At 42.1% G+C, this 1,076,457-nt stretch overlaps 41 protein-coding genes, 3 long non-coding RNA genes, 32 other non-coding genes and 1 pseudogene across 110 annotated transcripts in view; 19 read left to right on the forward strand and 58 right to left on the reverse strand.

Moving 5' to 3' along the window:
• Nucleotides 1-26,804: 26,804 nt before the first annotated feature.
• On the forward strand, nt 26,805-38,391 carry syt10 (synaptotagmin X). 3 transcript variants are annotated; one of them, XM_085769275.1, is made up of 7 exons: nt 26,805-27,154; nt 27,879-28,293; nt 31,072-31,633; nt 33,702-33,822; nt 34,626-34,797; nt 35,389-35,528; nt 37,058-38,391. In XM_085769275.1, exons 1-7 carry the CDS (start codon nt 26,953-26,955, stop codon nt 37,081-37,083), a joined length of 1,638 nt encoding a protein of 545 aa, XP_085625401.1. In that variant the 5' UTR covers nt 26,805-26,952; the 3' UTR covers nt 37,084-38,391. The 3 variants fall into 3 exon arrangements, with proteins under 3 accessions (XP_085625401.1, XP_085625399.1, XP_085625400.1); XM_085769273.1 differs by having other exon boundaries at nt 26,806-27,154; nt 35,389-35,518; nt 37,058-38,390; XM_085769274.1 differs by having other exon boundaries at nt 26,806-27,139; nt 35,389-35,518; nt 37,058-38,390.
• A 14,888-nt stretch (nt 38,392-53,279) lies between these two features.
• Nucleotides 53,280-54,239, reverse strand: tnnt2c (troponin T2c, cardiac). Its single transcript, XM_085769429.1, has one exon. The coding sequence runs from the start codon at nt 54,140-54,142 to the stop codon at nt 53,282-53,284; it is 861 nt and encodes a 286-aa protein (XP_085625555.1). The 5' UTR covers nt 54,143-54,239; the 3' UTR covers nt 53,280-53,281.
• Nucleotides 54,240-61,463: 7,224 nt separating this feature from the next.
• Nucleotides 61,464-67,733, forward strand: tcp11l2 (t-complex 11, testis-specific-like 2). The gene is made up of 10 exons (XM_085768926.1): nt 61,464-61,559; nt 63,731-63,911; nt 64,055-64,187; nt 64,902-65,022; nt 65,235-65,458; nt 65,576-65,712; nt 65,845-66,029; nt 66,321-66,502; nt 66,612-66,784; nt 66,879-67,733. The coding sequence occupies exons 2-10, from the start codon at nt 63,743-63,745 to the stop codon at nt 67,142-67,144; spliced, it is 1,590 nt and encodes a 529-aa protein (XP_085625052.1). The 5' UTR covers nt 61,464-61,559; nt 63,731-63,742; the 3' UTR covers nt 67,145-67,733.
• A 1,568-nt stretch (nt 67,734-69,301) lies between these two features.
• On the forward strand, nt 69,302-118,792 carry apaf1 (apoptotic peptidase activating factor 1). Of its 2 annotated transcripts, XM_085768991.1 has the most exons (28): nt 69,302-69,464; nt 70,414-70,595; nt 70,713-70,902; nt 72,816-73,013; nt 74,037-74,226; nt 74,673-74,785; nt 74,902-75,033; nt 75,226-75,464; nt 76,006-76,173; nt 76,306-76,437; nt 76,748-76,861; nt 78,431-78,615; nt 79,373-79,499; nt 79,763-79,888; nt 80,029-80,169; nt 80,298-80,423; nt 81,148-81,294; nt 82,352-82,480; nt 82,619-82,744; nt 83,702-83,821; nt 83,961-84,086; nt 87,173-87,295; nt 90,480-90,605; nt 92,763-92,894; nt 93,000-93,125; nt 95,705-95,830; nt 97,343-97,489; nt 117,494-118,792. In XM_085768991.1, exons 2-28 carry the CDS (start codon nt 70,452-70,454, stop codon nt 117,638-117,640), a joined length of 3,900 nt encoding a protein of 1,299 aa, XP_085625117.1. In that variant the 5' UTR covers nt 69,302-69,464; nt 70,414-70,451; the 3' UTR covers nt 117,641-118,792. The 2 variants fall into 2 exon arrangements, with proteins under 2 accessions (XP_085625117.1, XP_085625119.1); XM_085768993.1 differs by lacking the exon at nt 87,173-87,295.
• A 17,552-nt stretch (nt 118,793-136,344) lies between these two features.
• Nucleotides 136,345-359,516, reverse strand: anks1b (ankyrin repeat and sterile alpha motif domain containing 1B). 4 transcript variants are annotated; one of them, XM_085769579.1, is made up of 29 exons: nt 358,723-359,516; nt 298,152-298,232; nt 294,767-294,923; nt 282,957-283,109; nt 279,758-279,901; nt 273,393-273,468; nt 271,130-271,231; nt 267,074-267,196; nt 265,847-266,034; nt 261,289-261,420; nt 247,310-247,466; nt 235,778-235,914; nt 220,659-220,845; nt 201,458-202,134; nt 198,956-199,078; nt 196,128-196,197; nt 193,722-193,828; nt 182,914-183,012; nt 181,230-181,382; nt 156,881-156,988; nt 154,937-155,140; nt 152,460-152,585; nt 148,232-148,303; nt 146,195-146,281; nt 145,007-145,144; nt 144,748-144,915; nt 141,498-141,626; nt 138,893-138,984; nt 136,367-137,717 (listed from the first exon to the last, which is right to left on the reverse strand). In XM_085769579.1, exons 1-29 carry the CDS (start codon nt 358,851-358,853, stop codon nt 137,669-137,671), a joined length of 4,170 nt encoding a protein of 1,389 aa, XP_085625705.1. In that variant the 5' UTR covers nt 358,854-359,516; the 3' UTR covers nt 136,367-137,668. The 4 variants fall into 4 exon arrangements, with proteins under 4 accessions (XP_085625703.1, XP_085625702.1, XP_085625704.1 ...); XM_085769577.1 differs by lacking the exon at nt 141,498-141,626 and having other exon boundaries at nt 136,345-137,717; nt 146,195-146,278; XM_085769576.1 differs by lacking the exon at nt 141,498-141,626 and having other exon boundaries at nt 136,345-137,717.
• A 4,592-nt stretch (nt 359,517-364,108) lies between these two features.
• bltp3b (bridge-like lipid transfer protein family member 3B) lies at nt 364,109-419,104 on the reverse strand. 8 transcript variants are annotated; one of them, XM_085769741.1, is made up of 25 exons: nt 418,551-419,008; nt 407,594-407,756; nt 404,814-404,852; nt 393,085-393,176; nt 392,194-392,383; nt 391,308-391,448; nt 390,551-390,718; nt 382,550-382,730; nt 382,349-382,432; nt 381,734-381,895; nt 381,458-381,604; nt 381,043-381,158; nt 380,800-380,941; nt 380,085-380,278; nt 378,306-379,046; nt 376,893-377,557; nt 375,876-375,959; nt 374,675-374,823; nt 373,983-374,140; nt 373,722-373,872; nt 372,453-372,494; nt 368,965-369,224; nt 367,366-367,474; nt 367,053-367,198; nt 365,072-365,759 (listed from the first exon to the last, which is right to left on the reverse strand). In XM_085769741.1, exons 1-25 carry the CDS (start codon nt 418,592-418,594, stop codon nt 365,631-365,633), a joined length of 4,497 nt encoding a protein of 1,498 aa, XP_085625867.1. In that variant the 5' UTR covers nt 418,595-419,008; the 3' UTR covers nt 365,072-365,630. The 8 variants fall into 8 exon arrangements, with proteins under 8 accessions (XP_085625873.1, XP_085625874.1, XP_085625867.1 ...); XM_085769745.1 differs by lacking the exon at nt 381,458-381,604; XM_085769743.1 differs by lacking the exon at nt 375,876-375,959.
• On the forward strand, nt 393,863-395,398 carry LOC146962498 (complement C1q-like protein 2). The gene has a single exon (XM_085769120.1). It carries the CDS (start codon nt 394,033-394,035, stop codon nt 394,747-394,749), a length of 717 nt encoding a protein of 238 aa, XP_085625246.1. The 5' UTR covers nt 393,863-394,032; the 3' UTR covers nt 394,750-395,398.
• Nucleotides 396,143-397,257, forward strand: LOC146962499 (cerebellin-1-like). The gene has a single exon (XM_085769126.1). It carries the CDS (start codon nt 396,288-396,290, stop codon nt 397,008-397,010), a length of 723 nt encoding a protein of 240 aa, XP_085625252.1. The 5' UTR covers nt 396,143-396,287; the 3' UTR covers nt 397,011-397,257.
• On the forward strand, nt 399,401-400,356 carry LOC146962500 (complement C1q-like protein 2). The gene has a single exon (XM_085768903.1). It carries the CDS (start codon nt 399,496-399,498, stop codon nt 400,207-400,209), a length of 714 nt encoding a protein of 237 aa, XP_085625029.1. The 5' UTR covers nt 399,401-399,495; the 3' UTR covers nt 400,210-400,356.
• LOC146962501 (complement C1q-like protein 2) lies at nt 400,972-402,456 on the forward strand. Of its 2 annotated transcripts, XM_085768905.1 has the most exons (2): nt 400,972-401,206; nt 401,270-402,456. In XM_085768905.1, exons 1-2 carry the CDS (start codon nt 401,048-401,050, stop codon nt 401,726-401,728), a joined length of 618 nt encoding a protein of 205 aa, XP_085625031.1. In that variant the 5' UTR covers nt 400,972-401,047; the 3' UTR covers nt 401,729-402,456. The 2 variants fall into 2 exon arrangements, with proteins under 2 accessions (XP_085625031.1, XP_085625030.1); XM_085768904.1 differs by having other exon boundaries at nt 400,981-402,445.
• LOC146962502 (uncharacterized) lies at nt 403,802-404,691 on the forward strand (annotated as a pseudogene).
• Nucleotides 419,105-420,829: 1,725 nt separating the features above from the next.
• Nucleotides 420,830-424,679, forward strand: ckap4 (cytoskeleton associated protein 4). Its single transcript, XM_085769458.1, has 2 exons — nt 420,830-421,334; nt 423,057-424,679. Exons 1-2 carry the CDS (start codon nt 420,969-420,971, stop codon nt 424,287-424,289), a joined length of 1,599 nt encoding a protein of 532 aa, XP_085625584.1. The 5' UTR covers nt 420,830-420,968; the 3' UTR covers nt 424,290-424,679.
• Nucleotides 424,680-426,517: 1,838 nt separating this feature from the next.
• On the reverse strand, nt 426,518-431,523 carry ikbip (IKBKB interacting protein). 2 transcript variants are annotated; one of them, XM_085769898.1, is made up of 4 exons: nt 431,085-431,523; nt 430,874-430,991; nt 428,183-428,404; nt 426,518-427,233 (listed from the first exon to the last, which is right to left on the reverse strand). In XM_085769898.1, exons 1-4 carry the CDS (start codon nt 431,276-431,278, stop codon nt 426,676-426,678), a joined length of 1,092 nt encoding a protein of 363 aa, XP_085626024.1. In that variant the 5' UTR covers nt 431,279-431,523; the 3' UTR covers nt 426,518-426,675. The 2 variants fall into 2 exon arrangements, with proteins under 2 accessions (XP_085626024.1, XP_085626023.1); XM_085769897.1 differs by lacking the exons at nt 426,518-427,233; nt 428,183-428,404 and adding an exon at nt 429,057-430,134 and having other exon boundaries at nt 431,085-431,482.
• A 550-nt stretch (nt 431,524-432,073) lies between these two features.
• On the reverse strand, nt 432,074-441,174 carry arfgap3 (ADP-ribosylation factor GTPase activating protein 3). Its single transcript, XM_085769896.1, has 16 exons — nt 441,025-441,174; nt 439,474-439,592; nt 438,932-439,004; nt 438,686-438,817; nt 438,492-438,572; nt 437,702-437,795; nt 437,546-437,605; nt 437,398-437,444; nt 437,156-437,307; nt 436,743-436,874; nt 436,518-436,643; nt 436,268-436,420; nt 435,116-435,239; nt 434,620-434,707; nt 434,365-434,489; nt 432,074-434,278 (listed from the first exon to the last, which is right to left on the reverse strand). Exons 1-16 carry the CDS (start codon nt 441,091-441,093, stop codon nt 434,261-434,263), a joined length of 1,593 nt encoding a protein of 530 aa, XP_085626022.1. The 5' UTR covers nt 441,094-441,174; the 3' UTR covers nt 432,074-434,260.
• Nucleotides 441,175-442,301: 1,127 nt separating this feature from the next.
• On the reverse strand, nt 442,302-465,323 carry pacsin2 (protein kinase C and casein kinase substrate in neurons 2). 4 transcript variants are annotated; one of them, XM_085769598.1, is made up of 12 exons: nt 465,151-465,323; nt 455,767-455,858; nt 455,509-455,665; nt 454,746-454,981; nt 452,900-453,055; nt 452,639-452,814; nt 452,420-452,540; nt 451,246-451,293; nt 449,167-449,297; nt 445,748-445,885; nt 444,461-444,642; nt 442,302-443,892 (listed from the first exon to the last, which is right to left on the reverse strand). In XM_085769598.1, the coding sequence occupies exons 2-12, from the start codon at nt 455,821-455,823 to the stop codon at nt 443,780-443,782; spliced, it is 1,515 nt and encodes a 504-aa protein (XP_085625724.1). In that variant the 5' UTR covers nt 455,824-455,858; nt 465,151-465,323; the 3' UTR covers nt 442,302-443,779. The 4 variants fall into 4 exon arrangements, with proteins under 4 accessions (XP_085625724.1, XP_085625725.1, XP_085625726.1 ...); XM_085769599.1 differs by lacking the exon at nt 451,246-451,293; XM_085769600.1 differs by lacking the exon at nt 445,748-445,885.
• Nucleotides 455,767-493,474, reverse strand: ttll1 (tubulin tyrosine ligase-like family, member 1). 2 transcript variants are annotated; one of them, XM_085769602.1, is made up of 11 exons: nt 493,128-493,474; nt 492,833-492,956; nt 491,824-492,032; nt 491,535-491,715; nt 491,103-491,240; nt 490,817-490,925; nt 490,006-490,149; nt 489,271-489,357; nt 488,082-488,245; nt 469,609-469,739; nt 455,767-455,858 (listed from the first exon to the last, which is right to left on the reverse strand). In XM_085769602.1, the coding sequence occupies exons 2-10, from the start codon at nt 492,943-492,945 to the stop codon at nt 469,610-469,612; spliced, it is 1,275 nt and encodes a 424-aa protein (XP_085625728.1). In that variant the 5' UTR covers nt 492,946-492,956; nt 493,128-493,474; the 3' UTR covers nt 455,767-455,858; nt 469,609. The 2 variants fall into 2 exon arrangements, with proteins under 2 accessions (XP_085625728.1, XP_085625729.1); XM_085769603.1 differs by lacking the exon at nt 455,767-455,858 and adding an exon at nt 467,580-467,719.
• On the forward strand, nt 470,848-470,934 carry trnay-gua (transfer RNA tyrosine (anticodon GUA)). Its single transcript is given in 2 exon segments — nt 470,848-470,884; nt 470,899-470,934. It is a non-coding gene; the product is annotated as a tRNA-Tyr (tRNA).
• On the reverse strand, nt 471,560-471,646 carry trnay-gua (transfer RNA tyrosine (anticodon GUA)). The gene is given in 2 exon segments: nt 471,560-471,595; nt 471,610-471,646. It is a non-coding gene; the product is annotated as a tRNA-Tyr (tRNA).
• trnay-gua (transfer RNA tyrosine (anticodon GUA)) lies at nt 471,883-471,969 on the reverse strand. The gene is given in 2 exon segments: nt 471,883-471,918; nt 471,933-471,969. It is a non-coding gene; the product is annotated as a tRNA-Tyr (tRNA).
• On the reverse strand, nt 472,346-472,432 carry trnay-gua (transfer RNA tyrosine (anticodon GUA)). The gene is given in 2 exon segments: nt 472,346-472,381; nt 472,396-472,432. It is a non-coding gene; the product is annotated as a tRNA-Tyr (tRNA).
• Nucleotides 472,839-472,925, reverse strand: trnay-gua (transfer RNA tyrosine (anticodon GUA)). The gene is given in 2 exon segments: nt 472,839-472,874; nt 472,889-472,925. It is a non-coding gene; the product is annotated as a tRNA-Tyr (tRNA).
• trnay-gua (transfer RNA tyrosine (anticodon GUA)) lies at nt 473,271-473,357 on the reverse strand. The gene is given in 2 exon segments: nt 473,271-473,306; nt 473,321-473,357. It is a non-coding gene; the product is annotated as a tRNA-Tyr (tRNA).
• trnay-gua (transfer RNA tyrosine (anticodon GUA)) lies at nt 473,715-473,801 on the reverse strand. The gene is given in 2 exon segments: nt 473,715-473,750; nt 473,765-473,801. It is a non-coding gene; the product is annotated as a tRNA-Tyr (tRNA).
• On the reverse strand, nt 474,692-474,778 carry trnay-gua (transfer RNA tyrosine (anticodon GUA)). Its single transcript is given in 2 exon segments — nt 474,692-474,727; nt 474,742-474,778. It is a non-coding gene; the product is annotated as a tRNA-Tyr (tRNA).
• On the reverse strand, nt 475,130-475,216 carry trnay-gua (transfer RNA tyrosine (anticodon GUA)). The gene is given in 2 exon segments: nt 475,130-475,165; nt 475,180-475,216. It is a non-coding gene; the product is annotated as a tRNA-Tyr (tRNA).
• Nucleotides 476,188-476,274, reverse strand: trnay-gua (transfer RNA tyrosine (anticodon GUA)). Its single transcript is given in 2 exon segments — nt 476,188-476,223; nt 476,238-476,274. It is a non-coding gene; the product is annotated as a tRNA-Tyr (tRNA).
• trnay-gua (transfer RNA tyrosine (anticodon GUA)) lies at nt 476,680-476,766 on the reverse strand. Its single transcript is given in 2 exon segments — nt 476,680-476,715; nt 476,730-476,766. It is a non-coding gene; the product is annotated as a tRNA-Tyr (tRNA).
• Nucleotides 477,122-477,208, reverse strand: trnay-gua (transfer RNA tyrosine (anticodon GUA)). Its single transcript is given in 2 exon segments — nt 477,122-477,157; nt 477,172-477,208. It is a non-coding gene; the product is annotated as a tRNA-Tyr (tRNA).
• On the reverse strand, nt 477,607-477,693 carry trnay-gua (transfer RNA tyrosine (anticodon GUA)). The gene is given in 2 exon segments: nt 477,607-477,642; nt 477,657-477,693. It is a non-coding gene; the product is annotated as a tRNA-Tyr (tRNA).
• trnay-gua (transfer RNA tyrosine (anticodon GUA)) lies at nt 478,101-478,187 on the reverse strand. The gene is given in 2 exon segments: nt 478,101-478,136; nt 478,151-478,187. It is a non-coding gene; the product is annotated as a tRNA-Tyr (tRNA).
• trnay-gua (transfer RNA tyrosine (anticodon GUA)) lies at nt 478,539-478,625 on the reverse strand. Its single transcript is given in 2 exon segments — nt 478,539-478,574; nt 478,589-478,625. It is a non-coding gene; the product is annotated as a tRNA-Tyr (tRNA).
• Nucleotides 479,597-479,683, reverse strand: trnay-gua (transfer RNA tyrosine (anticodon GUA)). The gene is given in 2 exon segments: nt 479,597-479,632; nt 479,647-479,683. It is a non-coding gene; the product is annotated as a tRNA-Tyr (tRNA).
• On the reverse strand, nt 480,090-480,176 carry trnay-gua (transfer RNA tyrosine (anticodon GUA)). The gene is given in 2 exon segments: nt 480,090-480,125; nt 480,140-480,176. It is a non-coding gene; the product is annotated as a tRNA-Tyr (tRNA).
• On the reverse strand, nt 480,532-480,618 carry trnay-gua (transfer RNA tyrosine (anticodon GUA)). Its single transcript is given in 2 exon segments — nt 480,532-480,567; nt 480,582-480,618. It is a non-coding gene; the product is annotated as a tRNA-Tyr (tRNA).
• On the reverse strand, nt 481,017-481,103 carry trnay-gua (transfer RNA tyrosine (anticodon GUA)). The gene is given in 2 exon segments: nt 481,017-481,052; nt 481,067-481,103. It is a non-coding gene; the product is annotated as a tRNA-Tyr (tRNA).
• On the reverse strand, nt 481,510-481,596 carry trnay-gua (transfer RNA tyrosine (anticodon GUA)). The gene is given in 2 exon segments: nt 481,510-481,545; nt 481,560-481,596. It is a non-coding gene; the product is annotated as a tRNA-Tyr (tRNA).
• On the reverse strand, nt 481,951-482,037 carry trnay-gua (transfer RNA tyrosine (anticodon GUA)). The gene is given in 2 exon segments: nt 481,951-481,986; nt 482,001-482,037. It is a non-coding gene; the product is annotated as a tRNA-Tyr (tRNA).
• trnay-gua (transfer RNA tyrosine (anticodon GUA)) lies at nt 482,395-482,481 on the reverse strand. The gene is given in 2 exon segments: nt 482,395-482,430; nt 482,445-482,481. It is a non-coding gene; the product is annotated as a tRNA-Tyr (tRNA).
• Nucleotides 483,325-483,411, reverse strand: trnay-gua (transfer RNA tyrosine (anticodon GUA)). Its single transcript is given in 2 exon segments — nt 483,325-483,360; nt 483,375-483,411. It is a non-coding gene; the product is annotated as a tRNA-Tyr (tRNA).
• Nucleotides 483,803-483,889, reverse strand: trnay-gua (transfer RNA tyrosine (anticodon GUA)). Its single transcript is given in 2 exon segments — nt 483,803-483,838; nt 483,853-483,889. It is a non-coding gene; the product is annotated as a tRNA-Tyr (tRNA).
• Nucleotides 484,247-484,333, reverse strand: trnay-gua (transfer RNA tyrosine (anticodon GUA)). The gene is given in 2 exon segments: nt 484,247-484,282; nt 484,297-484,333. It is a non-coding gene; the product is annotated as a tRNA-Tyr (tRNA).
• On the reverse strand, nt 484,732-484,818 carry trnay-gua (transfer RNA tyrosine (anticodon GUA)). Its single transcript is given in 2 exon segments — nt 484,732-484,767; nt 484,782-484,818. It is a non-coding gene; the product is annotated as a tRNA-Tyr (tRNA).
• Nucleotides 485,227-485,313, reverse strand: trnay-gua (transfer RNA tyrosine (anticodon GUA)). Its single transcript is given in 2 exon segments — nt 485,227-485,262; nt 485,277-485,313. It is a non-coding gene; the product is annotated as a tRNA-Tyr (tRNA).
• trnay-gua (transfer RNA tyrosine (anticodon GUA)) lies at nt 485,669-485,755 on the reverse strand. Its single transcript is given in 2 exon segments — nt 485,669-485,704; nt 485,719-485,755. It is a non-coding gene; the product is annotated as a tRNA-Tyr (tRNA).
• trnay-gua (transfer RNA tyrosine (anticodon GUA)) lies at nt 486,154-486,240 on the reverse strand. The gene is given in 2 exon segments: nt 486,154-486,189; nt 486,204-486,240. It is a non-coding gene; the product is annotated as a tRNA-Tyr (tRNA).
• Nucleotides 486,644-486,730, reverse strand: trnay-gua (transfer RNA tyrosine (anticodon GUA)). The gene is given in 2 exon segments: nt 486,644-486,679; nt 486,694-486,730. It is a non-coding gene; the product is annotated as a tRNA-Tyr (tRNA).
• On the reverse strand, nt 487,182-487,268 carry trnay-gua (transfer RNA tyrosine (anticodon GUA)). The gene is given in 2 exon segments: nt 487,182-487,217; nt 487,232-487,268. It is a non-coding gene; the product is annotated as a tRNA-Tyr (tRNA).
• On the reverse strand, nt 487,830-487,916 carry trnay-gua (transfer RNA tyrosine (anticodon GUA)). The gene is given in 2 exon segments: nt 487,830-487,865; nt 487,880-487,916. It is a non-coding gene; the product is annotated as a tRNA-Tyr (tRNA).
• Nucleotides 493,475-494,407: 933 nt separating the features above from the next.
• On the forward strand, nt 494,408-497,746 carry bik (BCL2 interacting killer). The gene is made up of 6 exons (XM_085769408.1): nt 494,408-494,473; nt 494,569-494,597; nt 495,730-495,839; nt 495,983-496,135; nt 496,223-496,337; nt 497,064-497,746. The coding sequence occupies exons 3-6, from the start codon at nt 495,739-495,741 to the stop codon at nt 497,178-497,180; spliced, it is 486 nt and encodes a 161-aa protein (XP_085625534.1). The 5' UTR covers nt 494,408-494,473; nt 494,569-494,597; nt 495,730-495,738; the 3' UTR covers nt 497,181-497,746.
• Nucleotides 497,747-497,781: 35 nt separating this feature from the next.
• Nucleotides 497,782-501,359, reverse strand: mcat (malonyl CoA:ACP acyltransferase (mitochondrial)). Its single transcript, XM_085769407.1, has 5 exons — nt 500,757-501,359; nt 499,702-499,789; nt 499,398-499,615; nt 498,834-498,971; nt 497,782-498,163 (listed from the first exon to the last, which is right to left on the reverse strand). Exons 1-5 carry the CDS (start codon nt 501,207-501,209, stop codon nt 497,891-497,893), a joined length of 1,170 nt encoding a protein of 389 aa, XP_085625533.1. The 5' UTR covers nt 501,210-501,359; the 3' UTR covers nt 497,782-497,890.
• Nucleotides 501,360-502,712: 1,353 nt separating this feature from the next.
• Nucleotides 502,713-512,187, reverse strand: def6c (DEF6 guanine nucleotide exchange factor c). Its single transcript, XM_085768711.1, has 12 exons — nt 511,618-512,187; nt 510,734-510,874; nt 509,652-509,834; nt 508,435-508,665; nt 508,189-508,335; nt 507,980-508,088; nt 506,333-506,553; nt 506,132-506,239; nt 505,692-505,858; nt 504,664-504,862; nt 504,438-504,528; nt 502,713-503,205 (listed from the first exon to the last, which is right to left on the reverse strand). Exons 1-12 carry the CDS (start codon nt 511,711-511,713, stop codon nt 502,994-502,996), a joined length of 1,905 nt encoding a protein of 634 aa, XP_085624837.1. The 5' UTR covers nt 511,714-512,187; the 3' UTR covers nt 502,713-502,993.
• A 3,511-nt stretch (nt 512,188-515,698) lies between these two features.
• On the reverse strand, nt 515,699-516,834 carry LOC146962543 (tetraspanin-7-like). Its single transcript, XM_085768712.1, has one exon. The coding sequence runs from the start codon at nt 516,800-516,802 to the stop codon at nt 515,711-515,713; it is 1,092 nt and encodes a 363-aa protein (XP_085624838.1). The 5' UTR covers nt 516,803-516,834; the 3' UTR covers nt 515,699-515,710.
• A 1,993-nt stretch (nt 516,835-518,827) lies between these two features.
• LOC146962544 (uncharacterized) lies at nt 518,828-525,113 on the reverse strand. 2 transcript variants are annotated; one of them, XM_085768767.1, is made up of 9 exons: nt 524,724-525,113; nt 523,969-524,171; nt 523,780-523,881; nt 523,596-523,691; nt 523,410-523,520; nt 523,213-523,324; nt 521,744-522,539; nt 520,810-520,856; nt 518,828-520,720 (listed from the first exon to the last, which is right to left on the reverse strand). In XM_085768767.1, exons 1-9 carry the CDS (start codon nt 524,755-524,757, stop codon nt 519,183-519,185), a joined length of 3,039 nt encoding a protein of 1,012 aa, XP_085624893.1. In that variant the 5' UTR covers nt 524,758-525,113; the 3' UTR covers nt 518,828-519,182. The 2 variants fall into 2 exon arrangements, with proteins under 2 accessions (XP_085624893.1, XP_085624894.1); XM_085768768.1 differs by lacking the exon at nt 524,724-525,113 and having other exon boundaries at nt 523,596-523,686.
• Nucleotides 525,114-525,687: 574 nt separating this feature from the next.
• washc3 (WASH complex subunit 3) lies at nt 525,688-530,494 on the forward strand. The gene is made up of 7 exons (XM_085768770.1): nt 525,688-525,869; nt 526,551-526,649; nt 526,739-526,804; nt 526,904-527,062; nt 528,104-528,220; nt 528,933-528,997; nt 529,095-530,494. The coding sequence occupies exons 1-7, from the start codon at nt 525,819-525,821 to the stop codon at nt 529,192-529,194; spliced, it is 657 nt and encodes a 218-aa protein (XP_085624896.1). The 5' UTR covers nt 525,688-525,818; the 3' UTR covers nt 529,195-530,494.
• A 1,382-nt stretch (nt 530,495-531,876) lies between these two features.
• Nucleotides 531,877-535,305, reverse strand: dram1 (DNA-damage regulated autophagy modulator 1). The gene is made up of 7 exons (XM_085768769.1): nt 534,944-535,305; nt 533,612-533,679; nt 533,214-533,347; nt 532,939-533,116; nt 532,641-532,699; nt 532,191-532,283; nt 531,877-532,087 (listed from the first exon to the last, which is right to left on the reverse strand). The coding sequence occupies exons 1-7, from the start codon at nt 535,072-535,074 to the stop codon at nt 532,031-532,033; spliced, it is 720 nt and encodes a 239-aa protein (XP_085624895.1). The 5' UTR covers nt 535,075-535,305; the 3' UTR covers nt 531,877-532,030.
• Nucleotides 535,306-543,349: 8,044 nt separating this feature from the next.
• On the reverse strand, nt 543,350-556,612 carry LOC146962547 (DNA damage-regulated autophagy modulator protein 1-like). The gene is made up of 6 exons (XM_085769941.1): nt 556,405-556,612; nt 544,748-544,815; nt 544,361-544,494; nt 544,004-544,267; nt 543,513-543,605; nt 543,350-543,415 (listed from the first exon to the last, which is right to left on the reverse strand). The coding sequence occupies exons 1-6, from the start codon at nt 556,530-556,532 to the stop codon at nt 543,350-543,352; spliced, it is 753 nt and encodes a 250-aa protein (XP_085626067.1). The 5' UTR covers nt 556,533-556,612.
• Nucleotides 556,613-566,109: 9,497 nt separating this feature from the next.
• Nucleotides 566,110-572,162, forward strand: depdc4 (DEP domain containing 4). The gene is made up of 9 exons (XM_085769526.1): nt 566,110-566,208; nt 567,178-567,601; nt 568,141-568,292; nt 568,390-568,585; nt 569,325-569,569; nt 569,673-569,815; nt 569,978-570,103; nt 570,337-570,415; nt 571,395-572,162. The coding sequence occupies exons 1-9, from the start codon at nt 566,133-566,135 to the stop codon at nt 571,592-571,594; spliced, it is 1,641 nt and encodes a 546-aa protein (XP_085625652.1). The 5' UTR covers nt 566,110-566,132; the 3' UTR covers nt 571,595-572,162.
• Nucleotides 572,163-573,857: 1,695 nt separating this feature from the next.
• Nucleotides 573,858-585,704, forward strand: scyl2 (SCY1 like pseudokinase 2). 2 transcript variants are annotated; one of them, XM_085768758.1, is made up of 18 exons: nt 573,858-574,013; nt 575,646-575,842; nt 576,329-576,486; nt 576,941-577,085; nt 577,566-577,715; nt 577,807-578,028; nt 578,567-578,683; nt 578,800-578,925; nt 579,010-579,198; nt 579,711-579,833; nt 580,165-580,278; nt 580,451-580,583; nt 580,678-580,796; nt 580,917-581,017; nt 581,234-581,303; nt 581,452-581,538; nt 581,655-581,777; nt 582,599-585,704. In XM_085768758.1, exons 2-18 carry the CDS (start codon nt 575,666-575,668, stop codon nt 583,262-583,264), a joined length of 2,820 nt encoding a protein of 939 aa, XP_085624884.1. In that variant the 5' UTR covers nt 573,858-574,013; nt 575,646-575,665; the 3' UTR covers nt 583,265-585,704. The 2 variants fall into 2 exon arrangements, with proteins under 2 accessions (XP_085624884.1, XP_085624885.1); XM_085768759.1 differs by having other exon boundaries at nt 579,010-579,186.
• Nucleotides 585,705-585,843: 139 nt separating this feature from the next.
• LOC146962550 (uncharacterized) lies at nt 585,844-590,847 on the reverse strand. Its single transcript, XM_085769942.1, has 13 exons — nt 590,811-590,847; nt 590,651-590,670; nt 590,494-590,530; nt 589,776-589,905; nt 588,783-588,927; nt 588,563-588,683; nt 588,385-588,463; nt 587,994-588,117; nt 587,268-587,373; nt 587,079-587,151; nt 586,792-586,855; nt 586,388-586,502; nt 585,844-586,294 (listed from the first exon to the last, which is right to left on the reverse strand). Exons 1-13 carry the CDS (start codon nt 590,845-590,847, stop codon nt 586,233-586,235), a joined length of 1,113 nt encoding a protein of 370 aa, XP_085626068.1. The 3' UTR covers nt 585,844-586,232.
• A 650-nt stretch (nt 590,848-591,497) lies between these two features.
• Nucleotides 591,498-596,909, reverse strand: LOC146962551 (uncharacterized). The gene is made up of 10 exons (XM_085768924.1): nt 596,804-596,909; nt 594,910-595,001; nt 594,617-594,818; nt 594,298-594,442; nt 594,048-594,180; nt 593,845-593,965; nt 593,651-593,726; nt 593,170-593,272; nt 592,960-593,080; nt 591,498-592,703 (listed from the first exon to the last, which is right to left on the reverse strand). Exons 1-10 carry the CDS (start codon nt 596,820-596,822, stop codon nt 592,642-592,644), a joined length of 1,074 nt encoding a protein of 357 aa, XP_085625050.1. The 5' UTR covers nt 596,823-596,909; the 3' UTR covers nt 591,498-592,641.
• Nucleotides 596,910-597,831: 922 nt separating this feature from the next.
• Nucleotides 597,832-600,493, forward strand: LOC146962552 (uncharacterized). Its single transcript, XM_085769099.1, has 4 exons — nt 597,832-598,001; nt 598,496-598,589; nt 598,846-598,933; nt 599,011-600,493. The coding sequence occupies exons 1-4, from the start codon at nt 597,929-597,931 to the stop codon at nt 599,710-599,712; spliced, it is 957 nt and encodes a 318-aa protein (XP_085625225.1). The 5' UTR covers nt 597,832-597,928; the 3' UTR covers nt 599,713-600,493.
• epyc (epiphycan) lies at nt 600,231-613,753 on the reverse strand. Of its 2 annotated transcripts, XM_085769097.1 has the most exons (10): nt 613,472-613,753; nt 610,605-610,803; nt 604,912-605,077; nt 604,019-604,516; nt 603,489-603,701; nt 602,685-602,816; nt 602,282-602,440; nt 601,942-602,144; nt 601,371-601,466; nt 600,231-601,162 (listed from the first exon to the last, which is right to left on the reverse strand). In XM_085769097.1, the coding sequence occupies exons 2-10, from the start codon at nt 610,794-610,796 to the stop codon at nt 600,992-600,994; spliced, it is 1,830 nt and encodes a 609-aa protein (XP_085625223.1). In that variant the 5' UTR covers nt 610,797-610,803; nt 613,472-613,753; the 3' UTR covers nt 600,231-600,991. The 2 variants fall into 2 exon arrangements, with proteins under 2 accessions (XP_085625223.1, XP_085625224.1); XM_085769098.1 differs by lacking the exons at nt 602,685-602,816; nt 603,489-603,701; nt 604,019-604,516 and having other exon boundaries at nt 613,472-613,686.
• A 1,385-nt stretch (nt 613,754-615,138) lies between these two features.
• On the reverse strand, nt 615,139-621,077 carry kera (keratocan). 2 transcript variants are annotated; one of them, XM_085769387.1, is made up of 3 exons: nt 620,776-621,077; nt 616,303-617,177; nt 615,139-616,191 (listed from the first exon to the last, which is right to left on the reverse strand). In XM_085769387.1, exons 1-3 carry the CDS (start codon nt 620,805-620,807, stop codon nt 616,022-616,024), a joined length of 1,077 nt encoding a protein of 358 aa, XP_085625513.1. In that variant the 5' UTR covers nt 620,808-621,077; the 3' UTR covers nt 615,139-616,021. The 2 variants fall into 2 exon arrangements, with proteins under 2 accessions (XP_085625513.1, XP_085625514.1); XM_085769388.1 differs by lacking the exon at nt 620,776-621,077 and adding an exon at nt 618,330-618,439.
• Nucleotides 621,078-625,245: 4,168 nt separating this feature from the next.
• lum (lumican) lies at nt 625,246-629,161 on the reverse strand. The gene is made up of 3 exons (XM_085768821.1): nt 629,091-629,161; nt 627,212-628,090; nt 625,246-626,569 (listed from the first exon to the last, which is right to left on the reverse strand). Exons 2-3 carry the CDS (start codon nt 628,083-628,085, stop codon nt 626,415-626,417), a joined length of 1,029 nt encoding a protein of 342 aa, XP_085624947.1. The 5' UTR covers nt 628,086-628,090; nt 629,091-629,161; the 3' UTR covers nt 625,246-626,414.
• A 9,549-nt stretch (nt 629,162-638,710) lies between these two features.
• On the reverse strand, nt 638,711-659,210 carry dcn (decorin). The gene is made up of 8 exons (XM_085768918.1): nt 659,095-659,210; nt 650,816-651,045; nt 645,509-645,621; nt 644,174-644,387; nt 642,483-642,596; nt 641,991-642,084; nt 641,172-641,310; nt 638,711-639,845 (listed from the first exon to the last, which is right to left on the reverse strand). Exons 2-8 carry the CDS (start codon nt 651,024-651,026, stop codon nt 639,645-639,647), a joined length of 1,086 nt encoding a protein of 361 aa, XP_085625044.1. The 5' UTR covers nt 651,027-651,045; nt 659,095-659,210; the 3' UTR covers nt 638,711-639,644.
• A 25,240-nt stretch (nt 659,211-684,450) lies between these two features.
• LOC146962557 (uncharacterized) lies at nt 684,451-687,893 on the reverse strand. Its single transcript, XM_085769044.1, has 3 exons — nt 687,827-687,893; nt 686,051-687,581; nt 684,451-685,556 (listed from the first exon to the last, which is right to left on the reverse strand). The coding sequence occupies exons 1-3, from the start codon at nt 687,891-687,893 to the stop codon at nt 684,458-684,460; spliced, it is 2,697 nt and encodes an 898-aa protein (XP_085625170.1). The 3' UTR covers nt 684,451-684,457.
• Nucleotides 687,894-753,244: 65,351 nt separating this feature from the next.
• On the reverse strand, nt 753,245-762,940 carry btg1 (B-cell translocation gene 1, anti-proliferative). Of its 2 annotated transcripts, XR_015035038.1 has the most exons (3): nt 762,475-762,940; nt 754,932-758,263; nt 753,245-754,890 (listed from the first exon to the last, which is right to left on the reverse strand). XR_015035038.1 is itself a non-coding variant. In XM_085768964.1 (2 exons), exons 1-2 carry the CDS (start codon nt 762,617-762,619, stop codon nt 757,857-757,859), a joined length of 552 nt encoding a protein of 183 aa, XP_085625090.1. In that variant the 5' UTR covers nt 762,620-762,940; the 3' UTR covers nt 753,245-757,856. The 2 variants fall into 2 exon arrangements, 1 of the variants encoding a protein (XP_085625090.1); XM_085768964.1 differs by having other exon boundaries at nt 753,245-758,263.
• A 47,164-nt stretch (nt 762,941-810,104) lies between these two features.
• Nucleotides 810,105-817,661, reverse strand: fam3c (FAM3 metabolism regulating signaling molecule C). The gene is made up of 10 exons (XM_085769270.1): nt 817,570-817,661; nt 817,037-817,091; nt 816,345-816,449; nt 816,082-816,108; nt 815,706-815,829; nt 814,213-814,271; nt 813,863-813,913; nt 813,702-813,786; nt 813,429-813,555; nt 810,105-811,793 (listed from the first exon to the last, which is right to left on the reverse strand). Exons 2-10 carry the CDS (start codon nt 817,050-817,052, stop codon nt 811,704-811,706), a joined length of 684 nt encoding a protein of 227 aa, XP_085625396.1. The 5' UTR covers nt 817,053-817,091; nt 817,570-817,661; the 3' UTR covers nt 810,105-811,703.
• Nucleotides 817,662-818,258: 597 nt separating this feature from the next.
• On the reverse strand, nt 818,259-829,002 carry LOC146962560 (sortilin). Its single transcript, XM_085769386.1, has 21 exons — nt 828,645-829,002; nt 828,243-828,305; nt 828,027-828,103; nt 827,832-827,928; nt 827,326-827,493; nt 827,075-827,148; nt 826,733-826,779; nt 825,767-825,903; nt 825,210-825,293; nt 824,607-824,667; nt 822,907-823,059; nt 822,546-822,643; nt 822,348-822,447; nt 821,722-821,890; nt 820,832-821,025; nt 819,748-819,940; nt 819,534-819,650; nt 819,298-819,442; nt 819,090-819,196; nt 818,737-818,854; nt 818,259-818,627 (listed from the first exon to the last, which is right to left on the reverse strand). Exons 1-21 carry the CDS (start codon nt 828,933-828,935, stop codon nt 818,613-818,615), a joined length of 2,508 nt encoding a protein of 835 aa, XP_085625512.1. The 5' UTR covers nt 828,936-829,002; the 3' UTR covers nt 818,259-818,612.
• Nucleotides 829,003-832,372: 3,370 nt separating this feature from the next.
• LOC146962561 (uncharacterized) lies at nt 832,373-833,780 on the reverse strand. Its single transcript, XR_015035044.1, has 2 exons — nt 833,365-833,780; nt 832,373-832,618 (listed from the first exon to the last, which is right to left on the reverse strand). It is a non-coding gene; the product is annotated as an uncharacterized LOC146962561 (long non-coding RNA).
• A 6,173-nt stretch (nt 833,781-839,953) lies between these two features.
• impdh1b (IMP (inosine 5'-monophosphate) dehydrogenase 1b) lies at nt 839,954-857,310 on the forward strand. 10 transcript variants are annotated; one of them, XR_015035037.1, is made up of 17 exons: nt 839,954-840,183; nt 845,681-845,779; nt 845,955-846,035; nt 849,097-849,145; nt 850,878-850,979; nt 851,088-851,162; nt 851,581-851,787; nt 851,893-851,980; nt 852,093-852,292; nt 852,477-852,567; nt 852,747-852,842; nt 853,300-853,443; nt 853,545-853,689; nt 854,123-854,266; nt 854,368-854,451; nt 855,005-855,487; nt 855,526-857,310. XR_015035037.1 is itself a non-coding variant. In XM_085768909.1 (16 exons), exons 1-16 carry the CDS (start codon nt 839,969-839,971, stop codon nt 855,024-855,026), a joined length of 1,842 nt encoding a protein of 613 aa, XP_085625035.1. In that variant the 5' UTR covers nt 839,954-839,968; the 3' UTR covers nt 855,027-857,310. The 10 variants fall into 10 exon arrangements, 9 of the variants coding, with proteins under 9 accessions (XP_085625035.1, XP_085625036.1, XP_085625037.1 ...); XM_085768909.1 differs by having other exon boundaries at nt 855,005-857,310; XM_085768910.1 differs by having other exon boundaries at nt 845,958-846,035; nt 855,005-857,310.
• Nucleotides 856,532-873,338, reverse strand: prrt4b (proline rich transmembrane protein 4b). Its single transcript, XM_085768908.1, has 3 exons — nt 872,219-873,338; nt 866,424-866,576; nt 856,532-860,253 (listed from the first exon to the last, which is right to left on the reverse strand). The coding sequence occupies exons 1-3, from the start codon at nt 873,249-873,251 to the stop codon at nt 858,158-858,160; spliced, it is 3,282 nt and encodes a 1,093-aa protein (XP_085625034.1). The 5' UTR covers nt 873,252-873,338; the 3' UTR covers nt 856,532-858,157.
• A 3,023-nt stretch (nt 873,339-876,361) lies between these two features.
• LOC146962564 (transmembrane protein 53-A-like) lies at nt 876,362-892,210 on the forward strand. 2 transcript variants are annotated; one of them, XM_085768920.1, is made up of 3 exons: nt 876,362-876,396; nt 889,627-890,129; nt 891,007-892,210. In XM_085768920.1, exons 1-3 carry the CDS (start codon nt 876,377-876,379, stop codon nt 891,366-891,368), a joined length of 885 nt encoding a protein of 294 aa, XP_085625046.1. In that variant the 5' UTR covers nt 876,362-876,376; the 3' UTR covers nt 891,369-892,210. The 2 variants fall into 2 exon arrangements, with proteins under 2 accessions (XP_085625046.1, XP_085625045.1); XM_085768919.1 differs by lacking the exon at nt 876,362-876,396 and adding an exon at nt 888,771-888,945.
• A 2,301-nt stretch (nt 892,211-894,511) lies between these two features.
• lepb (leptin b) lies at nt 894,512-895,729 on the reverse strand. The gene is made up of 3 exons (XM_085769324.1): nt 895,617-895,729; nt 895,273-895,429; nt 894,512-895,143 (listed from the first exon to the last, which is right to left on the reverse strand). Exons 1-3 carry the CDS (start codon nt 895,697-895,699, stop codon nt 894,823-894,825), a joined length of 561 nt encoding a protein of 186 aa, XP_085625450.1. The 5' UTR covers nt 895,700-895,729; the 3' UTR covers nt 894,512-894,822.
• An 18,709-nt stretch (nt 895,730-914,438) lies between these two features.
• The window catches only part of LOC146962566 (uncharacterized), a 162,679-nt gene continuing 660 nt past the window's right edge, over nt 914,439-1,076,457 (forward strand). The window contains exons 1-3 of the long non-coding RNA XR_015035098.1: nt 914,439-914,535; nt 983,584-983,640; nt 998,022-998,136. This is a non-coding gene — a long non-coding RNA (uncharacterized LOC146962566). The remainder of the gene's footprint in view (nt 914,536-983,583; nt 983,641-998,021; nt 998,137-1,076,457) is intronic.
• On the reverse strand, nt 1,064,758-1,068,365 carry LOC146962567 (uncharacterized). The gene is made up of 4 exons (XR_015035053.1): nt 1,068,144-1,068,365; nt 1,067,816-1,067,926; nt 1,066,781-1,066,855; nt 1,064,758-1,066,666 (listed from the first exon to the last, which is right to left on the reverse strand). It is a non-coding gene; the product is annotated as an uncharacterized LOC146962567 (long non-coding RNA).
• Nucleotides 1,072,641-1,075,368, forward strand: LOC146962568 (uncharacterized). The gene is made up of 4 exons (XM_085769242.1): nt 1,072,641-1,072,980; nt 1,073,089-1,073,204; nt 1,073,524-1,073,728; nt 1,075,220-1,075,368. The coding sequence occupies exons 1-4, from the start codon at nt 1,072,767-1,072,769 to the stop codon at nt 1,075,321-1,075,323; spliced, it is 639 nt and encodes a 212-aa protein (XP_085625368.1). The 5' UTR covers nt 1,072,641-1,072,766; the 3' UTR covers nt 1,075,324-1,075,368.

Below are 1,076,457 nucleotides of genomic sequence, written 5' to 3' on the forward strand. Positions count from 1 at the left end.
TTCTCCAAAACCACCGGCCCGATTTCAACCAAACCTTCTGCGTTGGACTCCCCTCGGACCCCCAGATGATATATCCGAGTTTGGAGAAATTTTAATTTTTGGTCAAAAAAAAAAAAAGTAACACCCCACCTGTCGTCTTTTTAAAATGGCCTGTTTGGTTTTTGGTCATTTTCTCCAAAACCACCGGCCCGATTTCAACCAAACCTTCTGCGTTGGACTCCCCTCGGACCCCCAGATGATATATCCGAGTTTGGAGAAATTTTAATTTTTGGTCAAAAAAAAAAAAAGTAACACCCCCCCCTGTCGTCTTTTTAAAATGGCCTTTTTGGTTTTTGGTCATTTTCTCCAAAACCACCGGCCCGATTTCAACCAAACCTTCTGCGTTGGACTCCCCTCGGACCCCCAGATGATATATCCGAGTTTGGAGAAATTTTAATTTTTGGTCAAAAAAAAAAAACGTAACCCTGTCGTCTTTTTAAAATGGCCTGTTTGGTTTTTGGTCATTTTCTCCAAAACCACCGGCCCGATTTCAACCAAACCTTCTGCGTTGGACTCCCCTCGCACCCCCAGATGATATATCCAAGTTTGGAGAATTTTAATTTTTGGTCAAAAAAAAAAAACCAACAGGCGCGCGCCTGTCGTCTTTTTAAAATGGCCTGTTTGGTTTTTGGTCATTTTCTCCAAAACCACCGGCCCGATTTCAACCAAACCTTCTGCGTTGGACTCCCCTCGGACCCCCAGATGATATATCCGAGTTTGGAGAAATTTTATTTTTTGGTCAAAAAAAAAAAACGTAACACCCCCCCCTGTCGTCTTTTTAAAATGGCCTGTTTGGTTTTTGGTCATGTTCTCCAAAACCACCGGCCCGATTTCAACCAAACCTTCTGCGTTGGACTCCCCTCGGACCCCCAGATGATATATCCGAGTTTGGAGAAATTTTAATTTTTGGTCAAAAAAAAAAAACGTAACACCCCCCCTGTCGTCTTTTTAAAATGGCCTGTTTGGTTTTTGGTCTTTTTCTCCAAAACCACCGGCCCGATTTCAACCAAACCTTCTGCGTTGGACTCCCCTCTGACCCCCAGATGATATATCCGAGTTTGGAGAAATTTTATTTTTTGGTCAAAAAAAAAAAACGTAACACCCCCCCCTGTCGTCTTTTTAAAATGGCCTGTTTGGTTTTTGGTCTTTTTCTCCAAAACCACCGGCCCGATTTCAACCAAACCTTCTGCGTTGGACTCCCCTCTGACCCCCAGATGATATATCCGAGTTTGGAGAAATTTTATTTTTTGGTCAAAAAAAAAAAACGTAACACCCCCCCCTGTCGTCTTTTTAAAATGGCCTGTTTGGTTTTTGGTCATGTTCTCCAAAACCACCGGCCCGATTTCAACCAAACCTTCTGCGTTGGACTCCCCTCTGACCCCCAGATGATATATCCGAGTTTGGAGAAATTTTATTTTTTGGTCAAAAAAAAAAAACGTAACACCCCCCCTGTCGTCTTTTTTAAAATGGCCTGTTTGGTTTTTGGTCATTTTCTCCAAAACCACCGGCCCGATTTCAACCAAACCTTCTGCGTTGGACTCCCCTCAGACCCCCAGATGATATATCCGAGTTTGGAGAAATTTTAATTTTTGGTCAAAAAAAAAAAACGTAACACCCCCCCCTGTCGTCTTTTTAAAATGGCCTGTTTGGTTTTTGGTCTTTTTCTCCAAAACCACCGGCCCGATTTCAACCAAACCTTCTGCGTTGGACTCCCCTCTGACCCCCAGATGATATATCCGAGTTTGGAGAAATTTTATTTTTTGGTCAAAAAAAAAAAACGTAACACCCCCCCCTGTCGTCTTTTTAAAATGGCCTGTTTGGTTTTTGGTCTTTTTCTCCAAAACCACCGGCCCGATTTCAACCAAACCTTCTGCGTTGGACTCCCCTCGGACCCCCAGATGATATATCCGAGTTTGGAGAAATTTTAATTTTTGGTCAAAAAAAAAAAACGTAACACCCCCCCCTGTCGTCTTTTTAAAATGGCCTGTTTGGTTTTTGGTCATGTTCTCCAAAACCATCGGCCCGATTTCAACCAAACCTTTTGCGTTGGACTCCCCTCTGACCCCCAGATGATATATCCGAGTTTCTAGAAATTTTAATTTTTGGTCAAAAAAAAAAAAAAGTAACACCCCCCCGTGTCGTCTTTTTAAAATGGCCTGTTTGGTTTTTGGTCATTTTCTCCAAAACCACCGGCCCAATTTCAACCAAACCTTCTGCGTTGGACTCCCCTCGGACCCCCAGATGATATATCCGAGTTTGGAGAAATTTGAAGAAATTTTAATTTTTGGTCAAAACAAAAAAACCGACAGGCGCGCGCCTGTCGTCTTTTTAAAATGGCCTGTTTGGTTTTTGGTCATTTTCTCCGAAAACCACCGGCCCGATTTCAACCAAACCTTCTGCGTTGGACTCGGACCCCCAGATGATATATCCGAGTTTGGAGAAATTTTAATTTTTGGTCAAAAAAAAATAACCGACAGGCGCGCGCCTGTCGTCTTTTTAAAATGGCCTGTTTGGTTTTTGGTCATTTTCTCCAAAACCACCGGCCCGATTTCAACCAAACCTTCTGCGTTGGACTCCCCTCGCACCCCCAGATGATATATCCAGGTTTGGAGAATTTTAATTTTTGGTCAAAAAAAAAAAACCAACAGGCGCGCGCCTGTCGTCTTTTTAAAATGGCCTGTTTGGTTTTTGGTCATTTTCTCCAAAACCACCGGCCCGATTTCAACCAAACCTTCTGCGTTGGACTCCCCTCGGACCCCCAGATGATATATCCGAGTTTGGAGAAATTTGAAGAAATTTTAATTTTTGGTCAAAAAAAAAAAACCGACAGGCGCGCGCCTGTCGTCTTTTTAAAATGGCCTGTTTGGTTTTTGGTCATTTTCTCCAAAACCACCGGCCCGATTTCCTCCAAACCTTCTGCGTTGGACTCCCCTCGGACCCCCAGATGATATATCCGAGTTTGGAGAAATTTTAATTTTTGGTCAAAAAAAAAAAAAGTAACACCCCCCCCTGTCGTCTTTTTAAAATGGCCTTTTTGGTTTTTGGTCATTTTCTCCAAAACCACCGGCCCGATTTCAACCAAACCTTCTGCGTTGGACTCCCCTCGGACCCCCAGATGATATATCCGAGTTTGGAGAAATTTTAATTTTTGGTCAAAAAAAAATAACCGACAGGCGCGCGCCTGTCGTCTTTTTAAAATGGCCTGTTTGGTTTTTGGTCATTTTCTCCAAAACCACCGGCCCGATTTCAACCAAACCTTCTGCGTTGGACTCCCCTCGGACCCCCAGATGATATATCCGAGTTTGGAGAAATTTGAAGAAATTTTAATTTTTGGTCAAAAAAAAATAACCGACAGGCGCGCGCCTGTCATCTTTTCAAAATGGCCTGTTTGGTTTTTGGTCATTTTCTCCAAAACCACCGGCCCGATTTCAACCAAACCTTCTGCGTTGGACTCCCCTCGGACCCCCAGATGATATATCCGAGTTTGGAGAAATTTGAAGAAATTTTAATTTTTGGTCAAAAAAAAATAACCGACAGGCGCGCGCCTGTCGTCTTTTTAAAATGGCCTGTTTGGTTTTTGGTCATTTTCTCCAAAACCACCGGCCCGATTTCAACCAAACCTTCTGCGTTGGACTCCCCTCGGACCCCCAGATGATATATCCGAGTTTGGAGAAATTTTAATTTTTGGTCAAAAAAAAATAACCGACAGGCGCGCGCCTGTCGTCTTTTTAAAATGGCCTGTTTGGTTTTTGGTCATTTTCTCCAAAACCACCGGCCCGATTTCAACCAAACCTTCTGCGTTGGACTCCCCTCGGACACCCAGATGATATATCCGAGTTTGGAGAAATTTGAAGAAATTTTTATTTTTGGTCAAAAAAAAATAACAGACAGGCGCGCGCCTGTTGTCTTTTTAAAATGGCCTGTTTGGTTTTTGGTCTTTTTCTCCAAAACCACCGGCCCGATTTCAACCAAACCTTCTGCGTTGGACTCCCCTCGGACCCCCAGATGATATATCCGAGTTTGGAGAAATTTTCATTTTTGGTCAAAAAAAAAAACCGACAGGCGCGCGCCTGTCGTCTTTTTAAAATGGCCTGTTTGGTTTTTGGTCATTTTCTCCAAAACCACCGGCCCGATTTCAACCAAACCTTCTGCGTTGGACTCCCCTCGGACCCCAGATGATATATCCGAATTTAGAGAAAATTTTAACTTTTGGTCAAAAAAAAAAAACCGTAACAGGCGCGCGCCTGTCGGTTTTTTTAAAATGGCCTGTTTGGTTTTTGGTCATTTTCTCCAAAACCACCGGCCCGATTTCAACCAAACCTTCTGCGTTGGACTCCCCTCGGACCCCCAGATGATATATCCGAGTTTGGAGAAATTTTAATTTTTGGTCAAAAAAAAAAAACCGACAGGCGCGCGCCTGTCGTCTTTTTAAAATGGCCTGTTTGGTTTTTGGTCATTTTCTCCAAAACCACCGGCCCGATTTCAACCAAACCTTCTGCGTTGGACTCCCCTCGGACCCCCAGATGATATATCCGAGTTTGGAGAAATTTTAATTTTTGGTAAAAAAAAAAAAAAACCGACAGGCGCGCGCCTGTCGTCTTTTTAAAATGGCCTGTTTGGTTTTTGGTCATTTTCTCCAAAACCACCGGCCCGATTTCAACCAAACCTTCTGCGTTGGACTCCCCTCGGACCCCCAGATGATATATCCGAGTTTGGAGAAATTTTAATTTTTGGTCAAAAAAAAAAAACCGACAGGCGCGCGCCTGTCGTCTTTTTAAAATGGCCTGTTTGGTTTTTGGTCATTTTCTCCAAAACCACCGGCCCGATTTCAACCAAACCTTCTGCGTTGGACTCCCCTCGGACCCCCAGATGATATATCCGAGTTTGGAGAAATTTTAATTTTTGGTCAAAAAAAAAAAACCGACAGGCGCGCGCCTGTCGTCTTTTTAAAATGGCCTGTTTGGTTTTTGGTCATTTTCTCCAAAACCACCGGCCCGATTTCAACCAAACCTTCTGCGTTGGACTCCCCTCGGACCCCCAGATGATATATCCGAGTTTGGAGAAATTTGAAATTTATTTTGGTAAAAAAAAAAAAACCGACAGGCGCGCGCCTGTCGTCTTTTTAAAATGGCCTGTTTGGTTTTTGGTCATTTTCTCCAAAACCACCGGCTCGATTTCAACCAAACCTTCTGCGTTGGACTCCCCTCGGACCCCCAGATGATATATCCGAGTTTGGAGAAATTTTAATTTTTGGTCAAAAAAAAATAACAGACAGGCGCGCGCCTGTTGTCTTTTTAAAATGGCCTGTTTGGTTTTTGGTCATTTTCTCCAAAACCACCGGCCCGATTTCAACCAAACCTTCTGCGTTGGACTCCCCTCGGACCCCCAGATGATATATCCGAGTTTGGAGAAATTTAAATTTTTGGTAAAAAAAAAAAAACCGACAGGCGCGCGCCTGTCGTCTTTTTAAAATGGCCTGTTTGGTTTTTGGTCATTTTCTCCAAAACCACCGGCCCGATTTCAACCAAACCTTCTGCGTTGGACTCCCCTCGGACCCCCAGATGATATATCCGAGTTTGGAGAAATTTTAATTTTTGGTCAAAAAAAAATAACCGACAGTCTGTCTGTCGTCTTTTTAAAATGGCCTGTTTGGTTTTTGGTCATTTTCTCCAAAACCACCGGCCCGATTTCAACCAAACCTTCTGCGTTGGACTCCCCTCGGACCCCCAGATGATATATCCGAGTTTGGAGAAATTTTAATTTTTGGTCAAAAAAAAAAAACCGTCAGGCGCGCGCCTGTCGTCTTTTTAAAATGGCGTGTTTGGTTTTTGGTCATTTTCTCCAAAACCACCGGCCCGATTTCAACCAAACCTTCTGCGTTGGACTCCCCTCGGACCCCCAGATGATATATCCGAGTTTGGAGAAATTTTAATTTTTGGTCAAAAAAAAAAAACCGACAGGCGCGCGCCTGTCGTCTTTTTAAAATGGCCTGTTTGGTTTTTGGTCATTTTCTCCAAAACCACCGGCCCGATTTCAACCAAACCTTCTGCGTTGGACTCCCCTCGGACCCCCAGATGATATATCCGAGTTTGGAGAAATTTTCATTTTTGGTCAAAACAAAAAAACCGACAGGCGCGCGCCTGTCGTCTTTTTAAAATGGCCTGTTTGGTTTTTGGTCATTTTCTCCAAAACCACCGGCCCGATTTCAACCAAACCTTCTGCGTTGGACTCCCCTCGGACCCCCAGATGATATATCCGAATTTAGAGAAATTTTAATTTTTGGTCAAAAAAAAATAACCGACAGGCGCGCGCCTGTCGTCTTTTTAAAATGGCCTGTTTGGTTTTTGGTCATTTTCTCCAAAACCACCTGCCCGATTTCAACCAAACCTTCTGCGTTGGACTCCCCTCGGACCCCCAGATGATATATCCGAGTTTGGAGAAATTTTAATTTTTGGTCAAAAAAAAAAAACCGACAGGCGCGCGCCTGTCGTCTTTTTAAAATGGCCTGTTTGGTTTTTGGTCATTTTCTCCAAAACCACCGGCCCGATTTCAACCAAACCTTCTGCGTTGGACTCCCCTCGGACCCCCAGATGATATATCCGAGTTTGGAGAAATTTTAATTTTTGGTCAAAAAAAAAAAACCGACAGGCGCGCGCCTGTCGTCTTTTTAAAATGGCCTGTTTGGTTTTTGGTCATTTTCTCCAAAACCACCGGCCGATTTCAACCAAACCTTCTGCGTTGGACTCCCCTCGGACCCCCAGATGATATATCCGAGTTTGGAGAAATTTTAATTTTTGGTCAAAAAAAAAAACCGACAGGCGCGCGCCTGTCGTCTTTTTAAAATGGCCTGTTTGGTTTTTGGTCATTTTCTCCAAAACCACCGGCCGATTTCAACCAAACCTTCTGCGTTGGACTCCCCTCGGACCCCCAGATGATATATCCGAGTTTGGAGAAATTTTAATTTTTGGTCAAAAAAAAATAACCGACAGGCGCGCGCCTGTCGTCTTTTTAAAATGGCCTGTTTGGTTTTTGGTCATTTTCTCCAAAACCACCGGCCCGATTTCAACCAAACCTTCTGCGTTGGACTCCCCTCGGACCCCCAGATGATATATCCGAGTTTGGAGAGATTTTAATTTTTGGTCAAAAAAAAAAACCGACAGGCGCGCGTCTGTCGTCTTTTTAAAATGGCCTGTTTGGTTTTTGGTCATTTTCTCCAAAACCACCGGCCCGATTTCAACCAAACCTTCTGCGTTGGACTCCCCTCGGACCCCCAGATGATATATCCGAGTTTGGAGAAATTTGAAGTAATTTTAATTTTTGGTCAAAAAAAAAAAACCGTAAGCCGCGCGCCTGTCGTCTTTTTAAAATGGCCTGTTTGGTTTTTGGTCATTTTCTCCAAAACCACCGGCCCGATTTCAACCAAACCTTCTGCGTTGGACTCCCCTCGGACCCCCAGATGATATATCCGAGTTTGGAGAAATTTGAAGTAATTTTAATTCTTGGTCAAAAAAAAAAAAAAACGTAAGCCTGTCGTCTTTTCAAAATGGCCTGAGTGGGTTTTGGTCATTTTCTCCAAAACCACCGGCCCGATTTCAACCAAACCTTCTGCGTTGGACTCCCCTCGGACCCCCAGATGATATATCCGAGTTTGGAGAAATTTGAAGTAATTTTAATTTTTGGTCAAAAAAAAAAAAACGTAAGCCGCGCGCGCCTGTCGTCTTTTTAAAATGGCCTGTTTGGTTTTTGGTCATTTTCTCCAAAACCACCGGCCCGATTTCAACCAAACCTTCTGCGTTGGAGAAATTTTAATTTTTGGTCAAAAAAAAAAAAAATTTGGTCAAAAAAAAAACTTTAACCCGCGGAGTGGATCTTTTTTTCAAAATGGCCTGAGTGGGTTTTGGTCATTTTCTCCAAAACCACCGGCCCGATTTCAACCAAACCTTCTGCGTTGGACTCCCCTCGGACCCCCAGATGATATATCCGAGTTTGGAGAAATTTTAATTTTTGGTCAAAAAAAAAAAAAAAATTGGTCAAAAAAAAAACTTTAACAAGGTAAAAGTCCCAAGCGGTCCAAAGTTGTAAGCAAATGCAATGTGGGAACCAACTGTTCCCTCATTGGTCAGAAATCTTACCTGGAAGGAGGAGGACGAGTTTACCTGGAAAAAATGAAAAACCATGGAGCATCAGCAGCGTGGTTGGCTTGTTTGCTTGTTTTTTGAGTCAGTTGTGTCAGTTGCTGAGTCGATTACGTTCTCACTGCAAAACAAACCACTACAAGGCTTGAATGGAAGCTTGTTTTATCCTGTATACCCGAGTGCGATTGCTGTGTTCATATGTGAACCAAACAAACCGTTCTTTTGGGTTTAACGCTCCCTGTTTCGGAACAATTGCTCCAAATGAGCCAGGTCTGAATACACCCATATGTGCATACAGATATCTATAGGGTTGTTAAATCAAACTGCACCACTGCTAGCACTTCATTTTATCTCCTAAAATTTGAGTTTTAAAAAAATCGTCCATGGACAAGCTGTTTCTTTTGCAGTGTTGGTTCTCTTCCTTCCTGTCCTTTGCTATTTCTGTTTCTCCACTTGACAAATCTCTGCATCCCAAAAGCCTGAGAGTGAAATAAAGAAGACCCTGACAACCCAGATTGCCGGCTCTTTACATCCCTGCCTCGTCCATTCCCCCTAAAACCATTTACCCTCCAGTCTGATAATCTAGTCTAGATAAAACGGAGATAGAGCCAAACTGAGCGGGCGTCTCTGTTAGCTGTGATTACACAACAGTGTTATCCCATCCTTCTGATTTGGCCTTTTGTCCCAGGTGATGTGCTGATGAGCTGCTTCTCCCCATAGGCACGCTATCTCTCCGGCTCACCCATACACAGGGCGCAGACAGCCCGATAGCATCATCGCCTGCGAGAGGCCTGAGCCACAGGCAAGAAGACGGCTGCTGGTTTCATCTCTGTCCTTTGTCAGTTTCTTTTCACACAGTCACAGTCATTGTGAGGCAAAGGAAGAATCAACAAGTGACACAAATATGGACGGAGTCTGGAGTTTATGGAGATTAATGCACATTTTGGAGCGTCTATGTCCTGCATGAAAAATGTTGATTTTCTTACAATAATCTCGCCCTGACTTTAAAGGGATAGTTCAACATTTTGGAAAATTGGCCCATTTCCCTTATAGTCAGCAGTAGGTTCTTTACCTTTAATTGTTTTCGAGGTAAATTCATTTGCCTCAAAAACAACTCTGTCTCGTAACGTTCTGTTATTATCTCATAGCGTGGTGAATGTGCAAGTCACAACTTGTCCATGAGAGCGTTTTGGAGTTTTTGGATTGTGTGTTTGATTTAAGTTTTATGAGGGAAACCAAGAAAATCCCATTAGCCTCCGTAGCGTAGCTCTGAGCAGCTCGCGGCTCTGCTCCGCCGTTCTAAAAGTAGCTTGCACTGACAATTAAAGGAAACAAACCTACTCCTAAAACTATAGGGATTATGGCAATGGGCCAATTTGCCTAAATGTTGAACTATCCCTTTACAGTAAGTAAATGTTTTCAACAGGGGTGTAACTTCCACCACACACACTGGTATTGATCGATCAGTTGATTTTCTCACTGACATTTCTCTAAACGCTGTTCTTTTCACTGTCCAGCTGTACCGCAATCCGCACAGGAGAAGATGTGAGTTGATATGAAATGTTGATATGCTCCTCTGAGTCAATTCCAGTTAAGCAAGCTGTATCGATCCGTAGCTAGCGATGCAGAATGGGTTTTATATTGTCCTGGGTTTTGCCTGACAGACTACAAACAGGCTGCCTTAGCTCACTGCTGCAGGATGTTGGTGCAGTGTCACTGACGGACAGGAATACTCTCAGATTGGCTAGTGGCTCTGTGACCTATGTCAAGAGTTAATATTGTCCCAATAAGAAGATATTTAAAAAAAAAACTAAACTTCAACTTTATTAATGTGTGTTTTATCACCTTTTTTGTAAATTAATTGCACCCACATATAAATGTAGGGAGGTGGAGTTTGAGCATGTAAACAGATACTGTACAAAAGTTTATTAGTTAGTGTACAAAAGTTTATTATCAGTTAGGCTACTCTATATTGCAATACATCTAACATAAGGAAAATTGTATGTTTGTAGATGAGGTTGCAATGCAGAGATTTGCATAATTACATACAGTATAGAGCAATAACACATTTTTAGCATAATTAGTAATTTGCTCGATTGCTTGAAATTATTATGTTGTTGTCGGTTTCTTTGTGTTTTTTACTCAAACTACATCATAACCAATTACGTAGATTATAAATAATAAGCTGGTGAACTCAGTTCAGAGCAGTTTTTGTGTTTGTTGTCATACCTGCTTATTTTTATATCTATGATAGAAAAAGAAGAGTTCCCGCACACATGGCCAACTTGCAGAATGTATTAATTAATTTTATATCTATGATAGACACATTAATCAACGGATTGCAATCCATCATTTTAAATCAATTTAAAACAACCAACATGTGAAGCTTTGAGAGTTGTTCAGTCTATTAAATGGCTCGACACTGACTCCAGACTTCAGATATAAGAGGTGGGAAACGGAAAGAAAAAAAAAAAGCTTCAGCCCGTCAACCAGGACTCAGCGTTGGGTGTTTCTGAGTGAAAAGATGTGTCCATCACAGCAGGTGCTTCACAACAGGTGTTATGTCATCCGCTCTTATGTAACCACCACGTTCCACCTCGCCTTACCTTTCATTAGCCAGCGTCGTCCTTCACCATCTCCTTCAATAACCTTTGGGGGGGGGGGGACAAAACGAACTCATATTGCTGGTGGAGATGAAGAGCCCTTCACAGGGAGCTTCATTCACTCATTCATGGGCTGTAGTTTACACGTGGGCGAGGGCTTAAGTATAGGTCACCCGGTGCTCGTCGGGGGTTGTCAGTGTAGATAGAAGATGAAGTCCAAATAGCTGCGGCGCTGAGCTCTGCTCGCGCTAGTTTGTTTGTTTTGGTGTCTGAGCTGTTGATTTCTGTCAAATGTACCTCCGGATTCTAATAAAGTCGCCGAGGCCTTGTGACTTTTTCGAGGGGGATTATGTGTTCCCGGTCTCATCTGCTCTCTCCGCCTCATGAGATTCATTTTCAAGCTTTTCAGTGAAAGAGCACGCGGTCGCCTCAGACAAATGAACGACTTACATTGTCGTCTCTCTCTGATTTTCTGACAATCGGGACAAGTTGTTTATATTACGAGAGGTTTTACACTTTGTCTAACATCATAATTGAAAAAAAAAGGTCTGACTCATGACATCTGTGTTTCCTTGCAGTGTTATTTAAATCTGCCTGCAGCATTCAACCGAGCTGATCAAGTCTTATTCAATATTCATCACTTATCAGACTTTGATTTGCACAAAACAAACCAAACCCCAACTATCCCAGCATTTCATGTTGATTTTTTATTTTTTTATTTTTTTAAAGGGTAACAATAAATGCCACGCTTCTGAGGTAATCATGCCATTCATCTCAGCACGCCATCAACCCATTCTCCAGAGGACCGTGAGAGTTTGTGGAGTTGACTGATGCTCAGCCGACACATCCCTGCTGCAATAAACCCCGACCGCTCCCACCGCCGCCACTCGGAGGGATTAACGCTGCCGTTTGCTTTAAATTGAGTTTAATTATAGCTCTGGTGGGAGAAGTGGGGAGCGTCTCTCTCTCTCTCTCTCTCTCTCTCCGGTCCGGCACCCGGTATCTATCGAACATCCAGGTAACCATGACAACACCTCAATCAAAGAACCAACAGTGAATTGTGGTGGGTGCCTGCACTGGGCAGAGAAGTGGAATCGACCATATGTGTGGTTTCCCCCCGGCTAATCAGTGCATATATATGCAAGAACAGAAGGTGATATATTGGTCTTAGAATCAAAGTATCACCTTCTGTTCTTTTTATATTATTATCTTATGAAGATGATTTACTGTACTGTATAGAGGTGCTTCACAGGGTCCTTTCACTTCTGCAGCACTCGATTGTGTTTTAATTGGATAAAAAATACCTTAATATCCCATAATGACATGGTAAAAACATGTCAAATTTGAAAACAGGCCCGGAAAACTTGATCTGAGTCCATCTTCATCAGAGGCGAGCAACCTTTTCAGGCATGAGATCTGCTTTGTTTATACTTTGCTTGGTTGGTAACAGTAGACCTGCACAGTCTCAGAAAATGACAAATGACCCTAACCCTAGTTTGACAAATTAAAGCAGATGTTATTATATGGAAAGTTGCAAACATAGCATTAGTCCATATTTCAATATTTATAATACTGTGTAGATGTGTCCTATCTGGGGAGACAAGGATATGCAAGTTGAAAAATGAAAAATAAATGGGACCTCTGAAATACTGATCGTAGCACTTTCTCTATTTTCCTTAGACCCTTCTGTATTAGCCCTTTGCAATAAAATCTAATTGCAGTACTTGATTTCTTAATGATGTTTAACTGGGTTTTGCAGCTTATCCAAAGATTTACTCAGAGCCCATTGGAGATTCACCAGAAAAACAAAAAAAGACATGGTTACCCAGCTCTGATCTACAGCAAAAACAAACAAATCAAATTAACTAGAGGTAGGTTAGTTTGATTAAAAAAACAAACAAACAGGTAAATTCAAGGGAAGCCAAGGGAGTCAAAGGTATTAAACCATTTCTAAAGCTTTGCGTGTCACCAGGTGAACCCGACCAAGAACGACCTCGGTCAGCGAGGTGACCGAGAACCCAGCGGTGACTCCACTGAGCTTCATCACTCCTTTGTACTGTAGAGGGATGAAGAACCATCTCAGCAACACTTGATCAATCAGGCTCTTATGGCAGAACGACCAGGGGCCTCATTTATCATTGTGGATACACGTTTTTTTACACGCTCTTTCCCCCATTTTGTGCGTACGCACTTTTCTCCGCCTAATTTGGGATCTATCAAACCAAAACTTGTCGGGAGTAAGAGCAAAAATTTACGACCAGTCCGACCATGGCGTACCGGCATTTACACGCTTTTTGAAGAACAGGAGGAATTGGCGACGCCGCTGCAGAGTCAGAGAACTGCAGTGTGAGAGGGAGAGAGGAGCGCGGACACTGTTTGAAGTAGCAAGTGGTGGTGATGATGACCCCCCCCCCACTACCACCACCACCACCACCACCACCGCACACGTGTTGACGTCGGCACTTTACATGAAAAGCACAGCGACTCAGATTTTTCCCCTGTGCATTTACACTAGTTTGCTCCTAAATACTGGCTTTATAAAACGAATTTCGTTTTCTTTTGATATCATATTGATATTTTTCCCTTGCATGTAGGCTACAACTCTTCCACAACCCGTCTGTCCAGTCTGGAAAATAATTTCTGCGACGTGCGTGTGTTACGTAGCCAGACTGGACACACACAAGCAAGCAGCAAGCCCAATAATGTCGGAGCAAATCAAAGCAAATGAGAAAACATGATCGATATTTTTTGTGTGAATAATATTTATTGTATTTAACAAAACTGGGTGCTGCCCAACATCATTTTAGGAAAAGTCACAGACTGGTGGACTTCAATGTTTTTTTTTTTTTTTTTTTAAATATATAGCTATGCACAAATGAAAATCAAAGTCTTCCAGTGAACGGAAGTTGGGGGTTAGTGGAAAGGGGTGCAAAGTAGTACTGACTGGCAGTGGAAACCCTGCTTTAAATTATTATGACATAATCTAAAATAAGGGGCAGAATAAATATGATTCTTCTTCTTTCTGTTCTGTTTCATTTAGATTTGGGAGTTTTTTGTTTTTATTGTAGCCTTTCAATGCAAGATGATGTTTCTGACTGATATTGCCGTGTTACCGTGTATCTCGCTTTCAGAGAAATTCCGCTTCTTTCTCCGCTCTCCGTCCGTCTGTTGTCTTCACCGTCTTCCACTGACGTCATTCCACACGTTTCCAGAGTGCACATGGCTACTTAATATGCACGTAACTGATTTGCATTGACCACATATGGTTGCGTGGGGCCGTTTAGGGGGCTGGGTATGAGGCGTGTTCTCATCCACGCTTTTCTCAGGTCCGGTGTGATCTATCAAGGGAAATACCGTGCAGCCGTGTGTACGCGGAGTTTGATAGATCTGAAAAGAGTGTATATTTTTTGGTCGTACGCACATTTTGCCTTTCCGTCGTACTGAAAATTTAAGAGGACTTTTACACGCTCTTTGATAAATGAGGCCCCAGATGGAGGACACTTAGGAGTGAAAGGCATGTGACGGCCTGCTTCGAGGTTGCCCAATGACATTTAAAGGACTCACGAGGAGAAAGAGTCTGTCGTCTGATCTGACCATCATCATGACCCAGAGGGCAGAAACTTCAAACACAATGTCTGCTCCCATGTCGGTGTCAAGGACCAGAGAGACTGTTCAGCTTGATTTCAGCTAAACATAGTTGGTTGTTTTTAAACCTGGTACAGAGTCGTGGCAACGGGCTACAGGACAAATCTCTGACTCGGGTTTGAGGGTGGGAAACAAAAGTCTAGTGCAACTTTATGAGAACAGTTTTTCTTTTTTTCTTTTCTTGTTATGGTCACTGCTGATTTTGATATGTACTTTGTTCTGTTTTATTGTACTTGCGTGTGTATGTATGTTCGTTAAGTCAGTATTCTGTCCCTCTTGGTGTTATTCCTTGTATTGGTCTTCTGTGGTTCCTCTATGTATTTCTCATGTGTCTTTATTACTATTACAACAACGTGCCTGGGGACTACAAACAGAAATTAGCCATGGCTATAATCTGGTATATTTACATGTGTACAATGTCCATTAATATGCACTGTCCCCAATCTAAATAAACAAATACATTAAAAAAAAAAAAAAAAAAGCCCAGACTTAAACCCCACTGTGCAGAGGCCTGGAGATTACCAGATCAGAGATGTTTGTCAATCAGACAGAACAAATAACAAATGTCTGTGTCTGCTATAATATTCAAATGTGGATCTTGTCATCTCTGGACTAATATCTGGAGAGAGTGTTGATTTATGAGAGGTGAGAAGAAAATCAAATGTCATGTATTATATAGTGTCGTGTTTCATTTCCATCTCCTGGCAGGAGCGAAGGCACAGAGTTATTGATTAGTTAATAAGAAAGAGAATACATTACATGCAAAGCACACACACATTTGTTTGGCTGTGGGAATAAGGACCATGTACTGTAGGCTACGGTTCTTATTAGTTTGGAAACGGTTATTGAATTAATATCTTCTTGTCAGATGTACTGATGCAACAGGTGGATGCTGGAGTAGATACAGTCTGCAGGAAGCAGCCGCAAACACAAGGCTCTTTGTTCTAGCAGTCCACGCTCAGATACTGTAGCTCCTGCAAACTTCAGCTGAGCTTCGCTGCTGTGCCTTTAATCAGAGAGACGTGACTGCAGACGGCACATTGATTATCATGATTCCAGCGTCCGAAGGTCAGACTTGCTATTACAGACCGAACAGTACAGTGAAAAAAAAAAAGGATAATCTGTCCCAATTCAAGACAAGTAGAGGACAGTTCACGGCAAAGTAAGGCTGTAATGTGCACTTTGAATGCACTCATGATGCTCTGAAACATGAAAATCAACAACACAAAGACACCGCATCACAATTATTCCGCTGCATTCAGAAGCCGCTGCATTCAGAACAGAAGCCATAGCTGGTGTTAAAGGTCTCTCCAGGACAAGGCTAACAAAGTATAGGAGTGTATTTCTACCAACACACACACACACACACACACACACTAGAGATCACATGCCAAGTCCCTGACATGTCACAATGCTTAAAACAGATATTCCCAGGCAACAGGAGCAATTATCCTCCATCTAACTAAAGGATCTGTCCTTCATGTAAAAGGATATAATATATGAATTCAATGCAAAGCAAGCCGAGGCAAAAAATTAAATGTACCTGGCACTTCTTGCAGAACCTGCACAGATTCTCTACAGTGTGACAACATGAGGTGCCTCCATAGCTGCACCAGAACGTCCTGATAGCTCCACTAGAAAATGATTCGCAGAGTGAGGATTGTCTGAAAAATAATTAATATATGGAGAAGGATGACATTTTGCTTCAGGTGTAGCTTGACAATTTTCTTTATGTAAATTTTAAAACTGTAAAAAAAATTGTACTCATGCTAACGGCGTGGCTCTAGGGATTGAAATGTCTGTCAGTCCACAATTGGCACAGACACTGGTTGGCGTATCTAAACCGGTTATTGGATGGATTGCGATTAAATGTGGTGTGCACACACGCTCACAACCCCATCAGGATGAATGTGTAGATCTTCAGTGATCTTGCTATGATTGATGTATATGTTTATAATCAGCTTCAGTTCTGCTTTGTTTACTGCAAATTAGCAAATGTTATCATGCGGACACAGAAAAGCTAAGATAGTGAATATTAAACACATAAAAAACGCTACATGTTAGCATGTAGATCCAAGCACATTACAAACTAATAGAACAGCTTGACTGAGATAAGTTGTACTTTCTATATCACAACTAACACATATTGCTACAGTCAACACATCAGACACGTTACAACAGTTACAAAACCACTTGTATAAAAGTAGCCTCAAGACTCATGCCAAAAAACCACAGCATTACCATCACTGTCATCATGTACACTACTTGCTAAATATGGTATTTTGAGCTTTAAAAACTTGATTATACACTGAAATGTCTGTTGACTCCACAAAATTATTTACAATGCTTATATGCTTCCCCTCTGAAAAAGTTTGTTACACTCTGCTCTGAAAACACAGCGCGAGTAAGTGAGTGTAGCATCCCACAACGTAGAACTCTGTTTGGCAGCTCTTCTTTTTCATGTGTGGCCATGAGTCAGTGGTATGTCCTTCCCACAGAATTTATCTTATGTACAAATCCCCACACATTCCCATGCTCATCAAAGCGCTGGTTAAGCTTGCACACATTGTTGAGTTACATGTAGGTGTGTATGCATATGTGTGTGGTTATTATTAATATGTGTATGAGTGTGGTTATTAGAGGAGGGTGAGGATGGGGATGGAGATAGTTGGACTATTGTCTGTTGATCCAAGATTCTATTGTGCATTTCATGATTTGGTGCTTTTGCTCCCTGTTTAGTTAGTAGCTAGTTTATTTTGTCTATTTTTAAAATATTATGGTCATCATATCACTTTAATCTGTCATTTTTTAGTTATCTATCTGTTCTTACCTGCCCAGGGACTACAGGTGGAAATTAGCAAATGTTGCTACTGTACAACCTGGCTGAAGGCGTCTTCTCTTGTCTCACGAGATTAATGTTTTTGTGCATTGTCCTTGTTTTAAATAAATAAATTCCTATTCCTATCTGTTATTCTGAATAAATAAGGCAACTGTGTTTTTGTTTCAGTGGGAGTTGGATTTACACATTTTGGAGTTATAAGAAAGTTTAAATTAAAGATTGCTTCACCTGTTCGAATGCCACCATGACCTGTCTACGATTCACTGTTCGAGGTGCATCGTCCTGAGAGGGGAAACAGAGCCCGTCAGTGCCAGACCTCCTCTGCAGCTGCTAAATAATTGAACATGTGGAAATGAACAACCGCAGTGTTGAAAAAAGTCAGTGGTTTGGGTCAGAGCTGAATGCAACACAATATATATGTTCTCATTAGAGGTGAAAATAATCCTCTCTAAACTTTCTCCAAAGCCCGCACACTGTGGTCATTTCCCGTATTAAGAGGGTTTGAGAAAGCAAATGATGCAAATTACTTTTCTGAGTTCTAGTTCACACCTACCATTAAACTTCAGCAGCTATTACCTTTCCTTTTTGTAAAGCAGCCTCAACAAAAGCGCTAACCCTTTTGATCTGCAGCTTCTGAGCAACAGGAATATTAAAAAAAGAAAAAAAGTCCAAATTTCGAGGACCTTGCCTTGTCCAGTAATGGGTATAATTAGAGCCATGCATCCAGATGGCCCTGGTGGCCCGAGCTCCACTGTTAATGTGAATTAATTGTGACTGTAGTGAGCAGCTTCTGGTTAAGATAATGACTTCACCTGAGGGGTCCTGAGTGGCAGCGAGGCAGAGGTAATTGTTCCGAACATCCCAGTGAGGCGCTCTCAGCGTGATCAGTCACCGCTTACCCGAGTGCGTCCGTGCTGAGAGTATGTGTGCTCGCCGGTGTGAAACAGAGATGAAGAGCGGCAAAGATTGGCTCCTTATTAATTCATACCAGGGTTTATCATGAGCTCAGGCTCCATAAAGTTTAGCTCTAATTTACAGGCTTTGTATTCCTGGCACCATATGGAGATGCATTTGTTTTTTTTTGCCATGTTTGTGAGGAACATGGATCATCTGGAAAAAACCTTTAAAAATGGTCAATAATAAACTTAACTGTCTCATAACTCATCAATTACAGAGATTTATCTCCAATGCATATGCTATATTCATTTAATGCCACTCTCCAGATGTCAAGAGTCTTGCACAGGACAATAAAAATACACATATTAACGACAGCACTCAGGCACAATCATGCAGCACCACAGCGCCTGACACTTTTCATTGTGAATAAAACTGTGGTAAAGATCTCCGACACAGTCGTTCCTCAGTTTAACCACTGACCCATTACTCAGAAACATGCTATAGGAACCACAGACAGGCTTGTTTAAACATTTAGAAGATGAAAAGGAACAGAAAATGTATGCAGAGTGTAGACAACATCACATTGAGTGTAAACTATTATCACTAATGCAAAGCTGCTTGAAATGCCTTATCAATCAGTGATGGAATAAAAAGGAAATAGGTTAGCTTGACTGTAAAGATAAGATTTATGGTTCCAGTTAGAGTAGTTTAATTGCATCCTGTGTTAGATGTAGTGAACAATAAGGAGGTATCTCTGCAGAGACCTGCTGTGACAAACGAGTCTGCGGGCATCAACGTGGAGCAAGCGCATGCTGGGAAACTCTTTAATATTTATATGAAAAGAATACAAGTGAAGGAAGCAAGGTAACCGAGTCTGGTTTCCATAGGCACAGGTGGAGCTGAGAGGAGGCGGAGCCGCCGCAGCAGCAGCAGTGCAGAGTGGAGGAGAGCTGCACGCCGGTGAAAGATGTCTGAACGTTGTGGATGTGGGTGCAGACCTGGCAGTTAACCTTTAAATGGCCTAATTAAACCACAGAGCCATTAGGAAATCTGTGATTAAATCAAGAGCTGCACCATGAGGGGAATGAAAGATGCCTTTTTAACAGGTTAACTGCAAATAAGACTCTTTTTTTTTTTCTTTCCGCTCTTTAACAGGAGGCTATTAAATGTATTTCTTTCTCATTTGCAACAGCTTTGGAGAATCTGTGTGTTGTTGGCTCATGTGCAGGATGTGAGTGGTTGGTGCTGCAGGTCTGAGCTGCTGCTGTGGTTTTTTGTGTGTGAGCTCATTTCAGGTGTTACTGTAGCACTGTCGCTCTGGGTTTGAATCCATCAGGTGGTCTGCTCTGTGTGGAGTTTGCATGTTCTCCCAGTGCATGTGTGAGTTCTCTCCAGGTACTCCGGCTTCCTCCCACAGACCAAACACATGCAGGATAGAAAAAAAGAGGAACTATGTAAGATTTTCACCTTAATGTTGTAATAATAATAACAGCTACAACACGTGTTTAACATAGGCGTAAGAAAGCAATAACTAGCTAATGCATGGGAGTGAAAAGAAGGATAAGTCTGACCTGTTTGGTGTGTGTTGCACAGTTGAGGAGGAAGAGATGCTTGAAACTTAATAGAGGGGGAGAGTGGTGATGGGAGAGTTAAAGGGATAGTTCAACATTTTGACAAATTGGCCCATTGCCATAATCCCTATAGTTTTAGGAGTAGGTTCGTTACCTTTAATTGTCGGTGCAAGCTATTTTTAGAACAGCGGAGCAGAGCGGCAAGCTGCTCAGAGCTATGCTACAGAGGCTAATGGGATTTCTTTGTTTCCCTCATCAAACTCATCAAATACACAATCCAACAACTCCAAAACGCTCTCATGGACAAGTTGCGACATGCACATTCACCACGCTATGAGATAATAACGTAATGTTATGAGACAGAGTTGTTTTCTAGGTAAATGCAGAGACTGCTTGCCGAAAAACTGCCCCTGACGGGAACGCGCATCAGCGGTTTTGCATGAATTTACCTCTGAATTGAATTTTGACTGCTTTACGGCACTACAACACAAACACGCTGGTGAGGTAATCTCTTGTCAACGTGACCCACCTCAGTAGACATCGCTCTACGGATTGAAAACGAATGCACATGGCCAGGGGGAAAGGAGGATGGTTAGCGGTGAGTTTTTGCGACAGTGAAAATATGCACTATGAAACTGTAGGGGGAGCTCCAGAGAGGAAAAAAAGCAACTAAAACAGCAAAAAAGCGACTGGACTTGCATAGTTCTCTAAATTGTCTGTAGGTGTGAATGGTTGTCTGTCTGTATACTGTATTTTAGTTCTGTGATTGACTGGCGACCTGTCCAGGGTATATCCTGCCTCTCGCCCTAAGTTGGCTGAGATGAGCTAATTTCTCCATCTCCTTATTTACTACGAAGCACTCTGCAATTTTGTTATGCACTTTATGCAGAATACTGTATGAAACTCCTGTGAGATGTGCGAATCCAAACTTTCATCATGATTACAAGATAATCTAATGACTCCTCACATCAATCTACACTTCACTTCAAACTTGCAATATAACACCTATATTAATACGTTTTTCAACAAACCTGAGACTTGAAGGTAAAGTGGTTCTTTACATTACAAAGTCAAAATCTATTCTCATTTTCATTTACTCCCGCTGTTGGTTGAGAATTAAGAGCTTCACTTTCCCGCAGCTTTTTTCTTTTTTGTGTTTAATCAGCTCAATGTCTTTCTCATTTCAAAAACATAGTGAGCAAAGAGCCACCACTCTCCAGAGTGTGTGTAAACATAAGAAAATAATCCCAGTCATGTCGACCCGTCAGCTTTTAAATCTGCCAAATGGCACTCACGGGCGACAAATCCCAACTTCAGCGGCTTTTTTCTTTTTCGAGTGTTAGCGTTGTGAGGATAATTAACACACAGCAACAGTCTTTTGAGTAGTGTGCGACAAGGGCGACTGGGGTGTCATCAAACTGTTTAGTAACAGACTGATCCAGTCTCACAATATCGCTAAATATCCGCCACGAGAGTCCAGTCTACGAACGTTGTGTAACCTAAGTGTTTTTTTGTTGTTGTGAATTCGTTTTGCTGTTGACATTCAGAGTGGACTGGCTCTGTTCCCGAAGTTGTGCTGATGCATTCAGATTTCTGATGAGGTTCTCACTGTCTCCAAAATAATCAATTACGGCTGTAATTTCGGTGTTTGTGCTGGCCGTGTTTTTGTTTCAGGCAGCGGCGCAGTGTGCTGGAAGCCACCCATGTTCCCGCTCATGAATGTTAATGATTAAATCGTTTTCTCACTCCCGGGCTCCCTTAATGTCAGCCAATGTAACAGCCCTTGTCCTTAAAGCGTGTCTGTCTTGTCTCCATACGGCTCCTCTGCCTCCTCCTGCTCCCGCAGACACTTCATGACAACAGCATCGCGACGCGGAGAAGATGATAAACAGCTTTCTTTTTTAATTCAATGCAAGTTTTGCTTGTTGTTGCCAAAAAAAACCTCCTGCTGATGTTATAACACTTCGAAGCCGAACAGCGTCTCGCCTTATATTTGCTCTGCTTGATATATCCCCACCGCTGCTGCTGCTGCTGCTGTTGCTGCTGTTTACCCTCTTGTGTAAGTAGCAGAAACAGAACATTTTGTACCCTGTGTCGGAGATATGAACACCTTCAAACGGCTGCCTCGGTGGCCACTCCGCCACTGACATTTACCGTGACATTTGACATTCTTAGTCTACGTCTTTTCCCACAACCCCTAAAGAAAGAAATGCACCCAAAAAGTTTAGAAATACAGATACAACCTCTGCTTTTAACAGTTTTATCTACGGGCAGCGTCGCTGCGGGAGATCTTGTCTTGTTTTTTTGTTCCAAAACCTTAAGTGCATGTGTTTGGTTCACCTGTCACACTCATTTTCCACCCTGTTATTTTCTGATGTGCATCAACTGGTGTCAGTGTCAGATTTCACCAAACAAAACAATGTCATGTAAGAATATTGAGACTGAAAAGGGAAGAAATTTGAAAACAATAAGACCAAAGCTTTAAGATAAAGCGATAATTGTTTTACCGAGAGTGCAACAGTCAATCATCTCTCCCATGATTTAATAAGAATAAAGATCTCAGTGGATTGATATCATCTCTGTGAACATCTGTGGAGAGATAATTCATTCTCCTGGGGACCGAAATTGTCAAAGTACTTTTATCTAATTAGTAAACTGGCTTCAAAAGGATAAAGGCTTCAACGTGTCAGTGGTAAATGATACAAGAGACGGAGGATTTAGCGAAGGAATAATCAATGAGACATCGCATACACGCCCAGATATGACTTTAACAACAAAGCCATTTTTGATTGCAGTAAAATCCTAAACATCCCTGGAGGTTATGTTAACCTCTATAGAGATACTGTGCTCAAATTAACACAGACAGACCTAAGATGTTTCTAAAAGCTTAAAAAAAAGCCTTTGGTCTCAGATGGTGTTCACATCTTGTTTTCCTCCGAATCAAACGGCAAGATATCTCATTCCCCTCCAGAGAGAGACATTTCTGTGGCCACACGCCACCGTTGGCACGAGGCCAACATTTCCCAGCGCCTTCGAAAGCTCAGATGGAAGAAAAAACACCTGTTCTCTGATCCGACACAGCTTCAGTTAAAGGAGCTATATGTAAGACTGAGGCCAAAGCTGTTGCTGCAGTCAGAGTCAAAGTACCCCTGTGCACTGGGAAAACGGATCATTGTGCAAAAAGCTGGCTGTGTGTCTGGGAGAAAATAACCCACCCTGGCATCTGTCCTCTAATGCTTCTCCACTTTCAGCTGTCTCCATCTTTCAAATGCATCTCCTATGCAGATCCTGGTTTTGATCAACGTTTTTCAGAGTCATAGCGAGGTCTTTTAATGTTAGTAAACACTTGTAGCTGCAGCTCAGTGGTAACTGGTAACCTGGATGCTGAAATGCTACAGTGGGTGATGCAACAGGACAAAACATGAAATCAAAACATTAACATGATTTGCGGGCTGGAAATAAACTTTTTTAAATGTGACTATTCTGGCTGTACTATTGTTGTCAGTGAGATCAGTATTTCAAAATTAACATAATTCCTTAGTCTCTGGTGACATATTAGGTATGTATGTATGTATTAGGTATGTAACATGATTACTTGCCGTACATTTCTTACATACAGCTCCTTTAAGGTTTGGTTTGGTTCAAGTACAGAAACGACTCGAGGTGGTGTTCAGGAAAGAACCTGGTTTGGGTTGAAGTTTACGGAGCGATGTCAGTGTGTTACAGTAGTAGGCAAACTGAAATGAGAATACACTGATAATCAGTATATTCAGCAAGTTTTTATTTTCATGGTGAAATGCAAACCTTCAAATTCAGGTGCGTCGTCCAGGTACTGTAAACCTTCCAATACAGATTTTTGAATGCAACTGAGTTAACTCCTGCAAATTTAACCCACCAAACAATCTGTCTTCTGCAATCAATCAACATTTGTTTGATTAAACCATAATCATAGACTTTCCTCGACCTAAAATAGGTGGCTGAAGTTGCACAAACTCTATTAACCAGAGATGTGCCTGATCAGAAGACATTCACAGTCGTTATCCTCAGGTACAAGTACAAGTTTAGGGACAATTTATTGCTGCTGTTTGTGTCCTAATATGAGAATAAACAAAAAGCACTTTCTAAAAATAAAAAAAACAAAGACCAGAGTACTTTTTTTTTTACCCAATTACACTAAAATGCAGACATGATTATGATGAAAGTCAATTCTGATGGGATAACTGCACACATCGCTTTGCTAAGAGGTGCAGTTGGTTTGTCTTTAGAGGCACTATACAGACAAACATGGCCAGTCATTATGTGGCGTCTTTGCACGTTAGCATTAACATAATCACACACTAACCTTTCATCATCCAGCACTCCCTCCTTTTCAGAGTACCAATTAGTAACCTATAACGGCCATTACGCTGCATTTTAAAGCAGAGTTGGTTGCACAGGAATCGGGCCAACGTTTCATTTCTCTCTTCACAATGTTTCTCCAGAGACAAACATGAGGGACATTAACTTAGAGGCAATCTCCAAGACAGGTTACACTCTGACAATATGCAGCATGCACCGCTGTCCAGGAGACAGCCCCCTTCTGGATTCACGTCCCTCACGGCACGTCCCTGACGTGCCGTCAGGGGAACAAACTGCCTGGGGAAATAAAAACACTCTGGGAGCAAGAGAGGCAACAGTTGTGTTGGACGCACAAAAGCAGCAAAAAAAAGGTTCATACAATACTTGGTACAGGGGCTTGGTATTGATACGGGAGCTATCTGTGATTGCAAAATGCCACAGGAGGCTTCCGAGCAGATGAGCATGTTTTTAATTGTCCTTCTGCCTGCAAAGAGCAGCGTCTAATTAAATGATTTCATTCTAATCCACACAAGCCAAAACCACTGGCTGCACCGCGGCTGCAAACGTACTGTATGCACCAGTGGATTGGGTTCGCTTATAGCTCAACTCAAATTCAGTATAGCAGTTGATTATCTTTGCCCTTCTGCTTTCTTAATTCCCCGTCCTGGAGGTCTGCCAAACAGCTTTCTGGTTTTGGCTCCACGGCTGAAGATGGCGTTGGCCATGCTACTCAAACAAAAATATGTGATACATCTTTCATAATGGGAAAGTGGGAAGCTTTTCAGTTGTACGTGCATACACAAGTTAGAGTGGGAAGGACTGATGACTCTACATGCTCCACTGTGGAGCTACAGATACAGACTGACGACTAGCTGATCTGTGAGGCTGTAGCGCTCATTAAACTGATAAATATGTCTTTAAAAAAAGTTGATTAAATAATGGATAATAGTTTTGACCTGAGAGCTGAAAGTGTCATTATATGATAAATAGATCAGAAGGAAAAGCAGAGAAAACTTTGATAATGGGCACAGTCATTTTTAAAAGAAAAGTGTGATTTATTCCAAAACTTTATAGTTAACAAGCAGCTGAATATTTGATAATGGAAATAATCATTTGTTATATGTCTGATTCCAGGGGTGGAAATGTATAAAGACCAGAATTATGTGCACTAAAAAGGGATCAACTAGTTGTCGAGGAAACATCAACATCTTATTTGTATTTGATATATTTCAGTGGACGAGATACATTTTTGACAAATAAATGAGTAAGGATACGTGGAAATAGTGTAAAAAAAAAAAAAAGTAGAGAAGCTAGTTGAATTTCCTGATCGTCACACAGCTGTGTTTGGACGGTGAGCCAGAGTTTTTCTCTCATCCTCTGATCCGCCTCCATTGTTGACGACCTTCCTTCAGGACAGGTGCTGTGTAGTAACCATGGCTCCAAAAATTTCTGAATCGCCGTCCGTCAGCTGTATTTCTCACACTTTCACTGCTGTTGTTGTTGTTCTCTCCTTTTCCAATGCAATTTCCAGTTTCCCTTGGCTACGGTTTCGTGCCCCCCCACTGGCATGGAGTGTGAATAATAGAAATAACCCAATGAAAAGCAGCTGGGTGAGGTGAGGACTGAGCTCCGACAGCAGTGTCGCCCCTTTTGTTACAACAGTTACAAAAAAGATCCCTGAACTTTTTGACTTTTGTGTTCAGGTTTCTCAAATTTTTGTTCACATGCAGTTTTTTTTTCTTCTGGTGTTTAAATTTGCAGTTGAAAATTAAATTAGATTGATTGGCAGCATCTTCAACAGGCAAATGCAGATCAAAGTATTGATTTTCTATTGATACTGTATATTGGTGGTATTGTTCCTTTGGGAGCTAATTAGTCATTTTTCTTCTCTCTACAAATGTTTCAGTCAAAAAAGAAAAAAAATGTACATAAAATGCTAAAGTTGCAGATCACACTTATACTGTAACAAAAGTTATTTCAAAATCAAGTGATTATGACTTTATAAAAACTGGGTAAACTGGAAAACACACCAATTTGATCAAATTAAGCTATCTAGGCCTATATCATTTCAAATAAACTGTGCAGATAGGTGCAAAAATAAATCTACATAATATGAAGTAATAGTGGTGTATAGTGACAGGTAGCTGCAGGCTATGTATTATGTAAAAGCAGGTATGGATAATACCTACTATGCAGTGGTCCATCCAGATAATATACATGCCATATACTGTATGCAGGCTTCAATTTTCTACTTCATTCCTTCAAATGCAGAACAACCTGTTACTTTCCCTGCCACTGCATGAAAAAAACATGGAGCAAGTGCAGCCACGTGACTCCATCCAATAGTTTGAGAACCTTGTGTTCAATCACACTGAGAAAAATGAAGGGAGGTAATGACTCTTATTCTGATTAATTATTATACCGACGGTCACAGGAGGTAAAAACCCCGTTGGGGGTCATGGGAGGAGTGTTATCAGCCAGTACTATGTGTTAGACAGAGGGCGGGGACACCGACAGGTCACCAGTCCCCTGCGTGCACGGGGGGAGGAGGGGGGACTGTAGTTGTTACTAGAAAAAAAAGAGAGAGAGAGAGAGAGAGAGAGAGAGAGAGAGAGAGAGAGAGAGAGAGAGAGAGAAAAGTAATCCGATTACTGCAGGACTCACTCTCAGACTGATGCGCATAGCTATTGGACGCAGCGAGGGTTGGACTCCTGGTATTCAAACGCAGGCAGCGCGTCTGGCCAGTCGCTCCTCGCTGCGCTCTGGACATGGATCAGGATCAGGACGCAGCGCGCCTCCCTGCTGTCTCCCGCGGACCGGCTGCGCTCTGCGGCTCGTAGTGAGAAAAGAAAAGAAAAAAGAAAAAACAGACAACAGGTGCCCAAATGAACCGCCGCCCTCCCGGCTCCTCCGGCGTGCAATGGCTTAACAGGAGAGACATGAGTGTCCGGACGGAGGACAGCATCACCTTGTGCCAAAGGGCTCTCCAGATCGTCACGGAACTTTGTCTCACGGGACACGTCGACCGGGAGAAATGTTCGGATATATTTCCACTGGAGAGCAACATACCAGGTAAAGGAAACGCAGGTAAATAGAATAAAGTCATTATTTTATTGTCCCTAATCTCCTCCAATTGATCACTTCCCCCTGTTCCTCTTGAAATGAAGACACTGAGTTGCTGCAGCGTTTGGATTATAAAAAAAAGAGAGAGAAAAGAAAAAAAAGTGAACCTGCACTTCATCTCTCTCCTGTTAAAACTTTATTCCACTCGCTCAGCTCCCTGTGTTTCTACGTGTTGAACTGTTACCACAGTGTCTCTCCGTCTGTTACGCATCTTGCTGCAGCTCAGCACAGCAGCAACAGGTGGACAATAGACTGACTGAAGAAATGATTTCCCTCTCTCTCTTTCTTTCTCTCCTCTTTCCTTCCTTCTTTTTTCTCCCACTTTGCAAATAGGGAGAATTTAAAGAGTCAGTTTGATTAATCTGTGCAAACCAAACTTTACCTTTAAATATCAGTGAGGGCATGAAATGTCAGGAGCACTAAATGTTTCTTTTTCTCTCTCCAGTCATTAAACGTGTGTTTCTCTTGATGCTGTGGTTTTATATATGACTTTAAATTGTCCTGCTTTATCAAACAGGCGCGTATGCTGCCCCCTCTTTCTTACAGCTTGCTCTCTCTCCTTTTTTCTCTTTCTCCCTTGCATGTTTGTCCGTCATATTTTGTCCCTCGCTTGGTTCCTTCCTTTTTTTTCCTTTTTATGTGTCTCCTTCTGTCCTCCTCTACTGGTCTTCTCCATGGTTACACGTAGACATCTCTATTAGTCTCCTAGCTGTGGTCGTGGGTTTCTGTGGCCTCGCCCTGTTGGTAGTCTCTCTCTTTGTCTTTTGGAAGCTGTGCTGGCCCATTTGGAGGAGCAAGGCTCTGTCGGCCCACGCCGAGAATGTCCTCCACGTGGGTTTCCCCGAGGCGCCTCCTCCTCCGCCACCCGGCTCCTCCCCGCCGCCGGTCACAGACAGCAAAGCGGCGGAGGTGGAGAAGAAGTACTACCCGCCGCCGGAAGTGAAGGTGAACGGCCGGAGCTCCGTGAAGCTCCTGGAGGCCGCCATGAAGATCAGCCAGACGTCTCCGGACATCCCCGCAGAGGTGCAAACGGCCCTGAGGGAGAAGCTCAGCCAGCAGGCTAAGATCCAGAGGCAGACCACAGAACCAACCTCCTCCTCCAGGTAGCTACTCCCACATGTCAACCCCCTTTCCTGCTTTAGGACCCACAGACAAGTCATTTTCAGCATTTTCAACCCACTTTCATCTGTTTTTCCCCTCACATGAAAGTAGGAAACACACAATCCTGAAACTGCAGACAGCTCGTGACATCATGGACACTGTCCTCGAGGTGGTTTGGCATCAGGGACTGGCTGGTGACCTTGAAAAGCATGTTGAATAGTCTCCCTTTCTCTCTCTCTCTGTGTCTTAACTCGAGGGTGAATAAGATTCATCCTGCAGAGGCAAACCTCCCTGCTTACAGTACAGCTCGAACCCTATGATCACTTGTACGTGTGAGTGAAGCTGCTATGGTAACGGCGGGAAGCATCCACAGTAATTAAACAATCAGCTCGTGCTCCCCTTTGTTTTCCAGCGCTGTGTTTAAACTAGAACGTCCATAATTAGCAGCGCTGTGGGGTGGGAGCTGTCACGGTGGAAGGGGTGGTTTCTGGTGAGACGCACCAGGCAGCTGCGCTCGGCTTCTCACAAGGATAACCTTATTGACGGGCCCCGCTTTGGTTTTTGTCGTTAAGAGCCTTTAATTAAATTATATCCAGTCCAACATCTCCATGAATTACACACCCACCAGGCCAAGTTATAGATTTCAAAGTCTACTTTCTCAATCCTTTCCGCCTACACTTTTTCATCGATTATTTTTCTTTCTTTTTGAACAAAAACAAACACCTTAGTCTCAGCACCCCTGAGCTTAAGGAAACTACAACAACAAAGAGAAGTTGATATTCTCAAGTGAATTACCTCTATTGTTTCTCCTTTTTAGTTGTGTTTACCAACTGGCCAGGTAAACCAGAGATTATTTTGATGATAGATCAATCATCTGGTGCAGTGAATGGTGAATGTCAGAAAATAGTGAAGAAAACAGCCCAAAGTGAAACCTTCTTACATCATTGGGCTATACTACCAACAAATCTGGTCATCAATTATAAAAAAAAGGCACATTTATAATGCTATCAAGTTGTTTTGGGAGCTCAAGTACCCACTCTCTGTATATATGTGGAAAAAACTGATAAAATGAACAGGGAAAGATAACAAATACAGATTCTTCCACACGTGCACTGCATGGTAGAGTTAGGCAAGTAGCATCCAACCAGTAAAAGCCATGTAAACACATGTGACCTTTTAAAGGTCTGAGCTGAGCAGGTGCAGTTTATTCTGATTTCGTATCAAGATGGGAAGAGGGAGATAATTACTGGAGGCACTGACAGCAGGAGCTTCAGTCCCAAACACTGTTCAACTGGCCTCATGTGTCAATAGAAACAATGTGACTTATATGCATTTAGATATATGGGAGACGCATTGGCAAGTATAGGGTCATAATTTAAAGCAGGAGTGCGTATGGAAAAACAGAGGAGCAGCATTTCCTCAAGTGAACAGGATGTGACTAGAAACAAGAGTCCGTCTATAATTACATAGAAGAATTACATAGAGGATAATCCTCTCATTACAAAGACAGAGGCACATGTGAGAGTCCAGTGGTACAAAAACCACAGACATAGAAATAACTGAGTGGGGGGAGGTGAGGCTGGGAGTGAATGTTTGACCCCAACACTGAGGAATATCCAGTGGCTGTTACACTATAAGGGGGGAGGGGCATAACACAGTACAAAGCTGTTCTCAGTGATGAAGTGGGCGATTAATCAAGTTTTATTTTTGATTGCGATTTCTGCTTCCGACAATTATTATTTCATCAAATTAAACAATGAAAAGTGCCGCATTCCTACAAGCACCATCCAAATCAGGAAAGTTGACTTCCTATATGTTGGTGCAACACAAAGTTTGCACAATTACAGTAAGATGAACATTTTGTCCAACCTCATCTCACCCTGTGCACAGGAATGGGAGCACTATTAGACACACATACACTGACACCATGCACCTTTAATTTGCCACCTGTCTGCATATAGTAATGGTTCTTATGTTTTGTATTCGATGGAAATTTTCTTTTTTTCCCTCTTGATCTCTGTGTTGCCGTTTACGACAATACTAGAGCGTACTATTTAATTTTCAGCCGTGCTTCCTGTGCTATATCATTTGTGCCATGGCTGTCAGATTGCTGTGATTGTCTTATTGTAAGAAAGGAGGAGGGCCAGTTGCTAGGTGACAAGATTGGCAAGTCGGGGAGGGGGGGGGGGGGAAACGTGGTGTTTCTCAAAAGATGTCAACCAGCCTTCAGGTAATCTTTTTTTTTTTTATAAAAGCTCAAATTTGAATCTTGGTCAGTGGGGACACACGAATGAAGGAAATCTTTCAGCTTGTCAATCTTAGGGCAATTACATCCACTTTGGCAGAGTCACATTGGCAATTTATGTGCATCATGTGATTGGCTCAGTCGTTTTTAGCATTTCAAACTATTGCTTGTCAACATGCATTAAGCAGGCTGTACGATATGCCCTAAAGAGTCGTTCCTGCTAAGTGCTGTCTTGAAACTGAGCCGCATTGGGAGCTACAGCCACTCGAGGCCTCTGGTTATTCGGCTCTCGTCTATATTAGGTGAACATGAGGTGGTTTCTCTGTAATATATTTTGCTTTTCTTCCATAAAACATCAAAGACACAGTGTAATATGCAAAGCGAGTTCCATGCACTGCACATTATTATGCATCATGCTTCTTCTTAAACGTACCCTCTCCTGACAAACCATTAGGCCCCGCACCGTCACAAAGCCGCTCATGCATGACACTGACACTCGAGACATTTACCAGATGCCCTCTACCCTTTCCAACAGGCACAATTCTTTCCGGCGCCACCTGCCTCGTCAGATGAATGTCACCAGCGTCGACTTCAGCATGGACACAGTGCCTCTCCGCCAGTCCTCCACGGCGAGCATCGGGAGAATAAAACCCGAACTCTACAAGCAGAAGTCTGTGGACTCGGAGGGCGAGCCCAAAGAGCCCGTGGAGACGTGCGGAAAGCTGAGCTTCTCGCTGCGTTACGACTACGAGGAGCAGGCTCTGGTGGTGCGGATCCTCAAGGCCTTGGACCTGCCCGCCAAGGACTTCACGGGCACCTCCGACCCGTACGTGAAGATCTACCTGCTGCCGGAGAGGAAGAAGAAGTACCAGACGCGCGTCCACCGCAAGAACCTGAACCCCATGTTCGACGAGACCTTCCGTTTCCCGGTGGTGTACGACGAGATCTGCAACCGCAAGCTGCACTTCAGCGTCTACGACTTCGACCGCTTCACCAGCCACGATATGATTGGCGAGGTGGTGGTGGACAACCTCTTTGAACTCTCTGATCTTTCCAGGGAGGCGGTGGTGTGGAAGGATATCCACGCAGCAACTACTGTGAGTTCACACCAACCACCAACCAACGCCAACGCTCACTGTCGCTATAAGTTAGAGATGTTGCACCAAACTTCTTGTCTTGACACTGAAGAGAAAACACACAGGGAATGGGAACTACATTTTTTTTTGTTTTTATTATTTTCTTTTTGGGAAAGGTCTAAACAAACACAAGTGTTGCACTGAGTCACTTCAGAGAGCCTGAGAGAATTCATCAACACTCATCCATAAAAGTGGCAGGTGGAACACATTGCATAATTCAAATGCTTTGGGAAATGCATCTCATCAGCCAAACCACCCACTCGCACTTTCCAGAAACTGCTGGGTATTTTACAGACGTAAATATAGCAACAGAGAGTAAAATTATCCCGTCATGACATACATACGCTATAACTTATAATGTCACTAAACAAACAGGTTATACAGTTTTAACACCAGGCATGTACAGTCGTACGTCCTCACGAGAACTATAAGAACTCATAAGTCATAATATAGGCCAGAATGCATTTCACTCCTACATTAACACTCACCACAGTTTCCTCAAGAGCCCCTGCTTTATTTATGAGTGTTTTCAGTGTGATAAACATTGAGCCATTGTTTTCAGGTTCACACTGGCTTCTGTAAACTTTATTAATAGCAACAGAACAACAACAGTATATTCGGTCTTTTGCATGCAAACAAACTGACCAGATATGAATCTCTATAACCTCAAGTGAACATGGCTGTGGTTTATTTATTGGTTTTCACTGACAAAGGGCTTTGTTTTCATACTAGGTTGTTCATTTAAAAGCCACTTGAAATCTAGATTGCCAAAGTTCATGTGCTATTCTGTTCAGTACCAGAATAAGAGTAGAATAGCACAACAGATTGCCACTATTGTTGACTGCCTCCATGATTTTTTGTATTATCCCATTAGGTGGGTTGGAAAGAGATAATAATGGAAGGCAAGGTGACAACCAAGCCCCTGCTCCAGTATATTATTAACACAGGCACACAAGAGAGCCAGAGTTTAAACTATGAACATACTATGAGTGTGTCTAATGGTCTACATTATTAACCCCATCAATAATAGTCTTGTTAATAAGTTATCAGGAGGATAATAACCCAAACATCATACCATAGTTTCTAGATCTATTTTATCTCCAGAGTTGGGTCAGCAAACATGTGCATCTTGCATCTTTGAATGGAGACCAATGCAGATTTATGTTTTTACCTGATTAATGCTACTCTTTAGTACCAGTATAGATGATATTTAACTGTTGTGAACTGTTCCTGTGGTTAGTTTTGCTGCTTAAAGAGCAAAACTCTGAAAAGTATACACTATATACCCTCAATGCTGGTGTACTAAAATGTGTTAAATTGTGTTTTTAGCTTATCTGACTCAACAGAATATCACTTTAGCTTTGGTTGTGTGGTCTAGTGTGACGGTGTCATTTACTTCCTCTAACTGCAGGCCACAGATTAACCTGAAGGTGCCCACTCCCATGTGGAAACACCTGAGGGCAGCTTCAGTTACTTTGTGGATTTAATAGTTTGAGTGAAACTGTTTGATTAATCGTCACTGTATGAGAGAGTCGTTATAGCGTCCAAAGGTTTTTAGAGTAGAAGTTGGTAAATCCAAAGCTGTTTAATATTCTGAGTTCAGTTTTATTCTAATCTGTACAATTTATGTGTTAAACAGCGTTGTTTTCAGATACCAGTGAGGGCTTTAGACCTTTATCGAACTCGCTATAAATTCTTCTTTGTCTTTACTACTGGTGTACCTTCTAGTTTTAACAGCTATAGTATAGAAATGCTAAAATTTTCTTTGGTAATTAGCATAATATCTAAAACACAAAGCAAGTTCTGTTGTGTTGACCGACAGTTAAGTTTTCATGCCTGTACTGCATTTAAAAAGATAAATAGGTTGACAACCTGCCATGCTTGTTTAGCAGCGGTTGACAGAAATACAAATTTTCTTTTATTTACATAATTCGTTACTCTTTTGCCTTTTAGCCTTCTGATTCACAAAATGTGGTCAACACATGTAAAATGGATGACATTCATTCTGTTTCTTTTCTCCGTCCTTCAGGAGAGTGTTGACCTGGGAGAGATCATGTACTCGTTGTGCTACCTCCCCACAGCAGGGAGAATGACCCTCACAGTCATCAAATGCAGAAACCTCAAAGCCATGGACATCACAGGCTCTTCAGGTAACCCCCGACAGCAAAATAAGACTAGCGCACATCAAAAGCTCAAACTGGGCCATAAATCAAACTTAGCTGAAAACATGCAGCAGGTGGCCTCACAGAATGGAAAAGGGAAAGAGACGTATTGAGGCCAGTGAGAACAAATTATTTAAAAGGATAGTTCACAATTTTTGCAAATTGGCATTACCATAATCCATATAGTCTTAGAAGTAGGTTCATTACCTTTAATTATTGGTGCAAGCTATTTTTAGAACGGCAGAGCAGAGCCGCGAGCTGCTCAGAGCTACGCTACGGAGGCTCATGGGATTTCTTGGTTTCCCTCATCAAACTGATCAAATACACAATCCAACAACTCCAAAACACTCTGGTGGACAAAGTTGTGACCTGCACATTCACCACGCTATGAGATAATAACAGAACGTTACCAGACAGAGTTGTTTCAGAGGTAAATTCATGCAAAACTGCAAAACTACAGTTTTTCAGCAAGCAGTCTCTGCATTTGCCTTGAAAACAACTCTATCTCGCCTCCATAGTGTAGCTCTGAGCAACTCGTGGCTCTGCTCCACCGTTCTAAAAATAGCTTGCACCGACAATTAAAGCAACTATGCCTTATGGCAATGGGCCAATTTGCCAAAATGTTGAACTATCCCATTAGCCAACACTGGTACGAGCTTTACTATAAACTGTGTTAAACTTCTGTAACCCAGGTTAGGTGTTACACATTCACCAGCCCTTTTGCCATTTCTTCTACATTGACAACATACATGTGTACAAACCTTTCAAATGACGGTGAGCGTGTCTCTCAGACCCGTATGTGAAGGTTTACCTGATCTGCGATGGGCGGAGGTTGAAGAAGCGAAAAACAACAACCAAGAAAAGCACACTTAATCCAGTGTACAACGAGGCCATCATCTTCGACATCCCCCCGGAGAACGTCGAACAAGTCAGTTTGTCCATCATGGTGATGGATTATGATCGGTGAGTCACTGTCTGTATACTGTCTGTTTTACCCCGGCCCTCCTCGTCTATTTAAGTTGTCTGCTTGTTTCCCACATGTACCTCGAGTGTTGGATAATCAGTTTTGTTCCTGGTTGAATTATTTTTCTTTCTTTCTTTTTTGAGCTTGTTTTTCCACTGTCATCTGCTGTTCCCATCTTATAAATGTGAATATCTCTCTCATAAAAGACTCTCCTCACTCATCCAGCTTGCCTCTGTATGCGTCTCTGTTTTCTTTATGTCAGAAATTATCTACAAGGACAAGGAGCATTTGTAGGATTTGGGTACATGATAACAAGATGAGCAAGTTATATTTTGCTCAACAGGAGCTCTTAAACACACAATAACTAATTGGAGCTTCTTCTTTTCTCAATTTTTTTTATAAGTGGTATAATTAAAGCCAGTTATCTTTATCCAGAGTCTTTTCATAACATCTTTTTATCCAAATCTGGGGAAATATCCTTTTATTTATCAGTATATGTTCATAATTTTTAAATGTCTGCACCCAGGCTACTAGGAGCATTACTATGTGCATCAAAATCTATGTCGATGTGTGTGTTGTGCTGCTAACAGGGTTGGACACAATGAGGTGATTGGTGTATGTCATGCCGGGCCAGATGCTGAGGGCCTTGGACGGGATCACTGGAATGAAATGTTGGCTTATCCGCGGAAGCCCATCACACACTGGCATGCTCTGGGAGAGGTACAGATATGTTGTCTTCTTCTATCCCTCACTGTGTTGTCCCCCCAGTCTTAAAGAACTCACATTTACAGAGTTCCCTACAAGCTCTTGAATGTGACAGTGACCAGTGACCACTACCCAGTGTTAGGAAACAACATATCTGAGTATGAATGTTATCTCAGCTCCCATTTCCTTCATGGACATCGCATTACATGCATATTACACATTACGTTACATGGTCCTTTGGTTTTTTCCTATTATAAGAATAAAATCCATCAATGTGCCTGTATTTATTCGTGAATATTGAAAAACACTTAAAAATGGGATGACAAAATGCACAAATGCATGTAATGTAATTATTGAAATGAAAAGCAAACAGTAAAAAAAAACTCAGCTCAGTATACAGTGCAAACATTGTTGGCATTTATATTCTTAAATTTTTGACCTGCAGAATAACATGCAACTCATTTTCTGATTCATTCACTGTTTCTGAAAACATATTCTCACCTCCTCACTTCTCCACTGACTGCAAGAACAATTGCATTAAACTTTCCCATTTATTGCATTTGTTCTGATGAATTTAATTCAGTCCACCTATTCAAAAATTGGGCTGAAGGAATATTCAGAGAAGAGTCGGATGAGAATCTCTGAAACCGGATGCAAAAGTCACTCTCCAACAACCCCCAACACTGTCTTACCTACACGTTGCATGTATGTATTTAGCATGCAGAGAAAGAAGACGACATATACAGTAGAGGTTCGATGAGCAGCAAACATGCTAACAGGAGTTACTGGACCCAAGTATCTCCGACGTCCTGTACTTGAGGAGAAACTCATTTTATAGCTGATGAAATACCATGTTTGAATAAGACAATTTCATCTTTTAGAGGCCAATTGCTTCACTCCGGTTAATGTTTATTATATTTTACATGTTATCAATGTTTTTTCCTCTTTTGCCACATCCACTTCCCACCTGACGCATAGGAAGATACAGGTGATTACCCATTTTCAGTGGTAAAACTACTTCATGCTTTGGTAAAACTGTGATCATAGGCAAAAAAAAGAGTGCCTATCCTGTGTAGCTGCTGTCGAACAATTTAATGTAGTTGTCTGACATAGCTTATTATTATTATTATTACTATATTTTTGGATCTACTCATTGAGATGCTTTGTGCTGTTGCAGAGCAACGGTATGACCCTCCAGGTGAACCGTCTGAGAGCAGCAGTCGCCCCGTCCTCTAATGAGAACACCACCAGTGCACACAGTTGCTTGTTAGGATCCCATGTTAGGTCTTGAGACTGATTTAGTTACATATTGGAGAATATATAATTATTTGGAGGCGCCACGGTGAGCACAGCCAGCTCTATACCAGACAAAGAAAATGCTTTGCTTGTAAATGACCACGCTAGATCACCGCTGGGCTCAAATGACCAATTTGCCCATGATCACAGTGCATTCTCAGGACTGTGAGAAATACCTGCTTAGCTTTTCAAAAAAAAAAAGAAAAAAGGGGCGGCCTCTATTAAGCTGTGTTTTTGGTGTGACATCTTACCTTGCAGTGGCCTGGAAGAGCGGCAAGCTTTGAGAGTCAAGGTTCATGTCCTTCGCCTAAACCTCCACAGACGCCGTGACGATCTACAGGTAGAGTGACGACACCGCCTCTGTAAGAAAGCAGACGTTCGTTTAGAGTCGCTGACGAGTCGTGTTGCCAATCAGTCTCGTGTGAGCATGTTGTACGAAAAACTGAATTCATTCCAACATGTTTCTCTCTGTGTTTATGAAAACAATGTTGTATTGAAATTGCTTTTTTTCATTCATTCATAAATTCATTCAAACTCGTGCTCTACAGAGCTGGCTATGCACAGCAGTAAACTGTCACTTCATTCAAGAGTTTGTTTTTCATACATCTGCTTTGGAAATTTTCAGAAAGGCTTTTATTCGCCAAAACATTTACATATAGACCACATGAATGGTAGACGTCGCTGTGAGAAGTCCTCAGTGATTCACTTGCAACCTTTTCAATCTTTTTCTGGCCCGAGAGCTCTTCAGTGAAGCATTTTACTTTGAAATGGCACAAAGGTAAAAGGGCTATGCTGCTCAGTGCCATGAAACATTTACTTTAAAGACAGAAAGAAGGACAAGAAGAAAAAAAGAATCAGTCAATAAATCCAGCGAGTCGTGATTCCAGCTCTTTTGGCTGAAGAACGCAGGTAATTGAGCGTCAAATAAAAAGGGCTGGATAAATTTCTTAGAAAAAATCACCAGTCACAAATGTCACAGATGTGTGAAACCGGCCATTAACCAGCTATTGTCACCTGCATTTATGAGAAAACTCAACAGGTCTCTCAGATTTAGAGAAACTGTAGCAAATACATGTAGCAAACGCACGTAAAGAGAGATGAAGAAAAACACAAAAATAAAAGTAGGTTTCAATGAATTTGTTCCCCAAAAACCTGGCAAGAGTTTAAAAATGAACCCAACTTTAGATATTTTCTACCACAGATCAATTTCAGCAGATAATTGCGACCCAAAAAAGCAGCATATAGATATTAGTTACTCATCCATCAACTTATTTTTCCAACCAAACATTATTGTTGTTTACACTGCACATGTCCCTCGTGTTGAAACTGAAGCAAACAGTTGGTTGATATTTTAGCTCCAAAGTCGACTAAAAAATATGCATAAAAACGGTAAATTGACTTTATTGGGAAAGCAATACGTTAATTAATGTAAATTTATGGGTCACTAGTGGTACTAGTAGCCTAATTAACGAGCACTTCCAGCCTTCAGTCCAAATTGAGTTTTGACTAAAAGGAAAAAAATAAATGAATAAAAAAAACTCCTCCAAACAGTGACAGGAACACAAAGTGTTTCAGGCTCCAAAGTGAAAATAAAAAGACCAAAAGTGTAAGAGCAGGTGGTCCTTAAGTTAATAGCCTATATACAGTAAATTCAAGTGTCTGTCCTGCTGTATTGAACAATTTTACACTCAAAACAACCACAGCCCGACTCATTATTATTCAAGACTGCATTACTGTACTTTCACTAGGAACATTGATCAAATCATTTTCATGTCCAAGATTGAAAGGGAGACATACAGTTTGAAAATACAAAAAAATAAAACAGGTAATTGAAGCAGGTTCACGGGTTTGTGTTAAGATAAATAATTAAAAAAAAAAGAGTACACTTTTCTACATGGATATTCAGTTTTTAAGGGTTTTGACATTTTGCTGATGATGGTGCTTTAGCCTCAGTCTTTCGCATTCTATCATGTTTGCAGCAAGTGCATATTTGCATACCCTTACAATGTTGTAATTTTAAATACAGTCAGCTGGAAATTATTAAAAGAAACAAACAGCCTTTTTTAACCAACTTGAAGCTTAATTAGTTAGCTAAAGTTGATATATGAAATCTGCCAACAAAATCAACACTTCCCAGTTAAATATAAGAAGCCTGATTTTGTAAAAGGACCAATCATGGACCTGAATAGTAAATCAACAACAACAGCAACAACAAAAGCAGTAATACAGATACTAATGAAATCTCAATAAGAAATCATGGCAATTGTACAACTTTTCATCTCCTGCTACAAATTCAGGGAATTATTATCCATGAGAGAAGAAGCTACAAACACACTCAAACATTTGCAAATATTTTTTTTTTTAAACATGAAGCCATATGAAATTAAGTTCAGTGCATCTAAACTCAGAACACTGACTCAGCTTCTCCTTCTTTGTGAGTAATAAGAAACCAACATAGCAAATAGAAAAAAAGGCTATGTACTGTTATCTTACTTGCACATGCATATATAATGATGCTTTTTGCCCTGTGCTGCCCTTAATATTAAATATTTTTACTTGTAGCATGTTGTGTCACCACTTAAAAACACACTTAACTGAGGGAAAATGTAAGCAATGGATAAGTTAGTATTTCAAATTTCAATCTTTGTGTTTACATTTGTATATATATAAATATATATACACTTGTCACTGGCACTGTTTATATATATATTGAAAAGTGAAATTTAAAAAAGTTGTTGTACACTTACAGAAAATAGAGACATCACAATGTATTTCTATTGTTTGGTGATAATTTGAACAGCTCAGACTTGTACTCGAGTGAAATTTATACACGTTCTGTAATAGTTGTGAACAATTAGTCAAACTGGAAACCAAGTGAAGCCAACTCTACCTTATCAAGTTATTCCATGTTTAGGAGTTTAGAGCTTTGAGCTGTAATCGTTTGCATATTGGTTGAATCTATATTGAGCAAGAACAACTGCAACTGCTGTCATGATGTGTACAGTTTGTGATAACTTTTGTAACGATTCAAAGTAAATATTTGGGATATAATTTATTGTATCTGTTTCATATGTATTTTAACAAAATAAAAAATAAAAAACAAAGAGTCTGAGTGAGCCTGTCTTTGTCAAGGAATTTACATATTTTGAAAAGGTTATTATTTTAACTCATTGAGTGCCAGCCCTTTTATAAAATGGTCAGTGACTTGTGCCAGCATTTCGAGGCATTTTGAGTAATATTTCGAGACCCACAGAATATTTTGTACTATGACTCTGAAAACACCAAATAGCTCAAAGGAAAGAGGAGACTCTCTATTTAATTAGGGAAAAACCATTTGATTGTACCTTGTTCCATTCTTGATTTATCTTAAGTTGAATAGAGCCTGGTTGCACCAAAAAGACCACTTTTTTTCTCGAAAGCTGAGAAAAATGCATATTAGTTAAAGAGAGTCTCTCAAGAAAAACAGTGATTTATCCGTTTTAATTTTGGCTTCAAAAACATGTAAGACATCTGAAAATTTCATTTCACATGTTTTTTCATTGTACAATAAAAAAAACAACAAGTAGGAGTCCTACTCTGCAGAGTGATGCCTGCTCTCCTACTTCTCCTCCTGCAGTAGCTGCCCCTTCACCCTCTCCTCAATGAGTTAATGTAGAGTCGGGGGGTCCTAGCAAAAGACACACGATGAAGCTGAACCTTGTTCTATATGATACATAATATAGTTATCATGTCATCCGTCCATTCCTCTGACATAGGGCAAGGGCAGGTCAGCAGTCTGTCATAGGAACAAACAACCTCACACACTCACATTCACAGCTACTCGCAATTTAGTGTCACCCCCATCTATCAACTATCAATCTTCTTCTTGTCGAGTGACGGTGCTAAACACTGTATCACTGTGACTCGGTTAATATTCTGCAGCATGGATAAGTTTAAAGAGTTGTAAAAGTTGTCACTCTCTCTTACTGTTTAATAACTCACTGTGCAGCTGCAGTGCTTAAAACTCATGGATGTATCAATCAACCGGCCCTTTCTGGTCGGCATTTCATCATGTCTCTGCAGAAGACACACGTTTGTCAAATTGAGACAGTGCAAGTTGGAAATGGTACAACATTCATTATCTAAAAAGCCTTGCAGCTCTCCTCCAAGAGCTTGATAAAAAGAAAAGAGTCCAGAAGAGAAATAAGTGTCTGCAAAGCTGGGAAAATGGTCCAAGCTGGAGCAAACACACGCACACACACAAATACAGGATCAGTGTGTCACGTCTGAGCTGCTGCTACATTGGCTCTCTGTGGTGAAAACACACAGACTACACAAACACCCCGCTGCTCAAAATTGGACAAATAAAGCGAAGCGAAAATTCATTTCACATCTGCGAGTGATAACAACGAGCCGCCAGACAGACAGAGCTCTTCACACCTGGCTCGTACATTACAGGACAGACATTATCAATCAATACACAGTCAGTTTAATTATGGGTCTGTCACACACACACTGGGGCTCTCTTGTGCTGCTCCTTTCTTCAAGTGTTGTGTAATGCAGCCTATTGTAAGTGGTGTCTCAACTTTGCTGTCAAGAGAATAAGAATACGTTTTCTTTTCTTTTTTTTCCTCCCCAGACACGAGAACAAGAAGTGTTGCCTCAATTTAAAATGAAATAATTATTCAGACTGATGTGGCTTTGACTCTTTCGGAGCAGCTTGACATGACACAGAGCATTTCAAGGTTGTGTTTTCCCACAAATGTAGAGCAATTTTTTATTTCCATTTTTCCCCAGCCGCTACAAATTGTTGTTTTTTTATAAGTGGGATAATACTCGTTTGTATCTGAGGTGGGGGGAAAAAAAGCTGCCTTCTTACACCATTTTTCACACTCAGCAAATAATAAGCGTTACATAACCACTCCACTAACAAAACGTAAGACCCTGAGTTTGTGCTGTCGTGCTTGTAAAAAACCTTTAAGACAGAATGAAAAGCTTGGCGGATAGACGTCTCTCTCTTTCTTTCTCATCCTGCATCCGTTTGATGGTTAAACATGAAGAGAACATTTTGATCTCTCCTGAAGCGTGACACACAGCACAACTTCCTTTTGATCCACGATATTGGATAGAAAACAGATGAAAAAAAAACAAGAGGGGCATGGGGGCTTGTTGCATTAGTTTCCTTGGCAATGAAAGCTGCCCACTCTCTGAACGCTAAACCCATATTTAGAGTGGAGTTGTATCTTTAGTTAGCGAGGGGCTAATAGCTCCATGTGGTGATGCATGTAATTAACGCTTTGTCATTTCCTGAATGCTTATTCGTGCTGGATTATAACACCACTGCTGTATGAAGACTTGGAGGGGTGGGGGGTTGGCGGTGGGGGGGTTTGGACTGGCCTCGTGGCCGCCGTCAACAATGCACCTGCAGGATTAGTCATGATTTGGGGAGCAATTACCCATGCCAGTTTCAAATTGTCAACACGAAAGATGCAACATGAAGATGAGAGTTTCTTTTTAACGTCTACTCTTTGAAGAGATACCCTGTTTTAAATAATGGCACCGTGGAATCTTTAATTAATTAACGCCATTACTGGCTTATCAAAGAGCCGCAGTAATGCCAGTATGATTAAAAACTCCATTTCCTTTCTCTTATTTAATCAAAAATATTCAACACTTTCCATATCAAATCCTGCGCCCAAATATCAAGAGCAAATCATGTTATGTCACACAGTACTGGTATTACAATGCTTCTATTTACCACATTACCACATTTTGCCATTTCACAGCTCAAGGTATTGCTGTGCACGCTCGGATTTGCTTATATATAGCTGGATTTGCCCCGGCTCATTGGATACAGAGGGTCGTCGGTCAACTCATTAATGGCGAGGAAGCAGGGGCTGCTTCTATTCTGGGAACAATTACAGTTTAAGGGGTAAGTGGACAGACAGTTATGTAACGCCACCGCCCATTACAGCCCAACGGTAGTTTTTATGGCCTTCGGTGTCTCTATTATAAAAAAAAAGAAGAAAGAAAGGGGAAAAAAAGAGAAAGATCATGGCTGGCTATGTGGTCGTGCTGAGAGTGCATCAGGTTGGAGCTGGGTTACATAACTCAGATGTCAAATTGATGGTGTGCAACACTTCCAGCATATATACAAATTGTATATTATTACAGTAATAAAAATTATTCCACCATAGACGCAGGGAGGGATGGACACAACACACAGACACATGCTCGTTATCAATTCAATGCCCAAAAGATACAAAACGCTCTGTATTTCTATCTTGATAGGTCATCTTCATGAAGTGAATGTAAACCCCCACCCTGGAACATCTGTTCAGAGCCAGACGCAGCCTTGTGGTTTCTTAATGATTTCTCTGTCTGGCAAACTATCAAGAGCTCGTCTACATCTCGGCACTGACCTGACATTAACAGTCTTCTCCTGCCTTGGTTTGGATGGTGAGTAATACCTGGGCTGAGAGCCTTGGTTTGGCCTGGAGGGCTCCAAGACTAAAAATTGTTGTATTAAGGTGTTTAATGATGTATCGTTGTGGTTGAATGAAGAATGCGAGGTCAGATGTTCATCCCTTGCTTTCGGCGCTTGTCTGTGTTGGCCGACAGGGGGAAAAAAGTCTAGTTGCATTATGTAATCTTGAAAATAAAAGCATCCAACTACGTTTAAGATTAATTTCAACCAACCTGTTACAGGATGTCAAATGTCAAAAGAACAAAACTGAGAGCGTCAGAAGCCGTTCGGTGCACGGCTAGAACCGACCATCACCGTTACCAGCAGAGGGGAGATGAAAGGTTGCCACGCTCGCTTTATGAAGCATTAGATGGAGGCGACACAGGAGGGAAAACGTATTGATGTGAGTGAGTGGCTATAAATAGATGTTTTACCCCACGGGGGGAAAAGCACAGGAATCCTCTCTCATTACTCTGCCTCCTTCGAGTGATTTGTCCTGACAGCAACGTCCAGCTAATGAATAACCATGACGTGGATTCATATTTAAATCCAGCCGTGGAACTTTTGAACCTACAAGTGTGAATATTTTAATTGTGGCGGCATTCAGGATGACCCTGAAGCACGAGTGTTGTAATTAATAGACAGTAAAAAAAAAAAAAAAAACGAACTTTGAATTAGAGACAGAGACAGACTGACATGTAGAGGAGGAGGCTGATATAATGACTTTTAATTTTAATTATTTCAATACTGGTTTTAGTCGGAATACTTCAATACCCATGAGCCTCAGCCACCACCTCCTGAGGAAAACGAGGCAGTAAGAAAAGTAAGAAAATCAGCAGTTGGCAACAAAACAATGTGCAACAGCTGCTTAATTAATCGGAAATTCATCCAATCCAAAATTGCATGTGATCGAATTTTACACACAGTGACTGCGCCTTCATGTCACGGTTAACTTCTCCTCCAAAGTTGCTTCCTTAGGTTATGTCTGGAGAAAACACAGAGAACAAGGTCTAACAAGAGAGAATGGGACAGAGCTAAATGTTAAAGGAGACATATTATGTTCCTTTCCCACAAATTAAAATAGTTCCCAGGTGTCTGAAAGACATTGACATGACATGCTTCGGTCAAGATACCACGGCTCATTTCAGTGCCTGTCCCTATGGTAACGGCACTCACAGGTAGGAGTGGTATTAAGCAAATTTGAAAACTAATGACATCATTGTATGACAACTGAGGGAACGGCTTGTAAAACCACATGGATTTCAACCTCGGGAGCCTGCAAATTACAGATTTTTTTTTGTTAATTCTCACATTTTGGGGGCCAGAAGGCAAGACAAACACGTTAAAGAGCCTTCAAAAAGTGATATTTCCATAATATGTCCCTTTTAATGTTGGTTCTCCTTTGATAGAGTAATTAGCCCTTTTTCATTTCAACTCACTGCCAGAGATTGTTTAGTATTTACAACACAAACTACTGTCATTATACAGTGTTGTGTTGTACACCATTACAAATGTACTAGCCAAATATAATGCAGTTACCTTTAATTATAACCAATAAAGTGTTATAGTCTAGATATTTTTGCTCTCTCTTGGATAATCACTGTTTGAAATGAAACCTTTTAAGAGCCGATCAAACAAACGACAAAGAATATACTGTGTGTCGACACTGTTTTGTCATAAAATGTAAATGTCTTTGCTTCAACCACTTGATTTTGTCCAGATCGTGGTCACCACACTCACATTGCCAGAGATAGAGCCTTTTAAGGCCTCTTAAAGATCTTCTTTTGTGAGATCATCCTGCTCCGTTTGCCTTTGATATCCTCTGACTCAGACGCACATCAAGAGTCCTGTTTCCAAATGAGTCTGGGAATTGTAATTAAGACAACGTGAGCTCCACAGAGATGGGAAACAAAGGCTTTCACTGTGGGTTCAACAGGTGTGAGCAGCGGTACCATCATCAGTGCCGTCACAGTGGTGGGAAGACAAGGTAATAACAGGTTGGGAGGCGAAGGTTTCTGCGCGATCAGGCCACTCCAGCTGCTCTGCTGATTTACATGGCAAGCAGAGGTGGAGGAGTCGAAATGAATCACCCAGGAGACAGAGAGGACACCGGTGGGGACGTGAGCTTGAATCTAAACACAGCCGTTTATCAGATACCACTCGTTCCGTCACAGGTAGGTACGACTCAACCGCCCAGTACGGCGATTCATAACCGGGGACACATCCAATGTACCAGATGAAACAGGCTGGCCGGCAAACACAGGGAAACATTTTGCCAAAAAAATGCATGAATACAGATAAAGACATCAGAGCTCTGCCTCCGTCTAGACAAACAGCCAGTGCATACAGGCAAATATTGTCTCTGGGAGTTCTGCATCCTCAGCCAGTGGTCCGCTTCTGATGACATTTACAACCCATCGCCTCACTCACAGTGTTGGACTATTTGTTATCACAACACAAAAATAAAGATTATTTAAATTTAAACAAGACTGCGTCAATGCTAGCAGCTCGGTGATGCTGTAGAAATTGAAAATAACTCCATAAGATGAACTGTTGAGATCTAAAGTTTGCTTTTGAACCTCATTAATCATGATTTAAATTCATGATAAAACAAAACAAAACAAAAAAGTCTTACTTACCATGTTCTCAATGTAAGTGTTATGCTAACAATTGAAGAGCCTCTCATTTTCACTGATCTATCTAAGGCTGTTGGGATTGGGAATGTCATTAATTCTGCAATGACAAACTAAAATGTGGATTAGTTGGCCTGGATGTTGGTGCAGGGAATCACCAAACTTATTAAAAGTCATCCAGGTGGGATCATGTTAACATACCACATTTTGTGAGAAGCATAGTTGTCTAGACATGCACCAAAATGGGGGACAGAGAAACAAACAGATATTTGTTATTAATCGACTCATGCTGCTGGAAAAACTTGAGTGGTGAGAGATTACTGTATTGATAAATCACTGGAGCGAGAGATCCATATGATAGAAATTCTGTCTAGTACAGACAAGTCCCACAAATGAGTGACATCAGCTCCACAACTGGGCAGCTTTGTTTGCTATTGCTATATAGCCAATGTACTAGTCTGTTAGCACTGAAAATTGTGTTTCCAAAGAGCTTCAGATATAGTTTTGGTTAGAAGACAAGACGTAATAGGCCTACAACATCTGCTCTGCACTACTTCTTCACTGCAGACTGGATGCTAGTACCGGAAAATTTAAATATCAAATAAGGAAAAAAGCTGTCAGACTCCACAACAAGAGCTTCTCTCAGCACTAAATATAATTCAAATGTGTACACATTTATATTTCTTCTTATTTATGATTTGTCTTAATCATACTTTACATTACACTTTACAAATTGTATTATCTGTCCTATACATTTCTTTGTCGTTGTCTGCTGTTGCAACCCTGTACATTTCCCTATTGGGGGACAAATAAAGGATTATCTTATCTTAAAATGATGGAGCTAGCTAGGTTAGCCAAACCAGCCATACAAAAAGAAGTGATTCTGTAGAGGAAGAAGCAAAACAATGGGGTTGCTTTTCACAGATGGAGATGCTTTTGGTGAGTAAAGGATTTAAGTTGTAAATTTTCCTTTAGACTGGCGGGTAAACAGGTGTTAGATCTGCGCCTTTAACACAGAGAGAGACTGTTATAGTGTGATTTACACTTTGAGTCAGCCAATTAGTATTGTATTTGTATGTTCTGGTCTAGACTCTGTTAAAGCTCGATCAAAACGTCGTCACCGTGTTCGTTTCAGCACGCACCACATCCTGAAAACACGTCATACCCCACACAGTATTTCACAGTATTTCACCGTCTCCGTCTGAAGCCCCTGCAAACAGCAGTCAGCAGATGTTTGTATTGTTGTTTCCATGAATGAACAGCCTGAGCTCCTACACTTCAACGGTGAGTCATATTTTGGACCTGTGTACTTACAATGTGTCTGTGGGCGCCGCCGCCAGGAAACTGTTAGGTAACTGCATCAGTTTATATAAATAGTGTATGCTTGGGACACATGACGACAAAACAGACACACACAACATGACTCACTCACAAGAACACTATCAAGCTTTTACTTTCTTCAATGGTATTATGGCTTTCTTGTCTAGCCTTGAAGTGGACGTGCATTACACAATTTGGTCAACTTTTTGATAAAGGTGAGAAAAAGCAATGAAGATGATTCACTTTTCTAAAAACTTTAGATTTTTTTTCTTGTAAAATATTGTTATTTTACCAATAAACTATATAAAACATGTGAAACAATGGAGGGGAAGTCTAGATAGCCATTGTTGAACCACCAGAGATTGTTTTTAAATGAGAACGTTTTTGCTTAATTGTAAGTCTTTCATATAATGAATGCTGTCTTTCTTGGTGTAGGATTTGAAATGTGCAAAACAAAAGCAGAAACACTGCTAAAACAAATTGTGTGGTTAGTAAGTGTGACGAAAGTGAACACTGTAATCCATTGTAATATTGTCTTTGAGCAACAGGTGCTACAAACAAAGCCAGGTACATTATGGTCAGTAAAGAGAAAATGAGTCATTCTCTCAGTCTTGAAAGGGACACAGAATAAAAAACAATACATAAAAAAACTTGTACCACTTCCACTAATGAAAATTCATTTGGCATTCATTTTTCTTCCTTAAGGTCTTGATGGTTGCTCTGTTGTTGGGTTATCCTGACATGTGTTGTGTACTACTATTTATATGATTTATCGAATAAATCTTTCTAATTTAATAGGCCAGAGTCTCTTGAGGACACTACAGTCGTAATTTATGAACAAACAGAGTTATTTTGAAAAAGCTTTTTCATTATAGGGACCTCATCAAGTATATTTTTATGAAACAACCTGCAACAAGTAAAATACAGTCTGTAGAGCCCCACAGAGAAGTACAGTAATCATGGACTTTGTTATAAAACAGGAAAAACAAATATTTTTAATTAAAGCTTTCACTGTAGCAGGGAGTAGGGGTCAGACTGTACCTCTCGGGTCTCAATTGAAGAGGGCTTAAGTATCACACCAATTAAGGCTTCACTGTTACTATTCTCACCATGACAATGTAGGAGATTGATGGCTTCATTCCAGATATGAAAAGCGACATACTCATGAACTCTCTGTCAATGGGCTGCAATGAGGTGCTGATAGGATGCACGGCGACTTCACATCTTTATACGGCCGAAGGGATCCGGGGCTCGGAAACTTGCAGGATGCTGAGGAGGTGCAGAGATTAATGCCCTGTCGGATAAGCTAAATCTTCTTTATACCTCTGGCCGCTACCAACTCCCACCTCAATTTGGAGGAGGTTGGAGATAAGCCCAAACGGCACCGTCTCCAGGGCAGACTAATTTATCCACAGGCTAGAGGCATCCAGAGAGCTGGGAGCATACATACTGTACGCATCTCTCTGAGCTGGTTTCCCTACTGGCATTCTGCGTGCATGTTTATGTCCATAATAGGATAAGACATTGAAGTCATGGAAAAAACACACAGAAAAGAACAACATCACGTGTTGTGATTTTTATAATGTAACCTGTGAATTTAAATCACAACTTGGGTTAAATCATGATTACTGCCGAAGTGCCCAATTCTCTTCCTAATTAATAACAAGTGGGACCCTCAAGTGCAAAAATGCTCATTTATTTCAAGGTTTTAGGACTGAGAGCTGCAGGGAGGTGGCTGACAAATCGTTTTTTTGCTCAGGAAGGTTCCCAACTTAGCCAAATGACCCACAATTATCTAAGTGGCAGCCATGATAGCAGCTCCGAGTCTATAAATGCTAAGAAAAGGTGCTTCAGTCTCTTATCTCCTTCAGCACAGGGTACACTAGACCAACGACCGAGCACAGCAAAGGAAGGAAGGAAAGGAAAATAATCCTGGTCCACAATTCCTTGCAGCAGAAACACTGTGTCAACTTTTGGCAAATTTGTACAAGTTCTCCTTCACCAACTTGGACAGAATGGTATTATGCTGCATACCTTTAAACACTGGTCATTCAGTGTTGCATGTAATAAAATCCCCCAAAATAATTAGTTAATCTCTTCATAGCAGCAGCTGCGGAAAGTAGCGCCAAAAGTAAGTAATGTACAAGTACCTCAGAATTGTATGCTTCTAAATCTTAGTAGTGTACTACTTCAACCACTAATCCCATATGTCCAAGGTTATTTTCTAAAAGACTGCATGCTGTAATCATATAATACTTCTCCTCCTTGGGCAACTTTAATGTCATAATTTGCAGTCTGTGCCAGGAAAACAGGCTCTCGCACTTTATTGTCTTCACAATAAGTTGATACAAACACTGACGAGTGATGTATTTCAGAATAAAACCACTGCCTGCCTGCAATGGAGACACAAAGGGTGGGATAATATGACTAATATAACTATTGTTGTTACTTTGTTTTACTTTGTTATGTTGGTCCCATCATAAAGAAAAATTCTCTTCACTGCCACTGCACTCTGCAAAACAAAACAGAACGATTTTAATAAACATGTAAAACCCCGGGTTAAGAGTCTGAAAATGTGTTTTCATCTCTCACTGCGCCCATTTAATAATCAAATAATTAATAGGAACCACAAGCAACTTTATCACAAAGGCTCATGGCAGCCATTGTGCAGGATTCTGTGGTCGTTAAATACAAACACACTGAAGCGCGCAGGCAGACGTACGGGGAAATTAGGATCAATGAATCAAGGCACATACACATCCCTTCAACTGCTCGGCTCCTCCGTGGCTATATTTACATGCCGAGAGCCCGTTCCACCAGCTGCTGTTTAGTGTTATACAGTGGGGGTCTAAAAGTCAGAGACCACGTTGCCAGAATGGGAAAGTGGACTTTAGAGTGTTCAGATATTTACATGAACTATTTCAGTCATGACGCCTCCACCGGGAGAGAACCAACTAAACAACAGATGGAAAAAAAATAAGGAGATAATGAGAATCTAACAAGTTGTCATTGTATAATTACCAGACAAGGTTATCTATATAAATGTATTGCATTACAGTAGTTTATCGTCAACAAAATACAAAAGAACATATGTATAGATACTGAAATTTGACATTTTTGTCCACCTCACTGTCACTCTGACTGTGTGTCTTCATGTCAATTAACGGTTGAGCTGTCTGTCAGTTTAGCACAGCAAGATGTACTGTATGCCACAAGCCATCCACTCATGCACAAGTTCTACTTTTACTGCAGCCAAACTCTTGCTGACGTAAAGATCAACTCGTTAGTGGAAAATGGAGTTGTGTCTGCTTAAAGTATCGCTAAATGCTGTCACATAATGTGCAAAACAGCTGCTGGCAGACCTGTTCATAAATACCTGCATCTGTCAGAAATTTGGACTAACAAGCAACTTTGGCACCTTATTTTTCTCAAATCAATTTAGATTTTTTTTAGTCTAGTTAAAGTTAAAGGAAGACAAGAAAGAAAGAAAACCAACAAGTCAAAAAAAAAAGCATCCCTATGCAATGCAAAGCACTGACTACAGCTACAGATCTGCATTACCCTAATTAAAATACACATCTTCTGTGGACGACCGAACCAGATAATAAGTTCCTGGTCAGAGTTCAAAGTGTGGCACAGGAACTGTCAATCACAGAGTTTACATTACTCTCTAGTCTCTGCTGGGTATTAATGAGCAGCCAACACCCCCCTGAAGACCCTGTAGTTGCTATTCCTGGTACACACACACACACACACACACATCCTTTTTGATATGAGCAGCCACGTTTCAACTCCATGTGAATCCGGACTGATGTGGCGAGCTTCTTTTCAAACCTAAATGGGATCCATCACAACGCAGCAGGAGCGAGATGTATATAAAACCGAAAGAACAACTTGTTATCTGTTTCAACTTCAGCTGCAGAGTTCTGGGAACACCTTGTTCCCACCGGCGCAACACGGGTAGTTCAATTGATGCACTGGTATGTCTCCACGCTGCTGCCAAGTCAGGCATTTTTCACAACACCATCAATACAGACGACCCCACACACACATACACACACCTTTGAGCTGAGGTATAGCGCCGTGTTTGTGCAAGTGGGCGTGTTGAGGCTGTAGGGGTGTGTGTGTGTGTGTGTGTGTGTGTGTGTCGGAGACCTGATTGCATAGACAGCCTCTCCCTGTCTCTATGGTAACCTGTTGACATACTGTCGTGTCTGGAAGGTTTTAATGGCTTGTCACGGCCATGGGAGCGAAGCAGCAGTGAAGGCATCAACACTGGAAACTTGACTGACAATCGAGAAACCACAGGGGAGAGAGACGCAGGTTTCTCTGCTGCAGTTTGCTGTTGGTGTAGAAAGAGGGGCGTTTTTTTTTTTTCTGCTGTGCACCGAACAAGTCTGTCTCAGAGTACTTACAGGGGTAATTGGTATGCACACTCAAAGACAAGGAGCCTGTACCTACTAATTTCTGGCTTTTATTTAGTTCAAATAGAGTTTAACCTTATGGAGGAAAAAGGTGTCCCCACTTTAGTTTAAAACTAAATGACTGGCTTTATAGAAACTGAATTAATTGCATAGTTTCACACTCACAAAATATCACACGCTACACACAAACATACTCACATTAAGCTGTGTGCTGCTGCTGCACCTTTTCCAGATGTGTGTTTGTCTTAATTTCATTGCTACAAACTGATGTTCTAGTGCCACCTAGAGGACATTTAGTTTTACTACGCACCAGGGGGCCATATTTTCAGATAACGGTGGACAATTTGGATTTAAATGACTTTTTTTCCAGACAAATCTTCTATTTCATGGTTTACTTACCTTGAGAGTAAAGACTGACTACCAGAACGACCACATATATATTTGTATCACTTGTGTTTGAATTTCATCTGGTCAGTAAAATCTCAAAAAGTTTAAATGTTGTTTTTCTTTTTCTTTTGGGCTTTTCAAGCCTTTATTGGATAGGACAGTAAAGAATTTGATGTTTTATTTTGTTTTGAACACAAAAATAGGGACCAACCCAAGCTTTATTAACGTCACATAACGAGAAAACTGTGAGAAGTTAGTGTCAGTTGTGGGAAACGCTGCCAATGTTTTATTTGATTATTAATTATGAATGAAAATAACTGCTTTCCTTTTGAACTCGGTGCATTAGTCTTTCATGTGGCTATCAAATGTGCTACACATCGGCTCTTATCTGAAATCAGAGAGTGACTGAAAAAAATAAATTTTTCCAAACTGTAGCCCCATTTTTCTTAGTACTATTTTGCTCTGTGTTGTAAAACAACCACATTTAGCTCAATATGTCACTTTGGCCGCTAGTATTAGTATATTTATCCAACTAATGGTGAGTTTAGTTCTATGGTCATTGATACAGTATACTCTCTGAGTTACTGTTGAACAAATCAGTCCAATAAAAAGTTGCAGAATATCAAACACTAAAAAGTCTTAATAATTTTATTGCGGTATACCTTCAGGATATCAAACACCCATCTGTGAAGCTTCTTCCATTCTTAGGGTGGGGGGCTCAACACTGCTCGTCCTGAGCTTCAGAGACTAAATTAGCTTCATAAAGGCTCAGCTGTGCGACACCTGTTAGGCCTTTCAGGCATTTAACACAAACCCCACCCACGCTGCTCTAAACCTCATCATCAGTTCAGATAAGTCCTGGTATTAAGAAAACAGTTTTGCCTCGTTACAGAGCTGCCTTTGTCAGTCACATGTTTCAACAGGTTTCTTATCAGTGAAGCAGTAATTGCAGAATAAACAGCATGATACTTGAAATTTATTGGAAACAATTGCAATTTTGGCATCTTATTTGAAGACTTTGAGCAAGGAAAAATTATGGGCACATAAAACTAATCATGAAAACACTGCAGGTATATGCAAAAGTGAAATTAAACACGGATTAGAACATACCCGGGTGGGGCGATAAACTAAACATTCAAATTTGGTAAACTGAATCGGTAAATAAGATTAATCGTTTTCTCTCAATAGAAATGTCACAGATGTTATTCAAAGTGTTGGTTCCGCTCAAGATACAAGATTTAAACAGGAGCCAAATAGTCCAGAAACTGCCGCCTCACTTCCAGGAGCCAGACTTGCCCTTGGCGCTGCGCGAGGTCTTGGACGCCTTGGAGCCCCTCTGGTGGTCGCTGACTCGGTTTCGGAGCACGTAGATGTCGTACTTCTGCCTCTTGAGCCTCTCCGCCAGATCGAACTTCTCGGCGTGCAGCTGGTGCAGCCACTGCCACAGGTCCTGGGCCTTCTCCGCCAGCTTCTCCTGGTTGAGGTGGTCGATGTTGAGCGGCTTCTTGCGCTCCATCAAGGCCTTCTTCTTCTCCTCCCTCGCCGTCAGCTTCTTGCCCTTCTTCTGGTCGACCTTCTGGAGGTAACCGCCGTAGGACTTGTTGGTGAAGATCTTCTTCTTCTTGGCTTCCTCGTCGGCGCGCAGCTTGGCCGCCTCCTCCTCGCGCCTCGCCCGCTCCTCGTTCAGCCGCGCTTGGCGCTCGCGATCCTGCTCCGTGCGGACGCGTTGCTGCTCGGCTCTGTCGGAGCGGCGGCGCTCGATGCGGCTCCGCAGCGCCACCAGCTCCTCCTCCTCCTTCTGACGGTTGGTGAAATGCAGCTCGATCAGCGACTGGAGGTCGTTGAAATCCTTCTCTACCCTCTTGCGGTGGAGGTCATCGAAATCCACCTTCTCGCCGTCGGGGAGCTTTGGGGGAGCGATGTTTGGCACATAAGTTGTCTTGTGTCGTCGCTTGGACTCTTCCTCGGGCTCCTCAGGATGCTCCTCTTTCTTCTCTGCCTCAGTGTCCTTGTGCTCCTCTTCCTCTTCTTCCTCGACAACTTCTTCTTCCTCTTCAACTTCTTCCTCCTCATTTACCTCTTCCTCTTCTTCCTCCTCCTCATATTCCTCCACAATTTCCTCGGTGTCTGACATGATGTTACCGCGGAGGCTGCCCGGGGAAGAGAAAGCGGGGATGAACACCAAGACCAGCTGGTGTCTCGCACAACAGAGATGACTGGGGCCTTGGGCGTGTGGCTTTGGGGGTTTTTATAGGTTTGCCTTTACCATGTGACCGTAGGCCGACCAGAGTCTCCAGAGTGTGGGTCAGCGGCAGGGCGGATTTTGAGACAGATGGAATAGTCTATTTTCTCCTTCACCAAGTCTTGTCAGTCACATACACACCCCCACTTATCCCCATAAGACCCCCCCTGCTGTCTACTGACCCTGCAGTGCTCCTCATTCCTTTGTAAGGACAAGATGAGAGACTATTTCAGATTCACAACAGATGCACGCACACACTTGTGCTTTCCAGTCCCACAAAGCAACACACGTACTATCATCCACAACAAATAACATCCAAGCTTTAACGGCCCACCTGCAACGACAAGAGATAGAAATGTGGAGGCAGAAATATAAAGGATAAATAAAGAGGTTGAAAACGACCACGTCAGTGACTTCCATGCCAGATTATGTATCATCCAAATATGACTGCAATTTAGGAACTTGCTAATCCATCATGAGGCTATACAAACCACTGGTGAAAAGCACGTATGTTTAAGAACTTGCATTAGCAAAGCAAATTGCAATCTCTTAAGTACGTCAGAGCCTGAGAGCATTTTAATGGTGGGAAGTTACAGCTGTCACACTCTCCTAGTTCAGTTAATACCTTGAATATCCCTTGTCCACAGTAATAAAGTGCCAACAAACGTATTTTGTTTGAGTTCAAAAAAGTAACCAAGTGTAAATTTGAGTGTGTAAAATGCTGAACTGTATACCCATCCATCAACAGTCATTAAGAGTTTTGTCTGTGTAGACAAGCAACACTAAAAAGACAGGCGCCATGAAAGAGCGTCAATAAGAACAATGACGTGCAAGACGAGATTTACTGGTCCGGCCTCGTCTCCACTTTGGTATGTGATGAAAACATTCTTGCTATTGGAGGCTTTCCGCTTTCAGCTCTGAGTGGATTAAAGTGTAATTGCCCCCACGGGGCAACATCTAAATACTGACGTCGAGAACTTATGTTACCACATTTTGACTTATTGGTGGAAAAGGACAAGTGCAATGTTCAGATGATGAGGTAAGTGACAGGGACTGACAGGTGCTATGTAGCATCAGAGAACAAGCAAGCACCTCATAAGGAACAACATTTGTACGTATTTTGTAACACATTGTCTCCAGGGGGTTATATTGCAGTCTTATTATAAATCTTCTGGGAGGCTCAGACTGAGTGGGGGGGTAATTGTGGCCTTAGAGGGCCACAAAACAAGTCTTAAAGCCTGTGAGAATGCCCGGTGCCTGTCTCATCCCAGAGTGGACTGAGCACCACTAAAACATGCCTGTGCACAACATGAGGACAGCAGGTGGCTCCAGTATAATCAAGGCACCCTCGGCTGCTGGTGGCAAGGGACAACTGTGTCCATCAGCAAAGACAGGAAACAAATGACCACGGTTATAAATAGCCACACTCTCTGCTGCTTAACACAACTCACAATTATCAAAGAGTGATATGGTAAGACTCCTCTATGTTAAAAGTAAATTCAAGCCCTTCTCCTCAGTTTAAGTCACAAAGTCCTTTTCGAACACAAGAACAGTGTGTGTCGTTCAAGAAAAGTAGATTTAACACAGTGGAAAACCATGGGAACACAGTGACCTCTTGTGGTCATAAGTGTATCCCACAGTTTTCATCTGCAGCTGGTTTTGAAAGGCCTATGAAACAGTATATAAGTATATAGCCTATTGTCAGTCCCCATTAGCCCACTATGGCATGTCATTTCAAAAACGAAGTAATCACATCAATTAAAATAAATGTATAGGCCTAAACAGTGGTTCCTCAGGTATACAGGGTAAATATAATATCCATTGTGCAAAATAGAGGAACTGCAAGCCCTCCTTCCCTGGTTTTCTTAACAACTTTAAGTTTGTTATTTTGTCTCTTAAAAGAATAGAGCAAACCAAGAAATTAAGCCTGTTATTAAGCCCATCTTCTGCTATTCTAATCTATAACTTTTTATTTTTTTTATATTATTTATTATTTCGCTGCTCCATGTTATGTTGCTTTCAAAGGCCTACTACAGTATAGTGTATTTTTCGCACCTTATCTGTTAGTATTTAGTTTAGTTTTGCTTTTGCTTTGTATTCCAATCCCCTAATGTTTCATTTTTTGCACTTTTATACTGCACTTAATTTTCACCTGAAATAGCCTATTATATCCTCTTGAGGAGTTCAATTGCTTGATTAAAATCCAAAATACATGTAGCCTATACAGTCTATGGGTAGACAGCACTCCACCTCCTGAGACCCTGCGTCCTCATACGAGGACATTACATTTTTGCCTCTTAGCACCATGATACTCCATTTCTAAAAACGTTGACCTATTAGCCACATTTAGGGACACTGCCTGCACCAACTTGTGGTGATATCACAAATTACACCAATTTCTTTGGGGGAAAAAAATGGCGGGAATTTCAGCCGGAGCCTTCTATGGCAGTTCCCGGAAGATAAAAGACCAAGGTAAGAATTAAATCCAAATTTTATGAATGAAACCAGTGTATTTATGTACAACAATGTCTCTGTCTTCATATGGCATTAAAATTTGACACATTTTAGTAATAGTAGCAGACTAGGACATCAATAAATGTCACGTCCTCGTTTGAGGACATTGGGACTACCATGTTGTTGTCTTTTTTTTGTGATATCACCACAAGATGGCGCAGGCAGTGTCCCTAAATGTGGCTAATGGGTCAAAGCTTTTAAAAATGGAGTATCATGGTGCAAAGAGGCAAAAATAATGTCCTCGTATGAGGACGAAGGGTCTCAGGAGGATTCACATTTCTTAAAAACTACTCGTTATTACTTGACTGTTCCACTTCAGACTGATAGTACTTGACCTCAGGATGACACTCAGAAAAAATCAGGCCAATCTGATGTGGCATTTTAGAATAAAACCCCTTTGAACCTTCATATGTCACTGTATTCTATATACAGTAGGATTCATTGTTTTTCGACCCAATGTCCTCGTATGAGGACACTGATTTTTGAGGGAACTACTTATTGTAGAAAGCTGAAATTTTGAATTTACACAAATTGGGCCCTTCTGGTCCCAAACAGCAAATACAGTTTTTTTATGTTGAGATAATCCCAGTGTCCTCATATGAGGACATCATTTTTTGCAAAAACTACTTCCTGTACAAAGACAAACTTTAGGTATTGTACTTATTAGGTCCTATTTATCCCAGATAGCAAGGAGAAATAAAAAATGCACATCAGAAAAAAGCTCGGGTCTCAGGAGGGTATGGTAACAGATATAGAATATAGATTGATAGACAGATTAATTAACTTCAGCTTTTTGCCTGTTGTTTTTTAACCATGTACTACTACAAAATGAAACTTTAATCTAGGCTATAGTCCCTAATTTATTAGGCTATATCAGAAAGTGGACTTTTTTTCTTCTTCACTTTTAAGAATATCAGGAGACTTTAATCATGGTTTCCCTAAAGAATTAACTGAGCGATGTGGTGGAGAAATGTACACTAAAGGTGATAGATAACTCGATCATCCACTTCATAATAACACCTTGATGGACCAAAAACAGTTGTGTCATAATTGTGTCGACCCCTAGAGGAATTCTACATAATTACAAAAACACTACCAGCGCTTCCACGCGTGTCTGGCAGTCACACAAGCACCAAAGATACTCTATATGCTTCTAAACCGTCTTTGCATCCTACACTAATGCAGTTGGTGGTGTACACAGCTTCCCCGTAGCTTACCGGCTCAGTGATGTAGCATTAGCTCCTCCAGCTAGGACCGCAGCAGCGCACGTGGTGCTCTGGTTCAGCGCAGGTTTCCATGAGAACGTGACCACAGCAGTTCCTCACGCTACGCCGAGAAGCCCTCCACTCCACAGTCTGATGTGAATCGTTTTGTTGACGAGGGAGCAAGCGAACAACATTTGCTGGCATGAGTGTAGGTAAGCTGCTAGCAAGCACACCTCCTCCCTTGGCCTTGCACCGCTCACGGTCTGTCCCGCCACCTGTAGGCGGTGTTCCAGGTGCGGCCACGGTCTTTCCTGGTCCTCCACAGGTGTCACCAAGGGGGCGGGTCAGGGGGCCATATATTGGATCAGTCAACTTGCCAACTTGCCAACCCGCCCCCCCCCAAAAAAAGCCGAAAAAAACACACAAGCCACAAGAGAAGAAAGCAAGCAAAAACAAAAAAATCTGACACAAGAAGAAAAAAAAAGTCGGGCAAGAAAAAAAAAATCAGGAACAAGAAAAAAAAAAAGTCAAGCAAAAAAATAAATAAATAAATCTGACACAAGAAAAAAAAAAATCCGACACAAGAAAAAAAAAAAATCCGACATAAGAAAAAAAAAAAAATCCGGCACAAGAAAAAAAAAAAGTCCGACACAAGAAAAAAAAAAAAATCCGGCACAAGAAAAAAAAAAAGTCAGGCAAAAAATTTTTTTTTTTTTTTTTCTTGTGCCGGATTTTTTATTTATTTTTTTGGCTGGCTCTTTTTGGGGGGGTGGGCTGGCCCTAATACACTTAGTATTACTTTTTTGCATATTGTTTGTGTCATACATATTGTACTAATTTGCATAATGTTAGAAAAGTACATGATTAAAATTATTTGTAGCATAACTGCATTTCTGATGTTCATAACAAACCAAACTGCTTGAAAATCTGTCAAGTTCTGGTTCTTTTAGTAGAGCATGCACCATGGGCATAGGAGGGAGAGAGCTGACTGAGGCAAGGTGGCAGCCGTGTGGCGACGCAGGGCCATTGGGCAGCAGAGTCAGGTGAGTCATCTAGTCTCCTTGTAGGTTATGGGTCTGACACTTTGCAGATGTTTGTCGTAACAGGAAGCTTGGTAAGAAATGTATTTTGTTTTGTTTTACTTGCTGAGTTTAGGCTTCCGCATTTATGATTTGACATATAGGGACACTTTTGTATTAGACCTAGATGAGACTGGCAGCAGTTTTTATTTAAAACTGTTGCTATGCGCCAGTGCTTTAAGTGGGCCGGTACTCACCGGTACGGAGTACCGGCACTTCTAGATTTTAACCCCCGGCGTACCGGGACTTTTTACGGCGTACCGGGGAGTACCGGGAGTCTGGACATACTCTGTCCTGTTCTCATTCTCTCTGACCGATTTGTGATAGTGATGCCTCTTTCACCCTGAGCGCCACGGTTCTGTTTCCCTCCTCTGTTCTCTGCTGCTCCTCTGTCTCTCACTGAGGGGCGGGGCTGCCGCGCTGTGCGCTCTCTCATCCATGACTCTCTCACATGCACGTACGGAGCGCACGCCGCTGCCTCGTCATAGTATAACTCCATGTGTCCAGACGAGATGTGAATGTGGAGCGACTAAAACCTTCGTGAGTTACAGTGTAAAGCCATTTACATGACTTTCCAGTGGTAGCCTACCAATAAGTAGCCTTCCACTTACTGTATTCAACATGCTTAAATGTGAGTCATATTTCCCAAAATGCTTAACACTACTCGTTAACAAGAGCAGAGTAAAATGAAAGCTCTTACTGAGAAACACTGTGAAACTGTTGCTGTCAGCTTGTTAGAACAATGACAGCTGTCTGTGGAGGCTGTTTATTTGGCCACAAATCACAAAAACTTCTTGATTTTAGTGAAAATTTTAATTTGGCAATAATTTAGGACAGCAATTAGGGAAGGATAGAGATACTTTATGAAGTGGGTAAACTTAAAATAACAAATACTGATTCATTTGCCGTCATACATTATTCACAGATGGATTTTAACAAGAAAATACTTTTTAAAAATCTTTCTGGAAAGTTCAATTGAACGTTTTTCTTTTTTTAATCAACATCATATTTGAATGTAAAGTAGCCTGTCACTTAATGATGTGCTGGTATCGACCGCCCACCGCCTAATTTACCAGCCAACAGCTGAAAAGGGGAGTACCGGCACTTATTTTTTCCCACTTAAAGCACTGCTATGCGCTCTTACTTCTGTCAAGACCATGGATGGTTAAGTAAAAATAAAAAAGTATGCTGCATTAAAACTATTCCTACAAGTACAGTTTATTCAAAAAGTTACAGTAATGGTGTTTTCTTATCCTTTATCTTTATAAGTCAGAAGCACTGTATTTTTTAAATCATTTTTTACATCAAAATATTTATTTCTATTGTGTTGCCAATTATATGAAGATAACTGGCTTCTAAAATGCACATACAAACATTTCTAATTTCAGTTCCAGTTCCACAGATGAATACATTTGTAAAAACAAACTTCTGAGAACCATGTTTGTCTCTACAAAGAGGCACCTCCAGTGCGTCCCTTGTTGATCTTTGCCACCATCTAGTGGCCATTTCTACATCTTACAGTAGAAAAAGCACACTAAAAAAATCAGTCATAATACATATTAAAACAAATGACGACTGACTTATTTTGGTTGTGCATGCTGACTCACTTTAACGCTGCCATGAGTACCATCACACAAAAATGAAATAGAACTATTCCTACATGTTACTAATCAGTCAGCTTTGAAAAACATAGGCTAGCTTTACCGTTTTTAGTTTCATTGTCTAAAACAGACTGTAAACACACTGTAAATGCAATATTGAGGCAGATTTTTTTCAAACATTACACTTAGCTACTTTCATATTTTGCCCTATCTTTAATTTGATTTAAATAAAATAAATCAAATTGAATGTCCTTATTAACCATCCATTTTAATGTAGGCTACTTATTGAGGAAATGTTTATTATACTTTCAAATGACTCATTTCTTCTTCTTACGATTATTATTATTATTAGTGATATTCATTTAGTCTATAGGGAGCATTTGCTGTCCAAACAAATTCAGTGGAGACTTAATTTGTCCCCATATTGTGGTTAAATACACACACACACACACACACACACACACACACACACACACACACACACACACACACACACACACACACACACACTGCTGTGAACACACTGAGGTCACATCCGTAAACAAAACAGACTCCACACGTGAAGCAGGGCGGAGCGCACCATTTTAACGAAGTGTGGTACAATTTTGAATATTGTCTTACATTGCTTTCCGTCAACCGAAAATGCGCTTAAGATTCCTGTGTGAAAACTCAAAACATACATTAAGAATAAAATAGTTGGTTCATCCGTCGTAAACCTTTTTATTTGCCGTTTTTGAGGTCGAGCACCCCTGTATGTGACATGGTATCGCCCGTTTGTCCTCGGAACAGGCTCGGGGGAGGACGAAGGACCTTTAAACGGAGAAGCGAACAGAACAAGACGACGGCGAATCTCTATTTCAGAACTGAGCTATTTTTGGCATTAGTCTCCCCTTTTGGAGACTTGAATGAGGTAAATATCGGTTTTGTTGAGACTTTTCACCTCTGTTTACATTCATGGATCCTTTCGGCTGGCTCTGTTTTGTAACTATTGTGTGTAATCTTTTCGCTTTGTTGCGAAACGGAAACTTGGGTAGTACAGTCGTCGAGCACTTCGAACAACAACTCGCACGTCAATGCTAAATGTCAAAGTAAAGCTGGTAAACCAAATTAGTAGTTTATATTCGGCTATTGTATCCACAGCGTGTGGGTAAGTTATTACGAAGCAAACAAAACAAAAACAACAGCGAGGAGTTTGACAGTTATCGACAAATGTCCGTAGCATTTTCCTGCTACTGTACTTTTTCGTTTGCATCCGACGCTGTCCTTCGCAGTGAAATGTATGTACTAGCCTATTATTTAAAATGTGCATGGAGTTGTTGTTTTGGACTGGAGCTCGGATCACGTGTACCCACTTCTTACGCGTGTGTGGATATTTTTTTATCCATGTGCACAGCTATGTCACCAAAGATTTTCCATGTAGGGATGAGAGACAGGGACCCACAGCCAATGAGGAAAGCCCTCGTGTGTCTGGCCCAGCCCCCTCGACCCTCTGCTTTGTTTACATTATGCTGCAGTCAAATCTGGATCCAAGAAGACTTTGTCTTTGTTTCTGATTTATTGTAGCCTGCAGCGATGCAGCAGTGCAGATTTATTGCAAATTCTCCTTTTCCACGTCGAGTGTTTTTATCTCCCATCTTCATGTGTTTGTGTAATGTGACTCTTACAGCATAATACACTTCATCCTGCCCAACATCCAGACTACTTAAAGAGGATTTCACATAATGAAGCAGCAGATGAAGCAGAGTACACCTAATCTGCTGTCAGTTTTCTGGACTGCTCTGCTTCCATCGTTCTAGATAATCTCTGAAAATTGGCCTGCTGCTGCTGCTGCTGCTGCTGCTGCTGTGTTGGTTGTGTGACCTAGCTGACAAGTCTTGCAGATGATGTAATGAATGAGCTTCTAGCACAGCACAGCACAGCACAGGCACAGCAGAAGGTACACGACGGATGTCACACGCCACTCGCACCCGTCCTCCTCACCCCTCGAGCTATCTTTAAACCGAAAGATCAACGAGGGAGTGTGCATTCATTTTTGGCAGCAGATAACTGTGACCGAAGACAGGAACACTCAAGGGGTCACTCTGTCAGCACTTAGATAATATTAGAGAGGCAGAAGTACCCTGCCTATGCCTAATTGTAAAGGTTATAGCAATCATGATACAGTTTTTGTGTTTTTATTTAACCGTATTAGCTTGTGTGTTTGTTTTTAATGTTGGTCCCTTTTTCCTCCTTCTCATTTCTGTTTGTGTGGGTGACAGACAACAAAGGAACAGGTGTAACAGGATCGCCTCTACCGTTGAGAAGCGCTATGTTGTCCCATGTTGCCCTGGAGACACAATTGATCTCGGATAGGCCCGGGAACACTGATGTTGTTGTTATTTTGTTTTTTTTTACCCTGAAGGAAGGAACACAGGCTTTTGTTTACACCTGGTTGTGTTAATACACGCTGTGTGTGTCCTGACTTTGGGTTAGTGTTGTAATGTCAACCAAACCCCTGTGGCAGTAAACACACACTGAAACGTTTTTTTTTGTGTGTGTGTTTTTTTTTACCACTAAATTACTTCATGCACCACCATCAGTACAAAGTCAAATAAAATGTTGATGTTGAACTGTGGAAAAAAAAAAAGAAAAAAGGCCTCTGTTTCCATGGCGACGGGCTTGCCAGCTGTTTTATTGAGTGTGACTGGTGTTTTTGTTATACTCTGTTCACTGCCTTGGCAACAGCAACTATTGGTACAATGAAAAATTCACGCTGCCACCCTCACTGACAGTCACACTCGCTTTCTTCTCCTAACACAAGCACAGGTTAAACTAAAGATAATTGGCTGGACTGCAACAGTGGGAGCAAAAACCATTGGATTTCTTGTTTTTAATACATGTTTTACTGCTTTTACGAATGTCGGTCATGTACGACCAAGACCCAAAGGTTTATTTGCAATAGCTTCCAAATAAAATAAGCAATGATTAACTTTCTTTACAAATGTCTAAAAAAAGTGATAAAACGCCCCATGACATGTGACTTTCTGCTGAAGTTACAATTGAACAAACTAAGAATTTTTACCAACTACTTCTCTCGTGCAGCTGTAATCCAAGATGCCTCTAAACGATGAGCGACCCACCTCCACTTCCAGCAGTGAGGACCAAGGCAGCGACGTGGAGTCGTCGTCCGAGCGCTGTGACAGCATGACGTCGACCAGCGACCTGGACTGCTCCCGGGAAAGCTTCACCAGCGACTGCTCCAGCAAGAACTGCTCGCCCTCCTGTGAGTTCGCACCACCTGACCTCTGTTTTATCAGTTTTTATTCATTGTTCATGTTTGTTTTCCAGCACCACCGCTTATCATGCAGCTTTAACACTCACAATTTGTTTGTTTATAACGTTATTGTTATTATTTGGACCCCACAGCGAGCCCACCCAAAACCTTAACTCTGGATGAAGTCATGGAGTCTGCCGTAGACGTCTCCAATCTCAGCCTTGCCCACGAGATCATTGTAAACCGTGACTTTCGTCTAGAGCCAGACAGACTACCTCAGAACAGGTACACCGGCTGCAGCTTGTGAGGATGTCGTGTTTCCATCGCGTTTCACCTTTTGATCATAATTTGCAGCTTCGTAGTGAATCTTTATCCAAATTTGTCAGGTTTTACAAAGATATGAAAACTACACCAGTTCACCCTGTTGAACCATCAACATACACATTTCATTTGTCACAGTGTGGGACAATTATGATTTAATGATGAGATAGAGCTGTTTACTGTAGTTACTGTATGCTTTGTCTATTAGCTGATTGAGTGGGACAGAGATAATGTAATTTTCCACATCTGACGGATTTAGTTCATATCCCTCTAATACTATGAGGCATCATATTATAAACAACATTCAAACAAACACCTCTTTATGTTCTGGATTGAATTTGATTGGTTTTCAGTCACAGTGTAGAGGCCTTTGCCACTGACCATCTCTCTGTCTCGGTTTATCTTTAGCACAATGTGAACTGAACAAGAGAGCGAAGAGGACAGAGAAAAGACAAGATGATGAGGCAAAGATAAAGAAGAGAAGACAATAATTTCTTTAGTGGAAGTGTGAAGAGAGGGACAGCAGCAGATGAGACAGAGCAGAGTACACAGCAGTAATTTAAGGCTACATACAGTAGGATGACTGGCAGCAATCACAACATTATTTTTCAAATGTGATACATGTCACCGTTTATTTGGTTTTACTAACTAAGCAACATCTCCCATTTATCGTTTTAGTTTATGGAAGGTAGTTAGAGATAATCTCCACAAGGCCTTCTGGGACATCCTGGAGTCGGAGCTGAACGATGACCCGCCTGAGTATGGGCAAGCCATCAAACTATTGGAGGAGATCAGAGAGGTCAGCACACAGCTTTACTAGATCTATAGAAATGACCGACTGGCATTTTCTTAATGTTTCTTTGCTTGACCCGTACAACAGCCTTCTTAATTTTAAGTATTTTTGTAACTCATCTGCTTCTCTTTGTTCCCATCACTTCTTTTGAGTAACATAACTGATTAGTTATATGATGAAATAATGTAGAATTGACCATAATCTTCGTCCTTTGTCAGATTTTACTGTCATTCCTTAATCCTGGTGCCAATCGCATGAGGACCCAGATCATGGAGGTGCTGGACATGGACCTGATTCGTCAGCAGGCTGACAACGACGCTGTAGACATCCAGGGCCTTGCCTCTTTCATCATCACCACTATGGGCAAGATGTGTGCACCGGTGAGGGATGAGGACGTTAAGAAGCTGCGGGAAAGCACAGACAACATAGTGGCACTGTTCAGGTAAGCACATAAGACATGTCAATCAATTGAGAAAGCATGAAAGGTGTGAGATTTCTTATTTAGCTACATTATATAAATACAATCCATTACAGCAGCTGGGTTGTTCTCTCACATTAGGGAGATCTTCCGTGTGCTGGACCTGATGAAGATGGATATGGCCAACTTCAAAATTGATAATCTGCGGCCTGTGCTGCAGAGACAGAGTGTTGAATATGAGAGGGCAAACTTCCAGAGCATCATAGAAAAAACACCCAGTAAGTGAACAAGAAGAAACTATTGTGTGTATACTGTATATTATTTTATGTTACCAATTCGGTTGCCAGATGGTTAAACATTTGTAACCAGCAGCTTTTCCAGAAACGACCTCATGTCAATATTTGGTACAGATGCTTTGAACCACACCACTGCCTGGATTAAATCGGCCCAGGAGGAGCTGATGTCAAACACTGTCCCAACGGATAAGAAGACCCAGGGGAAGGGACAGCAGCCTGTGCCTGGGCCTTTCCAGATCCTACAAACCGCCTTCCTCCGTATCCTCACGTGGGACTACAGTAAGAGTCCACTGCCTGAGGTAAGAGGGTGTTGAATTTGTGTAAGAGAGAGAGAGTAACATTTCATTTCCTCATAGAAAACTTGTGAGATATCAACTTTCACAGGGCAAAGTGAAAACTTCCTGTGACTAAATTAACATACACAGCATCCGCTTCTGTGCTAAGATACATCTAAGCTGTGGCTCGATATTTACACACCAACAAGAGAATAGTATCACGCAACATGCAACTTTCAAAAAACGTGTTTTTGCCAAAATATGAAGCTGTTTTTCAAGATTTTATCTTTCTTTTTTTTTTTGGTTCATCTTTAGACGTGGATAACAGATGAGATCCGTCTGCAAGAGATCCAGCTGAAACTTCAGCAGTGTCAGGCGGTGAATGAGGTGCTGCTCATTGTCTTCAGCACCATCGGTGGGCCTATCCAGGGTCTGCCCTCCTTGTCGGACCGCCTGAAGAGGATGACTAGCGTGCTGTTGGATGGGATGCACAGACCGTCAGTTCACTCTCCTTTGTTTTCAAACACACATCTGATGATTATCTTCTGTTTGCTTCACATCAAAATTGAGCTCAAACCAGAACTCCTGTGTTTTCCATCTTTTTAGGGGCTTTAACCTGAAAGACGCACTAGAGGGCGTCAGTGCACAGATCTGCTGTGAGCTTAACAAGTCTTTGACAGAGAGGAACTACCCCGCTCTGTCCCCGGCTCTGCAGGCCACCCTCACAGGCCAGATCTGCAGCATCACTCAGAAAGACAACCCCATTCGAACATTAGTTGGTAAGACAGGGTGTATTGATTTAAAAAAAAACAAAGAACAAATGAATCCAGTCGGGATTTTCTAACCTTGTCGTTCTCTTTCATGTCTGTGCAGAGGACCGTGTGCAGCAGTACTTCATGGCGCTCATCTGTGACCCTAAACCCCAGGCCAAACTTGAACAGGTACCAGCCGGCTTGGCTGCAATCAAGCCTGAACTTGCGCTAATGGGCGCCAAGTTCATCGGCCTGGTCAACTATAACAGGCGTGTCTATGGACCTTTCTATGCGGACATCATCAAGAAGCTGATGTTCGGCAGCGCCCCGCCAGCAGCAGCAGACCCTCCTCAGACCACAGCTCAGGACTCCGTCGCCTCCAATTAAACCCAAACGTGGGCTCTTGCAGTCTCAGGAGTCTCTCTGTCACTAGATAATAGCTGAACCTAAGGGGTTGCTACAGTAGCTAGGCAGTACTTCTGCTTTGTGTACTTCAGTAGTTGGTGTCACCTTCAGTGTGCTATAGATGTGCACTGCATGCAGCAGCGAAGGCACCACGCGGGCAACATTTAACGTGACCTGCCCGCACCCTTTCTGATTCTTCGACATGCTCTACTACGAACATTCACAGCTTCAAAAACCAGGAAACCAGTGTTGCAACGATTCATATTTGAACCTAATTGTAACTTTACATTGTTAAACTCCCATTTTTTGAGGGAATCCATAGGAAAACAAGGGTGAAACCTTAGTATGTTAAATATATATGATGAGCTTTATGAAGCAAAGAGGAATATATATATCAAGCCAATATATTAGCAGAGTAGCATTTATCTATGACCACTGCTAATACAGCCCATTTCTCCCTTTAAGTATATTGTCAGCCAGGTAAATATATGTTCTCTTTTTAATCCACTGATGTTATTCAACAGCAAAAAAAAAAAAAAAATAGAAGTAGGCAGGTTTTGGATACCAATTTATCAGATAATAAAATACGAGTGTCTGCATGAGTAGCTTTGTGTTGGAAATGTGTCCTTTTAGTTGATTCTTGAGTACTTTGTTGGAGTATTTGTCATATGTTGTTTGTTCTATACTTTTACTTACATTCTGTTAGTGAAATACCTGTTATATTGGTTTAGTTGCTATGTTTGTTACATTTTGAGGTGCTGTAGTCGTTACAGTATTGTTAAATTGGTTGTTGAAACCTGTTGGGGAATGAGAGTGGCTGAATTCAGTGATGTTGCGTCCAGAATTGCCAGCGGACCGAAATATGCACAAAAGGAAAGCAGTTATGTACTTTAAAGTTTACAGAAAATGTGGGACGTTGTTGTTAACTTCCTCTGTACCACAGTTAATATAATAAAATCAAAAAGAACAAATTGCAGCATGTCTTTATTTGCTAGAGAGGACAAAACTCAAGTGCAATTAAAAACAAACTTAGAACATGTCTATGTTTTTAATTGACACTGTAATGTGGCTCATCAGTTTGATATAATACGATATGTCACTGATATCTATACGAGAAAAATGTGTTTTCAAGAATGATCTGTTTTGTCAAAAATATAAAGACACAAACTAAAAAAAATTAATTGCACTGGATCTATGCACTGGATTTAAAAAATGAATACAGATATGGTTCCACTTAATATCTTTGAAATTATTCAATAGCAACGTCACATGGGTACAAAAATATGCGTAAGTGAGGTATGTCTAGGAACATTATGTTTAACCAAAATACATGCTATTAATACAGCTATATTATCATTTACATACATTATATCAGATTTATATAATGCTGTTGAAATAAGGAAAGAAGTTATGACTAAAAACCTAACATTTGAGATGTACATTTTGCTACTTTTCTCCTCATAGAAATATACATTTTCTTTTCTTTTTTACTATTTGTATATTTATATTGCATTCCATTGCATCTGAGCACAAGGTCATTTGTTCACAGCATTATGCAGTTAATCTGTTTATGGCTACTTATAGCCGCATTATCAGTGCAGCACTTTGCTGCGAAGTAAACATGCTCTCATCGCTTGCTGTCACCAGGCAGCATTGTTGCCTTCAGGTACAATCCGGAAATCTGTACATTTCTGGGTTGCATGCACTACACGGATTTTGGTATTCGATTTTGTAATAGAGAAATTACTAGAGATGTAATATTTATCATATAATAAGTGTTTAAAGCAAAGGTAGCGTACAAAAAATCGTTACATTAATTAGATGATGAAATATATCGATGTGCACTTCCTGTTCCGCTTCAAAATCAAACATTGCGCCTGAACTACTTAATTTTAAAACTGGAAAAATTTGGAAATGTGTATATTAATATAACTGATGCCTTCATGGAGCAGGTATTTGTGTTTAATACATGCCAAAAAATGTTTAAATGTGGGAAAATTTATATGAACGAGTGTCGTGAAGGGAACACCAGTTTGCCTGGTTACAGATTCGTCTAATTTATGACATCATCTGTCACGTGATTTAAATCTCGCCACGCCATTGGCTGACACCCGCCGGGGCAGTTGTTGTTGTTGTGAATCAGGAAGCTACTACCTTTTAAAATTGGGCGTGTAGTTTAATATTAACAAGAGAAGACAAATAGATTTTTTTTTTATCGTGTTGACCGAGATTTCAACTTTGAACGACACGACGCTACACAGCAAGCACCTTCAAGAAAAAGAAGCAAGAAAAGAAGATACCCGTAAGTATCTAGTTTCTGTCTTTGTTTCAGTATGTCAGGATGAGTGTGAACTTGTCGAGACAAGTATTGAAAAAATGAGCTGAGTGTGTGTTAGTCCAACATAGAAACTGATAGGGCGCCGGAAGGTCGCTGTCAACCGTAACCGCTGTCAAGTTTCACATTGAATGAGCTCTAACCACTCGACTTTGTCGGTAACAAGACATTGTTTTAGAAGAAATGACTGAATACATGTGATATTAACCATAAAGCACAATACACACAATAAGCTTCTGCATTATACAGTTTGTTTCACGTCGGTCAGGTCTGTGTGTGAATAGTAGATAAGGAACTCAACTCTTCTTTCACTTTGTGGTCTGTCGTGTTCCTCTTTTTCTTTGTATTTGTAACGCATAGTTAGAAGACCAGACAGACATTTTTACATATGCCTTGCATGCAGCAGTTATTTTTAGTTTTTCATGCAGGGCTGCTATCTTTATGATCTTTTTTCGTCTTGCAATTGCCTTCTCATTTTATTCATTTACCTTGTAAATATCTTTTCCCCTCAAATAATGAATTCATTAGAATAGTTTTGGATTTCCAATTATTTTTTGCTCCATTTCCACGGTAAGCCCCCTTAACCCCTTTATTTCTATTGGATTAAATCCTTTTACAGTCTATGATTAAATCATATTTTGCCTTTAATAAGCAGTTGACAGTAGAGGAAATGGACAGATGAGATATACGTATGACACAAGATTTAGATCTACAGTAAATCCCGGACATATCACCTACTAGATCAGCATTTTAGGCTTTGAGACAAACAGGATGCCCTAAAGAAAGGAAAGCATACTTTCTTTAAGTGTTTTGTGACGGGTGGCATGCAACAAAGGCCAAATGTTTGGGTCTCAACAACCTTTAGTAATATAGCTTACAGCTTGCAACACTTAAACCTTCCTGTTTTAATTTGCAGTGCACCACCACCCTGCATGGTTGGTGTGTTGTGCAGAGATGACGATGGAGGAAGGAGCCCGAAGCAGTTTGCTGCGCTTTCGCCACAGACTGGAGGAAGACATCAAGCCCCCGTACCTGATGGACCACATGATCAGTGATGGTGTGATCAGTGTGAATGAGGAGGAGAAGATCAGGACTCAGGTGAGGGATACCAAAGAAAAATCATTTATATTATGAAACTCTGCGTTTTTTAACACTATTTTTGTTATGCATGCATGTAATATTTACACCCCGTCTCTTCTATTTCTCTCTCACCAGTCCACCAGGAAGGACCAGGCCTCGGCTCTGCTGGAGCTGCTGCTGAGGAAGGACAACTGTGCTTACATCTCCTTCTACAATGCCCTGGTCAAGGAGGCGTATGATGATTTGGCCAATCTACTTCACCGCGACCTTCCGCAGATATCATCAAATGCACAAAAGGGCAACTCTGATGGCGTAACATCTTACGGTGAGGACGGGGGAGGTTGTGGGTGGCGAGAGTGGCGGTTTGAAAGGTTTGGAGTCAGTGTGTGGGAGTCTATGAGAGTTGGAGAAAAACATGAAAGTGTTGCAGGACTGTGTTGCTTTTGTTAGACAGGTTAGATGAACACAAGAGCTACACTTTCCTGCTTGCTTGCTTGCAGACACATAAATATTATTTCATGTTTGTTTTCTGGATTTCTGAAGGTCCTTTGCAGTTACACATTTAAAGATTATAGCTGCTGCGCAGCGATGGGTCGGGTCCGGGCTACTTTTGGGCAAATTTAGGCAATTCTGAGCAACAAACAGGAGAATAGGAAGACAGGACAGTTGACCTTATAATGTTCAATTTGCATTAGTTGAGGATTGAACCCACAACCTCGGGAACCAAAGACTGTTGTCTATCGCACTGAGCTACTTGACAAGTGGCATTCAACAGTGGCTTCACAAATTGAGTAAGCCATTCACTGTCGTGTAGGCAGATTTGAAACCACAGTAAAAAGAAAAATCAGTTTTTGAGGTAAAATAATGATATGTATTTGTCAAACATCTACTATGAGTCTAAGATGTTAAGAGCTTTCGCACATGGTCCAGTCCAAGCTATTTGGATCATCATCGTCATCATCTCCCTTGCTGGGTCTCGAACTCACAATCTCTGACACCAAGAACCAGCTCTTAACTCGCTGAGCTAATTGGCTGTTAGTGAGACCTGCTGTGTAGCTTCATTTATCCACTCAGTTGAGTCAGTGCCCGGGCAGCTGTTGTCAAGGCAGATTTCAAAAAGTATCTAAACAAAAATCTGTTAATACATAAATTGCATTTAGACAGCAAAACAGCTTGAGGACATGTGACATCTTGATCTGTCATCATCATCCTTGTTGGGTCTCGAACTCACAATCTCTGACACCAAGAACCAGCTCCTAACTCGCTGAGCTAATTGGCTTGTAGTGAGACCTGCTGTGTAGCTTCATTTATCCACTCAGGTGAGCCAGTGCCCGGGCAGCTGTTGTGATGAAATGGTCAAAATGTCAATAATTCAGTCATCTAAACAAAAATCTGATAATACATAAATTGCATCTTGACAGCATGGAAATGTTGGTGATTTGTTTTTAATGATACGTGTTTTGCTTCATAAGAGAAAATATGATGTTTATAAATTCCACTCTCACATTGACTGCAGTTGTTCCCATGAGAGCAGAATTCAAAATGTTCTAGAAAATTCAGTTTTTGAGATAAAATTCTGATATTTGCCAAACTTCATCAACCATGACTCCAGAATATTCTCTTTTTTTTTCAGGAAGTTTGAAAATGTATTTAGCAAGAATTTGATGGTATATGTTTACAGTAGTGTTTACAGTCAAACGTTTTCATGCACTGTAGGCTCAATTTTTGCTTAATCAAAAATCCGAGAAACAAGTTTTGTGGAGGACGGTCTGGAGATGCTCTGTAGCAAGTTTGGTGACAATTGAGCAAAAATTGTGGGAGGAGATACATTTTAAAAGTTTTACAGTTATTGAAAAAAACAGAGTGATGGACTTCATAATTTGTAATAAGTTTAAGTGGACAAAAGTTTCAGCAGTATTGAGGCGACATTGTGGTGAAGTTTCAACACTGTAGCATCTACCGTTGGTATGGTAGGAATTTTTAAAGTTTTTAAATTTAAACGCTTATTGTGCCCCCCCTAGGAGGGGGGGGCACATGTCCTTGGAGTTGAGTGCATCTGGCATGGGACTGAACCTTTGTGCAAAGTTTGGTGAGTTTTCGCCCATGGGAAGTATGACTTCCTTGGAAGAAGAAGAAAGAAAGAAAGAAAGAAGAAGAAGAATTCCTAGGAATACAATAGTGTCCCGGCAGCTTAGCTGCCCGGACCCTAATAATTTCCCCTCCCTCTTTGTGTTACAGTCACAACACTTCTAAGCGAAGGTGGCGTACCGCAGAGGCCGGTGGTGTTTGTCAGCCGACCGGAGCTTTTGAACCGGGTCAGAGAGAAACTCTATCGGCTGCAGAAAGACTCTGGTTGGGTCACCGTCTTTGGGATGGCCGGCTCAGGCAAATCTGTCCTGGCCGCAGAGGCTGTCAGACACCACGGGGTCATTGAAGGTAATCATTTTTGTCCAACACTGCCCATAGATATATATATATATACAGACTAGATGCCACGTTCCCAGGCAGTTCTATTGAGTGGAATAACTCACTTAAAGCAGATATCAGTGGAATGTTTTTGTTAATATAAGTCCTAAATAGTCCTATTTTCCGTCAGCAATCACTTACATGAAGTATTTCAGCCTAAACACGAGTCTCTCCGTCACTCTGCTCTGCTGTAACCCGAGGAGAAAATTTTCCTTGTGGGATACAAGTGTTATCCAATGAGGGGAGAGAACGGCATGAAGGGCTGTGTGTGCAGCCAAGGGATGCGCGTGAATGTGGTGACGTAGCACGAGGACCAATTGATGCCTGACAAGGGCGGGGGCTGCTAACTCATGGTGCGTTCAAGGAAACTCGTACTTTGTGTTTTTCCTTCCTGTGAAGTCATACCAGTTCGATCTGGTACGAGTTCACGGGTCGGAAGTTACGAGTGGCCGTTATAGGGAACTTTCACAGACAACAGGACGGTAAAAACACGAGCTACGGGTTACCTGGAACGCTACCAAGTCGTAGTTGTGACTTGAAGCTGTAACTTACGGTTTCAAAAGCCTGCCTTGAACACAGCATTAGCCGAAACGGCCGTGCCACTGATATCTGCTTTAATATTCAACTGATTTTCAAGCCGTTTGGTTTATTATAAATGTCAGACATATGATTTTTTTTTATAATTTCTTTTTTATGTATTAAACATACACTTACATACTCAGACACACACCCACATGCATAAATACACTGAAATTTGTTCTACAAGGGTCTGACCGGGTCTGACTGCTTGTCAGACGTATATACGTATGTCTATGGTCAGAAACCCCGGACCAAGATGGCGGCGCTATTGACGTACGCTGAGAAGCAGAAGGTGGCATCTAGTCAGTATATATCTATGGACACTGCCTACACTAAACCATCATACATTAGTTCGAGACGCCTCACCTCTTGTCTCTCTGCCTTCTCTCCTCCCCCTCTTGCCTGTGTCTTCAGATTGCTTTCCTGGAGGCATTCACTGGTTGTCCATCGGCCAGCTGGACAAACCAGACCTGCTGGTGAAGGTCCAGTCATTGTGTTTCCGGCTGGAGCAGAGCCTCGACTCCCAGTGCCTTCAGCGGCCTCCCAACTCTCTGGATGAAGCCAAGGAGCGGCTGCGCTTCCTCATGCTGCGCAGATACCCGAGGTTGCCACACACATGGATAATACTGACAGTCTTTTCAGCTAGTGAAATATCAGCATTGACCTTTTATATATGGTGTAAATTCCAGATGCTAATTTCCATTTCATTAAATCTGGCTTGGTCGTATCTACATGGAATAACTCCACAGTACTGGTTTCATTACATTCCAGCATTTTTATAGCAACATGCACTCAAATTCACTACACAATCATATACTGTATAATTATTGGTCAGGGTTTTCTGCAGAATAATAATAAAATAAATTGAATGTAGATTGAAATATAAAAACAATGAAAATATTTCAAGATAAAATGTTATGCACAAGGGTGTAAAAATGATACATTGGGAAGATTTTGTTTAAAAGCTGGTGTGTTCATTGTGTATCCTGCTGATTACACTTATTAGATACTGTGCTAAACAATTCATTTTTTTCCCTGTCTGTTTTTTAGAGCTCTGTTGATCCTAGATGACGTCTGGGACAGTATGGTGCTGAAGGTGTTTGACATCCACTGTCGGATACTTCTGACCACCAGAAATAGGAGCCTTACTGATTCAGTTAGTGGTATGTAGTTGTACTTATAAACCTGAATGAGTGAAGCTTTCTTTGATTTTTGTTTCATCAGGAATATGTTGTACATAGAAAATGTTTGCATTGTAGTTTGTGCTCTTATTTTGTAGGTGCTAAGTATGAGGTGGAAGTGGAGAGTGGTCTGGGTGAAAACAAAGGACTGGAGATCCTGGCTCTTTACACTAACACTAAACCACAGGGACTTCCTGAAGAGGCTCGCAGCATTGTCAGAGAATGTAAAGGTCCGTAAAGTGGAACATCCTGTGCATGCAATCTGTAATTTTGTATGCAGTGTAAATCACAGATATTTGTACTTATGCAATTTGGCATAAAGATTTGTTTCTCATAAGATTATGAAAGAAAATGACGCAACATTCGTCTTGTAAACTTACATCTTTCTGTCCATTGTTATGCTTCTCTGTCACCACACTCAGGCTCTCCTCTGGTGGTGTCCTTGATTGGTGCCCTGCTCAAAGAGAAACCCAACCGTTGGGGTTACTACCTCCGCCAGCTGCAGCAGAAGCAGATCAAGCGTATACGGAAGTCGTCGTCCTACGACTACGAGGCCCTGGACCAGGCCATGGCCGCCAGCATCGAGGTCCTGCCCGAGGAACACAGAGAGCTGTACAAGGACCTCACTGTGATAGAGCAGGACATTAAAATCCCTGCAAAGGTTTGGCTGCACAACAACACTGTTTGACATGACTGTTGGCTCTTTGTTTTTATAATTTGAAGCATTACAACAGCACAAATGCTTACAGAATTGTCTCTCTGCGGTCTTGCATTAGAAAACCAAACACGCTTCATGCTGCCTCTTGTTAAGGACTTAACCTTTCAGAAATGCTTGGGAAAAAAACATCCTACTTGGACAATGTCCCAGGATTGTCTTCAGCAGAAAAAAAGGGATACAACAGACTCTATTGACTTTAGAAGAGACCTCACTGGTTTTTTTGTGATCGAATTTTTGTTTTATTTTAAAGAGAAATAGAGATAGAAATAGAGAAGAAGAAGAAAGAGAAAAAAACAGGCACAAGTTTTATATTCACATACATTATGCATATATACAGATACACATAAATAAACAACTAAAATAAAATAATAATAATAAATAAATACACAAAATATAATAAAATAGAATACAAAATAAATAAAAAATATATAATAAAGTTAAAGCAGAAATAAAAAAGAGACCTGACTGTTATTGCTTCTCTCAGGTGTTGTCCATTCTGTGGGATCTGGAGCCGGAGGAGGTGGAGGACATTCTCGAGGAGTTTGTCAACAAGTCTCTGCTTTTTGTGGACAATAACAATAAACCCTACCTGTACTACCTCCATGACCTGCAGCTGGACTTCCTGGTGGAGCAGAACTGCACCCAGCTCGAGGTGAGTCCCCCAATCTTTTTGTTAAGTGGCCAGTTGTCATTTAGGCAAGAAGAAGAGTGTCAGTAGGCTGGTGTTGTATATGTATACTGTATGTCTGTACGTATATATAACAGACGCTTTCATCAATTCCAGTGCCTTCACACTAAAGTGGTGCGTCAGTATCAGCAGCACTACAAAGACGGTCCTCCGCTCTCAGGAGACGAAGAGTGTCTTTATTGGATCCGATTTTTGACGTACCACATGGCCAAAGCCAACCTTTCCCAGGTAACGCACTCACACACACACATACTGTACTTGTGAACACTTGTAAAATATTTCAGAGGTAAAATCCTCGTTTTAACAAAACACTCTCATAAATAGATAGCTTGTACTACTTTGATGGAAAGTACATTTCCTGTAAAAGGGTATTGTTTTAGATATACAGAGATTTTTACCTGTACTTTACATTTCATGATTTATTTGTGTATTGTAAATATTTGTTGGAAAATAATTAATAGTTAGTAGTTTCGATATTAATTGTTCACATACAGTGTAGTAATTTACATCGTTGTTGCGTCTTGTTCTTTCTGTCCAGGAGCTCTACTCCCTCATGTTTTCTCTGGACTGGGTCAGCATCAAGGCCAAGATACTGGGACCAGCTCAACTCATCAATGACTATATGGAGTATGGACCAATTCTGGACAAAGAGGTGAGCATGGAAATGGCGAGACAGATCAGCATTGCACTGAATTATATAGAGGTCGACCGATAGTGGATTTTTTAATTCCGATATAATAACGATAGTTTGGAGCAGGAAAAAGCCGATAGCCGATTAATCGGCCGATAGCCTACCCCCCCCCCCCACCCGCAGAAAAAAAAAAAAAATTATATATTAATAGTTGTTTTTTTTTTAAATTATAACATATAGCTATTAGCTAGTGTAAAACTAAAGGATGTGGGACACTGAATCATCCCTGGACCCTGTGAGTGACGAACAGCCGAACTCCACACTAGAGTTTGTTAACATCAGAACAGCTGTAGTGACGTGATGCTGCAGGAGAGGAGACTGTAACTAAACAGGACACGTTAGCTCGTGGTGTGGTTACGCCGTACATTAACAGGTGACTGTTTCACTACAATTAGCCTACTGTGTGGAAAACCCATAGACTGTAAAAAGAAAAACCACGCTGTAATGATCGTGATCGAGTTGCGGACGAGTGTGTTTGGAGCTGACGGGAGGAGAGAAAAAAGAGAGCGAGACGCACGTAGCGGCCGTGATATGACGACCCCGGTCCCCGTCCCCGCTGAGGAGGAACTCGGCTGTTATGGAACAGGACCTAAACCAGGTCGAGTAGAGCCCATAGAGCCCAACTTTGTAGTGTAAAGAGCCATTATTGTGCGTCTGCCCCAACTCTGAAGCTGAAGCGGCGCTCTCTCTTCCTCCTTCCCGGGGCGGTGCGTGGCGCGGTGGGTGGAGCGGCCGCCCCATGTGGAGGCTGCGGTCCTCGCCGCGGGCGTCCCCGGTTCGAGTCCCGTGTCGGGCGGACCTTTCCTGCGTGTCGTTCCCCCTCTCTCTGCCTCCCCATTTCCTGTCTGTCTCTACTGTCATCGCTATCAAATAAAGGCAAAAAGCTGAAAAATATACTCTTCCTCCTTCCCGTCTTTCTCTAGCTGTCCTTTCAAAATAAAAGCACAAAAAGCCGGAGGGGGAAAAAAAAAAAAAAACACTGACTCGTGAGCTGGTGGCGGTGAGATATTTAGCGTGGCAGCCGCCACCAAATTGTCTATGCAGGAACCCAGGCTGTACATATATGATTAAGAGAAAATACTACAGTGTTTCTCATTAAATAACAAGAGAGTTTCGTTCCAGTCAGCCCCTCCACCTGCCGCCTCTCTCTTAGTGCGGTCGCACCGCACCTACAGTACCCTCACCTGGGTCACTTCTCCTCTGCTGCCGCTGCACATGCCCTGTCTCTCTCTCCTATGCTCTGTGTGTGTGTGAAGAGCAGCCCCGCCCCTCAGTGATCAGAGAGACTAGAGCGGCAGGGAAGAAGCAGTTTATGGCGCTGTGGAAAAAACTGCAGCCATCGGCCACTATCGGAGCCAAGTTCCGCTGATTCCGATAGTTTGTAAAACGTCCTATCGGCGCCGATTAATCGGCCAAAACGATTAATCGGTCGACCTCTAGAATTATATTATATTATTAGTGGAAATCAAGTCAGCCTTTAGTGGACTGACGTGTGCTCTTTTTCCTGCCCCCTCCGCCCCCCGCCCCCAGAACAGCGACGTGCGCAGTCAGTTCCAGGAGTTTCTGTCTCTGAACGGCCACCAGCTGGAGCAGCGTCCCTTCCCCGACGTGGTGCAGCTCGCTCTGTCTCAGCCGCAAACCTCCGAGGTCTACAGACAGGCTCTGCAGCAGGCACAGGAGCGGACCAGCAGAGGGAAACTCTACTTTGACTGGCTGTACGCAAGCAGGCAAACAATGTAGTATGGTGTTTGATGTGTGAATAATCACATTGCACTGATGAATGCATAGTTTTCTTCACAGTTAATGTGTGAAACGTTACTGATCTTTCAATACGTCTAATAGGAAATATTCCGGGTTCAGGTTCAGGTTCAGGTTACTTTATTGATACCCAAGGTAAACTAGTTCCATAGTCATGAGTCGAAACAACCAAACACAATTCGAACAATCAAAAACAAGACATAAAACATAAAACAAGAGACAAGAGAAACAAATTACAATCAACAGAAAGTGCTGCAATCCATGAAATAAAAGCATGAAATAAAAACAAATAATTAAAAATGCCAAGAGCAAATTTCCTACAGATGTAGGTAAAAAAACAAAAAAAAAACAATGAGATAAAAAAAATCAGTCTATAAATAAAAAATGAGATACATGCTCCAAAGTGACTTGTGCAGTTTTGTGCAACTACAGCTTGTTTACCAGTGTGATTTGCAGCTGGAACGAAGCTGTTTTTGTAACGTTTTGTTCTACAGCTTGGGACTAAAAACCAGTAGCATCATGCCACAGATGTTAAGTGACTTGGGGAGACAAATGCATTGAAATCCATCTTATAATTGTGGATTTAATCCACCTACTGTAATATTCTTCTAGCAACCTGAACAAGCAAGAGAGCTGCCAATAGGGTGGACTTTTCTTTGTGTGTGTTTGTATTATTGTATTTATGTACTGTATGTATTTATTTATATATTTCAGGAACAAAAGCAGTGTGGAGAGTCTGTCCCGTCTGGTGATCCACCCCCACCAGGGCTCCATCTACTCTGCCTGCTTCTCCCACGATGGAGCTAAGATCGCCACATGTGGAACCAGCAAGACACTGAAGGTATCAGAGCAGACAAGTGTTGAGTCTCTGTGTGGGTGTGTATGATGCCTGAACAAAGAGGGAGCAAAGGCCAGAAGCAGCTTTGTTATCAGAATGCTTTTTGCAAAGCTAAAGGGATCTGAAAATAATACAAAAGTGTTGACAAAAATGTTATTATCCTGGTATAATCTGCATCTAAAGTAAAGTTATAGTCCTCTTTGAGTAATCCAGTACTGCTTGTGTGTGTTGTCATTTAATTCCTTTGGTCATACCTGTGTCTCCAGGTGTTTAAAAGCACCTCTGGAGAGAAACTCACAGAGATCCAGGCCCACGACGACGAGGTGCTCTGCTGTGCTTTCTCCCCCGACGACCATCTACTAGCAACCTGCTCCAGTGACAGGAAAGTAAAGGTGAGCAGATGATAAAGGTCCAACTGTCCACCATAATCAACTCGACTGAACTTAGAGCAACAAACAGGAGAGTAAATAGCCTACAGATGTTACGATAAATTAAAACAAAAAGGAACAAATATTGAAATTGTGTCTGGAAGGTGTGGAACGTGGAGCGAGCCAAGCTGCTGAGGGTGTTTGATGAGGAGCACGAAGAGCAGGTCAACCACTGTCAGTTTACAAACACGAGGCGAAGACTCCTCCTGGCTACCTGCTCCAACGACAAACTCATGAACGTGAAGGTGTGTGAGCGTGTTTTCACTGTACATACATATATACATACTGGTACATACTGTATGTGTCTTGCTTCATTGCTTCATCTTGTGTTTTTGGTGAATTGTTTTCATACCTTCCTCTCTTGTTTCTTTAGTTGTGGAACCTGAACAAGCCGAGCTGCCAGAACAGCATGTTTGGACACTTTGAGCCCGTCAACCATTGTTGTTTCTCCCCCGACGACACCTACCTGTCCACCTCCTCCAGCGACGGCACTGTTAAGGTGAAAGTCATAGATGCTTTTAACCTGCCCCCTTTCAACTGCACTCGCCTTTTAAGACTTGGATGCATTGTGTCATATTATTACAGTCCAGCTGCTTTCTGTTGTTTGGACCAGGTCCTTACATTTCTTTTCTACACAAAGTTGCACAACCTATTCACATTCTGCCCCAGGAAACAACTCAAAATGAAGAAAAGCAAAAAATTAAATTAACACACACCACTTTTTATGGTATTTTTGTGCTTATTCTATTTTATATGAATATTTCTTATGAAAAATATGCTTCTTTTTTCAATAACTTCCAATGCAGAATGATCTAACTATTCTAGATAAATAAGACACACCACTTTGTATGGTATTTTAGTGTTTATTCTATTTTATATTAATATTTTTAGGAACCAGTCACCAGTCACCAGACCTAGTGACCCCAAACCAATCCAGAGTGGTCTTTCCATATAGATAAATAGATAAGTGATGCAAAAGAGTTACTATTTCTATTGTACATCTGACTGAATTGTATTCTAGTTTGATAATCACTGAGGTGTCTTTGGTTTGTGGTTGTTGGTAAAGTATTTTGCAACCGGTAGAATCACTTCTCTAAACTCGAAACTGTTCAAAAATAAACTCTATTTCTAAACATGAAGCTGTCGCCTCCAGCTGCTTTGAAGCTCCAACACCTTTAGGTCTCATTCTGTGGCCTGACACTCTCGAACCTCTGTGTCTGCAGCTGTTTCAAGTGTCGTCTGCCAACGAGTGGAAGACGATCGATGTGAGCAGCATGTTGGCTGAGGGCGACGAAGAGGTCCTCGTCAAGTGCAGCACCTGGACCGCCGACGGAAAACGCATCATATGTGCTGCCAGGAACGCCGCTTTGGTGAGAGTTTAAGGGGCGTGAGTAGAGATGCATTGCAGCCTTTTGCTGTAGTGTGATGATGACGACAGCTGTGGAGATCAAAATCTGGCTCCACTTGGTTCATTTCGTCCTTGTTGCCGGTTGCACCACTTCTTTGAAGGAGACCGGAGCGACAGGCTGTTTGTCAGTCTGTCTTCTGGAGTCTAAAGAGTGTGTGTCCTGGTTGTAAATGTGAGCAGCCCCTCCTCTCCCCGAGCTCTCCAAAATCAGTCAGTCTTGTCCTGTAGTCAGTCTGTCTGTCTAGTGTCCTCTACAGCGTTGTTCATCTCACTTTTCTGGGAAACAACCCAAACACTGGAGATGTCTGAGTTTGTTTCTCAGGCTTTTTAAAGAGACTAAGATGAGACTCGCTGATGGAAGTGTGCACTGCAGCAGGTTTTAGTGCTCAGGTACATGATGCTTTTTAAAAATCCAACACAAGCTGCAGAGACATGATTAATTTACATAGATATAAACACACTCATCCTCCATGTAATTGACATATTGATAAGCCAGATGTTATTATTGGAATTTGAATATGAGAATAGTTTTTCCAAGGACAAGTTGATTTATATCTTGTTAGCTTTGGTTGGTAGCTTTGCAGGATTTGTAGCTTATAATTAAACAGTTTTGGTGTAATTGTAATGGTTTAATAAATGGCTTAATTTGTGACGAGGGACAATGGAGACTCTCTGCCTTCTATGTACCTGTCACTTATTGCTTGGTTGAAAACCAACTTTGCAAGATCCGGGCCACTGACACAAATGTGCCCGTAAACCGTGATCTCTTGTTTATGACAGATTAAACGGCACAAATACACCATAACATCGTATATGATATATAACATTATGTACCGTCTATTGATTGATTTCTCGCTGGCTTCGTAGTAAACAAATGCACATGGCCGGGAGGAGGGTTAGCAAAACAGCGAAAAAAGCGACCCGACTTATGTACATAGCTCCTCTTTAAATACATCACAACCAAGTGTGAGGACGCTGAGTGAACACTGTGTGTGTGTGTTTATCTGTGTGTTTCTCAGGTATTCGATGTGGAGACGTCAGAAATGTTGCTGGAGATCAGAACGAATCGCCTGAGCACGGTGCAGTACTGCCACGCCTGTCCCACCAGTAATCTGCTGGCCATTGCATTCTCAAACTACACTGTGGAGGTACGACACGCTCCTCGAACACAAACACAGTCACTCTGCATGTAGTGCTTTTATAAAGGCTAAAATCTTAACACATAGTTGCATAGATTGTAAATCAGAGTGTGATGGTTTATATAAATGTGGGTGTCTGTCTTCCAGCTGTGGGACCTGGAGTCGAACAAAAAGATGGCTGACTGCAGCGGACACCTGAGCTGGGTCCATCGTGTTCAGTTCTCTCCTGACGGCTCGCAGCTGCTCTCCTGCTCTGACGACCAGACCGTCAGGGTGAGTCTGTCTGTTGTTTTAATTACCTCTGGTGACAGTAAAATCAAAGTCGTGCAAAACGCTGAACATCACATCACAAGTTGACTAATTACACTTCCTCTGCCAGCTGTTGAGGTTTGCCCTCACCCTAGTGATGCGTGCTCAGAACATTTTTGTCTGAACTTGATTTCATATGAGTGATGAATAACGAATTAGGCCACAGTGTACTGTAAGTAAAGAACACAAAGCTACTGTATGTATGGCGTGTTATGAAAAAGAGGCAGGGAAACAAGAGTTGACTCGCTTCAGGCTCTTTTAATAATTAATAATTGTGGTTATATGAACAAAATAAATTGTTTATTGATTTGTCCTGACTCTTTGCTCCCTTAAACAAAACAATATGTACCATAAACAGCCTGAAAACACGGTCATCTAAAATTACAGAAAAACAGTGAAACAGTTTAGCCTATTACAACGGATTTTATGGCCTTTACATTTATTGTTTTAATATCACAGTGGTCACAATGCAAACAAAAAGATAGAGCTGTGATGGAAGATTCTGTGCACAAACACTGTAGATTAGAGAGAAGCAAAGCAACTAAGTGTAAATTGGGGACAGGTTGGGTTATATTGACCTAGTTATAAACCAGTAATAAACCAGCAAAAAAACAGTAGTAACAACCACAGAGAGAGGCCCTGCCTGTCCAAGATAAAAGGTAAATTACCATTATTCTGCCCTGTATCTGAGCTCTAAGTAATTCATGAGACTGATATATATGATGACTTATTTATGGCCTGCTCTCAGTCTGTCTCTGGAGTCATTATTTTAACTAATTTAGCAAAACGAAGGTCAACTCCTCTTAAGATTCAGGTCACACAGACATCGTATAAAAGGAATAACATGATGAATGTGTGAAGCAGTGCAGATTTTTTTTTGGACGTGATGTTTACACGTCCTTGTGTTTTCTTGTTTTTCAGTTGTGGGAGACTAAGAAGGTTCACACCTCCTCAGCCGTCTGCCTGAAGAGAGACTCGGACGTTGTCTTCAGCGATGCAGAAATCATTGTGTCGGCTGCAGACAACTGCAACAGACTGCAGGTGAGCTGCAGGGGAAGCGTTTGAATTCATAAACTAGTTAAAGCAGGGATGTTTCTTTTGAGTGTGAGATCAAGTGCAGACAAGTACTGCTGTATTAGGCCTAAATCAGATTGCCAAAAATAGTGTGTTTGTGTGTCAGGTGCGTGACGGCAGGACCGGATCAGTGCTTTTCCAGTCAGAAGAGAAGCCGTCCAGGATCCGGTGTACCTGTCTGAGCAGGCAGCCTCCTGCAGTGGCTCTGGGCCAAGAGGACGGCACAGTACAGGTAGAAAACACACGGTGAAGTACACAATATGTTTGTCTGGGCAGTAAACACATCTCATTCCAGCACTGGATGGATTTGTCAATGAAAAGAGGAGAAATTGAATTGGGAAAAATGCTTCTCCAGCTTCTGGAAACTGAAATTCTAATTATGAATTTAACATGTTTTGTGCTGTTTTTTATCGTCACATAGTTCGCACAGTTGTCTGGGGAAAAAAATGACAGGCAATTAGGGCAGACTAAACTAATAATCTTTAGTCGCAGCCCTACAATAATTCATTCAGTTGTCAGATTTTTATCACTGAGCAGGATAATGATACAAGTATGTGGGATTTCTTTGCGTTAAGGAATAGTTTGAAATATGCCGGTCACTTTCCAATGAGCATAATTGATGAGAAAAGTGTAATGCCATAATTCTCATATTATCATTAAAATATAAAACCGCCTGGAGACGAGTTGCTTGGCATGAATTTCCCCAACAGCACTTCTTAAGATACGAATTAACATGTTATATCTTGTTTTTCTTAATCTGAACAAAGAGAGAGAGAGAGAAAAACACAAATCTAAATCTTACAAGTTGTTTCTTATTCCCATGTTTTTTTTTGTGTGTGTAGAAATTTTTATTCTGACCATGAAATTTCACATCTTAGCTGCAAAAAGTTCTTTCAACTTCATAAAACAAAGCTACGACCCAGAGTGATGAAATGAAATTCAATATTAAGTAAACAACCACATTTCTAAAAAAAAAAACCAAGGCTGCAAAGTCTTGGGCTTTGTTGCGTGTGTTGTGTGTGAGAGAGAGAGTGACAGCAGGTGTGCGTTTATGTCGGTGTAAATCTCCGGTCCGTGCAGCCGTAGGACATGTGGAGTCATGAGATCTGACATCACCCTGTTTTATCCGTCCTGTCAGCTGTACATCAGGTCAACTCCACACTCCTCTTTCATCTCCCTCCCTCTCTTTCTCTCTCTGCCCACTTTTCTTTTTGTATTCTCAACGCTCTCCACTCCTATTCTCTATTTTTATATCTCTATCGCCACTCTTTTATTAATTCTGTCCTTTGTTTTGTTTGTCTTTCTTCTTCCTCCTCCTCTTCGTCTGTCCGTCCCCCTGCTCTCTCTGCTCCACTGCTCTTTGTCTTGATGATAAATTGTCGTCTGCAGGCAGAGTATACGGCCCTGATCCGCTTTGTGGCAGCTGTGTACTCGTGGATGTATGTGTCTCTCGCATATTATGCACATCCAGAGATGGTAGAGGAGGACAGCCCTGAAAGTTCCTCCTGTCCTATATTGAAACACAAACACTTACTCAACTCCCGGTCCCCTGACACATCTGTGCCGTCACCGTGGCCGGGGCCAGAAACCTACAGCAGAGAGCAGCTCTTAATTAATTAAAAGGTCCCGCAGTCTTAATGAATACAGGTTTTAATGGTTATAATTACAGCTCATCTCTGGCCTTTCATCTGCCTCCTGGATGCAGAGGTTTTTTTGAGAGGGGATTGTTACTGCACACAAGGATTTTAAGAAGGGCAGATAATTAGTGGACTGGGTTCGTGAGTCCAGAAGAAAATGAAACGTAACCTGAGATACTTGCAGTCGAGTGAGTTACAGCCTTTTCTGCCAAAGTGTTGCAGCCATGTTGTCTACTCAAAATGAGGCGACTAGTGTGACTGACATGTGTCTATTTGTCTATTTCTATAGGAGATAAATGTGACAATTTGAACATAGCGACACAATCAAGACAATATTTGACAATTTGTACTTCTCTTAGTGAATGAAAAAGTAACATGTTCTGAAACTTAAAGAGGAACTATGCAGGATTCGTAGCTTAACTATGCTACAGTTTAACCTTTATTAAACAGTTTTGGAGTAAATGGCTTAACTTGTTACGAGGCAGAATGGAGGCTCTCTGCCTTCCATGTGCGTGTCACTTATTGAGTCTCTTGGCTGAAACTTTGCAAGATCAGCGCCGCTGCCCCAGTGTCCAAGCTCTCGTCTCTGCGTCACCGCAACACAAACGTGCCCCTGTGACAGATTAAACTACACAAATATACATGTCCTAACATCGTATATGATATATAACGTTATCTACCGCTCTTCTGATTGATTTATTGCCGGCTTCGTTGTAAAAAAATACACATGGCTAGGAGGAGGGTTAGCAAAACAGAGGAAAAGCGACCGGACTTACATAGCTAGTTCCTCTTTGCATAGAAAATAACTTTACTCAATGGTAATGGTCTGAACATGTAAAACAAAATAAGGCACAATTTCAGTTTGTTCCTTCGTCTGCTAATATAATAACGAAGTTGAAGAACATGGATTGAGACAAAGCTGTTATTGAATCCCATCCCTTTTCCACAAATCATGAATACATTACTTGTCCCACTTCCTTAATTGCCCTTCATTACATTTTGTTAGGAAAAAAAGAAAGTAAGAGGTAAATTTAAAAAAGTAAGTACTTGTCTCTAACTACTTCCATTCTGTCATTGTTTTGCCCCATTTTGTTAAATTTAAACCAACACTGTTCTTGCATTTTATTGTTTAAATACAAAGATTGCAGGACCGGCTTTGCCATTATTAACATCCCATTAAATACCATCTGTGTTTCTAATCTTTGTCACATATAGAGCAGTTGAGAAGTCCTTCAGATTTCATATTAAACATGATACATTTTATACTGTAATTTACCAGTTCCCCCCCCCAAACAGCAAATTGAAGTGGTTTGATTCCCCAGAGCGGACACCAGAGGGCACCCTGCTGCAGCTGGAGTTTCTCCTGCTGCTGCTGCTGCTGATTGCTGCAGTGGAAAGCATTCATTTACTCTTCCCTCATCTGGTCTCATTTACAAACCAGTTAACTGGAGGGAAAATTAGTGCAGCAGGACCCATCGCAGCTCCCAGTGCCAGTGTGTGTATGTATGTGTGTGTCTGAAACACCAGCTTTGTTCTGTCGATGTGAGCGCGCTGACGTCTCTATGACAGAACAGAACAGAAAGTCACTGTTGTTGCTCTATAATTGTGAAAGTATGCAATTGTGAGTGTGTGTTTGTGTGCATGTTTGTGTGTGTGTTTGTGTGTGTGTGTCTCGTGCCAGGCAGCAGGGCCGACAGCTAGTCAGATACTGAGGACACTTGGCTGCAGGATTCGACGACTGCTGACCTCCTACAGGGGGTTGGTTCTGGTTCTGGCCGTAGGGCTAAGCACAGGCAGCGTGCAGGTACGACAGGGAAAGTGTGACGTCTGGGTGCATGTGCTCTGTCTTCAGAGAGTTCAAGAGTCACTAAGTGATGTGTGATGTGATAATGTGTGTGTTATTTTGACTGTGTATGGGCATCTTGATACTAATAATAACAGAATAAAGCGACAACCTCATCATTGACCAGCGTCCTCTAACTCACCGCAGTGCATGGTGGCATCTTTACCACTTTGCCGGTAAATGCTTAAGACTTTCCTCTGAACATGAGCTTTGTATTAGTTTATTTTTTATTTTTTTATATACCTAATACCCTCTGGCTTTTTCCCTCGCCGCGCCATCCCAGAAATCCTTGAGCCGGATGTGCAAAGCTTGCCAAAGTGTTCTCTCGTAGGCTTTAAAACTTGCGTCTCAGTGCTTAGAGCTTGGCAAACATGGATGGCGTGCCCCCAAGGCTTGTTCTGCTCAGACATTTCAACCCGGCCCCTCTGAGATGTAAATATTTTAGCGCCTGGTAAAATCCCCAAGTGTCACACGGGCCTGTCTCTCAACAACCGCAGGTGCTTTTGCTGGACTGATGATAATGTTTGCTCCTGTAATTGTCGGCTTTATTTGTCCCTTCTTGTTGTGAATTGGATTTGATTTGTTCTCTGCTGTTATGATTTTCAGTGATTTCTTGTTTATGACGTTTGTAAAGTTGCAGACCAACGGAGCAGAAGCAAAGCAACATTTGAGGGTTTTTTTTTTGGTAATCGCTAGATAAATCTGTCAGAAGGTTAATGAAGAACAGAGCTTTTGCCACTGTAGCTTTTTATAATTGCAGCTGAGCATGTTTCACCCTCATAATACTTTAATTAGCCTTATTTGTCTTTATCTTTGAAAACTAAAATGAGCTGATTCTGGTGATAAAAACAAACTCCTGTTGTTCAACTCCACACAAAGACACGTTTTTTAACTAGAAAGACATTGTATTAAACTGTGATTCTTGTAGAGTAAAGAAGATCATCAGTTTAGGTGATTGTTCCAGTTTAGTATTTCATTAAATATATGAACAGCACTGATAGTTTACAGCCATGGTAACAACTCAGGTTATATCAGCAGATGAAAACAATGATACTGAGAATAACGATGGGAAAGTGCTGATGAAGAGCAAATATCATCTTACTACGTTTCCCCTCAGAGGTCAGTCTGCTCGGTTGCTAATTAGCGCTAAATACACAGCAAACCTATGGAAGTAGGCTATCATTACTTTAGAGGGGATTTTGGTCATAAAATGTGGTACAAGACAACATTTCAGTCGGAGATTAACCAATATTATTGCAATTTATCCTGAGTGAGTTATAAAAACATTAATAAAGATATTTCACTACAAAGTGGTGCCAGAGGAAAAGTCTTCAAGTCATCAGGAATCATCCTCCAGGGACCATAATCTTTTCTTTTTTTAATGTCTGTTCAAAAATACAGGTGAATAATTGTCAGGATTTATTTATTTTTTGGTCTAGACTGAAGTGTTTGACAAAGTCTTTTGGCTAAAATCTCCCTGGAGTCCTCATGTAGGACTTCCATGTCTAGAAGTCTGCTGGGTGTCGTACCGTTTCTCTTTTTCAGGATGTCATAAAATCCTCCATCCCTCCAAAAACCAGCTTTAAACGGCCTGTGAAAGTTTCGTCTCAAGGGCTTTTTATAGCAGGGTTTTTATGCAGAAGCAGCAGTCCCAAGTGAGAACATATGATGACATTTTTTTTTCCTTTTCCTGGATCTTTTGAGCATCAAAGCTGTTTTGTTCTCTGACTCCCCCCTCAGTGCTGTCTGCAGGGCTGTCAGATCCCCGGTAACCCTCTGCTGTCTGGACCGGACTGAACGCTCGCCCTCAACTCCCCAACTTTACTTTTTTGATGTGCTTATCACCATCACGCCAGCAGCGGCACCTCACCTCTATCCTCCTCTAGTGCTCCCTCAAAATGTGACTTTTTTAAAATCCTTTTTCTTTTTTTGGGAGAGACTTTCTGGGACAGTTTCCTCCCTGATTATATCTTAGAAAACTCACCTATTGTTTGAGGTTTTGTATAGATGGTCTAGACACCGAGGAGGATGGACCTTATGTGACTCACAGTGGAGTGGAAACGCCGGCTTTTCTCTTCTTGTGACTGCACCCAAGCAGGTTTATTATAGTTAAAGCAGAAGTAAGTGATATATTTGTGTTAATATAAGTCTTAAATAGTTATATCTTCCGACAGCAATCACTTACATAGAGTGTTTGGTCTGAAACATGGGTCTGTCAGTCACTCTGCTCTGCTCTGAGCCGAGGAGAAAACATTTATCGTATCCTACAGTTTTTATCCAATGAGGAGAGAGAACGGCATGCAGGGCTGTGTGTGCAGCCAAGGGACGCCGTGAATGTGGCGACGTAGGGACGAGGACTGTTATGGTGCGTTCAAGGAAACTCGTAACTCGTGTTTTTCCGACCTGTGAAGTCATACCAGTTCAATCTGGTACGAGTTCACGGGTCGGAAGTTACGAGTGGCCGTTATAGTGACTTTCACAGGTAAAACAGGTCGGAAAAACACGAGTGGGTTGCCTGAAACGCTACAAAGTCGTAAGTTGTGACTTGAAGCTGTAATTTACGGTTTCAAAAGCCTGCCTGGAACGCAGCATTAGCCAAAACGACCGGATCGCTTACTTCTGCTTTAACTCAAACTTAACTCAAACTAAAACTAGCAATGAAAAAAAAGTCAATTTTTCCAAAAACAAAACTAAAGACAAGCTACAATGAACAATGCAAAACTAACTAAAACTAAACTGAATTTCAGATAACATCAGCTTGGTTTTAGTTTTCTTGGAGATGATTAAATTTGCCACCGCTCAATGTGGGACGACTTCGAGTACGACCCACAGGTAGATAAGAGTGAATGTAACGTGATGAGGACTGAGGGAACATTATGGGATGCAATGCAATTAAAAGAGAGAAACCCCACAAAAATGTGGAAGTTCATCTTCAGAGATCTCACAGAGGCTTTCTCCTAAAACCTGAAAAACTAAAACTGAGACTAAATAAAACTAGCCAATTCCTCAAAAATAAAAACTAAACTAAAACTGAAATTAAAAAGCAAACAGAAAAACTTAATAAAAACGAATAAATAATAACCTTGCAACCAAAGCGAGACGTATTTCACGCTGTAGCTCATGTGTCTCTGTTTCCTCCGTCCAGGTGCTGGAGGTCCCGTCTGGGAAGCTGCTGGCCACTCTGCTGGGACACACCAAGACGGTGCTGCACTGCCAGTTCTGCCAGGACGGCCAGACGCTCATCACGTCCTCGGAGGACACCACCATCAGGGTGTGTGCAGCTCCGCCCTTCTTCTCTTCCTCTTCCTCTTCCTGTTCATGCTTTTTTGTTTATTTCTGCTCAGTTTTCCTGCTCCCATTCATCACTTCCTCCTCCATCCTCCTCTTCCTCCTCCCCCCTTTTTTTTCTCCCTTGACTAATTCATGGCATGTTCTTCCACCTCCTCCGCCAACCTGCTTCCCATTTTTCTTCGGCACCATCAATTATTCTTCTCCTCCATCCCTCCATTTCTCACCTTGAGTAAAACTGCCTGCTCAGCTAGATTATTCATCCTCACAGTGTTTCAGGTCTCTGGTGTTTTCACCTTCCCCTACCTGTTACACTCTACCAGCTTCTCTTTCTGCCTCCACCTCTTTCTTCTCTCCTTCCTTCTTCCTCTTCCTCTTCCTCTACTTTCGATAGCTCTTTATCTCCCTCCTGCTCTTGTGTTGACCGTGTGCTACTGTCTGTGTTTGTGTGTGCATGTTGCGTGTGTGTGTATTTCAGGCCGTTACGCTCCGTCAACCCCACCGTTCATGCTCTGTTGCTCATTTCCCCTTTCCTTTCCTCTCCTCCCCTCTCATCTCCTCCTCCTCCTCCTCCTCCTCCTTCTTCATCTCTTTCTTTCGCCGACAGCCCTGTCCACTGCAGCACTTCCTCCACTCTCCGACAGCGCAGCACCTCGTTCCGTATTCATGCTGCGGCTGCCTACACCATCACTTTTTCCTCCGACCGTCCACTGCTTATTCAGAAGCTTTTCAGACGCACGCTGTTTGACATGTGCTCGGCAAGAGGAGGAGTGTATTTAGATGTTAATGCAAGTGCAGAGAGTGAATTTAAAGAAATGTAATGGCATTGATGTTACTGTAGCCGTTGATGGATTCTAACCTTTGCACTCAAGACAGAATCCATTCAGAGGAAGAAGAAAAAAGGTGCAACGCTGCACACAAAGGCACGATAAGATGATCTGGATGATTGTGTCTGTGCTGCTGCTGCTGCTGCTGCTGCTGCTGCTGCTGCACTGTTTGAGCTCAGTTGAACTCCACCTCTCTCCACTCACTTACCGGCCTGCACTCTGGCATAAAACAAGCACGATGTAGGCGGCTGCACGGGTCCGGAGTTCAATTTCACAGGCGCATCAGCATAAACTCAGTGTAGACACCAGAAAGGATGGAAAAAGCAGAAAAACTGAAACGAGCAACATGTAATACTGTGATCTGCTGCACCTTTTTAGCGGTGTCACTCACTCAGATGAAATATTACATTCGGCGGCTGCACTGCAGCATCCGTTTCTCCCTGTCAGGTGATGAGTTGATGCAACGCGCTGCTACAATCCTGTGCAAAAGAAAAAGGCCTTTATTTCCAGGATGTTTCTGTTTCTAATCCAAATTTTTGCTGCTCATTTTATGTTCTGATTTATCCACAATAGTTATAGGTGGCACTTAAAGTAAAGTTCTGGTATCTTATGTTTTTTTTTTATTATTTTGTTCATACTGTGTCACATCACCTCAGCTTTTGTAGAGATTTGAGAAACAAGTTGAAATTTGAGCTACAGAAGAATCCGTGACGCAGGTAACGAGGGCAAAGGTTGAGAAGGGAATGCCTGAATTTCATCTCCCCTCACGAAGTTGATTTTTTTTTTTTACGTCTTTGATCCTAAACCTGGAGATTTTTCTTCTTCTCAAACTTAAAACAGGGAAACAGTGATGGTGATCCTCTATTACTGAATGAACAGCGAAGCCCACACACTAAACTCTGTCTTTAGCTGATGTCACGCCTGATAATACTGTATGTAAGTGAATGAAGGTGGAGGCACAGACACGAGGAATGGGCAGCACAGACATTACATGTGATCTAGAGCAGTGGATCTCAAACTTTTTTACATCAAGGACCCCTAAACTGACACAAATTAGACCAAGGACCCCCCAATGGACAAAATTTAAAAAAAAAAACCCCACCAGAAATACACAAATATCTGTTCTGAGACTGAATAACTGTGAATGTTACTTGTTTTAGTCAAGTGTTAGTTGTTAGTTTAGTGTACGTTCAAATTACCTCCTATTGCATGATTTTTTTTTTTCCAATTTGATTTATTTGGACTAGTTTTGACTGACAAGGATAAATGGCTAAAAGATTCTTCGTCCCTCTTCGTCTCTTTGCTCCCTGTAGGTGTGGAGGTGGCAGTCTGGGGAGTGTCGAGTACTTGAGGGTCACAAAGAGCAGGTCAGACGCTTCTCTCAGCTCTCCAACTCGCCGGCCGACACAAAACTGCTGTCCTGGTCCTTCGACGGCACCGTCAAGGTGAAGCCCAAACACACCCACACACACAGAGTGAAAAACACATTTGACAGTGACGTGAAATCAAATATTGAACAATCTCTCTCCTCCCCACTTCCTCGCCATAAGGTATGGGACATGGAAAGTGGAGAGAAGATGCAAGACATCGAGGCTCATCAGGGAGCCATTCTGTCCTGTCATGTCTCACCAGACGGATGCTTCTTCGCGACTACCTCTGCTGACAAGACCGCCAAGGTTCAACACACACACACAGACACACAAACACACACACACACACACACACTCACACACTCAGTCACACTCATGGGATGAGACATATCTGTTTGAGCTGCCAGTAACAACTTGACCTATTACACATTGGCATCTTTTCCTCCAACCTCCTTCCAAACTTATTACTTACAGCCACACACACACACACACACACACACACACACACACATGGATGTGTTGCCGCGGGTGATATCTCAGGCGAAGAGTTTACCCATAAGGGAGGTGGCGGCTGGACCTCGGAGATTAGCGTGCAGCTGCTGGCCCCAGGCCTGGTGAGGTAGCTCCAGGTCAGCCCGTCCTCCTCCCTACGTCGCCCACGTCCACGTTCCCTGAACATTTTAGTCTGATTAAAATAAAATGGCAGCACGATTGGACCTGCTGAACCAAAAGTCTGGCGTGCAGACTCGCTCGCGACCGAAACCCGCCTTCTCTGTCTGGATGTAGTTTTTGCCAGGACGCAGTTTACCAACACCACTGCGCTCGACTTTGGCCTGACTTTGCCTGACTCAGGAGGGCGTTTTTTCCACAAGCAGCTCTTAAATCACCACTTTTCCTTCTACGTCGTCTGCGCCCTTTAAGGGATAGTTCAACATTTTGGCAAATTGGTCCATTGCCATAATCCCTATAGCAGTAGGTGCGTTACCTTCAATTGTCGGTGCAAGCTATTTTTAGAACGGTGGAGCAGAGCCGCGAGCTGCTCAGAGCTACGCTACGGAGGCTAATGGGATTTCTTGGTTTCCCTCATCAAACTCATCAAATCCACAATCCAACAACTCAAAAACGCTTCGGTGGACAAGTTGTGACCTGCACATTCACCACGCTATGAGATAATAACGGTACTTTACGAGACAGAGTTGTTTTCGAGGGAAATTCATGCAAAACCGCTGATGCGTGTTCCAGTCGGGAGCAGTTTTTTAGCAAGCAGTCTCTACTGTATATTTGCCTCGAAAACAACTCTGTCTCGCAATGTTACATTATTATTTCATAGTGTGGTGAAAGTGCAGGTCACAACTTGTCCACGAGAGCGTTTTTGAGCTGTTGGATTGTGTATTTGATGAGGTAAACCAAAAAATCCCATGAGCCTCCGTAGCGTAGCTCTGAGCAGCTCGCAGCTCTGCTCCGCCGTTCTAAAAATAACTTGCACCGACAATTAAAGGTAACAAACCTACTGCTAAAACTATAGGGATTATGGCAACGGGCCAAGTTGCCAAAATGTTGAACTATCCCTCTAATGGTACAAGCTAAACTGTACACACTCCTCGACACGGACTTGCTTCCGCTGTCGCTCATTTTTATTGGATCATAATTGATTGTGGGTTCAGTTTTAGGGTTATACTCCTCCATCTAATATTCACCCCAGCATCCATGCAAACTCTCTCTCTCTCTCTCTCGGTCTCTCGGCCGTTGGTTAAAGCAGTTGATCTAGCGCCACTGCCACCAAGTTTCACACGGGAATTTGGATTTGGTCGACACTTTACTGTAGAGAACAGCCACTGGGTCGCCAGCCAACCTGGCTTCTGTCAGAGAGAGAATGTGTGTTTTATGGATTTGGCAAAGATGATAATTGAGGTGTGTGTGTGTGTGACTGTGCGTGAATGTGTGTGTGTATGAATGTGTGTGTGTTGTGAGGCTGGTTAGCAGCCAGCCTCATAGTCCTTGCTCTCCAGACCGAGCTGGGGCTTTGGTCGCTCAAAACACACACACACACACACACGACACCAGAGTCCCTGGTCTCCATCTATCTAAGGTCAAACCGAAAGGCTCAGCCATGAGCGTCTTTGTTGAGGGAAGGTTTTTGTATTTTTTCTATTCCTCTCATTCCCCGCTTTCCTCCATCTCTCTCTTTCCCTCTGTCCCCCTCTTTTTTTCTATTCTCTTTTTCCTTCTTTCTCTGCTGACCTTCAGATGAATGGGACTTTGTTGCACAGACGTAGTTAGGGGGGGCTGCCAAATGAAGTGTCTAATTATGAGCTGTGTTATTTTCTGTGCAGAACAGGATGCAACCGGGGGTAAGGAGGGAAGACTGGGATAGAGACCAATGAGCGCGCGACAGAGATGTGAGGGAAGATAAAAAGGGAAATCCAAAAAAGAGAAGTGAGGGAAAGACAACAGCAGAGTGGGAGCGCGCTAACTAACAGTTGCATCATTCTTATGCAGTGCTGTAATAACACTAGCCCCGAATTTATCCTCATAGTTCAGTTCTTTTTTTTCAGTTCAGTTCAGTTTATTCGATTAGCATTTTATCCCCCCCCCTTCTCAACAGATGGAATTCACTTAATATACACAAATACATAATACACAGCACCCGTACACAGGTCATGACCAAATAAAACTTACTTTATCCTTCTTCTATTATTACTCCCAGGTAAACACAGCAATGTTGATTTCTATAATCATATTCCATCTACAATAAATCACACAATAGAAACATGAAGCTCAGTTTTTATGCAGTAGATGCAGATTTTTGTACATCATACATAATATACGTACTGATTTCTTTCCTGTCTTTACATGTATGTCTGTATTTTATTTTCTACTCTTAGTTGTGGCGCTGCGAGTCCTGGCAGTGCGTCCACACGCTGGTCGGCCACCAGGATTGCGTCCGAAGCTGCCGATTCTCCTGGGACAGCCGACGCCTCGCGACCGGAGACGACAACGGAGAGATCCGGGTGAGTGTTAACTTAAAAGGCAATTCGACTGATCAACTTTTCATTTGTAACCATTAGTTGCAGATCTAGGAATTTAGGCTCATTAGGCTTTTTCTTTTTTTACTGTTGGAAAAAAGCATTTTGGCAGTAAAGTGCTGCCAAAATGCATGAACGTGGAGTGGAGAGAGGGTTTTTAGGGAATTATGGAGAAATTGAAGCAGCGAAGAGAAGAGTGGAGGGACTGATGGAGGTAATCAGTAATAAATGATAGCGCAGGTGAGGAAAGACTGACTCATCCTCCCTCCTCAATATCAACCACACCAAATGATATTATGCTGCTAGTACGAGAGGTATGACAAGGCCTTAAACCATCTAATTTGTTGTGCAACACACACACGCACAAAAAAAAAAGATGCAATTACAGCAGTCACCATTTATTCCAAGACATCACCACATAATTACACCTTATCGCTCATTTAGATAAAGTGCTTACTAATACAGCATGATTGCTGCTGCAGTGTACAGAGGAGGGGGGGTGGGGGGAGATGAAAGGAAGAGGGGGGGTGAGGGGGGGTGCAGGTTGTGTGACAAGTTGGGATGAAGGGAGCAGGAAGGAGGAGGATGTCTGACAGTGGGAGGTGAAGGAGAGGACTCGGGGCTGCCAAATTGGATCCCCAAGGCTTTGGGATTGGGCACCATTCATCTACACACACACACACACACACACACACACACATAAACACACAGAGAATAAAAAGTTAGACAGCGTAAGAGGAAGATGAGGAGAAGTCATCTGCCGTTGTTCAGCCTGCAGCGACGCATGGTGCTTGTGCAGCAGCAGCAGCAGCAGCAGCATCAGTCGGCGAAGGGTTAATGCCCTCTGGTGGCCTCCGAGCCACCGAACCCGCTCCATTATCCAAAGAAATGGCCCAATCCATCACATCCAATTACATAAAACCACTCTGAAATCTCACCCCTTGTTTCTATGGAAACAAATCTGAGTCATTCGGCACAAAAAAAGCACGCCAAGTGTTAAATATAGCTGCATGTCTGTGTGTGTCTGTGTGTGTGTGATGTGTCATTGTCAAGGCAGCGTGGCATGTGAACAGTTGCGTAACAGCTGCAAAATCGACATGGTGATGATGTGATGATGTGATGCACCGGTGTCAGCATTCCCCGACATTTCGTTACATAAGTGATGCATTATGGGTAATTTCTTGCGCAGATTCGGCTCCTTAATTCAATTCTATAGATCGTAAAGTTTCATTTCTGACGAGTGTTACGTTTTTGTCACATGACATGAGCATTTTAGTGGCATCTGATAGAAAAGGAGACCGTCCTTCATAATATGTGACCACCTGTTATCACACTGTCTCCGTGGCAACTGAAAAATTGACCAAGTTAGTGAAATTGGTGACAGGAAGTTTATTTTTTTTATTTGATTTGATTTCACCATTTGTCATTTGTCTCTATTTTATATTGTGGCTTTTACTTGGTGGTTGTTTTATGATGTTTTTTTTCTGTCCGTCTCAGCTCTGGAGCGTCAAGGATGGAGCTTTGCTGAAGATTTGCTCGCGGGACGGTAAAGATGGCATGGACTCGCTCCACGGAGGCTGGGTCACCGACATGCACTTCTCTCCAGACAACTCCCTCCTGGTTTCTACTGGTGGCTACATCAAGGTACGGTAACAAACATGGATCGTATTGGTTTCCACAGCAGTGTTGTCGGTGATTAGGAATCGGAGTGTGGAGTAGAAACACAGTTCAAGAGGCACAAATGAAGTTCATATGTTCCAAGAAAACATGCCAAACTTTCTGCAGCAGCATTTATATAAGAGGAAACATGAATCTAGAATAATTTTGGGTAACCTTTAATTTACAGGCGGCTAATTACGTGATAATGTCAAGAAATAGGCAACAAATGACGGTCAATTTCAAAGTTTACGCATTCTTTTCATGCTTTTTCATTATTTCTAGGCTATTTCTATGCAATCAATTGTTATTTCTTGGCTATATTTCTCGACATTACTATGAATTGACCGGCTATTTCTAGACATTATGACGTAATTACTTGATATTACCTAATTTGGTTTTCTATTTAGCAATTTGTCTTATGTTAAATGGCAAAATATATGTTAAATATTGTGATTTATTCACTTCCCAAGGTGCAATCCAGTTTGAAAGTGACTTGTTGATATATAACTGTATAATACATTACTATATCCCATCTCCTGCCCATTCATATTCTCATTATACACTTTAGCATAATAGCATAATTACTACCTTTCTTTTATTTTAATCAATATCAGATGTGTTTGTGTTATCGATTGAGAGATGTTTGTGTTACAGTGAAAACAATACAAAAGAAAAGAAAACCAACATGCACCAGTGTTGCTGTCGCAGTGGCTCAGGTTTACATAAAAACACCCAATACCCTGGAGAATGATATCAATGCCTCCTTGTGACGTGACTGGAATAGTGTGTGTGTGTGTGTGTGTGTGTGTGTGTACACCTTTTATTGCCTTTAGTTTTACAGGAGATGGGGTCACAGAGCGGACAGTCTCAGCCGGCCTATGATTGGCTATTTGCTGGGCAATGATGTAATCCTCCAGAGAGAGAGAGAGAGAGAGCAGTTCTGATCGATGAGGCTTTATATCTCAGATTACTCCTGATACTGTGTGTGTGGGGTTGTGCGCTAGTGTGCATGAATATGTGCATGTGTGTGTCTTTGTTTATACCTGCCTGTGTGGGTCGGTGGATGGATAGATGGCTGGTTGGATGGATGGATGGATGGATGCTGTTCAGGCTGTTTTTATAGAGAGATGGACATGAACGCATCATACTGTAATCTCATCCACTGCAGAACCACTATTGACAAGATCATAAAGCCTGTAAATGAGCTCAAAGGTAATGAAACCTCAGAATGTGCGTCTTCTTTTCTTTTCTTTTCTTTTTTTTATGTAACACCGTCTCTTTTTATATATTTCATAATAGAAGATGATGTTCTGAAGATGTAAACTCTCAGCTGTCAGACTCATCACGTTATTTATTTATTTTTTTCTTCTGCGGTGTAAAGGGCAGAGTAAAAGCTCTCAGAAAGCTCTTAAACAGAAAGACGAGGTGCTTGAAAGATCACCAGACATCATATATATGAGAATATAGGCCTGAAGTCTGAATTCACTGTTTTTTAACAAGCTAACGATGATGCAGGGAGTTACATGCACTTTTGGCTGCATTATATCATCTGTTAATAGGGCTGGAAAAACTATTTGTATATACATGACATTATATCACAATATTTCTGCTGAGATCTATGATTCCCTGAAGCCGAAAGGAACATTTCTGACACATTTATCGTGGTTTCTGCCCTGGTTCTGTCTAATTTACCTTTAATTTACCTCATTAACATGAGGTTTCTTGTTATTACGAGCTGTGAGTATTTCTTGTGTGGGCACAGTGACGTCATTTACAGTATAAGTGCTAAGCTAAGCTAATCACTTTGAACTTCATGTCACTCCCAGCATGATACAGTTGCTCCAGCGACAAATTTTAATATCAAATTATTACTTTAATCACACTGTAGCAGAAGTTTATAAACGTTAGAAAACAAAAAAATATCTCTATGGACTTCCAGTTTTACATTTAAAATATTAAAATATGTTCAATTGGAAAATAAACAAAACTTTTAACTCTTGTCAGTATAACTTTTATGCTAACTACCTCTGCTGCTGTGAGGTTTTTAGTGATGTAGATACAGTACAAGTTCTTCATTCACTGTTTTACATAAAATTATAAATACTTTTCTTCCTATTTTGCTTCAATTTCTGTGCAATTTTTAATTTATTTGTTTGTTAATTTGATTTTTATTTGTTGTAGCCTTTTTAAACTGTGCCCAAATTGGGAAGCAATCTGCTAACAGCTTTTGAAGTCCTCTAATAGAGTCTTCTGTTTGTCTGTTTTTATTTTTAATAAGCTTTATATTTACGCCTGCTCTCGCCGGTTTCGTGCTCATCAGCCCCCGTCTCTCCGTTACATTACCATGACAGTCATAATTATTGTGGGAATCAGCTTCTAGATCGCTCCATTACTTCGTTTCGTAGACTTTCTTCCCCTCACTCTGTCGCTCAGCAAAGCGATGTTGACTTGATGGATCAGCACGTGCATGTGAGGAGCAGTGATGGATTATTATGCCTGTCTTAAGGGATGAACCCCCGGAGTCGGGAGCTTTGATTGATTAATCGCACTGTGTGTCGGCCGGACAGATACGAGAGGCCATCCTGTCCGTCACAGTAATTACCATGACAGAGTGTGTACCACTTATGACAGATAATACGGCCTGCAGAGTGAGGAAGCAAGATAATAATCTAGCTGTCTATCTGTTTTAATGATTATTGCCACTGCCAGGGCATGCCGCCATGCTTTTACAGTTAACAAAATAAAGGTAAAAGAAAAATAAAACTCACATTCACACCTGTTCTGTTCGTAAACACTTCTCTCATATCTCTGAGCCGTAAGATATGACAATGAGAAGGAAGTGGCATTTCCATACAAATATGAACCAGGAGGAGCAGCATGGGCAAATAAATAGAGAGAAAAAGAATAAAAGCTGAATGAAAATGAAATGCTGTAATTATTTTCCTGTCAGTCTTGGGCAAAAAAGGCTTGGCAATCATCTGAACGTCCTCATGAGGGTATTTGGTTTGTATTTATCCTCAGCTGGTGTAAGGGAGAGATTTCATTATGGAGGATCAGTGGGATTGTGTCAAATGTGCCTTTGAATCATAGACGTAGACTGACTGATATTGAAGTTTGGCTGCAAAACCATGAAATCTGTGAATCTGTGAATGTGTGGTGCAAACTTTTTTCTTTTCTTTTTTTTTAATTAAAGAAGTTAGAAATATATGTACACTTGGTAAAATTATGCTAGAAAAACAGGTCATGAAAACAGTGAACAGAGCATCAACGATACGATATATTGTGATATATTGTGATACTATAGAACGAATCGCCTTGTTTACAACTACTTCTGGGTAGAAAACCAGCACGTAATTTGAATGAGAACAATAGTAACAAACGAGAGTTTAGCTAGCCTATATATATCATGTTTTTCACGCCACTATCACCGTTTAGACAAATCTGAAATGATTGAAGAAACATTACTATTTCTGTGTGCACGAGCAAAGCAGTTTTGTGTTGATATGTGTGGTATTTATTCAGTTTTGTGGAATCACTGTACTGTATATTTCAGTGTATCAATATTTTCTTACACCCCTATAAACAAAAGTGTAGCTAATTTATTTTATACGCCATGCTCCTGCTGATATTCATGTCACAACTTCAGCACAAACCTCACACAGACTAGTAACTGGTCAAACTCCCATGGCCTAAAATAGCTGCGCATCTTCTTCCAAGACGTTCATAGTCTGGAAAACTGGGTTTAACTGGTTCTGTATAAAAGAACCGACACTGAACGTCTAGATGTACAACAGTGAAACTGACCAGTATCGACTCGAACAGTTAAAAAAACTACTGTATGTGGCATTTAGTGGCTAAAGAGTTGGATATTTCCCCTGTGGGTTGTCGGTGCTGTGAAATGAAATCTAACACTTCTCTGTCCGCAGAGACGTTGCTCATAACTTTTCAAGGTGCTATGTCTTTGCTTTGAAATGTTGTGTTACTGTTATTGCCTTTATGTCCTTTAGTACAGTGCGATGCAGGATTTGGTGCCAACCTTTATTAGGCAGAACAAATAAAGGACAATCTGCAGTCCTAAGCTCCAGTAAATTGTTTTCTCATGTACAGGAGAACAAACAGAATCCGAAGGCTGTCGCAAATCCATTCGAGGGGCTATTTGTAAATACAGCAAGATGATATTAATACGGATTATTGTGCGTTAACGTAAACACAGCCTCTTTAAGGGATTGTGTTATTATTAGGATGATGATTTCAGTGATTGCGCTCTAGATCCACTGCAGATCTGTCCTGATTCAGAAGAGGTGCTTCTCTTTTACAGCAGACTAGTGTTACGTAACAAAGACAAAACAAAAAGTGTAGTGTAGTGTAGTGTATGTTAAAGCAGCTTTGAGAGGATTTCTGGGGGGAAAAAAATAAATAAAAATGAAGCAGAAAGCATGTTTTTTTTTTCTTTTTCTTTTTCTTATCATGATGTGATTCACCGGAGAGTTTTTCAGCTCTCAGTCAGATCTTCTCTCCGAGAGCCGCTCTGAACATCAGAAGCCCCCTTGTTGTGCACAATGACTCAGTGTGTGTGTGTGTGTGTGTGTGTTGCTGTTGTGTTGTGTTGCAGCTGCTAAACAGGATGATGTTGTTATTGGGTTGGATAAGAGTAGGAGAAGTGACAGAGGGTGATGTCTCCCATGGTTCTCAGTTGATATGATGCAGCGTGAAGCTTGTAGCGTGAGGACTCCTTATTGTTTGCCTATTTCTATTTGTCTCTTTGGTGATGCGTTCACGTTCGTCCCAGTGGGTTTTTTCTTCTTTTTTTTGTTTTACTCGTCTCTGTCAGTACTTCTGCCTTAATCATCTCTCAGGCTCCTCTCCCTTTCTCTCCGCCTCTCTTTTATCACTCCCTCCCTCCCTCTGCATGGTCGGGTGAATGGGTGTGAGTGTAATTAAAAGCAGCAGGCTATTGTGTGGGGGTATATGTGCTTGTCCAATCCCCTGGTGTGTGTGTGTAGTTACCTGTGTAGAGCGTTTAATTAAACATTTCTTTACGCTTCTTATCACCCGTGTTTCACTTTACATAATAAAAACATAGCATAAGTGCTCGTATTGCTGCGTTAGGTAGGTTAGGTAAGCATGTGAGCAGATATGTGTGTGTGTTTTATGTGTGTGTGTGTCGCTGTGGTGTGATGAAGTGGTGCCATCCGGCCCCTCTGAAAGAAGCTGTTACATCCTACACTGATTCCCATCAGTCCTCCTTTCCCTCTGTTCTGGGTCCTGCCAGGAAACGCTGTACCTGTCTCACACCTGGCCCTTGACTGACTCACACACTAAAACACACACACACACACTCGAGGACACACTCATCAGACGGCAGTGAGTCGATCTGTCACAGCGCCACGATCCGAGGGGGGAGGCGGCAGGTGTGAAAAGGCTCATCCTGACTGCAGGAACACACACATGCCCAGCAGCCCCAGAATAATTCACACCAAGCTGTCGTTAAAAAAAAAAACACACAAAAAAAAGCTCCTAAAGAAATTCCTCTCCATTAACACTGAAGCGGATCCGCCTCATTCAAAAACCCAAACGACGCACACAGGAGACTCTTCTACTTATTTAACCGTAATCGATATCTCCTCAGGTCTGTTTCACTAAACCAGCTGTCAGACTGAGGTGGCATCTCGTCAGCACAGCAGGGACGGATCAGATCTGTTAATCCTCCTTTTTTCAGTGGGATCTGCTGCTGAATGTTTTTTTAAAAATAAAAAAGGTCTTACCACAAATTAACAATCAAGGAGATGGATGAGAAAATGGAAAACCCACTGAATACAGACCACTGGTGTCATTGGTTAACCTTTAACACACACTTTTCCTGCTTGGTTACTAATAAGCTAGCCTGGGTGCGATTGTATTCGCTCTGCAAGTCGGCCTGGAAACCATGGAGCCAATCACACAACGGGGAGGGGGCAGCAAGACGATGACACACCGAAGCGACATTGTTGATATCTTGTCGATCCAACATGGCGGCAGGCGCTTTACCTTTCGATGCAGCGTTAGAAAGTGTTTTAAGCAGTTTAGACCGCAAGTTTATTTTGAGAAAAGAGCAGATTTCTGTCGCTCTACATACGTCATCGGGTACGATTGATACGATTGGCTATAAGCTACGTACAGACGCATTTGATAGACATTCATAACGCCCAATAAACAGCACTGGGCTTTCGTTAACCACGCCTCAAATATGAAAAAATGAGCAGGTGGTTCCCAGACCGAATCTCAATCTACATTGAGATGAGGCAGGCTACTGATAAGAAGCTCTCAGTTACATTCATAATATTCACCTCAACCAAATCCAGATTTACACCTGTGTGATTTGTGTAACATGCAGTTTTTTTGTTTGTTTATTTTGTTTATTTTTGCTGCAAAATAACGTGTGATGTGATACCACTCTACTGAGCAGCCCAGGGGTCATATGGTAGAGAAAATATATATTTACTCTGGTGGAAAATATGCAGCAACTGATTTCCACATCACTTCTTTATGCCCTCAAACCCCCCGAGGGGGAGAGAGAGTCGTGCTTCATTTCAAAGCATAAAAAAAAACCACAAAAACAGCGTCAAATGTGTTGCCGGCTCTGTTTTCAGTCTCCTGTATTTGTGTTTGTATTGTCAGTCGGGACGACGGCGACCTGACAGGCTGATCAACCACTCAACAGTAGATTACACAGTAGAGTCTCAATCCAGAAGACACAGAGGTTGCCTGGATATAACGGCGCTTTATCTGAGGATGCAAGTCTTTATTTAGAGTAAAAAAAAACACAACAGCAGTACACGAGACGGAGCATGCATGATACGAAATGGGAAAACTAATCTCATTGGGTGCACAGTAGCATTTAAAACAGGAAACATTTATGGCAAATTTAATTAATTTTGACTGAATTACCATGAACAATGGATCGGTCGGTTGGTTGTTGTGCAGGGGCAGCAGAGTAAATCCATGCAGGTCGTTAAATTGAATTTATGTGGCCGTGCTGTAATAGAATAAAACCAAATGATGTCATATAGCATGATCCTGCAGCAAATACATTTATTCTGCAGTATCCTATGGGTGCGTCCTCATGTGTGTGTTAGAAGAGCAGCCGGACCAGCTCATCGATATATAACCCAACAGGATACAATCACTAGTAATTATACTGTTCTCATCTTGTGGAAACACGATTTAACAGCAAACTAAACTCTTTTCAATAAGTGCAGGAATCAGGAATGATCTTAGCTGTGCTCGTTTCCCTCATCAAACTCATCAAATACACAATCTAACAACTCCAAACGCTCTGGTGGACAAGTTGTGACCTGCACATTCACCACGCTATGAGATAATAACAGAACGTTACAAGACGGAGTTGTTTTTTGAGGTAATTTCACGCAAAACCGCTGATGCGCGTTCCCGTCGGGGGCAGTTTTTCGGCAAGCAGCCTCTGTATTTTCCTCAAAAACAACTCTTAAGACTATAAGCCTAAGCCTATATAGAGATTATGGCAATCAATTTGCCAAAATGTTGAACTATCCCTTTAACAATTCTTCCAACAACCTACGTTGTATTTTAGCGCATACAAAGTATATAAGTTCACAAACTCACAAACATAATCAAATACTATCAAAAATCAACTCAAAGCCTGAGGCAGGACAGTAATGATAATACAATTTATATAGAGGAGTCAGTTTGAAAACCTGAAATGCTCTTTAAGTTAGGAAAATCATATTTAGATTATTTTTGACAGATACCATGATACAGTATGTGATACTGTATATGATTTCAGTTGGACAGGTTGTTTATTGCCTTTTTATCTTCACTTATAAAAACCAAACAAACCGTTTTCTTTATGTATGATGGATAATATGATCTATAGGCTACGATTTGAATTTTGCACTCGTTCACACTGCAGCAGCCGTATCACCTACCAGCAGTAAGTTCCTTCCTCTCTTTTATTGAATTTTTTTGTTTTATTTTGTCTCATCGATGCTCCTGCACACACATTACACACCACATGTTCACACACAAACACACACTCTCCTCCGAACAGTGCACTTCCCCCCCAGACGGATGGGAGTGTTTCAGATGACAGTTCTCTCCTGCCACCAGTGTTGTCAGACATCACTTATCAGCCGAGCTTGTGATGGAGGAGAAAGAGAGAAACACAATTTCACCTTATCGCACCTTCTTCTTACACTCCTCCACCTCCTCCTCCTCCTCCCTCGTTCCTCTGCCTCCAAGTTCCCATCAGACCTCCTCTTCCTGGGTTTTCCTCCACCGTTATCTCTCTGTTTCACACATGTTTTTTCATCTTTCTGCTGTCGTTTCCTTCACCTGTCGGTCCAGTTTGGTGACCTCATGGTTGGAGCTCACTCTCTCTCTCATAATCTTTTTTTTTCTTCCTATTTCCACACTCACGACCCTGTGCACTGCGGCTCTCTATGTTTTACTTTTTGTCTTTTTTGATGTTTACTTTTGTACAGTAGGTCAGCCTAAAGCTCTCTCGGATCACTTGAGATTGCTTTCACCCTTCAGTCACGCTGCTGCCGCCTCCATCGCCTCCCTCCTTCTTGCTTCTTTCAGCCCGAGAGCCGTCATTGTTAAGCGTACTATATCTTTAACAAGACCTCGGCGGCGGCCAGTGAACTATTAGAGGCCGTCATCGCTCTGAAAAGCGAGGCTCAAAGTGGAGCGTGACGTGAGGAAATGAGGAGTGAAGGTTGCGCTGACCTTCTCCTCGAGGGACGTTTGATGGACGGCGAATCCGTCAAAGATTAAGAAACAGTTGGTTAGCAGGGAGCAGAGGGGAGAGGAAATGCAATTACCTCTCTGAGGGATGGATGGGGGTAACAAGGAGTCAAGACTCTTGTATAATGACACTGACTAAGCCATAAGTAAATGTGTCTCCATGTTCCCTCAGCGCCTTCTCTCATCCGTCAGTCCAAGTTGACTGTAGGTGTCTCCGCCTGAGGTCTGTTTTTGTTTGTGAAGTCATAAATATAACTTTTTTTTTTTTGCATATGCAGCCTCTGTTGGTTGGAAATAACAACAAAAGCAGGTTATGTGTGCGGAAAAAAACATTTTCCGTTTTAGAAACCAAGTAGTTTAGTTTTGTGGTGCAGTGTCAGAGAGAAAGAAAAAGAAGAAGACAACACAACAAAGATCAGGAAATGCAGTTTGTTTTAATTGACAGATTTATTTTTAAGTGTGACAGTTTATGTTTGAGGAAAAAGTTAAAATTAGAAACAGAGCTAATGACCTGTGAGCCGATGACAAGTGACGAGATTCAAACTCTTATTGTCATTTTACCTTTGGGGGGTTTCATGTGAGTTGCATCTTAAAAAAATAGGACAGAATCTACTCCCAAATTTGTTGATAATATTAAGATTATAAATCAATCTCTTGGCCAATAGTTGTGATCGGTTGTTTAATGTTTAACCATCGAAACAGCAGCTAAAATGTGCAAAAACTCAAAGTTACATAGTTCGTCATGTTCTCTTTGCAGTTGCGAAGCTACAGAGGTTTACAGATAATTTCATTGATTAGTCGAGCTATGGCTAAGGTTAAGTGAAGTCTATGGATTGCTCTGTCTACCTACTGATCCAAACTAACCTATGGATATTGAAATTACTATCACTTATGACAAAGATGAAACTGAATCCTCATAATTGAGAGAAAAAAAAAAGAATGAAATGAAATTAGATTCTTAAAATAGGCTCCGACCAACCATTTGATTGATTAGGTAATTGATTTATCTTTACAGCTGCGCCTGCTATGATGCTATTCATTCATCCAGAACATAGATTCTTGCCCCAGAAAAAAAAAAATCTATTTTTCAATGACCACACTGACTTAAATTTTAAAAAATCCATCTGCGCTCTGTAGACTCAGACTGAAGTGTTCATGACAGCTTTCCTGTAAAACTGTCACATTGTCTGACTGAGCCTGAGACTCACACAGTCCAGCTTCCACTGCTGTGTCACATTTCTACAGTGTTGGTCTTGACATACATGCGTGTGTGTGTGTGTGTGTTTGAGGCATTTGACACACGTCTGTCCAGTTCATCCTTTATTTTATTTCATTATTTATAAACACATTGTACAACCACTTCATTAACAGTGTATCTTTTCCCTGGCTTTTCTCTTTTTGTCCTTTTAATGTAATTTGAGGAAAAGTTTCTGCAACAGTCTGGACTGATTTTCCTTGTGGGCTTCGTTAACCTTTAATTTAATCTCCTTGAAGCACTTTCCTGGACATCGATCTCCCCCTCTTTGATATTACTGCAGCTTTATGTTGGTTAAAAGTCGACAATGCACCCTTTTTTTGCATTTACCTTTCATCCCTGTCCTCCCTCACTACTTTCTCCAAACGTCGTCCAGAGATTGAAATAACTCTGTCCTTGTAACAGGCCACCGTGTCAGTTCAGGCGGCGTTCACACTTTTGATTTCATTGAGCGCTTTGCTTTTTCTTTTTCTTCTTTCTTTGTGCTGCTTCAGAAGTAAGTACCCCGCAGTGCTGCTCCAACATATCAGCAGACCCACCTCCAAAAATAACTTCACACACTTATAAGATGCAAAACAGCTCCTTGAAAGTGCACGTATCGTTTTTCATGATCCATTGTTCTGTTTTCCACCAATTTCTCTTTTTCCTTCTCCTGCAATTATTAAAAAAATGTTCATCTTTCCAAGCACATGTTCTTTTTCATGTGTTCAAAATGCAACTAGAGTAGATATAGTTTCTACGTGTCCTTCAATCTGTGCTTTCTCTTTCTCACACATGCACGAGACGAAGCGTGCGAGTGAAGATCTTTGAGAGAGTTAAGCGTGGAACGAGCGTGGCCTGGTTTCTGTGCTCTTGTTGTCAGGCTCGGGGTATAAACACGGGCTGGTGAAATATTTATCTGTCTCTGGGAGGCAGTTGTTTCCCCTGCGCTGCTCATTAAGCCGGGGTTAATTGTCTCTTTCTGGCTGGAGAGGCGAATCACACGGAGACAGAATGAGGAAGAGCGGAGATGGAGGAAGATAAAACACCTGGATATACTGTACACACATCATGCTCTTTGTCTTGTCTCTTTTACAGTAGGATTTATCATAAACTCTTAAATCTTACTAGTTTTTTACTTCGTTTTTACCCTTTTCCCATCTCAGAGGACGTTTTCAGACTGAATCTCCTCCTTCATCCTCCTTCTATCTGTGATCTGTAAAGGTAGAGAAGGAGATCCTGGAAAAACAGTTTGATCAGGCCGCATTTAGAAAATACACAAATCAAAAGTTCAAGCCCCTTTCTTCAGACTTCTCTCTGAAGTGACGCACAATGCTTGTTCTTTTCTGTCACAACGTTGCTACAACTGTTTTGCAGAATTTAGCAAGCCAGCATAAACTCTTGTCATAAAACTTTTGTCGTCTTTTCCGTACTGTAATTAATTGAAGACTCTGAGCACGTGTGCGGTTAGTGCATGGAGAGAGGTGAGGGAGGGGCAGATGGCAGTTTGATGTATTTGTTCGTAGCGATCAAAATGATTGGATGGCGTCTTCACAGGATTGTCCGTTCCACAGGTGACTGATGTTTTTCCGTTATTGTGAAAAAGCATTTAATTAATTGGTTCGAAGATGATTTCAACCAATACAGTAAAATATGCTCCAGAAAAAGATGCCATAACACAAAATCATCAAAATCTCACCGTCAACTATAAGTACTATATGTTGTACTATACATTTTATGATTTGCTATACAACATGATATAACATGGCAGTGAATGGGCTTGCTGGGTGTTGTTCTCTGTAATTCAGCTTCCTTTGTCCACCTGTTTCCAGTCTTGATGCTAAAGCTAAGCCAAGAGCACATGGTAATAGAGTGCTATTGATTTCCTTATGTAACTATTGCCCTGAGAGCAAAGTTGTATTTTCCAAAATGTCAAAGCTATTTTAACAAATAGCATTCGGTGAGGCAAACCTCTTTTTTTTTCTCAGCATTTTTAATCAGCATTTTGATGTGCTCAGGATAAATTGATGACCGTGGAGGGAAGGAAACCACCTGTCGAGCGTAACAGTAAATATATAATGAACATACTGTTTAGCACAGTGCCGATAAGATAAACGTTATCTCTACAGTTTTTGTCTCACTGTGATGCAACGTCATGTCGGTCTTCAGAGATCAGACTGCTGCTGGACCACCTGGTTCACTGGTCTGAGATCAGCTCTGTTCTGCTTTTCATCTGCATCTGAGGTTTGAGTGAGAAAGAGTTAATTTCACCAGATTTCACACTGCGTTCTTCACTCCAGGACTTCGCCGTCCTCCTTCTCATTGTCACTTTCTCCTGTTTCTCACATTTTTCATTTTTCTCCTCTTTTTAGATTTACGTCCCCAGCTCCTCTTTTCTCCACCAGCTCATTTTCTTTTCTCTCTCACCTCCGCTTTTGATATCTCTCTTTATTATCGCCATCTTTAGGTTTTGCTCTCAAATGATTTTCTTTCCATGGATGTGCCGCTTTCTTTCTTTCTTTCTTTCTTTCTTTCTTTCTTTCTTTCTTTCTTTCTTTCTTTCTTTCTTTCTTTCTTTCTTTCCCTCTTTCTACCCTTCCATTGCTTTCTTTCTTTCTTTCTTTCTTTCTTTCTTTCTACCCTTCCATTGCTTTCTTTCTTTCTTTCTTTCTTTCTTTCTTTCTTTCTTTCTTTCTTTCTTTCTTTCTTTCTTTCTACCCTTCCATTGCTTTCTTTCTTTCTTTCCCTCTTTCTACCCTAACATTGCCTTCCATTGCTTTTGTTCTACCCTTCCATTGCTTTCTTTCTTTCTTTCTTTCTTTCTTTCTTTCTTTCTTTCTTTCTTTCTTTCTACCCTTCCATTGCTTTCTTTCTTTCTTTCCCTCTTTCTACCCTAACATTGCTTTCTTTCTTTCTGTCCCTCTTTCTACCCTTCCATTGCTTGCTTTTCTTTCTTTCTTTCTTTCATGCTGAAGAAGAGGTGTGTGTGTGAGAGAGAGAGAGCGACAAATGGAGGAAGAGGAGCGATCTATCCAGCCCAAGGACATAATATCTTTGTTTCCTGCTCCGTACAATCCATATTCATTTCTGTTTCCCTGCTTTTTTTGCTTTTTTCCCCCCTCCCCTCCCCTCCTCTTTCTTTCTTTCCTCTCATGGTCACCATTGTGATAAACAAATAGTTTGCCAGTAGAAAATAAAAGGAAATGAGGGTGAGAGAAATGAGGTGGGGGGTGGTGGAAGTGTGGAGGATTGTCTGTCTGAGCATCAATATTTCAGTGGACAGAACCTTGGATGAATAATTCAACCTCGGTGTCACACTGTTTCCCTCTCCGCAAGACTCTTGGCCTGGTCACTCTCTCTCTCTCACACACACACACACACACACACACACACACACACACACACACACACAGAGAGAGTAAATCCCTGGCTTTTTCGCTCAGAGATGGAGGTGGCCTTACAAAATCGCCTGAATCTACTCCAGCTGGTATCCCCTCTTTCTTTAATCCCCCTCCCATCCTGCCTCCATCCATTGTGTGGGTCCTTCTGGCTTCATCATTTCTTTGTGTGTGTGTGTGTAGAAACCGAACCTACTCCCCCTGGACCCTGTGACTGAGCTATTTATGTGAAAGGAAGATTAATTACTTACTTCCCCTCGCCCCCCCTCCCCACTCCCCCCTCTACCTCTCTTGAAAGACGCAACTGTGCGTTCACTCCCAGCTACGCGCGCACAGGTATTTCCCTTATGTAATCGGTGCTGCTGACTCTCCATCAGGTAGCCTGAATAAGCGGACCTATTTAGCCCTCACCACGACTAACGGTGAGGGGCCTGTCAGAGCAGATTTGGAGCTCCTCTGCTGTTGGACGACATGAATTAGGGTAACTCACCGACACGCGGCAGCTAGCCCGGCTTCCCCCAGATGTACGATGCTGAGGGCGAGTTTTATCTGAACATGCAGAGTGGTGTGTTGCTGTGTAGATACTGTATGGACTCAGTGGCCCTTGTTTGTTTTGTGTCATCAAGTTTTTTGTCACAGCAGATGTCATACAATAGGCTATGTGAATACTCTCCATCCTCGAGGTCAGGTCATCGGTGTTGTTAAAATACAATGACTGGATACCAGACTCCATCTCAATTGTTTGTCGTATAGTAACTATGGGGATATGAACAAAACAGCATGATATAAAAACCAGTATATTCCTCTCCCTGTCACAGATTTATTTTGTTTATACCATTGTAGCTACCTCTTTGATGTCTCCTATTTTATTAGGACATTTTTACAAAACAATAGTAGAAAATGGTAGAAAGCACAATGTTATGGGTTGGTTATGGCAAAACCAGTTATTATGACACTGAGATTTCTGATTTGGCAAATGCAGAGACTGCTTGTCGAAAAACTGCCCCTGACGGGAACGCACATCAGCGGTTTTGCATGAATTTACCTCTAAAACAACTCTGTCTCGTAAAGTTTTGTTATTATCTCATAGCGTGGTGAATGTGCAGGTCACAACTTGTCCACGAGAGCGTTTTGGAGTTGTTGGATTGTGTATTTGATGAGTTTGATGAGGGAAACCAAGAAATCCCATTAGCCTCCGTAGCGTAGCTCTGAGCAGCTCGTGGCTCTGCTCCGCCGCTCTATAAATAGCTTGCACCGACAAATAAAGGTAACGAACCTACTGCTATCACTATAGGGATTATGGCAATGGGCCAATTTGACAAAATGTTGAACTATCCCTTTAAATCCATATCTCCATATACTCCCCCCACTTGTATCTGCTCCTTGCATTATTATTCATGTAATGTGCAGCTAACATAGTTGCAACAATTCTTCAAGTTAATTTTCCGCAGCCTCAGCACAGAGGGAAGCGAGGACGCCGCGCTGTGCTGCACGTTTGGAAATATTTCCGTCCAACGGCGTGAAAACCCAAGACGGTACACTGTAAACACGCCCAGGGGTATAGTTCCCCCCACCGACAGCTCAGAAATACACATATACTGTAGTGTATAGTCATTTAGCGTCTATGTGCATCACCAGCTCTCCCATAAATCAATGGTCCCACAGTGATGGCGTTCGTATCAGCGCATCAGCCATCTGCTCTGAGGATGCAGGCAACTCACACACACACACAAACACACACAAACACACAAAACGCCTCTACGTATTCCCACCAGAGACACAAACCCTCATGGAAACAGACTCAGCTTCTGTGGAGCTGTTGTTTTGACAAATGTGCAATGTGTTTTTACCATTTACAGCATGATTAATCTGCATTTGTCGCTTTGTCTAGTGCTCATATCTGCGTCTCCTCGTCCCTTCAGCTCCCTCCTATGTCTTCCTCATCTCACTTTTTTCTGCATTTCAGTGTCTCCTTATTTCTGTCTCCCCTCTCCCATGAATATGCATGCCACCCCGTCTGGTCTCGTCACCGTCCTCTTGGTCTAAATGATTCAACATAGTGATTTTCTGGCCTTTTTTTTTTGCGTAGAAAACCCAGGCCTCACTCTGGAGCTAACAGCGTTTTCACACTTTCTGTCCACGCAGACAGCAGACTCTTTTTTTTAAACATTTAGTTTGCACCATCTCTCTTTTCTCTGTGCATTCCTAATCCTTTTATTTTTTATAACCAGTTGGTATTATGGAGTGTTTTTCCCCCCTTTTTTATTTTCCGTTTCGTCACGGAGTTTCATCATTCGTCTGCCGCCCTTGTTTGTCGTGGGATTCAGCCATGTTGGTTCTTTGACTCTACTTGTTCTCTCCCTCGTCTGTTTGGCTCCTTTATTTCTGTATTTATACATAAATGTGTGTGTGTGTGCAAGCATCTGAGTATTATTTCCTCGTGTGAGCTGTCAGCGCTTTGGCAGCCGGCAGCCATCTTTCTTTCCATCCATATGCAATTACACATTAACCAAGTGTCTCATTCTCTCCTCTGATATCTGCTCTGTGTGTTGTATCCTCGTTTCATGCCTCCACCTCTCTATCGATCCCACCTTTATCTTGTCTATCTCCCTTCATCCTGCCCCACATCTCTCTTTCTCTCTTCACTCCTGGACGAAAGAGTGGTGAAGGTTTCGCCGTGTGACCTTGAAACGTTCTTTACTCTGCTACGTTTCCCTTTTTTTCAGATCATCAGATCTAAAATCTGGTAATTCTTTATTTTATGGGCGCCATATTTTCCACCTAATTGCCTCGGCTAAGCAGTTATTACATTTTTAATGCTTCAGGGAAAACGAGCTGTGTCACTGTAATACACAGCAAAGATATTTTAAGGGCTGAGTCGCCTGTTTTTTTTGTTTTTTTTCCTTTTAAACGATCATCTTGTATCTAAATGGATGAAGAGCTGAGTTGCGGCAGATGAGACGTGTCAGGATCTTTGTGCTTCAGCTCAGCAGGTGATTGATTGATAACAGCATGTTGCAATTTGGCAGGAAAAAAAAGAAAAGAAAAAAAGTTAGTGAAAGTCGAGACGGGAGCGGTCCAATCAGTCACAATCAGGTGCTGCTGGTGGTGTGTGTGGTGAAAACAAAACACTGCTGGACCGACTGCAGGCTGAGGTTAGACTCGTAATCACCAGTTAGACATACTGTGTTTTATTCAACACAGTCAGCACGGAGCTGGAGTTAGATTGAACTTCCAGCTGGATTTGTTTCATCAGTAGCCGCGATCACATCAGGGAAGCTCTGATCATGATTAGTGAAACTCTTATATGCTAAATACATTCATATGTGTGTATTTATGTGTGTTTGTGAGCTGCTGAAACTAAATTGTCAACATGAATTTTTACTATGCAGCTGCTTTGCATCTGTTTCTCATTATGCATGAAGAAAAAAAAATCCCCATAAAGTCCAGTTATCTCCAAGGGACAATGTTATAATACACCAAACAATGATTTACAGTATGCATATGTAATGTTAAGACCTCTTATTCAGTTTCTATGTGTTTACATTTACATCCTGTACAGAGACACTGAATCTATTTGTTTGGTTAAATGTCATCTTCACGCTCTGGTCACATTTGGCCTCGAGGGCAGCGGCAAATTAACATTGCACAGATTTATCATGATGCCGGGTCCATACCAACTGACATTATGTAAAGCAGCTTTTTGCATTAGTTTCATTTATTTTGTGTTTTCTTTAACCCTCCAGGGTCTATGATCACGCTGGCGCGATCAGATCATGTGACGTTTTCAAACACCGTAACAAAAAAATCTAGATCTGGAGCGCAGCTGTCAACATCACTGGAAAAGCGTAGATTTGACGTTTGTGGAACATGTAAAACCGGAGATTAATTTGATATTACAAAAATATTTATAGCGTAAAAGTTGGATGAGATGGGCAGGCGTTTTTTCTCTCTCAATATATTTGCCTTTTTTTTGTCATTTTATAAAACAGAAAATAGTGGTTGAATCAGCTGATACTACTCTCTGTGATTCTTGGGGGTGGATCGGACCATATGAGTTTCGCTTTTGCCGCACACTACTGTCATGCATGTGTGGTTGTGTGTGTGTAACGGAGAAACAGCGCTATGCGGAGATGAATGAATGGAACGATATTGTGTTGGTCAAGCCAAAAGCCGGAAAATCTATTCGTAATTTTCCATGAATAAAATGCATGTATGGGAAACACTGCGATATACTGTATTTAGCGAAAATTGACCCATTAACAAACGTGGGTAACGTAGATTCATCCACATAGATATGGGACTCTTTTATAACCAAAAGCAAACTCCTCGGGGTCTCTTTAAAGTGAAAAAATAATTGTCAGATCATATAGGTTAAGTTGTGCTGAAAAAAAGAAGAAGATACCAAACACGGGCATAGGTGACTATTTTTCTATATAAAGGTAAAATTAGAAGTATTCAAAAACAGCCAAACAGGCTGTGACCTCTCTGTCTTCTGTTTTCCTTGGTGAAAGGCCGAAGGAGGAGACGTGTTTGAGGAGAGAAGCTGTGATTTATCTTTACATAGTGAATTATTAACAAGCGCAGGTTAGCAGGCGTCCGACTCTGAGGTCTTTAAAAAAAACAAAAAAAAACCATTTATTCAGGGTTATTGTCAGAGCAGGAGAAAGATGATGTAGCTGTGTCAGGTTTAACTCCATGTAATGTGTCATACTACATGTGTGTATGTACCTACCTGGATGCAGGACAATAGCAGTGACCTGAGCTGAACTGAGCAGAGGGCGGTAAATCAATGTGAGCTCACTGTTGATTAGCAGCAGTGAGGGATAGAAGCAAATGGAGTGACAATAATGGGAGACTTATTTTTAGAAGCAGAAAGTAAAGAAACAAGTTAATGGGACTGTTAGACTGTAAAATTAAGACTCGAATCGAACCACTGAAGCACAGGTTGGCTGTCAGAGCCTGGTCACACTGTCCTCCAGGAAGAACCATCTTTAATCTACTTCTATATACATAACCTAGTTTTTAAACCAGAAAACAGGTTTAAAAAGAAGAAAAAATAAGGCGGTAAGGTTATTTGAGTCTAAAATGTCACCGGTAAACTTTTTCAAGCTAAATTCTTGGACCCCCAAGATTTAATAGCATTTCCTAGTAACATTTATTATGTGTTGTGACAAGGCCGGCCAAGTCTCTGCAACGCTTTTCTTCTGAGAAACTGTATGTGTGTCTGTGTGTGTTTATGAGCAAGTGTATGTGTGTGTGTGTACAGTATATATGTTATGATGGCTGCAGTGGATGGGGTCCAACTAGCAGAAGTATTGGTCGTATGGCCAACACCGCCTGCAGCAACAGAAATATATAGTCGGCCATTTTCAGTGCACACATACACACACACACACCACAGTAGAGCTTGACAACCTGGGGAAAAAAAGAAAGAAGAAAAGTGAAGTTATGCATTGTGTTTTCATGCAATATGCAAATGAGCTGCTCTTAATGCTGTTGAAAGGTTTTTGTGATTAATGAACTGTGTGTGTGTGTGTGTTTGTGTGTTGGGATTGTTCTATAAGCTTGACATCTGTTGCCACCACCCTTTCTGCCACAGTGTGTCTGTCTGCCTGTCTGTCGAGAGACTGTGCTGTTGGCCTGCTTTTCTTTCCACACACACACAAACACACACACACACACACACCACTAAAGCTTCAGCCTATTAATTTGACTCATGTCGTCTTTTTTTTTATTTCATCATTTTACACTGTCGAAGTTGAAGGTGCACACACACAAACACACAAACACACACACACTGTTGTCAGGCTATAAATGATTGACTTGATGTGCCTTTGATGAATCATCCCAGTGAGATGGAGCTTCAGTGGAAAATGTCAACTTTAAACCGAGATTAAACGGAATCACTCAGAAAAGCTGCAGGGAGGGGTGTGTATGTGTGTGTCTGTGTGTCTGTGTGTTGTTGTTGTGTGTTTGACAGAGCCTGTGGGTGTGTGTGAGTTCGAGTGTGATAACATTATACAATTGAATTCATCATGGTCTTCTTGGCAGCTAATATAAAGCTCTCTGTGTCTCATTTTCTTTGTTTGTCTCACATGAAGCCTTGCACGCACCACTTGACTTTTGCCATCATTTACCTCTTACAAAAAAATATTTTTGAGATCTGAGACTCAAAACCCCTCGAGTTGCCGTCTCATTTACTCTCAGTGACCTCATTATAAGCTGTCACAGACAAACTATGTTAATTTGTCTTAACCAAACAAATCCAGCGAAAGTGCAACAGGAAACCAGGCGCATGCATGCAAATGGTGACCTGCTTGATTTTGTCAAAGTCAAACAAGATGTTAAATATTAATTAGTGAGTGATTAACAGGCCAAGGTGGCAGATTTTGTTTCTCTTTAACAAAAACAAGCTAGCTGTTTCCCTCTGTTTTCAGTCTTTATGCTAAGCTAAGCTAACAATACAGACCCGAGAGTGGTATTTATCATCTTTAACTTTTGCCGTTTGTCAAAATTAAACAAAAGAAAGTGTTTCATAAAGAGAAGTTTTAGGTCTTAAAACAGTCTCTCTGTCTTTTTTTTCATATGCAGTGGTGGGACGTGGAGAAAGGTGAGGCCCTGCAGACCTTCTACCCAACGGGCAGCACTTTGAAGAAAATCCACGTGTCCTCCGACTTCTCCACCTTCGTCACCATCGACAGCATCGGCATCCTGTACATCCTCCAGAGGGTGGTGTGATCACGATACGGCCACGACAGGAGTCCAAAGACCACCAAAAAAAAAAAACTATCCAACCAGACACTACTTTTTCTAAACTACCGTGTCACTAAAACTGGACATGTCTGCAGACCAGCCCGTTAAGGACACGTTACTGTACGTGAGACGGTTTAACTGTAAAGCTGCAGCATCCCGGGGACTCACACACACACACTGAGATGTGCAGCTTCTTTTTTTTTCCCGCAATGCACTCTCTCTACATTCGAGGCTAACACTAGCCGACAGCGTTATTATATCAGAGCATTTAAATTTCTGTGGGGTCAAGTGACTCCCCTAACTCAACTTTACCACTTCATACCAGCTTTAAATGGAAACTGCTTCAGTGACGATCAACTGCTGGGAGTGTAGATGAAATGTGAAACTAGGTTGAAACTGTGTATGAAGACAGTCGATGCAAATACATGCACTTTGCATTAAAAAAGCAACTTGTCTACTTATAAAAGGAGCCAACAATCGTATTAATCAGGTCTTCTCAAGTAGATCTTTAAAACACTCAAACTGTATGAAGAGGTAAATACCAATGGACTGTGTGATCTTTGCATTAAGTCAGATGTGAATAAATAATAAATGTTAGTAATAAATCCATATTGCATTAGGGTTGAACATTATTGCATGTGACGTGAGAGGTTTTCCACTCCACTGTTTTGTAATCGATATGAGCTGCCGTGCACGTCCACCCATCTGTTTGGAGCCGGGAAGTGCATTCGACTCATCTGTGCTGTGATGTTTCTTGAACATTCACCTTTCCGTACTTTTCTTTGTGTGTAATTCATCAATGTCTGATTTGAACCATTGTTGGTACAAACTGATCTGAGCCTTTTTATTTTCGCTGTGGCCTTTAGCCTGAAGATACAGTACTGTGGTTGTCATAGGGGGCTGTGTATGTTTTCTGTAAATGGGTTATGCTTTTCCAGTCCACCAGCATAGATGGAACGTCTGGTGCACTTTGATGAGCATTAAAAATTGATAGCATGATTAAGTTTTAATCAGTACGCGTTTAAAATTGAGTCCAAAATCTTTTGAAAGCCTGTGAGTCTTTTTTTAATATATCCAAACTATTTGTACTTTTGAACCTAGATCAAAGGTAAATATTTTCTATTAAAAAGACAAAAATCACACCATGTGATTTATTATTTATAATCGGATTTCTACTTGCTCATGTTAAAAGGCACCTTTTGTGCTTCACTAATTGCTTCATTTTTCTTTTTTGTATCAGTTTTTTTTTAATTGTACCACTTTCTACATATTTTATCTGCACAATGGCAGACTACTGAGCCTTTTTCTATTCAGAGCACTTTGAAGCCGGAGTTACAATCTTTTATGAAGCTTTTGCAAATGTGGCTTTGTTTAGAAAATTAAAAAATGGATTTTACTTGGATTGGACAATATAGATACAGAGACTTTTCCCCTTCCTCGTGCTGTAATCTATCACACCTATTCACTGCAGGGTTGATACAGTCTCTAGTTCCAGTAGGAGTAATAAAGCACATGAGGATATTTCTGAACAATGCTGTTTACATTTTCACACTGTGCTCTTCCTGATAGGTGCTTTTGCCCGACTTCCTTCCTGTGTGGAGGTATCTGTTGAAACTTAATTGTCTGCTCAGGATGTATTGATACTGTTTACGGTGTGGTGCAATGTTTGTAATTGATTAAATTACATATGACTATGAAGTATTGTTGTGTGCTGTTTCATTTCTATGATGAAGCCGTTGCAACCTATGCATTGCAAGCATCGTCTCTCATCTTCCTCCAGTGTTGGTTTTAAATGTCCACTCCACACTGAATCTCACTGACGCCCTTCCTGTCCTGCATCACCTCCAGGTTTTGCCCCAAATGTCACCCAGTGACTGAAGGCCCTGAAGGCACTTGCTCACACCTGCAGTGAAGTGACTGCAGACTGTTGTCCAGGTTCAATAACCTATTGATCAGAATAAAAACAGTTTTTTTTCCCCCACATTCACATTGAGCATAAATTATTTTCAGAACAGCTGCACTGACATTTTAAGTAGAGAAATGCAAATGTAAGAAATACCATGTTATTGTATTGTGATTGGATATAATATTGGTCACAGTTCAATGGCTGCAAAAATTAACAAGATAAAACTCCTTGTACTTTTTATTTTCATCTTAATTTAATTATTGTCCTAATAAAAGAAACTTTGTGTAGAGGGTGCATTTATCTGAAAGGAAAGGTTTGTAGCAGGTTTGTAGGCTTATAAAAAGAAAAATGGCGGATAAACAGCTTCCTCCTGCTTTTCCTCCCCCGAACACTGCGCGGCACTGTTGCTAAGACACGGTTACTATGGCGCCAGCTTCAGGCTAGTAGCAGCTCTGGCTAGTAGCTAACGTCACCTAGCCGGCTGAAGAAACTGTCCCACTTTTAGGAAAAATTAATAGACTGTATGGAAAAATTCAAGCGACGTATGAAGAGCTGACATAAGAGACAACAAACTAAAGAAGAAAGTGAAAGCACATCGTTTTAGGACAACTCGTTGGCGGAGAAATTAAGGTTAGCTAAAGTTACTGCTATTTAGTTATTTAAAGCGACACTAGCTCATTGGCGCTCACCTGTTTGCACTAATATGTTACTTGGACAAACTACAATGAATAACCTCAAAACCAACACACACCAAGAGGAGCGATACCTTTTATTGTACATCTGGGGATTTGGACAATGTTGGACGTTTCTGCACAGAGGAGGGCCAAAAAAAACAACAACACCTCTTTTAAAGGTAGGACTGCTTGCTGTACTAATCAATATTTATTGCTGGTTTAACGTTAACTGCTAAGATAACACAAACAGACTGGCAGGACTTGCAGTGTTATTATTATACCCTGGTCCAGTTTTGATAAATGTGTCATTTTTTTCTGGTAAATTACCAGAGAAAGACACCAGCAGGGCGAGTGATTGAGTTGCTGAGCCTCTACTGATGTTTTTTCTGCAGCTGACTCTAATTATTGGACTAATTAAATCCTGTATTGATGCAGGTGTTCATGGCTGAAGCATTCCCTGTATGCAGCACAAATACCTAATATTAATAGACGTAGGCTGTGTATACACTAGACATCTGATATTTGTGTGGTTTTGTTGGCAAACTGTATGAATTCTTTATAGGGTGCCAGGATTGAGAGGTTAGATCCCACCAGGCCTCTTTGGCCTCTGATTTGTTTATCCGTTGTTGCTTAAAACAAACGCAATGCAGAGAAGAAGTGGACACTAGATGCCTGTTTATTTCTGTGTATGTCTGTAAAGATAGACTGTGTGCAGTTGCATAAAACAAAGTAAACAACATTGGAGATGCCAAAAACAGGTAGGCTACATATTTGCCCCTCTTATTAGGGAAATGATTGATAATTGATTGATCAAAAACAGTTGCTGATAAATTTCCAGATGAGTGACTAACTCATGCTTACACTAGTTGAAAGTAAGATTGCGAACATCTGTGTTTTTGTCAGTCACCCTGTTTTCCATTTTAAGGAACATTTGTAATTAGTAGAAATGTTCAGTTTCATGTATTGTTAACAGCATATGTGTAAATCTTGATGTCAGATATTTTTGCTTTACACTTACTATATGTAATTTGATGTTGTAATAACTAAGTCATGGCTGTCAAAAGATCCAGGAGATGTCACTGGTGCTGACAGAATATGACTAGCCTCTTGAAATTAGACACGACAGGTGCAGATCATATCCCGTACGTGTGTGTACTGTGCATGAATTATATATATCCTATATGCTGCATAATGACATCACGCCACTAATTTACACATGCGTTTAGTTTTGGGTACAGTCTGTGCTGCAGTGATGACACGAGATGTTCACAGGCACTGAGGCAACGTAGCTAATGTATCTGTAACACATGTCACATCCATCTGTCTGACTTTGAGGAAACTTGAATGCCGGGGTCCAATTCTCCTAACCTAGTCATGTGTAAAAGCAATGACTGATAATAAAGCTGTAGTGGGATTCATCAGTGCTTAATTAATTAGATTTCCATGTGATGACAGACAGGTGTGGAGGGCTAACAGGGATGTAACCATGACTGTCAGTCCTTACCATCTCCTACTGAAGCATGTATAGTATCAGTAGCATGTGTTTATGAGCTTGGGCTGGCTGTAATTTTAGTTATAAATTTTGCATTTGTAGTTGTTAATTCCCAGAATTAGCTACTAGCCTACTGATCTATCTACTATGACAGAGTATTAGACCACATTGAGTAAAAAAGGAATTCTTCGAAGACTTCGAGAATAAAGTAATAGTTGTACGGGACAAATGTCATAATTTTAGAAGGAAAAAGTCAATATTACAAGAAAAAAGTCATAATTTTACGAGAATAAAGTCATAATACTATGAGAAAAAAGTCATAATTTTACAAGAAAAAGTCATAGCCTAATATTTTAATCTGTTGTTTTAGAGAAGGAAAGTTGTTAAATTGAGGGCTGTGGAGCATTTCGTGAAGTTGTACTAAAGTATAGGTTTCACAAACAAGGAGTCACTTGCTAACGTCTGTGAAGGTTTTGTAAGTTTTAATACTGAGCTCTTACGATTTGAAATTTGCCCTCCCTGGCATTGCAACATCTACAAAAACCGTGTAGCAGCGGGCAGGAAAGTACTCGGCAAACAACCTTCTTTGATAAAATGATTTGCTGTCATGGGAAATGACCTCAACTGCAGTTTCAGACGTCTCAAGTATAACTCACATCTTAAATTTTGTTGAGCTCTTTAACAGCTCGGTGTCTCCTCCTGCTCCTAGCTTTCAGACGTGTGTCTTACATAATTGAATCCCTCCTGTGAGAAAACACTGCTCCTAGAAAACAAGAAATATGAGAAAACATCCAGAGTGAAGGTGCTGTCAGTGGCAAGTGAAAGTATGTGAACCCTTTGGCATCACCTGCTTTTCTGCATTTAAATGTGATCTGACCTTCATTGAAGTCAGAAGTATAGACGAGCGCAGAGTCCTTAAGCCAATAAGCAAACCTCAGCATCATTTTACAATGGTGTTGAACCAATCAAACGCGTCTCTGTTGCTCTGTACCCTGATGGTGCAGAATAAAGCTTCCAAAAACATTCAACCTTTACTGAGATCTTCCCTGGGTAAAATATAGCTGCTATGACCTCATCGCATGGTTTTCATCTCGAGGACCAGCTCTGAATACTCGCCGTAAATCTGTCCTTTGTGTAAATTTAGAATAATGGTGTGTGCTCCGGCTCGCACAACAACAGGCCTGTGTTATCTGGCCAAAACAGGACGACATTAACTACTTATCCTCTGACAGTAAACTTGAAACCATTTGTCTCGGGGTCTTTAGACATTTCTGGGCGCTGCAGAGCACCATGGCTGCCAGTCAGATTTGGGAACCGGTCCAATCATGGTGCATGGTGCAAGACTTGAGCAGCCATATGACATACTAATGCAATGTTGCCAGCTGTCTAACAGACTTCAGTACTTGCTATTTATACACTTGTTTAGTGGCTGATGTAAAGGCAGCCTGCTTCGCTCCCTGCTGCATAAGCCTATTTACCAGGTTGTATACGCTCAGCTGGGTCTGAACTGGATGTTTTCAGGATTTGAAACGGAAAGAGAAAAAAAAGTGATTGTGTCAAATTTAGGGTGTTGTCTTTCATAGGTGGCGGATTGGATGTCTGCTGCAGGTTTTAGTCATGTTCCAGCTGCGATTACACACATTTGCATAAGCGCAAAGAAAGCTTAGCTGTCTTTTTTTTTTTTTTACTGCATAGTTCGCCACGGGCCTAAGCGAGGAAAGCATGAGCATCTTAAATTGTTGCTGATCTCATCTTTTACACATTCCCACCTGTGCAGACGGCCTTGCCAAGTTCAGATAATTAGCTATGATCCTTTTGCCTTCAAGTGACAGTTAAACATATCTGATCCTTTCAGCCCTTTAAGGTGGGATTAGTTCCCAGTATCTGGTTTGGTTTGGAGCAGCCAATTCACCAGGCATCTTTGCGTAACAACATCCCTCATGTGGCTTTTTACAAATGAAAAAACAGAGAAATTTTCAATTCCACAACTTTTTTCTTGTTATTTTTCCATCGGCATGTGAATTTACACGGCCTGCGGTCTCCACAGGAACGGTGTGAAGTTTTTAAAGTCTTGGTTGAGGTGTGCGCTAACCTCATTAATTCGACTCCGCTGCTTAATTAATCTTTGCCTGCTGCTGAAGTAATTACAGCTATCTGGCTGTCTGAGTGTCTACACACCACTGACACCACCTTCTTCCACCCTTGGCTCCAGGAGTTCCCTCTCGCAGGCCTTGATTTGTGTCATGATAAGCAGTTTTTTCACAGCAGCATACTGTATCCAGATCAGATTCTTCAGACATTGTCCAGAGTTGCCCGTTCACATGCAGAACACATAGATTGACTGACCGGAAATACATGTGTTTTGAGCAGAGTGTTTTAAGCAGGATAGAGGTGGAGAAGCAAAATGTACGCTGCAGAAATCACAGTGTTTACATTTCTTGAATATAAGTCTGATGATTTCCATGAATTATTTATTATTATTATTATTATTAATTATTTAGATTGCAAAATGCACCCTGGGTAGCAGTATCTGCTTTAAAAAGTTATCTAAGATGTAAAGTTCAGGGGCCTATAATCCTAATTAGCCTGATTTAGCAGCAGTGTCTGTCTGGAAGTGTAGGCTAATGCGAGGCTGACATTTAAACCTTTATAGTTTCTCAGTCAGAGGTTCCCAGTTGCACGTGGCCTCCTGGGATATTAGAAAAGGTTCTGTTTCAAAAGAACTAAGCTCCCCTCTGGCTTTCTGTCTGCTGTCTAAGACTTTCATTTTGTTTTCATTCTCCCTCTGCTCTTTTTCCCTGGTCCTCCTCCTCTTCTTTCTTCTCATTTATTTTTCACTTTACTGAGTTTCATGCTGGTGGCAATGCAATATTGCAATTGTGCATGCAGATTTTCAAGTAACACTTTGAGACACACACATGCACACTCTGAAAAACAGCCTGAATGCAGTCACAGTTGTTCATTGTGTGTGTGTGAGAGGCACATTTTAAGTGTCACCTTGTGTTTGGAGGGTGGGAGTGTGTGTGATGGAGTGCAGCATGGAGGAGATGGAAATTAAATCTGCGCTGCAATATGGCTGCAAATAATAACTGACTTTTGATTAGTTTTTCAACGAATTAATGAAGCTGCAGTATGTGCTAGTTTTTTTTCCTTAGTGTCAACAAATCACATAACAAACCAGTATTTGTCCAGAGCCTTGAACAATTTCTGACCTCCCGACCCCCCTCTTTGGCGAGCAGCCCACTGAACACAATACAGGTCTGTAGCGCCACATTGTGTAATAACGTCGCATTATGTAATAATGTAATACATTTTCACCTCAAGATGTAATAACGCCACATTTTGTAATAATCTGCCACATTTTCAAATAACATTTTTGAACGCAATGTGTAATAATTTGTTACATAATGCACCAAATTGTTAAATTTTCTTCATAAAAAAGTGCAACATTATGAATACACTAAATATTAAAAATGTAGAAGTTTTTACTTTTTTTTTTAACATACAAAATAACTTTAATTACCGCACACATACACACAAAAGGTACTGAAAACATGAACCATTGTATACCGGTCTGAAATTACCCCTCCTTAATATTAGCCATGGCAGATTTATTTCTAAAATCTTTTTAAAGTTGCTACTGTAAGTTTGAGAAGAGAGGAAGCTGAATGGACCAGGCTGCGGAAAAACTGAAAAAGTCTTCCATCGTCCACCACCGCGTGTTGATGTGTTGCTGCGTGAGTGTGTCTCTACCTGCTCTCAGGTCTGGTGGTGACGGCTGCCAACAATAGCAACCACACTGATTACAGGTCTCTCTGTGCTGCCAGCCCTCGTACCCAACTCGACACACACCAGAGTGTCGTCCCTCTGCTCTTTGACCATTAGATCTCTGACACCCCCCTCGTCTGCTGGGTCGCAGTAGCATCATTCCCCTGTGTCTTTTGGCCGTGTTTTACTGTTACATCCTCACCCCATGTGGATGTGTCTCTCTGTGTGTTTGTGTGTCGGTGTGTGTGCTGTTTCTCCTGACCTTGGCCAAACATTGGTTCCTGTTCCTGTCAGCTGTTGGCTCAGCTGCGCGCCACCTTTATTGCTTTCCCTCTTCGAGCCAGAAGGCCCAGAGCCAGAACTCGTTCCACGTTGGTCCGTTTCCCATTTCTCCTTCATCGTTTCACCTTCCCTCACCCACCTGCCCAGATGGTTTGGACTGATGTGGTAGAAAACACAACTGTGGCTGCTACGTCACATCACACAGAGTTATAGGACTGAGAAATGGTAAAAAAAAATCAACAACCTCTAATTAATGCTGTGTGTGAACTAGTTAGGATGTGGGATTGAGAAGTGAAGTGGAAACTGAAATGCAAGAGCAGATGCTGTGGTCACCCGTTGTCTCACCTCGTCCTGTCGCTCACCCGGTCTGGCCAGCAGCACCCACGCAGAAACACCACGGGAAACGGGGGGAGAGGAAGAGGTGGCCTACCTTCTCTTCATCCGTCCAGCTGGACGACGTCAGTGAATGAAATAGATTATGTTCATAACATAATTAGGAATATAATGTAAATTCAGACCTACAGCTTACTCAGTTAATTGAATAAAAAACAGGATCTCATCTATTTTGATTATTGGTTTATTTTCAACCTTATTGTTTTGAGGCTTTGGAGTATTGATTTGACCAAAACCGACTTTATAACTTAAGAACATTGTGGCATTGATTGATTAACAGATGAATCTAGAAACTATTTTGCAGATTTATTGATATGAGACCAGGAGCGTCTCATGACAGATGAAGTTTTATTTTGATCATAAAATACCTACTGCAGGATTACAAGCAAAAACCTGGCAATACAGACCGGAGAAAAACAAAACAACTGTTGTGCACTGAAGCGTTTTTACAAAATATATTGAGACTATAAAATAATACAAATAAAATCTTCTTTCGTGTCGGTGTAAATTAATTCACTTGTTTGTTCAGTCCCATTAAAACCTGTTGTTGGCTGTGAATGTTGGATGAGGTGTTGTGCTATGAAAGCAGCAGTGGAGAGACATTTGCAGGAACTTCTGCCTCCCAAAACAGTCTCTCCAGCCAGTTGACCACCCTGTAATCACATAGTGACATGTTTTTGAAGCAGACAATCAAACTGTCTCGCTTGACAACTCATTTGTCCCCATTGTATCGCTGCTGCCTCTTTAATCACACACTTGACTGTCACTCACCCAGCCACAATATGCCACCAAATGTACTTCAGCTCAGATATGCTGAAGAATTATGAGTCTGAAATCATCCAAACTTCCAAACTTTCATACAGCTCCCCACGGATCAACACCAAACACACACACGCACACACTTAAGACTAATTCAGACAAAGCTTTATGCTTGAAGCTAGTTTTGCACCTATGAACAAGATTCATCGAAAACATCAAAAGTGCAGGCCACCAAAAGTTCAGCAGCAGTTTTTTAAAAGCCTCTTAAGGCTCAGTGGAGCGACAGTCAGTTTTATCTTACCAGCATTATGACTGGAATATGCATATTGTGTACTGATCAGATTATAAGGTCCCATGATGCTTTTCCTAATGTTTTACAGCATGTGTGTCGTCTTAGGGAAAAGCCGAACAAAACTGCATTTTAATATAAAATCCTAGTTTTTTAAGCTCTTCGTCATAGTTATATAAAGAGCTCTGAGTGGGACGGATAAAAACATCTTATTCCTGAGTCTCTGAAGTCATTATTAGGAGAAATTGAAGTGTGAGCTAGAGTTGGGTTGAATTAGGACTCACTCGAAATACAACATATGAACAAAATGCTCTCCATGCACGATTAAGTAAAATAAATTAAGTCTATGAAATCCAAATGAAGCCTAACCTTGAGCTGGAAGTTGTTGTTGTCTTTCCTACGTCCCCATTGTCTTCAAACATCTGTTACAGACCGAACATACTAGTGTTATTATTGAAAGAAAGCCTTTTCCACAAATATCCTCTCAATATAAAATCTTTCATAGTAATACGTCTTACACTGTGTACAGGAACATCTCAATAAATTTGAACATCATGGAAAAGTCAATTTGCAGTAGTTCAAGTCAGATAGCCCCAATACTTTTCAGAAGGCCAACATTTCCATTTTGAAAACGCTTTTTTAAATTGGTCTTTGCCTGTATAAATGTTGGGTTTTTCAGTCTGGAGTCAATCTCATATGGTCGTGGGACATTTAATTCATCTTATTCAGAAGGCCAGAGTCGGTGGAGCCAATCTTCTGCTCATGCAGCCATAAGAGACTGTCATTGGAGCGACTCCACTCACTGTGGGCACAGTGGCAGCTTTCAGCATTGTTTCTGATGAATGCAGCAGCGACACACATTGTAGTTCATACTGAAATCTCTTTACTTGACTTCTGGAAGGTGAAACTTCCCGGTCTCTCTCGGTGGAGCTGCTCGTCGTGTCTGTGGGTGTTGTTGCAGACCAGAGTCTTGTTTATGGAGCTTTAGGGGCGCTGCTGTCTGAGGTTGTTTTGTTCAGGGCAGATTTACACTCCAGGCTTCTTGAGTTTTATGTCATATTGTTGCTGGCCTACAGAGTCTCTGTGCACCTCACTACACTGCATACAGTGCAAGCTGTTTATGGTGCTGCTGAGTTGTGTTTAGAGATTCTTTACAGTACTGTATGTATTTTATAACATACTGTATATCAGCCCATGTCAGAAAGTGGAAGGCATTTGTGTATTTCACACATATTAATATTAATACTGATGCAGTACCTGAGTTTTAGCACTGACACCACAACAATACTTTCTTAGTGCCTTATTTTTAAGGTAACAAACATAACCATTTTACAAACCAATCTCACACGTAACACCAAATTTAAATGATGTGTGTACACAACCAGCTCTACAAGTCTTTGTCTAAACATAAAGACTCAAAAACAAGCTAAATTTAAAGAAAATTACTTGTTTTCACAATTAATCACAGTATTAAACGCCACAATTAATTAACCATAAAGATTCAAATACTGTCACTTTCCATAAAACAAGGTTATATCAGACCCATATTGGTAGATGTTGCATCAAAGTAAAAGGTAAATGCATAGATACTGGTCCATTTACCTAACATCATTTAAACGTTAGCGTGTCATTTGTAATTAAAAGAACAATAAAAATACACTTAAACATTTGGTGTAGATAGATGACAATTAATGACTTGAATATTTCAAACATTTCCCCTGGGGGGTTAATAATTGGTCCTATATTAATAGATTCTTAAATATTTAGTGGAAAATAATTAGTAATGTAATTATATTTTGGCTGTATTTGATTTTACACATTTATAGTGTTGTGAAATTAATTAATGCATAATAATCGTGATAATCGTACTACCGTGATTATTTCTCTGACAGTAATTTATAATCATGACATCCCTAGATTGGAGCATTTTAAACATGTTTCTTTCTCTTTTTTTTTTTTTTACAAGCCATTATTGTATCAACTTGTGCCAGAGCTCTTGCACCATTTAGCTTTAAACGTTGGTTGTCCCAAACAATTAGTGCTGCTGCTCCTGAGCTCAAATGAAGGCAGACAGATCTGGAGCAGAGCGACTGCAGCTGGCCGATGAGCTGTGTGGGCTTGTAGCCTGCGTAGCCTCAGGAAGCTGCTGTGTCTGTGTCTGCACTTTATCCGCTTATCTTTCATGTGCTTTTTTTTTTTTTTTTTTTTTTTAACATTTGTTCATTCATCTGTAGCAAAAAGACAAAAAACTCAGACTTGGGAGGATTGATATGAGTGGAAAGTGGGTGATGTCATAGAGAGTGAAGATGGTTGGATGACTCTGTTCTGAAACAACCGTCTATGCCCATTCAGTCTGAATCAATAGCTGCCACTGATGTTGGGACCTTTTTGCTGTAAAGGAATAGTTCATCATTTTGTTGAGAAAGTTTTTAAAACCTGGCCTCTGGCATAAAGTTGTTGTACCGTTCTCTATCAACCAACATGTCATGTCTTGTTTGTGTTTATCAGGTTTGTATAATCTGTAGGTTTAGATTGAGTTTCGTTCTCACACTGAAAACCACCACACCCACCTTTACTGTAATAAGGACGGAGCATGAAACTTCCCATAAAACCACAATTGTTTCTGCTTGTGCACAGTTGAAGAGAATACGATGATTGATTAGTTTGAAAGGCGTTGGTTGGTTCAGACTTTGGCTCCAGCTCAACACTCAACATGCAAACACAGGAGAAAGAAAGTGCTCACCATGTATTTCCCAAAAAGGATAAAAAGGGAGCAGTTATATAGGAAGATGTGTGTTAAGTAAAGTGTAAAGTCTGCTGCAGTTTTGCTTTTTAATTGAGACTTCAAAGATGAGTGGTTTTAAAATATTTATATATTCAAACATCTATTCTAATGTGGCTTAAGTTTTACTCTTCTTCCCTCAGTATTAAGACTTGTATCCTGGTTTTCTTAATTCTCCGGTGTGTAAAAGATGAGTTTGTGATCTCTCTCTGCGTTGCTGATTCTTGTGTACTGTTTGCAAAGGTGACATAAGCAGCTTTTTGTGCGGCGGCTCGGCTTCATGTCATCTCCGTTGACTGCTGGAAGACGACTTGCCATGAGCCTGCAGCGTCGCGTCGCCCCAGCTTTAGCTGCTCTGGGAGCAGACGTCAAGCTCAGCTCAGATGTGCCGGCCAGCCAGAGCCAGTCAGCTCTTATCGCCGTCATGCCAGTTGTATTTTTTTTGTGTTCTCCGGGGTAAAATCAACACGCAGCTCCCCCACATGCTTTTTAACACCACCTACCTCACATGAAAAACCATCTCCTCTCTGCATTCAGACGCACAAAATGTAGCAAATTGTCATTATGTAAAAGACGTCCTCTGAGGCCTTTCGCAGCTCTGTCAGATCTCATTCTGCCGTAGCACTTTAACCAGCATCATTATCCTCTGCCCGCTCAGCTCCCCGAGCACAAACCAAGCAAACAAACAAACACAGCTTTCAATGCTATTTGATGCCGGCTTTCTGTACTAACGCCCAAATTCAGTGAATATGTACAAACTTGACGCACATCTTAGCTGATCAGCAGTTTCCACCGTCACCGACCTCAGACTCGACTCTATTTGGACTGATTCTCTTTGTGCTGGTTGTTACGTAAACCGTCATTCAATCCAAGGTTGTTGGCTGTCAATGTATACAGTATCTATGCAAATTCAAATAAACACAAACCCCCATAAGTAGATTCAGTATCTTTTAACGATTGTGTCGATATTTATTTCACTAGATAAACTTTGAGCCCGTCCAGACGGAAACGGCTTTAATGAATCCACATAAGTTTTTTATCGTTTCGGTGTATCATGCAGATGGAAACAGCGTTTTTCAGGGCATGAAAACAGGTCACAGAGTGGGAAAACCTGAAAACGCCACCCCAGCGTGGATCTTTTGGGAAATGATGATGTCATACCCCCCCACCGCTCTAACCTGTAACCTGAGCCACACGTTGGATGTTACAGTCTTTGACGTAACGTAACAACAACAACAGCAGCCGACTACTGTCAGGTTTCCTAAATCATCATTGATCGTCACATTTGCACTGACACGACTCCCAGTCAACATTTAATCGACTTATAATGTTTGGAGTGTGAATAGAGTGGGGGAAATTTCTGTCTTCTCTGTTTTTGGTGTTAATGTGTGGCAGCGTTACTCCACACAGGCCTGGAGTACGAACGACAGCGTTTTGAGTCGGTTTCAGTGGAGATATTTCTTGAAACGATACCGTGTTTACGGAGATTTCTTTCTAAACGAACAAGACATAGATCATTTTATGGTGAAGCTCGGTTTTCGTGTGGATAAGGCCTAATTATACAAGAAAAAACTATAATCTGTATTCCTCTCTGTGTCTGAATCTGGTTGATTTGTGTCAGTGAAAATCATCAGCCGTTTTCAGGTGCTTAACGTAATAACGCCATGATGGTGCAATTTGTTGCAAGAGTTGGTGACGAGTAGCTGTTGAAGTGCGAGTGCTCTATTACACAGAGATGCTTCAGGTGATGAAGCTATTTTGAGGTGTCGTTTCTGTCTTTGTTGTATTTCCCACAGCCCTCGAAACAGGCAGTAACAATCTAAGAGTGTGTTTCCTTTTAGTTTAGAGGAAAGTGCAGGATTGTTTTGTCCGAGCGCTTTTCCTTTTTTATACCTGACAGAGATAAAAATCAGCCAGTTAACTGTGAATGTGTTTGCTCAAGTGCTTGTGTCCATAACAGAGAGAGAGGGAGAGAGAGTCTTTATATTTTGGCCAACTCACCTCTCTGTGTCCAGCTTTATCAGGTTGCACATTGTGAGCCAAGACCAGCAGGGTGTGTGTGTATGTGTGTGGGTGGGTGGGAGTGTACTTTACCTTTTTGTTCCAGTCTTTTGCAGAGGCAGTGCAGTTTATTCCTCTATCACCCACTTTCCAGTCTGTTTTCCACGTTGGACTCTTTCACAGCATTATTATGGTAATATAATATAATATATAAGTTGCTGTTGCACAACATCTGCCAGGTGCAAAATAAAAACATGTTTTTGCTCAGCCAGATATTTACCAAACGCAGCAAATTGTCTTTATGTAAATCTGTTTTTCAGTGCCCCCCTCCACATTTCTTGGCCGGGGATGTGTATTAGAGCGTTTAATTGTGGATTTAGCTGTGTACACAGGATAAACAGTGCATCTGAATCTAAATGTGATCACAGACCCAAATGAGATCACGAGCTCGCTGCTCTCTGGTTGTCACTGCCCCTATTGAACGAGTGCCAGATATCATTATTACTGTTACATGAGCATTTTTTTTTTCCCTTTTCCCCACATCGTCGTCTCATTTAGCCGGTAGCCGTGGGCAGTCCACGCCATCTGGAAGTTGCGGCCCTCACCTCCCTCCTGCTCCCGCCATCACAGACACAGACGGTGAAACAAAAAGCATGTTCTCTTCACTGTCTTCCACTACAAATCTAATTAGTGTCTGTTAACAAACTATCATCTGGCCATTATCAGTTTATTTTCTTTTTCATGTTGCAGTAAAATCTGCAGTGGCCCCTCTTGTGTATTCTTGTTGTCCAACATTATTCTCTCCCCCTCTCTGTGCTTTGTTAAGTCCTTGCGCCTCCACCTCTGCCAGCGCTAGAAATAAAAACCGGGCTGTTGGAGCTTTGGGAAGCCTAAATACAGCAGCCACCGGACCACTCCTCACTTGTGGTCTAATCTCCTACAAATAATGTCTTGAATTACCTCCCACTCTCGCTCTCCTGCAGCGCTCGGCTCTTTCCAAACAATAAAATTTTCTGTCGCCACCGCAGCCTTTTCTCCTCCCATCAGTGAAAACAGTGGTGGTTTCGTTTCCGTCGGCTGCAGATTGTAACTGTCCGACCTGCAAACGGATTCAGAGCCTTTTCATTCAGTGGTTTATGGCTCATGACAAATGCTTGTTCAGCCTTTCCAATGCTCAGTGTAAATGTCACTCCACTGTAGTTTAATAGACACTCAACCACAGGCGCTCATCCTTACTGCCACACATTAGATTTTTTTTTAATACATTTTTATAAGGCTTGGTGAAAGACGGCGTGTAAAAAGCACTGCCAGGGTTGTAAATCCTGCAGTAACATTAGAGACTAACCTGTCTGAACCTGGAGCATCTTCTACTTTACTTACACTGACATCATCATGGATGTTGATTTAATGTCGGCCTAACAATTTTATCAAACAGCTCTGAGTCCATTGGTCTAATTAAGTTTAGCTGGTAAAACTGTCAGTTGTAAATAACTTAGAAACTCAGATATTTAGATAATTAACCTTTTGTTGACAGAGAAAGCAGAGCAGCAGCCAAGAAATGAAATGTTGATTAAATATTTATCTGACACAATGAAATAATAAGTCGTTGCTGCTTTTCTACCATGTTTTTTACAAGCTCCAATTAGTGAAGGTCCTTATGCTAAACTGTTAGATTGGTAAATTTATAAATATTGGTGTAAAGATACAGATTAACAGGGGGATCATGTTGAATTTAAGTGACTTGATCAGGCCTGTTTCTCGGTCTTGTTGAATTAGAAAATCCAGCTACAGTGTGTGGTCTTCATAAAAGTAAAGTTTAGAGCTGCAAGGTTTAGTTGATAAATCTGTACGTTGATTACATTTGATGGTTTCAGCTCCTCAGGAATTTGATTTTTCTGTTTTCCTGTCGTTTTAAAGTTGTGTTGAACTGAATACCTCTGGGTTTTACAGTAAATGTGTATCTGATCAGATTTTTCCTAAACAGAAACATGACTCACACAGAACCGCTTCAGATCACAACTCTACTCTGCCTCTTAAGTTTACATCATAAATACAGTTCTGACAACTTCATATGATATAAAATTACTGTAGCAACCCCTGTTGACCTGATACATTGCTGCTGTAGATCCTTTTAAAACTGAAACAGCGAACACGGTTGTGTTTACTTCCTGGCTAGAGGTTCTGTCAGTCAAACCCGGGCGGGCCATGTGGTGGGAGCAGCCAGAGGGGCTCCAGCTCCTAAAACGCTGCCAGCCTCCTCCTCATGTTTGCTTCATCAAACCCTACATCGCCTCTAAGCTTTGTTTGATAGTTTTTCCATTGCACAAACACTTCTATTCACTTGGCTCATGTTTGTTAATGACTGATTAAATGTTCATATGTGAGCTCTCATCTAAAGTTTAAACCCCTTCAATATTTCATCCGTACATTCGTGTGAGCGAAAACTTGTGCTGCACCTTTCAGTCATGTTTGAGAAAGAGATGTAATGTCAAATGATAAGAAATAAATAACAGTCTTTTATTTTTTTGAGGTTCAGAATCGGTTAGGAATCAAGCACAAAGCTCAACGCTGCATCTGAACTAAAGCGCCTGGAGAACTGAAACATGCTCAACCAGCTGAGAAGTGAACTCACAGTGTTGTTGTTGTCGCTTTAGTTACTTTAATTTATGCGTCCCGTTGGCAGAGGTTTGTGGATATCCAGACACACTAGTAAAATCCCTTCAGTCAATAAACGGGCGGTTGTGTATTTGCTCTCTTTACCGTGGCCGTGTCAATGTATGTTTGTGTTTTTTTCTCTCCCTACAAACATCATATAGAGGCTGATGGGGTCAAACTGTGCAGGGATTTGATTTGGTCACCATGGAAACTAGCGAGACCACAGCCCGGTTTGTCATTACTTACGATGAGTGCGGGAAAAAAAGTGTCAGTGGATTTTGTGTGAACGCCAGAGGGAGGTCGGTGATTGACCAAATGGGAAGGCAGCGAACTGCTGACCCGGTGGAGACCTCGCTCCGTCTGGGTCGATGCGCTCTGAGCTCTGGGCTGTAGCGTCCAAGTCGGACTTCCTGTGTTAGTCCTGAACAGGTTTCCCCTCTGGTCTGATCGACTACTTGTGGTCAGTTATAAGTCGTTTGATTTTACATTGTGTAGATTGCTGTATTATTATTTAAATGACTGTCATTTTACTTTAGAAAACTCATCTGGGAAAATGAGAAACGGTAGCAGTATCATCATTTATGGCCTGAGAACATAGGAGAAGAGTTAACAGGTTGAAATGATGTCACCTAACCAGAGTGGAGGTGGGAGCCTCACTTACAAATTCAGGACAGACAGAACTACTGCATAACAGGTGACATTAAAAAGAAAATCTTCAGATTCATTCTTTTAGACCTAAAATATTAGGAAACTAGAGCCCCAGGTTGAATTTGCCTGGAATTGTCCTTTCAGTCCTCACAACTTCTGATTCCCATCATCTCCACAGCTTCTCTCCAGTGGTTTCACAACAATTTTCACTTCCATTTGTGTGTCACTAATGACTTTGACGTGATTGCCCTGTGACCTCAATAACTCTCACAACCTGAGGGTGTGAATCGCACCCAGGGGTCTGATGAGAGCGAAGAAACAACTTCAAGGGAAGGAGAGTGAGAGGGGAAGAAGCTGAGCTCAACGCCCTGCAGATTTATTAACCAGGATGAAGCCGAGTGTTTATTCTTCAATGTTAGATTCTTTAACTACCTTCTTGTCTCTGTCTTGATGTTAAGGTGATGTCCAAGGAGATGGGTCGGTCTGTCAGTGAATGAAGGGCGAGCTCTGGAGTCACTGCCGTCGCAGCCAGGTGTGTGACACTCACTACAACTTTACATACACGGTTAGTTTGACATCATTACTTTTAGCTTCGTAGTTTTTGTAGAGTTATCTATACGTTAGTTCAACACAATTGTTAAAGACAGCGACAGTAACTAAAAACATAATACTAGTTCAAACTATCTGGCAGACTAAGCTAGATACAATTTGACCATTAGAAAACAGTCATCAGACATATTGAGGACATTTTCTGTTGTCAGACTGAGTGGGAAATGTTTTATAATAATATAATGATAATAAATTGACAAAATAATTAGCTCAGATAATTATTGTTGCAGTTGACTGCCTTCCTTTCTTTGAAGTTGACATGTTCCCAGACTCCTGCAATTACTTAAGCAAGTACAACATGACGGAGAAAAGTACAAAAACAAGACAAGTTATTACAAACTAATGATCCATTCAAGGTTGCTTAGATTCCCTAAATAACTGTAGTGTGATGTAGTGGCTGAGAAAAAGAAAATAACTTATGACAGCTTTAATTCAAGGATAAATAATGGTTGTACAAGTCATATTTTATTCCATGTGCTTTACAAGGATATAAATAATGGCCAAAATTACAAAAATCAGTGTGCTGGAAGCCCAAGCCTATGTACATTAGTTGGTCAGCAGTGATGTCACCAAATAACCCATTTCAGTTTTCACTCAAAATACAATCTCTACACTCTACCACTTGTTATTTATCTTTTATTTCTTTTAAATGTCCAACTTTTATTTTGGTACCTTGTTTCCAGTGCCACGTACTGCAAATCCTTTATTCTTTTCTCTTTTACATTACATGTATGAACAATGAGTTGGCAAAATATCTATGTACATTTTATAATTGGATAATGTCTCATCCAAATAATACAGTAATACTGCGTTTAAAATAGTACATCTGCTAGATAAGAGTAGAGCCCCATGAGAAATGATGGAGGGTTGACCTGACAAGAGTTAGCGAGCCACCTGCAACATTCACACTCTCTCTGTGTGTAAGTATGATCATCATCTAGTTTGAGATATTTTTTTTTAAAGGATGGCCATCATTCTCAAAGCCCAAGGTTTTCATCTCAGCATGTCATAGAAAAATAATGTAACATTAAGACAACAGTAGACAAGAATTGCACAAGAATAATCATAATCATCATGGTAATATAATACTCTCATATTAAACATTAAAATGTCGGGCAATACGAATAGAATACTTCTTTTTTTTTTTTTTTTTTTAAACATCAGATGCAGTTTTTTTTGTTCACATAGGTTCATCATCCGTCATGACACACATCAGGAGTCAATAGGACACACCTGTTGCAGCTTAAGCGTGTTACAGCTAGTCCAATCACATGTCACACGCTTGTGCATATATCTCTGTATTATTTTCTGACTTCAAAGAAAGAAAATAAAAAGAAAAGACCAAAAAGAGCCAGCCAGACGTCCTCGAACCCATTGCCCATTTCCAACACTGACACATGCCCAGTGGTGCCTTTTTAGCGAGCCCATTGTCTGTTAACCGTTAGATGCCCTGTAACCTCCCATCTGGCTGCATAAAACAGATCCTGCTGTAGTTGCAGAAAGTTGAGGCTGCTTTCAAACAAAGTACATTCAGAGCAGACCGTCGTCTGTCAAGATGCAGTCCTGTTAGTGTGTATGTGTGTGTGTGTGTGTTGGTCCAATGTTTACTGTGTCAAGCATCATGTGGATGAATGGTGTTAATTTTTTTTTTTGTAGTCAACCTTAAACACTGTGGAGTGGCATCCATGTTTGTAGTCCTTTGTAGTCCTTTTTGCATTGTTTTGCATGTGTGACAAGGTCCGTGTTTAGGGCTGGCTACATTCTTTGCATTCCACAGTAATAGACATGAGCGTCCGGCATTGCCCTGCAATGAGATGACATCACTTATCGAGAGAGCCCTCACACCCCGCCTCTCCACCGGCCCCCCTGCTCAGCAAATCCAAAATGGCCACCATGCGTCTCACAAGCCACATGCTAAAAAACCTTTTACATACAAGTTGTTCTTCCCCCAAAATAAAATCAGGTTTATGGCCAGAAAAAACTCCATGTTGTTACTTAAAATAACTTGGAACATATACACACACGTGCTGAAAAAAATCACCTACTTCTTCCTGTGTCACAGGTCAAGTTTAAAGTTATTTGTCAAAGAAATTCACAAGTTGTTGTTTTTTTAGTACTTTCAAAAAAATAATCTGATATATAAAGAATCAAAAAGTTGAAATACATTCTAGTAGCCTGCTGGATGAACCAGTTTGAGTCAAAGTTAGACTGTGCTACATCACCTCTCCTCTTTGATTAAAAAATGTTTAAAAAGTCTGAACTCCTTTCCTCCGGTTGTCGTGATTGGACAACAGCCCTCAGCATCGTCAGCTCCCACACTGGGCTCAGCAGACAGCTAAAACACTGTTACGGCTCTTAGCAGTGCTCTGGTTTTTAAAATCTCATTCAAGTTGTCAGGGGGACAAGCTGGACAGAGGGGCTGAAATGTAGAGCGAAGCGAGGGACGGAGGCAGGTGGAGGATAAAAAGAAGGAGAGAGAGACGAAGCCAAACGGTTGCACCCATCACCAGGAAACAAAAAAAAAGCAGAACAACCAAACTGGTTGACCGCTAAACTGACCGACAGACAGGAAGTAGAAAACAAAAACGGAGCTGACCATTCCCCCTACAGGTGGAGACAGAAATGCACCACAGACCTGGGTTCAAAGGCCATGCGCCGGCCGGCCCAGCAGGCAGGATGGGGCCCGGGCCAGAGAGACGAGGGGAGGGGGGCAGAAACGAAAAAAAAAGAGAAGAAGAGACAAGGAGAGAGAAGAGAGACAGCGCAGCGCCAAATGTCATCATGCAGTGGACAGGCTCGGCTAACGGGGGCGGGGCGGGATGTTTTGTTTTTTATTTTTCAGCCGGTGAGGTGACGCGGCGGCGTGCGTCGCTTGAGCCCAACTCCGGGGCGGGGCCCCGGTACAGGGAAACCTCTGAAAGGCACACACACACAGGAGTGGACAAGGCGGGTGTATGTTAGAAAATAGTGGTCTCGTACTTGGTGTTGACTCCTCTCTTGGCCTCCTGACCCGGCTCCACAATCCACGGCACGTTGGCGTGGCCCTTCTGGTCCATGGATGGTTGCTCCATCTGTCACAGGAAGAGATGGCGAAGGAGGGAAAACAGAAAACAGAGAGAGAGAGAGAGAGAGAGGTGGGACTGTGAGACACATTATTTTCAGTGACCAGAATATTAATACTTAGAAAAGTCTACTTATTATTGCATTGGTTCTGCACTTTTTCACACCAAACAATTCATGACATATTTTGAACGCCAGCGGCTTTTTCCAGTTTTTTTTGGAAATGGACACTTTGCACACCTCAGTGGCCAATTTTCTGATAGAGTTTCATGCTCATAAAGTCAGTGATGCAGCGAGCGGAGGATGTGATGCTTACAGAGGAATATAAAGAGGAGATGAGATACAGATGAGGAGGCAGAGCTGAGAACATGAACCAAATCTCAGATCCCACTGGTCCTGTACGACTGTCACTGCACATTCAGAACAGGCGACTGTCTGTTGCTGCCACAGTGAAGCTATTGTGGCTTCAAAGCCACTGTAAGAAACAAACCAAACAATCTACATCGCTTTCAGAAAGAAGCCCAGGGCAGCAGCCAATCAAGCGGCTGGGTTTTTGTTGCCGAGGGCGCAATTCCTCCAATCTATTGGTTTATTTTCAGATGAATGGGGGAAGGGGAGACTTGACTGTGAGAGCTGCAGTTTTGACAGCAGAAGAAAAAAATGTCCTTGCACTCAAATCTTAATTGTGTAACCTTGATTGTGTGTTTCATCTCCCATGAATTGGACTTGAATATGAGTGTTAAGGAGATAAAATGAGAGGCTGTGATCATAATTATACAAAAATAACAATTACACTTCATGGCTAGTGACAAGAAAACCAGAAGAACTGATGAGGAGAAGATCCACAAAACATCTACCATCACAAGATCAATATTCATATTTTTATCATGACAGCCCCTCATACATATGAAGAGAACATGAAATGCGTCAAAAGAAAGTGTGCAGTAAAGAGACGGGTGTGTGAGTGTTACTGGAGTAAACACAGTTCTGCAGTACAGGGTTTTCTCTTATCGCCTCTCGACACACTGCCACAGCAACAATACGGAAACTACCTATAGCATTAATCCAGTTCTCTCTCTCACACACACACACACACACACACAAATACACACTCTCGGACAACGACCTTATAATCTTGTTATGGGGTTGCAGGATTAAGGGCAGACACAGTTGCAGAGACACACTTTCGATGCCACAGCAGCACAACAACATCATCCTCCTCATGCTCAGTGAAGAACTCTGTCAGAGCAAAACCAGGGTCAGATTCATCATCACCCACACATGATGAAGCCACTGACAGACACATGTCTGTCAAAACAACCTCCACATCAACACCCCTCTTGATTTCCTGCACAACATAAGTTTTTCTTACTTGGAGCAAATGTTGCAGAGGCATCAATGCACACAATGCAATGCAATGGCTGTCTATTGCACATTGGGATCCAAACTGTGCAGTTGTAGAAGAATATTTTATGGATAGAGATGCTTTTTATAAACATTTATCCAGGTTTGGACTCACTTTTTTTTAACTTTCACCATCCAAATGTACATCTTTAAAGGTCGGGTTGGAGATCCTGGAAAAACGCCACATTTTGAAAATACACAAGTCAAGAGTCCAAGCCACTTTCCTCAGACTTCCCTCTGAAGCCTCCAGAGCGCAGGAACATGCAACTTGTTCAGCGTTGGGTTCACATCAAGGTGAAGCCGCGAAGGTGTCACTCTCTTGGCGCGACCAAATGTAATCCCAATGTGAGCGACGCAACTTCACGTGAAAGAAAACATCTAACATCATAATAAACCACCCAGCATCCAGCTCAGAGCTACATCACCACCTACCAGACTTCAGTGTGGTACATTGGGTTAGTGTTGTTGTCTATTTCGCGGTGTTAACTCGTTGAAGACTCAACGAAAACGGTACGTGCAGAGGAGGGACGGAGGGACAGAGACGGCAGCCTGATTGACACATCACGATCTAATCGTCGCGTTTTTACAGGAATGTCTGTCCCACAGGCGACTGACTTTTTTCATTTTTGTGAAAAAGCATTTGATTAATTAGTTGCAATCGGAGTGTGAAGAGGATTTCAAACAATTTAGCAAAAAAAAAAATGCTCCAGAATAACATCTCCAACCCTAACCCTCTGAAGAGGCAGTACATCCAGTCAGGGCTTGATTCAGTGCAGTCGGGCCCATAAAAACTCACTGAGGCACTAAAATGGAGGTCTGCTGTGTTAGCCATAAAGAAATGAGGAGGACTGTTTCTGTTCGACCGGCTGTAGAGTCACATTTGTCTTTTTTTTTACTGTTGATATGGAGATAGAGGTAGTAACTGAAGAGTGAGACACAAATTCTCACTGCAAACAGGACACACGAGGGAGGGATGCAGGGTGAGTTGGAGAAAAAAAAGCAACAGAATAAAATAAAATGGAGGCACTTACAGACGGCGCTCTCTCTCTCTCCTTGGACTAAAAGAAAGAAAAGTCGTATGGAAAATAAAAGGATAAAGAGAAGGAAAAGCGTGAAGGACCTGTGACTGAGCTTTGTGAGGAAGATGGAAGAGTCGAGGGGGAGGAGGAGGAGGAGAAGGGTGGAGAGGAGGCCGGTGAGGGGTGTAAATGTGGCCCAGTGACCAGCGGCTGGACGGGGACATGATGACCTACAGGAGGGGAGGAGGGGAGGAGGGGGGGCAGAGGTCACGTAGAGGTCAAAGTGGGCCAACACCAAACACAACACAGCAGCAACGGCAAGAAACGTAGCGATGACGAGAAGAGAAGAGTAGCCGCACCGCACTGCAACAAGGAAGAGGAAACAACATTCCAAAAACCATGGCAACAACATGGCAGCAAAGTCATCGCCCTGGCAACAGAATGGAACAGCAGCCTTTACTGCAATACAGCAAAAACTCAAACTCAAGAGTTATAGGCCAGCACGCCCAGTATTAGAGGAATACTTCACCCAAAATCAATAATTCACCAATTTTCTATTCACCGTCATGCCAAGGACGGGTTTGGAGAACTTTTGTTATCAAAACGCTTTTGGAGTTCCAGGGGGGGTCATGGCTGGCAACGGATTTTCATATAATGGCGACGGATAGAGCTCACTTTTGAATCGTCCAAAACACACACTATGAAACATCCAAATACCTCCATACTGCTCGTCCGAACAACTTTTTCATGCCGCGTCTTCAGGACACTTGGGTCAGTATGACGAGCAGTATGGAGGTATTTGGATGTACCTGAGAGATGTACCTGGAACTCCAAAAGCGTTTTGATGACTCTGAACGTTCTCCAAACCCTTCCTTGGCATGACGGTGAGTAGATGATTGGTGAATTATTGATTTTTGGTGAAGTATCCCTTTAAGATGAAGGTGTCACAGCAACTTTACAAAATATCACTCTGCAAAAAGCTTCTTCACAAGCCAGACTCACGTTCAAACTTCAACTTGAAACCAAAGTCATGAGAAACATTTCTGCCAGTGAGGTGAGATAGCTTGTGGCTTCTAACCTGTAAACATAAGGTTTACATCGGCTACTACGTAGATCTCAAACAATGAATCAGCTGCTTACTGTAGAAACAAGGTATTTTCACACCACTGGCAGTTTTTTTTCTCACTCGCGTTAATAAAAAAACAAAACACAAAGTCAATCTCATCCAGTCAGGACTGTGAAGCTTCGTTCAGATCACACTAACATGCCGACGCTGATCAAAGACAACAGAGTCGTATCAGACACGCTCACGCTCATAAGGGTAAATTGAGTGGATGTTGAGGGAGATTTACAAGCAGATGTGTTTAGATGACACACACACACACACACACACAACATAAAAATGATAATGAGAGGGTGTGTGGAGAAACCGATACTTGTGGGCAGAGAAACAAAACAACAGTATTTTATAGCACGGGGGGCTTCAGAGGTGCTGCAGGATGGAGATTATGGCTGGCAGGTGGCAGGAATATTAAGTTAAGTGCCCTGCTGCACATCACAAGCCACTGACTAACACACACACACACACACACATACGGAGAGGAAAAAAGGCAATTAATGGTTAATGTAACGGTTGCAGAGTCAGCAGATTGTGTGTACACATGCCATCGTTCATCATCTACATAGACACTGGACCACACACGCACACACTGCATGTCCTCTTTCTCTATGTTTTGTCCTCCTCCATCTCTCACTTCGTCTTTCATCGCCGTCTCACGTCTTGCTCTAACTTTAGTGAGCCAGCCCATTCCTCCATCACCATGTCTTCCTCCCATGACTCACAGTATGTAAAAACGGGTTTAAATCTGGTGCCGCCGCTCTGATATAGCAGCCGCTGTAACTCTACACCAAGTCCTTTTAGACACATGCACTGCTGCTGCTGCGTCTGTGCCAGCCGATGCGTGTCAACGGAGGAGAGAAGTGCAGAGTGGGTTAGCGGGACTATTTTAAAGCTGTCGGGGGTTAATGGGAGGTTGACAGGTTTACAGATAGACTTGGTGACGCTGTAATGGAGGAGGAGGAGGAGGCGTGAAGAAAGGCCACACATGTCTGCACATTTACAAACAAATCCAATATAGAAGGTGGGACACAAGTAGCTGATATCTGATATGGTGATACTTCATCGCTACCAACTGAAACGAGACAACTGTTACAGGCAGCAAGCGCCATTATTGACCCCGTCGTCAGTGAGATCATGGAACAACCTGCTGCTGAATAATAAGTTCAGAAATATGTCCAGATTTCTCCAAACTCAAGTCACATTTCAACTTCAAGACTAAAGTTATGAAGTCACAGAGACCGCTGACACTCAGTACGTTTACATGCTCATAGCTCGATTTGAGCGTCTCATCGGACTTCTGTCCCTGTCCAAGTTTACATGCAATGGGGAAAATCGAATAATTGACGAAGCTCTGCTAATAAACTAAGAACAAATAAACTGAAACCACCATAAACTAGCCTATAGATGTTATGCACCCACTGCAGTTTGGGTTTTTGCTCAGACACAGAACCAAACCAAACCAAACCAAACCTGGAGACACTGATGCACTGTTGTATTTTTGATGAGGGTCTGATGGACTGAAACGACAGCGAAATTGATTTTCCGGACCAGGCTGCAGTGCGCAGGAGTCTTGCACATAAGGAATCTTTATCTTCTTACAGACAAACGCAGAGTGTGTCGGGCTGAGCATCGTCTCCCCGGAGCCTTATGCAAACAGGCCTCATCAATCAGCCCAGTGTGTAAGAGACTGTGGGGGACAAGCAGGACCAAGAGGATGTTTAACAGAGAAGAGGATCCACCTACACCTCTGCCACAGCCGAGACTCACACGCATACAAAACACACCAGAGCCTTCCAGTAAAAAATCCTGGTGAGATAAAGTTGAAAATAATGTAAATGAGCCAGGACGAGAGACGGAGACGCCTCGGAGCAGAGGGATGAAAGTCGTGGAGAGATTCCAGTGCAGACGGGATGATGGTTAGAAGCAGATAATACAGGGAAAGTTAGAGTTGTGTTGAGGAGTTTGGAGATGAGTAGTGACACGAGAGGTGGAGGTGAAAATCCATCACAAAGACAAATATTCTTCTCCTTCTCTACTAAATTAAATTACTTTTAGAGCACCAAAGATAATCATCAAACTCCACCAGATATCCAGTTCAAAGAAATGATATCATCTTTTCTGCGAGATGAGCTTTTAAAAGCCACCTGGAGTTGCTGATGTGAATTTCAAGTCAGGATGGATTTTCTTTTTCAACAGTAGTAGTGTGGCTGCGGGGCGGTGGCGGTGCTTACAGATTTGCGGATGTTGACGCGAGGTTTGGGGACAGGTTTGCTGGGCTTGCTGTCGAAGCTCTCGGGCAGCGTGGACGAGCCGTGGCCGCTCTTTCTGGCCTGCAGAGCCAGCTGGTAGGCCACCTCGAAGGCCTGGCCCAGCGTTAGGATGATCTCATACGCCAGGTTCTGACAAAGAGGAAGTAAACACGATTTAGAAAACGCACAAGAACAAGCACAAGGTCAGTGATTATGATACAGCTTCAGTGTCAGTACTGACCACGTCAAAAGCAGTGAAAACGTGGCAGTAGTGGTGACTGGACTTGAGGTCTTTGGTGATGTAAGCAAACGTAGACAGATCTTCTGGATCCTGAGCCGCACATGAGATGTTACGGATCTCATGCTCCGCTATGATGTTCTGCAGAAAGACACAGAGAGAGAGAGAAAATGAAGACGGAGAAAAACTGGAAAAGACAGATACAGCTGCTGTGGAGACACACACAGAGAGAGAGAGTGTTGATTATCTCCATTGATCCACTTTGCAGGAAAACAAATCTGATTTATTCTTCATCTCATTTCACACATGGCAAAGCCATAATCACTGTGGCACAATTTCACTTTGACGGTTTTCTGGAGTCACTGGGTTGGAATTTGTCCTGTGGTAACATCACTCAGACTTTGTGTTGTGTTAATTAAAGAACATCTCTGTTGCTCTGAATTATAAAACATCAAAGCTCCCAAAGAAAGTTTTAGTGAAGTCTCACATCGAGAAAACACAAGTTGCTTTGAGCTAAATGAAGAAAATACTAAGAACATTTTCCCAATACACAGTAACAACAGCTGTCCTGCTTCCTGTCGACATAATCATACAATAACTCCAACGTCTTACAAATCAAACATATGTAACTACAGGGGATCAGTTTGTTGATCGGTGGCAGATTCTCACTACATAACACAATGAATAAAATGCACTTTTAGTCACACTTGATCGTCTTTATATTGTGTTAACAATTGAGATGTAGTGTTTTATAAATGATGATAAACACACTGGACACTCATCACACAGATGTCAGTCTCCATAGAGGAAGACTGAAGTGATAATAAACTGTGTAATTGTTTTTTTTAAACAACAATAAAACCATAAAAGTTGTTTATGTGCTTTTTAAACACTGCAGTAAGGGTTTAGTGGACTTGCAGTAGGATCCTATTGATTTTCCTTCACATTTAAACGTATCTATCCCATACAGACGATTGCCTGCTTGTGTTGTCCTTTTGTTCACACCTTATTAATTCTTACACCGTATAGTTTTAAAGCGGCCGGCGCCACAGAGGAAGCAGACAGACATCAGTGCTGCGACACCCGCCAGACCTGACACCTCTGAATGTCACTGATGCTCATGTTCAAAAAGCCTGACCTTTAAACGTGTTATTTAGCAGGCGTCACACGGAGCGAGGCCATGAGTGTTACCTTATTGGTGGCGTCGATGAACTTCACTCCTTTGTAGGACACAGACAGTACGATAGTCGGCACCTTCTTCATCTGTTCTGTCGACTTCTTGGAGTGCACAAAAAAAGAGAGATGGAGACAAAGAGGAGAGACAGAGGCAGTGGTGACTTTCGAGGCTTAAATTACAAAAAAGAACAGGAATCTGTGACAGTACTGAACATTGAAGACCTGACTGTGTGTGAAAATTCAAATTAGTCCCAGATTAATGAGATTCAGTTGGCCGAGATATCCATGAATTTAATAACCTTTTAGTTTTCTACAAGACGTAATCCATGTCTGTGGAGCTGCCTCGGGTCAGGAAGCATGTGAGGAAAAACACTCTGCTTGAATGAATAATACAAGTGTGAGGTAAACAAGCTAATTGAACATTAACTTAATTACCAAAGTAAATTCAAATCATCTTCAAAGGTCAGAGGTTGTTTGCTGCCTCATAAATAAAATAAAAAAACAACTGCTTCTGGATTAAATTTCTAAATCCAATCAAATTCGAGGCTGTAAATCCGATAAGTCTGTCAGCTCATAAACCATGTCAGGCCTACAGCCTACAGTATATCTCCATTCATTCCTTTTAATTGTGTACTGGCACTTTAATGTGGTTCAATTACCTATATCTGAACTCATTATGCAGCAGCGAGGTGCCGCGGAGACTCGTGTGATTTACAGCGACGTCGGCGTCACCCTCCTATCTGTCACTCTACCTGTCAAAAGCTTTAATATATTCAAAGAAATAGATGTGAGATGAGCCTCTTTCCCACTTCCTCGCCTGTCATCTCCTTCTCTCTCTCTCTCTCTATCCATATTTCCATCACACGCCGTCCTTTCTTTCTCCCCCTGTCGACTCCACTCGCTGCTATCCTTCCCTTATCTGTGTCATTTCTTTTGTTCTTTTCTTTTCCTCCCTGCTCCACGGTGTGTTGTTGCTGCCGCAGTTCGGCCCTGTCAGGATCAGGTAGTTCTGAAAAGCTGACAAAGCCGGTGTTGCCGGGCTTCGCTGGCAGCTGGAGGCTGTGAAGTTGGGATTTAAACATCCACATCTACCTCCACAGCGAAGGGATGGAGGGAGAGATGAAAGGAGGGATGCTGGGAACGGGGGCAAACAGGTGAAGGCGGAAGACACGTTCACAGGGAAATAAAAGCCAGAATGATATGATGTGCTTCTCATTGCACTTAATTACAACCTTGATGCGCAGCTAAGGTGTGTCAGACCGAGGACGGAGGGACGTGAAAGACAGAAAAACGCCCTCTGATGTGGAAACATAAATATGAAGACAGAGGAAAAGAGAGGGAGGAGGGGGAGAGGAACAGAAAGCTCTGCTCATGAATATTACAATTTGTCTTCACACTGCAGCAGCAGCTCAGGATTAAAATGAGAGAGATGAACTGAGGGCCAGAGGAGAAAGAGAAAGAGAGAGAGTCAATGTTCAAGTAAAATATGGAGAAAATGAAGAAGGAAGCAGGAAGAAAAGACATGAACACCAGGAGAGAGAGAGAGAGAGAGAGCGATAATGCCAGTGGAACGGTGCAAAGCGAGAGAGAGAGAGATATGGTGATTTAAGGCAAAAGTGGGATTGTGGGGTATCAAGCCACTCAGGTATGGAGATTAGAAATAAATCCCCTAGTACAACTTAATCCACAGTCATGATATGTTCAATTTATTTAAGTTCTAGTGCGTGTGAGGGCACCCAGACTGTGAGGCGCTCACAGATTTAAAGGTCCACTAAGGTTTTGTTTTTGAACACAGTGAAGCTACAGGCAGTGTGATGGTGAGTCATTGAACAGCAGCTGGAGTTTGATCTGTGGAACATGATTTGGACAATAATCCTGATAAACTTCTTCTTTTTTGACAAGATCCCAAATTTCAGCAGCAAACCTGACTTTAAAATGAGGGAGCTGCAGCTACAAAGACCCAGGTTGAAACAAAGTTATGTACAGAAGTGATGATCATGAAGAGGAAGAAGTGAAGTTTGTGTTCAAGGCTGATTTTTTTTTTTTCTTTACCCTCATTTTGGCGCAAGCATCTTGTGTGGACTCTGTTCCTCTCAGCTCCTTCACCAGCATGGAGCCCAGGTACTGAGGACGAGACACAAAGAAACAGGTTCAGTCAATACACAGGGAGCGAAGATGTTTGACAGTGTGTGTACGAAACATTTTATCTGTTGAACCTCCTGATCTCTGCCTGACGCTGCAGCAGCAGGTCTGACCATGAATCTGGAGTTATAGCGGAGAACCCAAGGTTTGGTCAGAACCAGAGACGTTTGAGCATTCAACAAGCTCGGCCAGCTGAGTTGTGATTTGTTAGAGGATAAAAATGTTTGAATTTTAACTCAAAATGGACGTGTGTTGTTGGAGACAGACTAGTTCAGTCCTGCAGTTGTAGCAACCATCGGCTCCAGTGAACCCACTTCTAGCATCTATGAACTTGGCCTTGGTCTCAACTAGGGCTGGGTATCGCTACTGATTTACTGAATCTATCAAATTCCGATTCACAAGGTTTCAATTTGATATCCAACCTGATTTGATATTGATTCATCGATAGATATTTCAGTTTTAATACCTATTTTTGCTTGGTTATGAAGGAGATTTTCACTAACGTTTCATATTGTGCAAAGATGGAAAGCTCCAACTTGGTTCATTATTACAAATATAAATGTTTAAAATTAGAAATTGACCCAGACACAGTTACATTAATGCACATTTATTTAACATGACCCCCTACTGAAGTAAACAGTGCAACTCTTCAGTACAGTCCTGAGTGATAATTCAAGTACTGCGATAAATGTGAACATTTGTGCAGTGAACAAAATGTAAAAAATTATCGATTCGAATCGGAATCAGTCCTGTCTCAACTGCACACTTGTGGAGGCTTTGACACTTCTCCAATCTTTCATTTTATTATCCGTCATTGTTCCTGCGACAGTCTGTGTTTTCAGGACCACATTTGTTGTTGTTGTTGTCGTCATGACACATATAGTTACATACAGTATACCCACAAAGTAAAAAATACAACACCAGCCCTGTTGTTGCAGCTGGCAGCGGTGAAGAGCTCACCAACAATGATGAGGAGGACATGAAGTGGGAGCCCTTCAACGTTGTCACACATGGATTCAAAAAGCCGGGACAGAGATGGTTGTTGTTACTCGTTGTGAATGAGACGCAGCTCTGCAGCCTCCACAGACTCCTAACAGCTCTGAGCTGCACCAGAGAAGACTGAGAAAGGCTCAACTCTATGTAAATATCCTCTGACGCAGCCTGAGCAGCTGCCAGAGAAGAGCCAATCGTGATCATCTCGGTTCCAACGTAAACAGGAACACTGAGTCGCAACAACTTCACTACACGAAGGAGCGTTTTTGAACAAAATGGAGGAGAAAAATCGATGGTCGTGGTCTCTGGCTTCTTAATTCTTTAACGAGTGATTAAAGGGGACCTCTTCTGCTCATTTCAGGGGCTTTTAATGTGATATTGAAAGTTTTGATTGATAAAAACTCCATACTTATCGCATACAAGCTGCCGAAGTTGTGACGTTACAGAAACGGAGACTTTAGAAAAAGCTCTCCCAACTCGAGCGTTTGCAGTAGCTCAGAGCTCCTGAAACTGCCCCCGGGGATTACATCAACACACGCCTACCGCATGACACGGCACTTCCACATCCTCTAAAGCAGGTATCCAACATTTTAAACATTTTTATAAGTCGGAAAAAGCTGGAAAAGCATAAAAGGTGTGGAAAGTGCCAGCATTGTTGTGTGTGTGTGTCTGGTGTTGGCAGATTGGGGTATGAGAGTATGTAAATGACATGCACAACACAACAGACCCCCGGATACTGCCAACTACTTTGTATGTGCAAACAACAACACAGTGCAAACACCCGAAGAAGACGATGACACCCGTTTCCTATTCATTCCAATATGTTTCCAAAAATAAACATGGAGTCCAGTGTACACTACTTCCCTCCCTCCCTGTGATAAATATTATATCTATTACATCTGATACTGCGAGTAATGACTAAAAAACCATGTTAACATTCAGCTGCTCTGACACAGGGCGTCATTAAATGGACACAGACACAGGAGTAATTACATCAACCTTGAGAGGCTCCTGGTGGGACACGGACACCAGAGTCTGTCGGATTATTCCATCTGGACGCGACTTCTGCGGTCAGACATTCAGCACACGTACTCATCTGATTTAATAACGAAGCCACTAATGGCGACGGTGTTTTACAGGGACGATGTTTATGCCGACATTAGAGCACTTAATGGGTGTGACATTCACCACCTCGCCGTGACCTTCCAGCTTATGGAACGGGGCCTTATTCCCTTAAGTGGGACCCTAACAAGGCTTTTAGTGAATTAGAGGAGAAATATTTACAGCATTTTTACCTCGTTTGTGTGACTCCAAAGCAAACGACTCCAAAAAATCTAAGAATCACAGAATTAAACACATCGACCTTACAGCCAGGATTTATCTTGTATTTGATTAGTGGAACATTTGATTACGGCAGCAAACTGCTCTGCGTGATGAATTAGTTTTTATGTAGCGCGGATAGTGACTCGGTTAGAGCGTCTGGTCGGTGGTGGATCAGAGAGGAGGTCGTCTGGGCATGTTAATACTTTAGTCTTGATTCAAGCTAACAATGTTAAATGACTATTATGGCAGAGTTACTGCCTGTTACCATAGAAACTGCAGCAGAGCATCATCCTTTCTGATTAAAATACTTTAATTACTCCTATTTGCATTGCAGAAAGTTAAGATATGTGACCGTTTGTGCTGAATGGAGACTAAAAGCACAAACTCTGAATGGAGCCATGTTGTAAATGGACTAATCTGGTACAAACCTTTATTTTTTATAGTTTGGAAAACACATAATCTGCACGAGTCGCAAAGGAATAAACCTGAATATTTGTATGCTGAGCCCACAGAAGCCTCTACAGTAGATTACCCTGACGCTGAGATCACGCTGGCTGTTGATGATGCTGTGAGTGTGGTAATGATGTTCGAATGACTGCAGGGTTTTTTACTGGAGACGGATTTGTAATAACTTGAGCTAATATTTTCAAGCTGTAGTTGTAAAACTGACATAATAAAGTTAGGGTGTCATCTGCTGAAAGGGGAGGAGGAGAAGAAGGGGGAGGAGAGGCTTTTGTTTATTTGGAGCCAGAGATGAAAATGAGAACAGCGCTGATGTACATCCATTATATTCTGTCCTTTTGGCTTATTACCCCCCCTCCCCTCCTTTACCCCTCACCCCCATTAACACAAACACAATACACTCCTCTCTTTACTCTCTCTTCCTCTCATCAGTGACTTATCCATCTCATTTATTCTTATTCACTCACCATCTCCCCTTTAGCTTGCCAATATTCACACTGAGCGCTCTGCCTCCCCCTCTGTTGTGGCTCCCGCTCATTTATCTCACTTTCTGGAGCTCGTTGTCCTGGGACACTAGTGAGCGTTAGAGATGTGTTGTTGTCATAAACGGCTCTGTGAAAAGCACCTACATTTTTTTTTTCTACCTGAAACACACATCTGTCAGGAGCCTAGTGGTCCACGCTGCCCCGATAAATCTTCTAAGCAGAGGGAAGAGGGGAAGACGGCGTGCTCCTGGGATATTTATCTCTTATTCACTGCCTCTATCTCATCTTTTCTTGTTTTCATTCATATTTGATTTCGGCATCACGGTGAATTTCTTCATCTCTCCGTTCTATTTGTTCAAACTTGAATTTTCAATCTCTCTCTCTCTCCCTCTCCCTCTCCCTCCCTCCTCCTCCCACTCTCTCTTACTTAATAATCTGCCTCATACCTGCTCCACGTCTTCATCAAAGTGCCTCAAAACCACTCAGAGTGAGCATTTCTCAGACACCAATTACATTCCCCCTCCGTGTGTCTTGAGAGCCAATGGCGACTCAAATTGCTTTTTCCGCAGTGTTTTTTACCTGTTTCCCAGTTCAGTCTGGCCGCCAAGCATGTAAGCTGCAAGGCTGTATCCGTGGTAACGTCGTGGATATATAATGTTCTCTTATGTAAGAGGGAAAATATCTGAGGCGCAGTTATCGACTGAGAGGTGAAGCTGAGGATCATTGATCCTTCATGTTATCACCTTGACAAAACCACTCAGCAGAACGTGATGGTCGCTACTGCGATGATCAATTAACCGCTGGAGCGTAATGAAGTGGGAACAGACATAAACACACACATGTTTTTTTTAGAAACGAGGAAGAGCAGAACTCACGTAGGCTTCGTAGTCACAGGACTGAAAGATGAGCTTCTCAGGATGATGCTGCCAGTACTGCACCGGAGTGGACGAAGTGGCCTCGTTCGGTGGACGCAACGTGATCGGCTCGCACCACTCGCCGGCCTGGAAACGACAAAAAACCCAAATCAATCGCACGTCAGGAGGACGCAAAAGTGGATCACACAAGATTAGACAAGACGGGACACGACATCAAGGCTTGTACTGTGTATATCTCATGTTGACACAGCTGGTTGGCCGGAGTTGGAGTTCATAATGTAACAGCTCTCTGCACCGAACATGAACACGAACACGCCTTCGCTCCGGAGAAGAACATCCAAGAGGAAATTAAACTTGAATGAATTATGCTTGGCTTGTGAATGTTCCCATACTTTAGCTCCGTTGCTGCTCGCTGCTTATTCACCCTGTGAGCTTTCACCTTTTTAAACAAAGGAAATACCTAAATCCTATCTGTATACTTCTCAGATGGCCGTGGATTAACAGTCCAGCTTGTTTTATACGCTCTTTCTTTCTTTCTTTGCTAAATGAAACCAGATGATTTGTTCATGAGGTCGTGCTACACTCACATCCTGTGCCATGCTGCTTGTTTATGAGTCTGTCCATATCTGATTGCTTGTGTGTATAATCCCTTCCCAAAATCAGAAAGTTGGAGGTGAGATGTTACAGTTGTATGCACAAGTTGGATAAACAGCTTGGGGATAAGCCTTCAGCCGCAGGCTACGGCCAAATCACACTAAACTCCACTGGCTTAACAATATTACACTGGTTTTTCCCAAACACACTCTGACCCCACTGAGCGGCTCAGCTGGAAATCTGCAATTTGTTTTTGTTTTTTTTTTCTTTTTCTTTCTGGAGGGCAAAAACAAAACAAAACCAGGAGTGAACAGAAGGTGAAGGTGAAGAAACATTTGTGAGGTAACCAATCATAGAAATGTGGTGGCACTCAGAGGAGAGAGGTAACGAAGCAGAGAGAGAAGATCTGTTATCTGTCCTCTGACACTTATTCTTTTATTCTGGTGAAGATGGAAACCAGAGGGAAACACTGTGACTGACACACACACCACTAACACTTAGGAGATTCAGCATATTAACCATAAGTGTGTGATAATCTACGCTGGATGAGCTCTGCGATTCACAGACACACAAAAAAACCTCTAATCATAGTGAATGAAAACACAGCTGCTGCCTCACATGTGTGCGAGTCTGAGTCACTGCGCCGTCGCTGATTGGAAGTCAAAGTTCTAATTTTGCATTTTGACGAGAATAAAAATTGGCTGGAAAGTTGAGACGTATTTGTAAATGTGTGTGTCTTGTTTATGCGGAGCCGTGAAGTGTCAGATCTTTTGATTAAGAAGTTTGAAACACTGTTTTCCTGCGACGACATTAGACACAGAACTGCTGGAGATAAACATTAATTTCCTAAAGTAGTAGTATTATACCTTATTCCATTTGTAAAAACTGTTGCACTTCACCCCCTGAAGTCTGGTTTGTATATTTTATCATCTTATAGCACAAAGTTTGAAACATTAAAGTCCTTTCATCTTATTTACTAAATTTATTTGAGCTCCAAAGAGCAGTGTCAGATTGTCTTCCAGCAGCAGGTTATTAATGCTGGATTTTCAATAAACAAACAGGCAGATAAAACACTTTTTGTTGGCATTTTGTATCTATTAGAGATGAGGATTTAATCACTGAGGTTTTTAATTTATTATTAAATTACACTGCACTGCCCTGATAAGAAATATCATACTGCCTAAAAAACATCAATTACAGGGTGCAGCTTTGAAGTGTTACTAAAATCTGCAGATTGTGTAATAATGAACGAGCCACAATATGAAAACACATTGTGTGACTTGTAATAATGTAGGATGATGATCTGACCTCCATTGGAATTTGCACTTGAAGGATTATTATTAAAATCTGATTTGTAGTGATACAGATACAGTACATGCAAAGTTTGTTACTTTAGTCATAGCAGGTCGTGGAGTTTCTATTATTTTAGAAATGGCTCAAATATACAGTATATACATTATATTATATATTGTGTATTTCCTAAAACAGCAGGACTGATTTATACATTTTCTGCACCGGTGAATATTCCTGTCTGCAGGTTGGTGTATGTGCAGTTACTGAAAATAAACTACAGCGCTCATGTTCATTGTAATGAAGGAACATTTCACCCAGTGTGTGTTTAAGAGTTTTGGGATGTAATGGAGCTTCTTATTGTGGCGCTGAGGGAAAAGCTGCGTCAGACAGGAGTGGGATCCACTTATTGTTTGTTTTCTCTTCTAGTTTCATTTTTTATTAGATGTTTTAACAGTAAAAAAATATAAATACAGTATCTCCTGACTCATGACCATTCATAATACTATTCCCCTTGCGGCTCTCCATCTCTCCCCCTCCCCTGCCTCCATTCATCCCTCCCTCCCTCCATCCTCTCTCTCTTCCTTCCTCACCATGCTGACTTGAGCCATCTGTCGTTCCAGCTTGGATCGCGGCACGTCCTCGAAGTAGTTGTCATTGCTGCGCTGCCTGCGCCGGGCGTCCGCCTGCATGATGAGGTGCTGCACGTCCAGAGATCCGCCCGGGACCCCCGCCGTGTACGCTGCCTGGCCCACCGACGGGCTGAGCTGGGGAGGAGTGTGGTTCCCGCCTGGCTCCTGGAAGCAGCGAGGGAGGGAGGGAGGGTGGGTGGCGAGATTGGAGGGGGCGGAAGAGAAGGAAGCGACAGAGAGAGGGAGAGAGAGAGGGTTCATTCATCATTTCATAATGTGCTGTGTCACTGCTGCAAGTACAATAAGTAGGGCAATTGCATTCACTGTGCACTGTCACATTTTATTTTTCAGCCGGCGCTGCAACGCTGCTGTGTACGAGTGTCTAAAATTGCTTTTGTGAAATCGGAGGCGACGACGCGGTGGCGTAAGCAGAAGGTCTCAGCAGGTTGAGTGTCTCTGTGCACAGCGCTGCTGCAGCCTCGCCTGCTCGGTGTTAAGTCACTTTAAGGCAAAGAAGCATCAACTAGATCCTTAAAGTGGAAAAAGTTGTTCATTTAACTGGTTTTTCAAGCCGAGCAGAGACTCGAAAATCCCCAAAGGAATCAGGACTTTCATGTGTTTTAATGGCGTAATGGTCTTACATAGGAGAAGGTCAATTATTTCTCTGGAGAGATTATTCGCCGACATGTGAAGAGAGCGCTGGTTTCTCCTTAATTTTTTTTCCCAAAGCTGTGGAAGCTGAAGCATTAAAAACTTAAAACTCTCAGCTCTCGTCCTGAGGCGCAGTCTGTTCATTCAACCGTTTGTTCTAACGCACTCGGCTGTCTGACGTTTGTACTGTATCACTGTGTAAACACGGCCCCTCTGCTCACACGTCGGCGGGGAAGACGCTTTAACACATCATCTCGTCCTGTTGTTGCCAGTCAGACCGAAGAAGCTTCAGTGACGTGACGGCGACGGAGAGAGAATGAAGTCATGGTTGAAACCACTTGGTCCGGATTCGAAAACTGAGATGATGTTAATAAATTCAATTAAATGAGCAACTGCACTTACTATAAGGGACCGAGATATTAATGAATGTTTTTAGTGGACTTTGTTATGGAAATGTTTGTAATTTGACTTGTTGGATCAGATAACTGATAATCTCTTATACTGTATGTGATGGGTGTCATGTTTTTGTAATACTTTGTAGTATGCGGACCCCAGGAAGAGTAGCTGCCACCTTAGTGGCAGCTAATGGGGATCCGAATAAAGAATAAAGTTGATGAAGAGAAAATCAAACTGCCTTTCTGTTTCACATCTGTTATAGTCAGTACATTTGGGGGATTTTCTTTCATCCGGGGCCACATTTTATCGACTAAGCAATTAATCACGACATCCAATCGATGAAAAAACCATGAGAAGTGAAAATGTACAGCTTTATTAATGTTATATCACTTGCTCAAACTAGAAACGAGAGATTCTTTGCTTATTTTGAGGCTCAGTACAGAACTGCACGTCTCAGGTGGACACGTTGAGACACAGTGGACAGTTTTTGGCTGTTAGGACCTGGAGACACACACGTTCCTCCCTTGGCTCAACAGCACAAAGACCAAGAGACCATTATAGGGACATTAGAGCGTAGCCCCACTGGGAGAGGGAAAGCCAGTTCCTTGTGATTAGTATCCAGGACAAGCCGGCAGGGAGGAAACTGCAGTGGGTCGGCCATTTTGTGCCTGTCTGAGAGATTTGGGTAATCAGTTGGGTGGTAACAGCAGCAGTGGGGAGGCTGCGTTTCCCCTCAAGAGAAACACACACAGCCATCTGGGGAGAGACTCTAGCTTCTCTCTGCCTGACGAGTCCATAATAATTTGAATCCACGTGGGTTTAGATGTTTCGCTCGGGGGTCATGACGTCGCGACTCACCCTGAGGGAGATGGCCCGCGGAGGTTTCTGTGGGGTGTCTTCGTGTAGCCGGTCTCCCAACGAGGCCAAGATCCGTTTTCTGTGTCCGATCAGACTGATCTTCAAAACCTGAATGAACAAACAGATAAAAAGACATGACATTTAAACAACGAGACTACACGTACAGCGCAGGGAAACGTGCAAAGACTGATCGATCTGCACTTAAGTGAACTAACGTGAAGATTTTCCTGCAGTTCTCTGTTTTTATGTGAGTTTAAATGTAACATTGTTAAAAACTACGACAAGTTACCGTCATTAAATACAAACATGAGTGAGTTAAGATGCTGCTTTTTTTGTGCTCTCGGCAAGAACACAAGAAACACTTTGGACAAAAGCTGGAAAAAATGACGACTCATACTCATTTACATAATTAAAAACAACTTCTATAGCGAGTTAAGAGAGTTAAGAGTTCAAAGACTTTCAGACGGGATAATGACAAGATTACATCTGCAAGAAAAAACTGCATAAAGGTAACAGATTATCATCATCATCATCATCATCATCATCATCATCATGCGCTGCCTTAAATGGAGGATAATCTGCTATCCAGACGGCAGTTTCACAGGGAAAAACACCAGAGAGCCACTGCAGTGCACTCTGGGAACTTCTAATGAGCGCATAATGAGGTAAAAAGCCCCCGAGCATTTGCATACATTATGACATTATTGTTATTATTACATAACCGACGACTGTGTTCAAAGCTGCGGGTTGGTTAATAGTTGATTACATGAACACGATCAGCACGCCTGACACACACTGAAGCTAATATGAACAAGAAATCAATGGATTAAGTATCTAGAATAGATTAATCAGAGGGTTAATCAAAGTTCAGATTTAAGAATCAGGGCTTTGTTTTGATTTGCTGTGAGATTTGAGACTAAAAACAGTAAATACGATACTGCAGAGTCAGAACATTTTCCAGCTGCTCAGCACTGAAGGGGTCAGGTCTCATTACTACAACAGTGTGTTACAGAGGAATATGCTGCTTACTGCCTTTATTGTTGGGAGTTAGATGACAATGAGTCATCGCACGCTCATGTCTTTATGCAAACTTTTGCCTGAGGCCAGATGTAAGGAGGAAAACATTGTCTAGTCTGTGGCTCCACGGTTCACCTCTAACACTTTGATTTAATACAGTACACACTTCATTTGTTTAATGTAGATAAATAGAAGTTAAGCTCCGGTCAGAGGGAGAGAGAGAGTCTAGAGGCTTGGAGGTCGGGTTGTGTATGGACTTGAGATGTCATCCAACTCTCATCAAGATGCTTAAATGTCAAACTATGTCTATGAAACAACTCTGGGAGTCATAAAAATCCGAAATCCCAACAATAAACCTAATCCTGCACTGTTTTCAGGGTTTTTTTGCCAAGGTAATTATTTGATAAAACGCTGAGGAGAGTTTACTAGGAGTTTTTTTGTTTTTTTTTGCTTTTTACCCCTCAAACGAAAGCCATGAAATGCAAATTCAACAAAATGAGATTGTGGCAAATTTGTAACAGTCTATTGATTTTTCCCCAGGAGCTCATTACAGAGGCGCAAACACAGACAAAAACACACATACACACACACACACACACTTGGACTCCAGTGAAAGCATTCACTCTATCTCTCTCTCTCTCTCTCTCTCTCTGGTCACCAGGCGTCCGCCGACTGCTGCCAGCCACCGGTGCCGCTCTGCAGAGACGAGCTGGGGCATGGCAGCCGTCTGCAGGCAGCGGGGATGTGGTGTTGCACCTTCTGTCGGCCATACGTCACTTACACAACGAACTGCTGCCTGGTTTTATAGAGGTATGAGCGTGAGAGAGAGAGACAGAGAGCGTGCGTGTGGATGTGTGTGTCTTCGGGGCAAAAGGTGGTAATTAGCCTCGATGTGAGGTCCTCGCTGCGACTCTAATGGTTCTCCCAACAGTCTTGCTTCGAGTCAGCGCAACTACCACACACTCACACTCACGCCCACACACACAAACACACACACACTTCATCATCATCTACTGCACCAATTACTGCCCTACATCTGCTAGAGAAACAGAAAAATACAAACTACTGTAGCGACAACAGCAGCAGCAGCAGCGTTGTAGGACGCACACACGCACAGCGCACTTTGGTTTTATGTATGTGTAGATAAAAACCTACATACATACACAAACAGAACATCAATAAACCATGCCCATGTGTCACGCAGCGAGTATGTATGCAAATTTTATGTAAACAACTCAGCTATAATGTACGAGGGAAGCTGAAAAATGTCAAACACTTCCTCTTGTTTTGTAGGTTTCATAAAAATCTGACTCCTGTTATAAACAGTAGTAGCGTTTACATGAATCCAAAAATCCTACTTATAATCAGATTAATAGGTCAATCAGATTCAAAATGTCTGATGTAAACACCTTAGCCGATTGATAATCAGCTTGATGCCACATATAAACGGTTGAATAGAGTGGATTATTCATTCTGCACATGCGCGCCCTAGTACGTAGGAGTCACATATTGACGTTCGCGGGAAATAGGAAAATAGGAAAAAGTCGCCAATCTGGCTTTGTCAAAAGCCACTAGCGACAATCTAACGACTTTTTCCAGTGTTAAAGACGTTTCTGGTTTGGAGACACAGACGTGAAAGCATGTATCACGAATCCGATTGTTTTCAATCAGATTGAGGAAAACACTGCATGTAAACGGAGCTAGTGTTGGGGAGTAACGAATTAGCCTACATCTACAGTAACAGCGATACTAGTTTAATTACAAAATTTACATATTTGTAATCACTTACATTACTGGGAGAAAATGTGTAATTAAAATACAGTTGCTTTTGGAAATTTCCATGATTGCAATTTTAGTTACATCTGAAAAAATCTCTGCAAAAGCTCTGATTTATCAAATCGTTTTTTCATGTCAACATCCTCCTTCAAAAACCGCAAGTTGGATACAGATGCTTCTGGCTCTCTCTGTGAAATAGTTACACTACTATTATATTTTCAACAAGGCAACTTGTAATTGTAACCAACTACATTTCCAAAACAATCTTCCCAACACTGGTTATACTGTAAATAAGGAAAAAGGCTGTGGCCACTATTGAGTTAAACTAAACTACATCCTACACTGTTCCTCTCTGCATGGAAACAGTGTATTTAATTGTTAAAATTAGACGGATCAAAGGGAAATGGAGAGCAGAGCTGGGACTAGCGGGTAGTGGAACTAATTGGCGTATTATGGCCACCCTGCGCTCCCTCCACCAATCTCTACTCACTCATCTTTGCTCTTCTGCTTCTCTCTGGTTTCCACGGCCTCCACATCTCTTTCTCCACCGTCTTACAGTGTGAGTGCTACCGCCGCCTCTCTGTCTCTCTCCTCTAGAGGAGACTCTCCGACTCTCTGACTTCGGTCCATGATGTCTCACTCTGAGCTTCTGACTATGTCACGTTTCAAGCGTCAGTAGCATCAAACGAGGAAATGATCTGCTGCTCCACCAGGAAATAATGCACTTGATTTGAGGATTTCCTTGAAAATAATTACAAAATATAAAGGTTCCTCTGTACCAAACAAGAGTGGAAGTAACTACAGACTATTCAAAAGACTCAATGGTGGAGTTTAAGATTCAATGTTTCAGTTTCTGAACAGATGTGTAGATGTTGGTATGTTCTGCCTCCCCTTGCAAAAATAAAATTACTGTACGACTACATAAAAAACCTGACTAAACAGAATACAAGTGACATTTATTTGAACCACTTGAAGTAAAAATGAAATTCAGTGACTTTGACTTGACATTACTATAAAACATGACCTGGATTTTTTTTTTAGGGGGCTTATGTAGAGTAAAGTTATGAAATATTCAGTCTCCTGAGGGGCAGGAAGAGGATGGCACCAGTCCTGACACCACCACTGTTTCATCATCACCATCACACACAAAGACAAAAAGTCCAGAAAAGTGCACAGTGATCGCTCTGCACAGTGTGTAACTGTGTATCTGTGTGTAACACTTTGCCTTATGCAACAGCATCTACTTCAAGTACAGTAGAAGCCTCAACCTCAGCCTGAAGTTCAACCGTCTCCATGGCAACACAGAGCCGCAGCAGCAGCAGTCACCCACACACATATACACTCATCCAAAAAACAAAAAAATAAAAAATAAATCAAACAGTGTATGGGTACGACACATACTGTATCATACACACAGATCTATACATTTACATTGACATTCAGCATTAACAGCTGTTCAGGAGTCTGGAGGATGAGGATTATTTCGTTTTTTCCCTGAGCGGATGAGGATTTGAATTCAACCTGACCATTATTGCTAAAACACACTCACACATTTTCACTCTGATGCTTGACTGCAGCATTGTGGTTCAGTAATTTGCATTTAAATGATATTCATAGCAGCGGTATATACACTGACAACAGTGTGTGTGTGTGCTGTCGAGCATACACACTCCTTTGCAACCCCTTCCCTCCGTTTTCCATCTACTAACGACACCTTCATTGAAGCCCCACTCTGCTCAGCTCCGATGATATAACCTTGATAAGACAGCGCTTGTACGTTTGCTGTCAACAGCACTCACACACCAACTACTGCAAATAAAGCAGGAGCTGCTGAACGGACATGAAGCTCGTCTCTACTGTAAATCCGTGCAGAAAAGAACAAAACTAACACTGGATTCATATTTGACGGCCGCTCTACCCGGTCTCTGGCGTTCAGCCCCAAGCTTCATGGTCTCTGGTGAAATGTAAATGTTTAAAAAATGGATCAAAATGCGTGGTTTAATTTTTTAGAAAGGGGTTTAATCTCCCCCAAAACAGCTGAGCTCTGTCAGTGTTAGCAGACGGGTATTTGTTGGTAACTGTTTTCAGCCACAGATTAGTTCTGTGCAAGAGTGTTTACAACAGCAGCAGCAGCAGCACGGTGGTGTTTATGGGACTGAGTCCAAACAGTAAGTGTAACAATTTGTTTTTAATAGTTTTTGGACGATTACGTAGCTTAGTAGTGCAGAGGAATAATGTCCATCAGGCTGTGGCAGGACAGACAACACTTTGATCAACTGTATAATGATGGTTTTGGTCTTTTCATTAATTGATATTAATAAAAAAAAGTCCAATAAAGATGGATAATGATTGGATATTAATGGATAACTAAGGGTTTATTACACTTCGAGGACCACCTGACTGCTTTTAGGATGGAGAAACATTCAAGTTTGAACTAGTCAACATGATAGGAAAAAAGAGAGAAAAGGTTTTTATAAATAAATTGAAAAACATTCAAAACAAACATTTTCATCTCATTTCAGACTCTTAAAAATTAATTTATAAGAAAAAATGAATCATTTCAACACTGCAGCTAAATCTATTTAACCTCACTGACCATGCTTTTCTAACTATGAATCATACTCATCCCATTAAGAGCTCTGTTTTGATTGCTGATAATAATGTGGTTTAAGATAGTGGATGTAAACATCCTCTCTCTCTGTCTGGTAATATGACTAAAGTGTCCAACGAGGGTTACTTACCCTCTGGTCTTGATTTTATTAGCGTGGTATGAAGTGATTTGGGCCGCTGTTTGCCTCCAGTATCTGGCTGGGCTGCTGTGTTTGTGTCTTCTGTGTGTGTGTTTGTGTCTTCTGTGTGTATGTGTGTCTGTGTGTTTCCCGATCAATGCACTAATCCTGTTAACAGTCCCGTTAGCCCAGACTGAACAGGCTTGATTAACGGATTAGCCACCACACATACGGTTAACGGAGCCGTGCTTTTTCTCAGCCATCTCTCTGCAGCCTGCTCTCACTTCACTTCAAACATTAAATCACAACCTGACTCATGGCCATTCATTTACAGACCATTAATTACGTGATGATGTCAAGAAATAGCCTAGAAATAACAAATAATTGCATAGTAATGTGAAGAAATAGCCAAGAAATAACAAGTAATGTCAAGAAATAGCCAAGAAATAATGGTCAATTTCATAGTAATGTCATGTTTTTCATAAAGGCAAAAGATTACACATGCTTTGTGAAAGGCCAGAATTTCGTAATCGTTATTTCTTGGCTAGATCTATCGACATTACTATGAAACTGACCATTATTTCTAGACATTATGACGCAACAACTTGTTATTTCTTGGCTATTTCTTGACATTATCACTTAATTAGCGTCAACTGTTCACCACCTTCAAGATATTTAATGTAGCATTTGAGCCATAAAACATACAAAAGCAAAACATCTCCTAAATATCACTGAGATGATGATTTCATTTGCCACCGAAAAACAAATCCTTTTCATTATTGAATCACAACAGAATAAAAGACGACGACGCCTGTGACACAATGACATATTTTTTTTCAAAGAAAAACCAGTGGCGTCGACAATAAGGGTCAAATGGAAAGTGACAGCGATTGGGGGGACGTTAACAACGACCTCTCTCATTCAGGACACTGGAGACAAAAAGCCTTTTCTGTGTTTCCTACTGGAGGGGAGGTTAGAAGCTGGTCGGCTCAGTGGAGCATGAAACCCAGCGAGGGACCAACAGTCCAGTCACTGTCTGTGCTCAAGCTAGCACATAGTTTTAATGATGGAGGAGGAACGGAGTGAAAACTCTTTCATTAGTGTCTCTGCTCCTGTTTAATCTAAATTGACTCGCCTAAATATCCCTTTTATTAACCTTCTATCCCTTTTCCTTACCTTACCCCCCCCCCCCCCTCCTCCCTCTTTTCTCACTTGAACTCAAATTACCTCTCCCGTCTCTTCCCACTTTGTCCTTATTTCCACTCTGCTCCCTTCTTGCTGTATCCAGATGACACAAGGAAGGGAGCGGCTAAAAGAGAAACACCAGTCAGAGAGAGAATAAATAGTCTGAGTGTTAGTTAGTGATTCAGCCCTAATAAAAGACGACCTTCTTCTGCTCAGCAACCGCACGTGATTGGTCTGTCTTTCTTTGTTTGTTAGGTCACGCTGCATCTGCATCTGTATCTGTATCTGTATTTGTATCTACTTTCTCCAGGCTCATGTCAATATGACCGATCACCTCTCCCTCCCTCGTAGACTATCAGGGCCGCGACCTCTGTGATACCAACAAACCTCTGCAGCCCTTCAGGCATCGTCTCGCTAATGGAGCAATATAGGAGTTTGAAGAATCCTGAATCGAACTCTCCAGATCAAAGAATCACTGGTGTACGGTTACTTAAATTGCCTGGGCCAGATGCATTACAGGGCCAATTGAATGGTAATATTGATCGGCACATATCACCGTCTTGGAGGTTGACTACGGGGCCATAGCGACCAACCATTGAGAACATCACAGTCACGTCCTCTGGGATATTTTATGTCTATTTGGTGGTTCTAATGACACACAGAGGGGTTTTTCTATGATTACAAAGCTGGTTCAGGTCATTTCTGGACTAAATATCTTTAAAATATTGACAAAAAGTTTCTTTAGGGAAAAGAAACCGGTAAAAGTCAAGTCAAAGGTCCCTCAGGTCGGTGCAGTAACTGAGCTCATTGTAAACTCCAAGGTCATGTCCTCATGGTCATGGGTGACGGAGTCAGTTTTTTTTATGTGACTCGATATCTCATCAATAAACAGAAACAGGGGAGAACAGCTCTGTCCAAGGGAAACAAAATGCATCTCAAAAGCTCGCTAATAAATACTTTAAATCCTGTTTGTTTGATCAGAACAAAAACAAAAATATAAAGACAAATATTCATCATAAACTTTGGGGAATAAACCCTTTCCAAACGATTCATTTATTACACAGAAAACTGTATTGAAGTCGATCAGTGGCGAGTCAAAGGGTTTTTAAATGGGCGGAGTATTGCTGAGGAAATTTGGACTCATGCCTTGAGTATTTTTGAAGTCCTGGAAACAGCCTGGTTGAGTAGCATAATGACTATAATCATATTAAATGGCTTGTGCAAGAAATTAAAAAACTGGGAGTTGATGTCGGCCGACGCACACGATGCCAAACTCGCAGCACAAAAATCTGTCGACTGATACCGGATGTAAATGTAGACAAAAGTCAAAAAACCAGCCTTCCATCTTTGCAAATCAATGCTTGTTATAAAACAGCATTGATGTAACATGAGTAACGTGCACAGTGTGTGTGTGTGTGTGTGAAGGCGTAGACATTTACAGCAACAACGCTCGGCTCATTTTTCACCCTGATTATTGATGTTTTTCTAACCCTGAATCCTCAAGCGCAGCCAGCCACCTTCCTTTCCTTTTCCTTGTTCTCTCATCCCTCCATCCATCCCTCACTTGGTGTGTGTGGAATGATAAGTATTGATTTTCCTGGGCTCTCAATAGATTACACACACACACGCACACACACAGACACACACACACTGGACGCTCAGCTGGGTTCATGACTGTGATGTCCAGGCTTCAAGCTTCATCCTGTTACAGCTTCTCCCACACATATACACTTATACATACGTACACATACACGAACACACACTATGTTGGGGGGTTGGTTGGGGGAAACTGGAGGCAAACCAGAGACCACTGGTTGCCTAGCAACCGGAGAGCGGAGGGGGAGTTGCTAGCTATGGGTGATGTGTTAAAAAAAAAAAGAAAAAGAAAAGATGTCCAACAGGGACCAATAGGACGACTTGCTTCAGCGCTAAAGAAGACAGGCAGCCAATGGGAGCGCGGGCCGTTAATAAGCCCGCCCACATGGAGACAGATATATCTCCATTAATAGCATGAGAACTGTAACTATGACTGGAAGCACAGGCTCCGAGTGTGTGTGTGTGTGTGTGTATGTGTGTGCAAACACTGAAATACTGCATGGCTGAAACCAGATCTCTCAAAGCTCGTCTATCACACACACACACACTTGGACACACACGCTCTCACACTCTTAAACACACAGACACACACACACACAGAGGCTCATGAATTGAATTCCCAATAAGACGAGAGAGGAAATAGGTGATGGTTTTTCAGGATTAATAAATACTTCAAAGGCTCAAGTTGCAACTGATTTCCACACGGCAGCGCAGCAGAAGCTCTCTGAAGGCAGCGGGGTGTGTGTGTGTGTGTGACCATGTTTGTGTAAGTGTAAGTGTGTGTTTCTAAGAGTTTATCCACATGTGGTATACTAAAAATGCAGAGGGAGATTTATATTTCATTACATAAACAATAACAAGAGTTACATCAGAGGTGACAGATACATCTATTTACATTTTGAACGTACAGAGCTGCAGATTAATAAATAAATCTGAGATTATCATCGTGCCATGAAGCCTGATTGATCATGTGTGTGTAATAAGACCTGTGTGTGACCTGTGCTGCCTGTATGATGTGCACGACCATATAATACATGACATACCACGGTTAAGGTTGACATGGCAACAGAGAGAGCCCTGATGTTGACGGATGTGTATGTTGTTGTTGTTTGTTATCTGGTGCTTGGTAAGGTTCAGCGGAGCCTCAGACGACAGCTGCTCCTGGTCAGAGTCAGTGGAGCGTACGTACAGTACAGTACACGGTACATGGTACAGTAAAAGGGGCTGCAGATACAGGATCAGGTCAATAGGACGCTTGTAGCAGCCATATGTGCGTCTGAACTCTGCTGAGGGACAGATTCGGACGGAAACCCATCTGTGTCCTCTGAGTGGTGGGAAAACTTTAAAACAAGAAGAGAAAAGGCTGAATAATTGTGCTATTGTTGCTCCAGCCAATCAATTTAGGATAATATTATTAGTCTATCATTTTTCTAATTTGGGGTGTTTTGTTATGTCTTTGCACTGTAGCGTCAAATCCCAGTTTACATTATTATAAAACTATGTCTTTTTTTGCAATGAGTAAGATTTAAGCAAGAACTGAGATGTAATTGGGTCTAAATATCTAGTAATAATAAAGAGCTAATTGTTGGTGGAGCTGTAACAACCAAAGCAGCAATGCAGATGTATCTGAATATTACAAGTAGAAAGTGAGATCAAAGCTCTGTGGCTAAAGATAGAGCAACCAAAAACCTAAGGCGAGATACCACGTCCTTCCTATTTCAAGGGTATTCGAAATGTCACTCATAAGTTTATGCAAATATACACAGCAGTTTCCAGACCTCTGCACCTCGACAACCTTCTTCCACTGAGGACAAACACCTTGCATAAGAAAAAAAAAGAAGATCTGTGTCGTAACGTAGGTGTCTGCAAACGTTTTGTGACCCAGTTCAGTCCCAAAATAATTTGTGAAATCAGCAATTTGAAAGTAAACTCTCCCCTCCCTCATGTAATGACTTGATGGTGTGAGATACAAGTGTTTTTATTTTAGGATTTCCTTAAAAAAACAGCAGAATTAACCAAACAACATAAAACCAGATGTGTTTGTGAAGATGCTGGGAGCAAAAACAAGATGATGCGTTTTGAATTCAAAGCCTCTGCATCAATACTCCAGCTCCTGTGCGTTTAAAAAGCCTTTGTCCCACAGACTGTCTTCCACAGGCTCATCCATCATGCTGTGGTTTCTGTGGGCTGCCTTCTGACTAATGCCGGTCACTGAAGACGAATCTATCGCAATGACTCGCCCGCCGCGGTGGTGGTGGCGATTCGATGAACAGAGGGGCTAGATTATGATTGATAGACCCGGCGTCTGAGGTAAACAGCATATGGCAGGATTTCCAACTCAATCTTTAAGGTCTGTCCGGTTTGTTTCCTCAGCAGCCGAGAGAAAACAAACACAAACACTCCTTCTTCTTCTTCCTGCTGTGACCTGTCTCATTGTTTCCACCATATTTACTGTACAGCAGCAAGAAAAAAAGTATTTGAATCCTGGTTTTCAAAGAACAAGAAACTAAACTCAGCAGCTGCAGACCAGACCTGCACAGTCTTCAGGAGGAATTTTCTCTCTTCAGGTCATTAAACAGCATCTCTACTGAAGGTGTAGACGTGGACTCTGATGTTCAGGCTCATTGTCCTGCTGCACCATCGACTTGCACCAAGTCCCAGCAGGGGAACATTATCCTGCTACTGTAGATCCACATTGATAAACTTGGGAATTCATTTTCACATTAATACTGGAAAACTGTTCAAGCACAAAGTCCATAAATCCCATGATTCTTCCTGCACCTTCTTTCCTGCAACCTTTGGGATTTTGCATATCGGTGCACAGCGAACAAAACATTTGCCCAAACGTGTTATGAGTCGTAAAAGTAAATCACTGGCAAACCTCAGTCAGTTTTTTTAAAATCACTGCAGCAAACCAGTTTGTGGTTAGTTTGAACATGAACAGAGACGTTTACCAGCTGATTCCTTTAAGCCTTTAGCGGCTACTCAAAGGTTCAATGTCGTGTTACTCATCATTGTGCATCGTCCAACCTTGGACTGATGACTATAAATAAACTCTTACAGATGACTCTTATGAAATCTGTATTGTGAGGCATGCCTCTTGTCTACAGTACACAATGAGTGTTTGACTGATGCCTCCTACTGTATGTGTTGTATATTATTAGTTTAAGTACATTGTGTGTGTTCATTGTTTGAACTTGCATTAAGATCTGACCAGATCTGTGTAGAAGTGGAGATAATATCGACATTAATTTAAAAGACATTCAACTAAAGCAAAATTAAAATGATCACTTCTACTTCCTCAATGATTTTAAATATACTATTACCTCACAAGTCTAACGACTTAAAGAGCTTAGATTAAAAACCTGTAAACAGTCATTATATGAGTAGCCTTATATAATGACTGTTTACACTTTCTCTCATTCTGTACTGTATATTTAAGTGGTGATCACCATGTTTATCATTAACATTAACTTTCCACAAACCTCCAAACACACTTAGAGGAGCCTTGTAACATGCTTTTTTTTCTTAAGGTACTATGTTTTTTCTGTCTTGTCCCAGATTTCTGTTCTCCTGCCATCTTCTGCGAGTACGTTAGTGCATGCAAATGAGGATTGGACGTAAATTAGGGCAGCAATTGGATTTGAGTGGATTTAACTGCCGTAGTAATACAGCATCTTCTATTTTTTTCTCACTTCACTTGACTCAGCCTTGTAGTAGATAGAGACTGTAGTTGGTTGTGTCTCTTTTTGAGATCTGACTTGACGCCTTCCTGAAAGTCTTGTGACATGTACAGACCTGACAACTTGGTCCAGTCGCTGCTGGACGGTGACATAGATGGAGTAGATGTTGAAGATACACACACACGTACAGTGAATTCCTCACCATCAGAGCAGCTTATTATGCAACTGAGAAAAGTCATTTCATCGAATTTTCTCCAGGAAGAGATTTAGAAAACACAAAAAAAGAGGAGATGTCATCCTCTCTCTGTTCTGTCTCTACTCCTGGAATAAAGACACTTTGCAGCAAACTCATGTTCTAAAAGCTCGATCGACGCTTCAACACTGAGCTCATTCTCTCAGGTGGCTCAAGATCAGACTCCTACACACTACAGTAAATGCACAAAAAAAAAAAAAACACTTATCTCCAAATACCGCGCACACACACACACACACACGGAGAAAGTCACAGAGCAGTAATTTAGCCGAGTCAGCAGTGTTGATTGAGCGCTACGGAAATATAATCACCTCAGCCTGGCGGTGCATCCAGATGAAAGATGCATTAATAAAACAGCAAGCTAGGAACAAAAAGGATCAATGCTCATTTCTTCTCTTTTATCTCTCTTATGTTTTACATCCCTGTCTCTCTCTCTTTCTCTCTTCTTCTCCTCCTCCTCCCGGTCGGCTTACCTCTCTCTCCAAGACGGGACTTATTCCAAATGAAAAGGTTGAGAGTCGTCTTCAGTTTGGTCTCCTTCTTCTCCTGCGGTGCCTTCTCTTCTCCTCTCCTCTCTTCTACACTCTTCTCTTCTCCTGCTCTTCACTGTTGCTCTCGTTGCCGTCCAAGACAAGTCTTTTCTCTTTCCTCCTGCCTCTGTCTTTCTCTCTATCTCTTTCTCTCTTTCTCTCCACTCTCTCTTATCCACACTTTTCTCGCTCCACACCTCGGCTCCTCACCCACCACCAGCTTTTGTCTCTCTCTTCCTCTCACACTCTGTCTGCAGATTTCCAGCGCTCACCAACTCCTCCTCTTTCTTCAGCTTGCGGCAGCCAGACTACATCTCCTACATGTCTCTGCCTGAACGCTCCCTCTCTCTCTCTCCCTCTACACACACTCCCTCTCTCTCTGTGCTCTCTCTCTCTCTTTACCCAGTTTACATTCCCCCCTCCTCCTCCTCCTCCTCCTCCTCCTCCTCTCCATCTCGTCACTATGGAGACGCTGGGCTCGCACGGAGACAAGCTCGTGCTGGCTCACAAGGAGTGTGAATGTGTATTTGTGTGCTGCTGCTGCTGCTGCTGCTGCTGCTGCTGCTGCTGCTGCTGCTGCTGCTGCATGACTTGAGAGAGTTGAACAGCAGCACTATTGTCATCATAGTATGACATCAGTGTAAATTTAAAGAAAATGCCACCTGGGGGAGCCACTGGTGCCTGAAGTACCCCCATCTCCCACCCCCCGTCTCAGTTTTGTCTTAAAAGAAGTAGTTCAACATCATTTCGACACCTCTCTTGTGTCTGTGTGAGCGATTTGACGCTGCTGCTGCTTGTAGCTTAGCTTATTTTAGCATTAAAGTACTAAGAACTATGCAGGATTTTCATCTTAACTATGCTACATTTTTACCTTTAACGGATAGTTCAACATTGGCCCATTGCCATAATCCCTATAGTCTTATAGGAGTAGGTTCGTTACCTTTAATTGTCGGTGCATTTGGTTTTAGAACGGCAGAGCAGAGCCGCGAGCTGCTCAGAGCAAATGCAGAGACTGCTTGTCGTAACTGCCCCCGACGGGAACATGGTTTTACATGAATTTACCTCGAAAACAACTCTGTCTCGTGACGTTCTGTTATTATCTCATAGCGTGGTGAATGTGCAGGTCACAACTTGTCCACCAGAGCGTTTTGGAGTTATTGGATTATGTATTTGATGAATCTGATGAGGGAAACCAAGAAATCCCATTAGCCTCCGTAGCGCACATGGCTGAGATGAGTGTTAGCAAAACAGCGGAAAAGGGACCGGACTTGCATAGTTCCCCTTTAATGGTCAATCCGGGTAAACAGTCCTGTTTGGTTACTGGGCAACCGGGAGTTACGCAAAAAATAAGTCCAGCACACAAATCACCATAAAAACCACAGATTGTTGTTTCACACTTACTTTTTTCGCTCAGATTGAAGAAACTAAACTAAACACGACATGAGGCTTTGTGATATTTTGTGACGAGTCTAGCTGATAAAACTTCTTCTCTTGGCAAGAAAGTGAATAAATGTATTTCCACGAATGTCAAACTGTTCCTTTAATTGATTCCTTTGTTGTTACAGTATTCTCAACCTATAGAGCCAGACGAGTGTCTTGATAATTCGCCACAGCTACAGGTTTGTGTTACGACTACCAGCATAAACTATTTTCAGCTTGTTTCTGAGAAGTGTGAGTCAGTTCAGTATGACAAAAAAGCTCTAAAACAACACCCATGTGCCTCACTTGTTGTTGCTATAGAGAATCCAGTCAGAGGTGTGAATCAGAGTTATAGGAAACTCGCAACTCGACCAAAAACCCTCAACAGAGACACTGAATTCATCCAGAAATATGTTCAACTTCCCTCCTCACGTTTTATAAACACAAACCTTTGATGTTTTGTCTAAATGCGGTTGGTTATCTTTTGCATGTAGGGGTGTTTATTTAGCCCTTTGTTAGTTTAGGCAGCAGTGGAAAGATTAAAATAAGCAAAGAGAGAGAGATGGTGAATGACATGAAAGAAACACCCTGAGCTGGATCCGAACCAAGGCCATCGAGGTTCTCGGTCGGTGCCATAACCCCCTCAACCAGGAGAGCTTGATGCTGATCCAAGTCTTGGAAACGCTCCAAGTGTAAGTCACCTTACAGTGTCTTTGTGGGAAAATAAATGGGACTTTTTTTTTAAACTCCTGGAGCTCTTACAGATGTCCAACATACAGCTTTTCCACTTTGCAACTATGTTATTAGTGTTTAACGCGTCACATATTTCTGTTCAGACACAGACAAGTTTAGACATTTGGCAGGAAATGGCTCGTTGCAGAGAAAAATCCCCATTTATCTGACTGCGACGGCTCTGGAGCAATGTTCCTCTCGACCTAATGTAGCTCAGAGAAACGTCATCCCCGAACCGCAACTCCCATAAATCCTTATCAGGGGAGGAAAAAAATTAAACATGTTTGAGATCTGACTCAGGCACATACTTGCCTTATCTGTGAGTCGACTGGAGGACACCACTAAGTGTTTGTATGTGTGTGTGTGTGTGTACTGTACTGTACTGTACGTGTGTGGTACTTTATATTAAGCATGTGCGTGTGTTTATGTATGAGAGCGTGTGCTGTATCTGCAGGTGTGTGAGGTCAAGTGTCACATAAGTGAAATCTAACCCACAAAGCTCGACATCATTCGACCTATTTCTGTCTTTACGAGGGTCTACTCTTGTGATCCAGCAGGAGGAACCAAAGATAGTGCACGGCCCCCTCCTCCTTATTGTCTCCCCTCTACATTTTAAACAACTTAAAGCAGAAGTAAGTGGTCCGGTCGTTTTCGCTAATGCTGCGTTCCAGGCAGGCTTTTGAAATCGTAAATTACAGCTTCAAGTCACAACTTACGACTTTGTAGCGTTTCAGGCAACCCACTCGTGTTTTTCCGACCTGTTTTACCGGTGAAAGTCACTATAACGGCCACTCGTAACTTCCGACCGGTGAACTCGTACCAGATCGAACTGGTACCACTTCACGGTCGGAAAAATACGAGTTTCCTTGAACGCACCATAACAGTCCTCGTCCCTACGTCACCACATTCGCGGCGTCCCTTGGCTGCACACACAGCCCTTCATGCCGTTCTCTCTCCTCATTGGATAAAAACTGTAGGATACGATAAATGTTTTCTCTTCGACGCAGAGCAGAGTGACTGACAGACCTGTGTTTCAGACCAAACACTCTATGTAAGTGATTGCTGTCGGAAGATATAACTATTTAAGACTTATATTAACACAAATATATCACTTACTTCTGCTTTAAACCACATGAATCCGACAGAAAATACCTTCACATGCACAAAAAAGTTATACAGTATTACACAGTATAGGGAAGGGGAAATTCAGAGAGACGTACAGTAATAGGTCCTCTTTAAAATTCATAGAAAAATGTCAGAAAAACCATTTGATCCATTATTTTAACTGCCCAGAATTTTTCTTTTAGGCAGAAATGCGCAGAAGTCTTTGAAAGTCTCTCTTTATTTTTTTTTAAATTAAGAAAAAAATGAAATGGATGCCATTAATGCTTCATGCATTATTTTTATATTAATCCATTTTCTACCATTTCAGAGAACTTAGATTTATTATTATGACATTGAGAGATGAGATTTTGGAACATGACAAAACAATTTCACCTTGAAGCCCATTAAATGCGACGACTAAAGCTTTTATCCACATCAGATGATGGACATTAGGATTTACTGGGTCGTCATAAACAGCACCAGTTTTTCTTCTGTGCACTTAAGAACATTTCCTCCAGGTTGCCTCAGGAATTGAGCATAAAAGTTCATCCTTAAACTCTGGGAACAGCAGATGATGATGATGATGATGTTACGTGATAGAAAGCTCTGGAGTGAATACTAAATGGCAGAGATGGGAACTCGAGTTGCTGTTTTGATGACTTGTGACTTGACAAGACAAAAAATAAAAGACTTGAGACTCGACTCGGACTCAACGTGGGTTATCAAAACGCCATTATATTTTCATATAATGTCAGTGGATTGTGCTCACTTTTGAATCGTCCTAAACACACACTATGAAACATCCAAATACCTCCATACTGCTCGTCCGTACTGACCCAAGTGTCCTGAAGCCGCCACATGAAAAAGTTGTTCGGAAACAATTCATTTGATCTCTGTTTTTGGCCTTGTTGTAGTAGTAGCTCCCAGTGGCTGCACGAGATGCGTGAAATTTGCTGCGAGATGTTCTTCCGTGTTTACATCATACATCCAATGGTTTACAACGACGTACGAACATCTCGCAGCAAATCTCGCGCATACGCACAAACATCAACAGAGCCACTGGGAGCTTCTGCTACAACAAGGCTAAAAACATCAAATTAATTTTTTCCAAACAACTTCTTCATGTGGCGGCTTCAGGACACTTGGGTCAGTACAGACGAGCAGTATGGAGGTATCTGGGTGTTTCATAGTGTGTGTTTTGGTGAACTCTATCCACCGCCATTATATGAAAATCCATTGCCAGCCGGACCCCCCCTGGAACTCCAAAGGTGTTTTGATGACTCTGAAAGTTCTCCAAACCCTTCCTTGGCATGACGGAGAGTAGAAAATTGGTGAATTATCAATTCTGGGTGAAGTATCCCTCTAAAATGCACACCTGAATATTTGCTTACTTATCGCAAGTCATAATTATCATCATCACGATATTGAATAACGTCATCGGACATTTTGCTGATATCGTGCAGGCCTACTGGAGACTACATGAACTTGAGAGTTAGAGATGAGGGGAGAGGAGGTCTGAGTCGTTTCTGAGCGAACACCTGAGTTGGGGATTAACCCCTCCATATGAACGTGTGAGGCAGCAGCAGCAGCAGCAGCCTCAGCAGCCACAGGTTGAGGGTGTGCGCTCGGGGGGGGGTCACACACATCCTCTCCCACACTCTCTCTAACCAGCGAGTGAGCGAGCGAGCGCTACAACAGGAAGTGCAAAACGCCAAATAAGGCTGCAGGAGAGCGATCAGCAGGCAGGGACGGTGAAGTACACTGCAGTCCTGAGGCAAATCCACCCACACAAAAAATTAACACCAGCCACTACACACACACACACTCACTCACTCACTGCTCCCTTTTCCCACCAATACTGTAGGTGAACGACGTACTGTATCCTGGAATACGTCAGATCTGTATGAAGACCTACGACTGCATGCACACACATGTTGACGTCTTTCTGGTGCGAAAACTGGTGCATGTGTGAAAAGGTGAAACTTACACAGGGAGAGAGGTGTGTGTGTGTCTGTGTGTGTGTGTGTAGGTACAGTACTGTTGAGTGATATAGGGTTAAATCCTGCAGTGTCTAACGAAGGCAGGAACCATTTGGTGTTGGGATGTGAGACAATCTGTCCATTTGGAGACGTGACAAAGAAGGTGACAAGCACAGGAACATCACACACAACAGACACACACACACACACACACAGAGATACACACATACACACACACACACACACACACACATGCACGCATACACACAGACGGCTTGGAATAGTGTCAGAGAAAGGCAATCCAGCACACACACATACACATAAACACATTCCAATTCTTTTATACCAAGCGCACATATCTCTTGTCTCTATGGTAACTAGTAGCCGCCATGGCAACCGAGTACAAGCGGTAGAAGAAAAGGCTGAACTCTCATGACTGTCCTCAATTTATTTTGGACCCATCATACAGTTGAACACACACACACACACACACACACACACACACACACACACAGACACACACCTCTACACAATTTGAACGCTCAGTTTTTTGAGTGTGTGTGAACCTCCAGAATTGGCATGTTGTAATCACAGAGGGGAATGCATAGACAAGTCAGGCCCTGTAGGGGAAACACACACACACACTTACACCCCTACACAATGTGAACACACACACCAGCAGGTTTCCACATGCAGCAGACCAACATGAAGCTGGAATATGATGATCCTCTGTCTCTAACAGCTCAGGTTTAGTCGCTTTAGGTCAGGACGACGTTGTGAGACGATTCATACGAGAGGAAATAAAGTTTCATTTTGGTCGAGTACTAAACTCAAAGCACAAGTATTTCCGTTTTATGCCGCTTCATGTTTCTACCCTGTTGGATTTCAGCTCTCATCACATCACAGGTTAAGATTTTACATACAAACTATATGGTCATTAGAACGGAACAATTTATAATGCAGTGAAATTTATCTTTGGGATGGTTTGTAAGTATAGAAACTACAACGTGGCGTGATAAAGTACCTTCTATTTGTCAAATATTTACTACAACTGATAGGACTGGCCCAAAAATACACACTCTCCTAACTATTCTCTGACGTATATCACTATAGAAACATATAATAATTCATATATAATATTAAATCTCCTATAGCTACATGTTCACACGAAAAAACACTCAACTTTCTATCCTTTCAACTTTCTATCCTCTCTGACCTTCAGTCAAACACACCACACACAGGTAACCAAGGACACACAGCGACACACACACACACACACACACACACACACACACACACACAGAGCCTCCTGTGATATTCGGGGTCCACTCATCTAGAAAACATTAGGGGAGTTACTCCTCGAGGAGCAGAAACTATCTGCACTCCACTCAGTCACAAACGTGACTTTCCAAAATGAAATCCATTTCTAATTGCTTGGCTCTGGGCTCTCGGAGGACTCGACTACGAAACGAGAGCAATTTGCAGCCTTGACGCAGTTGTTTTATACCTTCCTACTTTCCTACCTCTCCTCAAGACGACAAGGTCCAACTTGAAGCGAGAGGCAGCAGCGCCACCGTGTGGATTTTTACAGCATGTGTCTCGCTGCACTGCAGGGAAATGAATATGTAAATCAGAGGTCCATCCATCCATCCAGCTTTTTAGCATGACACATATCTGGATTTTCACCATCCATGTTTATCTGTAGCACCGGTCCCTCTTATAGATCAATCAAAGTTATTGTCTCGCTTTAGGTTTGTTTATACTGGTGCATCTCATGGAAAAGTGCTTTTCCAACCAAGTATTGCATTTAGATGGACGTACTTTTCAGAAGGCCAACAGAGCATTTCCGTATTAAAAATGCTTTTTTAAATTGGTCTTTTGTAATATTCACATCTTTTGAGATACTGAATTTTAGGTCTTCATTAAATGTAAGCTATAATCATTACAATTAAAAGGAATTAAATAAATAAAGACATGAAATGTTTCATTCTGTGTGTAATGGATCTACAGTATATAATGTGTTTTTGAATTGAATTACTGACATAAATAAACTTTTCCATGATATTTTAATTTATTGAGATGCACCTGTAGATTTAAAAGAGTCACACTTACACAATGTTTTACTGTTATAATTATGAATGGGGAAAAAAAATACCAACTGTTTAGACAAAGTTTAAATTAAGACTTTTCATCCAGCCAGAAACTGATGTAATTGAGCCCAATCAGCCCAACATTATTACTGGTTTATTTAATGTGTGTCTCACAAATTAAGCTTTTCAGTGTCCTAATGTTCCCAAACAAGTGTGTTTCATCACCAGTGTTGAAGGTTATGACAGTAAATTATTCCTGAGACAGCCGACAGATTTTTACCAGGAGACTTGTGATATTAAAAGCGGGCTGATAGAGTCGTGATGTCCTTCCATTACTGCGTCCTCAAGTACCTGACACAGCCCGCTACATTAGTTTGGGCTAGGGGGAAAATTAACGGGACAAAGCAGCTTAAATGGAGGCTCCCTAAAGACGGAGCCGCCACCGCCACCGCTCTCTCAAACACAACTGTCCACTGACATGAGAAGAAAATCTTCAGTTAATAGGCTCAAAAATCACCAAATATCTCATGTTTGTACTTGATAAACTACATGAATATTAATCTGTCATTTGCTGTCAATCTACTAAATCCACACAACACTGTGTGTAAACATGAAAGTTAGCTTAGTGCGCTCAGTGGACTGTGATAGTTGAATCTCAACCCTCCACTGACACGCAGTGTGCGCACATACGATCATTTTTAATGATTCATTATGCTAAATTATTAATATCAATTTCATAATTTAAAATTAAGTCAAGTTTAATTAGTTTTAATTTCAGGTCCTAAGAGTTTCAATTCCCTCTTCACTGTCCGAGGCTTTTTTCTTTTTTTTTAACTGCCACATGCGTAATTCTGCACTCAGTACGTAAAGAGACTACTGTTTATGAACTGTATACTACATTTAAAAGGATTACTACAACAATACAAGCAACGAGTCACATGCTGAGATCAGGAAATACTGCAGCATCACGAAAAACGAGTCTAAAATAAAAAGTAAAGCACGCTCATGGTCGAACAATGAGAAAGTATTGGCAAACTGTCCACTGTGATGATGACTCATTTCCAGTCTTACAGTACAGCAGAAGTGTGATGTTGCTTTACATTTACAGGTTTTTTTTAAATCTTTAAATAAATTCATATGCTTCCTGCCTCAATATTCTGTTTTGTTATAACGATGGAAATGAATCTGTGGTTAGTTAAAGCCACAAAAACAAGACTCAAGTTGTAATGAACCAGATTTAACCGTTCGTTTTCTTCCTGGGGACTAAACACCACAGTTAACCTGGACCAGGTGTGACTGCAACTTATTCTGCTGACAAAAACCCAAAGAGACACACACACACACACACACACACACACACACACACACACACAGACACACAGATACTGCAGAGACAAGTGCAGCTGCTCTGTCTGCAGTATAGTGCGTGTCTGTGTGCGTGTGTGGACAGGTAGGATTAAAAGGTGTTTTGAGAAGCTCCTCTAATCCCACAGCAGCAGGACTGCACATATGTGCCCCATCAAAAGGACACAGACACACACACATGTACACACACACTTGTACACACACACTGTACATGCTCTAACAATGCTCAACACTCGTCCCCTTGCCTCCAGACAACACAGCATCTGTTGCCGTAGCGATTATCTGGTCATTACATGAAAACGGTGACCAAAGTCTATTTCTAAAGACCTCTTCTCTTTCTACTCCATCCCATCCTCCTTTCTCTAACATCTGTGTGTGTGTGTCTTCTCCGCATCACTCCACCACCTCTACACACATACACACACACACACTTCTCTCTGTCAGGTACAGAAGTGACCTCTCCATCACCCCAGAGACTACTTCAGTGAACTGCTGCAGTGGTGCGCAGGCATTACAGACCAGCCTGTACACCAGACACACACACACAAGCACGATCAATAAGACTGTGCTTCAAACCGATACACTACTTGGCCAAAGCTATGTGAACATTACCTGCATGTGTTGTGGCTTTGAACGACGATTTCTAAGTCGACTCTAATCATCAATTGTTTTATATTCAGTAATATTTCCTGTGAAACTATAAAATGAAGGTTAAAAACTTTTTATTTGAGGAAATAAAAAGATATTCAAAGCTGTGAAATAAACCAAGCTGGTTTTCTGCATAAAGACTTTGCCATGTTTTCATCATCAAACCATCTAAAACGTCACAGTGGCTTTAAAGTTTGTCATAATTTGGACAAAGAGTCGAATCCTGATCATGACAAACTGACAAATATAGTATGTGCACAATCACATACAGTACTTCATGTTCATACACTGTGCTTGTGCAGCCTCTAGTGGCTTTACTCTGCAATTACAGCTGTTTCTTCACCACACAGAAGAAACACTCATTTACTAGTATAAGCTTGTGTTTTACAGGATGTACACACATGCGTTTTTAAATCGAGAAACTTCATGGGAACATAACGTATAGAAGATAATCTGAAGAACATTTAGACCACAGCGCTCCTGGAGTGCCAAAAAAATAAAACAAAAACAGAGGAGGCGAGATTTACATGATGGTTTGGCTTGTGTTGATAAGAGTCAAACATTTAAACACATCCATAAACGCACAGACACGTATTAACACTTTCTATGTATCATATGGACGCAGAAACACACACATACACACACACACACACACACAGCAGCAGCAGCACAGCATGTGGGTGGTATCCCCAGCGCTCTGAAACATCTTGCATCCCACATGCTTATATAACTCCCTCTCCACCTCCTCCAGCTGATCACTCATCACTTTATCACTTTATCCTCCACTGGGAAGGAAAAACACCCCTCCTCTCTCACTCTATCTCTCCCTCCTTCTCTCCTTTTCCTCTCTCTCTCTCTCTCGCTCTCTCATTGAAATCAGCCAGACAGGCGCCCTCTGCAATCAAGCATGATTTTGTTTCACTCGGAGCATCAAAGGAGCACGTCGCTCAGATGAGATCAGGCTGCAGTAAAAAATCTCCCGTCTCTGCTGAAGATTTCATGTCGGTTAAAATTGAATCATAAACCTGCAGCACTTGTGACAACACAGGAGCTCGGATGCCAAATCTCGTCATCATCCACTATTACTGATATTTAGAGAAGGAGAGAGTCAATCAAAAGGGGGGGAAGCAGTTGCAAACGACTCGCTCTTTATCCCCTGCGAATATTTCAAACTGAATACCGGCGTAGAGAGAGACGAGGAGCTGTTATGACAAGAGGGAAATTGGGGGAAAAAGGAAGAAAAACGATGCAGCGGGGTTATGATATAACTGCAAAAAAAAAGAAAGCACCTCCTTCCTGTTTGTATTCTCAGCACGCGTAGCGCAGTAATGAGAAGAAGTGCCTGATGGGCATTTTGCACACTATGGCCTCGGCATCCTACCCAACTGTGGGAACTTTCACATCGACTTCATCCTCGTTTCAGATAAAAATAAAGTTTAAAAAAAGCCAAAAGGACGAAGCTGGTGCGTGTGAGTGGATGCACGCGTCTCAAGTGCAATATGCTGCAGAGAAGACACAAATTCACTGTGTCACAGAGGTGAAAGATGAGGACGCTATAACCAGCAACCACGCGAAGCCCCTGCAGAGACAAAACTGTCCTGTATTACAGAGGAGGAAGATCTGCTAGAGCCCATCATTTAAGATACAAATCTGTTTCTTACTGAGTACAGGTGGAGGAAATACCTGCCTCTGCATTTTAGAAGCATCTCCTGTTCGAGACAAGTGAAATCTGTTCTTTTTGCAGATTTCTTACCTATTTAAATACCATTTTTAATGTAAAAACTGTCTCTATTTGATAATTTTTCTTTTTATTCACAAAAAGTTTAAACCCAGCCTTTAAATTTTTTATAAACAGGACACAAATATGTAGGGCTCATAAAAGCAGCTTGGCACTTTATATTTAGCAAATGCTACTGGAGTGAACAGAGTATTTGCTGGAGAGTGTTTTCAGCCTCAGATTAATAAACATACTGAGCTGTAGGAAATATTTCTGGCAGCGGGACAGTGCATGTGGGATCGACTCAAAAATAAACTACAATGCTTATGTTCGCTGTTATGAAGGAACATGTCACTCTCACTTTCTTTTTTGTACAAAATGTCCCAGACAAGCTGTATAATGTTTCAGCTTCAGCGTTTGCTTTGCATTTGATGCCATCCAGAAAAATATACATTATTTGCAGCCTTTTCATTTAAGATATATAGATATACAGTATATTTTACATACAAAAAGTTGTGAGACTCACATTGATGAGTTCGATCTCCCAGATCTTCTTCACCAGCTCCATGGAGGTGTAACCGTTAATGAGGAACGACTTGGTGTAGTCGCCGAGCTCCAGCGACTCCAGCCACTCCGCCACCGACGTGGGGTTGTTGCCGTCATAACCGACGGGCCGCACCTGCAGCGCAGAGAGGAGAGGAGAGTGCTTTGTTTTTAACTTTTTAACTAGTTTGTTTTGCCATTTTTCACAAGACTGACAGAGATTGGACTGTTAAATATATCTGAACCTGTGCACCTTCACTTCTGAGGAGGCGATGGGATATTCATTTCTTTTTCTTGTTCTCATAAATGTAGTGATACCAAACCCTGGATGTGTTTTGCTGTTTCTCTGCACATACGCTGCAGTAACTGACCTGGAGCTTTTACAGCATTAACCAGCTGTTATTTAAAGATACACTCTGTACAAATGTGAACTGCAATTTTATTATATAACATGACAGCTGTTTTAAATGCTGTTTACATTATACTTGATTTCCTGACCTTTTTACCGACTGTGCCTTTTCCAGATGTTGCTCATTCTTACATGGTATCATTAAACATCTATTACAACACCTGGGTTCATATGTGCACTGCAGCCAAACTTTTGAGCAGAGTAGAGCAGAGTAGGCCACCAGCAGCAGGAGGAGGAGGAGGAGGTGATGGCTCAGAGTGAGACACCTCATGTGTGAAGCAGCTCATAACTCATTCACTTTTATTTTGACAGTCAGAGCAGCTTCAGACAGATTCTGCATCAAACCAGCATCCCACATCCTTCACCTTTAAGTTGAGCGTGTTTGCCTACATGTATCTGTGCCTCAGTGTGTGTGTATGTGTGTGTGAGGGCAGACACAAAAGTAAAAAGGTTTAATTTTTTACAGTGTTTTGAAAAGTTTAGTGGGCATGAGAGGAGGAAAGTGCTGACTGGAGATCAAAGTTTCTCTCTGTCTGTATGAAACCTGCTTATCTCTGAGCTCAGAGTCTTTCTCTCTTTTTCTTCTGCTCTTATTCCAACACTCACACACCTTTGATCTTACTCTCAGTCTCTTCTCACAGTCACACACACATATGAAGGCATTTGACCCTCCTTAAACACAGCAGCATCCTTCACATACTTTTTCCTATGACTCAGATTTTTTTTTTAAAACACTGTAATATTGATTATTTTTCAAGTTATTTCCACTAATGAACTAAGCAGGAGCATTTTCATCGTTTGATTTAATATCCTTCAGAGGCTGTGATCTGTAGTAAAATGCAGCTTTGTGCATATTTTGCTGAGCCCCCCTACTCTCTCACCTCTGTAGGAGGTTTCGAATGCTGAGCAAAAGGTGCAGGGTGAAACCCAGCCACCCACGGAGAGAGAGAGTGATATTACAGAGAATTACAGATGGAGCAGATTTGCTGAATTTTGTACTAAACAAAACTGACTGTGGTTGGAGCTGAGAGAGAAGATGAACCTCTTTTCTCTCTTTCCATTTGAACTCAAAATGAAATTTCAGCTTGAATATTTACATGTTTCTCTCCTGAGATTGATAATGAATGTATGAATCTTGCATTACGACACCAGCACAAACAATAAATCCAGATTAGAAAGCTCAGCTGCTCCTCGTGTCCGTCTATGAGCTGTCGAAACTGTTTGTGTTGGGGAGTGTGTGACGAGCTGCAGCACTGACCCTGGGTAGCAGCCGTATGGCCTGCAGGAGGCGTTGTCTGTGGGCCGAGTTGAGGATCCCGATCTCCAGCAGGTCCTGGTCCTCCACCACATTACTGCCCTGCGGAGCAAATAAAACAAGAGCCAAGGTTAGTACGTCTGCACCCGGGGCGGACAACGCTCGGCTCCACATGACATCACTTTCTGTGACAGTTCTCTGGCAAAATAACAATTTGACAGTGTCACGCACATCTCCGCTGGGAAATAAAACAAAAACCACAGCAGGTCCAGGTCCAGCAGCTGATGTGTTACTGTGCACGGAAAATCCTTAAACCACACATGATCCTAAAGAGACTTTGTCATTGTTACTGTTTTTTAATGCTTGTGCTCACTTTTAGATGTTTGGTTGTGTTTTCCCTGCTGATCCTGGTGGGTGTTGTTTTTATTCCGTTAATTAAAGTAGAGAACAAAAAAAAAATCTATTCACAGGCCCCGCCGACTGTTTGTAATCCATCTGTTAACATCGAGTGTCAATTAAGTTTTTCAAAGTTTAATTATTGTTGTGTGGTAAAATGCAGATAAATTGCAGATTGATTTGAAATACCTGCACCGCACCAGCTGATAATGATAATGTAGCTTTGTTAAGAAACGTGTGATGATTACACAACACACACGATTTGATTTCCCTCCGCTGTTTAGGTGAAATGTAAAGTATATATGAGTGTGATCTCATTTAAAGTAAACACACCTTTCAAATTACATTTTTGCACAGCAATAAAAATATTTTATTTTATCAAATTCCAAGTCTCAACATCAGGTACTTGTTTGTCGATTGAATGTGACTACTGTATACCACAGGGGCAAATGCATTAGTCAAACTGGAAAATTGTCGTTGTAATATTCATTATTCTAAAAAACACACGGTTATCTTGTTCTCAATTCTTCTAATTTGACACGACAACATCGCCCTCGGCTGGTTGAAGCATTGTCAGCTAGAATTAAAGATGATTTGGGAATGTGATATCAACGGCGCGCTGGTGCTTTTCCGTCTTTATGTGCAGGTTGCTAATGCTACCTCCTCGTGTTTACTTCAAATATTACAGAGACGTCCTCGACCCCAGAACTCACACCAGTGACTGTTTATATATTTACTGAGAAGTAAAAGTCTCTGTTTGAGTTCATAGGAGTTTAAAATGCTCTGTTCATAATTTAGCAGAGCCACAACCAAATAGAAAATCTCTGGTCCACTTTAGAAATAACAATGTGTCTGTAAAAGTATCAAAGAGACCATGACTGAGAAAAGACAGGATAGTAACGACACTACTTGAAGTCTCACACACAGCAGCTTATATGGGTGTTGTAGAGAGTTCCAGTGCTTTAATGCTTTAATTAAAGCAGTGGTAAAACCTGAAGAGACCTATCAGTCATCCCCCCTCCTGAGAGACGGAGAGGAAGTCTTCATTCAGACAGATAATTAGAGGAAACAAGGAGCGCAGGGAGGGATCATGGGAGGAGACGTGGTGTGCAGGTAGACAGCTGCAGCATGGGGAGAAAAAGGCCAGCTCAGCCAAAAATACCATCAGGAACATAGTTTGTGACAGAAGTGAAAAGTGAAGCAAAGTAATCACCGAAAAAAAAAAAAGCGTAGGAGGAAACTGTGTGACCAGCCCGGGGGCGGTCTCATGACCATCCACCCACACACCACCACACTGATATAAGACGGGAGAATTACACTCGTCAGTCCCTCTACGTCTTCCTCCTGCTAAACTAATAAAAGTGATAAACATCCAGGAGCCGAGCAGAGAAAGAGAGAAAGAGCAGGTAGCAACCAGATATCTGCTTCTTCCTCCCTCTATTTCACTTCTTGGTCCGGGGGTCGACTGCAGAGATCACTGTCCCCCACCCCGCTCACCCCACCCGCCAAGAAAAGGACATTTTACTCCGAGGCTGTGACATTTTAATTTTCAGATAAGGAGATATCGTTCAGCTCCCGTCCGAACCCCGCCAGCGCCGAAGAACATTCTCCGGAGAAACTTGTCTCGGTTTTACTTCCGTGACATTTTGAGCGACAGATCTGCTGCAATTGTCAGACGCCGCCGAAGATAATGGTTTTGTCGCATTTCCTAAATTGAGTGTTGTAAAAAAAAATGACTCATAATTTCACCCACAACAGTATCATATTGAACTGGGTTTCTTCTTGTGTTTTGAGTTCTTTTCTGAATGCACATACATATCGACGCAGGACTTCCTGTCGTCGAGTCTGTGCTGAATCTGCTCGGACTTTCTATTAATAGAAAGATGGTAATGTTCTCCACAGTATGTTTTAAGTGTTATAAATACAGCGTAGTGTGCAGAAAGTGCTGCAGCAGGGCTTCTTTGGGCGCTGAAGTGGAATAATATTGAAATATATTATGATGCTGCAGTATATCAACACATATTTAAACAATTTAAGTTCACATAAAAGGCTTTGAACGGCTCTAGTCTACAAAATGGTCAAGACCTGACGAGCTCAAACAGGGGAAGAAATGTCAAGTTATACAATAAAAATGGGAGCAGAGCAGGAATTTGAATAACAAAGACGGATGTTTGCAGCCAGGATTTTTCTTCTTTTTTTAAAGTCTTGAATCCTCTGACAAAAATGACAGTGGGGAAAGTCAATAAATAGCTGCACTGACAGCTTTTACTGTTGAGGAGCCCCTCAGCAAAGCATCTGAGCCACTCGGGTTGTTTGTTTGACATTTTCTAAGGTGTGAATGTGCAGAATGATGTTTGTTTGAATTTCAATAAAAGCAGAACCGGAGAACAAAACACGACGACAATAAGTAACGGAGGGAGACAGCGACAGAACTGCCAGCGGTCATGACGCAGAGAAAATACTGACATTAATATCCAAGTGCATTCAGTTTAGATATTCATATGAATTTAAGACTTTAATAGCTGAACTCAGAGGAGGGGTTTTAAAATCAAGACATCCGGCTTTCAAAATAAAAGCAGATTATTAGACAAGCTCACAGAAAACCACAGACTGAGAGTTTGTTATCCACCGTCCAATCTCCTTTTTTGACAACTAAAGCAAAGTTACATCTGTAACTCTTTATCTGGCCTGTTCCTCAGCATCACTGATGTTTTATTCTACAGTATCAGTCAAACTTGAGCTTACACAGTTTCTTTCACGCTGCTCTAAGTGGCTGATCGACAGCCTCATATGCGCAGCGTGCTGGGAACATGATATCTGGCATATGGTACAGTATCTGACTGGTTATCAATCTGTGCTTTAATTTGGTGAAGAGATAACTGTTCTGCCTTAAAACAATACACTTCGTATACTTTACATCCACCTCCTAAAAGAGGGGCTACTGTAAATCTGGCTGCTTTTCTGCTCTGTGCATTTGTTTTTAACTAAGCTGGCCGTGGATAACGTTGTATATCATATACAATGTTTTGATGTGTATATTTGTGTATGGGTTAGTCTTATCTGGCATAAACAAGAGATTACGGGTTACGGGGCGTGTTTGTGAGGAGAGCTGGGACACCGTGTTGGAGGGTCTGATCTTGCAAGGTTAGTTTTCGGCCAAGAGACGCTACGTGGAAGGCAGAGAGCTTCCATTCTCCCTCACAACAAGTTACAAGTCATTTATTTAATCACAATTACTCTAAAGCTGTTTATTTAAAGTTCAAATGTAGCATAGTTCCTCTTTAATTATTATAGTTATTGGAAGTGTTTCCATTCTCATGAATATCTGTCCTCCGTGTTCACATCTCTAAACCAAACACATGTTCTTAAATCCATGTGCCATATGATCATCCAGCATGTTCTCTACACTTTACTTTGACAAATCAAAAGTTTAAATGACGACACGTTGGACAGAAAAGGGGTCCTGCTTTAAAACTGTGTGATGTAGCAGCAGCAGCAGCAGCAGGAGGCTTATTAGTGGGACTTGTCTCCGGGGCCCCATTAGTCCGTCCCCTCGGCTCGCCGGACTCTTCCAGCGGCCGTGGACTTTTCATTCCCTCCACATCCTCCTCGCCAACCTGTGCCTCTGTGAGAAGAAGTGAAGTTCATAGATCAGCTCCCAGGCTGATTAATAGAGCGCAGAGCAGAGCCGACGTCGGACTCGCCATGCTACAACTTCACAGCAGAGTAATGAGTCACAGAGTAGATCGTTGTGGGGCGGGGGGGTTCAAAGCCATGACTAATTGCTCGCGCTTGGGCTCCTGATAGAGCAAGATGGAGTTCCTTAATGTTTGTTCTTCCTCTTTCTCTAAACCTATTTTGTCCCGTGTCATATTCTATCTTAACATTATGGTTGCCCCACATCTGCCAGTTTCCGAGCGCACATGATGGATCATGGGATAAATATCACATGAATACATCAATACAACTGGAATTAGCATAACAGAGAGAGCAGCAGCAGCAGCAGCAGCAGCAACAGAAGCCAGGCTCTGCTTTATCTCTGAAAGCCGACATTGTTTATTTTTTATTCCGGGAGCGAACAGTTATTGTGTCTGATAAATTGCTAAACACATGGTGTGCAGCTCTGGTATGAGCACTAACTATCCATTTTACTGGGGTTCAGCGTCCTCAGTGTTGAAACAATCGTCCCGGCCTGTGGTTTGTTGGCGATCCTTTGACCACGGTTTTTAATGACGGCGCCGCGGTGGGTCACACACTCTCTGAACACAGAAATTAAAAATCATGTACGACTGCAGGGGAGGGAGGCGAAACTACCGGTAGAGCAGAAGAAAAAAAAAATTGATATTCAGCCATGGTAGCGAATGCCATTATCAGCACCAACGAGCTTAGGTGATACTACAAATCGTGCTCGGCCTACTGTATCTCGTGCTCTTTCTCTCCTCTGCTCTTTTCATGCCTTTCTCTGTTCATCCCTCGCCTTCCCTCTGTCTCATTTCATTGCCAGGCTCCGCTCCTTTGATATCAAAGCAGCTGTGCGCTTTTTTCTCATTATTTTGTTGCCTCTCTCTTACTTGCTATTCAGACCTTCTCCCTGTTCATTTTTTTTTTTTTTTGGTTTCTTTAGAGACTTTTGTAGGTGTTAGATATCTTCTTGTGCTTTTTGTGAAGAGGCAGCGACTTAAGTTTCTCTTAAAGCTAAAGTTCCCCGCTCAGTGACAGTTTGTTATTCAGAAGAGTTTCTCTTCCAGAATAATAAACTCCTTCACGAGGAGGATTAGTGGTACCGCTGCTTCTGAATATGAATATCGACAAAAATTCATTTTTTAATACGATTGTTTCATTGCGCTCCTCTGTAGAGCAGTTGGGTCATATTAATCTCAGTCGCCTGGCGGCTGCTCTTATCAACGCACACTGCATGACACTGTGGTTTATCTATTCATTTCTGCTATCTATCTAACACCGTTCATTTTTGTAATTCCATGTACAATCCTAACTCTGCTCAACCTTTGTCTCCATCAACTGGTTTTTCTCTTTCTATCAGTTCATTGTGCTGCATGAAAATAGAAAACAACAATGACAAAGAGGTTTTATGTGGATTTATTCTACTTTAACCTCAGTATTTGTGTGTTTTCCTCTTTCTCTAGTATTAAAAGCGGTCTGCAGTAAATCAGGCTTTTTCCTTTCTCCACCTCCTTATCTCCTCTGCTGTCACTCACATATTCTGGTCACATATTTGAGTGTCTCTGTGCTGGTGTGCCAGGTTTAGCGTGTACGTTTTATGGCAGTAACGGGTGTTAACAGGGACAGTGTTGCTGCAATCAGAGGACTAGTGAAGGTGAATGAGCTCTTTGGGGCAGACTAGTCCCATAAAGATGGCACCGCTAAGTGGGTGTGAACATGTATGAAGCTGACACATTGCTGCGGGCCGTTCCTCTTTGATTCAATTACTTTAAAACCTCGCAATGTGCTGTGAACTGCTTCATATTTAAAGTCCAGCAGATAACACAATTAAACATCCCTGTTATCTATTAATATGTAACATAAGAGTGAAGGGCAAAAAGACAGAGACAGAAGGATGAAAGGGTTTGCTGAGGAAGCTGTTCCTTGTTTCCTTAGCTCTAATGCAGCATTTTAGCATCTTTCAGCTCTTTGTTTTGGTTTTACAGCCGTGACTTTGAACAATTCAATTCAGTCTCACTGTTACAGTATCAGACCCAGCGAATAGCTAGGAAGAGAAAACATCTTTAATAAACCCACTGCAGTGCACACAACCTGCCCGGCACCAAATAGCTGACAAACAAAGTTAGTGATTAGCCGGTGAATACAGCAGAGCAAAAACAAAGTCCCTCCGCTACAATGAGTGAATATTTTGCTTCCATTTGCCAAATAAACCAGCAATTTAACTGCAAATCCATGATGCTCGAAGTGTAAATAAGAGACTTCTGATTTGCAAATTCATTGTATGAACCTTGATGTTTACAGCTTGTTGTGCTGCGCCCATAAAGCCACAAATAAATCAATTAAAGCGTCATTTTTTTCATTTCCAAAGTGTATAAAATTAGTAGCCTTCAAGGTTGTACCACAGCTAATTCTCAGCCTGGATATCAAACTGGCACGAGCAGGCAATTTTCCCTGGTAGATGTTTGGGTTGTTAAGCAAACCAAGGTGAACAGACATGGCATGTGGCTTTGTTTGCATCTAAACCGACATGAGACAGAAAACTAATTTGTGTCGTGGCTGCTTTTATCGTCTGCATCACATCTGAACACACACACAATCTGCGTTTCCTGACTGACATACACATTTATGTACAGTCATTAAAATTGGCTGTAATTTGGTCTTCATCCCGCGCCCTTCATTTCCAATCCTGCCGTCTCCATAACAACCGCTACACCCCTCTGCTATTTGTCCATCAGTCAAGCAGAACGTGTCCTCTACTGGCTGGTAAAGGTGACCAGACACGCCCACTCTAGTGCCCCCCATTAATGCTAAATGGTAATGTGCGGATGGGGAAACTGCAATGTTTATGTATTATGTGTGCACATCTGCACGCCTTTTTTGCCGTCACACACTGATACGGATCTGATCCAAGGTCAAATTAATTTGCAAACCACTTAAATCCACAGATGAACTTGAACTGATATCGAAATGAAAAAAAAAATTGCTTTGATTTTCCAATGCCGCGACTTCTTTGAGTCTGTATTTGCCAGTTGACGTTGTTTCTTCTCACACAGAGGAGTGGTGCTGAAATTAATTTGACCCACACTTCTCCTTGAAGGATCTACAGCCACTTTAAGAATAAAAAGAAAAGAAAAAAAAGCATTGCTTCAAATATCCATCAAAGTAATCCCAGTGCCCTGTGCCTCAGCTGCATTAATATCAATTTGTGGTAACTACTGAGTTTTCCCAAGGTTGAAAAACATTAACCGCCTCCTGTTATGTCATGAACAACAAAGAGGGCGAAACTCCGTCCAGCAAGTGGGACACTAAAACGACTCAACACATCGAGAGACACCGAGAGGAGCCCACTCACAAAGAAAGGACTTTGAAGTCACCATGATGTTTGCAACTTAGTGTTTCATCTCGGCTCTTTTCAATATTAATTGTATCTAAAGGCGTTTCAGAGGAGGCAACGGAGCTATTGAGGAAACATTTTTAGACAAGAGGGGCGAGGCCACGGGAGCAGAAAATCCCCAAGTCTCTCACAAGTACTGCCAAAAACTGTTAGAGACTACAAACTAGGTGCAAATGAGAGCAAAATATGTTGGCACAGTGATATGATAGTGTGTGTTTGTGTGTTTGTGTGTGTGCACCAGAGGAAGTTAATGAAGGGAGGCTTCACCTGGGGACTTTACTAATGAAGAAAAGACATTTTGAGCAAAAAATAAAATGCAGCTTCTGTAAACAGGTTGTAAGAGATGTGAACTGATGCCTGAACACCTCACAGCTGCAACAGTGACTCCACTAGTTTAACCCTACAGAAAGACAGTGAGTCAATGCAAGTAAACAGCCAATTAACTAATGAGTCAACGTCTGAGGGGAGTGAGCTATGCTAAAAAGTTACAAAAAAATTGACTTCAACTCAAAATCAGAAGTAAATTGGAGGTATTTGACAGAAAAAGGTGAAAAAAATGAATCTAAATTTGCAAAAACGAGATGTATGGAGTAACATTGTGATTTCTCTCAGCTGTGTGTGAAGGTTTAGCTCTTTCACATCATTAGTTGTTCCAGTTTCAGCCTCACTGCCCTCAGCAGTGCAGTTTCCACCTGTTGCAGGCAGCTGTCCGCCCAGCGCCAAACAACAAACAGACAGTGTCAGTGACAGGCTGGTGGTGCTGCAGTGGATCATTTAGCAGCTAAACAGCCAGATATGTTTAATGTACTTATATGCGTTGTATGTATAAGGTTTTCTTAAAGATTGGGTAACACAAGAATTAGATTTGAGGTTTGTCAGACTGGATGTTGACTTTTGATCATCAAAATCCAACCAGTTCATCCTTGAGTCCAAGTGAAGGTTTGTGCCAAATCTGAAGATATTCTCTGAAGGAGGTCTGGGGATTCATGAGGCCAAAACTAAAGTGTGTCCTAAGCCAATTTCCATCAATACAATAAATAGTAACATTGTGACAGTTTGTATGAATTAAATTCAACCTTTATTAGTACCCAAGTGGGCAATCTACTAATTGGTTATGAATTATTACCCGGTTAACCTAAAAAAAATTGGGTTTTTCATAGTGTTAAACAGTTTCAGCTCAAACAATATGATTTTTTGCTGTGTAAAAGCAGTTTTGGATCGAGCCTTGAACTTTCAAACCTTTTACAAGAATCTGTGGTGGTTCCCTCGGGCGGGGTAAGCCGTAGGGAGGGAGACAATAGGTCTGTTAGATAATAGGCTTTCAGTCTACAAACAGTCTGATGGACAGAGCACATTTATGAGTCATTCTATTTTTATTAAAGTAATCGGTTACTCGAGAAAGACCAGGTTAGGTTACTCGGTTAGAAAATTACTCGAATGCATGTGCCTTCACGATACAATATTTAGTGATGGGGCCATTCAATAATATTATGTATTCTTCTATGTTAAACACATCATGAAATTTTACCGACGGAAATTTGCTTGGACACACTTTATGTTTTGTGAGATTGCCACCACACCCATGGCTTTTGACCTTTGACCTCCAAAATCGAACCACTCTTTCATCATTGAGTCAATGTTTGTGCCAAATTGAAACCTGAAGTTAATCAATCAATGTGTTAATGAGACTGGGATGTCACCAACTGAATGAACAACATCCAATAACAGCTTCTAATATGAACCTTATCCTTTCTGATTTAGGTGAAAATAGATGTAGTTTTGTATAAATACCTTTCCTTATACAGAGAGAGGGGCAAGCGTGTCCTGTTTAACACACACACAAACACACACACACACACACACACACAATACGCACACTCTCCTATCAGCCCTGGTACTAATCAGCTAATAATTCATGTAAAATGCTTGAGAGACGCTTGTGAGCAGAATCAGAAACACGGATCCACACTGACCACGTGTGGGAGAGAGACACACAGAGACAGAGAGATTCTGTGATTTCCTCCTGTTGCCAGGGTAACCAAAGCAACAGATGCGGGTCACACTGAGTGGAGGACACGCACACACATTTACATACACATACAGTATATAAATGCATGGATGCCTTCATGTACAGCGTCATGTCATAAAATGAAGCCACCGTGTTAAAACCTTGTAAGTTAAACAGCTTGTGAAATAATTTCAACCAATCAGCTGCAACCAAAAACATGAGAGATTAACTTCTCCTCGGCTGGTTGTTAAAAATACCAAAAACCAGAACTGGTGGTTCTAAAATCCTTGAGATAATCCCGGAGATAAACCCCACAACATGTTTTCTTATTTAGTGCTGAGAAGTTGCCATTTTGGATCTACGAAGGTTTTAGTGACTCCAGATAAACTCATCCAGTCAGCGTCGCTCGGCTCCGTCCCTCGTCTCTCTGCCTTTGATGCCGTTCCTCTCAATCTGAGCTCTTCTGCTTTTCCATGTTCTCATTATTTCCTACTTTATCGTTCATTTGCCCTCTCATCCTGTGAGAGACACACACACAGACACGTACACACACACATGCAAACCCACATCAAAAGTGTTTCTGAATGCGAGTTTCTCCCCCTACGTCACTGGAGATGAACAAACCGTCGGTTCTAACAGGACCAGGCTGCATCTGAAGGCTACAGGTGGTCGTACCTGCAGTGTTTCTGTGTGTATGTGCATGTGTATGTGTATGCAGATGCAGAAAAACACCATGGCAGAGACACAGGGATTCAACATGCATCTTAAGTGCAGTGTGGCTCTGTGTGTGTGTATGTGTGTGTGTGTGCAGCTTAATGCTGGGGCTGGATTTCTGCTGTGGTGGTGGAGATGTGGCGTAGGATTTCTGTGCGTAGGAGGACCTCACATGGCATCAGCAGGGAGAGGCAGTGATGATGGGAAAGCAAGAATGAGAGAGAGAGAGAGAGAGAGAGAGGGAGAGGGTGAGGGAGAGAGAGAGAGAGAGAGAGAGAGAGAGAGAGAGGGAGAAGATGATACAAAAAGGAGGAAATCCAGAAATGAAGGAATGCAGAGTCAAAGAGGAAAAAACAAGTCTCGCTAATCACTGCAAAAATAAAGATAAAAGATAATGATGAGAGATGAGAGAGGTACACCTGGCGGAGCTGAGAGCTTAGGTGGAGGTGGGACAAACACAGAGCGGAGGTTGCATTTAAAACCAAAGATATATATATAGTATATAAAATAAACAGAATAAGAAAGGAGGAGAAATATATGATGATCAAAACCATCTTGAACTCTCAGCATTAAAAATCCCTAGTGCCTCCTAAAAAACACTTGAGAAAAGCGACTCACCATGAACTGGACGTTGTCAAAGCCGTTGGCCAGCAGGTGGTTCTCATACTGGACGAGGCCGATGGAGTCGAGCCACTGGCCGACGGACTGCAGCGGGCAGCGGGGACCTATGAGGGGGTGGAGGGGCAAACGCTTCAGTAGGGAGTAGCCGTCCACGCGGTAGCAGCGGCAGTCCGGCTGAGACAGCTGGCACTGCCACATCATGTTATGGCGGGCAAAGTGGCTGTCGAACGAGCCCGCCATGCTTCTTCTGAGGAGTCTCTTGGCAAGGCAGCAGCAGCAGCAGGAGGAGGAGGAGGAGGAGGAGAGAGGAGAGGCAGGTAGAAGGGGGTGGGGGTGGGGTGGGGGTGAAGAAAGAAGAAGGAGGAGGAGGAGGGGGAAGGAGTCGCTAGGCTTGAGGCATGGTGAGGATGGATGGGGTCAGCATGCAGGGGGTGCAAGCAGGTAAAGGGTTAAATGCGTCCAGATGCTGCTTTCTCTGAATCCAGCCAGAGGAAAGAAGGAAGAGAGGAGAAGGAAAGGAAAGGAAGGGAAGAAGAAAAAGAAGAAGAAGATACTGAAGTTGTATCCAGAAAAAGAGCTTTGTCCGTCCGTCCGTCCTGGGGGGTAAAATCCTGCCAGATGTTGGGACGAGACGAGCGTAACGAGGGATGAGGAGAGGAGTTGTTACAGATCCGCAAAAAGCAAAAAGAGAGAGAAGCGCTGCTGCCCGTGTGTTTGTCGCGCACACACATACATACACACACACACACGGCACCCGCTTTCTTTTTTCAGCTGTTGCGCTCGCTCGCTCGGCTGCTCCCCTGAGCGTGTGTATGCGAAAGTGTACGTGTGTGTGTGTGTGTGTGTAAGAGAGAAAGAGAGAGAAAGAGAGAGAGAGAGAAAGAGCGAGAGCTGCCTGCGCTGTAGATTTCTCTTTATCAAGTACTCCCACTCTCATCTGTATGCTTCTGCAGCCTCCTCTCTCTCTTTCTCTCTCTCTCTCTCTCCTCTCTGAGCGCTGCTTTCCTCCCTCGTCCCTCTCTCTCTCTCTCTCTCTCTCTCTCTCTCTCTCCCTCACTTTCTTCCGTCTACCTTCTGTCTCTATCTCCTCTGGAGGTGTCGATCGTTGCCCTGCTCTCTCTCTCGTTGCCCTGACGCTCTACATATATCTGGCTCGCTCTGCTGATAACAGCCATCACAACCAGCTCCAGCTTCTTTGTCTGCAAGAAGCCAAGCTCCCTCCCACTCACACACACACACACACACACACACACACACACACAAACCACGCTGAGTATATGTATGTATGCAGTTGCGTCTATATGCATGTGTCGTGCGGTGTATGTGTTTGTGTCTGTGTGTGTGTGTGTGTGTGTGGGGGTGGTTGGTTGGGAGGGAGGGAGGGGGTTGCGCTGCGCTGGTTTGGCACAAACAGGATTTCTCCCTGTGGTAACCATGGTTAGCAGAGGCTTTGCATTCACAGATGAAAAGAGAGAGAGGAAGAGGAAGAGGGGAGGGAGGGAGTAAGGAGGTGGAGGATGGGGGAGTTAACACAGGGAGAGGGTGGGGGTGGGGGGGGGGGGGTGAACGCAGTAAATAGAGATGAGCAGCGGAGGATTTTGGAAGGTGCGCAGGTGAAGAGGCTGACACACAGACAGGGATTTGATCCGCACACATTTTTTTTTACTTAATTCAAGAGTCAGAAAAGATTGAAACACCCACAAACACCCATCCACACACACAAACACACACACAGTCACGCCTCCTGATTGGTCATCTTTCTGATCAGTTATATCAAAGCTGCAAGAGACAATTATCAGTCGAACACCATCGTTTCAAGAAGGGCTCCTGTGAATTCAGAGTCTGTTCTTCATCTATGAAAACAAACACTCACAGTTTCTCACCTGTGTCATTTCACCAGTGCAAAGTAATACCACTTCACCACCCTGAGTCCATCCTTTCAAACCTTTTGTACTTGTGACACTTAAAGAGCAACTATGCAAGTCCAGTCGTTTTCCTGCTGTTTTGCTAACCCTCCGCCTGGCCATGTGCGTTTGTTTACAACAAAGCCGGCGAGAAAGCGATTAATAGAATGGTGGACAACGTTATTTATCATATACGCGTTGCGATGTATATTTGTGTAGTTTTATTTGTCATAAACAAGAGATTACGGGTTCTTACACGTGACGTCACTGTTCTCAGATCAGAAATTAATTCATTATAAATATGGTGAGGGCAGATCAATCATAACCAATAGTGATGAAATACCATAATAAAGCCCAGTTTGCAGTGAAGCAGACTCATCCTTTCAGTTGCAGTCACTCACTCACACACACATACATACATACATACATACATACATACATACATACATACATACATACATACATACATACATACATACAGACGTGTGTGTTGTTTTACCTGAGGTGCTCTCCTTGATGTCCAAGCCGCTGCCTATTCCCGCCCCAATAGAGCTCATAATCTTGTCGATCTGGACAAACGGAGAGAGAGAGAGAAGAGGGAGAACCAGAATTAGAGAGATGTATAGCAACGTACAGAGGGGACAAAAGTCATTTCTCAGTAATAAGGATAACCCCCTATTTCTGGATTCAAGTGTCACATAACATGATCATTACGCCAGCCAGCACACTGAATGTCAATCATTCCCTCTGTGAACTGGAAAAGGCAATGGAGGAGCAAGAGGGAAGGAGGGAAGGAGGGGAGGGGAGGTGTGTTCGCAGGAAACTCAGAGATGAAGGAAGAGAGAGACTGAACTGGAGGGAACTGCTGCGGCTTCATTAGTGTCTGGCTGCTGTCGACTGCTCATCCCTGACCCCGGACCAGCCGCTAACCACTGATCTATGTGACCTGCACATCGCATCCATCCACCCGTCACGACCGCTGACCCAGAGACACCTGGCTTCGCCGCCACTGGTCCAGCTCCAGAGCTGTGAGAGCGAGGTCTCACAAAGACAAACAAGTGTTTACAAGCTGCCAGACCATGAGCTTGTCCTCAGATTTGGAGCAGGACAAACTGGTGTCACACAAAGCACCGCTTGTTATACTGTATGTAACCTAGAGGTTACACCGAACTCATTTTAGTTCAGGGGCCACATACTGTACAGTGCAATCTGATCTCAAGTGGGCCAGACCAGTAAAATAATAATAGCATAGTAACGTATGGTAATAACGTATGAATAAAGAGAACTCAAAATTTGGTAGCCCATTAATTTACAGGCCGCTAATTATGTGATAATTACGTGATAATGTCAAGAAAAAGCCAAGAAATAACAAGTTATTGCGCAGTAATGTCAAGAAATAGCATAGAAATTATGGTCCATTTCATAGTAACGTCATGTTTTAAGTCAAGAGATTACACATGCTTTTCATGCTTTGACTTTTCTCTCCACCAAGTCCTTCCAACTGACCGTTATTTCTGGGCTATTTCTACGCTATTTCTACGCAATCAATCGTTACTTCTTGGCTATATTTCTCGACATTACTATGAAATTGAGATATTTCTAGACATTATGACACAATTACTTGTTATTTCTTGGCTATTTCTTGACATTATCATGTAATTAGCGGCCTGTAAATTAAAGGGTTACCCAAAATTGTTCACTTTGCTTTAGTATAAAGGAGAACAAGTATATAATTAAGATGTTCACAGTCAATGAACCATCCTCTTACAAAACATTAAAATTACATGCAATTTCAACAATATCATGCCTCTTCTGTCTTCTATTGGCAAATTCATTCTGTGAGCCGCACACTTGACACCCCTGGGTTACACAGTCACTTTACATGTAAAAATACAAAAAAGTGATTTAAAGCTGTATTAACCAGTGTGTTTATGGCACCGGCAGCTGATCGGATCACTATGAGTAATGTGAAAAGGGCTGTTTATGGAGGCCAACACTCTGTGGTTCCTCATTTTAGTGTTTGCCCACTGTTTTGCAGTGAACAACTCAGCAATTAACTTAATTACTGATTGGAAAAAATGGGCATAACTACAAAAAGAGAAGAACCGTAGCTCCCGTTTTCTAGATAAAACACTTAAATGTGATGGAAAAGGTCTGTCTGAATCTGGGATTTCCCTACACAGCTAATAATTACCAGCCAGATAAACCACAAATAATCTCAACACCTCAGCAAATTGCCAAGGTAATGCCGGATTAAAGCACACATTTGTAACATGCATTGATCTTCCTCCTCTAGCCTGCAGCGCTAATGAGTATGGATATCTTCAGATCACTGACTGTTGTGTGGGACATCCCTCGTGATTCGTCTCTTTTGCAAATAACGCAACTCTTTCTCGGGCATGTGCTGCAAATTGAGCAACTTTTGTTTTTTCTTTCCCCCTCTGAAATCCCCATAAATCACTCTGCAATTTCCCTGAAGCCATGTTATCTCATCCTCCCGTAGCATGCAATTAAACAGGAAAGGTCACCTTAATTGCTGAGAATTATGGCAAATTCCATATGGTAATTCATCACCATCAGCAAGTTATGAGCTGTGTTGAGGAGCTAATGAACATATGAAGTACAGATGTGTACAGGCATGCACATGCACTTACATGCATTAGCATTCGTTTAAAAGTAGAGCGACTAATAAAGTCCTCTCATTATCACCTACGATTTCCTCCCAAAGCAGTGGTGGTGTAAGAAATGTGTGAAATTTTGTTTTTCAAGGTTTAAATAGGCAGAAGCATTAGTTTTTTGTACATTTTCTGTGGTGAACGACAGTCAAAGAGCAGAGGCCAATGCGTCTGTGATCCTTGAGTCTTTATAAAAAGGCAAAATATAATGAATCAAAGAAGCTTGAGGCACAAACACACCAAGAAACGTAGCAGCACACCCTCGACCTCCGCTCTTTACCCTCCATAATAGAAACGTCTCTCTCTCTCTCTCTCTGATATCTGCTCTTCCCTGCAGCTCCGGTGCTTGGTTGCAGAGGAAAATCAATGTGGGAGCATGTTAAATTAGCACTGGGGCTTCCTTCTCCACTGTTGTAACTGAGTGGATTTCAAAGAGAAAAAACTGAGGCAGCTCACAGCTCTGGGTGCAGAGTTGTCCACTGTCCCCTGCAGAGGCAGTTCACTTTGAAAGACACGACGGGTTTAATCAATTTCACTCCAGAAACACATGTAGTGTCACATGCCACTCTTTTCCCTTCAAACATCTCTTTATTGATCACAAACATCCAGGACAAAGCCGCACATCCCCTTTCCAAAAAATGTGTCCTCTTACCTCTTCCCACTCTGCGGTAAAGGACGGAGTTCTCTCGAGTCGTCCCCCTGGACTGGCACCCTCTCCTGGGCTCGGACTTCCAGGCCCCTGGCCCCGAGATCCGGACCCCCAGCTGTGCTCCTCCTGGACCGGACGAAAATCATTTTGTTTTCAAGCCTTATTAAACTACGCGCAGTAAAGTACAAAGGCTGCCAAATGTTTTAACCTCCAAAGTATGAACAACTAAGCTCTGAAAACAGTTTAGAGCGTAACCAAGTCCTTTTACAGCGCTTCAAAGTTTTGGTTATAATGACGCTTTTTTCATCAAACAGACTATGTATTTAACTAATGATTTATTTACTGTGAATTAAAGAAGTCATCTCGTGAAATGTGCTGCACAGCAGGGAGCACTGTGGCCCAGATTAGTGAGTAATCTCATTGGTTGGACCGGTTTCTCTGCTGTTTCTGAAGTCACACTGCATGATACAGCAAGATGCAAAACGACCTCCACGACTGCATAATTTATACAACTGAATATTTACGGTCAAATGGATTTACTTTAATTGCTAACTTGGTGCTGACCTTAAGTTTTATAAAGATAAACTTTTTTCTTTTTTTTAACTTTAAAAGCGGCTTTCATGTTATGCTTGGCCTCTTATCCTTGTCTCAGAAGAACGGAGCAGTAAAAAGATGGTGCAAAAGTTTAACCTTCATAATGCAACACAAATGCTGCGCTCCATTACAAGTCATGATACAGTTTAATGCTGTGACCAGGGTTGTCATGATTATAGATATTCTTGGTACGATTACTGTCTGAGAAACAACCACGGTATTACAATTATTATGCATTAATTAAATTCACAACACTATGAAATGTTGTCAAAATATAATTACATTACTAATTATTTACACAAATAATTTAGTAAATAATCAAGTCATTAAAGCAGATATCAGTGGAATGTTTTTGTTAATATAAGTCCTAAATAGTCCTATTTTCCGTCAGCAATCACTTACATGAAGTATTTCAGCCTAAACACGAGTCTCTCCGTCACTCTGCTCTGCTGTAACCCGAGGAGAAAATTTTCCTTGTGGGATACAAGTGTTATCCAATGAGGGGAGAGAACGGCATGAAGGGCTGTGTGTGCAGCCAAGGGATGCGCGTGAATGTGGTGACGTAGCACGAGGACCAATTGATGCCTGACAAGGGCGGGGGCTGCTAACTCATGGTGCGTTCAAGGAAACTCGTACTTTGTGTTTTTCCTTCCTGTGAAGTCATACCAGTTCGATCTGGTACGAGTTCACGGGTCGGAAGTTACGAGTGGCCGTTATAGGGAACTTTCACAGACAACAGGACGGTAAAAACACGAGCTACGGGTTACCTGGAACGCTACCAAGTCGTAGTTGTGACTTGAAGCTGTAACTTACGGTTTCAAAAGCCTGCCTTGAACACAGCATTAGCCGAAACGGCCGTGCCGATGATATCTGCTTTAATTCTCATCTATACCAAATGTTAAAGGGATAGTTCACCCTAGAATGATATTTCGCTCATTATCTACTCACCCTCATGTTGACTAAGGGCTGGAAGAAGTCTCAGAGTCCTCCGTCCCTTCTCTGAGTTACAGGGGGTCTCAGCGTAGCAGTGCATGTCCATATAACGGTTGCAAAGGGACACCAGAGCTCTTCGTAAAAAAACACACACAAAAAAACATCCAAATACCTCCATGATGCTCGTATGTAATGTCCGTCTTGTGCTGAAGCCCCAAATTGTGTAATTGTCCCGAAAAAAATTAAATAAGTCTATATTTTAAGCTTGTTTGTAGCGGAAGCTTCTCGAAGCTCCTCTTCCTGGTCCGTCCAAATCTCGCGTGATTTGCGCCGGCGTCAGTGCGGTTACTGCGAATCACGCGAGATTTGGACGGACCAGGAAGAGGAGCTTCGAGAAGCTTCCGCTACAAACAAGCTTAAAATATAGACTTATTTAATTTTTTTCGGGACAATTACGCAATTTGGGGCTTCAGCACAAGACGGACATTACATACGAGCATCATGGAGGTATTTGGATGTTTTTTTGTGTGTGTTTTTTTACGAAGAGCTCTGGTGTCCCTTTGCAACCGTTATATGGACATGCACTGCTACGACAAGACCCCCTGTAACTCAGAGAAGGGACGGTGGACTCTGAGACTTCTTCCAGCCCTTAGTCAACATGAGGGTGAGTAGATAATGAGCGAAATATCATTCTAGGGTGAACTATCCCTTTAAAGTTTATTTTAATAGTTTTTTTTTATTACAAATGATACACTAACATTTAAATTCCTACCAATTCAATGTTACATTTGGATATGCCGATATGGTTCCAACATAATCTTTTTTAGAAAGTGACGGTATTTAGGAATCATGACGATTAATTAATTGTGGCGTTTAATATCGCGGTTTATAATGAAAACAAGTGATCGTGACATCCCTAGCTGAGACTGTAAATAGAAGTGGTCGATTTAGAAAACCCCCAACAGTGACGTTACCCACCTGAATGGGAGACACAGCGACCAGGTTGGAGTCAGACTTGGACAGAGACTTGGACAACTGCAGGTCCAACACACTGCGGGGCATCGACCTCATCCTCCCCAGGGTGCACGCCCTCTCTTCGTAGCCGGCCCCCGACGAACCGTCCTTGGCCGCGCCTCCTGCAAGCTCCCTGTTCTGCCCGGAGGAGTAGGACGGCGGGCGGTCTAGCGTGGCCCACGCCCGAGGCGGATCCACCTGATCACAGTTCTTGGCTCGACCGCCGGCCTGGTCCTGGTTGACCCGGGTGTGGAAGATAGTCCGGTACACCACCTGCGGCTTCTGGGGGTCGTTGGTGATCCTCTGCTGCTGCGACGAAGACGACGACGACGACAACTCGCCGCCGCCTGACCTGGGGAAGACCTGAGTGGGTCCTCCTCCGATCACGATGTTGTATTCTGGGGTTTGCAGCAAACTGCTCTGGACGACGTCTGTGTGTGCGGCGGCGTACTTGCGAGGTTTAGGGCTGTAGAGGTGGAAAGGCGTGTCGGGGGTCTCGCAGGCCGGGGAGGATCCATGGAGGAGGCCCGCGAACTCCTCTGGGATGTGGCTCTTCCTGCGATCCTCCGACAGAGCGTTTGATGTGGAGGAAGAACAGAGAGGAGGCGGGGGAGGAGGGTCTCGCTGGTACGGCCCGTCGTCTGCAAGTAGGACACACACACACACACACAAAAAAAACACACACTGATTAGGATTAAATCTTAAATTTGCATAAAATGGCCGTCAAAACAATGATACCACTATTGAATCTACAAGAAATGTACAATTTCCCTGTAAATATACTGTAATATCTAAATGCCCAGTAAACAACAAAAAAGAAAAAGAGAGAAGCAATGAGGTTAAAAAAACAAATAGTGCAAAACAACCAAAGCTGCAAATAGGAAGATAAGAGCGAGGTAATGCATCTTCTGCTCCGCCGTAGAAAAGCTGTTTGTTCAAAAACTCCTGGCTGGGATTTTAAACCTCTGCTCCGCCACTGTCTGGGTCCAAAAGTGTGCGTGAGTGTCTGAACTTATTCATGTTTGCATGATCTCATTGGGGCAGGCGTCCTTACCCTACATTGACTATCTTTTTTTTTTGTTTTGTTTATATATTTATTTATTTTCCTTTTTGAAGGGATGCTTTCAGGGGCCTGCTCACTGTCTGTGTGCAGTGGGGTGAAAGAAGCCGCTGAAAGCTTCTTTTGATTCTCTGTATTTGTGTAATTATAGATGCGTGTCTGTGTGTGTGTGTATATATGTGTGTGTGTGTGTGCGTCCCTGCTTGTCAGATTATGCATGCTTATGTTCACATCTGAAAACACGTTACACCTGAGGTCACAGCAATCATCTCGCATGTTGAAAAAAGCTGAGCTCCTCATCATACGATGCACAGATAAATAGAAGGTGCATTATTTATTCTTCATCTACTCTGATTATTTATTTATTACTGTATATATATCATTACACTTGACTAGATCAGTGTCGTTCTCACACATTTCAAGAGAGACTGTGGCAAAGAACTGTACTGAGGTTCAGGTTGTACTCTGCTCCTGAGGGAACAGCTCTTATGCTCTTGGTTATTTTTAGCCTCACAGAGTCTCTGACAGAGTGTGACTGAACCTAAATGTTAACTTTATTGAGTTTGATTGATTAGTGGAGCTGTAAACTGAGCAAGAGAGTGAGAAAGGTATGTGAGCTCAAGGATGAAACAAAGATAGATGTGGATGAAGTTTGAGGATTGTAAAATTTAAATGAAATTCAATGTTTTTTGCTCAGTCACACAACTCTCGTTAGCTTTGTTTCCCAGTTGCGGCTGTTCTTGTCAAAACAAAAGCTGCAATAAACCAACAATGAGCTACCTGTCTGGCAACAGACGGGAGACAAAGTTAGTGAAGGTAGAGAAGAGAAGCAGCGGGATATTTCTCTCTGGAGTTGTAAACAAAAACACAAATAAATATTGATGTGGCTCCATGTCTGCTGAGACATAATAACCTATAAGTTTATCGTTGGGTGGCGTCTGTGTGGTACAGTGTTCACATCTTGACATGTTTCTCCCAAGTGGCCAAAAAAATCAATTATTGAAGCAAATAGTGAAGCAGTTATTAATATTTTTGACACGTTTCCATTCATTTCCACTGCGTTTTATCACGTAGTAGCATTTTGACGCAACTCGTGCAACTTTTATAAGTCTGTTAATGGACTTACATATTACATGGGAATGAATGGGAGCAGATTAAAGGGCGGATAAGTGTAAATATTACATTCATACATCTTTAATAAACACAACAACATGGCTAGCAGTCATTTAACGTGTACTGTCTGTGACTACTGTGATTTGTAGGTTATTTGTGCTAGATGATGCAGAACCCCTGGTGTGATCCTGTAATGTCATGGCTGATCTGCCAAAACAACAAACACACAACAAACACACACACCGAACACACATAAACACACACACACAACAGTGAGCTGCATTGGATAGAAAATACAGTATAAGTGTGTGTGTGTGTGTTTGGTGGCACGTAGAGATCTCTTTTCTGGTTCTTGTCACTGCATGTTAAGATTGTGTACTAGTCCATGTAAACAATCTCACCACTGATAAGCATCACACAAACACACACACAAATACACACACACACACACACACACACACACACACACACACTCTCTCCATAGCCTCACAACACAGTCAGTATATAGAACAAATACAAGCGGTGCCTTGTCCACATTCGTATAAATGCAAACTCCACAGTGGTGTAATCAAAACTGTCAGTTGGATAATTGCGTGTGCCCCCCGCTCGCTCAGTCGCTGCCCCACACACACACTCACACACACACACACACACACACTCACACTGCATTTCCAATGTTGTCATTTGACCACACACTCCTGCTGCCTGTCGCCTCCTCACCACTCAAACAATCAGTCTCTCTCTGGTGTCGGACAGGTTTTAACTCGCACCTGCTGACCGTCCTCATCACATCCACACACATTTTCATATAACAACCATTACATAATGACAACACAGAGAGAAAAGCCAGGAAGCAACAGGCGTTGATAATAAGAAAAAGTGAAGGTCTGAGAAGAAACATGTCTGCTTTTTCTGAGAAAAAGAAATTAATAAACTGGATCATAATGATTAAAACAGGTGTTTTTCGTACTGTGAAAGAATAACAATGGGAGGAAGTGGAACAATATTATCGTCAGTCCTCCACTGGAGAGCCATTTCATACGATTCGAAAGGTGAACGTAACTGTACCTTGACTGTGCCGCGTTGTCTCTGTGTTTCAGAGTACAGAGCACACACACACACACACACACACACACACACACACACACACACACACACACACACACACACACACACACACACACACACACACACACACACACACACACACACACCCATTAAGAGTCTGCAGGTAATGAGGCTTGAAAACATGATTCATCCTCAAGTGTTAACATGGACCGAAATTGTCATAATTTCCTACAGAAGCTGAAAGCTCTTTAGTTATGACTAATCTGCAACATTTTAAAGGATAAACACGACTGAACATGGCGACCTTTGTTCCCGGCCCTTAACATCTGTTTTTTTTTTGTTTTGCCTCCATTGTCTTCTAGGTGATTGTTACGATTTCTTACCGTAATCAGTATCTGAAGCACTGGCCATTGATAATGTGTCAGTTTTGTGAATTATTACATAAAGACCAGACCATTGTTACCTCGTACAATGACACCAGTCTTTACATTGCAAATCTTTCTGGTTAGATAAATGACACAGCGAGCGATCCTGGAGGTGGTCCAAGCAATATAACAATGGGTGGTTAGATTTACATAAAAGTCCTACATTTTGACTGCACCTTGAAGGCATCATTAAGTCACACTTTATTTCTAATGCACACATCGCTAACTCTGTATGTAGCCTCTCTCTGCCCCGCTGTGCATTTCTTTTCTCTCTTTTTTGCGATCCTTTATCACCCTCTCCATGCATCTCCTCTTTTTAAAGACGAGAACTGTTGGCAACAGGTGAGCCCGTTAGTCACTATGGCAACAGAGAGCCCCAGCGCCAGCATCTCTCCTGTTTTTTTTTGTTGTTTTTTTCAGGCGACTGAGCGTCTTCGGCCTTCGAGAGAGAGAGAGAGAGAGAGAGGAAAAAAGTGTACAGCTGATAAACACAGCAATCAAATCAGCAGGTATGTGCGTGTATGTGTGTGCTTGAGTGAGTGTGTGTGTGTTTGTCTAGACAGGGGGGAAAAAATATCAGCATTACAAAGGTAGAGCTGAGAAATCTGCAGAAGTAAAAGGTTCAAGGAGAGAGTTGGAGGGAAAGTTACATCCAAGACTCAAAAATACTTTCTGAGAACGATATATTTCAAGTGAAGACGGAGAAATAAAAGTAACATCAGTCGAGCTGATTGACGTCCTGACAACACGTTGGAGGGTGATAACTCAGCAGGAATGTAATTCAGCTCACCTCAGGCCTCTCCCCCTGTAAACAATCGATGGTCTTCCCCTCTGTTGTTTCAACCCTCATTACTTATCCATTCCTGACCTTAAAAACAAACTGCAGCTCTGTCCCCTGTGTGTTGCTGCTGCTGCTGCATGTCTCTTACCTGGGAATCCAAATGTCAAAAGCTCAAAAGAAAGATACAGTACAAAATCACGCTGCACTGCGCATGTGCTGCACATGTTACAGTAACTCACCACTCCCTTTCTGCCGAAACGTCTGAGAATCAGACGGCGAGACGGCGGCTGCATCGTTCTGCATACCTGCATTTTTATTGAGAATCTACAGGTTTCAGCACGAAGCAGGTCACCTTGGAAACTGATTGGTATTTAGATAAGTTATGTTCACTTTAAGACAAACAACTGCAGTAATGATTGAGATTGTGCAACAAGAAATATTCATTTTTCCTTGAAATCAGGACTTTTCCAGGACATTTCCGGCTGTTACTACGCCGTACACTATCACATCCCCCGTCCCATTCATGCTTTGGAGAAATGCTCTTATATTTTATTGTGTACATTTAACCAGTTTGTTTCTATGTTTATTCCTCTCTCATCCCCAGAAGTCTGAGTTAAAGATGTGCAGTATATGGCTCTATTTTATCTATGAAATAATCTCTTACATACTTAAAATTGAATAATAGAAATAGAAAATATGACAAATTTATCATAGAACAACGCAAACATGTTGTTTTTGTGTTTAAACCACGCCCACTACAGCTCTCTGCTGCTCCTCCATCTGTCACTCAGCAGAGGAGACAATAGGTCCAATACTGGAAACACTATAAACTTAAAGCAGATATCAGTGGCACGGCCGTTTCGGCTAATGCTGTGTTCAAGGCAGGCTTTTGAAACCGTAAGTTACAGCTTCAAGTCACAACTACGACTTGGTAGCGTTCCAGGTAACCCGTAGCTCGTGTTTTTACCGTCCTGTTGTCTGTGAAAGTTCCCTATAATGGCCACTCGTAACTTCCGACCCGTGAACTCGTACCAGATCGAACTGGTATGACTTCACAGGAAGGAAAAACACAAAGTACGAGTTTCCTTGAACGCACCATGAGTTAGCAGCCCCCGCCCTTGTCAGGCATCAATTGGTCCTCGTGCTACGTCACCACATTCACGCGCATCCCTTGGCTGCACACACAGCCCTTCATGCCGTTCTCTCCCCTCATTGGATAACACTTGTATCCCACAAGGAAAATTTTCTCCTCGGGTTACAGCAGAGCAGAGTGACGGAGAGACTCGTGTTTAGGCTGAAATACTTCATGTAAGTGATTGCTGACGGAAAATAGGACTATTTAGGACTTATATTAACAAAAACATTCCACTGATATCTGCTTTAAAGTCTCTAGTTTTCTCACTAGAAACTTCTTTGGAAAAGAAATCGTTAGTGGGGTCTGAAAAAGTCAAATAGAGCTCTGGTAGCTGATCATGATGTGATTAATAATTTTCCAGGACAACTTTTTTTTCCATGAAAAACTGGTCAACCATTTTCCAGGTTTATATATGTATTACTCACAGGTGCGGGAATCACCTTTGCATCACTTCAGGATTGATTTGTTCATCATCATTTACGCTAACATGCCTGACAATAAAGACCAGTTCATCGATTTATCTGAGCTGACTGATGCAGTGATGTGTGAGGTCATCATTTCCGCATGTTGATCAACTGTGAGAGGCACAACCTTCAGTTGTGTACATCCATCTACCACCCACTTATCGGCAGAAAATAGGCAGAGAAGAAGAGAGTGGGCAGGAGGGAAGCAGATCTGGAGCGCTGCTTTTATTTCATGTACCTAAACACTGCATCTATTTACAGAAAAATACATGAAATTCATCATTTTTGGGAGGTTTGACGGTGATGCAGCGACACGAGACACAGTGGCCACATGGCGATGATTCTCAGCAGGTATGACTGACTGAGTGTGTGGTGTAGTGAATAAATGATTTACAGTAATATCACTCAGTACATTACTGTTGCATAATACAACACAAAGGAAATGGGTGAGCCACTTAGTACAGTGGAAAACATTAAATGCTTTCATTGCAGGTAATGAGACAGCTACTGGGAAAATCTGAAAACAAATTAATTATATAAAAAAGTGCTTTTTAAACTAAAGTTATCAGTGAAAAGTGCATTAGTTGGAGTGCAGTTTGGGTTTTTGCAGATTAATTGGTATCTGTCAGGACAAAATATGTTATATAATACAGATCATAAATAAATGCTGTGTACTGATTAACGGTTTATTATGAAATTTTGAGGCCTTAGAAAAAGAACATTAAAAATGCCCTGATAATGTTTATGTGATGAAATGAGAAAGCCCTCTAGTGGCTGTTGTAATGAGAGTAATGTAACCATGTGACCCCTTGTTATACAACTCACACTGTCCCGTCAAAAACAAAGTTAATGCCAGAAAATCAAAATGCAAACTCGACACACTGAATTTAATTTCTACATCTCTAGATTTTCTGTGACATGTAAAATTTATTTTACAATGCACATATACTGTATATTCAGTAAAATTATGTTATTTGCAGTTAAGTTATTTTGCAGCAGACATTTTTTTTAACTAGTTATTAGAAAAGAAGAGCTCAGGTGTAACTAATGACATTAACGACGGCGCTCTCCAGTTCAGGGTCTCCAACGCGCCGTGACAGCGAGCGAACAAGCGCAGTATTAAAGTCCTGGAACTTGTTCACATGCAGTAAAAGGAACGCAGGCATAATTAACACATCAGTTACACCTGTGCTCGTCCTGCTGCGACACGTCAGGGTGTCGAGGAAAAGATACAAGTACAAATGTCAAGACCGGCTACGACTGGAGAAAAGCTCCGCTTGTTGAACTTTACAAAAGACAAAACAAGATGTCGTTAACAAGGTTTTTGTGCTCGAGCCTGCAGGAGGAGACATTACCATTTTTTATGGTTTATGCAAAGCGCTTTGAACTCCCTTGTTGCTGAAATGCGCTGTACAAATAAACTTTATACGACCCCTTGAAGCTGTTTCGCTACCGTTGGCAATTTGTTGAAATGTTGCGTAGCTACCTGTGATCAGCTCCTTCATTTCCTTTGTGCACTGTGTTCTCTGAAAAACGTTTTAATCAAAAGAACTCGCCAAATTTAAAGCGGGCATACTGACTATTTAGAGTATGCTTAATTACGGAGCTTATTAACAATCCTGCATGGAGCTTGTATGTCATATGTTTTGGGTTTATACCAGCTCATACTGGCGTGTGAAGGAAATGTTCTTCCAACAAGTATTTTTATCCTCTTGCCAGCTTCACTTCACAGCAGTAAGACTTAATTCCTGCTGGTGAATAGTGAATCTCTAGTCTAAATGAAGCATATCATACAGTACAGTATCTATATTCAGAAATAGATTAAATGGGTGGAAGGAAAAATAAATAAATTAACAAAAGGTGCGGAGGGAGTTTGCATCAGCAAAGAGAAAACTATATACTTCCTCATAAGAGAGGGATGAATCCATTTACTGTGTTGCTACGAGATACGGTATAAAAGTGTGTTTAATTGCTCCTTAATGAATAGTTGCCATACGTGGTCCAGTCATTCGGGTCGGGGAGGAAGCAAAGATGGAGAGAGGGAGGAGTGGTCTTCAGGGTGGAAAGGTAAACGTTACCATACAGAGCGAGGGAGGGAAAAAAAGCAGGGCTATCTGAGTGAATAGAAAGCAGAGTCGAGGTGGAAGGGCAAATGAGTTACGCAAACTGTGGAAAAGCGGCCGAGCTGCAAAAGTCAGGAAGAATGGCTGACGAACGGCAGCCAGGTGGAGGTGAAGTGAGGGGGCGTGCGAGGCGCAGATACAGTGAATGACTGGCAGAAAGATAGAGAGAGAGAGAGACGGCAAAGCGTACGAGCACTCTTGTGACAGTGGCAAGAGAAATAAAGGAGTGACAGAATGAAGGACTGAATGACAGACTGGGGCCAGAGGTAGAGAAATGAAAGAGTGGGGACACTGAGCTGGAGTTTTTATTTCAAAACCAGAGGGAGGGGACACTGGGGAGACGAAGAGCGAGGCTTGATCTGTCTGTCAGTCCACTGGAGGCTGGGTTTACAATAAAGACTCAGAAGAACTGTATCAAAAACCGAATGAAACCAACATCCATTGTTGATTTTCACACAGACTGAGGGTCAAGAAATCGTTTAAATTCCCATTAAAATTTAATCCGTAGCTACTAAATATTTCACGACCGCATTTAAAAACAAACTTGTGTCAGTGCATCTTTGCCTCGGGCCTCATCTTTGTGGTCAATTGGTGAGTGTACACACAGAGAGACACACAAATACTACAAATACAACCTAAGGTGGCTCTCATGCAGCAGGGTGCTTCAGTGTGTGTGTGTGTGTGTGTGTGTGTGTGCACCACATAGCATGAAGGGCTGGGAGATGATCCAAACATCTGATAGCGCTGTGTTCATCGCTCCGTCTCTCATGGCACGGCACCGACTGTTATTAAAAACTACAGAGTAATATCGGAGCTGTCAGTCATCCCTGAGATTAAAGACTAAGCCCTATTTCCTAAGCGCCACAGGTCTGGATAAATCATTATCAGCTCCCTGAGCCTCAGGCACTAACACTTGGTTAGCGCTAGGCTATGCTAACAAACCCACATCGAGATAGTGGTGCTGCAGCAGGACTCCGGTGAGGCCGCCGCCACCATCGCTGCTGCTGCTGCTGCTGGGAACGATGATGACAGGAAATGATTTCAAGTCTGGATTGCTGATTTCCCAAAGTGTTAAGGGCAAATGGGAAAATTCAACAGGCTGTAGAAATGCTCCCTTCAAGTGCTGTTGGAAATGTCACAATCATTAGCTAAATGCACACGAGTAATCCTGAATAGCGATGGGTGGGAGAGTTTCAATTAGCCTGAGATGTGATCGGTCCCAGCAGTGCCATGATAGTGAGGCGTATTCTAGCCTGAGGGTTTGAGGATTAACCTCATACAATATGAGGTCACTTTCTGCTCATTTATAAAGAAAAAATAATAAAATAAAAACATATTTTGGATTAAGATTTCTTTTTTAATTACACTCCACGTTTCTTCACCTATTATCAATACTTGGTTATGAGTCTGTGGGAGATTTTTTCCAACTACACCCTCTTACTGAGAGAAATAATATATACAGTTTATCATACAGTATATATGTAGGCTATACTATCCGTATACATACCGTACATTAATGCCGACTCAGTTGTATCTGCATGAAAACTGAGCTATCCGCATGTTATATTCATAGAACATGTTATATGAATGATCAGATCGATTTTCAGACCTTTTTTAGATTAATGCTGCAAAGAAAAAATATGAAGAAGTGCCTTATAATTTGAAAACTTTGAGGAGGTCTAACCACTATGAATGCATGATAATCCCTGTCTCTGCTGTCTGCCCTGTACTTACTCCTAATCTATTTAAATGCTGAGCAGACATTTCTCCAGATCATCAAGGTCCAAGATTAAACTGATGAGAAATTTCTCCTATTTTTCCTTTTTTTTGGGTTTGTTTTCAGTTCATTACTGACTGTCGGGCTGAAATACCTCAGGTATGTGAGAGCAGAGATAGTGTTGCACTACCAGGTGCAAACAGGTCAGTCTAACCCTCCTGCCTCCCCCCCTGCCATCCCCCTCCTATCAGACAGAGATAGGACCGACTCCCTGTTGAGAGCATTTCTTCACGTCTGATAGCCTGTTCGTATCTAAAACTCAGCCTTAAGGCAGAGACAGGGGCCAGTCTGCAGATATTGAATTCACACTTTCATTCCTGATTCGAGTGCACACAGTATATTGCCACAGAAACCGGCTCGTCTTCGGCAGCAACCTATTACCCCTGCAGTTGACAGTGACAACAGTTTCTCACTGGCTTCATTGAAATTCCACGTGTGTGCAAAAAAAAAAAAAAAATGTGCGGAGCATGTAATGCAATTTTGGATTATTGACAACATGAAATATATTTATGAAATACAACACATTGGGTGTTTCAGGGATGCAACAATAAAAGGCCTGAACGTATTTCCATTATGGTCTCTGGTGTATTTACAGCCCGCAGCCAAAGAATATTGGAAAGTGAGGATTAAACTTTTTCAACTAAATCAAAAAAGGAGACGGTATTTTTTAAAAGAAGCAAACAAGGTATAAAGATAACCTCGCCGCCTCCGAAGTATCAGAAAGAGTTGTTGTATTAAATTATTTGAGGTATTATGTTTAAACAATCTATTAAAAATGTGTCTGTCCCACTGGTGCAACTGTGGAGCTGTGTGTTCCCGATGGACCTTGTTTTGTTTGTATTTTGTGTACACACACACACAAGGATGCGCCCGTATGACAACCCAGATGACATGATACACAGTGTTTCACGTCTTGACAGGTGGCGGTGGTGACGAACCGAGAGAAGGCGCCGCAATGCAAGAGGAGGAGAAGGAGAAGAAGAAGACGACGACTGCAAAGCCTGCGAAGCATGCGTCAACCCAGGTTTCCTCAAGGATACACACAGCGCGCTTTGTTGTGTAACACTGAGTGTGAAGCAAACGGCAGGCAGCGGGAGCATATGTGGGAATTCACTGGGACACTTGGGAATCGAGACTGAGAAGATCCTGGAAGAGGGACATAGTGAAACTCAGGTGACCGCCAAGGAAAAACAACATTTAAAACATCTGTGTCAAGTAGATGTTTTAAGATATTGTGGTCTTGACTAACAAGCAGTGATAGGAATAACGGCGTTACTAACAACAGCACTACTTTTTTCAGTAATTTAAGTTAAGTTACTGTTTCCCCTGATACAGTGCAACGCTGTTACTGTTACTGTTACTGACACTAAAATGCGCTGTTACTTGACTCAAGAAGTCCCATCGGAAATAAATAATAAACCCGTGTAAGTAAGTGTAGGACGTTATATACACATTATTTTCAGTTCATCAACTGGTCAGAAAAAGACGTTTATCTGGGACCAACCAACGCACACACTGACTCCACAACGCGCTGTATCACTCCGCCTCTTCCACACGCCGCTGATCTAAACAGCTGATTGGCGGAGTGATACATCGTGTTGCAGAGTCAGTCTGTGTGGAGGAATACAGAGTGCGTTGGTTAGTGCAGTAGTTATATAAACGGACGTTAGGGAGGAAAGTCACATTTGAGCATTGTATAAAAAAAGTAACACAATAGTTACTTTCCTTGTAATTAATTACTTTTATCATGTAGTAAGTAACTAGTAACTATATTTACTTTTTCAAAGTAACGGGCCCAACACTGCTACAGTAACAAGTGTCTTCCCTGGATCCAGGCCACTAGTCTGGCTAAATGCCATTAAACACACGGCACTCAGACAAATATCTCCGACCTGACTCGTTAACGCAACTGCCTGAGGTTAAATCTAAATGAAACAAGTCTGTATGTGTGTGTGTGTGTGTGTGTGTGTGTGTGTGTGTGTGTGTGTGATCGAAACCATCCCACTCATTAATGAAACCGAGAAGTTAATTAAAGCTACAGTACGTCTCTGGAGGTGGGACAGTTTGGAGATGACACTTTACTACAAACTATGAACCTGCTCTGCATCAGAGAGCTGTTGACACAGACACACACACACACACACACACACACACACACACACACACACACACACACACACACACACACACACACACACACACACACACACACACACACGAGATACAACGTAGAAATACCAGCAGAGGGGAATGGCCTTAAAATGAACCTAGAGTTAAAATCAGAATCAGCACCTCTCTAGCAACAATAATTGAATATTTATTACATTCACAATGATAGGAGGATATATATTGCAAGTCTCTGCGCTGGATTGCATTAGATTGTACAGATGTAATAATAAACTTATGTGCACACACAGAAACTAAACTGCACACACATGAGAAAACAGCGATGTGTTTTCAACCTCTCTCCTCCTTTCACCGATCAAACTCGACTTCGGCTTTTATCTTTGATTGATCCGCTCTCACCCAGGGGTGAAAAAGTAGCGAGAGGAAAGCTATAATTTCATCACATCTGCCACCTGCCACACAACGGGAGGGAGGAGGGATTGGGGGGGGGGCTACACATTCAGCACATTCAACTTGGGAAGAACAAGAGGGAAAATTCCTGTCATTTTATATAAGTGGAGCGCACGTCTGCAGACAGCATCGCTTCACTTTAAAGTGTGGTGGAGAAAGAAGAAAAAAAAGGAAAAGCCGAATCCCACACGCATGCTCAGTTTCTGTTAAGCTATGATTATAATTAAATATGTTAATTGACAATTATACCAGTGGCCATTAATGAGGGGTTTATTTCATTAACTATCATGCTCTGCTGGTTCAGATACATAAATGAATGTGGCTTCGAATGTAACAGTGTATTATAACAAAACCAGAGGACGGAGCTGAGTTATCAGCTGGAGGGAAACCCAAGAAAAACCATGAGCATGTGTGTGTCTATGCATGAGTGTGCTTGAGTATTAAATTAATGCTGCAAACAGATGCACTGCCGACTTTCGGAGCCGACTCGAGGATTAGGCGCAGCAGGTTGATGGATCCATTATGCGTTTTTTGTGTGTGCTCATATTGTAGTTGTGAGTTGGTGTCAAGCCACAAGTGAAGTGTGTGGCATTTGAGAACAAAAGAGGGAACTGAATTAAGCAACAGAGGTCTAATGAGTTTAACTCTTAACACACAGTCGACAACCATGCACAAACACACGCACTCGGAGCAGTTGATCACTTTGCCATTTGTGGCTCATTAAGTGTTGGAGCTCATCGATCACTCAGCCGCTCTGTGGCCCTTTGTGGAGAAACTATGAAGTTGTGTTTTGCAGGCAACTGACAAAGAGGACTCCAGATAATTACATTTCCTTATGGTGATGTAGAAGCAAGAGTCTGTATAACTCAGTTTATATGCTTTGTTGGGAAACATTATATTTCATATATGTAGGTACAGTAAGATGACTTTCTGCTTTATGGCTTTAAAGGGGAACTATACAAGTCCACTTTTCAGCTGTTTTGCTAACCCCCCTCCCGACCATGTCATTTGTTTTTAACGAAGCCAGCGAGACAGGAATCCATGGAGCAGTGGATAACGTTACGGGGACGTTACGAAGTTTACGGGGTGTGTTCGTGTTGCACAGCACTGAGACAAGAGCTGGGACACCAGGTCGGCAGCAAGGTTGGTTTTAGGCCAAGAGACACGAGGTGGAAGGAAGTGAGTCTCCATTCTCCCTCGTAACAAGTTCACCATCACAATCTCTCCAAAGCTGTTTAATTAAGGTAAAAATGTAGCATAGTTAAGGTAAACATCTTGCATTGTTCCTCAATATCAGTTGACAGATTTACATATCCAAAAAGATAATGCAACAGCAGCATCCATTTTATTTTAGTGTTGTGCCTCTGACCACTTGATGAACTTAGATCCAATATTCACGAATAGTGTTGTCTCTTAAGCATCTAAATGTTCCTCCATGTCCATCAGGTAGTTTGTAAACTGCTGTTTGGTGCTGGAAAGGTCATGCACAGTGGGTTTATTAGAGCTTTTTTGTGGAAAACAGCTGGAGACTGTGGCTGGTAATGATGTGAAAGCCATAGGTCAGTTAGACTGTCACAACCCAAAGTCATGATCCAAAACTATGAACTGAAAGATAAAAGGATCTAAAGAACTAAGGGGCAACACCAGAGTAACATGAAGTAAATTACATTTAAAAATAACCAACATGCATTATGTAATGTCTAATATAATCTGTGCACACAAATTTGCTTGCATGGACATTACTGGGTGCATAAGAAGCTGTGAAGTGTTTCAGCAGCTTCCACATGAATAAACACAGACCTGCAGATTTGTTTTGTTTCCGACTTGTCGCAGGGGGCACTGCATAATTCATGGAGGACAGCTGCGTCAAGAGTTGCGCTGCTTTTTGCATAACACCGACTGCACGGCACTTGGCACTCTGTAACCGAGGGCACTGAGGGAATATCTTCTTCACAGTGATGTCCAAAATTACATAAACTGGTAGTTCACTTCTGTGCAGCATCAACAGCAGCTACCAGTGATGGACTGGGTTATTAATAGGCCTCCTTTTTATCCAACCGCCCACGCAGGTTGCTGACACCTGCATACTTTGCTGCGGGGCCGGAGATTTATTGTATAAATGCTGGGGTTGTGTTGAAGAACAAGTTCAGAGTTTTTTAAGAAGAAAATGAAAGAGATAAGAAGAAAAGAGACAGATGTGAAGGGGAAGGAAGGAAGGAAGAAAGGAAGAAGGAAGGAAAGACCTTTTATGGTGTGCAGAGCGGGGAATAAAATGCTTCCATCACTTTCTTGTCCTCATTTCTCAATCCAACCCAGTGAAATCTCACATTCCATTCTCTCCATTTTTTCTGACCCCCCCTCCTCCTCTCCTCTCCTCTCCTCCCCGTTGCCGCCGCCGTCGCCGCCGCTGCTGCCGCCTCCCAACAACATCAGACTCTCATTCTCTCTCCCACTCGCTTTTTTCACTGGCATCCTTTGAATTCTGTGACTCCTTGCCTTCTGTACCCACATACATATATGCTCCCTCTTTCTCTCATTCTCTCTCTCTCTCTGTCTCTGTAAGCCACTTGTTACCATGGCAACCCCACAATGGGCCTTATAAAGCTAATAAGTGGAGAGAGCAGGAGGGATGAGCAAAAGAAGACAGAGGGAGGAGGGAGAGGGAGGAAGGGAGTGAGGGAGGGGCGGGATAGAGAAAAAAATAAATGGAAAAATAAATGGGTGCCAATCTATTCCTGGTGTTGGGAGAGCGAGGAAGAGACATACATAGAGAGAGAGAGTGAAACACATAGAGGTAGACTTATTCTGAATGCATTATAAGTTGTATCTGTAATTTGCAGTGAATGCTTGTATAATATGTTTCTATTATTATTTTTAGTTATTTATATATTTATTTATTGGTTTGTTTGTTTGGTTTTGTCTATGTTGTCTTATATATTGTCTCATTTCTACTGTGTCATATGTGTTGTTTGTTAATCACCCAACTTGCAAAATAAAAAGTAAAAAAAAAAGTATAATATGTTTCTGTAAGTGTGGTTGTTTTAATCTAAATTTACTTCATCCATTTAGGAGACGCAGCACCAGAGAAGACTCTCTCCTTGCATCTTTGCATCCACACAGCCACATTTTCCTCCAGCAATGTTTTGAGAAACTTTTCAAAGGATGGACTTGTCTTGGCCTCCATGACGTCATCCATGGGTTTGTGAAGAGCAGTTCTACCTCAGGATCTTTTCAGTTCCTGACTCTATACTGAACTCCCCGGCTGGTACAAAAATGGGCAAAAAGACGGGGCCGCGAGTTAAGACTTCGACTTCATACGGGTTCAGGTTTGGGTTTTTTGAGTCTAATACTCCGTTCCTAGTGTTTCTAAATAGAGAAGCTCATGATGCGTTCAAAGAAAAGAAAAAAAACAAGAGCTTTTCAACACTGTGGTCAATAATTGCTCTGCGGTCCTTGTGCTGAGACGACATCAGAAGCCAAGGCTCGTTACGTCGGTTCAAGAAGGAAATGAAAGGACTCTTGTTACATAAACACCAGACTCGTGCTTCAACAGGACTGCTAGATGAAGACGACTCATTCAGGTTTTACATCTGTGTGTGTGTGTGTGTGTGTGTGTGTGTGTGTGTGTGTGTGTGTGCACCTGTGGATTGGTAATGAATGTGTTTTTCATTTGAGGCACTACACGGATCAAAGTGTAACACTGGGGCTCTGAACTGCTCCTGGATGAAAGTCCGGCTCTGCCTCTTCTGCTGGCGCCTGATAGCGGCGGCGGCGGCGGCGGGAGTGTGAGGAGAGACGGGTTGGACTGAAACCCAGGTGAGAGAGAGAGAGAGAGGAAGTATTCACAAGCGCCTCAGCAGCTGACTCTCAGCACCAAGGCCGCCGCTTCGCCATGACAACGGGGAATCTCATCGCTATGGTAACACAAAAATTGCGACTAGGAAATGACACAAAGGAAATACTGTACGGGTCAGGAGTAAATCCAAATTCCAAGTTCCTCTTCTGCAGTGATACAGAGAGTTTGTTTGTTTTTAGTTTAAAGGGATAGTTCAACATTTTGGCAAATTGGCCCATTGCCATAATCCCTATAGTTTTAGGAGTAGGTTCGTTACCTTTATTTGTCGGTGCAAGCTATTTTTAGAACGGCGGAGCAGAGCTGCGAGCTGCTCAGAGCTACGCTATGGAGGCTCATGGGATTTCTTGGTTTCCCTCATCAAACTCATCAAATACACAATCCAACAACTCCAAAACGCTCTGGTGGACAAGTTGTGAACTGCACATTCACCACGCTATGAGATAATAATGCAACGTTACGAGACAGAGTTGTTTTCGAGGTAAATTCAGAGACTGCTTGCCGAAAAACTGCACTTGACAGGAACGTGCATCAGCGGTTTTGCATGAATTTACCTCGAAAACAACTCTGTCTCGTAACCAATTTGCCAAAATGTTGAACTATCCCTTTAAGATAACTTCAGAAAATAAAATACTGTCATCACTATGATCATTATTTGTGCAAATACCATGTAAACAGTTCAGTTGTATGAAATCTTAATGGCGTATCATATGCTGGTTATTAGTTATTCTAGGTTTCACAATATAGGAACTTTTGTCAATCACATCAATAATGCATCTGGATAGTAAACACGTTTTGCATTATTTAGTATTTATGTTCCTTTTTTTTCATTACTGTATGTGAACAAAATGAAAGTGCTGAAATGTGTGTGTGCATGTGTGTGTGTGCAGATGTAAGACTAAACCACCCTCATTATGACATTGCTCTGACGAAATACCTCTCGTTTCATGGAATATTCCTTTTGCAAGAACAACTTTTTTAACTCAGTAGGGGGGGCGTCGTTAGATGAAGCCAACACAGTTTCATCTGGTCTGACACTAAAAGGGACTTTCCCATAGGAATAACACAGCATCTTTTACTGATGTCTTGGAGACTAGTTCGCAGGATATCCGGTGTGGTTTTCCCCCAGAAGGAGCTTGTTTTCATCTTAATTTTCCTTTCAAACTTGACTTGAAACTAACACACAAGCTGAGAATAGTTTTCACTAAAAAAAAACGTACAAATGTTCAAAGAGGAATCTGATTGGCAACTGCATTTGGCATTTAAAGACAATAATTTCAACACAATTACTGCCGAGTGGTGGATTCGCTTACATAGGCAGTGGAAATCTGTACAATAGAAATAGTCAAGTTTGGTGAACTTATATGTAACTTTTATCTAACCTCCTGAGCTGGAGTGTGACCTGCTCTGAACAAGAGGCAACAATGGTTTGACATGTTTTAGCTGAGCAGCACAAAAGCTCCTCGTGACCTGATCCTCTTCACCCCTGGCAGACGCAGCAGTAGGTCCCCTATTAATAAAGCATGATGTGCACTCGTGCGGTTTTCAAACCCACACAACAGGTCAAAACGTTCTGTAGGATAATTCTTAGTGCTCGTTGGAGCATCCTTCAATTCCAGGTGCAACTCACTCACAAGTCTGGCCTGCTGGTCTAAAACCAGCAATTCAACCCGTTGCTACTATATGATATGTGAGGAACTTCCCTGTCTGACTCCTCAGGAGGTAGAAATAAAAAACAAAAATATTTGCAAAGACTATTTCACTGTGAGATCAGCTGCAACCACAAACTGACAGTATCTGACTTGACATATTTGATCTAGCTCACAAAGATAACAGTGTTACAAACCTGCCACACAGTTTAACCTACTTTCCATTTCAGCATTCATCCTTGCATACTTTACGTAAAGTATTTTTCAAGGTTTTAAGAACGATGGTAAAATAAAATGAAGGGAAGCAAGGTACTGTACAGTTTAACAAAAATGTAATATAATATGATGTTGATATTTTTCTGGAAATAACACTAACTTTAGATATTATGTATTTATTGTTGATCCTATCCACGATTTTCTCTCACACAGACAATCTCCCAGCTGTCAGGTGTGATGTGCCCGCCCCTCCTCTCTCTCTGACCCTGTCAGGTGTTTGCCTCCCGGCTGTGGGCAACGGTACGACAGGAGCAGAAAGATTTCAATTTCCTGGGACCCAGGGCAAAAGGATTTAAGTTTCACTTGGTTTCAAGGCTCGAAGAATTTAAACTACTCTGAAGTGAGACAGATGGAGTGAAGAGTGGATGCATCGACACACACACACACACACACACTCTGGCTGAATGCACGAGGAAAAAAGACGCACCGAACACTGACATACTCAACTTGCTGAGTAAATGTGTGTTTCATGCATTCCTGATGCCATTAACTGAACAGGGCTAAAATAAGCCAGCCACTCACGAGGTCAGCAGATGGCTAATATACATGATGGATGGGATATTTTAAGTATATTAAACTCATTTTCCACATTGGATTAAGTCATTTCCATTCATCACTAGTCCCTGCCCAAGAGAAATTGCCCACTATTACTGTGCTAGATGTAAGACTGTAACACTTTAAATGCTAATATCTCTGTTTTGAATGACAACAATACATAAACACAAAGGATTTATGATCAGACAAAGACAAAGAGACCCGATTAGAAGAGTTTTCATATTGTGATAATCCCCTTGAGGCGACAACGAGACGACCTTTAACACTAATTGATCTCCCGCCACGTCACGTCCGTTTCACGGGACTTACCGTTGAGCTGGCAGTCGTCGTTGGAGCCCGCAGAGTCTTCCTGGTTGGGGCTGAGGGGCGGGCTGGCGGGGGGGCTCGTGCTGAAGCTGGCGTAGCCCAGTGACGAGCTCACCTCACTGGGCTCACAGCTGTGGTTGACCGGCCTTTGGACATCCAGGGATGAGGACAGAGAGGTGCGCTGCTTGGGCTGCATGCAAGAGAGGAAGGAGATGAGTCCAAAGGTTAGAGAAATAATAGTTTTTATACACATAACTATACAATATACTATAATAAATGTGTTTTTTCTTCTTTTTATGTGACTTTTAACTTAAAAGTAAATATTTCAGTTTGTTTAAAATTAAAAACAGGCTCAAAATTTTGACTCCCAATCTAAAATATCCCAGCTAAAGTGTTTCAATGTTAGAAAGTGTGGTATGCCGCTGTATGCGGCTTCACACATTAATGTTATGGAAGTCATGCAGTCGAGGTAATTTGACAATTTGAGGCTCTATAACCAGCAATCATCTGATTTCAGTCTACAGGGGATGTTTGTAAGTCAGTGCAGTATCTTCCCTAAATTACCAAAGCATGTGTGAGTGTCTGCAGCTTTGTACTCAAGTCACAATTTTAGACTCATTAGTTCCAACACCTGAATATGTTGTGATGTAATAAAACACACATATGCCAATGTGGTTTATGTAACATGAAGAGAGGGATGGAGGCAAATATGGAGAGGCAACAGAGACAAGAGAAAGAGAGAGAAAGAAATGGACAAAAAAAGAAAGAGAGGGAGAGACATAATGATCGCTTGCAGCCAAGTGAGAGAGTGAGAAAGTGAAGCAGAGAACAACTCAAACTGTAGACTGGCATCTGGTAAACACATCTTACATAATGAGGCATTTGCAGCTCTCAACAACCTGCTGCTACGCTTCGCAAACAGCTCAGGCAGTCGAAACCCTGCTGGTGTGTGTGTGTGTGTGTGTGTGTGTGTGTGTGTGTGTGTGTGTGTGTGAGAGAGAGAGAGAGAGAGACAGAGAGAGAGAGAGAGAGAGAGAGGATGTAGGAAAAGTGAATAAATACAGTGGAACATAAAGGTGAACTAACATCCAGAAATACCGCGAGAGACCGACACATGACAGTGACGATCCGTACGAGGCCTTTGCTGCTGCACGTGTGTGACACAAGATACAAAACCCTGAACCTTAAAGGGATAGTTCAACATTTTGGCAAATTGGCCCATTGCCATAATCCCTATAGTCATAGCAGTAGGTTCGTTACCTTTATTTGTCGGTGCAAGCTATTTCTAGAACGGCGGAGCAGAGCCGCGAGCTGCTCAGAGGTACGCTACGGAGGCTCATTATGGGATTTCTTGGTTTCCCTCATCAAACTCATCAAATACACAATCCAGCAACTCCAAAACTCTCTGGTGGACAAGTTGTGACCTGCACATTCACCACGCTAATAACAGAACGTTATGAAACAGAGTTGTTTTAGAGGTAAATGTAGAGACTGCTTGCTGAAAAACTGCCCCCGACGGGAACGCGCATCAGCAGTTTTGCATGAATTTGCCTCAAAAACAACTCTGTCTCGTAACATTCCCTTATCTTAAAATCTCGGCGGTTCTAAAAAATAGCTTGCACCGACAATTGAAGGTAACAAACCTACTGCTATGATGACTATAGGGATTATGGCAATGGGCCCATTCACCAAAATGTTGAACTATCCCTTTAAAAGAGTGAGAAGCATTGAGAAAGAGAAGAAGTGAGGAGGAGATGGAAAGAGAATGAAAGCCGAGGGAGAGGGCGCTTTCTTTCTGTGCAGGGTGCACTCAAATTGGGTTTTGATCCATCTTCAGATCAACTGCACTAAAGTGAGATGAAAACAAAAGCAAAAAAAACAGGAACAAAGAATTAGGCTGAACAAGGCTACAGCATGAAAAATGAAAAGAGGACAGGACAGGGAGAAATGAAAAACTGAAGATGAAAGGAGGCAGCGAGTGAAAAAGGCAGTGTAGAAGAAAGAAAATGGTAGAGGAGGGGAGAAAAAAAGAAATTATGGGAAGAGGTAAGAAGTGGTGAGAATTTTAAACAGGACAGGAGGGATTTGGAGAGGAAGGAGTGAAGCTGTGGAGGAAGGAAAGAAGAAAGGAAGGAGACGGGGACAATGGCATCATAAAGGACTGAGGGACATGGTGATGATAAAGATGATAAAGAAACGGAGATGAGCATCTGAATTTATCATGAGAGAAGGGATGGAAGGAAGAAGGGAAGACAAGATAAAGGAGAAAGGAGCGAGAGGAAGGAAACATCTAAAGTAGGAAATAACTCCACTAAAATATAAAATAGATGTGTTATTATTAAAAAGAGAGGTATTATAAGAGCATTGATATCATTAAAGACATGTTAGCTTTGCATAAAGTTAGGAAACACTGATCTTCTCATCTGACTTCTAGCTTCAATAAAATTCATCATCATCCCCCAAAACACTAAAACTTTAGCTGCTGCACCAAACTTTTAAAGTCACCTTGTTCTCCTGCGAATAAGCAAATGAACAAAGGTCACATCAAGATATTTTTACACACACATTGTAGCACCGGTCGATAACAGACAGGGGTTTTTCCACATGCGTGACTCTAACATAGAGGAAGCACAGATCCTGCACTAATGTCCCAAACCAGAGAGGCCTCCGCGGATCTGAATGCGACACGGCCACAGCAGTGAGATCGTCCTTTTTTTTCTTTCTTCGTAGTGGAGAGTTGGTCAGCGGGGAATAACACCACAGCAGCGACATCCCACAGAGACCGCGGGGGAATTAAAGGAGCAATGCATCAACCAGACAAGATCACAGCAGCACAGAAAAAAAGCCAAAAGGGAGGAAAGACAATGATGTATGAGCCCAACAGGGAATCAAACAGGCTTGGCAAAGGGAGCGACACTACACAGAGTCATGTCATGTGCTTTTGTTTTTTTTATTTTTACTTCACAAAAAGCAATGCAGATTGATCAAATGTAGTGTGTGCACTCACTGTGCCATGGGCTTAACAACCAATTTAAAGGGACAGAGAATAAATGAGAACGATGCAGCTGCAGTGATGTGACTCTGTGGTGTTTCAAAGAGGGAGGCTGAGGCTGCGTGTGTGTCCGAGTCTTTTGCGAAGCGTCTCATGTTTAATGAGTTTAATGCCAACTTCAACGTCTCCTATTCATCCTCTAAGCATCTCTTTATTCTTCTGCTTATCGCCGCCTTGTCTCTGTGTGTTTTGATTCTGCTTGTTCCTAACAACTAAAAAGGCGTCTTTTTCTCTGGACTCGTGCTTATTAAGAGCTCACACATACACACATACACACATACACACACACACAATGACACATTAGCTAAGTGTACACACACATACACACACACAAACTGTAGTTCTGGTTGAGGCTTAGCGTTAACAATGCAGACGGGCGGCAGGCTAATGAACATGTCATGCCCGATTGGAAGGGGATTAATGAGCACAGGCACACAGATGTATACACAAGGACGTACACACACGCACACACATGCACATGCACATGCACATACACATGAAGCCGGGTCCTCCGTGCCTGAATAAACTCTAGCAAAAACCAAACATCCTCCTCCCCCCGGGGGAAAACATTCTGTTTAACACTTCACTAATGTGTTTAGGTGCTAATAAATGACATACCCATTAGCTAAAAAAATCTAATTGCTCACCTACGACAAGGTGAGATGTGCTTTTGCAGTGTGAGGTTTTTTTGTTTCCGTGTGAAGCTAAGGGACCGTGTGCTAATTTATGAATAATGTGATAATCAGTTATCATAAAAATGATCATTGATCACCAGATCAGGCACCGTAGAGCTGAGGAGTTGGGAAACAAACGTGTTGATGAATGAAACTTGAACAGAGGCAAAACTATCTGTGCAAACTGTACGTATGGTAATTATTCCCAAATCTTTTGCTGTTTCCATTAAGTCTCCTTGCCGGCTAACTAACTCTGAAATTTAATTATTTAATAATAATTCATCACAAGCAGGGGACTGAAAAGTAATTATCATAATCATAATTGATATTTTCAGTTGTTAGAGCAACTCCCCTCCTGTTAACAGTCACTTACAGTTAATGATGCTGAATACGGAGCGATGCACACGTCTTTTTTATTTATTTTTTGCATATTGTGGGTTTTTGTTTGTTCCCTTTCTCTCCGCGCTTGCTCTTTGTTTTTTATTCTTATTCTTGGTCTTTATTTCAGCTGCTTCAGACGTCCACGCAAAGATGTAAACACACAAACTCACACAAAAAGCTCAGAAGAGCGAAGAAGCAGACGGCCCATCAGCATGCAGAGGGGGGGAGAGGAACAAGAGAATAGAAAATAAAAAGGAGTAAACATCCAAACCCTTTTCCTCCCACATCCAGAACAAATTATGCAACTCCAACTATTATTCTATTATTCAGCTCTCAGACGCTGCATCTCCACTTTCTGCCGCTCATCTCTTCCCTCTTTTCCTTGTGATGATTAAGCTACTTTTTTTATTCTCTGTATTTTAGAAAGTTTCCACTCAGACGAGGCTCTCAGCTGATGACACACTTTGAGACAATCCCAGCTCACATTAGCATAAACAGAGCCACCTCTAAAGGCTCAAACATGGTTCACACACTCCCTGTGCTCCATCCACAATCACTGCAGCACAGTCAGTCTGTGTCCTCTCATCCCTCCACTTTAATCAGGAAAAAAATCTCTTGTTCTTCCATAAGAAGTGCTGACATGAATAAAAATCCTCTTTTTTCCCCCCTTCCCCTCAGACTGTAAGGAGATATAAAATGCTTACTGTACAATCCAAAGTGCTTCTCAGTGAGTCAAGATAAACGCAGTAAGAGGAGCACTCATATGAGGTCACCCTTAACAATTGGCCACAATGTGATTTGTTAAATAAAACAAGCGATGACCACTGCTAAAAGGTTTTAAACTTCCAGTTCAGTTCTTTACATTTCCATCTGGTTGGAGTCATGTGCAACTCATCTATTCTATGTTTCTTAGACTAAAAGAATTAACCCAAAACTTGGTCTCAATATTTTCCAAGGAGGTGTCAGGTGTCAAATTGGCCCATTGCCATAATCCCTATAGTTTTAGGAGTAGGTTTGTTACCTGTAATTATCGGTGCAAGCTATTTTTTAGAACGGCGGAGCAGAGCCGTGAGCTGCTCAGAGCTACGGGGGCTAATGGGATTTTTAGTTTCCCTCATCAAACTCATCAAATCCACAATCCAACAACTCCAAAACGCTCTGGTGGACAAGTTGTGACCTGCACATTCACCACGCTATGAGATAATAACGGAACGTTACGAGACAGAGTTGTTTTAGAGGTAAATTCAATCAAAACCGCTGATGTGCGTTCCTGTCAGGGACAGTTTTCTGGCAAGCAGTCTCTGCATCTGCCTCGAAAAGTTGATGGATTGTGTATTTGATGAGTTTGATGAGGGAAAACCAAGAAATCCCATTAGCCTCCGTATCGTAGCTCTGAGCAGCTCGCATCTCTGCTCCGCCGTTCTAAAAATAGCTTGCACCGACAATTAAAGGTAACGAACCTACCTAATTTTGGCCAATTTGTTGAACTCTCCCTTTAGAGTGCCACCGTCCTGATTGTGAGGGATCTTTGCTACCAGAACATGTTTTTACTATTCTTACTGTTAATAATAGTAATAGTAATAGACTGTCAGGCTGCAGAAATCAAGCATTTTTAAGATACAAAACAAAGAAGCTTGTTAGCTAATCATAAAGTTCAAGCAGGTCGGATCATCATTAGAGTCATACTGTACTTGTTCTTTTGAGCTACTGTTTCCAGAAGCAATAAGAGTCTTTCTACTTGAAGTCTTTCCTCTCATTATGTGCTATCACTCCACAGGCTCCGTCATTATCCACCATCTGAAACTGTGAGAAAGGCAGGAAGCTTTACTGTAGCTGCTCACTCTGAGCTGGAAGTGATTCAACCTTGTGTCGGCTTCACGGCAATCAAGCAGTTTACCTGCCACATCTCTACTGGCAAAAACAATTTAACATGCAGCGCAGAGGCCGGCGGAGGCTAGCAGGTCCACTTGACTCATTACTAATGAGGTGAAAGAACAACACGACTTGTTGAAAATCATCATAATGCTTCAGACAAATTCTTTCTTTTAATACAGGTGAAAATTGCCAGGAAGTAGCTCAGATGTGAAACTGCAACCATGAACCCTCTGCAGAGCGTAAATCTGTTTTTGAGAACAACACACACATCAACACAAAGGTCTCCTGGTTGTCCATGTTCAGGTGGACATAAATAAGCCAGCAGGTACAGTATAAGATGAGGGGAGTGAGTTGACCAATATAAGTGAGAGTAAATGGATCATTTTTCCCCCTCTCTCTCTGCACAACTGCAATGATTGTTTCATCGATTCTGTGCGTGTGTTTGTGTGTCTGCATGACTCATGTTCCCAGAACTGCAGGGTGCACACATGGGCTGCAATTATTACACAGATCTGAGGAAATTTGCTAGAAGATTAACTGACTGGAGCAACGGGCTCAGAGAGGGATCATCAAGTGACTCTGTGTGTCTTTACTCAGCACAAACGCGGGGCCACGGCGGCGAGGTGATTGATGTGTGTGAACAGATTAATGAGCTCCAAATGCCAAAGTGATTAGCGATGAGTCTGATAAAAGAATCTGGAGATTTTCCGGTGGGGAAGAAAAACAAAAAAAAACATCCTACAGCTCCACAAACGGATTAATATATTGACATGAATGTTCAAAAGCAAGTTTAACATTATACAAACTCAACAAATGGAAACAAAACAGCAACATGCCTTGATATCAGGCGACAACTAACAACTATTGCACGTATTAATTAATCTGTAGATGTTTTAAAATGTGTTTTTTCCATTTCCACACACAACAATGTAAAAACTTTAGATGCAGCTACAGTAAAGAACTACGAATTGATTTTTTTTAGGTTCTTGCAAGAATCTGGATCATGCCTTTTTCCTTCTTTGATGTAACATCTTGCAATACCATGATCGGGGCATCATCATTACATCATATATGTGGTCTTGGTGTGAAATAATTACACAACCACACCCCCTCGGATTCTCTCTGCAGCCTGTCAAGTCGTTGTTCTTGTTGTTGTGATCTTGTGGTATTGTAGATTGACTACAATTAAGCTGTCATCTCCAAATTACTCTCCTATGATGTTAAAATTACACGTATCATCTTTAAGGTTATCCGATCGGCGCTGGACAAAACAAACCCTCTTTATTTCATGATACGCACTAAAATCGATAACCGTTTTTTTTTCTCCCCGACCTTCGAGGTCACGTCGATTGAGGACAATGGGCCTCATTCACCAATATCTTCTTAAGAACCTTCTTAGATTCTTTCTTAAGTTGTTCTTAAGAAGTTCCTTAAGAAAACCCTACGTCAGATTCATCAACGCGTTCGTAAGCCTCAGAATTGTTCGCAGCTGTGTTCCTACTTGATGAATGCCATCTCCTCGTAAGTTGAGGGCGTGTGCCAGGTGAGTCTAATTAACATAGGATTAGCATAGGTAACCGCCCCATCAATGCCCGTAAAAGGGCATGAGACTGCAGGGCCGTGTGCACACAGAACCCACAGGCACTGAGCAGAGAAGGTGAAGTGAGAAAGAAAGTTGAAATGCTCAAATGAAAATCTGGGAGGGAGCACCAGAGTCCAAACGTAAAAAGAACTTAAGTAGTGAAGTGGCGCTACTGCGGCAGGGATGAAACAAAGAAACAAGCAAAAGGCTTATATTTAGTTTATATTTTATATTTATATTTAGGCTGTATTTAGTAGCGTCAGCAGTGGATGCAGCTCTTCGGTATCAGAGAGACCACACTCTCACGTGTGCCATCATAAATATCATCATATTATCACATATGAAAAAAAAAACAGTTGTGTGTTGTGTGAACACTTACAGTAAGTGCACTGTTGCAGCCCGCAATTAGGAAAAAAAAAAATCATATCGGCAGCTGTATGCCCCCCCCTCCCCCAAAAAAAGATATGATATGAATTTTGTGTCTATAATGTTTTTTAAGAGACTGCAATGATTTGTCAATTATTATTATTAATATATATGATTATTAAAAACATCATAAAAGATAAGAAAATAATTCTTATTCAAATCATATAATGTCATACAACTGCAGAACAAAAGAAAACGCTATAATCGGTTATTTTTGCATAAGTCTCAGCACCTAAAGGTGTGTAAGTATACTCCTGACTGTTCTTAGATTTTGTTCTTAGTTAAGAACAAATTCTGGATAAGAAAACATTCATGAATGCCACAATCTTCGTAAAAACTTCGTAAGTAGGACTTAAGAACAAATTTGTTCTTAAGAACGGTTCGTGAATGAGGCCCAATGCTCTTCGTCGAGCTCCCTGCTGAAGAGCATTTTGACGGCACTCAACTGAGGCTTTGAGAGCGTGAGACACTCGGCTTCCTCCAGGAGTTCCTCTCGATGGATGATGATCAATCCATCAGGCTACCAGCCTTCCTCCTCTCTTACACGGCCGCCGCCACCGCCTCCTCCTACAGTCGGTGACAGCTGTGTCATATTATGCTACATTTGCTACATCAAGCGCTTTGTGTGTCTCTGCATCCTCTCAACCTCAGTATGTGGAAAAAAATATCTATTATCTCCACGCCTCTGTAAAGCCTCAGCCACCAGTTAGTCTGCCGTTATCTGCACTCCACTTTGAATGCGTGTCTGTGGTCAGGAAAGCTACTGTATATGCTCTATCACGCTCTCATTGTGTGCGTTGTCGTATCTGCTCATACATATGTAACGTGTTCATGTGTGACAGAAGATACGACTGTGTGTATTTCATACTATGCTATATGCAGCACCTCATGCATGCATATGTGTGTGCTCGCTGGTATCACACCAAGTCACACTTGAGAAGCAGCAACAAATGGAAGCTGTTCTCTGTTACTCTTCCCCAGTCAGAAACTCATATTTCTACTTCTATTCATGTGGACTTTTACCTGCAGGCAATCTATCTGCTTTATAATGCCACTCTGTTTGTCATCTCTACCTACTCCTTCTTCCTCCTCCCTCTGTTCCTCTGGCTGAGGTGAATTTTTTTAGAAGTTTTTTCCTAATCTGAAGCAAAGGTCAAAGGACACATGGTGTATTATGTCGTACAGATTGCAAAGCCTTTTAAACAAAATAAATAAAACTGACTTATCTAACTTTGACAGTCACAACTAGACGATTAGTCTTGAATGTAACTTTTAAAACGGTACACGGATTTAAAAAAAACAGTGTTAAACAAACATAAAACACAAGCTAACATAATAGGTAATTTGGCAGTGTTGCTACAAGTACAGGTGAGAAAATAAAATATGAACCAGAAAGTCTGTTTTCAATAACACGCCCCGGGCTTTGAAGGCTTATCTGATGCGGCACAGCCATATAAACATTCGTCAGGCTCGTACAGCACTGGATATGTATTCCTCCTTTCTTGTATTACTACAAGAGCATTTTCTCCTGCATCTTGATGATCGCAAAAAGGAAAAAGGTTGAATTGCCACAATGATATACAGAGCTGTTGCCTGATAACGGTAAAAAACGTTTCCTTTTTTTAAGCTGACAAGCCTCTGCGAGCGTTATACATTGTACCGGCTCAGTTTGTGCCTCTCGTGTGTTATCATCACACTCGTAAAGCTAAACGTCCACTTCTCTGTCTCGCACATTTAATACAATATGACAAAAAGAAACCATTTTATAGTGTAGGAATTTCATAAACAAATGCAAAACGTATAGAAACACAGAAACTTTTCAATCTTGATTTGCATTACAGTACACAAAACAAGCAAGCACATATTTAATTTCCAGCTATCCCCTGAAGGAAATGGACTGAAAAATTCTTGTTTCAATATAAAGCTGACAAAAATTTTGTGTTAAAAGGGTCCTTGAGTTTTCTGGAAAAAAAATATTCAAGTGGTCCTGAGTGTTTTGAATCACCAGGGACTCATCCTTCAGAAAAAAACAGATGCTCAGTTCTATGACTCAAATATAATGATAATATGTGAGAGGCACAAAGAATGAAGAGGCCACTTTCTGATATGGTGTAATAATGTTGATTCGAACACTGCCTTAACCCTGGAGGACCCCTCGTTCTTTTAGATGTGAAGCACATGCACACACACGCACACAGACACACACTGGTCCTCACAGAGACAGAAGAGGGGAGAGATGGTGTGAAGATGTGAGACCGTTTTATTTCGCCCTATGTGATCATGTGATCGTCTGAGATACCAGCTGAAGCCTCTGTGGGAACAAACACGAGCTCTATCATGTGTTTGCTGATACCAGGAATCTCTAGTAGGCAAGTAATGGCTATAAAACCATACTGTTAAGATATATATAAACACACACACACAAGCTGCAGTAAAGTAGGACACTCAGCCAGTGGATATAAAACCGATAACCCCTGTGATGTAGTGTAGTGTGTGTGCATCTCCGTCCTCCCTGCTTTCACTCTTTCTCCATCTTTACATCCAAGTGATTACTCCTTCACGTCCCATCTGCTCAGTGATCAAGAGCTTGTGATCTAACATGTTCGGGCAGACAGTTTGCACAAGAAGCAAAGGATAAAGAAATAAAAAAACGACCCAAAACATTAAACCCACGGATTTCAGTCAACACAGCCTGTGTGATCTCTTAACGCTTTTACAAAGTGATTGCATGTGTTTTTTTTTCCTTCTTCTTCTTCTTCTTCCAAAAACTAGCTTATGGTAAATACTGCAGCGGCAGCAGCAGCATTAGCAGCACATGAGCGGAATAATTTCTTTTAAACCCAGATTTAAGGAGCAAAATTACTCAGAAGAACACGTTTTTATTTACAGCTACAGCCTTGGGGAGCCTTGTCACGGGGGAAGGGAGGGCTACACAAAAAAAACACATCCATGGTAGAAAGTGACTGAGTCTCATAACAGTCTCCGTTTGTAACTTCGCCTCTGAGATAAACTCGACTTCGTTCCAGTGCAGATTTACTTCAAATCAAAAATTCCTCTTGATTTGCTATGGAAAAAGTTTCACTGAATTACTTTTTAAACAACATTTTAAAACATTGCTACTGATTTGTTTCCACTTTTTGAGTAAATGTTGTGTAAATAAATGTAAATGTTGTGTTATAATAGATAATAATAATCAGTGTTACAGTATCAACCTCAATGTTAATTTTCAATTCGATTCAGCTTAAATGCCAGGTTGCAGCATGCTAAATGCTAATATGCTGTTTATGAGAGTGTTTGGACGTCATATCATAAAACAAGCAGGATTCAGTGTTAACTACCAACATAATCTCCAATTTAATCAAGTAATCTGCTATTACTTTGTGAAATACAGTAATAGAGAATAAGCTGGTATAACTAGAAGAATAACAACAGAAGGAGTAATTAATTAATTCCACAGTTCAGTTTATGTATAAGTGTATGCATCACAGTAGCTCCTTGAAATTTTAATATGAAGGTCCCTGAAGATGGATAATTTTGTCCAGAGAGACCTGTCGGAATAACTTTTATTGCTCGCACAGAATTATGTAACGGTTTGCGAGATGGCGGAGAATCATCTGATCAAATCGTCTTTACACAGCATCATCGTGTTTACAAACAACAGTGAAATTTAATCCCCACTTTTGCTGAAAACCCCTCAACGCCTGAAAGCACCACATTAATATTTTAACAGGAAGGAATAGGGAGCCACACCAGAGTCTCGTGCACATGCCGCAACAGTTATGTATGTGTTTGTGGGCATGTGTTTGCCGTAGACTGATGCACTGATGAAACAGCCAGCGGGAGCAATAAAATGAAAATGAAATGAAATGAAATCTGGAGAATTAATTAGGTGCTGTAAAATTGAACTCTGACGCTGCTTGATTATGTGTGCTTCAAGCTGAGAGGAGGCCCGCTGGGCACCACATGTGATCCCTCTACACACATTGGTTAACATGCCAAAGATAGGTGCAACGACGAGGGGAGGAGGTGAAGTCAGGAAATAAAGTGGAAGATAAAACGTCTTGTCTGGTAAAGGACATCTGAAAGTTAAGAGAAGGTGAAGATGGCGGCTTTAAAAAAGAAAAAGCTACTCCTTGTTGGACGCTTCTTCAACTCTCTTAGTAACAGGAAACAGGTGTCAATCAAGGAAGAAACATTTGATTCAAGATAATATTTCGATATTTTCTGATATCATCAGACTTGTGAATATTTAGGTAGGTAAATCTCCAAGAAATTTCATGTAAGGAAAGTTTAATTAAAAAAAATATTACACAGATAAATAAATAAAAAATATATAATTCACTTTTACTCCTTCAGTGATTCAGAAAACTAATATTTTATAATTCATCATGACACCAAATAAGCAGGTGAGATGGATGTTTTTCAGTGTTATGTCACACATCATCTGCTGCCTGAGAAAACAACTGCCTTTAATTATCGGGGTGCGAAGCGTTCGTGCAGCGCCGGAGCGCCCGATACTATCTACTCCGTGACAGTGAGACAACTAAATTAATCTCAAGTCAACTAATGATGTCGACTTTGGATTTCTGAATGTTATATGTATACACATTATGAATCTCTTCTGTTGCTGTCTTACAAAATTGTGAGGCTGTGTACCGTAGCAGGGTGTGGAATGAAACACATGCTGTCTAGCTCTGTTATGATTACAGTGATACATCTTTATTGCATATTTCTTTAACACTACACTGGTTGCCCAGGAGACTCTCTCCCTGAAATAATCCTAATGCAGTATTTTTATTACCTTCCACACAAATATGCATGAGTCATTTCTGTATCAGCAGTAGATGATGAACCCACCTCAGCTCCAGGCTGCCTGGACACTGCATTTTCACAGTCTGCTGGATTCGGCCTCTCCCTCTGCATCACCTTATATCCTTTACATGCACTTTGACAGTCAAGCGATCGATTAAAAGGTTTAGATGACGCTCTGATTCCCGTGTGACTTGTGTTAAAAATGTGGCTCACTTTAGGTGGGAGGAGAAACATCGATTCATTTGAGAAATAAGATCTGAGTTGCTCTGATACTGAATCAATTCATAAAATCAAAAAAAATTGACTTCCTGTGGGCTAATAACATTACTTTCCTCCTTGCCAAATACACTACATTTCCATTTCCAGGCAGCATATTGAACACAAACACTGGGACCAAGAGTTAAAGCTAACTCAACTTGAAATATTGACAAATAAGCAGTTTTTACTTCGAAGTGCGATAATTCGTCATAAATGGGCTTCGCTGCAATGAGTCATAGTGTCAGGCCTCAGCATGGTCCCTGCGGCATCTGTGTGTGTATGTGCGTGCGCAGTGTCTGCAGGAATTTATGTGAAGATACTCGTACGCTCGTGTTTTCAAGAGTTGCACTCGCTCTTAAACACTTCAGCGGGTGCTGTGGATGAATTTACGACAAGTTGTCTAAAGTGAGAAAACTGAATGTAACATCTCACTGCTGGAGCCTATAGCACGTGTCGTTTTACTCGACTTGTTTTCTCATTCCTCTCGAAAATTACGTTGGCTGCTGCTGTTGTTGTTGTTTTTTTTGGAAGGGATGGAAAAGGAAGTGATGGACTTGGATTCAACGCAGACACACAAACCCGGTCTTTAACAAGCATGCAGTTGAGGCGACTGCAGACCACAACATTTTCAAAGTTAAAATTATGCAGTTGCAAAAGGTTTGGCTCGGAGAGACTGTGGAGAGCCGTGCATGACGCAGCTTTGATTCGGCCAAAAATACAATTTGAATTTTGAAGAAGAAGAAGAAAACACACACACACACACACACACACACACACACACACACACACACACACACACACACAAAGAAACAAAACGTAGCAGCAGGTTTAGTGGATCAAGAATCCAGCTGCAATCAGACCGAACTGATTTCCGTCCCTGTGAGCAGGCGCTGCTCAAGTGGCTGCCTGTTTGTGTCCCCACAGGATTACAGCTTCTTTCACAGTAAGAGTCTCTGAAAGCCCAGGATATTTGCAGCTCTGGGTTTCTGTAACCAGGCGATGTTCAGCTGCACCAACATAACGACTCACTGAAACACTGAGTGAGTGACTGCGTTTACGTGGACTTTGGTATCCCAGTTTTCATTGGGGTTTTTAAGTATCCCATTTTTGTGTTTGAGCATGTAAACACCATTTCCCAATTTCAGAAATCAGGATAAGCCCTTATGAAGTGAAGCTCCACCTGTGGGAGCAGTGACCGCGACATCACAGAGGCAGCAGCCCCGTCTCCTGAGGTGCTCGGCCGGTCAACCTGCGTCGTCACCCCGGGGGAGAAAACAATCGCTAACTAACTTACCCGCAGGTTTTTAGAGGTTTACCAACAGCTGGTTAAATACTTTTTAGAAGATAAATGTTGGTCTCATTGATGAAATCTAACAATTGTGGCAGTCATAATAGTTTTTTTGAATGAAAAGTGAAGCTTCATGTGTGTATTAGACAGAAGAGCAGCGCTGCCTCGGGGTTCTGTAGCCTAACGTTACGTAGAGAAATCACCACATTTACATCAATTCATAAATGTTTTACAATGAACCAATCGGTCTGCATTGAATCTTATTTTATTTTATTAAGTTATATAACATGGGTGAAGCATTTTTAATTTGTAAATTTTCTGATTTGTACAGATTTCCAATTTGTTGCGCTTCCTGTTGTAAACAATGAACACGCATGCACACATAAGACGCAGTAATCAGAAACTGGGATATTGGTATTTATCATGTATACAGGGATACTGAAGTTCATATAAACACCATATCCCGAATTTCATCAAAACCGTGAGTGACAAAGCAGCAGAAACCGAGTGAGAGAGGAGGGTGGCGGAGAGAAACAGTCACGGGCAGAGAAACAGTGATGTTTACCATTGTCTCTGTGTGTGTGTGTGTGTGTGTGTCTGTGTGTGTGTGAGTGTGTGGGTGGGTGGGTGCAGGTGTTTCAGCTACTTGTGGGTGGATACTGTGATGTTCAATAATGCATCAGGTGCCTCTGCAACACGTTCATTAGTGTGTGTGAATCTGTGTGTGTGTGTGTGTGTGTGTGTGTGTGTGTGTGTGTGTGTGTGTGTGCTCACCTGTGGGCGGATGACTCTCTCTATGTTCTTCAGGGCCGTGTCAGGGGAGGGGGGCGAGCAGTCTGGAGTGGGGCCCGTTGAGCAGTTGCCATGGTTACTGTGCTCCCCCTCGCTCGCCGTTACATGGGACAGGTGACCTTGTAAAGAGAGAGAGAGTTGGGAGGTCGGTGTCTTCCACACAGTATTGTTGTCGTCCAATTACATCTAAGAGTGAAGTTGGTCCAGTTGGTTTTCTTTTAAACCAGTTTTCACAACCGGGGAGACAGGTGACCGCTCAGGTACGTCTGCCTCCGCCTCAGTTGTTCAGAGGCTTTTAAAACATTGTTCAAGGGTTTTATCCACTGATTACAATAGCTTCTTAAACCAGTGACACTCTCCAACATTTACTTTGAGTGGTTGTTTCCCCATGTTCATCCTCTTACTTTATCCTGTACCTAAAAAAAGGGTAAAGCTAACACTAAAAGGAAGGTCATTAGCTGTTAACTATGAGCAAAATATAATAGATTTAACCTGACAATGACACAAAATGTAGTTAGGGGATCAACAAAGTTATTAATTCCATTCAAGTGCATTTGTAAAGCGCTAAATTCTAATAATTTCAAAGCACGTTACAGGATAAGGTCAAGATCTTACTTTTTCACTGTGACAAAGCAGAGATCAAGCACTTGTCAGGGAAAACTGTCAGGGAAACATGAATCTCTAAACTACATTCATGGAAATCCATTCAATAATTGTTGTGATATTTCAGGGTTAACTAAATTAGTGGACTGACCAATCAACAATGAATTGCTTCATTGCCAACATGGCTAATTCAAGATTTAAATTGCAAATCACAAGTTTCTTTGCCTAAAATACCTTATAAAATACATTTTTAAAGCTATTAGATCATTTTTTAATATCTAAACTGCCATCACCTACTCTACCTTATGTCAATGAAATCATTGGAGGTTTTCTTCATCAATATCACCTACACTCAGTCTTCTCCAAAATTACCTAAGGTAGCTGGAGGGCTGTTATTTTTAGCTCCGAAAAACACACACATGCTTAAACAAATACCCATAAGTTGGTGCAATATCACTCCAGAAAGCTTGTGCAGCATTATAATAATGCCAGTTTAGCATCCACTCCTCTCTGTAGTCACCCTAATTATCTTTCGAGACTTTATCAAAACTTTATGGGGATTAACAGGAGGACTACCACGGAGCTGCTCCAGCTGACCAACTTTTGTGCTACATGGGCATAAAAAAATGACTCCTTGGAAATGATAAAGAAGGATCAGCTCAACACCTAATGTGACACACACACAAATTCTACCTTAAAGCGATAGTTCAACATTTTGGCAAATTGGCCCATTGCCATAATCCTTATTAGGTTCGTTACAGCTCGTGGCTCTGTTCTGCTGTTCAAAAATAGCTTGCACCGATAATTAAAGGTAACGAACGTACTCCTAAAACTATAGGGATTATGGCAATGGGCCAATTAATGTTGAACTATCCCTTTAAATTGCATAGGAAATCAGACAGATGTGTCAGCGCGAGACAGAGGTGAGGAGAGTATTGTAAATGGACAGTCTTCGCCAACAGGAAAATCTGACGGCGGCCCAGCCTCAGGTTTGATGTCTGACTCAGTTTGCTAATTTCCCCAGCGAATGATCATTTAACACTGAGGAGGAAAAAGAGACAACACAAGAAGAGGAGGAAGGGAAGAAAGGAGGAGGAAGTGCTGAAGTAGCCTGAATTAAATTTCAGAGGGAGAAAGCATCTGTCTTAATCAGCTGAGGGAGACACAAACACCTCTCCCAAAATACTGCTGTCAGGGGTGCTGACACGTGCGCACACACACATAGAAACACACACACACCAGTAGCTTTCTGTCAGCTGCCACCTGCCTACATAGATCTTATCAGACGCCAGAATATGATCCAATTATGGTGTGAGACACAGCCAGGACACACACACACACACACATACCCAATGACATCAGTAATAGCAGAGTCATGTATTTGCTTGAGTGGATTTGTTGCTTAAAGATGCAACACCACCGATCAATTATCACATTTCGGATCAAACAGTATTTCTCATTATTTCAGCTTTGAATGCGATGGAAGGTGCGACTTTTCACAACTCCCACAAACGCTGCTCACGTATTCAGAGAGAACAAAACCACAGAGGAAAACAAACGATGATGCTACAGGCAGTGATGAAACAGTAAATCTGCCGGGATGTTTAAGATGCTGCTGAGGAGGATTTTTTTAATCATCATCTCATTAAAACAACAAAATAAGTGGCGGAGAGCAGCAGAGGAGAGGTTTATTGCGTCCTCCCCTTTTCCATTTTCGGTTTCTAATAGAGTGAACACGTCTGTGCCTGATTGGCCGAACTTTTCGCTTGATTAATCCAACTCGCCTTTGTGTTTGATTTCTGATGGTGGCATTGTTCCTGTCAGTAATTCATAAGGAGGCATTCTCGCTCCCTCAGAACCTCATTAGCAAAATAGGAATTTAGAAATAGAAATATCGGAGTAGGGAGGACATGGCAGCGGTGACCTCAGTGGGCGCTGGATAGCTGCAGATGTGACATGATTGAATTTGTTGGCATCCAATTTCAAGTAAACGCACTTCTCAATCTATCTATGCTTAAGATGATGCGACACCTCTTCGAACTCTTTTAATGACTTTTTCTTGATCATCTGCTCATTTGTTGCAGGTGGATCATTACATCTGAATGGCTAAGGCGATGAGCTGAAAATTAAAAGAACTGCTCATACACGCTACGATGCTTGATTTAATCTTTGCTCCTGTAGTTGAAGCCTCATCTCCTTCGAAACACAAAGACAAAAGAAAGGCAGAATGAAATGAAGCAGGACTGAAATTACTTTGCTCTCTGGTCAGCACAGTTTAGACAAGTTGCTCTTAAATATAAAGTTGCAATTATTTTGGATATTTTTCAGACATTTGCCAGACTTGGTGCAAAATAATTATCATTCCAGATATTGAATTAAAATAAAACTAATTTATTCAGAAAAGCAGTTACAGCAAAGGTGCTTCCCATCTGTTACAGGAAGTTATTGGAGATACAATCATAACCTTGAGGAAAAAACAAGCAGTAAGAAAGAAAAAACACAAAAGTTTACCCAGGTGTGTGTCACATTTAAAGACACAGCAAAATGTCTCCAAACATAATTTAATCACTAAAACTCCTCCTGCACTTTGCACTATTGTTAAAACGAAAAACAAAAATCACGCAGCTGCTGTAAAACTGAAAATGAAAACTGTTTCTGCACTAGCTTCAGAATAGTTAGACTTAGTAATGCAGGATTTTCCACCATATTCCTCTGCCTTTTCAACATTTCTACTGCTTTTAGACCTTTTTAACAGATTTTTACATTCATCCAAAACAATTCAGGAATTTTTCTACCATGCCATGTGATTCAGTTCTACTTTTACTCTTCAGATACTGTTTCATCTGTATTAGTAACGATGTTTTTGAGCTGTCAGTCATACTAATCTTCGACAATTCAACTCATTTTCAACCATTTCATACAAATTCAGCCTCCTTCTTACAAGTTCAGTGTTTTTAATGTATTCCCAGCTATTGCTTCAACAACACCTATGTTACAGTAGCAATGGTTCATCAGCTTCCTTTACTTTCAGGATAGCTGCAGATTTCAACTCTTCATGATCTTCAACTGGTGCACTTAAAGCAGAAGTAAGTGGTCCGGTCGTTTTCGCTAATGCTGCGTTCCAGGCAGGCTTTTGAAATCGTAAATTACAGCTTTAAGTCACAACTTACGACTTTGTAGCGTTTCAGGCAACCCACTCGTGTTTTTCCGACCTGTTTTACCGGTGAAAGTCACTATAACGGCCACTCGTAACTTCAGACCCGTGAACTCGTACCAGATCGAACTGGTACCACTTCACGGTCGGAAAAATACGAGTTTCCTTGAACGCACCATAACAGTCCTCGTCCCTACGTCACCACATTCACGGCGTTCCTTGGCTGCACACACAGCCCTGCATGCCGTTCTCTCTCCTCATTGGATAAAAACTGTAGGATACGATAAATGTTTTCTTCTCGGCTCAGAGCAGAGCAGAGGGACTGAGAGACCTGTGTTTCAGTCCAAACACTCTATGTAAGTGATTGCTGTCGGAAGATATAACTATTTAAGACTTATATTAACACAAATATATCACTTACTTCTGCTTTAAACAAGTAGGATTTCTAAATTTTTTCCACAAAATCAACAATTTCTTCAGTTCATTCAGCATTGCTTCAGCAATGGCGTTCAGCTTTCAGCATTCACCCGTATTTCCTTCAGGAAACTAAAACTGAAAACGAAAACCACAAAGCTGCTGTAAAACTGAAAATGAAAACAGTTTCTGCACCAGCTTCAGAATTCCCATCCTCCATCACATACAGTATCTATTCTGAATTTCAACAGTCTGGCTGCAGATGTGGAGACACATGATCACACACACGTTATTCCTTCAGGGAAAAGCGACACAGACACACAAGCGTGCTCTCACATCTGTCAACGCATGTGTGCGTCCTCAAGCGTGTGTGCAAATACAGAGCGAGAGAGGTCCTCACCAGACATTGCTTAAGGTTGTGCAAGTGCAACACGGCTGCAGACAGACAAGACGCACACAAATAGACGGCGCACATCATAAAGGAGCTGCCTGGAGCTGAATCAATGATTAAATGTGGGCGTAAATAGATAAAATAAAAAACTGGAAAATTGAGAGAAAGAGAGAAGAAAAGAAGGATGGAACAGAGGGATATATATAGATAGAGATTGGGGTTTTGTCCTTTTGAGTAAATAAGCCTGTCAACACTGCGGCTTTGATGATGGATGTGAGTTGTGTGTGTGTGTCACTGTGCTTCCTTTGGATCCGCCTCAGGCTCACTCCTGGGAAACACTTCCAACTCGCATTGCCAAAGGGAATATGTTCTTGTGTTAGGGTGCACACATTTAGGAGCATATACATAATAACACATGCAGGATCATATAGAAGTGATTACTGTAGGGTATTACACCTGTTTACATCCACGTGCTCAGTGTCATGTGTGTGTGAGACGGTGAAAAATCACGTCTGGGAAAATGTGAAACACTTTTAACAAGTTTCACATGATTCAGATCGTCTCCGCATGCCAAGCGGGCAGAGTACAGTACGAGTGTGTCGACGCAAAGGCACGGAGCCTCACAAACAGATCTCTGTACTGTAGATCCAGGGCTTGTTACTGCGGGCATGCAGCAGTGTGCGTGCAGCAGTGAGTGTGTTTAAGTGAAGGCTTGGTGCAAGCAAGTGTTCAAATCAGCGATCCCCTACCTTCTCTCCTAACAAGACGAAAACTGTCAATTTTCAGGCGTGTGCTTCAGCCTGTCAGTTCTGCCTCCATGCCACTCTGACAAGAAGCATTTCATACAGTATGTCTAATGTATCAGTGTGTGTGTGTGTGTGCGCTGCTCCTCTCACATGTTCTCTTCTCTGTCAGGGCAGTAAATTATACATCTGAGCTTTTGACAGGATCACTCAAATTTGATCAAATACTGAGAAAATGCAAAGATGAAAAAAGGAAACAGGTTTAAAACTGTAGCAGGTAGAGTTCAGAGATCAGCTTCACTGATCAAATTCATTAAATCTGAACATCTTTTGATTTGTTAACTTTAAAAAAAAAAAAAAAAAGTGTAAGCATTTATTCCTGACCTGTTTTTACAGATTTACACCGTCAGCAGAAACAAATGGGCTTTGGGTGAGGGCCAGAGACAGAGCAGGGACGTTAGAAGAGACATACTCCCTCCCCCCTCTAAGCCAATTGTTGGCTTTATAACATCCAAACAGGCGACATCAAGCCAATTGTGCTGTTGGAGTAACACAAGTGAAACCTTTACATGTAGCTTTAAATTTTACTAGCACCCTCACTATGCAATATGAGTGCAATTCTTTTCCTGATCTCCTTGCAGTTACTGAATATATGCTGCTTGTGCTCACACCAAGGTCTCCTACTGCACTGAAGCTTTAATGCTGGCACTGGATGAAAGCACTTACACAATGAGTAAATGTAATGGAGGTGTAATAGCTACCAGCCACTAAAGGTGCAATTTAGGCTTTACACAATCAGGATTTTTGCGGCCGATCACCCATCATTGATTAGTGAGTTTTTTAAAAAAAAATGATATTCAATCACATGAGGGAGCAATATGTCTATTTAAATAACTTGTTTATTTACTGTATAAACTTATGTACCTTCTACTGAGTATCAACAATGAGACGTGTCTATGTGTCTTTATGTTTGGAGCCCTGTCACTATGTGACGGACATAAAAAGTGTTTTGAATCTTGAATCATAGCTAGCAAAATCAACACTAGCAAACAAACATGTCGGTGCCGTGGAAATTTCTCGGAGTTAATGAGACAGATAAAACACAAGCCATCGGCAATCTACGACAATGACGTCATTGATCCGATCAGTGAATTAAGACATTACGGCCGATCTCACAAACTGCATAAATGCAAAAATATCGATCAGATCGGCGGAAAGCCTAGTGCAGTTATGGCTCTTTCCTTTTCACTTGGATAAGGACCTTGCCTTGCTGTTAGCCCACAATAACCAATATTTCTATAGATGGCTCCTGAGCAGCAAGATGTGTTCATACAGACATACACATTGATGCTTGTTTGTTTGCGGGCTTTGTTGAAAATGAAATGAAATGTAGAATGTCCAGAATACAGACAATGAAAACAAAACAATAAAACCGAAGCCAATAAGTGCACTGGAAGCTAACAAAGTAAACCTGGAAATGGAGGAGCTATGAATGGGTAAAAAAAAGACTAAAGATGGCTACAAGTGTCTGCATGTGCAAACCGTACAACACCGATTCCCTCTGGCTGTCAAAGGGGAAGACACACCATTGCCTCTCTTACAACAAGTCAGTGGTCCTCGACCCTTTTAATGGCAAAGCCCTGGAGTAACCACTCGCTGCCATTAGCCTCTCTCAGCCTCCAGCATCAACCATAAGTGGGATAAATGGGGCGAGACATGGCAACATCACTGCTTTATCCGCTAGAGAGAGCTGAGGATGGATTGTGGTTGTGATTCAGTATTAAGAATCACAAATTCCTTCACTCGAACAAAAAAAAAAACAACCAACATAGAGTCAGTAAGTGTGGAAAAGTAAGAAGAAGACCAGTTGTTGTTGTAGAAAATCAAGATCTCCTGTTGTGTTGTTGTTGTTGTAGCTTGTCAAAAGAAAGTTCTCAGAGATACGTGAGACAATGTGAAGAACTTTTGAGGTGTTTTAGAGGACACACAAACACACACATAGACACAGATGTGCACTTTCATGTTGCACACGTCAGCAGCAGCTTGTTTACCAGCTGAAGACAAGTGTGTGTTTATCTCGGGAGGAGTCCGTCTGATAGCAGAAAAGAAGCACTTCAGCTCTAACCACTTGGCAACGCTCCCCGCTCTCTGTCTGCTCCATACGTGACAGGAGGCTGGGAGGCTGCGCCCGCAGGTCCCTCCTCGCCGCTCGCTGCCTGTCTCCCCGTCTCCACCACCACCATCACACCTCACTTGCGATGTTTTTATGTTTTTGTGAATTTGGCTGTCAGCATCACGATCCTGTGGTTCAAACCTATTTGACTGACTATAAGAGCTGACCGTTTACCTCAGTTATTAATTGATATTTTGGTACCAAGTCGATGCCAACACACAGAAAATATGTCGATACCTGCTTTAATTTCGCTACTGTACCGGATATACATCTTTGCCCTCGGCAGGTTGTGTCAATTCCTGTCGGGACTGATGGAGGTGCAGCTACAGTCGAGCTTGTGGTCCATATGTTTTGTGATTGCGATCTCGATCTGCTCAACTGCCAGGTGTGCCCCACAAGTTTGAGCTCATGTAAACATGAAATGCCTTGTGTCTTCTTCTGGTCAGTCATCATGGAAACATGAAGCTCTGCAAGTGGTGCCGCGCTTGGACCAGAGTGAAAACAAACTTCTTTTTAACTTCATGTTGCTGCTGCTCTTCAAATTCTGTGCAGTTTGAGAAGTTGTTGAATCACTGTGGAGCTTAAATACAAGGACACTTGGTACTTGGTAATAGTGTGTACTTATCATGAAGTGTTACCGAAAGTTTGATATGAAACAGTTTAAATAAATAAATAAATGAATAAAGCAGGCCTAGTGAATTTAGAAGCACATGGGTTCTGTCTTTTTTTTTCATGGTATCGAATAAGTATCGAGAATCATGGAAATTCACTGGTGTTGGTATCTATTACTGAAATTCTGGTTTCGTGACAAGCCTAATTGAGGAGATTGCTTTTGGTAGCAAATTTGAAATATCCCCTGGTTAAAGCAGCAATCATCAAATACAGAGCAAGGGAGAGAAATTAAGTTTGAACTGAATCTAAATCTGCAGCGAGTGCTGGAAGAAATGGATCCCCTCATTTAAAGCAAATTAAATTCCATCCAAAAAGGGAATTCGTCTTCTGCAATGAGCGTAACCCTGAGGCGATGTGCAAAAAGGACGAAAATGCCTCAGGACTCATTAAGGCGAAGGACTGTGTGCACAAGGACATGTTGTGCGATGGGATGGCGTGCAAAACATCCCCATGTGATCTCTCATGGAAAACAGCAGCGACAGAAGTGGGATGATGCTTTTAACAGGTTGTGACAAAGACCAGCAGCTGGAGGAAGACAGAAGGGAAAAGAAGGAAAGTAAAACTAGAGTTGTACTCAGAGCATATACATCCACCAAGACCTACAGTCCTATATGCACACATCTTTTGATCTCAAGTGTAGCTGTCTTTAAGTATCGACTTAAATCCCTACACAAGACTGCTGTACAGTTCATACAGCACTGCAGCTGTAGGAAAAATAAACATGAAAAACAGTTTATTTGTCTGATTTACCTAATTCCATGCTGCATTTTGCTGTCACGTACACTCTATCTCCTCTGTTTTCCTTTTTCACCGTTTGTGTGTGTGCATGTGTCATCACCCATCCACACACAGCAGAGCAGAGGAGAGAGAGGTTGACAGCTTGTTATGTTAAGTGCACTGAAAGCTTTCCAACAAGTGCTATAAATCCCTCTAAAACCAAAGACTGACAGACGTCTGCCCCCGAACGTCTCATCAAATTCAGGCCAAAATATATGGTTTTGTTTTATTTTTTTATTTCAAACACAGTGGTGAGGATGCTAGCCGCAGAAACGGGTCTTGAGAGCATTCACAGCTCTCCCTCTGCCACAGCTACAAAGAGAGGCATGTTTAATATATTATTACTTTGCATGAACTCATCAGACTGTCATTAATAGTCGTATTAAACCTCTGTTTTTACTTCTCGACACACTTGGATTATAGGTCCTAACATAAATTCTGTTACTACTATATACTGTGTTTTTTCTTTTTGGTATATTTAAAGTTTTCCCTCACTGCATATTGTTCCTGCAACACTTTATTGTAGCTAACTCCTCTAAATCAACTCCAACTAGCAATATCTGATCTATGTATTTGGATATAAAACGATGAAATCTGTCTCATCCAATTGGCACACTGTAAATGTTAACCACGAGAGATTTAAAGATTCAATAGCAGACCAGATGAGTATCTTTTTTTTTGCAGTGTAATGCACCAAGTCTCTCTTCAAGCTCTTCCCTTTCAGTCTCTTCTCTTCCCTCTCATCTCAGCCCTCTTCTTTCGCTGCGTCTCTTCATCATCGTTGCCTTCCCCTCGGAGTCAGATGAAGAGAGCCTGACTCACACCCATGTCCAATTAGCCCGACATGTGACTGGACTTTGAGCAGGAATCCAGGATTTTCCCTGTTTCTGCGTCACAGATTCACACTGGTGTAGCTGGCTTAGCCTGAGACGACCCTGCTCCAACTTCATCGCCTGAATGCTTAATCTGCCGTCTCAACATCAGAGACTCCCTCTCACCTTTCGTTAACGTCTGCCGCTCTGCAACAAGACGGTATCTGACTGGAGCTAGTGAGGCATAACACATTTGTAGTCATTTTACCCCACGACATGGAAATGTATGGAGTTCCTCCTCATTTCCTCTCTCTTGTCTGATTTTGGCTTTTCTTTTTTTTCTTGTCTCTTCTGCTCCTTCATTATCTGGTGATGTCTCACTCACTCAATCTCATTTCCATCCTCTCTCTCTCTCTCATTTGGCCAGGTAACACTGCTCAGCGAGCTGGGAACAAACACACGACGACACCCACACTGTTCACTTACGTCAGTGGAGCAATTTTCTACCAAAAGACACTTTGACACAGAGCAGCTAACCTCCCAGCTCCACACACACACACACAAACACAGTCTACTGTATATCGACAGTTCACCTCTCCTTTATCCTGAAGCCAATCACAGAGGAGATGTAACAGTCAAACGTGGGAAGAGACACGCTTGAACACACACACACACACACACACACACAGAAAACAAGTCTCTACAGTAGCTGCACGCAGCTCCTGTTGGCCGGGGAGGGAGGGAGAGGAGAGAGGGGGTTTGATGGGGAAGGAGAGAGGGTGTCACTAGCAAGGCAGTTCCCATGGCAACCTACAGGTGACTCACCAGCTGGTGATGCAGTTGCCGTGACAACCTGCGGTGTGTAGCATCGCTATGGGAGCTGAGTGAAAAGGGAAGAACAACATCGTGGGTGTTTGTTGTCGTGGGAGTGGAAGTATGTAACGCTACAGACCAAACAAGTGATGAGCAAACAGAAATCCAAGCTCAGAGGTCTGAGGCTGCAGGATTCGCTCACACCAGATCCAACACCAGGAGTAAATGTGAAAACACTGTGTGGATGGCACTCCGGTCCTTGAGGAGAATAACTTGGTGCCAGAGTGCTAACCCTTTAAGAACAGATGAGTGCGTGTGTCATCGAGGTCGGGTCGAGGTAGCTCATTAACCGATTATTAACCGTTAACTGATAACTCAACTTTATTTATATAGCACTAAAACAACCGTAGCTAAAAACAAAGTGCCATACATAGATAAGATTTACCCGATCCTCTATCGTCGACTGAAAGGACGATCGACAATGTTTTTTTGTTGTTGTTGCTATTTCCCGCTATAAAACACAGACCCACATGCGCTGCAACAACTGAGCAGCGCCACATCTCAGCTGATCGCGCTCAGATGATCTTAACACGTTGAACTGTTTTTATAGCTACAAAGTGCAGTCAAACACTGGGCTGAAGAGAGAGGAACAGCAGAGCTCCTCTGACAGGTGAACTGCCTGGAAAGCGCAGGGCCGTCTTTTTTTTTTTTGCAGCCTATCTTCTGCAGAACTGGCACATACTTGTGGCACATACTAGTGTGTAACTTTTTGCTGCGAAATATGACTGAAGGCACGTGGAAGTCTGCACATGTCGACACACCCCCATGAGTTAAAGACATAAGGAGATCATTTTAAAAAATTAACCGATAGTATTAACCGGTCAAAGTTCTTGTTATCGGTTATCGGTTAAACGGTTATATCATGTGCATGCCTGCAGCTGAGTTTGATATGTTCGCCTTACCATTGCGGGGACATGCATTGAGCCGGTGGTTGATATCGAGAGAGCAGGGTTTGCGCGTGACAGCGGTGGTCACAGACTCGTACGGGTTGTCTTCGTCCTCTGGAAGGAAGACATCCAGAGACGGTGATGTGACAATCTCTGCTGAACGCTTTGAGTCCTGGGAGAGAGAGAGACAGACAAGAGAGAGACACATGAGGCTCATCGTCCACTAACAGATGTCACAGGATTGGAAGTTTAGTTTCCCAATGCGTAAACACACATGTAATTTGAATGACTCCTGCAGGAAGTTTTCAATCAGCTAAACGCAAACACACACCACTGACTATATTATTCATCGTATTTTGCAGTAAAATGGCTCAATTATCCCTTTAAATGACCCATACGTGATGTATTATGATAATAAAACGTGTTTGGAAAACAAAGTGAAGAGGTTTCTCGCTGAGTGCAGATGCACAATGGTGGACCAGAGTGTTATTTTGATTTCACGACCTTCAACAGAGAAGCAGAGCAATATAAAATGCAGCACAAAAAAAAAGAAACAGGAAAAAAAGGCATTTGTGGTGGGTTTTTATATGTGTGTATCCAGGAACCGCGGTGTCCATCTTTTTGTTCACCTGTTCGCCTGAGGTGCAAGATAGGAAACAAAAAGAAAACAACCACAACAGATCAGTTCAGTAATATCTCACTTGAGCTCAAGGCTAGGATTCAAGTCCGACCACGTTCACACAGTTCAGTTATCATGAAAAATTTAGGCCAAGGTTCAAAGAAAACACTACAAATCAAGGGAAAGGGAAAAACTTTTCTTTTCTTCTTTTCAATCCAGGAGAATTTATTGTAGAGTCTCTTAACGGCCCCTTCAGGACTCCTTGGTTTTGTTCTCTGTGATCACTGTGATCACCGAGGTTTTGCCGGAGCTTTTCTTAAAAGAAAAAAAAAAGGAGCAGTTTTCGACATTCACTTGTGCGAAAATTGTTGGGACTAGTAAAGATTAGATATAAGTCACAGGCAATCTTACATTGATTTGCGAGTAAATTATCTACAGTATAATGAACAGTAGATTGCAGTGGAATTGGTGCAATTTGTAGGGGGAAAAAAGTCCATCAGCTGTAGGTTTATAGGGTTTATGGGAATAATGCACTTGAAATCATCTACACTGCAAAAACCCTGTGGTATTTTTTCTGATACAAAGGCTTTACTTTAATTTATTAACTGATGCAAGAGGTGGCTGCTGTTTAAATCTATCATTTGACAGTGTAATTGCTGCAGGGTCTCATCACAAGATGTGAATGAATTTTAGAGCAAAGAGCAAAAACAGCTGCTGGGAAACAGGGCACAAAATCCCCTCCGAACAACAGCAACAGATATGAGAGACCTGATAAATGTACTGTAAGGAAGGACAGCGTTTGTTTTGTCTCTGGCAACCTAAAACATTTCATTCCCAAAATATACACAACTGAGGTTTTACAAAACTAAGAGAAATCATTCTTCTTTTTGTTTAACATTAGAGCATTGCAAGTGTCATGATTCAAACAAAATGCAACTGTCCAAAAGCTGGAAGTTGAGGTTAAGTTACTGTGGCACACGTCATTACTCATTTATATCAGTGTCAAAGACTAATACACACTTACTTTGCTGAGTTCAAGCTAAATGTGGGTTTTTCTAAACTACAGGAGAGGAAAACAGGTGCATTTCTCCTGGGGATATTTGTCTCCATCGATAATCTCAGCATGATCCTCAACAACCAACTGTGCGGTTCATACATGAGTCACAACTTGATGCATCTCCATAAACTCTGCGGGATCAGACACAGCTGCCTCGTTAAGAAGTTTGTTTTTTTTAACAGCTGCAGGTCGAAGCTCGTCTGAGACTCGATCGCTGCAGCTCCCGATCGGTGTTTCTTTCACTTTCTGTCTCTCTGTCAAAATGAAATCTAATCTTACATAATCCCCAGAAGAGTAAGTGGTTAATCATCTTTAATCATTGATCCACTTTATGATGCAGGTGGGGCCCGCCACTCCTCCATCAATCTCTAGCTATCACAACAATAAAGGTGACAAATCCCATTACACATACACGTGGGAAGGGGCTTTTGTTATTCTTGATAATATGTTATTAGACCGTTAATGGGAAGGCTGCTCTTCATTCACTTTTCCTAATCAATGCTGTTGCACTTTTTGTTTGTGTAGCTTATTGTAAGTCACTCTTAATAGCGAGTCTGCCAGATGCCCCTAAATTGCAATTTGCATACGAAATGAAATGCATCAACGATTTTCACCAACAAGGGACTCAAAGCATCTCTATTTGACGACAATTAATACAGAGTAACATGTAATGAAATGTTTCTTTGGAGCCTTTATATAACAGAGGTTTCTCTCTCTCTCTCTCTGTCTGTCTGGGCATTTGGGGAGAATTTCAGTTTGCGCTTTATTTTATTACAACAGCATCGGTGAAAAGGTTGAGCCCCGAAGGGCTGGAAGAGTGAGCCGAGGACCAAAAGGTCCCCTTATCTCCGAGGCAGATGTGTACCCAGAAAGAATGAAAAACAAGAGTGAGTGATGTGAAGCAGGGGGAAAAGGTTACAGGGTTGAGCCTCATTTCAGCCAAAGAGACAAAACATTTCTTTCCAGCGACGCGGCCTTTGGATGTCTGCCTTATTTTTCTTTTCTTTTTTTTCTTTTTCCCACAACGCAACACTCTATCATCATTTCTGAAGTGTCACTTGGCAACCGGCCCCTGGTCGTACCCTTCCTAATGGGATCAGTGGTAAACTTGTCACCATGGCGATGAGTTGTGGGTGTACATATGCCCGCTCTCAACCTCAACTCCAAATATATTTCTCTACCCTCTGCCTATATCTTTCACCCGCCCTCTCCCGCCAATCCCCTATGCTCAATTCAACAGCCATTACTCTTGCTGTCATCATCTGCTACTACATTACCCAGACTGCACCGGGCCATCAATCACACACTGTGCACACTCAAAATAGATTAATCATTCTGGCTGATGGAGCAATCAGTCTCTTGATGATTCCTCTCACTTGCACCACACTTTATTAAAGGCCTACAAACTAAAAAGCCCTCGCTGCCCCGCCCCCCCCTCCCATCAGCACTCAATTAGACTTCCATTACAAACTAATGGAGATCCAGTCAGTCTTCACTCTGCAGGTGGCCGGGCTTCGACTGACACTGATTTAACGTGACAGCCTGGTTAGCTGCAGATTTCACTCATAGGGCTGAAGGAAAGGCCGGGAGCTCTCTGATGGAGTCATAAAGAGCTGCGGCTACTGTAGTTCACTGCTGCTTTTCAGGGTCATAAAAACTCTGCCCCAAATTATTAACTCATCTGACAGCTCCGATTAAAAGCGCAATGAATCATCTTCACATTAATTTTGTGACTTTAGCCTAAAAAAGCGAGACCGTAGGAAAAGCTGGTTGTCCCATCGAGTCACTTAACATCACTGATTTCTTAAATGTCGTGGAAATCAGGACCCTGGGTAGGAGTGGATAAACAAGACCCAATATCTCCACCTGGTACTTGTCTAGAAAGACATTTATATGTGTAACTGGCTTTGTAACAATCAGTTTTAATAATACTGTGAGTAATGCATGTTAGTCGATTGGTCAGTAATGGAAACATCTAAACTACTACTACTACTACTACTAATATTCGGTTGCCATTAAATTCGGATCAGACATCTACAGTATGTCATAGAGTACAGAGACTTGTAACAACAGAGGCCGGGGTCTTTTCTTTGGTTTTGTCTTTTCTTGGCTATGATTAGTCAGAGATTGCAGTTTTGGCTAAATGTAAATATACTAAACATCCTATGTCATTCTTATGGTCACTTGGAGGGACAAAGAGCCTTAAAGGGATAGTTCAACATTTTGGCAAATTGGCCCATTGCCATAATCCCTATAGTTTTAGGAGTAGGTTCGTTACCTTTAATTGTCATTGCAAGCTATTTTTAGAACGGAGGAGCAGAGCCGCGAGCTGCTCAGAGCTACGCTACAGAGGCTAATGGGATTTCTTAGTTTCCCTCATCAAACTCATCAAATACACAATGCAATAACTCCAAAACGCTCTCGTGGACAAGTTGTGACCTGCACATTCACCATGCTATGAGAAAATAACGTAACGTTACGAGACGGAGTTGTTTTCAAGGCAAATGCAGAGACTGGTTTCCGAAAAACTGCCCCCAATGGAAACATGCATCTATCCCTTTAACTTTAACCGAGTGTCATAACATCACCAAAAAATAATCAATCATACTCTAATCTGTGAGTAGGATGATTATATTAATACCATCATCAACATTTCTCATAATATCCATAAAAAACAATTCAGAGGCATATCACTTATTTGAGTTTGCAAATTAGTAGGTAAGAGATGTCTTTTTGCTTGACAGCACTGCTTCAAAAGAGACGCTAAGTGAGATGGAGCCTGTAGAAGTCTAGATTGATTTCCATCCTTTTATTATTTGTATACTACATAGTGTGTTTTATTAGTACTGCAGTTAAAGCAAATAATCTATGCTTTAAAAATAAGGTCAGTAGGTAGGAGAGATTCATCTGTGGACCTTCTGCACGTATACATGGATTTGCAGTAACCAGGTCACTGCAGGACCAGATCTCCCCTGAGAGACCCAGTTTCATGTGTAAGCCCAATCACAGTGTGTGTTACCAGGAAATGGCTCCATGGCATGCAGCTGGAAGAGGGTGCAGTTCTTCAGAAAAAGAGGAAAAAAGAAAACTGGAGATAAAGCTTTCCAAGTGAAGGCAGTTCCTAGAAGTCAAAGTGTGTTGAAATGGAAACAGAAACAAGTGGAACCATTGTCTTTGCAAGAGGAAGTGACAAGGTTAATGGGAAATACAGTCCAGATTGGCAATAAAGCCTCAGCGTTATCATGCTGGATGAAAGAAATATGTGAAAGTGGGGCCACCAATCTTCTCAACCACGGTCCCAAGTGTTTACAGTAATTACCAAGATGTCATCATGAATTAACAATGAAATCCGAAGTTTTTAAAGTGCCACAGGTAGAGTAGCCTCATTAATAACATGAGGGAAGCTCAGTGAAAAGAAAATGCACTCAGGAAAGAGATTCCTCTGTAATGTCTACAGGGAGTGAGGGGAAAGATAGAATAAAAGGAGCGAGAGAAAATGGATAAAAAGAAGGAAATGATTCAGTAAATGTGCCTGAAATTGTCTTCAAAAGAACAAGGATACAGAGAATAGCCTGTACTTTCAATTAATTTCTCGCTCTACCTTTTGTGCTCTTGCTATTTTTTCCCTGCCCTTTATCACTACTTCTACCTTTTATCTCATCTTCGTCACTTCTACGTCATCTCAAATTATTCCTGTTAGTCGAAATCTGTAGCTTCCACCCAAACAGCTTATAGGAAGAAACAGAAAGAGGGAAAGAGTGAGGCCAAAGCTGACAGGCGTAGCAAAAACCATCGGCTGGCATAAAGACAGAGGCAGAGAGAGAGGGAGGGAGAGAGAAAGGGAGGGAGAGGAAAACACAGGTAGATGAAAGGATGCAGGATGCAACTCAACACTTACTTTGGGGCTTGTGTCAGCGAATCCCAAGGAGGCGAGCACGAGACAGACAGACAGACAGACAGAGCGGGAAAGAGGAAAATGAGTTGGAGCTGAGGAAGGGAAGCAGAGGAAGTGGGAGTGCAGGGCAGTTTAGAGTAGAGATTTCCTCACACACACAAAATAGGAAAAGACTCACAAAGTACAGGCAACAAGCTCGATTTCTGACAGAGAAGGACGGCGATGGAACAGGACAGGAAAATGGCCAATTCAGCCGCATTGAAGTGAGCTGAAAACGAGCTGAAAATTTCAGCAATTCCCTCGCTCTCAAACCAGGACAGTGGCTGCAAGAAAAAAAATCCCTCACACTCCACACTCACAAATCCACAGTGAAGCCTGGGAGGACCCGAATGTGGAGTTGAAATTAATCCAGCAGCAGCGTGACAACAGGTTTTAGCTACCTGATCTTTTGACGGTATCCCCAGCCGCTCCGTTCTTCTCAGCCCCGAAGAGGTCAGGAGGCTTTAAAAACTGCCAGAAGAGGCTTCACGCAACCGCGATATGAGCAGCAAGTCCCCTCCAACAAACAAACACACTCAGTCTTCATTCATTTCCCTCCCCTCTGCCCCTCCACCCTCCTTCCCTCTCTCTATCTTCTGGGGCAGAGATAGGACACAGAGAAACTTGTGTCTGAGCTGAACAGGAAGAGAGCCGACAAACAGAGGCCTCCTCTGGCCACTAATTAGCAGGTCGTACGCAGCGCTCCTCCAACTGCAGATGCCAGATTAAAAAGTTTTGAGTGTGTGTATGTGTGCGTGTGCAAGGGCGCACGGCACTACACATGACGGAGGGATTGCACTGTATGTAATGGTGTGTGATTTTATCTGTGTAATAAGTTAACGCAGTGTGGTGTCCGTTTGATGCAGTTAACATGTGAGCTCATGTGAGAGCTTACTGCATGCGCCTGCTTCCTCGATATGTGCGCATAACTGAGTCTGGTAAAGTTTTATACTGTGTGTGAGCTTGTGTGTGTGTGTGCATAGCTGATAACACAAATCGGAAGTGTTATTGCTCTGGTCACGTCCAAGGAACTTCTATTTTAATCGCATGACTCTCTCTCTTCCTCTGTCTCTTGTCTGTTTAGCTCCGTACTGTAAAAGTCACAACCCAGTCCATACACTGTACACCGAGTTCATAGGCCATCAGATATGAATAGAGGCTATAATTTGCTGGTATTTCCTCATGGAGGCTATTTGATTAGAGAGAAAAGGGGAGGAGGGCTGGACACCAGAGAGGACAATGGAGCCTCTGAGGGCCTCATTGAGGGGAGAGATGGAGGGAGGTGCAGTCATGAGGGGACAGTAGAGAGGGAGAGAGACATACTGAACAAGAAACAAGAGATGGACAAATCAAGAAAGAAAAGAAAATCAAAGGCCACACTCTTCAAGAATGATAGCAATCTCGTGGCATGTGTTAATTAGCCTGTTTTAGCCTTCAGGCTGGCAGCAGGGTGAAGAGTTTGCAGCCGGGCCATTTGGGCTGTGAGGCTATATTTAGGCATAGTGGTGGTGTTATGTACTGATGCCAGTTTGCCCGGCACTTCAGTGCTTTATTATTGTAGTTTGGAAGATTCGGTTAGTGATCACAGTTTTGTTCTCACACAGGTACAGATTCATGTAATCTGTCCTATCTCTCTATTACAGTACAACAAGTCTTTGGGATGCTGTGCACAGCTTCTATGCTGTTGGCTTTTGTTTGCCAGGAAATTGTTGAATTTAATCCTCCCCTAAAAGCACAAAACATCATCTTTATATTTCTGTTTGTGTATTTAGTCGTCTTAAGTGTTTATTTTTGCTTAAGACAGAGCCGAGCTAACAGTTTCCTACACTTGATTGCAAGAAAGCAAATACGTGTTTCCCAAATTCCTTTAACTGTTAGAGAATGAAAGAGATAAAAATAACAGTGGTTGAGAAAAAAAGAGAGACAGAGAGAGAGAAAAAGATATAGTGAGAGAGGTTCGGGCTGGTCATAGCAGGGACTGCCTTGCAGAATCCATGACTGGCTAATCCCACAGAAATCAGCTAGCTGAGCCACCCAGGGGACGCCGACAGTTGCTCCTCAGAAAATAACACCCTCCACATTCCCCCGTGATGGCTGCTGCATTGAGCAAAAGCTCAAACTGTGGCTTCCCTCGGCTCCACGCTTAATCCCACTGACACGGCAAACCAGCCGGAGCAGGAGGCTGCTGACAGAGAGTCGGCTGCTGTGTGACCAAACCTTTTACCGCGTTCAACTGCCTGTTTGAAGGAGATGTTGTTTGTATTTAATAAATACAATAAATCCTTTGACAAACAGGTTAAGATGACATGAGCGCTCTGAGACAATGAGGAAGCCTTTCACTCTCTGTCACATCAATGTCATGATGAGAAATTTTACTGCATCCAGTTCAAAATCCTTTTTTTTTTACATTAATGGAGCTTATAACTATTATGTCTTATATCAATTCATAGTATACTGTATTGACTTGTACAATTTATACATCCTCTGTATGCATCCGTCGTCGTAAATTCCAAGCAACTACAGAATATTTATACTATGCAATTTATTTTTTATATTTTCACTTGTTTCCCTAAAAAGAATAGTAAAAAAATATATATATAATAATACATTAAAATAAAATTGGACTCAGTGACTCACTGACTCACCCATGAGTTTCCTTGTTCTTTGTGTACCTGGCAGAACATTTACTGGTGGCTCACGGTGCTAAAAATGACTTCCCATTTGTTACGTTTATGGGTACTCAGCTTTTTATATCTCAATCATGAAACAGGGAATAGCTTTAGAGGATGCTTACAAGTCCCATTGCATCCACATCAACCTTGAACACACACACCTTACTGACACAGCTATAGCACAGCATGACAGCAGATCTGCCCTTGTTTTTCACAGACTTTGTTTTGTGGATAGTTCGTGGTGTGTTGGGGCTACAGGCTCTGTAACTGCAGTCTTAACCAATAAAAATCTACAGGACATCTCTTTTGTATATTTTTCAAGCAAATGAAATGAATACTGTACTTAAACATAATTATAACCCATATATAATAAAGCCCATTGTCGAAATTGCTTGCTTTTGTGCAACCATCAATCCAAATATATTCAATTGACTACAATATAAAATAAAATGATTGAAATTCTCATGAAAAGCTGGAAGTGTGAGTGTTGTGCATCTTTGTGTGAACAATGATTGAAATTAAACACTCAATGGCATTAACAAATAGTCAATGAACAATGATTCTGGCCTTACAGTAGTCACACAGTAGTACAGTTGGTATCTGGAAAAGTTGATTCGCTAGTTTTCTTTACAAAAACTGACTTTCCCTTTTAAGGTACAGATGCAGGTTAAAACAGCTATTGAAACTATCATTTAAATATATCATGACCTTTTCACAGCCCAGGTCTTAACAATAAAGAACTATTAAATATTATCTATAGCCAACAAAACTTTTACATAACTAGAAAACTTATAATGAAACCCAAACTATTTAATATACAGTGGAGTCCAAAGGTCTTACACTTCTGAACCTCACTGTATAAAATCAAACACCTCACCCATTCTCCCACAGAGCACGTTCACTCCTTCATTTGCAGGCTTATAAAGCTCTCCACCAAATCCCTGCCCGCTCAGACACACTCGCTCTTTGATGTTGCTTAACATCTGCAAGAGCCCTCGTGGGTTTCTGATCTTAACCTGTGGCAGCACGACACGGACGCGCTCTCTCTCTGAACACCTTTAGACTGCCAGGGCTGAGACCATTAAAGGTCAGCAGCCTCCTACTGCAGAGAGGAAAACAGCAGGAGAAAGAGAGGAGACTAATAGGTAAGTCTGAGTGAGTGTGGGAGGAGAGAGAGGGAGGGAGGGAGGGAGGGAGGGAGAGAGGTGGTTGAACAACAAGGAGGAAGATGGAGAGGTGGTGAAATGAGGAGAAGCTCGGAGATTCAGTCAAGAAATGCTGACGTGTGCGAATCTGTGTGACGCACCTGTGTTGATTGTGACTGAGATTTGTCAATGGTGGACATCCCACGCCTGACATCTCATGAATTTCTGTGTTGCCTGGCAACCCTGTGTCGACCTCTCTCTTCGTCTGCATCTTTTTTATTTCTTGCTTTTAGCTTTCTCCCTCTTTTCTTCTGCTCTTTTTCACTTTCATGGAGTGAAACCTTGACTTGAAAAACTTCTTTCTTCCTTTTTTTTAAAAGCCGACATCGCAGAGGAAACCTCCTCCTCCTCCACACGCAACTCAGCGTCAGTCGGTGTTCACATGGCAATGGTGGGAGGAAACCCGTGGCTGGTGACGGAAATTCGCAACATGGGGGAAGCTTCCTAATGCAGACATGAGCTGTATGGCCACACACACACACACACACGCATATATATATATAAACATGTGACATGCTAAATTTATTAGCTTGAAACAGAGAGCACCACTTTGGTTTTTCTGGATTATATAATAAAATCTACCGTCTCGATCGCGTGCGCTGTGTAACGTCATTAATAATCACATGCACCTGCTTAGCCATGTGCACACACTGACACAAACAAAACAAATACAGAAGTTTCGTCAGCCTGAGCTTTCCTTAACACTACAGCATGTTAAAGTGCCCAAGAAGTTTCAAACCTTAAAGATGCTATAATCAATATTTTTTACAGTGACGAAGGGTTAGATCACTATTTGTTTGCATGAACGGGTGGATGCAAAGATTTATCTGTCTGCAGCTACTGTACTGTCAGCTCCCCTGAGGTTGTCAGCATCTTTCACCTCATTGTTTTCATTTTACAATGAAACAATACAAATTCTGTATTTATGGAGGAACCTTAAGTCAAACCTGATGATTCTTCCCTCTCTCTGATTTAGTCACTGCAGTTCCTCGACTGAGAGTCTTGAGTGACGGCTGAACAAACTCGGCATTCAGACAATCGATACAAAGGTTAACACACTCCTCTGCAGAAATATAAAGTGAAAGAAAAATAAGCCAGAGAGAAAGATGAACATAGGACAAAGAGGGGTGATATGAAACTAGCCAAAGGAGAAAGAAGTCGACAGATCTCTTGCGGGATGATGAGAAGAAAAGATGGACGTGAAGTGAACGACAGAAACGTTCCTCTTGGTCCATTCATCCTCAGAGAAGAGGCACCGGCGTCTGTCTAAATGTATCACAATTACAGAAAACAAATTAGCATGGTGCTAACTTAATTATGTAATAACAATTTCTCTTTCCTCCCTCATTCTTTTCCTTCCTTCCTCATATCCTCTTCTATAAAACAAACACACACCCACAAACCCACCCACACTAACTCAAGATGACACGCCAAATTCAGACACACATTTGTACGGAAACACACAAAACCTCCTGCCACCAACTACGCTGTATATACCAACAAGCTCACAGGCATACTCAAACATTTAAAACACACAATTGTTTTTTTTTTTTCTTCTATGCATCAACAACTTAGTATACACACAAACACACACATACACACTCACACATCCAGGTGCAAACCTCTCCAGGCAGAGTGCCAGTCAGGCAGGCAGGCTGCCAGTATACAAGACAGAGGGTCTGTTGTGTAGTAAATGTCAGATGTCCTGCTGTTTGAGCCAACACGCATCTCGCCGTTAAAGAGTCGTCTGCAGACATTTAACCACACTTACATACACAGCACGGAGAGCTGGGAGGGGTGGCGGGGCAGGAAGGAAGAAGGAAAGATGGAGTATTGATGCTAGGAAGTAGGGCAGAGTTTGGATTCTGCTTGTTTTTCTAGGGATTTGGGCTAAAAATGCAACAGGAAACTTGACACATCTGGCAGTGAGACGTGAGTGGTGAGGATTTCTACTCACAAATGAACTGGCCCACATCAGGGTCGAGACAACATGACATTAGGAAGGTCAGATTTACTGATCCAGGAAGTCTCTGCCACAAGGAGAAGGACTTTTCTGCCTTTTGGTTAAAGGGGAACTGTTCAAGTCAGGTCGCTTTTCCGCTGTTTTGCTAACCCGCCTCCTGGCCATGTGCATTTGTTTACAACGAAGGCGGCGAGAAGTCAATCAATGAGAGCGGTACATAACGTTATATATCATATACAATGTTATGACATGTATATTTGTGTAGTCTCATCTGTCATAAACAAGAGATTGCGGGTTATGGGGCATGTTTGTGTCACGGTCCCGCAGAGACAAAAGCTGGGACACCGGGGCGGCAGTTGTTTTTCAACCAAGATATGCGACGTGGACGGAGAGCCTCCATTCTCCCCATAACAAGTTACAGGTCATTTATTAAACCAAAGCTGTTTAATTTAAGATAAAAATCCTGCATAGTTCTTCTTTAATTCATAAATAATTTAGCTAATGTTCAAGTCCTCTTTTGCCTGGCTTTCTATTTGAGAATATTTGTGAAGGAAACTATATGTCCACATACTGTAATAATATGCGGGTCAGTTTAAATGCCCTTCATTCTCTTGTGTGGGTTAATGGTTATAACATCAGCTCAGTCCCATAGAAGCCTTTTAGAATAATATATTCTTTAATAACACTTTAAAGAACTTTATCACCGTTTTATTTCAAAAATTTACTGTACATTAATGACTAATAAAGGCTGCAGAAATAGTTGTATTCTAAATGATAGAATGAAAAAACAACAGATGTAGGAGTGCCTGACATATTGCTATAGAAGCAGTGTGTAAGAGGACCTTAATCTATTCCTGTGGGTGGATAAATGAGCATAGTTTACACACATTTTTCATTTGGACAAAGAAATCAAATGAATGGAGCTCAAAGGAATGGGCCTGGGACACTCATGTTGCAGCCTAAATTTGATTTAGGTTCATAAAATGGGGAGATTGTATCCTTTTAAATGCAATTTGTGCTTGTAGGCAGCAAGCTCATAATATGGTTAAGGCTATACATTTTTCCACAGTTTATTGCCAGTTATTTTTGTTAACCCTTTTAATACTGTAAAGTAATCCACACCGTCGTCTGCTACACTAGCTTTGTTTGAATCATTTGTATTTATTTCTCTAGTTTTAAATTACTTTGTAATTATTGGATAATGTGCATATACAAGACACAGCAACATCTGCAGTCATATCGAGATGAAGACAGCCTGCACTCATACACCCGTTGTAATTAACTTGTCTATTTAAGCTGTCAAAAGCTCTGTCAGTGCTGCAGACGTGTAAGTGCTGCGAGGAATACAAAGTGCTCCCATGAATTGCTGAGATCAGAGATCAGATACCAGGTTTCATGTTCGTGCATGCAACTGTATCACATGGGGTTTCCTGACAGATCAATCGATCGATGCTGGTCCTGGTCCTCTATGAGATATGATGGTGGTCAAACCAGAGAGAGAGAGAGACAGATACTGAACAGATTCACAGTATGTAGAGCGGCCAGGAGAGCCAGTCTCTCTAGTGACGGCTCATTCGCTGCGTTCCCACGGTAACCAGCAAAAGTATTCACTCAGAACAATGGCAATATCACTAGCCTGTAATTTCAGTGTAGTGGATAAGTGTGTGCATGTATGTATGCTGCATTGCTCTCTACTCCATGTGATAAACTTACTGTGCATCCTGAACCTAGTTTGTTATTTTGCATCTTAAATCCTTTACATACATTTTTTCCTCATCAGTGTTCACTCAGTACCCCATGATGCCAAAAGAAAGTTTCAGAAATATTATTAAAAGGAAACAAAAAACTGAAATAATATAGTATTCTGACCCTTCACTCAGTAATTGCAGCTCCTCTGGCAGCGCTTACAGCCTCAAGTCTTTTGGGTCTGACACAAGGAGCTTTGCACACCTGGATTTAGGGGATTTTCTGTCATTTCTCTCTGCAGATTGTCTCGTGCTCTGTCAGGTTGGATGGGGACCGTCAGGGGCCACTTCAGGTCTTTTCCAGGATGTTCGATTGGGTTCATGTCAAGGGATTTGGCTGGTGTTGCCTTTGCCTTGTGTCTCGGGTCATTATCCTTTTGAAAGCTGAACCTTCGGGCCGGTCTGAGGTCCTCAGCCCTCTGGACCAGCTTCTCATTAAGAATATCTCTGTGCTTTCCTCTCAGCTCTGACCAGTCTCTGCACCTCCACACAGCCCTCGTCTCAATACACTGTATATAGTCTGGTACTTGCCTATCTAAATTACATCCAATCAAGTGCATTTACCACAGCAGGACTCCAATCAGGGTGGACCTCAAAGATGATCATTAGAAATCAATAGGCTTCTGAGACAGATTTCAAGTGTCAATTTGTCATCACAGGGTATCGAGTGTGGACTGATTAGGGAAAATTGAACACTAAAAGTACATTATAATGCATTAAAAATATTCTATATGATTTAAGTGATACTTGCCCAGCCACAATGGATTAATTCAGACTCTGTATGCATGTGTGTAAGTACCTGTGAGAGGCTGGAGAAGCCGAGGTTGCGGCAGCCATTGCAAGGCGTCAGGGCCTCCCAGAATCCAGTGGGGCCACAGCTTCTGTCTGCCTCGTCTTCTTCCAGTGCCGGAGCAAGAGGCGGTGTCGGCCGCTGTGAGATAGATCAAATTCAGAAAACAAAAATCAATTCCCAGAACTCCATCATGACAATCGATCAACAGTGAGAAGGTCAAAGGTTAGAGGACACACAGTATCAGCCTGTGCTTTTATAATGAAGACCTTAACAGCAAAGCCCAGAGTTTAGATGGAGAAGAGATTTAACAGGACCCACAGGGAACTGCGACCCAACTCCAGGCAACTTTACAGAGCTTTTTAGCAAATGTTTCTTCTTTTTCCCCCTCCTCTTCTCTCCCTCTCTCACTCCTTAACTTGTTTATACTGATCTCTGTCACCCACCGTTCCTCGTCCCCTGCACACCCACAAGAATAAACCGTTGCCCAAATCTGTGTTTTGTTTTGTTTTGTTTTGTCTCTCCAATTGCTCGCTTAGGGTGTTTGTTTGTAATTTGTTGTTGCTGCCGTCTGTGTTTGTTTGTTGTTTGGTTGATCACAATCACACACGTGTTGTTTTTCACTTGAGCTGCGCTATTAATAAAAATAAAAAAGAAGAAGAAAAGAAAAGTGAAAATGTGAGAAATCAACAGTCAAAAAAATGAATTAATAGAAAATTCCTGACCATTTAATACAGATAAATGTTAATAACTCCACATTATTACAGCTCTGAGGGCCACAGTGCAAAGGGTTAAACTGGGAGAAAAAAGGTGCAGAAACAGCAAAACAACTTGCACACACAGACACGCACACTGTGTCCTTTTCCTGGGGCACTTGGGCTCCCAGGGGGCAGATGTGTGAATGAGCTCTGTGCCATGAATGTCAGGGGGCAGACACAGCCCACCTGATAGCTCAGCGAACCATGTGATGCAGCGGAGGACACAGGTCACAGCAGATTACATAGACAGAGCCAGTATCACTGCAGTGTCTGATATGTAGCAATAGGGGAGAGGAATAGAGACACCGTGGTGGCGAGGGAGCTGCCAGGGAGCCGAGGGAGGTCTAATGTAAAGAGGGAGAGGATTAAGGCAGGGAGGAATTCAGAGGACATGTTAAAGACAGGAGGACATGCTCAGAGAAAGGGCTTAGACAGGAGGGAAACTAAGATACGGAGCTGTGGAGATGTTTTAGAGAGAGAGGAAAGGACAGACGGGAAGAGCAAGAGAGCAGCAGAGAGGCTGGAGATAGAGGCACAAAATGAGGCTGAAAGCAAAAGGTCACCAATTGTTCCAGATTGCAAAGGGGCATCTGCCACACTGGAATATTGATCGATGTAAAACGGACTGCAGTCTTCACATACACATCACATGCTGCACAGTATGCATGAACAATAGATGCATACATCGGTTTATTGCAGTCAAAATCAGACATCAGCCTTTGTTCAATAGAAAGAACACTTTATTAATTATTCATGGTTGAGACCCGCATAACTGATCAATATTACATTAGCCGTCTATGGGGAAACCCTTAAAGGGATAGATTACCTCTTTGGGAATCTGTTCTACTTAACTACATTATGATACTGTTTTATGACTTGTGCGCCTTCTCAGGGCTTGTTAACAAGTTGGATTCTTCAATTTGAGGTAGGAGACCGAAAATTAGATCAGTTCTGTAACCTGAAGAGACATAACTGCAATCTGAAGCTTGTTATCTAAGATTTTACTGATTTTGGCAGGAAAATAGCTTTATTTTTAAAGCAAATCCATTTAAACTTATCTTTAGTCGGTTTAATGCCCCCAGACATTTAAAGGCTTTGCTGCTGCCAGAGGATCAACCACATCCTGAAGGTTTACATTTCTTTTTATAAAGCATGAAATATCTTGACAAGAGTTAAACAGAATTTTAGTTTGGTGCAAAGTAGCACGTACAGTAAGTGATATAAGTACTATATATGCATATGCATAAGTAATACCTGTTTACCTTGTCCCTGTTAGCATGCAGCCCAGACTAAAGTTAAATGTCTAATTATCACATCTGAGAACAGCTGCAGTTCTTCAGCTAACTTCATTTTTGTTTCATGTGTTAACATTTGAAACAACAAACATACACAATAAAATTCAATTTCACTGAAAATAATGAGTTCTACATGAATCTGGAAATTGGTTTTTCAGTCCAAATGCGGCATCAGAGACTTTTAACACTGCAGTTACAGTTTGAATTCAATGGAAACAGTGAATGTTTCCAAGCTGGTTCCCACAATATTAACAGATAAGCAAATATGACAAACGTTCACTGCTTCCACATTCTCCACCTTCCTCTTTTATGTGTTGCTGTAAACAAATGTCCTCGGGACAGGGACTGTTTGTCAAACAGAACAAGCTCATAGTGTTCTGGGAAATTTCACTGTGTATTTCCTGACATTTTTCAGACAAAAACAAGTGCTAAATGACATTAAAAGCAAACCAACACATTAATTGATAATGAAAATAATCTTTGGAGAATGATTAGGCTACATTCAATTTCATGTAACAATAGAAATCGTTACCAGTGTCAGTAAAGCAGGAGCATTGGCATTCAGAAACACACTCATTCATCAGTACACATATGGTATTCACTGATTTGAATATGGGACATGCACATAAACATGCATTTCCATTAATGCTTAGTTTACACACAGTGGGCACCGAGGTGATGTGAGAAGCCTGCCTGTGTGCCTCTGTGAGTGTGTGCTGTCCCGGGTTTTTAGCATGTTTTATTCATGTGTAATAGACACATTGAATCACAGACTAATGGCTCCGGCCACATGCACAGACACTGTGAATGTCAGTAATAGAATACAAATTGGTACTTACAAGACAGAGAGAGGGACACAAGATGGATTGAGATAATTACACCTTAAGCGAGCAAAGGTAGGTGTGTGTGTGCACAACATACACACACACACACACACACACACACACACACAACATAGCTCAGCTCGCTTTCATATTGAGCTTATTATAGAAATGGAAAAGATAATGAGCTATTGATCAGTGTCACAATATTGTTCGGTGAGGTATTTGTGATTGTGCAGTGCCGCTGGCGAGCGAGGGGGAGAGAAATGGAAGGGAAAACAGAAACAGACATGGCGAAACAAGCCAGCGACGAGCGCGGTAAATCGCATTTTTCTTTGGATGCTTGTATGTATGTATGTATGTGTGTGTGTGTGTGTGTCTGAGCGTGTGTGGTCTAAAGGCTCAGGTGGGAGGTCAGTGTGATAGATGACCTCTGTGTGCTGTGAAGCATCTGACTTCCTGCACGGTGGGGAAAAAAGCCCAGAGCCTCGGCGCTGCACGCTGTGCTGGCTGTGATTCTCTGGTCGGCTAATACTGATAAAAGTCGCCTATTTCTAACAAGATGGACTTCAAAAAATACATCCTGATCACTTCCTCCCTCTCTCTCTCTCGAGGGAGAGGAGAGAGTCAGCGTGTGATCAAGTGAAGCAGACACCACTAAATGTATTTCAAAGAGCGGTAGAAACAAGGTCAAGAAAAAACATATCTGCAGGCTGCGAAAGGCTGAGCACAAATAATAATTATAATTCTAAACATATCCTCGCACACAACACTCAGCAGCCGTTGTGCTCCAGCAACATCACGAGAATACTGAATTGGACAAGTCGGCACAGCGGCATCGGTCTGTCTGACACTGCCCTCTGTTGTCAACACGGACAAAGTACAAGAATTTTAAAGGCAAAGAATCTTCCCACACACACATGCAGTACTGTAACTAATTTGGACTCATTGTAATGAGATAACTTGTGTATAAATAATGAATGTATTAAAAAGATGCTGATGTTTATATTCTGAGGAGGGAAACTGCTAAAAACCTGCTTACAAGCAACTCACATAGAACAAACAGATTATTTGTGCTCATCTAAGGATTTGGTTGTTTTTGTGCAGCTACTAAATTAACAAAGTTTGAACTAAAGTTGAAACTTCATTGTCTTTATAGTCCAATAATCTACATATATGTTGATATGAGACAGTTTCCTTTGGTCTTCAGATTGCTGCTTGTTTCCTCAAATCAATGGTCTGCAACCCAAAGGATGTATAATGTTATGTAACAAGGACATAAATCAGCAAATGTTTTGCATATAAAAAGTTGAACGAGTAAATTTGATTTTAAAGTTCCCAAAGGTTTAATTTAAATTTTTTATTTGATTGATGACCTCAGTGAATCATTTTTTTCTCAACCACTCATTTCCGCACATCTTCAAACAACTTTCTGAATTTATTAAGTGCTGAGTTTAAGTACTTGGTGGTTTTAGAGAGTTGTTGGGTTCATTTTGTTATTTGACAAATATTAAAAAGACACATACAGTATTTGACTAGAAACTGGAGGGTTAGGGGGTGAGATGTTGGGGAGGGATGGGTTTCTTTTTTTGAAAATGTGTCTCGCTGAGGAGCCTCCAAAGACATTCCTCAAGAAAATCAAACATCAAACCCTCTCTAACGCCTCAGCCCACTCTTTAACTTGGTGCCGTACCTTGCTGCCTCGAGTCAGGGTGCCGTTGGGTCGATCTGGGCGCTCCTCGTCAGATAGTCGCCCGCTACCAAAGCTGTCCATGGAGTGGGAGGAGATGGTGTGGCAGAGCTCCTCGAAGGAGTAGTCCCTGTCCCGGCACTTTTTGATCTCGTGGAGCAGTTTGGACAGCTCACTTGTCACAGCATCATCTGTGGTAGAGAGAAGAAGAAAGGAGGATGATACAGTATATAAACTCTCTATAGTTCTGCAGCATCAGTTTTATGAATGAAGCCAGTTCCTATTACTGCTAAAATAAAAACAATTAACATAAACTTACACAAGTTCTCTTCTTTGATTTCTAAACCAACAAAACACACTGTACAGTTCAAAGAGGATTAAAACACATTAGATTCCTCTATCCTATTCCCCTGATTTAATGCTACAATCAACCTTAGGCAGAAAGCAGCGACAGAACTAATGGCTGCAAAACACACTTCCTCCGTCTCCCCCTCTGCATCACTAATGCATTCAAAGTCGCATCCAGGCGCAGTCTGAGGAGCAAACTGTGCTAATCACTTTCTCTCGTCTCCCTCCAAGTCTCCAAGGTAATCAAGGTAATTATGGTATCTGCTGACAGTCAATGAGAGTGGAGATCAGATCCGCTTGTTGCAATGCCGCGTTCGAAACACAGATGGCAGCGCTGGACAGGGGGAAACGTTACGGCTGTTTTGGAAAAGGCAGTGATGGTTTTTCTCCACTGAAGGAGCTGCTCGCCATGACTGCATTTATATTGCAATGTTTTTACCCGTGTTGCAAGAAAAGGAAAGAGCTTAAATCAGGTTTTGAGGTTTTATTTTTTTAAGAAGACACAAAAATGCACAAACATCAACCTGAAATATATTCTGCTTGAAAGATAACGTCCTCCTCTAAGGCTGCCGGGTTTAGCTTTACTTACTTATGTGGATTAATTTTTGATGCTGATTCTTTCAGAGATGTTGAGGAATTTTTTAAAGCGTATTCTGAACCTCATGCAAAATGTATTTTTTTCCCCCTGTAGAGGTTGTTATTTCACATCTCCTGCTGGTTTCTGTCCCAAAATCTCATTTGCACCTCTTCCTCCTTTTTTTTTTGATTGGAGCCTCTCTGGTCAGAACACGACCTTAAATCTTCAGCGTTGAGCCATTTGATTGCATTGTGTCTATGTGTGAGTGTGAGTGTGTGTGTGTAAGTGTGTGTGTGTGTACTCACTCTTATGTCTGAGGGAGGGGGAAGCAGAAGGCGAGGGGACAGAGGTTCGAGGTGCTGGGATGGGACACTTGCGAACAGGCTCGTCCACGATGCTCCTCCTCTCCATCTCATCCATCATGTACTCTACAGAGACACGGAGACACGGGGGAGACGAGGATGGGGTGAGATGTGATGAAAGATGAGGAAGAGCAGTCAGAAATGTGTTGGGAAAACAGGAAGAAAGTGGAGAGAGAGAGACACAGGCCAGAAGAAAGAAAAGTTTGGAAGGAAATGGTGGCAATGAGAGGGAGGGGGTGGAGGAGGAGGAAGGGGAGGGGGAGAGAAGGAAAAAGCATTTCAGAGGCATTTTACTGGATCAATATAATAGCACAACCATCAGCATGGTGAACAGATTGCTCTGCATTCAATTCCCACTTTTCAACGCAACACAAATTCATTTCACAGCTTCTGCTAATAGAGCACTCTGCTGTTCATAAAGTCAAAGGAGGAGAATCATGTAGGAAAAGAAAGAAAGAGAGAGGAGGAGGAAGGGGAGGGAGGAAGAGAGAAAGCAGGCCGGGGTCTGGAGGGTGGGGGGCACCAAGACTGGCTAATAAACCTGCTTAAGTAAGACATTAGGAGCCGAAAACACCAACACGCTGCTGCTTACACAGTGAAATCGATGTGACAGCTTCCTGCAGACTTAATGAGGACCCCTGTTAATTAGTGGTGTCCACATAAATAGTCAGATAAATACAATAACTTTTTATTTACATAAAATAAAAAAGAAAATATAATTTAAATGCATTTCCACAATACAGCAGCTTCCTCAGAGTCTGAGCACACAAAGAAAAGGAAAAGGCCTAAAGCCTACTTAATGGTAATTTCTCAAAAACAAAACGTAAATCGTGGCATTGTGCTTTAAAATAAAACAAATCACTGTCTATGAACAACATCATCAAACTTGAATGAATTAGGAAAGTGAGTGTATTTCTACCACTATGTATCCAGGTATTCAGCTGAGTAATTATGATACACAACCAACACATTTGCATACACTTACACCGAGTATGGGAATGATGTGTATCAAGACTCGAAGAGGAAGGATTAGAGCGACGGCACTTAGACACCAATCAGACTGTGCTCCGTTTATGAAGAGTCTGCTGATGTGTATTACAGCTTTAAACTGCTGCACAGCTCTGTGGCAACGTAACCAGTTGCTGCTGCTGCTGCTGGGCAGTAAAAAGTTGAACTCTTAATGAATTCTAACAGTGGGATGAATCATTCGCCGTAAATCAAATGAGAATCTATTCATAACGAGGTGCCTGTGGCAGCCACAGAGCCCCTCGGCTGGTACAATTGAGTAAATGACAGGTCTTTTGCTCCTTGTGTGTGTGTGTGTGTTGTGTGTGTGCGCACGCGTGTATGTGTGTGACTGTGTGTGTGGGTTTGTCCTTTTCCATCTCCCCTCCAACAGGAAATGGCATGCAGCTGATCTTTTCACCAAGTCACAGCTGTGTCCTTTTTCTCCCCCTGCCTCTCTCATCCTCTTTTTCTATCTGTCTCTCATACAGACACACACACACACACACACACACACACTTTCAGTCCCCTGTCTATACTGAAGTCCAAATCTCTGTTTCCAGCTCTGGTTTACTGAGATGAGACTTTGATGACTGCTGTCCCTGGCCAATTAACTACTATCACAGGGTTTATGACATTTAAAAAAAAAAACATTAAAAAAGCTATTTAAGTCGTTAAAGATGTTTTCAGTGATTCTGGATGTCTTAAAGTCCTTTAAGTTACATAAGTACAGCGCTGACTGAATATTTTTCAGTATAAGATTTAATTTGCACAGCACAGGATCTGAGCAGCAGAATCAAAATGAAACTATAAGTTCAAGTGACATTGCAATTAAACATGATGTGCATACATTAAGGGGGGTTTTCCTCTTTCTCTCTTTTTTACTAAAGCACACCAGATGCTTTCAGCGCTAAACATGAAACAGGAAACCGGAATCACCACCATTACGATAACGGCGAAATTCCTCTGCCTGTTGCATCACTGGGTTTTCCCTGGTTTCACAGCTTCAGCTTCATGTCTGTTATTTTTCTAGTTGTGGCTAATTTGTTAACTGTTACGGCCACAGTCAATGCCATGTAGGATGTGTGGTCCCCTGTGCATGATTGCTTCCAGCTGCTGGAAGAGCGTTTGCCCATCCCCACACTTCCCGCTTGCTTCCTGTCATCCCGAGCCGTGGATCCTGATCGGAGCAGTTTGGCAACGTCTGACAGTCGCGCAGCTGGGATTCTCAGCCCGCCAACGTGCCGCTTGTTATTGTTTCAGACTGGAAGATATTACGCATAACTTGCTAAAGTAGTACAGGGCTACATGGGAACTGGGGCAGGAGTAGTCTCAGTTGCTGAATGTACACATTCAAAATTCCCTCGGTGAGAGATGCTAAGAGCAGGGTTGCTGTCCAGACCGTTCCTTTGGTTTTTTCGTAAGTGTGGCAAAGCCGTCTCTCCCTCCATTTACGTCTGCCTTTATCTCATGCTCCTTAAATCATCTGTAACTATGTGCCTTACACACACCCACAGATTACACAAGGACAGATAGTGAAGGGCTCCAAGCCACAGATTACAGCGTTCACGCTGAGCCTCATAATCACATCAGGACAACACTCTCTTTAAAAGGTACCATGCGGAGAATATTTAGGTCCCCGGGGACTGAAGAGCCGTCTCACACTAACAATCTCTGGTCACCCACAAAACACACTGCTGTAAACATGGCAGGTGAAAAACTAAGATGAGGAAAACTGAGGGAAGAAAACAAAAATGTCAAAATAATACTTATTTCCTAAATTGGTATGTGGTGAGAGCCTGTTTTTATAAAATTATGACCATACTGGCAACATTTTTGACTGTTTTCATTAATCTTAGCAGCTGTGCTTTTTTTAAACTGACAAAACATTCAAATTTCAGCATCGGAAAAATTAGGATTGCTGTCTTTTCCTGTCATAATTTCTCAGTAAAGTAGGAAAAAAACTTTTAGCATCTGTGATAAAAAAAAAAACAATCAGTCAGCTCCAGCCCTGTTTAAAAGCACAACCATATGTTCGTCCTTCATAAGATACAGTGGCATTTTCCCATCAATGTTGATTTTGCAGCTCTTTTGAACCCGCTTTTAAAGTTCATACAATTCACATACAGCCATACAATGCACCAGTCTGCCATCTAATAATAACCCTACTACTACTGCACAACTACAGTCTGTATAATGCAACCTAGTTAATCCATATTTGAATAGACTGTGTTTTTAATTGGATGTAAATACGCTGCTGTACACCACTCATAAACTATGGTTATAAACTTTAAGCTGACATTTAAAATTACAAGGGGCGTGAATGATTGATTTGAATGTATTAATTATATACTACTGTATATTATGGGTGTGTTAAGGAAAGAAAGCAAACTGCATTGTGTCTAAACGAATTCAAAGCACAGAACATGCAAAAACATCTGATCTCAAAGCAATCTATTCATCTGTAACATAGTCCAGGAGATAATTGATTTGGACTCAGCTCAGCTGATAAGACAATGGCAAGGCAGATTTGACACAACCCTGCATTGTGCGTATCAACAGAGCTTGAGATGTGTAACTATGAACTCTCCCAACTTTAGCAAGTAAACACATTCAACAGCTTCCATTGTTTCCCATTGAAAGAAATAAACTTCCTGGAAAACAACATTTCTCGACAGGATCACATCCGCTCAACGCAACAACATCCGAAAATGAAGACGGCCAGCCAGCCACGCACACGAGTACTGTACAGCCTATATCGACATGGCTGCGAGATTCGTCAAGGTCACTCTGAAAGGTTTGCAACACCCAATTGTCAACAACTGAGTCTATATAATAATATAGAAAATCTGTACATTGGGTCGAACTACATTTACTCTGCTCCTAAGTTCTGCAATGGCCCAATTTCGCCAGTGAAATTCAGCTAAATATAAAAGTAACTATGTGCACGTGTTTGTGTGTGTATGAAAGTGTGTGTGTGTGTGTGCATCTTACCTTGGATAAGAGCAGTGATCTGCTGGGATTTCGGCGCAGGATGTTCCCTCAAAATCTCCAGAGCTGTTCTCCCCTGACTATCTCTCAGATTGGTCTCAATCCCTGAAACATACACACACATACACACATTTACACAGGGTAAAGGTATCATCACAACACCACCACAAACACATTGAACTACACACATGGAAACACACACACACACATTTCAACACGAGACAAGAGCTGTTGACACACCTGTTCAGTTGCAGAACGAGCTGCCAGTTCCCAGAGGATGAGCATGATTTTATGAATAAGTGACATCTTACATGCTTTTCATTTAGTTTGAGGGGGACAGAGGATTAACACACTCGCTCTCATACTTGATGTTAATTTACAATCCCAGACAGTGACACATTCAAGAATGCACGAAACATGGAGACAGACAAAGATGAGACTCACACACACACAAACTCAGAAACCGCACTCTGACACAGATACACACTTTGACTCATGGAGAATCACAAACTCACAAACAAGCTGAATAGATACAATGAGGATTTTTGAAGTCAGTGTTTACTATTCAGAGGTTTTCCTGCACTGCAGTGCATTTAGAAAGTGTTGAGTGTTCAGTTTTTTCACCTTTTATGTTGCAGCTGGGTTCTGTTTTTAATCTTAATGCTGAGTTAAACTAACTCTCTGCTGGTTCAAGTTTCATTTTTAGAGATTTGGGTTACAACAGTACAGTTTCCAAAGTCAAGATTTATGCTTACTTAATGCATTGATTAAAATAACTAAATAAAAAAAAAAGATACAAGTTCTCATGACTAAATTTAAAACACGACATGGAGATATTTTTGGCGCACTGAATGTTTATTTCAGCATCCTCTTTGACCACTTCCCTCTGCGGTCCAGTCCATGATCTACAATAAAAGGCAGGCTTGCCCTTCTGCATGCCTACAATAACCCCCCTCCTCCCCCTCCTCATTATGCACAGATACACACAGTCTTGTGGGTTAAAGTTCAGGCCAACACAAGACTGTGTTGCTCCAGGAAGTTAATAAAATCAAGGCCAAAAGAACATGGCCACCCAGAGGAAGTCCTGCAGGAAACAGGAAGTGCTGAAGGAAAGTGGGTGGAGGGTCGTGACAGCATCAAAGGAGCAGCAATTTTGAGTGGAGGGAGTTTACATTAATAAAATGTATATTATAACCGGTTTTTTTTTGTTTTGTTTTTTTTGTCGTCATTTGCTAAAAGACATTTCTGCCGATCAGGACGTCTTTGAGTATTGATTGAGTACCGCTGCTGCATTAGTAGATGGGTCAATTGTTCCCATAAAGGGATTCAATGGTCAGCAACAATACTCAAGATAAGCTGTGGCATTCAAACCGTGATTGATTCGTATTAAGGGGCCCAAAGTGTGCCAAGTAAACATTCCTCGTACCATTACACCACCATCAGCAGCCTGGACTGTTGGCACAAGGCAGGTTGGGAATGATCATGGATTCATGCTGTTAAAGTCCAATTCTGCCATTACCATCTGCCGCCTCAGCAGAAATCCAGATCCATAAGACCAGACTTTGTTTTTTCCAGTCTTAAATTGTCTAGTTTTGGTGCGGCAGTGCCCACTGTGGACTCATTATTTCCACAGAGAGGAGTGGAGCCTGACATGGTCCGTCCACCTCAAGCTTCCACGTGGTTTGCCATGCTTTTCTCCTTAACTCCGTTGTAAAGAGTGATTATCTGAGTTCCTGTAGCTGCTCTGCTGGTACCAACCAGTCTGACCGTTCTCCTCTGACCCCTCTAGTCAACAAGGCCTTTCTGTCCACAGAGCCGCCGGTGAGTGGACGTTTTATTGTTTTTGGCTCCATCTCCATTCTGAATAAACTCTAGAAACAGAGTGAAAATTTGCAGGAGGAAATCTGATGTGTGGTGTCAACATTAACTGAGGCTCTTGACCTGTACTTGCACCTGCACCTGCATGATTTCATGTGTTGACACCAGATAAATATCAAGCTGATTGGACTAAAGGGGGGGAAAAAATGGCCAAAAACAATAATAAAACTAAAAGTCCAGGATTTTCTAACAGTGTCAAAGAATGTACTGTAGCAGACAGATGTAGTTCACCTGAGGGCATTTTCAACCCACAACCCTTAAAAAAAAAAGCATGTTGAGCTTCTAGCCGCAGGTTAAAATAGGAAGGGGAAACAAGACAACACACACACACACACATACACAAGTTTTTGAGAGTTTTTGTTTTGCTGGGATACATTTATAGACCTACCTGAGTCGAGCAGAAGGCGAACTACATCCATCTTTCCAAATAAAGCCGCCTCGTGGAGGGCACTGCCATTCTCTGTCTGAGAGAGAGAGAGAGTGCGTGTTAATATTCAATCATTTCAACAACAGAAAACGTACAAAAATAGACATCAGACAGAAACCCACACGGACCGGGAGCAGGGATGGGAATTAAAGGGGAGAAGAAGACAACATTTTCTATTTAAACTCAAGAGTTTCAGAAAGCAGGAAGCACAAGGTCACAACGATTCAAACCATTACACATCCCAGTTTCTCCTCACTGGCCAGTTGTCAGCCTCCAGCGTTACCAATCATTGGGGATAATACAGATATGATGCAACGCATTGAAACTACAAAAGGGGGTAGGGGGCTCTGCTAAGTGGCTCATCTTGGATCAGCAGTGATGAGAGAGACAATTACTGTGACAAGGCCCCACTTTTAACGGAGCCACACTCAGGAGCCACAGGTGGAGGCGGTGATTTTATATCTTTTTGTGTCCTCAGGGTGGAGATTGTTTTATATCTCTGCAGCATCTTCTACATAAATTTAATGGCATCATAAGTTTTTGGTTGTAAAAAGAACAGATGTCAATGCAGCAGTGTGATTTGCCTCTGCATGTCTTTTTATTTTAACTACTAACTAGAACCTGAAGCTGCATTCACGCAGCCATGGTAAAAAAGAAAGAAAAAAGAAAAAGAAAAACACACACATGCAGCAACATAAATAATATGCTGAAACAGTTGTATCCTTCACAGATGAAAATCTGTACTGACCCCAAAACTCCCAGGCTTTAATGAAGACAAATTATTTGGGCGACAGCCAGATCTGCCGTTACACACATGGCTGGGAAAATCAAGTCAACACAACACTGACTGCACCAGATCAACACCTACTGCAGGGGAACTTACTTTGGTCGTCCTGTTTCCTCTACAACAAAAGTGTCATCGCCACAGCGAAGGGAGCTGATGGCGATACGCCGCATGCAGCTACGCCCTTAAACAGTCAAAGGTCAATGGTCCGGTTAGTTGAAGAGTTTATTTCAGGTGTAAATCCAAGGTTTAAAAAAATAAAGCGACTGCGAGTGGTCGCATTTGCAGCATAAATGACCGTATAGAGCCGTGGATGTGCAGCCTGTGGAGCCAATCTTTACCCACATGCACACAAGTCAGAGGAGGTGGGAGCGCAGGAAATGAGCCACCCCCTTTTCCTCACACACACACACATACACACACTGTTGCCCTCTTCACCTTCCCTCTCTATACCACTTCCCGTCCTTTTTCCCATGGCGGTTATGGGGTGATGTCACAAGGAAACGAGGAAGGCGATTCTCACTCTCTAAGAGTTTCCGGGAATTGAAAGGCAGATGACTTTCTGTTTCAGAGCTGCTGGCTGAAACGCAGCGGTCACTCGCCAACGTTCTTGATGATGGGATGGGATGTAATTCATCATCAAGTCCACGTCCAAAAGGCCCTTTCTGCTGTGTTTACGTGTGTGTTTATACTTTTTTGACTTGTGCTGGCTGGCTACCTGCCCATCTACTGTACCAACAGCGTCCTCCATAGGGATTTCCCCTCAGTGAGGAAAGGAAAAAGAGAGATTCATAGAGAGAGAGAGAGAGTGACTGTACCGTTTCTATAAATTATTCATTCACACTCAGACAGACCTATATGGCTTGACTCCAATTACTGACCTGTACTATCGTTCTCACTCTCTCTCACACACACACACACACACACACGTACATACACACAACTGCTTTCAACTAGTGACAATTTACAAGGTGGCCATCTGCGAGCCGCCCACACCATCCACTCTGTACGTTCAGCTGTACAACTCTGATGCTGTGGCCTTGCAGAAAATATTATACAAAGAGGAAGCGAAGGAGGGAAAATACAAGAGGAGAGGACAGAGAGAGGGAGGTGGGAAAACAAGGACAAATCTAAGAACAAGAGCGTTAATGCCAGTCCACCAGAACAAGACAGAAAGCAGGTGCCCCAGGTGTGTTGATCAACTGAAATATGATGAGAGTTAAGCCTTTATATGACACATTATATGCTGTAACAAGTTAGTGATGTAGTTGTAACTCTGCTAGATCATTAACCAAAGAGCAGTGGAGCAACTCGTCCTCTTGACTGTCAGGACAATGTTGTTTCAGGATGTAGAACATGATAAATGACCTCGCATCATATATTTCGGGACAGACCGAAAATAGCTGCACCTGAATAAAGTCACACTATTCCACTTTTTATCAGAATCATCCTGTCAAGTCGAGTAGCATTGTAATTTATCACAGACAACAACCTGGCACACATGGACTTCTGAGACTATTGTAGTTTTGGACCAAGCCTTTTTTCTTCAGGGAAATCCTTATCTATATTTTACCTATATTGCAGCTGATGTTATACAGCTGTTTGTTCACTGTGCACATGGGGGTGTTTGAAGTTGTCATTTAAAGGTCCATTGTGTAAAATCGGGGGGAAACCGTGACATCTAGCATTCAGATTCTAGTATGCAGCGCTCGCTCGTGCTCACTGCGCCCGTTGGCAAAGTGACAGTGGCCTCCGAGGACAAAAAAACTTGTATTCCACGACTAGGAGTATTTCAGGAGCATGGAGCGATGAGATGAAGATCTAAACCATTTTACGATATGTCTGCTGTTTCCCTCCTCCTTCTTTCCTTCCGCCTTCTTCTTCGTTGCTTTACTTATGAACGCGAAACTTGCCAAACGTGCTCTCAACCTGGCTGGATTTTCTGTTTGGGCTGCCGTACAAACAAACATGGCGGCACAAGATGGCAACACTCTCTAAAGCAAGACCCCTGCTATATGTAGAATAATTATAAGGCTACGAAAACCAAACAAATTCTGTCTTATAGTGATTATTTACTAGTACAAATATATTCATCAGATTTTGCCAATAAACCTTGCCAAATATTACACACTGGAACTTTAGAGGTTTTATCTTGTTACCTGAAACCAGAATATGATCAGCGCATGTATTACACATGACTGAAAGTGGATCATTACTGAGTTAGTAGTGTGTGCTAATTTAATTACTTGAATTAAATGAATGAATGGATTAAATGACGATACTACTGTATTCTAACACAAACGGCTGCTCACTAAACTCAAATTGACCAGACAGTTTATCCCACCAAGGGTGCAGCTCCTTCACCAGGTGTTTCTGTCAAATCATCATGTTACTGTGTCTTTGTTACTGTACCGTGTCAGTATTAGAGATAACACAGGAAAAGAGAAAGATGGTCTGGTATCTCTTAGCCACAAAGAGACAGGGCAAAAAAAAAAGAATGAAGGTGGAAATTGCAGAAACAATTTGAGGTAGGAAAGGCTTGCAATGCTCATCAACAGAGAGAGATTTGCAGCAGCGTGTATGGTGCAGAAGATGAGGCAAATCAAAGGCATGTAGTGTTCATCTTCACTAGACACATGGAGCCCGGGGCCAAATCCCTGCAGAGAAACACAGTCCTCCTCTTCAGATCAGAGCACAAATGCACATGAACACACACACATATACACACACACACACTGCAACAAGCACAGAAGGCAGAGAGGATGGGCAAAATGCCGCTGAGTCATGCATCTCCTCGGTGTGCGAGCACCAGATCGACTCCCGTATCCAACAGGTCAAGTTGTTTCTGTCTTTTCCAGAGATTAAATCCACACACATGACGTCCGTATCCGCCAGAAATGCAGTTGCAATATGTTTGTGACAGATTTGAGCATACTGTATTGTGGAGGGCGGGGGCAGCATGTGACAAAGTCTTTTCCTCAACAGATTTGTTTTCTTGCAGCCAAAGACCCTCCTCGGAATTGAACTGTACTAAAAAAAAAAACAATTTGATTTGATTTACGTGTTTAGATGTAGCATCTGTAATGCCATATGTTACTGTAGCAAATTAAAATCAGGTCAGCTCATAATTTGGCAACAGTTGAATTGAATCTATAGTCTTGGATTCGTTTAATTTATCTCAGACTGTGCAGTAATAAAACTGTCAGCATCAACCTCTCAGTGCTAGGGGAGGTAATAAAGGCTTTGTGGGATTTGTTTATTCTCGTGTTTGTTGGGCAAACCCTGATATTGATTATCCCCCCTGACTCTGTGGCTCCTCAGCATCTCAACTGTCTTGTTTCTTGATTCAGACCGAGCAGCTTTTCTAAGGCTTTGAGACTAACTGAGCTCTGAAAACCCTTGAAGCTGGTTTTTATCTTCGATCCTTCATAATCTCAAATTCGAGTTTGAATCCAGTCAAGGTCCTTTCCTGCACATCGTCAACTCTGTCTCCCCTGCTTTTCCTGCGTATCTCTCTCTCTATTGTCACTGTCAACAGCGACAAAATGCTCCACAAAGAAAAAATCTACAAAAAACATTAATCCAAGCATGACGCAAGGCCTCAGTGCAAACATCAAGGTGGAAACAAGTGCAAGGTTTAAAGGGATAGTTCAACATTTTGGCAAAATGGCCCATTGCCATAACCCCTATAGTTTCAGGAGTTGGTTTGTTACCTTTAATTGTCGGTGCAAACTATTTTTAGAACGGCGGAGCAGAGCCGCGAGCTGCTCAGAGCTACGCTACGGAGGCTCATGGGATTTCTTCCTCATCAAACTCATCAAATACACAATCCAACAACTCCAAAACGCTCTGGTGGACAAGTTGTGACCTGCACATTCACCACGCTATGAGATAATGACATAACATTACGAGACAGAGGGATTATGGCAATGGGCCAATTTGCCAAAATGTTGAACTATCCCTTTAAGTTAATCAGACTATGTATGAAATGAAAGTACAAAGGATGAGAGAGTGGGAATGCGGTCTCTAAATCAGTACGCCGCCTTGTTTAAGTTCTCTTGCTTCTTGCTTGTGCATCCTTACAAGTCTTTAAAATATTTTAAAAAGTCTTGTGGTGTGAACAGCAGTTATTCTGATCACACAATCAGAAAAAGATTCAATTGAAATAGTCTCAAGAGACTGATTAGCACAGCAAATGGTTGGTTTTCTACACATTTAAGACAAGTGAAGGAGTCAAATATTTTAGTTTGTCAAAGGCAATCGTCTCAAGAGAAAGAACACAGCGAAGCGTGGCTGCGTTTTGACAGGGCTTCAGAAAAACAAATGGCCCAGAAAGGGTCAGGACAAAGCTGTGTTTAAATCGTCCAGACAACTCAGAATACACAATAAGATAAAATGTAAATGGATGAAGAGAAGAGCAGTCGAGACAGCGAGACAGAAACTGAGCGGTAATAGACACCACATAGTGTACGTGACTCTGCATTTCTGTTCTCCTGACTGATGATGTAGCATATGTAAAGGCATAAAAGACACGGTGAACTCTCAGGACCTCTCAGGAACACCCTGTCCTCTTCCTCCTCCTCCTCTTCTTCTTCTTCTTCTTCTTCTTCATCCTCCTCCTCCTGCACTCTCAGTCTTTTCTCCAAATCAATTATTCATCCCTCTCCACCACCACACCATGGGAGGCATACACCACATATACATGCTCTCTGATACACATAGACACACACACGCACACTTTCAAAAAGGGGAATCTGCCAAACATTTATGCCTGTGGTGGATTATATACACAAAACACAAAGCTGGCAGCCCTCTTTCATTTAAAACACAAGGCAGAAGCCATGAAAATATTCACACGGAGCAGGGACGAGAAGGAAGAGGGAAGGAGATTCAAAGTCACAGCGATGTTGAAAGATTTAGTCAGACAAAAAGAACAAAGAGATATCTTTCTAGTCACCTTCTCCACTCGCAGCTACATCAGATAATTCACAGAAAGTGTCAAAGTCAAGTCCCTCTTTATTTCTCAATCCTGCCTCAGACCTGGCACCTACTAGCCCTATGTATCTGTACAGTAAATGTGTACAAATGCGACAAAACCCCCACACAAACACAACATTGTACAGTAATTCTCCTCTCTGAGTGGAGTGAAATCGTTGTGTCATTCAGGTTGGAAATATTTGCTTTCCATAGCACAAACATTAATAATTGATTTATGGTTGTCAAAGCAACAAAAGCTAATTTCTTTCTGCTCTAAATTGACAAGGTTATTGGTGACAATCCAAAAACCACAAAGCTCTAGCTGTCTATCTCCATAAAAAAAAATTAGAGGGGGTTTGGATCAGCTTGAGTAACCGTGCCAGTTCGGGTGTTAGTCTGGCTCAAATGCAATTTTGCCAAAAGTTAAAAAAAAATGATATTCTTATTATTCCATTATTATTATCTTTGTCCATAACAGGCCACTATAATTTGTGCCAGAAATCTGTCCTTGGATGAACGGTAGAGGACACAAACGGCTAAAAACAGCTAATGATCTTTTTCTTACCACACAGTTGACGTCCATGCCGGCCTCGAGCAGGGTCTGGACGGTGCTGTGGTGTCCATTACGCGCAGCCAGGTGAAGCGGAGTGTGTCGGCGAGTGTGGCTGGTCATGAGGTTGGGGTGAGCGCTCACCAGCATGCGCACCACCTGCGCATGAGAAAAGCACGGCGACATGTCAATGACAAAGACAGCAAACTTAGAGGAAACTGGGACCTTGGTCACTTTTTTTTTTGTACCCATGAAAGTTAAATGAGTGTAAACTTCAGGTTTGATCTTCTATTCCACAGAAAAGAGACAATGCTGTTGTCAGATTATCAGAAACAAAGAGAAAAGGCCTCTTTAATTTTGCAGCAATGTTATATAATCCCATTCAGAGAACTCATTTATGGAGGTTTTGCAGCAGAAAATATGTACCATTGTTTTTGTGCTCATGTCATTGTCAAGGACACATGAAAGTTTGACCAAATGCACTGTGGCAGATAATTGACTGTTTGATGGACTATCTTGTCAAATCACAGTTTAGCAATCATATCAGAGGAGGCTAGTCCTGGAAATGGATGGATTTGGGTTCAGGCTGGTGTTTTATTTTGGGGTTTTGCTGTTTCAAAAATCCCAAAACACAGAAGTAGAAGTAGAAGAAGTGGATAAACCTGCTTTTTATTGGGTTTTTAGAAAATTACACTGCAATCAAGGTCCAGCTAAGCTTTCCTAATATTACATTCATCAAAGACCTCAGTCAATTTCCATTTTCATATAACATAATAAGGCTCTGTACAAACAACATCTTAATTATACTTCTATTGAAATAACTGTAATCCTGCATGTGCATATTCTCGCCAGAAAAAAAAAAACAGTCCACTAAAAACATATAAAAGTCAACAGCTGATAAATCTCTTAATGACAGTTTCCTTTTCAACAAACAAAAATGATTGATTATTAGGCAGGAGAAGCTGCTTTTATTTACTTTGGTGTGAAAACTGTAAACTATTGTTTTCATAGCAAATCAGCCTCTATTATTATTGTAAACAAATGTGAAGGTCGAGTTCGAATAGCTTGAAAAGCATAGCAACCGTTACTATGGTGGCTGGCGGCACACAGCTAAAGGTCAGTTGAAAATTAAAAGAAAATCAGCGTTTTTTTTCCACGTTCTATCATAAACGAAAATAAAGTGGGGTGGGGGGGACGGTTAAATTACTTGCTTTGTATTGAAAGACCTGTCAATCAAACTGAGTGTCAGTGGAGGGTTTTTCTGAGTAGTGGTGGTGCTGGAACAACCACTTTTGTTTGATCATGGATGATGCTTTTAATAACTCGTCTCAACAAGAAGCAGTTTTCTCGAAAGCTTCCTCCTTTAATGTGTGTCTGTGTGTGTGTGTGTTGGATGCGTGTGTGTATACTAAACTTTTGCCCTGTGTTAGTTACATCTCCATGCAGCAGTGTTCTCCACCATAGGGATTTCCCTTCATTACTATGCAGAGTGAGAGAGGGAGAAATACTGTGCTGCCTTTATAAATTATTCATTCACACTCAGACAAACCTGTATGGCTTGACTGCAATTACTCACTACCTGAGCAGAGAAAATGTGTGATTGCTTCTGAACATCAGCAGGCATTAGACGCATATCCCTCTCAGTGCGAGTGTGTATTTGCGAGTGTGTTGCTTTTGACACATTTTTTGACAAAAAAAGAAGTGAAGTTGCAATTCTAAAAATGTGCAGGCTAACCATGTCTGCACGTCTTTGCACAGTTAGTATTTGAGGAAGTTTTTCATTTCATCATATTTTCACCACATTCATAATAAAACATTCACACAAAAAAAAAAAGGAAAAAACAACTGATTGCCATGCACTGTGGTCCTTGTCACTGCAAACACCCACTGTTGTCCTGGGGAAAATGCAGATGGAGTCACCAGCTGCTTCTTTTCGCCTGCCAGCAAGGAGCTTCACCGGGATATTGCATGTACTATGCAGACGTCCTCTCACCCCCTCCCTGATCCTGCCCTACCCAGTATAAGTAACTGCTGCAACAACAAAAAAAATGACCCCGCTCCTGACTCCCCATCTCTAAACACAGCCAGTTTGTTTTGATGGAGCTGAGTGAGTGACTTGTAACAAGTTTTTTTTATGTCTAGCTGTGACTTTTTCATTAATTTTGCCACAATTTAATTTTCATTGCAAATGAAACATTATCGGGGTGCACTGCCCTTGCACTGACCATGGCATTCTCATTAATTTCAAAGGCTTTGAATCATTCAGTTAACGTCGTTTTCCATCCACTATATGGAGATTTAAGCTCCTTGCCTCTGAACATAGCAAAAGGTCAAGTTTAACAGGGTCACACGTTCCTTCATCTCTCTTGTTATCAAACTGTTACATGTTCATGAGCCACTTGGGGATATTCAACTCAAAACAGCCCTCAAACCTTAGTCGTTCCGGTTTAAAATATCCACCTTCAGTTCATTATTCTTTTCTCAAAACTAATATATGTCCACAGTGTCACTAGTGATGTTTCAATTACCACTAGAAATGCACAAAACCTAAATATCGCAATAAAAATACCGGTAATGGAAACATTTTGAAAAACCTCTCAAATAGCGCCAAAACATTTTTACGCTCTCAAGGTGGTTTTTCAGATGTGTCAATATTAAAGTGTATTGCAAAAGTGACATGGAAACACTTTTTTCGCATTTACACGTCACTCCAGGTCTGATAAGATCGGATCCCGTTGATATTTTCTTACGTTTCCTTTCGCTCTCCCTCTATATCGTCTGTGTTGAGTCCTCCCGTCACATCACCATAGTTGCTAAATCACTAAACGCAAAATGTTTTGAACGTCCATCTTCCTTAAAATTGAGTCTCACGTGTCGTGATTTCATGAGAAATATGGGATGTCGCTGTTAAAAGTCTGTTCTTCATTCACCAGAGGAGTACACACTTTGTACCGTTTCCACCCAACCGGGTTAATTTAATAAAACTAAGGCGTGTGAAGTACAATCATTCAACTCAGTCTGATACAGTAACTCAGGCGGTGTCGCAATGTCAAAACAACAGTTCCTTCTGTTACAGTTGCGAGACTATAGGCTTTATGAGAATTACAGCTCATTCGCAAAATACCTTTCACCTTGTACTTTTTTTGAAATTTTTGAAATTTTTGAAATATGGCCTTTATTTTGTGAAAACTTGTAATGGAAACCAGCTACTGACCTGCAGGCGTCCATAAAGCGCCGCCAGGTCCAGGGGCGTCTCCTGTCGGCTGTTTCTCATCGTGGGGTCGGTCAGCTCCTGTAGCAGCACTGAAGCCACCTCAGAGTGTCCGTACTGAGCAGCACAGTGGAGCGCCGTTTCCCTCTCATGGTTCTGTGGAAGAGTGAAAGGAGAGAAGAAGAAAAAGGATTGACAGTGGAACGGGGAAAGGAGGAGAAAGAAAGAGGGATGAGTGAGGTGGTAGGAGTGGATGTACGTATGATAGGAATGATGAAGTGTGGGCAGGAAGACATGAAGTGAAGAGCGTAAGAGGGGGAAAAAATGACAGGAGAAGGATGGAGGGACGTATGGAGGCAGCGAAGCAGGTCAGAAGTAAGTAAGGAAAGACAGGTGGTGGGATTAGAGGGGCAGGAGGGGAAGGATTGAAAAATAGGTGATGGAGGAAGAAGGATGGAAATGAGACGTAAGAATGTGGTGATTCAAAAGCAGAAAAAATATATGGGAAAAAGAAGAAGAAGGAGGAAGAAAAAGCTGTTAGTTTATTTATTAGAGCACTGACAGAAGGTGGAAAGCTACTGTTCAAACCTTTGTGCTGCACATACTGTACTGTATGAAGTGCACTTCTTGGCGCTCAGCATCTGATTGTACCAGTATATATTCCAAAAGCGTCAGGTTTGTGACAGCTGTCAGCTGAAAGCTATACAGTAGACTGGACTCATCGTCTGTGTTGCAGAAGCACTGTCTGAAACCAGAATGTGTTTCTCAAACTCTCCGGGGCCTTTTGGTCCAACACACTAACCGACTGCACACGTCAGATCCAAGTCAACGGGACAATTGGCATTTTCAGAAACGCAGCTGTAACTATATAATATTTGAAATATGAGCTCATGGTTCAGACAGACAGACAGACAGCTTTATTAATCCCACCAGGGGCAATTGGTTTGAACAGCTTGCATACTAACATACAGAGACACGAGTGCACACAATACAATAGATAAAGTAGAATACAAGTAGAATAAAAAGCCAAGAAATATAGAGGAATCAAGGATCAATAAATAGATGGAAGGGGTTACTAATATTGACTAATAAGATATTAAAAAAGGTGCAGGTTTGTGTTTCTTTGGACATATTTTCCATTTAGACTTTTCTAGATTTGAGTGGCGCTTTGAAATAACGTTCACAACCACAACATATTTTATCAAAGTCAGCCAGACCTCGACAACAATACAAGGTGCAGTTCAATCTACACTACATAATATCCCCGCCACACTTTTGGCCTGACAGGTCTGTGCGTTTTTAAAGGTTATTTTGAAACCTAGGAGGCTCCCGTGTACAGTACAAAGCAACTGTGGCCATTTTCTGTCTCTCCTCCGGGGGCCCCTGTCAGGACAAGATTGTCCCTGAGGACCTGCAGCAGCTCTGGGTGAAAACATCCCGCTAATGGCAAGAAAACTGGGCAGAGGGAAACACACGAAGAGAGAGAGAGATGTGATGAATATCCATATAAAGGGAAGAAGAGAGAGGATAGCGAGAGGAGCTACAGGGATTAAATCTGTGTATGTCCTCACTTGATAAAAGGATAATCTCACAACTATATATTGTAGGCTTGTGTGAATATAATCAAAGGGGAGGACGCTATGAATGTGTGTGTGTGTGTGTGTGCGTGTGTGTCTGTGCTGTTGCTGGCAGTTGTGCAACAGCAAAACCTACATTTTTAAATCAGGGGATGTAATTTAACAGTAGGTTATATAACAGTGAGAGGAATACTGGTGGGAGAGGATGAAGAAAAGCAGGAGTATAGACAGTAGGAGAGCAGAGACAGGCCCATGTCTGATGAGGGTAAACACTTAATAGGGCTGCAACTAACGATTATTTTCATTATTGATTAATCTGCCGTTTATTTCAAAGATTAATCGATTAGTTGTTTGGTCAATAAAATATTGAAAAATGTCAATCAGTGTTTCCCAAATCACAAGAATATGTCCTTAAATCTCTTGTTTTGTACACAAACCAAAGAGATATTCAGTTTATTGTCATAAAGGAACAAAGAAACCAGAAATATTTACATTTAAGAAGCAGAAATCAGAGAATTTGGACTTTATTTAGCCGATTTATTTAATAATCGATTATTGTTCGATTAATTGTTGCAGTAAACACAATAATTCCCTATACTGCGTCTTAACAGTAAAAGAGCTGCTTGTCTTTTCATGTCATCAACATTTGAAAATATATTTTTTTACGCTTCAAACTACAGATATATTATCATAGAGTGACCTATTTGTAGAATTTGATATTTCTTCTTCTCCCTCCGCCCCTTTATCGAATTCCCTCACATTTCCTGCCTTCAATGCACCTCTCAAACGTCCATGATAAAACTCTAATACGCCATGACCACACTCCACTGCTCATATCTCATCTCGTGCCTTTTCTTACTCTCCTCTTCCCCAGAGCCACAAACCCCCCTCCTCTCCCCTCCCCTCCACTCCCTCCTCTCCCTCCTTCTCTCCACATCTCACTCCTGTCCTTACTTTCATTTACCCCTTAAAGCAGCGAGCCAGAGAGATGAAGAGATACTTTATGCGCGAATAACAGAAGGAGCCCCTATATGAAGACACACACACACACACACACACAGACGTACGCATGCACAAACACACACACACAAACACACGTGACCGAGTTGCAAAAGCTTCACAACGTGCTCGAGAGCTCTCTCCTCCGTCTCGACCAATGAGATCCATCTGTTTTCCCCCCGTGGACTTCACACCCCTTTCATTCACAGCGTAGTGGAACCGTCCACAGCAGGTCTGATTGCAAGTCCAACGTACTGTAAGCACAATAATCACACACTCACACACACACACACACACACACTATAATTCACAGTTTACTGGTGTAATTGTTGGTCGCATTATATTTAATAAACTCCCATTTGCTCTGTTCCTGTGTGGATACTCCACTATATTTCTATTTTCCACTGCACTGGTTCAGTTTCCCCGTGAGATCGTTTAAGTTTCATCTCCTCCAATCTAATGTACATATATACTGTCTTCATCAGAGTAATACACTCATGCCTGGTTCCCGAGCCACTAGAGATGCAGAGCAATCAGTCTTCATTTGCTTCTGACAGTATTTAGTGTGGAATAGCAAAGCAGAGTCTGGGGAATAGGCCGTTCATTCAGCTATCATCAAGGTTATCAAGGTTAAATGCAACAGAGCCTGGGAAAAGATAAGTTAAAGACCCGCCCTGTAACATATTTCACCCACATCAATTTCAATTATTTCTGTAAACAGTGCGACAAGAAACAGTGGCATTTTACACCACAGCGCCTATTATATTTGAAGGGACTTTAGATTATTAGCACACATCTACTACCATATACACGAACAGAAATAAATATATAATATAGGAGGTTAAAATGTGATCTTTTTATACGAAGTCTGGTTGCCATAGTTTCCATCAGATATTGTATGTCATAAATAATCCACTCATTTGAGACAGCGGTTAGACCTTTGACCCAAACTATTTGTACAATTCCCAAACCTAACGCCCACCAGCCAATCACAAATTATTACATTGATTGTGGTTATTTAGGAGTCAGAGCTACAGATGAATAATAGATACTTATAGCGCCCATTTGCACTCCCATATTAGAAATGTTTTCTCTCCTTCAGGGCTTTCATGCAAAGCACAAAAGTTCAATAATATGTGGATAGTGCATGCTTCCAGAAAGATGTGAAAGCCACGGCGCTCACACTGCCCTGATCTAACAGGGTAGTGTGTGAGGGTTTGCAGCCAATTTTCAACTAAACTTTACTTTGAACCTAAATGCATCAAACCCTCTGGCACTGACCGGTTTGGGTTGTTTAGTACATGGAAGAACATGTTTTTTTTCCCATCCCAAGGTCCATGTTCTGTTACATTGTTTGGTCCTGTTGGTTTTGGTTTCACACTGCAAATGGAATAACGGACTTTACAAGACAAATCTACTGGACCAACATCTCCCTATGTACTTCTGCGGCTCATTTTGTTTTGGTTACGCTGCATTGTTAGGCCGGCCAGCATCTGACATCAGTGTTACTTCCTGTTTACTGGAAATGAATCGAGCGAGCCACCTTTTCCCCATCTCATTATTTGTATGTGTTTTCTCGAGTTGGCTCTTTATGAAGTCGTCCAATTCCTATTAAGTGGACTCCAGGCAAAATAATCATGTATACTGCTGCATCAGCTAATGGGGATCCAAATGAAACAAATCAAATGTAAACTGATCAAAAGCTCCAGAAAAGCTGTAAACTGCTGTTACTAAGGTCAAGAGCAAGTGACGGAAAATTTGGAAATCTAAAAGTCCAAGAAACTGTGCGACTCCATTTAGTCAAGAAGGTCATGATGAGTCTGTTTTGTCGACATTTGATCATTTACATTCATCACTGATTATGCAACAGACATTAAAACAACAGAATGATAACGACTACATTTTCAGATTCGACACAAAGCAAGCATGCAAAGTCACAAAGCAAACAAATAGCACGCAGGCGCGCACACAGACATAAATCCACATGGATATGATAACCAGCGGGACAAAGATTGCTGCTATTGTTGGAGGCAGCTGCTGATCCAGTCAGTCTCCGCAGCCTTAAATGAACAATAAAGCTTTGTCAGTTCAATCCGCAGCACCTCACACGCGCTGCTTGAGATAGGGAAAACGCAATTCCCTGACAGAGAGAGACGAGTGACAAAGAGGTGAGCGGAGAGACACAGAGTGACAGACAGGACAAGGAGAGGCAGAGCGGAAGAAGGAGAGAAAATCCTCCGTCCATGTTCTCGGAGTGGGCTATATATTTCCATTACGCTTGCTCTGACAGCTTTCCGATATCATCTAGCACTCAATGTATTGTTGCTGATTGCGCTCTGAGCAAGAGCCCATCTACTAATGCCACATCAACAGGCATGGCAGCACATTATTGACATGCCCATACAAATGGATGTCAGTGCTTTCTTTCAGCAGCATATGACGGCGATGTGGAGTTAATGGTCACAAATATAAAGAGGCTGAGTAATGAAAAGTATCGGCTTGTCCTTGCTCTTTTTATCAAGACACCTGCACGGGTTGATTATTGTTCAGGAGGAATCCACTATCACTCTTCATGATATATCTTTGTTATAAGAGGGGCATCTCCTTCATTATGTTTTTTAAGTGAAATACACACACACCATCTACTCAAGATTGTAGTACCTGCAATACATGCACCTGCACACACTCATTTCCCATGGTAAATGCTATCAGTGCTGCCTCAGTTTATCTGCATGAGACCAAACAAACAACTAGACCCAATGCAAATAAGCCGGTCTTATCAGACAGGGGGCCGGGGCTGAAATGAAACCGGAGCGGCTGAAGCACAGAGGCATTTATTTGAACATACACTGTGTTAATGCTGATGGACTGATATGCAGGATGAGCTCCGTCTATGTTACAGCATCTCATAATCCCAGCAGCTCAGCTGGCCGCCTGGGGAGAGCTGGGTAAATAAATAGAGAATGAAAAGAGAAGATACACAAGGTGAAAGCTTTTTTTTCCCCTGCTTCTTGCTCTTGTGCTCTATTATACATGTGAATTTAACTCATTATTTTCATATGTAAAGTAGGATATAGAGTGTGATACATAAAGGAATCAGAATTTCAATTGTTTCACATTTTTAGAAATAATTATCTGTCTGTTTTTAATGCGAGTAAGAGGAGAGGATCAGCATAAAACCAGATATTACATGTTATTCATTGAGCTTTGGAGGTGTTGGTAAGTGCATAGTGTTACAGTGTTGTACAGATTGTTCAAGCTGTTGAAACCTGCTTGACACCTTGCATTTGCACTTTATGCTTCCATGCTGCTCATTTATTTTATATACCGTATATTTTATCCTAACAATAGGTTATTTTTTGATATGTTACATGTTATCTGTTGTTGTCCATCTGTATTGTGTTTGAATGTCTCTGTGTGCATCTTCCTGGCTGCAAACCCGTTTTCCCTGTTTTGGGACAATAAAGATACTTTGATTTTGACTAAAGGACAATTCCAGGCAAATTCAGGTTTCCTAATATTTCAGGTCTAAAAGAGTGAATCTGAAGGTTTCTTTTTAATTGCTCCGGTTATGCAGTTGTTCTGTCTGTTCCTGCATAGCCACAGCAGCGTATAATGGGAGCAGACGGATATTAGGCTGTTTACATCCCACAAAACCACAATTTCTTTTCAGACAACATCAGATGACTATTCAAACATACACCGAGGGGTTTGTTTACTTGAAGAAAGCAGACATGTTTGTAAACGTAGCTGTGATACAAAGTCTTAAAAAGTTAAAAAGAAAAACTTCAGATTTGTTCTTTTAGACCTAAAATATTAGGAAAATGCAGTATAGCCCCAGGTTGAATTTGCCTGGAATTGTCCTTTAACTTAAGGGGTAAGATAAGCAGCTGCTAGCTTAATATCTAAAACACAGGTATGAGGATCAAACGTCTCATTTTACCTACCGCTAATCTAATGCACATTGAAGGGGGAAGAGTTTGATTTTGTGGGTAAAAAGAGACGATCTGGATGACATAGTCCTATAATCTTGAGAAGTATTCCTATTGCTGCAGTGTCCTTACGCAAGACAGCCAAGTCTCCTCACAGCTCCAGGGCTGCCACTGTACGCAGGAAATTTACAGTCTGACCCTCCATGTAGCGTTAGCAACTTATATCTTACAGCTCAGCGTGACCGTGTGTGTTTTGGCCGCAGCAGGCACAGCGGCCGGGTGGGCGATGTTTGAGCGAGGACTTTCTCAGAGAGAGAGGCCGTGTTCACATGTTGATCATCAGGAAAACATGTGGTTTCATTTTCAAGTGGTGGTAGCGACATGTACACATGGAACCACCAATGTGAGATGATGAATGCACACTTGCAGAACATTTGTGAAACACACAAACCAGACGGGCAAGAGCAAAACTCCTGACCTTTGGCCTTTGCCTTCATTCACACAGTTTTACAGGTTCCCAGAACATTGTTGCACCTGGGCCGAGGCCTGTAGGAGGTATTTAACACATGCATGTGTCTACAAATATAAATATGACACGGTTAAAGCAGAGATACTGCACATTATCTTTTCTACCTCTGTTGATTTTGTGCTGCTGATCCTCTTTCATCTCCTTTGGGAGAACAAAGGGGGAGTTAAAGAGGGAAGAGGACAAGAGGGGGAGCTAGAGAAAGGACTAGTGTAACCCTCCGTCCTTCTGTTGGTGGAAAAGAAAACATTCCTGGGATGTATCTGCAGCACAGGGGGACATACGTGACCTCGTCAGTCACCCACACACACACAGACACACACACACACATACAGTACACACTGAATAACCCTTAAAAAAGTCCAGAGGCCCCATGCAGATGAAACCCAGAGGTTATATGTTGGTTCCCACACACATACCACATCTGCTCTACGTCAGCAGGACCAACAGGCTGCATATGATGCAACTGTCCCTCACTAGGCTGCTGCAGTCAGACAACTAATAAAATCCAGCTTTGTTCTTTCTTAAAAATAAAATAAAATGAATAAAAAAGACTCTGCAGGTGTTTTTTTTATATATTTAACAGGCTGCTTCAACCGAAGTGCTTTCAAAAAATTAGAGCATCCTTGAATGTACCACCGTGGGGAGAGGAAAACTCATTCAAAAGGTAAGTGGGACCTGCCAGTAACTTTTGCTCTGCGCCATGGTAGGAATAATGACTTTCAACACTGTAGCACCTGTTGTTGCTCTCACTGTCCCCTAGACAGTTTACTCAATTTTGATTTATTGTTTTAAGGATGGAAAACTGTCTGGGCTTTTACAACCCAACCTGGAGGAAGGCTTAGTCACTCAAATCGCTCTTTATCATTTCCAGCTCATTTCAGCTGCGCGCAGGTAACAAACAGCGAGGGACTCCATCATCCTTTAACGCATGATGTGATGATCCCAGCTGTCTACAAAAATAGGTCAAGGGAAAAACGTGTCCTTTGTATCTGAGAGATGACTTAAGTCTATTTCCATCTCCTCTGTTTTGAAGGCTGAAAGTGTTACGGTTGAAGATACTGTGGACTTTAAATTGATTTCAGTTATTTTAAAAGCTCTTTACATTTTTTCTAAATCTGCTATCTTTAGGTTTAAAAGTGAACCATCAGTTTATCAGTCAGTCTGAGTGGGAGAAAGAGCGATCACAACAAACAGCGGCTCAGTCGGTCGTCAAAACATGCATTTGGCCTTGCAAAGCAGAGTGCGAGCCTTGAGTAAACAAGCAATCTCTCTCTATCAATCACTGTCTCGCTGTCTTTCACACATACAAACACTCACATAAACACTTGCGCACGCAGTATCTATAATCATCCTCTCTGCTCAGACAGCCTCCGCCTCACTCGCATGCTCCCACAATAAACAAAAACAGCTGTGAATGCAAACTACTGGGACCAATTAGGCAGTAAACAGTGGGCTGGAACTGGTTTACCGCCAACTAATAACATCCAGTAATACTCTATTGGCTGCAGCGTGAAACTGGCCCACCTACACACTTTCACTACCTCTCTCTGTCGATTGCCTCCGCTTTTTTCTTTTCAACACTCTCACGACCTTTCACACTCATTACTGCCCGCTCCTGCGTCCTTTCCATGCTCTCGTCGTCATGTCACTTTTCAGCACCTCGTGCACAAAACAAGAGGACAAATGTTGTGCTTTGCTCTTTGTTTTCGTCTGGGAAAGGAGCAGTTATTTATTTATTGTTATATATATATTTTTATTAGTAGGTACTGTAAGGCACATTAGACCAGAAACCAATGTCAAATCACATCACATCTGTATCAGAATTAAAATTCAAACATCTACTGTCTACCAACTCTGATGTTTTCTTACTTTTTTAGCCCTCGAGGACGTAATCGGGTGAAAAAAGAAACTACACAATTCAAAATAAATAAATAACTGAGCATACTTGTATGTAATAATTAAATAAGTGTGTAAAGGAGCAGTTATAAAGACAAAGACTGTGCTCCACTGTAGTCACCCAATAAAACAGAGCTGCACACTCATACACACATTCACAGATGTGCACACACATACTCAACCTCTGACACGAGTAATGGTGTGCGTGGGTAGAGTAATATCATTGAGAAGGGGGTAATGTGCAGCCAATAGCTTGCTGCTGTAAGTCTTGATGATGGGTGTGAGCATATGTGAGACTCAGTATATCACGCTGACTAATGTATGCAGGCGCTGCTTTCTACTGCAGACAAGACAGTGGAAAAATATGGAGCTTAGGCATCATAAACACACAAACACGGCATAAATCTTCCTCTCCGATTTTATGCCCGCAACCTGAGAGCAACTGAGCCCTCACACTGACAACACCTACTATAACAGACTCACAAAGACTACTGTACAAATATTCAGCAACAGAAAAATACTCAAGTACCATAATTTCAAAAATTATGCTTAGCCAATGTTTTGCAAATGTCAGTGCTTTAAGGAAAACAAACACTGCACCTTTAAGGATGTCACAGCAAGCTGGCTGGAGCCGCGTCTGTGACAGACAACCATGGCTTCCTAATGTGAGCCCTGTAGCATACTGTACCATTTTCCCCAGTGTTAATTGTGCAGTAGGGAAAATGGAAACCGTTGATGACACATGAGATAAAAACCTGTAATCTGCAGCTTGATGATAAACAAGACTCAAAGAGAGACAGAGGATACAAAGAGAGATACAAGAAAGGTGATCAGTATAATTACACTGTTCAAAAATTGTGTTTTACATAAGTCTTTGTCCACTTTCATTTCGCAGATTTACATGAATATGAAGTCTTTCAAGTGTTACCAGACCTTAAATCCTTTAATCTTTACATCCATATTCATTCAATTTACAAGTTAGAAGAATCAATTAATCTCTAAAAGGCATTTACTGCTTCCAAGGGGTTAATTATTGGATGCAGATTTTACTGTAATTAATGAATACAGTAAATAAGTAAATATGGACCTCTGTTACAGATCCACATAGTTTTTTTTCTTTACAGAAACTTTAGTTGCAAAGGCAAAGGAGCACAACATAGAACTTTATATCAATTTTATCTTACTAATAATGTTCTGTCTTTTGTTCACTCTATTTTAAAATTTACACAAAATTCTTGTCCCTAGTTTTAAAAGAAAAAAGAAGATTGAGCTGTGATAAGGACAGCGCAAACACAAACTACGAACCCTAACCTTCTGTTTACCACTAAAACACATTAGCCCAAACAAAACATCTGCCAGCCTGACATTACAACATCATCTTCCTGGAAAACAACAACAACAACATCTTTGTAAAACCACTCTTTTTTCATGTTGAATTCCACAGTATCAGAAAATCCACTGATCAAGAAAGTATTTTTCACAAAAGACCAAACTGTGATGGCGCCACAGGCTGCAGCTTTGTAGATGTTGGTAGAAATGTAAAAAAAAACAACAACAAAAAAACAACATTGTCTCTGCTGGGTTCTTATTTGTACAAAACACCAAAAAATACTGAGAAAACAGCACTAGACTTTCTTTGATTGGGAAATTATTCCCTATATTTAACAAGTCTCACCTCCTACACACAGGCAGCAGGGAGAAGCTGTTTCTCCTGGGTTCGCTGAAGCAATTCCAGGACATGTAACAAATCATTAAATAAAATATCCAGAAAACGCCGACTGAATGTTTTGCACAAAGTGATAAACTGATAAAGTCTAAAAGCCTGCGACAGGGGATTTTCAAATGGGCTTCAATGACACACGCACACATACACACACACAGCGACTTCTCTGAAGTCAGCATCTATGTACAACATCTTCTCAATCAGCAGCTTCCACTGCGTGTGTGTTCACTAAGCCTGCACAGCAGCCCGATCAGCTCTACAAATCATTGAAAGGGTAAAAAAAAACAAAAAAAAACGGAAATTACTCGTGTTCACTTGCTGACAAACCTCTTCATTTCAAGGGCAAGGGACACCGTTTATCATGGCAAACAATTAGGTCCTAACAACTCTCCGAGGGAAATGATTTGGCTAATGGTGACAGAGGAAAATGCGCTTATTAGGCAGAGTAAATAACGCTCCAATAACCTGGGGGGTCCATTACTTCACCGCCATCAGGAGGAGGATTATTAAAAAAGACATCTTAAGTCATTAACATTTTAGCCAACACTTCTGATTAAACACCTCATGTTCGTCTTAAAAAGCAGCGCGTCAGTGAGCCGTGACATCATCAATATGCTGCAAGCAGAGATGGACGGAGAAAGAGCGAGGGAGGAGAAAAGGGTCATTTTTGCTAATGAGGAACGACAGCATTGGCAGGCTGGATGTTCCCAGAGCTGAGACGCCTATCACACGTCTATCACAAAGAGAGAGATCAGTGGAAACTATAAAGGATCGGCTGTGTTGGATAAAAGCCAGAAAAGGATGACCTGTGGCAGCGCTGGTTTACCTGCCCCGAGAAAGACAAGGAGGAATTCATTCAACTTTAATTTAGTGGATAAGACCTTTCCTGGTACAGTTATAAAACACAGGGGAAGTCTCTGTGGATTTCAACAATATTTGGCATGAACTCAGGTTAAGCAGCCGACTGAAAGCCTCCTTAACCACTTCCCCAGCCTCCCGGCATCCTCGCATGTCTACAGTATTTCGTAGCAAAGAAGATTTCAGAACGGGAATTAAATAAGACTGAGGAGAGATAGTGTGCTCTTCAAGGTGGTGTTAGAGATGTTGAAGGCTATTAGGGAGGATGATGATGATGATGATGACAAGGGGATGTTTACCTGTTGGTTGACCCGGCAGTGCGAGGGTCCGTGATGGATGAGGATACGGACAATGTCCACATCTCCCCTCCAGGCAGCCAGGTGCAGCGGGAAGCAGCCTTTGCTGTCTGCCACGTTTGTGGACGCCTCAAACTGAAGCAGCTTCAGCACCACATCCCTGAGAGAGAGAGAGATAAGGAGGGAGGTAAATGCAGACATATACACATCAATAGATCAATGGATTGAGTGTGGAGGGATGAAGAGGGAAGCAGAGATGAGCTCACACAAGATCTGAACTCTGATATTGCAGAATACAGTCACACTTTCATTGGGTATATAAAAAATTAAAATGTCTAACCCTGATGACAACCCAACTATCCCCAAAGGTAATAACTTTATTTAATAATTGTTTGATTCACACGGAGGGAACTGAAATCAAAATACATAAGGCACACACCTTTGTTCTGACAGTCTCATACCTTGTTAATGTGTTGATATCTTGTAAAATTAAATTGCTTATCTTTTCGTTCATTATCAGTGCACTAGTGTCTGCTTGTTTTTGCTGTCATACATAGTTAATGTTCCCTTGAGCTTGAAAGGTGACTGTTGCGATGATTGTCTGGCTTTTTCTTTTGATGTCATATGACCTTATTGAAGCAACAGGTTGCCCCCTCCTCCGAGATACTGGTTAAAATAGGTATTAATTGGTTATTGAGGGAATCACAGTAGCCTGTGAGTGAGTGATCAGAAAACCCCTCAGGCCAAGAGGAAATAATGAGTTCAATTGGAAATAATCAAGGATTGGCAGAATGCAACTGGCTCAATGTTATTTATAGATAGGCAGGCAGGCAGGCAGGTAGACAGATAGACGAACACAGTGCTTAATTAATCCCGAAGGGAAAATGTAGAATACCTTCCCTCTAATAAAGTAATCCACATTACTCAAATAGATAAAGTGACAAATCACAGAGCTGTGGGTTTGTGCTGGAAATCCATTTAGTTGCTGCTCAGTTAGTAATGTCAGTGTCAGTGATACTGTTTCATATTAGCAAAGCCTTCAGCTGAAGTTGTCACCTCTGTCTGAAGAGAAAAGGTGAAGTGCTTCATTTGCATTCAAAATGTCAGTGGGAGAAACAGAGGAGAGAGAAGGGCAAAACCTCTCCCAGGAGCAAGGGGTGAGAGCACCACTGAGGATCATTAATGAACTGCTTTGTTAATTTCAATAATCTATTATATTTTTCATCGAATTCACTCAGGTATTAGTGTCAGTTCAGCAGCAGAATCACACTGGGACGATCTCAGGGTCAAACATGAGAATAATCAACTTCTTGGTGATTGGATTCAGCATGCATGCATTGCCACAATGATTTTAATGTGGCAAAAAGTAGCCTAATTCCCCAGTAACAAATCTCTGAATACAGAACTGCCTGTTGCCAAGGTTTTTCTGTCTTCATCTTAATTGCCATTTCTTTTTTACTTTTCCACCTAAATATTAAATTACTCCTCTGCAGTTTTTTTTTTTGTTGGCGGCCTAATTTTCACTCTGAGGTTGCATTTTTCTCTCCCTCCCTCCTCTTCTCTCCAGTTGATCTGAAGGAGGAAATCCACATAATTGCCCCCAAAACACAGTACTAATCCTTCAGTTCCGTCAAACTGTGATAGCAGTCAGGCTTGCAGCTAATCCACACTGTGTAACGGATTTCTCAGCAGGTCCATGTGAAGGAAGCAAGCTGCATTGCAGTCCCATACAGATGCAGACACTTAAGAGATATTCAATCAATTGCAAAAACACTTTTTTTTTTTGCATTTTTGAGCATCCATGATGACACTTAGTTTTGATACCAAGATGTACAAAAAACTGTCATGACTCAGAAACAGTGCCAGCTATTTTTAAAGTGATTATATGAAAATCAATTTAAGTTAATTTGAAGATCACATTATTTCTTAATTCTATGAGTCTCCATCTAATCAAATGTGGTCACAGCTCATTAGATTAATGCAAAAATCTGTGCTGGGTCTATACTCAAGAAAAGTATATTCCCGCCAGGAGAGCAGACATCTTTGAGCCCTTTCTTTCTTTTCAAATCTTAATTTAAAGAATGTTCACTACATATGGCAATGTAAATGATGCTGCTCATAGTGATGAACCTTTCATCTGGGGAAAGGCATCAAATTAATTGTCAGACTAAATATGTCATGGTCATAAATTGCTTGACAATCTTGAGTAGGATTTCTTTGGTACCTTGGTTACATAAGACGTATAAAGGGTTACCCTTCATGCCAACAGATAATATTTAGCTTCTAGGACATTTTTCTGGGAAAATTGGGTTAGCAACACAAAAGTAGCATTGGCATAAAATACAGCCCTGTAGCAGAGCTGCTGTGACCTCCTACAGTAGTAGCAGGGTTGTACCTCTACGAAGAGAAAAAAAAACTATTTACTTTCTTGACATCATTAGAAAACCCGCAAATTATAACAAGGTTTTCCTTTAGTTGTTTGGTGCCACCACTGCTGCTCGGCAACGATTCAACAAGTGTGTTAGAAACACAATGTCGGTGCTGGTGCTATAAAGCAAAAAAAGATAAGGCTACAGGACAGCTAGCTCACCATACCTTGACAAATGATACATTTTACACCGTTCTTTTCACTTTCTAAAACCTATTTTATCTCTTAACAGTGTTAGAAAACGACAAATTACATACGACGTCAGGTTTTCCTCCCGCTGTTCCTCGGAAAAATCCCACAGGTTGAGTTACCATGGAAACACTTGATAGCTGGCACTGGCAGCGTTACCATGGCAGAAGGCTGTAACTAGCTTGTCTTCGCTAGCTTGGGGTCAGGATAGCTAGCTCACTACTACCTTAGTTTTCACCTTAAAATAAGTCGGGTTTTATTCCTGCAAATCTGTCTAGCTTATTTAGAGCAAAAAATAATACAGTACAGAGCAGTGCAGTTGTTATCTCTATGTTATGACTTTACTTTGGCCAGGTGTTCACATGTAGACCTGCGATGACGACATTTGGACCACAGGAAGTGGTACGTATATGACCGCCGTTAGTCTTCAACACCGGTTTATAACTTAAAGAGGAGTGGATATTGAGCTTACATTCATCAAACGGACTAAAACAATACTCAAAAGAATTTAAAATGTTGAACATCTGCTTAAAATTTGGTTAACCAACCTTTTTTTTTTCTTCGTCGCCATATTGTGTTCAGTTACCATATACTGCCCCCTAGTGGTCAATAGTATCATTGCTCCAAGAGGTTTATTTACAAGAGATACCAGTAACCTACCTCCTTTTTGTGTCTTAATGAGTTGTTTCTCAATTGAAATCGTTGTATGTATCAACACTGAAGATAATAATACATCTTTAATCATATCACGTCAGTGGGGTGTAGTCTTACCTGTGTCCATTGAGTGAAGCATGATGTAAAGGCGTGTATCCTGAGCTGTCTGTGCAGTTGACATTCAGGCCTTTCCACATGCTGTGAAGAAACACATACACCAGAAGTCAGAGTCAGATACACACACTGAAACTTATACAGTACATCACATGTGCCTGGTGTTTGGTAATGTGTTGATTGATACTGTGTGGTGCTTGTTTCCAGGTTTATGGTAATGGTTAAGTGTTTGTGAGGTGTTTTTCATACAGCGTCGCGTCACACACCATGCCTCCTTTACAAATATATTCTACATTTTACTTTATCAGTTTCTTTGAATTGTTACTTCTCCTGTTTCCTACACCTGCTCTGTTTTAAAACCAGGAAAAATGACAAACTACATTTAGCCAATTAAGTGGTTTCTTCACACAGAAGAATTTTACTGCGTTGTAATTGGGTCCTGAGGCAAGAAGTATAATTTCTCATTTGAAGCTTTCGCCCACAAGAGTTTAAGTCTTATTTCATCACATTGGCAAATAGAGAAAGTGAGTGAGGTCAGCCCCTTGTACCCACAAAAGGCTGAGCATGCAAATAAAACCACACAAAACAGAATCTCATAAGGATCGCCAGATAGGCACAACCTGTGGGCGTAACAAGACACATTAAAACACACTCATGTATACACACTCATACATATTGCACACACATACAGCCCAGGGTTTTTCCAGGGCTATAATTATATGACCTCTCTTTTTCACATGAAGTCCTCCGAGCGCGTCAGAGAGAAGTACTAATTAGCTGAATTCCAGTCTGAGCAGCTCTAGGCTGAAAAGCTGAATCACATAACTTCTACGAGCCACCGAGTTACCTTTTTGCTTAGAGACGGCAAAATACAGTAGCTTTTGACAAAAACCCACTTACTCTTTCCGTTACTGAAACACATATACACACTATATTTGCTGATATGAAGCAAGAGTTTTTCATTTCACATTGGTTATTGCATTTTTACATTTTAGGCGATGAAGCTTTAAAATTGCACCAGAATCTATTTAATTGCCAAAAAAATATGTGTCTAGTCACAACCCTCACCCAGGCGCTCCCTTATATTGATTTTGGAATGGAAGCATCTGGGAAATGAATACTTAAACATCAGTAATAAGTGTTTCCTCAAACAAAATCCATTTTTAAGAATCATTTTTACTTAATTATTTATGCATTTCAATTTAAATTCTATTTTCCCCTTCAACAGAATTAATTCAGTGTCTTAAGGTGATCTTTTGCTTTGGAAAGACTGGTGATGCAGCCGCTGCGGCAAACGGCTTAGTGTTGTGGAAGCCTGAATTTAGTGTACACTAATCAATAGACACACACACATCTACCAAGGCAACAAATGAAAAACATTTTATTTTGTTGAAATAAATGATGACTGCCGAAAAAACAACAACTCCTAAATCAATTCAAGATTGAAAAAAATGTCCACATTAACAAACACAAGCATTATGGGATATATAAGCAACCATCACAAATTTACAGCTCACTCACATCAACATCGAATGAGCAACGAGGCTGAAAAAACACACACACATACAGTCTGCAGCAGACTGAAGTCAGAGGTCAGGAGACCACAGACAGACAGACAGACAGACAGACCCAGCACAAGCTTGTTTCTATTGAGTCACATGATCTCCGCACACTCAGAATGTGTGTATGTGTGTCTGTATCGATTGCACTGGCCCGCTGACCCCTTTCAGCGCTGACCTATACCAGCCAGTGGGATGTGTTGTTAGGAAGAGCCGACTGACAGAGGATGAGGGCAGAGGGAGAGAAAGCAAACTGCAGGAAAACATGATGGAGTTTCTACTCCAGTAAATGTGGATGGGTTTAATTCACAAACATTCATTATGGAAAGGATATAGTGCTATATACCAAAACTAAGAAATGTAATATTGTTTTTGTTCTCCCATACTTGGTGTAGCTTTTACATACCATGTTATCAATCAGCCACATCCAGTTGCAATTTGTTATCTCATTTTCTCACATTTCTTTTTAATACATACAGTAAACATCCCCACCTTGAAACAAGCAATAAACCTACCGTTGTAATATTTTAAGTGAGATTTATCAAAATGTTCCATTTCTTTGGAGTGTTTCTAATTAAATACCTAATTAATCTCATAAAACTACACAGCTTGTTCCATACGCTCCCCTAAGCTGTTATCTAATAGCTGTTTACTGAACAAACCCACGCTTGAACACACACTTACACGCACACACCTACTATATGCACCAGTGCTGTTACCTTCAAACATCTGCACACCAATTCAATAAAAACCTGCCGTACAAAGCGTCTTTCATGTCAGCAGAGCGCCGTACAGCCACAAACACAATCCGCCTCTCTCCCACACATCCACAAACGCGCCGTGTTAACGCACAGCCGCAGCAGTCAGACCCCTCAGTCACGTAACCGTCAGAGCAGCCTGCACAAACAAATCCATGTGGTGACTTTGTGTGTGACGGACTGTGTAAACGCTGTTCTCAGTGTGCGTGAGCCTCCAAGGCCAGAGTTTAACAAGGTGTTGTGTTTACATCACCCCTCCATGTCATAGAGTAGCTACACGCTTACATATGTGTTTGTAGCAACAACATTAGTGGGTGAGACAGAGAATCACAGACTAGGCTTGGGCGATAGGACGAATGTATCGCCAATCGACCACCGGCTGAGTCCGTCACGGTTGATTTAATTTTTGGCGATTGTCTGGGCGATTTTTTTTGCATTTTATTTCGCCAAATTAATGGTCTGGCTCCACAGAATTCAACTCTAATTTACATGGAGCACAATTCAAAGCATGCGTAAATTGGATCTGGCAGCTATAATATGTATGTTATTCACACTGATTTCCGACGAGTCTGAATTATTTTTAGAAGAGCGTTATGGCTGTAATGTTTTATGATATTCAGTGTGCCCTTATTTTGAAATCCTTGTACCGGAGGTTACTGTTACCAAGGATACTGAAATAAAAGTAGCGAAGCTCCGGACAGAGTTGCGGTGATTGTATCCACGTTATGAAAACACATGTGTCGATCACAACAACGGATTATCAAGCTGATTATCCATACGAAAGGTAGGCTGCCGGTTCTCACGGCCCGGACTTTTTGAGGGTGTGTGTGTGTGTGTGTGTGTGTGTGTGTGTGTGTGTGTGTGTGTGTGTGTGTGTGTGTGTGTGTGTGTGTGTGTGTGTGTGTGCGCGCCGAGCGGACCCGTCTAGAGACACGCGTCTATGGGACAGGCTTTTATTTAATTTAGAACAAATCTTATGCTCAGCAAAGATGGAAAATATATAGTCTAATATAATAAAATGGTTCTGTTGTTTGGATACTTTGGATCCAGAGCAGCATTCATTTACAAGTCAGCACCAATTAAACTACTTTTAAATAGCCTAAACGTAAACATTTAATAACTCGGGTCAGGTCGGAGTCGGACCACGGCTTCTTTTTTTCTTTCTTCCTCACAGGAGAAATAAGGTGTGCGCTGCGCTGCGCACACCTCGCTTCTCTCTGAGCGTCGGTGCTCTGGTTGTGACTGATCTGCTGCCTTGAATCCGCCCTTTATACGTGCGCGTTCACAGATTCACAGCAATTCTGTTGAAATTATTTATCTATCACCTGCGCTCTGCACACGTGTCATAACGGCCGAATATATCGTCAACCGCCGATTTAAAGGGGTACGGTGGCCGATTGGAATTTTGTTACCTATCGCCCAAGCCTATCACAGACCTACATCGAGCTGCTTTTTATAGTCCTGAAGCTCAGTGGTTTGCAAAGTTTGAACTGCGGCTACTTAGCAAGATGAGGAAAACTGCAATTAAAATAATTAAATAATAATTGCTTTAAGTGCATTATTACAATATATATATTATATGATATTTTCAACTTATTTGCCATCTCATCTTTCTATTGCCTGCCCTCAAAACATCATTAATCAGGTCATAAACTAGTGTTGCTTCTGAAATAGCTTGTTTTCTAGCATATGTGGCTACAAAAATATGCACACGATTGAAAAGAAAGAAAAAAAGACCCGACTGTTTAATTGACATGATTTCTTTTACTTTCCTTTATCAGAATCCGTTTTTATTGTCACTGTACTTTATATATTTGCTGTATAGCCTGCAAAAGTAGCCAGAAGTCGTGAATGCTACACAAGGTTAGCAGTTAGCATTCAGCCAGTGAAGACCAAGATTTCATCATATTCGTCTTAGCTCACTAACAATTTCTCTGTGGTACATGGTTTAATCATGGCAGGTACAGTATTTTCCTTTCTATTATTTTGGAGATATTCCCACTGTCGTCCTTTAATATCCCCTTTAGAGACGGATGCTGCTTAGTCACTGTGACAAGTAAAATTAATTGTGTCCATTGACAGTTTGTGTCCAATTCCCTTTTTTAACAGTTTTTTTTATGTTTTGAGACTGAACCTGCTGAAACAAACCAAACAAAAAAACAAAAAACAGGACATGCCACTCACAGATAGTAACAGCTTGAACTCGGTGGATCTCCTACCAGGACCTGTTTTCCTATCACAGTGTCCTGTCCTGCTCTACAAATGTTCCACCTATAAATTCCCAGACTCAGCTTGATGCCGTATCGCATCTCTATTGTTTTCTGTGCTCTCGATTAGAGCATGAAGCCAGCCAGCAGAGTTTAAATAGAATTAGTAGGCGACTTGAGATTAGATAATGGAGAAGAGGTGCTGCTGCAGGAATGCAGACTCTTGCTGGATTAGTCAAATATGCAGACAACGTCCTACCTAATTAACCTCAGGAGCTGCAGCAACGTGAAGGAAAGCTCGGGTTAGAAAAGCTGTCTTGTACTTTATGTGTGTGAGTGCAACTACTGCCACTATTCCTCACATATACATCAAAATGTAATGTGTGTTTTTCTGGGTCGTTCATTGACTTTGCCTTTTTTTCTGGGCGCCAAACAACAACAATCGAGTCTTATTTTGCATTAGAGATGTCTGACTCAATCTTGAAAGGCTCGTATCTTTCTCTCTCTCTCTGTGTCCGACTCTGCTTTCCCCTTGTTGAGGTCAAAACACTCTTTTTTTTTATTATTTAAGGACTGAAAAGTAAAGGGGTCAAACGTCATGAAAGGCCTCCCAGCAGGCAGAGCAGCGCTGCCCTCTGTTTGAACTCCTCTACAGTTACAGTCTGGCAGTTTCTCCTTGCCTTTACCTCACTTTACTATCACAGCACACGGAAGAGTACACACTGACATGATCAAGTGTAGAAGTACCAAAAAAGAACAACGTAATGTGGTTGTATCTAACAGCAAGGGGTCTGTTGCAGCCTTTTATCATTTGCTAAGAAATAATGAATTGAAGTGTATAAGAACATAGATCATATCTTAACAAGGTAAAAACTCTCTGAATCTACAAACAGCTAATTTATGTTTTCACTGACAATTAACGAGCTGAAGATAAGATTTATGTTTGACAAAAAAAGCAGGCGATGAAAGCTTGAAACCAATGTTCTACGTATCCCATTTGCAAAAACATCACCTCAAGCAATTTAAAAAATGTTGTTGTGCATTAAACAAGAGCTAAAATGAGTCCCTAACTCTTCAGCGCTGTCACTTTTTTTTCATCATTTCAGAAGAGGACCTAAAATGTCTTTCAAGTAGTCAGGAAATAAAAGGAATCTCATTTTGGATGCAGACTCTTCATTCAGCATTTCAGAATGAAAGCCTTCATTTGCTTGTTCTCACCATGGATATTAAGGCTGGCGTTAAGTTGCAGCAAAGTTCGGGCCACATCAAAGCAGAGTATTGTCTTCAAAGGAACAGGAACGAAAGGAACAGGGAAAAACCTTTGTAGTCCTGGACTCTTTTTTTTTTTTTTTTTTTAAAGGGGAACGTTTTTCTTTTTTAAAGCAAGGGAAGTGAAGTCAACTGGGTTCAACATCCTGTTGAAATTCCTAATATCTAATCACAAAAATCAAAGGCTGTTTTTTGTTTTTTCATAAAAAACGGAGGGCTCACAACGACAGCAAAAAAAAAACACGACAGGAAATCAAAAAGAGACCCAATGTGAGTTGAGGTGCGTTCACTATCAGAGCAGATAATATCAGACAGGAAGTGCACTTGCTTCATAACTGTTCTGAGCAAGAACCAGAAAAGAAGATTCCTCCTGATGAAGAGCAGCGCTGCAAGAGCACACACTGATATGACCTATACTATAGGATGACGAGAACACATACGCACACACGCACATGCACACACAGAGCCGGCCTTTGATGTTTAAAGCCGACTCACATGGAGATAGTCCATCCCCTATGATGCTTTAGGGCACGAATACTCGGCTCTGCATTCTAATGTCTTGAGCAGGTGCACAGGTATGGATAAGGTTTATGCATTTGTGTGTGTGTGTGTGTGTGTGTGTGCAGGTGTGCAGTGTGTGTGTTTGGTGTCATAGGTGAGATCAGGCTCAATTACAGAGCAAGGTGTGTGGAAACTCTCAAAAGACCAATTAAATTTCTGCACAGAGAGATGTGAATCATCTTTCCTTCTCTTCCTCTACGGCTCTCTTTCTTTCAGTTATTTGCTTTCTCCGTCTTTTCTCTCTCTCTCTCTCTCTCTCTCAGCTTCTACAATAATCACAATAAGGACGGAATATAACAATTATATTTGCATACACAGAGGGGCAGGGAGGTGGAGGGGAACAACTGAGTTTGTGTGTTCATGAATGACAAAACAGGAACTTCAAAGCGATGCTCCAACTATAAATGTGCCTTTGGCGTACACGCAAACACATACACACTTGACTTTTCCCTGCATATACACACCAGTGTGGTCCAAGCAGAGGCTGGAAATTAGTGGATTTGTCGATACCAGAATTTGTTTGAAAAATTGCATTTGATGTGTTTGTTTTTACATAAGCGCAGCAACATGATCTAACTATTTTGGAGAAGACAACTTAGATGTAGTTACGTGAAGGTGGCCCATTAGTAGCGCCACGGACAAATGTTTTCGCTATTTCCTATAGGTTGTGTCGTGCCATTCCAGTAACTAACAGTTGGTGGCAGTAATGAGCCAATAAATGTAGGAATCCACAAAAAAAACACAGAAGAAGTTGGCAAATACGAACGTAAACAACATAGGTTTCAAATTCAAAATCAGCTGTAAAAATGTTCAATGCATAAGGAAAAATAAATAAATAAATAAATAAAAGATACATAAGAATTAATAAAATATACATACAATAAAATATTCATATATTTAAAAATGCAAATATATTGAGTCGAATTAAGAAATGATGAGGTCAAACATGCATATATTTATACTGTGCACCTGTAATAAGCCAATATCATCTGATTGCATCAACTTTATCAATGCATTACTCAGTCTATTTAACAAGCACGTAGACAGCAATCTCATTTTCACTTCTTATTCCCATGACATCATGAAGAAAATCCCATTCACACCCACACAGTTCAACAAGCAATCTTGTGCTGCATTCACAGAGCGAGGTGTTTCCCTCACTCCCCCTCTCACTTCCCTCGCAGATCTGTCACTCTCTACTGCTCCATTTCTGCACCAATTATAGTGACGAGTAAATCCACAGTATGCTTGATTCAGGAAGAAAATATCAACTCAAGTCTCAGTTTGTCAGAATAAATTGTCTATTATTGAGTTTGCAACCATTAAACAGCTGTTATATACATATAACAGTTATTACCACACTTGAATTTACAAGACGTAAATCTTTCACTATAATGTCAAACTACAGATTGTTTTTTTCTTAAATTTTACAACACATATGAAATCAATTTAGCCTTAGACAGGATTGAATCACAGCTTTTCTGTGATCTCGCCCTTCTCATCAGCTTCCTCGTCTCTAATTTGCTGAAACCATCCTTGTAAAATTGCTTCATATGTTTTTACATCTTTGGCAAAATAGCAGCTCGTCTTCGACAAAACCCCTCGTTAGCAGTTTTGTTCATTTGAATACGCCGTGCCGTGGTGGTATCCTCCAGCATGGGACTCGGTCCAACATGCAAATCAGGTCTATTGCTGCTGAAAAGCATAACTAACACATTGAATATTGCAGAGTTTTCCTTTCTGGATGACTCCATTAGGTCAGTGTTCATTCCAGCTAACAATCCTCAAAATACAGTTTCTGCTCCCAGTGAAAGATCCTGTTGGCAAACGGTGTTGGACTTTTAAAGTGGAAAATCTGGAAAAGGCTGCACTGGATTGAAGGGAACTGCAGAGGCCTTCATGGAGACATGTCAGTGGCAGAAGTCTGAACAAACCTAAAACAGGTGTTACTCTGAAACAATGGTTTTTAAAAGGACAAAAAATGAAAAGGACAAACTAAGGGTGCTACAAGATTTGTTAATTGATATTATTCTCTACACTGCTTCACAGTCATTACACACACACAAAAAAATCAAACTCGCTCTTGTTAAAATCTGTTAAATATGCAAAAATACATGATCTGTAGAGAATAGATGCAGCACATGCAGCTACTGTTGATTTAACTTAAAGGTCTTTGTGGTGAGCTAAGCTAACGAGCTATTGACTGTTGAGAAAGTCATTTAGTCTGCTCATTAATTCGCCATCATAGGGCAATTAAGCATTTTTCACTTCAGTTTTTTGTTATCCCCCTGCTGCCATAATATTTTTTCCTTAAACTACACAATGATGACAATGTTGAAATGTTAAAAATAGTTGTTGTTTTTTTTCACACATAACTGCAGTGTCATTTTTTGTTGGAAGAGTTGTGACATGACAAGAGTCTTACGAAATTTAGGAAACACCACTTTATAAGACCAAGTTGAAAGTCATAGTATCAAAAAAAAAGTTTAAAAATGCAGAGAGGATCCTGACTGTATTAAAGGATAAAGGTAAATATGCAGCGTGTAAATGAATGAATATGCAGGAAGGCCGGTCAGTCGGTGACAAATGCCCTCAAAGGAACAAACATCAGCTGACACGTTCAATAGGTGAAGAGGCCACTACTCTCATCACAGGAAGTAATTAATCTTCGGGTCAAACTGACCTCTGGTGCACGACAGTACATGGGGGTCTGTCTGTGGGGGGGCAGCGGGTTAAACACGCACACATGTATAGCGTTTGGAAGTGAGGCTGACCCCACTCTCTTCCAGACATACTCGCCAATAATTAAAACAAGACACATGTAATCGATAGCTGCAGAACTCCCCGCCGGGATTTAGGGAGTCTATTGATGAAGTTTGATCATTGATCATTTGGTTGTCCCGGGGGCTAGTTACTCCACATTAGAGAGAGAGAGAGAGACCCTCGGGAAGTATAAAACAAACTGAGTCAGATACAGGAGAGGATGTACAAAGGGCGGGGTTGTGAAAATGTTGGGGCTGTATCAAGGTCAGGATGATCAGGCTGGAGTGTCTCAAATAATAAATCACTCTCGAGAGCAAAAGACTGCCATATTACAGAACTCAAGTGTCCACTATCGCTGTGGGAAACACTGTATGCAAAGACCCAAACGCCCCTGACCTTTGCCCTCACTCATGAGCCGACATGTCACTCGATCAGGATGAAAGGGCGTTGGGCGGAGGGGAGGGAAAGACGAGAGGCAGCAAGAGAAAATAAATCAAAAGCCACAAAATTCTTATCACGCAGCACATCAAAGAAAGAGGAAAAAACAAAATGCTAAGAAAAAAAAAAGAAACGATAAAGTTACAGGGTATAGACAGACAACCGGATGACACCAACATTGTGAAAGCAGCTGAATACAGTTTCCACTTAGGCACACAAAGCTTCATCAGAACAGTTTGTCTATTTCCAAGTCTTAAACAATCTGGCAGTTTGTCTCCCAGCACACCTCCTTAAATAGAGATGGAAACATCCCTGCTGTGTCCTGAACTGACTCCTCATACTCAGCACAAGCCCGTCGGATAGAGACTCCACATCAAACTGGCAGGTTTCTCTCTCAAGCAGCACAAAGTTTCGCAGGGATTTCGTATGAAAAACACCCCGGTGACCTCTCTAGAATTAGATTTCTTTCAAACAGGAGCATGGTTCGACGACTATATATATATAAAAAAAAAAAAACGTGCTGAGACCCGAGAGTCCTACTTAATTTTCAACCTTTTACCAAAGTCAACTTATGATGAAACACTGTAAAAGGGACTCCAGATATGAGCGCTCTCATGTGAATAACTGCTAAAGCTGAAATTTCTTTTTCTTCCACTCGAATAAAAACTGCCATCTCTGCAAATCACCATGGGAACTGGTTGCTTTTATTGTCAAAGTTGGTTACCTTTGCTAAATGTCTGCTGAGTCACTTTATCACAAATGACAACTTTTCCCTTGACACATGCAGTGGATGAAAGTAGCCTAATAGTCTTACAACGAAAAACATATACCGTAGCTACTTTGGGCTGATAGATACAAAAGAAAAAACTTTAAGGGATCTTCAAAAAATATAAGTTTCTTTGAGGGGTTTATAGGAAATAAAGGTTGCATCGGTGCAACCGATTCTGTGACTCAGAATAAAACCTTTTGACCTTGTGCATGTTAATATTCTCTGTACTTTCCTTGGTCTGAGAAATGAACACTAAGTTAAATGTGGTTTCCTTCAATGTCTAAAGATATTGTGTATGAGAGTGAGTCAGCCTGAAGATAAAACAGCCTTGCTGATAGCACCATGTCACATCAGGTTAGCTAGCTCACTACATCTACTAGATGTCTGACAACTGATGTATATTTCACCGTTTTCAAATCTTCCTTTCAACTAATCATATCATTGTTTTGGGCTTAAAGGGATAGTTCAACATTTTGGCAAACTGCGGAGTTGTTGGATTGTGTATTGAGTTGTGAGTTGTATGTGAGTTTATTGAGGGAAACCAAGAAATCCAATGAGCCTCCGTAGCGTAGCTCTGAGCAGCTCACGGCTCTGCTCCGCCGTTCTAAAAACAGCTTGCACCGACAATTAAAGGTAACAAACCTACTCCTAAAACTATAGGGATTATGGCAATGGGCCAATTTGCCAAAAATTTTGAACTATCCCTTTAACAGGTTCTAAAAAGCTATGACTCAGGGCTTACAGGATTTGGGACTGTGAAGCAGCTGGTTCGCTAACATTAGCAGCTAATGTGCACAGCCGGTGCTAGTTCAAGTGTCACAGCTTTTAAAGATGAGTTAAACAATCTCATCAGTTATTAGCATAAATAGACAAATTAAGAAAATTGCCACCGTTAAATATCATCATTATTTTTTAACTAACTAAGCTAAGTCAAGTACTGCTGATGTAAATCAGTCTATTAAATGCTAGTTACAGCTGAATCCTTGGAGGAAAGACACCATAAGTAATTTATCTGACTGTTTTCATGCAAAGAGATGTAAGATAGGAATTTGTAGCCTAATTATGCTTGGTACAAACTTATCATGATGCAATGTAGACGAGCAGTACAGGCCCGAGGTTTAATCTGCAGAAAATAATTGCAATTTAAAATCATGATTGGAAGATTGGCCGAATCGTTTATCCCTAACATTTTTTATTAATAAAGATAAAGACAGTGAGAGAGACAAGCATGAAGGTCAGCAAACAGAACATGCTCACTTCAAAACACAGGGCAGGGCAAACTGCGGTGGACACAACAAGAGAGACGGGAAGATAGTGAAGGAGTTGGACGACATTTCCTCCTGCCTCTCTTTAATCAAACATCGCGACGCGGAGGTGGAGAAATGGCCGCGGTCTGCTTCACCGCTGCTGCTATTGATTTCCACTGCAGCCTTTCCAATCAGTCCCAATCTGTGGAGCTGCAAACAATCCGTTTAAGTGTGTGTATAAGCTGCATGTGTGTGTCTTCCTAAGGCAATTCTCCTCACAGTAAGTAAGTGACAGAAAGCTTTAGATCTCCACTTAACAACAGCCCAGCCACAAATCCATCTGGCCCGGCATCGATTCAGCCCAGATCTGTAGCACCGGGGATGGGAAATGTCAGCTCCAGGTCTCTATCTAAATGGGATAACTAATCTATAGAGTGGACCGTGGGAGTCAATGCATTTATACTGTAGATCGAGTGAGAGGAACTCCGGTGAAGGTCTTCAGATCCATGCACTGTCTTGACCCTTGTGACAGGGAAATAAAACTTCATATTTTCTTTCATAGGAGTGAGGCTGATACATTGGCAAACTGAAGAAGCCACTTTCAAGAGCCACGCTGCATGAAATACAAGATAAATAAACAACAAATGAACTATTCGAGTCGAGTATGAGGCCATATATTTGCTGTTTGCAGCCTCGCAAATGCGAATGCGTTGCTGTTTTCCTATCTGTCATGAGGTAATGCTGAATACAGAACACAAAATGAACAATTTGTCACCTTGTAGTCTAAGAAATAGCTGAAAAACGCCTCCTGTGTTGTGAAATTACTCACCAACATTGCTCAGTTATTCAGTCAACTATGGAAATGAAGAATCCAGTATGTTTTTTGAAAATCATTTGGTTTATCCGACCTCGTCCAAAAACAAGTACATTCAGCTTGATAGCAAAGAAAAGCAGCACGTCTATACAGCGGAGAAGCCAGAACAGATAATGATTGGCATTTATTACTGAAATGCTTAATCAATAATTAAAATACCTTTCTTGCAATCAACTAAATCGCCTTTGTTGTTTTACAAAGGGCAGCCGTGTCTCATGTGACGGCTGCTGAACGGCATCAATAGAGCATCATCGTTTCTTGTTCTTATTATCAGATATGTCCCCGAGCAGCCTGAGGGTTTGAACCAGCAACCTTCATCACAGCTGCTTCATCTTCATTTCCTCGTCCAGACACTTGCTTTGAAAGTTAAGTAACAACAATTAATCTGAAATCTGTGAGGCCAGGTGTCTGCATCTGTTCACTGTGTGAGATATTCTCTCCTCCTCCGCTCACGACGAAGCTCTGAGGTCAGTCCAACTTTGGCAAATGTGCATTTTACGCCAAGCTGGGTTTTTCTTTCAAAACCACAACAACATGGGAGTGCAGTGATTGTGATTGGAGTCAGTTCAGGCTAAATATCATCTGGCAACTCATCAGGTTCGTTCCAGCCACACCGAGTCCATCTTCATTATCCACTCTGCCACGAGGAAATTAGCCATGCAGGCACAATTGAGATCATGATAAAACGATATCAGTGTGCGAGAGTCATTATGATGAAAAGCAGGGGAAGGCAACTGAAAGTAAAGTGTTTAATTTTGCTCAGCTCTCAGAGGCGCAAGCACAGAAACGGCTCCGCTTGGTTCGCAAACTAAACATTTACGTTACTGCTCAGCGTCCGCGTTAAACTTACAAACATTTCTAAACTGTGTCTGTGCTGATTAGAGCTCTGCTGTGTGACAAAGCATCTACTGTATCCTGTGAAGCTGGTGTGTTTGCCTATGTGTGTGTGTGTGTGTGTGTGTACAGCATCATGGCAGTAGCAGGGAGCTATGGCCATATACGGTCTGACAGAAGGCTTTGGTTTATTCAGAGACCTCTCCGACTATGTTTCTGTCTCTCGCTCGCTTCTCCAAATTTCTAAACAATCAGCAGCGACCGCCTTCGTCGAGCTCACACGCACGAGACACAGAAATCTGTTACATCACGTTGGGGGAAACCTCCAGTCGAACTCGCTGAGGATGAGTAAGATTTATCCAGACTCAGACTTCAGCACTGGAGTAAATTACAGAAAAGATGGGAAACACTGCACTTCCTCTGCTCTTTATGTAATATATATAAAACATCCATATACCTGAATGGATTCACACGACCGCCGCATCTGCACATCTGTCCACAGTGTGTTTCACCATGGCAACTGGCATCTGCCATACAACTGTCCTGGGATGAATTCATGACAGCTGCTACTGAGAGCCGTGCATGTTCGGTACTTAAACAGCTGACCTGTTTAGGTTTTTTTTTTTTTTTTTTTACAAAGTTTTTTAGTATTTTTACGAGATTTTTTTTTACGTCTGACAAATTGAGCGCCGGACAGCTGTGTCTCCTCATGGCATGCCAGTACTCTCCCTCTTTTTTTCCTCCCCTCTGAGAGTGTAATGGGCCTGTCAGCAGGACTGCCGCATCCCATTTAACTGCTCAGACCGCAGAATCGCACATCTGCTGCCGCTGCTGCAGGGGAACGCAGGTAAACACAATTCAAGCAGACACCGAATTGCACACCAGCCATGCCGAGGTCACAGCAGATTTGTCAGAATATCCTGGGCATTTGTTCCCACCCTCAGGGCGGGCGGCATTATTGCATGATACCTATATCATCACAGCCCATGTGTCGCTCTTTGGATAAACTGCAGGATTAAAAGATGCTTTCACTGGCTCAGAAAACTTTCACACCTATGACATGTTAAAAATACATTCAAAATTAATTTCAGAGGGTGTAAATAAGCAAGTATTCCCAGAAAATCACACCATCAAATGTTGACAAAAGCACAATACAGGCAAATATGCATCCTTTATATTTGGAAAATGAATATCGTCAATATAAATGAATAGATTTCCTTGGCTATTTTCAGGTTAATCTACTTCTGGCACATATTTTCAGTGTAGAAATACGATTTATATTTAACTGTCTGTATTGTATTTTTGTAAATTTTAAACTAGCACTTCCTGACACATTCTTAATGAGCATTTGTGTTGCTGTTGGTGCTAAAAACCATACAAACAATCTAAAAATAAAAATGTGTTTCTTAACAGGCGCGAGTGTATGGACAGAGAGAAAGTCTCTGGCACGGTAACTGGGCAGCTCCTCAGATAACACCGGGCGCTGATCCCACTATTGTGATGTGAGTTTATAGAAAACTGTTTGAAGTGTTGGGCCCCATTTGCCAGGATGGATATTGTTTTAACTTTCTCCCAAGAAACATGAAAAATAATCCCTCCTTTGTTAGAAATGCTCCAGAGCTTTGAAGGGGCATCAACCTGAACTTGTGGCTCTTTATCAACGTCTATCAACAACAGAGAAATTGCAGCAGCAGTAAAAAAAAAAAAAAAAAAAAGTTTGTGCTCACAGCTCACAATCAAAAGAACACAATGTGGTTTTACAAGGGGTAATTTAAACGGGTCCAGGTGGGCTGTTTATCTTGGCTACAGCTCCCTGTTCAGTCACAGATATAAGAGTGGTATCAAAAAATATAAAAAATAAAAATAAAAAACAATAAATGTCATGCTATTCTTTGAAATAGTAAAGAAAATGTGCACAAGGGAGCAGATTCAGAGCCAGAAACTGAACTTTAAAAAGGAAAAAACTCATTACATGGCGACATTACTATTGATTCATTGCTGACTCATTGTTATTGATCAACAAACCCATTTACACCCTCTAAATACAGACCAGAATGTGTTTTCTCTTTGCCACTGGAGAATAAAAACCGTATGCAGCTAAACAAGAAACCGCTTGGCATCGTCTATAGCTGTCTTTGTTTTTGAAGTAGTGTTTTTTCTCTTAATGTGAAAGGGCACAAAAACAAAGCTATTGAATTTTAGCATTAAATTTGTTCTTTGCCACTGATGCCCTGTAATGAGGTGAAATGAAACTCGGATTATGCCCAAGGGGAAACCGGAGGATCAATAGCAGAGTGTCACTGCATGGCTATAAGGTCAGTGGGTCATCAATATGCCTTCTACACACATCACACACACAAGATGCCAGTGTTTTTCAATAAAACTATAGAGTAACTTTTAAGGAAATGTCTGTTCTATAAAGCTCAGTTAGCCTGGCTCTATGTCATGGTGGGAAATCCATAAAACATTGCATTAAAAAACTCTTTTGGTGTAGGCCTAAGTTTTGACAGAGCTAATGTGGCTATTTCCCCTTGTTTCCACTCTTTATGCAATGATAAGATAACTACAGTAAATATTTTCAAATAAATCTTAAAGGGATAGTTCAACATTTTGCAAATTGGCCCATTGCCATAATCCCTATAGTCTTAGCAGTAGGTTCGTTACCTTTAATTGTCGGTGCAAGCTATTTTTAGAACGGCGGAGCAGAGCTGCGAGCTGCTCAGAGCTGGAGGCTAATGGGATTTCTTGGTTTCCCTCATTAAACTCATCAAATACACAATCCAACAACTCCAAAACGCTCTGGTGGACAAGTTGTGACCTGCACATTCACCACGCTATAAGATAATAACGTTATAAGACAGAGTTGTCTTCGAGGTAAATTCATGCAAAACTGCTGATGCACGTTCCCGTCAGGGGCAAGCAGTCTCTGTATTTGCCTCAAAAACAACTCCGTCTTGTAACTTCCTGTTATTATCTCATAGCGTGGTGAATGTGCAGGTCACACAGCGTTTTGGAGTTGTTGGATTGTGTATTTGATGAGTTTGATGAGGGAAACCAAGAAATCCCTCCGTAGCGTAGCTCTAAGCAGCTCGCGGCTCTCCTCCGCCGTTCTAAAAATAGCTTGCAACGACAATTGAAGGTAACGGACCTACTCCTAAAACTATAGGGATTATGGCAACGGGCCAATTTGCCAAAATGTTGAACTATCCCTTAACAACAACAAAAAAAAAAAACAGTTGAACTATTTTTCTCTCTTGCTTTGGGGAATATGATCAAGAAGCAGTGGCTAAATGCTAAAGTTAAATGCTTCAACAAACCATAACAACCCCTCAGGCTGGAGAAATAAACACTGCATTGCACTACTACACACTAAAACTCGCTACATGTGGACTTGCTTTATTTGTCTTGGGACACAATACAGAGATTCATATTCTTGCAGTCTGAAAATACTGTATGATGACTCATCGGTTTGTGCTCATGCCATTTATAACGTCCGACAGAGGAGGTAGCGACATATTCAGGTTATAGTTGAGCCCACATCCATCACTCGGGCAACTTCACCGATTGCGACATTTCATTACTTGAACCTTGTTTCCATGTAAATACCTGTGTGTGTGTCTGTACCTGTGCTGTTTAATGCATCTTTCATTATCTGTCTACTTCCATCTCAGTCACTTTCTCACTCTCCATCTGTTGCTCTCTAACTTTAAACAAAATTATACATTCTCTTTCACAAGTTTTCTTCTTTTTTTTCCAGCTCAGTTGCTATTCTTCTCCCTCTTGCCAATTTCACACACACAGACACACACACACACACACACACCCAAAAAAGAGTACACACTTACATACATGCGCTGCCAAGTTGTATTCACACACAGCTGCATGCAATTACCCGCCACAAGAAGGTATTTAGACCATGAGACTCTCTGGCCCGTGCTATTTATCAGCTCAATCAAAATAGCTCGTCCATGAATGTCTATGAACCTGCCAAGTGTGTGTATGTGTGTGTGTGTGTGTATGTGTGTACATACATGCAGCAAGTGGCATCCCGCTGCACCAGAGGGTTGAACGCTCCCTCAAAAACAGAAAAAGGGGAAGAAAAAAAACTTGTTTCCTGTGTCATCTACATAAATCTTCCTCTTCTCATCGCCTCTGTCTGTCCTGGATTTTCTAAAATGTTGGCGTCTACGTCGCACCTCCAGCTGCCAACGTGCAGGCTGCACTTGTTTTATATCATTCAAGTCATATAAACACACACACACACACACACTAAGGCTGAAATATACACACTTTTTCCAGTGCATTTCACTTTAATGTACACAGAAATTCAAGTCTGGCACGTAAATGAACCTCTTAAGAGTACTTAAAAACTGCAAAAGGTCAAATCAGATCAAACTTAATGACTATTTTATGATCGGTTTAGATCTTTTTTTGAAGTAACATGTCCCTAAAATAAGGGGGGAATATAAAACCCTTCAAATCCTTTAATCATCTGCACTGGTTGCATTAAAAGCTGCTTTCTAAATCAGAGTTCCCAGCAGTATTGGAAAGCAAGAAGCTCATTCAATCTAGAAGGTTATTGCATGAGAGAGGCAATTAATTTACCCCAATTATGCCTACAGAAACAAACATCCAGCGCCTTTCAGGACTCCAGCTTTCATCCTCTGCAGCTCAGAGGCTGTTTGTAGTTAGCTGCTCAAACAAATCATCTGTAAAGCAACTCTTTACTGCTGCATCATTTAACGTATACAGGAACATGATGGAAGTTTACTGAGATTTACTTTTTCTTTTTTTTCCCCCTTTTGGACCTATTTGATCGAAAGTGCTGCTCGCTCCACTTTGTCCTTGAAAACATACACAGACAAAGAGAGATTCATCTTTGAATGTCCACAGCACCTCAGGACATTTCCCAGGTGATAAGCAGAGCTGAGAGGACAATCAGTCCTCACACACAACAAGCTGACCACCGCAGTGTAACAGCGATTGTGTCTTTTAAGGCTCAAATTAAAAAGATTAACCAGTTATTTATGGATTCACACACAGATTATTCTGGTGCTCATCATTATTCAAACTAAAATATTATATAAACAAGCATTTTTCCAGACAAAAAGCCCCCAAAATTAATAATGAAACAAGAAATAAACAAGATTTATGACCTCATGATTGTTACATCCCAGTTTATCATATAAACTATTAAGCAGTGGCTCTCTGGCTTCCTCCCACAGTTGAAAGACGCACACATTAAGTTCACTCACAACCGTAATTTGCCCATAGGTCACGGTGAATGTGAGTGTGTGAGGTTGTTTGTCTGCTCTGTGTCAGACAGAGGCAACGTGTTCAGGCTACACTCCTGCCCACACCAAATGCCTCTTTATACACAAATAATCACAAAGCTGTAAATAAATACCCATATCAGCCATATAAATAGACTATAAAGCGAGTTCAATAAACCTGAACCAACCAGGTAAAGTTTGAATGTACCCTTTAACTTGACGTGTGTTAATATTGACATACATGCAGTAAACATGAAGAGAGTACGGTGGCCCTGAGGGATCAGTGCACTGCGACTTAAGAAAACATGATTGCAAAGACACAAATGCAAAATTACAACACTGGAATTACACAAAGAACATAAGTGTTTGCAACTAGACTACAGGAAACGCAGCAATATCACACACAAATATCACAGTCAGATATTATTTATTACACATATGTGCTGCATATTTTTTGAGCCTCTGTTGTTTTGTGAGTTTTAACAGCACGTGTATTGTCAAATTGTTATATCAAAAGTTATTTTCTGAACTTGTTGCACATTTTTGATTTTGTATGTGTTTTTCTTTAGCTGCTATGAATTGAGCCCTTAGGGCCACCGTAGGAGAGAGATATATAACAAGGCAGAAGTGGATCAAGACTTTGCTGCACTGACACGGCTCCATTGTGTCCCTCATCACCTCCGCTGTCCTACCGTTTGTTTTGGTGCTACAGTATATGAGTCAAATTATTATTATTATTATTAACAGTGCAGCACAAGTGATTACAGTTTATTGCTCTAACGCTGCTTTATGAAGCTCAGGTGAATCGTGTGAGTCGTGCCAGGTGGAAGAAGAAGAATAGGTGAGATGCAGTGAATGAGGAGGAGCCACAGGTGTGCTGTGGGACATGTATTTTGTGACTGAATGACTTTAATAAGTGGTTTTCTGCCTGTTTCATAGAGCTGCACATTGCATAGCTCCGACACACCTGCGGGAAAAAAAAAACAAAAAAAAAACGTATGACACGGTGTGCACAGTGGAAACAAATGGCTATGGCCCGATTCACACAGTGCTACTTGTAATCCCCACAGCCTGCTCTCACAGGCACAATGGTGGAGCAGAGCGCGGTGTAATTTAGAGAGCGCAGGGTCGTTTAAAGAGAAAAACAAGGACACAGCCCAGTCATAATGATCACTTCTGCAGCCTCGCACACACACACTACCATTAACACACACACACACGTATACACACACACAACGCACAGCCTGACTGATCCATCATTACAAATCCCCTCACTTGCAGCGAGAAAGACGCCTCCGAAAAGAAAAAAAAAACAGACAAACAAGGGCCAATTACAGAGGCAGCATATAAATCTATGGGCAGCCACATCGAGGCAGAGTGGAGACAGTGTTGAGCACGCTGTGTTATTATATATGCAAACAGCAATGCAGCTTTTACACATACTATAAATACACAGTTTGGGGCCGGGCCGTATAAAGGCAACTGTAGAGGCATGGAGACGTAACCTGTGAAAACACTGATCACCCCAGAGCTCGTAAACAACAGATTCCACCACCTGCAGTAACTGGGCCATTTCTCCGGTTATTAAGGGCACAGCGAGATTGAGTGTTTACAGCAGTGTGCATAAAAACCAAAGCACCGGTTGACTGAATAACTCAAGCACAACACAGGACTCTATAGAGACTGCGTGGAGGCAGCAGACGCCAGTTACATAAGAAAGAAGTGGAGACAAAGAAGAGAAAGCAAGGAGGAGGGTCATATTACTCGATGAATTAAACCATTATCAGTTCCCATGCTTCAGTAAATCCTGGTAAGAGGAGAGGTGTACAGGCCTAAAAGGTATTTACGAAGCACTCTGAATCAAAGAGAGCGGGGCTGTTGCTGTGTTTAATGTGCTCTTGTGGTTAAGAGACTTCTAAACTCTCCTAAGGAGACTGTGTGGAAGCCAAACACAGGCTCAAACAGTGAAACTCAACCATGTGTGGAGAGAAAACCCCAAAGAAACTTTTAACTCACTTTTGGGAATTAAACACACTTTTTGTTTTGCCAATTTGCATGCATTGCTTTCTACTCTCTCTCTCTTCTCTTTTTTTTAATTTTAAATATCTCTCATGCACAAACTCAGACGCGACCACGTTGTGGGAAATGCCCACTTGGCTCGGGTTAGAGGAGGGTAGGAAGACGGAGGGCAGCGTGGGAAACTCCCACATGCACTGATACTCATCTGATTTAATGTACTTTTACTTTTACAGCGATGACAAGTTGTAAGACACTGATCTCTACGCTGAGCAGTTGTACACGTACACGTACAAGAACAGATCTCACTGACTGTGTCACTTCCTCTTCTCATGTTTCCATTCTTGAAAAAAGTCTTTATCCCCCACAATCAAGCTTCCTGACACTTCACATGTTTACCACTAAACAACTCCCCTGCCATCTGTCTGATGTGTGGGAACTTCCTCTTCTTTATCTTTTCAATTTCCTGACAATATATGATGAAACCCAGATGATTGAGCCCCCTGACACCTTAACATGCATGTGTCAGTGAGTGCAAAATCAAGTATGTTCAGCCTCTCTGCAATCCTTAGTACATATAGCAGTGATAGACTCACCAGCCACTTTTTTTTTTTAATTAGGTACATCTGTTGAACGACTTGTTAATGCGACTATCTAATAGACCAATCACAGGGCAGTAACTGTAGACATGGTCACGATGACCTGCTGAGGTTAAACCAAGCATCATGACGGGGGTGAAATGTGATTTAAGTGAGTTTGAATATAAAAACCGAGGCTACAATTTACACTTTCTCACCAAAATCGGACAAGAGAAGATGAGAAAACATTGCCTGGTCCATCCCGCCCTGTCTGAAAGGTTTAAGTTGATGATTACAGTAGCATGCAAAAGTGTTGGCACCCCTGGTTAAAATGTTTTGTTTTCTACACTTTTAGAGTGAAAAAGGGAAACAAAGCAGCATCCTGCAAAAGAATGGGAAACCCAGGAGACTTGAGCTCTCTGATAACTTTGACCAAGGTATCGGACAATATATTTACCATCTACATGCTGTGATATTTTCCAATGGGGGGGCTACGTACTAGGTACTAACTATGCAGGGGGCCCAAATCTTTGCTTTGGGTCATTTTCCTTTTATGTCATTTTGAACATGTAAAAGATGAATAAAGAAAAAAAGGTTGATTGTTTAAAATGTATAAATATGTCATCTGTCTCTTTATGCCTTTTGGAGATCATCACAGTAACAGACATTTTGACCAGGGGTGCCCAAACTTTTGCATGCCACTATATGTAATGGTGTGAGGGTTATTTTTTGAGTCACTTTGGTCGCCTTCGTAGCGTCCTACCAACTGAGTGTCGTTTGAACACCACAGCTGACCTGAGTGTTGTTGCTGGCCATGTCCACACCTTCATGACCACAAAGCTCAGATCATCTCATTCTGGTTTCTTGAACATGACAGTTTGTTGAATCTGTGCCACAAAGGGTTAATGTGCACCTAATAAAAGTGTCCACTGGATTAGTGTGTATGCAAAATGAATATAAAGACTCTAGTAAGATGGTTTAAAGGATGGTTTGAGAAATTAAGTGAATATAAAATAAATAATGTAAATACAAAATGTTATGTTATTATAACGTTACCTTGTTATTTCAAATGAGCACTGAGGCTCGTGTAGAAAGGTCATGCTGGTTCTCATGAGTCCATGCTGAGTAAAAACGAAAAAATTCAACTACAGCTCTTTGTCATCACAACTGAAACATGTCAAAGTGAGCAAGAGGAAATGATCTCATGCCACAAATCTGGTTAAATGGGCCCCTAGATTATAATTTAGTGACGTAAAATACCAGAATATCACTGACGACAGTGTGACACAAGCTTTACTCACTGGTATCAGATGGAAATAGTTGCTCTCAGTATTGAACGTCTTAATATCTGTCTCGTTTCCTGTCACAGTTATGTATTATAATCTACCACAGGAGGATAATGTGAACATTTACAGCCATCAGTTTGTTCTGCTTCACACAGAGTCGCCTCAGATCTGATACTGAACGAAGCTCACAATGCATCAGGAAATCTGCAGAAGGTTTTCTCGCAGTTGCTCTGATTAGTCTCGCCTCACATCGCTGCACTGAGACCCTCGGCCCCGTCATGCGGTTGTGTTTATGCCTGTAGGAATGCTACAAATCACATAAACAAGCTAAAATTAGCCTAAATATGCCCACAGACAAAAGATCCATTTGAGTTAACCCCACTCCCCTCTTTCCCCACTCTCCTCCCTCCTTCTCTCTTCCTCTGACCCCGCTCTCCACCCTGGAGTAAAACACGTGGTCTAAAGTTTCATGACTGTAAGTTACAGAATCTGTTTTGACAACTAACTTTAACTGTAAACACTGACACTACATTTCACATCAGTGCATTTCTGCAGCTGTAGCTCTACCGCTTTACCTCCTTTCACAGTTTCCCTCTTGACCTTGCAAACAGCAGTTGAGAAAATATTCAAAACCACACAAGGTCTTTTTTTTTCTTTTCTTTTTTTTACAGTGTAGTAGCTGTACTGTAGCTGTTCACTGGAGCCGACTGCACCAGCTGTTCACACTCAGACTCGGTCCTATACTTACAGCAAATGTGATTACTAAGTAGAGATTTGCGAATCACTAAATTAGATCACAGGAAGCACCACACTTTTCTTTATGTGGGGATTAGCCGTCACTCAGCATTTAGGCTACACCTGTTCATGGTGCCAGGTGTAACTCCACCACCACCTGCATGACCTCACGGGCTCACGCTGCTGCTCACATTTGGCAAGTGAGGAGAAAAAGACACATGAAATGTCGTTTAAAGGAATAGTTTACCAAAAAATGAATTGACTCACCCTCATGTTGATGAATACTCTGGAGTAGTTTTTTATTCCTCAAAGTGCATCTGGAGACCCGGGAGGCTGGTTCATAGTCGAAACGAAATCCTTATATGAGAGTCAATAGCTCCCGACACAAAAACATCCAGAAAACTACACAAAAACCTTTAAATATTCCTCCACACTGCTTGTCCGCTGCAATCCAAGTGTCCTGAAGGGATATAGTCCAGAGTTTACCTGAAACGACGTCATTTAGGCCATTTTTACAGCCTAAACAGTCCTGTATTGAATTTACCTGGAGTGCGTGTGAACATCAGAGCGCAATACAGGACTGTTGAGGCTGTAAAAATGTATTAAATGACGAGTTTCGAGTAAACTCTGGACTACTATATCCCTTCAGGACACTTGGATTGCAGTGGACGAGCGCTGTGGAGGAATATTAGAGGGTTTTTGTTTAGTTTTATGGACATTTTTGTGTCGGCCGCTGTTGACTCTCATATAAGGATTTCGTTGGACTACGAACCAGCCTCCCAGGTCTCCAGATGCACTTTGAGGAATAAAAACTACTCCAGAGTATTAATCAGCAGGGTGAGTCAATTATGTCTAAATTTCATTTTTTTGGTAAACTATTCCTTTAATATCTATAACGTCAACTGTAAATGAAACGTTCTGGTTTGTTCCTATAAGTTAACACAGGAAATCACACATTCACTTATGTATAGTAATGGGGCTATAAATAGCTGTCGTGACCCGGTCAAGGATCCTTTCGTTCTGCTTTTCGAGGCAAATCATGTGCTACATGACTGAATGCTCCAAAAAGATCGAGAATGATGAACGTCATGTGATTTGAATACTACAAACCACTACTGACACAGTTTGTCAAAAATGTAGTGTAACTATTTGTATGTTTTTCCACTATCACTTTATTCTCATTATTGATTGTTTTAGAAACCTTCGGCTTTATTGAGCTGTGGTTGAAGGGATCTCATCATCATAATTAATTTCAAGCAAACTGCTGTCTTCACTCTCTCACGCACTGGGAGGTTTTTAGCTACACATCCAAACAGCTGTGCACCTGCGGATAGAAGCTCGTTATGGTGCATGATTGATCTCTGTATTTACACATCTATAATGCATTAGTCTAATCTATATCATGCTCATTAGTTCACTCTCGGCTGAAACACTCACAATTTGCGCTTTCATTATTTATCACCCCCCCCCCCCCAACAATAGTTATAAATTCTGCTCATATCTATTTTGTCATCTTCTGCTCCAGCTTTGAATGACACAGAGATCTGAATTTGCCCACAGGAATCATTAAAGTTTCATCTCATGCTAATTTGTCAAACTTAGCTTTTTTTTGAAAATCTTTTCACGTCGAGAAGCTCAATTCCCGACAGGGCACAATTCAGTTAGTAAGTATTGTTTGTTTTATCTTCTTGTGACAGGTGTGGATGTTGAGCAGCAGCGAGCGCAGAGCTGTGGATTAAAATACACGTCTTCCGTTCGTCTTAAAGACTCGAGGCCACACAGGTCGTCTCATTGTGATTCTCCTCTTCATCAAGCAGTGTGTGTGTGTTTCTGTGTGTATCCTCTTGGCATGGGGATTTCCCTCCCTCCCTCTCTCCATCTCTCTCTCTCTCTCCCTCTGATCCTCCTTCTCTCTCCACCTCCAGCTCATCACCCACCTCTCGTCTCACTTCCCCTTCTCTTTTAACTCCCACCACCATCATCATCATCCTCCTCCTTCTCTGGGTTTACTGTACTGTACCGCCCTACAGGCTTCTCCACCGCTCCTCCATTCACTCTCTTCCCCTTCGCCGGCGTCGGCCTTTTCTAATTAACGACACAGGAACAGAAACTCGGAGAGAGATTTCCAGGGAAGACGTCCCTGCTCAGCTCAAAGACAGAGGCACACAAACCTCCCAACACACACACACACACACGGTGAGGCTCATGAAAAATACATGCACACATGGAAATCTCCGTACTATATTTTCCAGCGTACATACAGCATGACCTACTTCATATATGCAGCATAGGAGCAAACCAGGGTGGAAAAGATTGGACTTCTGCAGTGGACTGAGCTTCATACTGAAGGGAAATACTGTACGTAAACTGTGGGTTGCAGGTGGAGATGTGCGACTTCAGAGGAGCTGCTTGCATATGAAGTCCATAAGGATCCATATTAGTGATTGATGGGGGTACGTTAAGCCAAACACACCTTAGCAACAAACATAATCAATCACAGTCTCGGCTGCAGATCATCTCACTCTCACACTTCCTCGCTCCGACACCCTTGTTTAATACAAGGTCTGCTGAGTGGTTATCCTGGGTTTTACTGTCTCAGTTTGCTCTCCGGCGTCTGAGGTCACTCTCGGGTTAACAGCGAGGGTCAGACTTTCCACAGCAGAGCTTTAAATTATTAGATGATGATAGAATAACTGAAAGGCAACCTGCAGCCCACGTCTCTGTTTCTGCAGCGTGATGCAGCAACACTGTGTGTGAGGAGCTGGAAAGCTACGAGAATGAGCTAAAAACAGGAACTAAACACACTTCAAGATCACACCTTTTTATTTATGACAACCTCAGTATCCCAGGACAGAGTAGTGGCTTTCACAGTTTTTAAAGATCATATTAGACCGAGCAGCACCTTACAGAATGGTTACTAATGCAAAGATGTATGCAGCAAGATGAACAGGTCAAAGGTGTGGGTGGGTGTGAAGAGTGTCAGGCTTTCATGGCCTTCACAATCTCTCTGTTGCCAAAACTTAAAGGAAAAGTTCAAAATTTTGTGAAGATGAGAGGAAGACGGTTATCTTATGCCTCTTCTTTAAATGCTAAACCACAAGCAAGAAATGGTTAGCGTGTTACATGAACACTTTGTGGTTTAGTTAGAGAAATACAAGCACTTGGATTACGTCTAGACATAGTTGCAACAATTAACAAGAAGAGTACAACCTAATGCAGTGTTTTTCAACCTTGGGGTCGGACCCCACGTGGGGTCGCCTGGAGTTCAAATGGGGTCGCCTGAAATGTCTAGTAATTGATAAAAAAAACAAAACATTACTGATAAAAAGATTCTTTTAAACTAATTATTATTCTTTTTAAAATTATGATTAAAAACACCACACACAATCTTATAAACAACTGCATTTTTATACTTTCACTTTCTCGAATATTAATCGAGTTCAAATAAAATGGCAATTGCAAACGGCAAAGGCAGTTTTCCAACATGGTGGACAATAAAGATTTGTTGTATTGTATTGTATTGTATTGTATTGTATTGTAAAATGCAGCATATAAAAATATCTGAGCTGGCGCTTCTTGATGACGGTGGGGTCGCCAGAAATTTGTGATGTCACAATGGGGTCAAAAAAGGGAACCACCGACCTAATGGGATGTAGTTTATTTGCCATGATCACAATCCTCCCCTATAACCTCAGTCTGCAGGAATCTTAAACACTCTTAACATAAATTTGCAGTGATTTGTATGAATTTCTTTCATGTATCACAATGTCGCTGTGTTGCTGCAGGAGGACACACATATCACAGCAGGTTACAGTAAACAGGCTTCTCTCAATGACAAGCTGACAGCTTCCAGAAATAGACAAAAAAATGTAGCGAAAACAATGACTGATGACTTTCTTTAAAGTCATTAATAATTAAAAATTGGAACCACAGTATATTTTGAGCCGCAGGAGGTGGTTTATATAATCTTATTTGCACCTGAATTTTTTTGCATTATTTATTCTTATCATCCGATTTCCAGCTGTTTCCCCACTGGCTGAGTGTGTTTGACAGACACAGCCAGGAGCGGACTCATCAGCACATAATAATCTAATTTTATAGCATCTTAAATCTCAATTATAGTAAATAGAGCGAGTGTTTTTTAAGCATTTGGACGGCGGGCCTGCAAGATCAAACGTTGAGTCAGCGTGTAATTGTTTTAGAGGATTGGAGAACAAGCGGTGCAGCGGCAGCTATAACAGTATATCCACTCCTGACGACATGAACACGGCCGTTCTGGGACCTGAGACACATGCTGAGTCAAAATTTGCAGACACTGTGTAAACAGCTTCGACCTGAGTGAGTGCATTAAAGGCTCGGTACAGTTTTGGCTCTGACCTAGACAAACCCACATCAGTGTGTCATGCAGAAGGGGAAGGTCTGCTGCGTGGTAGGAAAGCATTCTTGATATCATACGATATGCTTCCAACGTGCAGACGTCTGCGGCATGCGCTGGATTTCTCCTCCTCCTCCTCCTTCTGAGCTCCTTCTGAGCTTCAAGTATGAAGTGTGAGACGGGACAGAAAGGAGGAATGTGCTGCACTAAGAGTGAGAGTGGGTGCAGGGATGACTGAGGAAAAACGTCACTGCGTGTTAGTGAAAGAGAAAAGGTTTTTGCACGGCTCAGCTTTACAGCTTTCGGCGACATACAGTACTGTGATCAGAGGACACACACATACATACACAGGAAAAATGCTGTGTCACCATCTCATATAATTCAACACCTGGCTGCAGTAAAAAACCATGCACACCCATGAGCCCAAACGCACAGAGGAAAACACTCATCACATTTCTCAGTTATCTCATTTCACCTCATTTTATCAAATTTCTCAGTAACCGAGTTTAGGCGGTTTGTAATTTTCTCCTAAAACCACCATCTGTCTCTCTCGGTACCTTTGGCTCATTTGTTTTATAGACATTTTTCAGGGGTGAGTGTGGGATCTCCAAACTTAATCTCCCCACGGTTTGTCGGCACAGAACAAAGCTAAACCTCTACAGCTACACAGGGAGGTCTGTGTGGCTGTAAAGTTGATTACATGGCAGGAAACTAAATTGTGGGACGGGTGAAAAATGGGAGGCACAACTTTGCTAATAACCCCGCATCACTATATGAGGAAGACTTAAGTTTATTGTGCAGCTTTATATATGCACTTTATACTAGATAGAAACATAAAGGGGGTCTCCGAAGTTATTAAGGATTCATCCTCTGGGGACCGCGAACGTCTTAAAGTTTTTTTGCATTCGACTCGAAAAAACTGAACACAAACGCACCACACATGCAGCAAACGCATTCAAAAAGCATTGGGTGTTCTGTTCTATATCAAGCCTCTGAATCAGCAGCAAAACATCCCCGGGACGGCTAGTACACACACACACACACACTCTCTCTCTGTCCCTTTGACTCCCCAGTTTCACCCCCCAGCGGTTGTCTGGGAGACGCAGAAGAGACAGAACAGCCTGTCTAGTTCGCCCGGTTTAGAAACAGGCCAGGAAGTGGCAGCTGATGCCAAAGACCTTTCAACTAAGAAGAATGAGATACACACTAACAGATGCACACACACAACCACAAAGGTAGGAATGCCTGCTCATTCACATGCACTCAAACTCTCTCTCTCTCTCTCTTTCTCACACAAAAACACACAGACTCGTGCACACACACACACACACTCTCTGATGCCCTGGAATATGTGACTCAGCAGGACCCACAGGGGCAGAGCACGCTGGAGATGGATGGTATCACTTACACATTTTGCACACTGCGAAAGCGATCTGTCCTGAAGGGTTCGATTTGACACAGAATCTTGAATTTTTTCTGAAAGGACAGATGTGGATTTTTTTTAAACAAAACTCAGATGTTACCGGGGACACTCTTCTATCTAGAAGACGAAGCAATGTCTTTGTACAGTAACTACACTACTGTAACAAGTGGAGATCAAAACCCACAGTCCTCATGCGTCCTGTCAACTTTCTCCAGTTCAGCTGAAGCTAATGTGAAGCCTTTAGCTTTGGTCTTAGATAAGCAAATTAAATCTGTCTCTTCAAAAGGTCAAACCTTTTTAGTGATAAATCAACATCTATGTTTCCTGAGACTCTGTTTCCTCGCTCCCTACGTAAATATGACCATGAGACCTGATGAAGTTAAAATCAGACGACTAATCTGCAGATGAGATTAGATCCATTACAGTTTAAAATCAACTTATCTACTTTAATGTCAATGTCACGTTTCTGGGACCATTTAGTGTTGAACTTTCTAGAAAATTCCTGGTTGCTACTTCTGCATAACAGTGCATGGATTTTGCATTGCTGGCAATGACAACACAGGTCTATCGTTTTCCATTTTTGTTTAAAGTGTTAAAGGGATAGTTAAACATTTTGGCATAATCCCTATAGTTTTAGCAGTAGGTTCGTTACCTTTACTTGTCGGTGCAAGCAGAGCCGCGAACTGCTCAGAGCTACGCTACGGAGGCTAATGGGATTTCCCTCATCAAACTCATCAAATACACAATCCAACAACTCCAAAACGCTCTGGTGGACAAGCTGTGACCTGCACATTCACCACGCTATGAGATAATAGCAGAACGTTAGGAGACAGAGTTGTTTTCAAGGCAAATTCATGCAAAACTGCGGATGCACGTTCCCATCAGGGGCAGTTTTTCGGCAAGCAGTCTCTGCATTTGCCTCGAAAACAACCCCGTCTCGTAACGTCCCGTTATTATCTCACTCCTATAACTATAGGGATTATAGCAATGGTCCAATTTGCCAAAAATGTTGAACTATCCCTTTAACATGCTAACATTTGCTCATTAGCTCCAGACATACGGGGATATCGTTTGTTTTTCAAGGATTTGGACAAAAAACCAAAACACTGGAGTTATTGAAATTCTGACATTAAAGTGGTGCAACATGGGAAGTTCGGTTTTTAGTTTAACTCGGCACAAACACAGAATTCATAAATTGGCTTTTACTCTGATTAAAGTTGAAGTGGTCTGCAGTTTAAGTACCTAAAAAAGAAAAAAAAATAGTCCTGTGGCTCCAGCATCAGTAGGTTTGTTTGGAGACTCATCAGTGCTTTTGTTTTAAACAAACCCTCTCTGTGCTGGAAATAAAAGAGAAGAGGAAAAAAAAACACACTGAGGACAGTCGGTGAAGGTTGGCTGTGAATCCACAGACTGGTGGCTCACTCTACAACATCTCTCTCTCTCTCTCTCTCTTTCTTTCTCTCTATACTCTGTCTGTTCTCCTCTCGTCCTCCTCATCCTTTTCTTTTTTCCCCACTTGCCTGTTCAGCCTTCCATGAACACCCTGCATGCTAACTAACTCGCCGGCTCCGGGCAGCAACCAAGCGTTCATTGAGCAGGCAAACATTTACCGATCCTGCAATCATCGGGCCGGTGGAACACGTTTTGTAATTTAATTGAGGCTGTGTGGCTTGTGCTGTGTTTGTGTGTGTGTGTCGGTGTGTGTGAGCAGTGTAGGCCCTTTGGCGTTCCACTGCCCTCCCCTGCTTCTTGTTGACAGGGGTAGCTATTATCACAACCAGGCAGATGTGTGAGGGCCACGGATGACAAAGTGACAGGCAGCGAGAAGGCGGGAGAGATGGAGTGTAATGCAGCACAGAGCAACGAGCCGAGAGAGGAAACAGATTTGAATTTCTTCTGCCTGGACCGATGGGCTGGATGCAGGTCTGATGCTCACCTGTGTACCTGTAGATTTGTCTTATTGCAAAGGCATGTGAAGTACTGTATCTGAGCATTTTTCAAACACAGATTTATTTTTAATTCTTGACGTGACTTGAATTAGTTGTAAAATGTGAAAAAAACAACAACTCAACATCAATTTTGATAATTGATGGATCGTTTAAATAATTCAAGAAGCAAACTGGCTCCAGCTTCTCACATGTGAAGACTTGCTGCTTCTCTCTAGTTTACTTGATTTTAAATGAGGCCGAAGGGAACCTGTTTGGGCCTATATATTCACTATTTGCTGATATTTTTATTGACTTATACGAAACGAATCCATAAAATAATTAGTAGTAGGTTCCTGTTCATTAGCCACTCATTAAAAAACAGAACAGGTACAAACAAAGACGATGAGACACTGTTAAACTGTATCACTGGCTCATTTCCTCTAATTACTTGAGAGACCTTTGACCCGTCACCCTTCTATGAGACATATACAAAGATCAAATGTCAAAGATTATTTGATAAGCCATCATAAGTGGGTTAAAATGACTAAAAACAGTCATTTAAACCCACTCAGATCATAGTTTTGAATAAGTTTTATAGGTTAAAGAGATAAAATGTTTAACATACATTCATAGAACACACTTTATCACATCGTGTCCACCATTTTCATTAGATAAAGTGGCTCAATATTCATTACAAATGCAAATATTCTACCACATAGATCAACTATATACCTGTATATATATAGTATATGTATATAAGTACGGAATTATACACATATCAGCTGATATACGTATATATTTATTAGAGCTGCATTAGCCGCAAATATTGGCAGACTTTCCCATATTAGACAGTATGCAACCGACCAAGCTGCACATAGGCTTCCAGATGATGCCACATTTTCTGCTCCACAGCATAAAATTGGACTTTGATGAGCACGGCTCCAGATGATCTCATGTAAGGAGTGAAAATCTGCTAACGGCAACCACTAATAGAGCGCGTGGGGGAATGAGAGGAACAAAGCAAGTTTTTTTAGCGCTCTCTTCACTCCACCATCACTAATGTAAAAACAAATCCCTTACAAACTCTCTTCCTTACTGTCTCCTCTCTGAAATCTCCCTTTGTTTTGTTCTTCCTTTTGTGTAATAAGTCAAATACTAATTCATTCAAGGCTTTAGTCGTTCTGTCTGAATTGCCTGTTCAACTGTTCCACATAGTAAAATATTGCAGCCGTGAATGGGGAAATTAGAGTTGTAATCAATGCTTTTGTCACTCAAATTAATGAGAGTGTTAAGTTGCTATCACGCCAGTCAGCACAGCGATTATTCACGCTCAGTATTACAACGAGGCCTTAAAAATAGGAAAGAAGCAGAGAGGCTGCAGGAGGTTAAGTCCACATAACGTTAACGCTCTTTCCTGGATATCAAATTTCTTCACGTATGACGGTGATGCAGGGCGATGCACCACCACACAGTTACCTAGATGATTCATAGGCAACGAGGGAAGCAGCCAGAGGACTCCTCCATAATGGATCAATAAAATCCTGGGCTGCACAGTGACTTAGCTCCCACATGGCCTTCGCCACAGGAGGAAGAGGAGGAGGAGGAGGAGAGGGAGAGGGAGAGGGAGAGCCCTTTGGATTGTGGGAGAGCTGTGAAGGATTGTTGGCATTCAGATTTGCTGTATCACAGCGTTTCGCAGTGTTAAACATAAAAATCTTGGATTCGGCGAACGCAGTCAGACAGATTCCATATAACAACATTTTTCTTGCTCAGTGTTCTCCGAGCCAATTTTCCCTTCGAGCAAGGCTTCAAAATCTGATGCTGAAAGTCTCCCCATGTGTCTCTCTGCACAATTACTGGCTTGTGGTTTTTAGCATGCTGACTTTGGTTGGGCAGATGGTGGGGGGTGATGTCACCATAACCTGTCACCCATAACAAACGTCTCTGCCCATAATAACCCATCACAATCTTTGACATCACCAGTGAGGGCTACAAGTGACGGCCAATGAGAGCTTGGGTGTCAGTGATGATGAGCCTGGGCTCGGCCTCCTTGTCCAAACCATTGAGGCGCTTCTCGTTTGTCTCACAGAGGTGGATGGCGTCTAGTATGTGAGCCACTGAGATCTTGGTTGTCACTCAGTGGCCCTCGCTGGTGATGTCAAATATTATGTAACCTATTGTGATGGCGTAGGTTATGATGACAATGCCTGCCCCCACTCCCCACCTCACCTCACCCCAAACACACACATACTGTACATCCCCACCCCACCACCAGGATAAGAAAGTAGCCTTAAAGGTATAATATGTAGGAATTAGGGATGTCACAATAATAGACTTTTTTGGTACGATTATCGTCAGAGAAATAATCACGGTGTTACGATTATCACGATTATTATGCATTAATTAATTTCACAATGCTATTAATGTGTAAAATCAAATATAGTTCAAATATACATTACTAATTATAAAATATTTTGAATATCTATTAAAATATGACCAATTATTAATCAACCAGGGGAAGTGTTTAATTAAAGTCATTAATTGTCATCGATACCAAATGTTTAAGTTAATTTTAATCTTTTTTTTATTACAAATGACACTCTAGCATTTAAATTCCTACTAATTCAATGTTATGTTAGATAAATGGACCAGTATCTGTGCATTTAACTTTACTTTGGCGCACATCTGCTGACATGGTTCATACATAATCTTTTTTTGGAACGTGACGGTATTTAGGAATCTTTGCGATCGATTAATTGTGGCGTTAAATACCGCGATTAATTAAGTAACTGTGACATCCCTAGTAGGAATTACTCCAATCTAGCGGTGCGGTTGCATATATGAACGTATTCTTGATGTTGCATTCACGTGAAATCGGGCAGACCTCAGACAGACAACAGACGCTGCATGTAACAGGTTAAACAAGCGTCTACTGTATGTAAACAAGTGGTCCGCCAGCATGAGTATATTTGTAACAACTCATTCTAAGGTACAAGAAAGCTTTCATTTGTATGCGGGTGTGATTCGACTTCAGTGAAATACGTATTTATGAAAGCAATATTTGATTTTTGCTAATAAAAAGCCAAATAAGTTACATACTGGGGCTTTAAGACTGAGCCTGCAACCACCAACATCAGCTTCTTCAGGCTAACCATCCCATCATGTCATTGAAACACAACAACGGCTTTAGCTGTTGACAAAACTGGTAAATAAACAGTTGTTAAAGCCCCTGTTTATTTACAATGTTTTCCCATACACCGTGTTGTAAACTGTTTTCTTGTTTGAATACAACATCTGGGTTATCGCACGTCTGCCCGTCCTGGACGAGGGATCCATCCTCCTGTTGCTTAGAGTTACACCATTTAGAAATACACTGACGGCCTCATTTGCTGTTGCAGGCTTTGTAATATACAGTCTGTGGTTGTAGGTCAAACAAGACATCGGCAGAAACGAGAGACTTTTGCATAGCCAGTTAAAAGTTATTTGTAGGGGCTTTAATTTCGCTTCTCCTGTACCCACGGTGCATTAAGTAGGACAAAAAGAAATTTAGAAGAGTGATGAGATGAAAAGCAGTGTGAAACAAAACCTTTAATAGAGGGAGGTCAAAGCCAATTCATAAAGATTGTTACAGAAAAGTCAATAAAACCAAGCTGGGGCAAGCCTTTTAAGATCTGGCACTACATTAGTGACCCCAACTGGCTCTAATAAGTTGTTCCCATGTCCATAAAAATATTAATGATGCCAAATTAGATATAAAATCACCTCAAAGGTTTTCAGAGGACGTTCTTTTGTAGCTTATACGCTACAAAAATGTCATTAAAAGTCATGAAACATTGTATATTGGTTGTATATCTGCAGTTAATTAATATTAACAGGAGTGGATGAAAAAGAGACATCACCAACAAACAGAATGTGCAAAAACTCATTAAGGAAAACAACGGCAACCATAAAAATCTGCCTCTCTGTGTCACTCGCTGGCATCATCAGGCTACCAGTAGCGTTGGCCGCCCTACATTATGTAAAAAAAGGACATGCAGCACTTTGGGCATGTGGTCAACTGTAAGCGCCACACTGGCCTGTATGCGGCACGTGAGAAACCCCGCGGTGAGTCTCTGCTCAGGGGCAGGCAGGGCGACGCCCGCTGGGACCGGCCGGCGCCCTCCATGCAGCAACAGACGGTCAAATGCCCCCTCCCCCTCCCCTCCGCACCCTATCCAGCTACAGTAACACACCTCAGGAAGCAGAGCACGGAGATCTGAGTCGACTGCTCCCGCCGAGAGGAGGTGGCAGATGACGGTTGGAACGTGTGTTACTGTTAGAGATGAACCGATCCAGTTAAAGCAGAAGTAAGCGGAATATTTGTGTTAATATACGTAAGTCTTAAATAGTTATATCACTTACATAGAGTGTTTGGTCTGAAACACGGGTCTGCCAGTCACTCTGCTCTGCTGTAAGCCGAGGAGAAAACTTTCCTTGTATCCTACAACCTTTATCCAATGAGGAGAGAGAACGGCATAAAGGGGCGGTCCTCTCTGTGTGCAGCCAAGGGATGCGCGTGAATGTGGTGACGTAGGGACGAGGGTGGGGACTGGTAACTCCATTGGCTGACAAGAAGTTAGCCAAAACCACCGGATCGCTTACTTCTGCTTTAACTCCGATCCCATCTGATACCGATACCTGGGCTGAGCGTATCGACCGATACCGATCCGATACTACTGTTGAATGAAGGAACTGTATACCATGCCATGTGAGTGAAAACATCAGGCTTGACTTAAACATTTAGCTTTGTTAAAAAAAAAGGTAACAAATGAACACAGATATAAATGTACTTAATATTATTTATTAAAGGGACAACGAGGAGTTTTGGAAAAGCGAAGTGTTTTCACACTACATTTATGAGCCTCCGCGCGCACTGTGAAATTCTTTGACCGGCGCAAGACAGACTCATGTTTTCATTCATCAAGAATTAAAGTCAGAGGTTCAAAGACGATCAGATACCGTCGTAGTTCCGACCATAAACGGCGATTCGGCGGCGTTATTCTCATGACTCGCCACGAAACCGAAAGTAAAGAAACACTGGTCGGCTCGACCAGCATTTCCGCCACCACTAATAATAACAAAATAACGATAGAGACAAAACGATATATTTATCGAAAATGGGCCCATTAACAAGTGTGGGTAGCGGAGATTCATCCACATTAATATGAGACTTTTTTATTGTCGCGGAATTTTTTGTTCTGCTGATGGAGAAACTCCTCGTTGTCCCTTTAACAAATAACAAAGTGTACAAAAGAAATAAATGACACTAGATCGCTGTAACTGTATCTATCGCTGTGTATGATATTAATAAAAAAGAAATGACTGGATGGGAATGCTGGATCGGCCTCATTCATCTGATATCCGATCCAGCTAATTACTGTAGTCAATATCGGAGCCGATATCCAGTCCGGGTATCAGATCGATGCATCTCTAACCCCACCCCACTCTATCCAGCTAACACACCTCAGGAAGCAGAGCACGGAGATCTGAGTCGACTGCTGGGAGGTGGCAGATGACAGTTGGAACGTGTGTAGTTACTGTTACTGTGCGTTTGTATACAAGTCCTGGAGCAGAGAGAGAGAGAAAGAGAGAGACATGTTATCGTACCAAGACGAGCACAGCAGAGAGAGAGTGGGAGAGAGGAGAAGGAGTGACAGATCATTTGTGAAAGCTCCATTCATTTGTGAAAATGGCCGGGATGCCAGTCACTATCAGCGTGTCTGCGACGGCTGTCTGACTCTGAGCAGCCTGGGAAACGGCAATCTGCAGCTCAGATTGTATAGTTCAAGAATGAGGGAAAGAAAGAGCAACTGAGAGAGCATTACCATAATGATTCTGTCATTGCTCCCTCAATCTATCAGTAACCACACATCTCCTCTATACACACTGACTGTTCCTCCTCGCCCTCATCTGTGAGTATCAGCTGTTTCTGCAGCAGCACTGAGCACACACACACACACAAAAAAATCATCCTAACAACTCATTTCATCTCATATTGAGTCTTAAACTCCCAGTGGGGCTGAGATAAGTTCAACTGTTTCCATTTCACATCAACTTATTGAAAGAATTTGCCAGTAAGAAGTGTTTTTCTTTTTGTGATATGCAGAGAGCTTACTCGGCTGAATCTCGAGACGCTCACTATGATTCTCGAACGTTTCAGGATTAAGTGAAGTTAAAGTGGACACAAGCGGGTCAGACTCGCCATGTAAGAACCAGACTTTACTCGTTTGACTCTGTAAAAGGCAAAGTTTGACAGTTGTTCTTAATGCAAAAGGCTGGCAGGTGGGTCGAGTCCAAGAGGTACAACAACAAGAAGAAATTGATCCACAAGCGTTTGATATTATTAGGGAGCTTTTAACTCTCCTCCTTCTTGCTGCCAACTCTCCAGCATCATTAGCTCTGCAGCTGACTGAGCCTTTTTGTGTCTCTAAGCTAATTTCTATGGCTGTCGTGTTAGCAGCTTTAGCAGCAGGGTGTCTGTACTGCAGGACTTTTAAAACACTGATTTGAATGCTCTTAGTTTTATTTGGCATTTTGATATGTTGGGGGGGAAAATACATGTTTAAAAAGGTTTATTTAAATGGCACATCTTGTTTTTTGATGGGTTTTTTTTTTTCATTTGCATTTGCAATGTCCATTAATATTTCAAACATTGTTGAAATGCACAGTAAATAATGGAGGTGCACAAAAATGCTGCAGCCCCACGTTGGCAGCCGAAGCACGAGTGCCCATGTACAGTTCACGCGATCAATAAAAAGATTTCATAACAGTGAAAATTCATAGTATCACAAAGTCAGCAGAAACACACTCACAAGAAAAGCAATCCAGAAGAACACACAATGTGCAGTTTTCCATTAAAAAAGCTCAATCTATTACCCCACCACCCCTGTTAGGGACCAAATCGCTGTGTGATTTTTGGATTTGCATCAAAACCTCATCAGACACAGTGAAAGCCGAGCTAGTCCACGACCAGGGAGAGGACGAGGGAGCAAGAGAGAGAAAGAGGGAGAGAATGAAGAGGAGGATTGTAGAGAGAGGAGAAAAGACCTGGTACGGCAGAGGATAAAGGGATGAGGAGAAAGAGAACTTTACTCTGAAGCCAAATCTCTGGATGCTGAAAAGAAAACATCCAAAAAGAGTGTGTGTGTATGTGTGCTTGTATGTGTGTGTGTATTTTCCTCTCTGGCTTTCCCATGGCTATTTACAGCCCAGTCAAACACTGGGGACTGTCTGGAGTAACACACAAGCTCAAAAACATCTCCTCGAGCATCGAAACTGTACACAAATAAAAACATTAATATCAGAAAATACCACCTCTCTCCTTGACCCTAAAGAAAACACACACAAACACACCAGTGCTTCAACAGGAGTATCCTTCTTTCAGTGAAATACATGCACAGTAAGAGTAGACTTTCTTCTACTTTAAGGCCTTGGTGTGTGTTTCAAATGGCATGAATTGCAAAATCATGATGCCATGTATTGTGGGTATCCCAACCCCCCAAAGATAGAAAAAGCCAAATGTGTCCCAATTGCATACAATTATCAAAACTAGTACTGTTTTATAGTTTTTATAGTGTTCACAGTGCAGAGGCAATCAAAATGAAGCTCCGCCAAGTCATGCCACCCCCTCTCCTAAAAATAGTTTAAACTCTTAATGTGGAAACCACTTTCACTGATGATTCATGAAACTGGCAGTTGTGCTCCCAAGGTGCAGTTTGATTGGCATGTGTCAGGGGCCTCTGTCATTCCCTGTTAGTGTACAACTATAATTACAGAGCAAAGGCAAGTTGTCAACAGTGGGACACGCTGTGGTGGTGAGTGTGTGTGCCACAATCACACGTGACATGGACAGTTCAAGTGTGTGTAACAGTATATGAGGCGATGAAGAACCAGAAACTGAATTTCTGGGGGTGGGGATGAATCGAGCAGGCCGACGGACGAGTGGCTTCTGTACAGGAGGTTATATCCCATAAACTCCCCCCACCTTACCCCCCAAAAAGAAATAACTTGTTTCTCTTACTTTTATAGGTTAAAGTTGTAAACCATAATAAAGAAGGTTTATTTGCTAACCCTTTAATTTACAGGCCGCTAATTTCTTGATAATTATGTGATAATGTGAGGAAATAGCCAAGAAAAAACAAGTAATTGCATAGTAATGTCAGAAAATAGCCTAGAAATACTGGTGAATTTCATAGTAACATCATGTTTTTCATAAAGGCAAAAGATAACACATGCTTTTCATGCTTTGAATTCTTTATGAAAGGCCAGAATTTTTCTACACCAAGTCCTTGCAATTGACAGTTATTTCTAGGGTTTTTCTACACAATCAATCGTTATTTCTGGGCTATATTTCTCAACATTACTATGAAACTGACCGTTATTTCTAGGCTATTTCTAGACATTATGACACTTTTTTTTATTTCTTGGCTTCTTGACATTATCACGTTATTAGCAGCCTGTCAATGAAATGGCTACCGTTTATTTTCTTGTCTGTCTGCACATGACAAACAAAAACATTGCATGTTACCCGTCTACAACCTAAAATAAGATAGAAAACTCCACTGCCACATGACTTGGTATTTGTTTATTATACGGAGTGGGATGACAGACAGACGGTTAGATGAAGGTATGAAGAGCAGTGCGATAACATTTTCCAACAGATGAGAGGGAGGGGGGCGACAGATCTTTCTCACTCTCTCTCAGCTTCTTTGTGCGCTCAACAGTCTGAAATCTCACTGACATTCACCCTGATACGTTTTAACTATCGCTGCCGCATTATTGGCCGCTTCAAATGAAGTGTGTAAACACAGCGGAGTAAAATGTGTGTGTATGTGTATGGTGAGTGTGTGTGTGCCCAAAAGGGATAGACTTTCAGGGAACATTGAGGTTAAGTGAACATTTGAGAAGAGTTTATGAAAGTCTAAAAACAGACAACCCAAGGGACAGATGGAGTGAGAGACATGCAGGATAAGAGAGAGAAAGAGGACAGTGACTCAGCTGCAAAGATGGACCGATAGAGGGATGAGTAGAGTTGAGCCAAGAAAGACAGGAGGAGGTGGAGAATAAGTATAATGGAGGAGAAAAGATTAACACTAATGAGACAAGCAGTAGTGAGGATGATGAGTCACTGTTCAGCCTGTCATAAATCTGAGGTAAAACCCCCACATATATCCACCCTTAAACTATAATGCCACAACTGCAAAAACAACATCAAAACACACTTTATTATTATTATTTCAGTTCTGCCACTTTACCTTACTCTGCATACTGTGCAACCACTGAAGAGGATCCGTGATTTATCTATAAATTATAATGTAGCAGCAATATACAGGAGGATAAATGATTCCCCTAAGAAGTTGGTTCCAACAATTACATTGTGTCTGCAGTCTAATAAAGAAGCCTTGTGATAAATTCCTTTAGATAGGGTGAAATAAAATAAATTCAAAACCTTCATCAAGGCCTATAAAGTTCTGTTTTTGTTGAAACAGTTTTGAAAGTGTCACTGTCCTTCCTTACACAGGTCTTAATTTGTGGTGCTGTATTTTAATTGCATAGAAAGGGGCCTTTGATATTTATGATGCCCACTCCAATTTTGTTTGTATTGTTCACAGAAATTAAAATGACATATAAAAAAGCAAGTCAACAGTGTTCATATAAAGAGAATTTTCTTTCTTTTCTTTTCTAAAATGTGCAGCAAACATAATAAATGAATTTTAGTCAGTTGTAGCTATTATGTTAGCTCTACTGAAAAGGAAGATCTCAAAACCTGGGCATATAAACAAAAACTACTTAGCCTACATAGATCGACGCCGCTTTAATTTCACTGATATAGTTTTAAATGAGCACGTCTTGCTGTGGGAAACACAGAATAACAATTTGATTTCTTGTACATGCTCATTACAGTGCCAGTATTCAGTTTGGGTACTATCTCCTCTCTGCTCGTCTGACAGGTTTTGCATTCATAAATGTCAAACACTGTGCCGTCCTGCTTGCTCCAGATGTTGTGTGACTGCTGAGATGCTTTCAAATAAAATTAGCGTAACACATCGCTAGCCTCATTCGAAAGCAAATGTCACATCAGTGACAGCACGTCCATGCTAATCAAAAATGATACTTCAATTGTTTTCATAAACAGGCTCAATTAACGACTACATATTCACTATTTCACTGGCTGCTGGGAAATAACTTTTGATTTCACCGAGATAATTATGTCCAACTAATAAATTAAACTGCTTCAGACTGGTTAAGACACATTCGTGCTACTCATTCATCCACTTTATTAAATATGCAGCTTGAAAAGACTATTTTGAACTCTGAGCTCAACTTTAGCCCTTTCCTGGAACAATTAAAGGAGCAATTTAAAGCACTTTGAACACAGGAAGTCTGTTTTCCAATGTCAAACTTAGATTTTATCATAAATATAAAAGAGTAGGCTACTACAGAATACACAGATATTAATCTGTAGCCCAAGGTGCACAGTAGCTGATACAGGGAGTAGCCTACTTGTAAACAGCGCTACTTGTAACAGTGCTGAGACTTGTTTTCCAATCACTTGGGTTATAGAAACAGACATTTATGATTGATAATATTTGACCTTTTTTGCAGACTAACCACAATTTAGTAGCCAATACAACAGGGATTAGCCTACTTAGCATTAGCCTAGTCGATACTTGTGGAAAGTGCTAGCACACACCAACAGTTTTGTCGGCTACTGACTTACAGTATAAAAACAGACGGCAACATTACTGATTGATATCATTTGACAGAAATTGATCGAGTCTGACAATCTTCTTCAATAGGCCTACTGCTCTGAAGTGGAAAGGCTGTAAACTGCAATTCATGCTGTCAAGGACACAAAACCCCTTAATGCAGAAGGGCAACATGACAACGCAGATTAGATAATGTGACTGCCTGCCGGTCACAGTGACTCACACACACACACAGAGAGAGAGAGGCAGGGGTCATATTGACAAAATGTCAGTCTCTGTTGTCTGACACGTTTCAACAGGCCATTTTCTGTAGTTAATCAGACCACACACACACGCACGCACGCACACACACACAAACACACACACACTGAACCGAAAAACGACACAACATATTACTACAGAATCTATACCATGGGGCTTTCTATCGTGTCAATAAAACACCCCTGAATTGGAATTTAAATTTGGTACAGGGACGGAGAGACAGAAATAGACAGAGAGGGAAAGAAACAGAATGAAAAAGCTGCAGAAGTGGCCTGGTAGAAAAATCCATAGCCTGCCTGTTATCTGGACGATAATTGGTTTCCCCCACATGCCCCCCACCCCTCTAGCATCCATCCTCCTCCTCTTCCTCCTCCTCATCCCTCCTATCACGCCTACTACCACTATCTCCCTTTCTCCCTGCACACACACACACACACACACATACACACTTACATCCCCAGACAAAGACAGGTAACAAAAAGTGCAGTAGGAACTATATCATTTTCCAAATTTGAACGCTCGGTGTCATCAAATGCCCCTCACTGTTATGACACAATGACACGTGCACGAACATGTACACCACAAAGACACCACACGTGCACACAGCCAGACACACGCACACACGCACACACTCATGATGCATGATTAGCGTGAAGCGCATAATCAGTGAATGGCCTGATTATCGGGTTACACTACAGTGCAAGACAAAGAGATTCATTTACTCATGCACTTCAAAAAAAAAAAAAGGGAGAGAGACAGAAAAACAAGGGGGTGTGGGGGTGGAGACGCAGGGGAGAAGCTATAAAAAATCATTTTGGCTGTGTGGGGATGCCAGAGAGACAGACAGACAGACAGACAGACAGGGAGCAGACAGACACACACACATGCACAGGCTGCCAGATTCAGACAAAGAGGAAGCAAGAATAAAGGAATACAAGCGAGGAAGCAGACAGATGAGGAGGGGGAAACAAAAGAAGAAGAAAGAAAGAAAGAAAGAAGGGATAACACTGCATGAGGAAAGACGGGCAGGCTTGGAGAGACACACACACACACACACAGAGATAATCGTACAGACAAAGGGTTGGTGCGTAGGTCGAAGTCTGCAGGGGGTCTGCTGCTGCGTTCACTAGATCCAGATTCGATGATGCTTACTCAGCAGAGCTCCAGTGTCTCCCCCGACCGTGATATCGAGAGTGAGTCACAGACAGAGGAGAGACGAGAGCGTGTGTGACTGACCGTCGGATTAATAAAGAGACAAAATAATTTAAAAAACATCCCTGAGTGAGTTCACTTTATCCAGAGGTGACAGCAGCTGGATTTTGATGCATCAGCTCCACCTCCACCACCACATGTTGTGAAGAGTATATAACTAACCTGTTTTGCTAAGTACCTGCTGCTTTGGGGGGAAATCTAAAGCTTCTTGTGTTTTCTGATGTGAAGCCTTTCTTTCCCATGAGGCTCTGGGGCCTCAGCGTGCTTCAAAGAAAGAGCTTGTTAGTTAGTTCGTCGTCTCGCAGCATCGTAAAGCTCCTCCTCCCACACCTTTTTTTTTTTTTCAACATCAGACCCAAATTTTTTAAACTTTTCCGACAAAAAGGCACCACACCCACTTCATGCAGCAACGCCGAGTCGGCAGAAGAAGTGAGAGGCAGGATCAGAGGAACTAGTAGTACTTCGTTCTTATTATTCTTATTTTTCATGCAGCTCCTACTTTCCACCTCTTTCATTACAAACAGATGAAAAGAGTGGGCTGTTATTCACTCAACAAGCAAAACCAGCAAGGACAGAGATTTGTTGGTGAGAGACAGAAGGTATAAACAGGTATAAACAATGCTGCCTTAATACGTTTCAAGCAAACTATAAACTATATTTTAGATGATACAGTATATAGTAGTTTCAGAGCTTTGGATCTAATCTGCCTGATGGACCAGAAGGAGATAGGGAGGAGAAAACAGAGGGTTTCATTATGAACACTTGATGCGAACAGTAATATGTTCAATTTATTAATTTATTCTGAGTAATTCCTATCATTTATTATCATTGATTTACACAGGAATCCTGGCAACGTAACACAGATGAGATTTTTAATTGTGTTTTTGGAAAATATCCAACAGAAAGTCCTGCTTCCTTTTATCCCTTTTTAAAATGTATCATATTATATTCTAATTCATAATTTTTGAGTTTTTAAATATGTTTGTCTAAAAAGTTTTAGTGCCGCTGAACCCTGATGTTCAGGTCTGTGCAATGGATGGAGAACTTCATGGCTGATATGAGGCAACTGTATAAAGTGTTTTCAAAAATGTGTTGATGAAGGAAAGAAAAAGGGAAAGGAGGAAGAGGAAACGGAGGGAGGAGGTTGTGTGGAGGTTAGATTTCTAATTTGCGGACCTGTCCCTCAGGGTTGTCAGGTGTGAGAACGAGCATCAACATCACAGCCTAAAGCCACAGACACACAACACCCTCGTACTCACCTTCAGACCTTTCCATCACTCCTCCTACTCCCCCAACACACTCCCTCCTTCAGCTTCCACCCTATTCTTTTATTTATTCTTTCTTTCTTTCACAGAAGGGAAAACTACCAGTACCTACCACTCCCTCTTTGGAAAACAGTCTGGAACAAAGAGTTCAAAGGACTGTGGGGGAAAAGGGAATAAAGCGAAAATAAATAAATATAAAACCACGCCCTCTACTTTCTCTCTCTGCAATCTTATTATAAGCCCAAAGTAATGCACCACAGGCAAGTCTAATCACGACAAAAAGGCCTTTTTGGATACCGATTCTCCTTCTCATCAGTCACAGGAATCTCTCTCTTAACCATGGTGCATAAAACAATCTGTAGGATGGCTCAGAGCCGGCTGCTCGCCGCTGAGCCTCGCTGCTTGTTGAAGATAAGTGACTTCTGAATTGGGGAGGAGGGGAAACGTAAAAACGAGCACTCTGCGAATGATATATTCTCAATTTTTCATTCAGCAGTTCGGGGGCAGATGAATATTTGATATCTTTTCTTTTAAAAAAAGAAAAGAAAAAAGACTCATTCATCACGTATAGTTCACATCGACTGGGGGGGGGAGACGAAGGGTGAGGTCACGGCGAGACAGACTCATGGAGGGCGTCCAGTTATTGAGGCTGATTATCAGGAAGACGGAGCACGCTGGTGATGGAGTTGCGGAGGATTGCAGCGCTGGATGAGGCTCCATCTGCATTCAGAGTAGTCTGAGTCACTGAACTTTAACGTTTTTGTTATTTTTATTTCCTCCAATCCAGAAGCTAATACAACTTTTTGAATTTGCACATCGGCATCTTCAATAGACTGAAGAGGAGGATGAATGCAATGCAATACTGTGTTATACAAATAACGCCTTCCTTGAGTCTGAAACAGGCTGTGTTTACGTTTACAACTCCAAAAACTTTCACAACAATTTCTACATCCAGAAAAAAAAAAAAAAGCGTTTCCTGGCTCCGTCCTCATCTACAATTAATGTCTTTAACAAAACAAAGCACCACAAAAACATTTGGAGTAACACAACAGGCTTTTACTCCAGCTGCCACCATGCTGGTAAACAAGCTCTTTGGAGCCTGTATTAATTAATATCTATGATTCACAATTCTCACATAGTTTTATTTCAGGGGTTGGTTATGTAATTTTAGAGGAGACATACTATGGCCCTTTTCCACAAATTAAAAAAATGTCTGTGACATGCTTCGGTCAAAATACCCCAAGGATCAAACATCACAGCTCTTTTCATCCGCTCAAAACAGCCCTGTTCAGAACAGCTGGTTTCAGTGCCTGTCCCTTTAAATGCAAATCAACCACTGCTTGCCCCGCCCCTTCTACCGGTCCCAGGTAGGGGTGGGGTTATGCAAATTCGATAGCTAGTTACATCATTGGAAGACAACTGAGGGAACAGCTCATTAAACTGCATAGATTTCAACCTGCACATTACAGATGTTTTTTGTCAATTCTCATGTTTTGGGGGCTGGAAGCCAAGACAAACATCCAAAGAGCCTAAAAAAGCGATATTTCCATAATATGTCCCCTTTAATGCTTTTATTGTTATTTAGCTCTTATCTAACATTTTGATTAACACTGAAGCATTTTTATTCTTTTATCTATTTCTTATCATGTCTAATCCTGTAAGCTTCACATGGTGTTTGTGCTGTACATTTTTTTTCTACCTTCAGCTGCAAACACAAATCTACCCAAGGATGCAAATAAAGGAAGTTGAACCTGAATGTGAGCAACCAACATCAGCATCTCTTCTCTGTCGAACCGTCACTTTGTTTCAGACTTTAAAAGAAAGAAAGAAATGAAATTCAGTCCAGACATTCACAGTCTCTAGTTAGTCTCGAGTTTCCCTTTAGTTTCACCAGTGTTGATATTTGAAGGTTTTTATGCCTCTGTGCCGATCACGACGGGGTTAAATGACAACAGTATGACATTGTCTTTTTGAGCTTATACCCTGAACGTGACATAAGCAGGATATGGCTGCCGTGAAAATATGGTCTCTATAGCAACCGTGAGACCCCCCCTGCCCCTACAACCGCTTGTTATATTCAGATAAAATCAATTATGAGCTACTTAAAAAGAGCAGGTTGGTAGATTGTCGTCATTATTTAAACATCTGTGTATCTGCCTCCTGTAGGTTTTAGGTGAAAGCAGAGTGATTTGGCTACATAATCATTGTTTTATTGTATTGATCTGCACCAATGAGGCTCTGCAGAGGAGAGACAACATGACTGAAGTGTAAATAGCGACGCCTGAGTAGCTGCCGGCTCCTCTTAAATCATATATGTATGTATGAGTTGTGCGAGCTCCGTGTGGGCGGACATGCAGAGTATACAAGTCTCTGAATACATTATATCCATACATCATGATGCTGCATCGAGAGGCCTGCAGCAGCACACACAGTATCATAGACACAGAGTGTATCGCACGAGCACGAGACGGAGGAGATGGTGAAAGAGAGAGACAACAAGAGGCAATCGGCTCGGCTGGCGATCGGCAAAGCCTGCTGGGAAATGTGTATCCCGTGGGAGGCTGTCAGCTCAAGGTAATTCACTTCCTGGTGGCTCTGCACGCGCTCCCTCGCTGTCAGCGGCGAGGAGGAGGAGGAGGAGGAGGAGGAGGAGGAGGAGGAGACAAGTGGGGAATCAATCATGAAGGGAATTACAGAGGCCATCACACACACAGAGTAAACTCAGCCCTCAGTGCCGTCAGTCATACAGGTACACTGCAAAAACTCAAAATCTTACCAAGAATATTTGTCTTATTTCTAGTCAAAAATGTAATTTCTAGTCACATTATACTTAAAATAAGACTCGTCACGTAAAAGGTAGCTTGTTTTTATATACTTTTTACTTCTTTAAAGCATATTTTTACTTGAAATAAGTAGAAAAATCTGATAGTGGATCAAGTTTTTCTTTCTTATTACAAGCACAAAAAAACCTGCTTTCACTGGCAGATTTTTCTACTTATTTCAAGTGAAAATTTGTTTGAAACAAATGAAAATGATCTAAAAACAAGTTCATTTTTAGGTGATGATTCTTATTTTAAGTGAAAAGAGTTTAGTTTTGACTAGAAATTAGACATTTTGACAAGAAATAAGACAAATATTCTTGTTTTTGCAGTGTTAAGGCCGTTGTTATCCACACACCTGGTGAAAAATTACATAAGACACATGTAAGCAGCCATATGTCAGGAGAGGCCACACATACACACACACGGGGTCTGAATTTGTGTTTAATATTCATATGGAGTCTCTTTGTGACGAGCTGCGGAGTCACACACTAATCTGAGGTGATTAGTTTGTGTGTATGTGTGTATATGTGTGTATATGTGTGTGTGTGTGTGTGTGTCTCACCCAGGGACTGAGGGCGTGCTGCATAATTGGGAAAACTCCCTATTTGCACAGAGTAAAAGATGAAAGAGTTTCTGGATCTTTTTCATCAATGAACGTGTTAAACTGCAGTGCAATATGGTTGAAACTGCTCCCTCCCTGCTCACAGACCATAATGTGTGTGTCTCCCTTTCTCTCTGCTTTTCTCTGTTACTTCCCATGTATATTTTATGTGTGTGGTTCAGCGTGTGTTTGTGCGTGCAATGTCTCTTTAAGCTTTCTACACGCATTCGTCACGGCAGCTTGGCAAGTCAAGAGGAGATACTGAGAGGGGAAGATGATGACCTGACTTGACGTAAGTGCTTGGACACCGAAACATTGTCACTTAACTCAAGTCAAGCCCAAACACAAGAGGGGGAAGTCCTCATGTTTTTATCCATACAGTGAATGTATATGAGACAGATGTGGGATTGTACATCTTCTAGCTTTCAGTAACGGCTCCTGGGACTGAAAAGAAAAGAGTGAAGAAAAACATCAATTTCATTCTTTTTTTTAAAAAAACTTAGGAAGGTCAGTTTCTTGTAATATTGATATCTAAAGAAAAAAGCATCTTAAAAGTAAACCAGACAGAAAATGCGCTGCAGATCATCTCTATTTTATAGACCCGCATCCACATCAGCCCTTTCTGCCTTTTTCCATTTTATTTTCGCCTCTAAATGCCTCTTTTTCAAACATCCATTCAGTTCAATCACACACTTTCTGAAGGTGTATTATAAACAACAACATGATGACTTTGTGTTGTTGTGTCAAATGCCAAAAAAAAAGCTTTCACACCGTTTATTAGTATTGACAAAATACTTTGCACGTCTTTTTCCCAGGACAGGGAAGAGAGAAAGAAGATCTAAAGTTACAAATCGACTTTTTATTGCCATGTTTCTACCTTCATGAGACAAACCGTTTCCCCCCTTTATCGGTCGAATTTGCCTGTTGTTTACAGTTCATCAGATGCCACAGGAGGTTTATACCCAAACCTTTGAATATTGAATCTATTGAGTCATGAAAGGACAATAAACCAAGAAGCAGCGCTGCCAAATGTAATTGTTTACAATGGACCTGTGATTTTACTGTTCCTATCTGATTCGCTTGAGCTGCTCAGACTAATGCTGCTTCTAGTGGTGGGAATTTAAATCATTTAGTAATACATTTGAGATGTTATATCTTTTGTCTTTACTCTTTTATTGTAAATCTTTACTCTTTATTATGTTTTACATTTTATTGCTCTGTAAAGCCAGAGTGCATGAGATGTCTTATCGAATATAGTGCAGCCGATGTGTCTCCACAGTTAAACCATTTAAGATACCTACAGGAAATAAAACGAAGAAATAAACTCTGTGTGAATTTGTTTTGCAGCGAAGCAGCGGTGTAGTCAATGAATTTATGGCCGAAATAACAGGAAGAAAGAATTTGCGTAACTGGGAGTGACTGACTACAGGCACTAAAACACAGTCCTGTCAGTTTCTTTCCAAAAAACTATCATGGATTGGACTTCAAAAGCGTCCAAACCGCCAAAACACACACACACACACACTCACACACACTCACACTTGCATGCATAACTTCCCTCCACTGGCTTCCAGCGTAGCTCTTGCCCCAACCACATAATGACATTAGCATTTCTAGCCCTCTTCTCTCCACATCTTATCTACTTCAAAAGCAGCGCTTCATTAACTACAGCCATCTATCAGAGAGCAGGGAGCCCGCTGGAATGTGCATGTGTGTGTGTGTGTGTGTGTGTGTGTGTGTGTGTGTGTGTGTGTGTGTGTGTGTGTGTCGACAACACTCGCAGTGTTATGTGGGGTCACAGACTTTCAGATTAGTGTGACAGACTGGACGTCACACCTCTCCTCCATCCTGTGGCCGGCTGCACGTTGCCTCCGTGCCTCCTCCACTCAGCATCAACATGTTTGCCTTCCTCAACGCCAGACGTGACAGCAGCAGAACAGGAAGTTAAAATGTGAAATCTACTTACGGTGGCACGAGACAATTGAATTAACACGTTGTTCTAAGCAGCATGCCATGCACTCTCCTGGTAATGGGTTTTAGTGCATGAATCACATCTTTCATTATGTATTTACGCAACGAGCCACCGAGACATGTGTGATCGACTATCACAACTATAACTTCCTGAGTTGCTCTAAAACCGCTGCATGAATCAATTTCAAGTGTCTCTATATTTACACATTTACAATCAGCAGCAATCTTTTTTATTTAAAGCACCATATTGGTGAGAAAGCGAGATTTCTATGTATTTTCTTATTATAAAGCAGGTCTAGGTTTTATATTAATTCTGTGAACGTATTAAGCCCTCAGTCCACAGAGAAACTCACACAGAAACTGAGCCTTAAAAACAAGCAGTCGGGACTTCCTGAACATTGTGATGTCACAACTATACATTCACTGATCTCAGACATGCCTCCAACACTGCCCACCTGGACCATCCACCATCCAAATCTTGCAGGATTTAAGTGTTTTTATCTGTAATGTGCTTTATTTTAAACAGTCAGCCAATCAAAAGTGAAGCTCAGAGCCTCCTCTCTTCTGATTGGCTGACACTGACTTGTTGTTATATGAGTGCAGGAGAAAACCTGAGAGTAAAAACACCACTAAGAGGTTTTTTGGTTCTTAAACCCACAGATTTATCTTCTTATGGATCAAAACTTCAAAATAAAAGCCAACAAAACTGTCATATACACATAAAAGTGTTCAAGCTCATGCCAGGTTGATCAATAATATGTGCAGTGCTATAACAGTGCATGGCCCATGTGATTTTAAACTTTTATGGATTATCCTGAGTGTTGTGATGACTTTGCATGAGAGACAAAAGACTGCAGGGTCAAGTTTGGTTATACAGGGAAAGATGATGAGGCCTCTTAAATCCTCTTTGTCCACCCGCTTAAATCTTGATTAAATGCACCGTCTATAAATAACCGCATGTGGCAAACAACACATCTCCCAGGCAGCCAGAAGCACAGCACCAAAACAACCTAAATCAAGAACACCCTGTCACCAAAGCACAAACACTCACGCCAGATTAATAACATACCAAAACTTCACAGGCAGTGATACCGGCACTCAGAGTTGGCTCGGGCTTTTATAATCTCTGCCGGTACCAGTCCAAAGTCTGAGCTGCCAAACAAACCTGGCAACCGAAGCTGGTGCCAGTTAGTTTGCTCTGAACGTTTTTATTTTAGCCTTAACTCCACATTACAAAGAACTTTCTATCTAGAACTTTTTTCTTTTTTTATGCATTTAACAGTCACAACCTGCAGGTTTTCGCTTTGCCACTTTTTCTTGTTACCAATGCATCACTTCCTTTCCTTTCCTTTCCTTTCCTGGGACATCGTCAGAGTTATATTCCTCCTCCCTCCTCCTCCAGCAGAATATACGACCTGAGCATCGCTAATAAATCTCAGGTTGAGGTTCTCAGAAGAAGCTGCGGATTCCCCGAATTCCCCATTTGCCACTGTCGACTAACACCGGTGTCGCGCCGAGAGGCATGATGGGTAAAAGATGCTCCCACACGGCGATAACAGACGCGTAGTGCGCCATGAGATGTGAGACAGAGAGACTGACGAAGAGAGATAGAGAGAGGGAGGAGAAAACGATAAAAGGGGCGACAGTAGGGAGCCTGGATCGTTCGTCTCTTAAAGTGGAGGAGGAGGAGGAGGAGGAGGAGGAGGAGGAGGAGGAGGAGGAAGAGAGGAGGAGTGAGTGATGGAGAAGGAGACAGAGAGGGAGGAATTGACGGAGAATCCAGGGCACCAGATGGACGGAGACTGAGAGGAAAAGAAAAAGAGATTTGAGACTCAGACAAAAAAAAACAAAGATTTAGATTGAGGGAGGAACAAAGAGAGACAGAGGCTTAGAGAGAGAGAGAGGGAGCAGTGTGTGTGTGTGTGTGTGTGTGTGTGTGTGTGTGTGTTGGCGAGTATGGAGGTCTCAGTATCTTGGCAAGAAGGTGAAGCAGAGCTTGGCCCGGACCCTAATGGAGATGTAAGAAGTCTCTGAGTTTGATTTGACACACACACCGAAACACACACACACATTGAAACACACACACACACACACACACACACACACACACACACACTTTCACACTCCTCATCCCGTCCTGATCAGCCTGGCTCCAGACAAACTCAATGCTCTGACGCCGCTGTTAAACCCAAACTAAAGCAGGGAGAAGTTTCACTGAATGAATCATGAGCTGCACTTCACACACACACACACACACACACACCTCCACAAAAACACCTTTCAACAAAATCTGATCTCAAGTAGAAAAAATACAACAGAAGATGTAAAAATATACTTTCTAGAATAAACACAGTTGTGACATTATAATTTGTGCTAAGAAAACAACAACCTTCTCCTCCTCTAAAAAAAAAAAGATATTGAATAGAAATAAAAACAGACCCAGGAGCTGGGTGATTCATTGATGTAGGGAGGTAGACGCACACACATCCAAGTTACCAGGTGCTGAGTCCAAAGAATGTGAGAAAGAAGAGAGAAAAAGACTCGCGACACTGTAACTTAGTGTTTTTCAACCTTGGCCCCGCGTGGGGTCGCCTGGAATGTCTAATTGAAAAAAGAAATTACTGATAAAAATATTTTTTAAACTAATTATTATTCATTTTAAAGTGATGATGAAAAACACCACATCTTAGACAACTGTGTTCTTTTACTTTGACTTTCTCTAATCTAAATTGAGTTCAGATAAAATGCAACATATAAAAATATCTGAGCTGGCGTATATTGATTGACGGCCGCAATCACGTGACTGGACGTGAACACGGGGTCGCCAGGTCGCGCCATTTGTGATGTCAAAATGGGGTCACAAGCTAAAAAGGTTGGGAACCACTGCTGTTACTGCTCCCAATAAAAAACGTTGACTTCATTCTATCATAATATAAAACAGACAACGTTTCAGTCACCCATGGGTGTGGTCAACACCCTCAATAATTGATTTATTTAATATCATTGTAGTGTTGACCACACCTATGGGTTTCATCAAAACGCTGTCCGCTTTATATTATGATAGAATAAAGTCCATTTTCTTTTATTGGGAGCAGTTACAGTGTCACAAGTCTTTTTCTCTCTTCTTAATTCATTGATATAACATAAATAACATCTAAAGTTTTATAGTTTAACCTCTCACCTCGGTGTAATGACCTCAAGACATCACTTTTGGGTGTCGTTATGGTTACAACAGAGCACACACCCATGACGACATGAGGACACAACAGGTGTTAAAGATGAAAGAGAGTTGTGTGTTGAGTGTTTTATTATAAATGTGGGTTAAAATGAGTGAATCCAGGTTTAAAATTAAGCCCAAACTCTGTCGCAGCACAGTGAGCGCTGCAGGTCACAGTAAATCCCACACGCACAGAAATAGGTGACACACTGATACCGTTGTGTGTGTGCATGTGTGTGTGTGTGTGTGTTCCTCTTAATCCAGACCTCAGTGTGACTGACAATCTCCACCGTTGACTTTTGACCCACTTTAGCCGTCCTGTCCTACATGTGGCACCAGCGGCCTCTCGTTCCTCCCAAACTGCTGCCCATCACACACACACACACACACAACCAGGAATGGTAGAAGTGGTTATGTAAGGACAGTGGATTATGTCACAAACACACACACACACTTACACACACATGCTCGCCAGCTTCAGTTTGCCATCCAGTGTTGCCGTCGTGAAACAACTAGGTGCTGCAACTATCGATTATTTTCATTATCGCTTAATCTGTTGATTATTTAAACGATTAATTGATTAGTTGTTTGGTCAATAAAATGCTAAAAAAATGTTGAAATATGTCAGTCAGTGTTTCCCAAACCACAAGATGACGTCGTCAAATGTCTTGTTTTGTCCACAAACCAAAAGAGAGACTCAGTTTATTGTCATAAAGGAACAAAGAAACCAGAAATATTCACATTTAAGAAGCTGAAATCTGAGAATTTTGACTTTTTTTCTTTGAAAAACTACCCAAACCGATTATTCGATTATCAAAATAGTTGACAATTAATTCAATAATCGATTATTGTGCGATTAATCGGTTAATTGTTGCAGCTCTAGAAACAACACGAGAAAAATAAACAGTTCTGCGGGTTCTTCTCTCATCAGAGCTCATCCTCATTGGACGCCACGGAAACCAGTCACACAGACACGCACACACACACAGATACACAGATACACAGATAGGCACACAGACATGCACGCACACACAGCCCCCATGCTGAGAGCTACAAAGATCCAGCGCCACTTGAGTCCTCCAACACAAGCAGGGGAAGACTTCAGAAAATAGAAGAGAGAGAAGGAGAGAGAGAAGGAGAGAGAGAAGGAGAGACCGCCTGTGAGGATGCCAATTAAAACACCGAGTCCAAACAGGAGTGTGTGTTGCAGCTCGAGTGTGCGCCTCCTCTGGGAGTCACTTCCTTCCACTGATGGTTGTGCGTTTGTAGAGGAGGAGGGAGGTAAACACACCTAGCTGCACACACACACACACACACACACACACACACACACACACACACACAGAAACAAAGACAAGAGAGACTTTCCCCTGCACATTATTGAACAAGAAGAAAAAGACGAAGACCGGTTGCAACACAACAGCTATACATCTTTGTTTCCTCTGTGAGACGAGACAACAACAACCTGTCGTCATCACAAACTCATCTTCACTGTTAATATCAGTTGGAGTGTAAAGCTGCTTAAAAAAAAAAACCTTGTTATCCTCTCCAACATAGAAACCAGCTGCACGAATACGACCGACTCTTCATTTCATCTTTCTGGTCATTTTAATCTAATGCCTTCAAAATAAAGCGCCTAGTCTGCATCTTCACAGAATAAACCTACACATCAGCCTGACTTTATATTATTTTAATTAGCAAAAAAAGAAAAAGAACTGATTTAAACAACAGAGATGAGTCTTGAACGATGAAATATTAAAAACATGAGTCGTCTCTAGTGCAGATGAGGTGGGCAAATGAACAAAGAGAGGATGTGGTGAATGCTGACTCATCGTGTTGGGTGTCAGCAGCGCACTGATCTGATTAAGCAGATCGGTTACCAGCCAGATGTGTCCGATCTCTATTAAAGAGAGTTGCTTCCTGATTGGGTTTTAGAACATTTTATTTCTCTTTTAAAAAGTTACAGAGAGTCACATCACAGCAGCGAGTGTTAAAATAACCACAGTGAGGTTTTAAATGTGAGAAAAGGAGAAAGCGCTGGTGCTGGATTACAAGTTCTCTGTATCAGCAGATAACATGAGCTGGCAGAAATCCTCCAAAATAAAAGACTTTCATTTGTTTTGTTTTGTTTTAGACTTTAAGGGAAAGAAGAAATCATATGTATATATAGGTGTGCTTGACTCTACAAGACCGGAATAAATTCACTAAACTCAACTTATATAGGAATGGAGGCTAAAGGTGAAGCAGTAGAAATAAACTGCAGCTAATTAGTCAAATTGAAGCTTGCATTTGGGTTGCAATGCATTCTGGTCCATTAAAGCTGCTGTTTGTGAAGCCACTCGCATCTGATCGGATGATGTTTGGATGACGAACACTAAGATTGAGATTCATGCAAACATTTCACATTTACGGTGATGTTATATGGATGTTCTGTTTGTTTACAACGAGATTAAAGCTACGAGATAAAATGATGATGATGATGTGGCATCGTCATTGTCAGACTAACAGCTGGACGTCGAGGGTGTGTGATCGTCTTCCCGATACCGACAAACATCCAGTCACCGACCAACACACACACACAGACACGCAGGTCGTCGTCTACAGGAAACAAGATGACCCATTAAACAGCAATGAGATCATCCAGTATTGATTTTCCACTGTGCACGTGTGTTCATGTGCAAAATGCTCCATAACCACAGGGGCTGCTGCTGCTGCTGCTGCTGCTACAGCCAGGAGGATCGTCCTCTCTACATGCTGCACTTACGCATATGTGTGTGTGTGTGTGTGTGTGTGTGTGTCCACGGCTCCACGCTCGAGTCCCACTTGGCGGTTTAGTGTGATTCTTTCAGAGAAAAGAGGAACCTCATGACTTAGGAATGCTATGAATGGCTCAGAGGCCTTAAGATGGGAAACTATGCATTGATTCCCGGAGATCATTCCCATAACATTAGGCTGCACACACACACACACACGAACACACACTCTGACCTCTCTAGTGTTGACTCACTCATCTGCTAAAAGGACAAACAGCTCTGTATTAGGAGGTGTGTCACACAAGTGGTCATTCACACACACACACACAGATGGACAGATTTGCATGTTCAGCCCACCCAGTGTTTTACAGACATCTCCTCAGGCCAGTGCTGCTTTGACCCAAGTGTGTGTGTCTGTGTGTGTGTCTGTGTAACACAGTAGACATAACTCACCGACAACAACTCGGTGCCAAAAACCAACAGGGATATTTCCACCCATAATGCATCTGCTTTAACCTCAGCTTCACTCTCTGTGTGTCTGTCTGGTTGTGGTGTTTTTGTTTCTCAGCCGCTGTCGTAGTTTGTCTGTTGAACTTCAGACTATCGACCCCAACGCTGCACTTATACCTCCCACATTAATTCAATGTTCTGTAAATAATCACCGTCCTCCTATAAATTAAATTTAAATCCTTAATCCTAAAGCAAAACACGACATGCGACAGTGTTTACATCTGCAGGACGTGGGAGATGAGATACCGTACGTACAGTACTATAACAAGCCGGGTGTGTTATTTTTGGTTAAGTCCTTTTTTTTTTTTTTAATCGACACAAATTTGCAGCGTGAAGGACAAACAAACACCCACGTCTGGTCTGTACCACACACACACACACACTTGTTTTAATAATCAGGTGCTAAGTTATGTTAAGTCATGTGTTCACACTGGAAAGTGACAAAACGAAGGGCTCACAACAGTCGTCCCTACTTCCTGGTAGCTACTGTTAAAGTAACCGAGCCACAGACACGAGTCCCGACACCTCCTCCTGTGAGAAGTGGCTGAAAGCTCGAGAAAGTTTCACAGCTATTTAAAGCAGCTGCGTCATTATAGTTTCACATGGCAAATAAAAAAAAAAAAATTGACCCAGTGGTGTAGCTAGAGCAGTTGTTTCCAGAAAAGGGGGGCCCGGGGCCCTTAATCGGCTGCCAGGGGGTCCGAAGCAAATTATAAAATATATTTAATATCATTTACAATGTCATGCCACAAAGTAACGTTCGCCTTGTGCCACCGAGTTGTTCTGTTACTGAATTAGCTTGTTTGCTAGAGCTACAAAAAGGGACACAAGGGAAAGACTGAACTGTTGCAAAAGTGATTATTATTGTATCAATTAAAATTAAAAAACATAAAGAAAGGTTGTTTTTAATCTTATATTTGTTGTAGTTTTGTCAGGGAGGTTTATAAAAGGGATCCCCAGCCAGAGGTTAATGCTATTCAGAGGCCTCAGAGTGGAAAAGTTTGGGAGATCCTGCACAAGAAGAAAATTCAGAGCATCATCAAAATGATAATCATTCATCCTGAGGCAAGAATGAACCTCGGTGCCAAATCTCAAAGCAATTCATCCAATAGTTGCTGAAGCACTTCACTTAAAAAACGTCTGAGGGAAACATCTCATGACCTCTGTGAACCACGACCGTCTGCAGCAGCGGCGGCGGCTAAGATAATTTCACATAGCATCATGTGAACACATACAGGTCTATGGTTTTAAATTGGGAAACATCCATTATGCAGATGAGCCAACTTCTGCTTCAGTTAACAGCTTAGCTAATGTGGGAACCAACAAGAGACACAGAGAGGAAATCATCAACGACGTGTAGAAAACAGAGGGAACAACAACAACAACAACAACAAAAAGCAGAAATGAAACGACAGGTGTCGCGCGCGGCAGCGGCTCGTGGGACAAGAAGTATCTGCTCTGCTCTGCCTTAACAGAGGAAGAAGTAGAACAATTTGCATCAGCAGCTCCTGTAGCCAGACAAGACAAGACAAGACAACACGCTGGATTTGTCACGTCGCTGCTGCAGGTGAAGTGGAGACGCTGACGTCGCTCCCGTCCCGTCGCCTATAATCAAAGGCCAAATCAAAGCATCTGTTGTCCTCCTGGGTCAAGGAAGAAAGGAAGGAAGGAAGGAAGGACGAAGGGAAAGAAGGAAGGAAGAAAGGAAGAAAGGAAGGAAGGACAAAGGGAAAGATGGGAGGAAAGAAGGAAGGGAAAAAGGAAGGAAAGATAGAGGGAGGGAGGGGACAGATTGGGTCAATTGGGTCAAAAAGGAAGGACGAAGTAAGGACGAAGGAGGAAGGAAGGGGAAAAGGATTGTGGACAGAAGGAAGGGAAAAGGAAAGAAAGATAGAGGGAGGGAACAGATCAAGGTTCAAGGAAGGAAGAAGAAGGAAGAAAGAAGGAAGGAAGGAAGGAAGGGAGGGGAAAGGGGAGGAAAGAAAGATGGAGGGATAGGGAACAGATCAGGTCAATTGGATCAAAAGAGGAAGGAAGAAGTAAGGACAAGGGGAAGGAAGGAAGGAAGGAAGGAAGGAAGGAAGGAAGGACAAAGGGAAAGATGGGAGGAAAGAAGGAAGGGAAAAAGGAAGGAAAGATAGAAGGAGGGAGGGGACAGATTGGGTCAATTGGGTCAAAAAGGAAGGACGAAGTAAGGACGAAGGGAAGGAAGGAAGGAAGGAAGGAAGGAAGGAAGGAAGGAAGGAAGGAAGGAAGGAAGGAAGGAAGGAAGGAAGGAAGGGACGGGAAAAGGATTGTGGACAGAAGGAAGGGAAAAGGAAAGAAAGATAGAGGGAGGGAACAGATCAAGGTTCAAGGAAGGAAGAAGAAGGAAGAAAGAAGGAAGGAAGGAAGGGAGGGGAAAGGGAAGGAAAGAAAGATGGAGGGATAGGGAACAGATTGGTTCAAGGAAGGAAGAAGAAGGAAGGAAGGGAGGGGAAAGGGGAGGGAAGAAAGATGGAGGGATAGGGAACAGATTGGTTCAAGGAAGGAAGAAGAAGGAAGGAAGGGAGGGGAAAGGGGAGGAAAGAAAGATGGAGGGATAGGGAACAGATCAGGTCAATTGGATCAAAAGAGGAAGGAAGAAGTAAAGACGAAGGGAAGGAAGGATTGTAGAAAGAAGGAAGGAAAGAAGGAAGGATGGAGGAAGGGAACAGATTGGGTGAATTTGACCCAGAAGCACAACAGGGGGTAAGTTCAGCTCTCTCTTGCCCCTTTAACAGCCCCTGCAGGAGACCCCACCCCAGGCTTAGAGCTGTGCTTGTGCGAGCGGTTGGCATCGTTCACGTTGCCAGGGTCCGACCTCGGTCCGGTCATGAGACGTTTTTGCTCGAGGGCCCGAGGCAGCTTCTCCTCCTCCTCCTCCTCCTCCTCTCTCGCCTTTGATCTCCTAATGACCCGGCTCGGCCTCGGTCAGAGGGAGGAGAGGGAGGAGAGGGAGGAGAGGGAGAGAGGGAGGGAGAGGCTGCAGGGCCGGGAGGAGCCGGGACAATAACACCTTCAGCAGACAGAGGCTCTGAGGCTCTCGGGGAAAATAAAAAAGGAGGCAACTCCACCGTGAACATGTAACTACTTCTGATGTTCACTGCTCTTCAAAGAAAGAAAAGGAGGATATCTGGTTTCATGGACGAGGGTTCAAGGTGATGAGGTCACTGCATGAGCGCTCTGCCACCTGTTGACCTGACCACAAGAGAAACTAACTAGAAATCAACCAGAAACAACGATACAAGTTCATGTTTCCAGCCTGAGCCGGAGCAGCATCACCTGTTTGTTTACCTTTATGACTAAAAAAAAGAAAGAAAAAAAAAAGCTCATGCATGCAGAGCTGCTCAACTCCAAACTTGGGCATCCCGGCCTTCAGAGCATCATGAGAGCAGCCTGAGCTTTACAAACACCACAGTTATGTCCCTATAGGGTCAAACTGATGCTGTGGTTACAATAAAGGACAGAGAGGAGCCACAAGTTCACATTTTAGAGCTAAAGAAAAGAAAAACATGGATTTTTGGGGGGTAAAATAGCATAACGCATAAGTGAAAAAGACAGATTTGGACTTGTTTCAGGAGCTGCCATCATCCCAGCATCACAATGTTTTCATGCTCACGTCCAAAAAACATCAACATCGTGACGTCTGCTGCGACGCCTCAAACCGAACCTGGCATCTCGACAGGACGGGACGGGACAGAACGGGACGGGACAGGGGAGGACTGACCTTTCCACCGTCCCATTAGGACACAGAGTCTGTCTGAGATATTTTGGCCTGTAGCCTGCAGCGTTTCTGTCTGTCGACCTGCACACACACACACACACACACACACACACAAACACACTCTCTCTCGTGTTGACTGACTTTGCATAACACACTTCCTTTCCCTTCTCTTCCTCTCCTGTGTCATGCAGCATGTTGCAACCAAAGCATTGAGCTCTTCACACACACACACACACACACATACTGAAGCCTATCACATATGTGCAGACACTCAACACACACTCAGCTGTATAGAATCTATAGGCTCCTGCAGGTTGAGGAGAGTGAAGCAGTGATTGGAGCTGAGCCTCATTTCTGGTGCATTGATCTATGATGAAGCTAAATTATGCCTCATTTTGCAGCATGGGAACCCCTCGCCCTCTCCCTCTCCCTCTCCCTCTCCCTCCCACCAGGGATCCCCCTCCAGCACCAGGCAGCCCCCTCCCTCCCCTCCCCTGGACACTGTAGCGGTCATAGGGAAGCATATATATAGAGCCTATAATAGTCAAAGCAGGTATTTTCTTGTGTATTTCTTACCTCAGCAGGTTGGGCAGAGGGATGGAGCCGGAGCCTGACCCCAGTATCCCCTTCTTCCCACTCAACAGTTTCTCCACCAGGGCGACATTCCCAGTCCGGGCGGCTTCCAGCAGCTCCTGCTCCTTCCCCATCCCGGACACCACAAGTTTGCAACGACGGGGTGATGATGATGTGAATCCAGCAGATCTCCCATAAATCCTCCCTGCTGCTGCCCTCCTCCTCCTCTCCTCCTCCTCTTCCTCCCCTCCGACCCCTTCCCCTCACTGTCTGGCGTGGGGAGGCATCAGGAAGGATCCCTGCTCTCTCTGCATGCTGCCGCTGCTGCTGCTGCACGGTGATATAGGTGTTATTGATGCTGCAAAGCAGGGCTGACGTGCACGGCTCCCCTGGTGCTTTGTAACCTCAGTCCATTCACACGCAACGGCTCCGTAATCTCCTCTACTACCTACTCGCCCCGCTGACGCGCGCTGCTCCCCGGTGTAACCTCAGTGCAAACAGGCGCAACGGGGGGGTTGAACCGGAGCGACGGACTCCCTGCTGCTGGACGCCAAGTGTGAAGTGAAGATTAAGAAACAAACAAACAAATAAAACCCGGTTTAAGGAAAGAAAAGAAAAGAAAGAAAAACATAGCCTAAACAAAAACACAAACTCCTTCTTTGTCCGAGTGAAGTGAAGTCTCAGGTCCGGAGCTCCAGCTGGATAAAACTAGCGGGAGGTGGAAGCCTGTCTACCCCGACAAGAAGCTCTCCAGTTCGGCTGCACTCTCCGCCTCTCTCCCCCGAACCTACCGCACTGCCCGGTGCCTTATCTGTGTCGCCTGAGACTCAAGTGTCCAGTTAGCACAGATTACATAGAGCACTTCCGGTCACAGCTTTCAAAATAAAAGCACCTCTTTCCGGACATGTTACAAATTGATGCTGAAGACAAAGAGAGAGAGAGAGAGAGAGAGAGAGAGAGAGAGAGAGAGAGAGAGAGAGAGATAGATAGATAGATAGATAGATAGATAGATAGATAGATAGATAGATAGATAGATAGATAGATAGATAGATAGATAGATAGATAGATAGATAGATAGATAGATAGAAAAATGAAGACATAATAGGCTACTGACACACTGACACAGCAATATCTCTCCTTAACTCTGCTATAGGCCTGCTATCTATCTCAGGGAAGCGATAATGCCTCTTGTAAGTTGCTGTCCAGCCATAGTGTGTTACTGTCTTGAGAAGCTAGCCTATAGTTTGACTACCAGTAGCCTATGCTACTCATCATTGCAAGACAGATGTTTTCATAAAATCTTCAAACCCAAAGATCCAGCCTGAGCCATCCAAACCTAAAAACAATACAATAAACTCTCCTTCTGTTGACCTGTAGGCAACATGGCTACAAAGATATGACTGTGATTCAAACCACAGCCTCGAAATCCAAAGTCAGCCGCATTTACCCACTGATCTATCCAATGTTGAGCCCTCAGGGCCACATATAATAAATCTTGCATTGCACTTTCTGATGGCTAATAGCCTACTGTACTTACTAATAATGAAGACACAATACATTGTTATCAGGTCACATATTGAGTTTGTGATCTGCAGCTGAAGAGGATGGCCGGGGGTTCATCAGCTCTGCACAGCACTGATTTTTTCTACGATTATATATTTTGGGATAATTGTATTGTTTTTCTATTGTGGGATTTGTCTGATGTCTGTTGCGTGGCTTTTATTTTATATTGTCTGCACAACAGATTTACCGTTTGGCACTAACAAAGAAACCCTGAACCTTGAACCTTGACTTCTGGTCCTACAACATATTTACGCCACTAAAGCTTTAATGTGAAGTTAATCAAGATAACAACTAACAACACATAATGCTTTTGTGATAGTGAAAGTAGACACAGATATGTAGTTGAGACATTTGTAGTCTGATATATCTGAGAACCAGCACTGATCTTGTGTGTTCCAGTGAGGCCTCTTCTTGGATGCTTTTATTTTGAAAGCAGAGCCGCTCGACTTCCTGTGTGCTTATGTCTGACTTGACGTACAGAGTTACTGTAGCTACACTATGGGCGTGGAGAGGGAGGACGATGCTACGACACTAAACAGGAGGCGATGCCTTTGTTAGGGATCTTTTACATAAAAAAAAGAAAGAAAAAAGAAAAAAGTCACGCCGGTAGCTCGGCAGCTGTTCCAGCTGTTTCCCACCGTCACACCGCAAACTTGCTCCATCAGGCAGGCGCGTGCTCCTCGGTCCTGAGGGGGGGGGGGCGGGGGCGTGTCCCCCACTGATGCAGCTGAATGAATCTGGAAACAGGTGAGATCCCAAAATAAAAACACCCACAACACCCACTCCTCCTCCTTCTGTCATGTCAGAGGGTTTGTGTGAATGGAGAAATGTTTGCCTCGGTCTGTCCACTGCACTGACTGACAACCAGCCCCCTCCCCACCTCCTCCACTGCGCCCCCACCCTGTTGATACAGGTGCATGCTGGGACCTGCCTGATGGCCCCATGGGGCAGGTGAAGGAGTGATGCCTTCAAGAGCACCACCTGCAGCTGCTGTGTCTGATTCTGCTGAGGACCTGGAGCTGATTCAAGAGATTTCAGGACAGAAAAAAAAGAAGAAAAAAACATATTTTTATTTATTTATCTTCAATTAATCCATTATTTAGTCAATAAAATGTCAGTAAATTATAGGGAAAAAAACTAAAATGTCTTGTTTTGTGTGATGATTTTCCATTTATGTCGATTCAAAACAAGGGATTTGAAAAGATGAAACCAGAAGATAGGCTATGTTATTTTAAAAACATGTGGACTACATGATATAGTCACCATTTCATTCATCACTATTTAATAATGCAGGGATGCCATTATTGATGATGATAATACATTCAATTGTATACTTACATACTTATTTATCTTTCATTGTTTTTGAGTAGGCTACTCTGTCCTAATCATGTCAATACAGCTGTTTTTGTGCAATGATATGTTTGTATTGTTTGTGGATGTATGTGTTTTTACTGGTGGCAAAGTAGTTTTCTTTCTTTCTATCTATCTATCTATCTATCTATCTATCTATCTATCTATCTATCTATCTATCTATCTATCTATCTATCTATCTATCTATCTATCTATCTATCTATCTATCTATCTATCTATCTATCTATCTAATTCACTGTAGGCTACTAGCTGTATATGTGACAAATAAAATACCTTTAATTCATAGCAGACAGTGTTTGAGGCTACAGAGTTCTTCATGACAAGAAAAACTAAGTAAAACAAAAGTAAATACAGCTTATAATTATGATTATTATCTTCTAACTAAAAGAATCAAATAATGATAATGTTGTCAGCTCTTCTGGATGTCGACTCTGTTCTCTGTACTGGGCCAACACCACAACCTTTCATCACATTTCCCACAATCCAACTGTGCATGCTGCTGGAATAAAATACCCTCCCATATTCCCTCGACTACCCTGCCCTACACACACACACACACACACACACACACACACACACACACAGTAACCACTCACAGCACAGTATATAAATGAATGTGTACATGCTTTTGCTTACATAAACGCTCCTGCACTGTGACACAGCCGTCATCGCAGAAACATTAAGCTTCAGTATGTAAACACTTTCATATTAACAGCAGCACAGCACTACTTCTCTCTCTCTCTCACACACACACACACATTTGAACACTTAATGCCCTTCTATGACTCACTGCACTACTCCAGCCGTAAAATGTCATGACCATTTATGTGCACAAAGTCCAAACCCTGTCCTGCAGTGGTTCAGTGGAGCCCATTAGAGCCACAAAGAGGCTGCGCTCACATTCAAAGACTCTCTGATCTCCACTTAAAACGCAGGAGAGAAACTTAAAACATTGTTTCTTATTCATTAAGAAAAGCTGTGTTAAATGATACAGTTTTTAAACAAGTTTTTACTTTAATTTTTCCCTGTGAGAACTGAAACTCTGCACTTTTTTTTATTTTTATAGCAGCAAACAAATATAAACGCAATGGAAAATTCATGAAAATCACGACTTTTATATCTTTAACAGTTTGTTTTCTAAAGGTGGATTTTTCTCAGGCACCGTTTCCATCCGTGTGGTTAGAGGGAAAAGATGTCACTCTCTTAAACTGCACATGAAAATGTCAGTGTTTACCCAAACTCTTCTCCCCCCCGGGGGGATTTCCTGTCTGGGTATAAAATAAAAAACCATCACAACAAGCGTCTGTTTATTCTCGAGTGAGTCTCCAACTTTACCACATGTCGTTATCTACATTATATATTTTATTGTTGTAGTTTTATTTTGCTGCTTTGGACCAACTCTGACTTGTCAAATCAAAATCTATCCTTTGAGGATGATCCAGATGTGTCAAACCAGGGGCGGTTTGACACATCTGGATCATCCTCAAAGGTTTCTGTCATAGTTACACAGATCTGATGCAGTAGGACTGAGTTCCCTTATTAATGTTTCCATGCTATTATTACTAATATTTACATTAATATTATACGTTTTATTGATATCACACTGAGAATGCAGGCATTTTTTTCTTACAAAGCCTGTTGTCATGTGAGTAAGCAGTGATTTAAACATCTAAAAGTGTCACATTTTCCAAAATAAAAATTGGAAATTGTGTTTAAAAGAAAAATACATGTATATGCATCTTTTTAAATAAGTAGTTGTATAACTCTGGAACAGTTTCATGTTACATCCTGTTTATCTACAATTGTTTAACCATCAGTTAGCCATTTAAATTCAATGTTTGTGTGTGTTTGTGTGTATTATAAATGAACCATTTAGGATTAGGACTACAAACCAATTAACAACTCTCACTGGTCAATTTGTAGCCAGCTGCTGATTGGTTGATTTGCAGCTACATCCCAATTGGTCGGTATGCAGCTACATATTGTGTGGATTAATGGATTTGTAGCAGCGTTCTGATTGGTCAATTAGTCTTAATACACAGGAAGTGTTTGTATTTGATAAAAGTGGAAAAAAAATCCAACCAACATTTCATCTGGAACTGAATGGTTTGAATTGGATACTCTTTTATTTTCAGTATTTCAGCAGCTTTTGACAGACAAAATACAACTTATTACTTCTTGTGTCTTTTTCTTCCTCCACAGGTTTTCAGAGGGGAGAGGGGAGGGGGAGTGGAGGCTGTGATGAGCGGAGGAAAAACAAAAAGGTTATCCAAAAAAACAAAAAAAAACTCAAACAAAACAAAAACAAAAAGCATATTTTCCCCTCTCTCCATCAAACAAAAAAAGGTCTTCACATACAATCGTGTTAAAATCCTCCCTCCAGACATTTTCAAGTCTTAATACCACGTTTGTGCAGAGAACTAGTCGTGTTTCATCGTCTTTTTTTTTTAATATAAGGAACCAGAGCAACTTTTGAAAACAAAAAAAAAAAGTCGAACTGGAACAAAAACCAGGAGCGATGGGAGGATGATGAGAGCGTCCGTCCCTCTCGTTCATGTCAGTCTGTTGTGCTGCGCCAAAGCGTGTGCTGTTAGAAAAAAAAACGTCACTTTTTGAACACGTATACTACTCAGAGTGGGGGCGGGGTTTGACCCTGAAGTCGTCGTCACGTACTGTAGGCCTGAAGCATGAAAACAGCAGCAGATATGGTCATAATAACGCTTGTCTGTGAAAAAACTACACATGAAACATTAGAAAGTTTACATGACGACTAACACACACACACACGCACGCGCACACATGTAGTGAGGCAGCTTCAATGTGCCTTTATTGCCGCTTCCTCCTCCTCCTCCTCTGTATTTTTCTTTTTTTTTTTCCCCAGGACGCACGAGTCGCTCTCTCTCCACTCGTCGTTCGACTCTTGTTCTCTCACAGTTGTGTTGTATTTACAGTGCCTCCTGTTTTAAAAGTGCTGCACATGTTAAGTAGCTATTTACATATAGAAAAATAGGAGGGAGGGGTGGTTGGGTTGGTGGGTCGGCATGGTTGTATTATAGACTAGTGGGGGGGGGCTTTCTGCTGACAAAGCCGTGAAACTGACAAGATAGAAACTCATCTCCCCTACTTGTAATGAAATGCTTGTTCTGGCTGAGACACACACGCACACGCACACGCACACTGACACACATAAACACACGCACATTCAACTGAAACACTGCATAACCATTCAAAGTTTTGTAAAAAATAGTTATGTGTTCACATTCTTATACAATATACACTGTACACGCTCCGAGGACGAGCGAGAGCGTGATTCTCCCTCGTTCCCCGCTGAATATGAAAGCGATAATTACAAGTTTAATTTCAAACGCAGTGCAAAATAAAGTTTTTTTTGTTGTTTTTGTTTCTGTTTTGTTTTGTTGAGACATTCCTCATGAAGAGACGACATTCAGTGTTCCTTCATACCTACAGGTTTGAATGGAGCTCATCTAAGATTAACTGTGTGTGTGTGTGTGTGTGTGTGTGTGAGTGTTTTAACTTACACAAGAGTGTCAAGTGTGGGAGGGATTTTCTGTAGGCACGACCACGGATATGCATCATCATCCTCGTTCTTTCACTCACACACACACAAACACAGACACACAGTCCCGCTAAATGTGATTCTACCCTTTTCAACTCCCTCTAAATGCATCGAGCCTCCACAGTCTAAAGTGGAGAACATAAAACAGACGACAAGCGTGTAAAATCGTGTATTTGAGTCTTTGCACAGACTCTGCATTGCTTGATGAAGGAATTATTTAGAAGTCTAAAAGTCACGTGGCGGCTCGGTCGACAAGTAAGCGCGGAAAAGGAGCCACTTATGTATAAATCCCTCTTTTTTTTTGTTGATGTTGTCGACCCTGGCTCTCGCCGCCGCCCGTCGGAGTCGGTCCTATTAGCCCTGATCGACTGGCTGGTGTGTGTTGCGACGGCGCCGGAGCCTAGCTGGTGTTCACTTTGAGGTTCTTCATGCGGTGAAGCAGCGAGTCCTTCTCCATCTGAGCCTCGGCCAGCGCCATCTTGGCCCGGGACAGCTCCACCTTCAGACATTCGTTCTCCTCCGTCAGCATCTGGAAGCGGTGGGAGAGGAGGAGGAGAGGAGGAGACACAGTGAGGAGGGGGTCGTATCGGGGTGTGTGTTTCTGTTTCTGTTTGTGTTCGAATTCAACATAAATAAAAGATCGTCTGGCCGGCTGGACCTGCTGCTCTGATGTTGAGATGTACGGACACTCCCTGAAGTACACGCAGCTGAGAGCTCAAGCTGAAGGTTAAGCGTGAAGCTTTAAGCTCATGAGACGGCAGCTGAGTTTGTGTTTATCAGAACCAGAATCAGATTTACTGGCCAAGTATGTTGCAAACATACAAGGACCTTGACGCCGGTTTGTTTAGCTCTCTGACTTGCTCATAAAAGACGTACAACAACAACAACTGAACAATAAGTTAAAGATGAATAAGAATAGTACAAAAAATAGTTACATAAAACAAGATAAATAAAGCAAAGTGGCTAGGTTGTGTTGTACAGTCGCATGTAGTGCAAATAGACAATGAGGTAGTGTCATGAAAATAACTAATAAATGCTGGATAGATATTTGTATGCGTTATGAATGATATGTACATTGTATGGTTTGCATATTGGGGCTGATACGAACATCTACTGTACTGTCGTTATTATCATTTTTTTTTTATCAACCATCTTCGAAATTATGAAAAGTAAAATGGGAGGAAAAGCAGAAGTGATATTTTAATGTAGTTTGTTTGGGTTTTACTCACTACTTAATTGTACATACTGTATGTATATAAGATTGCCATGACAACAAAAAAACAGGAAATCATCACTTTTCTGTGGCTAAAACAAGAGAATATTAGACCAATTTTCTTAACTAATGATCTGAAACAACGGATACATTGAAACTGTAATGTAGCCAAGACAATAGTGTTAATTTCTATCAAGTAATTAACCAATTGTTTTCAGCATTGGTGTCAATTAGTAACACTGAACATTTCCCAATTTCCCATTGGAAGTTTTAACATTTTGTTTAAAGTAACATTGTTAATGTTTCATCTGAAAAATGTAGAATTTATTTTGCATAAATGAATATCACTCCCACTGTAAATTAACTGAAAGCCAAACAACAAACTGGAATAGCCTGGCAAAACTAACATTTGGCACCGCAGTGTTTTTATATATCAGCCTCCAGAACGATCGCTCACACACACACAAAAAAAAAACTCTTTCTTGTCATTTTTTGTAGGAGGAGAAGAAAAAGAAGAGAAGAAAAGAAAAGCAGGAGCGTGTTTGACTGAAACCTAGTGGGTGACATTTTGCGCTTTCTACTCCCATGTTCCATCGTTCTGCGTCTCACCTTTTCTCTGGCGGATGGAGGGGGGCTGGTGGGCGGGGCTTGCGTCTGCGTGGCCTTCGGTACGGCGACGACCTCGGCGACGGTGCTCAGGGAGCTGTCGATCAACGCGCCCTCATTCCTGGGTTTGGCCTCCGCTGCTCCGTCCACTGAGAGGAGGAAGAGACAACAGAGGGAGAATTTGGAGGTGTGGATGTAGCGAGCGTGGACTTGAAAGCGCACGTTAAAAGGACGAATTATATAACTGTGAATCAGCGCTGAAGTGGAGGTGGAAATATCTCTAGATACAGTAAGAATGTGTGAGCGTGTTCGTCACCTCCTATAGAGAAAGAGCCGTCGTCTCTTCTGTGTATGATGAGACTGTCCACATGTAAGGTGATGGGCGAGGGCTCGGGGTCGGAGGGATTGTCTCGTGGGCCGTCATCCTGAAAGGTATGAAGAAAATGTTGAAGTCTCGCCGTGTGTGAAGAGAAAGAGAGAGAAACGAGAGAGAGAGGGGGGGAGAGAGAGAAACGAGCCACATCCAGGTTTCCACATCAGCTCCACAGCAGATCTACTCACCCATGAAGGAACCCAAGGGAGAGGCCACGGAGGCCTTTCTCTGTCATTAAACATTCAGTTCAAATCCAAATTACAATTAGGCCACGGTTCAAACCGTTTGACTCGGTTATAGAAGCTGCTGCCGCTGTAAGGCGGCGAGTTACAGCTTCTATTACTGAAACGTGACTGGAATGAATTAGGACAAATATCCTCCTGAAATGTTGCAGGTGGCGTTCGGCATCAACAACCTTCAGACGGGAGTCAGGATGTCACAATTACTTGTTTTCACAATTAATCGTGGTATTAATTGGCACAATTATTATCCTGCAGCGCCACATTATGTAATAATGTAATACATTTTCATCACATGATGTAATAACGCCGCATTTTGTAAAATATGACAAATTTTGTAATAACATTCTTGAATGCAATAAGTAATAAACTTTGCCACATTTTGTAATAAGTTGTAACATATTGCAACTTTTTACAAAATGTGTTAAGACTTGCTCTCTCCAAACGAATGTATTAAGTCGATGACGGCTCGCCAGCCAGTGAAACATGCCACAAAAAAAAGTAGCGATCAAAGGAGGAAACATGTCTAATACGTATCACCACGTGCAGGATACCCACCCGGCTTTGTACGCCAAAGTCAAGGTAAATGCACAGTAACTGAGTTAAATGACGTTAATGTCAAATTACCTAACTAGATTGGTAGGAATTTAAATGTTAGTGTGTAATTAGCAATAAAATAAAATGATTAAAATAAACTTCAATATTTGGTAGATGACAATTAATGACTTGAATATTTCAAACATTTCCCCTGGAGGATTAATAATTGATCATATATTAATAAATACTTAAAGAGACCCAGAGGAGTTTGCTTTTGGTTATATAAGAGTCTCATATTAATGTGGCTGAATCTATGATACCCACACTTGTTAATGGGTCCATTTTCGATAAATATATCGTTTTGTCTTTATAGTTATTTTGATATTATTATTTAGCATTTCCTAGTTTCGGTTTCACGGACACTAGTTTCGGTTTTTCGTCTTCGAACCTCTGACTTTCGTTCTTGATCAATGAAAACATTATTCGCAAATGTTTTCACTTTCGTCCGTCTTGCGCCGGTCCAAGAATTTCACCGTGCGCGGAGGCTCATGGGAAATGTGTGAAAACACTTCGCTTTCTAAAAGTCCTCGTAGTCCCATTAAAATATTTTGTGTATATAATAAGTAATGTAATTAGATTTTGTCTATATTAGATTTTACAGAGTCATTGTGTCATTGTGTAATCGCTCAGAGAAAATCGTGACATCCCTCGACGGAGGAAGAACTCCTAAACTGTGAGAAGACGGATCGGCGTCGTGGATCCTCACCTTCAGGTTTACGTGTGTCTTCTTGATGCTGATCTCCATGGGCAGCACCTGCGGCGCCGAGTCGTCCTCCAGGAAGTGGGCCAGGTTCCGCAGCGTGGACATCAGGAAGCTCGCCTGGTATCCGTGGAGACGCAGCTGCAGGAAGCCGTTGCGCTCGGCCAGCGGCGAGTGAGCGGCGGCGCAGGGCCCGCTCTCCAGCCGCGCCCGCACCTCCGGGCCGTGCGAACCCTTGAAGGACACGGAGCTCAAGTCGCCACCGGCTGCGAAGGGGAGATAGACAGACAGAGGCCGGCGTTAGAGTTAGCGTTGGTTTCATCTGTAGCGTGGTGTCTGTGGAGTTCATGTAGAGATGAGTCAGCTGGCGTTAAAATACACCCCATATTTACAATGTATCTACAGTGTGATCTTTTCGAATCTGCTTGTTGATTGGAAATGTATAAAAAGAAATTAAAATCTATTTTCCAAGTTAATCTGTGTTTACTATCGGTGGTATAGCGTCGTGCCAGGCAGATACACTGTACATCAGCCAACACTGCTGCTGATAAACCATCTGTGTATTTGTTGTTAGAAAATATTTATGTGAAAAAAGTTCATGAATTCTTTGATGCCAAATCAAAACATGTATTATCTCTGGGCTGTTTACAGGGTAACTAGCTCCACGGTGACGTATTTAAATGGATAACATGAACATGTACAGGTGCATCTCAATAAACTAGAATATCATGGAAAAGTCCATTTCCAGTAGTTCAAGTCAAACAAATGCATAGAGATGTATACTTTTCAGAGGGCCAACAGAACATTTTCATATTAAAAACGCCATATTTTCTTTTTAATTGGTCTTTTGTAATATTCAAATTTTTTGAGATACTGAATTCAGGTCTTAATGTTCTTACAATTAAATCATTACAATTAAAGACTTGAAATGTTTCATTCTGTGTGTGATGGATCTATATAATGTATCAGTTTCACTTTTTGAATTAAATTAGTGACATAAATAAACTTTTCCATGATATTTTAATTCATTGAGATGCACCTGTATGTGTTTTTTGGTGCTGATCATATAAAAACCACCTGACAGAACAGTAGCATTATGTGTTATGTGTTATGTACAGTATGGGATGTATGAGTCCTCTACAGCTCCACACTTGTGAAGCCACAAACAAAGATCAAAGATTTAGTTGAAAGTATTCAAATCAGATTTGAACTATTTGACCCGGTTTCACCTGATGTACGTCACATTACAGAGGAAGTTGCCTCTGCACTGTGACTTTAACATGAATTTCAAACCGAACAGAGAGAAGTATTAAAAGGTATCAAAAAGACAAATATGGTATAGCTCATCATCAGCACATACTGAGTGAATTTACAGCTTGGCTTTATGCAAATTCCCTCACCGTTATAAAAAGGGTGCATGTTAAGGCCAGGTTATAAACAAGGCTGAAGTAAGAGGCGGGATGAAGAGGAAGAGACGACAGGAGGCAGGAGATCAGAGAGCAGAGTGGGAGACACAAAGTTAGAAACCGAGGGAAAGCAAAGTGAGCTGGAGGGAAGGAGGCAGAGATTTTTGCACAATCCCACGGGTTCTTCTCTGCAGTGATGTTTAATTATTTCCGAGAACTAGGGATTAGAGGGTTTGGTGGAAACCCCCACCTAAGAATCGAGGATTCAATGTGAAGATTTAACCACTGAATTCGTTTTTTTTTTTTTCTTCTTCCTTCCTTTTATGAATTAAGACACTCCACAAAAATAAGCTCTGAGGCGCTAGAAATAGTGAAAGGCATGACAATGGGAGAAGTGTTTCACCCCTGAATGCCCCGAATTTGACTTGAGAGTGTGAATGTGATGATGGGATTCCTGTTTATAATGAAAAGAGGAAGGCATGGTGGAAAAGTGAGGAAAGTGATGAAGAGCTGAGAGTCGAGGGAGAGGGATGTTAGCCTGAGAGGAAGGTGATTAATAATAACATATTCACCAGTTCATATATTGTACACACATATGGTTATTCAGCTGGCAGGCACAGACACGGACACAGGTTTTAAAACAGATGAGAGACGACGACGCGAGCTGAGCTGCGATAAAAAACACACAGCGAGGCATGAAAATGGCCACTTCAAAATAAAAAAATAAAAAAATAAACGACAGCTCTTTTCAATATGACAGAGAAGTGCATCACGTGTTGCTATAGTGCACTCTCTGAGGGAGAAGTCAGGAGAGGGTTAATACCATAGAGGAAAAACATTCACACACACACACACACACAATCCTGTCAGCTGTTCTCAGATAATATGACATATTCTCGCTCAGTCCTGGGCAGCTGGGGGTGAGGCAAATGGAGAGAGAGAGAGAGAGAGAGAGAGAAAGAGAGAGGAGGGGGGGAAGGAAAAACAAGAGATGAGAGTGGGTGAGGTGAGAGGAGGAGGAGAGGGAGAGGAAGGGAGCCAGCAGCCGAGGACTGAGTGACTGTGATAAGACAGGAGGGAGAGAGAGAGAGAGAGGGAGAGAGGGAGTGAAGATGGCCTAGAGAGGGAGAGAGATGAAGGGGGGGAGGAGGAAAGGTGGAGAGGGAAGGAAGGAGGAGGAGGGGGGGGGGTTAAATGACAGAGGATTAGTAGGGAAGATGGAGTAGGAGCTGGAGGGAAGAGTGAGGTGGAAAGGTGGAGGAAAAGAGAAAGAAGAAAAGGGAGATGAGGAGAGGGGAGGAGGAGGAGGAAAGGGGGGGTTGCTCTTGTGAGATTGGAGGAGGAAGAGGAGGAGGAGGAGGAAGGAGGGGGGAGTAAAAGCTGGCGTTTCTCTCATTGCCTGAATCACTGGACTGAAACTGCAAAGTCTGCTGCAGTGGATAGATGAGGGAGGGAGAGGGGGTGGGGGGGGGGGGGGGGGGGGGGGGGGGGGGGGCAGTACAGGAGGGAGGGCAAACTAGAAAGATTAAGGGTTAAAATAGTCGGTGCAAATAGGTGGAGTTAATTTGAATCTGGCTCATACACACTCTCTCTCTCTCACACACACACACTTAAAGGTTGTGGGCTTAATGTTGCAAATAATGGGAGCACTTACTCCATTACTGTCAAATTTACCCCCCTCCCACACACACAGAGAGAGATAGAGATAGAGAGGGATAGATAGAGAGAGGGGGGGGGGGGGTCTCAATGTCACATTAACACCTGCTGCTGCTGCTACTGCTGCTGAAGATGAGACAAACACACACTTCATGCAGTCACTTGCATTGCAACACACTGGATCTATGTGCTACTGCGGGGCGGCATGCTGACGAGCAAAGGTCCCGAGTCTGGAAATGAGATCTGACAGGAGACGAACTGGAAGTACACACACACACACACACACACACACACACACACACACACACTCATACACTCACTCATACACACTCAGACTTGTACACACACGCACATACAAAGTGGAAACAGACACGCTGCTGAGCCAAGCATGCATGTGAAGTTACAGATGGTGAATTAACACACAGCAGTTACCTTGGCTGCTTTGAGCAGGTATTGGTACTGAACACACCATACCTGTGGGGAGTCATGGCAGGGTAAATAAAAAGGAGGAGGGGGTGGCTGCGTTAGTGTGTAAAAATACGCATGTGTGTGTGTGTGTGTTGGGGTGCACAGGGAGTAATGGAGAGCCTGGTCTCTAGGACATTAAGGGATTCAGACTGAGGATGAAGCCAAATTATTTTAATTATGTCAATTAATTGCTAATGATTTGGTCTATAAAATATGAAATATGTCCTAAACCTCTTTAATTTTAAAAACCTTTCTTGCTTTTTTGCACGAGACTCAATTCATTTGTGATTCAGACCAAATGTTTTCTTCTCTTGACTTCTCGGTGTGCGACATGTTTTCTGTTGGTGTTGCTGTTTTTGTGGGACGTTCTCGTGTTGCTGACTGGTTTGTCTGTCTTGTGTTAAAAACGTGAACATGCAAGACACAGCGACAGGAGAGGGGAGGGGGGGGGTTGTCTGTTCAACGTGCCTCCTCTCGTCCTCTACCACATGTCCTTCCTCTACTGTCAAAAAACACATCAACTAAAAATAAACTTCAACAATGTGGCTGGATTTATGCTAAGTCCACACACCCCTGCTGATCGAGGCCGACTCTATATCTTCACCCAGGTCCCTCCACTTTCATCTTTGCCATTATTCTGAACCTACAGTCGGTTTCCACACACGTCTGCTTTTAGCTGCTTTATTTTACGCAGTCAGCAGCAGGAGAACAATTTAAAACAATACCAGCTTGTTCCTGACTCCAATATTTTGTCTGTTTATGATTAGAAAAAAATACCAAAAAAAATATTTGAATATATCAGCAGTTTAGTAAGTAAGTGCACATGTGTGACGTTTCAAAGGGCCACAGAGGAGTCGGTCTTCATGGTGGTGGAGGTGTCGCTGCTTCAGCTTTCGCTTCTTTCTCATTCATCATCTATTGTTACAAGAAACTCTCTGGCTTTCTTTCTTTTCTTTACCTTTTGTGTGTTTACAATAATTACAGCACCTTCTCAAATCAGTGGTAATGACTGTTTGATGCTCCAACGCTACACGTACAGCACACGGTATAAAAACACTCATTAAAAATGTGAGTTCCAGCAGCCGTGCCAAAAAAAGTCAAGATTTCATAACTGTGCTGCAAATCAGAGCCAAAGTAAAAACAAAATATAAATAAATAAATTTTAAAAAAGCTCCATGTTTCATGCTCCGTCCCAGAGACACAGTGAGTGTTAGGAGGAGACGTCTTTCTTACCCAGGCTGCGGTTGCTGAGATACTGTCTGAGGCTGACGTTGCCCAGCTGGCTGGGCGTGACCTGGCCGACCTCCAGAGCCACGGCCGCGCTCTCGCCCACCGCCTCCATGCCCACGCACACCGACTGCACCTTCAACACCAGCACCGACACCTGGAGGAGACACACAAAATTAAAGTCACATCATCAGATATTTGATATATGATATAAAATCTCTGCAGTTGATCTCTCAGGTTATTTTAACGCTGTGTCACAGGTCGTACTATATCTTTAGTGGGCTCGTCGATGCTCTGGGACGTGGCGCTGACGGTGTCGGGGGACACGCCTCCCTCCTGCTCCGGACCAGTCGGAGCCTCGGTGGCGCTCTCTGTGGCGCTCTGTTCACTGATGGCGTCCTTGAAGCCCGAGATGGACACATCATCTAAGACATAAGAGACATAAGACGGTTTATTAATCCCACACATGGGAAATTTGGTTGTTACAGTAACATTTGTAACACACAAGGCAAAACAGTAGAAGAATATGCAAATACAGAGACAAGACAAACATATAGTTATGTACCAAAATGTTTCAGGAATATATATAGTTGTAAAGCATAAGAAATACACGTCTCACACAAGTGTCTTCTGTTCCCTTGATTTATCAATACAGGCTTTGAGAGTACTAGTAGCTCAATGCTGCCACCTGCTGGTGAAAGCTGCTGTCTGCAAGTACAGCAACATTAAAGGAGAATTCCGGTCATTTTTGACCCCTAAATCGTTGTCCTGATGGTCACCCAGTGGTTTAGAGTCATGTACCATAGATATTTGATCAGGAAAACGACTTAGGGGTCAAAAATCACTGGAATTCTCCTTTAACTTGTGTCCGATACAGTCATACTCACTCAATGAACCCTGGGTAAATAAATAAATATGATTTCTTTGTGTGTAAGAGTGTGTGCGTTTGTTTTCCTCACCTCTTTCCAACAGGCTGTACGTGTCTCCATCCTCCATCAGATAGCTGTCGATGGAGATGTTGTCCAGGGACTGAAGGGACGGGCTCTTCTTCATGTTCTTATAGGACACTGAGAAACTGGACTGGGAGCGATCCCGCATCAGACGACCACTACAACACACACACACAAGCATGGAGTCACAGGAGGAAATGTGTGTGAGCTAGAAGGAGAAACCGAAGCAAAAATATTTTCTGTATCTTACTTTACTTCCTACACATCTGTTTGAGAAACTGTCCATGCATGACATTGATTTAAAAATGACTGACACAGAGCAGATTGACTAAAAGACAATAGATCTGCTACTTTTATGTCACCAAGACCACGGCTCCTCACAGAGCTGACTGTACGGTGGTCCTGAGGGCTCAACACAATGCCACATAAGACACAAGTGCTGCAAATTCAGAAAACGTCTTCATCAATTTGACAACACAGGCCCTGAAAATTCACCAAACCAAGTGGTGAACCTGGCTGGGATCACTCTTTCCTTTAGGATTTTGCCTTCATGGTACCATTACACTCACCAAATTTGTTGATTTGCGCGCTCATGTGTTGTCAACTCGATGAAGATGTTTTCTGATTTTACAGCACCGAATCGTGTATTTGCGTGTTTCTTCAGAAGCCACAGTGTGCTGTTGGGCTCTCAAACTCAGGGCCGCCGTACGACTGCGCTGACTCAACAAGTCATGAATTAAATATCACTTCTCTCCTTTGTGTGGTGTTGTTTAAGGTCATGTAAGAATTAAAGTGTGCTATCCCTCCCAAAGCGACAGACACGATCTCAAGTTTAAAAAAAAATCACAACGGACAAAATCAAAGTGACTCCCGAAAGACTGAGAACACAAGGCCGAAAAAAAAAGAAAAAGAAAAACTGACACACAAAGAGCTTCAAGTCTTGTCTCTTCCTGCACCACGACTCATCAGGTAGACAGACACCAAACAGAAATAAAGGACTCATTTAATAGATACAGACAGAACACACAGACATATACCAGCGTGTCATGCTCACATGCAAACGCATGCCCGAAGGGAATTCACACTGACACGTTTGCACTGATTTGTATTCAACCAGGGGATCACGAGAACAAGGACACACATACACATACACAGAGGGAACATATTGCACTCGTACACACAGTCATTAGTCACAGATCCAGTGCCTTACATGTTGGACATGGAATAAAGGGAGGTGGATCTGCTGGAGTTTGAGGAGCTGAGGAGATCAGATACCACAGACAAACTTCCTTTCCTTGGTAGAGAGAAAACAACACACACACATACACACAACCCGCTCATGGATCGAAGCAAAGGGTCAAGAGGCAGAAAAGGAGGCGAGTGAGTTAGGAAATGACAAAATATGTAAAAGTGCTGACAGGCAGACAAGATGAGAAGACAAACAGGAAGACATGGCAGACGTAAGTGATGTGAGAGGGCTGAGGCTGAACACTCGTACGGACATGAGGGGGGTCGACACACAGCTCTTGTGTTCAGGAACGGATCAAGACGAGAGACTCGTTCATTAAGTAGAGACTCTGGAGAATAACCACAGTGAGTCTGATGAGGAACACTTAAAGATATATATAAAAAACTGGAACACACGATTAAATGGATGAAATGTGATCTATTGTTCTCTTTTGTTTTGTTGAAGAAATTGATTAATTGTTGAGACTATAACATGTCTCAACGAAAAAATACCAGATGGGGTTAGATAATCAGTCGATTAACTGATTTTTAATCAAAAGAAAAGGTAAACAGCAACAATATTTAATAGTTTCAGCCCTTACTAGGGCTTACTAGTATATATTTGCACATCCCCCTTTCTAAACAGGAGGATTTGATGCTTTTATTTGTTTTCCATTATATTTTTCTTTTAATTTCTTTATTATTTGTAAATGAGGCGCTTAAAACTTGTGATGGTTCTAATATTCTTTTTCATTTAAGCAGCTGAATATAGCGAATATTTAGCATTTAGCCTTAAAAAATATTTTATCTATCCTCTATATTGTACATTTATTTTCTGTTTAGCACCTAATTCATTCATTATTCAAAGCAGTTTCTGAATCAATACGACAAGGTAAAGATTTAACTATTTTAATAATGTAACCAATGTAAAATTTGTTGAAGATTTGAGGTGAGGACACTGCTGTAAACTGATGATGTGTTTGTGTGACGAGCTGAATACCTGGACATCGACTGAGGCATCTTAGCAGCTGCAGCTTTGTCTTTGTCGCTGAGTGGGTCGGACAGAGCGTCGTTTGTCTGGGTTTTAGAGTCCGGTCCTCCTCCTCCCATCCCCTCACCCAGAGCTACCCCGTCCAGCACCGCGTCTCCCCCGTCATCAGAGCTCCACCTCCCGGCGTTTTTAGCCGAAGTCCTCTCTTCCAGCGAGGCTTTGTGATTTAAGGTGGAGGTGGGGACTAGTTGGACCGGAGCCTGCAGGGCTCCGCTCTCCGAGACGTCGCCACACAACAGCTGGTCGACAGTGCATGACCCTTTAGCCGCTGCTCCTCCTTCTGACACTTCGTTCCCTTTCTCCCCTTTCTCCACTCCCTCTCCTGCGTCGTTCCCGGGCTCCAGAGTGGCCCGGCTCTCTGATGGCGAGAGCTCAGAGTCTAGAGGAGATCTTGAGCCGGGCTGGGCTACGGGCTTCAGGAGCAGAGACACTTCAGCACTTTTCAGCAGCAGCCCCAGGCAGACGGTGAAGGCCTGGTGGTCTCTGGGACACTGGGAAAGGTCCTTACGTTCCCTTTTGGAGCCCATCTCCTCCAGGTCCTGCTGCAGTGTCTGCTGCAGAGCTTTGATGCTGCGCTGAAGCTGCATCAGAAACACATACTGCCTGTGGCTCACCTGCACACACACACACACACACACACACAATGCCATAATGAGTAATCTGTGGCGAATCAAGCTTCTTATTTCTTAAAATAAGGCAAGAACAAACTGTATGAGCCCTGTTTTAGACTAATCACCATTAAGCATGTCACGATGACTTGTTTTAATTAATCGCGGTATTAAACGTCACAATTAATTAATTCATGGTAAAGGTTCCTAAATACCGTCACTTCCCAAAAAAGATTGCGCAAAAAAGTTGCAGCTCAAGGAGGAAATACGCTTAACAATGTATCACCACCTGCAGGAGGATACCCACCCTTCTTTGTGCGCCAAAGTCAAGGTAAATGCACAGATACTGGGTTAAATTAAGTTAATGTCAATTTACCTAATGTAACACTGAATTGAAAAAATCGGAATTTAAATGTAAGCGTGTCATTTGTAATTAAAAAAACAAACAAAAGAACATTAAAATAAACTTAAACATTTGTTGTAGATGACAATGAATGACTTGAACATTTCAAACATTTCCCCTTGAGGTTTAATTATTGGTCCTATATTAATAGATCCTTCAAATATTTTGTGTATATAATTAGTAACCTAATTATATTATGACTATATTGATTTTATACATTCATAGTGAATAGAAATCGAGATAATCATAATACCATGATTATTTCTCTGACCAGGAAAATCTATAATCGTGCCATCCCTAATGACCATGTGTTCGAATGGGATTCCCACAATGACAGAATGGCAAACATACCTGAGCACTTAAATGCTTCTGCACATGCACCAACACATGCGCATCTGCATTTTGACTTGATGATGACAAAGAGGCGGCGGAAGGCAGACTGTCCAATGAGAGGGGTTTATGGAGTCCGTTACTAGGAGGCGGTGCGGCGTCGCTGCCTTGAGATGATGCGCCGTCGGTGCTGTAATACTCCTTTAGCAAGCGTTTCCTCTGCAGCCGCGCGACCGCCTCTCCTGACGTGCTTCTGGACATCCCCGACCCAGCAGCGTCTTTCAGCCTCTCCTGGTGCTGGATGACCTTCGCAGGCTGACACGCCCACACGGTGAGAGGGAAGGAGTCCACGAAGGGCTGCGGCCGCCCTTTGCCTCCGCGGGTGCCTTCGTAGTCCACCCAGAACTGGGCGAAGTGCAGCGCCCAGAAGTCGGTGGCGGCCGGCATCTTGAGGGCGTTGGTGCCCATCGTGGGCACCACCAGGCCCCGGTAGATGTCGTGGAGCCTGGTGTCTTGTTCGTGAGCGTGACGCTGGAAGACGGGATGGAGGAGCGGTAAGGAGGAGGAGGAGCGAGGGAACGAGGAGAAAGTGGAAGAGAAGAAAGGCTCCTCTTCGAAGGCCTGCAGCAGGGCCTCCAGGTGCGAGCGTGTGCAGTTGGCCGGGTGCCGGGTGTTGGTGGCCACCATCTCCGAGGTCTGTACTGAGATGGAGCGAGGCAGATCGGGAGGACAGGAGGCCTCTCGGTCTGTGGGAATCACCAGCTGATGGAAAGAAGAAACAAAGAAATAGATGTGAATACGATTAAATAGATTCCACACTTTACACTAAGCTTGTCACGATACAAGAAGTTCAGTAGTCGATACCAATACCGGTAAATTTCCATGATTCTGGATACTTATTCGATACCACGATAAAAAAACCCAAAACAGAACCCATGTATTTCTAAATTCATTAGGCTACTTTCTTTAAAAAAAACTGTTTAGGATCAAACTTTCTTGTACTTAAAGCAGAAGTAAGTGATATATTTGTGTTAATATAAGTCTTAAATAGTTATATCTTCCGACAGCAATCACTTCTATAGAGTGTTTGGACCGAAACACGGGTCTGTCAGTCCCTAGAGAAAACATTTATCGTATCCTACAGTTTTTATCCAATGAGGAGAGAGAACGGCATGCAGGGCTGTGTGTGCAGCCAAGGAACGCCGTGAATGTGGCGACGTAGGGACGAGGACTGTTATGGTGCGTTCAAGGAAACTCGTATTTTTCCGACCGTGAAGTGGTACCAGTTCGATCTGGTACGAGTTCACCGGTCGGAAGTTACGAGTGGCGTCGTAAGTTGTGACTTGAAGCTGTAATTTACGATTTCAAAAGCCTGCCTTTTAAGCTCCACTTTGCTTCAACATCTTCTCACACTGCACAGAATTTAAAGAGCAGCAGAAATATTAAGTAAAAACAGAGTTAACATGGTAAATATGGCTCAACACAAACAGAAAGTAATGTTACTTAAATTACTCTTATCCTTCAAGTAGTTCACTTTTTTCAGCTCGCGTTTATACACGTTTGTTTTTCCCTGGTCCAAACCATCATGGATGTATTATGGTCCAAATGCTGCACTACTGGCAGAGCGTCATGTTTCCATGAAAACCGACCGGAGAAAGACGCGTGGCACATTAGTTTACATGAGCTCAAACTTGTGGCGCACACCGAGCAGTTGGAGCGGATCGAGGTCCGGTATCGTTTCTCGTAACAACCCTACTTTACATCAGAAGTAAAGTTGCGTGTCTGATCGATCGACTTTACCTTGAGCATGAGGCCATCCACCTTGATGTCGACGTGCTCGTCTGGTTTCTGGGAGTCGTTGAGCTTGTAGATCTCCATGAACTGCTCCAGACTCTGCCTGAGGTCGAGGGCGAAAAGGTTGATCCAGACCAGGCTGCGAGGATCCAGGACCAGCTGCAGGGCGTTCAGCTGGACGTAGAGGTTGGGACACGGGACTGGAGGAGCAGGAGGAAGATGGAAGAGATATGGTATTACTGATTCTTTTTAGCTACAGAGGGGGAAAAGATACCGAAAAAACCACAGAGAAGATTAACATTTTTACTGCTTCCCTGCCAGTGTTGTTGTTTTAAATTAGTGAAAAATTCTGTTCTTGACAGATTCATCAGTTAGAGCACAAAGCCTCTAAATGTTCGAATAATGTTTCCTAATGGACTGAATTTCTGGGAAATCCATAATATGAATTAATTGGGTGATCCCTCATTCAGAGCACTGGGTGTAATTCAGGAAATCAATGGTCTCTCAGCCACACAGCACCCATTTACTTCCCCACAGCTGAATGAATGGGCTCAATGGATCCAAAAGGGGTGTGAGGGAAAGAGTCACTGCCAAAACAGTGGGCAGTTTAGAAAAGCAGCTACTTGTGCAGCTCATGCTCTGCTGATAAGGATTTCTAAAATGAGATATTGCCTCGTTAATTTTACAGTAGCTGGTGTTAAAGCACAAAAGAAAGTCATACTGGGGTAGTCTTTTCCGTCAGGGAAGTAGTACTCTGTGAACTCCATATGGATGGCTGGCATCTCCGGGGGAAGGTACAAGGACTTCTTATTACAGGAGATCATGGTTTTGGGGCTGGAGCGACGCTGGTCTGCTGTCGACACCTGCAAGGAAAACAAAAAACAGTTCTCACATTTAGTAACTTAGATGCATATTAAAGTCTGTGTTACTGTTAATGTGAGGCTTTGTCAGCTGTGTCATTGACCTGGTAGATGCTGAAGTCGGCCATCCTGAGAACAAAGGAGCTGGACATGAGCTGCGTCTTTGGGGTCTCAGGGGGAGGAGGACTGAAGGAACTGCTGGAGGAGGTGCTGATCTTACCTAGAGAGAAAGAAAGCAATGGAAGGGTAGAAAGAAAGAAAGAAAGAAAGAAAGAAAGAAAGAAAGAAAGAAAGAAAGAAAGAAAGAAAGAAAGAAAGGAAGAAAGAAAGAAAGGAAGAAAGAAAGAATGAAAGAAAGAAATGGAAGGGTAGAAAGAGAGAGGTATAAAAATGAAAGAACAACAAAGAAGGACACAAACACAAGTGACCACTCAGTTGTCAAAGTGTCAAACCTCTGTGCCGTTAAAAAAGGTGTGTATCACCGCACCCAGCCGTGCGCACGCACACACAGCGCGGTACCTGGCTCTAGGCACCAGCAGCACTGGGCTGGGGGCTGTGTGTGTGGGCTCCACTCTACGAGTCCTCCATCTGCCTCCCTAAGCCCTACTCCACCTGCTGCTCTCTCCTGACTTCCTAGAGGCCCATACACTTCGTCCCTAAGGGACGCTGGAGGACAGAAAACCCACAGGGAATGACGTAAATGCTGGTGTGGCGCTGCATTTGCGTCAGGAGATGTAACAAAAACACACACACACACACACACACGGCCACAATGAGTTTTGTGTGTTTGTTTACCATGCTGCGGGGAGCCGTGAGCAGGGGCCGGGCCCTGCTGGTCCCGGATTGCGCCTCTTAACATCTCCACGTTGGACTTGAACTCGTCGAGGAGGTTGCGTGCCCAGCCCTCCCTGGTCTTGGTGGCTTCGCTGTAGTGCATCCAGTGGTCACAACTTTCACCTGAGGAACAAGGGAACAGGCAGTTTGGCATCAATGGGATGGATGAGAGGGAGAAGTCAACACCTCACTGTGTCATTAAAAAGAGGAACTATGTAAATCTGGTCGCTTTTCCACTGTTTTGCTAACCCTCGTCCTGGCCATGTGCATTTGTTTACAACTAAGCCGGCGAGAAATTAATCAAAAGAGCGGTAGATAAAGTTATACATCATATACGATGTTACGACATGTATATTTGTGTAGTTTGATCTGTCATATACAAGAAATGATGGGTTACAGGGAGCTTTTGTGTCACGGTGTTGCAGAGTCGAGAGCTGGGACACCGGCCTCGATCTTGCAAAATTGGATTTCAGCCAAGAGATGCAATAAGTGACACGCATGTGGAAGGCAGAGTGCCTCCATTCTGCCTCGTAACCAGTTAAGTCATTTATTAAACCCTAATTGACAGATTCATACCTGCTCTGTGTAAAGGGTAGTAGTCCAGAGTGATGGAGCTGAAGGAAAGCTGCATGGCTCCTCCTGTTATTCTCTTGTTGATCACTGCACAGAGGAAGGAAAGACCAAAACAAGTCAAGGAAAAGCTTTTTTACTGAGCTTCAGCAGTGTGTGGATTTGTCCTATTATGTATATGCACATGTAAATCTGGGCACACGTTACCTTTGTCCTTAGCATGGATGTCGTCACAGATGTGCAGGTCCAGATGTGTGATCTGCAGGTGGTGTGATGTCTCACATACATCGTAGGCGCTGAACAGCTTGGCCATCGATGCACTCTGGTCAGCGGCTGTGGACGCTTGCTGTGTGCGCACCTGTTGAGTCGAGGGCGGCGCCGACAACACCTGGTGGCCACAGATTCACAGACACAAGGAAATATTAGTTTTATTATTGGTTTTGTGATTTTCATGTTCCTATATTAGTCTAGTACGAAGAGGGGGGTATCATGCACCCCCCGGAAATATACTTCTAACCAGTGTTTCTAGATTGGAAAAAATGTGTAGAAAATGATGAGCTATGTTAAAAAGTTGTCAGAATGTCCCGTGTATCATTTTTATGCAAATTAGTGCCGCCATTATCGAAAAAACCTAATTTCACTATATCTCAGCCTATATTGCAGATATCTGAACAAATAAGGTGTCTAGACCCATGTTTTGGGGGTCAGAGATCACAATAAAACTATTCATAAAGTGATCACATGTTGGTGGCATGCTAGTAAGCAAACCTAACCCTTTTACCAATTACAAGACGCCAATATTGGAGATACCAAATAAGGTGTCTAGACCCATGTTTTGGGGGTCAGAGATCACAATAAAACTATTCATAAAGTGATCACATGTTGGTGGCATGCTAGTAAGCAAACCTAACCCTTTTACCAATTACAAGACGCCAATATTGGAGATACCAAATAAGGTGTCTAGACAGAGGTTGTTGTGTGTTTAACCGAGGTTTATTTGGATCAAACATCATAATAGAACTCTTCTTGATGTGACCACTCTTCTCTTTCCCATGCCAGATAAACAGTCAAGTAAATGGTTCTCCACTATGCATCACTCATCATCGTTTTCACTGAAATCTTCAAAGTTAAACTCATCCTCTCCTTCCTCTTTCTCCTCCTCTTCCTGTTCATGCTCTCCAGTGTCATGGGGATCAACCAGTGAAGTTGGTAGGATAGGACCACAGGACCACACCGGTTTCAACACTCCTTCATCAGTCTTCCATCCCTGCCCCTCATCATAGGGTTTTGGTTTTTCCAGAATAGGTTCATCAGCTCGCTAGTACAAGGCGACGCGGTAGTTCACACGTCAGGCATGTGGCTTCAGAGCAGAGTGGCATGGAGGAAGGTGAGCCAGGTCAACCTTAGACTTGCAAGTGAGTTTCCTGTCCTCCCCCACCATGTTGCGTAGCAACTTGGCACGGACAACATCCACTGAAGACTCACAACTCTGTCCAGACATCAGACTGGTGAATTGCTCCAACTGCCTCAGCACCTCAGGCTTGACACTCTAGCAGTCACTGAGTTGACTGAATACGTGAAATCGGGGATTCTTCTTCAAGGGCCCCACCTTCCTTCTCCCTTTGATGGCACTGGTACAGTCTTCTCCACTGAACACATAGAACCCAAGAAGAGTGGTGCGGTGGTCTTCTCCCAGGGATTCTGCAATACTACTACTGCCTGGCTTCTGGTGCACCTGTCCCCACTGATGTTGAGATGGACGTGTTACAGTACGAGCAGAAGCTGTGGGCAAGGCTGCTAAAGCTGACTTCATCAGACCCCTACAGTGTGAAGATCCAGGAAGCTTCTCAACATCTCTGAGCTTGCAGAATCCCTGGGAGAAGACCACCGCACGATAATGGCGGCACTAATTTGCATAAAAATGATACATGGGACATTCTGACAACTTTTTAACATAGCTCATCATTTTCTACACATTTTTTCCAATCTAGAAACACTGGTTAGAAGTATATTTCCGGGGGGTGCATGATACCCCCCTCTTCGTACTAGACTATATTTGGTTTTGTAAATTGCTGCTGATTTTTTATTTCCATTTGTCGTCCTACACAGAGCTCACAGCCTGTCAGAGAAGATGTCAGGTAAGAACTAGAAAAAGCATTTCCAAGAATGGAAATGGTGTGACTGCTGATAGCAACTGAACGCTGTTGCAGAATTAGCAAATAGTGCAAGCTGTGATCACCATACAAATGTTTGACCAAGGTCAGAATCGAACCCACATCCTCATGGTCATTAGACTTCCACTCTGCCTCTAGGCCACAGTGCACACACAGTTGCAGAGACTGTTGTCTGTTAATGATCTGCACACTGTCAACATCAAGAAAGCTTGAGAGTCAAGCTTGAATGACTTAGAATGAAAATGTCTGTGAATTTCAGGCTGAGCACTAACCATATGGCCACAGAGAACCTGAGTTACAATGAGCTTTATACTATGAGGAATCAAAGACTGTCCAATGACAGCTGAATAATTGGAATCAAAAGTCAAGCAATGAAGTGAAAAGACTGAGGCAGGAATCGAACCCATGACCATATGATCACTAAACCTTTACTCTGCCACTCGGCTACAGAGAGCACACTGCTTTCAAAACTGTTGTCATTCATTGTAATGTGATGATGTGCTGCAAACTGGTATGAGTAATCAAGGAGATAACAAACACCTGTAACCAATTGAAGGCGGGGGAGGAGAGTAGAATTCAACATAACATAACAAGAGTTCTTCCCTTGGATTCGAACCAGTGACCTTAGGGTTGGCAAGCAGTTACCCTACCCCCTACACTACAGTGGAGTTGTGAAGAAGAGAGGTTGAGACTTTGATGAATGTGAGATTTTTTGTGAAAAAGTTAAATATTTGAAAAAGTATAAATAGTTAAAAAGAGAAAAGTAATGCCGATAAAGTTCAAAAAAAGCTGCACGTTTTGATATATGAATTGTTGAAATAGCACAAAGTATGAAGGACTAGAAGAAGACCGTAAAAAGGCGGAAGAAAATGGCCAAACAGAAGAACAATAGTGTGACTGCTTCAGCAGTCACACTAATAAACAGACGACTCGTGCAGTACACAATCAGTCCAGCAGGTGGTGCGCCAGGCCAAACTACAGAAAACCCACTGAGTGCTGAATGGTGAACTCAGCTGGGACATGAATGTGTGAATTTGTGTAGGCGATGAATGTATGTATGTGTTCGTATGGCAAGAAAATAGGACACAGACTGGAAGGCGGTGACGGGAGCAGCGAGAGACGAAGAAGGTGTGGGCAGATAGACGCCATATGGCATCATGGGAGTGATACAGAGAGGGGCAGACATGATTTTCATGGACACTGGGGCAGATTGTCAGACCATGACGTTGCTCAACCACAGAGGGTCGAGTTAGGACATGAACAGAGGGAGTAGGCCTGGGACGATAATACATTTTGCTGGACGATATATTGTCCCACAAATTATTGACGATAAACGATATTATTGACACATTTTTTTGAGAACAAATTAACCACTAATATAATAATAATATTTCATAATAATGCAAGTAGACCCTTTTAAATGCGATAAACTTTTATTTCTCATGAGTATTTTTTTTTAACCATTGTAATTGGAATGACAAGAACTTATATAGCTACTATCCTAAATAAATAAAATAAACAAAAAATAATAAACAGTGCAGTGCAGCTCTTCTGTCCAATAACGTTACACACCTGAAGCTCCACTTTTCATTCAAACAAACTAATATGACTTCCACAGATGTAAGATTTCATCAATGAAACTAGCATTTATCTCCTAAAAAGTATTAAACCAGCCGGTGGTAAACCTCTAAAAACCTGCTGATAAGTTTTCTTAGTCGTTTTCTCCCCCAATGACGGAGGTTGACCGGCCAGTGAGCTGCTGCAGACCATAATACATCCATGCTGCTGCCTGTGGGAAGCCCCGCTCCTCCTGCTGCTCGCTGCTACCACATTAGCTCCAAAAACGTGGGAGGAAATCTCCTAACAGGCGATATGTGGATAAACTGACCACAGACTGGGGTCTGAACTGTGACTTTCTGGCATGAAAAAATATTAAAACTTTAAAAAGTGACGTGTTAACAGCGCGGCAGCAAGAATTACGGTAAAATAGCTTTTAGCTGCTTAGCTTTACAGCTAGCGCTGCCGGTTGCTGCCAAATGCATTCTGGGAAACAAAGATCCTGGATGACTGAGAAGAGGGTTCACTCCTTTCATTCTGCAAAACAAACGCCCAGGTGCTGAGACCGATGAGGAGGTACTCGCTGCAGAACCACAACTCCAGCATCAGCCCCGCCCACCAGCATCAGCCCCGCCCACTCGCCAGCATCAGCCCCGCCCACCAGTTCCAGTTTCACCTCTCTGGAGCGACTGAGCAGAGACGCACACACAGCCCATCTATCTACAGCACCAACTGCATTAAGATATAGGCTATTTTGTGAAAGATGGTGACACAGGCTGTTAGTAAATCAATTTTCATATCACATTGATTACTGTTTTAACATCTGAACTGTATGTACCGGTATATTTATAACATATATGTATGTAGCCTACCTGTTAAATAGATAGAAGTTCAAGGTAGCACTTGTGAAATGTTGGTAGCGTAGTTGTTGGTAGGAATGTTACCTTGGTAGCTGAGAGATCAGTGTTCGCTTCCCAATAGAACCTTTTTTTTTTTTTTTTAAATTGCATTTTCCATTTTGTATCTATAATATATATGTATATAGCAGGGGTCGCGTTAACCGGATATTTTCCGTCATTGACCGTTTTTTTAAAACGGTGACGGAAAAATTTTGAGGCCATCCGTCATTTTGACAGATTGCAATTCACAGCCATGGCCATCTGGCCATGTGCATTTGTTTACAATGAAGCCGGCGGATAATCAATAAATGGAGCGGTGGATAACGATATAAAACATATACAATGTCTCAAAGTCACTATGGTGAGAATTAGATTAAAAAACAAACAAACTCACAGCTGGCTGGTGCGCTCAGTAGAACGTTGTAGTACCTACTCCAGGCCTGTGTGGAGCGTGTGTGGCGCTGTAGTGCTGCCACACAGAAACACCAACAACAGAGAAGAAGACAGAAAGCTTCCCGCAGTATTCAAACTCCAAACATTACAAGTGGATTAAATGTTGATGGGAGTCGTGTCAGTGCAAATATGACGGTCGATAATGATTTAACGGGCGAGATTCAGCTGCAGTGTCCGAGGGGCCGACAGTAGTCAGCTGTTAAGTTACGTAGCTGTAGCAACACAGCGGTGTGTCTCGGTACAGGTAGAGCGGTGGGGGCAGGACATCACCGTTTACACACTCGCCGCGCACAACTCTTCTAAAGGTAACGTTAAGCCTTATTTTAATGTATTCTGCCCGCCGTGGCATTGTTTATAACACGTAAAGCTGAGTGGGTTTTGTCTTGTCTGAATTTGTGCTGCATCTGGCTGTGTGGTCTATAGCTTCAGTTGTTTCAGTGATGCGCAGTGGCTGCGTGCGTGCGTGCGTAAAAGAGAGATGAGAGGCACAGAGAGAGAGAGAGAGAGCTAACGCCGGTGCACTATGCGGTGCCTATGTGAAAACGTGCTCCTTTGGATGTTTTGGTATAACACATGGGTTAGCATGTTGATTGTTGACAGAAAACTGATGTCATCATCAGGTATTTACGTTGTATTTAGATGTTGACAGAAAGTGACCCCGCATTCACTGACTGACCCCACAGTTAGATGTGCTCTGACGCAGACTCTGCTCCGGAGCATTCTCTGTTCAATTTGTTTGGACTTGATATGAATTAAACATGAATTAAAATTGAATGCTATTGAATATGGCATTATTATCATTTAAAAAAATAAATAAAGTGAAATAGATTATGACGGAATTTTTATGACCCCGTCAGTCAAAATGACCGGCGACGAAAAAGTCTAGCGCAACCTCTGGTATATAGTGCTGTCAAAGTTAACGTGTTAATTTTGGAGATTATTTTAAACATTTGACGCATTAAAAAAAATAATGCAATTCACGCCGTTTTGTTTACTTCCGGTGGTGGCTGACCCATTATATGTGCAGGCAAAAGCATGTACCGGCTGTAGCGCTGTTATTCTTCACTTTATTCGGTTTTAATATTTTTTCATGCGAGTAAGAAACCGTTTAGATGACCAATATGCTGTTAGTTTATCCACATGATGATGAAGTTTGCTCCGACGACGGAGCAGTGGCGCTCCACCAGCAGCGACCAGCGGAGCATCACGGAGGCAGCAGCCCGGTCAGCGGAGCCGGTCGGCCGGGTACACAGCGCCGTCCCCGGGGTAAGTCAGAGAGCCGAGCAGCGACCGTAGCGGAGCATCACAGAGGCAAAAGTGATTTTGGTAAATGTGCATTAGCCTACACAGTAATATGAACAGTAAGGCACTTGGAACTTCTATTTATTTAACAGACCAGGGCTGTCAATAGATTTAAAAAAACAAAAAACGAATTAATCTCTACGCAGACCGGGGCTGTTGCCTCTGTGATGCTAAGCTACGGTCGCTGCTCGGCTCTCTGACTTACCCCGGGGACGGCGCTGTGTACCCGGCCGACCGGCTCCGCTGACCGGGCTGCTGCCTCCGTGATGCTCCGCTGGTCGCTGCTGGTGGAGCGTCACTGCTCCGTCGTCGGAGCAAACTTCATCATCATGTGGATAAACTAACAGCATATTGGTCATCTAAACGGTTACTTACTCGCATGAAAAAATATTAAAACCGAATAAAGTGAAGAATAAAACAGCGCTACAGCCGGTACATGCTTTTGCACACATAACGGGTCAGCCACCAACAAAACGGCGTGAATTGCATTAATTAACACGTCAAATGTTTAAAATTAATCTCCAAAATCAACACGTTAACTTTGACAGCACAAGTATATATATTATAGATACAAAATGGAAAATGCAATTTAAAAAAAAAAAAAAAAAAAAAGATTCCCTTGGGGATCGAACACCGATCTCATATTTATCAAGTTAACATTCCTACCAACTACGCTACCATCATTACACAAGTGATACTCTGAACTTCTATCTATTTAACAGGTAGGCTACATACATTATAAATATACCGGTACATACAGTTTAGATGTTAAAACAGTAATCAATGTGATATGAAAATTGATTTACTAACAGCCTGTGTCACCATCTTTCACAAAATAGCCTATATCTTAATGCAGTTGGTGCTGTAGATAGATGGGCTGTGTGTGCTTCTCCGCTCAGTCGCTCCAGAGAGGTGAAACTGGAACTGGTGGGCGGGGCTGATGCTGGCGAGTGGGCGGGACTGATGCTGGTGGGCGGGGCTGATGCTGGAGTTGTGGTTCTGCAGCGAGTTCCACTTGAGACCGATGCAGAGTGAAGCCTCTTGTCATCCAGCCTGGTTGGAGGCCAGAGACCAGGAAAACAAATACGTGCGCATGCACATGGCGATTTATCGAGGCCGGAAAAACTATCGAGTTCATTTTCATTTATCGTGCGATTAATTGATTTATTGATTATCGTCCCAGGCCTAAGAGGGAGGGAGGCGGTAAAGTTAAAATTGGGGGGGGGGGATAGAAGAGAGAGAGTAAGAAAGAAGTTTTAAAAATGTGAAATGTGTGAAAGCAGCCAGTATTTATGTAGCTATCTTAAAATATCTTAAAACCTTATTTTTATTATTTGGCTTTTAACCCAGCATGAGAGTTGCATGACCTCTGTTCTTGTGTGTCTTTTTTATTCTGATTTTATTGTATTTTTAATCTGTCTGTTTATGGCTCTTACTTATTTCTTTTCTTTTTTTTTTATTCACATTATGTGTTTTCTTAACCATTTTGTGCTCTATGTCCTGTATGTTAATCACTGTGCAGCATATGGGCTTTTATATTATAGGCTTCTACTTTTTACTATTTGTATGATTGTAGTAATTTCTTTTCTTTGTGAGTATGCGTGTATGTGTGTCTCTGATGATGTCCTCTTAGCCCTGGTATAGACGTGTCATCGCAAATCTCATTGCATGTTTGTTGAAAAGACAATAAAGGCTATTTGATTTGATTTGGTAAACTTTTGTATTTTGTAAACTTATATTTTTTGAAAATGTGCTATATAAATAAAGTGGATTGGATACCTGTGTGAACTGTCTTTTTGTCCCATCTGTGTGTGTGTGTGTACCTGGTCCTCCGTGGCCATGCTCTTCCTCTGCTGGGCCGACTTCTCCATGGCTTCGCTGAGGGACTTGGCATACTGCACCATGGCTTTGAGCTGGGAGTCGGTCAGCACCCACAGCAGATCATCCAGGATCAGAATCAGCTTGGAGGCCACCACGTTACAGTCCTTAATCTGTGTCGGGCAGAACCGTTGGTATAGGTGGTTGCATTATGCAAGTGGAGGCATCTCAGCAGCTTCCATCAATATCAGATATAACTTGTGGGGGAATCTCTTTTAAGTCTTTTTTTTATAAGCAGTAGGCGTGAAGTATATTTACTGGAACTGGTACTGAATAGGAATAAACCAACACTTAAAAGTTCTCTTTGGTAAAATGCCAGTGCACCAACAGCATTTTTGTCCAATAAATAATAAAATACTTTATTCAACAGCATCTTTAAAAAAAAAAAACCTTAAAGAAATAAATCAGGGCAATTAATTTCACAGACCACACACAAAAATCCTTCTGTGCACCTGATACTGCGTTATATTAAATATTTAATCCAGACATTAGTCGTCATTTTTGGTTGAATAAACAGCAGCTGTATGATGAATGGCTGCTGCTGTGAGGCCAAACAGAGGGATTATTGTTCACAGCAGACGAAGGGGGATGTTGCTCAGAGCAGTTTGCGTTTCCAACTCTGATCTATCAGATTTCAGATGTGTGAATGTGTTCAGAGGATCTGTGTGTGTGTGTTTGTGTGTGTCTGTGTTTGTTTCTGACCCGTCTCTTGAGAGTGACTCGTATCTTGGACTGGTTGGTGATGAGGCGGATGGGGGCGCTCAGCATCTCGTGCTCGGCGCTCTGGATGGCGTCGGCCTCGATGCGGATCATCTGCCAGCTTATCTCCTTAAACGTCAGGATCTGGACCAAACGGGGAGGAGAGTGAGGTGGAGAAGTTGGAAACACAACACAACACAACACAACACAACACAACACAACACAACACAACACAACACAACACAGGGTTCCCACTCTTTTCTTGAAATCATTTTACAGGACTTTTTCAGCTGCTACAGTCTGACAGACATGTTACTACACCGTACACTAATACATCCCCCGTCCCATTTATGCTTTGGAGAAGTGTTCTTTTCCACAGTTGTACCTTATTTTGTACATTTAACCAGTTTGTTTCTATGTTTATTCCTCTGTCAACCCCAGAAGTCTGATTTAAAGATTCATTTATCTATGAAATAATCTCTTGCATGCTTAGAAATTATGCCAAATTTATCATAAAACACAAACATGTTTTTGTTTCTAAACCACACCTACAACAGCTCTCTGCTGCTCCTCTATCTGCCACTCAGCAGAGGAGACTGCTGCTGCGAGAAAGAAAACCCTCATGCTTGCAGTACAATATTGGAAAAAATACTTTTGTTGCTAGGCATTTCTTTAGAAAAGAAATCCTAGGTGGGGTCTGAAAAAGTCAAATAGAGCTCTGGTTGCTGATTCTCAGACATTTGACTTTTTTTTTTCTCATTTTCCATGTGTTTTCCATGACAAGAAAATTGGTCAACCAGTTTCCAGGTTTTCCAGGTTTTCCAGGACGCATGGGAACCCTGACACCAAGCATGACAACACAGATCCAGAGACAGACAAACAGACTGACCTCTCCCCGCTGAGGGTCCTGGATGCGGGTGAAACGCAGGTCACCGATGCTCCAGCTGGTGTTGACACTGTAGACCTGCAGCTGGGAGAGCTCAAAGGAGGCGTTGAAGGCCTTGGCACTGATCCTGATCACTATGGAGTTGATGGACAGGGACATCCCCTCCACCACCTTTTCAGCAAAGCCATATTCGCTGTATGAGAGGACAGACAGGTGGAGAGAGAGAGAGTAATGTAAACACAGCGATAAGAATTGCTTAGCAACAGGTGGGTGCGCTACATTATTGCTAATCTGTGCAGTGAGCTTGGATTGGGTTGCTGTAGCTCGGAGGTTGCTGTTGTTTCCTTTCGTCTATTTTTATGTGTCTATAGAGTTTTTTTTTTGTCTTGTTTATTTTTCAGATCCTTGGTATAGTCATACTTTTTGATCTTATATTTCTTTTTCTTTCTTTTTTAAAAATTTCTTCTCCCAAATACTCCACCGTGCCTCGTGGATCTGAAGAACTTAAAAACTTGTTCAGATGTTGTACCTTTATTTGTTTACATACGGACATGGATGTAGCTATGTTTAAGTGTTGATCTATTATTTCTATGATTGTTTATCAATATCTCTATCCGTAATTCAATAATTGTTGTCATCTTTTTGCTTTTCGATTAATCTATGTTTTCCATTTTCTTCTCTTTGTTTCTGTTATTAAAAGTCAAATGCTTAGCGAGAGTAGTCGCAAATAACGTTACATTTGCTAAACTTCAATTACATTAAAAGCACTTTTTGAGTTTCTGTCATTTTTACTGCATCAAAGTCAAGTTTGTATAAAAAATATTTCTACCCAGGCAAAAAAACCAAAAACAATTAAGTTACAGGAAATACAAAAACAAAACAGTTGGCAATCACCTTTGTCCTGATGCTGTTGCTATGGGAGACGGGCCATTAGGAGGACGGGGCTCATCACACGTACTCATCTCCATCACCACTTTATCCAGGGTCTGAAACAATGAAGAAAATATTCTCTTCTGTTGGCAGCCGACATATTTACGGTTTTTATAATGCAGTCAGGCTGCTGAGGTAATTTCCAACAACTGACTGATGTCCCACTGCTTGGCACTTTATTCTTGTGTTTTTCTCTGCAATTTAAGTGTCTGACAGTCAATTACAATGACTGACTGCAAATAGAGCAATTTTGTGAGCTTGACATTTGCAGCGGTCGACGCAAATGGAGGAAGGTTCTTGCAGCTCGTGCGTCACTCACTTTGCCACTGAAACAGCGAGAAACGGTAAGTTAGACGGATGTGGACGCTGCCTATTCAGTACTGTTCCCTATTGCACAATCATACCGTTACTATTCTCAAATTAATTAAAGTCTTGACAGAATTAATCTTTTATCACAATTGTCCCACCTTCATGGAAGGGCCTCTCCTTGCGATTACGTGCTGTTTTATCATGTGCCCTCTCCCTTTCCTTTTTTGTTGTATAGTATTTTCAAAACCTTGCTATTGATGAAAGTGTGATGCCATGCCAAGCTTTAACAGCTTGTGCTAATTTGCTATCTCCTAAGGCGATGCTCCTGTGAAATGTGATACGGATAATCACAAAAAGTGTTTGGTAAGTAGGTAGTGGTTTGATAATATATGTAATATGATCCTGATAATCAGAAAAGGTGTTTAATAAGTAACTAGTGGATTGATAATTTAGTTTGTGTGATATTTGGTTGTGATGACTTATATAATATATCAATCAAAACAGCATGCCAAAGTGTTATGTAACACCAGGAACTGGAAGCATATATAAGGACTGAGGTTGAGGATCACAAACAGATTCTTTTGTGGAGACATTTGTGTGAAGATGGAGCGCGTGTTCCTTCTGCTGTTGTTGGTTTCCAGTAACCTGGGGACCGGGACCGAGACCAGCCTGGCCGCCTGTCAACCTGACACCTGCACCCTGCTCAGCGAGGTGGCAGCCACGAGGGCGAAGCTGGAAGTCTTGACGAAGGCACAAAGCGTTCTAGAGCAACACCTAATTGCAACGATGCAGAAAATGGCCACCCTCGAAGGCAACATGCAATCCTACAAAAGCCAGGCTGAGGAGCTCTGGAAGGCAAACCAGGCTCAGGACAAGCAGCTGAACGCGCTCATGGGCGTCTTATCCGCGAACAGCTCCACAAAAGTGGCTTTCACCGCCGCTTTGGGAAGCCAAGTGGGTCCATTTCAACAAGACACGCCGGTGAAGTACCAACACATCATCTCCAACATCGGCAACAGCTACAATCCGGCCACCGGCATCTTCACCGCCAGGACCCGGGGGCTGTACTACTTCATCTACACCATGTTCAACAACAACGCAAAGTACAACCCGGTGGTGACGCTGATGAGGAACGATCAGCGGATAGTGTCGTCCTGGGACACGGTGGATGGGGACATCCGTGACAGCGCCACCAACGCGGCCGTGTTGCAGCTGGAGGCCGGAGACCGTGTGTTTGTGAAGCTGTACGCGAACGCGGTGCTGTACGACGACACCAACCACCACACCACCTTCAGTGGTTTTCTGCTCTTCACTTTGTGATCAACTACATGTAACATGTAATGATTATACAGGAGTTCCCTGTTCCCTATTCAGCAGTATCTTACACCATATACATCAAGTTATCACATCAGACATTCTTCTCAGCTCTATTTTTCTGTCCCTAATGTCAATAAATCATTTGGTAGAAGATCTTTTATGTTTAAAGCACCAGCACATTGGAATAACCTTCCTGCTAATATCAGATCCAGTTCCTCTTTTGGTATCTTCAAGCATGCTCTGTCTTCTCACCTCATGGCGATCTGCTCATGTTTTCATTGAAGCTGCATGCTCTTTTTGATTTGGGGAATTGATCGTAATCATTATATACTGTTATCTCAGTCTCGGTGTTGGCCATTGTGGCCTTCTTACGGTTGTATTTGTTATTTGCTTGCTATCTCCTAATACGATGCTCCTGTGAAATGTGATACTGACAATCACAAGAAGTGTTTGATAAGTAATGGTTTGATCATTTTTTTCCTGTGATATTTTGTTGTGATGACTGTGCTGTGTTATCATACACATCCTCCCTTTCCGTTTTGTTGTATAGTATTTTCAAAGCCTTGCTAAGGTGTGATACCATTGTGTTCAACAGTTTAATGACTAATAAAAGCTTATCTTCTACAATGCTCCTCTGTAATGTGATCCTGATAATTTGTTTATTTATTTATTTTAATTGGATCCCCATTAGCAGCTTCACAGCAGCCACTAGTCTTCCTGGGGTCCACCCATAAAATCATATAGAATGAAAGAAAAAGCTTTACAATAATGATAATAATAACAACCACAGCAGCAATAATCAGAGATATGACAATATTAAGTGAAATCAGGTAGAAATAAAATGAAACAGAAATGATAATCTAATTCATCAACATCTGTGAGTATGTACGTATGTGTGTTTAAATGTGTAATGCCTATATGCACTCCTTATGTGTGTCTTTGACTGTGCCTTTTCTACCTCTGGGCTGTTAGGTGGCATTTCAATTGGCTCTTAACGCCTAATTTAGTTTTTTCTTTGGTAATGTGTTCTGGCAGTGCATTTCATGATGCCATTGCTCGATACACAGTAAACTGCACTTTGCATAGCCTCCTTTTTAGCTTTAGGCAGTTGGTAACAACCTCTTGTGGCATGTCTGGTTTGATAAGCATGTGCATCAGAACTTAATGTTAGTTGATTATATAAACACATGGGATATTTTGACAATCTAATATTTCTTAAAAAGACAAGGAGTGACACTGTCAGCCTCTCTGTGACTTTTGTCCAGGATAGCACTTGAGATCAAGCCGAGCTGCTCTGTTTTGAGCCAGCTGCAGTTTTCCCAAATCCCTCATGTTTGCACCAGACCATATCAATGAGCATACGAAAAGTGTTTAATCAGTTACTAGTGATTTGATAATTTAGTTCTGTGATATTTTGTTGCGATGACGGAATCAAAACAGCATGCCAAAGTGTTATCTAACACCAGGTACTGGAAACATATATAAGGACTGAGGTTTTGAGGATCACAAACAGCTTTTTTTGCAGAGACATTTGTGTGAAGATGGAGCGCGTATTCCTTCTGCTGTTGTTGGTTTCCAGCAGCTTGTGTGCTGGGGATGACAGCTACCTGGGGAGCGGGACCAGCCTGGCCGCCTGTCAACCCGACACCTGCGCCCTGCTCAGCGAGGTGGCAGCCTTGAGGGAGAAGTTGGAAATCTTAACGCAGGCACAAATGATCCAGAAAATGGCCACCCTTGAAGCCAACATGCAATCCTACAAAAGCCAGGCTGAGGAGCTCTGGAAGGCAAACCAGGCTCAGGACAAGCAGCTGAACGCGCTCATGGGCGTCTTATCCGCAAACAGCTCCACAAAAGTGGCTTTCACCGCCATTTTGGGAAAAGACGTGGGTCCATTTCAACAAGACACGCCGGTGAAATACCAGAAAATCATCTCCAACATCGGCAACAGCTACAATCCGGCCACCGGCATCTTCACCGCCAGGACCCGGGGGCTGTACTACTTCAGCTACACCATGTACAACAACAACTACGGGCAGGCCAACTCGGTGGTGTCGCTGATGAGGAACGGTCAGCAGATAGTGTCGACCTGGGACACGACGAGTGGTAACCACAACACCTACAACCACGACAGCGCCACCAACACAGCCGTGTTGCAGCTGGAGGCCGGAGACAGTGTGTTTGTGAAGCTGTGGGCGAACCGGGTGCTGTACGACGACGGCATGTACTACAACACCTTCAGTGGTTTTCTGCTCTTCACTTTGTGATCAACTACATGTAACATGTAATAGATGATTATACAGGAGTTCCCTGTTCCCTATTCAGCAGTATCTTACACCATATACATTAAGTTATCACACCAGACATTCTTCTCAGCTCTATTTTTCTGTCCCTAATGTCAATAAATCATTTGGTAGAAGATCTTTTATGTTAAAAGCACCAACACATTGGAATAACCTTCCTGCTAATATCAGATCCAGTTCCTCTTTTGGTATCTTCAAGCATGCTCTGTCTTCTCACAAAGCCTTGTGTGTAGTGTTGAAGGTGTGATACCATTGTGTTCAACAGTTTAATGACTAATAAAAGCTTATATTCTACAATGCTCCTCTGTAATGTGATCGTGATCATTTGTTTATTTGTTTATTTTAATTGGATCCCCATTAGCAGCTTCACAGCAGCCGCTAATCTTCCTGGGGTCCACCCATAAAATCATATAGAATGAAAGAAAAAGCTTTACAATAATGATAATAATAACAACCACAGCAGCAATAATCAGAGATATGACAATAACGTGAAATCAGGTAGAAATAAAATGAAACAGAAATGATAATCTAATTCATCAACATCTGTGAATATGTATGTGTGTGTGTTTATATGTGTAATGCCTATGCACTCCTTGTGTCTTTGACATGTGCCTTTTCTACCTCTGGGCTGTGTTAGGTGGCATTTCAATTGGCTCTTAACGCCTAATTTAGTTTTTTCTTTGGTAATGTGTTCTGGCAGTGCATTTCATGATACCATTGCTCGATACACTGTAAACTGCACTTTGCATAGCCTCCTTTTTAGCTTTAGGCAGTTGGTAACAACCTCTTGTGGCATGTCTGGTTTGATAAGCATGTGTATCAAAACTTAATGTTAGTTGATTATATAAACAGATGGGATATTTTGACAATCTAATATTTCTTAAAAAGACAAGAAGTGACACTGTCAGCCTCTCCGTGACTTTTGTCCAGGAGAGCACTTGAGATCAAGCCGAGCTGCTTGTTTTGAGCCAACTGCAGTTCTCCCAGGTGCCTCGTGTTTGCACCAGACCATACAAAAAGTATTTAATAAGTAACTAGTGGTTTGATAATTTAGTTCTGTGATATTTTGTTGTGATGACTGAATCAAAACAGCATGCCAAAGTATATTGTGAAAGTTCATTATGTCCGTATGAAATAATTAATTACCTTTTTTCTTTTTCAAGACAAAGAGATTTCCTCATACCTTTCTGTTGACAGTTTCGGCGTATTCTTCCGCCTCCCTCAGAACTGTCACCTGATGTAAGACGGTGACTTGCTTTATCAGCTGATGTTATGCTGAACTGGGACGATGAACCGGGACGAGGGGGCTTACACACTGTCACACACCTGGAGCACCGTCCTGCAGGCGCAACCCGACAGCAGGAGGCATGACCGACAGGAAGGTCAAATATCATCGTCAACAAGCCTTTATCACGTGACGAAGACGAGACGAGACGAAACGTAAATGCTGGTCATGTGACGATAACTATAATAAAATATATAATGCAATATTGTTGACGAATAAAAATGAGACTAAATGTGGTTTACAAAACAAAAACTCTGCTAAAATGTCTCTCCATTTTTGTTGACCAAAACGAGACGAGACGAAATAACGTTAATGTTTAGTCGCGCTATTATTCTGTTATTTTTGCAGTATTTCTGTTTCCTAGGCAGCGACATCACTTCCTCAATCCCCACTCGCGGCATCATTTAGTAGAAGATGCAGCTGCAGTGGTAGTGTTAACGAGTCTGACACGGAGAAAGGGACCGACGGTCGGCAGCCGTGGATAGTCAAACCACTAAAACAAACGTGACTAGCGCGTGTGTGTTTGTGTACTGTATGTGAGAGAGAGAGAGTATGACTAGTGCGCGTGTGTATGACTATATAGTATATTTGTTTTGTGTGTGTTAGGGAGAGTGTAAAGTGGGTTTCTCCAAAATATCTGCTAAATATAGTACCGAAAATAAATATAAATATGTCAAGCAGAGCATCTTCCATGTCTGTAATGGATGTATTCTTGAGTCTATAAGGTAACAATAACAACAATATAAAAATAAATATATAAATCATTGACTAAAACTAGATTAAAATGTCATCCGTTTTCGTCGACTAAAACTAGACGAAAATAGTCGTGGGTTATTCTGACTAAAATAAGACTAAAACGCTCAGAGTTTTAGTCGACTAAAACTTGACTAAACAAAACATGACCTAAAATGACAGTTTGGCACAAAGACTAGACTAAAACAGGCCACCAAAAACAACACTACATCACGGTGACAGTTCTGAGGAAGGCGGAAGAATACGCCGAAACTGTCAACAGAAAGGTATGAGAAAATCTCTTTGTCTTGAAAAAGAAAAAATGAAATTAAGCATGCCAAAGTGTTATGTAACACCAGGTACTGGAAGCATATATAAGGACTGAGGTTGAGGATCACAAACAGATTCTTTTGCGGAGACATTTGTGTGAAGATGCAGCGCGTGTTCCTTCTGCTGTTGTTGGTTTCCAGCAGCTTGTGTTCTGGGAGTGACAGCAGCTACCTGGGAGCCGGGACCAGCCTGGCCGTCTGTCAACCCGACACCTGCGCCCTGCTCAGCGAGGTGGCAGCCTTGAGGGAGAAGCTGGAAATCTTAACGCAGGCACAAATAATCCAGAAAATGGCCACCCTCGAAGCCAACATGCAATCCTACAAAAGCCAGGCTGAGGAGCTCTGGAAGGCAAACCAGGCTCAGGACAAGCAGCTGAACGCGCTCATGGGCGTCTTATCCGCAAACAGCTCCACAAAAGTGGCTTTCACCGCCTTTTTGGGAAAACCAGTGGGTCCGTTTCAACAAGACACGCCGGTGAAATACCAGCAAATCATCTCCAACATCGGCAACAGCTACAATCCGGCCACCAGCATCTTCACCGCCAGGACCCGGGGGCTGTACTACTTCATCTACAACATGTTCAACAACAACAACGGAGCGGCCAACTCAGTGTTGTCGCTGATGAGGAACAGTCAGCAGATGGTGTCGACCTGGGACACGTCGGGTGGCGACAACAACGACAGCGCCTCCAACATGGCCGTGTTGCAGCTGGAGGCCGGAGACAGTGTGTTTGTGAAGCTGCACGCGAACCGGGTGCTGTTCGATGACGTCGGCCACTACAACACCTTCAGTGGTTTTCTGCTCTTCACTTTGTGATCAACTACATGTAACATGTAATAGATACAGGAGTTCCCTGTTCCCTATTCAGCACTATCTTACACCATATATACATCAAGTTATCATATCAGACATCCTTCTCAGCTCTATTTTTCTGTCCCTAATGTCAATAAATCATTTGGAAGATCTTTTATGTTTAAAAGGATAGTTCACCCAAAATTCAAATTGCACTCATTATCTACTCACCCTCATGTCGACTAAGGGCTGGGAGAAGTTTCAGAGTTATTCGTGGCTTCTCTGAGTTACAGGGGGTCTCGGCGTAGCAGTGCATGTCCATATAACGGTTGCAAATGGATACCACTTTTCTTCGTAACAAAAAGACACATCAAAAAACATCCAAATACCTCCATGCTGCTCGTATGTAATGTCCGTCTTGTATTGAAGCCCCGAGATGAGAAATTTTTCTGAAAAAAATTAAATAAGCCTATATTTCAAGCTTGTTTGTAGCGGAAGCTCCCAGCACTTCTCTTCCTGGTCTGTCCAAATCTAGCGAGATTTGCACCGGCGTCAGTGCAGATCGCACGCAAGACAAAGAGATTTTCTCACACCTTTCTCTTAACAGTTTCGGCATATTCTTCCGCCTTCCTCAGAACTGTCACCGTGACATGCTTTATCAGCTGATGTTATGGAGGCGTGACCTTCCTGATGGTTTGTCAGGAAGGTCTGAGAAAGGTATAAGAAAATCTCTTTGTCTTGAAAAAGAAACAAGGAAATTAAGCATGCCAAAGTGTTATGTAACACCAGGTACTGGAAGCATATATAAGGACTGAGGTTGAGGATCACAAACAGATTCTTTTGCGGAGACATTTGTGTGAAGATGCAGCGCATGTCCCTTCTACTGTTGTTGGTTTCCAGCAGCATGTGTGCTGGAAAAAACAGCTACCTGGGGACCGGGACCGGGACCAGCCTGGCCGCCTGTCAACCCGACACCTGCACCCTGCTCAGCGAGGTGGCAGCCTTGAGGGAGAAAATGGCCGCCCTTGAAGCCAACATGCAATCCTACAAAAGCCAGGCTGAGGAGCTCTGGAAGGCAAACCAGGCTCAGGACAAGCAGCTGAACGCGGTTATGGGCGTCTTATCTGCAAACAGCTCCACAAAAGTGGCTTTCACCGCCGCTTTGGGAAAAGCAGTGGGTCCATTTCAACAAGACATGCCGGTGAAATACCAACGAAACATCTCCAACATCGGTAACAGCTACAATCCGGCCACCGGCATCTTCACCGCCAGGACCCGGGGGCTGTACTACTTCATCTACACCATGTTCAACAACAACGCCAGAGAGGTGAACTCGGTGGTGTCGCTGATGATGAACGATCAGCAGATAGTGACGACCTGGGACACGGCGAATGGCGACTACCATGACAGCGCCACCAACGCGGCCGTGTTGCAGCTGGAGGCCGGAGACAGTGTGTTTGTGAAGCTGTGGGCGAACCGGATGCTATACGACAGCCCCAACTACTACAACACCTTCAGTGGTTTTCTGCTCTTCACTTTGTGATCAACTACATGTAACATGTAATAGATGATTATACAGGAGTTCCCTGTTCCCTATTCAGCAGTATCTTACACCATATACATCAAGTTATCATATCAGACATTCTTCTCAGCTCTATTTTTCTGTCAATAAATCATTTGGTAGAAGATCTTTTATGTTTAAAGCACCAGCACATTGGAATAACCTTCCTGCTAATATCAGATCCAGTTCCTCTTTTGGTATCTTCAAGCATGCTCTGTCTTCTCACCTCATGGCGATCTGCTCATGTTTTCATTGAAGCTGCATGCTCTTTTTGATTTGGGGAATTGATCGTAATCATAATATACTGTTATCTCAGTCTCGGTGTTGGCCATTGTGGCCTTCTTACGGTTGTATTTGTTATTTGCTTGCTATCTCCTAATACGATGCTCCTGTGAAATGTGATACTGACAATCACAAAAAGTGTTTGATAAGTAATGGTTTGATCTTTTTCTTTCTGTGATATTTTGTTGTGATGACTGTGCTGTGTTATCATATACACCCTCCCTTTCCTTTTTTGTTGTATAGTATTTTCAAAGCCTTGCTAGTGTTGAAGGTGTGATACCATTGTGTTCAACAGTTTAATGACTAATAAAAGCTTATCTTCTACAATGCTCCTCTGTAATGTGATCCTGATCATTTATTTTAATTGGATCCCCATTAGCAGCTTCACAGCAGCCGCTAATCTTCCTGGGGTCCATCCATAAAATCATATAGAATGAAAGAAAAAGCTTTACAATATTGATAATAATAACAACCACAGCAGCAATAATCAGAGATATGGCAATAACGTGAAATCAGGTAGAAATAAAATGAAACAGAAATGATAATCGAATTCATCAACTTGAATAAAATGAAACAGGAATAATAATCTAATTCATCAACATCTGTGAGTATGTATGTGTGTGTATTTATATGTGTATGCCTATATGCACTCCTCCTACCTCTGGGCTGTTAGGTGGCATTTCAATTGCCTCTTAAAGCCTAATTTAGTTTTTTCTTTGGTAATGTGTTCTGGCAGTGCCCTGACCCAACCCGACCGCGGGCCGGTTCAGGCCGACATTTCACACCAATATCCGCGGGCCGGGCCAGCATGCCCAGCCTTTGATCAAGCATTTGTGTGTGTGTGTGTTGATTTTTTTCATGACTTTATTAGCCCAATTGGACAGAAAGCTATGCCATAATCAGCAATATTTTATTTTATTATTTATTTTTCGAAAAGTAAGCCTGTACGTAACGAAAGTGTGCCATGTTACACAAAGTTGGAAAAAAAAAAGCATCACGTCTCCTTCATGTGCAGCAGTCGGCTGGGCCGGGCTTGATTTTTTGGGCCCGATCTAAGCTCTAGTGCAGTGGTTTCCAACCTTTTTTGGCTTGTGACCCCATTCTGACATCACAAATTTTTGGCGACCCTGTCAATCAAGATGTGCCAGCTCAGATATTTATATATGCTGCATTTTATTTGAACTCAATTTATATTTGATATAGTGAAAGTATAGAATACAGTTGTTTAAGATTGTGTGTTTTGTTTTTAAATTATAGTTTTAAAAAGAAAAGTAATTAGTTAATTAAAATTATGAATTAGGCTACCAGACATTTCAGGCGACACCAATTGAATTCCAGGCGACCCCACATGGGGTCCCGACCCCAAGGTTGAAAAACACTGCCCTAGTCTCTCTGCGACCGCACGCGAGAGAGTCGGCAGGTGGACTTACTGGCAGGGATGAGAGGTGGTGAAACGCTGTTTAAAAATTATTTATATATATATATATATATATATTTTTTTTTTTTTTTTTTTTTTTTCCTGTGAGAGACTGTGGCAGGCCACCACTGCCTCGTTTGGGAAACACTGTCAGATGGGATATTTTGACAATCTAATATTTCTTAGAAAGGACAAGGAGTGACACTGTCAGCCTCTCTGTGACTTTTGTCCAGGAGAGCACTTGAGGTCAAGCCGAGCTGCTCTGTTTTGAGCCAGCTGCAGTTTTCCCAGGTCCCTTATGTTTGCACCAGGCCATATCAATGATACAAAAAGTGTTTAATAAGTTACTAGTGATTTGATAATTTAGTTCTGTGATATTTTGTTGTGATGACTGAATCAAAACAGCATGCCAAAGTGTTATGTAACACCAGGTACTGGAAGCATATATATGGACTGAGGTTGAGGATCACAAACAGATTCTTTTGCGGAGACATTTGTGTGAAGATGCAGCGCGTGTTCCTTCTGCTGTTGTTGGTTTCCAGCCGCTTGTGTGCTGGTGGTGACAACAGCTACCTGGGGGCCGGGACCAGCCTGGCCGTCTGTCAACCCGACACCTGCGCCCTGCTCAGCGAGGTGGCAGCCATGAGGGAGAAGTTGGAAACCTTGACGCAGGCATGAAGCGTTCTAGAGCAAAACCTCATTGCAACAATGCAGAAAATGGCCGCCCTCGAAGCCAACATGCAATCCTACAAAAGCCAGGCTGAGGAGCTCTTGAAGGCAAACCAGGCTCAGGACAAGCAGCTGAACGCGCTCATGGGTGTCTCATCCGCAAAAGTGGCTTTCACCGCCGCTTTGGGAAACTCAATGGGTCCGCTTCAACAAGACACACCGGTGAAATACCAACGAATCATCTCCAACATCGGCAACAGCTACAATCGGGCCACCGGCATCTTCACCGCCAGGACGCGGGGGCTGTACTACTTCATCTACACGATGTACAACAACAATGGTGGGAAGCCCAACTCGGTGGTGTCGCTGATGAGGAATGGTCACTTGATGGTGTCAACCTGGGACACGGAGGGTGATGACGTCCATGACAGCGCCACCAACGCGGCCGTGGTGCAGCTGGAGGCCGGAGACAGTGTGTTTGTGAAGCTGTACGCAAACCGGTTGCTGTACGACGATACCAACCACTACAACACCTTCAGTGGTTTTCTGCTCTTCACTTTGTAATCAACTACATGTAACATGTGGTTACACTGTTATACACAAATCAATATGATTATTAGATTAATTAGTTCTCAGAGATTCAATGACTTATATTACAATAAATTTGGCAATTTAACAGGTGTGGTTTGTGATTCTTACCAGGGAGATTGGGTGAGTCTTTAGTTTCGTCCATGGTATCTGTGAATGAAAAGACAGCAGAGGCTCAGTTTTTCAGCTTTATACAATGATCTGATTCCTACAGTGCGGGGTCCTCCCAAAAATGTTAAAACTAAGTCACCGGTCAATGGGAAACGCAAATCAAATCAAACCAAACGCAACTGAACTGCACGAAATTAAATCAAGTCAAAACAGCAGGAAAGGTTACTTAGAGAGGGAGAGAGAAAAAGAGAAATCAATGGGTCTAGACTGGCAGGCAGTTTCTTCCATTCAGCTCCAGAGCCCCATTAATCCTCCACAAACTCGTGATTCAAGTCTGTGTCAAATTATATAGAAAATGAGATTAAATGCTCGTGTTCACTTGCAATTTTTTTTTTCTCCCCCTCCATGGAGCGACTCTTTGAGATGTCACAAATCAAAAAAGTGAGGAAGTGCTTTGGATTTGCGCCTCTAATTACATTAAACATGTTTCATTTATTTGCCTCTTGTCATGAAAATACTACGAGGTGCCAGCAGGGGGCGTTAGCTCACATCACATCGTCACTTCACAGCAGAAACAGTTCACATCACTGTAATCATTCATGACTGTGTCTATGACTGGGGAAGCATCACCTGCTGCAATTAGAGTTGATTTTGTCAAGTTTATTCACCGAAGCTGGTCAATTAAGCAGCTTTAATTTACTGTTTAATTTGTTTGTGCCAGTCGTTTGAAATGGAAAAGGTGAGGCTGTCGGGTTTAGCTCCTCTGCAACAGGAAGACACAAGGATGATACAGGGTTCGAACAAGTGAGGAAGTGAGATACACATCTCTGTTCTCTCTTTTTTTTTTTTTTTTAACGAGTGAACTGAAAAAAACAACACAAAGCTGGAGAGAGGCGGCACCACAGGTTTCAATTCACCAGCTCCACTATTCACTGAGAAATCTGATGCTCCATGCACACACACAAACACGCACACACTCACTTCAATTGATGTCAGTATTATAGCTGAAATACTGCATTAGTATTACACACACTGGCAATGACGCAGCAAATAAGCCAACGAAACGAATAACAGTCTGGTAAAAAAAAAAAGGCGGTAGTGGTTATTTTTATTATTATATGGGGAGTGTGAAGGCAGATGGGTTGACGAATTAGTTTTATAGCTGAGGAATGAGCTGCAGAGAGAGAGAGAGAGTAATGACTTGAGGGAGGAAACAAAGAGGTGGAAGAGTGGACCTTGGTCTGAACAGAAAGTCCAGTCATGATGAAAATGTCGCAGCTCCATTCACTGTTTCCAGGGTGTGTCAGAGTCTGCTCTTACACATGGCACTTGGCTGACGACCATGTCCACATTAGGGCATCGGCCAGCTCCAGCAGAGTGTGTGTGTATGTGTATGTGTGTGTGTGTGTGTGTGTGTGTGTGTGTGTGTGTGTGTGTGTGTGTGTGTGTGTGTGTGTGTGTGTGTGTGGTGCAGAGACTCAGTGGGTGTTGGTGGTAGGGTACAACATGATTGTTCAAGTGTGTTTACTTGCTCCTGCGCTACGTCCTGTGATTAATGTTCCTGTCTGCGACTAAGCAGAGGACAATTATATATAATTATATTCCAAGTTTCATTTGCTTTGGGCCTGTGTGCAATTTCAAAATGTGAGTCACCCACAATATACTTGTTATCCCCTGTATTCAGGTTTTAAAGGCAATAAGGAGGAGGATCTGGTGACTTCGCACCTTAAAGCAATAAAGCTGTAAACAAAAGTTCACCGCTTATTTGTTTTCTGGCGAAGTCAGATGAGTTAAACGAGTAGATTAATACCACTCTGATACCGGTGTGACTGTTAAATAAAAAAGTCACAGCAAAAAATGTCTGTTAACTTTTTGTTTGCTCTGTGTGAAGGTAGCAACATCCACCGATCAGTGCGTCTTTAATTCACTAATCAATATGCGATCGCTAATCTGTGTAAAAACAACACTTATCACAAAGGGTTACAGTTTGCAATGTTTTTTTGGCTCTGAGCAGACGAGAGGAAACCAGGAGAAACTCCAGGAAGTGGCTCAACTGGGCTTTAGTTTTTGTTTGGATTGAACAAACAAGATATAACTTGTTATTTAACCTTGTTTCAGGGTTTTAGACCAAGGTACTCAAAGCTTTATATTAACAGAAAAGAGTTTTATCAATTATCCATCTTAAGCCTTTTCCCCTAGTGGTTAAACTACTCCTTTTAAACGCACCGATTCAATATAAAACTGTGTTCATCCAGATTTGAAGTGCTGCTTGTAGGAAAGCCATAACAAGGAAGTGGCTAAAACTAGAAAAACCTACAGTGGATGAGTGGATTGACATAATTTAGGACATTTTTAAGATGGAAAGAATTACTTTTGCCATAAGACTACAGCGGGGTCTGTTTTTGAAAAGATGGCAAAGATCACTTAGGTATGTCACACTGGTTTGACCATCGTTTGTCTAATGCCATGTCTTATATCCATTTCCCCCTTTTTTCTTTTGAATCTGTGGTTTTTAATGTGCACCCCAGCATTCCTGTTCTAGGGAGTTTAGTTCTTAATTTTGTATTTTATAAATTTAATATTTTGTATTGTTGAGGGAGAACCAATCATCCATATCTATATTGTTTGTAAAGTCACTGGAGGATGGCTGTGTGATTCAGTTGTAATTTACACATGAATGGATGAGAATGGTGAATTGTTATGTGAATAAACATGTGAACCATTGAAAATCATAATAAAAAGAGAATTGGGAAGAGAAAAAAAAAGACTGTGTTCCTCACCCGGATGGCGGCCTTGTTGCACTCCACACGGTTGATGGCCAGCCAGGTGGGCAGGTCCAGCAGGCTCTGGAGAACCTCCTCATCCAGCTCCAGGTTGGTGAGCTGGCCCTCCCCCTTCAGCGTGCTGAGGTTGATCTTGTCCGGCGACAGGTTCTTAGCAAACCTACGAGACACGGACGACGAGAAGCGCAGCTTTGAGCACACAGAGAATATATTTATAGAAGCAGGTTCTTGGCAAAGCAGCAGGGCGACCAAACAAAACCCCAACTGTTTGGCTTTTGGTGCATTGGAAGAGGAGGAAAGAGGAAAAACATACCATGTTTTCAAATACATGCTTTTAAAAATAGTTTTCTCTACTAAGAAAAATATAGTTGAGGACAAACTACTTCTTTTTAATGATACCTTCAAAAATAAGACCTTAATTTAGGGTTGCATATTGCTGCTGAAGTCGTATTACAGGCCCAATAACTGGAACCAATAATCCATTAAACTGAAAGCAGAGCTCAGAAAAATGTGTTTTTCTGTTCGCTCAGGCTTCATTAACTCGACTTGTTTGCTTCACCACTTAATCTGATAATGACAGATGGAGGAGAGAGGATCAAGGTACAGAGTGTTTGAATTTAATAAAGAAAAAACACCTCCCATGCTGCACTATGGAGGATTTAAAAGGCACAAAGAAAGAACAGACAGGGTTGTACAGTAGGAGATTAGGTTAAGGCCTTGATCTGACACTATATACCACTACACAATGACACTCTGGATAATTAGCGTCTTGTAAGATTCAGGCTGGTAAGAGTATTGTTTAAGTATGACGAAGCGTATACGCCAAAGAGAAACTGAAACTAAAGTCGTGAAACTTGTCTTTAATTAAATATAAAAGCACTTACTGCTATTTGTCATTTTAATATCTTGAAGAAATGTCCTGTATGTGGACAGGCTGTGTGCTGTGAATACAATGCGGTGATTCTGTGTGTTAAGTCTATTTGCTTTTTAGCTTAAAGTAAATCGACTTGAACACATAGACCGAGTGTCCATGACCAAAGTGTTTTCTGCACCCATTCACCGTTTGATTATTGGTTAATCGTTAGCAGAGTGGCCACATACTAAACGGTTTATTGACCTGTGCGTCTCCACAGAGCAGCATAGTGAAATCTCTTAAAACATGGACGGTATCGATCTCACATTCTCCGCCTGTCAAGAACCGCACAGCCCCGACCATGTGACGTACAGAGGTCAAGAGCACCGACTGTGTTTGAACTCCACTAACACACCCAGAGCTTTCAGTGATATGGTTTTTATCCAACAATGCAGTTAAGTCATTACATCTGATGATCGTGCAAGTTTTGGAGTTGATTTTTTAATCAAAAACTCAGACTCACTGTGTAAAAACACACACACACAAACACACACACCACACGTACTGTAGGCCTAATCTTGTTACCTGGCTAATCTCTCCAACACCAATTGGATCCAGATCAAAGCTCAGTTTCACAACTAACACACATTCCTGACCTGATTATCACGGCTGTAACATCGACGACAGGATGGAGTCCTTTTTTTTTTCTTTTTTTTAACTGACCTACTAACTCAGATCTGTGTAGAGACTCACTGTGATGAATGGTTGTAACTGTGCTCATGACAGAACAATAGCAGGTTTTCATATAGTGATACACTATATTTGGCTCAATCAGTCTTTTCATCCGCTCTCAGAAATACAAGATAATAGGAGACGATACCATCAGCATTAGTGTAACCAACCAACCAACCACCAATCACAGAAACAATCTAAATATGTGTAGTGAACACATCAGTGCAGGGGAAGTGAACAACCGGACAGACAGGACAAGCCCATAATATGTTATATTTAAATATGAGGACATAGTAAAATCAGTGAAAGCAGGCAAGGCATTAACTTTTATCCAACCGGATTTTGAAAAGATAGGATGAGATAGGACTTTATTTTTCCCTCAATGAGGAAATTTACAACAGCAGTGAAGAAGTGTAGAAGTAAAAAAAAAAGAGTAAGGAGGAATATAGGGAAAAGAATAAGAGAAAACTAGAAAGAAATATGTAATATTTCAATATGCAATATAAAATATGTATGATCTTCTCCCAGTGTAAAATTCAGTAAATGCGCTCAGACATCTACACGTTGGTATGGACTGTGTGAATGAGGACATGCAGCGACAGCGTGTCAGCAGCTTGTTCAGCATCTGTAGGAAACGGAGAGAAACTCGGTCTCCTTGTTGAAGAAAACCTGCCAGCGAGCAGGTTCGACTGCACGGAGTAAGTAACCACACACACAACCTGACTGAGAGTCTGAGTGATCTGATCTCTGCCTCTGTTTCTGGGACAGGAAACTCACCGGTTCCCTTTTTGAGGTTTACACAAAAAGCTGCCAGCTGGAAGCCGAGAGACGGAGAATCTGACAAAGCAGGTGATGGTGCCATCTTTAAATATCCGACAGATTTGCATGTTTATATTGGGTGAATTTCATTACCTACCAGCTGCTAAGCCTGAATAAGAAAAACAAAATAGGATACAGTGAAAACAGAGTCCTCCTACCACCAATGTAAGACTTGATATCTGACATTTTGTGGGGTATCAATTATAGATGCATCTTATTTCTCCACATTTAAAACATTAGTGTGTGGAATTTACTACATGTACTACAGGTAGAAGTAAAACTTATATGATCCCTACCCCTTTCTTACTTATCGATATATAAATTAAACAGCTTCATAAACCCAGGTATTGCTGTGGCCATAAAACCTGAGCTGGCACACCGTGACTTCATTACGGTTGATATCTGATAGGTCAAAGGAGGTGATCACTGGCACCAGAACCACTCACAGGTGCAACAAAAAGACCATTTGCATTAATATCTATGCAAAAAGTGGTGGTTTATTATTATTATAGCGCCTCTCAACAACTGGAAGTCCTTATGGAGACTTTCCACGCTCTTCACTTGAGGCGAGGGCATCACTGGAGAGACATTGTAAGTTGCACGTCATCGGGTACGAGAAACTTCGTCAATTGAGGAAAAGCTCGGTGATTCTTCAGCTGCCCACATTTTAAATTATTCACCCTGTCAAATTCCTGCGTCTTTCCACCCAACACCTTCTCCTCCTCCTGGCAGCGTTTGATTCTTCTCTAATTCACCATCCCTGTGAATTATTCAGCGGCAGCAGCAGCAGCAGCAGCAGCTCACTACAAACACAAGAGGCCCAGCAGCGCAACACAGCACAGTGGGACATGGAGCGGGGGACACAGGACAGGACGCACACACTCACACTGACACATAAAAAACAAAACACTAACAACATTATGTGCACATGTGGTCCCATGGGCGTACAATCGGAGACAGCCACCCCCGTTGGCTTCTTCTCAGAGACGGCTGTTGTTGCTGAAGAGTCTGAGCCTTGTGACCAGTGAAATATTCATCCCTGCTGCTGATCAAGTATCAACCAGCCAGCCAGCCAACTTCACTCACTCTCTCGCTCCTTATCTCGGCTTCTCGGGCCGGCCCACCTCTCGCTTCCTCTCCTCCTCTTCCAAAGTCATAAATAAACCAATACTGTGATCAAATCATTTCTCGATCGAGGCTGCTAACGCTAAACTACAGATAGAGAGAGAGAGGAAACCTGCTCATTACTGAGAACAACTAGCAGGAGGCAGAGGGTATTAAGTTCACACGCTGTCATCTTTCCCTTTCATCTCTCCTCTCTAGACTTCGGCCGTTATTCCAGTCAGCAAGGCCGAGCTCACCGGACCAAATCCAGGCCCATAAAGAGATTAGGAATAGCTACTGTCTGGAGAGGAGGGTGGCCTGCCTGCCTGCCTGTCAAACACTAAATTAACCTCCACATTCCTCTGTAAAAAGTGAGTTTGAACCTGTTTGAATGCACTGTCTTTGTGTGAGGAGGAGTTAACGGATTACTATTGATTATCCAGCAGATAACAGCGCAGGCTTTTAAAGGGATACTTCACCCAAAATCGATAATTCACCAATTTTCTACTCACCATCATGCCAAGGAAGCGTTCAGAGAACTTTCTTAGTCCTCAAAACACTTTTGGAGTTCAGTTCCAGGGGGGGTTCGGCTTTTTGAATCATCCAAAACACACACTATGAAACACCCAAATACCTCCATACTGCTCGCCTTCTTCCGTGTTCATACATCATACATGCAATGGTTTACAACAACGAATGAAGGTCTCGCAGCAAATCTTGCGCAGCCACTGGGAGCTGCTACTACAACAAGGCTAAAAACAGAGATCAAATTAATTTTTTCTGATCAACTTTTTCATGTGGCGGCTTCAGGACACTTGGGTCAGAACAGACGAGCAGTATGGAGGTATCTGGATGTTTCATAGTGTGTGTTTTGGACGATTCAAAAGTGAACTTTATCCGCCGCCATTATATGAAAATCCGTTGCCAGACAGACCCCCCTTGGAACTCCAAAGGCATTTTGATGACTCCAAAAGTTCTACAAACCCGTCCTTGGCATGACGGTGAGTAGAAAATTAGTGAATTATCAATTTTGGGTGAAGTATCCCTTTAAAAGCCTGCGCTGTTATCTGCCAGATAATCAATAGTAATCCATTTAACTTCTCCTCATACAAAGACAGTGCATTCAAACAGGCTCAAACTCACTTTTTACAGAGAGGAATGTGGGCATGAGAGGTTAATTTAGTATTATCGAATTTGGGTGAAGTATCCCTTTAAAGCTGCTCAAGCTGTTTTTAAAAAAAACACAAGATGATGCGTGTGTGTGTGTGTGTGTCTGCCAGCCACAGTAAGGCTGATCTTGCAGCTTTTTTTCCCCTTCACCACAGTCCTGTAAGAGCAGACTTGAGATCTGCCGCCGCGCTTTACGCTGATGTCTGTAAACGGAAAGTTAAGGCTCTCCCAGCTCTTTTTCCTGCTCCTCTGACAGTGCGTTCGTGGCGCAGCCTGATGACATCAGTGCCAGAAAGAGAGGAGCCTGTGAGGGGAAGATGGCCAGAGTGACTCAGACAGACCGGCTTGTTTTTAGCAACTGCGATTCCTGATTCCTGACAACATAAAGGCGGATAGAAATACAGAGGAAACAGACAGAGGAAAGGAGGAAAACCAAAAATAACAGAAGAAGACAGAGAGTAATCATCCTTAAGGGGCTCTCCTGGGAATTAGGAATGTGGTTTTCCAGGAAAATTCCCGGAAAATCCCACAGATCTGGGATGTTACCACATTCTTTCCTGCCAGTGCTCATTTGTCCAGGCAGCACTTGGCTCGACAACAGAAAACGGAGAATGTGACATTTAAAATGGGCCTCTAAATCCTTCAGTAGCCCATTCAGTGTGAACAACACACTGTAATGAGTTGGACAACTGCTAGCAATAAAAGTTAGTATTCCTGAATGGACGTGACGTGAGGGATCCTTAATTCAGTTAGAAACCAGCAGGCAAATCCAACAGAAACAGCCGCTGAAGCTCATAGGATACCAGCAGCAACAAACACAACTGTTCAAGTATTTCTAAAAAACTCAACTTGTTTTTTTATCACTGTGCTGGAAAAGCTTCTCGTGTTTTATATGACGCAAGTTCATCAAATGTGATCGAACACTGCTGACTCCACTATATTTTTATTGGCCGGTCAGAGATGATATGTTATCTATCCACTGCACTCCTGGTAGAGGACAGTAGCACTGCGGTGTTTGGAGGCTGTGCTGCCTGCAGTGTGGGCGACGTGTTGGCAAATCAAATGGAAACATGGAAACAAAACGGAACATAAAAATAGCCAAACACGTGCCCACGACGTCCACCAACCTTTTCTAAATGATCAGTTCAATTATCTTTTAATATTTACATGGTAATATCATCTGAAGGAATCCAGCAGTCATTAAAAAGCCTGCTCTGTTAAACCAAGGTTGGTTTTAGATGGCTCACATGATGCTTTCACAATATTAGAGAAGGAGAAGTTTTGTTCTAATGCATTGAAGTGTCTCTGCCGACCGGTTTTGTATGTTAATATGGTGAGTAAACACAATAGAGGTGTCAGTATGAGTACTACATCTTCCTCTTTTCATTGTTAGATGGCCCCTGCAACTGTGAACATGTGATACTGAAGTTTGACTGACAGAAAATGAATTTGCAACAATTTCTTTACAGCGAAAATTACAAAAATACAATGTTTCCGGCTTCTTAGTTTTATATTTCTTGGTCTGTTGGTAGCAAATTGAATATTATTGGCTTTTCTACTGTTTGTGAAGCAATCTGAGCACATGACCTTGAGTTTAGGGAAAATGTGAACAGCATTTTTAGCTATTTTTAAGTTTTTAGCCCTAAAATTAAGCAACTGTGACGATAGTAGCTATAGCACTCCGTTACATATTTACGAAAAGAGTCTTTCGTTTCGAATTAAAAACATTTCTGGCGATAGCAACAGCAGATAGAAAGTGTTTGTTGTGAAAATATATGTTGAGATGAGGACAAAAATACAGCGCAGTTATTAAAAGACTGCTCCACCTCTATGTTATCATCAGGAGGGATCGCTTGACTTACTTTCTACCCTACATTACACAAACTCCAGGAACAGGAACACCTCCACACACACACACACACACACACGTCAACGGGGGAAAACAATTCAAAGACACGCCGGCATCCTGTCAAAGTGAGGTGAGTTGGTATTGGCAGCGGAGGCCTGAGAATAACTCCGACCCTGCGGAGACGGCGAGAAGGTTAGTGTGAAGGAGAAAACAACCCAAGACCAATCCCACTTCCACAGCAGCAGATGATGCTAAATCCTGGAGGGACTCTATCTAAATGTTGCGCTCACCCAACACACACACACACACACACACACACACAAGTATTTCACACAACTGCACACCGATGAGACACCCACAGCAAGGCACTCAGTCATGACTCATGGCGTAATTGCCTTCCCACCAGCAGCCGGCCAGCGAGCAGTAACACTGAGAATAGTGGAGTTCATCACCGTAGTGCATCATCATGCCGCCACTGCAGGATGGAGGGAGTCAGGCTCGTCGTCGTGATGACAAACACAACAGCAGAAACGAACGCATCTCTCACCGACTCTCACACTGCAACGAATCTCTGAAATCTCTACTGAAGGAAAAGAAAACAAGAGGCCCATTCATTAGACTTGTTATATACGTGCACATGCTGCTGCATCATGGCACGTTAGCTGACACCGAAGGAAAATTTAAGGGGTAAAAAAAAAAAATTCTTGTGGGATCAGCCTCAGCTGGCGGTCGGACGGTTTCCAATAACCAACGCGTCATCTTAATTAAATCATAGAAAATGCTTAAAGCAACACTGACAGGGATGAAAACTGAGAATTGAATTAAGCAGAGGAGTTAACGGGGACTACGCCTCACACTTGGAGCCGTCGTGTCAAGTCTCCGATAACGTCCTGACTTAACCCCAAAATGCTCCTCGCATAGCAGCCGCAGTATGAGCCTAATCCTCCAGGTCATGAACTCTTTCCTTTAGAGGGTGAAGTGATAATCTTTTTTCTTTCTTTCAGCTTTGTTCTAACACACATCAAGTAAAATCTCCCTCCTCTGTTCAAACTTTCCTCCACATTCCCCTGTGACTCCGGATGAGAATTACGCTGCCCACCATTAGTTGCGGTCTTGTGACATTAACAAGCAACTTTCTCTGTAATCAAGATGCCAACATTTTGAAAATTAAATTACCACTTGAACCCATTATATACTGGGTTTGACTCTGGGGGAAGATATAGAGAAGAGGAAAGTCTAAAGTCTAGCTATTACAGATTCTCCTACTTGTGGCGAGGAAAATGATATCCCTGTCCTGGCTCATAACCCTACTGTACCTCCCACCCTTTAACAACAGCAAAAGAGACTAAAGAAAGTTTATTTAATGGAAAAGATAACTGTAAAACTTGTAAAAATTGACTTTTTTTTGGTTTTGTGGGTCCCCACTTTGAATGGCCAGACAGATAAAGTTGTAACAGCTTGTCATGAGAAGTTGTGTCTGTTTTTGCTGATGCCTGTCAGGTGTATTTTCTCCCCCCTGTTTGGAGCTTTGATTTGTGGGATGTCCATTTGTGAAGTAGATCTTGAATTGGGTTTGTGTGTTTGCTGAGACACTAATTGTTCCTTGGTTGTTGTGTTTTGTCTTAAGTGTATTGTATTGTGTTGTTTTCATGTGCATAATTTTAAATAAAGAATGATGACAGGAGAGGAAAGGGAAGGAAAGGATCAAAATTAATCACGATAAGGTGATGATAAGTAAGTAAATCAACAAAAGCCGAGATGGAAACAAGAATGTAAAGCGAGGGATCGTTCAAGTATAAATCACTTGTCCTTAAGTTCCTGTGTCAGAATATCTACCAGCTTTGTAGTGGAGCCCCGACCTTTCCCTCCCTGTAGAAACATAAGAAAATTTCCCCTGTGGGAAGAGCAGAGCGACGTGAACAGAGTCTGACTGGGCATGTCTAACTGTGTTTAGCTGTTTCTCCATCCATCTGTATTTGGAGTGTGTCAGCATGCGTAATAGGATATTGCTTTGCCTGGCACCGGGCCGAGGTCTTGTCGATAACCGTAATCTGTGTATAGCGCAGACAAACACACACTGTTATCAACTCTCCCCAAGGGGCTCCCTAAGTTCGACCCTCAGTTAACTGTTCGCCAATAAACTCCTCCGACATCGGAAAAAGAAACAACGTGTGTATGCCAACAACTCAGCCATGTCCCTTAATATTCATAAACTCGCCCTCGCACATGAAAGGTCACATACACACACACACAAGGTTTCTACGAGTTCACCTTGCACAAAAAAAGGCCCTCTCAACTAGTTTAATATGTCATGCATGCCTCAGTGCGCTCGTCTTGGCTGGAGGAGGAACAGCCATGGCGCAGACTTCTGAGTCAATGAACTGTGAAGATGTGGTGCCGCTTCACTGGGACGAGCTCGTCCTGGTCACAGACAGTATCAGACGGACGTGTGTCCTCTGCAGCGGGGGAAAAAGCATGCGGAGGCCGGCCGAGCTGCAATGTTGACACCCACAACATAACCTGTGGCTGTGTAAGCAGTGCGCACACCTACAGTGTGGATGAATAAACTCGCTGGAGGTACAAAGTTATTCCTGGGCTGATTGTGATGAAGCAGCAGCTGAGCAGACAAAAAATTCTGGCCAATATGTTTCAAACGTGCTTAATAATCATAGTTGAGAGGGGTAAAAGGTTGTGGTCAGGTGACGGTGCTGCTGCTGTCGACACTGGCACTTTTTTGTTTTTTTTACCGTGACATCACTACACCAAACTGGCACAGGATTGGCCGATCGTCAGACGGGTCAGCTTCCACTCCTCGGTGCCAGACCAAACAGGCCAGAACAAAGCAGATCAGATGGCAAAGCCCAAAGACAGATGACATCACTACTCCTCCGGTCATTTCCTGTCAGCGTTGATGCTAATGCTACTAAAGCCGTGCAGAGTCATGTGCAGAAACACTTATGCGTTGCCTCGACACACACACACACACACAGAGACAAGACACAACCTTGAGTACTAGGACAATGAAGGACATACGACCCATAGGCTGTGTGTGTGGCAGGCAGAGCAAATCTCGCCAGTGACGCTGTGTGAGAGTATGAGGAACAAAGCAATCGACAACACGGTAATTAATGTGCTGACCAGAGAGTGACACATTAGTCACAACCACAAAGACTGTTCTCACCAATCACATCTGCGCTTTCTCCTTTCAAGAACACAAACCAGTCCACCTGCATACTGATGAGCTTTCTAAAGACCAAGTCATCTGTGACCTGCTATTTAGATGTGACACTCATTTCTTACATCATAAGCAGTGAGTTTCATGACATAGCACTATCATTACTCCTCAATACACTCTTGTGTTTGATCACAGGTGTAATTATGTGCTCTGTAATTGGTTATTAACTATTTAATATGTGGATGGGAATAGGTGCGGTGTGCCTCAAGCTCTCCCCTTGGATTAAAAACAAGAAAGTAGTCCATTGAAAGTCCCTTGAGGGACAGTGGAAAAGAATAAATAATGCATGTGAGGCAGACACAGCTGAATGCTGCACATACAGCAGGACATTTAAAAGAATAAATGGAGCCTTACACAGAAAGTGGCAGTGCCATTACACAGCTCGTGAGTGCTTGTCAGACAGTGACATAAAATGATGACAAATTAGTTTTATTTAGGAGACAGATTTAGTGATTCCCCTGTGAGACTGCTCGGGGTTTGTGTGTGAAGTGTCCATGGTCTCTAATGCTGAGGCCAAGGCCAGATATGCAGGGTTCAAAACCCATGTAAACAAACCCGCACGCCCTTGCGCAAACCCCTCTCCTGATTTCCCAACTTGTCGTTATCACTATCATCCGATGTCACATTAAGTGCAGCCAGCTATCATGATTTATACTGCTGCAGATGGTGTGTGTGTTTATGAGCTGTCGAGGTCTGATGGATACTTTGCCTTTGGGGGGGAGAAGCCTGAGATTTTTTTCTGCTTTTTGAAAACAATCTGACCGAACCACACGACGACTGGTTCAACCTGCCGAGGCAAACACACCACAAGCTTCGTGGTGGATTAAACTGATCATGACGCTCAGCTAACCCCGAGGATGCTAGCGGGGTTAGCGGAGTAGCCACGTCTCATATCGGTGGGGGTTAAACATTCAACATCCACTGACAGGGCAAATGACAGTCTCACAGACAGACGGGAGTGTTGACTAACTTACTAAACCTAAAGGGAAAATACACTTCCACCACGCCCTGTTGGATATACACTTGTTTTTCCACTTGTTTTAAGGTTAAACTAAAGGTTTTGTAGGTAGCTAGGTGGCTAACGAGCTGAGCCCCCTCCACCACCACCACCACTAACAACAACCAACCGTCACCGTCGCCCTTTTCTCCCCACTCGTTACCCGCCCGTTACCATTAACCATTATTCACTGACCTGGACAGATGCTTCAGGATCTGCTTCTTGATGAGCCCAGCCATGGCCGCGCAAATCCGATATCCGAGCCGCCGCCGCCTGCGGGTGTCTGAGCCGTCAGGTTAGCCGGTTAGCCGGCTAGCCTAACCGTTAGCTGCTCCCTCGCGAGGTATATAAACAGTCAGCTCGAATTCTGGTCCCCGCGTGCGGCGTCTGTCTTCATTTTAACGGCAGCTCCGACTTCACTCAGCGGGAGGTGAATGAGGAGGCAGTGCTGCTGCTGCTGGTTGTGGTGGTGGTAGGGGGCGGGAAGACGCCCATTTCAGACGTCCGAGTGGTGACTGACAGACAACTCCCGGTGGGCTATACGGGACAAAGCATATCACCGCCGCGTTAGGCCGTTTCATGCAGATAAACTGTGGTAGAAAGAAACGCTCCGGAGCTCCGAGATATCGCTCACCGAGCGAACACCTGGACGGGACGACGTCACCACGGCGACGCGTCTGTTGCGTTGTCACGGCGTCCGTCCGCGAGGGAGGGGCGTCATGCTGCGTTCACCGTCTGCTGGGGAAAATCCTACACTAAAAGATGTTGAGCCTATATTTTACAGAGAGCTCGCTTGAATCATTTGAATACAAGTGTGTACCTGTAAAAACATGGCTGTCAACCCCGATGAGAGTTTGATCAAATGAGTATAAGTTGAGATATTGTTTAAAACATTTATTGTTCACTATCACTACCTACGTTTAGTCATAACCTACATTTCGATAGGGCCTTAAACACACTGACGTCATTTGACTTTTTAGATAGAAATATTTAAGCACCCAAAGTGAAAGTGAAATTGCAGCATCTGCTATCTAAATATGAATACGAATTACTTTGTTAATCCCCAAAGGAATTAAATGTCTACCAAGAAGATATTTCAGTAATCTTTCTCCAAATAATCCAAAGAATTAGCAAAAATAAAAACCTAAACTTCTACTTGGGCACATTGAAATAATGCATGAACTTCAAAGCTGTGAAAAACGATCTTCTGTGACTAATTTCTGTTTGAATTTATTTTATATTGATTATTGTTTAATTGTATTTTATTAGTGTGCATGTACTACCTTGCACAAACTGTGCCAATGCGCTCACAATAAAACGATCATTTAGTGACATCTAGTGTTTAAACTGGTGCACTGGTCGTTTCCATGTTTATCTCGCCTTTTCTGTCACACACTATATAAACAGCACTGTATAAAGACTTCATTGTGAAGTTTCCCCCCTAGAAATATAATAAGTGAGAATCTTGCATATAGCTAGGCTGGACATTAGAATTTGGCGAAAGCATAGTCACCAAAAAGGACATAGGGAGATGCTCTGTAGGCCTGATAAAGAGAACAACAAAGTGAACTTCACTGGCATATTCTTCCAGAAGTGTCTTTTCATTGAAATACTTGCCAGCTCGGGAAAACTAATTAATTTGCACAGAGGATCATAATATATGACCCATTTAACTTATTTGGCACAGGAGAGACTTTTTACTTTTTACTTCTATGTCTGTGGACTAATAAATCGTAATTTTATCTGATGTAGTCCTCTGTAGAGACTTGCATGGCATGGAGTTGTGTTCATAGGAGGTAACAGCAGCCTGCAGCAGAGACTGCAGCTGCCACGTAGGCTTTGAAAGGAGGAGCGAAACTTGTTGGGGGAAGAAGTACTGACTGAACCCCTCCCTGCTCTGCCCTGCTGCACAGAGGAGCGCTTGCACAAAGTTTGCATCAGTCTGCAGTGTTTTAGTCATATTTATGAACCTTTGCAGCACTCATAACATGTATATAAGATTATTTTGAAATGTATTACACAGAGATTTATAGAGTTTACAGACTTGTCACTATAGGCCTATGTTTTGCCCCAAAATGGCTTATCCTTTTTCCTTCGCAAGATTTTACTTAGGCTATCTGTTCTACCTTTAAGTTACTGTAAAAAAATAGATACATTTCAGATGAACCTGTAAAAAACTCACTGAAGAAGCCAATTAAAGAACTTTCCGTGGAAACAACCCCCTGTCGATGCACCAGAGAGATGCATCTGTACAAACTCGTCTTTAGATGTCTGATTAAATAATTAAAGATGATGTAGTTCTTGGTGTAAAATACCACATAATCACCAAATTGTAAGAGAATTAGAGACCATTCATTGTTTCCTGGTGTTATATGTCATTAGACTGGACCTATGCAGAGCTGGGAGTCTAACATGGGACAGCCCCCATCCGCATACCTCAACTCATAAAGCCCCATGGAAAGACACGACGCGCTCACTGATACGCTGCTGCTCTTGTTAGTGGGCCTGGACTGAAAACACTCTCCATCCACGACTGCAAAAAGAGGCAGCGCTCACAACACATCACACACTCACACTCACTCACACACACATCTCTGCGATCTCCTATTGACCATGACAGCTAAAAACAGAAATAAAGGCAGCTCCGGCGAGAAGAGCGCTGCTGCACCCAGCCAGGAGGATGCATCGAAAAAGAGCCAGAAGATCACGACAACTACTACTTCATCATCTTTATCATCTCCTTCTCCTTCTTCTAACGGAGTGAGTGGCTCTGGAGCGCAGCAGGGGCCACGGTCACGGAGCTGCCTCGGACTCATTGTCTCCACAGTGTTTTACGTTGGGTTGATAGGAGCTGCGGGGTTCGCTGCCTTTTACCTACAGCAAGTTGTGGAAGAAATGAAACAGAGCAACGCCAGGCAGGAGGAGAGCGCACAGCAGAGCGCAGGACTGGTCACCAAAATGGAGAGTGTCGTCCAACAGGTTGGTGGAGAAAGATGGGACTCAATCAATGGGCCCTGACACTAAAAATCACTTCTCATGAACACAAATCATTTTCAGGGGTTTTTAACTGAATACAAACATATATAAAGTGGATGCTACTGTTTTTACACCTCAGTTTATGTGGGATTACATAACTGTTCATAAACTTGGACTTCATGTACAGCTGGGGGTGGGGGTGTATAGTACATGCAGCAGGTATAGGGTCTACTACACTGATGGATGCAGTTGACTTGTTTTCACTGTGAAAACCTCCAAGAGGTAAAATTAAAAGCTGAAGTTTTGATTAAAATATATAAATTCTCCAATATTTTCTTTTTTGTTTGAGGATGTGTAACAGATTTAGGTGAGTGACTGTCAAGCTGGGAGGGGTAGATAAGAGTTAGCTGACACTGTCAAGGGTCGACATTCAGGATGTACAGTAGCATAACATGACTCAACTCTATTCATGCAAATGTCTGGTTTAACATCTCTCCTGTGTTTACTTAAGGTAGGAACTCCTTTCTTTATAATTAAACCACAAAAGTGAACATTAACCAAAAGTCATAAAAAATCACATTATTACCCATTTCCTGCACCACCTTTTTCTGTAAGAACTTAATGGCATTGAATATAATGTGCCTAATGAAGCAGATTCAGGAGGAGAAGCTTCATGAATTAAAACATAAACTCAAACCAAAGTCATAAAAAATCACATTATTACCCATTTCCTGCACCACCTTTTTCTGTAGGAATTTAATGGCATTGTGTGCCTAATCAAGCAGATTTGTGAACAGAAGTTTCATGAATTAAAACATAAACTCAAGCTTCACTTGCTAACATTTTCCAGAGCTTTAAACCACTCAGTGTGACCTTCAAATAGGTGTATCTTAGTACACTGAGCAAACTCCATCACAACTGAGGATAACTCAATTTACAGGTTGACCTTCTTTTGTCTTGAAAGCCAAGATGTCAATAAAAGCTCAGGAAAGGGCAAGTAAGTGGAACTTGAGTTGAAAAATATTAAAGGGATAGTTCACCCAAAATTCAAATTTCATTATTTCATTTCAAATTTAGCCTATCTACTCATCCTCATGTCAACTAAGAGCTGTGAGAATTTTCAGAGTCCTCCGTGCCTTCTCTGAGTTACGGGGGGGTCCGCGCAGCAGTATTTGTCCATATAATGGTTGTCAATGGATACCAACTTTCTTTGTCCAAAAAGACACACCAAAAAACATCCAAATACCTCCATGCTGCTCGTCTGTAATGTCCCTCTTGTATTGAAGCCCCGACATGAGAAATTGATCCGAAAAAAATTAAATAAGTATATGATTTAAGCTTGTTTGTAGCGGAAGCTCCCAGTGTCTCGGTTCACTGCTCTTCCTGTGTCCGTGCAAATCTGGGCTTCAATACAAGAGGGACATTACAGACGAGCAGTATGGAGGTATTTGGATGTTTTTTGGTGTGTCTTTTTGGACGAATAAAGTTGGTATCCATTGAAAACCATTATATGGACAAATACTGCTGCGCGGACCCCCCCCGTAACTCAGAGAAGGCACAGAGGACTGAAAATTCTCACAGCTCTTAGTCGACATGAGGGTGAGTAGATAATGAGTGAAATTTGAATCTTGGGTGAACTATCCCTTTAAGTCAATGTGCAAAATAAAAGTTTGGATGCACATCTGTAAAATAACCTCTAATATTGGTGGATGCTTCGTTGCACAGGTGGAGTCCCTGAGGAGCGTTGTGGACGGGCTGGAGTCGTCGCTGGGCATCACCCGGGTGGAGATGGAGGGCGCCATCAGCCGGATGAAGAGGGGCGAAGTGGAGACGAGGAGGGTGGAGGAGGCGCTTCAAAACCTCCAGAACGATCTGCTCAGGGACCTCTCGGAGGGCATCAAGGAGGTGAAGGAGGCCCGCGAGAGGGATTTCTCCTCTCTGGAGAAGACTGTGGAGGAACGTCTGGCCGAGGTGAGTCAGTCCATCAAGGCCAACATGGCCGAGTTCACCGAGGCGCAGGGCGAGGCGCAGACCCAGCTGGCTGACCTCAAAGCCCGTCTGGGCGACATGGAGGACCCGGCGCTCATCAAACAGGAGCTCTCCGCCATAGTCGAAGCCGTGGCCGAAATGAAAACCTCCAAGGAGGAGGCCGACTCTTCGACCAGTTCGCTCAGCCAGCAGATCGGCGCCGTGAGGGAAGAGCTCCAGACGCGCAACCAGGAGGTGGCTTCGCTGTCTCAGGAGGTGGAGACGGTGAGGTCGGTGGTGCAGGACGCAGTGGGCGGTCTGAGGCAGGCGCTGTCCGAAGCGGAGGCAGGAGTTCAGGCCCTGAGCGACAAAACGGTGACGGTGGAGAGCGGGTTGGAGCAGGCGGTCGAGGCCGTGCGCGGCGTGGAGAAGCAGGTGGACGCTGCGGTCGCCCAGGCCCAGAAAAGGTCAGAAGATCTTGAAGCCAGGGTGAGAGCATCAGAGGAGAGTGGAGATTCACTGTCGGCATCGGTGTCAGAAATGACCTCCAAGGTGGAATCACTGTTCGCCAAGTCCGACGCCCATGAGAGCGCTCTGGCTGCTCAGGGCCAGGCGACGGAGAAGGTCAAATCCGGCCTGGAGCAGGAGCTGGAGGCCTTTAGAAGCAGCGTGGAGGAGCTGCAGTCCAACCTGGCAGCTCTGGGTGACGCCCAAACAGAGGCGGCGTCCAAGGATCAGCAGCAGGTGGAGGATCTGGAGAAGAGGATGGCTGCCCTGGAGGAAGACATCAGCAGCAGTAGCAGTAGCAGCAGTAAGAGCAACGTGATGCCGGAGCAGCTGGAGAGCCTACGCAGCGTGGTGGCCGGACTGGAGGACAAAGCAGCCAAGCTAGAAGGCCACGACCAGGCCATCGCTGCTCTTCAGGAAGCTCTGCAGGAGACCACAAAGACTCTCACCAGCTTATCCAAAGCAACAAGCAAGAAAAAGTAGAGCTCCACCGCCCCTATCAGGAAACCACAGCTTCCAACAGCAGGGACAATACTCAATCCACACAGGTGACCACGACTCACTTTCATGAAGAATTATCATTCAAAACTTGATGGTGCAAACTTTAGAGACGAAGTGAGGAAAATCAGGTTGGAGGAGCTGAACTGGACTGCTGATCTGTGAATTCAAATCCACACCCCTTCTGCACTGTAGTTTTATTTTCTAGTGTTTTCAATTGTTTTGATAGAATTCAACTTTTTCATGACAAGACTGTTTTTTGAACCTTCAAATGCAATAATAAGCTCCTGTTGAGCTCTTTGTTTACTTACAACATGTTGTTTCTTTTTCTTTGTCTTTTTTTTTTACAAGAATAAAACCTCTTGTCAAACCAAATCTGAGAAATTATTTCTTACTGTTGCATCATGGGTGAGAAGGAGAGTTTATACTCATTGTTAGGCCTCCTAAAATCACATTAAAAGACAAAAAAATAATCTCAATTTCATTTTTATGAAAGCAAATCATTAAGAATTAATAAACCAACACCACATTATTTGTAACCTGCTGACATATTTGATATTCCTCATGTGGAGTCAAGCAGAAGATCCTCCTCTTCGTAATGACTGAGTGCCACACGGTCCACTCTTTCATCCGAAAAACAGCAGCGACCAGTAACGGGTCATTTTCTCTGTGGGTGTTGAGTTTTGACTTTCTTCCAGGTGTTCTGCAGAAATGTGACTCAGCTTGTGTTAAGAGCAAAGGCTGCTGCCGTTTGACCACTTCAAAGTCATGCCGTGCTTTACTGGAGGGCGTGAGGACGATAATAAACCCTTACAGTGATGTAGAATTAGTCAAAGTACATGATAGTTCAGGTAACAAGCTGGCATTTCTGGTCAAGATGAGGAGGTTTTGTCCACGGTGGAAAAACTTGAATGGCTTTGTGAAGCCTTAATGACATTTTCAGCTGATCTGACTATTTTGAGACCTGGGTGACTGATATTTTCTCCGCACTGAGATATTCTTAAGGTCAAAAGCTTGAATAACACTTGTGTGGTTGTAAAACAAATGCATTTGGCTTGTGCTCTCCATCAGATAAGACAGATACTGCTATTGTGCTATTTGGCTTAGTATAAAGCATAAAGAGTAATCCTGGCTGGACTAGGACCAGTCACTGTCGCTATAACCTGGTAACAACATACTGTATCTGTTTCCCACTCCCTCTAGTCTGCTTACTGTAGTTTCATCTTGAACATTAAAGGGATAGTTCAACATTTTGGCAAACTGGCCCATTGCCATAATCCCTATAGTTTTAGGAGGTTCGTTATCTTTAATTGTCGGTGCAAGCTATTTTTAGAACGGTGGAGCAGGGCCGCAAGCTACTCAGAGCTACGCTACGGAGGCTAATGGGATTTCTTAGTTTCCCTCATCAAATACACAATCCAACAACTCCAAAACACTCTTGTGGACAAGACGGAGTTGTTTTCGAGGCAAACTAAGAGACTGCTTGCGGAAAAACTCAGAGGTTTTGCATTAATTTCCTCTAAAACAACTCTGTCTCGTGACTTTCTGTTATTATCGCATAGCGTGGTGAATGTGCAGGTCACAACTTGTCCACGAGAGCAATTTGGAGTTGTTGGATTGTGTATTTGATGAGTTTGATTAGGGAAACCAAGAAATCCCATGAGCCTCCGTAGCGTAGCTCTGAGCAGCTCACGGCTCTGCTCCGCCGTTCTAAAAATAGCTTGCACCGACAATTAAAGGTAACAAACCTACTGCTAAGACTATAGGGATTATGGCAATGGGTCAATTTACCAAAATGTTGAACCCTTTATCCCTTTAAGGTGATATCTATAACTTCCAGCATAAGCCTACATCCCAGAATGCCAAACTATTCCCATAAGCCATAATTTTCATGCCCATTCTGAACACTAAACCTTTAAAACTGACCAAAATATTATATTTCTCTGCATTCTCTTCACATTTAAAGCCTCTGAATCACAAGCAAAGCCCATGAAAATAAAATATTTGCTGCTGTATGTCACATTAGGATCAGTTTACACTACGCCCGTGAAGAGCAATGCAGCTGAACAAAGACAACAAACAATCTTTGTCATGAACTCAGACGTTTCAAAACTGCGAGCCAATGCTGACAGACTTGTTCACATTCATAACCTCTTCATGGGTTTGGACTTTCCTGTTTACAGTTTCATGCTTGAGGGCAGCTCAGATTGTGTCAGTCTGGTAAACAACAGTTTCATGTTTATTTCAGTAAACATTTAGACAGCAGTAGTGACAAATGTGAAGCTGAGGCAAAGCCAAAAAAAGAAAGAAAGAAAGAACAAAAAAGCAGCCAATCAGTGTCCACATGTGTGCGGTTGTGAGCGTGTGGCGCTCACGCTGGGCGGGGCATCTCTCTGATATCAGCTATGTCACTAACCTGTTTCTGTGTGTCACTTAAATCTCCCTCCACTGCAGTGAGATTAGATAACGTCTGTCTAAGCTCAGCAATCTCCTGCTCTCTTTTGGTGAGATCCTCTGCCAGTCTTCCTATCCGCACGATCAGATCCGACAGCTGAGGCTCAAACGCCCCAAAGTCCCTCCTGATGGTCGCCACCTTCGGTTTGAGGTCGCTGGCGAAGGTCAGTGTTCTTATCATGCGAGCCCTGCCGCTCTCCAGCTCCCTCAAGCGCTCGGAGATCTGATGGTCTGCGGTGGCCAGCTCGGGGATGCGTTTGCGGAGCTGCTCTATGGACTGAGTGTTGCGTTGGGACGCGGCTCGGAGATTGGTGACTCGGTCGACGCTGTTGGCCAGGACGTCCCCGATGCGCTTGACCATGCTGCGCTCCACCTGGTTGGTCTTGTCCTCCAGTTCTTCCACATGAGCGAGCAGGGACTGCAGCTCAGACTTCAGGCCGTCCATCCTGCGCACATCTGTCCTCACCGACGCCACCTAGAGGGAGGATGCAGGAAATTCATTTGAAAAGTTGTTTCTTCCCAGTTGTTGAGGTAATCTGACTGGATTTTGAATGACGGATTGGATCATATCTTGAAAATGGTTGTTCAAAACTAAAAATTGATTTTTAGATCGGATTAGATCATCCAATATTGGTTTTAATATGGATTAAACCCTCAATTTATGTTGTTCAAATTTTTTTTGTGGGATTGAAATAACTCAGATTCACAAAATCTGGATTATTCTGATCAGTGGTCGGGTTGATTCAGGGTGGATTTCAGGAGCAAAATGTGATTTAAATTCAAATAAACAACATTTATAATGTAGTATATACGGTATATACATTTATATTTTGCACCTGATTTTTAAACCATTACAGTGATAAAGTAAATAAGTTAACTTTTGATTATTCCACAAACTTTTCCCCAATTACTGGATAATAAAATGAAAACTGAAGTTTGAATTTTGAAATCTGAATTTTGAATTTGAAACACGTGGACACATGTATTTGACTGTAATGTACTGTATATTTGATTTATTATTTAAACTGGTCTGGCTGAAATGAAACAGCACAGAAAACAATGTATACACCCCATTTTCAAATAAATAGTGACAGCATGCTGGCTATTCTGCCTGTTTTGTTTTTTTTGCATACCTAGTAGCTTTCAGTGTGATATGTGGTACCATTTAGGGAACTCATTATGTGGATTTGGTGATCTTGAAAAGTTTGTATCAGGATCAGACTGATCTAATCCAACTTTGCTTTGAACACCTGGGATAAAATTAAGACGGATTACGTGATCCTGGATGGCACAAAAAAAAAGGGATTTCAAAACCCTACACCTTTTGAACAACTGGGCCCTGGCGTTAAGTAGGATCTCTTCTGTGCTCTATAAACATAATAAAGTATACACGATGAAGCTGAAAAGACTAAAATGTGATCTACCTTGTTGGCAAAGTCCGTGCTGATGGCCGAGGTGCGCTCTTCGATCTGTCCCACAGCGTCTCTCAGCGTGCTCAGGCTGGTCTGCAGCTGAGCCCGTGTCTCCGTCAGCCCGGACGCCCACTCCTTCAGTCGGCCGACGTCCTGCTCCAGACTCTCCAGCTGAGGCCTCAGAGCCCCGCGCTGACCCCCGAGACCCTCCAGCATCAGCTGGACGCTCTCACACTGAAACAGCACAGGACAGCACATGGAGTGACCGGTGCAGATTCAAGGACAAGTGGAGGAATCACACATAACTGTACATTATCATTCATTATTGACATTGAGAAGTACTGAAACCTTGCACAAATTTACACAAAGAGGTTAACAACATTTTATTAAATAAGCCAAGTGACAAACAGCTTTCCAACGGTGAAACTAAAATGTAACATTCAATATAAATATGAAGGTTTATGTATAAAATATATTTCTGAAACTTACAGAGAACGAATTCATTGTGATTCATATGTATTATTTTCTTGACTTATTAATGAATAATATAGTTCATCAAATGTCCATCAACATTTCCAAACATACACATACATGATGGTGATGTCACAAAGTTGCTTGTTTTTCTTAAATCCTCAAAATATTCAGTTTATTTTAAGATAAAGGTAAGATTTTTTTTTAAATTCACAATTGTTCTTACAAAAGTATTCATTGATTGTCATAAGTTATTTTTCTGATGATCAACTGATTCTGGTTCAGTATAGTTACATCCAAAAAGACTGGCACAGATGTTGTAATGTATCGTATCAGTGCAAATGTGTGACTTAAGAATAAAGAGACATATTTAAAGCGACTACGGAAGCCTAAAAGTGTCACTCCATATAAACGAACCACTAAAATACATCCCTGGTTTGTACCTCTGTGTATTACAGTGCATCTGTGCCTTCACACACATTAAACTGAGGTGCACATTTTTAGAAAACCTTACTTTTATAAACAAATAACGCAGCCTTTTCCTTTGCTAAATGAAAACAATGACATCATTCAGTGAGGTCATCATGAAGCGGCTGCTCCGTCTCATCCTGTTCAAATTCCTCCCACTCCTCGTCTTCTTTCCACTCTTCATCCTCTTCTACTTCCTCTTCTTGTTCCTCTCCCAGAGCGTCTAAGATATTCTGGTTGTCCACCGTGTTTTCCCTCAGCACCATGGTGAGTTCACGGACCGCCTCTTTGACCACGGACAGCTCGTTCTTCATCTTCATGATGCTGTTCTGGGCGTGCAGCGTGTCCAGCTCCTGTCTGATCTGCAGGATTTCGTTCAGCGCCTTCAGCATGCTGTCCTCGGTCCCGAACACCTGCAGCGTCACCTCCTCCAGCCTCTTCTCCGCCCCGCTCAGGTCGCCGCCCAGCTTCAGGATGGAGCGCACGGCCTCCTCCACCTGCGGCAGCCGCTCCTCGCACTCCCGCGCCCTGGGGATGTGCTCCTGCAGCTGGGAGCCGAGCTCGGCCTCGCTCCTGCTCAGGCCGCCGATCTGCTCCTCCAGCTTGTGGATCTGCTTGGTGTTCCAGTCCAGCTGATCCTGCGCCCGCTTGGTGTCGTCCCCCTCCGTGCGCTCCATGGCTCGGGCGTTCCTCTTGGTGCTGTCCTCCAGCTCCTCCAGCCTCTCCGCCAGCGCCCGGGCCCTCCGCTCGGCCTCGTTCACCCGCTCCGTGGCCCCGGCGTGGGCCTCCCTCGACTCGGCCTTGAGGGCGGCGAGGTCGGAGGTGACGGCCGCCAGACGCTCCTGCCACGTCTCGGTCACGTTGAGGAAGCGGGCGTTGACCGTCTGCAGGTCGCGGGAGGCGGGGTTCTCCTCGGCCTGCATCGCCGTGACGGCTGCGTGGAGGGTGGCGATGTCCTGTTGCAGCCTTGTCGCCAAGGAGACGGTGGAGAGAGCCTCCTGTAGGTCATCCTCAGAGGCGGCCAGCTGCAGCCGCAACACAAAACAGGAGGGGCTGTTTCTGTGGGAGCTCTATGGTCCTCAGTATTTATATAAATGTACAATTTGTACAGCAGGAAATAAAGCTCATGCATATATATAGCATATATTCCACTGTTTAGGCTGTATTTACACAGTTTACAGTTGTAATTCATTTATTTATGTCCATATTTGTGCACAAACTGCGCACCTTGCACGTCCATACACTTTTCATCTGTGCAATACTTTATTGTGCCTTAGAACTAACACTGTGTATAATTTTATGCTATTCTTGAAAATAACTGTATATATTCCTCCCTGAAACATATGTTTGTCTTACATCGTTATAATATTTGCATATTCTTCTACTTTTTTACCTTCTATGTTACAAATGCTACTGTAACAACCAAATTTCCCATATGTGGAGTGGGATTAATAAACAGTCTTGTATCTTATGTCTTAGACAGGGTCCTGTGAAAGACACGTTTATGTACCAAAAGACGCAAGGATGCAAGCAAAGATAATTTGTGCTCAATAATTATTTGTTTAGGCATGCAGAGGGTTTGCACATAAAATATATAGTATATGTTTTCTGCAACCCATATTGTTCAATTTGAAAACTTTTAGTGGGACTTAAAGGGTAAAAATATTCAGGCAAGGCAGAGTGTGTTTTTGTCATTTTGGATGAACTGACCCTTTAAGCCTCCATCCCTGCAGTAGTTTCCTGTTGTGAATAAATCAAACGCACCTTTTTGGAGACTTTGAGGACGTCTTCCTCCATGTCGAACAGACTTGAAGTCTTCCCGTGTAGAGATTTGTACTTTTCCTCAATTTGGGAAAACCTCTCATTCTGTTGCAGCACAACCCTGAAAACCCGGAGAGAAAACACTTTATTATCAGTGACATGATGATGCACATCTGTAAAAGACCATTTCTAAACAATGAAAGTGTTAACTTACCAGCTCATCGCTCCACAGGCGGCCAGCGACAATAAGCACAATATACTTCTAATATCCAGACACGAAGACGTTTTAGTTGCTCCAGACTCTGTTTTAACTTTTCGCGCTTCATCTTTACCATTTGAAGTCGAGGTTTCAGCAACTTCATCGCTTTGTTTTTGAGTCTTTTTCCTCTGTTTTAGTTCACTGGGCATTTTTACCCACACTGTTAGCGACTTTTACTATGAAGGAATTCAACGAGCGGAGCCCAAAAAAAAAACGTCTCACGGTTATTCGTGGCGTTGTAAAGTAAAATACGACAGTTGTTTAACAGAAAGGTTCATAATTTAAGACATTAAAGTGGGAAAATGTACAAATAACAGCTTTGTTTATATGTTTAAACGCGATTAACGGCCATCTAGCTTACCCCGCTCCATGGAAAAAAAATGGTGCGTTCACGGGCTGTTTGAAAACTCGTACACACTCAAAATAGCCGGCAAAAACAAATTGTTTATAAACCGATAGTAGTAACATGTATGTTTAGTGGACAGGCATTTTAAGCGACAATCATATTTTGAACACTATTACAAATTTTCAACCAAAGATACTCTATATACAACTTGCTGGTTCAGAAGAGCAAATGTGATGTTTTGGATTTTCCGACATAACAGGAAGCACCTTAAACGCCTCAGCTAGCCACGTAAGCGACTGCCAGCATTTGTCCTGAATGGGCCTTTATTTTAATGACGTTTGACAGTAGCTAAACAATTAATCGATTTACCAATTAAACGATGAATAGAAAATTAACCTGCAGACATTTTCTTTAATCAAATAATAAGATGTATTGCTTCTCTCTGTTTTGTACAATTATAATTGTGATCTTTGGGGGTTTTGTAAACAAATCATACACTTATGTTTTTTTTGTTTGTTTAATTAACCAATTAATCCAAAAACACATTTCTGGGATGTTACATAGCACATGCAGCCTTGATATTTAGACAAAGACAGAGGATTTTAGGCACAAGCCATTTATTTGGCATGTTTTCAAAAAGCTTACTTACATCTTGAGTGTCAAAAATTGTCAAAATCTGATTATCAATAGCTTCCTATAAATGGCAATTCAAAGCCCTATACAAGATTGTATGTAGCAGTCCCAAGCCTACTATACAGTTATTATTGAGTGATTCTGTTATTCCATTTATTGTTTACATGAATGGGTCGTAGAAACCATCTGCTATGTTGTATACAGGCTGTTTGTCTGGGTTTTCTAATAACTTCAAGGGCCATGCACATTACACAAGCTGCTGTTCTTTTATGTTAACACTTAACAATATTCAACAACAGCATAAGACACAAACAATATTACAAAGATAAACAAAACTGAAGCGTTATACGGACGCATTGTCAACTTAGAGACAAAAGTTCAACAGCAATACAGTACATTCAAGCAAAAGCTGCCACGTGCAATTTCTAACAAATTATGTGCAAAAAAAAAAAAAACAGGTAACCAGATGACTCCACAATGTTTCATGATGCATGGTTATGAGATCTTTGGACTAAGGCGTATAGAGATGGAGTTAAAAATATTTGGTCATTGAGAGATGTATAACTCCTTCATAGTGTTTTAATATTTAACATGACAAAACAAACTCCTGAGACGCATGAACAGTACAGAAATTGCTCAGTAAAATAATCATTCTGTTCCCAACCTGGGATTCAAAAACACTAGTGCCTCAACTCGTACGTAAACTTAAGTAAATGCTAAAGCGCAAGCTGTAGTTTTTTTTTCCAATATCAAAACCATGGATAAGCTTCTTTTCTATTGCTTTTACAAATCAAATCCTAAACCACATGATAACACCACCTGTGGCGCTATCTGTGACTCATCACTGCCTGTGTTATGTTTGACATAATTAAATACATCTCTTGGACCTTGGCAGTATGATACAGCAACTTAACATGAACTTGTTTTTTTTTTCCTAAGTGGACTTGTGCTGCTGTACAAAAACATCCCACTCCATCGGGACATTACAACCTTCATTATCGACCCATCAACCCTCTAAATTCAATATTTACATAAAGGAACAGTTTCCTGACGAGAGTTAAATGTGAAGATTGATATCACGCTCATATCTGTTCATTTAATATGAAGCTACAAGCCGCAGCCAGTTAACTTAGCTTAGCAATAAAGACTGTAAATAGTGTGGACACAGCTAACCTGGCTCAGTCCACAGGTAATAAACTCAATCTAACAACAAAACCTCTCCAGCTCATTATTTAAAATGCACAAATACAAGAGTGGTATGAATCTTCTCGTGTACTTTTTTCGCTGAGAAATCAAATGAGTGCAAACATCAAAAAAATATCTTTCAACTTTTATAGCTGCTTAAGGCTCTATGTCATCTCCTCCTTTTGGACGACAGATGCATGATGACCTACAAAAAACAAGATAATTGAGCTTATGCGTGAATGAGGCCGATATCAATTTACATAACGGATATTGTATTTAGTGAAGAAATATATCTGGTCCCCTAAGGCCTCATTGTCAGCTTTTGGTCCTGTCTGTGGAAGAGCAAATCTAAGTGCACTTTGGGGACGGAAAGGACACTTTTAAATCTGTGGCAATGTGCAAGACTTTAAAAAACAAAACAAAACAGGACGACACGACAAACTGCGTGTGATGAGCAAGTGTGAGTTAACCAATTAAGTGCTTGCAATTAACTTGTCACCACTGCTGCTTAGGTTCTGACCTCATTAACCAAAGAATTAGAAAGAAAAATCTTTACAACAATAGAAATCTCCTCAGACTGCTACATACAGCTTTTCTAAATATTTAAATCCCAAGACCGCAAAGCAAACTAAATGAACTGCAAACTGAATATCCTTCATAACTGTGGTATACACAGAAACTCCCTTCGAGATGCCCGCAGTGAAACAAATATGCTTCAGTTATCTTGTCATCTTCTAACCACTGTGGTATATATATGTATATATATATATATATATACACATTGTCTAATAAAAAACTAGATGTAGATGTATACAGGATAAATCCAGATGTGTCACAGAGCACTGATTGATTGATTGATCTTTCGTCTTCTCTCTCCCAGATAAGGAACCACCACTCACTGGGCGAATGATCATCAAACCCTGGTGATCAGAGGACGACTAGACTCTACGAGGAGCCACAGCACCGCTCAGGAACTGTAATGATCCTGAAAAACAAAACAAAAGGATACATCATTAGAAGCTGAATGTTTATGTTTGTCAGTGAAGATGTTCGTGTGATTCAAGAGCCGACCTGAATTGAGTTGACTACTCCACTGGCCATGACGGAGAGTTTTCCTGCCACTGAGCGCACTCCCATCTTGAGCTGCGACATGTCGGGGGCGTTGGGCAGCACGTCGGTCAGGCGGTACGAACTCCCTGCGAGCACAAGATAACGAAAGACATCCACAGATTTGTCGATGTTGAATTTATAAATTGCAAAAAAAAAAAAAAAGTACAGTAAACAGTGAGTAAAAAAGGAAGTTTTGGTGCAGCAGCGGCCTCTTACCCGTCTGTTTCTTTGGATCATCAAAAAGGTCTGCTGAACTTATAGAGGCATTCCCGGACAGTCGTTCCAGTCGTGTTTTGGCCTCGTACTAAGGAACAGAAACACAGAGGATGTTATACATTTTTGGGCTTGGCTCATACACATAACACCAACTAAAAGGAGCCGTGCCGTAAAGTTATTCTCAGTCTAATATAAGTAAATGAGTGTATACTTGATAGAAAACAATTTTAGATATCAGTCAGGTATGTGAAAAATTAAATGTGAAACTCTATGATGACAATAGTCTTTATGACTGACTAATCCAGGTGTGTCTGACACACCTGGATTATCAGTTTGTCCATTAATGTAAGACAGGAAATAAAGGAGCTGGCTAAAGTTCAGGAAGTAGTGGAGGTGTGCATAAAGCCAATGTATAGTTAAACATGCATGATGCAAATCTACAATATTAATAATGTACTTTACAATACATATAATATGGGACAGTGGTGTACTGTACCTCTGAGTTGTCTTGTTTTCCAAAGTACATGTCAGAGGAGATGGCTTTGACATCTCCGAACTTTTTCCGAGCGTCTCCAGAGTCGGTTACTGGGAGTGGTTCTGGTTTCCTCCTGGCTGTGGGCCTAAGTGATGGAATCAATATAAACACATTATAAACTGAATGACATTTCAAAACATTACTCAACAGCGCAGTAGGCTACAGTAACACCGAGTATGAGAGATCTAAATATTTCATTACCTCTATTCTGTGTTTCAGCTGAGATTCAAACACAAGCCTTAACATGGTGAGAGTTTTTTTCATGTCTCATGTCTCACTATGACACTGAAATCAAAATGTACAACTCTGCTTATCACAGTTAGTTCATGATTTAACAATTACTTTTTTCACATAGGGCCGGGTTAGTTTGGATAGCTTTTTCCCCTTAAAAAAAAAAAGAAATCATCATTTAAAAACTGCATTTTATGTTTACTTGGGTTATCTTTGTCTAATATTTAAATTTGTTTGATGATCTTAAAGGGACAACGAGGAGTTTTGGAAAGGCGAAGCGTTTTCACACTACATTTATGAGCCTCCGCGTGCACCGTAAAATTCTTTGACCGGCGCAAGACAGACTCATGTTTTCATTCATCAAGAATTAAAGTCACAGGTTTGAAGACGATCACATTCCGTCGTAGTTCCGACCATAAACGGCGATTCGGCGGCGTTATTCTCATGACTCGCCACGAAACCAAAAGTAAGGAAACGCTGGTCGGCTCGCCCAGCATTTCCGCCACCACTAATAATAACAAATTAACGATAGAGACAAAACGATATATTTATCGAAAAAGGGCCCATTAACAAGTGTGGGTAGCGTAGATTCATCCATATTAACGTGAGACTTTTTTATAACCAAATAGAAACTCCTCGTTGTCCCTTTAAACAAATATGCAAAAAAGTAAGAAATCCAGAAGGGGACAAACACTTTTTCACAGCACTGCAGTTATGAAATCATTATAGAATTTAGAAAAACAAAATGATTGTGTGATCACACAACGGATCAATTACAAATTTAAATTCCTTTGTGGTGAATGTAACAACATTGTATGTTAAACACAATATACTGTAAGTAACAAGAGCTGGATTTATATGAACCATGAGACACTGTCCTACCTGTCATCAAGTGAAGACATAGTGGAGGACAGGTAGAAGTCTGGCTCTGGCTTCTTGCTCTCCCTCATCCAGCCGTCTCCATCGCTTACACTGCCCCAATGCGAGGAGAAACTATCAGACACTTCTGTTTGTTCGTCAAACCGGGACAGGACCCTAAAGGGAGAACGGGTTCTGATTAATGTCACAGCTGGAAAACCAACAACTGCTGGAGAAAACGGGTAAACATTCAGTTTTCAAATCTTCGCCTGACCTAGAGGTGAAGGATCCTTCATCCTCATCGTCCTCGGTGTACCGCCGCCCTTTTTTGGCCTTTGCCACCAGCGGAGTCTCCTGCTGGATGATGTGCATGTCCGACGTCACGGAGTGAGAGACTCCACTACAGAGAAGAGCAGAGTGGGAGTCAACACACACAGGATCAGATACAGGATCACTAATATTTGCATCATCATCATCGTTGTCGTCGTCGTCATCATACCTCCTCATACCCATACCCATGCCCAGTCTCTCAGCTTGCTCCTTCTTCTTCCCCTCTAATCCCTTAAACTTCTGCTCCTCTTTTTTCCTCTGCTGCTCAAGATCTTTGTAGGACAGTCGCATGGATGGAGTGCTGAGAGCGGGGAGGAGGAGGAGGGACAAAGATGAGTTAAAAAAGAAAAAAAAATAAATAAAAAGAAACAGAAGGGGAGCAAAGGAGCAAAAAGAAACAGGTCCATCCAAAAGTAGCAGCTGGGTCATTTAAGGACTATAGTTTCTGCAGAGGTGAACAGTTTTGAGGGAGGTAAACTGAAACCTCTGATCTCACCAAGGAGGGTGAAAAAAAACACACTCCTTTTGGATAAGCAGATGAAAAGTGAGACTAAAAACACATAAAAGTAAAGACGCACGTACATAGACTCCTCAGGTTGTGTATTCTTCTTGGTGTTCGCAGTGGTCTCGTCTTTCTCTCTCATTTTGTCGGCAGCTTGCGCCTTCTTCTCCAGCTCTGAGAAACTCTGGCTGCTCACCTTCTGAGCACCCAGGCCGCCCTTTTTAGAGGCCAACTGCGAGCAAGAAGGCACATTTTAAACAGATCACAAATATGCCAGTGATACAACAAAGTCCGCTCTCACAAGGTTATACTTTGTACATACTGTTTTCTTGGTGGCGGCTGGCTTCTTCTTGAGAAGAGAGGACGGCTCTGGAAAGATCGGAGGAAAGTAAAGTTACATTATCTTTAAAATTTCACAGTAACTAGGAAAGGAAAAAGGAAAAACACAAATATGAAGAATATAAACCAACCCAGGTTTGCTTTTGGAGAAACACTCAGCATGTCAACACTTGGACCCTCCTCTTGATTACCTGAGGTTGAATGGATATGAGGATGGGATAAACACAACTAGATGCAGTTTTGCGTTTGTTCTGTGTATTGCATTATTCAGGAGAAACAGTGAATACCATTTTTGTCTTCGTCTTTTTCTAGGGTTGAACTCTTCTCTGATGTGGGGGCACTGAGACTCATTTTGGCCATGTTCAAATTTTCAGGAACAACCTGAGCACGAAGCAGACACAGATATTAAAGTAACTGTGTATCCCAAAAGCAGATATGTAGATTTAAGGGATAGTTCAACATTTTGGCAAATTGGCCCATTGCCATAATCCCTATAATTTTTGGAGTAGGTTCGTTACCTTTAATTGTCAGTGCAAGCTATTTTTAGAATAATTGATTAATTGATTGATTGATGAGCTTTAATATCCCCAAGGAATGGCGGAGCACAGCTGCGAGCTGCTCAGAGCTACGCTACGGAGACTAATGGGATTTATTTTCCAACAACTCCACAACGCTCTTGTGGACAAGTTGTGACGGAGTTGTTTTCAACGCAAATACAGAGACTGCTTGCCGAAAAACTGCCCCCTGACAGGAACGCGCATCAGCGGGTTTGCATGAATTTACCTCTAAAACAACTCTGTCTGGTAATGTTCTGTTATTATCTCATAGTGTGGTGAATGTGCAGGTCACAACTTGTCCACTAGAGCGTTTTGGAGTTGTTGGATTGTGTATTTGATGAGGAAAACCAAGAAATCCCATTAGCCTCTGCAACTGGCGGCTCTGCTCCGCCGTTCTAAAAATAGCTTGCATCGACAATTAAAGGTAACGAACCTACTACTAAAACTATAGGGATTATGGCAATGGGCAAATTTGCCAAAATGTTGAACTATCCCTTTAAGGATGAGCACACTGCTTTACCTGTGAATGGAGACTGAAGAAATCCACCTGCTTGTCCTCTGGTGACGTCGGTGAAAGAGGAGCCTGGCTGTCAAGCCACAACTATGTAGAGGAAGAGTTAAACTGATTAAACCGATCTGTGCACTCCAACACACTCTTCTAAGGAAGTGTGTTGAGCAACGATGTTATACACAGGAAGACAATTTATCTTTCACCTCTGTGCCGTGGCGCCTGGTCGCTTGCGTGGCTAAACTTTTTATCTTCTCCCTGTAGAGCTGAGCAGCTCGGCTGTTGTACTTGGTGTTGGCAGCACTGGATGTGCAGCCGTGCTGATTGAAAAAGGCAATCTGCCATAGGAAGGTCAAGTGAGATACAAAAAGCAAACACGCGTCAAACACAAACACAAAGCTGGAAGAACAATCTGTCTCTAACGTGCTGATGTTTTATGCTCAAGTACTCACAGCACTGGCATTGCCTCCCACTTGCATACATCTTAGCTGGAACCAAGACCAATTAAAATCCAGCTCAGTAGACCTGTGCAACACAGCAACGTTAGAGTTTAAAGAATCTGATTGTGACTTCCTGTGAATTATTGACAATTAGCAAATTTGCTGATATAGTAATCTTGCTTTTATGTCTTTACAGCTAGATTTATATCCATGCATGCCGTTGGTGGAGGTGGTTCAAAATACTGCCAGATTGTGACTAAAGGTTTCTTGGGTTCAGTAAGAGTTTGGACGGCAGTAAAGTAACTCATGCAATTGTTGTGTTTAAATCTCAACTTTAGAATAGTGTAATAGTTTTTTAAAGTTTTCAATATGGATTAATCCAACTCAAGACTCCTATTGTGTTGCTTTTCTTAACAGATGTGTTGCCTTTCTCTTCTAATTCTGTCTCTATGCTTGTGTGTTCATTCATATTCTGCATGGGTGATACTTGCTGCTGAAAGATTTTAACGTGAAGTTTTGTTTTGAAATTGATCAATTAATAAGTCCTGCCTTACCTGATGAAACTCAGATGTACCCCCAGAGACCTGTGAGTCCCTGAGCAGTCTATACATAGGAACACACCATAGGTGATGCTGGCCCAACTGGGGTTTTTGGCTGAACAGTCAAAGCAAACCTAGGAGAAAGATTGAAGGTTATAATTTGTCTCATTTTTTAGAACCAGGAAATTGACATTTCAATGTTGTGTGTTCTAGGTCAATCCATTATCCTCAGTTTAAAAATCGATAAACGAGACGTGGAAGCAAACTTAAGGCCTGTTCATACTCAAACAGAGAAGTTTGTTCGTTTTCTCGAGGTGGCAAGAAAAAGAACAAAGTCAGTTCTGACCCTGGACATTTCATACTTCACAGGAAACTCAAGTGCAGAACTTCAAATTTCTGACCAATCACACAGTAGTTGATGGACACCATACAAGAAAAAAGTTCTGTCCAGGTGATGTGTCAAGAACAAGCTGCAAGAACTCTCAAACCAGGTTTTTGAGACCACATTTTCAAGGTCTTGAACTTGTCTCGGTCAAGCTGGACTCTGGATATTTTCTCAGGGCCAGTCAAGACCACAGACGTGCAATTAACTTTAACGTAGTTGCAAAAAGTCTTTAATTGTTGCTGTTGGACTTCCCATTGTTGTTGCAGTTTATTTAAAACCAAAAATAAAAAAAGCAGATGGTGCGTTTACAGTTAATGCATTGTGTATTGGTGTATTTTGTGACTTTTAACTAGGCCTAGGTGACATTTAGTATCCTATTCCCATTCAGTACTATATCACTTTGAATATTAAGTGTAGATCAACCCCAGGCTGCACATTTAGCAGAATTTAGTACCATTTCAGATTAAAAACTATCGATGAGTAAAAAAAAAAAAACAAGCCAGGCTTAATGGTGAATAATGACAGATTAGAAAAATGAAATAAATTCATAGTAGGTGTGTAAATAATCGGTATTCAGTATAATTGGCAAGAATAGAGGGACCTAAGATAACATTTTGCTTGGGCCGCTGTGACAGGTGGGTGCAGGTTACCATCAGTCAGCCACTGATCCTAACAGCTGTTCATGAAACAGGGTCAATTTCGCAATAAATACAACTGTAACTGATGCAACAACCAGCAGAGTAGCTTTCAGGATGACACTGGATATTTCTGCACTGCTGTCTTGCATTTTTTATTCGTTTGTTTGGTTTTTTACACGTGGACCAAAGGAAAGTTGATCCCACTGAACAAAAACGAGCTAACGTCAACTGTCAAGACGTTCGGCGTTACGTTCAGTTACGTTATGTTACGTTATGCTACGTCTGGTTACAGTCAAGTTTTCTCACAGTTTTATGCTTTAACACGTTACTAAGATACAACTGGAGACATTATTAACACAAAAAAACACCCTTTTTCTTTTAACTTGACATTTATTTATGTATAAATGAGCCGCTGGTAAGTTTTAAGCTAGCCCTGCCTCGACGTTTCTCAAAGTGCGACGTGTCAGGTTTCTAGTTTCTACACGACTTCCTCGTTAAAGAGCACAAACCGTCTTCATGACAACAAAAAAACCCCTCACTCACCTTGTTGGTAGCAACCGAGCGCAGCCGCTTGAAAATGGCAGAAATGTCCTGTTTGCCGGGCTCGGACATGGTTCCGTGCTGCCTGTGGGTGAAGTCTGGTGGTGACAGGAGGAGGAGAGAAGCGTTAGCTCTGTGTTTTTCCTCAATAATAACTGAATGCGACACGTCAGTTCGTGGAAGAGGAGGGGGAACATCATGGTCGGCCTCTGATTGGATGAAAATGCCCCATGGTTATGTTATTGTAGCAAGGGATTGTGGGTAATGTAGTTTACTCCTATGGATACTTTATTTGTCACATACACAAGTCAGAGATATAAGAGAATAAATAGAATAAAAACTATAATATAATGTAAAGTTTGTAGATTTTTTTATATTCTATATTTTTTGTGAGGCACATATTTATACAATTTATTTATGGAAGTCCAAGTTCTCTAGAAATATGCATGAGTATGAGAGTATGAGTCCAACCAGCGACTGGTTGCTGGATTGTTTGCTTTTTTCTTTGTGTGCTGCACAGGGACACACTTATTTCCCCCACAGAGATTAATAAAGTATAATATATAATAATATATATATATATATATTTTAAAGTATGTTGTATTACACTTGTTAAAATGTTTTTTGTGTTCATCTTTTTTGTGTCATTGTTGTGTGAGCTACTGGACTAACTTGAATTTCCCTGCTAGGGATGAATAAAGTATTCTCTATTCTATTCTATTACATCTAAATTATATCACATCACTCATAATGTTGGTGCATAAAAACAATGTGCATAGGCAGTTGCTCAGGAAAATATTATCATTCCTCTTTAAAACTTGATTTAAAAATATATCCATTGCATCACAACTTTAACATGTGCTGTACATGCCACATTGCAGCTTCACACACGCACAAATGTGCATAATTATCTTGATCAACAAAAGTGAAAATGAGACACGGGGTGTATTGGTAATCAAGAAAATACAATATCCTTGTTTTCCCAATAAATTCATTTATTATGTTGTGGGACAACATTTACAAACCTTACTGTGCAAGTTGATGACAGCATGCCCTGAAAACATGGCAGAACATCTCTTTTTTCATCATTGTTAAAAAACAACAATTATCTTCCTCTTCTGCTGCAGTTGAAGGCATCAAATAGCATTTGTTTCAGTGATTTCATCAATACATTCACTAGGTAATAAATTTAGAGCTTGCACAAGCGGCGAGCCTGCAGTCCAGTTCTGCAAAAAAATGCAGCCCGATAAAATACTCAATGATCAAAACAAGTGTTAAGGTTATGAAATCAGGTGTATTTATTCACGTCATAGCTCCTACGAGATAATCAACAATTATTCACACAGTATTTGTCGATTAACTCAATGAAGTGTGGCCCTTTATGAAGGGGAAAACGAATCATATTTACAAATATAACAAAATAAGAGATTCAAGGGATATTTTTGCATTTGACATTCAATTAATGTACAAAGTGATTTTCAGTCACAGCATTCTGAAAAGAGAAGAACAAAAGCACTTGTGGCATCATAAATTAACAATCAATTTCCAACTACATATCATCTGATCTTGATGCTTAATTTGTTCTAATATGTTTAATCCAAGCTATTTACATGCATTTATGCAATACCATACTTGGCTGTGGTTTTATTGCTATAATTTGTAATATATCATTTCAAAAAAACACTAAAATTTTCTCCCATTACTCTGAATTTGACAAGAAGAAGCGAGAGAACTAAAACATGGGAGGTTCAAGTGAGATAAACGTTTGTGAGAATAATCTTTCAGTGTCGCATGGAAAAGTGAAAACAGAGTATAATCTGCAGCAGAAGGGAGCGAGGCTTCAGGACAGTTGTTCCAAGGTGTGAATGGGTCGATGGTTGTGAAAACCCAGCATCAGCAAAAGTGAACAATATAACAGGTGACGAAATAAAATCAGTGAATTATACATTCAATTGCAGTGACTAGAGGAAACCTATACCCACTGTGAGCTAAATGGCGACCATGTCAGGATAAGGCTCTAATGGTCTTTATCATTCCTTGTAAAAACACTCAGAACAGCTTATGAACTGAATGGAAAAACGAAAAACCCTGAAAGGAACGACAGAGCACTAGTTTACACCCGACACGTCAAGTTGAACCTGACACAATAATCTCGATATAAGGGCTTTTTTTTCTTCTTTTTCTCTTGTCCACATGATCAAACGTTTATTAAACATTTATGGACTGGACACTAACAGGTAGAAATGATTAATTGTGGTTATAAAAATGAATTCAAAGTGGCTTGCATATTACATTAAGGCTGCATGGCTAACATTGCAAGACGATTTGTCATGACTGTCATCCCAGTGTTTTGTTTGAACAACATATAAATTCACACATAACGTTCATTGAGTCTTATCTAATATATATATTTGAATACCTATTATTTTTTGTAACAGCATAAATGGGATTCTAAGTAACATATTTTACACTGACAGCATTTTTTTTTCTGTGATCTTCCTTGCCTGGAATCATCTGGGAACGTGTGGTTATTTCCCACCTTCGTTACTACGAGGGTCAAAGCAACAATATCTCGGCTGGTCCATTAATGATCTGTCACCTCTCCTCTCTGGCCAATCTCCCGCTCCAGGTCCCAACAGGGAGAAAAAGGGTTGAAAACAAGGCTGAGCCTCCTCTTTTTTCCCAGCCACACTGTCATTTCTCAATAAACCACTTTCTTCTTTCTTTCTTTCACATTTGTTTAATCTGTGATAATTAATTACTGGATGGGTTCCACATAGTTAGCGGGATAAAGGCCGGTCTCTCCTTCCTTGAGCCGGCCTCTGCACCAACCCTGATCATCTTCCTCGCCGATTTTGGTAAATTCATCCCCTGCAAGAAGTAGAAAGAAACAGATAAACACTAAATACTTTTGGCCCGATTGTTGCGTATTGGGTGAGGCAGATGCTGACAACTTTTCCTTTGGAGAGAGTGACGTACATACGAAAAGGAAGGAAAGATATGTTTGAAAATATATGGGAACCGTTTAATGTGTTTGTTTATGGTATTGATCTAGCAAATGACAATGAAGAGGAATAAATAGTCGGTTACGTAAACCTTATAACAGGATTAATGAGTTCAAATACCTGCAATTATATTAATTCATTAAATTATGAACAAAATGTTTTATAGCTGACAAGTGATCTATATGTGTATTGTTTGTTTGTAATTTAGTTACAAGTAAATTAAGTTTTGTTCTGTTTACAACAGTAGTACCGTAACAGGTACCTTTGTTAATGAGGCACATGTCATATTTGATATAACTACATGTATATAAATACAAGTGTATGTGTGTCTGTAAGAAAATGTTAATAAATATATTGTTTAAAAAAAACAAAACACTAAATACTTTTACAGGATTGAAAGAAATGTTGCTGTTTTAGTTGCCATCTGAATTTACCTGCTTTGAAGCTCAGCTCATCCTGTTCCTGGCCTTCGTAGTCGTACAGCGCTCTGACCGGAACAGAGACGACCGGAGAAGCCGGCTCCTCCTCGAACGGATTCCCATCGCCGTTGGCGGAGAACGGGTTCCCACTCGTGTCTTCATCTGACCAGTCGGGAGTCTTCTCTGTACTGCTCACGCTGGGGGAAAAAAACAGCCACTTAGAAGTTGCATTTTCATGTGTATCTCAGGACGTCATAAACCGACAAGGACAATCCAGCATGCCAGGCAGAAGCAGGAACAAAAGTTCAATGTTAGAAAAGCGAGAGAGAAAAATAAACACAACACCAAGTGAAGTATAAAACAGTACAAAGAAAACCAAAAAAAATGCTTCCTCAGATCCACAGACAGCTTTGTGATTTCTATCCTGAAAAACAACTTACTAAATAAGTGGAGGACATGCGTGTGTATGACATCAATGCTACAAGGCAGGCAGCTGTTTTCAGGCAACATGACAAAGATGATTTAAAAGTTGCTTTCGATGCCACTTAAAGATCAAGAGCTGGAAGTGACACGATGCTGAGGTCGTGCGATGCAAAACAAAAAACAAAACCACAAGACGACATATCAAAAAGAAACATGAATAACAAGCAAAGACAAAATCATATTTTGTAAAATGCATGATTGAGGTTTAGCCTGAGTGTCCAGCAGAGGGAGCCACTTGAACACCAGAGAGAACTCGGCTTTGACAGATGCACACATTGAGAAACAGTAAATGCACATCAGCACACACATAAATGATTTACAGTCAGATCTGCTCACTGGTTTAAAGCTTCAATAGTTGTGTTATGAATTGGTATTTGTGGATGTGTTTCTTTTGTAGCGTTATACTGGATGAAACTTGTATATCAACAGATGTGTGAGCGTTTCAAAATTCAGATCTGACTGTAAAAGACAGAAACATGTTGGAGTTCACACAACATGCGCCCCCATGCGCATCACGTGTGATGTTCTGCAAGTCCTGGCACTGTTAGGCTTCAAGGTCAGACACACAATGGCGTTTGCGCGCAATGCCGTTCCAGAGACCATGCAGAGCAACACAACAACCTGCCACCTGAAGGAGGAGAGAGGGATGTGAGGAGGAAGAGAGAGCAAAGAGACTGAGACAAAGTAACAACGGGAGACGGGGGGAATGAATGAATGAATGAACGAACATCCACGACGACGTAGCAAAAAGACAGAAGAGGAAGAGGCGAGAAGGTTTTTGCGGCTGGGTGGAGTGAAGTTTTCTCCTTGTTCACCAACGTTTTTATTTCCTCTTTCTCCACACTGATGTGGTTGACTGTGGTCTGCTGCTCCGTTTCGGCCGCTTCCTCTTCCTCATCCTCGTCGTCGTCGAAGGGGTTCAAACCCGCTGGTGCAGTTTTAGTGGGCACAGTCAGGCTGACGACATGGGACACATTGAAAGATGGGTTGTTGACATGAACACATGTACAGACACACTGTTGACAAACATGACCTGAGGACAAAGTGATGCTCCGTTTCACACCCTGACTGTTATTTAACAGACACACACAATGATGCAACAGATGCATACAGATGTTGACGCACCATGTGAGCTGGCATTAACCATTAACATCTCAAAAACACAAAGCAGTTGTGCAACTGTAATTGCAATTGTTTAAATATAGCTGCAAACAGCAGGCCATGCAAAGTCGTTACTGTTTGTATCCTAAGGTGGCAGTTTTGACTTTATGTCTTGCATGTATACAGTACATACAGTATATAGTATACGTATATCCAGTAACCAGTGTCTTCAACACAGATTGGATGTTGGTTTTTTACCTGGGACTTTAGTATTAGCTGTGTTATGGTACAATAGTAAGTACATATTAAAAACCCTGTTACAGAGTTCAACATGAAAAAAGGTTTTCAAGTTAATAATGAAGCTAATTTAAGGTTAATTTGTTTCCTACCATAGTTGATAAAATGGGAGTTGGCTGTTTAAAGCTGCATAAATCGAGCCTGCATGTGCTAGGTGTTTTTTACATTAGGGTGGATGCATGTGTGCTTGCGGGTATGCACTTATAAAGGAATGTATATGTATGTGTATACGTATGGATATGTGATGTGTGTACGATGTGCATGTGTGCACATGTATGGGCGTGGGTATGAGTGCATCCACATAGTTAGCACATAGAGTCTGCAGGTGTAGAAATATGTTTTCTCCTTTAGGTTGTAAGTACATATATTATAGTGAGTGTACATCTATATGTAGATATATATACATATTGCTCTTCTATTCTTTTTCTTTTTTTAAAATGTACTAATTTAGTGTTTTTTGTTCTGTAACCTGAAAAAGGCTATAAATAAAGCAAAAAGTTGCATAAATCAATGGTCTCTCTTATTAGAAATGACAGCCATGGTTTGTCCCAACACTGTCAGTGGAAAACACGGATATGAGCTGTACAAGAACAACAACAAAAAAAAAGTCTGACAGGTGCGGCAACAGTAAATAAAAGGGGGCGGGACTTGGTGAGGTTAAATGTGGTGATGGATGAGCCGGTAATTATTGTTCTCTGTGATGATTACAATGAGTGGCACCAACATGGTATTACCATCAGTGAACAAAACAACAGTTTCAGTCTAAACACACAGACAGAAAAGATGACACTCTCAACTTGAATGTGCGAAAACTTGCAGCTCTCACACACACACCTCATAATTAATACAAAGTAAGAAAAAAACACTGAGAAGACACTTCCTGAGTCTGACTGACACGTATTCGCTCTGACAAACTGTTTCTGAGAAAGTCATTAGGGCCGTTTCGCCTCCTACCAGTTTGACTTTCCACATCAAGGAGCAACATTTGCGCTAGAGCTGTATCAAAAGGAAACAGAGGGTTTCAACTCCCTGTTTACAGAGTTACTGGAGCGCGAGCGGCGGTAGTTATCAGTCGGCCCTCGAGAGCGCGAAGCAGAGAAATGTGAACACCTTTGTTTGAACAGTCATGCCATGCTCTGTGAGCCTGAGCCTGGGGAGTTATTACACCAAACACCGCTCCGCTAGGCGGCCGGGCACAATGTAACTCTGGATGGCTTCTAGTCAACAAACAAAACTTGACCTTATAAACTAAGAAACAAATTATCTAAACAGTTCTATTAATATTTGATCCTGTGGGTGTTTGAACCGCGTTCATTCAAGCTTCGCACCTCAAATGAGGGAAAATCCGAAGAGGTGTTGAAAGGTTGATAAAAAAAAAAATAGAAAAGCTGAACAACAAACAGCTGAAACTAGAATAAGAAGTCATTATACTGTCATTATATCTGACCTTAACTCAGAGCTCTGTGTCTGACTGTCGACAAACAGGCATGGGAATCTGAATTGCGTCATATTTACCCTTCACACACCCTGCACTTACACACTCGCTGATGTAGGAAATGACAGGAAAGCAACACTCTGTGTAAACGCTGGTTGGTTGAGACGGGAGAGGGGGGGGGCGCTGCACAACATTCAACTTTTTCCAAGTTCAGAGGTCAGATGCTTTCCGTGCCTGACATTCCCTGCGTTGACTCCTCTCTCATGATTTCATCACATACGCGGCCACTTCCTGCTGATGCATGGATAAGAGCAGACCGACCGCCAGCAGGTGTTTGGACGTTAAATTAAGGAAAACCTTATTACCAAGCCACAGAGGAATGTGAAGGAGTTTAAAAGGGGCCAAGTGTTTGTTCACTCGGGAACTCACAGCCAAGTGCGCTTAATTCCTGAGGAGTGTAACACAATAAATAAAACACACAGGGGCTCCTTCCAAAGTCTCCTCTTTTTTACAACCATGAAAGCTTTATGAAAAGGTATTTTTATGTTAATCAGCTGTTTGTTTCCGTTTCCAATGAACCCACTGTTGTGTCCTTGGTGCTGTTGCCACAACACCAAAGAGGGATTTCCCTTCAGGGGCAAACAACTTCTTATCTTATCTCAGCTTATATAGATTACATCATGTTATTAAAAAACAGCCTATCGACCATCAAGCGGCTCTAAAACCTTGTGCAAACATTTGACGGCATTATACTGTATATAATTAGATCAATTAGAGGGTTAAATCAATCATCATAAATCCCGCCTTCGAGATAACACTTGAATACAAGCGAGCTGTTGTTGATAACGTTTAGCTTTAATCTAGAGGAGGTGGTGAAGTACAGATAATTACGGTACTTCTTTTCTAATTATTAAAAAATATGTTTTTCTGTAACTCAGGACTAGATGAAACCAAGCGCTTGTGTTTTCGACTTCAGTAGCAACTAATCCAGTTTCCTTTGAACTTTCCAGTACGAAACATTAACACTGAACGTCTCAGTGTGTGTGAGTAATATTTCCACATTGCTCTTCCTGGCACCCTCTCCGTTACGTAGCAGCAGTCTGTCTACTCTGTCCAGTCTGTTTCTCTGGGATGACTGTCTGCTCTCTCAACCAACAAACTGTAAAATGTTTACCGTTGCCGCGGGAACGGCCGCACAAATACACGTCACTCCCGGAGCTTTCCTTACGCAATGTTTTACAAGGATTCCTTAAGAGGAAGATGCGGCGTAGAGATGAAGGAAGTTTGTGTGAGTGTGTGTCTTGACAACAGAGGCCCAGTTTCCTGTGTGTGTGTGTGTGTGTGTGTGTGTGTGTGTGTGTGTGTGTGTTAAGAGAAGTGAGGCAGCGAGTGATCGGATATCTACCTGCTGCTGGTCTTGGCGGGCTGGACGGGCTGGTCCGAGCTGGTCTGACTGATGCCGGTCAGTGTGACGCCCTCCGACGGCTTTTTCTTCTCTCGTCTGCTGAGCGTTCGGTTCAGGTCTATGGACCAATCCTGATCAACACACACACACACACACACACACACACACACACACACACACACACACACACACACACACACACACACACACACACACACACACACAGAGATACATGTTACCAGACGTTTCACCTGTGACTGTGTGGTTTGTAGTTTGAGGTCCAAACATGCCTTCGCAGAGAACAGTGGAAGAGTGTTTGACAGACGGGGATGTGCACTGCAAAATACACACACACACACACTTCAACACAGTCCAACAACCAAGTGAATCATTTCTCAGGCTGCGAGTCGACACTGACTGGATTTTTGAAACTGTACACACACGTATGTGCACAGTTACATAACATACAGTACAGTGTACGCCTGGAAAAATGAGAGATACGACCAAGAACAGCATCCATCACCTGCTGAAAGAAGGAGCTCCCCTCCACCACAGACTAACAAGGGAGTGAGTGTGTGTGTACAGTGGCATGCCAAAGTTTGGACATCCCTGGTCAAAATTTCTGTTAATGTGAACAGTTAAGCAAGTGGAAGATGAAATGATCTCCAGGAGGCATAACGTTGAAACACTCTTTTGCAACATTTTAAGCAACATCATCAGTGAATTATTTTTGTTTTCTACACTTTTAGGGAAACAAAGCAGCAGCCTGCAAAAGAACGTGAAACCCAGGAGACTTGAGCTCTCAGATAACTTTGACCAAGGTATCAGACAAGTTATTTACTATTCACACGCTGTGATAGTTTTTAAAGGCGGGGCTACTAGGTACTAACTATGCAGGGTGCCCAAACCATTGCTGCAAGTCCTTTTCCTTTTCTGTCATTTTGAAAATGTTAAAGGGGACATATTATGGAAATATCACTTTTTGAAGGCTCTTTAACATACCTATATTTGGGTGTTTGTCTTGTAGTAGAAGGGGTGGGGCGGGGCAAGCAGTGGTTCATTTGCATTTAAAGGGACAGGCACTGAAACCAGCTGTTCTGAACAGGACTGTTTTGAGCGGATTAAAAGAGCTGTGATGTTTGATCCTTGGGATATTTTGACCACAGCTTGTCACAGACATGTCTTTAGGACACCTGGGAACTATTTTAATTTGTGGAAAAGGGGGCATAGTATGTCTCCTTTAAAGATGAAAATAAAATTACATTATTTAAAATATAAAGAGATATAAATGCGTCATCTTTTTGCAGATCATTTCATCTTCCACTTGCTTAACTCTTAACACATTAACAGAACTTTTGACCAGGGGTGCCCAAAACGTTTGCTTGCCACTGTGTGTGTGACAGCAAGTAAACCATGTTTTTTGTTCATGCATATGGTCATAGTTACATAATACTGTACTCTTAAATTGGTCGACTAACCCTGCGTCCACAATGATTAATCAGAATTAGTCACTTCGGTCTATCTTTAGATTGTCGGACCGCTCGGACAGGCGGTTGTTATCTCCCTCTTAAATTACACACACAATACTAAGCTTTCCTGAGTGTTTATCTGACCCCTCTGATCTGTCAGGCCTCTCAAACATTTAAAGATTAAAGGTGCTCCACTCTGGCTGATGACCTCTGTGAAACTGTGACATTGCTGAGCTGTGGTGGTGCTGGTGGTGGTAGCATCACGTGACGTAGCGCAGGGTTCACACGGAGAGCACCGCTGACTGAGGAGGGGCCACAGAGGGGTCAGAGGTCAAAGAGGAGTGAAAGAACAGAGGGTCAGAGCTGCGGTGGTGTAGAGAGGATTTCTGATATCTACAAGGAAAAAGCTACGTGAACATCCCCAAAGACAGAGCAGGGGGAGTGTTTCTTCGATATATTAAAATTCATAGATAAGATCCAAACATAACCACCTCAAACACACACAAATGGAAGCAAGTAAGGAGTGTTATCAGTTTAAATAAAATAAAATAAAAAAGGATCTCCCCCCAATGGCTGCTGTGAGAGAACAGCCCTCGCATGCATAACTCACTACAAAGGACCTTCTCTTAAAGGTGCGAGGACGGGACCAGTCCAAATTCTGTCAGACATGGGGAAAGGGAAGCAGGGTTAATGGGAATAAAAGAAAAAAAATCTAATTCTGAAAACTGCAGCATGCACACTGTAAGGGTTAGTTTGTGACTGAGGCAATGACCTAAACCAGCAGAAATGATCTCAGGGTGGATTACTTCAGCTTCTTTAAAATAGCTACCTGCACAAAAGAGCCAGGAGCTTGCAGAAGTAATGAAGACGTGGGCATGCAATGCTGTTTTTTTGTGAGATCCAGTCTGTTAGTTTGCTGAAGTCATCTCGACTATTAACACCTTCTGACAAGTTGAGTCTGTGTGTCTCTTGTCACAGAGTAACTTTAATCCTCTCTATAAAAAAAGTCTTCCAAAAACCAGGCAGCTCTGAGGAAGAAAAACGACCGAAAATGACTTCAAGTGGAAGAAGATCCCCCACTGGAACGGCCTGCTAAAGCATTCAATAGCGCTATAAATTGTAGCACAGCGAGCACATGCAGCGTCTCTTTGCCTTTCCTTCCCTTTCTCTTATTTTACCTCCTGCTCAGAAGATGAACATAAACTACACTCCTCTCCCTGTCGGACTGACGGCCGAGGACAGATTTACCTCCACCCCTGCTGCCAAACAGCACACTTCAACGACAAATATTATCACCGGACTATAACTCCTGCTTCAACTTAATGTACGTGGCAAAAAAAAAAAAAAAAAGGCTACATCAGTGCTGCCCTTCAACTTTTTCCCCCTCGTGTATTTTTTTCAGTATTACATATGTCTCCATTAATCTTGTCCTCCTAACTGGTGCGTCTTACAGCCGGGCCCCTCAGGGCGCCGCTGGTCCTGATGAAGACATACCACGGCATCTTTACATAAACAAATACTTGAATTTACTCATAAGTATCTTCCAAAATAATATATAGGACTATCATGACTGGTATCCATCCTATAAATTCAGCAGCAACAACCCTCCCTTAGGAGTTCCTGCAATAAAGTCTACTGAGGGATCATGACCTAATGTTTGTTATTTATGGGTTTATTTTTGGAGCTACTGAGAGCCCGTCTGGATGATCCTCCCTCATTCTTCCCCTTCACATCTTAAGCCTTTGCTAGACTCTTTCTTTCGTATAAATCTTAGGATTCGCTACCTCAAACTGAGGCCAGTTCATTGGCATTCCTGGGCCGTGATTGGACCGGAACCACTTCAGGTCCTCTTCAGCGTCAGTAGCAGAGACCGTGTCTTCCAGCGTGTGATAGACCGTCTGGAACCTAAAGGGAACGAGACCAGATGATACGGTCAAACTTATAAGTAACTGATTAAAATCTTTTGCTTTTCTTTATTTTAAGGAGAGAGTCATATATCTGACTTGTGATTGGTCGAGAGGTCCAGGTGCTGTTTAACCTCCAGAAGCAGCTCTCTGAAAAAGGTGATGCGTTTGTCTTCAAACAGCTGCCACTGCTCAAACACCTGCTCCATGTTCTCCATGTACTGAGGGGTCAACTTGTCCAGCTCTTCAAGGGATTTCTCATAGCGTTCCTTAGTCTGGAAGGAGAGGAAGATGACATTTAAATAAAATAGAAATAGAACATTTTGATGACTTATTGTGATAGAAACTGCCCCTCGTTACCTTCTGCACCTCCTGCTGACACTTCTCCACCTTCTCCTGGAGCTTCTTCTGGGCTTCGGGGTTGTTGTTGCTCTCTAGTTTGCTGTTGGTCTCCCTGCTGGCCGCCAGCTTCTCCTCTTTGCAGGCAGAGTGATACGATTTCTTCATCGTCTCCATCTGTGGATTCAAATTATAATCATCATCATCATTAGCTAAGATGCAGGAAACAAATGCTTTTTGTCTTCTGGATAACTAAGATAACTACTGGATCACCAGTGACACTTCACTTCACAATATCCCATTCTGTTGCCCTGTCATATTTAGCTTATTGAAGATGAGCCTTACTGTGATAGTTCTGTTTTGCCTCTGTGTTATTTGTTGTAGTGTTGTAGTGCTAATTTTCTAATCTTAATAAACACACTTGTTGAAAAAAGCAGCAGGAAACAGCACCACCAGCTCTTCATCGGTAAAACATTTGTAACTAATTGGATCTAAATATGACTACAAAAACTTGGCAGCTGTGTCTGTGCTTTATCTTTTGAACTCTGCAGGACGTGTGAGTGTTATTTTCTCTTTGTTAAGACAGCTGACAGCACACGTTGACTCATGTGCCCGGAAGCGTGACTTTTATGTCTTTTTTTTTTTATTTCTAGGATCATTACAATGAATTTCCTACTGTGACACATTTCCTAATTTGAGGCTGCAGACACATGGATGTTGGAATAAATGAACAACCTGAACACTTGATGTCATCTATGAAGAGGAATGAGCCACTCCTGTTCCACTTTGTTTATATTTAAACTGCGACAGATAAGAACTGCGGAAGCGGACCGCTGCAACCTGGATCTATTTGTGTGGAGCGAGTCTTGGGCAGTGCCCAGTGTAACTTGGGCCAAGGCCAGAGCAGCCATGTTCTCATTGAACAAACAATGTGACATAAAGAGGACACTTAGAATAGGAGGACAACAGCACAGCCCGTCCTTCATGTTAATTTGCTATAACAGGCAGTTACCAAAGTCTCTATTCAAATGAGCGTCAGACAAAACGTCAGTCCGCTCAGGCCCCGCGGACATCAAACGCCTCGTCCAGTTGCAGCCTGTGAGTTTATTATTGACGTTTGCCGACATCGCCAATGTCAGCTACTCATTTTCTAGACCAGTTAATTAGCCTCATTTCCTCTCTGCCCTCCGCGGCTCGCCCTCGTCCGTCTAGTCAATCAATAAATCACTATGGCTACAAAACTGTATTGTTCTGTCCCTGTGTGGTGACAAGGCCAGGATGTCACCACCACCACCACTACCCCACCCTCTGGTGACATCACACACACAGGAAATAGGGGAAAGCAGCCTGAAGGTTGCAAAAAAAAAACACTCAGTTGCTTTGAACACACAAATATTTGCATGTACATGCATCTAAGAGCAGGAATGGGAGCGCTGCCAAGTAAACAGGCTGCTGTAGGAAATACACTGACCTTACTTTGAACTACGTGGTGCCAGTTCCCTCTGCATGGCCCTCGCTGTTTCCTTCCCTTCCACTGACAAATCAAATCAAGTCTGGCAGGATAACTGGCTGCCACCTGTGACTGATGTTTGGCAATAGCTGCTCATTTAAATGAGCAGTAAATAGTTTACAATTGTCCCCGTGCCCTTTAGTTGTCAAGTGAGCAGGTTGTCATGGAGCGAAGAGCAACAGTGGTGAGTCAGTGATGTGATATGAAGGACAAAATTGATGTTCATGGTCGTCACTGAGCTGAAGATGGATTTGCTTGTGTTAACTACTTCTAAAAATAAACATGTGCTTTACAGTTGGGGACACAGCTGATGTAAAATGAACTTCCTCCGTGTTACTAGACTGCAGATTCACACACCTCTTTGAGTTTCTTGCCCCATGGTTTCTGAGCTTTGCGGAAACCGTCCTCGGCCTCCTTAGTCTCTTTGAAGCCGCCGATCATCTGTTTGTGGTAGGCGTCTCTCTGCCAGTTCTTTAGCTTCTCGTAGTCTTCTCCCATCAGCGCCGACTTCACCTCCATGTGCAGCTCACTCACCTTCTCCGCCTCCGTGCACAGGGCAGACCACGCCCGCTCCAGTGTACCATACTGAGGACCTGGGGCCAGAGTTAATGCATTAATAATATTCTTAATACTTTACACCAGCGCTGTTTATTCTAAGAGAGCAAAGGGCACAATTTCTGGGACTTTTAGTTTATGTTTATATTAAAGGGATAGTTCAACATTTGGCAAATTGACCCATTGCCATAATCCCTATAGTTTTAGGAGTAGGTTTGTTACTTTTAACCGTCGGTGCAAGCTATTTTTAGAACGGCAGAGCAAAGCTGCGAGCTGCTAAGAGCTACGCTACAGAGGCTCATGGGATTTCTTGGTTTCCCTCATCAAACTCATCAAATACACAATCCAACAACTCCAAAACGCTCTGGTGGACAAGTTGTGACCTGCACATTCACCACGCTATGAGATAATAACAGAACATTAAGAGACTGAGTTGAGTCGAACCTAGTCCTAAAACTGTAGGGATTATGGCAATGGGCCAATTTGCCAAAATGTTGAACTATCCCTTTTAGTTTGTTAATATTATAAAAGTAGTGATTCTGCTATACAGAGAGTGTTTTTGTACCTTTTTCTATGAGTTGCCGCCAGCGCTTTCCCCATTCTGTGAGCTGCTGTGCGTACGCCTTTTCAATCCGTGCCCGCTCATGGAGACAGTTCATCAGGTCGTTACAGAGCCGATTGCCATCGTCTACCCGCTTCACTGTCCGCTTGTAGTTACCAACCTGAGAGCAGGAGAGAGAAAGAGACGGCCGGGTGAGAAAAGCACGTTGCAGTAAAAAAAAAGACAGGGAAGTGCAAAGCAAAGAGTCTTTATGAGTCTCACCTCCCAGAAACTGTCACTGGAGACATCGATCATGGAGTCATCGTAGGAGCCCGACATCGCTGCTGCCCCAAGTTACACTCAGTGTGTAGGGCCTGGAATAAAACACATAAAAAGGAAAATAACTGAATCTGAAAACACAAGCTCTTCCTCAAACAAAAACACACGATAAAATAAAATATCTGCAACTACAGTCAATCATTTCTTGAGAAAAATGTGCAGAAGAAGCAGTGGGGAAATGCAACACCTGCAGAGAAAATTCACACAATCAATATTAATATTTATTTAATGTTGATCATCTATTTCTACATTTTTGTGACCCTGCAAAATGCTCTAAAATGCTGCATAATGTTTTTTTCTCCATTTCAAATTGTTGAAAAACATTAAAAAAGGAAAGTCTTACTGGTAATACTTAAAGGAATCATTAATGAATTAAAAAAGAAGAAAACTTCTATTAAAAATCAGTTGTAGTTGGAACATTAACATGTTGTAAATCTGTATAATATTTAAGTTGCTTCTGGGTAAATGGGAAAAAGTCACTTTCTATTGCAAATGTTAAAGGAATGACAAGGAATCAACTGGAAAAAAAGATCAAAATCTACTTATGTTACAAACCCTGTGTGCTTAATGAACATTGATACTGTAATGTCACTGTATTGAATTTCACTTTATCTGCTCAAGTTCACAGTGAGAAAAAAGTCGACTTTCAAGAAAGTTGAGGAACTCAACACGTACAGCAAAGAGGAAGGGAAACGTCTTCTCATCGATCCATTACACACACACGCTGTCCAACACCACACGCTGTACAGTGAAACTCAAATCTAAAAACAACAACCTCGAGGACCCTCGCTGTCACAACAGCATTCCTCAGAGACTACAGCTGCAGATCGCTGAGAAGAGGCTGAACGCTAAAAAAAGAAACAGTTCAGGGGAGCGATACAAATGGAAGAGGGAGTGACGAAGGTTTGTGTGTGATCTGGTTTGATAATCTCAGCAGCAGGTGGGTGTTTTCATTCATTTCTTCCAACCTCACCACCCGCAACATCACCACAATCTCTCACACCACTGTGGTTTATTCTGGCACAGCACATGGGGGTCTCACTCAGCTGAACTGTGTGTGTCTGTGTGTGTGTGTCATTTTGAAATCAAGGAAGAAAAAGAAACTTGTGTCGAGGCGCACACTGGGCAGCTTCCGTTTCCCTCCGACCGCTCCGACAGACAGTCCTCTGTTCGTCTCCTCTCCCCCTCTTCTGTCCTCACATCCATCATTTCAAACTCAACAGACCCCAGAACAGCCTCCCTTTATTCAACCCTTTATTCCTCTCCTCCCTTCCCCTTCAGCCTGGAGCTTCCTCTCCTCTCCTCTCCTCTCCCGGACCCAGTATCACGTCTTGTAACCAAATATATTCAGATTGCGGTTGCGGACTGCAGCTGACACCTCGCATCGGAGCTGAAGCAAATGCTTCTCAAGTGACCACCGATCGCTCCAGATCGGATTTTACTTCCCAGCTCACATTCGATCGCGTCCCTCTGAAAAAGTGCAGTCGCTACAAGACGATCGAAAAACATTAGAGTTCAACGAAAGTAAAACAATTAATTAGTCAGTGAGGAGAAAATGAATCAGTGACAGCAACTACTGCACAGTGATGCACATTTATCAATATTACTCAGCTTGAAAATGACTGATACATTATGGTGATGTATATTTTAACTCGCTGCCAATCAATATTCATATTTTATTACACTGCACTACACTTATTACACTTAGTTTACTGTATTTTATTTAACATTTCTATTACCTCTACTCTTTTATATAGATATTTTTGTACTTTTATACAACAAACAAAAGGTGCATAAGAATTTCATTGTAATAATTTGTAATTATGTGACAAATACTTGAATTTGAATGGAGAGGATTTAGATTAGAGTCTAGATGAGGTTAAACACATTTCTCTTTTCATGTGCTTATGGCTGAGCTCTTTTAAAGAACTTTAAACTTCATCTATTTTCTTTTACTCTACTTTTTTATTCTTCTTTGCTCTTGCTTTTAACTTTATGTTTAATGTTTATGGTTTGTCTTTATGTAAAGCACATTGAGTTGCCTTGGTATAAAATGCGTTATATAAATAAAGATGCCTTGCCTTGCCTAGATTTTCAGGGGATTGTTTTTTTTACTAATGATCTCAGTGAAATCAGGGCAAAATGAAGCTACAAAAGGTCTCCATGTCTCTTTCATCTCTGTTTTATTGTGGGTCTGATAAAAGTCGTTGTTACTTGTGGTCTGATAACATTCCTGTCTCTATGTCGGAGCTGTTCTTGTGATCAGATCACACAAGATACATTTTAGTGCCAAATGTGAACAGGGCCTCTTTCAGTTTACTGAGACAGCAAGAGGATGAGGGTTGTTACTGTGTGTTTCTGTGTGTGTGTGTGTGAGAGTGTGTTTCTGAGTATGTGTGTGTGTGTTGGTCAATGGTCAGTGGCCCGTGCCCTGCAGGCCAGGACTTGCACAGAGGGAAGTATTGTGGCCACCACAAGCTGAGGAGGCAAATGAACAATCCTCTCTTTAATTGTGTATTTGGAGTTTACAATCAGGTCAGTCGCAACAATCAAACACACGCAACTCGCACGACAAGAGCTGCACAAACAGATGTGGTCTGTCCGTCTCCATTTCACAAGAAAACCTCATGTTTAATTTTTACCCAGCTTCCCCTTTGAATCGCAGCCTTTATACAAGAGACACAAATGTATGTGCAGTAGAGCATCATGTGTTCATCAAATACGGCTGCTTCGATGACAGCTGGTGCTATAAATCAAATATCAAATTGACACCAGAGATGAATGAGATGATATTTGAGAAAAATAATCACGATATTTTATCACTTCATTGTAATTTGATCACTAATTTTACAGACTAAAAGTATTATACATTATATTATATTGATTTGTTTTGTATTATATCAAAACTATATGATGAAAATGGTTATTGTTAGTTTAGGTCCTGTCATTGTTACCAAAATCCAAGATGCATTAAAGTGTTACAATAATAATTATATAAATGTTATAATAAAACATTTTACCATCTCAATTACTGTAATAATGTATAATTTTCTACTATCTTCAAGTTCTAGTCAAGACATGTGTTGTTAATGTGCCCTGGGTTAAGAGCCCAGACCTTGATTTATTGTTGCCTCAAGCCCTCACAAAAACATTCATTTGAATCAGGTGTGGATGGATTATTACCTAACGCACTGAGAGACAAGCAGCGACAGAGATCATTCACTCATGACACTGGGTTGGATTTTACCAGAGAAAATGTGATGTGTCCACAATAAAAAAAATAAAAAAAACACAGTTCATATCTGAGAATGAAGACAGGTGTTTTCATCTTGGCCTCTTCTGCTTTTTCCCCCTAACAGCTGTTAATATTCTTCAATCACCAGCCGCTACTGCAACAACACATGGACCAGGCCACAAATATCTGCTCTAAACATGGCGACAAAACACTGCTGCTGCTGCTGGGAAACTGACCACAGCAGCACAAAACCGTGCGTGTGTCTGTGCGCCATTGAATACTTAAAGGAGAATTCCGGTAATTTTCAAAGTAACACTTGGCTCTACAGCTCTAGGTCCCCGAGTGCGACCACAGGAAAAAAATCAGAGCAAAATATGTGCAGCCCGGACCTAGCTCTCCTCCTGCTAGCTGCGCTACACTGCAGTTAAACAGCAAAGTAATGGGGGCAGTTCTTCTAACCGCAACTTTGGCCTCTATATAACTCTCAAAATATCACTACAAATGCTTTGCAACATCCACCAGTTCCTTACCACACAACACTGAGTGTGAATGATTCTGTTAATATGAGAGAGCAGTGTTAACGTGTGTTTATCACTGTTTACTCTAGATTCCTGGGTAGACCTTACTAGTCGACTGTCTGGCTCGGGACTGTTTCCATATCAACAAAGACAAAAATGCAAGGAAAACATGGATTTAGGAGGAAAAAAAGCATCAATATGAATGTAACTGCTTTTTTCCCCATCCAAAATCTTTTTTCCCCCTCCTAAATCCATGTTTTCCTCGCATTATTGTCTTGATATGGAAACAGTCCCGAGCTCGACAGTCGACTAGTAAGGTCTACCCAGGAAGCTAGAGTAAACAGAGGTACGTGATAAAAACACACAGTTAACACAGTCTCTCATATTAACAGAGTTATTCACACTCAGTGTTGTGTGGTAGGGAACTGGTGGATGTTGCAAAGCATTGTAGTGATATTTTGAGCTAGCAGGAGGAGAGCTAGGTCCGGTCTGCACATATTTTACTCTGATTTTTTCATATGGTCGCACTCTGTAGAGCGTTACTTAGAAAATGACCTGAATTATCCTTTAAGTAATGTCATGTTCCTCTTCTGAAAAAACACAACACATGGGTCCAAATACCTTGACACACTAGTCATGCTGTATTGATGGTTATTGATGATTTCAGAGAACATTACACACATACACAGTTATTTACCACCATGTGATGCTGGGAACTTACTTACACGGCCAATTAAAATGTGAAATTACAAATCGTCTCTTGCCTCATACACTGATACCAGAGTGATATGTTGATACAGGAACGGGCCTAGTCTGCGTCAAGGTAGGTTTTCTAATCTAATGACTGGAAATTAAATCAAAAACAAGTACACACATGAATGGAAAATGACCTTGTACGGGCACGACAATGTGTTGGGAATTCCTTCATCATAACAGCTCTTTCGCAGGTCTTATGTAATCAGCGGCAAACAGGAACAAATGTCTGCACACCCTTGGCTCTGTGGGACATCGCGTTGAACAATTGAACGCGGCTTGACCCAGAACTGTAAACAATGCTGTTGACTAAGCCCGAGGTCTCAAGTCCATTCAATCCATCACTCCGCAGGAGGAGGAGAACGCCGGACAATTCAAGGCAACGATGCACGAGCAACAAACACGTGATGAGTCGAGTCGACAATGTGAAAGTGATACTACTACTATTTGGGAGTGTGTTATTGTTATCTAAATATGAAGTGACGCAAAGATGCAGTTCTTAATAGCTATATGAACGCATGATTTCATCAAGAGCCTCGGCTTGGACAATGATTCTTAGATCACAAGCTCAGAGAGAGAAAGAGAGGACGTAACGTAACAATGATACCACTCAACGGCTGATAACGAAATGTACTGAGCATGCTGGAATTTGGCTGCTGACAACAACTCAAGATAGAAGTGAACAAATGCATTCCTCGGCGCTACCATGCCTAAACTGAAGCTTGGCAAGTTGAGCAAGTTCCCACACTGACATTTCTCATCTAACCCACTTTTTTTTAACACAAACACACACACACAGTGTATCCTAGAAGTTAGTTAGAGGGGAGGGTTAACAGTTGGGAGCAGCTAAAATGGAGAAGGGCGGGCACGCAGAGGGTGAGACAGCAAAAGAAGTAAGATGACGATGATGTATGTGTGTGTGTGTGTGTGTGTGTGTGTGTTGTGTTATTAAAAGCACATGGAGGCTGAACCTGAGTCATGTCTAAGCAGCAGCAGACATGAGATCCAAGTGACCTTTAAGAGTCCAGATAGAAGAAGTGTAGACGAGACTAAAGAAAGACACACACGATGGGGTCGGGGGCTCTGCAAAACGCTGGACAGATGGTGGTGCGTTCGAGAGCGTACGGTGTTCTGCAGCAAACTGTCTGTCTGTTCTCCCCTCCTCCCTGTGTTTATGTTTCTCAAAGTGCTCTGGGGGTTGTCACACAGAAACTGTCATGAATGGAGCTGAGAGGAGGCAGGAAACAACAGGATACACAGAGCAGAGAGATGAGCACATAACACAGCTGACAGGCACATGCATGTCTGCCCGTAAGCTGTGTGAGTGTGTGTATCTGTGTGTTTACGTTGGTTGTTGGGTGAAAAACATAAGCAGAGCGCAAGGAGACCAACCTGAGAGTGCACACACAGACCGCCGTTTGTCACATTGCGTTTCCTCGCAAATACTGAAACCTCCCAGTCTCGTCCACCTGACCGAGCGTCATGTGTTATAAGCAAAAACCCACAGCTTACATGTTTTATCCAAAATGAAAACATGACTTCCTTTGCAAGTTTTTTTTTTTTTTAAATACACATCACTGTCTTTCTTTCTGGCTGTTTAAATGGTTCAGGAAAGAAACTATAGGTTGTAATTGATCAGTTCTTAGGCCATTTAGTCCCATTAGTCCAAAGACCAGAAGATAAATCTGCAAATATATGGCAAACACATTTACGTGCTTCTGTTTCTAAAATATGAGGAGTTGTTTTGTTATGTTGTCTTATTCATCATCATTTAATCTATTTATTAATTTAATGGGCAATAAATGTCAGAAAATAGTGGATAATACCAGTAACAGTTGTTGTCAGAGTCATCAGTGATCTTCTTCTGTCCAACCAGTTTTCTAAAACCCAAATATATTCGTTTTTCTTCATGCTGGAGGAGCTGAAACCTCACAATTTCTGTGCAAAAAAAGCTTAAACAATTAATCAATTATTAAAATAGCTTCTGATTGACCTTTGTAATTCCATTTATCAGTCAGTCAGTCAGTCATTTTTGCAGCTTTAACATGAATGTTTTTCTGCTTTAAGAGTGCGGGGTGAACAAAATAAGCAAGTTGAAAGGGTGTTTTTCAGTTTTTTCTGACATTATCAAATGAGTCAATCCATAATCCATAGTTCGAAAAAATAATTGTTGTTTCTTGAAATTCAGTCCTCAGTATAAATGCTTACTATGGAGATTACAGGAAGACAGTGTGAAGCAAGCTGTTCTATGTTAGCAATCTACTTTGCAAAAGCCTTGACCACATGAACATTTCTTATGTGACAACAGGTGATTTTCTTTTCTTTTTTTTTGTTTCCATTTCCTTCTCTTGTTGCATAAACGCCTGCAATATCTCCCAGGCGGGGAGTTGCAGCTGAGCTGATCTATCCCTTCAATATTGCAGTTTCACAGCAGGACATCGCTAAATCCCGACTGGGCTACCAGAGAAAAAAATACAATCATGCCTTTGCCTCTTTCTCCTCTTGCTGTACACAAGCTTGAAGGTCAGAAGTTTCCATGGCCATGAGCTTAATTTTATTTCCCTGTCAGTCAATCACCTCTGCCCTCCTTCCTCATGTGAGCTCAACAGCTGCACAAGATCTCACAGGAACTGGGCCCTTTTTGTAAAAAAGTGGCGTCAGAGCCTCATACTAAAGTTACGACGAGGCTCCAAAAACACAAGACAATGAGACCGTGGGTCCATCAACGCCGGGTCGACTGTAGCCACGGCACAACTGACCAGTCCGCCTGCTCAGAAAACCCTCGGTCAGGGAAAAACAATAGCGTTTGTTCCACACTTTCAGGCATTTTCCACTGGACACGCCAGCAGCATAGAGAGGAACATAATGGAGGGAAATTCAGTATTACATGACGGGGAAGGGGGAGATCCTTATGTCACCGTCAGGGCAATTCTGCAGTGTTTTCCTGTGGAAGCCGCAGTCCTGCACAGTGTTCACAGCACAGCACAGCACACACAGAGCGGAGCGAGTCTCATGTGATGTGGCCGAGCTGCAGACTTTTCAGGAAAGTGCCGTGAATGCAGCGCATCAGCTCGACCTTTGACCTTTAAACCTTGGCTCCATTCAAACTGGTAAATCTCTCACAGACGGCAGAAATCAAAGAGGAATGTTATGTCAACTGTGATTTAAGCATTTAAAACTCTTCTTTTTTACAGTATTTACAATAACCAAGAAGAGACCTATGAACGAGGGAAGCAACAAAAACCTATTTCCATAACAAAGTCGTTCAGTTTATCGTCATTGGAGACTGAAAAATGCAAATAATCACACTGCAGATATGGAAAACGCTCTCTACAATTCAAACATTTCCTGTTATATTTTTTCATTGACAAACTGCTCAATAAATCAACTACATGTTTCAGCACTGACTGTACTTTTAGCTACTTTGAGGAGCCAGATATCTGCCTTTGGTGGGAACAATTAATCTTCATTTTATACCAACAGCACTCACCAAGGCTACAGGAACTACATGATTAATTCTGCTGGAAATAGCTCCTGACCATTTTAACTCCTCCGCCGGTGCTCTTGGAGAATACACAAATAAAGATCCCACCAGCAGCTGGAGGGCAGTGCCTTCACTTTGGTCTTAAATTGGACTTACCCCACTCTAAGTTTAACCCTGATCTGTGTGCTGCTGCTGCTGCTGCTGAAGCAATCATTTCATTTCACATGCCTGATCTTTTCTCCCTGCAAAGAGGAACCAGCAGCTTTTTCACAGAGCTTTCACTACTGCTTTTATCCTAGTGACAACAAAACCCCACATATGTAGATGTCCGTCCGCGTCAGGACAGGAAGCATCACTGTGATGACTGATAACTTCCACTTTGTTCATTCATCATCATCATAATCATCATCATGTATTGGCTCTTCAGTCATGTGCAGGGGAACAGGGCAGGTCCTGTTTTCTGTGATTAATCACATGGCTATCTGGGTGTAAGATAAGGAAATATCATGACATCTTCCAACACAGCAGCTTGGTGTTTGTTTTTTGATTTTCTACAGATGTAAGGTGGGTTAAATGACAGCACAGGAGTCAGGGGTGAACTTGGCAGCCTGCTGGCACTGCGCAAACTGGACCGAGCCGAGCCGAGACAGCTGCGACATTGCAGCAGAAACCAGATCTACTCTGCTCTGCTTTTTCTTCCTATGTGTGGAAAATGATAAAGCTGTATAATAAATACTGTGAGCCTCTGCATGCAGGATGATATGATTATGATGATATGACATGGGGACTACTAGGGAGGGTTTATCTTTTACTTGCGAAACCTGCCCCGCCCTTCATCACCCTCCACACAGGCAAATGAAAGAAAGACTCCCCGGCGAAAAAGCTAAACAGCTGGGTTAAAATGTCTTAAGGAATTTAACATTAAGCGACCTCAGGTACAGGCTCGTAGCAATAACAATCTAAAGTCCGACATTAATTACAGTGGTATTCAGTAAAACTACGACCTTAACTGTGCCAGCTTAAGTCTTCAAGACTGAACTAATACCCTGAAATACCCAAGTTACTACCTACCGTGTTGCAGATAGTGAAGTTAATAGTGGACTAATTCAACTTTTACGCCTGTGAAATAAACCATACATCATCATTAACGTATCTTACACGTAGTTAAACCGTTTTAAGTTTTGATAAACAGCCACAGTATCAACCTCCTCCCACCGGGAAGTAACTAAACTTTAACGTTAGCTCACTAGCTCTAATGTTAGCCAATTAGCCACAAGTTTAAAAAAAAGAGAAAAAGTTTAAATGTATAAAAGCCAAACGTTTCCGTGTGAACTTACCTGAAACTGTGTTTTTTCTTTTCTTTTCTTTTTTATTCCTCCTGAGAGTTTCTGTGTAACTGGAGAATTAATAATCCTTCCTCTCGGTGCCTATTTACAAATCTTTTCGTCCCCTTTTCTGCTCAGCAGCGGCACCATCGATCGATCGACTCCACTGACTGAAACCGACGTAACGTCACGTCAGTTAGCGGCAGTTAGGCAGCCACCACGCATCCGGTTGGGATTTTCAAAATAAGACAAGACAAGTGTCACAGGGTTCTTCAATGGTTTGTTTTGGGGTTTTTTTTCGGCAAAGGACCATAGCAAAGGACCCCCAAACTGATGGAGAGAAGGAGCAGAGACCCCCTTACTAATATATATATTGTATAAAATTGTGTTTTATATCAAACTGGGCCTAGTGCCTTGTATAAACGTACCTTGTTATTGTGCATTCAACAGCTTTTCAAATAGGTTCACTGGGAATGACTGGGAATTTGTATTATTGATATTTAAATTAGTAGAATTATTATTATGATGGTAGTGACTGAAAAGTATAATTATAGTGTTATTAATAGTTTGTGATATTATGCATAATTGATAGTGGATTAGTGTAGCTAGGAATGCATGACTGTATTTATTTATTTTATGTACTGGATGTTATCATTTATGTTATATTTCATCTACTTTATGGACCCCAGGAAGCTTACTGGTCACCAAGGCAGCAGCTAATGGGGCAGCTAATGGGGATCCATCCAATAACCATAAACACCTGTTAAGGTACAGGGCGGCCGTCCCACTGACATTCATAAACAGACCTTGTTAACTGATACTAATGCCAATATCAACAATGTCTGTCAACTGGTAATCATGTAGACAAGCTATTCAAACTGACATTTTTATTTTAAACATAAGTGTGGAAATGAAATAATAATAATACAAAAATCTAATCAACCAAACATTTTTACATACACCTGGGTACTCAAATAAGCTAAACAAAATTAGTACACACACACACACACACACACTTAGATGAAAATATGATATTATTATTAGAATTATTATATGTCCAGAGAACTATCATTTTGTTGTCCAACATTGTAATATAAGCACCACTAATGCTCCACTACACATGAGAGGTTTAATAATTTTTTTCTTAAAACATTTTATACAAATTATGAGATTACTTTATAAATGTTCTGCCGTATGTGCAGATTAAACATCTCTACAGGGTGAATGACTCAATTATTGATTAGCATACAGTTGGGTACTCACATTGGCTAAGCAGAATTAGTGCTACACACATTAAAATGTGATATAGCCTCCACTCTGAAGTTGCAATGCTTTTATTTTGACATTACCACATTTACGACCTTGAGCTATTTAAGACCGATGAGCTTTATGCAAACTATGAGGAGGCGCGCCTGTCTGACGTCACATCCCTTATCAAAACTTTTTTTGGTCACTGTATTCAAGGGGGGCTTGCAGCCTGCATGGTGCCCAACAGGGGGTCTGAGGACTCCGAGGGGCCCTAAGAGACTTCTAGGGGGCCCTCAGTAAAACAAGGTTTAGTTTAATTTCTCTCTAACTCTTTAAAAGTTTCATGAAAATCAAAAACCCACATCCGAGTGTTTGCCACATGTATTTTTTTTATTGAGATCTAAATAAGAATATGCACCATGTTGGAACAAAATATATTTAAAATCAATCAAGTTCAGAGTTTATTTATGTCACAGGTCATATAAAACATAACAATTGTGGCACAGGTTTAGGAGCAAACTAAACTGATGTAAGATAGCGTGTTCCCCCATGCACAAATATATGATGACAGCCTGCAAATAAATGTAATATCTGAGAGATTAATAAAGATCAACAACAGACAAAGAAAAAAAGAAATGCCTCGACTGTCTCGTTTCTCTCGCTACTGCAAATATAGACACTTTCTTCACTCATGCAGAAGCCATGAACTAATTCTGTAATCAGAACAGATATATTTGATGCAGAGCTGTGCAACGCTTACTCATAGGTGTGTGCAGGAGTATATTTAAATCGCTTTTTTTTAATCACTTACAGTCTGAGAGGACGTGAGAACTTGTCCACAACTTAGAAAAAGGTTCTTTCCTGTAAATGAGACTTAAATACTTCAAAAATGCAAATAAATTAACATCTGCAAGTATTTTAAAGAACCCGTTCACACAGGTTTTCTCTGATTTTGAAATATAAACATTTGTCAAAGCAGCACCAATATGGAGGATCGAAAATAAAAATCAATTTAAACGTGAAATTGAAATGTTATTACCCCAGGGAAGCTCTTCATGTCATGTATACAATGTAAGCGGCACAGTTTATAACCACCACAACAAATAGAAAACCACCAGCCTCGTGTCGACCCAAGTCCGTGTTAGATACGCTGCCTCACACTTTAGCTCGCGAGCAGCGGAGGAGGATGTGTGCGTCTCACTGTCCAACAAAGACTCACACAGATGAGACAGTTGGGGGGTGTAATTAGGTCGGAGATCACAGGACACAAAACATGTGTAGGACTTGTGTTTGCTGCCTCGTTCAGCTGCTTGTTCCACGTGTAGTAAACCAGCTGCAGGAACAAGATGGAGGTGGAGGAGGAGGAGGAGGAGGAGGTGGTGAGACTGTGTCAAAACTTTCAAGGTCAAGGAGCGGTGCCATGCAGAGACCGACTTCACCGCCGTAGCAACAGCGAGGAACATAGGAGCAGAGGTCGTTTAGCTCGTGAAGGATTGACCTCTGATTAATCTAGACTCCAGACAGATTACATTCATCAAAGGCTGTAGGGCCTCTGACTGCAGCGAGGTGACAAGAAATGAAAAACCCAAACTCCACTATAGAGCAAATGAAGAGGCCTGTTACATAAATCAGGGGAAAATGTTCCTTCTCTGTGTTATTCCAAAGCAAAATCAACAAATATAGTCATACAAAGGCATAATTTAATTCCACAAATGAGTTTACACATCAGAATATGCTGTATGTGTTTGTAATATTCAAATAAGGGAAAAAAACATGATGTAAATCATTTTACCGCTGGACAAGAAATAAAAATGTACCCATTTCTAATTTTTGATACTAATATTAAAGAAAAATAGTATAGCCCATATCGTTAATAATTTGTTTAAAGTATTTTGTTTTCTTCTTATGAGTTCACAGAATCAGCTTCTTCTTCTATCAGAGCAAACTTATGACTTAAGAATCAAAATGAGCAAAAACTTAATACTGGATAAAACAGCGTCAAATGAAAGCGAAAACTGACATTTGAACAACTGTCTTAACCCTTAATCCTCCTCTAATCACTGTTATAGATATAGATTATACAAAAGTTAAATATTAATTATGAGTATGCAACTCAAAATACTGCATTTCACACGGACCAAAGTAAAACACCACAATGATTTTTTTACCCCAATACTGTTCAGCCCCCACATTAGTGAGTTTAAAAAGGTGGATGTTAATCCGTCGTCAGTGGTTACTACGTATTTCAGCAGGTGCGGGTTGCGAGTTGCAGGATTATGTGACATCAGCAGTCCAACTCAAAATGCAACATGGGAAAAAAAAACAGTCAAGTCAATAAAGAGATAAAGTGCAACAGGGTTCAGTACTGAATACAATCAATCTTAATGAAACCCCCCCACACATAAACATACTGATAATGAACGTATAAAAAAAAAAACATTATTAAATTCAATTGAAGGGCCTTTATACATTTAGTCCTATTAAATCCAATCCATCTATAGATTACCTATGAATACATCACATCTTTATACCTTTTGTGTTTGTTTAATATCTGGTGTTTTCTTTTTTTTATCTTTGTCTCCATACAGTTCATCACACAGCGCTCCTGTGTGGTGGGTCAAGTTAAAATATCAGTACTCAGTAATCATGCATAGTTCAGGACGATCATCCATCTTTCTAACCTTTGATTTTTTTTTTCAATTTTATATTAAATATTTTGCAATATTTTTTTTGTTTTTGTATAACTACCTTTTTCCTTATTTGTGCTCCCCCTTGTTTTGTTTTTTTTACTTATTTGGATCATTTTCCCTTGTGTAGGTTTTGGGCTGTGTTCCAGTTGAGAGACTGTAAAGTGACACTGAGGAAACTTGATTTGACTTGACTTGACTTCGCCCTCATACCAACATAATTTCCACACTTCAGGTTACACATTCATACAAACAGCCACAAAACTCCGGCCTTTAAACTCTCCAAATACATATGACCCCAGTACTGTTGAGGTCTCTCCCCTTCGGCAGCAGGGTCATTGCCCCCTGTGCTCCAGTCAGTGAAATGTGTAGAGAGAGAAAGACAGATATAGAGAGAAAGAGAGAGAGCAGTCCCCACGTTGGAGAGTTGGGCTAAAAAAAAGTCTGGGTGGTCCTTTTTTTATCCCCCCATGTGCCCCACTGGTTGGACCCTGTAATATTATACAGGAAGTCATTAAAGAGTTAGTAATATCACCTCACTTCCAGGTGGCAGGGACGGGGCGAACGCCTGCGCTCCCCTTGGAGCCCTTTGACCCCAGCGACTGACCTGAGCGGCTTCGCAGGTCGCGCTCGGCGTTCTCGCTCAGCGCCTGCTCCTCGTCGTAGCTGGTGACACAGAGAGGAAGTTAAGAGTCAGTGGAGGAAAGAAAAAGAAACATATGAGGTCACGATTACTTGTTTTCACAATTAATGGCGGTATTAAATGCCACAATTAATTAATTAATGGTAAAAATTCTAAATACCGTCATTTTCCAAAAAAAGATTATGCTGGAACCATATCGGCAAAGTTACACAACGACTGTGTGTTACCGCTTGTTTAACGCTTTCGTTCAATGTGAGTTGCAGAACAGAGACGTGCCAGAGTGGTAAAGTTTGGCAGAGCAAGACTTATTCCCTCCAAACGAAGCCTGTAAAACACTGCTGCAAAAAAGTAGCAATAAAAAACGCACAGTAACTGAGTTAAATAACGTTAATGTCAATTTACCATTTAACATAACGCAGAACTGGTAGAAATTATAAAGTTTGCAGGTCATTTGTTTGAGAAAACCCAGACGAAGAATACAGACTGACTTATTTTGGAAGTCTGAGCATGATATGTTGTGTTGTTTTTTTAAGGAAGAGATCTACAGTATGTCCTGGCTAGATTTTATTGATAAAGCCTGGACATTGAGACAGAAAACATTATATCCCACATAAAACCATAAATTACTGTTTGTTGTTTTGTATATCATGGAAGCTTGTCTGTTTTTTGTTTTGTTTTGGGTTTTTTTCTCCTTTCTTTTCTTTTAAGATGAGACACTAGCCATTCCTGAATGTATGTACTTAATGCTTAGTGTTTTATAAGCCCATGTGGGCTTGCCATAAAACAATGTGCATAACACTTTCAACCAAATCATGTAAGAAAAATAAAATAAACTGAAACAATTTATTACAATAAAGTTTTATTTCTCTAACAAAATTCACCAAGAAAATCAGTAATCATGACAACCCTATGAGGAAAGTTCCTGCTGCCTTCACATGGAGCAACAAAGGGGGATTAACTCCTCAATAACCCCCCTGCTGAGCGCTGAGCACATGTTGTCAGACGGCCGCAGCGTGCTTTGTTCAGTGCTTCAGTGACGCTACAACCCCGCCTCCACGCCATTGTGTTCACCGAGGGGTTAAAGTGTGAGTGAGGCACCGGCAGCTGAGTGGTGTTGCAACCACTCACCTCCCTTCGATAGCTCAGTTGGTAGAGCGGAGGACTGTAGTGGAAATACCAGACATCCTTAGGTCGCTGGTTCAAATCCGGCTCGAAGGAGTGACTTTTTTTTCTTCTTTTTTTAAATCTACACTCATGTTACAGCGTCTGCAAACAAGAAGAGGCAGCTTCCTCCACAGACATGCAAATATTTTACGTGGTGAAATAGCGACAGCATGAGTAGACTTGACTGAATATCTATAACATCTCAACACAGACGCAGAGGAGAATGTGTTAAATGAAACTTTTTCATTAGTAAAAACTGTATAAAATCTTTTCCTTTTAAATATTTTATGAGAAAACCGACTTCTTCAACATGAATTCACAGAGGTTTGCTGACCAAACAGGCACCGGTTGCTTAGAGAAGAGAGAGAAGGGCTGATCCCCCTTGTGCTGAACAGATGTTGAACAGTTTGTTTTAACAGATGCTGCTTTTCCAAACTGGATTTATGTGCCGGCGAGTCATGGATCTGAGCCACTGCCACAACAGACCTCATCTTTGCCTCAGCTGAGCCAAACATAACCAACATGTTTTAAATCCTCAGCAGCTAATAGCTCACAGTCAGAACACATTCACTCTATGTATCTATTACTAGGTCACCGGCTTTATGTATTCACTTTTCATCATCTACAGCAGATAGTATACCAACAAACCCCAGTATGTATCCAGTCAGTTAAAAGTCACTCCTTCGAGCCGGATTTGAACCAGCGACCTAAGGATCTCTGGTATGTCCACTACAGTCCTCCGCTCTACCAACTGAGCTATCGAAGGGGGTGATGACACAGGGATAACTGAGCCACAGGAGGGTCACACTCACACTCACACTCATGGGAATGCAACAAGTTATAACTAACAGGCTTAGAAAAGGCACTATGGGGGAAAGTATAACACAATGAAGAATGGTTGAACAATTATGACAAGACAAAGTTACAAAGGTTTGTTTTTAGAAACTTTGTAACCTGGTAATTACAGTGTTATAACTGTGAAGAGACACATTTAAAAGTCACTCCTTCGAGCCGGATTTGAACCAGCGACCTAAGGATACCTGGTGAGTCCGCTACAGTCCTCCGCTCTACCAACTGAGCTATCGAAGGTTGCATTAACACTGTGATAACAACCTGGATTCAGGTGGCTAACTGATCCTAACCTTTTCTGAATTAGGCTAATCCACAAAAGTGTTGGTCTGTCTGTCTGATGTCTCCCTCCCTGGACTCTCACTGCTGACACACATGTAACATATATTGTATCTGCCTGATTTCCATGAGCATCTGCTGTAGTGCAATAAGACAGGTAACATACCAAGACAATTACTAGGCTAAACTGGAAACTAAGTGTTGCAAAATCAAGTACCATAACGACAACTGTGAGTTTATCACAATGACTCATAATGTTCATGACTCTTGTGAGAGAAGTTTCACAAACCCTGAAAGTCTCGTTTGTGTGGGGGGGGTTTCTACATTTAAAAGTCACTCCTTCGAGCCAGATTTGAACCAGCGACCTAAGGATGCCTGGTGTGTCCACTACAGTCCTCCGCTCTACCAACTGAGCTATCGAAGGTTGTAGTAACACTGTTACCTGGTTACAGGTGGGTCACACCCATGTTGACCACAATAGTGGATGTACTCGTATTTTAATTATCATTATTGGACAAGCAACCTAATTTACATGTGATTAATGTATAACAATCTATTTTTGTTGAGAAAAATAAAGCCATGTTGTATTTGCCTGATTTCCATCAGCATCTGTCATGTAATTTAAGTAATCTGTCAAAAACATGCCTGACGGGAAAAAGATTGTCAGCTTCACTCCTGCCAGCCAACATATCTGCAAAAAGTGATCAGATCTGTATGTGTCCTTACTGTGTTTACACCTGGACTTAGAGCTGTCCACATATGAGCAGCTCACAAACGTCACAAACCCTGAGAGTATAGTTTTTTGGAGGGTTTCTACATTTAAAAGTCACTCCTTCGAGCCGGATTTGAACCAGCGACCTAAGGATGCCTGGTGTGTCCACTACAGTCCTCCGCTCTACCAACTGAGCTATCGAAGGTTGCAACAACACTGTAATTACCTGGTTACAGGTGGGTCACACCCATGTTGACAACAATAGTGGATGCACAGTGCTCTCTCTGGAGCCACACAGCTAAACCAACTCTCCTTCATGTCAAATTTGGACAAGCGGCCAAGGAAATAAGGGAAATGTGACTGTAAAAAGTAGTAGCTTCTTCAAATGCCGCCACAACATATTTGCAACAAGGGATCAGATCTGAAACTCTGAAACTTGCTGTGTTTACACTTGGACTTACAGCTGTCCAAGCATGAGCAGCTCACACACTGGTCCTTAAGAGGCTTCACAAACTAGTTTTTTTGGGGGGTTTACACATTTAAAAGTCACTCCTTCGAGCCGGATTTGAACCAGCGACCTAAGGATACCTGGTTTGTCCACTACAGTCCTCCGCTCTACCAACTGAGCTATCGAAGGTTGCAACAACACTGTAATTACCTGGTTACAGGTGGGTCACACCCATGTTGACCACAATAGTGGTTGTACAGTGCTCTCTCTGGAGCCACACTGCTAAACCAACTCTCCTTCATGTCAAATTTGGACAAGCAGCCAAGAAAATAAGGAAAATGTGACTGTAAAAAGTAGTAGCTTCTTCAAATGCTGCCACAACATATCTGCAACAAGTGATCAGATGTGAAACGCAGCCTGTGTATGTCCTTACTGTGTTTACACCTGGACTTAGAGCTGTCCACATATGAGCAGCTCACACACTGGCCCTAGTTTAGAGGCTTCACAAACTAGGTTTTTGGGGGGGATTCCACATTTAGAAGTCACTCCTTCGAGCCGGATTTGAACCAGCGACCTAAGGATGCCTGGTTTGTCCACTACAGTCCTCCGCTCTACCAACTGAGCTATCGAAGGTTTCAAAAACACAGTAATTACCTGGTTACAGGTGGGTCACGCTTACATCTATTTTTGTTTTGAAGAATAAACTCATTGTATTTTCCAGATTTCAATCAGCATCTGTTGTCATGTTATAATCTGGCATAAACATGTGTCTTCAGTGATCCCATTGATCGTAAAATATTTTTGGTTCATAAGGGGAAAACCTGACGGGAAAAAGTCGGGATAGTGAGTAGAGGCTTCTTCAAATGCTGCCACAACATATCTGCAAGTGACCAACGCAGCCTGTATGTGTCCTTACTGTGTTTACACCTGGACTTAGAGCTGTCCACATATGAGCAGCTCACACACTGGTCCTAGTTAAGAGGCTTTACAAACTAGTTTTTTTGGGGGGTTTCCACATTTAAAAGTCACTCCTTTGAGCCGGATTTGAACCAGCGACCTAAGGATGCCTGGTGTGTCCACTACAGTCCTCCGCTCCACCAACTGAGCTATCGAAGGTTGCTACAACACTGTAATTACCTGGTTACAGGTGGGTAAGCCAACTCCCCTTCATGTCAGATTTGGACAAGCTGCAAAATTTATATGTGATTAATGTATTACAATCTATTTTTGTCTGATCCCATTGGTGGTCAGCTCACCCCTTACAATGAAATAAAGTTTTATCCATTTGAAGTTGTGAAATATTTTTGGTTCAAAAGGGGAAAACCTGACGGGAAAAAGTTGTAGCTTCTTCAAATGCCGCCAACATATCTGCAAAAAGTGATCAGATCTGAAACGGCCTTTCTGTGTTTACACCTGGACTTAGAGCTGTCCACATAATCAGCTCACACACTGGTCCTAGTTAAGAGGCTTCACAAACCCTGAGAGTCTAGTTTTTTTGGGGGGCTTCTACATTTAAAAGTCCCTCCTTCAAGCCGGATTTGAACCAGCGACCTAAGGATGCCTGGTGTGTCCACTACAGTCCTCCGCTCTACCAACTGAGCTATCGAAGGTTGCAACAACATGGTAATTACCTGGTTACAGGTGGGTCACACTCACACCCATGTTGACCACAATAGTGGTTGTACAGTGCTCTCTCTGGAGCCACACAGCTAAACCAACTCTCCTTCATGTCAGATTTAGACAAGCGGCCAAGGAAATAAGGAAAATGTGACGGGAAAAAGTAGTAGCTTCTTCAAATGCCGCCACAACATATCTGCAACAAGGGATCAGATCTGAAACTCTGAAACTTGCTGTGTTTACACTTGGATTTATAGCTGTCCACATATGAGCAGCTCACACACTGGTCCTTAAGAGGCTTCACAAACTAGTTTTTTGGGGGGGTTTCCACATTTAAAAGTCACTCCTTCGAGCCGGATTTGAACCAGCGACCTAAGGATACCTGGTTTGTCCACTACAGTCCTCCGCTCTACCAACTGAGCTATCGAAGGTTGCAATGACACTGTAATTACCTGGTTACAGGTGGGTCACACTCACACCCATATTGACCACAATAGTGGAGGTACAGTGCTCTATCTGGAACACAATAACCCAGTTACAACTCTCCTTCATGTCAGATTTGGACAAGCGGCCTAATTCACATGTGATTAATGTATAACAATCTATTTTTGTTTAGCAAAATAAACTCATATTGTAGAAATCTGATCCCATTGGTGGTCAGCTCACCTCTGGCTTTAAAATGCCAGGTCTTACTTAAATAAAGTTTTATCCATTTGAAGTTGTAAAATATTTTTGGTTCAAAAGGGGAAAACCTGACGGGAAAAAGTCAGGGTAGTGAGTTGTAGCTTCTTCAAATGCCGCCAACATATCTGCAAAAATTGATCTGATCTAAAACACAGCCTGTATATGTCCTTACTGTGTTTACACCTGGACTTAGAGCTGTCCACATATGAGCAGCTCACAAACGTCACAAACCCTGAGAGTATAGTTTTTTGGAGGGTTTCTACTTTTAAAAGTCACTCCTTCAAGCCGGATTTGAACCAGCGACCTAAGGATGCCTGGTGTGTCCTCTACAGTACTCCGCTCTACCAACTGAGCTATCGAAGGTTGCAACAACACTGTAATTACCTGGTTACAGGTGGGTCACACTCACACCCATGTTGACCACAATAGTGGTTGTACAGTGCTCTCTCTGGAGCCACACAGCTAAGCCAACTCTCCTTCATGTCAGATTTTGACAAGCGGCCAAGGAAATAAGGAAAATGTGACAGGAAAAAGTAGTAGCTTCTTCAAATGCCGCCACAACATATCTGCAACAAGTCTGAAACTCAGCCTGTGTATGTGCTTGCTGTGTTTACACTTGGACTTACAGCTGTCCACATATGAGCAGCTCACACACTGGTCCTGGTTAAGAGGCTTTACAAACTAGTTTTTTTGGGGGGTTTACACATTTAAAAGTCACTCCTTCGAGCCGGATTTGAACCAGCGACCTAAGGATGCCTGATGTGTCCACTACAGTCCTCCGCTCTACCAACTGAGCTATCGAAGGTTGCAACAACACTGCAATTACCTGGTTACAGCCAGGTGGGTAAGCCAACTCTCCTTCATGTCAGATTTGGACAAGCTGCAAAATTTATATGTGATTAATGTATTACAATCTATATTTGTCTGATCCCATTGGTGGTCAGCTCACCCCTTACAATGAAATAAAGTTTTATCCATTTGAAGTTGTGAAATATTTTTGGTTCAAAAGGGGAAAACCTGACGGGAAAAAGCTGTAGCTCCTTCAAATGCCGCCAACATATCTGCAAAAAGTGATCAGATCTGAAACGTCCTTTCTGCGTTTACACTTAGAGCTGTCCACGTATGATCAGCTCACACACTGGTCCTAGTTAAGAGGCTTCACAAACCTTGAGAGTCTAGTTTTTTGGGGGCTTCTACATTTAAAAGTCCCTCCTTCGAGCCGGATTTGAACCAGCGACCTAAGGATGCCTGGTGTGTCCACTACAGTCCTCCGCTCTACCAACTGAGCTATCGAAGGTTGCAACATCACTGTAATTACCTGGTTACAGGTGGGTCACACTCACACCCATGTGGACCACAATAGTGGTTGTACAGTGCTCTCTCTGGAGCCACACAGCTAAACCAACTCTCCTTCATGTCACGATTTAGACAAGTGGCCAAGGAAATAAGGAAAATGTGACGGGAAAAAGTAGTAGCTTCTTCAAATGCCGCGACAACATATTTGCAACAAGGGATCAGATCTGAAACTCTGAAACTTGCTGTGTTTACACTTGGACTTACAGCTGTCCAAGTATGAGCAGCTCACACACTGGCCCTAGTTTAGAGGCTTCACAAACTAGGTTTTTGGGGGGGATTCCACATTTAAAAGTCACTCCTTCGAGCCGGATTTGAACCAGCGACCTAAGGATGCCTGGTTTGTCCACTACAGTCCTCCGCTCTACCAACTGAGCTATCGAAGGTTGCAATGACACTGTAATTACCTGGTTACAGGTGGGTCACGCTTACATCTATTTTTGTTTTGAAGAATAAACTCATATTGTATTTTCCAGATTTCAATCAGCATCTGTTGTCATGTTATAATCTGGCATAAACATGTGTCTTCAGTGATCCCATTGATCGTAAAATATTTTTGGTTCATAAGGGGAAAACCTGACGGGAAAAAGTCGGGATAGTGAGTAGAGGCTTCTTCAAATGCTGCCACAACATATCTGCAAGTGACCAACGCAGCCTGTATGTGTCCTTACTGTGTTTACACCTGGACTTAGAGCTGTCCACATATGAGAAGCTCACACACTGGTCCTAGTTAAGAGGCTTTACAAACTAGTTTTTTTGGGGGGTTTACACATTTAAAAGTCACTCCTTCGAGCCGGATTTGAACCAGCGACCTAAGGATGCCTGGTTTGTCCACTACAGTCCTCCGCTCTACCAACTGAGCTATCGAAGGTTGCAACGACACTGTAATTACCTGGTTACAGGTGGGAAAGCCAACTCTCCTTCATGTCAGATTTGGACAAGCTGCAAAATGTATATGTGATTAATGTATTACAATCTATTTTTGTCTGATCCCATTGGTGGTCAGCTCACCCCTTACAATGAAATAAAGTTTTATCCATTTGAAGTTGTGAAATATTTTTGGTTCAAAAGGGGAAAACCTGATGGGAAAAAGTTGTAGCTTCTTCAAATGCCGCCAACATATCTGCAAGAAGTGATCAGATCTGAAACGGCCTTTCTGTGTTTACACCTGGTCTTAGAGCTGTCCACATAATCAGCTCACACACTGGTCCTAGTTAAGAGGCTTCACAAACCCTGAGAGTCTAGTTTTTTTGGGGGGCTTCTACATTTAAAAGTCCCTCCTTCAAGCCGGATTTGAACCAGCGACCTAAGGATGCCTGGTGTGTCCACTACAGTCCTCCGCTCTACCAACTGAGCTATCGAAGGTTGCAACAACATGGTAATTACCTGGTTACAGGTGGGTCACACTCACACCCATGTTGACCACAATAGTGGTTGTACAGTGCTCTCTCTGGAGCCACACAGCTAAACCAACTCTCCTTCATGTCAGATTTAGACAAGCGGCCAAGGAAATAAGGAAAATGTGACGGGAAAAAGTAGTAGCTTCTTCAAATGCCGCCACAACATATCTGCAACAAGGGATCAGATCTGAAACTCTGAAACTTGCTGTGTTTACACTTGGATTTATAGCTGTCCACATATGAGCAGCTCACACACTGGTCCTTAAGAGGCTTCACAAACTAGTTTTTTGGGGGGGTTTCCACATTTAAAAGTCACTCCTTCGAGCCGGATTTGAACCAGCGACCTAAGGATGCCTGGTGTGTCCACTACAGTCCTCCGCTCTACCAACTGAGCTATCGAAGGTTGCAATGACACTGTAATTACCTGGTTACAGGTGGGTCACACTCACACCCATATTGACCACAATAGTGGAGGTACAGTGCTCTATCTGGAACACAATAACCCAGTTACAACTCTCCTTCATGTCAGATTTGGACAAGTGACCCAATTTATATGTGATTAATGTATTACAATCTATTTTTTCAGCAAAATAAACTCATATTGTAGAAATCTGATCCCATTGGCGGTCAGCTCACCTCTGGCTTTAAAATGCCAGGTCTTACAATGAAATAAAGTTTTATCCATTTGAAGTTGTAAAATATTTTTGGTTCAAAAGGGGAAAACCTGACGGGAAAAAGTCAGGGTAGTGAGTTGTAGCTTCTTCAAATGCCGCCAACATATCTGCAAAAATTGATCTGATCTAAAACACAGCCTGTATATGTCCTTACTGTGTTTACACCTGGACTTAGAGCTGTCCACATATGAGCAGCTCACAAACGTCACAAACCCTGAGAGTATAGTTTTTTGGAGGGTTTCTACTTTTAAAAGTCACTCCTTCAAGCCGGTTTTGAACCAGCGACCTAAGGATGCCTGGTGTGTCCTCTACAGTACTCCGCTCTACCAACTGAGCTATCGAAGGTTGCAACAACACTGTAATTACCTGGTTACAGGTGGGTCACACTCACACCCATGTTGACCACAATAGTGGTTGTACAGTGCTCTCTCTGGAGCCACACAGCTAAGCCAACTCTCCTTCATGTCAGATTTTGACAAGCGGCCAAGGAAATAAGGAAAATGTGACAGGAAAAAGTAGTAGCTTCTTCAAATGCCGCCACAACATATCTGCAACAAGTCTGAAACTCAGCCTGTGTATGTGCTTGCTGTGTTTACACTTGGACTTACAGCTGTCCACATATGAGGAGCTCACACACTGGTCCTGGTTAAGAGGCTTTACAAACTAGTTTTTTTGGGGGGTTTACACATTTAAAAGTCACTCCTTCGAGCCGGATTTGAACCAGCGACCTAAGGATGCCTGATGTGTCCACTACAGTCCTCCGCTCTACCAACTGAGCTATCGAAGGTTGCAACAACACTGTAATTACCTGGTTACAGCCAGGTGGGTAAGCCAACTCTCCTTCATGTCAGATTTGGACAAGCTGCAAAATTTATATGTGATTAATGTATTACAATCTATATTTGTCTGATCCCATTGGTGGTCAGCTCACCCCTTACAATGAAATAAAGTTTTATCCATTTGAAGTTGTGAAATATTTTTGGTTCAAAAGGGGAAAACCTGACGGGAAAAAGCTGTAGCTCCTTCAAATGCCGCCAACATATCTGCAAAAAGTGATCAGATCTGAAACGTCCTTTCTGCGTTTACACTTAGAGCTGTCCACGTATGATCAGCTCACACACTGGTCCTAGTTAAGAGGCTTCACAAACCTTGAGAGTCTAGTTTTTTGGGGGGCTTCTACATTTAAAAGTCCCTCCTTCGAGCCGGATTTGAACCAGCGACCTAAGGATGCCTGGTGTGTCCACTACAGTCCTCCGCTCTACCAACTGAGCTATCGAAGGTTGCAACATCACTGTAATTACCTGGTTACAGGTGGGTCACACTCACACCCATGTGGACCACAATAGTGGTTGTACAGTGCTCTCTCTGGAGCCACACAGCTAAACCAACTCTCCTTCATGTCACGATTTAGACAAGTGGCCAAGGAAATAAGGAAAATGTGACGGGAAAAAGTAGTAGCTTCTTCAAATGCCGCGACAACATATTTGCAACAAGGGATCAGATCTGAAACTCTGAAACTTGCTGTGTTTACACTTGGACTTACAGCTGTCCAAGTATGAGCAGCTCACACACTGGTCCTAGTTTAGAGGCTTCACAAACTAGTTTTTTGGGGGGGATTCCACATTTAAAAGTCACTCCTTCGAGCCGGATTTGAACCAGCGACCTAAGGATGCCTGGTTTGTCCACTACAGTCCTCCGCTCTACCAACTGAGCTATCGAAGGTTGCAATGACACTGTAATTACCTGGTTACAGGTGGGTCACGCTTACATCTATTTTTGTTTTGAAGAATAAACTCATATTGTATTTTCCAGATTTCAATCAGCATCTGTTGTCATGTTATAATCTGGCATAAACATGTGTCTTCAGTGATCCCATTGATCGTAAAATATTTTTGGTTCATAAGGGGAAAACCTGACGGGAAAAAGTCGGGATAGTGAGTAGAGGCTTCTTCAAATGCTGCCACAACATATCTGCAAGTGACCAACGCAGCCTGTATGTGTCCTTACTGTGTTTACACCTGGACTTAGAGCTGTCCACATATGAGAAGCTCACACACTGGTCCTAGTTAAGAGGCTTTACAAACTAGTTTTTTTGGGGGGTTTACACATTTAAAAGTCACTCCTTCGAGCCGGATTTGAACCAGCGACCTAAGGATGCCTGGTTTGTCCACTACAGTCCTCCGCTCTACCAACTGAGCTATCGAAGGTTGCAACGACACTGTAATTACCTGGTTACAGGTGGGAAAGCCAACTCTCCTTCATGTCAGATTTGGACAAGCTGCAAAATGTATATGTGATTAATGTATTACAATCTATTTTTGTCTGATCCCATTGGTGGTCAGCTCACCCCTTACAATGAAATAAAGTTTTATCCATTTGAAGTTGTGAAATATTTTTGGTTCAAAAGGGGAAAACCTGATGGGAAAAAGTTGTAGCTTCTTCAAATGCCGCCAACATATCTGCAAGAAGTGATCAGATCTGAAACGGCCTTTCTGTGTTTACACCTGGTCTTAGAGCTGTCCACATAATCAGCTCACACACTGGTCCTAGTTAAGAGGCTTCACAAACCCTGAGAGTCTAGTTTTTTGGGGGGCTTCTACATTTAAAAGTCACTCCTTCGAGCCGGATTTGAACCAGCGACCTAAGGATGCCTGGTGTGTCCACTACAGTCCTCCGCTCTACCAACTGAGCTATCGAAGGTTGCAACAACATGGTAATTACCTGGTTACAGGTGGGTCACACTCACACCCATGTTGACCACAATAGTGGTTGTACAGTGCTCTCTCTGGAGCCACACTGCTAAACCAACTATCCTTCATGTCAGATTTAGACAAGCGGCCAAGGAAATAAGGAAAATGTGACGGGAAAAAGTAGTAGCTTCTTCAAATGCCGTCACAACATATTTGCAACAAGGGATCAGATCTGAAACTCTGAAACTTGCTGTGTTTACACCTGGACTTACAGCTGTCCAAGTATGAGCAGCTCACACACTGGCCCTAGTTTAGAGGCTTCACAAACTAGGTTTTTGGGGGGGATTCCACATTTAAAAGTCACTCCTTCGAGCCGGATTTGAACCAGCGACCTAAGGATAGCTTGTGTATTCACTACAGTCCTCCGCTCTACCAACTGAGCTATCGAAGGTTGCAACATCACTGTAATTACCTGGTTACAGGTGGGTCACACCCATGTTGACCACAATAGTGGAGGCACAGTGCTCTCTCTGGAGCCACACTGCTAAACCAACTCTCCTTCATGTCAAATTTGGACAAGCAGCCAAGAAAATAAGGAAAATGTGACTGTAAAAAGTAGTAGCTTCTTCAAATGCTGCCACAACATATCTGCAACAAGTGATCAGATGTGAAACGCAGCCTGTGTATGTCCTTACTGTGTTTACACCTGGACTTAGAGCTGTCCACATATGAGCAGCCCACACAATGGTCCTGGTTAAGAGGCTTCACAAACTAGTTTTTTTGGGGGGTTTACACATTTAAAAGTCACTCCTTCGAGCCGGATTTGAACCAGCGACCTAAGGATGCCTGGTTTGTCCACTACAGTCCTCCGCTCTACCAACTGAGCTATCGAAGGTTGCAACAACACTGTAATTACCTGGTTACACGTGGGTCACACTTACATCTATTTTTGTTTTGAAGAATAAACTCATATTGTATTTTCCAGATTTCAATCAGCATCTGTTGTCATGTTATAATCTGGCATAAACATGTGTCTTCAGTGATCCCATTGATCGTAAAATATTTTTGGTTCATAAGGAGAAAACCTGACGGGAAAAAGTCAGGATAGTGAGTAGAAGCTTCTTCAAATGCCGCCAACATATCTGCAAAAAGTGATCAGATCTGAAACGGCCTTTCTGTGTTTACACCTGGACTTAGAGCTGTCCACATATGAGCAGCCCACACACTGGTCCTAGTTAAGAGGCTTCATAAACCCTGAGAGTATAGTTTTTTGGGGGGCTTCTACATTTAAAAGTCCCTCCTTCGAGCCGGATTTGAACCAGCGACCTAAGGATGCCTGGTGTGTCCTCTACAGTACTCCGCTCTACCAACTGAGCTATCGAAGGTTGCAACATCACTGTAATTACCTGGTTACAGGTGGGTCACACTCACACCCATGTTGACCACAATAGTGGTTGCACAGTGCTCTCTCTGGAGCCACACAGCTAAGCCAACTCTCCTTCATGTCAGATTTAGACAAGCGGCCAAGGAAATAAGGAAAATGTGACGGGAAAAAGTAGTAGCTTCTTCAAATGCCGCCACAACATATTTGCAACAAGGGATCAGATTTGAAACTCTGAAACTTGCTGTGTTTACACTTGGACTTACAGCTGTCCACATATGAGCAGCTCACACACTGGCCCTGGTTAAGAGGCTTCACAAACTAGGTTTTTGGGGGGTTTCCACATTTAAAAGTCACTCCTTCGAGCCGGATTTGAACCAGCGACCTAAGGATACCTGGTTTGTCCACTACAGTCCTCCGCTCTACCAACTGAGCTATCGAAGGTTGCAACAACACTGTAATTACCTGGTTACAGGTGGGTAAGCCAACTCTCCTTCATGTCAGATTTGGACAAGCTGCAAAATGTATATGTGATTAATGTATTACAATCTATTTTTGTCTGATCCCATTGGTGGTCAGCTCACCCCTTACAATGAAATAAAGTTTTATCCATTTGAAGTTGTGAAATATTTTTGGTTCAAAAGGGGAAAACCTGACGGGAAAAAGCTGTAGCTCCTTCAAATGACCACATATCTGCAAAAAGTGATCAGATCTGAAACGTCCTTCTGCGTTACACTTAGAGCTGTCCACGTATGATCAGCTCACACTGGTCCTAGTTAAGAGGCTTCACAAACTTGAGAGTCTAGTTTTTGGGGGCTTCTACATTAAAAGTCACTCCTTCGAGCCGGATTTGAACCAGCGACCTAAGGATGCCTGGTGTGTCCACTACAGTCCTCCGCTCTACCAACTGAGCTATCGAAGGTTGCAACATCACTGTAATTACCTGGTTACAGGTGGGTCACACTCACACCCATGTTGACCACAATAGTGGTTGTACAGTGCTCTCTCTGGAGCCACACAGCTAAGCCAACTCTCCTTCATGTCACGATTTAGACAAGTGGCCAAGGAAATAAGGAAAATGTGACGGGAAAAAGTAGTAGCTTCTTCAAATGTGGCGACAACAGATTTGCAACAAGGGATCAGATCTGAAACGAAACTTACTGTGTTTACACTTGGACTTACAGACCTGTCCTATATGAGCAGCTCACCACACTGGCCCTAGTTTAGAGGCTTCACAAACTAGTCTATTTTTTAGAGGGTTTCTACACTTAAAAGTCACTCCTTCGAGCCAGATTTGAACCAGCGACCTAAGGATGCCTGGTTTGTCCACTACAGTCCTCCGCTCTACCAACTGAGCTATCGAAGGTTGCAATGACACTGTAATTACCTGGTTACAGGTGGGTCACACTTACATCTATTTTTGTTTTGAAGAATAAACTCATATTGTATTTTCCAGATTTCAATCAGCATCTGTTGTCATGTTATAATCTGGCATAAACATGTGTCTTCAGTGATCCCATTGATCGTAAAATATTTTTGGTTCATAAGGGGAAAACCTGACGGGAAAAAGTCGGGATAGTGAGTAGAGGCTTCTTCAAATGCTGCCACAACATATCTGCAAGTGACCAACGCAGCCTGTATGTGTCCTTACTGTGTTTACACCTGGACTTAGAGCTGTCCACATATGAGAAGCCCACACACTGGTCCTAGTTAAGAGGCTTTACAAACTAGTTTTTTTGGGGGGTTTACACATTTAAAAGTCACTCCTTCGAGCCGGATTTGAACCAGCGACCTAAGGATGCCTGATGTGTCCACTACAGTCCTCCGCTCTACCAACTGAGCTATCGAAGGTTGCAACAACACTGTAATTACCTGGTTACAGGTGGGTAAGCCAACTCTCCTTCATGTCAGATTTGGACAAGCTGCAAAATTTATATGTGATTAATGTATTACAATCTATTTTTGTCTGATCCCATTGGTGGTCAGCTCACCCCTTACAATGAAATAAAGTTTTATCCATTTGAAGTTGTGAAATATTTTTGGTTCAAAAGGGGAAAACCTGACGGGAAAAAGTTGTAGCTTCTTCAAATGCCGCCAACATATCTGCAAAAAGTGATCAGATCTGAAACGGCCTTCCTGTGTTTACACCTGGACTTAGAGCTGTCCACATATGAGCAGCCCACACACTGGTCCTAGTTAAGAGGCTTCATAAACCCTGAGAGTATAGGTTTTTGGGGGGCTTCTACATTTAAAAGTCACTCCTTCGAGCCGGATTTGAACCAGCGACCTAAGGATGCCTGGTTTGTCCACTACAGTCCTCCGCTCTACCAACTGAGCTATCGAAGGTTGCAACATCACTGTAATTACCTGTTTACAGGTGGGTCACACTCACACCCATGTGGACCACAATAGTGGTTGTACAGTGCTCTCTCTGGAGCCACACTGCTAAACCAACTCTCCTTCATGTCACGATTTAGACAAGTGGCCAAGGAAATAAGGAAAATGTGACGGGAAAAAGTAGTAGCTTCTTCAAATGCCGCCACAACATATTTGCAACAAGGGATCAGATCTGAAACTCTGAAACTTGCTGTGTTTACACTTGGACTTACAGCTGTCCAAGTATGAGCAGCTCACACACTGGCCCTAGTTTAGAGGCTTCACAAACTAGGTTTTTGGGGGGGATTCCACATTTAAAAGTCACTCCTTCGAGCCGGATTTGAACCAGCGACCTAAGGATACCTGGTTTGTCCTCTACAGTCCTCCGCTCTACCAACTGAGCTATCGAAGGTTGCAATAACACTGTAATTACCTGGTTACAGGTGGGTCACGCTTACATCTATTTTTGTTTTGAAGAATAAACTCATATTGTATTTTCCAGATTTCAATCAGCATCTGTTGTCATGTTATAATCTGGCATGAACATGTGTCTTCAGTGATCCCATTGATCGTAAAATATTTTTGGTTCATAAGGGGAAAACCTGACGGGAAAAAGTCGGGATAGTGAGTAGAGGCTTCTTCAAATGCTGCCACAACATATCTGCAAGTGACCAACGCAGCCTGTATGTGTCCTTACTGTGTTTACACCTGGACTTAGAGCTGTCCACATATGAGAAGCTCACACACTGGTCCTAGTTAAGAGGCTTTACAAACTAGTTTTTTTGGGGGGTTTACACATTTAAAAGTCACTCCTTCGAGCCGGATTTGAACCAGCGACCTAAGGATGCCTGGTTTGTCCACTACAGTCCTCCGCTCTACCAACTGAGCTATCGAAGGTTGCAACAACACTGTAATTACCTGGTTACAGGTGGGTAAGCCAACTCTCCTTCATGTCAGATTTGGACAAGCTGCAAAATTTATATGTGATTAATGTATTACAATCTATTTTTGTCTGATCTCATTGGTGGTCAGCTCACCCCTTACAATGAAATAAAGTTTTATCCATTTGAAGTTGTGAAATATTTTTGGTTCAAAAGGGGAAAACCTGACGGGAAAAAGTTGTAGCTTCTTCAAATGCCGCCAACATATCTGCAAAAAGTGATCAGATCTGAAACGTCCTTTCTGCGTTTACACTTAGAGCTGTCCACATATGATCAGCTCACACACTGGTCCTAGTTAGGAGGCTTCACAAACCCTGAGAGTCTAGTTTTTTGGGGGGGTTTCCACATTTAAAAGTCCCTCCTTCGAGCCGGATTTGAACCAGCGACCTAAGGATGCCTGGTTTGTCCACTACAGTCCTCCGCTCTACCAACTGAGCTATCGAAGGTTGCTGACCACAATGGCGGAGGCTTAGTGCTCTCTCTGGAGCCACACAGCTACGTTAACTCTCCTTCATGTCAGATTTGGACAAGCAGCCAAATTTATATGTGATTAATGTATTACAATCTATTTTTGTTGAGAAAAACAAACTCATATTGTAGAAATCTGATCCCATTGGTGGTCAGCTCACCCCTGGCTTTAAAATACCAGGTCTTACAAAACAAAAACACAAAAACGTGAAGGGAAGAAGCCAGGGTAGTGAGTAGCTTCTTCAAATGTGGCCGCAACAGATCTGCAACAAGTGATCGGATATGAAAGAAGCCTTACTGTGTTTACACCTGGACTTAGGGTTAGACCTGCCTATATGATCAGTTCACCCAGACCCACTGCCCCTAGTTAAGAGGCTTCACAAACCATGAAAGTCTATTTTTTAGAGGGTTTCTACACTTAAAAGTCACTCCTTCGAGCCGGATTTGAACCAGCGACCTAAGGATGCCTGGTGTGTCCACTACAGTCCTCCGCTCTACCAACTGAGCTATCGAAGGTGCACATATCTGCCACTCATACAACTCACACTATCCAGCAACATCTGGACAGTTGTTGTTGGTGTAGTGTGAGCACTGATTATTCCCATGGTTATGCATGGTTATCTTTACCTTAATTAAAAAGCTCCATAGTAATTGTGATAGTCAACTACATGACTTGTAACTAGTTACGAGAGAGGCTCTCTGCCTTGCACCTGGCGTCTCATGGCTGAAGTGTAGTATCTTTTCGCCAGTGTCCCAGCTCTTGTCTCCGCGCACTGCGACACAAACTCCGCAACTGGCAATCTTTTGTTAAGACTACAGAAACATGTAGTATGTTATATAACGTTATCCATCGCTACGTGGATTGTTTTTTTGCCGGCTTCATTGTAAACAAATGCACATGGCCAGGCGGAGGTTTGGCAAAACAGAGGAAAAGCAACCAGACTTGCGTAGTTTCCCTTTAAAGGAAACCCAGTGACCCATGTCGGTCAGCCGTCTCTGTCCTGGTTAATGAGTTACAGTTCAGCACACACCTGTACAGCCACAGGCCGTCTGCAGCAGACACACTTCAAAAGTCACTCCTTCGAGCCGGATTTGAACCAGCGACCTAAGGATGTCTGTCATTTCCTCTACAGTCCTCCGCTCTACCAACTGAGCTATCGAAGGGAGTGAGGATCACCATGGATACATGACACCCAGAGCTCAGTCACCGTGACTGGCAAAACTGTCACTTTTCGGAGTTATTTTTAGCTCCAAGCTTTCTTGGCACCAAGAAAAGTGTGTGTGTGTGTGTGTGTGTGTGTGTGTGAGACGTCCGGTGGATCCACTCACAGAACTTGGTAGTTGCCCAGGGCCTCTCGGGGCGGGCTGCGATTCCAGCGGCAGTCTGGGATGTCCCCATTGGGTGTGACGATGTTGAGCGTGTCGTTGATAAGGTTGTACTTCAGGATGCGGTCGTTGGCCGTGCTGGATGTCAGAGAGGGGGAGGCATTGACCTGAGGAGCACAGAGATACAGAACTTAACATTTACATAAGAAAAAGAAGGAATTTAGAACAATGAGTGATTAGTTTCACAGAAACTGGGCAGACATTAAAAAAAAGTACTGTGGGATTCGAATAGGCTTGAGTACATTGTTTAATTTCCTCCCCCCCGCCCCCAACAGAAGCTCTCACTAGGCAGGAAATGTAGCTGCTAATGTGCTTTAACAGCTGTGGCCATAAACACACGTTCAAAGAACAACAGCAGATACACACCGGAAAACGTACATGGGTGCTCAAAGAGAGATGAAGCAATTACTGAGCTATCACAAACACACCCTTAAATAATTAAACAAAGACTTCTATTGTCAGGCATTACCTTTTATGGATACGCTCATACATACTTTCATAACTGATGATGTGAGGTCAGAGCAAAACGAAACAAAAGTAGGAACCGATGAATAATGAATAAAAAGGTTTGTGGCACAGGTTTTATTGCTCTGTCACCGAGGAGCATTGATGTCCTACAACCGACCAACCAAAATAGATCAGATTGGTGTCTGGGAACAGAAATAGTTGAGACCTAGCCTGGAAACCCAGCAATTCACTGTTGGGCTGTCAAAAAGGAGCACAGCAAAGGATGACAGCTGCATAAAAAGAACAATATTCAGATTGCAAATACAACAGTAACAAAGGCAGGCGTCCTATTTTAAGGTAAAGAAAAAGCGTGTTTCAGCCTGTGTGACTCAGTTTCAGTGAATGAGTTAACAAAACGCCTTTAGCACACATTTGAACACAGAAAGGCTCAAGTCCAAATATGCACACGTAAAAGATCGACCTCAGGGGCATTTAAAAGTTGCTCAACAATCAAAGGAAAAGTGCGTGGAGTCACTGCACAGGCATGTAACGTGTGTCACGGCTTGGTTGAACACCTCACAGCTGTCCTCAGGGAGTAGGCCGAAGAAAAACATGTTTATTAACACATCTTGGTTGTAATTTTCGTCAGTAAAACACTATTTTCCCGTTAAATCACATCACTCACCTCAATAAGCCACGGCTTCAGCTTGTCATCAATAATGATGTCATACCCGTAACACTCAAAACAATGCTTGTCGTTGTTCATCACGGGCTGGGAGACATAAGGAAGAGGAGTCAACCGATTAGTTCATCGTGATAACATTGGGAACTTTTTAATGTATCACAGAGTGATTGAGCTGGGAAGGATGTTCGCAAATAGCACAGTTAAGAAATAAAAAAAAATATTCCAGTGGACATAACTATTAGCACCCAGCAGCCGGTGCGTCGAGGCCTCAAGAGGGGAAGTAGAGCAGATCGCTAAGTGGAAAAGGGAAGTGCACATTTAAGTTGAGTGGAGTGTTGTTCTAAAAACAAAAGAGCATCAACATCAACAACCACAACACGCTGAGGTTGTTTTACAGCTGTGTAGTCTTTAAACGCCCCATACTATAAAAATATAATCAATTAAATAGAGAAAAAACTATATACTATGTTGTTTGGTCAGAGATATTGCACAGTGTGGGTGGTCATGAAAAACAAGTAAAAGTAGGCTTGTATGAATGAGCAAGGTAAAAAATACACAAGAATAAATTATGCAGAAAAAAAAGAAGAATGACACTGTTTCAAGCTGATGTTTTACACACGACTAACTAACATTGAACATATTCACAATAAACTTGTTGTTCATGACAGGATGGGAGACATAAAGAGACAAATTAATGTTGGTGACAGGTGCAACAGTGACTTCATGTCTACTCACAGCCACAGCTTTCAGGGACTGCACCACGATCCAGTGGATCTGGTCAAACAGTCGACTGGTCACCTCCTTTCCTCTGGTGCTCTCTAGGTACAAACGGAGGTTACTGACCGTCCACTTGCCTCCATGAACGTGGTTGTAGTCATCCTGCGTTAAAGGCACACACTCTAACTAGGTATTGGAGTTGTTGTTTGTTTTTTTGTATTAACTTTTAAAGGGATAGTTCAACATTTTGGCAAATTGGCCCATTGCCATAATCCCTATAGTCATAGCAGTAGTTTTGTTACCTTTAATTGTCGGTGCAAGCTGACAATTAAACTGTTATTATCTCACAGTGTGGTGAATGTGCAGGTCACAGCTTGTCCACGAGAGCGTTTTGGAGTTGTTGGATTGTGTATTTGATGAGTTTGATGAAGGAAACCAAGAAATCCCTTTAGCCTCCGTAGCATAACTCTGAGCAGCTCACGGCTCTGCTCCGCCGTTCTAAAAATTGCTTACACTGCCAATTAAAGGTAACAAACCTACCCCTAAAACTATAGGGATTATGGCAATGGGCCAATTTGCCAAAATGTTGAACTATCCCTTTAAACAGAAACATTAAAAGTTACCTGAAATGCATCAGTGAGTCTTTGGATCAGCACAAATTACATTATGTGTATTTAGTGAAACTGAATATTTAGCCTCACATTTTGACGACCAATTCCACATATTGATGCATCTGGTGGAATGGCCCTTTAACATCAAATACAACCAATTTACTGCCACTAAACACTGATTCACAACATTATATTAAAATACAACAATACGGACTTACCCCATGTTTTTGGATGGCCACATTAGTGAGATGAACAAACATGTTGTCCAGTTCACTGGTACTGGGTGTGTACTTGACTGTGCAGAACCGGCAAAAGCCCAGCTTGTACCTGAGAGTCGAACACCAGAGAGAGAGCTCAATGACACAACTTCAGTATCATCAAACCTAACCCCATAACACTACTGTCACTAATTAATTAGCAAAATCTTCCTCCTAGTGAATAATTGGAGACAAGTTTTTGGTAATAGCTGAGATACGTGCAGACATGAGTTGAATCAGGGCTTACATGTAGCACTTCAGAGGTCGATAGGTCGTCACCAAGACGTAAAGACGCAGGTCAAACTTCTTCCCTCCTATCAGCAGAGGATTGTCAATGTACAGGGAGATGACATATGCTTCCTTACCACTAGAGGCTGCTACAAACCTGGGGGGGAGAGGCAACAAACCAAACATCAGTCTGAGATGGAGACTAGATACTTTAAGAGAAGATTATACAGGTTTTGTGTGCATATAACTTTTTAATATTTAGCTTTCTGCTCATATCAGTTCATGTATTGAGAAGTGGGACTATCAAGATGGGACTACATAAGAAGAGAACAGAGAGACAACAGGTGTCTTTCGGCTTGTTTTAAGAAACAGAAATGAAAAAGAGGAAATAAATAAAATAAACCGACAGTGCAACCACGCAGTCAGGTGTCAGAGGCTGCGGTGAACTCACGTGGACGTGCGGCTGTCTCTGGACCACTTTTTGATCTGGGACAGTTTGTTGATGAGGAAGATGCCTTTACCCTGGGCCTTACCACAGGGTTTCATGATCCAGGTGCTGGACGGATTCTTACGAAACTCCTCCACGAATAAATTATAATCGGCCGGCAGCATGAACGTCACGGGGACAAAATCTAAAAGTAAAACAACAAAGTTAGTCACATGTGTCTGTGATGAAAACGAAAAGAAAGGCAGATGAAGATGAAGAAGCATTTCTAAACTCATCCCTCCCAAACAGATACCTAGAAAAATGTATTTGCCGTTCTCATCCTTCTCTGCCAGCGGGCTGCTTTCCTTCTCCAGCTCCTTGCGGTAGCGTTTGATGTTCTTGATCATCAGGTCCTTCCTGGTCAGCTCGTAGTGGTTGGGGAAGTGGTTAACCATCTGTTCATCGGACAGGCGGTAGCCAGTGTCCACACTGAACACGTTCCTGATGGTCTGGATGCTCATCCTGCATTAAATGGACAGGATCATTGTGCACTATTTTAACAGTGGTGGGAAGTTAGATCAATACTCTGACTGAAGTACTCTATTCACTAAAATAGTTACTTTATACTTCTCCTTCACTGCATTTCAGTGGGAAAACTCCACCACATCACTGCAGTTGTTGCAAGGCACTTTTCTAATTCATATTTGACAGAAAAGGTAAAGAAGATTTAACCAATGGCCTGTGACCTTTCTGATCGCTGCCTTCATACAGAAAAAGCAGCAATGTGCCAAAGCCCCTTGTCACATTTCAGATGTGTTATGAGCTGTGAGACCAAAAAAAGATAAGATACAGGAAAGGGTAGAAAAATGAAAGCACATGTGGAGCAAACCAAATGTTATTTCTTCTCCTCCCCCTCCCTATCGCTTCTCTTTTTCTGTCAGATTTAACTTGTGACCCTTTGGGAGTGGCCTGAATTCTTGTTTGGGAACTATTGGATTAAATGGCCTAATAACATACTATAGTAGTAGTAGGATTAACTGGTATTCTCTCATCTAGCATCAACTAGTACAGTATAAGATGTTAATAATGTATAATAAGGGCAACTTTGCTAAAGAACAAGGTCTTTTCATTTTGATGCTTATTTTTTGTGATTTTTAAAATGATTTTGAATGCATCCAGCACCTTTATGCAGAACTTTAATGATGAAACTGAATATTTCAGTCATCACTTACTACATTACACTGATATAAGATGCACATGTACATGATGCTTGCATGAACTAGTGTCCAAGGTGTAATGTGCATGTGCATGGAAAAACCTACCAGTAGAAATTCCAGTCCTCGTTTTCTGTGACTTGGATCCATTCCCTTTTCTCAAAGTTGTTGATGAGCACTGATTTTTCAATATCTGTCACCCACTTCACCTTACCGGCCATGGTGCCTCCCACTAGGGTGGAGCACAAATACAACAGGTACAAGCAGATAAAACAAGCTTGACAGCACTACGGATAGAAAACTGCAGGGGAGGGGAATAATAATAACAATGGCAATACAATGCATGGGTGGTTTCTGTGCACAGGAGCATTTTTGGTAGGCTATATTATACCAAGTCACCCACCTGCAAATCAATGTCAGGAAAACAGCCAGTCATCAGCATCAGCTAGCCGGGCTGGGCTGAGTTGTTAGCAGGCTGCTGCTGGATGCTCCCCGGGCTGATGCTGCTGCTGCTGCAGAGGCTGGGCGGCGGACATCACCCAGTCACTGATGCAATCTCACCAGACTTGTCGTTTAGCTGAGCTCACACAGCCGAGCCGAGCCGAGCCGAGCGCAGCAGCGGCGGGGCTAGGTTTGTTAGCATCACCGTTAACTTATCACACCGTTTCTCCCATGTTAGCATCCCTTACCTTATTGCTAACAAGCTACATTTATTGATCTTCAGGAGGCGTCGTGAAGCTGGACAGTGACGACAAGCCCACGGCGGCCAAAACTGCTCTTCACAATAAAAGTCTTTGTTATTAATTACATGTATCTAGATATATAATAACCACATAATGTGAATACAGTTAGAATGTACGTAGAAAACATATTAAAATGTATCAGAAACATTAAACGATACCGCTGTGAGGTTGGCTTTTCCGGGGAAATTACCTAGCAACGGAGGACGCGGTGACGTCATCGCAAGGGTTAATTACCACAGTGGACCAGCAGGGGTCGGTGTCGGACAGTCACTGACATTTGCACAAGTGCATGCAAAGGAAGAAATTGGTCTTTGGCTTGCATAAAAACGCATTTATAGAAAGAAAGAAAGAAAGAAAGAAAGAAAGAAAGAAAGAAAGAAAGAAAGAAAGAAAGAAAGAAAGAAAACATTTCATAACATCTGCAGTAACCCTATGGCAGTAACCCATTTAATCATTTACATACAAAGTTTACATAATAAATCAATCAGTCACAATTAGCAGCCATATGAAAAAGTATAAAGTCAAGTATAAAATCCAGTATAAATATAAAGTGCATTCATTATAGGATTTTTTGGGGACCTTATTCTCAATTATGTAAATGTATGAGCAAACTATAAACCAAAAGAAATTTTTACATCAACTTTGTATCATAAAACAAGCACACAGAAACAAAACGTGCATGCATATTTGGCAAAACACTCAAATCACTTAATAACACATAATTTCTTGCAATTTGTTCTTGCAATTTGTCTTGCAATGTTGCACATTGTTGGTTTGAAATGCATAAAACCTTATATCAGAAGTGATGTAAGGTTTTATGCCCCCCAGAAGACAAAGAAAGAAGGAAAACTTTTTGTTTATCCAGAAACGATAAGCCAAAAATCAATTTTCTAAAGCAGAACTACTGTCACCTCCTAGTGGCCACTGTCGGCAGCAGCAGGTAAAAGGCGTGGCCAATCATATTTGTGGCAGTTACCTGAGAGCAACAAGATTAAAGGACGCTGCTGTAAGTACAGGAAAACACCTTACGATGATTTCTTTACTTCATTTATATAATTTTCAAAATACTATAATCATAATGTATATATGTATTTATTACAGGGCGGCGTCCATTTTAATCTACACAAAAGGTAGGTTTTACTCTCTTTTTATTGTCTATGCACCTGTTGACTGTCTGGGCGGTAGGACGTTCATATCCTATTAGTATATAACACGATATTATTATAACATAATACAATATGATTGATTAAGTTAATAATAAAACATAGTTTATTATTTTCAAATTAATCAACCTATGTGGATTTAAAGTGTTACCAAGTTTGTGTGATCTTCAAAACGACCTTTGTTTGCTTTGGGTGAAAGGGATGATTTCATCTCTTTGTTATGACAATAGGCCAAACTACTACAGACTATTACACGAATTACACTCAAGAACTGTCCTGAGGATTATTTTTCTGCCTTGTGTGTGATCATATTATTAAAATTCACAAATGTATGTCTATATTTTCATATATTTGTCTTTTAATTGGTTTAAAAAGAAAAGTTTTCCATTATTATGCATCATGATGTATAAATATACAAACATTAAACACATATAGAGACATTCTGTGGAACAAATTATGTTTTTTTTAACTTCTTGGCAAGGGTAAAAAAGGCAGTTTGGTTGATTTGAGTTATGGAAATTGAGGCATTTGCATTCAGGCACATGATTGCAGCAGCACAACAGAAACTGGCTCCCGGACAGGTGCACGTAGGAGGCTACAACAAACACATGAAGGCCTGAGTGTAAACAGAGAATAAAAAGTCATACGTGGATAAAGAGAAAAGTAGATCAGATGTGCAGTAGTGTAATAAAGTCATCCTTAACCTCACCCACATTTGTTAGCCTAGTACTTAGCTACTACAACACACTCACTTTTGTTGGAGTAAGTAGTAGTACGCGGCCTACAACCGTTGGACTAAATCCAACAGGTGATGTCATCTAGTCAAACCAAGGAGAGCCTGTTTTATCTACCTGGCGTCTCTCCCCAGTAACAAGGCCACCACCTATCCTGGTAACCTGACCCTCTATTTACACAGCCTGTTTATGACCGTTGGGAGTCAAGCAGGGATAACACACACACACACACACACACAGACAGATAGATACTGTCAAACCACTGCTCCATTATCTACCCTGCATGGCTAATGAAGCCCCTGGTTTTATATAGTGCATGTACCATGATGACTAATTTGCATATTTGCTGGTTGTTGGTGTCCCAGAAAACAAAGATGGTGGAGCAAACAAGACAGCCGAGTCGTGTCGTCTCCCTCCAGGCTGGACCTGGCGAGGTGGACGCAGCAGGGGCCATCATGTTCGACGTGAACCTCAGGTACAACAAATAAAGGCCCTTGACTGTTACGTAATAACAACAACACCACACAGTTCAGACAGAATGACCCTCACGCAACAGACTGTGTGGGATCAGTTTAACTAAATAAAACAAACACTGAGTAAAAAAATCTCCCGCTGCAGGGTCAGTGACAGGAGTGCACGTGCTGTTGCTCGCCAACTGGCCGCGATTGGAGACCAGCTGGACCGGGAGTGGACCGGCCGAGGGCCAAACTGGCTTCCAACTCCTCTGCACATGCTGAGGCCGACTCAGGCGCTGACCAGGACCATCTATCGGTGAGAAGTCTGACTGAGCCTTTTTTCTTCTCCATGTTGTTTCACTCATCTGACCGGCTGTAACATGCTTGTCTCGTCCCGTTGCAGTGATATCCACAGCCAGATGTGGAGCTTCCAGGGTCTCTGTGCTGCTGTGAAGGCCTGGATGGTGAACACTGGGCCTGGGCAGGGGGTCTTCAGAGCTGAGGCCTGGACAGCCTGGGTAACACTTGTTTTTCAATTGACCATATGTATATTCTTTATATGATTACTTTTTTCTTTCAATTGACCATATGAAGTTTTTCTTATTCTTATTAGCATCTCCTATAAAAATGCCCATACTCAGTCTTAGTTTGGATGTAAAGTGTTTGCTACTAACTGACATGCTATTATTAGTGGGTTATAGTAGAGCAGATAAACACTCTTTAGTCATTTCTTTAGCTAAGGCTGCACCAATGAGGTTTAACTTTTAAACCAAATTAAGTCACGGTATAAGCTGAAATTCTGTCGCTCCAAATTGGTTTAAAATTAAGAAATGCACCCTGTTCCTGCTTGTGAAGGGATCCAAAACGCTCATCTACAACCAGACAGGGTGTAAAATGCCCCATTGCTCAGCACTGAGACACAAATGCACATCAAGTTTGACCCCACTACACTTAATTTTTCTGTTTTTCGTTTTCTTCTGTTGTAACCAATGCAACATACGATAATAAGGAAGCTGAATAAATGACTTATTTATTATTTATGGAGAAGGGATGAGATAAAATAAGCATTTCTTATTCTCACTCATTTTCGAATATGTATGAGGAATGTAATGATTATGCTTTTGTTTTCTAGGTTTTTGTTTTCAATTTTTGTTCTATAACTTGCTAATGTTTTTTTACAAACAAACCTGTACCTTATTTTTGCTTACATGTTCGGAATTCAATTCAATTCAATCATTTTCCAGGTGTCCAGTTACAAACCGATGACCTGCGCTGGCTGGACCAGAGGAGCCGCGGTGACTGTGGCACTGGTGGCTGCAGTGGCCGTGTTCGGAGCGCTGTGGATGGAGTGGAAAGCCTGAGGCGCCGTGAGCAGCAGGTCCTTTAGGGCCATTATACGTTTGACAGAAAAAAGAAAAAAGGAAAAAAAAACAAAAAAACATTTGCAAACGAGTGACAATTATCAATTACTGCTAACTGATTTGTTCCTGCTGTTTACTTTGACTTCTCTTTTTGATACTATTTTAATGAGCGGTATTGAGGCTGACACTTAAAAGACTGTGAACAACTTATTGGGCAGGCGACAAAAAAATAATATTAAGTAAAACTTAAACTGAACAGGGCCGTGTGGATATAGTTTAAATGAGTTGTAAGCAGTTGGCCAGCGTATTGTAGCAGTGACGTGTTGGTTCACAGTTGTCAAAAAGCATGTCACCATGACTGACTGGACTGTTGCTGGCCTGCAGTCTTTTATATCCTGATTTGTTTCTTACTGGTTTAAGAGGCCAACACAGAATTTTTTTTTTTTTTTTTTTTTTAAACAGATGATATATAGCCTGGTTTTAATGGAAAATGAAGGGAGCTGGACTTTCTGTTGCAGACTTGAAACTGCTTTTCACGTGATGCAAATAAAATTCATAATGACAAATTGTTTCTGTCTCGTTAATAATAATAATTAAAAAAAAAAAAAAGACAAATTTATTTAATTACACACACACAAACAAGACCCAAGGAAGCAACCACAGGAGCTTGCAAGGTCTAGCCGGTCTTAATAGTCCACACCTCTGCATTATCAGTCTTCGTAAGTGGTGACAGGCACCTGCGTGTACGTTTTGTAGGCCTTCCTGTTGCACATCTGCAGCGTGGCGCCCAGCTGCTTCCCCGGGCCGACCTCGTAGGTGTGAGGGAAGCGCTCGCCCTGCGTCCGCTCGTAGATCTCATGCAGCGTTTGCTCCCACTTCACCGGCGACACCAGCTGCTTCACCAGCTGCCGGCGCACGTGGCTCTCGTTCATGTAGCGCTTGCCGTCCACGTTGGAGTACACGTTGATCTCGGGACGCCTCACCTGCAGGAGGAGTCGTGTGATTAAAGGGATGGTTCAACATTTTTGGCAAATTCGCCTATTGCCATAATCCCTATAGTCATAGCAGGAGTAGGTTGATTATCTTTAATTATTGGTGCATGTTTGTTTTGAGATCAGCGGGGCAGAGATGTGAGCTGCTCAGCAAAGGTGAAGGTGAATGGTGGAGGTCCAATGTCCCTCATCAAACTCATCAAATACACAATCCAAACTCCAACTCCAAAACGCTCTGGTGGACAAGTTGTGACCTGCAAATTCACCACGCTATGAAATAATCGTGTATAATTATGTAACATTATACATATAAATTGAAAACAACTCTGTTTCGTAATGTTACATGATTATTTCATAGCGTGGTGAATGTGCAGGTCACAACTTGTCCACGAGAGCGTTTTGGAGTGTTTGGAGTTGGATTGTGTATTTGATAAGTTTGATGAGGGACATTGGACCAGTACCGTTCACCTCCATTGTGTCTCTGCCCTGTGGATCTCAAAACAACATAATTAAAGGTAATGAACCTAGCTACTGCTATGACTATAGGGATTATGGCAATAGGCAAATCTGCCAAAAATGTTGAACTATCCCTTTAATGCAAAACAATACATAATAATTAACATAATGGCTGTTGGCTACAGTAGAAAACACCATGACTGACCTCCACCTTCCTGAGCACCTCCCTCAGAGGTTCGGTGGCCGACGCCATCAGCTCCGTGTGAAAAGCTCCGCTGACCGGGAGACGTTTGGTCCTCATGAAGCCCAGACGTCTGGAGTTCTGCTGGAGGAAATCCAGAGCCTGCGAGGACGACACAACTATGATTAACAGCAACATCAACTGGCAACTATTTGATAGATCAATATTATCCCAACATAGTTTGCATAAAAACAAATTGCCAAACATTTCCTGGTTCCAGCTTTAAAAGAGAATTTGATGCTTTCAGAGATTTTCAATACAGTTACTGGTATTTATAATTGAGATTAATGGAACATTTCTAACATAATAATGGTGATCATCATGATATATCAGCTATTTTTATTTTGTTGTGGATTTTTCCTTTGGGTATCAGTAAAGTTTTATCTGTTTTGATATAAACTATGAACCATGAACAAACATCTGGCTCTGGAGCAGGATATGACCTAAACAGCTGAAAAAAAAAAAAAAAAAAAAAAACTATATTGGGTAAATATACAACACAGCTCTGATGAAACAGATGTGTCCCACCTGTTGGTGTCCTGCGATGACTCTGCCGTCAGGGAACAGGTAGTTGGCCACAGAGCAAACAGGATCCTCGACCTTCAGACTCCTACAGTGCTCCTTCGCTTGCAAACAGGCGTATTTATACTGAGCCTGAGGTCGGCCGACGACCGACAGCATCCCACTGGGAAGGAGCTCCGACGCCTTCTGCATGGCCTCGGCTCGCACTTTCACCACGTACAGAGCTGGATAAAAAGACGACACATCTGGGGTTAATGGGGCAGTGAGGTTTTCACTGAGCTCCATCAGTATGTCCTGCATGTTTATTTACCTTCAGCGAAGTTCATGGCACCAGAAAAAACCAGAGCAGCAAATTCTCCAACACTGAAACCTGCAGCAGCAACACACGACTCAACGGCCTGAGGACAGATGTGAAGAGATAAAGAATATAACACCTCAGTATTATAATAATATAATGGGTTAATGCAGACACAATTCATATCTTAATGACCTAATGACAGAAAATATATTATCATTTTATCAGATTCCAACATTCTTCTTTGTATCAGTATAAATTGAATGTTTAATCAGTTTATCAGACATAACAAGACATTTAAAGATAAAATACTTTCTAATTTCATAGATTGTCATTCTACATTCATCTTCTTTCAACTTTTGGGACTTATACATTTTGCTCCTGATCCTTATGTCCTTTTACATAATGTTTTATTTGCAATTAAGTATTTTTTGAGTATTATGTTACTATTGTACAATATCCTGTTATAATTTGATAAGCCAACGTTCAACATAGCAAAAAGTGAAAATATTGACCACAATATTATAATGTACGCCCTATGATGATTAGTCGATTCATTGGTGGACAGAAAATTAATTGGTAATTATTGTAACTGTTTATTTACAATACAATACAATACAATAACACCTTATTGTCCACCATCGTGGAAAATTGTCTTCGGCTCACCATAAAAGAGATACATATTTCATTAAAAACACAGTTAAATAAGGAGAAATAGAAAGAGAAGATGAGAAAAAAAGACAAATTGAGAGCAGTTCATTGCTAGTGCCATTTAAATTGATAAAGTGGACAGCATTTGGAATGAATGATTTTCTGTTTATTATTTAAGACATTTAAAAACTCAAGAATATACCTGGAGATGCTATTGTTTTGCCCTTTTTCTAATATTTTATAGACAGAACTGTTTTACAGTAGGCTATTAGCCAGTGCCAGGGGTCATCCGGTCTCATCAGACAAGACAATGAGTTACACATTAACATTGTAGTTTCTTGATCATTTCCTGTCCACTGATTACGGATTAATCGATTAATCATCATATCATATCATGCGACAGGCGGTCGGTGGCTCACCTTGGGGTTCTCCCGGTTGAGCCTCTCCACCGCGGCCAGCGAGGTGACGAACACGGCGGGCTGGCAGTGCACCGTCTTCAGCAGCTGCTCCTCGGGCCCGTCCAGGCACAGAGCCAGCAGGTCGTAGCCGAGGATCCTCCGGGCCACGGTGAACATCTCCTTCACGTTGGGGTACTTCAACAGCCCCCTGCACATGCCCACGAACTGGCTGCCCTGCCCGGGGAACAGGAACACGGAGCGGTCGCCCGGGTCCTTCCAGCGCCTCCAGCTCCGCGCCTCCACCTCCTCCTCCTCCTGCGGCTCCTCGCTGCCCGGGACCGGGGGAGGAGCGGAGGTCCCCGGCGGAGGAGGAGGAGGGGGAGTGGGACCGCTGGAGGAGAGGGTCCGGCGGCCCAGAGACCCCAGAGCCCCCCGGAGCTTCCCTCTGACAACAACCACCGACGACAACAACATGGTGCAGTGAGTCCGAAACCTAACGATGTCTCACCGACCGGGTCAAAACAAACTCATCATCATCTGTCCGGATAAACTGCGGTTAAATAAAAAACAGACTGTCTACAACCTGCATGACACGGTGCAGGGCGCTGCCATGATGTTTGAAGCATAGACGGTTTGAAGCTGGTTGACTTCTCTGTTTTCCTTCCGGGTCATGCTCTTCTCTGCTGCAGCGCCACCTCCAGGTATTTCTTTCTTTCTTTCTTTCTTTCTTTCTTTGATGAAGTTGTTTATTCTTGCAACCTTCTATTGAATATATAGAAACATTACCATTAACAGTAGGTATGTTTCAGCCCTCCCATAACACTTTGAATTACAATATGCTGAAAGGTTATTATGGATATTTGACCGAATGACGCCCAAAATAACTTACAAACTATAGCTTTAACGTCTATGCTAGGTACACATGTATCACAATGCAATAATTGTTTTTTTTATTCTCATCTTTATGTATTTATCATGTTTTTTTTAAATTATTTATACTTTGATTAGTTACTGTTGTTATTCTTTTACCTCAGTCCTTAGGTGGGAATGAGTTGAGTTGTACTCTTCTTGCATAATTGTAAACTTTAAAATAAAGTATTCCAAAAAAAAGAGAAGAGAAATGTCATTTTATGCTGTGTAAAATAATGTATATGGACAACTTGAAAAAAGGCTTGAGATATTATCAACCTTGTTATTATTTTGGCTATAAACTATTGTTGCAAATGAAATGGCACCACTCCACTTCACTTATAAATGCATGCATGTATGTATACTATTGCAAATGATTTCAAATTAGTAAGGTTTGTGGAGAAAATGAATAGAAAAGCCTTGACCTTTTAATTTACTTTCTGATAATTTTGACTCCAAAGTTAAGTTAAATCCAAAACCTTTAAATTGTTATGATGATCTAATGCTTCTTTTAAGGGTGGTTGATATAAATAATTGAGATTTTAAAATATAATCATTATGGTAATAATAAATATATCAGCTAATATTATATTTTGTGAATTTCCCCTCGTTATACGTGGAGTTTTATCTTTATTGTAGTATGAATATGAACCACAAACAAACAACTTTGGATTATTTACATTTCACAGTGGAGGATTTATGAAGCATCTGAAAAATAAAGTAAATTCGACGCATCATTGTCACTTAAATATTCCTGTTGTGCAATTTCTGATCACTTATCTGCTCCATATGCTGATAATATATCTGTAATGAGCGAGCCTCGGGCGGTATATTTACCAGCTGGTTCACGTGTAGAGTTCAGCTGCTCAGTATTTTGTTTTGTTTTGCAAACCGCTAAAGGTAAGAGTGTTGAAACCTCTGGCTCCTGTGCAATGATGTATTCACCTGCACTTTTTTTCAACCCTTTTCTTGTCTGCACTCGACTTCCTGTGGTTTCCACCGTCATCAGATAGCTACGAGCGAGAGAGGAGCAGCCGAGTCTGAGATGAACTGAGGCTGTTGTTCAGAGAGGTTTTAGTGAATTTTATTATTCACCGAGAAACTTTATTTGTACAAAAACTGTAAATTTCTGTTGATCTTAGACAAATGTGTTTTCATTTATTCCTGCGTCATTCTCCATGTTAGTGTGTGCAACTCTGAGTATAAATATAATACAAAGCTTTTTAGCATGTTTTCTATGCATCGCTCTCCTTCCTCCTTCCACTCTCACTCTCTCGACACACACGACGAAGACTTTCTCTCATCACTTTTAAACTCGTACATTAGAGAACTTGTTCCCTTGTGGTTCATCACATCTGCCCGTTGGGTTTTCCCTGCGATTGGTCCGATTTGTCTGCGAGGTGGGCGGCCTCCAGCTGCTCCTCCAGCCTCTGCTCGTCCTCCGGATTCCTGCTGTTCTGCTCGGCTCGGATCTTGAATTTGGAGATGAACTCGTTACTCGCCAGGGCGCCTTCCTTTTTGGGACACTTTTTTTGGGATGATAGGCTATGTTCCAAACGCTCTGAAGATTAGAAGGAAAAAACATCCAGTTGACTCCAAGTAAGGCCTCAAAACCGCCACTTAACTATGTCCCCCAATGAGTTTATGTTAACGTCCTATTTTAAGGATTTAGGTCAAAGTCCAAGACAGAAGTTATTAGTTTCTGGAGCAGGTCCAAACACAGGAATTTTTACAGATATCTTTTTTTTTTCATTATTATTATTTTGCTTTGTTCCCATGTGCGGCTGCTAGAATTTATTGAAGAACCCAGATACTGTCTCATTATCTCTCTCCCCTTCAAGGACAAAGTGCAAACTCAACTGCATCGTCCCACTGTGGAAAATGCTGAACTAGTTTGATGATTTTTCTATTATTTATATTTATCTATATTTGTTTTGAGTTGGATTACTTCAATTAATCAGTTTTTATTTTTCTTCTATTAGTTTCTTTATATTGTTTGCTTATCTAACAATTGTGTTTATTTTACGGATAATGCTATTAGGTCATTCATGTAGGTCAACCAGTTTAGGACCAGCATGCACCTGGGTGGGCCTATGTTTTTTTTTTTTTTGTTTCAGGATGAGTAGCCGCTACATAAAGGTTTAATTACATCTGACTGGATTTTTTCTCCATTAGAAAAGATACTAGCTACGATGCTTTAAAATGAAAAGTTGTGATAACAGAACCTCGCCCTTGTTTCAATGTTCTCATCTGTGTTGGGTTTTTTAATAATTCATGGATGTTAAATCATTTTCTGCATTTTTTAAATATACTCTATTTCACAATTGAGCACAGAGTATTTAAAGGGATAGTTCAACATTTTGGCACATTGGCCCAAAAGCTGCTCAGAGGCAAATGCAGAGACTGCTTGCCGAAAAACTGCCCCAGAGGGAAACGCACATCAGCGGTTTCGCATGAATTTACCTCTAAAACAACTAACGTTCTGTTATTATCTCATAGCGTGGCGAATGTGCAGGTCACAACTTGTCCACGAGAGCATTTTGGAGTTGTTGGATTGTGTATTTGATAAGTTTGATGAGGGAAACCAAGAATCCCATTAGCCTCCGTAGCGTAGCTCTGAGCAGCTCGCGGCTCTGCCCCGCCGTTCTAAAAATAGCTTGCACCAACAAATTTAAGGTAACGAACCTACTGCTATGACTATAGGGATTATGGCAATGGGCTAATTTGCCAAAATGTTGAACTATCCCTTTAAATGAAGGTAATAATGACATGTAGTAGGTAGAGACGCTGCACCTCCAGGAGTGATGGGCGTCATCAGGCGGTTCAGCTGGACGTTCCAGTGACGCACGTGTTGACTGGCGTTCCTCAGCTTCTCCTGCACCTCCTGCAGTCAGAGCAGGAAAGTCACATCTGCTCGTCAGTGTTTTTGTTTTATTGATTTTAAACACACACACACACACAGAGAGCTGATCCAAGCAGCACTCCTCCTCCTCCTCCTCCTCCTCCTCCCTCCCCTCACCTCCAGGCGCTGGTGGCTCCTCTGGCGCGACGCCCTCAGGTCCTGCAGCTCCTGCGAGGCCGAGTGGAGGGCCGAGGGCGTGTCCACCTCGGCGCTGCCGTCGGCGTCCTCCATCATGGTGCAGAGGTTCTCCAGGGCCCTCTGCTGCTCCTGCAGGAGCTGGAACTGCTTCTTCTTCTCCTCCTCAGCCTGCAGCAACCTGGAGAGAAAAAAAAAGAAGAAAGAAAGAGCAGAAGAAGTTGAGGAGCTGGTTTGGTTTGGTTTGGTTTGACCCAATTACCAACAGCAGCTTTGACACACAGAGTTAATGGAAGCAATTATGAAACCATCAGCGCACGACTGACGCAATCTACTTCAAACACATCGACATGACACACATATTTCAGAGCAACTCGCACTTCCGTGGAAGTCCTTATCTTCAGCTAGTTTCTCATTGTAAATAAACATCCACAGATCCTCTGAGAAGACACGGCTCTGTTCAGTGTCGGGCTAAAACACTGACAGTCGCCTGTAAACTAATATAGGATTATAAAACAGCATTAAATATATGATTTATATCCCCCTGAGCATTATGGGAAGTTATAGCTCTATATCTCAGAGCATTATTAGCCCCTAATACAGTAGTTCCCAACCTTTTCTGGCTCATGACTCCATTTTGGTATCACAATCAAGATGCGCCAGCTCAGATATTTTTATATGCTGCATTTTATTTGAACTCGATTTGAATTTGAGAAAGTGAAAGTATAGAATACAGTTGTTTAGGATTGTGTGTGTGGTATTTTTAATCATGTTTTTAAAAAGAATAATAATTAGTTTAAAGAATATTTTTATCAATTACTGGACATTTCAGGCGACCCCACAACCTAATAGGAGTTATTCAAATGATAAAAGTGTCTGCTTTAATATTCTTGAGCTCACTTCTCTCAGTTTTGCCCGAGAGGAAGCTCACAGTGTCCGACATTGTGTTATCCCTGGTTTAGAGCCCAGAGGGGTGTGTGTGTGTGTGTGTGTGTGTGTGTGTGTGTCACCTCTGCAGTTCCTGCCCGGCCCGCTCCTCCTCCAGTCGAGCCTGGATCTCCATGTTGAGAGCCGACTCCAGTTTCCGCTGCGTCAGCTCCAGCTCCTGGATCCTCTTCTTCTGCTGCTCGGCCTCCTTCGCCTTCTCCTGCATCTCTGCCTGCATGCTGTCTCTCAACTACACACACACACACACACACACACATGCATACACACACACACAAACAGCACCAGTTAAGTGGAAAAAACTGACCTATTCCTGAATCACCTTTTCCAGTAATGTCGTAACCGTTTCTCCACATCACTAAAGGTTAAATCTGACTTTTATAATGCCAATGTGTTGGTGCTGTTTCCACGGATCATCAGACCCAACGGGACGGACGTCAACTCCCCTTTCAGAGGAACTGTAAATAAATCTTCTCATCTGGCTTCTCATCAACTTTTTTCTCACCATCTCAGCTTCTTTCAACTGCCTCTCCAGCTCCATCTGCACCTCCCTCTGTTTCCTCCTCTCTCTCTCCTCCGCTTCCCTTCGTCTAGTTTCCAACTCCCGTGCGTGCTGCGAAACACCAACACACACACATATGAGCTCGTCATTGCGATCACACAGATTTGTCCCTCTTTTGTTCCCCCATCCTCCTCCCTCTTTTACCTGGATGATGCTTTCGATCTCCAGGTCCTGTCTGTCTTTCTCTTTCTCCATCTTCTCCGTCTCCTGGATGTTCGAGTCGTCCGATTGGCTGCTGCAGCTGCTGCGGGCGCTCCGGCTGCGCTCCCGTTGGCTGTGTTCCCGCTGGACCCGCCTCTTCAGTTTGAGTTCCTGGTGGAAGGAAGACTTGCCTTCGCTCTGGAGACGGAGGGCTGTCTGCAGGGCTGGAGAGGCGACACACACACACACACAAACATGGATATCCTACTGTAAATGAACAGTATTGTAACAGTTGTCGCTATGGTTTGCGGTTGATTTAGCTGGGATGTGCATAAAACAGCTTCATGGCATGAAATAATTCACGGCCTTTAAAATAAACACGATAAGCTAAATTGTGCAACTTTGAAATTTCTCAGTGTCACATGACGACGTTGTTGAAAATGAGCTGGAATGTCAAGGTCACGTTCAACAAAACAAAAACACGACTCCTCCAGATTCCTACTGCTCCTTTCTCTCTCCTCTGCTTGTTGTGACATCTTCTCCCTGCTCTAAGGTTAAAGGGATAGTTCAACATTTTGGCAAATTGGCCCATTGCCATAATCCCTATAATTTTAGGAGTAGGTTCGTTACCTTCAGTTGTCGGTGCAAGCTATTTTTAGAACGGCGGAGCAGAACCGTGAGCTGGTCAGAGCTACGCTACGAAGGCCAATGGGATTTCTTGGTTTCCCTCATCAAACTCATCAAATACACAATCCAACAACTCCAAAACGCTCTGGTGGACAAGTTGTGACCTGCACATTCACCACGCTATGAGATAATAACAGTTGAAGTTGTTTTCGAGGCAAATGTAGAGACTGCTTGCTGATAAACTGCCCCCGACGGGAACGCACATCAGCGGTTTTGCATGAATTTACCTCTAAAATAACTCTGTCTCGTAACGTTCTGTTATTATCTCATAGCGTGGTGAATGTGCAGGTCACAACTTGTCCACCAGAGCATTTTGGAGTTGTTGGATTGTGTATTTGATGAGTTTGATGAGGGAAATCAAGAAATCCCATTAGCCTCCGTAGCGTAGCTCTGACCAGCTCGCGGCTCTGTTCCACCGTTCTAAAAATAACTTGCACCAACAATTAAAGGTAACGAACCTACTGCTAAGACTATAGGGATTATGGCAATGGGTCAGTTTGCCAAAATATTGAACTATCCCTTTAATAAACATATACACATAAGATGGTTAGAGCTGCACATAATGATAATTTTCATCACCAGTTTATCTGATGATTAATAAATCGCTCACTTGTTTAGTTTGTGAACAACAGAAAGCAGCAGGAAACATTCACAATTTCCAAAACTCATGACGTTGAAATTGAATCGCTTGTTTTATCCAAGTAACAGTCTAAAAGCAAAAAAAAAAGATTTACCAAAATGCATAATTCAAACAAAGCTCCAGTTTCTCATATTTACGAAGCAGGAAGCAACACATTTTTGACATTGTTGAACTCATCACTAAATGGCTTCAAATTAAATAAAAAAAGTTCAGGAGTTTTGGTGTTTATAGCAGATGAGCAGAAGTCCAAAGATGTCATTATAAATCGATGGTGTTAATTTGTGATTGTTTCCTTGTGTTTCCACTTGTACACACCAACACACCTTGAGTCCACTCCACCTTCTGCTTCTGGTCAGACGCACTCATCTCGTAGGTTTTATTGTGGGTTTTCACACAGAACAGACAGCGCTTCCCGTCCCGGTCTGGAAGAGGCTGCGACGCGGGGAAGAAACAGTCAGTGAGTTAGTTTAATAGTTCATTGAAGAAAGTGAGGGGGTGGTGAACTCGTTTGGACTAATGTTTCCACACCAACCTCTATCACGCAGCTTTTATCCAGCTGGATTTCTCCTTTCTTGTCTTTCAGGTCCTCGCTGACGTAGTAGGACACGGAGAGCGGCTTCAGCACGAACCAGCGCTCGGTCCAGTTCCTACGCACGTGGCCCTTTTTCCACATGTAACCCTGGAAAACAGCGTTCAGGATGAAGACGACAGAGGAAGCAGATGATTTGACTAATAAATAAATAAAATAAAAGAATAAAAAGTTGATAGAAATGCTCACCCTCTTCAGGACGTTGTGGTACATCTCCAGGAAGACCTCGTCCAGAGCCAGGCTGAAGGCCTCGCCGCTGGTGACCCTCAGCAGCTGACCCGCACCCATGTGCTCTAGGAACGACCACACGGACATCCCTTCCTCCTGGAACGTGGCATCCTGGGATATCAAGTCCTCCAAGAGCTTCCCATCCCACTCCTCATTCACAGCTGTGGAGATTTTCTTGAGCAGATACTCCACCTTAAAAAAAAAAAATCAACAACAGCCAGATACTTTTACATATTAGCATTTATGGTAACACTTGACTTGAATAGGTATTCATAAGAACAGCTGTCGTTAAGTGTCATTCGGTAAGTCATGTCACTTTTAATGCAAAGTTGACATTGTTTGAGATGTTTTTGTTCTGACAACTTGACATAAAGACAATTTAAACTGTCATAGCAGACCAGAATTGCCAAACTTTAAAAATGATGTCAAGTTCTCAGAACAAAAACATCTCAAACAATGTCAACTTTGCATTAAAAGTGACATAACTTACCGAATGACACTTAACGACAGCTGTCATAAGTATTCATTGGTGTTTATGACAGCTGTTATGTCATGGTTGTGACGTCAATCTTATGAATACCTATTCAAGTAAAGTGTTACCGCATTGATACAGGATCAGCCGATACAGGCATTGACATCTTGTATCAGTATGATTCAGTGATATACGTTTACAGAGGAAGGCTAGCTGTGCTGCCGGTACAAAGGCGGTTTATTTTGGTCTCTGTCGACAGGAAACCAAACGCATTATGGAGGAAGTGCAGGAAGGAAGAGCCTCATTAACTTACTAACTTGCACTGCTGTGAAAAAATGTAAAATGGTCGGACTTTGTTGGGGACACAAGCTGGGGTTTTATGGAGCCTAATATTTCTTTCTAGCAATAAACCGGTCACAGTGAAAGTGGCTCAGCTCGCAGCTGCGTTAAAAGCTGTGGTGGTGAGACTTATCGCTGATTAAATCTTCATTCGTCTATCCAATGTTATTGAAGACATGTTTGCACTTATTGAATGTTATATATATATATATATATATATATATGTGACCCTAGTTTTATCTCGATTGTCATGATTCTCAGCCAATCCCTAATCAATCAAGTCTCAATCAAATCCTTCAGTTACAACACTAAATGTTCACTATTTCCTGTTCTTGACAGGCTAATTATCTCCTCCGTCATCGTTTACCTCCTCTGGTATCATCACCAGCGGGTAGCGATCCTCAGACAGGAGGTTGAATAAACAGAAGAGCTTGAAACAGTCCCTCTCCGATAGCAGCGCCCCCTGTGGCGGCCCCTTGAAGTTCTTCTTCATCGTCATCATCCAGCACAGGTCGTCGAACTTCTCCTTATCGAACATCCCCTCTTTAACCTGAGAAGACCAAAAAAAAACACGGCGACGACTTTAGTGCCTTTAATAACTGTGGAAAATATTATATCAACAAACAAAACACAGTCCAGATTAATGGGAAGTTGCTCCGCCCACTTTAACCCTTGACTTTATCTCCACCTCTACATGTCGCTCGGCTTCTGAACTAAATTTCCTCATACCTGGTGAGAGCAACAAGGACAAAGATAAAGATGAACTGTCAGCAGAGGGGAACAGTTCATTTGACACGAATTGACACTTAGAAAGACAAATATTGTGCTTTTGACTCCATTTTCTTTTATTTTGTGAACTATAATAGGCCTTACACTGTCTGTTTCAACTTAGCAGTGCTTTAACAATGGTGACGTTGGAAAAACACAAGGCTGAAGATTCGTCACCAGAGCCTCCATGGCCTTATTTCAACTCGAGGTTTGTAATCTTTTTTTTTTAGAAATAAAGAATGATTCATGTTGTTTTAATTGTTGGCTGTGTTGACCAAACTTCACTGCTGCCTGAAATAAAGTAAAAAAAATTCACCATCCAGCCTGAGTAAGCATGTGGAGCTATGTACGGTTTGGTTAATCCCAGATAAACTTTCAAACACACAGTTTGTAGTTGTTGGCTTCTTCTGTCCTTCTCCCCTTTGTTGATTCAGTTGTGTTTTTATGGCCTTTTTCCGCCGCCTTTTGGCTAATTCAACAATCTATTTATTCTCAGTAAGTCTGTACGATCAGTAGGTTTTGTGAATTTTGAGCAACTCTCTTCGAGCGACTATGTAGTTTTAAATTTGTCACATAGTTGTTTAAGTGCCATTTCCTGCCAATAATTCACAACTCGTATAAAAGCTGTTAAAACAGTGCCATCAAGATGTCTGCTGTTAGAAATAAAAGTGCATACCGTACCTTATCCAGTATATATTTGTTGAGGTAGGGCATGTAGCCATGATTGGACACCGGCCCGTCATCGTCGTCCTGAAAGTGCTCCTCCAGAGCCACGGGGTCGTGTGGGATGTGCAGCACGGTGTACAGGTTGTGGGAAAGCACCTGAAGGAAAAACAGAGACATACATTGAATATAGAAGCTATATATGACCTTGCTCAAAATGCACAAAAGTCAGCAGCACGTATGAGTCTGTGAGTCTTCTGTGTGCTCCTCCATATTTCTTCATATATCTACTACAAACACACACACACACAAGTACAGACAGCTGGTCCTCGGGGACTAAAGCATGTCAGGACAGCTTTCTGCCAGTTCCCTGGATTCTTCTCAGCTGTGGGGGCTCAGGCAGGCAAGTAGGAACTGGACAGAAAAGCAACATGACAGACACAAATAACACTCACCGTGGTGTCACAGATGGCAAAAAATAAGGTCAAAATACAGCTTCTTTGTTGTGTCTTGTGTTATAGTTTGATAAAAGGCCCTGATTGTGGTGGTTTTGTGTTTCTCATAAAGACCATGGGCCACTGGGAAAAGCTGGACTTTGAGCTCTGAAGCCAGAACACAGGATCACACCTTATACCTCCAATCTGAGCATGTTTGTTTGGAGAAAACTGGAAGCTTCAGCAAATATTTGGTCTTCTCTGAGAGCTTGTAGAGCCTCTGTGTTACCCACGTTGCATCTTTAACTCATATGTCATACAGACAAATGCAGAAAGAGGTGAGCTATGATATATTCCAAGCAAAAAGTCGCAGAAAACTGTTAAAGTGTGTATCTGTGCTGCCCAGGAGTCGACCCCTCGGCTCGGTTTCCTGAACTCAAAACAACTCCCAGTCACTCCCCATCTTACCTTTAACTGCGATTTGGAGACTTTCCCACACTTCTCCACGTCCAGCGATGTGAACGCGTACCAGATGGACTTGAGCAGTTCGGATTTCAGGTCCATTTCGGAGACCTCGTCGTGCGCAAAAAGAACTACATTTCCAAAGCGCAGAGCGAGGACTTTTTTACGCAGCAGCAGCAGCAGCAGGAGCAGCGGCGGCGGCGGTGGCGGCGAGAATTGCCAAATAAAATATGGGGCAGAGCGCAGACTGCTGTGCAAACGGCAAAGGACCTAAATGAGTCAGATGTAGGGCAGACTTAAAGAGGCGGAGAGTAGAGATAAAGCCTGGAGTCCCACACGGTCCTCAACAATGAACAGTCCGACTTTACTCATATTTTAAACCGTTTTCTTTATCTTTAATCCTCCAATAACACGAATAAGTCTCTTTGAATAAAACAAAAACGTAGCATTCAGGCGTAATCTCCATTTATCCAAGCTCCATTTCTAACATCTGAGACATTTATTCAGACAGTAGCCTAGGGGCTGGATTTCTGAATTCCTCAAAGTGCTCAAAGCCAAAAAACCAAAAAGGCAAATGAGTGGTATCCGTGCTGTTATCAGATTCAGGAGGCTCGCAGAGGATTCAGGGACACACCCATTAGTGTTCAAAGCTTAAAGCCATTTTTAATCAGCAGCTTCAAAATCAGAAACGTGGAGGGGCAGTAGGCTACATGATATAGGCCTACAGCATTTTTTTTTATACCTATTCTCAACCAACTCTGGATTTATTCTGTTTATTCTGTTCAGTGGAAACATAACAGTGAAGTTATGTTGTCTTTAAACTCATTATTGTAAGAATTTGAAGTTATTTTACACACTGAATTATATATTTTATGGATAACGTGTCTTTGTAGTGTGGCAACACATACAGTATTTGACTGGGTGATACTGAAAATTAAAGCTGCAACATGTCTAATCAAGTTGATGCACAGTCTTCTCACTTTTTTGTCTTTATATAGCCTACATGTGTAACCTACTGATATCCAAGTGCCAAAGATCTGTTATTTCTGGTGATATTTTTTTCCCTTTATCACACAGCTAATCAGCAACACCAAAGATGTTTTTCAGTACAATTGTGAGATAAATGCCCGTTGTGGTTTCCTTGTGTTTAAGGTGTTGCTTGCATGTTTCTCAGATCACAGCTTCTGTCGGCTAAGTGAAAGCAGTGGGGATGTGGAAACGTGAAGCAAAATGGGTTAAACAAGGACATGTAATCAGACAGCATCCGCAAGCCTTGTCGGAGTATAATGTAGGCTAATCAATACCATAATTAGGTCATGAAAATTGTTTAGAGGCCACAGCCCAAAGCACTGATGATCACAGCATCGATGTATGTAGGTTTTAAGGCAAACGTTGTGATAAATGTTTAAAAAAAACACTTCATGTTAGCTATCCGGTTCAAGCAGAGGATATACAGTAGTTCATGATTTTCTGCTCCATAAACTAATCAATGCTGTGTCATGCTGTTGTGGTTCATCATGCACAGCAGTGTGGCTGTATCTGTTGTCGCCCCTTCAAGGGCAGATGTAATCACCGTTGTCTCAGGTGGTGGCAGAAATGAGATGTCATTCAGATAGCTGTAATTCAGACCTGCCAGGCCAGAGGTCTTATACGAGGATCGACCACTCCCAGCGCTGAGAATTTACCACTCTGGCACACGTCCACGGCCTTTCTTAAAACCCTTGACACACTTCTATGGTCTTTAAAATGCAAGTGGTGGCTTCATACACCTGGCATCTGTCCCGTTATTTCTACAGAAAAGAGGGGAAAAAATACCTTGAATCAAAAAAATTCTCTTCACAAGCTCTCTGAGTCACACATTTATTAAATACATACACTTCAGATATGCCTTCACCTTGCTGTGCTGCATGTTGTTTGTACTGTACTGTACCTATTACACTACATCACCATTAGATTACCATTACATAAGGATGATGTTGCCATTTATAGCTACATATTTAATATATTCAAGGGCAGCGACCTTCACATGGTCATTCCCAGTGTGGAATCAATATCATATCCTGTGATCAGGCAACGATTTTCAGTTTATTGTTGACAGATATAGCTTACAGGTTCAGTCATGCTTGTGTCCGTTGTTGGTTATTATTAGAATGGATTATACATTATTGAATGTGCAATATTTATGTCATACATTATAATTACAGGAGCAATAAAAAGGCCTATCCAGAATAGGAAAGGTGAGATGCTGAGGATAGACAGGAAGCTAATGCTAGTAATCTCAAAACACAGATAACAAGCTCTCACACACAAAACAAAACAACACATTTCACATTTATCAAAGTAACAGTTTGTAACAGTGACCATTTGGTATGTACACTTATTTTCTTTATTCCTCCACAAGAGGTAGATGAACAGATCTCTTGTTTCGAAGTAAAATTAAAACTACAGCCACTAGACTGTTAGCTTAAAGCATAACACTGAAAACAAAAACAGCTAAGCAAAGATGTAAAAAAAAATAAATTTAAAAAAATACAAGAAAGAAAGAACCCCCCACTTTCTGCATATTTGCCAACCTAACCTAAACTAACTGATTGCTAGCTCCTCCTTGCTCCAACTTAATACCAAACATATTCTAGAAATGTTGAACCCTTTTTTTGTGTGATTAAGTTTAAGTTTGATGTCGAATGCTCGATTTGAGCAACAAATTGAATTGAAGGCATCAGCCTTACTAGTCCTCACTGAACTAGTAAGACCGATGCGTTGCGAACTGATGAAGCCCCTTGGATTAGAGGCTAATTGTCTTCTTAGAAAAAAATACAAGTCCAGTTGCCTTCCATTCAATTTGTTGCCCAGAGATAACCATGGCCTGGATGAATGAGAATATGCATAGACTTGTCGAATGCTAAGATACTAAAAAGAAATTGCTAATATCTGGTCAAGGTTTCTACCAACTGTTTCATGCTGCTGGTTGCACAATGTCTGCGGTCAAGCCAATGCAACCAAGCATTGTAGAAGCATAGCCTAGTTGTAGTGCTAATCATAAAATTTAGTGCTGTAAGATAAATTTGTGCTTCAGAACATACAAACTCTAGCAACACAGTTGCAGCTTGTTGGGTGACAGTATCGAGCCATTTCCTAAAGCACCATTCTAACACAGTGTAGTCTTTGTCATGGAAAAACTAAATAACGTAGATATGAACATCTGTTGAACGCAGCCAGACTAAAACAAAAGTGGAAACCTGCTGGTGAACATTCCTGTGCATTCAGTGGTGAAATTTATGACATGAGGTAACTCGCGGAAAAATCCAATACAAAAGCTGATAGACTGTAAATAATTAATCACATTCTACACAGTGAATTTCATCAAATCATGCCATTGTTTATATATTTCTGGAAATTATACAGCAAAAAAGAAAATAAAGGAAAGCATCGATCATTCTCTGCTACCATATTAAACAATCTATCCAATCTAACCCCACATGTGATCTAACACTGTCTCTTGTTTGGTATCGAAACAGACAGAAGACTAAATTGCACCTCTTCTACCCAAACATATACATATATACGTAGGTATATATATTTTTTAATTGGGCAGAAAAGAGTCAGGCAAACAGTGAGTGTCAAAGAATTGCAAAGTGTGAGGAGTTTCTGGTTGAATTCCCTTTTATATCAATGATATCCTTGAAGTTCCTCAGTATAGAAACAAAGGAGCTGCTATTGCTGTGGATAGGCAGTTAAGGTGTAAATCAGAAATAAAGCCAATTCTGTGCCTTTTGCAGACAGGAATCCTCAATCCATCCTCAATTTTGTACGCTCATTGGCTATTTACCTTTGAGTTACCATCAACAAACAGTTGATGGTTTTTTGAAGTGGTTGTTGTGTTGATAATACTAGATGATACTAGTTTTTATGCACCAGCCAATATTTGGGAGTGCACTAACAGATGACTTAACTGTTGGACAATAAATGGGACTTCAACTTGTAGCACCAAAACCTTCCCAAACTTTGCAACTCTTATCGATTTGCTAATTCAGGGCATTGTTCATCACCAATCTTAACCATCTACAAACTGGTCAACCCATTGGTTCGGAGTTGACCATTAATGTGCCACTACACGGCGACGTTGTCTTGGCGCTAGTTTATTGGCCAGCAGACAAGCCAGGGCAATGCCTCCGATCTGGGTGAAGGCTAATCCCAACACGGTGGCAGCGATGTGGAAGACGTTGTCGTTGACCAAACTGAAGACTTTGCGGAAGCAGCCGTGTGGATGGATCCCCGCGGCAGTTACCCCTTCGTTATCGTCGGACAGAAGAGGCCGATTCTTGCAACCCTTGCGCCTGACGCAGCAGCTGTCGGGCAGGGACACTGAAGTACCGTTCTCGGAGGGAAAGAAGGTCATGTGTTGGATAGCCCAATCTGAAGTGAGCCAGTCACGCCAGCCCTCAGCTCCACAACACTCCAGGGCCCTCTGTAAGCTGTCTAGGGCATCGGCACGGCCTTCGTCTTCTGTGTAGCCTGCCACCGCTCGCTGTAAACCGCTGCGAAACCCTCCGGCAATATCTTCACGATAGAAGAGGCCGGAGAGTCCCCCTGCCAAACCGGCTATGAGTGCGGCAAGTTGAAAGAACCCATAAGCTCTTAGCACGCACGGCAGGTTTGCAGCCACCCCGAGACAACCCAGGAAGCCCCAGGCGGTGACGGCGGCACCCGTGGACAGCAGGATGAGCGGGGCATTGGGGTAACGATTGGCGGACAACAGCATGTAGTCCGCCAGAGAGATCTGAGCCCACACGCCAAGGGTGAAGAGGGCCAAGCCGGCTGCCCAGAAGAGGCAGCTGAAAGCCAGGAGCCCCAGGCGCAGGAGGTGCATGACTCCCACCGGGCGGCAGCAAGGTGGGGCAATGACACCCACAGGTGGAGGGGCAGGGGGCGCCAGGGAGGCCTCCGAGCCGACAGACAGGGATAGACGCTGGTGCTGGAGGTGGAGCTGCTCCTCCTGCTCCTGGTACGGCGACAGCAGGTAGCCGGGGATGGCGGAGGGTCGTCGAGGAAGAGGCGGGGGAGAGAGCAGGTCCAGACCCCGCGGAGAGGACAGTCTTCGCACGGCTAGCTGCTCTCGCTCCCAGTCCAACGCTCGTCTGCTGGGACTCGGTCGAGCTGACAACGAGTCGTAGGGCAGTGGGGAGCTCATCGTCCCGGCTCCGGCTTTATCTACTCCCCCCACTCTCTCTCTCTTTTACCCACTCCCCCTCTCTTTTCTTTCCTCTATAACTGCCTTCACTCTCTTCCTCCTGCAACACACAGTCTCCCTCCCACCTCTTTATGACTGGTTATTAATCCACCACCAACACGACCAACGGCGACTGGACTGTAAATCTTGCTGATGGGTATTGCTCCGTGCCGTTATCTGCATCCACAGCCCCCTTGTTTCCACCCTATTTCTCTGTTTATTTTGGGGGTTCTTTCCACCTGCATGGTCACCGGCTCTCAAAATCCCTTCGCTGATAGTCACATCCCGACATCTGCTTGCTCGCTCGCTTGCTGCCGCCCCTCGCTCTGGTCAAGGCGAGAGGTGAAGACGGTGGGATGGAGTGTGAGTCACTCCATGCACACCCTCTCTCGGCGTGGAGGGGACTTCCGTCTGTGTTCAACTTTGGCTCAAAAAACATTTTTCTGCCTTAACAGTTTGATATTAATACAAATTAATGTTGTAGCTGCCACTTATAATGATTACTTTTGGGTTGCCAGGCTATAAAAATACTTTTGCGTCATCTTTATACGTCCAACTGCAGGACATTATGTTTCTTATTGATAGATAACCCGGAAATTGTTCTGATATGGATTATTTGAGCATGTGTGAAAAAGATCTGTGGAGAATCTGGACTAGAATCAAGTGATAAATTCACAGCCCTTTTATTTATTTTTATACATAAGATGTATAACCTATGTATTAAAATCCTCAGACATAATAAATTATGAACATTTCTTGATGAATTATTAACATTTATAAATACACAACACAAAGAATTTACAGCAGCCAAAGGAAATACAATTTGTCAAGCACAACCTGGCAACACAAAATTGTCTGGCTGGCGTATTAACCATAAATAAAGTTAGTTATTACAAATTCTTCATAAGGACTCACATTTACAGTCAGTGTTTGTTAGTGTTTCTATAATGTTTACTCATTTAACATGGATTTGGCCACATTTCATTCACCATATTTTAGGTTGCCTCTAGAACTGCACTTTTTTTAAACTAATAGTTGGAAATATTGAGAAACATAAGCGATGCCAAAAATAGAAAACCAATTTGAAACCTGTGAAAAGCCCCATTAGACGGCACTCTGTGTGTGTGTCCCCTGTGTGGAACAATGCAGCCAGTTTTATCCTGGTGATTCCTGCTCGCCGCCGGCTTCCCTCCCATCAACCCTCTCTGCCCAGTCGGAGCTAATTAAAGGCTTCTTGGTTAATTAACCACAAATAAATGGCGCTTCTTTTATATGGACAGCTATAACAGTGACATAATAACAGCGAGGGGAATACCCAGAAACATGTTGATGGTGTGGGAAGAGGAAGGCTGTGCAGAGCTGCCACTGCTGTCTCATCCTGCAGGTTAAAATCTGTTTCTATTTGTTTGAAGTGCAGAAAATGTATCTGATTGACAACAACAGCGAGCAGGATGATGACGACGACCACAGTCGCCAGGAGGTCTGCGGAGGAAATGAGTTTATGTTTATGATGTTTATAGTTAATCTTTTGCTCTGTAACTGTCGGCTCAGAGTCGTTTGGTTTTTATGTGCTCTCTGGACAGAAATGAAGGGAATACATAATTCAAAGACACCTGAGATACAGCTCCAGTAGAAACAGAAGTGTAAAGCAGTAGAGGTGTGTGGAAACAACTCTTCTGTTTTTGTACAGAAACAGTGGTCAACTCGAATAAAAGCAACATTTGAAAGCTGTTTTTTTTTTTCTGGTTTCGAGTGCTTGTTTATCGTCTTATGAATGCTCATGTGACTGTCATATTGGGAAATGCTGCCTTAGAGAAATTCTTATGGAAACACTGGCCTCAGCAAAGACTTCAGCCATGATAAAAAAGATGTTTGATCTTTGTATTTTAAAGTGGTGCGTCTAAAATCTCATAAGTGATTCAATTGAAATTGTCTATGTATCGCTGACACATCACAGTGACAACATAGAAAGAAACAGTCAGTATGTAAAGTGAAAATCTATTTAATGAATTAATTTTTCACTAGTGGTTTCCAGTTAAAGCAAACTATCGTAAACATAATTTCTGAGTTGCAACTTTAAAGCAAAGTGGAACTGAGACAGTAGAGCTGACATATAAACTTTGATATGTCAAAAGTGATTAGTGTTGAACATTATCTTGAAGGTTGAAGGATGCAACAATAACAAACTCTCCTTGTCCACTCACTGTGGATCAACGTTTCTCTCCTTGTCTTAATAAAATATATTATCTTCTAATCAGAACTTGTTAAATCTGATAAAGCTAAACATCAAAACTTAAAGATTCAGAAATATTGTCTGTTATTTTTTTATAATTCTTCTAATTTATCCACAGGTATTTGTTTCAATAGGCTGTGTGGAGTCCTCCGACTGTGCAGCTCCTCCCTCCTCCCTGTGCGTCTCCATGTGTTCCTGCAGCTTGGCCTTGGATGTGAACGTCTTCATGCACTGCTCGCAGCACGGCCTGCGCGACTTCTGCCCCGAGTGGCTGCGTTTGTGTCGCGCCAGCTCCGACGAGCTCCTAAACTTGAGTTGGCAGACGTTGCAGACGTACGGCCTCTCCCCGGTGTGGATCCTGCGGTGCTGCTGGGCCTCGGTGAGCGTGAGGAACGACTTCTCGCAGTGTCCGCAGGGGAACGGCCTCTCTCCTGTGTGGATGAGGTTGTGCCTGGTCAGCGCGTGCGGTTTGGCGAAGCCCTTCCCGCAGTAGGTGCAGGGGTACGGCCGCGCCCCCATGTGGGTGACGATGTGCTCCTGCTGGGTTTTCTTGCTCTTGAAACGCTTGTCGCACTGCGGGCAGGAGTAGGGCCTGTCGTCCACGTGTGACGTGTGGTGTTTCGACAGTTCTCCCTGAGACAGGAAACCCTTCCCGCACTGGGAGCAGAGGAACGGTTTCTCCCCGGTGTGCATCCGTTCATGTCTGGCCAGTACCGGCACCAGCGTGAATCTCTTTGGGCAGTGGGAGCACTGGAACGGCCGCTCGCCCGTGTGCACGCGGAGGTGTTTCATGAGCATGAAGTGGAGCGAGAACTTCCTGTTGCACTGGCTGCACTGGTGAGGACGCTCCCCCGTGTGAGTGGACAGGTGCCTCTTCACGTCAGACCTTCGCGTGAACGTCTTCTCGCACTGCGGGCACTTGAACTGAGGCTTCCCCCGGTGGATCTGCCGGTGCTGGGAGCGCGCGAGCAGGGAGTCGAAGCCTTCGCCGCACTTCTGGCAGATGTAGCGTTTGGCGGAGACGTGGGACTTCTTGTGCTCGAGCAGCTCGGAGGAAGTGGCGAAGCTCCGGGTGCAGATGGAGCAGAGCTGCGGCAGCCCCGACTCCTTCGAGTGAGACCTCTTGTGGTGGACGGTCAGCGAGCGGAGGTTGGTGAAGGAGCATTTGCACAGCTGGCAGGGGAAGGCGATGGCCACGCCGCGGTGCTTGCTCTCGTGCTTGGCCAGATCCCACGAGTGCTGGAAGGTTCGGTCGCACTGCGAGCAGTGGAACGGTCTCTCCCCGGTGTGCGTGAGCTGGTGCCTCCTGACGTCCGACGTCCGCGTGAATGTCTTACCGCACGTTTCACACGTGGGGACTTTCTGTTTGCCGTGCGACTGAGACTGAGAAGCACCGACTTTGCTTTGATTGTCGTCGGGCGATTCTTCTTTGCTTTGCTCTGCGTTCCCCTGAGGGAGGAGCTTAATGGATGTAAATATTTCATCGGTGCTGCAGGGAGAAGGCGTAAACTTGTCTTTTGAGAGAGTCCTGTACACTTCAGTTTGAATGCTCTGCATGTGGAAGTGAGAAGGGCTGTTTTCATCGGAGATGTGGAAGGGACACTGTGAGCAGGTGAAGATGATGGAGGTTGTGTCATTAGGACCGCCTGCAAACAAAAAAAAAAGACAGGGGTTTGAGTAAAACATGTAGATGTCACTAAAAGAAATGCATCTCCTCTTTATGTCAACATATTACCTTTGACTGCGATCACAGAGGAGGCAACTGACTCTTCAGCTTTGCTCCTGGGGAAATAAAAAAAAAACACAGTTGGACATTATATTGATTAATAACAGGACATCAAAAGAAATATTCTTTTTATAAAAATGAGATCAGTGACTAAACCACTGGAAGATATGTCATGAGTCCCAGTCCATTTTAGAATGAATTTAAAATTTTTATTGTTTGTTTTTAAAGCTTTAAAGTTTACGGATCAGCTCCGCAATACATTTCTAACCCTCCTAAATGTCTACACTCACACACACACGATCTCTGAGGTCAGCTGATCAGTTCCTTCTCCTCGTCCCAAAGAGATCTCTAGACATTTTCTGTGGCGGCTCCTAAACTGTGGAATGAGCTACCATTAGAAATAATACCTACTTTAAAATCACATCTTAAAACTTACTTTACTCCTTGGCTCTTAACTCAGCATGAGAGTTGTGTGATCTCTGTTCTTGTTTGTCTTTTTATTATCATTTTATTGTATTTTTAATCTGTTTTCTTTCTTATTTTATTCCTTTTTTATTGTTATTTTAAAATGTATTCATTCCTTTTTATTCTTTTTAAATTATTATTATTTTATCTTTATTTTTAATCCTCATTACATTTTCTTACCATTTTGGGCTCTATGTCTTTTATGTAAACCACTGTGCAGGACCTTGGTAACACTCAGCAGTTTGAAAAAGAGCATTGCTGCTCGAAACGTCACACTATTAAATCCTCTTAAGGGAGCTCCTATGGTGTGCGGATTTTTTCTTTATTTCATTGACTCCTCCTTTATCCAGCACCCATCCCAACTGGGCCTACCTGATGTGCGTGTTTTTCTCACAACCTTTAATGTTTTGAAAATGTGCTGTATAAATAAAGTGGATTGGATTGGATGAGTAGCTATGGTGCAAATGGTTTTTCGTACGTTTTTGGTTCCTCCGTCGTTTCCTTTAATGATCTCTTGAATTTATGGATTTCCTGCCAGTTATGTGGAGTCTTCATCTGTAGACGAGAGGATCTGCGGGTGTTCGCCGTGCAGGTGGGCTGTTGTGTTTCAGGAACGGCGGCCTCACTGGAGACATCCGTCATCTCTTGGTGGCCAGAGAGGGATTCGTGGTCGTCCCTCTGTTCTGTACACGAGGAGCTGTTACTGTTTTCTGTGCCTGCAGCTTTGTCCGTCACCTCTCCAGTGGTTTCTCCTCTATCATCAGTTTGGTCGCTTGTTTCGTGCGCTTCATTTGTTTTTCCCTCATCATCGCCATTTCCTGATGCACACTCGTCGTTTAGGGAAGAATCGGAGCTCTTTCCCGTCACCACGTCTTGACCGAGGCTCTCCTTCCTCAGCGCAAAGGTTTTCGTCAGGGTCTCCAGCGCTTTAGCAACATCCACAGTTTCACTCGTTTCCTCTGCTCTCAAGCTGCCGGTCTCCTCGCCGTCAACACTTTCTGCACTCACAGCCACAATCTCCTCCTCGTAGAAATCCGTGTGAACCTGAACTTCGGCCGACTCGATCACCTCCTCGTTCACTTCAGATACCCCGACCTCCACCTCAGTGTAAACAGCCACGACGCTGTACTGGTCCGCGCCGACAAAAGTCACAGGGTTTAAGACGTTGGCATAGTTGTGGATCGCTTCCAGTCCAACAGAGATGTTTGTCTTTTGCGAGGGAGGAATGGATAACGCAGACATGATGCAGCTGCCAATCGTGGATGAGGGTCCACCTGTAAAAACACAAGGAGTCACTGAAGCTGGCAAGACCTAAGGAAGGATGACTCAACACCTTCAGACCGTTAAAGGGATAGTTCAACATTTTGGCAAATTGGTCCATTACCATAATCTCTATAGTCTTAGGTGTACAATCCAACAACTCTAAAACGCTCTTGTTGACAAGTTGTGACCTGCACATTCACCACGCTATGAGATAATAACGTTCCAGGCAAATGCAGAGACTGCTTACCGAAAAACTGCCCCGACAGGAACGCGCATCAGTGGTTTTGCGTGAATTTACCTCGAAAATAACTCAGTCTTGTAACGTTATGTTATTACCTCATAGCGTGGTGAATGTGCAGGTCACAACTTGTCCATGAGAGCTTTTTGCAGTTGTTGGATTGATGAGTTTGATGAGGGAAACCAAGAAATCCCATTAGCCTCCATAGCGTGGCTCTGAGCAGCTCGCGGCTCTGCTCCGCCGTTCTAAAAATAGCTTGCACCGACAATTAGAGGTAACGAACCTACTCCTAAAACTATAGGGATTATGGCAATGGACCAATTTGTCAAAATGTTGAACTATCCCTTTAAGCACAGGGCTGTAATTAATCACTACTTAACTGACATAAATTGAATATGATGAACCCAAGTTTATTTTCGGTTGTTCAACGGTTCACCTCCACTTACAAGGCGTTTTCAGGAGTCCTGAACTCTTGTAGTGCTCAAAGATCAAGTTCAGCTCTTCAGGCTGGACACATTCCTCCAGAACAGAGGGGGCTGAGCTGAGCCAGGCTGATGTCTGTAATCAAAGCACAGCTGTTCACATGTTTTTCTAGAAGGTAAAACAACCTGAAATAGTACAATTGTATGTACTGACTGAATACCTGTTTGAGATCTGGAATTGGCAGCAGCTTCTCCAGTTTTGAGAGCAACTCCCACAATAACACATTCAGAGCGGCATCATATTGTTGCCCATATTCCATTGGGAATACTTCCTATAATAGAAAATTAAATCAGTTTATTTTAGCATTTAGTAAAGCTAAGAAATTAATAATTAAAATCTGTCTGACCTGGAAGAAGTATGCTCTCTCAATCGGATCTTTCAGCAGGCTCTGAACAAGTGCAATGAATGTGGACTCTGTCGCTTTCACCTCTGCATCCCTGTACTGACACAGATTCATTTTATATCATTAAAAGAGGCCATATTGCATCATAATTTAGTTTGGAGGAATGGTGTATTTTCAATGTACTTACATCTGTGTTTGCAGAACTTATAGGGAGTTTGTCCAAATAGGTCTGGATCACTTGAGTATCAACAGAACCTCGAGCCGAGCCTTTACACAGCTCCAGGATCAACTGCAATATGAATATACCTACCTTAGTTAGTTAATAACTGCAAAAGTAACATATTTTATTGTGATATATAGCAGGGGTCCTTCTCACCCTTCCTCTTAGACCCAGAATAAGCTGCGCTCTCTGTCTGTGGTTGATCAGTCCCGGGACGGCCTCTGTGACCATGAGCACAAACTCCTGGATCTTCCCATAGTTCATCACATCTTTCTGCTTCGCCAGCTGCCACACAGCAGCAGACAGCAGCTGCAGCGGAGGCACCAGGAGGCGAAGAGAGGACAGGGGCAGGCCTGGGTCTGAAACATACAGTACAGTAACATGTGTGTGATTTCAGAGATGGACAACAGAGGGAAGCAATGAGCTTTTAATTCAGACAGAGAGCAAACTTCAGAGATAAACACAGCAACAGATATTTATTTGAACCATTTAAAAACTGTATTTAAATGAGATCTTTGATATTAAATGTATAGCAGAAGCAATATTTTATGAAAACAAATAAATGTAGGCCACCTGACAAATCTATATTCTGTTCCCTATGTGTAAAGTACAAATCTCATACCTAAGAAGAACCAGTCTAATTACTGGAATATAATTATTTTGAGTTTTAATTTTTCAACTTGACACAGCATCTGAAACTATGCATTTAATCAACTAACAAAGGGCTATTATACCTGACTATGACAAAAAAGAGGTCTGGTGGTTTAAAGTTGATTTCTAAGCACTGGCCCTAGTCTGACAGCTGACATGTTTCACGTTTCCTTTAAATAGACGGGCCCCGCTAACTGTCCCACCACCATAAACTTAGTCTTATTCAACTTGAAGCTAAACCAAAACATAAATATACAAACCGTTCAACTTCTCTGTTGACCCAGGGACCTCCATTGGTGAAATACGACTCCCTTAGTCTTGCAGAAGAAACATTAAATGACACATGTTGGATTTAGCGGCTAGCATGCGCTGTTAGCACGCAAACACCCGCTTCCTCAAGTCTGCTACTGCGTTTCCTCTTTTCAAAATAAAAGTCTGGGAACTGCACTGTGATGAAAACGTAAAATTAAATTTATGTTTGGTTCCCATACACGACATGTAAAATTGTATAAATATATATAATCTAGAAAGTATGAACTTTCACATCACCCTTTATAATAGCGTACTACGGACACAGTAAACAGCAAAGTTAGCCCATTAAACACTAAAATACATTTAGTTCCACTTTACTGTTGCATGTGTCTAGCTGTCTGTTTTTTGTTTTGTTTTGTTAACATGACCTTTATCTTTCTTCATTAAATGCAATAATTAAAATCTAAAGAGCCAACCAAACATGTTTGCAGAACTTATAGGGAGTTTGTTAATTAAAATCTAAAGAGCCAACCAAACGTGTAATCACCTTTAATGTCCTAACTGCATGCTTCTAATGTACTGATCTGTCTTAACATATATTAGTACTAGTAATGTGTTGTAATATTGTATGTGTTTATGCTATTTCCTACTTAAAATAACCTTTTGTACTGTATTGTAACCTGCCTAGAGGACTCCAGATGGAAATTAGCCCACGGGCTACAATCTGGCACATTTACAGGTACTACGGTAGGCCTACATGTTTTATTAATGTGCATTGTCCTGACTTCTAAATAAATAAATTACAAAATTACAAAAATAAAGCAGTCAACCATAGACTGTAAAAAAAAAGTCAACACAAACCCGTCCAAAACGTTATACCGGATGTTGTTGTTTTCCAGACTTCAAAATAAAAGTTTCGACTGCTTGCGGAAGCCGGAGGTGACGTCATTACGTAACCCCCTCCAACAGCCCAGAGTCACATGAATCGTCTCACATAGCAAATGTTATTCTTTTATTGTACTGGTTTTTGTCGTTTTTGTGTTTGAAAACTCTCGCTTGTGGAAGTGAAACTGTGAGTTTAACGATTAAAAAAAACATCCAACATGGACGAGGACGGGCTGCCAATCGTGGGCTCTGGAGTTGACCTGACCAAGGTTTGTGTTTTAGCTGTTAGCTCATCACAGCAACGATACTTTACCTGTTGAGGAAATAGGAATAAACGTGTTATAGCAAAGCTGCAAGACAGACAATTGTCATGATTATAATGCGTCTGCAAAAACCACCTGGCTGTAATAAAAGCAGCAGTCGGTCGGTTGATTAACACTCGCACATTTTCAACCCTGGAGAAACTTTGATCAGCTGACAGCACAGACAGAGATGTTTCTCTTGAATTTTCCTAATAATTGTGTCACTTGCAAATGAATTTCCTTATCATAGCTGTCTGTGAACACAGTGGACACTTTCATGAAAGATCACATGTCTATTTCACTCTAGAGCTATAGATAAATAAAGCCACTTCTTCAAATAACCTAAATGACAAGATGTTTATCTGACAAAGAAAGCAGAACATCCTCATTTTCTTGAACATTGTCTGAAAAGTGACTGAAAATATTGTTACTTGTCCCTTTTAATTGAGTTTAACATATTATTCCAACCTTAGTTTAATGTACTGTAACAATTCAGTGCATGTTATGTCTTCATAGTATTTGATAAGTCAGGATATCGTAGTAGGTGTAGTGGGAGTGGTGAGAGTCGTTGCATGATGGAGATGGTGTGAATTGCTTCATTTCCTGCTCTTCCTGTGACTAGAATAACTCTCGTTGTGTCTCCTGCAGGTTCCTGCCATTCAGCAGAGAAGAATAGTTGCCTATCTCAATCAATTTGTCGTGCACACAGTTCGGTTTCTCAACCGCTTCTCCACAGTCTGCGAAGAGGTTTGTGCTGTCCACCTTTACTTCCTTAATTCCTCCTTCACATTTCAGTCACACCACCAACGATTTTTTGTCACACTTCTTTCCCACAGAAACTTGCCAACATATCTCTGCGCATACAGCAGATTGAAACCACTCTGTGCATTTTGGAAGCCAAGGTGAGTTGTTGAGAAAATAAACACATGAGTTTATGTCTTAATCTGCATGTTATGTCCTCACTCTCCTCCTTATCTTTAATGTTGTTGTGCTCCGAGCAGCTGTCGTCCATCCCTGGGCTGGAAGACGTCACAATAGATGGAATTAATCAGCAGCAACCTGCGCAGGCGAATGGACCCACTGCAGCCGCTGAGAGCCAAACAGGTGGACCAGCACCACCACCAGCAGCAGCAGCAGCAGCGACTCTGCCTCCACCAGAGGTAGATGCACCGACATTCATGGAAAACAAATTTACTTACTTACTTTATTTGTTTATTTAGTTGGGAAAATGCATATTAATAGACAGTGAGTGCAAGAGTACCCACTGTAAATACACCGGATTTAGCACATGTGCTAAATTACATCCGTAGTCCCCAAAACAATACAACAATTAACATAAAAAGTCCATAAAGACAGAGGACCAGTAGATAACAGAATAAGTACATTTACATAGTTACAGGAGGGACATAATTCTTTGAATTGTAAAAAAAAAAATATAATCTGTACAGTTGCGATTAACATGTTTCATTGAAATATCAAAATATATATGTATCTATACAAACATATAATGTTGCTCAACTGTGGAACTGCCAAAAGCCACAATGGGTTTTTAAAAATAAGAAATTTTTTAGTTCAAAGGTCTTGTAGGAAATAAAATAATTGCCACTCTCATGTCTGAAGCTTGAGTCAGTAGGTGATTATTTTAGCTTTGCATATAAGACTGGAAACAGCTCAATCAGCCAGAAGCTCACAGACTAACACATTTATATCTCCATGGTAAGTCACTGCACCCGTGGGAAATGCTTTCGAAACATAACTCGACACAAAACCACAGCTTGTGGTTTTTTTTTTTTTTCATTTCTTAATGTGTGCAGAAAAAATAAACAAGATACAACTAGCTAGTCTGTTATTACTAGGAACTCTGTAGATGCATTTTTGAGCATTTTAAATGAACTACTGTAGACTGCCCTTATCCAATTTATATGCTATAGTAAGTAAGGCTAATCAGCTCTTAAGTGTAGTCTCAAAATTGGCAAAATGCAGATTTAAAATAGTTTTATGAAAATAGGAAAAAAAAAACACCATTACTGTGAGAACGGTAGATAAATTGATAGCGATACTGTTCACTGCAACATCAGATGATCAAAGTAAAAACACTGTGAAATGCTGAGCACAGCACAGCACCACATCTGGCATCTAATACCATGTAAACCACGTGTTACTTCCCACCGCGTCAATAATTTGAACGTTTCATCCTGCAGACGACTCAGGCGACAGCGGAAGCTGCACCGATGCAGAAAGCAGAAGAAGCTGCAGAGAATGTCATGACCGTGGCCAAGGACCCGCGATACGCCAGATATCTGAAGATGGTTCAAGTGGTGAGTTCACAGTTACACCTTCATAGGTATTGTGAGTATGCAAAGCAGTGTGTTTATCTTAAAGGGGTAGTGCAACATTTTGGAAAATTGGCCTATTGCCATAATCCCTATAGTCATAGCATTAGGTTTGTTACCTTTAATTGTCGGTGCAAGCTATTTTTAGAACGGTGGAGCAGAGCCGTGAGCTGCTCAGAGCTACGCTATATGGAGGCTCATGAGATTTCTTGGTTTCCCTCATCAAACTCAACAAATACACAATCCAACAACTTCAAAACGCTCCGGTGGACAAGTTGCGACCTGCACATTCACCACGCTATGAGATAATAACAGAAGTTGTTTTAGAGGTAAATGCAGAGACTGCTTGCCGTAAAACTGCTGTTTTGCATGAATTTACTTTGAAAACAACTCTGTCTCATAATGTTACAGTATTATCTCATAGCGTGGTGAATGTGCAGGTCACAACTTGTCCACCAGAGCGTTTTGGAGTTGTTGGATTGTGTATTTGATGAGTTTGATGAGGGAAACCAAGAAATCCCATGAGCCTCCGTAGCGTAGCTCTGAGCAGCTCGCGGCTCTGCTCCACCGTTCTAAAAATAGCTTGCACTGACAATTAAAGGTAACGAACCTACTTCTAAAACTATAGGGATTATGGCAATGGGCCAATTTGCCAAAATGTTGAACTATACCTTTAATAATCGTTATTCTGTAACAGGGAGTTCCAGTTATGGCCATAAGGAATAAAATGGTCCTGGAGGGTTTGGACCCGAATCTGCTTGAGTGAGTTAAAGTAACATAAATGAATGTTTCTGCGTTTGATTTTGAAACAAAGCAACAAAACTAATTTATTAACTTCTTCCCTCACCGCTGATCACAGCACACCAGACGCCCCAGTTCCCGACGGAGTGACGGGAAGCGCAGATGATCAAGATGTCGCGGCCACCAGCTCCGACAGCGAATCGTCTTTCAGTGACTGACGTCCTCCTCCTCAACACAAAGCTTCCTGCAGAGGCCCTCCGTCAGTAGCAGAAGTTATCGGAGCTCCTTTTGGCCTTTTTTTCTGGGAGGGGGACACGTCCGCAGTGTGCCTGTGAAGACGTGCCAGTGCAAGAAGGTGCACGTGTTGGTGCCTGACACAGAAAACCTACCTAAGAGCGATTGTAGTTTCAGTCTGAATGAGCTGAAATGCTTCTCTTGTTGGTCAGTCAGACCTCTTTGAGTTTAATACATGATGGACATTATTGATTATTCTTTTACAAAAGCAGGGAATAATTTCCCCTGTTATGTTAGAGCAGGTTGTTTCTCTACAAAGGATTTCACTACATTACCACAAGAGTAATGAGGAGATGCACTCATCACTTGGAAGTTGTATTTCCAGATAAAGTGGGAGAAAAACACGACAATGATCTTGTTCTATTTATCACAAACCTGCTTAGTGACTCAAACAGCCTGGTTGGCATCAATCAAAACAGGCGGAAAAGTAACAGGAAATCTCATTAGCATTTTTAGCTGCCAATCTGGATGCTTGAATGATCAGTTTCTCTGTTTTAAACAGTCACATATTACAGGATAAAATGTGTTTTCCTGTCTTATTTGTCTTTTTCCAGTGACCTGTTGGAGGAGAGACGACTACAGTAGATCTACTGTTCATGTGACACAGTTGGCAACTTTGGAAAGTATTCAGATTCAGATTCAGACCAGTATTTGCACTTTATTGTACCATTGATTTAAAGTTAAATGGGTTACTTGTATCTTTTACTCATTAATCTACACACAACCACAAGTAGAAATGTTAAATAAAAAGAAAATCCCCAAATGAAATCTGAATACTTTCTGAAGCAGCTTTAAGTGTGTTTTGTTTTAGTCAATAATTAATCAATACTAATCTCTAGCTCAGCTCTTCTTTGGGTACTCCCATACTGAACATTTTTTTCATTGTCATGCGTCTTAATCTTGTAGTTTTAATGCCAAGAGAATCAGTTCATTGCACAATAATCTCTGTGAGAGTGATAAACACCATTTGTTAAAAAGAAAAGAAAAAAAAGTTTGTGGGAACATTCCTGAAAATGTCAAGTAGTCAAGTAGAGAAATGGCGCTACGAACACTTGAGCACAAACTAGATTTATCGTCTTCGGAAAGATTTCTATGAATGAACATTACACCATAGTGATTGTGAAGAAGTGAGAGTGGAGAAGTCTGGAAAAGCACTTTGTTGGCGACAGCAAGACTTGTTGGATGTGTGAGTTTGCCTGTAATAAACATTCATATGATTCACTTTTTTTTTTTTTAAAGTGCATCTTTATTATTCAGCTCAGCAGTTATAATCTGTGCAGCTCATTATATCACAAGCAAAAATGCAAAGTGATTGAGTAATAAAAACAAATCAAAACAAAAAACACACATTTCCCTTGTAAATACAGCATCTGTAGTGACAAAATTCGCCTGTTTTCATGTGACCTCCAGTCAGTCCACTTATACTTTAGAGCACAGCATCTTTCTTTGCAGCACTTACAGTATGGAAAGCATTTAAACAAGGATCCAGCAGCCAATACTCAGTTTAATATCCCAGTCAATACAAGAGCCAACAATACTATAAAGCTTGACTTTCTTTACTTCCAGTCATTTCATATCAATTTCAATTATTAATCCCATAATCACAGTTTTGGCTTCAGTCCTTGTACTTTTTTTTTTTTTTTTTTTTTTTTTAAAGCCCCTAGTCATACAAAATGTCAGTGCAAATAGCAACAGTGCTGACAGTGGTTACTAAACTAATGCTTCATAATACATAGAAATAGCTGCATTTATCTCAGATTAGTGCATTTGAGACGTACAACCAATGGATAATTGCCAAACGAAGCAGGGTAAGATAAAAAAAAAATTCAGTTTATGATTGAGCTGCCTAAGACCCGTCTCCATTAATGTGTGCAGAGAGGAAGAGATACAGTACATTTGGTGGTTTAAAAAAAAGAAAAGAAAAGAAAAGCAGCCAAGCACAGGAAGCTATAACCTCGTCAACTACTGTAACTGTACTGAGAAAACTAATTATCTAAGTAAACTAATTCCATACAACTGAGTAGCCTGCTTCCCACGGACAGAGCTGAGACAAAGACGTCCATAGATGCAGCGTGGTACCTTATAGCAGCACCACCTGATTCCATTTAACATGAGGGGTGCACGGTTAATTAACTACCACAACCAAACCTCTGACATGGAGCATCCGTGGAAAGAGTATAGCTACAGAGATGCAGGAAAAAGCTTTAAAATAATACAAAACATCTTCTGTCAATCAACTGGCAGCATTTGAATAATAATCCCATGTGAAGCAATACGGATAAAATAAGCACTTTGATACAGTACTGACCACCACGTTCCCTCCACAGCAGGGAAACTATAGTCTTTAGTTTGACTGGTTTTCAGATGGAGGCACATGCTTTAGAAATCATGTGGTCACTGTGTGATGAACTTCTCTTATTAGCAGTCACAGGTCTGACAGGATGTGTCACGCTGGTGGTGTGGGTGCAAAGTGCAAAGTGAAGTTTGACGACACACAGGTGGCGATAAGGACACTTGTATAATGATTTGTGAATGTTTAAAAAGTATAAAAGATACAGGGAGTGGTCAGTTTCCTTTTTTTTCCCATAACACTACGCCTATAACAGCCTGTTGTATAAAATGTATAAATAGCAATATAAAAAGTACCCACAAAAGACATTCAGTCAGGTGACACATAATACAGGACGGCAATAAAAAGGAGTTGAAACGCCTCACAGAAACAAATCTAACTCCAAAAATACTGGTTCACTCAAAGTCCTCCTAGTGGGCGATCAAAGGTGAGACCTCAAGCTCTGTGGTCACTTGTATGGTGAACATCTGCAGGACATAAAAAAGAAGAGAGATAAGAAACATTTACCAGCAACAATACAAACAAAAAGAGCAAATCCTCAGTTTAATGGTCCGATATGATGATACTCACTTTGAAATCATCGATGTAAGTGAGGAAGAATAAGACGAAGCTGAAGGCAACAACCCACTCACAGACAGCGCTGGCTAGATGGAAGGGATAGTCCTGTAAGGATAATTATAAGGAGAGTCATTATCAATATCATCATGATTTATCAGTATTTTCTAGATTATTATTAATAATAATAATACATTTTATTTGTAAGCGCTTTTACAAATGCTCAAAGACACTTTACACTTAGAAAATCATAAAATGAGAGTGAAATACAATTAAAAACAGCAATAAAACAGTATAAAACACACAAAATGATATATTAAAAGCAATCTCCATCATAATTATCCCAAAACCAAAGATGACGTCTAACTAACATCTCAGTCAAGAACCATAAAACATTCAGTTTTATCCTTTAACTCTCACAGCAAAGGTAATGAAACTGACAAACCAAATGAACAGTGCTCTCACCTGGTCTCCACTGTCTCTGTGCAGTTCAGTTTGTTTTACAAAACCCGCACAGATGACAGCTGAATTATCCACTAAGGAAAATGTTGTTTCAACACTTTAAATCATGTTAGAGGTGAATGATGCATCACATGCCTCTTTTATGAAATGAAACCAACTAATGATTATGTTGCAATCATAAAGCATGGATTACAAGTTCCTGGTTGTAAAAGCATTATGCACACATGGAAACAAAGGGCGTATTGACTTTTTGTTTTTGAATTTCCACAGCTGTGTGAGAATGTCCGGGGTGAAAGGATACAGGGGAATAACGCCAACGCAGCGAGGACGGAGATGGCCGTTCGTACTCGACACAGGCACAGGGAGGATGCGAAGGGATAGGTGTGATAGGACAGCACAGACTGGAGGATTATGTACAAGACGCCGGATAAGAAGAACAGCAGAGCTCCCAGATCGTGAACTTGCACGACGGTGGTCTCCTGTAAACACAGAGCAGAGCAGAACCATTTGCTGTTAAAACACTGCAATCATTTGTCATATTCATCATAAGATAGAAGATGTCTATTCAAGACGAACCTGGAAAGTCGCAACAATGCACATGCTGAAACAGGAGAGCAGCCCCAGAACCAGAGCGGCCTTATTCAGACGCACGCTTCTCTCGGGGCTCAGCTTGTCCACAAACTTGTACCGGGCATATATGGTGTAGATTCCTATGCAGAGGTCAAAATGATATATAATTATATACAGTATATATGTGTTTTTTTTTTTATAACAAATCCCTCGTTGCATCCCGAGCCATAAATTCTGCTTTCATTTTCTTGAAAAGCGGAAGTGTGACAAACATCTCTGGCGTCTTTGGTTCCTCCCAGGAGAAAAAACCCAAGCATTGCTCAAGAAGTGGATAAAGTTGAAACTGTAAAGGGAAGGGGAGGGGCGGCGGCGGTGGTGTTGGTGTTTGTGGTGGAGGGAAATACCTGCACATGCAGAGACGAATGTCATCAGACCAAATATGCAGCTCTCTGGGGGGTTTGCACCTGTGTCACTGAGAAGAAAGACGAAACATTATTATTATTATATTATATGTTGGAGCTATTTGTTATTTTTCTAATATTTAACCACTTTGAGGAATACACCTTTAGTTTGCTTATAATATTTAGTATTGTTTGAGTTAATTTGGATATTTATCAATGCTTTTATTTTGAAGGTACTGGGGCGAGTTTACATAGATGGTTAGGCAGGCATAGGTGGGCCTATGGGCTGGTGGGTTTTTACCAGGGCAAGAGAGGTGGCAAAGGGCCATTGTTCTTTGTTTGCTAATGGAAAATAAAACTAAGAAACTTTATTTTTGCCTGGACAATGGACTCTGTTTTTCCTGCGTAAATTCACTCCCTAGGTGTCTCAGTGGCCGTTTGATTTGATTTTGTTTTATTATACTGTAGGTTTTGATATTTTTTGAGTTTTTTGATCATTGACATTGAGGACAAATGGCCACTACAATATAGAACAGCTGACTGATCTGACTTTTTTGCCTCCAAAACATGATTTTGTTTCATAATGTGCATGAAATATGCAGATGGTTGCTCTGAGCACAGTCAGATGAAGTGAGTCCTACTGTTTTTATCCACTTTGGTAGCCTATGTTCACCTTTTGCAGCAGTTACAGCAGCACATTTCTCTGGAGAGCTTCAACTCTAATGTTATCCCCTCTTGCCTTCTTCTATTCAAGCCAAAAGTTCCCCTTTGACTGTATAATAGATCTGTCCAGGTTATATTTCAAATATATGATCGTGTGACATTTACAGTAAAAAAGGCCTAGCTTGTATTTTGTAAGGAAAATGACCTGAATCTTCTCACGATTGCTCTATTATGCAGCATAATTATGATTTATGGCCAGCTCAACAAAAACAACTAACTTTTTAAATAGGCAAAGTATTATAATATAATAATCATTTTGGCCACCACTGTAAATAGGCCTTTAAACACATCTCACAGTTATAAATATGAAAGTATTTTGAAAGGCAGAAGTGAAAAGCAGCTTGAGGTCTCCTGTGTCAGCAGCTGTGTTAGTGCAGCTGCAGATTAGGTACCAGCTCCGTTTCCGCGGAGGAGGAAAACGAAACTAAACTCTGGTACTAAGACACAACTCTTGTCTCGTTTGGAAGAAAAATAAAATCACTTCACAACCAAAAAAACAGCAAAAACAAAACAAAAATCTAGCATTTGTTAATAAAAAATCGGACCTGTGTTTGAGATAAAAGTGAGACTTTCATTAGTTTCTTATTTTAGACTTGTGTGCGTAAATCTTACCTTATGTATGGAAAGATCAAATCGACATCTTTTCTGAAGATCGCAATCAGGTAGGAGGTGATGAAGGTGCTGGCCGACCAGACGACCAGGAACGCCGGGAGAAAGCACAGTCCCTGCGTGAACCACCACATCTCCGCAGAGGTTGGACGCGGAACTTGCAGCAGAAATCGCCGTCGCACCGATCAAACTGAGCGCACAGATCCATACAACAGGAGATCCACGGTAACAATGCGGGTAGCTACTAAATAGTCTGTGGTCTGTGAAGTCTAACACCGACAGTCACATGGTGGGGAGTGAACAAGACTGAACTTGGCCTCTTGACATCAGACTGATACAGTTTACAGTAACCTCTTCCCGAAAACGACTCCCTGTGGGCTGGACCGTCTTACGCAAATTATACTACTACCCGTTATATCCAGCTGCCCTTCTCCAGTCCTTCCTCTCTCTTTTTGTCCTTAAAAAAAAAAAAAAAAAACAGAACCCCAGAGGCGGTCAGTACCAGGAACAACAGAGGAAGTCTTCACGTGACAGTACACAGGTCAATTTAAACACAATACATTGTCAGGAAACAAATACTTGAACTGCCATATAACCTATGATTCAGTTGTTTTCTACAGAATAAAAGTGGTGGGGGGAGGAAGTGCTGGGAAGAGAGAGCAACATCTTGCAATAGCCTATGAGCAATTACATGAAATAGGCTATAGCACATGTGAAATGTGCCAGATTTGAGGTTATATGACCCCTGACTGGGGTCATGAAAAAGGTTTGAATGTTGGCACCTTGTTTGTCCAAAGGTCGCTCATGAATTTCTTACTGTGGGGTCCCTGAGACCATAAAGCATCTATAGTAGATATAATCTTATTACACTTCCTGGTACTGATAGTGACACAATATGCAATACATAGTGATTGCTCTTTTTCCACATATCTTGTTGATCAAACAGCCATTAGGTCTGAGTGTGGGATTCAAACTTCAAGCTCTCAAACCAAAGTCAGTGTACCACTGAGCTACCCAGCTGGATAAATTGAGCCCTTTTGGTCCACCATACTATGACATAAGACTTTTATTGATCCTGTGTGTGTGTGTTTATTATATGATTAATTTCCTTATCTTTCAAGCCAATTCTGTATTCAAAAAGCCAAATTAATGCAAGTATTTATTACTGCAGAATTGTGTTCGTCCTACATAGGCTACCTACCTAATAATAATGTACTCTATGTACAGTAGGATTCTTTTTTTTTTTTTTTTAACTACCTGTTATTACTCAACCATTCCACTTCAGACTGATAGTACCAGACCTCAGGATGACACATAAAAAAAATCTCTGGTTAAAAATCTGGAGAATTTACTGGAAAACACAAAAAAGGCAGATGTTTCCAAACAACAGTTCTCACAGATTTGCTTCTATCAGGCAGCTAAACCACATCCTCTACAGTTTTTTTTTTGTTTTGTTTTTTACGATGGCTATGACCCATTTTCAATACTTGTAACACTTTTTCCAAAACTCTTGATACAGTTACCACAACATCAGCCTGTGTGGGCTAATTACTGTAACAAGTGTATTGTTCTTTTGACACAAATACATACAATTAACATATTTCAAATGTAAATGCTGATTTTTTTAAGAGTCTAAGTGATTTTCATTTACAAATACTGTAATACAGTAAAGTGTTTACTGCAAATCCTGTCATTTACTGTCTTCTTCTTTCATAAACTCTACATTCTGCAAAGCTGCTCTGAGATGGGTCGTTCACTATTTGTATTGAGTGTTACAAAAAAAGGAACAAAATTCATGCCTAACAAATGAAAATTGAAGAGGGGTTCAAAATAAACTGCAGAAGGGTCAGAAGAACCTCCACACTGACCCTTCTCCCGCAGCTGATCCACTTTTTTTGTCCCTGACTATCTTCCTCTCCTTCATATAACGGTCCCTTAGGTTCTTCCACCTTTTCTTTAGGTCCTCCACTGTAAGTAATCAAATACATGTTTTTTTTTATTCTACAATTAACTGTGCCTGACAATGTGTGAACATAATTTTTTAAAATAAAATATGTTGTGTGAATAAACCTGTGAATATTGTGATTTGTCGAGGTCATAGTTATCTCAAAGAAATTTAAATAGAAAGCAACTGGACTTGGTTATTTGTCTAGGACGACGTTTCACCTCTCATCCAAGAGGCTTCATCAGTTCATGTTCGATATGTTGTGTTGTGTGAATATATGTATTTTTCCCCTCATTTTGATAAACTATTTGACTGGGAATTGTGTTTCCATCACCCCTTCTGTTATCTAGGTAGGAGCCATTTTTTATGTTGTGTAGGTATTTACTTTTCCACAAGGGTGCAGTATTGTTTAAGTTACCCCAGCAGCTGCCCCAGCTGTCTGAGATCAGGAGAGCTGATTAGTTTGAGTTGAGTGGTGGTGGGAAAGACACAGTTTTTACACGACAGCCAGAGAATCAATAGGAAGCTTTTTGTTTGTCAACTTATTACCTTATCCTTTTTGTTGAAATAAACGGGAACCTCACCCAAAGACATCATAACCTTCGCAACCTTTCCTTTTTGTTCACTCTGGAATCGAGTTAAGAACCATCCCAAACCACCATCAGGTGACAAGTTTTGTTTTTTGAATAGTCACCACATGAATCAAATAGTCACCTAAACAATAGGCTACACATTTCTGTATATTCATTGTATAGCCTAGTAATAATGTACATAATTAAAAATTTAAAAAAAATAGTGTGAATGTAGTAAAGTGTGGCCTTTTCATAATAGGCTACCTGATCCAAGAGGTTTACACTATTGGGACACGGACGTGCCTTTACTGTAACAGCAAGTTAGTCCACACCGAGCCGAGACTAGAGTCATCTTTCTTTGCTGGGAGACGGTTGTGCTGAAGCCTCGAGTAAGTTTATTGATTTATTGATGTATTGCGACATTCACAGTAAACACTGGCCTTTGTGTTTTTAATCGTCATGTATATTAATGCTTGTAATGACGTTGTTTGATATTAGCACTGTTAGAACTTTTTACATGTGTAATTTTGTGCAACAGCCAGGCTAGGTTAGCTTCTAGCTGAGATGTGATGATGCACGTCTGTAGCTATTTTGTTTTAAAATGGGATAGCAATTTCGGGAGAATATGTTGTGGTTGTGTGACTAAAATAAACACACATTGTTATTTGGTATGGTTATCTGTTTTAATGTGTCGCAGTTGTTATCCAGTGTAACGGGGGAGCATACATCAGTCCGACTGCCCATAAGTCCGATGGCTCATTTCTCCGACTACCCATTCTACAGTGTTAAGGTTAGGTTTAGGGTAAGGTTAAGGGTTAGGGCTACTTAAAGCAGAAGTAAGTGGTCCGGTCGTTTTCGCTAATGCTGCGTTCCAGGCAGGAAGATATAACTATTTAAAGCAGAAGTAAGTGATATATTTGTGTTAGCCTAATATAAGTCTTACATAGTTATATCTTCCGACAGCAATCACTTACATAGAGTGTTTGGTCTGAAACACGGGTCTGTCAGTCCCTCTGCTCTGCTCTGAGCCGAGGAGAAAACATTTATCGTATCCTACAGTTTTTATCCAATGAGGAGAGAGAACGGCATGCAGGGCTGTGTGCAGCCCATAGACTGTAAAAAGAATGGACGTAGCGTCCGTGACGTCACCCATTGGTTTGGGGGAGTCTGTTTTGTGCCGCTACTACGGGGGTTTGAGCCGCGCCATGTTGGATTCTACTTGCCATATTTGGAGCGGTGCGGCCGTTGGCCGGCCGAGAGCCCGCCCACTGGCCTCGTAGCAGCGGTCGCCGGACCTGTCACTCAACGGTTCTGCGCCCTAATTGGCCAGAACTTTAAACCTAATAACAGTAAAACGGTAGAGTTTTAAAAAAATTCACCCCCCTCAGAGTGTGTGCGGGGGTAGAAACTATCGGTTGAGACCAAAAAAATGAAATGTACCAGGCTGTAAATATGTTTTTTAAAGCTGTAAAATCGGCTATTTTAACATGGGGCTCAATTGGAGTTGCTCCCTTCTGGAGCCAGCCCCCAGCGACAGCCCAGGGGATTGCAGCTTTTTGAACGCGGAAGTGAGCTTCACTTCTCAGACCGACAACTGCCCCCTTGGTGCAGCCAAGGGACGCCGTGAATGTGGCGACGTAGGGACGAGGACTGTTATGGTGCGTTCAAGGAAACTCGTATTTTTCCGACCGTGAAGTGGTACCAGTTCGATCTGGTACGAGTTCACCGGTCGGAAGTTACGAGTGGCCGTTATAGTGACTTTCACCGGTAAAACAGGTCGGAAAAACACGAGTGGGTTGCCTGAAACGCTACAAAGTCGTAAGTTGTGACTTGAAGCTGTAATTTACGATTTCAAAAGCCTGCCTGGAACGCAGCATTAGCGAAAACGACCGGACCACTTACTTCTGCTTTAAGTAGACTATGCCCGGTGTTCCGACTCCCAGTAATTACGAGTCGCCCTCTTCATAAACATTACGGTGTTTTTTTAAAAATAATAATTATCTTCTTCTTTTTTTTAAAACTAACTAGCCGCTCGGCTTTTATTTAAAAAATAAAAATAAAAAACACCGTAATGTTTATGAAGAGGGCAACCAACTCCAACGTTACGGAGTTTAGAAGGACTTATCTTCGACCTCTCTTTGCTCCTCATGTCTTAATTCTCCTTGACTTTTCGCTAGCCGAGCGGCTAACGGCAAAATGCGATCAATGATTAACGTTAATGATCGCAAAATGCGATCAATAACGTTAATTAATGATCACAAATGCGTCGACCACTATAAAAATGCAACCTCAACCTCAGACTGTCTGCTTCCCAGATGATCACACAGGGAGAGCATGAAGCTGCTTGTGTGATGAGTGTGTTACAGAGTTCTATATCAATGTTCAAGCTTGTCAGTGCTTTATGATAATTAATATATGCTGAGAAACAAGCTTGTAAATCAAGCAAATCCTACAGGAAAGACCAATAATTTGTGTTTAATGAATCAAATATAATCAGATATTGTTTTGGTCATAAATAGGCTATGTTTAATTCGCTCGGGAGGAGGGGCGGGCACACAGTTTTTCTTTTTCTTTAACTTTTTTTTTTTTTTTAAATAATGAGGCTGTCATTTTTGCTAAGTCAATTAAAGTTAGCTATTTTGTGTCTTCTATGTCCTGCCTTGAGTTGATGTTGTCTACACACCCACATACTTGACTTTTTTTCAACATTTTTTCTATTTTTACTATGTCCTCCAGCTAGGCGAATATTTGACATGCCTCTGGGTGCTGCTGTGTCAAAGGCCCTGTAGTAGTGGCTATTCAATTGCTTTTGTTGGTTTTAGGGATGCACATGTAGAATTTTTTTTTCTGACTGATGATAACAACGCTTGTTAACCGATATGATTACAATGCTCTCGGGGCGATCACTTTTTCTTTTTTGCGCAGCTCTGTTGTAACAGGTGATGCAGATCGATGTCCCTGTAGGCTACATTTGTTGTCTGACCTTCTTTTATGATACTAATGATATTATTATTTTTTTAATATTGTGAGTAAAGATAATTACTGCAAGTCCTATTGCCTTTTTTTTGTTGAAACTATTTTGGAGAGATATGTCTAATAATCAGTCTTCATTACAACAACACAATATAATATGGCACCACAAACTAAACCAACTTCCATTTGTCTTTCTTTCTCTAGTGAATGTGGCAGTGTAAAGGGTGTTCAGTTGCTGTGCAATATTTGACATGTCTCAGGGTGCTGTGTCAAAGGCTCTGTAGTAGTGGTGAGTATTACTAAATCATTTGTTATTGTTTTCTGAGTTTATTGTTTTTTTTTCATTTATGTATAATTTTTAAACAATTACTAAGTAATGAAGAAGAAATAGGGGGCATCATTGCACCCATAGATGAAGTAAATATATTCTCTGGGTTGGGGGTGTAACAACTGATTGTCTTCAAGACAAAAATGCCTTTTACCAGGACAAATGAGAATTTTCACAGACATGAACTCAAACAACACAACTTGTGCCTCTGCTTTTCTGCCGTAGGATGACGACGTGGATCTGGGAAGAGAACGCGTCCTAAAGACCCTCTGCGTTTACCTGAATGAGGACCCGGAGAATCTATTGAGAGAGTATGTGGTAAGTATTACTTAGGTTTAGTATGTTGAGATGTTATTGTCATAGTCAGATATGTTTACGTGAACTATCCGAGCAATAAACTCCATGAAACAGCTGATGGAAACGCGCACAGCCGTCTACAGGCGGCAGCGTGCAGTGATACGAAGGGTGAGAAAATAGCGGCAAGCGATTGTGAGGTCTGACCTTTTTGTGGACAACGGTTTTGTGATGCAAATGTATCACTCTTTAGAACGCATATTGTTTTGAGAAGTAAAACACTTTATTTTCGTGACCCCAGCCAACTAACCGGACTAGGCTACATTCGTCAGCACCGAAACCAGGCCAGAGAGAAAGTCACTGTCACAGCACGTAGGCTAACTGGTGATGGGGAAGCTATATAGATTCATGTCAAAAGACCCGAACTATCCCTTTAAGGGGGGCTCACTCGCTCACACTTTGAAAACCCCTGTACTATACCATAGACTTTTTTATTTTTATTTTTTACGTTTGATGTCTTTTTTTCTTTTTGCTCAAAATCAAACATAGTATGACCTTGACTCCTATCTGTTTGATTACAATACTGTAAGAAAAAATACAGTGACAAGGTCAGCCACAGGTGACGAGGTGACCAAACACGCCATCCACCTTGCGGCAGATCGTGCAGCGAGGAGACGTGTCCCGCCTCCATCCACGGAATAAACGAGAACCCCAGTAGGCTACTTAAAAAGAATAAACAATATTTGTATTGAACTTCTTGTCGTTCACCAGTTATTCATTTTCTGAAGTTGTAGCCTCATTTTGTACAGTAAATTGATGTCTTGACTTGAACCTTTTATTGACAATAGTGTTGGGTTAAAAATGCAAGGCAATGCAGATTTAAGCTTGGTGTAGAAGACTAGGCTAGGCATAGTGATAATTTTAGTTTAGTTTAAGCTATTTTATTGAGATTTTGAAAATGATGAATGGGTCCAAAACGGACCCGGGCCAGAGGTTTTTTTTGCGTCCATTGCGGATCGGTGGCGGATTTGCGGGTCCCGAACGGACCCGCCGCGGAGGTATGGTTTTAATCGCGGATGCGGACCGTTTCGCGGGTCCGTTCCGGAAGCCGCGCTACATCCGCGGCGGAGTCCTTTTGCTATGTGGGAACCTAACCCTGGCTGCGTTCCAGAAGCGGGTTGAGTCGCCCTCGTTCACTTGCCCTCAGCACTTGCCCTCGGGGGAATCCCCGCCGCCATCATAAGGGCTGTTCCATTTTTCTAAACAGCTGAAGTGAACTTGGTGAGATCAACCCTTGAGGGCTGAGTGATCGAGTCAACATCGATGGTCACTCCAGAGCTGTATATCACCCACAATGCATTGCAGTGGTGCACGAAAAATACGTCCATGCGGTGGCGATAATGAACCTCAAGCACCAGTTGTGTGTTTACCACCAAAGAAGAAAATAAATGAAAGGGGTCAGTAAATATTCAATTCAATAAACTAGTTTAGCAGTGACATGTCAGAACAAACAATTTAAAAGTGGTAGGCTAGTAGAGATGTATAATAGGCAAACTTATTTGTCACAAAAAAAAACGTGTCTAAAGAGCCTTTTTAATCTGACGTTTCATATTCACATAGTTGCTGTGCCTGTGTTGATGTGTAGTTTAATAAGGAATTTTAATCAGGATTGGTCTGATGAAGCAGAGCTCATCATCAGTGACAGACAGAGAGAAAGAGTAGTATTATATTGATATTATAGAGTAGCCTATTGAGTTTTCACCATAAACCGGCCAACCCCCCCCCCTCCTTAAGAGGCAGTACAGCACTACACCTACAACATGTGGTCGACCAGTGATTGTCCCAGCTGTTAGTGAACGAGGGCAGGTGCGTTCCGTTTACCTCTTCTACTCCTCCCCCGCCCACTTTCCCTCCGCTCTCCAAGTGGCCTCCGTGTGACGTAATACCAAGGGCTGAGGGCAAGTGAGCGAGGGAAACTCAAACTGTTTTTGGAACGCAGCCCCTAACTCTTATTAGCAGTCACAGGTCTGACAGGATGTGTCACGCTGGTGGTGTGGGTGCAAAGTGCAAAGTGAAGTTTGATGACACACAGGTGGCGATAAGGACGCTTGTATAATGATTTGTAAATGTTTAAAAAGTATAAAAGATACAGGGAGTGGTCAGTTTCCTTCTTTTTTTTAATACCAAGCCTATTGTACAAAATATATAAATAGCAATATAAAAAGTACCCACAAAAGACATTCAATCAGGTGACACATAATACAGCAATAAAAAGGAGTTCTCCAAAAATAGTCCTACTAGTTGGCGAGCAAAGGCGTGTGCTCAGACTCAAGCATCTCTATGGTCACTAGTAAGGTGAACTTCTGCAGGACATAAAAAGGTATAAGAAACATCTACCAGCAACAATACAAACAAAAAGAGCTGATCCTCAGTTTAATGATCTGATATGATGATACTCACTTTGAAATCATCGATGTAAGTGAGGAAGAATAAGACGAAGCTGAAGGCAGCAACCCACTCGAAGACAGCGCTGGCTAGATGGAAGGGATATTCCTGTAAGGGATAATTATAGGGAAAGTCATTATCAGTATCAATAGCAATCTCCATCATAATTATCCTAAAGCCAAAGATGATGTCTAACTAACATCTCAGTCAAGAACCATAAAACATTCAGTTTTATCCTTTAACTCTCACAGCAAAGGGAACGAAACCAAATAAACAGTGTGCTTACCGGGTCTCCACTGTCTATGTGCAGTTCAGTTTGTTTTACAAAACCCGCACAGATGACAGCTGAATTATCCACTAAGGAAAATGTTGTTTCAACACTTTAAAACATGTTAGAGGTGAATGATGCATCACATGCCTCTTTTATGAAATGAAACTAATGATCATGTTGCAATCATAAAGCATGGATTACAAGTTCCTGGTTGTAAAAGCATTTTTATGCACACATGGAAACAAAGGGCGTATTGACTTTTTGTTTTTGAATTTTCACAGCTGTGTGAAAATGTCCTGGGTGAAAGGATACAGGGGATAGAAGCCAACGCAGTGAGGACGGAGATGGCTGTTCGTACTCGACACAGGCACAAGGAGGATACATTGGGATAGGTGCGATAGGTGCGATACGATATCATAGACTGGAGGATTATGTACAAGACGCCGAAAAAGAAGAACAGCAGAGCTCCGTGATCGTGAACTTGCACGACGGTGGTCTTCTGTAAACACAAAGAAGAGAAGAAACATTTGCTGTTAAAACACTGCAATCATGTCATATTCATCATAAGGTAAAATGTATATTCAAAACGAACCTGGAAAGTTGCAACAATGCACAAGCTTAAACAGCAGAGCAGCCCCAGAACCAGAGCGGCCTTATTCAGACACACGCTTATCTCGGGGCTCAGCTTGTCCACAAACTTGTACCGCGCATACATGGTGTGGATTCCTGTGCAGAGGTCAAAATTATATATAATTATATGTTGTTGTTTTTTTTTTATAACAGATCCCTCGTTGCATCCCGAGCCATAAATTCTGCATTCATTTTCTTGAAAAGCGGAAGTGTGACAAACATCTCTGGCGTCTTTGGTTCCTCCCAGGAGAAAAAACCCAAGCATTGCTCAAGAAGTGGATAAAGTTGAAACTGTAAAGGAAAGGGGAGGCGCGGTGGTGGTGTTGGTGTTTGTGGTGGAGGGAAATACCTGCAAATGCAGAGACGAATGTCATCAGACCAAATATGCAGCTCTCTGGGGGGATTGCACCTGTATCACTGAGAAAAGAGAAGAAACAACAATAGGGGAGAGCGGGGTAAGTAGTGCCAATTTTTACTTAAATTGCCTTTAAAGCAAGGGGACTATAATAATGCCCCCAACTAATATATGTACATATAGTTTAGGATGTTGTGCATCCATGGGAACAATGGGCCTCATTCACGAACCGTTCTTAAGAACAAATTTGTTCTTAAGTCCTACTTACGAAGTTTTTACGAAGATTGTACCATTCATGAATGTTTTCTTATCCAGAATTTGTTCTTAACTAAGAACAAAATCTACGAACAGTCAGGAGTATACTTACGCACTTTTAAGTGCTGAGACTTCTCCAAAAATAACCGATTTTAGCGTTTTCTTTTGTTCTGCAGTTGTATGATATTATATGATTTAAATAAGAATTATTTTCTTATCTTTTATGATGTTTTTAATAATCATATATATTAATAATAATAATTGACAAATCATTTCAGTCTCTTAAAAAACATTATAGACACTTAATTCATATCACCCCCCCCCCCCCTTTTCTTTGGCGGGGGGGGGGGCATACAGCTGCCGATATGATTTTTTTTTTTCGTAATTCCGGGCTGCAACAGTGCACTTACTGTAAGTGTTCACACTACACACAACTGTTTTTTTTTCCATATGTGATAATATGATGATATTTATGGTGGCACATGTGAGAGTGTGGTCTCTCTGATAACAACCGAAGAGCTGCATCCACTGCTGACGCTACTAAATATAAATATAAAGTTTAAACTAAATATAAGCCTTTTGTTTGTTTCTTTGTTTCATTCCTGCCGCAGTAGCGCCACTTCACTACCTAAGTTCTTTTTACGTTTGGAGTCTGGTGCTCCCTCCAAGATTTTCATTTGAGCATTTCAACTTTCTTTCTCACTTCACCTTCTCTGCTCAGTGCCTGTGGGTTCTGTGTGCACACGGCCCTGCAGTCTCATGCCCTTTTACGGGCATTGATGGGGCTGTTACCTATGCTAATCCTATGTTAATTAGACTCACCTGGCACACGCCCTCAACTTACGAGGAGATGGCATAAGAACACAGCTGCGAACAATTCTGAGGCTTACGAACGCGTTGATGAATCTGACGTAGGGTTTTCTTAAGGAACCTCTTAAGAACAACTTAAGAAAGAATCTAAGAAGATTCTTAAGAAGATATTGGTGAATGAGGCCCAATCACTTTGAATCTTAAATCAACTGTTTCAGAAATATAGCTTTAGAAAAAAAAAAAAATTCTGGTACAACTTGCCCCCGGTGCGGGGTAAGTTGTGCCATTAGAGAGAATACACTGGGGTAAATTGTGCCATTGATAATTGAAGTAAAACAGATCATTTTAATCTCACAAATGTTAATGCTACATAAAAGCAAGACATTCAATACAAAATTAAAGCCAGAAGCGGCGATGATCGGGCCCTCGCTTGTCCCCATGCAGTCGCGGAGGCCTGAGGCACGCTGGGGGCTGTGGTGCAAAGAAACGTCATGTTTTGTTCATCCACCAGGCTACGAGCACAACCAGACTGGGCAGGTGTGTTCAGGGGCGGTCCCTCATCACACATGTTAAGTTTCAAGCAAATCCGTGCCCACTGCCATGTTTCTCCTATACACAGACAGCACTGCCACTGGCACAACTTAAAGCAGAAGTAAGTGGTCCGGTCGTTTTCGCTAATGCTGCGTTCCAGGCAGGCTTTTGAAATCGTAAATTACAGCTTCAAGTCACAACTTACGACTTTGTAGCGTTTCAGGCAACCCACTCGTGTTTTTCCGACCTGTTTTACCGGTGAAAGTCACTATAACGGCCACTCGTAACTTCCGACCGGTGAACTCGTACCAGATCGAACTGGTACCACTTCACGGTCGGAAAAATACGAGTTTCCTTGAACGCACCATAACAGTCCTCGTTGCTACGTCGCCACATTCACGGCGTTCCTTGGCTGCACACACAGCCCTGCATGCCGTTCTCTCTCCTCATTGGATAAAAACTGTAGGATACGATAAATGTTTTCTCCTCGGCTCAGAGCAGAGCAGAGGGACTGACAGACCCGTGTTTCAGTCCAAACACTCTATGTAAGTGATTGCTGTCGGAAGATATAACTATTTAAGACTTATATTAACACAAATATATCACTTACTTCTGCTTTAACCCAGGCCCTTTGGCACAAATTACCCCAAGCCCAGCATTTTTATTTATATTTTTTTTTTATATTTTATTTTTTAAGTATATTTTTTGGCTTTTATGCCTTTATTTGATAGCCATAGTAGAGATAGACAGGAAAGGGGGAGGCAGAGAGAGGGGGAATGACATGCAGGAAAGGTCAGCCCGACGCGGGATTCGAACTGGGGACGCCTGCGTTGAGGACTGTAGCCTCTACATGGAGTGGCCGCCTTAACCACTGCGCCACGCACCGCCCCCAAGCCCAGCATTTTGAGAAAAAAGGATTCCCCAGCTGTTTTGAGCTGGCATCATGCTAACTGTATAGACTCATGGTGTAGCTTAATAAAGCACTAATAGTCCAGTAATTTTAGGCCAAAAAAGGGGTCAACGTTAAACAAATTGCAACAGAATCAAACTCAACTGATTTTGTATCCTCAACATGTCCTGAGTGAGGGAAAAAAAGCCCCGAAGAATCCCATTAGGGGAAAGTTTCGAAAAACACCCAAACATATCCCATTTATACGCATATAAAAAAAAAATTTCACGTGTATAGGGTAAAATTTTTAACCTTTAGATATCTCCATGAAAATTACTGAGTTGATTACTTACATTAAGACAAACAAAATGTATTACAAGTTTTTGGAAATTCTTTGTTAACATGAGCTAATTTGCATAAATGTGTATTAATTTGCATAAATTCCACCGTTTTGACGGCACATGTATATATGAAGTTGCTGTGGTGGTACCGGCATGAAAATTGGAATGAGTTGACTCCATCGGTCAACCGACAAGTTGACCACTTTAAATTTCAAGATGACTGCAATTTTTCAAGACAGCCACATCCTTAGTAGAGCAGGTATGACATGAGCCAACAGTGCATAAACCAATTACGTATGGCTAATTTGCATACATACAACGGCTGATCTAAACATTGAGTAGAGCAGGTGAAAATGTCTTGTTCAATCTTGTTAACATATAATATGTTAACAAGATTGAACAAGACATTTTTTAACTGTAATATGATATTACAGTTAAAAAAGGAATGGAACCAATTTAGGCCCATGAGCATTAATAGAGACGTAGCATGTCATACCTGTCATACCTAGGTTAAAAATTTTACCCTATTCACGTGAAAAATTTGTTTTATATGCGTATAAATGGGATATGTTTGGGTGTTTTTCGAAACTTTCCCCTAATGGGATTCTTCTGGGCTTTTTTTCCCTCACTCAGGACATGCTGAGGATACAAAATCAGATGAGTTTGCTTCTGTTGCAATTTGTTTAACCTTTTCTCATAAAATGACTGGACTATAAAACATGTGTGAACTGTTTTCAAAGTTATCTATAATTGTTCAAACATGGCAATCAAAAAACCTTGATCATAGAAATTTTACTTTGGAGGGCAAAAACTTGTTTTTTGAACATAAATGTGCTTTCCTCTCAAGCCATGTGTCTCCCTTCTTGACAGGATGAGTGAAATAGATGCCCCTTCAAAAATATGTGGTCACATGACCAACTAGTTCTATGGTTTTCTAGATAACAGGGGTGGAACTACTTGCCCCATGGCACAAATTACCCCACTCTCCCCTACCTGACTTTTTTGCCTCCAAAACATGATTTTGTTTCATAATGTGCATCTGCAATGCAGATGGTTGCTCTGAGAAGTGAGTCTACTGTTTTTATCCACTTTTAAGTTTAATAAGTAGCCTACGTTCACACAGCAGCACATTTCTCTGGAGAGCTTCAACTCTAATGTTATCCCCTCTTGCACTGAAAAAATGGAAGGAGGGGGGTTGTTATGCTACATTTTTTTTTTTTTATATTTCTCTCTAAAACATGATTAAATCTTAAAAAAGTATTTCAATACTGAGCAATGTTAAACCTACATGTCTCTGTAGGTTTAAGAAGGTTTTTAAGAAGAAAGAAAAAAGTTATGTTTTATCAGCCGGAAGTTGAAAAGCCCGCCTCTAGAGGGCGGTCTTTTCCGGGCATTTTTTTGTCAGGACAGAAGACGGTTGTTGAAGACAGCAGGCTCCGCCATTTTCTCCCTCGCTGTGATATTTTCTGTGGATCTGGGCTGCTCTGGACACGATAAAGGTAATAAAAAACGTGCCAAATATGAGCCAGAGATAGAAGTGGAGTGTTTATAATCAAGGTTTGAAAACGTTTAGCTTTGTATTTGCCCCGTAACGTCAAGTAAAACCGAGTTAGTCTTGGGGCTAACTGCTAACGTTAGCCTAACTGTTCGGTCATTCTCTGTTCTGCTGATGGCAGCGGTCATGGGTGCCGTCCTTAAATGTCTTTTCATTAGTGTTTATTTCTGGTAAGGTGACTGTTAATGTGTGCACGGCAACTAGTTTGTATGGGAAAATTCAAAGAATATAACTTAGGTCTATTCTCTTTTCTAACCGGCACTCGGAGGTTAAGGGCCTTTCACACCGAACGCGGCAGGCGGCGGAAGGCGGCAGCAAACCCATTCATTGTGTATGTGCTACCGCGGCGCACCGGCGAACGGCTCTGCGCCGAGCTGAGCGGCACGCGAGGTGGGCGCATGCCGCGGCGGCGCGCTGCGCCCGAATTAAAAAATGTTTAATCTGGGCGCAGCGCGCTGTGACGACATCTCGGCGCGTCCAATAGGAGAGGATGTAGTGGAGTCTGAAAAAAAATCAGCCGCTTGCAGAGAGAAAACAAACGACCAGACGTTCAGTTAAAGTGACGGGATGCATGAAGTGAGTTGTCATCCTCCTGAGGATCAGACCAACTCTCTCTAACAGGCTGTTAAACTGCTCCCTGCTCAGCCTGACGCTAAAGTTCACCTGGAAGCGGTCGTTTTGTAGCTCCTGGCGAACATATCTTTGCATATACCCCCCCAAATCCTGTCTTGTTTGTTCGGTTGCTCAGCAACTCGCGCCATATGTGTACGCGCTGCCGCCCTGCTCTGCGCCTGTCTGCGCTGTACCTCGCGGTGGGCGCAGCGCATACCGCGTTCGGTGTGAAAGGCCCTTTAGGCTAATGAGTGTGGGGGATGGGTAGCTCTGGCATTGGCTTTGGCAAAACATAGCTGCGGTAACGTTAGCGTTAACAAAATGGAGGAAACTGACTCGGCGACATTAAAGTAGTTATCTTAATATTAATTCTACCATGCTGAGGTCCAGTGGTGTATCTCATGTTCAGCTGCTTCCACTATGGAGGTGACTGGTCTGTTCAAATTATCCCTTTTTGTGTGTGTGTGTGTGTGGGGGGGATATTTGCCTCATGCTAAGTTAAAGCAGAAGTAAGCGATCCGGTCGTTGTGTTGTAGGATACGAGAAAAGTTTTCTCCTCGGCTCAGAGCAGAGCAGAGTGACTGACAGACCCGTGTTTCGGTCCAAACACTCCAGGGTTCGACAATAACGGTAGCCCAAATTACCGGCGGGCAGGTAGAACCTGCGCGGACTTGCCCGGTCGGGCAAGCACCGACTCAGATTTTATTATTTTTTATTTTCGGACTTTTTATGCATTTATTTTGGAAGGAGAGCTGGAGAGAGACGGGGGAGAGTGAGAGGGGGGGTTGACGCGGAGCAAAGCGACTGTCAGGTGGGATCGAGCTGGGTCTCTGCAGCGGGTGCTCTACCAGGTGAGATAGGCTGTACGTCGCTCGCGGCTCGCCGTATTTAATCGGTGATTTCACCGAGCATTTCACTGACGGTGAGCGGCCTGACGCTGCTTCATTAACGCCGCCGCTGTTTCAGACTCGGGGCAGACGCACGCAACAGTCACCCGTTACCGTTTAGTTACCATACCGACGAGCTAACGTGTCCTTTTTAGGTTATAATCCTGTTGTCAATAAACACACGTGGAGACGGCGCTTCAACCAGGGGTGTGAAACATGCGGCCCGCGGGCCAAAACCGGCCCAACAGTTGGTCCAATCCGGCCCTCAGCAAGTGTGAAAATTTTTATTAAATTGCACATATTTTTTATCAAGGCTTATATTTTTTTTAAAGTATATTTTTTTTTGGCTTTTCATGCCTTTATTAGATAGGACAGTTCAGAGTGTGACAGGAAACGGGAGGCAGAGAGGGGGGAATGACATGCAGGATAGGGCCGTCCGACGCGGGACTCGAACCGGGGCCGCCTGCAGCGAGGACTATAGCCTCTACACATGGGGCGGGTGCTCTACCAACTGAGCTAAACACCGCCCCATCAAGGCTTATATTAACACAAAAACATTGCTTACTTCTGCTTTAATCTATTAGCTAATTTACAGCAGCATGAGAAAGGAAAGGGAGAGTATGGTGACGGAAACGTTTTTTTTTTTTTTTTAACAATAACTCTGTTTACATTAAAATTACAGGACTACAGTCCATGACTTTTCGATTTTAAGTATTTATTTCTCGTTTTTTTTAAAAATAGTAATGTTATATTCCTTGGGAGCTAGAGCTTTCGGCATGACACGCTTATTCTGTCGTGCGGATGTCGGGTCACAGTCTCACAGTGCACCCTTACATGGAGCTGCTTGTGTGACTGGATATTGAGTTTTAATGTTTCAGGATGAGGTGAACAAATCAGAATACTACTGTGATTTAAGTAGTTAAATAGTAAGATATAGTTAATATCAGAGTTAATATCATAATAATAGTGTAGTGGCAGGAAAGACCAATTCACCAAATATTGTGTGGTCATAATATACCCAGTAGGGATGTGAACGTGTACTAAAATATGTACACGTGTACACTGTGCAATTTTTTTTGTGTGCACGCTTCAGGACCGCTATAGGTTGCTATAGCCTTATTTTTGTTTAGTCTGATATGTGCAGCCGGTGGAAGCACTGACACTGCAAGCCACCGTGCCGGTGTTACACCGGATCGGAGGAGACCCGACGGCGGATTCGCCCCGCCCCGCCCCCCTCCCGACACGCACCGCACCGCACCGCACCGCACCGCACCGCACCGTAACTGGAGAGATCCGCCCGGTGAGCGTTCAGAGTCGACCACCGCACCCCCCCCTCCTGATCCGCTGCAAGTTGCAGGAGCCCCGCGGAGCCGAGTCTCTCCCTCCTCTCCCTCACTTCAGCACCTGTCCTGGGCTACAGCTTGGCTCGCTCCACCGTCCTTTATTTTTGATGTACAAATAATAATGCAACGTATTGCCTAACTAAACACGCGTATGAGTGATCAGAACAGTACATTGTCTACGCTACTTTTAAAAGGAGTAAAGTCATTTAAAACGAGGAGTGAGCCGAGCCGACACGGTGCAGCCCAGGGGCCGTATTCACAAAGCATTTTATCTTACCGCTAGGAGTGCTCCTAACTCGCACTAAAAGTTTTTACGTAGGAGTTTTTTCTTAAAAGCTATTCACAAAGCCGCTGAGACCTAGCCTGGTCGCGCCCACACTAGTGACGTCACGCATCGCAAAAGCGCTGCTGACTTCTAGTCTGGCCAACCGTGCTATTAACTGGATTTCTGTCTCCCGAATTTTCGGGAACTCCACCCTCTTTTTCGAGAGCCAATCAACGTCGAGCCTCTCCAACGGCTCTGGGTAGAGGCGTGTTCAAGTAAGTGACGCAGTAGAGCAGCCAAACCGTCTTTGGAGCAGCGACCGGAACCTCATTGTAATTGGTTTAAGCTTCGACACCGCCTATTCTGGCTTCGACCAATAGCAGACTGAGGCATTTGAGGGGGGCGGGTAAACCAGGTTTGAAGGATGCGCTTTGAGAAATGGATTCTCTTAACGTCTTGGCCAGACCCAATGCTGAGTATCAACATTGGAAAGTCGTGCCAACCAGGCTAGCTGAGACCGACTCTTACTAAGGATAAATCACTAAGAGCAAGGTAAGAGTGACACCCTGGTGACGCCCCGTTGCTATGGATTACGTCAATTCTCGTGCACGAATTCGAGGCGCTCAACACAGTGATTGGCTGTTGAGTGCCGGCGGCGCACCCCTGCCCCCTCCCCTCCCTCCTCCTCGCTGCCGCTGCTCCGCTCCACTTTTTTTTTTTTTGCCGTCAGGTCCGACGGGGCTCTTTAGATTGCTTCGAGTCCACACCACTGTCTCTGCTGCCAAGTTGGGCTCTGAACTTTCTGTCTTTCTCTCTGCCATCTGCATCTTTCTGCTACAGTTTTTGTCGCGTGTCACTTCCACTTTCAGAGTGACGCTGTGCAACTGCAACTCCTATGAGGGTCAGTGCGCACACTCGCAAAGCAGCCGCTGGTTTTTTTTTCTTCACACATTTGAATATTAATTTTCACATTCGTTGACAGCCCTAATATTATATGGTGATCATAATAATGATGAGAAAAGAAAATGCATTACCCACATTTGAGGCCTATAGCAGGATTCGAACCAAGACTGACAACAAGTTTAGTTTACTGAAGGAGCTGCCCTCACGTGAGCTATTACTACTAATAGATGTTTGTGTCTAGCGCACCCAGCAACTTTTTAAAAATATTTTTGGCTCACATCAGCAGCGGTCGCAGTTTCCTCGGTCCGTTGTGACGCCTATATTGGACGGTCCGTCACCGTCACTACTCCCGTTTTATAGCGAAAATGTTGTAGATGACAAAAAAAAAAAAAAAAAAAAACACCAACAAAAAGGCACTTTGGGCTTCAAAGGGCAAAGGGGCAGGTGCTCCAGCTCCCCCCTCTGCAGCAATTCGCAGTCCTCCATACATTTGCCTGGCAGCCGTTTCCGATTCTTTGTGAATACGTCTTACTGAGTTAGGAGTCCTCACGAGGACTTTTAAGCTCTCCCAGACTTAGGAGCTACTTTTAGGCCTAAAATACTTTGTGAATTACTCTTATTTTATAAAACAAGGAGTCCTAAATTTAAGACTGACACGCCCACTGTTTTTAGGAGTTGCTCCTAAATTCGGCCCTTAGGAGCTACTTTTAACCTTAAGATTCTTTGTGAATACGGCCCCAGGACAGGTGCTGAAGTGCGGATGAGAGGAGTGGACAGACCGGGCAGGAGCAACCAGCCCAGAGGCGTCTCGTCAGTCCTCGGCCGTCTTTAATGTCTCTAGACACCCCTTTCAATCCGTTTAAGGTTATTTGTTTGTGTTTAGGGAGGCTATATTTGCATAGAATATTTTTTGGCAACCAGGGGCTGTATTCACAAAGAATCTTAAGGTTAAAAGTAGCTCCTAAGGGCCGAATTCAGGAGCAACTCCTAAAAAAAGTGGGCGTGTCAGTCTTAAATTTAGGACTCCTAGTTTTTTAAAATAAGAGTAATTCACAAAGTATTTTAGGCCTAAAAGTAGCTCCTAAGTCTGGGAGAGCTTAAAAGTCCTCGTGAGGACTCCTAACTCAGTAAGACGTATTCACAAAGAATCGGAAATGGCTGCAGCCAGGCAAATGTATGGAGGACTGCGAATTGCTGCAGAGGGGGGAGCTGGAGCACCTGCCCCTTTGCCCTTTGATGCCCAAAGTGCCTTTTTGTCTGTGTTTTTTTTTTTTTTTTTGGGGACCGAGGTAACTGTGACTGCTGCGATGCAGTCATGCTGATGTGAGCCAAAAATATTTTTATAAAGTTGGTGCGTGCGCTGGCTAGGCATATATATCTGTTAGTAGTAATAGCTCACGTGAGGGCAGCTCCTTCAGTAAACTAAACTTGTTGTCAGTCTTGGTTCGAATCCTGCTATAGGCCACAAATGTGGGTAATGCATTTTCTTTTCTCATCATTATTATGATCACCATATAATATTAGGGCTGTCAACAAATGTGAAAATTAATATTCAAATGTGGGAAGAAAAAAAAAACAGCGGCTGCGTCACTCACTGCTGAAAGTGAAAGTGAGACGCGACAAAAACTGTAGCAGAAAGATGCAGATGGCAGAGAGAAAGACAGAAAGTTCAGAGCCCAACTTGGCAGCAGAGAGAGTGGTTTGGACTCGAAGCAATCTAAAGAGCCCCGTCGGACCTGACGAAAAAAAAAAAAAAGTGGAGCGGAGCGGGCGGCGGCGAGGAGGAGGGAGGGGGGGGGAGGGGGGGCGGCACTGAACAGCCAATCACTGTATTGAGCGCCTTGAATTCGTGCACGAGAATTGACATAATCCATAGCAACGGGGCGTCACCAGGGCGTCACTCTTACTTTGCTCTTAGTGATTTATCCTTAGTAAGAGTCGGTCTCAGCGGCTTTGTGAATAGCTTTTAAGAAAAAACTCCTACGTAAAAACTTTTAGTGCGAGTTAGGAGCACTCCTAGCGGTAAGATAAAAGGCTTTGTGAATACGGCCCCTGAAAAGCAATGTCTGACCCGGCGGTTTACTCGGTGGCGGCGCCATCACACTCGCTCGCAAAAAAAAAAGACAAGCAAAAAAGGAAAAAAAAAACGCACTCACACATTTTGTCGGAAGGAGGGAAGCGAATCAGAGCATTATTTTTTATTAAATCATAGTTTTCTCTAAATTAAGACAGTGTGTGGGACTATTTTTCACCCAGCCCCCCCAAAATGTACGCTATGTAAAAAAAAAAAAAAATTTGCGTGTATCGTTTAGGGATTTTTTACTAAACGTTTACAGTTTCATTCAGTGTAAATGTTTACACGTGTACAAAGTCACACCCCTAATACCCAGAACAAGTTACTGCTTGTGTCTGTTGAAAAAAAGGTTGAAATATTTCCATGTATGATTTTACTGTTCTCAAATGTAAAAATGGGTCACATAGGACCATCAGCACATTTAGAAGAATGTCAGAAACAGTCCAGTGACTGAGTGTTTGCCAAACTGTTTTTCTTTGACTGTTCAGTTTATACATTTCATGAATAACATTGGAATTTTCTTTTTCATATAACAGAAAGAAGAAAATGTGATATCAACTAAAAGATATGTGGAAATACATATGAATACCAATAAAAACTTGGTTCAAAAAAGAAGAAGAAATGTGCCAGATTTGAGGTTATGACCCATGACTGGGGTCATGAAAAAGGTTTGTCTGCTGGCACTGTGTTTGTCCATAAGCTCACTCATGAATTTCATACTGTATACCATAAGGCATATGATTGTGTGACATTTACAGTGAAAAAGGCCTAGCTTGTGTTTTGTAAGGAAAATGACCTGAATTTTCTCATGATTGCTCTATTATGCAGAATAATAATAATAATTTTGGCCACCACTGTAAATAGGCCTATGTGTAAAAACATCTCACAATTATAAATATGAAAGTATTTTGAAAGGCAAAAGTGAAAAGCAGCTTGAGGTCTCCTGTGTCAGCAGCTGCAGATTAGGTACCAGCTCTGTTTCCGCGGAGGAGGAAAACGAAACTAAACTTTGGTACTAAGACACAACTCTTCTGTCTGGTTTGGAAGAAAAAAAAAAATCACTTCACAACCAAAAAAACAACAAAAACTAAACAAAAATATAGCGTTTTGTTAATAAAAATTGGACCTGTATTTGAGATAAAAGTGAGACTTTCATTAGTTTCTTTATTGTGTGCGCAAATCTTACCTTATGTATGGAAAGATCAAATCGATATCTTTTCTGAAAATCGCAATCAGGTAGCAGGTAATGAAGGTGCTGACCGTCCAGATGACCAGGAACGCCGGCAGAAAGCACAGTCCCTGTGTGCACCACATCTCAGCAGAGGTTGGACGTGGAACTTGCAGCAGAAATCGCCGTCGCACTGATCAAACTGAGCGCACAGATCCATACAACAGGAGACTGTACGGTAACAATGCGGGTGCTAAATAGTCTGTGGTCTGTGAAGTATAACACCGACAGTCACATGGTGGGGAGTGAACAAGACTGAACTTGGCCTCTTGACATCAGACTGATACAGTTTACAGTAGCCTAACCTCTTCCTGAAAACGACTCCCTGTGGGCTGGACCCTTTTTACACAAATTACCCGTAATCCAGCTGCCCTTCTCCTTCCTCTCTTTTTGTCCTTAAAAAACTTAAAATTTTAAACACAATACTTTGTCAGGAAACAAATGCACTTGAACTACCAAATATGATAGGCTAGTTGTTTTGTACAGAATAGTGGTGGGGGAAGGAAGTCCTGAGAAGAGGGAGCAACGTTTTACAATAGAGGAATTACACTAAATAGCACATGTGAAATGTGCCAGGTTCACTGCCCAAAGTTGAAAAACTATTGGGAAGGGATTCAGAAAGAAATATTCTCTATATCAAACATTGATTTACTTCTGACCCCACAATTGTATATTATAGGAGCACAAGATGGGAAAAAAGAAAGCTGTGTCTTTTACATGTCCTATTATTAATAGCTAAGAAGATGATAACTGTCTTGTGGTTAAAACCGCTCCCTCTCACCATACCCCAGTGGCAGGAGAGAGTTAAAAAGGTATACGTGATGGAGAAGATAAGAGCACACCTTCATCTCAAGATGGACATCTTCTCAACAAGATGGGGCCCTGTAAGCAAATATTTAAACATGCCAATGTAAAACATTAACAAACTATGCTATCTCAGAACTGTCAAGTGTGATTTAGAAGAATGTCAGAAACAGTCCAGTGACTGAGTGTTTGCCAAACTGTTTTTCTTTGACTGTTCAGTTTATACATTTCATGATGAATAACATTGGAATTTTCTTTTTCATATAACAGAAAGAAGAAAATGTGATATAAACTAAAAGATATGTGGAAATACATATTAATACCAATACAAACTTGGTTCAAAAAAGAAGAAGAAATGTGCCAGATTTGAGGTTATGACCCATGACTGGGGTCATGAAAAAGGTTTGTCTGTTGGCACTGTGTTTGTCCATAAGCTCACTCATGAATTTCATACTGTATACCATAAGGCATATGTGTTAGCCCTCAGCTCCACCATACTATTATATAATCTTATTACACTTCCTGGTACTGATAGTGACACAATATGCAATGCATTGTGATTGCAGCAAATTCCACATGTATTCATTACACAACCAGCTCTTTTTCCACATATCTCATTGATCAAACAGCAAAATATTAGGCCTGAGTGTGGGATTCAAACTTCAAGCTCTCATTACCCACTGAGCTACCCAGCTGGATATGTCGAGCCCTTTTGGTCCACCATACTATGACATAAGACTTTTATTGATCGTGCGTGCGTGCGTGCGTGGGTGCGCCCATGAAGCATAGCTCTTGGTTAAATGGGGAAGTTTTCAAGAGTACAGGGTTAGGTTTAAGTACATACAGTATATCATGTTAGTTTATCTAATAAGGCCAATATGATGGATAAGCTATATAATTTGGTGAACATTTTACATATGAAAACTTTATGAGGAAAAACTCAAAGGTAACAGTATAAAACAAAAAACAGAAAACAGCCACTCTATAGGTGACCCGCTCGTAACTGGCCATTGAGCTTAAAACCTGTGTCCACTCCTTAAAAGTGGACTGAGTGGGAGATTTCCAGTGGCGTAAAGTTATCCTGCACCCTGTTGTCATAGCTCAACGACACCAAAGTTTTTGGTGTTTCAACATTTGTTATCTGGAAGTAATCCCAACACAAACATAATGCAGGGTTTTTGATCAAGTGCGTACCCAGCACCTTATTCAAGAACACAATTATTGCATTCCACATGTCTTTAGTTTTGTCACACTCATATAACATATGTACCAGAGTTCCGACCCTTCCATTACATCTCCAACACAAATCACTGTTTCTGTGTTTCAGTCTTGCCAGTTTTGAAGGGGTCCAGTAGGATCTATTTAATATCTTATAACAAATGAGTTGTGATTGTGCTTCACATGAGTACCAGTGCCATGTATAATAGTGTTTCCCATTAATTAACGGGCCTGAAATCCTGTGGGAAATACTTTTTTCCAAATATTTTCTGGAATCTCTTGAGCCAGGTCCCTATCCCAACACGCTTTTAGACCATCCAGTTTTGGCATTTGTGTATTTCTAAAAAGTTCAAAGAATTTTGAAGCTCCTTTGTTTTTCTCTCCAATCTTATGGGAGATTACCTGGATTTCAGTCAGACTGTGCTGAATATGTTTGTTTGAGAGAATGCAATGTCTCATTTGTAAATATCGCCAAAATTCAGAGTTACTCAAATTATATTTATTTTTAATTTCATCAAATGTTCTAAATCCCACATCTCCCATCACATCCTCAAGAATATGAATCCCAGATCTAATCCATTTGTTCTAAAATAAACTTTTCTTATCAATTAACAGTTTCTTGTTATACCATATGGAGAATCTGCTTGATAAATATGGATCAGTTTTTGTTATTTGATGAGCAAACATCCATGACTCTCTGGCAAAAGCCATTACCGGGTCTTGGGAGGGGACTGGTCTATCTGTTTGTGAGAGGAAGGCCTCCACAGAAAAAGGATGTAGCTACCAGTTGCTCTTCTATCCTGACCCACAGAGGGATCCTTGAAGGCGGCAGGTGACTTTTAGATAGCTGCGATAAAGAAAATGATAAATGATACCAGTCTATTCGTGATAATGCTAACCCCCCCCTTGTCTTTTGCAGCATATAACTTGGTCCGATTAAACATGTTTTTTTTTCCTGCCCATATAAACTTCTTCCACAATTGGTAAACAGCGGCAACAGGTACAATGTCAGCCATGCTTGACCAATCCACAAGTTTCCGAACATCATCTATGGTCAAAACCGGAAGCCGGTTTGGTGGAATTGTACGTTTACGTTTCCATGGTTTTCAGTCGTTGTCATAGTTGCGGTAAATGCATGGATCTATTAACGCTGGCTTTTGACACGGATGTCAATTTTTGTGATATCCACTGTTAAAAGCTGGTGTAATGATCCATGCATTTGCAGATTTTCATTGAAAAAAAAGAAAGAAATCCATGCATTTACCGCGACTACCGAAACCATGGAAACGTAAACATAAAATTCCACCGGAAGAGCAAAACCGGCAAAACAGGCTACGTTTTTGACATTCGGAAAAAGGTGGATACAAATGGGAAGAAAAGAGCGACTCAAAATGACGTCATCAGAGCGATCTGTTGTATCGTTCCAAACTGACGAGCGACTGCAGCTGAGTGACAGCGATTTTTTTGGAGCTCGTGTGAACGCACCCTTTTATTTTTGTCGCTGTCGCTCATGTGGCTCCCAAAAAAATTGCTCTGTCACTCAGCTGCAGTCGCTCGTCAGTTTGGCACAATTTGATTCAAGATTCAATTTGGCGCCACAGATGGCTGCCTCTGTGTTTTGGTGCGCTCTTTTCTGTCTTGTTTTGTGTTTTCTGCCACTACTGTGGCGGCTCCTACTCCAGGGAAGAGCTTATGAATATCAGAGCTACTACCCCCAGGGACTTATTTCCATCCTTTTTGGCATCGTCTGCTGTTTTATTGCCCATTCTGGTCAAGGAGGCTCGCAACAAGGTGAGGCGCCGAAGAGGAAAGCGTTCGGGTGCGCTTGTGCGCCTCCGCCGGCCCGGATTATGCACAGCTATTCCCGGGATATTCCTCTCTAATGTGCGCTCACTCTGCAACAAGATGGACGAGCTGACCCTGCTGCTGAAGAAAAACAGAAACTTTTCTACATCCTGTGTTTTGCGCTTCACTGAAACATGACTGTGTGAACTTATAGCGGATTCTGTGCTACAGCTGACAGAGACATCAAAGTCTTTTCTTTGTTTCATTTGTGGTTGAGACACAGCCTGTCCTCTGTTTAGAAATCTTGAGAACTTACTGGAAAGTAAGTTCTCACAGATTTGCTTCTATCAGGCAGGTAAACCACATCCTCTTTACAGTTTTTTATTTTATTTTTACGATCGCTATGGCCTATGTGGGCTATACAATTACAGTAAAGCACGTTTCACCGGTTGAACCATAGACTGTAAAAAGAATGGACGTAGCACCCGTGACGTCACCCATTGGTTTGGGGGAGTCTGTTTTGTGCCGCTACTACGGGGGTTTGAGCCGCGCCATGTTGGATTCTACTTGCCATATTTGGAGCGGTGCGGCCGTTGGCCAGCCGAGGGCCCGCCCACTGGCCTCGTAGCAGCGGTCGCCGGACCTGTCACTCAACGGTTCTGCGCCCTAATTGGCCAGAACTTTAAACCTAATAACAGTAAAACGGTAGAGTTTTAAAAAAATTCACCCCCCTCAGAGTGTGTGCGGGGGTAGAAACTATCGGTTGAGACCAAAAAAATGAAATGTACCAGGCTGTAAATATGTTTTTTAAAGCTGTAAAATCGGCTATTTTAACATGGGGCTCAATTGGAGTTGCTCCCTTCTGGAGCCAGCCCCCAGCGACAGCCGAGGGGATTGCAGCTTTTTGAACGCGGAAGTGAGCTTCACTTCTCAGACCGACAACTGCCCCCTTGGGTTGAACACAACAACTCAAAATTCATCACACTTGTGTGGTGCCTGACAAGCAGATTGACCACGTAACTGTCTGACAACGCCATCCCCTGATGGTGGGCAGAGGGGACCCCTAGTTTTACTTTATATGTAGTGTGGCTATCTTATATCTTCCCCGCAAAGGGACAACTGACAATGAGGCAAATATGTATAAAAAAAACCCAACAAATTTATTACATTTAGTATAAAGACACAATATTCAGTATAAAAGTGATAAGTCTGAGATGCTATAATTAGAATATTTGAAAAGATCACTGTTTGGAACTCCTCAATCAAGAAAGGTCGGACTGGCACAAGCAAAAATCCCTCTTCCTCAGGAGGCCCTTGTAGAGCAGAGGAAAGAAGAGACAGCAAACCCAACACCGGGACACACATGCAACACAGCAAGCACTACACACATAAGATATCAATACACCACTACAGTATATCACACCGTGTTGCAGTTACAGGTTTACTACACACCACTACAGTGTCTCACCCGTGTGGTCCCCCAGAGAGAGTAATACACCCGTGCGAATCCGGCCTTATACAGAGACAGCCTACGAAGAGAACACATATGAGAGGAGGACAACCAGCATCAGTAGCATTTCAAGGAATTCACTAAGAATTACAACCGACCATTATTGGCCCCAGAGGCACACAAAGAAAAAAGGGAAACCAAAAAAACAAGATAAATTCACAAAAAGCCTATGATTTACATAACAATAAAACAGTGGCTGGCCTGGTCCTGTCTTTGGCAGGTATGCTCCACATCGCAGTAACTATGCAGGCGTAGTTGAACATTCCAAGTGCAGATTATGTCCATATCTCTGCATCTGGAGTCAGAATGTGATGATCACATCAATGTGGAAAGGCCATGCAGTGGTCTGTGTTCTCCACAAGGAGTAAACACACTAGATTATCCTGTGTGTGAGGTGAGCCCAGCTCAGCTGTGCAGAGTTGGCTGGCAGAACTGGCATCTCCAAACATTTATCACTTCCTGATTTCAGTCATGTGACCATGAGAGACACATGTGACCCTGTAGGATGTGTGAGTGTTGCCACTGTCAGCATGCCTGCCCACATCCCCACACTTGTGTCCAATTATGTGAGGGCACATATATAAGCCAGTTCAGGATGAAGTCCTGTGGCCTGATCCAGTACAGAGAAATGATGCTGCGGCTGAGTTATGCACTTCTCATTTTTATATTTTTGTACTTTATTTTTACGTAGGCGTACTGCATGCAAGTGCTAAATGCACAAGATTTCTGTTTGTTTTTGTACTGTACAAGTGCTACATGGAAAATGCACAGAATTTCTGTTTTTTGTACTTTTTTTGTACTATGTACAAGTGCTAAATGCACAGGTTTTTTGTTTTGCAACATGCATTTAGCCTACAGTGAACAATAAACATTTATTTCTGAGCATTGTGTTTTCTATTTTTCTATGTAGTGTTTAGTGATGGATGAAAACTAGCCTTGTTGGCTAACTCTGGCCCACTTACAGTTTTTCTTTTAACTCTGTTGATTAGTGGTGCACTGTCCCTATGAAATAAACTAATAAATGAAATGACTGCTCAGTAGTGTTTTTAATTTTGATTGACTCGGGGCACGATTTGACAACATAGTTCAGTTTTGGGCACAGATTAAACTGTTTTGAGGTGAAAGTTTGGTATTGCAAGAAGAGTCTGAGGTTTTGTGAATGTAGTTTGAAAATTGGGGTTTGTGTTCACAGTTTAGAGAAAAGGAGAGCAGCTTTTGAGAAATGTGTCTTAGCAATCGAGAAAAACTAATTTCTTCTGCTCCTTTTTCTTTTTCTAGTGTATTTGACAATAGTGAATGACAGCTTCTGTAAATGCTGATTTTTATCTCTTTTTACTCTACAGTAAGTAATTTGCATTTACAAATACTGTAATACAGTAAAGTGTTTACTGCAAATCCTGTCATTTACTGTCTTCTTCTTTCATAAACCCCATATTCTGCAAAGCTGCTCTGAGATGGATCGTTCACTATTTGTACTGAGTGTTACAAAAGAAAGAACAAAATTCATGCCTAACAAATGAAAAATGAAAAGGGGTTCAAAATAAACTACAGCACGAACATCAATTTATGATCAATAAAATAATCTATCTGTTGTAAAACAGTAGAGCTGATACATGTAAAGTGATTCAGTTTGTGTTATTCATTAGTTGTTAGTGTTTTTATGACACTGTGCTGTGACTGAGTATGTTTCTGTTGAAGACAACCTGTGTCAGTGTTTTGGTAGATTTGGTGAGTTGTGTTAGTGTATTATTGTATTTTGGAACCTTGTGACTGTGTTTATTACATTGTGTGATTTCGAGCATGAAATTAACTGTTTTGGGAATTGTGTAGTTTAGGTGTGATGTGTGTTAAAAGTTCTGAAAAAGTGGTTCAAGTAGCCTACTGATAAATGGGTCATAGCAGTGGTAAAAAACTGTAAGTAAAACTGAAACCGTTCACATCAAAGTGATAGGCCTACGTGCCTTACACACAGCTCAATATAGGCTGCATCACAAATAGCCAACCACCAACCAACTAATTCAAGACACAGCAGTTCTACTGAAATGCAACATTCTGCAGATCTTTCTAACATCCACTTGGTGTACGTGTAACTACCATTGAGGACACCAAGGTCACGACCTCTGTATTTTTTTTCAGCCTAATGAATGAAATGAAAAAGAAATAAATACATTAAAAAGTGCAGTGAAAGTAGGAGGGAAGACAGATAGACTCCTCTCTTCTCCATAACAACAATTCTGGTATCACGTAGCCTACACCAGTGTTTGTTCATTCGGAAAAAGTGAGTGATACAGCGCGTCACTTTTCGGCAAGGCTTTGCCAAAAAGTGACTGCCCCCTGTAACTCAGGAGTGCATAGGGCAATATTCACAGAATTGTCTGGAGTGATAATAGAGGGTACCAGGTGTATGTACAGTGAATTTGGTCAGTGTCACCCTTTGCACTCCTGAGTTACTGCCAAAAAGTGACTGCCCCTGTAACGTTGTCAGGCAGCCTCATGCTTCCTACCACCAGTGTCTAGGAATATCTTCATCGGATGCAGCCTTCTTATCCCTAGATCAGTTAACTCAGCTGGTCCACCCCCAAAGGTCCAAGTGTATAGGTAAATTTTTGTGCACAGTAAATGTACGGTAATTCATCTTCATCTTCAAAACTGTCTGTTTTTTTCGTTATTAGTCTGTCCAAGTTGAAATAAAGTTATACTGTAACACTCATCAATTGTCTTCTTTTATCCATACGTGTTTATTTAGTCAGTCAAATAATAATAATAATGATAATTGCATAGTTTATTGATAGGAAGACACTCGGATAAGGAAATGAATACAGAAAGCTTTGCGGTGATGTGGTCATCGATCCGTGCAATCCTGAGTTACAGGGTGCAGTCAGTCACTAACTCAAGGATGATATTGATGTGACCAATATGTATACTTGTTGTGGATCCTTGATAATTAGCACATTTATTTATCCTCCTAAAATCATTGAAACTAATTTAAGTCGGCTATAACTTCATTTATAGGTTAAAACGGTGTAAATTCACATGTCACATTACAAAATATTATGCTTTTTTTTTAAATAGCCTATTATTATTATTATCTTACAGCAGCAGCAGCAGCAAACAACAACGACAATGAAAGTATAGGCCACCAAAACTCATCTCATAATTGTTTATTGAAAGACAAGCATATGACAGAATGACAGACATAATAACCAGGGTGCGATTTGTGAAAAAAACAGAGGGGGGGATAGTTTGCGGTGGGTGGGTTTTCCTATAGTCACTTTTGTCCCCACCTCCGCACCTGACAACTACCGTTCTCAAACAGACTCTGGTCTCCTAGTGGACCGGGTCTGGCTCCGAGTTTGAGCAAGTGAGCAGAGACCCGACCAGTCCGACCCGTGTTGACCCTGGACCCGATGCGGTCGGACCGCGGCAAAAATAAATAAAAGAAAGCCTGTAGCTGTGTTCATAGAGACGTAACAGGTGTGGTACGACAAGCATGGTGATCAGCTGTGGGGTCATTGAATAGACTAGCCTACAGTAGGTCATTTCAATTTGCGCATCTGTGTTCTTTTCCTTTTTATTTTGTTTTATAACATTTAGGCTATATGCCCATCGAGAGTGAGTGAGCGAGCGCGGAGAGAAACAGCGGCACCAGATGATTGCCAACCGACAAAACTGAAATAAGACGGTAAAAGAGAGGAAAAACACAGAAAGACTTTGTCCCGAGGAAGGATCGGATGGTGGCCCAGGTTTAGTGATGAGGAAATGTCACTGTCCGCTGCGCATCTGTCAGCAGCTGCTCCAAACAGACAGTCACTAACTTTATTTTGAACAGATTAGATGTTGGTTTTGTTAACAGTGACTTGTTGCACCCAAAAATTATACAGACCCGACTACCGGCTTTTATTTGCTCAAACCTGGAGACAGACCCGACGCAGTGCAACCGGCATCTCGAGACTCGCCTTTTTTTTTTTTTTTTTTTGAGAATTTACAGTAGCCTGGGCTACATATGACGGTCTGGGAGACACTGTGCGCTACTGGAGGGGGGATGAGAAGGGGGGGGGGGTCCCCACGATCCCCCCCGGCAAATCGCACCCTAACTACCGTAGCCTACTTCTCAATACAATGGTTCATCATCGCAGTTCTTCCTAGACAAATACCAAGTCCAGTTGCTTTCGATTTAAAATCCCTTGAGATAACTATGACCCTGCCTGGACAAATGAGAATATTCACAGGCTCCCAGTCCAAGGTCAGTTAGTTGTCGCCTATAATATATTCTGCCTGTTGGTGGCGGTAACTAGAGTGCCTCACGCTTGTCAGCCGACGTAGTACGTAAGAAGAAGGCGACGCGTTGACGTCAGAAGGAGAAGTCGTGATGGCGGTTGATTTGACTCCTCGGTTTCGGAGGCTGAACAGTCAAACAAGAAGTTTTCGAGAAAATATACAACCCGGTAAGTTATCGCTAAACAAGTATCAAGCAGTATTAATGCCCTTTATCTTGACATTACGAGACGAACACAAGTTGAACTGTGAATATAAACGACCTCTCGTTACGTTAACGTGAGCCACGTAGCCGTGTTGACACTGTTGATCCTGGGAGAAACGTCTTTGCTTTTTTCGTGTATTAAGTGTTTTTTCTGGACACTAACATCTAAAGACTTTGTTTTATGAGCCAGAATATAATCTCCAAAAGTGATGGAGGAAGTATTGAATGATAGAGCGCAAAACAAACAAACATGTGGTTACAAGTAAAAGTGATCCAGCGACATGTTATTACTATTAAAAGTAAAAGTAAGAGTAGACATACCGGTATCCCCTGTGAGTTTTACACCATTACATATACAACATTATTGAATTATTATCACTAATGTGTAAGCAGCATTTTACTACTAAATCTGGTTTCATCTGATTTCATAATTGAAAAATAACTTGTGATTATAGCAGTCAGATAAATTGTCTTAATTTGATCTTAAAAGTTGTTGTTGGAGGTCTAATTTGTCATTCAAGATCTTCATTAATTCAGGACTAGACGCGTTTATGACTAATCTTTAGAATAACTTTTTATTTTATTTTAAGGTACACAAATAGAGTGAGTAAAGTCAGAGCTCCAGACTAACTTTTTTACGAGGTGGCTCCTAATAAGCGGAAAATTTAGGGACACACACTGTAAATCGACTAGTTGCAAAGCAAACATTTACTTTTCAATCTTGATCTTTACACACTATTGCCTACCACCTGTAATGACAGACAGATACCAGATTATTGAGTCGCCCCTTCAACAGTGTTAAAACAAACAAAACAAAGTGAATTTACTGGTTGCACATGTGCAAAGTAATGAACAATTCACTTGACGAAATGCCCCCATTGAGGGTCAGTCTGATGCCCTGAGTTAAGTCTTCTTACCTTGTCTCTTCTAATAGGTTTCTCGGGGCCCTTTGGTGCCACTCAGCTGTGGCACAACATCATCCAGGCCCTGCAGACCCAGGTGGAGGTGCGCCGCTGCAGGAGGCATCTACGCATCCATGCCGACTGCTTCACGGGCTCAGACGCCGTGGACGCCGTCCTCAGTTATTTGATGCAGAATGTGGTGTTCTGCACAAGCGAAGTGTCTCGCCTCAAGGCCGCTCGACTCTGCCAGGCTCTGATGGAGGCGAAGGTGTTTGAGTCGGTGGGCACGAAGCTGTTTCGCAGAGACAAGGACGTGGCCTTCGAAGACAGCAGCTGCAGCCTTTATCGTTTTCTGGAATACAAAGTGTTACCCGGCGTCTCCATGAAGGAGTGTGGGAGCGACACAGAAAACACGCCACCAAGAGAGTCTGGATTGAAGAGGAAGAAGAGCTCCAGGTTGGTTTTTTCATCTTGTATTTATTTTTTATTTTTTATTTTTTAGATTTAGATTTATTTTGCACAGGTAAAAGGAACAGTTTGATAATTTACAGTGTTGGAAGAGGCGAAAACTCAAAGAGTTTATTAGATGTCTCCATGAATAGTTAACAAACACAAAGAAGAAAAAGAAAACAGAACATGAACTATCAGAAATATAAATGAATGAAAAATTATCATAGGGAAATTACACAAAGAGGTAAACGATCAAAATATATGAATAATGAAACACAAGAACAATGTGAATAAACAGACAAAAAAAGAGTTTTAAGGAGATTACACAAAGAAAGTGTGTATCTTGTCATTTCTTCTGATTTATGCCAAAGCAGTTAAATTTACAGAGCAGAAATTAAATGATGTTTCAGACCTTCTTTGTAACCTTTTACAAAAAAAACTAAACAAAGCAGACCAGGGAAATATACAGATTTACAGTGTCATGGAAGCATTATACTAAAAACATTTGTTAATTTTTAAGTCTTTATTAATGATTCTCTCTGCAGGTTGAACGAACTGAGGACAATTTCCAATCCTCTTGCTGTTGGACCGTCAGATCGGAGGGTTGAGAGACTACTGAAGACCATCAACCTGCGACCCTCCATGTCCCCGGCTTTAAACACAACCCAGACTTCTTCTGCCTTTCTGTCCAAGGCTGGTAAGACGGAGATAAAATTTGCCTGTATGATGGGTTGGTTCCCTAATAAGGATATTAATGCTCAGGGTTGATTTGACCTCTGTTGTTTCTTTGACAGTGGTGGATGAGGTTTGGAAGCAGCAGACGCTCCTGCAGCTGCTGCAGATCGTGGAGCTGCCGATGCTGGACTGCATCCTGACTTCTCCTGCCAGGGTCCAGCCTCTGGCCTGCAGAGCTTCTCTGACCGCCCAGGACCTGGTTATCTCTAACACGTGTCTGGAGAGAGAGCTGCCTGACACGCTTAACTTGCCCCAGTTAGTGCTCCGATAAATACTTAAAGGGATAGTTCACCCAAAATTCAAATTGCACTCATTATCTACTCACCCTCATGTCGACTAAGGGCTCGGCGTAGCAGTGTAGCTGTGTCCATATAACGGTTGCAAATGGATACCAATTGTCTTTGTAACAAAAAGACACACCAAAAAACATCCAAATACCTCCATGCTGCTTGTATTGAAGCCCCGAAATGCGAAATTGTTCCGAAAAAAATTAAATAAGTCTATATTTCAAGCTTGTATGTAGCGGAAGCTCCTCTTCCTGGTCCGTCCAATTTCGCATTTCAGGGCTTCAATACAAGACGGATATTACATACGAGCAGCATGGAGGTATTTGGATGTTTTTTGGTGTGTCTTTTTGTTACGAAGACAGTTGGTATCCATTTGCAACCGTTATATGGACATGCACTGCTACGCCGAGACCCCCTGTAACTCAGAGAAGCCACGGAGGACTCTGAAACTTCTCCCAGCCCTTAGTCGACATGAGGGTGAGTAGATAATGAGTGCAATTTGAATTTTGGGTGAACTATCCCTTTAAAAGGCTTTTTGCAATTTGGACATGATCTGATCCTGATGGCACGCATTCAAAGAGAATATTAAATTAGAGTTTGCTCTACAGCTCAGATAATAAATGTGTATATATTATGTATGCCCTACGCCGCTGCCACAGTGACAGTGAAGTAATCCTTTGCTCTCTTTCATCGTGGTTTCATCTCAGGTTGGACGGCTGGTTGTCCGCCGCAGCAGACTGCCTGGAGCTGTTCCCCGATCAGCTGATCGTGGTTGCAGGGGAACAGCTCAGACAACAACACGCTCCTGTTGAGGAAGGCAGCGCCGAGCAGATGGCAAACCACAAGAGACTGCTCTTTGACACTATTTCCAAGTACTACAGCGGTCAGGAAAAGGCTCCACTTCTCTCAGGACGCTACCTAGATATACATGTTGCAATCCTGAAACTATTGGGTGAGAGTTCATTTTCGGGCAGTTTTGTTTTTAGTAACTCACCACTGTCATTAATTCCCCTCTCCCTGTGAGAATCTTACCCGTTTGTCTTGTTTCTTCTCAGATGAAGGGAAGATGCAGGACGCCATCAGAGCATCTCAGTTGTGCTTGCGTTTACTGGAGACGAGTGTGAGAGATGAGCTGCGGAGACTTCTGGCCCTCATGGCCACGGCAGCCCACCCAGATGCCTGTCGTCTGCAGAAACAAGTCAGCATACAGCTTTAGCATAAACAGCTTATCATTTCACTGAATTATTAATTAATTAATAATTCAGTGTATAGAGTGTATCTCTATTTGTAGGGTGTGAATAAGCAGTTAATGTGTTGTGATCTATTGTTGATTTCCTGGTATGTTTTTCCTGTCTTTCAGACTGATAACAGGGCCGTGGTCGGCCGTACTTTTCAGAGAGCGATTGTTCAGAATCACGAGCTGACTCGGCCTCAGAGTGAAACCCTGGTACTGTTTCTCATGGACAATCACACTGAGCTTTTCAAGGTACACTTCTGCTTTTTTTTATACATATATGTTGTTGGAAACTTTTGGTGTCACAAACATGCATTGATAAAGACAATGGGGAATTTGTATTTGTCATTCTATCATATGTTCATCATATGTTATCTCAAGGTCTTTGAATTGTGGTAGTTGCAAGATCAGTTTCATTCTTCATAAGTTTGGGTTCAGCTTTTTAAAAATTCCTCTCTCTCTCTCACTTCCTGTAATGAACACAGACGCCTACCTCTCTTATTGAAGCTGTGAGGAGAACCCTGAGGACGATGCAGCAGGGAAAAGACCCGGATTCAATTGCCAGTAAGTCAAATACAGCCACAACTGAATAGTACACATTCTTGACTGACATTACATGTTGCACTGTCACATGACCTAACAACTCAGGAGTTATACATCTATACTCTCAAAACCAAGTGTTAAGAACTATTTTGTGACTTAGAAATGGGACACCCCTTAATGCAGATACATCTTCAGACATCTGCCAGTTTAATCATAAGCCACAAGCGCAGCTATCATCGATGGGTCCATCAGGTCCATGTTTTCAAAATTGCTGTAGACTATCTGTCAGTTATTATTTTTTCGTAGCTTATAAATTAGTTGAGTTAGTTATAAGTTGATATTCAAACAAATAATCTGTATAAATACCACAACCATGGGCATATTCAGCTGAAAGTCACCACATACCACGGCTTATTGAAAGGTAATCACCAGCTGTAAGTATCGTTAGATAACTCTCCGGCAACGGGAGATGACATTAGCCCGGTCATCATTATCGGCGCAAACATTTTACGTAGGCTGGATGTAATCTTGATAAAACAACTTAACAACGACATTACCACCGAGAAAAATTAGCATTTTGTAACTAAAGGATAGCAACATGTCTTGTCCGCACCAGCCGGCTATTGACAACAGATCGTGAAATAAAAAATAAATGTAATGCAACAATGAGGTAAATAATCCATAAAATGGGCCTAAACTAAGATAATACAATGGTTCTTGTAATATTTATAGCTCTATTAACAAAGAAAATACTACATTCTGGGTAGCCCTTACTCCCAAGGGTGGTGTCTTCGCAGGAGTGCGCATTTTTAAGACTAAGGGTTAAGATAGGAATTGGGATTCACACCACAGTCCTGTGTGTATATATAACTAGATACTAGACATGTAGTAATGATCCTAAAGTGTTTTGTCCACATGGAGGCACTGTTGCTCTATGCGAAAAACCTCGTGTCATGTTTATTCTGCTCCAGTCAGCCTCCCTCTCCACTGTGTTTTGCAGCGTTCACCTTCTGCCAGCAGGTGACACCACAGGAGTACGAGGACCAGCGCGAGGCCACCACCCTGGAGAGTCTCAAACAGCTTCTTCATGACATTTCCTCCAGCAAGAGCATGTCTGTCAAGGAGAAGAGGAGGTTGCTCAAGGAGTTTGAAAAACACCACCCTGTGGTTTTCCTCCAGCATTTTTCCAGCACCTTCTGAAAACACACTAATTCACAGATTGGGTTTTTAGTTGACTTCGAAGGTGCACTTCACACAGCCAGTCTGCGATGGTACAGCGCTTACACTAAAGAATGAGATTTAATGCACATTGGAGCTCTGATGATACATGCTGGCCTTATAATTGAGCATGCTTTAAAAACTGGCACAGAGACACACTTATAATCTACTTTTCTCTGTTGTACATATAGATTTATAATGACAGTGTGGCTGTTCCTAAATATAGACAACGTTGCTGCAGCATTATTGTACAGCTGTGCCCTCTCCAAATTTGTTTAAATCTCCAGGGGGCTACAGTAGTTTTTTTTATTTGTAGTTATGCTGAAAGTTGTTTTATCTGCCATAGCACTGGGTCTGTTATCTGACTGATGAAGCCTTTTGAGATATTTGTCTATTTGCTGAAGGTAATGGGCTTTACATGAGACTGGTTTTTGCACTAGTTTATGAACAATGACGTATCAGTTCATCGGAGATATCAAGTGTCTAAATGGGAGTAGACTGAAGGCTGTGGGAACTCCAGCTGTTTGCAGTTGGTATTTGTTGAAGAATTTTTTTTTTAAATCCTACTAATTTTATGTTGCAGAAATGAATTATATATAAAGAATTGCTTTTTTTTAAAAAGTAAGTTGTACACATGATAAAAGGGATCACTGGAATTAAATCATCTCTTGAGTTTCATCAGCCATTCAGCCAGCTGTTGTGAGGCTGTATAAATAATGTACTAACTGGTGTAGGCTACTTGTACTTGCCGGTGAATGCATTGTGGTTTAAGTTGTTCTTTGTGTTAGATTTATTGGGGCTTTGGGAATTGAATTGTGTTTGTCAGAAATAATGATGTGCACTTTGATCAGGCATTAATATTTCTACATATCAAGTGAAGAATAATACTGGTATGGCAGCCATTTTGTTTCTTGTTTTACTGTAGTGTGCCATAGCGTGGCTGAGGAAAAATACTGAAACACTAATGTAGCTGAATGAAGTATAGCACAGTGTGTAACTTTTTGTTTTAGATGATACACAAAGATATTAATATTTTTTTGTTAAAAAAATTAACTTGAAATTAAATATGATGCGTCAGCAGAAAGGACACGATTAACCATAGCTCAGGTTAATAAATCATGTTTTAATTATATTGGTTTTAAATGCTTTTAGTGCCAGTAACTTGGTCAAGTAGCTCTTAGCTGAGACTTTAGGATTTTACTTGAAAGAGACATAAAAGACACTAATTTAATCTTTGGTAAAGCAGAGTTTTTATTTTATTTTACTGTTTTTAACTGATGACACTGGTTATACCAAAAGCAGTTTGCAGTCAAACCTCATATCTTCTCTTCTCTGCAAACAATGAAATCATGTTAGATTGCACTTTATGATGCTGAAACATGCTTTATTTTCTGTTAAACTAACACATCCAATAAAAATGTAATTCATCTCAGACAATAATGTCCCTGTTCACATTCTTTAGTCAGTGCATGAAGTCCACAGACCTTGAACCTTGGAGTGGTTGTTAGGGATACATTGATAAAACAGCCACTGTTGTATTTTGATTACGTTCATTATGTCAGCAAAGCAAAATTTTGTGCTTTTATAGTGTGCACCATTTAACTCTTATATTACAGTTTTATTGCAGGTATTACTAGATAATAACCAAGATGAGTGCATAAACAAGCCCAGTTTACTGTTAAAAATGTAGTTTTTAACCCTAAATTACAAAAATAAGCAAACAATTTAACAACAATATATGTTATTTGCTCTAAATTTGTGCTATTTCTATTTTGGTGGTCAAAATTTGCAGCTGTGAAGAGATGTTCAGTTTACAGTTTATGAACATACTGAGTGGCTCCAAAAGAAAGGATTTGTACAAACAAATGTACCGGGAACATCAGACAAGTGCTCCATATAATTCCACATAAATCGTATCAGAAAAAAAAAAAAAATTATGCAAAGGGATATGAGCAGCAGTACTAACATTATTAGAAAAATAATAATAGGCAAGTAAATAAAAAAAATTGACATGGGGATAAGAAGAAAAAGAAACTGATTAGGCATGCTGCTCCTATTTGAAAAGATTCTCATATAGATGTGTAGTTGTGATGCTTTGTTTAGTATCAATATATATTATATATGATGAACATATAATACATACATGTAATATTATATTTAATGTAATCCTTACATTAGTGTGTAAAAGAAAAAAAAAAGAAGCCACTCAGATGACGAGGACGCACCTGACGCCATCGACAAACCCGGAAGTAGGTTGTTAGTTCACTAGCGCACTGAGCTAACTCATTTCGTCTGCTGCTGGAAGACATGGGGGCTGTGTTTCACAGCTATTACTGACAGCGCTGCTGCCGAGAGTCCACATATCACAAGAAACAAAGCGGAGAGGACCTTTCATATTGAGGTAAGAAGCCGGAGGGGCTCTCTGGGGGGAAGTTTTGCACGGAAACAAGTGGTGTTTGAAGATATTGACAGCGATGTTAGTAACGTCAGTGTCTACTGGCTAGTTACGTTAGCTTTGACTACCGATGTCTGTTAGTGGGGAGAAAAAAGCCTTTCACGGATTACAGCGGTGATGCCAGTCTCCAGGCCTACAAAGGGAGATAATAAGGTTAAAAAATAAAGAAAAAATAGGTTTATAAAGGTAGTTGTTGACGGTTAACGACAGTGTTGTGCTAGTTGTGATGAACAGGCTAAACCACAGCTGAGCTAACTGAGCTAACATCAAAGCATGTCGCAACCGACACTTTTACTTGACAGTCACAGGAGGAAACGACAAATACAACATTTAAAAATACTTAAACTGAAGAATGAGGTGAATATTGTGATAAAACAAAGCGATTAACCTGTGTTTTCTTTATTATTAGTGTTATTATACGGCGGCTAACGTGCTAATGAGTGTGCTAGGCCAGGTGAGCTGCAGGTGACTGTCTCTCAGTTTACCTCTGGGCAACTGGTGTCGACTGATGTCACCTCATGCAACGTGAATAGACTGCTATTGTAAAAAATAAAAACGTTATTGCAACGTCGGGACTCTAGCAAAAAAAAAGAAAAGAAAAAACCTTTAAACTTGTTGCTGATAAAAGCTTTTTTGGCTCAAGCTTAAAAAAGTTATTGATTAATAATTAAGACTTGTTACCAGCAGGGCTCTGCATCTGTTATACAATAACTCTTATTTGGCTTTGTGTCTGCGTGGCCCTTGTGTCTATCATGAAGTGAGTAATGAACAATGACACAGTTATTGCTGCTACAGTGTTTTCTGCTCATTCTTCCATAGATGAGTAATTCAGGCTAGAAATACCTGCTTTGACTATTATGATGATGATGATGATGAGCACAGTTTCACATCTTCCTATTTGAGGTTGAATTGTTTCGGGGTGAGGATTGAGGAGATCTGGCTGCTCCAGAAAATGTGCGAAATGAAGGGGAGAGAAAACTTCAACAAAGCTGACAGCATCCGATGGAGCTGTGCTGATAGACTACATAGGTTTCCAGGTTTTTTTTTTGGAGTGGCATATTGTTAGATCAGTTGGCACCGGCTGAGCATACACAAGCTCTGGGGGTGGGACTGTATATAGCACAAGCAGGAGTTCCCATTAACAGAATTGGTTATGGTACGTGTTGGCAGAGACCTACAAATTTGGATATATATAGTCACTGTGCTTTTAAGTTGCTGATGTGTTGTGGGGAAGGAGAACATAACTGTGGTGTGCCTGAGTTTGGCTCTGAGTCGTTTTTTTTATTTATTTCTGTGGACTGCTTGGACTATTGTGGTGCTTATTTCTTGTCAACCGGACGCTGGTGGCACTTTGATGTGCAAATTTTCAAGCAGGTGCATTGGAGTGCATGTCTAATGGATTGTTAAAGGCTTTTTACTTTGCTAGAAAAGTGTTACGCTACGGCTGTTTCTTTGAGTGATAGCGAAGACGTGTTGTTTTGACACTCCACCAAGTCAGTAACTCTCAGTGAATGCTTGTGTTTTCTGTAATTGCTTACCTGTCCTTGGTGGTCCGTCATCTGCCCTTCTTTGCACTAGCTGCCAGTTCAGGCCTGAACATGGAGTCGATGCTGAACAAGCTAAAAAGCACCGTCACTAAGGTGACAGCTGACGTCACCAGTGCTGTCATGGGCAACCCGGTGACACGGGAGTTTGAGGTTGGACGACATATTGCCAGCGGGGGTCCCGGCCTGTGCTGGAGGATCTACAATGGCACCAAGAAGTCCACCAAACAGGTGGGAGTTAATATCAATTTAATTCAATTTAAATTCAGAGTTAAAGGGATAGTTCAACATTTTGGCAAACTGGCCCATTCATCCCTATAGTCATAGCAGTAGGTTCATTACCTTTAATTGTCGATGCAAGCTATTTTTAGAACGGTGGAGCAGAGCTGCAAACTGCTCAGAGCTACGCCACAGAGGCTCATGGGATTTCTTGGTTTCCACTCTCTTTCTTGGTTTAACTCATCAAATACACAATCCAACACTCCAAAATGCTCTCGTGGACAAGTTAACCCTAACCCAATTAAAGGTAATGAACCTACTGCTATGACTACAGGGATTATGGCAATGGGCCAAAATGTTGAATTATCCCTTAAAATTCAGAGTTAAATGGATAAATCAGTCAAGGTGCAGCAGAGGATTTTTTTTCCTGCCAGAAATAACTGTTGCACTTGATATGACTGATTTCAGCACCTTGTTGTTTTGTCTTTGATCCGCCAGGAAGTGGCCGTGTTTGTGTTTGATAAGAAGATGATTGACAAGTATCAGAAGTTCGACAAGGACCAAATCATTGACTCGTTGAAAAAAGGCGTGCAACAGCTGACCAGACTGCGTCACCCCCGTCTCCTGACTGTGCAGCATCCTCTGGAAGAGTCACGGTGATTAACACACACACACAAACACACACAAACACACACAAACACACACGAGCACATAGACCAAGGACAAATTGGATGAGTCACACCTCAAAGAGGGGACCTGACATTCAAGAGAAAAAAAAATTGATAACAGATCTGTTTGTCTGCCTCTGTCTGCGCGTTTGTGAGCAGAGGCTTGTCATCATCAAAAGAGTCTATAGATTACCACATGAATAATGCACACACACCCTCTGGGGGAAAAATATGGTTTTCTTCTGCTTCCTTTCTTTCTACTTCTGTTTTTTCTAACTTCCACCTAGGGCAGCTCTCAGCACACAGTACTCTTCTGTCTCTGTTTTTTTTTTTTTTTGCCTTTGGTCGTGTCGTTAATTGTCTGTGTCTGATGAAGAATAATAACAGCTTAACATCTAATGAGCTGTTATCTGATGTCATTCCCTCTGTGTGTGGCCCTCAGAGACTGTCTGGCGTTCTGCACAGAGCCAGTGTTTGCGAGTCTGTCCAACGTGCTGGGCCAGTGGGACAACCTGCCCAGCCCCGTGCCCAACGACATCAAGGAGTACAAACTGTATGATGTGGAGACCAAGTACGGCTTGTTACAGGTGAGAGACGGCAGAGTGACACACATTGTTGTTCATCATCTACCTACGTACAATCCTCGGTCTGTTGATGTTTTCACAGAACAGAAGAAGTTGTCATCATTTCTACGAGCACACTAAATCCTAGTTGTCTGGCAGGTTTCAAAACCATGTAGTCAACATGTGGAAGTCCACATGCTGTTGCTTCACCCTTCACAGTTTATGCTGTTGTCTGACATGCCACAGTTTGTATTGGTTGAAGAAGGGGATTTATAGCTCAGAAGGCTGGAGAATACCTGAAGCGTTTATAGAGTTGTGGTTACACTGCTTATTTTGCAACTGCATAATACTCCTAGGATTATTACATTACAGAGTCATGATCACATACACATGCACATACAGGTTTATCCCGGATGTTTGCTTTGCTATTCAGTGGCTGTTTTTCTGTTTCTATCTGTCATGTTCTTAATTTTCCCACACGTTTTTATTTTTCTGTCTCCTCAGATCTCGGAGGGGTTGTCTTTCCTCCACAGCGGGGTCAAAATGGTCCATGGCAACCTGTGTCCAGAGAACATCATCCTCAACAAGAGCGGAGCGTGGAAGATCATGGGCTTCGACTTCAGCATCTCCTCCGCAAACCCCTCAGAGGCCGAGGTATTTGTTCCCTCTGTACTTCCTGCAAGAGGCTCTGACAAACTGACCTCCAGCTGTTCTCAAACTTCTCATATCCTCTCATCCCCTTCAGCCCAAATACACATGTAAAGAATGGGAACCCAACCTGCCTCCACTCTGCCTCCCCAACCCCGAATACCTGGCCCCCGAGTACATCCTGTCTGTCAGCTGCGACGCGGCCTCGGACATGTACTCGCTGGGCGTGGTTGTGCATGCACTCTTCAACGAGGGCAAGCCTGTTTTCCAAGTCAACAAGCACGACATTTTTAAGAGTTTCAGCAGGCAGCTGGACCAGGTGAGTGGAGGTGTGCGAAATGTGGAAGCACAACAAATGGCCGGACTGACTCATAGTCGCGGTAAATCTTTTATAGCAGCTCGTAGCGCAGGCAGATGTCTTGTCCAAACCAAAGAATGTTTGAAATAACATATTTGATGATAGCGCCATGACTCACAGGGTGTGAAGCACACACTTCAAAAAGGTGCTAGATCAAACAGGTTAAAGGGAGCCAAAAATAAGAAAATGATCAGCTCACGGTGCCAATAGCTCCCAGAAATTTATTAAAATGGCAGTGTTTCTATCTGATCTTCTTCAGGCAACAGAACATTAGTATTTTATAAAATTTCTAGGAGCTATTACCACAGTGTACCATTTTTGTGTCTGTGTGACTTGACACTGCTGCTCCTGCTCCAAACTAAAGTGCAATTTCTTTTATAAATCAAGTCATTTTGTGCATCACAGATTCTTTAAAAAAAAAGATGTGTGCTGTATTTAAAAAATGTCAAACACAGAGTTTTTTTTTCTCTTTCTTGACTTTTGTCTTTTCTAACTGTAGCTGAGCACCATGAATCCAGCGCTGCTCAACAAGATCCCTGAGGAGGTCCGGGAGCACGTCAAAATGCTGCTCAGTGTCACGCCTAATGTGCGGCCTGACGCAGACCAGATGACCAAGGTTTGTCTTGTTACAAGCTACTCATGCATTAAGATGATTTATGTCAACCATTTGAAATGTTTTCTGACTTTTATTCGATGACGCATTTCTTATTTTCCATCTTCTTTGTGATTCAGATTCCGTTTTTTGACGACGTGGGCGCTGTGACTCTTCAGTACTTTGACTCCCTCTTCCAAAGGGACAACCTACAGAAGTCTCAGTTCTACAAAGGCCTCCCCAAAGTGCTGCCCAAGCTGCCCAAGGTGAATGCTCGTGAAGCGTTTGCAGTGAAATCGTGCACAAAATAAGACGCTTCTCCAACTCAATTTTTGTTCCTGTTTTCACAGAGAGTGGTCGTCTATCGGATTTTGCCGGCGTTGACCTCCGAGTTCGTCAACCCGGACATGGTTCCCTTTGTGCTTCCCAACGTGCTCCTGATCGCCGAGGAGTGCACCAAGGACGAGTATATTCGTCTCATCTTGCCCGACCTCACACCTGTTTTCAAGCAGCAGGAGCCTATTCAGGTAGGCAGAGCAGTGCAGTGGTCCACCAACACCACCGATTGGCTGTAACTTTATAATCTAAGCATGTTTTACTAAGCACATGATTCTACCTCAGCTAATGTGCCCTTTTAAAAAAAAAAACCCTCTATAAAGTTGTTTTCTCCCCTCTGGCGGTTTTTAAGTTTGAGATTTTGAAAGTGACATGAACCAGTGAAATACGACCTGACTAAAAGTGCATGCTCTGTGTGTGCTCAGTCTGTTGCTTTATCAAGACGTGTCTTTCTCTGTATCTTTCTTTCCATGCCTCCTCAGGCTAGTAATATGGTGAGTGGTTTCTGTTGTGAATAAGCCCCAGTTACATCAGCTAGTGTATCTGTTGTGTTGTTGGCGTTGTGCTACTAAAAGCTGTACTAATGCCACTGCAGTCACAGTCTGTCCTCACCTTCACTTACTCCCATACTCACAAAGAGAAAATGCAAAATACAAAGAAAACGCTCTCTTGCTTTTGACTCTTGGTTTCCTAACCGTGTCTCTGTGCTGTGCAGATCCTGCTGATCTTCCTGCAAAAGATGGACCTGCTGTTGACCAAAACGCCACCGGAGGACATTAAGAACAGTGTGTTGCCGATGGTCTACCGAGCTCTGGAAGCACCTTCAGTACAGATCCAGGTGCAGTTGCTCAGTATTAACTTGAAGCGGTTAAAGACGGTTATTATTAATCACCAAATAAGTCATGACCATGATTTTTGAAATGGCCAAATCTATCAAAAAGTATATTTTTAGACTTGTTTTAGACAGAATAGTTGCCAGTTTTTACTTCACTGTTGTGTATTTTTAGCGCCCACTCACAAATCTTGGAACATTTTTATTTTATTTTTTGTCCCCTGCTGGTGCTGTTCGTCTCTTTTTAGTGTTATCTTGAGAGAACAATAAGGACGGATGCTGTGTTTGGCATCATAAAAGTGTCACATTTCATAACATCTTATCTGTGGCTTTGCAGGAGCTGTGCCTGAACATCATCCCAACATTTGCCAACCTGATTGACTACCCGTCAATGAAGAACTCCCTCATCCCTCGGATCAAATCAGCCTGCCTACAGACCTCCTCGCTAGCTGTGAGTCTTTATTAGCTTTTCTCTGCTCTCGTCTCCTATCTGGCAAGTCCTGCCCCAACAAAATGTATGTCTTTGCTTTTGCCCTTGTCTCTTACTTCCTCCACTGCCTGCATCCAGCTGTGTTTATATTCTGACTTTGTCTCCATGTGCATTTTCTTTTCTTACTGTATAGGTACGAGTCAACTCCCTGGTGTGTCTGGGGAAGATTTTGGAGTATCTAGACAAGTGGTATGTCATCGATGAGATCCTGCCCTTCCTACAGCAGATCCCCTCCAGGGAACCAGCGGTACTCATGGGCGTTCTTGGTAACTGGACTCTCTGCTCCACCTCTCAAACTGTTCAGCTCCCTATGGATTTACTTAATGATCAATTATTCACCTTCCCTTTTCCTCATTTTAGGAATCTATAAATGCACCTTTACCCACAAGAAGCTGGGCATTCCCAAAGAGCACCTTGCAACCAAGAGCCTGCCCCACCTCGTCTCTCTTAGTATAGACAACAACCTCAACCTGAATCAGGTACTGCACAGCCAGCACACCTTTTACTTCAGTAACATTAATAACCAAATGGTGGTTTATTCATTTTATATAATCTGCTTTACTGTTTTTAAATGATCTGATCTGTGATCTGTGTTTCAGTTTAACTCGTTCATGATGGTCATACGGGACATGCTGAGCCGCATGGAGGCTGAACACAAGACCAAGCTGGAGCAGCTGCACGTCATGCAGGAGCAGCAGAGGTATCTGTGTTGATTTAATTCTCCCTGCAGAGTAGACTCTGTCTTTGGTTATTAGCCACATAAACATAAATATTAATGGGAAGTACAAATTAGATAAGACATTGGGGAATTGGATTTCTAATGAACAGTCACTACTGATCACATTAATAGGATGATAGTAAAATTTTCCATTCAAATTCCTTCCTTTTTCTGATTTTCATTGCCGTCTCTTAACAGAAGTATAAACATTACAAACCCTGGGGGCCAATCAGAGGAGACCAAGAGCCCACCAAGCTCTGTCAACCAGGTAAGAAGTCAACAGGTCAAAGATCATGGGTATCCTTACTGAGAGAAATGTCTTTTTTTTGCTTTAAAAGACCCTGAACAGACTGGAGGTGTTTTCCTCTCTGTGCAGCGGTGATTGCTTTCACCACTTTGCATTTTTCTGCTTTCAGATTGATGATATCTTTGGTAGCACGGGGGTTAATGGGAAAGAGAATGGATCTGCGGCAGCATCGTCAGCAGCCTCGCAGCCTAATAGGGTATGGAAATGATTTCACACCTCATTTCCAGGAAATCTCACCTTTGCTTATTTAGCATGTAGCGCAACCTGTTCATCACGCGCTCTCTCTGTCTCTCTTCCTCTGAACCGCCCTAGATGTCTCTGACTCTAGAGGAGAAGCAGCGATTGGCTAAGGAGCAGGAACAAGCAGCCAAACTGAGGAGCCAGCAGCCGTTGGCGCCGCAGACGATCAGACCAGCCGCCACCACCAACTCACAGGTACAAACAGCACACAACACAAAGTCGTGCTCGAACGCCAACGACCTGTGACTAGGGATGTCACGATTATTGTCAGAGAAATAATCACGGTATTACGATTATCACGATTATTATGCCTTGATTAATTTCACAACACTATTAATGTGTAAAATCAAATATAGTTAAAATATACATTACTAATTATAAAATATTTTAAATATCTATTAAAATATGACCAATTATTAATCCGCCAGGTGAAGTGTCATTGATACCAAATGTTAAAGTTAATTTTAATCTTTTTTTTAAAATTACAAATGACACTCTAGCATTTAAAGCAGAAGTAAGCGGAATGTTTGTGTTAATATAAGTCTTAAATAGTTATATCTTCCGACAGCAATCACTTACATAGAGTGTTTGGTCTGAAACTCGGGTCTGTCAGTCACTCTGCTCTGCTGTAAGCCGAGGAGAAAACTTTCCTTGTATCCTACAACCTTTATCCAATGAGGAGAGAGAACGGCATAAAGGGGCGGTCCTCTCTGTGTGTGCAGCCAAGGGATGCGCGTGAATGTGGTGACGTAGGGACGAGGGCGGGGACTGCTAACTCCATCGGCTGACAGGCAGTTAGCCAAAACGACCGGATCGCTTACTTCTGTTTTAAATTCCTACCAATTCAGTGTTACGTTAGATAAATGGACCAGTATCTGTGCATTTACCTTTACTTTGGCGCACATCTGCCAACACGGTTCATATATCATACATCATAGATCTTTTTTTAAAAAGTGAAACCAAGTTATTGTGACATCCCTACCTGTGACTAAACCCCCTCCTGTTTAACGTTGCAGACCAAGGATCTGACCAGCAGCCTTCTCAACAGCATGACGTCACTGAACAGCCTGTCTCTGGCCAACGCGGCGCGACCGGCCCCCGTGCAGGGCGCCACCATCGCTGCCTTCCCCTCCACCGCCCCCATGGTCGGCTCCATGGGCGCCTCGGTCTCCAACGGCTTCAACCCGCCGATGGGCTTCCACGCAGCAGGAGGCGGCGGCGGCGGCGGCGGCGGCATGGGGATGGGCATGCGGCCCGCGGGCCCCGGCCTCTACGGCGGCATGCCCACCGCCACCAGCACCCCGAACTTTGGCGCTCTCACGCAGAACCAAGCGACCATGGGGCAGACGAACAAAGCCCCCGATCTGTCGGCCTTGGACAATCTTTTTACATCCAACAAGCCCAAAGTCACCCTCAACCAGATGGGTCCGCCGGTTGCGGCGCCCGGACCCGGTGGCGCCCCGTGGCTCAATCAGTTCGGTTCGGCCCAGAACGCTCAGACTCCGATGCCGGGCGCGGCGGTGGGAATGGGAGGGGTGCCGAGCGGGTTCGGGATGCAAGCGAACCCCTTTTTCAGCCCGCAGAACTTTTCCCAACCCGCCGCCGCCGCGCCGAGCATGAACCAAAGTGGAATTAAACATAGCGCATCCGTCAACAACGACCTGAAGGATTTATTCGGCTAATTCTAAGATGAAAATGGAAAAAAAAGACGCCGGGTTGAGTTTATTCTTTTATTAACTGTGGACGAAAGGAGAGGCTGAAGAGACTCTGGTTTGAATGTGAAGATTTACTAGAAAAATCCTTTACAGAATGTCGCAGTCTGTGTTTTTAATCTGACCTGGTTTAGATCTGAATCTCGCTCACAGTCGGCCGGCGAGTCGTTCGCCCGCACTCGATTTCCATTTCTACTTGACCAGAAGGACAAATAGCTCGGGGGGCTGTGGTGGTGGTAGCGGTGGGAGGGGGGTGGGGGTGGGGGGGACGACAACTTCTTCTATGCTGTGCTCTTTCAAAATGCTGGGGGTTTCCTACTGTTTTTGTACTTGACAATGACATTATTGGGAGTCCAAATGCCGTGGGTTGAGGACGGTAAATCCCAACTCAGTTTATTCAGGAAGGTTTTGTGTTCATTTCATTTCATGAATGACTGAGTGGATCGAGTGAATTTCACCTCCTGAACAAGTTGCATCACAATCGCCCGCAACAATTGGCAGATAAATGACGGGTGACAAAACAAAACAAAACAAAAAGAAAAAAAAAATGGCCTAAGTGCCGCACATCTGCTCACTTTTCAAGCTTCTGTACCGTTTTATGGTTCCTCCAGACTATTTTTAGGATTTGCTGCATGTCTAAAGTGATCAGAGGGTTGGCTTGAAAACAAATACTGCACACACACCAAAACGTTTCGAGTGTAGCACCAACGAGCCGGCGGTCACTGATCTGCATCCAGGAGGCTCCTCCGTGGAGACTTCCTGAAAGGAGGAGAAGGAGGGGGAGTGGGGGGTTGCAATTTTACTGGGGCAAACGGAGTAACCCCCCCTCTCCCTCATCCCTCTGCAGTCCATCTCCATGGTAACTGTTCTCCTGCTGCAGCATTTCCATTTATTTTGAGAACACAAACTGGACTTATGATCCAGTTTGTGTTTCCTCATTGTTCTTGTTGACATAGAGGAGAGGAGGGGGGTTCGTTTTGTCCGGTCAAAGTTGCTGAAACCATTTCACCTCCTTTTCTTTCTTTTTTTAGTAACAACAAGAACAAAAAAAGAAAAACATGTGATCTGTTTGAATCTGTAAATGCAGCACGAATGACTCATGTGTCTGACAGTGACTGAGGATGTGTGGAGTAGCTATTACAAGCAGTGTCCTTTTTTTTTTCTTTCTTTTTTTTTAGATGCGGATGCTGAAAGCGATTTAAAAAGGACCATATGCGCTGCTTAGGCTCTTGTGCCTTACATGGCTACATGTGAAAAACCAGACAGACAGCTTCCATCTGTTACCCAAGTATTAATATTTTCCCTCTCAATCAGCTGTCTGCCCTTTTTGCTTCTCAAATCACTTACTTGCTTTCTTGCATGTTACTGAACTGGACCACTTTTTATTTTCTAACAATTCCTAATTACTCAAGTGACCAATGGCGTTAAATTTCACACATCCAGCTCCGGGATTTACCCTGATGAGTTTTTTTTTTTTGCTTTTGCTTTTTTAAAGGAGCTGTGGATCTTGCCGTGTATAATTTCTGTTGATCAATTTGTACAGTGAAGAAGATATCACTATATATTTTGATTTCAGCACTTTCCAGCTGTCAGAGGACCCGTGCTGGCGACATTATGTTATGAAGTGTAAATATATAGTTATTTAAAAAAAAAAAGAAAAGCTATAGCTCTGTGAGGGCCTTGGCATTTTTATGTTCTTGTGATAATGGTTAAGAGGCCTTAGATGAGTCGTGTGCAATAATCCTTATTGGTTGTTGAGGGTGCATATCGATCGATGTGTCCTTACCTTCATCTTCATTGACCTACAAGAACTAATAATAGGACTGTCTTGATTTTTTCTAAACAGCTTAACATCAATGTGTACTCATTCTAAATCTTGTTTTTTGAAGGAAATGACACCGTTTTAGGGTTTTTAGATGCACCTCGGTCACACTGTGTTTCTGCTGACAATGATTGTTGTTAACATGCTGAAGTGTAACGTCTTTAATCGGATTCTGTTTCTGTGTAAAAAAAGAAAAAACCACGAGGTGAGATTAAACCTTCTCTCCGGCCGCATGGCAGTGTTACCGCGCTTGTGAATTTGGCTCTTCAGGTTCTGTTTGTTTTTCTTCTCTTTTTTTTATTTTCTTCTCATACACGACTACAAAAATGTCTGCGACCGTCTTCATCTGTAGATCGACGTAGCCTACAAATTATAGTATGTGGCAGTTTTCATTTAGTCACAAAACGGGACGAGATCCTGGCAGAATCCCCAAAGCAGAAAACCTAAATCTTATTCTTCTACGAGATCGTTTGTATACTACTACTGCTGTCATATGTGTAGTGTGGCCCGTGTTTTCTGTGTTCAGGTGCTGGTTTCTGAAATGGTTCAATGAAAATCTGTACATATAAAGGAAAGTACACAATCTAATACTCTCAAAGGTTGTGGTCATTATTTGTGCAACAGCTTTTAGACCCTTGAGTTCAACTAAGTTTGATTTAGAAAAGAAAAACAAACCACAAACTGCTTACAAGGCATTGCATTACATTAAGGGAATTTTAATATTTACACTTCATTCAAGTGGCAGCATCACATGAAATATCAATGTTAACTTCTCTTTGGTTTTAGGTTTAAAGAGGTATCTTGTCAAAAAGTAAACATTGAAAACAGTTAAAAAGTGGCAGAATTCATGAACAATGTAGGATTTTATAAGGCAGTGTTACATGAAAAAAGTATCCACAATGTTTCATCAGATACTTTTCGAAAAGGCCAAAGTGCTGCAGATAAAATGACACAAGTCTTTTCCTTCACCTTCAAGTAAATGTCCCACGTTAAGATAATCAAAGACAGAGAGGAAGCAGCTTAAGGGAAAAAACATTCATTTTCAGTGTAAGATTCAACCTGAGAGGAGCAGTGATCTAAATCCACTTGAGTCAGCTTGAGTGAACTCCAGATCTGTCACTGGTTGAGTCGTCGCACCGATCTGGTGGTGGTAGTGGACAGGTTCTTCTGTGTCATGGCTGGAGAAGACATGGCGCCGATTATTTAGACATAAAAAAAAAAATCAAGGTTGTGACAACAAAAAGAGACGACGTCCGTGTTGTGCAGCTCACCTGAGAAGTCCAGCTCGTAGCTGAAGCTCTTGGTGTTAAACTTCATTGAGCCCGACGGGTTCTGTTGGTACTGGAGCTCGATATCCTGACTGGAAATGCTGCAGTGACGATAACTCTGCACAGCACGGAAAAGTGTGGTTAGCTCTTTCATATAGCAATGCATTTCGAGCTGTACATCTCATTTCATTTTTGATTTATTTCATTCATGGTATACATTCTCACATGGTTGCACATATTTACATAATGTACATTGTCACCATGAATGAAAAGGAGCAGGATGAAGAAAACTGATTTTAACAATTAGTACTGTGCCTAAATAACTGCTTACATAGCTGTTAACTTATTATTATTCTCAATCTTATTTAGTGCTGAATATTATTGTTATTTAGACATTTTTGTCTTACTCTGGAGTAATCTTTCCACATCCCATCGATATCCTGAAACTGCCATCGTGGCGTCGTGCTAAGACTGCAGTGGAGAGGAATCACAGACGGAAACATTTGCATCTTTAATGCCATGCAAATATAATGTGTGGTTGACATAGATAATACATGAGATATTCACATATAAATAGTAACACATTACACAGCTCACTAGAGGACATGTTTGAAATGTAATTCGTAGAGCAAAGGGGAAGTTGTGCACCTTTTACTTTGTGATTCATTTCTTTCAGAATAACGAGTCTCTTTACCTGCTGTTCCCGTTGTTTAAAGTTCTCCTCACTGCTCTCCTAGTCCCGATTCGGTCATTGACTTGATACATACCTATGAATACAAAAAAATGTTAATAGTACATTAGTGGCAAATGAAACAGGAAGCTGTTTTTTTCTTTGGTTGAAGCTGAGGAGTGATTTCTGATGATCTGTGTGAGTATGTATTACTTGGAAAGTCCAGTGTGTAGGAGTATCTGTTGACCGCGAAGTGAAGCTGGCCCTGTGGGTTCATCTGGTACTGTGCCTCAATGGCCGTGCTGTCAAAGGAACATATCTACACACACACAAGCACAAATAGAAACACTTTATTAAACCACTGAATGAGACTGAAGTGAAATAATCATCTTCTTTTCTGCTTTTTTATTATTATTACTAAAAATCTTAACCCTGCATCCACTTTGAAATGTATTCTTTTACACTTTACTATCCCCAGATAATATTTTTGAGACAATTATAAAAACTACTTGGAAATTAAGGCGTGCAATTTCATAGGTTGCTTTGATTTAATTACATTTATCTGAATCCTTTTGTTATTTATCCCTCTTTTTGCTCTATTTTTAAAGATATCTTTATCACTTTTTCAATTTATACAGGAAAAGCTTTGTACAAGAGTATAAAAGTGCCTTATACTACACAGAACATGGTGAACAAACAAAGAAACAACAAAATAATCATCTTAAGATGTGTTTGCAGTTTGACCACCAGATGCCACTGCTGACTGATATTATTTATTTACCAGGGGGACAAAGGGAAAAATGAAAGTTGAACATCTTTATGAGGCAAACTGGTGAGTTATTAAGTATCAAAATATCCAGCTGGAAGTAAAAACAAAACTATAACGATACATTTTTTGTTTCACTTTTAAGCTTCTGCTCTTTTAGATGCTCCACTTACATGTGCTTGGTATTCTGTCCATTCCCCTTCCTCTCCCATGAATTCCCACTTGTAACTTCCATTAGTGAGCTGGGAGAAGGAGGAGGAGGAGGAGGAGGGCAGCAGGACTGAGGCAGACACAGGGCTGCAGAGACATGGAGACACAATCACATAGGTTCTGTTATAATGGATTTTCTAATCAATAAATTAATCCTAACAGAGTCTCACTGCAGAGGTTTTACTCTCATTATCGCCGTTTCTTCATCTATACTCTATATACTGATTTAAAATACTGTTTGTTTGTCAGTAGACAGCTCAGAAGATTAAAAGTGAAATTATTTGGGGGTTCAGATTCAGAAAGCACAAACATCCAAAGCAGGAAAGAGACAAGACAGTTTGAGGATCGACCCACCTTCCAGCGGTGGAGGAGAACTTGGGTCGCCTGCGGACGTTCCTGCAGACGCCCGTAGTGCAGTTTGTCTGGGTCATGGCTGCAGAGTGAAGCACCGCCAGTTAGATTTAGCTCAGTAATATTGGTCACAATGATTGAAATTAATTACTGCTAAGTGCTAAGTGAGCTAATTACACACCGGAGAAGTCGAGTCTGTAGTTGTTATGGCCCACTGTGAAGGTGAAGATCCCCCGAGGGCTGACAGCGAACTGACTCTCCACGTCTCTGCTGGTGACGGATGAGGACAACGTGGTGGAGCCCTGAGGAAGAGGAGGAGGAAGAGGAGGAAGATTAATCAAGACTGCACATGGAGATGTTAAGATTTGTAAAAAGCCAGTGATTATCATTCTCCTCCTCACCTGGGATCCATATTCCCGCCACAGCTGATCGTCTCTGAAGTACCAACCCACTTCTTCAGTTTGACCCTGGGGGACGAAGCTCAGTCTCTGGACCTTCAGATGTGAGTTGCAGGTCTGCAGCTTATCAAAGTCAATGAACACGGACCTGGAAGATACCAAATTCAGTTAGATTTTTAAAAATATTGACTAACTAGTTACATTTTCATCTAAATTCATCAACACAAAACTCATCCAGACACACAGATGTTATTTATACTAGAGCTTTGTGTCACCAGTCTAAGTTTCAATAGTGAATTTAATTCTCTTAAATATTGTTTCTAAGATTTAATCCTCCTTTTAAACTTTAATAAGTGCTTCCAAAATAAAAATCCTGAACTATAAAACATTTTTTCTGTCCTATCTGACAAACAACTGGAGGTTAAAGGGATAGTTCACCCAAAATTCAAATTTCACTCATTATCTACTCACCCTCATGTCGACTAAGGGCTGGGAGAATTTTTGCTGGGAGAGTCCTCCGTGCCTTCTCTGAGTTAAAACATCCAGATACCTCCATACTGCTCATCTGTAATGCCCCAACATGAGAAATTGTTCCGCCGGTCAGTGCAAATCACGCAAGATTTGCACGGACACAGGAAGAGCAGTGAACTGAGACACTGGGAGCTTCCGCTACAAACAAGCTTAAAATATAGACTATAGATTTTTTTCGGAACAATTTCTCATGTCGGGGCTTCAATAAGAGGAACATTACAGACGAGCTGTATGGAGGTATTTGGATGTTTTTTGGTGCGTCTTTTTGGACGAAGAAAATTGAGCCCCGTTCACAACCATTATATGGACAAATACTGCTGCGCGGACCCCCTCGTAACTCCGAGAAGGCACGGAGGACTCTGAAAATTCTCACAGCTCTTAGTCGACATGAGGGTGAGTAGATAATGAGATTTGAAATTTGGGTGAACTATCCCTTTAAGACCAGTTGAAAGTCACACGACTGACCCTTGGCTGGTGTGGATGGTGATTCCTTTAGCTCCAGGTTGGCAGTAGTGGGTCTCAATCACATGGTCATTGTCAATTTTGAGCCACTGAAGTCGGTGCAGCAGCTGCCACTCATAATGTTTCCCACTGACTGAGACATGAAGGAACAAAATATCCTGTTACAACATGTGTTCCCTTGATTTACATAAAACCTGACCAAGCTTTGACAAACACAGGTGTCAAGTAGGCTACTTAGAGCAGCCTGAGGCCGGTTAATGTTTGACACTGTCTGTTTATGTCTTTACTGTTTACTGGTGCAGGTGTGGTGATAAATACTTTAACCCAGTTTCTGTCCAGCCTTTGTTAAACCCACACACTCATTATAGGAAGCTCATGAAAAAATGGGAAGAAAAGATTTGTCAGAGGCATATTAGTAAAAAGCCAATGAGTCCATCCACCATCATTATAATGGAAAGAGTAGGCTATATACAGTATATTGAATTGTGTAGAATAAAGTTGTCTAAACTTCTCAAATAAGTAGCAAAGAAAAATATGCATTTTTTCTCATTATAACCTACTGTAAGTCACTGTTATGCGTTTAAATGTAGTTAGTTGCACTTGCTTTCAATTCCCTCTACCTCATCGAAGATATGAGGGCATCAGCTGAAAGGATCGATCTCAGGCCTATATGTTAATAATCAATAATATCTGTGAACTTGAATGGTCTTGTCATACGAACCTCGTTCCTCTTGCAAAAACCAGCCATCATCATCTTCCTGCGAGTCACACATATAAAGAGCAGATTTAAAGAGTTTACAGATCACGAAGTCCGTTTGAAAACTTTTCGACAGGAATCAAACTCAGACTGATTCAATAATCTATAATATAAAACTCACCGTGCTCTGCTGATAATACACTGTAATGATAAGAAAGGCAGATTAAACAAACATATATAGCGACATATAAAAAGTGGGTTTGTATGTTTGAAATATTACTTACTCGTCCTCCTCAGCATTGATACAAAGGTTTCACTTCATAATAGGCGTCGTATTTCACTTTCGTTTCGTGCTCTGGCCACAACAGTGACGTCCATGATCACAGTCTGTTTGCTGTCATTACAGCTGTATTTATAACTGAAACAGCTGTTGGAAAAGCTTGTTACTCATGGAATAACAAGAATAAGAATAATTTTATTCGTCAATTATTTCAAAAGGACTGTGAAAATAAAAAAAAAACATGTTAAAACATATGATCTCATTAGGCTTTACAAAATATTCACTGAATAAGTATTTCTTTTTTTTTTCTTGCTGTCACCTTTAAACCCCCTGATGTGTTTATGATAACACATTTATGTTATACTGTTGTATACACCTATCTTGGTCTGTATTCATCTGTGTAATACTCGTTGTCAATAAAAATAATCAGTTTGATTGAAGCCATGACTTACAGTAATTCGATATATCATGTTGGCCATATTATGTGAAATTTAAGCTTGTATAAGTATATCCGTCCGTTTAGTTGGGGATTTTTGATTTGCAGCTGCATACTCAAAATAATATTTCCATCTGCATTTGTGCCATTCAGATAATACAGCTTTACTTATCAGCAGGGATACAGTGTGTGGAAACTTAAACGTCTTTCTCATAAGAGCTGCTATCATTTCTCACTGACTTGAAAACAACAGAACAAAACAGACAAGATGTTTCGATTTGAAAATATTTTTTAATGTCATTCTTAATATTTAATGCAGAATGCATATAAGGCAGAGAATGACCCATGATTGTACTTCCAATAGAAAGCTAAATATAAAATGAACTGAGTAATTGTCGATCCACGAACACAGGGATTTGATTGCATAATGAAGCACCTGAGTTACAGCTTCAGAGGTAAAACCCTGCAAAGATCATGTACAAAATACCATTCAATCTGCACTATATTTGTCTTAGAGGCACTTAGTTACACCAGGAAAGGCAGTGTGTTGATATGTTGCAGCATGAATTATATAATTCAGATCATTAATGGAGTGTTTGTTGTTGATACCAACCTTTGGCATCTCTTTGCTATGGCAGTGTGTAGGTTATGAAAAATGGCTTTACTCTAAGTGTAACTGTAAGATAGAGCAGTACGCTGCTCATTGTCCGAGTGAAATATTATAGGCAGTATTTTGGTGTGTGTTGGTAACCTTCAAAACCGTTTAATACAATCTCCAGTCAGAGGTTTGGACACTGTTTTTTCTTTATTTTCATTACTTACTTATATCGTAGATTCACACTGAAGACATCAAAACTATGAAGGAACACATATGCAATTATGTAGCAAACAAAAAAACAGAATATGTTTTATATTTTAGGTTATTTAAAGTGGCCATATTTTGCTTTGATGGCAGCTTTGCACACGAGGTCGTCACCTGGAACTTTTTTTTCTCCAACAGTCTTGAAGGAGTTCCCAGAAGTGCTGAGCCCTTGTTGTCTGTTTTGCCCTCAGCATTTCAGTTGGGTTTAGGTCAGGTGACAGATAACACTTTGGTTTGAATTCACACTTTTGTGTTTACAACATAACTCCATATGTGTTCCTTCATAGTTTCCATGTCTCTAATATGAATCTACAATGTAGAAAGTGATAAAAACAAAGGAAAACCATTCAATGAGACAGTGTGTCCAAACTTTCAACTGGTAGTGTATACATTTAAAAAAAATAAAATAAAATCACACAGCCTTTGTGTCCTGAGTCCCTTTCTAATGTAAACACAATGCTCAAGTTGTCATCATTACGCTATTGAAAGTCGAGAATAAAAAGTCCCAAAATAATTGAATCCCAAATTAAGAGCTTATGGTATTGCACAAATGTTTGTGGATTGTCTTCTCGGGTCCAAAATCCTCTACGCTGCTCACACCAGCACACGTTGGACCTTGCGTGAGCTCTTCATCCTGAGGTTGGTTTGCGTCATTGCTGTAAAAAATAAAAGGGAATAAGTGTGGATCATAAACAAGCACTAATAACAAATCAAACTGCTAAAGAGTTTAACTGGTACTCTCTTTATTAAAAGGGATAATTTGCTCAGGAAATAGCCTCTCAACGTCAAATTATGGATTCATACATACAAGTTTGATGCCACTTGATATTTGCTTGAGCTTATTGCCATTTCCAGAAATTAGTCCTAGATGATAAAAATGGCTCATTTTTTTCTTGTTACAGTATCTCTGACCTTTGAAGTCCAACTTGTAGGTATCTCTGCCCACTTTGAAGGTCATGCTGTCCTGGGGGTTCAGCTGGTACTTCTTCTCGATCTCGTCACTGCTCACTGAGCATTCAGTCTTAGTGCCGCTCTGTTGAAACAAGGCCATACTCGCATTGTGGTTCAGCTTTGCATTATCATCTACTGTCAAAGTAAATCATTAACAAACAGATGGGTTACCCTGCGCTTGAAGACGTGCCATGTACCAGAGCTCCCTTCGAACTGCCACTGTGGTTTGGTGCCCAGGGAAATGTTCCCCACAGCTGCACCGACCTGAGCAGCTCTGTAACAACCACAACAGTCTGGTAAATACAGTATGCAGCAGTGGGTTAGCATGGATAAGGCTCATACTAGAAAGTGGTCAGGGTTAGGGATATGGATAAGTTTATGCTCAGGTCAATGTAGCAGCAAATGTTATTATCTTTGAACAGCACAAGGCAAACTGTTTCCCTTTGTTTCCCGTCTTTATGCAAAGTTAAGCTAACCATTTTTTTTTTATCAAACTGTCACCCAGAAAGCAAATAAGCACAGATCAATTTGACTTGTTTGGCTATTTTAATTGTTTTTTTTCACATATTTACCATTGAATCGATTGGAATTTGATCAATTTTTGCCCAAAAAATGAATAAACAAACAGCAAACAAATAAAATCCAAACTCACGCTGCCGCTGCTTGCTGTTTGAACACCGGTCTGCGAGAAACTTTCCTCTTCTTCTTTTTACTCACCTGCCGCATTTCTAATAAAAGACAAAAAAAATGGAACAATGAGGTTAGTAACTGAGAAGAAACCAGCAGTGCTAGTCTATATTAAAGATGTGTATTTTGTGAAAGTTGTGAGAGCATTTACTGTATCACCTTTGAACTTAATCTCGAGAGAATCAGAACCAACGTTGAAAGTGAAAGAGCCTGACGGGTTGCTCTGGTACTTCTGCTCTATGTCCGAACTCTTCACAGGGATTGATTTGCCCTTCGAATCCTGTCCAGAAAATTACCTCAATATGCTTCAAAACTCTTCAAAACAAATCGCATCCTAGTGTATTTGTGTTTGTGTATTTTACCTTATTTCCATACTGGATCCACTTGTGACGCAAAGTGCAGTACCAGGTCCACACGGTGTTCCCATCATCCAAGCGTCTCACTCTCAGGCTCTTTCCGTACACTCTCATCCTCTGAAAATCGATGCTCACCGCCCTATAGAGACAGGTATAAGATCACAATGGTGTCATTTAGGATTTCTACTGTAGTTCTCAATCCTTTCCCATGGTGAAACACAATAGTGAAGCATACATGTACATTTTTGTCTCTTACCCGTATGGCGTGTTGTAGATTTTAATGCTTTTAGTATGAGGAAGGCAGTACTGAGCCTCGATTACTTGATCATTATCCACGTTCATCCAGGCGTTGCCATCGTTCAGCTGCCACTGGTAGGATCGGCCGTCAGTGAGGACCGGACCTGGTGAGAAGAAGGGGAAAAGAAAAAAACATCATCACATTGAGCTTTAAAATTAATTTGTGGAGATCTATGATGTTTAAATGTGTTATTATTTTATTTCAAAGGGGCATTTGTTTCAGTAAAAGTTAACCAGTTTGTCATCCAGACATCCCTTTCTTTTCCCCTCCTCCTCACCTCTAGATGCTGACCGCTCCCGGCTGCCCCCACTACCCCCACCAGAGGACTTCCTCCCTCCTCTGGGGTGATTCAGCTTACAACTGGACCCATATTGGCAGTTTCCTTTGAGGGCATACTTGCAGACGTGCAAATAAGAACACCTGTCTCCATCCCGACAGCGGCCGTTGTTGTAGTACCTGCAGGGCTCCTTTACATTGGACTTCAGATAAAAACATACACATTTTCATCATCAAACAAATTCAACTTGAAGTAATGATTAGGAAATCACTCAACTATGTCAATAAACAAACCTGACAATCCTCTTCATATGAATCTTCGTCACTGTCGGACTCAAAGCTTTCGTCAGAGTCACTGGATGCAGTGTAGCGGTCTTCATCTGAGTCTGGAGAGAAAAATGCCACACTTTTTTAATTAATATCCAGTGTTTGCTTATAGGCTACACATAAATGAGGTGTTCAGAGTAAATGTGTAAATACTGCCGGTGTTCGCAGATCTACCATAAAATACATGTGCTGCATGTAATATGAATACACACATGGGAGGTGATATTTCTTCAAAAGAATGGAAAAATACTTTAAGTCCTCTTATATATTCACTGTATTCATATACAGTAAATATATAGGATACATATATGTATGTATTTATTTGGTCAGGTACACTCTGTCTCTCATTCTGCTCCTGCTGGATAACAAACTTACTTGCTGCATGACCTACAAGGAAATTAGTTGGAAAAAAGAAGAGAAAAAACAAAAAAAGAGTAATGCAACTACTACCTCTACTACTATTACTATCAATAATAATAATGGCAAATGAAAGTAAGCACGATTTTTTACAATAGAGTAGCCTATTAGGTTGGAGTGAGGCTAAACGACAACCCTGTAGGAGGGTCATTCCGCCAAAAGAGTGCCATTTGCTCATTGTAACTCTTAAAAATTAAACTTCATTTTTCATTCCATTTCAGTATAGAATTTTTTAATATACACATTTACTCATTCAAAATGAGTACTGGTCAATCTCAGGCTACTTTATTTAATTTATTGCTTCTTTTATCATTGCATTTTTGAAGAAAAAGTAACAGCAATGAGGGTAACAGCAATGAGTTTTTAGCATAAAATCAGCAATTGTGTGAAATCTAGCCAAATAGCATCTATACTAATAGCTTGAGCACACAGAGCACATTCTTAGGATTTCACTGAATATTTTACTTTTGATATCAACAAACACTGTCTAGAGATAATTTAGGTAACAGGAATGAGTTTTAAGAGTGACGGACCCTGACATAGCTACAATATCATTCAATTTCAGGAAAAATAAATTACAGAATTTAATGTTGGTCTTCCCATGACTTTCAAAAGACCTAAATGATGTCACTTCCAGCAGAACATGTCACTGGTGGAATGTTCCAAAACTTTTACAGTGTAGAATGTGTTCGGGTAACAGCACTGAGTGAAAACCTGGGGACGGGACTAAAATGTGAATTTTAACCAAAATATAATTAGGTTTTAATTTAAAAAATGTTATATAAGTGTAGATATAATATAAAGTCACACTAATATGCAAAAAAAATGAGATTTTAGAAGGATTTTATTCATAATGCATTGTGGTAAACTATAGCGTTTGGCTCTGGGGACATGCAACAAAGGCTATGTTTCAGTGCTTTGAAAGCCTTTTTATAGTAATTAAAAATTATATATCTTTAATTTCTACAGTGATTCATGTGTATGGTGCTTTGTTTATTAATTAAATGCAATTTATATTATATTATTACATGTTTTTATACATTTAATATGCTGGGGACAGAAATGGCACTCTTTTGGTGGAATCGCCCAGGAAGGAGCTTCATGAGAAACGAAAGTGAAACTTCACACTGCCTATTTCCAAACTTCTACATAGACGATGATAAATCTGTGTATCTGACTAAGAATTTAGACTCGTGTCATTCCTATTGTGTAAGAAAGCGACATATAGACCAGTTGTCCTGACGGTTTTGTTCTCATTTGATATGCATCGACTGTAAGTGCCCCATAAAGTAAACGCAACTCGAAGCAGTTTCTGGCAGCAGAAAAGCCACATATGGTTCAAATGAAAAGAGCAACGAAACGCATTTATTAAGCCGATCGACCCACAAATAAATACTGTCAACGCTGCAAAGTGCACAACATATAAAGTACAAGATCTACTTACCGGGAGCTGCTGACGCCATTATCTGCCATATAATAGTCCTACTTTCGGTTTTTACTGTCAACACTTCATGCCAATCCAATCACACCCTCACATGGGTGATTTCCAAGAGGCTGGCTCTTCTGCTTCTGCTCAGTCATTTTCATATCATCTTAATGTGGAAAAGCTGCCAAAAATACCCTGAAATGAATAGTTCAACATCGCTCTGAAATAAAGTGGAGAATAATCTTATAGCCAAATGGAAATACTAAAAATAGAAGTAAACCTACGTCAACATTTTACTTGTGTTAATGTAAATAACACCTTCCTTTACTGGTGAACAGAAGGTAGCATTGATATATTTTTATTTTCTAATCATTAAAATTTGTTTTTTAAATTTCGTCAATTTTATATTATGTCTAATATTAATTAATTAACCAACAAACATTTTAAATATACAGTATATTGGCTATAGCCTATATAGCATACAGCTCTGGAAAGAAATAAGAGACCACTTTCACAAATGTTTCTTATTCTTATTATAAAAACCACTGCTGGGATTAAACATTGACATTATCCCACAAAAACTGATTCATATACTCTTCCTGAGTTAAAATATTGTTGCTGTGTTGTTTAGGAATAAATATGAACATGTTTTCTTTGCATTATTATTATTCAAGGTCTGAAAAGACTTGATATTTTTTGTTATTTAGACTAGTTTAGTCATTTTCAGCCAATAAAAGCTCTAAATGACAATATTTTTTATTTCAATTTTGGGACAAATGTTGTCGGTAGTTGATAGAATAAAACAAAAATGTTTTAATTTAATTTTACTCAAACACATACCTATAAACAGTAAAACCAGATAAACTGATCATTTTGGGAGTGGTCTCTTAATTTTTTCCAGAGCTGTATATTTAAAATGTTTGTTGGTTAATTAATTAATTGTTATATTAAAAAAAAGTTTAGCCTCAAGGTTCATTGTGTAGTGCGCTAACTCCGCCGCACCGCTGGGTGGCGGTAGTGGCGCGTTGCTGCGCTTCAAGACCCGCGAAGGAGAAAGAAGGGTCCTTCCGAAGCAGCACCGACCTACGAAGGGCACTTCACAAAATCCCTAAACAAGGAACAGGGTAATAAAAAATAAACAAAATGGATTTCCTGGACCACGCTTACACCAGTGCCACGTTTAACAAAGACAACCCCGTGGAGTTCACCTATAAAAGTGAGTACAGACGGCGGGAAAGTGTGTGTTAATCGAGCAACAGCCGCTCACATTAGAGATAACGTTAGCTTAGCACCTAGCAAGTAGGCTAGTCGTCTCCACGGTGAAAAGTTACCCAGCAAGCACACGCCTCCTTTCAGCCTTTCATCATCCAGTATCAGGGAATAAATGCTCTTCGCCTACATTTCCCGGTTGGCTTGAGGTGTCCGTGAAGTTTTTTTTATTTTAAATTACCTGTGAACACAGACGAAGTGGGGAAACACACCAAAGCTTGATTGATTGTGACACCTGTTGCACCTGAATTAAAAAGTATTAGTTTTCCAGTAAAAAAAACCCAACATTTAAGACAGTCACAAAGTATTTGCACACTGTAGTTTCTGGTAGTGAATCAACATTTCCTAATCATGCTTAATATGTTACTGGAGTCGAGACTTGTGCACTGTTTTTCACCTTTGTGCAGTTTAACTATGTTTTTCCTTTCTTCTCTTTCTCAGTGAGTTCAAAAGAAGTTGAGGAGTTTGTGAAGCTGAGGGTTTCAAATAATTACCTCTTCTCTGGAAGAAGAAATACATCCATGTTGGCATGGAGGTATGATGACAAGTAACATGTCGGTGTAGAAATAGAGGAAGGTTTATGTAATGCAGTTACACACAGTGTTATAACGGGATGTAATTCTTTCAGGTTTTGCCCAAGATATTCATGTCATAATATTATAACATTTTGCTTAACATGTTCCATTATATAAACCATCTTGTTTGTGTTGTTCTATAGTTTGATTGATGGCACAAAGGTCTTACTCTAAGCTCTAGTGACCTGGATCTACTATTAATCTACTATTTTTTAGGGCCATCCTGAAACATATGGGATTGCAACACAAGATGACCCACAGCCAAGCATCCAAAAAATGGGAAAACATGAAGAAGCGGTACAAGGTATTCATAGTTTTGATTTTCGCATTAATGATTCTTGTATAAAGTTTCTGTTGTTGACCTGATATCTGTCTCCACAGGACCTGAAAAGCCCCCCACTTGGAGTGAAAGTGTTTCCTGAAACGTGGGTTCATTTCACCCTGATGGACGATGCTCTGCTGGGTCGGCTGGAGGGCAGTGCCCCCATCATCAAAGCTTTAGTCACCGACAAAGACAACGGTGATTTCTTACCAATCCCCAAAACCAAGAAGAGAAAGGTATCCATGGATACAGCCTCCTCCACAGCTTCGGCAGCAGGCGGGCCGGAGATCGAGGTTTCACTAAACGGAGACGAGGATGGGGAGCAAGGATGCACGGACATAGATCGCATCATGCTAGAAGTGGACAACGAGAGGAATGTGATGGACAACGAAAGACAGGCCATGGAAAAGGAGAAACAGTTGATGGACAGGGAGCGACAGGTGCTGCAGAGGGAGAGGACGGTGCTCGATCGGGAGGTCGCCGCCCTGGACCGAGACCGAGCCTCGCTGGAGAGGGAGAGGGCGATGATAGAGCGGGAGAAGGTGGTGATGGAGAGAGAAAAGACGATGGTGGAGAAGGACAAAGATGCTGTGTGCAGAGACCGGCAGGCTCTGGAGCGAGAGAAGGCCAGACTGGAGAGACTGTACGGATCGAAAGAAAGGAGTGAGGAGGTAACAGAAGACACGAGCAAAGACACAGACGTTATGGATAGAAAGGAACGGTTCCTTTATTTATTTGAGAGACTTATTGAAAATTTTTGAGAGAATCTTTAAAACTGCACTTATGCTGTACCATTGGTATATATTTAATTCAAACACTTAGGTTTGTTCCTGCACAAAACTGCCTCTGAATAAACATTAAAGTGTTCACCTTGGCTGCATCTGCATACAGTAAACCATAATAATTCAAAAATCCATAATATACTAACACTACAAGTTGTCAATGAAAACGTTGAGCCACTCCTAGTTTGGAGAGGTCTTCAAAACAACTTTATTCACTTGTGGTTATTCCATACAGAGCACACAATAGCAAGCTATTAGCATTATTCTTAACCCCATCCACAATCAAAATCAACACCCCCGCCCTCCCAAATCAAACAATAGTCTTTAGTTGATTGACTCTTTAGACATAAGAGTCTTTGGTGTAGGCTATTGTGCACGGTTAAAACATCACTTTTTGAAATGTAATCTACCAAATATTGCAGTTCATGTAAAAAAAAAATCTTTTTTTTTTCAGAATATATATTTTTATATTACAGTACAGACTTTACAACAAATGATTGTGTTTAAATGAGTCTTTTATTGCATTAGATACTCAATTAACCTTTCGTTAAGCTCCAGCTTCAATAAGTTTATGCTAGTATACATTTCCAAAAGTGTTAGATTCATCATTAATAATAATATTATTTTTTATTTTTACAAAACAAACATCTTTAAACAATATTACTGGTTCTTCTTTTTTTTTTTTTGCCAGTCTTGAACAGACACTGGACAGAAACATACATGTTGTTTGAGGGTTTTTAATAAACTGATAATCTCCAAATGCCACCTATTGTTTACACTTAATCAAGTTGCAGAACAGTTTGGCTTTTGACAAAGTTCTTGTGTGTATGTGTGTGTATTTGTATGTGTGTGTACATGCATTTTTTCTGTTGGTAAGGTAATATGACAATCAGGACGGTTTTATAGTGTATATGTGGTTCTTGGCATGGAAGTCTGAGCAACAGGAAGGAAAGAGGTACAGTGGATGAGTGTGTATGTGCTTGATCACCAGAATCTGAATCATAATTTACGTGTTTGTGGAGGCTTATGAAACAATTCCAAACAAAGTTTAATGGATCTATAGGATACGTCAGCAGCATGATTGACAGTTGTATGCCGTTAATGATTGATTGACAGAGGAGTGGAAGAAGAAATGGTGTAGTGTCTGTGTGTGTGTGTCTGCGTGTCTGTGTGTGTCATTATGTACAAAGATGTGTGCATGTGGTTGTATTCGTGGGAATCAGTGTGCAAGAGTGTGTAAGAGTATGTGTCTGTGTGGTTAAATGAGATCCCCGATGGGTATACGGGGCAGGCAGATGTAAGCCTGCGGGGTCCTGCTGAGGTTGATGGGATTGCCGTCCAGACGGATGTCCTCCAGTGCGTTCCTGATGTAGTTGAAATCTCTCAGGTTGCAGAACGTGTCCTCGTGCATCATTTGAATATTGTTACGCTGTGAGAAGAGATCGAGGAGGATACATGATGAGATATAGCTGTGCATTTTAGATTTGCTTTGAGGTAAGAGACACAACTATAAAATTGCGCTAAGACCATAAAGATATGTTTTTCATTTCAGACTGAACTAAAAAGAGTTTTAACCTAAAGAATGCAAAGAACCTGCTTTGACAAGTGGTGTGGAGTGATGATGGATGCAAATATACCTGTAGGTGTAGAGATCGGAGGCTGTCTGGTAGAGGCACAGGGATGTAATCAACGTGGTTGTCTGTTAGGTACAGGTACAGCAGGCCAGTCATATCCTAGAAACAATGAAAAAAGATATAGGTCATTATTTGTTGGCCCTGAGCTTCAGGTGTTACTCATCAGAATCAGAACTGTTTTATTGCCAAGAGCAGTAAAGGTCAGTTTACAGCACGAGGAACTTGTCTTGGTGTCAGGTGCAAACATAAAAGTACCAAAAATAGAATAGAATAAGAAAATAAAATAAAATTGAATGAATTAAAATATTCTAGTGCAAAAGATACGCATATACTATATACAAAAAGGAAATATGCATACCGTATACGATAAATACACATATACTATATAAAAGAATAGAATAAAGATACAAATACTACTAAACTCATGCAGCAACCAAGATATAAAATGCAACACCTAATAGTAGACCCCACAGCACCGTCTAGTGTACAGATTATGTAATGGCACATAGCGGAACACCAAATCACCTCCTATTACAGGCATATAAATGTATGTAAGTGACGAAGGTGTACGTACTTTGAATGCCTCTTTGTGAATACCCTTGCTGCCAATGTTGTTGTGGCTGGCATCAATCAGGGTCATGGTCTCTGGGAGGGAAGGCAGCTGTGAGAGGTGATTTTCTCTGATCACCAGTTCCTCCAGTTCCGGCAGGCCCATGAATGCTCTGTCCTCGACGGTCGTAATCTCGTTGGCAGTTAAGTCGATCCTCTTCAACTTGTCTGGAGGGAAGTGGGAAAAGACAATCTGATACCGACACTGATGGCTCAGCACAACAAGAGGAGGGAGTGATCGATCTAATTCTTGAAGTTCACCCTCGTCTAATATTCATATATTTTCATTCAAACATGAAACATACTCATCGAGGCGAAGTCAGACTTGTTGATCTTGGTGATTCTGTTGTAGCGAGCGTAGAAGTGAGTGGTGTCTTTGGGAAGGGGTGGTACACTATCCAGCTTCAAGTCATCACAGTAGACCGAACCACCAAGGCACGTGCACAGCAAGCAAGTGGGCATACCTGCAGCACATGGAGAAGAAGAAGGAAAAGGACAAGAGGAAAGGAAGGAAGGAAGTAAAATGTGATAGGATGCAGAATAGATAGTTGTTCACATAATAAGGCTTTACCTTCTTCAAACCTTCAAGAGGTTCTGCTCCACAAGACAAAGTCAATCAAACCAGGATTTCACAAACAGGTTCCAAGGGGAACTGAGATTTTACATCATGCTTGTCTGAAGTCTGTGCCTTTACTGTTCGGTACTGACCTCGTCTGTCAACCACAGGCTCATCGGGCTCGTCAGGTTCACCCGACTCTGGCAATTCAGAGCTCACTGACCCTTCTACACCGCCAGTACCCTCCTGAGGGGTTTCTGGTGTGGTCGGAAGCAGCCCCTCCTCTTGTTAGAGACAAGATTAGGTGTTAAAGAAACAGGTTAGATTAGCATGGACATGGAACAGGATGTCTGGCAAACAGTGACCCACTGTTTGCCGCAGTGATATGTTATATACAGTAGCCATATTAGCAGCATCAAACTGCTAATATACAGTGTTTGTGGCATTAAATTGATGAATGTTAAATGAAAAGGTCTTTGGTGTTAATAACATGAAATATGATATGAGTGGTTAAACACTTTTGGGAAGTCTTTTCAAGTAGGTCTGAGTTGCCTCCCTGATGGGCTAACTTAATATTTTTTGCAAAAGTAATTGTTGCACCCAATGACAAGGTGCCAACTTTGCAACTAGTTCCCCAAATAAATCTTGCCCTATTTAGACATTACAAAAATAAACAAAAACCATGTGTGTTTCTCACCAAAGTAAATAATTTTATATCTTTAAGATATGAGAAGTGCATTTACTTCCTCATACATTGTGCAAAGCTGATTTCTTTTGTCTATTTTCAATTGTTTATAAGCTTGCAGTCTTTTTCTTCAGGCACTGCTTGTTTAAGGGGTAGCTTTAAAGCTGCTGGTTGGCAAGTTCACTAAAAGATTCACAGATGGCTTCTTGGCCTGACTCAGTTTTTACCCAGCCTTTAACAGATCTCACACAAGGCTAGAGTAGATACTGACCTTTATCAATGTCAGGGACCAGAGTTACCTCAGTAACCTCGGTGTCTCCAGAACCAGAGACACCAGAGGTCCCAGAGGCTCCAGAGACATCTACGTCTCCGGAGACTCCAATGTCCCCTGAGGTCCCTGAGAATCCCGAAGCTCCTGAGAAATCCCCAGAAGCACCCGATGCCTCTTGGGGGATAGTGTCGGGAATGAGGGGCAGCTCCTCCTCTTGTTAGAGCCAAGGGTTGGGGTTAGGAGACATGAAGTTAGGTGGGTGGGGGTGAGATAGACAATCAATCAACCAATTAACCAACCAATCACACTGACATTTTAGATGACATGATGTTAGAAATGAGTAACACAAATACAGTGGCAATCAATAGGACAAATAAGTAAGATCAACATTTAACTAAGGACACAGTTAAATGGAATTTAAAGCAACAAGTCGACATAAATCACAGGTGACAAAGGTTATTTCTACACAATCAAGAAATAGTGTCGCTACAAGCTTTACTTACAGACATCTGGTCTGTAAAGGTACTAACCTCCAGATATCAAAGTTATCCCTGTGTCCCCGGACTCACCAGAGCCCCCAGAAACCCCAGAGCTTCCAGAAGCCCCTGAGATCAAGAGATCTCCAGAGAACCCAGAACCAGACTGGTCCCCAGATGCTCCAGAGCCCAGGGGGAGTTCAATGGAAATCCCAGAACCTCCAGAGCCAAAGTCTCCAGAGGCTCCAGAAGTTGCGGATCCCATGGTATCCCCAGATCCTGAGGGATCCCCAGATCCCCAGAGATCCCCAGATATCAAGATATCCCCAGATACCAAGAACTCTCCAGATCCCCCAGAGCTGAGGAGCTCCTCAGAGGCTCCGGAGATAAATACAATATCACCAGAACCCCCAGAGCCACCAGAGACTAGTAGATCTCCTGAACCTCCAGACCCAGAGGCCCCAGAAGCTCCCGAGGCCCCAGACCCCACGGAACCCCCAAAATCCCCGGAGACATGAAGGATGTCAATGGGCGTCAGACGCAGCTCCACCTCTTGTTAGAGACAAGATTAGGTATTAATAAACAGACAGATGAGACTGAAATGGATCATTGATCAGGTGTGGAGGTCACAGTGATTATTAGGTTGAGTAGTAGGAGACAAATGGACACAATGAACATGACACATTTAAACATTAATGGCTAGTTAAATGGAAGACATGCACATGGAAAAGATGATTTGCTGAGGACGGAGACAATGAGTTTTGATGAGGGATTAGATTAGTGTTTCTTTGGTTTGGAGTTTTTGTTCATTCAGGGTAATGCTGCTTCCACAAAAGGCCCAGAGAGGAGCAGGGCCTTCACTGAAACTGTGTGAACTTTCTATTTCAAGTGACTTTATGTTTATGGGTGTGCGCTGCGGACCTCAGTGTGAATGCTTTTTTCCAGACCTTTCTGTGTGTCTGGGCCCATGAGAACCCCAGATCCCCCTGAACCCTGAGGGATGAGCTGGGGAGTCAGGGGCAACTCTTCTTCCTCCTCTCCTTCCTGTTCCTCCAAGGAGGCCTCGGGTACAGGGTAGTTGTAGTCAGGTGGGGCCAGTGTTCCAATCTCTATCTGAGGAAAAGACGGCAGCAGTGAGTCGAAAATGTAAGAGATGGATTTTAAAGTTGAGCATCAGAGAAGTAATGAAAAACAATGAAAAACTAAAAAATATGTCATCACTTGGCTATAGTAGTTCCATTGTTGCTTATCCTGATTACTATTTTTCCAGAAGGTTAAAAAACCTTGTCATAATAAGAAAAAAGTACCACGGCACACAAAAGTGCTACCATGTTTTGCCCATAACTTAATAAAGGCAAAAAAAAGAAATAATTTCATCAAGATGAGCAAGAGAAGTCCTTAGTTCCAGGCAGCACTCCTACTCTTCAGCTTTTTCACAACCTTATCATAATATTTAATAGGGAAAACAGACATTAGGGCTCTGTACACATTTCAACACCTGATAAAGTCTGAGATGCTGTGCAAAGTTTAAATGAATGTTGGGGGTCAATGTGATAATAGGGAAATAGGGGACATTGAATAATGCAAATGGTTTCAAGATAATCTAAAAAAACAAACAAACAGACTTCCCCTTGTTAGATTGAGTCTTAAGTTGAGAGATAAAACTGTTGTGACATGACAATGCCACCTCATGACTAATTTTAGAAAGGTCAAGATATTTTTGCCCACAGGGAAATAAACAACATCTGTTTAACAATTCAGAACAGGGGTGAGACAAACAGCTATGGGCACTTTAGATTTGCCAGTTAACGTGTCTTTGTGTCTGTCTCAGTGTCTTTGTGGGTGGAAGCCAGAGTACCCAGACACAGGCACAGAGAGAACATAGAAACTCATGGCCTCAGGGCCAAAACCTACTGAACCACCATGCAGCCCCAAGTCTCTCAAAGAGATACATCTGTTATTGTATCAAAATTCACAGTTACAACCCTTTGTGTCAAGGTTTTATCATGTTGCAATCTATTGCTGAGAAGCGGTCACAGCAGATCCATCTGGGCTGCAGTATCACTTGAGGTTGTGTAATTTATTTGGTAAACAAATTACTGGGCTATGTCCTGCAATGATCAGTCAAGTAACTACTCGGTGGGAGACATCAGTCTATGATAGTTTAGCACTGATTCAACACAGACTCAAGATACATTTTATCATGCAAAACAAAGCTCTATTCATGCAAAACAATCCACAATCCTTCCCATCCAGTCTCTGATTGGCCTTTAAACCACTTTCCTGGGGTAACCACTCTGTACAGCATGTACCAGGAGGACTGATATGGTGGTTAAATAGAAACTTTGGAGTAAACTGTTGAGATCTGTGATCACTGTAGGGAAAACCAAAAACAATATGAGCATGAAATCAGTTATATTCTTTGTCAAGTTCATCAGCATTTGCAGTATGAGAAGGCAAAATCCCCTGTTGGATAGACACACAGTCCAGTGGTTTCAAATGTATCTAGCATATTCCTTCTTCCCCTTTCCTCTTTGTTATCTCTTTAACTTTTGCTACAGCTAATTGAAAATGGAAGAAATAGAAATTAAGTTGAAACATTACAGAGAAACAGTTAAACTGACATGTCACTGAATCAACAATCGAGCAAGGACAAGCACAGGCCCATCTCTTCAGTATTACACTATGACCTTCAGTGTATCCTCCACTAGATGGCAGCAAAGTGTCCATATTGAAGTATCCACACTAGCAGCAGTAACCTACAAACTCTACAAAAGCCAGGGAGGACATTTCTGGGGTACAGAGACACCAAGATGATCACAGTGATTCATCTTTGTACCCACAACCAAGCAACAGCATCCTCTGGACAGACCACAAGGCAAAAATTACTTGATATTCTTTTTTTTTTCTTACATAACCTAAATTATGAACTGCACTTTAGTGAACTGTAGGGAACATCCAAAGACTATGAAGTAAAACCATGTTAACACTGATTTCAAACACATTACTTTATTGACAATGGCTTGGCATTTTCCATTATCAAATACACATTTGAGACATATACTGTAGACATTTAAATTTCAATGCAAAATATAGTTTCACCAAAACAACCAAGATGAATGCATTTATAGTGCTTTTGGTTCTCTCATTTAAAGCTTCAGGTATTATAATTGCATTTACAGGGACTGCAGTTGATCCTTTATGTTTTGGTGCTTCATGCAGTTCTATCACTCTCCAGACGAGGGCAATGAAAACCCACACACCAGCACAGGTAATACCTGACACCCTCTCACGCCCAACAAGGCTGACTCAACCCTCCAGAAAGGGAATGGTCCTTGTGGAACCAAGACACTCATGGTAGCTGCAAGAATTCAACATTTTACTCCTAGCAACTGCCTTCAAGCAAAGTAATCAGATGCCAACAAGCCACGAGGTGTTAAAGTAAATGTATATCCAAAGAAGTGAGTATGTAAGTAGAACCTTTATGTCGCCAGAAACAGAACTGAATGCAGTGACATTAAATGCAGAAATGGAGAGATATCTAGCACTGAATGTCACATTTTAAAGCTTGGCAGAGACACAGTTTGGGATACAACAAGGTAGGCCTTTGAAAAGTCTTGCACAGAGTTAGCTCACTGCAGCTCTACCCTTCATTTCCCCCTTTCCCCAAAGCAAACATTTACACCCGAGGGGAAAAGAAGAGGCGAAACGCTGGCAACCAAAAAATATATATATATAAAAAAATCATTTCTGGAAACAGCATGGGAATACAGAAAGCACAGGGAGAGGCGCTGAATGTTAGCATCGAGCCAAAGCCAAAACGACGTGTCTGTGCTGAATATGTTGTATAAGGTGCATTAATCAGTAGATCCAAAGTATATAAAGTTTCAGCTGCTCGCTGGTTCACAGCTGCGTCCTTTAGCCTACAACAAACATGCAGGTCACACCTTAAAAAATGAGCAGCATCAAGACATCATCCAGCTGATGGCTCATCTTCATACACAGTACAGCGTGTTAATTCATGCTAAGCCTTGGGTCCCGAAAATGGAAAAAGCCACGTGGTGTTTTAGGTGCTGGGAGGCAGGTTCTGTTTGGACAGAGCCAGGCAAGCTGCTTCCACCTGTTTTCCAGTCTTTATGCTCAGCTACGCTAACTAACGCTAACTGACTGCCGGGTTTAGGCTTCAAATTCAACACACATATAAGAGTATAGTGTCAATAAGGACACTGTGAGATAAGTGCCGGGACAAAATTCATTCATTCAAAGAGTCTGTGAAATGTGATCAGTTTTTTTTTCCAAGAAGCAAAATGAATGCTTACTATATATCAATGCAGCATAAACAGCAGTTTCAGAAATCACCAGGCAGCAATGTATATAGCACATGTGTAAATATTATTTCTCCTAGCCCTCGAACAAAGCAGATTCACAATTCAAATTACCAGCTGCAATGATCTGAGCTTTCTCTGAAGACGTCCTTTGACTGAAGAGAAAATGATGAAAGACAGAGTGAGCGACTGGGTCAAACAAAGACGCTTAAATAAATCTAAAGTTGGTGATTAAAGCATCTGCAGAGACTTCAGAGAGCGGCAGATTGAGGACGCTTTGCTTGGATAAGGTCGTGGATGAGACTTTATTTCTCTCAGAGGAGACGAGCCTCGAGGAGAAAGAAGAGACATACAGTACTAACAAAGAGCTGGAAGTGGAAAGTAAAGACTCAGCATTCCAGAGGCATGGAGCTCATCATCGCTTCACTGCTCCCGTGACGTTTTGATGTGTGTTTGAATAAAGTCCATCTTCTCTTTTACTCTTCTCAAAACAGACGGTCTGTCTGAAGATCTGCCCTCTCACCTCCGACTCACCGCCGTCAACAAAAACAAAGTGACAGATCTTTGCAACGTGCCGTTTCTCAACTCTGCAACCCTGTAGTTATGAGTTTTGTGTTTATTTAGTGTGAACAGCCAGATGAGAAAGACTCTTGTAACTCTAATTGTATTGTTTCTGCTCTTCCTGCTCCTGCAGACTCCCACAGAACCTTATGCAATGTGCTGTGTCATATCCAGGCTTGTTAAACAGCGAGGCATGATCAAAGCCATCCCCCTCGCAACACATGACAACGTTCCCACACTTGAGCACTGTCATGTGTAAGACTCAGCTGTAAAGCTTTGCACAACAGAATTCAAACATATCAAATCCAGGTTGTGCTTGCAACTTTCTGCAAGTGCAGGGTGAAAAGATTATTTACTGCTTTACTTCGTTAGTTCTGCTAAACCTGCACTAGATTGTGGGATAGGTCTTAGATAACAGCGGCAGCGTGAGCGGAGTCAACATCAGGTTTGACTTAAGTCGCTGGCCTTAGAGGAAGCAAGTCCAGAATCCTGTGTGGATGATTTGCCGCGTGCCGTCTTGACATCGCCTTGGCCTAATTTCCTTGTTACAAAGAAGCATAAATGGGAACATGAAATTTGGCTTAATCTTGCCATCCCAGCATGCCCTGTAGGCCTGCCACATCACACTCGACTTGAGCTTCTGCTATCCATTTGTCATGTTAGAATAGAAACCTTCTCTCTTGCCGAACGCATCTTCTTAAAAGCTGTTGCACAGAGCAGAATCTGAGGCGAATGAGAAGTGACGTGTGTCCCAGCATGCACAGCGGTCTTTGGGTTTTGCTCACTTTGAAGCACATCGGTTCCTTATTTGACAGTGACAGGTCATACTTAAATAGACCTGAGTCCATAGCAGCTGCCTGACTTGAAGCTTATTGACACCCATTCAATAAAGGCTTATGAAACAGAATCAAGGCGGATAAATAATACATGCACTGTAAGTCATGATGATGCTCCATCATGTGTATCTGTCACGGCTAGAAATATATATGCTGATAACTGAATGTAAGTGAAACCAGTCAGACGAATCACACCGGCTGCAACTAATCAATCTGCACAAAGATAGATAAATAAATAGATAAATAAAAATGTTTATATGGTGTGTGATTAAAAGATGTCCCTGCCTTTGGTTCTTCAGGCAATAAATAAAAAAAACATGTCAATCATTGAGGAATTAGTATTTTTGGATTCCGCAAGTGAAACTACTCCACATGCAGATGGGCCGCAGATTCTGGTGCGTGTTTTATGTTGAAGTGGTGGAGCCGGGGTATGAGAGCGAAATACTTTGGCCACAGTTGTGCATAAAGCTGTAAAGCAGTTTGTCCACTTTCCAAATGGGCCCTGTTGCTGTCAGCGTGATGCCTATCTGCTCCATGAACCTGGTGACCTCATATCAAAACCAGACCGTTCTCCAGTGTTACACTGTCACAGCTGTGATTTGTGAAATGTGAAGGAAATCTGGAGGGGAATATGATCGGCCCGTATGGTTTCAACTCTGGAATCTATTAAGCTTTGTGTAACAAAAGAACTGACATAAACTAAACTGATGAAGGTAAATGTTGAATAAATACCATGTCAGTCACAAATGGCATCGGTTAAATGTGTAATAACAAACCTTTTGAGCTTATACAACACTCATGCATCTGCTATCCTGCTTTGCAGCTTGGTGCAGGGCAGCTAGCTAGCTAGCACAAAATGGCAACACACCAACGAGCCATGGCAGCAACACCAACATCCACGTCGGTGAAGTTTCTTACCTGAGGATCATCAATTGTCAGCCCATCTTCGTAGTCATAGATATCCTGGTTCTCCAAATTTAAATTGTCTAGATCCACATCGTAGTTGGCACTGTCGTATGAGTCCAAGTCCACTTGTCGGGAAAATCTGGGGTTGGCCACCACCGCTTTGAGGACGAAGAGTCCCAACACGAGCCGCACGAGCATCCTCATTGTCCACCTTGACAAGGACAGAGAGATATAGAATTAAACAGAGAAAATGTAAAAACTGCATGATAATTACACTTTTTTTAGGAATTTATTCCATATTAAATTGAAAAGGGAACAGATATGCAGACATGAAATTGACCTTGAAACACCAGCGTGGCAAACTGAGCAACTGTGTCGGATAATCACCTTTAAACTTGTTGCTTCCACAATGGAGGTCATGCTTTGTATTGAAATGTGGTTCCACATAGGTGCACTTCAACAAGGCACGTCTTCATGATATTAGCTGTGTATAATATTGGCAGCATGACATCTCTACAGTGCTACAGACCAGGGCTTGACTTTGGGTCACATCACTGAGGTCTGTGAATTCATTACTGAGGTGCAGACAGCTCATGGGATAAGAATACGAGGGCCTCTTGCCTCGCTGAGCCAGATGCTCCAGGGAGCGGCCATCTTGGCTTAAAATCAGCACTATCATGTGGCGTGTCAAAGGTCAGAAGTCAGAGTTGATCTGATAAAGAACCATGGGAAGGTTTTCTTCAGTCTGCTCTGCAGGGCTCAACACTCTGAGAAATCTACTTTGAACTGCTTGAAGGATTTTAAAATGCATTTAGAGGACTGAAGATTTCAGGTGGTTTCAGAGTTAGAGCTGCGTTTGAATCCTTGTGTTTTTGTGCTGAGGCTTCCAATGTTTTTCCTCAATCATCTCTGTAAAGACTTTGGCTGAAACATGCAGCGAAATTCTTATCCATGAATTTGAAATGAGGTGAAGACAAGAGTCTTTTTTTTTTTAACTTGAATGCAAAATGAGCAGGTATGACTTTCACTGAGTGCAGATCTGCAAAGCCTTGACCCAGATAGATGCTCATTTCCTCTGCAGCTCAGATCTGGCCAAGCTTAGCCAGGTTGATTAAGTTTATGGGTGTGAATCCCAAGTGGGGAACAGTAATAAGATTATAGTATGTTAATTACAGCTTAATTAGCTGTCATCACAGACATTAGGCTTAGGAATTAATCATTTGTCAGTGGGGAATTTCATAGCACACTGAGGTGCGCAGGTGTAGCCACATCGCTGCCGGCGTGAGAAGAGTTTTAAGAGAGTCCTCTAGGCCGGGGCAGAGAAACGGAGAGCGAGGGAAGGGAAGGGAAGGGAAGAAGCGAAGAAAAGAGCAAGATGGAGAGAGAGGTGGACAAGATGTTGGCCCTCAGGGTTAGATGGAGAGAGTGAGGATACGACTGAGAGGGAGAGGGTGTGTGTATGTGTGAGAGAGGGAGAGAGAGAGAGAGAAAGCGCTAACTCGACCCCTCGCCCTTTACAGAGGGTCTTTATGAGGCCCGGTCGCTGCCTGTCTCAGCACTCAAACTCCAAATTCCACCGAGGTTTGTGGACAGGATGGCAGTGAGTTACGGCTGCAAGGAAAAGCTTCATTCAGCAGTGACACACACACACATGCACGCGCGCACACGCACATGCACATGCACATGCACACACTTGGAGAGACACATCCTCTCACAGATACACACTGTGTCTGAACACACCTATCTTTTCAGAGAGAGAAAATTGAGAAACCTCTGCTGCTATTTTAGGACGAGGACAGATATAAAACAAAAAAACAAAACAAACAAAAAAACCCCACCTCCTGCCTTCCAAGGTTTTTTAAAGTTATCAATCTAATCTTTGTTGATATGGGAGGGATACACTAATTATGCAAATGACTGCCGGTTTAAGATGTCTAACATGAACTTAGTGCACCTGAGTGAAAAAAAAAGGTGAGTTGGCTTGTTAGCATCTCCACTGAACTGACTTAGTGTCACGAGGCTCTGAAATCCAGCATGGCTACACTGAAAGAAGGACTATGCTATACAGACAGAGGTGTGCTTTTATACAGGCCATCACAGTGTACAGTGTGTGGAAACTCTGTAGGTGTATGTGTGTATGAGTGTAGCCTCCAGACTACCTCCGTGTTATGCTTGGCTCGCCGTTGGGCATTCCTGATATCCAGTGATTCTTTTTCCCTCAAAAGCCACAAGCAAACATGACAGACGTCCCTTTGCTACCGGTTTGCAGAGCAAACTGGCACATTTGTATCTTAGAAAAACCCCAACAAAGCAGGTGGCAAAGATTTTAGAGCTGAAGAATTTATGCACACACACACACACACAGAGCGAAGATCTATAAAAACCATCCCATATAACACATTTTCATCACTTCTTCCAAAACTGGAGGTATTTTGAACTAAATTTGATTTGACTTGATTTGCTGCCCCATTTAAAACCAAAAGCAAATCAAATGCTGTAGCTGTCAAACGTGGCAAAATGAATTAATATCACTGAGGTTGTCACAAAAGCAAAAAACAAGAAACAAAAAAAACACCTGTTCACATCTGCTGAAGCTTATAAAACTTCCAGGCAACATTTCTCGATCACTATCATTGCTCAAGGACAACAAAGACATCCACATTTCAGACACCTGCAAACCTCCCAAAGCAAATCCCTGAGTGAAAATTAGCAGCTGCATCACCAGCCAATTAGTCAGCAGCTCCAATGCAAACCCTGAACAGCAGCAGCAGCAGCAGCAGCAACAGCAGCTGTGGAGGGGCTAGGTGAGCCTTCCCTGCCTAATCCCCTGCACCAGAGAGCCATTGAACCAGTATGAAGATAGCACCAAGAACGCTTACCTCTGTCTCCTGCTTTCCCGAATGGTCCCTTCAGCCGTGATGGAGATGCTGAGGGCTCCGGGACCTGGCCAATGGTGAGAGGTCGTGCAGGGTGCCTTGAAGAGGGAGGGTGCGTGTGTGAAGTGTGTGAAAGGTGTGTGTGTGCGTGCGTGCGTGTGTGTGAATGTGACAAGTGTGTTGGTGTTGGTGTGTGTGTGTGTGTGTGTGTGTGTGTGTGTATGTGTAGGTCTGTGTGCTCTGGCAGACCTGAGTGCCCTGCCGCTTATGTGTGAAGGTAGGCACTGAGACTGATTGGACTAGAGCAGATTGCTTTTGGTCACTCGGACTGCACCCACCCCACACCGTACACCCGTATGCACGACCCTCTCAAGCGCACACACTCATACACACTCAGCACTCACACACAGACATCAGACACAGAGAGAAAGAGAGAGTAAAAGCCCCCCCGGTGACAAAATACCTTTTTATCCTTTACAAGAGTATCCTTTATTTTTATAAGAGTGTGGCTCTGAAATATTTTGTCCGTCTTTTCCTGGGGTGAAACTCTGGCATCTGTTGCTTTCATGTATGGGGGGGATCCACGGGGCCCTTGTACACAATGGGACCTCTGTGAGGAGCCCCTGTTAGCATGGTGCTGAGAGGAAGTCCCTGCTTGGAGGAAGGCCTCTGCCCTCCCTTCTGCCTGAAGTTGCTTTCTCTTTGCAGCGTTGGCTTTGCTAAATGTTCTGCTCCTCCAACTGCAGATCCTACATTAAGTCCTCGGGATAACAAAGTTTGACATGATGGAGAATGGGCTGATCAGGGGTCAGAGAAAGGCAAGTGGTTCTTCTTCAGTTCCGTACAGATCCAGGCATGCATTCAAAGAGATTCACACAATCTGAGACACTCATTAGTGTCCATTGATGATACAAAAAAGGACACACAGGAAGCTCCTGGCTGCGTTTACCCTGTCAGCTTGATTTGGCCACAACTTTGTCTCAACCTGCCCACCTCTCCTTCTCACTCGCATGGAAACTCTAGACCTTTTGATGAGTGAAGGGAAAAGGATGTAGCAGGACTGCCAGAAACCATTCTGCACCTGCCACATCAGCTGGGATTTATATTCAGAGCTTTTTCTTCTGCCAAACATTCTCCAAAGGCAAAGAAGTGAATGACATTTTGCCCCAAATGTCTTGACTTGATGATCAGAAACCATAGTATATGACAGGGTTCATTGTGCACACAGCCTGTGGAAATTTAAAGCCAGCAAAAACATGGTTCATGTATTGTGAATTGGCTTCATCACTGAGAATGTATCTGGAGCCTTCAACTTCTTAAGGCAGAGGAACAAATGATTGGGAGTACTGTAGGAAGCAGCGATTTGTATGTTATTTCATATTGATGTAGTTTTTGTTTTGTTTTTTTGGCTCAGAAAGAAACTCAAGAGGCTCAAGAGAGAAGAACAAAAGATCTCTGTCATAGCTATACAGTATACAATGTATAAAATGGGAGTCTACTTATTAATTCATGGTTTAATGATCAGATCAGATTCCAGCCAAACTCCTAAATTTTAACCTGTGCTTAAAATCTAATGGCAAATATACTGTAAATTTAAATCTACCACTATTGTAACAATTATAGGTTAAAATTCTTGAGGTGTTATAAAAAAAAGAGAAAATGACAAGGTCTTCATATTTAGAAATTTTATTCAAATCACATACAATCAATCAATGTAGTCTCTTGTTCAACTAATTCAACAAAAAGAAGAAGAAAAAAAGACCAGAATTAAAAAGTGTGTTGGCATTTTTCAAAAAATAGTTATCACATTTCTTTTGCATACAAAACATTAAGGAATATTGGCCATTAATATTCACAGGACTCTTAGGTTTATAGTTTTTTGTACTTTTTTTTCCTTAAAGAATATTAAATAAAAATAAATTACCTACAGTATATATGCATAATTGAAGAATAGAGAATTTTTCTAAAGTTAACAAGAACACAGGACCATTCATTTGGCTTCAAGTCTACAAATACCAAGCAGTCAAAGGTTTTCCTGAAACAATAGAAAAAAAACAAACTAGTGATATTTCCCCTATGCATTCATAAGGTCTATCTCCTGTTCAACAAACGATAATGACAATGAGTGCTCAAAGATGTCCACATGCTGTAAATACACATTGTCCCTCTAAATCACTGTCATGCTACAGTATGTTGTAATAGGATTGGAATTAGACTTTTACATGCAGATGTTTACATCAACATAAGGCACAACTAGTGGTCAGATTGCACCATTAATCAACTCATCTAACCAATCAGTTCCTTATTGGTTTTGCTGTTACCTTCACATTTTATTCAAATTCTACTGAAAAAATTGAAGTTTTCTGGAACTGAGAAAATAGCTTCTTCTTGAGACACATCAATAAAATTAGTTGATGCCAACTAATGTCAAATATTTCACAAGCATGCAAATATTACTTGTGTGTTACTATTTCACAAGTGTCATCAAACCAGAATCGCCCAGTCATAGATTGAGTAATTTGCCAACAACATCATGATTTTCTTCTTTGTTTTTTAGATGACAATGGACCTAAGGAGACGGAAGCACAGGATGACGTCTCTGGGAATTGGTGGTTTAATCTCATTGCCATCCAGCCGGAGGTAGCGCAATCGAGGAATACTTTCTTGGATGGAGTCGTCAACGGCATCGACAGCGACGGGGCAGACATTGGAACCACTTACACCTGTCAAAACACAAGAAGAGATAATGCTACAATGATTTCTGACACCGTAGATGATCCTCTATTGTTAGAGGACAAGCAGTAGATGCTTTGGGAAATATGCCACACACTTACTTTTGATCTGGTTGTGATCAAGGTGAAGATGTTCAAGGCCTGAAGAAATGACGGGCACCTCAGTCAGCTGGTTATGGGACAGCTGCAAGTCCAAAATGCTGGAGACGTTAAACACATTCTTGGGAACTCCACTGCTTCCAAGTTTGTTGTGGTTGAGCCTCAGAAATGCCACTTTGGGCAAACCTTTGAAGTAGCCAGTTGGGATCTTCTCAATGCTGTTGCCATCAAGGAAAAGCTGAGTGGTGGTGGGTGGTAGGCCAAGAGGCATGCTTGTCAGCTGGTTCTTGGCTAGGTTGATCTGCACCAGGTTGTTAAGACCCTTCAGGCTAACCTCAGTCACAGCATCATCCATCAACTTGTTCCCCTGGAGGTCCAGAAGGTTAAGCTTATCCAGACCAACAAAGACACCAGCAGGGATCTTGGAAATACGATTGCGAGAGAGGCGGAGATGCTCCAGGCTGGCTGGCAGAGAAGATGGCAGTGAAGACAGGAGGTTGTCATCCATATACAGGTGTGCAAGGTGAGTCATTGTGCCCAGGACACCCTCTTCCACTCCTTCACTAGTGACTTTGTTGCGGTTTAGGTTGAGCCAGCGGAGCTGTGTGGCATTACGAAGAGCATCAGCTGACAGCACTTCTATTAAATTGTTCTGCAAGTAGAGATACCATGTGTGTGGAGGGATATTGGGGATGCTGGTCAGGCCTTTATTGTCACAGTAGACAGCACGAGGGAAGCTTGGGGGACAGCGACACTCTTTAGGACAGGCTTGGAGTTGGGCCAGATATTCCTCGTAAGGCATGTCCTGGCCGATAACTGGCCCGACCAGGCACACGATGCAGAGAAGGCTCAGTAGCAGTGCCATGTCACTGTCGAATCTATGAAAGAGAGGGAGAAAAAAAAACAATATAAGAAACGGTATAGAGTTTAGGCAAAGATTCATATCAAAGGTGAAGAGGAGCAATAATGATGCCCTCAATTATAAAGGTTTGGGGTCCAGTGGAATTTGGACCATACTGTAATCAACGAGCCATACAATTGTTTGCACTTGAGAACACATGTTTGTTGTGTAACTTTCGTTTCAGAAACAGCTGACTAAGTCTTCGGAAATATAACCATGGCCCAATATAGCCACAACCAGCGAATGTTGCCTACTCTACCACTAATACAATTATTCCTGAATTCCAATGGTGACTGCCAACAGACTGAGGTAGTTTGCTTTCCAGGTCATTGCTTTACCTGCCAATGACAGGTACAGATCCAAAGACAGGATGCAGAGCCAGGTCAATTTTAATGGTATTACCACAACCTTGAAGCTCAGACTTTAAGACTTTGCACGTCAGTTGTAAGAGGTGCACTGTTTATCAAGCTTTGATTGATATGTATATTGTTAAGCATACCACACAACTCTCTGTTCACTTTGGTTTGTACACCTGGTTCAATAAGAATTGCAAATGAATGAATGCAAACACACATTTCAGCAAAGCACTGCACATATTCAACTCAGGAGAGCTGGGTTGCTTCCTGTCAGGAATGACTGTTCAGGAAATGGGCAATAAGCCTGGTTATAACCACTAACAGGGATGAAGAGGGAAAAGTGAGATGCAAAATACGTGAAACAACAGAAGCCATGAAATTCAGAAAGACAAACGCAAAAGATGAGCAGGGGAAAGAAAAATTCCAACGTCATCTTTTAGCCATCCATCTCTAAGCCTCTACTTGATTCCTCTCAGTTGCCATCTGGTGCTTGTTTAAAATTGTGATGCTCTCCACGTTTGTCTGGAACTCATTTCGGGTAGGCCATGGTTTTCCATGGATGAGCACACTTCAAAGACACAGCCGGCACACCTGCTTTGAGAGATGTATTCTAACTGTACTGGGGTCAAAGTGTCTTGACCCAACCTTGGAGTAGGTAAAACTGTGCTTCCTGATTCTACAAAGATAAACTAAAGTTGCAAGTTGCATGTCTACCAAACCAAACCAAACCATACCAACCCTATAACTCAGAAACTTCCAGAAACCTGGCTTACCTTGAACTCTGTAACTTCCCTCTCCCCTATGTCCTCCTTCAGCAAGTTGTCAAGCGTTGTCCCAAATGATGAGGCTCTACCTCGCTTCTACCTGTATTTGTACCACTAGCGGTTTCATTCAACGTGTGCCAGCCTGTCACTCATGATGACACCAAAGCTTCTTTTGGCCAATCAGATTCTGCAAGGATCAGAGGTCATGATCCCATGGTATAGTGTGCTAAGCCTTCTCAGCCAAGACATGGCCCACTTACTGCAGGAACAGGCTAATGCAGGCCTACCTGTTCTTTGTTTGCTGATTTCCACATGTACAACCCTTCCTCCCTTGGTGGCATGCTCGATCTGTTTTTAACTCCACTCACAAATCCCCAAGCGTCCTTTGCCGACCTTTGTGCTAATTTTATGCCATTGCTATCCACAGTGAAATCAGGATTAATTAATCAGCTTGATGCAAAGTGCAAGTGCTACAGTGTTTGCAGTCAATAGAGGATCTGGGATACACAAAATGCACGCAAATTAAGTTGCATATAATTGTGCTGCACAGGTAATTGTGCATTAAGTGTAACTGAATATAAGACAATAAGAAAATTAATGATGACGCAAAAGATGAAAGATACATGAAGAATTATGCAGTGTACTTGTGTACAAAACATTGTCTGCAGACATGAGAGGTAATGGTTTTATAGGAGGGAGGTCAGACTTAATCTGGGGGGATTTTACCTGCATGCTGGCCAAGCTAATTGTTTTTGCAGAAGCTAGCTAGCGTCAGGATTGGTGACCTCAGCAAGCAAGCATGAGATTGTGCTAATTTCCTGCACTGACGGCAAAGGCTGTTGAATGCAACAGGATAATCCTATCCGACCTGTGTGAGGATAGCGGCAACACTTATCTCTGATCAGCCATGCAAGCCCATTAGAGCTCCTCCTGTGTTTACCCAGGTGCATTTGTGAACAGTGATCATTCGTCTACACATGTTTGTAATCTTGTGTGATCAATTACACAGACATACGTTTGTCCCAAGCACATTTATAGGAACTGTACATTGATGACAGATCACGGTGTAGTGAATGGACACTTCCATCAGTTGCTGTCCTGTAGCTGTCCCAAGTAGTTAATCTAATGTGACCCCTCTCATTTTGCATTATCCACACTTGGTTGTTTTACTTATGCATGAGTCTTATTATTAAAGTACAAAATTAATACTAAAGTTTGAGCTCAGATTTAATAAACGTTCCTGTTTCGGAGCATGATGGAGTTTGCTGTCAGACTGCAAAGGGTTTTGACCTCAGAAATACTTGGCATGCAGCTCAGAGTCTGTTAAGCAACAGGACAACCGGCTTGTAACCTCTACACTAGGCTTCCTCACTTCCCGTTCTACTACTATGGCCCAGAAGTCTAATAAAAGCTTTGCATATTAAATTGTCCATCTGATAAGGATTGAGCACAACAATTAGTATTCTCTATAACTGCACAAGGAACATCTGTCTTTTTACAGGCAGTTGAAAAGTGAGAGAGACAAAACACTGATTTAAGATGTACAAAATGTGAATGAAGTTTAAAAATACAATTAACAATGTGTGAAGAAGACTTAACTCAAACTACCTGGAATGTATTTGTTACACAACAGATGTGATGTCCTTCCGTTCACACTCCAAAATGATAGTCATTATTAATGTATGCCAACACTTAAATTAAATTTCCCAGCTGCTGAAAATGGTGAGTCAGAGCTTCACAGATCTCTGCAAAATGGAACATATATAACTTAAAACAAATGTTGGCTACAATCTGTCTGACAGGCTAAGGAGAAACACATGCAGAGGAATATGATAATGCTAATTTCCTGCCAGGGGCTTTGTGCCTGAGCCAGCTATGTTAATTACACAACGGGTTGTATTTGCACTGCATCAGTTTTGCGGGGTTCGGCTCCAGTTGATGGCTTTGCTGAAATCCACTTGATGGCTTTGAGACATTTGGAAGAGTTAGCATTGCTTACTGCATCCAGAGCTGAGAAAGTAACTGTGTTTATGGGTAAGTATTATGTGGAAAAAAACAACATGTCTGGCAGCAAAAGTGACTTTCCAAGATGTGTGTCATTTGGAAACTTCCAACAACCCACAGCGGTTGTTTTAGTCAATTCCAGGTGTAAACTTGTTTGTAAAATAGTTAGAAATTGATTACAAAAGTGCCTATCAATCCTAATCCTGTGACGCAAGAAAAAAAGACGAAACCAGATTTAAAAACAGATACACTTGCATCTCACGCTGTCTTCTTTTCTTAATTTGCAAGCCTGCATCACCACTTAAATGCATTACCTCAGCTGGCAAGGTGCACCACATCAAAGATAAAGACTGATCGAGCCTGACGTAAACCACCTGTAAAATGCACTATACCTTTCACTCCTCCTATCTCAAATAGATTTACTACAAAAGAAAGACAAGATCTCCTTTACCTGCTTCTCCAGCTGCTGTCAGTGGTCTGCATACAACCAGGTTCTTCTGCTCTCCCAGAGATCAGCTCTGATGATTGTCCTCAGCTTCAGTGTCTCTGATGTGGTCAACACTGAGCTGACCCAGTTATTCTTGTGTTGTTGTCAGTTTGATTCCCCCAAGGCTGCACCTTGAACATACCGGGTGAACCGAGAAGGATGGAGTACGAATTGTTGGTGGGAGGACGATTGTGTGTGAGTTGGGATGTCCCTTCAGAGTTTGTGTTGCCTACTTTTCTGCCAGCCCAGCAGTTTTTTTCTGCCTCTTTCGTTTTGTCTCCTCTTTTGTGAAGAATTTGAAGTCATCAGTGAGGGTTAAACTGCTGTCACCCCACCCAACTTAACCATTTGGTCTCCAATGGAGGATTTCCTCTGCACCCATCACTCTGGGGGATGGGAGCATGACGAGTTTATGGCTCATTTCAGCTCACAGGCCTTTGGGGTGTGTTTGCCAGTCTGACAGGTGAGGTTAAAGAGGAGCATGTCGGGTTTTTCACTCAGACATTCACGCCCAACTTTAAACAGGAAAATTCCCCTTTTTACAACGCAAGTCTTCTTTTAGTAGTTTTTCCCATTACGACTATCAGTGATAGTATATTTCTCACTGACGTCACCGTAGAGAATGTTTACACGCTGCCATTGAAACACATTTACTACTATAGAGTGCTGTCTATTGTGGTAGAGCAGGAGCCTCAGACTACAAATAAAATGACCCACTTCTTTGGAAGTGAAAATCAAACTTTATTATGTGTATAGTGACTCACCAGTGAGGTGTCATGGAAAGTTTTAATCCCAGTAAACCAGGCAGAGGAGACAACCACTTATCCAACCAGTGCAAAAGCTGGTATTTATCCAAAAACATTGAAAACTACATACAAAGACAAAGTACTCAAACTTTATCTATGAATACTAATAGTGCAAACACACCTGTTTTACCCCGAGGTTTTGGAGGAGGATGCTCTTGTTGTGTTGTTGGAATCATGTGTTGCTTTAGGGATGGCAAAGTTTGCCAAATGTTGACGTTCATAATGAATCCTAATGATCCTCTGATTTTTTTGTTTTAGCACCATCCTGTGGTTTTGAGCCAAATGTTTTGATGACTGTCGGATGGTTTGTCATGAGATAAAAAAGGATGGTGCTAAAAATAAGGATGTGATCCCTTACTGGCTTCTCCCCCATGGATAGTAGTTGATTAAAGATGTCAGCAATTGTATGCACATACAGTAAGAAGGTGATTAAGTCAGTTCAAACAGTAAGTATAGATGCAAGTAGTGCATAAAGCCGACGAAAACATCAAGTACTCCAAATTTGTAAGAGAAAAAAGTAAGTTAGTTTTAGAGCAGCATATAAATTCACTTTCCCTACACCCACAAATGAATCTTAAAGGAGGGCAGTCTCTTTTTCCTCCTCTGTCTCCCCTCCCCATTACTCTTTTACTCGGCTCAGCTGTGTGTGTGTCTGTTTTAAGGCCACAGATGAAACATCTGGTGTCCATGTCCAACCTTTGGGGAGAAGGGTGAGAAAAAGAGAGATGAACATTACAGAGAAATTAAAGGATTGGAAGAGAGCTTCAAGTAAGAGAGAGAGAGAGAGAAAGAAAGAGAGAGAGATAAATATCCAAGAACAACAAGGTGAGAACTAAAGAGAGAAGGACTCCGTTGCCACCTCGGCAGACCGAGGTGGCAACGGATGGATGCAGAATGTGAATAAAAATCGACCAAACAGCTGGAGACGGTCTGGACTGAAAGATGGTCTTTGGAGTTGAGCTTCCAGGCTGCAACTGCTGATTATACTTTCACTTACCGTCCCAAGCAAGAGGACGTGAAGCTTAAGGCTTTATAAAGGACTTTATTGTCTAGACACAGGCAGCAGGAGCTCGGCTCAGGATTTAAATAAGGGCGACCCAGGGGGAAGAGGAGGAAATTGTCCTAGATTGGGAAAAGGTACAAGTGACCATATGAAAACATGTGAAATGTGAAGAAAGCGGTTAGAACAAACATGTCACATGTTGTAACGGTTGTGTCAGTGAGATGGCTGCTAATACTTCTCCCCCTAACTTGTATCAAGTTTACTTGGGCAATAATAGATAGAATAGACCTTTAAATGATTCTAGGGTTGGATGGCATTGGGAAGTGGTAGGATTTTAAAATTGCCTCCCATCCCTTAATGGCAGCCAGACAGCTACTGACTCTCATTTACATGAGTAGGTCAAATTTTAACTGACTTTTACAGCTGGATCTCATTACAAACACCTAGCAGGAATCAAATTGGGACATCTGGAAGCTATTGCGATAATAAATATAAATGCCATGAATCTAATCAACTAACCTACTGGCTCTAAATAGCGTCTGCTCTAATAAGGAACTCTTGACTAATACCCTAAGAAGACTGTAGCAGTTCCAACACATGTGGTAAACATCAAGCAGGATTAGATATGCTGTTTCTGTCAGCGTACAGCTTTGCAAAGACACTATTGATATTGTAAAAAGAAGTGACAAGTGAAAGTCAAAAGATAATGAGTTTCTGATCTACTATCCACAGCATCAATGCCTTCATATATAACAACAACCCTTTGAAGGGGTTGTAGTTCATAGTAGTTTTTAGGAAACCTATTCTAGGATAAGAGAAAAAGTTATGATTTCAAACAGAGCATTACTTGTGTATTTTGAGAATTGCCTACTGTGTCTTCCAGAGTTTTGTGGACACTGATAGGGTTTTGAAAAACATGAACCAATGATGAAAAGCAGAAAAGCAGACTTTTTTTTATAAGCCCTAACATTATCCAGAGTTGTTTTCTGGTGATGTGGGCACCAGTTTACTGGCCACTCTGACTCAATGATACAACACTACATGGATAACAGCTTGTTTTTGAGCTGGAGTTTAACCCGACAAGAACTCACAAACACAATGTTCAAATAACATTCAGATAACATTCAATAACTGAATTACCGAAAAGCAACTTCTGAGTCTAACAAATATGGGACACAAGTGTCTTTTCTTCATGAATGTAAATTCTATGCTGCCTTTATAAACAAAATATTATGTAAGGCAAAAGATATTCCAAACACTTCATATCAATTCCATCATAAGGTTTCTTCTTAAATGGACGGTAAGCCTTTGAAAATGCGGCAGAAACCAGAAGGAATGTGCTGGTAGTAGGATTTTCTTTCCCTCTGGCACACTGTTAGACATACATTTCTCAGACTCCTCCAATCACCACAAGACTAAAAAGCACTTGGCCAAGAAAAGCTGGACAGAACTTGGAATTGTTATTTCTCTTGGTTGTGTTCAGGTAACCTGCAGAGATACAAGACAGGAGAGAAAATAGAGCTGAGCAGTGCTTCTCTCTGTAGGACATACAGTACAGTAAGCAGGCTGAATCATTGGACGACCCTACATGGATTGCTCCTAAAAATGGTTCAGTATTGGCTGTAAAACAATGCTCTAGACAAAGGTTATGGAGAAATGACATTTATCCACTACAGTTGGTGGCAGCAAGCAGCTGGAGGACCTGTGAACTGCCAAATATGCAGATTGAAGATTTATCTTATTGGAAAGAGGAGCACTCTCTTCAGGAAACGTTAACTGTTTGCTCTGAAGCTGCACCGACCAAAGAAAGTACTTTTTAAACTGTCCTGGAGAATTTGTGGTTTCTATCTGAGACAGTTGGACGGGTAGATTTACACAGAAAATGTCCTAAAGCTGCAAGTAAAACCCTGCAACCCCTGCATCCCTCCAGGACCAGCAGTATTTGTTTGACTCCAGCTCAGCTGCAATGTGGGACTGAACAAAGATGATAGGTCCTTTATGTAACAGTTGTAAATGAATGACTCTATGGGCTCAAAGTCAAAACCAGGGAATACATAATGCAAACTCTATCAGGCTTTAGAGCATAAACAAAAGGACATTCTGTCCATCTGTAATTTCAAAGATATAAGTGAAAATAGCAGCTGAAAGTCATACAGAACACCCCAACTGAATAAGTAGTTGCAAATGCAACCAGTTACATCTCTTATAAAGCTCAGATCAAACCTGCTAACTCTGAGAGTCCTTGGTATACTATATTATCCCTGTATATGAAACGTTTTTGTCATCTTATTTCACTTGGTATGAGCTTGCTACTCAATGCAGACTACAGTAGGAGTTTATATGGTGTCATGTGGTTTCAGTCATTAGGGCAGTAAGGTTCACCTCCCTTGGTTGCTTTTACTATTGGCTAATTGAGGAATTATGAAAGAAATGATTTACAAACAATCAATAAACCATTGGTTACTATGTGTTAGTTAAGTTAGTTATTATAAATCCATCATAAAAGATGCAGTGTTAAAAAGTACATAAGTCAAATATTTAGCATGAAAGATGTCTTGAACAATTTGTTTTCACGCATGCTAGAAATTAATTACAGCACGTTTAAAAAGCGATATCATACAAATATTTTGGAAACATAGTTTATTCAACTGTGTTTGGTTTCCTCACAGTAAATCCAAGAACAGTTACTGAGTCAAAGGCCACATAAGAAATCACAATAAAAAGACAAATTAAACCTAAACAAAACGTGGTATCCTAGTAACATAACTTCAGTCAACAGGACCGTAAGGCCATGGTGACTTGGTGTTTTCTCAATTGTGGTGAACAACAACGTAACAATGAGAGCACCTTAACTGCAAAAGCTGTAGTTTATTATCAAAGAATGGTACCATTGGATGCATGCAAGTAATGCAAATGTTGTATACAAATCAGCAATGTGCATGATAGTGGACAGCTGGGAATTAAGCAATGTGAAGAAACAATTTAACTTGTGATTTCTGAAAAAGAAGAAGAAGGTCAGTATAAGAAATATTTACTTTTGAGGACAATGCCAGTGTCATCTAAACTGGTGTCATTCATTCTACTTTCTAACACTAAAAATGGGACATTGAATGCACTCGGAAGTCATGGGTGAAAATGACAGACACTGGTATTTTCCTTAAAAAAATAAAAAGACTGAAAATGTCATTGCAATGTAACAGCTATTTTACATTTTGATCATCATTTCTCACTTAGGCATTACACACCGAGTATGCAATCCTCATTCGCTGGTCCTTTGCACAGCAATGGATTAATCGTTGTATATCATACATGCTAAACACTGGAACATACAAGACAGACAACAAATTGGCACTACAATTGAACTGAGACATTGGAGTCCTTTAACCTCTGTTTACTCCATTGTGTCTGTAATCAATATAATCAAAGATTGGAATGTTTGAAGTGTGGGTCTTCAATCAAAGCACACAAATTAATTCCTATTCATAGGACATTTGGTTATCTACTTTATACATGTCTGCTGTAAAAAATGTGCTTAATGAAATGAATCTTGCATATTTTGCAAGATTTCCCAATGTATTTACTGTATCTTAAATTAGCTCAGCTTTAAATTTATATCAAATTGATGAAGATGCCATGATAATACCCCATATCTGCATAATACTTACAGTCACAGACAAGGACGTGTCAGTACTTTAAAAATGTGGGGTAGTATGACATTTAAATCCACAAGGCTTCCAGCTGAGCTGTGCCATCATAGTAGAGGGGGGCGGAGGTCAGAGATCTGGGGGAAGTCCTTATTCAAACATGATTTCTGAAGCTTGACGCAGGCAGTTGGAGGTTTCAGGGGGCATGCTGCTTTGTGTGACGTTGTTGGCGTCCAAGCGCAGATGCTTCAGGCGGGAAAAGTTGACGGGACTCACATACTTGCAGAAACTTGACAGCTCAAACTCTGCAGAGAACCAAAAATGGAGAGAAAGTTATGTAAATTGGTAAAAAAAGAAATAGTTCTAGCTCTATATCTCTTAATGATGCGGATTAAAAGTATTGTGTGGAGTTTTTGACCACTAGTAGCGCTACAGAGCAATGTTTTGATGACTCATGTTGAACTCAAGGCAACACATAAATTCATCCAATCAAATGTGTTTGGGTTAACCCCGCCCAATATGTAAAATCACACTGGATCGCCAGCTATTGGGTAGCTAGTAAAGCTATTTAGACCATAACAGGAGGTGTGTGTTTAAATGTCAGTTGGCAAAAACACTGTTTCTTTTTCCAAAGAATGTGGTTGAGGTCTAATTTACCCCTGATTTAACAATGAGGGTGAGGAACTGGTGGGTGGAGGCCAACACTCCTTAAAACTACAGCTCTGTTTCTCTTGAAAGCCCTTTACAGCTTTGTATTGCATTGTGTTTTCAAAGCCATTCCCAATTAAAGAGCAACATTTGATAGATTTAATTTAAGCTAAACACATTCGTCAATCTAAAGATGGTCCAACTTCCTTTTCACTGTGACTTAAGAAAACGCCATAGGGCAGCTCTCTGGAAATAGTCAAAAGACATTTTGAATGGAGCAAGTATAGAGTAGCACTCACTGTTGATCTCATTGGCCTGGAGGTAGAAATGCTCCAGCTGTTCGTTGATCTCAGGGATGGACTGCAGCTTGTTGAAAGAGAGGTCCAGCTCTATCAGTGACGTCACGTTGAAGACTCCAGCAGGGATGCCGCTGTCCACCAGCTTGTTGTGGGAGACCCTCAGGTACTGCAGTGAGGGCAGCTTGTTCAGGTATCCTGCTCCGATGCCGTCAATGTCGTTGAAGTCAGCGTAGAGGATTTCCAGTGAACTGGGGGTACCGGCTGGCAGCTTCTTCAGCTTATTGTGGCTCACATCCAGGAACAGCATCTTCTTTGGCCCTTTGAATGCCCCCGAGATGGCATCGGATGTTAGCTGATTGTGCTGAATGTTGACAGAGGTCAAATTTTCTTTGTCAGACAAGAGTCCAGAGGGGAACTTGGAAATCTTGTTATGCATCAACTTCAGCTCATCAAGGGACTTTGAGGGGGGGACGACTGGCTCTGTGAGGTTGTTGAAGCTGAAGAAGAGCTTCTGCAGGCCAGTTAGTTTGTCGATTGTTCCCTTTGCAATCTTACCATTGGTGATCTGGTTGTTGTCAAGTACAAGCCAGAGAAGGGTAGAAGTAACATTGTCAAACACTCCTGCCTTGATCTCTTCAATCTGGTTGTTCTGGAGGTACAGGTACTTGATCCCTGTTGGGACTACGGGAACAAACTTGAGCTTGCGGCTGTCACAATACATGGCAGTGGGGAAGTTGATTGGGCACTCGCATTCTTGATTACAGTTGGGCCCTGAGGGTCCTAGCATGGAACCAGGCTGATAGTCGTAGTCATAATACTGGCACAGGGCCATACTGACCAGTATGGCCAACAGGGGTACACGCAGAGGAGACATGGCTTCTGGGGATCAAGCAGACAGGGGAGAAGGGGAGGGAATAACAAAAAGTTAGAAGTTGGAGTTGCAATAAAATGTAAATGAAAATCTTAGAAAATACAAATGCATTTAAGTTGCTCCTTTTGGATAGTTTATGGTAACAATTCAAACCTTTTTGATCAGTTCAAGAATATGAATTAAATAAGTTCATCTTTAAACTGTGATGCAAAAGGGTTACAGTCTACAGCCCCCCAACACGCACCATAGACTAGTGCCACACCCACTCCCCTGAGTGTTAGGTACATAATCGGTCAAGAGTTCATGTCAACCGATTTGAGTCCTAGATTCCTTGTTTCAGTTATCTGTTTTTAACCACATGATTATAGCTGCAGCTAGAACTGTTTCTGCTCCCAGAACCAACTCATCTTTCAACTTGAAAGATTTTTTTTACATAAACCAGCAGTGGAAGCATTAATGCAAGGCAGAGGTTCCTAAAGTAGCTACACATAGTGTATACTTTAAAGATCTATTTTAACATATTAGATGGTTAAAAATCATTTAGGTTTATGAACAATGAAGCAAACATGCAGAGGTACTAAAAGCAAATCTAAAATTAGTAAGGTCAGATCATGACTGTAAAAAGAAAATCAACCCTGCAGACAATGCAAGACCAGAATGATGATTACCAGACCCATGAAATATGCAGACAGACACTGTATCCAAGTGCAACAGATGATTTTCCAAAGTGTAAAGTCACCAAGACCTTTGAAACAAAGACACTATCGAGCCACATAAGCATGCAAGATCTAGGTTGATACACCAGTCTTGCATTTTCTAAATCCAAAATGCAAATCATGTAATTTATTTTGTCTTGTATGCTTTGTTGTCCTTCTTCTCCTGCAGCACTAGCCCTGCATGTCCCAAAAGCCTAGCAGTGACAGCTGACAATCCCATCCGGAAAACAGAAATAAAGAGGAATAAATCAAACAGGAAATCACAAATCCATGCCTCCATATGCAAGCTTACCTGAGCTTCTCTCTTTTCGTGTGTGAGGGGTGGAGGGCCAGTAGGTAAGAACAGTGTGGTGTTCAAAAACTGGAAGTCTCTGGAGAAAAACACAGAGGGAAAGAAGGAGAGAGGGGGAGGAGAGAGAGAGAGGGGTAGATGGAGAGACAGGGAGGAAAAAAAAAGAGGAGGAGGCGGAGGAGGGGGGAGGAGAGGAGGCTTCTTCTTCCTGGAGTCAGGTCGTCACACAAATGGAAGATGTCATCAGCATTATTGTGTCTGGGGAGCATCATCCAAAAAGTGCAGTTACCTAACCATGAGCAGGTGCAACAGGACATAGGAGAAAAAAAAACTTTAAAAAATATGAAGTGTTGTTGATATAACCTAAACCTTTTCTACCAGTTCTGACCTTTCCACTTCTTTAGCATTTCTTCAATTGTTCTCCAAACAACCACCCCAACATGTTTACAAACTCAACTTGGAGATGGGTACTTGGTGCATGGAAAAATCTCAAGTAGGGGAAGCTATGTGGGGGGAAAAATGCGAAAATGATCTCTGGCAGCCATTTAACCCAGCCGCCGGTTATGAGACCAAATTCAACTCTACCTCTTGAGACGTGAATAAGGCTTTGGAAAGTCTGACCAAAAAGTAATGGGAGAGCCAAGGAAGACTTACATAACACTTGACGCAAACATTTCTTCTCCTCTGTTTTTGAACAAAGGCATGGTTCTGCAAGGGGAGAAAGGTGGGTTGAAGCAAATCAAATTGATCCCATATGTCTTTGCTATAAATTATTGTACTTTTTTCCAGTCTTGCACCCCCACATATTTCTTGTCCGCACACTTGGATGCCCTGCAATTGTCCCTTCTCTGCAGTATACAAACAGTGAGACAAATGGATAAAATGCACCAGGGTGATGTTTTACTCATCTGAAAGGTGGGGTGAGCGAAAGAAAATAGCCAAATGTTTCTCCCATTTGTTGGTGGACGTCCATCATGCCGTCAGACCATGCCGGGAATTGACGCCTGGATTTAATAGGTTGCAGCGTGGTCTGTTACTCTACTCACACACTATTCTCAGAGACCATGTTGGACGCATTTGTGGAAAAACCTTCATTCTTCACATTCTTAATCAAGATCTCTGATTTCTCAAGATATGTGAGAAAAAATGTAGCAACGTTCAAGTGCTTCAGCTGCCTTTTCAGAATTGGTTAGTCCATTGCTAGTATCTGCAGAGTTTGACCCTTTTCACCGACTTACAGTATGCAATAACACACAATAAACATTTTCAATGACAAGAAAGGGTTTGAGGTCTTGATAACACACTCTAGCTTTAACATTCATTTAGCTCTTACGATACTCAATATGTCACCTTGGAATTAGTTATTGTATAAAATCGGAGTATGCATAGAGCTAGACCACCAGAGGGTTAAGACTGCACCAACTCACCAACCCAACTCAGCTGAGTAAAATGTTAGAAATGAAAGGGTTGATTGCAAAATCTTGAAAAAACAGTGGCGTGTCCCTTTAATGTCGACCACTTACCTTTCAAACAAAGGCCTAGTGGTTTTGAATTGTATGCGCATGAAAAACAAACTGTTTGTCATTCAAGTACACAAAGCATCACACAACCCCCACAATTTGTCATCTAAGCTTTTTAATGCATCTCAGATTTTTGGTACAAGATGTTGAAGGATGTACCACATCTATTTTCTCTCTCTGCAGCCATATCTCAACTTAATTTGACCCATTTACTGAGGCTCTAAATCCACTTTTTTTTTCTTTTTTGTGTTTTTATGGCCTCTGCTTCTGAGTCACTCCTCTTCAGCTGGAGAAGTTTATTTCTGAGTAACTCTTTCATTTTTACTCCTGTGAGTTTCTTAAATGACCTTCGGTGATTGATGACTGTAGAGTCAAAGTTGAACAAACACAAGCAAGTCATTAGTAGCTACCAGCATAGTCTTGTTGGGTCAATAGTTTGATACTCCTCAAAAGTCACTTAACACATGTATCAACCAACCATTTTTTAAAATCATTACTTTTATGTTTGATCAGAAATCCATTGCTCTTGCTTGATTTGTGAACACATTTGTGAGAACAAAAACTATTGTCTGAGCCGACAATGTTTAAATAGCCAGTATCTTTTATATATCAATTCATAAAGAAAGGGCTCATACTAATCTAAAGGGTTTGACAGGACTATTGATTCCACTAATAATCAACTCCCCATTCAGCAACTCTCCCTGTTTAAATTGCTAGTCTGGTAATTAAGTAAAAGTTGAGACAACCTACATGTGGTCCATCTGCTTTGTAGATTTCAGCATTTAGTTTGTCCAGAGTTTAAAGGTGAGTCCCTCAGAGCAGTACCAAGCTGAGGCTGTGACTGCTTCCTTAAATAAACAGCCCAGATTCACAGACTAAAATTAATAGTGTCTTTGAAACAACAGACTCCATGTTCCCTGTTGTTTAGAACTTGCAGGTTATAGCTCAATTGATCCTCTATATTTAACAATGGACTGTGTGATACCAACAATGTATGTTAGGACAGAAAAAGCTGAATTCCCAAATGTCCAACCTTTGATACACACCCATATCATAATATGCTGCATTCCTGAACAAAAATAGTAGAGGTCACATATGTGGGTTGTCTGCACACCTGGTGTCAGGTGGGGCCATGCAGCGCAGGTGGCTCATTAAGCTTCCTCCTTATTTTGATTCTGTCCCCTATTTGTCTCAATATCTCCATGGACTGCTGCCATTTTGGTCTGACCTTCACAAGTGACCTTGATCTGTTACCTCTGTAATACATGGTGTTGCCAAAAGCTTCATAACCAATGGGAAATACACCTTATCCTCCATGATATTTAACTTAGAAACCACTTTTTTTTTACAACCTCAATGTGGATGTCCCAAAAAACTAGTTTACATTGCCACTGTGATATCTCCTATTCTTAACTTAAGATATCTAATTATTAAATTGGGCCATCAACTGATTAAATTGAGTTTAATTTGTATGCAAAGATGTTATAAGATATCTTCTGAATACAGGGTTAAGAATGGACAAACCTCTCAGACGGTTCTTTCCATTGGTTCAGACATGGGTCACATTTGTGCCCTTCATCAGCAAACTGGCAAAAACATTTATTTCTTTGAGGTCGGCGTGTTTCTACCTCTGTTACAGGCAGTGTTTTTGTGTCGACCCAGACTTCAGATGTTCCAGACTGTTCACATATTGGAGGCTGGAAAACAAACATTTTGTCAGAATGCTTAGTCACTGTGCTTTTCCTTCAATGTGTTGATGTCTGCCTTGTGCTCTCATATCCTTTCCATTAGACCAGATGGCAGACATTGGCTTTCCACTGATTTTTTTCCCCTAATACGTTAAACAGTTTGATTTCCCAGTGATGAAGCCAAGTTATATCAGTTAAAATTCATCAAAAGTGAACAAATCGTGTTTTGATTTAAGTGAAGAAAACACGATGTCTATGACACAACGTTGATTGAACTTTTTCCATTCATTGAATTTGAATAGATCCAAACATTTGTCCCTGCCCAAGTTGCCCCTTTTTTCCCCCCAACCAAAAATGCTAAACATCATTAAAGCTAGATTAAACACCACAGTTCACACTGAATAAAGTAATTTCCCATAATACGCAAGTGATATAACCAATTCAATTGAGAATCAACATTTCAGACTGCAGCTTCTTAGGGCCTTTGTGGAAATTTCAACTTCACAGATGTTTTTAGCCTTGCTAGCTAACTAGCTAACCAGCTTTTGGTGGCCTTTAGCCTTGGCTTGGCTGTCTGGTTGCCAATGGGTTTGGGAAACAGACCATTCAATCTAACAATAGCAGTTCATAAGGCCCCAAGGTCAGCTGCACCTAGCCACAAGCAGGCTAATCTACTTTCATGCTAAGAGCCTCAGGTGACATAATGGAGAATTGAGCCCAACACTAGACATCACGCAAATTTGACCAGTTGGAAATGTTTATGTTGGCCCACAGTGCAGGCTTAGTGATTAATAATTGAAAAGGAAAGTTTACTTCTTACTTTTCCATTTTAGAAACATGGGGGTGGCCATTTTTTTCTTCTTCATAACTTCTGACCATAATGGCAAGATTCATTAACACAGCAGAAAAACTGTCTATTCTAGGTTTTAGTGTTATACGATTTCCAGTCATAGAAAAGATGCTGTATTTCCAGATTTGAGAACAGTATTTGATTGTTCGAAACAAATTTGGGAAATTATATAGGACTGATTCGAAGCGTTTTATAGCCTACTGTCTCCTTTTTTTTAAATTACATTTTTATGGATACAATGGAAATAGACACGGTCTGGGAAACTGATTTATGTCACCCAGAGGTAAACGACAGCCCAAATCCTCAGATAAAGGATAACAAGGGGCTGCTCTGCACACAGTTTGCATTATGTCCTTCTTCTGTGCACGAATGTTTGTTTCTCTGAGGGTTGGCTGCCTTTAACTGTGTTTCTGGCAGTATTTTCGTGAACCAGAAAGAAGCTGATCCAAACTGATCTTATTATGGAGGCTGGAAAACACATATACTAACATTTTCGCTTAGTCAGCCTTCCTTCCCTTCAATATGTTCTCACTAGCTTTTATTGCTGTTTTTCAAATAATTTATTTGCCTTATTACATCGGGCTCCTTGTAATAATGCAAAGCGATGGAATCAGAAAAAAGATAGAGGCTTGGGGTTTTCAACTTGGGTTTTAAGTTTGATTATTATTACCACATACACGAACTGTTCACAGAAAATAAATTCTGCTACACAGTAGTATATGACAACTAGGCCTACATTTAGTTTATTATGCCCTGGAAATTACAAAACAATACCAACAATAAGTCCTGCTACATCAATTGCAAGCAAAGGTAAACTGCTCTAATGATATTAGCATGTCCAGCTAAGTACTAGCCTACTATTGTTTTTACAGCTACAAACTTGTACATCCAGTTTCCACACTGTTTGGATGTTGATCCTGAATACTGTTAGAGTTTCAAGTCTGTACTAGTTCTTGTCGGATTTGAAGTTTATGCAACAAAAAGGTTATGTGACAAAAAGTGAAAAGTAGCCTACTTATTAGGTCTACATGGGAATGCAACAACAATGCACTTTCTTTTTTCTCCATGTCATAATCAAGGGTGAGGCTGTTGAGTTTCTCTCAGTACAGTATCATGGGGCCTGAGTTATTATTTTTACTGATAGAAATCATCTGTTGCCTGGTAGAACAGGGACCTGTTTTTTTTAACCTCTGTCTCTAATCAAAGAAACAGCTTTGAATATTTGTAAAAAAAAAAAAACAAAAAAAAAAAACATTTGCAAGAGGTGCCTCACTTTAGCAGCGTATGTGTCCAATTTGTGCAACAGTAACTTCATGTTTCATCATTTATTATTCAATATAATTGTCATGTCTGCATGAAAAGGGTTGTTCAAAATCATTACAATGATGATTTTAACTGCAAAGTGTGATTTCTTTTGCCAGAGGAAAAAAAAAATCCACTTCCCTGTGTCACTGATTTACAAGAGTCAACACTGGATATATAAGCTACTGTGTTTATCAGAGATGAATCATAAAAGATAAAAACCGGTTTGTGAAACAATCTGGCATTGGTTAAAAGTGCAGCTTCCCGTCAGCGTCACACACACACACACACACACAGACAGACACAGACACACACACAGACACACAGACACATGCACTGATGCATGAATACGAGAGAAAAGAAACAAAACTTAACAGCTGAGACACACATGCACATGCTCTGACAGAGGTACACAGATGGAGATCCAAGCAAGCATATTAGCAAACAGGGATATTCTGGGACCGCTTGGCATGGACACACAGAGGCTTCTAATAAAATCTCAGACAGCACCCAGACACCACCTTCTGTTCCTACCATGTGGTCATGTGGAAAGCACTGTAGCTTAAAACACTCATCCCCAGGCAGGCTGAGTGATTCCCTCACCTTGTCTCATGGGCTCACATGTGCTGCAAGAGTGAAGTAGCGCTAAAATCAGATGACAAGATCCCCTTAGCACAACATACCTATTACCTCTGTTTCTTTTTCTGGCCACATCTACCTCCTAGACCTGTATCACACAAACACATCACCAGATCGTTATCTTGCAATCCCCAATTAAGGGATACAGTGTAAACTGGGCCAGATAAAGCGTTTTGTTTTGTTTTCATTTAAAATTTCTTATGCACAGTAATGATAGGGCTTAACACATGTTGATAGGAGGATTTCATTGAGGAATTCTGCATCAAGTCAGACAGGTATAATCCCATATGTTTGAGTGTAGGCTGCATTTGATTAATGTTGGGATTTGCACGTTGAAATAACCGTCTGCATAAATCTGTGGCACATCTGCTTTTCAGCGGGATCTCGCCGCCCGCTCTTCTCCTGACACTGTGAAGCGGCTCAGCTCAGGTTACTAGTCTAGTTGCATAAGTGCCACAAGACAGGCACTTCACCTACAGACGCACCCGGTCACGCATGTGAAAACACTCGCACCGAGCAAATAGGCGTAGGAGCAAGTGTTTAGGTCGATGGAATCACAGTTTCACACAACAAAATTGAACACACACACACAAAATATTGGCACAGAGCCTAAAGCAATAACTCTAAGTGCTTATGGTCTATAAGATAGACGTGTGTTTAGGAGATCAGATCGCACTGTACTTGTATGTATGTGTGTGTTTCACTGAGAGGAGAGAGAGAGAGAGAGGGAGAGAGAGAGAGAGAGAGAGAGAGAGAGAGAGAGAGAGAGAGAGGGAGGGAGAGAAGAAGTGCTGTACTGATACACACCACACGGGGGCAACAGATTGAAGTGCATCAAGTGCATTCATGCTAAGTGTACTGAGCTCACTCTGAGGAGCTGGGATGAGCGCCAGAGCTCAAACACTAATGCTTTTCAGACTGTCCTTGTCTTAAAAAATAAATAAATAAACAAAACGAGACCGAAGTCATATCAGAAGGAGAATATTCAGAGTCATAAATCTTAAAATGTTCTTGTCTTTTTGTATAGGTTCTTGTTTTCCTTTCTTTTTTTCCCCTTTTTCTTTTTGGATAAGTTGTTTTCATAATTTGTAATTTGATCCCCGACGTTTATTGTTTTATACGTTTTAAGTCATATGGAGTCCTTAGAGTGAACACCTTCACTTCTGGGCCTTTTGCAATATTAAAAGTATAATTTATTTGGGATTACAGAATAGACAAGGCTAAATAGTGGAAAGTGTCATGAATATATATTTTTTATTAACCTTGCATTTGTCTTATCATCATTAATCTATACTTCCCCAAAAATCTTCGTATGTTTTTCATCTCTCCATTTCCCATATATAGCCAATTTATCTCAAATTTCACATTGTTGTTATTGCTTATCAAAATAAAGGAATTCATATATTGCCATAAAAATAAAACAGACAGTGTTAATTGTTAGAAAAAAAGATGATTGATTGATTGATGTATTAAATAAGTGTTAGGACAAAGACAAATCGAAAAGTAAGTATCTAAAGAGTAAAAACAAAGGGATTGTTTTCTCTTGTTGGAGCTGGATTTGAAAAACAAAGGATGTGACACAGTTTAATTCTTATAAGTTTACTTATTTTGATTTATCAGGTAGCATATTACTGATTTTGACCCTTCTGAGATGCCATACTATAACATAAAGTTTAGTGTTTAAAGTAAGTTCAAAAAGGGACAAAATGCGAAAATGTAAATCCTTTGCATCACTGATTATTTGATTATCAGTTGTATGCTGTACAACCTACTTCAGAAGCAGGAGTCTAAACCACTACATGTCTCAAGGGACTTCTGTCTTTTTTCTTTAACCTAAATATTCCCATTACAGTCACGTAAATGACTGAAGGACAATAAATCACCAGTGGCTCATGGGCCAGAAATGGTCCTTGTGCAAATATTTTTTTTTTCTTCAGCCCACAAAACCCATCAATTTGAATGGGAGGCTGCAGGGGCAATAGCAGTGAGTCAATCTTTTTTTAGAGCCGTTAGCCCAGTATTTTTTCTCAGCATGGGACTTCAACGTGGTGGTACGGTGGCTCAGTGGTCGATGTTATCGCCTTGCAGCAACAAGGTCTATTATCAAACCTGCTGGACTGTGTGGACGTTGCATGTTCTTCCTCAGCAGTCCTCAGGGAGCTCCGGTTTCCTCCTCCAAAACCATAGACACAGGGGGGAGACTCAAAACTGAATGCGTTGTCTGTCTGTTTGTGGATAGATACATATATATGTCCTGTAAATGTATACAGTACATCCTGTGATGGACTGGCCAGCTCTCCAGAGCGTACCTTGCCTCTTGGCCAATGCATTCTGGGAATGGACTTGGCCCTTAACAGTAGTATTTTGTGAGACTTGGGTCTATATGGCTGGACACTGTCATTGATTTAACGTACAATTCTGTTTTAATGAAAGCCAAAATGGTAGCTAAAGCCCACCTATTCCTGCAAGAGCAATACCTGTTTCATACTGACATCTTTCACTTGACGAATGGCCCCCAAGTTATAACTTTCTGGACAGAGAAGACGAATCTGACCTGTATTTACTAGCTGACAAGAGTACAGTATGTTCAAACATCTGTAATGTGGCTTATTATTACCAGATGACAAGAAAACACTACTTTCATCACAGACACCGGATAAAGTGTCTAGTTAATGTGAGAATGATTGATGACTTTGAAAAGTGCCCGTGAAAGTTGAATCTGTTTAGAGCCAGACTGCTTTTAAGTGGATTATTTCAAAATACAACTGCAGCTGCTCAGACGCCTTACGAAATGTCTGGAGTGATAAAAAGCATTAATATGTGTAAATATCACTTATGGAGAGGAAATTTTCTAAATATTTTAAATGTCTCCGAGCCAATCCCACGCAGCCTTAGCACGCAGGTCTTTGTCAACATTTTCTATCATTAATATTCTCAGATAATATATGTTTCCTATATGTAAGCACAAGTCAAGGTTTCTCACCTGCTGTTTCTCAATACATTTTACCTGTGCCTCCTCTTGACCTTGTTCGCCAGAAATCCACTGCCCTACAGTAATTGCATTAATGCTGTAGTTCCTGCAGTATCGTCCAGTGAATATCTGCTCACATCATTGATAATATGCACGTTCTCGGTCATTACATCCATCAAAAACTGCTACTTTTTCCATTAGTATTTTTATTTTGTTCAGGACACCTTAGCTGGAGCCCCTGCTCCGGAAAAAAGAGGAACACCTTTGTTGCTGATATATTAAGTCTGAGCTATGGTAAGTGCTTGTGCCTTTAAGTGATGAGAGTTTTTTTTATACAGCATTTATATACAGCGTCTATACATACAACATTCACACCAACATGGGTGCTGTGGGCATGCTAGTCCACATGCACCCTCCAATTTTCTTTACTCTTGAAAATAAAACAAAAAAAAAGAAAAAAAGAAAAGAAATAAAGGGCAGGGAAACAATGAGAGACATACGTACATACACGCATTAACAAGAGATTCCAGAAAGCACCAGGTTCAAGTTGAAAGGAAAAAAAAATAAGAGCATGCATATAAATCTTTGGGAGTGGCTTCTGTTTAAAACATACATGGTTTATTCTACATTTTTTAGAAGCTATTTTCACCTTGTTTTTTTTTTCTTGTTTTTTTTAATGGAACAACATACACGAGAGAAACAGGGGATGGAATGTGATGACGAGAAACTAAAATCAACACTGAAGTAAGCACAAGAAATTACAATATGATAGAAGTCACTGTTGCGTTTTTTTTTTTTTTATATCTCTACTTGGATTGAGTACAATACAAATAGAAACTCGGAGATCGTTCATGGAGTGCAGCGTGGTAATGTTACACTCTGAATGCTATTCCTAGTTACACAGGTAATATCTAGTACATTCTACTTTACCAGTTGTTACAGGTATTGTGAAACACAAGTTAAGCCCTTGCCGCCTGCTCTACAGGCCAGCGTTCTCACATGTCATACGATGGATCAACGGGATTCAGAACAGTTTTCCACTGAGTGAGATTTCAAATTTCTTTTTTTTTTTTTTTTGGTTAGCGTTCACTTCTGAATTTCAATGTGTCCACTGAATGAAATGCACATATTATACACAATAATATGTTACAGCATGAACGGTACAACAACATATTTGCAATGTTAATGCTTGCTAAACTGGTCTTATGAATGATGAGCTGTGTGTGAGAGCATCACCATAGTATGCTTGTATAGTATGGTTGCTGTAAGCTGTATGTGTGTGTGTGAGTGTATGTATGTGTGTGTGTACTGTATGTGTGTTTGCTTAGGTTGCACCAACCTCGAAGCTAAATAATGAAAATGATATGTCGTGTTTGAGGTCCATGTCCACGGGAGTTTTGAAATGAGTGCGTGGATTAATGACATCATCGTTTGTGGGGGGAGGCAGTGTTGGTGAGGGGAGGGATCAGTGTTTGGTAACGGGATGGGGCGGGGGCAGGGCTGTGGTCAAACACGCACGCTTACAAAACGTTCACACACTCATTTACAAACACACACTTCCTTTGCAGAGGTGCTCGGGACTCTCTACTTCTTCCTGTAGTTGCCGAGCTGGATGGCGGAGCGGTCGAAGACGCAGCGGAAGGTGATCGGCTGGACTTCCCAGTAAGGCACGGGGTTGCTGAACAGGCTGATGCCAGAGTACATGGCCTTCTTGGTGTTGAAGCCAGGAGGACAGAAGTCCTCTGTTCCTACAGCAGCAATCTTGTTGACATGGAGGTAGACCACCTAGAGAAGGGATTAAAATAATAACAACCTTCGGTCACCGGCTAGGATGTGGATGGCAATGATTTAGATTTTCCAAAATAAAGCAGATAAAGAGGATAATAATAAGTCACCAAATGAATAATAACAGCTCAAGAAAGCCAGATAGTTTTTCTGTCTTCAGCTTGTTTAACTAAAAACAGTGAAGGAAAGACAAAAATATTTCCTGTGTGATTATACTCCAAAATACCAAAGAGCTGTGCAGCTTGAAACATAAGAACAAGCAAAGAGTGAAACATAAAAACAGCGTGCAGCTAAACGCCGTGTTTGGAGAACAGTGGCCTTCGTCATGCAGCAGTGAGAGTGACGGTGAAGAAATCCTAGAAATAAGAACAGAAGGATGGACATGCTGCTGTCTCACTGTCTCACTGGGACTGACAATATAAGACTAATTACAGAGGTCAAAGCCACTAGATCCCACAACAGCAAACTATACATGAGGAATGATGACAATGAGTTACACAGAAAAGAGCAGGTAAGAAACAGAGATATAAAAAGTCTTTTTGGATATGTAATTCCGAAAATAAAAACCTGAGCACTATACTACTATAATTAATTAATAATAAAAACATCCTGGATTGAAAACATTGGCTATACCCATATTAACCATTTTTCTTTTCTAGGAGAATCAGTTTCTTCAGTGTCCTAGTCTGTATTCGGATAAATCTTTGTTTTCTGATGGGAGTTCAAAGTATTTCTGGGTCATATCTTTCCACAGTTTGTTTTGTTATGTCTGCTCAAGGCCGAAGCCAGTAAACCCTGGGTGTTCACAAAATAACTGCGAAAAGATGGTTCAATCAACATATAATCCCAACCTACTACAGGAAATGACCACAAACAGCTCCATGGGATCGATGCAGCAGTTACTCAGGCTTGACAAGCCTGATGAATATAAAATAAACTGTAGCCAAACTAAAGCTGAGGAGCCTGGAATCAGGTCTGTTTACACCCCCACACACACACCTCCAAGCACTGTAATACTATAGCATGACTGGCTACCAACACTTGTCTCAATAAACAAACTAAACGAATCCATGTGACTTTTGTTATGGAAGTCTTGGATGAGTTATACTCGGGCAGTGTGATCCTAAACAAAACAAATGCAAAAATGCAACAAAGGAAACTTTTCAGTATGGTTTCGATCAGAGGAAACGAGCTGTGTGTGATCACACCATGAGAAAACAAGTAACACAACTATAAGGCTCAGGCAGAGTTAATTTGCTGGAACTAAATGTTTGCAATAACAACCCCCCCCCTCGTCTGTGATCATGCTGTGTATTCACACCGTACCTGGATGTACTTGTGCTCGGGCAGACCAGGGGGCACGCTGGTCAGAGCGTTGTTGTCGAGGTGCAGCTCTCGCAGGTGGGGGACGTTCACCAGTGTGCCGTTTTCCACAGAGCTGATCTCATTGTAGCTCAGGCCCAGTCTGCAAGAACAAACAGATAGCAAGTCGATGAGATACTGTGGCGTGCAGGTGTGCAGAAATACAAAGACAGAGCAGAACCAACTGCATGAATGGAGAAAATTGAGATAGTTACATCAGCGTTTGGCAAAATTACAGCCAGTAAAATGGCTAAAAAGAACAACAAGAAAACTAAATATTAACATTCTCTACTCATGCTGCAATAAAGTCCTCTTTGTTCTAGGTTGGTATGTCATCTTTGGCACAATCTGAACAGTGTAACCAATTTAATGAGCAAACCAGTCATTTGGATTATCCAAAAACTCCTGTTTAGGTCTTAGGTTTTGTTCTATAGTAAATCAAACAAATGGTGATGCCAGAACCAGACTTGCAAGTGAAGCCGATGCACGTCAAAGAAATGAAAACACGAGACGGCATGACAAATTGTCAGACAACATAAACAAGACAAGAAGTAAAATGCATGCTCTAATTCTTAAAGCAAGACTATGAAACTTTTGAAAGATGAAATAAAGCAGCGTTATGTAAGATACAAGCTTACATAATGCAACTTTCTTATACAAAGTTGGTCTGGAACAACCATTAGTGCCACAAAGGCCACTGTTTGGTAAAAGTTAGATTAAAACCTGAGGTTAAAAAAAATAAAAAAGATCAAGACTATATAAGAAAATAATAATTTTCATTACTTAGCCAGGTTCTTCAGGCCTTTGAGGCTGTCGGCTGTCACCTTGGTGATCTTGTTTCCATCCAGGTGCAGCTCAGAGAGAGAGCTGGGCAGACCTGACAGGACAACCCATAAGACACCATCAGTAACAATGTGATAACTCAAGACATACACCTTTATGCCTCGGTGGCTTATGAGACATTATGAAACCAGTTGCAATAGTTACAAAGGAGTGTCTCTTTCCAAAGTCTGTCAAACCAAATTATTTTGCAAATACATCTCATTACATGTATCATTTCACTAAATACACCTCACATGAAATATGAGGGTTAGTTTTGCAGTTGGTGTGTTTTTTCACTTTCACCCCATTGTTTGACTGTGGACTCAAATCCAACTGTGCATTCTTTTGATAGAAGATGGTTATTTCTGGCTCAGACTGACTGGATAAAACTCAGATTAAGCCAAATCCCCTCATTTAAGGAGGTATTTGTGGAAAAATATATCATTGTCGTACCTTTGGGGATCTCTGTGATGTTGGTGTCTGCAATGCGAATGTAAGAGACCCTCTTCAGGTCGACAAAAGCACTGGCTTCAACCCCGGCGCTCTTCAGAGGGTTGGACCCGAGCTCTGGAAAAAAAAAAAAAAAGGAAAAGAATGAATAGATCCCAGAAATAAAGAAATAAAGAAAGCAGAACATCAGCAGTGGATCACGGCTGTTAACTCCCCTTCTGGTGTGTTACGGGAACATAGAGCTGAGTCATGAGTAAACAAAGTCTTGGGCAACAAAATGGCTTGTGTTTGCAACGCAGCCTTTCTCAATGCCAAATTTCCCGATTTGTCAGGGTGGGTTCATAATTCTCAAATCATTGCATTTTTAAATGACTGATCACATTTTCTGCTTTAGAAATAATAGAATGACATTTTTTAAAATCTTTTTTTTTTTTTTTTTTTTTACTTCTTGGAGCAAGAAGCTTTATAAGTCTGAGCCCCTTTTCCACATGAAAACGAATCCCATTGATCATTTCCACACATGTACCCTCCAGGTCGATATATTAAATTACTGTATGGCTAAGTTTACATACTCCACAGTTAACATGTTTACATGATTGTTGAGGCTGCACCATTATGTGTCTGGAAAAATATGCAAATTATTAAAGTCTATCTACTGCATGCTTTTATTCATCTCATTGACACAAATCAAGTTATTCACAGAGCAGTCTGGTCAATGAATGAACAAAGGCTGAATGAGGATCTTTAGATCATTGTCCAAACAATGTAGAAGCGTTTCCCAAGAAAGTCCTGTCCTGATAAGTCTGTGCCTCTATTCAACCAAATGCTTCCAGGGAAAGGAGCCTTAGCCCAAGCCTTAACCCCTAAGTCAAAGACTAAGGAGTAAGGAACTCAGACTCTCTCTTGCACATTCCCATTTCTGCCTCCACCACAACTGAAGACCCAAGAAGTCAAAATGAAAAACAAATTAGGCCTGTACATGCACATTCAAAGTAAAAGAGAAAGCTGTAGGGGCCAAAAATGGAGCAAACATTAAGACACAAACAAACAGCCTGAGTGCTGCAGGGCTCCAATTTTCACTTAGTTACTGCACCAAGATCCTGGTGATGTTTTGAGCACTGCTGCTCTTCATTACACAGAGGTCAGAGTGTTTTGATCCGGGTTTACGGCGCAATAAATAAGTGAAAATTGGAGCCCTGTTGTGTCTGAACTATTTGTTTGTTACTGAAAATTTGGGATGCAATTTGTGTGAGTCAATGTGTTGTTTTCTTTAGTATAGCCTACTATTTCTTGACTTGGATTTTTCATGATTGTTGCAAAAGAGAGATAAAGAAGGAAGGAAAGGCTGAAAATGTCTGAGGAGGGAGGTGTTATTCTGAGGAATTAACAACAGGAAAACTATATTTAGACCCTGGTTGAAACAAAGATAAAGTTCCTTAAAAGGTTCTGGCCAAGTTGGCAAAATGATTGCGGTGGAAACAAATGATGCAATTAATTTGGGCCGTACCTGAACCAAGCTAAGAGACAAAACAGTCTGAGAGATTGAGAGTCACTACTGCTGCCATCCACAACCTTGGAAGATGTGACCTACTGCTGGAAAATATGTAGGCTACCATCCTCTGCCATTCCTCTTGTGAAATCCAAATAAATATTCCCATTCTTAAACAAATGAAGAAGTGTTTTACGTGTCATACCCATGACGATGATGTGGGCCATGCCCTGGAAGGAGGACTTCTTGATCTTGGTGATCTCGTTCTCGTGGATGCGCAGCTCCTGCAGGCTCTTGGGCATGTTGGCCGGCACGTCCTTCAGCATGTTCTTAGACAGGTAGAGGCGCTGCAGCTTGGTCAGCGGGGTGAGGGCCTTGGCATGGATGACGGTGATTTTGTTGTTGACCAGGATCAGAGCCTATATAAGGAGACATACCAGGGAGATGAGAGACTGGTATTGAATGTTAACACAGTAGAGGTTTTACCACTGTCTCCACATGGCTGTGGGTTAGTGAAAAGGCAAAAATAAATTCAAAGAATTCAGTCTGGCATGACACACTTAATGCATCAATTGAGTGGAGTTAATACTTGTATTAGTTTACAGAAGCTTTTTCAAATCCAGTCTGTTCTTGGTTAAATTCACATTAGTATGGAATTTGAACTTTATTTGAGACTTTACACAATAGTGGCTCTCACTGCTCTCCCACTCAGAAAACATCCATAAATACAGATGCACCACTGTGAGAAAAATCTGTAGCTACTTTCCAGATGAGACTCAACAAAAACAAGGGGATCTGAGCTCAACAGCAGCTGTTAGATTCTTTAACGTGGTGCTGCTCAAGGCCGCTATGAGTTATCCCTTATGCATTTTTCAGAGGAATCTCCCTCTTGCTGGTCCGTTCTTGCGCAAGCAGACATACGAGTCAACTTGAGGTATGAGGTCCAGTCCCCTCGAGAGGCCATTTACATCGGAGTGAAACAGCTACGGCCGTCAGACAGAAGTATTTATGACGAGCAAGTGTGTGTTCGGAGGTGTGAGGCTGTGAGACTGGAAGGGCCAACGGGTGAATAGTTTCCATGCACCTGGTGAATGGGGGGAGTGGTGGTGCTGGGATCCACTGTTTCCGTGTGGAAGAGGTGGTAGGGGAGGAGTGTTATTGGTGGCTAGATGGAGGAGGAGGAGGTAAAGACAGAAAGATTGGGAGGAAGGTGGTGTGGGGCCCCAATTACTTTACTACTGTAAATTGTTTGACAATGTTTTGGCAGCACACTTATCAATGTTGAATGATAACTGGTGTAACTTCTACCGTGCCAACATCCTGGGATCACTGTTTTTTCTCTTGTTGCATCTGCACTGACAGCACAAATACAATCCAACGAATGTTTCCCCATGGGGATCATCAGGTTTTCATAGCAAAAAGAGGGGTTGCGGTTAGTGTAACGGACGGTTACATAAGAACACCCATTACATAACTTAAGGGATAATACACAGTGTGAACACACATGCAGCTCTGCAGTTGGAGGAAAAATGTCTCTTACGTGCAGTCCTTTGAGATTCTTGAAGTCGCCCTCCTTGATCTCAGTAATCTTGTTGTTCTGCAGGTCAAGCAGGGTGGTGTCATCGGGGATGTCCTCAGGGACAGCCTTCAGACCTGATGGAGACATTGAATGAGACATTGTTTAATTAGATTAAGCCTACATCCAAACACAATATGGCAGAACTTCATTCAGGTGATGTTCATTGACCTCAGCAGGAAGTCTCTACAGAGTGGCTACTTCCTGGTCTCCTTGAAAATGCTGTGTTTTATAGCTTTTGTATGACTCTTTGCTAACAAATCACTGTCTTTTTTTAAAACACTGAATGTAAGCTTAAACACAGAAGTAAATAAAATCAGGAAATCAATTTATAGCCAATGACTGGATCGTTTAAGCTTGAGATTTTGGGCTATACTTGCTTTATTGGCTTTACAGCTAGCTAGCGCAAACTCACGCAAACCTGTGAGTCACACCTTCATCTTTTGGTTGACTCATTAAAAACCATGGGAAATGGTCTTAAATATTCACACAATAGCTGGATTCATAATATGAGAGAACTGAGATTTTAGTAACACATTGCAGGCAAAAAGTCAGCAGTGGCTAAGCTAATGACTCTCCCACTGCTGTTAGCGGGCAGGGGTTAGTTAAGAGACTGTGAATCAAGTCTGGTGAACGTTACGTCTCATTAAGTTTCTTATGAGCAGTTGGGTTCTGCATGAACTCAAACATTTCAGCCAATTAAAGTCAAAACTGTTTCACTTAAGACTTATTTTCTGCATTTCTGTTTTGTTGAGTTTGAAGTATACGGGTAAACCTTACTGGCGGAAAAAAGATGATGTCACACATTTCCATGCGCTAATCAGAGTTTTAACCAAAATCTGATGACAAGTTGTTTGGTTGTTTGCTTTTGTTGCTCCAACCAGATCCCACCACACCCACACAGACCTGATTAGGCAGATTTTCTAACTTTATGAGTTCATGTGTTAAACTTTTAAAAGTCACTAAGGGTGTTTTCCTCTGAACTCAAACTGACAGTTCATTACTTAAGTTAATGCTATAGAGAAACACTGTGCTGTAGCTTTCAGGGGCTGTTATGAGCTGCACATACAGAAGCAAACCTGGAGGAACAGGAAACAGTATTGGGGTTTAGGGTAAAGAAATAACACGGTATGCTTTGTCAACGTAGCACGCTACATAAAGTCTCAATGACAGGGACTTGTGCAGTGGGTTTTATGGTGACATTCCAAAGGGACCAAATAACTATTTGATGTGCTCTGGCACACATGGTGGAAATGGACCTTAAAACAAATTTCCTTTGGAGTAAGTAAGCGACTGCATACCTGGACACTGAGCTCACACACTAAAACGTTTTGCTTGGACTTTAGTTTGGCACGTCACGTCATGTGTGACATAGAAAATGGCATCTGTAGTGAAAGACTGTTGAGTTGAGTGGACTGTTGAAAAAAAAAAGAAAAAGAGGAAAATAGGCCCATGAGCAAAGACAGCTGGGAGTTATTGTGTGTGCCCGACCCCGTACGCATCCGTGGTTACACAAAAAGTACACAGGGATTCATAATGTGCAGTTTACATTTCAGAGTAAGAGGCGTAGAATAAACTGTTTAACAAAGAAGCTTACTCTCTGTATCTCCAGTCTGTATACGTATGTCTGGACGCATTTTGCCCTAAAAGCTTGTGACGACTCCTGTTCACCTCACCCAAACATTACTTCCAGCTACGTTTGCTTTTCTGTCAGCTTTTCCAACTCGGCAGTGGATGACCCACAAACCATCACAGCTGTTTGTGGTCACCGCCATCATTACAGCACCACTCTGCTTACCTCCATACTTGCACACACATTCTTTTTTATTGTTCCTCTGCTCTCATAGTCGAGACTTTCTCAGCCTTTGCTGCTTCAGAGTCGAGCCCTCCCTTTTAATTTGTACTCCATCTTTATGGACATGCAAACCAAATAGCTGGAAAAACCTTCTACTGTGGCTAGAAAAAGGTTACACAACTCAAATGAGTCGTGGAGTTTCTGTAGCATCACTGAGACATTAAGATGTCATCATGTTAAAATGTAAGGACGGTAATGGTTTTAGTTGAAAGTCTCGTTTATTTTACCCTTTTTTCTTTTTAAACTGGTTGAATTTATTTTTTCAAGAGAATGCCTGAAAACTAATTCCTTACTCATGTCACCAAAAATTTCACAATAATAATCTCACAAATACAACACACAGTCGAGATGGCATTTTCATTTTTCATATAAATATATTGATTAAATATAAACATAGATATTTCATGACTTTTTAAAATAACTAACTGATTAGGATCCGGTTACTTTGGATCATGTTCTGACACAAAATAAATAGTGTTAGACTAACAATCTTTGTAGTGATGATGACAAGAACATTACCAGACTAATATCACTATAAATAATCTGAATGTCATGTTCGGGTCAGCATTTCACTTTGCAGCTGATAGCCACTTGGCAGGAAGGAGTATGGAGACTTAAAGTCTCGCCCCCGCTGTTATGGTCACTTTTTATCTCCCCATTTTAAAACAAAGTAATTGGGATATCAAGTGAAAGATTGCTTTGGACCGGGCTCATTTCAGCACTTTCAAGCATTAATGACAGTGTTTATCTCCCGGCCTGGCGCTTGACCTGGTTGTGTCATCGAAGGTCTGATTGCTTCATGGGTTAGAATTAGTTTGGAGGTTTTTAATGGGTCATTTGGAGATGTGGCCACATAACTTACACAACAATCACTGCACATAAAATCTAATTTTTTATTCTAATGAGAGAATTTGCTGATTGTGTAAATGCCAAAGGTGAAATGTAATGTTTCAAACCAAGAACAAACGGCTGGTGTTTGAGTTTATCCATCAGCAAAAGCTCTTTGAACAAAACCATGCAATGTAATCACAACTCATTTAGACCTTAGGCTAAATTTTCTCTCCTGAATGTTTGAGCTGTCACCCTGCCAACTGCAAACTCACTGAGGAAAAAAATCCACATCTACAAAAGCTACAGAGTGCTTTGGGATGGTGAGCAGACTCTTTCTGCCTTGCCCAGACCTGTGTGTGTGTGTGTGAGTGCGTGCGTGTATGTCCAAATATATACATGTTTATTCCTGTGTGTGTCTTGAGTGTGTGTTTGCGTGCATGCCAGCAGGTCTGGGAAACAGATGGAGGCTTGGAGCCAACATTGCTGATGCAGAAGTTGAGAATGGAGCCATGGAGCTGCATCTCTGGGGAAAGTGCTGCTGCTGCTGCTGCTGCTGCTGCTGCTGCTGATGACTGGGGCCCCGGCTGCTGATGTAATGGAACGAGTCTTTTCCTGGACATCACTCTCTCCATCTGTCTGTGACTTTGACTGCCTGTCTGTCGCTCTCACTCCTCAGCCACCTGTCCATCTGGCTATGCCTGTCTGTCCCCTTACACCTTCTGTCATTGTATCCTTGAATCTGTAACTATCTTTCATTCCCATTGTCCCAAACCTACTGTAGCCGTCTTAAATGAAGCTCACTGAAACAAACTGGTTATCAACCGGACATGTCTGTCCTCTCCTCTCTTAAGGTTATCCATCCGTGTCACTCCCCCTCTCCTCTGTGTGTCTCCTTGAAACTTGTGCCCCTCCCTTTGCAAACAAAAGCAGAGCCAAAAAACGATCAAACCCAACTGCGTAGCGAAGCAGTTTTGTGTTATATATGAGAATAAATGAGGTCAGGGACTTTTCTGCGACAAAGTTTGTGAGATTACTCAAGATTTTGTATACGTTATGCATCAGATTAGACAAACAGAGATGATGAACTCCAAATACTGAAGATGAAAACTGAATAAACTGTTGTGACTGCTCTGAAGCAAAGAGCCGACAAAGTAATTGTAGTCTAAATGAATGAGTGTTACATTGAGAAACAAGTTTAGGAACATTTGAGGAATGGGGATTTGTTCAGGACTTTCCAGACTGTATCCTTTAATCTTCACTGTTTGCCCAGAAACAACAAATACTGTAACTGTTACAGGAAGTGAAACAAGAGTCACATCTGTGAACATTTAACTTATCGACACTGGTGTCTTGTTCTCTGGGTGACTTCACAATAATGCGTAACTTAATACACCCCTCAAATGACCCCGTGGGTTTGGGTGGATTGGCGGAGACACAATAAAAGTACAGTAAAACTGGTGCAGACACCCGTCTGACCTCAGCCTCTGACCCGGCACAGTGAGCTCAGCTGTGTGGAATCCAGGCCAGTGCACCAAATGGTGGCGAGGACCGAGAAAATGGATGCAACAAGAGGCTTGTGCCAGTTTTCCTGACCTTTTAATGTAAATCAAGTCATACTGATTAATACCAGCCATTAGCGACCACATGTACCATGTACCAGTGTTTAGGTCTGATATGACTACTATGACCTACTTTGTTGGACATATAATTTTGTTGCTTTTCTTTGTTTTATATTCTTGTGACATTTGATATCTTTAAGTGTTTGACTGCTGCTTGGACACAAAGCTATTTGAAGACATCACTTTCTGACCCATGCAAAATGACTGATGGGAGAAAAATAACCATCAGTATTCCTGCCCTAACATTTCCAGGTGAAAAATAATCACGGAAAATTATGAAAAATAAAAAATATTGCCGTTAGATATTGAAGAATGCATCGCCTCACTGTCAGTTTGTGCATTTATAAATGTCGACTGGGTTTTTGTGGAAAATCTCTTTGCTTTCCTGACATGTGTGATGAGTCTTGGAGACTCTAATTCAAACATGTGCGTGTTTACTACTGAAATACCTTTATACACATTTTGCTAAACACCAGGGCTTGTATAGGATACTGACACCTGCTTCTTTGTATGCTGAAAGCTCAGCTTTCTCATGAGATTCAGTACGGTAGGAGACAAAATAAATAAAGTTTAAGCTGTTTTGGTTTAAGTTTATTTTAAATCATTGGGTTTAATTTTGCCTAAGGATCAGTGTGGTCAATGTTTAATTGACATTAAAATGCTGCTTGTTATAGGGATTAATAGTCTGAAAGACGAAGGAGAATCACACACATGTTGAGATAATGTCATGGGTCAGGTTTGTCTTTCCTATTATTTCATAATAAAATCTGCAAGTCTCTCATTCGAGATCACATAAATACAATTCTTATTAGGGATCAATGCTCTACAGTTATGGATGTTGTATTTTCGCTGATGGTAGAATATTCTCACCTGTAACCCTAAGGAGGATGCATTGGTAACAAAAAATGAATGAGGTGACACACTACTGTACCACATGAGTGACTGAATGGTGGTGTCTTGTCTTACCGAGGTCAGAGCACTGGATGACACGAAGGTGGCACTGGCATCTGAATGGGCACTTGGGTCCAACGGGCATGACAGGGAAAGTCTCTTCTGGCAATTCAGGCAGAGCCGATCCTCCCTCGTCCTCCATCATGAAGTCTAGGAAGCCCGACTGGCGAAAGGGCAGCGCCCAGCAGGCAGTGACCAGGAGCAGAGAGAGACAGGCCGACCTCATGGTGCTGCTAGCAGGAAGCCTGGAGGACGAGAGGACACAGTTCAAAGGTTTGGGTGGATACACTTTGAAAACAGTCTGTCTATGATTACTTTTTAAATGACTCCGTATAACTATCTGTTTCTGATTTAATGTTATAATCGGAGGGAAAGTAGGCAAAGAGAAGAGGGAAAATAGATTTTCAGCGTGGCAGCGATTCAAAGGCAGAGAGACTGACGCTGCTGTGTGAGAAACAAACTGAACAAGCGACACTGATTGAAGTCCATCGAGGCAAAGGTCAGAGGTGAGAGGTGGAGGTTTGGGGGCTTCTAGGTTAAACACTTGGGTGTAACAGTTTAGTGGGGTTGGCCAAATAAGCTATTTAACTGGTTGTTTTTTAGCACAAGGTGAAAGGTGACAGGAGGAGGTGTTGGTGCGAAGCCAAAACGAGTAAATCACAAAGTATTACTTTGTCAGAAGAGACAAGCCTGAGGGATAATGTTCATGTTATGAAGGAACAGAGCAAACAAAAACACTCCATTACTGGAAACTGCAATTTGGGTATGCAAAACAATTATTCTCAAACCTTTCTTTATAAACTATACACACTCAATTTAAACCATTTATCCACTGTTTTTCAGCTAATTCACCCATTAGCCTACTGTTAGCTAGCTTTATCAAGTTTTATCACTTTAAGCTGCCTATTTTGATTACTATTTTTTTTTAATCTACGTCACTATGTAACTTTAGGGACCCATTTCCCCATTTATCAACAGTTATCACTTTAATATATCCATTATTATAACCAATATTTTTTAGGTGTTTTGCTATTAGCTACTTTAAGCTAACAATTTTAACAATGATCATCTTAGCTGTTTAGTTTGTTTGACTCCTATCTTTTTTTTTTTTTTTTTTAGCTCTCTCATCCTGTCTTGATTTCATTTAGCTAATAATTTAATAATGTATCATTTTGTTAGTTTCAGCTGCCTATTTTAACCATTGCCCAATTGTTTATCCATAGCCTTTCTTTAGTTATAGCTTTTTTTCCTGGTAGTTTTTACACACTTTTCAATCACTGCATGTTTTCATGTTACAACTGACAATGTAGGCTACTGTTCATTTATATTTTATTGGTTATAACTTTCCTCTTGTCTGTTGAGCTACTCTGCTGTCTGGCCATGTCAGCTGTGGGAACAGTAGAAGTATCCCAGGTTAAGAATCACGGTAGGCTACTACATAATTTATCACCAGCAGCATTTCCTTTTTTCTTTCAAAACGATGATCTATGTAATTCACTTTTACAACAGAGGAAGCAACAGCACTGGCTACCGAATAAGCAACATCTGCATTAGCTTTTACTGTAAGACACAGGGGACGTTTCATGGCTTCCATTGAAAACTGCTCGACAATATTTTCTACTCCAAAGTAATGAATCACAATTGGTGAACTGTTTGCCAAGTACTTCATGGTGTCAGAGTATGTGTCACAAAGTTCAACAAAAGCTAAAAGCAAAGCATCCGGAGTCACTGGGAGAATCCTGCTTCCTTTAAGTATCTATTTCTAAACACAACCACAACCCCATTGATACACACACATACACACATATAACACTGTAACTCAAATCCAATGTGGACGTCCACACAGACTCCCTGAACTTTTACTCAGACACACATACACACACAAACACACACGTCTCAAAAACCTAGCAATCTGCTTGTCATGCATAAAGCCAAAAGTTGCTCCTTCCCTCTTGGTGCCACAATAATTGAAGGGCGGATTTGAGCCGCAGCTGCTAACAAATGATTGGGGAGCAGCTGGTCTGCAGCAGACCTTGACCTGAACATCATGACCAGTTTGATGAAACTGACCCAAAACCATCAGTAACTGTTGTCCAGAGCTGAAAGTGACTCTGGGCTGACTTTATATGACCTGTGTGCATATGTATGGTACTTATATGCCGACTCTTTGTCTTACTTTTTGTCATTTGTGTGCGAATTAGCTTTCAGGTGTATTAAATGCAGGTGTACATGATGTATACTGAAAAGCAATTAAAGCAAAGTTAAAACCCTTGTGCTCTAGAAGAATAAGAAAGATGCGCTGATGTGGTTTTATCCAGGTTAGGGTTACATCAGGTCACAGGGATCACGGCTGAGAGCGACTCTCAACACGAGCTGTAATTATAGCTCTTGTCCACAAGACAGTCGCCGCTTTGACACACTGTACAGCCTCAGTCCAGTGGTTACAGTGCTTGCATACAGTATGAACAAACTTGAAATCACTTCTGTTCAGAGGAGACCGGTGTTGGATGGGATCTACAGTATCTGCCTCTTAATGTTTCTTGCTTTTTTTCTTTCTTTTTTTTACTCTTGCTTGTTGCTATGAAGTGGAAAAAGCTGAAAAACACTCAAAAAGGGTGATTTCATAAGTCGGCACTCGAAGCCGGGAATTGTGTCACATCGATGTTTAATGCAGTTTTTCCACTTGGAAACATGGAGCAGGCTATGTACTGTAACAGGAGGTGGTGAAACAAAGAGCCCCGGTCTGAACGCACAATAGATCCAGAGGACATGTTGTTCTAGTCATCGACACACTGAGTAATCTTGGCTGTGTCAGGCTCTCTTATCTAAGCACAGCTCAAAGCCCAATCCAACGAAAACCATGTCTGCAGACTTGGCAGGAATGTTCTGCCGTCTTCTTTGGATTTAGGGATGTTAACGCACTCATGGGTCAAACATTGTGAATGCATTTGAAGGTTTATTCTATTCTGTTTAGATGCCAGATGGGTTGGGCTTTGTCTTGTAGAGCGATACACTCATTGCCAGAACTGGAAAGTATTTGAAAAGTGAGTTTATCAAACTTTTCACGGAGGTTCTGATGTAACATCTGGTGCATCTTGCAGGCTGAAACATCTATGAAGCTGTTGTACGAGCTCTGTTTGCGGAGACATGCGAGGTTTCAGCACAAATTACTGAACCTTATCTCCCTGCTCTGACCCATGCTCCAAAAGCACATAAACAGATATGAATGCACATGTTCATTGTCGCAAGATTTCAGGCCACCCTCCATGTGTCCTGCCATCAATCCATCAACCTGTCTATAAACATTTCTGCAGCTTTTAATGTGAGCCAGACAGGGAAGATGAAGAAGAAAAAAAAAGAAGAAGGCAATCTCAGACTAAGACCCTTTAATGGCTGCATCTTTTCTGCAAAGTCAAGAATGACTGCTACTCTGTGAGTCATAATCGGACACAGGAGTTGCTGATGAGAATAAAACAAGATTTTGAAATACAACCAGGAAAAAGGAATTCAAGAGATTTACAGGGATTATTGTTTGCAATATTAACTAACAGTTTGTAATTGCTGCTGCAGAGTAAACTGTGAGTGCTTCTACTATGACAGAGTGGAGTGGATTTGGGACTGGAGGGCTGTACATCATGGAAATACAAGGCTTTGCATCAACATTAGAGTGATGAAATAATGTGGAAATGGTCATCCAAGGTTTGTCTGTGAACATAAAGGTCACTCCAAATTGAAAACACAGAACAAGTAATTACAGCTAAACACAACCTTTTTTTTTTCTTTTTTTTGAACATTTAGATTCAAGGCCTTTCAGAGGTTTCCCAGCAGGGATGAACCTCTGAAGAAGATGCATGAGACAACCTGCTGTGCCCCAGGCATCAGTTCTTTCATTACCAGTCTGCTCAGATGTGCCCACAGGCCCTGCAGGATGGCCGGCTCTGCAAGGATGCTCCCACTTCCATGTGCATACACGCACACACCCACACACACACACACACAGACCTGAAGAATCTACTGAAGACACGACACAGGCTCCTCAAACAACACACAACCCAGAAGGCTGTCAACACAGCGTGCTGGAACATGACTTGACCATGTAAGCTGGTATCAGCTTTTCAAATCCCTTCAAAGCAGATGCAGCTTTCTGCTGTGAGATAAAAGCCATTCACCTTATCATTTTCAGTTTCACAGGAGAGTCCTGGTGATCACACCAAGCTGGAAATGAAACCCCGCTGTTATAAAAGGTCTCAGCTTTCTTCCCTGTAGCTTAGAAAATATGATCTGACTTTGGTTTCTTCTTTTTTTAAACTGCGCTGTTGAGATGAAACTTTAACATTATGTGGTGATGTAATGTTCCCAGCCTCGCTTGATATTGATTGATGCAGTGGGTTTGATATCTGGCCATGAGGGATCTCCAAAACATCTGTATTATCTGCATGAATGCGTGCATGAATATTCACAAAGAGAGTCATCAGCATTGGACTGAGAGTTCTTTCCATAATGTTTCACTTCAGTGTGGCTTCACTCGAACATGTCCAGCAGCACGTCGTAGCACGGCTATAGCCAGTTTTATTTGATGAAAATAGGACAGGCTTTATTCACGAGAACTAGACTGACACTAATCAGTGCAAATGTGGCAATAATTGGCACAAAATCAAGTTTCCTACTAATGGACCTCGAAGAACTATACACAAGAAAAGTTGTAATGTAAAACCTTCAAACAAATGAAACAATCTGACACAAAAAAGATAAAGATTCAGTCTTCAGTGTCTCACATACTATACTTTGGACCAAATTTGGATGCAGTAATTTTTGCATGGGGATATATTGGAAAGCCATTCAGTGACTGGTGAATCAGGAAAAAGATTACAGTAACTTTGCACATAGAGTAAAGCTGCACTGAGGTAAAGGTTCAAGGCTTTCTAAAGAATTTGAAAAAGCTTTGAATGGTCAGCAGATGCCTGTTGAAGGCCTGCACATGGAGGTACTGTATGGTAGGAAGGTAGAGAAAAAAAAAAGCAGAAGTGATAAGCACAGGCAGCTGCGATAAGGTTTAGTCAGTGTTTTCAAAAGATTTACAGTTGTGGTAAACGGTAAACTGACTATCTCTATCTTCGTTTATCGTGCTTCGGAAACCTGCTATTCATCAACCCATGTCCTCTTTCAAGAAGAAAGAGGCGGAGGTTGACATTTCCTGTGGCGGCGGCATCCTTGTCAGTTCTCCTGTCTCCCTCTTTTGTCTCATCCCTCTCCCTCCCTCCCTCCCTTTTCCCCACTTTTCCTCCCCAAGTCTGGCCCCAGCATTACTAATGATTCCCAGACAGGAAGCAGAGCTCGCATGAGGGAGTAAAGTAATTTTCCCTCCTTTTGCTTTGTCACTTTCTCTTCTTTGTCGCAGCCCTTTCATTGAAACTTCCAAGCTTAGGGAATCAATGAGACACCCGTGGAACGATCGCCACCTCAGCTGAAGTCAGGGAATCGATCAGATGCCTGCAGCGTGGAGGAGACAGATTGGAGCACTGAGCAGCATGGTGTTTGGATTTCCCCCCAAACCAAACTATGTTGCAATGAAGAAAACAATATAAGACAAACACCAACTCCCATCCCACCCTGCACCCATCCTCTATCTCCCATCCCCCTCCCCATCTGACTCTCCACAGGCCTGCGTCTGCCTCTGCAGAGCGTCTGTCAGCAATGAATCACTGGAAGGTATTTACAAGGCCACAGGACATTTAAAACACGTGTGGCCCTTTTAACCCATCAGCAAATGAATGCGAGCTCCCCTCCCACATGGTTGCACAAACACATATTCCCAGACACATACAAGGCCTGATTGATGACAAGGGCAAAATGTAAAAATTTGTGATTTTTATGAGGTCTTCCTTTGGCAGTGGTCAATATGTTCACTAAATGTCTGATATATGTGGGGGATTTTCGCAGTGAGAACATGTGCATTTGAAAATATGCAAAGACGTAGCCAACAAACAAAGTCAAAGCCAAAACATTCTTGTAATAAGACTTTGGCCAAATCAGTCGTGTCTGGAAAATAGCCATTCAAGCTCCCATGTCTCCCTGCATGGGAGGATGCTAACTTCAAGAATGCCCCAAACACTCACTTTGACCACTACAATCAGGATAATTCCCCCTGTGCAGCAAAAACACAAAGTGTCAGAGACATAACTGTTATTGAAAGATCAATTTAGGGTCTCTAAAGCATGCCCGATGTTTAGAGCCTTAGCATGAGAAAGCCAGCAAGTGGTTAAACCACATTTCAGCTGTTCCATGAGAAGAGCTGTCAGCCTGCCATCAACCTCAGTCCCATTATCAACAGTCTGGGCCGCGCTGCACAGACGTGGACGAACTGCCCAACCTTCTCTCCCTTTCTTCTCTTTCCATCTCCTCCTCCCATTTTAAGCTCTTTCCTTCCATCCTCGGCTTCCCTCCCATACCCTTATGGTATTCCTCTCTTTCTCTGTCTGACCCTTAAATTTTTGGCCAGAAAGATTGACATGTGGAACTTTCTGGTATTCCAGTGAGTGAAGGAGTGGAAAAAAAAAAACGTGTTCATGGCTGATATCCATTCAATTCCATTGTTCTATTGCTCTTTTTGACCCAGAGAGCTGAAGTCCAGATGGAAAAAATGAAACCCCTTGAGTGCAAACCTGGGCCTTGTCTCCTCCAATGCTTCCGTTCACTCATTCCTGGTTCGAATGCTAAACATCTGCTCGGTTCAACTCAAAAATATGAACTGGTGAAGTGCTTTTATTGCTCTATGAGTATTTTAGTGCAGTGCTTGTGCTTCTTTTAGCCTCTACTCTATTCTGAGTTCCACTTTTCATCCCATTTTGTCTCAATATGTTTCCCCTTGTTCAGTTTCCCTTCAGTCCACTCAGTGCAATTCAGAGCAGATGAGCCTTATTAGCCTTTTTTCCCTGCTGGCAAAAAGGATGCAATGAGTTAGCTGGGAGTTGTGTGGTGGCTTGCCGGGAAGCCTTCAGACCTCTCTTTGATAGAGGAAGCCGTACCATTACGGGATTAATGGCTCTGTGCGTTGCCAGGTACAGCTTTTTTTTCATCTCCTCTTCAAAGCCTCTCACTTTAAGTTGCCCCTAGCAATTTGGGTCCTGTTCTGCTCCTGTGAAAACACAGAGGCAAACGCCACGGCGTGCACAAAGAAGGTTCATACACTGAGAAGTAACAGAGCAGACAGATAAGAGATTGGGGTTAAAGCAGTCGTGTTGTAGTCTGAAATGAACTGCTGGAGTGTGAGCACCAGAAACAACTTTTCCAATCACAGTCTTGACAAGCAGTAATGGGCTGAATCAACACAAAGAAATCCTCATTGTTGTTGCTGTGTGTGTGTTTTTTTCCTGCCCTCATTTTCTTTCTTAGACTACCCAATCGCCACAGGGAGGAGAGAGAGAGAAAAATTATGACAGAAACAAATTAATGCAAAAAAAGAGAGAAAAAAGTAATCTTTTCTCCTGATGTTGGCAATTGAAACAAGAAAATTCCCTGCCTTCCCTTCACTCAGCAACTCTGAATCTAACTTCCATATGGGTTACATCCAAACAACCAACAGAGATGTGTCCAAAAAAGAAACACATTAAAAAACTGCAAACTGCAAACTTTAAATGCAAACTGCTGAAAATATCACATTGCACTCGACTTTGTGGTGGATACTTTGGAGATTAACAGCGTGCCAGAAGAATAAGGCTTTTTGGCAGAGGAGTGAGGTACCAGCATCAACAGCACCACCACCACACCCCCTTCCCTAGCCGCTGCTCTTTTCACTGAGCTGTATGAAGATTGGACTGGAAATGATTAAAGGTCTCTCATCACAAAGCCAAGAGTGCTGTGGGAACAAGACCTGGCAACATATCGGGAATATACACAACACAACACACACATAGAGACACACAAAGGCAGCAGCAAAGAGATGCAGAAGCAACTTTATGTATGAAAAGGTGAAACAAACATACTTCAAGCCATTTTGCTAAAAAGACAGACAGACAGACAGACAGACACAGCACAAACATGACTACATTTCATAAAATAAAATAACATCATCAGCAAATAATATGACTTTTGAATTACGGGTAATAGATTTAGCAAAGATGGCAGTTATGCAGAAAGTCATAATCCAGCTAAAACTGAGCTACAATCTAAAGACTTCTCTTTCTCTCTCTAAAAAAAATCCAAAGTGAAAGCTAACTCCTATTATATTCCTAATCTCATTTCACCCATTCATAAACCTACTTTTCTCCTCTCCCAGAGTCAAAGGATTAACCTACCTGTTCTCAGTGAAAGCAAGGCAAACAGAGTAGAAGTGGGCGAGATGAGCTTGACTCCCAAAATCCAGTCGAGTGGGGGGATGAGACTGTGGAGTGGCTGCGAGGGCCTATGGGGTAATTGGACTCGGAGCGCGTGCAGCCAAGATCAAGCAGGTGTGCTCTGTCACAACAAGGGGAGGAGAGAGAGAGGGCAAGAGAGGAAGAGAGACAGAGGAGAGAGAGGGGAGAGAGACAGAAGGAGGGAGGGGTCCGACCGCCGAGCTCCTCTCAGGACCGAAACAATTGGTGGAGAACTTCCCCCGTTCTCTCTGTGTGCTCCAAAAAACAGCTGGAAATGGAGAAGGGAGGACGAAGAAGAAGAAGAAGAAGAAAAAAAAAACAAGAGGGAGAGAGAAAGAGAGCGAGAGAGAGAGGGAGTGCAGGGAAAAAAAATAAGGAGACAGAAAAAAGGGAGTGAAAAGAGAAAAGAAGAAACAAGGAAAGAGAAGAAGGGGAAGAAGAAGAGAGAGAGAGGCAGTGATTCGGCTGGCAGACACCCTCACTGTGACATCTGGTAATGATAGGTCCTGCGTGGTGCTCAGCTGAGGACTCTGCACACAAACTCTCTCTTTCTCCCTCTTTCACACTCTGTCATTCATTCTCATTCAGACTCTACACCGACCGACTACCCCCGGGAAGAAACAAAAAACACCACACACACATACACACACACACACACATACACACACAATTTGTCACTCTCTCAACCCTTGTTTTTTTTAAAAACCCTATTGCCCTGTAGCCAGAGAAACCTTCACTACAGGCATCTGACTTCAGGCCCTTTGCTTTTATTTATTTATTTATTTTCCTGTCAGATCAATACTGTAACAACGTGAATCCTGTGATTGCATAGCTGATTTTTTTAAATGTTATTTTGCAAGAGTCTGCTGCACCTGTTGCATACTCATACTTACTGTAAAAGATTCATCATGTTGTGTAATTTCAATATGGCAATCAAAACCACAGATAAAAACTTGTATGTTACCCAATATGGCGACATAGAGTCACCACAGTGATGTCAAATCAGCAAAACAATGTGGCTAATAAGATATCAAGATATCTAGTTAATTCTTTATTTAGTTAGTTCTTTATTTTTGCACAATTTAAAAGAATACACATAAAACATGATAGGTAACAATGGAACAGTGCATGGAGAGGCAAAAAAACCCACGGTGGGCTTATGTGAAGCCTCCACCTTATAATAAGATTAATATTACAATTTAATGTACAAAAGCACATCTAGACTGACAGCACCGACATAATGAGACTTGTTAAGCGCTGCCGTCGGTGTTTGATCTCCATCACGTCCACTCTTACATGAGCTACAGGAGCTACAGCTAATCATACAGCTGTTTGTAAAAACCTACTGCCAACAACTTTTTCACGCATTGGCTTTAACACGCTGTTAATTTCAAAGTAAAAAGAAAAACCTAATTAGCTTTGTGAGGTGCTGGGGACCCCCGACCTGGCAACGGGCCCAACTATCGCCATAAAAAGTAACTTTGGTTGATGATGAAACACCTGCACAGTTTCCGTATTGTCAAATGTCAAAGTGTTTTGACACATTAAATGAGAAACAGACTGTGCGAAGATTGTATACGGATGTTGATCACCATGGGAAACGGTTCAAGGAAGATGGCGGCGCTGGAGGAAGGAAAGTTGCTACACACTAGGCTATGTTGTCAGGGGGCTATATGGAGTAGGTGTTGAGATATTTCCAAGTCAGGGATCAATAAAGTTATTAGGTTTATTGTTAGTTGGACTAGACCCAAACTGGATCTAAGCAGTTCAACTTTTGCTAATTAATGGCTAATTAGCTAATATCTCGACTAGCGGCCGTGTGCTCATCTTCTATCTGCTTCCTTTAACTCTGGGTCATGAAGTCAGCTATTGAACCTTGAATGGAAACAATGATACCTACAGCAGTCTGATATTTCCATCAGTCAGCACTGTAGTAAACTTAAGTTATTGAGGATGATGTCCCAAGTTGAGATGATGTCTCTTGAAGAAGGATCTCTTTGAAACTGAATCTTTTTTCGCAGGAAGTTTGATTCTTAAGTTGTTTTTCAGTAAGTGGACCTGGCGCACCTGCAGCAGCTGCAGCTGTCGCATCCTCTCACATCGTTTCCAATCCAATCACACCCGTATATCTAAGTCTTGATTTTAATCACGGATCAAAAGGACAATCGCTGGATTAAAAAAAAGGAAAAAAAAGAGAAATCTACCTCCCTCAGCTGCCTTCTCTTCATCTTTCACTCCGTCTCTTCAAGACTACAAAGGATCAGATAGCAGATGAGCAGGTTTCGTCCTGTCTGGCTCTCCCTCCCTTCACTTGACTGTCTCCCCCTGCAGAGGACACAGGGCAGACCACACATGAGGAGGCCCCGAGACCGAGAGTGATGAAATGGTCCATCTTGTCCTCGAGGAGAGTGCTTTTAAAAAGGTTTTTTGTACAAAAATAATGACCCTAGCTAACATGCATCTTGTCGCCTGGGGTCCAAGCTCTAATCCGTAACAGATTTAAAGAAGCTCAAACCGAGTCCGCAGAAGGGAGGAAGGAAAAGAGGAAAACACGAGCATGGAAAGAGGTCAGAGGCCGGGGAGGATTACAGCATGATGTGAAGGATTGGATGAAGCCAGGTGTCCAACACAAAACTCTGAGATCATACCTGGCACATTTTTAATAACGGGGTCAAGAGAGGAGAAAATCATCTGCATCCTTCCAATCTCAGGCAGACGGTGGAAATCAAGGCCTTTTGTTCTTTATTAGAGCGCGGAAACAGTTTCGCCGATGACACGTGGCTGTTGTGGAGACGTGGACGTGTTGTGGAGATCTAACCTGCGACCCTCTCGTTATTGGAGGAGTCGCGGAGGGAAACTTAGAGCCCTGAAATTGATATCTAACCCTCCTCAAGTAGAATAAAACAGAAAATCCTCATCTAAAGGTGTATTACAAAGGTATCAGCTAGAGTTACCCTGCCACCTTTGTGCTCAGGTGTTAATATCCCTCCACATAGACAAAGGATGAAGAGAGGGAGACAGTTTCAAAGGTTGTGATAGGATCAAGAAGCAAAAAGAAGCTTTATAGAAATCAACTATTTTGACTTTTGAAGGCAGTGAGTTCAAATAAATCAACTTTTTTCTTTAAATCTGGGATTTCGGGTGCAGACTCCAGTTTTCTGTGTGAGTCCTGGCGAGACAGTGAAAAAGTTAAAAGCAAATAAACTAAAGATTGCAGGTAGTATTACCTGTTCTTACAAGTAACAAGCTTTCAAAGAGAGGTCAGAGGATCGCTATCGAGCCGCGGCCTCTGCGCCTTTACAATTTTCTTGAAAACCACGGAGGATTTGCTGAAAGCAAAAGGGGCAGTTTGGTGGTCTCCAGTGTTGACAGTTTTCATTCTAGCAGTGAAAAGGTCCTTGATCCTTGAACTCGCCTTGAGGAAGCTACAGGGTTTGATGTGTGCACTTCATATCAGGTGGAAACGAACTGGAATAAAGTTTTACAGCAACTCAGGAGTTTAGAAAAGCTTCATATCTGTTGTATTGTTATACAGACTATGTGATATGTGCATATTGAGACATATTGGGATTTCTTTAAGTTGCTTTGCCTGTGTGGGCATGTTCAGTAGTGGCACTAACCTGCACCTCATCGCCCCATCACTCAACATTCAAACAGACGCACACACACATACATAATTTTCTGGAAAGAGCTGTAGGCTGCATGTACGCTCTGTTGAACCTCAATATACCTACTGGTCTCTATTACCTGGCATCCTGCCTGCCATTCAAACACGTTTTTTTTTCCTCTTAAAATAAAAATGTGTCGGGAATATTTTCCTCCCATTTCTCTTTATTAAATCTCACATTTTCCATCTCACACACACACACACACACTCTCTCTGCTGTGTAATACAAATGATAGGGCTGAGACAAAATCATTCCAGGGCCATTAAAGTCAGTCAGCGAAAGGATGTGTGAGAAGGTTAATGATGAAGACAACATGTAAGAAGGCCATTATTGGTTATGTCTTTAGGTCTGGGCAGGTTTGATAGATGGAAGCTAGACAATGGGTGTGGTTGGGATTAGAGACGTAGCCACGGGGGACGTCTAGATGAACGGCTTGTTTCAACACCTTGCCCTATTTTAGCACTTCATTTTCATCAGATGTTAGAATGAAAGCCATTTTCCTAATATAACAAAAAAAAACAAAGACAGCAGTTCTTGCTTAAAATATTAAAATCATGTGCAGGCTCCGAGGGTTTACTCCTAAATGCTTTGATGGCAGCAGATGGGTGAAGGAATGGCAGTAGTCACACGCATGTTGTTCTCAGATTATATTAGCTGTTTGTGGACGTAAACCGGTGGCATTCACATCTGTTAACACCATGGCGGCTGCGGCGACACAGTCCCACAGAGTCACCAAAAACTGGGGAAAGAGGAAAATCCCTCGTCATGTTCTCATACACCAAGAGTGACCCTGCCTGTCGTTTTTTTTTCGTGGTCAGATAGACGGCGGACTCTACTTTGCCATAACAAGCTAGAATGATGTTTCATTTACAGAGTGAGTGCAGGAGAAGCTTTGATGTGGCTCGCGCTCCCATCGGAGAGGAGGGGAGTGGGGGATATGACGGACTGTGAACCGCTGCATGTGTGAAACTCTATAACCAGATGGCAAATGATGGAGGCTCAGTTTGCAAAATTAGTTGCAAATTTTTAGAAATATTTGCATTTAGCATGTTGTTTTTTTTGTAATTCTTCCTCTATATTTGATGTAATCGAGATGCCAGCAAAATACCTGAACTGCAGCTCTATGGTAAACATGCACATTCCTCTGCAGACAGAGATTTGTTTGTCTGTTATATTCTCATCGCTCCCAGTGACAAACCAACGGAAGCCTTTAAAGTCCTGAGAGCGGGACGGTGCACACAAATCCCCATCGCAGACTCTAAGTGATGTAGCAGCAGTGAGGTGGCGGAGCTCTGTCATTCCCATCTCTGACTGGAGGATCTCAGCCGTGATGGACAAAACAGACCCTCTCTCTCTCTCGCTCTCTCACACACTCACACTGTCACACACAAATGCAGAGCAGAGGCACCAGTGATGGCAGTGACAGGCTGACAATCGGGTTCTGGGCCAGTGGTACTGTGGGAAATGACCTTGTTTGGAGCAATTAAAGTGAGACTGTGTGTTGATACGTATTCATATGATAATTGCTCTGGAGGAATCCTGTCAGTTTGTTTCACTGTTTGCACCCTTTTTACTTTAAGTTACGAAGGGCCACACACACACACTGAGCAGAGCATAAACACACACACGGAGCTCGGCCAGCTTTAATGGGTATTTTTCATGTTTGAGGTGAGATGAGTGCCTTGCTGCCAGTTTGATAGACCATTACTGCAAAAATAAAAACCAGTAACTCTGCCATTAGTGGCCTTTTTTTTTTTTTTACGGGGGAGTCAAAGTACTGAAGGCCATGCTGTTCCCATTAGCAGCGATTTATCTCCCAATACTTGACCTTTAGTATTAGATTCTGCAGTAAAATGGACACCAGTGTGCGCCGCATGGCTGAATGAGCAGGAGAACGTGCGGCTTTAACTTTTAGGATTTTACCCCCAAATTAGTTCCATTGAATGTGGGAGAAGGCGGATGATGAAAACACTGAATAGCATCTCCGTAAACCTCCGTAAAGACACGTTCATCACCTATTGTCATAACAATGTCCGCCCACATAAAGGCCTTTTTTTTGGAGGAGGTGACTCATTCACTATTCCTCCTCGGCCCCACATGGCTCTGAGAGAAAAAAAAAAGAGAAAGAAAAAAAAAGAGAAGAGGGAGCAACGGAAACGCTCACTCAAATAGTGTTTTGGTATAAACGTGGCCATTCAAGGCCAGCAGGACTTTTTGTCTCCATGGTGACAGACTCCGGCTCTGCCGAAAGCGAAGTAAGGAGAGGGAACACTTCACCAGCGGCCAAGTTTACATCGGAGCCTGTAATAAAGGAGAGGGATATGGTGAAATAGGCAAACACAGCTGCCTGGCTGGTGAGCAGCGTAACATTATAAAGCATTGATTAATTGTGATTGCATGGTTTCAGGGGGAAGGGAAGGATTGGGGTTATTATAGATTGAGAATAAAGGAGAAAATAAGAACTAATATGTGCAGCCCGAAGGCAGCAATGTCTGCTCAGTGCAGCCCGAGTATAATAAAATCATTGACGAAGTCTCATTATAAATACCTGGTCAAACACAGCTGCCAGGGAGCTGAATATTATGGCATTAGAGAGCTGATTTAATGTGATTGTATGGTTTTAAAATGGGGAAGTAGGATTAGGTTTATGAGCGACAAGAGCACTTGAGCAATGTCGAATGGAATATTTGCAACAACAAACTTTTACAGAGTCGACAAACTGGATTGTTTATAAGGAGCCTAGCAAACATGAATTTTAACTACCTCAGCACCCTGTGGATCTTTTGTGAGTTTTTCTTTTACAAAATCCCACTCTTTCTTTCAGGTTATTCCCAGATCCTTTCTGCCTACTTTTGTGCTAGATTACAACCTTTATGTATTTTGGATTTGAGTCACAGGGAGTGAGCGGGTTCATGGTCTCTATACTGTCGAACTGTGCTGCTGCTGCTGCTGCTGCTGCTGCTGCAGGGCTGGGCTGAAACTCCAATCTGCAAACGACCAGAAAGGAATGCATTCCTTCTTTGCATCAAGTAATTAACCAAATCACATCTTGTTAATTTGATATGAGCGTGAATCTGTATAGGTAGCGGGTGATGGAAGAGGATGAAATCTATCAGTGATTAAATTTAGACTCTGTGTTTTGGTTTTAGTTTGATGTGCAGGGTAAAATTTCTGTGCAAACTCACAAACGCTTTAAAATCTTTCCATCCAAATTACTGGAGCTATTACCGACAAAAATATTGGTTTCATTCAAAACAAAGACATTTTGTGATCAGAGACTTTCAGGCAACCTGCCTATAAAAATGTGGACCTGGAATAATCGGTTCTGCATCTCCCATAGTTCAGTAAGTGCTCACTAGTGAGGGCAGTTTTTCACTTTGAGTGCAACAGATTTTGTCGTTTTTTTATTTTCTGGATCTCTGGAAGCAGTTCTCAGTGTTACTGAAAATCAGCAGTGCCTCTGTAGTGAGCATGGATAACATACAGCTTAGAACTGCTCAAGATAAACATGTATTTGCAGGATATATTGGCAAATGTCATTTAGGCGGTGGCTCAGTTTGCACTCCTGTTATTGTAGTGAAATTTAATTAAATTCACTGTTGCAGCTTCATTAAAGCGCCACCACTGCCAAATAAATTTATTGAATTTCAGTGTGGCTTGTGTTCAGCTGAGTAAACAATATCAGGAGAAAGTACAAATATCCACTGGAAGGTGTCAGACTGAGTAACTGCTGCATATTAAACCCCACACTTTCGTTGTTCCAGCAGTTTGAGGCAGCTGCTGCACAAAGGAGGAACAGATTTTATAACATTTTTAAACCGCAAGAGGATTATATGAAGGACATGCATTGAAAAAAATGGCAATAAATTGACACCAAGATTTTGTGAAATTGCTGGTATGGAAGTCAGACTGGCCAATTGTTCTCATTATTTAATCATGATGCTGTTAACTTTACTTATGTGGTTTGAGTTGCGTCTACTCTAATTGTAACCTTGACCAAAAGTGCTTTAATTCCCCTATAAGCTAAAACTGCCAACAACTTTTTTCATGTGACCAACACATAAAGTTTTGGTATGCAATTTGAGCTGCTGTGAAATAATGCTTTCAAAGTGGAAGAGCATTATTTTTCATCACTGATGTCCAGAGTTCATCCCCTGCACCGAAAAGTACAAATGTTCACTGGGCCTTCGAGCGACTTGGGTCTAATATTGTTTGGTGGGCATTTCACTTTCTTTCCGTCCCAGTCTGTTTCTGCTTTACTACAGTAGGAGGTGAGGTGAGCAGCCGCCAAGCCGCTCCTCTGTTTGCCAACAAAGCAGCTCCGACCCTCCCTGAGCGAGATGATACGTCTGCTGCCAAGGTTCCCAATGAAAAGAGCTCGGAGATCTATACATCAACATTTTCCCACAATCTTATAATTATATGTCACGGAAACAAAAGTATAGTGTTAACGCTATTTGGTGCGTTCACAGAGATGCTGATGATCCCCAAAAACTCTATACCTGCCAAATACTACACCCAACTGTTTCTATACACAGCTTTATTGTCGTTAATATTGCACCAAGCTGGAAAATGTATGTATGAGCCACTGGTTGCAATGTTTTCTTCCACCATGGACATATTTCTTATGGACCAGTTGGAGGGGGGGATATAGGTTATCTTAATTTCACCTGGTTGTGCATCCAGTGCAGCCTCTTCCTCTCACAGACAATAGAAAGAGAGGCAGTGCCATTATATTGTATAAGGCAATAGTTATTTAAAAGTGTCTGACCAGATTGCAACAGCCTATTATCAGTCAGTGGTTGTATTGTTGTACCGATTTCATCCTCTCTGTGCAAAATGGTTCCAAATATGCCGCAGATCGATACTGGTCTTCAGCCCGAGGGTTTGGGGCCAATGATCTGAAAGTCTAAACTTCTTAAGTTTTATACTACAACATTCATGAGGTAAAACAAAAACTACTAAATTACTTCCGACAACAAATACAGGTCTCATGGATCAGGGTTTGGTGTAGACTAAACCTCTTTGAAGACAAAGCATCATATGATATCAAATAGCTGCAGGGATAAATATTAACTTGTTCTCCTCTATTATTACTCAACAGCAGATGCTTGTGTTGTTGTTGTGTTTTTGAACCATCAAAGCGTCCAACATCCAGACTGTATACTGTATAATCAAATTTGATAACAGTTCGAGAAGCTGGTCTCACTTTTTTTTTTTTACAGTATATTAAAAGAAGGATTAAAAGGATGCTTGCATTTCCTCTTCATGTTAAACAGATTTTTTTTCACATCGTCAGCAAAGAGGAACGTGATCTCTAATGGTCCTGACTCAAAAGTGATGGGGTCCCATGGGAAGGCTGCATTAATCCGTCGTGACAGAGCATATAGATTTAACAAGGTGCAGCAACGAGTCAGCATTTTGCTAAGGGTGGCGAATCCACCGTAGCGAGGATGAATTCTGTCATAAACACTCGCGTCACGTATCGAATAAAGATGGGCAATGCATCTGGACTTTCTTGGGCAATTCAGCAACGAGTCAGCATGAGAAGTATGCAAGTGTTGAAAAAAAAATTTGCCCGTGGATAAAAAGGTGAACACTGGAGAAGAATCAAAGGCATTTGCTGATAGCAGAAGCAGAGGCCAATAAACATGGGACCATATGGTGAACATGAGCATGGAGGCCTTTAAAAAGATGCCAAATCAGAGCAGTGAGGCGTTACAATGGGATGTTTTACATGAAGCATCCTCTTAAATTGATTATATCCTGATCAGCAGAGGGGGGAAACCTGCTATTCATATGGATTTTAAAACTAAAATAGAGTTTTCCCTAAAAGTCTTGTTTTTATCCAGCAACACAATATTCAGCTGTGAAGTTTTTAAGACCTGGTCAGTCTGTTGGATCATGTGATGGTTGGGCAGAGTTAATACGATTCAAAATATTATATTGATGCTGTAAATACTTGAATAGCATTTACTATACAAAGTTTGGCTTGGAAGAAAGAGATCAGACTTTATTCATTGATTTATGTTCTTTTTTTAACCCTCAGATATGTTTTTGAAAATTGTGTTGTACATGCACAAAAAAAATCCAACTTATGCCCATATAAGAGCACAGTGAATGAGAACTCCTCATATAGTGAGCGTTTTCTCTCTATGTGCTTCACTGTAACATTTCCTCGCATGTTACTTTGAAATATTGAGTGAACCTCAGTATTTATTTTCACTAGACGCAGATTTACGTGCATTTAACTTGAAATAACGGTGAGAATATCAGAGTAGTTTTTAATGGAAACATCCAGACTGGCTGTAAAACGGGGTGATGTCTTCACCAGGCGATCCCGAGGCTCTCGGGTGCCGTTTGGCCCCCGGCCCGAGCCAGAAAGTGTCTGACTGGGAAAGACATTACGAGCCCAAACTCTGCCATGGCACCGGTGGCAGAGACAATCAATCCTTAACAAGGGCCGGTTTGTGTCTGATCACCACTGTGTGCGTCTGAGTTTAAGTAAGTCACAGTGGAGTGTTTATGGACATGAGGAGCGCTAATGTGGTGATGATATTAGGGAAAGAGAGAGAGATTATGTAAAAGACTTAAGTGGTGAGAGAAAGTGAATGAAGTCACTCTGGATTTTTTTTTAAATTTTTTTTTTTACATCCCCTCTGCTAATAACAGAATATGAAATTACAGCGAAGTGTCGTGAGCTAGTACATTCGGACTCTAGTGAGCCAGCTCTTACTTTGGAGGAAACAACGGCCAAATAACTGGATAAACAGATGTTGACATAACACGCACCCCCACATACACACACACTCATACACACAAACAGTATTAAGCAACATTTAATGCACCATACCAATGCAGATAAGTCCAGTCTGGCCTGTGCAGATGTTCAGATGACTGAGGGGCCAGGGGACATTTGTTCCTTAGAAATATTCCCAGTATTTTTCAACATGCAGCATTTACATACATGGTGGTTTTTTAAACAAGCTGCAGACGAGATGACAGCAGCACATGAGGCTGCTGTCTATTATCCACTGTCCATTTGAAAAAGGGATTCCAGCAAACACAGCAGGAGGTCAGTGGAAAAAAAACAACAAAAAAAAACAGTGACTTAATGGCTTTAAACAATGAATTATAACATAAATGGAAAATAACACATCATTCCCCTCAAGTCAACAATTTGGATCCCACATTCTCATAATTTCCATTGCAGTCACCGAATGCTGAAGATGGCAAAAAATATGCTACTGATCAGGTCACAGCTTGTTTTCGATAAACAACTCAAAATACAAAAAAAATCTTAAAGGAATAATTCGACATATTTGGGAAATGTGGTTATGAACTCTGTTTTCTGCACCTCTGTCATACCTGTATGTTAAATATGAATCTATGGCTAACCTACATTAGTTTTGACCTTTTTGTAGACTTCCCTACCTGAGCACATTTACATGAACATGAGTATCCATGTTCTGACTATGTACCTTGTTTGCACACAACGTGTTAAAAACCAAGCCTAGGCATTTTCTCGAAAATTGCATATCCATAATAAAATGAGTAGGTATCGCTGCAACCACAAGGTCTATTTGAATACTTTTGGTGTCATAGAAAAGGGAAAAAAAATTAGAAATTGCTGAGATGTGTAAATTTCAGTATATGTGTTACTGGTGAAGAGTAAATGAAGATGGCACACAGAAAAAATTTAATAAAATGAATACCCCCCCCCCCCCCCACACACACACAAAAAATCATATTTTAGATGAGTGTCCTTCAGAATGATGCTAATGAAGCTCAAAACCTCTATCAAATGATTGTACAATGTATGAACATTATCTCTGCAGTGGTTGATTCTGATAAAGTGAAGCAGTACAAAATCATTGAGATTTTACTACAAAATATTCAGGCGCAAGCTTTCCAAAATGTCCATTTTTGGCACAGCTTGGAACCACCTGCCACCTGCCACCATTGTTTAATCTTTATTTTCACACAATTTGCATAAACTAACTGAAAAATAATAAACCGGGACTAAATAACAACTACTTTCTAGGCCCTCTGTGTCCCTCTGGGTAAAGTTGCCCTGACCTGCTTATTTGAGTGCAGTTATGCCTGGCTCTATCTCTGCAGCGGATTGGTTGATTCGAGTGATTGACAGCTCATTCGAACCGTTAGAGCCAATAGAATGAGGCTATACCCACGTGGGTGTGATTGACCGTAGCCTACTGGCAGCCAATCAGAATCAGCCAAATCCTGAAATGTGTGACGTGCAGGCTGTTGTGTGCGGCGGAACCTTTGTCCGCCGCTCGTAAAGCCCGTCTGGACCGATTTAGATGTAACACCGGCCAAAGTCTTATGGTTCAAACTGGAAATATTGTGGATTTGCCATGCTGGGATTTACCCATAAAACGAACTTTTCCCGGCAAAACAGCAAAGGTAAGAGGAAATTTACAACCATGTTTTGGCCATGCAATGTCTGTGTTTGCTCGACTTCGCTCGTTTTTGGCTTCTCTCTCTGCCGTGCTGCTGTGTAGCTTCTGTGTAGCTTCTGTGTTAGCCGCGGTGGCTACGTAACATCCCAATCTTTGTAGCTGGCTCTTTCATATGAGCGGTAGCTGATGTGTTTTGCATAATGTACAGTAGTATACGAGCCAGAAATGTGGCGACTGGGTCCACACAGAGGTGCTTCATGAAGTTTGATGTTTAGTTGTTTATTTGAGTAGTGTTTGGGCTGTGTTTAGATCAGCTGCTGCTGTTTAATTTGATGTAAAATATGACTATATTCTTTCATAATTAGTGCTGTAGAGGCTCTGTGGTTGTTCTATATGTCTGCCAGTTGCCCAAATGGGGGACTTTGGGGTATAGCAGGTTTTAATCAATCTAAGCCAATGTCAGAAACCTGAATAAGTTCATATCCCATTTTCTCTGGCCTTGTGACAATGTCATTCACTCTCAACATGTAGAGTTCAGCTCTCTATTAGGACATAGGCTATACTGTAGTTAAAAGCTGGATGTTAAAAGTTGCCAATCACCACATGTAGGTCTAAAAGGAAAAGTAGGTAAAAGTTGTCTCACTGGTTTGATTCAGGTGGTTGATTAATGCATTTGGAAAAACAGCTTCATTTTTTGTGCGCAGCACGTCAAGCTGTTTTTTCTTGGAATATTTTTTTTTTTCTTTTTCAAGCTGCTTCTCGTTTTTCCATCCTGTCCCCGCTCCTCCTCCTCTTCTTTCCTAGAAGTATCGACAGTGGATCTCAATCACAAATCAAATCCGCAGTAGCCAAAATTTCCAGGTTGCTTCAAACCCATGGATGCAGTCGACACTTTTTTAGTTTATTTGACACCAGTTTCAGTGGGATCACTGCGTTTTGGGTTTTTCTCTTTCTACTCGCTGAGTGTGAGCCATAACTTGAGTGTTCTGGCCTGGTTGTTGCAAGCAGACCACTGCAGGCCCTATTGATTTTATCACCGACTTGGCAAAACATTTGCTGTGTTTGGCTAAAATTTCAGCAGATCTGCAGGAAAATTCATAGCAAACATCTGAAACTGTTATACAACAACATGGAAACTGTTTTAATCTATTCATAGACTGAAAAAAAGCAACAAATCAACTGATGTCATCTAATGTAACATTGAGAGATTATTTAAGTTTTCAAAGCTTGTAACTGCTGTAATATCTAAACTGTTGAAACTTTACATACATTTTTTTTCACCCTTCTTCTTCAAACACATCCATAACAAACTTCACTGTGGTATCCGGCCGACATAGTCCCTCATAAGCCATCGCAGTGTCCACACCCTGCATTGGCAGGATAGGAGCAGCGTTTGGTGAATAGAAGGTCAGCCATCTTTCCTCACCGTGAATTCAGGCCAGATGAGTCGGCACCGATCCTAATTGAACAGAGAGCGCCGGCTAAATCTCCTCAGACAAAACAATTCCTTTGTATACGTCGCAGGCTTGTTTCCAGCCAGACTGACACTAAGACAGACAGATGGCACTGTTTGTATTCTGAGAAAGGTTTTCTCCCACTCCGTCCACATTTATCATCCTGCGTGCCAGAGGAGCGGCGGTCCAACTTCCCTTTTTAGCCGTGAAGTTTATTTCTTCAAGAGTGTGCGGCAGGAACCTGCAGGTTTGTCACAAGAGCAGTGTGTGTGTGACCGTGGGTAAAAGGGAAAGTGAAGCAAAACACAGGAGACACTTCTCATTGTTATTTGCTATACTTCCGAGGGGTTAAATAAATATTCTGTTCTTTTTCAGAACGACCGACAGAATGAAACAATGTTTGTGTATTTTGGTTAAAGGAGCAAGTGTTCCTCGTTTCCTCTGTTTTTTATTTGATAGGCTGTGCTTACTTTTCACTCCCAATCCAGCTGTGACATCATAGCCCAAGTATGAAGCCGTATCCTATCTCACCTACCGCTGCTGCTGCTGCTGCACATACGTCCACACTCACAAATTCCACAACTCACAAGAGGTCGAAAAAGGGAGTCGGTGGGAACCATCGATATTCCACGACGTGATTGCATTTCAGGTGGTAGGACCTGTTTGTACAGCGACACGAGGGAACGCTTTGCCAGACGATGGAAAGTGCTTTCGGGGGATGCTTGTAATGTGCGAGACACATGTTATTACGGCCAACTTGAAAACAAGTGATGGATGCTACTACGGCGGAGCTTTTGGTGCTGAGTAGAGGATGAAAGCTGCTTTTAGAGGAAGGGAGTAGCAGGAGAAGGCAGAACGAGAGAGTGGGGAAAAGCATCGGCAGACGGCGCAGGGTGTTGGTGGAGCCAATTAGGTGTTGGCCACATCTGTTCTCTTCCAGACTCTTGATAATTTATCTGTGGTCAATGGCAGACCAGCTTTGCATGGAACGGATGAGATGTGGTCGGACTTTTTCTCCAGCGTTCTCATGGCGCTTTCCAAAACGCCCTGAACAGTCCAAGCCTTTAAACAGTCCATGTGTATTCTGGTTTAAGATGAAATTAAATATTCTTGGATGGGCCGCCTCTGACCAACTCGCTGGTGCTGTAGCAGCCAGCGCATGGCAGGGAAACAGAGGATCTGAAGCCAATGACTAAGTCTAAGATTTTACTTATTGGGCCCGGTGGTTCTGATCCAGAACTTCTGCCTGACTGGTTGAATCTGGATATTTTAGTTCTTTAAAAAAGACCAGCGGGCCAGAGGATCATTCAGTTGCTCTTGGATCGGTCTGCGTTTACTCTAGAGTCTGCCCCCATTCTTTCCACATACTTCACATTTTCACGTCCAAGTTCGCGTGGCTTTGCAGTGTCTTTCCCCGTCTGAAGTCTACAACCGATGGGGAAGGTGACCACACAAAAAACAGAGGTGTGGTCGCAGTGTTTCCACCTTTAAAAAAAAAAAGAAGAAGTATGAATCGTAAACCTGGACAGGAGCGACTCAAAAGAGCGGGACGCAGGTGTTTACATCTCCTCCGCTTGGCTGTGAAACACTTTTCTCTTGTTATACATTTTCGAAGAAGTCAAACTAGAGCAGATGTGGGTGTTATTAAAGGCCTTGACCGTAGAAGGACTGAGGTAATGGATGGCAGAGGAGCTGAGTCAGAGATCATCAGGTTTCGATTAAGATTCAAGGAAATTGGGGAAAGTACAAGAGATGGTCAGACCCAGAAACAGACTCAGATGAGAGCAATGAGGCCAATATAAACACTCACTCACACACACACACACACACACACACACACACACACACACACACACACACACACACACACACACACACACACACACACACACACACACACTTGGCTTGAGTTGCTAAATGATCACAACTCCATGAATATAGAGGTGGATGCCTGTATCAAACAACATTTATGCATTTCACCAATTGATGTCAATGAATTTATAGTAGACGAGTGACTAAGCAGACGAAAATAGCTGAGTAATGACTTTAGGAGATACGCAGACTTATCTACTTGGACAGATGTGAATAGGGAGAAAAAACAACAAACTACAACCTGTAAATGTCTGGATCTGAGTCAGAGTCAAGAAAACTCAACGGTCCACTGGCGTGAGATGAGGCGTTTTCCCATAATCCTTCAGTGACATTCCTTCTTTGAGACATTTTGATAATCCTGGAGGAGGAAAGAAATGGGCAGATGTTAAACTTGGCTACATCGTTTTTCACACAAAAGCGGATGAAATATCGGAGTTAAATAACAACCAGGGTGAACCGTTATTAAGTGCTGTAAGAAAGTGTTTGGCGTCAGGTTTCACAATAGCTGGCACAAACAGCCGAACTGTCCGTGATTCATTTTTGAAATTGCACACTAAACATGTGCAAGTTTTTTTTTAATGGTAAGTTGGCTCATATGGTCTGTGTGTGGACTCTGTTTGGGAATTGTTGAATCAGACATTAGGCGTCTCACTTTACTGTAATAGTGTATTTCAGCACCGTGGAGTACAACTACTGTACTCTGAGAAAAAAACACCTCATTAATGACTTATTTGATCAGAAGAGAAATAACTAGATACATGCAGATGTTTTTACTGGTTTCTTGAATCTTAAAAAGGTTCACACTATATTATATGGCTTTTAATGTCAGCACCATCTTTCATTGAGGATAGAAGGATATATCTTATATTTGCCTTGAAAGAAAGCTGAATTTGTGCTTTTTAATAATAAAAAATAATAAAAAGATAGTGATGACTCCCAACTCTGTCGATGAAGATGGCTTGTTCGAGTGGGACCATCCTTCACCACTCTGGCCTTGTGTCTATGAGAGTTGTCACAAAATTTGACACATCTGTTTTCTGTCTCCCAGCTCCTCCTTCCTGGAAACTTTTCCCCTTGATGAGGAGTTAAGTGTGTTGTCTTGCTTCCAAGTGTTGCTTCACTCTCTCTGCTGATGCAGCGAGAGTAGTGAATCCTTGAAGACGGATCAAAGTCGCCATGACACCGGGTGAATATGTGCAATTGGGGTTACGATGTCAAAACACAAAACATAAGGATTAGGAGCTCCAAACAGGAAATTTGAAGGACTAAATCATTAATTTGACTTTTGTAGAAATAAAATACAAACTAGTAGACCTTAAGTGCCAAAGTGCAGCTTGTTAGCATTAGCAGTGCTTATGCACTAAATGTCACATCATGTTCAGTTGATCTAGTTCATCAGTTGTGTTTTGTTGCAATGGAAAAGTTTTTTTGCTTTTTGCTGGACGAACTCCCAGGACAAACTTCCAGGTGAAACAGTGAAGTGTGTGTTCACATACCCCATTTCATTGCACTTTGTATGGCATCTCCTTGTGTTTAGACTTGCCTCCCTTTCAGCAACGCTTCCAGTCCCCTGTGCCCTCGCGCCCCATGCCTTCCCCAGCCTGCGTCACATCCCCCTGCTGCTCACATTAAAGCTGTGTAATACCTGCTGTGATCAGAGAAACGAGTCACTTCTAATTTGCCTTCTTGTTGCCAGCGCTACTAATTCATTTTACGGCTGTCGAATTAGAGGCGAAAACAGGAAGTGGAGTCAACTCTGATGTCTCAGCGCCAGGTGATGACAGAAAATCATCATGTCATGACAGGTGATTTGTTGACCGTTTGAAAGCCTTGTAATGTATTCGGTTGTCATGTCATGTGGCGCTGCTGCTGCTGCTGCTGCTGCTGTTGCGGCGTAGGTCCGGAGAAATGTTGGAGAGCTTTTTTAGTAGTTCTTTCCTCACATCCTCGTTTAATGACTCAACTGGTTTTGTCTGCCTCAATTTCTGCTCATTGACATTCAAAACAGACATCAGTAAAAATGGGAGTGGGGGAAATGATTGCTTAGGTAATGTCTGCTGCTTTGCATGGAAAACACTGTGTTCCAGTTGCCATCCTCAGGAGACATGCAAAATGAAAAGTCCTTAATTATCTATTTGAATCCTGTTACTTTCACTGTCTGACCCTTTATTCCACTATTCTTAGACCATTTTGCTATTATTGACCTGTTTCGCATCATACGAACGTGTCTAGACATGGATTAAGAGTGTTACCACGGTGATGGCCAACACAGGAAGCTGAAAAAAACAAGATAAGTGCTTCCTGTGATGATCTGGTTTTATAGTTAGACTGTCCTGTGCCTGGGGTTAGACAGATGGCTGAGGAAAAAATACGCTGAGTCGCGTAAAACCACCTGATCCGCTGGTTTCTTGTGCAATGAGAAATAACCAGCGCTAATTGAGTCAAATCAGATCAACAGGTAGAGACAGTTACTTTATTTAATGGTTAAAAACAGAAAATGCTTCCTTAATAGGACTTAGTTAAAACCGATGGTTCATTAATGAACCCTATAAAAAATGTTACGAGTACAAAGTGGAATGCTATTAAAGGCCGTCTGCAGTTTTGACTTGCTTTCATTCACGTTTGGGGGGGGACACCTGAAGGCCTTAGGGGTTTTCAGTTTCACTGGTCTGCAAGAGTAAAGCCAGGAATTTTCAGGATATCAATAAGGAAGATTGACCTTTGACTCGCAGGTGATCAGATGATCAAATCAAAATAGAAGATAAAATCTGCTCAGACTTGACTAACATTTCAGGATCAGGTTCAAATACCAACTCTACAAGAAAGAGGGGACATAATACACTCATAGGGATGAACAACATACATAAAGATCATATGTAAAATGTGTAATCTTAACTTTGAAACATACCCTTATAGATGTATGCTCTCCAACATACTGTGAAAAAAAAAATCATACACAAAAGAATAATGAACAGGAATTAGGGTTAAAACTCTTTCAGGCAGGTTAAGTATGGGCCAGAGATCCAGAGCAGCAAAGAGGAGACTGGAGAGATTAGCTTTACCCAAACCTCAACCCATTTGTGGACTGATAAATAACCACTAATGATATGGAGGGGAGCACAACTTGAGCCTGACCACTGAGAATTTAAAAGTGGGGTCTAAGACCACATAAATTAAAGTGGGTTTCACGTTAAATTCAGTGGAACTTAAACATTAACATTAAGTGTTCAAATACTTGATTGTTATTTGCTTCCATAATTACACTGTGGAAGTGAGCAACAACCATGTGTGGAGCTTTCAATCACAGCGGAGAGTCAAGCAAATTCAAATACAAAACTGTATGTGAGGACAGATTTCTTTCAACTCTATGCACTACTATAATCTTAATAGGTGTGTCATCTGCATAGAGATATTTTGACAAATAATTTATGGACAGTTGCCATTCATATATTGTGAATAGTGAACAGCAGAGGGCCCAACACGCATCCCTGTGGCACACCAAACCAACAGTAATTTCGATTGGGCTTCCCTGAACTTCAGAAACTGATAAATAAAGAACAGTCCATGGAAAGGATGTAAATTATCTTCAGAAAAATAAGTAATAGTGTCAAAGACTTTCAGAAAGATACATGGAGACGGTGTTTCTTATTGTCACTACCAGTAATAAAATCAATCTGAACTAATGTAACAACATGGGTAGTGCTTTGACTGGTTACGAAAGCACACTGATGTAGATTTAACATAGGCTAGGTGCTGACTGTGATTTCTATGAAGTCTAACAACCTGCAGAACAAGTTGGGCACCAGAGGTCAGTGCAATCTCCAAATTTATGCTGAGGGATGATATAGATTAATTTACTGCAAAAAAGGTGAGGGAAAATGATTGTTGTAGATGGAGAGGGGTCCAAATTGTGCTCATCTTGAACAAAGAACAGATTGCAGGCATGCAGGTTGACTACATGCTCACAGGGTAATTGCTATTTGCAGGAGTCCCTGTGCAAACATTCTCAAACAAATGGCAGCTGCAGGGAAATCTGTTGAAAACTAAACAGATATTGACTTAATGGTAAACAACCATCAGGCTGAGAGCTGGCGGCTTCATTTTATGCGAAAATTTTTTACTGCCGTTCAGCATTTGGCCCGTTCCAAGGTGGAACTTGTGAGAAAGTCTGACCGGTCCAACTAGATTTGGCAGGTCTGAACGTTGTGTATCCAACTCTGAAATACAAACATGTTGAAGGTGAATGTCATTATATTTCATTACCAGCAATAACTCCAAATTGCAAATAATCTGACATGTGGGTATTTCGACTGAGTGTATAAGTCTTTGTCGCTAATTGACATTTGAAGCCTGTCTCTTCTCTCTGGTGGGTATTTTGGCTCTCTTCAATATTAAAATCAAATACAACCTGGACCAGAAACAGCAAAGAAAAAGACTGAAGAGGGATGAAGAATTCATACTTGGTTGCTGGCAACTCACTCTAAAATGTTGAAATATGATTCCTCCTGATTCTGATGTAATACGTGTAAATCTCCTGCCAGGAGTTGTAGTGTTAATTTGGCATAAACATATTGAAACTTGTGACCATGCAGGTACAGTAAAGCGACTCTAATTTGGTGCAAGTTGTGGCATCTATGTGTGATAATGGATCACTCATACATAGGCCCCCTTGTGGAGCCCCTGGATATCAAAGTGCATGCGTGTGCAGCAGGAAACAGCGTGCATCAGAAGTCTTCATTTAAAAGTCTAAGTTGATTTGTGTAATGGAAAACTGTACGATTTCACAATGCACAGCTTCTCATGCTGCACATGTGCACGACCTGCAGTGATATCCATGAATCGTATACGCTCTTGAATGTGTGTGTGTGTGTGTTGTCAGTGCAGGTCCAGACCCGGAGCAGATAGAGGTCCCTCTGGCTCCCATGGTTTCTCTCTCTATCCCCTCCTCCCTCTCGTTCTCCCCTCCCCCTTTGCCTTCCTCCCTTCTCAGTCTCACCCCTGTCTCTCAGCTAACTCAAGCGCCACCTCCCTCTCACACGTGCAATAGCACTCTGCTCGGTTCCCTGAAGAAGGAGCCATTTTAACCCTTCACAAGGACTTTTTTATTATATGTCCTTGTGAGATTAAGTTTGAATCTCAGAGGAGTGTGAGGTCACAGTGGTCAATCCTAACTTCAGAGTTTGGGTTTTAGGTTGGAGTTAAGATTAGGCTTGCTTTGGTTTGCGGTTTAAAGTCGAGTTAAGCTGAGATAGGTGGGTTTTAAAAGGATCGGGGTGGGCTTCAGGGATGAATGCAGTCAATGGGAGGTTTTCATGGTACAGTACAGCAACACAAACAGATGTGTGTGTGTCTATGACACAAGTTGACAAGCATGCCTGTATACAGAAAATCTACGTCTGCATGCAGATTTCTTACAGCTGCGTTCAATTGCTCTATGTGACAAGGACCGGCCACAAATTACATGCTGTCAGCTACAGATCTACTTCATGTAGACGTTTTCTATAAAATTCTTACTGCAACCCGTGAAAGTTAAAATTGCAGTATTCAAGGGAGCAAGCTGTCATTTATTAACCAAATGGACAAATTTCCTGATAGTCCCCTGCTCGTGATGCATCTTGGGAACAAAGCCTCCAGGGTTCATCATCATGCATTTGAAGCCGACTATAGTACCACAGCCCTGTCTGTTCGTCTGGCTGGCTCGCATGCAGGGTGTGGTTTAATATCCTGTTCCCTCTGTTCTTTCTCATCTTCCTATTCTCTTGTTGCGTGGTCAGATTCCTGTAAGAGCTTATTGAATGTGGTCAGCACTGGAACAAAAGAATGAGACGAAGAGGGCTCAGTTTCAGCTATACTATTTAAATCTAAGGGAGTTGAAATAAATATATAAAATGTAAATTATGGAAAGCACAATGTCCCACTGAGGAGTTGTGCCATCTGCTTTCAAAGAGGAGACTGTTGGTTGCTTGATAATGATTGATGCTTTTAGCTGGAGCTTTATATCTATTCACACACTGAAACTGCAAATATTTCTTATTCAAGGCAGAAAATGAAACACCCACTGAATTATTCCTGCAGACATACATAAGAAATGTAACTTAAAAAAAGAAAAAAAAGACAACAGGCTTTCCTGAGCAACCCTCACTACTACTAATCCTACAAACCTCCTGGTGGGAGAAGCTTAAATATCAGACTGCATCCAACACAGGATACAGAGGTACACAAATAAATTCAACCATCTGCCAAACGACTTAAATGAGCACATGGGTTCAGACTCTGTCGAGGGAGCAGTTCACATGATGATTACGTCTGCGACTCCTACGCACATACTCCAGACTACTGTGGAAATGAGTGTGCACACACAGGTACTGTATACACATCTACTGTAGGTATGCACGTCTGCATGCACGGACACACAGTCCGAGCTTAAGAAGACAGAGTGAAAGAAAGAAAGAAAGAAAGAAAGACAGGGTGCAAGGGGAGGGTGTAAAAAAAAGAAGGGGGAAAGAAAGAAAGAAGGGAGAAAAAGCGAGACAAAAAGAAAGGAGGAGTGATTCCAGGGGATCCAGGTAGACATGTGGTGTTGTGATACGGGGTCGGGGTCCTGCTGGACCGTAGGGAGGTGCTGGTGAGCTCCCTTGCCCAGCCGGAGCTCTTCCCTTCTGGACATGCACTGAGCCAGCCTGCGGAGCCTGGATCCATCCTTCAAGCCCTCCCTCCTCCTCCTCCCCTTCACTCTCTCTTCTTCACTCCCCCCTCCCTTCCTCCCTCCTCCTCCTCCTCCTGGCCCTCCCTCTTGTCCCCCTCCTCCTGCTCCTCTTTCCCAGGCCCTGTGGGTGCAGTGCCACGTCGCTGAGTGAACTTATTAGACTGAGGGAAACAGTGAAAAGAGAGAAAAGTGCTAAGCACCTCCACGTGTGCTAATGCTCCGATTCCTCTGTTGCTTTTCTTCCCGCTTCTCTCTTGTAGGAAAACTCCACTTCTTCACACGTCGATATACATTTTCCAGGCTTGTGGTCAAAGTCAGACGCCCTCACGTTATTGAAAGAGACGTCCATATGTACATCTCTGCTCATGTGACTGTGAAAGTCTCTTATGACTCACGCCTGTGTGTGTAGATGTGTGTTTGCATTGCTGCTGTGAGTCTTAAATACACCAGTTTTTCCCCACAAGACAAACTTCCTGAAGCGTATGCATCTTAATTGCGACAATTTTGTATTTGCCGACTGGAAATGAGCCAGATTCCTAGTTCCTAATATTTCAAAATCTCGTTTTGCACTCTCTCCTCACAACGGCCACCTTCATGGAAACTATTTACCTATACGTTGTTGCCATCTAGTGGATATTTTGTTAACGGCATGTGTAGATTTTATTTTTATTTTGTCATATTCAAAGCTGTTTCTTAGACTTCTGTATAAAAAAAGGCCAAATAGATTTTATACATTTGCAAACAGCTACAGGACAGGGTGTAATAACATTTTATATAGCTTTATTTTAGGTGCATGTATAGGATTATGTAACCATTTGTATGATATTGTTTGTTCCATGCTGCCGTTCATCATTTCCATCAGTCGACATGGCACAGATCCTGACAAGTTAATGACGTTGTGTGAACCCCCCCGAGGAGTCGGCGCTGCACAAACACGGCGGAAAAACAACAACTTTGAGTGGTTTGTTTATGGAAGCAGCAGAACATTTGAACCATTTATCAGTTTTTGGGGCTTTAAACTGGAGCACATCACAGCTGTCACTGATGTTTTCCCCCAAAGTTTCCCACACTTCTGCTGGGGATGATGGTACAAACCCAAAGGAGCTCAAAATAACAAATTTGAGTTTGACTTCAGTCTTTTGTGCAGAACGCAGCTCTTTGCTGGAGGTGGTTCTGTGGCAATAATTTCATGCAGAAACATTTTACATCTGCTGCTGCTTGTTTAAATTATTTGGCAGATGAAATGTTTTGGAGAGCATGTCTTCCTTTGTCTGGAGATGTCGAGATATTTTGGTTTCAGCTAGGCCTTTGACAATCTTGAAAATTTTCATTCTTTGCATCCAAATGTTCGCACACATGTTGTCATCTTCAGGAAAAAAAAAAGAAATCGGATGGGAAGTATTTCAGCAGCATATATGGAGTACAGGCCAGGTGAATCCAATCAGTGAACTCACATGGGGCAATCAACATGAACATACAAGTAAAGTCCATAGAGAGGTCATTCATTGCCCAAGAAAAACAGTTTTATTTATTTATACTTATTTCATATACGAAAAAAACACACAAGAGACAACATCACAATATACAAAAAGTATTTATTTATTTTTAATTTAACACAGAATATGATCTTAGACAGATTTGATGATGTAACTCCCACTTGATTAATACTAATCTGCAGGTCATCTCTACATTTGCTGACGGGACAATGTTTTCAGTCAGTCTTATCTTCTTGCCACTTTGCTTGAAAATGTGCATATCATTTTTTATAAGTATATTCTGTTTTGATGCATGATCTTCACAAGCTTGTATTTTATTTTTCCTCTGTAATTTGTGTTAAGTGAATCTCTGTGTTAAACATTTACGGTTATTTAAAGAAGTTTGTGGATGCACTGTCTCTCTTTCTTTTGAAACCTCAGCTATTCCTGCCCTCCGCCCTATTTATATCACTGAGAAGTGTTGTTCTGCTTTTTCTCCTGACAATATGTGCTGGGAAGTTTTGATTCATGGAAAACAAGAGCAAAAATATTAAATAATCTGAAGAATGTTTCTGCAACAGCCATCTTTCCACCTCCCGTTTCTCAAAATCATTTTATTTTCAGGAGAAAGCTGACTCAAGTCTCTTTCTGGTTTTCAAAATTCAGGAGCATAACAACTAGGACTGAACTGTTTTTATTCAATGAATGTAATTTACAATATCTACAACATCAAATAAAAACAGCAAGTCACATATAAAGTAAATTGAGTGATGGCAAAAAGAACAACAACCCAATCCTATACACTGTGTGCACAATCATTAGGCAAGTGAGTAACTCCAAGCTACATAAACTTGAATGCTGATTGGATCTAAGCATTATCAGGTGATGTGTACTTGTGTAATGAGGGAGGGCATGGCCTATACCAAGGTGTGCATAATTGTCAGGCAGCTTCTTTTACACCACTTTGAACAGCATTTGGGAGGCTGTGGTTGCTGCTGCACGAAACGCTAATTGTCAAAAGACCAAGAAACTAAGGCCTTGTTCACACTGCCACTCCAAATCAGATTTTTAGCAAATTCATATTGTATCTAGTTTGGTTTCTTTGACAGTCTGAACAGCCAAAATGCAATTCTGAGTGGATTTGTACAGATCTGTTTCAATGTGAATGGCTCCTATATCGAAGGCTCATGACAGATATGGAAAAGAGGGGTGGCTATAGTGGTCACTGAATCTTTTTTTAATTAATAAATTAATAATAACAATAAAATAATAAATGAAAATAAACAAAATAAAAAAAGTTTAAAAAAAAATTCAGGCTAGGTTTTGACTTGATCCTCGAATATAACTTGTCTATTGTGCATGCAGTGTAGTCAGTGGAGAGGATTTAAAGCCTAAGTTTCTTTTTCTGGCAAATGACTACTCACAAGACAATATAAATTGAGGTTGTCTGAAAATATGTCCTGAGATGCTATTTTAACCAATTTACAAACTTGCATTTGTTTAACTGTGGTACAAAAAACATCCATCAGATCCACCTTTTGGCTATAGGCTACAACTTATCTAACATAGGTCACTAGTCTATAAAATGGCCGGCATACAGAGACAAATGAACGAAGTGGAGGTATACGTTTTCCCCCCTTTTTAATATGTGTGCATAAATAGTCATAGCAGCTCAGTTCATTTTGTTTTCTGAAGGTTCAGTGGCTCAGTAGAAGTGCACCACCTGAGATCCCCGTAAGCATCTAAACGCCTGAACATCCAGTTTCCCCATATCGATTAAATTGTTTTCCATTTGCACTCGTACAAGACTGCTGAGAGTCGGACCTTTGTCGCCCCAGCAGAAAGCATCGCGAGGCACCGACTGGATCTTGTTGTGGGTGAGCGCTACTGAGTGCAAACCCTGCGGCAGCTGTCTGGGCACTTGGCGCAAGGTGTTGTGGCACAAGTCTAACTGGTGCAGGACGGGCAATGTCCTGAACGCACCTATTGCAACTTTGGAGATCTTATTCCTAGCCAAGCCCAGATGTTCCAGGTTTTTTAATGCGCTGAAAGCAGCTTTCTTTATGGAAGATATGAGGTTTCCTTCAAGATTGAGTGTTTTTAAAGAGCGGGGAAGGTGTTGCGGCACTTGCTTCAGCCTGTTCCCTTCCAAATTGAGGCTTTCAAGGCGAGTCGCGTTGACGAGCGACCCCCTGAGAAGACCTTTGTTCGTCAGTCTGTTTGCACTCAGGTCCAGCACCAACAGGTCTGAAACCCCTTCGAAGACTCCTCCGCGAAACTGCTCAATGAGATTCCCTTTGAGATACAGCTCTTTGATGGTCAAGGGAAGACCCTGAGGAACCGATGTCAGCTGGTTGTGATCCAGGTTGAGGGTGCGCAGGTTGCATAAAGGAGAGAGCACTGCGTTGGGAAGAGATACCGATCCATTCCCCAGGGTGTTGTTGCTGAGGCTCAGCACCAGGAGGCCAGGGCAGCGGGCCCAGGCTGCCTCCGACATCACACCCAACCGGTTGTTGTCCAGACGTAGTTCCTCAAGAGAAACTGGAAGGTCAGTTGGCACGCTTTGTAGCATGTTCCTGTCCAGGTAGAGGCGTTTCAGGGCCGGGACCCCCTCAAAGGCCCCTTCTATGGCGCCATCTGTGAGCCGATTGTTGCTCAACACGAGGAACTCCATAGAGACGTACTCATTGAGCAGGTCCAGCTGGATGCTGTTGATGTGGTTATTCATGAGGAGGACGTAGCGGGCGTTATAGGGAATGCCGTAAGGAACTGTATCCACACCTTTGTCTGAGCACTGAACCACTCTGTAAAACAGAAATGAAACTCAGGATGAACTTCAAACTTTTGGGAGACCAAGAAAACACCAGAGCTGCAATTTTCAACTTAGCTCTTGGAGATGTTCATATTTCTTCAAAAGACTTGCCCTAACCCGAACCCAAACCCTTCCCTGTGTTCAGTCTTTCGTCCTACGCTAAGCAGAGGCTCCTGACTCACCTGCTGACTCATCTGATACTTGGTATAAAAAAAAAAATTTAAAAAAAAAGCAGATTTCCCAAAATCTCAAACTCCCACTTGATGATTCATATTCGAAAAAATGTGAATTGTCTTGCTGTTAAAATGGCAAAAACACCCTGAAGTGTTTCCAAAACACTTAAGGCCACATTTCAAAATTGTTAGTTTTTATCTTGTCCTAAACCCCAAAATATTCAAAGTATGTGAAACAAGGGGGAAAAACTGGGAGATAATCTTGATGGGAAATCTGAATGTGGTTTAGTAATCTTACTCTTTATCATCTTACCTTCCGTAGCAGGCGCACTCAGGTGGGCAGTAGTTATCCTTGAAGTATGGAAAGTACGTTGGTGTGGCGACCTCCTCCTTCTTCTTCTCTCTCGGCCTTTGGGTTTTATTGTCCTTTTTTCTCTTCTTTTCCTTGGACTTTCTAATTGTCTTATTTTTACGACCTCTGTTGATTTTCGTTGGCGCTGTCGAAGGTGTCTTGGCAGTCGCCGGCCGCGGTTTGGCCGAAGGTTTGGTCAGTTGTGGTTTGGGAAGAGATGCTTCACTTTGTTTCACTGTAGATTTAAACATTTTGGGTTTGACTGTGGGCCGTGCCACGTTTGGCTTATGTGTAAGCTTGACTAGTTTAGCCGTGGGTATATTTTCACTAGATTGTGGTGTAGGATTTGGTTGTGTGATGTTTAAATCTTTGGGGTTTGGTGTTGATGTATTCGATTCACTCTCTGCTCGGTTTATCCCCTGGGCTTCGTGTGTGGTTTGCAGCTCTTTCTGTGCAGGTTTCAACCATGTTGTTTTGCCCAGTGCATCCTCTACATCTGGGCTAGCTTTCACTACCAGTTGATTCAGCTCGCCGTGATGTCCAGGGGTCTGCAACACCTCGATGAGGACATCCTCAAGGAACGAGACGGACCTCACCTCGCCAGGAACCGCTGTTGAGACTGAGGATGTGGGAGCAGTGACAGCGGGAGGAAAGAATTGAGGAGTAACTTTGGCGTAAACAGTGGAAGGGAATGTGGAGGGTGAAGCAGGAAATGGTGGAGGGACATTATGATGATGACGAGGAGGAGGAGGAGGAGGACTTGGAGGATTTTGAGAGTGAGTGAGAATTTGCCGAGAATTTTCCTCCTCTCCTTTCTCTGCTACTTCCTGTTTTACACTTGATATCTTTTCATCCTCGTGAGGGTCTCCTCTCGTCTCCTCGTCAAGATGAATCCCAGCGACCAGCCTGCTCTCTCTCTCCTCTTCTGCCATTTCTCGTCTTCGCTTTTCCATGTGATCGCTTTTTATAAATGTCACATCAGTCTCATCAAACTTTGCATCCTTTTGTGACCCTGGACTATGACTTTTGACAGTTCTAGTTATTTTCCAGTTTTTTATTTTCACCTTTCCGTTTTCATCCTGATCTCTCTTTGAATTTGGAACCAAATTTAGTCCGTCCTCTGATTTCTCCTCTCTATCTAAATCCTCCACTTTGTCAACGACCGAATAACCCCCTTTTTGCATTTCTTCCCCTAAAATAAAACTTTTAGAAAATGTCCCAACAGTCCTTTCCTCATTTCCTGTTAAGATTTCTTCACCTTTGATCCCATCTTTCCCTCTTTCCTCCTCAGTCTCCTCCTTCTTGACAGGCTTCCTCACAGGATTTGTCTCTGGACTCATTCCTTCACTCCTCTGCTTCTCCTCCCTCCTCTCAGTGGATTTGGCTGATTTGTTTTCCCCGTCTTCTCTCTCCTCTGCTGATAAAACACCTCCCAACACAGACTGGTGGTCTCTGTCTCTGTCCACCACAGCTACCTCCACGACACTCAACTCTGGAGAACAACACAGATCAACAAAGACCTCAATTAGAAGCTACATTAGTCAGATACAGTAGCGACACTTATCATTTCCCCTTTTGAAAAGGCGTGTGATATAATTAGCATGGACGTGTTTATGACCTGTTGATTGCAGGATCATCATTAACGTCATTATATCAGGATGAGTGAAGTCAAGATTCTCACTATGGTAGATTTTGCTACAAGCTTGAAATGTTTTGTAGATCTAATGTGATACTTACTTGGCTGCAATACGTGTGAACACCCAGGAAGTGTGAAGAACATGAGCAAGAGTATGAGCACTTTCATTTTATCTGTTGAAGGACATGTGAAAAACAAATCAGCACATGATGAAAAACATTCTCCTGAACTCCTACTTTAAAAAAAAAAAAAAAAATAATAACATTAATTAAAAGAATTCTCTGCTATCTTTTGATGATTTTCACACCAGCATCTTCAGACCCAGCATGGGCCTGACATTGTTGTATCACCTCGAAACTCTGCTACTGGCTATTTCAAATTAGATTAGAAAAATCAAACAAAAGATCGATCACATGTTTAGGAAGTTAGTAATTACTCTATTTTGTTTGGCATCTCAGAAGCTGCCTGTTAAATCTGCTAATATGTCCTTTTTATTCATATATTCTAGTATTTCCTGTGCATCTCTACTCATAAAAAAACAAAACAAATTTGTTCTGACGTCTGTTGCTGGAGATTTGATTCACAGTTTATCTTCTTTGGGCTCTAAAATGACTCTCAGTCTGATAAACAAGGTGTTTTTTGTAAAATAAAATAAAATGACATAACAAATTTGAAGGAAAACAGGTGTGCATCAATACAATAAAACAATACGTAAGGTTTTAGACATTATTACACAGCCTGAAAGACATAAGTTTCACAGATGTTGCACTGAAGCCTTAATTAGGTTGATTTATGAGCGCTGCTTACCTGCCTCCTCGTGCGTCAAATCTGACTTCTTGCATTTGTCAGTGTTATCCGCTTGACCCTACACCTGCCTCTGTGTGTGGACTGAGAGAGCCCAGAAGAAACAAGGGCAACCTTTGAACCGCACACAGTACAGTACACCAACCGCCAGCAGCAGCAGTAATAGATGTCTTTTAATGATGCCCCCACCCACCCCCTCACCCCCTCTGTATGGTGTGTTTTCACACACACACTCAGGACGAGCCATAGTTAATGACTCCTCACATGCCTCTACCTGGAAGAGGATTCTCACACTTACCCTCAATGTCAGAGGAATCTGAAGGATCAATAGCGGGAAAGAAGGGCAACTTTAGGAAGAGGGGTCAGAGGTGACGGTTGGTTTTTTACAGTGGTTACTGTTTGCCCCACTCAAGGGAGGCATTAGCATCCCAGTGGTTATACAGAGGGGGGGGACTGCTTGGCCTTTGACCTCTATGCTAATACGCTGCTGTACCTCAGGAAGTCTCAGGGCTCATAATGCTAATGTGTAACTTAATAGAGGGCAGTTTCATGTAGTGAAAGCCTTAAACATGGATACTTGAATTGGCTTCATCTCAGTCATTTTTATGTATTGTCCCTTCTAGTCTGTCAAATATAGAAAATTCACAACCGAGACCTGATAGTCACTGGATTTGTTTCAGGTCTTCAATCATTTTTACATAAAATTGATGTTTTTTTCCCCTTGAGAAATTAACTGTAACTCTGGACTTTTTGCCTCTTGGCAAGAAGATATCAACCCATTCATCACCTGTCCCACAGGCCTCAGTTCATATCGGGTCTGATTAGGGCTATAATGACTATTTTTTGATTAATCAGACCATTTGTGTTGTGTTGTGACATATTTCGGTATACAATCCGTTAGTCCACTGTTTCTAACACACATTTACAAGAACCAGCAGACAGATGATTTCTTTTTCCTTCTCAGCTTCAGCCTTATGTATTTCTTCTGGGAAGTAAAGTTAGTTTTCTTGTTCCCATAATCAGGTATCAGATTGTGGGTTTTTTTTGTTTTGTTTTACAACCCACTGACTCTCAGGATATCAAGTTCCCATCTGTGATCCTTCATGGTTTGGTTATGTCGTGCGTCATGTCGGCTCATGTCCTGTAAAACCTTTCCTTCAGATTTCCCCAAGGTCTGATTCTGTCATATGCATACATATTTTCACATATACATACTGTAGATGTCTATCAGAACCTGCACGCACTAAACCAAAACACATGTACACTGCATAACAACATTTATGTATTACAGCTTCAGTCCAGAGTGTGTAACAGATGAGGAAATTTATAAGATGAGGTTTATCTTAAGCTGTTTATTCGCTCAACACAAGTATTTGACTTTAAATTAAGAAGCAGTGGCTGGTTTTGTATCTGGAAAACTTTAAAAACCAAAACACACATCCCATAAATGCTAATATCTGGTGCACAGGAGCTGTGAATCAGAGCTGTAGTACCCTTTATACACCACATAGAGGCGGCACATCCCCACACACGACTGCATGAGTTGCCCCTGTCAGAGCTTTGTATTGCATAACATTGCATGGGAAAACAGAGCAGATGGGTTTTTAAATGTCTCGTCTGTGTCTGTGCCCAAATCGATTTCTGTTTTTCTGGACCATGACAAGCTTTGGAGCGATTCCACATGAATACCGAATGAATGACAGGGAAAAAGGGAAGACTGATTGAAAATTTAAAAAAAAGCCCACAAGGAGAAGTGGAGGAGTCGCTCTTAACAACTTGAGCTGTAGCATCTCATTTCCTGTGGAAGGTGACGTAATGTACAGGAGAGGAGGTGTGAAAGGCAGCAATAATGGAGGAGGCAGAGAGGAGGGGGTGGTTTGTCATTAGAGTTAAAAAAAACTGTGTCTTTCAGTCATTTTGAGGGATTTAAAGTGAACATACTGTATATATTTACCACAAATAAAAGGTCACAGATGGGAATCTTCTTATTTTGATGCCACTGTTTCTCAGGCATTTACAGACGTAGCAAAAAACCACAGGAATTAGATTATTATGATCATTTTTGTGCTTTTAAAAAATGAATTCGTAGACGTCCCCTGATCTCACAGGACAAATAATGACCTCGGTGGTGAAGAGGCGACCTCGAAACAGTCATGTGTCATGCGTTTGTCACTGAAAATCTGAGGTCAGGGCAGCTGAGTGGCCTCACAGACTGGTGTGGTATTTCTGTGGGGTTTTGAGGGGTCTGAGTGGATATGTATGTGTTTGTCTAAATGCAGGGGTGTCTGGTGTGTATTGATGTAGGTTATGGTAATTGGACAGGTAATTGATGATAACATTAACACCATTTACCTCAGGGTTTTTTCTTTTTTCTTTTTTAGAAGAACACACAATCTAATTTACAGAAACCAGACCAAACATCAATATTATGCTACTAGAGGGCATAAATACATGATGGAGGGTGACAGGAGATGGAGTGGAATGAAATATTTGGAAATACAGACGGCACAGAAGCTTGACTGACAACACGGCTGTGTCAAAAAAAAAAAAAAAAGACCCTCCCCCATATTATCCCATCTGCTGGGAGCCTGTCTGCTGCCTGTAGCGGTGGCGGCGGCGGTGATGGCGTTGTTGGGTTAACAGGGGCAAAGGGCAGAGGTCACAGACTGATCAATTTGTTGGCTGAGAGCATCAGACACACATTTGTGCGGGTGTGCGTGCGGACTTCTTCCTCCAACAAACAAATATTCCTCAATCACATTTGTGTTTCAGTGTCTGACCACGTTGCATTGGTCAAACCTGAAATACTGTAGTTTACTGTACGTGTGTAGTGTTTAAACTGTAAACAAAACCAGTGGCATGATTGAAAAAACTGGGTCAAACTAAGAATAAAATCTCATTTAGCCATTAATGTCTGCCTAATCAAGTTTTATCAAGGCTGAGGTGCAAATACAATATCTGTTTGTGTTGCTTTGTTTCTATTAAAACACTGTGCAATCCTCACTTTTTGTTCTGTAGCTTCAATTTAGTTCATAGTCCTCAAATGATATATAATTAATTCTGGTTTCAAACGCGTGAGGATAAATTAATCATTAACAAACAATGAAAAATTCTAGTTCAAAGGGCATCTGGCAGCAGAATAGAGACCTGATATTAGTTGATATTTTTTAATGAACATCCAAAATGCTGTTAGAAAATACCAGGCTGCCATGTGTTGTTCTTTCTTTAGTGTATGTTTCTTCCTAGGAACATCCAAATATTTTTTCTGCTTTATTTTCATTTCTTCATGCTAAGGTTGTGGAGCCGCCTGTTGTCTTAACCCTGCCCAGAATAGCTCCGGCAAATTAAACTTGTGTTTTTGTTTTCAAAATGAAGTTCTTGTTTCAGTCAGTTCAACATGGCAAGAGGCTTAAGAGGAGAAAAAAGAGGGATGGAGAACGGAGGAGTGGGAGAAGAGCAAAGATAAATGGACTTCAAGCAGGTTCAAGGTCTTTTTTTTATTTCATTTTTTTTCTCTCAGCTTTGAAGTCTGTTTGAATCAAAGACACAAACTGGACTAGGAGTTGCTGCCGTGGTGTTAATGAAGCTTATCTAACCCGCGGGTCGCTCAGCTCCTCCAACATCACAACCATGGTCAGGACAGACTGATCAAAACGAGGTCGGGTCAGGAGAGGCCGGACAGATAGGGGAGGCTGAGAAAGTAAAATGTTATCAAAATAAAGATTTATTTCATTAGAAAACGCAGTTCCACTGATTGTTTTTATCTTTCTGTTTGTCCACGTATAGATGGATCCTCTCTCTCTCTGGAGAAAACACTTCACCTCACAATCACTGATGTACACACACACACACTAAAAACTGATGTTTTCGGTGGTGAAGACAAAACGATGCATTTAGTCTTTCTTTCCTCCCACTGTAAAAGAAAGAGAAGCAACAATTTTGAGGCGGTTCTGACATTTAGCCGCCGCATATTGAGTCGAAGCAGGAATACAAGAAGAGCTGTAGCAGAGCGGCTCCTATTGTCCTGTAAATTACTCCATTGTTCCCTCAGAGTGACTCATATGTTGAAATCTCCATTTAGAGCATAATGATGATACAGCTCAGTGTGTGTGTGTGTGTACGTGTGTGTGTGTGTGTGTGTGTGTGTGCTTAACTGATTATTGATGCTATCAGCCAAGAAAAGCTCATCCACCATATGCTACGTGATGCATGTGTCAGCGCGACATATTCCAGTCGATCAACCAGTCGAACTCCTCCATCTTCTCGCCTCTGTTTTTGTTTTGTCTGTTTCTTGCCACCCTGTGCATCATCATGCATTAAACATGATTTCTTTTTTGTTGTCGCTATAATGCAGAAGCAACAAGTGTCCTAAAGGCCTGCATGGTTTGGAAAAATGTACAGGATGTGTATATATAGAGGTGTTATTGTTTCAGCAGGACACAGGGACAGATGGACCAACAATGTGTTTTTTTTTGCTGGGTGATGTGGGTCATTGGGCCTGGTTAACAATTCTCCAGCGCTATTAAGCAATCTGTCACAGTGCAAAACAAGCCCAGGGAGTGACGGACGGACGAGGTCAGAGTGTGATGTGTTTTGTCATATTCCAGCTCCTGATTTCCTCTTTCAGATTTAAAGCAAGAGGCAGCAAAAAAACATACACTGCAAAAACTCAAACTCTTACCAAGAACATTTGTCTTATTTCTAGTCGAAACAAATCTCATTATACTTAAAATAAGACTCATCACATTAAAAGTAGCTTATTTTTAGATACTTTTTAACTTCTTTCAAGCATATTTTCACTTGAAATAAGTAGAAAAATCTGATAGTGGTGCAAGTTTTTCTTTCTTATTACAAGCACAAAAAAACGTGCTTTCACTGGCAGATTTTTCTACTTATTTTAAGATTTTTAGGTGATGAGTCTGGAAAGAGGTCAGTATTGAGTAGAAATTAGACATTTTGACAAGAAATAAGACTAATATTCTTTGAAAGATTTTGGGGTTTTGCAGTGTACAGTCATTACAGAGCTTAACACTGCTTAAAGTTTGTATTATTATTTGTATTACAGATTTTTAAGTCATTGTTTTTGGTTGTTGTGGTTGTTCACTCTCAGTGCTTTCATTAGTGTCACTTTCTGCAACCTGCCCGGCAACAAATGGCAGGCAGATAAAGTTAGTGAGCGTGAAGCTGCCGAGGAGCCGACAGCCCATAACCCTCCCCAGTAGCCAGCAGCAGTCGTTGGCACAGACACCAAAAGAGCAGCGAATAGTGGATTTTATCATTTTCCAGGTTTTTTCCGGGAACAACAACAACTGCACATTCTTAAGTTGCTCTGTAATGAGGAATTGTTTGCTAACAAGTTCACCGTATCTGCTTTGAAATGCAATAAGTGGTCTGTGCTGTTTGTTTATAGCATGACTGCATCTAAGTAAGAGGCCAAAAAAAACAAACAGACAAACCTGTCCATGCATGTTTAAAGCTCAAATACCTACCTGCCTGGATAAAGATGATCAAACTTTTCCTTTTTAAAACACCTCGGGTTGTATTTGTAAACCCTTTTTCATTTAGTTCGGAGCTCTTTACTCTGAATTCAAGTCAGGATTTGAAAGAAAAACTTCACCCTGCTTGTGAACTCGGCCCTGTTGGCTTTTTCCTTTCATCACATTGAGAACATGAGAAGTGAAAACAGCAGAAAAAAAAGTCAAGAAAAAAGAAATCTCTGTCCTCTCACCTAAAGCTCCACCATGAAATTAATGAAACAAAACTTTTCTTTTTTTCAATCCAAAGTCCAAGTCGGCCTTCTTTGTGTATGTGTGAGTGTGTGTGTGAGTGTGTGCGCGCGTGCACAGTCATGGCGAGGGGCCCCTGTTATTATGTCCTGCTGCTTTTCAATAGAACAGCTGTGCGAGTCTCCAGTCGTCTCCAAACAAGGCACAGGCTGCCTGGCAACTGCCCTCCCATTGGTCAACTTTCCACCTTCTCCGACCAATCGGACGGGCCACGCGATGAGGAAGTGAATGGGGGAGAAAAACACAACAGAGAGAGAGGCAGGCAGACAGACAGAGAGAGATTGTGAGAAAGTTTGCCATGGAGTAAAAAAAAAAAAGATTGAGAAAGCAGAATGTGAGCGTATAGAGACTAATCGCACTCAGAAAGGAAAACTTTGAAAAGCTTTAATCTCTTTCCAGACAGATTTGCATTGAAAGCTTTTAATGTTTCAGAAATCCAGTCTGCTATAAACTCCAACAAGCTGCCCATATTCGCTTTAACCTCATGTATAGGTGAGAAATGTGCAACTTTCTGAACTTTGTCTGTCTTTATCTTTTTTATCTAGACCTGGTAACAGCTTTTTATGGAGGTTTATAGACACAGATGAAGCTAGACATGAAAAGTTTTTACAAAAAAAACATAACTCTTGGATGTGGTTTGTGAATCAACACATGAACACTTTGAGTTTCTTGAGGTTCTTGGAGCTGCAGCGACTCCATGTGAGGCCCCGTTTTCTTTTTCTTTTTCTGTTTTTCTTGTTTGAGGGACAACAAGAAAGTGGTGACTTGTCTTATTGATGTTGTCGGCTTTGTGTTTGGCAGGCTGAGACATGCCACCGCAAAAACCTGCGTTTCCAGGGCTTTGAGTGGGATTACAAAGGGGATTTGAGTCACATCTCTTGGGGATAATAGATGTTTGTTTTACAGTAGCTGTGACGCATGCGGTTGCTAGACGTGAGGCTGGAAGACGAGAAGAAAACGGTTTGTGGGGCTGGTGGTGGGTGATAAACACAAGTTTGGGTACAGATGTATGTGCAGATGTACTTTTTTTTTTTTTTTCAATCTGATTCCTTTTCAATACCTGACCTTTACGCAGCTATGTGGGTGAACAGTGTGTGTGTGTGTGTGTTGAGGATAAGCGGGTGGGCGCCGGGCTCAGATGCATCCTGTAATTACCAATCAAAGCAGTGGGTAGATCTTTCTGAGAACGTTTTCGAAGCGACGCTCTCAGTTCCCCCCCCCTCTCCCCCGGAGGTCACACTTCCTACGAAATCACAATTGCAGCTTCTTCTCCTGAAAACAACACAACACACAACACACAACACATAACACAAGAGACGAGAGCGAGGTCTGTGGGATGCGGTGAAGACGCCGAAGCCTCTGAACTGTACAGATCTGCTGTAGAAGTGCAAACACTCCTCTAATTACAGATCAAACCTGTTCCACACATAAACACCTGCTGGGTCGACACCTACGACATTTGTCACAGTCTTGAGTACACACACACACGCGGTGTAAAGATGGTACGCTATGCTATGCAGACTTTGGCCAAGAGGTGGGCGACTCTGTGCCGGTGGATATGAGATGATAACAACAACAACCAGCAGCAGCAGCAGCAGCAGCGACGTAACTGACACAGTTCTCACAGCTCATGGTACACACACACACATTACATAACCGGCGTCTGTCATGGAGATTTTATAAGTGACCTTAATGTGCTGCACAAACCAACAGCAGAACATTTTATAATGGCGATTTACCGATGTTAATCTAAATTTAGCACATTTTGATTAGTCAACAGCGTACGTTAAATTAAGTTATGTAACCACAATCATACGGGATTAAAGGGAGGTATGCTGAGGTTTTATATCCACGGAGATAAAAACAAACCTTTAAACATTTTTAGACGTTGATGTTATCATGTTAAAGGGGTAGTTCAACATTTTTGGCAAATTGGCCCATTGCCATAATCCCTATAGTCATAGCAGTAGGTTTGTTTCCTTTAATTGTCGGTGCAAGCTGTTTTTAGAACGGCGGAGCAGAGCCGCGAGCTGCTCAGAGCCACGTTACGGAGGCTAATGGGATTTCTTGGTTTCCCTCATCAAACTCATCAAATACATAATCCAAAAACAGATCATTACGAGACAGAGTTGTTTTAGAGGTAAATTCATGCAAAACCGCTGATGCGCGTTCCTGTCAGGGGCAGTTTTTCGGCAAACAGTCTCTGCATTTACCTCTAAAACAACTCCATCTTGTAATGTTCCGTTATTAGCTCATGGATTGTGTATTTGATGAGTTTGTTGAGGGAAACCAAGAAATCCCATTAGCCTCTGTAGCATAGCTCTGAGCAGCTTGCGGCTCTGCTCCGCCGTTCTAAAAATAGCTTGCACCGACAATTAAAGGTAACAAACCTACTGCTATGACTATAGCGATTAGGGCAATTTGCCAAAATGTTGAACTATCCCTTCAAAGCAAACTGTGATCCTATAGTGGTGTTGTGATTACACTGATGTCTTCATTTCATCTAAATGTTCTGTACCATAGCGTGATGCCCTGACATGCAAAAAAAAAAAAAAAAAAAGATCCATAAATGAAGGCAGGTGTTGGCAGTTTGCCTGTGGCTGGCAATTTTCTCGTTGAAGTAAAGCAAAAAATTTACCCCACATGTCAGTGTGACTGCAGACTAATGAAGGCTGGGGCCTGCGGGGGCTGCAGCTGAAAAATCCCTCATTTCCTTTCTCGCTGCTAATAATTAAAGCAGACTTCTGTTACTACCTCTGGTTTCGCAGCACTGGGACACTCACTTTACACTTTAATTCTCAGAACATAAAACATTTACATTTAATTACTTTAATTAACGCTACGGTGTCGCCGCATCAGGTCAGCGAAGTGTTTGCGGTCGCGCTCCAGCAGTCGTCGTCCATCTTGACGAGCCGTCTTGCTCCGAAATGACGGCCACTGCAGCCTCGGGCTCCGACAGGCCTCGACTGTGAAGTCACCACAGCTGTTGAAGAGGGACACAACAAGTGTTGGCAAAGTGCCATTAAAGAAAATAGCAGCGCTTGGTGCTCAGCAGGGACGGTTGTGTGTGCTGCAGGGTTAGCACCGCTGCTCCGTCCTGCTTCCCTTCCTCACGCTGCTGTTGTTTCTGATGATGCTGCTGCACCGTGTTGCCCCCGCAGGTCCCTCAGCTCGGATAAACTCACAATAAATTGTATGAATCCCCCCCTCCCCAACTGGATGTAAACTCTAATGAAAACTGCTCACAATATGGATTTCTCAGAGTCACCAGGACGTTTGTTGAAGGATGCATAAATGAAATGTGGACGGATTCGCTGTAACTGTGATGAATTAGCCAGGTTTTATCAGGCCAGAATCAGATCTGTGTGACTGTGTTTATGAGAGATTATTCTATATTTAGGTGGTTGTGTAAGAACTGTTTATTTGTACCAGAATATATTAACAGTTGGCACTACTTCTGAGACATGGCTTGGGTTCTTTTCCAATCATTTTTATTTATGTATTATTCAGATTTAAATTCATGACGCCAGCAAGGTGTGAATGTCTCATGATGTTTTGTATCTGGTGTTTTTTTTCTTTTTCTTTTTTAATCACCAGTGCGGGGCATCTACAGGGCATTAACCCATAATTGCCCTCATTGTGCAGCGTTGCACAAAAGTCCAAGGGGAGTTTCCCGCGACTGACCAATTGCTGCTCGGATCAATAATTGACCTCGGCTCTTTCCAAGACTGCGTGTGTGTGTGTGTGAAAACAGCTTCAATCTGCTCCCACTGTGCTGCCCAGACAATCCCGGCCTAATCCATAGAGTCCAGTCCTGGATTATCATGTCTGCTCCACCCACCATCTCTGCATTATGGAAATTAGACAGGATTATAAGAACTCTCAAAAAAAAAAACCTAAAAAATCCACCACACACACATACAAGGACATTGATCCTTGATATGTGCAAAACTCACCAGGCATCTCTCTTGTTTTTCCTGAAACCAGTGAACACACCTGTCATTTCCTCAGATTAGAGTCGATTTAAGGAGGATCAGCTCCTCACTCACAACACAAACAAAGCCTTTCGGGCTGATTTCCACTTATCTGACAGGAAGGACAGGAGTGGGATTCGGCAACAACAACAACAACTTGGCAACTCTCAAATATAGATGTGTTTTGTTGTGGTGTCTGTGCATGGGAACATGTTGCCATAGTGACCGTGATGATATCTTCTTCTTCTTCTTGGTGGGATGGGATGTGCAATGTGGATTCAAAAACTATAGCAGATGGTTTTGATTCAGTGTCACAGGAAGCGTGTGTCGAGTGAATGAGGGAGATTTTGGTGAATTTGTGTCAGACATCCTCCACACCTGAAGACAAGACCCCGTGTGTGTATGTGTGTGTGTTTCTTCGCGTGCTCTTGCGTGCGTTAATAGCCTTGAATTGGCCGATCTTCTGCAGATGAAAGCCCGCATCATTAGCAGATGGTTCAGCGACTGTTTCTGAAGCACCGGGCAGAAGTTTCATTAGCCACGTGATCTCTCCGTTGGTCTTATTTTTCTTTCTCGGCCCAGCGTGAACGTGCTAAACCACTGATGTGGTCTCTCTTCACATGCACCCTTCATTTTCCACCAGCTTTATTCCCCCTTTCACAGCTGGTAGGAAATCTCTCAGGAAAGCTCATGCAGAGACTTTGAATTTCCTTCCCTCACCCTCCCAAAGGTGAACGGCTGTGTTTTTGTGTCTTTGTTTGGAAATGAATGAACATGCAGGTGAGAAACTGCTGCTGTTCATAACGTGAAAAAGGTGCAGGATGCGTGGAAGGAGCAAAAATGTGAATATGGCTCTTTATAAAATATGAGAATGCGCCACAAACTAGCTCAAAGTGACAACCCTGACCCATCTTGTATAACATCTGCAACAAGTAGGAACTATTCAAGGTTGACACACAACAAGGCCGACATCTAAAAGCATCTGCCTAAACAACCTTCAGTGCAAAACTGTGTGCGCCGCTAACCCATCCACACATAAGTGCACCTAACATTCCCAGAACATAAAATCATCCCTTTTCCTTTTCCAATTTTCTAAATAGTTTCTTTCTTGCCATTATCTTTTAAACACAACCCTCAGTAGAAGTGGATGATGAGTGGTTTAGTGTAAATGATCCTGACTTAAACAGTGATTTACATCCCTGCGGAGAGACTCAGTGGTCCAGACACAGAGGTTGTATTTTCCCCTCGAATCTGCAGGCTCCTGCAAACCTCTGCGGGCAATAGACATTAAAGGGCAATGTATTTCTCTGTAATTAAACAGTGAAACGGCACATTGAGAATAATGAGCAGTGTGTGTGTTTGTGCGGAAATGTGGACGTATGTGAATTAGGAGTTTTATGCAGGCGAATGCCACTTCCTCTCCTCCATCTGAGCAGGATGAGTGAACACTTCAACGGGAGCTGATGTTGATCCGAATGAAAATGAATCTGAAAAATGTGTGTTTTCTCGAGAGGTCGCGGTGCTTGTGCAGTTTCAGCGCCAAGCTTCGTCGTCCTCACACAAGGAGGCCTTCTCTTTACCGAATAATTTGAGAGCAAATCTCAGCCAATTTCAGTCAGAGAGTTTTAATAAAAACAACAAAAAAAAGAAGTCGGTGTGATTTGTGAAATTGGCTGTGATCAAGCCTAACGCAGCAAGGTTTCTTCAAAGAGAGATGTATTGGACTCTTGAAGCAGAGTTAACCAAAACTCTTGGGAGCATGTGCATCGCCTTCACAGTCATTTGCCTTCATTTATGTACACTGTAAAGTTTTTCCTCGCATTAGAGCTGAGCCATTAAGGTGAGATTTTTCTGGTTCAGTGCAATTAGGAGACACAAAGTTTGTGTTACATAATTAAAACTATATATGCTCCGTCTGGGAGATTTTCTTTTTTTAGTTTAATATTAATGAGGAGGATACACTCTGTTTGACCAGGTTAACATCGCTCCGGTGGGACGGCTGTGTTTTAGCTGCACCCCCCCACCCCCTCCGGCTGGCAAAATATTGACGGAAGGTATCAGCGGTGGTATGATCTCTGCAACACCGGCAAATAAAGCAGTGCACAGTATATGTTATTGGTGTGTACATAAGGCCTCCACATATACCTCCAGAGAGCGGCTAACTCCCTATTCCTCTGCTTCCTGGAATTATAAAGCAATAACCTGTTGGTGTTTTCCATTTACCCCCATATGTACAGTCTGTCACGGTGCCCACAGAGTCAACAGAGCTGCAGATAGCGGCCGTAGATAACTGATATGCAGCAGGGATCTATGTGGGTCACCGAAGAGAAATTATACGCTGTAAAATGTTTGCAATGTTTGCTCTATGACCTAATAATATCATCAACCATTATTAAAAAGCTGCATTTCTCTCATGTGTGATTTCACTCACTCACCAAAATCTGATTCATTCAGCTCCGCTCTTCTTCTAAATCCAGTGTCTCTTTGTGAAGCTGCAGTGATTTCGGCGTCTAAACTTCAGCAGGCAGCTGAACAAATGTGAGATTAAACAGGCCGCGTGTTCAAAGCTTTGAGAGGGAGCAAGAGAGATTTTGGATGTGTTTTTTTGTGTGTTTGCTTGTGTGCTGTGTCTCTTTGTCTGTGCGACTACATGTGTTTATTTTCCCCATTCGCCTCCCACACACTCAGAAACATCATTTTTATAAAGGAGTTTGTATTGTCTCACGTTTCAACACATTTGTAAAACGAAACCAGAGCCTCAAGTCATAAGATCAACAACATAACATCCAAACAATATTCTCTCAAACATCTCATGAAATACAATATGTATAATATACCTTGTTACATTCATGGAGCTTTCTTCGTCATCAGTCATATCACATCGACAGAAATGCAATCAAATCATCTTTGGCGAGGATTAATTCTCAACAAAGGATTATTTGAAGCGGTGACATGCCATGTGGAAATGTGATGCAAACATGGAAATGGAAGAAACATGTTGACAAATTGTGAAAATCCTCTTAAAAAGGAATTATCTGAACATATAGGAGAATTTAGCTGTTATCTCTGGTTGCTTAGTGACTAATTCACTGAGCAGAAACCTCCTTTAGGGGCTATTTGCATATGCAAAGTACAGATAGGAGAATAAACAATCTCTGGGTATTTGGAGGTGTGTGTGTGAGTGTGTGTCAGTGTGTGTGAGTGGGACTGACATGGATCACAGGATATGTAGGAGCAGAGTGCATCAGCAGCTCCTCAACTAACTGCTGTGTGTGTGGAGATAGCATGTCAGTGTGTGTGTGTGTGTTTGCTCCAAAACTTTTATCTGCATGGAGCTCCTCAGTGAATCACTCAAGTGTGTGTATGTGTGTATGTGTGTGTGTGGGGGGGAGTGAAGTGCCCGCAAATGTGGTTGAACTCAAATTAGTTTTTAATTAAAGATTGTCTTGTTTGAAGAGTAAATAGGAGAAGTTTGTACAGAGTCATCTGAGAAGTCGGTGACTCAGCGTCACAGCTCAGTTACAGCTGTGAAGGAGACTGTTGTTATTGAAACAGTTGTTTTACTTTTGAAAACGACTGATGTGACTACAGGTTGTAATATTAATTCAACCCACGCTTGTTGTCTTACTAAAGTCTGTCAATACTTATGATCACAATCTAATTTCATGCAATGTAATGGCATGAAGCTTTCCACACAATCCTCTGTAGGCCGGACCATCTCATTTCAGTTCGTGATCTATTGTACAACCAGGACTTCATAGACTGAGTCCTTCGAAGAATGCAGCCCCAGTCAATTAATGATATGTTTTGAAGACTTATCTTTGATGTGACTGCTGCACAATAAAAGCTACTTTAACACTTGTGATGGAGCAGTGGAGCAGTGTGTTTGCATTAGCAGTAACTTGACACTCCTTTGCAATGACTGTGGGTGAGTAAACTTCAAACATGGTAGTTTTATCCTGCTCACATCAGCCTCAAACAGACAGTTTTAATAAAGTGCAGGGAAAATAAAAACCAATACATAGAGAGATAGTTACGTACGTACCATTTGACTTGCTAATGCTGAAAAAAACAACAGCAGCAATGTCAAGTATGTTAAGTTTTGATATCTTCATGGTCATTTTAAGTTTATTTTTGTTATTGCTTGTTTTCCTTTTGTACATGAGTCATACAGCCAGTTTGTCAAACTGGATGAAATCAATTGAAATGAAAATCTTCAACATGGCGCCTTAAAGGTTAATAAACAGAACATGTTTATGTAAAGTATGACAATGGCTAATTTTAGCCACTTTACCACTTAATGCAAAGCCCTGTCGCGCTCTCTTTGTATTTTACACTTTGCCACTGGGGTCAAACTGTGCAGCTGTTGTTGCTTTTATGATTGATTTGAACAGAAACACAACAGGTGCATTTGACCCAATTCACAACAACACCAACATTCACACTGCCACAAAAAAAGACGAGTGAATAAAAAAAGAAAAACATGTTTGCTGTGTGTGATTGTGGCTTTCACAGTGTGCACGGCCTCGCAGGCACTTCATTATAACATGTATTAAATACAGGCAGAGACAGAACATCCTGTCCTCATAACTGGAACCTGTGTGTGTGTCTGTGTGTGTGTGAGAACAATAACAATCGAGATAGAGAGTGCAACATAAAAAACAGACTGATAAGACTGAGAATAGGACGTGCAGTCAGTTTGCATTATGTGCATGCGTCAGTGCAATCACGTAACTTGTGATGAACAGAAAACAAAGAGCTGAAGTGATAGATGAACACTGGCAGGCTTCACTGACTAAATGCTGGACCATTAGCGTTTGCCTGCTGTATAAACAGCAAACGTAACTGCACTTTGGATAATAGATAATATATTACGAGGCTCCATTATAAAAGGCTCTCTTTAATCACACATAGCGCTGTTTGTTCAACCAGCTATGGAAGAGACAATAAAGTACGCAAAGAGTGATTTATCAAGTGCAAAAGTTGCAGAGTGGTGCACACACACATGTAATACAGTAAATAGAGGGATGGATCGGCCTACTGTAGAAACCTCCTGCATGTGCCGCTCCTGCAGGCCAACAGAGAGAAGGTAGTAAAGTGAAGTCACAGTTACAACAGCTCATCTTTCTGCATGCCTTCTTTACAGAGTGAATGACTAAAGGAGAAGACCGGTCATTTTTGACCCCTAAATCGTTGTCCTGATGGTCACCCAGTGTTGGGGGGAGCAAAAAACACGACTAAAATTGATGCAGGCAAACCGGAGTTACACCATGGCTACCCGGCGCTAGGGATAGCGACAACGCTAACCCATGGGGGCAACTTTTTCAACCACAACAAACACTCAAAAAACAATCAAATATCTATGGTACATGACTTGAATCCTTATGACACACCACTGAACTCATATAGTGTACAGTATAAACCAGTATAAACAGTACAAACTTCGTGTTTTTGTATGTAATCACTCACCTCAGATAGCTGAACTCTGAAACATCCTGGAAAGACATTACTAAGCGATCGCAGAGTGCCTGCTCTCCCTGCCACAGAAACAAACACTTTTTCCTTGTTGTGATGATTTCTTTACAAAAAGAAACAGAGATATTTTGGACATTACCACTGCACTGCTCCACCGTTTATTTTTGTAAAGAAATCATCACAACAAGGAAAAAGTGTTTGTTTCTGTGGCGGGGAGAGCAGGCGCTCTGCGATCGGTTAGTAATGTCCTTCCAGGTCGTTTCAGAGTTCGGTTATCTGAGGTGAGTGATTACATGCAAAAACACAAGGTACTTTACACTATATGAGTTCAGTGGTGTGGCATAAGGATTCAAGTCATGTACCATAGATATTTGATTGAGTTTTTTGAGTGTTTGTTGTGGTTGAAAAAGTTGCCCCTTAGCGTTGTCGCTATCTCCTTTAATGCTGCGTTCAGGTGACTGTCAGAAACACGAGAATTTAAGCATGTGTAGATGGAGGATGTTACCGTCACTTAAGATCTGTGAGTCTGAGAGGCAACAAACCTGTGTGTGTGTGTGTTTGTGTGTGTGTTCATGTGTGTGCATGTGTGTGCATGTGCGTGTGTGAGGACAGAGCGAGAAAAGCAAACACATGAACAACCACAAAGGATGATGACAGAGAGAGAAACACTAACATAATGGAAAGCTCATCATTGTTCCAGTTTTGTTCAGACTCATTGAGCCTGACAGTGTGATCACTGTGGGGACAGACATGCGTCACTTCTCCTCATCGAGCCCTTGATGCTGGTGTGTGTGTGTGTGTGTGAGTGTGTGTGTGTGTGTGTGTGTGTGAGTGTGTGTTCGAGTGTGTGTGTGTGTCCCCGTATGTGTTTGCATAACCCACTCAGCCACGATTTCATAACTGCATTCATCTCGGACATCGCTGCCTGCTTCCCACACAGCTGAATATTGATGGAGCTTCAGGCCTGAATTACATTTACTTTTCCTCTAAGATGCTTCCTAAAGCGCCTTAAATGCATCAAGGAGAACAAATCCAAATGACCTCAAGAAAAACATACAAACAAAAAAACCATCCAGAATGAGAAATATATGCATCTTTGTTCTTGTTCAACCTTGTTGTAACTCTCACTGGACCTGCGGGTGGCGAGAATTCAGAAGTTGTATTAACTTTAATGTACTGATACACTTATTTCTTGAGGGTCATATTTGCATTTTGGACTTTTATCTAATATTAGGTTGCCATATCAGCTTCTTTTTGAAAACTGAAAATGCAAGTGTAGTTTTTAACATCTTCGAAATCTGTGTTTTCCGTGTTTGGGGACGTGATTTTTTCCCCTTCATTTGTTTTATAAAACTGATTGAATCCGTGATTCTGTAAATATTTATACATGACCACTTTTAACAAGTGACCTGATGAACTTATGTGACACACATATGCACACACCCACAGGCACTAACAAGCTCTCGGCCCTCTTGGGCCTGTGCCAGAATCACAGATTATACAACCAGCCCTGCAGTAGGTTACCATGTTCCACAGCCACAGCTTACCACCAGCTGTCTGCGTCTCACCGTGTGTCAAACTGTTTTAAAACTGGATTGCATTTTTCTTCTTTTTTTTGCATGCTGACAAGTGACATTTGATTTTCAGATTTTTGACCTTTTGCAACTGTGGGTTCATCAATATGTGAACGTGGATGCGTCTGTCTGCAGGGAGGGAGGGACATGGCAGTTTTTTGGGGGCGTGGGGGAGACTTTGCCTCCCAGGCTGGGAGTTACACATGAGAACGCCTCACAAATCTCTCCAGCTGTCTTTCTTATCTCTCTCTCTCTCCCTCTCTCTCTCTGTCTGTGCCCAAGGCTTTGACATTAATTGTTTCTGTTGCTTCATATTTCACCAAAGATGTACTCACACTAGCTTTAAAACACCCGTCACGGGGTGGCTGCTGCACTTGCAGGGGAGCGAACACTTCAGGTGACGAGATGAGCAAGCTCTGCAAGCTGACTCCTCTTGTTTCACAAGTGGGAGGTTTTAACACTTTAAATAATGCAGGGATGAATCTGTGAGACTTCTGTCGCCTGCTTTCTCTCTGTTTCTGTCTGGGCAACCGGTGTCATCTGCCTCTGCTCAGGTTTCTGCCTCGCCAAAAAAAGACGGGGTGCAGCTTCTTTTTTTTTTTTTGCTCCGTTTCCTGTCACTGCTCCCTCCTGCCTTGTCAGACCAGATCAGACGATGCATCTTTCCTTGCAACTCCATCCACCGCCAGGAGAATTACATTGTTTCCCATAGCGCTAAGAAAACGACATGATGCGTGTTGTCATCCCTCAGCACAGAGAAGCATATTTACCTCATCGGTGACGATTGCTGCGTAGGCTCGAGGCTACTGTCATGCTGTTGCCATGACATCTGGAATCCACAAAAAAGATGCTGGTGTGATTGGTTGCAAACGGGTGGAGGCCTGTTGACAGAAACACACACTCACTCACACATGAAGACACAGAGTCACACACACACACTCACACATCCAGAGATATGTGCACATATTTTATCTACTTAGATAAAGGAGGGGGATAATAATCCAGCTGACTGCTCTCATGAAAACACATGAGTGATTAGAGGTCATTACAACACAGAGTGCTCTCAGGTAGCCAATCTGATTCATCCCGACAGGAGCCGATGACAGACCGAGTGGCTTTCAGTCCGACTTTGTGTCAAAACTCATTCCCGGTCCGTCAGTGCGGGAGTTTTCAGATCTCTCGTGACGAATCTCTTGGATTCTGTCAGTAAATATTTCATACTGGGTGGGGGTATGGAAATGTTGTGATGAGGAAAGTGTTGCATAAACATGTTCAATGCGCCCTAAGACAAAATCTAAACCCGAGGAACTCAACTGTAGCTTAAAGGGACCTTAGGGAAGATGGAAAAGGGAGGGAAATGGAGTGAACTGACAGAAAGGAAAAGACTGATGTAAGACTATATGTAAGGTTTAAAATAAAAAATACAGATGTTTGTAGCGTCAAAGAGCAAATAGGCAGACTTCAGGCGCCTTTATGTGCACATACACTTAGCTAGGATGACGCACGCTTCCACATCACACATGCTTCCATACATCCAACATTTTAATGGACTATCTGTGTATGTGTGTTGTATATTTTATTAATCTGGCAGCCAGGCACGCAGACATCTCATGGTACAGAGTGTGTAACGAGTGGAGACAACACTTCATGGATTTTTAAACACACGTGCGCACACACACAGTCTCTCAGGAGCTGTTTGAAGTCCAAATTAAGGGCAGGATCTATATAAAAAAAAACTTTTATTGTGAAAGTTTAGCTCCAGCTCACACAGCTGGTGTTGCTGGGGACCACATTCAAAAACAAACTTCGAAAGTGCACATTAGACATTAGATAGTTCCCACGTATCAACACAGTGGAAATGATTAGAGAGTCGAACACAGGTGCATGCGCTACGCTATCATGTGCTAGCCAAGAATTGTCATGAAGAGACTTGTTTTGTTTTGTCCAGATGTGGGAACAGAGGAAAACGCAGCATTCGGATTAAAAATACTTTAGTAGAGGAGGAAAAGCAGGAAAGCCAACTTGAACGCAGCCCACTTCCTGTGAACAATTCCACAGTAAAAAACAGCACGACACCCCTTTTTGACAACATTGTCTCAAGCCCTCGGTGGGATTGAGCAAGTTTGATCCGTTATGTAACCGCTGTCAGACGGGTTGTCATGGTAATCTGTGCGAGGACCACCACCCCTGACCCACGGCCCCCGCTGTATGCATTCACATAACTCTGTTACGTTTACTGGCAGTGATGTAACCGGCCATCAGGGAGACCGGGACTATTCCTGGTGGACCGCCACATTGTGTGTGCATGTGAGTTGTGCCAGTGTGTACAAACTGTAAAATCAATATGGGGAATAGGCTATAAACTGAAGAATTTTCTCCAGAACCAATGAAGAAGACATCAATGACACATTACTTCCTGTTTGAGCGCCTTGCGATGCAAAAAATTCCATTTGCGACGGGTTCCTGTTATTCACATCTCCTGCTGCATATGGATCTGTTAAATGGCTCGAAATGAGAGCACAGAGGCCGGCGCTGGCTTCCTGAAAATGTCCTGCAACGAGGACATATGTGTTTTAAATTGCACATATGTACAACATATTGTAACTCACATGTACAGGAGGAGAACAGGGGGCAGGTTTTGGGGGAGTAGTTCAACCAATGAATGTGCCTGTTCTCAATTTCTCACATACCGTACCATCACAGCAAAGGTCAACAGCAAAGTTTTATTTAGCCGAGTAGAGATTAAACCTGCAGATAAAGAAGACTAGACTCGCTCTGACCTCTGTGCTCTCCCTCTGTCTTCATTCCTTTGAATTTTACTCCAAAACAAAACACTGCCATGTTTATTTTAACAAGTCTTGTCGCAGAGGCGTTCCTGGTAACAGTGAATGGGTTCACATGAAACCAGCTCAATAACAAGTGTCAACCATATTTTGACTCCCCGCAGTTGCAAACATTGTGCCTTGAAGTTTTGATTTAGAGATAAATAGTTTGCCCCGTGCGGTACCGGCCTATTGTTCGACAAACCAAATACAATCTGCTGCTGTAATCAGCTGCTGTCTTGCTCAACCGGACCTCCGAGTTGGCACAGCGCTGAAGCACTGAGCTGCTTGTACCAGGAAGATTTAGCTTATAGGGTATTACAAGTTGTTTAAAAAATAAGCCAGGTAGCTGCCAAGTCAAAGTATTATGTCGAGAAGGTGAAATCTTGGTCTAGATTTTCAAAATTTAGGACAGAGCCGATGAAAAAAACACACAGACTGATGTCTGATCATTGATTTTCTCTTTTTTGTCTCATCTAAACACCAGTGTTATCCTCAGTCTTTGAATTCATGATGGGTTTAACATGGATTTAATGCACTTTAATTGGAACTATATCCAAAAAAAAGCACAGCAGAACATTGAAAAGAAATGAAAGAGGGAGTGTTAAGTATTTAGTCTTTTTCTCTGACTTCCTTCTGTGCACACATTTAATCAGTTCAATTGAATTTATTAGCAGGGCACAACTCTGTGAACTGAGGTAAAGACATTTCAACTGTACTGCAGGTCACACTGTTTCAATTCACATCACTCATGGCAAATATAATTATCAAATTTGCTAATTATGCAACCTCAAAAGTAATAAGTTTTATTAATCAGCCCAGCCCAATTAAAAAAATGTTTTGTAACAACTTTAAAGCGACAGTACCTACATCGTCTGCATTTAAAACAGGAGGAAATAGAAAAACGAGACCATGTGGTTTAACAGGTGGCCCACCTACAGTCTGGAAGTCTTTACTGGCCGTGAACAGCGAGTTTGACATTATCCCAGGTGACTGCGCACAGCACTACAGGGTTCAAACAGCCTCCAACTCTAAACAACACTGGGGGGGTTCTTGAATGTGAGCTTAGCAGTGATTAATGTGAGCAAACCAGCCTATTAGTGTTCGGCTTTGGGTTTGCTGGGAGGCAGATTCCTCTTTCTCTTATAGCAGATAGCTTATAACAGTTTCTTTCAAGATGAAACGTCCATAAAACCTCCAGTAACACACAGAGTGGAGCCATTACTAGATAACAGAGTTAATCTCGACTGCATGGTTTTCTCTGATATGTGCAAAATCTACACTTCAGCAGCGTCTTTGTCCATGTGGTGCATTTACATTAAAATAAATGAAAAAAAATCATGCATTTTTAATGAAATGTAAAAATGGCCTTGTGTTTCATTGATTTGACGCACATGCAGCCCTTTACACAGCACTTCTATTTATTATTAAAGGCTATTTAAAGCCATTTAATGACTTAAAGCACCAAAAGGGAAATTCAGTCCAACATTTCTAAAGGGCCTTTAAGGAATCACATCCTCCTCGCTAAAGTCATGATCTCAAGTGAGACACTGAAAGGAAAAACTTTTCTTTGATGTAAAAGTCATTTTTATTCCTAGAAGTCGCCCTTGTGGATATTAAATAGCCTCCATACAGGCATTGATCTGTATAGGTCATCTTCTTGAACATTATGTGTAGTATACGCACCAATGGGAAAGGTATAGTCTTCCCGAGTAACTCGTTTTCATCGCACGTTTGACTTATGAAACTCATTCTGTCATGCAGGAACTTTTCTCGCAGGGCTTTTTGTAGACTAATCCCTTTTCACTTTAGGGAGTGAGATGAGAGGAGAAGCACGCAAAGAAGCAAAACAGACCCGAACAGAAGTTCTGAAACACGACAGGTGGAGTCAGACCTAATCAGTGAATGCAAATGCCGTCCCCGCATCAGCCTCGGGTGCCGACGTGACTATAGATGCCAAGAACGTGTGGAACTAATCCTCGGGATTTGCTATGCTTTACCCCCTCACCTTCCCGCCGCTTTAAACTCCTCTCCCCATCTCCCTTGTCTGTCATTGCCGCATCAATGTTTCCTCTTTTCTCCACTTTTTTTGTGTCCACACAGTTGCCGCCCGTGACCTTCCTCCCATTAATCTGTTCAGTGACTCCTGCTCACTTCCACCAATTTCCCATCCGCTCATATTTCCAACAGTTGGATAGCTGGCCCCTTCTTGTCCTCATTTCGCTTGTCACTCATCCTCCTACTTTTTTCCCCTGTCTCCTCACTCATTATCTCCTCCCTCTATCCCCCTCCTCCCCTCGTCTCCCTGTGGTGACTTCAGTCCCTGCTCCACTTCCCCTCTCCAGCTTCATCCTCCTCACCCTCCTCCCCTTTTCTTCCCTCATCCTCTCTCTCCTGTGGCATCACGGGCTCGCTCACAGTTGCAGCGACCTAAAGTTCATTTGCACCTTTTGCAGCAGAGCCACTGAACCATTTCAGGGTCACGGCTTTGACCTTGGGGAAAACAGTGCTGCTATGGCAACAGTGGTAGAGCCATGTTGAGTATACCTCCTCCACCAAAGTACGGTTTGAGATCTGATACCACATTTTGTGGTCGCTATGTAAAGTAGTCTACAACACCATCAGAAAAAATAATAGTTATAGACTTGTCATTGGTTTTGGAGGATTAAGTTATTTTTGGCTGTGGTGGTGGTGGTGTGGGGTCGAGTATTTTTAGGTTACGACCATTTTTCTTCAGGACCACCCCAGGCGTCATGGTGGCTGATTTTTCTTCTTTCCCCCCATGGATCAGTCATCAGGACAATTACCATCATTTTCTAGCCTTGGCTCGGTCATCTCACTCCTTTGTACTCAGTGTCTGTTGAGTATCTAAAACTGGACCAGAGGATGAACTCTTCTGACTGATGATCCTCTGAGTTTCTGTATAACACCACCAAAGAGCTTTTATGTGAAACTTCTCAGCAGCTAAATTTGAAACCTACTTCCCTGTCCTTTAGTTTGGTTCATTACAAAATAGTTCCAACATTTATGCTGTTTCCAACACTTTCAAATGTTTGGTTAATGTTGGTATGTTAACATACTCGAAGGTGGTGAACATAGTAAACAAAGTTAAACATTAGTATAGTACAAGGACATCAAACATGCAGCCCGTGGGCCAAAACCTGCCCGCTAGAGGGTCCAATCCGGCCCGCTGGATACATTTGCCAAGTGTGAAAATGACAAAGAAGACAGAAGTGGCATAATATGGTTGAAACTGCATGTATTTTTCTCAAGAAATTCCAGTTTGTTAAAAATGTTTTGTAAAAGAATAGTTATAAACTGTCAACATCTTATACTTGTACTTCTTTGCACTAAAACAAAGGGAACATTTTTGAGCTGTAGTTATTTATTTAATCACTCGGCCCACTCAAGATCGAATTGCACTGTTTGTGGCCCTTGAACTAAAATGAGTTTGACAACCCTGGTATAATATATAGTTAGTATAGCATGCTGGATGGCGGATGTTAACATTTTTCTCAAAGTAACTAGCCTACTACTGCTCCTATGGACAAACATGCAGAATAGTGTGGTTGTTGATTTGTTGAGAAATAGCTTCATTAGGTTAATTATGAATCTAGTGAGAAAGTCAATTGGCCACAGTGGGGTTGAGATAATGTCTTGGATCTTTCAGTGATTTATGCTACCTAGCTTTTTTTGTTAGCTTTATTCTAGCCAGGCTTCTACATGCAAACACATAGGCTATGACTACTTTGGTGAAAAATGATTGAAATTTTCATTTTTTTCCATCTGTTTACTTTACATAATCACTGCTAACTGCATGTTAGCAAAGAAAATGGGGGGGGGGAATGGATTTCATAGGTTTCTCCTGAGTCATACAGCGAATCACTTTCCGCCTCTTGAACAGCTGTATATCTGAGAAAACTGTGCAACCTGTGGTCAGTAAAACTTACTTTGCCTGCAGTTTCCAGGAAAGGAGCTTAATTAATGTGCCAATGAAGAACTGCCAAACGGCAAGCTGGATCAACAGGGTGAAGCAATTGGACAATTGAGGCTGTTATATCACACTTGAAATTAGGGAACATTGCCCCAAGGTGAGGGTCATTACAGAAACACTAATGTCTGGGCTGGATGGTCTCTTGCGTCAATGCCCGACTAAGCGAGATCAAATAAGGATATCCTGTTTGAACTGGAAAACAATCTGTTTCTCCGAAGGACCTTATGGCTTAATTGTTTGACTGTTCAGTGTGTGTATGTTAATATTTCCCTGTGTGCAAGTCGGAGCGAGTGACTGGAAGAAAGACTTAGAAACGGTACCAGTAAAAGAACAATAACAGGATTACTCAAGTAGCCCGACTGGATCGATTATTTCTCTTTTTTTTCAGGGTTAGGGTTAGAGTTGCCTTTTTCTCTCATGGTGTAAAACACAAACACTTTTTTTTTATATAATTATATTGCATTTGCATTGCCCAACATGGTAGTACATCCTGTTTTTCCTTCAAAAATGAACGCACTTTTCTGCTATTTCTCATCTAATAATTTCGAAACCTCAATGATTGAATAGTTTGTGTTTATCGTGGTATTAACTGGTCCCAGTGGATGATAGATACTCTATAATTCAGCGTCTAACCCTTGGATTTTCTTTCCATGAACCCAAACTTATCTCTTTCCTTCAGACAAAAATCTGTGGTTGTGCTTCCTCTCTCACGTCTGCAAACCTTCCCTCCCCCAGTCACTTCTGTATATAAGTTTCTCCTGCCTGTCATATTACAGAGCCGACAGCTGGACTGTGACTCCTGCGTCACCGTGGGCCCACTCCAGGTAGCAACAGCACAGTTTAAGTGCCGTTACCAGGGAGACCGCTCTCTCCGAGTCTCCCGGAGATGAAAATTAAAGATTCCATGTGCTCACGTTGAAAGTGCTGCTGTCAAAGCTGCAAGGTGGATAACGGGGGTGGGGGGGTGAGAGGAAACTGGCTGACAGGGGGCCAACGTTTATGGAGTGTGATGAATTTATCCTCCAGCTAATCAATAATATGACAAGATGTTTATATTTTTTTATTCTTTTATTATTCAGTGAAGAGTGTTTTATCGTCGGTGTCTTTCCAGGAAGAACAAATGGAGCAGTATGATTTGCAGTTTTAAGCCGGGTGCGGATGGATTCTCATTTTTCCATGAATTCATGGGTGGAGAATGGTTTCCATGTATGGCCGGGAGCAGCTTGCATGAAGCATGGAGTGAAAAAGGAGCTTTGCTGAATAATTAACAGCCTTTCATGTGCTATTATGTACAGTTTGAACTGAATATATACCAGAGATTCAGCCATGTCCGATTTTAGCAAAAAGTAAAGCTTGATTCATTTTCGCTTCATATTCAAACACACCAAATCTTCTTGGATTGTCCAAATCAAAAACTTTTTTTTTTTTATCATATCCCGGGAAAAAAAAAAAAAAGTTGAGAGGCCGTTTCTTTCCAAGCTCATGCTGCGGTGAACTAGTAATCACACAGTTGCCAGGGAACACGCCGCGTAACATATTCACTTGCGTGCTTTTAAACACATTAGAGGCATTTTCCTTTGACTTGCATGCCGATACACACGACTGACACAAAGCGGTAAATCATCGCATCAGCCTGGTCGCAGAGGGGGCGTAATGCTCACCCTCAAACTTGACACAAATGCACATCCACACACACACTTTGCACAAGTAACTTCACATCATTACCACATGATGTTAGGTTACTCTGATGTTTTACCAAGACGGATGCGCCGCACACCCCATGAGGCGCAGTAGGGATATATGGTGTGCATGCATGACTGTACAATTAGCATCATACATGGCACTTGTACACACGCAGAAGCCTCCTCTTGGATGCAGAGGGGCACTCTTATTTACATGCATGCTTTCACACTACGCCACACACACACACTATTCTGCCCAGAAACTGTATAATGATGATGCCACTTTGGTCCCCAAACAAGATTATTCATGCATCTTTCTTTATCATGCATCTATCGTTCAGCGTCGTTCTCTGTTGGCTGAAGAAAAGTGCTTTTGTCAGACGGCCCCTTGCCCGCTGACAAATTTACATTTTGTAATGGTTTTCCTGGAAATTTCCTGCATAGGGAAATAATGTTAAGAAGCTGCCATGTAAAATGTTGAAATCTTTACACACGCACATGTGAATAATTTAATAGCAAAACACATTCTTTGTGGCTCTGAGGTAGCATGGAAATGTGAGCTAAAAAGTAGCTTTGAGAATCTAGTCATATGGGAAAAACTGTCTTTTTTATTATTACTCATGTGCATGATGCAAAATCTGCAGAGTACTATTTGAATATAAAATAACATGCAGTTTAGTCAGTTGCTCCCACGATGGCCTACATCTGTCAACTTGTTTAGAACACCATACTTCTGTCCAGGAAGTGAGGCTGCCAAAGTGGGATAGTAGGAGTGTGTCTGCATAGTAACAAGGCCTGCCAAAGCCTGTGGAATAATGGTGTGTGTGTGTGGTGTGGTGTGTGTGTGTGTGTGTGTGTGTGTGTGTGTGTGTGTGTGTGTGTGTGTGTGTGTGTGTGTGTGTGTGTGTGTGTGTGTGTGTGTGTGTGTGTATGAGATGACTGTCTGGTGCACTGGTTACAGTCTGCAGGGGGTCTGTTCCCCTTCACTGCGCACAGAGATACAGTGTAAACAACTCCCTCAGTCAGCCAATCAGACAACACACTACGGTGACACCCATGCCCTGACTGTAACCTCACCAAAACACACATACACATACACACACACACAAGCACACACTGATGCCCATGACCAAACCTAGTCAGACTGGATGTAAGACACACAAACAGTCGTGTGAAAAATTAAATACACCCCATGGAAATATTTGAGCAAGCAAATATTTGATCCTTTTGGAAACGGTGCCTGCAGAGGAAGGTGATACGCTTGAACAAATGACACATAAAACATTAAAACTGCTCCAGATTGGGCGCCAGTGATTAAAAGCTTTGTCTCCAAGAAGCCAAAGAAAGATTTCATCAGAGCTTCTGCAGCTGTTTGGTGTCAAAGTGCAACAGCATCAGCAATCTGATTATACAAAGATTTAGTAGAAGATCGAGGTACTTTTTTTGCAAACCACATAAAAGCAACACAGCAGTTCGCCAGAGAACATATAGACGGAGAGATAGCGAGCAAAACAAACCAAATATTTGACTTGTTTAGCCACATTAATAGTAGACGGAACCTGATACTCACTGTGAAGCTTGATGGTGGATATGAAATGGTTTGAGGTTGCCTCGCTGCCTTAGGGACTGGGCATGCAGTCATGGATTCAACCATGAATTCTGCATCACATCAGAGAGTGCTTGAAGATAATATGAGGCCATCTGTCCCCCAACGCTGAAGCAGAACCAGAAGTGGACCTCTTTTTTTTTTTCCAGCAGGGTAATGATAACTAGCAAATTAGTGTGTGCAAGAAAACATCCTACAACTGATCGAATGTTTCCACACAAGCGTGACCAGAAACTGTTGCAGATTTTGTGTTGACGACACCACATCACTGAAAAACTCTCATCCAAACAGTTTCCCAGATTTAGCCCAAACATAATGACTCACAGCTGACGGAGCAAAACAATGGAATTTCAACAAGCACGCACCAAGTCCACACATAAAAACCAGTGATATGGTGCTATTGAGTAACATGAAATCGGTTCCCAAAGTCATAAAAAATTTAAATGGAAAACATGAATAATCATCAAGCGTCAGTGCAAATGTGTTTTAATGTTATTGCCAAGACTCTGAAGAGACCATAACAGGATGTACCCAAACGAGATAGAGGAACTATCAGCTAATCTGGGGAGGAGCTATTCAAGTCGACTAACCCTGACACTGGAAAGCACCTAAATGTGAGAGCCATGATAGAGCCGCATAGCGAGATAAACAGCACTCTTCAAGGATACATGGCACAAAGACGTGTCATTATGAAAGTTCAGGAAGAATCGTGCTATGATGTCTCTGTGAAGGCATTTCTTTTCAACACATTCTCCAATAGTTAGTCTTCTCAAACTAAAGTAAAAACAGAAGTAAAACTTTAGTAAAAAAAAAAAAAAAAAAACTAAATCCCAACCATGTGAGACAACAATAAAATGTCAATAAAACTAACAGCAGGCCGTTATATAACAAAGTACAATAAACCAAAGGGATAAAAGTCAATATGAAACAATAAAATGCGAGTGAGCGGTAGTCACCATCGGACAAAGCAGGAACGGTTGCACGCAAGCGAAACTCCTGGGATGCCTGGGATAACACACCAAATTCGCAGCAGGTTTTGCAGCGAGTTGGGAGTTTGAGAGCGCAATCTTGACCCCAACAGGGCCGCAATGCAGCAGAGACAAAGATGATCAAGTTGTTATAGTGCAGGTATTTATTCATCTGCAGGAGACAAAAGGTGAATCAGTACGGAGTTGACTTAAACCTGCTGGACACAGAAAGATGGGCAAAAACTTGTATCACCCTATCTCTGCAGGAACTGTATCAAAATATGTTGTTTCTATGGGACAGACTTGTTTTCCACATGAAGATACATGGACACACACAGACACACTCACACATCGATGCACAGTGCAGCATGAAGTGCTAGAGGACACACAGCAGAGACGTTCATGACACTATCTGACCTCATTTCAGTGTGAGTGTGTCTGAGATGGGGGGAGGCTGCAGACAGACATACATTAGTGATGGAGCTGGGTCTGGGGTCCCATGCATACGACTGTAACACAATGGCACACACACACACACACATACACATATACAGTAAAAGGTATTTCACAGTAGGCAGCGGTATCCACCTCCACCCAGGCATGATGGCACCATGTGTGATAGTGTCACCACCGCTAAAATACAGTGTGAAGAACTCACAGCACGGCCTGTTATGATGTTTGTCCTTGTCTAAGTCCTTGTTTGCTGCTGTTTTGTTCGTCTGGAAGGAAGCCATAATGAAATCCCTGTGCGGACCCACAGAATCCCATCATCCTCGCCTGTCCTTGTCTCGGGGAGAGCAGAGTCAGGAGAACAAGGAGAGGTGTCCCGAGACAGACAGACAGACCGACAGACAGAGAGAAAGACAGATAAATTAATTAGTAATTAAAGACAGTGACAGAAATGTGCGGGTCTTCTGGGTGTTGTTAGAGAGTACGCAGACAGAGGTGAGCCTGTCTTTGTCTGACAGCTCTCTGTCTCTTTGTTGTTATGCAGGTTTCCACTTGAGGATGTTTAATAAAAGAATAAAAATGATCAATGCTGTGGGCTGCTTCTTCTTTTTCTTCTTTTACCTGCATTGTCAGGTCACCACCTTGGACCCAGTGTTATTGTGGCTTATTCTGATAAAACGTGGTATTTGTTCAAAGAATTTATGAGTCGTGCGCCCAAATTCTGTACTTTATGAGTCAAATCCACAACAATGAATTCTTTGCAGGTTGTTTGTCCTTCTGACCTCAATAAAGTTGGACAACAACAATAGAGACTGTAGGCTAAACCTTGCGTTTGCTAATTTAAAAGTGAGGAAACCCAATGATCAAGACACAAAATCATCAAGAAGTAATGTGAGCAACCATTTTAGTCACATTTTTCATCACAGATGGAAAATATGTTATGGCTGTTTGATGACTTTCTACATTGCCACTGGCTGCTTTAGCACTGATAGCATTTAGTTTTTGCAAAAAATTATTAAAAAAAAAATTATCTGAAATGTTTTTGCTTTGATAAATGTAATACTAAATGTGTCATATGGCTAAAACTAATAATGAAAAACATATAGAAAACTTCCACTATGGAGGAAAGCATTATGTAGGCTATTTATTATGTATGGAGGAGCGATAGAAACAAACAAAGCAGCAATGTTGGACGCGGTTGAACAGTTTGTTGTGATGTGGGAGGCTTCATTGTGATTTTGTGTTGTGCTATCATAAAATTACTTCCCTGATAGCATCAACATTGAAAATGTTTTTTTTTTTTCATACATTCAGGAAGTCTGTCCATGTGATGGAGATATGGTCAAATTAGCATTTCAGTTTAGTTTTGGAGTAATTCAAAATGTCCAGTGCGGGTCAGCTGGAGGGAAACACACACACACACACACTCTTTCTCTCTGTGCATTACCGTGTCTGTACTTGTGATTTAGTGAACCATTTTAGTCGAGGGCGTGTAAAGGCAGCGCTGGGACAATAGACCTCAGGGTCAGATCCATTTTCATTTTTACATCCCATTTTTACACGACACAATACAGATAGATTGATTCAATCCTCCTGATACATGCATAAACAACAGCAAAGGTACCGCACCTGCCTGCCTCATAACAACAACAACACACACACACACATAGATACACACACTAACACGCAAGTGCAGACGACAACCAATACATCTTCATAAAGTGTACATGCCACTGTAAATTCTTGAATGTATTGAATGGACAGAGTGTTTCTCTCCCTCTTCAATATTCATGGTGATGGAGATAGAAGAGGACCACGAGTTAAACAACACACTCTCACACACACTCTCTCACACACACACACACACACACACACACACACTCATTTTATTGAGTGTATTAGAGGTAAGACATTACTTCTGGACTCTAATTTCCGGCTGAAACATTTCCTTCAATACTGCCATATCTGTGTGTGATTGCAATCGCTTTCACATTAGTGAGATGTATTTTTTCCTCCAGTAAAAGGTGATATCTTGATTTTTTTGAATAACACGTGTATGTTGGGAACGGCATAACAGTTTCCTGTGACTGCACCTGGGATCCTTCTGTTCGAGCTCCACAGGCGGATCCATGGTCTTCGAGCTCCTCCACCATGGGTAGTGTGGGATTACGAAACAAAATCCCAGCATGCTGAGTTGAGAATATTCAAATCTTCTTTTCTCCCCAGACAGAGGATGAGCAGAGGTGTGGGTGCAGTCAGGCTAAAGATGGGATTGTCTTTTAAGGACACGCTCACTGAATCCACAAAAACACAGTCTGGGAGGCTGTGAGCCTCTTGGGATATTGTGCGAGTGAGCGTACTGCATCCATCTGCCCCATCATTCCTTTCCCCCCCTCCGTCTCTATCTTCTCCCCTGTTCGTCTCCTTTCATCTCCAGGTGGGCCCTACTACAGCCCACTGCATGCATGTATTAGTGCTTTCTTGAAGTGAGGCGACCTTCGGATGCCCTTCAGTTTCCATAGCAGCAAGCGGGCAAGTCATGTAACATTAACATTCGCCAAGCTAGAGCAGCGGCCTGATCAAAGCGCCATTGATTTTGTGTCCCAGATTCATTCCGAATGCCCCCCTACTCCCAGCAGGCCAACGTCCTTCTTTATCACTGAAAAATGGGGCTTGTAAATTAATTTTGCCGGAAAACTTGTAAAGATTGAGGGGTGGGAGAAGATTTAAAATGTACAGTTGTGTTTTATTTTGAAGGTCCTATTGTCTCTGACTGAGGATGGCACTGTTATCATGTGACTTTTGGGTTATTTTAATAACTGACAGATTGATTTCCTTTGGATTTCGTGTTAACATCTGTGATTTTCCCAGAGCATGCATCATTATAACTTTGGTAACTCAATCCCCCCCCCCAATGCTTTTCCTCTAGTGCATCATTAGGTTAAAATTTTAATGATCAATACTTTGCTTGATGACAAAATGCCTAGAGGGCTAATGACATTTCCATTAGCTTCAGGTGAACTTTGTATTTAGCGCAAATTAGCAAATATTAGCATACTAACATGCTCAATTATACTTGCTAAACATCAGCATGTTAGCATATTGATATAAAGAGTAACAAACTCTGCCTTTTGAAGGTTTTATCATTTACAACTTACAGGCAAAGTCAAGATTTCCTTCGGTCAAAACAGTGTGACTTCATTGATTTTGTGTCCTTCATCATGCCATAAAGTTATGGACGATGATTTCCCTGCGAGGTAGAGGTCGGTGGTGATGTTGAGGTGTAGTAATGGAGATTTGTCCTCAGAGGCTCATTGGTGCATTGATTTGTGTTTTTAAAAGGATCCCAGTTTAACCCTTTCAAGGCCAGGGGACGGTGTGGTGCAGGATGAGGCTGGATCAGCGGAGATCGACTGTGACTGGCTGAAATCCGCTCATTAAATCCATGGAAGTGGCAGCTCTGGACAATATTTTGAGATTTTTAATCCACAAACGCACAACACGGGCATCCAAAGTGTTTGGTGGGGCAGAAGGGTAGTGAGATTAGATGTGAGGGGGGAGTCTGGGATCAGACAGAGAACAGAGACAGATAAGCAGATACGGATACAGGATTAACACACACCTACTCAAACATACACATACAGTGGATTTAAGAGGTGGCGGCTCGCCGACCTTTGACCTTTAAGCTGTGGCAGTATTGCATCTAAAAGCCCACAAAGAAAAGGATAAAGTTACAAACTGAAAGATGCTTAACATCTTTGTAGAGGATTGTTTTTTTTCTCTGTGTAGAAAATGGATGAAGACAATGAAAGAAAAACAAATCAAGGCCAAATAGAGATTCACTAAAATACTCTACAGAGGCTTGTGTGTCTCCGCTGGTTATCCGATGTCTAGCCTCTCGTTTAGCTCCTGGGTTAGGATTTAGCATAATCAATTACAAAGCGACCCCCCTCAATCCACCTCCTCCTCCTCCTCCTCTCCTTTCGTCCTCCTGCTCTTGGTCTGTCTCCATCCATCCCCTACTGTATTTCAGCCTGTGAGTGCAGATGACTGAATGACAGTCTCTTTTCATGCATTTGCATCTGCGCTCAGAATATAGAGACATCGTGGCATTTCAGCTGCCCTTTGTCCCCGGGCCGCTGCGAGACGCCGATAAAGGACGCAACAAGCTCAGTCACAGATCAACCTTTCAGGGCTGGAGTAGTAGGAGGAGGAGGAGGAGGAGGAGGAGGGACGAAGAGGGAAAGTGCTTTAGAAGGGAGGGAAAGACGAGGACGTAACGGGAGAAATGATCTAAGAAAGCAAGTGGCTGAGTGTGCATGTGCAATTTCTGTCTCGTTCTCGTGCAGAGGAAGGTGTTTGTGGCTGCACGTGCACAGTCTGGCTCCCTCAGACTGCTATTTCAGTTGATGGCTCCTTGTTTGTGTCTTGATTACCTTAACCTATTACAATGCTGCGTGGCCTAGCTTACCATACGGACTGAGCTCGGGGCCATTGCATGAGCATGAATAATGCAATGATCAGCCACAACCACTCTGTTTTCTCCGTCTGTCTGTCTGCTGCACCACCGCAGGGTAGGGGACAGAAAAAACAAAAAAATTGGCGCAAATCATTTAAAACTCGCCCCCGCTTAAAGGCGGACTGCCTCTGCCTCTGTGGCTCATAGCTGCTGAGCTAATTAATGACTTTTAATTTGAATCTCTAATATATAAAATGCATTTTGGTTGAACTTATAATCCGTGTTTGAAGCTAAGACGAGCTATGTTGCTTCATAGCATATAAGCTTACACTGAGGAGAATGCAAAGACTCCAACGACAGCTAGTTAGCTAAATGTAAAGCGATGAAAAACATAAAATAGTTGTCCTTTTTACACTTTACACTTGTTTCCCATTGATTTATGTTTTGTGCATGCTAAGCTAAGCTAACAGGCTTCTCAGTATGACCTTCAGTTAAATGCACAGGTCTTTTTATTATTATTTTTTATTAGTCTTTACAGTGTATTTGCCATGATCAAACAAATCATTAATATAGCTAGCTATTCAAATTTATATTACTCTAATATAACCATAATTCACTATAAAATCTTGCCTGTGTCACAAAAACGTGGGTCTCTGTGATTCAGTCAGGGGGAGGGACAAACTGTTGTGCTGTGGTAGCCTACAATACAATAAGACCTTTTTTGAGAGTCTAACATTACTGTCTGCTCCTTAAAATATCGGCTTTGGTTTAGATTCAGTCGTATCAATCATTCTATCACACTTTGCTATCCCTCTTTTTCATCTCAGTGATGGATGTCTTTTTCAGAAAGCATTGCATAAACTGACTGTCTATTAAAGGTGTCACGAATGTGTTTGATTCCTCGGCCGGCTTGTATTCCCCAGGGTGCTTTTCCACAAAAACATACATGTTATTCTTCGATTAGTGTGAAGGGAGAGTGGCCTCTCAGTGGCTGATACCATCCGACAGGCTGCCAGTATCGGTGAATATGCAGAGCGATTCAGTAACACGGTGGCACAGAAAGAGAGAGTGTGGAGATGTCCATGAATAGTAGAGTGCAGCATAAACAGCAGTCTGATGCAATGTGCTGTAATCACGCGACTGTCAGATACACACTTTAGGTGACTCTGTGTGTGTGTGTGTTCATGCAGAAGGAGAGAGATTAAAGATGACGAGAAAATCCATTAGGGCTCAGTAATATGGATGAACCAGAACTAATCAGTGGCAGTGTGTTTACAGTATATAAATGTGTGCGCTCGTGTGGCAGGCAGTAATTAAAGCAATTAACGCAATTGCACAACAGTGACATCTGTGGCTCGTCTGGCCGTACAAACAGCAGCAGCATCTACAAAATGGCTGCTGACATACTTGGAAATCAGGGCATGAGGTGAACGCTGTTGCAATGAATTAGTGTAAATGTGAAACTTCTAATAAAGTTTTTTGTGCAGTTAGCCAAAAAAAAAAAACTTGACGGAAAGTCCTAGCTTCATAAAACGTGGGTCTTCGTATTTTGTGTCTTTTTACCTGTAATTATGCGGCTAAGAAGAATTACAATCCGCAAAAAACTGTTGCAGTAAAGCGTCATCTTAAAATGATGAGGTCATTGTCAAAAACGTAACAATAACAACATAAATGGACCATTAAAGAAAAATTGTTTGGATATAAATGAGGCTTTTTGGACAGTTTGAAGATGATGAACGAGCTTCAAGCACAATGCTTTCATTTTGCATTTGAGATGGTCTCTGCCATCCCCCGAGGGCCATATCTGGCTCTTCAGATGCTAAATGCTCCACTTTGTGCATCAGCTATGGCTGCAGCCTGTTGCATTTAGGAACATGGTTTATTAGAGCGACGAGACTGAACCAAAACAGGCGAGCATGGCAGGTCATAAAAACCAAAACCATGACCTGAAAATCCGATCAAAGACCCCATGGAGCTGAGGAAAACTATCCGTGGGTTAGTTACAACAAATGACTGTTTTCAAATTACACAGTCTTTTTATTCGCAGTGGATATAAAATATTGATTAGGGCAGCTTTAAGTTTTCTTTATGCAACTGTGTTATTACTGGGCAAGATGAACCTGCATGAGCTGCTGTAAACCTGTTTATATTCAGATTTCTCCTATTGTCTCTCTGTGTGATGCTTAGCTGTTATTTACAGTCTGAAGCAAGCGCTCTTCTGTTCAGCATTATGTAATAGCAGACTCCAGTGGAGGCTACCGTTGGATAGACTTATGTAAACAGCTCTCCTGCTGTTCTTTGGGTGACTCATTCCTGCTCAAACCTGCGCTTTGTGGGTGGCTGTGTGCTATTCAGTGTGTGTGTGTGTGTGTGTGTTCTTATGTCATGATTGCACCAACAACCGCCAATGACGCTCACGCAGAGCCTGCAATCACTGCACTGTGCACTGGCGTCTGCACCTATGTAGCTATAACATGGCAAACACACACATGCACAGAGCAGGACCTTTGACTTTTTGACTTTTACCGTAATTGGTTTTTCAGGGAAGGATAGAATATCAAGCGCAGCCCCCCCTGCCGCAACAATATAGAGAAACGATTTACGAGAACACATTTTTATTTTCTCTACATCCCTCACCCCTCATGTCCTCACCCCTCTCTCTTTATCTCAGTCTTTGTCCCTCAGCCTGTGCTTATGTAACTGTCCTCACACTGAGGTGGCCATGTTCTTATGTATGCGTAGATGTGACTATTAAAAGAGAGTTGTATGGTGGGTGGAGGGCCTTGTGGCTCACTTCATAACACAAGAGGATGAGCGCCTTGGGCTAGAAGCTGCTTTTCAAAGTATAGAGGCCCAGTGGAACAAAAAAAGAGGAGGGGACACACCCTTCTCAGGTGGGTTTTTTCATGTGCTAACACTCTGGGATTAAAGCCTCTGCAGGTGATGCAGGCATCAGATGCATGCATGTGACACCCATTTGAGATTCTATTGTTTTCTAACAGTGTGTTTCCTCCCATTGGGCAGTGGCTGCTTTTCACGGCTTTAATCCACTTTAAAGAAAAACTTCTCTACAGGACAAACAAGTAAAATGATTGAGACATTTTCCCACAACTGGAATGAAGTGAAGCGAATTTCACCATCAGATGTTTAGTAAGAGTTTGGCTGTTCATCTGCAAGAATCTGCCTGTAGATAGAGACATTGATTTTGATTTATGTCATGGTTTAATGATACGCTTCATCCATTGATAGAATACAGTGATCAGATTTCTGAAATGAAAGCCAAGGACATTTAAAGTCAATACTGAATCATAGGCCAACATATTTTTTAAATATTCACATTTTATCTATGAAATATAAAGTTGGACAGTTTTAGTTTCATATAAGGTATGTCAAAACTAATCTTCTGCCTCAATGTTTGGCAGCCTACGCATCAGCGGTTTTGCATGAAATTACCTCGAAAACAACTCTTTCTACTAACGTTCCGTTATTATCTCATAGCGTGGTGAATGTGCAGGTCACAACTTGTCCACCAGAGCGTTTTGGAGTTGTTGGATTGTGTATTTGATGAGTTTGATGAGGGAAACCAAGAAATCCCATGAGCCTCCGTAGCGTAGCTCTGAGCAGCTCACCGCTCTGCTCCGCCGTTCTAAAAGTAGCTTGCACCGACAATTAAAGGTAACGAACCTACTGGTAAATCTATAGGGATTATGGCAATATGCCAATTTGCTGAACTATCCCTGACCAAACAAGTGGTTAATAGTAGAAGAGTGATATAGGACAGTCCCCGTTGTGGTTCGTCTGTCCCTGGAAAAGGAGGACATCTGGTCACAACACCAGACAGATGATCAGACCATATCAACCTCTGATTAAAACCCCCCACACAGTCCAGACCTGGTCCACACTGGGGCGTGGAACAGAAATCAATCTGTGCTTTGTGAAACTTGGAGAAATATACAGGAGCTTTCCCACGGGGCTAGCTGGCGAGCTAATTGCTAATACATTGACCAGTCAGGCTATAGCGCTAATGAGGCACATTGGTGCGCCGGGCAGCTCTCAGGGCTGCTCATCATTTCATTTGGTGAAGAGCTGCTGAAGACGGGGGAATAAGCTCTCTAACCTCATTAGCTTAGCTAACGGGCAATATGTTCAGACTGTAGCTTCACAATAAGCTCTGATCCTGACTGAACTGTTGAAGTCTTGTAAAACTCAAGGCTTGTCCCTTTTTTTTTAGTGTACACTAGGCTTTTATATAACACCTACAGTTTAACCCCACAGGATATGTTTGACTGCAGTTCCAGTAAATTAGTACATGATACTAAAGCTTGTTCTTCTTCATTTTTTTCCCATCTCATGTGCCAACCGGAGTGTGTTCCCTGAATACCACTGCCTTCTCACATTAGGGGCAACATGCTTAGAGATTTATGAGGGAGATAACTGTATCCACTGACTTAGAGTAATTATAGGAGGATGGAATAATTAAAGGATGCATCCATCATTAATCGTATGTGCCATTAAGATAAGAATGGTTCATGCGTGTGGCCTGTGGTGGGAGGTGCAGTATGCGTGGAGGCGAGGCAGTCGTGAAAGATTTATATCTCTATAGGTGGTGAAGGGTATATGTTGTGGACACAGACGTGCCAGCACATAGACAAGGTCATGTAAGTGCGTAAAGCTCTGCACCATCCCCCGAAACCTATAAAACAACAGAGCAGGTCTGTGCCTGCATGAACAGGAAAAGCCAAAATCAGAGTTGCCACCCTCAGCAGCATCCATTATTGAGGAAACATAGAATCGCTTTGTATTTATGATATTCCATTATCTGCCTTTCGACTTCCTCCCACAGAAATGTGTTTTTCGCTAAGCTAGAGGGATTTTTGTTTTGCTTACTTGCCGGGGCATTGTCAGCGTGTGGGGGGGAAGAAAACCAGCGAGGAGTGCGCACACTTGAATCTGCTTTTATGATTATGTACAGATGAGATTTAGATTGCATCTCTTCATCTATCTGTGAAGCTCAGCACTTCGCAGCAGTCGGGAGGGAAATCGAGCATTAAGAAAATGGACTGAAAACAGGTTGAATGTCAAATACCTCGGCCAGTTTGTACAAATGCTGCACAAACCGGTGGCATCACATCCGGCACGCACACGCGCGCACATTATCGCCGAACAATTCCCTGCCAAACAAATTCAGTCTGATGGAGCTGTGTTTGTCTTGAAAGACACAAGAAAGTCGAGCCTTGTGTTCTTCAAACAAAAACACTGAGCTGCTTGGGCCCGTTTGTCTACATGATGAGGGATTTGAAGACAAAGCGGGAACCAGCTGCTGGTGCCATCATCCATCCCAATACCTCCTATGTGAAACCAATCAGTTTTAAGGATTAGGAGGGGGGGAAAAATACAAACCACAACAAATAAATCTCAGTCATTTAATCTCATATTCAGTCTTAAAAGCTTATAGATTATATGAAATATTCAAGTGGACTACTAGTAGTGTGTTTGCAGGAACTTTCTGTGTGACTGCTCGGCAAAAGAATTGAACTGCTCTAGTTTTGTTAAGTGCTAATATAAAGTAAAACTAATTAGACAGTATGAAACAATGTTCAGATAAGACTTTGAGAATTAAGGACTAACGGCTGTGCTAGCAGCTCTGTGAGGGTGCATGAGAATAAGCTAAAAGTTTTGGCCACATTTTAATTTCAACCTAATAACGGCACTAGATGAAAAGTCAAGGGATCACGAAGGTTATTACTTTTCATCCTGAGGGTGAACGTCTGTCCTAAATTTCACAGCGATCCATCCAGTAATTGTTGAGATACTTCAGTCTGGACCAAATTGGCGAACTGGGCCGACCGGAGTGAATAAATAAAAAAAATATTTTATTCATCATTTCGCTATTATACTTTTTTTGTAAAACATATTATCCCATCCTGCCACAATGCAATCTCTGCAGCACCAGCAGCTCATATTTTGGTATAATATCTCTATGGCAATGTTACACTGTGATGGTTCAATCTCTCAGTCAGGGGTTAAAACCTTCCATAATGGGGCCATCCATCCTCATAGTGGGACATGGGGGAAAAACTTCATGCTCTGTGCTCTCTGTCTCTCTCTCTCACACACAAACAAACTCACACACACATTGCTCTCACACCTGAGCCAGAATAAATGAGCACCCTCCCTCCTCTCTCTCAGTCTCTCTAATATGGATGAAGGAGCTACTTGGCGACTTGACGACCCTCATTTCCACACCAATGGAGAGCGTCCGATACAGCTGTAGCTGATGAAATACATTAGCAGGAGATGCAACTCTCCCTCCACAGATGATACCACCCCACAGAACAAAGGCTGTCAGCGATGAAAGGACAATGGTACGAACACCTGTTTCCACTGCAATCTGCGTGTTAAAAAAAAAAAAAAAGAAAAACGCATGAGGAAGAGATTATTATTCAGCCGCCCCAAAAGAGCTGCAACACTTGAGTGTGTGTTACAAGAACAAATCATTCAGTTGAGACCAGGAAGTTTTCTTTTAGCAACAGAAAGTGCAAGTCCTCTATATAGGCTGTTGAAACCCAAACCACTGAGTTGCAATTCCTGTTTTTATTCTATAATCATTAGATTTTAAAACATCACAGCCAGACTTTACCTCAATCAATGATCCTCTATCTATCTATCTATCTATCTATCTATCTATCTATCTATCTATCTATCTATCTATCTATCTATCTATCTATCTATCTATCTATCTATCTATCTATCTATCTATCTATCTATCTAACTTGAAGCTAATGTAAACACAAGGTTAAAGCTGTCAGTTTTCAGAGCTGTCAGAGTTATTTATATGAGTTATATACTAAGATTCCCTATAAGGATAGATATTTTCTCGATAACAGCTGGTGCCATAGATTTTACTGTAACAAACCTTACTCATGCAGCTGTAAACAGTGTGTTTCAGCTGCAGACTGATACTACAGTAATTTGGTGCTCAAATGACTATATTCTAACTTTGATAAGGCATTAACCTTTAAAAATGTACACATCCATCATGGGCAACACAATGATATACTATTCTATTCTCTGATCTTTACACATGTGTTAGTCAGTGCTCAAATGTCTGTGTGTGCCTGTGTGTGTTAGTGTGTCTGTGTGTGTTGGGCCCATTGCTCCACTGATGTGTTGAGCCCATATGGTCGGCAGGTTGGATGGTCCAGGAACAGTCCATTATGTGGTGATTTGGCAGAGCACACACCGTTACCTCCGCTACCCTTTCATTCCCTTCACGCTCCTGCACGGATGATGTGGCACCACACACGGGTTGTAGCGCGAGTGTTTATGAGTGTTCAACTGCAGTTTGCTCGTGTGTGTGTGTGAGTGCGTGCGAGGTAACGAAGCATCCACTGTGTGGGAGTTTGTCCTGCCAGGAGAGTGTGTGTGTCCTCGGGGTGGGCATATGGGCACGGAGACGGCCATCGGCCAGCCTGGCTCAGGTTGCTGCTGCCTCTCCGTCACCTCCTGGACCACAGCAGATGCCACATCAGCACGGGCCGAGGAAAAAAGATAAAAACGCATACACACATACAAAGACAGACATGTACGCAATAAACATATAGAAGACACCGAAGTCACTGCAAAGAGCTTTTAGGTGCTGAAATATAACTTTAATTATAGATTCCCCACCTTATTTTCCCTCTGTGAGACGTTTTCTCCACTACATTATGAAAACCATCATTATAAAACACATAAGTGCAGAAATATTTCAATAACTTGATCCTCTCATCTTCAGATAATAACTTTTGAAAACTATGCACATTTCTGCTGTTGAGCCTTTGTTGTTAAAAACATTAATGTTGATGAAAACTATACAAAAAGGCCATACATTACTTTTGTTCCTACTTGTATGTGTTCTTGTTCACTTGGTGCAGTCTAGACCAGTGGTTCTCAAAGTGGGGTACGGGGACCCCCAGGGGTCCTTGGGAGGGTTAAAGGGGGTCTCCAACTTTTTCTCAAAATTTTACCAATTTTCTTCCCCAGAAATATTACATTTCTTTCCAGAAATGTTTCCATTGGCAGTAATTTCAACGTACACTGACTAAAAAAGCTAACGTCATTCAGTCTCAGAACAAATATTTGTGTATTTCTTGTGTTTGTTTCAAAATTTTGGGGGTCTGTGGTCTAATTTGTGTCAGTTTAGGGGTCCTTGATGTAAAAAAGTTTGAAAACCACAGGTCTAGACAACTGTGGTTAGGTGTTGGTAGATAATTCTATGAGGCAGAGAAGAAAAAAACAACAAAGCATCAGCACCAGAAACCACAACAAAACCATCGCAATGCCATAAAATCAAAACAGCTTTCATCAAGAAACAGAAGTGCTGACTTTTTTTTTCTTTTTTAAAATGAGGTGAAACTCTGTGGAAGAGAAAGCGTGTTCCTGTTGCTGGTCCACTGTGGTGTGTATTTCTTCATAAGGTTTAGGACAGACACAAGCGCGACATCCTGTTCGCGGTCACGCACTGTACTCACACACATGACATGACATGCTGACATATGCAAACACACTAGTGAGCTAATGAGGAAGCTAATGCGCAAAGTTGCAGCCGAGTGTGTAAACACTCACAACCGTGATAGAATGAGATCAAATTAATCAATGTAAGATGAGATGAAAATTTAACCAGCGCACTGGTAAAAAGTGGGTCAGTGCAGCTGCAGTGGAGCAGGACACAGATTTATTCAAATCAATCTGAAGTGAACTACTATAATTAAAGTTAGCAGCCACATCTGCATGAATATTAGTTTATTTCTTTTTGTGTTTCATGCAATAGTGTCGACAACCGGAGATAACGGTCACTATTGTGTCTGGTTTGTGGTTTAACTGAAATAGGAAAGGTGAAGTACAATGAGGACAATGCAGCAGGTTTAACATGTTAAAAAACAACAAAATGCAGGACGGTTAGTAAATGTAAGAAAGGAGAGGAGGAGGCCGACACCGTCTGGATTTGTGTGTCTGCCGTCGCTCCAATATCAGTTGTAAGAAGGACGCACAAACGCAACAAAAACAAAACAACAACACAGTGTGAGACGTCGATGCTGAGCAGACACAACCACAAAAACAGTCCAAGTGTGTTCAGACAGACGTACAGACTGAGCAGTGGAAGTGGGTCATATCTCTATGGGGCAGGAGAATAACAACAGAAATATATAAATATAACTCCGTCCTATCAAAATCATCCTCGCCACTGTCTGCACAAATGTAATTACACAGCGAGAGGTTGGGATACACATCGCTGTTTTCAGGGCATGAACATCCAGATTGCTCTTTTTTTCTTTTTCTTTTTTTTATGAAACAGAGGAATTAGGAAACCATTGGCAAGTAAACATTTTGCCCCGTGTTTGTGCGAGTGAGGATGGGGGTGGGGAGGTGAAAGGTCGAGCTGCTGTCTCGTCTTTTGTCCTTCTGGCTATGCCCGGTTGCATTACATTTCAGACGAACGTGCACACGCTAATCATTATGCGCACGCACACACAAGGGCTACATCCCCCTACTTGACCTAGCCATTGGCCATTAGCTGTCTACATGTATTGTGCACAACCATGACCTAATGCTGCCAAGGCAAAAAAAAAAAACAGAAAGAAAAAAAAAAGAGGTTCAAGCTGGAGCCTGTGCAGGAAGCAGGAAGGCCAAGGGCAGAGATGTGCGTCACAAGCCTCACTCGTGCTGTTATTACACTAAGCTGAATTGGTTACATCCAATAACTGTAAGATGCCCTTATTGGTTCCTTTCCTGTTAATGGGATTCAGCTGACAATCAATCATGTGTACACACATACACATACACATAAAATAGACTAACGCACACTCACATTTCCACTTGTCCCCCCACTGTACGGTACGCAGAGCTAACTGTCTCCGGCCATGCTGGTTCTGGTCCCCCCCTTTGTGACACACTCTCTTCCCTTTGTTGTTTGTGCTGAGTGGATACGCATGCTGAGCGTCCTTCAAGCCTTTGGAAAAGTACAGAGGTGTCCAGCGAGGCGCCTGCCTGCCCTTTTACACCCTCGCAGGGCCAAACATGGCTTGAAAGGCACCAGAGTCGGGGCTCGGATTAAACTGCGGCGTGGAGAGAGTCGACACGACTGGAATTTCTGAGCAGATTTTGTTGTTGCTTTCTCTCAAAAGAGGCCAGTGGAAACAGGAAAGCAACAAAGCTCAGTGCACCTTTATGTCCTCAGGCTGTATTGTATCACTTTATATTGTGATACTTGCATTAACTAACCTCTGTGGTGCCCTATATTGTATTTCCTTATCATTTCTATGTCGACGTGTTGTTTATTTCAGACTCAACATCTCCTGTAACTCAAGGTTATGTTTTCAATATGTTATCCTGTTGAAATGGCCCCAATGCAGATTGTAATGCGGAAATTAAAGGAAAGTTTCGACCGTTTTTCTTTTTTTTATGGTGCAGATGATGCTGAATGAATCTGTTTGGTTAAAAATATTCTAGGATTTTGAATATTTCCTCACAGAAATGAATGACCACTGGAAGCCAAAACTAAATGAATGGCTATTTAGACTGGGCAGCAATGTTTTATAATGGGCCAAACACAGTATAATCAATCAGTACAGGCAAAAACTGTGCATAACTGGGATGAATTGATCTCTTAGACATTTGGGTCTTTCCCCATGGTAATTAAAAGGTTGTTTACTAGCGCTCCGGACAGAGGGCTGCCTACTATGGTTGAGTGGACGTGCAGAGAGGAGAGGTGAGAGCTGTCCAAAAGGCTGCCAGAGCCAAAAACACTCTGGACAGGCCGCCGTTAGCCCAGAAACCCCACTCAGTGGCAGTGCCAAAGCCCCATACACACACACACACACATGCACACTCACACTCACACATACACTAACACACACTCGCAGACGCAGACGAGCACTAGGCTGGTCGTCTGTGCCAGAAACACCCCTGGGGTGGAGGGTACATTAACTAATTGCTCAGCCCAGCTTAGAGAGCACAACAGCATGAACAGAGAGAGAGAGAGAGAGGAGAGGAGTGGGAGAGGAGTCGGACATGAAGATCGAGGAGGAGGAGGAGGAGAAGGAGAGACGAAGAGCGCATAATAAAGTGAAAAGAGTGATCACAGTGACATGAATAGACGCAAACAGGAGGAGCGGAGAGACGGACGGACAGACAGGCAGAAAGACGGACAGACAGACAGACAGGGAGCTTGTTTACATGGGCATGAGTCCAATGCAGCATTAGGACTTAGGCCAGCAGTGGCAGGACAATGGAGCAGGCTGCAACGCTGTGTGTGTGTGTGTGCATGAGTGTGTGTTATTCAGTGTGTGGCGTCTGGGACAATGGGCCAGTGGGGTATTGAAGGATAGGGGGATTATAGGTCAGGGCAAAGAGAGAAAGGCATGGGTTTGGATATATACGAGGGGAAACAGGAGTAAAAAAAAAAATGCTCTGATTATCAACCCAAACAAACATCACACAGGTACAGAGATATGTCGACACACACACACATGCACAAATGCACACACACACACATACATACACACACACCGGCTGTTGCTGTAGGCCTCTGTCTGGCTGAGCTTCAGATGTGCCCCTCCATCTTTGCCCACGCTGCCCCCGAGAAAGTGTCTAAAACCAGCATAGAAAACAGCCTCCCCCCCTCCTCCTTCACTCACTCGCTCACTCTCTTCATCCTAATACACAAAGGAGACCTACAAAACGAATGGGCCAAACAAGTGTATGTATTGTTGCCGGCGGTTACGCAGAATGGCGAGGCTTTGGCAACTTTGTGGGGTTGCGAGGGCCCTTTGGAGAACTTCTGCTGGGTATCTATGGTGATGAGTGAAAGAACACAGCACTTTTCTTCACAGGAGTGTGTGTGCGTGTGTGTGTGTGTGTGTGTATGTGCGTGTGTGTGTGGTGTGGTGTGTGGTGTGTGTGTGGGAGGGGGTACTTTCCAAAGGCCCAGAAACGCAGGTGTTGGTATCCTCCCTCGTGCTATTTATTCTCTTTTTCTCTTTTGTTTTTGTTGTTTTGTTGCTTTTGTTAACTTTTCTCTTTGGCTGCCTGAAAGGCTTCAGCGCCGAAGCCAGACTTACTTGGGAAAAACACACCGCTCGCTTTAATATGCTCACATGAAACCCAACAACAACCAAGTCTGTGGAGTCAGCTGTGAGCTAGACTTGTGTAGATGTTGGGGAAGGGTTAGCGAGTACATCAGATCTCCCTCTCTTTTCAATAAACACAGACAAAACTGAATTAAAACCCCAATCAACTCACAACTCTAAAGGATATCAACTCATCATCTGCATATAATGTCATATTATGGCTAATTAACACTTATTTTGCATATGAACATAGATCTGTACTTTAAATACATTACAACAGTCACTTTTGGCTTGTTTTTACTTCAATGTTCTTTATTTTCACCATGTAAATGGAAATCTTATGTACAAAGGGAAGGCATAATAAGCTATTGCTTCAGCCTACACCCTTTGGTTGCATGTATTACTGACCAGTCTATGAATTTAGTCAGTCTCCTCTTTTTTTTATCAACCAAATGAATAAATAAACTAAACTAAACTAAACTTACTCCCATTAGTCCTTTACGTTGTGATGGACGTTCAACAATATATCCACTAGAGGGCGTCCCCCGCCACTTCTCCTTTGCTGCCGTCCGATTAACAATTAGTTCCCGTTTATGCATATTTGTTTATAATTTCTCACCAACTTCCACACTCTTTCCTGGAAAAGAAGTTTCTTCTTTGTCCTGTTTTGCTGGTTTAGCCTGAGCTATGTGCCATACACTGCTCAACACTGCCCCCATGGTTCCCTGGAGGTACTGCTACCTTGGCCCGTATCTGTAAATTTCCAAGATTTGTGCAGAAATACAAACGAATTGAAGGCGAACTACAGGCTCCATCCTGACCCATGTGTATATGTGACTGTTAGAGATGAACATTTAGAAATATCCAACCTAATAGACATCTTGACCTCACAAAATCGACAGAGCCATGCTGCTAACATGACCAAAAAAAACCTACAAAAAATCATTCAGAACTCCTGTCTCCTGTTGTGTGCAGAAATAACCACCAGTGTTTCAAATGTTCATCGCAAATTGGCCAGTTTTTTTCCACAGAACAGAACAGAACATCTAATATCTCATCCATTAGTGACGGTAAATATAGCCAGTAATGTCCCCGATCACCAGGGTGATGCAACCGCCCCTCACAGAGGTGACCGGCAGGGTATTTCAGCCTGCGGCGGCTGCAGGTGGCGTCATCTCCATTCAGGCACCGATAATGACCCTTTACTGTGTCTGGGGAGCCGGTCCCGCACAGGAAGAAGCGAGGCGCACGGCAGCAATGGAGGCCGGTAATTGCACAGCACTTTTCAATGAAAGCTCTCCCGCTGTGTGACGTCCTTGAGTGATGGGCGCTGCAGTGCCCTACTTTGGACGACGAGACCTGCAGTTTTCGCGTCAATTGTGTCTAGTATGTGCGTGTTGCCTCTGTGTGTGTGTGTGGATGTTCAGCGTCTGACTGACAAGCGAGATGATTCAAGTTGTCACAGGCATACAGAGCATTGTGAATGGCTTGTGCTCAGCCTGTGTGTACGTAGGGAGATGCACTGTGTGTATATATATAATCCTCTCACACCATGTCTGTGTGTATGTGTGTGTCTGCGGGGAGTGTATTGTGTACTTCCTCCGATTCTTTTCAGCAGATCTGTTTTCCTGCCATGGCTAGAGCTCAGGACAAGGTCGCATTACCGCTGAGATACACACGCACAGACACACACGGACAGACACACATACGCAAATCTTGTGTCTTAATCCTCTTTCAGCAGGCGAGGCCCACCTGCTCAGTCACATCTGCACTGGCACCATTTAATGAGTCAATGATGCATCTGTCGGGAGTTCTGACTGTACACTTAAGATGGCAGAAACCCAGATACAGCTCACACACATGCACTTGTGTGTGTGATCTCCTGGCTTCTTGACCTTTCACCTAAAGCCCAGCTGTCTGATTGCCCCAGAGCGCAGGCGTTACCTGTGGCAAACTTTTTCTTGGACGGGCAGACTTCACCCTCCGCCTCCTTCTTCTCCATCTTTGTGCTCGATAAACAACAACAACAAGGCAAGTTTCCATGACCTCAATGACTATCTGGACTTCTCGCTTCTTCTCCCCCGTCCCACCACCTCTCTGCCGCCGCTGTATCTATCTACGCTCAGATTGGGCTGTAATGACAGATAATCACCGCAGGATTTTGGCAGAGAGACGAAAAATGCCGCGGCGGAAGAAATTGCCACGACGTAAAGCGAACAGTCTGTGATTATAGGGCGATCTGTGATTACAAGAAATGGCTTCATAAATACACACAGATAGCAGAGAGAGAGTGGAGAGAGGCTGGCGAATTATCGGATCAGTCGCGCAATGTATGGCACATCTCTTTAAAGTGATCATTAGGTTTTGATTGTGGAGTGGGAAGCGTGTTGATTACTCGGGAAGACTGTGCGTGTGTATGTGTGTCACATGCAAAGATCCCAATCTATAGATACGACTGGGTGAGGTCACTTCAGCTTCCTTCACTGCCAGGAAGACTCACACAGACTCACACACACACACATGCAAATACATACAGTTACACATTTTCTTCTCCTTTCTCTCCTCCCCTCTGGTTATTTGCCTTTTTCATTCCAGGGAGTGCCCAGCGTCACTGTCAGAATTTATTTGCAGCACACTGACTGCACAATTAGCTGTTAAAACAAAAAAAAAGAGAGAGCGAGAGAGTGAGAGAAGACAGAAACCCTCTCCATAAACGCTTTAAAACCAGTTCTGCAACTTCTGTGCGAGTCTCATCTCACGTCTCTTCTCGCTCAGTTGCAAAATATTGACTCGAGTGCTGAAATAACATTGATCTTTATAACAGTATAATAATGACATTTTTCTGTGCACGACCTGCAATAAAGGTTTTCAATATTGTTCTCAATATCCTGAAGCCAAAAAAGATTTGAAACAAATGGCAAATGGAGCAGACAAAGAAATGCGTGGTTCAGGTATTAGCTGTACTTTCTTTAACTCTTCGTTCACCAGGCAGGTGGAGCAGGAGCAGATACTCAGTACGACTGTATTACTGTAAAACCATATCTCACTGAAATGACAGAAAAGCAGAAGATTTAAGTGGCTTTAATGATAAAATAGTCATGACAGCTCACAGTCTATTTGTGGTCATGACATGGTGACACACTAGGGGAGCTGGTTTTACACCTATGACACTAACATGTCACCAACTGGGAGTAAAGTGGTTTCTTTCAGTATATTTTATTGTGTAATACAGTAAAATAAATGCCATAATAACATGCAGTGACAACTATATATTTGACTTATACACTAGATTGAATTTATTTGGTTCATAGCCTGTGCAAAGACACAGAATCACCATGGATACTTGATCAAATTAAATATAATTCAAGTAAATATAGCCCTACAGAGAGAGATAGGTAATCAAACACCACACCCTGTCATACGACCGTGTATGGTCAACCATGTTTCACCGTTGGTCACATGCTTGTGTGAGTATTTCTGTGGCAGTAAGTCATGAAAATAGATGAAAAGAGTTCTGCAGAAGCACTTGTGCACACGTATCCACACAGAAAACACACACACACACACACACACACCTGTCACTTTGGCGAGGCCATTTCAGGGTACGCTGGGAAACCTCACCGCCATCGTAAACTTTCCTATTGCATAAGATGGCACAGGATACAGATGTTGCATCACTCGCACCCCGTCAGCCACACACCCAAAAAAAAACAGAGACACAGACACATATAGACTTGCAGTCATGCAGGGTGAACAGGTGTTACCTTATGTTAGTCATGTACACACACAGGCATTTGTATAAATACAGTTTCATACACACATTTTCCACTGGCAAACCGGTGAAAAACAAAACACAAACCCAGCTCAACAGTGTCAAATGAAATTATATTATTCATCTTCTACGGCTACATGTCAAAATGTTGTTGTGTCGTCTGTGATACACGGCAATGTGCCCATACGCGTCAGCAGGATGTGACTGGACATGATTCACAGATAACGCATAAAGGTTACGGCAAGTGTGACATCTGTTGTCATGACAATAAATACAAGGAGAAAAAAAAACAGTCTAAATAATAAATAATTAAAAGCAAGATTGCCCCTTTAATCTGAAATTAGGTTTAATTTGGTTGCTTTCTCTGTTAAATGAATGCATATTATCATTTTTTATCATCAAATCTCAGAAAATTCAATCCACAGGAAAATTATTTTGTGCTTTTTTACACTTTAAAAGTTGGTTTTGAAGAAACATTGTGAGAAAACACTCCTTTGTTTTTGTTCTCATACTGTGTTACAGTGATTGCTAATAAAAACATATAAATGTTAGGTTGAAGACAAAGCCAGAGAGCTTCACTTCCTCTTTAGACAATAGATATCTATCTAATTCCTCTGTCTTTCACCTCATTTCACTTCTGCCTTTTCTTGGCGGTGCACTGATACAGCAGCGTCGTCGACTGGCAGGTCAAAGGTCACAATTATAGAGAGAAATGCCACATCCTGTCTCAGCTCTGGGATCAGTGGTTATTCATGTGGAATGAGAGTGTGAACGCCACCCTGGGCTTCCTGTCCCCTCTCCACCTCCGTCCTCAAAGACTCACGCTGAGTGTGACCTTTTCACAGATGGTTCAGCTGTACATATATGCAAAGCGGCCATCTTGGCATTGTCACGTGACGGTCGCTGTAGCTGCAGCATTCATGCATGTGACACAAAACATTGGCAGAGATGATTGCACATTTGTCAGCCGGCTTAATGGCTGTGGGTATGGGTGTGTGTGTGGGTGTGTGTGTGTGTGTGTGTGTGTGTGTGTGTGTGTGTGTGTGTGTGTGTGTGTTTATCAGGCCACATTTCTCACCTCTGTCATCATCCACAGTGAACATTAAAGACTGTTGTTGTGATAGATCATTGTTGCAGTCACCTCTCAGTTATCGTGTCCTCTGATCCTCACCTGCAGTCCTGTCACGCCTCTCTGCTCAGACAAAGTTTTACTGGGCAGTTTATTAAACCGCACAACACAAATAAAATTACTTTGGCCTTTAATAGGAAATGAGGATACGATTTTATGAAACCAGTTTGTTGTTGGCAAAGGAAAGCATTTCCCCTAGGAGGCATTCAAAGCCGCTGAGGCCTATAGCTGGAGAGCAAACTGCTGAAAGTCGACCTTTCTTTGTGATCGGGAGCCGTGAGAGACAAATGAGAGGTGGATGAGAGATGGATGGAGGGAGACAACAGAGCTCCGTGACTGTCTGACAGCTGAGGTTGTTTGCGGAAACCTGAGAGAGGAAAGATGGATTCGACTTTCTAAACAAGTGGGTTTCGGCACAACAGGTGACAGCTAGGCCTGTCCATATACTATCTCTCTATCTGTGCTATCTTCTCTTTTTCCCCCTCTGCAGCTGCATCCAGCTGTCTCTTTATCATATTGGAGAACAATAAAGAAGAAGAGAAAGGAAAAGGAGGAGGGTTGGTGAACAAACAGGAGGAAGAAAGAGAACAAAAAGTTCTGGACGCAAAAAAAGGAAATTATTGCACGTATCGCGCTCCCTTAATCGACATAAAAAGAAGAAAAACTTGGCACAAAAGTGAGATTGTAAAAAAAACTTAAGGCACACAGAGAGAGATAAAGGAGCTAAAGTTTGAAGGAGGCCGGGGGTTGTTGTTGACATGCAGGGTGGGTGTCTATGCCTCATTGTCTGCCCCATCTGTCTGGCTTTATCTCCACTTACCACCCCCACGGCCTTGCCACCTCCTCCTCCTCCCCGCGTGCTTCCCTCCCCCGGAGTCGGCGCACACCCTCCATTGTGCCGTGCATGGTCACTCCCACCCCGCACGCTGGCAGACGACCAGGGAGCTTCCACCCGCAGCAACTGGTGGCATTGTTCGCATGCACCACGCACATATGTGCACAGTTGCCCGGCCCCCGTCGTCTACCGTGTGAACACTCGAGCAGAATGTGAGCATCTGCTGGCATCAACCAAAAAAAAAAAAAAAAAGTTAAACACAATGATACACATCAGAAAGCAGAAGTGCTGTTTTTTTCGGGCAAAGTCTGAACTTAATTTGTACTGAAAAGTATCAGTTTATGAATAGAAAATGAAAATATGAATGATACTAAACATTTATTGGCTCAATAAGATTTGATAATTTAATATAAAAAGACGTGGAATCAATTTCAAGTCTCACTGGGCTGTAGGCTTTGTAGCCAGTCATTTTGCAGTGAGCTTAGAGCATAAACACAGAAAGCTTTCAAGCTAACACATAATATAATATGGTTTTACATTGTTTGTTCTTACTGTTTTTAAGCCACGTTAGCTATTTTCCCCGCTCCCTGTTGTTATGCTAACCAAGCTGTAGGCTAAAGCGCCATACACACATTAGAGTGGTATCTATGTAATTAGGCCACTCTCAGTGATTAAGTTCATCCACATACTTCCCAAAAGGTCAAACTATTTAAAACAATTAAAACATTTACTCATAATGAGCCACACACATGTCCAGTCACAGTGTGTATAATTATTGTTTTCTGTTTCCTGCTGTCTCCTCCCTTCCCCTGTGGCACACACACACACACCCTGGATACACACCTAGCCCATCAATGCAGCATATATAGGGATAACATATAAACAAAGCTGGATTGCACAGAGAAGATAAACATTGTTTTGGGTGACAGCAAACATGTCTTTGGTTGGAGGCACTGATGCTGGAGAGGAGGTTTTAGCTTTTCTCTTTGAACACATTTTGTTGTTGGCAGGAAACATGTGGACTCTCCTTTGTTTGGCTCCTATATTGAATTCTATCAGCAACAACAACACAAAAAAGAAAGAAAGAAACCTGTAAAAACACCTTCTGTGTCGATATCTCAGTTGAAATTAGGTGAGCAGGCAAATTAAAAAACAAAAAAAACTTGGATAGCTGTGCACTCCTGTTCCCACAGAGAAAAGGGAGTGTACATACACACACACACACACAAAGACATCAAATGTGATACTTTGCACGCTCGCACTATCTCTCTCTCTCACTCACCACACAGGCTCATTGTGAAGAAACGCGAGGCATTAAACGTTTGCAGACAATCATGCTCTCAGTCACGTTGTAGGCTACTATCCCTCTCCCTGACTGACAAGCACAAATGCAGCCACTGAGGACTGGAGCTCATCGGATCTGCACACAAAAAGCCTCCCTCACGTCGGCCAGTTCGTCATATCCACCATAAAAAACAGTGGAAAATTCTTGACCTATCAAACCAAATGAAAAAGCCATTCATCTGCCTCTGCATTTTTACTGCCACTCATCTTCCTCTTAATGTCAAGACCAAACAAAGAAATGATTGTTTATTTTACAAACAGTCGCTTGATGATGTCTGTTCGGTTGCTCGACAATAATAATTATTTATGATGTGTCAGTCTCGTCTGTTGTGGTAGGTTTGTAGTTTCATGCCAACAGTGCTTTAATTATACATATGTCTCCGGATTAAAGGTACCCAGTGGAGCCGTTGGGCTATTAGTCACACTATAGAGTAACTGGTCCACCTTTTCTTTATAGCTGGTTGCAGTGACATGGACATACAGTAAGTGTAGTGATTTACCAGCAGAGGCTGTGAAGGTCATAACAATGCAGAAAATTACACATGAGGAAGGAAATTAATCATGGTTACACATGCAAGAAACACCCAAGTTTTGTTGTTTGCACAAAATAAAAGCACCAAGTGTTGTATAATGCACAAAAACAGTTTTTGGTAACACTTTATTTGATCTCTATAACCCATTATAACCATACTTATAGAGTATTTTTAGAGTATTTTATAATGCTCTGTAATGTGTTATGCTTATGTTATAAAGTCTTATGATCATTTATGAGTGTTTATAATGATAGTTAAGCTAATTATAACACATTATAACTATATTTATAATGCATTATCGATGTGGGCATTGTCAGTGAGTTACTAACAGTTATAACATATTATAATATCTGACCTTATAAGTCATCAAAATGCTTTATAATGTGTTATGATTATTGTTATAAAGCATTATGATCATGTATGAGTGTTTATAACTATAGTTATACAGTGATATAACTGCATTATAACTCATTATAAATATGGTTATAATGCGTTATAGAGATAGGTGTCAAATGAAGTGTTGCCCAGTTTTTTTTCCTCTTGGAAAAAATGTGAAGACCTGACATTTTGCTGTACAAATACACCTCCTGATACCCAGCATCCATGTATAAAGCACTTTCCACTGGTTTTTAAAAGAACAGCCCATCAGTTAGACACTACCCAGCAGCTAACAAGCCACCCGTTTGTTTTGTTTTTTCCGAATTTTCGACATGCATCACATCCTGTGCATGCAACAAATTTACATTTTTGCCAGGAATGTTGGCAGAACCAGTGGAAACATGCAAATAAAGGAGTGCTCGCAGAATGCAAATAATGAATGGCTGAATGGCTTGTGTTACAAAGAGCGAAATCCAAACAACAGAGCCACAGAGTTCACACTCACACACCGTCACTCATCCTGGGACGTGTTGCTCCAGGTTCTACCGCTTCGACTAACCTCTCCCTTCCCCATTCTTTGTAATGCCTTTCTCTCAGCTTGTTTACATGGTGATTCAAAGCTCAGATGACTCGCTATTGCTTGTCTGTGTTCTTTCCCCGTGTCTCACATGTTTCAAATTGAAACAGCACAATATGGTCACTGTCATGTATCCCGTTTGTTTCCTCACTTTCAGCCTTTCACCAGTAGCTATTGTTGTTCTGTGGTTGATCCTATAAATGGAGCGTGATACTGACTGAGATGCGGAAATGAATGCAAGTTCAGTTCAGATGGTAATGGAAAAAAACTAAAAAGTGTATAAGTGTGAGGATACAAACAAAAAGTGAACATAATACAAAGCTTATGTCTGAAACAGAATACGTCACATCCATAATAAATATTACGCTACTGCGCACACTGAGTCTCCTAATGAAGCACAAATAAACAACAGACCCCTGCATCCATTAGCGCCGACTGAGTCACACGGGGACAGTGCACACACACACACACACATATATACACACTCATATACCCCATCTGACATCCAGTTTGCTAATACTTAAAAGACAGCGCAGTCTTTTCCTCCCACCCACCCAATAATTTAATGGAATCAAAAAGTAGGCCAAGCGCATGCAGCCACAGTCAAAGCCTTGCTTTCATGTTCCAGTGTGCCACTGCAGTTTACATGGTGGATCTACACAGTGTAACATTTCCATTTTCCATCCTTATAGAGGAAAGAGGAAAGGGAAGGGAGCGGAGACAAATGGGGGGGGATTAAAGTCCCAACTGTGAGAGGGTGCTTTTATATTCTGCACGTCAAAATGCAATGACTTGGCCAAGGTGCGCAGTTATTTTTATTGGATAATTCAATAACTGTAATGTATTTCATGGTAGAAATATGGAGTGGAAGGAAAAGAAACAGAGGTATGATTTGATCAACGTCAAGGACACTAAATCAACTCCTAATTTGTAATTTGTGTAGCAGTTTATTGCCATGTTTGGTCGGCCCCTTACTTCAGATGGTCATGGAGTCTTGTGCGTATAGTCGACATTTCCAAGAAAACCCAAAAGTTGTGCCGTTTTTTTTTGTTTTCCGGGTCATTTGGTACGCCCAGGAATTCTATGTTTTGGCAAAGTGAGCTATGGCAGGATGTAGGACGTGAACCACAGCTGTTTTAACCTCCCGTGCATAGTCATATAAAAAAAATAACTGAATAAAAAAGAAAGAAAAAAGGCAGAAATATGTGAGAAAGCGCAGACAGAAAAGGCCACTTGTGCCTTTTGGAGAGGTCAGCAATTCTATACAGGGAGTGGAGTGGCTTTTTCACGGAGGCGCAGCCCAGTTGTTTTTCGGCCGCCGACACACACTCGACAGCTGAAAAACAACCCCAGCTGTGGCGGGGAGTCATCGAAAGAGGGGGCACACAGAGAAAGAGAGCAGAGTGGAGAGAGAAAGGAGATGAGAGAGAAAGCAGGAGGGGAAGAACTTCACAGAAGGAGAGTGAGGGGGAGAGAGCGCAGGAGAGACATGGAGGGAGATTAAAAAAGAGGAGAGGACTCGGATATGAAGGGTAGCAGATGTTTCCCTTATGAGAGGTATTAAGAGTTGAATCCTTCTACCCACACACACACACACTCTCAATAATGTGCTTTCATGCTCACTGTGATATAGGCCAGTGGAGCACATACTGTTTACTCATGTTATGGGAATGTGCAAAGTCTATACATTTCCAAATTTAACTGTACTTTCATGTCCGTGTGCCTGCATGTGCAGAGTGTTTGTACAACTAAAGGTACAAAGCTTGTACCAGCATGTTCTCAGAGCGAAACAGCATGTGAGTGCATGTGATGCGGGCATGCCGGCGCCTGCGTGCGCGTGCGTTAGCCTACGTGCGTGTCCACCGTGCGCTCTTTATTTACAGTCTCGGCAAAGAACAGAAAGATGGCCTCCTCTTCCTCTCCCTCCTCCTCCTCCTCCTCCTCCTCCTCCTCCGTACACTTGGGTGTGGGTATAACGTATGTGCATTTTTCCCCCTGACACAAGTAGGCCAACAGAGAGCGCACGGCGGCACTGGAATGCGTGGCATGGGTCCAACCCATCCCAAGCCAAGCCTGCACTAAATCCTACTAGAACTGGCCCGAATTCAGGCGGAGGGGTTGCTGCACATATCTCACCCCCTGCCACCTCCACCACCACCACCACACCCCAACAGCTGTGATGGGGCAGCAGTGGGGGGCTGGTGGTGGTGGTGGTGGAGAATGTGTGTCTGTGTGTCTCCTCTGCAGTCCTCCAGTGACTGATGTAGTGTCTATATCTTTGTGTCTGTATGCTATCACCTACTTCTCCTGACTCGTGCATCTGTTCTCACTCTCTCGCACTGGGCCGAGTTGAAAGTTTGGCCCAAAACATGAAGGATGAAGACAGACCAAGACGCTGCATGAACTGAAGATTATAGAGACCCTTCTAATATCGAGTCTGCATGCTTTTTTTAATAGGTGAAATCGATACAGAATAATGGCTTCACCTCATCAGGGCACCTCATTAAAAAAGAGTCGGTGTCTTCGGTCTGTGCTGGTTGAAATGAATAAAAAGAAAAATCCACTCTCTCCGTGACTTCTCTGCTTTCTCCATTTATCGTCTTTCCTTCCCACAGTGTCTAGCGTTTTCCACTTCTTCTGATTTGCAGCCAGTGTCCCCCGACTGCTCCGACTGTCTCCAGGTGCCTCTGGAAAGCTCTGTGGCAATGCTTCAAATGGTTTATAATCACTGCTGAGGGTCCACAATAGCAGGAGGGCGACGATAATGGAGTGTATACACCGGCGTGAAACACACCGTCTTCTATCTACATCCCACGACACACTTAAAAAACTTTCCCTCCATTAACCCACTCTCTGTATCCCACCATGTGCTGTCCCATATATAACTGTAAGATAACCCACAGTTATATATTCTCTACACTGACAAGTTCAGACGCACAGGGTGCTGCCGAGTCCCACCCCGCTTCTGGGTTACTTTCTGTTCCACTGGCTTTGATTGCTCAAAGTAATTTCCCATATGACTTTTTCATCACTCTCTCTGAAAAACTAAATGCAATTAACATTAACATTAGGGTATCATTCATCCATATACTAAACTGTTATCTACTGCTAGTCATTAGTGTTTGAGCTACGGCTGCAGTCAGACCATTTTTCTACTGTTTAAAGTGTTATAATTGATGATAATGAACTTTAATTAATAAAATAATTGCCACCACGAGTTGTCAAATTGTTTTGTGGAGTCGTGTTTTACCGTCTGATAGTTTCACCAGTGCCTGACGTAACCAACATATAGAGCTAAAGATAGAGAGCAAAGGGGGACTGGCTGTATAGATCACAGCACCAGTTTTCCCAATGGGCCACTGCAAGTGTTTATTTTATTGTGTATATATGGTTGGCTGTCAATTTTACACATCATTGGCAACGGTCTACCAAATAATTCCACTTTTCCCTACGTCATAGCAAGTTGACTTCATCCCAGACCCTTTCCCATGTTGTCAATCAAAACAGATGAAACATGGAATATCATAACTCCTGTAAACATGGATAACAAACATGATACAAAGGGCAAAAGCAGAGCTGGAAAGTAGAAAAAGAAGAAAAACAAAAGCAGCTACAGCAAAGTGCCTCAAACTTCCAAACTCTTTGTTTGGTGGATACATTTCCCAGGCCTCCATTTTGCCCCAGTCTGCCCCAGTTACTGTAACAGGGAAAAGTGTTGAGTGTTAGTCGGCCTCGGCCACAAGGGGCAGCATCGGTATCTAAAAGTGGAGAGAAGATTAGCCAAAACTTCAAAAGCTCGGCTCCGAGTGAGCCCATCAGAGAGCTCTACCTGTGCTCATAGAACCAGGGTTACAATGCATAACCTTAATTATTTATCCAATTCCAGGTTGTGTATCTTTCATGGTGAAGTGGTATGTGGGTAATGAGTAACATATTAGTCCCGTAGGGAAATTAGCCTGCTACAGTTACTCATTAAGCTGCCAGTCTTATGTAGGTCACGGCTGTTTTTGCACGTAAAATGTTTTTTTTCCTTCATCTTCTCCTATTCGACGGTGCTTTATCATCCATATCTCAGAGCCACAGGAGCCAGAACATCACCCAGAGACACAAACTCACCCACTGTGGACCAGTTACACTCAGCGGTGTTTGGAATAAACACATTAGTCTTGGGTGTTTCAGGTGTTGCTATCATGGTTTCTGGTAAATGTTTCTATTTAAAGGAGGAAAAAAACAAGCAAGCAAAGAGACAGTCATGATTATTCAGTAAAATTGAATAATTGATAACATCTTTTCATACGCATGCATGTGTGTGTGTGTATCATAACAACTAAGAGTATTTTGTCTGTTGTTTTTCATGTTTTATCAGCTCCAAGGTGCTTCTTTCTTTTTTTTCTTACTTTTTTTTGTCTTGCAATCTTGTTGTTGTGCTAGAGCTGCAAGGCCAAGTGTGTGTGTGCATGTTTGTGTGTATGCTTATGTAGATTTGTACGTACCTAAGTCATGTTCCCTCTTTCACTCGGGCACAGAGTGTGCTGTACATTTTACATCTAAGTGTTTTCACTAACACATGGCTGCTGCTGACTGTTACGTCTTGAGGTGTGGGTGTTTTGAAGCCGTTTGACACAGCTGTGGAGAAGAAAAAGAGGTGCACGACTTCCTGTCAGCTGTTTTCTCTCTTGCTCTTTCAGTGTATTTTCCTGGTATTTTTCAATTGAAACCCCGTCTGTCTTGTTTCTGAATAACTCATAGCTTTCTTTTGCCATCTATCTCCCTCCCTCTGTCTGTTTTTGTCTTTCTTGTGCTCTACATTTCCCCTTGGTGTTCGTGATCTCTCAATTTATCTTTGTGTTTTATCTCTAATTCACCCTAATTTCCGATCCCATCCTTCTCTCCACTGAATCGCCTCCTTTATCTCCCCCCACGGTCGTTTTGCTCCATCTCTCAGCGTTGTCTCTCGCTATACCGAACTGCATCTTCTCGTCAACATAAACAGGAAACAGCTGAGGTGTTGTGTTCACTTGTCTTGTTCCTGTCAGTTTCTCAGAAAACTAAACCAAACCATCTGAAACAAAAGCCAGCATCTCCGCCAACCGTGTACACCGAAACAAGGCAGGGACGGCAAGGCTGAGCATGTGGTTGGAGGTTAGCAAGCTGCAGCGTGTTTACAAGCAGCAGGGGCTTTAAATGAACACGTGCTTTAGGGTAAAAGACAGGAAGGAGAGAAAAAAAAGGCGAAAAAAAAAAATAACACAACTGCTTTTTGGTTTCCTTTTTTTTCTGCCAAACTGCAAGACAATTTTCACCCTAATTAAACTCGAAACCTGACGAACAACGTCAAATTTACACAGCTTTCAATAAAGGAATCGGCAGCTTGTGATGCAACGGCGGCTCAAAGTCGAAAACAACGTATGTGAAGTGCAAGATTTTGAGGATGTGAACCTTGTGTTCTGGTGTTTGTGAAACAGCTGCTGTCATAACGCCTCTCGCTGGGGGATTTTCTCCTCCAGTCAGCAGAAAGCCGACGGCCACTGATGCAAGTGACCTTCAATCCAGGCCAGTGTGTGTGTGTGTGTGTGTGTGTGTGTGTGCTGTCTGTTTATTGAAGTGAGCACAGTCTACCCACTGTGTTTGTCTATGTGAATGAACTGTCTACACACTAAGAGCTTGTGATTGATTGCAAGTGCCTGTGTCCTTTTTATATAGAGGGGTTCAAACTAAATAAATCTGTGGGTGTGTTTGTGCATGTGTGTGTGTGGGTGGGTGTGTGTGAGAGAGCATGCATGTATACATACTTGCACCTCCGTGTGTGTGGCCAGACCTCATGCAGAGGCCCTCTTGCTGAGCCCGAAGGCCAGACTATATTTAGGTGGCTGGTTTCTCTCTCTGTCTCTGACTCTGAGTGGTTGAGAGCGTTGCCTACTGATTGGGAGAGGTCGACCACAGGAATATGTTGCCTCCATGTCTCACCGCTGACTTTCAGATAACCATATGTGGGAGAATACAAACGGATATGAAGACATCAGCGGTGGTTTGCCTGGTTGGCTTATCATTAGGATGCAGAGCTTGTTGGTATCACTGCTGTCGGCCATGCACAAAATTTTGAGTCAGATTCTTAAAAAACAAACGGTTTCGTTTTGACTCTCTAGAAAATTCCCAAAGTGGCCGGAGCGGCTGCTTCCACTTTTACCAATGGTAAATCCCCCTTAAAAGGTTCTAATAATGGTGCATTCAATGTTCCACAATGGTGACAAATGGGAGTTTCCAACTTACTGTAAGTTAAAGCAGTGGTAATAAACACAAGAGATGGCGTGACAACCTTCTCCATACAGGCCTCTCTGCAGGAGCCTGATGAGTCAGGTGTTCACCTGGTCTGGCTGCAGAGATGACATCAGTCAACTTGTTTCCATCTCCTCTGGCTTCCTGTTTGGATTGTTTGTCCTTTGCTTGCTTTTTAGTTATGTCAAATCAATGTATTTTCAGTTTATGACTAGCCCCTGAGTTCTACTTTCAGCCTCTTTTAGCATCTTTGAGATCATTGTTTTGAATTTCCAACTTTCCAGCAACAGCATGCAGCGGTTTTCAGCACAAAAAGCTTTGACAAACTGCAGACAACCTGTCCACCAGCTAGCAGCAGTCACAAAGACAAGCTATAGTGACCACAGTGGAGCATTTAGCAGCTACAGAGAGGGAGAGACTGTTCTTGGTGGAAATAACAAGAGTGTGGACATCTGATTTTCATTGGTCAGAAGACCAGAAACATGACTCTAATTCAATTAGCCCTGCTCCATGTCTGCTGGAAGTAGAGTGTAATATGTAAAGGTATCTGTTTGCTACAGAAATAGTCTTGTGTTTGTGTTTACAACTTGTTCTGAGGCCCACAAACAACCAAAACAAGTAGGCTAAGCTTTAAAGACACAAATGTTTTTACATACACTTAATGATTATTAATTTAATTCCCATGCCCCAGCTGCTTTTGCTACGAAAAATAAGTTCAAAATGGTTTCTTGTTGCAGTAGGATTGAAACAGCTGGCTGTAGTTGCTGAGTTCTTCCAAAATGGGCTCATAATCCAAATGCTGAAATGCACACTTTGGTTTCCTTCTCACCCAGACACATAAGCCCTGAAAACACAAGGGCGACGTGCAGACGGAGACACACTATCACATGATTCCCACTGAGACCCCTCACCTTACCCCAATAAGGCCTGCTGCCAGACTCTGGAATGAATTCCTGTGCTGTGTGAGTGTGAGCTGACTGGTGACACCGGCAGGCAGCCTGGTGGAGAAGGAGGGATAAAGATAGACAGAGGCAGAGAGGAGAGGAAGGGGTTGAAGGAGTGGGGAAGAATCTGGGGAAAAAGAGAGGACATAACCTGAGAGGGAGATATAGGGTGAGTAATGAGATTAGCTATTTTTGCCGAAAGAAAGGAGAGAAGGCATGAGGAAGTGGTGGGCTGCCTGCTGAAGATAGACCATGAAGAGATGCAGATCAAATCACGCGCTCTTCACTTCACTTCACTTCTTTCTCTCGGTTGGCCAAGAAAAATACAAGACAGAGAGTTGAAGACCTCAACAATTAGCCAGGACAAGGACAGAGAGATAAATGTCTCAACCCAACCCAACCAAAACATTAGGCTTCACATTATATATTAATGATGTAACACACAATTTAAACAGGAAATATATTCTAGTTTTGTCTGCGTTGTCATGGGGGCTCTCAATGGTCACAAGCTAACTAGCTTGTCAAGTGTTATTTTGCTATCTGTTAATTAGCAAGCTTTTTAGCATGTGGTCTAACGGGACAATAAATTTGCACAGTTTGTTAATAACAAACTCTGCATTTGTACAATTGACTCATGCTGAAAAATCAACAATGCCCTTTTTGTGGAGCACCCAAATACTCCTATAGCACATAGTGTTCAATAAAGTTGATAGTGCCTCATGCTTAGAGCTCATGAACTCAATGGAGGATAATCAAATTAGACTAAAAGTGCAAAAGATTGTACAATTTTCGAAGATTAATGTGCAATAGCAGAGATGGGATTGATTTAGAGTTAGACGAACATATTTCATACCTTGTCATTTGTCCTGTGTGTCACCTGTCTGTTTAATTTAGAGCTCTTGTTTATATGACCCCCGGAGCAAAGTCGATCACAGGGATCGAGGACACACACACACACTATGCACACTGGCACATGTCTAAGCCGTCACATGTGTATTTACACAAACTGTAAAAAAGTAGTACTATACACACGCTCCTCACACAAGAAACTAAAGTCACTGTTTGAGCACAAGAGCAACTTTTTTACACCTCCATGTTTGACTTAGGACCAGGCTTTCCACTGCTTAACCGTCATACTATAGGCTAGTAACCTCTTCCCTATAAAGACCCCTCCCTCGGTCAATCCACCCAGTGTCAATGACGTGGCCGGCCCGACTCGAGCTGGAAGTCTTTGTCCCCCAACAGTCTTCTGTTTCGTTCATTGTCCCTGTTTGGACGCTGGTGGGAAGGGCGTATGCAGAGGGGGCAAAGCAGATGTCAGAGTGAGGATGAATAGTGCCCTGAGGGGTCGGAGACAGATAGCTGGTATAGTCTCTATACCCTGGAGACCAACACGGGCAAGGCAGGGATCTGTTTCAAAGAGGAATCAGCTTGTCCTTGGCTTTTGAATGACGCACACTCACATACACTCTCACACACAAGGAGCACAGGGATACTAATACAGCGGAAACCCAATGGAAAAACACTAGAGTACTGCACAGCTGTGGTTTTCTGTTACACAGGTCGTAAAAAAAAAATTTTTGGTTGATAAGTGTGGAAAAAAAAAAAGTTTTGTGTTTCTGTATTCACAAAACTAGTCTTTTTTGTGTGACCAATGCCTGGCAATAACACTCTTCACCCCCCTTGCACCTGACTTTGACAAAAGTGGCAAAGTACCCTAAAGACACACAAAGCTCACAGTGTGGTGTACATTTGCAGGAGGCTGTGTGACTTATGCAGCTGCGGCATAGCTTTTGTCCTTTAAGTGGAAGAGCATAAACACACACACACACGGCCACACTCTGCAGGAGGGCTACCCTGTCATCTCACTGGCAATAAAGCGGGTCCCAGATGTCTGCCTCTCTTCCCCCCTCCCTGTTAGCAGACACACAAGCTCACACTGTCACTCACCATGCCTTTGTTCTCAGACAGCAACATATTGCTTGTAAACAAGGTCCAGAGCCAGTGAACAATAAATGTTGTCACAGACTCTGCAGACAGAAGTTTGGTACAGAATATTAAAACCTAAAAAAAAAAAAAAAGAAAGAAAAGAAGAACATCTAAATCAAGTTTACAGTCAATAACTTTATATAGACTGATCCATCCCAGACTAGGACAAGTACTCTCCTTGTCCTTGCATGGTTATCATCAGCCGCACCTTCAGAAACTTTCTACCCCATCATACCATCTCTATCGGGTGACCTCTGTTGCTATGTGAGTGGGAGGGCAAGGCAGAAGATATTACACTGCTGTTTCATCAGTGCCAAGCTGAAACTCCAGTGCAATTCTTAGACGACAAATGTGATGATATCCTGACATGCGCTGCAATAGAATCTGAACGGCGATTGATTCGGTGTAGAGAGAAAATATTTATGATCACATCTTACTATGTCTCTTTTTAACATAAAAAAGCATAATGTTCTTTTCAATAACTTGGCCTCAGGGACGTTTTTTTTTTCAAAGGTTTTTGTGTCAAAATCACCAACGGCAATCAAGTGTAATATCAAAGAGAGAAGTTTTTACACAACCACAGCCTCTGCAATCCACTTCTTATTTTTCGAGAGATGAAAAACGTGTCAAAACATCTTGCTCAAATGAGTCACTGCAAAACCTCGTCCAAAGAGGATTGCAAAATCTTGTTAAATCTGGACCATTTGTGCTTTGTGTGTTGCTTTTGGATGGTTCTTCATTCGCCCCCCCCCCCCACAGGATGATATTTTCACACAAAACAAACCACACTGCGCCATTTAGTCAGGCACACCCTGGGAATCTTTGACCTGCTTCCTCAGAGATCGAACAGGGAAGTTGATGAGTACACAGCTCTGAGAATTTGTACACAAGAGCTGCCCGTGGCATTTTAGTCGGGCGGGCGGGCGGGCCGGGGTCTGACTGAAAACTCAACATTTTGGTCCACGCTGACGGCCTCCCAGTCATTTAAAGCTACAACGTCAACACATCCCAGCTGCTGAGGCCTCGTGTCAGCCCGTGTTTGGAGAGGTAAAGCCCAAATTTAACACAAGCCCGGGCACCTTCCCTCCCGGTGCCCTCCGTCCCCCCTCCAATGCCCTCGGCTCCTGCTAAGCCAGCTCTTCTCGCTCCCTCCTTTTGTCTATGTGTCAAAATGAGCCAAATGTTTTTCTTTTTCCTCCTGCTGCTAAGCAACCTGGGGGATTCAGAACGCAGCAAAGGATTGCAGTCTTAATCCAAAACCCTGGGTTTTGCAGAGTCAGCCGGTTCGGCTGCAGCGGTATTGTGCATTTCAGTGCCCTGGCCGAGTTAGCACTTTTTTTTTCCCAGCGTTTTTTGATAGAACCCTTGCTAACGGTACCGTCTGTCACATCCTATCATTTAATAGGTGGAAGCACTGGCAGCTCAGTTGGGATGGAAAGTGGAGCACTCAAGAGTTTGATTCCAAGTGTTCGAAAACAACATGTGCCTGAGCCTTTGGATGTGAAGTGATTGGATTTGCTGATCAGGCGAGCAGGCCTTTTAAGGCAAAGCAGCAAACAATTTCTGAAACTGTTCCACAGTTCCTCCCAAAAATATGGAGCTCAATCAACATCAGGGCCTCCCAGTTCTCCACCGAAGCAGATTGTTCTCGCTTTGCATGTTTAAATACATTTCTTTGGCGCTATTTGTTTTCAAACTCAGCAGCTGCGTGGAAGGATAATGAGCTTATCTGAGATCGTTTCATACATGGAGTGTACTTTGCTGTCCAAATGTGAGTGAGGCTGGAGAACTGCTGACTTGATCTCCTCTCCAGTCGTCTTGGCACAAATGTTCCCCAGTCCTCGAGACCGGGAGGTCAAATTCCAATCTGGGCCACCACATACATCAGGGTTTAGGTTTGTACAGCTCTTAATGTACCAATATAAACTCCCCCAGGTGAAAACCAAACTGCAAGTCAAGTCCTGACTTTATTTTTTATGTGGAGCTGCAAAGCTGCTAACTTCACAGTATGCAAATAATGACACAGCTCAAAGGGGAATATGATGCCAAGATAGGAAATCTTTTATTACAGAGAAAAAAAAACTTTTCTTCCAAAATATAGAAATCTGTACAACTTCCGCACAATCAATTTACATGAACTGTACAAATTTACAGCAGTTCATCACAACATACCCAAGGAAAAGAAACTGAACACAATAAAGATGTACTGACATGAGATCACAAGATAGACAGCTTTTCTTCTTGGGTAAGCTCAGATTTTTTTGTCTATTTTCTGGTTTTGTACGTAAATAGAAAAAAAAGGAGAAAAAACTGAAAAGAAAAAGAGAGAAAAAAAAAACAAAGGATACGTCTACACTTACAGATCATGGAAACTAATATTTTTTACCAAAACAACTTTGGTCCTTGCCAACACTCCCATCACAAATGGCTTCACTTACGAAAAGCGTTATCCATGTTAAAAGATGAAATACAAAAAAGGAATACATCTAAAAACACCTCAGGATAGCAATTATTGGCACTTCCCATGTGTAATGTTATGCACTCTACCATTTTGTTGTACAGATACAATACATTCTACAATATGTAAAACACCTTAAATGTGAAAGTGGCAATAATTCAACTAAATCGATGACAATATTGACGACAACAACAACAACAAAACTGCTGTTCCCTTCCTGTTTCATGTCTTAACATGCACAACTTTTCCATAAGGGTATTTATTTAATGTCCGAGGCCTGAGTTTGGCAATACATTCCAGGAGAGACTCCTCGCGTCTCAAAAAAATGTCACACAACTTCAACTTGACATATTTAGTGCATTTTATGTGCTATTTTTTACCTCTGACTACTCAAAAGCACTCCACGACAATTCTGTAACCTATGTGCGCACAAGCTGAATGGATGCCATTTAAATAATCAATACCGAGGACTATTGAGGACTTAAACCATTTCGGATGGTGGTAGTACAGTTGAGAAGGTGTCGAAGGGGATTTGGATTTGATTTTTTAAGTTTTTTCTTTTTTGTAGCTCTAAAAAAAAAAAAAAACGAACAAAAAAAACCGTCGGTTAAAAGCGGGTTAGATCACCAGACTAAAAATCCTCTTAGACGGAGGATAAAGAGGAGAAAATGGGGATGGCAGAGTGGAAAGATGAGAAAATCTACCAGTGTGACTTTAAAATACATCTAGAGGAAAAAAGTGAGACGAGACGATCATCCCGCGTCCGAAATATAGACCAATCTCAAAACATCTTGTCACATGACATTAAAAAAAAAAAAGCTATAATGGAGCAGTGTGATTTTAAAACTGGTGTCCACCATGGAAACCAAAGCTCTGGGCTTCCTTCCCAGCGAGCTGCTCTCCATCTGGCCAACATGGAACCACTGCTTTTCACAGATTGCTGAAGGGAGTATCAGCAGAGAGCAAGGGAGGGGAGGGGAAGGGGAGGTGGTGGTGGTGGGGAGGGGGGAGTTAGGGGGATGCAGTGCGTCAAAGGCTATAGCTCTATTACCCATGATCCTCTCAGGCTTAGGGGAGCTTAAACACCCATAGGTCTTGGTGATGAGTGGCGAACCAGCCTGCCGTGACAGATTTGGCCGGCGGCTAAAGGCCCGAGCGACACCGGTAGCCGAAACCACCACCACCACCACCACCACCTACCCCCCCTCCCCCTCCCCGCCTCCCCTCTCCTTGCATCTGGCCCGGGCCCGCCTGCCGTCATCAAAACTACTCAACCCCAGACAGAACCGGGAGTGAAGTTGGGGGTACGTCGTCATCGAGACAAAGCCATCACATCCTTTCATATGCATGTAAACAGTTGCTACTCAAAAAAACTCAGTAAATCAAGTGCATACGCGATCCAGTGAGATGAAAAACAGAAACAATGGCCTAGTACCCTCAATTCTTCATCTTTGATCCATGTGTTTCCTGGTCTCTCACTAGCCCCCCTAGTGCAGCTTGAGCACGCCAAGAAGCGCGTGTGCTGGTTTTTTTTTTTATCCATCACTGCTGAGGGAGGGAGGGTGGAGGGCTTCTGGTCAGGGGTTTGTGGGAGAGGGAGAGTGTTGAATAAGTCCAGAGGGTGAAGAGGGGGGGGCTGGAGGGATTTTAGCTGCCCTGGACAAAACGAGTCCGGCCCTGGTTCCCCCCCCCCTCTCCCAACTGCCTTCTTTCACACCACCTCCCCCCTCCTCCCCGTTCCCCCCCTTTACCTTCCTTACCCAACTCCCCGCGGTGATGGATGATGATATGTGTCACATTAAGTCTACCTGCGTCCACAGGGGGTCAGCTAGCAGCATGCTGGCTCGCTATTGGCTGGACAGGAGGTCTGAGCTGAGGGGTGATATGTGACACTTGAGGCACTCTATAACCCACCCCCCGCAGAGGGCAGGGGAGGTGTGTGGTGTGGTGTGGTGTGTGTGTGGGGTTTGAAGCTGCCAGGCTGGAAAAACAAGGACACCTCCAGTATATTGTGGGTCCAGGCAGAACAATGCACCAGGCCCCGCTCACATTAGCCTGATATTAACGTTTAAAAATCACGAATGGCTCATAATTCATGACACAAGAGGTCTCTGTAAGGCAATGCACCTCCAATGCACACAAAAAGGATAAGTCTCTTCCTTTTTTACAAGACCTCGGAAAATAGCTAATGCGAGTAAAAATAGAAGGCTGACGAGGCCTGGTGTTGTTTTTGATTCAAGTTAAAATTAAATCTCTGAACAGTCGGTGCTCCAGACCTCCCTTTGGCCAAAGTCTCACACAGTCATCACTTAGTCCAGACCTTTCAGACTAACTTTTTTCAGATTTTTTTCTTCCTATCAGCAACACAAATCACCATCTGTGTGTGTCTGGGTTGTGAGGAGAGGGGGTAGGGTTGGGTTGGGTTGGGTGGGTGGGTATTTGGGTTGAGGGGACAGCTTAGCTCTGCATCCTGCCAGAGCGAACAGTGCCATATGAACGGATGACAGAATGTTTCTAACATACCACCAAAAATAATCTCCACCTTAAAAAAGGAACTCAACAGCTCTGAAATGTTCACAAATACAGTGTAATAATAGAAAAAAAAAAAAAAGGGGTTTTGAAATCCAGAGTTGCACACTCCCGATTCTAGATATAGACAGTGGAGTCTATCCCCAAACGTGGGAGCTACAGTATGAACAAACGGCTTAAAAAAAAAAAAAAAAACGGGCAGGGTAGTAAAAAGCGGTGTGAAAACATGACATTCGAATGGATGGAATGCAGGCGATTTTCTCTAAGAAGTTTACACATCCCACACAATCTCACGTCAAAGTGCATTCAATGTCAATTCTAACAGGGCCACGTGACCAAAGATTTGGATTAAAAATAAAATATAAAAAAAAACAGGCCCCCCACTGTTTTTTTTGTTTTGTTTTTTGCTACACTTTGAATTTTGGTGATGCAGGAGATGACAAAGTGGTGAGGGGCGGGGAAGAGGAATAGAGGGGCAAAATAAACAACATACACCAAAAAAAAATCAACAACACAGGAACTTGATTGTGAGTTTCAACAACATTCATCAACTCGAGGGAGGGGTGGAGACCTTCCCTCTGAAAGCTACACATAACATGGGTGATGGGAGGGCGACAGTGCAACGGGACACGCTGGTATCCATAGGTAACAGGTGTCGCAACACATTCCACTTGCACTTAAACGTACAGAGGCCGAGACGAGGTTGAGATGACGGGTTTTGTTTTTGTCTGAAGCTTGGTGATGGATGGTGGAAAAAGAGGGAGGAAGAGGAAGAGGAGGAGGGTTTAAAACTGAACGCCTTTCTCCAGCTGCAAGATAAAGAAAACTAATTCCCTGTGGTCCAAAAAGGTGTTTTTTTTTATAGAAAATAGAGATGCTCTTATCGGGGGGAATGTTTCTTTACCTTGAGCTCGGGTTGTGAAAGGCGCAGTCTGAATGAACCTCTACTTCCTTCCCCGGCCAGGAAACAAAATAAATTGCAAATTGAAAAACCTCTGGATTTTGTGAGAGGGGAAATTCCTGGTTAAGAAAGATTTTAAAAAATCCTTTACAATTTAGGGTTTTGGTGTTTTTTTTTTTGTTTGTTTTTGCGGTGGTGGTGTGTTGAACATGTACCCATAGTTACCACAAGTAAGAAAAGTGCAAAGTCAATGATAACCCCTTCAGAGATGGAGCTGATCACCATGTTGTTTTACAGTCGAGAGGGAAAGGGGGAGGAGCCGGTCTCCATGGAGGCAGGAGGAGGGAGGGGGAGGGGGAGAGGAGGGGGGGGGAGGGGGTTCCTGTTTGGATGGTTGGTTTAGCTGCCCCAACAGTTCCATTTCCACAAAGCCTCTCCTAAAAAAGCGGAGTGCCCAGCTGATCCAATGACACAACAGAACAGATGACAATGGGGGGAGAAGAGGAGGAGGAGGAGGAGGGGGAGGTGGGGGAAAAAATATCAAACCTACAAGGTTTCCATCACCTGGACGATAGGCCACATCCTCTGTTTCTTTTTTTTTTTCTTTTTCTTTTCTCTTCTTTCACTATTTCATTTCATATTCTTAGCTTTAAAAAGGCTCACCCTGATCTGGTCACATGATCTGACCGAGCACGGCGTGACCCTGAACAAAAATAACAAAAAAAAAAAAAAGTAGGCCGGGGGGGTGACGGTTGCGCCTCTTTAGCTGGACACAGTCATCATATTGTAGGCTTTGGAGGGACTGGTTCTGCCCAGCACCATCAGTTCCTCCTTGCAGCTGATGTGACTGTCCACCATGGCGCTCCCCGACCCGCCGTTTCCTGAGGGCGAGCCGACGGGGCCGACGCTCATCGGCATTCCTACGGGGCCGGGCTGCGACTCGTACAGGACGCAGATGGAGCCGTCCTCGCCGATGCGGTAGGACACCTCGAAGGGGTCCACCCAGAGCGTGAGCTCGCTGGGCAGCAGCAGGTAGAGTTGCTGGATGGTCAGGCCGATGCGCTGGCCCGCCTGCCACACCAGAGGGTCCATCTTGTGGTTGATGCGGATGCAGCGGTAGCCCGAACCCTTGCAGGGCCGGTCTGGGAACCAGTGGTGCTTATATTGCTCTGCAGGAACACAGAAGAGAGAGAGAAAGAGGGGGAGAAAGATTAGCTTTGGGTTGATGAGCATCAATATGTAGTGAGGTGTGGGTGAGATCAATAGAAGAGCAGCTTTAGAGAAAAGAGTTTGGTGCCTTGTGTGACTACAGACGTCATTACTGGCTGCACAGGAGCGACGTGCGGTTTAGTGGAGTTGACCAAAGGTCAGAGCACGGAGCAGACAGACTGTACTTTGTGTTAGATAAGTCCACGTGATTTAATAGGCACATTATGGCTGTAAAAACAGTTCATGCAAAACGAGAACATCATAAAAACAAAACAAATAAAACCCCAGGTTGTATCTGAAAGTGAACTGTGGGATCTAAATCATTAGGATTTATCCAATAAATTAAATCTCAAATAAAAACACGGCGCCTGAGGTTCCACTGTGTTGTTCTCCTTGACAGTGTTTTCAAATATTAAACAAGAGAAGTTGCTTAATGATTAAGAGAAGTAGATCTCAATCTCATGTGGTGTTTTTGCCAGAGGGAGATTTCTGCAGTCGTAAAACTAGATGGGCTCTGACTCGCCAAAATAAAACAATATTATCTTGAGGAATCTTTATAATCCATTTACTTTCCTATGTAAATGTATCCGTCCTGTTTTACAAAAAAGGAAAAAAAAAAAAGAAAAAAAAGGTCGGTTTAGACAATATCTTATCAAAATTAACTAAGTAGGATGATTTACACTTCGGCACAGGGCGTCGTTTGTGTGCTGTTGCAAAAGAAAGGAAAGAAAAACATCACCACCTGTTCGAGGCCTGATAAGCAGCCATAAACAGGCGGCCAGCGGCTCCCTGGGCCTACGTGACTCAAAAAAAAAAAAAAACTGGGGGGAGTGGGGGTGGGGGTGGGCCGCTGAATTGCACAATCCCTCCCCCGGCTGCCGTCAGTGTCACAAAGTCTCCCACGACTGGCTGAACAAAAACACCACAAGTGTCGAAGGCCTCGGCCAGGCATCGAGACACACGGCTCCGCCTCTTAAAGGGAGAAGAGCTGATTTTTTTTTTTTTTTTGTTCTTCCTCGACTGTGTGGAAGTTTTGGAAGAGCAGTGAAACCAGTGATTCACAGTGACGCCACTCACTCTCTCGCTGTGTTTGCGCTTCAGGCATTTCAGTGGTTACGATGATGAGCGGAAAATTAAAACCGTCGACTGTCCGAGTCGTCCCCGACTACGAGGAGGAAGTGAAAAACGACTCATTCCTTCCCTAAAACTTCACTTTTTTTGGCATAGGGCGACATTTTCCCAATCTTTTTTTATTTTAGGGGATATTTTCAATCATTTGTTCTAACTCCTTTTGTTTTTTTTTGTTAATCAACCTCCCTCCTTTAAGAAAAAAGACTCATCCATATTGAATTCCCCATTGATGGTAACTGCATTGTGGCCCATGAAAGACAGGGTGAAGTGAAGTAGGCCAGCATTCAAGCCAGGGCCCGAAGGCCACCTGTATGCATCTACAGAATAATAACCCCCCCTCAAACACACACACACAACCACCACTCCTCTTCCTGCCATGTCTTATCACTGGGGGCTGTTTTGCTGCCGAGCTAATGGAGGGGCTGGCACTGGAGAAAGAAAGAGCACAAGGGGGCTGGATGATCTTTCAGGCCTCGGACGGAGCCACAAAAGGCAGCAGCAGCAGCAGCTACCTACAAACCCCGGAGCAGCTGGGAAAGGATCAGCTCAGCAGGGCCTATTCTTAAAAACCAGGGCACTGGGGAGGAGTGGGGGGGAGGAGGAGGAGGGGAGGGGCAGGATATGGGAAACGGAAAAGTAAGCAGGCAAGTGTGTGCTGCTGCTGCTGCTGCTTAACCTAAAGAGTTTAACAAAAGTGGGTTGTTTATTCACAGGTGCTGACCTCGCCACACCAGAAAAACAACATCATCATCATCAGCTGAGAGGTGGTTGTGGGAAGTCGCAACTTCTGGGTCGTTTCCCCCCGCAAAGAGTCAAAAAAATGAAAAATAATAAAAGAAAACACCCCTGCACAAGTCCAGTGGCAGTTACACAACTATCACAGTTTCAGTCGGGGTCACCAGGACTTAATTTTACCCCCCTCGCTTCCCTTCGCTCAGCACAAACACGAGGAGCCGGGGCACCCAGCTTTTCACCGCTCAGACACAATAGTGGGTGATTGTTGCCGTTCCCCCCCGGCACAAAAGAGCTCTGGCTGGCCTAGTTGAGTAGCCTAGCCGCGAGCCCCACAGGGTACTACCACACACACACAGACACACTCACTTTTGTTTTCACACACTGGCCTCGTGCTCCAAAATGGACGTAATCAGAGAAATTATGTCATTTAATTAGATTAGAACGAGCCGTATGGTATTTATATGGTCAAAAACAGGCGATGAAGGAGCGAAGCTGAAAGAAAACAGGAGAAAACAGGAGGCCAAAATGGAATAAATAGCCTTTTCTTTTATATACATGATGGTTGTTATGTCCAGTAAACACAGGGGAGGGTTTTTACTGTGTATCTGTGGATTTCCCCTCCATTTCCTGCCTGATTACGCTGCTCTGCCTTCGTCTTTAATGTCCTCCTATAGGCGCTCACCAAAACATCCCCTCCCCCACTCTCTCTCTGTCTCTCTCTCTCTCACACACACACACACACACACACAGGCCTCCCAGCAGACTCCATTCAGCTCTCAACTTTTTGTCTCTGTTTACAAACACCACGGTCCACACTCAGCTCTCACAGATGTTTGGATTGGTTATTTCTACAGTCAAATAAAAAGAATTTAACTTGTGATTTGCTTCATTTAAATCTAAAAATGCAATTAACACAAATCCATAATCATTCAGCACAGGGATTTAATTAGCCATTAGAAATTAACTGCAGTTTGACCACATGGTGAGTTCAAGGCTCCTTGTAAAAACTATTGTTTGTTTTTTGGAGCTTTTATAAAAGAAAACATGTGCAGACATGTTTATATTTAATACCAACTATTACACTATCTCTGTTTGTCTTGTTTATACACAAAGGATCCGATTTATACATTTTCCTCACCAAATATATATCTTGCTTTTGAAAAAATCACTGCAAAATGCGTGTTTTTGAATAAGTGAGGCCCTTGTGTAACAAATGTAGGTCATCTGCTGCTGTAGATGGAGCGAGGCAGATGTATGGCAGCTTTAGAGCTCTGGGACTGGAATGTGTTTACAGCAGGAAATGAGACACAATCCTCCGAGCAGCACTAATCTGGAAAAGGAAAAAAACTCCCATAATACTCGCTTATATTAAAACTAAACCCGAGGCAACGAAAACTACCGATAGTTTTGATTTCCTTGGAAATAAAAAGGAATTTAAAAAAAAGAGATAAAAACTAGATTTTGATTTGACTTCCGTCCATTGTCACCAGTCGGTGTAGCTACTATTGTTTGTGAGCTGTGGGCTATTTTAATGAATGGGTGAACGTGGTATAAACCGAAATCCATCTTTTATCATCATAAATGCGATAAAGATGAGAAAATAGCGCGTTACATAAACAAAACATAGAATCGCTCGAAATGTTGCAAAATTCGACGTTTTCCAACGGAGGTGTTGAATGTAACGTGAAAAACGACACATTTTTCATCATAATATCAAAAGTTTGGTCAAATATCGCACATGTTTTCATTATTAACCTATTTCGTCGTATGCATTACGTAATTGATCAGCCTCCACCAGCTCACTGGGGGCTGTTTTGCTCCATTCTTTGAGAGCTCTATCGACCGAAGCGCACTTCCTTGTTCGAGCCAAGCGTTTCTTTCCAACCCCCCACCACCCCCCTTCTTTCCCTTCTTCTCGTTTTCTCCTTCCAAACAAACCAACAAATCAACCTCTGACCAAACACACCGCTTCTTTTGTTTCAAATATCACATTCTGTCCGTGTAATTGTCGACCGATCGTCGTGGATCAGCCTCTCGGTGTTGATACTGTGTGTTTTTTTTCTCTTCGACGTGCGCAAACGGTGGTGCGCGGTGGAACAGCAGCAGCAGCAGCAGCGGCGGCGCTGATAGTGATACTTAACGAGAACAAAGAAAGGCTTCTTGTGAATCCTTCCCAAACACATCAGGAGCCGAATTTAAACACTTAACCATCAAACAAACACCTAGATGCGTTACGGTGCGTTTGGAGCGCTGTTTTGTGTGCGTAAAAGGAGGAAAGAGGGGGAGAATTTTCTGGTTTCCTTACCTGCCAAAATGTCCTGTAAGCTTTGGCTGAATGTTTGGACCTGTCGATCGTTTACGTGTCCTTTTACCCTCAGAAATCTCGACAGAAATCCGACGGCGGCGGTGATCTCTGGTTTCATCGTTCCCCGGGCACAAAGGGTATGCATTGAGAAAGGCAACGGCGACGATCCGTGCGCGTTTGTTGGGTTTCTTCAGTTTTTTTTCCTCGTCTCTCGCTCTCGCTCTACGTGTTCGTCCGACTCTCCACTTCTGAGCAGCGATCCTTATCTGATGGCGCTTGTGTTGTTTCTCTTGGCATTTATTTAGTCGAGGTAGAGGGAAGCTTTCCTCACAGAGAGTCCGTGCGCTCAGGACGGTACAGTGTTGGGAGAACGGGCGCCTGTTGTTGGTAAATACAGGGGGTTGGGGGGGGTCCCTTGGTTTGCCACGTTTACCAACCCTCCCTGCTCACTTTCCACCTCCAGAGTGAAGCTCTCGGACTGGGGGAGCAGCCTTTTATAGCGCCCCCTCCCTCCCCACGGCGTCGACACAAGCTGCTACAGCAACAGCCTCGTCCAATCCGCGGCCCGCATCGGTCTGACGAGCCTCATATAGGAGGAGTGCGGCCTTCGCGTCACCGCGCTGAAAATAAACAGAGATACACAGCATGAAACCGCGCCGCCTTCGCTGGCCGTCGGAAATACGGACCACTCGGAGATAAAAAGGGAACTAAACAAAAGCAAACAAATAAAAAAAACAAAAAAACAAAACAAACAATCTTACACGAAAAGGCTGGATTGTGCACTAGCAGCTGGATTATGATAAAATGCTTTACAGTTAATAAGCTAATGGTAGGTTTATTTATACACAATGGGATTTTTTACATTTACACAACAAAAGGACAGAGTATGATGTGTTTTAAGAATTAAACAAATCAGTGAGTGTGATTTCAGTAAATTAGATCATCACTTAGCCCAACACTGTGTTAACTGTCCTTGTTGTCCCAACTAAACATTGACTAGCTGATTAACATAACATGGGCCTACATATGACTCAACTTTAAGTAGCTTTAAAATCCATTCGTGTCAACCTGGAGAACTCATTTTGAACGTATAGGCTTCAACTTTTTTCTCTTTTGGTTACCATTGATGAAACTTTTATAGATTTTTCTGCAATTTATGTTTAACAAGATGTATAAAAAAAAGCACTTTTGGATTGTGTCTTTGAACTCACCGTGCTTTAAATTGATACCAGTGCAGATAAAAGTAACAGACTGTGTAGCCTACATAAAAAATAAAAATAAAAGTTTCATGCTACATTGAACTTTTCGGTCATGTCTTACACAGCAGGGTCTCAATCAGGGGCCAGAAACTACTGTTTGTAAACAACATTTGGGACCTAGAGGCGGTGGGATTGTTTTATGGCACCATATGATTTTATTGCTGCTCATGTGTGTGTGTGTGTGTGTGTGTGTGTGTGTGGGAGAGAGAGAGAGAGAGAGAGAATTTGTGTAAAACAGAGACGGGAACAGTGCCCAGTTATTTCTCTTCTCTCTCTTTCAGTAGTTTGTGTGCAGGTGAGCACGTCTGTGGCCGTTTTTCTTTTTTTAAACATATATAACAGGAAGAGTCTCAATCAACAAGACAAAAAAACACACACATCTAGTCTGACCCTCTGAGTGACACAACATCTTTTCGGGGGCCGGCCCCCTCCATGTATGTGCCCACTGAAGTGAGTGGAAAAGTACTACAGGCTGCTGTGCTTTGTTTGTTGCAGACACAGTCGTGATGACCCGCTCGGCTCGAGTGCTCCAATCATGATGCAATCAAACGGAGCGGCCCCTCACTGATTGGCTCAACCGCTGACCTAAAGGTGCAACAAAAACACACGCACACGCACAAAATGTAGACATGTGTGTACATGTACAAGCGTCTTGGCTTCCTAACTCACTACACACTGACATGATGTTGTGTGAGATTAGTTTTCACTGCCACTTCACACACACACCTGTTGTTTATTTGTGTTGCATTGTGGGAGATAAAGTAAAACCAAACTTTATTTATAAATTCATGTTACTGTTACTATGTCAATGTGAGGTGGATTTTGGATTTTCCCTAAATTCTCTGTGACATTTAGCATCAATCCGAGAGGCCGCTTGTCACCAGTGACTCATTTTCTGGTCATGTCAGATAAATGTCATCTTATGAACTGTAACAGACTGAGTTGTACACATACAAGTTCATACATGTGCAAACTACAACCTTTACTGCATACATCAAGTCACAGTTTCACCCACAGTTGCACGCCATCATGTTTTTCTTATGAAACAGTTGCAAGTTTCGGTGTCACACGCAAACCAGAACATTTCTGTTTCCATTTTTTTCTCTGTCTTACAGATGTAAACTGACACACAGCTGTAAAAGCTGTGGTTTCATACTCTTCATATGGGAGATGTGACTTTTCACATCACTCCCACATTCCTGTTGTAGCAGTCACGTTACAGTGGAAGGACATTTCTTATAGCCAGAGTCTTACTGACCTAGTGCAGAATAATATACAAGTTTGTATAAGATTATATGTGTCTCTTTGAATAATGAGTGTAGTGATGTTTTGGTGCAAATATTGTGAATTAAAGATCCCATATGTTATACTTTTCCTGTTTTATTTGATGTTTAGACATTTATAAGAAGATATATTTGTTGCTTTAAGATAAAACATCTCGGTATAGTTTTATATCTCCTCCGTCAGACTTGTCCCTGGAGCTCTAGTAGCAACATGTTGAGGAACCAATCAGAGGAGAGAAGAGGCTCTCAGCCTCTGATAAATAAATGAGCCACTCATGGGTTCGCCAGGTCATCCGAGGAGTGAGCTCAGGAAGAAAAAAGAAAACAGCTCTGGCCAATAGAAGGTTGGATGACGCTACAGAAGTGGTTAGAGAGGTTCTTGTGAGTTTTCTTTTCCCATCATAAAAAAAAAAATCACTAGTATTCACTATGGGAATCCACGCATTCAACAGGAATTTAAGATGCAGTGAAAAACAAAACAACGACCTCGAAGTATAAGAGCACCACTTTAACTGGTGGTGACACCAAGGTGGGAGGAGGGGGGTGGGTGATTCACCAACTCCACACAGTAGTATTTTTCACCACCAAGTAGTAGCCGCTGAAGGAAGTCGTCCTCTGCTCCCTGGATTTTCCTCCTGGGTGTGCAGCAGCAGCAGCTGCAGTGGCAGCGGAGCGAGTTGGATATTTGCAAGGAAGCAAGATTGCACACATCTGCATCACACACACACACACACACTGTGGACAGGCAAATGCCACATTACTGACAGAGTGTGTGGTTGAGTTTTGGCAGCTCTGCGGGGGAGATAAAAGTCAAATGGAATAAAAGAGAAAGAGAAAGAGAAAGAAAGTAGCAGAGTGAGGGATGATTAAACCCTGGAAAACCCCCAGAGCTCCCGGCTCTTTATGATACAGTGTAAATACAGAAATGTTGTGGACACAGTGCACCTGAAACTTGCAGCAGATCTCCTGTTCTCCTGGTTGTTTTCCATGTGAGGGCCACCAGTGCAGCGCTGGGGTAAAATATGGCCGTGTGGTTGTTGCCAGACAAGGGTGGGGTATCCTGTCGTTATGTTGGGCCCTCAGTCAGACTAATGAATGGAGGCTTTTATCTTGAAACCACACGTGAACTACAGTGGAGGAAAGAATGTCAGGTCGGGAATGAAGAGAGAGACCTTGGCTGCTTGTGGGCAGAGTTTTCCAAACATACTCCTTTTTTTTTTTCTTTTTTTTTTACATGGTGGCGAACACACACGCTGCATATGTACGATGTAAGATATACACACACACACACAAAGCAGCAAAGACAGCAACATCTGCGGGTCACACAAAAGCTAAATCAACATAGGGCTGCATTCATCCAGACACAAGACAAAACAACACCATCAACCACACACACACACACACACACACAGATCTGAATAACACTCTCTCAACGCTCACAGATAATCATCTGTCTCTATGGGCAGGATCCCACTTATCATCTGAGAGCAGGGTCACTGTCAGTCACTGTAATGTCCCTTTGTACTGTAAAATAAGTGGGGATTTTGACCTATTTAACATGTTTACATTCACTGTATAGAAACTTGATACCCCATTATACCTACACTGCAAAAACTCAAAAGTCAAGATGTCACTTCTAGTCAAAACAAATCTCATTATACTTAAAATAAGACTCATCACAAAAAAAGTATAGCTTGTTTTTGACACTTTTTACTTCTTTCAAGCATATTTTCACTTGAAATAAGTAGAAGAATCTGACAGTAGAGCAAGTTTTTCTTTCTTATTAAGCACAAAAAACTTGCTTTCACTGGCAGATTTTTCAATTTTATTTCAAGTGAAAATTAGTTTGAAACAAGTGACAAGTGTAAATTTTTAGGTGATGAATCTCATTTTAAGTGGAAAGAGATTAATTTTGACTAGAAATTAGATATTTTCACAAGAAATAAGACAAACATTCTTGTTTTTGCAGTGTAAAACACCAGCTGCAGTGCTGCCGGGGATCACTCAAGCTCCCAAATACAGTCTGAGCAGCTTGTTTACTTTATTATTTACGTTATAGTTCCATTAGAGAGATATTGTACTTTGTATTTCATATTTATCTGAAACGATTACGCGTTATTTTTTACAGTGTAGATTAGAAACACATCCTAAAAGTCAGATATAAACTGTTACTGAACAGCTAAATGTTACTATGTCCTCGCTGGAACAGGCTATTCTTGTCTGTTTGTGGGAGCAAAGAGCAGCTCCGCTTATCAACAAATGTCAAACATTAAAAAAAAAGAAGAAAACGTTGCACAGATCTAGTTAACTGTCACTCAGCGGTGAAAGATGTTACGCTAAATGCAAATTGCGAGACTCCAAACGAGGTGTGATGTCACCGCTGCCGTGAGTGTGCAGGCGTGGCGGCCCAGACGCAGTAATCACCTCACAGAAAAACAAGTCACAGAAACTCTCCGCCGCCCTTCCCTCTGTGTTCCTGCACCAGGAAGAGACTCATCTGACAAAACCACAAACTTTCCATGATGCCCCTCAACAACCCCCCACAACAAACCCCCCCTCCTCTCCTGATGTTAATTTATGCAGGAAGGGAAGTTGCCCCGGCCTCCTTTACTTTTACCCCTGGCTGGACTGTTGCTCTGTGCGCTGTGGCCTTGCTTGACTCCCACTTTTTTATTTGATGTTTTCCCACTTCTCTTTCTGTATTTCACTTAATTCATTCCAAGGTTGAAGACCAGCTGGGTCCTCTGCTTTAAGCTTTATAAAAAAAAAAAAACCTCTCTTTATGTAGATATCCCATTATTCTTATTCAGATCTCAGTCTTGATTTATTCACATTCTGTGCTTGAGAAGACAAAAAAAAAAGGATGGCATGAACCAGCCCTGGGTTGAAAAGGATTAAACGCGTCCGTAGCTGTACATGTTGATGTACAAATCATACAGTTCCTCTTTCCACTCGAACATGACGCCTTCGATGCCAAGTGACTCAGTTCCTCAGTAATCTAAAGCCAGAAAGAAGAAGGAAGAGCTAATACATTTCTTGTCATGTCTTCTTGTTATGTTGGAGTTGAACAATATAAACCTCTTATAGCTGAGTGTGTGTGTGTGTGTGTGTGTGTGTGTGTGTGTGTGTGTGTGTGTGTGTGTGTGTGTGCCCCTGTGTGTGTATTTATAGCGGTGACATTTGAGATCATGAGGGACCTGCCAAGACCAGTCAGGGTCCAGTGTTGAAAAGCGATACCTAAACCCTTCAGCACCTTCATGTGTTGGTAAATCACAGGTAACAACATACAGAAACTGAAAAATTGAAGTGATATATATTTATTTTTATATCTCAAAAACTAACTTTAGAAGACACTGCAAAGATAGCGTAGAGTCGGTGAGTGTCATTGTGTCAGACTCGTGAGTATCTGTGTATTCAGACCTCGTTCAGGCCGTGTTCAAGTTGTCTGAGCTCCAGACAGCGAGACCATGATATAAGATACACCTGCTTCACTGCATATAACTTATTCTCTGATCACCATTACCACCACCTTTTATGGAGGTTCAGCTTAAGCCGTTGCATAATAGTCAAAGGCCTAATTCCCCCACCACTCGCTTTGGTCCAGACTGAAAAATCTCAGCACCTATTTAACAGAAACATCCAATATCCCCCATAGAATGAACTGTAGTTACTTTGACTGCACTTTGATGGTGCAACATGAGCAGGTTTTCACTTATTCTGCAAAATATTCCATGAATTGGCAAACAAGCTTCTTCTAGGGACCTCGTGATTCATAGATGATGAATCCCAGTGACTATGGTCAGAAGGCTTTTCCTCACTGACACTAATGTGAAATGTTACAGTGACAGATTAGAGTGTATTCTGGCTAATCTAATGAACCATATCCTGATAAGCATCATAACTGCTATAGCATGGGCCACTGACTTCTATATTGACAGGTTTGTTGAGCCGGGATGTGACGTGTTTTTGTTTTGTTTGGATCACAGTCTGCGACTCCAGCTCTGGTGTCATGTGAGCCTGGAAACAGATGTAACCCTGCTCTAAAGTTGTAGCTATCATTTCTGTAAAACTACTTGTACTGTTTGTGTGTGTGTCTGTGCAGTCTCCACATGCTGACTGGTCGGTGTGTATGTGGCATCTTGCATGTGGCACGTTGTTGGTCTTGTGCAATGGCTGGCTGACTTTCCTTTGGTGGAATGGCCAAGTTTCAAGCCCCAAGGCTGAGTCATTATACACTCAGACAGACACCGACACTGACGCACACACACCCATACCGGGTTTTAACACTGCGTTTTCAGGGTTATATTACGGTTCACTTCTACAATCAACATGGTAATTTAGCTAATCTGCCTAATCAGACCCATTTAATAACCAATCAGTTGGAAATGAAATGGAAAATGACATCATCTTTTGAATGAGATCTTGCAGAGTTTTGTCTTCATTTAATTTTTCCCTGTTGACTAAAACTAAAAGTCAAAGCCGTTTCACTGTGCTGAACAATATTATCCCACAACAGTGACTGATGGAAGCAATAAAGACATTTACTTGGGTTTATAAGATATAAAAATATAATTTTGTTTTTACATGTTTATTAGTGTCGCGGGGCTAACACTTCGAGCAACGACCTCTATGAAATAGCAGCAAAAAAAAATTGATGGTGCAGTGACATCACAGCCTATTAACTTTTGCAGCATTTTTTTTTCAGATGTTTCCTTCCTCATGTGTTTAACACGTTTGTCTAATCTTGTCATTTTCATATTTGCGATTGGTCACATGTTGCAAAAACTCCTCACATTTTTTGTATTGATACTGTCGTTGGACTCGGTGAAGCCACATAACGCGAAGTGATCCTGAGTGTGTTGCAGCTCCTTCGTAGTCCCACGGCCCCCGGGGCTACACAGCACAGTGTCTGACTGCAGCACATTTGTATGGGATATAAATATGTAACATTTCAATGAATATTACATACATGTTCCTCTCACTTTAACTGGGACACTGTCTTCTTCACACATACTGGATGTTTCTGCGTCGTGAGAGGAGCGAGACCGTGTGCTGCTGTTGTAGCTCAGCCTAGATTAATGCCGTGTTATATTATGCCCTAAGTGAGCATTTAATTCTGATTGGTTGAAAAGAGGCTGTTATTTTTAGTTTTGTTGAAACGGACACTTATGGGGGGGAAAGCATTTAAATTCTGTTGTAGCGAGTAACGGGGTGAAGTTTGATCATTATTCAAGTATATTAGAACCATATTTTAGACTGACGTTTAGGTTCCCTCAAGGCCGCAGAAACCAGGGTTTCCAATAACATTCACAGCAGCTAAGTGGAATAACCAAATATTTAAAGGAATATTTTGATATTTTTGAGAGTTATACTGTGAGTTTTGTTATTATGGCAAAAAGATCCCTTCCTGATTATACAGGGCAGTGAAAAATGAATATGGAGCCTCTGGATTAACCATAATCAAACACCAAATGTGTCTTTCAACGTTTTGTCTCTTTGCAGACATGAAACAAAATAGATCTGTGTGAATTGGTGAGCTTTGAACGGGGTGGTAGGCGGATTTTGTTACTTTCAGACAGAGCCAGCTGTTTCCAGTCTTAATGCTGTAAGCTAAGCTAACATCTGCTCGCTGACTGCATCGCTATGTTTACCATATACAGTACAAAAATAGCACCAGTCCTCTTATCTAAGTCTTGGCAAGGGGAGTGAGAGGCAAAGGTCCTGCAGGATGTTAAATTATTCCTTCAATAAGAAAAACATTAAGCTTTTTTCCAAAAAGAGAATCCAACTTATTCTGCAGAGTAAAGTGTAGAAAAACAAGATCATCCTAATCTATTTCCGTGTTAATTTTTCACTCCCATGTGTACTAAGGAAGTTTAAATGTCTGCCATATAACAGTATTACTCACAATATAACTTGAAAGACCAATAGAAAGTGAATGATAACTTATCACTCAGATAAGAAGAAACACACACAAACAGGTTTTTATCATTGGCTCCTGTCAGTGTCAGTGAAATAAAAAACCTCCCTGGATCCTGAGAGAGACAGAGAGTAAAAGAGAGAGAGAGAGAGTGTGTGTGCATGTGAATGTGTGAGCGAGAGTCGGTGACTGTGCTACTTAAATCCCTCAACATGACTCACACTTTAAACAGCCTCAAACAGCTGGGGATCAAATCCAGTCTGGGCCCACGCAAGCTGTCATTTCACTGCGAAGCTGCTATTCATGACACAAGCTATAGTTTCACGGGCCACGGCAATAAAGTCCGTCTCTCTCCCTCTCGCTCAGACCTGCAGCAGCAATAAGAGCGCCGTCCCGACCAGAAGCTGCGATAGGCTACCTCGTAGAGACTCACACAGGTTTGTTGGATTTTCCATGAAGTGTCTGCTCCTGCTGCTGCTGCTGCTTCCATCATTAAAGTCAATGTTGTCCATATGACGAGGCGTGTGCACACTGTCAGGCCGTATTAGTCATGCATAATGGGCATGTGATTGTTTCCCATGGAAATACTTAAAATCCAACCAGTTAAAATGCACAAATGTTTGTCTTCCTGTCTCCACAGTCACTTGCTGCTGCTGGCTCTCAGTTGCTAATCAAGGACAGATACAGTGGACAAAAGCAAAATATTCAAATGACATGGTCCAAAAATAGACAAAGCCAAATATTTGAATAAGAAAAAAAGGAGCTTTTCATAATCGCTATGGTGCGATAAATGCTGTAAATTGAACTTTGAGGTGAAGAATAGTGGTAGTACGGTTTCTCCAACAGGGAAGGTGTTTCACCAGGTGAGGCTTTTTTATTTTATTTTATTCTATTCATCAAAGAACAAAAAGTAGATTTGTTCTCACACAGGCGCTGGTTCAGTGTCGCTCGGTTCAGTGCGCTGCCTTGGAAGAAGAAAGTCAGATCTCTGCTGTGTGATCAGGGCGAACCAGGAAGGCAGAGATGGAAGTGATTATGCTTCTCTTTGTATTTGATATTTTCGCAATCTGTTGAGTCACAAAGGTTTCGAGCGAATGAATGACTCGGTGTGTGGAGGTTTAAAAAAAAAAAAAAAAAAAAAAGGTGTTTGAAATAGAGACCTTTAAATGAACAAGTTACCCAGGAGGAAAACCTTACAGCAGTGAGGAGTGGATTTTGGATTTATTATCATTTTTCTCCTTGTTTTTGGTGTGATCTCTGCATTTATAGACATACATGAGTATATGAAAAAGTGTGCTGCTTGTTCATTGTTCATTCTCTTCCCAGTAACACGCCCAGCAGTGATATCATGCACCACAACAGCCCTGACAGCTACTATTTGAGCCATCCTCACCTAACAATTAGGGACAGCATATAATCAAAGTTGCGAAGCTTTGACTTAGACGTAACCTTTGACCCTCGCCGGGTTGTTACTTAAACCACACAGTGGCTGCATGTCAGAGAGCACTTTAAATAATGACATGTGAATAAAAGAAAAAACTATCGATCGTGGTATCGCCCTCATGCCTTTGCCAGTTAGCTGAGACAGGCAAAGCGTAACTTGGATCAGGGAAGTGAAAGCACAGACGTCAGCACGGAGGACATGATGATATGAGGGAGATACCCCTGACGTGCTGTTGTGGAGATTTAACGGGGCCTCTGAAGCCGCTGCTGCTGCTGCTTCTGTTGCAAACGTAAGCAGGTTGAGCTCATGCCATGTTGTGGATGCGGTATTCAAAGCAGGCCGCGTCCACAGGGAGTTCACAAAGACACCCAGTATTGACTTTTTCTACTGTATGTGTCGCTCTATACCTCCCAGAGCTCCACTGTTGTCCGAAAAACAATTAAAACACATCAATGAGCCGCTTCTTTCCTGCAAAGAACAGAGGCCGCTGGAGTTTATTATGAGTCAATCACGCACACATGGTGCACTGCTTTAAATTGTCACCGGGGCTTTACACGTGTATCAAATCTCTGCTGAAAATAGGCCTCAACAAATAAACTATTTACTCCTGCTCCGCCAATACATACTGTGGCGATGACAAAAAAAGACTTTGAATCATGAAAGTTGAGGCTATTTCTAGGTGACTCAGTGTCAGGAGACATGCCAGGACATGTTGGAGAGAGAGAGAGCTGCAAGACTGATTGTGAGACTGTGGGAGGTGAATGAGAAAACAGGCAATCTGCTCAAATTTCACTTTCATCCTCTGTGGTTTCGGAGTCGAGCGAGGAGAGATAAGAAGATTATGAGAGGAAGAAAAAAATAAATATGTCTTTTATATCCTGTTGTTTTTGTGTTTTACGTGCGTGTTGCTGAGCTCAAACCCAAGTTAAAGCTGCGTTGTTGCAAAGTTTACAGAACATCTTGTCGGTGAGATGTGTCGGGACACGTTTAACTGTATCTGGAGTGTGGCTCAACAGGATCTCAGAGGTGTGTGTGTGTGTGTGTGTCTCTTTCTGTGTGTGTGTGGGAGTGTTGTAGGAGTGTTTTTCTGCAGAAGAGGCGTTAATGGCTCTTGAAGTTCCCCCAGCTTGTCTAATTTCTCTGGTACAGCAGCTACAAGCCTAAAAAAAAACACATCACAGACACAGCGCAGCAGCACAGTGCAAAAGCTGACAGACTGGATCCAAGCCTGGCATGTTTAAGGAAAACAGGCCAGTCTGATGTCACGTGGAAGAGTTCAACAAACAGCGACACAGCAGGAGAGACATTTCCTCTGTCAAACCACAGCTCGACAGCAGCGGCAAGCCTTGAAAAAAGAAAAAAAAAACGTGTGAGTCGCTGCGTTTATAGCGTTTTTATTCTTTTTTCTAAGAGGAAACAAACATGTTTTCAAGGGGAGAACATGTGGTCGCAGTTGTTGCCATGGCGATGTCCACAGATCCTGCTCCCATCATCCTCCTCCCGAATGCTGGGAGCATCAGAAAAAAAGAAGCTGCGAACAGTGGCAGAGAGCGAGCGTTCCTGTGGGAGGACAAATTAAGTCACGCAGAGGGAATGAATGTGATCACGTACGAGCTCGGCGACGGGATGTGGTGTCGTTACAATTAATGTCATGCGGCCCCCGAGACTGAAAAGTTGATTGAAAAATCCTAAAAAGGCCCACAAAAGCTTTTTAATAAGCCTCTTCCTGTGTTAACTTTTTCCCTTTCATTTCTCATTTGCTGACAATTATCAACCCACTTTCTTTGTTTTAATGTAAAAAACTGTGGTTTGACTCGAATAGAAGACGAGTAGGAATGACAATAAAACAGGTAACAGGAGCAGTGGTATAGCATGTAATAAAGCTCACATGTTGCACTAGCTGTTTGCAGCTTAAAGAAAAAATAGAGGAAAATTAAAAAGGCAATAAAACCGTGCAACTCGATGGGATTGTTGTGTCCTTGGGTGATGATGGGCTCTATAGGAGGCTGCACCACATTTGTAAACAATTTCATTCATCCACTTGCTACTGATAGGAGAGTTTCTTGAGGGTAGTCCAGAATGGGAGCTCTGTTTTCTTGGCACAGTGTGCATCAGCTGCTTAACTGGCTTTGGCATATGTCTGCTTACTTCTCAGTTTTGCATACACATTGTTTCTTTTTTGTTTTTTTTCTCTCACAAATCTTAAACTATAACGCTGGCAGTATTTCCGACTTTCTTACTATCGCCAGATTTGTAACACAACAAAGAGGTTCTGCAGAGACAGAGACAAATCCTGGGCTCCAGAAAGCTTAATGCAAAACCACGGGGCTCTTTTTTTTTTTTTTTCCCTACAAGACAAATGAAATCAGAGTCTACAGACAAATGAATTACCTGCACGTTGTTTTTTGATGCTGAAGGCCTGCACATGATGCCACAACTCCCACTGAGACACATTCCACCTTCTCTTTGACACCATTTATAATCCCAATAGATGCCCGCAAAGAGGTTTCAGATGTGTGTGTATGTGCATGTGTGTGTGTGTGTGTGTGTGTGTGTGTGTGTGTGTGTGTGTGTGTGTGTATGTGTGTGTGTGTGTGTGCAGAAAGCAAGAAAGAGACAATATCAAAGGCATTCATCCAGCATTCTGGCCATATGGCTACCAGGCCTCTCAGGACTGCTACAAAGACAACTAATCTCTGGCTGTCAGCTCAGGCCCGTATAGAAGCTATAGAATATGACAGGTACTGCCCCCACCGCTGATGTCCCCTAGGACAACAGGAGTTGTGAGGGGACCACACTGATCCAGGCTAAAGCTGTGACAGGCCCTAGCTGCCTCCCACCTCTGTCTCTGCAGTAATTAAATGAGTGCCAGTGGTGAGCAGCACTCAGGAAATTGGCCCCGTGCAGCTTCTGTCTCTGCTGTCACTGCTTCCAGGAGGTGGGTACAGGTGGTGGAGGCAGGGGGTGGGCGACGACGACGGTGACGACGACGACGGCGGCTGTTAGGTGAGAAGCAGGGTAAATAAGAGAGAGATGGGCTAGGAGGAAATGAGGGAATGGAAACAAGGTGAGATGGCACCAAAGTGAAGAATCGAGGGACAATCTAGATTGAGACGTGCAAGAACCAGAGTGAAATGTCCATCAAGATTAGAGGGGGAAATGAATTTGCTGCAGAGGAAGTGTGAATGTCACGGCATCGCTCGTCTTTTTCCCTTTCCTTCCTCCCCCATTTGTAAATTAAGAGGAGTATCAGAGTGATGTCACATCCCATGAGAGCCCTGGGCGGTGCGTTTCTGAGCTCCCGTCAATTTGTCCTCTGAGGACGTGGGTGAGGTGAAGATTGTGGAACGGTGACGATGAGGAGGAGGCGCTCGGCGTCGCTGCAGAAATAGTGAGACAACAACTGCAGGAGGGGGACGTGATATTGTGTGAGGGTGACAGACGTCTAAGTGTGGTCCAAAGAGTCTGAGCTGCTATTCGCCTGTGGTAAAAAATAAAATAAAAAACAGTTGTAAAAACACGCAGTAAAATAAATGCCCTCGCTGCTTTTATACTGCCGCCTGATCACCTCATAACTCCTGATATTAAACAGCAAGGAGACATTAAAAAATTAAAGGAGTAGTCCAACCTTTGGGTACAACCTATAGTGCAGTTATTGTTTTCACTCTCTAGATAAAAACATTTATTTGCCAATATATCTGTTAAAAATATGTGCAACCACCCAATTAAGTTTGCCATTTCTTTCTGGGGTTGTAAATGCTACAAAAAATTGTTAGCCTGAGCTAGCAAATGTGGTTTTCACCTTAATTTGGTTGGTTTATGACCTGTACTCAGCCTTAGATGTACTAGCAAAAGTTGCTAGTCATTTGCTCACATGCTAAAATAAGTTAATCAATATGATAAACAACTCACTATCTGAGTGTCAGCAATGTTGCTAGGAGCTTGGTAGTATCTTAAGGTTAGCACGTAGCTGAAAGAATCATGGTGGTTCACAGAAAGAGAAAACTGTTTGTGTTTCCATGAATAAATATGAAAATAAAATGTGATATTTGTGACTTACAGTAAGCGGTTGGCATGAGTTTGAACTTTTAAGAGTGCCATGCATGCAAACTGCCCCATCTTTGTAGCCTTAGCTGGCTTGCTAGTTGACAAATAAAACAAGTGTTTGAGTTGTGAGGTGTTTGTTTTTAGATGGCAATTTCAGTTTTATGCTAAGTAGGGCTTAGCCTATACTGGATGCACAGAAATTAACTTGACATCCATTGACCTGTTCGCTTCAAACTGCTCCACCTTTAGGTTGAGATGCTCCACCTCCCCCTTGGCTGCTGCCCGGCCTGTAGCTCAACGACGAGAGCAACTTGGACGGGTCAAACCCTCATTCTGAGCAGCAAGTGCAAGTCATCAAATTTCCTCAGATTGAATTTTTTGCTGTTCTAAAGGGGCCCGAGGTGTGTGTTGATCTGAAATTAGATTCCTGCCTGCAATTTGTCCACCCTTCAGCGATGGTTCCACTTAGCTGGAAGGTGACAGAGGAAGTTAATTGGCTTCTTTACTTGCAACGGCAAGGCTGTTGATCAAGCGTTGGCATGCTGCACACCCTGGGAGGCAAGACACATTCGCACTCTGTGAGGATTTGCTGATGGTATCTGAACGGGCCACCCTCTGCTATTGTTATTTGTGGCCAATCATCAGATAAGATCCACAACATGAAAGAGAGCCTGTTTATTTAATATATTCCTTCTTAATAGGACAGAATTTGAAAAGAGGCCGGTGGTCAAATCAGTCGGCGGACAAAGGGAACGATTAAATGTCAAGGTTGCTTCGAGATTACAAACTCTAAATAGCAAATGAGCTGTGACAAGACGAACAGGGCATGAGATGTGAAAAGCGACATGTGCAAAATTGCCAAGGAAAAGAGCTCCGACAATGTAAGGTCAACAATTTCCAGTGGCGGAGGATATTAAAAAGGACAAAGGTGAAGTCAAAGGGAGAAATAAGGCTGGGATTGCTGCGAGTGCACAATGGGTAGTGGATAATACATACAATACAAATGACTTTAGAGTTAAAAATAAAAGAGAACGCGGGAGAAGTTGGCACAGTGTCATGTACAGGTCAGAGGCTGGCATCCAGTGTCAAGCCACTCTGCTCGTTACAGCAGCTGTTCGACCTGCACTTGTTCATATTTCTGTCCAGCTCCTGTCATTTGCATTAAGTGATAATCTCTGACCCTGCGGCGAAACATTCCCAGCACTGTCCTGACGCAGTTGGGGGCAGATGTGTGCATGTTTATATGGCTGTTTTGCATGTTTGAGTGTGTGGGTGTTTTTTATGTGTGTGTTTTTTGCTGGTGCACATACATGGGTACGCATGCATTTATTACAGTCTGTTTGAGAATATTCCAGTGGGAACAAGGTACAGGAGTATATTTATGTCTGTATGTACTGTACTGTATGTACATGTGCGGTATATACAGTATACATAGTATGCACACTATTTATACATGGGTATTTGTGCATGGGTGCTTTCATGCTTGTGCTTGTGTGCATCTATCTTTCTTTATCTGCTCCCAGAGTCAATAGTAAAGTGGTTCATTTGCTGTATGTGAGTGTGTGAGACTCAGTCAGTGTAATTACCTGGTTAGAATAAAGATCAGTGAAGCTTTGATCAAGGCCAAACACACACAGAGAGACACACACACACAAATGACACTCTTAACACGGATATCACATTTGATTCAAATCTTCAAATGACCTCTTCCTACGCATACTGCATCCCTTTAAACACCCTCCACAGTGTGACGCACGCCACAAGTCTATGTTGCATGGAAGGTGATAGCGTGAATACTCATTACAATGAGCTTTTCGCTTCTGGAAAACTGTGATCTCACTGCCAGATTGTCTCACTAACCACATAGTTACTGTGTGCACGAGTCTAAGCACTGTAATATGTGATCCCATGAGTGTCTGGCCATAGTTTAATGGCTTATCAAGTGGGTTTTTGTTTGTGTTCATGGGTTGATGGAGTCGAGACAAAATTGCTGGTGAAAAGGGAGGTCTGGTTAATAATAACTACAGGTTTTAACAACTTAATTTGTAAGCTTGCTGCGTATACTTAAAACACACACATACACAGTCATTTAATATGTACAGCATATACAGTGTGCGCACACCTGTCACAGCAGGCAGACACAAACTCAGTCTAGACTAAATCTGTCATCACCCCACAACAACAGGGCTCCTTGTTGCTGCACCCAGCCAGAGCTGAGCCCTCTGTATTTATGAGGGTATTTCCTACCACGTGGTGGTAAGCAGGAACAGGTTAGTGGAGCGTAAAATGCCCCTCAATGTATAACAAAGCTGCTCTTTGAAGATTAGTGCACTGTTTGCTGTTTGACTTGGATTTGGTCTCAGTCAATGCAACTGACATGATCAAAAATGCACCTTTTTCCTTGCAGCCAAGAGTTCACGCTGTCCCCGAGTGGAGCAGCGTGTCTGTGCAAACGTGCACAGTTTAGCCTATGTGTCACAAAGTGGATGATTACGGTGAGGAAAACGAGAGACAGCTGATTTTAATTGGCTAAGGCAGTGGAATTCCAGTGTCTCGACTGCAGAGGTTCTTTGATTGTGTGAAATTAACTGTGTTCAAATATTTTTCACTCAGGCAACGACTGAATCTCTCTCTGGAAAGATAGTTTCCAACATGACTTCATTTTGCCATCAGGCAGAATAAGACTATAATCTGCAAAAATAATCCTCTGAGACTTAAAAAAGGAGTTCGTCTTAAATATAATTTGTTAGTTCATTATGTAATAGGTATAGATCTAGAGTTACCGACTCGTGATGTCTGCCTCCACCCACCAGTCACGTCGCAGTCACAATATCCCAATATGCTGAGTTACAGAAATTGTTTTGCATAACATTGTGATGTTACAGTGAAGATGACCTTTGACCTTTGCGTATATAAAGTGTTTGTTTTGAATTGTGTTGTGATCAGCGACTTGGCAATAAAAAAAATGAAATGTTTTATGAGGAAAAAGTGACCTTGACATTTGACCTTTGAGTCCAAATGTACATTACAAAGGCTACAAATGTATATTTAAAAAAAGTTCTTCATTAAATACACATTTTTTTCTAATTCTCTGTGAAATAATATTTGGTAGGGAACTTGATTTAAAGGTAGAATATCAAAGCTTTATCGTGTTTACTGCTCACCCCTGTGAATTTATTGGTTGATAGTCAATCAGTAATAAAAAAAACAAAAATAAAAAAGAGATAAGCTTTAATGTGTTATCTAATTGCAATGAAGGTTGGGTTTAACTGAGCATGAGACAGTCCCTGCAGGGTCACCAGTCCAGCAATTCAAACTAATTTAGTTTCACTGGAATGATCAGGTAAAGGAAATGATAAGACACAACTTAATAGATGCTTGAAAGGATAACTCTTGGAATTTGTGCTCAGTAGCAAGCGCATGTTCAAAATTTTGTTGTAACAAGATCAAATCTATTATTATATTTGCTTGATATCATGTTACAGTGTGAAAGACAGACCTCAGTGTGAAATTATATGTCTGCGAAAGATACCTGCTCTTTTACGGATCATATAATAAAAGGAGCATGATATTACCTGTACACAGAGAAGCACTCTACCCCTTTATTAGCAGCAGCCTATTCAACAGTCTGGCCAGCCAAGGAAATCCAACCATATGGGGCAGAAGGCGAGAAAAACGACAGCATGTGTTTGTAAAAGATAAAGCTTGGCTTTGTAGTGCTGCTGCCTTCAGGGAACACTGCAATTTGCGTGCACCATCAAAGAGAGGAGGGCCATCAGGAAAAATGTCACATTAACAATGGAACAAATGCTTTTTTTTATTTCTTTATGGATATCTGAAAGCTGTCGTGTGTCTGTTTTTACCTGTGACTGAGGAGTTAAACATTACAGTGCATTCCAGGGGTGGACTGTATCACTTACTGGCCTCCAGCTCCAGCTGTGTCTCTATTTTTCTTTTTTCCGCTACTGAATTTGATGGCATCTATAAAAGCTGAGAAGTGTTCCCGAGTCCACAACAGAAGCACACCGTGCTCCGGCTCATGTGTGCCACAGGGGTCTGTCCTAGCCACAGCTATTGCCATGGTGACAGGGCCTTTGAAGAATGTGGCTCGCGTCACCTTCAAGTGACTGCATTTTGCTTTTGTTCTTGGTAATTAAAATGGATTATCAGGCCTTTTTTTCCCCCCTCTGCAAAGCTTTCACACACGCACTCTCCTCCTCCAGTGTTTATAGGGCTTTGATTGGAACAATTTAAGTGGAGGAGAGAGAGAGAGAGAGAGAGAGAGAGAGAGAGAGAGATGAACAAAACTAATTGATTATCAAAGGGCACAGTCATAATCCATGATGGCCCCTCAACCTTTAAAAACAAGCAGGGTGAATACTTGGCCTACTGTACTATGGTCAACACAAATAATAGGCTTATGTGCACTGTTTGAAAATATGTTGGAAAAACAGTGAAGCCATAGCTACACAGCTAGCTTGAGTCTAACCCAGCTGCAAAACCATATAATCTTTACACATATCACTATAGGTGGATTTTTGTAAAGTGCTACAAAGGTAACAATAATGTTATCCATCGTTTGTGCTAAGATAAGAAAAGCTATTCTTCTCTTATTGGCTGTAGCTTAGCTGGTAGCCTATACACATAAGGCTGTGGTTGTAAAACCAACTTGGAAAAATGCTAACAAGTGTAGGCTATTCCCAACATATTGAACCTTTAAAGGGATAGTTCATCGTTTTGGCAAATTGGCTCATTGCCATAGTCCCTAGTATGTTCTGTAAAATCCTACACTGCCTTCTGGGTGAGAAAGCAAACAAACAGACCACAACCTTGTGGTGATAAGTCTCTGAGTGGAAAACTTCATCTAATAATGCGTTGTATGATGTTATTGTAATGATGATAAGATGACCCAGAGGTTAGAAACATTGTCTCATGACTGCATGATCTAACTTTCAATTCCTGCAACACCCATCTCCTCTGTCAAAATCTCCTGCAGCATTACACCGATCCGCATTATGGAGCATAATTTGCTAAACTGCGCCTGAGATCACTGTAGAGGAGCTATCTGAGAGACGTAAGCTGAGGTCAACCACAATGTATAATTTCAGCGGCTCGGCAAAATAGGCAGGGGTGACAGTGATGGATAACCTGGGGAGAGGGTAAAGAGGAGAAAAGATGATCGGATGGACAGAGGGAAGGGAAGAGAAAAAGAGCAGTTTGCAGGCAGATATGCAGAGCAAAGCAGACATCAAGGGGAGGACTGAGAAGAAGGCCACAAAGGGAAAGAAGAAATTAGCTTGAAGCAGAGTAAGTAGAATCAAAGTACCCGAGTCTCATCTCTCTCTCTCTCTCTTTTCCTTTTTTTTTCATAGTGAAGCACTTTGGATAGGGATTACATAGGAAACAGTGCCAGGGAGACAGAGAGCGGTGGAGAGAGGATGGGGAAACAGAAGGAGAGAGAGGGGGCGCTGACCTACTTTGAATGGGAATTCTAATTCGGCATCCGAACCAGCGAAGGGGAGAGAAAAAGAGGAAATGAAAAGAAGAACGAGATGATAGAGGCTTCTTGCTATTAGAGGCTCCTCCAGCAAATTTAAACCAGGCAGTAATTCTACCACAGAGGACTCCGCACTCCTGCACAGGCCTTTGTCTTACAGCGACTCTTTGAAGAAATCGTCCGACTCCGTAGCTAGAACTTGCACCGACTGCTGCTCACACCAGCACTAATCAATCTCCCGTCATAATTTGTCTGCATTAGGCTTTAATGAAAAAAAAAAAAACCTATACAAAGCCCATTCGTCTTGTGTCGCAGTTTGTGTAATGCCCTCGATGTTTGTTTCCTCCCCCCTATACCCCAAAGTCAGAACCTGAACTCTTAATCCATTTATAATTAAATGTCATATATTTTAAAGGACAGGAGATTAATAAACAGGAAGGTGAGAAATGGCGGGCAGAGAAACAAATATTGACCACGGCAACGTAAAGGGACTGCGGGGAGTGAGAGGAGGGACTGTGTGTCTGTGTTATATTTGATAGATATGACAGAGAGATGAATGGTCAGAGCATTTTAATCTAAGGGTTCAGTATGAGTAAACACGCACACACACACACACAGACACACACAGTCATATACACACCAGCTGTAGGCCTACTGTCCTTGAGGTATACGGCTCTTATAAAAGGGATTTCCACTTCAAATACCTTGATACACACGCACAAAGACAATTTTCTTGAGTGCAAATAGATAGAAATCACAAAGGAATCACAGCTTTGAATACAGATTGATGCAAACACACACACGCACACACACACATAGGCAAACATATAAATAAATAAAAAGCCAGTGAAGACAAAGCAATTACAGCAGCACCTTCTTGCCCCCTACGACATCATCAAACATGATTTAAAGGAACAGTTTGTTATTTTTGGGGGCGAAAAAATAACCTTATGCGTGATCTTGCCAGGAAGAGCTTTACATTTTATTTAGACGCTACCATTCATGAATCTGGCTGCTAAATGTGAAGCAGCTGCACACAGCTAGCAGCAGATTATGTGAGCTTAGTACAGTTTAGTTTAGCATAGCATCAAGGCTGGAAGAAAACAGCGTGTGACTACCGGCAAAACTGATGCTAATGCAGGAATCTTGCCGTCATCCAGTGGTATCTGGGCAACCGATGAGGTCACTGGCTGCGCCTATAGTGAAATCACAACTTGTTGTCTCTTTTTACACATGGGCTTTGTATAGATTAAACGAACCACACATAACGTGTTAATTAACAAGCGTCGAGGTGCTGATGGGTGGATTTTTTTTTTTTTTAGCCATTCTACCTGTTTCCTGTCTGTTTTCAGCTTTTATGCTAGGCTAACTATGCTAAACTGTGCTAAACTGCGCTAATTTGAGTCCTAGGATCTATAGCTGTTCAATTTTTGTTTATTTATTTATTTAAACACACACACACACACACACACACACACACACACAAGGAAATACAATCTGAACAAAGGGACATTACACAACAGTTCATGGTAGCCTAATATAAAACTGCAGAATCTCTGTTACAATTGCTTTATCCTCTCCACCAACTCAACACATGTGGAAAACAACAGAATCACTCTTGTTACAGGGTATTATGCCAGGAATGCATCATGTACTCATGCAGAGTTTTTCCGGAGGATGTTGCACGCTTGCTGGAAAAAACTTGAGCCATGTTAGTGTTGGATGAAACTGGGTCTTATTTCTTTGCTACAACGTTGCTCTGCACATTTAACAGTCACTTTTCAGTGAGAGAGAGAGAGAGGTCAAAGGTTCGGATCAGTTGTAGGCCAGCCCTGGAGCTACAGCCGTGGGTATCTGTATTTTGTGTAAAAACGTACAGAAGACAAAGCAAGTTAATGAGTGCCACTCTCAGGTTGTTTTCATTAACAACCCCAGCCAAGACGCCCTTGGGCAAAGAGCTGAACTGTCAATTGTGGAGCTTTTAAGTGGCCGACGGTGGAGGACTGTGGTATTTACAGCATCAACTGCTGGGTGTTAATTTAATTTGAAGCAGGGCATGGCTGGTGAGCTTGTTTACTCATCATCTCTGGAAAGCCAAGGAAACAAAATGTTTGGATCCAACTGATTTGTCTGAAATGGCCTAATATTAAGAAACAAAAGCATTAATAAACCTCTGATGCTGAGGTATTTGACAGGTCAAGATGCTGCTTTGTGCCTCTGTTTGCAACTCCTCAAATAATAAACCCGAGGCGGTTTTCGGAGCATTTTCGTGAGTCGAACCCCAGAGTATCTGCAAAGTGCAGGTGGTCATGCCCGTTCTGGCAGGAGATCTCATCAGCTCCCCGGGGCACGGAGAGAGGGATGAGCCGGGGATTGAAGGGAATAGAACAGGGCGTGCTCACCCTGGATGAGTCACCCAGTACTTTGAAGACACACACACGCACATACACACATAAACAGAGAGGGGTGAACATTGCAACTGCACAGAAAACACATAGGGAGCACGTATGCAACCACATCCAGCACTGTAAACTCTCAGTTGCACATTACAGACGTGTATTTTTCCAGCATTTGGCTGAAGTGCGGTTTATATATAGGCTAAATGTAGATATTATGGCTATCTTGCCTGTTTTTACGTTTCTTTCTTCTAAAACAACAACATTTGGTTCTGCTGAAGTGAAAATTACGGACATAAATCAGTCCAGACGTTAAGTGCAATAAAAATATTTCATTTCTCCGAGCAACCCCACAACCTTTTTAAAGCACCCCTCATTTATTAGCAATCCAAACCAATTAGCTCTGTACGTCCATATGTTGCAGAGCTTCATATGGAACAAAAACATTTATAAGGCTGAAAATAAGCACAGGCTGCTCGCTCGCTCACCCTACACGTCACCACCACTCTCCAACACACACACACACACACACACACACACACACATAGGCTCATATTCATTAGCTCTCGCCCTAAGTGTGTGAGAAGCTTTTCCACTCCTACTTGCAGCTCAAATGTAATTGTCTCATAGATTGTCTCTTGCAGACTAATGTGGAAACTTCTATGCCAGAGGTAAAAATCCCCCCACGCGGTGCAGATGCTCGTGCACGTGGACAGTGCACGCATATAGAGTTGTTTGAGGGAGCAAATGCGAGACAGGTGAAGACAGACGTGAGCAACACACTCTCCTCCTGAAAGAGAATCTCTCCGGGTTAAAGATTTCTCTCCCTACTTTGCTTCCTCCCGTGCATTAAAAGGCTGAAAGAGAGAGAGGGATGATGTCATTCCTGCAATCGATAGAGCTGTGAGTCAACTTGATGTGATTTCTGCTGAATTTATTACTATCATACGCCACAGGAGCCCCAGGGGTGAAGCAGAGTGGCAGCAGGGGGGGATAACATGACCGAGTCTCCTCTCCGCACACATCTGCTCGACATGTTACGTCAGCTTGGCGTCAATATACTGATGGATCATCGCACGCCGTTGATATGTGGCCATATGGAGAAATCGACATAAGCCAATCACTTACTGTAAGACCAAAAGGTCATCGGGAAAAAAAACTGGAAGTAAAGCAATACTCCATGTGGTTTATCACGTTTCTTGTAACTCATGGGAACTCAAGGGGTTAAGGGTCCTTGCAGGTCTCACCGGTACTGACTTCAAAGCCTTATAAATAAGATATAAACCCATCAGACGCTTCGGAGCAGGCAGGAGGAGGGGCGGCTATCAGCGGCCTGGGACCACAGGGAGGGTTGGATCCATGTGAGCTCATTGTTTGTCTGTCCTCACCTTTTTCTTTGCCAAAAAAATGAAGTAATGTGTGTGTATGTGTGCATGTGCATGAATGAAACACGTGTATGAAATGCATTATGACCCTTGAGATAAAAAAGATATAAAAGCAAATCAGCCTCCTTTTGTTGTTTTCAAAGAGTAATCTGTCGGATGACAAATCATATCCATGTCTCCACTTTATACTTGCGGTTGTAAAAAATCTGCCTTAAAAATATACTCATTCACAAAAAAAAGACATAAATAAACAGGGAAAAGTGTACAGATGGCCATTATGTTGAATATTTTATTGGCTGGTCTGAAACACTACAAGAAATAGCTGGAGAAAAGAAGTCAGAGAAGGGAGGAAGAATGTTATGATGATTATATTGCTTCGTAAATGACCGTGCCCAGCCACAGTTGGAAGGAAAAGTATCCATAAAATGCGTGCAGAGATTCTCACTGTGTGTACAAATGCATCCATTTCACAGAGACTTGCATGTACGCCATGTGCTATGTGTATTTTAAATGTGCGTTGGTGTGTGTAGAAACATTTTGCTCGTGCTTTATGTACTTATGCAACTATGTGGGAGAGGATAAAGGGAAACAATGAGGTATTTGGACAATGAAGCCTAGATTGGAGGCCAGCCAGGAGGTAAAAATGCCCAGAGATTACTGGGATCCAGGGTGTAACCGCATCCCAATGTCACCCAGTGCCTCATAGCTGCAGGGATAACTCAGGTCCGGTTCAGGGAATAATGGATTTACACCAACAGGGCTGAGAGAAGACGGCCAGGAAAAACCAGCTGGGAACTTGAAGTGTGTATGTTTACGCCTGCACACATGTGCACCCCCTGTGTGTATGTGTGTGTGTGTGTGTGTGTGTGTGTCGTTATCCCCCATGCGCAAGGGTCATTGGGTTTGTTGCAGTGCTTTGGTGCAGATGACCTTTCACAGCATCATGCAGAATGTGTCACACCTCATCAAGCCTAATTACATGTGGGAAAGCAGTTTAGACACATAAATGACCTTCATGGTAAATAACAGGTTCCAGTCTCCTTGACAACAAACACATGCATGTGTGCGTGGAAATAACGTCGATAACACACACACGCATACCTGATTTATGCATGCTGTTGTGTGCACAGAAGTGGCCACTATGCTGCGGCCCATAAATCAGTTCAGTGTTATGAACAACATTTTAATGGTCAAATTCTAAGCTCTGAGGAGATTAACACAGAAAACTTAGGGACAATCATCCCTCAGGCCTCAGGTATCACATGACGGAGACACCAAAATGATATCAGATCAGTTTACTGAATGCCTTGTTTGCTAATCGAGAAACATTTTGAGCTGGCCATTAAGATTTAATTTACAGTACTAGTGTATATTTTACAGCAGCTATGTTTCATAAAGATATATATATGTAGGATTAACTTCTATAGGCAACATATAACAATACATGATTCATAGAAAACATGATACTGTGGTATAAAGATGTATGTACGCAAACATTTACATATACTAGATGCTTCAAAAGAGTTGCTGAAAGATACATTATTAACAATGAAAAATAAATGTCACAAAATATTCAGGTGTAATTCTTTAAAAATTAAATCATCATTTGCTTACAACAGTGTAGCTACAGTGATATTAGCAAAAATGACCACGGGCAAATGTTATGTAACATGATTAACAATTAACATCTCACACTGCTAACACTTCCATGTTATCATAATTTCAAATTAGCCTATATACCGCTGAGCCCTAACATTTGACATTATAGAGTAAAATTAGCATACAAGCAGCAATAATAGCGTAGGCTATGACCACCAGTGGTTAACATACTAACATACTATTAGCATGTCATATTTAGCTCGTTAGTGTTGTAACATTTGCTTGTTATCTGAATTTTCAATTAAAGCTGGGTCTATAATTAACTGAGTCTAGCATTTACTTACAATAATGAGGTGTGTTAGGACCTCAATCCTAACAATGAGTGTTTTCTATATAATAAAATGTGGTTTCAAATCAATCAAATCAAGTTTATTGTCATTCCGCTGTACATACAGCAGTGCAGACAAAATGAGAATGAATCCAAAAACACAAATTTAAAACATAGTCACCCCCCACCCACACACAGACATACACACACTTGTAGTAGCCTACAGTACAGTTGTTGTTAAAGTGCCAAGTGAGGATGATGAATAAATCATTTAAAAACAAAAGCAACTACAGGTGCAATGCAATTGTTATTGGTATGTTTTACAAAATAGCCTAAAGTGAAGAACCAACTCTCAAAGATATCAGAATAAATTTAGCTCCAAATCAACTGATCTGAACCCCCAAAGTATTCTGGCCTGTTCTTCCCCCAGCTCCTAATCACTCATAACATCCACCTGGCCTGGGAGCGTCAGAGGAGAGAGACAGTTAACACTTGTTTGATGCCTGTCGGGGTTTAGTTCAGTTGTAATGCTGTGATTCCTTTGTTGTCTTTTAGTTTTGTGTCCAGTGTCCCTCAGTTTGTGTTTTTTATTGATTGATTGTCCTGAGGTTGGGGGGCGTTTACAGCTGAGAGTATTTTTCCTTGTTCATCCCTCTTTCCCCCTGTTGCTCCACCCAGGTCCTGATTGCTGGACTACATCCACCCGGCCTGGGAGTGTTTAAAAGCTCTGGTGCCGTGTTCAGAGGAGGAGAGAGGAAATTAAGGACGAGGGCTGCTGGGTTTCGCTGCCTCTCGGCCTGGGTTTAGTTTGTTATGTTCTGATTCCTTTGTTGCCTCAGATTAGCGTCCTGTGTCTTTGTTGGTTTCCGTTTTTATGGTAAACCTGTTGCTATTTTTAGCAGCGTCTTTGTGAGGCTCATGTGGGGTCACTGGTGGACCTTTGTACACCCCTTGGGGCCGCAAGACATTTACATAAAGAACTGGCACCAAATTAATGTGTCTTTTTGTGCTTTTGACCATTTCATGTAAGATACTGTGAACTCTCCTTGATCACGGCTTCTAGAAATCCTCCAATTTGCAAAATGAGAGGAAGAAAAGTGTTTGTTTTGGTTAATTATCCACAGCTATGACACAAGTAGACATAAATTCATTTTAAGGGGTCGAAAGCAAACACCAAAATGAAATCTGTGAACCTCTGCTCTGAAGAGTAAAGATGCTAATTCTCTCATGGCTACGTCTGAGAGGAAATCTCATCTTTCTTTTGCAAATTAAAGACTTCTGTCCTTTGAGAGACATCACAGTAGTAATTTACACGTCAGGACTAAATGCAGATACATGTATCATTGAGCTAATTGCTTTTTATGAGTAAAAGAAGGAGCAGTAGATGAAGCACAATTAGTTTTGAGTGTCTTTTCAGACGTGTTCTCATGCACCATGGATGCAACCAGATATTTTCCACTTCTGGCTAACAGCAGCTAATTTATGTAGCTCTCCGCTGTACAGTAAGGGATGATATTCCTTTAAAGGGATAGTTCACCCAAAATTGAAATTTCACTCATTATCTACTCACCCTCATGTCGACTAAGGGCTGGGAGAAGTTTCAGAGTTATCCGTGGCTTCTCTGAGTTACAGGGGGTCTCGGAGTAGCAGTGCATGTCCATATAACGGTTGCAAATGGATACCAACTGTCTTCGTAACAAAAAGACACACCAAAAAACATCCAAATACCTCCATGCTGCTCGTATGTAATGTCCGTCTTGTATTGAAGCCCCGAAATGCGAAATTGTCCCGAAAGAACGAGGGTCCGTCCTCTTCCCAGTTCATCAGAATTGGACGAACCGGGAAGAGGAGCTTCCGCTACAAAACAAGCTTGAAAAATTGACTTATTTAATTTTTTTCGGGACAATTTCGCATTTCGGGGCTTCAATACAAGACGGACATTACATACGAGCAGCATGGAGGTATTTGGGTGTTTTTTGGTGTGTCTTTTTGTTATGAAGACAGTTGGTATCCATTTGCAACCGTTATAATGGACATGCACTGCTACGCCGAGACCCCCTGTAACTCAGAGAAGCCACGGAGGACTCTGAAACTTCTCCCAGCCCTTAAGTCGACATGAGGGTGAGTAGATAATGAGTGAAATTTCAATTTTGGGTGAACTATCCCTTCAAGGTTAATTCACCATTGTCTGTTGCTATAAAAAAAACGAGATAAGTACAGTTTGTAGTGTATCTTAATCCCCGGGCGCTGACCAGAGTGGTCAGTAGCAGTGTAGTGTGGCCACAGGGCGGGACAATAAACACTGCCTTTCTTTTCAGCCTGCCAGGAGACATCAACAGGGCCGATTGTACTACAGGGATCGGTGACATCATTCATTCTCTCAGCGGGGCGACACACACACCCCTCCTGGGCGCCCTCTCCACAGGCCAGTAGCTCTAAAAGAAACCTCTCACAAAGCACGGGGTCAAAAAGTCCAGCGGGCAGCTAGGGGGCGGGCGGGCGGAGGACTCCATTGACCTACATCACAGACATAATCGACAATGGTCATTTGATGAGTTTCCACAACAACTCACGCACACTCACTCAGTCACTCACACACACAGGCCCACTATCACTTTCCATCCAGAAAACATAGGCTACTACGCCACAACCTGCATCTGTCTCCGAGCCATAATAGGCATCTTGTTATTAGCGCGCCCTCCCGACCCCCGCAGAACTGTCTGCCGAGGCCTCGCCGCTTCAATGGGCTCCTTCTTATATATCTGCACAGAGAAGAAAACGGCCGGTGCCAAACAAGACTGGCACAGAGAGGGAACAGCGTGGGCACGTGGGAAAAGCATGGGCAAATCCGAGGCTCGTCTCGTGATCCAACACAATGCGCTCTAAACGGGGGGGAAGCTGGCAGACGAGAAAACAAAACCAATAGATAAACAAGACCAGAAAGTCTATATAGCCATGGGTCTGGTCCCTTGTGACATGATGCTCATTTCACACCACAGAACAAAACAGCTGATTGGATGAAAAAAATATATAAATAAATAAACAGCTCAACATTTACTGAGTTCTTCTTTTTCTTTTTCTTTCGGTTTTTGAAAAGTGACAGGCACAGCTGCCTCAGGCTGGAGGAAAGAGGCCAGAGAGAGAGAGAGAGAGACATGGAGGATTTAAACTTGTCTCTTGTTTCATTTCTTTTAAAAAGTGTTAGTATTTTTGTCCCAAGTTTGTGTTGTATGTGTGGAAACACTGACATGTTGATGGTGCGATAAAGGAATAAAGTGAGTGTAAGTCAATAGGATCCATCTCCAGAAGATGTTGAATGTTTCTATCAAGAATATTCAAAACACAAGTGAAAGTTTCTGATCTAATCTAATGTATTAATTATGAGAAAGATCTTCTTCTGACCCAAGCAACGTACTATCCATAACTGGGATTCAAACTCCTCAGCCTCCCAATCCAAAGGTAGCCTATGACTTTACCCACTGAGCTATCAGAGACTCCTCTGACTCTCCACACACACTCACAAAAATGCACACAGACGAATGACAGCTCCTTCATGTCAGTGGTCAGAGAGAAAGAGAGAGAGATCAGGATCATGTGTCTGTCTGACTGGCTGTGTCTGTATAATGTGTGACTCCTTTTGGCATTCAAGTTTTCTCTATTCATATATGTCTCATGCTGTATTGTTGAAATATGTGCATATATCTGTCTTTTTTTCATTCTTCTCTTTGTGTAGTTTATATTTCTTCCTAGAAATAGAATAAAAATTTGATAACAAAAAAAGTTTTCTCTGAGTCTATCAACATTTTCAGATTCAGATTCAGCTTTATTTGTCCTTGATTTCACCTCCCCGTACAAAAAAAACACACAACCTCAAGATACATAAATATTTTAGACAAACTGTCATTGGCAATGGTTGTTCCACATTGTCCCACATAAAAACCGCCTTAGTCCCACATTTGTGGTTTTGGGATACGGTCACTGTAAATGTAACACGTAACAGAACAGATCTGAGTGGAACAGATATACAGTACATCTGCTTGTTTTGAGGCTGTAATCCACTCCAGCGTCACAAAATGGCCGATTGTTTGTGGGATGCAAATCACCCAGTCTCATGAGGATCCACACAGATCTGCCGTGAGTGGGAGATCACTATCTGCTGTGTTTGCATGTCCTGAAGGGCACGTTGTGGAACAAAACAGCCCGGGGACGGACCGACGACGGCCTGTTGGAAAAACACACAGGTGACTGACTGTGTCGGCCAGGACTCGTCTGTGAACCAACAAAGGAAGCCTAATGACAGCGGATGATGTGCGATGATCTGATGGCCCAACTTTCAGTTCCTTATCCAGTTTGTTCTGATAATCCCTGCACCATGGAGGCCTGGGTATGAGTGTGTGTGTGTCTGTGTGTGTAGGAGGGCAACAGTGTCTATGGGTGTGCACAAAATGGATTGTGTGCATGTGTGTGTCTGATAAGCGTAAACACTCCTCTCAGACTGTAGCATTTGCCTACGCTGATTACATCTCGTATGCCTTCACCAACCAAATCAGTCTTGCCCCTTCTTGCTGCAATACACACACACACACACACACACATACACATACATACATACATAAACACACAGATGAAACACTGAAGCAGCCCCTGCACAGGCATGTGAAATGTAAACACTCCAAACACAGCACATCCAAACCACTGAGAACTTCCCCTTTTTTCAGCTGCTGCACTGTCAACAAACAGGCCGTTTTGCCCATGCAAATTTTTTAAAGCCCCCAGAGGTAGAGAGATGGAAATCTCGGACAATGATGAACTCATACTTTCCTGTGCTCCTGTATATGCTAATGAAAGGCTTTATGTGGATGGGTTGTCAGGGGATTTATAATTACAGGGCTGCGGAGGAGGGCTAAGGAGCTGTAATGAGCCGTGTAGCTTGGTAGGTCCTCATACTGGAGAGCTAGAGGCCAGAAAAGCCTCCTGTGGATCCTGATTCAGCGTAGTGTGTGTTAGAAATGTGTTGAGGTAAGTTGTGGGGGTGCTAATTTGAGCGTTATTAAGTCTGTTCACATTCTCCAACTATCTCTCAGACATGAAGATGGGCCTTTTTTTTTCTAAAGTTGGATCAGTCAGATGTAGATTTGCGTGTGCTGGCTTCAACATGGCAAAACAACCTGGAGCCTGCGGCCTCATTGTTTGGCTGCTTCAAGCTTCAAGCTCCAAGATGAAAGGGAAAGGCTCTTTGGTTAACTAAGATTGAGTTTGATTAGTGCTCAACCCTTTTCTTAAAGGAGCGGCTACAGTCCTCAAAACAAATGAGGATGTTTGGCCTCCTCACCACTTCACTGGCTGAGTCTCAGTAGAACAGCAGATGTTGTGAGACATTCACGAACAAATAAAGTTGTTTAGAGTCATCTCGCTCTGCGTAACTTGCTTTACAAAAAGAGGAGCCGTTACTGCCAGATTTCACTCAGAGTGTGCCAAACAGGGCTCCTTACTATTTTCTTCCAATGCCGTGAAATCGTTGTTTATGAAGCTTAAAATGTGAGTGACTCTGAGCGGCCGCCCGGCCAAGCAGCATCTGGCGAGGAGCAGCTGTTCGCCTCAAAGCTATAATGTCCACAACTGGTTGTGTGGCTACCTGACCTTTAGACACCTTGAGCCATATACAACTCACCAGTAAACATGAGATGACGTAAAACTAGAGCAGCCACTGCGTCTGTGATTCTCCACCTGTTATCTTTAGTGCTGTCTGTGTGACGTGAATGGGAAGATGGAAGAAAGAAGAGTTAGGTGGTTTCTACGGTAGCCCAAAGAGCCCAACACCATCCTATTTTTAAGAAAAAAAAACAAAGACAAAAGACAATAACAGACTAGAAATTCAGAAAATAGCTCCAATTATTGCAAATGTTAGCTTAGCCTTAGATTTTAACCAGTTTTTGGATTGGTTTTGCAACAAATGTGTTGTCAAACTGATGAAGATGTTTTACTGTAGTACACTATTGAGGAGGTTATGTCTCCTTTTTCCCTTTTGTATCACATTGTCATCATGTTTATGAAGTAAACTACTTTTTTAAAACATAGTAGGCTATCTGTGTTAATTTGCACCACATGCACGTCAAATTATGTTTCTTTTTCCAGCCACTGCATCTGTGATTCCCCACCTGTTATCTTTAGTTCTGTGTGACGTGAATGGGAACATGGCTGCTGAGGAAGAAAGAAGAGTTAGGTGGTTTCTACGGTAGCCCAGAGAGCCCAACACTATCCTATTATTGAGAAAAAAACAAAGACAAAAGACAATAACAGACTAGAAATTCTGAAAATAGCTCCAATAATTGCAAATATGTTAGATTTTAGCCAGTTTTGGGTTGGTTTTGCAGCAAATGTTGTCAAATTGATGAAGATGTCTCCTGTTCTGTCTCCTTTTTCCTTTTTGTATCACATTGTCATCATGTTTATGAAGCAAACTACTTTTTTAAAACATAGTAACATAACATCTGTGTTAATTTGCACAACATGCACGTCAAATTATGTTTTTTTCCGTTGACTTTGTGAGGAATCAAACTGCCTCCAAAGTTCACTGCATGTTCTGTCTGAACTCTCTGTTTGGGAAGATGTTTTGCAGCTTCATCCGTCTTCTCTGTCAGCGCCGCCGCCGGTCCACATGAGAGCTGATCCAAATTCAGCTGATTGCGGAGACAGACGGCAGACAGGGAGGAGGAACACAGGAGCTCATTCACCACCACCACCACGCTCACATCGGCTTGTGATTTGGCCTTTTAACATCTGTCGCAGACTGAGTGACCTTTGCACCGTAGAGAGAGAGATCTGCAGAATGTTGTTTGCTCCTGTTCGGCTGCCAAACCCCACTGTGTTTTTCCACTCCACGGTTGTTGCAGTATGCCAGAGTACTATGGTTTTACTGTCACACTCACACTACACCACTCTTCTTTCTGTAAATGTTTTAGCTGGAACAATGACTGAAAAATCCCCACACTTCCCTGAAAGAGGAAACCAGCGACCAGAAAGAGAAAACTGCTTTTGCCTCCGAGATGGAAACAACTAGGCCAAGTCAGTTTTTGTTTTGTTTTTTCTTCTCCTGCTTACCAAAGGAGGGGAAAAAAAGAACATACACTGATAAGTATGTTTCCATCTTCTCATACCTCTGCAAGTGGCTCTTCAGGGGCTTCTTTGAGTGATATATGACAACAGAGCATCTTGGAATTTGCCTCCAGTCACTCTCACATTCACACAGTCTTTGTTAAATTGGTCCCATGCTACATGGTGTTACGCACACTATCAATCTGGCCACTAATTAGCCAGGGGGAGACGAGGTAATGTATAGACCGAGGCAGACTCAGCAGGGCAGAAACTGAGGATAATAGTGCTGTTAAAAAAAACAGTAAAATGAGTGCGTCTTTAGGGAACCTTGACGCGGTGCTTCCCCTCCTTTGTGCCCTATGGTGTTAAAAAATGAAGAAGCATCTACTTACAATCTGTTTTATCTTGTTGCATGTGTCAGTAAGTTCTGACCAGAATTCCCCCTCATGTTTTCATCTTCTCTGTTTCTTTTGAATAACTTAATATTGATTAAACATTTTTTTTCTTTTTTTACATAGCTGTGCCTTTTGTGTTTATTATTTTTATATTGGTTACTGTTATGTTCTCTCCTCTGATGTTCAAGTGGTGGAAAAGCCACTTAAAATTTGATTTACAAATTTCTAAACTTCTAATAACAATAATACTCAGTGAAGGACACTGTGTTAATGACATTGTAGAGGCATACAAATCAGAAATGAGAGAATGAAATGTTTCTTGTTGGTGTTGGTTTTGCCTCTTTGTAACCTCCAATCCAAGATAAGTGAGCTATTGTGTCTTTTTTGGGAACAGAATTATTGAGTCAACTAGAGAGAAAACCCACTTCCTCATACACAGCGCTCAGCCTGTAGACATCCCCACATGTGTCCAGTTGGGGGAGATGTTTGTGTGACTGACCTCAGTGCTACTCCATTATTCCCACTTTGGCAATCACTGATTGCGACTGAAAGTTGGCCCAGTAATGTCCTGTTAACATATATAAAAAGTCATCGGTTGCGAGATTTTGAGTTACCACCTTCATTATCTTTCCTGGTTGTGGTATCTTCTGATTTTCTGTTGAGGTCGTTTGGGATGAGGCAACTTGAAGAGCACTCAAGCTTTGTAACACTTTCTTTCCTGCCATAATAATGATACGTTGAAACAGGAAATTGAACTGATGCAAGAAATAACTGCAAAAGAGACACAAAGCCTGTATGCCAATGCCATGGACGGATACACACACACACACACACACATACATACAAAAAAAATGCAAATTGAGAAATAAAAGCCAGCGGGTCAACATAACCTGATTTGAGATATTCAGATCAGCTCTCTCTGCTTGCGCCACATATGTTGAAAATTACATTTGTGATCAATCTCCACTCCTCTTCACTTGCACTTGGCAATCAGCTCCGTGATTGAATCCCCCCTCCAATCTCAATAATAAGTTGATTTCATGCAGACACGCCGTGACAGAATTTACACGTCTTCACCTTGCTGCAAGGACGCTCGCCGTAAGAACCCGACAGGTTTTACATACATTAGAATACAGAGCGCTTCATAGCTTAACATCTTTGGTTATGAAAGTATGATCCCTACAATATATCAGTCAGGAGTATTGTCTACAACTAGGCGTGTTGTGTCTTTCTTTGCTGCATGGTGCCGTATGGATTACCTATATTTGCATTTGTCCCCTAAAGATGCAGTTCCCTGCAAAATAAGAAGGTTTTCCAGGGGGATGGGAAAAAATCTCAAGAGAAATATGCTGCATACAAAATACTGCATGCATCCCCCTCAGTTTGTACTATTTCTGCATTGGAAATGGGAAGATTTCATTCGCAGCCTATATACCAACTCAATCATAACCATTTGATCATGGAAGAACACCTGCAGCAGCCAACCAGATATGTTGATGTAATTGCAACCAGCATGCGTGTGGAAAGGCCACAATAGCCATTGTGTCTTTTTTCTGGTTACTCTGGGAACATAAAATCCATTATATTGACTGACAACATTGAAAACCTGTGAGCCAGATTTTTCCTAGAGGCCAGGTTTTGGCCGAGTAATGGCAGCCGTCTACGCACTGTGACTTGGCGGTGGAGCGCTGGTCGTCATTTTGCAGCCAGTGGTAGTCGTTCTCTTTCTCCTCTATGCCAAGGAAAACATCCAGGCCACATTCAACCACTGCTTCATAAAAACTAATGCCACACTGCCTCTTCCAGCCTTTATATGTTACAGTAGTTCACTACATGCTGGAGTATCAAGAAGCTGAACAATGCGTCCTTTCTTTCTGCCTTGTTGTTTACTCAATTGTAACTACACATTATAAATTAAATGATAAGACAAAAATAGATAAATAAAACACATCTCTAAATCAAAAATTAATGAGCAAAGATGTAAGATATATATTAAATGTGTAATTAAAGATGAAAACGGGCGGTCAGACTTTTGGGCGGTCAGACTGACGTATTCCCCCCTTTTTAATAACAATAAGCTATTTGTTATCTACACAGTTACAGGTTGAATTAGAAAAAGCCCTTGTGTGTCCTCTAAATAATAAACATTTGTGTGTCATGTTAGAAAGAAATAACATTTTCTTTCCTTACAGACCTCCTGTAGCCTAATATTAGGGCTAGCTAGCTCTACCATGCTAAACATAGGCTATCAACTCTTAATTCTCATGTATTATTAGCCAATTAAACATGCTTTATTTATTTTTAACCTTTGTCTCTATTACTAATTTCTTAAGTCAGAGTCATATTGTTTTAAAATCACAATGAAGTGATGAATCTGCCTTTCAACAATGTTATTTTGTTTGATGTCAAATTGGAAAGCTACATTTAGCAAAAGGAGTAGTCCTATGTAGCTTGCTTAGCAACAGGGTTAACGATAAATGATCCTGCTGGTAAAGATATGGTTTGTTTATATGTGATATATTCAAATGGATGAGTTGAATGAAGAACTGATCATTAAGAACACTACAATTTACTCCATTAAAGATGTGGTGTGCACTAGAAGGCAAGCAGGGAGGAAGACAGATGATGGGGGAGTGTGGGGAAAAGCACTGGAAGGAGCAGACATCACCCATTACCTCATTACCATTACTCCTAGGAGTTGATGAATGAAAGTGTATGAAAGAAATTTCATTACAGGCAGCAAATAGGGACGAAGGCTGGAAGAGGATGTGGAAGAGTAAGAAGTAGATAAAATAAAAGGCATTGTACAAATAACAACCGAGAAGCTATTATTCCCACACACTGGTTTAATATAGTGTATTAAAAAGCCGCCTTTTGTACTGTGAAAAACACATTTCATTGTTTAAACCTCACACCAAATGACATATACACACAAAGCAATGCATTAGCAACTTGCTGTCAGTATATTGCGATTGCTATATCGTCTCTCACATCAATCTACAGTACGAGCAGCGAGGTGTGACTGCTCATGTCTAGACCCAGATTAAACAATGGGAAAAAGCCACCTGCAGTTTTTTTTTTCTCACATCGTGCACAGTACAAACATTATCTACTTTCCAGTAGGACAGGCAATTTTCGCTAAGCAAATGAGATACATTGTTTGCTCTACTAACATAATCACTGGAAACCAGCCGTACCTGTTGTACGATGTACGCTGCAGAATGGGTGTGTGTCGGGGGTGTGTATATGTGTCAGGACAAGAAATATAGAGCAAGGTGCCAGATTTCATAAGAAGTCTAAAAAAAAAAGTGCTTTCCCGAGGACATGGAGGTGAGTTATGAAACGTTAATTATCTATAAGTTCAAGTGAGAGGTGTGTGCTGTTTTGGAAAGTCTCCCCGGGGGTAAAAGGAGACAATCAGCAGCGGAGACGGATTAGCAGGAGGCCTCACAGATACACACTCACTGCAGCTGTGATAGCAACAAGAGGGTTAGTGGTCAAATTCAGTAGTGTGTAGCCTGAGTGTGTATGTGTGTGTATGTGTTGAGTGAGTGACAGACAGAGGATCTGTGTTTAAGAGTCCTGGATGATCCCTACAGTAAGTAGCCTGATAGTAGCCTACGTGTAGAGGCGTATCTCTCCGGAAATGGAAACATGGGTTGGAAAGAGCTGATAAACAAACAAGCAAAGCACTTGTGCGGCTGGTCAGAGCATCACAAGGACAAAATTAGAAACCACGCTCACCCTGACCAAAGGTAACGATCACAGCAGTGAGCCCCGCAGCTGCTACACCACCACCACCACCACCGCCGCTGCCGCCGCCGCTGCTGTGACTTTTTCCATGCATGCATCACCTGTTTGTTTGCAGGGGTCACCTTCTCTGGTACAGTATGACTAATAATTTCAGTATGTTCAGCGTGCTCTGAGTCACTGCTGCTGCTGGAGACGATCCGTCTTTTCAAGAAATCTTCAAAAGTCTGATGTGGGTTTCTTTACAGTATACACATGCAGCACAGATACAGGCGGCACTGTGGTAAAGAGGAAACACACACACAACAGACAGCTTTTCATGGTCACAGGATTGCTTCCCAGAGATACGGTACACACATTATATCATACCAATGTGTATTTTTCCCACAATGCAACTGTTTTTTCTGCAGCTTTTTTTTTTTGCATCTCCTAGAAATTCTGTGAAAATTACTTTACTTGCAACTTAACAGCAACAGTGGAGCATTTTGTTCCCGATAAAACAAATTAGTGCCGTATAAATGCAACTCACAGGAGATTCGACTGATTGTATTTTGCATCACATTTTGTTCATATCTGTTGTGTTGTGTTGTGTTGTGTTCCCGAGTTGCTCCTGTGAAGTCTGCTGTAAATCTGTGAGCCAGGATCTGAGGGGAGCAACAATGAGCTCCTGCTGAGGAAGCTGAGTCTGGGCTTTTTTATACGGTCTGTAACGACACAGTTCTGGCTCGCTGACACCTGATAAACTCCGCTCCTCGGGAGACAAAGCAGTGGGTGTATACGATGATGTACATTCATATGCGGATTTGTATAACTTCTGTATGTGCGACTGTACACTGAGGGAATCATTTTTTCACAAACGTGGACAGAAAAACACACAAAAACCACGAGCAAATACCAAAATCTATTAGGCCGGCTGCCTGTGGGCCCCTGTGTTTTTATGACCACACTGGAGCCGTTCCCCTCTCTGCAGGGTCTGTGTTAAAACTGTTAACTATGTCAACATTTGCAAAACACAAGACAACCGTCTCTCTATCACCAAGGGAGGAGCACCTTGTGTCTAACAACACAGGTCACAGGTCATAGTTTACAGCAAAACTATTAAATCAAACGAGCTCGGCAACCAAAACCCAGGAGGTAAAAACACGGTTTATTAGCTCTTCAATTTCAACAGGGAGGTGTGTCGATGGATTATTACATCTTTACAGCAATCAGAGTGTATCTTTAAAAGAAGCAACGTTTCACTTTCTTCCCCCCTACATTTATTTTCCCAGCCCATCCTGGGAAACCAGCCAGTTTTGTTTTGTTTTTGTTTTTTTCAAGATAATCCTGCTTCTTTAACCTCTAGGCAACCGCCGCTCCCATTCGACTGAGAAATGATGTGTGTGAGCATTTTCAGTCTGCAAACAAACAACAACAATGCACTTCTCTTCCTCTAAGGCAAAGGGAGCTGGAAAGTTATAAATAGGAATATAGGGGGAAGCAAAGGAGCACGAACAGCACAAAACATTAGGGAAACACTCCTATATATGAGAAGCACTTACTGACTAAGCTTTGATCTTTGTGTATCTGCCACATCGTCTGCGTCTCTTGACTGAAGTGGGTTTTATGGTTGAAATTATAATTAGAGATCATATTGTTCCAAAGTATTTTGAAAAGAGAGGAGAAGTGGGTCCTATTGTTAGGAAATCTGCAATACACTGGAGAATGTGTTGTAGATTTCATATGTTGTGTGTTAGTGGCAATACTATATGTGGAAATCCACATGAAGAGGAAGATATGGGGGTTTTAAGCTGCCAGACCTTGTTAGGTGAAAGACATGTTATCTCCATGATTAAATGGCCCTCTATGTAACAGTCCCTGGTAATGGAGACATGCCTCTTTGTTGCTCCCTGCAATTCATGTGTGTGCATGCATGCATGTGCCATTCTGGTGTGCAAATGTGCGTGCGTCGCCGCCGTCTTCCCTGTGTCATCCATCCGTCCCTTGCGAACTCTGTATGCCATTAAAGGACGGCAAGACTGCAGCCATTAGTGTAACAGGATCAGACCACTGAGAACCTTTAGGCACACACACACACACACGCACATACAAACACACACTCACACTCACACTCAAACATACATGTGCGGCAGACATTTATGCTCAATATCAGGATGGCAGACACACACTCCCAGAGACGTACTGGAAACCATTACCTCTATTTCCTTCACAGCACTTAAGTGGCCCTTTAGTTATTTTGTATGTATGTGAGGTGAGTTTGTGTCTGTGTGTTTGTGTGCGTGTGTGTGTGAGGAGGTACAGTGTGTGAATGCAGTGTTGTCTGGGCGGGGAAGAAGAATAAGAAGAAAGGGGATCAAATCATGACAGTGGCAAGCTTCCACCTCTACAGCCCACTTTTTGGCAGGAAGTTAAACCAAGACAAGAGGGGGAGAAAAGCAGCTGCAGTCCTGCCTCACCCCTCTTTCCTCCTCCTCCTCCTCCCCCAGATGTCACCCACACACAGGCCTGGATTCTGGAGAGAAAAAAAAGTGGGGGGACGGAGAAAATGGAAGTCTCCTTGTGTCTTTTCTTTCTTTCTTTTTTTCTCCTGATGTTTTCTTTACCCGAGAGGCAGAGCTGCACCGCCAGCCACATCTCTTCCAGTAAGCTATAATTATCACCAAACCGACGCAGATTACTGGAGGAGGGAGAGAGTGGGAGAAACAGCAGCGAGGGTTTTCGAACAATGGCGGAGAAAATGATAGGCTTGATATTGAGGTCACATAATAAAGGCAAATAGAGCCCAAATGAGTTGATTCTATGGCTCACACATCTTCCCTGTGCCGAGCCAATAGAGACAGAGGGGCTTTTTGTCCTTGGCTGCTATTAGCATTTTTGCACAACATGTACTGCTGGTAATTACATTTGCCACTGAAAAACACTTGAATGGTTTGAGAAGACAGAGCACGGGAAGATGAGAACCGTCTCGTTATCCGTCTCTGTTGTGCGCCCGAGTACCGAAAATTGCCGTTGATTGAATTAGGAACGTGATGAACGATTTCTTGTGCTACGGCCTTTTCGAGGCGCGGGGCGGGCGTGACCAAATGGGCCGCCGGCCATATTTGGACAGCTTTGGGCCAAATGGTGTTGCGTTTCCACACGGCTCGTGTGACATGGGAGGCCATTTGCCGCGAGGGGCAGAGATCAGAGATGTTATGAAAAATGATCTGAGGCGGAGAGGGGGGGTTGGTTGTGTTGGGGGATGAAATGAAACGCATATGGCTCCGGAGCTGTGGATATACACACAGGCACGTCATGCGCACAATGAAACCAAAACACACAGAGGTGGACAACATAAACACTCTGGCAGAAAACACACACACACACACAACACACATGGACTCCACAGCTCATGCAAAAGCTCCAAATATTTGGAACCAGTTCTGCGAGACAACACCCCCGTCGTCTGTCCAATCAGGAGCGTGCTTTTCTCGATCACCTTATCAATCCTGTCAACCATCATCACCACCACACCCTCTGGCACACATTCTGTCACACACACACACACACATATATATATATAAAGACGTTGTTTTGCCAGACTAGGCCCTCCCCCTGCCTGCCCTCCACTATCACCAGGTATTTCTGGATTCTCATTGGTCACCTGAGGAGCTGGATTGCGACACCCTCCGAAAGTTCAATAACCTCCACTCCCTGTGTTACTATGAAGCCTCTGATGGATGACTCACAGGGAAGTCCGCTGCAGTGATTAACAGTGTTTTTGCGCAAGCTTCAGCTGAAACATATGTGCAGGGATGCGCACGGCACATACCGTTCATACAGATGTAATGTGGGTCGGCTGTGCAACTGCACATACTGGCCAACTTCTCGTTCCGCACACCATAGCTCCTGTAAACATGATTTCCAGAGCATGAGAATGTGTATTTTTGCATGCACGTGAACTAGAATCAACCAACTGGACAAAAACAACTCGCCATCGTGGAGGTGTGAGGCTCTGTTGACACTCGAGGGCCCTCAGGGTTATTTTTACCAAGAATCACCTGGGAGTGCAAAGCAACACACCTCATAGGACCTAAATGTGTGTGTGTTTGTGTGTGTGTGTGTGTGTGTGTGTTGGAGCATACCATGAGGTCTAGGTACAGGTTAAACCTACACACCTGCATCCTTTTTATGGAAGCAAAAACAGCGAGGAGACAGTCCAGCGTTTGTGCAGGCGGGAGGAAACTGTGAAATACTGTCACCTACAGCGTATACAGTTGGCTTGGCAGGATCTCAAAGTATGCACGGGCAAATGGTAAAGCAACATGACTGCCATTAGTGGACTGTGTTTGTTCAGTCTGCGCTGTAGCTCTGAGGCCTTTCCAGTCAAAACACTCGCCTCTATGGGACCCATTTAATTTGGTGTGTCACAGAGTGGCCTGATATAGCCACATGCTGTTACTTCTAACACCTTATATGATAATTTGATCTTGTTCCTCCGCACATATATGAGGAATTAGAAGACGACAACAACAACAACCTCTTTCTCATTCTGAGAGGATGGGCTGTGACACAATGAGAGGAAATCCTTGCAGCATACTGTCCATGTTCCCTGGACTCCACGCTTCAATCCCCCTGCTGCTTTCGTCACGTGAAACATGTAGCGTTTACGATCTTGACTTGAATGCACATGATTTCTGTAAGAATGAATTCAAAGGCGACCGAGGTCGACCCCAGAGACGGAGCTGATAAAGACGGTCACAAGCTGTCGTTTACTGCACTTTGTTCCAGGATTTAAACTGTAAAAAGGACACATTGTCAAAACCGCTGCAGTGCAAAGAGATTTCACATATTTAAGTCTTCGTATTAGTGCAGCTTAAGTGATTTGCCATACTTATAGAAATCTACACTGTGCTGTACAGAGAAGAAAATACCTTCAACTTTAGAAGCCAAAAAACAAAGTTAACAACATAACATTATACATATATAAAACAACTACTGTATCATTTAGCATAGTGAGTGCACACAGTGAAACCTCAAACCACAGCAGACGTGTGGCACAGCTGATGACCCCCCCACACCCTTGTCTGGGGGGCTCCCCTGCAAACATATCATTCATGGCCACCGTGGGTATTTTTCTGAGTTTGCACGCACGGCTGCTGTAGCAGAGAAGGGTGTAAAGTTGAGTAGTAGTCAGCTGTACGTGCTTTCAAACAAAGTCCTGAAAGAAAACACTGTGTAGGATATTTGGAGGCTCCTTCTATCCGCTGGCACTGATCTGCAGCTGTGTAGCTTCACTTCTTGTTTTATGTGTCAAAGAAATGTACAGACAATAGGCCTATGTATATTAAAGAGTGGCTGAGTTCTTTAAGTCCACTGCAGTCAACAAGTTATAAGAATCACAAAAGATTTTTTTTTCCCAGATATGTCCAAACATCTGGAATCCCTTTAATATACAACTTACATTTTGTATCAAGGCCAAATCAGCATTAAATGAGGTCAAGGTATTGCAAATCAGAGGCTATAAATGATACGCATTTTTTGTCCCATTGCTCCACGTCTTGGCTCCAAACAAACCAAGAAAGCACTGTGACGACTATGAACTCAGTGGAATGACAGTCAAACAGCATACAGCCAAATTTAAGTATGTGTTGTGAAGTGAAGACCATGCAAGATGCAAATTGGTGCAGCGGATTTTATGAGCTGGGGTATATTTATGGGAAAAGGCTGCAGCGGCCGGCCAGAAAAATACAGTGTGATTTCCTGCTCTCACTGCTCTTTCAGTACCAGATGGCAAAGTTATGGCTCTGCTAGTAAGCAAGTAATCACTCTGATACTAGCTAAGCCATGTTTATATATATAGAGCAGTCAGATAAATCTTGTCTTGTCATTGATTTCTGTGGAGGGTGTAACTTTCTCACACGCCTCATTTATCGACTTAGGAGGAAAAAAAGTCGTCCAGCTCACTCAGCAGGTTTCATCTCACCTGATTTTCTTTGAGAATTGAGTCAACATGAAGATATGATGAGACTGGCCTTCAACTTCAACTATGCTACATTTTTACTTTAATTATACAGCTTTGGAGTAATTGCGATGGTTAAATAAATGACTTGTAACTTGTTACAGGGAGAATGGAGGCTCTCAGCCTTCCACCTAGCGTCTCTTGGCCAAAAAACAACTTTGCAATATCAGAGCCTACGACCCAGCTCTCGTCTAACGTCCGGGCTCTCATCAAGGCAGCACCTCGACACAATCGTGCCCTGTAACCCCTAATCTCTTGTTTATGATAAATAAGACTACACATAGCTACACACATCATAACACATATAAATAACATTATCCACTGCTCCATGGATTGCTCCCTCACTGGCTTCATTGAAAACAAATGCACATGGCCGGGAGGAGGGTTAGCAAAACAGCGGAAAAGCAACCGGTCTTGTATAGTTTCCCTTTTATGCTGGCGATACAAACATTGCTCACACCTAAAGCCCTGTGCAATAGGAATACCAGCTGAAGGAGCGATAGCTTTCAATCAAGAAGAGTATTGCCAGTTAGCTTCAGTTGAAGAAAAGAAGCAATAGAAACATAGTAAGTGACTTTTTACCTTTTGAACTCAGGCCTTAGTCAGAACCATCTGTAAACAATTTAAACACCTTTAGCAAAGAAGTCTTACAATCCATTAAAAATATAATCTTAGGTGTAACAATATCTAAGCTTAGCTGGTTACCATGCTAACTTCAGTAGCCTTGAAGAGAAGATGTGTTAATGTTTTTTTTAAATGCCGGTTTTTCATGAAGTGAATTTTTTTTTTATTCTGTTGTCTGTGCTGAATACACTATATCAGAAAAAGTTTTTTTTTTTTTTTTAACTTAAGTTATCCTAAAAAAAAACACAGTATTCTCCACCCCATGTTGCTGTCACAACACTGTGCAGCCTGAAAGTATAAAAATTACACAGCTGCATAATTGAAAGATGATATTCACATAGCTGTCAGTGGCTTCTACATGGTATGGAAACACGACTGGAGTTACACTGCCACAAATGATGCTGTGTAACAAAGTACAGCAAAAACAAGCGCCAGAAAAAACACCACTTTGAGGAAGTCCCAGGCTACTCAACTAAAAACAAGACTGGCATATGGTTAGGTGTTATTATGCAGTGGGGAAGTCGTCTACTCATTTGGGATGGGTTCATGGTTTCCACTGGTCGGGCTGAGAGTGTGTTAAGAAAACTGAGTCTGTGTCTATTTTTCACCAGCGGTGAAACTTCCTGACCCTGAACGAGAAGTAAGAAAAAGTCAGAATGACAGCGATGAATGAGACCTTTGTTTTACAGACAAAACCAGAGGGAGCATGTGTGTAATTGTGTTTGAGCCATGTTAGCCATTAGCGTGGGTGAAAAGGTCATTGGTGTTATTGGTGTTAAAACCTCAGGTGTAGAAAAAAAAACCTCAACTATTACACCCAATATCATAACAAAAACAAAGAAACGTAGACCGTACGGCATTCTTTACATATTTTCAGCCGTGTAAAGTAGTTTAAGGTCCGATTCTTTGCACAAATCTCTCTGTCAGGTCCACTCTGTCTGATTGTTCATTGGGGAAAACAGACATTGTGTGAAACGATCCATATGATCAGCAATCGATCCAGCTGAGTGTGTCAGCGGCCCATGTGGCGTTTGTGTGTCTGTGCTGAGGTCAGCAGGAAGTTCCCACAGACCCACAGAGTGTAAACACAGCTGTCTGGATCAGAGTGTGTGTGTTCATGTGTGTATGTGCATGTGTGTGTGTTGGACAGGCACTTATAAGATTGGAGGTGGGGCGGAGACAAGGGCAGAGGGGTCAGGGCTTAGATCGAGGGGGGAGATGGGGGTCGAGTGTGTTGGGGGTTGAGGAACATTGAAAGAAACAGTTGTGGAAAAAAAAAAAAGTTTAAGGGTTAATCTGCAGAGCTGGAAGTAAACAACAGGGCTGGGCCGTGGTTGGTGTCCAGTATCAGATAAGAGGCAGTTGAGGGAGTGGTTTCAGACGACAGACAATACAGGGACATATAGATAACGGCAGCAGGACGATGATGGTCCTGGGAGGAGATAGGGAGAGGAGATCTCCTTTAAAGGACGAAAGTTTAAAACACACACAGGATTTATCTTCTTTCATTTAGACTGTGATAACAATTTTACAGATCATTGAACGTCCTGCTGTGCATGCGTAGGCCAGTAAAGTCTTATGAAGTCAGTTTTCAGGCATGTCAGGACGTGTGATGAAATCCTGAGGATCAGCAGAGTTACAGTGTACATAAAAAAAAAGAAAAGATACAAGAAGATACTCGTCAACTACTCATGTTTTGAAAATGTTGAGTAAAAAAAAAATTAATTAACAAGCTTTGGCTTGAGCTTGTGTTGATCCATGTTAACACATACTTGTGAATTAAAGAGCTGAAAACGACCTCAGTTTTACATCTCCTCTCTCAACTTCCTCTCCCTGGAGCCCTAGCAACAACAGGTTAGTCAGCCAATCAGAGGAGAGGCTCTGGACCTCTCCTCTGATTGGCTGACTTTTTCTGAGTGATTAAAGAAAAAAAAAAGTTTCAGATTTCAGGTAAACTTTGTATGAGTCAAATCCTGCAAAGTTAGAGACTTGGTCCAGGTAATGATGGCTGAGGAGTGATGTTTGTTTTGGTGTGACATCACAACGTTACAGAAGCCCCTGTCAGCTTGTATAAACACACGGTTTTGTTTTTTTATATGTGTGGTGTGTACATTTTGTCAGTAGATTGAACACGTTGATATAGGGATATGTACTTGGTTTATAATAAACTAAAAACAAAGATATAAACATCTCACTTTATACATCATGGGACCTTTAAGAAATAATAACAAAAGCTTTCACTATGGTGTTGTTGTTGTGGTGGGACAGCCCAAAAAAAAACTACACAATCAACACCGTTAATATCAGGTAGGCGTAAAGAATAGAGAAAAGTGTCTCCATCTAATTGCTGATTTGGCCTTTCGGTGAAGGAATCAGATGAAACTCACTTGGGAAAAATAGAGGGCTGAGACATTCTGACTTTTAGCCCTAGTCCTTGAATGCCACATCTTTTAATAAAGCTATGTATCTAACACATGTTGTCTGTTGCCCATTAATCATAAGAGTTGTTGGTTTGATCATCAGCTCCTCCTGCCAATAAATCAAAATGCTCTTGAGCAAGTTTTTTTTTTTTTTTAATGTAGCACAAAACATGTTATATACTGAGAAGTAAATGTTGATTGATATTGTAATATTACTTCTGGCCACCAGTGGTCGTTCTGGGTTGTTTTGAGTTGTGTGTGTGTTGGTTATTCTGGGTGCAGAACAAGAAAAGCCTTTTCTTTTTCTTTTTTTGTTTTGCTTCAGGGCAACATTAGTGTCCTGAAAAGTTCAGAGCTCAAATGTCCCAGAGGTCACAGAGGGATTTCAACTCAGCTGACTCACAAAGCCGGCCAGGGTGGGGGGTGGAGGGGGGGTGGGGTGCAGGATGAAGGTACAGCAGGAAGAGCTGGAGGCAGGTGTTGAGTGTAAATGTGGTCTGTGTGTGTCTGTGTGTGTGTGTGCTGATCCTGTGGTAGGACATGTCAGCAGTGGAGGGTACTGTTGGCTTTATGGTCATTCTGAGGACTATAGTTATCTGTGCTGTGTAATTAAGGCCTTAAATGTGTTTTAGTCACATAATTTGAGAGGAAATTGCGTTTTCATCATAAGGTTGATGAGTAGAGAAGTTGTTTTGAAGTTTGTTTTGAAGCGTGAGAGTCAGTTGGTGTGGAGGGGAGGGGGGGGGGGGGTGAAAGGGCAGAGGTCAAAGGTCACGCCACAGCAACTGGGAATGAGGAGTTGAGCTCCTCCTCAAAGTTTCTTTGAGAGGTGAGTACCTTTGTTTGGCAGACAGATTTATTCTGGGAAGCACGCAGAGGGAGAGGGAGAGAGAGGGGAAAAAAATGTCAAAACTCATCTTGTTGTATACAAAACAAGAAAAAAACTGAGGCACCTCTTCTGTTTGTGTGAGAGCACGTTATCCCCTCCGTGTTTATGCAGCTTTGCCCTCGGGCTCCCACGAGATGTCTCATCATTAGAGGTTTTTTCTGTGATGGGAAATATTCTATGTTCATACATAATGCATCGTGTAGCGTGCCTTATGTAAGACGACGAGCTGGAGACCGACGGTTCACTCCTACAGCTCGTCTTTTAGCACAGAGACGCGGGAGCTTCAGCCTCCACCAACGCCAACCAGCACACACACACACATAAACTATAAAACACACACACACACATCACACATCTAAGTGCACACAGTGAAACAATAAAGTATTGATATACAGTATAAGGCCGAACTCAAACTAACAGATACTATAGACACCGCAACAGCTGCCAAACAAATGCTCCCCCTTACATAAACACACATGGGGATATTCAGTGTCAGGGGGATGTGGTGTGTGTACATGTGTGTGTACGTGTGTGTTTGTGTGCGTGGCTCAGAGGAGATCAGAGGGAGAGCACTGCTGCTTTTTTTCATTTACAGGGAATAAGGAAGAGCTCTGTGTAGAGGGAAACTCTGAAGGCCACTTCTCTGGCACAGGGACAGACCCTGAGAGGAGTCATGTGCAATATACAATCCCCATGTGTGTGTGTGTGTTTACAAGTGACCAGAAACACACAAAACATAACATGAGACTTGTTGGAGTACTGTACTATACTGTGTCTGAGACTGAGGTGTCACAAAGTCAGTGTATTTCGAGGGGAATAGGAAAATATCTCATAATCCGATGCAAAGGTTGACATGCGAGGTTGAACTCATGTTGTTACATTATGTTACAGCAGAACAAACACAACGAAAGCGCACGTACAAACTCTCGACCATTGTCCTCGTGCCTGTATTATGTAATATACACTGACATCAGATGTTTATTCACATTAAACCAGGTTCTTCTTCAGAGCCGACCACACTCCTGCTGGAGGAAGTGGGCTATTCACAAATCTAATGTAGTGTATCGCTGACGCACAACAACAACAAACAGCACATGTACTGTTGATGTTACAGTAGGCAGGATGCACAGGCTGAGTTAAATAGGGCAATGGCGCCCCCTGCCTGTCACGTTAAACACACTGAATTGCCTCAGTGTGTTGTTTATTGACATGTTGTGATGCATTTAAAAGAGACACAGACACACACAGACACAAGTGAGATTTTCTGCTTTGGTAGTTTGAAACAAGAAGAGACAGAAGAATAGAGGCAGTTTTTATTTTAACGGACTCTCTCAGTCCATATGTGCTTTGTTCATCATGAACAAATTGTCGAAATATAAAACAAACAGAAATGTACAATCAATTTACAGGCAGATTCCAGTGTTAGATCCATAGAGGCAGTGATCAATGTCTGATTGGGTCTGTGTCAGTCAACAACAGCAGGCCGGAAAAGAAGAAAGATAGATGACGCAGATATAAAGAATAACAAGGCTGTCATTCTAGTTTGAGTTGTGTGGTTTAATGTGTAATGTGTGGTGTAGTATTTGGTTAAATTATAATTTCATTTGTGCTAACTTGTCCACAACCTGTAAATTAAGAGGTGCACACACACTGTGTATTCACTGCACTATAATTACATCATGTACAAAAAAAACACAGCTGGACAGATGTGTCGTATTAGGCTGTTTGCCAATTAGCAGCAGTTGAAAGAACCTGGAACAAAACTTTAAATATACAGAGAAATGCCTGTTAAAATGCAGGTGCTGCAGTCAAAGCACAACTGTAGAAACTGGAAACTGAAAAATGAGACGTACTTAACAAAACTGTAACAAGTTGTGAACGCAACAGTGTGTGTGTAAAAATAGTTTTCTTGCGACATGAACTTCAGTACATGGCGTTGAGGTGTGGACGCCGACAACCTGATAGAAACGGGCGTCTTAGAAGGAGGCTGTAAAATGGCACGGTAATGATTACCAGGTTAAGTTATATCGAATGCTGAAACATCTGGAACAGCTGGTAGCTGTTCACAATATGAGGTCTACTGCATATGAGCACATAAAAACCAAAAAAAGAAATTATCACTTGTAGGTGTGACAAAACACTTCCAACCCACACACACACATATTACCAACAATATCATTTATTTTAAGAAAATTATATTATTATTATTATCATTATCATTACAATGATCATTAAATGAGGATCTTTCAAATCCGAATCCTCCTCTAAATAAATATTTACAAATTTCACAGTGAATTTGGTGCATTTGGTTATAAGATCGGGAATAGACGTGTCTTTGAACCCTGTTAATATAAATCATCTCAGAATAAACACTGGAAGGAATGAAAGAGTCAGGGCATGATATAAAAAAAGGAAATCCAAACAGGATAATGAGATTAAGGCAAAGAACAGGCAGTGAGAATTAAACCTCACAGATAAATCTCAGCTATGACATCCGTTTCCATCAACAGCAGTGCAATATTGCAACACCCAAGCTAAATCTGTGGACCTTACAGATAGAAAGTTTGATTGTGTGTGAATAGTCAAAGTCCCTTCTAATCAGTGCACTCTACCTACCAGCTCCGGTTACGGTTAAGACCCGCTGAGCGTCTATGTAACGGTATCCAAGCCGAGGGAGAAGTGCAAGAAGGTCCGAGCTTCACTATCCCGCTCAGGGCTCGCTCACATTTCATGACGACTTCTGGTGAACGTGAATAAAATAAAAAGGTTTCAGTAGGAGAGGTGCGAATCGACCTCTCTCACCCCAAAGAAATGTAACGACTAAAAGAAGTCTTGACGTGGACAGGAATGTCTCGGAGGACGAGGTGGCCAGAGGCGACGAGGGAGCGGCGGTGGCTTCAGTCCTGCCTCTGGGGAACGCAGCCTTCCATCTCCAACACCTCAGGCCAGCCCTCGAACTTGTTGGTGTCTGCGCTGTTCTTTATGTGCTGAGGACCGAAAAACAAAACACATCACAGCTCACGATGTGTTTTATAAGAAGCCAGGAAGCAGTGTATTGTCTTTATAGTCTAATGCAGCGTTTTTCAAACTCCGTGCAGCTGTAAGGGACATAGTTTCTATGGACATACATGTATATTTAAATGGGAATTTCCGTTTTTTACAATCTGGACCTTATTTCTAGCATAAAATACGATAATTTACTCACCCAGATAACTTTGGTGTCATTACAAGTCGTTCGACGAAATTAGATCCAGCCGAGAGCCGCGTGTATCCATATAATGCGAGAACACAGGGCAGCGCAATGCAGCCTCTAAATAACACATTATCTACCGCAAAACTCGTTCATTTCACCAATATTTTGTTATGATACGCTGGTGCTATTCCCCTTTTGAGTCCAGGGTGACCTGTTATCAACATCCAGGGTCTGTAGGTTGAACTAATAAGATCTTTAAACACACAAAGATGTTGAAAATGTGTTTTTTTTCTTTTCTTTCTGATCTAGTGGATGTAACATCCTGTTTCACACGGACATCCATGAAGAATATACTGCACTGCCCAGAAACTGACAGGGTTGGGTTGTTTAGTTTTGGGTTAGTCAATGTGTGCACACACGTAAAGTAAGTAATCCCTTTTGAGTTCACACACTCACACAAGCAGGCCTATGGCATTGTTTTAGTTTATTCTTAAAGACCGGGTAAAGCAGTCAGACGTCGGACAGTCACTCTAAACACTGTAAAACTCATTGTCATGTGAAGGAACAACACAGTAGTGGTCTCCTTTGTGTCTGAACATGAATTATGTTCAGCAGGCTGGCTGTTTCACTTCCCCTGTAAACCAGACTCAAAAGTGAGCAGGAAAACCACAGATCCTAGGGGCTGAATGTATTTATACCTACAGTGGACTAGGGGTGTGTGGTGGTGATCTATTCTAATCTGGTGTTTACATGTGCCACTGTTTTCATTCAGAACGGACATTTTACAGCCGTGTGACATACGCAGCGAGTTCTCAACGGGCTGGTCGGAATTTTAATAAACCTGGGTCGTTTTTCTTTTCTTTTTTTTTCTTGCCGAGTTCAGGTCAAGAATTAATGCCAGTGAGTCGAGTCCGAGCTTTATCACCCGCTTAATTTTTAGGCCCATTGAGAACTCTAGCAATCAAAACATCACGTGACGTGAAAGATGGAGATCTATCGTCTGATTAGGACTGTAGTAGTCATTGTTTTGGCACTTTTAGTCAAGCATTTGCAAGTGAAGGAACGTCACTACGCATTAACGTCAAGACGGAGTGTGCGCAGAAAGAATTTATTTGATTGGGGTATTTGTATGGAGCATTTTCACTCGGTTTGGACATCTAAACCAATTCTTATTGGAATATTTGGCTAATGACTATCGCTATGATCCACAGATGAAAAGTAAAAAATCTGCTGTGTCACACGTGTAGTTATATGCTGAGCTCAGCTGGCAGTTTCCCCATCTGATGGGTAAACACTTGTGTTGTTGTGTTGAACACTGAGGCAGCAGAGAAAGACGAGAAAGACACTGCTCTGACCGTTGGGCTCACGTTGTGTAACTCTCTTGTCAAAGGGAGAACGGGCACAAATAGGATTTAGTGGGTTGTGTTACCTGCTCAAATGGACTCTTGGTTTTGATGCCTTTCCCTCCCACAAAGATCCAGTTGTCCCGGAAGCCCAAACTCGTGATAACTGAGCTGCCCAGTTCAGCAATTAGCTTCCTGGCTTCTTCGTTGAGCCTACGGAAAGAGGAAGACAATTATTTCACTGCCGCACCGACGCAACGGCACAATCAATACTAGAGATAACTAAAGCAATTAAAGTGAATCATGGGAATCTAAATAGTCACAGTAATGAAGGGGATGTGGTGGGGAAAGGTCCTTACTTTGTGGAGGGATCATCGAATGAGGCCATCATCACCACCGTCCCGTCTTCAATTTCCTTCAGGAATTTAATTAACGGAGCCACATCTGTGCATAATTACATAAGGTTAACACAACGTAAAGTATGTGTGCATTTCAAATGTAGGGTGTGGAACAGACTCACCTCCTGCCCACATGTCGAAAAAGTCTGTTTTGACGACGTCCCCTGTTCTGCCTGTGGAGGAAAAGGACAAAATAAATGTTTATTATATCAAGTACACAACCTCATTACTGACCCGTACCACAATAAAATAAATAATATACTTGGAAACAGTTCAAGCCTTTGTTTCTGAGGAGAACTGATCTGATTAACAGGAAATAGTACAAAAAGTAAATCTTACAGAGGAAACATGCTCTGTTGGGGAAACAGTTCCATGTGTTTTAGCACTTCAGGTACTTGGCAGCAGTATGACATGACATCTACAGTAGAAACTCAGCTATTTGACTTCAAGGGTGTGGAACTGATAACGTTACCATTGATGAGGGCGATGTTGATTCCTCTCCCCACGTTGTTTTTCACGCCGCTCATTATTCTACAACAAGAATTATCAGCGCATTAGGAGGGGAGTCCACCGGGAATATTTTCATATTGCAGGAAATGACACTCCCTAATAACATTCTGCTGCCTTGAGGGGCAAAACTTCACTGCAAGTTTCTTTACACCATAAACACAATGTGTCTGGCAGTTCTTAAACTCTGTAGTGTAGCTGTATACACATTTTCTGTTTAACTTTAACTTGTTTTAGGTGTTGACAAATCCATCAGTCACATATTAAACACTGTTTAAAGGGGAATTTCAGTTTTTTACAATCTGGATAGCATAAAATACAATCATTTACTCACCCAGATAACTTTGGTGTCATTAAGAGTCCTTCCGACGAAATCAGATCCAGCCGAGAGCCGCGTATATCCATATAATGCGCGTCTACGGGCCAGCGGAATGCAGCCTCTAAATAACACATTATCTGCTGCGAAACTCGTTCATTTCAGCAATATTTTGTTACGATAGGCTAGTGCTATTCCCCTCTGAGTCCGGGGTTACCTGTTATCAACATCCAGGGTCTGTACTGTAGGTTGACCTACTAACCTCTGACCTGGATGATATCATCTCCGAGCGAAATGAACGAGTCTGGCAGCAGATAATGTGTTATTTAGAGGCTGCATTGCGCTGCCCCGTATACTCGCATTATACGGATATACGCGGCTCTCGGCTCGATCTAATTTCGTCGGAAGGACTCGTAATGACACCAAAGTTATCGGGGTGAGTAAATGATCGCATTTTATGCTAGAAATAAGGTTCAGATTGTAAAAAAAACGGAAATCCCCCTTTAAATATATGTCTATCGAAACTATGTCCCTTACAGCTGCACGAAGTTACATCATTGTGTTATATTGGCTAGGTGCAACTGCAAACTGAATTGCCCATTGGGATCAATAAAGTTTTCTCTCTCTCTCTCTCTCTCTCTCTCTCTAAATAATAATAAAAGTGATAAGACTGAAGCTCTGGGACCTTTGCATATACAGTATAGTTTGACCACATATTAAACATTAAACCAGGAAGTCTCTTTTATAAATGAGCTGCTTGTTTGACAAGTGAACACCTCTGACTACACATATGGTCACTATCTATTCAAATGATCTATTTTGGGATTTTTCTCTGTTAGTGGTGGCTGTGTTGTTGCAGTCCTGATATTCAGTTTATACTTATTTAAAGCAGAGAAAACAATGAAAATCATGCCTTATAAATTACTTTTTTTTAAATTCTCTGCCAATTTGAAAGGATAGCTGACTGCTGCTCAGGTGTGAAGTAAAGCTCTAAGAAAATAGTTAAGAGTGTTGTGCAATTTATCTAAAGTGCCTTTCAAGGACGAAGGAGCAGTCAAATGTCAGTAGATAGCACAAACATGTTTGCATAACAAAGTTTGTCTAGTACCACATGGTAATAAACAGTGCGACACTTCACTTACAATTTGTCCTCCAGGCACATTCTGGGTCCAACCACGCTGGCCGCTCCACTCGCCAGCTTGAAGGCAAAGTGTCCGATAGGGCACTCCTTAGACAGGCCACACTTGTGCTTGACTGGCTTTGTTGCTGGAAATAGAAAACTCCCATTTACACATGAACTGACAAGGCAGAATATCAGATAACAGGTAACTAAGCCACATAAGCCTCTTCACAATACAGTGCTGACACAGAACAGAAGGCCACGGTATTACTTAAACTAAATGCCAAGTACTGAGCTTAGCTGTGTTTTTGTGTGTGACCCAGGCTCAATATTAACATTCATGTGTTTGTTATTTCAGAAAACAAAGCAAAAAAAAAAAAAAAATGGAGCATACTTACGGGCTTCATTCATTGGCATAGATCTTGCTGGAAAGCAAAAATGACATCAGTTTAACAAGATGTTCACTGATGACATATTTCAGTCATTCAACACAACTCTCTTATATAATTGATATGTAATATGAGGACACAAGTCACAACAAGGAAATACATTGAACCATTGATGCAAAAATGTCACAGTTGAAATGTTCACATATGGCCCCCTGCCACTTCCTCTTATCTAAAGCCGAGATGAGTTTCGAAATGTTGGAAACACAACTTACAGATCATGCTGCTCAGCTTGAAATCCGTGTTTATCTCCAGCATTTGGAAAGCCAGAAAGACAGCCAGGAGGAAGACAAAGATGAGCGCTGCTAACTTCAAAATACCTGGAGGAAGAGTGAAGACATGCAGTGAGTTTCATCTAACAAACACATCTTCCATGGGCTATTGTGTAGTAGTTTTGTAGTCAAGACCACCAAGACAAGGCCAAGACCATGACCAAACCAATGCAAGACCATTGCTGTACTCAGTACCAGAACAGAATGATTATTATGAGTTACTTATAATAATCATTTGGCTTGATATTTACATTATTCCTCAGCTAAAAACAATAGATCTGTATTATATACCATGTTTAATTGAAACAAAGCTTGGATTGAACAGAATATCAGCCCAGGACCTGCTGGTGCAACCAAGCTTTTCTGATGGTTACACGAGCATTATATACTTGTGTAGAACATTTTTTCTTGAAGTTATCCATTTACATTACTTAAACCAAAGCAAGCAAGTGACAGAGAGAGACATCTGCGGTTAAAAAAAAAAGGATGTCACTGCAGCTGCGGTCTTTTCTTGACTGATCTTGAGAAAGATCCCGAGTCCAGCAGGTCCATGTGTAGACAGAGACCAGACCAAGACCTTGAAAAACACTGTTGTGTTACAAATTAAACAGTGTAAAAAAAAAAAAAGCACTTACCGCCAGCCCGGACCATCTTGACGAGCCTCCAGCCTCCGCTTCCACAGCACACGACCTGTAGAGATTGAAATAACCGGGTTTATTTACGCGTCCTCCAGTCAGCGACGCTAACTTTAGCTGACGTGTGTGTGTGTGTTGTTGCTAACAACAGCAAAGTTAGTTAGTGTGCATAGATGTATATATCTATGGTTAGTCTGGTGTTAAACTGGGCAGTTCAACACTTTAATTTAACGGTTTGTCAAGAGGCGGTGAGCTGTTAGGGTAAAGCTGTCTAACGGATAAAGGCAGGAAACTGTTAAAACACTCATAGCTCGGAGGCTACATTTCTTTGAAAAGCTACGTTTTGGCCACAGTGTGCTGCAGCTAATATGTCTATGGCTGCAGCTGTGTAACTTCCTCGTCCGTCTGTGTCTGGCTCGCCAACTGACACCGAAGAAGCTCAGTTGTAGTCACATTACGAGCAAAACGTTGAAATATTTCCTATTATATTTTCCTAGATCAATACTGAAGTAGTTTTTTTTTTTTTTTTTTACCTGTTCTTATTGCCACGGTAACAACGACGGGTCCCGCGGTGTCTCAGGATGTCATCGCCTGATATGAGTGAATGGTGTAATATGACAGCTAAAGAGAGCGGGAGTCACAGCGAGAGGTTTCACTCCGTCCGAGAAATTAGAGACGAACGAGCGGGCGGAGCCGTAAAGGAGCAGAAGCCGACTTCAGAAATGATTTACTTATTATATAAACTATTTTTTGGGTACATTTATCTTTTCAGGCGAATATTTTATATTTACTTCTATTTACATTTGTTATATCACAAAAACCTGGACATAATCCAACATCAGAGACGATTTGTGCCCTCTGGGTCTGATTTATTTCTTGCAGAAATAAAAACATGTACGATTTTGTTCATATTTATGCACAATAAATTATGAATATTTAGATCTAGTTTAATCAAGTATTTTATGAGAAAGGTCTTTACAGTTTCACCACCTACTCCATCACCTGCACCCGGAAGAGCTAGTTCCTGAGTGATCCATCTTTTCAATAAACTATCTTTGATTCCGTCACAACTTCCTGCTCTTTCTTCCTCTGTGCTCACTCTGAAGAAGACGGGACAGTTTCCGGTAGCCCCAGCGCCATCTAATGGACAGATGCTTTTTGGTAAAAGTTTATTGTGCATTTACCGTAAATATATTTTACATGTGATGTAATTCACTCAAAAAAAGATGCAATAATTTATTTTTCACAAATGCAAATTTTAGGGAATGCCATATTTGTTTTCACATTTAACAGAAGTAAAAAGGTGGTGCAAACAGAGAAAAATAACAACAATACAAATACTGTACAAATTGAAGAGCAACACAAGTAAAGTAAAGCAATAAAATGAAGAAAGATCAATAAATTAAAGACATTTAACATTTCATGCTTGTCATTCAAATCCTCACACTTTGGCACAAAGGTCGCTCCCATCCAAACATGAGGGATTAAGTCCAATAAAAATGCAGTTGGCAGTCTTTTTCAGCACAGCTGGTTTCAATCCATAATATCTGTTACGTCCACTGGAACATGTCATGTGTCATTCAAGAAGATCCTGTCGAAATAAGAGCACAAAAGTATTAATAGCTTGAAAAATCTCACACTCTAATAGTGATTTTGAGCTCAAAGTGTTATTAAAACAAAAAAAAATGTAAAAGTTGTACATCATCTGAGTCTGGTTGGCAGGCAGTGCCGTTGCTGCTGGTGGCGCTTTCGAGATCAGCCGTCATACAGTTATCATCATCCTGTATCCGCAGGTTGGAGAAGCGATACGCGGGTAACCTGTAGAGGGCGACAGGACACAGCAGAGGTCGAGTCTGGTATTATTGGCTGGGTGAGCAAAGATGTGCACACAGAGCAGTGTGTTTGTGTGTGTGTTTATAACAATACATTTTATTTATAACACACTTTTACGAGTGCTCAGAGACGCTCACATAAAAATAACCACAATTAAAATTCAGAAACAATGTAGAAGGTTCAAAAAGAGATATGAAATGAGATAGGATGAAAGACATACATGTTTCTATAAACCACTCTCTTGACCGCCAGGAAAGCGGAGATGACGGCCACCAGCACGATGAGTCCTGCTCCTGCACACACCAGGATCAACACCAGCCTCTCTCGCTGGGAAATACACACAAAAAACAGCTGTTACACTACAAACACTAACTTCAAAAAATATACAAACTGAAAACACCAACAACAGCAGCAGCAGCTCGACTCACTGGTGTATCGAAGTGTGTGTCTGGAGACGATGACCTGGCAGGCGGGCCGGGGCTGGGTTTAACCCCACAGGGCCTGATGACGGTCTGCTCGGCCAGCTGAGGGGTGAACCCACCTTCACACTTATCACTCGGGACCTTACGATACCTACAAACGTGATCACAAGTGTGTAAGTGTGAGTGTGTGGGATGTGTGTGTGTATATAAAAAAAAAGAAAGCCAGGAGCATCATTCATTACCCTGCGGTCAGTAGCTCGTCCTCCTGTCCGTTCAAACAGACCTCCAGAGTTTTATTGGGAGCGTTGGGTTGTCTCACGCACTCTGAAGTGTTGACATGACGATGGTAACCATAGTCACTATAGTAAAGGATGAGAGAGAGAGAGAGTGTTTACTGATGCTGGGAACTAAGATAAATACATGCAAGCAGATGATCCTCAGTGAATTTACACTCACCATACGTAATCGTCCCTGGTGCACAAGCACGCGCTCTGCTTCTTGCTCACCACGAAGCTTTTCCCGTTCCTGCACACAGACTGTTTCTTCAGCCTCCTGTACGTCTCCTTGACGCCCAGGATGCAGCCGTTTCTGTCCGAGTCTCCGTCCTCTGTAGCATGAGCCAACCACTCCTCATAGTCCTGCTCGTTACCTGAGTAAAACAATCAGGATACAACTGTAAAGGGCAATTCTTTCAATTAAAGCTATACAAAAGATGTTATATTGCATTATATTGACATACAGCATAATACACCGAAATGTAACATTGTGTATAATGTTTCTCTTTGTTATTTAGGGATAATTTTTTGTGCCTAATTTCATCCCTGCACAGTAAGTGACACCAGATTCAGTTTCTATCTAATATTAAAAATTAGTCAAAAAGTCTACAAGTGAAAAAAACAACTATTGTTATGGAAATATCACAGTTCCTAACATACTGGTTTCAAATCTGCAAGTGTTTCTCTATATCATCTTTTAAAAATTGAAGGAAAACCATATTCCTATTTTAATTATCAAGAGTTTAAAAGTTGTGATTGTGTCTCTGCCTCCATTTTAGACCTTGCTACTTTTATCACTTATCCATGCTTTAACGGGTTTGTGGCATGTGTGTGGTACTTCTTTAACTTAACTTTAACTCAAATACACACACACAAAAAAACAACAACTAGCACAGTATAAGTACAATTTCAGCATGAAACTGTTTGTCCATGCAGGAAGAAGCTGACTGAGAAAGTCTTAGGATTAGAGAGAAATTAAGAACTGCACAAGCAGGAGAGTAAACACTGATGCATTTGTTTAGTCTTGTTTGGAGAGAGGCGTTTGGTTTGAGAAATGCGAGAGAAAAGAGAAAAAAAAGAGGAACATAAAGTGCCCAAATCAAATGACTTCTTGAGAACTTTAAGGTTGGGAAAGTCCCAGGTTGTGCGTTGTTTTGTTTCTGTAATGAGAACCTGCTGTGATCCTTCATGCACCTACCACCAGGTGGTTACGTGCACGTACACATGCAGGCTGATGGAGTTATAGCGACGCCGACTTGACTCACACTCTCTGGTAATGAGGCTCTTGAAATCGATGGTGACGGCCACCCACATGGGCTGGCGGTCTTCCTCCGGCCGGAAGCCCCACACGCTGACGTTCATGGCCTTGGTGCCGGGCTCGGACGCCAGGCCGGCGAAGAAAAAGGGCTGGTCGGTGAAGTTATACGACTTCCAGCACTGGCCTTCGTCTGTGGAGAACCTGGTGATGAGAAACTCAGTGTTAACTGCAACTCACTCTGATTGGTTTGAGTTTTTTTATTTTATTTAACCTTTAAACCATTTATCCAGGAAGGATCCATTGAGATTTGACAATCTCTTTGACAATCTCTTTTCCAAGGATGTCCTAATAATAATACATTTTATTTATAATGCACTTTACATTTAAGCAATCTCAAAGTGCCACAGTACAAGCTTAATTTAAAAAGGGACACAAGTCAAGAAAAGTTAAGAAAAGACAATGAAAAGTGTACTAAAATTTACCAGAAAGCTTTCCTTAATAAATAGGCTTCTGGTCAGGAAGCATTACAAAACAATCAAAACAAGCGAGAAAATGCATAGCAAGAGCAAGGTAGCAAAGAGATAATGATAATTTATACAATAAAAGAGACACCAAAAGTGCAATACAATTTGAGAGCTAAGAGTCACAGGTGCAACTGGTGACTAATAGTTCAGAGAGAGATTGTTTAAAGCCAGAAAGAGGGATGAGAGTTCCCATCCTCATCTTGACTTGCAGGTCATTCCAAGACCAAGGCCCAAAGTAGGAGAGGGTCCTCATCCCTAACTCTGTCCTCATTAAGGGAACCTTAAATCGCAACCAGCTATTAGCTGTAAGATCATGTGTAATTTGAACAACAGTAAACTTTGTGCACATCAGCTACAAATATCTACTCCGTACTTGATGGTCTTGACTTGGCGCTGAGCCTCCACGGCCACGATGAGACCGCCAGAGTCCAGGATGCTGTAGTGGTGGGGTCCCCTCAGCGTCCCCCTCCAGGTGTAACCCCCGTCTGAGGAGACAAACACGTCTGGGTGCTGCGAGGACGACAGGGAGTCGCCCACGGTGCCTGAGGAACAGAGGACACCACCACAACACTTCATTTAATCATCACACGTTAGATCACTGAGAGGTTGAAAAGCTGGGAAAGGGAGTTTTTGACTATGACTTCATTTGTTATAATTAGTCATACAGCTTCTTTGTATATGTGTTTATATGTATATGCCTATATATTAGAGAGATAAAGATTAGTGATAATATATTAGAATAAATCCAGCTAAATAAACTTATAAATTAAGTTATTGTATAGATTATAATGACAAGGAAGCTGGGTGGGAGTAAATAAGTTTTACTTCTTCCCACTCCTTTTCAGATATGAAAAATCAAATTATTTTCATTTTCAATTATTTTTATGTTTTCATGTGTTGTCTTTGTAAAGTATTTATTTGTTTTGTCTGTCCATTACTGTATTATTTCTTATTTCTTTTAACATGAACTGAAACTAACTAAGTAACAGTTTAAGTTACCATGAGCGATGACCAGACCAATAGCAGTGGGCTCAGACAGAGCCACCATGGGAACTATTCGGTTGTTGAGGCTGTGTTCTCCATGGATGTGGAGGTTGCACTGATGAAAAACACATTAAAAAGCAGTTTAGCGAATAACAACAACTGATTTCAATTATATAAAATACACAAAAACAAAGAGGGCTTTGTGTAGCCTACATTTTTAATTTGCTCTCTGCAGTCCACATTCTCAGGTTTGTTGAGTTGTCGCCACATCCCTCCTCTGTTGAAGGAGATAACGGATCTGACGCGGCCATCTGCAACAACACACAGAGAGAAGGTCAATGAATGACTGGATCAACAGGAAACACTGCCTTAAACCAATTCAATTGAGTTATGTAAGTTTTACTGATGGTATTATAAGTGAAAGACATGACGGCTAAGTATAAAAAATAAGATCCATGTTATTATAAACTGGAATTATCTTTTAAGATTTGGACAAATAAAGAGAAATAAAGGGGAGCCATCCAAAAAGAAAAAGCTTTGTGTGTTTGTGTGGATGAGGAGTTGGATGTCCTACCCTCGTCCAGTCTGTTAGTGAGGTACACTCCTCTCAGCGAGGTGATGTTGGTGAAGTCGCTCTTCCTCTGCCCGTCGAACAGGTGGCGCTCTAGCGACTTGGAGAACAAAATCCCGCGGTCGTCCGACGTGTACATGGTCCCGAAGAAGGTGTCTGGAGTCAGAACAGAGAGGGAAATCCTTAGTATTCTTAGCTTCTCAGCAAAATATGACAAATATCTCAGGTTTGGGTGTGAAGTGGATGAGCTCGCTGGTTGTGATTTATCTTCAGCCTGTAAAAATCATCCTCCGTGACTCTGTGATCTTATTATAGCTGCTTTATTAACTCTTAGCCTCAGTTTAATGGTGAAGTCTGTTTCCTATTTGTGGTCATGCTTTTTTTATGTTTTTCCAAAATTACGAACACATTTCCATGAAACCACATCACTTGCTCTTGCAAGTGTGGCATGGTTCCTCTGTTCTTGGCTAGTTGGTGCAACAAAAACCGACAGTGAATAATTTTCCATTGAGCTTTACCTCTTCTTTAAAAGTTTAAGCAACATTTGTGACCTAAATGAACCGAACCACTGGCACAAGATGCAAGAGGATGATGTGTCTGATTGAAAGTAGTGATAATTTAAAGTGAAACTATTCTAAACTAACCAGTCTATGCACGTTGTCGTATCATCAATCAAATTTTAACTGTGTGAACCTCAAACATGTGATAACTGAAGAGATAACTGAAGAGGTGAAGGACAAGCTCAACTGAGGAAGGTGATTGACGTGGATTACTTTTTGTGTGTGTGTGTTGGCGCTTGTGTTTTTCCCTGATCCTAAGATATGTTTGTCAGCTTTTGCAGTGTAACCTAAATCTCCCTCCCTCCAGCCAACAAAAGATAAAGCCCCTCTACCCCCATATCTCTTCTATTTATCTCAGCAGCAACAAAAGTCCTCATCACTTCACCCCCCTGCTGCACAAACTGGAGCGTTTTACAGAGGCAAAAATAAATAAATAACACAACATATCAACAGAAGAAAACAAATGGAGGGGAATGTGAGAAGAGGAGCTGAATGAGAGAGAGAGTGGAGGAGGGAGAGAGAGAGGAACAAAGAGCGAGCAGCTGGACCTGAATGCACAAACACACTCAGTATGATGGAATGATTTGTCAGCAACACAGAGAACTTGTGAAACCAGTCTGGTCTTTACCGTTGAGCTTTTCCATTACAACAAAAGAGGCTGAGAGAAGCCGTAACTTCTGTCAAACAGTGTTTAGTGAATGTGTGTCAAGTGTTGTTTTTTAAAGGTAGACGTGTGCGACAAAGTTACCTCCTGGGTTGCATGTAATTGTATTTATGTATGCTCTGAATGTGTATGAAGCATGAGGGCTGCCAGGGGTGGGGGCTGCCTTTAAGTTATATGATGAGTGTTTTATTTTTTATCAATGTTATATTTTATTTTTATTTTTTCGTTTTTTTGTTTTTCTCTTCATCTGTTTCTCCTTTTTACTTTCTTAAACAGACTATTAATTTGTTTATGCCATATCAGTAACATTTGAAATGTCTGTAAAGTTATGTTAAAAGCACTCCCCTCCCCCTTCCCCTTCAGGCTGCACTTGAAAATAAGAATTTTGTTATTAATTTGCTTGCCTAGGTAAATAAAGGTTAAATAAAAATACAAAATAAATAAAACAAATAAAAAATTTGAATGACAAAAAAAGTTACCTCCTGGGTTGTCTACGTGCATGAAGAGCATATCCTCATCTCCATCCAGGATGGAGTAGAACTGCAAACACACACAGAAATCATGATGAGGGAGACATGTGGGTGAGAAAATCTAGACTTCAGATAAAAAACATTAAAAACAAAAAACAAAAAAAAAACTTTGTGATGACTAATTTTGTCTGTGCTATAAACCTTGTCTAATCATCGTGAGAGAGCGTGTGTGTTTGTGCTGTCAACAAGATGTACTGGGTGTGTGTGTGTGTGTGTGTGTGTGTGTGTGGGGGTGGATGTTTCACCAGAGCAGATGTGTGATCAGTTGGTTGTGAAAAAAGGAAATGTTGCCACTGATGTTTCTCTTTAAGGTGAAAACAACCGCTGTTAACACCCATCCACTAAACTCATGTGAATATAACACACGACAAAGGGAATATTCACATTAACATTTGTGTATTTCCTGTAGCAGTGCTGGAGAACATTAAAAAAATGTTGGTACAAATATAAACAAATAAAACAGTCTAAACAGGTTAAATTGTGAATTAAGTGAAAACTATGAAGGTTATTAAAGCGTCTGTGAGTGAGTGAGTTTGAATATTTCCTCCTCACCTGCTCAGTGGAAGCTGAGGGCAGCAGAGCTCGACTGAACGTGTCTCCCTGGTCCGATGAGAAGTACATGACGCGAGGGGATCTCTGTGGGAAACATAACACAAAGTGCTGTTTTAATACTCACTGATATATTAAAAAAACACAAAATCTTTCTGTGAATATTTGTCTTATTTCTTGTCAAAATGTCTCATTTCTAGTCAAAACTAAACTCTTTTCACTTAAAATAAGAATCATCACCTAAAATGAACTCGTTTTGAGATAATTTTCATTTATTTCAAACAAATTTTCACTTGAAATAAGTAGAAAAATCTGCCAGTGAAAGCAGGTTTTTTGTGCTTGTAATAAGGAAGAAAAAAACTTTCTACTTATTTCAAGTGAAAATATGCTTGAAAGAAGTAAAAAGTGTCTAAAAACAAGCTACTTTTTATGTGATGAGACTTACTTTAAGTATAATGAGATTTGTTTTGACTAGAAATTACATTTTGACTAGAAATAAGATAAATATTCTTGGTAAGATTTTGAGTTTTTGCAGTGTGACTTCCTGTGTGTCTTCTCACCAAGTCTTCCATCACAGAGAAGAAGAGAAAGGCTCCGATGTAGCCAAAGCTGTAGATGTCCTCGTGGATTATGGTGAAGGTTTTACCGAGATCCTTCGTCCTCTTCAGCACCAGGTCTCCTCTCTCGTCTGCTACAACTACGGCAACAAGAAACAAGGCTTGATGACACACATTTGAGAATCTGAACCTGTCCATAAGACCATATTTAAATTGGGAAACACTCAGTGGAGAAACTGCTGCATCATTTGAAGGAAATCTGTAATTTTGGGTCTGTGTAAATATTTGTGACTGGATATGACCACTTAATGTAGAGCTTTTTTTTTTTTTTTTAATAAAACAAAGCTTTTACATTGTTGTTTTGGAGAAAAGATAACGACTGAATGAAGTGAGAGCCTCCAAATGAGGACAATCAAGTCCCAAAACAAGACTGTGAGAGTGTCTGTCCCATGTGAGCTCAGGCTGCACCGGCAGATAGCTGCAAATTCTCAGGAGTGAAAACACGATACGCAGGACAGGGACGCAGATAAAGAGCTACTCCTTTACCTCAGCCATGGGACAGGTTATCATCGACAATGGGTTTCAATGAGGTCACATGAGAGCACATGAACAATGGTATAAATTTGTCCCATAAGGCAGGTTTCAATTTTCCATCTATGATGTTGATGTGCACACAAAACATCAACTCCCATTGACTCTCTGCATATTATCTTCTCCTTAATCATATATATCTTTTGCACTTTTTCTATCACACAGAAACTTTATTGCTGTGCTGTAATTGCAGTTATTATTGTCTTCTATCTTTTTATTGCCTTGCCACAAAAAGAAATTCCTCAAATGGGGCAATGAAGAGCTATGGAAGAGCTATATAGCAGCCAGATAACAGTGTTTATATCAGATTTGACTTTAATGCCAGATTGACCTGTTAAACACATAGCACAAGAACACTTGTCCACCTGTGCGTCCTACCTGTGTCTACTCGGCTGTAGCTGAAGAACAGATTAACACCGGCCCCCCTGACGGAAAGAAGAAGAAGAAGTTCAAAATGTTTCACAAAAACGTTTCACAAACACCCAACAAGTTGCAAAAATGTCCATTTAGTCCATTTCCAAACAGTTTGTAAAGGCTGTAACACATAATCCTCATCATGTATCATATATCAGGTCCTTTCATATTACATTTCTGCATCGTGTTGTATTTATTAATCCTGCGATATTAGCTTTCATCGAATATTTGGTTCATCCAGCATGTTTTTTTTTTCTAGACATGATGGGATTGGGGTGTGTGGTTTAGTTTCCTGTTTATTCTCACCATGAGAAAGAATGCACTCCATCATGAACTTTTGTCCACGTGGCACCAAAGTCCAGAGAGAGCCACAGACCGCCCTGCATGTCAGGAGGGAACAGAGGAGTGTTTACCTTTACTTTAAGGTGTGTGTTTGATGTGTGTGCATGTGCGTGGGCATAGTTTTGACCCAGAATACTACACAGAGCGAGTGAAACCACCGTGAGAGCTTGAGAAAAAATGGCAAGAAAGAAAGAAAGAAAGAGAGAAAGACTCACATCAATGCTGACGGCCACCAGGTAGTCGGGGTTGAGGAAGTGGTAGGTGATGGGCTGAGCCAAGTGGAAGGGTAGTTGGATGAACCTGAAGGTTGCACCGGCGTCTGTGGAGGTGAAGATGATCCCTCCTGGGTTGTCCACCACCGGGGTGTCCGCCGTCAAAATCACCTGTCAATCAAAGCAGATAGAAATAGATGGGGAGGTTTTTTTTATACCAGTACTCTTTCTTGGCTTTGACAGTAAAATTTGTACAACAAAGTTGAGGTGTTTGAGGTTATGTTTCATGCTATTGTTTTCCGGCACCGTGCTTATATGCCAGTGGGTTTCTGTGGGTGTGATTCTGAACGTGTCAGTGAATGCACCGTGTTCAGGATGTGAGCAAAAGCGGTTTGTAGATGAAGTTGTGACACAAATTGAGCAGACCACAACATATGAGAAGCCTTCTTTGTCCGAAATGAAACTCTCACAACAACACACACACACACACACAACTGAGCCAAACTCACAGAGCTCCCTGGTCCAACACTGACTCCAAACTCCTCCCTCATGAAGGTGTTGTTGATCCGGTGGGAAATGTCATGGAACGACTTCCCATAATCCGTACTAACGAGAGAGGGAATAAAGCCAAGCTGTAACTACATGAGCTGAGAGAGAGAGAGAGCAGGGTGGATGTTACTGTTCTGCTGCTGACTCCAACTCACCTTCTGTAGAGTCGTGAGGAGCCTCCTTCCAGGAAAGAGTCGAGGGGGGCGCTGATGGTAGACAGCACCAGGACCACCTGAGATCAACGTGGTGGTTAGGACTTTAAATGGACACATTTCAGACCAATAATAACAAACCAAGAATGAAAAACAAATACATTTTGCCTAAAATTGTGAAAGTCAGATTTGAACAAGTGTTTTATGATGGATACTCACTCCTGTGCCATCGCCCACCCATGTGAGAATTACATGGGAGCCATCATCACCATTAAACCCTGTCTAGGTGAAGGAAAGAGGACATGATAAAGAAAAAAAAACATGGCAAAATGGTTTTAGAATAGTTTTGCTGAATTGATTATTTAGTTTAATAATAATGGTTCTTTCTGTTAGTTTCATTTCTTTCTTTCTTTTTGATGATCAGGAGCCATCATCACCATTAAACCCTTTCTAGGTGCAGGAAAGAGGAGGAAAAATCAGACATGATAAAAAATAAAAAAAACATGGCAAAATGGTTTTAGAATATTTTTGCTGAATTGATTATTTAGTTTCACAATGATGGTTCTTTCTGTTCGTTTCCGTTCTTTTCTTTTTTTGATGATCAAAAAAATCCCACCTTACCTCATATGTGTTTTTATCCAGAATCCCGTGCTCATCCGGGGTGAGGGGGAACCGGCAGGCGGTGAAGGGGAGACCGTGAGAAACCTTGGATGTCCCAGAGGAGCCGCTGGCTTCTCTCCTGGCCCGTGTGCGCACTTGGCCCTGGCTCTGGCTCTGGCTCTGGCTCTGGCTCTCATCCTGCTGAGTCCGGTGGAAAGTCACCGTCCTCCCCCCGCGGCCGCCACTGCCTTCAGCTGAGCCCGGGAGAAGACAGACCCACACCCCGCCGAGGACCACCAGTCTCCAGATCATATCAGATGGGGGAAAGGTTGATGATGAGGACCCCACTGAGAGTGTGAGTGACCGAGCTGCCTGCCGATTTCTGACTCTCTTAATAATCTTGCGCTCTCAAAGCAAGTGTGTGTGTGTGTGTGTGTGTGTGTGTGTGTGTGTGTGTGTGTGTAGGGGGGGTGGGAAGTGCTTGCACGGGTCATTAGCATAAAAAGTGCTGTGTGAGGTGGTGCGTCCTCCGCCAGCTGCAGGTGTTTCTGCCCGCATCCAGGTGACCTGAGTCGCTGCAGGGAGGAGGAGGAGGGTTTGCATTTCAACTGCATTTGCACATTGTGCCCACTGCAGCGACCGGGAAATTTTAAAGAAAAACATATCTATAATTGAAATAGGTAAATGTGTGATGCGTTCAAACTTATTGGAAAGTTGAAAGTGTTTGGGAGTGGGCGTGACTGCAGCGTTGTTGGTGGTTTTTCTTCCTGTGCAGTGGGGACAGATGGACGCAAGGGGACGTCATGGCTTCACCTGCGAGGCCTCCCTCCTCCCGAGGGAGCGTCGATCCAAAGTGCCTGAGGATGGCTGCTGCTAGGCACTCTAGTTGCTGCTCCCTGACGCACCCATTCAGCCTCCACAGTGTGGAGCCTTGAGACAAGGCAAGTTTATTTGTATCGCCCTTTTGTTTTGTTGGTTTAGTTTGTCTTTGTCTAAGTGTTACACAGCATCATAACAACATCATCTGCCCTTAGACCCTCACTCTGACTGAGGAAAAACTCCCCAAAAGACAAAAAAACCCCCCCCAAAAAACGGGACAGAGGATGCAGGGCCAGGCCTACAGTAGGATTTTGGTGACAAGATTTTGTTTGTGGACCCCAAAACACTCCAAGCACAAACACCAAATCACACACAGACATGTTTAGTATACAATGGATTGTGTAGTATTTATAAATGTATTATGCTGTCTACCACACCGGGGACCAGATATATTCATAGTGTACTCCTCTTGGCCTATCGCTTTTATTCTTTTATGCACACTGGAAAGCTGAGTGGGAGACAAAGGTGGACACCTTCTTGCTTCCACTGACAAAAACATAAACATGCACCTGTGTGTACGTGTACTATGTATGAATGTGGGTGAGTTTGTATGGTTTTTGGCGGACTGCTGAACAGAATTGCCCTCTGGGATTAATAAAGTTGATCAAATCAAATCAAATTAATTAATTTAATTGAACCTTTCCAATCATGTGTCCCCCCAGCAGTTTTGGCTCCTAAACAACCACAGAGTGTTTACGCCCTGAGGGGAGGAAACACAGAAAAGAAAACAATTTATAATATGGATTATGGGATAGTTCAGTCAAATGGAGCTGATGAAGGCAGCTTCTGGTGGGCAGGCTGGGTCATAGATAGGGAGAGCAGGCCCAGCTTAATGGGAATACTGGTGGACAGGCTCATTCATAAGCAGGGAGCAGAGGAAAGGAGGTGATGCAGGCGGTTGGCGGTTGGTGCAGAGGGGATGAAGCTCTGGAGTCAGAGAAATCTGTGGGAAACAAAGAGGGTGTGAAGCAGCAGCTGTTAATTTGACATCAGTGCCAAACCCATCCAAGAAATGTGACCAGACACTTTATAGCAGACAAATGAGGTGTGCAACGGATGACGCCAAGCTTCTTAGCTGCGGGGCTGTTGCACTTAATTTCATTGTTTGGGTTTTTTTTTTTTTCTAAACTGAGACCCAAACAGCGATAAAAGTGTTTACATTGGTCGTATTGAGTCTATATGTTGTGCAAAGGTGGGAAATCCACACAGACCATAAAAATAGGTCAAACTAGTCTGTATAATAAATGGCAGTGACCTTGTGGGAACAAGGTTAGGTATTAAATGTCAGCCGTAGTGACTCACCTCTGATGACTAGCCCATGCTGGTGTACAGCTCAGTGTGTGTACGTGCAAACTCAACAACTGCAGCCGCCGAGTGAATGGTTTTTACACAGAAACCTGGCGCAGTTCCTCATACTTGGATCAGAAGGGGTGGACATGACGGAGACAGAGGACAGAGCCACATGTCCATTATCTATGACTTAAGCTCCATAAAGTTTGAGTATGAGTAAAGCTCCATAAAGGGAGATTCCTATGTTTCCCATAATGCAGTAGTTAACTCAGTATGTTGCAGATTCAAGGGGAAGTACTGTTAAGATGAGATTAATATTGACGTTTTTAAATCATGGTGGCAAACTGATACTGCAACAACCTTTAAAGGAGAAACATTGGGGAATTCTCAGGATAAACTGCAGGGGAGGGACTCGCTCTCTGTTGGCTCATGGCGAAACTATCTGGACCTGATTAGGAGACGCGACACTAAACCTTAACACAGAAATTAAAACGAGTCAAAATGTGCTACACAGAATAGAGAAAGCAACCGTTCCCACGCTCCTTCGACTATTTCAGCAGCTGTTTTTCACATAAGCATTTGATTCACTGTCAGCATAAACTCATAAGACCACAGGGAACATGGGGGCCAGACCGTACAGGTCTGCTGTTGTTGCGCAAGCAGACATTTCAATTGGGAAAGTTCTCCAATTTCCTTCCCTGAAGTTTTTCATTCTTACACATTGCTTCATTTACTCTTGTCTGAAAAGTCTGGGCCCCGTTGGCAGCTCTTGATGGATGACAAACACCTTTGAGAATATTGATCCAAATAATACAAATACAGATTGACGTAATCTGTCCTGCACAATTGTTTCTTATGTTCTTCCCAGCATTTGGCATGAAAAGAAACTTGTTCTTACTTGTTTTTATCCGTTTAAAAAAGTGAAGGTCCTTGCAGGTAAGTCGGGTTAAAATATAATTAAACTGGTTTATGTTTTGTTTGTTGTATGTGACTGTATAAAAGACTTTGGGACTATTATGACATTCAGACATATTAAACCTTTAGTTAGAACCCTAACTGAGTAAATTACACACTTGTGAAACAGTCGGATTCCTGCTTTAACCTTTTCAGTCATCAGCTGATGACGCGTTTCGTAGAAGAGACTCCAGCATAGTCATCACAATACTTCACTTTATTTCAATTCCTTTTTTATTAAAAAAATAATCAAAAACATACATACTGATCTGGAAAAAAAAAAAAGGACAAAACTTTCTCATTCTTAGTGCAAATCAAATGGTTCAGTAGTGCTGTGGCATTTACAGTCAGATTTGTAGTTGTCCTGATGCAGACTAGCTGCTACAGTGTCTGACAGCAGACAATACAAAGTCAAACAGAGGCCTACTGTGGGATCAGCCATCTGTATCAACAAGGCTTTATTTTACAGCACGCACTAACACACAACAGGTCCAACATCTTAGACACAAGAGTGGTGTTTGACACTCGGCAATGGAAGCATAAACTCTCCAGAGTCTCTGGATCCATCGCCACGGTGTTCCAACATGTCCATCCAGCGGACTGTTCAGAGAAATCACAACAAGGGGTTTTTCCATTATGAGCCAATGTTTTTAGTCACCGACGACCGTCTGTGGCGGATCGTTGGCGATAGCTCCGTCTGCGTCGCCGTCTGGTGGTTCAGCTCCAGGATGTAGCTCCGGTCCTGGGGGTACATGAGTCCACCAAAGGAGTCCACAATCCCATAAAAGACTGCGAGGACAGTCAGCGCGGTTCCAATGAAATATAACTTGAGGACTGCGGCCACCATGGTTCCAATGGACGAGGACAATATGCTGCAGAAAAGAAAAACAAAACGGACCAGTTAATTATTGTAGAATGCATTTCTAGATGGGTAGATCACAGCTCATTGACAGGATGAAGGAACGCTCTGTGCACAATGCATTTCAATCATTTTCAAAAGGATTAAGTTATAGGAGGTGGCGCTTGAGGGGAAATTACCTGCAAGCACGCGAGAGACTACATCAACAGGAAGAACCAGTAGCCTAAACTGAAGGTGCATTTGTAGACTGCTGGAGAATTGTAATTAACAATGATGACGAGCAGTCCAATGCCTACTAACTATTTTTTCCCCCCCAATGTGGATGTTTGGATTTTAATGTGAGATGTGCAGTTTATATTTGCAGGAAGTAGGAAACATTACGTGTCGAAAATTAAAATGCGTTTGGATTGTGCTCGTTTTCTCTGGCTGTAAAACACATTCGCGTTTTAATCTTTCAAAAGTAAAAGCCACAAAACACAACAGTTGTTACAAGTGTGATTGTATCATGTTATCTAGAGTCTGCACTTCGCCGTAGTGACACAACTTCCACTAAAAAACTGATCAAAAACCATCAAACACGGGCGCTCTGTTGCGTTCAGGCTCGCAGCAGCAGCCGAACCACAACTGAGCAGTGAGCACATGGTTTCAAAGGAAGACGATAAAACACGAACAGGCGACAACATTGTTGCCTTTCGGTTTGTTACTAAAATCTTTAACACAATTTTAAGTTGGTAGAATACAGCAAAAAAGACGACCTACCACAGGGCCCGGTTGTTTTTCTTAAGCTGCTGCCTTGTTGTTCCTTCTTTAAAGTCGACAGACAGGAGTTTTGTTTCCAGCCGCAGAGAAATATCCGATTTTTATTATATCGATGAGTGATTTCCGTCTGTTTTTTCGGCGTTGTGAACAGAGAAAGTCGTCTTCATCCCACCACAGCTGCTGCCTGCTTCTGTCTCCGTGTGAAGTGTAGCCTACTGCCGCCTCCTTAAAAGCTGTTTTACATTAATATGCGTAGCAGCGGTGACATCACCATGTAAGAGAAGACGCGATTTCCTGTGTCGAGACCAGACACCCCGGGGAGGCTTCAGGAGTTTCCACTATCTCTATGCTCCTTATCTCTTAATTTACTGCGGCTTATTGACGCTTTAGCTTTTTATTTATGGCTCTTTTTTGCATCACTGTCATGGTTGCATTAGCGCACAGAAACCACCAATAAGGAATACAGTGTTCCTCAGAGAGAAAAGAAAGAAGGGGAAAAAGGGGGGGGGGGGGGAGAAGCTCTGAGGCAATTTTCTGCTTAAATCACAAAAACAAGCACTTTCTTCATAAGTAAATGCATCACACTTCCATAGAAAGTTCTCGCGATGCTTTTCAAATGTCTTGAGGGCATGACATCAGTTCTTTACAGAAAATTAAATTAAAAAGAAGTTTTTGTGTGTTATATTTTAGAGACTTATCTATTTTCCATTATATTTTAATTGACTCTTAATTCCCAAAAACCGGTTTTCTAGTTTTTAGTTAGTAGTTTATTTAACCAAATATACATGAACTGCTCACCATGTTCAACAGTTTCTAATCTAGGTGACATTTTGGACTGGATATGGCTGTCAGAAATGCTTCAGAAGTATTTAGTCAAAAAGTTGTGTTTAAATGAACTTTTCTGGTTTGATAACAACACACATTAACTTCAAAAAGTTGGATAGGGAGATGTTTATGGTCCAGTGATGCCACAAGAAACAGCATTAGTTATAATAACCTTTGTTTGGGCTAGAAGCTACTGTATAGCTATGAAAGGGTTACATGCTGTCATTCCGACATCCCACCATTTAGACATCACACCACTTAGACATATAGCAATGATGGGACATTTGATTGAAAATTAAGTGTTGCTATTTAGACAATTATTATATATATATATAATATTATTAGAGGCCTATGTCGGACTGGTGGGATGTCAGAATGGCGGTTGTCCCCCCTATGGAAAGCTGCTACTAGCATAACATGCCTATAGCCATAGACATATATCCATTTTTTGTTGAATTGTCACCATGAGCTAGACAATTTATCTCCTCTATAAGAGAGGAATGTTTTTTTTAACTACGTAGGCAAACGTGGGTGTCTAATACCACAAATGCTAACCTCATGGTGATGCTAAAGTGAAAGCTGGAGCATTAGAACATCTTAAGATATAGAAATACCACATAAAAACCTCAAACAAATTTTTGTTTTCTAGTGGCTTTATGTCCCAAAAGCAGCCAAGATGATTAAGCGGATCTGTGATGTGCTTTCACTTCCTCATTACTAGTCTGGCCATTAGACGTTGGGGTCTGTGTTGCAGTCGCTGGGTTGACATTTACATGACTATGTGTGGTATGCTCTCACTGACTTGAAGCTAAAGAATTAGAAATCATCAAGGGAGGCACTGTATTCATTCTCACCACACGCACTCACTCATAAACCCTGACGGGCTCGTTCAGACCTGCTCCAACCCCGTGCCCGACCGCCTGCAGTCCTTATCAAAGAGTAAGGCCTGGTAGATAATGTCTTTGGGATTTCCAATTTACTCACATGGAGACTCCAGTTCTTTGGAAAATTCCCACATTCAGAATAACAAGCGTGACAAAAAAGCTGGACTGCTCTATTTCTTTCACGAAAAATGACATAATTTCCTCTGTTGGCTTGGAACCATATTTGAGGAAACTCGGCTCAGAGTGTCACCAGTGCAGTTTAGGGAAGAGCATAGCTCAAAACCAAAACTCAACACCACACATTAAATATGTTACGAATCAGTGTGGCCTCTTAGATTAAAACAAAGCATTGTGATAACATTCAAAGCCAATATTACTGTAGGTTACGAAAGTAGAAAAAGATCAGAACACTCCCACATATTCATTTAGACAAGTCTGCACAGATAATTTCTTCTGTGCAGGAATTAATAGCGACTAATAGATATGCTTCCTTTTCATGGAGTGAAGTCTTACAACATCCTTAAGGTCATAAAGAAAACGCACAGAGTTGAGTAAGTAAGTAAGCAGCTTTCAGCGTCTCGAGCTCTGGGGCTATGTGACTCACTGCCCTTTTCACTCACTGCCAAAAATTTCTTCTTCCTCAGCAGCAACTGAAAGGCAGCCAATAATTCAGATTACTTGTACAAACACACACACCCCTCTTTGTTTTACTGAATTTGTAGGATCCATAAAGCACTGCCTAGCTCATTATCCCAACTTTAACCATCACAGCTACATGTTTAACCCTAACCTCAGCCTGCTGTAACAGTAAACTTGAGTCCCCATAGCATTTCTGTCCCAACAAAGCTACATAATGTCAAAAGCACAGTGTACTCCTGGTTTTTGGACCACATTACAGTATGTATTTAAACTCGCACACACGCAAATGATATCCTTTTGTTTTCACTTTCCGGACATAAAACAGTTGACCCTCACCAAGACTCCAAATTACAAACAAATGGTAGGGAGAGAAAGCAGACTATGAGTCAGGGGAAATTCCACACAAGACACGACTCACCTATTCATTGTCAGGAGTTTATATTAACAATGGACAAGTATAAACGACAGAGTCAGATAAAAAAAAACAGCACTGCATGAATAATGGCATCTACAGCTATCCACATTAAGAAAACCATTACTCATGAGTTTACAGTGGCTGGGGAGATAAAGCATAACCTCCACTAGATGGCAGTGTGCAACAGTTAAGAAATCTGATTGCAGTCCCACGTGGCTGCAGGCTTGGAGAAATCTCTACACTCATGAGAAAAGGAGGAAACCTTAACAGAATACAGATAAGCACTCCTGAATACCGATTCTATTGTATTATAGCATAATTTTGTCTTATCATACCATATAGCGAATCTCAATATGCTTTTTCACTGCTGATATTTGGGCATGTTATAGCAGGAAGAGCACAGGTGTAACTGATAACATCAGAAACGTCACTGGAATAGTTTCCTGGAACATGTGATGCAACTCAGCCAATGACATTTGTTTCACCTCTATTTTTCTTATGCAGAGAAAAAGTCTGTATACGAGCCACTGAAGTGCTTCAGAGGCTGACACATGTGTGTCATACTGTATCAACAACAATTATGAAGACTAGCTTTGACATGTAGAAAGGTGAGGTTTCCCGACATCTAACCAGTTTTAGAGACAAATCCTGATTAAATCCTCTAAACATTACCAAGACAGAATGGAACAAAGCCATTTTCTTTATTTGGTGATGCAAGACAAAGACAAAAAAAGTGATAGAGATTCACTCATGTAATAAGCAGTTTGCAGTGAACTCCCCCCGGGCTCTTTAGCTTTCTGTACAACCTTTCAACACTTGTGCAACAACAAGGGAAAGATTTTGGAAGAGTCCTTTGTTGGGTATTTTGCAATTAATTTTGCAAGTGCTGTTGCATTATTTTGTTTTATTGATTTTCTATTTTTAAATTTCTTCAATTTTTTTTTTACAAAATGACAATATCAAAAATTATTTAACACAATAATTTAACTTTAGTGTCCTCAAGCAAACTTAATCTGGACAAATCTGTGTGCGATAATGTCTTCAAAATCTATGTCTGATACTAACTATGAGATAAAGGTCAAACTCAAACACACTGGCTGTTAAAGTGACCAGACAGCGTTGCTTCATTAGAGCCTTCTCTCTTGTTAAACATCCAAGTCTTTCAACCTCTATGTTTCCAGACTGTAGCCCAGCAAATTGGGCAACTGTTCCCAGTCCACAGATCTCAAGGGACCCAAAACTCACAGCTTGTCCTTTTTCACTATGTCTTGACTGATGACTCCTTGTTAGAGAATTTACACTATCTAAAAACATCTGTCAAAATATGGTTTCTACACATTTTAATAATTTAGTTGATGTAGATTATTTACATATGCATATTCCTCAACAATGAATCTAATCACCATGAGCTCTGTCTGGTCTCTGGGAAAAATACGGAAGCTGCCATGTGTGCCTCTGTTTGCTTTGCACCTACTGTTGTACGTAATAGCTCGGGTACATACACAGTGCACAGAGAATGGTAGGTGGCAGTCGTCCAGCTGCAAATGTTTTGCCTCGGGGGGTAACTCTGGCTGCCCTTTTACTCTCTGTCTTTAAAAAGCTTTCAGCAGAGCCAGAGTACATGACGCAGCTGTTCTCACAGACCTTACTGTCTTTGATAAATAGCGACTCCAAACAGCCAATACGGTCGATGTAAAACTCAAGTACACAGAGAAGCTAACAATTTCACTTTCTCTTCGCTGACTCCTCTTATCTGTGTTGCTGGCCTGCTCTCTATCAAAGTGGTGTGACGTGAAATTAATTACAGCTCTGTTGATTCAGATCAGCGTACACACACACACACACACACACACACACACACACAGAGACAAGGATCACTCTTTTGTTGGGAAGGGTAACCCTTGTGTTAGACCTCATGACTCTGATTTGGTCTGGGTCAGTCAATGACTTCCCACACTGTGCACATGACAGCCATTATGATTAAGTGATTGAATGAGGAGGGACCACGCACAACCTGAGGACAGGCACATGTGAAATTTAGAGTGGCTTCCTCTCGTCCCTCCTGCATGTGACACTAACGCTTTCCTGTCACAGATTATTCCAAGGTAGCAGCGTTCAAAGACAGTAATAGTGCCACATCCATCTCTATTACATATCGATATCTATTCTTCAGCCTTACAAATCAGTTTTTTTAGTTATCTGCACTGCGTAGGTGAGGACATTTCTGTGAGCATGTGTTATAAATGAATGTGAGTTGTAAGTGGGGAACCTATTAGAGCTTCAGAGGACAGGCTAAGAGGATTTTCCATCTTAACGTCTCACCAGCTGTCACAAACAGTCAGTCACCTGGAGGTGATCCCTTTGAGAAGAGTGACGCCCAAAAAAAAGTGTGCATGTGTGTCTGTTTGTGCATATGTGTGTGTGTGCGTGTATGGGAATCCTTTTAAGATGATGATCCTTTATTGTGTTTAAAAGCGTCAACACATTTGTGCAGCACATATTGCATTTATAGCCCGATGACAATGTGAGGTCTTGTGTTGAGAGGAGCCACTCTGATATGTTGAAAGCTTCGCTGCTGTATGGAAACTCATGCATGTAGATTATGTGGGGAGTTTAATTTGAAAAAAAAATGGTTCTGAAACCATTTGAAGCATGTAAACTATGTAACACCAACACTTTGGTGCAAGCTTCACTCACCAGTGTCAAGGTACAAGTGCGTGTTGTGTTAGATTGTGGGTCTGACCTTGGCCTCTGATGTTTTTTTAGGAAGTGGAGTGGTTTCCTATGAGCCAAAGCAATACTAATCATATCTGTTATAAGAGGAGTTAAAATTATCATTAAATACAGTGTTGCTCTTTCAGAATTGCAGTGTTTGCTGTATGTGTTTGCTCTTAGTAGCGGCCTGGCTGCTGAGACTAATAAAAACAACCCCGCCACAGTGATGATGTTGCTGTTTGAGTGCTAAAAAAGAAAAAAAAAAAGTGCTGCTCTCTTTGCTCTATAGTCCTGTTCATCTAATTCTGAAATCCTCTTTGTAAAAGTGCCACCGATAGAAAGCAGGATTAACGTATGCATCGAGGGGGAGCAAGACATAGAGAGCGCTTTGGAGCACTAAGCAGGACAGGACCACTCACTCCTTTCAGCTGGTAGAGAAACGCTCGGGGCAATGGCCGCTTTATCCCACATGTAAGTACAGTGCACGGCCTCTACCCTTTTCATTTCCCCCTCTATACCTACATGACAGAAAACCTCCTCCTCCTCCTCCACCAGCATCGAAGACATCAGCTCAACGGCCTCTCCACGACAACACTCCACTGCTGGCATCATTTCCACAGCAACACCCTCTCAGTGGGAGAATCTCCTAGGTGACGCCCTCTGTTGACACGCCTAGAGGTGGCTGCTGCCTTTTTGTAGGCAGGTGCATCCTGTGCAGGAGCAGACGGCGTCGCCTGACACGGGTTCTTTTTTTTTTTCTGTTTTTCTCTCTCTCTGTGGGAACACTTAATGCAGCTCGGTATCTAGTCTGGAAGTTGGCAACAGAGCAAACAGAGCGGGCGCTGGAATTTAGATAAGGATAGAAACAAATGGAGTGTCTGCATTTGTTTTGCAGAATGTAACTCCAAAACTTTTACAAAATTTTGGCGGAGAAGTTCATATAATTTCAGCGTTGCAAAAAAAAAAAAGACAGTTGCTACTGTTTTGACCCAAATGTAACCTCCAGGTGTTGGATATCTTGTCTTATTTTGCTCAATCTGTTTAAAAACAAACAAAAAAAACTGTTGAAAAGCTACGCAACAAGGCGAAAGGGCCTCTGGATTCACAGACTGACCTTGAACGGACGATGGAGGGGTATGGTTATGAGCATTTTGGTGCAGAAGGAGCAGGGGAGATCCAGCAGGTGGATTATCGGAGGATCGTGGGGGACACTCAGCCGACGCGGACCAACGTTGGATCCCGGGAAGGCGAGCTGTACGTCCGGCAAACCTCACACGGACATGAAACTGCGGCCCAGAGGTACAGCGCCACGCGCATCCAGGCCGGCCTCGGTCCAGAGAGGTAAGATAAGTGTGGGGAACTGTGGGAAGAAGAATGAGTCAACATTAGGTGGAACTGAACCAGAGTGTGTCATTGTTTTCAAAGAATTGTTAAAGAGCGTGACGGACGGGGTGTTTCTTATTTCTGAAGAATCAATTTCTTGGCGGCAAGTGTGAAAGCTCTGCTAAAAGAAACTGAATAAATGTTCAACGTTTTTTTTCTCCAGAAATTCCAAAAAGAGTATCAGTGTTGTTGGCTCATAAAAGTACCTAAGACTAAGTATGACTCTGCACAAATAGGATTTCAGCCCTCGATGCCAACATCCATGGTAAAATACAATGATGATGGAAATGAGTTCTTTCATTTTGTGCTTTCACTGGCTGTATCCTCATGAGCCTGCACATGTAAATTAACTTCATGCCATCGGGTCAGTTTACACATCCACACACACTTGCATTTCGATCAGTTTGCAAATGCCCTTGAGGTTATATCCCCTGCGTTGGACGGCACACTTTGTTTTTGTGTTGTTTGAAACACCCTGTAGATAATTGTTAGGACTTGGGTAGAGAAAGATGCCGCAGACAAATAAAGAACAGAGGTCTTAAGTTGTCAGGTCCTATTTTTACCACCGGTCCTCGGCCCCTTCACCAACACACACGATTCCACGATGCACCATCAAGGCAGGAGAGAGCAGCATGCTGCGGGGCGGATAAACACGGCTGAATCAAGCGAGCTCAGAATAGCTACTGTGTGCATAAAGGAACCACTGACCCATATCTGCAATGACCCACATTTAATTTGACACAAACACAGAGTGGGAAACGGATCCCCCTGAGTCACCTTGGCAGACAAATCCAGCAGCTCTCACCTAAGACTAGAATAAAACAAGGGAGGACTTACACGGATATTGGGTTCAAGGGAAGACCTCATTGTTCTCTGTTGTGTTTGACATCTGATGTGAATCGCTGTGAGAAATGATCAATATACAACTCATTATAGCATCTATCCAGTCCTATGAATGGTACTGTTACATAAAAAGTAGATTGATTTCCAGATAAACATGATCTTGCACAAAGTTGCAGATGACACTAAGTACACTAAATACCAAGGATCACTCCCCTACTCTGAACTCTGAATCATAATCCCTAACTTCTGACGGACAGATCTGTTTTTATTATGCAACGATTGGCAGTGCCATTACAGTAAACCTTCAAACAGATAGATAGATAGATAGATAGATAGATAGATAGATAGATAGATAGATAGATAGATAGATAGATAGATAGATAGATAGATAGATAGATAGATAGATAGATAGATAGATAGATAGATAGAAGTTGGTATTTCATAAAGAAAAAGAAAGATAAAGAGACGGTTTACAGTGCATTGGGGGTCTGAATGGTTGTAGGAAAGAAGCTGTTTATAAGTCTGGTGGCTGGTGAACTTATGGACCTGTACTGCCTCCCTGACAGCTGAAAGTCAAACAGGTGCAGGGTGTGTGTGGTCCTTGATAATGTTAATTGCAAATGTTGCAAATATTGGTATACTGCATGGCATTGAATCTCTGCATTCAATTTCCACAGTTTGATTTCCGTGCATGCGATATTATTTAAGGTGACGTCGGTCCTGCCAGTAGACAGGTTGGTGGCCGGGTGCAACATGTCTAAAAATAGCTCCTGATGCCTTCAAAGTATCAACTGTGCAAATATGTTTGGCAGCACATGCAATAAGAAAAACTGTTGCTGGATATAAAACCATTTAGTTTGATCTCTCCACTCACTGAGGCTGTTGAGGTAGGTGGTGATAATAGATAGATAACGACAGTTATATTTTCAAAGTGTGTCAAAGCCAGAATGATTTTCTGACAGGAAGTTGTGCCAAATGTTTAGGCTGCCGACATCTTTATGACAAGTGCAAGCATGCCGACAGAGTGCCAAGTAATGTAAATGCGCACGTGCGTTTGTGTCCTTGGGTGTGTGGTGTTGTGTTGCTTCTCTTTCCGTGACTGCCCAACACTCAGCCCCTATAAGGATGATAAACTTTCTGAATCCATAATTAACAGACTACACCTCATTCAATGCAATTTAGCCATTAGTTTCCATGCTAATTGATCTAATAAAATATGCAAATGCATCTTTGTCTCATATCAATTGACCTTGTCTTTGTTGTAATGGCAGCACACCACCCTGAAAGTATCTACAATACGGAAAGGAAATACAAGATTTAACATGAGCAGCTGCCACAGAGGGCTTTTCCTTAACTCAGCGTAGCCAGCCTTAGCTACGCTCTGTTCCATGGACAATTTGAACGCTTCTCGCAACTGTTATCATGTGAATAAAATGTGATTAGTGCGCTTAATCCAGTTTGGACAAATTACATGTGACCAGAATTCAGGCAGCGCTGCTCGAATTTAACATAACATTTCTTTAGATTGAGGAAAATCAAGGGATCCATCAATAAATCCATGTGCCCAAATCATAGGGTACATGATTTACCCTTTCACAGTGATTAATAGATAGATAGATAGATAGATAGATAGATAGATAGATAGATAGATAGATAGATAGATAGATAGATAGATAGACACTTTATACCTGAAATGAAAATGTTCCACAAACTACAATGCTTAAAACTGAAACTGCCAAAACTCATTGGTTAATATTCAGTTCCCTTAGTACTGCAATGACAAAGCACTTCATAACAAAAAAGAGGTGGATGTATCAGCAAAAAGTATAAAGTATTAGCAGTACTCCTTATCCAGCAATATTACTGGCAAGTTGAATCAATGGTAGTTCATAGCATTGATGATAGGGGTTATGTGGAAAATGATAGGGGTTGTGTGGAAAACCTCCATGTGTAAAATATGTGATTTAGATAGTTAAATATGCAAAGTGGAGTGACAGTTTCTTTTTTTAAAGGTATAAACATGCATTTTGAGAGTGAAGTTTAGGTAGGCTACCCTGAAATAGCTATAGGCCTACACATGAAAGTAAAGAACACCTGTCTTGTGTTTACCTATACCCACATAACTGCAAGCGTTTAAGAGTTTAACCTACCCGGGCTGATGAACTAGTCTTTCAGCATTTCTATTACGGTATTTCCTACACTGGTCCCCCCCCCCATCTCTGTCTGCTTTCGCACGAGCAGGACGCAGAGGGTTAAACACGCCTCTGAGGGGAGAGAGAGGGGATGTGACGCTGCCGCCGCTGGTACATAACACCAACACGCACTGTCTGCGACGAGCAAACGCTTGTGTTTCTCTTTAATGCAGACCTGCACGCTGACATCTTGGAGCCACCGAGAGCGACCAGCGTTTTCTTCTTCTAGTTTCTTCTTCGAGGTAAAGACAGAAACGAACAAAACGGAGTCAGCGCGTCCGCCGCCATCGCTTTGCTCGCTTTGCACAGCCCCATTGACTTCGCTCCTCCTGGGAAAGTTGCTGCTTCCTTTTTAGTCAACGTGGGCATCAGCGGCTTCAAGAGGCAGCTGCACCAGCTCACGTTTTACCCGGTTTTTAGGGAAAAGATGTCGGAATTAGTGTTAAATAGGAAGCTGTGGGGGTTTTAAAGGCTTTCTTACATGCTAATAGAAATTGCAGCTTTAGCAGCAATGACAACCACGCCGCTAATGCTAAATGCTAATGTGGCTACTCCGCACATGTCTGCAAGTCAAACGTAGATGTAGTCTCTGAGCTAAGGTTTTCCTCCTCTGCCAAAAAATTAAGTCCAGATACATGGGCATAACGTGAATTATTATTAATGTATCTACCACATACGTGAAAGCTTTATCTTATCGTCATTTCAACATAGACTTTACCTGATGCTGCTTCTTAAAAAAAAAAAGAAATCAACGAGGTGACGTAAAATTTGTATTGTAACGTTTTGTAACGGTCGCTCGCTACTACACACGTAACGTATTCGACCGTTGGAGCAATTTACACTTTCGAATGTTAATGAATGTTGGTAAAAGGGGAAAGAAAGTGTCAGCCATGTTGCCAACTAGCTTATAAAAACACTGTCCAGTCCTGAGTCCTCCTCTGTCTGGTGTCAGTGTGACGACGTGTTTATTTGAGTCTAATTAATTTAAGATAAAAGATAAATTGACATACGTTTTCAAGGGAAGTAGCACCACCTTCCCCGCTGGCTGCGCTCCCGATAACAGTAGATATGGCATTATCAAACGGTATGCAACATATGCCGGGTGGACCGGTGGCCCCTGAACGCCTCACCAAACTCGGTTCAACAAACCTGGTAAAATAGCGTTGCCTCTGTTCCCACTACCACGTTTAGGCATGGTAGGGAAAAAATGACAGATGGCTTGTGTATAATAGGATGCACTCTTCAATCCGGCATGGATTAAACACTCAAAAATTGTACTGATTAGAAAAAACATCAGGCTCTGGTGTTGGTTAGTTCACCTGTTATTCCCATTTTATTCGCTCAGGTTAACACAAGCCAGTGTTATAAAAGGCAAAGTGCTGTTTTGATGTTTGGGGTGGATGTTACAGTGTTTAACCAACCAGGTAGGGAGATCTGAATAGAGAGAGAGATCAGAGGGGCTATCATGGATGAACAGCGGCATGATGGATGCTGTTTTTGTCGCTTCACTTATAAAAACGAAGACAGGTCTGAATTAGCATGTTGTTGTTGTTTTGTTATCTTTTTTGTGTATTATTGCTTTACTATCTACGAGTGCGCAGCGCAAGTAGCTAATGTTTGCTAGCTGCTGATAATGTAATGTAGGTCACCGGGCCAGCAGACGGTACCGAGCGAGTCGGGGGTAGGGGGGGAGAAAATGAGGATGATGTATGCTCTTAAGACCATCTTTCATTAATTTTATTTATAGCATTTGACCCGAGAATCACCCGCTTGAAATAGAAAGCCTACACCAGTGTCTATCACGGTCCAGTAAAGTGTTAGTGGGTCATATTTTCCCCGACACGCGGTCGTGTTTGTACCGCTGCTGCTGCTGCTGCTGCACTGTTGTCATCATCTGCCATGCTTGTATCCTGATGCGTTCAAATGATGTTATAACGGTGTTATATTTTTAGTGTAGACGATTAATGCAGTCTGTTTGTCTCCTTCACGACTAAAACACACGGTAGTTTTTTTTTATGATGACGTATGCTGGATTGTTGATTAGTCACATTTTAATGGTGCTGTTGTTATGATGAAATCTTACAGTCTATGGATGAAATGTGTGTTTTTCATTTTCGGTTATGTAGCTCCACCAGGCTTGCAAGTTCACATCAAAACACAGGATGATTAATGGTTTGTTATCACAAGTAAAAAGGAAGCGTTTTCATCTTGGAGGCGTACAGGCCCTGATGCTGGCTGAGGGGATGTTGATGTTGCCATGGTTATGTCTTCCTGTGAGAAGGTCACTGAAGCCTATGCCTGCGAACTAAGTGGATGTGTAGTGTTTCTTGCAGTGCATCCTTTCACTTTTCTGTAAATAAACCTCACCAATGTGATTCTGCACAGCTGATTGAAGTCGCCTCTCTCTTGTCATTTGGCAGCATGGCGGATTACCTAATCAGCGGTGGTACGGGCTATGTACCTGAAGATGGACTCTCAGCTCAGCAGCTCTTCTCCATCGGAGATGGCCTTACATACAAGTAAGTTTTGTTGCATCACAGACTTTTGATTTAGTCTTTTTTTCCCCTTAATGTCACTTAAGTAATTAAATCAATTGAAAATAAGGTCTCCTTATTTTAAAACTTCACCTGCGCACAATGGGCAGGTGAAGTGTACGCACCAGTGCTTTGTAATGGCCAACACATTTTGAACCAGCAGATCTGACCAACAGTGTGTTGTCTCCGATGGTCATACGGCTGAAGAGCTATGCTCTAAAGGAGATGGGTTGACTTACAAGTGAGTAAAACAGTCATCTTTAAACTGTTTTGAAAATTGTGCTGTTAAAATCCTCTGTCTCTCCAGATAGTTTTATTCATAGAGGGAGGGGAAGCAAATGATTGTCCTTCTTTAAAAAAATAACAACTTTTTGCTTTGAATGAAATGAACCATCTCAAAATCTCGAATCTGGTTGTCATGGAGGCGCACAAATGCAGTAGATAAATGGGGGGCTTGGTGGAGTACTCAACCTAATCTTGGTCATGGGGATGAAATTTGCTTCCAGACGGCAGAGCTACATTATTAACCTCAACTAACCATCAAAGTGCACAACCTGTCTTGTGAATGTGTCATGCATGACAGAGCAGCTTGTGCACTTTATTACCAACACTTTGCTTTATTAAAAGTACTTGTAAAGCACTAATTTCTCATTCTTACTTACTTACTGTACTTACTTACAACAGTGCTTTATAGATCACCATAAAGCGCCTTGCATTTTGACTAAAATGATTTTCACAATTAATCCATGTAATCACCCTTTTTCTTTTATCAATAATAAATAACAACAAACATTATGCATCTCACTTGTAGTGGTTGTTAGACACACAGAAGCATGCCGTCTCTTCTTACCTTTCACTTGCACCGCTAAATGTTCTCCTGAAGCCATCGCTGTGCTTTATCTCTACAATACAGTATGACAACCATCACAGCCATTACCTGAAATGCCCATTAACATTAACACAACGCAGATAATTATCAGTTGCATAAAGCCAACAAAAATTACATTTCGACTGCATTTGGAAGATTTCTATCAGCTGAAATCCTTCCAACTCTTTGCTCTAATCCTGCTGCTTCTGCTTTGGCTAATTGAATAGAAAACATAACGACATTTGAGTGTGTCCACATGTGATTGAATAACACCCTCCATGCTGTAATCAAGCGCATCACGGCCAAAGGAAAGGTTGCCCACATGATGGCCTGAATTGACATCATGTGAACAGCAGGAGGAACTGGGGTGAATGGGTTTTTCGGTTGTTAGGATGAAAGAGTCTGCACGGGTGTCCACGAGCCATTTTGTCCTCCATTTCAAACTTCCAGTAACACTAGTGTGAAATAACTTGAAATACATTGACAGATTTTATTGGAAGAGTTTCAGCTTTTTATTATCAGATCTCTCTGAGGCAGGTCCAAGTTTCGGCCCGCCATCGTTACATATTTATTTATATTTGTTTCATAAATCTAAAGTTGGACTTGAGAGTCTTTTCATTTACTAGTTCAATCAGAAGAGAAAAAGAAAGTGAGCCACCCAAAGAAGGTGATACACAGGAAGATGGAAATGGCTTTGTGAGAGAAACAGCTTCCTGCTGAATAATAACTTTGACTCTCCACATTTCTGTCTGCACTCCTGAAACGGCCTCAAAAGTAAAGGTGCCCTAGTGCATTTCCTTGACTCCTACAGTCTGTTAGTATGTTATTATATGGTACATGTATAGACATGGTAATATACATCCACAGAAGATCCCTGTAATCTTATGTCACTTCTTTACACAAGCCCCAGGCTATTGATTCTGGGTAAATACTGGGTTTGTTGCCATTAACTCATGGCTATATTATCTGAGTTTTACATATTAAACCACATGGTGCAGCGCTGTGCACCCATCACGGCCTGCGCTTTTCTTTTGATTACCACTAAATCTGATCCGTCTCGCCTCATTAAATTCTTCAGGGTAAGTTCCACGGTAAACCCCAAACTCGCCCACATAAAAACACAACAGAGAAGCGTAACCCACGCTCAATTACCACAGACGTAGGCTGGTACGTTTACACGCAGATCTTTTTGTGCCAGCAACAAAATGAAATTCCTGCTGCCAATCATAGTGTATTAATAGTCTATTTTGGTGGCTTTTGATTGGTCTAGGTGTCTGTTTTAAAGTATGGTCAAAACAGTCTTGTAGGCTACTTCATTCCCCAGCCAGGACTATGCACAAGCAGGGTGTACTTTGGCAACACTCCTGCTTAGCATCCTGCATTTGTCTACATTTAACATTCAAATGGAAAACCATAATAGTTTCTTTAGCAACCAAAGCCGACTCAATGGGCTGTTGCGTAGGACCGATCCCGACTATGAGAGCAGATGAGGTTTGTGGTGGCCACTAAATGCTAGCAGATGTGTTCTGAACTTCCTGCTTGTTGGTTTGTGGGTGTTTTGGGCCCCTCCCTCGCAGTGTCCCATCTATAGTGTGACAGGAAAAAACACGAGGGTGATCCGTCAACAGAGTGGCTCCATCCCTTCTCTCTGGGCTGCAATTTATTTAGATTTAATTATGTACTGTGTACTATTTACTTATTTGTCTGTTTATTATTCTTGCCTTTGGATTTCCATCCTCCAGTTTCCTCCATCATGTACACAGCAACACAAAGCCGCCCTTATTCCTCCATCTTTTCCATCTTCCCCCCCCCCTCCTGCCCGATTTCACACCCATCTGCAAAAACCCACAAAGTTTTACAGACTCTGGTCGAAAAACAAACACACCAGTCCTGTCTGCCAATGCTCTTCCAGTCATCTTGCTCCTCCTTTTCATTGTGTTTATACAGGCCAAGAGCTGAAAGAGGGCAACTGTAGGTTTTTTTTTTTTAACCAAGCACAGAACGTACCCATCTAAATTCACTGTCTGCACTTAGGCACTTGGCCATTTAGTAATATTCTGGGAACCATCAGGAGACGCAGTATCCAGCAATCATTCACCATACTTTAGTCCTAGTTGGAAAGGTTTTACAGAAACAAAGGAGTAGGAAAAAAAGATAATGAATATTTGATTACACTTTGATGATTGAAATCACATTTTGGCAATTTTTTTTTTACATGTGTCTGTCACATTCGCATCTGTGTTGGTTTCCCATGTTTTTCTTTTCTGCTCACCCTGTGAAATCATCCTACTCAGAATGTAGGGAAACATTTTCAAGTTTCTCTTTTTATTTTGTAGACTTTTGACTACAAAATGTTGTTTTGTGGATGTCTTTTCACTGCCCGAGTCCCTAAGCGTTGGCGGCTTACCCTGTGTTTTTTGCTTATGTCTTTCAGTGACTTCCTGATTTTACCTGGCTTCATCGACTTCACGTCGGACGAAGTGGTGAGTCTACACGACGACGGCTGCAGATATTTGAGAGTTGCAGCTGCTGTTACGGTTACAGACGACTCAGACAAGCCCATCGCCTCCTCAGTTTGATGAACATACAGTGACGCAGCGTCAGCAGCCAGACGCCTCTTGGCAGACCTGATTCTCTTACCATCAGCCTTATTACACCAGAGTCTGTCTCTCTCTCTCTTTTTTTCTTAAACAAACCTCTTCACTCCAGACCTCAGCGCCATTTTGGTAATTGCAGCTCACGCAAAAATAGTTTTGCTTTCGCCCATATAAAAGCGTCTGCATCATTTCTTCTCCCCCTGCCCTGCTGCCCTGCTATTTTTTGCCCGCTGTGGTCACCCACTGGCTGCTGCCTCACCCTTGTGTTTACATTTTCGTCTGGTCGGTTGCTCATCCGTCTCCCGCAGCAGACGAGAGAGACGGATGTTAATCTCCCGAAGCTTTTATAGATGAAATCCCTCTCTTCTGCTGCCGTCCATCTCGGGAGGCTTTTTAATTTAATTGATATCTCTAATCTCTCTCTCTTGCTCGTTCCTTCAGCGTTAGCAGCGAGCTGGCATCACTGTGTGAGCTGCTTGTCCGTCCCGCCGTGTTGTCATGGGTTAGTTGTCTCCACAGAGTCTCGGCCTGCCCTAGTTTTTTCCACAGGATAGTGGGCCTATTCAAGCTTGAATAACACAAATGCTTCCAGATTTGGCCTCAGTCACAACTGTGGAGTAGTTCATGTCCACACAGCGCAGCTCAGTAGAAATGAAATCTGCACTATACTTTAAAGGCCTGTGAATATTCTCATTTGTCCAGGTCATAGTTCTCTAAGGAAATTTAAATCAAATGCAACATGTTCGCATCTGACCAGGCTGAGACAGGTCAGATGTGAACATGAACTGATGAAGCCTCTTGGATAAGTGGTGAAACGTCTTCCTAGACAAATAACCAAGTCCAGTTGCGTTCGATTTAAATTTCCTTGAGATATACTTTAAAAGTGTAAAAATGTGACGAGGGGCCACGTGTGCCAGGAGCCGTTGTGGGAAATTCTTCGGGGTTGTTATGTTCTCGACATGCTTTCTCTAACTCTCAGAATTTTAGCAGGTTAGTGCAGTTTTGCTCTCTCCGAATAGAGTGGTGGTGTTAGGTGATTTCTCTTTGCCTTCGCCGTGAACCTTTTGAGAAAAGCAGCCAGAGGCCTTCATAGTTTATGTCTGCCTCAGATAAGGAGTAAAAAGCTTGGACCTCATACATCCCACGTCCGGGTTTTCCCATGTGCGAGGAATGTCATTATTTTCACTCCCCCCAGGTGAAGATAGCAAAACCTGGCACTGGCTGTTGTGGGAATGAGTCAGAAGTTAAAGAGACACACAGCTGTATGAGTCGTTCCCATATTTTAGACGTCAGTCCCTGAGAGAACGGGCTGTTGTAGATTGACCACGAACATAATGACACAAAAGCTTATATTATACACATTTTTACTTACAAGGAGTTCTTGTAATGTACATATATCTTGATAAAAGTCTGCTTATACTGAGCTTAATGGCCTCTTGTCATTTATCATCATGTCTTATAGTGTCATTGAATGGGATTTAAAGGCATTAACCACTTAAAGACAGGACAGTAGAGTCTGTACATCTGCCTTGTTCAGTCTGCCCCCTAGTGGTTCATCTACAAAATGTCAGCAATGTTAAAACTTGGAAATATCCATGTGTATCTCCTCGTCTCGTAGGACCTGACATCAGCACTGACCAGGAAGATCACACTGAAGACCCCTCTCATCTCCTCCCCCATGGACACCGTCACAGAGTCAGCCATGGCTATTGCAATGGCGGTAAGATACTAAAGAATATTGCAGAGAACATTTCTATCTCCTGAACTGCATTGTATTAAAATCAACAACACATCCCTTTTTTTTCCTCCTTTTTTTTGGATTTGGTAGCTAATGGGAGGTATCGGCATCATTCACCACAACTGCACACCAGAATTTCAAGCCAATGAGGTTCGCAAGGTTAAGGTAAAGGACGATTATCCTTCATGCACAAATATCCATAATCATCTCTGTGTTTTATGTTAATCTAAAGTGAAGACAGATGTTCACTAAGCATGGTTTGGTAGTAGTTTTGTTTTTGTTGTTCTGTTTTTCAACTCACTTCCTGTCTTGTCCCTATATAGGCTATGGTAATTGTCTTCCCTGTGTTTTGTTCGTGTGTAGTTTTTGTGTATGTGTGTGTGTGTTCTGTTTTTTTGTGTGTGTGTGTTTTTGTGTATGTGTGTGTGTTTTGTCTTTTTTTGTTTTTGTGTGCGTATTACAATCCACTTATTGCTGTTTGCTGTGCTGTGTGTGTTTGTGGTGGTGTTTGGTTTGGTGCTGCTTTCCCTGCTTTGCCTAAACAGCAGTAATGATAATAATTATGATCCGGTTTGGTGTCCAGAGGTTTGAACAGGGTTTTATCACGGATCCGGTCGTGATGAGTCCGCGCCAGACGGTCGGGGATGTGTTTGAGGCCAAAGTAAGACACGGCTTCTCCGGTATCCCTGTCACAGAGACGGGCAAAATGGGCAGCAAACTGGTGGGCATCGTCACCTCCAGAGACATCGACTTCCTCTCTGAGAAAGACCACGGCAAACCTCTGGAGGAGGTGTGTATTTATTCATTTTTTCCCCCCTTTTTGTTTCTAATTTTAATCAGTTTAAAAATATTTCTACTGGCATCACTCATTGACACTGTGTGGACGGTCTCCTAGGCGATGACTAAGAGGGAGGAGCTGGTCGTGGCTCCAGCTGGTGTTACACTGAAAGAAGCCAACGATATTCTACAGCGCAGTAAAAAAGGTGAATACAAGTTCACGCACAATCGCGGCTTGTTCCAGATGGAGTTTGGCCTCCTTTCATGTAGTTTAACAACCCCGCCTTTCACCCTCTCTCTCTCTCTCTCTGCCACCAGGCAAGCTTCCCATTGTAAACGATAACGACGAGCTGGTGGCCATCATCGCCAGGACGGATCTGAAGAAGAACCGGGACTACCCGCTGGCGTCCAAAGACTCGCGCAAACAGCTGCTGTGCGGCGCCGCCATCGGCACCAGGGAGGACGACAAATACAGACTGGATCTGTTAGTGCAGGCTGGAGTGGATGTTGTTGTGCTGGTGGGTGTTTTCTGATGGTTGCTCTATATTTATCACTGGGACCAGTCTATAATAAAACTCTCAAAAGGCCAGGACCAAAGTTTGGTTATTGGTTTGAGAAGAGAGTTTTTGTATATGCATGAATCTGAAAATTATCTTCAGGCACCGAGTATTTGCTTTAACCAAGAATGTTTTTCTTTTCCAGGACTCTTCACAAGGCAACTCGGTGTATCAGATCAACATGATAAATTATATTAAACAGAAGTATGCAGAGCTGCAAGTGGTGGGAGGAAACGGTGAGTTTTGTCGCCAAAGGAAACACTAAACACACAGGTGCTGCCCCCTCCCAGTATGGATAGAATAAAGCTTTGGTCAGAGGACTTTGATTTTGAACACAAAGCACTCCCTGCTTTTTTTGGCAGCCTTCATTTGCACACGCTTCCTGACTGTTTTCATGTTGTCCTTCCACCTGCAGTGGTCACGGCAGCCCAGGCCAAGAACCTGATCGACGCCGGCGTGGATGCTCTAAGAGTCGGGATGGGCTGCGGCTCCATCTGCATCACGCAGGAAGGTACTCGGCTCTGTGATTATTACATAAGCAGCTGGGAAGTTTAAATATAAAAAGAAATAATAAAGATAAAGAGCTGTAGATTGTTCATCATTAGGCTTTTCCATGTCCTTTACCTGGCTGTGAGCTACAGTTAGAAGGAGAAAAGGCGATCAAGTGTTAGCGGTAACAAGCACCCAGAGACCACTCCTAGTTGTCATGGTGATCTGCCAAGGCCCCGTTCTGGGTTGCCATGGGGACCGGCCTCTCGTGCTCAGACTAGGTCACGCTCGCCAAGAAGAACAGAGGAAACATGCTGCGGCAGAGGGACATGAACTTAAAACAGCTGTTTGTTAGGAGGAGAATAGAAGCTGCTTTCTTTCTTTCTTTTTTTATTTATTTTTCATTTTGGCAGCTGATTTATTCCTGAGTCGTGTTGTGGGATTTTGTTTCCATGGCAAAAATGTTTTCCTCTTTCCAGTCATGGCATGTGGGCGGCCCCAGGGGACCTCGGTGTACAAGGTAGCAGAGTACGCCCGGCGTTTCGGCGTGCCAGTCATCGCAGACGGCGGCATTCAGACCGTGGGCCACGTGGTGAAGGCTCTGTCGCTCGGAGCATCGACTGGTGAGATTTCAAACATGGCGACACACACACAAGAGTGTTGTGACAAGTGTCCCAGACGTAATTCTCACCCTGTTTTTCTTTTCTTTTCTCCCCCAATCCAGTCATGATGGGCTCGTTGCTAGCGGCAACCACTGAGGCTCCAGGAGAGTACTTCTTCTCAGATGGTGTCCGGCTGAAAAAGTACCGTGGTATGGGCTCGCTGGATGCCATGGAGAAGAGCACCAGCAGCCAGAAACGTTATTTTAGGTACGTGGGAGTTTACAATGCAGATTTGAAGTTCAGCTTTTAAAGGGGAACTATGCAAAGTTTTTACCTTAACTATACTACATTTTAACCTTGATTGAACAGCTTTGGGGTAATTTTATTAGTTTAATAAATAACATGTAGCTTGTTAGAGGGAGAATGGAGGCTCTCTGCCTTCCACCTAGCGTCTATTGGCTAAAAACCTAACCCATAATTTCTTGTTTATGACAGATAAGACTGCACAAATATACACGTTGTAAAAAACGTTATCTACTGCTCTACTGGTTGCTTTCTCACGTTTTCATTGTAAACAAATGCACATGGCCAGGAGGAGGGTTACGAAACAGAGGAAAAGCAACTGGACTTGCATAGTTTCCCCTTTAACATGTTGTGTTCCCACTGGATGATTGTAAATCGGATGATGTCTTTGCTGCAGTGAGGGCGACAAAGTGAAGGTAGCCCAGGGTGTGTCGGGCTCGGTCCAGGACAAAGGGTCCATCCATAAGTTTGTACCATACCTGATAGCCGGTATCCAACATGGCTGCCAGGACATCGGAGCAAAGAGTCTGTCTGTCCTCCGGTGAGTAGTTTGTGTGAGTGGGGAGCACTGTTCATAATCCAGATTATCCTGTTTTTGATTATAAGTGTTTTATATTTTACATTGTTTACATTTTGCCTTAGTTCCATGATGTACTCCGGAGAGCTCAAGTTTGAGAAGCGCACCATGTCTGCACAGGTGGAGGGAGGCGTTCACGGACTCCACTCGTAAGTACAAAAACAGTCACACAAACACCAGGTAGAATTATGGTTAGAAAAGTTAATTATAATTAAACTCATTATCAAAATTGCAGTTTTCTATTTTTTGTTCCCACTTGCAAAAACAAACGCAGTTTTCTTTGAAAATGTTTAATTGGTGAGAACAAGTGATATGATCAGCCAGTGGCAGGAGCAGAAATGCAAACTCAGAACTGTGCTTTATTTGGTTCTCACAGTTGATTTCATAATTACGCTGCTAAACTGTTTGGCTTCTGCGCTGTACTGCCTGTTAGATGTTGACATTTAGGAAATGCTGCGAACAGAAATAACTCAGCTCTCAACTCAGGACAATGCGGTGTAAAAAAAAAAAAAAAAAGCATTAGCGTTTTTAGTTCCCGTCATTATTTCCTTCAGCAGAGAGATTAGTGGAAAAAACAAATGCTGGCCAAATGCAGCGTAACAGTCGATTGCAGCTGTTGCATGAGTGTGAAAGTCATGGTAGCAACACTAAGTTTGCATCACAGCAATCACTGACTCCGTTCTCTCTCTCTCGCCTCCACAGTTACGAGAAGAGGCTTTACTGAACAGGGGGCGGGGCCTGGAGCGCTCATCAGCAGTGCACGTGACACACCCCCGATCCAACAGTGACCAAATGTTTTAAAAGAAGAAACAACAACCAACCAACCATCACTTCGGCTAAAACGCGAAACCCACCCTACCCTACTCCCCACGCCCCCCCACCCCCCCAAAAAAAACCTTGCGTTCGTACCGACCATCACTCTCTCTGATCCCAACCAGCTGCTTTGGGTGGCCGGGGGGCGGAGGAGGAGGAGGAGGAGGAGGATAGAGGCTCCGTGGCGAAGTGAGAATCTCCAAAACTGACACCGGCTCTCCGAACACCTGGGATTTATTTTGCACTCAAGAAAAGCGGCGCATCAGGGTTTTCACGACAACAACGTTAGACACCTGTATCTTGAGTGTGCAGCCTGATCCCAATCGTGCGTGTGTGTGATGATGGCGAGAGAATGTGAATGACCGCGTGTATGTGATATAGTTTAAAAACGTGTGTTGGGACGATGTAAGTGAAGGTGCACTTGTGTTTTTTGTTTGTTTTTCTTTCTCCTCTGATTATTATTATTAGTGGGTCTAAAATAGCCATGGTGCAGATCCCATCAGCATCTCCTTTGGCTTCTTCTTGGGGATCAACGCTTTACCAGCACAAACTCCCTGTCAGCCTCACACATCCCCGTTCTTCTAACACACTTGTGCGTGCGCAGAAAACAAGATGAAACACTTGTCTCTCTATGTGCAGTGTGTCGGTGTATCACGGCAAAACGTATCCGTTATTTTTGCTCTTTTTTTTTCTTTTCTTTTCTTTTCTTTCCAAGACGTCACAGGTATAAGCTACATAATAAGAGGTAGCTGCTTATGTTTCAGCGCTTACTGTTTACTTGTGTATTGTGGATCCTGATGTACGAGATATTGCCCAAGATAGTTATCCTGTTGACACCACCTGAAATCAGTAGACAGAAGTCAGACACACAGTCGTTACCACTGTGGACATTAACCTTTTTTTCTCTTTTTTTTTGCCCTGAAACCAAATAATCAGTGTCCCATCTCAGTGTTTAACAGTATATTGAGCATGGAAGTGACCAAAAGCTTAAGATCAGGTATGTTTAAAATACGAAGAATAAGAAGAAAAGAACTGAAATCAATGAATCAATCAAAAAATAGTTCATAATGAGAAAACATTCTCTGCCCTTAAGTTAAATAGTTTTCAATCAAACAATCTTTATATTAAACCTGTATAGACTTGGGGGATTTGAATTGAGTATGAAGGGTTTTTGATATGCATGTTTGTTTTTTCACTAAGCCAAAACACGGCTGTATTTATATTCTGCTTTGTTGTAATTGCATACATACTGCCAAGTGTATTTACACTTCCTCTGACACTCTTCTTTTTGTAACTTCAAAAACCAAAATTGGCGCAACAAGTTGCTTTGGTACCTTTCAAGTCACTTGTTCAGTCCTGCGCTCTCACTGTGTTGCATAGGTTCTGTGTGACAGGTTTTCTTTTTTTATTTGAGAATTGATGTTTTATTTTTTACCAGATATGCCTTGAAACAGGGATGGATATAGGCTGCAGATGACAGCTCAGTGAAAAATGCATTGAAATGCATAACCGCGATACACACTCGCCTCCTTTATCTTACTTTGGAACAGTTATTGTTTTTGTTATCATTCAGCTTAAATAGGAGTAGGCTTTTCTAACATTTTCATAATGGATGTTCTTTTTGCCAGATGTCATTTTTTTTAATAAAATGTCCCAGATTGTAAGAGTTGAGTTGCTTTCTCTAATGTGCTAATTTACTTCACCCTTCACAGGGATTCACTTGACTAACAGTCTTGCAGATGGAATGACTTGCAAGAAAATGTACATGGAAATATATGGAGAAATATATACCTATATTCAGTTAAATGACTGCTGCTTGTTTTCAGTCTCCCACTTAGACAGAATTCAGGTTCTTGAAATGTCTTATTTGTCAAACAGTTCAACTAGTCCATCTAAAAAGCCTAAATAGAACGAAATGTTAGGTTTACAGTGTTTTCTTTTATGTTGTCCTTTTTTTTTTATGATTTCAACTTCAATATCCTTGGATCTTATAGTTGCCATACTGGTAGCCTCTGCAACCAACAACCAAAACAGCAACCAAGGACTTTTTAGATGGACAGAAAAGAACTTGGTAGTCAATAAATCCATTGGGTTTTTTGAAGAATATCACTTCAGAATATGTTTACAGTAAAACACTCAACAGGAAAGTTGCTTTTGCTGTTCAATATGGTAAAGAATAAACAAATCAAACTGTGTATGGTCTACTGTCGTGTTCACATCGAGTTGTGGTGTCACATTGCAGAGTATTGGTGTGAAACTTGAGTAAAATGAGTCGAATGTTATAAAACAAACTTTATTAAACAGTGTTAAGCAAAGTTATGTCTGGACATAAATAAATTAGTAAGCTGGTCACAGAGGATGCTGTCAGTATACAATATGCAGAAGCACAGTTTGGTGGTTGATAAATATGGAGGGAAATTGTATACATAGTGTTTTACCAGTAGAGGGCGCTGCTGTTGCACCAGAACACCAAGTAAAGATGTTAAGTATAGTGGTATGAAGAGTTTATAGTTCAACAAACCGGATTTGAATGCTATTTATTCAACATAAGATTTAATTACAATGATATTTGCTCAATTTGAAAATGTATTACTTCAGTTGTATTCAATAAGTGCTTACCTCAGTCACAGTTCTACCTATTGGAATGTTTGAACGCATTAAAAACATCATTGTACAAATACGATCCTGTTCATTGTCACTCAGTAAAATGTTACAACTCTTTTTGACTGTAGCAAACGTCACCAACCTTTTATCAAACATGTAAAAGTTACAAATCACCTTTTGGCTTTTTGACATTCTTGGCACTTAGACCCTCATAAACATTCACTAATGATCACATACAAAAGCTTATCAACCTCCAAAAACATTATCTCGGCAGCTGCGGGTCTTTTACTGCTGTATGGAAAAGCTACCATGCACTACCAAAATAGGTTGTTTAAGAAAAAAAAAAAAAAAAAAACCCATGACAGTCAACTTGCTGCACAAAGCGGACACTATTCTCAATACGTCCTCAATGTAACCCTTGTTTGACCGCTGTTCTTCTTATAAATCGATAGTCTCGCTGCAGATGCTTAAAGCATCTATCTGTCTGCAGACACTGATGAACTCCTCCTGCACCGACCGGTCGGCCTCGGATGACATGTCTAGGTCCAGGCTCTCCTGAGAGGCTGCGCCCAGTGTAAGATAGTGTCTCTGTGGGTCAGCGAGGCCCTGGTGGCCTGACGACGCCACGTGGCCCGTGACCCCTTGCTGGAGAAGCTGTTGAGCGTGTCTCTCTGGGCTCGGGCAGAGAACCAGCGAGGATCCCCCGAGAGAGGCTCTGTAGAGGGAACAGGAGGAGGAGCTGCCCCTCCAGCGCTCCGGAGACGAACAGCTGGAGGACGAGGACAGGGAGGGAGATGGTGGAGAACCTACAACTGGTTCTCCTTGAACTTGGGGAGGAAGGGGCTCCGGTTGAAGAGCCATTTCCACGCAGGAAGAAGTCCGATAAAGACCGGCGTCGGTTGAGAGAGGATCGCAGAGGCCGTTGCTCGGTAGTCCACAGTGGTTGTTCATAGATAAGTCACTGCAACGAAGAGGTCTAGTCGGACTGAAGAGGCTCATGGGAAAGAGGGCCTCGCTGAAGAGCGCCTCATCTATGCTGCGGCGCAGGTTGATGGGTGAAGGTGGTCGCAGGTCCGCAGTGGAGTCGCTGGTGAATGAAGATGCACCCGATGGCTCTCTGCCTCCGCCGTCCTCTGGTTTTTCTGACCCCCGCAAGTCCAGATCCAGATCCAGATCTCGGTACGCCAAAGCCCTGTTGCTGTGGTAGAGGAGGTCCAGGCCGTTCAGACTGCTACCGAGCCTCTCGTCCATCAGAGTGTACAGAGGAAGGCTCTCGGTCTCTCCAAGTCCTACTGTGTCGACAATGGCTAGTTTCTCCTGCTGGCTCAGGGCCCACTGGTAGCTCCCCGGGAGAATTGGCGACTTGGACGCCAAGAGTTCAGTCCAGCAGCTTCCTGCAGCTGGAAGATGGTCAGAACAGTAGACCGGTTGCGCGACCACCAAGGCTAAAGTGAGACAAACCCCGAGCTCACAGAGTCTGCAGCTAAACTGAAACGCCCACCAGGGCCAGGGGTGGAAGACCTCCTCCCCACCTGCAATGCCCATGGCATTGAGCATTGCATATAACTGCAGTCCTGCACATGCCAAACAAAACAGCGCTGAAACACAAACAGTTACAGCTGCACGGTTCCAGTCCCGGCTCTCGGCGAAGGGGCAGCGGTTGTAGCGCTCGGCAGGTGTCGGAGAGGTGTTGTTGAGGTGGTAGATGTGCTTCGAATCGGCCCGCACGTAGATGTAGAACACAAAATAGGCAGAGGAAAGAAACGTGGCCAGTGCTACGAAGGCTCCCCGAGAGATGAGTGACAGAAAGAGGCAAAGTGGGGGCTTTTGCTGGTAGAATTTCAGTAACGCCACCGGACCGAACGCAGCAGCGAAGTGAAGGAGAACCAGGCAGGCCAGAAAGCAGGGTCTCTGGAAGGCCGAGTAGGAGAGCTGCATTCTCGAGCGCATCGAGAGGAGGAGGAAAACCAGGCCGAAGGCAGCGGTCAGGCACGGAAACGGGGCCTCGTAGAGCATCAGCGAGGCCTCGGCGGAGGGCAAGCGATCCTGGTGGCCGTAGGCGTCGTACAAGAGCGAGAAAGATCTGGTGCAGCCGGCGGCCAGGAGGAACAGGCTGACCAGAGCGAAGTAGCCGCATCCCGACGGGCATCGCAGCGGCAAGCAGAGCAGATTGAGCGCCGAGGCCAGCGTTAGGATCGCAAAGACACAACCGGCGCCGTAGACGTGCGCCTCCCACGCCAGGCCCCAAGCCGCCATGGCGCTGTTCCAGTCGGTGTACAGGGGCACCAACATGGGTGGAGCTGGGATCAGGAACGGGGTGACTGTTTGGTTCGTGGCGGTGGCGGTGGCGTTGTGTGTGGGTCTGATGTCTGTGGAGGCTGTGGTGGTGGTGGTGGTGTACCAGGCGTCCGAGATGTTGCAGATCCCGGTGCGCTCTTTATTGCAGTCTGGAAGGAAGGTGATATCGCTGACCACCTGGTCGTACGTCCAGTCGTCAGTGTAGATGGGAATATGTGGAGTTTCTGTGGGAATGCCTGAAAGGAAAGAAGAGTTGTTTGATCAGATTTGAGCTTTGAGTAGCTGGTATAGGATCATATTTAACCCTCTATGGTACCATGTTGCCCTCAGGCAACACACCACTTTTTGCCCTGTCACATCTCCACAATTCATCCCATTTAATGCTGTAATACTTTAAAAAAGAGAGGAGACCTTAGAGAACCAATAACAATGCTTTAATTTATCACATGACTTTCAAGAAGCCATACTGAAACCCATTTTTGCAGACTTTTTCAAAGGAAACAGGTTTGCCATTTTGCTCCACTAAAACGGTCTGAAAACATAACTTCCTGGCCCTTTTTCATCTGGAAAAAAATATATTTACACTAATAGATTAGTAAAGTTTAATTTTTAATAGTTCCATGCAATTTATTTACTTATTAAATAATGGAAACTTGTTAAAATGCACCTGTTGCCCGAAAGCAACAACATACCATTATAGAAAATTGCAATGTTGCCTTGAGGCAACACTGGACCATTATGGAATCAATATTGCATTATGAGACTATGGTAGTGTGTGTTTAGGTGTAAATATAATGTTCAAAAACATATAATTCATCATAATTTAGTTTTTTATCCTTAATAAATTTTATTTTGAATGCAGTAAAGTAAACATCAGGCTATTATGATGATGATGATGAGGAAGATGAGAATGAGAATTGGGATGAGGATGAGGCCAGTGAAGGTGAAAGTCTACAGAGACTGGTGTTTCTAATACAGTATATGACGAACCGTAATGGTACAATGTTGCCTACAAGCAACAAACCCCAAAAACTTCCAAAAATAAATCATTTTTTAAAAATGTCTTTAGATTATGTTTATTTAGTCTATTTTGAGACATAAAAACACTCCATTTTTTTCCCCACTGGCATCATAGTGCGTACCATAGAGGGTTAAAAAGGGAGACGATTACTTAAAAGAATACTAATAATCCACTGGTGAGAATACACATCCGCATGTAATCAATGTTTAAACTATCAGAGCTAGGAAAAAAACTGGCTCATGTCCAACGTAGTGAAAGAGTGCTTTCCGCCCTAATGTGCTAATCCCATTTAAAAGCTTGTAAGAATGCAACTTCAAACTGAGCAGGGCCCAGAAGAGGAGGCGTATGTGTGTGTGAGTGTGTGTGTGAGTGTGTGTGTGTGAGATCAGCCCACTCACAACCACACAGCTAGTTTCTCTTGCATTACGTAAGCCATCTGGAGTTTCCATGCGAGCACAGTTAATTTTGATTGTGTTAGACATGTGTTAGTGCTGTGAAGGAAATGGAAGCTTCTGAGTGGTTTAGCTTTGGAAATTAAGGCATAGCCACGCATGTATGTGTTTGCGTGAACATTACAGAGACGCCTGCAAAGCGTGTCATCTGCGGCGTACATGTTTATGCTGCACAATTACTACGGGGAGGAGGACTTGAATGCAACATAGCCCAAGTCGCTTGTCATGCAGCATAATGGCTCACAGATTGGCAAAGAGGCAAACAATGTTTTTAGTCTCCCGGCGTCTGCTTCAGTATCAGTTTTAGTGTCTTTTCCTAAAAACATAACCATCATCCCATGCCTGTTTGGAGACTTTAACTTTAATAAAATCTTGAAAAACGAAGTAGCCAAATGCAGCAGGAGCAGCTTGTAATTTTATTTCTGTCATTTTGCAGACACACACACAGGCACATCAGTCATTTTGCTGCAGGCTTATCAGAGCCGATCACTCCTCCATGAAGAGCCAGGTGCTATAATGGACCACAGAGACGGGGACAAATTAACAGGATAAACCGACAGCGTAGTAAATCACACAGCAGGCTGGTTTAGTCTACACTCATGAACATATTTTTGCAATGTTTTTTGTGTGAGCTTCGTGACTTATTTTTTTGTGACTCAAGTGAGACGACGTCTGGGGAATGCATCATATCCTGTGGTCATGTTATGTGCCAGTTTAAGAACTTAAATGTGCAGACGTCACCACCACAAAAACCTTGATTTTTTGCGTATAGATTGAGGATGTCTAATTTGTGTCCTGAGTAAAACTAAAAGTAGAATTTGAGTGGTCTAGTGTTTTTGTTTTTTATGTCTTTTAATGTACTTTTATTGCTTGTATTTTTGCGTTTCCCATCCCACCCTGTCCCGGACGGTCCCCTCATTCACTGTTTTGTTTATGATTTTCCTTCAACACCAGCCTACAAGAAGTGGAACCTCCCATAGGTGGGTTTGTTATTTTTAAACTGGGACAGTTTTTTGTAGCAAAACGCCACTATTCCCCTTTGAGTGCCCTGGATTTTACAAGTCTCTTCCCCTTGTTTTTTGTGTTTTCTTCCTCTGCTGGCCTCTCTTTTCCATTTGTGTCGACACAAGTGTAGCTGCTGCTTCCATTATGTTGAACATGTGTAACGGGTAGTTCTGCAGCAGCAGCAGCAGGAGAGTGAAAGCCTTGACTATGCACGTTTGCTTTTAACAGTGATGACACTGAGATTCAGACTGCCTGAGGGCCTTTCACATGGATTAATGTTACTGTCTTTTGCTATGTGCTCATCTTTTTTCGGGGGACAGTATCTATCTGTACTTGTATTTTGTGTTACTGTTGATGCTCGCCGTACTTGAGAACCCCAACAAAGCCACGCTCTCTTTTCTGCCTCATATCCCCATGAGTGGCAGGAGGATTTACACAAGTGCCTGAGCATAAGCTTCAGCGTTTTCCGCTGCTGTCTGCCTGTTGTTGTGGAAGGCTTTATAATTTTTCCTCATTCGTCTCCTAACCCCCCCAGAGCTGATTCACAGTCCCAGGTTGTTATGAAAATGTCAAACTCAGGGAAATATGACCCCACGGCCAGCTGCCAGTGCATCTTTTACTGTAGCGTGACGCAGCACTTTTATTTCAGACATCTTGAACTGTCTTTTGAAGCTTAATAATGTCCTCAACAGGAGGAAAAACAGACTAGGGACTTTTTATAAGTGTCTTTTTTTTTAGCTTCTTTTTAATTAAGCCCTGAAGAATCTTAAACAAAAAGTGAAACCCTGGTTCCTTTTTGCATCTTTTTTTAAAGAGTGATCCTTCAGCATCACGCTGGGCTATACTGTGCAAGTGCAAATATGGCAGAAGAGGAGGGTTGAGTACATTCAGATCATTTGTCACACAGTCACATTAATGCTTTTGTTCTGCCAGGAAAGTACAAGCTGTACAGCCATTAAGTCACTTCAGCAAATGAGCTAAACATCCCGTTCCATATTCTATTTAATTTGCCAGGAAGGACTGACCGCTTTCTAAACACAGCGGCTGATTTACTGCAGAGTCGGTGTCTGGACCTCCCACACGCACCATATAATTTATAAATGTGAATATAAGGTAAACACTGATAATTGATGTCACTAGATTGCTCATAGGTGTGAATATGAGTGAGTGTTTGTGTTTGTGTTAGCCCTGAGATAGACTGGGGACCTGTAAAGGGGGAAACCTTGGATTGGCTCCAGCCCACTCACAATAATTAAATGGATAAATGGTAAAGACAATAGATGGACCTTGGATTGTTAAAGCCTGAATTAATTGATTAAATGCTAAGCTAGTGGCTGTGTGAGGCCGTGCATACAACATGCTCACAGCGGCTAAGCTAACATGTTGATGTTTAGTAATTCTTTGCTTTGTTCATTGTCTTGGTTTAGCTTAGCATTTTAGCTTGCTCACATTTTCTCATTGTAGCACCAAGGGAAGGTCAGGGCAAAGTCATTGGGATCCATCACGTACAAAACAAGAACATTTTTACCAAGTTTCGTGACAATCCATCTGCTTGTTGACACGAGACTTCAGTCCAGGCTAAAGACTGACCGACTGACCGACATACCCATTGTTAGTACTGTGCCTTTAACATTGCTAATGATCGACATATTAGTCAATGACTGCAATAATCATTACCAGAAGCAGGGCACTGAAATATTAATGTGAAAACTTCTTTAGTCAAACCTCAGCATGAGATGCATGAAAGCAAGTCTCACTGATACTCAGGTGTTGTGTTGGAGAAAATAAACAGGGTTTAATGTGTTTCATCTAAAATTAGCAGCACAAAAGGAGGGCTTTAATTATGTCAGTTCTCTCATGAACCTGCTCTGTTCGACTCGACAGTGTCTTCCTATCAATACAGACAGTAAGCAGTGTGGGAACTGTGGCCGGAGTGTAAAACAAACACACAGCTGCAGGCGTTTTGAATGTGGGGGCTGCTGATAAAATAGGTGGGGTAGGTTTGTTTTGACTTTTCCAGGGCAGGAGCCAATAAGGGATGCCACTGAGTCAGTGCCGAGTGGAAAACGTGACGGGTATTGAATTAGTGTCATGTTTCGTTGCCTCACGCATGTCGATAAATGTCGCATCTGAGCTGGTGCTATGGACAGAGGAGGGTGGTGGGGGGGAGTTGGTATGTGGTGGTATGTGGTTGGTGGTGGCTGCTGCAGTGCAAGGATGGATCAGAGCGTTACGTTCTGCTGCGCGCTGCTCGGTCATCTGACACATTCCTGTGGGAACGAGTCTCCCGGGGTTGGGACAGCTGACACATCTACAGTACAGTGGACGGACTGAAAGCAAAAGTCCTCTGAGGGCAAGACTTGGGAGTTTGAGCTCCATGGATCATTTCTTCTGAGGAGTTGTCCCATTTAGAGGGAACACTAAGTGCACGGGGGGCTGTATTTATGTCTTAATTTCATTGGGTTTTGCTAGTAAATATTAAAAAGCGTCCCCTGAAGCACCCAAACCTGTAAAGCAGCTGAGGTAATAAAGGTGAAGGACTCCTCTGATGTTATGCTGCAGCCCCACATGCTCATCTTTAATTGGCTGCATGTTGATTCATGACACTAAAAGCTCCGTGTAGTCTTCGTCTGATTGCCTTCATCGTCAATTTGGCTCACCTCACAAAAAGCAATTTGGTGAAAGCTCAGGCGTGCGTGCCGGGGGTCAGTGGAAGCAAATCTGGGGAAGCGGGTGTGTGACGACTGTAAATCTGTTTACGAGCAGCTGATATTGTTCTTGCTTCGGGGTCGGCGCATTGAAATTGCAGATTCCCAGACTTAGTAACATCATCATTGTCTTTCTCGCTCACACCAAACGTGGCACAGCGAGCTGCAGGGCCCCGTAGCACCGTCGTCAGCGAGTGGCACATTTGACAGGTCTATTTTTGAAATTCACTTGACAACATCTGCTATTCTGGGAGAGGTAATATGGGCTACATCTGCTCCTGTGAACTGGGCCAAGAGTGGATCTTTTAATAAACACGTAAAGCCATACTATTACAGGAGGATTTCTCCATTGATACTTTATTCAATGGGGGAATTATGAGACTAGTTATTGATTTTGTTTTGATAATAAATCTGCTGACACTCCATCAACAAATCCAGAGAAAAGAAAGCAGCATTTTGTTTGTTTGTGTAGATAAAGCCTCAAATATCTTATTTCTCTGTGTTGTATTGTTGTTCGTATACACAAATAAGACATTTAATTGTACCTTTCGACATATTTCTTCACTACAATGAATCACCAAATGTATTGTGGCCATTAAATCCAATAATATAGAATATTTCCGATTTTAACGTCTTTGTATTTTCATCTTCTTTATTTGTAAATAATGCATTTAGGTTTCATCTAAATATCACATTTGTACAGTAATAACATACAGTAGTAAGAGCCACAGGACAGGACATCCTGCCTTAATAAACACACTAATAATAGTTTATTTATTGTAACAATTCATTTTAAAGGTCTCTCCTGTTGTTGCCAGCACTAAATCAATACTTATGTGTTTTTTCTTTTGCTTTTTTAAAAGCGGCTGTTGTCACTGATCAATGATTATCTGTCTCCAAGTGTACAGGGAACAGAGTTTGTTTGTCAGGTGGCCATTGTTTCCTGTCTCCTCCGTTCTCCCACATCACAGCTTGAATGAGCAGTTTTCTCCTCCCTTTGGAAGCAATTAATAGCTTCAGGCAAAGGATGCAGGGTAATTGTTTCCCCTCTAGTCCTCTGACAGATTTACAGATACTGAAACAAACTACAGGACGTCTCATGAAGACGAGCAGCATGCGGTTCCCTTTCAGTCGTCCTCCTAACGTTTGCCGGCTCACGCTTTTTAAACATTCCTAAGCTCTGAGTGTTTGTTTACGTCTTAAGGGATGCGTTTGCTCACCTGTGCTCGGTGGCGGGGTTGTTGTCAGCGGCTTAGCGGACGGCGTGGAGGAGATGTCTGCCAACCTCCCGGTGTCAGCATCCCCGTCTGCAGCTGTAGGAACCACACCTTCCTCAGCCTCCTCATCCTCCTTATCCTCTTTGCCCGGCGGCTCTGGGAAGACACGTGCAATTTAACCTGTGAGCCATCTCAAAGCGGATCAGGAATACAATTTTTAAAGCGGCGCACACAAACACCCGTATAACTGCCTACCGGAGTGAGTCTGGGAAACACAGATTAGCAAGTCTGGAGCTCGGGAAGAGAAAGTTTAACCCTGTCTGTTAACCTCTCTGCTCGCAGCATGTCTGTGACTTCACACTGCACAGAATGGAGGGACTATATTTCTTAACCCAGTTCTGTCAAATGGATCGGCCTATCATCCACTTAGTTGTAGCCAGTCATCCATTGCACAGTAGTCTGGCCCTCTGTAGTCTAATTACATTGACATCCTGATGTGTGTGTATGTGTGTGTGTGCATGGGTGTATCCAGCACAAATCCTGACTCCTTGTTAAATCATCAATGTCTTAGGGAGGTAAACAAGGAGAGGTTTTCCATTAAAGAAAAAAAAGACAAAAGAGACAAGAGAGGGGGGATGAGATAATGGCGACATGACAGAGCTGCTTCATTCTCTTCTCCCTTTGGTGCAACTCACAAAATATGTTTTCACAGTCAGGCCTCTGTGCACAGGGTTTGTGTGTCCTCCAGTGCAGCAGTTACAAACAAATGAGGCACCAGAGCCTGTCGAAGGGGGAAACAAACTGATGAACTGACTGTGATGAAAGCAGGGCCACCAGGTGCTGCTGTGTGTTAGTTTATGGCTTCAAAATTAATATTAATAAAAGATACAGAAGCGTAAGTCTAGTGGGAGGAATAATGAGTTAGAAAAAGAGAAACAAAACAAAACATAACAGCTACGAGGCAATGCAAGCGATCTTATAATCTAGGTCACACGAGAGGGCTCGAGTAAAAGAAAATTTAAAAGTGGAATCTGCTCACTTTATTGTAGCGTTGGCCTCCACACAGCTGGATATATATCTGAGCTGGGAGGAGGGGGAGATGAATGAGTGACAGAGATGAATACTGGGCTTTTAGACACGTGCACATGCAATACTCCACAGCTGGTGTTTGGGAAAAGTCTGAGTCAAGCCACAATTCCTCACAAGGAAATTCCAAGGTGAGATTCATGACTCCAACTCAAAGTCCAAAGTTATTGAAAGCAAATCCAACCAGGGCTTGCTGAATTTACAGCACTGTGGTATTTTGATTTGAAAAACCTCAAAAATGTATCGAGGACAAGGTATTGGATTTTTAGTTAGTATATATTTCAGTTGTTGAGCGGCTTGGAGGGCGACGCTGCACATCAGTGGCCAGATCAGCTGATACCTGCAGAGCAGCATCTAACAAGATCAGCTACAGATGAGACACGGCCGGGACGGTAAACAGGTGCAGTCACTCGCTCTCTCGCATGCAAACAGACTCGTCTCTTTAGAACATCACAAGAAAAAAGTCATGGTGACCAGTTATTTACAATCCGGCCGGCTGGCTGGCGGCTGCTGACGGAGCAAAATAAAAGCAAAAAAGAGAGATGAGAGCAGGAGGCGTGAGCTGAGCGGAACATCTCCATTTTACCTAATGAACAGCTCAACCTTCCACATTAGTGCTGAATTATCATTTTGCTTTCTGCCTAATTAGTGCATACATAAATTTCCCTCTGTCGTCATCATCTTTAAGTATGCTTCCCTATAATGTAGATGCGCTGCGAGAAGAATCTCGCTCTCTTTCTCTGTGTCTTGCTCCCCCTCAGGCTGTGAATCAATACGACTCAATTTCTTCATGAGTCCACAAAATGAAAGTTTGGCTTTCATCCCTGGCCTCTAATGACGGCCATTTTGGTGCGGTATAGTTACTCAATTTGTGCAGTGTTTCAGGAACTCTTTATTATCCTCGGCTTCCAGTGGTGGAAAGCAAAAGGACGGTGCTGAGATGATGAGCTCAGAGTGATAAGGAATAACAGGAAGTGCGGCGGAGAGCTGGATGCTCATAATCAGATGCATAAAAATGAGACAGAGCTTAGTTGGCTCAGCTTTTTAAAAAAATCTTTATCTACTTGCACAAAGTTGCATCATGTTGTTGCTGCTTTGGCTCGTTTCTAGGATAGTTAGCGAGGATTTCATGACATTTCTAACTCTGTTACTCTATTAAGTCTAAATGAGTGAAAACCCCTGATTGTTGTATAATAATATTTGCATCAGGCAGGTCATTTTCTGAGGTTCATTCAGGCTGAGCTCAGTCTAATCTTAAATACAAACAGGCTGAATCTGTCCAGTTCCTAAAACTCATGGAGCGTCTGGTTAAAGAAAGAAGATTAGCATAATTTATCTCAGTGGAGGCCTTGGTGGAGCTTCTTCAAACTTACTGATGAACTGATTAGATTTTGGGGGTCAACGGTCAAGAATGTGGTGACCTCAGAAAACACAGTCCTGTCCTTGTGAAGGTGACATCTTAGGAACAGCTTGAATCATTCACTTGGACTCAAGGATGGACTAGTTAGGTTTTGGTGGTCGGTGTTAAAGTTGAAGGTCACCGTGACCTCACAGAACAAGATTATGGCCTGGTGAAGAATGCAAAATCTCTGTAACGCCTTGCGGGACGTTCTTCAGATTTGGTAAAAGCCTTCACTTGGATAAAAGGTTTTTGGTGGTCAAAGGTCACTTTGACCTCAAAAAACATGATTTGGGCCTTTTGAACGTAATATCTCCCGTAGTCCTTAAAAGGAATCACTTCAGATTCGGCACAAATATCCACTTGAACTCAAGGACAACCCGATTAGACTTTGGGGGTCATACGTCAAGGTCATGCTGACCTCCTTTTATCTGATTCTGAATAAACAGGGATGTAACCCTGAAACCAGCCTGAGCAGCGGAGGCAGGCAGCTAGAGTCGGTCATTCTAGTTACTATATAAATCCTGTAGAAGGGCATCAGATATTCCTGTCACACGCTGTGCCTGTAAATCCATTTCCATTATCAATTAATCCGTCAATAGCAACACTTAAGCTGTGTGGTACAGAGCTTGGATCACTGAGACAATATATCCTTGCAGGTATTAATGGGACAAGTTAAGGGTCCAGCCTCGACGCTGCCTATTAGTAAAGCAGAGAGTAATGGACATGAGGGGGAGGAAGGGGAAAGAAGGGATTGGTTTTTAGAAGAAAATTTACAGCAGTGGCTTTGATGGTTCAGAAAAACCTACATTTTCATCCCCCGCATCTCATCAGCCTCCACCCTCAGTTCCCTTTTTCCCCTCCTCTCTGTTCTTGTAATTGCCTTTGCTATCGGATGTTGAAGTGTCCCTGAGTAGAGGATTTGACATAGATGCAGAGCGCTGCTGTTTTTTTTAATATAAATATATATATGTACACCTGACAGCCTCCTGAAGGGCAGTGTCACATTGCAAACAGCCTCTAGATCAATGAAAACACACCACCCGTTTGTGTGGTCTGTGAGGATGTTCGACACCTCTAGCAGGGAAACGTTTCACCCTGAATCTATGTGTTCACGCAGATATAATGTTCACGTTGGGATTAATGTATGATAATGCGGAGATGTCGTGCTTTTCATTTTCTTATTAGTCTCCTCCTGTGTCCTTTGGCAAGGTGTAATCGCTTAAACACGGCAAAACTCTAGTGTAATAGTACAACAAATAGACTGAAAGCACTGTATTCTTTGGGGCTTTTCCATCCCTCTTTGATAAGGACGAGCCTCTTTCATCCCTGTCAGGACATTTTCACCCTTCAAAGCACTCACAGCTGACATGTCTGTCCGCTGGAAAAAAATAAAAAAAAGTGACAGGGATTTGTGTTTGTACAGGAGCATGAAGATTGGAGGGGAACAGGAAAGGGAGGAGGTGGTGGCGGCGGTGGTGGTGCGGGGGGGGCTAAATGGCAAGGAGCATGTTCAGCATCCATGAAGAGCGACTGGCGAGCGGATGGTCCCACAGGAGAGGTGGTGGTTTCGCTGAGTGTGCGCTCAGAATACTGATACGCAGCAGCCACAGCAGAGCAGACCCTCCTCCTCCTCCTCCTCCGCCCCTCCACCACCCAGGCCAAGCCCCTCTATCTTTTCCGTCGCACCGAAACACAACTGAGAGCGATCGCAGACACAACACTGGGCAACCGCAGACACAACATTAAATCCATCGGTTTCAGTTTCAGTGTGAAAACACTAACAGTGATGTGGATACAGGAAAAACAAAACAAAACCAACCTTTTTCTGAGAGTACAGAGCTGCTAATGTGTATTTTGGCATTGTAGCAGAATTCATTGCTACCTTTAAAAGTCTGAATATCAAGATCAAGTCTTGACCTTGAAAAGAAACACTTAGTAGCCTAGACATTTTGATTGACACATGAATTATAAGTGTTTCTGAAAAATATCAATTTCAAGACCTCCAGTGCTGCTACTGCATGGACCTTGAGATGATGTTGCTTACTGTACAGTATGTCAAGCCACTCAAAAGATATTAAAAAAAACAGCCAATGTGGTTTGAAAATCACTGCATGTCTCTAATATTTGATATAATAGCCATTTTATGATGAGATGGCGCCATTAGCATATAGACGCTAACTGATGCGCACAAGCAAGCTGTCGTTATGCATGTTGAGTGAATATCGCAGACACTACTATCTGCATCCATCCACCACGCAATCCTGGTTTTATCAGATGTACACTGAAGCTCCCCTGCCTGAGAATAATCGACTCATCATTTTCCGAGCCCGACCTTTGACCCTACATGATGAATGTGTCTGTCGTTGGGAGAAGGAAGAGGAGGAGGAGGAGGAGGACCTACCTCTGAAGCCTCATTAAGCATACAGACACCAGACCGCCACCACGTCTTCAGGGAGGGGGATGGGCCATTATGAAGAAGAGAGTGGGCTGTCAAAAGTCTCTTGAAATGCACATGCTACCGGTGGCTCCTGCTGCTCATCATCTTTACCTTATTGTGAAGAGTAGAGTACAAAACCCCCACCGCCACCACTGAGCAGCATTTAATCAAATACTATTTCCTTCCATTCTCTGTCATAATGGCATATTATGCAATGCTGGAGGGAACCTGTAGCTGGGAAACTCATTATAGACTGTTAAAGGAATGGTAGGAATTTTTCTATGGCTGTGATTGTGAAATGCGAAATTAGCTAAAGGTGTGGACGAGGCCAGTAAACAACAGCACATGTGGTTAAAGCTTTTTTTAGACACAAACCAGATTGTGGTGATTTAATCCCCTCTGCTCAACGTTGGAGAGAATCATGCTCTGGAAATATAATAAAGATGTCACATTCTTTGGTAGATGGTTCAAACACTTTTGATTACCGTATTGTGGAGCAACCATCCATCCCTGCAGGCTGCCATTTCTCCGTGATATATGTATCCTCGGGATTAGTGGTCGGAGCTAACGTCTGTGCATTAGAAACCCGGCAGCGCTACGCTCCGCAAGCTAAGTTTTCCACACATAACTCACCGGCGCTGTCATGTTAATGTTGATTCCAGACTGTGTGTTGACACGGTTTCAACAAGATCTGGATTTATGCTAATCGCAGACCTTTGTCAATTTACCATGTCAGAAATGTCACCGATCATGCCGAGCTGTCTGCAACCTTCTCGCAGACCTCCCCATTGAACACTTAAGACCTGTCCGCACATGATTGATCACATCTATTGAGTCGATCCAGCAAATATTGATTTGTTTTACTTTGCTTACCTCCTGCTATTGGAAAGTTAACCCTTTGGCTCTGAGTTGTGCTTGTTATGGATTCCAGCGCTTGTCTGTGATCAATTCCCATGGCAGTCGTGATCACCCCCCGCCGTTCCTCCACAGGTCCCGACCTGGCCTCGAAGAAAGGCAAATCGGTCTCTGCCTTTTCAGTGCGAAGGGTAATACTGACAGTCGAGCCTTGGGCTTTCCTGTCTGATGTGGTTTCTGATGGTGTAGTGGGGGTAACGGGCCTCGGGGGGAGTCTGCTGGGCAGCGTGGTCTCTACTAATCCTGGATTTGTCGTGGTGGTTCGGGCTGCTGCCCACGTCAAGGCAGTGGGAACTGTAGTCTCTGGCGCTATCGTTGAAGTAATCTCTCCTGCAAAATCTTCGGCCACCTCTTTATCAGTGTTTTCCTCTGGGAGGTGTTGTGTGGTGGCTTCCATGCTGGGCCCAGCTGCTCGTGTGGTGCCCTGCGGTGGGCGGGTATGTGTTGCATTTTGTTCAGGAGCGTTCGTGCTGGTGGGACTGTTGGTGAACAGAGCGCTTCTGATAGAGCTGCTTGTGGGAGAGTGGGAGCCTGGAACAAGAGTATCATTGTCGGTCTGCGCTATGCTGCTGTATGGAGAATCCGATGTCCCTGTGGGAAGTGATTCGGTTCTTATCTTCGCCACGCCGGTTAGAGGAACCCGGGTTGAAGCGGTGGATGGTTCAGATGCCTCAGAATAGCTCCCCTCTCCTGAACCAGAGTCCTGCAAATGATCGATCTGTTCTGTGACCACCTCGGCTGTAGCTGCGGTCAACACATCAGCCTCGTCTTTAGTGTCCGAGCTGCCCATGAAGGGGATGTTGAACGGCAGTGAGGGAAGGGATGGCATCTTTGGCAGAGACGGTGTCCAAAACCATCTTGACTTGTTTTCAGACGGGTTTTCTCGAGGCGGCGTCGGTCCCCAGAAGGCCTCTTCGTCAGCTACAGCCTGCCTGTGAAGTAGCAAGGAACACCAGAAGCAGAGCACTAAGGTCCGGTGGAGGTGAAGCATGCTGTCGACGGAGGCGCGCTGATGGGTTACATGTTGTTCTCCATTCTCCTGCTCCCTCAGGCGGGCTCCGCTGGCTCTCCGGCAAAAAGTGGCCTGAAAGACAAGCACAAAGCAGGACACTGAGTGACACACTTTCCACCCAAACTCTTGTACAACTGAATTAGCGTTGTTGACCAAGGCTTGATAGAATTTGCATCTGTTCATTTTGTACTTTTCCCCCCTCTGAACATTTTTGGAAGGCCCGGCTTCAGCTCCTTAGAGCATGACCTGATTTCCAGACCGTAAATTCAATCAAGTATAGAAACTATGCCACCCAATACGAACAACTGCTGAAGTTAGCAGGGCTGAAAAAAAAACGTCACCACCGCCACAAATCACAACAACAACTTAAGTAATACAGACACCCCGCAATTAGTGGTATCCCGTTAGATGTGGCGGTCAGTATTTATGTCACGCTGCTGCTCACGCACATGCTGTGTCTCAGTGGTTGGGCGGCCACACGGGCCGGCCAATTAGAGAAAAGAGCTTCAATCCATATGTGAGCTATTCAGCAGCGGAGTGGTCGAGAAATAATGTGCGTGAGAGTCTGGATTGGTGAGGGGAAGGGGGTTGTGGGGGTGGGCTCGGTGAAGAATTAGAGTCTGGGGTTGCCAATATAAGAATAGAGGGACCTCTTTTTCTTTTGTGGAGCACCAAGTGGTTCAAAGTCAGTAGCCTGTTGCCTCAGTGAAAAGAGTGGAGCACCAAAGGAATTTCCCCTGCGAGAACAACAACCTGTATGCTTTAGCTGTACTTAACTCCCCCTCCCACTGCACCCCACACCCCACACCCCACCCACCCCAGCTTTGCCCTTGCTCTCTTTCAATCTCAGATTTATTTCTTCTTTAAAGCGGAGAGAGAGAAAGATGTGTTAGTGTGGGGGTAAAAAAAACAAACAAAAAAAAACATCAATATTGTGAATCCTGCTCTTATTCTCTTTATGAATAATATTCCACACATTTTCTTGATTTTCAGCTTCTGTTCTTCTTTTTGACAAGTTTTTTTTTAAGACTGACTTCTTTCCATAATCCATGCCAGTTCACTCTACTGTCTATTTTCATTTGCACACACACACACATACTGACACAGTCACACACACACAAGAACAATCAGCGGCTGCCATGAGAGTCTCACAGGCTTGTTCTCGCTGATCAGGAGAGCAGGGACTTGACCTGCCATCCCTCCTTATGTTCCTCGCCCGGAGGGATGTAAAGCAGCCTGGATACTCAGTTTGGACCCTGAGATGTGAAGGCTTACTGGAGGGGGGTCAAATATAGAGCTTCCCACACACTCCCCAGGTTTAGCTTTTTGACTGAGCACCATGAAAATGATTTTCCAATGAGGTGAGGTTGTTTTTAGACGCCTGTGTGTTCAAGCTCGCACACAACCAACCATCCATCCAACCCACACATAACCACATTTCAGGCGCGCAGAGATACGATAGTAGATGAATTTCTGCATCTCTGTACGTTAGCACAAATTGTGTACTTGTTTCGCCCACGTGCACTGTTCTGTAGTAGGTGCACACACCCACACACACACACACACACATACTTTGCTGGCTACTCCAAGACATTTTGCAGCAATTTCTAAAGGATTACTGAAAGGCCAATGAGAGAAACATGACTTCCTATTAAGTCGTTTTCATTGTGTATAAAAACATTTTAATTAGTTGTGAAGCTTGGAGCAAAATTCTTTTTTTAATCCCTAATGGTCCTTTTGATGATTTGATGCGTAACTGATCAATTATTTAGACAGCAAGGATTATGTATAATTTATTTTTTTGCTAACATTCTCACATTTCACTTCAGTATCACATTTGTTCAGCATCACCTTGTGTGGGAAAAGGAAACTCATGTAGCGTGCAAAGCGCTTATTTCACTTCACACTATATCTTTCTTTATCTGTCTACATGTTTTCACAGTAAGTGTGTGATCGAGGAAACCCTCAGTCAGAACGACGTTTCCATATCTCTTCAACACCAGTGTTTTGGGCAGAATTCAGAGCATGTTTTCTTCTCTCAGTTTGTTCTCATCACTGAAGCACGGAGAAGAATTTTCATTTTTACTTTGTTTGATTTGACTCAAGTAGCAGACCAGATGGTATTCTGTTGATGGCTGAGTCATCCTGTCATAGGAGACGTGCAAGCACCTATTCTTAAAGATATCAGCTTTCTTTTAGTTTTGCTGCTCCACAAAGTTAGGATACAATGCAGCTGATTTAGTTGATCAGTCATGGAAATAAGAATGTATAAGGATTATCTAAGACAAGCTATATTTCTAGATATTACTGCATCTCCGTAAAGGGTTAAAACAATATGCTATAACTATACTCTATGTAAAAATATAACGGAGAGATGGAATCTGTGAGCTGAAATCTAAATTTCTCAAACAGCATACACGTGAGTCCCTGAGATACCTGTTGCAGGGTTGGCCCTCCCCTTATTTTATTTTTTTTCATTTTTTGCTTGATTGACAACAATACAGTAGTATACACATGCATTATAAACACGCCAGGGATAAGGGTAACAACATGACAAAGAAAGAGAAGAGAAAAAATACTTGTTCAATTCATATTTTGTAGAGCTTACAAAGAGTAGCCTAAATGTTTTAACAAGCTTTCTACTTTCACAATCACATATAGACAGTTCCAGATAATTTGGCCTCTTGTCTGAAAATTTAGATTTGTGTAGCCTATGTAAAATTGTAGGCCTCCCCTAATTTTATAAACTCACCGGGCCCACAGGTGTGTGACGCAATCACGCAGGAGAATTACGTCACGCACAGGTGAAACAGGTGAAAGGTGACCTCCGGAACTGAATTAACTGAACTATCAATGCTTTGTTGTCAAAGACAGAAACACAGTACAGAACAGGTGGACTGACCATGAGGATTATCAGCTCAAATCCCTGTCAACCAAGTGGACCGACAAAAATAATATCCATTAGGTTTTAAAAGTTTCTACCGCCTCTGTCCATGTGATCCAAGTCCAAGGCCGAATTTCCTCCACAAACCGAAGCATGCCGACTTAAAAGAGTTTAACTGTGTCGTGGAAATACACCAGCTTGACTCGGAAGATCCTCAGAAATGACGTCTCTACTAAACATGTAAGTAAATTGACATGTACGCACTGCTGTTTTCATTGGTGAGCGGCTGTTAGCTCGCTTAGCTTTAACGGCTAACGTTGCTAAGACAACCTACGTTATTGTTATGGCAACCTAGCTAACTGCAGCGCTAACGAACGGTGGTGCTAAAGCGGGCTAGCGGTTGTGTTTTGACGGCTGTCGTCTACTCACGGTCATTTTATTTAGATGTTCTTCTTGTTGTGTGTTAATGGGCCACTTTCGTTGAGTTTCCTGATCTTGCTGGCTTGGGGCGATGGGAAAGGAGAGGAATGGGAGGTTTTTGGCCGATAAAATGTTTGTTTGTTTGGACCCTATGGTTTTATTGGTGGTTTAGTGCGACATCTAGTGGCAGTAACGATTGTGTTTACAACTCATGTTTTGGTCATTTGTGATCAATAGAATCAACTTAAATAACTCACATAATTATAATATAAACATAGTTAATAAATAAACATAAAAAACATTTGAGCAACTGGTAGCTTGTTCATAAACCCATGATTATGGTGTTTCAGAGCTTTTTGGCTTATAAGTTACTGACCCAAAACATTGAAGTTGTGGTTCAAAACAATGGTAGCCTACAATGAGCGGAGAGATTTATATCACATTTTCAATATCTCTGGCCAGAAATGCATTAATCTGACTAATTAATAAATAAACTTTAGGATAACTTGCAATAACAAGCCACCAATGCATCCAAGCCCATTGCACTACATTTTCTAGATTGGGTCTGTAACTTTCTTGTCACTCATCACCACATCAAATACATGCCTGTTAGTGGAGGCATTGTCTGGTTTGACAGGCAGCAGAGCAAGTGTGGAAAGGAACTATAAAAAAGTGTCTGTGGGGAATTTTACTAGTCCCCTCTATTATTTTGCTGGCGTTTTGTCTCGCTGCTCCCGACAAAGACCGAGGCCTGCCACTGTAGTGTGCTCAATGGAGCAGAGATGGAGAAACAGAAGGAGAAGCAGTGAAGAAGGGCAGAGAGCAAAAGACAAGGGCAGGAAAGAGAGCGGAGAGAAAGAGAGAGAGAGAGAGACAAAACCACCATATTGACATTCAGTTGTGGCATTCTTAGTCCAGGAGAGCAAACTCTGCCGCAGTCTCCCTAATGCTCATTTTAGTTTGTTGCCAGAGCCTCCTTTATTAACTCCGCAAACAGACTCCTGACTTTCAATTTAGTCTATGTGTTTGTGTGCGTTGTGTGTGTGAGAAGCCCCCCGCTCAATCACTTCTCTCAAGACCATCAGCCATCTTGTTCTCAATCAGCCTTCAACCTGCTGTAGCATAATATTACTCTATGGAAAATTCTGTCTTTGAAATTAATCTGTCGACGGTGTTTACAAGCCCCTCTGTGTGATGATGATAATAATAAGGCCACTGTGGTAAAGCTAGTAAAAAAGAGAAAGGCATAAGCACGGGCGTCGCTGAAAATGATAGTGAGATCAGGGGGAAAGAAAAGAGAGGGCTATAAAAGGAAAGGCAAGTGAGAAAGATAGTGACTGAATTAGAGGTGTGTGTCTCTCCTGAGTGATTGAAATGGAGAGGCTCTGTACTGGGGGGGCTCGCAAATGGAGACGAATTGACTGTGGCCAATGTCATTACTATTTTAACAAACCTGCTTTAAGCACGAAAAGGCCTAAGGATCAATGACACAGTCCAGGATAATGGAGTAATTTACCTTCCTGCAAATGGCCACTGTTGTGGGTGTTTTTTCTTTCTTTCTTTTTTTAAACTGCTGTGTGGGTGTGCATATTTACAACCACTAGTTTTCCCACTTGTAATACTTCCATGGTTTTATGTCGATGCACTTGCATGTGACCGTGGCATTTAAACACTGCATCCTCCCACGTGCTGTTTAGTCCTGTGTTTTCGATTGCAGCCCTTTAACACCACGGGATCCATCACACATCTAAGAAGTCAACGTATGGCTTTTTCCTCTTGTCCTCTCCTGACTTTGGCGCTACGCTGGGATGTCAATACCGCACAGATTCAATCTGACTGGCTGATTTAATCCATCAGGGATTTATTCTGCATAAAGCAGCACATTGGAAGGGCTTTATAAAGTGTTAGAAAGCTTAGTGTTGCAGGTAGATATCTGTCGCTCCATCTCATCATCTTCAGTGGCTGTGGTTACAATGATAGCAAATTATTGTGGCAATTCACTTTAGATATATACAACATAAAATTAATCTTCCTAGATGGTAATCATTGTGACAAAAAAACACAATATAATTCAATATTTGGGACCTTATTTGTTTTCTTTCGAGTTCACAGATTAATTTTACGGTTGGTTCATTTCACCATTATGGATTACCACTGTGTGTTCAGTGCCCCCATAAACATTGATTAAATATTTCATGCCATATCAATATTGCATTTTTAAAATGAATCAGGCAGTTTACTGGTGGGTGAAACAATTTCTAGACAATCGTATTTTCATAGTTGATGCTCATATCTTGCGTGCAGTGATAATGCCCCGGCACCAAGTCTCCCTGTCTGTTTGTTTATGTTGTGGTGATGACAAAACTCAGGGATATGTTACAGCATCAAAACTTAGAAACTGCAAGTTGTTGTTTGGTTTTTTTTATTTCTGAGTTTCAGAAGTGGTGAGAGACAGTGTATGGTATCTTTTGGCAGTGCCAGGGTTGCTGTTTCCCTCTGTTTCCAGTCTTTCAGATGAGCGTTTAGCATCTAACTATGTTCTTTTCAGTCAGAAAGTGAATACGGCAAAGTGCAAGTGGAAAACTGTGAATCGAGTCTTAATGAATACAAAGATTCTTTACCTGTGCATCTGGTAGTGGTTGCATGTTATGAATCCGCTCTAAGTAAACTCTATAATTCATTAAGTGATGTGATTTTTCCATGACTAACTTGCAGCTTGACCTACAGTCAATAGTCCCTGGGCATTATTGACCGTATAAGAGAGGGCATGTCCAAGTAAAAAAACCAAACCTCTGGTCATGAGTCCAAATGAGAAGCATCACATGCTCGGAGCAGGTTACTTACACTATCGTGCTGTTAGTTAAACAACCAAACAGTATCCTGAGTCATGCTATTTACAAAACTAATCCCTCGCTAGTCTAATCTGTGTGCTTTCCTCTGGTGATTCCTAGAAATGCCATCACAACATTAACAACACAGTTAACATTTCCTTTTAAGGGAAAACTTGTTGATTCACTCGAATGCCATTTTATCTTTTACTCAGATTGATTTGGTTCCAGAAACACACACCTTTTTATATAGTCCATCTCTTTAAAATCCCACCTTGACCTCTCATGAAACATATCCCCTCCATGCTTGAGACTGACATTAATTGTGCCGGGCTAGTGCTTGTGTTAGCCCCCCTGTGCTGATGAATGCGGTAAACCTGACGATTTATAAAAGGACGCTCTCAAACAGAGGCGTTCCACCGGCTGCCTTTGCCATGGTGACAGCTGAAGCCAAAGACGTCGCGCTAATCCCTGGGATTTGAGCACCTTTTGGACTCCGCTGTTCCGCTTGCAGGAGTGTGCTGCACTCATATGCAAATAGGCAGTCTCTCTCTCTCCTCTCTCTCTCTCTCTTTCTCACACACACACACACAAACAATCCAATCCATGCTTGCAAGAGCATTTTCATCAAAACAGCACACAAACATGCATATTCTGAGCATCCCTCTGTAGTAAACACAAGGCTGTCCAAGCCAGATATTCATGAATAACATCCATATTAATACATGAGCTGTACCCAGATAACACACACACTCTATCTCTCTCATACCAGTGTGTGTGTATATATATTTATATATATACATATGCCACTGGCAGACACGTTGCTTTCTTGCTTAAAGATTTACCACTAAACGATTCCCTCTGATCTCCTTAATCCTGATTCTAATGAGTATCAATACACCAACATCAGACACAACCCTCCATACGTGTTTGAAATGTTATGTTGTGTGTGTGTGTGTGTGTGTGCCAGTGTGTTTACCTATATAGCAGCAGCTAGAGTGTGTATCTCAGCCTATAACAGCGTGCATACTGGGAGTCAGAGCCACACATCCCTCATATCTAGAAACAGACCAGCTGATTAAACAGATGCAGGCAGAGGCAGAGATGGAACAACTACTGAAACATGTCAGCTGCTTCTTACCTTCAGATGTGTGGAGGAAGATGGAGAATCCACAGCCAGTGGTGAGAGTGTGAGTGTGAGTGTGAGTGTACGAGTGCTGCAGGAGCGACCGTCTTACTGAGCCTGTGTAGGTTTGTCTGCCGTGTGGAATAGACTTCCACTCTCCCTCCCTCCCTCCTCTCCCTCTCCCTCTTCCTCTCTCTTGCTCTCTCTCTCTCTCTCTCTCCTGCTCTCTCTCTGTATTTGTCTCTATCTCTCTCGCCCACTGCATCAGTAGTCCACTATGTGGCTCCCATCACAATGGCTGTGGTCACACCTCACTGAGCAAATTGTTCATTAGCGGAGATCACCCAGTGCTGTGGACACTGGGAAACAGAGTTGGGTGTCACACTACAATGGCTTATGCAAACACACATGCTGAATATTACATACATACATATCCTGTACACACCTGGTGTACACACATACACACAAGCTATAAGCTGGTAAAATCTGAATGCAGCTGTTTTTGTAATTAGACTTCTTTTCTTTTCTTTTTTTGACTCTGCAAACAAATCACCCACAACCACACAGTCAAGTTTATTTCAAGGATAATGCCAGTTTATTGCAACATAATGCATTTTTTCATAATTTTAGCCATCATTTCTACTGTATTAGCTAAGAATAAATTGAGCTCATCAGACTATTGGCTGAAAGTAAACAACATGATTTCTGTTTTGTTAATGCCCTCTACAATGACACAAGTATTGCTTGTCGGTGCCGTCTAAAAAACTCTATTAGATTACAGCAAAAACAATACTGCTTATCTGATATGATGGCTTCTCTAGTGACTGGGTGGTTTAGGATTGCGCTGAAGTTTTGCTGTAGCTAACAAAGTGGCCATAGCTGAAAGAATCTGACGTTGATTGTCAGCGCACTGAAATGAGAAGCCAACAGCAGTCCACACATCAAAGTCTGACATTTTGTCGAGCCATCCAACCAACCTGACCTACCCATCAATTTAGTGGCTATGTAACAACATTGCACCACTTCCTCTTGATGCCATTTTTTGCGCTGAGTGCCACTGTACTTTGTAGTCACTTGAACGTTCACATGTTTTTGCTTGTGGGAACAGGACAAGCCTATCTGCGAATGTGACAACATTGTTTCGGTGAAGTCTGACAGGCAGACAAACACGAACAGAAGCGTAAAAGAGAGGCTGTAAATAAACCAAAGGATTAGCCAGATTACAACTTTATTTGGAGATTCAACCTCACGCTACCCGCCTGAAATGTCCGTAATAATCACTCAGTAATCACTTCGCTAAGTATTAAAGAGCCAGGAAACCAGTTCGGCTAACCTGGGTTTTTTCCTAATCTGAACTTGAACCTCCTTTTATCACTTCCTAGAAAGTTTAGTTTTACACCATTACCAATGAAAATGATTAGCAAAAACCTCAACCTTGTTACCAGACAAGAATGTCAAAGTTTCCCAAATCCTGTTTTGCATTAGCACCTCCACCTCCTTTTTTTTTTTATATATATATATATATATATATATATATATCTAGAGCAGATGCCATGGTTTGGTTATTCTACCTCTATGTTTTTTTTTGGCTGTTAAGGTCTCTATTGATAGTAACAGCATGAGAATGACAGGAAATCAGGGGAGAGAGAGAGGAGGGATGGCATGCAGCTCATGGTTTATGATGTGAGCCACCGGAGCGCCCTCAACTTCTACTTAACTCTTATGATCATCTGCCATGTTTACAAATCATGCACTGGGACAATGGCACTGGGCATTAATCAAGAGGTACCATATTGTTTAATATGACTGAATGTAAACACAACCTAATTTGTTATGAACTCAAGTTACCCTTTAAAACATCTGTATTATTATTAGTTTCCATCCCACCCCACCCAGGCACAAAACGGCTCACGCGATCCCCTCCCTCCTATAAAATGTACAGTACATAACGGTGAAGAGACTCACCTTTGACATAGTTTGAAACACTATTATGTCAACCGACCGGCGTCGCGTCACCGACTTATCTCAGTTGACATCTGAGGTGTCTGTCCATTCATAGGGTGTTACTGTTGTGCATTAACTTTATCACAACATTCCCCCTCCCTACTGATCTTTAAAGTTATGATCCTCAGGAATTTCCCAAATATAGAAACAATCAGCGAACTCCCAGCCCGAGGAAATATCATTTCCTGAACAGTGGCTCAACAGTCCTGCAGCCCCCTCCCCAGCTGAGCTCAGTCCCACCGGCACAGGCAAGATCACCTTAATAACATATTTGATCTTGAGTCTCCTTGCTATTCTTACCACCTTTACTTTTACCCTGGTGAGATAAAAGACTGTAGTTCCTTTTGCCACATGGCTTCATTCTTCTACTGTTTTCCTGCAGAATAATAGGATTTGGATTGAACACAATATCTAAGGATGGATATCCTCGCCGCCCGAAATACACACACCATTATTCTGACCTTGAGAACCAGTCAAGACGGCCATATGCTAATATAGAAATGACACAGAATGAATCCCCCATGCTAAACTGAACTGGGTAAGAAGGGAGCAAGCTCATCTTAAAGAGCTCTGGGTAAAAGCAACACAATTTAGAGGCAGTAAATAATATCCAGAGTTCATTTTAAACCTACTGTCAAATCAAATCACTGTAATAACTCTCGACATAAACGTTTCTTTCGAGCCGGCATGGTTCTCTTAACAGCAGTGAAGGATATGAGAGGTAAAATACCCCCGTTCTGATCCCAGGACAGATATTTCAGAGCTACGTTATGTTATGAAGTTATGAATTTGGGACGCGGTAAGCTGATCTTTAAACTGTGCCAGAGGACAGCTTTAACAACAGACGAGCATGTTCGCTCTAATTAAAGATGGCGGTCATTATTTATTCATATCCTTACGACGTTCTCGATTTTTTCCCCTGTCATTTTTCAATTTTCTTTTGCAGTAGTACAAATATATGAGAGATAACACGTAGGAAAATGTAATCTTAACTTAACAGAGCTTGACTTGAAGACAGTAAGATAACATATTTAAAGTATGCTGTCATGATTCTCAGTCCAGTTCACCTCTGCTTTACTGGAAACTGTTCTAATTCAAGATTACCTCTGTGGGCTGTATCATGCACTTTTACACATATTCCTGTGTTATCAGTGTGACCAATGGCAGTGGACTGCAGTGTGTTAAAGGCACTTTTCGTGCTTTCTCGGGCCTGTCTGGCGTCTTGAGGATACTGTGAAGCAGATCGACATCCCTTGGAGAATACTAAGAAACCAGTGCATGTGTATGTGTGTGTGTGTGTGAGAGAGAGGGAGAGTGTATGACTTCATACTGATGTCCTCTCCTTGTACTATCCGCTGGCTCCAGCACACGGAAAGTGCCAGACAATGGCAGATTGTGGAGGTCAAAGAAAGTTTCTTTGTCTGGGGGAAAAAAACGAAAAAAAAACCCCAAAACAATGGAATCTATCAATAGTTTATTGGCTCTGCCATCTTTATGGAACCAGCCATCAGCCAATTTACCGTCTTTTTATAGTGCCAGCAAGGTCGAGACCTCGTCACCTTTATCCATAAAAACAGTTCCATCCTCTGACAGCAGCTTTTTTTAAACCCTAAATATTCATTTTAATTTAAAAAGCCTGATTTCATGCGTGTGTATTATTGCCCTCAGCCATATGTTCCCATCTAAAAATGTTTCCTGATGTTTCTCTTTATACACTCACTTAAAAACAGAGTGAGACATGTCATCGTTGGAGGTCTTATATATATATGGAACAGCCGTAGTCATGGTGTAAAGATGACCTTTGAAAAAATCTATAATGACAATCTGACTGGGGGAGAAATCCATTACGCACTTTGTAACTCTTTACATGCAACACAACATCCCTGTGTATGTTTCAAATCTCATTGGATGAATAAGGTGCTGCTGGGATGTGTATTTTAAGCTCAGCGAAGAGTGTGTGTGTGTGTGTGTGTGTGTGTGTGTTTTTGTGAATGTGTTCTCAGACAGATTTGATATGGCTGATTAAGTTAGATGAGGATCAGAGATGACCTTGGTGGACAAGTCATCTGCATTTACTGAAGAGATACACAGAGAGGCAGGCTGTGGTGTGGTGTAAATAATGTGCCACCTTCACTTTGATCGAGTGTTCACAGCGCTGGAGTTTAACGTTTTGATGAATCATTTGTGGACGCAAATGCTCAGGTCAGACCTCAGCTTTTAAACCTCAAATTGTCAGCTCGCTTCATTAGAGTGAATTTGGAGGCAGTCGGCAATATATTGGCTGAATGTAGGCATTTACCCTGCGTAGGGGACAATAGTGTGTGTGTGTGTGTGTGTGTGTGTGTGGAATAGCTCAATCTGTATTCAGAGATTACCAGGAGATTTGTTTGTTCTATGAGCCTCCAGACTTATTTTTCTTTATTTGAGCTAGTTTTCTGTCTGCTGTTTATTGCTGTGGAGCCAGTGCAAAGTTACTTTATTAGAGCATTCCTACAGAAAACAGCTGCATCTTTAAAGTACTGCAGTGAAGTGAAGGCCATTAGACCGAGACTGAACCAAAACAACAGAGTCCAAAGCCATAAAGCCAAAACAATGAGCTGGAAGACTCTAAAGTGCTGAAAGGGAGCAGACAATACTGTTTAATCGCGCTTACTCAATGGCCATTTAACAAAGCATTTATAAGATGAACCCCTCAATTAAGTTACATTTAATAAACTGATAGGGGAATTAACTGATAAGCACAGATTATGTTTATATGGTTTCCTAATGCACACGCTCAGTTACAAAGCAAGCCAAGTATTTTATGTGTCTGTAGCACAACACATTATCAATATAGAGGAGTGATTAAAATCCAAAACGACAGCTGCAGGTTTCAGATGGGATTACGGTGCAGATGTTTAGGTCCAGAGAGACGTACGTTTGCCATGTGTAATTAACGATTGTATGTTTATGCATCAGCTCCGAGCTACCTACCAGGGATTTAACATGGTTCCCATACCAATAAGGAAGATTGATGGAGACGACAGGTGTCACACATGAGCTACAACAGCCTCTGAACGTATTATGAATGCAAATCAGAGCCCAGCCGCTCACATGGAGAAAGGGGGGGTAGATGGATGAAGATGGATGGAAGAAAGAGGGAAATGGCTGAAGAACAAAGTAGAAGGGAGAAGAAATGGTAGATGACCATCCCCAGTGTTGTGTTTTTGTTTTGTTTTTGGTGCTGAACAGTAACAAACCTGAGCCATAACTCATTTATTTTTGACTTCACAGAGTTGTGCCCTTCATGAACAGATGAGAAAATTTGTCAAACTCCAGACTGTGTATCTCTTGGCTCATAATGATTTGCTACGCCTTCCATGCATTCGTCACTGTAAAACTGCACATTTCCGCATGTTTCCTCTGGTTGGAACATGTATAATCTCCCTGCTAATGTTGTACTTAGTTAGATTTTCTGAAAGCTAAAAAAAAACAAAAAACAACTCCAACATCTGCTGCACATTTCCTTTTCAACTTTTTTTGTCTTAAATTGCAATTTTTGTGACGTCCTCGTACAATCTTGGGGCAAAGTGAATCGTCTTGTGGTTTAATCACAGACATGCTTGCCTTGGTGTAATGTCATGCGTGAAAAGTTACAGTAGGAAGGCACATGATGCCAGGAGAAAAATATGACAGAGATGAGTGAGAGGAGTAAAAAAAAGAAAAGAAAAAAGAAAGAAAGCAGGAAGCTGCAGCGGAATTTCCACACCCTGATGTGGGTGGAAACCCGTCCTGCTCGGAGAACAGAGAGGGCACATTCTCCTCTCTCCCCCCCCCTCCTCTCCTCTCCTCTTTTTCTTCTCTGCCTCCACTCCCTCCCAGCTCTCTCTCTTTGCCAGGACAATAGGGGCCGTGGAGAAACAATGCGAAAAGGAAAGGCCAGGGGTTTGTGTGGCAGCGGTAAGAGGGGGTGGGAGCAGGGGTCTGGGGTGCTGAGGAGGGGAAATGGGTGAGAGGGTCTTTGCTGTTTTGCAGGGAGGGTCAGGAGAGAGTGATGGAGGCTTTTCTTCTCCTGGGAGTGAGAGATTTGATTTGATGAGGGGGAATGTATAGAGAACCAGCAGGGATGAGGGGGGGGGGTGTTAAAACAGGATGACATAAGACTGGGGAAGAGGGGGGAGCGAGTTATTGAGAGTAACACGAGCACATGGCCTATTGGGTTATGTTTTTCTGGGGCTCAAACACTTTTCTGCCTGACTGAGCCTCAAAGTGACCACGCTGGGCCGCGGCAAAGAAAGTCTCTGGCTTTTTTTCTTTTCCTGTTGCACGTGAAGTTCTCACACAAATAAAATAAAATAGTTAACACGTGTAAATCAAGAGATCAAAGCTGCTCCAATCAATATTTTACATGTAATGTGAAAGGATCAAGCCACAAGGGATTATCTTTTTATTCATTGTTTTTGTTTTATGTCCTCGAACTTTTAATGTTTCCACTCTCACTTCCTTTGATTTTTTTTGTTTTGATACAAGCTGTAATAACTCAAGTTTACTTGACCTGCACAGCACCAACTGCACCAACAATGCAAGTATGATATACACCAAAAAAAAAAAAATCATAATGTGACTATTGTAGGAGATTTATTATTGTGGATAGTATTCGGTCCAAACAAGAATAAAAAAAAAAGATAAGAACAAGCATGTATTTTTTTTTTTTTTTGAAGTCTGAAGAATATAACTGGTAATTTGTTAGCACCACAGTGCTTATTGTATTAACAATCCACAACAATGTGAAAACATTTTATTTAAAAATGCTGCTCCTGTGATGCAGAGATTGCATTTGGCCACATTACGATTTTAATTGTATATTATCTAGTGTTGAGGAGCTACACAATTACCAGACAGTAATGCAGAGCCTTTTCAAAGGTTTATACAGTTTTCTGAAAGAAGGCAATTATATTTTCAACATGAGGTTCTCAAAAACCTGAGCAACAATGAAAGGATATAACAGTAACAAGCATGTGAATGCACTCAGTGAATTCTCTCAAACCCCAAAATAAATATTACACTGGATACTTACTGGATGGTCAAACATAAAACAGCAGTGCTGGAAAATATAATGTCATGTGTGTGCGCGTGTGTGTGTGTTGGTGGGGGAAGGTGCAAATGACTGCAGAAAATAGACAGAGGAAAAAAAGAGAAAGTGAGTGAGGCTGTGATGACCTAAAACTGCCTCTGCTGCCTCTATGTGAAAGAATGGAAAGATCTGATCACAACTGTGACAGCCATTTTACGGTCACCTACACACAGCGCTGTCACGACGACTGCAGCCTCACACTCACAGCAAGCTACGCTGAGGTGACCCGATGGTGACATCATTTATCTTTGCAAAGGCGCAATGAAAAAATGTAGTTGTCAGTTTAATGCAAATGATGCAAAATGCAAACATAGTACAGACACTGAAAATGTATAGTAATGTATAGTACAGAGACACTCAAAAATAGTAGGCTACAGACACTCAAAATGTATAGTAAAGTACAATACAGACACTCAAAATGTATAGTAAAGTACAATACAGACACTCAAAATGTATAGTAAAGTACAATACAGACACTCAAAATGTATAGTAAAGTACAATACAGACACTCAAAATGTATAGTAAAGTATAATACAGACTCTCAAAAATTATACTTAAGATGTACTCAAGTGAATGTACTTTGTTGTGGTCCAGCCTTGTAAAGTGAACACATTGAAAATGCTCCATGAGCTGAGTAACGGTGTCTTATTTCTGCTGACTCAGTCTCTGGCTCCATCTTGTGGTCACTGACGTGTCTTACACTTATTTGATTAGTAGGTCAAAGCAAATAGACTTTTACTAGTGTGACTGTCCTCGAGGCGATAACTTGTTCTCACATCCTTTGAACTATTAAAAACCAGTGTCAGAGATAAGCTGTGTTTAAGATGCGGTTATCATCAAACACATCGCTCAGCATCGCCTTATTTGTAGCCTTGGTTGACTTATGTCGATCTGTTTTGTCGACTGTCAATCACAGTCAAATGGTAAAAAATGAACAACAATGCAATCAATGTCATTATAATTGGTATCGCAAGACTGTCGCTATATTATTCTATCATGGCAGATTATATCAGATTACCAATTTCTAACTGCGTTATTTCACGGGAGCGAGCGTCGAATTTAGTCGCATCAGTGCGCGTTCCCGCAGAACTGCAAGTGTGGAGAGCCGGTGTCGATGGAGGCGGGCTCTCGGTCGTCAGTTCCTCTTTATTCATCCAGCGCTGCTGCGAGGAGCCGACACCGTGGCAGATAGCGACTGACCGTCCGTCCCAAGCCATTTTTTTGTATCCAGACCACCGACAGGACTCCCTCGCCGGACGGGTTTAACGCGACACGATGGGAAACCTGCTGCTCTCTGGGTAACTGAATGACCAGTGGTCGCCTGCTTCTGACCTGTTATGCGGAAGTTATATGAGCATGCAAAGATGCCGGGTGATGCTGAGTCTATAATGTCTTCTTATCTTCCTGGTAGCCAGCAATATACTGTGGTGGTTTCACTTCGGTGAAAGTGTGTTATAAATTGCTAGGAGCTTGAACCTCCCCCCACTCATTTTTCCACATAAGGTAACAGCCCGTGGGGGGTGGGGTGGGGGCATGAACACTCAAAATCCGATTATGATCACTACATTCTTTCATTGTTAGTGTAATAACATACTGTAGGTTCATCAAAGGAGTAAAACAACCTGCTAATTGTACATGTAGCATCTTGGATGAGCCATAAAGCATCATTTTATTAACTGCAGGAAGTGTTTGAGTTGCATTCATGAACAAATACTGAAAATATGAATTAATAATGAAAATTTATGGGCCCAATATTAGCATTAAAAGCCCGTGCTTGTCCGGCTATAGTCAGAGTACAGACTAGGCTGTGATGGATTGACATTAATGAACCATGTCAAATATCAGGTATTCGTAGAAATAACTGTAATGCTAAATAGGTTTTTCTAAAATGATATGTAGTCAAATGCCATGGAAATGTTGCCTGTCCTCTCTGTCATGTTTAAATCTTGACTGTGGTTTGTTGTGTCTTTTTTTTTTAGTCTCTTCAGGACTAATGCAACTGTGTCTGAAGTCAGTGGAGGGAAGTTCAATGTGAAGAGGATCAGGAATGGGATAACTTATTACTACACTCCACTCTCACAGGCAGAGGAACAGACATGTCGAACCAAAGACTCTGCCTCTTCCCGTCCGCTTCTGCTTTTCTTCTCCTGGCTCGGTGCGCAGCCCGGAGCCGTGGCCAAGTACAGGGACCTTTACCTGGACCGAGGAATGGACGTCCTCCTGGTCCAGAGCAGCGTGATGCACTTCCTGTGGCCTCAGTGGGGGCTCGACTATGGACTGGAAGTTTTGAAAGTGCTGGAGGAGCCTCAGTTCTCAGGGAGGGCCTTGCTGGTCCACGCCTCCTCCATCGGCGGCTACACTTTCACCCAGATGCTCACCCACATTGCACATGGACCCGAGAAGTATGCACAACTGGGCCAGAGGGTGATAGGGCACATCTATGACAGCTTGGTGGCTGGCTCTCTGGAGCACATGGCAGTAGGTGAGTGAGGGTGAGGGTGGGTGATCCACCACAGACCCACTGGGACTCAGGTTACTTTTGTGTTGGATACGTGTGCCAGAGCTGTAAATAATTCATCAGACAGCTGACTCACTGCTCCAGTTCATCAAGAGTCCAGGACTGTTGTGTATAGAGGCAGCTTCCCTTGGGACAGTGGCTGCAAAAAACATCCATCAACTCACTTTTGTGTAATAAATGATCTCTTAGTTGTTGTTTTTTTAAAAAAGATATTTTATTTGAACTTTTTCACAAAAATAGAATAAAACCTACATACAAATTGGGTATGCAGCACCTGACATTGTTACAGTAAATGAAGTAATTGAAGTAATAAAAAGAAAGACAGAGGCTATATGAGGAATCTATACAATAGCCAAAGTAGTCCAGTGCTTCCTGTCTCATGATACTGTCAGGGGAATGAATAAAAAACAAATGAAAACAAACCAAAACATTAGTTTTTTAATTAATCAGAGTTCATGAAGAAATATTTTAGTGCATTTTCTAAAAGTGCTTGAGCTTCATACAGGACTACAAAACTTGGTTTTTATATTATTTCTTGGGATGGGAGGTGCATCATCATCAGTTGCTCTGAGCTAAATCTACCTGTGAGAAGCTGCAGCTGTTAACGAGTAAAAAACATTTGATTGTTGCAGCTATTATTAAACTATTAAATTATGCAGTAAATATGATATGTCAAAAGAAAATTGAATTACTTTTTGGTTTGGTGCGCTGACATTGATTTTCTTTTCTGATAGTAACTGGGTTTTTTGTGCAGCTTTTTCCTTTTCAAGAATATAATCTAATACCAGCTGCATTACTGTTTAATGTGGTTTTAACAATTTTCTTTCTTGTTCTTCCTCAGGCCTGGGTAAGACTCTGCTGCCACGTCTAGAGAGCTTCATCATAAACACAGCGCTGCTTTACTTCTGGCTCTTCAAATCCTACACGGTGGACTTCTACGACCGAGGCGTCGAGGTGTTCAACAACAACCCCATCACGACTCCGGCTCTCTTCTTTTTCAGCGAGAACGACGCTCTATGCAACCCGGTAACCATTGAAAAGATGATTGACATGTGGAGGAAGAGGGGCATGGCCGTGGAGAGCAGGAAGTGGAAGGAGTCGATACATGCGGCACACATGCGCTGCCACCCGCAGGACTACATGTGTACACTGGAAAAATTCTTGAAGTCGCTGCCGATTTCCTCCCTCAAAACAAAAATCTGAATTGTTAGGGGAGTTTGTTTACACTGAACCTTGAACCTGTAAGGTGCTTTATGATTTCAAAGAGAATGCACTTTAATGACGTTGTCTTGCAGCTGTTTTATAATTATATTTTAGATGGCACAAATAGTTTTATAAAGGCATTTTTCTCTCCTTTTAAAGCACGCTTAGTTGTTTGACTTAGTTGTTTTGATTTTAAGCATGTTCATATTAAGTATTAAATAAGTTACTGTGCAGCTTCATGTGAAGCTTGTTTTGCACTTGAATCTGGGGCCTGTATCATTAAGCAACGTTAACTCTGCCCCCCCTTCATTAAAAGAAAGACTGCCATTTAGTGAAAGAAATGAAGGGAGGGTCTTCAGAGTGAACTTTTTTTTTTGACAAACTGTTACAAATATGTGCTGCACATAGAAAGTTATCTCAAGACTGTTCCTGATGCCAAAGCAGAGAGGTGAATAACTGCTCTACTGATTATTCTTCCTTTGTCACTATGTTATAGACATAGGTTTACTTACTTGATTGGCACAGGTTTGTGAGAGCAGAAAACCTGTTAAACCCAAAGACAAGACGGCAATCTGGCTTTGTGGTAGATGGCCCTGCTTTCTGCACAATATGTAACATGAAGCCTTTGGACTGTAAATGCATCTTGCATAGTTTCTGTCTTTTATTTGTTTTTTTTCCTTCTATTTATTTCAACAGAAACCACTGAGGTGTTTAAATTGTATGCATCAGATATCCAGTTGGATTTTGTTTATTTATTCGTTTGAACTGGAGTGATGGAATATGATTCCAAAAGCATCTACGCTCTCAAGAAATCTGTTAGAAATTCATTAAAATGAATGCAATTAAAATGTCTGGGTCTCTTCTGTTTTACACTGCTGTAAGACTGACAAATGGAAACTGAAAAAAAAAGCAAAATTATATGATGACTGGCTTATTTGACACTCTTTCGTCCCTGTCCCAGGATCCTTGATTACGACTTTACATTTTAAAAAACTCGAGTTTGAACTGTATTAGCATGCAGTTTATATTGAAACTTTGAACACAGTCCTGTAAGGTATAAGGCTTACAGCAACTGTTTCAATCATACACACCTTACTTTGAAAATAAAGTAAGGTGTGTATGATTGAAATTTAACGCACAGCTTTGGTCTGTCAGCTGAAAGAAAACATAAATTATATTTATTTTTCTGCAACAGTAACTAGTGGTTGTGAGAGAAATGTCAGCTATAGTGAAAAATTAAACACCAGAAAGGTTTTTATTCCTTTCAATCCAAGCTCCAAAGAAAATATGTATTTATTCATACCGATAAAAGACACTTACCCATAGCATCATTATGTTCTTATATCTATCTTTTTTTTTTTTAAATGTTATTTTAATTTATCTTTCATGAATAGCAATTAGAGGGAAAGAAAAAAAGAATTGAAAGAGCCACACATAATGCACAATTTAGAGAATCAATGTGTTCCTGTCAGTTTGTATTTTATCTGTAAAGCTAGATTCTCATTTGTGAGGTGTAAGCACTCTCATTTTGTATTCTGTCTCTTTCTATTTGTTTTCCCTTCTTTAAAGAAAAATGAATCCTGGCTTGGATTATGTTGTTCAGTCGATCGGTGTTCTCCTCTCAATTGTAATGTGATTGTCAGCAGAATTATAATAATAATTTCTGTCTAAATTGGTCTGCATAAACACACGTATAAGCATAAAATCATTCCCTCGCGTCTGTGTTTTTTAGTTGAGGTGTTCAGTGCACTGTAATACTTCACAGCCGTGTATGTGTCACAAGGCCGCCGCTCTGCATGATGTTGTTACTATTAGTGTGTTTGTATGTGGGTCAGAGTTCAGACTTTAATGGCACATTCTTGTGCGTTATCCAAGTGACCACAGTGCCAAAATGCTGACCTCTGTGGTGCTGTTTTATGATGTATTGAGTTCTATGCAGCTTAATTTATCTAACCCTAAAAAAAACAAGCAAAATAAATGAACAGGAAAAATAGCTACATCTGTTAAAAATCTGAATATAAATGTCTATAAATATCTCCCATCTAAAAGTGCTTTAATAATGTATAAAACAAATATTGTGATCACAAATACTCTTGGTTAGTCTGAATCTTGTAATGTAATGTAAATTTTAGTCAGACAGGGACAGTGCACACTAAAATATTAACTGTGTGTAAAACAAGATGCAAAATTGCTATTCTCAGGTGGGTGGAACAATAAAGTAATGGCAGAATTCGATGTAAATGAGGTATAAAACATCAGATCATAAGATTTTACAACCATCATCATCCTCATTGCTCAGTGGTTATAGCACATGCCATGTGGGCATAGCCCGAAGCAGTGATCGCCTGTTTGACCCCCGACTGAGACCATCTTGCGTATCATTCCCCAGGTCTCTTTTCCTTCTTTCCTCTTTACAGTCCTATCAAATAAAGGCATAACATGCCCAAAGAATAACTATAAAAAAAGTTATGTATCCCAACCCAGCTAATCACATTAATTCACAATGTGCCAATAACATTATCAGGGCACATTCATTCCCTTTTCCTAAAACTAGTTTACCCAACACCAAACTTTCACAAAATGTATGTGCAAAATGTATTGTAATACAATTAGATAGATAAATGTATCCCAAATCCGAGTTCAAATTCACACTTCTTCTCACTAATTCAAACTTGCTCTTATATCCAATGTTTTGTCAAGCATGAAAATGTTTGAAAGTTTATATATGTAATAAGTGTAATGTAATTATTTTATTTTGAAAAATGTAAAACATAGAGTTAAGATTTACAAAGCCTATGAATTTTACATTCAAAAAATTTCTTTTTTTTTTTTTTTTTTTTTACAATAGCACAAGTAAAAGAAAAAATCACACCAAATTCTGACTTAAATCTTTATTGCAAAGTTTGATATAACAAATGAAATTTAAAAAAAGTTCAGTTCTAAGCTTAATGTTTCTGCAGTACACCTCAAATCAAATCAATCATTCATTCATTCATCAAATAGATTTTCCTTTAAAACCCGCACTGACATACTCAATGTCATAAATTGTAAACCTCACTGGAAGTTAAGTGTATATATTTTGACTTTTATAAAGTGATTAAAATTTGTCTTATATAAATAAATCTGCATGTGAGATAAAAAATAAATCTACAGTTCAAATATCTCTCAAACCTTTATAGAGTCTTTGTATGAAAATTATACTTTTAAAAAAGCTACTTGCATCACATGCAAAGCTTATTCAACCAGAAGAGAACAACTGCTTGAGAACTAAGTAGAGAAAATGTTGTTTACATGCTTTTCATCACTAAGTAACACAAGTCCTGTTAAAATGCTGCTTACAAAAATAGTATGTGCAATTACAAATTACACAATCGTCTACATTGAAGTTCTACATGTGCAAACAAGCTTCTGTATATTTGCATAATGGCAAGAGAGGCAATTGGAGTTGGAATTCTTAGCAGACCTTGAGTTTATCCTGGTTGAGGATGAACTTCTCCAGGTAGCGCTGCAGCTTGGTCAGAGTCTGGTAGAGGTAACTCTCTGGGTACACGATGTTGCTGATCTCTCTGCCGGGTCTGTCCTGGATGGTGCAGTCCGTTATCTGAGCGAGGGAGCGCACACTTCCCCCCATGCTGGCGACATCAGTCTGGATCTGGCTGAGGATGTTTGAGGAGAGGCTCCTTAGTTCGTTATCCAGAAGTTCAAGTTCATGGCTGATGCTGTTTAGTCCCTCAATGGGCGGACTGGTGACATTTATCACAGGGGATCCAGGCAACTAAGGAAAAAAAAGAAAAGCATCATAAATGGTTTGACCAGGAAAATGTAAAGTTTCATATATAAATCTTCCTTAGTTCAGTGTGTTCTCAAAAACACTTTGATAACAAATCTGAGTCAATGTGCATACCCTTTGTCTGACCATTTTAATGCGAACCAGAGTTGTCTGAGCAATGTTTATAATGTTGTGTATGGTATTTCTGGCAGAGTCTCCCCGTCTGGGCAGACTGCTGCGACCAGGAGCTGCCATAAGAGAAACATAGAGAACGACCAGAAGGATGCGCATCCTAAAAACACAAAAAAACAAAACACTTGAAGTTAACACATATTAAAAGTTTTGTTTTGCTTTGTACATTTTATATTATGTAGTTAATAACATATTAGAGAATTATTATATGTAATAATATTATATTATTTTGGTTTCCACCCCAGCACTGTAGAATATCCTGTAATAGTAATAGTTAATGGTCTTACCTGTGTGATTTGAGTTGACGCTGTGGTCCTGCAACACTGAATGACAGAGAGATGACACATGCCTCGTTGCAGGTTTCCCCCATTTAAATACTCTCTCTGGACTTGAGTCTTGCCTGGGTCCATTCCCCTCCTCCCTCCTCCCCCACCCCAACCCAAACCTGAGCCTGACCCCTCGCAGGTCAACATGTTCAACATGCTCCTATTGTGCAGGAAACTCACACCCCAAATTGTGTGAAAAGATAGATCACTTCTTCTGACTCAGTACCTTGGAAGCTGCACTCAACCATGCGTCTCTGCTTTTTGTTTTCCTGTAAGATTATTTCGGTTGCTGCATGCGTGTCTGCTCATGTAAGCCTGTTTTTGATGTCTCAATTCAATCTGGTATTGGAAAAATGTGTAGGTAGACTGTAGCCGGAGCTGGCACCATGCAATGCAAACCCACTAATACCCATGTGCACATCAAAACAATAGAAATTCAGTATATGTATGGAAATGCCGTCTTATATTTGTTTTATTAGATAAAGTGGCGTTTGCCATCCTGTCATTCAGCATGAAGGCAGTGAGTCACCATCTCTAACTGTCCTCTGATTTTCTTCATGTCTTTGAAAGCAGTGATCTCATTTTTGAAACATACATGGAATGAAGAACCATAAAATCTCATCTTTGCTGGAACGTGGAGCCCGTGACGTGGTCTGCCTATTTCTATTATTGCTGTTAGTGGTAAAAAATAGAAACATAATAACACACATGGATCATAAACTGTGACGGTTTCCGTAGGTGTTTTTGTTCAGTCCGAAGGCCCGATGTTCCAACTGCCGAGCCGATGAGTGAGTGTGTAGGTTGCTCACTGCAAACTGCAGGAATGTTCCTCTCGGCCGTGTTCCTGGGACTTCCCTTATTGTGACTGACGACAGAATCTCCAATCACACCAGTGACACCGTGACGGCCGGGTCACTGCCACCTTCCTCAAGGTCATGCAGCCCAGGTACTTCTACACTTAAGTGGGAATTACACTGAGCTCCTTGACCCCTTTTACTGAAAAACCTGTTGCAGGAATGTGTGGCTGAATGCAGCTGGGTGCATGCTGCTTTATGAAAGTAAGTTTTTCTCAACCAAGAATTTATGGTGCATATGCAGATTATTGTTGACTGATTTTCTTAATTGAATAAGAATAAATAATTGAAAAAAATAAAACAACAAATTCAGTTTAATTACTTATGATTCACAATTAACTTGGATATTCATTGTTAGCCACGACATTAAAACCAATCATGTTTTACTGTTATACCTCAGTAGTTCCCATACTTTTCCATGCAAAGGCCCTACTAGCCCCATAGCATTACTGTAACTTAACCAGGGAACCCTTAAGCAAACCTCCTTATAGTAGTAGTAGTAGTAGTAATAATAATAATAGATATTAGTATTATTTTATGATAATTTGCTTAATTTTACAATTCAGTTGTGTCTTTTCATGGCATGTTTTGTAACATTAGCACAGTTCATGTTAGCATGTTGAAAGATTTCAGTATGGTTTGAATATATTTTATAATAATGCACAGAAAATAATGATTTTGTAGAATTTTTTAACTGATTTTTTCTGTCTTTGAAATGCTTAGGACCTCCTAGTGTCCTATTTTGGGAACCACTGTTAGCTAATTAGTGTACATACAATATTTACAGACACACACACACATATGTATGGCTTCATTCATAAACATCGGTCCTCTCAGGAAGCTCAGTCTGGCTTTGCGGCGTTAGTGTCTCTGAGGCTAACAGCTGAAGGACAGCAGACTAACTGACGGCCTGGATGGAAAAGTCTGAAGTTTTCAGCGTCCAACAGAGTCCAACAGAGTCCCTCCGCTCTGGTTCACAAGAGCCCGTAGTAAAATTAAAAGCATGAGGATGTTGTGACTTTTTTTTCAAAGGGACAGAAACTTGAGCTGATCTGCTGTGTTTGTTGTGACAACTAAGAAACACTGAATGTTTTGCATACCGTGCAGATTCTCAGACACGCTTACATTTATGGAAACCCCTCAGGTCAGGGAGGTAACCTGTCCTTAAGCTGTTGTTCTTCTCAATTAAAGGTTTCAATTGTGTCCTCCTCCTTCAGACTGAGGAAATCCCTGCTGTATTGTTTTGTGTTAAAGTTGTGAATGGCTGTCACGTAGACTGAAGTGGTGGCACAACTGGTTGTGTTTTCAGTCAGGGTTAGACATTTTTAAGATAAGTTCTCTATAGGTTTGTACTAGTTTGTGTTCATCTTTATCTACTGTATCTTGATAAATGAAATGAATTTTAGTGCAATTGATGTGCTTATTTTTGTGACGGAAGAAAACTATGCCAAATAAACAGCATTCCTCTGCGGACAAGGTGAATTATGTTGATCTGTCACTGATGAGTTATTCCAGTAAACAGATTCTGCTCCATCATTCTTTTCCCAAACTGCTGTTGTCCATCCATGTCCCATTTGCACTCTAATTGAGACCCTGCTCGGTTGGTGACCTGGTTGCACAAGGTTCCCAGAACTTTAATTAGAGATTTTGTTGAGACAACAGGAATCTCATACTGTAGCTTTCCAAAATAAACTGTCTGGTCCAGCACTCAAAAGCATTGCTCCTTTATGTTGGTGGAAGAGTGTGACGCAAATGGAAATAGTTTGTTCCTGAAGTCAATGATACAAGGAGTCTAGTATGGAAACGAGGTGGGGGTGGGGGGTGATTTATTGGAATATCTGCTTTGTTCAATTCCAGTAAGCTGATGTGGCACATGGGCCCCTCTCAGTTTGAACCCCTTATTAGCATCACCAACAAGCCCACCTCTTTTGGTGAAAAGGATAAATCTGTTCTAGTCTATGCCATGTCTGCACAGGAAATAGTTGTGGTTTACTGTAATACACATGACTAAGACAATGACTGTATATAGTCGACACAGTCTTTGCAAACAGCTTTATCCGAACTTTAGTTATCAACCTTCCACTTTGTAATGATGAGTCATTGGGGCACGCACTTGTTAATCACATCTTTTCCACAGTATTTGAAACCAAAATATCAACTAATTTTAGCCATATTTCACATATGGCTTTTTGAATGCCTTTTTGGTCAATCAGTCGTTCCGACTTTGATCCTGATGTATCACAAAACCACTCATGGATTTCCATGAAATTCTGTACATCATCAGGAGGAGGAGGAGGAATTTGGAGATGTTTTTAGTTAATTGCTAACAACTTGCAACAACACTACACTAACACTCACTAACATATCGTGCTGCCACAAGGTTAACGTTTCTGTTTGCCAAATAGTTAAAGTTTTTACGGATTACCTGTAAAAATCAATGACATGCAGTCAGCTAAATGTGTAGCGCTAATTGCTAAACATCAGCTTCTTGGCTTTCTCATGTTGAACATGTTAGCATTGCAGAGTTAGTTTGCTGCATGCACTACTATCAAAGACGGTTTAGAAACAAGACGCCCCGTCAGTTTCCTGTACCTGTGTGGGTTTTGCCCTCTATGGTTTTGCCACCACCCCGTCCCTGTAGGAGACCAGCAGCAGGTCTTGAATCTATTGACTCTAATGGGAGAAGTGAACGTAAGCACAGATTATGGTTGATTCTTTCCCCCCATAGTCACCAAAGTAAATATTGGTCTCATTTTTCACAGGCTACATGTCTTCTGAACATTTTGAGACTAAAATGCTAAATTTCAGTCAGACAAATCAGGAGAAAATGAACACTGTTCAAGACCTGTCTCTGTCTCAACAACACACTCTCACGAGATCTGGCACCAATCTCCTAGGTAATGTCAACTACTTTTGTGAACGCCTGCGCTAACCAATTTTCATATTGCTAAATACTATTAACTGTACATATTTAATGTCATCATAACATATAAATGGCTCACTTTCCTCCTACAGACAAGTTTTATTAGTTCACAACAGGAGGTGGGGGTACGTGCGACCATGCCCACTTAGGAAACAGGAAGTGTATGACATTTCGTACCATTGGTGCAACTTGTAATGAGCCATCTTGTCATAGTAGAGTATCTTTGCTACTATGGCTAAGTCCAGTCTGACCTTGTCACTTTTAGTCTTCTTTAGTTGTTGCTCTAGTTGAATTAATGTAAGAAGAAACTAACTTTGCTGAAGTTAGCTTTAGCTATTTGGCCCCTGAGAACTGTTGCCTCTTTTAGATTTAAACGGGGGTCTTCAAAAGTAAAGACCTAGAAACTGAATCTAGACTTTTAATAGCTGTAAATCAATGTTGGACACACACAATTGTAGAGTAAATCTGCATGTAGACATTCATAGTCAATGGTATTTGATCAAACTCATGACAACATTCCTGTGCTGCTGTCTACAAGGTAAACCCCAACAGTCAGTCAAGTCATTGTTGATCTACTACTGTATCTAAGCATATAGCACATAAGGTATACTACACTAAGTGCGGGTTTACAGACAAATCCACACTGCAGGGAACTGCTGACCTCACCACAGGGATGATGTTTCAACCATAAGGAGTTTATTAGTCTTGAAAGTAATGACACATCTTCCAAGACTTCTGCATGGTTTTGCGTCATCTCCAGTGGCCTGAATAAAAACACAATGATGCTGCCAGTCCTACCAGCAGCATGAATGACTGGAACAGGATTTGTTTTCTGCTGAGTTCACTCAAGTCACTCTGAATCTCTTTTATAAGCAGGCTTTTTGGCAATTAAATTTAATCACATCGCTGAGTTGAAACAAAATACTCGTCATTGCTTGGCAACAACACCAAGACGAAGAAGTAAAACACAGACCAGGAAGCCGGAAGCCAAGAAAAGCGCATGTATCCTCAGAGATCATACTGCGTCAAATGAGCCGTTAAGTTATTTATGTTCAACACTTTTTACCGTAACTTTTTTTTTTAATACCTTACTGGGAGGAGACTACCAGTATGAATGTGATAACTAAATTATCCTGACAAGTCTGTTTGCCGGGGGTGATTCTGAAAACTTTACTGGAAAACTTTTTTTTTTTTTTTTTGTTAATTGATTTCAGTTTGTTTGTGTATGTCACGGATCTGCAGTGTGTTCCTTGCAGTTCTCAAAACGTCCTCTAGAGGGCTACAGTCACCCAGAGATCCCACCGAGGACCGGGTCATCAGTTTGTGTTGGGTATATCTCAACATTGTGGGACATTCTTCTGTTTTTAGCCATTCCCTTTCAAGACACGCCTTAAAGAATACATCATGCATTTATGACCTTGAATTATAATGGAACTTTATTGTGAACTACAATAGATCTTCAGCATGTGGGTGTATCCCAGAGGTTTTGCATGGTTTTATTGAATATTTTACTCTTCTTTACCCTTTTCAGACACCTATTCTATGCTCTCTTGTATAAACTTTTGGGTTTCTTTTGTTGCAACAGGCGGGTTTTGTTCATTCTCATACCCCTTTTTGATCTGATTATTTTCATCTTAATCTGTATTATTTTGTAGCCCTCTGATCTGTCGACCGATATGCTTCATTGTTTTAAACGTATAAAAGTCTTTTAAAGAGAAAATTATGATGTTTTCCCATTGTAAGGATATGAAAAATACTCCAAATGTACTACTCAGATTACACAGAGCCACAGATATTGAAAGTAGATATTGCGCAGTAATGTGAGACAGAAGGGGGAAAAAAATCCTTTCCACTGTCTTTTGCCTGTGGTTACCAATTTAATTTACTCCATTACAAGTAGGAGAGGAGCAAAAGTGCATCCACCAACCCACGTCCCTATCTGATGACATGGATGAGGCGCTGCCCTATTTCCCAGGGCGATGTGTGACACAAATTGTGGGCCACAGTCATGATTTAACTGGGAATCTCTAGCTCCAATCTGAAGGTCAGTCAGAGATTTGTTAGGTCAATTAATGGAAGCAGAGACCCGCTCGACTGGAAAACATGTTACTCATGTTAGTCTGTGTGATACTGCAGCCACCCACAAGGCAGAGAGAGTCAGTGGTTTAGTCTGGAAATAGTTGGCACTGTTTTTGGACTGTAAAATCGGCATTACTTTTAGACATAAAAATCTGTGCTATGCTCGTATGATGAGCTTCAGTTGTTGCCGTGGTGTATTTATAGTTCATATTTAAGGAGCTGAATGTTTGTGAAACCTCTGACGAATTCTTGTGAACCAAGAGCACTGGAATCAACTGACAGATTAATACTTAACAAGAAAGTATATAGTTAGCACTCTATACACACTCAAAGTCCTGAAACAGTTATAAAATGCAAAGGATGATATTGATTATAATGTGTTTGACAAACAACAAGACAGTACAATCTTAATTTGATGTAATCTTTATTTAATAAGACAGAAAATCTTTAGGCGAAATATTCATCTTACAGTAACAAACATGTAAATGACAGGATAAAAAAGGTGAATATAAATGACATGAGCACAGACAGATTCAAGAGAACAAGTTACAATATCAGTGTGTGTGTGTGTGTGTGTGTGTGGAGGGGGGCTGAAAGGGTACAGAGTACAGGGATCACCACTTCCATTACAATGAATGACGTGACGCATCTGCATAATGTCACATAACATGTTCCTCCTCATTGTGTTTGCCCACGATGTAGCATGCACTGTATGTACAGTCCTTCCCCACACACACACACGTGCATGCAAGCACTCATTGAGAGATGGGGTCACATGGGATGTGCGAATGAAATGTCCTCGTCAGCGCGTAAGAAGCAAAATAAAAACGCCTCAGGTTCTGACGTACAAGAAAAAAAAACCACATTGTGAAAACTCATGGGTTTGGATAAATAATCATGTTTATGTAACACACAAGACGTCAAAGGCTCGAAGCTACACGTCTCTTTTCCCTCAGCTCATTTATTCACTCTGCACATGCTCTTTATGTTGTTTCCAGAGGTAATTCTATAAATCCCTGGTCTGGTGATTAGATTCAATTCATAAATATCCTTAAAAAAACACTTATGGAAACAAACACTCCCCGAACACACATGGCATGACGTAATATAATCAATACAGTAGCATTTCTATAGCACATAATATAAAATGCCTTTAGTGTATACATTGAATTCATAATGTGATGACGTACAGGAAGTGAAAAGTATCAGACACTAGTCGATTCCTTCCACCACAATACACTGAAAATGCACTCACAAATGCACAAAGGCATCCTATTAGTATTATTTTTCATGACCAGAAAAAAAAAAATAACATGACACAGATGTACATACACATTTAGTGCAAACCCTGGTGGTTTTGGCTGGAAAAAGAAAGAAAATCTAATGTTACATTACACCATGAGAGGAGAATTTGCCATATGCTTTGAATGTTCAAAATGTATCTTAATTTTAACTAATTTATCCCCTCTTTTACATACTTCTGCAAGTATGGGCCAGTGGAAAATGAGTAACTGCTTTTACACGGACAAAAATAGGATATTCAGTTTAGATATGAGATATTATTCCACTGCTTAATTCTTCTTCTTTTACTGTATACAATGAAGAATATACTGTATTTGTATTCACTGCTTAAAACTGACAAACTCTCGCTTTCAGGTGTAACTACAGTATAGCTTTACACTTTGATCTGAAGTTGATGTGAGTAGAGCTGCTGTCAGTCTCTCACTGTAATCAGACTCTTTTCAATCGGATATGTCTCAGGTTGCCCGTTCCGATTACACCACATCCTCTATTACGTCCCTCACATACTTCCTCTTTGAAAATCCTATTCTTGTATTCCCCATCTGATCAAATGCCACACCTAACTTTGGCCAAGCCTTTTCACAAACTCAGATGTTCAAGCACCTCGCTCCGTAAAACACCAACAGAGACGGGAGATACTCACTGCTCCATCAGGCCAGAGGAAAGGTGCGTTTCTGATGCCAGAATCCAGTGCAGATACTTTTTGGGGTAAGGGCTTCCTGGCTACTGCCTTAGGAACAGCAAGCCCAGACCGCAAAAAGACCCACAAAGGACAAAAATGGTTCATGATCCATGTGGCAGTGTCCTCAGCACCTACAGAAAGGAAAATAGCCATCAGCGTATCAGATACATGCAAGGGCAGTTTTCATTTTGTAGCATCCACAAAACATGAAGTACTTGAAACTGCACTGTAGCAGAAGATGTTACTTTTCATTCAAAATCACAATCAGGTAGGGGTGTAACGGTACACAAAAGTCACGGTTCGGTACGTACCTCGGTTCAGGGGTCACGGTTCGGTACGGTTTCGGTACAACAGACACTAATTGAATGTAAAACTAAAATCTGTCTTGTGTTATAGAAGTAAAAAGAAAAAAGAATACAAAATAAAACAAGTGCATTAGGAGTGTTATAATGCCATTCATTAATTCTAGAGGGAAAAAAACGTGCACTTGACAACTGGCAACTATTATTCGAATTATTAAATTATTATTATTATTAAAAAAATATTATTAAAAAAACAAAACAATAAACTGACATCAATGTTGGTTTACACAGTTAAATTAGACTAGCAGTTACTTTGGTGATGTTTCTGGTCCTGCCTGTGTTCATAAAACATATTAGGCAGCTACACGCACATCCCCCAAAAAACTGAAGACTAGGTGCTGGATCACCAAGAAAGACACAGGTAAGGAAAAAAGGAGACCGCACACTAGTTAAAAGCTCCCGTGACAGTTTAATGTCACTCACACGTTTCAGGCATCAGCCCTTCATCAGACAAAATGTGTCTGATTATAATAGTGTGCGGTCTCCTTTTCTCCTAACCTGTCTGTGTTCATGTCAAGAGGCTTAAAAGCTGCGGGATAAGTTGTTGCACACAACTTGTCTTTTTACTTGCACCAGTGATTGACATATCGGGTTGAACATGCGCTACGTGTTTGATACGTTTCTAGCGACTCACCGCGCAACCGTGAAACATCGCCGACGGACTTTGTCCGGTGGACCAGTCGCGCGAGCCGCCGCCGCCGCCGTTTGTTTCATTGAGAAGCCACAGTGACATGAATGAAGCAGACAGCTCTCCTCCTCTAACTTCACTCTCTCATCACTTCTCTTCTTCGTCTGCTATGACGGCTGCAGGCAGCTTCGAGGCTCATTACCGCCACCTGGATTCGAGTGAGGACTCGACTTTTTTTTTTTTTAATATTCATTCAGACGTATTCGTCGTGTGACTGTGTGCACCGAACCGTGACCCCCGTACCGTGACGGCACGGGACGAATACATATACCGTTACACCCCTACAATCAGGTGTTGGATTTCTGATCAAACAGATGAAACGCATTGATCCTCAGCTTCCTAAAAGAAAATCAGTTTGTCTACTTGGACGCCTCACCTTTGTATGAACCCCCCTTTTTTTTGACTCACTCAACAAGTTCTTTTCTTTTATGATTCGTCTGTCATCCCCCCGAGAGCCTCATTCACAAAACATCTCCTACTGTTTTCTTCAAGCTACATCTTATAACACAAAGCAGGATTCATGTAATATGAAATACTGTTTTACAGATCTTCCCACTGAATATCATGGCTCTTCAAAAGGCATGGTGAGAAACTGAAATGAAACGTGCTAGAAACAATAATGTTCAATACTGAAGAAAAGCAACAGCATCTTCGTTGTTGATCAGTCTTCAACATTGTTGGACATTGATTTCTGTAAGTCATGCATCATCTTCATTAGACCCTAAATGAAGATTTTAGGCTAGAAAATACATATATATGATATTAATTTTGACATAACTGGTTGATTCTGGATGATCATAATTAGATGAGTGTTCCTGAAAGATCATATAGCTGATAAGGGGTCCTCCACCACTAATGAAGTACACACATTTCCCAACCTCTAAAAGAGAAAATAGATGCAGTAGCTTTATCATCTCGAACTGCCTTCATGATGAATTTGAGAAGAAGTCCAGATTTTACAACGACAGCCACTCAAAACTGGTGGACCTTAGAGAAAAGGTCTTTCTCATTTCTTATTGTGTGGAGGTTCCTCCCTCACTTCAGTACAATCGAAGCAACATGAAGTCCCACCACCAAGTTGGCCGAAAAGTAAGATGGTCGTCATTGCGATGAACTTGTCTTGGTCTTTGCCTTCTTCACATTTCTAAGAGCCACAGTTGTCACATCTTTTATGATAAAACAAGGCCTACAACCATTTTCTGCTCCACCATCTTCACCTTTTCATCCTTTCACCTGAACACAACTTCACCCCGGTCCTCTGTGCAGATTGTAACCCTGGTAGTACGATCCAGTCCTTCAAGCAGTAAGGTGCTCTCTTTTTTGGTCAGTAAATCCCACTGTCTGATTTATATTGGACCTCACCATCACCAGTCAACTGCCTCAGCTCTCAATCTTTCTGGACTGGTTATTGGAGAAGATGGTCTCATTCAGGATAGCATGAGGAAACAGCTTCACAAATATCATTTTGTATTTGAGTTTGACTCCTCAGAAGGAAGGTCATTGCTGACATGACAGAGCTCTACCTGTGTGAAGAACTGGACGAACTACTTTTTACGATCCAACTCTTCATTTGAGGAACATTTGCAAAGACCTGCTTTTTAGGTTATTGTTTCCACCTTTTATCCGCTCTCATTCGACCACACAGGAAATCAACAGCTGCAATAAATCTCTGATATTCAAGGAGATGATTCAAAACTCCACTTCATCGGCCTCAAACATGCCACAGCTCCAAGACCACGTCAGACATGCTCATCTTCATACGGTCTGAATGTCTGCAACAAGAACATGTCTAAACGCACCACATCCAATCTGCTGATTCTTCAATGGAGAAGACAGAAGAAAAACGCAGCTACATCTTTCACACTGTGAATTCAGTGATAGCATTAGTTGTTCCATCCTGTGCCACACCCCTGTCATAATTAAATAATTGCCCGCTGAAGGTCGAAGCTGCTGTTGCTGATGGCCACTAACAGTGTGTTGTACTTCACATCAACTTCTCATCCAACCAAAATCAGCCAATTTGGATTTAGACAATATAATTCTCTACATTTATTATCGACACACACAACACAATAAAATGCTCTTTATAACAGGTTCTGTCCTCGTAGTTAGCAGCCATTCCCCCGGTCATGTTCAAATATAAAAATTTTTGACCACTAAAGCTTTATTGAGAGTGAATTTTGCCATTATAATTTGATTAGAACTGTCTCTCAACTGATGGGCTTTTATTATAAAGGGCTTTTCCTATATAGTAAATGCCATCTGTTGTAATGAACAAGAAAACTAATTAATTATTGCCGTCCTATCAAGACAGTATTGCTGTATACCGCAATGAAAGATGTTTTAGAAAGGAGATTACTCCAGGAACTATAATGGAGTTCACATCATGGAGGCTATATTGCCTCACCTTCTTCAGAAAGATATAATAAGACTGTATTGATCATTTATCAAATCTTAAGAACCTTACGTTTGACTTCTAATGATAACTTAATCAATACGGAGATTAACACTGCACATGAGATCTTGTTTCAACCTCCAGCAATCATCATTACAAGAAATACTTTGAGGAATGTTTTAGATTTCTTAATAAACCCCATAGAAAAAAAACAATATTTTCGAAATGTATATATGAACCTAAGATCCAGCTGAACTTTTTAATGAGGAAAAAGGAAAAAAAAAACTGCAACAAAGGATTAAACACAAGCTAAACTACAAGAGTAAATCCAGCCAATGTGCAGGCCTACATCATGACATTTCATGCTCCAGTAAAGAACAAGTCCATAAAGACGGGAGTTTTTTTTTTAAAGGGCTTTTGTGGCATCTTTTCAGGAGGCATGCACAGCACATGACCACATCTGGATGATGGGGCCTATGCCTGCCTGTATATGGGTGTTACGTCAAGCCCAGGGCGGATAGGGACCAACAGCCTGGACCATCTGCACACGTAGGCATCTGCCACACTTACCTCACCACATGCGTCATATGTGGGGGGAAAAAAAGTGTCACATTCTCTGCTGCTCTTTCCCTAAATGTGCCCTACATTGTCCCATATATCCATCTTACTTTGTTACACACTGATGGAAGATGCCGTGTCATTTACATGTGGTGTATCTACGCTGTCTCCGGGGGGGTGGGGGTGGGGTGGAGTAGGGGAGGGGAGGGGGGGCTCCAATTATCTAATTTTCGCAGTGTCAGTCCTACAGGCCCCTACGTTGCAGGAGGTAGGTATAGGTCCACCTTTACAGGAAAGGACGAGCAGTGCAGTGTTCAGAGAGGTTTGCACGGCGCCTGCTCTGCTCGTCGGCCTCAACACGGTAGATGAAGGGAAGAGGCGCTCTCCGTGGTCCTGAAACACACGGAGCGCTGTCCGTGGTGCTGAAACCAGTTCTCGCTGCGTGGTGAACGCCCTGGCTGCAACTGGAGCCCAGGTTGTTGAAAGAAGGAGAAGTAGGGTACGATTACGGGCAAATGGAGGATGATATAGAAACACCAAACAAAATTGAAACAATTGAGAAAGAAAAAAATATTTAAAAGAATAAGAAAAAAGAAAAGAAAAACCCCCATCAGATAGATACACCATGTCACATGGGATGTGCAGGCTGTGGATGAATTGATCGTGCATGAATTGGCACTTGTTGCCATAATGCATTGCGAAAAAAAAGGCTGCCGAGTGGGCAATATGTGGTTGTGCTTGCGTCCGCGTGCGTGCATGCGCGCGAGCACGCACCCACTCCCCACCACCACCTCCTCCCCCAAGAAAGAAAGAAGGGTCTAATCTTCGCTATTCCGCACGCAGAAAAGAAGTAACGTTACTTTCTCCTAGCTTCCACGCGCACGACCCCCCCCCCCCCTACACACACACACACACACCGCCCGGCTGTGAAAAGTAGCCTCTTGGCAAAAATGATGATCAACCTGCTTCATTTCTATAGATAGCTCGATCTTAATGAAACTCAGCCGGAATCGTTCACATTTCACTACAGCGTTGTATCCAGAAAAGATAAAAGATAAAAGATAGAGGGGGGGAGAAATAAAAATAGAAATGAAATTTAAAAAAAAAAGATGGAAGATGCTGAGTGATTGGCATTGCAATTAGACGACACTGCTTGCAAGTGTTTTTGCCTTAATCCTCTCCTCTTTCTCGTGCTGTTCTTAATATTTCCCAGATAACGGCCAGTCGTCAGTATTGTCATTATTGATACTAAAATGTCACCCCCCCCCCCCCCCCCCCCACACACACACACACACACACACACACACACACACACACACACACACACACACACACACACACACACACTCTTGTCAGCGGTGAATATATAGCCTATCGATGGATGCAGAATTTGTATTGCATCGGTATAACAGAGCTGTAGACGGAGCACGTCCACCGCTGCGGTTAATGATAAAGAATTGCAATCTGCTGAGAGGAAGTCAACACTAAAGACACTTTTAGTTTTAACAGCCTTTAAAAAAAAAATCTCTCCCTTCTCTCCTCGCACATCAACATGTCTCTCCGGAGAAAACACTGGCCACTCATGCTTCACCGTCCAACTCGGGGATGAATTTCTCAATGGCTCTCTATACAACAACACTGTCTCTAACCACGAAAACACAACTGCGGGTTGTTGTTTTTCTCTTCTTCCCTTTCACTCACTTCAACAATAAGCAAAAGAGAAGAAAAAAAAAAGAGAGGAAATAATATAAATAGAATGGGCTCACCCAGTCATCACCGATCCGAGGAAGCGTGCATCATTTTTCTCTTCCCCCCCTTTTTCCCTCCAATAATCCCTGGGAATTTGAACGGCGCCCATTGATATGCAGCAGTAGGGTCCCCCCCACCACCACCACCATCACCACCGCCGCCGCCGCCGCCACCACCCCCCACCCCTCCACCTCCACCCTCTCACCCTCCCTCCATCCTCTCTCTCTCGCTCCCTCTCTCTTTCTCTCTCTCTTCCCAGACGTCAGTCGCATTGCCTCCCCTTCATTTCGCTCTATATTTATTTTATTTCTGTGTCCTTTTCTTAATCTTAATCCATTTTGTCCTCCTCCCTCCTCTCTGGAAAATGCTGCAAAACCTCTAATGGAAGCCACTCAATTCCTCCAGTCTGCTTCTTGCTGGTGACCTGCATTGACGTCATTGCGTCATTAGGTTTCCCCTGGAAACACGGGAGGGCCAAAAATAGAAACACATTAATTCAAACCCCGGGCTGGGGGGAGGGGGTTGGGGTAGGGGGTAGTTGGGGGCTGTTTTTGGCGACTATTTCTTTCTATCAATCCATAATCTTCTGACCCCCCCAACACCTCCCGCACCCCTCCATCCTTTCCACACACCAGACACACACACACATAACAAAAAAAAAGAGAGAGAGAGAGAAAGCCTCATACATGGCATCAATTATATTTTTTGGTATTGTCCCTTGCTGTTTTAGATCACACTGTGTCTTTTATATGTTTCTGTGTAGTTTAAATATATTTATTTATTGAACAAAAATACATTTTTAGACTTCAAAAAAAAAATAATCATGATCTTATTTTAACCCATAATACAGTATAGAGTAGCCTGGGAAGCTACAGTAAGAAGATGGGTAAAACCAAGCCATAAGACCACGTTGGTCTTATGGTCTTATGGTGTGGTTAAGCTTTTTCTACTCTTTATAAAGCATGTTGTTATTAAAATCTTGTTGAGTTTTACAGTGAAATTGATAAATATACTATATTGTTTTTATTTTCTTCCAAATTGCCATGTCATTGACACTGACTTGTGGTCGTAGGTGTTATCATAGAGTACACTTTGTAGCAGCTTTTAAACTATAATAATTAATAACGTTTGGTATTACAGGAGCCTCTCATAGTGCATATTCTTCACAGCAACACAAAGTATTTTTTTGATTAGCACCTAAACGTTAGGGTAATTTCTTGCTGGAAACCTGCAAAGGGGTCCCAGGGTTTCCATGGAGCTTTTTTGCAATGTTTAATACCTGATGTCCAGGATTCATGAGTGATCTGATCATTCAACTGTAATCATGAAAGTATTCAAAGTAGAACTGAACAGAGGAACCATTAGGATTAGGAAATAGAGATGAATTTACCCTAACCCTTATTACACAATTGATAATTTGCTCCAAAATTGCATATTACAGAACAAAATTTCAAAGAAGTTAACACAAACCAGTTGATATAAAGTTGAGACTGGAGTCTGGAGTTGCCCAGCTGGTAATCAAGCTGTTAGGGGCAATTACTCTTTGTGCTGTAGTGATCTGTCAGTGCACAACAGATGTATATAATATAACCTTTATTGTAGTTGGTTTTGATTATAATTAGGATGTTGTTTTAATGGCTGGGACACTGGGTGCTGGTTAAATCAGAACCAAACGTGAAGTTATTTCTAACTTAGGTCCTGGTGGCAAAGCTAATTAGCAATGTCACAGTTAAACAAACATATGGCCCCAAGCTCAATGGTTATGCACTGTATGTTAATAAATGTTACTTAAATAGAAATGTATAAGTATAAGTTGTGTGCATTAACTAGATCTATTATTATTACAAAAACAACGAGCATGTTATATTGGAAAGTACATTTGGCCAATTATTGGAAACAATAGTCTTTATGCAGAGCTCCTTTACTTCCTGTCTTACATTATTGGACAAACTGATTAATCCAGGTGTGTCTGACCATTGTTGTGACTACTGAGGTCAGAGTCAGACACACCTGGATTAATCAGTTTGTCCAATAATGTAAGACAGGAAGTAAAGGAGCTTGTTTAAGTTCAGGAAGTAGTGGAGCTGTGCATAAAGCCTATTGCTTGTGGATAAATTACAATGTAATTAAAATTAAGTGACCATGTATTCTGTGAAATATTTCCCAGTGAATAAATAATCACCCACTTTTCAATATAAACCAAACAAAACACAAAGTGTATCTTCATTATAAGTAATATTATAGTTTAAATGGGATAATAGGAAAGATTGGGGACAGTAGAATAGACCTGATCAAAGACAATGTGAAACTGCTCCTCAAAACACATCATGCTTGCACATTCTTCATTGTGTAAAATACCTAACGCTTTGGTTACTTGTTGGTTAAAGTTATAATGAAAATGTCCTTTTACCTTTGAGGGTAAAATGATGAATGATCTAAATGTTCTGATAAGCGAGACTCACTATAGATTGAAGTAGTTTATATTCCCCAAATAAATCAATGTTAGGGTTTGAGATTATTTTTTGGTTTAAAATCATGTACACAACTCTGATATTGATGCTAATGCTGTACAGTATGTGTCAAGTCTGTTCAAAAACTGGATAATCTATTACCTTTGTCTTCTCATGGTCAAGTTATGATTGCTCTTTAAAGTATCCTGATATAGTTTACATCAGCACTTTCTGACTTGCAGAATGACTTACTAGCATTTTCCACGTGAGGATTTGGAGGGAGGGGGTGTGATAGGTGAGTAAGGAACAGTTCTGCAGTTGGTTTTTCATTCATTGTTCTTTCATTCATCCAGTCATTCATGTAGTTCTCTTCTTAATCTATTCACATATCCAGGACAGCCACCTTTCCAGTGACGCAAAGTCCTCCTCCCATTTAATCGCTTTAGCTTCATCTATCTGCTCTGATGTTCGAGATCAAGTGACATGCGGCGCCGCGTGCAAACCCCCCTCCCCACCCACCCACCGTGCACTCCCGCTTACACACAGGAAACGCGCTCCCGTGCACACGCTCCAGCCTCGTGACACCCCGGCTGGAGGCACGCGCACTGGCACACGAGTGGTGATGCTGCATTCACGCAGTGGCCTTAAAGAAAGGAAGAGAAAAAAAAAAGTAGTAGAAGAGGAAAACGAAAGGAAACACGGGGCTGTATCAGCATCGCGAGATGATAGCGGAGCATTATGGCAAACTGCCAATCTGAGCCAAGGTGATTTCCCTAAACAAGCAAATCTAACGCCTACAAACGGTGATCTGTACGTGTGTGTGCGTGTGTGTGTGACTGTTCATTGTTCAAATTTAGATTTTTCCTTGTCTGGAGAATTACTCAAGGTTTCTATTGTGGCTCAAATTCACAGCACAGCAGTTACTGCCAAACTAAAGAGAGCGAGCAACTTAAAAAAAAAAAAAAAAAAAGGAGTTAAAGCGACAAACATAGTTATACTACAGGATATGAGGCTATTTTGTCATCACCTATGATGTCAAATTCTGATTATAAAAATAAATAACGATCCATTTTTGTGGGTTTAGAATAAACTTTTCTTGCCTCCCCAAGGATCACAGTATCCTCCACCAGAAATATCCAAGAACAGTTGATCTATAGGGATAATAGTAAAATAAAGTCTTAATTCAGACTTCCTGAACATTTTCAGAAACTTTTTGCTACTGGAGCTTGTGTAACACTAGTGCTTTAACACAGGCTTTTCTCTTGACTTCTTCAGCGTCTTTTCATCTCGCTGTCATCAAATGTGCTGCTGTGGCATTCAAATCCCTGCAAAGCCCTCTTATACCAACATGACCTCATCACTATCTGCACCTGATCATGTGGGAGTTTACATGAACTACAGCTCCCCCCAGCCCTGCCAGAAGCCATTACAACTTTTTTTTTTCAGAGTGGTTGTCAATATCCGGACAAGTGAAAGGAAAGTGTCCTGGTGCGTGGTCCTTCCTTTCTATAATGTGGTTTTCATTAATTTAGCCCTCAGGGCGAGGAACCAGCGTGACTGAAACAGGTGATAGGTCTAATCGGGCTCAATAGAGACTAATGCAGTAATGTCCTTTCACATAAGAAGCCACTTTTTAATGCAGTAAGGGTGTGTGGGTGTGGACAGACAGACACCCAGGTTCTGGTAACTTCCAATTCTATAATAATAATAAAAGCTGTGATGTGATGATGTAACGTCTCGAGGCTCTGAACATTTTGGCTGATAAATCACAGATGACATCCAGATCAAACTAAATTCAGATCAATGTTCCTCAGATCTGGACCAGTTTGCCTTTGGATCCGTTTGTCACAGACGGTATGGTTCACCTTGAGCTTCAGGAGCGAATGACAGGAACTTTCTCACACGTATCACAGCCAAGAAAGAGATGCTCCATTTTTACTCTTTCACAAGTAAAACTTCTTATCAAATAGGATGATGATGATGAGGATGTGTCCATCTTGTCTGGTTTTCACAAGGTCTTGATTTAATTTCAAGAAATGATCATATAGCGTCATTTACCATACCCATAACAACTCTATATTGTTACTAATAGACAACTTAATTAATAATACAGACTTCATATTATTTGGAGACCTGAAGTCAAGATACTCTATGAGTAAATGAGAAACTGGGCCAGTTGTGTGCAGAAACATTAAAAATGTAGTGTGTAGGCCTACATCATTAAAGGGACAACGAGGAGTTTTGGAAAAGCGAAGCGTTTTCACACTACATTAATATGCAAATCCAAATCACCTATTAACTTGAGTAAGACCTAAGAGAGTAACATCATATACCTAATATCATTATTATGACAAAGTTAATATCAGAATAAGATGAATGGTTGATGCCTGACAAAGTTTCTTGATGCTCATGAGACATTAGCTTTAGCAACATATGCTACTTAATACGGTATATGGTATAGCATAATGTTGCTAACACTAACATGGTTAGTTCACATTACTGCCGAATTATTTCTTGACTTGTTAGCTAACCTTGCATTGGCTTAAAAGGTGCAAACTGTATGATGCAGATGTTGTAATGGAAATTAAGTGTCTGAATAAACAAATATATAATACTGGTACAAGTTTCTAAAAGTGTAACATTGTTAGCAGGACGAATGTTACGCAAATAAAATGACACTTTTCTACTTGATTTATTTCAGGTGATCATATGCGTCACATTTGGCCTGTACAAAACAAGTGCCTGGATGGATTTTGACTGTTGACAACAGTACGCGACTTGGTTAACCCTCCAGAGGTCTGTGACAGTCCATTCAGGATGTGCCCTGCCAGATTTCAGGTGAGTAGCTATATGATGTTTGTTTGCACTGTTGGATTCACAGCAGCAGCAATGTAAATATCAGGGAACAGGAAATTTGGTGGAACGTGGCAGCTTGCTGTCTGTATCACGCTGTATGACTCCTTTCATGGTTTTTTTTCGCCTGCTGTGTTACATGACTCCATTGTCATGTTCATCATGTAAATCATGCTTCCACGATGAAGTGTCTTCTTTTTCTCTCTGCTTTAGCTTTCTTCTGCTGCTGCCTCCATGCTTTGTTTGATCTCACAAACTGAATCCTGGCTGATAGTAGAGTTTGAGCACTGTGCTGGTGACAGTGATGATGATGGTAATGATGGTGATGGGCTGTCAAGAAGATGACTCGATGATATACTCTCAGTCTGTGTCTTCTTCCTTTGACTTGTCTTTGTTTTGGAGTCATTGGTGTCAGGAATGGCCTAAAAGCTACAAGGGCAAGATATGATGTTGTTTTTTTCTTTGTTTTGTGTGTTTTCTCTGAAATTCTATATAGTGAGGTCTTGATTTTGCTGTTTTATTGTGGCTCTCTATGATGCTTTTAATTAATCTCTACATTTATAAATGCAATACAAAATCTTAACAAATCCATATGAGCAGATGATGCAGGGACACTATCTTATGTTATTGTGATATTGATACCATCTGTACACTTTACAGTTCAGAGCCTAAATGCTCACGCTTCTTCGTCTATGGCCACATTAGTACCACTCGATGAAAACACCAGTTAGCTGAATGCAATTTTTTCCTCACCTCACCCCATTACCTCAGTCAATATCTAATCCCTCTCTTCCTCCTTGTGATGTTTCTATTGATTCCGTACACACGATCTACCATGCTCCTTAGCATGTGTATTAATGATCTTTCACTTTCCCTCTCTTTCTTTCGCTAACATGCACATGCACACGAGCAACTGGTGCTGTTAGGTGGAAGACACTTTGACAGAGATGCATGTGTGTGTGAGTGTAAGTGTGTGGGAGTGTTGGCAGTTGAGGGGATTGAAATATCACGCAGAGACTGATGGGAACTGAGAGATGAATACCAAGTAGTTCAAAACCGCATGTATTTTTGAACACGAACATGAACCTGTGCCACGTGGTCAGAATGGAAAAAAACTTTGTGTTGCCTTAAGCGGACTACAAAACCGTAGCTCCCTCACTTCACCACAGGCACTGACCTCTAGGACAGGCAAGCATCATAGTGGTTGCATTGCACCGTACAGCAACACTACTGCACTAACTGCTGATGCCATCTGCTGGCGAAAAACACAAACTGCAGTCATGGTGTTCACTCAGATCCTCAGATCAAGCACCTTTTTTTTTCTCCAAGCGTTTTCAAGCATTTCTAATGCTGTTGTTCTTCATGAATAATCAGTTTTCTTGCAACATTTTCTATGCTCCCGCTTCATAGAGTGCAGTGATACTGGGACAAGATGAAACAAACAGATGCATCTCGCAGGTCTGGTTTGTCTCTGCACGCTTCAAAGTTGTACAAAATTATCACTGCTGGTGGCAAATAAATCAGTGATGACTGTGAATCCACTATTCAAAGTCTCACATCAAGCATTTGAAATATCTGGCAAATGAATCACAATTTGCTCCAAGAGTATTATGAAATGATGTCTACTCCCGCTGTAATTCAAGATCGAAATCCCAGTTGCTGCATTTATGAATGAATGAGCTTTACCACCCCTTGGTATTTTTTGCCTCTTTGGAATTTAAATGTATGCAAAGATCAAAGCTACCCTTCAGGAGGCAGAGGTGGTGCAATAAGCAGAAACCCCCAGACTATTCACACAGCAGTCCCTCTTCTACTGTAACTGAGTCAAAGCCTCCATCGCACAGTCAGAGGTGCTACTGCAAACTGTCACCAGGGGGCAGGAGTGCTCAGGAGTGTTTCCTTCTCCCTCCCCCTCTCCCTCATGACTTTTCCCTCTGTAGCTGTTTGTCGGTCTGCTCATAGTAAATGTGGATAAGCACATGCCTGCTCATACACAAACGCACATATACACTAGTAGTAGTACATACAAATTTAAATATTGGATTTCCGCGGGCGAAAATCAAGATGTTTACACAGAGTTGTGCATATTCAAATAAACGCCTGTACAGACGTCACATCCAGTTGCTCCCGAGCCTGGGATGACATTGCAGATTCTCTCTGATCACAGCATCACGCTTATTATGCTTTGATGTGGCCCCGTAGTGACTTCACAAGGTCACGACCTCCTCCCCGTTTTCTCCACCACTCATGGCTCCGTCGCTGCACGGCCTGATCAAGGTTCAGCCACATCACACATCCCCATCACAACTTCCTATTTATACCAGATTGTTAATGGCTACTCTTATTAATTTCACAGGGAGGCAATCAAACAAAGCCTTACTCTGGGGGGTGTGGGGCGGGATGCAGCAGATGTCTGGTGTAACCTTCGAAATACTTTCAAATGGGCCCTTACCAGTCAGGCCACAACCTTGGGTGCTGGGAGGATGATATCAAGGGGAGAGAGGGAGGGAGAGGGAGGGGAAGAGAAGAGAAGTAAGTTGTATGCAAGGAAAGCTGGAAAAGACAAACGAGTATGTAAGATGTAGGGGGGGAGTAAAATCGAATGAGGGGAGGGTAGGCTGATATCAAAGAGGCCTTTGTTCAAGCCACCCTCAGTAGCTGTATGAGGATCAGAGCCAGAGAGCAGTGGACCTTGAGGACCTTGAGAGGGGGAATTGAATGCTTACGGTGCAGAACTCTATCTTCAAGGCTCTCTGCCCTCAACTTTTTCATTTTTATCATTAATTATTTTTCGCTAATTGCCAGGATTAGAAAAAGAGGGAGAGAGAAAGGGCGCTCTGGGTCTCTGGAGTCTTAGACCAAAGTGTATGTGTGTGTGTGTGTGTGTGTGTGCGCGCACATATACACTTCTTCCTTGTATATAAAGAGAAGAACAAGGGGAAGAAGCACAAATTGAACATTCTTGGTCAGCAAGGTTGTTAGCGCTCTGTAGTTGATTGTGCTTGTTGAACCATAGAACTATTTCCATTAAATTAAGACGATGGTCATAGCCCAGCAATGTCCTTGTACAACGGTTAACACTGGAGGTGAATGACTGTGATTTTTATGCTTCCATGGCAGCGACAGCCGTGGCTGGAGGCATTATGTTTTTTTTGCTTGTCTGTCCTTCCATCCATCCATCCGTTCGTCCGTCCTATTCTCATGAATGCAATATCCCAGGAACGCCTGAAGGGACTTTCTTTTTAAAGGGATAGTTCAACATTTTGGCAAATTGGCCCATTGCCATAATTCCTATAGTTTTAGCAGTAATAATAATAATAATAAATTTTATTTATAAGCGCTTTTCCAAAAGCTCAAAGACACTTTACATACAATACATGCAGTTAAGAACACAAGACATTCAATTAAAAGCAGCAAAGACAGTATAAAACATAGAAAACAATAGGTTCATTAGGTTCATTACCTTTAATTGTCGGTGCAAGCAATTTTTAGAATGGCGGAGCAGAGCCGCGAGCTGCTCAGAGCTATCTCATAGCGTGGTGAATGTGCAGGTCACAACTTGTCCACCGGAGCGTTTTGGAGTTGTTGAGTTGTGTATTTCATGAGTTTGATGAGGGAAACCAAGAAATTCCATTAACCTCCGTAGCGTAGCTCTGAGCAGCTCGCGGCTCTGCTCTGCCGTTCTAAAAATAGCTTGCACTGACAATTAAAGGTAACGAGCCCACTCCTAAAACTATAGGGATTATGGCAATGGGCCAATTTGCCAAAATGTTGAACTATCCCTTTAAATTGGAATAAACATTAACTTAGACTCAAGGTTGAGCTGATCTGATTTTGGTCCTTGAAGGTCAAAGTTCGAGGTTACTGTGACCTCACATCCTTCCCATTCCGATGATGCCTTAAGTTTCTCAAATTTTGATGCTCAAACCTTTATTTAGACCCAAGAATGAATTTGGTGGTCAAAAGTTCACTATGACATCATACGGCTCTGCAAAAACACTCCAGGCCGTTATTCATCACTGTAACTCAGGAGCAGAACGGGAGGTTGTGACTATATTTCCTGCTACTTGACTGGTTGGTGGAGGCAAACAGTCACAGGGCAGTAATTCTGGGGTTTTTCCTGGCCGGTTCTGTGAGACTGCTCTTACTTACTGGAAAGGGACCGGAAAGGGTCTTGTCTTGTGTTTGATTAAAAAAGTGATTTGTCTAGTAGCTCCGTCTGTGCATGCATCCGTCCATGCAATGGCTCCTTCCCTTTTGCTTCCTGGAGAGACGGATAGAGTATTTATCTGAATCATCTTCAGCCTAATACCCTCTTGATGTTCATGGACAGGAAGGACATATTCTGATGGGTTTTGATGGACTTGTATCTCCTCCTGTCAGAAATGGCACATGGCGCAGATCAAACACTCTTTTGCCAAAGCATCAGCGCTTCATCCAGAAAACAAATCTTCCCCGGCTCACTATGAAAGAACGTGTCAAGCGACGGTTTCTGAACATCTGTCCATACAACGCATAAAATGAGATCGCTGACTCACGTCTTGAACACTGTGATTATTAATTCTATGAGTCACACACTGAAGATGAAGGCAGTCGACAACATCGTGTTTCGACAGATTCTAGTTATGGAAACCCAGTGTGAAATCAGAGATTGCACTTGTGCATCTTTGATAATCTGCAGCACATTCACTGATAATCCCAGATCTATCACTCGGTCCTTGGTAGGAGCCAAACCCTGAGAGGCTGGACCAGACTGGGCAATCTGCCCTGCAGCTCCACTTGCCAGCGACAGTGGTCACCAGTATTGAGGAAGTTTCCCGGGCTGTGCTGCAAATCGTTTTCTCCATACCACAGTGCTGTCAGTGGAATATCCGTCTTGCCAACTGCAAAGTGATGAGAAGTCAGGAAAAGTTTACATCATGGCCGCAGCCAGATGCGTATCTGTGCCACCCCTCAATTGCATTTCGTCTTCAAATAACGGATGGTAGGTTTTTGATGCTCAGATCAAGCTGTCCAAGAAATAGTCCAGCACATATGCTCGCTGAATATAGTATCTTGCTGCCCTGTTAAACCAACTTAACAACAGCTGTCTATTTGGGTTTCCAAAGCTGACAAGAGAGGGCAACCCCACACATCCCATGTTCACTACAGTAAGTGTAAGGGCCCTAAAGCCCCAAGATGAATGGGATGAATGGGCTCACCCTGGATGAGTTGCCCCACTACATTCTGTATATGTGTTTAACCCTGTGTGAAATCAAACCCCCTTTTCCATTAATGTCTAGCTCGTCCCGGCACCATCCTTCCCCATCTATCATATTTGCGACCAAATCACCCTGAACATGATCTGCCTTCCAATGACCTAGGCTGTATGTCTCATCGGTTTATAATAAAAGCTCTTGTTGACAGCGCAGCACATCCATCTGGCTCCAGACCAGGTCCTGTGGCTTCTGTTACTTAAAAGAAAATCACCTTGTTGTGATGGATGAACCTACCTTGGGGCTTCTTGTCATGTTTTACAGTTCACCTGATGCCTTCCTCGTCGCGCGATCGAGTTCAGCGCGGCCGTTTACTGTAAAAGTGCAGCACGGCAGCAGAAATGCTAATGTGCTTTGATTGGCACTAATGCCACAGTTTCCAACATGAATGCCACCATTGCTAATTGGCTAGATTAGCCACGGACATTGACATATAATAGTTTAAAACATGCTTTAAGACAGACTGTGGGCACTTGCACTGAGGTAAACCTGTGGAAAATGATATTCCCTTATTGGCTTGTGGAGCAAAATACTGTATGTACCAGCCACAAAGTGGGATAAGTTGTTCTCCCAACATTAATTTCTGACATTTTTAGGTCAGAAGCTATGTGAACAGTTTGTTTACTACCACTTTTGGCAGGGCACTGAAGCACAGCTGTAACATTAACCCCATCCTGTGCTCAGAGGAGTTTTGACTTCTGCTTAGCATGTTAAACCCACATCTCTTTCCTCTTGTCCCCTCTCTCTCCACCTCCATTTTTTTGTTTTTTGCCAGCTCCTCCAACAGTGTGCTGACATTTTGGCATCAGTGATCGTGTCAGAGTGTGAAAGACTCAACCCAGCATACTGCAACCCCCCCCCCACCTTCTCTTCCTTAGTGCCCCAGGATAGCAGACTGCCTGATTGGTTTGTGTTGTTTTTTGGTATTCTGCGCAGCAAATGATGATGTTTCTCAGTCGGCGCTGCAGCCCTGCTGTGTATCATTGAGGATGAAGGCACCTCGTAGCCTTTCAGCCTTTCTAAATCCGCCCAAGATGATTTTATAACGCAGTGTCAAAGTTCAAAACATACAATATTCTCACTCAATCCCTCCATAACACTACTGTCCTCTTCAATCGCATCACTTTGCGGCAATTCATGCTGTCACCCAGCCTTGTCCCTTACCTAAATTCATGTGCCAGCCCGTGGACCGAGACCCCGAGGGCCGTACTATGCAGAACACAGGCTTACAGCATGACGCCTTCATTATGTGGCGCCTATGGAGCTGAAACTCAGAGCACACAGACGGTCATGGGACCACCGCAGTGCATGAAAGAGACACATTTGTGTAATCTCACAGTGCAGCAGATGAAAGCGCGTGCTCGTAATAACGTGTGCACATTTTCACGTTAGATTAACAGCGGGTATTGTGTTTTGTGTCAGGTATGATAAAAATTAATGTGTTTTTTTGTGTGTTTGAGTGTTGGATAGGGGAGAGTATAATGTGTTTGGGCACGTGGCCCGGCCTGCCGTCCGTGCTTAGTGTCAGGATACAGTGTGACTGTGTGGAGTCGGCTGGCGTGGCTGGGCATGCCCCTTGCACCCCCACGGGGCTTTTGGAAAGTGCACATCTCACCAAAATGTCACTCCAACTCCAGTGAGCCACCCTAAAAACACAACACTAGTGTTCTTCCTCTTTCTCTTTCTCACTCTCCTCCCTCTCTTGTCCTCTTTCATTCATCCTCTCCTACTCATTTCCGCGCACACCTGAATCCTCTTGAGGAAAAAGAGGCGACTGTAAGAGCCGAGCAAACTCTCTTGTACTGTAATTAACTTCCTGCTGTACAGTACATCCAGGGCCTGTGTGTGTGTGTGTGTCTGTGTGTGTGTGTTTGAACACTGCAGTGCACCTCATGTATGTAGAAGCATTAGTCACAACTGTTACTGAAAATATGTCCACTTGAGAGGATGATTTTTGTGCACGAGTGCAGTTCAGTAATCTTCTTGTATGTTAATGATGAGAGGAGGCATATATTGCCTCAGTTCAACATCTCAAATGCTACATGCATAGTTATGTAATTATGATAATGAGCATTTCATAAGCTGCAAAAGAAAAAAAAAAAAGAAAAAAAGAAAAAAGGCGCCAGGGGCCAAATGGGGAGATGAGGGAAAAGTTACTTAGGCCCCTGAAAAATAATTTGACAGTAGTTATTACAGGCTTATTGCTGTGGATGACATCTATTTCTCTGGCTTCTGACAGCACATCATCCTGACTTTTCTATAATAGCTTTGGTTGGCAGATCAGGACTGGTGAGAATAAATTAGAAATGATTCCTAGGCTGCAGTATTAGGAGCTTTTTTTTCTCTCTTTTTTTTAAAATAGTGGCACTTTTATGAAAAAAAGGGCCATGTAATCACTCAGGCTAGACTTTGATTAAGCGGTAAAGTGAGCTGGTGAAAGTGTGGATTTCATGGTGACAGAGCTTATGTGGTTTTGACAGTTCATCCTCCGTGTATTTCCCTAATTCCAACCTTCTCACTGTAATGCCGGACCCCTTTCATGTTCGATCCCATTCTCATTCTCTGTGCTCGTGTCATTTCTCCCCGTCCTCACGCTGTTATTGCGTGTATTGATTTACGCAGTCCCCTTTTTGCTGTCTTTTTTAACGTTAACATCACAATAGATATTACACAAGGTCCTGGTTTATTCCCACGATGCCTCCATTCCTTTCGCAAAGCAGTGCTTGTCACTGCCTCTGTCATTATATGTGCGCTACAGAGCTTCTTGTACGTCAATGAATGCACCATGGCAATGGCATTCAGAGAAATGTACAGTACTTCTGTCTTTGTTCAGTACAGTACAGTGTGTACCAGAAAGAATACACTTTCTTTTCTTTGCATTGCTCAGATACAGTTCAACTGATTGATCTTGGTTTCTTAGAAATCTCTCTAAAGCTGTAAATCAGTGGGAAATCAATGACGTGTGTTTCAGTAAATACCACCTTTGGTAGAAAATGAGCTTAACCCTCCTGTCGTCCTGACCCAATCTGTTACCTTCCTCCATCCTTCCTTCTTTCTTTCCTTTCTCTCTTCCTTCTTTCCACAATGCTTTCCTTTTTCCCTTCCTTCCTTCCTTCCCTTCGTCCTTACTTCTTCCTCCTTCCTCTTTTGATCCAATTGACCCTCCATCTTTCTTTCCTTCCTCCCCCCTTCCTTCCTAGAACGAATCTGTTCCCTCCCTCCATCTTTCTTTCCTTCCTCCCCCCCTTCCTTCCTAGAACGAATCTGTTCCCTCCCTCCATCTTTCTTTCCTTCCTTTTTCCCTCCCTTCCCCTTCCTTCCTTCCTTCCTTCTCTCTTCCTTCTTTCCACAATGCTTTCCTTTTTCCCTTCCTTCCTTCCCTTCGTCCTTACTTCTTCTTCCTTCCTCTTTTGATCCAATTGACCCTCCATCCCCCCCCTTCCTTCCAAAAACGAATCTGTTCCCTCCCTCCATCTTTCTTTCCTTCCTTTTTCCCTCCCTTCCCCTTCCTTCCTTCCTTCCTTCCTTCCTTCCTTCCTTCCTTCCTTTTTGATCCATTCTGTTCCCTCCCTCCATCTATCTTTCCTTCCCTTTTCCCTTCCTTCCTTCCTTCCTTGACCCATGTGGACAGCAGGAGGGTTAAATAACACATGAGCGTGCAGCCATCATGCCAGCCCAGCTGAAATAAAAATACCAGTATAAAGTCTGAGCGTGATAAAACATTCAGGGTCACCCAGGACCCCATGTGTTGTGATGTGGTTCTGGTTCAGGAGATATTGACTTGTTAAACACCAAAGTTCTTCATTTCTTTATCGAAGAGCCGCTGTTGGTGGATGGTGAGGGCGGCGCCGCTGTAGGTTCGCTGTAACCGCTCCCGCTCAGATTTACTGATCTGTGGCACAGTAGTGAAGTGTGTTCAAGGGCATATTGGCTGCTGTCAGAGTGCTTAACACTTTATACCGTCCTCAGTTCAAAGCACGTGTGTGAAATGATAATCTTTGCTTGAAGTGATTGATCTCCTGTTTTTAAATTCAAATCACCCCCCCTCCACCGGTGTTGCCTTCAAGTGTTACCATCTCCTCTTTCCGTGGGCGTGTGTATCCGTGTGTCTGTTTACACTGCAAAAAACAGCAATGTACTCATACTATATGTAGTGCGAGTGCGTGACTTGGTTAGAGGTCTAACTTTAACGCTCGTCGTGTGCTTGTCTTGAGTGGATATCAGTGTGTGCGGGGGTGCATTTGACCTCCAAGAGTAAATCCGCGCACTTGACTGTGTTTGATCTTTTATCTACCAAAACCCAAAGATTGAATATCACTGTACGTGCGGACTATGAAGAGATTAGCACAGAGACCAGAACATATTGATCAAGATTATATTTGGAGTGTGCAGGCCTGGCAAGAACTGGCAGAGCACATCCATCAGTTCTTGAGGTGGGGGGTGGGGGAGGCATTTAAATTGTAATTACTCAACAATGTCAACTCCTATTCCAACCACTCCAACTCCACTCCCTCCCCTTCACACCTGCTTTTAGACACTGTTATCCATATTCATGAGTAACGATAGAGTTACACTCACAATACTACTACACACACACACACGCGCGCACAGGTGTTTGAGGGTGATGAAACAGACAAACATACAAAATTAAACACACTTATGAACCCACTGTTCGGGCCCGTGGGCAGGCCCGTAGGCACACACTTGAAATACAGGCCGGCCCGCGCAGACAGAGCCTCCTATACGCAACAAGGACATGCCGTAGCATTTGAAGCAGCAGCATTCAGTCTGAATGGCTCGCACATAATATGAGACATACATTAAAACACACACTTACAATTACTACCACTGTAGCGCCGCACATTTGCCGCCCCATGGATTAAATTCCATTTATGCATATTTAACTGCAGTAGGATTAGAATTATCACTCTTGTCCAATTACTCTTTTCCCACTTCCATTTGCACTCTCCCCCTCTTCTCTCCATCCTCTTTTTATCCTTTCTATATATTTTTTTTCTTCCTTCAGCCCCCAACCCACTCATTTATGAGGTTATAGAGTGGTAATTAAATGAATTGGATGGCTAAAGAGTAATAACGTCTCTGTGTGATCAACACTTCCTCAGTTCCACCATCGACAAAATTAAAGAGAGAAAAAAACCCTCAATTTTTTAATCTCCTCTGTTTGTACTTCTTCCTCTCGCTCCCTCTCAGTCATTAATGATCAATATGTCCTAATGCTTCAGACTATCTCCTCTTTTTTTTTGTTATTACGCAAACAAATTACACAGAAGTTGGGGGCCACGGCGAGAGAGGAGACGGTTAATTTACCTCTAGCTGCAGGCGAGCATGTGGAAACGGCGTAGAGAAATCATGTAGCAAGAAAACGGAGGAGAGAGACACAGAGAGAGAGAGAGAGAGAAGGAGAGGAAGTTCGAAGGGGTAGAGATGGTGAGAGAAAACAGCTGGTGAGGTCTAACCAGTGCTGTGTTTGCAGAAAATGTTGGCAGCTGGTGACCCAGAAACATCCTCTCCTCTCCTCTCCTCAACACCCGAGCGCTGCTGCAATCACTGCAGTGAGAGAGGGAGGAGAGCCGCTGTAACGCATTCAGCCTCAGCTCATAAGACACTGCTTAATTACCATAATGAAACACAGATAACAAACAGAAAAGAAAACGCAGCCAAAGAATACAGAGTTAAACTCCTGCTGCGCTTATGCAACTACTTACCTCGGCTCCTGCAACTGTGCAGCTCAGGCACATGTAAAACAGTAGGCCCTTGAGTTGTTTATTTACTGTAACTCTTTATTTATGCATGGGCTTTTATATGAAACTGTGCTTTTTTTTTTTTATCTTCCTTTTAACATGCTGCTTAATTGCAAAATCAGAAGTAAACAGAAGGATAAATTGTATGTCTGAGCCTGTGAGGGATTTACATTGTAGCATCTCTGCATTAGAAGATTTGCATGCCAGGATTGTTTACTTCACTGCCTCTGCTTTATCTCATTTAAACACAATGTCAGGTAAATGTGGCACTTTGAGTTGTTTAAAGTCACTCATTTAGCATTTCTCTTTTTTTTCTCTTAGTCGTCTTCTTCTTCTTTTTTTGGCTACGCTTCACTTTTTCATTTGTGTTTGGAGTACTTCTGCATTAGAGTGTGCAATGATTATGTTATTAGTGCACATTTGGACGATAATATTGGCCGGTTTACAGCAAACAATTACTTGCTTGATTGCCTGGGCCCAAAACAGCATTAGCTGTAGCTTTTGATTCCTTGAATAATCAACACAAATGAAGTGGCTAAGTGGTTAATTTGAAGCATTATTGTATGATTTAATAATGTTTCCATAGATCTCCATATGGATTTTGCATATAAGCTATATAGCTCTATAATGAATTATACTTACTGCAATCTTTTCCTGTTTAGTCACAGTTTATCATAGCAATGCGATTATTATCTTCTCTCGGCATCTTCCATTTCATATTAATGAATGAATCCCACCCAAAGATTTTATAGCTCAGCTCTATGAATGTTAAGAGAAACTTTGACTTGGCTCATTTTCTATGAGAGCACACATCCCATCAGGCAATTAGATTGGCTGGATGGGAAGCCGCCTGCAAACATAATAAGCTTCATGAATGTGTTTGAAAGGTGGAGAGATCATGACATCATCAAAAGCTCAGGTGCAATAAGTGGAGAAGATTCAATTTGATTTTTGATATTTATTTTCCAATAATAAATGACAGGAATCCACTTTCACGTGGATTCAAATGCCTCTCTCCCAAGACTTAGCAACTAGTGTATCCGTCGCCATGGCAACACAGTGTTTCTCTCTGCACGTCCGCCCCAAAGTGATTTGCAAATGTCCTCTCTCTCTTCTTTTTTTCCCTCCCTTCATCTTCCTCTTCTCTTCATCCGTTTCCTTCCTTTGACACTGTTATTCTTTTTCATTCCAGTCTCTCTGTCCTCCTCCTCCTCCTTCTCCAGCGATGCAGCAGCAGTCGTGCAGGAGGAAGGAGGCATCCTGGGATATGTTGGTTTCAAAAAAAAGAAAAAATGGAAAGCTGATAGGTGGAATTAAATTATCATTCACATAAGGAGAAGAAGGTGCATATACTTTATATACCTGTCTGTCCTTCTTCCACCTCTTCTCCGTCTGATCCTCCTGCTCCTTTCTGCCCTCTCCTCTCCTGTTCTCTCCGCTCTGTCACTTCCTCTTGGAAGCGGTTGTCTTGATGTATCCGTCTGCATTAACCCTGCGTCTTGACTTTACTTCACCAAACTTTTTTTTTTTTTTCTATTTTCCACATATTGAAATCTCCTTGGACTGTTTTTTTTTTTTTTCCATTTCGTCTTTGGGCAGTATTGCTCCCATACCATATATTTTTCTGTCATTCTGTTTTGTATGTTCTGCTTCTTCTCGCTGCCTCTGTGTAGGAGGAGCTCACTGTTTTTCAGTTGAAGTCCTTATCAAGCGTGACTCACAATTCAACTATTTCTACAGTGGAGCTCGTCCTCTGGAGTCTCGCTCTTTTTCTCTGTCTTCTTACATATTTTATCTCTTTGCTGCGTTTCCTCCAATTTTCTTGCTCTGACTTTTTTTATTCTACCTAATCTTACCTCTCTTATTATCTCCCCATATACCGCATAGTCTCTTTCTCTTCCTCCTCTCTCTTGCGCTCCCTCGCTCTTTCTCACACCACCGTCCCCTTTTCTCCCTCTCCTCCCCTCCCCTCGAGTTCTGTAAACATAAACATTTTGGGTATCTGCCATTGGAGATATCCGGGGCAAGTCTGTCACCAGAATCATTTCAATGCTAATTTCCCCGGCATCTGTGATAAATAAATTCACTCCGACAAACACACAGTCATCAGCTTCAGAGGATTGGACCCGCTCGATTTTTATCCTAGCCTCCCTTACCCCCCGCCCCCCCCCCCCTCTCTCCTTCCCTGGGCTGGGACATCAGTATCTGAAGCCGCCATCCGCCTTCAATAAACACACGTGTGCACACAAAACACAAGCTCACACACACATATTTACCCTCAGCAGAGCAAACATGCAAATGGTGTATGCATATGCGACGCACTATATATACTGTACATAACAAAATTGTACAACAAAATGCATACTGTACACACCGATACACACACAAATATAAGCAGCAGAGTAATACGAACAAACAAACAAACACTGGCGCAGATGTACAGGACAAACACACGTGCACATCCGGAGTGTGTGTGCAGGCAGTTCACGCATTCATACATATACAGTATCCTCACACTTTGTGTTGTTGTGGCCATGCAGCTGCAGCTTCTGTTTACATTCATTGTAATTCTTAACTCATATTCTTGAGTTTAAAAAAAAAAAAAGAAGAGAAAAAAAAAACACCTTTTCATGAAAGCAAGGTCATGCAGCCTGTGCACGCACACACACACACCCACACAAGAGTGGAAAGGGAGTGTATTGTGTTTAAAAGTCAGACAGTGTCGGACACAGAACAGTCATGTGTTTGATATGTGACACGTGCTCGGTACAGACTAAAGGGATTCCAGGGGATTCCTCCGCAATGCAGCATTGTAGTGGGGGGTGGGGGGGAGTGAGCCCCATTAGCCCTCAGACACACGCACGCTCTTATAGATATTCAAATTTTAATACACTTATGTTTTCCTATTAGAGCCGCAGTAGACTAGATCTTCTATTGCACGTCGTACACGGTCGTGAAAGTTTTTGATTAGAATTCATGATTAGAAACGAGGATGACGACTCTCGCAGCTACAAACGAATCAGCCGCGGCTCGGCTAAGCAATGTGCACTCCATTGTTTTACATACTAATAGATACTCTTTATTATCTATCAGTATGTAAATCAGAACCACCACCACTTAATTTACCCACGCCGGCCAGCACTGACGACGCACACGCTTGCTTGCACACGTACCATCAAACTGAAAACCACTTTATATACAAATGCTGTAACATATGCTGGATCATGGTTGCTTATACGTGTCAGCCGGCTCCTTTTGAGTGCTCGTTCATTTATGAAATCTGAGGCTATAACGTGCAACAGCGAGGAAAGAAGGAAGAAGACGAGTAGAAGAAAGTGGCGAGTGATGTGCAACCCAGGGGACGTTGCTATGATGATTGTTTTGCAGTATAATTGAGAGTGTGTGTGTATGTGTGTGTGTGTTTATGTCCCGTTATTTGTTAAAATGCCACAGTGATAGTCATTTTGTTTGACTGGGACACTGCTGACCTTTGATGCTTTCTTTTTCCTAGGAACTCTATTTAGTGAAAGCTCTGGCGACATATATTGTGTCTTGTCTTTCCAATAATGTCAACTTGAGCTGAAGTGGAATCGACACCTGAGGAGGAAGAGGAGGAGGGGGCAGTGACACACACATAGACACATGCACACATGCACACACACACACACACATGCATGCACACACATAAAAACCAACAATATGCCGTCTAGGAACATTGTACGACTGCGCTTGAAGCCTGAACATCCACTTCTTAGTGCATGCACATACACACACGCATCTTGTATTCCCTTTCTGTCAGCCTCAGTACACATACACACACACACACACACACACACACTGTGTCTTACAGTACTGTTTATCTACCTTTCCTCTCCCCTCAGATGCCCTCCCTCCTCCTCAGCCTCTTACACTATGCCTCTAAGACCTTTGTCTTCCCTGTCTCATTCTTTTCCCATCATTACTCTCCCTCTCTATACTTTTTGCCATCGCTTTTTTTCTTTTTCTTAAAGCGCTCTTCTTGTCTGTCCATCTCCTGGCTCTTCCCGTTGCCCCCCCCCCCCCACCACCCCTCCCTCCCCGGAGGGTCTGTCACCACCGCTGGGATCAGGGGCCAGGCACTCAATATCTCCCACCTTGTCATGCCGTGAGGAGGCCACCACCCTGGCTTTGTTGTGTTGACACATTGATCCTCTCCACCATGCCACATAGAATTGGGAATGTGTGAATAGCAGACGTGTGTGTGTCTGTGTGTGTGTGTGTGTGTACATGTGCCAGCATGTGTACATATGTCCACAAATCAATGGTGCTTGTTGTAAGATGAGCGTGTGTGTGTGTGTGAGTGTATGTGTGTCATTCGATCTCTAGTGCAGTTTGTGTGATTGCCTTTGTTGTCGTCTTTGTGGGAGCCAGTTTAGACTTTAATCACAGGGAGCGAGGCTGTTTTTCCAGGACACTTCATGACTTCAGCACTAGAAAGTGTGATGTTTTTAGACTTTGCCATCAACTGTGACTTCAAAAGGATGGCATCATTTCCAATTAGTAAAGATCTGGTAAGTGGTTTGCAGTAGACTGCTTTGGCAGGTCATAACAATACATGACACTAGATACAGTTTGGATTTGTGCCTTATTTTGCAGCTTGTGTTTATCTGCTGTCTTAACCATCAGATCGACCCAGAACAACATCATATCAGTCTAATGACAGTCTCTGGTTTCCTTCCAAAAACTGTGACATGATAATAACAGTATCTGTGTTATGAAGCAAAAAAAAAATACTAGTTTTATCTCAATTAGACTTTTAAACTTGTGATTTAATATACAGTATAAGCCAAAAGCAGTCAATTTTCTCCTGATTTGTGGGTTTTGAAAATTATATTTTGATGTCAGGCTGTTCGGAGGATCTGTGGCTCGCTCAGAATGGCTCTGATATTTATTTTGGTGACTATAGACACATGAGTTGTGATCACGATCCGAACCATCTTGTGTCTTGGTAATGCTATAGCACACATTATAAGTTCAGGCTTGTGTCTTCAGCCTCTCACTGTTGTTTAGTCAATCCCTCTCCATTACTTGCTGCTATGGCCGAGTAAATGATGAGGGTGGAGACGCTTCTTATGGAAATGTCACTCACATTTGTTGGGTTGCATGATATCTATCCAATTATCAGTGCCAGCTCCTCTGGCTTAATGATTTTGACAAATAGTATGACGTATTTGTTAGTTTATCAATATTATTGGCAGTGTGTACACGCAAGACACTACAGGCAAAAACACTGTTTTTTCATGCTCTGATCAATTTGGATCTATTTTTCTTCCTTAACATGTATTCCTTCAGAAAAGTCGAAAGAAATGGTAGAAAATCCACATTAAGGTTTTTATTTCACTTAATTTGGTCTCTTTCATCAGTAGATTTCTCCTAAATTCACCACCAAGTTAGCAGCTACTGTGACATACTGTGCTGTGCTGTTGTCAGGTATCATTGTAAAGCTCTCTCTCTCCTGAACAATTATGTAGGCTCCAAAAATTGTCATTTCCTCTGTATCCACAACCAATCGTAAAAGTATGATTTACATTAACAATCTATGGAATCTATGAAGCAGTACAAGTCTTTAAAGGCCATTTTTTCCCCTCAGACTCTGAGCCTGAAATCTCCACTTCAGCAGCACTTACAGACACCAAACACCAGTTTTATTCCTGTCTATATATTCAGAAGGATTTTACTGAAGGGATTGTTGATATATCATTCAAAGCCTGATTTATACAACATTTTATTTCTAAAAACATGGCAAAATGTGATTTTTTTAGGGCTGGTGACAGTATTTTCTCATCTACAGATTGATAAAAAGAGATATCCAAAATCCCCTCTGTAAAAACTTCTGCCCTCTATGTCAACAAAATAATTTTGAAAGGGCTTTATCCATTGTTCAGATTCTGGCTATGCAAAATTAGCACATATTTCATTAGATATTGCCTCATTTACATATTTAAACATAAAATTTGATAAAATTTGTTCATATATGTCTGAGTTTGAGCATCAGGTTTATCCTCAAGTTTTAGTGTAAAATCAGGATAATGTTAATTGTGGGATAAAGGGTTAAAGTTGGAGTGGGGAGGGTGGAGTTACTGTAGGATTAGGACATAGTTAATGTGTGAAGTCAGTAGAGGTGTATCAGCAAAGTCGTGCTGCTTCGTGCTCAGCATTTCTAAAAAAAAAAGTGCCGTCCTGGCTCCTGACAACAGCGGGACTTTGCGTGGTGACAGTAAATCATCGCACGCTGGGGAAGCTCATGTCAATTTTCTTTATAAATTCCCACAATATTTATTCAATCACGAGTGCAACTGCGCGAACAACGCGGTTCGTCAGGTTGGCTTGTCAGTGAAAAGTGCACGCACAAATATAGTCAGACTGCAGCGTGTTTGTGTTTGTGTTTGTGTGTGTGTGTGTGTGTGTGTGCTTCCTTTGAAACTGTGTGTCTGTATATTTCCTCACTGCCACTGTCTGCAGCCCCAGACTGTTAATTTAGGATACAGGCTGTGTGAGAGTGAGGGGTGATCCACAGGGGAATGTGAACTGATAGCAAAAGAGGAGAGTGTGTCTGGACTCATATAACAGGGTAACTACTCTTCCATCCTACCCGACCCCCATCTGACCCCTTCCCCAAACTCCTCCTCCTCCCTCTTCAGAGAAATACAGGGGCCTCGTGTGTGGTCAGTTCCTGCTATACCACTCTCTTTCTCTCTCGAGCTGGGATCGGACCTCAGGCGTCAGCTGCCTGAACAGGAGTGAGCAGATAAGGACACAAAAGGGACAGTTTCCGTCCTCCCTCCCTCCCTCCCTCACTCCCTCGCCAAAGTGTCCCTTTTCACTGAGTTTAACTGAGAGAATAAACAAGCGAAAAAACATTCTGACCAACAGAGTCAAAAGCAAGGAGATGACTCAGAGAGGATGTAATCAATGTCTTTGAATGTATCTGTGGGTGAGATGAGTCAGTTAAAGTGTGCGCACAATAGACACGAAGGCCACAAGAGTCGACTCGATACACACCACACTGCACCGGCTGCGGTAAAGTCAGGTGTGTTTGTGTGTTTGTCTGTGTGTGTGTGTCAGCCCAAGACAAGACAAGACAAGCGGGCTGTGTCGTCCTCCTTGCCGTGCTGAAAGCGCACACACGGGAGTGCAGCGTGGGCTGGGCTGTGAACTTTATCGCTCCTAACAGGTTTTGTACTCTGCTGTTCACGCAGCACTTGAAAAGGGTGAAGTTTGCCCCACATTTCAAACACGCTCTTTAATGGAAAAGCAGGAAGAAAAACACTGACTGAGCAGAAGTCAAAGCTACACCCACTGAAGGTGACTGACTGGAGGAAGCAACACGTGAAGAAAAGTAGACTCCTGTCTAACACTGTACATATGATAACTACACACTGTTAAAGGGATAGTTCAACATGTTGGCAAATTAGCCCATTGCCATAATCCCTTTTTAGGAGTAGGTTCGTTACCTTTAATTGTCAGTGCAAGCTATTTTTTAGAACGGCGGAGCAGAGCCGCGAGCTGCTCAGAGCTACGCTACAGAGGCTAATGGGATTTCTTGGTTTCCCTCATCAAACTCATCAAATACACAATCCAACAACTCCAAAACACTCTGGTGGACAAGTTGTGACCTGCATGTTCACCACGCTTTGAGATAATAACAGAACGTTACGAGACGGATAAAGCTTTCTACCCACACTGATACTAGTTTGTAGATTATAAACACACATAAACGTTAACTCTCTCTCCTATAATGTATAATGTGTTTAACAGTTGTTTTTACTAAGTAAATGATACAATGAGCATTTCTAAATCATGTATGATATCAATTGGGAGATGTCAGTGGTTCATAAGATCATGTGTAAAGTGTATAGGTTAATAATTAATAGAGTATTGATATGTACATTATTCATCAGCGAATGGGTTAATAGTTGTTTTATTATAAAAGAGCCTATAATTGAGAGTTAAATATATATAACTGTTTAAAATGACATACAAATGCTTTGTCATTTCTCAATATTGCTTAACCTAAGACTTCATATTGTCTAGTTATTATAATATCTTAACAAATTCTGACAATGTGAGCACAAAATTAAAAGGTGATATATTAATAATATCTATTCAGAGTCAGAGAATGAATGAAAGTATTTGTGTGTAGTGCAGGGCCAATAATTTGGTTTTGGTAAACTTGTGCTTTAATTCACTGTGGTCTGCTCTGTTAGATATGAAATGAAAAATACTGGGAGTCTTTCCACATTGAATTACACATCATCCACAAAGGAAAGAAATGACAAAGTAGGAAGAAGATATAAGGGGGTGTTTTTAATTTTTCATACCTGCTGCACCATAACTCTGCCTTGCTAAGCAAATATCCAGACCAGACAGATTAATGTTCAGACACAGACTCACTCACTTGTCCTACTACCTTTGTGGGGACTCATCATTGAAATAACACATTCTGTAGCTTCCCACTTTAACCTTAAACCTGATACTGCTCCTCACCCTAAAATGAAGTCTTAACCCACACATGTGCAGCAGCTTGGTCCACACAAAGCTGGTTTTTAATATGAAAAGTTAAGCCCACACACACACACGGACCCCCACACACAGATGCACATCACCCACTTCCAAGCACCTGTTCTGTCCTTTCAAGATCATTTCAAATCAGCTCTTTCTCTACCCTGCCTCTTCCTTCTTCTCGCCTTAATTTCAGAAATTAATGACACATCACTTTGGATTACTCCTCTCTGCAAGGAAAGTATAAGATGCTGCAGACTTTTTTCTTTTTGTTGTTGTCTTCCCTTGCCGTGATTGGCTTTAAAATGGAGCTTTAGTGGCACAGCTTCAAGGTTGAAGTTGATGTTTACACTTTGTTTGGATCTTGCTACCTGATTTACAGCCATTAGGCGTCCATCTTGTTTCTGTCCTGCTTCTTCCTCGCTCTCGCTCTCGCTCTCCCTGCGACTGTAGCGTTGTTGAAACGCTGTGTCCTTCGATGCTTTTAGCTCCTCTCTGCCCTCCCCAGCTGAGTGTGCATCTGTCCTCTACACTTTTAGCACAACTTCTTGTAACAGTGTTTGTACAGTGTGTGTGTGTGTGTGTGTGTGTGTGTGTGTGCGGCTGTGTCCTCTAACTGTGCTCTATATGTAGAAAGTAGAGTGATGCAGGATGCTGCTCTAGCAGGGATGTGGCTGCAGGCTTTCAATGCCACGCACTGTCATTGTCAAGATGCCTGAGTGGGTGCGTGTACAGACAAACTACTGTGCCAAACACATACTGTACTGTACATACAAGTATGATGTGTTTTTCATGAGCCTGACTTCTCCCCTTTCCTCTGCAGCCAGGACTTTAACCCCTCTCACTCTCACTTTAACCTTTGTATAACTTGTGCATCAAGAGTATGGGAGAGTTCATGAGCCAAAGTCTGACAACACACATGATTAGGATTAATTTATTGATTAATAAAATGATTTAAATAATGGCAGGTTTGATGATTCTGCTTTCAAAATCATGTCTGTAAAGACATACTTAACACTGCATGTCTCAGTGTAATATAAGATCCATATGATGATGAAGTTATAGAGGGGCTATGTGCAGTCTCCAGCTCACACCAAATATCAATCTGGTACCACAGCTCTTTTTTCTTCTATTGAAGAAATCTGTAAACCTCATTGTAAGACTTGTTAAGATAACAGCCTTGACAGTTGAGGTAAAGCTGGATAAACAGTGTACGAATAAATTATCCATGATATAAAGACGAAGCTCTTGATTAATGTGTTCACACTGTTCGATCTGATCCTTAGCGAGGACATGAGTCCTCACCCCCTACATGTAAAAATGTCCCATCCGCCCCTGCTAACCATCCTGGCTATTGACATTTGTCAATAAAATCAATAAAGATTTGCTGACCAAAATGTCTAAAATGTCAGAAAATCATCCAACAGCACCCAACAAAGCTGAAAATCAGCACCACTCTGCAAAACTGTGGACATACAGTAGGTCAAGGATGAGTTGTTGTTGAATCAGACCACAGCAGGACAATTCAAGATCCCCTCTCAGTCTTGTGCTGGCCAGACTTATTGTCCAGGGTTTGCTCAGAAAGGAAAGTAGCCAACCAACTAAAGACACTTCAGTTGATTTCCTTTGTGCCTCTCTGCAATTTTCCCAGCAGCCACCACCATTCAACCAGCAACAGCTCACTGAAATGCCTTCTATCACACAATAGTTATATACCATGTGGCTGCTGGAAAACCCACTTCCACCATCTCTTCTACCAAATCACCTGGAGAACTTTAATTTCCTGTTTGAATCCCCAGAGAGTCTGTGGTGTTTTCGCCTGTTGAGACCTAACAACCAACTCCTATCCTGCATGCCAGGTGATAGACTCTGTTTGACCCTCGGGTGCTCCTTGCAGGGTGCCAACAGTCTACACTGCAGCCCTGCCGTCAGTCTTCAATGCACACTGTCTTAGGAGCGATCTATTCATCATACAGTATTATGCTAATGGCACATTCCAAGGTCTTCTTGCCATAAATAACATAATTCTCACATCTTTAGATGATAGAATCCCTGAACCATCATAGTTTATTACTATATGAAGTGATTTTCTCCCTCATATACTTGAGTTGGTTGATCACTCATTTACTCACCCACTTTTATATCAGCCATCAGTCTTTAGAAAGTGTCTTAACGACGCAGCGTGTCTGGGGCTCTAAAAGCCAGTACAGTCATAATTGAGGATAGCATCAGGATCATATTTCAATCCTATACATATAAGACATGGTTATTGTTGTCTTACTCTAATTTGACACTCTTTCCAAATATTTATGTGTGTGTAATGAGTAAAACGTTTTGTAAATAAAACTCTATTTTAGAGGTAGAAGAGGAGTAAGTCCTTGCCTGGAAATACATTTCTATGGAAATATAATTCCACGTTTGCTATATATTCGCTACAATGCAATAACTTGAACAGATTTGATTTGACATGATTTATAGTTTCATTTCTATTTCATCAAAAGATTCTTTCAGAGGTCACCTCGTCTCCGTGTATACTGTACTGAGCCCCAACTTGTTTTCGCCATTTCCCAACTTTTCTCATCTTATCTCCTTTTTGGATTTCCTCATCCTCGCTCACTTTCTTGATGCGGAATAAGAGAGTGGGTTGCAATAAAGAGCAATAAAAGTTGACTCGCACCACCATGTTCTGACAACGAGCCCTCCTCCCCCCTCCCCTCTCCACCTGTCCTTTAAAAGAAGAACTCAAGCTCAAAAGATGAATATGAGCCTGCGAGGACAAGGGATAAGAAGAGTGATGTACAGCAGTAATGTGTCAACACCACTTAGTGTCGGATCACCACTTCTGTTGTTACCTATAAATATCATCTTTTTTTCAATTATTCATAAAACTGGCAGACTTCATTCACAGTGAAGGCATGGAGACTGATTTTTCATGTTGCCTTTAGATGGTCAAAGGCACACTCACCTGCCATTTTATTAGGTACACCTGCTAAACTGCTTGTTAAAGCCCCTGTACAGACTTTTCATTTAGTGTTCCCTGTGGACGTGTTTTGCCGGAATGAAGACTGCATTTCACTGTCATTAAGACATTTGTCTGGCCGGCGCATGTAGATTTGTTTTGGAAACGTCGGAAAGAAGACGGGACTTGCTTTTTTTTTTGCAGCGTAATGTACCGTATCTATTCGTATCGTTTCGTCAATGGTCCGACCCAACCATGCCTTCCAGAGGTATAGAATTAGACTACTTAGAAATAGCGTATCTTCACACTGATGGGCTCATTTGCTGTTGTAGGTAACAGAGACACATCAGCAGAAACCAGAGACTTTTGCGTATCCAGTTAAAAGCTCCGTACAGGGGCATTAACACAAACATCAAATAAGCCAGGCGCAGAGCAGCAACTCAATGCAGTTAGATACAGTATGCAGACATGGTCCAGATGATCTGTTGAAGTTCAAACTGAGCATCAGAATTGGGAAGAAAATCACGGACTAAAACTTCTGAGGCATGTTTCCATCATCTATCCCACAAAGAGTTAATGTAGTTCTGACAGCAAAAGGAGGTCCAACCCAGTAGGCTACCAGCAAAGTGGAACTAACAAGGGTCCAGTGAGTGTTTATTGAATTGTGATCATTTCAAGGTTACTCTTCATTTTCAGCCAGTTGAATTTTATTTTATTTTTTATTTTTTATTAGGTTTGGTCGAAGAGTTGAGCCTCTGTGAATGGAAAAAAAACCCCATCATCACTGAATCCAGTCACGACTCCGGCTCCTCACGCTGCAACTCAACTTTAAAGAACCAGAACTGACAGAGAACGCCTCGTGTTGCCTTAACTTGTCTTGCGTCATCTCACGTTTTTTTTTTCTTGTGTGTGTGTGTGTGTGTGTGCACCATATAAGCCAACAGACAGATGCCACAAACATGCAAACACTTTACATCCTGACACTGAAAATGACAGTATCTGTATATTCACACTAAAAGAATGAGTGCTGTGGTATTTTTTCCTTGTCTGACTAATTCCTCATCAGGTCTGCAGTCATATTTTCATTAAGGAGACAAACACTGCATCAATTACCTTCTAGGATTAATGCATTATTTTCGGCGGCGGGGGGAAAAATGGATTAATGATGATAATGGATATTGCTTTTGTTGAGATAAGTGCATGTAAGTTTCCAGTGAGATTGGTTTTCAGGAATCCCTCCCTATGTCTCTCATAAAAAGAAGCCTTCCTCTTTTTTTTCTCTCTCCAGGGTTTTGAGGTTTATTTATTAGATATGAAACATGCTAGCTTTTATACTGTTTTCTAATATTCACAGTCACTCTCTCATTTGAGTAAAGAACAAACATTTCTCACTTGTTATAAATGTCTTTTAATAATTTATGGAGACTGGGGTTATGATTTCAGTCTAAGTTTGTTCAAATTTTATTAAAATATGAAGTAAAAGTCTGAACACACTACTATATTAACATAATTTTTTTTTTTCCTGGAGCTACACAACCCATTTTTTTTCTCCATCACATTCATTCACATTTTATTATTTGTTTTAAACATGTTAATCGTTGGACAACACAGAGCTGATGTGGCTCCGGGCAAAGTTACGCGTCACTGTCACTAAGTTTTCACATAACACCGAGCTGCTGCTGTGAATTTGCAGAATTACATCAACTCTGCTGGAGATTTTCTGTCATTGACTTTCCCCCCGTGCACACTCTAGCACCAACCCATCCCTCAACTCCTTTCATGTCCTTTTTTTTTTTTCCTTTCCTTGTGTGCCCTGCTTCAACACTTCATTTTAATTTAGTTTACACACTCATGTGTCAGCCTCAATCCTCTCTGACCTTGGTGCGTCCCTCTCCGCTGTGTGAAAATCTACAGTGTCTTTAGGCCCTCAAGGATGGCAAACAGTCAAAACCTTGCCCATCATTACTTTATACAGCTAATGCAATAACAGTTAGGTGGAGGAAGCGTGCCAGCAAGCCCACTGCAGGCGACAAGGGTCCTGTCTCTGTGTGTAAGTCTTTGTGCTTATGTATGCATTTGTAGTGTATGCTGTGTGTTTGTGCACCTGCGTGTTTTATATGGGTGTTTGTATGAGTGTGAGGGTTTAATGAAGCACTCTTAACTCAGCACATTTCCCGAGGAAACGGGCGACTCAGGGGCAAGGCTGCCAGAGTTTTGCATGAGCACGCTGCCAAAAGATTGCCTCGGTTCCACCCTGCAATGTTACAACAAAGAGAGCAGACATGCCAATCCTATTCCCATGTTCCCACTTTTATTGGATTGACTGATGCTTGCGAGATCATTTCGCCCACTCCCTTACCTGCGCACGTGCATGCAAGCACGTTCGCACATGACTTGTCAAAGTTCGATTGGCGGGCTCAGCCGAGTGTGACTGGATGCATAGTTGATATTTCACGAGGCCGGATCAATGCCCTTCCTTTCTGACTTCACAATTGTGTTTTTATGCTTCTGTGGCGGCGTCGGCCAGAGCCGGAGCCGGAGGCATCATGTGTCAGTTTGAACGCAATAGCTCGGTAACTTCCTCGAGGGGGGTTACTGAGCTTCAAATTTGGCTCAGACATTCACTTGGATCTTACACTTGGATGTGCTGATTAGATTTTGAAGGTCAAAGGTCAAAAGTCGGCATCACGGTGAACTCGCAAAACACAATTTGGTCCCTATACAAACACTGAGTCTGATCGAGTGTGAGTGGCAGAGGCGTTAAGCCGTGAAGCGGTAGCTCCACTTGTTTTTATACGTAGATTAAAGGGAAAGAACCCTGAGTTGAAGCACATATAGATGAAGAGCGCTCTGTTATCTTTACCTTCACTTTCATCAAATATAGATATTCATGTCGCCACTGAAGCTCACTCGCCCAGACTGAAGTTATAAGAATAACCTCTCTCTTGTTCTGCATGCTCCAGGCGTCATTTTCGGAGATCACTGTCAGCTGCAATTTGTCTGTCACTACTTCTTTATTGTGCGTACATAATGTTATTACTGAGTAGCTGGTTAGTGGCTAAACAAACAGACATTTTTCTGTTAGATAATCAAGGGTTTTAGTCTCAAGTGACTAAACTGACAAATTTATGACATTTATTTCTATGCTAATAAACTGAATACCTTTGGGTTATGGACTTAGCAAGCATATAAATGTGTCACCTCAGGGTTGGGAAAGTTGTGATTTGGTGACACGTTTTACAGGCTAGGTAATTCAGTGATTAATTAGGAAAATAATTGTCAGAGTATGATACTGAAAATCATCATAATAATCGTAATCTTTGCCTCGTCAATCTCATCAGCTGGTTATGACCCTCACAGAATCCCCATGGGGAAGACGCTAATGAGAAGGATTCATTGATTTCTCTTAATGTTTCGTTGATGCCAAATTAAATTAATGGTTTTATATTGGTTGTTACTGCTGCTGTTGCATTTCATTTGGCATTAGTGAGCAACCTAATCATTCTTAATGTACAACGATGTATTAGCATCTTAAAAACTTTGATGTTTTAAGTTCAGGAGGAAAAAAAAGGATATTCTCTGACAGTATAGTCACAAAGCAGCAAAATAAAAAAAGTTTTTGATGATCCACCTCCTCACTATGTAAGTCTTACTGTACAGCATTCCCTGGGGTGGAAAAATATGTGTAAATTTGTGAGTTTTGATCCTAATTTTGTGCAAAATCTGGGACTTTGTAATTATTTTCGTGTTAATTTGTGAATATAACCTTGAAAGTACTTGAGATTACCAAAAACCATAATACGCCATCACAAAAATAACGTACAAGTGTTGGTAATGTAATTCCACAGGACATTGTTTGGGGGTCATCACCATTATTCAGACCTTGAAACCAAGCATTGTGTGAAGTTGATTAAAGAAATGTAAAGTTTTAAGAATAAGGTGTTGGATTGATCCAAGTGTAAAGAGAGTGTTTCTCTTGTAGCCCATCCAACAAACATCAGACACTTCATGATTTTGAGTGTTTGTCACTGGCTCGGTCTCCTATTGATTTTCTCAGTGGCGGCCTCCAGTTTGCATTTTTATGATCAAGTTGTCAACCAGTCCCCCTTTTTTTCCACTTTGACTTAGAGGACACGTTAACCAAAGCTGTCATGCAAATCAGACTAAAATATGGACAAACTGTCTTTGAGTTAAATAGAATGACTGGAGGCAGCGCGCAACAAAGGAAGCACGAACGGGGGGGAGAACGTGAACGGGGCGAAGATCAGAGCAGGACTGCACTATGAGTTGAATAATAATAGATTGGACATTATACCACATACAGTATGTGTTGGTACTCTTGGTTATACCACATTTATGGGGACCAAAACCTGGTAGTTTAGCTTGTAAATCTAAAAAAAACAAGAGTAGTCATTGGAGAGTCCTCAGATTTGCAGGTTTTTTCTGTGTGTATATTTCTGTTTATACGCAAGTGCATGTATCCTCTCATTATGTAGGAATCCAAATCAAACGCTGCTGAGCCCTGACCACCTGCACCCGGTTGTCAGCCAGCCATTGTGCGTCTGCCAGCATCTCTTAGAAAGAAATAATTTCATCACAAGTGCAATTCTGGTTTGTGCTTAATCTATAATTTAACAGCTGCTTTCATCCAGAGTGATTTACAAAACAGAGAGCACACTAAAAAAAAAGAAAAAAAAAGCGGCCTTACAAACATGGCAAGTGCAGCTTGGCAAAGGCCTGAATTCATTTTTTTTTTTTTTTTTTTTTTACCAGTATAGCCACACAGCCACAGCTTAAACCATCTTTATTAATCTGTGTATTATTCTGTCATTTTGGGAGGTGAGTTGGCAAAAAGGAAAATCCCCCTTAAATTAAAATCTCACAAATCAACTTTTATACCATTTTACTGCAATATGTCAAAAATGTCTAAAAGAATTTATCTAAAAGAAACAGAGAAACACTGAGGCTATTGTAAGAGGATATTGTCTGTGGCTTAACAACGACGTTTTTAGTCAACATTTTGGCTGGCGCCGCGGTGTGTTTATTTTTACCACTGGCAGCTTCAAGCCCCCACTGTAGCTTTTTATACACTCCAGTTCAGCCAAGTGAGTGACAGCCATGTCGTAACCAGCAGCGCAGTCCTGGCAATGGATAGTTAGATTGGTAAACATAAGTGGCATAGGAGCTATTCCGTCAGATATAATTGGACTCCTCAGGGGGAGAGAATGATTCATCAAAGTCAAAGGGAGGGAAACGATCCATTCTGGGATGAGTGAAAGAGCAAGGGAAGAGTTGTCTCTCTCCGACTCCCATGTGTTGTGAAAAATAATGGTGAGACAGGAGGTTTGGGACGCGGAGAAAAAAAGGGGGAGCGAACAGAGACCGGGGAAAATGGCACAAAATGAGAAAACTGTGAATGATAAATGGAGGGTGTGCGACTTCTGGAGAGCAAGGGGCTATAGGGTCGGTGTTGTGTAACATTTATTCATGCGTGTGTGTCGGTTTGTGTGTGTGCATAGGAATGTGGATACATGAATATACCAAACCAAACCAGGGGATTGTCTGGGGGCTCAGTGTGCATATGTGTGCGCGTGTGTGCCCTAATCGATTCTCTCTGTGCCATCTTCAAGCCCTCCCTCCGCCCCAGCCTCGGGGATATTTGTGTTTGCCTGCAGTGTGCTACTTAAAAGAAGCTCTAAAAAAAAAAAAGACACAAAAATTTGCAGGAGACACACACACACACACACACACACACACACACCACAGGCTGCATACCTCACACAGAATAGAAAATCACTAGCATTTCTCACATCTATCACTCTCTCCCTCTCTCTGTCGCCCTCTTCAAGGGATGTTCTCTGTGCAGCCAAAAGCACAGCGAGTACCAGGCGACTTAGGACAAGCCCCGGTGCCAGTTAGGCGGTATCGTGGCCCCGAGGCAACCCCGTGTTACTGCATTGTCCAATTTTCAACCTCACTTTTGGAGATCTGACCGAGGGGTTGGGAACTGCATCAACAATTTGACTCAGTTTCCTAAACTTATCTTGAATCGTCAGCTTTAATGACCTCAGTGCTTCCCGTACACCGTGTGGCAGCGCGCCACAATATCAGCACTGACTGCCACGTATTGATTTTTCTATTTTTTGTCACCGTTTCAAATGGGTAAAAATCTTATTTCATTGCAGAGCTATGTTCGGTGCATTGATTCGCACAGCCCCTCCTTTACCCTAACCCCCCCATCCTCCCCTCTCTCACACACACAAACACACTGACATCGTCCCCATCTGTCATGGTTGGCCTGGCCATCGGGAGCACGGGGAGAAGTCCCGCCGCATCAGTGGGTCGGTGGCCCGTCAAAAAACCATTAAGTTTTACCGTCACTGTCAGTCCCCTCTGCTGTGTACCTGTCACTCAGGATGCGCATGAGCGTGTGCGCTTTGTGCTCGCTACATGGGACCGGGCTCACTGGTAAATCACAATATGTAATCAACTTTTCACCCACACAACTGTGAAGAAATGGAGCTATACATATATACATTGCACGGTTATTCATTCAAAGGCCCTACCTGGCAATTTAAATATTTGGGGCAAGTATTGTTTAATAATAGATTGTATGAGAGAGAGCCTCTGTTTATGTTATTATATACCATTAACTTGAACACAAACAGATTCCAGCTCTGTGGGAAACACAGAGCAGCATCATTAGGCGCTGTGGCTGAGAGTGGGTGGAATGCAAGAAACAACAAACATCTATCCCCTGCAAGATACAAGTTTTTACACTGCTTGTTTTATTCATCTTTAAATCATTGAAAAAGTCAACTCTGATATCATCAAATATGATTAATCAGCTATTTGAGCCCCAAAGGAACTCATACAGTAGTTTCGAGCTTTTTAAATGTTACCATCTACAGTAGATCTCTGTAAATAGAAGATACGATACAGACCAAATGATCCAATAGGAGAAATATCTTTGCAAACTGATCGATAATGAAAGCAATTGTTATCTGAAGTGCTACTAAAATGTTTCAGTGCATATAAAGATGACGTCCGAAGTGATGGAGCTGTCTCTAATGTGAGCAAGACAAACAAAAACCAGCTAATCACAGATCATAACCCGGGTGCACTGCAGAGATAAATTGCTGCAGTAAAACAGTGAACTTTACTATCAGATACGACGCTAACAGCACATTCAAGATGATGTTTTTATTTTTGAAGAGCAAACTGCGAAAATAAAAAAATGTAACAAAACTTGGAAACACTTTGGAAAAAAACGGGGTCAAACTTATGAAAAAAAAATGACAAGTTAAGTTTTATGCGCTGCAGTTTTTATTTGTCGACGTGCCAACATATACATCAATATCCATGTAAGTTTAATAACTGATGAGAACTGCGCAATGATTTATTCATCAGGCTGTAGTATGAGACTCGGTGAATAAACAAATGAGTTTGTACCTTGCTGTGCATGTTTAATCCCCCACACACACTTTTTGTTGCTGTTGTTTACGTCTGCTCAGTCGCACCCCTGTGTGTAGCTACGTGGAGATGTCAGACTCTTCATCAGCCCCAGAGCTGTTGCTCTCTGTGTTAAGCGCTGCTGTGGGATGTTTCTGCGGCTTTGAGGTGAAACCGTGTCACTGCACTGCCCCAAGGCGTTTTTAGGAGGGGGGGAGGAAAGGAGGGGAAGGGAGGAGAGGTGGGGAGGAGAGGAGAGGAAAGGAGAGAGGGGGGTTTGCTTGTCAAAGTTAAGCCTGTTATCTATCTGTGACGTCACCGGCGTGCACAGAGCAGACACCCAGGCCTCGCACAACACAACACAACACACGAGCAGACAAACAAAAACAGACGTTATGTAACCACGAACCATGACATGGCACTTGTCCCACAGAAATCCCCCTCTGGAGAGAAGAAGAAGGAAGGAAGGAAGGATGGAGGGAAGGAAGGATGGATGGATGGATGGAGGGAGGGAGAGAAGGAAGGAAAGAGCAGAGACGGGAGCACTGGCAAATAAAAAAACAAAAACAAAGAGAGTGACTGCTGGGAAACAGGAGTTCAGAGTGAAAGCAACATTTGAATGTAACAAGAGTGTGTGTTTGAGTGTTTGCCTAAGGTGAGAGTGCACAGGAAAGAGGGGGTAATAAAAAGGGGAAAGGAGATGTAAGGTAGGAGAACAGCTAGATGTTGTAGCTGGAGGTGTCGGCTGACTGATGAGAACTCTATACACTGCAGCAGACACGTAAACAAATGCATAATGTCTCTTTCTGTCTCTCCCTCTCTCTCTGTTTGTCAGGAGCATCTTCCCTCAGCATCAAAGTTTCAAGGCGAGGGGGATTTTTCTGCTGCTGCTGCTGCTGCTTGTGCTGTCTGGGGTTATTGGAGATGTGCAGTCTATCCCGAACCTTCCTCCCTTCCCTTCCCTTCCCTTCCCTTCCTCTCTGTGCCCAGCGGATGTTTAGTTTACCCATCAGGCCCTGATCGCAGCTCTCCTCTCCTCACCATCGGACTGGGCCTTCCACCAATCGTACTTAGCTTGAGCCAACGTGTAAACACACGGCATCTGCCAGACCGCTTGCACTAAAACCATGCAAGGCGAAGAGTGTGATGCTGGGTTTCTGGGTTTCTGTTGGTTTTTTTAGTATCACCCCCATTGACTTTCTTTTTTTTTTTTTTTGTCAGTTTTCTCCATCACCAGTTATCTTCCTCATCATTATGCCTGCGCGCCTCTTATTGCCGCCCCGCTCTGTGGCCAAGAAATGATAGCTGCTGTAGCTTAATTTAAATTGCCCATAACTGCCTCAGAGATATTTTGGCTGCAGAATCAACCCCTGTTGCAACATTTCATTTTATGCACATGGCAGCTTTACAGTCAAATAAAAAAAAAAGAGAGAAGGGTTTGTTGACTGCACTAATCACCAACTGCACACCTTGCGCTCACTGCAGAATGCAAAAAAAAAAAGTTGGCCTATGCGGTGTGCTGTCTTGATTCTGCTGTTTGATCCTCGCAGGGTGCTATGGTTCAGACATTTTTGATTGACAGCTTCCTCTGTCGTGCAGTTTCCGTCTCCGTTTGATGTTTCCCGTGTGTTACATCTGTGTTATCTGACGCGTCTTCACCGACATTGTTCGGGGTCTGTGATGCAAGGTTGCTGTTTTTCTAATCTGCGTTCAGTACACAGGGAGGACCGGTATTTGCATGTGAATTGCTTTTCTGTTGCTTCTGATGTAGGGCACGATAGCATGCTGAATGAGCGCCCGATGGGAGAAAAGCAATTCTTTTTTTTTTTCCTCCTCACCCTTTCTTTCATGTTTCGCTCCTTTGAGGCAAAAAAGAAAAACAATAGGTGGAACAGAGGCTCTCCTGCTGCATTGCTGCAGTAGAAATGGAGTTAGTGTAGAAAAGAGGGGAGAGAAGCTCCATGAGATTGAAGTGTGTGAATAGTGTTTAGTTAGATGCTCAGCTGGGAGAGTTGGGATAGACCTCCCTGAAGTCCCACGGCTCCCCCCCTCCCCCTCCCCATCCTCATCCCTCTCTCCATACCATCCCTGCTGATGCCTCTGCTCCAGCCTCCAACTTCCCTGCTCTACACTTTCCTCCCCTCTTTTTCCCTTTTCCTCCCTCTTACTTTATCTCTCCGTCTCCCCTCGCTCCTCCCCCTATTTCGGAGCCAGCTGTGTAACTCTGCTAATGACGCTGAGAAAGCATGCTGTCAGCACATCCTCCGAGCCGCCGGGGCACGGTTACATAAGCTGGTTAACAGAGCAGGCCCACTGCCATGTCAACCCCTCATCATTATTAGGAGGAAAAATGAGAGGAGCAGAAGGAGAGGGAGGAAAAAGAAAGGAGAAGAAGGAGAAGAAGAGTGAAGGGAATGCATGCTCATTTTCTGTCTCACTGTCTCACACATGTGCACGGAGGAACATCAACCATCACCGCCTCACCCCCGTCATCTGGAAAAGAGCTCATCTTTAAACCCCTCTCCCATATTCCCGCAAATTCTATTTCATCTTCTCCTTTGTCTGTCGTAAAGACACACACACACACACACACACACACACACACACACAAACAGACAAACAAACAAGCACGTGCACACAGACAAACACTCCAGAGAGGGCTTGAGTCAGCCTGGGGGTCTTTTTCTGCCTCTTTGAGGGCGACCAGGAGGGTCGCTCATCTCATACTATCAAGGGCCCTAATTAGAGCCATCAGGTAATTAAGCACAATTAGGGGATTAACGACTACGTTGGAAATAAAAACGGAAGACCTCCCACCACTTCTAGCTGAAGGCATACAAAGAGGGAAGCATGCATACACATGCTCCTGCAGACACACACCAGGCCCTTCCCCTCTCTCTCTCTCTCTCTGTCTCTCCTCTCTCATCTCTCATCTCCCAATACTATCTCGGCTCAGCTTTAATGTATCTTTTAAGACCTTTCTTTTCTCTTTAGCATCCCTGCTTAAAACCGTAGATTCTCTTTAACAGTCTAAATCCCCCTGTTGTATCCCCCACCACCCCACCACCACCACCACCATCTAATCTCTAACACAGCCGCAGAAGGCAAGGTCATATGGGACAGAGCAGATAGAAGAAGCAAGGCGTATAGCTGCACAAGAAAGAATAGGAGGATAGAGAGAGCTGCTGCAGCCCCCCGGCCCGGGAAAAACAAAGTCCTCTGACTTATAATATTAGCCGGCTAACAAAGAGAAATGAGCTGCTTACGTGCAACAAATTGGAGCACCACCTAAAACAAATGAAGCCTCACAGAAAACACAAACCTCTCCAACCCCTCCGACTCCATGCAACAACATGGTGATCCGTCTTTCATGCGAGATGATTTACAGGTTTCCTCAGCCGCAGCACTTCAGGAAGCTTCACCAGAGTTTCTGTGTTGTTCTGCGCATGAATTTCTAAACAACAGCATTACGAATGCTGGCCATTTGTATTGACTTACCACCAGCAAATAACATCTCCAGATTTCCCTTTGTGTTTCGGCCCTCTAGCTCAGTTGGAGTAATGGTAACTTTTGGTAATATGAAGTTAAGGCCCCATTTTGTGAGTGCGTGCGTACGTGTGTTTGTGTGTGTGTTTTGCCATCAATTATAAATGCATAAGCTTTACCCACACCCTGCAGCTTGGTATGTAAACTTTGCTTTGATGTTAATCGCATACTGCATTGATTTGAGTGCGTGTGTGTGAAACAAGACAAGAATTTGCATTTGCTTGTGTAGTGGCTTGGGGTATTTGTGTGTGTGTCTGTGTGCATTTTGGTGTGCATCTGTGCATGAATGATAGCTAATTTGCTCTCTCTCTCTCTCCTAATGTGTGTGTGTGTGTGTGTTTGGGATCTGATGGAGCAAAGGGATTGAGGAGATAGATAAGTAAACAGGAACAGAGAGGGAGACATAAAGAGAGCATGGATGCACATGCACCAGCCTCTATGTACTTTTTTGTCCGCAATATTATGTAATAAAGGAACTGGCACAGAGGGGGTATAAGCAAAAAGCTAAAAGGAAACGAGGGAAAAGCTGAAGAGAGAGAGAGGGAGAGAGAGAGAAAGCTGAGGGAGCCAGACCTAAATATTCAGAGATGTATTGCATTAATGAAATATGCTTCACTACAATATAGTGCGCAGCCATTTAGGGATCTGCCTTTGTCATTAGGCAAATTAAATCTTCTTAATGTTCCCTCTGTTTAGTAATGGAAGCTCCTCTGTCATCCCCCTCCTTCCCTCCTCTCCTCTCTTCTCCTCTCCTCCTCTTCCCCTCCTCCCCCTCTCCCTCTGTCTTGCTCCCTCTCGTGTCTCCCTTTGGCATCCCTGTGGTGCTCAGTACTCCGCAGTCAGCTTTTGCTGTCTAGCATACGCCACTAAAGCTCTAAGTACATCTTCCCAAGACTCTGTACTTAGCTGTGGTGCTGTCACTGCATTGCTGTAAAGCTCCTGCTACCCCGAGCACAGGCACAGGCACAGGCACAGAGCAGCAGCACCGCCGCCGCCGCCGCCACCACCTTCATCACAAACAGTCTGGGAAATCTCATCATCTGGTAGCAGTGAATAATTCCAACAGAATTGCAGAGACAAGATTAAAAGCAGTACTTTTTTTAATTGCATATGCGTCACACTCAGTTTCAACTCCCTTGACTTTATAGGACTGCATATATCAGCTCCACCTAGACGGAGCTATGAGTATGTCATGGTTCCTGGTCCAGTCAGTGAGCATGCTGTGTGCTTCAGGACCAAGGACAGCACCACTGCACCCTGTCTCCCCACAGCACAAGCACAGCAGAGTCATTTCCATTTTAACATCCTCATTGAATAACCATGTGTCTAATGGATGGTGTCGTCATTGGGAGACAATATTGGCCATTGATTTAAAAGCGTAAAACAACCTATGTGTCATTTCCCTTGACATGTTTTTTTGTTTTTTTGCGAACAATGACTGTCGAAAGTGTCAGGAGTTGTATGACACTGTTATGTAACCATGGTAATCTTTAAGAAGAGGTCAGCTGCACCAGAGACCGTGGTTAATACTCCATTATAAGTCATTAGTCATCAGGGTATCACTTTACAATAGGACTACCCTTTTAATGATTCATAATTAAGCTGTTAATTCGGTCATTAATACTTTATTCATCATAAATAAACAAGTTATGACACAGTTTTCCTACATTGGCACATTCTTCTTATCAATGACTTATTACTGTGGTGGAAGGAGCCTGATAGTAACTTGTTAATAAATGATTATGGTTTTTAGACATTACAATAAGGCTCCTTTTACCACTCACAGTTAGTCATAATTAAATAGCAAGTTCAATGAGATGAGCTTGTCAAATTGTGAGCCTCCATCAGTGAATGAGAAGTTTAATTGTTTATTTATGATTAATAAAGTGTTAACAACTGAAATAATGAAATTATAAACCATTTATAAATCCTTTATGAGGAGAGTCTTATACTAGAGTGGTACGTCATCTGTAAATTACTAGAGCCAAGTAGTTTTTTAAACCTTAAAGCAGATATCATCGGCACGGCCGTTTCGGCTAATGCTGTGTTCAAGGCAGGCTTTTGAAACCGTAAGTTACAGCTTCAAGTCACAACTACGACTTGGTAGCGTTCCAGGTAACCCGTAGCTCGTGTTTTTACCGTCCTGTTGTCTGTGAAAGTTCCCTATAACGGCCACTCGTAACTTCCGACCCGTGAACTCGTACCAGATCGAACTGGTATGACTTCACAGGAAGGAAAAACACAAAGTACGAGTTTCCTTGAACGCACCATGAGTTGGCAGCCCCCGCCCTTGTCAGGCATCAATTGGTCCTCGTGCTACGTCACCACATTCACGCGCATCCCTTGGCTGCACACACAGCCCTTCATGCCGTTCTCTCCCCTCATTGGATAACACTTGTATCCCACAAGGAAAATTTTCTCCTCGGGTTACAGCAGAGCAGAGTGACGGAGAGACTCGTGTTTAGGCTGAAATACTTCATGTAAGTGATTGCTGACGGAAAATAGGACTATTTAGGACTTATATTAACAAAAACATTCCACTGATATCTGCTTTAAAGGTACAGTGCACCCACTTCTGTACCCACCTACTCTGCTGAATCAACCTTTACTCAGGTTGAGGTTGGTTGGAATATGGGAATTACACAAAGTTATGTCACTAACACAAAGAAAAGAGTGATAAAGTTGTAACTTTACAATACGAAACAGGGGGTTGACCTGTGAGGCTGGCCCACTGGTGTGTGGGCTCTTTGATTTAATGATACATCTGAAAATTGTACTTTGTGTTGCGGCATGTGCGGTCTAAGGACTTGTTGATCTGATGCAAGTCTTAAAAATCTCATCACTGGGAAGTTGGGCGTGATTTTAATGGAAATGTAATCATGGATTTCTGGATTCTTTTAATTTGATGCCAGGCTACAGTGGAAACATGCCTATTCTCCGGTGGCTTTCTGCATTTAATTAATTTTGTCATTACCAGCGGTCCTTGTTATTGGTCTCTCGTGGACTTCTGTGGCTAAGCCCAGTAATGTGACTCCACTTCAATTACACAGAGCTGTGGGATAAATATTATTACAGCAACACATTTATTTAGTATTCATACTGTAGACTCTCACGCAGCTAATGTAGATTATATGTGTAGATCACTGCCGCGTGGAAGCGTCTGTTTTGTAAATTTTTTAATCTTTCTCCAACAAAGTTCGCGTCACACACTAACTTATCTGTGCTGGCAGATTATTTGAGCTCACTGTACGCAGCAGGTATACGCATAACCCATGGGCATCCATTACACAGTTACTGCAGCAGGAAGAGCGGGAGGGGAGAGGGAGCTGAGGACAGGGAGGGAGAGAGAAAGGGAGGGAGAGAGTGACAGAGCTGCGAGAGACAACATGAGACCGGGAAAGCGAGGGAGACAAATCATAAAATAATGAGCAAAAGAGAATAGTTGGGAGGAGGAGAGGCAGGAAGGCTGAAGAGAAGACAAGAGAGAGGGGGAGTGGAAAACACCTTGCCAACTCTCAGCAGAGAGCACGCAGTTGCATCTCATTACCTGAGAGGGGCAGCAGAGATGCAGCTTTCTATGGCCACTTTCTATGCCCCTATTTACTCAAACCAACGGACTAATCATCCTTTTCTTCCTCTCCCCTCAACTCAACACAAACACGCATATGCACGACTCTCCCTCTCCTTTCCTGTCCTCCTTTTGGCAAACAATGAGAGAAAAAAAGCAGAGGAGCTGTAAAGACTCTCCTTTTTTTTTCCTATTTTGATTTCTGCAGATGTATCTCTCTTCTCGTAGTCTAGCACGCAACAAACGGACAAGCACCACTCCTGAGAGCCCAGCCTCCTCGACCACCTCCATGTTCAGTCGTCTCCGTCTTTAAAAGGCGGCTGGGAATTAGCAGGTGATCTGCACTGACAGTGTGAAGGCACAGCTTGCAGCAAAGGCTAATTGGTGTGGACTGACTTCACAGAGAGTGGAGCCACTCAGTGTTTGAGTGGTTGGGGGAGGTTGCGAGGCCAGAGAGCATGGTAGGACATACAGTGGAAGGCTCGCACAGTGTAGAAGAAGATGGGGGCTTCTTTTCCCTTCCTCACGGGTCTTTTTAATCATTATCAAGGACGTCCTGATGGTTCAGTGCACATACTGGGCCTTGTACTTGTTACATCGAACATCGAACATGGCTCAAGGCCTTTCTTGGATGTCAGCTTCATTCGTAGATAGGATGTTACAGAGCAACCAAAGTGATAATTAAATACTCTATAAATGTCCTTCCAGACCACAGTCTAGCCTATATTTTTCTAATGATAAAGTAGTGTCTGAAGAAAAGTTTGGCTCAATTAAAATTGGGACACATTCGAATAAAAATAAAGTTATTCCCAAGCACACCTGCTGGATAAAATTACACATGACCCGCTGTGCAGGATTAAGCGTGCATACTTAAACTGCAGTGTCATTCACCCACGCTGCACACATATATTCATACACATATGCAAAATGCACAATGAAAATATAATAATAGAGATACGTGGCAGTGGTAGTGCGGTTGACATTTGGCTGAAATGTCTCTGATGCTGACACAGCCACTGTCAGGGAGGACTGATGCCCCAGAGGCAGGACTCAGCGTTCACTCTGACTCATCAGCACGTGTACAAACACACACACACACACACACACACATGCGCACACACACACACACATATAAAGCTATGAACGTCGGAGGCTCCTCTATGTTGGCATGACGGGGTCTTCCCCCATCCTTCATCTCTGTAGAGCTTAGCAGAGCTCAGCCAGCGGAGTGTGTATCCATCGCTGCAGGGCACGCTGTTAGTGGAACTGTATGTGTGAGTCACAAGCTGCAGGGGAGGGATTCTTGAAGCCAAACTGTACACAGACATATGGTTATCTATACGCCGTACGTAGCGCTATACATGATGGTTGGTGTTTGTATATAAATAAATGTATATGTACCTGTTATGCCTCTGCACCAGCCTCCTCCCATATGCCTCTCATCTAGATCCATATACACCAACTCAAGTGTATATTTTTGTTCTAAACTGCGAGCTGTGCTGTATCAAAGTCTGACTAAAAATCACCCTATATATTTTTTTTTCTTTCTTTTTCTGTGCTTTAACATATCTGCAGAGTGTTAGTCCTCAGCATCAAGACAGCAGAGTGGGAGGGTGAGAGAGTAGGAGTGGAGAGACAGAAAGAGAGAGGGAGAGAGAGCAGTGTGCAGGCATGTTGTGAATCACACATGACCTATATGGGATGGGGGGTGGGGGGAGGCTCAATTAGGTGAATGTGCACACCTACACAATTTGATAAGGGACCATTTAGCACAAAAGATGATAGCAAAGCACATTACTGCCAAAGTAACTGTCATTGCTGTGTTGGCTTTGGCCACTGGAGAGGTGCTTGTTGTTAGCACAGCTTCCACCAGTGGGGTGTGATATCTGTGTAGGAGAGAAAGAGGGGAAATTAAATAAAATCTGCTGGTTAGGTGACTTTTTCTTTTTTTTAAAGTGCCACGTTGCCTTGATTTTGACAAACAAATAGGACACAGTACAGGCTTGACTTCATCTAAGTGTTCAGTTGTCCTCTGGGTCTCAATTTTCCTCTGTCTTAAGGGCAATTAATCTACCCAGGAGCACGCCACTGCCAAACAAATGAGCAAATAGTGAACTTACTTGCTTTCTTGCTCACTTAATTAGGTTTCCTCCTGCCAAATAGCCTCCTGAATTCCCCTGATCACCTCCCGCTATACTAGGCCACACAGTGCGTCCTATCAATTGAGCTTTGCGCGCCGTCGCTCTCAGAACGAGCCCCGTCCCTCCCAAGGAATTGAACCTCTGAGCTCTTTTTAGTCCGGTGTTAAAATCTGCCCCAGCCGCTCCAATGCCAAAGCTTGTCACTATAACAAGCTTACGATGTAAATGCCCAAGATTAAGCTAGATATTGGCAGTATGCTGCGGCGCCACTTATTTGTTAGCTTCGTGCTAATCTGATATGCAGGATGACCGACGCCAGCAGTTGCAGAGCCGGTTGGACAGCAACATGTCAATATTTGGTCGGTCTTGGTCGGTGCATAGCGTTGGACTTACTGTGATGTAATCCAGAGAGACAGCAGAGTTTACTGACTATAGATTCTGGGATTTTTTATTTGTCAGTGTAGCCGCCGGACTTGGATTCGGTATCTGTTGACTCGACGTGTAAGCAGCAAGCAGAGACTCAGCTCAGTGAGCAGCAGCAGAACCCCTTATACACAATGTTTTTTTTTTAAGTATGTATAGGTAGTTTTATCTTTCTCTTTGTTGGCTCAGACCCCAGCGGATTCTCCCTCCGTCTTGCAGAAAAGCAATACAAGGTTGTGAATCCTCAAAACTCCCTTCCCAGTTCTACAAATCCTTGTTACACTTTTCAATTTTAAGAGGTTTTTTTTATATATATCTTCAAATCCTTCACTGTTGTTCTGTTTACATACTTACATCCTCTGTGTGGATGCAACAGGGAGGAAATTCTGCAACATGAGCAAACTCTTGCTAACTTGTTGTATAGAAATAACAGATTTGTCAAACACCCAAGCACAACTGTAATACTTGTGCATGCCTTGAAGTTCTACATATGAAATATAATAATGTCTAAAATAAAATCTTTGTAGAACATAACAAAGAACGTATTAGAAACTGGAACTATATGTTGACTTACACGTCCAGTCTATAAAAATATGTATGTAAGCCCATGTTTGCTTATATTGTAGACATACACTACTCACAAGAGGTTTGGGATATTTATATGTTATATTATATCATAAAAGTAAAGCTTTTATGGAATGGTAATTTCTTCATCTCCAACAATGTATTGAAAAAAGTATTAACATATGGTCACAACATCATATACCTTATGAAAAATCATAATATATATATTTTTTTCAATGTATGTATATATATATATAAATATTGTTTTCTTGCATGCACATGTTACAAACTTACATTTTCATACACAGAGAGGATAAATAGATGTAGGCTAATGTTATCAGTGACATACAGTATGGCATTACATAACTCTTGAAATAGGGACATACATGTCGTATATTACATTTCTGTATGTGCCATTATTCCAATTTTGCCTCCACAACAAATGAGAGACTGTTACACAACTTAAGCACTTGACTTTGAACATCTTATTCTCTTTATTGTTCATCAACCGGGTTGTTAGGGAACATTTAATGGTGCATTGGCGGAGTTGAGCAAAACTATCATTTCACTCTTTGATTCAGAAGAAAAACAGATTTTCGCTGCTAAGCTTTAAGTAGCACATTCCTCCCATTTTAATGCATTCCTCTCTCAGCAATGCCCGTAGCCCGTAGCTGCTCCGCAAGACGCTGGTGTGTGTAATAGGGCTGCTTTGGAGGAGCTCTCCCCCAGCTGCCGTGCTAATTGAGGCGCAGAGACGAGCCCCAGCCAGATGGAGGGAAGATGCCGCAAATTGATTCCTCGCATTCGTCTTCATTAAGGTCTCGGCTCTGGGGCTCTGTGAAAGAAAAAAAAAAGAAGAAGAAGTGGAAGAGGGGAAGAGAAGGAGGGGGAAAAAAGAGGAGAGTGGGGTAAGCAGAGCAGAGGAGACTCCCCTCAGGCCCTGAGGACTCTGCTCTGATGAGGTAAATTCTGACTCTCCAAAAAAAAAAAAACAGTGTCAGGGGAAAGAAGAGGGAAGAGAAAACCCTGAGATCCAATCATTCTCTATCAAAAACACCTCAGCGTGGAGTGTAAATTCAGGGGGTGGACATCCACTCTGCCCCTCCGGTGTCTTTGACCCCAACATCTGATCAAACCCCACCTTCTCCCAGCCTCCAGCAGCGTTCAGCCAGTTCTCTGCCACTTCCAATTACACGGCAGCAGCTTCCGCTAACTAGGCCCGTAAGGCACAATGCACTGTAGTGGCTCGCCAGGAGAAACAGAAGTTTCATACCGTATGTGACAAAACACACACACACCGACACACGATCATGCATAATAAACAACACACTCCTGTTGACCACATCCACTTGAAAGCACCCCTCCTGTATTTTGTCTTCTCTCACGGCCCCAATGATGCAGCGTCTGCAATTACCAGACAACGTAGAAAGAATGATCTGTCACTTCCACAAATTACATTCCTCCATACTTAATGGGCCCCATGTTTATGTAACGATCCCCTCAAATTCTCACCGTGGGAGCACTAACGCTCTGTCTTCCTGCCACGCGCCGGAACTCCACACATCTTTCACCGCAAAGTTAGCTTATATCGCCGCCGCCATCCTTGCGAGCGAGCGAGGGGAAATAAATGCACAAAAGCATCACCCTCAAACAAATAAATAATGAACATAACAGCGGTTTTATTTTTATTTTTTATTTTTTTGCGTCACAAATATGTTCTATTTTCCCAGCATATTGGGAGAAAAAAGAGGATTTGTCAGCGGTGATAAGCTTTTGGAGCGTACGGCACGGAGGTAACATGAAAGGGGATTTTGGATGGGAAGGGCTGGTTGGCAGGCAGGGGTGCGAGCGAGCGCTATAGTTGGTTAGCTGAAGGTGGGAGGTTGGCAGGGGTGGAGGGAGGGATTGGCGTTTGATGTTTCATCTATTATTCGTGCCACGTTACCTGGATTATGTGCTGACTGACTTAAGGGGGGGTGGGGGGGTTCTTACTTAGGCCTGTCACCGGGACGTCTGGAAGGACTTTCTCATTTCACTGTCTACTTCGCCCCTGGTCTCCCTCTCTCTTTCTAACACACATCCGTCCTTTTCTTCCCCCTGTCATCCTCACCCTTCTCACCCATCCTGTGACATCCTATCACAGGCCCAAATCCCTTTTTCTCTTCTTTTTTTTCCTCCATCCATCCATCTATCTACAGTATCTACCCATCCTTCCATCCTCCCATCCGTCCACACTCCTCCTCTCCTCTTCCCTCAGCTCTACTTTCCTCTGTTCTGCGGTGACATTAAGCAGCTTACGGCATGTCTTGTTGCAGGCTTACAGTGTGCTGGACCTGGAGTTTTTCTGTCAGTCTGTATATACAGGTACTTTGTGAGTCAGAGCCTCTGTGACTGCCTCCACTATGCGGGCTCCTGTCATTTATGTGTCTGACTCAAACCCTGGTAACATCACGCAGGGGATTTCACAGGCGTCTCAAAGCTAATGCTGCAAACTCTTTTTGTTCTGTCTCTGTGTAGTCGACATATTCTCACTTCTCTGTGCTTCTCCGCTGATCATATTATTACGTAATGTACTGTAGGCTACAGTTCTCATTACCAGCCTGGTTGACAGTGTCTCTTTGGGCACTAACTATGTTGGCACCGTTTCCTAAATGCGTTGGATGTAAATATTATGGCTGCTGAGGCCCCGGAAAAAAGAGCAATATAGTCCTACAAGACTCTGAAGGAAAACTTCAGGTCTCTGTTGTTGATTCATAATCCTGTGACAATGTTGTTCTGTATTTCATACGTTTTATGTACACCTCTCTAGTGGAGCATATAATTGAAGTTTTCCTGCAGTAGGTGTCAGAAACTGACTGGCAAATATCTTCAGAGCAGTTCTTAACCCTCTCTTCATGCATACAGATTTAAAGTGGCAGTCTCTTTACTTGTCCCTCATGAGCTCGGAGCTTGCGGCTGTGGGTTAGCATTGTGCATTGCGCTCGCGTACTGAACTCCCATTTGGGTGCTTTATTTTCTCCCATTGCTGCACAACAACATAGTTTATTACTGGCGCATTTTCAAACGTTTGTTTTTTTTCTTGATTCAAGTCATGGCGACAACCCAAGTGGCCGATGACGTGGACAAACAGCCTTTTTTCTTTCATTTTGTATAAAGTTTTTTTTTTTTTCCCCCAGGGATTCAAAACAAGTGTGGTTGGTTGTCTCCAGGTTGCTGCTCCTGTACGTCAGAGGACATTAAGTTGGACATTTCTCAACTTCTCCAGGTTGAGCCTCTGGGCCACTTTGTTGGATTGTTGCATTGCAGTGACCAGCTTCACCATGTTGTTTTCTGTCCTCGCTGAATGGCAGCCTGTCATCCCTGCTGTACTGTGTATAAATCATATGTGTTGGTGTCAGTCACACAGTGAATTGTGTTTCTGCGCCACATTTCTAGTTTCACCATTAATAGAAGTGTAATTTAACATTCACTTTGTGACACGATCTGTTCTCCCTGCTCCCGTTTTATCATGTTTGTTGCAACAGTGGTATTTTCTCCCTCCTAGAGAAAACCCAGTCCCTCTGTCCTCTAGACCTCAAAAATCTGTGAAAAATCTATGACATACTCCAGGACCCCACGGGTAAACTACAAGGCAATGTCACGTTCAATCCCCGTCCCCACCCCTCCACACCCACTGACAGCAATCCACTATCAGCAGTGTTCGGTGGCGGTGTGTGTCAGGGTTCAAATGCATTTTTTGAATTCGAATTGAATTTTCTTTTTGCCCCGAAAGGTGAACGGGGGCATTTTATTCTCCACGTGGGCTCGCTGACTGGGATCAATGTGTCACGTTATCACACTGCGGTTATTAATACTTCATACTTATGAATACATCTCTGAGTTGAATACACAGAATAACAATGTGCGTGTGTGTCTGTGTGTGAGTGTGTACCTACATGTTAAGAAAAAAGTTAATTCTGTGTTAATCCACGTTGACATAGTTGAGTGTCCCACCTTGTTTCATTATCAGAGTTAATTATGCATCCTTATCATGATGCTTGAGGTGATAACGTTTGATACTGTATCTTTTTATAGGCTCGCTCATCATCAGCATCCCGGCGTCCATGAGACCAATCCTAGGAGTAATTGAAAAGATAGTGAATTTATGCATTTTCATTAAATGCAGGTAATAATGTTTTTTTTTCCACATGGGAGAGATATTAGTTTACATATTATTACCACATCTTCTCTCTCCTCTTTGTTGTCCCTCTTCCTTATTCTTTTCCTCTTTCGGTCCGGTTTTCCTTCCTCCACTCCTCCACCGATGTATATGCTGAAGCTGAGCCTTGGGGCCTGGATGTATAGTTCCTGCTTGTGCATTTTTAATTTCATGTGATCTCGGGCCTGGGGATTTGGCAGCCATTTCAATGCAAAAGCATACTGTAACCCCCCCCAACCACCACCACCATCACCACCACCACCATCCTCCCCCATGCCTGTGCCTGTGCCTTTGGAGCTGACCTCAGAACAGCTTTGCATCCCTCGAGTGCCTCTGGACCGCTACGTGAACGCCTACTTACATTCCCACAAGGGCGGCTTGGTCACCTCAGCACATAGCTTACTATGGAATTACTAACCGCTTTCTCTTCTGATTATGTCAAGTTTGGCATTTCTTTCTTTCTGTCGCTCTCTACCTCCCTCTGCTTCCCTCCCTTCCTCTCGCTCTCCTCCTTTCATCCACGCTGCATTTGTATTCATTTCAAACTGGTATATTTCAACTTTTACTCACTTTATTGTTTGCAGCTACTTGTGCTCGTATCTGGCAATTATAGAGTAGTGTTTGAAAATTAAATTAGCGTCTCTCTCTGTCCATCACTCTCGCTCTTCCATCTTTAATTCTGTCTCCAGGGAAGGTCAGAATCCGTGAACCGCTGCATGTTTCATTAGATCTACTCCTTCATTTTCCCAGCTTGCCTGTCCTGACCTCTTGACCTCTCTTCTTTGCTTGTTCTCTTTCACTTCACTTCTTCACCACCACTATGTTGCATCTCCACCTTTGCCTCTTTCACATGGTGGAAACAGGTATTTTTATGAAAACACCTCCTCTCCTTCCTCCTATTATCCCTTCCTCTGCCTGTGCTGGGGGGAAGAAGTGAAAGGTGAAGGCTCTGAATGCGGTCTGCAGTGCTGTATGTTTTGTGCCCAGACCCTTGCCCTCACCACCTGCCTTAGGGGAGATCCCCATCCCCAACAACAACCACACAGACACTTGCACACATGGAGGAGAGAATGAGAATGAGTCAGGCTTTAATGGACGTGTTGTAGATTCCTCAGTTGATGAAACGGTGCAAAGTGCTGCCCTCTGAACTGCAGACATGTGCTCGAGCTTGTGAGAGAAAATGAAACATTTCATGAGAGCGAAGCGCCGCAGGGAAGACAGAGATTACTTATCTCAAAAATAGTTTAAAAAATACAGGCAAGGGTCACACTGAGCTTCCCGAGGCCATTATTTCTTTAGCAATTTTTTGCTAGTTAAGAATGCAGACAGACAAGAGGAGCTGATAGACCAGGGGCAGGGCTGCAAGCTGACACCCAGAGTACATCCACTAATGCACGGCACCAAACACCAACACAACTACTTTAACTGTAGTAAGTAAAGTAGGAGTCAAGACAGACACACACTTTCACATATCACTTCACTTTTTTACTCATAAGCTCAAAAAACAAAGCGAACATGGACATTGAAAAGTGACATACTGTAATTAGTAGGCTAATCTATCTGCAATTAACTGCTCTGCCTCTGTTGGAGAAACAGCAGACAGATGTTTCATTAGTGTTGATGAAGAAAACTACAAACAGACGCTGAGGGTCAGCAGTCTGGAGGGGGGGGGGGGTTGTATTTCATGATGATATAATGCACCGTACAGTGCACATGTCTTTACAAATCCTTACAAACACTGTCACTCCCCTTTTCAGTATTATTAGTATTCACTTGTGGAATTTAGTGCTCATGTTTCACCGTGCACTTATGGAGTGAAAATCATTATTGGTGGTCACATTAATTAAAAAAAAATCTGTTAATCATTATTCTTCACTGATTTCATTACTCACTGACAGTAGAAATTTATTACAGCAGCCGCCTCTGACCTTTAAAAACTCACATTAAATTGGTTTGTCTCTCCAGAGGGGGAGTTGTCAGTCAGGGCAACAAATTTACATGATGCTGAGGTGTGTGTGTCCTTTTTATTCATCGTTTCTTACTGAAGGCATTAATAAAATCTTCTTTGATTTATTTGGCATGCATTAAGGAAATGAAAGCAATTATAACAAAAATGAAATGGGTAATTGGGGTTGGGGCTTGTTTTTTTATACAGTGGAAAGTACTCTCTGACTATTAAGGGGTCCTCCTGTGCCACGTGTGGTATTTCTAAAATGCAGTAGGTCCACACCAGCCACACATTTCAAGCAGCTAATATCATGTAATTACCCAAAGCAACAAAACCGGACCCTGGACCTGACCAAAAACCTTAATAGAAGACCTAACTTCACCCATAATCGTAATAGAGGCTCACAGGGGAGCTGCCGGGCAGAATAGGCAAAAGTTCAGGTGCAAGGTCACAGCTGCCAGGGAAATAAATTAATCACAGCACGCTAATACATGGATTATACTAACTTGTTTTTCCTGCTTCGACAGCCCGTTGACCTGTTTTGTCCTTTGGAAGAATTGGCTGCATTCAAAACAACTGGATAAATACCACTGCCAGTTTGCCCAGAGGCCATTCACGATATTGCAACTTCAAGGGTCCAAGCATTTATCTCACTACTGCACACAAATATTTGTTTGTTGGCGATAAAATAATTGGCCATAGATCGAGATTATGAATGGACATTATAGTAAGACTGTTGACAGGAGAGCTCAAACTGACAAGGTCAACATTTTCTATGCTTATCCTCACCTCAATATGCAAAGAAGCTTTATAGTCTCAATAAACGCAGATAATGGAACTACTTTTGTAAAATTTCACTCCCATTGTGATTTTTTACAATGGTTTTCAGAAGGTTTTAGGTCTTTAATTTGGTATTTCAAGGACTGTTTTAAAATAATATTAGTCACTAGAGCAGTCTTAAAGCAGATATCAGTGGCACGGCCGTTTCGGCTAATGCTGTGTTCAAGGCAGGCTTTTGAAACCGTAAGTTACAGCTTCAAGTCACAACTACGACTTGGTAGCGTTCCAGGTAACCCGTAGCTCGTGTTTTTACCGTCCTGTTGTCTGTGAAAGTTCCCTATAACGGCCACTCGTAACTTCCGACCCGTGAACTCGTACCAGATCGAACTGGTATGACTTCACAGGAAGGAAAAACACAAAGTACGAGTTTCCTTGAACGCACCATGAGTTAGCAGCCCCCGCCCTTGTCAGGCATCAATTGGTCCTCGTGCTACGTCACCACATTCACGCGCATCCCTTGGCTGCACACACAGCCCTTCATGCCGTTCTCTCTCCTCATTGGATAACACTTGTATCCCACAAGGAAAATTTTCTCCTCGGGTTACAGCAGAGCAGAGTGACGGAGAGACTCGTGTTTAGGCTGAAATACTTCATGTAAGTGATTGCTGACGGAAAATAGGACTATTTAGGACTTATATTAACAAAAACATTCCACTGATATCTGCTTTAAGTCGAAAATCGAATATTGTAATATCATTTCTAGAACTGGGGACATTATTTATCCACACATTGGCTGTACCAATCTCAACTAACATAGAGTGAAGGCAGGGTATGTGCAGCACAGGCCCTCAGTCCACCACATACTGTACAGTATAAACAATCTCACATTCACTGCAATTTGGAGTCATCAGGCAACCTACTGTACTGTGCACATCTTTGGGCTGTGGGAGGAAGCTGCAGAACCTGGAGAGAGCCCACACAGTCACAGTGAGGACATGCAAGCTCCACTCAGAAAGGCCCCAGGGATCGAACCCAGAACTTTCTTGCTGCGAGGCGACAGTGCTAACCACTGCAGCATCGCACGCCGCCCGCAATCAGGACATTAATTCCCAGCAGTAATATGTCACCACCAGCCAACAGAGCAAACCATGACTCCTTGTGCACACACACATGCACATACACCGACACACAGACTCACACACACGCTGATGCACACTTGACAAACCCTGGACAGTTTACCCTCACATCACCCAGCCCACACACCTCATTCAGTGCAGCACAGAGCAAGAGAGAGCAAGGCAACTTTGTAAATATCCCCACCACAGGAGATAGCTGTGCTTCTTTCCAGTGAGTCATTGACATTATTAAAAAAAAAAAAAAAAGTAGATGTTTCGACCTGAGATGAAACATGTTTTTCCAAAAAATGCTTTTAAAGTGTTTACTGTTCACTAAATCCTTGAAAAGCCTGAGCATTACAGAGGCGAGGAGGTGTAAAAGGAGCAGGAAGAGTGAGAGAGAGGAGGAGATGATAAAGGTTGATGAGATAGTGACAGATATCAAGACAGAATCTGCGAATTAAATAAGTAAAACACCAAAAATAGAGAGGATCTGTCATCGCACAAAAGAAATAAGACATAATGGATCTTAATTCCTCATCATCACGTTATCTCCATTCTTCGCCTCCATTCATTTGCTGGAGTTTAATTTACTTACTCACATTCTGTCACTTTTATTGCCTTTATGGGCCTAAAATATATTTGCGCTCAAGTAATGTAGCATGCCAGTATCACTCTGAGTGACTACACTTTTCCTCAGATTTTATTTTATTTTATGAGAGCATGAGCCAATGTAGCATAAAGAAACACGATTTAGGAGTGACATTTGATACGAAGGCATAAAGAGAGCAGATTAAGAGAGAATGAAATATGGATCAAAGGAGCACAAACAACGGTGATAGAAAAATGCAAATGATAAACCAGTCCATAAAATTTCATCGATTTATCCACAAAGGTGGAAAATAAGTTTCTTCAAGCATCTAACTTGTGTTTAGTTGCATTAAATTTAACTGCAGATTATGTTTTTACTCCCGTTTAGCCGACTCAGTGTAGACAATGAGCTGCTCTCCCATCTCCATCTAGCTTCTTTTGTCCTGTTTCTATATTGATGTTGTGGAGACGAAAGCAGCTTCCCAGTTTACCATGGCATATGTGGAGCCCACGCCCGGCCGAGCACATCATCCAACCTGCCCCTGGATTGAGATCCCAGAGGATCGGCGGTTGTTACGCCACACACCGCCAAGCTGCTGAGTCTGGCCGACAGCCACTGTCTGGAGCCTGTTGATGAACTCTAATCGACCTTTTTCCCCTCTATGTCATCGTTTGATGCACCTCCCACGTCGTCGTCGCCCCAAATTTTCCCTACACCTTAGGGAGAACTCCTGTCGTGCAAACTCCCCCGACTGATCAAAACTTCATCTTCACAGATGCCGCGGGGGGGAAATTCCACCATCACGTTTGTAGTGTCATGTGTGTGAGTCCTTTGTTGTCAGTTCAAACACAAACACATATCTCCACAGGTGGGAAATTACTATACGATCTCACAGGTACCAATTTATTATTCCGAGACTGTTTCCTCTTGCAAAAACTCAGTTGGCGAGGTGCAGGTGAATTTAGAGCTTAATGCCACACAAGGGTCAGTCAATGAAAGTTCACCTCCTGTCTTAATGTGAGCGCAAGATAACCCCTCCTGTCATCGTTGCATATTTGCTTCGGCCATATGGTTTCACAAAAATTAAAACCATAAGCTGTGCCATGCAGGCGAGCGAAACAGATGTTCTTTTAAGCCTGTCTTGACTCCGCTCTGTCTCCTCTTTGCCGGCTGCACCGCTCCGTCTTTTTTTTCTGTTTTATTTACATGCAATAGAGACCAAAAGATGAGGACAGGGCTGGGGAGAAGAAAAGACAAACGGCCAGATGCACACATGGATTTCACCTATACTCTTAAAACAAAATGAGCTCTGCCCCGGAGAATCAGTGGCTAACAATGCAGGTGCACAAGGCGAGGCAGATGACTCCGAGTAATTTAGTGACTCACGGGGTGCTGGTGAAGATCAGGTGGGATTAGGAGCAATAAACCACCAGTGATGACCTATCAAAACCGCCTGCTCGTCGCCCATTTAAAACCCTTGTCTGGGAGATGCTCACGTAAAAAGCGCAGGGCCTTTGGGTTATGCTGATTTTCATGCCTTTTTACTGCAAATCATGTTTGCTTTACATCATCTCTGACCATTTCTATTTAATGTTATAGGTTTTTCAGACTTTTGAATGCACTGTCTTATGACACAGGCAGTCTGCTTCCTTTCTTACTGTCGGGAATCAAATTGAACTTTCACACTATATAAGGTCATTTTATGAAATTGAGGTTATCGGACTGGACATTTCGTTTTCGTTGATCGCAGGAATACAGGATCTCATTCAGAAAGTACAGCACATGGTGATTTTAAAGGGGAACTATGCAAATCCGGTCGCTTTTCCGCTGTCTTGCTAACCCTCCTTCCGGCCATGTGCATTTGTATTCAATGAAGCCAACAAGAGAGCAATTCATGGAGCGGTGGATGACGTTATATATCATATACGTGTTACAATGTGTGTATTTGTCTGGTCTCATCCGTCATAAACAAGAGACGATGGGTTAAGGGGCGCTGGGACACCGGGTTGGAGGTGCTGATCTTGCAAGGTTGGTTTTTGGCCAAGAGACGCTATGTGGAAGGCAGAGAGCCTCCATTCTCCCTGTAAAAAGTTACAAGTCATGCATCACAATTCAAGCTGTTTAATTAAGGTAAAAATGTAGCATAGTTAAGCTAAGTATAGTTAAGCTAAAAATCTTGCATAGTTCCCCTTTAAAACCCTTGTCTGGGAGATGCTCACACAAAAGCGCAGTGCCTTTGGGTTATGTTGGTTTTCATGCCTTTTTTACTGCAAATCATGTTTGCTTTACATCATCTCTGACCATTTCCATTTAATGTTATAGTTTTTTCAGACTTCTTATTCTTTCGTCTTATGGCACACAGTCTTTAGTTTCCTTTCTTACTGTACAGAACCAAATTGAACTTGCACACTAGAAGCTCATTTTATAAAATTGAGGTTATCGGGCTGAACATTTCGTTTTCATTTATTGCAAGGATCTTATTCAGAAAGCTCAAAAGTCTTCATAAAGACCCAGAAAACACAAAATAACATGACTATTGTTAGGCCCTTATATTAAATTGCTGCTGGCAGATGCTTACAGTCTGACAGTCCAGTAGCAGCAGCATGTGGAGGAACATGGTAATGACCACATGATGATCATGACACCTTTTCCCGTGGTATTTACTCAGTATATCACAGTCAAATCAGCCTTGTAGGAAACATTTTCCGAAATCTCTATTGTCTCGTGCTTTATGGAGGCATGTAAATAGTGCATAACGTAATCCACCATGCTCCATGTGTCAGGTAGATTTGATTATGTCAGAACAGGTGGGCAGCGAAAAAGCACAAATACCTCTCATTTGTGACACCGAAAATTGCGCCGCACGCTCCAAAAACCAAATTGATGTTGAAACGTCTCAATGCGTCGCGACAAAAATAGAGCCATATGCCTCTCTTTCTCTCGTTTCGGGTTTGCTTCTCTCTCTCACTCTTTCTCTCAAAGACCCGAGGCTTTGATGATCGAGTGATAGAGTTCTACTTTTCCACCCACTTCTATTCATCTTCTCCTCATACCATTTACTTCTCTCTTCACAGTCTTATCACCGTCCTTTCTACTTTTTGTCCTCTGTTGTTAAATTCAATTTCCACATCTCTATCTCTGCCTTTTGCCGCCTCACATTTCAGAGAAATTGGAGGCCCTCTTTTTCTTTGTCCATTTCTCATTCACTCTTTTTTCCCATTTCAGAAGCTGGCTTGCATCAAAGACAATGACATTTTGGGGAAATACCACCATGTCTTTTGTCTCCCCTCTGTCTGAGCTGTTTGACCCTTCCCAGCCTCTTTGAAGCTCTTGAAACTCCTATCCAGCATGGGGACACTTCTCTTGTAGCTTTAACTGAATTTTTTAAGATTGCTTGTTTCCTGTCATGTGTTTTTTGTTGATCTGTTTGATACAGAAAGTACAATCTGTGCTGATGTGAAATGTCCTGGGTCAACGGATATAATCCCGCTCTAGTAGCAGTAATAAGAAAATAATGATCCTTTTAGAACTCTGGCTGCTGATCAGACTCTCCTTGAATCAGTTTCATCTTCCTCCTGATGAATGCCCAGCATAATCACTAGGTGAGAAGCTGAGGCCAAAGTGCAACTGGAAGCTCTGCACTCTAATGGCTGTCATTTGTCCCTGCCACATTGGGTGGCAATTGAATAACTTCATTGGGTTGGATGAGGAATGGCCATTTTTTGGTGCATTTAAAGCAATATCCTCTGTAGCACTGCCAGTCATAAATCACTATACAGGAAATAGGTAGAAAATGAGGATGGCAAAAATAATGTACAAATAACAGCAAAATATAGGCCAGTGGCCACTCTCTGTTAAGACTGGATTAAGATCAAATCTTTCTCAACACTCCTCTTGAGAAGTATGTGTGTGTGTTTTATGACGTCCGCAGTAGTAGTTTATGTGTGTAGGTTTATAGCCACGCTAGCTGCAGGGCTCTGAGGACAAATAAGCTTAAGGCTTGCAGCTCATATCTGGGATCGACTTTCTTCAATATGTTGATGGAGTCAGACTTTTCAACTGTACACAGGCACTATATCTTCTACATCTACAATGTCTTTCCACTGGAACTTCTTCTTTTCTTACAGGATGCTGTAGGGAGGTGATTGCTAATGTTGCTGCTTGCTAGCAGTAGTTTCCTGGAATAAATTAGCCATTCTGCTGATATACAGTAGTCACAACAGATTTTTGGTGAAGTCAAGCAATGCATTACTCAAGATCCGACGCTAAAATCCAGAGGAACCACTTCCTGTCGACCGAGGAGACACTTTTGGGCCATCTCCTCACTTTTACTCGCGCAGGTTGTGATGTAGATGTTCCACCTGTATTTGATGAGAACTCTCAGCGAACTACATTAACTCAGGGAAGTGGTGGCGGGTCTATTACATAATCACCTATGTTAAAATGAAATGCGTTTTAAAGGGCTAGTTCAACATATTGGCAAAATAGCTAAATGCAGAGGCTGCTTGCCGAAAAACTGCCCCCGACGCACATCAGCGGTTGTGCATGAATTTACCTTGAAAACAACTCTGTCTCGTAACGTTCCGTTATTATCTCATAGCGTGGTGAACGTGCAGGTCACAACTTGTCCACGAGAGCATTTTGGAGTTGTTGGATTGTGTATTTGATGAGTTTGATGAGGGAAACCAAGAGCCTCCGTAGCATAGCTCTGCAGCTCGTGGCTCTGCTTCGCCGTTCTAAAAACAGCTTCACGGTTAAAGGTAACAAACCTACTCCTAAAATAGGGATTATGGCAATGGGCCAATTTGCCAAAAATGTTGAACTATCCCTTTAATTTTTAAACAACGTTTGACACCATAAATTTGAACTGATACTTAAAATCAGCCAGCTCTAATTCAGTGTTGACTCTGCTCATTTGGTGACATTTCCTCCAGCATCATCACCAGGTCAAAATATCAATTTGTTCAGTAATTTACCTGAAAATCTTTCGACATTCTCCTGCTATAGTCCTCGCCTTTCTGTCCTTTGTAGATAATGGTGTCCACATACAATACGTTTTCTTGTCATAGAAGGTCAGGAACATTTGTGTGAGGGGGGAAACACAGTACACACACACACAGATGTAACTGTAACCTCTCCACATCAATATTCACGTGTGCTGTACGGTCAGCTCATGGTCTAGAAAGCAGCTTATACTGGAAGTGTGATAGATGCAGGCAGATGATCATGGGTTCCTTGACTTAGGTGGAAGTCTTACGGTTTATGTCAATGACATGCCAAGCGGAGCTGCCTGCTCTAAGTGTTGTCAATCAATATTCTTGACAGCCTCTGTTACGACTGCTGTTGAATAACAGTCAGCTGACCCCACCTATCTGCTTGACCTTCACCAGCTCTGACACCCACACACCAGACCCGGGGCTGTGCAGACGGATAGACACACCTGTGCCGCCACACACACAGACAGATTTGCTTGCACAGAGGTGTCGCACACATGTGAGCGCACACACATGTGCACTGTATATAAATGCAGAATCACTGTGTTGAAAATGATGGGTTGTCTGCTTCAGGAAGTAATGAATTTATATCCTCCGTCAGCACCACTGAAGGACAGCTGCAGTGGCTAGAGTAGACACACACACCTCCCACACATAGACACACACACACCACACCACCACCACTACCAGCCATCCTTTCACATTTGCAAAGATATAATGTCTTTTTGATAAAAACACATAAGAAACATAACATCTAGGGGAGCCTGTTAGAGTCAGAATATGAAACCGTGGGAGATAAAATGGGCCCAGAAAAGTATGTGTGCGATAAATAAATGTAGGAGGAGGAAGAGATAGTGAAATCATTAGGAAGTCCTTTGGAAATAAATTTAGTTTCTTATGGGAAAAATATGAAAGAGCATGAAACGCGGTCTGTTTTTTTGATGTTTGACCATTTTATATTTACACTTCTTCTGCCTCTGTAACTATTTCGCTATAAAAGAGGACTTTATGTAACATACACAAGTGTGTTTTACTTGTTTTACCACAACGATTTTCACCTTTTAAAGTTGGTCATTTTTAGCAGCAGGTAGCACTCGCACCATCAACCAACCAACAGTCAATCATTTTGATAGATAAAAACATTTATTTATCTCTTCAAAACACAAAAAATCATTAGTGGGCCGCTAGTAATTCAAACCAGACTGATAAGTACACTTACAGCAACCGGGGCTGCGAGGTAATATTTCACTTTTACAGCCAGGTGGAGGAGTGCGGAGGCAGACTGCCCTTCAGCCATCACCATGCAAGCTCCGAAATGATAGTATGATGGCAATGATTTCACTGGCTTTATATGTTTTTCCTTGTAGCGGCCTGTAAGTAACACCTCCAGCATAACAAACAGACTGAAAGTGACTAATACTGAATCTTTTGACTAGTTTTCAAATGCGATGATGCTATCATCGTTCAAAATCCACATTAAATAGGCTTCATGTTCAGGACATCACACTTCAGGAGTTAGGTAATGTAACACAAAATCACCAGGGAGGTACAGTGACATTCCCCAAAAAAAATAGAAAAAAAAAAGGGAAAAGAAATTAAATGCCACATTATGTAACCACTCATTTCAATGGTGTTGTATGCATCAGAGCTTCTATTGTACTGTTTAATTTTAGATACAAAGTAGGGACAGGCAAACTCGATAAACCTTCACTTACTGTAGCAACAGTTGTTACCGTATGTACATAATTACCTGTTCAGAGAAAAGCATGCACTTTTTTTTTCTCCAGTTACGTTTGCTAAGAGGGCACCTGTTATGTCACCATTAGATGATTCATGTGTTATTATACCCACGTGTTTTTAAAGTCCACAGTTGAGGTGTTCACAGAAAAACAAAAAAGTGAAATGCTACCAACTAAAGCTGATTTTTTTTTTTAACTTTTATGTAGCAGTTGCTTTTAGAAACACTTTATTCGTGCATTATTTTTCCTCGTTGTGCGATTGTTACATCTGTTTTCAAGGAGTTGTTGTTATTTCTCAAGCTATTCTAACCTTGGTCATCATGGTCTGCCAATGAACCTTGTCTTGTTGTTGACACATATTCACTGTGACCTTGAAATGAAGGGAAACTGTATTTTATGAAGGTAATTTTCCACAGCAGTGTTGAGGTGAGGGTGGGGGTGGGGGGGCGGCACATCAACGTAAATGCAGTGTTTTGACACCACACACTCTGCAGGAGCCGAGGTAGCGTGCTAAACCTTAGGTGGCCATGCACTCCGATTGGGGAATTACATGTTTAGTCACACTGCAGATCACTGCACACACACTCACGCACACACACATGCCCACCAGGGAGTCTGTTAGTGTGTTTGAATATGCATAGCCTATATTATGTGGGACACCTACGTCGTGTCTCGCTGCACCATGTAAGACAGCAACTTAGAACAAAAGGTAATTCAGTCACGGGCCCGTGGATTTGAAAATCCTCCATTCTTTACTCAGAACGCAGCAGGTCCACACCACTCTAATCCAATTGCATTACTTACAAAAGACGCTTTGGCTTTATGCAACCATATATACGCACGGACACATGCATCTCTGCACACACACACACAGAATGGACACAGAATTTGTACAAATGAAACACACAGTTGTGCAATCTGCTGCGCACAAAGGCGCTCTCCGGCCAAAACTGTCTATTTTCTCAGCCTGTGGTGGAAGAGAAAGGGAGATAATCGCACAGAGGAGCAACAGGAAGGGAGGGACAGGGAGAAGAAAGGAAGGGGGTGGCAGCAGATGGTGAGAAATGAAAAGTTGCTCTGTTTGTATTAAGTCGTGTTAGGAAGCATTGCTCATGGCTGATAGCGCTGTAATCATCATTTACGAAATTAAACGGCTGCACATGAGAAGGATTTTCTTTTTATCTGAGTATGCATTCATCCAGCTGTGCGTGTGTGTGTGTGTGTGTGTGCGCTCTCTGAAGAAACTGAACTTCTCTTGTAGTTTTTGGACTCAATCAGCTGATCTTGTCTGGTCTCTGTCGCACTTGAGAACCACAGCCAAACTCTTTGGGTTTGTTTGGTGTTTCTTTTTTTCTTTTTTCTCTATCTCTGTGATCCTCAAAGGAGTTTTTCTCTCAAACGATTGTCTTGATCAGAGGTCGACCATTATCCACACGGCTCATCTGTGATGTCAGCTCTGGGTGTATAGCGTCCAGTGCCAAATTATCTACTTTGGGGAATCAACATGAGCTTGAACAAACAGGGATTTCTCCTTTTCTTTTCTACCATGCTTTTATTTTTGGCAAAACCTGTGTCAACCATATTTGTTGTCTCTGCCATCACTTATTGTTTTCATATCTTCAGCTGTTGAATGATGCCGTCCTCCATCTGCTGGCCCCTCTTTGATTCCATCTTTTCTGGTTTGTATAAGTTAACTCTTGGTTTACTCTGAAAAAGTGCTGTCACATTCTTTCCATGTTCAGTTTTGTGTGTTTGTGTGTGTGTTTAGGCTCATTTATGCTTTACACCAAATACACAAACACATACGGATGCATCTGCTCTGTGTTAATTTTATACACATTTCTGCACCTGTCTTGGAAGCTTATAGATACAGACTCAAAATAGCAGTACCACTGGAAACCACGAGGGCAGTGTTGAGCAGTGGGGTGTAAGTCAGACCAACAAAACACATTGAAGATGAAAATGGTGGAAGTTTTGTGGCCTGTTTGTGTAAGTTGGTGAGAAATAAACCTATAATTACAGTGATTGAACAGAAACTGAATGATTTTGAAGTTGATATCCCTGCAAGACTAGCTCAGAATGGCGCCCTCTAGTGGATGAAGATCCATGAAGTGTGTGGTCAATGACGCTTATAAGATGTACCACAAATCCATCCTTACATTACGCAAATGCACAAATCAGGATAAAGGTTGTGCATGAAGAAAAGCTAACCAACAGTACATACCGACACAACAAAACACAGAGACAAAGTCTCACCAACACACACACAGACACGCCTGTCCCAGTAGGGATGCTCAGGGGCTGATGGTCAGCATAGATGGGAGTTGTAATTACACTGGAGCTCTGTGTGAAAAGTGTTTCTCGGAGATGGGCTCAAGTCTCTGCCCTTATCTAGTCTGGCTGCTCCCTCAACCAAGGAACACCATTGCTCTGGGGAGAAAAACACTGTGTGTATACATACGTGAGTGTGCGTGAACTCGTGTGTGTGCGTACGTGTATGATGTGATACCGAGATAACACAAAAGAGCTCAGCTATAGAGAAAAAAGGCTTGCGACGGACACATACACCTCGAGTGTGAGATGAAGGAATATGAAGGAGAGTAGGGGAGTTCAAAAAGCTGGGGGAGGCACAGAAGGATAGACTGTCCATTTACAAAAGGGATTGCACAAGTAATATTGCCGTTTCCCCCTGGCTCTCTGACCGAGAGCTGAACACACTCAAGCACAATGTCTCGCATTTGTGCAAACAGATTTCTTTTCCCACAGCTTGTTTGCTCAACCAAATCCAGCTTAGAGCACCCTGCCTGGTGTCCTGGTGTGGAGTATAGACAGATTTACTGCATGCCGCTTCCTTATATTTACCTTGTGTTATGAGCATGAGCATGCAGGTTTAAAAAGTTATCAAGTGGACTAATTATTGCTCCTGTCTTGAGTGCGTGAGGAGAGTTTGAGGAGGCTTGTAATGGCGCCTGCTGCCGAGTGTGTAGTGGTCCCTTGGTATCGCCCAGGGGCCCAAGGTTGAGCCAAGATGATAGCTGAACTATAATGAGGTGTCAGCTTTTCCGAGAACAGTGTAGAAGAGACAAAGGTGCGCACACACACACACACACATATACACACATATACTATATAAAACGTTTCTTCCAGTTTCTCATTTTCATGACAGGGGACGATGCCTGGGACAGAAGAGAGTTCCTCCCTGACAGAAGTGTGCAAATCTTGCATGTTTGAGTATCCTGCACTCAGCGTCTCATCAATAATAAAAAGCCGGCGCTGTGAGAAGTTTCAGTAAAGAGCTCGGACAGCCCACTGAATCATTTAATGGCTGGACTGAAGCAGCGACACTGCTAACTGAAGGACACAGAGTCTATGGAGTTAAGCGTCGCTGCTGTCGATGTTACAGTAGCTGGAAGTGTAACGTGAGCCGTGAGTGCTGCGGCGCCGTGAATCCCGAACGTTGTACGTTAGCTGCTCTGAAATGTCGACTCTTGATTGTTTGACCCTGAGTTTTTAATCATTTAAACATTTTCTTGCGGATTATTCAGGTGGATTTTTGTCCCTGTTATCTACTGTACATATTTTACCCCCCTCCAGCTACCGTCGGCTACCATCCTGACGCCAGATTTGGTCATTTGTGAAGACGTTCTGCTCAATAGTTTCTGAAGTTTTTAAACAGAGTTTATCTTATCCACAGGTTCTTTTTCTAACTTCGTTCGGTGTTTCACTATGGGAATCGCCTTGGCATGACCAACTCTACGGAAGCTCCAATGACACAACGTCTGTCTGTGACAGACAGGTCGAGCTGTGCTGGGGCCCCGCCCCCTCACACTACCACAGCCGACCTGCCCCTACCAACTCATTCTCGCTTTCTTCCCGTGAGGAACGGAACGAAGCTCCCTCAGCTAATCTAGCCGAGCTAGCCTGGATACCCGCTTAACTGTTCTCAGACGACCCGTTAAGGGACTCACGTCGCCGAACGCGGCTCCGGGTTCGGTTTGGATTGGCCGAGTAAGTATTACGGTCTTGTGAGCAGTGTCCGCGTCGCGGCGAGCTGCTTGCTTGGCTACCCAGCATTAAGTTACCGGAGTAGCCGACTGTGTTTATTTAGCATTGGGCTAACGCGTCAAGGCGAGCCGCTACCTGGCTACACCGTGTTAGCTCACTGGTGTAGCCGGCTACAGTGCAGCTTAATACCCGCTGACTAACGTGTTACGGCGAGTCAACCGGGTTTTCGCTAGCACCGTTTTTGTAAGCTAACTGAGTACCGGGAGCTCTGCTAACGTGTTACGACGAGCAAAACTTCACGGTACTCAGTTAGCTTGGGCTAAACCCCCAGGTGGTAACACCGACGGGCTACCGCGTTACGGCGCGCCTTACGGCTGTATACTCACCTACATCTCCCTTTCCAGACGCATGTCTTCGGCCGCGGCCCCCGCCAAAGGGTCCGAGCCGAAGGGGAAAGAGGCTGCATCCCGTCTGTGCCCCGCGTCGTGCGGAGCGTCCATCTCGGGCCGGGACCCTCATCGCATGTGCATCGCGTGCATGGGCGCTAAACACGCTCAAGCATCGCTGGCTGATCCCCAGTCGTGTCCCCACTGTGCGTCAATGCCAGAAAAAGGCACTGGAAAGAAGGCTGAGAGTGGCAGTGGCTAGCAACCAGGACCCATGCCTGGCAGGAGCCACCCCACAGACAGCAACCATCACACATCAGCCACCAGCTAAGGGCTGGGTAGACATGATGGATGTTGAGGCCACAGACATGCCTCCCTTATTCGAGGACCTCCTCGAAGGGGAGCCTGACTGTGAGGACGCAGAGGGCGATGCCAACTCTGACCTCTCAATATGGACGAAATGGAGGAAGAGGAGGAGGATTCCACCTTTCCTGCCAGCAGTCCAGACCCCCCAGCGCATCAGATACTGCTCCAGTGGACAGTAGTCTGTATGAGGTCTGCAAACGGGCTGCAGCAAAGCTAGGGGTACAGTGGCCAGCAGCCCAGATGCCCAGGGAGCAGAGAGAGATTTGTATGATGGCAAAAGGCTCCCACCAGCCCATCCACCATCAAAGCAACTCCTGCCACCAGTACCAGCCCTGCATCAGGGAAATGAACCGGTACTGGTCCAGCCATTTAGGAGTAAGCTTCCAACCAAGGGCTACTCTATGCTGGAGATCCACGGCATGGGGGGAAATGGGGTTGGCCGAGCCCCCAGTAGTGGAGCCTTCGGTGGCTTTTCACCTCCACCCCAACCAACGCTCTCTCTCAGCCTCCTCTACCACTTCCCTGCCCAGCAAAGCGGAGCGTCTCACCGCCTCCGTTTTCCAGAGGATGTACAAGTATGCAGCACAGTCAGTATGCTCCCTCAACGCAAGCACACTGCTGTCTGCATACCAGGCAGAGATCCTGGAAGAGATGGGTCAACAACTGGACTCAGGGGCACCTAACCCGGCCCTCTGGGACGAGATTTGTGTTGTCAACGACCCTCATCCTACGCTCCTCACGAGGCGCGGTTTGCAAGGCTGCGGTTCGAGTGATGGGGCTGGCAGTCTCAGGTGAGAGAGCCTTGTGGCTGAATCTCTCAGGCTCTGAGCGACGCTCAGAAGGCAGAGGTCATGGACGCGCCATATGACCCCACCAAAGGTCTTTTCGGTCCAGCGCTGGAAAAGATGAGGGAGACCAGCACCCTCAGGAAACAGGAAGGTGAAGCCTTTGATCTCTGTCTTCCACGGAAACCACCCTCGTCCCCCGCATGGTCCAAGGACTAGCTTTGCTGCTGCGGCTGCAGCAGTAAGGGGGAGACAGTGGGGGGGCAGACCACAGAGGCAGGCAGCTGGTCAGCAAACCAACCAGCAGCCTCAACAGCAGCCTCAGCAGAACCAAAAGCCATGGGGCAAACACTCCTTCGCTGCAGTGGCAGCAAGAGGCCGTCCCCAACACCCCAGGGGTGCGAAGAGGAAGCAGGCGCCCTGACAACCCCAGCTTCTCCCTCCCCCCTCCCATCAAGAAAAGAAGGAGTCAGGGGTGAGTCAAATCCCCGCAGTTCAAGAGACTCTGGCAGTTTTGTGTGGTCCAGAGGTCTCTCTGTCTCTCTCCCCTCATGTTCAGGAGGAGGAGAGTTGGGGACAGAAGGTAACACAGTGTCACCAAGCACTTTCACCTTGTTTAAACAAAAATAAAAACTCACACCCTCGCAGCCAGGCTCAGAGCCAAGGGCGAGTTGTCTTCCCAAAACATAAAGAAAAACAAAATAAAGACAAAACACTGCCATGCCCCCTCAATTCCCACAGGGGGAGCTCACGCTCCTCTGATGGGAGACAGATCCCGCCAGTCGCGGCGGGTGACGTCACCACAGTGCGACAACATAAGCACGTTACCTGCACGGGCGGCAAATTGGCGCGCAATGCGCAGTTCATCCATGGGTTTTGTCAACTGTTTCTCAGGGTTACAGACTACAATTCGCTATGAAACCACCCAGATTCAACGGTGTGGTGGCTTCAGTAGCCAAAGGGGATGCAGCTCGAGTTTTTACAGGACGAAATAGCGTCGCTATTAAACAAACAAGCGATCAGAGCAGTCCCGAGCGAGGAAACTCAACAGGGTTTTTACTCCCGTTACTTCCTCATTCCCAAGAAGGGAAGCTCGTCCCTTCGTCCCATTCTAGATCTCCGTGTATTAAACAGACACTACGAAAATACACATTCAGAATGTTGACACACAAAGTGCTCATTCAGTCAATCGTCGGGGCGATTGGTTTGTCACGATCGACCTCAAGGACGCATATTTTCATATCGCCATTTATCCGCGCACAGGAAGTTTCTCAGGTTTGCATTTCAGGGCAAAGCCTACGAGTATCAAGCGATTCCCTTCGGGCTGTCACTCAGCTCCAGGGTGTTCAGCAAATGTGTGGAAGCAGCACTGTCTCGTTACAGAGCAGCTGGTATCAGAATATTTTCATACATAGACGATTATCTGATATGCTCTCCATCGCGGGAACAAGCGGCCAGAGATGCCGCCGCGGTGATTGATAAAACATCTCGGGGATCTTGGGTTCAATATAAACTGGGCGAAGAGCCGAGTTGAGCCCACACAGTGCACAGAATACTGGGTCTCAACATAAAACTCTCTCTCTTTTCGCGTCACGCTATCAGAGGGGAGATTAATGTCCCTAACACAGTGTCTCTCTCTATTCAGGCTGGGGCAAGCCGTGTCATTCAGACTGTGCCTACGCCTGCTCGGCCTCATGGCGTCAGTGATTTCTGTGGTACATCTGGGGTTACTGGATGATGAGGGATTTTCAGCGTTGGGTCGCGGCACTCCGCCTATGCCCACGCCGTCATCTCAGCCGCAGGTTGAAAATAACACCGGCATGTGTGGCGGCTCTCCGACCGTGGAGGGGACACAGCAGCCCTCGCGGCGGAGGATGGCGCTGGGTGTGCGTCCAGGGTAACCATGACAACGGACGCGTCCCTGTCAGGATGGGGAGCGACCATGTTGGGCAGGACAGTGAATGGGATATGGGATCAGAGCGGGCTCTGTCTCATATGAAATGTTTGGAGCGCTGTTTCTAGCATTGTTTCTAGCATTTCAGCAATTTCTCAGCAATTCTTCAGGTCAGCAATGTCCTAGTGAAGACAGACAATTCCACTGTAGTGGCATACATAAACCGCCAGGGCGGCACTCGGTCACTGCAGCTGCACAGCTTAGCTCGGCAAAGTAATCTTGTGGAGCAGTACCGGCTCCTGTCTCTTCGAGCAACACATGTACGGGCGTTTTGAACAGAGGAGCGGATCTCCTGTCCCGGGGGAATCCTCTGTACGGAGAGTGGAAGCTCCACCGCAGGTGGTGGAGCAGATTTGGTTCAGATACGGCCAAGCAGCCGTAGATTGTTCGCCTCGCAAGAAAACGCGCAATGTCCACTGTTTTTCTCCCTGTCGGAGCAAATGCACTCTGGGTGTGGATGCACTGGCACACCCGTGGCCAGACGTGCTGCTTTACGCGTTTCCAACCGCTCAGTCTGATCTCCCCGACTCTAATCAGAGTGAGAGAACAGGCCTGCAATTAATCATGATAGCACCACGATGGCCGTCCAAACATTGGATGGCAGAAATAATACAGCTGCTAGGGGGCGAGCCGTGGCCGCTCCCCATACGCAGGGATCTTCTGTCCCAGGCGGGCGGGGAAATCTACCACCCGCACCCAGACCGCATGGCACTCTGGGCTTGGCCCGTGAGAGGTGGAACCTGAGCGCTGCAGGCCTGCCAGCGCAGGTCATTGACACCATTCAGAACGCACAAGAGCCTCTCTACTCGCTCTCTTTACAGTGGTAAAATGGCGTGTTTTTGAGGAGTGGTGTGACTTGAAACATATCATCCCTTTTTCAGTGTTCAGTGGTGGACCTGCTGTGTTTCCTGCAGGATTTGGTGGAAAAAGGGAAGGGCTTTTTCCACTGTCAAGGTGTAATTTGGCTGCCATTTCGGCTTGTCATGTGGGCTTTGGAGACAAGCCTTTAGGGCAACATCCCTTAGTCTGTCGTTTCATGAAAGGTGCACGACGCAAACTCCCAGTTTCCAGACCCCTGGTTCCCCTGTGGGAGCTGTCAGTGGTCTGGATGCCTCTCTCTCCACCCATTTGAACCTATGGAGGTGCAGAGATGAAGTTTGTTTCACTGAAGACATCTTTTGCTCTTAGCTTTAACTACAGCAAAGAGAGTGAGTGACCTACAGGCGTTATCCATACGGCCTTCCTGTTTACAGTTTGCACCAGGCTCTCTAAGGTCTGTTTGAGGCCCAACCCAGCCTTCGTGCCTAAGGTGGTTGAGTCAGGTTACAGGTGTCCCACAGTGGAGCTGTTGGCTTTCCACCCACCTCCATTCTCCTCAGCGGAGGAGAAAAAGCTTAACACATTATGCCCCGTCAGGGCGCTCCATGTGTATATGAGTAGGACAGCAGGTTTCAGGAGAGATGACCAGCTGTTTGTGTCCTGGGCCACTCCCATAAGGGAAAGCCTTTTGTCCCGCCAGAGGTTGTCCCACTGGATCGTGGAAGCCATATCTCTGGCCTATGGGTGCAGGGGTTTGCAGCCCCCCCCAGGGTTTGAGGGCTCATTCCACTAGAGGCATGGCCACATCATGGGCCCTGTTTAGGGGAGTCTCAGTACAGGACATTTGTGCGGCGGCGAGCTGGGCTACGCCCCACACTTTCATAAGGTTTTACAGGCTGGATGTCTCAGGGCCATCTGTAGCACAGGCGGTGCTAGAGGCAAACAGACCGGGGTCTGTATAGCAGCCACTGCCGGGCTTTAACATGATTAGAGCTTCGGGAGAATAAATGCTATTCGGGAGTGGGCTATATCTCCCATAGTGAAACACCGAACGAAGTTAGAAAAAGAACGTAGGGTTACTTAACGTAATCCCTGGTTCTTTGATAACAGAGTGAGGTGTTTCACCATCACGTCCCTACTCGCATAGGCACGGAAAGAAACCGGTCTAGAATGAGTTGGTAGGGGCAGGTCGGCTGTGGTAGTGTGAGGGGGCGGGGCCCCAGCACAGCTCGACCTGTCTGTCACAGACAGACGTTGTGTCATTGGAGCTTCCGTAGAGTTGGTCATGCCAAGGCGATTCCCATAGTGAAACACCTCACTCTGTTATCAAAGAACCAGGGATTACGTTAAGTAACCCTACGTTTCCACACGAGAGAGATAGCTTCACCAAACTTATTCCCTCGCCTGCCTCTTGCCTGGATCAAGTTTTTGATGAGTTGGCCCTGGTGAGGTGCTGTGCAATCAAATGCATCACTGCGTAAGCCAGGATAAAATGTCCTAGGAGAGAGGGGGGAGGAGGGAAGCTGGGAGAGGCAGGAAGAGCGAGAGGTTCGGTGAGGGGGGGTTCGATCGATCGCAGCACGGCGCTCGGAGAGGGGGACAAGTGACCAGCCATGAAATGGTCGCTGTCCCAGGAGTAGGTGCCGCCATTACCCACAGTTCCCCTTGGTCGGGGGAAAAAACCCAAGGCATGAATATACATACAGTACGTCGGTGTTTCAAGGCGAAGAGGGGTTTGTGCATGAGCAACTGTGTGTGTACGTGTATGTGTGTATTCATTTCATTATCTTAGCAAGTGTGTGTGTGATACTTGTCCTGCCTTGGGACGCACGGCCCCGCTGGTTTTAATTGTAGCGGGATGAACTGTAATCTAATCAGGATCTGTTTTACACCTGGGGTTCCAGGTGAATGCAATTAAATGCAATTAGCTGTGTCACCTCATAGTTGTCATGCCGATGTGACTGCGTGGTTGTCTCTTCAGCTGTGGCTGCACATGTAATTGGCTCCAGAAGAGAGAGAGGAAAGACCTTACAATGTTAATCAGTGGTGAGTGTGCTGAATGCATATACGTACATCTTAATGAGTGAAGTTTTGGTGCGTTTATCACAAGTTCTCATGAAGTTCTTCCATGTATTGGCCTCACACCGTGGGGAAAGTTTGTGTTTGTATCCTTGGTTCTCCACGCTGATCAGTCTTTGTTGTGTTGTGTTGAGACTTTTTGTCCATCTCACCTCTGGATCTTGTTCAGAAACACCTCTTCCAATTCACCAAGAGTAGAGATGTAAAAGCTGACATCCGTTCTTTGTCTAAGCCTTGAAATATGTCACATCATTTCCTTTGCTTTTCTTTTTCAAAATGCCACTGAGGGTCAGTTTGTTATTTAGAGTGCTAGGCCCACCGACCTTGGCAATTCATACAGTTTCATTAAAAGAGGTAAGTTTGGTTTGAATACAACACAAAGACCCTGCAGCAATGCAGCTTTATTTACCAGGCATAGACGTCCTCACAAAAGATTGCACTAGTCGAATCAAAATCGATCACAATAAGTCCAGTAGGATCTGGTATTTTTTAAAGCTTGTTGAGTTATGTGGAGTCTCATAGCAACTTTTTGGTGCCGTAATGAAACACTTTGCTTCACAGTGAACGATCTCAACTTTTGTTTGGATTGTCATGAGATTTTGGCCACATATGAATTCTCCCCTGATCATTAAACCGTCAGACTTCAGTGATTTCACTGATTTGACTTTTCCTCCACCACAAAGTTGTCATCCGTTGTTTTGAGTGAAATATGCCAACAACTGTTACATGCATTCCCTTTAAAGGGGACATATTATTGAAATATCACTTTTTGAAGGCTCTTTATCATATATTTGGGTGTTTGTCTTGCCTCCCGGCCCCCAAATGTGAGAATTGACAAAAGAAATCTGTAATTTTCAGGCTCCCTAGGTTGAAATCCATGTGGTTTTACGAGCTGTTCCCTCATGTCTTCCCGTGATGTAACTAGGTTTCATATTTGCATAATACCACTCCTACCTGGGACCGGTAGAAGGGGCGGGGCAAGCAGTGGTTCATTTGCATTTAAAGGGACAGGCACTGAAACCAGCCGTTCTGAACAGGGCTGTTTTGAGAGTATGGAAAGAGCTGTGATGTTTGATCCTTGGGGTATTTTGACCAAAGCATGTCACAGACATGTCTCTAAGACAACTAGGAACTATTTTAATTTGTGGAAAGGGGGCATAATATGTCCCCTTTAAATTTGGTACACTGTAGCCTATTATGTTCCCCTTAGGATGACTTGTTGTCACTGTGAGTCTCTCTGTACTTTATCCATCGCCATCATCAGGTCAACATTTTAATTTATATGTTATTTTGGTTTATGACTAAACTGCATGTAAACCTAACTACAATTTAATGTTTTCATGTTTGATTAAGACGCTAAAGACTGTAAACACTACACCATCTTAACACAAGCATGTTAGCATTGTTATTGTGAACCTGTTAACATTAGCTGTGAGTTGCTGCATGCCTGCAGACTTTAGATTAAATGTACTCTTTTGAATCATTGACATTATACAGGAGCAATGCTAAAGCTCTGAAGCATCCTTTAAACACCCAGCATGCCTTTCACTCTCTTGCTGTCTTTGCTGACCTGTAGTTGCCCCACAGCCAAAATTGTACAGAACCAGCTGTTTTTTTTTTTGCTCATTGCCAAACTAAAATATCCCATGTCAAAAGATGTTTGCCCTCTTGTTTAAGGGGAACAGAAGCTTCCGGCTGTACATAAAGTGCTATACCACAGGTTAACATTTCTTTAAAACGCCCTTGGTGCGAGGGTGGGCCCCCGTGGGTAGATAATCTTCCCCTGGTACGCGCAGTGTGCCATGAATAAGTCATATCTCACCAGGACGCAACCCTCAAGTTCAAATGATTGAGATTTCACTTGCCGCGCCGAAGCACAGCAGCGACCGCCGAGCAGCAATTCTGATGCATATTATAGCAGTGTGGTTTAATGGAATGAAGGAGAGGCGGTGCGGCAGAAAGCAGTGGTGGTAAGAGTATTTCTAATGCCGCGGCCCCGACCACAATCATACACTTGCTATCAATAATCTTCCCCCGGCGGAGGTATATTAGAAAATATTCACTCTGATGGGAATATTTGCCTTCCCTTCTGTTCGCCCCTCTTTTTTTAAATGCAGTAATTTTGCCTCAGTCTCTCATGCTTTTTTCTCTCACTGTCTAAGGTCATTGTAATGAACATTTTGCTTTTCAGTCATTTTATGTGATTTATTGTTGGAGGCTCTCAGGGGCAAAGTGGGGCCACATGAAGAGGGATTCTGCCCTTTATTCTCCTGTGTTTTTGCCAATGTATTTATTCTGGGCGCCGTCACTGTCTTTAGGTCTCGTCAGCTCCTTCTTATTCACATCATCATGTTGTGGAAATTACAAGCCCCGCCGAATGCCCGAGCGATTCACCACCATACTTTTCATTAAAATAAGCCCACAGAGAAAAAAAAAAAAAAAAAGCGAGGGCCACAAAAGAAAAGCGAAATAGTCTTTCCATCAGCAGGAGTTCTCATAAATATTGTAATTGTGCGGTTATAGAAAAGAAGCGGTTGTGAGCCACCGTGCTGTGATTGACTTTGAGTGAATGCTGTCTCACCTTTATGAATGAATTGAACATGAACACCAGTGACAAAAAGAGAGAAAAAATAATGGCCTTTGTGAATATGACATTAAAGTCATCTGATTCCTGCAGGCCGCTTGGGAAAGCAACAAAAACAATACAAAGAAAGACAGCTTGCTTTGCTTTCTTTTACTGTGTAAAACTCCCAGCGCCATTATTTGTTGATCTCTGCTGACTCGTTACATTTTTTTTTTTTTTTTTTTTATAATATAAACCATGTGAACCCCTTGAGATGGTTGTTCATGTAATAGGACGTGGTAATGCAGCCAACCTAAGGCAAAGAGGGCAAACACAGTCGCCAAGGAGAGGCAGAGAGTCCACTTCCTCGTCCCCGGCCATCTCGGCTCCTAATGTGGCTTCAATTTATACAGAGAGCCCTTCCAGTGTCAGGGAGCCTCGGGCATGAGCAATTGCCTGAATGAAGTACCAATCACCCAATTTCTCCTCTGTCCTGCAGGGCTCTGATTTCACAGCACGCCTGCATGTTATTGGCCCATTCACGACTCAAGCCCTGGTGAGTTATAGACACAGAGCAAGAAAGACACCGAGATGGGAGGGGGGGAGAAATCAACTTTTAACTTTTTTTCTTCTTTTTTTTCCAGAGAAAAAGACAGTGCTCGTCCATGTCACGTTGTCAGAGAGTTGTTTTGTACATTTCTTCACCAATGCCCCCGGGAGTTGGACAGCTTAATAGATGTCTGGAGGTCAGAAAAAACACATATAAAAAAATTTAACATTGCAGTTTACAGTGGAAAATGTTCAGCAGTGATGTCACATGCTGTCATACGTGATTGATATCACAGTAAAATATACGTCTGCATGGATCTGTGCAGGGTGCAGGCAGCTGAGTTGTCTGTGATAGAAGCAGTGTGTCTTAATGTAAACCATCTGCTAATAACAAAGAATATAACCTGTTCCTTCAAACGTCTACCATCTACTTTGCTGTCTGAAGCACCTATACAGTATGTACATTCAAATGTCCTTGAAACTTTTTCCAAGCTTGTGTACTGTATGTCTCATACTTGAGAGTTCAAACCTTCTATAGAGTTACGTCCAATATGTCTATAACAACACACGATGAGATACTCTGTGGCTGTGCATGAAGATACACAAAGTCAGCTGTGAATTTAGACAGAGAAAACCACATATGTTGTATGTTGTGGGCAGGATTTTCTATATGAAAGCAGATTTATTACATATGGAAGATGCACAAAGGTTCAGTTAGCTATTTACAAATGAAACATTTAGTGTAGTTGTTACCAGGAAGAAGCATGGGAGATGAGAAAACAAGGTCTTTTCGATTTAACCTGTACATTTTTCAATTCATTTCACATAAATTTTCTTTTTTTCTCTTCCTATATAAAGAATCTTGGTAATGAATTTACGTTGGATAGGTCAGAGTGACATTGCATAGAAATAAAAGCAACTAACTCACTATGAGAGGCCAGGAAAAAGAAAGAAAAGTACAAAAAGAAAGAAAAACGTCTGTCCACCCAGACAAAAATGATGTCATTGTTGGATAAGAGCTTGGCACATTTTCTAACAACAATTATTATTATAGCTTCAGCAGACACAACAACAATAAAACAAGTGGCATTAATAATAACAACAATAATTATTGACTGATCCAGAAGGACACTTCAGCCAAAGAGGGCAAAGGGGGCGGCGGCTGGAGTCATTATAGCCTTTATACTCTCACAGTGAAGGGTGTTCTGTGATTACATCAGCCAGTGTTATTGTTGCAATCAAAACAGCCAATAAAAATGTGATAATTATATTTCATTTTTGATTTGTATTTAAAGGGTGTTGGACACCAATATGTTTTATGTTTGGCATTGATATAACGGAGCAGCATCCAGACTGAGCCAAATTAAAAGATGAACCAAGACCTTTTCTAAAAGTGGAATACGAAAGTTTAAGAGAGGCCAAAACAAAATATTAAGTGAGGGACACGGGTGCCAGTCGTGGTGGTGGGTCTGTGAAGCCTTAGCTCACACAGGCTGCAAATTGCTTAAGAAACTTCTCATACAAAATTGATCACACTTCTTTCTGACTAATGCGGAATCTGATTCCTTATGCTCTTTGATATATTTTCATCCATATTTAAATCACTCCATTCTTAAATTATTCTCTGATATCATGACAGGGGCCGATTAAGAACTCAAAAATACAAGAGCTTTCCAAAACCTTCACATTTCATCCGAGTTATTTCATCCAATAAATCGTAGAGCCACCTACGCACAGTCGAGATCTCATCCGAAAAAAGAACAAAGAAAAAAAGCAACACACACACACCGTCAATTTGTGGGATTTTAGCCAATTTAGCATCCAATGAATTTGATTCTGCGTGCGTTAGGAGCGTCCACTCGTCCTTGGAACCGTACGAAATCGTGTTTAGTTGCGGCGCACGCTTATTAATTCAGACATCCGTGTCAGTATCTCAGGGCTCTTGAGGCACTGATTTACAGCCTGACGTTCCCTTTGCTTTATTCCTCTGATGTATAAACTTTGGACTCATAACCGTGCAGGCAAGATTACTCGTAGGTACAAACACATGCAAATCCACTCACAACATGCACAGAATCATAAGTACAGACACACTAACATAGTTGGACACCCACAAGTACATAGGTGTACATGCAAAAAAAAAAAAAAAAAATGAAACAAACATACACAAACACATAGGAAATTAGCATATCAATGCGAGCGGAAAGTCTTTTGATGTTTACAGGCCGTCCTCTGGATCTGCTGGATGCATTATTCTTAATTATTTTAATATTCATCGCTGTGGGCTCGGAGAAAGCTTCACGTCTGTGCTTAGTGTCTGCACCCTGCGCACTGCATGACAATTAGTGCCTTACATAACCACTAGCCAGCCACGCACCCACATATGCACACACACACACACACACATACAAATTTGTTTCACTCTCCCCATGGGGCGGGGGTGGGGGGCACTCACTGACATAACGCGTTCCCTATAGCCTCTTACCCTCACCTTAACCATCACCTCTAAATACCTGAACTCAACCTGAAAACTCAGTCCCAAACAGCCCTGGAGTTGTGGCTGCGTCTGGCCTGAATGTCCTTAGTTTAGCAACACAACCACACACACACAGACACACACACACACAAGCAAAAACATTCTCAGGCAGAAATGCAAATGCAGATCACAAATGGGCACAAACACACAAAATCGAAACTATAAACCCACTTTTACTGCATTGCTTTAATCTTTTATATGTGCATATGTGTGTGCAAGCTCCACCGGTCACCCAGCATTACTATATATTTGTGTATATTTGTTGCTATATCCTTATTTTAAACACCTTTACTGTGCTTGCCCCGTGTCCTGCCTCCCTGTCCTTGGTGGCGGCTGCGGTAATGGCTGAGGCGATGATGTTCGATGCTTTAAACACAAACAGCGTATACCCCATCACAAACACCAATAAAAACTGAGAGCTGTAAATGCTACGACCGGTCTCACCCTTGCCCCAGGCCAGCCATCAGCATATTAGCACAAGTGGCTGCATATGGGTCTGTGTGTGTGCGCGTATATACACCTATCTCTGTGTTTATGTATGGATGTGTTGTAGGGATCTGTGTTTTCCTAGCCGCCGGCGCTTCCTTGCATCCTGTCTGTGATTGCTATAAAGGCGCAGTTACCTTCCCTAAGACAATCTCAATCAGCTCACTTTGACGAGGAAGAAAGAAAGAATCTGAGCTTGATGGTGTGAGACAGAGGGAGAAAGGGCAAGAGGAGGAGGAGGAGGCGTGATGGGTGGAGAGAGAAGGAGAGAGAGAGAGACAGAGGTGGAGATAATGAAAAGAGGGAAAATGGAGGCAAGGACGAGAGGAATTGGTGAGAGAGACCTGTGGACAGACGGAGGGAGGTTGCGAGAGAGAAAATGAGAAATAGCATAAAGATCTGTCCTGTTCCCTTGGTGATCTGAGTCATTTTTTATTGGCTGGATATGATGTCATGTTTGCAATGATTAGTCTCACCATGAGAGGATAAAGTATGTGTGTGTTTGAGAAAGCAGGAAACCACTGTCAGATGTAAAAAAGAAAAAGAAAATATCCAAAACTACTTTCAGATTTGCTGCATAAACTTGCAAGATGTGTTTGTGTGCATGTGTATGTGTGTGTGCATGCATGTTCTTATAGTGTGCACTTTCCCTGGTTATAATACCCTATCAAGCTACAGCCTTACCTTTAACCAGGAGATCTGCAGTCAAAAGCTCCATTGCTATTTTGGTTCACCAATAAGTTTTCGGAAAATTGGATCCAGGGCTAAAGAATTGAATGTGATGAGCGCCACAGCTGAAGCAATCCTCAGGCCTTGAATGAACGTATTTATGGGAAAGTGACAGATCAAATCCAATTGCCTCTTCTATGACTTTAGACAGTCCCTTTTCACGTCGGAGGTAGCAGTTTAATGAGGTTTTGACTGCCGCATGATTTTTTTTTTCTTTTACTTTGCAGATGAGTGAGTTACAGAAAGGAGAGGCGATGCAGTACGAGGCTCACAGTGTGCAGCCACTCATTTTGTATGTGCATATACAACATGAGTGTGTAAAAGGAAAAGAAATCATGACCATGAAACTCTTTCTCATCTACAAAGGTGCATGTGTGTGTGTGTGTGTGTCAGCAATATAATGAGGTCTATGTACATTTTAGCTTTGATTTTCAATAAGTGCCTCCCCCCGGTAAACAATGTGATAGTCTTTCCTCCAAATCTTTGTCACAGTGGAGGCTTACTGTCAACCAGCTCTCCCTGAAAAAGGATTGTCTTAGTCTGAAATATAATCATGGAGAAACAGCACATTGAAGCCGGACACATAAAACAACATCTTCTCTTCTCTTCTCTTCTCTTCTCTTCTCTTCTCTTCTCTTCTCTTCTCTTCTCTTCTCTTCTCTTCTCTTCTCTTCTCTTCTCTTCTCTTCTCTTCTCTTCTCTCAAGCTGAACATAAAATAAGTCTAATAGGAAATCTGCTCAGCCCCTTCATCCTTCCTGAATTATTTTTTTTTCTTTTGCAGACTGAATTATTACTTTTTGCCGACTGCGGCAGTCTTTGACCTAGAGCAGAAGGAAATAAGAAAACTTTATATCATATACTGTATATCTCACATATCTACATCCCAGCTTGTCATTTTAAACTGTTTAAGGGTTCTTACTGTATAAGTTGAATGTGCATCAGTGGGTAAAGCAAGGGAACATAGTGATCTGTGTCATCTAATAGGGCGTGCCATTTGGATGTTTTTTGTTGTTGTTTTTTTTTACTTTGCAGGGCTGACAGTTGTGTTTCTGGCTTGGCAAAAAAAAGAAAGGAAAAAAAAACATTTGAAATGCAAATCAATGTTTCAAAATGAAGCAGGCCCTTTCATATTTAGCACACATTATCTAATCGCTATGTGATTTCACATGCAGGGGCATATCTAAGTGAAATCAAATAATCTTTTTAAACTCCCCCACTACCCCAAACATTAGCCATTGGATTCCTAGGCAGGGGGGCTGAGTAGACTACTAATGTGCTGGCAATTGAGATCTTAAGTGTCCTTTCACACTCTAATCAAATTGATAAGGTGGTCCTACTGCAAGGGCAATCTGGCTGTCCTCTATTTTAAAAAATCCTTAGCCTTTAGTTTCTCTGTCTCTGTGAGTCTCTCTCTGTCAGTCCATCTCTCTCTTCTGTGCAAGTTCAATTTACTTTCAGTTAGATCCTATTCAATTATACTTTAATTAGATTAATGGCCAGTAGCCTTGGATATGAACGCAACAGAATGATGATTAATAATACGCTATTGGAAAAAGGACGACAAAAACAAGTTATACAATATCAAAGGAAAACAGAAAACTTAGAGAAAGTACATAACCACTCAGATGAGTGCTTCACTGTGTTATTATAGAGCCATGTTCCAGATAAACTGAAGGATGTCTGAGGACAGCTGCTGTTTGGAAATAAGATACAGTGATATCTGTATTAATATCCAGCAGGACAGAGATTTCAGACAGCCAGGGTACATTTACAGCCACTGGGAAAAACACAGCATGTATAAGGGAGTGAAGGACAGCCACTTTAAGAAAGCTTAAAGTGGCTGTAATCAATATGTATACATTAACATTAGATGATGTGAGAACTTTTAAGATTGATTTTCGTTCTTATCGCAGAGCGGTATCATCACAGTGGCACTCAGGACTCTTAAATAAGATAGAGACAGTTTAATTCTAGGTGTCAGCGCTTAGAGAATAAGTATCATATAAATGAAAATAGAAACAACGCATTGAAAAAAGAAACCAGTGGTGGGGTTTGCGGTGGAGGGGGTTACTTTCATTGTGCACTATATTGATGGATGTGAGCTCTGCCTCTAAATAGACTTGAGATCCCCTAATACTTTTGGGAAGAGCCTCGGGCTGTGTGTTTAAAGCTGTTCACGTCTGAGATGGGACATTACCTCGTCCAGCTAGCGTATCAGAAGGTGGACTACGGCCTCAGCATCATAATAATTGGTGTCTACTCGGGAGACTACACTGAACTTTTGGGTTTGGATCAATAACTGCATTACACATATAGAAAAGCTGCTAAAATACCCGTTGAAAAAGGCTGACTGTGTCTCCGCTACACCTGGTGCAGGTTGGATTTAAACGGGTGTGGACTTTGGTCAGTTTACTCACAGATAGATGCATCTATATGCAGAACCCTAAACTGCAACAACCCATACCTAATGCATATTGATGATGAGCGTACTGGCTTAATTGCAGCCTGCCAGTCTGTATCTAATATAGTAATTCCCAACTCTTTCTCCCACTGCCTCATTAAGTGGTTAAGTGATGGGGAGGTGACCCTCTGAATATCATCATGTAATAGAGACACCAGACCTCTGTCGACTGGATTCATGGTCAAACACTCAGCCATCCAGGTGTTCTGCGAGGTTGTTAAAGAGAGGCGTGTTCTGACATCGCTGTGGGTCGCTTAAGAAATCCGACAGGGTAATATTAAAGCGGGTCTATGACTATTCAAAAGGAATAAAGTGCAGTCCCTTAAAGAGGAAGATGAGCTATAACTGAAAAGACGGTTCAAGGCAAAAAGGAGCAAGATTTACATTCACCGGTGCAGGAGGAGTGATGGGGGTGGTTTATATTTAAAGTGAGTTCTAAACTGAGACCATATCTTGGAAGGACCATGAATAACTGGGTTATTTGTCCAATAATGTTCACTTAAGGGTAGTTGCTCTCATATAACACAGTCTTTGGCTGCAGGAGGCAGCCGTGCCAACTGCTCAGCACCAAAAACACACGCAACAGGGAAAGTTGGCAACAGGGTTATGGATACAGTGGAGCATTTAGCTGCTGTGAAGTGCCAGATATTTTTCCCTCTAAGGTTGGTGGAAACCAAGAAAAGTGAGCATTAGGTTTCCATTCATCAGGTGGTTTGAAACTGGGAAATTAAACTTCAACTTCAGCATCAGCATTATTCTTGATGGGTAATTAAGATTTTATTTTCTAGATACAAATCCACATACATTCATGTGCAGTAGGATTAAAGAGTGAGGGGATAAATTGATACAGCATTTTGTGTGGCAATTTCGTATCGATACACAGACACCGATTATCGACCTTTCGTTATGTAGATTGTGAATACAAATTGAAGCTTTTAGTACTAGAATAGTTGAGTACTTTTTATCACTGTGTTGTTCAGTGTGTCTACTTGGCGATCCCATTTCGCAAGAATAACAATGATCAAAGTGAGATGAACAGTCTGAGAACTTTATCTTATTAGGGAAAAGAGATGTTGACAGAGTTTTGCTGTCTTACAGTTGCAAAAATGTAATAAATCACAATATATCACAACATTTTATTGCACCACTCATAAAATGTTAAAAAATCACAACAATATTGTATTGTGACTTGTGTGTCATGATGATATCCTATCATTGGTGTCATGGGATGTGATATTTATCTAATGCAGTGGCCTTGGGTGTAAGGACTCAGTAAGTATGGTGTTTGGAGTCAGGTGTATTTCCTCTCTGCTTCAAGAGCTGATTTCTTTTTTTTTCTGTTACTGTAACAACCCCATCTCCTGCCCCCCCACAACCCTCTGCCCCCCCTTCCTCCGCCATCTCTTCCTCTGCCTTTCCCTTTCGTTTCTATTCTCATCCGGATTTCTCTGAGGTCTGCTAAAGTCTCTGATCGTCTGTCTCTGTGTTGTTCTAAGATAAAGCCACCTTTCACTGTTTGAGATCAAAGAGTGAGTTTGCATAATGGAAAGAGAGAAACGGCGAGTGGTAGAATAAAGCAGAAAAGGAGGGGACTGTGGATTCAGTTGAATAATCTAAAATGGGATGCTGACACTTTGCCTGAACCCTCTCTTTTAAGACTCTTTTTATACGCCACCCCAACCATGACCAAGTAAATCTTACAGGCAGTTAGGATTTTATATTCATTCATTTCTTCAACTATATACCGTTTTAAAAAATACCATTGCATTCACTAACACACTCTCTATACCGCACCTGAAGGATTTCTCAGTGGCTGCTCTCAACATCTTCAACATCATAACACTGTTACAGCAGAACTTAAAACCTAAACGTGCATGTTATTGGTTAATATTCTTCTGATCTAGACTGAACTTGTGATTTTTTCCCCCCATTGAACAAGAAGAGACTGACTCAACTTCTTCCAAATGCTCATAAATAACTGTCATTTGGATCAATGGCCGCTGCAGCTCTGGGTATTGTTTTCCATAACGGATGTCTCTGAGAGCTCAAAAATGGCTCCCGCGGCGACGTCTTAAAAGAGTTAATTGCTTTGGAGAGAAATTGTTGTTGTGAAAATGGAAAATAGAGTTGAGTCATGTCAGGGAATCAAGGAGCAAATTAGTAAATAAGCATGGGGTTAACAGGTCTCATCCGGCCTCGGTGTTGTCTATCTGGTCGGTCCTTGGCAGGCATTCACAGCACACTGATCATATCAGAATTTGTGTGGTTGCAAGCAGCTTTGTACTTTCAGGACTAACAGGCAGCACATCACCTCAGTGAATAACAATCAGACCTGAGGAAAATATAAAAGTGTAGAATATCTTTCTAAACATGCACAAACAAAAACACTGTTACACTTGATAATTGAATGTTGTTTGTTTGTGCACTGCTTCTGTATGATCTTCAGCGACTGCCGACTGGCTTTACAATTTGAGAGTAGAAGGAGGAGGAGTATTTATTGGCTGGGTTTCCTGGCGTATGTATCATCTTTTGTTGGTCAGTGGAGTTACAGTACTTGTATAATGAGCTGAGCAAGACAAGAGAGGAACTTCCAGCAAAGTTGGCAAAACACTGTTGTGTTCAAAGTTGCTGCTGTTTTCCAAGAATCACTGCATCATCATCCTCCATGCTGTTTTATATGTTTGTTTACTCTGAAAGAAGTTGAATGTGTCAAATATGAATCCAAGACCTCTTTAAAAGTTCAGTGTGCTCCGAGCATCATTATTTGATACGCCATGTTGCCTAAACGCAATAACGTTTGCGTCTGCTCCGACTGGCCTCACTGCTCATGGCAGCCATCATAGCACATGCATTGTGTGTGTGTGTTTTTGTCTTTGTAGTCCCAACGTGATGAATTGTACAAATGGGAATAAGGATGCAATCTTTTGTCCCCGTCTCTCCTCCAAGGCGTTGGAGCCAGAAAACTCTGATACTCTGAAACCTGTTTGGTAATAATGTCGAACCAGATGGAGAAATCATGAAACATTGTATCACAACAATGAATAAGTGACACGCCGATGCTTTGACCAGAGACTTCACACCTCGAGGGTTTGTTACATTGAAAAACCCTTTTTTTATTTCTAATAAAGGAATGGAGACTTTAATATTTTCTGGCAAGCTTAATCATAGCATAATGAATTATAAAGGTGCTCAAGGCAGACAAGTGTTGCCAATAAACATATTAGACAGGGAAGGATGCTGCTCACACTGCCGCAAGCAACATTTCAAGGTAGATTTCAATCTCAACTAAGGTTGTTAAAAATGCACTTATTTCATTTCACATCCCTGCAAAGAATATATTTTGGAGCTATTCATTGGCCAGTGAAAGCTATTCCACGGAGATGAAAACATGTATAATCCATTGTCAATTTAAAACACAAACAGTTTCATAAGGATATAAATATTTCCGCAGTGTCTTCTCTCAAGCAATCATTGCAGAAATCTTAGTGTCTATAGATGATCAATAGATAATAAGTAGTAATATTTAATGCTTGACTTAATCTTTTCAATGCTGACTGATAAAACAGACCTCATACATGTGAATAATGATGGTGGTCCAGCACCTGCAGTGCACTCTGTCTTTCTCGACCATTAGAAAGGCTGTGATCCGTACTTCTTACCCCGTTAATGGGCCACTCACTGTCGGACATTTTGGAAAAAGAGGAAAGTCACAAGTCTCTCAGGGCAACGAGCAGGGGGGATGATTGAGAACGCGATGTGCCGAGAAACATGTCTGTCCTTGGCGAAGGCCTGTAGCTTCCATTATGAGGTCAAAAAGCACAACTTTTAAATGCACCGTTCATAGGAAGACACTAAAAAAGTACCACTTTGACTGAGAAAGTTAAAAAAATATATATTCTAAAATCCAGATTTTTTCAGCTACTTTTATCTGGCTGCACCAGTTTGTGGCTCAGTGTCACTTCTGATACCACAGCAGCATATTTAACCTCACCCAATCTTAGTTTACTTCAGGGTCGTGGTTAAAAAAAAAAAAAGAAGAGCTACTGCAGCTGTACCTGGTGGCTGCTGCTAGCGAATAGATGACGAGCGGCGTTCAGCCTCAGCAGAGTGGTTTATTCTCCATTCATTGGCAGTGAAGCAAGAGTGATGTGCAAAGTAATACCTGTTATAGGATACGGCTGTTTTCCCCTAGTCCAACACTAAAGACTCGGCAGCTGAATATCAGCCACCCTGCGAGACTCAGAGTGGCAGAGACAGGAGAGGTGAAAAGAGAGAGGGAGGGGAGGAGGGGGGAGAGACTGCTGTTACTGTGAATGAAGCTTGACAGAATAAAAACAACCAGCATCCAGATGCCTCATCCAAATAAGCGTAAACGGGGGAAAATTTCATATCTCGCACTCAGTGGTATTCTGACATCAAGACAGGTTTATGTGAAAGGAGAGGATTGCAATGAATGTACTGTAACTCCTCTCTCCACATTTTAAAACACCCCCCTGCCCCCCTACCCCTCAATTCCCTTCCTCCCCTATTCTCTTCCTCCCTCGCTTATCTCCTTTTCTTCCCCAGTCTCTGCTCTCATCTATTTTTCTCTTTTCCTCGCTCTCTCGTGATCATCCTTTTGCTTTTTATTGGCTATTCCCTCAACCACAGTAGCTTAATGAGCTTCTCCCTCACCTTCTTCATTTGTCAGTATACCCCCTCCACCCTTCCCTTCCCATCTCTCTCCACGCCATCTCTACAGGCTTTTCTTCTAAAGCACTAATAAGTAGGTCTGCTTGTAAGATAGGAGCCTGCCCAATAACATTAGTCCCAACAAATCTCTCGCTTTTACTTGTGGGGATTTTTTTTGTAATAATCATCAGCACATTTAATGCATTTTGTTTATTCCGGAGTGTAATGCCGCATGTTTGCGCGTCGGCATGTTTGAATGCGTGTGAACAAGTGTATCTGCATGCATGTGTATTTAAGTCCTCACGTGTCAGCTTCATTGCTCCTGGCGGATGCTATGCTGGAGCAATTTACGACTCCGGTGGGACAAGGTATCGGAGGAAGGGAGGGGGGGTGGGAAAAAAAATGGAAAGGGGAGGGGTGGACCCTAGTACCAGAGACAATCCCCAGGCCTGCTATCAGCAAGGCAGAGTTATGGGCTGAGTGTGTAGATGCCTGAGACACTTAGAGCTGGAGCCCGGGGGGCCACACATCACTGCGGCGGGTGTCTCTGAGTGTCGTCATCCTCTGCAGTGGCGCAAAAGTGCCATTGCTTTCTCTATGTGCATGCATTAGGCTGTCACTGGCTGACACTTAGTGAGGCTTCTTTGGCAGCCTCAAACACAATGACAACACACTGTGTGCGTACATGTGCGTACTCGATGCAACTCGGTGTGATTTAGACTGTAAGTTTGTGTGTAAAATAAGTGTGAAATGCCACGGTGTAATTCGTTTGTTTAAAGGGATAGTTCAACATTTTGGCAAATTGGCCCATTGCCATAATCCCTACAGTCATACGTAGCAGTAGGTTCGTTACCTTTAATTGTCGGTGCAAGCTATTTTTAGAACGTCGGATCAGAGCCGCGAGCTGCTCAGAGCTACGCTACGGAGGCTAATGGGATTTTTTGGTTTCGAGGTAAATTCATGCAAAACAGCTGATGCGCGTTTCCGTCGGGTGCAGTTTTCCGGCAAGCAGTTTCTGCCAGAATGTGCAGGTCACAACTTGTCCACCAGAACATTTTGGAGTTGTTGGATTGTGTATTTGATAAGTTTGATGAGGGAAACCAAGAAATCCCATTAGCCTCCGTAGCATAGCTCTGAGCAGCTCACGGCTCTGCTCCGCCGTTCTAAAAATAGCTTACACCGACAATTAAAGGTAACAAACCTACTCCTAAAACTATAGGGATTATGACAATGGGCCAATTTGCCAAAATGTTGAACTATCCCTTTAACATTAACCTGCCATTACTGCAGCATATTGATAGTATGTGAGTCAACAGTAGCATAACATAACATTCTGTTGTATACCACCACATGTGGACTGCTATTGATGTTGTGATTGTTCATCTGACAGCTCATTATTCAACAATTACTATGAAGTTATTGTAGCTCACAGAGCCACAGTCGTGATGAATAACTCTATCACCATAGGCTACGTATCTTTCCATCTCGATGTGTAAATGCTGCCAAGGTCAACACCTTAACAAGTAGATATTTCCACCATCTATTGGCAGTCAACCAGTGCAAGTGGCAAATCCCATTTCGAGTGAATGCATCATAAAAATCTGGCCTGAGTTCTGCACTTGGATATTTCAAATAGTCATCTACAGTCCACACACAGTACTTCACTTTTATTACAGGCTGATCATGAAAAATCAACAATCTGGTGATAAAAGATTAAGAATTTAAAAATGAAAATGAACTAAGTAAATGGAATAAAAATTCAGAGAGAAAAAAATTGGGTAGTAGCCCCTTCAAGCTCACATAATGTAGAAACATTCACATCTTTTTCATGACTATCTCATTATTCTGCTATAGTTAAAGAGAAATTACACTCGGCTCTGTGGAAGTGTAAATTTAAAGTTTAAGTTGACTGGGGCAAAATGTTTTCACTGAGTTATAGCACAACTCCCACACTACATTTAAATTAAGTTATGTTTTAACTTGTGCAACACTAGCGCATCTGAATGCTCCACCTCATGTCAACACTTAGGTCCTCTCCTATTTCTCATTTATAACCCTTCACCTACCGATTTATATAGCCACTCTGTTGCAAAGGAAGAAATATTCCCCTACAAAATAACTACTGTACTATAATACCTGATTGTATGCATCAGAGTGCATATATTTAAGTGGTAAAACAGTTCAACTAATTCCCTGCTGCAGAACGTAATTTAAATTCTGTACATCGTCTGAAGCATCAGATATGAAAATATGTAAAATTGATGGACTGTGCTGCAAATTAGCAAAAACGATGTAATGTTAGCAAGCCCAACAAACGGCACGCTATAAGATCTAGATATTGCACAGGATATTGCATCTGGACACAAGATTTGAGTGTAACATAAAATAATTGTCATTATAATGTGTTAATTGTGCAGCCGTATTTGCTGGTGCATCCAATGGGATTTTCCTCAAAACCTTTCACTTGTAGTGTGGTCCTGAAAAATTAACTTAAAACAGAATCGAGACACCCCTACCCCGTCATGATGGTGTTAAACCAGGGGTAGGTCTGAGGGACAGGGGGCTAAGGAGCTGAAATGGGATTTAGAGTTCGACTTTGACTGCTGATGAAACAAGACACCGGCGTTAACTGTGTCGTCTCTAAGAGCAAGGAGCTCAGCTTAATGGCTGAAATGTAACATATCCCGTGCTTTACCATTACTTGCACCTAATGCTTTCATCTGATTTGTGATACACGTACAGTAGTTAGCGTCTCCACTTCAAGGCGACATCAGTTTCCCAGAGAGGTAGGCTATATATGAGCAGCCGGCGCCAGATCTGATTAGAGCACCTTTTAACTGTTCACCTTTTGGATTTGATAACCCGTCTTTTATGTTTATCCAGTCCCCCCACCTATAGATAAAAAGATCTACTATTTACTTGACACCAGTTTTAACGAGGAAGCCCATTTGGGTTTAACAGCCTCTTACAGGGGATCAGATGGATGGGGTGGAGTGTCATCGATGGTAATCAGAGCTCTCCCGCTGCTTCCTGTGGCTTGGAAAGGTGGTGTGAGATTTGATGACAGGGTTTAATCACCTGCCTCTCTGGCACTGAGAGGCTTTGGGTTTTAGCTTCTCATCGAACCCTGCAGTTAAATGATCTTGAATGTTCCCTCTCAGTCTCTCTCCTGTCCCCTCCTCCACAATCACCCCCCGCCCTGTTACCAATTAGAGCTGATTGTGTTGTGGTCTTTTAAACAAATGTCCACGCGGCGGAGCGAGCCAAAGGTCACCAGATCCCCATATCTCAAGGTGATGTAGATGTGTGTGTACAGTTTATGACCGCGATTGCATCTGTGCTGGTACTCGTGAGCACAGACACAGTAAAGTGTGTAAAGATAGAGACAAACAGTGTTTTTTTTTTTGTTTTTTTTCAGTGGGACCAGGGGGCTAAAAGTGTGTGACAGGAAAATCAAAGACTTCAGTTCTTCCGAGTTCACACTGCTTATCTGTCTCACTCAGGATTCCTGTGGGACTGTGGGAGAAGCTTGCCGCTGAGTGTCAGAACCCAGCCGGGAAAAAAAAAAAAAGAGAGAGAGAGAGAGAAAGTCACTTTCTTTCAACACATGAGTGGGCGGTAAGTATGTGTGTGTGTGCTCGTGTATGGGATATTGTGTGCGTGTGGCTTTTGTATTGGCACTGCAGTGTGATTTTTGACAGTAATGATGTGGGGCCTTTACAAATTGACAGACGGGGGAAGGAGAGAATGAGAACAAGAATGGGCGATGAGGCAAGAGGGAAACGAGAGCGACAGAGCCTGAGAGAAAAATTTTGTCACACAGTGAAGCAAGAGTGGACAATAGCAGATGAGGATCTGTGGACTTCTTCTTTTTTCCCTCTGTCTTTCTTTGTCCTTTTTTGCCCAATTCTCTCCTTTATCCGTCCATCCTCCTCTCCTCTGTCTCCATCCATCCCCATCCCTGGGGGCGGGCAGGCGGGGGGTCGTGGGGGCTGATGTTGTTTAACACAGCTGGTCAGCCAGGTCCACTACGACTGAGGAAATGGGGTTAGTTACCTTTTAACCTGCGCCTGCAGACAATCCGCCACCCAAATAAAAACCATTCATACAATTACAATTGAGACACACGGCCATCTTTTCTTTCCCTTAACATTTGTACAGGTTTAGAAATACACCCATTAGTCTGTGTAATCTGGTAGGAAAACATCCCATTTTCTTTTCCCTCTCCAAGAGGAGTCTGGAAGGTGCCGCACTGACACTTTCATTGTAGTCAAGGTGGTACAGTTTAATGGGGAATTTTGCACAATGGCGCCATTGACTTGACTGAGATTAATAGGGGACCCAGGGAAGGCGATGGAGTGACTTTACCATAACAATGGTTGCTATCCATCAGCAACGCAGCCCCAATTGCATGTTTGTATGAAATAATCCATTACAGGCAACAAAGGGACAGCAAAAGGCCGCTCTCATCCCTGAGCATATCCCTGGGGATCTAAATACTTCTCCTCCTGCGCTAAGGAAGAAACATGTCTCAGACAAGGACGAGTGTATATATATATATACACCCAACGCTCTCACGCAGCAGATTACAGCACCGCATCAGCTGTAATGTCCACAGGTGTAATGGATTAGCTTGTCGTCGTGCATTATCGGGCTTGTCCGTGCACACGAGATGAGCACACATGACCTCTTATGATCATACTTTAGCATAAGGATGAAAAATCATCTCCGCCACAGAAACAAAGCCACATCGCCCGCGCTGCATCTTTCAACGTCAAACAGACGCAGCAGCCGTCGCTAAAGCAGCGTATGTGATGGAATGAATTGGGGATTTTAAGGTACACCCGATATTTCTTGGAGGATTATGATCTAGGATTATCCACCCGTGGACCAGTTTGGGCAGTAACGGTTTATAGAATATGTAATAAGATTAGGAGAATCTGATTTAATATCTGTGCTAATATCATGTAATATAGTTAAAAAGTATTAAAATAGATTATAGAAAAGTTATGGTGTTTTATCCAAAGCCAGATTTAAAGGAATACTTAAATATTGGGATATTATTTAAAATACAAACTATACATTTACAGTCACATTTTCCTACTTTTCTATGCAGGCAGGGAGAATCATGTGATGACTTTTTTTTTTTTTTTTTGGATTACATTTAATATAAATAACCTTGCCAATGCTTCAAGTGGATGCCAGTTTGTTTACACTGGAGAAGAGGCTTCCAGGCAGGAAGCCGTGTGTGTTTACTGGGTTCGGGGGTTGTCTTTTGGAGTGGGTTCCTGTCTGTGAGGTGCCTGGGCTCTGGAGAGCTCTTAATGAGTGCTGATCGTGTTAGGCATGGCATCAGGAGGGAAAAAAAGGCGCTTTGGTTGCTATATTCTCACACACAGACCTACATTGCGCAAAAAAAAAAAAAAAACAGGCATACAAAAATACACACGCAGCTCAACATATGGATTTCAGTATGTTGCAGACGTTGACACCATGTGATCACGTCTCTGGGAGCTGCCAGACGAGGAAAAGCAGAAACACTTCTCCATCCTTGCAATCTACAAATAATGACTTTTTTTTTTTTTGCTTTATTTTTCCGTGTGTGTATCTAAAAGAGGACGACTGAAGCTTTTATATCCTTACAAATCCCCCCCAATCCCTTTTCTCCTTTCTCCTCATATCTCTTACCAACCTCCTTCTTCAAAAAGCTTGTATCTCCTCCACTGTCGATCTGTATCTGTGTTCACTTTGCTTCATCTCTCCTCCCATTCATCTCTCTTGTACTGTTGCTTTTTCTCTCCACCCTCCTCTCCTTCTCCCTGTCTCCGCCCCCCACCACCCCCCCACCCCCCCACACACACACACTCTCATTATCAGTCTGTTTCTATAATCTCTCTGTATTTCCAATTGTTGCAGTAATTTCACAAATATGAGAGGGGAGAAAAGCTTTATAAAAAAGAAAAGAAAAAGAAAGACTCAGGCAGCAGCAGAGTCTCTGGGGGTTTCTGCCGTTTGTTGCTGCAGCACGAGAATGCATCTGTTTCACTAAACGCCGGTGCCCAAAGTAATTAAAATGTTGCTGGAACAAGTGAAGTCCTTGAACCTCCGCCTCTCTCAATCCTTCTCTCTCCTTGTTGCCATGGTGCTCCAGGCAACCAGTGCAATGTGTGGTAAGCCACCCGCCACCGCTCTCTCTCTCTCTCTCTCTCTCTGAATTTCTCTCTCACTCCCCCTCTCTATTCCTCCTGAGAAAGTGTGTCATGATTTCCTTTCAGTAGCCGCCCCACTCCTCCCCTCCTCCTTGACTTCAAACCTGGCAGCAGCAGGACTTGACTTCACTTAAGCCCTCGTTCTAAAGACCAACATTGTCATAATCTTATCAGAGCTAAAAGGTTACTTCTATATATGTGCGGTGTGAATTTCAACACAGTTGTCATGTCCATCTTCAATGGGGCTATTGTAGGTTAAAAAAACAAACAAACTTTCAGAAAAAAATCTGAATATTCAAGTTGCAGATTCATGAGAAAAAGCTTGAACAGTCTCTGATTTGATAGACTCACAAATTTGCAAGAAAAAGCTCTGACATTTATGAGGAAAAACACAAAAATTAGAGTGGAAAGTGTTGCAAATTTACAAGAAAAAATAACTCTAAGTCTCTACACTTCACAAGGTTGGAGGAGCACAAGCACCAAAATGATATAGTCATTCTGGGCTGAAATAACAAGTATTTTCTTATTGCTAAATCTAACTGAAAAGTAGAGTTTGATAGGCTCTTCCATGCAGATTAAGTGATGTCTGCCCAACCTTGCAACGTGTAGATATGTTTCCTTCCCAGATGGAAAAAAACACACATTTTCCAGTTTCTGTCAGTTTTGTCTCCCCAATATGCCAAAGTAGTCTGGATTTATTTGGTTTTACAAGAACAAATCGAACAGAAGGAGCTACCACTGCTGCCTTGTTCACCATGCTGCACAACCAAAGTGGAAAAATGAAAGAAAAGCCTCAATAAACGAGTGGAGGCACATATCAACATATCAAATGCAGATCCCACCTCCTGTAGAGGAAGCGAGGACTCAGCGAACAGTTTGATGAGGCTGAGAGTCGTACCATGGTCTCCACAGTCAGTCACCAGATCTCACCTCAGTGATGAGAGAACATCTTTTTGTGAGCGAATACATTTTGTCCCTCCTGTAGAGATACAGACTTGCAAAGCGTGTGAAAAGGCAGAAGGCAAAACCAAATAAAGGAGAAACACAGTTCTCAAATAGTTTTGAGGTAGACTGTTGGGAGTGATGTAATGACGCGACAAATGAGGGAGAGAGTCAGAACGGCTCCGGTTTTCCATTTCAGAGGACTAAAGGGACAAGAGATATTCTTTCCCTTATCACTGAGGTGAGATCAGGTGACTGTGGAGGATATATTTCCGTACCCATCCAATGCCAATTTGGAGGGAAACTAAATGACTTTTACTAAACTTTAGTGCTTCCTCCCTTTATCATCACATCCCTCTCTCCTGTTCTGTTCCCTGTAAAAACCAATGAGCGCTGCTGCACCTACATGGACTGATGACTTTGCGAGGGTAGCACCACTAATGAGCTGACCTCAGCAATCCATCAGCATATATGTAGCTACATAAGAGATTCAGTCTCACCCATAAGATAAAATACACAGCCATTTACCCTATGACCTACTTTGACCCGAGAACATCCCTCTTCAAACACACACACACATGACTCATCCTCCTCTCCATCCGAAGCATCTGATTAACACCGATATACCGCAGCAGCCGTGGCATGTGCAGGGATGCTGGCAACGAGGAAAGCCTGTAGCTCGTACAGCCGTGGGCAGGATTTTCCACTTCCTAGAGTTAGATTCGGGAGGCGCAGCCAAACCGGCTTCTGTGGTATTTTATGGCGGAGCTCGGCCTCTTGATCACGGGCCGGGTGCAGCCGAGCAGCCTGCCAACGGCCCGCGTACTATACTATACGCCCAGAGCTTGGAATCTGCGCATGAAGCTCCACTTGGCAGTATTTAATTGAAAGCAGTAAGCATATTCTCCTGTGAGCCCTCTCGGCTGTCCACGGGGGGTCCGCTGCCTCAGGGCCATCTCTGTTTTTTTCTACGCCGGATGAACCCGTGCACCAAAAAATTTAGACGCTACAAGGATAAACCACACAGGAACGTTTTGCTGTCAATTATTTTCTCCTAAATTTAGTGACTGTGATTCCTTGCAGTTGTGCCCTGTTGGCCTGGGGAGGGTTCAGACAAGCTCTCATATGCTTTGTATCACTAGTTGCTCTGCAAAGCTGGAGGCACCACTCCTCAAATGACACTTTGCGTCTCTGCGCTGGTGGGAAGGTTTTTTCTTTCTTTCTTTTTTTTTGTGCCTGTATTCCACCTGGATATCCATTTGTTTAATGACATTTTAATCTGTCATTTTCAAGGTATTACATGGCCGCATTTTAGCATCAATAAATCATTATCACATTAATTTTGAGAAATTAGTATAATTACTGTGAACAAATGAAAATCACTGAGAAGACTGGCCTGAAATACTATAGCATCAGTCTGAATGCACACCAGCACAAAACGCTAACCACTTGCAAATAAAATCCAGCTGGAAAGAGTATAGGATTTTGGCTTCTGCCTCCTTCAGCTAAACAATTTCACACACACTCACACATACACATGCCAACTCCAGGAGGAAGGAAGGCGAGCGGCTCCTCTTTGCAACAAACAGTTTGAGAAATGAAGTGCTAAACTTGCCCAGCGATAGGCAGCCATGTAAACGCGAGCTCATCTAATTACAAGGCTCGCTACACTTTCATGCCGCAGTCAGGTGTGTGTGTGTGTGTGTGTTGTCGGCCAATTTGACGACGAGGTCAAGGGTCGATGCGGTACAAAGACATAGCTGTTTCATTTTGGTCGGCGCGGCCCTATCAGTCTCCTCATGTTTTATTCACCACGCCGGTGGCTCACCTCTCACTTTCCTCTATTCAAATGCCAATCATCTCAGCCAGCGTTATCTGCGGCCCAATTTTGCTGTATGCCCAGTTTCAATATATGTTCCCTTTTTCCTGTTGAAATAGTAATTGAGACAGGAGTATTCAGACCATCAAAGTTAAATTGACGAGATGGTTTTGTATCTGCTGGCTCATTCCCTACAAGGATGGTCAAACTACACGGAAACTTTCAAATGCAGGTTGAGGAGTCGAATCAGTGTGGTTGTAGTTCATTTTGGAGAACATCACCACAGTTCCCTTGTACACTACCAGTGAAACATTTGGACACACCTTCTCATTCCGTGGTTTTTCTTTATATTATTAGTTTCTACATTGTAGATTCATACTGAAGACATCACAACTATGAAGGGAAACATAATGGAATTATGTTGTAAACAAAAAGTGTTAAGGGGACAACAAGGAGTTAATTGGTTATAAAAGAGTCTCATATTAATGTGGATGAATCTACGTTACCGACACTTGTTAATGGGTCCATTTTTGATAAATATATCGTTTTGTCTTTATCATTATTTCGTTATTATTATTTAGTGGTCGGTTCGCCCAGCATTTCCTACTTTCGGTTTTGCAGACGCTGCCCGGCGGGTCATGGGAATAACGGCGCCGGATCGCTGTTTATGGTCGGAACTACAACAGTATCTGATCGTCTTTGAAACTCCGACTTTCATTCTTGATCAATGAAAACATTCATGGCAAATGTTTTCGCTTTTGTCCATCTTGCGCCGGTCCAAGATTTTCACAGTGCGCACGGAGGCTCATGGGAAATGTAGTGTGAAAACACTTCGCTTTCCAAAACTCCTTGTTGTCCCTTTAAACAAAGCAGAGTATATGTTAGATTTTAGATTGTTCAAAGTAGCCACCTTTTGTTTTGATGGCAGCTTTTTCACACTTTTGATTCTGTCATCAGTTTCATGAGGTCGTCACCTGGAACAGTTTTTCCAACAGTCTTGAAGGAGTTCCCAGAAGTGTTGAGCAATTGTTGCCTGTTCTGCGATCTAACTCATCCCAGACCATCTCAGTTGGGTTTAGGTCAGGTCACAGATAACACTTTTGTTTTAATTAACACTTTTTTTTGTTTATTATATAATTCCATATGTGTTCCTTCATAGTTTTGAGGTCTTATGAATGAGTATGAATCTACGTTACCAACATGAAAATAAAGAAAGGCCATTGAAGGAGAAGGTGTCCAAACTTTTGACTGGTGGTGTTCAGGAAACGTTCAGGTTCCAGTTTTCATAATCCTGGACTGAAAATGTGTTTTATGGCAAGAAAGAGTTTATTCTATTACAACAAGACTTTATCCATATGTGCAGCTCAGATACAATCCCCAGTGCACCGTCACTCTGCGCCTCCTTCCCCTGTCCCTATACTGCCCAATCCACCACGGTCGTAAACCTCGGCTTTCCCAATTTACTTTCCCTTTATGAGCCATTACCATGTCACGTTATTGGTGACAAAAAAAAAAAAAGTTTTAGTGGCTTCACTCACTTTATCTCTTGTGTGCTCCCCCAAATATCCGGCTCAAATCAAATATCTACCTTCCTGCACACCTGCCCACTCGCCCAGCTCCTCTTATCTCCCCTCTTTTTGGATATGTAAAGAGAAGCATACTACTATATATCAGAGCAGCCCTCTCCATCTGTTCACACAGCTCTGAGCACACAGTGGTTTCTTGAGCAAAGCCGGTGTGTGCTGTACAGTTTTATTTCCTGACAGTCACAGAGAGGACCCAAGACACATTGTGAGGTAAAATAAGATAAAGAATACACAACTAAGGTTTCACTTGGCCTGTAGAAACCCACACAGGGGAGTGTTTGCTTAAATGTGAGTTTTTCTTCTCTCCTTCTTTTTTTCTTCTTTCTCTGTGGGCTCCTTGTTCGCTTTTCCATCATGTCTCCTTTCTTTTGTGAGATGTTTTCTGCTGCGCTGCGAGACTGTGAATGGGGAGGTTATACAATCTGAACTGCACTGAATAGAAGCTTTCCGTGCGGACTCTTCTTGCGGATGTAGCAGAGGTTATCTTTTAAGTACAGAACAACAAAAGGCGCCTCTCACCTCTGTCTGCGCTCTGCGAACCTTAACTTCTCTCCAATTCTGCCCACGCGCAGCCAACACCCGGCCTTAACTTTACCTTTAACATTTATTTCTTTTCTTTTTCTGTGTTTCCCAGCCTTCTCTCTGCTGTGGTTTTCTTCTTCTCCTTTGATTTTGTTTTTCTCAGTCCCGTCGTTTGTGTTTAGCAACAAAAAAAAAACGCCTCTGCCATGTTTGGGTCCACGCCTGCAATGTCACATACATCGATTTGATTATAATAAACAGGTAGGGGAGCTTGCCAGTGACTAATCTTAATCAGCTTGATTAATGATGTTTGTGTAGCCAGAGTCTGAAATTATCTAGAGATATAGAAGAGTGGTTCTCTCTCGTTCTCTGTGTGCGTTTGGTTGTGCTTCAGAAATGGGTGCCCTCTAGTTGAGTGCACAGGGGCAGCTCCCCTCCTCAGTCACTGTACAATCTGTGTGCTTCACTGATCTCTGAAAAAACAATCCATGGATCATCATTAGTTCTTATGATAATTATGCACAATTCTCCACCAAAAAAAAGCAGTGGTAGCTTCTGCATAAACCCTCCACTCGGCGTGCTGATTTTTCAGAACGCTTTCCAGCCCCTCCGCCTGCTACAGCGCCGCGCTGATGATGCTTTCGGAAACATTGTGTATACACATGCAAATCAAAAGTTCTTCATTTTATTTTTCATCCACTTATGTAAATGAAACATAATTGCAGCGCAAATAAAACGATTGTTTATTCCATTCAATTCTCTGCAGCTATCAAAGCCGTCTTTTACTCTGCATTCAGAGCGGGCCATTAAAATTACCTTGAAAAATAGCCTGTCGCCGGAACAACTGATAATTGAAGTGGATAAAAAAATAATAATAATAACAATAACTTGCATACTAGTTACAAAAATTGCCAAAAGGCGATTATTTTTTCTATCAGTGAGCAAAATATTGATTAAAAGTTACATCTTTGGTAGCATTCCCATTTCGAACATGTTGGACAGTTCTATTGAGCCATCATTTATTTCATTATGTGGATAATGGACGATAAGGAAGCTAATTTTGACAGGCTAAGTACAATGGGATGGCACTCAGGCTGAAAATAAAGCTGCTGGTTGGAGGTAGAAATAATATCACAATGGCAAAACATGACATCCAACCAGTTCTCATGTGTATGTTCTCATTATATGGTAATCCCCTGTGCTGGTTATTCATTATTTATGTACAATATGCATACATGCATGCCTGTATATACTGTATGGATGTCGTCAGTCATGTTTTATGCACATATTCTGTTCTCATATGATCACATGTGCGGTGGGAACATCATGTGGGCACTGAATGGGTACACTCCCGCATTGTTGAACGGTTGCACATGTGCTTATGCTCAGCAGTCTGCATGTATCTGCGCTGTTTCTGTGCACTTTTAGTAGCACTCGAATTATCCTCCCAGGGCAGTTAATGGAGGAAGAAAGTCAAAGAGAGGACAACGCCTCCCGTCTCTCTCTCTTGTCCTACACACAGATAAGGAGATTCTGTATGCCAGGCTAATGTAAGCCCTCAAGACATGCTCACCATTTCCCCCTAATGTTCCACCTATTAGTTATTAATGGAGGAGCTACACACACTGAAAGTGAGCTAGTGAGCCCTGGGATTGGCTGCGGCGTCCTAGCCCTGGCTGTGTTTTCACTTTTGCGTAAAGCGGGAAGAACAGATGAGATCCCCCCGATCCTAATCCCTCACATTAGTACAGCCTTTAAAAGAAACATTTTAAGGCCGAGTCCATGTTCGCCTTCCTCTGAAAGCAACATGATGAATAGTTTATTCTGTTATGCCACACGTACAGCCTCTTGTTCCGCTGCCACCATCGCCGCAGTCCTTTCTGTTTCCTCAGCCTGGAAGCCCTCCATCTGTGTACAATATTGGGAATTAGGGTCATTCTCGGGCCGTGATGGACCTCCGTATCTCTTTCCCTACCCCTTTTGCCCCGCCCACTTTCGCCCATTGCCTCCTCTCCCCCTCCTCCTCCCCAGCCCTTCCTCCAGTTATCGGCAGCATTCACACCCGTGGCGGGCCCGGCCGCTCTCTGCAACTCTCGCCAGAGGCCCCAGACAGGATGGCTGCAGATAACCTTTAAATCCAAGGAAAAAAAAATATGGTAGGGACAGAATCGGAGAAAGCTCTCCATCCAATGCCAGGGATTGTGAGGCCCTGCTGGCAAGCGGCCGGGGCTGTGGATATGCCCAGGCTTAGCTTCATCCCAGAGACTTGGGCCACGGGCCAGCCCTGTAGCTTGACCCAGCAGTAAAAGAGGGGCCAGAAAATAAAGCGGCTAGACTTCTGTCTTCTGGCTTTTTAGAGTGTAGCGTTACCGACGGTAAGCTCATGCATCATGCAAATTAAGGGTGAGTTTGTGAAGATGGGACTGTTCCTCTCCGGTAGCCTTTGTCTGGGGCCGGGCGTCCCGTGGTTCTGTGTGCAGCACCTAACAATCTGTTTCAGCTGACAGCGACTACTTAGTCCACACCTGGCCAGGCAGGAGGCAGACAGAAATGAGAGACAGAGAGTAAGGAGGAAAAAGGGAAAATGAGAGTTAAGGAACACAAAGTGCAGCTTCTGCGAGAACCCCCTTGGTTTTAGAATTACTTGGCTTTTGCAGTAGGAGGTACAGGCAGACCATAATAAATTTTAGGAGAAGGGGTTGCTGTGACGACAGCCTCAGGGTGAAATGTCCAATAGAAACAACAGCCCAGTGTGTTTACTTCCTCCGCCTCTCAATTCGGCGTCATTATTCATCCTTCTCAGCGTGTGCCTGCCAGCCTCACCACCTCCAAACTCACACACACACACACACACACACACACACACACACACACACACACACACACACACACACACACACACACACACAAAATGCAGATGCTCATGAAATTTCAACCAGTGATTTATCAAGCCCTCCAGAAACATCCATACGCTGCTGCTGTTATTTAACTTGAATGAGACAAATTGATCAGGAGATGTGAGAGACATCATCATACATTACTGCAGATATACTAAACGCAAACATTGCTTTTTTGTTTATTTGTATAAATGCACTGTTTTACCTGTTAGTGAAATATCTCTATTAGCAGCCAAACTGACCCTCAACTGTGTGAAAGACGGAGGTTCAGGCCGCAGAGTGCCTCCGGCTTGTGGCTGCGTGCCAGCAGCACGCTACAAAATATTGATTAATTACCAATAAGTCAAGCCAATGACAGTCCCTGGTGTCTTATATCATTGTGGTGCTTTTTAATAATCATTTTAATTAAAAAGCCGTCCCAGATTAGCTCCCTCCAAAAACAATCAGTGCATGTGAGCACATCATTGTCTGCTCACATGTCTCGCCTGTCTGAATACATGTGTGCATGTGTGTGCGAGTTTCCCTGGACTCTGATCATAGCACACTTAATAAATCATAATCAAATGAAAAGTTTCGCTGTTAGATGAAGCATCCTGAAATTATGTGTCCCTCACTCAGTCATAACTATTATCCACAGCACTTGAAGTGTGAAGGAGACTCGTCTTGGGCTCCATGTTTTTTCCCTTTGTTCTCACACAAAGGTTCTGCAGGTGCTTTAGCTTAGACATGACAGATAATACTTGCTCATTAGTATCAGCGTGTCAATATAGCAAGGCCTAAGCGCGGTCCCAAAACGCCGGGAGAAGAATCGGCGAGAAACCGAGCGGCAACCTCGGTCGTGTAGCATCAATGTGCGCGGTGCAGCGAGGCCACCAGATGATCGTGAGCGGCTAATGAGGTCTGCGGTGTAACCTTGTAGCGAACTTAACAAGTTCCTGCCAGCCTCACCGGGGGCTCAGCGTGCTGCCACTCACCGCCGGGGAGAGAGAGGGATGAAAGCATCTGCAGGGAGAGCAGAGATGGCAGCACATTCTTTGTGTACAAGTCCTAATGAATAGAAAAGTACAGCGGGGGAAAAAAAAAAGAATGGGGAAGATAAGAGCACCCAAGAACCTGACAGTGCGTATGCGTGACAGGGTACATGTGGCAATCACAGGAGTCATTATTTCAGTGCATGCAACCCTCATGGCTTTATTTATCAGTGCAAGATCAGCAGCTGTAAGACTATTCCAGGGATCTGGAGGCAGATTGATATGTCATTATGCAACATGGCTTGTTGCAGTTTTTATTATCTTATATCTTATGCATCGAAAACAAAAGCTATGCACTGTTAATTAACCTGTCCATGTACTTTTTCCTTTATTTCTACATGGTTACATCTGACCTTAGAACGCAATAACAGTATATAACTTTTTCTTTTCCCACACAGGCCTCATCCTCTGATGGGTTTATAGACTTACAGGGGTAAAGCCTGAAAGTTGAACAGAAATGCCCCCCTCCTGTCTGGACGCCTCTGTGCTTGGAATGAGCTGTACACCGCGCCGAGGCTGATCGTATCAAGCGGGCAACATTTTCTCACAGGTAAAGCGTCCAGCAAAACCACCACTACTGGTGGGAAAGAGTGATAACATTCTGCTCCTGCTCTAATCTGCTACTCATGGTGGACTGTGCTGGCTGATTTAAGCCTGATGACACATGGTTGTATGGAATACCTTAAAGGGATAGTTCACCAAAAAAATGAAATTCAGTCCTTAGTGACTCACCCTCATGCTGATGAATAGTCCATAGTAGTTTTTTATTCCTCAAAGTGCATCTGGAGACCCGGGAGGCCAGTTCGTAGTCCGACGAAAACTTTGTATGAGAAAAATAGGGCCAGACACAAAACACGTCCATAAAACTACACAAAAACCATTTAATATTCCTCCACACTGCTTGTCCGCTGCAATCCAAGTGTCCTGAAGGGATATAGTCCAGAGTTTACTCGAAACAACGTCATTTAGGACATTTTTACTGCCTAAACAGTCCTGTATTTAATTTGCCGTGACCGGACTTGCCTAAATGACGTAGTTTCAGGTCAACTCTGGACTATATCCCTTCAGGACACTTGGATTGCTGCGGGCGAGCGCTGTGGAGGAATATTTCAAGGTTTTTGTGTAGTTTTATGGACCTTTTTGTGTCAGGCATGATGTACATAGTGTGAACGTGAGAGCGCGCCCGGGGCAAATTCAATACAGGAAAGTTTAGGCTGTAAAAATGTCCTACATGACGTCGTTTCGAGTAAACTCTGGACTATATCCCTTCAGGACACTTGGATTGCAGTGGATGAGCAGTGTGGAGGAATATGAAATGGTTTTTGTGTAGTTTTATGGACGTTTTTGTGTCGGACGCTATTTTTCTCATATAAAGTTTTCGTTGGACTAAGAACCCCCTCCCGGGTCTCCAGATGCACTTTGAGGAATAAAAAACTACTCCGGAGTGTTCATCAGCATGAGGGTGAGTCACTAATGAATTTCATTTTTTGGTGAACTATTCCTTAAACACAGCACAACACACAGTGATTGTGTAACTGTTTTTGCAACAACATCTGCTGGGAAGAGTCTGCCACATCATGCACCACACACAAGCAAATCTCGATCCACATCCGTGTTTGTTTTTTCCACAACATAACAAGGTCACAGTTGGCGCTGCAGGCCTGGATTGGCAACAGTCCTCAACCCAGGCCTGAGCTGCCTGTAAGACGGGGAAAAGGAAAAAGTCCACAAACACCAACTGTTCAAACAAGACACCTGAATCACTTACCCACTGATCTGAAGTCAGTGGCAGCAACAATGCTATCTCCAGACAGACCAGATTAAGGAAAATCCCCTCAATAGACTCCACTGACAACAGCTCATGAGAGACAGAGGCGAGGGCGCCACAGGAGGCGCCTGTTGAGCCGCGCAGACAGACAGCCCGGCCGGCCGGTGCGGATCGTCATGGTGATTCAGGAAAGCACCGCAGGGAAGTGAATGTTCTGTTGTGTGAATGGATCCTCTCCGCTTGTCTGATCCTCGCCCAGACCCGGCTCAGACACCTCTCATCCGGTGGTCCTCTGCCCCTCAGACGTGACGTCATTTCAGACCTCACAGGCCTCAACCCCCGAGTGAGAGAGACAAATACCAGGAGACCAGAGATTCACAAGCTTTAACCTATGAGCCATCCTCGTCTGTGGCCTGCAGGAACCTACAGTAATGGGGGTTGGACCTTGACGGAGAACATGGCAGCAGCTGAGGGAGATTTAGCATCAGACTGGATCATGTGACATGAAGATTATTTAAACACAAGGAGGAGACGGCGTTTGTGGAACTGGGTTGATGCTGAACAAGGTTAGACGCCTGGAGGAGCTAATTCACGGATGTAGCTGGCCGGTCACCAAATCATTTAGTTCATATCCAGCCTTGTTTATCCTTCGCTGTTCTGTCTCAGATGCTCTTGTTTTTCACACAACTACTCAATTTCCTGGCAATAGTGGCACAATGGGGAGGAAAAATAAAGTGTGTGCCAACACAATATGATTCCTCGCAGGATTAATTTGCAGCTGATCATGTCTCTAGCTTGGCAAATGGTCACATAATTGTCTAACTTCCAAATAAACAACACACATAATTGACTTTGCCGACTTGGCAGTGGAAGAATATATTGGATCATGCTTTGCATATACAGGCTACGTCATTTTGAAAGAGGAGAGCGACAGTAGTAAAACAGTCGGCAACCACAAATAAAACTCCACAGACGGTGCTTGTCAACCCGTAGTGACCGCTGTTAATGGACACTCTCGTGCACCATTGAGGCTGTTGGTTAATATTAATGAAAGGCGCGCGCTATACAAAAGGCCATATTTATTCTCATATTTGCTCAGTGAACCAGGCAACTGCAGACGAGGCTCCATCAATATCACTTTGCCCCACCCGCAGGGCTCCGCTCTCTTCTTATTGGATGTTAACGATGTCTACACCTGCGCCTGTGGCGGCAGACCCCCAGCTTGGACCGCGGCCATCGCTCATGATGGTGCTGGCCCACAGGCCGGGACGCAACTGGCAGGGCCAAACCAGCCGGCATCTGTTGGGGGTCGGCCGGGCCACGGCTCCGAAGAGCCCGGCTGCCTGCGGCGATTTATTACTGGACACAAGTCGTTTCTTTCCCTCCACCCAAGAACTCTATTCTACTGGCTGAGTGCAGGCTTAATCAGAGCTGACATGCTGAGTGTCCTTGGGTGGACTGACGTAGCCGCTGCAGGTGTGTGTGTGTGTGTCTGTCTGTGTGTGTGTGTGTAGTTTTGCAGTGGCAGCGTGGAGGCAGGAAGAGACGCTCTCTGTATTATAAACAGCGGTGTAAAAGGATACAGTAACAAATGTCTTTACGCAGCCCTGGCTAAGTTCTGCGTAAGTCTGAGCGACGACAGGGAGATGATGGCGTTATGCAAATGAGATCACACATTATACACATTATACTGTGTGTGTACCTCACATTTGTGTGTGTAAATACATATATACACACACGCGCAGAGACGTATGCAAATGTGTTAAGATGTGTGTGTGCATCTGCAAGTCAAATTTGCATAAATGTGTGCACTTCATTGATAGCAGAGCTCTGCCTCCATCTGAGTGTTTCTTGTTTATGTCTCTCCCTCTCTCTCCTCCTCGGTGTGAGAGAATCACACACTGCAGCAAGAAGAATCCTTCTGGGACATCCTCTAACATCTGCCTACGTTTCTTTGACCTTCCCCTTTAGCTCTGGAGGACTTCCTGTCTTTCCCGTCTCTCCTCTGTCTCGTCCTCAGTTGGCCACGATTTTGCATTTTCCCTTAAAAATCACTTTAAAATTAATTTTCCATCCAATTACTCTGTATTTTCCATCCGATTTCACCTACAAACCATGTCTTTTTTTTTTTTATTGTCAAACAAGTAGAAGTGACTCTGTTCAATGAGATATTATGGGATATGGCCAACACAGGAGTTTAGTGTCTTCTTCCATGAGGAGGTGCTGTGTTGTTATGGGGTTCAGGGGTCGCTGTTGTGAGCCCTTTCCTTTGCTGCATGCTCCGAGCTGCATCTGGCATCAAGTCAAGCACGTCGGATGTGGGCACCGGACTCGGACGAGGCTGCGCCCCGTGTCACCTCTTATGTTTGCGGGAATTTATGCACAGGATATCAAAACGCTGCCGAGGCCTGGACGCCGTCCAGCTGGATGACATTAAAAGTGGCGTCTCTGTTGTTTGCCGATGATGTTGTCATTCTGGCTTTGTCAGATCGTCACCTCCAATGTGCGCCGCAGTGGTTTACAGCTCGAGGTTGCAGGATGCAGGCAGGATGAGAATTAGCCTCTGTAAGTCTGAGGTCTGTGGTTGTCTCGTGTGAGAGAGGTGGATTACTCAGTGCAGGTCAGAGGGAAGCAGCTGCCCCCCCCCCCACACTCCCAAAAGAAACACTTAAGTATCTTTGAGTCAGATTAATACGGTTGTTGCTTGCGGTTTCTGTGCCTCTGTGTGGTCTGTGTTCGTACTTCGTCTTCTCAAGCCTGTGGGGATATTATTACGCATATTCAGTGGAAAAGCATCTTCAGCTTTTAGTGGCTGTGTTCCTATTACAGCCTGTTCACGACAGAAACAAGCATGTCCACCATTCTTCAATACCTCTAATATTCACATTAAAGTAGCGGCTTTAATGGCTGGTATATAACAAGAAAGTGCTGCTCGTTAAATGCGTATGACGACCTGCCCTGACAACAGGCTTTTCACTCCTAATGGTACAATTCTGCGCTGAGATAGCAGCTTGAAAGACTTCTCTGTTTGATCTCATCTTGTTTGAAACGTGACTCCTCTCTCCCCTTTATGACTTTACTTCAGCATCACATATTTACATCCATTTACTTTCTCACACCTTTCATTTGACCTCATCTCTGAGTCTCATATCTTTTTTTCCATATCGCTTGTTTTCCTGTACTTCTTGCCAACTTCCACAGATGTTCCTCTCTTGTCTTCTTTTTTTAAAAACAATTCATTTCACTCTTCTGTCATTGTTTCGTCTGCTTCCCCAACATATTTTCTCCCCAGTGCCCCTCTGCTCTCGTTACACTCTTGCAGTATTTTGCTGATGCTGCATGTGTTTCCCGCCGATATGGGGCAGAGCTATCAGCACAGCTTGATCACTCTCATCTGTTGTTTTCTTACCAAGATATCTGAAGCAAACTACATCCTGCTTTGGTGAATACAGATAAGCGCTTTCCTAGTTGCTGCTCGGAAAACGTCTCTTACATAAGATAAGCATTTGTTTTCTAAGTGGTGGCTTCCTCACTTCCCTCATTAAGATAGATCAACTTTCACTAGAAGGTCATTGCCAAGGGGCGTTACTCACTGACTCTGGATCGTGAGAAGGGAGGGAAGAAGGGTGGCAGAGAGAGAAGGAGTGACTGAGAGGTAGAGACAGGGGTGGGTGCCTCTGAGATTTTGCGACATCCGCCCCCCCACCCACCCACCCACCCGCTTAATAGTTGCATGTTCTCGCTGTAATGAGGCAGCCGAAAACCTCCGCGGCCATTCAAGACTACAATTAACATGTATGAGCATGCTGGTCCTGACGAGACGGTTGTCAAACTGAGAGATGCTAATTGGCTCTCTGGCGTAATACAACAGCATCCTGCAAGCAAATAGAGAAACACACACAGAGTGACACTAACAACAGCATGCGCGATTCACAAGGGTATAACATCTCTCAACTAATTTTTCAAGCCTGTGGGCGACCCCAGGAACTGAAGCTGGGTGACCTATCACAGTTGAGTGTCTATTATTCTATGTACGGGTGCATGCAAGTACACTCTCCAGCCACTTTATTAAGTAAACCTCTCTAGTGCTGGGTTGGACCCTGAAGTGCCACATTATGTAATAAAATTCTTGAACGCAATATGTAATAAACTTTGCCACATTTAACAAGTTACAAGTTGTTACATATTGCACCATTATTACATTTTCTATATAAAAAAAGTGCAACGCTCGCATTTTGTAATAACTACTGCAATATGTAACAACTTATTACAGAATGTGGCAAAGTTTATTACCTATTGCGTTTAAGAATTTTATCACAAAATGTGGTAGATTATTAGAAAATGCGGCGTTATTACATCATGAGGTGAAAATGTATTACATTATTACATAATGCGGCGTTATTACATAATGTGGCGCTACAGACCCCTTTGTATCTTCGTGGCATAGATCCAACAAGTGGATAGAAATGTCCCTCAGAGGTGTTGGTCTTGCACATGCATGATGCAAATCTCCCTTTTCACCACATCCCAAAAGGTCAAAGCTCTGCTGGATTGAGATCTGGTGTCTGGTGTGGAGTGAGTCCAGAGAGCTCATTGTTATGTTCAAGAAACCATTTTCAGATGATTTGAGCTTTGGTAGCCATCAGAGGATGATTACACTGTGGTCATAAAGGGATAGACATGGTCAGCAGCAATACTTAGGTAGGTTGTGGCATTTAAGTGATGCTCAATTGGTACTAAGGGGGCTATTATGTGCCAAGAAAATGTCCCCTACACCATTACAGCAGCAGCAGCAGCCTGATCCGTCGGTACAAGGCAGGATGGCTCCGTGCTTTCATGTTGTTTTTAACAAGTTTTTACCCAACCATCCCTGGAAATCAAGACCCATAAGGCCAGGCAACGTTTTCTCCAATCTTCTGTTGTCCAATTTTGGTTAGCCAGTGTTGATTTGTAGCTTCAATTTCCTGTTGTTAGGTGACAGGAGTTGCACCCGATGGCTTCTGCTGTAGCTGTAGCCCATCTGCTTCAAAGTTCAACGTCCAGAGATGCTCCTCTACCTTCCCTGGCTGTTGCCTTCCACTCTCCTCTGATCCCTGGCACCAACAAGACATCCAGAAAACAAACCACTTTCTGCAAACCCTAAAAGCAAGAAAACAAGCAGTTTCTAAAATACCATGCCACATTCAAAGTCACTTAACTCACTTGCTTTGGTTTGAACTTCTGCTTAATCCTCATGGCCACATGCCTAAAATGCATTGAGTTGCTGCCATGTCATTTGCAGATTTACCTAATAAAAATGGCTGGTGGGTGTTTTATTTTGTGTACGTACATTTGCATACACAACTGCAGGCATCCTCCTTCACCCACCTCCACTCGTATTTATGACACCGGGCAATCCTCCATTAATTAGAAAGAGTGTATCACCAAGATTAATGCTGCTGATAAAGAAGTTAAGCTGATGACTCTGTGCACAAGGGAGGCAACATGAGTTTACATGGAACTTCAACTACACCCCTGAGATACATGGGTATTACTAGGACTAAGATCTAAAGATGCCAGCAGCAGCAAATCAAGGCAATTCTTGTCTGGCTTTATTTTGGGAGCTTACAAAAAACTAACGGGGGGGAGAGGAGCATCCTCAGCTGAGATGAAAAGCTTTGTTGTGACATGGTACTAGTTACTTCAGGTTAATGTGACATCCTTTAAGCTCATGAAGGGGAACCACATGCATTTTGAGGATGTTTGCACTTAATTCTCTGTCATATAGTCAACGGTTAAAAAACAAGGAGTTGTAATTTTAGTTGAGAAAATATTCCACTGGTGTCTTCTTTTTTTTTTTTGGAAAGATTCCAGTGTGAGTGTCAGAGCAGGGCAGTGCATTGGAAAGTGAGGGAGAGTCTAGCATAAACAGACCTGACTGGAGCCGACTCTTTATTCCATATTTGTTTTCATGGGGAATTTGAATGTTTGTGCTTTTGTTGTGAGCATTTTCGATTCTCAGATGTGCCATAAGGTCAGGCTTTCATATTTCTAGTTCATACTGGAGGATTTTATGAACAAGACAGCAATGTGGTAGAAAAAAAAACACAGTATCTGTGCTCACAGACTGTGCTTATCACTCGTGTGTGTGTGGATTTGTGTGTGTTCACGTCTGTGGGTGTGAAGCGAAGGCAGAGCTGCAGTAAATACAGTATCTGTGTACGGTGTGTGTTTGTGTGTGCACAATTGTGTGTGTGTGTGCCTGTGCATCTATAAAAGAGACAGATGGCAGGGTAAAGAGAGCTGGGGAAATGAAAAGTGGCCTATCAAATGTTTCAGTCATCCATTTCCAAAATGTTGAATGCTTTGATGCCTCATCCCGGAGAAGACAGGCACTCTCCACAAAAAATCCAACATTTACTTTTATGGAACACATTACAAGTAGATACGTTTTTGTGACTTAGCAAGGCAATAACTTCTCCTCCAAGATGTTCTCCTTTTTGATCTATTGTTTTATTTCCTCATGTACTTTTCGCCGGCTTTCTTGTTCTTAGCTGCCGAACAAATCTGCACTTATCTGATCCTTACTCTCCTTCACATTAATCTTATCTCCCTCTCTCTCTCCCCCTGTTCCCTCCTGAAGCTGGGTGACCTCTCTCCTACTTCTGAGTCTCCGTGGAGTTTTATACAGATAGCTAAGGAAAAGTTTAGCATGCCTTAAAGGGATAATTATCAAACAGTAAAACTCCCACACAGCTCTTGCTGGGTAATTACATTTCCCCCCATCTCTTCTCTCTCTCTCTCTCTCTCTCTCTGTCGTTTTTTTTTCCTGAAATGAAACCATCAGTTTTAAAAGCCTTGACAATCGACGATTCCCCGGCATTGTAGCCCCTCAGACTTCAGAGTGAAAGCTGTGAGGAGTATGTGATGCCCATTATGTTGCCGCTTATAGGTTTTCCTCCACTCGCACATTTTGTTTTTCTTTCTCTTTCCCACTCTTTCTTTCCCTCCCTCCCTCTTGCTCTCTCTCGCTTGGTCTCACATTCACACAAACAAGCCCAGCCCATTTGCATTCTGGGCAATTACATTCAATTTGTAAACCAGCGCTGAACTTTAGTAGAATTAGATTTTGCTAACAGGCTTAATGACATTTAATGGAGCATGATTTATTCATTTCTCTTTCATCAGGTCAAGATATGCCACAACCGGGAATTGAATAATAGCAGATGTTTTTGTTTGCCGTGTTTGTCCTCGCGTCAGTTGCTCGGCTTGTCTGTTGTTTGAAGACCCAAAAAAGTTCCTACTCGAGACTTCAACCAGACTTCACCTTGGTGACCTCCCATTGTTTAGGTTGATTTAACATCCCAATACGCAGCAATTAATTCAATGCACGATGATGAGCCTTGTTCTTAAGCATCTAATTCTGCCACTCACTCCACTCCCACCCCATTATTTCTTAGTTTCATCCTCCAGCCAAGATCCATGACCACATACAGAGTCTGTTGTTTGTTACAGTACCATGTGTTATTACTTTTTTGGAGCAGTTGCACTCACAGTTTTGCAGTCCTTTTTTAGATATCAATTTGGCCCATTCAGCACATGCTCTTCCTTTGGAGAGAGCAAAGTTATTTGAATTAAAGAAAAGTTGTGACTGATTCTCTGTGTCACGATTCATATGCATTGTGATCTATCATTCTCTCTGAAGATGTTTTCCCTCTCACACTTTGTCATATTGTCCTTGTCCTCGCGGAATTGTTCTATTACTCTTGCGAAAGACAAGTGGTAGACTCAGTCCGGGTGCTCGTATATTAATCTCTACGTCCCAGCACTGCTTCTTAAGCACATCTCACCTCAGGGAGGGTGGGAACGCCAACAAACAAACACAAACAAAATGCTATTTAAAAAAAATTATCAATAAAACAGACACACACACATATATATATGTAGATAAAAAAAACTGTAACAGCTTGACAGTGGAGGCAGGCAGAGTGGAAGGAAACAACATAATGATCAGGACGGGGACTCGGGGTCGGCAACAAGTGCCAGCCAGCCTGCCTGCCAGGCCACTCAGCACCCAGATGCATTTAAATGATATTCTAGCATCTGTCTTTGAGATTGTCCAGCGCAAATTAAATATATGAAAGATGGATAGGCCTCCTTCATGTCCCTTTTCACCCAAACACACACATACACACACACACAAACAGGCAGCTTTCTCTTCTTCTTTCAGCTCTGTTTCTCTTCTCCATGGTGGCGTCACTGCACCCTCCTCCGTTTTTCAAGGTGTTCTTATTTAGGGAGACGATAGCGCCTTGGGACACAGGCAGGCAGGTTGGGAGAAAGACAGAGCAGGTGTTTTTCTTTCCCTCCCGCCCTCCATCTCTCTCTCTCTGTCTCACTCCCTCCGTCGCTCTCTTTCCACTAAATTGAGTGAAGTTCTTCCCCCCTCCCCACACACACACACACACACACACACACACACACATCATCACAGGGCCTGTCACTGTCGTCTGGATGATGAAGAGGCGTCAGGTTGTGTCTGCAGTTTTCGCAATCTCTGTTGTGTTTTCCGGCTGTTTGTGGAACTGCGCTTATCAGATCCAAAGAGAAGAACCCGGCCGACGTCTCAGCGGCAGTCCAAAACACAAATTGATAGCCATCATAACGGGAACTGCAGCCCAGAACAGTGGAAACTTAAACTTACACTTGCTTTAAGGAGGCATATGTTCTCTGTGTTATGTCTCCTGGCCTGTCATTTTCACTGATGGAAATTTCAAACATGCTCTTTCTGTATCTGTCTGTGTCCATGCATTCTTACCAACCACACACTCGTACACTTCTTCACTTCTTCTCTTGGATTTCATTTCCATGTTCTTTCTTTCTCTATCTCTTTACATCCACACACTCTCTTACATGCTCACGCTTAATACACATCCATTAAATCACTTCACACTCTCTCCCTGTAGCCTCTCATGCAGCAGTGCAGAACATTCATCTACATTGATCAAGGCAGTCTATCTGCACCACTGTTCGTCCTTCCCCTCTCATGCTGCTTAATGAACTTGCTGGGGCTTAATGCAGCTGAACAGACCCCTACGCTCATACCAATGAGCCACTGCAGGCCCCCTCTGCCATCAACTTTTGATGTAGTTACCCCCAGATACGCGCAGGTAGAGTCTTTCAGGGCCCCGAGGATTGAGGGTCTTAAGGCGGCAGTGATTGGCAGACGAATTTAAAGCCGCTCATTAAGTCCACATCAACGTGATTGGGACAGTTTAGCTTCACTCCATTCTGCGGGATTCGGCAGACCTCCGTGGTGGGAATGCGTGATCGCGTCTAAACTACCAACCTCCTCCCCGTCTCTCTCTGATTGTGTTGTCTGAAATAAGAGCTGTCATCACAGGAAGACTGCGGGACGTTTAGGTGAGGACAACAACCGTTGTCCCATCACAAAGATGAAACTGTGGACGTGTAGAGTAGTCTGCAAAAATGTGAAGTTTGATAGTAGGATTGGGTGATGAGTCTCGACTCAGTGTGAGCAACATGACTTTGGGCTTTCATGTTTCTTCACTACTGCCTGACATTTGATGACTAAACAGCTAAAAACAACATCACATCATTAAAAAATATGTCTTAGGAACAACCCCACATGAGATGCTAGAGAATTATCATGCAGTGTTGTGTGGAAACATTAAATATATCTACTTTAATGTCTCCACAGTAGTTTTATTGTGAAAAATATCCCACATTAACAAACAGGGCTTGGACTAATGCTTTACTTCCATTACAATGATAATATCTCTGTGTTGTTTTAATCTAATTATATAGAGAAAAATGGAGACAATATTCTGAGTCTGTTGTTCTAGTGAGTTCTTACCAGGATATGAATGTGTGGAACTGTAAAACAAAGAATTGCTTATTGTTTGTTTTAGAAGCATTTACAGTGAAGTAATGTATTTCTTAATTCGCCCAAATCACCCAAAATGCAGATTCCAGTGTGGGTGTTTTTCTAGAAACTGTTTCTCTACTGTGTGATTCCTTGAAATAACATCTGGATTTTAAAGAGCAGCCATCCATACCTGAATCCGCTGCCAAGGCAACGACCTTCACCTACATCCATTGTACTGTATAGCGCTATTAATGCCAGCAGGAGGCGATGTGTCTAATTGAGGGAGGGTATAGTTTCAAAGGTGAATGAGACCCACAGTATCTCATCATGAAGCTGGCAATATAATTACAACACATCTCTTCCTCCCGAGGCGGTGGCAGCGTCCATTCACTCTCGTTACGCCGCTGTCGGGCCTCTTTATGTGCGGCGTTACCTCAGCATTTGTTACCTCTGACATAGCAATTAGCTGCGTCCACGGCGATGATATTGATGACACACGCAGATGGAGAAGGCTGTTCCTTTTTTTTTCTTTACGTCACTACTCATTCACCTGTACAGCACAATCACATCGCCCCTGCACGTGCACGCACACGTGTGTCGAGGGCCAAGGCCACAACACACACACACACACACACACACAACCTGAGCTGTCACTCCGTGGGTAGAAACTGCTCTCGATGATGGGTCTTTCTTTCTCCCACAGTCTGCCTTTCCATTTATATCTCCCTCCAAGACCACCTCAGCCATCCATCTCTGACCTCCCTCCTCTCCGCCGTCTACTCTGTCACTTTCTTTTTTCACCCAGCATGCAATATGTCTAGCGCCCTAGTGTTGGTGAAATGGAAAAGCACTTTATAACTTTGGCAAATTAAATTTTGTATGCGTGTGCTCGTGTGCCCATGCATCTGGTTGAGTGGTGAGTGTGTGTGTATTTTTTTTGGGGGGGGAGTTAAAAGAGAGATGGAGATTCACTCGGTTCTTTTTCCATTATTGCCTCATTACAAAACTCTGGGGTTCTCCGAGTGTACGGATGAACTGCAGTGAGTATTCCATTTGAAAATGGAGCTAATGCCCTGGCTCAGACTACAAATTACTCTGCAGATTCTCATCACTGTCGCCGAACCCGCCAGATTTCAACCAGTGAAACTCTGGCCTGTTGATTGTTTGACTGTAGTTCAGATTCCCGTCTTGTTTCAAGGTGATCTTCACACCTGCAGGAAGAAGTATAGGCAACAGCCTTAACGACGTACTGTATATGCATAGTTTTATGAAAGAAGATAAACAAATGGATCAGTAGATTTTTAGTTGCACTGGTCCCATTAAAAGTCTGTTGGTCCAGGGCAGAGTTTTGCTGCAGTTTTTGTTCACCAACTAACTTAGATAAATAACATATTTTTAATTTTACCACACTGCAGGAGAGATAATATTCAGTCTGGGTAGGCATCACTAGAGGACTCATTATACAATATGATAATGGCACTATATTATAGCAATTTTAAACATATTGCAATTTTCAGAGATTTGCCATAAAAAAAATTGTGATACATGCACAATTGCAAATTATTTCCCAAAAGAAATAAGATAAAAGTAATCTATAATAAGATAAAGAAAATCCAAACACAGATATAAAAATACTCAAGTATTCTAGTACTTAAAGATTGATACTCGGCATCTGTGTATCGATATAAGCTTGGAACACAAAACATTGTGATACTATGCTGTATCGATATTTTCCACTATCCCTAACATTCAGATGATTAGTGGTCGCTGTCAGTCTTGCAGGGATATTTATTTTGTTCTGGGTTTTATTTGCATTTTTGGGCCATTAATGTTAATCTCTTTATTAAAGTGGATAATATCAAGAGTATGTTCCATTGGTTGCAGTTGTCAGCCACATCTTTTATGCTCTCTGTTGGCTCAGTGCTGTTTATTTCCAGCAGTATCTATTCTTTTCTGTGGGAAGAGCCCAATTTTCCCCACTGAGATCATTAGAGTTTAATCTAATCTCATCTCATCACAGTCATATTGAACCAAGGTATTTGGTTGTGGGCTCATCACATGTTTTTCAGTGCTAATAGGCATTGTGGAATAAACGCATGAATAGGCAAATAAGGGAAAAAAAAGCAATGCTCAACGCCATTTTTCTTTGCTTAGTAATGATGGAGTGCAAACAGTGTTGCAGATTTCCTCCCTAAACTTTGAGACTTTCCTCCATCTCAGCTCAGGTGCCCTTGTTCACACCCAGAGAACAACTGATTTTACCACCCAGACTGCCTCCTTTGTTCCTTTACACGCTCCACTGGAAGCAGCAGGAGGACCAGAATGTAGGAGGTATGGAGTGGGAGAAAGACCAGGAATAACACCAGAAGACAGTGAGTTAAAGTGCACGGCTGCAAGACAGAGCAAGAGGAAAGATAACAGTGTGATAAAGACAGCCCGAACAGGGCGCTAGGAGACAGAGTCAGAAAGAAAAAGTGATGGAAAAGTGTATAGCTAGCAGAGCGGAGCAAAGAATATGGAGAGAGACGGTAGGTGAGGCAGCGAGGAGGAGGAGGAGGGGGGTGGGAGAGAGAGAGAAAAGCAGGCAGGTTAAAGGAGACAGAGGGAAAATGGAGGAGAAAGGGAGCGAGGGAGGGCAAGAGGGGACAACAGAGAAATTCTGGTTGGGTCAGAGACTTTTGACACACGGGGAGAGCGGTGGCTGTGGGGAGTTAGTGGGTGATTTATAGGTAGGTGGCCGGGTGCTCGCAGTCAAGAAGCCTTATTCATTCCTCCCCTAATCAAGCTCACCCCAGCCAGACGTGCTTAAGGTAATGGGCACAGCTAGATGTCTGCAAGGCCACCGGCACCGGCTCAGCCAGGCGAGACCACTGCATATTAAAGGTGGAGAGGGGGGGCAATGAGGGCCTAGGAGGGAAAAAAGACAGTAAAATCACTTAAGAATACATGTTTTAAGGGTGTTTCGGGCTACAAAAGTGGTGAAAAAGGTGTGAAATATTACATATAAGTGTTATTTATGTCACAGAAGCAGCATATCTCCTGCTCCAGACCTTGAAAAAAAGGGGGAGTTTGATATATGTAGAATGTGTTTTGTGCAGTAGGGAGGTAACAGCTGGAAACAAGAGCAGAGAGGTGATCAAGGAGAATGGCTCGGGAGAGAGGGAACCAATTTGAGGGATGAGGGTTCAGATGGAGGGAGAGGAGAGGAGGGAGAGAGAGGGAGTGATGGCAGGCAGGAGTGAGAGAGAAATTGAAGGTGGATAGATAATCAGAGTTGGAGGAGGAGGGGTCATAATGGGGGGAGAAGGCTGAGCTGAGATAAATGCAGCGAGGGAGGGATTTGCAGTTGAGGATGCGTGCAGAGTGCAGAGAGGACGTCGGGGGCCTGACGATGAAGCTCGGCTCCCACATGTGATGATTCTCTGCCTTTTTTTTTTATTATTGTTTGCGTCTCACCCAATAGAAGATGCTGGCAATAGAAAGTCCCACTGCTTTTCTAGTTGCGTCTCTTTTTTCTTCTTCCTGTTTTCCTTCTTGCTCTCTATTTGTCCTCTTGTTTGTTTGATTTGCTTCCTGCCAGAAGGAGAGACAATATTCTGGATGAGTCCGGTGCTGATAAATGGATGCCAGCGGCCGCCCTGTAGCGCAGACTCTTGTTCAGAGTGGCAGATCATTTTGTGCCACAGAGAGAGTCAGTGAGAGCAAGAGAGATAGATAGAGAAAGAGAGAAAGAGAGAGAGAGAGAGATGTTGGCTGCCGCTCTGTCCTTGCTTGTGGCATCTGTGATTGCAGCAGCGAGCCATTTGCATCGATCCACTTCAGAGACCGTCTGGCATCTGGGTGGTTACTATGTCCAAACACTGCTGCGGAGACCAGACGCACATATATCGACGCAAACACACACGCATAGTGTACACACACAACAATATGCACACATTTTTGTAGTCCCCCCTTTTTTTCCGATGAAAAACTTTCCTCAAACTAATTAAATTTGCTCTTGATATTCCCATGAACCCTGCACTTTTCTTTTTTTTATTGTTGTTTTTAACATGCGGCACTATAATGGATGTGTAATTTCAGGCTCACAGTCAGAGATGAAGCTTGGTATTTCGATTACTTTGATTTCAGAAGGCCAGAACAATACCACTGTCTGACTGTTATTTATTGCACAGCGGCACTCATTATACAGATTCTCAAGTGAAAAATAACAGTCTTTTCACAACAATGGAGCCGATGCTAAATTTGCGCCTCCATTGTCTTTTTAATTATGATTTAACACAATTATGAACTAGAGATTGCATTAACACATTACCGATGTGTATTCATAGAAAATCATTTGCATACAAGACAAATTATTGGGTTTAATCACTCGTGGCTGTGTGAGATTCCTACTCAACAAATCTAAATTTACAATTTTGATAAAGCACATGCATTTGGAATTGGCATTTGCACCACAATCCTAATTGGTAGATCTCTCGTGAATGGTATAATAATTTTTTTTTAGAAAAATATTATCTGAAAAACCCAAACAATAAAACCATAACTTACTGTTGCTGCCAAAGAAATGATCTTACTCAAATTGCCAGCTTTGTCAAAGCTATGCTCTCTCTACAATCAGTGTGGCTCTGACTGAGGAAAGGAGATTTTCATTGTCTCTGTTGCCAAAAAGAAACCTCCCAGTATTTTGAAGGGCTTCCTGCGTCTGTGTCATGCATTATTAAAAGCACATCTCATTGAGTATTATCCCTTAGGGTCCACTTATAAAGCTCCATGTCTTTAAGTATTACCAAAGAAGCAATTAGGAATTTGTTGGAAAAAAAAAGGTTAGAGTTGGGGTTAAGGTTTTATCTTACATACCAATTTGTACAATGTGTCTGTGTTGCACTTTTGACCCAACGAGAACTGTTTGGGAACTGGCACAGCAATAAAATACAGGGAACGTCACTCCCCAACTTCTACATTATCATCTTGTGATGTCTAGTGGGCTGCTACAAGAGTGAGAGAAAGTTAAATAAAGAGTTCTCTAGTACTCGGAGAACTATAAGATAGAGATAGTGTGATGGGAAATTGTAACATTCCCCTCTTCTTCTATGCACCAAGTTGTCTTTGTTCATTTGAAAAGAGAAATATAAGGTCTCTCCTTGTTTTGTTGGACTGTATGGCTCCAGCGCTGCTATTCTTTCAGAGCTGCACCAAGGCCTTCTGATTGTCCAGTTAATGCACTGCTCCTCTCCCCATGTGGATTCGGCTCGAAAGAATGAGTTTAAAAGGTTGCTAGGAGCGATAGAGACGGCAACACAGAGGAAGGCTGAAGGCAGTTTGAAAACATCGAATTAAGGGTTGAACCCAGAGACACGTTTGCTCAGATTTTATCAAACATTTTCAATGTCATATTACTGAAGTTCAGGGGAAACCGTTTTATAAAACTGCCTTACAAAGTTCAGTCAGTAAATTCAACTAAACAACTTTTAGAATCCATGCCAAAAGTCGGACTAACACACCCAGATAAAGTGGCCTATAGGTTCTCTGTGCATGCTCCACAGTTACTGCCCCGGGCTTTAACACAGAAATCAAACAAAATGTCTAAGAGAAGAAGCGAGTAACAAAACAAACATGTTCTAAATTGAAAAGTAGAACAAACAGCACATACAAAATGTACACATACGTATGTAAAGTTGTCCATGCTTTCCCTGCGCAATAAAGTACCAGTTTGTTGCTATAGCTAACTTCTGTATCTATTGTCTGGTCTGTGATGTAGGGACAGGAGGCATATCACCACCTATCATAGCAGAGTCGGACATACTTAGGTCAATAAATCAATTCCCTTCCTATGCTCTTGTGCAGGAACATGACAGTGAGTGGTCCAATTTAATGCCCTAGTCAAGTTATAACTGTGGCTGTGCTTCATACATCCAAGTCCTGCCAATAAAATCACAAAATACGTCCTTTAGAATGACACAGAGCTGTTTTTGTCTTCCTAAACTGTTTCCATCACTGAAAAACAAATCATCATAATAAGGTTTGTTTGGTTGAGGCACAAAAATATCTTGGTTGGGCTCAGGTAAGTTGTGATTGGGGTTAAAACAAAGACTTGCAAAGCAAATGTCAGAGGACCTTAACCCATGCGGTTGAGGTTATGAAACTATGAGGTCATGCAAAGTGAAAAATATGTCGTTTTGTTGATCCATCTATCCACCTATCATCCTCATTATTCAGAGCTGCTTTTGCTGTTGCAATAGTTCCCTCATTCCTCTGTGAAATGACAGCGCCAACATCCCTACAGTTCATTTAATGCAGACTTAATATTGACCTTGGATAGACTGAACCATCAGAGTATTTGCTTCCCTTGGTTGCGAACTGCTGTACAATGACAAAACCCATTGCACCAAAGGACCCGAGGCAGTGTTCATCAAGTCAAGTAGGATGGGAGCTCAAGCATCACACTGTGTCGTAAGCGCTCGGGGTGGGAGCTGAAGTTATTGTTTTTGTCGGTCTCTGGCAGTTCTTTTGACAGTTTTCAAATCCCAGACAAAGACAAAGTCTTTAGTGCCAGTCTTGAAGCGCCTGCAGTGACACACCAACACAATACGTGGTAGAGAAGGAAAAAGAAGCATGAACCAAAACCTATCTGAGAAGATGTTAGTTATTCAGGTCGTTATATATTATGATTCAAGTACGTGAACTTGCAGTTTGGGTTTGGACATGTTCTGGCACTCGTCGTCCCTGAAGGCTTCATCACGTCTTCTGACTGTTGGAAGTTGCCTGTGACTTGTTGATGTCACTTGGCGGTTCATGTGAAGGTCAACCTGAGAAGAGAAGACAGAACAACAAACAGATACGCTGATAGGTGGTGTTGTTGCAGACTCCCTCCTCTTGTTTAGGGAGTAGTTTTTACATGTTGTCATCCTTTTCTTCAGACCAACTCCTCCTTATTGTTTCTAACTGTGTATATTTTATCTTACTCTTTTGCTCTTTTTGCTTCATTTGCTCTGGGGCGATTTGTTTCTGTCTTAGTTTGTATTCAGGCCAAGAAACCACAGCAGTAACTTCAAATGGCTGTGTTGGTGGGTATGTGGTGTTTCAGGTTCTTGAGAGACCATAAAACACGATGTGAGGATGTCTACTTTAATCAGTGGATGAGTGCATTTGAATGATGCCAAAACACTGCACAGTGGTTGCTAATATTAAAAAAGGCTTTTTGCAATTCTGGGAAGTCAGAAACAAAAGAGTTCAAGTCGCAGGAATGTGTCCTTGCTTGTGCTAATCCGTTACTGATACTTTTGTCCAATCCAGACACCCTTTGTCTATTGAGAGCGAGAAACCTTATGTAACACAAACGAACCAATTTCTGTAATCGCCTGCCTTCCCTCTAAGACACAGTAAACACTTGTGTATTTGTGCTGTGGTTCTCATTGTGTCAGTTTTTCCTCCCACTGGAAAGACGTTGACTGCCAGTCATGTAATGTGTGTTGAAGGCTCATGTATCAGCCTTTAATGGGAAAGCTATAGGCTCACCTTATGTACACGCATAGTGACAAGCGTTTAGTATTACTGTCATAATGGAAGGAACACTAAAAACCTTTTATGTAGTCTATATTTAATGCATACTGTATATGATATGTGTCAATGCTCATTAAATGCAAACATAGCTTATACCTCATCTGGAGAGTGATCACTGTTGACATTTGTCCTCGGCTATGAATAAATCCTCTTAAGCGTCGTCCATTACCTGCTTTAATAACGACCCCATACTTTCAGCTTTATCTTTACTCAAACCAAGCTTTGTCATTTCCAGAATAATGGTGCATTTCTCTCCATCCATGGCGGCTGTTGTTCCCATAAAACTCCCAAACAATTGCTTTGTCATCTAAGTGTCAGACTACTCCTTTCCTCATTAGCCTCACTTGTCAGTGTCTCCCAGCATGTTTTTTTTCCCAATTGTTTCTAAATGAGCACTCTTTAAATCTCATCTGTGTTCTTCCCCCTGATTTATTATCTGAAGAAAGGCTTGCTTATGAGGGAAAAAAAAATCTGTTGTGTAAGACTTTGCAATGAAGGTAATGAATCTGAGATGTGTTTTTGTTAATAATAAAGTTTAAAGGATTTGATGATTAGTGAGCCGCCCCACAGAGCAAAAGCTGACAAAGCAAAGCAGAGATGCATTAGGTTTATATCCAGCAAGTCGGCTGAGACTCTTTTGTACCTATTTTCTTTTCTCATTTCTCTGCTTCATTATGAAATACTAATTTTCTGCTGCTATGAAAGAGGTGGGGGGGATTGATGCACATGGGCCCTCGTTTGATATTGAGGCATGAAGAGTCATTTCCAAACTTTTTCCTTGGCGTTCTTTCCATAGGAAGACAAGTGTAGCAAATGAGAGAAAAATCTGTACTTCTGTGATGGACTTAGGGTCATTTCCTCTTTTAAGATGTTTTTTTTTTTTTTAAAGAACTATGAATTATGCTAGATTTTTACCTTAATTAAACAGCTTTTGAGTAATTGTGATAGTTAAATGAGTTGTTATGGGGAGAATGCTTTCCATGTAGCGTCTCTTGGCTTAAAACCAACCTTGCAATATCATCACCTTCGATCCGGTGTCCTAGATCTCATCTCACAAGAAACATACTGCTTTACAGCACTGCAACACAAACACGCAATGTCTAACCTCAGGTTAAAGGGTATGAGTCTGGTCGCTTTTCCCCTGTTTTGCTAACCCTCCTCCTGGCAATGTGCATTTGTTTACAACGAAGCCTGCAAGAAATCAATCGATAAAGCGGTACATCATGTTACACAATGTTAAAATGTGTATTTTGTGTAGTTTAATCTGTCATAAACAAGAGATTACGGGTTACGGGGCATGTTTGTGTCGCGGTGTGCAGGGACGAGAGCTGGGACACTGATCTTGCAAAGCTGTTTTTCAGCCAAGAGACGCAGGTGGACAATTACTCTAAAGCTGTTTAATTAAGGGAAAAATGTAGCATAGTTAAGATAAAACATCCTGCATAGTTCTTCTTTAACGTTACCCATCTTGGCTCCGCACATTGCCTTCACGCCAGCTTAGTTAAAAACAATATGCACTGTGAAACTGCAGGGGGAGCTCCATAGAGGAAAAAAGCAGCCAAAACTGTGGAAAAGCAACCAACCTGCATAGTTCACCTTTAAAATATGAACAATAACTCACATTTCCCCTCTAAAAACTTATGCTACTCTAAATTCCATTGTGCAACATAACAGTGTGTTTCTGCTTTTACTGACAGGTGAGTCTTTTAAATCTTTAACTAGCCTATATGCAATAGGACAATCCCAATTTGCATAATCATATAATTTACATCCTGGCTAGCAGACAGCGGCTTATTTTTAGCCAAGGCATCTCCTCTCATCCTCTTCTCCACAATTAGATGAGCGAGTAAAATGCACTTACTGTATAAGCATCTTTTTCTGGGTCATAGATAAAAAGTGATGGTGGCCAATTAAGCAAGACATGATTTTAGGATTACTGCTTCTTCGACGTAAAACTGTTGAATATCGCCATAAAGAGGTTTCACTGGAGGAATGGAGCAATATAGATTGTTCCAGGTCTGGCTGAGGCGACTTTCCACATTTAGCAAGAAGTAGTACAATTTAATTAATTTGGTTAATCTCATTAATTTTTACCTTACGGCTCTCTCTCTGCAAAACTGAATCTGACATCAGACTTATCAGGTGTGCCATTAAGGAGATCATTTTGGAAGGAAATGATTAATCATGGAAATTACAAGAGAAAGGGTGCGGATGGAGATGTGTAGATCCTGACTGAGCCTGTAAAACACACACACACACACACACACACACACACACACACATACACGCACACACACTGCTGCTTATTTACTGATTTACAGCTTAAATAATTATAAAAATCCTCCAGGTTTACTATTGCTAAGACTTCCATGGTGCAGCGTTGCACCACGTCCTATTTTCAGACACATAGTGAGTATTATTATTATCGCAGCCATGGCATCCTTCACAACCCAAGGGGCTCCCATTTTGTCACAGGTACACAGTACACATTCCATTACCTCCCTCAGCGCTGGCACAAACACACTATCCATGTTTCCCCACAGAGCGCACTGGCGGTGCGTTAGCCTGCCTGAGTGTAACCTAGCCGGCCCGCTATCGCTCGTCTCATCCGTTACACTCTGCTCCCATTCAATCAGAGCCCCACGCCTCAGAGGAGCTGCAGATAAAATTCTCATTATCTTAGCTCACAGAATTAAAGGGACCAAGACCGAGGGGGCACACACATACACATATAAACACACACACATACACACACACACACACACATCCACTCTCTGAAGAACGCAAATCTCATACAAAGAAGTACAGTAGACTTGTATCACACACATACACACTCGCAGGCGCCAAACGGGGACTTCTAACTCATCCTAAGTCTCTTATCCTAATTTGTGCACCAAGGGAGGCTTTATTGCAGGAACAGTTTGTTTCCGTCTCAGTGCTCTCTTAAGGAAAGTCTGCTTCAAATAGATTTTAACAAAGATCTCTGCAGTGGTGCACTTTCAGGCTGTTTGTGTTTCTCAGGCTGTGTATGTGTGTGTGTGTGGGTATGTATATTTGTGTGTAGGACCATTATCCAAATTTGTGTTCACAGCAGTTTTCACTGTGACACTGTACTCTGCTGTGAGCAAGTAATTTTGTGCTCCCTATCACCACCAATAAAACTATGCGGTTGCCAAAGTCTGTGATGCAGCGCGTGTGTATGTGCTTGTGTGTGCGCAAATGAAACCGAGCCAACATTTTTCCTTTTTTTTTTTACTTTATATGTGTCACGCTATCTCTGTAAGGCGAAAGTTAGGGATTTGAGATATTATGTGTGTGCACAGATATCTCACATCATGTCAGTGTTTATGAGACCAAATATCTGTATCAGCGCCTGCGCCTGCCCGTGTGCTGCGGCCCCCGCGGAGCCGGCGTGTGCTGCACATGTGTGCGAGTGCATCACCTATAGAGTGTGTGAGCGAACGTCGCCGGGGGAAATTTCTGCAGCACATGGAAACCCCATTGTTTATTCATGCTTTCTAAATTGAAGTGTGCATCCCTGTATTCTCGAGGCTGCGCTCTCTCGTGTATAACAGACAGTGGAGGAGGCAGCGAGAGAAAGGCAAAGGGTGGGTGGCGGTGGGAGGAGGGGGCCAGGGGGGTGAATCAGATTTCTTTTCTTTCTTAAAGGCCCTGCTCAGGCAACTGGTATTCAATAGAGAAGAAGATAATGAGAGTCATTTGTCCATATTAAAGGTGATGCAGAGAATTTCTCTCAACCCCCTAAATAAGAATCCAATCCAGGCTCTGATGCAGAGCCGCAGCTCCCTAGTTTCCTCTAAGCCGTCTGTAGCCGCAGGTATTGGATTGACACATACCTCAATAGCAATAGCAGGAGTTAGATTGTGCTTTCTCTCATTACCCCTCTCTCCAGAATGCTACGTCGTATCGATTGTTTCCATTTACAATCGCAAACCGGTGCCGCACGGTGCCGTCCACTATCTCCACACACCCCGGCGTCATCCCCGAATTATCAATATTCATGCTGGGCCGAGCCCCTTAATTTCAAGCTCGGCCTTTTTTCCACTTGAATCTTCAATCAATTGATGATGGCCGGCGCTGCTCATCAAGCGGCCGCAGCCACGCAGCTCTCAGAAGGGGGTGTTAGGTGATAAAAAATGTTCATCGGAATACCATAATATGATTAGGGTTATAAACATCGTTCGGTGTGTGACAGGGAAGCAAAAAGTTGGACCCGTTTCGCGGCGGCGGCGGCGGCATGCAAATCAGCCGCTTATGATGAATGCGTTTGTTACCGCGGCTGACGTGTGAATTGAATAAATCAGCATCAGCGTAATTTAAAAGCATCGCCTTCACCTGGGGGCTCTAAAATATTTGTGCCGCGCAATATACTGAAGGCACAGCAAGGACAAATGGCTTTCTTTGGCAAGGCACCCTTAAACCCTGCTCACATCCTCCCATCCCTCTATTCATTAAAACAGAAGTAGGTCACCTACAAAATGGCCGCCTCTTGGCCACCCTCTCCGTCCCCCTTCCTGTCAGCATATGTTTCTCTCAGGCCTCGGCCAACAAGAGGCTCCTGAGTAATGCACTCAAACAAAGCGCCCTAAAGACAGACAGGCAGGAGATTTATTGCCCATATTTGAGGCTCTTTTCAATATGCAGTCCTCAGCCAATTTTCCTTTGCGCCGCCTTTAATTACCTGTCTTAATAGGATCCGTGTAAGAGTGGCGGGATGTCTTCACAAATGTCTACTTTAGAGCGGAGGGATAATTACACAGCCCTGGAATTTGCAGAGATGGCTTTCAAAAGCAAGAGCAGAGGAGTGCAGCGAATGGAGGGTGGTTGGTGGGGAGGGGGGGGGCAGGATGGTACACACTTCTTTTTTTCTTTGTCTTAATAATTTTCATTGTCCAATTTGTTGAGCAGAGCTTTTAATTAGATACGACCCACTGTCATTGTTTTGCTCTATAGTGCTTTTGGATTTCTGAAGTCTATCATTTAGAGCATGCTTTTGTGTGTGTGTGTGTGTGTGTGTGAGTGTGCGTGTGTGTGCATGGTGTTGAAGATGTCCTCTGGCTCTTTCTTAGTTCCCCTCCAGTGATAACCTAAATTCTGACTCCAACTAGGAGAAACATGGTTCACAGGCCAGGCTCGTTTGTTTGTTTCTTCATATTAATGTATTGATTTTCACCTTTTTTGACCCATTTCCTTGAGCTTCAACGGTTTCCACTATCATGAAACCACCCACACACACGGAAAAACTACAAAGACACACTACGGAAGAACTTATTTTAATTGACCATGTGGATTTTTATCAGTCTTTCCTTGTGAGTGTTCTGTCAATATGAGCTCGTACTTTATACTACACATCTCTGGTAGGAGCTGTCTGTGTTCTGGCTGCACATTTTGATGTAATAAGAGTCAAAACTCTGGTGCATGAAGTCAGACACCCCCCAAAGGGGAGCGTGCAGCTCAGCGGCGGGGCTCCGGTGGCCCACGAGAGGACGGAGGCAGCCCGCTGCCCTCATCCTGACACATTTTGGTTCTGTCATGCGCTGTGACAAGCCCCCAAATCCCTCTGCCGGTGTGAGCAGACCCTGACAGGCCTGACCTCTGTCTGACTGCTCTTCCCGCTGGCACGATGACTGACCGATCGCCCGCCCGCCCACCTGCCTTTCTCAAACTTAGTCCACCTTTTGTTTGCTTACACTGATAGACTCCCACAACACGCAGAAATCCATCAGACCAGTCGATGTACAAGTGATTGTTCAGGCTGCTTTATAGTTCTACTACCGGGATGAGATTAAAGACAAAGAAGGACAGAGAGTATTAAAACACAGGGTAAAAAAACACTATGACCTACATGGAAATATTTACACACAGACTAATTTTAAAATGAGACCTAAGTATGTCGAGTAGTTTCACTCCAACTCATTTCTCTTAAAGTCTCACCCTTGGAAAAAGCATCTCATCTGCCCGTGCATAATCACCTTGCCCTCTCTGCATATGCTCTACATTAACGTGGAGATTTAACGTAACCAGCCGGCCCGCAGACAAGTGCCGTGTTCCTCCTGCAGCATGAATATGTATAAGACACTGTTGCAGCACTCCAACAATTTGCATAAAAGATGATGGCCGCATAATGTAAGCATGATTTGCAATGCATAGGGAGCATATGAAGGTTGCGTGCTTCATCTCTCCCCAGCCACACTCCTCACCCCCCCCTTCCCCCTCCCTGTCACTCCATCTTCCTCTCCTCCTTGCAGACGGACAGGAGATTTACTCTTGAAATGCAGTGTTTTGTCAGTGTGTTGCACCTCGCAGGTGGTGTCATGACTCTCCACTTGGCTGGCGGTGGATGGGAGGGAGTGTGTTTTACTCTCACGCACCAAATCTGGAAGGAAGTAGTGTATAAATACAGAGAAGTAAAGAGGATCACTCACAGCGTTCGCCGGGGCCGCTGGCGGGACAGCTGGTAATTCACAATAAATTGGAGGCTGAAGAGAGCCAGCTGCCCCACACAGTGGATTCGGAAGTGTGCGTGAAAAAGAGTGAATGGGAAAAGCGCGCGCACACCTATATATATGTAAGTGCGCCTGGAAGTCCTCGCCGGTCCGCTGGGAAAGTGTCTGATCCGTATTCTGCCGTACGAGGAGTGGATGCACACTGAGGCGGAAATGTGTGTGAGTGTCTCAGTTTGATTTCTACTTTAGATGTATTGATTCTGTCAATGCTCCAGAGACACACACAGGGCCCGGCTAGGAATCACACCTCAGCTTTACAAAATAATCGCCTGCATCTGGAGCCTTTGCTCAGCGGCGACCACGAGGACCCCTGCTGAATGTTTAGGCCGCCGGTGGAGCTGTGGTGGGACGGACTTTGTTTGTAACACTGTGTAAAAGCAACATATCCCTGCAGTGTGTTTATTATCTTGTCTCCACATCAGCAGTGATTAAACTTTTTAAAAAAAGCAGTCTCTACACTTGGGACTTCAGTTTTTGTCAAAAACAAGTCAGTAATACAAACAAGCCCACACATAAGCACACTGACTGGCCACGGTCTGGCCATTAGGACAACGACGGAATAATAGAGGAAAATCTGGAAAAGAGGAAGGGTACATTTCATAGTTTAAAACTTTTTGAAGTTTTAAATTGCAAATTGCAAATTTGCACCCCAGCAGCAAATTGTAAATGGCAAATTTATGTAAGAAAGAAAAAAACTGGGATATTCTCAGACATTATAAAGTTAAGAATTTGTGAGAGAAAGATTTTACTACTCTGCAAGACTGAAACACGATTGAACAGATGTTACTTGTTTTGCATGATGCCTGCAGTGAAAGAGCTTATCAAACTCTTTTTCAACTTTTCAGCTGGATTTCATTTCATAAGTAAATACTCCACTTCAAAGTTTTTATTTCTCACAAATGTCTGTGGTGTTGTTTTTTTCTCATAAATTTGCAGATTTAAAACCACAAATTCCTTCCAATGGGCATAGTTTTAGTGGCATAGTGTTATTGCCTTGTCTGTTAACTTCACCAATCCTCTCTTGGTGTGTAGTTGGTGTTTATTTCTTTGTGCACATACCAGAAGTGGGTTTATGCATAACACTGTGTTAGATCACTAATGACCAGTACCCAGGTCAGCAGTTTTGAAAGGTCTACATTAAACTCCCTCCATCTAAAGAGAAATAAACTATGGCTGGGCTGTACAGTTTATCAGGAGAGCTGTTGGTGGGTTTTGCTGGTGCTGCTCTTTGTTGTCGAACACCCCGGCAGCTCCTGTTTGATGTACACAGCTATTAAATGAGTTTAGTTCCAGGGGATGAGTAACGTTTGATTTTTGATTTTCCTACCCTGCTGGCCTCCATTACCCTGTTATAATTCTCCTAATATCACCAATGACATCACAATTACCACAGCACCTAATTTAGAGTCCCAGAGCCGTCTCCACAATTGCGTAGTATAGCTGCAATTAAACAATAATTATTACTGAGCACATATTGCTGTTGGATGAGAAACATGCTATTACAATCACAGCACAGAGACAATACCTGACCACCTGAGTGGTATCATTTACCTAAGTTTATGTATGATCAAATTTATGATTATTATTATTTGTTTTTCTGTCATAAAGAAACAAAGGAGCATTCATCAGCTTCACCACCCGGGGATAACAGGTGTTTACTTCTTGTACTCCCTCCCGGTCCTGGTAATTGCCACTTCTCCCCTGTACTGATAATTGTCAATCACGACTTTCAAGTACATAACTGACAGTCTGAGAAGTGAGTGGTGGATAAATATATAACACAAGTCACACAAGGCAGAGGTAGAGGGAGAAAACAAAACTTTAGAGCTACTTTTACAGTCAATCTGTTGGTAAACAGGTGACAGTATCAGAGTTGACTCGTCCTGGACACATTCAGGTCAGTGTCAACAACAGTAAGCCAGGGTGCTGCAGGGACACAAAGGGATGTTGTTGAACATCATAGAATCTTTTTTTTTTTTTTTTCAGAAAAAGACTCAAATAAACAAGTCGATGAAAATCCAAACTTCTGTCTGTTTTGAGTTCATGCACAGTTTTCAGTGGTAGAAAGTAGCAAAGTTTCAAGTTGTGTACTTCTTTTGAGCCAGTTACATCGTACTCAGCTGTATTTATTTGACATCTGCACAGTTAAAGGTACAATATGTAAGAAATCTAAAGCAACTGGCCGTAAAATCCTCCTTATATGTCACAGAGACTCAGGAATAATGTTCATATAACATGATGAACTCACCAACAACAATAGTACAGCCAGAGTATTCGCATTAAAAACCTTTTTTTAGACTGCAAATCATGTTTATGTTTTGAATTACGTGTTGGCATGTTGCGCCACCTCTCCCAGTCACGGCGGCGTCAGTGGCATTTCAGCCTCCGGTCTGCTTCCACTGAGCTGCCGCTACGGCTCGGAGAAAAAACGAGATCACTGTGTTTTGAATTTGACTGCAGTAACCGTTTTTGGCCACATTCTTACATATGGCACCTTTAACTCATTGAGTGCCAACCACGTAATTTCTCGTTTTTCGTTCCCATGCGTTGAGTGCCAAAAACGAGATTTTTCGTTTTATGCTTTTTTTTTAAATTGTGAAAATAGACACTTTAATACACATTATATGTAAATTTGGGGACTCTACGACGAGGAGAACTGAAATAGATGACGATCAAAGTCACATGACAGCTCATGATCTGGAAGTTTTTATCATAACTCGCGCGCTGCTGCACCCCGCGGTAAAATCTGATGGTCTCTGGGTTTTATTGTTGTTTAGTGGCGCCCCCCCCCGCCCCCGCTGGTGGTTTTGTGAATAGAACAACCATTGTTGTATATATTTATCTTATACGAGCCCTTTGATCCAGAAATGCGAGTGTCAGAAGAGCGACAGGCACAAACAGCGCACCTTTCATAAAAGACGCTCTATCTCCTTTTCTAGAAAAAAAGGAGGGATTTTGGTGAAACCCAGCCATGTTTAGCTTGACTTTTCTCAGGAACGGAGGCACGTAGAAACAAACGGTTTGTGGTCATTTGAAGCATAAAGTTAAACCTTTCAATTGAGCTACAGTATGTGTTGGTGGCAATAATATAGAATACACTATGGCTCTACATAAAAAGTCAAAAATGGTCTAAATTGCCGATACACTTGACTAAAACTTTGGAAAGGAGCGCGGCACTCAATGAGTTAATTTCCAGACAATGCCTTTACATTGAAAGAAAATTGTGATACAGTATGTTTTTTATTAAATACATTGTTAAATATTAAACCAGTGGTTCCTAATTCCTTTGACTCGAGACCCTACAAAGAAGCAGGAGCCATCGCTCATGTTTCAAATCCCTGAGGTCACACAGTGAAGACATGTCCCCCTCTGAACTCATGAGGTGATCAAAAGATGCATCATCAGATATTTCCAAAAATCAATCCTGATCAAAGGAAAGGTTAAAGAAAAAAAAATTATACAAACTTGTCTAGTAGAACTTTTTTTCCTCCTTTCCTCCCCCATTAATCATCTTACAACCCCTCGGTTTTATCTTGTGACCCTCGAGAGGGGGCCGACCTCATTTAGAATAATTGGAATAAAGCATCAAACTGTATATGAAGCAGTTAAAACCAGATCGGCAGTCAAATAGTGCTAGCGCCATAAGGCGGTTTAATATATTACATAATAATAATAGGGGCCAATTTCCTGCATAATGAGTTCTTTTACTTTTTATACTTCCACTGATTTTGCTGATGATACTTAACTTGCACTATTTGGGAGTAGGATGTCCACTTGCAATGGACTGTTTTTACTTTAAAGTGGTAGTTTTACTCAGGTAAAGGAACTGATGATGTCCACCATCATTGAAAATAGTCCTTTGGGATACTTAGTCATAGTAAAACCCCAGGATCCTGGCTCTGCTGTAGTGTAGCCCTGAGTCACTGCAGTAGTAGATCTCAGAGAATAGCGTGTCCCATTTTTCTTATTAACATTCAAAGATGCTGCATCAATGAATACTAATACTATGAAAACAGAAAACACTTGATACGCAGTGTGTTAGCAAAAACAAAAACATTTCAGCCATTTCCCTCCCTTAGCAGCCTGAGGTTCCTCCTCCCATCAGATCATCTTTCAATAAGAAAAAAAAGGTCAGATCATTGTCTTCATTTGGACCGTGGCCAGAGGGTTTTCTTGTGGTTTCTCCGCAGCAGCAGCAGATGAACTCCCTGTGGGAAACTAATTTGGTGCTCACATTGTATGGAGACAGTTTCTCAGCAGGCTGTCTATATGATTGGGTGTACAGTATTCTCTGTGTCTCACTCAGTCTCTTCTCTCTCACATGCTTCAGCAGTTTTCGCTCTGTCTCTTTCATTCTTCGGCTGCTTTTTGTCTTCTTTTGCAACTGTTCTCGTCATGGGATGTTGCGTTCTCTTCATCTTGCTTAGAATAAGTACTTTAAAAGCCAGACTTATCAAAACTCCTTTCTCCCCTTTGTCAAACTACAGTATTTATGTCTTACTTCACACGTCTTGTCCCTTCTTTATGTCTCTCTTCATCGCTCGACTTCTTATTTTTTCATCCTGCAGTAGCCCCACCCACCGTCACTCTCCCTGTTCCTCTCACTTACTCAGTAAGCAGCTTGGGTTTTTAAACTCTAGGCTATGGCAATAGCACACTGCCCATCTGTCACGGCAGAGAGTTGCCATGAAATGGCCAACTCCTCAGCATCGCCGTGTGATCCTCTTATATGCTGTGAGCATGGCACTCACCCATCTCCCTCTGGGAAGAGTGGAAAGAAAAATTTCCCCTCCTCACCCTGCAAGGCAAAGAGAGACTGTCAGATTTAGACTGAGCAGTGAAGAGATGGGCTTTCTCATCCTCTCAGGCTCATACTAGAGGGCACAGCTTACGGGGAGCAGGCAGCCCACGGTTGTGGAATTATAAGAGAGACACCAGCACATCAGGTTAAGTATCAAGCAGAGGATTATGGATAAACAGGAAGTGTCCCTTTGCCACAGCGACCACTGCACCGTTTCATTTCCTGGTTGGCGAACGAACTGAATGAACTCATCTCTAACCTATAAAGAACAGCGCGGTACACCCAGACGCACGTTTCGCACACACAAAGACGCGCTCCAATCCGAGATGTTGCAAATCTCGCTGCAGATATAAACTGCTGAGTTCGTCCCCGTGTGAATAAATCTGACTGTTAACACCTCCACCCTCCACTGACGATTTACAGTTTAAGACTTTCCAGTTTGCTTCGACTCTAACAAAACGTGATTACCCACTCGTGTGTGACTTGCTTGGAATAAATTGAAGTGTCTTTATGTGCATGTGGAGAAATGGATTCAGAGTCAAATTTGTGTCCTGACCCCCCCGCCACCCCATCCTCCTTGTTGTACAAACATGTTTCCCTGCTGGATTTCTGCACCATTCGAACACACTGATTGTTGCGTCCCCTACTTGTCTTATTTACTCTTCCCCTTCTCTCGCTGTGATTCAAGTGGGCACCTGGGAAAGAATGTAAACAGCGTGTTTGGAGGGAGGAGGAGGAGACAGAAATGTCGGTGAGAGTGATTCACATTAAATCAGAATGATCGGCAGTGGGTCAGTCAGTAAATACGACTAAAGATAATTGCCTATTTGAGGCACGGAGGGTTCTCTGAGCGCAGAGTTGGCACGTTTGCCGGGGCCCCACTTTCCCATTTCCCATCTCTGCAGCCGTACTCAGCGGCTTATTCAGGGGGACTAATAGAGTGTAAATTGTTTGTCCAGACAAAATGGATATAAACACATTCAGTTAGCTGTGAATCATGTTCAACTGGCATTATATACATTAGTATAGGGAGCCGGGCAACAGGGAACACTGGTGGAAATGGCTTCGGTAAAATTACCACTAAACCAGCAGCAAACAAATGCCCACATTTTGAATAATTCCATTCACGCTGATATTTGCACAAGGTCGATGGTATCCCAGCTCCGTGCTTTTTGGATGCCATTGACCTTTTACATCAGTGTAAACTGTAACGTTGTATTCTACCATTAGGTTCGTTGCAGATCGGCCCTGGAGATGCGGTCTTCATCTGCTCCATAATTTATAACACTTGTCTTGCTCGTGAACTGTGGCCGAATCTGATGTGTTATCTAGGGAGGATCGATGCCTGACAGCTGAAAGTTGGGACAGAATACCTGTCCTGTCTAACCTCAAGTGTCCGGTGGGAAATACGGAGGAGACATTTTGAAACTGCAAATAAAATTTGTCGGCACCTTAATCAAAATGTCAGCTCATTCCTCTGCAGACTGTCTCTCTCTCTCTCTTCGTCCCGGGCCTCTAATTCTCTGCGATGCTCTAATTTAGAAGGAGGCACTACTGTTATAGTGATGCTTATCCCATCACACCTGAGAGCAACGAGCATTATAAGGGCTTTAATGACCATAAAAGCTGTCTGGATGTTCCCGTGCATGTTCTGAGACACTTTGAGTTTAAGGGGGAGACACCATTTAAGGGCAGATGTCTCACTTTACCGCGGCAGCCTTTCAGTTTCAAAGATTACAGCTACTTGCACATCGTATGCCCAGAGGACGCACTACACTGTTTATTAATACGTGACTAGGAGTTCTGAATATCTCACCGTAGCCTCCCTTGTGAGATGAATTGGTTTTGATGAAAAACAAAAGGGCTTATGTGCTTCCACTCATTGTTTGCAGCGCTGGAAGACAAACTTTATCAGGTGGACCAGCAAAGTTTTGGGAATGGGAGCGCCGCTTCCGCAGCTTCCAAACTCCAAACTAAAGGAAGCAGCAGCTTGAAGCTAGAACCCATCTCTCAGCCTTCTTCTTCCTCTGTAGACACATTGATATGTTAATCCATATCTGCCTTTGTTCTTTTGTTTTTTTCTACTGTACCTGTGCAAATGTGTGCTGATGCCCAGTCTCAGTCATTTCCAAGGGAAAATCCTGGGAACCATCCAAAGAAGTTTTTGCTGTTCTGTTTTTTTTTTCCATTGAAAGTCAGAGCTGTGTAGAAATTTCCTGCAGGGTGGTACTGTTCGTGCACTGAACTGCGTCCAAGATTGTCAATGGTTGGCAAGGTAGTTTGTGTTGCCTGGGAACAATACAGGATTGACACTTGCACAGAGGCTGCAAACTGAAATCACCAATATGCCTGATTTATTTTAGTTTTTAGTGTCTTACACCTTCCTGAGTGTTGTGATATTGATATTTCTAGACCGTAGTGTGTTCTTGGAAGATAATTTTGTTAAGACCAACTCAAATTTAGTTGTTTGCCCGGCAGTTTAGTCTGACTTAAGTTAAAAAAAAAAAGAAAAGAAAACACCATCCAACGTAATCCACACTGCTGCTTAGTCGGGTGTAAGCTGTGCCTCCGCCATAAATGCCGTCTTTCAACACAATAACAGATGAGAACGCTTTTGGGTTTGTCACGGGATTTTCTGAACAAGATTTTCTATCTCTTAGCCCCTTAATGCTTCCTGCCACGTCTCTGTCTCAGCCCTTGTTGGCAAAGGGCTCGCACTCTTAGCTCCGGGCCACACCGCGGTACAGCCGTAATCTCCGCAGTCGCCTGATCAGGCCTCGTTCCAAACACACCACCGCCGCCGCCGCCGCCACGGTCTAAGATGCCACTTACTAAAAATGCCAATTGTCTGTCCCCGTGTCCCAGAGCCGCTGAAGTGATGGGAATGAAAGGAGCCGTAGCCAGTGCAGGGCGCTGAATACGTCTCTTGACATTTTCCCGTAGTTACCCAAGTTCATATTTGCTGCCTGAGCTTATTATGTTTGAGCAGTTTCTATTCATTACAATGGTTGTGTCCTTTGGTATAAAACAAGCTTCCAATTTAGCATTATTTTAAAGATTTTTAGTTCAGCAGTCAGGGAGATGAACAATACATTAGTTGGGATAAGGTTGGGGCTGTATGTTCAATTTGCATATCTTATCGGTGTGAGCCATGTAAGTCATTGGGGTATATAGTTTTAATATATATTCCTGGTCGATTCTCTTTCAGCCACCGCGTTTCATAAGGAGTCCGTGCCCACACTGAATACCAATCTGATACTATTGCTCCCTTTCCTGAATTTCAAATGTGTCTACCTCGCTGTGTGGAGCTCATTGAGATAAATAAGACAGTATTATGCTCCAGGGATTGCTTTGGTACAAAAAAAAAAAAATGTGTTGGCAGTGCGCTGTGACTAAATGAATGTAATGAATAGCAGAAAGAGTGAATTTTATCATGAGACTAACAAAGAGACCGTAACTGTTGCGTGGATCTGTTCCATCTGGGTTACACCTGACCCGGTAATAAGGTCAGTATCAATCAATCCCAGTCTCTCCAAGTTTATTAATTCACTGCAATTATTTGTGTGGGCTTTCCTTGCCCTTAATTGATAGTGCAGTGGTTGAGACAGTCTGTAAATGTAGGAGGAGGGAGAGGCGATGATGATATGCATCGGTGGTCGCCGGGCGCATTTGAAACCATAGAACCATTAATTTATTAATGAATTAATTAAACCTGGCTCTGTGAATTAGAAACGGACACACTCTCAAATCTCTGCTGCTGTTTCTTCTTTCTTCCTCGTCTTGCCATCCTTTACCTTCAGCTGCTGGTGTTACTGTAGAACAGAGGTGTAACTGACCATGTCCTGTCTTACAATCTCACCCCCCCACTCACCCCCCTGTCTCCCTCTTGTCTCTTCTGTTTTTTTTCTACCCTCCACTTCTCTTTCCTGTACCGTCCTCAGCTCCTCACTCTCTCTCACCCTCTCTCTCTCTCTCACTCTCCCTCTGTCAGGCCATGCTTGGGTAGCTACTTGTGTCCCCACGGGGTGGTCCATCAGCCTGCTTTGCTGAGCCCTGACTGGGCATCAGTGCCTGGATCCCTCTCCTGTGGAGTCCAGGTATCATCTGTTAGTACAACAGAGCCAGAGTCGCTCCTTCCAGTCCCACAGCCGCAGGCCCAGTGAATCAGCCAGGAGACTCCTTGTCCTCGATGTGCCTCACACAGACTTGGACGTTTGTGTGTAGATCAAGTCTGAAATAATTGTTTGGAGGTGCGTTCACTTTAGACTATGGATACTACAGTTAAATGTATCTGTTTTTAAGTTGTTATAGGCCTTTAGGCTTTTCAAGGCTTTGGTGATGAGATTTATTTGGTTTGCTCAGTGAACCTTTTCTAAACAAATTGAGTTTTCAAAATGGAAAAGGACTTGGGCTTTTCCTCTTGGTGCTTTTGAATATTTCATGGTTGCACCTTTAATCTTGTTGAGAAAATTTACAACATAATGCAAGTGCTGAGAGGGAACAGATCTTATAACGACCCCTTAAAGGGATAGTTCACCCAAAATTGAAATTTCACTCATTATCTACTCACCCTCATGTCGACTAAGGGCTGGGAGAAGTTTCAGAGTCCTCCATGGCTTCTCTGAGTTACAGGGGGTCTCGGCATAGCAGTGCATGTCCATATAACGGTTGCAAATGGATACCAACTGTCTTCGTCCAAAAAGACACACCAAAAAACATCCAAATACGTCCATGCTGCTCGTATGTAATGTCTGTCTTGTATTGAAGCCCTGAAATGCGAAATTGTCCTGAAAAAAATTAAATAAGTCTATATTTCAAGCTTGTTTTGTAGCGGAAGCTTCTCGAAGCTCCTCTTCCAGGTTCGTCAAATTTGGACGAACCAGGGTCCGTCCTCTTCCCAGACGAACGAGACCCCCTGTAACTCAGAGAAGCCACGGATAACTCTGAAACTTCTCCCAGCCCTTAGTCGACATGAGGGTGAGTAGATAATGAGTGAAATTTCAATTTTGGGTGAACTATCCCTTTAAACCTCAGCATTGTTTATAATATGTTTTGTGTGTGAACGTGATTCCTGTGGGGGTTTTTTTCTTCCTTTAGCAATGACCCAATTTCCCCATCAATCATACCAGGCTTCAAACACACAGAAACACACACACACACACACACACACACACACACATATATAGAACTTGTCATCCAGGTGAAACGTGTACCTGACAAATCTGCTAACAAACACATCCAGCTTAGCGGGATTTTTAATAGAAACTACCAACAGAGTGTGTTGCAATTCATCTGCACCTGCACTTGACCCAGAGCTAAAACCTAACAGGGTTGCCAATACTTATAACCTTGCTGTATTAAACCAGCAGCGTGTGCAGGTGGAAATTCCAAATAAGCACTGTAGTAGAAAGGTCTTAATCAAAAGCTGCCCTTGCTCAGACCTTGTCGGGTACCTTGCGCTCTTCCCACAGTGCTCAAACCGCCCTGCTGTGCCCAGCTCCCCTTGACCCACTAAATCCACAGAGGCAGCACTAACACAGATCTGAAGGACTCTTGGATGTCTTTCACACTATTTGGCTGGGTGATGTTGACCTGAATCGCATCAAATTTGCAATTTTGGCTCAGCAGAAAATGATGAGCATCAAAAACAATCAGAATGTGTCTTTTAATAACTTTATGTTGATAAATCAGGATGTATAGAAACAGAATATCTTCATACTTGACGTCCTTTGAAATATTTCTTAGATGTGACAGTGTACAGAGTACCTAAGACTCATCCTTACGTGATAACACACGCCCCACTGATTGATGCCAGTATGAATGTGTGTTCTGGTACATCGCTCAACAAGATTCACTCACATTTACATGATTTCAAGTAACATCTCTGTCGTGTTGATTAAACCACCACATGCCATTACTCTCTGCCCATTAAAGGAATGTAACAACAAAACAAATCACTTAAAAAAAAATTGGAAACAACCCAGAGAAATGCATTCTTTGCTCTTTTCTCTCCTCCTGCCATCCTGAAAAATTATATTTCATGCATGATAAGCCCCAGCAAATGATATTATGTTTGTATATCATCTGTTTCTGGCATGTGCTCAGATCATAATGACGGATAGCTCCTTAGGAATGCCAAGGCACTCTCTGCTCGCCTATTCTCCCGGCTAAGGGGTTTTTCTAACAGATTCATCTGCGGGTGTCAGTTTGTTGGCATTGATTGGGCCTAACGGGCTTTACGTAGAGATAGAAGTTTGTTTGGTAAAATTGCAAATCCAGGCTGACAGTTTATGTTTACTGCTTGCTGAGGAAGAGTGTAAAGTCGTTTTCCTTGGGGAAAATGAAAACAAGAAGAAATCAGAGGGTGCAATTTTCACCAAGTCATTTGCATCACTTTGACTTTGCAAAACATTCATACGGCCCTACATCTTTTATAGATTCTGCCTCTGGAACTTTTTTAAATCATATGTTGAGCTGTCCGATCTTCAGCCTATGCGCCGAAAAACACTTCTTCCTTCAAAATTATGAGTGCATACTGTATCATCTCACCTGCCTTAATGTGCAGAGCTCAGCTCAATTAAGGGTGCATCCCATTTACCACCATTAACCACATAGTATACCTCCCTGCATATGAGAGGTCATTAAGACATTCACCTTCACAGGTCACTGAAGATTTTGAAGCTCTGTAAAAGATGCCGGTTGCTGCTCTCCACAGGCCCGACACTTCACCTCGGGGCTGCACACACACATGTGCACCCAGGCACCCAAACAACGCACACACAAAGGCAATTACACTGCTCTTCACTGGGATCAAACTGGACCAGTCTGGTTCCCAATGGGAGGCTGTTCATTAGGTGAACAGGTTGATCTCATTAATTCTGCTGGGGTCAATGAAGTGTACTATTGGTGGCTCTAATGACTTGACTTCTCATCTGCAATGCAGTAAATGATGGCAGATCTGATTTAAAGGCACAGGCTGCAGAAAATTTTAGATTGACTCCCTTGCAGACAAAATGTGAAAAATGTTACAGCGCTCCCTTGCCTTCGAACAACTTCTCCATAATTCACTCAGATACTGTGTCGCAGATGTATTTTTTACTTTTATTTCATTTTTGGAGAATCTAATGCTGATGAATGGCTACCCATAAACATATTTAGGATTATGAGAAAATCATTGGATGTATTGCTTTTTTTTTTTTTTGATGACTTACAGTGCCAGGTTATCTTCTTGACAGTAATGCTGGTGTGCATTTTTCATCTCCCTTCACAATACCAAATTATAACCATCACAGGATAATAAGCGGCTTTACAAGTCTTCTGTCTAGTGTGATATTAAAATTCTCAATATTGGCAGGACGCAGGGCTGCAGGTGCATGTGTGCATGTGTGTGTGGGCACGGGAATCAGCGTATTTATTCAGCCTTACCCCCTGTGAATATTACTGTGCACTGATACAATATTAGAACAGGCATGGCTACAGGCAGGTTGAAAAACAGCCCATCTTTTCTTTCTCTCGTATACCTCCTTCACCCTCTCTGCTTGTGTACACATCCTGCATATATGCCAAGCCGGCCCTGCATGAGCCAGGCCCGTGTGTTTGTGTGTGTGTGTGTGTGAGCGTGAATGTGCTCAGTCCCGCCAGGTTGTGACACCGGGGAATTCATCATGCTTCTTTGTTTGTTTTGTGTGTCTGGGCACCGACTAATCAATCACCCCCACCTTTGATGTCTAACCTTGGTGCAGTTCGCCACGCTTCCCATGGGAGCCCTTAATTGATCTGAGGATATCAAAGAGAGATTGTGACAGCGCTCTCCAAAGGTCAAAGGTCGTGAACTTTGATCATCGGCAGGGCGTTGAGCTGGTTCCACGATTCTCCGGCTGATTCACATCTCACACGTGTTAAGTAGTTCCCATTAGATTAAAGTAATGTTCCTTTTCCAGAATCACATTTGAACAGATTGATGATGAGACTGATGAGACTGATGAGACAATAACGAAGGCGTAATAGGGCCATTGTAGGTTAAAGAAAAACGAGCTGGGAGAGAGAGGGGGTAAATTCAAGAGTTTAATGGGGAACTATGTAAGTCCGGTCGCTTTTCAGCTGTTTTGCTAACCCTCCTCCCGGCTATGTGCATTCGTTTTCAGTGAAGCTGGCAAGAAAACAACTTTAATTTTATTTATCATATACACATTAGGATGTGAATATTTGTGTAGTCTTATCTGTCATAAACAAGAGATTATGGGGCGCGTTTGTTTTGCGATGCCACTGAGACAAGAGCTGGGACACCGGGTCGGTGGTGCTGATCTTGCAAGGTTGGTTTTCGCCCAAAAGACGCTACGTGGAAGGCAGAGAGCTTCCATTCTCCATCGTAACAAGTTACAAGTCATTTATTTAACCATCACAATTACTCCAAAGTTGTTTAATTAAGATAAAAATGTAGCATAGTTAAGCTAAAAATCCTGCGTAGATCCTCTTTAAAACACAGAATTTTCAATTTTTTATGACCCTAATACATCATCATAGACAATTCCCCACAACTACATATGATAAACAACATGTACGGGTGCAAATTTGGGGGGTAAATCTGTAGTAAACAGTAAATCTGTACTCTATAAAACTTTCTGCACTTGAACTACAAATATGAATCCTGTTTTTTACACCTGAAACAATCTTAGCATCACAATCAGTAGGTTTTACTACAAACTAACTACAACCTTTAGAATTACTTCTAAACATCTCTTTACAAGCTCAAAATCTTTTTGACCTTCATTTGACCCCATATGGTAAAGAATCAATGGTCAAGATAGAGTGTAGTCTCGTAGAAATGTTGTCCGACCTGGAGAATCATGTGGGTGTTGGTCTGTGGGTTGGTGTTGGTGACTGATTGACAAAAAACCTTGAACCCAATTGTGTTTTTCCAATTCATTAAGCATTTCATTTCAATTCTCCAGAAGCCGTGGTGCACCACACATTTTCGAGAGGAAGGTGAAAAAAAAAAAAATCATTGAAATGAGACGTTTTTAGTCGTGGCTCCTCCTATTCTTCTCGGAGCTCTCTTTCACAGTTTCGATTCCTGTCCAATGGGCCTGACAAGCCCTGAAAAGACACTCCACTAATCTCTCCTCGAGTGTCAGCTCCCTCCTCTGTTCTCCTTCTGAAAAGATGCTGTTTATCTGACCAGAGCCCTTCGCAGTGCCATTTGCGCTGTGGGGTGCTTATCGACCATGAGATAATTCAAAAAGCCCCTCAGCCAGCTCCTTGTTCATTAAAAGTTTCCTCGGACTCCTCTTCAAAAGTGCATCCATCTGTCTGGTAGGGGAGACGATGGAGGGGAATGTGAGAAGGGATGTGTGTGTGTGCGTGTGTGGGGAGGGGGGTGTGGACATTATCTCTCTGTCTGAATCCGTGTGTTGTTCCCTTTGATTTAATTTCCTTTGACGCTCCTCCTCTCGTCCTGTTCGGATCCCTGATGGATTGGGTCCAGGCCCTTGGTTTAAGATTTGTTTCCCTCCTGCTTGAGCTAGCTCGTTATTTGATCAGCTTTGTTAACTCTGATCAAATGGCGATGGTGGGTGTTAAAAGGCTGTCTGTGACCTACATAGGCTGTTCCACCACTAATTTGCTGCGGTAGACCTGACCGGTTTTACAGTCAAAAACTCTGACTTCAAGGACGTTCTTTTGCATCAATTTCACTTAGATCCACCGGGTTACAATTGATTCCAGTGAACCAAGGCTGTGAATTTAATAAGAAGTTCCAGTCTAGTGACTCAGTGAACTTTTGAAAGGTCTGGGGGTTTTTTTCTTTCTTTTTTTATGACCTTAAATTGCCTCCCGATTCAAATCCCAAACCGATATTTGCGGACACCAATAAAACAAACACAGGCCCGAGCAGCTTCCAAGCTGACAGTACTTCAAACCACCACTTCAGATTAGCTCGGAGGAATGCTCAAGGATGAAAAGCGGCGAGGAGAGGAGTTGAGAGATTTATGCTTTTCATGCAGCCATGTGTTTAATTTATCAATAAAGCTGTCAGGCCTCCACTAACCTGGGCGGGTGTGCCCTGGCATTAATCAACACACCAGCATCAATCTGTGGTCAGTGTAGAAGCTGCCGGCCGCCACTCCATTACACTGACCGGAGCAAGGTTGTCCTTAAGCCAAAGTTTGATGACTGATGCCCTGCAGGACACAGTGAGGGCCTCCTACGACTGTATCCACTGAGGCTGAGAAGCGTGCACCTGTATAAGCACACAGGGCTCCATCCTTTGGTCTGCTGTGTTCTCTCTGCTGTTAACAAGCAGGTAATTATGGATAGTGGTTTGGGCCATCCGTCAGGGGCAGGCAGCGGGCAGATTGATACCAGCAGAGGCTCATCCTGGTTTCACCCACCGCCCCGCCCCTCCCTCCCTTGCTTTTAAGATTCTCACGACGTGATTTGGGAAATGGCAAGCTCCGGCCCACTCATCCATCAATTTCCTGCTTGTTTCCCCCTGTGGAGAGAACGAGCATATCGCTCCCTGTGCAAGAAAACGTATCAGGATGGTTAACAGTTGAAAATGTGAAACGCGAGAAAGAAACAGGAGATGTATTGAGATACAATGTGCAGCAGAGCCCTCCATGAGGCATTCAGGGGCACATGGTAGGAGAGTTAAAGCGCATGGACAAAGGCTGGTGGGGATGACGATGCTGATGAGGATGCAATAGGAGTGTGTGTGTGTGGGGGGGATTGAATACTGACTTAATTAGAAGATGATAACCAGTCGCAATTTGCTTTACTTAATTACTAGCAGTATAGTAGCACGATAATGCCTTCCTCTATCTTTCATAAGTGGATTTGGCCCAGCTTTTGCAGCCTTGTTTGTTGCAGCTGCAATAATGTCTGAGTTTTTGCTTTTAAACAATAAGTGAGACAAACGAGATGCGAAGCACCGGCCCGTCACGTCGTCACGTCATTGTTTGAATGACAGGATAAGCCTCTTACCTGTCGGAGCCTATACAGTACATGCAAAAAAAAAAAAAAACAATTAAGTAAAGAAACAAACACGGCTTTCAATTAACAAAAAGCAAATGAAACATTGTCTCTCCCCTTATTACTGCCTTAACAGTACAAATTTGCAGCACTTCTGTCTCCAAGGCAACAGGTTGCAGTTGAGCTTCACCGTGTAGGCTGCAGGGACACAAAAGAGAGAGATTTGAAGAACAAACTGCTCTTGAAGCCGTCATGTTTGTGGATTATCAACCACAATCATCTGCAAGTTTCAATCAGTCCCCTTCGTTGGAGACTATTTTCATATTTGATGAGTTATTTGTTTATTCGGCATCCCTTCGTTCTAGAGTATTAATTTCCTCGTCAAATAATGCAGATGCCGGGACGACATTGTTTGCTGGCACGGCTTGTTAGCTCACTGTGAGTCTTGGCATTCTCTCACATTTCACGCCTTTGTTGAATGTCCTTTTTGTCCTTGTCAGTGTTGCTCGATTGATGACCAAGACAATTATAAGCCAGTCAATCACCAGCTCGCACATGAAACCCATCTGAGAAGCTCCTGAGATCTGTCTCATGAATATTGTATGTGCATTTCTGTCACCATGTTAAAGCTCCTTTGCACAAATATTATCGCGGGTGAATTGTTTTGACACCGGCCTGTCATTTTTTTTCTAACTGTTTTCTTTTTTTCTTTTTTTTGACATCTCTTTCATTCTGGATTCTTTCCTCCAGCAAGAGAGAGCTGGGGGAGGAGGATGAGTGACTGAGAGATGGTAAGGAAGATGGACTCTGCTTTTCTACCCCATGAATCACCAGTGGGGGGAAAAGGAGGCGAAAGACTGACGGCATGACGAAAATTTAATTAATCGCAATATCTGGAGCTCCATAAACGAGTATTGGATTTTCAATTTAGGGCAGAAGTCCGTGGTTGATAGACAGGAATGCACTGCAGCTCGAGCCGAGGCCCAGTTTCTCTGCGAGTGCTGGCAGGTATCGATCAGTAATCATTTACATATGCCCTTAACTTTGCCAGCAATCAAAACAAGTCAGCCACGCGGCACTGACATTGGACAGCGAAACGAAGCCCAAAAATCTGTGGATGTCACGACGGCCCCCGCGTGTCTCGTTAACATCACACTCATTTTCACAGTTTTCTGTGTCTGCGTGGGGCCCATCCTCTGCCAAGTCGATGTGAAGCACAAGCTCCATAAACTTAACTAAGCCCAGACAGAAGTGTTGGCCTGCACCCAGGGGAGCCATGTCCAATTTTGCACTTCATAGCCAATAAGCTTCACAGATAAGGCTGTTCTCAGAATATCTAATCGTCTGTCAAGAGATGACTTTGTACATGATAAAACAAACAAGCTGTAATAAGAAAAGCACGAAAGACAAAAATAACATGCTGTAATACAAGTGTGCCAATGGCGTCAGAAACAATCAACAAGTTTTTTTTCTTTCTTTTTAAGTCTGTTTGGTTTAATAAAACTGTTTTAATTTTCAAATTATGTAGCCAAACAAAAAAAAAATGGAGTACAATGAACAGACAGATTTTCTCTGTCTCATCTCCAAAAAATCAAGCAAAGGTTGATATGGAGTCCCCATAGCAGTAGCCAGCTCACCTGTCAGAAGGCTAAGTGGAACTGAAGGCCTCCTGTGCTTTTATTTGATTATAGTTGAGGTTATTTCCCACTGGCTGGTCTCCTTGCGCTTGTCAAATGCTTCATGAAATCTGCATTTAGAGTGGATCTCCGAAGTATCTTCGCTGATGACAACAATCCAACAACACAGCAGTGCTCCTAATGGCAACCAAATAATTCACACACCTTGGGGTACAGGAAGCTCTCGGTACATCAGGACCGTCTGCGATGATGATGAGGCGTGACGGGGATTGAAGCCGGAGCCGTTGTCGGAAGCCGCTGCACCGAGGCTACGGCCTGCGATGATGACGGCCGCGCATGTGCACTGATTTTATTTTTACCCCTCGTGGTGGGCGACCGAAAACAAGAGATATTTCTGGAAATGTGACCACCACATGACATTAGTGTGTGGAGTCACTCTCCTACAGGGCATGTGATTATCAGCTGTGCATCAGCACAAATGACTACTGGACAGTAAGCTGCAGCATCCCCCCCCCCTCCACCTCCCCAAAATCTGAACAAATTGCAGCTGAATCGTTGTCACTTCTCTCCTGGGCTTCTTTTGTGGGGATGCCACTCACAGCTGGTGACTCACTTTTCAGTCTGTCTGCAGCTGGACCAAATGCCATCATGAATTTGAGCGCAGAGTCTTTTTTACTCTTGAGGAGCATCGGCCCTCGCGCTGCCGAGTCCCTTCCCCCTGCAAACTTTTGCCCCAGTTTGTTCCTTTTATAGCATGCAACTCCAGTTACGCAAGAGTGCTGCAGGATTGGTCAACAACTTAGAGCAGCTGATTGGCATGTTCCCTGGCTTTTCATAACCTGACAAAGTGTGAAGAGTGAAAAATGGCGGTGCACTCCATTATGGAGCACTTGGGTATCGGCTGCACTCGCCTCATTAATGAAAACCACACGCTCCGATGGGGGATGTATGCATAGCAGCCATTTTGTAGCACAGCACTTAGTGCATGATTATGCAAATTCATCATGATCCTTACAATGAAATTACAACTCCATGTTATTTAAGCTCTCCTAATCAATAAAGGAGACATCATTTTCATTCACGACGCAGCCGAATTCGCCCATGCGAAACTGACTCTCACCCGCGTTATTTTGAGCACTCCTATGAACTTCCCACTGTAAAATGGCTGTCATTCATTTTCATTAACTGCTATAAATGAGGCTGACATCTGCTGTATTAAAAATGTAATTATCAGAATACATAAATATGTAATTGCTGCCACCTGCATAATTGATGTGCACTAATGCACAATGTTGAAGGTATAAACCTCCACTTAGCAGGCGCATGCCATCTCAACAATAGGTGGGCTCCTGAGCGATAATTGAACCCACAGACGATTCCTGGGCCTGGGAAAATGTTAATCACGGAAGATGGATCCTTCATTAGACGGCTCATCCATAAAAGCACCATTCATATCTGTGGAGTGGGGAGAAATGGAGGTGGAGAGAGCGAGCGGGAGCGAGAGACACTCACAATGTAAGAAGAGGTGAGGGATAGCCCCCTAACACTTTCCCGAGCCTGCTGGGGGATCGGTGGAGAGAGATGACCTCAAATTCACACTGAGGAACACCAAATCAGGCCTGCACCGGGGGAAAAATCTAATTATATTTGAGTCATCTTTATGGTGATTAATATGTTAGCTAATGCATGATACATGACATTGCAACCGAAAGGACAACCAGTTCATACTGAAGAGATGTGTCTCTGTATCTTAAATGCAGCCAAGAGCGGGGCTGCAGAGTCTCTCTGGTTCTCAATTAATCATGCCTTGCGTTAAACTAATATCACTCCATGTGCTCGATGGTTGTGCTGGTAAGCATTTCTGAGGCTTTTGCAGAAATCTGCAAGGAGCCCTGGGTTATTAATGTATGCATGCATGCTTGCAAGATATTATCAGTTAGTGAGAAGGGCATGCAGGAAAAGACACCAAAGTAAATGTGTATTTCTATTTACAGTATGTGTCCTTTAATAATAAAAAAAGTGGATTTTAGTGGCTTAGGTGTTCTGTAAGTCCACCTTCCTGAAAAGATGGACATACATGCACCCACACAAACACACATTGACACATCACAGGCCTGGTTCTCAGGACGGGTGATGTGTTTTTGTGGCTGAGTACATGTCTGGTAAGGTTTTTGCAGAGAGATTAAAGCCACAGTCTGTCTGTGTCTGTGGATACAGGAGAGAGGATTCTGTCCAATTTTAGTGCAGAGCTGAAGCCGTGCTATCGCCCGCCGCGTGCTGCTAAATGCTGCGTAGCTTAGTTTCAGCTGCCTATCGACCTTAGTCTGAGGACAAACCTACGTCGGCTGCGCTCTCACAGGCTGCCTCCAGAAACACCGCGGCCAATCCGGAGCCTCCGTCACGACCCACCCCTCCCCATCCCCTCACCACCCCCACCCTCCACCACCACCACCCCATGAGCTCGCCGGCCCAATCGGAGCAGCCAGTCAGGGGGCCACTGAGCTGTGGCATGTCGGACCGCATTACCCAAAATTCCCTGTGTATCCCCAAGGCTCTGCTGCGTTGGGAGTGTGTGGTGTCGTCGGAGGCCTGTCTGTGAGGAAGCCTCATTTTTCATCTGGTGTTCTCTCTACTCGCCCCCTCCTCTCTCTCTCTCTCTCTCTCCTCCAACACACAACCTTACCCCCTTGCCTCCCCCTTTCTCCCCCCTTCCTGCCCCTGTGTATGTGTTTGGCCCTTCTGTCCCATTCCCACATTACCTTTTTCGTCTTTCCCTCTGACACTGTTGGTTGGTTTGCGCATGTACTGTTGTTGCTCTGAGTAATTGAACATCTCTTTGAAACAAACATAGCCACACACACACACGACCTCCCCTCCACCCCCCCACCCCCCCTTCCCATTTCCCAATTATCTCTGTGACTTAATTAGGCCCTCATACTGAGCAGGGACCCTCCCTGATGACTGCGTGCAAGTCTGCGACTATGTGTATGTTGCAGGAGAAGCTTCCCTGGTCTAATTCAGCTCTAGTTGTCCTCACTTGCCATGGGATTTTCTGTCAGGCTGACTAATTACCAACTAGTATGTATGTGTGTTTGTGTGTGTGTGTGTGCACTCTTCTCTGTGTTTGTGTATGCACTGTGCAATAATGCAATTCAAGGCACCTGCTCTGTAGAAGTCAGCTCAGCTCTCACTGTAGCTCAGGACGTCAATATCGATCACCGTCCTGTCAACACACCCACTTGACTAGCCACAGTCAATGATTTCTTATTTTTTGAAGGATCAATGCACGGGAGAAATTGTGCGTGTGAATGTGCGCACGTCTTCGTTACATGCAAGTTTAGTAGTCCCCACAAGTGAGTGTATGTGTGTGTGTGTCCATGTCTGTCCTCTGTGGTTTTGCTCTCCGTACACAGCGCTCCTGCAGGCGGCTGATTGACAGCGAGTCGCCTCCGTGGCAGAAAATCCATGGCCTTCTTCCCTCACCTTTACTCTGACTGCTGTCTCTCTACTGCTGATTTATTTTGATGCTAATTTGATTTCAGCTCACTGGCCTCCCCGCTCCGTTCTCCTATCACCTTCAAGAGGCTTCGGATGAGGCTCTTTAGGGTTGGTCGAGGTGTTGCGCTCTGGGAAAATTACACATTTTTGTTATTTCGGTTCTTGCACACGAGAGCACTCCATCGAAATTAAAAAGATTTTCGAGTTGTAGTGCTGGAGAATTGCTCCATCGTCGAAATACTGAGTGACCGTACTGTAAATTTGAGGTAGTAAACACCAGATTGCATTGTGGGTGGGCTAACAGAAGCACTTTGCAATGGCTGCTCTTGTGTTTTCAGTGGTTCCTGTGTGTAGGTCACATGTAACAGGTGATATACAAAACAAAACTCACTTGTTTGGAATCAGACTGCGTCTTCATCCACCAGTTTGTTCCAGCATGTAGGGAAAATGAAAAAATCCCACTGGTTGATAGACCTGCATGATATTAATCAATGATTCATGCCTGTCCACATTTGTATTCTGTTCCATCTGAGCCGTGCTAGCATCGCTGCTTTCAGATAAGGACATCAGTGATGGGGGGCAATATAAGAGCCATCGAAAGGGTTCCTCCTCTTCCTCTCCATCACCCAGTATCTCTCAATCTTTCTCCCACTCACTTTGTCAGTCTTCCAATGGTTTGATGGGTGTAGCTGACAGATGACAATCTCATTTCCATTCAGGCGTGGTTCCCCTGCTGTCTGGGGGCTAAGCCATGCAATAGCTATAAGTGTCACATTAAATCCCAGCCAGGGAGATGGGAATGGCAGAGTGACAGAGAAGCCATTCACAACCGCCATTATCTATGTCTCTGTGGGTGACACCCACAGATAGAAATGTGCAGCTGTAGTGTGCCTGTGCGGAAGCGGAGACATGTTTAGGTAGCCATGATCTTTACAATGTCCCAAAGCAATCTCCTGCCTGACACTGACTGTGATTCGCTTCACAAGTTTAAAGTGATGCGAGTCCCACATTTGACAGCAGCGGCGACGGTGACAGCGGTGATGATGACGATGATTGCGGCGGTCACACCGATACTGATCGATGATGATGATGATGATTGCGGTCACTATTATTATTATGATGATGAGCGTGATGACGACGGTAATGACAGTAACAGTAACAGTGAGGATCAATATTGGAGGTCAGGCCTCGAATGACGATGATGATGATGATGCATGTACATGTGAATCATGATGGATTTGTCTAGAAAAGCTTAGGTAAATGTCAAAATGAGACGTACAGGGGGGGAGTGAAAATGAATTTGAACATGAGCAATTGAAGACCATTACATTACCAGCAGGGTGTAATTACCTTTGCTCAAATGCACAGATAGAGGAGGCACGGAGAATTTGAATGAACACGTTTCACACAATGGATGGCTCCTTGTTTGACGGTGATTAAATCCACCATCCAAGTGAAGTAACTGAAGAACTCCTATAATTATTCCAGCCAGTACACATGGAAATCCAAGTCCTATACTGCTCATCTACTGACTGACTGCAGGCATTAGGTTTCAGACTTCTAATAGGCTCCATTATATTCAGCAGGGGGATAAATGGCACGGCACCCCTCTGTTGTCTGGCACCCATGCACTCGGTAACCAAAGGGCTCCCGCTGTTCCCCCAAATTAACCAACCCCCACCCAAAAAAAAACGAACAAAACCCACACCTGGGGAAAGGGCAGCGAAAACTTCACATGGCAGTCGAAGACAATTACCCCAAGAAGAATGCTCTCCTCTGCATTTAGCTGATGAGATTTTGGTGGAGGTGCATGGAGAGAAGAAGTGGAGGAGAAAAGAAAGAAAGAAAGGAAGAAAAAAAAAATCCCAGTCCAATTACTGTGACCCTGAAGAGATTTGGAGGCTCTCTCGGTAGTCTGTGAGGGGTCGTTTGAATGGAACGGTGGCAGAAAAGGGGAAAATGAATTATCGATTCTAATTACACAGGCCCGTGATTCTCTGCTCTCCGTGTGACAGGCCTCTTTTGGTTCTGTCATTGTGGACCCTGTTTATGGGAAAGGCTAAGACATCAACATTGTGCGCCGATCGCAGCTGTTAAGTGACTGAAGTTGTTAACATTGATTATTTGGTTAGTGTTTGAGTTGCATGATGGTCTGCGGTTTTTAGGGGTTAACATGCAAAGCGCAGTCCTTAAATTGTTCAGTGCCGCAGTGGCTCTGACAAGTGTAGCTAAACACTACTGGTACAACACTTTCCAACCGCTGCCTCCCTTGTTAAAGAATATTACATTTCTGCAAATAACTGGTTGAAGCAATGATGTTACTTTGTGTCTCGGTGTTGAGTTTCACAGCTAAGCCCAGCTGTCTCTGCCTCAGAAAGGTTATTAGCATATGTATAAAACATTATTTGCATGCAATGCCTTTCAAAAAGTTCCCCCCAACAAACTGCCGGGAACTCTACCTGGGTTTGTGTTATATAATCCTCAGGCTGAATCTGAAAGCAAGAGATTTAAATACAATCATCTGCTGGTTCACATGCCCACCATTTTTCTTCTTCTTCTTCGTCTTCCGTACATAAAAGCTTAAGTACAAGTTCTCTTTTGTTTTTGATTGCGGAAAACAAATGCAAAACATCAACACTCCTAAATGTCTTTGTTCGAATTACATTTGCAGCACAAATTACAGTTATAGTTTGTGCTTCCAGGCTTCATCAGATTGCAGTTGGTCTCACAGCTTACTTCCTGCACACACACACACAAACACACATTCGCCATGCGTGTGCACAGTCCTGCGCGTGGACACACACACGTGCGTTGTTGCATCGTGGAGATGGGAGGCTGGGGTGGGCGTGAGGTGTCTGATGGAAACAGGACGCACTCGTACAGAATACTGATGAGACGCGGTGCGGATTCCTCTGACGCGGAATCTGACACACACACGCACATGCGCACAACTCCGCTTTATACGCAACCTCCACCTTTGTGATCCCTGTCATGACTTTCTCTCCCTTGCATTTATCACTAACATACTTTGACGTGAAGTCCATTGTGTCACATGAATGCCAACTACACCCTGAGCCTGGTGTAGTAGTCCCCTACACTGAGATAGCATAGAGGGAGACAGCTTTACTCCTCCTATTCACCACAGTATAATGGACCTTTCATCACTGAAGGCCTGTTGAATGTGTTTTGAATGGGGGTGGTAATATTTTACGGGCCAATAGCATTTATTCTCACGAGATATATCATTTCTAAAACCTGACAATATTTCCTAGCACAGAGAGAGGGGTCGTAGAACAGATGAATTACAGGATATAAAGCTGTTGGTAATGATGCATCTGTGTTTTCAGAAAACCGCGCAATATATGTCAGGCCAGTCGAGCTCTTACTTCTTGCTGCTTGACCACAGCTGCTTCACATCCCCGAGTTAAACAGTTTAGCTGCAGTAGTTTTGCAAAATATATTGACGGAGATAAATAAAGTCATTTCTTGCTAGTATGCAAGAAAAAGAGGTTTATTTTCCACTTTTCAAATTTTTTGATGAGTTTTTGATGTGGTGCTGTTTAAGCCTCTTTCACACTGAAACTTTCACAGCAGCTAAGACATGTTTTTGAGCAATTCAGGAACTTTCTTTTTGTACTAGAGCTGCACTACTAAATAGTCAAAATAATCTTTGGTTGTATATTCATACTGTAACTAAGCACTGGGTGCCAGGTAGAGCTTAGATCGAGCCCATCGTGACCCCAAGCTTGGTTCAAACTGTTTTTCATAAATTGATTGTTATAGCAGAGGTTTTAAACTACAATTCTGAGTTGTTTGAATTACATAAATCTGCTCTGATGAGATCTTTACAAGGACAACATGAAGAAAACACACCAGCATTGCAATTTATAACTCTGTAACTTTGTTGTATCCTTATCACACATCAATCACACATCAATCACTGGATGCTAGGTTGTTAATACATCCAACCTCTAGTCCCCATACAAGATACTTAGGAATGGAAGGAATCTGAATATATTAAAATGTATCTGGGAAATGTACACTAAATGATAACTTTATTGTTTATTATTAGGAGTAGTAGTAGCAGCAGCAGCAACAGCAGTAGTATGCGTATTGTTAGTTGGTATTTATTATAGTTAATCCAATATAGTTGCATGTTAGCTGCATGTTCTCCCTGTGCATGCGTGGGTTCTCTCCGGGTACTCCGGCTTCCTCCCACAGTCCAAAGACATGCAGGTTAGGTTAATTGGTGACTCTAAATTGCCCATAGGTGTGAATGAGAGTGTGAATGGTTGTCTGTCTATATATGTTAGCCCTGCGATAGACTGGCGACCTGTCCAGGATGTACCCCGCCTCTCGCCCAAAGTCAGCTGAGATAGGCTCCAGCTCACCCGTGACCCTAGTGCAGGATAAGCGGTATAGAAAATGAATGAATGAATGATGAATCCAATATAGATGACCACCTGCTGCAGAGGGATGTTTGTATACGAGGCACTACTACTTTCTTCGATGTCACATTGGACCTTGTGTTTTCTATGTGCCATGTGTTTGTTAAAAGTGACACTAACTGGCTGCACCAGTGGCAGCGACTGTGCTGCTGTAGTTTGGAACTTGTTTGACATGTGAGTCAAGTCAACACAGTCCCACTGTGGCGGCGAAACTGTTAAGCTTAAAAAGCAGCCTGCCGCACTGGTATTTCAATCTCCTCAGCGGGACACCTCTGCAACATCAATTCAAAAGGCACAGCTGAGCTACAGTAAATAAGAAAATCAACCCGAGCCACCCACCCACCCCTCAAACAAACAATACACTGTGTTTCTCTCCAACTCAAATGATTCAATACATATCTAGATACAAAGACAAACAACACAAAAAAAAGCTTTGGAGAATTTTTCAACAATAAAAAAATGCAGTGTTTCAAAGTCGAATCGATTCATAATTTGATGCAGTTTGATGTGGAACTGGCCTTTTTATATTTTTTGATGGATAGTTAGCATGACTAAAATCAGTCAATTATTTTCACTGACATTGTTTATCCATTCAGTTTATCCAATCTTCAGATGCTGCTCGCTTTCTTAGACTATTTGAAAGGCTATTGAATTTCCTTTTAAACTGATTTTTTCTCACATTCTTGCAGCTTTCCCAACAACAGACATAATTTGGTCATTTTGGTCAAGTGTAGTCATGTGTATTGGTTTGTTTGGCGTGTGTGTGATTATGGTCGGGGCTTGTTGGTAAGGAGAAGCATGTGTGTGCAGTTATGTGCAACTAAAAGAGCGAGCCATAATGGAAGACATTGTAGCATGATAGGGGACAAAATGTGTGTGTATGTGTGTGTGTGCAGGGGTCTATGATGGGATAGGGTGGATAAAATCTCATTTCTATTTCTTGGTAGAGCATCGGTAGAGATTGAGCAGCAGAGAGAGCCGTGTGGGGATGTTGCAGGGTGTTTGCCAGGTCGCCAAGCACACTCCCAATTTCTCCCCGACACCACCGCATTTACTGTAACCACTGATTCATTACATCACACGCCGTGCTGTATAATCCTAAAACGAGGAAGGGGAGAGGAGCAGGCAGCGGAGGTGGGGGTAGGAGGGTGGTAGAAGCAGGGATGTAAAGGGAGATAGGGTTGAGGACGGGCAGTTCCTGTGTCTCTGTGACGGCCCTTTGAAATGGGGAAAAGAGGATAGCACTTTAAACGCATTAAAGAAATATTGAATATCAGCAGTGTGGGCTTCATATTGTCAGATTGAATGTTGGCTTATTATTTAATTTTCTGTCCCTTTTCCTCTGTCTGTCCTCACATATCAGTTCCCTGAAGAAATGTGCAGAAGAAGGAGTAGGAGGGAAGGAGGGGGGGGGCATATGAAATGAAATCAAACATCCCTTGTGCCTGTACGCTTACATGCACAGATTTACTGGTTCCACGACCCCCTACCCCCCCACCACCTACCGCCTGCTCTCTCTGTCTCTCTCAATCTTTCTATCTATCTCTCTACCCCCTTCCCCCTTCTCTACCCCAAAATTCAATCTTGTATTTGCCAGTGATGGAGAGAAGCTCAGTGGTTTTATACTAGGCGCAGTAGAATATATTAAACTGTAGGTAAAGAAAAAAAGAAAAAAAAAGAAATAAAGAGTGGGATCTATCTGTCCTAGTTTCTCTTCATTGAATGAGCATGATTTGCTCGGGCCTGCTGTTTTATTTACTTATTTACTCTTTCTTTCCACCGAATGCAGTGCGGTTCTCAGCACAGTTTGTAGCTGAATATTGATATTGATGCCTGGGGCTTGTGTGGATGCTGATGGTGGAGGGTTCACCGCGCTGTCGAGTAAGAGGAGAAGACTTCAGGTTATGTAACGCAGTCGTCGCTGCCTCTTTGATAAACACAGTGACGTGTCCCGACGTGGGGGATCGCTCGCTGTGCGACAACCTCAGAAAGCTCCTGTTATACCAGGTCAGCCAGTGGCAGTGTGGATGTTTGTAGGGGAAGCGAAAGAGGAATTTATTTTTCTGGCCCAAGAGAAAAGACACTTAAAAACAAAACAAACATCATGCGCCTTCACGTGCCACTCATTCATACCAGCGCCCACCACCTTCTGAAGCCTTTTATGTAATAAAAGATGAGAGGTAATTGCCAAAATGTAACTCTACTGCCAAGATATTGCACGAAGCCAAAAAGGCTGACTCTATCACCTGATCACCGGCATCACTGCTAATGTGTGGGTGGGTGGAGTGAATCATTGTGTTGTCTCTTTAATACACATGAAATAGTGGATTTTTTACCAGTGGACCGTTCGTCATGACTCAACTTCCTGTTATTGTCATTTCAAATTAAGAGTACGCTGCCAACCTATTGTTGCCAACTGCTGTAATTGCAACTGTTACTACACGGTGTGAGTCACGCACACGCCATTTTACAGCCATACCCAGGTAAAAAAGTAATATACTTTAATGTACTAAAAATGTACTTAATTTTCTGAAAGTACATTTCTAGCACATTTTGACTTTATGTGTTAAAATAAAGTAAACCAAAAATATATTATAAATGTATTAATTAAAAATATATTATTCCCCAGTAGTACTTCAGTTTACTTAGATAAAGTACACTATTTAGTACTAATACTTGAATTCATATTAAGTATATTCATATAAAATATACTAACACTGAAATATATATAAATGTTTGATTAGTATATTTATTTATTATGTACTTTGAATGTGTCAAATATAAGTTTAATGTCAGTGTATTTGCAGCTACTTTTAGCGAGTGCACTTTTAGCACCCTTTCAATAAGTTCACTTTTATAACACTTTTTTCATATCATTGTTAGCACAGCAGTGTTAAAGTGCACTTAAAATAAGTATATTTATAATTGAATACTACTTCAGTGGTAAATTAGTGTATTCTTCATAAGTACACTATAAACCAGAACAAATTCATCAGTATGTAGCCATTTCTTTTAGTGTGCTAAAATCAGTTTAAAATAATGTACAATAACAGTTAATTTCTGCAGCTGACCTTTTCTCTTCAACCTTTTAAAATAATGTATTTTACCAGCAAAATGCAACAATGTTGTTATGTAACAATACCTTTTCTAATTGGAAAAAAAAAAAAAACTTTTCTATTTCAGTTTTAAAATGTTAGCAATTAGTGTTATAAAGTATTTGGATTACTTCAACACCACCGTTGTTTTTATGCAATATTTAAAAATCCATCCATTCTCCAAATGTAATGGTGAATTTTGAATAAACATGAACATCAACAACAGAGCACCTTTCAATTGACCATGTGCTTTTATATAATACAGTAGTCACCAGTATTTCTAATAAAAAAACAGTACAACCTTGTGTATTTCTTATCATCACATGGAAAGTACTTATTCCAAAGCTTGGATTGTTTCACTTACATTTGACAGCAATCAGAAAACACATTACACTTATGAACATATTAAGATGTGTAGATAACAGGAAATTTGCTTTGCTGCTTGACAGAAAAATGAATCTTTTGAAAGTCTTTGATTTTGCATGAAAACAGTCTGTTAAAGTTCAACATTTTGAGGCCAGGTACAGTGCCTTGCAAAAGTATTCACCCCTACGATTTTGTTTGTATTTTGTTATACCACAACTGTTATACTATAACTGTTTAACAGCACAGTCTTTGTGTGTGCTTGCCCATGTATGCCTTATCATTTTTACAGATTTAATACTCTGAAGTTGCCATTTTTGGACATTGTCCACTAGACACACCAAGAATACACACTGATATGTAATCCCTATTTCTTACAATTTGGCAGTGGTTTCAGCAATTTTTCTCAAACTTCCCCACTAACTATTTAATCTCTCTCTACATTATTCGGTAGAGGAATAACATATTGTTTGTCTCTTGATCGGATCAAAACACATTTCCTGTGGAACAGGTCAGTGGGCACCGCATAAACATTCCTAGATTCTGACACCTCAGACATAAAAGTGGAAGCAATGTTCAGTTGACTATCCTTGCAGAGCTGTCCATCAGTCTTCACAAGCTCCTTTACCAATATACAGTGCAATGACAAATCACCTGCTTCTGAATACTGACATGCAAAGAATTCTACATAATCTTCCATTCTGTAACTCCACTGTTGAGTTGATCCTTTTTTTTAGACTTCTGTTACTGCTGGAATGATACAGTACGCCTTTTACAATGAAACGGTGATAACAAACACAGTGTTCGACTGTAACACTTAGCAAGTCTTTGATAGCAAGTTTTTCTAATGATGACAGTTTGTGATGACAGGGATTACCAAAAACCCTGACATTTTCATTCAGGCTAGATGAATTAGAACTTGATACATTGCTGTTTAGGAGATGTGAAAAAATGCATTTCACCCCTTCATTAGCATCTACCATGTACTTTTCGGCTTTTTGTGTTAGACTCCTCCAGCAAAGAAATCTTTTAACTATTTGTTCTGGAACATGTGTTGTCCCATGGAAGTACTGTAACAAAGTGCCATTAAATGATTCAAAAGAAAAGGTTGATGTGGCCCACAAAGGGCCCCAGTTCCTAACACTTGCCGCAAGGTGTGTCAGAAGATGGACATTAAATGTCATATTTGCTGCACCATATAACTTCTCAAACTGCAGTGAGAACTTCTTGAGAGCTCTTTCAGCTACTTCAATATCACAGCGTTTCACCTTTTCTCCCAAAAGAATGTGCATTGCGAACACAAACAGAAAAAGGTGGTTCCAGAACTTCTTTAGTAAGACCCCATTCAGTAAAGGCAGGGCATAGAATAACAGGAATGACCTCCACTCTGATGCTTTCCAATATTTTCTGTCTGCCACAGATCGTGGTACTCTTGTTATCTCAACAGGGGGTTGAATTGCAATGAGCTCTTTGTCAATGCGGTCTGATTTTGCTCCTAAGTACCACTCTTTGTCATGATTTTTTGAGTCAAACCACAGTTTTGCTAATTGTCTTGTCACACCAAGGCAGACACAATGCTGATACTCTGGAACAAATCCATTTATCATTTGAAACTTTGTGAGTTTCATTAATGGTGAAGGTCCCTTCACTCCCATTACAGGACGGTCTGGTGTTGCAGCCATTGCGTGATCAAAATGCTTAGCTTCAGTTCTAAGATGTGGTTTTGGGCCTTTGTTTGTGTAAGGACCACCACCAACATGGTAACAAAAATCACATCCATAAAAGCCATTAAACTGTTTGGTGTTTCTTAGAAGTGGGCGAGCAACTGAATCTGAACTGCATATCAGAGCATACACTTTGGAGACATGTTGTACATTTTCTGAGTCTTTCCATTTAATGCCATTTTGTTCTAAAATTTGCAGTTCATCAACAAATGGCTTCACGAATGTTAAGATGTTTGGCTTCTTCTCGCCAAACCAGAGACAAGGAAGACAGATATTTGCCTTGCGTTCTTTAGGTTCGAGTTCTATAACCTGACACTGAATGGGCCAGATTTGATACTTTGAACTCCTGAAAACTGGAATTCCATCACAGTTCCAAATTAAAGTTATGTCATCCTCACCTAATTCACCTGATTCTTTGAGTTTCTGGTACTCTTCTCCACACTGTATATCTGAAATGACATCTGCACATTGCCAGTCTTTTTTTAAACTTTGGTTTCGTTCAAGCAATGTTTTGATTTGTGAAGCCAAACTAAGCACTAGAAAGAAACACCCACTTTTGACACAGCTCTCTGAATCAGTTACTGCATTGCAAGCACCACACTGTAGTTCACTGGTATTATTTACCCCTAAGTAGTTTTCGCATGCTGGACAGTAAAAATGGGGGACATAATTTCCATATTGTCCGTAAGCTTTATGAAAAAGGTATGTGGTTACTGGTACCATTCCAGGGAAATGTTCATTGACAATCTTCAGTAGATGTTCCAGTGCCACACCTGTCACATTGTGCCTTAGTACATAAGACATCAGTAAGATTAAACTTTGCCCCTTTGTCAGTGGAGCTCCAGGATACGCTGGATCATCTCCATCCAACAAAAATGTCTCTGCCTGTGAAGACATAAAGAAAGACAAAATAGAAAACTGTTACATTCATCTGCATTAAAAGAGATTGCTTGCCGATTTACAGAGAAAACATACTGTACAATAATACATGTTAATAACCTGTTGGTTTGGTGTCTCTTGCTGATCAGGTGGAGTAGCAGGCACATTGCATCCTGGTTGCTTCTCTAACATGTCCTGGCAAAATATAAATGGAAGCATAAATATTTTCATTTTCATTTCTTTTATAGTTTTGACATATAAAACAATACTAGTGTTCCAAAAGATAAGTGGTAACTACGACAAGTCATCTGGTAGTTTTTACATTTAGAGAATTTACCATGTTGCCTTCTGGACTTGTTAGCAGAGAGTTATGCAAATGGCATACATACTAGCTTCATATAAAACTGATGTGATTTCAGGGGAAAGGATGAATGTAGTGCCTATATTCAGTAAATATACAAAATGTGTAACTCCTTGCCCAAACCTAGAAAACAAATGAACTCTATTAACAAATCAGAAACAAGAATACTGAAAAGCACTAATCCTTGGGTGGATGCAAGACAGGGCATCTGTTTCTATCAAGACAGTGAGTTCAAACATTAAGCCAAAACTGCATAATAATGCTTAATAAAAAACAAAATTGTTGTATTGGCGGAATAAAACATCAGATTTAAGTCACATTAAGCAGGTTAAGCCACATATGCATTATATGTGCAGTGAAGATCGAACAGATGGATAATATCCAGGAAAATGGTGACTACAGCTACAAAGCTACAGCTTCACATACTGAAGAACTGTATTAATTAAGGGAACGTATATGTCACAGCCATCAAGTGCCAATGTAGGCTATAAGTCAGCCACTTGTTAGAAACTTTGTTAGCCTCATGTGGAACTACTAATTTGCTTGAATTACAATGTAAATTAAACATGAATGAATAATGCAATCATACTTTGAAATAGTTATATGTAGTTCTAATTCTGTGACCAAATGAGACCTTGCTGGTGTTCACTTTCAATACATGTTTATTATCGGTAGCCTATATTATTATTACGTCAGTTTAAAAAAATAAAAACTACTCTATTCACATTTTCTGTATCGATTAAAGGGGTTGTTTTTAGCATAAAAATGAAACTAGTAACTTGTAACTATAGTACCTGTGCTTCTGGTCCGATTTGCATATCTTGTTGATCCCCGCAGTGTGAGTAGGTGGAGGGTGGCAATTCTAGCACTGGGTGGGTCTTTCTGGAGACTCCCTCTCCGGCAGGCTGCATATAATGAAGATATAATACATGGAAATTCTCAAGTGAAGAATTAATGACAATAATACATGTTTGTGTCTCATTTTAAGGAAATACACTGTAGGGGCTAGGACAATCATTATTTTCATCACGTTTAATTTAATTGAAATGACAATTATACAGAAACTATATAGTATAACACAGCAATTAATATCAACAATTTCAATTGCTAGTATTTTAATACCTCTGATGAATCTCTGTTTGGTCTGTCCTGAAGCAGGTGCTCTCTTATTGGACTGACAAGATGCTTTCCTCTCAAACATTCTAAAGATGACTGACCGCTTGGTCCTTCTGCAACAAGGCCCTCATCAGGAACATTCTGATCATGAGACAGCACATAGATTTATTTAACTATCATACTGTAAACATTTAGGGTATGATAAACATTACAAATAAAATTATGGATGAATGAAAGCTTTAGAGGAAAGTAATATGTATTTTGTTCAGAATGGAAGCATAAAACATAGTAATGATCACTGTTTTTAACTGTTTGTTAGTTGTGGGATTGTCTCCTGGATATTCCTCCAGAGAATATGTTCGTTCACCGTTATTTGAAAGTGGAATCTGGGGAGTGCAGTTGCAATGTCAACTTGCATACATACACTATCTGCAATTCGTATTGTTGCGAACGAAAAAAATGGTCTACCTCTTTCAAGACCTCTCTATTGTTAGTTGTACAGGATGCACTGAGGTATTTCTTGTAATTTCCTCTGCAGTTTAAAGTATTCTGCAATGAGCAAGACAGTCCTTGCGTTTAAAATTAAGAATTTTTAATCTTATTCTATAATCACTGCTGTTGTTGATAATAAAATAAATGTGAAAGCTCAAATACCTCTTTCTCATTTGCTAGCCGTCTGTATTTGGTTGCCTTTGAAGGTTGGCTCGACTCATTCAGCAGATATTCTTTGTAATGTCTTTTGGGTGCCATGTCTGCGGGCGGTTTTACAGTTTTTCTCTAAAAGCCCGGTAAAATACATCCACGGGTAAAGTAAAGTGCAGAGGGCGGGCGCAGTGTCCTGGATAAAACGTCATCGTAACCTGATACGTGCGCGTGTGTGCATGGACATTACTACGGTGGCCGAGAGGGAGCATACATTACGGTGTACACCGTTAATATAATACATCCATGGTGTACACAGACTTTTTAAAATTTTAATTACTCTTTTTTTTTTTTTTTTTGCAAGAACGTAGAGTCTGCGTCTGACAGACAATTTTCAATACCAAAATTGAAAATTTACATATGGTGGACATTTTTCAAATTGACCCTGAAGTACTCGCGGCTGTGCTGCCGCTGATTGGTTACCCCCGAATGCAACCTGCTTTTAATGTAGATCAGAGCGATAGTAGATGCTGAGGGAGGCGTTGTCGCAGTTCAGTTACAATGGCGCAGTTCAAGTTCGGGATGTTTTATTTTAGGGACAACACAATTCACGTCGAAAGTACTGACATTGTGACACCTCAGCACAGACAGCAGCTCGTTCAGGTATTAAAACGGCCGGACCTCTCCAGTGAAGACGGATGGATACAAGTGTGCTGGGGCACCAGGAAAGCACCTAAAAACACGGTGGCCGCAAAACTGCTCTTACTCGGAGGTTTGTATTGCTCGTGCATGCTGTGAGATATCTTTTGAATAAATATTCTTTCTACTAATGACTAAGTTAAACAAGATAATAGGCAAACTTATCATTCACAAGCTGCATTAGCTAATAACTAGCTAGCTAGCTGTTAGCGGCAGACGGCAGCTGTTCAATGTGTGAACATTTGTGAGTGTGCTGTGTGGAGAATGTTTAGCAAAAATTGCCCACTGTAAAGAAAATAACAAGAAAAAAATTGTTTGTACAAATTTGTTATGCTAGCACTTGCCGCCAGCCACTACTGTTAGTGATGATTGATAAAGAATTTGCCAGTGGCTCATGCCAATGATTGTTAATGTTAACCTTGTATGTAATTTAATTTGTATGTAGCCTAACTATGTTTACAAAAAGACTTAAAGTGACTTGTGTAAAATATTAGATTTACTGTGGTGCATTTCACGAGACATACAAAATATCTAAAATATTGAGCAAAAGAGGGAAAAAACATGGTTTTGACAGTTTGTCTGATGTTTGTGGTTACAGATAACTACAAGGAGTTGATGGGAAAAAAAGAAGCCTTCCTCAAGGATGAGGACATCTGGCACATGGCAGTTGCAAGGAGAAGGACCACACCTTGTACTACAACACATGATGGAAGCAAACCAAAGGTTATTTTTGTTGCTTGTGTTTCTTATCTATAGAAAACACACTTTAATTAATAGTTATATTGTGTTGCAACTAGGGATGCCACAATACCACTAATTTTATAGATAGTTCTGATGGCATTCATATTTGTCTATAACAAAGTCGATAACAGTGTTGCCAACTATTTTCAGTGGGAAGTAGCTAAAGCCTGCAGGAAAAGTCCTGGATGTCGCTAGATAACGTCACATGCTAATTTGCATATATATGATGGCATGACTTTACTACAAAATAAAAAAAAAAATATTTAAAAAATAAAGTTAAACTAAACTGACTGACCAGCGTTTATTTCAAGAGGCTCCTCAATGTGCATCCAAATCTACCTCTAAAACTGTTTATACAGGCTGTTGCATCGACTGTAACTGAAGTATCATGAACAGAGAGATGATCATGCACTGGAATAAATTCACTATTGTTAACTCTGTCTATTTTGACAAAACAAAATCAAACTCAAATAGTAAAGTTAAATCATTTAGAATAAAAACGATGGGGATCAGTGATTGGTCTTTAGGCATGCACATTCACAGTTCATCCACGTCTGTGTGGCTGCTGATTGGTCCACTGAACGTGTTGCTGCTGCTCTGTCCCACCCACTGAACAGTCCACCCAGAGAGCTACATTAACACTCATTCACTGAGAAATACTGGCGACTCCCTTCAAGAAAAGTAGTTACCGTAAGATCTGTCCAAAAAGTCGCTAGATATGACACAAGTCACTTAAAAAAAAATCGCTAAAGGGTTCTGAAAGGAGGCTAAATCTAGCGACAAAGTCACCAAGTTGGCAACACTGGTCGACACTACTGCAAAAACATCCTCATCATCCTGATAACATGAAAATAGAATATATCAATTATTAAGTTAAAGTCACAATATGTTGCTAACACACACGTGCACAAATATTTTGATATACTGAGCAGTAATGAAGCTAACTGCTGTGTTTACATTTACACAGCAGTGGTTGCAGTGACAAGACAGTTTGCAGCTTCATCACTTGTCACTACATGTTTATTAATGACCTGTTGCTGCACTAGCACTTACCACAGCGATTGGTTTTTCCTTTTGCCCTCCCTCCTCTCTTTGCATTTCACATCAGATTAAAACACCTGTAGGTTCAAAATGCTGCTCCATTTCGTATCATACTTACCAAAGTCTTGATTCACTGAAATCCCTATTTGTAGGTTGGTTATGCTTTTAATATCTTGTCTCATCTTGTTTATGAAAAATTATATGAAGTGAATGTCACCCACTGAATTATTTTTTATTGTAAACACATACAATCGTTAATGAATTTATGACACTGTAATACTATGATGTTTTTTAGTTGAAATGTTTTTCTAAAAAAAAATCTCTTCACCAGAAAGCATCAATGGTATAGTTCATATGTTGTTGTCATGTAATACATTCTTTCTCTTCGGTACAGAAAAAAAGAATTACTGCAACTTCCAGTCTCACTTCAGATGAAGATGAAACACAGATTGACCCATCCACAAGTTCTTCAAACAAATGTAAGTATTTACGGGAATAAGAGAATATTGTGGGAGGATAAGACATATTTTTCATTATAAGTGGCTTTAGGTTTGACAGCAGTGCAGTTGCAGAAGTAGATGGTGGCACTCCAGCTGTGTTAGTTTTGAAATACTGACTGTTTAGTAAGTACAAAAACTACTACAACACATGACAAATTGTATGATATGAAAAGATAAAATTGTGAGTAGTGAGTACTGTTCCTCTGGTGAAATATGGTCTGACAATATCTTAATAGGCTGTACAGTAGGTGATACATTCTACAAACATCTACAAAGATGGATATTTACCCCTCTCTTGCCTTTGCAGTTTAACATTTTACTTTTTCTGCCCTTTGTTTAAGAAGCCGAAGATGACAAAGGCTGCAAGAGACAGAGCCCTTTCCCAACTGAAATCCTCGCTGCTGAGAAGAAATCCAAGAACCTCCACCCCCTTGACAAGTGAAGACGATACAGACATAGACACCAATGTGGACTTATTTGACCCACCTCAGGCTTCGGGATCAACTGTAAGTATTTACAAAATGCAAGAAATAAAACTAGAATTAGGGCCCTATTGTTTCCGCGATCACAGAATCGCGGACGGAATCGCGGAATTGAGCAATAAAAACGGAATCTACTTTTTAACACGGAACATAATTTGACTAATTTGACTGAAATGTTGTTATCATGAGGAAGAGGAATGTAAACCCAGGGGGAATGGGCTCTATGCACAGCTCCACCACTTCCTGAATTTAAGGCAGGTCCTTAATTTCCTGTCTTACATTATTGGACACACTGATTAATCCAGGTGTGTCTGAGTAGTCACAATAGTCAGACACACCTGGATTAATCAGTTTGTCCAATAATGTAATACAGGAAATGAAGGACCTGCCTTAAATTCAGGAAGTGGTGGAGCTGTGCATAGAGCTCATTTTACCAGAGGGATGCTAATCTGTGTGACATAGCCCTGAAATTCACCTGCGCCCCCTCCCGCTTTAAAACAATCTATGTTTCAAAACATGCGAACATGGCAAAGCGGCTTCACAATAATCCGCCTTCACTGGCAAGAAAATTTAAGAAACACAACGCTACACTCCAGGTGAGTCATACTAACATAGCATTGTTGACATTTTCATTTATGCAGGACCTCCGCCAAGGGGAAAGTGAAGAGGAGAGTGTCCTGATGGATCAGTCCAGATCCAGTGTTCCCATGCAACAGGAAGTGATGGATGCTCTGAAAGGTATTCATACAAAGAAGAATTGCTTATGTTTTTTTATGTCAGTAATTGTATCGATAGGAGCCTTATCTCTCATATATCTGTGACTTGTGTTTTTTTTCCTTAATGCAGAAATACCAGCCTTAGTCAGGTGTGTCAGAGATCTTATCACAACCATGAAGAGAATGCCACCTGTCATGGACACTGACAGTACAAGTTCTGGTTCTTCCAGTCCAGCTCCAGAAATGGTATGTATTGCATTTATACACGTTTTGTTAATACTGCTTTTTTATTACGGGAAACATTTCATCCAAAATTGTTGTAAACTATTTGACTGTTCACTCTGCAGTTTTGTCTCTGTAGTCTCGACCCACATTTTGCACGTACTGTATTTGATAGAATTTTTTTTTTCCATTTGTTCAGAAATTATACTTTAATTCATTGAAGACCACTTGCAGAAATTACAACTTGACTAATATTTGGCATTCATAGTTCGGCTTTGTCTTTTAAGAAATGCATTCCAGCAACGTATTCCTATAATTGACTAACTCTAATTCCTGGACACAGATTTCCCTGGGCAACACGGGGGTGCAGGTCAGCAAAACCTGTTTCCGAAGACTAAACCGAACAAGAATGTCCCTGTTCACACAGGACTTAGCTGTGCTCATCTTTGGGCGGGATGTTTTGGCATCCTCGACTCTCACAGGAAAACCAGGGCCTACTGGAACAACGAAAGAGCAGCTAAATCCGGAAAAGCTGAGTGCCCTTGTTGGTAAGTATTGGTTAAAGCAGAAGTAAGCGATCTGGTCGTTTTGGCTTATGCTGCGTTCCAGGCAGGCTTTTGTCGTGTTTTTCCGACCTGTTTTACCTGTGAAAGTCACTATAACGGTCACTCGTAACTTCAGACCCGTGAAGTCGTACCAGATCGAACTGGTACCACTTCACAGGTCGGAAAAACACCAGTTACGGGCTGCCTTGAACACACCATAACAGTCCTCGTCCCTACGTCACCACATTCAGGCGCATCCCTTGGCTGCACACACAGCCCTTCATGTCGTTCTCTCTCCTCATTGGATAAAAACTGTAGGATACGAGAAAAGTTTTCTCCTCGGCTCAGAGCAGAGCAGAGGGACTGAGAGACCCGTGTTTTCGGTCCAAACACTCACTATGTAAGTGATATCGGGAAGAAGATCGGAAGATATAACTATTTAAGACTTATATTAACACATATACAGTTATGTTCATAATAATAGCAGTGTGTTTAAAAAGGTGAGTAAACCTCAAAATTCTTCAAATAAATTGTATTTTAAGGAACACAACTGCATTGGGGACACTGCACATTCTATTTCAAACCAAGTAAATTGGAAAAAGTAATTTAATTTGATAATATTTTACAGAAAGTCAAGAAATATAATGTTCATAAAAATAGCAGTGTTGACATCTTTCTTTACACGCTTGCTGGTGTGTTTGAGGTCATTGTCTTGTTTGGGGTCATTTCCTCCTCAGTATACGGCAACATGACTACTTCCAGTATTCTGGTGTACTCAAACTGATCCATGATCCCTGGTATGCGATAAATAGGACCAACACCATAGTACGAGAAACATCCCCATATCATGATGCTTCCACCACCATGCTTCACCGTCTTCACTGTGTACTGTGGCTTGAATTCAGTGTTTGCAGGACGTCTGACAAACTGTCTGTAGCCCTTAGACACAAAAAGAACGATCTTACTCTCATCAGTCCACAAAATATTACGCCATTTCTTTTTAGGCCAGTCAATGTGTTATTTGGCAAATTATAACCGCTTCATTACATGTATTTTTTTTTAACAATGGGACTTTGCGGGGGCTTCTTGGTGGTAGCTTGGCTTCACATAGACGTCGTCTGATTGTTACAGTACTCACAGGCAATCTTAGATCTCCTTTGAAACTCCTGGAGCTGATCATTGGCTGAGCCTTTGCCATTTTGGTTATTCTCCGATCCCTTCGAATAGTCGTTTTTCTTTTTCTTCCTCGCCTTTCTGGTTTTGGCTGCCATTTTAGAGCGTTTGATATCATTTTAGCTGAACAGCCTATCTGCTTTAAGTCTATTTTTCCTTATTATAATTTTGTTTTTATGCCTCTACCCTTGCCTTGGCCATAGCCAGAAGCAACATGTTTCAGATTGTCCTCATGTATGTATGCCCCCTTCTTGCTAATGTGATAACTCTGGAAAAGCATGATTTGTAACACCATTTTATTTGTCCTTTTCTATTTTACAGATACAGTTATTGCTGAATTTCCAGGAACAAATGTGTCTGATGTGAGGGCAGTGATTCGGAGAAAATGTAACAATGAGAATTTTGTGAGCAAAAAGAAACAGTAAGCAGTAACATCAGTAACTGTTTGTAATCGTTTTTGTTTGTTTGTTTGTTTTTTGGTGGACATACATTTTGAGTTTAAACAAACTGTGTCAATGTTTCACATGTAAAAGTTTCAAAAGGCAGTTAAATGTTCATCCTGTCATTATTAGCTTCTCTGCGGTGCACAGCTAGCAGGGTAGTGCTAGCACAGCTATTGTTTCTTTTTATTTTTTCCTTTTATTATTGTTTTTTAGTTAACTTGTTAAAGAGTATGACTAAAAAGAATTCTCTGGGGTCAGATGATCCAAATTTGAATAAAAATGTCACAATGAAGAGAATACTGTTTGAAAATGTTGTTAAAGATGTACTTAAATGTACTTTATTATGCACATTTTCCTGTAATGCTGTGCGTTAAAAATAAACTTTTTTTCTACCTTAAGTATGTTTTCTAATTATTTTTTATGTTTACTTAAAAGTAATTTGAAATTCAAATTAATTATAAAAAAAATATACTTTCTGTGTACTGTTGAAGTGTACTTTAATGACAAACATCTAGTATACTTTCTGCACACATAATTAGTGTACTCACAGTATATTATTTCGATGTGCTAACAGTGCACTTAGTATACTAATGATATATCATGAGTGCTACTTTAGACACACTAAAGTACAACTTAGTGTACTTATCTGTACTATTTTGAGACACCATTAAGTTGAACTATAATATACTTAAGTACAACTTTTTAATTTTTATTTAATTTTTGTAAGTATATTTAAAATGCAATGGCAACACATTATGATTAAATTAGAAATACATTTCCAGTATATTCTAAATTTATTAATAGTAATCTGAAAAGTGGATTAAAGTATACTTTAAATTGAACTAAAGAACATTATAAATAAGTACAGTATTAGTAGAGAAAAGTGTACTTAAGTATATTTAAGTTGATCTTAATGGTGTCTCAAAATAGTACAGTCAAGTACACTAAGCTGTATTTAGTATATCTTAAGTAGCAATAATGGAAATATCATTAGTATACTAAGTACGTTTTTTAGTATTCGAAAATAACACACTTTGAGTACAATAATTTTGTGCTTATGAAGTACACTAAGTGTGCTTAAATTTAGTATGTTAAAGTATACTTTTTTTTCGCCTG

Source organism: Trachurus japonicus, chromosome 23 (assembly GCF_045865225.1).
Source record: "Trachurus japonicus isolate A0001 chromosome 23, Traja_1.0".
NCBI lineage: Eukaryota > Metazoa > Chordata > Actinopteri > Carangiformes > Carangidae > Trachurus > Trachurus japonicus.

What these genes read in the sequence shown, in the direction of transcription:
- syt10 (XM_085769273.1), top strand. Translation starts at nt 26,953, where the DNA reads ATGAACCGCCGCCCTCCCGGCTCCTCCGGCGTGCAATGGCTTAACAGG. An exon ending in ATATCCACGCAGCAACTACT is followed by an intron (nt 31,634 to 33,701) that starts GTGAGTTCACAC and finishes TCCGTCCTTCAG; the next exon opens with GAGAGTGTTGACCTGGGAGA. An exon ending in ACTGGCATGCTCTGGGAGAG is followed by an intron (nt 35,519 to 37,057) that starts GTACAGATATGT and finishes CTTACCTTGCAG; the next exon opens with TGGCCTGGAAGAGCGGCAAG.
- tnnt2c (XM_085769429.1), bottom strand. Translation starts at nt 54,142, where the DNA reads ATGTCAGACACCGAGGAAATTGTGGAGGAATATGAGGAGGAGGAAGAA.
- tcp11l2 (XM_085768926.1), top strand. Translation starts at nt 63,743, where the DNA reads ATGCCTCTAAACGATGAGCGACCCACCTCCACTTCCAGCAGTGAGGAC. An exon ending in CATCATAGAAAAAACACCCA is followed by an intron (nt 65,713 to 65,844) that starts GTAAGTGAACAA and finishes TATTTGGTACAG; the next exon opens with ATGCTTTGAACCACACCACT. An exon ending in GTAAGAGTCCACTGCCTGAG is followed by an intron (nt 66,030 to 66,320) that starts GTAAGAGGGTGT and finishes GTTCATCTTTAG; the next exon opens with ACGTGGATAACAGATGAGAT.
- apaf1 (XM_085768991.1), top strand. Translation starts at nt 70,452, where the DNA reads ATGACGATGGAGGAAGGAGCCCGAAGCAGTTTGCTGCGCTTTCGCCAC. An exon ending in CCAAAGCCAACCTTTCCCAG is followed by an intron (nt 76,438 to 76,747) that starts GTAACGCACTCA and finishes CTTTCTGTCCAG; the next exon opens with GAGCTCTACTCCCTCATGTT. An exon ending in CCAGTGACAGGAAAGTAAAG is followed by an intron (nt 79,889 to 80,028) that starts GTGAGCAGATGA and finishes TGTGTCTGGAAG; the next exon opens with GTGTGGAACGTGGAGCGAGC.
- anks1b (XM_085769579.1), bottom strand. Translation starts at nt 358,853, where the DNA reads ATGGGGAAGGAGCAGGAGCTGCTGGAAGCCGCCCGGACTGGGAATGTC. An exon ending in GCTTCACTCAATGGACACAG is followed by an intron (nt 294,924 to 298,151) that starts GTAAGACTACAC and finishes TCTCTCTCTCAG; the next exon opens with GGATGTGGTGCTGAAGCTGC. An exon ending in TCATCGACGCCACCAATAAG is followed by an intron (nt 145,145 to 146,194) that starts GTAACACTCATG and finishes GTCTTTCTGCAG; the next exon opens with AACATCATAGCGGAGCATGA.
- LOC146962498 (XM_085769120.1), top strand. Translation starts at nt 394,033, where the DNA reads ATGGAGCGCGTGTTCCTTCTGCTGTTGTTGGTTTCCAGTAACCTGGGG.
- LOC146962499 (XM_085769126.1), top strand. Translation starts at nt 396,288, where the DNA reads ATGGAGCGCGTATTCCTTCTGCTGTTGTTGGTTTCCAGCAGCTTGTGT.
- LOC146962500 (XM_085768903.1), top strand. Translation starts at nt 399,496, where the DNA reads ATGCAGCGCGTGTTCCTTCTGCTGTTGTTGGTTTCCAGCAGCTTGTGT.
- LOC146962501 (XM_085768904.1), top strand. Translation starts at nt 401,048, where the DNA reads ATGCAGCGCATGTCCCTTCTACTGTTGTTGGTTTCCAGCAGCATGTGT.
- bltp3b (XM_085769741.1), bottom strand. Translation starts at nt 418,594, where the DNA reads ATGGCTGGGCTCATCAAGAAGCAGATCCTGAAGCATCTGTCCAG. An exon ending in TCACGGCTCCCCGCAGCATG is followed by an intron (nt 381,605 to 381,733) that starts GTAAACAAACAC and finishes TCTGTCCTCCAG; the next exon opens with CGTCCCTTAGGGACGAAGTG. An exon ending in TGACGGAAAAGACTACCCCA is followed by an intron (nt 380,279 to 380,799) that starts GTATGACTTTCT and finishes CTGCTCCTCCAG; the next exon opens with TCCCGTGTCCCAACCTCTAC.
- ckap4 (XM_085769458.1), top strand. Translation starts at nt 420,969, where the DNA reads ATGACAGCTAAAAACAGAAATAAAGGCAGCTCCGGCGAGAAGAGCGCT. An exon ending in TGGAGAGTGTCGTCCAACAG is followed by an intron (nt 421,335 to 423,056) that starts GTTGGTGGAGAA and finishes TTCGTTGCACAG; the next exon opens with GTGGAGTCCCTGAGGAGCGT.
- ikbip (XM_085769897.1), bottom strand. Translation starts at nt 431,278, where the DNA reads ATGCCCAGTGAACTAAAACAGAGGAAAAAGACTCAAAAACAAAGCGAT. An exon ending in GCCTGTGGAGCGATGAGCTG is followed by an intron (nt 430,992 to 431,084) that starts GTAAGTTAACAC and finishes CCGGGTTTTCAG; the next exon opens with GGTTGTGCTGCAACAGAATG. An exon ending in TCCTCAAAGTCTCCAAAAAG is followed by an intron (nt 430,135 to 430,873) that starts GTGCGTTTGATT and finishes TTGCGGCTGCAG; the next exon opens with CTGGCCGCCTCTGAGGATGA.
- arfgap3 (XM_085769896.1), bottom strand. Translation starts at nt 441,093, where the DNA reads ATGTCCGAGCCCGGCAAACAGGACATTTCTGCCATTTTCAAGCGGCTG. An exon ending in CCAGGCGCCACGGCACAGAG is followed by an intron (nt 438,573 to 438,685) that starts GTGAAAGATAAA and finishes TCCTCTACATAG; the next exon opens with TTGTGGCTTGACAGCCAGGC. An exon ending in ACACAACCTGAGGAGTCTAT is followed by an intron (nt 436,875 to 437,155) that starts GTACGTGCGTCT and finishes CCCCGCTCTCAG; the next exon opens with CACTCCATCCATGCGACTGT.
- pacsin2 (XM_085769598.1), bottom strand. Translation starts at nt 455,823, where the DNA reads ATGTCGGGCTCCTACGATGACTCCATGATCGATGTCTCCAGTGACAGT. An exon ending in GACCTCTCGACCAATCACAA is followed by an intron (nt 452,541 to 452,638) that starts GTCAGATATATG and finishes CGTTCCCTTTAG; the next exon opens with GTTCCAGACGGTCTATCACA. An exon ending in CCCGCCAAGACCAGCAGCAG is followed by an intron (nt 445,886 to 449,166) that starts GTAGATATCCGA and finishes CCATGTCGTCAG; the next exon opens with CCTGACTGTGCCCACTAAAA.
- ttll1 (XM_085769602.1), bottom strand. Translation starts at nt 492,945, where the DNA reads ATGGCCGGTAAGGTGAAGTGGGTGACAGATATTGAAAAATCAGTGCTC. An exon ending in GAGGACTGGAATTTCTACTG is followed by an intron (nt 492,033 to 492,832) that starts GTAGGTTTTTCC and finishes CATTTAATGCAG; the next exon opens with GATGAGCATCCAGACCATCA. An exon ending in CGGCAAATACATTTTTCTAG is followed by an intron (nt 491,716 to 491,823) that starts GTATCTGTTTGG and finishes TTTTACTTTTAG; the next exon opens with ATTTTGTCCCCGTGACGTTC.
- bik (XM_085769408.1), top strand. Translation starts at nt 495,739, where the DNA reads ATGGTGGAGCAAACAAGACAGCCGAGTCGTGTCGTCTCCCTCCAGGCT. An exon ending in ATGTTCGACGTGAACCTCAG is followed by an intron (nt 495,840 to 495,982) that starts GTACAACAAATA and finishes CTCCCGCTGCAG; the next exon opens with GGTCAGTGACAGGAGTGCAC. An exon ending in CTGAGGCCTGGACAGCCTGG is followed by an intron (nt 496,338 to 497,063) that starts GTAACACTTGTT and finishes ATCATTTTCCAG; the next exon opens with GTGTCCAGTTACAAACCGAT.
- mcat (XM_085769407.1), bottom strand. Translation starts at nt 501,209, where the DNA reads ATGTTGTTGTCGTCGGTGGTTGTTGTCAGAGGGAAGCTCCGGGGGGCT. An exon ending in TCAACCGGGAGAACCCCAAG is followed by an intron (nt 499,790 to 500,756) that starts GTGAGCCACCGA and finishes ATCTGTCCTCAG; the next exon opens with GCCGTTGAGTCGTGTGTTGC. An exon ending in AGGTGCTCAGGAAGGTGGAG is followed by an intron (nt 498,164 to 498,833) that starts GTCAGTCATGGT and finishes CTCCTCCTGCAG; the next exon opens with GTGAGGCGTCCCGAGATCAA.
- def6c (XM_085768711.1), bottom strand. Translation starts at nt 511,713, where the DNA reads ATGGACCTGAAATCCGAACTGCTCAAGTCCATCTGGTACGCGTTCACA. An exon ending in ACCACAACGTCCTGAAGAGG is followed by an intron (nt 508,336 to 508,434) that starts GTGAGCATTTCT and finishes GCTGTTTTCCAG; the next exon opens with GGTTACATGTGGAAAAAGGG. An exon ending in AGATCGAAAGCATCATCCAG is followed by an intron (nt 506,240 to 506,332) that starts GTAAAAGAGGGA and finishes GGTGTTTCGCAG; the next exon opens with CACGCACGGGAGTTGGAAAC.
- LOC146962543 (XM_085768712.1), bottom strand. Translation starts at nt 516,802, where the DNA reads ATGAGCTCCCCACTGCCCTACGACTCGTTGTCAGCTCGACCGAGTCCC.
- LOC146962544 (XM_085768767.1), bottom strand. Translation starts at nt 524,757, where the DNA reads ATGGAGGTCCCTGGGTCAACAGAGAAGTTGAACG. An exon ending in GTCAACAGAGAAGTTGAACG is followed by an intron (nt 524,172 to 524,723) that starts GTTTGTATATTT and finishes TGTATGTTTCAG; the next exon opens with ACCCAGGCCTGCCCCTGTCC. An exon ending in CTCTGTGATCGCAGTCAAAG is followed by an intron (nt 520,721 to 520,809) that starts GTAATATGTTGA and finishes TTTTGTTTGCAG; the next exon opens with GCGGTCCTAATGACACAACC.
- washc3 (XM_085768770.1), top strand. Translation starts at nt 525,819, where the DNA reads ATGGACGAGGACGGGCTGCCAATCGTGGGCTCTGGAGTTGACCTGACC. An exon ending in CTGGAGTTGACCTGACCAAG is followed by an intron (nt 525,870 to 526,550) that starts GTTTGTGTTTTA and finishes TGTCTCCTGCAG; the next exon opens with GTTCCTGCCATTCAGCAGAG. An exon ending in ATCTGAAGATGGTTCAAGTG is followed by an intron (nt 528,221 to 528,932) that starts GTGAGTTCACAG and finishes ATTCTGTAACAG; the next exon opens with GGAGTTCCAGTTATGGCCAT.
- dram1 (XM_085768769.1), bottom strand. Translation starts at nt 535,074, where the DNA reads ATGTGGTGGTTCACGCAGGGACTGTGCTTTCTCCCGGCGTTCCTGGTC. An exon ending in TGCGTTGGCGTTATTCCCCT is followed by an intron (nt 532,700 to 532,938) that starts GTATCCTTTCAC and finishes TGGATAATTCAG; the next exon opens with CTGTCATCTGTGCGGGTTTT. An exon ending in ACAGAGACAGTGGAGACCAG is followed by an intron (nt 532,284 to 532,640) that starts GTGAGAGCACTG and finishes TTATCCTTACAG; the next exon opens with GACTATCCCTTCCATCTAGC.
- LOC146962547 (XM_085769941.1), bottom strand. Translation starts at nt 556,532, where the DNA reads ATGTGGTGCACACAGGGACTGTGCTTTCTGCCGGCGTTCCTGGTCATC. An exon ending in AATACGCCCTTTGTTTCCAT is followed by an intron (nt 543,606 to 544,003) that starts GTGTGCATAAAA and finishes TATCCCTTACAG; the next exon opens with GAATATCCCTTCCATCTAGC. An exon ending in CTTACATCGATGATTTCAAA is followed by an intron (nt 543,416 to 543,512) that starts GTGAGTATCATC and finishes TATGTCCTGCAG; the next exon opens with AAGTTCACCTTACTAGTGAC.
- depdc4 (XM_085769526.1), top strand. Translation starts at nt 566,133, where the DNA reads ATGGCGGTTGATTTGACTCCTCGGTTTCGGAGGCTGAACAGTCAAACA. An exon ending in AAGAGGAAGAAGAGCTCCAG is followed by an intron (nt 567,602 to 568,140) that starts GTTGGTTTTTTC and finishes TTCTCTCTGCAG; the next exon opens with GTTGAACGAACTGAGGACAA. An exon ending in TGCAATCCTGAAACTATTGG is followed by an intron (nt 569,570 to 569,672) that starts GTGAGAGTTCAT and finishes GTTTCTTCTCAG; the next exon opens with ATGAAGGGAAGATGCAGGAC.
- scyl2 (XM_085768758.1), top strand. Translation starts at nt 575,666, where the DNA reads ATGGAGTCGATGCTGAACAAGCTAAAAAGCACCGTCACTAAGGTGACA. An exon ending in GTCATGCAGGAGCAGCAGAG is followed by an intron (nt 581,018 to 581,233) that starts GTATCTGTGTTG and finishes GTCTCTTAACAG; the next exon opens with AAGTATAAACATTACAAACC. An exon ending in CACCAAGCTCTGTCAACCAG is followed by an intron (nt 581,304 to 581,451) that starts GTAAGAAGTCAA and finishes TTCTGCTTTCAG; the next exon opens with ATTGATGATATCTTTGGTAG.
- LOC146962550 (XM_085769942.1), bottom strand. Translation starts at nt 590,847, where the DNA reads ATGGACGTCACTGTTGTGGCCAGAGCACGAAACGAAA. An exon ending in GGCGGGAATATGGATCCCAG is followed by an intron (nt 588,684 to 588,782) that starts GTGAGGAGGAGA and finishes CCTCTTCCTCAG; the next exon opens with GGCTCCACCACGTTGTCCTC. An exon ending in CTACACACTGGACTTTCCAA is followed by an intron (nt 587,152 to 587,267) that starts GTAATACATACT and finishes TTGTATTCATAG; the next exon opens with GTATGTATCAAGTCAATGAC.
- LOC146962551 (XM_085768924.1), bottom strand. An exon ending in TCTCGAGATTAAGTTCAAAG is followed by an intron (nt 593,727 to 593,844) that starts GTGATACAGTAA and finishes GTCTTTTATTAG; the next exon opens with AAATGCGGCAGGTGAGTAAA. An exon ending in CTACAAGTTGGACTTCAAAG is followed by an intron (nt 592,704 to 592,959) that starts GTCAGAGATACT and finishes TATTTTTTACAG; the next exon opens with CAATGACGCAAACCAACCTC.
- LOC146962552 (XM_085769099.1), top strand. Translation starts at nt 597,929, where the DNA reads ATGGATTTCCTGGACCACGCTTACACCAGTGCCACGTTTAACAAAGAC. An exon ending in CGTGGAGTTCACCTATAAAA is followed by an intron (nt 598,002 to 598,495) that starts GTGAGTACAGAC and finishes TCTCTTTCTCAG; the next exon opens with TGAGTTCAAAAGAAGTTGAG. An exon ending in ACATGAAGAAGCGGTACAAG is followed by an intron (nt 598,934 to 599,010) that starts GTATTCATAGTT and finishes CTGTCTCCACAG; the next exon opens with GACCTGAAAAGCCCCCCACT.
- epyc (XM_085769097.1), bottom strand. Translation starts at nt 610,796, where the DNA reads ATGAGGATGCTCGTGCGGCTCGTGTTGGGACTCTTCGTCCTCAAAGCG. An exon ending in GTCTGACTTCGCCTCGATGA is followed by an intron (nt 602,145 to 602,281) that starts GTATGTTTCATG and finishes ACTTCCCTCCAG; the next exon opens with ACAAGTTGAAGAGGATCGAC. An exon ending in TTCACAAAGAGGCATTCAAA is followed by an intron (nt 601,467 to 601,941) that starts GTACGTACACCT and finishes CATTGTTTCTAG; the next exon opens with GATATGACTGGCCTGCTGTA.
- kera (XM_085769387.1), bottom strand. Translation starts at nt 620,807, where the DNA reads ATGCAGACCACTGACAGCAGCTGGAGAAGCAG. An exon ending in GACAGCAGCTGGAGAAGCAG is followed by an intron (nt 617,178 to 620,775) that starts GTAAAGGAGATC and finishes TCTCTTTCATAG; the next exon opens with ATTCGACAGTGACATGGCAC. An exon ending in TGATCACAACCAGATCAAAA is followed by an intron (nt 616,192 to 616,302) that starts GTAAGTGTGTGG and finishes GTGTTTTGACAG; the next exon opens with GTGTAAGTGGTTCCAATGTC.
- lum (XM_085768821.1), bottom strand. Translation starts at nt 628,085, where the DNA reads ATGTCTCCTCTGCGTGTACCCCTGTTGGCCATACTGGTCAGTATGGCC. An exon ending in CCAGGCCAATGAGATCAACA is followed by an intron (nt 626,570 to 627,211) that starts GTGAGTGCTACT and finishes GGTTCTCTGCAG; the next exon opens with AGTTTGAGCTGTCAAGTTTC.
- dcn (XM_085768918.1), bottom strand. Translation starts at nt 651,026, where the DNA reads ATGAGGTCGGCCTGTCTCTCTCTGCTCCTGGTCACTGCCTGCTGGGCG. An exon ending in GGCCTGAAGAACCTGGCTAA is followed by an intron (nt 641,311 to 641,990) that starts GTAATGAAAATT and finishes TTGTTCTTGCAG; the next exon opens with ACTGGGCCTGAGCTACAATG. An exon ending in CCGAGCACAAGTACATCCAG is followed by an intron (nt 639,846 to 641,171) that starts GTACGGTGTGAA and finishes TCCCTTCTCTAG; the next exon opens with GTGGTCTACCTCCATGTCAA.
- LOC146962557 (XM_085769044.1), bottom strand. Translation starts at nt 687,893, where the DNA reads ATGAAAGTGCTCATACTCTTGCTCATGTTCTTCACACTTCCTGGGTGT. An exon ending in TTCACACGTATTGCAGCCAA is followed by an intron (nt 687,582 to 687,826) that starts GTAAGTATCACA and finishes GTTGTTCTCCAG; the next exon opens with AGTTGAGTGTCGTGGAGGTA. An exon ending in GAGTGCGCCTGCTACGGAAG is followed by an intron (nt 685,557 to 686,050) that starts GTAAGATGATAA and finishes TCTGTTTTACAG; the next exon opens with AGTGGTTCAGTGCTCAGACA.
- btg1 (XM_085768964.1), bottom strand. Translation starts at nt 762,619, where the DNA reads ATGCATACCCTTTGTGCCCGGGGAACGATGAAACCAGAGATCACCGCC. An exon ending in CTTACAGGACATTTTGGCAG is followed by an intron (nt 758,264 to 762,474) that starts GTAAGGAAACCA and finishes GTGTTCCTGCAG; the next exon opens with AGCAATATAAGCACCACTGG.
- fam3c (XM_085769270.1), bottom strand. An exon ending in CAACATCGCCCTCATCAATG is followed by an intron (nt 813,914 to 814,212) that starts GTAACGTTATCA and finishes TTTCCTCCACAG; the next exon opens with GCAGAACAGGGGACGTCGTC. An exon ending in TTCGATGATCCCTCCACAAA is followed by an intron (nt 813,556 to 813,701) that starts GTAAGGACCTTT and finishes CTCTTTCCGTAG; the next exon opens with GCTCAACGAAGAAGCCAGGA.
- LOC146962560 (XM_085769386.1), bottom strand. Translation starts at nt 828,935, where the DNA reads ATGATCTGGAGACTGGTGGTCCTCGGCGGGGTGTGGGTCTGTCTTCTC. An exon ending in GTGTTGGACCAGGGAGCTCT is followed by an intron (nt 827,494 to 827,831) that starts GTGAGTTTGGCT and finishes TTTGATTGACAG; the next exon opens with GTGATTTTGACGGCGGACAC. An exon ending in TGGTGGCCGTCAGCATTGAT is followed by an intron (nt 827,149 to 827,325) that starts GTGAGTCTTTCT and finishes CCTGACATGCAG; the next exon opens with GGCGGTCTGTGGCTCTCTCT.
- impdh1b (XM_085768909.1), top strand. Translation starts at nt 839,969, where the DNA reads ATGGAGGGGTATGGTTATGAGCATTTTGGTGCAGAAGGAGCAGGGGAG. An exon ending in GAGTGGATGTTGTTGTGCTG is followed by an intron (nt 852,293 to 852,476) that starts GTGGGTGTTTTC and finishes TTTCTTTTCCAG; the next exon opens with GACTCTTCACAAGGCAACTC. An exon ending in GTCGCTCGGAGCATCGACTG is followed by an intron (nt 853,444 to 853,544) that starts GTGAGATTTCAA and finishes CCCCCAATCCAG; the next exon opens with TCATGATGGGCTCGTTGCTA.
- prrt4b (XM_085768908.1), bottom strand. Translation starts at nt 873,251, where the DNA reads ATGCTTCACCTCCACCGGACCTTAGTGCTCTGCTTCTGGTGTTCCTTG. An exon ending in TAACTTTCCAATAGCAGGAG is followed by an intron (nt 866,577 to 872,218) that starts GTAAGCAAAGTA and finishes GTGTCTTCCCAG; the next exon opens with AGCCGCCGGGCAAAGAGGAT. An exon ending in AACCCCGCCACCGAGCACAG is followed by an intron (nt 860,254 to 866,423) that starts GTGAGCAAACGC and finishes CTTTCCTTTCAG; the next exon opens with GCATTCCCACAGAAACTCCA.
- LOC146962564 (XM_085768919.1), top strand. Translation starts at nt 888,923, where the DNA reads ATGGGAAACCTGCTGCTCTCTGG. An exon ending in GGAAACCTGCTGCTCTCTGG is followed by an intron (nt 888,946 to 889,626) that starts GTAACTGAATGA and finishes TTTTTTTTTTAG; the next exon opens with TCTCTTCAGGACTAATGCAA. An exon ending in TCTGGAGCACATGGCAGTAG is followed by an intron (nt 890,130 to 891,006) that starts GTGAGTGAGGGT and finishes GTTCTTCCTCAG; the next exon opens with GCCTGGGTAAGACTCTGCTG.
- lepb (XM_085769324.1), bottom strand. Translation starts at nt 895,699, where the DNA reads ATGGGGGAAACCTGCAACGAGGCATGTGTCATCTCTCTGTCATTCAGT. An exon ending in CGTCAACTCAAATCACACAG is followed by an intron (nt 895,430 to 895,616) that starts GTAAGACCATTA and finishes TTGTGTTTTTAG; the next exon opens with GATGCGCATCCTTCTGGTCG. An exon ending in TTAAAATGGTCAGACAAAGG is followed by an intron (nt 895,144 to 895,272) that starts GTATGCACATTG and finishes TTTTTTCCTTAG; the next exon opens with TTGCCTGGATCCCCTGTGAT.
- LOC146962568 (XM_085769242.1), top strand. Translation starts at nt 1,072,767, where the DNA reads ATGGCAAAGCGGCTTCACAATAATCCGCCTTCACTGGCAAGAAAATTT. An exon ending in AGTGATGGATGCTCTGAAAG is followed by an intron (nt 1,072,981 to 1,073,088) that starts GTATTCATACAA and finishes TCCTTAATGCAG; the next exon opens with AAATACCAGCCTTAGTCAGG. An exon ending in AAAGCTGAGTGCCCTTGTTG is followed by an intron (nt 1,073,729 to 1,075,219) that starts GTAAGTATTGGT and finishes TCTATTTTACAG; the next exon opens with ATACAGTTATTGCTGAATTT.